General features: G+C 35.7%; 3 protein-coding genes and 2 non-coding genes across 14 annotated transcripts; 2 read left to right on the forward strand and 3 right to left on the reverse strand.

Annotated features, from left to right (window-relative positions):
* Window positions 1-4,827: 4,827 nt before the first annotated feature.
* On the reverse strand, window positions 4,828-529,848 carry LOC150100781 (GRB10-interacting GYF protein 2-like). 4 transcript variants are annotated; one of them, XM_090401532.1, is made up of 30 exons: window positions 529,754-529,848; window positions 489,607-489,665; window positions 474,439-474,658; window positions 447,453-447,579; window positions 447,192-447,327; window positions 423,630-423,658; window positions 407,451-407,606; window positions 387,670-387,834; window positions 378,391-378,482; window positions 372,176-372,244; window positions 363,714-364,178; window positions 317,944-318,052; window positions 306,172-306,273; window positions 299,751-299,821; window positions 280,955-281,121; window positions 267,209-267,334; window positions 236,775-236,950; window positions 208,101-208,222; window positions 198,169-198,303; window positions 175,567-175,767; window positions 167,114-167,356; window positions 134,520-134,624; window positions 114,278-114,360; window positions 88,560-88,659; window positions 74,094-74,251; window positions 57,542-57,629; window positions 43,927-44,029; window positions 29,834-29,880; window positions 9,345-9,458; window positions 4,828-5,540 (listed from the first exon to the last, which is right to left on the reverse strand). In XM_090401532.1, exons 2-30 carry the CDS (start codon window positions 489,639-489,641, stop codon window positions 5,325-5,327), a joined length of 3,960 nt encoding a protein of 1,319 aa, XP_090257658.1. In that variant the 5' UTR covers window positions 489,642-489,665; window positions 529,754-529,848; the 3' UTR covers window positions 4,828-5,324. The 4 variants fall into 4 exon arrangements, with proteins under 4 accessions (XP_090257658.1, XP_090257655.1, XP_090257656.1 ...); XM_090401529.1 differs by having other exon boundaries at window positions 114,278-114,363; XM_090401530.1 differs by lacking the exon at window positions 529,754-529,848 and adding an exon at window positions 529,210-529,665 and having other exon boundaries at window positions 114,278-114,363.
* LOC150100782 (U6 spliceosomal RNA) lies at window positions 509,369-509,475 on the reverse strand. The gene has a single exon (XR_016549213.1). It is a non-coding gene; the product is annotated as a U6 spliceosomal RNA (small nuclear RNA).
* Window positions 529,849-573,580: 43,732 nt separating the features above from the next.
* Window positions 573,581-886,421, reverse strand: Ack (activated Cdc42 kinase). Of its 3 annotated transcripts, none has more exons than XM_090401268.1 (12): window positions 886,000-886,421; window positions 860,803-861,042; window positions 839,109-839,300; window positions 779,859-780,011; window positions 758,094-758,279; window positions 743,029-743,120; window positions 731,918-732,044; window positions 697,521-697,670; window positions 684,883-684,977; window positions 641,075-641,266; window positions 603,123-603,208; window positions 573,581-575,254 (listed from the first exon to the last, which is right to left on the reverse strand). In XM_090401268.1, exons 2-12 carry the CDS (start codon window positions 861,037-861,039, stop codon window positions 574,137-574,139), a joined length of 2,628 nt encoding a protein of 875 aa, XP_090257394.1. In that variant the 5' UTR covers window positions 861,040-861,042; window positions 886,000-886,421; the 3' UTR covers window positions 573,581-574,136. The 3 variants fall into 3 exon arrangements, with proteins under 3 accessions (XP_090257394.1, XP_090257395.1, XP_090257396.1); XM_090401269.1 differs by having other exon boundaries at window positions 697,524-697,670; window positions 886,000-886,420; XM_090401270.1 differs by lacking the exon at window positions 697,521-697,670.
* LOC150100784 (U2 spliceosomal RNA) lies at window positions 857,167-857,365 on the forward strand. The gene has a single exon (XR_016549211.1). It is a non-coding gene; the product is annotated as a U2 spliceosomal RNA (small nuclear RNA).
* A 61,002-nt stretch (window positions 886,422-947,423) lies between the features above and the next one.
* On the forward strand, window positions 947,424-1,108,107 carry LOC150100785 (peroxisome assembly protein 10-B-like). 5 transcript variants are annotated; one of them, XM_090401706.1, is made up of 8 exons: window positions 947,424-947,437; window positions 977,393-977,532; window positions 985,189-985,269; window positions 1,005,256-1,005,332; window positions 1,017,100-1,017,354; window positions 1,046,150-1,046,310; window positions 1,070,839-1,070,971; window positions 1,107,964-1,108,107. In XM_090401706.1, the coding sequence occupies exons 2-8, from the start codon at window positions 977,418-977,420 to the stop codon at window positions 1,108,027-1,108,029; spliced, it is 888 nt and encodes a 295-aa protein (XP_090257832.1). In that variant the 5' UTR covers window positions 947,424-947,437; window positions 977,393-977,417; the 3' UTR covers window positions 1,108,030-1,108,107. The 5 variants fall into 5 exon arrangements, with proteins under 5 accessions (XP_090257832.1, XP_090257831.1, XP_090257828.1 ...); XM_090401705.1 differs by lacking the exon at window positions 947,424-947,437 and adding an exon at window positions 947,911-947,966; XM_090401702.1 differs by lacking the exon at window positions 947,424-947,437 and adding an exon at window positions 947,974-948,213.
* The last annotated feature ends 33,202 nt before the right edge of the window (window positions 1,108,108-1,141,309 follow it).

Below are 1,141,309 nucleotides of genomic sequence, written 5' to 3' on the forward strand. Positions count from 1 at the left end.
TAGTCATAGGAGACAAAACATGGGTTCATCACTTTACCCCAGAGAGCAAACAAGTCTCCATGACCTGGAAACACCCACAATCTCCTGTGCACAAAAAAATTCAAACCTGTTCCAACTGTTCAGAAAGTCATGGCTACAGTGTCCTGGGATTGCCAAGGAGTTCTGTTGATGGGCTTCTTGCTGAAAGGAAGAACAATCAATGCAGATATTCACTGTGCAATGTTGGACAAAATGAAAGCCAGCATTCAACACAAATGACTAGGAATCCTGACAAGTGGTGTGATTTTGATGCTCAACAGTGTTATTCTACACACTGCATAAACACTCGTCAGTAGTTGTGTTGTAATCACAGGAAAACCCTGCCACTCCCCCACCCAAAAGTCCAGACTTAGCACCTTCAGATTTCTGTTCCCCCCTCCTGCAAACCTTAAGAAGTGTTTGCAGGAGGCAATGGCTGACAATGACTGACCTAGAGTCCGAATAATAAATCAAGTAGGGATTAAATGGATGAATAACACCATTAAGCTTGAGCTGCAAAAAAAGAAACTGTGGAGGGAATTTAAGGAGAAAGGTGACCTGCAGGCACATGAACGGTATAAAGCCCAGGCCAGAAGGGTAACTAGTGTGGTAAGAAAAGCAAAAGCGGATTATTAAAGAACATTAGCCATGCAGGTTAAAGAGAATCCCACACAGTTTTTTCGATATGTTGCAAGTAAAAGAAAAAATGTATATGGTAGATTGATTTTAAAGAATGCCGATGGTAGGGAGGTAACTGAATCAGTTGATATAGTAGAATTATTGAGTGAGCACTTTGCAAGAGTATATCATCCAGGTGGTGACATTGCAGAAATGGAAGAACCAACAGCTTATACTGGAATTGTGGTAAATGAAGTGGAGGTGAATAGTCTATTACAAAACCTCAATGTCAATTCATTTCTGGGATTGGATGGTATACCAGCTCATGTCGTATGAGAAGCAGCTAAAGAATTGTCAGTGCCTTTGACCATTTTGTTTAATTTGAGTCTCCGGTCTGGGTTAGTCCCAAGGGGGTTGAAAGAGAGGAAAATAGTTCCACTGCATAAAGGAGGTTCGAAGACTGCTGTTGAAAATTACCGGCCTATCAGCATATCAGGAATTGTTGTCAAGGTCTTGGAGAAAACAGTCAAGAGGAAAATACAACCATGGTTTTGTGAAGGGTAGATCATGCCTCAGTAACTTACTCACGTTCTATAACACAGTGACGGCTAAACTGGATAAGGGTAACAGGTTTACAGTGATTCTACTGGACCTTGCTAAAGCCTTTGATAGGATACCACATGGAATTCTAATCAGTAAACTGCAGCATATCAGAATGGATATAGGGTTGGTGAGATGGACAGGAGGGTGGTTGATGGAGAGATATCAGAGAATGGTTTATTCAGGAGTAGAGTCCGAAAGACGGCCTGTGACTAGTGATGTGCCACAGGGTTCTGTTCTTGGACCACTACTCTTCAATTTGTTCATTAACAATATAGAAAAGGATCTGTGCATCTACTTGCGGATGATGCAAAGTTAGGTAGAGCAATAGTGAATGCTCAGGATGTCAAAATTTTGCAGGATGATTTGGATAGTTTGGAGGACTGGTCTATGGAGAATGGATGTCAATTTAATGTGGAAAAATGTAAGGTTATGCATTTTGGGGTGAAAAGATTAGCAGCAGTATATCACATTGGTGGAACTGTACTCCAGGAGATTGACGAGGTCAGGGATTTGGGAGTGTTGGTGGATAGCGAGTTGAAGTTTAGGGGGCACGTCACAAAAGTGGCAAAATCAGCTCATCAAATCACTTGGTTGCTGAAAAACACTTAAACGAGCAGAGACAAGCAAGTTATTGTTCCTCTGTATCGAGTTGATAAGATCCCATCTAGACTACTGTGCCCAGATACGGGTGCCAGGGTTTCTTCTCGATGGGGAGAGGATCCAGAGACGAGTGACCAAGATAATAGCAGGACTATGGAATGAACCTTATGAGAACAGGTTGAAGAATTGTGGGCTGCAGAAATTGGTTGATAGGCAGAAAAAGGGTGATATGATTGAGGCATTCAAATTACTGAAGGGTTTCTATAAGATTAATTCAGAAGATATTTTTGAGAATAGGACTGGGAGTGGGAGGACTAGGGGCCATCCATGGAAGCTTGGTAAGAGTGTGGTTAGCAAGGGTGCTAGAGCTATGTTTTTTACTAGGAGAGTGGTAAATGAGTGGAATAAGCTGCCAGAGTCTGTTGTGGGTACCATGACTGTAAATGAGTTCAAGGTGACGTATGATAGATACTGTGTGAAAGTTGAATAGTTGTTCTTAACATGATGTTGGGTCTCCCTCGATGAGTCTAAGGATTCCTTGTAGCTGCCCGTAATAATAATAAGAATAAAAAAAAAACAATAGCAAGAAACAAAAGGGATATGCTACAGAAATCTTAGTAGACTGATGTGGAAATAACCTAGGAGTTCAGTGTAAACTATTATAAGAGGGATTCAGGTTAGTAGTAGTAGTAAGACATACAGTATGGTATAAAAAAAAGCACTGAACTTCAACAACCCCTTTAGTACACGTGCTATGAGATATGCTATTCGACTGCATGCACATTAATAGAAGAGAATGTATTGAGCCTACGCCATTATATTTAGCTGTAGCAATGGTGTTGACATTGGAAGAAAAGACTTATATTGTTGAGTATTAGTTTTATTCTTATGGGATTAGTAGAGCAAATGGTCCACGTCTACCACATATTTGCCCCAAACAACAGCATTATCATTGCCTTAATTAAGATTCCGACATACCAGGAGTGTTGTGCTACAATGCAAAGGGCATTCGGGGAGACCACAAACTGGTAAATGTGCTAGGGATACCGAGGCAGTCACTACAGAGAATCCTTAAGCAATTGGGTGCCTTTTCATACATTATTCAGGTAGGTCAGTGTTTAACAGAAATGGGTTACTCTGCATGGCGGGAATACTGTGTTTGCATGCTGGCCAATGTCTACGAAGATCCATCTTTCCTTCATAATGTTTAGTTCTCAGACGAAGTGCATTTCCATTTAAGCAGCCAAGTAAACAGATGAACCTAGAGGTTTCTTGGTTTCTCGAGACCTGAATTTGTCCAAGACCATGACCTAGAATAATGAATGCTGCATTGAGAATGTGGTGGTTCCATTCACTCACGATGTGTCTTGTCTTGCAAAAAACATTCCATTTTGTGCACAGGTATTCCAACAGGACAGAGCAACCTGTCAACATCACCTAGTTCTAGAGCCTATTTATCAGAGCACTTCCCTGGGAAGCTCATGTAGAGGTTCTCAGAAAACTCGTACCATTCATGTTCTCCTGATCTCACATCACTTGATGCCTTCATTTGGGAATATGTTGAAGGAATGGGTATTCCACCATAATCAGCTTTCAAACCTTGTTGAACTAAGGGATAAAATTACACAACATGTCCAGCAGATGTCCCAACCCTTGTTCTCCAAGATGACAGAGAACCTTAGCATGTGCTATGAAACCTGTCTGGAAAGACAAGGTGCACATTTCGAGCGCATAATCTACTGTTGTTAATGCTTTATTTGACCAAGTATCCACTGATAGTTGTGGGTGTACATATCATGTTTAAACATATTTGTTAATAAGCCCATTCACTCTAAAACATATATTGTTGTAGTTATTCAGTACTTTTTTTTCTTCTTCTCTCACCATACTGTATAAAGAGCAACAATCCTAGATTTTATGGAATGGTAGCTATAACTGATATAAATGACATCTCAATTGGTTCTAAAGACCAGCCAAGTTTACAAACTACTACTGTGAGCAATCATATTTTGCTTGCCTGAGTTCATTCTGACTGCAAAGTTTGGTAGTAGAAATATCATTTTTAACTGTTTTTCAAGTTATCACAAAAAATAAAATAAAATAAACGAAAATAAAAGCATAACAAAAGTTGTTGGCAAGTAGATCAGCATATATTCTGAAAGAATAGAGGAAGAAAATAAAAAAGCAGCATCTGCTCTGTCTTTTCTACAAACACTTCAACAGACATTCAGGTGTGCTAATATCTATAGTTCTGTTACTCAACTTAAAAGATGTGAAAGTTTGAGCAACAATCAGCCATCATCAATTTAAAGTCTAATTTTAATTCTGTTACTGCTATTTTGTGAACGCATCGGCTTTTTTTTTTTTTTCTGGCAAATAATTATAATCTGAATCCTTAATATTCTGAAAGAATAGAGGAAGAAAATAAAAAAGCAGCATCTGCTCTGTCTTTTCTACAAACACTTCAACAGACATTCAGGTGTGCTAATATCTATAGTTCTGTTACTCAACTTAAAAGATGTGAAAGTTTGAGCAACAATCAGCCATCATCAATTTAAAGTCTAATTTTAATTCTGTTACTGCTATTTTGTGAACGCATCGGCTTTTTTTTTTTTTTCTGGCAAATAATTATAAGCTGAATCCTTAAGAAGAAAATTTTCTTCTGTGTTACTAACCTCTCAATGATAGTAACTATGTGCAAGCATGCGCGCGCACACGCACACACTATAGGTCCTCAAATGCTTAAAGGCCAGTTGGGATTGGTTTTTGCCCATATTCTAAGTCCCTCATGAGGTTTCATTATTTTATAAGTGTACGAAGCTGTGCTAGTATAAACCAAAAAAACAAATCAACTTAATAAATGCATGTCACCTTAGCAATATTTCTTTATTATTCATTGTTTTAAATAAAAATGGTCTACCTCCCCAAAAAAGTATTTTATGTATGTCTAAAATTAAAATTGAAATATGAAAATATTTCAAATGACTAGAGATTTTTAAGCAATCTGCAGGCTTATAAATTTATTTACACTGTCTACAATAGTTGGATTTTCCAAATAATTACATCTGTCAAAACTGACTTCACACAAAAGTAGACAACCCACCCCTTTTGTGTTTAAAAAAAGCCTGCCTTAGGGCAACATTCTTTACAGAGTGGCATAACAACCAAGGCAACTTATCCACTGCAGTTCCACGATGGGTGATAAGGAACTGAAGCAGTAATTTACCAGTTTAGTCTGTAGTTAAGTAATTTAAACTGGCATCGATGAACTTCAGATGAATTTGTAGTCTTGTTTCTGTACAGCCTAGTTCAACACGATGGTAAATAATTAAATCTGATTTTTTTTTTTTTTTTTACATTTTAAACTTCACTTAAATTCTAAAATTAAACACCTCAAATAACATTTGTTTGTCAAATCAGTCATGGAGTATTCATAGAACACTGCATACAAAACACTTTACAATTCTTAGAATAATATGAATAGATTACATTCCTTCCACATGGTCAATTTCTCCCACATTAATACGGTCTGGATCTGGTTGAACTGTAAAACCAAGAAGAGAGCTGTCAAGCTTTTGCATTCTGTTTTTTTTCTTTTTCTTGTTCCTACTTAACAGTGCTTCATTTTCATGAAATTGTTGCAACTGTTGGGAGGGATTCTTCGATGGATTGATAATGGGAGCTGGTCCCCAGAGTGTATCCTGTACAGAAAATTATTATTAATTTATATAGTTGCTGACAAAAATAAATTAATAAACAACAAAGCAGTAAGAAGAAGTAAATATCTGAATTAAGGCATTTGTTTTTATACATTCTCTACTATATGCAGGCTCTGCACTGAAAAGTTGGTTTGTCTATCAGTTTTTACTATTAGTATGGCAACTAGCTTTATGTACCAAAATCTGGTAATAAAATACAGGGTGGCCATAAATTAACTTTTCCTCTTTGGAGGTATTTGTAGCTAAAACTAATACACGGAACGAGCCCACATTTTATATTGAGACTTTCAAAGGCATGGGGAGATGAATTCCGCAAAAACAAGATTTAGTACCAAACGTCACCGATAGGGGAAATTTTGGTGCTGGCAGAGCCAAAAGCAGTCAAATATTTGCAATAAACACAGGATTATGCAAATTTTACTGTGCGTACATGACAGCAGCACCACCAATTCCACTAAAAAAGGGATTAGGAACGTTCAGGTGGTTATCCGAATGACTGACGAAATGTGCTCAATATGAGTCCTACCTTGCCTCAGCGTGCTTTACTTGTTTTACCTTAAACAGTACAATGCCATAGCTGCCCTTCGGGAATTTAGAAGGCTTCATAACCTGCATACAGGTCCTATGTCAGCTGTATTACTGAGAGCTATGATTAAGAAGTTTGAAGAAACTGGATCACTGGGAGTTAGACCTGGCAGAGGACAGAAAGAAGTGCAAGAAGAGACAGTACCAGACGTTGCTACTGCGGTGTTTGACGACACAGGGTGTTCGCTTACACTGTTGAAATGTTATTATTCCATTTTATCTGCCTTTAATGTAATTATCTGCTTTTTTTTTTGGCTCTGCCAGCATCAAAATTTCCCCTATCGGCGACTTTTCATACTAAATCTTTTTTTTTTTTTGCAGAAATCATCTCCCCATCAAAACTGAGCCTTCAAAAGTCTCAATATAAAATTTGGTCTCATTCCATTTATTAGTTTTAGCTACAGATGCCTCCAAAGAGGGAAAGTTATTTTATGGCCACCCTGTACTAATAATCTTAATAAAAGGTTTTGCCTGATTTTAGTGAACATTTACTGTGCTGACTTTCAAGTTCTGTAGTATATGTGTATTTGAGAAAGAGACATGATTACTATTTGTAAGATCAGTCATTTTCTACAACAGCTATTAATGGAGAGTGATTTGAATAAGAGGGGGCATAGTACATTTTGATTTCAGATTAAATAAGATAATAAAAGAATACACAAATGGGATAAAGGCACAGTAAAGAATGCTTCTGAAAGTTCTATATATTAAATTTTATGGAATATATTTTTCCTTCTTATTATGTCTCTTAACCATATCTTGAAATATCTGAAAAGATGAGTTCTTTCAGCCTTTCTGAGTTGGTGGATAGAATTAATACTTATCTTATTTTAGAAAAATGCAGTACATACCACAAAAGAAAGTCACATAGTTTCAGTCAGAGACAATGAAAAATCAAGGCACCAATGGGTGTTTCTCTTAATCAATTGAAAAATGTAGTTTGCTTAATCACTCTGTTTATAAGAATATAAAACTGTAATCGTCATAGTCAGCTGCTGAAAAATCATACTATGAGTTGGTCATTGCGAGTGAATGAAATTCCTTATTTCTTCACAATACATATAATATTTCAAGAATTGCCAATATAACTATATAGGCAATCTTTGACGATGTTACTATACATCAATCACTATAAGAATCATTCATAAATCATATAATAATGCTCTTCAAGGAAGTTATGGTTTCACCACATGACAATAGGTCAGAACTTTTGCACTGCACACTTTTCGACATATTCTCCCTTTACTTCAACACACTTTTCACATCTTTGAATTAACATTTCTATGCCCTTGAAAAAAAAAAAACAGTCTGTATTTTTGGCAAAATGGCCAAAAGCTGCATCTTCACTTTATTGTCATCTGCAAATTTTCTTCCACGAAGGTATTTCTTCAGTTTCGAGAAGAGGTAATAGTCAGTGGGTACTAGATCTGGGCTGTAGGGCAGGTGTTCAATCTCCTGGAAGTCACAGTTCACTGCAGCCTTTGCAACAATAGCCATAGGAATGTTGTTGTGAAGCAGGCAAACACCATGACTCAGAATGCCTTTATGGCATTCTGAGTCATGGTGTTTGCACGCAGTTTATGCAAGAGTGAAGCATAATATTCTGCATTCATGGTGGTATTCCTTTCCTTGAAATCAATCAAGAGAATTCCCTGGCAATCCCAAAAGATTTTTGCCATGATCTTATTGGTGAACTGAGTGACCTTGGCTTTTCTCAGTGGTGCTTTGCCTGGTTTGCACCACTCTATGGATTCCCTTTTGAAAACAGGACCATAGTTTCATCCTCAGTGACAATGGATTCCAGCACGTCTCTCTGATTCCCTTAGCAAAGCTCTAAAAACTTGCAGGAACAGGTCACATGATGCTCCTTCTGAACTGAAGAGAGAGAGAGAAGTTGGAGCACTCACCTTGCACTGATCTTCATCATGTGAAGCTTCTTGTGAATGATGAGAAAGACAGTTGCTATAGAACGCCTCAACCTTGCTGAGATTTCCTGGAGCTACAGCCATCTGTCATTGAGCAGTTCTTTCTCAACAAGAGAGACATTTTCCTAAGTCATCACTTTCACAGGCTGACCATTACGAGGGTCGTCTTCAATGCTCTGTTCTAGCAAAACTGTTTAGCCCATTCCTTCATGGAAGAATATGAAGGAGAAGCTTCCCCATAAACACCATCAGTTTGCTGTTTGATAGCACTTAGAAAAAGCTCTTCTTTGGTGAAAAACTTTATCATAGTGCAGTGCACATTTTTTAACATTATAGTCACTCAGTGTGCCATGTGTTATTCAAACAAGTGTTTCCAACTGAATGATGTTGGTAGAAGGTTGAAACTAGTACACTAACCTCCCCATAGATGATGCTATCTGTCACACACACCATTTTAAAATTGGTGCAAAATTTGTATGTCAGGAACTTTTGGAACCTACCTCATATATAAGTATCCATCTATTCAAGGACAAGCAATCCTACATATGCCACCAATCTTTTTGAAGCCTTACTCTCATCTATAAGAGATGTTAAATATTCTTTAAATAACTAACATGCAGTGATGCTGGTTTCTTTTTTGAATACACTGGGTAAGCTTGTTGCTCATAACTTTTTGTTATCTAAGGCATGCTGTAGTTTAGCAGATCACACTGAGCTCTAACATCAGTGAGACATCACAGATCAAAATTTACATTTTGTGATTTGTGACTTGACTGCAAGAATTAGAACATGCAAGGAGTGAAGTGCTGCTACACATCCAAATACATGGCCTATCTTATTTAAAAAAAAATATAACAGTACATTCTGTATTTCAACGAATGTACACATAATATGATATATCCTCTTATATTATTTCATATTACCTTATTTGAAATACCTAAATTTAATAAGGTAATTATACAACATAAATCTAAATATAAATAAAACTTGAAATGTATAAAAAGCACTATGCATTTCATTAATAAAGGAAAGATAACAGTTCTATAATAAATAAAAAACAAGGAGAGGCTGATAAACTCTGATATGATGAATGAGGATAGACAGTAATATACTGGTGATTGAGACTTCTGTAATTTTGGCATTTTTCCCCTGTTTCTTTTGTCCATGGTATTCCTTATACTATATATATGGGACTTTGCACCCTTTTATCTTTTGCTACTTCACATGCTGCTATATCCCCCTCCCCCGTCCCACTCGCTCACACAAGTTAACATACCTCAACTGTTTGCTTGATTTGATTGCAACATTTGTTGCGTCTTTCCAGAAACTGCTTGGCAAATTCACGTGATTCCTTTCCATCACCTAAGTACGATCTTATATAATCATGCACCTAAGAGAAATTAAAAAAAAAAAAAAATCATCCATAGGGCACACAACAGTTTATCAAATAAGTTGCATTTATTAGTGACATAATAAAACAGTCATACTAGAAAGTTTAGATATAGCAGACCCTACTTTGTTACTTGTTCACATTAGGACTTTATGTTTCATGAATGGTATAATGGTCATGACTATATGAAATGCTGGGGCAAATAAGTGAGGTGATTGAGATGCATAGAAGGTTATGCATTGCTCAATGACAGAGACTATAGCATACAATAGAAAATACAACTTTTAACTAATATGAATGATTTATAATAAATGAATCAATGTAGTTTTATTTTTTATCTAATAACTAAATTTCATGTCATGACATATTCTTATATCCTCATCTTCTCAAAATGAAATAACATGATGGAATTTAATGCTGTCTAGTTAAGTATGGGAAGGCTCTGGTATGAATATAGAAAACAAATATCAGGAGGGTGGCCAAATATTATGGGTTATTGAAAAAGCTTTAAAATGGGGGGGATTGTAAAAGAGATCAGAGATGATAAAGGCAACGTGAAACTGGAGATATTCTAGATGACTGGAGTAATTACTATGAAAGACTGAAAAAAAAACCTAGCAGAAAATGCAGCAATCTGTGTTATCCAAATAGTTTGGGTGGGGGGGTGCCCCCCCCCCTTTTTTTTTAAGTGGACTTTTATTTTAAACATGCTTTCCTGTAATGCACAGGCAAACATTCTCAATTTTTATAAATGCCATGTGTGTGTGATGTCTAAAGATTTGCTTTGTTTTCTATAGAGAAAAATTGCACAAATACAAAAAGCATTCATTCTGTGAATTAATTTTAAACCAGGATTATAAATAAACAAAACTAATTTATAACAAGCAGAAAACTTTAAAACTTGGATATGTTTCATGACCTTTAGCTAAGTGCAATTAGTGTTATTTTCCTTGAAACTCAGATTCTTAATCCTGCAACCACTGAAGAAAATGAACTGTAGAACTTGCAAAATTTCAGACAATATATGTAGTTGTTAGGGTCTACAAGTTAATGACAGTTGTCTTCTATATTTGCTTCCCAGGATGTCAATTAAAATCACTAATTGTCTTGTCCTTTGAAGAGTCTTAGATGTTTCCGTGTACTCCTTTGGCTATGTCGATGATTTTGTTTATATAGAGCTGTTGTTCAGGATTAGGATCTATTTTTTGCAAGGCTGCTGTAATTGCTGGACAGGTAAAGATGTGAGTGGGTGTCAGTTCAGTATTGGAACAGTTGTTGCAGTTTCTATATGTTCTCGTATCATCTGTATTGATCTTCATTCCTCTATAATGTCCTGTTCGTAGTCTTGCTATTGTGGTGGTGGTCTTTCTGTCAGCACTGATTTCGGGAATTTGAGATTGTCACTGATTTCAGTGGAATTAGTTTAGCTTTTGCTAGTGCATTGGCATCAGCAAGAGTTATCATGTGAGTTTCTTGGTTGAGTTCTCTGGCCTCTTTTGCTAATTTATCAGCTGCTTCATTGTAATCAATGCCTACATGAGCAGGAATTCATTGTAAAATGCAACTGTTTCCTAAACACTTTAGTTGATTTAAGAGTTTATGGATGTCTTGTGTGTGCTTGGTATTGCCATTTTTGATTGCCTCCAAAGCTGATCTTGAGTCACTGTAAATTATAATTCCTTCAGATTGTTGAGATGATGGAAGTTTTAAGTAGGCTTCAAGTGCTTTATTTATTGCGTAGAGTTCGCTGGTAAAATTGGAAGCGATTCTCCAAGATCCAACTTTTATTGAAAGTTTTTCACCTTTCGGGAGTAGAAGAAGAACACTTGCGCCTCCATTAATCATATTGGTGTCTGACAATCATCAGTATAACAAATAACCTGTTTGGAAGATGAAATAAGGTTGATAGTATTTAGACCTTTTTCTTTGAGCATTTCTTTTGGTTCTTTTTTTATACAGAGTTTGGTAAGGTTTAGATTTATGGAGGTATTTGAAGGTAAAGGACTGGAAAATAGAAGTTCTTTGTTTACTAATTGTCTTGGGTCATTGGATAAGGAGGAGAATAGCTAATTCAGGTTTCCAAAAATTTGTTTAGATGGTCTTGTAGTGCCAAAGGACATAAGACTGAGGATGGTTGGGTGATGGTTGTTGTTTCATAGCAATTCATATCAGGTTGTAGTTTAAGTAATTAAGTAATCATAGCCAGTAATCAGCAACTTATGTATCTTAATTCTAGTCCATGTGCATTTTTGGATGTTTTGCTATTTCTGCCATGTTGTTAACATATGCATTTTGAGTTTTCAGCCTTTAAATTTTAACAACATTTAAAAAAAAAAAAAAGTAAGGGACGCTCAACTTAAAATTACATCGGGATGTTAGGACCCCTAGAGTTTCTATATGGATCACACTGATAATGTGATCCATATAGATAACGAACATCAGTGGAAATAACATATACACTAGTTTGCATATCTGATTTTACCTCTTCAACAGTATCTCCTTCACTTCTAACTGCTGACTTGCAGCTTAAATAGAGATTATGTATTGCTTGATATAATGTCCATTTAAACCATATAACTTGCGTTTTGAAGAGCTTTCAATTTTGGCACCTTGTCATATGCCATTTCCAGATCAACATACTCTAAATACAGTAATTACTCCAAACATCTAGAATATCTTTATCTTCAGCTTTCATGTCACCTTTATCATCTCTGATTCTTTTTACAGTACTTTTCCTCCATTTTTAAGTTTTTTCCATAGCCTCCAGAATATTTTGCTACCCTCCTAATATTTATTTTCTATGTTCTTAAGTCTTCCCATGACTTTTGTTTAGCTCGTTTTTCACTGTACTTTGCATTCTTACATTTTTCTCTGTATTCTCTAAGAGCACAAACTAACTTGCTTGTCAGGAACTTTCAATATGCTTTCTTCATTTCCTTCACTGCCTCTTCAACTTCCTGAGTTCTGATTTTTCTATACTTACAGACCTTACCACATGCCTCTCTGGCTGAATCAATCAAAGTTTTCTTCAAGATTTGTCAATGAATCCCCAAGGTTTGGTTCTTGTTTTCAAATTCTTTCATTTTTTCTCGAATGATGTTTGTGTATTTCAGTCTACAGTTCACCTCTGAAAGCTGCTCAACGTTGATTAGTTTTAAAACCTTCTTGCACACTCTTCTCTTCAATACGAAGTTTAATTTTATCCTGCTAAAAACTAAATAGTGATCACTTCTTATTTCAAATCCTCTGTATACTCTTCTATAACCTCTATATACTGGCATTACTCTTCTCTTCCAATTCCTGCACTGATGATCAAAGCAAATGCCTCTTCCCAATTTTATCAAGAACTACTCACTTCATGCACTCACAGTCTTCTGCCAGACAGAAATCAGAAGAATCCATAATTTGAACACAATCAAGGATTCGAGTCAATATCCTACTTATTGTGTTATTAACTTGCTCCAGAATTAATACCATCTATATCACTTCATATCACTGTTCAATTGCTTTCATTTCTGTTCTTTCAATAACTATGTAGAAGGACATCAACAGCCAACTTCTGCACCTGTAGACCCACCAACTAATTAGTGACCAGCAATAAGGATTCCAGATTCTTTGTAGATTCCATCACTCTCAATCCACAGCCAATATCTTCTAGTCTTCACCTTCAGACTCAAGCCATGGAAAATGTCATGTCTTAGACATATTATACACTTTCCTCTGTTACCTCTTCACCCTAGAATCCAATTACAACAGAAAAGGAAACTAATAATATTATAGCCTTCATAGACATCTTGGTAACATGCAAAATGCTGACCTAACAGTAACCTGTCCTTTTCAGTACACAGAAAACCCAATCACACAGGCAGATAACATTCACAGACTTTCCCCTCACTCCCCTCTCAACAATATGGTATCATTAAAACACTAACCAATAGTCTATAACCTTTGTTCCAATGAGGCTTCTCTTGCAGCACAACGCATGGCTACAGTTTTCACAGAATCAATAAAATGATCCATCCTTCCATCAATCTACAACCTTCTCTTCAAAAGGATTTTAGTAATGTTATCACCAGCCTTGATGTCTGAGGCACAGCAGAAAAATTGGCCCGATTCCTAAAGAAATGCAACCTCTGCATGGCTTGAAGCCCCACTTGAAACTATCTATCCTTATTCAATCCACTCAGGAGTAACTCCCTCCTCTTTCAAATTACTGGTGTATATAGAGTTCTCTATTCCTGCACGTTGGCTTAATATGGACAGACAAAAGTCAGCTACCATCTACATAGAAGAACAAAGAATACATATATAGTTAAAACTATGGTCAATCAAGCCTTGCACAGACCATGGATTTGGATATGACTCAAAGAATCAAATGGAAAAAGATCACCATGCTCCATTGCAGCACATTTAGAAGAGAACAACTACTTTCAAAAAATCAGCCTAACTTGAATAAATATGGTTGCATAAAACTGCCTAAACTATGCGAAACACTAATACTTTGACATTCCAGTTTACATCCTAGGTCTCTAGCAGGTGCCTAAAGAGGGCACTTTATCTAGTCAGGACTAGTCTTTGGACCATGTGTTTTCCATAATTTTGTGTTCAAGGTCTTAAATTGTATTTCCTGAAGGTGTCTGCAACAGACAAAATATCAGAAGAATTAAACAGTGTTTTTAATCCTTTCTACATGCTGTTTTATTCCATTAAATCTCCAACATGACTTATTAAGTATATGCAATAGCAGCTGACTGGAAAACAAAACAGGCCCAGAAATTACCTGAGAACTGCCAACAAACCCATTATTTTATATTATGAAATATTTTTTAAAATAAAAAATTACTTTTTGACATTAGTTTTTATCATCTTTTTCGTGTGACATTAATAACATAATAATAAGAATTTTATTAAGACTCCCAACGTGTGTAAAATTTTTAACTGGTTTGCTAAAAAAGCAGGTTGCAGGTTATTCCTTTGTGAGAATTACAATCCCCTGAAAGCATAAATGAATTTTTTCTGAATTATCAAGAATTCTAAAAACGTGAAATCCTTGACAGATGCCAAGAATGAAAATATCATTACCTTAAGAAGAAGTGGTCCAGGTAAAATTAAGCAGATGTTTGGCAGAAAATAATATTCCTGTAAAATTGCTAGCCTAGATAACTCCCTATATAGGCTGTCATATAGGAAAAGGGTGGCAGGAAGGAAGCAGTAAGAGTGCCAAAAGAAGTGTATCTCAGCTAGATTTTCTGTGTGGCTATATAAAATTCTATCACCCCAATGCAGCATTAGCCGCTGTGGATTGAAGTGTGTGTGCTGCTCTACACTTCATAACTATTGTCTGCTTAACAATCAGCTTGTAAGTCTTGAAAATTTAACAATCGCCTCAAGCAAACCAGTGCAAGCAGTCTTCAGCACATCACTACTCAAAAGGTTGTAAACCTATAGTACACTACTCAAAACAAATTATGGGATATTTTAGTTTCTGTCGGATAATTATAAATTTCTGCAAATAATTATAACTATTGGGTACTTTATACATAAATATTTCTTACTTATGGATAGGGTGTAATTGATGAGATATCGTTTAAATAATCGATATTTATTACAAATTTAACAAATTATACATTTTAGAGTGAAATAATTTTAACAAGAATAGCCAAAAACGCTTTTGTTAACTTTTAATAGGGCGTATGGTCTCCATTAACAGCGGTACATCTTGATTGCATGGACCGGATAAGATGATTAAACAGTTCTTGTGGGATATTTCCCCACTCTTCGGTGAGAGCAATTTCGAGCTCTTGAAGCGATCATTGTGGCACCAGTTGAGCAGAAATGCACCTATATAAAGCATCCCAGGATGTTCGATTGGATTACAATCCAGTGAACAGACAGGCCAATCCATTCGTTCAATACCTTCTTCCTCAAACCACTCTTGCACCAAATTTGTATGGTGTAAACAAGCATTGTCATCCATAAAAATGAATTCTTGGCCAATTGCAGCAGCAGCATATGGACGACCTATAGGTTCCAAAATCTCATTGTGATACCTTTGGGCTGTTAAGGAAACATTTCTAATAAAATAGAGATCAGTATGGCCACCTATACCTATTCCAGCCAATACTATCAAACTCCCACCTTGATGTTGAGGGTCTTTCACGAACAAACTGTGAATTATTTCTTGTTCCACTTTCACACCATATCAAGATACATTAGTTATCTGGTTGCAGACTGCACCTAGATTAGTCACTAAAAAGTACATGAGCCCAATCCTCATTTGTCGAATTGCAGCGTTCCTGTACCCAAATTCTTCAGGCTCTTTTGTGATTTGCAGTAAGTGGAATGCAAACCATTGGTCTTCGAGCATATAAACCTATGGCATCAAGTCGATTTCGAACATTTCCCGTCTCCAGAAAGCGATTCCAAAGTTGTAAAATTATGCTTTCAGATACATGACACGCTTGAGTGACAACTTGTGGTATTTGGCCAGCTTCTAATCGATCAATGACTCTCCAAGCCATGGATTCCAGGATATTATATTGCTCTGCCATTTTAAACAAAATAATGGGGTAGGTGACACAAGTTTACAATTGAAATGATAATTATGCACTGTGGAAGCGAGCGCAACAAGCAATGCTTTTATACCCCCCACATGCTAATATGGCTAAGACATGGTTCGACAAGTCTTAACATGATTTTGTATGCAGTTGTGTGTTCTACACTGTTGTATATTAAGAATATTTGAAAATAAATGTATTACATCTGCAAATTATTTTTATAATTTTAAAATTTAAAATGCAAGTAAAAGAAAGAATGAGTATGAAAGAATAACACTGATGAATGTAGATTGTATGTGTATGACAGATGCAGAAGACTGTTCAATAATGAGTGCCATCTTACTAAAAGCTATCAACTTAGTATTGTTAAACTTTGATAAATTGAGATTCCTAAGAATTCTAATTTTATCATTTAACAGGAAAATCCTTGTAGGGAAATATGCTTGCTTCTAGGTATGTGCTGTATGTAACTGGTAAAATATAGATTACATTATTATAAAGAAAAAATATTATGAATATTTCAAGGAAGGAATACTCACTTGATTGTATAATGCCAGTAATACGTTATAAATTAATGATATTTTGTTAGAGTTGATAATACAATGTTTTGTGGTATGACTTGCATTAAGCTGCTGTGAACAAAAGTTCAAAGTGTGCAGGCATGTCGACGGAAAGAAAGGTTGCCCCCAGGCAGTCGCGTGCCCACGGCAAGTGCAGAAGCAAGTGGTCGGAAAAAACAAACGATACAAAACGAGACCCACATGGGAGAAATTATACACGTTGGGTGAGCTACGGTGATTGCCGATAGGGGAGATGATATAAAAGGGTTAGGAACCCTCACACACACACACACGAGGCTTTTTTTCTCTTCTCTCTTGGCTGGTAGTCTTGTGTATTCTGGTGGGTAGACGGTTGCACGGAGGAGCGTCCTGTCCAGGAGTGCTTGGACGAAAAATCAGCGAAGAGTTCTGTAATTCCCGAGAGTGGTAATAGGATATGCCGCTTATGAGCTGGAAGGATGACATGCTCCTAATTGTACGATGAAAGAACATATCTCCGTTCGACTGACAGGCAATCAACAGAAAGGGCTCAGCACCTAGGCAACAGGCCTCACAGAAGCAGAATCGCCTTATGCCATCACTATATCTGGTGTGGGCTAGCTATGCTGGGATCATGTGGACTTGTCCTTGACCGAAGAAATCCATGCCATAGCACCGACTAAATGAATCGGAAGGGAGATCGATCAGAGAACGGCAGTTAGAAGTTGAAGGAACAAATATGAAGAACCAGTGTGTACAGTAACATTGAAAATTCTTTGTCTATAAGAAAATTAAGATGTTATAAATGAGATTAAGGAAAATTGAGGACTTTCACATAATTAAGACAGGACTGTAGCACCTTAATATTAGAACGCATAGTGAGGTAACTCCTATATGGTTAAACTAATGTGTATGTTTTTGAAAGTATTAAGAAGGTTTAGTCTGAGTAATGTGATACAAAGATAAATGTGAATATTGCAGTCAAGTTTTGTCAGTTTGTGAAATAACATATTGATATTGCTTCTTGATAGTCCTTACTTAATAAGGATACCTATAATTTTCTCTGATTAACATTGAAGTTTTGGATTGAGTTTCTTTGTATTGTAAATTGTATTAATATGTCAAATAAACCTTTGCTATCTTTAATCCGAGTGTCTGAGTATTAGAATCGATGCACCACTTGCAAAAAGATACGAATCTAAGTGGGAGAAAATAGATTATGTTATAGATCACGATTGCAAATCAGTAGTCATTATAGTACACCTTTGAGATCACTTCTTGATTAAGACATGTTTAACTTAATCTAATAGCTTAGGTGGCACAGCAGAAAAATATAAATATTCCTAATGCTTTAAGAGAAGTGAGATTTCAAAAACTTTGCCACGTTGGTTTTGGCTCGCCACTGAGGCAATTCCTTTGTGTTTTAGAGGTACCACGTGACTCCTTAGGAAGAACCCAGCGTATAGTACATATATCAATAGAATTTAAGAAAGGGGGACACAACAGTATATGCACCAAAGCTATTGTATAATATGAATAAGAATTCAACAATAGGGCCAACAGAATGCTAAAAGAGTATTCAGCTGAACTAGCTGTGCCTTTGACTTGATTGTATAATTTGTGCCTCAGCATAGGGAGGATTCAACTTGATTGAAAAAATGTATGATAATTCTATTGCACAAGTGTGATGCACAGAACCAGGGTGAAGATTTTGAAAAAGTTGGTAAGATATCATATACAAAAAAGGGTTGACAGAAAAATCTGTTTTGCAATGAACTGTATAGGTTTTCTAAGGGAAGGTCATGTTTTAACAATTTGCTCATTTATAATAATGTTACAGCTGAGTTGGATAAAGGGAATGCATACATTATGATACTGTTGGACTTTTCCAAGGCTTTTGACAGGATACAGAATGGAAAGCTGTTACTTAAACAAATAGCTTATTGGATCATAAATTATCAGCTTGTATAAAAGAATGGCTGACTGATATATGAAAGAGTGGTTTATGGAGGATGCAAGTCTGCAAGATTTATGGTAACTAGTGGTGTATCCCAGGGATCAGTTCACTGTTATTCAATCTGTACATTAATGACACTGGAAAGGATTTGATAAGATACATTCAGCTATTAACTGATATCCAAAGATAGGCAGAGTGATCAGGTATGCAACTGACATGCATTACTTGCAGAATGATTTGAACAGGCTGGAATTGTGGGTATGTGAAAATAGCTATCAGTTCAATGTTGTAAATGCAAACTTATGCACTTTTTTGGTGTTGAGATATTCAACAGTGTATATTAGCATTATATTAGCAGGATTATGTAAGAAAAAACAGATCAGATTAAGGATCTTGAAGTTTTAGTAGACAGGAAGTTGAAGTTAAGGGGCCATGTGGTAAAGACTGCTAATACAACTCAGAGAATAATTGCAATGATGAAAGAGATACTGACATGTAAGGATAAGGAAGTCATTTTACCCCTTTACCTCATATGACCTAAAACTACTGACTGCAAATCTGGTATCATAGTTTTAAAGTGACGCAGATACAATGGTGAGGATGCAAAGTAGAGTTTTAATGTTATTGGGACTGTGGAAGGTAGATTATGAGGACCGACTGGTAATTTGTGGACTGCAGACATTGTGGGGGAGATATGATAGAGACCTAAAAACGTCTTAAAAGATCTGAGGATATCAGTAGATGGCATTTTTCATTTTATAGAGGCTGAGAAAAGAACATCCATGGAAGATGAGAATGAACGTAAACCAAGAAGCGGGTGAATGCTAGATTTTTTTCTCATCGAGTGCTGCCTAATTAGAATGGCTTGCCTTTGGAGATAGTGTGAATGAATTCAAGAGAAGATAATAACAGATATGGTGAGTGATATATGTCCTCCCTTCATGAGTCCCTGGCTCTTTGAAGGTCTCTTCACAAATCCTGTTCTAGGAACCAAACAATTATTTCAAGCCACTTCTGACTTCCAATAAGTGGGATGGTTGTTTTACCTGGACAATGAAGTATCTCCCACCTAAACAAATTGCTTCTACACACAGAGTAAAACTTAGAAAAACTATAGCATTTAAAAAAAAAAAAGCTTATAAACTGGCCAAGTCTGAGAATGAACACAAGACTGATATATTAGTTGGCCATTATGCTCTACCCCAGGGTGCTTAAGGGTCAAAGCTGTATAACTCAGAGGAGACCTCCACATAGTCTTTAAAGGAATGCGAAGAACTGACCAGAGCTTCTGACCTAATGTCCAATCCTCACCTTCTCGTGGCGCACCCTGTTGGGTATCTGCTTGGATACTGAACAAATGAGGATGGGCTGGCAATTTGGGATTTAGCCGACCAAATTATATTCTTATTGGTTAAATCAAAATAAAAATGATGGTACAACACGACAAAATTTCATGCCGGCTGGGGCATCGCCCAGTTAAACAAGGCCCTCGTTGTTTTCGCCAGGGAACCAGGGCGAACAACAAAAAGTCAGCTACTGGAACAAATCTGAAAACACACCCCAACTCAACATCACCAGAGTTAAAGATCGGTACTATCAACATAAGAAGCCTGAATGGCAAAGAAATGGAGCTAGCTGAGGAATTAGATAAGTACCAGATCGACATAATAGGGGTGACTGAAACAAAAAAGACAAAAACTGGTGAGATCTTCCTGAGCAATAAATACAAAATGTTATATTCAGGCAATGACAATCAAGGAAAAGAAGGAGTAGCCATATACAAAATACGAGGCTAATTTTCTTGAATGGCAGTCAGTCTCAAGTAGAGTAATGTGGGCAAATATGAAAATGGGGAACTGGACAATGAGACTTATTTGTGCCTATGGTCCCACAGAAGGTTCTACTAAGGTAGAAGTGGAGGAAATTTTTGAGGCTCTAGAAAAAGCAACTGACACAATAAAAAAAGGAAAAGTTGGTCCTTGTTGTGGATCTAAATAGCAGAGTAGGAAATGATTGTCAGACATACAAAAATATTTTGGGAAAATTTGGAGAAAAGAGCAAAGCTAATAATAATGACAAATATATGTTGGATTTCTGCTCAGGTCATGGACAGGTTATCACTAACACCGTGTTTCAACATAAAAATGTGCACAAATTCACATGGAGAGAAGAGGCAAGGAATAACAAAAGTCTCATTGACTATGTTATTGTTGATAGTGATGTTTTAACCCTGGTGCAGGATACCGGAGTGTACAGAGAATTTGAAATTGCAAGTGATAACTATTTAGTCTTGAGCAGGATAAAATTGAATTTCATATTAAAAAGAATAATATGTAAGAAAGTTTTAAAGCGAATAAAAGTTGAGCAGCTCTCAGATGTGAACTGTAGACTAAAATACACAAATATTATTGAAGAAAAAATGAAAGAGTTTGAGAACAGGAATCAAACCTTGGCGATTCAGTGGCAAGCCTTGAAAAAAGCTCTGATTGATTCAGCTAGAGAGGCATGTGGTGAAGTTGTCTGCAAGGATAGAAAAATTAAAACTCCATGGTGGACATAGCTAGTTAAAGAGGCAGTGAAGGAAAAGAAGAAAGCATATCAAAAGTTCCTGGCAAATAAGCCAGCTTGTGTTCTTAGAGAATACAGAGACAAATGAAAGAATACTAAACACTGTGTAAAACTAGCTAAACAAAAGTCATGGGAGGATTTTGGCAAGAATATAGAAAATAAATATCAAGAAGGTGGCAAAATATTCTGGAGGTTGTTGAAGAAGCTTAAGAACGAGTGCTGTAAAAGGAGTTAGAGATGATAAAGGTGACATGAAAACGGGAAAAAAAGATATCCTTGAAGTATGGAGTAATTACTTTGAAAAACTGCTAAATGAAACAAGCAGTGGTGACAGCACAGTGGTAAAAAACACTGACCAGGCATGCAGTCAGGAATACATATCCATACTTGAAGTAGAAAAAGCCATCAAAGGCTTGAAATGTGGAAAGACAGCAGGAGTAGATGATATTCGACCAGAAATGCTGAAGTATGGTGGTATAAAAGTCTTACAGTGGCTGCATTGCATAGTTCAGAAAGCCTAAACAGAGGGACGAATTCCTGATGATTGGAGTAGAGCTTCCATAGTACCCATATATAAAAAGGGAAATAAAACTGAATGTGAGAATTACAGAGGTATTTCCCTACTGAGTGTTCCTGGTAAGATCTATGCAAGTATACTTGAGAAACGGTTGAGAAGAATTGTGGAAGAAAAGCTTGGTGAAGAACAAGCCAGTTTCAGGCCAAATAGAGGCTGTCAGGATCAAATCTTCACTTTACGACAAATACTCGAGAAAGCATAGGAATATAACAAAGATTTGTATTTAAGTTTTGTCGATCTGGAAAAGGCATATGACAAGGTGCCAAGAGAGAAGCTAATCAATACGTTACAGTTATATGGTGTCAATGGGGCATTATATCAATCAATACTTAGTCTTTATTTGAGTTGTAAGTTGGCAGTTAGAATTGAAGGAAGTACAGGAAGATGGTTTAATGTTAAAGCTGGTGTGAGAAAAGGATGTACATTATCCCCTCTGTTATTCAATATCTATATGGATCACATTATGAAGGAAAGTGGTATTAAACATGATATCAAAATTGGAGATGTTAATGTCAGCTCTTTGCTTTATGCAGATGATGTTATTCTTCTAAATAAATCTGCTACAAGTCTGCAAGATTCTCTGACTAAATTGAATAACTCTTGTTATAGATATGGTATGAAGGTCAGTAATAAAAAGACAAAGACAATGAAAGTAGGCAGAATCATTGAAAATGTCAACTGTGTTGTGAATGGAGAACCTGTGGAACAAGTAATGACAGATGCAGAAGACTGTTCAATAATGAGTGCCATCTTACTAAAAGCTATCAACTTAGTATTGTTAAACTTTGATAAATTGAGATTCCTAAGAATTCTAATTTTATCATTTAACAGGAAAATCCTTGTAGGGAAATATGCTTGCTTCTAGGTATGTGCTGTATGTAACTGGTAAAATATAGATTACATTATTATAAAGAAAAAATATTATGAATATTTCAAGGAAGGAATACTCACTTGATTGTATAATGCCAGTAATACGTTATAAATTAATGATATTTTGTTAGAGTTGATAATACAATGTTTTGTGGTATGACTTGCATTAAGCTGCTGTGAACAAAAGTTCAAAGTGTGCAGGCATGTCGACGGAAAGAAAGGTTGCCCCCAGGCAGTCGCGTGCCCACGGCAAGTGCAGAAGCAAGTGGTCGGAAAAAACAAACGATACAAAACGAGACCCACATGGGAGAAATTATACACGTTGGGTGAGCTACGGTGATTGCCGATAGGGGAGATGATATAAAAGGGTTAGGAACCCTCACACACACACACACGAGGCTTTTTTTCTCTTCTCTCTTGGCTGGTAGTCTTGTGTATTCTGGTGGGTAGACGGTTGCACGGAGGAGCGTCCTGTCCAGGAGTGCTTGGACGAAAAATCAGCGAAGAGTTCTGTAATTCCCGAGAGTGGTAATAGGATATGCCGCTTATGAGCTGGAAGGATGACATGCTCCTAATTGTACGATGAAAGAACATATCTCCGTTCGACTGACAGGCAATCAACAGAAAGGGCTCAGCACCTAGGCAACAGGCCTCACAGAAGCAGAATCGCCTTATGCCATCACTATATCTGGTGTGGGCTAGCTATGCTGGGATCATGTGGACTTGTCCTTGACCGAAGAAATCCATGCCATAGCACCGACTAAATGAATCGGAAGGGAGATCGATCAGAGAACGGCAGTTAGAAGTTGAAGGAACAAATATGAAGAACCAGTGTGTACAGTAACATTGAAAATTCTTTGTCTATAAGAAAATTAAGATGTTATAAATGAGATTAAGGAAAATTGAGGACTTTCACATAATTAAGACAGGACTGTAGCACCTTAATATTAGAACGCATAGTGAGGTAACTCCTATATGGTTAAACTAATGTGTATGTTTTTGAAAGTATTAAGAAGGTTTAGTCTGAGTAATGTGATACAAAGATAAATGTGAATATTGCAGTCAAGTTTTGTCAGTTTGTGAAATAACATATTGATATTGCTTCTTGATAGTCCTTACTTAATAAGGATACCTATAATTTTCTCTGATTAACATTGAAGTTTTGGATTGAGTTTCTTTGTATTGTAAATTGTATTAATATGTCAAATAAACCTTTGCTATCTTTAATCCGAGTGTCTGAGTATTAGAATCGATGCACCACTTGCAAAAAGATACGAATCTAAGTGGGAGAAAATAGATTATGTTATAGATCACGATTGCAAATCAGTAGTCATTATAGTACACCTTTGAGATCACTTCTTGATTAAGACATGTTTAACTTAATCTAATAGCTTAGGTGGCACAGCAGAAAAATATAAATATTCCTAATGCTTTAAGAGAAGTGAGATTTCAAAAACTTTGCCACGTTGGTTTTGGCTCGCCACTGAGGCAATTCCTTTGTGTTTTAGAGGTACCACGTGACTCCTTAGGAAGAACCCAGCGTATAGTAAATATCAATAGAATTTAAGAAAGGGGGACACAACAGTATATGCACCAAAGCTATTGTATAATATGAATAAGAATTCAACAATAGGGCCAACAGAATGCTAAAAGAGTATTCAGCTGAACTAGCTGTGCCTTTGACTTGATTGTATAATTTGTGCCTCAGCATAGGGAGGATTCAACTTGATTGAAAAAATGTATGATAATTCTATTGCACAAGTGTGATGCACAGAACCAGGGTGAAGATTTTGAAAAAGTTGGTAAGATATCATATACAAAAAAGGGTTGACAGAAAAATCTGTTTTGCAATGAACTGTATAGGTTTTCTAAGGGAAGGTCATGTTTTAACAATTTGCTCATTTATAATAATGTTACAGCTGAGTTGGATAAAGGGAATGCATACATTATGATACTGTTGGACTTTTCCAAGGCTTTTGACAGGATACAGAATGGAAAGCTGTTACTTAAACAAATAGCTTATTGGATCATAAATTATCAGCTTGTATAAAAGAATGGCTGACTGATATATGAAAGAGTGGTTTATGGAGGATGCAAGTCTGCAAGATTTATGGTAACTAGTGGTGTATCCCAGGGATCAGTTCACTGTTATTCAATCTGTACATTAATGACACTGGAAAGGATTTGATAAGATACATTCAGCTATTAACTGATATCCAAAGATAGGCAGAGTGATCAGGTATGCAACTGACATGCATTACTTGCAGAATGATTTGAACAGGCTGGAATTGTGGGTATGTGAAAATAGCTATCAGTTCAATGTTGTAAATGCAAACTTATGCACTTTTTTGGTGTTGAGATATTCAACAGTGTATATTAGCATTATATTAGCAGGATTATGTAAGAAAAAACAGATCAGATTAAGGATCTTGAAGTTTTAGTAGACAGGAAGTTGAAGTTAAGGGGCCATGTGGTAAAGACTGCTAATACAACTCAGAGAATAATTGCAATGATGAAAGAGATACTGACATGTAAGGATAAGGAAGTCATTTTACCCCTTTACCTCATATGACCTAAAACTACTGACTGCAAATCTGGTATCATAGTTTTAAAGTGACGCAGATACAATGGTGAGGATGCAAAGTAGAGTTTTAATGTTATTGGGACTGTGGAAGGTAGATTATGAGGACCGACTGGTAATTTGTGGACTGCAGACATTGTGGGGGAGATATGATAGAGACCTAAAAACGTCTTAAAAGATCTGAGGATATCAGTAGATGGCATTTTTCATTTTATAGAGGCTGAGAAAAGAACATCCATGGAAGATGAGAATGAACGTAAACCAAGAAGCGGGTGAATGCTAGATTTTTTTCTCATCGAGTGCTGCCTAATTAGAATGGCTTGCCTTTGGAGATAGTGTGAATGAATTCAAGAGAAGATAATAACAGATATGGTGAGTGATATATGTCCTCCCTTCATGAGTCCCTGGCTCTTTGAAGGTCTCTTCACAAATCCTGTTCTAGGAACCAAACAATTATTTCAAGCCACTTCTGACTTCCAATAAGTGGGATGGTTGTTTTACCTGGACAATGAAGTATCTCCCACCTAAACAAATTGCTTCTACACACAGAGTAAAACTTAGAAAAACTATAGCATTTAAAAAAAAAAAAGCTTATAAACTGGCCAAGTCTGAGAATGAACACAAGACTGATATATTAGTTGGCCATTATGCTCTACCCCAGGGTGCTTAAGGGTCAAAGCTGTATAACTCAGAGGAGACCTCCACATAGTCTTTAAAGGAATGCGAAGAACTGACCAGAGCTTCTGACCTAATGTCCAATCCTCACCTTCTCGTGGCGCACCCTGTTGGGTATCTGCTTGGATACTGAACAAATGAGGATGGGCTGGCAATTTGGGATTTAGCCGACCAAATTATATTCTTATTGGTTAAATCAAAATAAAAATGATGGTACAACACGACAAAATTTCATGCCGGCTGGGGCATCGCCCAGTTAAACAAGGCCCTCGTTGTTTTCGCCAGGGAACCAGGGCGAACAACAAAAAGTCAGCTACTGGAACAAATCTGAAAACACACCCCAACTCAACATCACCAGAGTTAAAGATCGGTACTATCAACATAAGAAGCCTGAATGGCAAAGAAATGGAGCTAGCTGAGGAATTAGATAAGTACCAGATCGACATAATAGGGGTGACTGAAACAAAAAAGACAAAAACTGGTGAGATCTTCCTGAGCAATAAATACAAAATGTTATATTCAGGCAATGACAATCAAGGAAAAGAAGGAGTAGCCATATACAAAATACGAGGCTAATTTTCTTGAATGGCAGTCAGTCTCAAGTAGAGTAATGTGGGCAAATATGAAAATGGGGAACTGGACAATGAGACTTATTTGTGCCTATGGTCCCACAGAAGGTTCTACTAAGGTAGAAGTGGAGGAAATTTTTGAGGCTCTAGAAAAAGCAACTGACACAATAAAAAAAGGAAAAGTTGGTCCTTGTTGTGGATCTAAATAGCAGAGTAGGAAATGATTGTCAGACATACAAAAATATTTTGGGAAAATTTGGAGAAAAGAGCAAAGCTAATAATAATGACAAATATATGTTGGATTTCTGCTCAGGTCATGGACAGGTTATCACTAACACCGTGTTTCAACATAAAAATGTGCACAAATTCACATGGAGAGAAGAGGCAAGGAATAACAAAAGTCTCATTGACTATGTTATTGTTGATAGTGATGTTTTAACCCTGGTGCAGGATACCGGAGTGTACAGAGAATTTGAAATTGCAAGTGATAACTATTTAGTCTTGAGCAGGATAAAATTGAATTTCATATTAAAAAGAATAATATGTAAGAAAGTTTTAAAGCGAATAAAAGTTGAGCAGCTCTCAGATGTGAACTGTAGACTAAAATACACAAATATTATTGAAGAAAAAATGAAAGAGTTTGAGAACAGGAATCAAACCTTGGCGATTCAGTGGCAAGCCTTGAAAAAAGCTCTGATTGATTCAGCTAGAGAGGCATGTGGTGAAGTTGTCTGCAAGGATAGAAAAATTAAAACTCCATGGTGGACATAGGAAGTTAAAGAGGCAGTGAAGGAAAAGAAGAAAGCATATCAAAAGTTCCTGGCAAATAAGCCAGCTTGTGTTCTTAGAGAATACAGAGACAAATGAAAGAATACTAAACACTGTGTAAAACTAGCTAAACAAAAGTCATGGGAGGATTTTGGCAAGAATATAGAAAATAAATATCAAGAAGGTGGCAAAATATTCTGGAGGTTGTTGAAGAAGCTTAAGAACGAGTGCTGTAAAAGGAGTTAGAGATGATAAAGGTGACATGAAAACGGGAAAAAAAGATATCCTTGAAGTATGGAGTAATTACTTTGAAAAACTGCTAAATGAAACAAGCAGTGGTGACAGCACAGTGGTAAAAAACACTGACCAGGCATGCAGTCAGGAATACATATCCATACTTGAAGTAGAAAAAGCCATCAAAGGCTTGAAATGTGGAAAGACAGCAGGAGTAGATGATATTCGACCAGAAATGCTGAAGTATGGTGGTATAAAAGTCTTACAGTGGCTGCACTGCATAGTTCAGAAAGCCTAAACAGAGGGACGAATTCCTGATGATTGGAGTAGAGCTTCCATAGTACCCATATATAAAAAGGGAAATAAAACTGAATGTGAGAATTACAGAGGTATTTCCCTACTGAGTGTTCCTGGTAAGATCTATGCAAGTATACTTGAGAAACGGTTGAGAAGAATTGTGGAAGAAAAGCTTGGTGAAGAACAAGCCAGTTTCAGGCCAAATAGAGGCTGTCAGGATCAAATCTTCACTTTACGACAAATACTCGAGAAAGCATAGGAATATAACAAAGATTTGTATTTAAGTTTTGTCGATCTGGAAAAGGCATATGACAAGGTGCCAAGAGAGAAGCTAATCAATACGTTACAGTTATATGGTGTCAATGGGGCATTATATCAATCAATACTTAGTCTTTATTTGAGTTGTAAGTTGGCAGTTAGAATTGAAGGAAGTACAGGAAGATGGTTTAATGTTAAAGCTGGTGTGAGAAAAGGATGTACATTATCCCCTCTGTTATTCAATATCTATATGGATCACATTATGAAGGAAAGTGGTATTAAACATGATATCAAAATTGGAGATGTTAATGTCAGCTCTTTGCTTTATGCAGATGATGTTATTCTTCTAAATAAATCTGCTACAAGTCTGCAAGATTCTCTGACTAAATTGAATAACTCTTGTTATAGATATGGTATGAAGGTCAGTAATAAAAAGACAAAGACAATGAAAGTAGGCAGAATCATTGAAAATGTCAACTGTGTTGTGAATGGAGAACCTGTGGAACAAGTAAAACATTTCAGCTACTTAGGCACGATTTTTACTGAAGATGGTAAATTAAATATAGAAATAGACAACAGAATCAGCAAAGCTGGTATGGTGGGAAGTCAATTGAATAAATTCATATGGAATAAGAGAGAAATTAGTCAGAACACTAAATTAACTGTATACAAGACAGTGTTCAAACCAGTTTTAACTTATGGATCTGAGAGCTGGGTCAGAAGTAAAACACTTGACCAAAGAGAAGAGACCGCAGATATGAGAGTCCTGAGAAAGATTATAGGCATGAACAGATGGCATCAATGGCAATATCATATTAAAAACGAGGATATTAGGAAAGAACTTGACATTGTCAGCATCCAGGAATGCATCAGCAGAGTGGTATGGTCACTTAAACAGAATGGGCAAAAAAAGATTAGCAAGGTGCTAATTAGCGTTTTGCTGCCAGGTTGGCAGAAAACGACCAAGAGGAAGACCAAGATTTAGGTGGATTGATACGGTACAAAGTGCCTTAGACGATAGAAATATAAGATCTGATAATGTTGGAGTCTTGACAAGTAACAGACTGATTTGGAGGAAAATTGTAGATAGGAAGTTCATATCTTGTACACCCTTTGAGGATACATGGCAGGAATTTGATGATGATGATATGCTCTACCCACACTGATATCTCACTAGCAAGATATTTGCATAATGGGTGAACTAGTACAGAATTTTTCAAGTACTGAGCATGTGAGATATTAATGTGTCTTGGTATAATCAAAAAAAAAAATGTGTATATTTCTATTTCAGCAATAGTGAGTCACCTTTTGTACTTTTCTATATGAACTCATTACAGCAAGCTCTATAATGAACTCATTCACCATAACACATTATAACAAAATCCTGACCAAAGGCTTACAGCATCCTGTTAACAAAAACTTGAAATTATCACTGCATGTACACTGCCTTAAGCTAGGCCTAATGGCACCAGTGCATTCTAAAGGAAATGTATCATAATAAATCTACTGTGACAAACTATTTATTTGATTTCCTGAGTTTGTTATAGCAACAGATGACTATTTTTTTTACTGTCTTTGTCACTACAATCATTTATTTTGCTGAATTCTGAAACTATTTCTTTAACAATTAATAGCAATGACAATTATGTAATTCTGCATATACACATGCAAATTTTTTTTAGAAAAATATGCAGTCACTCTGAAAGTAAAGACAGTAAAGCTTAATTTATTAAACAAAGACCACCTTGCATAGTAGGAGCACAACCACCTCAAAGTTTAACTGGTTCAAGGGATTAAGAGGTAGGTTGTTTTATGCTTGCATAGAAGCAAGCATTTGAAAAATCTTCTAGTGTCAAAGTGAGTGCACAGTACACACTCAAAGGAAAAACTTGGCTAAAAATGATTACAAATACACACACACATACCTCATATGGAGATTCAACATCTTTCAGAAATGCAGCAAAAGTTGGAACTGGAAAAAAAAAAAAAAATCTTTAAGGATATTAATATGATGTGAATATCGACTTACAGAAAAACACTGATAAATCATGAACAGATCAGATTTTATATATATATAGTCTTCATTTAACTAATAGGTACTGGTATACAGTGTAACCTGGCATATGAAATGTTAGAAGATCCTTAATTATGCATATGAAGTTAAATACATTTTTCTTTCATTTTCTTATCAACCATTAAAAATAATAAATAAAGGTTTCTTTCAAGTCTCCATATTGCAATGATGATATGAATGCCACTAAATGTCCTTTGGAAATTTCTGTAAACATGCTTAACTTTCCTATACAACTTGATAAGCATTATTTATCACAACTTTGCAACTCAAATGATTTCAAGTCAGTTTTTCAAATAGCCAAGCTTTCTAAAAAATCTTTTGTAACATTAGTTGCATATTACTTAAATTTTTGAATATCAATTTGAAAACTATTGTATCTTTTTTATAAATATTTATAATTTATATACTGTGATCTCTGAATTATATTAATTTAAGTGACTGCTGGTACACTGTAACTGTACCTCCACAGTTATCTTTTTAATTATCAAACAGGTAAATTGTTCTCCTGCCACTGCTGGATAACTGAAATGACTGTAATTTATACAGCCTACAACTTTGATGGAACAGAGAATAACTCAATAGCTGAGCGAGTATCATAACGTAGTGAAAGACATCAATTTTTGGACATGCAACATTATTATCAAATGACAACACTAGATGACATGATACATCACACCATTTGAAAATGGCAACTTTCAATGGTGCAGGGCGATCACATTGTGTGTTTTGGTTTGAGAAAACGAAGTTTGCAACACAAGTTCAGCAGCATTTCCACACACAATATGACAAAGAACCTCCTAATAGGCACACGATTTACACATGGCACAAGAATTTTGTGGAAACAGGCTATTCTGTGCATCATCCAAGGTCAATAGGAAGGCCATGTGTTGCCGATGCTGTTGTTGTGGAAGAAGTTAAGGAAAGTTTCCAGAGAAGCCCTGGAAAGTCAACCAGACAGGCATCTCATCAAATTAGAATTCCACATGTGACTGTGGCATGTTTGACAACTGCATCTACATTTAAGGCCCTACAAATTTACTCTTGTACAACATTTGAAGAAAGACTAAGAAGATACGGCAGGATTTCTGTATGGAAATGATCAGTAGGATAGAACAAAATGAGGACTTTTTGGACGTGAATTGTTTTCAGTGATGAGTGCAATTTTCACATATGTGGGCAAGTAAACACTCAACAGTAGAATTTGGGGAAGCGAAAATCCACATGCAATCATAGAACATGGTCACAGCACCTCAAAGGCTAAAGTTTTTTTGCACCATAAGCAAGAAGAAAGTGTATGGACCCTTCTTTTTTTCAGTCTATTGTTACTGGGTATGTATCTGGACATGCTACTTAGTATAATACTACAATTAGATGACCATGATGGATGCTTATATTTCCAGCATGATGGAGCACTGCCTCATTACCTAACACATTAGGTTCGTACCTCAACACCCATTTTTCAGGCAGATGGATTAGTAGAGGGGAGGCTGTAGCATGGCCTTACACCATGAGATTTTTTTATTGTGTGGACTTTGCAAAAGGTTGAGTGTTTGTACCACCAATACCAGTCAATTTGGATGAGCTGCATTCCAGAATCACTACCACCATTGCTGAAGTTATGCCAGATATTCTCTGCCTCATGTGGCAAGAAATTGATTACAAATCTGCAGAATTACTGCAGGAAGTCATATCGAACTTTAACTATGTGTTGAAATTTCAAGTGTTATACTACATTTGCATAGTAATAAAAATTGTTCATCTATCGCTATTTACCTTCTATTGTGATTCAATATCGCAATGTTGTATACCCCTTTATGACACACCCTATATTTTAATATATAAAATACCAAGTACACTTTTGAATAGTTTTTCGTAACTTTCCATAAATGATATTTTTAACATGTTCACGTCAGGAAGTGTTCCACACATTTATCGTACTAATGGAACTTCTCATTACTGTTTGTGTGCCACTGCCATGTTGTGCGGGCAGTCTGAACTGGCACAGAGTTTATATGACATGTTAGTTACAACCCTTTCAGTAGCATTTTATTGCAGCTTGTTTGTGTGGCACTTCTTGTTTATGAGTGCATTTCTGGCAGAAGTCTACACAGTTTTTTTTTTAGCAGATAATCTGAATCCATGACAAAGAGACATTTTTTTTATTTTTTATGTGCGGCCCATATACGAGAGATTGGCTGGTCAACCTATAGTACGTTAGTACCGTATATGGGTAGTGGGTTGAGAAAGGAGAAATTTGTTTACATTTGATTTAAAAGCCAGTATATTGTATTCCTTGGGAAATATGTCAAGGGGAAGACTATTCCACAGTACTGCAGTAGCAGGGATGAAGGAGGAAAGGAAACTTGTTCTGTGGGTTTCAAGGTGTACTGTGAAAGGATGTTGGGCAGTAGCTGTACATGTTTCAATGGGCTTAGTACAGAGTGGGGGAATAATTGTTGCTGTTTCAGATCAACATTTCCCATGGAAATATTTATAGAATATACAAGTCACAGAGACCAAGCGTCTATGTGAAAGTGAGGGGAGGGGGTTGGTGAGAGATGGGTCATTTATCAGTCTAATTGCTCTCCTCTGTATTGAGTCAAGCATTTTGAGGGAGCTTTCAGGAGCCCCACTCCAGATGTGAGAGCAGTATTTGATAGCTGGGCGGATTTGTGATTTGTATAATGTTAACGACTGTTTAGAGGTGAAGTAGCAACTTGAGCGAAAGAGAAAACTTAGTTTTTTGGAAGCTGAGGATGCAATGGTTGTGATGTGCTTATGCCAGGAGAGTCTTGATGTCAGGGTAATTCCGAGAAGAGAAGTCTCATCTTGTCTGGGAATTTGAGTGTTATCAAAAACAATGTTGGGGGAAAATGTTTTTTTTTTTGTGAGAAATAAGACAGAACTGGGTTTTACTAACGTTGAAGTTGACGAGGTTATCTGAGCCCCATCAGAGGATGGCTTGGAGATCAGAATTAAGGGCAATGGGGTTTGATGTTCTGTGGGTCAAAGTGAGTTGTGTAGAGTAGGGTTTGTAAAATGAGAGGGAGGAGTGTAATGTGCTGTCGTCTGCAAAACTATGTATTGGGTTAGAGGTCAACTGAAGTAGGTCATTGATATATAGAAGGAAGAGGGTTGGTGAGAGAACTGAACCTTGTGGGACCCCAGCATTAGTTGGATGGTGAGAGGATAGGGATCCATCTACCATCACACACATTGTTCGTCCAGACAAGAAGCTGGCAATCCATCTACAGAAGTCCCGAGACAGTCCAAATGATGCGAGTTTGCTTAGTAAGCCTTTGTGCCAGACCAGGTCAAAGGCTTTAGAGATATCAAGTGCAACTACTTGGAATTTGCCGAATTTCTCCATGGCATTTATCCAGCGATGAGTGATGTATGAGAGTAGATCTCCTATTGATCGGTTTCGATGGAATCCGTACTGGTGATCACTTAATAGTTGGGTACCTTCGAGGTAGAGTAGGAGTTGAGAGTTTATGGTTTTCTCCGTCACTTTAGATAGGACTGAAGTGAGTGAGATAGGGCGGTAGTTAGATGGTAGTGATTTATCTCCCTTTTTAGGAATGGGTTGAATGTGGTCCAGTTTCCAGGCTTTGGTATATGTATACCAGTGGAGTAAGATAGTGTGTGTACAGATGGCATAGGATAGGAGTCAGTTCTCTTGTGCAGACCTTCAGGACAATTGGAGGAATGCCATCAGGGCCAAGAGACTTTTTTGTATCTAATTTAGACAAACAGGTTTATGATATCTTTTTGGCAAAAGGATACAGGAGCATTGCATGTTGGGCAGTTGGAATGACTGGAGGGCATTTACCATTGTCAGTTATGTGCATTGGAGGCAAAGTGTGAAGCCAGGAGGTTAGCTTTTTCTGTGGGTGATGTTGCAATTGAACCATCTGGGTATGATAGAGGTGAGAGTAGTGTAGGGAAAAGGTTACGACCAATTGCCTTGACAAGAGACCAAAAGGTATAGCTGCCATTTGGACAGGCTGCAAGCTTCCTGCTTTTTGCCAGTTCAAATTTTGTTTTAGAAGCATTGATAATTTTCTTGCATCTGTTTTGGGCTTCAGTATAGGTGCTGAAGGCGGATGGAGTTCTTAATTTGAGCCAGTTGTGGTATGCCTGATTTTTCATTTGTACCGCATTGGCACATCTTTTGGAGAACCAGAGTTCAGTTTGGGGACGGCAGTTCAGAGTAACGTAGGGAATGTATGTTTCCATGCCAGTGGAGATTACTTTGGTGATATGTTCGGTACATATGTTTGGACTGGAAGACCGGAAACAATAATCCAATAGGAATGAAGCATAGTAATCTCGGAGGCTATCCCATTTGGCAGTGTTATAATGCCAAACTACCCTTGTGTGGGAGTGGCTGTCTAAGTGTTGTTGCATGGGGGGAGGGGGGGGGGGATGAGCACTGGGTTGTGGTCAGAATTACCCTGGGGCCTAGCTACATTCATTACATATTTGGAGGGGTCATTAGTAAGGAAGAGATCTAGGATATTTGGGGAGTGGTTTGGGTTATCTGGTATTCTGGTCGGGCTTTTGAACAATTTGTGTAAGGTCATTAGTGATGGCAAATGTTTCAGCATCTCTGCCTGCAGGATCTGCACAACTGGAAGAGGATAGATAGCCAATTGGTGTTATGGACATTAAAATCACCCAGGAGGATGATTTTGCTGTTAGGAAAGTGGGACTGGAGAAAATCAACTTTTACAGAGAGGAAATGAAAGAGCTCAGAATGATTGGTGGTACTAGGAGAACAACAGAGATAGCAGATGAATTTAACTGAGTGGGGGAAGGATAGCATTAGCCAAAGAAGGTCGAAGTGGGCGATTCTAGGTTAGGTGTTCTCTGGCAGGGTATGTCAGAGCGGATATATGCACAGACGCCACCCTTGGGTCGAAAGGAATTAAATAGTGTATAGTTAGGGAGGTTGAGATGGATAGTGCTGGGGGAAGCTGAGATTCCAGTTTCTGTTAAAAAGGGTAGGTGGGGTTTCACAGACTGCAGATGGTGGTGGATGCTACTAAGGTTGGAATTGAGGTCACGGATGTTGGTGAAGTGGATATGCAAGGTTCTGTGAGGCATGGATTTGACCGCAGGGGGTCTTGCACGTTTCCTATGCAGCGTCTGCATATTGGTCTCCTTGGTGGCTACTAGTGGCATCACTTGGTTTTTGCACTAGTATGGTTTGTTTGTAGTCTATCATCCAACTGTTGTCTCCATTTGGCATTTTTATTCTAGTTGTCTTTGGAGTTGGTGTCTTTGTTCTCTCTCTGGGCAAAGGTTAGATCAGGTCGGCACATATGTGTGACTGGGGGCAAATGTCCCTTAGCTTGTTGTTTATCGCTGTTATAAAATTTGGATGTGTTTGTTGGTGTGTCACAGGTCACTTTCACGAGATGTGGAAAGTTTGTTCTGTCCTTTCTTTTGTTTATGGGTCCGAAACGATGGCATTTAGCGATATTTCTGGGATCAAAATTGCATTCTCCTGCTAGTTTGCCGACGTCTTCTTTTAAGGATTCATCGTTTTCCGTCGGAAAGTTTAGGATAACGCCGTCGAGTCTCCTATTTTCGGTCTCAAGTGACTCGTGTACTGTAGATGAGATTAGTTCACAAAGTTCATTAGCTGGTACGGGTGCACTTGCGATCGGGTGCTACTCGTCAAATATCTCGAGCTTAGTTTCCAACTTTCTAATTTTGGAGGAGAAAGTATCTCATAGTATTAAGCTGTTGTTTGAGGTTTTCAACTCTCTTGCCTACGTTTACTAGATGTTTTACAGAAGGGAGGCACATCATACAGAAGTAGGGCTGATTGCAATCAGTAAAAAGCTTTATCGCCGAGTCATCTATTTTCACACAGGAAGTATGCAGCCAGTTGAAACAGAAATCACACGTTGTACCTTTTTTTCTTTCTTTAACTTCGGTTTCACAGCTGGGGCACTTCATGATGTCATTTGGTTTGTTGGCGATTAGCAATGGTACGCTGATGGGACTGGAGGTAATCTTCCGCTGTTGGCCTTTGTTGCCACCATCTTTACTTTGCAGGGTAGGCATAGCACTTTCACGTGGCTGTTTTTTAATTGTAAAAAATAGCTCATTTTATATACTAAGGGTACTTACGAGTTATGCTGAAATAATCGGCTCCTTAGTACCTCTGTTAGTTTTTCGTTTACTGCTTATTTTGCACAAAAAAAAAACTCGTAATTACAATGAAAGATTGATTGCTTGTTGAAGTTGCTTTTAAATGACTCGCATATTGTAGAAGTGACAGTAAATTGTGAAATCACTGACATAAAGACAACTTCATAGAGCCATTTGTTAAAGAGGAACTAAAAAGAGTCCCCTTGCTATCTCGCCCAAGAAAAGTCAGTCATGATGATCAAACACCTCCCATCATCTTCTATGGATCTCCTTCTCTTACTATACAACAAAATATTTACAGAGGAAGAGTTTCTGGACTCTTGGCATAAGTTGATTGTCATTACTATCCCAAAGCCAGGCAAGGATCTAGTCCTGGCCAACAATTATTGTCTCATTGCTCTGACTAGCTGTCTGTAAGTTCTAGGAAAACACAGTAAATGCAAAGCTTCTAAAAAGCAACAAACTTCTTTCAAATTTCTTTCTCACAATGTGGCTTTCGTAGACAGTGGTCAACTTTGGACCATTTGGTCTGTATTAAAAATGCATATGAAACACTTCCCTGAAATGAGAACATGTGGTTAGTGTTCTTCGACATGGAAAAAGCCTATGGCACAGCCTGGAGATATGACATGGTAAAGGATCGGAGGAGGTACTTTCCTGTTTTTACTAAGAACTTTCTTTTCAGCTGTATGTTCCAAGTCTGAGTGGGTAGCACATTATCTTAACCATATCATGAATAGAGGATTCTCAAGGCTCTGTCTATGTGTGATCATCTTCATCTACTAAGTGAACTCAATTACTAACCAGCATCCTCTCATAGTAGGTAGTAATTACACTGTGATTAAGCTTCTGTACCCTCAGTACAGAAGTTGAATCTCTGTTTGTTCTTTCAATATTAAAAATTCAGGAGGATCTGAGGCTGTTATCCATTACATTCCAAGGCAGACAACTGGTATGTTCTGTATCTACCTTTCGTCTTCTGGATTTTATCTGAGATGTTTTTTTTTTTTTGATCCAGGACTGTTTTTGACTCTGATGTCTCACATGACGTGCTTTGGCCTGAGCATGTTTAAATGAAGTTTGTTGTGATAGGGTATCTATGAAATATACCCCATGCTCTATCTTGATCTTTTTTGGCTGCTTGGAACTGAAATCTCAGTTCCACCAAGGCTTTGGATATAATGGAAATAAGGATGATGTTTTTGGAATTGCTGTGGTTGCTGCATGGACAATACAATCTGTTATATGCTTTGCTAATAGGTGTTTGGCTGACTGCTTCAGTATTAAATTTCACAAGATGCGAAAATGTATTCCAGTCAGCATGGTCCATTTTTCACATGGTCATTCGGGTAGGAGGACATGGTTCCTATGTAGGCATAGTACTGATAACAGTAAAATGATCACTTCCATATGTTTTCATTAACATCCCATGTGAGCAGTGAAAAATGGCAGGGGAGCATATTGTAAGATTGACTGCTGAATGAGAGCAGGTAGGCATCTGCAAGAAGGTATTTCCTCCATTATTAATAAGGGAGAGGTTATGGTTGTCGAGCATTCACTCAATGATACAACCTTGTCTATTTGTGTTAGTGTTAGTTTGTGTCAGAGCATTATATCCGTTAAAGTCACTCATTAGGAGCATGGGCCAAGGCAGTTGCATTATGAGATTATTGAGTTCCATTTCATTTAGTTCATCTGAATGAAATGATTAGACACTCCACAGAAAGATGAGTTGCTACCACTTCCAGAGCAGTATTAAGTTGAGCATGATGGAAAGGATTATGAATGACCACGAGAATAGCTCATCTACCATATGCAGGATTATCTCCAGTTCTGTCCTTGCATACAAGAGCAATGCTCCTAATGGTAGGTTCCTCATTGGGTTTTAAATAATTTTCCTGCAAACACAAAGGTTTGTGTTTCTGTAGCAGGTGCTCGATATCATCGATATTCTGGTGAAACCCACAATTCCATTGTAAAAATTTTCCTATTGTTTAGGCTTTGTAGATTTGTATGGGTTCTGGGAGGTCAAGGACTTGCCCTTATTGAGCTTATATTTCTCATCAGATTTTTTGGAAGTATGTACAACAAGTATCCAATACATCATCGGATGTATCAAGATCACTGGGTAAGTCCAAGTTTTTAATCGATGGATACTGAAGTATCCATTTTTTTTTTTTTTGTGGAAAGGTCTGGTGGTTTGTCTTTAAGTGACAACCTTGCAATAATTTTTTTCACAAGTGGGTTTGCATCGAGTGGAACCATTTTTTTCGGGGGGGGGGACTGTACATTGTGTGAGTGATGCACTCAACAGAGAAACAGTCACGATTGTAAAGTTTAGACATGGTGAAACTTGAGTTGCTGTTGATGTTTTCCTTACTGTTACCTTCTCAGCATAAGAGGATCTCAGAGCAAGTGTGGTAGTGGCTAATTTTCTTTGTGCATCTTGATATATGTTCAGTTTTTATATTTTTGTATTTTTTTCTCATCTTTCCACTTCTGACATGCACAGGAGTATGCTGGGAAATCTCCCTGAGAGTTTACACATTTAGCTTTCTTGGCAGAGCAAGACTAGTTATCATACTCTTTACTACCACATCAGGTAGAGGCCACAGAGCCATGACAGACAGTTTGTGCATGTCTGTATTCTTGGCATCGGAAGCATCTCAGTGGATTAGGGATGTACAGTTGAACAGGCCAATTGAGATATCCTCCTTTAACAGATGTTGAAGGATGTTGTCTCTGATTGGAACTAGGTGACCATCCCTAAAGATCATGATGTGCCTTATACCTGTCACCCCCATGATCTTTCAGCTCTGAACATATCTCATGTTTTATGAGGAGTAACTGTTGCTGGTATTTCACCCACTGATGTTCCTCTGAGTAGTTTTCTGAATGTTGTTGACATGTTGAAAGTTTATTTTTCACTTGGTTAGAGTATAATAAATTTAGTTTAATCCTTTATCCAAGTGTGAGCAAACAAAGTTTGCGCCTGAAAGTATCTTCAGGACCGGGATAAGGTGGTACAACACCATGGCACTCCTTGCAAAGGTGGAGCAAGCTACCAACACTCCTATCTCAGTATCTCCTATAATGCAAAACACATCTCCTTGCGGATATGTCTAATGTTATGCATTAAGGGAAGGGCCACAACCCCAGACTAGTTTCAACCTTTATTGAGGTCTCTTCAGTGGGAGCCAGGCCCAAGTGGAGATACCAGGCAGAAGCATTAGCAGGTCATCTCTACCTATAGGAGTTGCCAAATGGTGTGCCACCCTTTTTTTAATAAATTACTCTGGATTTAGAGAAAGATGTTGAAAGTTTATTTTTCACTTGGTTAGAGTATAATAAATTTAGTTTAATCCTTTATCCAAGTGTGAGCAAACAAAGTTTGCGCATTAGACATATCTGCAAGGAGACGTGTTTTGCATTATAGGAGATACTGAGATAGGAGTGTTGGTAGCTTGCTCCACCTTTGCAAGGAGTGCCATGGTGTTGTACCACCTTATCTCAGTCCTGAAGATAATTTCGGGTGCAAACTTTGTTTGCTCACACTTGGATAAAGGATTAAACTAAATTTATTATACTCTAACCAAGTGAAAAATAAACTTTCAACATCTTTCTCTAAATCCAGAGTAATTTATTAAAAAAGGGTGGTACACCATTTGGCAACTCCTATAGGTAGAGATGACCTGCTAATGCTTCTGCCTGGTATCTCCACTTGGGCCTGGCTCCCACTGAAGAGACCTCAATAAAGGTCGAAACTAGTCTGGGTTGTGGCCCTTCCCTTAATGCATAACATTAGACATATCTGCAAGGAGATGTGTTTTGCATTATAGGAGATACTGAAATAGGAGTGTTGGTAGCTTGCTCCACCTTTGCAAGCAGTGCCATGGTGTTGTACCACCTTATCCCAGTTGTTCATATGATGTTTCTACGAGGATATCTCCAGAACATGGATCATTAGAAAACTGGTGCATTTATACTGATATCACATCTTTTGTTTCTCACTTCTGTTGTCGAAAGGTGCATCAATGGTATCAATATTTGGTTGGGGCTTTATTAGGGCCCCTGAAATGACTGAGGATGAAGGATTCATGCTTGAATGTTTTTTGGTTCAGCACCAGAGCTCCCCACCTGCCATGGAGCTACACATGGATGCCCACTCTCTGACAAGCAATGACTACACTCGGGAATGGAATGCCAGGGTTACCCTGCCATACGAACATAGGAGCAAGCCTTGGGCCCTGTCCCCAAACCATTGGGGAAGGAGATTTACTGCAACACCTTTGACTTTTGCAGGCAAGCCCACTAGCTAACTGAGCCATCCAGGACTGCCCATCTTGCCAAAGCAGATGCTAAAGTGCAAGACTACCAGGATCCCTCTTTCTGGATGTCCACGAGTTGTACTCACAGCAAACATGGTGAGAGGTGCTGGATCCCAGTGATGGTATTATCCCAGAGCTTTGGGATAATCCAACATTAAAAAATAAAAGAGTTTTTTTTATTTTTCAAATTATTTCTTTTTCAGCTAAGGAGGAAGCTGAAATGGGTTCCATAGTCAGCCTTAACCTACACTGAAGCACACAACAAATGCAAAACCATCAACAAATCCAAATCAGACTTCAAAGAACTAAATGTGGCATACTCAACATTCTGTACAAATGGCAGTATGTCTTTCTTCTCTTCTGGTTCCTTGCAAAGGGCCATTGGGAGTAACTTCTCCATGCTTCCACCCATCCACCCCATCAAAATATCACCACTGTAAAATCTAAAGGAAAAAAACAAACTGAACTTTTTTTGCATCATTCATTTTCTACAACTCATGTACAAACGATCAAGCAAAGTACTTTCAATCACTCCAAACATAGGTATTAGTTCTGGAGCAGAACACAACTTTTGAGATGTGCTCCAGAGATAATACCCATCCTATATTATCTTCAACATTCAGCTGGCATCTATCCCAATACATGGAAACAAGCTTCTATTCAGGAAATTCCACAAAAGGGCTGACAGCATACCAAAAAATTCAACCACTGCTTTCAACTCAGTCTCTAGAATAATGGAAAATATGTCAATTCCACCATTTGGAATCATCCTTAAGAATTCTGCCATTGGATCACAGCAGATCTTGTCAACATCACCCATCTCTGGATATGCCATAGAGATTAGAAAAACTCGTAATGTTGCATTTGGCAGGATCTGAACACCTCTTTCATAGTAGTGAGCCTCAGTAGCTCAGACAAAGCGCTTTGGTTGGAAAGACTTGGGTTCGATTCCCATCCAAGACATGAGGAACCTTTATCTGGTCTCTTTCGACTAAAGGTGAGTTAGATGGCCTCATACAGAGGTGGGGGGGTTTCCCACCCAGAAAGTCAGGTTTTTCATCCACCAGAACAGGCAAACTGGCCCCGTGAACACACGCATCTACAGACAGGACACTGGGAGGCATAGGGCTAACCGCCTTATCCTCGAAGTAGTCACGGTTTCAAATTGTAATAAGCCATGCCTAATATGGAAAAGGAGTAGTGGTAGTGTGTGTGTGTGTGTGTGTGTGATAAGTATGGCTCATGCAAGTATAAAAGGACGCTTGTGGTTTTGAAATCTTTATAGATAAACATTAACAGTAAAATAAGCAATAACAAAGAACTCAGTGACTTTAAATGTGCAACTATCAGATGATGCCATATTTGCAACAACTCAGTTCAGAAATCTCTCCCAATCAACTGCAAAATGAAGATGTCTAGGAGCAACAGAAGCACAAATGCTATTAAAAAAGTAGGAAGAGAGAGAGAGAGAGAGAGAGATGGTTAACAAACTGTTAGCCCAACAGCAGTGAATGTTCAGGTAAAAATGTGCAAGGTGTTACTCCTATTGTTTACGAAAGACAGGTTATTGTTGTTAAGCATCCAACTCCATAACGCTGCCTCTGATGTCAGTTTGACTACCCCACAGAGTACAGGGTGTCAAATGTTGAGGTCATCAAGGTCATTGTGGAAAATGGTAGGCAGATGTAGCATACTGTAATAAGGGATCTTGCTGAAAGGCAAATGGTAACTACTTCTATGTCAGTATTATGAGAGACTTGTTGAAAAGGAATATGGCTGTTCACAAGGAAGGCAAATTCCTCCAACGGCAGGTTCATCCTCAGTCCTGTCCCAAATCTCACTAGATTTGAAATACATCTGCTGTAGATACATCAGTCTATGTTTCTGCGGGCTTTGATGTCAGCAATACTCTAAAAATGAAATCCACAACATATCTACTGTGGGAAACTGTGTTTGATGGGTCCGTTTGGTTTCTGGTTTTGTGTAGATTTGCTTTTATCAGTCTTTGATTTTTTTCCTTTTTAATTAGCTGTGGATGGCTAGTGTCCATTTCTTCCTCCTCAGGAAAAATATCCAAGATATGAAATTCTCCTCTGTCCAGGTGTGCAGTTTATTATTTTCCTGACTAGCAGTTTTGTTGTAGTGGGATCATTTTTGGTGTTTTCAGGATTAAGGCCATATTAATTTTTTTTTCTATGATCCACTCTATTGAGATCATAAGTAAATCTAACTGTTCAGGAGTGATATAGTGAGGAGTTTAGACAATCATTTGCATTTTCCACTTAGATGCTATTTTTTTTACTGATACTGTGTCCACTTACTGTTAACTTCTCAACGTAAGAGGAGAGTCCAACAGATGTTTGATGTGATACACTTTCTCTTCACTTTTTGATACAGGATGTTCTACTTAGTTGTGATCATCTAAATCTCTTTTTTATCCTTCCACTTTTTTCTCCTTTGCAATTAGAACATTTGGATGTTTTGTGATAACAATCCTTATGTTCATGCTCTTTACTGCACACTGGCACAGATGGCAAACACACACAGGCACTCCGAGCAAGACCATATTTCTCACATTTAAAGCAGCACAAAAAGGGTTCAGGATATAGAGCCTAACCAGAAAAAGACACTTGCTTTCACTGATTTCAGAGTGCAAGGATGATAATTCATGGTTGGTACTAGGATACCATTGCTATGTACCAGAATTCTTATGGCTGTCACCCCTTGATTTTTTAATTTGGAGCAAATTTCCTAGTCAATCATCACTCCTCTGGAAAAAGTTTATTTTGTTGTAGGGGAGATAGTGTGATTGATATTTCTGCACAAAGAAGTTGCTATGATTGTAAGATGTTTTGATGAGAATGTCACTCAGAGTTTTTGGTTTAAACGATTTTGGCATCTTACAACTCTTTAAATCCTTCTGCTGATCATTGCAGGCAAGTGAGCTAGCCAACTGATTATGGGCCAGACCACCCATGATTGCCTGTCTTGCCAAAGTAGTGTAAGCCTAACAGGATTCCCTCTTTACAGATGTCCATGGGTCACAGTGCATGGTAAGCATGGTGCCAGGGTATTGGATCCTGACGATGGCAGTTCAGAAAATGGGACCATAAAAGAAAGACCCAGAAAAACAGAGAAGAAAAGATGAAAAATTAAAATGGCCCACATCATCACTGGGAGATGGGAAAACTAAGTGGCACTTTGTGTGATGAACTTGGCTTGTCATGCAAGGCAAGACTAATTTCAGCATCATTTATGGAAAAAAAAATATCACAAAACCCTGAAAGGAGAAAGGAAACCACAGTAATCGAATTCAGAAAAAGAGTAAAAAATCAAGAAAACTTCATACATTTAATGGATATAGATGTATACATTCAGTAAAGGAATTTGTCTGGAAAGTGAAAGCTAAAAACATGAAACAATTAAGCAAAATTAAATAGACTATACTCACTATCTACAGATGATGAGATTGATGCCAAGACTTCCATACACCATCTAGTCAGGTCATCTGTATTCTGTTTAGTGTGCGTTTCAAACAATTTCATCACAGTTTCCTTCAATATGAGCAGAAATATTAAAAAAATTGCTAATTAAATATTTTACTGTAAAATAATAAATAACTATAACCTAATTTTATATTAACAATATTTCAATTATGGAAAATATAATATTTTTTTTTTTTTTACATTTTTTTAAAATTTAATGTGAATCCTATTCATAAATGGCTGTAAATCTACAGCACATTAGTACCATCTGGCTAAAAGTTAGATAACTCAGTAATCCTTCTATAAAGTGTGAAACTTTTACAAGCAACCTTTTGTCCTCCAATAAACAGTGTTTCATGCTGGATGATGAAATTCATCTATGACATTAATAAACATCCATGCCACAGTATTGGCCTGGAGAGGTTAATCCATTTGGTCAACCAGGTGGGCAAACAGTAACAAATCTAGGGATAAATGCACTTCATAACCTAGTTAGACACAAAAAAAAAGACCCTTAATTCACCATTTCTGCTATATTAACAAACCATTGGGGGGGGAAAAATTCAAACTTTTATTGTTTCATAAACCATACTTGGCTTTTTTTTTTTGTTGCTGTTCATTGAAAAAACCATTTTTCATTATTATACCAGTTATCATCGACTATTTTATATTAGGAATCATTCTGGTAATTAATTCACTTTAACCTTAAATACTTTATACTTTATTAAGTAACTTTATATGTTTATCAGAAGCTTAGCACTAAACACTTATCAACAAAAAACATCACAAGTCTTTCAGTAAACCCAATGAAATAGAACACATACAATTATTCTATGTGAATGAAATAAGTTCTACAATAAAAATGAAGCATATCCTGACTGGCTGCAAGCAAATGTTTAGTCAACTCTGATGTTAGCGACCTCACCAAGAACTATTGTGATTTTTCTCTTTGTTCCTTAATTTATGGAAACCAGTATATTCCTTTTCTCTTATTTCCCCACTAATGCTGTAATAACCTAAATTTCTCCTATACACAAATGTCTCTCTTTCTTTATTTATTCTTCCTCTTGTGCCTTATCCCATTTAATTGGAGTTAGCCTCTTTTACATGTGCATGATCCCAACCGACTTGTCGCAGAGCCACGTTGCGGGGTGTGGAGAGGTTTTGTCTGTAGAAGTGCGTGTGTTCATGGGACTGGCTTACCTGTTCTGAGGAACAAAAAACCCGAGAGAAAAAATCCCCTACTTCCCTATGAGACTGGTTAACTCACCTTTAGTTGAAAAAGACCAGATAAACGTTCCTCACGTCATGGACAGGAATTGAACTCAGGTCTTTCTGATCAAAGGGCTTCGTCTATACCAACTGAGCTATCGAGGCTCTATAAATGTCTCTCTTTCTGACCACAAATTGAATTCATAACTTTACTGATGAAAGGACACTCCATTACTCCCATTTTCATTTGTAGTGCACAATCATTTTAAGATTTTCCATAGATGGGATTAATGAAAAATTGGCAAAAATATCCTTGTGGTGAACTTCAATGCCCAAAATGAATTCCTGAATTATTTGAGATCTTTCTCACAAGAAAGATTTCATTTAATTTCACTAAAATAAGATTGGATATCTCTTCTTGGGCCAATTTGTACTTCTAAATTTTTGTAGCATAAATACATGATATCCAAACCTCTTCAGTTTTCAAAAATGACCTTTTAATTCCAATCAGTGTTTTGGGACACTACTATTCACTGCAAAACTATGAACACTATATAAATCTCAAATCTGCTCAATCCCAAAAAGCTGCTTAAATTTTTGCTGTGGTTCATCACAACCCTAAAAATGCTTGATGCTATCCAGAGAGGGTTTTCTGTGAATATATGATATTTCTCTCTCAAAGATTCACAGCAATCACATCTTCACCGATGGTTCTGCCTTATGGCTCTTCTATTTTATGAACAATATTCCAGTGAAACGTTGTTCCAATGAAATGGAAAACATTCACTTTCTTCTAAAGACCATAAAGGAACACGAAGTTGCTGAATCTTCAAACTTTTCTTCCTCCTTTCATGCCATATATCTTTATTCTATGGAATTGTCTTCCTCACATTTTTTTCTGAAAAGACTTCAACCTTTGTGTTTAAGAAACACACATGCACAGAGAGAGTACAGTTATATGAGCTATAGCCCAGTACAGATATTTACATGCTGATTTATTACTTATGGTTTTGCTTCAAGGAAAAAAACAGATAACCAGGGATAATAACTAACTTTTTATTACATTATCAACTGATATTTTGCCTTTGTTACCAAGGCATTTTCATAGGCACAAATATATGTTATGCACCAGCATGATGTATAGTCACAGAAGGGATTCAACATGGCATAATCCTACTATCTAAATGACAGGGTAGGATTTTTATTGAGGGAATTGGCAGAATGATCAAGATTCTCTCACTGTGTAATATGTTATTATTATCGCCATACGAGGTTCATCTGGGAAATTCCCAAACTTTTAAATTATCGTGTCAATAAGCGCTACTGGATTCATGCTTCATATGTTGCAATCTAATGGCAACATTGAAAAAAAAAAAAAAAAAAAAAAAATCTGCTAATGCCTTTTTATTCCCGTACACGGGGAGTAGGCGAGGCCATTTAGCCCTATCTAACTTTTGGAGACTGAGAGGGCAGTTCAATCTCCACTGGTACCAATCAGAGATAGATGGCCCAAGGCTATCACTAATTAAGTGATACACAGTGAAGAGAGATGGCTCAAATGTGCTGCCATCTCGTGGTCCCTAATACAATATATTTAATGTCTGAAATAATGTGGGTTCTACGGTCGATTTTCTTGAGTTTACGGGATGAAAAACCAGAGTTTCCGGGAGGAAAAACCCACTTGCCCATGCCAGAGATCGATTAACTTGGGAACCGGTCGAAAAAAGGCTTAGAAAAATTTCCTCTAGTCGCCGACTAGACTTGAAACCAAGTCTTCCTTCATGCAGCTAAGTGCCGTGGTGTGCAAACACCATATCCACTGAGCTAAAACCATAACGTAATATTTTGCTTAGTTATTGTACTGTCTGTTTGTGTAAACATGTGTTTGGTATGCCTAGTGATTTTTTGTTGTATTTAAAATGAGCGATTTTCACGATCAATGAATTTGTGTGAAGTTTTGCATCCATTTGGGAAAATCTTTCACGGAAACATCCAAAATGTTAAAAACAGCGTTTGGGAATGAGACTTTAAGCTGGACTCAAACATACAATTGGTGAACACATTTCAAAGATGGCCAAACTTCAGTCGACGGTTATCCCTGTTCAGGATGGCCATCAACATCAAAAATTGATGAAAATGTTGCTAAAGTTCATGAAGTCATCCATTCTAACTGCCGTTTAACTGTTCGTAAGGTAGTTGAAGTAAACATTTCAAACATTGTCTGTTGTAAGATAATAAAGCAACATTTAGGCATGCATTGCAGCCAAATTTGTGCCTCACCTTTTGACTGATGATCAACAACAAATTCGAGTTGATGCGAGCCAAGAGCTTTTCAGTCGAGCTTACGAGGATGAAATTACTTAAAAAACATTACTGGGAATGAGACGGGTTTACGGCTATGAGGTTGAAACAAAAGCTCAACTGTCACAGTGGGTGTCAAAAAGGTCACCACAATTCGGAAAAAAAAAAAAGACAAGTGCAATCAAATGTCAAAGTCATGACAGTTTTTTTTTTTTTCCCAATTCTAAGGGCAATGTTTACCATAAATTTCTTTCACAAGGCAAGAATTTGTGAACAAATTCTTGCCTTGTGAAAACAAAGAATATTATATTGAAATAATGCAACATCTTTGTGTTGCTATCAGAAAAAAGGTCTAATGCTTGGAAGGAAAAACCAATGGATGCTTCATTATAATAATGCACCTACACACACACACACATCATTACTAAGCTGTCAATTTTTGGAGAAACACAAAACAACGGTCGTTCCACAGTCTGCTTACTCACCTGACATTGCACCAGCACTTTTTTTTTAATTCTCCAAATTGACATTGAAAGGCTGGCGTTTTGAGTTGACTGACTCGAAAAAGAAAAAATCACTAGCGGAACTGTGCAGTATATTTAGCAAACCTGTGTTGTCCATCGAAGCAAATTCTGCTGCTGTCAATTCACTTCTGAAAATTGTGGTCCTTGATGTCAGTAAGGCCATAGGACTTGATGGTACATCACAATGTGTCTTGAGGGAATGTTTCAAAGAATTATCCACAGCTTTAACTTACCTTTTGAATAAGTCATAGATTGGTCCAAGTTACAAAGGAATGGAAAGCAGGTAAAATTGTTCTGCTTCATATGAGATGGGGGGGGGGGAGAGCTTAGCCTCTCTAACATTTTGACCACAACTTCAGACAAGCAGATGCCTATAATCCGAAGCCTTAGTCATATCACTCCTCTTTTATCAGGGTGGGTCTGGAAAGTTTTGATAAACACCAAGAACAAAAATGTGTTTTTTAAGAAAATATCTTTTCTTTTAGGATATATACGAAGGCATAAAATTCATTTTTGTTCTAAGTGTTTATCAGAACTTTCCAGCTCCCCCCCCCCCATACGAAGCAGAACAATTTTACTCGCTTTCCATTCCTTTGGGACTTGGACCAAAGACTGCTCTCAAGTTGTATATTATGTTACATTCACAGGGAGTTGGAATACTTTACTGAACTGCTCATTTAACACCTCTATTATATCCTCCTACCATCATCAATGACCAACTCCATCCTTCCTTCTACTGGCCACATTGAAATGCACCTCCCCAGGAATTTCTTTTAGCACCATTAACTAAATGCTGCTTGTATTGCATTTTTGCTATCCTTACCAAGTGAGTCACCTTTGTTGCTTGCTTTTTGTACTCCTGGTGTAACGGATTTTTGCCACTCATTTTTTGCACTTTTTCTTCCAGATTGCATGCTTCACCTCTTTGGACATCCATTTTATGCCTACTTTATTTAATCTTTTGATCTTTGGAATACACTCAGTCATTGCCTCTGCACATAGTTCCAGATTAGAGACCAAGCAGCATTGATTTCCTTCATATAGCTTCAAGCTGCCTCCTGAGTTAATCATAATCATCCACCTTATAGTTCCACATACAACTCTTTCTCACAAAAGTCCTGATATGGCTGGCAACCACCAAGTGATTACTTCATGGTCACTTACACCAACTGGAGGAAAATGTGTGATACTTCATTTACAATAATATCCTCTGATGATATAATCACATCCAAGACCCTTGATCAACCCTCTGTTACACACTGTCAAAGATAATTTATCCTCAAAAACTCAAGAAATTCATTCTCTTCAGTTCCAGACCCTTTTCATACCAATCTACATTACTATAACTGAAATCACCCATAACAATCACCCTTTTCTTATTAGCAAGATCAATTTGCCTATACATTTCCTTCTCAATGCCTTTCACATTATCACCCTACTAAACATTTCATCCTGTCCACCTCCACTTCATATCATATGTGCTTCAAAATCAATGTCACTATTTGTTCCTTGCATCTCCACCTTAGACAGCACTCCTAACTTTTCAAGAAAAACTACATATCCACCCATCACTGTCAGAATGTCATTCTCAACCAACTATCTCACTTGTTCCAACAATCTTTGAGAAGAATGAACTATCAACGCTATAATTTTATTCTTCTTATTTTGAATACTTCTGTCATTTGTAAACATACACACTAACTAATTTCTGGTTCTATAGCAAGTCCTACTGACATCATTCCTTGGATATGACCCCTTCATACCCATCACTACTCCCAGCCATTCCTCTCTATCATCACTGATATTACAACTCTTTCCCAGACAAACATTACCCACACATTCTTCACTATTTTAATCCTTTCTTGTGCACTCACACATCCACTCCTTAAACCATCAACTACACTTCTCAGAGTCCCCTGCCCACCTGACCTCTCTCACCCATTTCCCTGGCCATTTCATGTTCCTTCTCTCCCTCATTCTTTTCACTCATGCCACACCTCTCTATTTGCAAACTCTCCTACCTTACTCTCCTGCTCACCCAATGTCTCTTGCTTCCTCAGGTCTTCCATTCACTTCAGTCATTACTTTCTCTTGTAGCAACAGTTTCTCTAGCTGACTTACACCAAATCCATTTAAATGTAGCCCATCTCTTTTACAGTTTGTTCCATCCTCAAATTCATCCTTGACATTCACAAAATGAACTTCTTTCTCCTCACACAACTCTGCTAGTATAGCATTCATAATGTTTGCATGCCTTATCATCATATCTGGGCAACATGCTGACTACCTTACCTACCACACTGTTATCTTTCATTCTCCACAACAGCTTTCTGACATTCATCCTAACATTCTCCTTGTTACCAACCAAATCACTTGTGCCAGCTACCACTTCCAATTCTTTTGTTTACTTACTTCTCTTATCCAATGCTTCATTTATCCTGCTCATTCTACCTGTTGGAAAACAAACCTTGTGCACCTTTTTACTCACTACACCTTTAATCACTGAATCCCCATACAGGGTTATCTCCAAATCATTCTATATCTCTTTCAAAAGACCATATTTTGAACTATTTAGGCAATCATAGGACTATAACGAGGATAACTATTTAAGATTTAACTAAAAAAATTACAACTGGAAAGACTGTTGAAAACACTAACTCTGTATACCTTGTACAGAATGATATCTTATACAATACATAGCAACTTAAGTCTAACACTTAAGTTGCAAATTAGGTTAGATTTGAAGGATGTATAAGAAGATATTTAAAGTTAAAGTGTAAGGTAGGACAGTACATTAATCTTCACTGATATTTATAATCTTTATGGATAACATAACAGTGATATTAAACCCAATATGCATATAAAAGATATTAACTGCAGTTTTCTTTATTTTTTTCCTTCTAGTCAATTTTCCATATGGGCATCCATGCAGAACATGGTTCCTGTGAAGATATAGTGAAAAGCACAGGAATATTATTGCTTCCACACATGTTATTTTCAACATCCCACATGAACAGTGGAGGAATAGTAGGGGAGCAGATTGTAAGATATACTATAAAGAAAGAGGAGAGAGGTTGTTATTGTTAAGCAAACACATAACAATACAGTCATGAGTGGTGCATCTGTTAAAGTCAGCCATAAGAAGTATGAGCTGAGGTAATTGCAGTAAGACATTATCAAGGTCAATCTGATTTAAATCAGTACCTAGTGGTAAACAAATGGAACAAATTGGAATAAGACAACTGCATGACAGGTGAATGGTTACCACTTCCAAAGCACTGCTAAACTGGACAAGCTGAAAAGGAGTATAGTTGCCTATTAAGATAGGCAACCATAGATAGTGATTCCTACATGAGTAGAAGCATCTCAATTTCTGTCCTTATGAACAGTGAAATTCCTCAAGGAATGAGGACTTTTCATCAATATGACTTTGAGGACAGGTCCTCAAATTTCAATATGATTCCTGCAGAGATTAGGTTTGGGTTTTCTGTAAAACAACCTTGATATCAATAATTTGGCAAAATCCACACACAATTCCACTCTGAGAATTTCTCTATTCTTTTGGCTTTGTACTTATCAGATTTCCAAGAAATTGATAAGCACAAGTAATCCTTTACTTGTGCTTATCAATTAACATCAAACATTTAATTCTGCTATAAATTAACATGGAGGCTGAATCAATTATTTTATTAAGTTTAAACCTTTACTAGTTTCCCATAAATTATAGTACACTTCATCAGAAAAGTGAACTAAAAAAAATAGGACTGAATTAAACAATAAACAAAATAATGGAAAGTTTAACTCAGAAGAAGCAAGTTCATCATTTGATTCTGGGATGTATGGATGGCTAGTGTCTATGTTTAATGTTTAAACATGGACAATGGAAATTTTGTCTTGTTGGATTCAACATCACACCAGATTATCTGAAATGCATTGCTTTCAACATGTCTTTATGTCTTGCACTTTTTTTTGGCTGCAATTTGTCTGCTCTCATCAGCAGTACTCAATCCACCCTCCACATTTTTTTTTTTCCCTCTCTATCTTCTCTGAAAATACTATACTACTCACATTCTATTCCTGTAGCTTTTTTTCTTTCCTGACTCTCACCCAAGAGAGGTTTTTTGTAGACCCATAGTAGTTTCACACTATGAGTGGGATAAGGTGCAACATTGTGAAAAGCAAATACACTAACCACACAGCTAACCAGGCTAGAAAACTAAATCATCTGCTGTAAAAATGTCAATGTCCCTGACTTCTCACAATATTGCACCAGCCAATGACAAAACCTGCTAGCTCTTCTAGAACTAGTATATACGGGGGGGGGGGGTTTGGAAAGTTCTGATAAACATCATCATAATGCTGATTACAGGTATAGACAATATTGGTCTATTCCAGTCTCATTATCCACCAATATCCTTTTTTGAGGTTTACCCTGCTTTCTCTTTCTAATTGCCTTATATTTCAATATTTGTTTAGGATCTCAGGTGTTGGCCATTCGGTTTACATGTTCTATCCATTTTTGTTTATAATTAAGTTTAAGGGGATAATAAATCCCTCATTATTTCAAAGCCGAATAAGAAACTCGAAGATCAAAATCTAAGAGTTTCATGCAGAAGAACTTCTGGCGAGTCCAAGCATAAGTCAAACACTTGGTAGCACAACACCAGGGCAACTCAGAGCAAGTTTTTCGATCACTGTCCTCAATATTTTCTCATAATGTAAAACACAGCTCCTAGAAGATGTATTACTGTTTTACACACTTAAAAAACATGCTTAAATCCCCTTAAACTTAATTTACATCGCCGAAAAAAATAGCCTCTTGGCTCTTTATTGTAGTAATAATATATGGGTACACCTTTCTGGCAATTCGTATAGTAAAATATGTAAGCTCAGTTCACTTAAACCTTGGTATTATCTAGGTCTACCTACTCACTGATGAGACCTCAATAAAGGTCAAAACCAGTCTGGGTAGTGACTTTCCCTCATAATGTAAAACAGTAATACATCTCCTAGGAGCTGCGTTTTACATTATGAGAAAATATTAAGGACAATGATCGAAACTTGCTTCGAGTTGCCCTGGTGTTGTACTACTAAGTGTTGACTTACGCTTGGACTCGCCAGAAGTGCTTCAGCATGAAACTATTAGATTTCGATACTCTTATTCGGCTTTGAAACAATGAGGAATTTATTATCCTCTTAAACTTAATTTACGTCACCAAAAAAAATAGCCTCTTGGCTCTTTATTTGTTTATAATTGTTTAGTTTTTCTTCTATTCATTTTGTTTTTGGTTCTTTTAAAATGTCTTTAAGTCCTTTTTTGGTCTAATAATGTGTATTTTGCAGTTCTTCTCATAAATCTCATTTCACTTGTTTTTATTCTTTGTTTATCTTGTTTTTGTTTATTGCCCAAATTTCACTGCCATATAATAATGTGGGCACTGCTAAAGTATTACATATTTTTAAGCGTGTTTCTTTTTGTACTATATTTGAATTGAGTGTTCTATTAATCAAGCCTATCATCTGTAAAAATTTTGAAGTTTTAATTTTATGTCTTTTTCTCCTTCATATGATATTTCACATCCAAAATAATTGAAAGTATTTATCTGTTCTATTATTTTATTATTAATAACTATTTTATTTCTGGAGTTTGTCCACAAAATGCCATTGTTTTAGTTTTAATCTATGGAAATTTTCATTCCAAACTGTTCTACTATAATGTTTAAATTATATATTGCTCTTTGTAAATTGTCCTTATCTAATATTATTACCTGATCTTCTGCAAATAACAGCATATTTATTTTGTTATTCCAGGAAATTTCTATATCTGGATTGTTTAAGGTGTTCCATTGTATTAATATTTCATTAATGTAAATATTGAAAAGTGTTCGAGACAGAGGGCATATCCCTGTCTTACTCCTTGGTTTATAAATTGTTTATCAGACATTTTTTCATTTATTTTTATTTCATTATCTTTGTATATATTCAATACTGCATGTAGTAATATTAGGTATATTTATTCTTTGTAATATATCAAACAGTATATATCTTTTTACTTTGTCAAATGCTTTTTCACAATCTATAAACCAAAGTTTAGTTTCTAAATTAAATTCTGTTATTTTTTCTATAAGTAGTTTTAAACAGAAAGCTCATCCATTGTAGAGCATCCTTAAGAAAAGATATTTTCTGAAAAAACATTTTTAATATGAAAAAAAAAAAAAATTATGAAAACACATTTTTGTTCTAGGTGTTTATCAGAATTTTCCAGATCCTCCTCGTATAAACTGCATGATCTCCTTACACTCACAAACATCCAACATTTAATTCTGCTATAAATTCCACATGGAGGCTGAATCAATTATTTTATTAAGTTTAAACCTCTACTAGTTTCCCATAAATTATAGTATACTTCATCAGAAAAGTGAACTAAAAAAAATAGGACTGAATTAAACAATAAACAAAATAATAGAAAGTTTAACTCAGAAGCAAGTTCATCATTTGATTCTGGGATGTATGGATGGCTAGTGTCTATGTTTAATGTTTAAATCATTATGGAAAAAAATTTCCATTAGGGACAATGGAAATTTTTTTCTAAAATGCATGTTTTTGGTCATTCTACTTATCTGTAATCACAGATCGTCTACTCAATTTAACTTTAACATAGGAAGGAATCTTTACTCTCCCACACCACTTTATCCAATAACTCTTTCCTGTCCCTCTCTCACACCATACTTTCACCATTCAAGTCACTGGTGCCTGCCAAAACAATCATCACTTTCACTATATGTTTTTGCTTCCACCTACCTCAATTGATATTAATTTTCACAAAAGAGAAAGAAGATTTAGTCATCCTGTTGTTAAATACTTCTCTGATGATAAAATCTCTATTAAAATTACTTTCTCCTTCTCTCACTTTGTCTTGTGTTCCTTTTCCTTAGCTTGCAACTCTTCTTTCTTTCTCTTTACAGCAATACTTGCTTGATATTTCTGAATTGTTTGAGCTTTATTTTGTGAAAGACTAAACATAAGCAAGCTATTTCTTCATGACATCCTCTTCATTCTTATGATCTGACCTTTTTCTACTAATGAACTTTCACAAATAATCTTGCAGACACGTTTTCCTATCTTTTGTCAACGTTCTCCACTCTGTTATCAAACATTTCACTCATTCCCACACAACTGGCATTAACTTTCAAAAACACCTTCTACATTTTTGCCCACTACTCCTGTTTTCCTTCCACAAATTGTTCACCTTTCATAATGAATGTATTTCACACACAATATATTGAACAAAATTAAACTCTTCTCATATCAAAACCATACTGGTTTTGACAGACGAGGCTGTTCAAATACTGGAGATATGTTCTCTGTCCATTTTTGATCATTTTTAATAACACCACATGGCCTCACCAACATGTCAGCATTGTTACAAAAGAGTTAACATAAAAGTATGTTTTTATAGTAATGATATATGAATGAACTCTATGACCACTTGATTAGAAAAAAATGACTCAAGTTTCACTATTTTGAATGGTTTATATTAAGACCATTGTCTGGAATGAAAAAACAGAGTTTCCAGGAGGGACAACCCTGCTGCCTCTGTATGAGATTAGTTAACACATCTTCAGTTGAAAAACACATAGGAAGATTCCACTCATCAATCAATGACAACTTGCAATTCTGAGAGTAGTACACAGCAATCCCTCGATTAATGTGCCTCTGATTAGTGTGTCATTTCTTTTCTATACCCAAATTCATATACTGCCTATATACATCTTAAAAATAAATGTTACAGATTTTAAATTTTTCTATCTATATATTTTTTATGGCTAACTATTTTAAAAAATCAATCACCAGGATGAAATAATTTAGCTACAGATTTAAAACATTTTACAAAGTTATTTCTTAATGGCATACTACACTTTTTCCATGTACACTATGTTCTAAATTTACCACCAAAATTTATGTCGTCTACTAATTACATAGCATCTTGATGATCATATCTTGTGCCTCCTTTGCAACTGTTTTCCTTACATTTTTTTATTTTAAAGTATTTTTGCAACCTTTCATCAAGAGTAAAAGAATTAGTGAACAAAAATGTGGAAGTGTGAAAATGATTCAAAAAGTAATCTCACTGGAAGAAAAACTTGAAATAATAAAGGAAAATGAACAAGAACACAAAAATGGGTGAATCAACTATATGAACAATTTTAAGCAAAGATGCTGAATACAAAAGAGAAAGGTAAGGCTGCTTCAAATTCATCATGCATGCATGAACTTGGAATCAAAGTAATATAATGATTGAATTAGAGAGATTTCTTTCTACACTTCATTAAATCAGAATTAAACAGAATTAAATCATATTAAACAGAATGGGAGAGGAAAGATTAGCAACACAAGTGTTCTCTTCCAGGTTGACAGGAAAAAGACCCAGAGGAAGACCAAGATATCATGGAATGATATGGTAAAAAGAAAATAGAAATATAAGATCTGACAATGTTGGAGCCTTGACACAGAATAGATTGATTTGGAGGAAAATTGTAGATAGGGCTGGGTGGTTTGAGCATTTCAAAAACAGAAATAGCCTATACTGTTCTAATCACAGGGGAAGCTGCCAGTACAGATAAGGAGGTAGCTGCAAATTATCCAGAGATTTTGAAGAAAATTGTGTAAAATGGCTATTGTGACAACACATATTTAATGTCGGCCTTTTTTTTTTTTTGGAAGCAAATGCCTTCCAAGACTTTTCTGGCCAAATCAGAGAAATCTCAGCCTGGTTATAAAGTTGCAAAGTTTAAAATTACTGCTAGCAATATGAGATACGTTTGGAAACACATTCTTCCACATTGTGCAAATGAACCTAAGTTAATTAAATCTCATTCTGAGAAACTGAGTGATTCCAACCTGCTAAATTTAGATGCATAGTGGGAAGAAGAATATGAAGAAAATTTAATCACTGACAAGCCTAAAGAGATTTCACAGAAACAGTTTGAAGATATTTTTCATACATCAAAGTTGCTTAGAGGCTGACCCTGATGAAGAGAGAAGCAGTAAAATTTGCAGAAGTAGTAGAAGAGGCAATAGGGTCATACCGTCAGTTGTATGAAAAAAAAGAAACAGAATGCCTGCCAAACTATGTTAACTCAATTTTTTGTTAAGAAGTAGAATAATAAATTTATATTTTGAATATGTTTTATTGTCTTTCAGCTTCATGGTTTTCCTTTAACTAGGCCCTGAGATATACCCTAATTCTTTTATAAAAAAAAAATTAAGGGTCAAAAAAAAAAAAATTTGAGGAACGAATTATACTTTTTCCCATAGGTTACTATATTCGATTAGTGCATTTTCAATTAATGCACCTGTTTTAAAGAACGTATTAGGAGCATTAATCGAGGGATTGCTGTATAAATATATTAAACAATACTGCCCTCTGCAAACACTTGATTTTTATTAATATTTTGATAAAAGAGCAAAAATTTAAGAAAATAGTCCATTTGTACATAAAAGTATATTTCAATACTGCATCAATAAAATACATAAATTTTACCTTCTCCTTCTTGATGCGGATAGTCTTATTCTTATTAGGACCATTGGCCGGTCGATCAGTGTTAATTAAGGCAGGAAAGGCACTATCACTAAAATAAGAAAAATTAAGATGATTATGTTCATTATGGAGTGAAAGCCTAGATCTTTTTAACAGCAAAAGACATGATCCTGTCCTATTATTCATAAAAAAAAATTGGTATACCTATTTGATGTTATTTAGGATTACAATGACAACTAAGTCTGTGAGGTACACGTTATGCCTGTTCATGTTATCGAGCTTGTTTTAGAAGGTGGAATGGGTGGCTAAGTGAAGAGAGTAGATTTTCACAAGAATCCACTCCATGTTATCAATGCTTGTAAAAAAAATTTAGGAGTAGATAATTTTCATCACCTGACATGAAACCACTGCCATTGGTTACTGGAGGTTGGAGTCTTCTGCAATGTAAACATTATGGAAGACTGCAACAATGGAGCTTACTAGTTCTACACTTTCTCTGAGACTGACATGCAGCACAATGCCACCTTGCCAAAGCGGTGCATGCACAAGGTGACTGTGAAATTGCTACTGTTGTGATTTTTTAAATTAACTTTTTAAAATCATGTTATAGCGAAAACGCATAAAGTGAGATTGCATATAACGAGGAATACCTATATATATATATATGGCAGAAAACGTCGATATATTTATATTCAAGAGAATATTCCTAGAATGATCTGTTACTCATACAACATTCCTTCAATTTGATACAGATGTCTCAACCTAATAAAAATATGAGTCTATTATAATGAGCCTGTATATCCTACTTAGTATCCTCTAAGACAGTCTTTAATGTTAGAATATTCAGTTTATTGCATTTCTCTCTAATGACATTGTGCACATTGTACCTATAAAATTCTTGGTGGCCACATATTCTTGATAGTTAATAAATAAGACTTAATTATAATCCTAAGATGTCTGTTTTTATCTATAAATGCAAAATGAGTGTTAATGAGGTGTATGTCTAATTTGAAAAATTCATAATCTTGCCCTAGAGTGCAACATCACTAAAGGATTATTTCAGAGATCTTATCTTAGAATTGAGTCCAAGCTATCTAATCATAAGGGTTGGAAGTCAGTCTTTCCAAATAATATTGCCAAGTTGCAATGATTAAAATGATGACAAACAAACAAAAATTTATTCATTTGATATTGGCCACAACAACATTGCCACTTGACTGTTCATTTACTATGCAATCATGCATTTATAATTTCATTTATTCAACATTTCTTTATCTTCCACTCCATATGTGCAAAATTCAATAATTTCCAGTATTTTAATGAGGGTTCTTTCCTTACTATGATTTACATGCCTTAGAATACCATGAAATACAGAAAGAACTAACAACTCCAATCACCTTATCACATGTGATAAGAGAGACAGTGCTCCAGTGAAGTAAGTTAAATGGATAGTCAAATAGTCTTATATGTAAGTCAAATAAATTCTCAAAGAAAATAAGTAAATTTCTTGATATTAGAAAGACTGTATATGCAAAATGTAAGATGGAAAAACACAGGGACAGTCATATTACAATAATAAATGTTACATTCAAGAAAGTTTTCAATTTTTAATTTTTATACTTAATATTCATGTCTCACATGTAATATCATTAAAAAACACAAGCAGCACATGCACATATATCACAGCATGGGCAAAAATCACTAGAAATATCCATCATCCAGTAATAGATGTTTACATTCTTTTAATTTAAGGTGTATCAGCAACAATGGCTACATAATGTGCCAGCAGAATGTTTAAGAGTACAAATGGAACAATGTGTAGAAATAAAAAAATAAGAAAAATCACATTTTATATAAAAATTCAAGTGTATATTAATAAACTTACATAAAAGTATCTGTACACTGATAAATGTTAAATGAAATGATAAAATATCATTTACAAACACCAGATATATTTCAAGAATATATCTCACAATTACTAAAATGGGTAAAATAATTACTAGCCTCATTAAAGAAATAACAGCAATTTATTAAAACATGGTGAATAGCTAAAACTGATGTGAATACTTGCACATTACTTCTCAACAGGAAGGAGTGAGTAAGGTGAGTATGGCATATGACGAACAAGAACAATTTCTCTATCACAAGTTTTAACTGGTATAATCTGTTATTATTGGTCACTCTCTACCCCATGATGTCTGCCACCAGAATATTAAGCCGTCTTATGAACTGCCTCTTATCAGTATAGGGCAGTGGTGTTCAACCCGTTGATCATGATTGACAGGTCGATCTCTTGTTTATTTTACTTACTTACAAATTTAGTTAAAACTGAAAACATAATATTTTATCATTATTTTGTATCATTTTTTAATTCTCTTTAAGTGTATTGCTATTGTTTATTTATGTTTCGTTAAAACTGTCAAATCAGTAATTTTCTTATAAGTCCGGGTAAATGAATTAATTTGGATCAGAGGAAGTCAAACAACGAGCCAAGTGAATACGATTATAAGCAAAGCACATCGTATGCGTTTCATTTATAATCATTTACTCATAACTACATCACACACTTCCCACTGTTAGAATTTCAGTTGCTCTAAATTTATCATTGGATTTAGCATTATTTTGTTCACTAATTGATAAATTATAAACATCTTTTATTTTAATAAAATATTTAAAAGTTATTTTTTTTTAATTTGAGAATAATCATGAGTGTATCAAAGAAATCGAAGACGTATCATTTTCACAAGGAATGGGAAATGGATTATTTCTTTACAATGGTAAATGGAAAGTTTTGTTGTTTGATTTGTAATTCATCTGTAGCAATTCCAAAAAAGGTAATATTGAGAGACATTTTCGATTGCATGAAAAATATGAAGATTTTCCCCAAAATTCCGAAATACGTGAATCAAAAATTATAAATTTAAAGGCAGGACTTTCTGGACAACAAAATATGATTTCGAAAGTAATAAATAAACCAATATCAGCCACTATTGTATCTTTGAAAGTGTGTCATTTATTAGCAAAAGCAAAAAAGGCTTTTACTGATGGAGAGTTAATAAAAGAATCATTTCTTGCAGCAGCAGAATCTTTATTTTCTGATTTTAAAAATAAAAATGAAATCATTTCGAATATTAAAGACTTACAACTTTCCAGAACAATGGTTATGAGAACAGCTGAAATTTTAAGTGCCGATCTGAATACTCAGTTAATGTCAGACATTCATCAGTGTGTTGCGTTTTCATTACAATTTAATGAATCAAACAACTTCATTGATACTTATTTAAAATAAATACCATTTTAAATTAATGGTATTTATTCACATGGTATTTCAAGATTATTCAAGTAAAGAAGAACTTTTGAAAATTATACCATTATTGGGAAGGACTAGGGGAGAAGATTTTTTTGGCATTTGATGAATTTGTGAAACAACACAAACTTCCGCTTTTTAAACTTGTGTCTATTGCTACTGATGGTTCTCCTGCAATGATAGGTAATAAATCAGGCTTCATTTCATTATGTAAAAACGATGACAAATATCCAGATATTTTAAATTACCACTGTATTATCCACCAACAAGTACTGTGTAGTAAAATATTAAACACAGAAGATGTTTAGGATATTACATTTAAAATTGTAAATTCTGTTCGAGGGAAAGCCCTGCAATGGCAGTTATTTAAATTACAGGCAGATGATGATAGGAACAATGCCAAATTTCACATTAACTTTTTTTTTAATCAACCAGCATTTCCTGTAACTTGTGAGTTTGTAATCAATCTGCTGTTTTTTGTAACTTTCGTTTACCAAAATAGAGAAAATTTTATTCCAATATATTTGTTTTATTTGTTGCATTAAAATAATTAAAAGTGATAAATAAATTTTTAAATGCACAAATAAAGTTTTTTGTTTCTTTAAAGTTTTTAGGGCTGGGAGAGTGGGTCCTCCTAAGTGAGTGAGTGCATTTAACTGCATAGTTGTGCATAATCAGATAGCAGGTTGGAGGAACATGATCTATATAAGAGAGTAAATCGCCGAATAACTTAGTATAGAAAAGTAGCTTGCATAGTAAAAAAGGTTGAACACCACTGATATAGGGGGAAGAAAGATCAGCTTACCTAGTTGCAGTCTCATTTACCTTAATCCCAACATGGTTTGGGATCCAATACTTTGAAAATGTCTAGATGAAGCCTCCTTATTTGATAGAGTAAATGATGGACCTAAGATACAACTGGATGTTGCTGGTATACCAGATATATCAGTGATGTAGAGAACTTAGTGAATCAGTAGAAATAATGCATTGCTGTATCATTTCAATTTAAGGTAATTCAAAGCAAGCTCTATGGTATGCAGCTCAGCAATATAGTTTCTACATTATAGTCAGATCTGATTACATATTATACTGTTTGGAAAGATAGCTGCAGGTCTCCACTAGAGACTGAGTTCTGAAAATCACTGTATTCTGATTTGTGTTTAAAAGCTGCTGGTAGCTAGAGGGCAGGGTGAGATATTTATCTAACCTGCACAAGAAGATGGTGTCTAAAGGAATGTAGACCTGTCAGGGAGGTAGTATATTTATTGGTATCCATAAAGCGCAATGTCTACTTTGTGATGACTAGAGCTTGCAATAATGCTTTGATTTGCACACGAAAGAGGATAGCAGTAGCTGCTGGAGATGAGGTGACAAAGATGGTTAATTTGTTTTGACATAAAGATCAGGAATAGGTTAGGTTTAAAATGCAACAGTTGTTCTAATTACTTTGTGGTAGATAAGATCCCATTAAAGTGTATGTTCTCCGGCAGAAATCAAGCCTTAATCTGATAAGTGTTCAATATAAATGGTGCGAAGAACATCTGTCTTCACTCTGAGAGATGAAAGCCAGAGTGAGACACGTTCATTACTCTCAGACACACATCTTGCATCTGACATGTGAGGTAGAAATGTCAGTTTTTTTTTTTTTGACAAAAGTTAAGTTTCAAGAACTTTGTCTCCATTGCAGCTGGGATTATCTTGTCCTATAGTTCTAGGTCAGGTGGAAGATTATGCTTGCAGGCAGAACCACATGCAAACAGATGTCTGATAAAAATCTGAAGCTAGCTATATATTTGCATGTGCCCAGCTTGAAAAGTGGTCCACGGTTTACTGCAACTGTCTATGACCAGTCTAGAGAGCATTATTTACAGTTGGGGCAGACAAAGGGCATTACTTATAGTAGGAGGAAGCTGTTTTGTTATCGAATCAATCTTGACTGCAAACAGCATGGCAATTAAAACAGAACCTAGTAGAACTCTCTCCCCTTGCAGAAAGGATCAAGAGAAGATTGATACTACTCAAACTTCAAAGAATGTTAAATATAAAGTTTTTGAAAAAGAGAGAAAGGCAACCTCTGAGACCAAAGATATGTAGGTCTTTTAATATACCAAAACTACAAGCTGTGTCATATGCTTTTTCCATATAAAAGAAAACTGATGCTAAGTCTTGTTTCAGGAAAGCAACTGTAATGAATGCTTCCAGTGATATTAAATGATCTAATGTTGAATGATATTTATAGAAGCCAGACTGTCATGGAAAAATATAAGGTTCTTGCTCTCCAGAAACCATAAAAGACAAGAAGGAACCATTTTTTCAAAACCACACACAAGCAGCTGGGTTGAACAAATAGATAATTTTGTTCGAATGTCTGTATCCTCAGCTGGTTTTGGAAAAAAAACACAATGAATGCCTTTTGCCTAGGATCCCAGAAATCCATCAGACAGAAAATTCTGTTAAAGAGGTATATCAGTTGATCTATGGAAGATGATGACAGATGATGTTTTTCCTTTCTTTCATAGTCACATGGTGATTGGCATTCATTTTTTAAAAAAAATTATGGAGACAACTACTGTGTTATAGTAATAACTTCAATTCAATATAAATCAAAATAATCACCCAATGTTTCAACCTTCATATCAAGGTTATCATCTGGAGTATACAAATATGTACAAAGAAACAAGCTATGTTACAATATGCATTATATGCTAAAGTCACTAATTTAGTTAATTAACACTACTGACTTGACTTCTGTGGAGGGAAGGTTGGGGGAGAGGGGGTATTACTATTATCATAATTACTAAGAGAGAGACATCCAGGAAGTCAGGGACTAATCAAGGGAGATAACATACTACATGCACCAGCTATCATACTTGTTCTCGAATTCATTCGCACTGCTTGCGCATACAATCCCATGCCACTCCATTCCAATCACATACCACTATAAGAGAGAAAACTCTAGATCTCACCCCCTTCTTAGCAGCATTCATTATCAGCTTCCAAGGATGTCCTTTCACCATGCTCTATAAAATAAAAAAATTCCATCAACTGAAATCCTGTATGATTCTTTCAGAAGTCTGAAAGTTTCAATCATATCAGCCCTCTTTCCCCTGTTTGCAAGTGTCTGTACTCTACAAATTCTCAATCTGTCTTCACAATTCTGATATCCTTTTGGACACTCTCCTTTGCACTCCACTTTCCATCACTGTATCAGAATTACGATGCAAACCAGGAGACCAAGTGAGATCTTATCAAGGCCTTATAAAGAGGCAAAATGACATCCTTATCTTTATATTTAAAGTTCGTTTCAGCATTGCAATTATCTTTTGAGTTGTATTTGCAATCTTTGCTACATGGCCACTGAACTTCAACTTGCCATCTACTAAAACTCCAAGATCCCTAGCAAAACCAGTTTCTTCTAGCATAATCCCACCAATATAATATGACATGGAATATCTAATCACACCAAAGTGCATGACTTTACATTTACTGACATTGAAATGACATCCATTTTCCCATGCCCACAATTCCACCCTATTCAAATCATTCTGCATGTACTGCATATCAGCCACATACCTTATTACCTTACCTATCCTTGCATCATCAGCAAATAGCTGTATGTAACCTGTCAAATCATTCCCAATGTCATTAATGTACAAAGTGAATAACAGTAGCCAAGGATTGATCCTTGTGGTCATCACTGGTTACCTTAATAGTTCAAACCCATATTCTCCAATTCATGCAACAGTCTTCCATGCCGTATTCCATCAAAAGTCTTAGAAAAATCCAAAAGTATCTTGGATTTTGTCTAGTTCAATGGTAACATTATTATAGAATGTGAGCAAGTTGCTAAAACATGACCACCCCGTAGAAAACCCATGCTGTTCATTGCAAAATAGAGATTCTCTGTCAACTCATTTCTAAATGCAAGCCCTAACCAACTTTTCCAAAATCTTCACCACCACTCCTGAGATAATGACTGATCAATAGTTGGATACGTTGGTGTTTGCATCACTCTTGTGCAATGGAATCACCAATACATTATTTCCACTCCCGTGGAATCTTCTCTGTTCTGAGACTCAAATTATATAGCGTGATAAAAAGAATAGCCAGTTCAGTTGAACACTCTTTTAACATCCGTATTGATATCTCATCAGTCCCTGTTGCAGAATTCTTATTCAGTTTGTGCAACAGCTCCAATAACTCTACCTCATAAACCTGAGTTTCTTCATCCAGTGAAGTAGCAGTAAACTTAACATTGCATACACCAGGTTGATAGCTTTTAGCAAAACGGCATTCATTAGTTGAACAACCTCTTCTGAAACACTCTCTGACACTATAATCAAATCTAGCACTCTTTGATTCCGAGTTCCTTCTGTGACATGCTGCTTGAGAAAGTTGTCTCGCAACAGCTCAACAAATTCAGCTTCATTTTTCTCATGAGATTTTATTGTTAAATAATCAATGTTTAAATAATTGAAGTCCCCCGTTATGATTATTCTTTTTGCACCCATCGTCTTTATTTGGTGATGCATTTCTTCATAACTAGCGACCGATCTACTAAGTCTGTAGCAACACCTCACTTATGCATTTGATCTTATTAGATTCCACCTCACACCAGATGGCTTCACACTCTCACTGCCACATGAAAAACTGTTACTAGTATTATGTGTGGTGAAAGTGTACCATCCATATTCTTAGGATTTTTATGTCACATTATTGTTTATATTAGAATGGTTAATCAAAATTTTAGTCTGCTTTAAAATTGTGTTTCATACCAGGTTTCTGTATAATGTAAGCAAAAGGTACCTTTCCAATCAATTTGGAGTAGGGTGTTAAGAGTATGATCCAAGAGGTCTTATTTACCAAAATGGGTAAATTTCATATGTTGTTTGTGTTCTATTTTTATGGATTGGAATTTTGCATCCAGTTTCACCAATATAAGGTAAGTCACAGGCGCAATGGATTTGGTATCCCCTAGGTCAGTGTTTCTCAAACTTCAGATATCTGTGTACCCCTTCTTAAATTTTCATTATTACCAAGTACCCCCTTATCAAAATAATAACAATCAATAAATAAATAAATAAGTATATTTCATTGTAAATGTCCATTTTATTTGAATTTAGATATACATGTAAACAAAAAGATATGATTTATTTTTAACGGAACAAAATTTATAAAGATATTATACATTTTTACTTAATTTAAATAATTTATCATCAATGAGAGGGGATAATATCAATTTTCTTGTTGCTTATAGTTACTTGTATCTGCTATATTGCTCTCTTTTGTGCATTTTACATATCCAGTCTTTAACCAATGATCCATACTTAAGAATTTGAAAGCTAAAAAAATTACTGTATTTACTCGAATATAACTCTCATTTTTCCCAAAAAATTAAAGTAAAAAAAATCGTGGTGCAAGATATATGTGGGGATTTTCAGAAACTAAAGTTTACAGAAAAAAACTGAAAATGCGTATGACTTACCAAGAACCTCCTATTTGCCATCGCTACTTCCGGCCTCAAGAGTGGTTCCTTGTGTACATCATCAAAAGTCATTTACCCAAATAGCATCATCATCTTTCCCATTATTTCAAGTAAATATTACCAGCAATGTACATCGTCAAAAGTCATCTATCCAAATAGCATCATCTTCTTTCCCATTATTTCAAGCAAAAATTACCAGTAATTTACAAGACTTGAGATACGTAATGAACAATCCTTCACAAATGACTAATGAGAAGTGAAAGCAGAGCGTGAAACAGACAGCAATGGTAGGCCAGTAGAGATAGAGCAACTATGAAGACATGCATATGATTAGTGCAGTATTAATCCCCCAACCGGCCACGACGTCGAGATAAATCTGAATACGAAGCTCTAAAACCCGTTGAATAACATGGATAAGAAGTGCAATTTGGTGTCACTATTTCATCCACATTGGCTGGTAGGGAGGTTAACAAAAGATCGCGCAACCTAAAGACAAAAGCAAGCCGACAATCGAGTTGGCTCTCATTTCAACAATTGAGTTGAAATGCTAATTCTCTTCAACCGAATTCCATAATATCTGAAACACATTCGCTATATATATTCTTAGTTTTAAAATGTTCACGACAGGGTGGTTTCAAACAAAGCTGTATGTTGCCAGTGCAACATACGGTTTTGCTCGAGTCTATGCAGCAGTTATTGTGGGACAGGACATGTGATTCATTAGTTAGTGCAGTTTTTATCCCAGTTGTCTCTAATTGCACTATTTGTTGAGAAATATATTACACAGCCTGCAAATGTCTCTGTATTCAGGGACAATAATAAAACTAACTTTTTTTTCATGCATCTGCAGTATAGTAGTTGTTGCGGATGGTGTGTTGTTTACCGCAGGGAGCGAGTTACTATCACCCCGACGTTAATGTTGGGGTTGATATTAACTTGCAATTTGAGTAGGAGAATTCACACATAATATATATATATTTTACCCCCTCAATATATATATATAATTTATTAAGAAATATATATGTTTAAATTAATTTTTTTTTCTTAATGATTCCATGAGTTAATAATACATAGCCAAAAATTGCCACGTATCCCCGAAGACCTTTCACATACCCCCCTGGGGTACACGTGCCACACTTTGAGAAACACTGCCCTAGGTGGACTACAGGAAGGGATCCTTGGAGAAGCTGAATACGTTTTTTAATTTTATAAGTAGTTTAAAAGTAGCATTAAGGTTGTAATAAATCATTCCATTTATTTTATCTGATAATCCTTTAATGTATGGAATAGCTAAGGCTTTACTGTAATGTACATTACTTGTATTTTTAGATGTAGTTTTAAGAATTTTATTGATGGCATTTTTGCTATAGCCATTGTTTGTAAACAAATTGCTAATAATTTGTAATTTTTGCTTAAGAGTTTGCTCATTAGAGGACAGTTGTTATAGTTCTATACTTGAGAGTGTTAATAACTGTTAATGACTCCAGGTTTTTGTAAAGCAATTAACACGTTCGCTGCCAACTACGAGTATACTCGTAGTTCGTAAACCAGCCCCACAAGCCAGCTACGAGTATACTCGTATGACACTTACCGCCGGCAACGAGATTACTGTACTGACCTTGAAGAAGTGAAAATGCTTGGCTTGTGGAGCTAGCATCAAAACTGTGTATTCTCATAGAAGGTATATGCTCTACACAAGCCAACTATGAGCATACTCGTAGGATGCTTACTGCCGGCAACGAGATTACCGTACTGACCTTGAAGAAGTGAAATTGCTCGGCGTACGGGAACAGACTATGCCGAAGTAGCGTGGCAGCGAACGTGTTAACAAACATAATACATTGGTTTCAGAGATTTAGTTGCCTCATCCTAATTGCAAGCTGTGGGTGACTGTCAATGGACCAAGTCAGTGAGTGACAAGAGTAATGGTATTTGAACTACTATAGGTCAGGTGTGAATGGTAAGTTCAGTATCAGTTATATTTGTGCAGTGCAACAATTAATGAATTAAATCACACACATTGTCAATTAAACTCTTTATTTTCTGCAACTTTTGATTATACTAATACTGAACAGAAGAACTTGGCATAAACAGTGCAGCACCAATGTTGCCAAGCTGCAATCTAATAAATCTATTAACTTAAAATTGCTAATTAAAGTATTTTTGAAATATCTTGAAATATACCTGGATATTCCTGAAAGGAACGATAACCATTTCATAGAATATTCAAATTTAATTACTTAAGAAAAGATTTTAATACAGAACTTGTAATGGGACTAAAAACAGTGTGTGAAAATAATGCATAAAGTGAAGACACACAGAATGTATGAAAGAATAAATTTATATCTGAATTTGAGGATATATAGTGGGTGGTAATTTAGTGCTCGAGATAACTGGTGAATTTTATGTTTTATTGCCCCGCCCTAGATAATTAGTTTTATAGCATATTAGAGTAGATTTTTGTGTCTTTAGAGTATTTAGTGTCTTTATAATATATTTTTATTGTAATATTAAATACAGCTGTAAAATGACACCAAAAATGTAAAAGAAACAGAACCTAACAAGAACAGCAAAGTAGTGAACATGAAGGTTTTTTTTCCACTAAAGACAATATTGAAGAGGACAAAGCAGATTATTAGACAGATGACGAGAGAATTACAGAAAGTTGAGTGCCATTTAGAGGAACACAGGAAGAAATAAAAATGTTCAGCAGCAAAATGAAAAACAAAGCATGAGGTCAGGTCAGTTAGTGCATAACAACGAAAATCTGGCAAGTAAAGTTTATGGGAGTATGGTAATAACAGTAAAATGCTGAAAGTTTTTTTCACTTGGTTATAAATTGAAGTTTTCACTTCAATTTATAGTGAACTTGGTTCACTATAAATTGAAGATGCCAAGAAATTATATTCTTGGTTTTATCCTTTATCCAAGTATAAACAAACAAAGTTGTGTGTGAAGTAACTTCACACCTGGACTTCTTGTATATAGAGGCTAATAATGTTGGAAGTTTTTTTTTTCAACACTTGGTTAGACTATAATAAATTTAGTTTAATCCTTTATCCAAGTGTAAGCAAACAAAGTTTGTGTCTGAAGTATCTTCAGGACTGAGGCAACTCGTGGTAAAGGTGGACCAAGCTCTAATCACTCCTTGTCTTAGTATCTCCTATAATGCAAAGCACATCTCCTTGCGGACATGTATAATGCTATGCATTAAGGAAAGGGCCACTACCCAGACCGGTTTCGACCTTTATTGATCTCGGCAGTGGGAGCCAGACCCAGAGGTGGTGATACTAAGGTGGAAGCAATGGAGAAGTCATATTTACCTATATGAGTTGCCAAAAGGTGTTTCACCTTATTATTCAGTTACTCTGGATTTAGAGAATGATGTTGGAAGTGTTTTTTCCACTTGGTTAGACTATAATAAATTTAGTTTAATCCTTTATCCAACTGGCTCCCACTGACGAGACCTCAATAAAGATCGAAACTGTCTGGGTAGTGGCCCTTCCCTTAATGCATAGCATTATACATGTCCGCCAGGAGATGTGCTTTGCATTATGGGAGATACTAAGACAAGGAGTAATGAGGCTTGGTCCACCTTTACGAGTTACCTCAGTCCTGAAGATACTTCAGGTGCAAACTTTGTTTGCTTACACTTGGATAAAGGATTAAACTAAATTTATTAGAGGCTAATGACTTCACATCAATTGCCTTAGTATCTCATAATGGTATGCATTATGAAAGGGCAAATACCCAGACTGGTTTCGAGCTCTATTGAGGTCTCGTCAGTGGGAGCCGGACCCAGAAGCAATACCAAGGTTGAAGTAGTGCAGAAGTCATATTTCCATTAGTCAAAAGTGCCACAACTTATTACTAGAATACTCTGAATTAGAGATAGATATTGAGAGTTTTTTCACTTGGTTGTACTATATATTAAAGATGCCAAGAAATTATATTCTTGGTTTTATCCTTGATCCAAGTGTAAGCAAACAAAGTGAAATGCATGTGAAGAACTTCACACATGGACTACTTGTATATAAAAGCTAGCGACTTCACATCAGTTGCCTTAGTATCCCATAATGCAACACACACACACACACACACCCTTACGGACATATATTTCTGCACTACTTCAGCTTTGGTATCACTTCTGGGTCTGACTTCCACTGATAAGACCTCAATAAAGGTCAAAACCCTCTGGGTGGTGGACCTTCCCATAATGCATAGCATTATATGTCCATAAGGATATACTAAGGAAATTGATGTGAAGTCATTAGCCTCTATATACAAGTAGCCCAGGTGTGAAGTTAATTCATGCAAAAACTTTGTTTGCTTACACTTGAATAAAGGATAAAACCAAGAATATAATTTTTTGGCATCTTTAATTTATAGTGTAAGCAAGTTAAAAAAAACTTTCAGCATTTTACTGTTATTACCATACTCCCATAAAGTCAATGACTCATTTTCCACTAACTACACATATCATGCTGCACTTTAACATGGTTCACAAAATGCCGTCTTAGTGGTATAAATATCTCAAATGTCATTTTCTTTCAAATGCTTTTGAAAATTTACATTACAATGATTAGTTGGTTTCTCCAACTAGTGAAATATATATCACTCTTAGCAATATTGTGATTTTATTATTATATCATCCTACATTATCCACAAAAAGAAGGAAATCATTAAATCAGTAGTTCTGTCCTCCTCCCATATGTTATAGAACATAAGATATTAAAAAAAATGAATAAAAAAGATGTATTGAGACAAGGAAGATGGAAACTCCTTGGGAAGAAAAATTTGTATGTTTCTGTAATTATTTCACTGAATTTGTGATGATTTTTATATTAGTGGTAAATACAAATGTTAAATCAAGGAATACAATTTGCTTGTTCTCATCTCTCCTGCAGTCAGCAAATATGCAAAAGATCACTATTAAAAAAAAAAAGTCATTTTTACTTTTATAAAATAATAATATATATTTCTTAGATTTTATTTATGAAAGAAAATTTGAAATCCTGTAATATGACAATTCACATATATTTCTGTATTAAATATATCTGTGGCATATTAGCGTATTTCAAAATGATACTTTAAAGCTTCATAATTTCATATTTCCACCTTTTCGCTTCATATGATTTCCAAAAAGGATTAACATGACTTTTTTGAATTTATTGGGATAAAAGAACAGAAGGATAGGATGTGAGATCATCAAAAATTCTTAGAGTAACTTTCCCTTATCAATCATTTGGAAATAGGTTGATAGAGCACTGTACTGCATTCAGTGCTACAATAAAGCTACTTTGTTTTGCTTTAGTCTGTGGGAAGGAGGGTATCCTGCCATCATCAAATTATGCCCATCATAAATGTAAGCATGCATTTGAGATTACAGGATAATATGCAATTCATTCAGTGTTACAATAACTTAGTGGACACATATAACTGTAAATTACAGGTAATTGTACTTCATCTTTTCAAAGTATTAAGCTTACTGATCTGCTCTGTCCTCACCATATTTTCAAGGATCTCCCTCTATTTCTTTTCCTTCTGGTTTAGTTTTATTTTCTTTGGTAGTCTATTGGGTGACATTCTATCTACATGTTGAATCCATTTGTTTTTATAATTATATACTGTTTGTAAGTTGGGATAATAAGTAAAAGTACAAATAATGGATACTGGAATGGTCAATTTTTCAGCCTATTCAGAATGGCTTAGGTAGGGAATGATTCATATATGTAAAATTAGTTGTGAATTTTAGGTCAGAATTTGAAGAGTCAGATATTAGGAAGTAAGATGCCATCCAACTCACTATATACACTACTTTGAAATGTTATTTTCAGTCAAGAGTTTGATTTACAACAGCTTGCATAAGTATTCAGGAAATCAAATCAGGTTGTAAAAGTGGGGTTTACCATAAAAAAATTTCTTGCAATCAATTTCCCGAACGTTCAACATTCAAGTCTTCAAATATGAGCTGATTTCTCTTCTTGAACTGTACAAATAGTAACAGTATATAAACACAAAAATCTGACAGACTTCAGAATACCGTTTTCATCTGATAATGCACTGAAAATATCTGTAAAAATTCATGATGTTATTCAAAAGAGAACCTTAGATGACCTCTCACACTTATTCGAGTTATTTTCTCACACATTCTGTTTCTGCATTTTCTATAGGTATTTCCACGGGCATTACTCCTCTCTAGTTATAGTCATTCCTCTACTATCCTTTAAGCTAGCTTAACCTACCGAACCAATTTCTCATCCTCCTCATTCATTGGAACAACTAACCTCAAACTTTTTTCTCCATAGGCAAAAACCTTTAATCCTTCAGGAAATGCATTAGTAGATTCCTTATTCCTCGTTAATACATATGGTATTGATGCAGTAAGTTATGCAACTTCTCATATATAGGACACACAAACCTCATACAGTACTTTTACAATTTCACAAGTTTATTTTGTCATGACATTTAAAAAGCCAGATTATATATTTAAGTCATACACTGGATGCTATGAACACAATCCTCAGAAATACTAAGTAGTATTCTAAGTATCAAGCTATGCACATGTGAATCGATATTTACAACAATGAACTTCATCTTTAACTGAAATTGAAACAATTTCATTTTCAGATAACTGATAAACATTTTCATCAGCTACATATCAAATGAAATTGGCTTTGCATTTCAAAAAATTATTACAGAAAAGTACCATTTTCCTCATTAATTAAGATATGAATCTATTCTTACAATAGAATACTGAGTGGTAAAAGTCCCAACAAGCTGCTATTCCCCCCCCCCACCCCACACACACACAAAAAAGAAACTGAGGATCAATGCTCTGGTGTATATATTTTTGATGATTAACATTTTTGATTCTTATCTGTAACTTTCCTTAGACCCTGTTTTGTCAAGCATTGTAAATTATATATACTCACTTCACAGATGAAATGGCAATAAATCTATTTTTCAAATATAAGCGATATTTGAAATATTAGTAATTATTCATTATAAATTTTGGATTAGTGCTTCTTAACTAGGATGAGTTATAAAAATACAAAATCCTCAATAAATGAAATTGGATAAACATTTTATTCAATTTTATGTAAGGAAAATAAGTGATTTTAGGAAAATATAGAGGAAAAAAATTATAAAAGAAAATAAACTGGGTTTATTTGGCTGTAAACAACGTATAATGAAAATCAACTAGTTTGTCACTAATAGTTGTGGCTTCTTCTGGATTAGAATGATATAAAAAATAAAATAAAAGGCTAACATGAACTATAACATTACTAAAATATATAAAACATGTAGAAACTGTTAACAATATAAGTTGAAACGAAATCACATGGGACATGTAAACTGGAATGAATTAGCATTGTGTGCAGTTAGTTGGCCAAAAAGATGAAGTGTGATATGTGGAAAGATCCAGTGAGAATTAATTGAATTCCATTCAATAAAGAACCAGGCTCAGGTTTTCTGCTCTTTTGTCGATGTCTTCAAAATGTTATCATAAAACTTCTAGATGTCTGCCCAGTGTAAGAAAGGCCAAAAGAACATGGAATATTATAGACCCTAGGATGTTTGTAGAAAGGGTTGTGATCTTTAGATGAACAGAGTAAACGTTGTATATTTTATATTGGTTATGACCAAATAAACCCAGTGTATTTTCTTATACAATTTATATTTATTGGTTAAAAGTCTACATATTCAATAGAGAAAAAAAAATGAATATACAAGTGAGAAAAATGCTGCAATATCCTTACTTTGGTTTGGCAGATTTGTGGACGTTAGTGACACTGATAGCATCATCCCAAAATCCCCCACTAATATCATCACTGTTGCTCCATGTATGAAGTCCAGGCCCTTTTAAAAGATTATTTGCAGCATTTCCCCAAACACCTGCAGAGGCTAAGGACATATTCTAAAAGATTAAAGCTGCAATTTGGTCAATGTACAAAAAACAGTACTGAATAAAAGAGGAACAACTTAATAAAAAATAACATTAAACAGAATATAATGTTTCTAATCTGGAGATAAAGTGCATATAATCAAAAGGTATGTATCTGCAAGTTGAAATGAGGATAGTCAAACTGCATTACAGCATTGCAGATACATAAATACATCATAAAAAACATAACTTCTAATGATTACATGAAAGTTATTAAGCAGAACATGGAAAACATCAATGGCATCCTTCATGTAGAACCTATAAAAGTAAAATATTTCAACAGTGAAATAAGCAAAGCTAATGTGTGGGAGCCAGCTGAATAAATTTAAACATGTGAAAAAAAAAAATCAGACGAGTGACCAGATAGTATCAATGACAAAATCATATAAAAATAGAGATATCAGAAAGAAAGAAAACATTATTAACATTGAAAAATAAGTAGATAGAGTTAATCTAGGTGGTATATGTGAACTTAATGAGAAAGGAAAGATTAGCAAAATAGGTGATTGAGGGAGGATGGCAAGAAAAAAATTCCCAGATCAAAAGAGAAGTGGATTGATGCAGTTAATATAGTACTTTAGAAGACCAACATGTAAGTTTGATAGTAATGGAGGTCTGACCTATTAATATCGAAGAACACTTAAAGCTAGTAATAATGCAAAAATTTAATCATGTGGTTTATCATAGTATTCCATATACACTTGAAGAGTGAAAAAAATTCCCTTTTCATTTCCACGAATAGAGAATTTATATATTCAGAATATTGGCAAATTCCTGTAACCCTGCCCCCCCCCCCCCCCCCCCCCCCAAGTAAATTCTGTATTTAAAATAAGTTATCACAAATTATGACTAAGGTCCTAAAGTACTACAGTAATCCACACATGGCTACTGTGTCCAGATTTAGTCACCAGGTTTTCAGAAGGACAAAGGGATGTTGGAAAGGGTCCAGAGGCAACTGACTAAAGTAGTTTCAGACCTCTGGAATGTCAAATATGAGGAAAGATTAAGAAGATGCAATTTACAGAGTCTGGTGGATAGGTGGAAGAGGGGAGATATGATAGAGACCTACAAGGTAAAGGATTGTTATATGATCTATGTTGGAGAGATTCTACAGAAAACAGTGGGAAATCAGGGGAGAACTGGAGATCATCCCTGGAAACTGTATAAAGATGATGCGAGTAGGGGAGTGAGAATAGGTTATTTGCATGCAGAGTTGTGCATGATTGGAATGCCTTGCCTGAGAGTGTGGTGTCTGCAAAGAATTTGAGTGTGTTTAAAGCATGGTATGATGAGCTGTGTGTAATAAAAGGACCTCCAAGATGAGTCTGACTCCATGGAGTCTTGGGTAATAATAATTATCAAGACCTGTTAGAACAGTTATGTGGCTTGAATACATGCCACCCATGTTTGTGAGATTTTTAGGTTGATTAGAATTTCACAGGCTTCTTTAATGTGATTATACCACATTTTGGTGTGACGAAATGAGCAGGTGCCTTTCCAGAGTATCTAGGACATGATCACAAAGGCCAGATTTACCATAGTTATAAATTTAATATATATATATATATATATATATATATATATATATATATATATTTGGAGGGGGGGGAATAGAAATCACGTGTTGCAGTTTTGCCTATATATTGCAGCATGTGCATTGTATATGGTACTCCAGAGTGGGTCAGAGGAAGAAGGGGATCCTTGGAGAAGTTGAATAAGGTCTTTAATTTTGCTCGAGGTTTAGAGGTGGCATTAAGGTTCTATCTGTGTAGTATTCTGTACTTTTTTTTCTGATGATTCTTTAACATGTGGGAAGACTAAGGTTTCAATTTAATTTATTTTTAGGTGCAGTCTTGTGTAGGCTTGTATATGATATTTTTGCTATAGCCATCATTTTGAAAAGTACTGCTGATAACTTGTAATTTATGCTTAAGTATTTGATAATCTGAGTAAATATTTATAACTCTGTTTTGTTAGACTATTGTTCTGAGTATATTAATGACACTTAGTTTTTGTTAGAAACTAAATATATTCTGAAAAAATCTTATAGACAAATTTTTCAGACTGAAACAGTGGCAAAATGTAAAAACAAATTGAATACCTCATTATCAGTGAATGACTCTAGGTGCAGCCAATCATCTACAATGACAGCAAGAACATACTATTCTTTGAGTGTTCTAACAGCTACCAATGATGTTGCAAGTTTCATACACCTCATTTACTTCTATCTATGGGAGAAGTCAGACCACACCTCCTCGCAGCCCCCCCCCCAGGACCCTTGAAGCTCTTGACCAAATTTCTTATGGTCCTGGTCCGATTTCAAGGTGACTAACATGCCAACGGCACCCATTTTCTAATGAAGTCATAAAAAGTTATCAAAGGACAAGACAAAAACTTCTATTTAACAGATTTCTATGGAATATCTTGTCAAATGTATCTGCAAAGTTCAGAAGTATCATGGTGTAGCCATTTCCTTTAACTCATCCATCATTTCATTATAGAAACTGAAAAAGTTACTAAGATAAGAGAGACACTCTGCAAAGTTGTGCTGCCCCATAAATTATCATATTACTATGTATCCATTCCTGATTCTACCTCTGTCCACTTTTCCAATACTTGAATCACTGCCGATCATTCTATCTATGTTCAAGAGCCCCCCCCCCCCCCTTCCTTTTTGCTCAATATAACTATTTTACCTTCTTGTCATTTCCTTTAGATCATACCAGAGTTGAGAAACAGCCTGGTCAAAGGCACTGACAGTTTGCTTTTTGCATAACTCCACAGGGAGAGAGGAAAAAAAGTTCTGAAGTCAGGTATCTTAGTGACCAAGGAATGGATCCATCTCTAACTTTGGTGCCATTAACATCTGATGCACAGAGGCATGACCTGTCACATATTTCCACAAAGAATTGTCTAACAATTCTGTTAAACCTTAGGCCACACCAAACATTAACTTTTGGATAATCTCTTACGATCTGATAAGATGTAGATTCTCCATTCCCAAGATGTAACAATTCTGTTTTATTACTGTAAATAAACATATTCTCAAATAACAAAGATTTCTAGATCCCTTCTTCTCTCTTCCATCATCTATATGGATGATGAGGTCGAATGAACTCTTTCCATTTCTGTCTGTCCCGGGAGAGTCCAAACAATTCGGTCCAGTTTGGTGTCGCTTGTAATTTGGTTTTCAGGTCCTCTTTTATTTTGTCTGTCCATCTAATTCTGGGCCATCCTTTGAATCTTTTACTTTCCATCATTGTATTCAGGGCTTTAGACGGTAGTCTTTCTGTTCCCATTCTGGTCACATGGTCAAACCATCAGAGTCTTCTTTCTTGGATTTTGTCTATTATTGTTATTTCTTGTTTTAGTCGTTTCCTTATGTCTTCGTTTCTTAGTCTATCCAGCAGAGATACTCCAAGTAATCTTCTTAGCCAACCCATTTCAGTGTTTTGCATTATGGGAGATACTGAGATAGGAGTGTTGGTCGCTTGCTCCACCTTTGCAAGGAGTTGCACCACTTTACCCCAGTCCTCAAGATACTTTCAGGTGCAAACTTTGTTTGCCACACTTGGATAAAGGATGAAACTAAATTTATTATAGTCTGATCAAGTGAAAAATAAATTTTCAACACCATTTCAGTAGTTAATAATTTTTTCTCTTCAGCCTTTTTGAGATTCCAGCATTCATTTCCATAGAGGAGTATTGGGAGGACCATTGTTTCATAGATTCTTACTTTTGTTACTTGTTTGATGTCTCTTGACTTCCATATTTTATTAAGTCGCCCAAAATTTGGGATGCTTGACTGATTCGTCTGTTTATATTTTTTGTAATTTCACCATTGTACTCAATAACTCCTCCAAAGTAGGTAAAGTTTTCTACCTGCTCTAGATTCTTACTATCAATTTCAATTTTCAGATTGGTGCTTCTTTTTCCTTTTTGCATAATTTTTGTTTTGTCTATATTTATGTTTAATCCAAATTTTATACACTCTTCCTTTATTTTATCAGAAATTTGCTGTAGATTTTCTTCTGTGTTTGCAAGTAATGCAATGCCATCTGCAAATTTTAAATTTGTTACATTTTTCTCATATATTTTGATTCTAGAGTCTTCATTGTTTAAGGCCTTACTGATTGCTTCTTCCAGTGTAAGATTGAACAGGTCGGGTGACAGATTGCATCCCTGTCTTACTCCACTCTCTGTGTGGAACCAGTTGGTTAAGGTGCCCTCCATTCGTACTGCACTTTCAGATTTCTCATATAGATTCTTTATTCTTATTGTTTTGTTGGGAATTCCAAATTCTTCCATAGTTCTCTTCTACAGATTGAATAAAATGCCCAACAAAAGTCCATGAAATTTATGTAACAACTTTGGTTGTACTCTAGTGTCTTTTCTATTAGCTGTCTTAAGGTGAATAGTTGATCAATTGTGCTTTGTCCTGGTCTGAAACCTGCTTGTTCTTCTCCTAGTGCTAGTTCTATATATGGCTTAATTTGTTTTTGGACTACTTTCGTAAAAACCTTATTTGGAGTACTGAGTAAGCTAATGTCTCTGTAATTATCACATTCTGTTTTATCTCATTTTTTCTATACAAGAGTTATAACTGATCTGATCCAATCAGTAGGCACTGCTTCATTTCTGTAGATCCTTTCAAATAATGTTTTTAATGGTTCCAAAAGTTGTTCCTTTCCTGATTTTAAGAATTCTGCATGCATTTCATCAATACCAGGTGTTTTCCTAGTTTTAAGTTCCCTAGTTTTCCTTTAACTTATTGCTTTCCCCTAAACAACACACACACGGCTTTAATAATGGTTCCACCCACTTATTTATATCACTCACACAGCTACTGTTTCTTCTGACAAATTTTCTCTTCTGAATGTTCTATAATTATAGTAAAAAACGATTTAACAGTATTGCCAAAAATCTTCAAATTTTTGAGATATACAATTTCAAGCATTTTGAAATTTTGAAGATATATATATATATATATATATAAAGTGCTATGCATTATGGAAATGAGTAATACCCAGTTAGGTTTGGCCCTTTATTGAAGTCTTATCAGTGAGAATGCAACCCAGAAAAGCACCAAGATTGAATTAATTCAGATGTCATATTTTCCATATACAAGTAGTTAAAAGGTGTATCAACTTATTAAATTCATCTTTAATCCTTTACCCAAGTGTAAGCAAACAAAGTTTGTATGTGTATCGTCATGACTAGGCTGCTTGTATATGGAGGTTGATGACCTTGCATCGATTGCCACAGTATCCCAATAATGCAAAAGTGAAGTCAATAGCTTCTATATATATATATATAAACAGTAGACTTGAAGATACTCACATGAAAACTTTGATTACACTTAGGTAAAGGATTAAACAGGAATATAATTTATAAGTATAAAGATTATTTTTATAATTATTATTGTTGCTGCAGCACCAGCAAAAAGGAGAAAGAGGAGTTATTATTATTATCATTACGTGACACCACCAAGAATTCCAAAGATTCATCGAGGGAGGGCACCTACCCTACAACTCTCTGTCACCACCTCCACTCAATCCACCAACTACATGAACCGCAACCACCATCATCTACACCAACACCATTAATATTTTCACAGACAATCACAAACATCCATGTCCACAGCAGGATTCGAACCTGCAGCCTTTTGGCTGGAGAGAAGATATGCTAACCACTCGGCCAACCAGGCCGGCAGAAAAGTTCCTCTAGTCAGTGACCAAACTTGAACTTAAGTCTATCTTCAGATGGTTTAGCGCTGAGGAGTGCAAGCACCACTTCCACTGAGCTACACAGGCTCTTGAAGATAAAGGATAAAACATTTCCATTTTCAAAGAAATAATTTTAAGATATAGATATAATGTTGGGCACTAAATCTATTTTGCATTTATTTCTAATAGAAGTTTCTATTTCTACCTATCATATTAGTAAAAAAAAAAAAAAAATTATGACGGGAATGATGTCAATGCAATAAATAACAAAATAATATATTCATCTAAAATGGTAGTTAACTTGATGCTATTACTACACTGCTGGCCTAGTTGGTTGAGTGGTTAAATGTATCTGCTCTCCAACCAACAGTGTGGGTCCAAATCCCACTGTGGGCATAGATGTTTTCAATTGACTTTAGGTGAATTTCAATGCTTGGTGTGAGATTGTTCTGGTATGAATTACTGCCCCCCCCACCCCACTGGAAGCCTGTAATGGCATGTAAAAGTTCCATGTTTGGTCTCAAAAAAAAATGCAACATTCATCTGGGAAAATTTACTTATATTTTAAAGAAATTCTGCTTTCATAGATTGTTTTTCAATGACTTGTTTTCTTCAATTCACTAAATTTTAACCCAGCATCTACTAGCTGTTGTTGCTAGTAATTGCCTCTGTTCTTCACAAAGGAACTGCTGAGAAAAAAATAAAGGAATTAAATGTAAAACATTCGTACATAGGAGCCTCCATAGCTCAGTTGGTTTTGACAATGCCCTCTGGCTAGAAAGACCTAAATTCAAATCTTGTCTAGGATGCAAAGAACCTTTATCAGGATTTTTCACAACTGAAGGTAAGTTAGACAGTCTCACATGCAGATAACAAAATTTTTCCTACTGGAAATTCTGGCTCTTCATCTCTCAAAATAGGCAAGCCAGCTAGAAGCACACAATTAACAGCCACAATACACTATAGACAGGATTAACTACCCTATTGAAGCATTACCAAGAATACTAAGTGATTTTTCTGTAATGGGGCTAATGAGTCTAACATGCAAGGAAAGATGGGACGGGACATTCATGTTTCAGGGGGTAAAATAGTTTTAAACCAAACCAAAATAAACTGTTCCTCTCAGAACAATTCGAAAGGAACTTATTTATTATTATTTTTTAATTGCACGAATTAAAAATTCCACATATATATATTGTTATCATGAATTTTTTATAGATAGGAACTATTTACTTGTTCCTCTGAAGATGTATTTCTGAGTCAGAGCAAAAAATATCATTTCCAGAAAATAATGCTCCATCTGAATACGCATTTATTTATTTTTATTTATGTATATTTATCTATATTTATTTATTGACCATTCAGGATTAATTTAAGAATTATGAAGCAAAAATAGTATTTATTTATTATCACTGTTAACAAGGACAAAGAATATTGAAATTTTAAATTTATTGAAATACAAAATGGAAATAAAAGCTTTATTTATAAAGAAAAGAAAAAACCATTTTTTTTTAAATAAATAAATAAATAATATATTTATTCATTTTGCAAATATGTTTGCAACTTAATTTATAGCTGTTGTTCTCCTGTAATTTTTTAATTTTTTATTTTTTTTATGGCATGTAATTTTTTTGTATTTCTCTTTTCATGTTTTTTACCCAATGAAATTTTCTAAGATGAAACTAGTAGTGTGGTCAAATAATAGTTTTTCAATTTTTGTTATCACTTGGCTTCTATACAATTTCTGAGAGAGTGAAATTTTTTGATCCGGTGGATTAAATCTTAAAAAATTGATATCTTAGAACTTAAATATCAATTGTTTCTGTAGGATAGAAATATATTTACAAAAATAATATTTTTTTCCACTCCAGAATAATGGTCTGAGAATTAAAAATGATTCATTCTTTGGATATTTATTTCAACCCCTGGTATGTTTTGCATTTAATTTCTTTATTTTCATGCTTTCTTTAGAATGCAGAATTCTGGTAACTAAAGAGTACCAGAATTGCATTTTAGAATTATGCTTACTGATAAAGAGTCATTCAAACAGAAAATGAGCTGCCATCCATACAAATTTCATAACTTTTATTTAAAATTGAATTAAAGAAATGCTACATATTGTGCCATATTTCTTTAATTTACAGTTCTTAAAGAACAGTATCAATTTATGCCGGCTGTATATCTTTCATTGGATCTCTATCCATTCAGTAAGTTAATACTCAATGCTTCATGTATCAATCACCTGCCCCCCCTCCCCACAAGCTGACTAATGCACACTGATATTCATTATTTTTGTTCTCTTCCTCATTTATAACTGGAGTTGATCAAATTGATTGACTGCAGAAGTTATCTAATTATTTTTTCATTTTAGCAAGCAACATTAATTCTTGATTCTCATTTTGATAATATTTCATATTCTTCTAGTCTCTTTTGCTATTTTATGCCATCATTGTGTGTGCTTTACGTATGGTTCCTACCCATCCTGTTCTGTTGTCAATGTACAATTTCCAGTTATTTCTTTTGTTCTATGTCTAGTAATTCTTTTGGTTTCTGTTTCTCGCAATTTTCTGTTATTTTTTTTTGCAATTTCTCGTGTTATTTCTTTTGTCTATTTCTGGAGATTTCCTTTGTATGTTTTTTATGTGATCGGTTTTGTCCCATGATTTCTTTTATTTATGCAATTTCTTTTGTTTTATGAGAGTGAAGTGAATTGGGATTAGTATTTTTATACTAAATTCATTACAGCAATCTTGCATTATTAATAATTATGTCTCTTAGGGATTACTTAGGGATTTCCTATAGCAATCATCTATCATATGACCAGAAATGCTAAAATGTGGAGGTTTCAAAGTTTTAGATTGGCTAAACTGCATAATTCAGATAGCTGAGTTAGGGATGAATTCAGAGAAGATGGGAGTTGAGTTTTCTCATAGCACCTATCTATGAAAATGGGAATTACAGAGGAATTTCCTTATTGAATACTCCAGATAAGATTTATACAATATTTATTCAAGATTTATTCAAGAGGCTAAGCTGAGGTCAGACAACTGGTGGTTGTAAGGCTTTTCACTTTAATTAGAATTGAAGGAGGTAGAAGAAGATGATTTGACATTAAATAAGGTGTGATACAAAAGTGCATTTTATCTCCACTGTTATATATCATCTATATGGATCAAGCTACGAAGAAAAGTGGTACTAGGTCAGATATCAAAACTGGAGATATTCAACTGTTCTTTAGTTTATGCAGATGTACTGCTGAACAAATCCAGCAGAAGTATGCAGTATTCCCTAACTGAACTGAATAACAACAATAATAAATTTGGCAATAAAAAGAAAGACTATGAAAATAGATAGGAACACTGAAAACATCAATTGCATCTGGAATTGAGAACCTAATATTTCAGATATTTAGGAATAATTTTTAGTGATGGTGGGAAAACTAAATACAGATGTAGAAAACAGAATTAGCAAAAGTGGCATGGTGTAAAATCTCGTATAGAGAAAAATTAGAAGTAAATTTTTTCTATGTCGATTTTACATGAGAAATTAAATTTACATAAAATACTTGTATTTAAATTAATGTAATAACTCACTTTGCTGTATTAAATTTGGTAACAAATTGTTAGAATATTTTTGTAAGAACCACTAGAATTGAAAAAACAAAAAATAAGCACAGACAGGATTAGACAAATAGACCTAAGGCTAACGAAAATTGCGAAGGTCACCGGATTACAAGTTTTCCTGCCAAAACTCGACGATAATGTGGGTGGCGGAGAAAAACCCTCCAGTAAATCCGGGGGACTTAATTTGAAGAAGAGCCAGGGTCATGGAGAAGGAGATAAAAGGCAGAGAGGCTCTCATGCTCAGACTCTCAATTCACAGTTTTGTTCTTGTATGAAGCCTTTTCCGAGGATGGGGAGAGAGTCACGTTCCTGCAAGCATGCAGTTCCGACGAAGATGGGATGTTAGATAGCAGCGGAGACGGTCTTTTCGAGATGTCCTACTGTATGATTCTTCAATGATCTACATGTGTGCTGTAGTATTGCTGCAGTAACCTAGAGCTCGATCGGAAAATTTTTTCTTGGAAGAAGTGGAACGTGCCCATATACCTTTAGGATACAGGACTATATGTAACGAGCTGTCAAGATTGTAAGTAAGATGTTTTATGCTGATTCATAGATTGTGAAAATTAAGCGACGAATGTTGGTTCTATTGTCGATTAGCAAGGAAAGTATTAGAGAAGTCAGAAAACCATACTTCTGTTTGAATGTGAATAAGTAGTATACAGAGTTTTAGGAATTTGCTAATGTTGTGTAATGCAAAGAAATTGAATGTGGATTAAGTTAACTTTTTCCTGTTTATAGCGCAAGTAAAGATAAAGTGTGTTTAAGTTTATCAACATGTCTGAAAATTTATGTGAAATATTAATGTTTTTGTCTTAAAGCTTAAGCAAAAATGCTTGAATGATCGTATGGAGAATTAGACACATGATTTGTATTGTCTCCATTGTTATCTAGTTATATTAGGCTGAACCAGACACTTGATATGTGCAATTTAAATTTTGTAATTAATTTGTCTTAGAATGAATAAACATGCTTGTTTTGTTAATAGCTTGCCTGATCTTGCTTTACCAATGCACTGTCTCATAAAAATATAGAACCTGCATGACCAAAGAATAGTGATAGCCATGACTGACTGATATTAAGAATTAGGAGTTGCTTGAATTAAAGTTAATTTAAGAGATATTTAAATTAACTTTAAAAAGTTAATTTAAATATGCTGAATGTTTCTTTTGCTTAGCTGAATGTTTCTCTTGCATGTAGGGGAATTTATTTAGCATATGGCTCACACATGAAAAGTTACATTACATTAATCCTTAATATATATGGAGATAGTAATAGACATATGTACAATAATAAGACATAATACAGTCATAAAAGAGACACTCAAGGATCAAGAATAGGCTACAACTGAATGTCTGGGTTGATTGTCCAGTCAACTGCACTTGGTGTAGCATGGATAAAGTCTGACAGGTTTCCACTGTATGCACATTGGACACATTCTGCTGTAATATGATTAATTGTCTGGCGATGGTGATCCATAGTTGCATCTGGGTGAGGCAATCATACCCCATTTGTAAAGGTGGTCTTTACAAATGGAGTGTGATTGCCATGGTTAGTGCGGATTCAGTAAAGGGCAGACCAGGTTTTCAGAGGTAGGTCAAAATCCAAAAGGTATCTGTGTTGGGTCCACTAATTCATGGAAGATCCATGTTGAACTTTTTCCACTTCTCCTTCATGTTGAAACTTGTCTCTGCAAGATTTTTTGCTGTTAAGATTGGAGGGTGCCATGACTTTAGCCTGTTTATTTCAAGGGGTGGGATGTCTTCATGGATTGGAAGATTTTGGATTTCCATGATTTTGCTGTATTTATGTAGAAGAAAGTTGGATCTGCAGATGTGTGGAGAAGGGATATTGCTTAGCACTGGGAGCCAGTAGGTTGGGGTTGATTTTACAGTTCCAGAAATAAGGCACACAGTGGTGTTAAGCTGGACATCGACGAAATACACATGGGTGCTGTTCAGCCATATAGGTGAGCAGTATTCAGCTGTAGAGTAAACAAGGCCAAGAGCAGTGCAGTGAAGCGTTGTTGCTGAAGCACCCCAAGTTGTTCCACAGTTTTTGCAGTATATTGTTTCCTGTTTTTAGTTTGGATGCTGTGTTAATGAGATGTGGCTTAAAAGATAGTGTTCTATCCAGAGTGACACCCAAATATTTTAGGAATCTGTTGTAGCATAGCAGTTTGTGGTTGAAGTAGACCATGAGTTCTTTGTTAGCCTGGTTATTGTTCAGGTGAAAGCATGAAACTTCTGTTTTGCTAGGATTTGGGCGTAATCTCCATTTGCTGAAATATTCATTTACAACTGCATTGTCATTTGTTAGTGTATCTTCCATTGTAGTAAAATTGGTGTGTCTATTGGCTAGAGCAATGTCATCAGCATAGCAAAGCTTCTTGGAGGCAAATCTGCAATGTATAAGTTAAAAAGGATGGGAGCCAGAACTGACCCTTGTAGTAGTCCATTATCCAGTGTTCTTTGTTTACTTTTGTTCTTGTCCATACACACTTGAAACAGGCAGTTGCTTAGCATTCAATTAGTTTTGCTATTGTTCTGCATGGGACTGCACGGAGCAATTTGCAGACTGCGCCATGCCTCCAACTGTATCATAAACTGCAGCTGTTTTCCGGCATTGTTGGTAGCCTGCCTCTATATGTGGTGAGTGACAGAACCTGATCACAGCAGCTTCGTTTATGTCTGAATCTGGCCTGTTCCACTGGGACTTGTTCTATTATCTTAAGGGCAATTCTATTAAGAATGAGCCTTTCTAGGAGCTTATAACAGGTGCTAAGCAGGGCGATTGGTCAGTTCTGGTTTGTTGGTTTTTCCTGGTTTTAAGATGGGGATAATTTTTGTCCTCTTAAACTCTTTTGGAAGTCTACCAGTCTGGAGGATGTCAGAGAAAAAGCAAGCCAACCACTGTGAGGAGGGGGGGGGGGGGGTACAATCCTAGCTCGCCTCCTTGTGGTGCACCCTGGATATAACGCTAAAGAGCCAGAGCAACTTGGCAACCAGACTATCTTCTTGATCTCCTGGTTACAACACACACATGAACTCAATCAATACACGAGAAACATAACAAGGTAGATTAGGGAATTGATTCCAGCCAGAAGCTTTTCCTGTGTCTACACTTTGAGCACGTGAAATAGCTTATTTACGGCCTTGAGAGAAATGGGGAGTAAAACTATAGACTAAAAGGATTAAGAATAATCACAAGTTTTGTGCATGAAGAACTAGCCCAAGCAACGATAATAAACTCGATATAAAGGTGCAGTTCGACATTAAATAATAATAAATAACAAAATAATATCAATAAAATGAAAAATTAAAAGGATAGATATTATTACAATGGTAAGGAGTCAAATATATAAATTTATATGGTATAAAAGAGAAAAATTAGTCAATACACTAAACTAGTTGTACACAAGACTGTTTACTCAAATCAATTTTAACATTGATTTGAAGGCTGGGTTTAGATATAAAGGACTTCATCAAAGACCGGAGACCACAGATATAAGAAAAAATTAGACAGATGTCACCACTGGCAGAACCATATTAAAAATGAAGACATCAAAGGGACATTGACATTGTTAGCATTCAATAATGTGTGAGGATAGCTAATCTAAGGTGGTATGACCACTGATAGAATCCAGCCATGTAGCTCAAAGCCCTATTACCGCCCCCACCCCAATTCACTGTATTGAGATTGTGAATGCCTCAAATCACTCAGTATAATGTAGTTGTTAGAGGTATGGATGGTCATTCACATTAATGTCCAACTACATACTTTATTTATAGCCACCATCTTAGTATAAGAAGATTTTCCACTAGATGTTGTCAGTGTAGTGTATACTTCCTCTTTGCTTCCTTACAGGATGTGTTCTGCCTAATCTTGATCTTTTTGAATCTCCTCTTTATCATTCCACCTTTGGTTTTTTGGGGGAGAGTAAGTTACATGTAATCCATTTCAATTAGCACTTACAGCCCTTATTCTTGCTCTATACTAACACATTGGGCATAAATGGCTAAACTACACAGGGCTAAATGACATTTCTTTGGCATTTGAAGCAGTGAAAAGGGTTTGGAATATGGAGACTAATAGTACAATTAAGATACCACTGATGTTGGGGTTTTAGAGCATTAAACATAAAGCTGATATTGCTAGTTGTTATAAGAGGGATTTTCATCACTTCCTGATCTTTAAATTTAGAGCAAATCTCACCAGGAACATTGAAAGTTCCTCTAGAAAGTTAAATTTTGTAGGGGATTACTGTGATCGGTAGCCCCCAACTGATGTTGCATGAAGAGGTTGTTGATCTGATTGTTTTTTGGAGGATGTTTCAATGATAATGTCTCCCGAATGGAGCTTTACCCATGGATTTTAGGGATCTGTGACCTCTTCTAAATCCTTTTGGATAAAGAAGGGTGACATTTTCCCAATTTGACATTCACTTATCAGATGCATAATCAGAAAAGATATACTTGTAGATGTCTTTATGTTTCATCTTACTTGATGCTACAATGATTTCTATATTAGGATGAGGCTTGTTGAGGTACCCCTGATACTCTTGAAGATAAAAGATTCGTTCATTCATCCATTCTTATAAGTGGAAGAAATATTATGCCAAACCTAACTGTTCTAGTTTATGATAACATACATATTGAGAGGCACCTGATATGAGGATGAAAGACTCCTTATAATGCAGACACTTGAAGGAAGGTTTTAATGAATACACTCATATTCCTAAATTAATGTTTTACTTAAATGCTTTGTTTTCAAATGTATCAGTTATACTGTATATATATATATAGTTAAGAATTTTTTTTAATATATGTAATCCTTAAAAATAATACATGTAATATGCATATCAGATAGTATATATTCAACAATATATAAATTCTAAGCAGGATAGCAAAAGAACAGTGGCACTTAACATACAATTTGTGGTTTTGCAGGTTTCTGTTGTTTAGCTAATCTTTCTTCTTCTTCATGTTGAATCTCAAGGAGCGACTTAACAGGAGCATTGGAACCAGTAGATCTGCAAATAAGACATGTGGTTAAACAGTTTTCTTTATTTCAATATTGTAAAATATCATAATATAAGCTAGGTTATTAACTTTATGGCGAATCCTTTTCTTAGTAATGCTAATCTGAAACTGACACGTATTTGACAATAAATTACTAAAATAGCAACAAAACAAGATATTCATTGTTAATTGATTTCTCTTTTAACATGATTATTTAACATTTTCCATATTTCACCAAGTAGTGATTTATACTGTGTGACAGATGTGTTGCTTAAATTTATATAGCTTGTTATAAATTCAAGCAACACATCCATCACACTGTGTAAATCACTACTTTGTGAAATATGGAAAAGGAGAAATAATCATGAGGAAAAAAAAAAAAAACGCAGCAATTATGTGCGTGCATAAGTAAAAATGATTGTTCACAATTAAGTTGTTAATAGGTTAACAGCCAAATGATATTTTTTAGTGATAAACCGTGCTCCTTTCTCAGGTGAAGATTATAAGAGATTTTAACCACTCCTGCCTTTTGAATTAAGCAGTATCTGTAAAAAGAAATTAATTTTATCAGAGAGATGGTGAATCCATTACTCTAAACATTGTAAAGCATGACATAATATTGACAGAATAATTAATTTTGGTTAAATAAAACCAAAATTAATTTTTTGTTAGAAATTCAGAGCACACCATGAACTTTTACAGACACTTTCTTATCTTTGATACAACTGTCATATATGATGAAAACCACACGAGGTGGAATTTAACAAATTCAATTACATAGTGGGGCGTTGTCACAGACCTGGTGGATAGGTTGCTAGTGATGAGGAAATGCATCACCAAACAAAGAAAATGGACACAAAAAGAGTAATCATAATGGAAGACTTTAATTATCCAAATATTGATTACGTAGCAATAAAATCTCACACGAAGAATGAAACTGAATTTAATGAACTGTTGTGGGACAACTTCCTCAAGCAGCATGTGACAGAAGGAACTTGAGGTCAAACACTGTTTGATTTGATTATAGTATCAGACGGTGTTTCAGTTAAAGATGCAACTATTCTGCCTCCGGTTGGTGACAATGATCATTCAGTATTCACTTGGGATCAGTATCGGGAATGATATCGGTTGCTGGATGGGAGGAATATTGACAGTGCAGGGGAAGCATTTAAAAAATACTTAAATGATGCAATATCAGAATGTGTCCTGAGAGTTAGAAGAATAAATAGGTAGGAGTCAAATGATGTGTAATCTTATTAAGCAAGAGATTTGTAAGAGATGGATGATGTGAAAGGAATGCCATCTGCATAAGGATGATGTCCGTTATGATAATTATAAGCAGCAGGCCAGAGTCACAACTGTTGTACAGATAGCTAAGTCTGAGTATGAAAAGAAGCTGGCTCTGCAAGCTAAAGACAACCCATGAGAATTATGTCGATATACTGCAAGTAAAAGAATGAATGAATATGCAAGAATAACTCTTCTGAATGCAGATGGTGTGAGGGTGACAGATGCAGAAGAGGTTCAACTAATGAGTGTCCATTTTGCTAAAACCTTTCAACTTGGTGTATGCAACACTGAGTTTGCTGCTACCTCTTCTGAAGAAACTCGGGTGTATGAAGAGGTGGTATTAGAGTTGTTGCACAAACTAAATAAGAATTCAGCAATAGGTATTACTGGGATATCAGCACAGGTGCTAAGAGTGTTCAGCTGGCTATTTCTTTGATTAGGCTATATAATTTGAGTCTTAGAACAGGGAAGATTCTGCAGCAATGGAAAGAATGTATGGTAATCCAATTGCACAAGGGTGGTGAAAAGACTGATGTATCCAACTATCACTCAATCGGTATCTCAGGAGTGGTGATGGTGAAGATTCTGGAAAAATTGGTTAGGACTCTCATTCAGAAATGGGTTTACTAAAGGAAGGTCATAACTAAAAAAAAATTCACACCTACTCCATAGTAACCAACTTTTTAATATTTACATATTTACATATGATATTTAAGACGAAATATTTACATATTTCGTCTTAAATATCATAAGACATCATCAGTACAGTTGTTTAATAACTATACTGATGATGTCTTATGATATTTAAGATGAAATATTTACATATTAAAAAGTTAATTACTATGGAGTAGGTGTGAATTTTTAGTTATAAATATTCCACAGGTTTCACTATATAAGAAAAGGAAGGTCATGTTTTTGCAACTTGTTCAGATTCTATATTAATAATGTTACCATTGAACTAGATAAGGGGAATGGATACATCATTATACTACTTTTGAATTTTGCTGAGGTTTTTGACAGAATACAGCATGGAAGACTTGCATTAGTTGGAGAATATGGGTTTGGATTAAGAAATATTAGTTTGGATAAGACCTATGGTTAACTGACATATTAAAAAGTGGTATACAGGGGATGTGAATCTGCAAGATTTAAGGTGACACTGGTGACACAAGGATCGATCCTTGGCTACTATTATTCACTTTGTACATTAATAACATTGGGAAGGATTTGACAGCTTACATACAGCTATTTGCTGATGATGCAAAGATAGGTAGGGTAATCAGGAATGTGGCTGATATGCAGTACATGCAGAATGATTTAAATAGGGTGGAATTGTGGGCATGGGAAAATGGATGTCATTTCAATGTCAGTAAATGTAAAGTCATGCACTTTGGTGTGATTAGATATTCCATGTCGTATTATATTGGTGGGATTATGCTAGAAGAAACTGCTCAGGCTAGGGATCTTGGAGTTTTAGTAGATGGCAAGTCGAAGTTCAAGGGCAATAGCAAAGATTGCAAATACAACTCAAAAGAAAATTGCAATACTGAAATGAACTTTAACATGTAAAGATAAGGATGTGATTTTGCTTCTTTATAAGGTCGTCATAAGACCTCATTTGGTCTCTTGTGTGCAGGTCTGGTCTCCAGTTTCCGTTGTGATTCTGATACAGTGGAGAGAGTAAAAAATGATATCAGGATTATGGAATACTGATTATGAAGTCAGATTGAAAATTTGTAGGCTGCAGACACTAGCAAAAAGGAGAAAGAGGAATTATTATTATGATTACGTGACACCTCCAGGGAGTCCAAAGACTCAGCGAGAAAGAGCACCTACTCTACAACTCTCCATCTCCACCATTCAATTCACCAACTACAACAAACCGCAACTACCATCATCATCTACAACAGCAGCACCATCTACTGCCCACCACCGCTCGTATTTTCACAGACAATCACAAACATCCATGCCCATGGCAGGATTCGAACCAGCAGCCTTTTGGCCAGAGAGTGAATATGCCATCCAGGCCAAATATGTTATATGATTCAGACGTACAAACATCTGAAAGGGTCATACAGAATATGAGTTGATGGAATTTTTCATTTTATGGAGAGTGAGCAAAGGACAGGAGTGCATCCATGGAAGCTGATAATGAATGCTGCTAAGGAGGAGGTGAGTGTGGACTGGATTTTTCTCTCATAGGGTGGTGCATGATTAGAATTGATTGCTGTTGTATGTAGTATATGCAAGCGGTGTAAATGAATTCAAGAATAAGTATGATAGTTTGTGCATGTAGTATATGGCCTCCCTCGATAAGTTCCTGACTCCCTGGAGGTCTTTCTTAATAATATTCTTTCAATGGATATATATATTTATAGAAATATCACACAACAAAAAAGAAAAACTAGATAGATCAGCAACTTCTATTATTCACTCTCTGTACTACTGTAATGTAATTCTACATCATGAGTAACATTATTGGACAAAAGGTAACAATTTTTTTTTTTTTTTTAACAATTTCTTGCAATATGCATTGAAAACTATATTCTTTATACATAATCCAATCAGGCTATCTGCTGCAGATAGTGTATACTCAATCTTATACTTAAGATATAAAATCAGAACAGAGAATTTTCAATTCATGTTTTGCTTAGGAAAGGAACAAAAAATAAAATATAATAAAAAATTCAACATGCATATTGAACAATGATGCCATGACTAGTTTAAGTTAAGGGATATTACATCCCATATCGTTTCTTAGCTGAATATAGTAGAAACTATATAAAGTTCGGCGATTCCAAGCATAAGCAAATACCTGGATATGCAGCAACTGACCCTTAAGGTAGTGCAAGCTGAGGCAACTCATGTCAAAGGTGGAGCAAGCTCCAATCACTATTCTTGATATTTACCAATAATGTGAACTTAGCTCCTAGGAGCTGTATTACTGTTCAACATTATGAGAGCAGGTCACTACCCAGACCAGTTTCAACCTTTATTGAGATCTCATCAGTGAGTAGGTAGACCTAGTTAAAAGCTGAGGCAACTCATGTCAAAGGTGGAGCAAGATCCAATCACTATTCTTGATATTTACCCATAATGTGAACTTAGCTACTAGGAGCTGTATTACTGTTCAACATTATGAGAGAAGGTCACTACCCAGACTAGTTTCAACCTTTATTGAGGTCTCATCAGTGAGTAGGTAGACCTAGTTAATATCAAGTTTGTAGCGAACAGAACTTACAACCCTTCTATGAGTATTGCCGAGAGGTGTCCTAATAAATTATTAGATATATGAAGAGCCAAAGGCTTCAATTCAGCGACAATGACTTGTTTAAGTTAAGGGATATTATATCCCATATCGTTTCTTAGCCGAATAAGAAACTCAAGGAGTTTCATGCCGAATATAGTAGAAACTATATAAAGTTCGGTGATTCCAAGTGTAAGCAGATACCTGGATACGCAGCAACTGACCCTTAAGGTAGTGCAAGCTGAGGCAACCCATGTCAAAGGTGGAGCAAGCTCCGATCAGTTGTCTCAGCTTGCACTACCTTAAGGGTCAGTTGCTGCATATCCAGGTATTTGCTTACGCTTGGAATCGCCGAACTTTATATAGTTTCTACTATATTCGGCATGAAACTCTTTGAGTTTCTTATTCGGCTAAGAAACGATATGGGATGTAATATCTCTTAACTTAAACAAGTCATATGTTGCTGAATTGAAGCCTTTGGCTCTTTATATATCTAATAATGCCATGACTAGTTTCTATGTGGCATAATAAAGAGTTTTAAAATGCCGAATGCAAAAACGCAAAAGTTACATACTGCAGTTGTAGACCACTTGGAATACAAAACTTCTAGTGCCATATTTAAAATAATTATCGTCATACTTCCGTTTCTTGCAGGCTGATTTTCATGGTTTATTATTTGGAATGAAATTTTCAACCTCTGAATTTGAAGAAGCAGCTTATATTGTCAAGTGGTCCCCCTCGGCATTTTGTCCATTATTAGGTGTAAATGAAGGTATTTCTTAGATATTAGATTATGCTTTCTTACTTTTGCCTGCTCACATTTCCAACTACTTGAATTGCTTTTTTTAATTGTTTTCAACTTAGTACATACAACTGTTATTCTTGCTAGTAGGATCTCAAACAAAATGGATTATTATTACCATAGTTCCCCCCTTATGTGCAGGGAATACATTCCAAGACACCTCGAATATATTACCGAAATCTATATATGAGGGTGATCTAAAAAGTCTCTTGGCCTCAACCATAAATGACAACATTATTGGCAAGATTTTTTTTTTTTTTCTAAGTTGGTACATCTGTCATAAGCATCCATGTGAAATTGCAAGTCATTCTATCAAGTAGTTTGTTTTGTACAGCTGTCTGAAGTAAAAGTGTTGTCTGTATTCCTTGAAATGAATAAAATTGAGCATTGTGCGGTTATAAAATTCTTTGTAAAAGAAGATTTAATGCTAAAAGAAATTCATTCAAAGTTTTCATAAAAGTTTATGGGCAGTTTAAACGTGGCCATCCCAGTCTTGAAGATGATCCACATGAAGGATGTCCAAAAAGTATAAGCCCACTAGAAATCATTGATCAAGTGCGTGCTATGGTATTGAATGACCAGCATGTCAAACTGCGTGAAATTGCTGAGACTATAGGCATTTCAAAAGAACGTGTAGGATATATTTTGCATGAAGAATTGCAAATGAAAAAGCTTTGCAAAAGATGAGTGATGCACTTGCTCACAGCAGATCAAAAATGCACTCGCATGTAAATCTCTGAACAGTGCTTGGAGCATTTTAACAAGAATAAAACTGATTTTGTGCATCAATTTATTACTATGGATGAGACTTGGATTCACCATTGTACACACCAGAATTCAAACAGCAGTCAAAACAGTGGACAGAAGCTGGTTGTCCAGCATCAAAAAAGAAAAAGTCAGTTCCATTTTGGAACTGACTTCTTAATTATCTTAGAAAGGGTAAAAAAATAAATGGGGTATATTATTCCAATCTTTTAACCAGACTAGGCAAAAAAATTCATGAGAAAAGATCCAGTTTGAAGGAGGAAAAATTCTTTCATCAGGACAATGCACCTGTCCACAAGTGTTTGAGCAATGGAAAAATTAAGGGATCTGCACTATGAATTGTTGGAATATCCACCCTATTTCCCAGATTTGACTCCCTCTAACTTCTATCTCTTCCCAAAACTAAAACTCTTCCTCACTGGTCAGCGTTTTTCTTCGAATCAAGAGGTGAATGCAGCTCTAGAGGGGTATTTTGCAGATCTTACTGAGAACCACTACAGGGATGGGATAATGGCACTAGAGCATTGCTGGAATAAATGTATCAGTCTTAAGGGAGATTATGTTGAAAAATAAAAATAATTCTGAAATTATAAATCCGTTTTTTTTCCTTGTTAGGCAGAGAACTTTTCAGACCACCCTCGTATACTGTTTTTTTCTTATACATACATACATACCTATGATAAAGTTTAATTTATAAATTAGGCACAGTAAGAGATTAACAACAATAACTAATAATAAAATAGAACAATTATAACAACAGCCTCAAGAGCTCACTTAGTGAGTGCAGGCATGACAAACTCAAGGTACCTGATGCTGGACCATGCCTTACTTCATGTAATATACATCTGTTATATTATCCGCAGACTGATCCCCCCCCCCCACACACACCTTCTTTCTTTCTTTCTTCTTTCTTCTCTTCTTGCTCCTTTCCCCAACGGAAGTAAAGTATTCAAGGGCTGGAGTGATTCTTTTCTATTTTGCTATGTCATTTCTTCTTATGCAGCCACAGAAGGGGACAACAAGCTAACCCCAATAGGTGCCGGTCCCAAGCCTGGATAAATGGCAAGGGTTGACGTCAGGAAGGGTATCCGGTGTCATTAAACTTCACTGCCAGCTCTAGCTATGATCAAATGAGTCGAAAAGAAACTGACACAAGAGCTAGCATGTATCCCTTAGGCAGCGCACAGCTACATCACCCTACAGCTACGAAAAGTGGATGAGGGCTACTGCATCAAGAGCGGATACGGTTAAAGAAGCAAGCCCAGCCGGTGGAGAGAATGTTGTGAGTGGGAATGTTGAATGTTAGAAACATGACTGGAAGGGAAAGAGAGGTGACAGGCATGATGAGGAAGAGGAAGTTGGACATTTTGTGTGTGCAGGAGACAAGGTGGAAGAGGGGAAAGGCGAAGGAACTGGGAGACGGGTATAAATTGTTCTACTTTGGAGCGAATAAACAGGGAAGAAATGGTGTCGGAATTGTGGTGTATGGCAGAATGAAGGGCAAAGTACTGGAAGTGGGTAGGAGTAGTGACACGTTGATGTGAATGAAACTGGGTCTTGGAGAAGAGCAAGTGGTTGTCTTATGTGTATATGCCCTGCAAGTTGGCTGTACAGCAGAGGAGAATGATGAGTTCTGGAACGTGCTAGATGAAGAAATGAAGGAACTGGAAGAAAACAAGATGGGGATTGTCAGGGGAGACTTGAACGGACACATAGAAAGCCAGAATAGGGACTGTGAAAGGGTCCATTGCATGAGTGGAAATGATGAATTCATTTCCACTCATGCCATGAGAGAATTGTGGACTTTTTCTGCAAGAAAAACAAGTTCTGTGAACTCGGTTTTTCTGCAAGAGGGAAGAACATTTGATAACATTTAGAAGTGGTAAAACAGTTCATAGATTGATTACATTTTGACTAGAAGAAAACATCTTAAGGAAGTAACAAATTATAAGGTAATCCCAACAGATTAAGTGGAACAGCAACAACACCAGCTGCTGTGTGCAGACTTTAAAATATGGTCAAAGGTTAATGGATTTTTTACAACACTCAAAAAGAATTAAATCAGAATTTAATACTTCCTATATTTCGTCCTAGTCACTAGGACATCTACAGGGATTACAAAAACAATTAATGTAACATGCACACACAAATCTTACAATACTAAGCCCAACCACGTGGGCGACACTAAAGTCACCCACGTGGTTGGGTGACTTTAGTGTAATCCCCGTAGATGTCCTAGTGACTAGGACGAAATATAGGAAGTATTAAATTCTATTTTAATTCTTTTTGAGTGTTGTAAAAAATCCATTAAGCCTCCAACATGATGTCCTCACAGCACTTAAGCCTCTACACATGAAAAGAAAAGAGTGTGAGGAACCATTTTAGAGAGAGGGTGTTAGAGATTATTTCGGATGGACTAGAAAGGGTACAAGATTGGTGGAGACATAATTCTAAAGCAATTCTGAGCTGTGCAATCGAGGTGCTGCTTGGTTTTTATTTTATTTGTGTGGGGTCCCCCGATCCTCAACTGCCCCTTAGGACTGGTTGAGCCTTCCTAATGAGAGATTAAGTATGTATTTTTGACTGTAACAGCATGTGTTCATGAGGTGCTTGGTGGTGGAATAATAATGTATAAGAAGCAGCAAAGGCTAAGAGGAAAGCAAAGCAGAAGTGGAATGAGACAAGAGTGGAAGAAGAAAGAGAGAGAGAGAGAGAGAAAGCAAGCGAGAAGACAACAGAGTTATTCCACAGGCGAAGGCCATGGGATATCAAGATCTTTATGATCAATTAGAAGTAAAGGAAGGACAGAGAAAAATTAATCAATTGGCAAAATGTAGAATAAGGCATAAAGGACATCTTATGTGAAGCAGATCAAAGACTGGAGGAAGAGTATTAAGGAGGGATGTGGATATATGAAACAGATGGAGAATATACTTTGAAGGGCTTTTGAATGAGGAACATTTGAGAACTCACAGAGAAGATAGGCAGTCTTGTGAGGGGATGGTGCAGAACATCGGTAGAGTGGGAGTGAAGGAGGCCATAAAGAGGAAAAAGAATGGAAAATCGGTGGGCCTTAACATGATCCCAGTGGAGGCATGGAAGGCACTGGGGGAAGAGGGAATTGACCTGCTATGAGACCTCTTCATAAAAGTTTGCCAAAAGGAAAATATACCCAAGGAGTGGAAGGAAAGTACTCTCGTCCCCACCTACAAGGATAAAGCAGATGCACAAGACTAAGAATTACAGAAGAATAAAGTTGATGTCCCACACAATGAAAATCCTAGAAAGGGTTCTTGATGGAAGAATGAGGAAGGAGGTGGAGATTGCAAAGGAGCAATTTGGCTTCATGCCCAGTCGATCGACAACAGATGCTATCTTTGGGTCACAGCAGATGATGAAAAAGTTTTGAGAAAAACAACGGGAGCTACATCAGGTGTTTATTGATCTGGAGAAAGCGCACGATCGAGTGCCAAGGCAAGAGGTCTGGAGGTGTCTGAGGGAGAGGAAGGTACCAGAGAAATATGTCAGGTTGGTGCAGGAGATGTACAGAAATGTAAAGAGAAGAGTTCAGACCTGCCTGGGAGAGAAAGAAAGTTTTCAAGTGACAATTGTTTTGCATCAAGGGTCAGCATTAAATCTGTTGCTGTTTAATATTGTGATGGAGGTGGTGATGGGGAAGGTGAGCGAAGATGCGCCTTGGACAATATTGTATGCGATCATGCTGTGTGCAGAATCAAGAGAAGTGGCAGCTAAACTGGAAAGATGGAGGAAAGTACTGGAAGAGAGAGGTGTACGAGACTGAGCAGAAGTAAGACGGTATGTGTTGCAAAGTGGATGGCAGCCAGAAGATATCTAGAGCTGGAAGCAAAAGTTCCTAACCTTCATCATGAAGGTTAGGGACTTTTGATACTTAGGTTCAACATTGGAAGAGGATGGAGAGGCTGAGAAGGAAGTGGGATGCAGGATACAAGTGAGATGGAGGAACTGGAGAGAGAGAGAGATGGTTGGAGTGCTATGCGATAAGAGGGTGCCAATCAATCTAAAAGGCAAAATTTACAGGACAGTAGTGAGACCAGTTATGACGTATGCTATGGAAACTGTGGCCATGAGGAAAAATAACATCAGCAGGATGGAGGTAGTGGAGATGAGAATGCCTAGGTGGATGTGCAGTGTGACCAGAAAGGATAGTCTGAGAAATGATTATATAAGGGGAAACGGTGGAAGTTACGAAGTTAGGAGCAAAGATACAGGAGGAAAGGTTGGTCATGTGAATAGGAGGGAGGATGAGTATGTTGGAAGAAAGGTCATGCAGATGGATGTGCAGGGGGAGGAGGATGTGTGAGCAGCCAAAGAAGAGATGGAGGGAGCTGGTGGAGGAGGACTTGAGGATGAAGAACATGGATGTGGTTACAGCCTAAGATAGGAGGATGTGGAGGAGACCCACTAAAACAGCAACGCTACTTAAGTGGGACAAGCTGCAGAAGAAGAAGAACAATTATAACAACATACTATAATAAAAGTAATCTGAATGTGAATGGAATCTTAGCAACCTCAACATGGTTTTTTATTATTATTTATTTATTTATTATTTTATAAAGTCGGGAACTTTCACTAAAAGGAAGCAGTTTATAGCTCTTTGGCTTATCAGCATTGCCTGCAATTCTAACAGGAAACTTTTCATAGATTTCTACAAATATCCAGTTTTGAAATAATGTAGAATCCTTTAATATTCACTTTGCCCACGTAATTATTTATATTAATAAATTCATTTCTAGAATTTTCCATTTAATATTTTCAAAACAGGGTTGACTGGACAACTGAACCACAGATAAGGTGGGTGGGGGTGGGGCTATGGTATTATTATTATACGGGCACCTCCATGGAGTCCAAAGACTCATTGCAGGAGACCCAATCTATCACACCTCTCCTTGAATCCATTAACAGACAAAGCACTCGAATGACTCTGGCAACACATTCCACTCGTTCACAACTCCAAGCAAAAAGTCTAGTCCTCAAACTCCTACTAACCACATCTTTATTCAACTTCCAGGGATGACCCCCCTGTTCTGGCCCCTCCAGCAAGTGCTGAAATATTTCCCCTGCATCTATCCTATAAAACTCTTTAAGCAACTTAAATGTTTCTATCATATCCCCTCTTTTTCTCCTATCAACACACCTTCAATCTAACCTCATAGGGAACATTCCACAGGTCACTCACTATTTTGGTCACTTGCCTCTGAAAACCATCTCCACCACTTCCTCATCCCCAAGAAACCCAGGAACCAGACTTGAGGACAGTAATCAAGATGCAGGAATATCAAGGCCTTATAAAAAGGAATGACAAAAGGAGGACAAAATCAGAGGAAGATGGAAAGAATATTTCTGTAAACTACTAAATGAGGAGAATCCAAGAGAGAGGTGCGAGGATGGAGAGGCAAACGAGAGACCGGTGTAAGACATAAGTAAAGAGGAAGTGGATTGGGTACTGAGAAAAATGAAGAATGGAAAGGCTGTGGGGGCAGACCAGATACCTGGGGAAGTGTGGAAAAGTTTGGGTAGTGAGGGCATGGATATGTTATGGGATCTGATGAGGAAAATAGCCCAACAGGAAAAGATACTAGAGGAATGGAGGGAAAAGTATTCTCGTCCCAATCTACAAAGGAACAGGAGATGTTCAAGACTGTGGCAACTATAAGGGATCAAGCTGATGTCACACACATTGAAGATATGGGAAAGAGTAATTGAAGGGAGGAAACGAAAATTGGTGAGGAACAGTTTGGATTTATGCCAGGAAGAGGGACAAGGGATGCGATATTTGCGCTAAGGCGATTGATGAAGAAATATAGAGAGATGCAAGTGGAGTTGCACATGGTGTTTATAGACCTGGAAAAGGCATACGACAGAGTGGCCAGGCAGGAGGTATGGAGGTGTATGACGAAGAAGGGGTGTCGGAGAAGTACATGAGGTTGGTGAAGGAGATGTATGAGAAAACAGAAACTCAGGTTAGGTCTAGTGTCGGCATGACAGAAGGGTTCCCCATTGTCGTAGGGCTACACCAAGGGTCAGTTCTGAGCCCTACCTCTTTGACCTGGTCATGGATGTAGTAGTGGGGTTGTCAAGAAGGAGGCACCATGGAGCATGCTGTTTGCCGACGACGTTGTTCTATGCAAATCATCCCAAGAGAAGCTTGAAAATACCCTGGAAGAGTGGAGAAAGGTAGTGGAGGAGAGAGGCATGAAAATTAACCAGGAGAAGACTGAATATATGTCAATGGGGAGTGACGAGGATATGATCATACGACTTCAGGGTGAAAGGTTAATTTCAGGGAAGAAATTCAAGTACCTTGGGTCGGTCGTCGATAGGAATGGTGACCTGGATGAGGAAATACAGCACCGAATAACATGCGGCTGGATGAACTGGAGGAAGATGAGTGGGGTCCTGTGTGACAAGAGAGGGAGTTGTAAGAGAAAAGGAAAGCTGTATAAGATGGTGGTGAGGCCGGCGATACTTCATGGTGCAGAGACGTGGCCTATAACAAAGGCACAGGAGAGGAAGATGGAGGTAGCAGAAATGCAGATGTTGAGATGGATCAGTGGTGTGACAAAGAAGGACAGGATAAGGAATGACTACATCAGAGGGATGGTTAAGGTGGGACCAATTGGCAAGAAGATATAAGAAAGTAGGCTGAGGTGGTTCGGACATGTAGAGAGAAAGGGTGAGGAGTATGTTGGTAAACGACTGGAGTATATGGAGTTGGAGGGAAGGAGGAAAAGTGGCAGGCTCAAGCTCAGGTGGAGGGATAAGGTGACAGAGGATCTTAGGGAGAAAGGATGGAGTCCGAAGGATGCCCTGGACCGGAGAACTTGGAAGAGGAAGGTTAAAGATCTTACCCCGTTTAACATGGGATAAGGCATAATGAAAGAAGAAGAAGAAGATAAAGAGGAATGACAACTTCCTTATCTCTACTTGTTAATGTGTTCTTCAACAGCCAAGAAACCTTATGGGCTGCCTTAGTAATATATCCTCTAAACTTTCTAACTCTGTCTATCACCACCCCTAGATCTCTAGCTTCATCTATTTCCTGGAGCACAGTACCATCAATGTGATAAACAACCTGTAATCTATTTATCCTAAAATGAATAACTTTACATTTCTCGACATTAAACTGACATCCATTAACTTTTGCCCATACTGACAGCCTACGTAAATCACCGTGCACACTCTTCATTTCACTTTGATTAGCTATTACTCTACCTAATTTCACATCATTAGGTAGAGTAATAGCTAATCAAAATGAATATTTCCTTTCAGGTTATTTCCTATGTCATTTAAGTAAAAATTAAGGAGTAATGGTCCCAAAGCTGAACCTTGCGGTGCGCTATGTGTGATATCCATTTCCGTTTGTTCTAATTTGCGTAACAGAGTTCCATGTGGTATTCTGTCAAAGGCCTTTGCAAAAGCAATTTGCTTTATAATCACTCGACCTGTACTCATTGTACTAATTTGGTGATGCACATCTTCCAAATCACGTGTGGAACTCTCTGGCCTATAGCCACAACCAACTGTATATTTTGTCTTACTGGCTTTAATCTCACACCAGACTGCTTCAAATGAACAGCCACCCTTCCATTTATCTCCTATTCTTTTTGGCTATAATTCATCTGCTTTCATCAGCAGTAACCCCCCCACCATCACCACCATTCTATCTTTCCTGAAAATACTAAACCCTTCACATTCAATACCTGTAACTACATCATCTGCTGTTAGCCAAGTCCTAATAATGCCTATAACTTTTGGTGAGGTTGCACTAACCAATGCCCCAAACTCCTCCATCTTGTTCCTAATACTTCTGGAATTAATATATAGAAACGGCAACATCCCTCTATTTCCTCCATCCACCTTTACTTTCTGAATTGACTAACCTATTCAATATTTTTGCTTTTGACACTAGATTCCTCACTTGGTCATTCTTACACTCACTCGCTTCATGGGGTGCCTTTACACAACTCACTTGCTTCCACCCTAATTGGTTATGTTTCCCTGAATTTGCACTTCAGCATGATTGGTGAACAAAGCTTGCACTCTTCAGCACCTAACACCAAAACCATTTAGATGCAGTCCATTAGGATTCTTTCCGTCAAACAGAGACCATAGGTCCACAAATTCTACATCATTCCTTTTGCACAACCTACATACAGACTCATTGGATATTACTGCCCTCCTCTTCAGTTCGCCTCTATCATAGTGTGGTAGGAGACTTGCAATCTTCACCTTCTCGCTCTTCAGTTATGCCTCCTCTAACAACTCCTTTACATTCTCCCTCATAGTCTATTTCTCGCCTCTCAAATCATTTGTACCAACCAAGACAATGATTTCCTTCAAATTACCTTTTTGCATTGGGATGACGTGGCTAATATCGTGAATTTTTGCACCCGGAAACATGATTTTATCATACTTTTAAGAACTCCCCTGATCACTTAATCTCCATACATAATTTTCTCCTTAACTTGTTTTGTTTGATTGTTTGGTCAGTCTTTGTTATTCCAGATCACCTGCTTGTTTCTCTTTTCAGCCCTGCTTAACTCTTGCCACTTCTGCAGTTTTTCAATTTCACGCTTTGTCCTATGAAGGATAACACTTAAGCATGCTAGTTCTTTATTAATATGCATTTTGTTCTTCTCTATTTCCACAGCCCCACATTCAACATTAATAACTTAATTTCCCAGATCATTGGCATTATTTTTTGCATTCTTGCCACTTAATAGACTCTCGCTTTTAAAACCTAATATGTACTCTCTCTCCAGTTTCAATTTCCTTCCACATATTCTTTAATTTTCTAGATGAATGCATTTCATATACTCTGCACTGAATGATATCCCGCAAATTCAAATTGCTGAACGATGTGATCTTTGCTGCTATTTTTCATCACGTTGGTTCCATGCAGACAATATCACAATAAAAACAATACTCCAAAAACACGAAAATACACTATAATTTTCTGAGGATAAAACACAACAAAACAGATAAAAATCACTAATTTTACACAAGCACTAAATTACATGACCACTCACAATATAATCTAGAAATCAATGGATGATGAAATAGTATTATTAAATTACTATTAATTTTACTCATTTGTCATATTTCTTATATATTTCCAGAGTATTCCACATTTCTCATTCTATATTATTTTCTATCTGCTCCCTGAGTTTTTTTATAATCACCATTCTACAGAAAGTATATTCTTTTTCTCATTGGTTACATGCATTTTCAACAGCTAATACTCTGGGTGGCAAATGTTTTAACTGAATCCAACCTAATATATATACACAAAAGCTGCTCTTGATCTGAGGATGTCAACCAAGAAGAATGATGAAATATCAATGTGTTTAAAATAACTGTCATTTCTACTTGTGTGTATTAATGTTTTATTCTGGAGTCATGACCCCTTCCCACTCCCATGTTACCTTAATAGCTACCTCTTGAGCTTTTAATAATCACCTATTCTAAAAACATCTCATCTTCCTTTTACTCTCTTTTACCTTGCGGTATTGAGGGTAAATTAATCATCGGACCTCAAGCCGTTCACAGGACAAGTTGGTCAGCCTTACTCCCCAGTGTATCCTATGTCCTGTAGTGTTGAGTTCTCAAGGCTGGTTTGCATGCTTTGCGGGATGAAAAACCCCAGGATAAACTGGGGGAAAAACCCTGCTGTCCACGCTAAAGACCGGCTAACTTGGCTATGGCTGAGGAAGATCCTTCAGCTCCTCATGTCGTTGACGGGAATCGAACCCAGGACACTCCTTCGCAGGCATATGGCTGCGAAGCGCACAGCCACCTATTATATATCCTTCATTCAACGAAACTCTCATAAACTCACCACCACTGCCACCACCCAGGTAAGTATATCATTATCACATGAAACACTTGCACCAAAGTAGAGTTGACATCTCACTCACAACCACTGATGCTAAAATCATATCAATGCTCTGAATTATGTCAATTTGTTACATACATCTAAGACACTGTACCACCACTCACAGAGAAAAATTGATTTTTTTTTTTTTTTTTTTTTTGATGGATACTATCTTCTACTTCCTATGTATATCTCCATAATTAATATCCTCCATAAGAGATAGAGGCAAATCAAAACAGGTACATTCTATGTATTTTGTCTATATTAATGGCTGGGAATGCATGCAAAACATAGTCTCTTCAGCAAAGCCAACTTTACTTTCTCATAATATAGCCTGTTTTCACAAATGGAACTAGGAATTTCCAAGTGAATACTGCTATCTCAAACATATCTTCCCTAAGTTGCAGGAAATGCCAACACCAGGAAATGTAGACCCCTCGGTGGTATCATCACCTAGTGAACAACCATCATGCTTGTTAGAGTCATGAAGTGGCTGCTGACGTTTGGTCTTCAGAGCAAGACTCCGGTTTCTGTCCCCATCCATCCATTCTAACATTTGCAGTGCAGGAGAAAAGCTTTAATAATATGAAGGGAACCAGACAATTAGATCTGCTAATTCCAATCATTAGATCTCTGATCAATGCCCATTGTAAATGATCTAACTGTGAAGCTTAGCTATCCTTCAGTGAGGTAGGTTGTTTTGGGTTTAGAGGTGCAAGGACTAAGGCATATCAGTATACAAATATGTAAATATAAAAAAATAATAAAAACAGGTGTTAAAATCTTTTTTTTTTTATGTTACATGAAAGGTTGTTTGCTAACCTATAATGCATTTTGTACTGTGGATAGACTAAGGATTTTTTCCCCTATTTTCATCAATTTTTTTAGTATTTTTTAATTTATTTGTACATTGTCTGGAAACCCTGCTGTAGAAACTAACATGGAACTATCTAAGCTGAACTAATAAAACTAATATAAGCAATATGTACATAATCTATAAAAGATGAAAAATCTTAATACTTTATAAATATTTAAAAAAAAAAAAAAAAAAAAGACATAACACTTGACGAGTCTGATAAAATTTACTTCAGTATATAGGCTTGAACAGATTACTAATATGACTAAAATAGTGACAGTGCTTATTAATGAAACAAAGGCAGTTGATTAAAATGTGAAAGTTGGGAAGAACTATGAGGAGTAGGGCAGATGTTGTGGCTTCTTTACAAGACGACTTGAATAGACTGAGTGAACTGGCACAGAAGTGGGGTTACCACTTCAGAGTTGCAAAGTGTAAGGTATTAAAATTTAGAAAACAAAGATGGAATATGAAGTATAGAATTTGTGGGGATATACTGGAGGAGGTAAAGGAAATAAGAGCTCTGGATGTGATTTTGGAAATGACTTCAAATTTAGAAGATGCATTGCTAAAATTGTGAGGCCAAATCTATGCATATTGGTCCATATGTGGCTTTGATTAAGCCACATATGGACCAATATGCATAGATTTTGGACCAATATGCATAGATTTTGCAGCCTAGTTTTCAAAAGGATGAGATATTGGAAAGGTACAGTGGTGTTTGACCAAGGTGGTATCTGGTCTCTAGAATGTCGAGTATAAAGAAAGGTTGAAAAATGCAATTTGCAGAGTTCAGTGGATAGAAGGAGGGGCATGATAGATACACAGTGCTTGAAAAGAAGTTAATGGACACTATAGTGTGTGGAACAAACAGTCATGGTACTCACCTTAATAAGATGCAGTACCTCCTTTCAATCTTATAAGACATACTTTCCACAAGTATACGATATTGATTGATAGGAATTTTGGACCATTCTTTCTGTAGGCATGTAATGAGATCCTGGGGGCAGATGTCCCTTGACCTCACCTGACACTCCAGTTCATCCCACTGTGTTTGGGCAAGTGTAAAGCAAATGCTACAAGATTTCTTCTAAGCTTCTTTAGTTGATGTGGAATCAGCACTTCACCACACTTCGAGAGTGTGGTGAAGTGGTGAAAGGTGGAAACAACTAAATGCTTTAGGAATTAAAATCATGGCAGTTTGTGGAAATACTACAATAAACTGAGTGTCAAAATCAAATTCTCTAAGGAAGAGAAGGTGAACCAATCAGCTTACTCGAATTGTCCATCATAATATCTGTGATACTGTAAACACTGCCCATGCAAAAAAGTGGAGATCATGAGGAAATGATCATACTTAAACAGCTTATTTAAGTATGATCATTTCCCATTCAAACAGTTGGAGGAGGGAGGAAGGGAGGTTGAGCTGAGAGTTAAGGCAATAACAGTGAATGTTTAGGTAAGTATATGAAAAGTGCTGCTTTCTGCATTCAAGAATGAGAGATTTTTGTTGTCAATTATATGCTCAAGAAGAACTCATTCTGATATTAGTTCAGACACTACCTGACAATGCTGTGTCCAATTAAATTCACCATTAAAAGTAAAGTAGATGGATTGCAATATGTCATCATCAAGGTCATCCTGAGAGATATCCAGAAGGAGGTATGTAGATGAATCATACTGTTATAAGAGATCTGACAGAGTCAGATAGTAACTGTCTCTATATTTGTATTAAGTGTGACATGGGGGGGGGGTATGATTGCACATGGGATGGCAACTCTTCTGTGGGCAGGTATAACAAATTTCCTGTCCTAATGGATGATGGCTACATTTCATAATACTGGATCATAACTTGGCTTCAGGTATATTTCCTGCATGGAAAAGTACACTGGTTTACACTTCTGCAAAAGACCCTTGCTGTTGTTGCTTTGGCAGAATCCATGGCAATTCTATTGTAGAAATATTTCCATTATTTTGGTAGTGTCTACTGGCATCCAATGTTGAGAGGTCTTGTTTTCATTGCCCTTGGATTTTTTTTTTTTTTTTTGGATAATTATGGATGGCCAGTGTCCATCATTTCTTCTTCATCAGAAAAAATATCAAAGATATCTTCAGACTGAACTCCCTCTACGGCACTAAGTATATTAATTGGTTTATCTTGTTGTTGTAGATATCTATTTATTAATGGATCAGGAGGCATAATTCTTTGTGGTGCATGTTAAATCATTTTTTAATTTGTGGATTTTTATTTAATAGAAATATTATTCCATAATATTTGATAACTGATACAGGCTCGCTCAATAATATTCCAAAATTTCCATTTTTGGAATGTTATTGAGCCTGTATCAGTTTTGTCTTTAAATATGTTTTCGAGAGACAGCATGTAGATCTACTGTTCAGGAATGTTGTAGTTGTGACAAGGTGGAATTGACATACATATCAACATGCCTACTGACATTTTCAATACAGTTGTCTTCTCCAGATAAGAGAGTTTAACCCTGAAAACATTGCTACTTTACTGATATATTGCTTCTTCTTTGTTGCATGGTATTTAATGCTCTGTTCAGTGTTTATTTTTTTTCCTTTTCATCTGTCCACCTTTGGGATGCTTAGCAGCACACTGGGTGATCGCCCCCAAAATTAGGGTATTTTGCTCTTATAGTCCATATCCTTGTGATCTTTACTTCCACAGTGAGCGCACAGAATCACGACAGGCAGTTTTGAGAATAACCACACTTCTGACATTTAAAGCAGATAAAGGGTTCAGGATGTAGAGCTTAACTCTGCAGCTGGGATATCCTGCTTTCACACATGGTGGTGGTGGTTTATATGCAGGTGCCTGGAGTGAGGAGGAGCCTTCAGTGAGGTGAGGGTAAACATGAACCCTAATGCTACCACAACACAGTCATATCTTATTTCTCACAAGAAAGATCTCACTTCACTTACCCTTATTCATGAAAATATCTAGATCAGATTTCTCTTATGAAGGGAAACAGTATTAGATTTCTCTTCAAGAGAAATCTATTCCTATAATTGGATTTACCTATTTATTTCTTGGGCAGACTTACACTAGTGTCTGCACAAACATATTTTAGCTATTGCTTTTTCTTCAAACTCCAAAAGCTTTGTTCTTTTCCCCTCAAGACACTACTTCTTGTTCTCTTGTACAACTGCTAATGCTATATCAATCACTAATCTGCCCAAAATGACTAAAACCTCCCTACGAATGCTCGATGCAATCCAAAAAAGAGGCAATTATTTAATTTCAGGCTTAATTTGTTAGAGCTTTATTAGTCTATATTCCAAGATAACTACCATTGGGATAAAACTTTGCAACTGATAATCTGCTGGTAATCAGTGTATGGTACAAGTAGATGGTGAATGCTTGAGAAATGAGTTTAGAATGCAACAGAAGCACACATCTAAGAGCACCTTCCATAACTAACAAATGTGTTGTTACATTCGTCAGAGCACTGGATGTTTCTATAGCTCTAGACTTTTTACTGCCTGAAGAGAACTTTATGAGTTTGGATATACACCTTTGGTAGAAATGCAGTCTGATGTATATTAATCCAAGCTCTATCGTATACACCTCAGCTGCAAAAGTTTTTACAATCATGTGGGATCTGTGCAAATATAATGCTGTCTAGAAAGACAGCAGAAGATCCTACCAGGTCCTCTGATTTTGAAGAGTCTGTCTAGATAGGCACAAAATCAGAATATTATCTTCTATGCACTTGAAAGAGCTACTAATAGAAGCAGGAGGGGCAGAAAATTTGTGTAGCCTGCACAAAAAAAAGCTGCATGGTGACGCTATGGTTATAGTGTGTTTAATTAGCATATGAGCTATATTGTCTACTATAATATCTAGAGTTTGCAATAGAGCTTTTATTCACTCTTCTGATGGAATAAAAGCTCTCGAGACAGATGCTGATGTCAAAGCAACAAAGCTAGTTCATGTTTGCTTCAACATACAAACTAGGGATAGGTGAACATTAAAATGCTCTAGTTAAGATTCTGATGGCTTGATGGCAAACAGGGTCCAGCCATCTCAGAATACTTTCTCTGCCAGAAACACAGACGTGGGATCCATAAACAAGTTTTGATCTGATCAATGCATGTTCCATTGAAACAATGAAACCTGTCAGCACTAAAAGAGGTGGAAGATGCAAAAGATGTTCATTGCATTACAGCACTTATCTCACAACTGCTATACATGAGGAAGGAAGATAAGTTTATTATCAAATCTGAGGCCCAAGATTTGGCTTCTGATTGTAGCATCCAGGAATGTGTTAGCAATGTCAAGATATTTCTTAATATCCTCGTTTTTAATACGATATTGCCACTGATGCCATCTGTTCACACTCCTAATCTTTCTCAGGACTATTATATCTGTGGTCTCTAGTCTTTGGTCAAGTGTTTTAATGCTAACCCAGCTATCAGATCCATAAGTTAAAATTGGTTTGAACACTGTCAAGACAGCATACAGCTAATTTACTGTTTTGACATATTTCACTCTTATTCAATATAAATTTATTCAGTTGACTTCCTACCACACCAGCTTTGTTGATTCTGCTGTATATTTAATTTACCACCTTCACTAAAAATTGTGCCTAGGCAGCTGAAATGACTTGTTCTATAGGTTCTCCATTCACCATGCAGTTGATATTTTCAATGCTTCTGCCTATTTTTTTTTTTGCCTATTTAATTATTGCTGATCTTCATAACAAATCTACTACAACAGTTATTGAATTTAGTCAGGGAATCTTACAAACTTGTACTGGATTTATTCAGAAGTATAACATCACCGCATCAAGTAAAGAGCTAAGATTGTAAATGAGCCTTCTCTTATTTCTTGCATCTGCTCTATGTGAATTTTCCACGTTTTTATGTTGGAACATGGTGTTAGCAGTTCATGTTCTGAACAGAAATCCAGCAGGCACTTACCATTATTATTAACCCTGTTCTTTGCAGGGCTAATTGCAGTTATATAAACAATAGATATTAATGTTTTATGTCATTAACGAATAAACAAGACACACACACACACACACAAGTAAATTCAGTGCCAAAGCTTCTTAACCACCATAGCAGGAAATCTTATGCCTTGTCCAAGACCATGGGAAATTCACTGCAATGTAGCTGACCCATGCAGGTGAGTCCATCAGCTAACTAATTATGAATGAGCTGTCTACGAGTGCTCATCTTGCTAAAGCAGAAGACTAAGTAGATGCATGCACACACACACCAACGAGATTTCATTTTTCCAGAACTTCATGGGTTGCACTGCATGTCAAACCCAGAGGCAAAATGTTGCCTCATACCATGTAAAAGAATGTTATTGGCAATTATCAGTGTGTGTTCCATCAAAGAAGATCTACAAATGATCAGATTTTTAATATATAGCAATTACTTGTAATGAATTTGGACCTGAAACACACCACCTTTTCATAGATTTTAGAGCCAAATATAATAGCATAGATAGATTTAACTTACTTATTGTAATGAAGGAACTACAGATTCCACAAAAACTTACTGATTTAGTTAAAGTTACAATGAGAAATACTCGTTGTCAGATCAAAATTCAGAAGATGTTATTTGATCCAATATATATAAAAATGGTGTTTGACAAGGGGATGGCTTAGCCTTACTTATTGTAATGAAGGAACTACAGATTCCACAAAAGCTGACTGCTTTAGTTAAAGTTACAATGAGAAATACTCGTTGTCAGATCAAAATTCAGATGTTATTTGATCTAATATATATAAAAATGGTGTTTGACAAGGGGATGGCTTAGCTTGTTTACTGTTTAACACAGTACTTGAAAAGGTTTTCAGAGATGCTGGCATTAATACAAGGGAAACTATTTTCTACAATTCAGTACAAATTATGGCACATGTAGACAATATCGATATTATAGGAAGGACACAAAAAGCAATGGAAGAAACTTTATCAGTTTAGAAAAGGCAGCAAAGAAGACAAATTTGCAGATTAACCAAGAAAACACAAAGTATATGCAAGTACCTAGAAAGATTTGTGCTAATAATCCTTCTCAAATTGAAATTGGTTCCTATAAATTTGAAATTGTACATAGTTTTATATACTTGGGATCAGAAGTTAATTGTAAAAATGATATTAGTACTGAGATTCAAAGACGTATTCTTTCCGCAAATAGATGCTTTTGTGGACTTAGAAAATGCCTAACGTTACTCATTCACTTAATTCCAAACCTGGTTTATCCTCATGTAATTAACCTTCATGTAATTATCCTCCTGACTTTGGGTATGTAGTCTGATACTGCTACTCTCACGCAATCTCTGACCACTTGCCATGAACTACTGACATTCTTTCCTTGGAGCTTCTCGAGAAACAGCACTGTTCAAAAATGACTCCTGAGTCTCTCTCATAATCACCTGCCTTATAGTTTAACATAAATCCCCTTCTTGACAGAGAACTCCTCATTTCTGGCAACTTCTCAGAACAATACCGCACAGTCACTTTCCCCAATTGGAGGCAGATGTCTACCTTGGTTATGGGTACATCTTCTGATGCTATTATCAGATCCAACACCCTCAAATCCCTTGTCTCCTCTATAACATGTTGCTTCATGTAATTATCCCTTAGAAACTGTATAAATCTCACTTCCATCTTGCCATGCCCTCTTTTCTCCCTCCAGTCGATGTCCTCCATAATAATTGTTTGGCCTACACTTGTTGTGCTAATCTGCTGATACATGGCATCTACATTTTTCTGGTCTTTAACCGCACCCAACAATGTATTTTGTTCTACCTGCCTCTGCTTCACACCAGACAGCCTCAAATGAACCACCTCTCTCTCTCTCACAGATCTAAAATCCTCTTTAACTTCTAATTTTGTTGGCTGTAATTCTGTGACTATCATCAGCAATACCCCCCCACCTGTCTCCTGTTCCATCTATCCTCCCTGAAAATACAATACTCTTTACATTCTACCCCTGTAACTATATCAATTTCAGTCAACCAGATCTCACTGATGCCTATAATATTGGGCCAAGTCGAGCTGACCAATGCCAAAAACTCCTCACTCTTATTCCTGATACTTCTTGCATTCGTGTACATGCATTTCAACATCCCCTTGTACCCATAGTTACCCTTGTGTAACGTTATTACCAACCCATTCAAATTGGAAACACGTGAAATTCCATTCGGTATTGCTCGTCATCAAATGCTCATTTACCAGACACATGCTGATTTTATCCTCCCAATTATCTCTAGTTTTGCACTATTGCACTCTGACTAAACAACGCTGTGTTCAAACATCTAACTTCAAAACCATTTAAATGTAGTCTGTCAGGCATGTATAAGTTCTTTTGTCCATCCAAATTCACTCCATCCATCAATAAACAGCACACAATTCCTCCTGCATAATCTTCTCATTGACCCTTCTCAGTTCTGTTCTATCATACTGAGGTAGCAGACTCACATTCTTTACTTGCTTACTCTTCCAATTTTTGCTTCCACTAACAACTCTTTCATATCTTCTCCCATTGCATATTTCCCACCTTTCAAATCATTTGTGCCAGTCAGTACAAATAACTCTTTTGTTTCTCTGCATAATTACAGCGTCAATAACATGCTTTATCTTTATACCTGGGAAACATGGGATGCTTTCGTCACTTTCTCATTAATTATACCTCTTATCATTGAATCCCCATTTAATACCATCTCTTTTCTCCCAGTTTCAAATGGTAAGTCATTTGGGAAGTTTAATTTACTTTCAGTGGATAGTAAAGTATCCAGTTTTTTCTGTGGTGGTGTCTGATGATTTATTCTCAAGTGATATCCTTGCTATAATTTTTTTGATAACTCGCTGAATTTTAGACCGTTTTTGGAGTTGTTTCTGGAGTGAGATAATAGAGTGTGTGATTAATGCACTCTACAGAGAAGCAATCACAATCATAATGTTCAGGTAAAATGCAATTATCAGAGAGTCAAATAGATATAAGAGTTTGAGTCGCTGTTGACCATTTAACTACCATCTTCTTAGTATAAGATTATCTCAGGACAGATATGATGGAGCTAAGCCATGACTACCTATCTTGCCAAAGCAGAGGTTAATGTAGTGCAAGACTACCAGGATCCCCTTTCCAGATGCCCACAAGTTGCACTGCACAGCAAACGGAATGGCAAGATGTTAGATTCCAGTCTGTAAGAAAGGATAGTAAGACTCAAGAGAAGTAGAGCAAAGAAAAAGAGTAAGAATGAAAAGGGCCAGAATCTTTACTGGGAGGTCCCCCTCCATCACGAACAGGCCCCATGGGAGGGAAGAGAATGATTCCAATAGAATTGAAATGTTTGGTCAGAGTGTTTTCAATAAAAAGAGGGAGATTCCCACTAATAAGACCAAGTTGCATAGGTCTTTCAGTATGCTGAATCACTAAACTGTGTGACATACTCTTTCCACATCAGATAAAACTGATTCCAGATGATTAAGGGAAGCATCTCCAATGGATGTTTCCAGCTGAATAACAAGTCTAACAACCACATGAGTAAAATGTACTTGGTCAGAGTTCCAGAATAATTTTCATATAATGGATGGATGGTCAGAAAAATGAATCTTATAGGTGCTTGTGAATTCTTCAAAATGCATCTAAAATGATAAATATCTGCAGAGTAATCATTGAATAAAATGTTAAAGAGATTATTAAAATATACACTATGCATAATATGCATGCTATGTTAACACAGTGTAAGAGAAAGGAAAGATTTTCGCACCTTTGTGCCCAAGTAAGGGAACTTCTGTTCTGCTGAGCTTGCCTTAAGGCTTGTTGCTGTAAAAGTTGTTGATGCCTGCGCAACTGCTGAAATAAATGAATTTTAATTATTCAACAGTCAGCCAGAAGAGGAGTAAAGATATGACATATGTGCCAGTAAACTCACATGTGAAAACAGTCTGATGACAATTAAGATTGGTATTATTAATTTTTAATTTAAAAATACAATTTTGTAGTTGATCTTAGGAATTTCAAGAGTTACATCAAAACTAATATAAGCTTAAACATGAGTATACGAGGTGGCATCAAAAAGTTTCGAGACTAGCTCTGTTTACGTGAAATTACTTTATTTATCTACGTTTACACACTGTCACCTTCAAAACAGTCCCCTTGCATATCAATACAGCACTACCAGCATTCTTGCCACTTCTGGAATGTGTCCTGGAAGTCTTCTTTTCGGAGCATGTCAAGAATCTTCTGCGATTCGTGCTGGATTTCCGCAATGGTGACCTTTGAGCTGAATCTTCATCTTCAGAAACCAAATCTGAGTAGGATGGGTGCAGAAGTGAGATCATGTTGTTTCTGGTGAGAAACTCACGTGTGAGGAGAGCTAGGTGACAGGGTGCATTGTCGTCGTGGAGCATCCAATTTTTCGCCCGCCACAGATCTGGTAGCTTTCGCCGAATGCCCTCCCTCAAATGCCTTAAAACCTGGCAGTAGAACTCGCTATTGACGGTCTGGTCCCTGAGGACGAATTCTCGATGCACAATACCGTGAATGTTGAAAAAGATGATGAGCATGCACTTGGTCGAAATGCAAACCTGCCTCTCCTTTTTCGGTTGTGGAGATGATGGGCTCTTCCACTGTGAAGACTGTTGCTTCATCTCAGGGTCGTACCTATACACCCAAGTTTCGTCACCAGTGATGATCCTCGAATTTCATGTTTTGTCAAACGTGAATTTCACATTTGCTCTTTGTTCTAACTTGCTGTCCATGATAAAATCGCAGATGTGGTGATGCAGGTGGTCAGAATAGCATCAGTTGCACAGCTCCCGATGTACACAGGATGATATCTTTTGGCATACTGACTTATGAAGGTAGGTGCTCCCTGTGACTGTGCGTGCAGCCTTGTGCTGCCATCTGTTGGCGTGTTACAAATCTAGTCTCGAAATATTTTGATACCACCTCGTATATAAAATAAGCTTAAACATGAGTATATTTCAATACAAGAGGTGCAGTGCACATGGAATCCCAGGTGAAGCAGAAACACTTCACCCATAAGGTCAATATCGACTTGTTAGATATGTCTAACAGACTTTCAAATAAGTAAGGCAATCATTGTAGACAACCATAAAAACAGTACATTTTGTAAGAGCATTCTTGAATAGTAACACCATTGATTATTAAAACTTTGAGCAATTTTTTGTATATATACTCTGCTATTGACATAACTCTGTTTTATCTAATTTGTTAATAAAGTAGTTCAAATGGCAACGACAAATTTTAAGAAGAGGGATCTCTTCTATAAAATTTTATTAAATTGCATCAAACTAGATGGATTATTTCAAATAATTTTCTAACAGAAATGTGTCCAATTACAGCAAAATTTCTCTCATCAACTCATCTCTTTTGGGAAAATTTGGAGAAAAGAGCAAAGCTAATAATAATGGCAAATTTCTGTTGGATTTCTGCTCAGGACATGGACTGGTTATTACTAACACCATGTTCCAACATAAAAATGTGCACAAATTCACATGGAGAGAAGAGGCTAGGAATAAGAACAGTCTCATTGACTATGTTATTGTTGATAGTGATATTTTCTCCCTGGTGCAGGACACCAGAGTGTACAGAGGATTTGAAATTGGAAGTGATCACTATTTAGTCTTGAGCAGGATAAAATTGAATTTCATATTGAAAAGAATAACATGTAAGAAAGTTTTAAAGCGAATAAAAGTTGAGCAGCTCTCAGATGTGAACTGTAGACTAAAATACACAAAGATTATTGAAGAAAAAATGAAAGAGTTTGAGAACAGAAATCAAACCTTGGATATTCAGTGGCAAACTCTGAAGAAAACATTGATTGATTCTGCCAGAGAGGCATGTGGTGAGGTTGTCTGCAAGGATAAAAAAATCAGAACTCCTTGGTGGACACAGGAAGTTAAAGAGGCAGTGAAGGAAAAGAAGAAAGCATATCAAAAGTTCCTGTCAAATAAGTCAGCTTTTGCTCTTAGAGAATATAGAAACAAATGCAAGAATGCTAAACACTGTGTAAAACTAGCTAAACAAAAGTCATGGGAGGTCTTTGGCAAGAATATAGAAAATAAATATCAAGAAGGTGGCAAAATATTCTGGAGGTTGTTGAAGAAGCTTAGGAATGGAGGAAAGAGTGCTGTAAAAGAAGTTAGAGATGAAAAAGGTGACATGAAAACTGGAGAAAAAGATATCCTTGAAGTATGGAGTAATTACTTTGAAAAACTGCTAAATGAAACAAGCAGTGATGACAGCACAGTGGTAAAAAACACTGAGCAGACATGTGGTCAGGAATACATATCCATACTTGAAGTAGAAAAAGCCATCAAAGGCTTGAAATGTGGAAAGGCAGCAGGAGTAGACGATATTCGACCAGAAATGCTGAAGTAGGTGGTATAAGAGTCTTACAGTGGCTGCACTGCATAGTTCAGAAAGCCTGGACAGAGGGACGAATTCCCGATGATTGGAGTAGAGCTCTCATAGTACCCATATATAAAAAGGGAAATAAAACTGAATGTGAGAATTACAGAGGTATTTCCCTACTGAGTGTTCCTGGCAAGATCTATGCAAGTATACTTGAGAAACGGTTGAGAAGAATTGTGGAAGAAAAGCTTGGTGAAGAACAAGCTGGATTCAGGCCAAATAGAGGCTGTCAGGATCAGATTTTCACTTTACGAAAAATAGTCGAATAAGCATGGGAATATAACAAAGATCTGTATTTAAGTTTTGTCAATTTGGAAAAGGCATATGATAAGGTGCCAAGAGAGAAGCTATTCAATACGCTGCAGTTATATGGTGTCAATGGGGCATTATATCAAGCAATACTTAGTCTTTATTTGGGTTGTAAGTCGGCAGTTAGAATTGAAGGAAGTACAGGAAGATGGTTTAATGTTAAATCTGGTGTGAGACAAGGATGTACATTATCCCCTCTGTTATTCATTATCTATATGGATCACATTATGAAGGAAAGTGGTATTAAACATGATATCAAAATTGGAGTTGTTAATGTCAGCTCTTTGCTTTATGTGGATGATGTTATACTTCTAAATAAATCCGCTACAAGTCTGCAAGATTCTCTGACTAAATTGAATAGCTGTTGTAATAGATATGGTATGAAGGTCAGCAATAAAAAGACAAAGACAATGAAAATAGGCAGAATCATTGAAAATTTCAACTGTGTTGTGAATGGAGAACCTGTGGAACAAGTAAAACATTTCAGCTACTTAGGCACGATTTTTACTGAAGATGGTAAATTAAATATAGAAATAGACAACAGAATCAGCAAAGCTGGTATGGTGGGAAGTCAATTGAATAAATTCATATGGAATAAGAGAGAAATTAGTCGGAACACTAAATTAGCTGTATACAGGACAGTGTTCAAACCAGTTTTAACTTATGGATCTGAGAGCTGGGTCAGAAGTAAAACACTTGACCAAAGACTAGAGACCGCAGATATGAGAGTCCTGAGAAAGATTATAGGCGTGAACAGATGGCATCAATGGCAATATCATATTAAAAACGAGGATATTAGGAAAGAACTTGACATTGGCTGCATCCAGGAATGCGTTAACAGAGCTAATCTCAGGTGGTATGGTCACTTAAATAGAATGGGAGAGGAAAGATTAGCAAAACAAGTGTTCTCTGCCAGGTTGGCAGGAAAACGACCCAGAGGAAGACCAAGATATAGGTGGATTGATACGGTACAAAGTGCCTTAGACGATAGAAATATAAGATCTGATAATGTCAGAGTCTTGACAAGTAACAGACTGATTTGGACAAAAATTGTAGATAGGAAGTTAGTAATGATATAATTTTTTCATGTAGTACTATCATATCCTGTACACCCCGTGTGGGTACATGGCAGGAATTTGATGATGATGATGATGAACTCATCTCTCATCCTTCAACTACTGAAAATTGCTGTACTTTAACAATATGCATAAGACCAAATATATGAGGAATTGAACAGTTCATGGCTTGAAATAGAAACAAACTACAGATTAATTTGAATTAATTTTTTTGAACGTAATCTCTTCTTAGACTAGTGCACTTGGTCCAAGAGTGCTGCAATGTAATTTAACAGTAGTGCCACAGCATATGACATTTTGTATTATGACAATCCACTAATACAATAGTGAATTCACTCATATGATTTTAGTGACATTACACTGCATGAATCAACAGATGCTCAGATTTTGTGAGCTAATTCCTTATGACATTGCTCTCTGCATCTGTGTTTTCTGTGAATTACAAGCTGTTAACTTATTATTAATAATAATGGCAAATAAAAATCAAAGTAAGAGAACTGTTGCTTCCAGTAAAGAGACTAGTAAACCTATTACATTAAACACTAAGTTTAAGATGATTAAATTTATTGATGTTTGTTTGTTTTTGGTGCCATAGTACAAGGACAGCTATAGTCATGCTACATCAGTAACCAGTACACAATATAATAAACAAGTAATTATAAATAAAGTAATAAATAGATGTAAAAAATCTGTATATAAAAACAAATGCAACATGTCTTAGCAGTATACAAAGTAATAAATAGATAAAAGAAGGGCAGAAAAAATTTGTGGAATACAGGTGTAAAAAAGAGTATAGAAGGAAAAAAATTAATAAAATAATGTATACAATTTAAAAGAATAAACAAATAAAACTGGTACATACATAATTTATGTTGGTACACACCTCTGTAAAAATTTAAAAACCAAGATCACATTTGTTTCTGACAAAATATGCCAAAGTGTGCAGGACTCAGATTATGAAAGTGACTAATTTAATGATTGGGCAAAACAAGAGCAGTGGATTGAAATATGAATGATGGTTAGCCCAGTATCATACAACTCACTCATTGGCACATAAGAGGCAAACAAGAATTTCTTTATAACTGCAGCATAGACTAGACTACAACAACCTAATTCCAGGCTTAATTTTAAAATACTTTTTATTGAGTTATTCAATGATGATTGCCACTAGAATAAAAGGACATTTTATGATCTGAATGAAATCAGTGTATGGGACAGGGATGGTGCAAGCCTGAGAAAGAAGATGACCTAGCTGCAGTATCTGCAGTCTCATTCTGCTTAATCCCAATGTGGTTTGGATGTACACCAACAGAGATGTATATCCAATTATAACCTTCCATTACTGATAGAGGATATGTTGATTCAAGAGAGCCCTGATGTTTCTGCACAGAAACATACGGTGCTCTCTCTAGACATCTTACTGCCTATACAGAACTTTGTGAATCTGAAAACCTTGCAGACCTTTGGTAGTAATGCAATCTTATGTATCTGAATGCAAGCTGTATCATATATAGCTCAGCAGTAAAGTTGTTGTTACATTATAGTGGGTTCCCACCAGGAACACTGAACCACCAGGATAAATAGGCACAAAATCAGAGTATTCGATTGTATGAGCTGGAAAGAACTGCTGGTAGGCAACGTAGTTTTTCTTTTTGCAGGCTACATATGGGAAAATATTTATTCCATGCGGCCAAATATTTTTTGTCCATGGTGGGAAAATCTGTACAACAGTCATTAAACTAACTTGCAACCTCTTGGTTTGTGAAAAGAAGTGCCCTTACTAGGTCTAGATGCTGGGGTAGACAACGTAGCACAAAGGCCACTAAATATTCTGCCATTATGGACGAAAACATTTGGCCACACAGGATGGTCTGGAATGAATTTCATTTTTGTAGCATATAACAGACAGCTGTTTATGTCAAAGGAATAAAGCTGGTTCATTTGCCTCAACATGTAGACTAGGAAATGGTGAAGTTTAAAATGTTCTGTTCCTGTAGCAATTCTTATGGCTTGATGGTGAACAGGATCTAGCCATCGTGGACTTCTTTATGGTAGAAGCATAGACATGGAATCCATAATCAAGTTTCAATCAAATCAGTGCACAATACAATCACAGAAAAGAACACCTATCAACACCTCATGAGATAGAAGATAGGGTGCATGCTTTATGGTGCTTATCTTGCAATTGGCTATATGAGGGACGAAACAGACTGCCAAATATGTAGTGGTTTTCAGTAAGATCAACAAAATGCTCCTCTACAGCTACAATCACCCCTTGATTCGAAGAAAAACGCTGACCAGCAAGGAAGAGTTTTACTTTTGAGAAGAGATAGAAGTCAGTGGGAGCCAAACCTGGGGAATAGAGTAGATGTTCCAACAATTCATAGTGCAGGTTCCTTAATTTTCCCATTGCCAAAGCATCTTTGTGGGCAGGTGCATTGTCCTGATGAAAGATGATTTTTTTCTGTAAACCGGGTCTTTTCTCACAAATTTTTTCGTCTAGTCTGGTTAAAAGATCAGAATAATATTTCCTGGTTATTGTTTTACCCTCATCAAGATAATTAATAAACAAAATGCCTTTAGCATCCCAAAAAACCGATGCCATGACCTTACCTGCTGATGGAACCGACTGTCTTCTTTGATGCTGAACAACCAGCTTCTGTCCACTGTTTTGACTGCTGTTTGGATTCTGGTAGGTGATAGTGAATCCAAGTCTCATCCATAGTAATAAATCAATGCACAAAATCAGTTTTATTCTTGTTACAATGCTCCAAGCACTGTTCAGAGATTTTCATGCGAGTGTGTTTTTGATCTGCTGTGAGCAAGCATGGCACCCATCTTGTGCAAAGCTTTTTCATTTGCAATTCTTCATGAAAAACATATCCTACACATTGTTTTGAAATGCCTATAGTCTCAGCAATTTTACGCACTTTGACTCGCCGGTCATCCAATACAATATCGTGCACTTGATCAATGATTTCTGGTGTTGTTACACTTTTTGGACGTCCTTAACGTGAATCATCTTCAAGGCTGGTACAGCCACGTTTAAACTGGGTAGCCCATTTCTTAATTGTTGAAAACGAAAGAGAAGAGTGCCCATAAACTTTTATGAACTTCGAATGAATCTCTTTTGGAGTTAAACCTTCTTTTACAAAGAATTTTATAACTGCACGATACTCAATTTTATCCATTTCAAGGGATACAGACAACACTTTTGCTTCAGACAGCTGTATAAAAAACACTACTTGATAGAATGACTAGCAATTTCATATCGATGCTTATGACAGGTGTACCAACTTAGAAAAAAAAAATTGTGCACATAGTGTTGCCATCTATGATCGAGAACTTTCAGACCACCTCCCGTATGTACACATTCAGGCCAGTATGGTGGTTAATAGCACAAGGACATCTATAGTCATTTTACACCAGAATACATGTAATAAATAAGTGGCATGCGTGTGTGTGTATGTGCGCACATGCACATTTGTAAAATCCATATATAAAAACAGAAATAAGTTAAACATTTTGGAATGCCCCTTTTTTACACAAACGTGGAGGTCCCCAGAACATTAGACATTGTACATACACTACTCACAGAAGACCACACCCTGCACCCTCATACAAAATTACCACCTAGTGATATCATAAACTTAATCAAACTAATAATATCAGCTAACTTCTTTAAGTTCAACAACAGCATGTATATTCAAATTTTCAGACTCCATATGGGCCAAAACATCAGCGAACAACTAGCGGAATTGTTCCTAGTACCCATAGAATCACCCCCCTCCCCCAACATCACCTTTTATGGCAGATATGTGGACCATATTCTATGGAATGGAGAACCAACACACATCCCCACCTTACAAGCATTCCTTAACAATTACAGCAACAGACTAAAATTCACCATAGAAACCAAACAGAACAAATCCATCAATTTCTTAAACCTGACATTAATCAGAACAAACAACAAAATAGCCACGAAAATATACCACAAACCCCTGCATCGGAAACTACCTCCATTTCAATTTATACCATCCATATTGAGTTAAAAAATCGGTCATCCTATCCCAATTTATAAATGCTTAAAAGTTTTCAACTAATTGTAATTATCTCAACACAGAAATAAAGAAATTAACACAAATTTTTAAAAATCTCAACTATCCTACGCAACTAATAAATTACACAAACAGGACAGTAAAAACCAGTCAACACAACCCAACAACGAAAACAAACTTCCCAACACAAAAAAGTTATCAAACTGCAATACATCCAGAACAGATACAAAGCCTACAAATACATTTTAAAACATACTGACTAGAAGCTGGTATTCACCACAGACCAAAAATTGGCAACACTTCTAAAACCCATTAAATCTCACACACACAAAGAAATATTAGAACACCACAACATAATCTACAAATTTCCTTGCCAAAAAAAAACTGATATCACCTACACAGGTTCTACTATCAGGTCTTTATGGGAAAGACTACAAGAACACTTCTGTGACTCTAACATCCCTATTCCAGAACATTGAAACACTAAAAAATGCAACATCAAAAAGAAAAATAGAATACAAAATAAAAGGGAAAACAGAGATAGCAGTTACATCCTTGAACAGAAACATACCCCACAAATCAACAAGGCAGTAATAATAGACAGACAAGATAACGAAACAATGCTTAGAATATCGGAAATGATAGCCATAAAATGTGACGAAAACTCAATGTCCACCAACCCTACATTATCTCTGAGTGTTGGAAGCACCATAACAAAAATTATGTCACAACTCCGACCAATCGATGATAACACAAGCACTTCAAAGGCAGAAACACCAAATGACATGACATAGCATCCACTTCCCCCATGAGTTTCCGATAACGATGCACGGTCATAACAGCTCGCACCCTGTCAACCCTATCCCTAGCCCCCTTTTACCCATAAACCCTTCCCCCCCTTCCTCAAAATCTATTTTCAGCCTCCTCTTTCATCCCCCCCCTGCCAAAAAGTGCCCTTAAAAATAATACTATATGTATATGTTATATAAAAAAACCTGGGTTTTTTCAAATTAATTCTCACACACTGCCTCAAATCCCCCATTTTTCCCAAAACCCCCTTCCCTTTTCACACCCTAACAGCAGAAGTATAAACATCGCAGAAAGAAGACAGCCTACAACATCCAAAAAAAGGTATGTGCGAATTTTCTTCCTCTATTACTCCGCATATATTTATCTCTAAAATACATCTATAATGCCCTAAGAATTCTTGAGTAAAAAGCCAATGACATTAAAAAAAGGGGCACTCCTAAATGAAAGCAGGCACAATAGTAGTTTTTAAGAGGAGTAACATGGGAATTTTCCCAAAAATAATACATATAATAAGTATATAATTTATATGAGATGGTAAATATTAATGTTCTGTAAAAATTTAACACCAAAGTGACAGTAGATTAGTCTGATTAATTCTGCCTGAGCGTATAGAGCTCAGACCAATTATGAAAGTTACTAAAATAATAACGACAGTCATTGGTTAAATGAAGATAGTCGATTAAAATATGAATGATGGATAGTCATCATCATCAAATTCCTGACATCTACGCTCAAGTGGTGTACAGGATATGATAGTACTACATGAAAAATTTACATTGTTACAAACTTCCTATCTAAAATTTTTCTCCACATCAGTCTATTACTTGTCAAGACTCCAATATTATCATTATCAGATCTTATATTTCTTCCAAGGCACATTGCACCATATCAATCTACCTATATCTTAGTCTTCCTGGGTCGTTTTCCTGCCAACCTGGCAGAGAACCCTTGTTTTGCTAATCTCTCCTCGCCCATTCTGTTTAAGTGACCATACCATCTGAGATTAGCTCTGCTAACGCACTCCTGGATGCCGACAATGTCAAGTTCTTTCCTAATATCCTCATTTTTAATATGATATTGCCATTGATGCCATCTGTTCATGCCTCTAATCTTTCTCAGGACTCTCATATCTGTGGTCTCTAGTCTTTGGTCAAGTGTTTTACTTCTGACCCAGCTCTCAGATACGTAGGTTAAAACTGGTTTGAACACTGTCTTGTATACAGCTAATTTAGTGTTCCGACTAATTTCTCTCTTATTCCATATGAATTTATTCACTTGACCTCCTACCATACCAGCTTTGTTGATTCTGCTGTTCATTTCCATATTTAATTAACCATCTTCAGTAAAAATCATGCCAAAGTAGCTGAAATGTTTTACTTGTTCCACAGGTTCTCCATTCATAACACAGTTGACATTTCAACAATTCTACCTATTTTCATTGTCTTTTTAATGCTGACCTTCATACAATATCTACTACAACAGTTATTCAATTTAGTCAGGGAATCTTGCAAACTTGTAGCGGATTTATTCAGAAGTATAACATCGTCCGCATAAAGCAAAGAGATGACATTAACATCTCCAATTCTGATATCACGTTTAATACCACTTTCCTTCATAATGTGATCCATATAGATAATGAATAAGAGGGGATAATGTACATCATTGTCTCACACCATATTTAACATTTAACCATCTTCCTGTACTTCCTTCAATCCTAACTGCCGACTTACGACTCAAATACAGACTAAGTATTGCTTGATATAATGCTCCATTGACACCATATAACTGTAGCGTATTGAATAGCTTCTCTCTTGGCACCTTGTCATATGCCTCTTCCAGATCGACAAAACTTAAATACAGATCTTTGTTATATTCCCATGCTTTGACTATTTGTCGTAAAGAGAAGATCTGATCCTGACAGCCTCTATTTGGCCTGAATCCAGCTTGTTCTTCACCAAGCTTTTCTTCCACAATTCTTCTCAACCGTTTCTCAAGTATACTTGCATAGATCTTGCCAGGAACACTCAGTAGGGAAATACCTCTGTAATTCTCACATTCAGTTTTATTTCCTTTTTTATATATGGGCACTATTAGAGCTCTACCCCAATCATCGGGAATTCGTCCCTCTGTCCAGGTTTTCTGAACTATGCACTGTAAGACTTTTAATCACCATACTTCATCATTTCTGGTCGAATATCATCTACTCCTGCTGGCTTTCCACATTTCAAGCCTTTGATGGCTTTTTCTACTTCAAGTTTGGATATGTATTCCTGACTGTATGCCTGTTGAGTGTTTTTTGCCACTGTGCTATCACTGCTTGTTTCATTTAGCAATTTTTCGAAGTAATTACTCCATACTTCAAGGATATCCTTTTCTCCTGTTTTCAGGTCACCTTTATCATCTCTAACTCCTTTTACAGCACTTTTTCCTCTAAGCATTCCTAAGCTTCTTCAACAACCTCCATTACCACCTTTATTTATTTTCTATGTTCCTGCCAAAGTTCACGAATGACTTTCGTTTAGCTAGTTTTACACAATGTTTTGCTTTCTTACACTTGTCTCTGTATTCTCTAAGAGCAAAAGCTGACTTATTTGCCAGAAGGTTTGCTCTTTTCTCCAAATTTTCCCAAAATATTTTTGTATGTCTGACAATCATTTCCTACTGTGCTATTCAGATCCCCAACAAGGATCAACTTTTCCTTTTTCATTGTGTCAGTTGCTTTTTCTAAAGCATCAAAAAATTCCTCCACTTCTACCTTAGTAGAACCTTCTGTGGGACCATAGGCACAAATAAGTCTCATTTTCCAGTTCCCCATTCTCATATCTGCCCACATCACTCTACTTGAGACTGCCTGCCATTCAAGAAGATTAGCCTCGTATTTTGTGTTGAATACTATGGCTACTCCTGATGATAGATAGTCTGACATCACAAAACTCACATAGACATGTCATCACCCATCAATAGGAAGGAGTAAGACCATGGCCTATGCAGAGACAAGTAAAGAACAAATTCCTCTGTTTGAACCCTGAACAGATTAGACAACCATAATTTAATTTCATCCTAAATTCAGTAGAGCTCTCTATTCCATGATGACTGCCACTGGGAAATAAGTTTTTGTCGGATAATATGATGGATGTTTGAGAAAGGAACTGACCTAGCCACAGTATCTGTAAGCTCATTTCCTTTAATCCCAACATGGCTTGGAATCCAACAAAAGCATTCATCTAAGTGTAGTTTTCATAACTGAAATAGGTGGTAGATTAAAAGAAAGCACTGGTTGTTTCTGTAGCTCTAGGCTAGGCTTTTTATTGTCTGAAGAGAACTTCACGAGTCTAAATATAGTATGCACCTTTGGCAGTGATACAATCTGATGTATTTTATAGCAAGTTCTGTTGCTTACAGCTCAACTGCAAAGTTGTTATGCTCTAGTTGGATTCGTGCAGATATAATTCAGTCTGGTAAGACAGAAGATGGCACAATATCCTCTGATTTTGAACCGTCTATGTAAATAAGCACAAAATCAGAGTAATCAATTCTATGAGTTTGAAGAGTTGCTAGTAGACAACAGCACGGATGGAAAATTTTGGTAGCCTATTGAAAGAAAAGCTACATGCTGGTATGTATGAATGCGACAGTGGAAGTGTATTTGATGGGGTATGTTGTCTACCACAATCACTAGGACATAAAGGAGAGCTTTTATCCCCAAACCAGAGTTTTATGGCAGTTATTCAAGCGTTGTACAGATTCTCAAAATGTGGACAAAATATAGACAGTTACATGGCATGGCCTGACAGCGATTTTATTTTAATATAATATTTTTAATATTATTTTAATATTATATATATTTTTTAATATAATATAATTTATTTTATTATATTAAATAATATAATAAATAGCCTGTTATATAATATAATATATAACAGGCTATTGACATTGAAATGACAAAGATGTCTATTTGTCTCAACTTACAGACTAGGAACAGTTGATGCGTGAAATGCTCCAGTTTCAATTCTGTTGGCTTGATGGTGAATAGGATCTAGCCAATGCAGGGTATGCTTCTGCTAAGGAGACAGTCCAGTACTTGTCCTGTAATTGATGTATATTGAGAAGGGAACTGAGTTTGCTATCAAATGTGCCCCAAGAACATAGCTTCTGGTACAACAGGGATGAATGTTAGTCCTATCATAGTTCTGGGTCAGGACGAAGACCACATCTGAAGCAAAAGTGCACACAAACTGTCTTCTGATGCAAAAATATGAACCCATCTGGAATTGCCTATTTTGAGAGTTGGTTAATGGCTTGCTGTAGCAGGCCATTGAACCTCATATTATATGAATCAGAGATGATGGTGAAGTCATCCAAATAGAGATAATTGAAGGAAGTTGCTCTGTTATTGAGTTGATCTTGATTACAAAAAGAATGACACTTAAAACTGACCTTGTGAGACTCCCTCTTCTTGGATACATGGTAGGAATAAAGCGGTTCTACTAGGATTTGGAAGATTTGATAAGATAAGTTCCTGATAAAAAGAGGGAGATTCCCTTTAAGAGCAAAATTATATGTCTTATAAGTATTTCAAATCTCCACACCATACTGAATGCTTTTTCCATATCAAAGAAAACAGATACTCTATGCTAACACTTTTGGACAGCATCTCTAATGGATGCCTCCAGCAGAGGCCTGACTAGAGGATCAGTAGTTGAATGACATTTTCTGAAGTCATATTGAGTTCTTGAAAAAGGTTGTTTCTCTCCAGAAACCATAAAAGACAAGAGTTAATAATTTTTTTCAGGATCTTGCAAAAGCAGCTGGTCAAAACAATTCAACTCTAGTTATTTGGGGATTTTGGATCCTTCCCTAGCTTAGGAAAGGCAATAATAATTGCCTTTTGCTAGGTATCAGGAAATATGCTGTAATCGAAAATTCTATTGTAAGAGAGCAGCAGTTGATGATGATGACGAGATGTTTTAACATCTCATAATGGATATAATCTGGTCCAACAGCAGCAGATGGATGGCATTTAAGCAAAGCAGCTTTTATTTCTTCTTTAGTGAATTTTTGTTGTATTTTTTGGTGCTGTTAGAGGCAATCTGGATTTGTTGTTTTTATGTTTTGCATTTTTGGGCAATGAATTCAGGAGATAAGAAGATGTTGCCAATGTTAAAAAAAAATCTCCACAAGTGTTGGCAATCCCTGGTGGATCAGCAACTGTGGAGTTATTGTGGGTGGTAGTATATCTGCCCTTCATATGGATGAAGTGTATTGGATCCCAGATTTCTTTTGACTCTGATGCCAGATGTGTTTGCTTGAGCATGTCTGAAAGCAATGAGGTTTGTTGTTGTGGGAATATCTTCGAAGACCACTCCAAGATTTCTTCTGAGCTTCTTGTAAATATCATTCCACAATGGCTTAGGAAAACGCAGAAGCTGACTAATGTTTCAGGAATTGCAGTTCTGGCAGCTTGTGCAATATACTCTGTCACATGATTCACTGTATAACTGATGCAAGAAGAGCTGACCATTGCAGAATTATATTCTGTGAATATATCTGAGGTGATGTCTGTGGCAGAGTTCATTCATGGTTGCCAGTGGAGGAAAGCGTAAGAGGATTTACTAGGTATTGCTGTTACTTTTGTGGTATATTGCCTCTTCGCCTCCTGATATTATTACTCTGTTTTTACATTTTGAATCTCCTCATCCTTCCACTGTTGGCTTGCTCAGAGTAAGTTGGATAGTGTCCCTCACTATTAGACCATTTTGGTATTGCTCTTGAAATCTTTGTTTTCTTGATCATGGGTGCTGTATCAAGCACAGATAGCAGAGCCACAACAGACAGTATGAGAATAACCACACTTCTGACATTTAAAGCAGTGCGTAGGATTCAGGATGTTCAGCCTTACTGGGCAGTTAAGACAGCCTGTTTAGACAAATAGTAATGGTTTTGGTGTTTTAAATTTAAGGATTATGTTCCTGGGGTGGGAACCATGTTACCATACCTAAGTATGAATATTCTCCTCATGGCTGTCATTCCCTGATCTTTCATTTTGGAGCAAATCTCTTCATCTGGTACATTAAGGAGATCACACTATGATATTTCACCTCTAGAAAGGTTCAAAATTTTGTGGGAGATGCAACCATAACTGGTAAACCCCCCCCCCCCACACACACACACATACACCTCAATAGATGTTGCACAAAGTACACTTCTGATTATCTTAGTTGATGCTTCAAGAAGTATATCTCCTGAACAGTTTCTTTACGGCCTTTAGAAATCCTGGAAACATGTCACCCTTTGAAGGCTGACATATTTCCAAGAGGGCATTCTGTTGAATGTATCAAAGAAGAGTAGCTATTGATTGCAGCTTCTTATTCAAATGTTCTGTTGATGTTCCTATGGATTCATGACAAGATTGGGGCTTGTTGAGGGGTCCCAGATAAACAAGGGAATGAAGACATGTTCTCACAAAGCATTTACATTTGTTCCAGAGTTCCCTATCCACCTCAGAGCCACAAATAGTTTTGCAAAAATTAGAGTCACAAAAACCAGCAATGTCCGGGAAGCAACGACTGCACTAGGAAGTGGAATGCCAGGGCTACCCAGGACCCCCATAGTCTGGGTAGCCATGGCATTACTTACTGCAACACTCTTGCAGGCAATCCTACTAGCTGACTGATCCTGACTACCACCTTCCAGGATGGTTTTTCTTGCCAAAAAGAGGCCAAAGTAGTGCCAAACCACCAAAATCCCCAATTGTGGTTTCACCACTAGGCACACATGGTTGCAAGGCATTGGATCTCAGTGGTGATGTAGAAGACAGGATAGTAAAAAAGACTCAGGAGAAGTAGAGTGAAGAATACAGGAACAAAAGCATAGAAAAAGAATAAGAATGAAAAGGGCCAGTATCATCACTATGAGGTTCCTTCCACCATGAACAGGTGAAACACATTAAGGGGATTTCCTCTGAGCCCAAGTTTGTGTGGGTCTTTCTAATCTCCAAGCAGTGTGATAAGCTTTTTTTTTTTTTTTTTTTTCCATATCAAGGAAAACTGATATTAAGCGCTCATATTTTAGAAAGGCATCTCTACTGGATGGTTCCAATCAAACGGCCAGACGATTGCTTGTTGAATGATATTTCAGAAGTGAGATTGTGTTCTAGAAAACAGGAGTGTTTCTCTCTAAAAATCATAAAAGGGGAGTTAACTATATATATATATATATATATATATATATATTGGATATTTATTTTTTTATTTTTATTTTTTTCTCAGTTACTTGCACAAAGTAACTGATCAGTTTAGTGGGGATTTTGGATATTTTCCTAGCTTAGGAAAGGTAATTCGTCTTTCTCCAGGTATCTGGAAATACATTCTTGCAGAAGATTCTATTGAATAACTTATAGCAAATGGAGATAGACATCAGATCATCTACAGCAGTTGGACAAAATTTAGCAAAATCAGCTTGTGTTTTATGAATTATCTATTTTACTCTTTAATACAACCTGAAGAAATGAGATCTTTTTGTTTTTCTGCTTTAGAATTTTGGTCAAATAACTTTGGGCGAGGGAGGGAACAGAAGAAAACTATAGATGTTTTAGCAAAAATCGCCACGAGTGTATCATCAATTGCTGTTGGGTCGACAAATGTGTATCGATTATGTTCAAGGATGTGGAGCTGTGGGGATATATCTACCTTTCAGTTTCCAGATTTTTCCCAAACTTCTTTACTGCTGATTGGTCTTGTTATGGAAGATGTATATTGCATCCAAGATGCATCCTGCTTGAGCAAGATTAAAAGTAATGAGGTTTATTGTTGTGGAGTATCTGCAAAAGACACTTCAAACTTTTTTTTTTCTGAGCTGCCTTGAATGTTCTGCAATCATCATTTCACCATGGCTCACAGAAAGGTGGAAACCAGAGGTTTTAGGAATTGTTTCAGCATGTGTAATATACTGTCATGTGTTTCACTGCATCACAGACTGGAGATAAGTGGAATGTCACAGAATGTAAGTCTGCCAAAGCAGATGATATCAGTGGTGTAATATATGGTTATATATTATATATCGATATCAGTGGTGTAATATATGGCAACTATGCAGAAAAAGTAGATATCACTGGAAAATGATCACTGCCAAATAAGTTCTCATCAATTTCCCACTTAAAGAGTGGAAAAAGGGAAAGCAGACACTTAAGTTGATGGCAGTGAATGTTTGAGTAGAGATGTGGAAAGTGCTTTCTGTGTTTAAGAGGAAGAGGTTATTGTAGGCGTAGGTTTCTGTGGTTTAGCAGTTCAAAAGAAAGATTTCGGTATTGTGACCACGTTTATTAAGATAAATAAAGATAAACAAACCCGACAAGTTTCGTATATGTCGTTTGACTTACATCTTCAGGGGTTAAAGGCAAATAAAAGTTTAAACATAAGAGATGAGAAATTACTCAAAATAGTCCATTAGATGTTGTTATAGCAGTCTAAGTGGGATGCTAGGCCAGATTTGAGTTCTTCCTTTTTTTTTTTTTTACGTCTTTTTGACATTCGTTCATACAAATTTCTCCTGATCTTCCCATCTGACCTATGTAACAGATGCCACAGGAACAATAAATTTTATAGACACCTGGTTTTTTTGAAGGGTGATGTGAAGGTTTCGGGGATGTAGAAATCTTGACATTTTTTCTAGCGGTAGAAAAGCTACTTTAATGTTATGCTTGTATAATAATTTGGCCAATTCTCCATTTATAGAAAACCCACCAACACAGGAAGATTTCTTAATGTTGCCTCACACCACCACCACCCCATGCAAAATATATGTTTAATAAAAACCTTGAGGGATAGAGCTTACAATATTTCCAGCACAGAAAAAAAGCAGAATGAAGAATTACATTATTTAACCCAGATCCTCAAAAAAAAAAAAAAAAAAAAAAAAAAAAAAAAAAAAAAAGTTTTGAACCTAAGGTAATCAAGAAAATCCTCAACACACCTCCTACAAGCATCTCACGAAAGCAAGATTTCAAGAACGCAAGTATGCTACCATACGTCAAGAATGTTGCAGACAAATTGGCCAAATACTATACAAGAATAACATTAAAGTAGCTTTTCTACCGCTAGAAAAAATATCACGATTTCTACATCCCCCCCCCCCCCAAAACCTCCACATCACCCTTTAAAAAAACCAGGTGTCTATAAAATTTATTGTTCCTGTGGCATCTGTTACGTAGACCACACGGGAAGATCAAGGGAAATTCGTATGAACGAACATCAAAAAGACATACAAAAAAAGAATAGGACACAAATCAGGCCTAGCATCCCACACAACTTCCACCGGCCATAATGTACTTTGGCATAAAACAAAATGTCTTATATTGAAAAAAACTGTTTCACAAGAAAATTCAAGGAAGCTGCAAACATGCTTATAATCCCAATGCAATGCAACAAAAACCAGAACCTAATTCTACACCAAGTTTGGTCAGCATTCATAAAAAATATACCTAAGTCGGACCTCGCACAGAGTGAAAGTGAACAACAGAACGTAACAACATCCAGCATTGTTCAAACATAACATGCATTAACGTATGTATAGATTCCACATTCGGATATTTTTAATTTGATGAACAGTTAGACTGCCATAACATCTAATGGACTATTTCGAGTAATTTCTCATTTCTTGTGTTTAAACTTTTAGTTACCTTTAACCTCAGAAGATGCAAGTCAAACGACATATGAAACTTGTCAGGTTTATTTATCTTTATCTTAATAAAGATGTAGTCACAATACTGAAATCTTTCTTTTGAAGAGGTTATTGTTATTGAGCATACACTCAACTCTTCCTCTATCACTACACCACAGAGTGTTGTGTCTGTTTAAATCCCCCATTAAGAGTAAAGGGAATGATAACTGCAAATGACATCACCAAAATCATCCTGAGAGATATCAGCAGCAGAATTAAGTAGCATACTGCCTCTACTTTTACATTAACCACCTAACTGGCCATTATTGATCAAATATGCATCCTCATACACTTCGTATCCATCATATATTTCAATGTAATATCAACGGTATTACAATTTTAATATGCACTTTCCATGATAACCATGATGTCTATAGACGTCTTGGCTGGTAAAGTGGTTAAGTGGGACTTGTCAGAAAGGATATGGCTCCCATAATGACGCTGATTTTTTCTTCAAAGGCAGGTCCATTCCCTGTCCTACCATTATGAATGATGGCTAATATTTTGTAATGCCAGATCATCACTTAGCTTCAGGCATGTTTCCTGCAGGTAATGAAGAAGCTTAGCTATGTAATTCACTTGCTATGCAATGTCTGTTCTGTTTGATAATTTTGCATTTTGTATTTTGGTCTCATGATGGAAAAAATAGTAAAACAAATATGTATACACATTAAGTGTTGTACTCCTAAACACATCTAGTGCATGTCTCCAGAATTCTCTAAATTGAATAACAGCTGTTAGAAACTTGGAATGAAAATCAGAAATAAAACGACCAAAAATATGAAAATAGGCAGGAACAAAGAAAACTTCAGCTGCATTCTGAATGGAGATCCTATAGAGTAGTAAAATATTTCAGCTATTCAGGCATGTTTTTTTAGTGAAATCTAGAAATAGACAACAGAATAAGCAAAGCTGATATAGTGGGTAGCCAGATGAATAAATTTATATGGAGTAAGAGAAATTAAAATTAGCCAAAACACCAAAATAGCAGTATACAAGACAGTGTTCAAACCAGTTTTAAGTTATGGATCTGAGAGTCGGGTTAGAAATAAAGCACGTGATCAAAAACTAGAGATCACAGATATGAGTGTTCTGCAAAAATTTAAGGGAGTGAACCAATGGCATCAATGGCAGAAGCATATTAAGATATTAGAAAAGAATTTGACGATGTTAGCATTCACGAATGTGTCAACAGAGCTACTCTAAGGTGGTGTGGCCACTTAAAACACACATGTTTGATGCTAACATGGCAGGAAAGAGATCCAGAGCTAGACCAAGGTCTAGGTGGACTGATTCAGTCAGAAGTGTATTATTAGAAGCATGAAATGTTAGATACAACAATATTGAAGGTGATAACAGACTAATTTGGATGAAAATTGTTGATAATAGATTAATAATAAATGTAACTTAATCATGTTGTGCTGTCAGGAAATCGATGATGATGTTAATAATATTTAGTGTCCTTCCTTACAGGATAGGAAGGACCCATTAGCAGTTATATTTAAAGAACAGTGCATTTCTTTAGTTTTAATATAATGTTATAAAAAATATCTATAAAATCTATATAAAATATCTATGTCATATCAATAAAGGCACAAACCTCCTCTCTTTCTTGCCTTTCTTTTTGCTCTTGAAACTTTTGTATCTCTGCTAAGGACATTGTAGATGGGTCCACAGCTGATTTTTGACCACCCCATGCAGATACCTGATATATAATACTTAAGGAATTATGTACCAGATAAAAAAATTATCAGAAACAAAAGCACAGATTAAAAATGACACCAAGAAACAATCAATTAACCAATTAAACAAAATGGAAACTTACATTAATTTTATCTCCTTCATACTTAAATGGTGATCACAATATATCATGAAAATTATGAAAACAACTACCGTGTTAGAGTAAAACTTCAATTTCATATAAACTAAAATAAACACTCGACATTTCGACCATCACATTATGGTCATCACTGGGGTGTATACACATATATACACAGGTCTGATGATGGAAAAAATAGTAAAACATATGTATATATATTTACCGTTGTACTCCTAAACACATCTAGTGCATGTCTCTGGAATTCTCAAAATGCCATGCCATGTAGATTCACTGCAATCTACATAGCATGCTAAAATTACCGACCAACCGTTACAACAACTGGCCTGACCCCTGATGGGAAAAAAACTTACAAAGCTGTAGTCCTATTATTATTGTTATCTATTAGGTCACAAAATTAAATTAAGCTGGAGAGCAACATGTTAAAAAAAAATGAAAAAAATTAATAAATAATAAATAAAAATAAAAGATTACTTATATAAGTATACATATAAATTACAACCAACTGGTATGGATATTGGCCAATAAAAGCTGAAAAATTGTTTAGTTTTAAAGTCAGAGTTTGCTGAAAACTAAGTGGGCTGAATGTGTGCCATCCAAATTTTTGAGATTTTTATACCACCATTATTGTTAAGATTAGGGTGATTAATCAAAATTTCACAGGCTTCTTTAAATTTCTGTTCAGCCTAGGCTTTTGTATGATATAACAAGCAAATACTTTTCCAAACAATTTGATGTAGGGTGTTCAGAGCATGATCTGAAAGACCTGCTTCACCAAGATTGTTAAATTTAATGTGTTGTTCATGCTCTTTTTTTTTTTTTATTACACGGATAGGGATTGTATGTCTAGTTTCCCCAATATAAGGTTACAGGTGCAATAGATGCAAAAAAACTCCAGGATGTACCAATGGGGTAAAGAATACTTAGAGAAGAAAATGTTTTATAATTTTAAAGGCGGTTTAAAAGTGGCATTAAGATGGTAATGGTGTAGGATTCTATTAATTTTTTTTCTGATAACCCTTTAATGTATGGGATAGCTATGGTTTTACTGTAATCCATATTATTTTTTGATGAAGTTTTATGAAGAACTTTATTAATAAGTAGCCATTATTTATATAATGGCTACTTATTAATAAAGTAGCCATTATATAATTAATATTATAATTATAATATTAAAAATACAGTGGTATCTTGCTAATCCGAACTAATAAAAACCGTGCTTGTTCGGATTAGCAAATTCCCCCCAAGAGACAACAATAACTAGCATTTAAGACAAAAATAATCAGATTCTAATGGTACATCAATTTAATTCTGTAAATAAATTCAGTAACTGATAGAAAAAAAGCTACTGTACTGTAATGTAAATCAAAAAATAATACAGTACACAAGTTTATTTTAGTAAAAAATTTAGTTTGTATGTACCTGTAACTGTTGTGGATTCCGATTTAATAAAATTGTATAGTCCAGTACGTAACTTAATTTGCGTAAAAAATATCACTTTCTTGTACACAACACAAAAAGTTTCATAAAATAACACAAAAAGTTTTTTTATTTCTTTGTCACTGATTTTCTTTGGTTTCTTCGAAGTCAAAATTTTTTCGAATGCTTCTTCTCGGAGCTGCATTAGCAACAAAATTTTGTGAAATAGCGTATCATTTTGCTTAGCACATTCTATACACATTAAAACTATCAGCTGCCTCTTCTTGTTTTACTTTTTTTTTCTTCGAGTTCTTCATCCTCATCATCGTCTTCTAATTCATTAGATGACGATGATTGTACATAATACATCATAAATATGTAGTGTAATATTTATGATTTCAGCATTTGATTTGAGTTCGATTTCACTTTCGGTTCTCCCTGTAGTCCATTCCATAACATCTGTTTGTGAAATTTCATCATCTGGATTTATATTTTTAACCAAATTATGCACATTTTGAATTTACTCTTTTTGTGTATATTTGTGATTCATGCTGACAATACAGTACGTACTGTACAGTATAAAAAAGCAAACTTGAACACACAATACATCAAAATAGGCCTCTAGTATAACCGTGCAATCGACAGTACGAAAAAAATACTGTACTGTAATAATAATAAAATAAATAATAATAGTTAAAATAATAATTATTAAATAAAAATAATAGTACACAAAATAATAATACAATAAATAAAACTTTTTTTTCTTTCAAACCGCAGTTCAGATTACTGGAGGGTTCGGACTAAACAGGTTCGGATTAGAGAGATACCACTGTATTATAAATGCTACAGCCATTATTTATAAATGCATTTTTAATTCTAATAATTATTTCTATTTTAATTCTAATTATTAAAAATTTTAACAATTTTTAATTCTTGTTTAAGAGCTTGTTCATTAGAGCAAACTATTATAGCTCTATTTTTGAGGATGTTAATGACTCCAGATTTTTACAAAGGGTGGTGATATGAGTTAGCATCTATATATTGGCTGGTATGTGTAAGTTTGTGGTAAACAGTGAAGGATAGACAGCCTGAGGGAAGACGTGCGACTAGCATATCCAGGAAAGGGAGCAAGTTCTGATTTTTAATTTCAATGGTAAATTGTATGCGCTCATGTCGTTTGTTCAGGTGGCTAATGAATGTGGTTAACATTTGGCGACTTTGTGGCCAGATAATGAAAACATCGTCAAAGTAGCTAAGCAAAACTGCTGTAGGTTTTAGAGTAAAGGAATCAAGAGCACATTGCTAAAAACCTTCCATATAAAAGTTAGCAACTGGGGGGGGGGGGGGGGGGGGGGTAGAAGTCAGCCCGTGGCCATACCTTATTTTTGTTGGTAAAATTTATTTTGCCACATGAAATAACCCAAACGTGGTATGTGGACAAAAAGAGCCATAATGTCGGGTAGAAATTTGTTCTGTAGGAGAAGAATTGAGTCACTCATTTGGACATTTGTGAAAAGGGCAGAAACATCAAACTGAGTAATAAATCATCTTTGGCGAGTATTATGTTCTTAATTTTGTTTATAAAGTGTTGTGTGTTTTTTTATATACACCCTCTGTTCCAAAAAGAAACCGAACATTTCGAAAATAGAATAAACTAGTGACGCCACCTGTTGTATCTTTTTGTTGTCGAAAGCAGCAACCTTCATTAGTGTTGTGTCAACTGTTTATGACATTTGTTTCATTAGAAGCTGAGTTATAGTACCAAGAGTAACAGCGTGTTTTGACGAATGGTCAGAAAATGAGTTTCAGACAGAGAGCTGCAATTGACTTTTGTGTTAAACTTGGTAAAAGTTTTATCGAAATGCATCAAATCCTTCAAAAACCTTACGGGTGATGAATGCTTATCCTGTGCTCAAGTGATTTCAAAGTGGTCGTGAGATGATTGAGGACGATGAAAAGCCAGGCTGTCCAAAAACTGGACTGAGCAAAGTTAACATCCAAAAAGTACATGATTTCATCAAAGAAAAAAAACAACCGAATTCGTCAGTGAGATTGATTGAAGATGAATTGGGGATTCCAAAATCAACTGTGCACAACATTTTGACTGAAAGTTTGTGCCTTCATAAATTGAATTTGCTATTTGTTTCCCATAAGTTGACCGAAGACCAAAAAATGTATCGAATTGAACACTGTAAGAACCTCATTAAAACTGCTCATAAGGACTCAAACTTCCTTGAAACGAATGTTATTGATGATGAAACGTGGTGTTTTGAGTATGAGCCCAAAACAAAGTGCTAGAGTGCTGAGTGGAGACCACCAGAAGAGGGGCATCCGAAAAAAAATTGCTTGGAAAGTTAAAAGTAAAGACAATGCTGATTTGTTTCTACAATTCCAAGGGCATTATCCACAAAGAATTTGTTCTGCCTGGCCAAACGGTCAATGGTGAGTTTTATCTCAAAGTTTTGAAGCGACTGATAGCAAAAATTCTTTGCATGCGGCATGAATATCGTGATGCAGGCAGCTGGTCACTTTTGCACAATAATGCACCATCTCATCGTTCGAACATTGTGACACAGTTTTTGAGCAAAAGCCAAGTTCGTGTATTGGATCACTCAGCGTATTGACCTGATTTAGCACACCCTGTGAGTTCTTTCTCTTCCCCCGACTTCATTTGCCGATGAAAGGAAAGCAATACGACACCATTGAAAAAGTTCAAGCGGCAGTAACCACTACCCTCAGCAGTATCCCATAAACTGATACAAAAAACTCATTTAACGAATTAATTGACCATGTCAAACGCTGTATCAAAGCTGAGGGAGAGTATATTGATTGAAATAAATGATTTGAATAATTATAATTGGCCTGTGTTTTATTTTCTATCAAAAATTCGGTTTCTTTTTGGACAGAAGGTGTAGGAAGTGTAATGAACTACCAACTCCTTGAGTGTTGATGCTAATTTCTTGGCTAGGTGATAATTAGGGCTTTCTATTCCCTTAACTTTTACTACTTTTCTACTTTTCGTAGTTTGGATGAGCAGCAAGGATCAAAATGACGAGCGGTGCACAGCTCAGGATGGGACACCTGGGTCTGGAACTGCACAATTGGCTACCAGGGAAGTCACTTGTTCCAGTATGGATACTGACCAGATTGCATGTCAGTCATATGAATCTTCTTTACTAAAGCCTGCAGGAGGTGAAGAAGAGGAAAATGGGATATATTCATGTGGAAAAGGGGCTAAAACTAATTTTCACAATGGATCTTGGAATGTGAATACCTTACTTCAAACTGGAAGATTGGAGATTGTAAAGATGGAGATGCTAAGAATGAAAATAGATGTTCTGGGAATGGCTGAGGTGAGATGGAAAGGAAAAGAAGACTTTAGAACAGAGGATGGAATGAGAATAATTTACTCAGGAGGGGAAGAGCAGCATCAAGCAGGTGTTGGTATAATATTGAATAAAAAAGTGACAGGATGTGTGGAAGGCTACTGGCAAATCCCAGACAGAGTTTTGGTGGTAAAGATGAAACAAAACCAAGAAATATTCTACTTATTCAGATATATTTACCTACTTGTCATTGTGAGGATGAGAAGGTAGAGAGAGTTTATTGCAATATAGAACAAGGTTTGAAATGTAAAGAAACAAAAGATATAATTATAATACAGGACAATATGAATGCAAAAATTGGAAGAGGAAGGGAGGAAGATATTGTTCCTTACTATTATAATAATGGAATTAACTCATGTAAATTATTCTTTATTCGTAGAATTTTCGCTTGAGTATCACAGGCATCATCAGTACAGATACAAAGGCTAATTAAAAAATAACTGTTATATTCACAAAGCGCCACCTAAGTACCTAAGGTTAAATTTCCTAAATTAATTAAATTTTTTTTTAAAATATATATATATATATATATATGTGTGTGTGTGTGTGTGTACAATTACAAGTTAGGAAAGATTTGCTGATTTCTAGAGAACTATCTCCCACAAGGGGGAAAAGACGTAGACCATCGGATCAGTTTAGGTTAGGAGAGTGAAGTAATGTTTCACATGTTTCTTTGTAAAGCCTATCTATTAGGAACCGACTTTTGTGAATGACTTTTGTCTTGTTCCACTGAACTCTATGCCTGATGATGATGGCATGCTCTGCAAGTCCAGACTGTTCAAGGTTCAAGGTACTGGATATATGACTTGTGTTCTTTTAACAGGGTCAGAGCAGATCTTCCTGTTAGTTAAAAATATAATAACCCACACGAGCAAGGGATCTGGTAGACACCTGGATAGCTGAGATGTGGGAGCTTGTCCTTTGGAGACACGAGGAATGCAGAGATTTTTCTGATGGGTCGAAAGGCCACACATATTTAGTGGTTTTAATATGCGTTCACTAATGCCTTGTACATAGGGGATGGGTATACATGTAGGTCCTTCTGTATTTGAAGAGGATGCTGGAGCACGACTGCTTAAAGCTCTTTTTATGAAGGAATTCTTATAACCATTGGATATGAAGGAGGAATTAATATATTGTAATTCTTTTGTAATAGTTCTTCTGAAGAACAAAAGAAGTTGGCTCTATGAACTAGTGTTTTTATGGTACCTGCCTTTTGACTTGGATGGTGATATGATTCAGCATGGATGTACTGGCCTGTATGAGTCTCCTTCCTAGACTGTGAATTGTAGGTTACCATCTGGTTGGCGAAGAATTAAGAGGTCTAGAAAGGCTAACTACTTATTTACTTCTAGAGTGAACTGGATCCTTGGATGAAGTGCATTTATTTTTGAGAGAAACTGTTGCAATTCTTCCATAGTGCCCTTGCATTTTTGCCATATGGAAAGGCACTATGAAAGAATTACAACAGTTTCTCTCAAAAATAAATGCACTTCATCCAAGGATCCAATTCACCCTAGAAGTAGAAGTAAATAAGCAGTTAGCCTTTTTAGACCTCTTAATTCTTCGCCAACCAGATATAACCTACAATTCACAGTCTATAGGAAGGAGACTCATACAGGCCAGTACATCCATGCTGAATCACATCACCATCCCAGTCAAAAAGCAGATACCATAAAAACACTATTTCATAGAGCCCACTCCTTTTGTTCTTCAGAAGAACTATTACAAAAAGAATTACAATATATTAATTCCTACTTCATATCCAATGGTTATAAGAATTCCATCATAAAAAGAGCTTTAAGTAGTCGTGCTCCAGCATCCTCTTCAAATACAGAAGAACCTATGCATATACCTATCCCCTATGTACAAGCCGTTAGCGAACGCATAGCTAAAAGTGTTAAAACGCATAGCTTTAGTGTTAAAAACCACTAAATATATGTGTCGCCTTTCGACCCATCAGAAAAATCTCTGCATTCCTCGTGTCTCCAAAGGACAAGCTCCCACATCTCAGCTATCCAGGTGTCTACCAGATCCCTTGCTCGTCTGGGTTATTATATTTTTAACTAACAGGAAGATCTGCTCTGATCCTGTTAGAAGAACACAAGTCGTATATCCAGTACCTTGAACCTGAACAGTCTGGACTTGCAGAGCATGCCATCATCACCAGGCATAGAGTTCAGTGGAACAAGACAAAAGTCATTCACACAAGTCGGTTCCTAATGGAACGGCTTTGCAAAGAAACATGTGAAATGTTACTTTACTCCCCTAACCTAAACAGATCTCATGGTCTACGTCTTTCCCCCCCTTGTGGGAAATAGTACTCTATAAATCAGCAAATCATTCCTAACTTGTAATTGTATACACATAGATATATTTATATATATATTAAAAAAAATTATTATTTTTTTTTAATATAAATTTAGGAAATTTAACCTTAGCTACTTAGGTGATGCTTTGTGAATATAACAGTTATTGTTTAATTAGCCTTTGTACCTGTACTGATGATGCCTGTGATACTCAAGCAAAAATTCTACAAATAAAGAATAATTTATGTGAGTTAATTCCGTGATTATAATAGTAAGTAATATGTCTACTCACGGTATTACTTTATTGAAACTTATGAAGATATTGTTGGGCTATATGGATTGGGAGTGAGAAATGAAAGAGGAGATATGCTGTTGGATTTCTGTAGAAAATATGATTTAGCAATTATGAACACTTGGTTTAAGAAACATTCAAGAAGATTGCATACGTGGAAAGCCCCAGGGGATGATATAAATAGTCGAAGAAATCAGATAGATTATGTTTTGGTAAACAAAAGATATAGAAACATTATAAAAGATGTGATAATATATCCAGGAACAGACCGTGATACAGATCATATATATTGTTGTCAACTAAGATTAAGATTAATCTAAAAAGGTAACTTCAGGGAAACAGAACAAATCATGGAACATGGAGTGGCTGAAGATACCAAGTGCAGTACAGCAAATGAATTTGCAAAGAAAGTAGAAGAAATGAATGAAAGAAATATACAAGAAAGTGATGATGTAAGTGAAAAATGAAAGATTCTGAAGGAAAGCATAATTACTGCTACAGAATTACATTTAGCCAAAACAGAACAGGAAAGAGAGAAAAGAAAGAAGCCATGGATGACGGACAATATTTTGAGGAAAATATCACAAAGAAGAAAGTTAACAGTAAAACAGAGGAGAGAAAAAAAGGAGTATAAAGAGTTGAGTAGGGGCATACAGAGAGAGAGAGAGAGAGAGATTAGAAGGAAAAAGGAAGAGTGTTTAGATGAAATAAGTAAAGATACAACAGCAAAGGCAGAAAGAAATGACATAAAAGGTGTTTATAAAAACATTAATATGATGACAGGAAGGAGAAAGATACAAAGGACTGGAGCAGTCAAGAAAAAGAGAAGATATTACAGAGATGGGAAGAATATGTAAGTAAACTTACATATGAAGAGGAGAAAATCAAATGAAAGAGCATAGTGGGCAGAGGCTGTACATCATGAGGGAGAAATTGAATCTAGCAATTCAAAAGATGAAAGAAGGAAAATCCCCTGGAATAGATAGTATACAGATAGAACTTATAAGGAATATAGGTGAAAAAGGTATGGAAATGTCATGGCAAATTATTAACGGAATTTATGAGGGAAAAGAATTACCAGAGGAGTTTAGAAGATCAATTTTTATCTCTATTCCAAAAAAGACGGAAGTTTTAGACTAACAATAAGTCTTTTAACTCACACAGCAAAAATTTTGGGCACAAATAATTTTAGAGAGAATTAAGAATAAAATAGAAAAAGAAATGAATGAGGAACAGTTTGGATTCCAAACCAACAGAAGAACTAGAGAGGCTATAACCTGTCTAAGAATTATTGGGGAGAAAACACTAAACCATGGTGGAAAGTTGTTTTGGGGATTTCTAGATTCTGAAAAGGCATTTGATATAGTGAAACATAAAAGGCTCTTTGACATGCTAGAAAATATTGATATAGACTCATATGACTTGGAAAATTTAAAGAGATTATATTGGTCAAAAACAGCGTCAGTATGTGTAAATGGAGAGGAAACAGGAGAATTCCCAGTGGAGAGAGGAGTTAAACAAGGATGCAAGTTATCCATTATTGTTTAACCTTTATAGTGAACAGATGCTTAGAGAGGCACTTGAGGATGTAGAAGGAATAAAAATAAACGGAAGAATCATTAATAACTTAAGATATCCGGATGATGTAGTGGTGATGGCAGAAAGTGAAAATGGATTACAACAAATTGTTCGAAGAATTGAGTACGGACTAAGGATTAACACAAAGAAGACCAAGATAATGATAATGGGCAGAAAAATAGGAGATAATGTAAAGATAAGATGCGGAGGAAAGATTTTAGAAGTGGAAAGATTTCAATATTTAGGTAGCTGGATCTCAGAGAAAGGAACTTCAGAGTTGGATATTAGAAATAGAATAGGCAAAGCTAAATCAGCATTTATGGAAATGAAGAGAATTTTAATATACAATATTAAAATAGGTGTTAGAATTGGAATAGTTAAAGCAACAGTTTGGAGTATTGCAAGTTATGGAAGTGAGTCATGGACACTCAGAAAGGGAGATATGGAAAAAATTAATGCATTGGAAATGTGGTGTTATAGAAAGATGGAAAAGATTAGCTATACAGAGAGAATATCAAATCAAGAAGTTTTAAGAGTTGGGATGAAACAACACTGCTCAAGAATATTATGCAAAGAAAGACCAGATTTGCAGGACATCTGAGGGGTTCTTCGGGACACCTGACAAGAACTATATTACAAGGGAAAGTTGAGGGGAAGAGAAGACGTGGAAGATCAACTAGAGAGTGGTTCAATGACATCATGAATGGACTGGTTTAAGAATGTTGGAGACGACAGGTAGAGAGAAATGGAGAAGAGCTGCTCATCTACTGCAACCCTCTTGCTAGAGGATGCTACCGGATGACGACGATTCCCTTAACAATCAGCCAAAGTGGAACATTATGTTTGTGAACCTTGGGAACACCACATATTCTGGGAGAATGAGCATAATAGGGTATACATTTTTTAACAGTGTCTGATGGCCAAGGAGTGGTAGACTTAAGTAATTTCACAGTTTTTTTTCTTTATCCTGTTAGTTCAATTATAGTTCACAAGCTGATAGGTGGTGTTATTGGAGACTAGCTGATTCATCTGATGGATGTAAGTTGATCTGTCAAGGATGACTGTTACATTACCTTTGTCCAATTTTGTTATAATTATATCTTGATTAGCTTGATTAGCTTTTAATGACTTGATTGCTGCTAGTTCCATTTTTGTAAGATTGCTATGTATGGTTTTCTTTTTATTCAACACATAGCTGGTTTCTAAATGAATTTTATCAGCTATATTATTTGGAAGAGACAATGCCTCTTTCTATGTGGTATATAACATCCAGTTTATTAATAGTTCTAGGTGCTACGCGAAGTTTAGGCCTTTATCAAGTAATGCAAGTTAACCATTATTTAATGTGTTGTTAGATAGGTTGATCACATGACTACTGCTAGCATGTGGTTCATCATTCCTCATCTCACTTGTTTGTTATTCACTGTTGGAGTTGTATGCCAAGGAAGAGATATCCTGACTGGGTAGATTTGTATGATTGGCATCGAAATTTTAGTTGGAGTTGTTTGCCAGGGAAGAGATAACCTGATTGGGTAGATTTGTATGATTGGCATTCAAATTTCACTGTTGTTTAAAAGTATGAAATTTGGCCTCAAGTTTTTCTTTATTACTTTCCAGAATATGTTTAGCTGAATTATGTGATTATTTCAAGCACATTGACAAAATACCTGGATTCATATAACTAGAAAGTTTGGATTATAAATTTAAAACTTGATTTTGGGTCATCGCTAGATTTTTGCGATCTATTTGGATTTGTTCTCTAAGTATTGCTTTCTCTGTATATGCATAGATATAAAGCAGAAGGAAATTTCTTTTTTAGCTTGATTCAGTTAGGAATAAGATTGCTGTCCGTGCATCTCTTCAAAAAAAGCTAGTGGATTGATCAAAAGAGAAACACATATCTTTAGTTTACCGTAATGACTGCAAAGCTTGTGAGTACCATCTCCATGGATTATGAAAATCCTTTCCTTCATGCTTACACGGTGATCAGAATACATCATAAAAATTATGGAAACAACTATCATATTGGAGTAAAACTTTAGTTTAATAAAAACCAAAATAAATACTTGATGTTTCAACCTTCACATTAAGGTCATCATCATCTGGAGTATACACATATATATACAAAGACAGAAGCTGCACTACAATCTACATGGCATGCTAAAATTACTGACCAACTGTTACAACTAATGGCCTGAACTCTGGTGGGAATAAAAACCTTACTATATCAAATCTTGAGTAATTATTGCTATCTATTAGGTTACAAAATGAAATTAAGATGGAAAGCAACATGTTTACAAAAAGGAAAAAATTAATAAATAATAATAAAAGATTATTTATATAAGTATAAATTACTACCAACTGGTATAGATAGTGGCCAATAAAAGCTGAAAAATTACTTAGAGTCCTAAAGTCAGAGTTTGCTGGAAACTAAGTGGGCTGAATGTGTGCCATCCAAATTTTGGGGATTTTTATGCCACCATTATTGTTAAGATTAGGGTGGTTAATCAAAATTTTACAGGCTTCTTTAAATTTCCGTTCAGACTAGGTTTCAGTATGATGTAACGAGCAATTACTTTCCCAAACAATTTGATGTAGGGTGTTAAAAGCATGACCTGAGAGGCTTTCTTCAGATGTTATATACCACATAGAGGCATTAAGTCTCTTCCAAATAATATAGCTGATAAAATTCGTTCAGAAACCAGCAATGTGTTGAATAAAAAGAAAACCATACGTAGCAATCTTTCAAAAACAGAACTAGCAGCAATCAAGACATTAAAAGCTAATCAAGATATAATTATAACAAAATCGGACCAAGATAATGAACAATTGTCCTTGGCAGATTAATGTACATTCATCATATGAACCAACTAGTCTCCGATAAAAGCGCCTATCAGCTTGTGATGCTAAAATTTGATGAACAGCATAAAGAAAAAAACTGTGAAATTATTTAAGTCTGTCACCTATTGGCCATCAGACATTTAAAAAACTTATACCCCATTACGCCTGTTTTCCCAGAATATATGGTGTTCCCAAGGTACACAAACATAACGTTCTGCTTCAGTTGATAGTTAAGGGAATAGACAGCCTTAATTATCACCTAGCCAAGGAATTAGCGTCGACACTCAAGGAGTTGGTAGGTCATTCCCCCTACAATACAAAGAACACACAAAACTTTATAAAAAAAAATTAAAAACATAACACTCCGCAAAGATGATTTATTAGTCAGTTTTTACGTTTCTACCCTTTTCCCAAATGTCCCAATCAGTGACACAATTTTTCTCCTAAAGAACAAATTTCTACCCGACATTACGGCTCTGTTTGTCCAGGTACTACATTCGGGTTACTTCATGCGGAAAAATAAATTTTACCTACAAAAAGAAGGCATGGCCATGGGCTCACCTCTACCCCCCCCCCCAGTTGCTAACTTTTGTATGGAGCTTTTGAGCAATGTACTCTTGATTCCTTTACTCTAAAACCTAAAACCTACAGTTTTGCTTAGCTTCATTGACGATGTTTTTGCTATCTGGCCATATGGATGCCAAACTTTAAACACATTCCTTAGCCACCTGAACAAACAACATGAGTGCATATAATTTACTATCGAAAATGAAAATCAGAACTAGCACCCTTTCCTGGATATGCTAGTCGCAGGTCTTCCCTCAGGCTGTCTATCCTTCACTGTTTACCACAAACCTGCACACACCTGCCAATATATATATATACAAGCTAACTCATATCACCACCCTTCGCAAAAATTTGGAGGCAGTGGAGATATTTGGAGACATATAAACAGAGCTATAACAATTTGCTCCAATGATCAAGCTCGTAAACAAGAATTAAAAATTATTAGCAATACATTTATAAGTAATGGCTAGAGCAAAAATACTATTAATAAAGTTCTTCATAAAACTTCGAATGATATATGCACGTAAACACAAGAAAGATATTTGATTAACCAAATATTTCGGTCTGGAAATAGCAGACCATCCTCAGTGGTATTACAAGAACAGTTTTAAAAAATACAAGCTAAATACAATAGATCATTAAAAATAGAACACAACGCGTGATGTTATATCACTAAGTATGAAATGGAATATTTTGAAGTAGAGACATGATTGAAAAAAAAAAAAAATTAATGAGTAATCTTGATCAGACTTTCCCAGATTTTTGATTTAGATATACAGTCATTATGATTCAGGTTGGGACAATGGAGCAAGACCTCTACGCTTTCCTTGAACAAATGTTCAAACCTATAACGGGATCTATGCAAGAGGCAAGTCCTGGACCAAAAGATGCTGTGGTCAGTTTCAATCCTGTGTTGAGCCAATCCAGACTTTTCAGGTTTGTTGTGAAGAATGGAGGATTGATGTTCTTCGATTCTTTTTTCAAGAGAACGCCCAGTCTGTCCAAAATAGGAGAGATCATAGTTGCAAGGAATTTGATAAATTCCAGGAAGAGATAAAGTTGAGCGTTTGTCTTTAGGAGAAGGAAAATGAGAAGACAATTTGTTAATAGGTGAATACGTAGCTGTTAAATCATATTTCTTTAAAATTCTTGCGATAGGTTCCGAAACAATGGAGATATAAGGAATAGGCACTCGACGTATTGAAACTTTGATTTGTGGAGGATTATAAGAATTGAGAAGATGTTGAGTACTTTTTTCAGAAAAGCCATTGAGTTTCATGTGTTGTTGAATAGTAGAAAGTTCTTTCTATAGATAATCAAAAGTAGAACAATTAGTTTTGGCTCTTCTGATGAGGTATTTTATAATTCCTGTTTTTTGACATGGATGATGGGCTGATTCTTTAAGAATATAACAACCTGTGAACGTTGGTTTCCTGTATACTGTAGTTGTAAGAATATTTGAAGGTAAACGGATGAGAACTTCTAAAAAATATAACTGGTTGTTTTCTTCTATTTCCATAGTAAACTTTAAACGATAATGCAAGGAATTGATACTGTTTAAAAAAGACGGTAAAGAGTTTTTGCTGTGGCCAAATAGTAAAGATGTCATCTATATATCTTACCCAAAAGGATGGTTGAGGGAAAATAGATGAGAAGACGACTTCCCATGCCCGTTCCTTCTACTTGGCTGTAAAATTTATTTTGACATACGAAATATCCAGAATGTATCATGAAATCGAATAGTTTTATGCCTTCAGGAAAGATGTTAGCAAGTAATTTTAAAGTTTCCTTGAGAGGTACATTAGTATATAAAGATTCTATATCAAAGGTAACCATAAGATCTGTAGGTTGTAATGAGACATTTTTTAATTTTTCTAAGAAATCTGAGAAGTTTTTTTAAAAAAGAATTAGAGTTGCCAATGTAAGATTTCAATAATTTAGCTTTAGCATATTTGGCTATACAGTAAGTAGGAGAATCAATACAATCTACTATTGGACAAAGAGGATAGTCAATCTTATGGATTTTTGGAAGCCCATAAAATCTAGGTCTTGCAAAATGAGTTTTAAGTCTTTCAATTGTGTCTTTATCTAAACTGATGAGTTTATCTAAGAGAGAATTTAATTTCTTTAGTTGTCTGTTGGATGGATTATAATCAATTTCTTGATATGTGAAGCGATCTCGAAGCAAAAGAGAAAGTTTTCTTCTGTAATTTGTTGAGTCCATAACTACTGTTGCTTTTCCCTTGTCAGCTTTGGTGATAATGAGGTGATTATTTTTTTTTCTCAAGGACTGTAAAGATTTCATTTCAGAAGGAGATATGTTGGAAGGAGGAAGTTTGGCCTTAAGCAGAGAAGAAGTGACTTCTAGGCAAAGAGCATTGTTAACTAGGAAATCTAGATTATGGTATCTTATTAGGAACAACAGAAAAATCATGTCCTTTTGACAGGATGAAGGTTTTGCTTTCAGTCATAGGACGTCCGGATATATTGACAATCCAATTATCTGGAGTTATGAAGGGCTTGGATTGTCTAGACAAAAGAGCTTCATATTTACGGTTTAGATGTTGACTTAGTTTATTATAAGCATGTTGAGTAGAACGTTTACCCACATTTAGAACTATGTGAGAAAGATGTGGATCCAAATTTGTGGAAATATAGGTGTGCAGATCAGAAATGTGATGACTGTGAATAGCAAGGTCATGTTTAGCAGCTTTAAGTTGGTTACGGATTAGAGATAAACTACTGTTCTAGTAAATATTATGAGCTCCCGGAGATTTTATCGTTTCTTTAATCTTAGCAAAATTGGGAATAATCTTGTCGTCGCAGCATTTTTTTTTAAGAAATTGATCTTTGCTCGTAACCTACCTTGTATAACTGAAAGTTTTCCTAATTTACTGGTTATTTTGGTAGCATTTTCCCCGTGAAGGATAAGAATTTGCTGTTTTAAGGATACTTGTGACACAAGACTGAATGATATATGCACGTAAACATAAGAAAGATATTTAATTAACCAAATATTTCGGTCTGGAAATAGCAGACCATCCTCAGTGGTATTACAAGAACAGTTACTTTCTTTCCAAATTAAGGCATAAAAGAGGCCATAATGCTGTGAGTGGAAGGGTATATAGCAGTGGTATTCAATCTTTTTTACTATGCGAGTTACTTGTCTATAAAAAGTTATTCGGCGATCTACTCTCTTATATAGATCATGTTCCCCCCAACCTGATATCTGATTAAGCACACATAAACAACAACAAAAAAAATCCACAATTAAAAACTTTATTTGTGTATTTAAAAATTTATTTATCACTTTTAATTATTTTAATACAATAAAAAAAAAACAAATATTTGGAATAAAATATTTATTTTTCTATTTTGGAAAACCAAAGTTAGAAAAAACAACAGATCGATTACAAACTCACAAGTTACAGAAAATGCTGGTTGATTAAAAAGAGAAAAAAAAAGAAAAAAAAGTTAATGTGAAATTTGGCATTGTTTGGACCTCGCAATATTTTCATAGTCAAGTTGATATGAAGAAGTGGCCAATCGCAGACAATCATCCAAATGATTATTTGTAATTTGGTTTCTTAATTGATTTTTTATGACATTCATATTTGAAAAAGCGGATTCTGACAAGTATGTCGATCCGAAACACGACAGAATTTTTCGCACAATATCAGTTAATATTGGGCATTTTTTATGTGCATACTTCCAAATGACTTCATTGTTTATTGATTTTAAATGTAAACTATTCTGAATGTTTATTATCTCAAGTTCTGCTTCAGCTTGGTTTATAATCAAACAGCACACTAATTTTATTTGAAATTTCTGTGATGTTCAAGTTTTCTTTAAATGGATTATTGATAAAAGATACAATCATTTCAGTTTTATTAAAATCTTTAAATCATGAATTTATTTCTTCCTCAACTAATTCTATTTCACGAATAAATTCTTTTAAATCATAGCGAAGCATTTCTTGATTTTGTTCAAAAAATTTTAATAAATATGGGAGATGTCTAAATTTGCGGTCATTTATATTTTTCTTTAATAAAAGTAAGTATTGTTGGAAACTTTTTATTGAACTTAACATGTCAAATTTTTATCTCTACTGTATATTTATATCTAACTCTAAATTTAAATTGCATAATTTCGTACAGAAATCTACTAAAAATGATAAGTGTAACAACCATCTTTTATCAGTCAATTGTGGATAAACATCTCCTTTTTCATCAAGAAAATTTTTTATATTGTTAATTAATACAAGAAATCTTTCTAAAAATGGACTTCTGCTGAGCCAGCAAACATTATTGTACAACAGAAGTTCCCTATCATCATCTGCCTGTAATTTAAATAACCACCTCTCGAACAGAATTTACAATTTTAAATGTAATATCCAAAACATCATTTGTGTTTAATCTTTTACTACACAGTACTTGTCGGTGAATAATACAGTGGTACGTTAAAAAATCTGGATATTTGTCATCATTTTTACATAATGAAATGAAGCCTAATTTATTACATATCATTGCAGGAGCACCATCAGTAGTAATAGACACAAGTTTAAAAAGCGGAAGTTTGTGTTGTTTCAAAAATTCATCAAATGCCGAAAAAATGTCTTCTCCCCTAGTCCTTTCCAATAATGGTATAATTTTCAAAAGTTCTTCTTTACTTGAATAATCTTGAAATACCATGCGAATAAATATCATTAACTCAGCAATATCAGTGAAGTCGTTTGATTCATCAAATTGTAATGAAAACGCAATACACTGGTGAATGTCAGACATTAACCTAGCCTGGAAACTTTTCTCTGGCAATTGGAACGCTTCCTTTCAGCAATTTGTCTGTGGCCTAGTAGTAGTCTCTCTCTCTAGCGATGTCTCGAACCGAGAAGCTCCTTTCTGGAAATGGGAAACTACTCTCTCAAGCAACGTGGATCCGGGCAGTCTCTCTGACGGAGACTCTGGACTGGGCGGCATCCTCTCTGACAGTAATTCTGGAACCAGGACCCCCTTCTGCTTGCTTCAGTCCCTTTTTATTAGGCCTCCTCTGAGACCTTGCAATGAAGTTTGGCAACCCCCAAAGAATCAGTATGAGTCATTCATCTTAAGTTTCAAGTTCGGCACGCTTTTTGTTCTCCTCCACATTCTTTTGATTGTAAGTTGCCAGCCATCGGAAAGTTGTTTGAACGCTTTCTGACTGACTTTGGAGATGTTTACACTTAGAGCCTGCAAGCCTTTCTCATACATACAAGTTTCAATATCAATCTTTTTAATGCCGCCATGTACAGCTTTGGCAACAAAAACATTGTCTTTGTTTTTGACACTCTAACATATTCTTATGAAAGCAGTATACACAGTTAGTTTCAAAAGAGTTATTTACAAAAACATCTAATACAAACTATACCGAGACAAACAAAGTTTATTTTTTTACAATATTCACATTGGACTTGACCTAAGTAAAAAAGCGATGTAATGTGCTTTGGAATATTTAATATTTAAACTACAATTGAGTTTTTACGCTTTGCTTATAATCATATTCACTTGGCTCGCTGTTTGACTTCCACTGATCCAAATTAATTCATTTACCCAGACTTATAAGAAAATTACTGATTTGACAATTTTAACGAAAAATAAATAAACAATAGCAATACACTTAAAGCGAATTAAAAATAATACAAAAAAATTTTATAAATTAAATATTATGTTTTCAGCTTTAATTAAATTTGTAAGTAAGGACGAATAAACAAAAGATCAACCAAAAATCGCCCCACGATCGACGGGTTGAACACCCCTGGTATATAGTAACCACACCTTTGAAGCATTGTTTATTTGCTGGTGTTGGAGGGGGAGGGGGGGGTGTAAAATCCTGTTAATCATCTTGTGGCTATATTCATTAAGGAAAGGATATGGGTCTGGTAATGAAGTTCTGTATTTCTCTTCTCTATGCTGTTGGAGATGTTGCACACTTTGTACCTTAGAGTTTTGTTATTCATCAGCAAAGCTTTGCAGTGAAAAAAAAATGGAGGAATTTACAAGTGTTGATTTTTCTGAATACAGGTAACCCTCATATAACACGGTACTTATACAACGCGATTTCGATATAATGTGGTCTACAAATTGTAATAACCCTTTATCTTTTCATATATTTTTCACCGCGCGACTTCAAAATCAAATTTTATCTTCTTTAAATTTGCATCTGCCCGAATTGTCATGTAGTTATAAGTAGCGAATTTATATTACAGGAAATACTCTTTAGCATGCACGTACGACAATTGTTTACTGTATAAAGTGTTTATGGTTGAAAATTGTATTCGTTTTTTGCTGGGAAAGCGCATTAAAAATTATAAGCATGTTAATCTCAAGCTGAGCACTGTTTTTTGGCAAGTTATATACATAATTAACATGTAATGCTTTTTTATGTAAAAAATTAATTTTTATAGTAATGGCCACTTAGAGGGCTTTTGCAATATGGTTGAAAATGAAATTAGTGAATTAATTGATAGGGAAAATAGATTTAAATAGGGAGGAACTGGTACAGTTAGTAGATGACATCGAAAGTTCTGCCGAAGATTCTGATTGTGATGAATCCATTAAAGAATTCAGTTTAAAGAAATTAGCAAAAAGTTAGGAAGTTATTTTACGGATAATGATCCCTCAATGGAGCACTTTGGAAAATCCAAGAGACAATTGGATATTTGTTTAGCTTCATATTATGAACTTAATAAAAAAAATTTGCAGCATAGTAGTAAGCAAGGGTCTTATTACTGACTTCTTGATAACTAAACCAGCCGAAGTATGCAACGAGAATCATAGAAATGATGTCCAAGAGCTTTCAAGTGATGATGACGTCCGACCACTCATAAATAAAGAACATCTATGAAATGTTAGTTTTGAAGACACTGATGACGATTAAAATATGCACTTTATTTTATTTTGCCTAAACATTTATGCATTATGTGCAATGAAGTTTACGCACAATTTGTAATTTTTATAATTTTATGCTATGTATTTGTATCGTAGTTTATGTTTTCTTAACTTACATGAATTACCTGAATTAAATAAAAATATTTTTTTGTCAGATATATCATTGTTGTTTATATAAGTTAAAAAAAAAAGATTTCGGAACATAACCCTACTTTTTCTATGTGATCTGAGTCTTGCATAACGTGATTTATATAATGCGCCATTTCTGTGAAACCTAACACCCGCGTTATATGAGGGTTACCTGTATCGAACTTGGATTTTTTTTTTTTTTCCCCAGCAACTTCTGGCTGAATGACAAGGAAATGTTATGTTCAATTTTCAAGTTCAAGGATAAACTTTCAAGTATGATCTAAGCTGTTGTTATTCATTTTTGAATTCTTCCAATTCCTTGTTTTTAACCTTGCCAGAAAATGAAAATATCATCAACCATCACAGCCAGGTATTAGATTTTTAATGGTCTCTGTCTATAGCTTTCTTTCCAAAGGATTCCATGAATAAGGTAGCTAGAAATGGAGAGGAAAGTACAGAGCAACACCCTGTATTTGCTCCAAGTATTCAGACAATAAAAATACCTACGTGGAAGATATTTTCTATATAGTGTCTGAATAGGAATAGCATAAGTATATCTAGTGAGAAAAGATAAGTCTGTTAGAGTGGAGAAGAAATTGTGGAGTTATCTTTTCATTTATGTAATTCCTATTCAGAAACTATAAAATACCTCCCACAAAGGTATTTTTTATGGTGTCTGAATAGGAATGCACAAGTGTATTTAATGAGAAAAGATAGCTCTGCAGTTTCTTCTCCAGTCTAAGAGAGAAGCTTAGGTGTTGGCTGTAATTTATAACTTATTTCAAGGACATATCAACCCCAAATGTACTAAATTATAAAAAAAAAAATGTTTATTAACTGGCCTTCAAACCAGCATCTTCAGAGTAAAACAATGTCCTCACATGACAATCAGTAAGTGAAAACTGCAACACTGTCTCGCTTTGAAGATGCTGGTTTGAAATCTAGAGAAATACAAGCCAGTTAAATAAACACCTTTTTATAATTTAGTTTGTTTAGTGCTGGGATGTCAGCGATTTGGAAAGGAATAAAACACAGAAAGGGGTTGATAGACGTGATTCTCCATGATGAGTGATGGAGAATCATATAGCAGTTTGCAAGGACTCTAATAAACTGATATAATGGTAAGTTGTTATACATGCTGAGGAAAAAGAGATTAACTACATGGATAGGAGACTGACTGAGAGGCAATAGCAAGTTGTGTGGAGTTGTGACAGAAGTGAGCAGCAGAATACTACAGGGCTCTATGCTTGGGTCACTAACTTATTTGTGATGACAAAGTTAGGATCAAGTTATAAGGAGTGATGATGTCGAATCTCAGATTTAAATAGTGTTGTAGTACTCTTAAAATAAGTTAATAGTTTTTCTTCAAGTACCTTTATGAAGTGGTTAGCAATATTTAAGCTTGCGAGAAGGTCTGATAGTTCCATTCCTAGTTCTTTCATTCTCTCAGTGAAGTGCAAACTGTTCTCAATGAATGATTCTGGTTTTTCTTATATGCAGTACCACTAGAAGAAATATTTGGCCTGAACGTATATGAGTGAATTTCTGGCATCTTCCATGGATCTCAAAGTTACTTTAAGTTTATAAATCTTCAGAGATCAATTCTTCGAAACAGTGGGTATTTGGAAGTGAAATCCCCCTCACAACAGTTGTTGAGTATTTTTTAATTATTCATTTGGGTGATGTATTCTTCAGAGAATCCATGCTAACTGAGGAATACATCACCAAAATGAATCATCTATATATTTTGCAGCATGTGCAAATGACTTGACTGCTGCAACAACCTTTGATACTATTGAACTCTGTGGGGGTGGGGGTGATAAGGATCAAAGCTGTATAACTGAGAGGAGACCTCCACATAGCCTATAAAGGAATGCGGAGAACCGACCAGGGCTTCTGACCTATTGTCCAATCCTCACCTTCTTGTGGTGCACCCCTGTTGGGAATCTACCTGGATACTGAACGAACGAGGATGGGCTAGCAATTTGAGATTTAGCTGACCAAATTGTATTCTTATTGGCTTAAACCAATATAGAAAATGATGGTACAACATGACAAAATTGCATGCGGGTTAGGGCGTCGCCTGGTTAAACAAGGCCCTCGTTGTTTTCGTGAGGGAACCAGGGCGAACAGCGAAAAGTCAGCTACTGGAACAAATCCTAAAACACACCCCAACTCAACATCACCTGAGTTAAAGATCGGTACTATCAATATAAGAAGCCTGAATGGCAAACAAATGGAGCTAGCTGAAGAATTAGTAAGTACCAGATCGACATAATAGGGATGACTGAAACAAAAAAAGACAAAACCTGGTGAGATCTTTCTGAGCAATAAATACAAAATGTTATATTCAGGAAATGACAATCAAGGAAAAGGAGTAGCCAAAGTATTCAACACAAAATACGAGGCTAATCTTCTTGAATGGCAGGCAGTCTCAAGTAGAGTGATGTGGGCAAATAGCAGAATGGGGAATTGGACAATGAGACTTATTTGTGCCTATGGTCCCACAGGAGGTTCTACTAAGGTAGAAGTGGAGGGATTTTTTTATGCTTTAGAAAAAGCAACTGACACAATGAAAAAGGAAAAGTTGGTCCTCGTTGGGGATCTGAATAGCAGAGTAGGAAATGATTGTCAGACATACAAAAATATTTTGGGAAAATTTGGAGAAAAGAGCAAAGCTAATAATAATGGCAAATACCTGTTGGATTTCTGCTCATTCCTGAGCAGAAATCCAACAGGATATTATTGATAGTAATAACCAGAAATGGACTGGTTATTACTATCACCATGTTCCAACATAAAAAATGTGCACAAATTCACATGGAGAGAAGAGGCAAGGAATAAGAAAAGTCTCATTGACTATGTTATTGTTGATAATGATGTTTTCTCCCTGGTGCAGGACACCAGAGTGTACAGAGGATTTGAAATTAGAAGCAATCACTATTTAGTATTGAGCAGGATAAAATTGAATTTTATATTGAAAAGAATAACATGTAAGAAAGTTTTAAAGCAAATAAAAGTTGAGCAGCTCTCAGATGTGAACTGCAGACTAAAATACACAAAGATTATTGAAGAAAAAATGAAAGAGTTTGAGAACAGGAATCAAACCTTGAAGATTCAGTGACAAGCCTTGAAGAAAGCCCTGATTGATTCAGCTAGAGAGGCATGTGGTGAAGTTGTCTGCAAGGATAGAAAAATTAGAACACCATGGTGGACACCGGAAGTTAAAGAGGCAGTGAAGGAAAAAAAGAAAGCACATCAAAAGTTCCTGGCAAATAAGTTAGTTTTTGCTCTTAGAGAAATGGAGGAAAGAGTGCTGTAAAAGCAGTTAGAGATGATAAAGGTGACCTGAAAACAGGAGAAAAGGATATCCTTGAAGTATGGAGTAATTACTTCGAAAAATTGCTAAATGAAACAAGCAGTGAGAGCACAGTGGTAAAAAACACTCAACAGGCATACAGTCAGGAATACATATCCATACTTGAAGTAGAATAAGCTATTAAAGGATTGAAATGTGGAAAGGCAGCAGGAGTAGGTGATATTCGACCAAAAATGCTGAAGTATGGTGGTATAAAAGTCTTACAGTGGCTGCACTGCGTAGTTCAGCAAGCCTGGACATAGGGACGAATTCCTGCATATATTAGAGTAGAGTTCTAATAGTATCCACATATAAAAAGGGAAATAAAACTGAATGTGAGAATTACAGAGGTATTTCCCTAATGAGTTTTCCTGGCAAGATCTATGCAAGTATACTTAAGAAACGGTTGAGAAGAATTGTGGAAGAAAAGCTTGGTGAAGAACAAGCTGGATTCAGGCCAAATAGAGACTGTCAGAATCAGTTCTTCACTTTACAAAAAATAGTTGAGAAAGCATGGGAATATAACAAAGATCTGTATTTAAGTTTTGTCGATCTGGAAAAGGCATATGACAAGGTGCCAAGAGAGAAGCTATTCAATACGCTACAGTTATATCTTATCAATGGGGCATTATATCAAACAACAGTTAGTCTGTATTTGAGTTGTAAGTCAGCAGTTAGAATTGAAGTACAGGAAGATGGTTTAATGTTAAATCTGGTGTGAGACAAGGATGTACATTATCCCTCTGTTATTCATTATCTATATGGATCACATTATGAAGGAAAGTAGTATTAAACATGATATCAGAATTGGAGATGTTGATGTCATCTCTTTGCTTTATGCGGACGATGTTATACTTCTGAATAAATCCACTACAAGTTTCCCTGACTAAATTGAATAACTGTTGCAATAGATATGGTATGAAGGTCAGCATTAAAAAGACAAAGACAATGAAAATAGGTAGAATTGTTGAAAATGTCAACTGTGTTGTGAATGGTGAACCTGTGGAACAAGTAAAACATTTCAGCTTCTTAGGCATGATTTTTACTGAAGATGGTAAATTAAATATGGAAATAGACAACAGAATCAACAAAGCTGGTATGGTAGGCAGCCAATTGAATAAATTAATATCGAATAAGAGAGAAATTAGTTTGAACACAAAATTAGCTGTATACAAGACAGTGTTCAAACCAGTTTTAACTTATGGATCTGAGAGCTGGGTCAGAAGTAAAACACTTGACCAAAGACTAGAGGCATGAACAGATGGCATCAATGGCAATATCATATTAAAAACGAGGATATTAGGAAAGAACCTGACATTGTCAGCATCCAGGAATGCGTTAGCAGATCTAATCTCAGGTAGTATGGTCACTTAAACAGAATGGGCAAAGAAAGATTAGCAAGGTGCTAATTAGCATTTTGCTGCCAGGTTGACAGGAAAACGACCCAGAGGAAGACCAAGATATAGGTGGATGGATACTTTACAAAGTGCTTTACACGATAGAAATATAAGATCTGGTAATGTTGGAGTCTTGACAAGTAACAGACCAATTTGGAGGAAAATTGTAGACAGGAAATTAGTAATGATGTAAATTTTTCATGTAGTACTATCATATCCTGTACACCCCTTGAGGGTACATGTCAGGAATTTGATGATGAACTCTGTGGGTACGAGTCTTGCCATGCAGAATGCTGCAAAAGTGTATAAGGAGAGCAAGATAACTGTTAAATAGTGAATGAAGTTTTATGATTATTAATACTTCATTCATGATTTAACATAAATTGCATATCCTGAGCTAATTTTACTTTGAAGTAAATTCTAATTTAAATACGTAGGTTTTTATTTATTGAAATAATAATTGTAATTTTTTTTAGTTATTTATTCAGTATAAATTCATTATATAATTTGTAAATGTAACCTACATGGACTGCACATATTACAGTCCATGTATCCTACATGGACTGTAATATGTGCATTTTATTTATTGTAAATGAAAGTGAAAGTAAATTTAAGAAATTCTGCTAATGAGATTTGATTGGTCATTGTTTCGAGCTCACGCTCAACCACTCACGCGTGGTGGAGCATGAGCTCGAAGGGAGAAGGAGTTGATATGAGCTGGACTGGCTAGAACCAGATTTTGGCGGGAAGAATGAAGATATTTTATGGAAAACGAAAGTGAACAGGGGAGAAGCATTCAGGGAAGCATTAAAGGGAATTTGGAAATGGCATAAATAAATTAAGAAGGGACTGGGAAATTAATAGGCAATTAGGAATACAGTGGTATCTCGCTAATCCGAACTAATAAAAACGGTGCTCGTTCGGAGTAGCAAAAAGTTCGGATTAGCGACATTTCGCCCAAGAGATAACAGTGACTGCCTTTTAGACAAAAATAATCAGATTCTAATGGTACATAAATTTACTTCAGTAAATAAATGAAATAACTGACAGAAAAAAGCTACTGTACTGTAATGTAAAACTTAAAAAAATAATACAGCACACAAGTTTATTTTAGTGAAAAAATTAGTTTGTATGTAGTTGTATTATGGAAAATTCTGATTTAATAAAATTGCATAGTTCAGTACATAACTTAATTTGAGTAAAAAAATATCACTTCCTTGTACACAACACAAAAAAAGTTTCACAAAATAACACCCCAAAAAATTTTTCTTTTATTTCTTTGTGGAAAAGTCAATGATTTTCTTTTGCTTATTGGAAGCAAAAGAAAATCAGTGACTCTCGGAGCTGCATTAGCAATAATTTATTTTTGGAATGGCGTATCCTTTCTGCTTAGCCCATTCTATACACATATTAAAAGTGTCAACTGCCTCTTCATGTTTTACTTTTTTTTCCTTCGAGTTCTTCATTGTCATCATCGTCTGCTAATTAATTCTGTATCGTCATATTTATAATTTCAGCATCCGATTTAATTTCGAATTCACTTTCGGTTCTACTTGTAATCTATTTCATAACATCCATTTGTGAAATTTCAGCATCTGGATGTATATTTTTAGCCAAATTATGCACGTTTTGAATTTCCTCTTTTTGTGTATCACCGTAGTTATCTTAGTAAATTCTAGAAGGCCACAGTTTTTTCCATGACGCTTGAATTGCTTCAGGTAAATTCGACGGCTTTCCAAGCAGCAGCAATTGAGAATGTTACATCCTTCAAATGTATATTTTTTTGATGTGATGACGTCATAATTTTGGGAAATTACATTTAAAAGCAGATCGTTATTTTCATTTAATGGATTGTATTATGTTTATTATTCTGATCCATTGGTTGCAACAATGGAGTACAGTTTGGAGACAGTGAAATTTCCGTCCTCACTAATCAATTCATCTGCAGGAGGATGTACAGGACAGTTATTCAATAATAAAAGTGCTTTCTGTTCTAAATTCTGGGATTTTAAATACGTTTTAACAGACGGTATGAAATCGTTGTGAAACCAGTTTGAAAAAACTTCGTTATTCATCCATCCTTTACGTTGACTTCGGTACAAAACCGAAAGGCAGCAGTTCTTAAATGGTCTTGGGTTTTTGATTTTCCAATCATAAGTAACTGTAATTTATGTTTTCCTGAGGCGTTTGCACAAGACATGATCATGACACGCTCTTTGGACATTTTTTAATCAGGCACTGAGGCTTCATTTCTGTGAACTAGAGCTTTCTCTGGTCACGACCTCGAACAAAGGCTACTTTTGTCTGCATGATAAATTTGATCACTGGTTAAATTTAATTCAAGAATTTTTTCTAAAAAGCTTTATGGAAATGGTTCTACAGCGGAAACGTCACTAGACAGTTTTTCCCCTGATATTGATAGACACCGAATACCGTGGCATGTTAAATTTTTCTAGCCAACCATCACTTGCTTTGAATTTCTGATCCTGATAAATTTGCGAATGGAAATACTTAGCTTTCTGCTTTAAAATGTCTCCAGAGATGGGAGTATGGCGACTTCTTTCTTGAAGTAACCACGTGTAAAGAGCAGAATCAAGTAAAGAAAAATCACTTGTTTTCAGAGTTTGTCTCTTAAACAGTTCTTCTGTGGTTAAAACATGTTTTATTCAGTCTTTTTTTTTTTTTTATGTCACTGATTGTAGATTTGCCGACATTGTATTCAGTAGGAAGTTAGCCGCTTCACCCTTTTCTAGACGCCGAATTATTTTAGACTTATCCGACAAGACTTGGAGCCATTTTAACAAAATAAAATTCAGTGTTAAAAAGAGTAAAATAAAAAATGACGTTAATGAAAAACTGGGAAAAAAAAAAAAAGAAAACTAACACAATTGACAATCATTCACTGAAAAGTTACGACAATGCAAAATAATAAACGACAACTCCGACAACGTTTCGTTTCAATAACCAAAGAAAAACTGAGCGTTATATACAACTAGGCTTTAGGCTACGTCATTGTTGTTGAAGGGAACACAAACATAGTAGTGACTAATCTTTCATTAACAACAGCGGTGATTCATGCAGACAATACAGTACGTATTGTATAGTATAAAAAAAAGCAAACATGAACACAATAAATCAAAATAGGCCTACAGTACAGTATAACCGTACAGTATGAAAAAAATACTGTACTGTAATAATAATAAAAAATAGTAATAGTTAAAATAATAATTATTTAATAAAAAATAATAGTACACAAAATAATAATACGTAATAAAACTTTTTCTTTCAAACCACAGTTCGGATAACTGGAGGGTTCGGACTAAAGAGGTTCGGATTAGCGAGATATCACTATTTCTATGGAATTCTAAAATTACTTCGAATTCCAATTGTTTTAAGGAAGAATAGTGCAAAGCTGAAATTAATGCGTAGAAGAAAATAAAGAATAAGTAGATTACCTGAAATGAGTGCGTCAAGACTTGTGAAGCTCTATGTTTAATATTTCAGTTATATAGTGAAGATTCCTTTTGAATAGTGTTACTTCAAAGTGATAGTTAACTTCAGTTTTAAGTCTGCCTATAGTGAATCCGATGTGCAAAGGATGTAACCCTGTATAAGCAGTCCATTTTTTTTTATATTTCAGCGTGAAGAAATAAGAGTTAGCTTCGCCTGATATATCTTAACATTAACTGTGGCATTCTACTAAAATTAGCCAAAGTATGTAACTTTAAAGTGTTTTCCCCTTGAAGTGATAACTGCCTCATAATTGCATTACATGTTTGTTGACTAAGAGAGAATTAGAGAGTTCTACTATAAGAGTATTTACTGTAAGATTCTGTAACATTGAACTGTGTGAACCATTTTAGTTATTCGGAAGAATGTAGAATTGACAGCTGGATGTCTGATGCCTAATGTTTTATGTTTGTTATGAATACCTGAACTAAGTTGATTTGCATTATCTTGTTTTCAAAGTTATACTTAATGTACATGTTATATAACCCAGCATTAAATGTTTTGTTTTATTGATTCTAATTTGGTGTTTGCCCGATTCTCCTTCATTGCACCGCTCATAAAAAATATCGGACCTTGCGGAAGCCTTAAATGATAATATTAACCTCGGCCTGCATAAAGTGAGATTGAAAAAGTTAATTGATGATTGATTCCTCTATATTATATAGACTAGTCTGAATATAGGGTGGTGCAGGATAACATAAATTTCTCTATATTTAGATCAGTATCATTCAGCATCTAACAAATAAAAACGGATAATTTAAATAAGAATAACGTTCCAACAAGATGGCGGATTCAAAGCCAGGATGTACGATCCAACATAATCCACTGCACAAAAGTGGTGCTACAAAAGATGTTTACAGTTATAGACCAGTCTATAACCTCAACACTTTCTTAGCCAATGGCTACAACTTCCAAAAAATATTACAGCCATGTAACCCCCCCCCCTCTCTCCATTCAAAGCAGAGATCATTCAAAATCTATCACCATTCCATATATATGGGGCACATCCAAAAAATTAACAAAAATTCTAAAGAAATATGACCACAACCAGTTATAGACTACACAAGAAATTGGCATCTGTTATCCCTTTAGACACCCACCACAGGATACGATGGAAGAAGGCCATTCTATTACACCACAGCAAATACAAGTATGAAAGATTATTCTTCAAATCTGCATGAGCTCTGAAGAACTTTCTAAATCTCAACAAATTTGGATGCATGAGACTGTCTCAAATTTGGAAAGCATACATTTTTAGATTGTCAGTCCAATGGCCAAGACAGCCCAATTTAGTCTCTAGGAAGCACTGTTTAGGACTAGGCCTGACTTCTGTTGCCTTTATTCAGCCTCATTTGCTCTGTGTTAGTGACTGCGTGCACATTGTTTTTGTGATCCCTGATGATGGGATTTTGTTTTTTAATTATATCAAAACCAATGACATATCCAACAAAAATATATTTTTATTAATAGTATAAAATTATAAAAATTACAAATTGTGCATAAACTTCATTGCACATAATGCATAAATGTTTAGGCAAAATAAAATAAAGTGTATATTTAATCATCATCACCGTCTTCCAAAATAACATTTCACAGATGTTCTTTATTTACGAGTGACCGGAACTCGTCATCACTTGAAATCTCTTGGACATCATTTCTGCAATTCTCATTGCATACTTCGGCTGGTTTAGTTATCAAGAAGTCAGTAATAAGACCCTTGCTTACCACTATGCTGCAATTTTTTTTATTAAGTTCATAATATGGAGTTAAACAAATATCCATCTTGTGAATTTTCCAAAGCTCTCCAATTGAAGGATCATTATCTTAAATAGCTTCCCAACTTTCTTGTCAAATCCAATCCTTCTGCTAATTTCTTTAAACTGAATTCTTTAACAGATTTATCACAATCTTCAGCAGAAGATTCTGATTGTGATTTCCCAGCCATTTGGTTCGACGTCACTTATTAATTGTACTAGTTCCTCCTTAATTCCCTAATTTCGTTTTCAATCATATTGCAAAAGACTCGGCATCCACTGGAGGTATGAAATTTTGTTCCAGAACGGCTTCAGGCCATATTTTTTTTCCAGCAAGCATTCAGTGTAGAGGATTGTAATTCCTTAATGGAGAGAGAAATAATTTTCATACAATTCAATTTTGAAAACTCTTTCCACACTTGAGGCAGTGTCATGTTTGGATTAGATTCCATTTTTTTCCAAAATTAATTGGAATGTTCGACGAATATAATATGACTTAAACATTTATATTATTCCTTGGTCGAGTGGTTGACTAAATGAAGTAGTATTGGCATAAATTTGTTAGGTGGCCTAGTGCATTATCTAAAATTAGTAGAATTTTGAAGTCTATATTCTTTTTCTTTGTGTAACTTTCTACATGCTAGCTATAACCCATGCATTTTTGTTGTCCCACTAATAAACAGGTAGAATGGACTTGTCGAGCCCTTTCATAGCACGAGGATTTGAGGATTGGTTAATAAACATTGGTTTTGTCATGCAATCATTACTACTGCATGCATTACTACAAACAGTAAAGTAATCCTGTCTTTGGAAACTTTGAAACCAGGAGCTGATCTTTCATTTTTCGAAATATAGGTGCGTTCTGGCATTTTTTCCCCAATATAACCTGGATTCATCTGCATTGAACACCTGGTCTGCATTATAACCACCTTCTTCAATGATTTTTAAAAGTTCTCCTGGGTATTTCCTGGCATCTGCTATGTCTGTTGATGCTGATTCTCCCTGAATTTTAAGATTATGAAAAGAAAACTGTTTTTTAGAATTTTAAAACCAACCCTTACTGGCACAAAATTCATGCCGAGAGCTTTCTTCTGAAGAATCTTGATCATGTTCTTTTAAATATTTATAAACTTTGAGAGCTTTTTGTTTAATAAGATTTCCTTCAAGGAATTGTCTTTTGAGTGTAATCTTTTATCCAAATCATTCGTGATTTCTCCATTTTTCCAATAGAATATCGTGTACACGAGCAACAGGCTTTGCACTTTCTCGAATTTTATGTTCATTTTGTTTGAATATTCAGATTGTTGATTCATTTAAATTCCAAGTCCTTGCAACAACTCCTGGTGTTTCTCTAATTTCCAACCGATCCAAGATTTAAATTTTTTCTTCGAGAGAAATTAATTTTCTTTTCAATGTTGGTTTTTTCCCCTTTTGTTGCAGTTTTAATGGCCATTAATATAAAAAATATTTTTTTACATAAAAAAAGCATTACATATTAATTACGTAACTCACCAGAAAATAAAGTGCTCAGCTAGAGATTAACACACATGATTTTTAATACACTTTCCTGGCAGAAAACTCTTTCTGCCAGGAAATTTGTCTTTGTTTTCAAAGACAAATTTCAATAATAAACACTTGATACAGTAAACAGCTGACATACATGTGTGCTAAAGGGTATTTCCACTAACAAAAATTCGCTACTTATAATGCAATAATAAAGGTATACGATAAACAATTGACGCTAGACACACACACACAAAAAAAAAAAAGAAGAAAAAAAGTGCATGAGTGCTAAAAAGAGTATTTCCCTTAATATAAATTCGCTGCTTATAACTACATGAGCGATACGGGTAGACACAAATTTAATGAAGATAAAATTTGATTTTTAAGTCGCACGGTGAAAAATATATGAAAATATAAAGGATTACTACAGTATTTAGACCATTTGTGTTATATCGAAATCACATTGTATAAGTACTGCGTTGAACAAGGGTTCCTACAATTTGTAGACAACGTTATATCGAAAACTCAGCATAAGTACCGAGTTATACGAGGGTTTTCTGTATTTGTAACAGAGAACTGACATAGTTGCTGATTTAAGTTAAAAAACTTGTAATTAACAAAAACGATATGTAATTTTTCAATACTGCACTCTCATTTAGAATGGTATTCCAATAACTTTCCTAAAAATGCATGCTATCTAGAATTGAAATCAAATTGACTCTCTCTTCCCATCTCTCTCTCATAGGCTCATCACAATCATTTTTAAGTAATGCTCTGTAAGAAGGAGAATGGAGTAAGGATACTAACTATAAAAACACAATAAGTACTTTTAAGATTTTTAAATCTGAATAAAACATAATTTGGAAAATGTTATGCGACTATCTCATGTAGAATATATGATGATTTTAGTATGAACAAATTCAATGTTCCTGTAAATCATTTCTTAAACTAAACATTTTCCTTCAAATAATGAACTATATTTTCAATGCACAATGGCTGAAATCCCACTTGTAACAAGTAAAGTATTAAACCCTTGTTTGCATCTCATCTTTTCTGAACCTTCTCCTATATACATAACATCAATCAGTCCACTATCTCACTTACCAATCTATTCTCTCTCCCCCCTCCCCTATTTCCCAGGAAATAGGGGAGGGAGAGAGAGAATAGATTTTAATGCTACTTTAATTTTAATGCTGCTTTACCACATATCCTGGAATGGCATTCTGTATACTTTTGCAAAATACAACATAAGTATTACTATTGTCCCATACAGTAGCCACCTTATAGTACCCTCCCCTCCCCCTTTTTTTTTTCATTATCATCTCCAATCTCTCTAACTACCAACCTCCTATTTGAACAGGTGAAAAACAAACCAATATAATATATAATACCTGAGTTTTCTGCCTAAGCTGCTCTTGAGCTTTCCTTAACAATTCTTGCTGCTGCTGTTTCAGGAAATCTTGTCTTTGTCTTTCTATTTCTTCAAATCGTTTCTGTTTTTCCAATTCTCTTTGTTGTTCTAATTTTCTCTGCCTTTCAGCTTCTCGCAGCCTTTCCAGTTCTTGCCGTTCAATTTCTTTTTGTTGTTCTATCTGTTGCCTTTGTCTTTCCATTTCTTGCATAATCCTTTTTTGCTACAAATAGAACCGATAATGTTGAAATACGTTCAGTAGTTTTATGGTATATTATAATACACATATTTTATTATATTTCACACTTTTTATCTTTTCTATGTTAATTTCTATTTTATTTATTTCCATGAAAGATTGGTCTTTAGTAAAAAGTTAACTAATGTACTGATATTATTCCTTGATCCAAAAACCTATGTGCTGGTTAGAACAGAAACTTTTCTTAAAATAATCCAATACATAAAATATGCTGTATTATATTTAATAAACATTATTTCATCATTGCTTCAATGACATTGTCTGAGTGTGTGTGTGTGTGTATATATATATATATAAACATTAGTGCAGAAACATGCTGCATAAGGAAGAATGAAAACAGTGGTTTGCAATCTTTACAATCTTTTGAGGATCATTTAAAAAATGAGTGAGCTAGACAGAGCATGTTAATGTTTAATAAATCATGAAAGTTTAGAGCAAAGTGTTAAAATTGCTTCATCTGATTCCTAAAAGTCATAGATATGACTGAATTTTAACCTTCTTTGAGTGCAATTATGCTTATATACAACTACATAATCAGTAAGACTCCATCATTTGTTGAATGAATCTGTACACAGTAGTCACTTGCTGTAGCAAATTCCAATTGATAAGAGGCACTGCTAGAGTGCAAGATACACTATAGTGAATTTATGAAAATAAATAAATACATCCACCCCTTCCCATGAAACAAAGGAAATAGTAGGAAAGAGAATATAAGAAATTGCAAGAAGCAAAACAAAGGAAACCGTGGAATAAAAAAAAAAAAACGAAAAAATTACAAGAAATAAATGAGATAACCCAGTGGAAACAGAACAAAGAAAATGGCAGGAAATTGTACATTGCCACAAAACAAAACAATGAAAATGGCAAAAAATGTATGCAGTCACAACAGAACACATAGGATAAGTAAGAACTTACATCAAATACAAGAAATGAAAACATGAAAAGTACAAACATGTACTTTTTATGTACATGTTTGTACTTTCAATTCATGTAAAAAGTACAAAATGCAAACAATAATCAAAGACAAAAGAACTAGATGAGTATGAAATTATCAAAATGAAAATCCAGAATTAACATTTAAACTTTCAAAATGCTATAGTGGCTTAATTAATGTCACTTACCTGAAATCTTCATAATAAACTAAATATATGAAAATCAGCTTGAGGTGAGGAAAAAAAGTGACAAATGGCTAGAATGCCAGCTTCCTAATAGGAAGGAGACCTAATAATGTACTCTTGGTGTAAATTGATATTATTCTCTTAAACTGTATAAAGAAATACAGAGGTGGACATAAAACAGATACAAAAGCAGAGATTGATGGATATGCTGCTTTAATGTACTGCATTCACAACAATTTTGCAAAGTGCAAAACATTGAACTATGCATTGCAATTAGGGACAATGCATTGAACATGTAATATCAAAAAAACATTTATTATGTATATTTGTCTATGTTTACTGCACAACACACAGCATTTCTTAAATTCAAAGTCTAAATAAAAGTTATTAAATTGGGTAATAACTGATTTTGTGTATAAAAAGTGTTCTTTATCCATAGTGAATGAAATTCTGAATTTCTGATTAAGCATTCAGTTTGTTACCTAAATTTGTGGCTTTAATAATACAACCAGCATTAATTTAAGCTAACATAGCATTTTAAAATTATTATTATTATTATTATTTCAAACCTGCAGGAAGTCTCTACCACTCACAATCCACCGCACTAACTGCAACGACACCAACTGCATCTACCACCGACCACCACTAGTATTTCCACAGACAATCACAAACATCCATGTCCACAATGGGATTCAAACCCACAGCCTTTAGGCTAAAGAGCAGATATTCTAACCACTCGGCCAATTTTTAATTTAAATGTCAATTCGTGATTTTCATTTTTATATTTTCATACTCTTAGTTCTTTCTTATATCCTGCATTGTTGTTTGCAACTGCACATTTTCATGTGGTCATTTTGTGTGCTTTATGTATGGCGAGTCAAATAAGGTCAAGTTAAATATAGAACACAATGAAAATGTAAATCCTGCCGCTACCAAACATGGGAGTGGAGGTCCAAACTGCAAAATGTGGATCACCTTAAAATATACTCTGTACATAACTCTCCAAGCAAACAGTTACGGAAGCAGACTTCACTGAAATTCTAGACACATACAAAGCAGTGCTAGTAGCAGGAGACTGAAACACTAAGCACACAGCCAGGAACAACAGAACCACAAATCAAAACAGCAGAACCTTCAATGACTTTGTTGCTGCCAGGAACACAGTGATCACAAGATCTCCAGAACCCATGTAATATAATGTTGCAGGACTTACTGATGTCTTTGATATGGCGATCCTACAAAATATCGTGCATCAATACCAAATATGTGCAACAGAGATCCTCAGCTCTGACCACAACGCAGATTTGGTCTCAACTGTCAACTGGACAAAACTAATTATTGCTCTCTATATGAATCTGTTAGCCCAGTTTCAGCCATCGATACAAAGTAAAAAATTGATGACCCAATTTTGAACCTAGAAAAGTAGATAACTACATTAACAGCTGTCATGGAAGATGTACCACACACACACACACAAACTCTGAATGACTTCTGGATGAGATTAAAAACCTGATCCAAGAAAAGAACAGAGCCAGGTGCCAATAACAGAATGCTGGCCCCAGAATACCGATAAGCACTCAATATGGCCACAAAGGAGGAGACCTGGCAGAAAAAACTTGTTTCGCTAACCTTTCCTCTTCCATTCTCTGCTAACACATTCCTGGATGCTAAAATGACAAGTTCTTCCTTAATATCCTCATTTTTAATATGATATTGCCATTGATACCATCTGTTTATACCCCTAATCTTTCGCAGAACTCTCATATCTGTGGTCTGAAGTCTTTGGTGTGTTTTATTTCTAACCCAGTTCTCTGATCCATAAGTTAAAATTGGTTTGAATACTGTCTTGTATACAGCTAATTTAATATTTTGACTAATTTCTCTTTTATTCCATATCAATTTATTCAGTTGATTTCCTACCCTACTAGCTTTATTGATTCTGTTGTCTACTTTCATATTTACCATCTTCACTAAAAATCGTGCCTAAGTAGCTAAAATGTTTTACTTGTTCTATAAGTTCTCAATTCACGATGCAGTGGATATTTTTAATGCTTCTGCCTATTTTCATTGTCTATGTCTTGTTATTGCTGACCTTCATACCAAATCTATCACAACAGTTATTCAATTTAGTCAGGGAATTTTGCAGACTTGTACTGGATTTATTTAGAAGTATAACATCATCCACATAAAGTAAAGAGCTGAGATTAACCTCTCCAATTCTGATATCAGGTTAATACCATTTTCCTTCATAATGTGATCCATATGGATAATCTGTCTGAATAACATAGGGAATAATGTACATCCTTGTCTGACACCAGATTTAACATGAAACCATCTTCCTGTACTTCCTGAAATTCTAACTGCTGACTTAGAACTCAAATAAAGAAAACTAAGTATTGCTTGATATAATGCCCCATACACCATATAACTGTAGCGTATTGAATAGCTTCTCTCTTGGCACCTTGTCATATGTATTCTCCATATCTAAAAACTTAACACAGATCGTCTATATTCCCATGATTTCTCAACTATTTGTCGTAAAGGTAAACTTTGATCCTGACAGTCTGTATTTGGCCTGAATCCAGCTTGTTCTTCAACAAGATTCCTTCCACAATCCTTCTCAATCATTTCTCAAGTGTACTTGCATAAATCTTACCAGGAACACTCAGTAGAGAAATACATCTAATTCTCACATTCAGTTTTATTTCCCTTTGTATATATGGGGTACTATGAGAGCTCTACACCTATCATCTAGAATTCTGTCCAAGACAATCATTCTGAACAATCACGTGAGACAAGGATGCAATTATCTCCACTGGTATTTATATTTATCATGTATATGAATCACGTTATGAAGGAAAGTGGCATTAAACCTGATATAAAAGTTGGAGGTATTAATCTCAGCTTTTTACTTTATGCAGAGGATACTCTATTCCTAAATAAATCCAGTACAAATTTGCAAGATTTCTTAATTAAATTGAATAACTGCTGAAACAAATATGGCATGAACATCAACCATTAAAATAGACAAAATCTAAGAACACTGACTGGAAAAACCTATCAATCAAATATCGAAATGGGCAACATAATAAGCAAAGCTGGTATGGTGGGGAGCCCGATGAATAAATGTATATAGAATAAGAGAGAAATTAGCCAAAACGCCAAACTGGTAGTATATACAAGACAGTGTTAGAAGCAAAACAGTTGATTAAAGACTGGAGACCACAGTCATGAGAGTTTCAGAAAAATCAAGAGAATGAATGAACGACATCAATGTCAAGAATCATATTAAATATGTAGCTATTATGAGGAAACTTGACATTGTTAGCATTCAGGAAAGCGAGGGCAGAACTTACCTCAGATGGTATGGTCACTTAAATAGAATGGGATAAGATTAGCAAAACAGATGTTTGATACTAAGATAACAGGAAAATGACCCACAGGTGGACCAAGATAAAAGGTGAATTGATGTACTTAGCAATGTCTTAGTGGACAAATATAAGAGGCGACAATATTGGAGCACTTAAGCAAAGACTAAACATGGAGGGAAATTGTTGAGAATATTGTTGATAGTTTCACAGTACCATCATACTATATCAGGAATATCAGAATCTGATGATGTAGTCAGTTGTGGCTTCCTTCAGACAGCTGCTCATCCAGGTGTCCTCTCAACCTGTTATAATCATCTGCCATTACCAATCTTTCTCTCCCCCACCTCAAGGCTTTACATAATATGCCACTTCACTAGACAAATGGACTAATCCACAATTTCAGTGTGGAATTGTGGATTAATGACTTTCTGTAAGGCATTGGTGCACCCAGGGAGGGGGAGGGGGCAAGGGGCCCCTGGCCCCCAAAAAAGAAAAAGGGAAAAAATACTAGAAAAATGTCCAAAAATATTTTCCTAATTAAAATTATTATTTTTTTAAATTTATGTTGTGTCTTCTATTTCTATGCTACTTATGAATTAGCAATCACATAAGGTGGGAATACCCTATAGCACTCGGGAATCCTGTCCGCTGTGAACGCAAAGCGAATGAAGTAGTGCTTGGGCACTACTTTGTTTGTCCAAGCCAGGCCAGAGGAGATCAGAGCTATCATGTATTGGCGATCACTGCAGATGCTCAATCATAGCTCGTATGAAATGCGTAGTGTGTATTCTCAAATCTTCTACTCAAGTCGTCCCCCCCCATAAAAAAATTAAATCTTGAGTGCTCGGCCCCCCCCTCCAAGATTAAATCCTGAGTGAGCCACTACTGTAAGGTATCTAATGAAGTAGTTTACCAACATGTTAGCCTGTCAATGTTGTCCTTTAAAATGCAGTGATCATGTCAACAATGCAGATGTACATTAATGCCAATCTTTTATGCAATGGCTAATTTTACATTTCTTTTTAATTCATAATTTAATTCTTATATTTTCTGTCAATCTAATACAGTTCTAAACATTGCTGACACATTTCTATGTAATATCGTAGTAGCTGTAAGTAAAATAAGATGTAACACGAGGAGAAATAACAGAAAAATGCAAATAGAAAGGCACATACACCTGCAACCAATGTGCATTCAAGTCAGCAACATCAGTGACCACACTTAATTTTTTTTTTTTATCAAGAAAAATCACAATTTTCCAATAACACTGCATTTAATTGTAAATATTAATGTGCAATTAATTGATAATCACCCAAAACTAAATGGACTATGTGAATTGCACATAACATTGTACCAAGCAGTGAAATGTATTATAACACAATTTAATACAAACTGTGTCAAAATATCATACAGGTAGGTATTCAAAAATCTGGCAAGCTCTGGACCTGAAGAGTGCCGGATTTCAGATGGTTTTGTATGCTGGATATTTTTAACAGAAATTGACTACCTGTACAGTCTTTTAAAGAAAGAAAATTAAACACTAAATGAAAAGCTTATGAAATTTTAATGTTCACCAACTAAATATAATGGTTCTACAGAATTTTAGTTCAAATGAATAAAATAGTTCCTCAGAATTTTAATTAACAAAATGTTGATGGTGGTGACAGCACATCTCATTGACTTGAAGTTAATGGCAGTCGATTATCAAGTGTGGACACCACTGCTGCTTCTTCCTGCTTCCTAGCTATTTTCTTGAATATATCGTGTAGTGTCTGCTGCTTCATATATTTGGGTCTTTCTCTAATAAGTTTATCTTGGAGCAAGTAAACATTCATGATTTCTTGTTCACTTACAAAACTTCATTGCTCTAGTCCAGCCAGCAGTTCAGTTGTCAATGTAATTAACCTGTCAATAGAGATTCTTTCTCTCACATCTTCCTCATTTTCGTCACTGCATTCATCTTCATCACTACCTGTAGAGTCATTTCTCTCCAGACTTTTAACCATATCTACAATTTCAGAATCAGTGTAATGATGAACTGCAGGCACATTATCAACATTCATCCATTCCGTTAAAACATCTTCATTCATCCTCGATGAAAGCTCCTTGGCATCAGGATTAGTTACATCACTAATCCTGATATACAAGAACTTCTTGCTTATTTAACATAAGCAAGAAGTTCTTGTATAAGCTGCTTTTCTTTGCGAACCATAAACCCTGCAATGTTATTTTCAGTGTCTTCGTTAGAATGAGAAGTAAACGTTAAACTTGGCCACAATTTATGCCATCCATTTTTCAGTGTTGATGTTTTCACAGACTTCCATGCATTGGCAACACAGTACACTGCATCCTTAATGTTGAATTCTTTTATGAACTTCTCTACTGGGGTGCCTGAATTAACTGAACTCACTAGGCGCCTCATTAACAGGGATCGATACTTACACTTCATAGAATGTATAATACCATTGTCCTGTGGGTGAATTAGTGATGTGCAGTTGAGTGGGAGGTAGACAACAAAAACATTATCTTTTACTAGAAGATCGGTTTTGGATGTGCTGAACAATTGTCTAAAATAAGGAATATCTTGCAATTAGGGTCTAATCAAACCGAGTTACAGTGAGCCATAGCCTCAGGAACAAAACAGTTTTGAAACCAATCCAATGTAATATCAGTGGTAACCCACCCTCTTCTTGTTGGCACGGTAATGGACAGGAAACTCTTGAAGGCCCCCGGATGTAAACTTTTTCCAATAACGAGCAACTTACATCTATAGGTACCCACAGCATTGGAGCAGCACATTACCATGACGCGATCCTTCGGAGCTTTAAACCCCGATGGCAATTCTGCATCCTCGGTTGTTAGAGTTCTTTTTGGCATACATCTCCAAAACAAGGCAGTCTCGTCAGCATTGTACACTTGTTCAGGACTTAAATGTTCATCACTAACTAACTTTGCCAATTCATCCACATATGCACTAGCCGCACCTTTGTCTGCTGAATGTTTTTTCCCCACACACCACACGAAACTGTAAGCCATGTTGTGCCTTGAAACGATGCAGCCAACCTTCTGAATATTCACACTTGTGTTGCAATCCCAGCTCTTCATGAAACATTTTGGCATGTTCCTTTAATGAATCACAAGAAATTTCCACACCTTCACTTACACAAAAATTAAACCAGGTTATGAGAACTTGGTCCAGTTCTGAACTTTTTCCCTCCATCATTGACTTCCTTACAACATTTGCTTTTTTGATACACTGTCAGAAAAGAACTTTAATAGTTCTTTTTTTTCTGTTTTTTAATATCATACACTGCAGAAGAGCCAATGTCGTATGTTTCACAAATGGTTCACACAGACAAACCGCTATCAAGTTTTTTTTAGCACTTCCACTCTCTCTGCGATCGACAGCGCATGATGTTTACGTTTTACGCCACCTCTTTTCTTTACTGAATCCATAATGGGGCTATACAGTAGCAAATAAATGATAAAATGAGAAGGAATAAACAGGTTATCGCAATGCTTATCGATTACAGCGTCATCAAAACATAAACAGAAAACAGTGGCACACCAACGCAGTAAATTTGAAAATGCGTGCTCCAAAATTCATGCCGGAGATCTGAAGGAATCGGATTTTTGAATGCCTACCTGTATTACATTTAAAAAAAATAAATAAAAAATAAATAAATACTTCTAATTCTTCTTGTCTTCGCCTTTCTTCTTCTTTTTTCATTTCCTCTAATCTTCTTTTTTCTTCCTCCTCTCGGCGTTTCTCCTCTTCTAGCCTTCTCAGTTCTTCTTTTCGTCTCCTGTCTTCTTCTTCTAGTCTTTTACGTTCCTCCTGCTTTCTGAGCTCCTCTCTTCTCCTTAGTTCCAACTGCTTTTTTTCTTCCTGTTTATCATAAAGTGATGCAATTAAAGTAATTAATTACTTAGTAATAATATTTTCCTTTATGAATTAATTTTTATTATGTTGCATAACAGATACACAAAAGAAAATAATGAATAGCATCTATAAAATAACGATCCCGAATCACACACTTAGTAATATCATATTTTCATATACAGTGAATGCTTACTTACTATACATCATGAAAAAATTATGGAGACAACTACCATATTGAAGCAAAACTTTAGTTTAATATAAACCAAAATGAACACTCGACATTTCTACCTTCATATCAAGGTCATCAACTGGAGCATACACATATATACAAAGAAACAAGCTGCACTACACTCTATAAATTACTAAACAACTCCAACAGTGAACAACAAACAAGTGAAACAAGGAGAAACCAACCATTTGAAAGCAATAGTCATGTGATCAACTTATCAAGACACACCTTAAATAACAGTCAACTTGCATTACTTGATAAAGGCCTTAACTTCACAGTAACCCCTAGAACTGTTAATAAACTGGATTTTATATACCACATAGAAAAAGGCATTAAGTCTCTTCCTATTAATATAGAGATACTATATTAATAATAAAATTCGTTTAGAAACTAACAATGTTCTGAATAAAAAGAAAACCTTATATAGCAATCTTACAAAAACAGAACTAGCAGCAATCAAGCCATTAAAAGCTAATCAAGATATAATTATAACAAAATCAGACAAAGGTAATGCCACTATCGTCCTTGACAGATCAACTTACATCCATCAGATGAATCAACTAGTCTCCGATAAACAGCACCTATCAGCTTGTAAACTATAGTCCAATTAACAGAATAAAGAAAAAACTGAGAAATTACTAAGTCAGTCACTTCTTGGCTGTCAGGCACTGTTAAAAAACTTATACCCCATTATACCCATTCTCCCAGAATATATGTTGTTCTTAAAGTACACAAACAAAATGTTCTGCTTCAGCCGATAGTTGAAGGAATCAGTCCTAATTATCACCTAGCCAAGAAATTAGCACCAACACTCCAGGAGTTGGTAGGTCATCTCCCCCCCCCCCCATATAAAGAACACACGATACTTTATAAACAAAATTAATAACATAACGCTCCGCAAAGATAATTTATTAGTCAGTTTTGATGTTTCTGCCCTTTTCACAAAGGTCCCAATCGGTGACACAATTCTTCTCCACCAGAATAAATTTCCGTCTCACGTTACGGCCCTCTTTGTCTATGTACAACGTTCCGGTTATTTAGTGTGGCAAAATAAATTTTACCTACTAAAAGAAGGTACGGCCATGGGCTCACCACTATACCCCTAATTGCTAACTTTTATATAGAAGCTTTTGAGCAAAGTGCTCTTGATTCCTTTACTCTAAAACTTGCAGTGTGGCTTAGATAGTTGATGATGTTTTCGTTATCTGGCCACACAGTCGACAAACTTTAAACACATTCCTTAGCCACCTGAACAAACAACATGAGCGCATACAATTTACTATCGAAATTGAAAATCAGAACTTGCTCTATTTCCTGGATAAGCTAGTCACACGTCTTAACTCGGCTGTCTATCCTTCACTGTTTACCGCAAACCTACACATACCGGCCAATATATACATGCTAACTCATATCACCACCCTTTGCAAAAATTTGGAGTCATTAACACCCTCAAAAACAGAGCTATAACAATTTGCTCTAATCAACAAGCTCTTAAACAAGAATTAAAGATTATTAGCAACACATTTATAAATAATGGCTATAACAAAAATACTATTAATAAAGTTCTTCATAAAACTTCATCAAAAAAAGAATATGATTCCAATAAAACCATAGCCATCCCATACATTAAAGGAAAAAATCAGAAAAAATCAATAGAATCTTACACCATTATAATCTTAATGGTGTAGGATTTTTAAACCACCTTTTAAACCACTTATAAAATTAAAAACTCATATTTGTTGCCTTATGTTGGTGAAACTGGATGTATAATCCCTATACATAAAAAAGAACACAAAAGACATTAAATATAACAATTTTGGTGAAGCAGGCCTCTGAGATCATACTCTCAACACCTTACACCAAATTGATTGGAGAAGTACCTGCTCTTTACATCATACAAAAACCTGGTATGAAAGAAAATTTAAAGAACCCTGTGGAATTCTGATTAACCACCCTAATCTCAACAATAACGGGGACATAAAAATTCCAAGAATTTGGGTGACACATATTCAGCCTACTTAGTTTCCGGCATACTTTAGGACTAAACAATTTTCAGCTTGCACTGGAAACTATTCCATACCAATTGGTTGAAATTTATATGTAAAATCACATAGTTTTACATATATATATATAAAAACATGCTCTCCAGCCCAATTTAATTTTGTAATCTAATAGATAATAATAATAATAGGACTCTAGCTTTGATGTAGTAAAGTTTTTTTTTCCCTCACCAGAGGTCAGGCCAATAATTATTGTAACAGTTGGTCAGTAACTTTAGCAAACCTTTGTATACATGTACGCATGGCAAAAAAAAAATTGTATATATGTGTATGCTCCAGATGATGACCTTGATATGAAGATTGAAACATCGAGTGTTCATTTTGGTTTATATTAAACTAAAATTTTGCTCTAACATGGTAGTTGTCTCCAAAATTTTTTCATGATGTATTCTGATCACCTGGTAAGCATGAAAGAAAAGGTTTAATTTACGTGTGTAGAGGCTTAAGTGCTGTGAGGACATCATGTTGGAGGCTTAATGGATTTTTTACAACACTCAAAAAGAATTAAAATAGAATTTAATACCTCCTATATTTCGTCCTAGTCACTAGGACATCTACGGGGATTACACAAACAATGTAACATGTGCACAAATAACAAACAATACTAAGCCCAACCACGTGGGTGACACTAAAGTCCTATCTAGGTAGAGCGCCCTCTAAGGGCAGTCGTAGGTGGCCTGGAATGTAAGGTGGGAACTCTGGTGATGAGTGTTTCCCAAATCTTCGGAAGCTTAATGCAACCATATTTATTGAGATTTGGTTGGTTTTTGAGAGCTGCTGCTGCTTCTAAGAAAAGTCTCTCTTTCTTGAATTTGCTGTAGTGGAGCATGGTGGTTTTCTTCCATGCCACTCTGTGGGTGGTGTCCAAAACATGGTTAGCCAAGCCTGAATGGCCATAGTTGTGTTTGAAGATGTAAGACTTGTGTTCCTCTAGACGGATGGATGCTGATCTGCCTGTCTGTCCAAAGCCCAAAGAATATAAGCGTAAAATGAACATTATCCTCCGCGATCGGCTACCTACATCCCGCTAGAACACGACCCCACAAAAACACAAGTTAAGAAACTTAAAATTTTACTCAAAAAAGTATCTTCCTGGCCCCCTGATGTCACGAAAAAACTTAAACCTTTCCGCTCCCGTCCCCCCCCCGAATATACGGTTTACCAAAAATCCACAAACCCAATTCCCCACTCAGGCCTATAGTAGATGCTACCAATGCACCTTGCTATAGACTATCTAAACAGCTGGCCAACTCTCTGATCCCCCTCACCGGAAGGTCCCCTTCCTATATAAAAAACTCGACCCACTTTAAAGCCTTCACAGAAAATTTAACCTTGAAGAAGACAGACATATTGGTAAGCTTTGATATCTCCTCTTTGTTTACCACTATTCCCTTAATTGACACCTTATCTCTCTTAGAAAACGTTTTTCCCTCTGACATCTTAGATCTCTTTTCCTTTGCCATTAACTCTGGATATTTCTCTTGGAACAACAAAATCTACAAGCAGATAGAGGGAACTGCCATGGGTTCCCCCCTCTCACCCCCCTTGCCAATTTCTATATGGAAGATTTCGAAAAATGAGCCATAGACTCAGCTCCACTCAAACCTATCTGGCTAAGATATGTAGATGATGTGTTCTCTATTTGGCCTCATGGCCCAGACACATTAGACTCCTTCCTCAGTCATCTCAATAGTCTACATCCAAGAATCCAGTTCACTATGGAAAAGGAAAAGAACAATTGTTTACCCTTCCTAGACACCTTAGTCACACGCCTGCCTAATGATACACTTACCTTCACCGTATACAGAAAACCCACACACACAGGCAGATACATTCACAAACTCTCCCACCACCACCCCTCTCAACAATATGGCATTATTAAAACTCTTACCAAGAGAGCCCACAATCTTTGTTCCAGTGGAACCGCCCTCACTAATGAGCTTAACCACATACACAGCACTTTCCTCTCCAATGCCTACAGTGATCACAGTATCAAAAAAACAATCAACTCCTCCCCCATTCCCCTTCCTTCTCGTCAACAAGATTTTAAAAATGCCATCACCATACCCTACATCCGTGGCACATCTGAAAAAATAGCCAAGATACTAAAACAGTACAATCTACACACAGCATATAAGCCCCACCGCAAACTGGCTACCCTTATCCGTTCTGCAAAAGATCAGCTCCCTCCTCTCTCTCTGCCTGGAGTTTACAAAGTACCCTGTTCCTGTAAGCTGGCGTACTTTGGACAGACAGGCAGATCAGCATCCATCCGTCTAGAGGAACACAAGTCTTACATCTTCAAACACAACTATGGCCATTCGGGCTTGGCTGACCATGTTTTGGACACCACCCACAGAGTAGCATGGAAGAAAACCACCATGCTCCACCACAGCAAATTCAAGAAAGAGAGACTTTTCTTAGAAGCAGCAGCAGCTCTCAAAAACCAACCAAATCTCAATAAATATGGTTGCATTAAGCTTCTGAAGATTTTTGAAACACTCATCACCAGAGTTCCCACCTTACATTCCAGGCCACCTACGACTGCCCTTAGAGGGCACTCTACCTAGATAGGACTTTAGTGTCACCCACATGGTTGGGCTTAGTATTGTTTGTTATTTGTGCACATGTTACATTAATTGTTTGTGTAATCCCCGTAGATGTCCTAGTGACTAGGACGAAATATAGGAAGTATTAAATTCTATTTTAATTCTTTTTGAGTGTTGTAAAAAAAAGGTTTACTTACTATGATTTACTAGGACAAAAACAGTCTTAAGAAAATTTCACAATTGGTGAGCACTAGGGAGAAGCACTCCCCTTTCCTCAATATAATTATCTAAATGTTCCTACTATAATAATACAACATACAGATGGTGTTCTAATAAAGAATATGTACAAACAAGCATTCTCATGAATGCAATTTTTTTAAAATATAGAAAAGTACTTTAAACTGTAAAATTGCACAATGAATTTTAAAAAAAAAAAAACTTTTTTTGGAAAAATATTTAAAAAAAAAAAATTTTAAAGGAAGTGTTTTTGTAAACCTGCTCAAAAAAATAAAATAAATCACAAATGCTACTTACCATCAGATGCATATTAATTAATAAATTTTTTTTTTTTAAAATTAACAAAAATAAAGAAAAAAATGTTTTTGGTTTGTTTTGCTTTCTTGATAACTACTTATAAAATAAATCTATGGAAATACAATTCTTTAACTTATACAGATAACTACCATTAGTGACACTGGTGAGATCCTAAAAGAGAAAGTTTTATTGAAGATCTATGATTATATTTGTTGCAGAGTTACTCTTATATTTGAAGGGAGAAAGCTAGCAAAATTTACTGCTTGCCTGCTGTTGTCACTGTGAGACAAACAGTTAAAAAACACAAAAAAACTTTCTATCATTTCCATTGGTTGCCACGAAGCACTGTTTGAATGTGAAGCTTACAGTACTTGGTCCTAAAGTTTACAATGACATGCTAATCCACTGACTGAATCAATGAGGTGATGTTCAGAGGCAAAAATTTCACTTTTATGAATCTGGAGAAAGAACACTCAAGGTCTAAGTTATGAGCTGATACGTTATCAGCAACAGAACAGCCTTTTTTGCTAAGTTCTTAGCCTTACGAACTCAATTACAAGGTTCAATGTTCTTAGGATCTCTGAATGACAGATAAGAAGAAGCTTCATTTTGAAGTCTTCAGAGGCATTTTTTTTTTTTTTTTGTATTACACTCAATTCCCAATATCACCATTAGATGGCGTTACAATACTTTGTCCTGCTAGCTTCAGCTCATCCTTCAGAACATATGCTCTTTTAAGATTCATTTTCCAGAAGACCAATTTTGTCAAAACTGCACACTGAGGGAAGAATAACATTACATAAGTTATTCAAAATTTCCAAAATATTTCTTAGTTGCAGCTTCATTTGCCAATTCTGCCCCACTATGCCTTGTAATTAGTTTGATCCTAGTTATATTTTACAATACCTAAACCACTCCACAACTTGCTTTAAAGTTGAACGAGCAACATGGATCCCCCCCCCCCCCCCCACACACACACGCACAGGAGGTTGTCCATGGAAAAATGGACAAGAGACACTTAGGATGAAGTTCTATAGTTCATGAAATTGCAGGAAACTTTTATATTATTATTATTACTATTATTACGGGCAACTCCAGGGAGTCATTAGACTCATCGAGGGAGGCCCCAAATCATATTCATCACAACTATTTGACATTCATACAGTATCTATCATACCTCGCCTTAAACTCATTCACTGTCACAGCATCCACCACAGACTCAGGGAGCGCATTCCACTCATTCACTACTCTAAAAGTAAAGAACCCAGCTCTAACACCTTTACTAACCACACTTTTGCCCAGTTTCCATGGATGTCCCCTAGTCCTCCCACAACCAGCCCTGTTCTCAAAAATATCTTCTGAATTAATTTTATAGAAACCCTTCAGTAATTTGAATGTCTCAATCATATCTCCCCTCCTCCGCCTATCAACCAATTTTTGCAACCCACAAATCCTCAACCTGTTCTCATACAGTTCATTCCACAGACCTGCTATCATCTTGGTCACTCGCCTCTGGATCCTCTCCACCTCCTCCCCATCAAGAAGAAACCTAGGTGACCAAATCTGAGCACATATATGAAAATATGGTCCACAACTCATCTTTTTTGCTGATACACCTGTATCTTTTCCCAATCTATCACAAGCCACTTCAGCTGTTTCTTTTCAAAGTAATAAAAACCTCTTCACTGACAGTGTCGTGAACACATGAACACATCATGCTGAAAGGTGGAAGAATGTTTTATTATGCCCTCTAACATTTTGATGTTACTCATACAATACATTTTGTATAGATATATACAAAAAGGGGGTTAAATTTTCATGGGTATGAAAAAACATTTAGTGACTGCTGCTCTGCTTTGTTATTCCACATATATACTGTTTATTAAGAGGGCTAACAGGTGTTATCCAATTCAGAATTAAACAGCATAGCTTTTTTTTTTTTTTAATGCACATGCATGCTAAAAAAAAAATAGTAATGAGGATGCCATGGTAAGTGATATCATGTTAAGCAGATTTCCACCTTTAGCACACTTTTTTATTACAGTTTTTGTTGGCATGAAGGCATTCAGAAGCAACAAAAGAAAGAAATAATCCTCCCTCCCCCTAGCTTAACTACCTTTATGGAGCTTTGTGCATGCTTTACAAGTCTTTACTAATGATAGAGCCTCCGTAGCTCAGTTAGTATAGACGAAGTCCTTTGGTAGGAAATATCTGGGTTCGATTCCAGTCAATGACGTGAGGAACCTTTATCTGGTCTCTTTCGACTAAAGGTGAGTTAGCCAATCTCATACAGAGGTACAGGGTTTTTTCCCCCGGAAACTCGAGTTTTTCGTCCCTCAGGACAAGCCTGTGAACACACGGATCTACAGTCATAAAATACATACTTAATCTCTCACTAGGAGGTCTCAACCAGTCCTAAAGGACAGTCGAGGAATGGGAGAAACCCTACATGAATAAATAAAAAACTAATGATAACGCTTTTCACAACTGATGATACAACTCTACAAGTGCACCTCTTGACAATGTAGAAAATATGCTTAATAATTTCTCTGGACATCAGCAGATGCCATTATGGTCACTCCACTTGCACTTCAGTGATGTGCTCCATGAATTCTCATCAGGTTCTATTGTATAACATTTTTCTTGAGGTTTTTAACTCTCTCAAGACCAGACACTCCAGACACAATCAATCTCACTGATGGTCTGCCACTTTAAAGGAAAATTACCCTCTACTACTGTTTTCATAAGTCTCCCTTCTGTCCAAATTATTCAGCTTTTGTCTGCCAATACTCTTAAGGAGTCTTATGGTTTTATTGTTTTTCTAGGATCCATCCATTTGTCCAGCTTTCAGCATATGAGATCCTCAAGTTTTTCCTGTAGTGGCAGATCTGTCCTTCCAACAAGGATAACCACTCCATTGCTAATCTTCTGATGTCTTCTGAAAGCAGCAGTTCTTTGCAATGATAATGGATTCCAGTTACTCAAACCTGCTGACTTCAATTATTTCTCCATTAATGTCTACTTGTTTCTCAGCACCTTCCCTATCTATATTTCCTCCAGAACCATAATCTTAATTGTAGTGTTGAGTTTCAGTTCTCTGCTCTTGTTTATTTCTGTCAAGAGTTCATCCCACTTCTGCCTTGTAATCAAAGAAGATATAATAATTACAGTAATTTAATACTTCCAATATTTTGCGAAAGTCAAAGTAACAGCATCAATGAACAATATACAAATACGTGCAGTGCGCAAGATTAGGTGTTCTTAGCCACTGGACTGACAGTCTGGGGATGAGTGTTTTCTAGAGTTGAGGGCTTGTATAATTTCTTCCAGAAGAGACAGATTCTGGAATAAGCAATAAATCAAGATAACCACAGTAATTAACTTTAATGAAATGAAATCAGATATTTCGTACTGAAAATAACAGTACATCATCAGTGCATAGAAACAAGCAAATCAAAGAAACAGGAATACTACAAGTTACATACAGCAGTTGATGGTTTACCAATTAAAAACTGTTGCCATGTGCTAGAAATGAATATTAATAAATATTATTATTAAAAACTCGGGATTCCCACAGGCCACCGAACGCATCCCCTAGGTGGCGGAAACACTGACTACCATCCGTTGGATATCAGGGCAGTTCTGGATATATTGAATAAAGAGCTGTGGACCAGTGGTTTTGGAACTGGTGATCCCATGTGAAAATATTGCCATTCACCTGTTAGAAGTTTATTTTGCACTTGGTTAGACTATAATAATTTTAGTTTAATCCTTTATCCAAGTGTAAGCAAACGAAGTTTGCGTCTGAAAATATCTTCAGGACTGAAGTAAGGTGGTACATCCCTTGGCAACTTGTAGCAAAGGTGAATCAAGCTCTATCACTTCTTGTCTCAGTATCTCCCATAATGTAAAGCACATCTCCTTGCAGACATGTATACTGCTATGCATTAAGGGAAGGGCCACTACCCAGACCAGTTTCAACCTTTATTGAGGTCTCGTCAATGGGAGACAGACCCAGAGTGGTTCTCAGTATCTCCCATAATGCAAAGCACATCTCCTTGCGAACATGTATACTGCTATGCATTAAGGGAAGGGCCACTACTCTTAGTATCACCACTCAAGATCTGCCTCCCATAGACGAGACCTCAATAAAGGTCGAAACCAGTCTTGGTAGTGGCCCTTCCCTTAATGCATAGCAGTATACATGTCTGCAAGAAGATGTGCTTTGCATCATGGGAGATACTGAGACAAGGAGTGATGAGATCTTGATCCACCTTTACTACAAGTTGCCAAGGGATGTACCACCTTACCTCAGTCCTGAAGATATTTTCAGGTGCAAACTTTGTTTGCTTGCACTTGGATAAAGGATTAAACTAAAATTATTATTGCCATTCACCAACCCGCACTTGGCCAGCGTGGTTAATTTATGGCCTAACCTTCTAAGATGAATCTGAGAGAAATAAAATGGCCCTCATTTCTCAGAGGCCAGATTGTTACCACCTATGGCAGCAGGCAGTTAAACATGAAGGCAGAGGGTGCTAAGAATCCCCAGTGCTAATTAAAACTAAAACATTAATTAAACTGTAGGAATCTGAGCAGTGAAGCACGGCTAACTGAACTAGCTGAAGAGCTAAAGCGACTAAAATGGGACATTCTTGGATTGTGTGAAAATCAGACATTCTTGACTAAAGTGACTAAAATGGGACATTATTTGATTAAAAGAAATGGAGACATATTATATTATAGAGGCCAAGACAAGGAAAGAATCAGTAGAGTTGGATTCTTGATCAACAAAAAACTGAAGAACAACATAATAGAATTTGATAGTGTATCCGATCGAATAGCAAGTGTTGTTCAAATCTCGAAAAGATACACTCTTAAGGTTATCCAAGTCTATGCACCAACAATCAGTCATACTGATGAAGAAATTGAAGCCTTCTTTCATGATGTACCCCAACTTTACAATAAAGGAAAACATCATTTCAGAATTGCAATGGGAGACTTTAATGCTAGAATAGGTATTCAACATTCAGACGAAAGCTCAATGGGAAATTTTGGGTATAGCATGAGAGATGACAGAGGAACAAGGTTAATAGAACTTGCAGAAAAAGAAAACCTCTGTATCACGAATTCCTTTTTCAAGAAAAAAACACATAGAAAGTGGACATGACAAAAAAAAGTCCAAATGGAAAAACTAGTGAAATTGACTTTATCCTCAGCAATAAGAAAAACAGATTTCAAGACTGCTCTGTTATAAACACCTTCAACATTGGAGGTGACCATCGTACGGTATGCAGTAAAATACAAATAAACTGCCAAAAAGATAGAAGAAAAATGTTTTGGAGATCAAAGCAAAACATAGAAGATGAAAACACATAGAATATAGAAGCAACATTAAAAAAAGATATATTCCAACACGAACTAAACAATAGATTTAAACATCTTATTATAGATAACAATGCTGATCTATCAGAAAGTAATGACATTATTACCCAAAACCTTTTACAATCCTCACTTAAAATAGCTGGTACCACAGAACAGAAACAAGACAAAATCTCTGAAGAAACAAAACAGCTTATGAAGAAAACGAAGAGAATGAAACAATCAATTAACCTACAGAATAAAATTTAATACACTGAATTGTGCAAAACGATCAGAAAATATATCACAGAAGAAATAAGAAAATTCAATTGTAAATTCATACCACAAACAATTGAAAACAACTGTAGTCTCAAAAAAGCCAAACAGCAACAAACACATGGTTGTAGTCAAACTACAAGACTGGACCATCACCAGAGATAGATATGCTATAGCAAAGAGAACTGAAGAATTCTACTTAATATTATATCAGGATGATGAATTAAATGAAGAAGAATACAACTACGACACAGCTGAAGTACCACAGATTCTACCAGAAGTTATGTGGAGCATCCAAAATGGAAAAGCTGCAGGTGAGGATGGAGTTATAGTTGAACTTCTAAAAACAGGTGGAAAAATAATCAACAAACTCTTAGCAAAACTATTTGCTTTATGCCTGAAGAAAAATGATGTACCAACAACATGGAAGAAGGCTAACCTAATTCTGATACATAAAAAAGGTGAGATAGAAGACTTGACGAACTACCAACCTATCAATCTACTATCAGTGGTTTACAAAGTTTAAAAGTCTCAGCTCATAGGCTTTGTGCGACTCTAGACCTAGCACAACCAAAAGAACAGGCAGGCTTTCGAAGGCTCCTTAGTACAAAGCCTCAATTCACTTAAAACCTGTGCAAAAATTAAAGCATTACAAAACCAACAAGTGGAGGAGCCATACATCAGAACCATCAAATAAGCATACACCAATGCCAATGCAATTCATTTCAATGGAAACATTGAAATGAATTACTGTCACCCTATCTTATATCTCTGTGGGAATACAGAGATATAAGATAGGGTGACACAATATCTCCAGAATTATTCAGTGTGCCAAGAAGAAATAGTCAAACTTCTTGATTGGGAAGGGTCTGAAGATAAATGGAAGATATTTAAGCCATTTATACTTTTAGATGACAGTTATCTTTACTTCAACTGCGCATAAATTACACACTTGTATCCATGAATTCAAAATTGCTAGCAAAACAGCAGGCTTAAAGATAAACCTAAAGAAGACCCAAGTTATGTTCAATAGCTATGTCCAACCAGAAATAATAAAAATCAATAATGAGGTAATTAAACAAGTAGATCACTACATACACTTAGGACAACAGATATCAATGAAACAAAATATCATGAATGAAATTAAAAGGCGCACAATGCTTGGGTAGAAAGCATTTGGAAAATTACATTCAATATTCAAAATCCAACTACCATTATGCCCTGAAGAGAAAAGTTTTTAACCAGTGTATTCTTTCACAGCCATATGTCAGTATTCTTCATATACTGACATATGGCTGTGAAACATGGACACTGAATGCAAAGGAAATTCAAAAATTAAGAACAACACAATATAGTATGGAAAGTACGAGAAAGAGCACATAAGGTGTGCTCCTTATGTGCTCTCCACATAATATACCAATGTATTCTTCCTATACTGACATATGGCTGTGAAACACTGACACTAAATGCAAAGGAAATTCAAAAATTAAGAACAACAATATAGTATGGAAAGTACGAGAAAGCACATAGGGTGTGCTCCTCTCCCTCAAGCTTACAATATGAACTTCATGATGATTACAACTCTAATCAAATCCAGCAGATAAGGAGATCGGACTCCTACCAGGCGAGTGAGTCCCTTGGGTGGCGGATGAGGGAAGCCCTAACGGGTTGCTCCAAATAAAAAGTAAGGAGCCGTGGACTAAAGGGTGTGGCAGAGGAAAGGCAAGCCGGCCACACTAAAATGCCAAAAACTTCCATGGATTACACCAGTGGTCTCCAAAGTGCGTTACGCGTACCTTTTGGGGTACGCAAGTCAATACATGGGGGTACGTCAAAAAAGTTTTATATTGATAGGAAAAAAATTAAGTAATTAATTAAAGATAAAGAATATTACTTTCTTTCATCAATTAAATATATATCTAATATAGACAAAGATGTTATAAAGATCCTGTAAACTTAAATTTGCAAGTAGCGCACATTGGGCGACTTTGCACACATAATCGTTGTCATGTTTGTTAGCAAAGTTGTCATGTTTTTTAAAACCAGGGAGTAAATCTCTTACTACTTATCATTGCCATTGTTTGTAGAGCATCTTAGTGTTGACAAGCCCAACTAGAGAAGGAAAATTGCCTAGTTATCCTGCTATCTACAGATGACACCACAGTTGTATTAATTATTTGACTATTAGTAGTAAGTTTAACGATTTTTTAGTATATATTGTTTCTGTGCAATTCCAACGCCTTTTTTGTGCTTACTTTTACGTTGACACTAGAAATAGTGAATTAATATTATCAAAATTGCTTACATTTTTTTAAAAGTGTTTGATATTATCAATAGTAAATGAATTATATTTAAATTTTACAAATTAACCCTCACAAAATGGATAAATGGTTAAAAAAATTTCCTCCAAAGAAACCGCGAATTGAAGATAATTATGATAGTATTTCTACATCAGACGAACAACAAGGAAAAGATAGGATTGATTCTTCTATTCAAACAAGTTTGTTATCAGTCAAATTAAGTGATAAAAACATTAATCTGAAACTTAACAAAACCTTGCCCAAGAAAGTTTGAAATTATCAAGAAGACTACTTGAAATGGGGATTTACATCGGCGATAGTCAACAATGAACCTCGTCCTACATGTGTATTGTGTCACGAAAATGCTATGTAATGGAAGTATGAAACCATCATTATTAGTAAGACGCTTAAAAACTAAACATCCTGAACATGAACACAAATCTTTACAATTCTTTGAACGATGTTTGAAGACATGAAATTCTCAATCCAACAACTTAAAAAAATTCACTAAAATTAACGATAAATATTTGGAGGCATCTCTCTTGAGGTTGCATTCTTAATTGCAAAAGACCAAAAGCCACACACACCATTGGGGAAACACTTGTACTCCCAACCGCCATAAAATGGTAGAAATAATCCATGGAAAAGAATATGCAGATAAACTAAAATGTATTCCCTTATCAGCAAATACTATTGGTAGACGTATAGAAATCATTGCAGATAATTTAAAGAAGCAACTATTAAAACAAATGACTCAATGTGGGAAATTTGCTATATAGCTTGATGAAAGCACAGATGTTGCCAACATGTCTCAGCTATTGGTATTTACTAGATATTATTTTAATAATGAATTACACGAAGAACTACTTTTTTGTGAGGCACTTCAGGAAAGATGTACAGGGGAAGATATCTTCTCAACAGTAAATAACTTCTTTGTTAAAAACAATATTTTGTGGAAAAACTGTTTAAGCATAACTAGCAATGGAGCAGCTGCTTTAATTGGTACAAAGAAAGGATTCAAAGGAAAAGTAACCGAAATAGCACCACATGTCAAATTCATTCATTGTATTATCCATAGGCAAGTTATTGCGGCAAAAAAAATGCAGTCTGATATACACAAAATACTGCAGGATGTTATCAATATAGTTAATTTTATAAAAACGAGGCCTTTGAATAGTAAAATATTTACAGTACTATGTCAAGAGATGGGCAGTATCCAAGAAAATCTTCTATACTATATGGAGGTTCGTTGGTTAGCTCGAGGAAAAGTGCTTAAGAGAGTTGTAGAACTAAAAGATGAGTTATGCATTTTCCTACTGGATAAAGATAAGAAATTTGCAGATCTTTTCAATGACAATAAGTGGTTATTAATACTATGCTACCTAGCTGACATTTTTGAAAAAGTAAACATGCTTAATTTGTCTCTTCAAGGAAGAGGTAACATTTTAACAATGAATGAGAAAACAACTGCATTTTGAAAAAAAAATGGTGCTGTGGAGAGAGAAATTTGAAAAAGGGATGTTTTAGAAATGTTTCCATCTTTATCTGATTTCGTTACAGAAAATAATGTAAAACAAACAAAAAGTCTAATATCTGCACATTTAAAAAGTTTAGAGACAAATTTTTGTAACTTATTCACAGATCTTCCTGGCGAAGAATTTCAATGGATTTTATATCCATTTGCAGAAAATGTAAAAATTGACCATCTTTCGATTATTTTTCAAGAACAATTAATTGACATTAGATACAACACAACTTTGAAAAACGAATTTCAACAGAAATCTCTTCACAATTGGTGGATGGGATTGAAGTCAAAGTATAGCAATTTAGTAAACACAGCAAATGATGCACTCCTACCGTTTGGTTCTACTTATTTATGTGAGGTATCATTTTCTGCAATGACAGGTATTAAAACCAAATATCGAAATAAATTAAACTTGGAACCAGACCTTCGTATCGCAGTATCAGAAGCCATCAAACCAGAATTTCAAGAAATTATGAAAGAAATGCAAGGCCATTGTTCACATTAAATATTGTAATAAATATGTTTGTAAGCTGTTAATAATAAAAATAATGTGTAAAAATATCTAGCGTTTTTAATTATTATATGATGATACAAGGCATATTTCCTCTTTATAATAAGTTGCATTCCTTGGAAATTTTAATGTTCACAACTTCAACTGGCTTTCCTTTTCCAACTGCACAGATCAAGTACAGATGGTAAGATATTTTATCACCAATGATCGTATGTCTACCAGACCACCAAATAACCCTGACCAATATTCAAACACTCATGATACTAAGTACTGTGAATATTGCCCGAACTCTAGGCAATTTGGACCACAAATCTACTGTTTACTTCTCTTATGATGCAACATAACAGAAAGCCACTCTCATTAATGTGTTGTTTAGCAATCAAAGAATGCTAATTAAGAAGCAATCTTAACAACTTCTATGCATCATTTCTGTGGATGAATTGTTTTCAGTATTCTAATCTGAATATTTACATTCATTGTATCATTAAAGCATTTTTTTTTTGTATTAAAATATTTATTCCCGTTCCTTTAAATTCTGGTCCTTTTTCAGTCTTAGTTTTCCATGAAAATGTGCTCTACAAGAAAAGAAATGGGCATAATGCAGTTGGCTATCAAAATTGCAATCTTGCTTTTCTGTTTATAACTTAGACCTGAAACAGCAGTATGCAAACTATCAAGATATTCAAGACTAATTTTCAAAGGGTTAAAAGTTTACAACTTGCATAGTTCCAATGGCAATAATGTTTTTAATTCTTGCCAAAGCAATTATCCGTTTGTTTCTAGCTGTTTTAAACATGAATAGTTCAACTGCATCTTTACCCAGAAAAAGCTATCCTTCTAACTTTTTACTTTCCCTGCCCCAATTTCTTGAATAGGTGATCTTGGTAAATATCCTTCATTCCAAACAAAAAGATGTCCCTATTTTTTTTCCCACCAGAAAGAGATGAGAAGAATCTTGTCTTAAATTGACTACCAAAGCATCTCCTGGTCCTGAGGGCATTTCTCAAATTGTTCTGAAGGTTTGTGCTAAAGAGCTGATACCTGTAATATACTGCCTTTTTTATTCTCTTCTGTTTTGCTGGTATCTACTCATCAGAGAAATTATTATATTAGTCCACATTCAGCCCATTCATAAGAATGGCAAAAAAATCTTTGCAATCAAAATTATCAAATTACACTCACTTCAGTTTTCTGTCTAAAGTAACAGAAAAAGTCAGTGACAATCCCTTTTCACACTACCTAAACTTCTCAACTAATAAACAAATGCTACTTCGGATTCTTCCATTGATCATCATCAAGGATTTTTATGCATATGTCACCACCATCGAACAAATGACATGGCAAGGCTCAAAATCTCTAATAGTCACTCTTGATATCTCATCAGGTTTGGAAAAAAGGCTATTAAGTAAGCTTCCACATATGGTATGTCTTCTGACTTGTGACTGGGTTTTTCCTCTCTGGTCACTATTATGTATGGAGGTAGATGGAACTTCATACTCAAATTTTGCAACCAACGTTGGGGGTTCCACATGGTGCTATTATTTCCCCTACTCTCTCCCTTTTACATATCAATGACCTTCTCCAGTTGACTACAAGGTTAAGTGATGACCATACATTGCATTCCTTTCTCATTAAAGAAATCTTGTAGTACACTAATCAACAGCTTATCAAGAATATCAATGCCTATAATTCTAAATGCTATTCCCCAAATCATTCTTCTTTTGGATTCTGAAAACTTGTTAACTAAATATAAGATATATATACAGTTATACCTTGGTTAACATTACTTTTGATAATGAAGCCTTGATATAACAAAGTCTGCAATTTCAAGACCCATTTTAGTAAAAATATTAAAATTTTAAGGTCAATGCCCAGCAATCATCTGATTGGCGAACGGCAGTGACTCCTCAGGTATTGCCCAGCTGTGGGTGTCTCTTTTAACAGTTTTGTGCATCATTCGCATAATTAAGTCATTGCTTACACTTCGTAGGAAGTGTTTCAGTGTGGTGCATTGCAATAAATGACGTATGTTCTCTGATAGCATTATTGTAGAATTTGTAAATATTAATATTTAGTTAAAATGTCAGAATCAGGGACAAGAAAAGCAATTTCTTTAGAAACTAAATTAAATATTGTACGTGTTGAAAGGGGTGAAAGAAAATCCAATGTGGCACATTCTTTAGGATTAGCACAGTCAACTTTAACAATCATACTTAGTCAATCAGAAAAAAATAAAACAGTCTGCTCAGAACTGTACAGATGCTACAGCAGCAAAATTAACACGCTTAAGGAGTTCAGTTTTAGAAAAAATGGAGAAAATGTTAAGTTTGTAGATAGATGACATGTCACAACATTATATGCCTTTAACTCAAATGGTGATTCAAAAAAAAAAAAAAAAAGCATTATTTTTATTTAGTCACCTGAAATCTAAACAAACTGAAGAAATTGCAGAAAATTTTGCAGCTTCTTGTGGCGGGTTTGAAAAATTTAATAAATGGGCCAGAATTCATAGTATAAAATTATCAGGAGAAGCTGCAAGTACAGATGCTGAAGCTGCGAATAAGTTTCCAGAAAAACTAAAGGAAATAATTGAACATGAAAAATTTTCACCAAAGTTGGTGTTCAATGTTGACGAAAGCAGTTTGTTCTGGTAACAGCTACCATCAAAAGCTTCATTTCTATTGAAGAAAAATCAGCAGCTAGGTTCAAAGCAGCCAAAGACCGTTTAACGTTACTCTTTGGATCAAATGCCTCTGGTGATTTTAAATTAAAATTGTTATTAGTTTCCCGGTGGGAAAATTCGAGGGCATTAAAAGATAACATAAAAATGAATTTACCTGTAATATTGAAAACTAATAGAAATGCGTGGATTACCAAGGAGTTATTTACTGATTGGTTTCTTAACCATTTTTGTCCAGAAGTGAACAGTATTGCCAAAGAAATAATTTTGAAGAAAAAGCTCTTTTGTTGTTGGACAATGCTCCGGGAGACATCCTACTGATCTTAATAGTACGTTAGATACATGCATTCCTGTCAAAGCAGTCTTTCTACCAGCAAACACCTTCCCTGATTCACCCGATGGATCAGGGAGTAATAGCAACATTTAAAGCTTATTATCTGCATGGTACATTAAGCAATTTAATTGAACTAGAAGATAAAGAGCAAATGTCAATTAAAACTTGGGAAAACTACACCATTAAAGATGCAATTGAAAACATTAATAGCTCTTGGAAAGAAGTCACACAGAAATGCTTAAATGGAGTTTGGCACAAATTATGCCCAGAAGTTGTACTAGAAGAAGAAAATAACATTCAAGAGATTAGAATTGAAGTTATCCAGATGACTCAATCAATAGGTTGTGAAAATGTCGACGAAGAGGATGTAAGAAAGTTATTAAATGCAGAGGATGATTTTTCAGTGGAAGATTTAGAAAAACTTGTTAGCAACGAAGCCAAAGAATATGAAGACGAAATTAAAGAAGTTCCTACCGCAAAAGTGTTATAGTTCGCCCACAGTTTGTAGATCTCTGCTTGGTGTCTTGGCAAGAATAGTCGATTCATGCTGAAGGTGAGAAAGAAATGAAGGATGTACGAATTGGTCGCTAACATGCGAAATCACGTGCTTTATAGGTAAAATTTTCCAACTGTCATACAAAAATACAGTTATTTTTGCAACATAGTTAACTACAATGATCATAAAAGAGAAGTTAATTTTCCGACGTGTAATAATAAACAACTCATCCAACAATACGGAGTGATTACCCTATTATCGGAATGGATTCTCCTCCTGTTGACATGCGCAGAAGTGTCAAAGCATCTCGAATCTGAGGGTGTACTATAGCAACCAAAGATTTAAAAAGATGCTTGAATGACATTGAAAACGTTTTAAATTTTTTCAGTGAAAATGATCCTGATTTAGGAAGAAGTGTTATGATTAAGTGATCAGTGTTAAATGCAATAAATCCGTATATGCAATTGTTAAATGAAAGAGAAAAAACATAAACAATCAACTTTAGATTCGTATTTTAAAATGTTATGATTTTATTTTTGTCAGGTATGTAATATTGACTTTTTATTTAATAAAGCTTTTCTTTTTTCAAAAGAAGAAAGTCTTGCATTTTCTTTATGTACAAACATATCCCTATTATGGCCCTAGTATTTTTACCTCTCAGAACGAAGCTTTGCTTAACAAAGTAATTTTATGGAACGCATCCTCTTTGTTTAATCGAGGTACGACTGTATATATATTTTAATTATAATACTGTATAATTTCTGTTAATTTAGTTTACAATATACTTTTAATTTAGTGTGCAATGTGGACTTAAGCCTAACATGTGAGTTCCTGTCATTGCACAGGGTGCAATGACAGGAACTCGCATGTTAAGACAAAAAAAACTTAAGACAAACTTGCATGTTAGGCTTAAGTCCCGGGTTGAACTCATGTTGGAGACTTAATTGACTAAAATACCAATGGAAAATGATTAAAGCTAATGTTTAATTCATCCAATATTTCATCTCAGTCACAGAGACATCTTCCAGGAGTACAATGTGAAGTAATCACACACACACACACAAAAAAAAAAACTGAGTGAAACTTTTATTGACAAAAGTCTAGAATTATGTAGGGCACACTCTGTGGGCACTTGCCCAGAGGGTTCAGTTGTAATGCATCATATTTATTTAGATTAGGTTGGTTTTTGAGGGCAGCTGCAGATTCTAAAAACTCTCATTTCTTCACCTGATGCAATGGAGCATGATGGTTTTTTCCATCCCCATTTGATTGTGTGTGTAGTATCTGAAGCAGGGTCTGCTAGGAGATCACAGTCATGTTTACAGATGTTAGATGTAATTTTTACATCTCCTATGGGTGATCTAGTGATCACAGCAGACCAACTTGCAGAAACAAGGCCTCTCTTGTAGAAGTTGCACCTTCCTATTTAATGGCTATGGTCTACAGATTCAACAAAATAGCAGTTACTTCTTTTCCCCAATCTGTGGCCTTCTCTGCATTAAGAGTTTAGTAATGCCATCACCATTCTCTATGTCCAGGGCACAACTGAAAAAAAATCACCTCTGCACTGCCTTCATGCCTCACCAACGATTATCTTATCCACTCTCCTAAGGACTAAATCCTTTCTCTCTCTCTCGTTCCTGTTGCATATCAGATACCCTGTTTTGCAAATTGGCATACTATGGACAAACTTAAAGATCAGCTATGACCAACTTAATGGAACAACTTAAAAAAAATACATCTAATGTAGTCATGTAATCATGACTACAGTCAATCAGATCATGCTTTATATACTACACATGCAGAATCAAAATGAAGGGGGGGGGGGGTTAATCACTATGCTCTATGACAGCAAGTTTAGAAATGACTCTTTAGTCTACAGCTGCTCTCAAAAAATAATCTGATTATATATGGATGCATTAAACTTCAAAAAATACAGGAATCTGTAATTTTCAGAGTTCCAATATCACAGCTGAGGCTTCTGGCAGGCATCCATCCAGAGGGCACCCTACCTAGTTGGACTTCAGTCTTTTGCCTACTAAAGTGTTTCACTTAGCTCTGTGTTGTCTTTTGTGTGTGTGTGTGTGTGTGTGTGTGTGTGTGTGTGTGTGTGTGTGTGTGTGTGTGTGTTAGAATTTTATATTTCCTGAAGATGTCTTGACTAAGATAAAATATTATAATTAAATATTAATTTTAATCCTGGTAATGGACAAGAGGACTGATGTCCTCATTGTTCATGTTGGAGTTTTACTCCATTAAGACTCCAACAAGAACAATGAGCACATCAGTTCTCTTGTCCATTGCAATCTTGAACTCTCTATACAGTTAATTGATTATAGTGTCTTCTGTTCTTTGTCATATTTTTGTGTACCGAGAATGCTAGTTTGCAATCTGGTGAATAAACCTCAGTAGCTTAACACAACATATTTCATTCTTGTAGTGTTATGGACCAAAGGATTAAAAATGTAAACACGTTTTTTTTAAGCCTAGTTGTCCAGCATCAACTAAAAAAAAAACTTGGAGGTACTACTAAAGTGAAAACCAAATCATTAACTTTTTTTATAACATAAAAAAAAAGTTTTTTAAATTAAGCTTAAATGTATTATGTACCCATGAAAGGTTTACTTGTAAACCTTAGTACATTTGTACCTTGGCTAGGCTAAAGATTACCCCCACCCCAGATCATTTTTATCGATTTTATTTTTCTGTATCAGCTACTCTACAAGCAGTTAATATCATCAATAGCTTTCCTTCAAACATTAGGATACACACAACAAAATCACATTTCTAATACTGTCACATTCCTGAAGAAAGCCAGCAAAGACTCCTAATAGAAACAATTCAAAAAATCAGTTGAGGTGGTTGGGACACCAAGTAAGACAATCCCACCCTCACCTATGTTCAGTGCTCTTGCTCCTTAAAGACGAACTAATGGACAACAAGGAAGACCACTAAAACAGTTATGGTGATACATAAGAAAACTTATTTTTCAAGATGAGGCTCATGAACCTTCTGACATTTACCATTTTGCATAAAACAGAGCACCTTGGATCACTTTCATATCTTAGACTGTTATCCATGAGTTTTTGTTATATGAATATTTCTGTATTCTATTTGATCACTGATTTTATAATTTTTTTTGTATTTTTATTTATTTTTCACATAGTACGGAAACCCTGGTCTAGAGACAAAACATAGAACTTTTTGTAAAGTCACACCAGGTCTCCAATAAATGGGATGATCGTTTCACACCAGACAATGAAGTTAATTTCCAACCTAAAGACAATCACAAACATCCATGCCCACAGCAAGATTTGAACCTGCAGCCTGTTATCTGGAGAACGGACACGCTAACCACTCACACAATCAGGCATACTATTAACTGCAGTTAAAAAACTGTAAAAGTAGAAGTGGCAACTGAGTAGCTAATTGCATTGATTTTTCTATTACACTTTCTTAAATATACACAGTCATGAATTATCTTAAAAAAACTTAAATGAAATAAATGTATTTGCATTTATAAAACAGCAGAAAGCCAGCATTAAATAATACCTGTATCCTCTGCTCCTCCTGTCTCTTCCTTTCTTCTTCCTCTTCTTGCAATTTCCTTTTTATTTCTTCTTCAGCCTTCTGCTTCTCTAACTCTTCCATTTTTTTTCTTTCTTCATCTTTCTGACACTCCTCCTTCTTTAGATAGTATCATAAACAAAATACATACCAGTCATTAAACCTACCAGAAAAATTTAAGCTACTTGCAAAAGTTAATTTTACTGCTATATGATGCATTACGGACAATTATTTTCCTGCCACTGCTAAGACAGATTTCTTTTAATTACAATAATATAATTATCATTTATAACCTATGCACAGCAGTAGTAACTTCATACAGCCATTCTCGAACTAAACAATATGAAAAGTTACACGATCATCATAATGAGTTTATTCATTACACCTTTTATCCTATTTCTAGTCAGTGGAACCTCATTCTACTTTAAAAGTAATTTAGTTCACAAACAGCAGTAATCCCTCGATTAATGCGCCCCCGATTAGTGTGTCATTTTTTTCGATACCCAAATTCGATCGGTATGTCTCTAAAATTCGATTAGTGCACCTATATACATCTTAAAAATAAATGTTACAGATTTAAAAAATTTTCGATCTATACATTTTTATGGCTAACTATTTTAAAAAATCACTCACCAGGATGAAATAATTTAGTTACCGATTTGAAACATTTTACAAAGTTATTTTTTTAATGGCATACTGAACTATTTCCATGTACACTATGTTCCAAATTTACCGCCAAAATTTATGTCGTCTGCTTTACATAGTATTTTGCTGATCGTATCTCATGTAATTGTTTTCCTTACTTTTTTTTATTTTAAATTATTTTCCTAACCTTTAATCATGAGTAAAAGAATTAGTCAGCAAAAAATAGAAGTGTGAAAATGATTCGAAACGTAATCTGATTGGAAGAAAAACTTGAAATAATAAAGAAAAATGAACAAGGCGAGTCCAGAGCAAAGATAAGACAAGAACCCAAAAATGGGTGAATCAACTGCTGAATACAAAGAGAAAGGTAAGGCTGTTTCAAGAGTTCATCATGCATGCACTCGAAATCAAAGTATTATAATGACTGAATTAGAGAGACTTCTTTTTACATGGATCGAAGATTGTAACCCAAAATGGATCCTGCTAAACACTGGTCTTATTAAATCAAAAGCATTAAGTCTCTTTACAACCTGGAAAGAAAAGGCTATCGATGATGGAAATGAAGAAGAATTCCATGTTAGTGCTAGGTGATTTGAGCGTTTCAAAAAGAGAAATAGCCTACATACTGTTCTAATCACAGGCGAAGCTGCATTTGCAGATAAGGCGATATCCAGAGATTTTGAAGAAAATTGTGTAAGAAGGGGATTGTTGTGATCAACAAATATTTAATGTCCATGAAACTGGCCTTTTTTTGGAAGCAAATGCCTTCCAAGACTTTTCTAGCCAAATCAGAGAAATCTCAACCTGGTTATAAAGTTGCAAAGTCAAATGAAATTACTGCTAGCAATATGCTAGCTGTTTGGAAGCACATTCTTGCACATTGTGCAAATGATTTTAGAGGCTTTTCAAATGAATCTAAGTTAATTAAATCTCAATCTGAGAAGTTGAGTGATTCTGACCTGCTAAATTCAGATGCACAGCAGGAAGATCCTAAAGAATATGAAGAAAATTTAATCACTGACAAGCCCAAAGAGGTTTCAAAGAAACAATTTGAAAATAGTTTTCGTACGATCAAAGTTTTTAAACAGCAATGCTTAGAGACTGACCCTGGTGAAGAGAGAACAGAAAAATGTGCAGAAGAGGCAATGGGGCCATACCATCAGCAGTTGTATAAAAAAAAAAAAAGAAACAGAATGCTCGCCAAACTACGTTAGCTCGAATCTTTGTTACGAAGCAGAATAATAAATTTATATTCTGAATATGTTTTATTGTCTTTCAGCTTCATGGTTTTCCTTTAACTAGGCCCTGAGACATACCCTAATTCTGTTATAAAAAAAAATAAAGGTCAAAAAAGAAATCTGAGGAATGAATTATACATTTTCCCATAGGTTATTATATTCGATTAGTGCATTTTCGATTAATGCATCTGTTTTAAAGAACGCATTATGCACATTAATCGAGGGATTGCTGTACATCACTCATGTTTAATATTACATATTATAGTGACATTAATAGTATTTTATTAAAAGCTTTCTCTTAAGTTCTGTTTTCACTAAAATATAAACTGAACTTTTCTCAATTTCATTATCAGATAATACATTATTTTCTACTTAAAAATTATATTACTACTGCTCTTATCACATGAAATGATGTGATGTAATTTGAAGCCAATTTTAAGACAAGTTTTGTTTTTTACTGAAGTGGAAAAGAGGAGTAGTTTTTGTCAGGAGAATGAAATACAATCAACTTTCACTGAGCAAATATCATTATAGTGAAATCACTACAAATAGTTACTGAAATACATAACACCACTGCTGTTCTAAGGACAACTGATTAAAGCAAACCTACCAACTATAACAACCTACTACAGCCAATGTCAGTTGTACTTTAAAGATACCAAGACATTACATACTTGTTTTAATTTTTTCCTAAGGATGCAAAGTAATGTTTTGCAAGTGAAATATACTCATGTCAGGGTTAAAATTTGCAAGATTTAAGAACATTTTCCCACTTGGACAACTGTAAAAGAGAACAGGATTGTCATGAAGATATACTAGGAGTCACAGGAAAGTGATCACTTCCATATATGTTTGCTTTGACATCCTACAAAGAGTGGAATAATGGTATGATAACAGACTAAGATGAAGGCACGAAGAAGAGCAATATACTCAACTAGTCTGCTCATTTGTGTCGTCACTCCCCTAAAGAACATTGCATCCACTGAAGTTCCCCATAAGAAGTATGAGTGGATGCAATGGTAATATAAAATTATCAATGCGTCTAAGTTATCTCAGAATCTCATGGTAAATCCCACTGAAAGGCAGATGACCGCAACTTCCAGAGCAACGCTGATCTGAACACTGAAAAGGGTGGGGGGGGGGGGGGGGTATGCTTGCACAAAAGAATAAAAACTCTTCAATGAGGATTTTGGAAGTTTTTTCCCACTTGGTTAGACTATAATAAATTTAGTTTAATCCTGTATCCAGGTGTCAGCAAACAAAGTTTGCGCCTGAAGTATCTTCAGGACTGAGGCAACTCATGGTAAAGGTGGACCAAGGTCTCATCACTCCTTGTCTTAGTATCCTAAGACATTATACATGTCTGCAAGCATTATACATGCTTGCAGACATGTATAATGCTATGCATTAAGGGCAGAAGTATCTCCCATAATGCAAAGCACATCTCCCTGCAGACATGTTTGAAACATGTCTGCAGGGAGATGTGCTTTGCATTATGGGAGATACTAAGACAAGGAGTGATGAGAGCTTCGTCTACCTTTACCACGAGTTGCTTCAGTCCTGAACTCGTAAACTCTGTTTGCTTACACTTGGATAAAGGATTAAATTAAATTTATTATAGTCTAACCAAGTGGGATAAAACTTCCAACATCTTTCTCTAAATCCAGAGTAATTTAATAATAAGGTGGTAACTTATTATTAAATTACTCTGATAATTTAATATCTTTTGGCAACTTGTATAGATATATATGACTTCTCCATTGCTTCTGCCTTAGTATCACCACCTCTGGGTCAGGCTCCCAGTGACAAGAATTCAACAAAGGTTGAAACCGGTTGGAAGCTTGGGTGATGAATGGCAATGCTGTAGTCCATGAAGTTTTAACTGAGGCTTGGCTGTTGCTGTCACCCAGGTCCTGGGTGGCGGTGGTGGGTAATGAATGGCAATGCTGTAGCCTGTGAAGTTAACTGAGGTATGGCTGTTGCTGTTACCCCTTGGATGAGATATGAGCGGCTCTGCTCAGTGGTGGGGTGAGCCTGCAACAGTGTAAATCCAACTGGTTCTGAGAGTTCTTCTCATTGGCAGGGTGAGCCTGTTACTGAGGGGAACAACGCTGAGTTTTTGGAATTTAACCTGTACTTGACATTCAATAAAGGTCGAAACCAGTCTGGGTAGTGGCCCTTCCCTTAATGCATAGCATTATACATGTCTGCAAGGAGATGTGCCTTGCAGTATGGGTAGGCTGCCCATATTTCCTTGAAACGAAAACAGGACATCAGATGGCAAAAATGGGACGGGGTTATGTAATATTCTGTATTCATGAAAAAGTAAGACGATAAAAAAGTTTTATTACGTAAGCATATTGAACTTACCATTATTCTTCGGTGATGACAGAACCCATACAAAAAATTTAGGTAGACGTAGAGGTGGGGGGACTGTATTTTGCCACGATCATGAAATGAATATTTCTCCAATGAAGTGATCTTACACAGCAAATTTCGGTCTTTCAATACCTGATCATAAAACTTCTCACACTCCATGACACAATTTTGTCTTGCAACTTAACATAGCCCTCATTGTCTCTACCCATAATCGAGATTTCTCCTTTGACCATACACTGTTCATAACAGAAAATATTCACTCAACAGGTGCTGTACTTTGTGGAAGACAAAGAATAAACTCTACAATATTACAAAAGTCTTGAAAGCCTAGGCGTTTTTCGTGCATTTCCGAAAAAATCTGTACCCATCTATAAGATACAGGAAATGTGTTTCTTTATTCCATGTTCAACTGCTTTACAATTATAGATATAGATATTATTATGAGGATCAAATGATCATATACATGAGTTTCTTCTGTGCGTGTGATGAGTTCCTCGTTCAGGCTGTCCTGTATTTCTTTCCATTCAGGTGTCTTAGTAGCACCCACTTGAACTTGTTTCCTAAACGGCACTTCCACTTGTTGACATATGCTATTCTAGCTGGTTTTATAGAAATTTTCAACTACCTCAAAAAACTTAGCCTCATTAATTTCTCCTGAATCTACTAACATTTTCAGTTGTTTTTTTGACATCAGTAGTTACAAACACTTCACTTTTTCTGGATTCTAAATTGTTTACCTCGATTTTCAATGTTCATGGCTACTTCTGTAACTGAAATATTCTGATTTGGTAGGTGCTGAAGAAAATTTTGGTTTATAAATTTTATTTATCAGTGTTGACAAGCAGACATTTGTGCAAAAACTCTGGCCGTGAGGCACAGTATGATAAGCAACAGGAGCTTTGCTTTCACTATCACCATCACGTTTCACCATAAATGAGCTGATGTTTTTAACTGAAGCCAGAGTCTTTTCAGCGTCTTTATGTTTCTGGTTACGTAGATGTTGGTTGATATGTCGCTTTTGCCTCCATGAGCAATGGAAAAATGGATATTACAGTGTTTGCATACCACTTTTGTTCCATCACTAAACTGCCTGTTCAGTTTAAAGTATTTGAATTCTTTCTGGAGATCGTCATTAAAATTGCAGTTTCGCCTTTTGGCACTGAAAGGATAGACGTAAAGCTTTAAAAAATAAGACTTAAAAAAATATGAAATTTAAACTACCAGATTGAATAACAAAGCCACCAGTTAGCATACAGGCAAAACAAAAACTAACGCTACAGCAGAACAGAAGCCGCATCTGAGACGTGCAAGTGTTGCCAACATGTACTTTTTTTTATTTTCTCTGAATAGATCACTGCAGATATTGATATTTAGTATCGAACAATGTGACTCCATGGTTATCCAAATTACTGGTATCCATGATATTGACATATGATTATAGGTTATGAATAATAATTTATGATTGACCAATATGAAAGTATATTTATAGTTTTTACCAAAAAAAGGGACAAAACTGACATTTTTATTAAAATGATGGAACGGCCAGGAAATATACAAAAAATGGTACTGTCCCGTTCAAAATGGTACATATGGTCAGCCTAATTATGAGAGATACTAAGACGAGGTATGAGAGCTTGGTCCACCTTTACCACGAGTTGCCTCAGTCCTGAAGATACTTCAGGTGCAAACTTTGTTTGCTTACACTTGGATAAAGGATTAAATTAAATTTATTATCTTCAATGAGGAGGTTCATCTCCTGTTCTGTCTTTATGAATAGTAGTGAAATGCCTTAAGGCTGTTTACTGGATTTTAAATATGTTTATGCAGAAGGAGACCTCTATACCATCAATATTTCAGCAGAATTCAAAACAGTGCACTGTAAGAATTTATTCCTTTTGCTTTTGTGACATCCAATTTCCAAACTGTTCGTGGCTTACTTTTCTCTGGCTTCTGTTCATCATCTAATTTTCTAAAGCATAGAGAACTAGGGGTGCTCTCCTCCTGCAGAAAAAGGTTCAATACATCTGATACATCACAGTCAGTTCTTATGTTTCCTTGAGATTCAGTGGATATAAAAGTATCCAACAAATCAAATGTGTTGTGTGGTTTTCTTTATATTGGTCTTGCCAAGTTTTTTTTCACAGGCATTCTTACAAGAGTAAGATCAATATAGCTTGGGCAATGTGCTTGATAATAAAGCACTTATGATTAAACATTCAGGTTTGTGTTGCTTTTGATATTTTTTTTTTACTTGCCACCTTTCTCTTTGCATAGTGATACAAGGTATTCTGTTTGGGCTGAAAATTTTATATCTCTTTTCATCCTTTCAGATTTAGGATGATGGATGGAAAACCTAACATGACAGTTGAGATAGACTGCTTTGACAGACAAAGCAAGGATGATGTAATCTGGTTGGTAGCAGGCCACTATCCCTGCATATCACGATGCACTTCATACTGTCCTTCTTACACTCACTTCATCAAGAATGCCCACATATATGCTTACTCCCCCCCCCCCCCAACTAGTTTTGATTTCCCACCTCCAAACTCTCATGGAACAACACTTTCTTCTCCAGACACCTAACTCCAAATCTATTTAAGTTCCTTTGTTCCATCAGATTAAATCCATCAAATTCGCATTATATGAAGTGAATATGATGGATGAAATTGTCCTTTTCAATTTGCTCCATAGTATGAATCCAGCAGACTAATAATCTTCACTCTGCCACTCTTTTTTTTTTTTTTTTGCTTCTTTCATTAATCTTTCTGTCAGACTATCTTCTTCATGTTTCAAATCATTCACACTTGCCAAAATAACTTGCTTTCCCTTTTTTTTCATGCAATCAAACAACATTATTAACATCCTTAATCTCTGCAACTGGGAAGCATTACTTCATTACACTCATTTCCTCTTATCAACAAATCATTAATCACCATACAATAATGTAACCTTTCTTTCTCTCACTCTTTGTATTCTGCCATCTCTTTCCTCATCACTTCTTTCTTTTCTGCTAAACTGCTCAATAGCATTTCCGAGTCATTTGAGCTCATACTTTCATGCTTTGTCCTAAAAAACCACATAAGCATTCTAAGAAACAGGTTATAACAAACTTAAGGAGAATATCTGCTTAATCTTATCTAATTATTAAATTTTATATTAATGATTACCATAATATATTTGTCACTTAATCGAGAAGACACATTGTTTCCTCGACAAATAAGAAATTACAGTAAATACAACAAAGTTTAACACACTGTGAGTATTAAGACTGCTGAACACTTCTCATAGGAACTGCTTCAGTTTTTGATGTGTTTTGACTATGAAAGAAATCTTATGAAATTGAAATACTGATACAATATTTGGAGCCACATATTGTATCAGTATTGCATAGTTTGAATCAGAAGAGAAAAAATAAGAAAATAGAAAATTAAAAAAAAAAAAAAAAAAAATATGAGAAATAGTTTTGTGTTTGCATTTGGCTTTCTTGTTAGCACCCAACAGCACATTATAAAGAATGGCTCTGCACAGTCCTCTTATGCTCCTAACTCTCGGGATGCAGCAAGATAAAGTTGCCTTCAAGCATCCATTGAACACTTATCAAGCAATGTTGATTCTTCTCCATTGCATGTAGTTTTTTATGCCAATAAACTGCTAATACTAAGCTCAGTTTTGTTTTCTTCAGATGTCTTTGGCAACATTCAATTAGCTGTTTTTTTTTTGTTTTTTTTAAATCTCTATCTAGCCTCATACAAGTATCAAAATCCACTGTCTGTATTACTCATACTATCAACACCATTTTTAGAATCTTTATTCTGGTTGAATTTAATTTGTCAAGCTCACTTTTACCCAATAATTTTTGATTGCAAATTCTTTGCCAAAGCTAAAAATTCACCAAGCTGATACACATTCAAGTAACTCTTAAAACCTGGCTGGTTCAAATAAATAGCCTGAGTTGATTCATCAAATGAATTCCTTATCCACTTTGCAGTTAGTGCTCTTCTTGTCTGACAAAATTAGCCCTATACATTTTTGATTGTGGGTAAGGGGGGGGGGGGGGTAATCTTTCCATGTCATCATTTTCTACCTGTCTTTCTGTCATAACAATCCTAATTTACAGGTCAGTTCCACATCCAGCTCTCATGAGTTTACCCTGTCATACAATGTTTCGTTACCTATATATACCATATTTCACTAAACAACAATTTCTCCTAGAAACTGATGCCAAATCCATTTAAGTGCAATCTATTCTATAAATACAAACCTTTCTACAATTAAAAACATTTTGTACATCAACATACCACACACCATTTTTCCTGTAGTCTGTGCATTGAAACATTAGCAATCACAGCATTCCATCTGAGTTCACTTACACTACTTGGCAAGAAGCTCAACTTCATTCTTTGCTCTTCTTTTTCATGTCATTCAAGAACTCTTCATAATCTTCTCTCATACTATACCTCTCTCCTTCAATTTGCTCTAATACAATCAAATCTTCAGCTTGCTCTATCTGTTTGCAAATAGCCTCAGTGACATCACAAGTCTTCACCTTGGTTATCCTCCTTCACTGTCAAAAAGTAATAAATTTTTCCAATTTTCTCTTACAAAAGAATCCATTCTCTTCGGTTATTTTCCAAAATTGTCAGGACATTTAAATATTTGCTGCTCATACTTTTTGGGAAATTAATAAGTGACATCCAAATATATTTCTATAATCTAACTCCAAATCTATCTCTACATCCAAATCTATCTCCATGGAAACAAAGTCGAGGATTTTGGATGCAGCTGTTTTTCCAACAGCGACTTATGGATGTGAGACTTGGAACCTAAAGAAGTCAGATAAGAAAAGGTTAGCTGCTTTTGAATGAATTAAGGAATTCAGCAAGTTTGCGTACCTAAGATCCATTATTAATGTAAAGAATTGCTGTTCAGAAGAAGAAGATTAGGAATGGCTAAAACAACAGTCAGAGAAGTCCTCCTAATGGAAGGAGGACTTCTCAGAATAGTAATAGAAGGTAAAGTTTCTGGAAAAAGAGGAAGGGGTAGACCATCAATGTCTAAAATCTAAAACTTGTCTAAAATCTGGAAGGCTGGATCTGTCTCCATGGGAACAAAGATGAGAATTTTGGATGCAGTTGTTTTTCCAACAGCAACTTATGCATGTGATTTGGAACCTAGATAAGTCAGATAAGAAAAAGATAGCTGCTTTTGAGATGTGATGTTACAGAAGGATGTGAGGATATCGTATACTGAAAGGCATACAAATGAATGGGTGTTAAAAAGATCAGTAGAACTTTAAGGCTCCTTAAGGATATTGATAGAAGAAATTTAAAATATTTTGGACACATTGAAAGGATGGACTTCTCAGAACAGTAATAGAAGGTAAAGTATCTGGAAAAAGAGGAAGGGGTAGACCATCAATGAGATGGATGGATAGTGTGTGTAGAGTGACTGATCTTCTGAGAATCGAAGCCTCCAGAAAAGCATACAAGAGGACTACATGGCAAGGCCTGGTGTGGCACATCACTGAGCATTGGAGTGACCATACGGCATCTGTGGATGACCAGTGAACATTTGTTATATATTCGACACAATACACACAAATGCAAGTTTATTTTTTCTTTGATCATATGATACTTAAATAACAGTTACACCTACCTTTAACACTGTCTTATTCTCTTTGGTTTCTTCTTCTATATTTACATTATTGGCTGCTTCAATATCCCAAATGCTGCTCCCTCCTGGACTTGGTGAATTGGTTATATCAACAGGCCATGTTCCTTAAAAAAAAATAAATAAGAAAACAATTTTGTCTATCAGTAACAATTTTAGAATTACACATGAATTTATTGTTGCAAAACATTTTTTATCCTTTTCATTACACTCTCAATGACAGGAAATGATGTGTCCATGCTAAACCTTAATGACAAGGTTCTGTTTAAGACTAGTGCAAATTTCTTCAACTCTGTCATAGCTAATAATGTTTGACTTGCAACTGATCATTGCTCGATTTACTTAATAAGATTTCCTCACCTCATGTATGTTCAGGCTCCAGAAATCCACTTGCCACTGACAATTTATCAGACACAAGTGGATAATGAATTTTCATCCTCGGTTGGTTTAAATTCATTCAAAATATTGGGAGTTTTTTCACTTGGTTAGACTATAAATTACCATATTTGCCGATGTATAAGACGCACCCCCTTTTTTGTACACATTTTTTAAGAAAAAAAACTTGATTACTCAATATTCTAATGAATTTACAGTATTTCAAATATAAAGTAATAAGTAGGTCTACTTTCAACAAATACCTAATCTAACTAGGAAAGAGTACCCACCTTTTAATCTTCTTCGTCAAAACCCAGAAATTCATCTCCAGAGCTAAATGAAGAGACACTTGAAACCTCTTCTAAATCAAAATCTGAGTCCTCATACAACAAACTGTCCTCTGTATCATTCAGTGCATTACTAATGCAACACTTCTTAAATGATTTAACCACAGTCTCAGTTTTCATAGCATCCCATGAAGTTCTGATCCACTTGCGAAATGCTAGGCCTCTTCCTTCTTCCTGCTGGCATAACCTCAAAATCTGAAGACTGCATCCAGCTGTTCCACTTATCCTTCATAAATCCCTTAAATTAATTAATACAGACATCTAAAGGTTGAAGCCGACTAGTTAGACCTCCTGGAATTACAGCTAACTGAGTTTTCAATCCCTTGAGTTGATTTTTAATATCTATTCTGTGAGTATCTGAGTATCGGCGTATAAGACACACCCTGTTTTTCAGACCTATTTCCAATGGAAAAAAGTGCGTCTTATATGCCGGCAAATACGGTATATATTTAGTTTAATCCTTTATCCAAGTGTAGGCAAACAAAGTTTGTACCTGAAGTATCTTCAGGACTAGGGCAACTCGTGTTAAAGGTGGCATAAGCCTCATCACTTGCCTTAGCATCTCCCATAATGTAAAGCACATCTCCTTGCAGACATGTATAATGCCGTGCATTAAGGGAAGGGCCACTACTCAGACCGGTTTCGACCTTTATTGAGTCTCATCAGTGGGAGCCAGACCCAGTGGTGTTACCAAGGTGGAAGTAATGGAGAAATCATATTTACCTATACGAGTTGCCAAAAGGTGTCACACCTTATTATTAAATTACTCTGGATTAGAGAAAGATGTTGGAAGTTTTTTTACTTGGTTAGACTATAAATTATATATTTAGTTTAATCCTTTATCCAAGGGTAAGCAAACAAAGTTTGCACCTGAAGTATCTTCAGGTCAGATACTTCAAGAAAGGTAAATATGACTTCTCCGTTACTTCCACTTTGTAGTCCATGAATGTCGTAAAAGGCAACTAAAACGGGTACCCAGTCCCTGGGGATATAACCAGGCTTCTTCTTGAAAGGTTGGGCGCAGGGCTAACAACCCTGCCCTGTAAAAACTCAACTTGTTAAAAAAGTCAAAAGGAAAATTAAAGAGATGGACTTCACAGAACAACCTGGACAACAAAAATAGGATTATGAATATTAGTTTGAAAGCTGGAATGTCTTGAGCCTGAACAGACCAGAAGCATTGAGGAGAGTGTGTGAGGAACTACTGAGATATAGAGTGAGGATAACAGTATTACAGGAGCTGTGATGGAAAGGAAGTGACATATTTGATACCAGAACACATACTATTTTATACAGTGGAGGAGATCAAAAAGCCATTGGTACTGCATTCTTGGTTGATAAAAAAATGGGAACACTGGTTCTTGATTGTAGACCAGTTAATGAACGACTGTGTACTGAGAATAAAGTTTAAGATGGTCAATATTTCACTTATATGTACACTCACTAATCGAGGACTCTTGTGAAGAAGACAAGGTGACTTTCTATGAGTCACTGGAGAGGATATATAATCACCAAAACATGATGCTAAAATGTTTTTGGAGACATGAATGCTAAAATAGGAAAGGAAGAGACCTTCCGACCAACAACTGGAAGAGACAGTGCACATGAAGAAAGTAATGAAAATGGCATCATGAGACTAATTGATTTTGCAAGTGGAAAAATATGACCATATATAACTTGTTTTCCACATAAAAAGTGCATAAATTTACCTGGAGATCAGCAGATGGAATAACAGAAAATCAGGTATATTATGTGATGATTGATAGACGACATGTGACAGATATCGTTGATGTAAGAAGTTTTAGAGGAGCGAATTGTGATACAGATCATTACTTGTTAAGAATTAAATATAAACAAAGAATAAAAATTAATAAGGTGGGTAGAGGAAGGAGAACACCAAGATATGAAGTCAAAAAATTAAAAGATGGAAAAATCAGACAAAAATATGTTTAAAGATTGAGAGAAGAAATAAATGAAGAGAAAGAGGATGAATATGTCAATGATATGACTATAGATAAAAAATGGGAAAGGATCAAGAATAAAATTACCAAAGTGGATGAAGAAGTTCTGGGATTTAGAAGTTCTGATAAACAAAATGAATGATATGATTTGGAATGTAGAAAATGTGTTGAAGACAGAAATACAGCTCATCTAAAAATGCTTGAATGGAAAACTGAAGCAAATGAGAATGAATATAGAGAAAAATGAAAACAAGCTAAAAAGATGTGCAGAAGAAAGAAATGAATGGAAAAAGATGAGGCTAAACAAAATTGAGATTTTGAAGAATACTGGACAAATTAAAAAAATGTATAATAAGATGAAGGAAACTGAAGGCAGATTTCAACCCAGAACCTTTGGCAGAGACCGTGAGGGCAACTTTCTTGGTGGAAAGGAGGACATTTTGAGAAGGTGGGCAGAATATTTGGAAGGTCTTCTTCACAACAAAACAAGCTTGGAAACTAATGTTCCAGAAGAAGATGAACTTAACAAACCCTTGACAAGTATAAGAAAAGCTGAGACAGAAGAAGCACCAGAGCTACATGAGGTGGAATTAGCCCTAAAGAATTACCAGAATACCAGTCGAGCTATTAAAATATAGTGGGCAATCACTATTAATCAAAATCCATCAGTGCTTGTCAGAGGTATGGGAAACTGAGTCTATGCCTGCTGAATGAGATACTGCTATTATCTTCCCTATCCATAAGAAAAATGACAAGTCTCTGTGCCAAAATTATAGAGTAATATCACTGTTAGCAGTGATTTACAAAATATTTGCAGGGATAATGGCAGCTAGATTGCAGCTTTTCATAGAAGAAATGCTGGATGACTATCAATGTGGTTTTAGATATGGTAGATACACAATAGACCAGATTTTTACAGTACGAACCATAATGGAGAAATGCTACAAGTTAATATTAATCTGCACTGTTTGTTTGTGGACTTTAAACAAGCCTATGATAACATTAATTAACAGAGATAAGCTATTCAAGGTCACGAAGGCATTCCAAATTCCCCAAATTCATAAGATTAGTTAAAATGATGCTCAGAAATACCATGTGTAGAGTGCAAATACAGGGTGAACTCACACAGATGAGTTACCAAAGGATTATGACAAGGAGATCAATTATCAATAATGCTTTTCAACCTATGCCTTGAAAGGATAATACGAAATGTAATCATAAACAGAGGTGGAACTATTATGAATAGAAGTCTACAGCTTTTGCAGATGATGTGGACTGTATTGGAAGGACAATGAGAGAAGCCTCAGAGAAGGTTACAGACAAATGAGAGAGGAGACAAGAAAATGGGACTACAAATAAACAAAACTAAAACAAATTACTTGATTGTTGCCCAGAGATAAACAAAAATTTGGAAACATCCAAAGTTTCACTGCAAATGAAGAAACTTTTGAACGAGTACAACAGTTCACATATTTGGGTTCAGTAACAACAGAAAGTAATGATGTGTTACTTTCTGTTGTTTCTAGACATTTTCATTTACATTCTCCTCTTCCTTTTTTCAGATATCATTTTGTAAACTTAAAGCTTTTTCTCGGATGATGACCAATCTTATGACAGATATGCATTATTGATCAACAGATAATTGTCTTTCCATTGTCTCTGTATTCCTTCTATAAATTAACTTCATAAAGTTTTACAATAATCTTAGATATGCTTTCAGTATTTGTATTGCCATTCAGGGTATGAACATATGTTTCTTGGAAGTGAAAAGAACATATAATATTCAAAATTCATTCACTGACTTTTTTTTAATTGAAAATAACTTCATTTCTAAAAACATTACTTTAATAATATTTGAAGTCTATATGTATTAAAAGTGATTGAAGGAAAACAAAAAAATAAAGAAAGAACAGATTTCACTGTTGGTTAGTTCATTTGACTGGTATTTTTGTGTTACGATGATTTTTTTCCTGTGTAGTCAAAGTCTTTAAGCTGTGGGTATTCAGATAATGAATACTTGAATAACGAGGATTCTACCCCACCGCCTCCCCCATTTAATTCAGGTTCTAAACAGTACTATTATTTCAAGCTTTGAACACACTAAGTATGAAATCTAGATGTGATCCAAATTTAAATGTCAAATATAATCATCAATTTCCTGATATGCACTCTTGAAGGATGTGCAGGATACTATGACTTTAGTCACAGTGAAAATAAAAGCATTACCATCTGACTGCAGGATATTGCTTAATCAGTAAAATTCATTTTAATGCATACAGTGCACAAGCATTGTTAGTAACAATTAACTAGAGATGATTTTAATATTTCAGTCACTATAAAGTTCATTTTAGCAAGTATCACTGTAGTTATTAAGCTTGCATTTCGCCTTAAAAATATTTAGAGGCAATAATTATTTATATACCCACCCAGAGTTTGGGAAATATATCTTTGCAGAGTTGACAGTAGATTTCAGCTTGGGCATATTAAACACACAAACACACACAGTTTCAGGATTATATAACTCATAGTTCATCCAGTGGTAGAATTATACAATAGTCTATTTGATGATTAAATTGGAGGTATTAGAGCTCTCACAAACTGAATAAAAATTCAGCAATAGGGGCTGATGGGATATCAGCACAGCCGATAAAATAGGGTTCAGCTGAACAGACTATTCCTTTAACCAGGATGTTTAATTGAGTCTCAGAACAGAGATGATTCCGCAGGAGCGAAAAGGATACGTAGTAATCCCATTGCACAAGGGCAGTAACAAAGACTGATGTATCCAACTATTGACTAATCAGTACCTCAGGAGTGGTGGTGAAGATTTTGAAAAGTTGGTTAAGGACTCGTATTCAGAAATGGATTGACAGAGAATCTCTGCTTTGCAATGAACAGCATGGGTTTACTAAGGGAAGATAGTGTTTTAACAACTTGCTCACATTCTATAATAATGTTACCATTAAACTAGACAAGGGGAATGGAGACACCTTGACACTTTTGGATTTTGCTAAGCTTTTGACAGAATACAGCATGGAAGACTGTTTCTTGTTTGGAGATAATCCTGCCCACCCATCCCAGCAGCATCCTCAGGAAGAAAGTTAAAAGAAAGCTCTGCAAGGACTGTCATCAAACCATTTCTTCAAGAACTGTGGACATCCGCCTCAGTGAACACAAAAAATATATCAGGCACCTTCGCTATGGCAAGTCGGGTCTGGCAGACCATGCTTTGGATACCCCAGCACACAGGACAATTGGAAAAAAACAAAAGTAATGCATAGAAGCTTCTACAAGTCAGAGAGGTTGTTCCTGGAATCAACAGAAGCCTTAAAACATACTCCAAACATTAACAAGTATGGCTGTATAAATCTACCAAAGATTTGGGAGACAGTCATCCTAAGACCAAATTAATATTTATTACTTTTATTCCAGCAGTGGATGTGGCGTTTGCACACCACCGCGCTAGGCCGCACGAAGGAAGTCTTGGTTTCGAGTCTAGTCGGCGACTAGAGGAAATTTTTCTAAGCCTTTTTTCGACCGGTTCCCGAGTTAGTCGATCTCTGGCACGGGCAAGCAGGTTTTTCCTCCCGGAAACTCGGGTTTTTCGTCCTGTAAACTCAAGAAAATCGACCGTAGAACCCACATTATTTCAGACATTAAATATATTGTGTTAGGGTTAGAGACCACGAGATGGCGGCACATTTGAGTCGTCTCTCTTCACTGCGTACCGCTTAATTAGTGATAGCCTTGGGCCATCTGTCTCTGATTGGGTACCAGTGGAGATTGAACTGCCCACTCAGTCTCCAAAAGTTAGATAGGGCTAAATGGCCTCGCCTACCCCGTATATACGGGAATAAAAAAGGCGTTAGCTGATTTTTTTTTTAAATTTTTTTTTTTTTACTTTTATTTCACTTTTTTTATTTTTTCAACCTTTCTAAGACTATTATTTGGACTACTATTTCAAAACTTTGAACTACTTTTTTTTTTTTTTTAAACCTAGATGGCACCCTATTAGGACTTTAGTCTTGTGTTGCCCACTGCAATTACTTATACTAGCCCCACTGTTACACCAGATTGTGGTTGTCTTGCATTTGTAACAAACTTTGTGTTGTGTGCTCTGAAGATGCTGGATATAATACCAGTGAAATATTAGCTTTTAAGTTAATAAATAGTTATTTTTTTATCCATCTGTGTTCATATCAATACTGTTAAATCTATTACAACATGTCTCACGAACACATAAGTCTATCTACGCGTTTAAATATTTCTCATCATGCTTGTTCTGGCAGTTCGAAATCTCAGACACTTTGTGTGTCAGGTCTGCGATCGTGCATTCTCCACTGCAGTTGGCCTTGGAGTGCATCAAAACATCCAGCAGAAGCCAAAGCTGCAATAAGAACTGAGTGCATCAAAGCACGTTGGATGGACTGACGAAGAAGAAAAGATCCTCGCCGCTCGTGAGATCGAGTTGACGGTTCAAGGATAAAGAACATCAATGAGGCTTTTTTTTTTTAGGGTGTTCCCATTAGGAGCTTTGGATGCCATCAAGTGTCATATATGTAAAGCCAGTTACAAAGCTTTAGTTCAAGAATTGGCAGCTCATTCGCCACAGGTAGGGACAGGTAATATCTCCATATCTCCCGTACCTGCCTCTCCATCTTCCAGCCACCATCATGCTGTTGAAGAAGAGGCTCTGATTCTCTGACAGACATCTATAGATGATCCTCCTCTTCTGGAATATAACCATCAAATTCTTAAATCTCTCATCCAGACTCACCTTCTGGGAATGGATATCACAGATCAGTTAAATGACTACCTCCATGCTGAATTCTCCAAACACTTGATGCCTCATCAACCTAAGTCTCATTCTACAATGACTTTGTCAAATAGGAAGCAGTGGAAGAGGGCCTATGCAGCTATGCAGGCCCTCTATAAAAAGAATAGAGGGCAATGTGCCAAGACCATCCTTGACAGTACTTACCCTCCACCTCTAGTAAACTTACATGATAATTTTATTAAATTCTGGAGTACAGTCTTTTAAGCTCCACCTCCACACTTCCTTGATGATGACCAACCTACATTATTGAGGTCCAATTCCTGTCCTTCAAATATACCAGCCAGTCTCCATCCAGGAGATCAAAGCAGCTCTTCCATCCAATTTCTCCGCTTCCAGACCTGATGGCTTTCCTGCAGCTAGACTTCAGAAGGTGCATTGAAGATTTTTCAAGACTTATTGGACATTCTCCTTTCCAGTAAAGCAATACCACCATACCTACATGCTTCAAGAACTATCTTCATTCTGAAAAACTAAACTTCAAGTAATGAATCAGACTTTAGACCTATTACCATCTCCCCTGTGATACTTAGACTATCATAAAATCTTAGTTAAATGACTTCAGCAACATATGCAGCATAATTACAGACAGAGAGCTTTTGTCCCTTTGGATGGCTATGCCGAGAATATATATATATATCTATATATATCTCATTTCTTCTCTTCTCTCTGATTCCCAACGCCAATTAAGCCTTTTGGACCTCCAAAAGGCCTTTGATAGCGTTTCCCTTCCTGCTCTCCTTCGAGCGCTGTCTATTGCTGGATGTCTAGAACCCTTTCTTTCTTATGTTATGGAGCTATACTTGAGTAGCTCCATCACTATCACTACATGGTCCCATGAGACTTCTATTTCTGCAGTGCTAGGTGTTCGCCAGGGTGATCTTCTATCTCCCCTGTTCTTTAACTGCATCACAGATGAGTTTCTTCACTCTCTTCCTAGCCATATAGACTACTTTCTAGGTGTTTCTTCCTTTAATGCCATGGCTTTTGAGGACAATCTTATTCTCATAGCCTTTACTAAGGTAGGCTTGCAGGAACTACCTTTACCAGACAGTTGATTTTTTCTCTATTCGAGGCCTTTCTATTAATGTAGAGAAACCCTGCTCTTTAGCTCTTGTTCCCCTCTGGTCGTGACAAGATAAGGTCAAGACTATAGGGTTTCCCCTGCATGGGAAGGCATTGCATTCTTTGACCATCCTGGAAGATTGGAGATACCTCGGTATCATGTTCACCCCAAAGGGAAGCAAGCTCTTCTGTCCCTTCTATCCTAGAAGCTGGGATCACTTCTTTGAGGAAAGCTCCTCTCAAGCCCCAGCAAAGACTGTTTCTCCTTTCCCACTATCTCCTACTTCGCTTTTACCACAGGTTGGTGCTTGGTAGGACATATATCTCGATACTCTCCTGAATGGACAGGGCTATCTGTTCAGCTGTGAAATCATGGCTCCAACTGCTGCCTGACACCCCTACTGCATATTTCCACGTAAGGGTGAAGGACGACGGGGCTTGGGGTTCCATAACTAGATGGCTGATCCCACATCTGCAGGTGTCCAGAATCGCGAAGCTAGAACTATCTTCTTCCCCTATCTGCAGAGAGGCTTTCTATAGCCCATTAATACAGGAAGACTTTAGGTAGGCTAAAGACTGGTCCCATTATCAAAGTACTTTAATTGAGTCAGCACCCGCAAAACACAAGAGATGGGCATTCCTGCTGCACTGTTTTGTAGATGGTGCTCCTTTAAAAGATAAAAGAGTCATATCTGGTGACTCCCCAGCATGAGTGGGTAAGGGATGGCACCAGACTCCTCCTTGGGTTTGAGTATATTGACCTTATCAGGATGAGGATCAATGCCCTGCCCACTCGAGCCCGCACAGCTCGATGGGGTAGTGACGACTCAAACTATAGGGCTGGCTGCCACTACAGTGAGACATAGTCTCATATAGCCCAGTGTTGCTTCCGCACCCATGGAGTCCGTGTGTGGAGGCATGACACTGTCGTCTCCATTCTGAACAACCGCTTTAAGAACAAAGGTTGGGAGATCGTGGTGGAACCATGTTATAGGACCTCCATGGGTTTGCATAAGCCAGACTTAGTGATTAAAAGAGATGGTGACGTTTGGGTAGTTGATGCCCAGGTGGTGAGAACAGGGCATCCACTAGCCTACAGCCAAAATAATAAGGTAAACTATTATAAGAATAAGCAAGATCTAGTTAGTAAGATACGGGAGGAGCATGGGGCAACTCTGAGGTTTACCAGCACCACCATCTCTTTACATGGCGTATAGAGTGCAGATAGCTATAAGTATTTAAAACAGCTTGGGCTTAAGCAGAAGGATATAAAAGTTCTTTCCTTGAGGTCCCTGCAGGGCACACCAGAGAATGACTACAATGATAACTAATATAGGCCTAAGCCTTTACAAGTGTTTTACCCTATGCCTGTTCTAGTTATCATTGTAGTCATTCTACAATGATAACTAGAACAGGGTAGTACTGCCCATAACCAGTACAAAGATTAATAAAAAAATAACCAGTGGTGTATCACAAGGATCATTGGTCCACTGTTATTCAATCTGTACATTAATGATATTAGGAAAGATTTGACAAGTGACATATAGCTATTTGCTGATGATGCAAAGGTAGGTAGAGTAATCAGAAATGCAACTGATATGCAGTACTTGTAGAATGATTTTTGAATAGGCTGGAATTGTGGGCATGGGAAAATGGTTTTCAGTTCAATGTTAGTAAATGCAAAGTCATACACTTTAGTGTGATTAGATATCCAATGTCATATTATATTGATGGAATTATGCTAGAACTGATCAGGTTAGGGATCTCGGAGTGTTAGCAGATAGGAAGTTGAAGTTCAGTAGTCACGTAGCAAAGATTGCAAATACAACTCAAAAGATAATTGCAATGCTGAAACAAACTTTGACAAATAAAGATAAGGATGTCATCTTGCCTCTTTAAAAGACCCTCAGAAGACTTCACTTGGACTACTGTGTGCAGGTCTGGTTTACTGGTTTCCATTATGATTCTGATGCAGTGGAGAGAGTGCAAAGGAGTGTCAAGAATGATATCAGGATTGTGGGGTACGAAAAACACAGAAACTTAAGTTTTTCATATCCCAGAACAGGCAAACTGGTCCCATGAACACACATGGATTACGTTCAGGAATACTTAAGACCCAGCCATAGGCCTCATTCGTCAGCTAAACCAGTCCCGAGTCATAATCTCAATTCCTCTGGATAAAATTAGGAGGAATTGAGATGATGCAGTACTTCCCTGTAAAAAGGGCCTCACGGCCATTGTATCATCATATGCTAAATAAATAAATTATTAAAATCTAATTTGATTTCGATAAATAGTAAAATCCAGTTATATAAAGTAATCCTCAAACCAATACTTTTGTACGGCTGTGAAACATAGACAATGATCCAGAGAGAGAGAGAGAGATCAAAACTGATTACAAATATGGGAATGAAAGGTATTTAGAAAGATCTTTGGCCCAATTAACGAGAATGGACTTTGGAGAGTGAGGAATAACAAAGAAATAATGGAGAAATTTAATGAAGTGGATATTATTATTGAAATAAAGGTGAGAAGAATGAGGTGACTAGGACATGTTCAGCAAATGAGGTATGACAGAGTCGTAAAAAATCTCTCCATGTCTGGACCGGGTGGATCTAAACCCAGAGGATGTGACACCAAAGGAGATGGCTTGACAACGTGGAGGATGATTTAAAAAAACTGAGAGTAAAGAACTGGAGGAACAAGGTACAGAATCGTGAAGAATGGAAGGCTATCTTGAGACAGGCCCAGGTCCTAAATGGACTGTAATGCCAAGGAGTAGCATTAATAATAGTAGCAAATCATCCCTATTCCTCTTACAAAAATCTGAGATACGATTAAACAAAAAATATTAATTTAACAAAATCAATTTTCCTCCCCCCACTGCCATACAAAATATGAATTTATATCCTTCTTATTCTACATACACTCTCTTTCACTGTAATGAGATATGCAATATTAATATAGTACTACTGGCATAAGCTTATTTGAACAATTCATAACATGAATTTGCTTAGTGTAATTATATATACTTGAACATTTTACATATTGAAAATACTTTTTAATACTATTATTTATAAAAAGTCAACTATCATGCAAAGATGAGCTGGAGACCGATAAGATGACTGACATATCACAAAAAAAAAAGTCTCATTCTACAAAGGAAAACACGAACTATACTTTTTGTTAAAATGCTGCAAAATGGAAGCCAATTGCAAGGATTCAAAAGTGTTGAAAACATTAAAGAGAAGAGTCCTCTTGTATCAAGTAACAACAATCAAGTAAGATGTGCTTTCAAAGACAAATCGCTGAAGGAATTCAAGTGATAGTGCTATGAAGATGAAGCTGCATTTTGTGAAAATATCCTGTGATGCTGACAGTAACTCTAGATTACAAGGTTTTCGAGGGCCCTTCAAAGTGGAGAAATTCAGGTTTCATGAGGCATCCAATTCTCATAAAAAGGATGTAATAGACTTAGCCAGAAATCACCCAGAAAATGCACCTCTATCTGCTTGACAAAGAAAGATGGATTCTAAAATGTTTGAACATCTTAAGTGCCTTTCATATAGCTAAATTCAATAAACTATTAATTGATTTCATAAACCTCACAGCCTTGATAAACATTCTTGGAGATACAGGCTGAGTCCAAGTAGTAGAACAGTATCCAAATTACATGAAATGTAAAGAATTTATGTCGGTTATTGCTGATTTACTATTAAAAAAAAAAAAAATTTATGGAAATCAAATTATCCAGCAGAGTAATTCTTCTTCCAGATGATTCTACAGACATGTCAAATGAGGAAGAACTTGTCCTTATATGAGATATATATAGATAAAAGTTGAAAGATGCATTTTCTTCCACAATTCTTCTCCATAACTCAACAGCTGCAAGGTACTTTAATATATCAGAGCAAGAAATGAACAAGTTTTTGCCATGGAAAGAACTAGTAATTGATTAGCAAGCACCAGTAATGGGCTAGCGGCAGAACTGACACATTCCAGATCTTATATCACCATACTGTACTGTACGTGATTTGGGGTGCAGCTGTTTTAGTTTCTAAGATGTTCCGTTTGTTGCTGAAACTGAAATGGTGGTAAAATTATGTATCTTTTGCCAGAATTCATAAAAGACAGAAAGAATTGAGACGCCAAGTTACAAACACAAATCCTCAAGTATCTGCAATCAGTAATGTCTAATAGAGTGGGGGATTACAAACTTCGTTTATTAACAACCACTCTGCAGTGGTAATGCATTTGGAGGAAATATGCAGTGGAAAAGGAAATAATTCTGTGACATTAAAGCACTTTTATACACCTCTGCAATGAGTCTGTTTCTCTTAAATTTGTTAACTTTATTTCAAGCTATTATCACTGATTTTTCAAAAAGAGAACTATAAACTACTTAGTCAAACAAAATACTATATGAACTCACACTGAATGGACTTAATGAAATGAGAGATGCTCAATAACATTTTGAGGGGAAATTTTTAGGTAATATAAATAGTCTAGTCTTTAAAGGTACCTGTGGCATGACTATAAACAATAAATTACACGATAACTACAGGATAATTAACGTTAATGAAATGAAAGTACAGATATTTCATACTGAAAATAACAGTACATCAGTGCTTGGAAACAAACAAATCAAAGAAACAGAAATACACGATATGTGCTGCAGTAAGTGATTTACCAATTAAAAACTATTGCTGTGTGCTAGAAATTAATAATAATAAATAATATTATTTAGAAAATTTTATTAAATATTTTACTATAATTATCAAAATATTTTACTATTTATTAATATTAATTTCTAGCATGCATTAACAGTTTTTAAGTGGTAAACCACTGACTGCTGCATGCACCTTGTATTCTCGTTTTTTTTTATTTGCTTGTTTCTATGTACTGTACTGTTATTTTCAGTACGAAATATGTGTACTTTCATTTCATCAAAGTTAATTAATGTGGTTATCATGTAATTTATTGTTTATAAATAGTCTAGGTATATATACAATGGTATCCTTCTAATACATGCAGAGTTATTTGAATATTGAATGAAAAGAACTAATAGATAAAGGAATAATGTATTTGTTAAATTTTTTTTGGTGAAAATGAATCGGAAATAGCTAAAATATTGAAATCATAGCAATTATATCAAGTACTTCATTATGTAAATGAGGTTTTATTCAGAATGTAATAAAAGGAAAGTTCAGATTCTTTTGTCTTTTCTGTAATTTGATAGTAATTTTCCTGAATGACCCTTTCTGTTTCTTCCAGATCGGTAAATGGTATCTTATAACCAGGGAAAGACACAATGGAGGATAAAAAGCCCTTATGCAAATGAACTGTAAGGTTAGTGACATACATTTTAAACAGATGTGAAAGAAAGGATATTTCTGCACAGTTATGTGCAGAAAGAGCCTTTCTAGTATGTATTACTTACATTTTATCAAAACATTCTTGGTTTTAAAAACATCACGTATATTTATATAAATTAGACTGATACTATGGGACAGTAAATTTCCTTTCAGAATATTGCATTGTAATTTTTTTTTCTTTTGTATATATGCCTTTTCTGTAATTTCATCATTCTCATCTCAAATAAAGATCCCAAGAACATAATTTCTTGGCATCCTTAATTTATAGTATAGCCAAGTGAAAAACTCAACAATTATCCCTAATCCAGAGTATTTTAGTAATAAGATGTGACACCTTTTAACTACTTGTATATGGAAATATGATTTCTGCATTACTTCAACCTCGGTCTCAGTTCTTGGTCTGGCTCCCACTGATGAGACCTCAATAAAGGTTGAAACCGCCCTTCCCATAATAATAAATGTCCATAAAGATATGTGCATTGCATTATGGTTTTGTGCACAAAGTTTGTGCATAAAACCATACTGTTTGTGCACTTCACGCACAATGTTCATTAGTTTGTTTGCTTATACTTGGATAAAGGATGAAACCAAGAATATAATTTCTTGGCATCTTTAATTTATTTCAAAAAGCTTCCATTTGTTTGTTTTTCCTTTTGTCTTCTACAAATGATCAGTTTTTTCTATAGTCACATTATGAGTAATCGCACATAAATCTTATCTCTAGCAGCACAATTAATGATGATACTGTGCACTTCATTCATTTGTTTGCTTTTTTCTTACTGTAAATCAATCTCAGGTTGGTGTTTATACAGAGCACTCTTTTTTCTTACCTTGCAGTGCATGAATCAAATCTTCTAGACTACAACCACTACATTCCTAAATTTGGATTTTTCAAATCATTCTGCAGTGAAGTTATTACTATTATTATTAAGAGATTATTAAGAGAGACCTCATCGAGGGAGGCCACATATCACACACACACACCAGCTATCATACTTATTCTTGAATTCATTCACACTGCTTGCACTCGCAAAATCCAATGTCAATCAATTCCAATCACACAATACCCTCTGAGAGAAAAATCTAGCCCTCACACCCTTCTCATATCATCCCTCTTTCTCCTGTTTGCTAGTGTCCGCAGTCTACAAATTCTCAATCTGTCTTCATAATCAGTATTCCACAATCCTGATATCATTTTTATCAAGATTGTGGAATACCAGAATCACAACGGAAACAAGGAGACCAGACCTGTGCAAAATAGTCCAAGTGAGGTCTTATCAAGGCCTTGTAAAGAAGCAAAATAACATCCTTATCTTTACATGTGAATGTTTGTTTCAGCACTGCAATTATCTTTTGTGTTGTATTTGCAATCTTTGCCACATGGCCCCTAAACTTCAACTTCCTATCTATTAACACTCCAAGATCCCTAGCCTCATCAGTTTCTTCTAGCCTAATCCCACCAATATAATATGACATTGGATATCTAATCATGCCGACGTGAATGACTTTACATTTACTGACATCCATTTTCCCATGCCCACAATTCCAGCCTATTCAAATCATTCTGCAAAGACTGAATATCAGCAGCATTCCTGATTACCCTACCTGTCTTTGCATCATCAGCAAATAACTGTATGTTGCTTGTCACATCCTTCCCAATATCATTAATGTACAGATTGAATAACAGTGGACCAAGCACTGATCCCTGCGGTACACCACTTTTTATCTTAAACCTGGCAGACTCAGATCTGCCATATACCACTTCTTGATATCTATCAGACAGACATCCTCTTATCCATGCTAATATTGTATAACCCAAACCCATTTTCTCCAATTTATGCAGCAGTCTGCCCTGCTGTATTTTATCAAAAGCCTTAGCAAAATCTAAAAGTATTAAGAATGTATCCATTCCCCTTATCTAGTTCAATGGTAACATTGTTATAGAATGTGAACCTGTTGCTAAAACATGACCTTCTCTTAGTAAACCCATTTCTGAATGGAGGCCCTAACCAATTTTTCCAAATTCTTCACCACCACTCGTGAGATACTAATTGGTTGATAGTTGGATACATCTGTCTTTGCGTTACCCTTGTGCAATGGAATTACCATACATTCCTTCCATTCCTGCAGAATCTTCCCTGTTCTGAGACTCATTAAATATCCTGGTCAAAGTCAAATGGTCAGTTCAGCAGAACACTCTTTTAGTACATGTGCTGATATTCCACCAGTCCCTATTGCTGAATTCTTATTCAGTTTGTGCAACAGCTCTAATACCTCGGTCACGCACACCTGCGTTTCTTCATCCACTGAAGAGGTAACAGTGAGCTCAATGTTGCGTTCACCAGGTTGGCAGCTTTTAACAAAATGGGCACTCATTAATTGACCAACCTCTTCTGCATCTGTAACCCTCCACCATCTGGATTTAGAAGAGTTATTCTTTCAAATTCATTCTTTCTTTTACTTATAGCATATCAACAGAATTCTTGTGGGTTGTTTTTAGCATGCAGAGCCAGTTTCTTTTCATAATCAGACTTTGCTTTCCATACAACAGTTAATGTTATTGCTAATTTTTCAATATTCAACAAACTGAATCCTGCTTGTTTTTTTTTTTTTTTTAAAAAACCTTCCTTCCAATCTTACTTATACAGATATCTAGATGTGAGATAATTTTATCTTCCAATTTTTGCTGGCATATCTCAAGTATTGATCAACATTCAAGACTTTCTCTCTTTTCTCCTAGGCATTGCTTTCTTTATCTCCAAACAGATGTTACTCTACAAATTACTTACTCTTAAATGTTACTATAACAAATCCAATCAAAATGATAATACCATCCTCACATACGAGTTGATATCCTTATGGGCATCTTCCCACATGAACTTCCTAAAAGTCTTTATCCTCAATACAGAAGAAATTCTGTTTAGTTGCAAAAGCAGATTTTCTTATAAAAATATCAAATGTTCTTAATATACATTACACAGAAACAGTGGCTCAGAGCCAATGCTGAAGCTCTTCTCGAATTTTTCAAAAACGCCTATATGTCTATCAAATTATCAGCTGACTAGTCAACTACCCAACACTCCTACTACTACCCCCTCTCCAAGAAGGATCAGTGCTTAGAACTAATCATAAGGATGATGAAAACGTGATAAAATGTAATGGCGCTGATCAAAATAACCAACCTATAAAAAAACAATATATTGTTTCCCTTTATTACCATGTTTACTGACAAAGTCCCATTTATCATATTTAGCATATCTAACTGTCAACAATTCCATTTGAGGAAGTAAGTTTTGCATTTGACCCTTCAATATCTGATGTTTCTTGGCAGTTGCTGAAGAAAAACTTGTATGTGCACTTGTTCACTATCACAAGCAAATTATGTGCCCCACTTATATGTTAAAAAGAAAAAAATCAATAGATTGCTTCTTTCTTTTCAGTTGACCATTTGCTTATATAACATTGATATTCTATAGATTCTGTTACCTGTCATCAGGTAGGACTGATATGCTCGTAATATGAACCAGATCTGCTATTTCTCACAGCACTTCAATTGCAGTCTAACTCAGTTATCGAAAGAACATGTTTCATGATTTATTCTATAATGAGAACAGTACATTTGTTGGATCTGAATTACCTGTCAGAGAATGTCAAACTTCACTCTTTATGATCTGCTCTAACTCAAAATTTTTCTGACATACGAGGGTGGTAAAAAAGTTCTCGGCCTCGACCATAGATGGCAACACTATCAGCAAGATTTTTTTTTCTAAGTTGGCACATCTGTCATAAGCATCCGTGTGAAACTGCAAGTCATTCTATCAAGTAGTTTGTTTTATACAGTTGTCTGAAGCAAAAGTGTTGCCTGTATCCCTTGAAATGGATAAAATTGAGTATTGTGTGGTTATAAAATTCTTTGTAAAAGAAGGTTTAACGCCAAAAGAAATTCATTCGAAGTTCATAAAAGTTTATGGGCACTCTTCTCTTTCATTTTCAACAATTAAGAAATGGGCTGCCAAGTTTAAACTTGGTCGTACCAGCCTTGAAGATGATCCATGTGAAGGATGTCCAATAAGTGTAACAACACCAGAAATCATTGATTAAGTGCACGATATGGTATTAGATGACTGGTGAGTCAAAGTTAGTGAAATTGCTGAGACTATAGGCATTTTAAAAGAACGTGTAGGATATATTTTACATGAAGAATTGCAAATGAAAAAGCTTTATGCAAGATGGGTGCCGCGCTTGCTCACAGCAGATCAAAAACACACTCACATGAAAATCTTTGAACAGTGCTTGGAGCATTTTAACAAGAATAAAACTGATTTTGTGCATCGATTTATTACTATGGATGAGATTTGGATTCACCATTACACATCAGAATCCAAACAGCATGTTTGGATTCTGGACAGAGGCTGTTGTTCAGCACCAAAGAAGACAACGTCGGTTCCATCAGCAGGAAAGGTCATGGCATTGGTGCCATGACCTTTTACATTTCATTTTCATTTTAGGATGCTAAAGGCATTTTGTTTATTAATTATCTTGAAAGTGTAAAACAATAACCGGGGAATATTATTCTGATCTTTTAACAGGACTAGATGAAAAAATTTGTGAGAAAAGACCTGGTTTACAGAAGAAAAAATCATCTTTCATCAGGACATGCACCTGCTCACAAAGGTGTTTTGGCAATGGGAAAATTAAGGGATCTGCACTATAAATTGTTGGAATATCCACTCTATTCCCCAGATTTGGCTCCCTCTGACTTCCATCTCTTCCCAAAAGTAAAACTCTTCCATGCTGGTTAGTGTTTTTCTTCAAATCATGAGGTGATTGCAGCTGCAGAGTGGCATTTTGCAGATCTTACTGAGAACCACTACAGGGATGGGATAATGGCGCTGAGCATCGCTAGAATAAATTTATTAGTCTTAAGGGAAATTATGTTGAAAAATAAAAATAATTTTGGAATTATAAATTCTTTTTTTTTCGTTGTTAGGCCAAGAACTTTTCAGACCACCCTTGTAATTTGATGTTTTCATTTTTGATGCCTCTATAGCTCTCTCTAAATTTTGATAACTACTTTAACTCTTTACATTATTCATATCTGAAGTTTAATGTTCTGCAAAATAATAACTTGGAAATTAGAATAATTTTCTTTGGAGATAGTCCAAGTGGCTTCAATTATTTAACTAGCTGATCAAACTGGAAGAGGTGCAGAAGCATATTTGCTTCTACTAATTATGGGGGGAGGGGGGGGGGAATCACCACCAGAATAATGGGTAATCATCACCACCCTTCCAACATCATGGAGCTCTTGACCAATTTTCCTTTCAAATATCCTGTGGATGTAAGTTTGCTTGGTAATTGAGACCATAATCTTGTCTACATTTCATTTTCTATGGTAAATCTTTGACACAGCCATTCTCAGTCTCATATTCTTTGGCAATATAATTAGATTCAAAAAGGGATGATCTCAAAGATTTCTACTTCTCCGTTACATGGTCTGTTTGCTGTTTCTGCTCTCCTCATCTTAAATACTGCTCTGATCAGGCAACTTAAATAATCCTTGATGGGAATGAGAACCAAAGTCTTGGTTCTACAACAAGTACTAATACAGCCAAAGATAAAAATTTGGCATATCTCAAAAAAACCAACTTCATAATTGCTTTAGAATGCAACCAGCATCATGTGTTTAAAAAGAAGCAAAATGCAGAGTACTTGCCTCTTGATGAAACAGCAGCCTGGCATTTGAGTTCTTTGATCAGGTTGCTTGGTGCAGCTTCTCCCCTTCTATTCTTCTGCTTTACTCACATCCAGAAAGCTATGATTATCTGGAGAAAATGTTAATCACCTGGCAATATTCTTCTTTTCCAACTCTTGTATAACAACTGGTAATTAGCTTAAGGAATTAACAGCACATATAACAGATATTAATTAAAGCAAACTTTAATGAATACCTTCAATATTTTGGCAACGTCATGTTGCCATCTTCAGGAACATACAAATATGGTACGTGCATGCAGGCACTAACAAAAGCAAATGAGGAAGAAGGCAATGCTGCTGATGATTCCATGAATAATCTTTTGTACTTGAACTTGCTGCAGTGTATTATTTTAGTTTTCTTCTAACGAATTCTATGGCGAGTATCTAAGGCATGGTCTGCCAGCCCAGAGTGGCTGTACTGGTGAAACTGGATGTAGTCTTTGTGTTCTGAAATCCTGATATTCGCTGTCCTGCCTGTTTGGCCAAAGTAGGACACTTTACAGCTGCAAGGAACCTAGTATACACCAGGTAGGTCTAGGGGGGAGTGGTTGGTCTTTGGTAGAGCGGATAAGGGATGCCAACTTTTTATATGGTCTATAACAAGAAGTCAGGTCATATTTTTTGAGGATATTGGTTATTTTCTCAGAGGTACCCCAGATGTAGGGGATGGTGATAGATTTAATGTAATCTTTATTGTGGAGGGGGGAAATGGGGGGGGGGGGTTGTGGTTTACTGGTTTTAGTATTTTTTTGATTTTTTGGGGGTTGTAGCCATTGGCTAAGAAAGTGTTGAGGATATGGTTTAGTTCAGTGGTTAGGGCATTGTGATCTGAGCAGATTAATTTTGTCCTGTTAAATAGTGTTTTTATAACCCCATATTGTTGTGGGGGGGGGGGGGATTGCTGGTGAATGTATCTGCCTGTATGGGCGGGTTTTCTATAAACAGAGAAAACCAAAGATCCATCAGGCTGGCGAGTGATTAGAGTGTCTAGGGAGAGTGTTGTTTTCTTCTTTTTTCTAAGGTGAACTGGACTCTAGGGTGTTGGTTGTTCAGGTGTGTTAGGAAGGAGTGGAGTGTATCTGAGCCATGTGGCCAAATAGCAAACACATCATCCACGTAACGAAGCCAAATAGTGGGTTTTTGTGGGGCAGAGTTTAAGGCTTTCCTCTTCAAAGGTCTCCATAAAGAAGTTGGCCAAGGGTGGGGAAAGTGGTGAACCCATGGATTGCTTTATCTGTTTGTAGAATTTTCCTTGCCAAACGAAATAGCCCGAGTTCATTGTGAACTGAAATAGGGCTGACATATCGGGAGGAAACTTGGCTTGGATGAGATCTAGGGTTTCCTTGAGTGGGACATTAGTGAATAGGGAGGAGATGTCAAAACTGACCGTTATGTCAGTGTGTTGGAGTGAGAGGTTTTCTATACTGGATTTGAAGTGGGCTGAGTTTTTTATGTGTGATGGTGTGTTGACAGTATAGTGTGTGAGCACTTTGGCTAAATGTTTGGCTAATTTGTATGTGGGGGAAATCAATGCCATCCACTATGGGACGTAATGATACATTTTGTTTATGTATTTTTGGAAGTCCATATAATCGGGGGGGGTCTAGAGTTATAAGGTTCCCTGATGATTCCATGAAAGATTATTCATGGAATCATTAGCAGCTCTAAAAAAATGTTCCAAACCTCAACAAATTTGGGTACATGAAACTACCCCAAATTTGGGAAGCATACATTATGAGAACTTCAGCCCAACGGCCAAGACAAACCAATTAGCCTGCTACGGAGGCACCATTAGGACGTTAGGAACAATATTAGTTTCTTGCCTTCTTCCTCATTTGCTTTTGTTAGTGCCTGCATGCACATACCATATTTGTATGTTCCTGAAGATGGCAACATGACGTTGCTGAAATATTGAAGGTATTCATTAAAGTTTGCTTTAATTAATATCAGTTATATGTGTTGTCAATTCCTTAAGCTAATTGCCAGTTATGTACGACTCTTGTATAACAAATCAAGGCAATGCAAACATTATTTCATCTTTTGCCAGAAAAACACCAGAAGATTCCTTAATAATCCAGATACTTAGCCCTCCATTCCAAGTAACACTCAATTCCATTAGGTGCAAAATTTTCAGTCAAGAATCAAACCCATCCAATATTACTGATTCAACTGTCATAACTAATCTGGAATCTACCCAAAAGCATGACCATAAAAGGAAATAAATGTCAGCCATGAAAGCTATTTCAGTGGCCCAACTGGGTGAATCATATCAACAACCAACCTATCAATACCTGCAGCCAAATTAATTAATCAGTGAACACTAATGTGGATTCCCCATTCTTGCTTCATAGCAAATCTTTTAGCTAATCTTCCCTTGAAAAGGTTTGGAGAAACTCATATGGATGCTCTTGACATTATGAGAACATTATAAGGTCAGGTACAGAGGTATATTTCCGAACTACAACCTTACGATCACCTTCCATCCAATGGAAGTGAATAGCAATTTTCTTCTCTGGCTGTTCAATGCACATCACTCTGGAAGGTTTGCTTGCTTCAGTTTTACCTGTTAATGTTGGCTTAAATCAGCCCCCCCCCCCCCCTCTCTCTCTCTCTCTCTCTCTATATATATATATATATTAATCTCACCCACAAGAGGAACAAGAACCTGTAGCACACCAGCGCCATGGGTAAGGTGCAGATAAGAACATTAATATATATATACAGTCATACCCCGACTTACGCAAGTCCGGAGTTATGCGATTTCTTATATGTACCTATTCCCGTTGCACTTCACGCCTCACCACTAGTCGTATCTTTCCAGCGCCGGCTGCTTTCACCAGTGTCGCACATGCTGTGAACAAGCACTGACGTGTTTCGCGCGGTCTCCATTCATACACAATATAGTCTACAAACCTTACGATTGTTTCATGTTATGTTTCTTGATAAAAATTTTATCACATAAAAAATAATGTCATCCAAAAGAAGCAAGTCCGATTCTTCTACAGCTAGCAAGAAAAGAAAAACATTGACTTTGGAAGCAAAACTCAACATCATTAAGGATTTTGAAGGCAGAATGAAAATTTATGAGCTAGCAAAGAAGTTCGATCTACAGGAATCAACAGTAAGAACAATCATAAAAGAAAGGTTTACAGATTTTGGAAGACATTTTGGAAGATTCCAACGAGGAATGAATTGTAGCCATAAGGCAAGGAATAAAAAAATCATTAGCTTGCTATGAAGAAATTTTGCGTGACAAGAAAAAGACATTATGATGTCAGACAAATCTATTAGATTTTATGAAACCATCGACATCTAAATAACTTTCTTTTTTTTTTATGTACGAAAAACTACAATTATGATCATTTCTTAAAAAATATAGCTGTTTTTGTAAACCTTTGGTCCCAATTGTATGTTTGTATATATAAATTACATGCAAAATTATACCCCGAGTTACGCAAATTCGACTTGCACGCTTTTTGTTGGTCCCACCTACTGCGTAACTTAGAGGTATGACTGTATATATATATTAATCTCACCCACAAGATGAACAAGAACCTATAGCACACCAGTGCCATGGATAAGGTGCAGATAAGAACATTGAGAGAGAAGAAATCTACTGACTTTTATTAAAGAGCTGGAGGTTGACATTGTTATGAGGGAGGCTGTTCCAGAGGGCAGAGGTAGATGGAATAAATGAGAAAGAGGAGAAGCAGGTTTGATGTGTTTGCAGTTGTACTGAAAAGGGATGTTGGGCAGCTGCTGTTTTTGTTTCAACAGGCCCAACAGTAAGTGAGAAATGCTTGCCAATTCACTTGAGAAGTAACCATGGAAGAAGAACCTGGTTACTTCTTCCATGGTTACTTGGAAGAAGTAACCAGAAGAGATACAGAGTTGAAATGTTGTGTCTGAGAGAAGGATCATCTGTGAGTCAAGCTGCTCTCTGCTGAACAGCATCAAGAGTATTAAGGGAGCTTTTAGGTGTACCACCCCAAATGTGTGAATGGTATTTTAAGGATGGGCAGATTTGGGATTTATATATAGAGTTAGTATCTGGATGGGTATAAAATAGTTTCAAATAGCTTTCAGTTGAAAAGATAGTTTTTTAAAGACTGGAAGTTATGCTCACACCCTGCTTCCTATACATTAATAACCTTCTCTAATTACCCTCAAATATTATCAATAGTTCTGATGATGGAGTACAGGGTATACTCCATACAAATTCAGAATAGCATATTCTGAATTTGTTAAATCTTACGATGCTCAACAATTTCAAGTATCAAAATTTTTCATTACCAATGTCTTAAATACCAATTTAGCAAATTCTCCACACAGATAAAGACAATTTGTGAACTTCAATGCTCTGCAAACAAAGTCATGTCATATCTTATAAGAAAGATCTCACTTCAATTTTTGTTTCAGTAATATACATCCAGTCAAGACCACATTTCTCCTCGTGGGCTGACACACCTGTAAATGTACCTGTATACAAGTACATCATACCCATGATCTCCAAACAATGTGTCTGCTACTTTTCAAGACTCTTCTCTTTCATTTGTAAAGCTCCTAATAATTTATTCATTTTACCATCTAACATCCAATTATAAGAAAAATGAATTACACTACCCAATTTAAGACAACCATCACATGGGGAGAAACGGCAAAATATTCCAGGAACCCTGTTCTAGAAACCAAATGTGTAACTTTTTCAAGTCACTTCATGTCTCCAGAAAGGAATTAGTGGTCTCAATTGGCAATTTTCAACAATTGAGACTACCGCCCTGATAAACATGTTCACTGGAAGGCAGTTTCAAGCAGAGCTATCTGGGCACACTTCAAAATGGGAGAAATGGACAATGACACTTATTTGTACCTGTACCTATGGTCCCACTAAGGGTTCTTCAAAGGAAGAAGTGGAAGAATTTTTCAAGATATTGATGACAGCAGAGTAAGAAATGAATCCCACCAGGCATATAGGAATGTTTTAAGAAAATCTGGAGAAAAGGGCAACGGTAAGTATTTGCTGGATTTCTAGAGCCTCTGTAGCTCAGTTGGTATATAGATGAAGCCCATTGGTTGGAAAGGCCTGGGTTCGATTCCCATCTAAGACATGAGGAACCTTCAGGTCTCTTTTGACTAAAGGTTAGTTAGTCGGTCTCACCCGGAAACTCAAGTTTTTCGTTCCTCAGAACACACACATCTATAGACATAAAATACCTCCCTTTTGCCCCAAACACCAGGCTTAGCAACAAGTCAGTTGGGGTTGCTTAAAAGATGCAATAGTGGACCCTGTATCAGCAGGATAAAAGAGCTAGAAAGAAGATTTGCTGGATTTCTGCTCAGAACATGTACTAATCATTACTAACACCATGTTCCAAAATAAACATGGCCACAAGTTCATTCATGTGGAGAGAAGACATAAGAAAAGGCTATTTGACTATGTTGTTGTGAATAGTGATATTGTAAATTTCGATGCGGTGAAATTTTATATAGCGATTTTTTGGCAGCATCGATTTTTACTGAGGTCACAAACCATGAGGAAAAAAAAAATTGTAACTTACTATATTTTAAAGAAGTTCTGATTGTAAACTTGTAAAGCTAACTATCAAAAGGAATGATATGGAAATTGTTCAATTTATTGAACAATTTCCATATTATAAAAAAAATATTGAACTATATTGGTTTGATGTAACAGAATGTTAAAAGTATTTCTTTAAGTTAAGGAGATTAGACCGGATTATGTTGGCAACTTGAAAGTAAACAAAAGTATTGAAGGTCGTTCAGATGTAGAGATTGTTTCACAGGTCAAAACATCAGTGACATTTATTTACGGAAGATTCGGGGTCTCCAACACTAAAAACAGGGAGCTTCTGAATCATCCAAGAGATTGTCTGTTCGGCAGTTTAAGTTGGAGGCTGTTCTAGGAGTTTGTCTTGCGAAAGCCCAGGAGAAGAAGGTCATTCTATGGAGATGCATTATCAGTAGTGGAACGTGCCACGTGCGACCAGATATGTGTCGTTGACAGTATATCCAATAACCGACAGTGAGCTATGCTGCAGATCCCAGATGAGGACTACACTAGGATGACCGCTAAAAGCCGTTCAGCAAAGAGTAGAATATAGGACTGAGGATAGCAGTCAACAGAACAGAATATCAGGAAGGAAGGAACTTGTCATTGTTAGCATTCAAGAATGTAAGCAGAGCTAATCAAAGGTGGTAAATGAGGTAAACGGAACATTATACATCAAATTAAATGGCCACTTAAATAGAATGGGTGAGGAAAGGTTAGCTAAACAGGTGTTTGATGCCAGGATGGCATGAAGGAGACATATAGGAAGCCCAAGGTCTAGGTGGATTGATTGATTGATTTGGAATTTGTGGGAAAATTGTAGACAGGAGATTAATAATAATGTAAACTTAATCATGTAGTAGTGCTGAAATAGCAGCCTGAACACTCTTTCAAGGCACATATCAAAAAATTTATTATGATAAAAATATCGGGGTGCTTGCTGAGACTATTATAAGTAATAGAGGGAAAAATTTTGATAGATTAGTAATCATGTAGTGGTGTTATAATATCCTGTACACCCCTTGAAGTACATCTGGAAATTGATGGGATGATGTTGAGTTTTACTAGCACTGAAATTAACATCAGAACACCAATAAAAAACTTAACAGAGAATTTTGGATTAGAGAATGTGATATTCCATAAGTTTTAGTGATGTATTGTAGTGAAAGGTGTGTCTTATGAAATAAAGTGTGGTGTATCGTTATAGTCAGCTGAAGAAAGTCTAATATATACAGAAAGAAGAAACAGCAGATCATCCTTGCTGCAAGAAGTTACACTGTTAATGTCAGAAGATACGCCATGTGATGGGAGCTTACATAAAGACATCAGAATGCCAAATATGAGGAAATAGCTTCAGAGATATCAAGAGCGACCACCTGAGATTCTTAAACTTTTCCACAGTTTAATTCATTTATTAGTTGAGAGGCTTCATAGTAGTAGCAAAGGAAGTGGGCATTAGTGATTTACTCCATTACTTTGGAGAGAATTAAATTGAGAGAAATAGTAATTTCTCACTTCAATTCCTGTCGACACCCCCACCTCCATAGAACGCTTGTATTACAGGTTGTGACCTCTCATATGTGGGGGATGAGATATATGAAAAAATGCAACAATAGTTATGATTAAATCACTGTGTTCATCTTCCATGAGATCAAAGCCACAAATTAGGAAGTTGAATAGCACACACCAGCTGTTCATTGCTTGTATCTCTTCCCTGCCTGACTGACACTCCCATTTAGAAGGCTAAATTATGCAAGTCAGCTGTCTATCACTTCTATATGACTGATGCATACTAATTACAAAACTGACTTGCAGCTCATTGGATGTGGCCAGAAAGAATAGAATTTTAACTTACAAAATGTAACTTGTAAATTGGAATAGTTTCAAGTCTGATTTTTTATAAAGGTTTCTTTTTTCCTTTTTATGGGATAACTTGCATTTATGTAGCCTGTTATAAACAGTTGGGTAACATTAACTTTCACAAAATTTGAAAATTTCATAACCATATTCTTCTGGATTTTTATTTTTATAATTTCATACCTTACAGTTTTCTTCTTTATTCTGCTTCTCCTATTATTAGTCGAGTTTGTTCTTTTGTATACCCGTTGTCCTTATGTCTTTCATGTACTCTCCTTTATGCAACACCCACTAAATCCTGCATTCACACCAAATATATGGTTTATCAACAATCCATTTGGTTACAAGTCGCTAGAGCAGACTTTTCTGATGACTTTTACAGAAGTATATCTTATGATTATTGCCTGTCCAAAGAAAACATCTAGAACCGTCCCTATTTAGCTCTAAAATATCAACAGATTTCGATATTATTTTTTTAATAATTTTGAGTGACGAAATGAAGATAAATAAATCAATTATATATATATATATATATTTTTTTTTTTTGCCTCTTCCTGCAAGCACAAAACCTGATGCTATGAGAATAGCAGCTAATTCTTAATAACAAAGTTCCCTTTGAGTTACTTCTTTCATTTTCCTTGCTTGTTTCTAAAATTAACATGATTTCAATGCATTCATAAATGAATAGGCACATGCATTGATTCACGATATGAATTAGTTATATGCTTTTGTCAATAACATACTACACAAAGATCAGTAATTTCCTCAAGTACATATTTAATTTTTTTTATTATTATTATCAAATCATATAAAATTATCAGATGACAAAGAAATCTAATAGCTGTACAGAAACTGAGACACTGGACAAAGAAAGGTGGAAGAAGATGGTGAAGGGGGGCATCAGACACCAATGGTCACTGAGCCCATGGTTCGTGATGATAAGGAAAGAAATCTAGTTCAGAACTTTGATGCATTTAATTGTCAAAGAAACCCTGTAGTACAGAGGAAGAGTAATTAAAATGCTCAACTAGAGAGCCTGGGAAAAGCATTCTCATATACCAAGCTTTCTATCTGATTCTTGGGAATCACTAATGTCAGGCTCTCTAAGATATTTATTCCCAAAACTTATTGCACATTTGTGTTTGGGGGAAAACAGAAATGATTTTTTTTTCTCTCTCTCTCTAAATTCATCGTAGCTGTTCTGTACTATAATGAAATGTTTCTTCAGTTATTATGGGCTTGCTATGGTAAGTGCCTACTGTATTCATCTCAAGCTTGTTTTGCATAGCCATTACATTGGTGTTAGCTAAATCAATAAAATATAATATTCAGGGATCATATTTCGTGAGAAATTTTAGATATCTACAATATAGAGAAAAAAGCTTCTAGAATACTAATTTATAAATCTTGACATCACTTTCATCTTTATCAGAAGTAATGTAATTATACATCTGATTAAATATACATGCTCCTTTACACACATATAATAAATGCAGTTTAGTTATGTAAAATGTCAACATACCTCCTGCTGGAGGTAATCCCCAAAGAGGGGCACCATTTTTTAGCAAGGCTGGAATTGTAAATCCTAAGAGGGGTAATGGTAATGTTGGGGGAGGTGGTGGTGGTGGTGTTGCTGCTGCAGTTGGATCCAACAAATTTGGTTGTTCACCCATACTACCTCCTCCTCCACCTGAAAGCCTGAGTATTTAAAAACAATAATGAAAAATAATTCTCATTTCTAAATAACACTAGTAAAAATAAAATATATTCTAGAAGAAAATGTTTACAAAAAAAACAACAACTGCATTCTATCTAATAATATCTAACATAAAATAATGTAAAACCGTAATTTTCTTTCCATAGGACTCATAACTGCTTGTCTCAAACATATCATGATGTAAAATGTGGGGCACAACATGTAGAAGTGAGTAAAATATTGCGAAAATTAGAAATGAGAAAATCAGAAGTGTATTCAAGTGTTTAGATATTAATAAGGTTGTAGAAACGGATGACAATATCCATCTGTTTTTAAGGAATGTGCAAAGAGTTAGACATGCCTTATTTAATGAAAGCCTTGGAGTCTGAAAGGTTCTTAAGGAGTAGAGTATTATCACTCTATAAACATGGTGCTAGAACAGAAGTTTCTGATTATCAACCACTGACTTGCACAAACTGACAGTTTAAAAAATGCCCTTTGGTTGGAAAGACCTGGGTTAGAATCCCATATAAAATGTGAGAACCTTAAGCATGGCTTTTCAATTGAAGTCAAATTAGGTTTCATACAGAAGTGGAAAGGTTTTTTCCACTCACATTCAAATAAACCAGCCAGGAGAGCACACAAAATTGACAGATAAAAAAACATTATAATCAACAGCTTTATACTGGCCTCATAAGATGGTTCTATACCTGCCCATATGGGTCTCTCAGCCACTGCATCATAAGCTATCTATGGACCAGTCTGTATATATATCTTCAGTAGTCAAGGTATTGGAGAGGTTGGTTAAGAACAGAATGCTGGACTGAGTTGATAGATATAGGATTCTTTATGGTCAGCATAGATTTTTGAAAATTAAGTCTTGTTTTATGAGAAGTTTTATTATAGGACTAGATGATAAATATAGGATTCTTCATGATGATCAGCATGGATTTGTAAAGATTTAAGTTTTGTTTTATGAGAAGATGAATGTATTCAATAAGGGAGATTCATATACAGCGATAATCTTGAACACTGCAAAAGCATTTGAGGGATTACTTCACAGCAAGTTGATGTACAAGCTGCAGAGGATGGGAATGGACAACAGACTGGTTCGCTGGATTGGAAACTGGCTCTAAACAACAGCAGCAAGTACTGTTCAGAGTTTGCAAGTTGCATATGACGGAGTAGTGTCTAAAAAAAAGGAAGGTAACTAGTGATGTGCCCCCAGGTATCTGTTCTTGGGTCCCTGATGTTTTTCAAGCCTCCAAATAAGTGGGATGGTCTCACTCCAGGTAATGAAATTCATCTACCATCTAAAGACAAATGCTATCCTTGTCCGAGTAGTTAGTGTATCATAATCCACAGATATTTTCATAATCTAATCAGTTAAACTGATATAACTACTCATCAATCCACTGATTCAGCTTATTCAAATGGTTATGAAGTTAATCAGAATTCCCTGGTATTACCCTCATGAATTCTGCATCAGCTGCAAGCAATTAATTATTTTGCTTCAAACCATAATTTATCTATTGACAATAGTCTACAGATAAATTAAAAAAAAAAAAAAAAAAAAAAAAAGGATTTCAGAGGAAAATCTTGTGATGCACACACCTTCCTCCTTCAAGATAACACTCTCCCTTAAATAATTCATTGATACCTATCAGCCAACAATCTCCATGTCTAAACCATCAGTCTACTATTTGTTCTGATTTTCCCAATCTACCAAATTCACATTTCCTTTTTGCTATAACTATGATATTACCAAGGATTCACTTAATCCAATTTGCAATAATTTGTACTTAGTCAGTTCTGTTAGTTGGTTGTTGTCCCCCCCCCTCCCACATCATATTCCATTTTTTTTATTTTCTCCCACAATCTTTCTTTCTTTCTTTTTCTTTCTTTTTTTTGCCTGTTGCTTATGCAACTGCTATGTTTCTATTTACATCTCCTGCACAATAATTTCTCTCCCCCCCTTGCTGGTCTCATTATTCATTGATATTAACATTTTCTGTTCATATTTTTAAGCTTAATTTTTATGCTCTAACAAAGCTGTATGTAAATTAGCTTGAACTTACTCCCAGGCATACCGTTATCTTTCCCAATTCCACTTTTAAACAACACACTTAAGAGATTATGGCGATACATTCACACTCTTTTCAATTATTACTGTTATAAAATAGTTTTAATATTTTAACTATAGTGATCATAAACAGTGACAATGAACTAGAGTTTCCCCACACTTTTGGAATAACGAAACATTAGGCCTTCCCTCTTATACAAATCTCATTTTCTCTCAAACTCCCTCCACACATTGAAAAAATCCCATCTATTCCTTCTACACAGCCTACACTCTGAAATGTTTGTCATTGTAGAATTCTTAAGATATGAGAGTTACTCAAATGTGATCTTTCCTTAGCAAAGCTATATTGTTCATTGCAAAGTACAGATTTTCTGACAACCTATTTCTGTATGCAAGCTCTAACACTTTTTCAAAATCTTCACTACAACTCAGAGATACTATTAGGTCGATAATTGCATACCAGACTTTGCAGTAATGGAATTACGACAAATTCTATCCATTTATATGAAATCTTCCCTGCTGAGACCCAAAATATATATTCAGGTCAAGCACAATAAGTTCAACCGAACATTCTTTTAGCATCTGTGCTGATATCCCACAGTTCCCATTACGAAATTCTAATTTAGTTTATGCAACAGCTCTGGTACCTCTTCCTCAAACATCTGAGTTTCTTCATCCAGTACAGAAGTATCACTGTTGCATACACCAGGATGCTGACTCTTAGCAAAATAGGAACTCATTAGTTTAACAATCTTTTCTGCATTTGACACATGCACACCATCTTCATTCAGTAGAATTCTTTCTTTCTTTTAGTTGCAGCATAACAAAAATATTCTTTTCTAGATTATTAGCCAGATTAATTATACTTAATGTGGAGATATATGTAATATACAAGTGAACTCTGGTTACTGATTAAGTGATTTCTTTAATAATTATTTTTGAAAGATTCCTAAATGAAACCATCAGTGATAGCAATAAAAAATATTCAAGCAGAATGCAGTCAGGTGTGTGTGTGTGTGTGTATACTTGGGCTAGAAAAAGTGATCAAAAACCTAAAAAGTGAAAAGGTGGCTGGAGATATGCAAGTTTTACAGTGACTGAGTGCAATGAATAATTCAGAAGGTGGAATGCTTGCTGGTTGGAGTAGAGTTAGTACCCATCACACCCAGAGGAATTTTCCTATTCAATGCTCCAGGTAATATTTACGTAAGTGTCCATTAGTAAAGGCTATGAAAAATTGTGTAACATGGAGAAGAACAAGCTGAGTTTGGGTCAAACAGTGTGTCAGAATCAGATTTTCACTTTAAGAGAAGTAGTTGAAAAATCATTGGCATAAAAGAAGAATATAAGTTTTATAGAACTGGAAAGGCATATGACTAGTTATTAAGAGAAGAACTGTACACCGTAATCACTCAGGCATAAATGGGACGTTATATATCGAGCAATACAGAGTCAATATACAAGTCACAAGTCAGTAGTTAGAACTGAAGGTAGCATAAGAAAATAGTTTCATATAAAATCCAGTGTGACGAGACTACATATCACCACATTTATTCATCACATATATATATCACATTATGAAAGAAAGTGTCATTAAGCCTGATATGCTAAGGGGGGGGTCTGGAAAGTTCTGATAAACTCCTAGAACAAAAATTAATTAATTTTATGCCTTCTTATATATACTAAAAGAAAAGATATTTTCTGAAAAAGCATTTATGAGGGGGTGAAAAATTATATTAAAAACGTTTCGCTTCTAGGTGTTCATCAGAACTTTCCAGATCCCCCCCTTGTATACATACATATACACCCAATTCTCCATTTACAAAATAATACAGTGCATATGAAAAAATAGAATGGTTCCAGATTTGAAATCCCAATAAGAACAATAAGTAATTTTCAAACAAACTATATGAAAATCATTAAATAAAACTATTTTAATTGAATTTTTTTTAATTTTAAACACTTATTTAAAGTATATACATATGTATCTTACTAAAAGAAAAGTGTGTCACTAATAAAACAGAAACTAAGGCAAAATACACCACTCATGTGGTTATTAGTTAAATTTTATTCACCATCACTTTCTGTAGCTGCATTCTTTTGTGTGAGACTGGAATAAAATCACCTTCATCACTTGAAAAACTTTGGCCTTCCTGTTCATACTGCAATGGCGAAACATTTTCTTCACTAAAAGGAACTCAATTAGCATTAGTTTTCAAAAATTCTGGGGGTTGATTTTTTATTACCACATCATCATCATCCAATTCCTGACATGTACCCTCAAGGGGTGTGCAGGATATGATAGTACTACATGAAAATTTTACATTATTACTAACTTCCTATCTACAATTTTCCTCCAAATCAGTCGATTGTTTGTCAAGACTCCAATATTATCATTATCAGATCTTATATTTCTATCATCTAAGGCACGTTGTACCATATCAATGAACCTATATCTTGGTCTTCCTCTGGGTAGTTTTCCTGCAAACGTGGCAGAGAACACTTGTTTTGTTAATCTTTCGTCACCCATTCTGTTTAAGTGACCATACCAAATGAGATTAGCTCTGCTAACACATTCATAGATGCGGACAATGTCAAGTTCTTTCCTAATATCCTCGTTTTTAATATGATATTGCCATTGATGCCATCTGTTCACGCCTTTAATTTTTCTCAGGACTCTCAATATCTGCGGTCTCTAGTCTTTGGTCAAGTGTTTTACTTCTGACCCACCTCTCAGATCCATAAGTTAAAACTGGTTTCACCACTGTCTTGTATACAGCTAATTTAGTGTTCCGACTAATTTCTCTCTTATTCCATATGAATTTATTCAGTTGACTTCCTACCATACCAGCTTTGTTGATTCTATTGTCTATTTCCATATTTAATTTACCATCTTCACTAAAAATCATGCCTAAGTATTTGAAATGTTTTACTTGTTCCACAGGTTCCCCGTTCACAACACAATTGACATTTTCAACAATTCTACCTATTTTCATTGTCTCATCATCAAATTCCTGACATGTACCCTCAAGGAGTGTACAGGATATGATAGTACTACATGAAAAATTAACATCATTACTAACTTCCTATCTACAATTTTCCTCCAAATCAGTCTGTTACTTGTCAAGACTCCAACATTATCAGATCTTATATTTCTATCCTCTAAGGCACTTTGTACCATATCAATCCACCTATACCTTGGTCATCCACTGGGTTGTTTTCCTGCCAACTTGGCAGAGACCACTTGTTTTGCTAATCTTTCCTTGCCCATTCTGTTTTAGTGATCATACTACAAGAGATTAGCTCTGCTAATGCATTCCTGGATGGCGACAATGTCATGTTTTTTCCGAATATCCTCATTTCTAATATGATATTGCCATTGATTCCATCTGTTCACGCCTCTATTCTTTCTCAGGACTCCCATATCTGCGGTCTCTAGTGTTTGGTCAAGTGTTTTACTTCTGACCCAGCTCTCATCTCCATAAGTTAAAACTGGTTTGAACACTGTCTTGTATACAGCTAATTTAGTGTTCCGACTAATTTCTCTGTTATTCCATATGAATTTATTCAATTGACTGCTTACCATATTTAATTTACCATCTTCACTAAAAATCGTGCCTAAGTAGCTGAAATGTTTTACTTGTTCCACAGGTTCCCCATTCACAACACAGTTTACATTTTCAACAATTCTACCTATTTTCATTGTCTTTGTCTTTTTAATGGTGACCTTCATACCATATCTATTACAACAGTTATTCAATTTAATCAGAGAATCTTGCAAACTTGTAGCGGATTTATTTAGAAGTATAACATCGTCCGCATAAAGCAAAGAGCTGACATTAACATCTCAAATTCTGATATCATGTTTAGTACCATTTTCCTTCATAATGTGATCCATATTGATAATGAATAACAGAAAAGATAATGTACATCCTTATTAAGGGATAATGTATACTTGTATCACACCAGATTTAACATTAAACCATCTTCCTGTACTTCCTTCAATTCTAACTGCTGACTTACAACTCAAATAAAGACTAAGTATTGCTTGGTATAATGTCCCATTGACACCATATAACTGTAGCATAATGAATAGCTTCTCTCTTGACAACTTGTCATATGCCTTTTCCAGATCAACAAAACTTAAATACAGATCTTTGTTATATTCTCTTGCTTTCTCAACTATTTGTCGTAAAGTGAAGATCTGATCCTGACAGCCTCTATTTGGCCTGAATCCAGCTTGTTCTTCACCCAGCTTTTCTTCCACAATTCTTCTCAACCGTTTCTCTAGTATACTTGCATAGATCTTGCCAGGAACAGTCAGTAGGGAAATACCTCTGTAATTCTCACATTCAGTTTTATTTCCCTTTTTATATATGAGTACTATTAGAGCTCTACTCCAATCATCGGGAATTTGTACCTCTGTCCAGGCTCTCTGAACTGTGCAGTGCAGCCACTGTAAGACTTTTATACCAGCATAATTCAGCATTTTTGGTCAAATATCATCTATTCCTGCTGCCTTTCCACATTTCAAGCCTTTGATGGCTATTTCAAGTATGGATATGTATTCCTGACTGTACACCTGTTGAGTGTTTTTTTACCACTGTGCTATTACTGCTTGTTTAATTTAGCAATTTTTCGAAGTAATTACTCCATACTTCAAGGATATCTTTTTCTCCTGTTTTCATGTCACCTTTATCATCTCTAATTCCTTTTACAGCACTCTTTCCTCCATTTCTAAGCTTCTTCAACAACCTCCAGAATATCTTACCACCTTCTTGATATTTATTTTCTATGTTCTTGCCAAAGTCCTTCCATTGACTTTTGTTTAGCTAGTTTTACACAGTGTTTAGCTTTCTTACCTTTGTCTCTGTATTCTCTAAGAGCAAAAGCTGACTTATTTGCCAGGAACTTTTGATATGATTTCTTCTTTTCCTTCACTGCCTCTTTAACTTCCTGTGTCCACCATGGAGTTCTGATTTTGATTCCTTGCAGACAACCTCACCACATGCCTCTCTGGCTGAATCAATCAGGGTTTTCTTCAAGGCTTGCCACTGAATCTCCAAGGTTTGCTCCCTGTTCTCAATCTCTTTCATTTTTTCTTCAATAATCTTTCTGTATTTTAGTCTACAGTTCACATCTGAGAGCTGCTCAACTTTTAGTGGCTTTAAAACTTTCTTACATGTTATTCTTTTCAATATGAAATTCAATTTTATCCTGCTCAAGACTAAATAGTGATCACTTCCAATTTCAAATCCTCTGTACACTGTGGTGTCCTGCACCAGGGAGAAAACATCACTATCAACAATAACATAGTCAGTGAGACTTTTCTTATTCCTTGCCTCTTCTCTCCATGTGAATTTGTGCACATTTTTATGTTGGAACATGGTGTTAGTAATAACCAGTCCATGTCCTGAGCATTAATCCAAAGGTATTTGCCATTATTATTAGCTTTGCTCTTTTCTCCAAATTTTCCCAATATATTTTTGTATGTCTGACAATCATTTCATACTCTGCTATTTAGATCCCCAACAAGGACCAATTTTTCCTTTTTTCATTGTGTCAGTTGCTTTCTCTAAAGCATCAAAAAATTCCTCCACTTCTACCTTAGTAGAATCTTCTGTGGGACCATAGGCACAAATAAGTCTCATTGTCCAGTTCTGCATTCTCATATTTGCCCACATCACTCTACTTGAGACTGCCTGCCATTCAAGAAGATTAGCCTCATATTTTGTGTTGAATACTATGGCAACTCCTTCTTTTCCTTGATTGTCATTGCCTGAATATAACATTTTGTATTTATTTCTCAGAAAGATCTCACCAGTTTGTCTTTTTTGTTTCAGTCACCCCTATTATGTCTATGTGGTACTTATCTAATTCTTCAGCTAGCTCCATTTCTTTGCCATTCAGGCTTCTTATGTTGATAGTACCGATCTTTATCTCTGGTGATGTTGAGTTGGGGTGTGTTTTCAGATTTGTTCCAGTAGCTGGCTTTTCGCTGTTGCCATGGTTCCCTGGCGAAAACAACAGGGGCCTTGTTTAACCAGATGACGCCCCAGCCGGCATGAAATTTTGTCATGTTGTACCATCATTTTCTATATTGGTTTAAGCCAATAAGAATACAATTTGGTTGGCTAAATCCCAAATTGGCAGCCCATCCTCGTTCGTTCAGTATCCAAGTAGATGCGCATCAGGGTGCACCACGAGGAAGTGATGATTGGACATTAGGTCAGAAGCCCTGGTCGGTTCTCCGCATTCCTTTAAAGGCTATGTGGAGGTCTCCTCTCAGTTATACAGCTTTGACCCTTAACCCAGTTTCATTACCCATTTTTGACCTTTTTTTTGACCCAGTTTTATTACCACGAACTCTGTAATTAATCGTTGAGATCCTGTTTTGACTAGATCTTTGTATAATTCTTCATATCGCACCATACATGACGAGCTCACGTTTAAACTGTTCAGCTCATTCAGTATTTGGATCATGTGTAAGATAATGAGTTTGAAATTTACTAGCCATTTGAAGTCCTCCTTTAATTACTCCTGCAGTGAGTGGAATCTCTTCATCATCATCACTTTTTTTTCTTTTTCATAGAGATTATCAAGGACAGCTTCTATTAATTCATCATCACTAATAGCCTTGTCAACCATCAATTCTTTGATATCTGAAGACAAAAAATCATCAAATCCTTCTACGCCAACTGCATGTGCTATTCTAATGATATTGGGATATTCAGGTGTATGCAAAGGTACGAGGTTTTTCTTTTTCACACATTCTGGTCAAGTAGCTTTCCAGCATGCATTTAAAGTTGATGGTTTCAATTCTGATAACGCCAACTTAGCAAGTTTGATGCAATCCAAAATAGGAAATTTCTTCCACACATCAATAACTGTCAGTAAATTATCCTTATTTAGTTTATCCAAAATGTTCTTATGTAGTAAGTTTTGAAGGTAGCATCACATCCTAGTCTAGTGGTTGTATTAAGGATGTTGTATTAGGTGACAGAAAACAAAATTCCATATTCGGGTGTTCTAAAACAGGATGGCCAGGTGCACTGTCTATAGTCAATAAAACTTTAAAGTCCAGATTTTTTTCCATCAAATAGTGTTCAACTTCTGGAACAAAACAATGATGGAACTATTCATTAAAAATTTCGTTTGTAACCCAACCTTTTTTGTTTGCCTTCCAGTGCACTGGTAACGTCCACATCTTTCATTGCCTGTGGTCTTAGGGATCGATTAATGAGTAATGGTTTTAATATATGATCTCCTGATGCATTGCTGCAAAATAATAGTCACGTGATCCTTAGCCGCTTTAAAGCCACCAACACTTTTTTTGTGATTTTGCTATATAAGTTCTACTTGGCCTCATCTGCATTCCCAACTTGATCAGGAGTTTAGCCACCAGTTTCAATAATTTTACACTTTTAAAAGAAATTCCCTACCTGCAGGCTCATCTGCAGATATGGTTTCTCCTTTTATTTTTACATTATGAAGCACGTATCTTTTGAGAAAGTTTGTAAGCCAACCTGTGCTTGCATAAAAATCACAATTGTTGTTTGATGTTGTTGGCTCCTTTTCCTGAAACTGTTTGTATAACCATAATGCTTTCCCTTGGATGACATTTCCATCTAAAAGTATTCCTTTCTGTGAGCAATCATCTATCCACATCGCTTGGGCCTTTTCCATCTTCACTTTTATGTCTCTCATATATGATGATAACTTGGCACCTAATTTTGTTCCATAAAGAACAGATTTTCTAATGTCCTCTTCATTTTTCTTAATCGTTTCATTCTCACGGTGGCTTTGCTCGATCCAAAATATTTCCCTAAGGATGTCAAACCTTCTCCAGCTGCTAAATGATCCAAAATTTGGATCTTAATTTCTAAAGAAATAGCTTTTCTTTTGTCTGAATTATCTGACAGTGATTAATGGGGTAATGTTATGAAAATATTTAAAAGTAATCAATAATCAATCAATAATAAAATTAATTAATAATTAATTTTACTAATTTGATATTATGCGTACAAAACTTCAAAATTTAATATATATAAACGTCTTGTTTATATATATTAAATGTTTAATATATATAAATATTTATACGTCTTGTTTATATATAAACAAGACGTATAAACATTTCGAACTGTTTAGCAAACGGCATAACTCCTTCCAAGCAGCTTTATCTATGAGGGCCTCCGGCAATGGACCAACTTAAATTCGAGGTATCAGCATAGCACTCTTTTACTTACAGGAACCAATGGCAAGTGAATAGAACGGATCATCTTTCAGCTTAACTTCGGGGAATCGTAATCACAAAAATTGATTTTTTTTTGTTGTCACCACAATCGTCTACATTCTATAGGGTAGAGTAATCCCTGATATCAAGAGGGGGATCCCCAAAATTCAAGTTTAAGTACATATATACCGTTCCAGGAAATGATAATTATAATGGCAATACCCTTTTTAACAGAACTGAATTCAAACAGAAATTTTAAAAATAAGCACCATTTGAACCCTGTAAAATCAAAAGATGCCGTATAAAATTAGAATTGCTTCTGCTTTCTACACCATGTTATTTCGAAACCATGTAAAAAGAGAATTAGCTATATATATATATATATATAAATGAATCTGTTAATCTCAGCTCTTTCCATTATGCAAATGATATGCTTTCCTCCTTCATGAATGGGAAAACCCATAGAACAAGTAAAGCATGTAAATTATTTAGGCACATATTTGTAGTGGAAATGGAAACAATGTGGAAATAGACAATACAATAAGTAGAGGTAATATGGTGTGGAACCATATTACCTGAATAAATGTAATATGCATAATAAGAAAATTTAGTCAAAGCACTAAATCAACAGCAGCATACAAAACAGTTTAAACCAATTTTAAATTACGGGTCTGAGAACTGATTTAATAACAGTTGATCAAAGATAAGAGACAACAAGTATCAGGTTTTTTTTTTTTTTTTTTTTTGAGAAAAAAATGAGAAGGCTGAATAGATGGCATTAATAGCAAAATCAACTTTAAAATGAATATAATGAAGGAAAGTCCATGACATAATTAGCATTCAGGAATGTGAGCAGAGATATATTTTCTTATATAATGAGACCTGTGGAGTATCCGTAACTAAAAAATCACATATGTACCAGAGTAAAAATTACCAGCAAGAGCTCATGCATTAAATTGGAATGCTTCTATGGATATCGTCATGTGTTCATAGGTTAAAACAATTGGGATTAAAAATAATAATAATAATACAAAATGTAATACATTTCAGGATGGCATTTTCCCACAGTTCGGGTATAGTAAGGCAGTCATTACAACTGAGGTTAGGTCAAAGAAATAGTGCTTCAGCACTTTCTGTACATAAATGTTTATAATTAGTTATGGACCAACATAACAGCTTAGTGCTTTCCTTTGGATCTTGTGGCTAATGTTTTCAATCTCATGTTGTGCCAGTCCAGATTTCTGAGATTTGATAAGCAAAATATGGTCCTGATGTTCAGAGATACATGTACTGACAGATCTTTCTATTTGTCTACAGTAAGACCAGCTGAAGGAACATAGTACTATTGTGCATACAACAGTTAGCATTAGTGATGAGTGTCTTTTGGAGAAGGTATCAGGTTATGAATTTGGTTGATGGGTTAATAAGTAACAATAAGTTTATATTTTTTCATAAATTTTGCAATTCATTCAGAGATGCCTTTAATATATGATACAGGAGTCCTGTAATTATTGATAATTGACTTTACTATACAGCAACCCAGACAAGAAGTCTGGGTTGCTGTATGGTAAAGTCAATTATTTCCTGAGTTATTGTTGGATTATAATCTTTAATAATACGGCTATTTGTTTGATAGTTTTCAGTTATTGTTTAAGAGATTCTTTGGAACCTCATGTGATCTAGATACTAGGGAGTTTATGATGCCATATTTTTGAAATGGATGGTGGACTGATGTATTGTGGATACAGTGACCAGTAAAAGTCAGTTTTTGGTGGACAAAAGTGGAAATGGATCCATCTTGTTTAACACTGGATGTGAACATCTAGAAAGGAAATTCCTTTTAATAATTCTTTTTCATATCTGACCCACACACACAATAGATTACATTATTCATAGCAGATTAGTGCTGTGTGTGTGGGGGGGGGGGAGGCATTTCTAGTGTGAACTTAATACGGGGATGTAAGGTATTGATTTTTTTTTTTTGTAGAAATGACTGGGGTTCTGTATGACTTTAAACTGCAAAGGCAGCAATGTACAGCTGCCTTTGCAGTTAAATTGCTCGCCCAATGATTTTGGGTGAGAGAGAAATTCTTTCTTCTGGATGTTCAAGACAAAAGTTGGCTAGGATAGGTGATAGTAGCGAGTCCACTGCAGTTCCTTCTACTTGTTTGTATATTTTATCTTTACGCATGAAGTAACCAGATGTAATCATAATCAGCTTATGCCTTTTATTCCCATATAGGGAGTAGGTGTGGCCATTTTAGCCCTATCTAACTTTTGGAGACTGAGTGGGCAGTTCAATCTCCACTGGTAGTCAATCAGAGACAGCTCGCCCAAGGCTATCACTAATTAAGCGGCAGGCAGTGAAGAGAGATGCTCAACAAGTGCCGCTATCTTGTGATCCCTAAACCTAACACAATATATTTAATGTCTGAAATAATATGGACTCTATGGTCGATTTTCTTGAGTTTATAGAACGAAAAACCCAAGTTTCCAGGAGAAAAAACCCGCTTGCCCATGCTAGAGATCAACTAACTCGGGAAGTGGTCAAAAAAAGGCTTAGAAAAATTTCCTCCAGTCGCCGACTAGATTCGAAAGTAAGTCTTCCTTCGTGCGGCCAAACACCATGGTATGCAAACACCACGTCCACCGAGCTACACAGGCTCTGTAATCACATTACATTAGAAAGTGGATCCTCTCAAAATCATTTTGTATATGTTTATAATTTGCTTCAACTATCTCCCTTAAAGATTAAAACAAGGTGATAGTCTAGCTCTCCAATTTTTTTTATTTTTTTTTAACTTAGTTATGGAATACGTTATTTGATCATTATAAGTAGATACTAAAGATAAACAAATCAATGCAGATTGTATAATATGCAAATGGCATTAAAATCAATCAATCACATAACAGAAAGCAGAAGAAACATATTTGGAACTAGAAAGTCAATCAACAAAAAACCAAATTAATGATTAACACCAGAGAGAATCAGTTACTGATACAAATGGGAAAACTGGGAATCTTGAAACAGAAAAAGTTGAACAATTTAAATATTTAAGAGTAATGACCACTCATGGTCATTACTCTTAAATATTTAATATAAAAGAAAAGTTAATTTTTCGATGTGTAATAATAAACAACTCATCCCACAATACGGATTGATTACCCCTATTATCGGAATGGATTCGCCTTCTGACATGCACAGAAGTGTCGAAAGATCTTGTATCTGTGGTGCATACAGTAGAGTGGAAGAGTACCATTTTTATTCTTAGAAGTCAATGTTTCTTTGACACTGCAGTTATCTGACGACTAAACAACCTTAGCAAAGTGGACCTCTCAAATTTAGCTCTGTCTGTTATAACCTCTTAAGTTTCTAGCTTAATGGAAAGTGAGAGACATGGCTGAGCTATGTCCTTATCCCTCTCCTTAACTTAGCATTATCACCAAATAACTCAATATTATCTTCTGGACATCACACCAATATCATCAATACACAAGTCAAATAACAAGTGAAATAACCATTGGATATGCTGCTCTTAGATCAACTTCCCCATATATCTTCTGATGCTTGTCAACCAGCCTCTCTCTTTCATCCATAACTCTATTTTGCATAGCCTTTGAGTTTGTAAAACCTCCTATGTACTGTTGAAAGTTGAAAGTTTATTTTATTATACTCCTATGTACTGACAAAATCTAAAAGTATTGTGGTGTATCCATTTCTTCTGTTACTATTACAGAGTGTGAGTAGGTTGCTAAAGCAACACTTACCTTTAATTAAGCTGTGATATCCTCTATAGAGGATCAAACTGCTATCTATCCACTTCTGGATGTGTGCCATAACATACCTCTCTATTATCTTAACAACCACTCTGGATATAATATCTATAACTTGTTGCTTCTATCCTACTCATGGATAAGGCCATTATCCAAAGATAGGAGAGAACAGCTTTACTCTCAGATAAGGTCATTATCATGCTCTTCTTCATCAGACATCCCACTAATACTAAGTCTCATGATGAACTAGGTTTGGAGAATTGCTAATTCTGTGCATTCTTTCAACATCCATGCTGATATCCCATCAACTCCTAATACTGTGTTTGAAGCAAGTTCTTGCAATAGTTCAATACATACAACTCAACAGTATTCTTTTGCCTAGTCTAGTCTCCTGCCCCCCCCCCCCCCCCCAAAGTTAACTGCTATGTCCGGAATGTATTTATCTTACTAGTGATCCTGCAATAACTTGATTTCTAGCGTATCCAACACTTTCTACAGCCATATTACTAAGATTATTTTTCCATTGCCATCCTTTTACCTGTCACAAATATAAGTTCTCTTAGGTTTCTCTTGGTCTGTTCAACTAACTACTTTTCATAGTCTTATTTTATCTTCCTCACCATGTTCTTCACTCTCCTAGTATGCATTTTCTACTGCATTTGGGCCTAATCATCACTTTTCTTCCAGAACCGGATCCACAGTTTTATTTTTATACAGCTCTTGTTTTAAAGTATTCTTAATTCTCAGGCAATTTATTCTCCTATTTCTGGAAAGGCACTCAGATACAGCTAATTTCAGATACCCTGAGACTACTTTCCATGTAAGTTCTATAATATGCAGTTTCTGTGCTTGGAGCTGCTTTCTCCATTTATCATAACTACCTGTCTCATTGATCCAAATTTTATCCTTCTTAATGCTCTCACACATGCACTGTTATCTCCCAAGTCCAATTGCATGATCATCAGATTTTAACAGATGCTATTACTAGATCCAATATTCTTACATCTTAATTCCCTTCCCTCACATGCTACTTAGGGCAGTTATTATCATCATCTGAGACCTCCAGGAATGTCACCCATTGCCCACACCAGCTGTCATAACTTCTCTTAAAACTCATTCATACTAGATGCACCCACCACTTCAACAAAATGTTCCACTCACTCACTGTTCTATGAGAGAAAAAAAATCTAGCTCTTGCCTGCTTCTTAACTATACACAAACTTAGCTTCCAATGGATACCCACATTTTCTCTCTGCCTTCTAATATAACAAAAATTTTCATCAGAAGATATCCTATAACACTCATTCAGAAGTTCACACTTCTATCACCTTTCTTTCTCATACTTAGTGTGTGTGCAGTCCACACTCTCAATCTGACCTCAATGTAAATTCCATAATCCTGATATAATCATTTATTCTTTGCACCCTTTCCACAGCTTCTTTATCCTCTCTGAACCCAGGACACCAAATCAGTGCACAGTAGTCCAAGTGCAATCACATCAAGGCCTTGGAAAAAGGCAGAATAACTTCATATCCTTATGTGTCAATGTTTGTTTCAAACATTGCCATTATCCTCCAGGTTGTGTTAGCAATTTTTGCTATGTGACCTTTGAACTTAAAATTCCTATCCACCATAACTCCATGATCTCTAACCTCATCAGTTTTTTGTAGTATAATCCCATCAATACAATATACTGTAATCTAATCATGCCAAAGTGCATAACTTTATGTTTACTAACACTGAATTGAGAGCCATTATCATTTGCTCACTGTTCCAGTTTATTTACATCATTCTGTAAATGCTGGATATCAGTTACATCCTTGATCACCTTGTTTACCTTTGCATCCTTAGCACACAATTGAATATCTTCTGTCAGATCCTTCCCAATATCATCGATGTACAACAGTAGTCCAAGGACTGATCCCTGGGGCACCACTGGTCACCTTAAATCTGGCAGATTCATACCTCCCACATATACACTTTCTGGTACTTGTCTGTCATCCACCCACCTATCCAATCAAATATTTTATACTCCAATCCCATATTCTCCAGTTCATGCAATAGCATTTTATGTGATATCTTATCAAATACTATAACACAGTCCAACAGTATCATTGTGTATCCATTCCCTTTATCCAACTCAGCCATAAAAAAAATGTGAGTAAATTACTAAAACAGAACCTCCTCTTAGTAAACTCAAGCTGTTCTTTGCAAAGTATAGATTATCTGTCAATCCATTTTTGCATACAAGTTCTTACCTACTTCTCTAATATCTTCATAATCAATCCATAGATACTAATAAGTCAGTAGTTAGACTTATCAGTTTTTGCACTACCCTTATACAATGGAAATAAGATACCACATAGAAAGGAAAGAATATATGATATATACTCTTTCCATTGCTGTGGTATCTTTCCTGAGCTGACACAAGTTATACAAACATGTCAAGGACCTAGCCAATTTGGCTGAATATTCCTTTAGCATAAGTGATGATATTCCATCTGTTGCTATTGCCAAACCCACTCATGCACCTCCAGCTTTTCATGCAATACAATGGTAGTACTGCTGATGTTGTTGTTGAGTCCATTGAAGAACTTCTAGATATGACCATGAGCTTGTAAAACTGCTTTGACAATCTGTTGAACTTGGATGGAATAGAGCTTTTCTCTAGGGTTATTGCTGATTTTCTGTAGAGCAGCAGCAATTGCTAGACAAGAATAGATATGGCCAGGTGTTCGTTCAACTCCTGGACAGTTCTTTCATATTTCATAGCTTCTTCTAGTACCGTTAGGCTGAATTTTCATGCCTTTAAAATGTTCTGTCCTTAGTCTGGTGATTGTGGTTATCTCTCTATTTTCATTAATTTCGCTGATTTCATGATTAATCTTGATAGTTTGTTTTAAACAATTTTATTTTTATGACAGAACTAGCATCAGTTAGTGGTAGTAGGTGTAATTTTTGGGATGAGTATCTTGCTTCTTTGGTTAGTCTGCCTGCCTGCCCCCCCCCCCCCCCATTGCATTCAATATTTACATGGGCTGGTATCCATAGCAGTATACAGTTCTTATTTTTTAAATTTAAAGTTGTTAGCTGTTCATGAATTTTCTATGTGAGTTTTGTTTTTCCATTTTTTAATGCTTCAAGTGCAGATTTTGAGTTGCTATAGATGATTATTCCTTCTGTAATGTTTATTACTGAATTAGAGAGATAGAACTTTAGAGTTGCTTGTATGGCTGTTAATTCACAAGTGAAGTTTGAAGCTATTTTACCAGCTGTAGATTTAATTTGCACTTCCTCGCCTCCGGGTAGAACTCAATCAAGCACTCCTTGATCGAGTGCTTCATCAGATGATCCATCAGTGTCAGCGATGGCATGGTTTAGACTATTTAAGTGATGTATAATGTCAAGTCATTTTATATTTATGTTGTAAATCCTTTTTTGAACAAGGTTTAGGAGATTTAAGTTAATCATTGAATTTTTTTGATGGTATAGTGGGAAGGAATAGCTCTTTGCTTATTTCAATAGACAAGTGCTCTAAGTCAATCTGTTTTCTAATTTCATGATCATATTGTAAAGTAGATGATCTCATTAGTCTAGATTTTCCTGTCCAGGCATCAAAAGTTCTGAGTGAGATGTGATCTTGTGTTGGCTTCTGATTCCTATTTTGGTATTATACATTTTGATTTAGGGGTTGTTATTATGTGAATTTTTTTCTATCAGTGGAGAAGATACTCAGATTTGTTTTTTCCGGGTTTGCCCATCTTTCTAAACGTTGTACTGATTTATTTAGGAATTTTTCAGATTGTTGAGGATTATTGTTTGTGTGCGAGATTGCTATATAATCCATATAGAATGCTATTTATGTATAATTTATGATGTGGATGAATATTGTTCATATAGATGAGAAATAGGAGTGGGCTTAAAACAGAACCTTGTGGGACTCCCCAAGTTCAATACGTGTTGGAATAAATTCCATTGACTTTTATTTTTCTTCCTTTCATGAAGTCTGAAATCCAAATTAAAGCTTTCCCCTTTATTCTGTATCGTATGCAATTTTTATTAACTTTTGTCTCCATGCACAATCAAAGGCAGCTGTAAGATCCAAGAAGATTGCTGTTGTCTTCTCTGGTGGTTTTTCTTGGAAGCCATCTATGATTGATTGACAAAGATAAAATAATTGATCTTCTCTTCTATACTGTGATGAGATCTGTATGCAGTTTGGAAGAAGTTGATCTTGTTATTTTCCAAGAGCCAATTCATAAGTCTAGTATGTATGTATTCTTTCATTTAGTTTACAGAGTACAAGTGAAAGCTATTGGTCTGTAGCTTTTACAGTTGCTTGAGTTTTTGTTAGGTTTTAGTATGGATACAATGACTGATGTTTTCCAGATTTTTGGCTGTTTACCTGTATTCCAGAAAGTTTTTGGCTTTATCTCCCACATTTTTAATCACGTCCAAAGATAAGATCAAGGTGATTTGTCGGGGTCAGTTTGACTAATTGTTGTTTCTAATTCTGTCATTGTGAGATCCTGAGAAAATATGTCTGCAGAAGGATAGGTTCTGGATTATATTAGCAGATGTTTTGTAATTTTCATGCATCTTTTGCCTTCTTTGTTTGTATTGCAGTTTGCTAATTTAGAGTGATATTTGGCTAGCATAGAGTGATATTTGGAGTGATATTTGGCTAGCATATTTGCCATCTGTTTGTTTGTTGCTACTGTATTAATTCCTGAGGAGATTGTGTTTGAAGAGTGATCAGTATCCAGACGTGTTGTGTTATTTAATAATCTGATGATATTCCAGTGTTGTCAGTCTTTTCTTGGATCTAGTCTATTGCAGAATTATTCCAACTTTTCTTGTTTGCAGTTTGAAATTTCATCTTCAATTTTTTGAGTTAATTCTATTAACTTCTTTCTGTTTTCTTCTGTATTATTTTGTTTTAACTGTTCGTTGATAATATCTCTTTCAGTGATCATAGCATTGATCCAAATGGTAGTACTATATACCATATTACATACACCTGTTTGAGATGGATATCATCTTAGCAAAGCGAGCATTTATTATTTGAACAATCTCGTCAGTTTTTGTTATAAGAGTACTATCTACATTTAGCAAAATTATTCTTGCATGCTATCCCTTCTCTTTCCATCTACATAGCTGAAATTACCCATAATGACAGCCCTCCTTATATTCATAAGATTCATCTGTTTGTGCAGTTCATAATACTTTTAAGATAGCCCTGGCCTGTAGAACTATGCAAAGGTGTCCTGTTAACCTGCATCTAAAATATCAAATCTGCATTGTTATTCATACTACTGTCACCATTTGATATTTCTACTCCAGTTGGATACATTTCATATGCAATAAATTAGCAAAACTCCATCCTTTTTATCCCTGTTCTACCTGAATACAATGTACCCATCACATTCTATTCCTATAAGAATATCCTCTTCTGTCAACAAAAGGGATCGAAAGTTATTGATATTCATTTTTGATCCCTTGCATTTATCAATGGCAAGAACTTACCACCTTTATTTGTAATGCTTCAGGCATCCATCAGCAAATGTGTATGGCAGCTATACATTAAGATGGTGGATATTCAATAAGTCTTAAAACAAGGCTTGTTCAAGTAAGAAGCCTACTATATGTTGATTCCTCAAACAAATTTCTTATCTCCACTGCAGAAGTCATTGTTCTTCTTGTCTAGTAAAATGAGTGATTCCATTCTTGGAGTCATCACTATAAAATGATCTCTCTCTCTCTCTCTCTGTCATTACAATCTTAATTTGGATGTCTGATCTTAATGCCATGTGTATTATGTCTCATCTTAGTGCCAAAAGTATTGTTTCATGAAATGTTTACTTGCTCTTGAGATTTCCAGAGCATTTAATCATATCTCGCATTGCCTGCTGAAAAGCCAATCTTCTGTCTAAATTCTACCCTCCATAACCACATAGTTGGCTCTCTCTCTCTCTCTCTCTGGTTGCTGACTGTGACATGGTGAATAGCTTCTGAATTCAATCTATCTATCCCAATGGCTTTAACAGGCCTTTAAGGCCCACAACCTTCCAAGCATGCTTGGATTTCTTAACCGAAATACGAGGATAGAATGGTCACTCCTATGCCTCAAGGTATTCTTGGCTGTATCCCTGTGTGTTCACGGGGCCGGTTTGCCTGCTTGCGGGATGAAAAACACCAGATAAACTGGCGGAAAAAAACCTACTGCCCGCGCCCAAGACCGGCTAACTTGGCTATGGCTGAGGAAGATCCTTCAGCTCCTCACGTCTCCGACGGGAATCGAACCTAGGACACTCCTTCCCCAGGCATATGGTTGCGAAGAGCAAAGCCACTAGGCTAACCGCGCGGCCCTTCTGAATTCAAGTTTCACCAATATAGGAGTGCCTCAGAGCTGTTCTATAACCTCTCCTCTTTCTTCTAAACAAATGATCTATTCTCTATCATCACCAATTACATTCACAGCTCTGATGACAGTACCCTTTATTTCTCCTACTCATTCAACAAACCATGCAGTGCTCACACATCTCAAGTACCAAGATCTTCAGCAAACAGCACCTTGACATGATCTCCATACCACACTGCAATGGGACAAGGATAACACAATCACCTTCAATGATTCAAAAACAGAATGCTTTTCCCTTCTTCAAGGATGGGAAGCTTCTAAAAAACTAGGCGAGCATTTTTTTTTTCTGCTCATTATGCTACGTTTCACCTATCCACTTAGTAACTACGTACATATCCCAAATCTGCTCATCCTTAGAATACTGTTCACATGTTTGGAGTGCTCACACATTTGGTGATGATTTGGGTAGTGTACTACCAAAATCATCACTAAAAATTTTTTAATACTGTCCAGAGGAGAGTAATTTGCATACCTTCAATGACTCACTTCATATTATGTCAAAGATGCATTGCATTGTTTCAGATCCTCTATGACAATGTTTGGAAAGAAGTCAGCAGACACCATAGTGTGAGGAACAAATAGCCATGGCACCCACCTTAATAAAATGTAGGGCCTACTTTTGCTGCGATGATTGCAGCGATCCTATGGAGATCCAACCCTACCACTTCTAGCAAAAAGCTTCACTCTCACCACCCCAAAAAACCATGAGGTACAGGAGTGATCATATGACATTCCACTGATGTAAACTGTAAATAATTAAAGATCTTGAAGAAAAGGCACATGAAAAAAAAAATACAAAGAGGAATGCTATTCAAAATGCTACAGATATATAGTATAAATGGGACATACACTTCTTGGAAATAAGTTAATCAACACCACAATGTGAGGAAAAAACAGCAATGGCATCCACTTTAGCAAGATGTAGGACCTCCTTTTGCTTTGATGACTGCAACAGTCCTATGGGGTATACTTTCCACAAGTATACAATACCAATCAATGGGAATTTTGGAGCATTCTTCCTGTAGGCATGTAATGAGGTCATGGACCGTGGTAGGGCAGACATCCATTGACCTCACCCGATGCTCCAGTTCATCACAGATGTTCAATAGGATTGAGATCTCTGTGACCCCTGGAGGTCGATCAAGTGTGGTGGCGTTCATGTCCACAAACCATGCAGTTACAGCAGCAGCCTTAAAACATAGTGCATTGTGTTTAGGCTGTTTTAAGCACTCAGTTCTTGAACCTCTCACATATGGAAAGAAACATCTGTACTGGCTCATAATTGAAAAATATTGTCCATCTCCACTAAAAGAATGGCATAAAACTATGTTTACAAAATAATTTTGTATTATCTGAAGCTGCTCCTTCAAACAATCCTTGTAACTAAAGTTTATGTTATGAAGTTTCACTAAACTTCAGCCACATTTTGTAATGGCAATCTAGAACTGATACTCAGAGTGAACAGCCATCAAATTTAAGAAATGCATATTTATTTTAGTCAGAAAACATGAAGAATTTTTCATATTTTACTTTAACAGACTGAAAACTGTAAAATAAAGTTATTTTTCTTACTACAGTACACAAACATAGGCAGACTTCCACAAATCAGAGCAATTCATATCAACAACTGCGAAAGAATCCATTGGGCTGATATTCCAAAGGAATAAGGTTTTTCAGAGGGGCAGTCAAAAGTTAAGGAATAGAAAGCAGAGACCAGATTTATCTGAAGGAACTGCTTCAGATAAACCATAGATATAAACAGAGGTCTCTATAACACTGTTTTCAAAGATAAACTGTCACACAGTTTCGGAGAAAGTAATTCCTTTTATAAAATGGACTACTATTGCTATCCACTGAGATGCACAAACACATATTTGAACCACATATAGAAGATTATAACTGTTCTGTATACAGACAAATTGGCCTTCAAAACACTTGCATATTTATACACAGAAAATAGATATTGGTGGTGAAGATTGGTAGCAGAGCATAGTAGAACTGAGTAGTAGAAAGACGGTTTGCATGTAGAAGAGTGCCTTTCCGCAATGAGTTCTCAGACTGCTTTGAGGGTGTCATGCAATAATAATAGTTCTACTTCCATTATGTGTGTGTGTCAGTGGTGTCATGTGTCCATTTAGGTTGGGTGTGCTGTTGTATGCCTCATATAATTTTAAATATGAAATCATAAAGATCAAAAGAACAATAGCAATTGTTCATGCATGCCATTTATGTGAGAAGTACAAATGGTTTATGCTTTGTGGTGAGATTAGATTATCATTGGCAAATACTAGAGTGAGACATGGATAATTTGAATTTTGATATAATTTTAAATCACAGCCATATAATACACACAGAAATCGGAAAAATTAATAACATGGGAAATTATTTTTCCAGACTGAACCAAAGAAAGGCTGAAATAACCCTTTTTACTTACTTTTATTTACACACAAGTTCCAACTTCCTTTAACTATAATCATACAATCCTGTTTCTGCCAGAGCTTTTCTGACAGGAAACAGGACAATCAGTAGATCGTCAATAGTGTTTCCCCACTGTAAATATGGGCAAAGAAGTTATAATTTATAGAAAATTATTTGTCTATACACATGTTCTAAACATGTATATAGTTCATACTTCATGCATGCAAAACAAACAAAATCAGAAAATAAAAACAGCAACTCATGACAAATGACAACATTCAATTGGATAGGTTGGCACAATAACCAATCACAAGCAATAATTTCTGACTGCTGTTATTTCAGTGCAGGCTCTGCCTCGCCTTCTGAGCAGTTTAAAACCACTGGAACAACCATATTTCTGCCCGCACTCCCGGGCTATTAACATGAATGTGAACCAATGTTTATATATATTATGTTCTAAGATGAGATATATATACAATTTCAGATGGTTTCACATTTCAGCAAAAAGTGCATCACATATACTACATACAAAGAAGAACAGTCCATAAACAAACAGATTGTACTAGAAAAAAAATTTTTATGGATATTTTCTGAAGCAAGATAATTGTGGTAAGGCTTACACAAATCTACTGAGGTAGGACAATTTTTTTTCCTACAGTTTTTTTTTTAGAAGAATGATGCTAGCTTTGAATCAAAGCAGCACATTCTTATTTGAAATGACTGTATTTACCAGCGGCAGCCAGTGAAAATTTTAAGTGGGAGTGTTGCATATACAAAATAAGAAAAATAATTCATTTTTTCCTAATCAGTAACCAATTTATTAATAAGTAAATTTACACATTAAAAAAATTTGCTTTATCTTCAAAATATTATTTGAAGATAAAATCCATTCTTCTATTTTTGCCTTGACAAAATTTTTCAATAACCTTTTTCATTAAAATTTGTAATTTGAAAATCATGTTTTTTTTTTTCAATTGAAATCATAGACAGTGCTGTTAATCGCTCTTGGTTGACAGTATTTACTTAAACATAATTTCACCCTATTTAAAGAAGAAAAAAATCTTTCTGGTTCTGCTGTGGTCATTGGAATTGTAAATAAAATTTTTATAAGTTTAATTATTTCACTAAAAAGATTTGCTAAATTTTCTTCATTTAATACATTTAATAATGAAAGTAATCCTTTAAAATTGGGAAATTCTTTTCTAGAGTAAAAAAAAAAAATTAAATTCTGTTTGTTTCTAATTTTTCATCATCAAATTCCTGCCATGTATCCTCAAGGGATGTACAGGATATGATAGTACTACATGAAAAATTTACATCATTACTAATTTCCTATCTACAATTTTCCTCCAAATCAGTCTGTTACTTGTCAAGACTCCAACATTATAAGATCTTATATTTCTATTGTTTAAGGCACTTTGTACTGTATCAATCCAACTATATCTTGGTCTTACTCTGGATCGTTTTCCTGCCAACCGGGAGAACACTTGTTTTGCTAATCTTTCCTCGCCCATTCTATTTAAGTGACCATACCACCTGAGATTAGCTCTGCTGATGCATTCCTGGATGCTGACAATGTCAAGTTCTTTCCTGATACCCCATTTTTAATATGATATTGCCATTGATGCCATCTGTTCATGCCTCTAATCTTTCTCAGGACTCTCATATCGGCAGTCTCTAGTCTTTGGTTAAGTGCTTTACTTCTGACCCAGCTCTCATATCCATAAGTTACAACTGGTTTGAACACCGTATACAGCTAATTTGGTGTTCTGACTAATTTCTCTCTTATTCCATATAAATTTATTCAATTGACTTCCTACCATACCAGCTTTGTTGATTCTATTGTCTATTTCCATATTTAATTTACCATCTTCACTAAAAATCATGCCTAAGTAGCAGAAATGTTTTACTTGTTCCACAGATTCTCCATTCACAACGCAGTTGACATTTTTAATGATTCTGCCTATTTTCATTGTTTTTGTCTTTTTATTGCTGACCTTTATACCATATCTATTATAACAGTTATTCAATTTAGTCAGGGAATCTTAAAGATGTGGCAGATTTATTGATAAGTATAACATGGCCTGCATACAGCAAAGAGTTGACACTAACATCTCCAATTTTGATATCAGGTTTAATACCACTTTCCTTCATAATGTGATCCATATAGACAATGAATAACAGAGGGGATAATGTACATCCTTGTCTCACACCAGATTTAACATTAAACCATCTCCCTGTACTTTCTTCAATCCTAACTGCTGATTTACAACTCAAATAAAGACTAAATATTGCTTGATATAATGCCCCATTTACACCATATAACTGTAGCGTATTGAATAGCTTCTCTCTTGGCACCTTGTCGTATGCCTTTTCCAGCTCTACAAAACTTGAATACAGATCTTTGTTATATTCCCATGATTTCTCGACTATTTGTCGTAAAGTGAAGATCTGATCCTGACAGCCTGTATTTGGCCTGAATCCAGCTTGTTCTTCACCAAGCTTTCCTTCCACAATTCTTCTCAAGTATACTAGCATAAATCTTACCAGGAACACTCAGTAGGGAAATACCTCTGTAATTCTCACATTCAGTTTTATTTCCCTTTTTATATATGGGGTACTATGAGAGCTGTACTCCAATCATCAGAAATTCGTCCCTCTGTCCACGTCTTCTGAACTATACAGTGCAGCCACTGTAAGACTTTTATACTACCATACTTATGCATTTCTGGTCGAATATCATCTACTCCTGCTGCCTTTCCACATTTCTAGCCTTTGATGGCTTTTTCTACTTAAGTATGGATATGTATTCCTGACTGTATGCCTGTTGAGTGTTTTTTTTACCACTGTGCTATCACTGCTTGTTTCATTTAGCAATTTTTCGAAGTAATTACTCTAATTTTAAAATTTTCCTGATAAAACAGTTTAGCAGCTATTAAATGATTGGTAAATACAAATCTTTATTTTGCTTCCACACAGATACTATCACATACTTCTTTACTTTCCATTATTTTAGTAGTACTAGCAGACTTACAGCATTCTGAATATTTGAAATTGCTTTATAAAATTCGTTTAATGCTCTTCGAATCTTATTAGCAAATGTTTCCAGATTGTATTTGATTATATAACATGCTGGCTTGCTTGGTCGAGTGGTTAGCATATCCACTCTCCAGCCAAAAGGCTGCAGGTTTGAATCCTGCCATGGGCATGGATGTTTGTGATTGTCTGTGAAAATACTATTGTTTGTGGTCTGCAGTAGATGAAGGTAGTTGTGGTGGGTGGAATGGTAGAGACAGAGAGTTATAGGGTAGGCGCCCTTCCTCAATGAGTCTTTGGACTCTCTGGAGGTGTTAAGTAATAATAATAATATCTCAACATGAGACATGATGCTTATATTCCAAAACTTATTAACTTATTCGAATCATTTTTCGATACTTTATTTCATTAAGTAAACATTTTGACAAACCATCTGTGGTCATAAATTCTACCTCGAAGTTAATAACGGAAAACAATCAGTGTTTGTGAATGCTCAGAAACGTCTGTGTTATCGTCAGTCATGACTGCTACATGCTATGTGATCATGACCAACTTCTAGTATGTATTGTAATAATTCGTTTTGAATAGCTTTTGATGTCCCTTTAAACACTGAATTAAGGATCAAAAGTTGCAACGAAATTTATTAACCCCTTAAATACTCCCGAATCTTCAGACGAATCACTTTCATTATGTCCCCAAAGGGATAATTCAAATTTGCCACAAAATTTTATTCAATCAATTATTTTTGATAATATTTCTCGGTTTTTCTTCACTTCATTATCTTTCAATTTTGATGTTCTATAAGCCACATTAAGTGTTCGGAAATATTAACTTGTCCTAATAATGAAAACAAAATAACATTTTCCATGTGTTTTCGAGAATTTTGATGCTTTTCACATCAAATATTCATTTTTTTTTTTTTATTCTGTTTATATTTGTAAAACTACTTTGCGTTCATACAGTATTGCCACCAAAAAACAAAAACAAATAAGGAAAACAAAATAAAGCATTTCTAGTTAAGCAATCACAAAGCTATTTAATTTTTCATAGCACTCACTGTTAAAAGACCTGATGTATTTTTTATTTTTACTTATTCCTTCCTGACTAATAATAATATCTGGAATTGGACAACCTTTATTTTTTATTTCTATTTTTTCATGTAACGATAATTAAGAAAATATAATTATTTTCCTTTTTTTTTAATTTTATTTTTTTTTAGAGGTATGACATAATATAATTATTAAAAGAACACGTAAGACCACAGTAATAACTTTTAATTAATAAGGTACAGATATTTCATACTAAAACTAAAAGTATAATAAAACTAATAGTATTCAGTGTTACAAACAGTTATAGGAATGGAATAAGTAACGAACATTCGGTGGATCACCTATTAAAATACATTGTTGCCTCACGCTAGGAAATGATTAATTAATATTTAAGATAATTGGTTTTTTTAATGATTACATAAAATAAAATTCTCCCATATTCGAGAGAGACAGTCATTTCGATTTAAATTCAGTCGGTCACCCAAATTATGTGGATAAATTACGCACCTACTTCGGAAGAACTCCCCGTCTATATGGCCTCCCTAAAATCCATAAAGAAGGCTATCCAGTACAACCTATCGTGAATTGCATTGATTCTCCTACCTATCGAATTACAAAAGTCTTGTCACATTCTTTAAGTGCTCTCACTGGACATTCCAGATCCTACATAAAAAATTCAACAGATTTCCTTGAAAAAATCAAGGATATAAAAATCAAAGAGTCTGAGTTGCTAGTTAGTTTCGACATTGTCTCTCTGTTTACCAATATTCCATTAACCGACACAGTCAAATTATTATATAAAGATTATCCTCTAGATATCGCAAAGATATTCGAATTTGTTATCCATTCAGGTTATTTTAGTTGGAAGAACAATATCTACAAACAAGTTGAAGATACTGCCATGGGTAGCCCTCTGTCTCCACCTTTGGCTAACTATTTTTTGAAACAATTCGAAGATACTATGTTTTCATCCATTCATCCTCAACTATCTCTTTGGTATCGTTATGTCGATGATGTTTTTGCCATTTGGTCACATACTGAAGATGAGTTTTCCACCTTTCTACAACAGATAAATAGCCTTCACCCTCGTATCCAATTCACCATAGAAAAAGAAAATTCAGGTACTTTACCATTTTTGGACATTCTCCTTACTCTAACTTCTTCTGGTACCTTATCTACAAGCGTCTTTCGAAGGCCCACATTTACTGACAGATACATTCATAAAATGTCAGCTCACCACACATCTCAAAAATTTAATAGAGCACATAAAGTTTGCTCTTCTCTAGAAATCTTACAACAAGAACTTTCAATCATTAAAAAGTTAATGGAATCGAATAATTACCACCCTATTCAAATCCAACAGATAATTGAATCTTATGTTCCAATACCTAAGGTTTCTTCAACAGTCCGCAGAGTTCCAATCCCCTACATTCCAGGAATCTCAGAACTTATAGGTAGTATTTTAAAAAAGTACCAATTGATTCTCACGTATATTCCTATCATCAAAATTTCTTCTTTATTGCCTTCTACAAAAGATAAACTGTCATCTCTGTCTTTGGCTGGCATTTACCAAATTCCCTGTGAATGCGATGTTTCTTATTTTGGACAAACTGGCTGTTCTGTGAAAAAAAGAATTAAAGAACATCAATATTATATTGAATACAACAAACCTCAGAAGTTTGGTCTAGCACAACACAGTATTAACACTACCCATAATATCCAGTGGGATAAAGCTATTCTCCTCCATAGATGCAGGTTCAAATATGAATGCCTTTTTAAAGAAAGTTGTGAAGCTATTTTACACCGACCGAATTTCAATTGAAATGACTGTCTCTCTCTCTCAAAGATGGGAGACCTTTATTTTATGAAATCATTAAAAAAACCAATTATCTTAAATATTAATTATTATTTTCTATCATTTCCTAATGCACAGCAACAATGTATTTTAATAGGTGATCCACTGAATGTTCGTTACTTGTATTCCATTCCTATAACTGTTTGTACCACTGAAGATGTACTATTAGTTTTAGTATGAAATATCTGTACCTTATTAAGTTATTACTGTGGTCTTACATATTCTTTTAATAATAATTATTTTCATATTTTAAACAGTGACACTAGTCATAATTCAGCTTTATATCTATAATAAATAAATAGATATGTTATTTTAACAGAATAAAATGAGATTTACCAAAAATATTTCACCCTCACCACAAACACACACTAATGATAAATGTTTTGTATCTCACAGAAATAACGCCTGTAAGCATACAATTTATCTGTAGCAACACTGCTCAACAAGCAGTGTCAGATTCACTTGGTACATGCAGTGGCAGGTGCAAATGAATATTGGCAAGTCTAGCTGCAACTGACCGCACACGATAATTCCGACACTGTGTTAGATCGCAGTGCATTTGTTTGTTAATCTAAAGCATTAATCAAACAACTCCAATTATTTACTATTCAATAAATGTTGAAACATAAGCTGTAACCTTTAAGATGAAGGATTGCATTTATATAATGTTGCAAGCATTATTATTTATAAACACAAACAAAATTTATTTTTTTCATTTTTTCCTTGGGGGGGGGGGTGCTGCAGTGTCACAGTGCTGCTTATGTACATACAAGTATAGCAAAAAAGTAAATATATAAATTTATAAACCTTAACTACCCAAACTGACTATAAGGATAAAAATATATCAAAAGTAAATGCTTTGTGCCCATATAATTTTTATAATATCTAAAGGTTATACTGACTTCAATGGATACTTTGCATCCATGTAATTATGGACATGTAAACGCACATCAAGACCAGTACAGTGGTTAAGGCCTCCCTCCTGAATTTAAACTTAAGTTGTGTGTATGAGAGTGAGTAAGTGTCTTATAATTTTTTAGTAAAATTTTAAATGTATTTGTAACTTTTTATATTAAATATTTGATTTTGTATTACAAATCTCTAGTTTTATTTCTGAGACTAAGATACATGAATGTAATGAATGAGTGATTAAGATTTGAGAGGAATGTATAATTTTAGATACTGAAAAGAAACTACTGCTTTTCTTGCTTGGACATTTAGTTCTAGTAAAGAATGTGGTATTACTTATTAAATATCAATAACATGTAGTGCTTTTTATAGGAAAGCTAAGACTTAATTTTTAGGAAACACTAATCCATTCAAGAAAGAAAAAAAGACAAATTAAACCAACATGCATTAATAAAATATTTAAAAATATATAAATACAATACCCATGAAGTTGCTGCTGAGCAAGGAACCTGTGTATGAGCATTTGTTGCTGTTCTTGACGTGGAAGAGCAGAAAAATTCTCCTGCTGCTTTAACTGACTAAATAACTGATATAACTGAGCTTGTTGCCTATAAAAATTATAATTTTTTTTAATAATAATTCACATCACTATATAAAATGCAAAATTTAAAAAAAAAAAGCCAGAGTTTTCATTTTGATAATACACACACACACACACATATATATGGAAAATTCTTCAGAACAATCCATAGCCTATATTTAAGTTGTCAACAGTTAGAAATGAAGGAAATACAGGAAGACGGTTTCACGTAGAATCAGGAGAAAGACAAGGATGCACATTATCATCATCATCATCAAATTCCTGACATTTAGCCTCAAGGGGTGTACAGGATATGATAGTACTACATGAAAAATTTACATCATTACTAACTACCTAACCTACAATTTTCTGCCAAATCAATCTGTTACCTGTCAAAGCTACAATATTGTCAGATCTTATATTTATATATCTATCTTCTAAGGCACTTTTTACCATATCAATCCACCTATATCTTGGTGGATTGATACAGTATCCTGACAACCTGGCAGAGAACACTTGTTTGACTAATCTTTCTTCGCCCCTTTTTTTTTATAATTGACCATAGCACCTGAGATTAGCTCTGCTAATGCATTCCTGGATGCTGACAATGTCAAGTTACTTCCTAATATCCTCATTTTTAATATGATTTTGCCATTGATGCCATCTGTTTACGCCCCTAATCTTTCTCGGGACTCTCATATTGCGGTCTGTAGTCTTTGGTCAAGTGCTTTACTTCTGAGCTAGCTCTCAGACCCATAAGTTGAAATTGGTTTGAACACTGTCTTGTATACAGCTAATTTAGTGTTTTGACTAATTTCTTCCTTATTCCATATAAATTTATTCAGTTGACTTCCTACCATACCAGCTTTCTTGATTCTGTTGACTATTTCCATATATAATTTACCATCTTCACTGAAAATCGTGCCTAAGTAGCTGAACTGTTTTACTTGTTCTATAGGTTCTCCATTCACAATGCTTCTGCCTATTTTCATTATCTTTGTCCTGTTATTGCTGACCTTCATACCATATCTATCACAACAGTTATTCAATTTAGTCAGGGAATCTTGCAGACTTGTAGCGGATTTATTTAGAAGTATAATATCATCCACATAAAGCAAAGAACTTTCCTTCATAATGTAATCCATATAAATAATGAATAACAGAGGTGATAATGTACATCCTTGTCTGACACCAGATTTAACATTAAACCATCTTCCTGTACTTCCTTCAATTCTAACTGCTGATTTACAACTCAAATAAAGACTAAGTATTGCTTGATATAATGCCCCATTGACAGCATATAACTGTAGCATAATGAATAGCTTCTCTCTTGGCACCTTATCATATGCTTTTTCCAGATCTACAAAACTTGAATACAGATCTTTGTTACATTCCCATGATTTCTCGACTATTTGTCGTAAAGTGAAGATCTGATCCTGACAGCCTCTATTTGGCCTGAATCCGGCTTGTTCTTCACCAAGCTTTCCTTCCACAATTCTTCTCAAGTATATTGGCATAAATCTTACCAGGAACACTCAGTAGAGAAATACCTCTGTAATTCTCACAATCAGTTTTATTTACCTTTTTATATATGAGAACTATGAGAGCTCTACTCCAATCATCTGGAATTCGTCCTTCTGTCCAGGCCCTCTGAACTATGCAGCACATTATCTTCACCCTTATTTATCTATATGGATCACATTATGAAAGAAAGTGACATTAGATCATATATTAGAATTATAGATGTCAAACTTAGCTCTTTGCTTTATACAGATGATGTACTCAAACACATCTAGTACACTTCTCCAGGATTCTCTAATTAAACTGAATAATAGCTGTAACAAATTTAGCATGAAAATCAGCAATAAAAAGAATGAAACTATGAAAATAGGCAGGAACAGAGAAAACTTCAACTGCATTCTGATTAGAGATCTTTTGGAACAAGTAAAATATTAAAGCTATTTAGGCATAGTTTTTAGTGAGGATGGCAGGATGAATCTGGAATTAGACAACAGAATCAGCTGTGGCCGATCAAGCACTTGGAGGGGCCCAAAGCACAATCTAGTTTTGAGGTCCCCTTGTTCTAAATACTAAGTAATGCTATCAAATCAATTTATTACTCAATAAAAAAAATACTGATCAATCAATTATTTCCTTATCTCTATTTTTTGCCTTTTGCAGTCACAGATATGATCATCATAACTCATTACTGTTTATTGTGGCATTTAAAATAAAATGCAAAATATAATAATTATTTATTAATAAAAAAAGAATAGGAAAAATTACATTGTCTATCTTATTTATTATTAACATTTGACCACCTCCATGGAGTCAGAGACTCATCGTGAGAGGTACTCACTATTGCACACAATGCTCATCCAACCACGTCTTAAACTGATTCAATGTGTCCACATCCACAACACACTCAGGCAATGCATTCCACTCACCAACCATCCTCCATGCAAAGAACCTGCTTCTCACTCCATTGCTCACATCCTCCTTATACACTTTCCAGATAGCCTCTTGTTCTACTCCCCTCTCCCATTCTATGAAAAATCTCATCCATGTCTACCTGATAACAACCCTTGACCAGCTTATATGTCTCGATCATCTCCCCCCCCCTCTTCACGAGGCTCTGCAACTTACATTCAATCTGTCTTCATACTCCACATTCCAAAGACCACTGACTACCTTTGTGAATCTTCTCTGTACCCTTTCCAACATATCCTTGTCACCATGAAAACCTGGCAACCAAATCTGTGCACAATGAGGCCTAATCAAGGCCTTATACAATGGAATCATAACCTCTCTATTTCTGCATGTCAGGGCTCTCTGCATCATTGCCATTACTTGATGTGATGTCTTCACAACTTGTGCAATGTGGCCCCTGAATTTCAGGTTCTTGTCCACCATCACTCCTAGATCTCTCATCTCCTCTACTTCTGTTAAAGTTTCCCCACCAAGTGTATACTTTGCATCCCATCGTTGCTTACCAAATCTCAAAACCTTACACTTGGCAACATTGAGCTGACAGTTCCACTTACCTGCCCATTCATGGGTATCTGCAATCTATTCAAGTCCTCTTGTAAGGCATTAACATCAGCCTGACTGTGCATTGCTCTCCCCAGTTTTGCATCATCCGGAAACAGCTAGATATCACTAGTTAAATACGACCCAATATCATTAACATACAAAATGAACAACAATGGCCCCAAAACTGACCCCTGCGGCACACCACTGGTGACCTTTCTCTTTCGAGATACTGCACCCGATATACAACCCATATTATTGCAGAAAATTTATGTAAAATTGACTTTAAAATTATTAACATTTACATTAAAAATTATTAACCACTGTTGAAACATTAGAACAAGTATGTACATATATTAAAATTGTAAATATAAAAAACTAAATTGGAACTTTTCTCGCTTTATGTTTACTGAATGTATCGATAATATATTCATAATCTAATAACTGAACTACATCATTTTCTATGAACATCATTGACAAATTAGTTAAATGCAACTCAGTTAACGAATTTCATAAATAATTTTTAACACATTTCAAAATCGAAATTGAAGGCTTACAACTAGTACTACAAATAGGTATTGTCAAAAAAATTTTTAGAATTTCAGAGAAAGCCTTAAACTCTGCCCCACAAAAACCCACTATTTGGCTTCGTTATGTGGATGATGTGTTTGCTATTTGGCCACATGGCTCAAACACACTCCACTCCTTCCTAACACACTTAAACAACCAACATCCCAGAATCCAGTTCTCCTTAGAAAAAGAGGAAAACAACACCCTCCCCTTCCTAGACACTTTAATCACCCGCCAGCTTGATGGATCTTTGGTTTTCTCTGTTTACAGAAAACCCACCCACACTGGCAGATACATTCACCAGCAATCCCACCACCCCCCTCACAACAATATGGGGTGATAAAAACACTATATAACAGGGCAAAATTAATCTGCTCAGATGACAAGGCCCTGACTATGGAACTAAACCACATCCTCAACACTTTCTTAGCCAATGGCTATAACCCCAAAAAAATCCAAAAAATACTAAAACCTATAAACCACAACCCCCCTCCCCCCCCCTCCACAATAAAGACTACACCAAGTCTATCACTATCCCCTACATCCAGGGCACCTCTGAAAAAATAACTAATATCCTCAAAAAATATGACCTAACTTCCTGTTACAGACCATATAAAAAGTTGGCATCCCTTATCCGCTCTACCAAAGACCAACCACTTCCCCTAGACCTACCTAGTGTATACCAGGTCCCTTGCAGCTGCAAATTGTCCTACTTTGGCCAAACAGGCAGAACAACAAATATCAGGATTTCAGAACACCAAGACTACATCCGGTTTCACCAGTACAGCCGCTCTGGGTTGGTAGACCATGCCTTAGATACCCACCATAAAATTCGTTGGAAGAAAACAAAAATAATCCATCGCAGCAAGTTTAAATACGAAAGATTATTCAAAGAATCTTCAGCAGCTCTAAAAAACGTTCCTAACCTCAACAAATTTGGGTGCATGAAACTGCCCCAAATTTGGGAGACTTTCATTATGAGAACTTCAGCCCAACTGCCAAGACTACCAAATTAGCCCGCAAGAGGGCACCATTACGACTTTAGGAACAAAATTAGTTTCTTACTTTCTTCCTCATTTGCTTTGTTAGTTCCTTAGTGCACATACCATATCTTTATGTTCCTGAAGATGGCAATGTGACATTGCCGAAATATAGAAGTGATTCATTAAAGTTATCTTTAATTAAATACTTCATATGCATTGTTAATTCCGTAAATTAATTACCAGTTACATTGTATCATATTCTTTTCCACCTTTTCCTGAATTCTCTTTTTAACCAAGTTTTCCAGTTTTTACCAATATTCCTGAGTTGATTGATCTAAAATTTGCCACATTGTACTTAGATCCTCCTTTATACAAATGGATTATTTTATCCTCCTTCAACTCTCTTGGGACGTTGCCAGAGAAGAGACTTAAAATAAACAGCCTAGTCAAAGGCATTGCCAGTTCCCCTGCACATTCTCTTAAAATGCAAGCCGATACCCCCAACCAATCCCACAGGTGTATTTGCATTCAGATTCTGCAATAACCCAAGTACTTCCAATTCATCAATCTGTTTTCACATCAGTCCTTATCACCTCTGCAATAACAATATCTTCACTTAGATGATATACCCTTACAAAGTGAGTACATCCTCCAAGGTCATCTGTCACCTTTCTACCATCTGCATTCATTAAAGTTATCTTTCCATAGTCATTCTTCCTCTTACTTGCCACATTTAAAACAATATATATAAAAAAAAAAAAAATTCTTTTGCTTGCTCAGCTAATTTCTTTTCATAATCTTATGAAAAGAAATTAGCTGATTACTGCTGGTCAACAAAGAACTAAGGCCTAAGAACTGTTTAAAACTGGCTGGTTGTCATCAGAGACCAGGTGGAAACCTTAAGAGGGAAAGAATCCCCATTCAATACATACCAAAGCAATCCAAATGTCAGAGTTGTATTTTATGCAATGAACCCTCGGTTAGTTTGTAACAATTTACACACTGAGCAAGAGTTCACTTAGGTGATGATAAATGAATACCCCAAAAATGGAAAATAATTTAATTTTTACAATTTAGATCCAAACACCTTACACTGACAATGATCAATGCACAAAGAAAAACTACTATTTATTTAATGAATAATGTACATATAGAAAGTGATAAGAGAATAAATAGGCAGAACTATTATACAATACAGAAAGTCATCATAGTTTAAGTTTGATTCTCAATCCATAACAAAGCTATAGGTTTAACAGAAAGTCTATAAGTTCCAGATTAAAAGAACACAGAACAGTCATCAACAATATATTTCACAGTCTGGCTAAATTATCACAATTACAGTATGGAGCATCTTGTATGTCCTCTCCTGATCTGGTTAAGTGTCGATTACAGATTGGAAGGATAAAGCTCTTAAGTGTGGCAGCTGGAACAGGAAAAGTTAGAAGTGTTTCTGTAGTATAGATTCCAGTCTGATGACTAGAATCTATCCTGCAAGTTGGTATTGATCTTATTGTTCCACACATAGATCTTATGGCTTTGTTGAGATCAATATCAGCCTGTGATACGTCAGTAATGTTAAGCCACATTGGGACACTGTATTCTACTGTGTGAAACACTAAAACCAAAGCTATTGTTTGTAATGCATTATGTACTCTATGAAGAGTACATTGCGCATTTCAATTTCTGTAAGAATTTGCAGAAATTAGCAGGAATTTCTGCAATTCCTGTAAGATGTTATTGCAAGTTTTTAATTTGACAGCAATCTTTGTCAAGTGATCTTTGAAAATCAAGGATCTGTCAAGAGTTACTCCAAGATACTTGGGGATTCTATTATATTTTACCATGCTACTTCTAAAGTAGACTTTAAAAGTATGGTTTGATTCACTATTTAAATGAAAAGTAGTAAGTAGTTTTATGCAGGAAAGATTGGAAGTGCCACTGTTTAAATTAGCTGTCAAGTTTTGATATGTTCTGCTCATGTATTTTCTGCAACTTGATCCAAGTTGCAATTGCAAAGTTATCTACATACATACATTTCAGTGAGACAGTGGTGGGGATGTCATAGTTATAGACTGAAAAGCAACTGAGCTGACAGAGATCCATGTGCAACATGATTCCTTGGATTATGGAATTTGGGTGTCATTAAAATATACTTGAATCCATGTATCTGACAATATATTATCTACCAGATTAGCAATCTTGAGAGAAGGGGATGACCTCTAGGAATTTTAGGAGTACATCCTCCACCAAACTGCTAAAATCTGCTGAAAGATCCACAGAAACAGACATTGCCCTTAGGCATTTACCAAACCATTTTCAAAATAGGTGGCCAAAGTCAACATCTAATCACAGCAACTTTACTTAGGCTTAAATCCAGCTTGCTCTATATGTATCTTGCTATAGAAGATTGGGAAAATGCTATTGAGAAACTAAATTAGTGATATAGATATCTTCCCTAATAAAATATTTATTACTGTGAAATTTTTGTCCACATAGACAGTTCTGTTCCAGTTATGCAAAATGACGAACAAAATTGTATGCACAAACAAAAAAATGCAACAGAAATGACTCAGCAGAGCAACAACAGTCAGTTATTACAAAATCCAATTATATCTTGAGCAGTATCTTCTCTGTAATATTCTTTCTAGATCAATGGCTAGTGTAAATATGTTGATATCTTTGCTATCTGGACTGGTTCTACATTATGACAACACCCAATGTTTGATACAAGATTAATGCTGCCCATCCAAGGACAAAATTCACTTAAAAAACTATTGCTACAAGACCTTGGTTCCTTACTCAGTTCTACTGAGGCCTTATTTCAGGAAATACCAACTTTAAGTTTATCTTCATATTTAATGGTTTCAATGACTCCTTTATCATCAAAGCCATGAGCAGTTAAAAAGTTTTGTTTTCTTAAGGGGAAGTTAATCATATTTCCATCCCTTATGTGAATGATATATCCAAATATATCTCCAAGATATGCTGGTTTTTTTTAACTTCCAAGCATCCTATGTGCATTACTTCTCTGTTTCTTTAGTCAGCAAAGCTTCTCATTTGACATTTCCTGCAGCAGGTCATACCTGAACCAATCTGGAAGATCCTCTGCTGTTTGTTGCAAAGAACATAAAAACTGCAACAAGTATAATGAACTTGACAGTCTTGTCATGCAGCAACATGCTATTTCCTCTACACACTTGCTTTGGAAGAAAGATAGTTCCATACAAGAGCAGATTTCTTTTAGAAAGACTGTATTAGGAGAGATAAGAACATCATTATCTTAACAGGTCTTATGGACCATTTATTCCCTTTATTAAGTGCTTCTTGATTCTGCTCATCATGATTTTTACTTTTAATTTTTATTTATTCATTTACATTACACTAATGCATTTTATTATTAAGAACGACTGCTAATGCACTGAATCAGTGATACTGGATTGTTTGAATTTTCTGTTATGTGTATGTGTACTTTGTTCCAAATATTCATACCAAGAGTACCTAGGAACTATGGATGAAAATTCTATGTAATATTTTTTTTTTTAAAGTAAGTTATTCGTACAGTTAAGTTTATTTGTGAAAGATATGTTTCTTTTAATAGAAAAACTATTCTGTCATAGGTGTTCCCAAATGAATGGGATAGATACACATATAATGTAGTACAGAAGAAGAGGGGGGGGTCACACTTTCAGTTATATTATGGGAAAAGTAGCAATTGGTTAAAAGATTGCCACAAATGTGGCAATCTTTTAACCAATTTAACCGAGTTCTCCAATAAGAGGGATAAATGATCACAGTAGGCATTTCTGATCATGTTTGCTACTGTTTTAAGATTATATTGATTGGTATGAGTGTTGGGGAGGGGAAATTCACAGTAAACTGACAACCCCTTATCCATTCTTCTAAGGGATTCAACTCCACAACTTTTGGATCATCATAGGGTTTATCAAGACTCACATCCTTGTAAGCTGACTAAGTGAAATGGAAAAAGGAGAAGTATCTAGGTTTTTAGTGCCCTTGGCAAATTCATAACTAAACACCTTCTGTGATATGACAATTTCTATAATTGGTAAAATAGCCTGACACTGGCACCCTTCTTAGACTGGTGCCCTTGGCAGCTGCTTCAATGCTAAAGTGGATAGTAATCCCTTCCTTTCCAACTATCATATCTGTATCTGCTTGTTCGTATCTACCACTGGAAAGACCTTTAACTTGGCATTTAACTTGGAGAGCATAAAAAAGCACATTCAATATCACTATTATGATTAATACGGTTTTGAAGAATATATATTGTAGTCTATGCATTTACAATCTACCAGAGCTCTAAGACTTGATCATTACAGTGAGCAATTATCCAAACTTCGACTGAACAAACTTTCAATTAATGAGCATGTCAACTGACTTCTGGTACATCATCATCTAATTGTACCTTCAGTTATCCAGCCAGTACCAGTTAGTATTGCAGAGAGGATTAAATAATCCATGAATTCGGTTCTAGAGAGACCAAACATGGTGCATTTTCAAGCCACCCCAAAGCAATGCCATCTCATACCAAGCAATGAAAACTGTCTACCACAAACATTCTGATAAATATCCATGCCACCAAAGGAAGAACAGATATACTATCTGCTTGGCTAACAAGACCAGCAAATGTATACCAGTTGGTATACACCAACATAAACCACACCTCAACAAATGTGGTGGTCTAAGAATTACAGTATGGAATTAGACTGAATTAAGATACAATTACTATTACTTATTGATAGACTAGTTATTAATTAATAGAGTAATAATTATTAGCTTAGGATTACATTATGATATGACATTGAGATTTTGATTATATTACTTTATGAGAGAAGAGATAAATTTGATCAAATTTGAGAGTGAAGAGTGAGAAAGTGAAAATAGTAAGTATATTACCTCGATATGATAGAAATGAATCAAGAAGTGCTATGATGGCCAACAATTTAATGAGGAGACTGTGTAGAAGGAATGCATGTGAGTTTTTAGATATGTGGAGTGACTATAGGGGAAGATCACATTTGTATAAGAGGAACAGCATGCACCCGAGTCATAGAAACTAAATTATAATGGGAGGAATGGTGAAAATATGCTTGTAAGAGTGACTGTTATATAACTGTGCTAATAATGGGAATTATCATAGAAATGATTACGAGGAGAAAACAATTTTGACTTTGTGTTTGAGAGGTTTGGACCAATCAAATGTGCGCAAAGATGTCTACATGTATAAGGCACTAAAGAACAATAGAGATCTGCAAGTTGTCCAACTGTGTCATGCAGACAGCAGGCAAGAGTATACAAAAGAACATGCAGGTAGATTACGTCTATACATGAATAATAGGAATATCAGAAACAAAGGGGTAGAGATTGTTGCTTCGGTCAATATGGTGGGACCTCAGATTGTTTGCATTAGTGAGACATAGCTACCAGAATTGGACATACTAACTGTTACTGAATGTAAAGGATACAGTATTTTTTAGGAAGGATAGACAGGATAGGAGAAGAGGAGGAGAAGTGCAGGATTAGCATTAGATTGATGACTAATATTATTGAGCATGAGCTGCAGAAAGTATATAAGGAGAAAGGTGACAAGCATGGCAAGGAAAGACAAAATCAGATTATGAGAAGAATCTAGCCGAGCAGGCAAAAAGAAATCCCAAAGAGTTCTTTCATTATATAGCAAGTAAGAGGAAGAATGACAATGAAAGGTTAACCTTAATGGGTAATAAGAGTTACTGAGTGACCACCACTTTGCAAGGGTATATCATCCTAGTGAGGTTGCTGCTTTAATGTATGTGACAGACACTAATATGGGAACAGAGATGGATGAACTGGAGGTCCTTAGGATATTGCAGAATCTCAATGTAAATACAGCTGTGGGATTAGAAGGGATAACAGCTTAGGATTTGCAAGAATGTGCAAGGAGAGTAGCAATGTGTTTGACTAGGCTCTTTAAGTCTCAGCTCTGGTAGAGTTCCATGGGAGTGGAAAGAGGACAAAACTCCCTTGCATAAAGGAGATTCTAAGACTGCGGTAGAAGATTTTTAGGTCAGCATCTCAGACGTCGTGGTAAAAGTACTAGAAAATTGGTAAAAAGAGAATTCAAAAATGAGTAGACAGAAATATGATAATCTATGAGGGTCAACATGGCTTTGTTAAGGGTGGTCATGCCTTAGTAATTTACTAACTTTTCAAAGGATAGTAACAGCTGCGTTACTCTCATATGAAAGAAAATGGCTACATAATGATTCTGCTGGATTTTACAAAGGCATTTAACAGAATACTACACAGAACTTTTGTTATGCAAATTAGAACAAATGAGGATAGATATGACACTGGTTAAGTGGATCAGAGGATGGATGCTGGACAGATATCAAAAAACAGTATATGAAGGGGAAGAATCGAGGCAAAAACAGATGACTAGTGGTGTGCCACAAGGTTCAGTACTACTGGGACCATTGCTGTTTAATTTGTACATAAATGATATAGGAAATAACCTGAAATTAAATATTCAGTTGTTTGCTGATGATGCCAAATTAGGTAGAATAATAGTTAATCAAGGCAATGTGGAGAGCTTGCAGGATGATTTAAATAAGCTGTCAGTATGGACAAAAGTTCATGGGTGTCAGTTTAATGTCAAGGAATGTAAAGTTATGCATTTTGGGATCAATAGATTACACACCATTTATCACACTGATGGCACTGTACTCCAGGAAATAGATGAAGCTAGCGATATAGTGATGGTGGTAGACAGAGAGTTAAAGTTTAGAGGACATATTGCTAAATAGAGATAATGATTCCACATCCCAAGAAACTCAGGGGTTTCTTGGGATGTGGAAGCGGTGGAGAGGATTCATAGGCAAGTGACAAAGATGGTGAATGGCCTGTGGAATGTTCCCTATGAGGATAGATTGAAGGTGTGTGGATTACAGAAGTTGGTTGATAGGAGAAAAAGAGGAGATATGATAGAAACGTTTAGGTTGCTTAAAGGGTTTTACAGGATAGATGCAGGGGAAATATTTCAGCACTTGGCAAGAGAGGCCAGAACAAGTTATCCCTGGAAGTTGAATAAAGGTTCACAGAGAAGTATGATAGATTGTGTGGATAGTTTGGGGGTCTCTCAGGATGAGCCTTCAGACTCCACAGAGGTGCCCATACAATAATAACAACCAATGGATGAAACGGAAACTAAAACTTAAGACCCACAGTAAAGTCTTGGCAAAAAGTTCAATCAACACTATGGAAAGATGAAAGTCTAATTTGTTAGAAAATAAACTATCATTGGCTGTCTAATATTTAGACCCAAGTTTGACCTGTTTTATCTCTTGTGATCATGAAAAATATTGGCAGCAAAAAACACACTGGCAGAAGTTGACAGGAAATTCATGAGAATTCAGAAAGATTCAAACCAAATAACTGAATAGGAAGCTTTGTCAGTTGCCTCCACTTTACTGTGTTCCAGTCCTTCAAATAATTTAAGTTCTGTTGCATCAATGTCAACTGAAAGAACCAGTTCTACATCAACCCTGCTTGAAAGTTTTCTATCGGATGAATTCAGTGAAATTTTATCCGAAGATACAAAATGCAAACTTGATCCATGCATGGAAGCATTTTGCAGGAAATACGAAACTATAGAGAAAGAAAAAGGATGCCATTATATACAAATATTATGGACATCTGAGATAGGAGAAGACACATTCGGGGCAAACAAAACTTTACTGTGATTGCAATAATAATAATTATTGGTGTTCCTGCAACGTAAGTGTTGGAGGATGGGCGAAGAAAAATCCAGGGCCTTACTCTGATTGCAAAAACACTTACTGGTTTTCCTGGAATACAATAAGTGTAGAGAAGTGCTTTCAGCCTTAAAACTAATTCTGACAGATAATAGAATGAAACTGACAGAAGAAAATTTGGACAACCTTTTAATTTATAAATTAAGTAACGACCAATGATGTTAGATTTAAATATTTCTTTTCTGTGTGATCAGTACTCGATAATAGCGGAAAACTATTCAGCTTTATATAATCGATGTTTAAAATCCATGACAAACCACAAACACATATCAACACACCACTTTTATCTTCTCTATAAATAAAGCTTTTTATTTCCATTTTCTACTTCACTAAATGTAAATTATCCATATTCTTTTTCCTTAATTCAATAATAAAATTAGACTGGGATATTGGCCGAAGATTTTAATAACACATTTAGCCAACAAGTTTCGCCAACCTGACTGTTGGCAAAACTAGACTTCGTCTGTATGCCCAGATGAAGCCAAGAGTCAGGTTGGCGAAACTTGTCGGCTAAATGTATTATTAAAATCTTCGGCCAATATATCCCAGTCTAATTTTATTACTGAATTAAAGTCGGTGGTCGGAAAAATGGAATTATCATTCTTTTTCCTTGTTAATAGTAACAATAAATAAATAAGTACTATTTTGGAGTCATGTTATTCTCGCTATCATAATTCTTATCTGTATTATCCTGAAAAGTCAATGAATGTAATGAAGTAGATGAAGCATTATTTTCTGAGTATGAAATTTTTTTGCTCCAAACCAGAACAGTTAATCAGTGAAAAAAACTTTTGTTCCTCTGGATTAAATCCTGAAAACTAAATATACTAGAAAATAAAAATCAATAGTTTCAAGTAGGAGAGAAATAACATTTTCAAAAAAATTTTCAAATATTTTCAAAAAAATATTTCATTCCACTTAAGAATCACCTGAAGAACAAAGTTCTGAAGAACTTTGTTCTGAAGCTAATGTAAGCCCCTGCATCTAATGCAATTTCTAAATGTTGCTAAATATATGTAATATTTTTCAAACATCATCAAACTTGGTTCTTTCACAAGATACATAATTTTATTCAAAGGCCAATAAACTCTAAGTTTACAATCTACAAGAATTAGAAAGCCAAGTTTTAGCCTTGCATTTCATGAATTTCAAAAGAGTAATAAGACAAATCCATTTTACTCTGAAGCCTTTGCTAAGAACATATGCACAGTAAAAATCTCCTTTGCAACCTTGAGAACACAGAATACCCACCTGAGTAGTAATTGTTGCTGAAGGAACTGTTGATGAAACATTTGTTGATGTAATACAGTAAGTTGAATGCCATCTTTGGACTGCTGAGGGATGGAAGGAGGTGGTGGCGGTGGCGGTGGGGGAACAGTTGCTTGTGATAATGATAATGGTGATGTAAGTGGAATAACCTGGAGAGAGAGAGAGGAGAAAAAAGATTATATAAAGTGTATCACAAGCTAATAAGTGTGTGTGTGAACTGCACACGCACACAACTGATATACTAATGTAGTAATTTGTCACTAATTGTAACACGTTATTGATTGGCAAACAATTATGAAAATACGATGTTGCATCAGAAACCCTTTAATTGCACTTTATATATTCAACCAGTCTTTATTTTATTTTTGATTTTTTTCCAACCATCTAAATCATGGCTTCTTAAACTTCTTCCACTCACGACCCCTTTCCACCTGTGAAATTTTTACCCTGGGTATATAGGTATATAAAGTAGGTATACAAATCAAACATTTACTGATAATAAATCATAAAGAAATTTATTTTAAAACATTTGTTTGGTACACATATAATTTTACAATTTATTAAAGACCAAAGCAAATTTGCATACTAATCAGATGGATGTGCTTGCTTATTTTTACATAAAGAATTAAATTTTGGTTGAATATTTCATACTGTAGGAGGTAAAGCATCTTCAATGTTTTTAAGAGTTGATCGATATTTTGATTTTATAATCAAATGCTGAGAACACTGCTTCGCATAAATACGTAGTACAAAATAGTATGTTTAGTGCCATTTCAGAAGTTGTTGAAAATTTTGTCTGAATCCCAAACCAAAATTCATTTAACGATTTTTTTAGAAAAACTCAAGTTTTAAACCTGTGTCGCTAACTCAGCAAATTCTTCTTGAACTTTTAATGGCAGATGACTCACATTTTTGATTTCAATTGAGTGTGGTTTATGAATCCAACATAGTTTTTTAAAATCAAAATTTGAAAGGAAGTATTTTATTTCAAAAACTATCTCCAGGCACTTCAGATGATCAATTATAACTCTTACAATTAAATATTTGGGAAAGTTATTTTCAATTATAAAATCATCTGTAGCTATAAACATTTCTAAAGAACCATTTTCCACCCTCTTCTTCCATATGTTAACTTTTCAAGTAAAACTTCCAATTTTATCTTTTAACATAAATATGTTAAAATTTTTCCTTTAAGTGACATGTTTAAATCATTGAGTTTTCGAAAATATCCAACAAATAGCACAGTTTTGAAAGCCATAAATCATTATGAAAAAAATTAACCATCAGTCCAACTGGTGTTGGACAGATGGTAAAACACTTATTAACATCAACCATGGATCAACTATTGCACCTTTGCAATAGAATTTTCTGAGAGAGCATATTTTTAGATACCTGGCAAATAGCAATTATAATTGCTTTTCCTAAGCCAGGGAAGGATCTAAAATTCCAAATTACTACCATCCAAATTGCTGTAACCCAGATGCTTATGCAAGATACAGTTATAAATGGTTAACTCTAATCTTTTATGGTTTTTGGAGAAAACAACTTTTCCCCTAGAAAACAATGTGGCTTCTGAAAATATCATTCCACTACTGATCATCTACTCTGGCTGGAAGATGAAACAACTGATATTTCAAACATGGTACAGTTATTACTTTATGTAAGATATGTTTATGAAGGAAGCATACATGAGGAATTATTGTTTTGTCACCCTTTGGAAGGGCACACACAAGAGAGGAAGATGTATATCTTAAAGTCAATGAATTTTTCACAAATAAAGGTTCACAGTGGAAATATTGTGTGGTGGAATATGTACAGACGGTGCTGGAGCAATGATGGGTGAGAATGTTGGATTTGTAGCAAAAGTTAAAGCTGGTGGTAATGAACATATCACTTTTACTCACTGCATGACCCATCAGGAGGCACTCATAGCCAAAAAAATATCACCAGAGTGGTGCTTCGCGATACTATCAAAATCATTAACTTCATTAAAAGATTTCAATAATCTGTAAACTTCGCCCTCTTGAGAGCCACCTTACCTCATGCATGTAGTAATAAGCTTTTGTAATCTGAGTCCATGTCTTTGCAAAGGTTTGAAAACAAACGACTGTTAAAGGCACGGCTTTTAATGAAGTTAATGATTTTGATAGTATCGCGAAGCACCACTCTGGTGATATTTTTTTTGGCTATGAGTGCCTCCTGATGGATCATGCAGTGAGTAAACGTGATATGTTCATTACCAGCAGCTTTAACTTTTGCTACAAATCCAACATTCTTGCCCATCATTGCTCGAGCACCATCTGCACAGATTCTAACACAATTTTTCCACTGTAAACCTTTATTTGTGAAAAATTCATCGACTATAGGATATACATCTTTCTCGCTTGTGTGCCCTTCCAAAGGGTGACAAAACAATAATTCCCAATGTATGCTTCCTTCATAAACATATCTTACATAAAGTAACAACTGTACCATATTAGAAATATCAGTTGTTTCGTCTTCCAGCCAGAGTAGATGATCAGTAGTGGAATGATATTTTCAGAAGCCACATTGTTTTCTAGGAAAAAAGTTTTCTCCAAAAACCATAAAAGATTAGAGTTAACCATTTATTACTGTATCTTGCATAAGCATCTGGGTTACAGCAATTTGGATGGTAGTAATTTGGGAATTTTAGATCCTTCCCTGGCTTAGGAAAAGCAATTATAATTGCTATTTGCCAGGTATCTAAAAATATGCTCTCTCAGAAAATTCTATTGTAAAAGTGCAATAGTTGATCCATGGATGATGTTAAGTGTTTTACCATCTATCCAACACCAGTTGGATGCCATTTATGCAAAGCAGCTTTGAACTGTTATATGAACTGTTTTTATATATATATGTGTGTGTGTGTGTGTGTGTGTGTGTGTGTGTGTGTGTGTGTGTGTGAACTGTTATATTCTTCAGTGCTGTTAAAAAAAAAAAATTGGATTTGTTGTTTTTCTGCTTTGCTATTTTGCAAAAGAAATTTGGAGAGAAGATGCTATTTTAGAAAAAAATCTCCCTTAGTGAGTTGGCAATTGCTGTTATAATATAACAGCAGATGTGCAATCATTGTGTTCAAGGATACAGTGAAAGCAGGTAATATATCTGCTCTTCATTTCCCAGATTGTCTCCCAGACTTTTTAAATGTTGGCTGTTCTTGTAATGGAGGATGTATATTTGATTCAATATTCCTTTCAACTCTAACACTAGATGTCTAAAGCTCGGGATTGTATGAAATCAGGTTTATTGTTGTGGGGTATTTTCAAAAAACCGCAAGCTTTCTTCAGAGCTTCTTTGGCTGTTGTGCAATTATCGTTCCACCATGGCTTTGAGACCTCTTAGGAATTGCAGTTGTGGCAGCTTGTATAATAAACTCGTTACATGATTCACTGCATCACCAATGAAAGAAGAGCAAAGGGCTGTTCAGAATCAAATTCTGTGAGAAGGCAAGTCATTCAGCTTGCTAAACTGTCCATCATGACATCTCTGATGATGTTGATGATTGCCCATACAGGAAAGTGATCATTCCCAAACAAGTTCTTGTCTGTTTCCCATTTGTGAAAAGTTTTAAAAGGGAGGGTGAGCAGAGAGTTAAATCTATGGCAATGAATGTTCAGGTATGCATATGGAAGGAGTTCTTGCTTCCTGTGTTCAGGAGTGCAAGATTACTGTTGTTGAGCATATCATCAAGAACTCTTCCTCTGATATTAAGTGCATATGACATCAAGATCATCGTGACAGATAGTGCAGCTGAAAGAACGTAGCTACAATATACTGTTAACAGTGTTCCAACTGAAAGTCAAATAGCAACGGCTCTTAGTCGTATTGAGTGAGACTTGTTGGGAGAGGGCATAGTTGTCCACAAGGATACCAAATCTTCCATCTGCAGGTCTATCCCTCTGTCATTATCATCATCAAATTCCTGATGTATACCCTCAAGGGGTGTATAGGATATGATAGTACTACATGAAAAATTTACATCATTACTAACTTCCTATCTACAATTTTCCTCCAAATCAATCTGTCAAATGTCACGAGTCCAATATTATCAGGTCTTATATTTCTGTCTTCTAAGGCACTTTTTACTGCATCAATACACCTATATCTAGTTCTTCCTCTGGGTCTTTTTCCTGTCAACCTGGCAGAGAACACCTGTTTTTTGCTAATCTTTCTCCTCCCATTCTGCTTAAGTGACCATACCATCTGATATTAGCTCTGCTAACGCATTCCTGGATGCTGACAATATCAAGTTCTTACCTAATATCCTCGTTTTTGATATTATATTGCCATTGATGCCATCTGTTCATGCCCCTAATTTTTCTCAGAACTCTCATATCTGCAGTGTCTAGTCTTTGGTCAAGTATTTTACTTCTAACCAAGCTCTCAGATCCATAAGTTAAAACTGGTTTGAACACTTTCTTGAATACAGCAAATTTAGTGTTTGACTAATTTCTCTTTTATTCCATATAAATTTATTCAATTGACTTCATACCACACCAGCTTTGTTGATTCTGTTGTCTATTTCCATATTTAACCTACCATCTTCACTAAAAATCGTGCCTAAGTAGCTGAAATGTTTTAATTGTACTATAAGTTCTCCATTCACAATGCAGTTGATATTTTCAATGTTTCTGGCTATTGTCTTTGTCTTTTTAATGCTGACCTTCATACCATATCTATTACAAAAGTTATTCAATTTAGTCAAGGAATTTTGCAGACTTGTAGTGGATTTATTGATAAGTATAACATCATCTGCATAAAGCAAAGAGCTGACATTAACATCTCCAAATTTGATATCATGTTTCATACCACTGTCCTTCATAATGTGATCCATATAGATAATGAATAACAGAGGGGATAATGTACATCCTTGTCTCACACCAGATTTAACATTAAAACATCTTCCTGTACTTCCTTCAATTCTAACTGCTGACTTACAACTCAAATAAAGACTAAGAATTGCTTGATATAATGCCCCATTGACACCATATAACTGTAGCGTATTGAATAGCTTCTCTCTTGGCACCTTGTCATATGCCTTTTCCAGATCTACAAAACTTAAATACAGATTTTTGTTATATTCCTATGATTTCTCAACTATTCTGTCGTAAAGTGAAAATCTGATCCTGACAGCTTCTATTTGGCCTGAATCCGGCTTGTTCTTCATCAAGCTTCTCTTCCACGATCCTTCTCAACCGTTTCTCAAGTATACTTGCATATATGGGGTGCTTAAGGGTCAAAGCTGTATAACTGAAAGGAGGCCTCCACATAGCCTTTAAAGGAATGCGGAGAACAGAAGGCTTCTGACCTAATGTCCAATCCTCACCTTCTCATGGTGCACCTTGTTGGGTATCTACCTGGATACTGAACGAACGAACGAACGAGGATGGGCTGGCAATTTGGGATTTAGCTGACCAAATTGTAATTCTTATTGGCTTAAACCAAATTATAAAATGATGGTACAACTTGACAAAATTTCATTCCGGCAGGGGCATTGCCCGGGTAAACAAGGCCCCCCCCCCCCCTGTTGTTTTAACCAGAGAACCAGGGCGAACAGCGAAAAGTCAGCTACTGGAACAAATCTGAAAAAACACCCCAATTCAACATGATCAGAGTTAAAGATCGGTACTATCAACATAAGAAGCCTGAATGGCAAAGAAATGGAGCTAGCTGAGGAATTAGATAAGTACCAGATCGACATAATAGGTGTAAACGAAACAAAAAAAAAAAGACAAAAACTGGTGAGATCTTTCTGAGCAATAAATACAAAATGTTATAGTCAGGCAATGACAATCAAGGAAAAGAAGGAGTAGCCATTGCATTCAACACTAAATACAAGGCTAATCTTCTTGAATGGCACGCAGTCTCAAGTAGAATGATGTGGGCAAATATCAGAATGGGGAACTGGACAATGAGACTTATTTGTGACTATGGTCCCACAGAAGGTTCTTCTAAGGTAGAAGTGGAGGAATTTTTTAATGCTTTAAAGAAAGCATCTGACACAATGAAAAAGGAAAAGTTGATCCTTGTTAGGGATCTAAATAGCAGAGTATGAAATGATTGTCAGACATACAAAAATATATCGGGAAAATTTGGAGAAAAGAGCAAAGCTAATAATAATGGCAAATACTTGTTGGATTAATGTTCAGGACATGTACTGGTTATTACTAACACCATGTTCCAACATAAAAATGTGCACGAATTCACATGGAGAGAAGACGCAAGAAATAAGAAAAGTCTCATTGACTATGTTATTGTTGAAAGTGATGTTTTCTTCCTGGTGCAGGACACCAGAGTGTACAGAGGATTTGAAATTGGAAGCGATCACTATTTAGTCTTGAGCAGGATAAAAATTTCATATTGAAAAGAATAACATGTAAGAAAGTTTTAAAACGAATAAAAGTTGCGCAGCTCTCAGATGTGAACTGTAGACTAAAATACACAAAGATTATTGAAGAAAAAATGAAAGAGTTTGACAACAGGAACCAAACTTTAGAGATTCAGTGGCAAGCCTTATAGAAAACCTTGATTCAGCCAGAGAGGCATGTGGTGAGGTTGTCTACAAGGATAGAAAAATCAGAACTCCATTATGGATACATGAAGTTAAAGAAGCAGTGAAAGCATATCAAAAGTTCCTGTCAAATAAGTCAGCTTGTGCTCTTAGAGAATAGAGACAAATATAAGAAAGCTAAACAGTGTGTAAAACTAGCTAAACAAAAGTCAATGGAAGGACTTTGGCAAGAACATAGAAAATAAATATAGAAAAATAATTAAAGGTGGTAAGATATTCTGGAGTTTATTGAAGAAGCTTAGAAATGGAGGAAAGAGTACTGTAAAAGAAGTTAGAGATGATAAAGGTGAAATGAAAACGGAAGAAAAAGATATCCTTGAAGTATGGAGTAATTACTTCGAGAAATTGCTAAATGAAACAAGCAGTGATGACAGCACAGTGGTAAAAAACACTGACCAGGCATGCAGCCAGGAATACATATCCATACTTGAAGTAGAAAAAGCCATCAAAGGCTTGAAACGTGGAAAGGCAGCAGGAGTAGATGATATTCGACCAGAAATGCTGAAGTATGGTGGTATAAAAGTCTTACAGTGGCTGCACTGCATAGTTCAGAAAGCCTGGACAGAGGGACGAATTCCCGCTGATTGGAGTAGAGCTCTCATAGTACCCATATATAAAAAGAGAAATAAAACTGAATGTGAGAATTACAGAGGTATATCCCTACTGAGTGTTCCTGGTAAGATATATGCAAGTATACTTGAGAAACGGTTGCGAAGAATTGTGGAAGAAAAGCTTGGTGAAGAACAAGCTGGAATCAGGTCAAATAGAGGCTGTCAGGATCAAATCTTCACTTTACAACAAATAGTGGAGAAATCATGGGAATATAGCAAAGATCTCTATTTGAGTTTTGTAGATCTGGAAAAGGCATATGATAAGGTGCCAAGAGAGAAGTTATTCAATACGCTACAGTTATATGGTGTCAATGGGGTATTATATCAAGCAATTCTTAGTCTTTATTTGAGTTGTAAGTCAGCAGTTAGAATTGAAGTACAGGAAGATGGTTTAATGTTAAATCTGGTGTGAGACAAGGATGTACATTATCCCCTCTGTTATTCATTATCTATATGGATCACATTATGAAGGAAAGTGGTATGAAACATGATATCAAAATTGGAGATGTTAATATCAGCTCTTTGCTTTATGCAGACGATGTTATACTTATCAATAAATCCACTACAAGTCTGCAAGATTCCTTGACTAAATTGAATAACTGTTGTAATAGATATGGTATGAAGGTCAGCAATAAAAAGACAAAGACAATGAAAATAGGCAGAATCATTTAAAATGTCAACTGCATTATGAATGGAGAACCTGTGGAACAAGTAAAACATTTCACCTACTTAGGCATGATTTTTAGTGAAGACAGAAAATTAAATATGGAAATGAACAACAGCATCAATAAAGCTGGTATAGTAGGAAGTTATTTGAATAAATTCATATGGAATAAGTGAGAAATTAGTCTGAACACTAAATTAGCTGTATACAAGACATTGTTCAAACCAGTTTTAACTTATGGATCTGGGAGAGCTGGGTCAGAAGTAAAACACTTGAACAAAGACTAGATACCGCAGATATGAGAGTCCTGAGAAAGATTAGAGTAGAAAGATATTAAAGATCAATATCTTATTAAAAATGAGGATATTAGGAAAGAACCTGACATTGTCAGCATCCAGGAATGCGTTAGCAGAGCTAATCTCAGGTGGTATATGGTCATTTAAACAGAATGGGCAAGGAAAGATTGGCAAAACAAGTGTTCTTTGCAAGGTTGGCAGGAAAACGACCCAGAGGAAGACCAAGATATAGATGTATTGATACAGTAAAAAGTGCCTTAGAAGACAGAAATATAAGATCTGATAATATTGGAGTCTTGAAAAGTAACAGTGATCTGGAGGAAAATTGTAGATAGGAAGTTAGTAATGATGTAAATTTTCATGTAGTACTATCATATCATGTACACCCCTTGAGGGTACATGGCAGGAATTTGATGATGACTTGCACATATATATCTTACCTCATATACCAAACACTCAGTAATGAAATTCCTCTGTATTCTCACATTCAGTTTTATTTCCCTTTTTATATATGGGTACTATGAGAGACCCATCACTCTGTTGTCCTTATAAATGATAGATTTCATTTTGTAAGATTGTCTCTGGGCTTTAGGTATGTTTTTTGCAGGCAGAAGCTTATTTGGTTGATACTTCTGCCAAGAAGGTCTTAATTCATTGATGAGACCTGACCACAAGGAATGAGACTTACTGCAACATGTTTGACTCCTGTAGCCCATTAGCTGATTGATCATGGCTGGGCAATCCTGGACTTGAAGAATGCCAAGTTTTTTATATGGTGAGGAAAGCTATTGATGTAATGTATTTAAGCCAGGAGAGACTGGAAATAAATGCAAGTCCAAGCAGAGTGATCTGGATCTTGTCTGGTATTATTGAGGGTAAGGTTAGGTGAACGGAGATCTCTTTTCTGAGAGAAAAGGCAAGACAGTGTTTGGGTGGCACTGAGCATGACAAGGATAAGTATGTAGATCAATCTAACAATCAGATCTGACATCAATCAATCATGAGTATCTATAACTTAAAGAATTTTTGTTAAGTCTAGATTAATCATTATACATAAATGTATGAAGGTCGTATAAATCATTTTTAAGATATCTGAGTGAAGAATGGATAAAAAAAAATATTAACTCTTCTTGTTAATCTGATAGATTAACAAGATCCTATCCATTCTTCAAATTGTGTTAAGCATACAAATGGCCTAAGTTTTATACACATCAAGGTTGCCATTGATGTGATTCCATTGAAATAAAAAAAAAAATTTTTAACCATACACAAGAGGTTGGTTGATCAACCTATAGTACATTAACACCATGTATGAGTAGTGGGTTGGGAAAGGAGGAACTTGTTTACATTTGATTTAAATGACTGTAAATTGTATTCCTTGGGAAACACAGCAGGTGAGAGACTGTTCCACAGTGCAGCAGTTGCAGGGATGAAGGAGGAGGAAAAGAAACTTATTTTGTTTGTTTCTAGGTGTACTGTGAAAGGAAGTTGAGCAGCAGCTGCACATGTTCCAACGAGCTTAGCACTGAGTGGAGTAATTATTGATGTTATTTCAGATGAGCATTTCCCATGGAAATATTTGTAGAATATACGTACTGCAGAAACCATACGTTTGTGTGAAGGTGGGGACAGACAGTTGGTAAGAGATGGGTCATTAATAAGTCTAATTGCTCTACTCTGTATTGAGTCATGCATTTTGAGAGAGCTTTCAGTGACCCCACCCCATATGCAAGAACAGTATTTATCAATAGCTGGGTGGATTTGTAATTTGTATAATGTTAACAGTTGTTCAGGGGTGAAGTAATGTCTTGAGTGAAAGAGAAATCCTAGTTTTTTTGAAGCTGAGGATGCAATGGTTGTGATGTTTTTGCCAGGAGAGGTTAGATGTGAGGATAATTCCAAGAGGAGAGATCTTAAACTATCTGGATTGGTTCTTTTTTATAGGAAATAAAAAATGGGTTTTATTACCAATGCAAATGAGGTTATCCAAACTCTATTGTAGGATGGCTTGGAGATCAGAATTGAGGGTGGTGGTGGTTGATGTTCTGTAGGTTGAAGTGAGTTGTGTAGGGTAAGGTTTATCAAATGCAAGCAAGGAGTGTAGTGTGCTGTCGTCTACAAAGCTGTGTATTGGATTGGAGGTCAACTGAAGTAGGTCATTGATATACAGCAGGAAGAGGGTTGGTGAGAGGACAGAACCTTGTGGAACCCCAGCATTAACTCAATGGTGAGAGGATAGGGAACAATCCACCGTCACATACAGTGTGTGTCCAGACAGAAAGCTGACAGTCCAACTACAGAAGATGGTAGTTTGCTTAGTAAGCCTTTGTGCCAGACCTGGTCAAAGGCTTTGGAGATATCAAGTGCAACCAATTGAGATTCGCCAAACTTCTCCATGGCATTTGTCCAGAGATGAGTGACATATATGAGCAGATCTCCTGTTGATTGGCAGCGACAGAATCCACCTAATAAATGCCATTTTCAGCCATTACTTTTTGACAGGACTGAGGTAAGAGAGATAGGGAGGTAGTTGGACGGCAGAGACTTGTCACATTTCTTGGAAATGGGCTGAATATAGGCTAATTTCCAGTTTGTGGGATAGATTCCAGTGGAGTAAGAGAATATATATAGGTGACATAGGATAGGAGTCAGTTCTGGTGCGCAAACTTTCAAGATAATTGGGGGAATGCCATCAGAGCCAGAAGACTTTTTTGTGTCTAATTTGGACAGTATTTTTCTGATCTCATCCAGGCAAAAGGATATAGGGGCATCGTATGTTGGGTATCTGGAATGGTTGGGGGACATTTACCATCGTCAGTTATGCATGCATTAAAAGCAAAGTGTGAAGGCAGAAGATTCGCTTTTTCTGTGGGTGATGATGCAATAGAGCCATCAGGGTATGATAAGGGCAGGAATAGTGTTGGGCAGAAGTTATGGCCAATTGCTTTGGCGAGAGACCAAAAGGCTCGGCTGCCATTTGGATAGGCTGCTAGTTTTCTGTTTTTTGCTCTTTCGAACTCCGTTTTGGAAGCACTGATTGGTTTTTTTTTTTTTTTGCATCTATTTTGGGATTCGGTATAAGCTTTAAAGGAGGATGAGGTTCTTGATTTCAGCCAGTTGTGGTATGTCTGGTGTTTCATCTGTACAGCCTTGGCACATCTTTTGGAGAACCAGGGTTTCGTTAGGGAATCAGTTCAGAGTACTGTGTGGAACGTGTTTCCATGATGGAGAGGATTACTTTGGTAATAAGGTCGGTGCATATGTTTGGGTTGGAAGGCGAGAAGCAATAGTCCAACAATGGGAATGTGGCGAAGTTGTGGAGGCTGTCCCACTTGGCACTGTTATAATGCCAAACTACTCTTGTATGGAAGTGTCTGTGTAAGCGTTGTTGCATGAGGGAGGAGATGAGTACTAGATTGTGGTCAAAATTGCCCAGGGGGGCTCACTTGGCATCTGAACAAGTTATATGAGGTATGATGGCAAATGTTTCAGCATCTGTGCCTGCAAGATCTGTACAACTGGAAGAGGAAAGCCAGCTAGTGTTGTGGATATTAAAATCTCCTAGGAGGATAATTTCACTGTTGGAAAAGTGGGATATGAGAGTCAATTTTTAAGGAGAGGAAATTAAAGAGCTCAGAGTGGTTGTTGTGTTGGGGAAGCAATAGAGACAGCAAATGAATTTGACTAAGTGGGGAAGGGATATTTTCAACCAAAGAAGGTCAAAGATGGTCAAAGATGGGTGATTCTAGGTTGGGGACTCCCTGGCAAGGGATTTCAGAGCAGATGTATGTGCAGACACCACCCTTGGGATAAAAGTTGTTAAAGAGTGAGTAGTTTGGAAGAGTGAGATAATAAGTGCTGGGGGGGGGGGGGGGATTTGAGTTTCTGCCAGAAAGAGTAAGTGGGGTTTCATAGGCTGAAGGTGGTAGGGGACACTATTATGGTTGGAGTTTAGGCCACGGATGTTGGTGAAGTGGATGTGTAGGGTTTTGTGGGTCATGTGTTTCACCGCAAGGGTCTTGCACATTTTCTATGCAGTGCCTGCATACTGATCTCCATGGTGGCTGCTAATGGCATCACTTGATTTTTGCACCAGTTTATCTTGTCTGTAGTCGATGATCCAACTGTTGTCACTATTTTGACATTTTTCTTCAAGTTGTTTTCGAAGCTAGCGTCTTTGTTCCCTTTGTGTAAATGATAAATCTAGCAAGCACATATGCGCAATTGGGGACAGGCTTCTATGAACTTGTTGATTGCTGTTATTAGTTTTGATGCGCTTGTCGGCATGTTGCAAGTCACTTTTACTAGGCGTGGAAAGTTCGTTCCGTCCTTTTTTTTATTTATAGGTCTGAAATGATGGCACCTGACAATATTCTTAGAATCAATCAGACAGGAAATTTGTGATGACTGATATTTCATACTAGTCTGTCTATCCACTAGGATATCCTTACCACCATTCTCAAAATCTTGTTAATCAGCCCACAAGCCTTCATAATCAACCCTTTGGTCTTAACTTCTTAGTAAAATCTTATTCCTAGTAATAGTTCAAGAAATGGAAAACAAGAACTGTGATTGGCTATCTATTGAAAAGATTTTAATGTCACAAATATGGAAATGATGACTGGCTCTAAGGTCTTTCTAATTTATATCATCTTTAAAAATCTTTGAGATTCCATAATCTTTGTTTCTGAGGTGGTAATCAAAAAATTACAAAACACTGAAGTCACTGTCCATGTCAGCACACACATTCTAATAATTATTACTAAAGAATTACAGACTGGGGTGCTTAAGGGTTAAAGCTGTATAACTGAGAGGAGACCTCCACATAGCCTTTAAAGGAATGCAGAGAACCGACCAGGGCTTGTGACCTAATGTCCAATCCTCACCTTCTCGTGGTGCACCCTGTTGGGTATCTACTTGGATACTGAACAAACGAGGATGGGCTGGCAAATTTGGGATTTAGCCGACCAAATTGTATTCTTATTGGTTAAACCAAAATAAAAAATGATGGTACAATATCACAAAATTTCATGCCAGCTGGGGCGTCGCCTGGTTAAACAAGGACCCCGTTGTTTTCGCCAGGGAACCAGGGCGAACAGCGAAAAGTCAGCTACTGGAACAAATCTGAAAACAAACCCCAACTCAATATCACCAGAGTTAAAGATCGGTACTATCAACATAAAAAGCCTGAATGGCAAAGAAATGGAGCTAGCTGAGGAATCAGATAAGTACCAGATCGACATAATAGGTGTGACTGAAACAAAAAAGACAAAAACTGGTGAGATGTTTCTGAGCAATAAATACAAAATGTTACATTCAGGCAATGACAATCAAGGAAAAGAAGGAGTAGCTATAGTATTCAACACAAAATACGAGGCTAATCTTCTTGAATGGCAGTCAGTCTCAAAGTAGACTAATGTGGGCAAATATGAGAATGGGGAACTGGACAATGAGACTTATTTGTGCCTATGGTCCCACAGAAGGTTCTACTAAGGTAGAAGTGAAGGAATTTTTTGAGGCTTTAGAAAAAGCAACTGACACAATGAAAAAGGAAAAGTTGGTCCTCGTTGGGGATCTAAATAGCAGAGTAGGAAATGATTGTCAGACATACAAAAATATTTTGGGAAAATTTGGAGAAAAGAGCAAAGCTAATAATAATGGCAAATATCTGTTGGATTTCTGCTCAGGACATGGACTGGTTATTACTAACACCATGTTCCAACATAAAAATGTGCACAAATTCACATGGAGAGAAGAGGCAAGGAATAAGAAAAGTCTCATTGACTATGTTATTGTTGATAGTGATGTTTTCTTCCTGGTGCAGGACACCAGAGTGTACAGAGGATTTGAAATTGGAAGTGATCACTATTTAGTCTTGAGCAGGATAAAATTGAATTTCATATTGAAAAGAATAACATTTAAGAAAGTTTTAAAGCGAATAAAAGATGAGCAGCTCTCAGATGTGAACTGTAGACTAAAATACACAAAGATTATTGAAGAAAAATTGAAAGAGTTTGAGAACAGGAATCAAATCTTGGAGATTCAGTGGCAAACTCTGAAGAAAACATTGATTGATTCTGTCAGAGAGGCATGTGGTGAGGTTGTCTGCAAGGATAAAAAAAATCAAAACTCCCTGGTGGACACAGGAAGTTAAAGAGGAAGTGAAGGAAAAGAAGAAAGCATATCAAAAGTTCTTGGCAAATAAGTCAGCTTGGGTTCTTAGAGAATACAGAGACAAATGTAAGAAAGCTAAACAGTGTGTAAAACTAGCTAAACAAAAGTCATGGTAGGACTTTGGCAAGAATATAGAAAATAAATATCAAGAAGGCGGCAAAATATTCTGGAGGTTGTTGAAGAAGCTTAGGAATGGAGGAAAGAGTGCTGTAAAAGGAGTTAGAAATGATAAAGGTGACATGAAAACGGGAGAGAAAGATATCTTGAAGTATGGAGTAATTACTTTGAAAAACTGCTAAATGAAACAAGCAGTGATGACAGCACAGTGGTAAAAAACACTGACCAGGCATGCAGTCAGGAATACATATCCATACTTGAAGTAGAAAAAGCCATCCAAGGCTTGAAATGTAGCAAGGCAGCAGGGGTAGATGATATTCAACCAGAAATGCTGAAGTATGGTGGTATAGAGACTTACAGTGGCTGCACTGCATAGTTCAGAAAGCCTGGACAGAGGGACGAATTCCCGATGATTGGAGTAGAGCTCTCATAGTACCCATATATAAAAAGGGAAATAAAACTGCATGTGAGAATTACAGAGGTATTTCCCTACTGAGTGTTCCTGGCAAGATCTATGCAAGTATACTTGAGAAACGGTTGAGAAGAATTGTGGAAGAAAAGCTGGGTGAAGAACAAGTTGGATTCAGGCAAATAGAAGCTGTCAGGATCAGATTTTCACATTACGACAAATAGTCGAGAAAGCATGGGAATATAACAAAGATCTGTATTTAAGTTTTGTCGATTTGGAAAAGGCATATGACAAGGTACCAAGAGAGAAGCTATTCAATACGCTGCAGTTATATGGTGTCAATGCGGCATTATATCAAGCAATACTTAGTCTTTATTTGAGTTGTAAGTCAGCAGTTAGAATTGAAGGAAGTACAGGAAGATGGTTTAATGTTAAATCTGGTGTGAGACAAGGATGTACATTATCCCCTCTGTTATTCATTATCTATATGGATCACATTATGAAGGAAAGTGGTTTTAAACATGATATCAGAACTGGAGATGTTAATGTCAGCTCTTTACTTTATGCGGACGATGTTATACTTTTAAATAAATCCGCTATAAGTTTGCAAGATTCCCTGACTAAATTGAATAACTGTTGTAATAGATATGGTATGAAGGTCAGCATTAAAAGACAAAGACAATGAAAATAGGTAGAATTGTTGAAAATGTCAACTGTGTTGTGAACGGGGAACTTGTTGAACAATAAAACATTTCAGCTACTTGGGTACGATTTTTAGTGAAGATGGTAAATTAAATATGGAAATAGACAACAGAATCAACAAAGCTGGTATAGTAGGAAGTCAATTAAATAAATTCATATGGAATAAGAGAGAAATTAGTCGGAACACTAAATTAGCTGTATACAAGACAGTGTTCAAACCAGTTTTAACTTATGGATCTGAGAGCTGGGTCAGAAGTAAAACACTTGACCAAAGACTAGAGACCGCAGATATGAGAGTCCTGAGAAAGATTACAGGTGTGAACAGATGGCATCAATGGCAATATCATATTAAAAATGACGATATTAGGAAAGAACTTGACATTGTCAACATCCAGGAATGCATTAGCAGAGCTAATCTCAGGTGGTATGGTCACTTAAATAGAATGGGTGAAGAAAGATTAGCAAAACAAGTGTTCTCTGCCAGGTTGGCAGCAAAACGACCCAGAGGAAGACCAAGATGTAGGTGGATTGATACAGTGCAAAGTGCCTTAGACGATAGAAATATAAGATCTGATAATGTTGGAGTCTTGACAAGTAACAGACTGATTTGGAGGAAAATTGTAGATAAAAAGTTAGTAATGATGTAATTTTTTTCATGTAGTACTATCATATCCTGTACACCCCTTGAGGGTACATGGCAGGAATTTGATGATGATGATGATGAATTACAGACTAAAGAATTATAAACTACATTTCTTTCCTGCAATAATCCCCCCCCCCCCCCAAAGTCAAATTTGTAGTTCATCATTGTCAAATTTTTTGATATGGTAAAGGAGAACAAGGATACTATGCTAGTGCTGCAAGCTTACAAGACATCTCCCATCAACATTTTTCCTCAAAATTAAACTATCGCTTGTCCGAATTCTAATATTGTCAGAACTTATATTTCTGTCTTCTAGGGCACTTCTGACTGTATCAATCCACTAGATCTTAGTCTCTCTCTCTCTGTCTTTTACCCTGTCACCTTGGATCAAACACCTATTTTACTAACCTTTCCTCTCCTATTCTGTTTAAGTGACCATATCAGTTTAGATTAGTTCTGTTCACACAGTTCTTGAAGGCTAATAGTGTCAATTCCTTACTAATGTCTTCATTTTTAATATGATTCTACCACTGATGTCAATTTGTTCACTCCTCTAATTTTTTTTTCTCAGAATTCTCTTCGATTCTGATTAACTGTTAAATTTCTAACTTAATCTCCAGCAGTCAAAATTAGTTTAAACATTGGTTTTTTTGCTCTAAGTTTGGTTCTTGTTTTAAACTTTGTTTTTCTTGAAATAATATTTGTAAATTTGAATAGTTCATAAAATTGCTCAACTTTAATTCATTTTAAACCTTTCTCATGTATTTATTTTCCATTTCATACTGATGTTTATCTTGCTTATAACTAAATGATGATAACTTCCAATTTCAAATCCCTCTGTATACTCTTGTATTCTGAACCGGTGTGAAGATATCAATTTATCACCTTCAATGATAATATAGTCAACGAGAATCTTTTTCTTGTATCATCTCTCAACATGAATTTATACATATATTTTTCTTTTTGTTATGTGAAATTGCAATGGCTAGTCCATATCCTGAACAAAAATCCAGCAGGTGCACTTACCATTATTAGCTTTGTTCATTCATCCAAATTTTTCCATTTTTATGTGTTTGGTATTTATTTCTCACTCTGTTATTTAGATTTCCAACAAGAACATCACCTTTTTCTCTTTCATCCCCTCAAATGATTCGAAAAATTTCTCCACTTCTTATTTACGAGAATCTTCTTCTGTGGGATCATATGTGCAAATAAATTCCATTGTCCAATTTCCCATTTTGGAATCTGCCACATAACTCTACATGAAAAACTGCCTGTAAATCAAAAAGTCTATCTTCATGTTTGGTGTTTAATGTTATCACTACACCTTCCTTTCCTTAATCACTACTGCCTGAACATAACATCCTATATTTATTGCTTAGTAAGATCTTCCCTTTTCTCAGTCTTCTCCTCAGTAACACAAATTATCTTCACGTGGCACCTCTCTAGATCTTCTCTGATATCAACATCTTTTCTATTGATACTTATTATGCCTATGCTGATCTTTTATACTGTCGCTGAGTTTGTTTCAGTAACTGACTTTTCACTGTTCAACCTGGTTCCGTGATGAAAACAGTGTGTGTGTGTGTGAGTGAGTGAGTGGGTGGGTGGGTGGGTGGTAACTGGGCAATGCCTCAACTAGCACGCAATTTCATTTCATCACTTTCATCATGTTTGTTGCTGGTTTACACAAATACAGAATACAATTTCAGTCAGCTAAATCCCAAACTGCCAATTCATCACATTCATTCAATATCCAGTGTATACCAGGTCAGAAGTCCCAGTGGGCTCTTTCCATTCCTTAAAGGTCATATGGAGGTCTTCTCCCAGTTATTAAGGTCTGACCTTCAGCAACTATGTACTTGACATCTGAAATTCTGAAGGCGTTTATCTGTTCAATGAAATTTGTTTTTGCAAAAGCTGATTCATATTGTGAACAGCTGAGCATTGAGCATTTTTTAAAAAAATTTCTAAGGTAGATTTCATTCATAGTGCTTAATCCACTGGATTATTTGAACTCGTGACAACCTTTTCAATGACAGACACCAACATAAAGAGGTGCGCTGTAATACTGGCAATTTTTTACGTAGATATTATTTGCATCATGCTGAACCATTTACAGTCTATGAAAAATCCTTCAGTCCTGAAGTGGTGAATCCCTTGGCTCAAGAACATCACATCAGGATTAACATGAGTATTTTAGATATTATGCTCACACACATTTGTGATTCCCCCTGTAATAAGACTTAGCTCAAATGGTGGCTATTGTGGTAATGATTCATTTCATCTTTAGCAGGTATTTAGTGTACAAGAGTTAAACCTACATGGGTAGGTTATACAATCAAAAGATGAACATAGTTCAGATGATTTTTGTAATGTTATTGACTGAATTATCAACATTATCCATAATCCAAAATATTTTCACGATTTAAAACAAGAAGGTGCAAGAGATAGACCCTGTTTAAGTCTTGAAAAAAAAAAAAAAAAAAAAAAAAAATGTAAAAATCAAAATAATCAGTATTTCATTCTGAACATTAACAAATTAATAAAATTTAACATGCTATGCTTACCCTAAGAGGTGGTGGTGGTGGATTTATACCAGGAGTAAATGGAACACGACTCCATAATTTCATTAGGTCACCTGAAAAATTCTACTATGAATGCAAGCTGAGTCAGTTATTAAAAAAACAAATAAAATAAAATAAAACAGTCTTTCCAAGTAAGGGACAGCATTCTTTCTATAATAATAAATAAGGCTAATCAAATAAGCTCATGTGTGAGATGGACCATAAATGGACAACATATGAACTGAATATAAGACAATGTAATGCCACAATTGTTCAATGGGGAAGTTCATTTCAAGGTTATGCTTCCCAATAAAAAGCTAATTTTGATTTTAAGAATATCCATCTATATCAAGAAACTGTTTCATTATTTCATCACTGTTGTCATAAAATACCTGATATACATACCAATCAAGGGAGTGTATAGGAGATATATTAGTATGAGGACTTACCATTATTACTAATTCCTATTGAAAATTTTCCTCCAAATTAATCTTATCTATCAGTACTGTCAGATCTCATATTCTGGTCTTCAAAGGAACTTCCAACTGCATCAATTGATCTATATCTTAGTCTTTCCTCTGGGTCTTGTTTCTGGCATCAAATATTTGTTTTGCTAATCACTCGAGTCAGCTTTGCTACTTAATGAATGCTAATAATGTCAAATTCCTTCTTAATGTCTTCATTTTTAATGATTCTGCCAATGCCTTCAAAGCCCACCTACCTACACATACTTTTCTTAATATTTTCTTAGGCTCACTTCTGCATCTTGCCATTCCTGGCACAAACACATTTACAACCACAGCCTCCTCGGTCACAAAAAACTGTGCTCTCTGTTAATGGTATTACTTTTTTTTTTTTAACCTGTACTTAACTCCTAACACTATATAAATCTTAAATCTGCACAGAATTGGAATACTGCTCTCCCATTTGAGACAGGGCACCAAAAGCTTTCCTCAGAATAATTGAGCCACTGAGAAGAGAGCAATGTTCCATATCAGATGGACTTTTCCTCTCTCCCTACCTCAGAGATTCCTTCAATCATTTTCTCACAGATGCTCATTTCTTCATTATGCCCCTTCTATAGTTCTGCTCGAGTGCCAGCCTGGTTAGCCAAGTAGATAGCCTATGCACTCTAACAGGGCTTAGATTTGGATCCCACTGTAAACAATGATTACGTCTTTAGGTAGAAGACAATTTTCCTTACTTAGCGAAACCACAGCTCTGCTTATTAAAAACCTTATCTCAGAACTGTGGTATCACTTGATGTTTCAGCCATTTTTACTACTTCATCTGCAGTTTCATTTCCCTTTAATCCCACATGGGATGGAATCCACTGGAAAATTATTTCAGAATCCTTATGTAGTTTTGTTTTTTGCCATGTCTCTAAGTATTTCTTGATGGCTAGTGTAGCAGTTCTTAATAGCATGAAGGGCTGCTAAGGAATCTGTGAAAAATATAAATTCCTTTAGGTTTTGTTTATCCAAATGTTGCAGTGCTATGTTAATGGCTATTAATTCTGCATGGTATGAGTTGCATCCTATACTGTTGGTTGTTTTTAGTTCTATATTTTGAGAGCTATAGATGAGTACGCCACTCCCAGAATTGCTATTTGAATTTTTGGAGCCATCTGTGTAGATCTTTATTGAGTTAGGTCCATATTTCATTATTTTTGAAAAACCTAATGATCTCAAAATTTCAGGGTTTTCTAGGCTTTTTTTTCTCTTCTCATGTTTCCCTATTTCAAAATTAATAACTATATTTTTCTTGTCTTTTAGGGGGAAATGCTGGGTAGTTGGCTATTTTATTTGGACAATCCAAGGAATTTTATTTTCCATGCATTGTTGATTTTTAATTTATTCTGTTTCTTGGCTGCCAATTTTTATAAGTTCATGATGTGCAAGGTTGGCTCTTTTTCCTACAAATTTAGTAAGATTTTCTTGCCACCTAATTTTTTTAAAGGAACAAGGTTGGATTCAAAATCTGCTATTTTTCCAGAAGTTGTATTCCTTAGTCCACATATGATTCAAGCTGCATTTTTCTGAATTTTTATAAGCTTGTCTGGTTTTGAGATGATTGCATCCAGATGGGCAAAGCATATTCCATTATGGGTTGGATAATAGAGGTGTATGTGACTTAAGGTTTTAGGCATTAGTTTCCCCTCTTTACCTGAAATACTTTTCATGATATTTAATCTTCTTTCTGCTCTGACTGCAACATTGTTGATGGAAACTTAGTGATGGATCCAGAGTAACTTCAAGGTATTTGAATATTCGTTAAATGTAATTAGTTGATTATTTAGCTTAATCTTTGGTCTCTACTTTCTAAGGTGGTTATTGATGGTAAATGCACAAATTTCTGATTAAGTAGGGCTAATTTTGATTTTTTGGTTTTCACAATATGTAGACAACCTTTCAATGGCTATGTTTAATTGACTTTCTGTTATTTCTAAGTTGTTGTGAACTGAGAATAGGACTGAATCATCAGCACACACACACATAGCTATCCTTTGTTTCTTTATTTATATTTTATCTAAGTCGTTTAAGTAGATGGAAAAAAGGAGTGGGCTCAAAATGCTGCCTTGAGGGATACCCTGTCTTATTTTCACTTTCTTGGAAAAGGTGTTATTTGTTCTAACTCGAATTGTTCTATTTCTTAGAAAGTCAAAAATCCAGTTTAGAACTTTATTCTTCTATTCTAATATGACAAAGTTTGGAAAAGAGTTTCTGCCTCCACACCTTTTCAAAGACACTGCTAAAATCTATAAAAGCTGCAATGCTGGATTTCGTAGGTTTGATCTGGAAGTTATCTTGAATTGACTGAGTTAAGTAGAAAAGTTGATCAGTTGTTGAGTGATTTCTTCTAAAGGCAGCCTGAAAATGTGGTAGTATACTATTCTTGTTTAGATAATAATTCAAACATTGGAGTATCATTTTTTCCATCAATTTGCCTGGAATTGAAGTCAGTGAAATTGGTCTATAACTTTCTAGTTGGTCTTGAGGTTTGTTAAGCTTTAAAATTGATATGATTGTGGCTTATCTTCCAGTCTTTTGGAGTTTTTCTTTGATTTAGGCTATTGTTGTATAGCCAATCTAGAGCTAGGGAAGGAAGATGCTTGATCATAATTTCTTGTATGTTATCTGGTCCACATGATTTATTTATATCTAGTCTCTCCTCCAAGGCATCTCTCAATTCAGAGATTGTAAATGGGTCCCAAAATAATTTGTTTTAGATTTTGGGGAATTTGCAGCATTTTTCTGCTGGCAAGCCTGTTTTGATATTTGATGGTCTTTCCTAAAATTCATCTCTAGTTTGCAGATATTTTGAAAATGAAAGGCCAAGATATTTGCGATCTCCATATCTCCAATTTTTGATTTAAATCTGGGTCTTTTAGTGTGTTAGTCTCACTTGCCTTTCGTAGGTCTCTTTGTAAATTAGTAGTCAGTTTCCAAAGTTTGGTATCTGAAGTGTTTGGATTTAAGTTGTGGCAAAATTCTTGCCACCTAGTGTGGAGTGAGTATGATGGCAGAAATGACTTGTAATAAGAGGGATGGTCTGCACTTGAATTCATTTGGCATCAAAAGCCTGGAAAAATTACTTCCTGGTATGAAACCTAATGTGGAGAGTCAGGGAAACTAAATCACCAAAAGAGGAATGAGAAAAATGTGTGTGAAAGTTCAGCTATGGTATGCAAAAGTGTTAAAGATATGAATGATTTCAAACATGGTTATGTATGTGGCAAAAGGGTAGAAAAATACACTTTTGGTTCAGACCTTTTAAGAATGTCTGGGGAGAAAAAAGAAAAAGTTCTACAACAAGGCCAAATAGATTACATATCTAATTATAAGAATAGGCTAGGTGGCAATTTATTATGTCTATACAAAAAGACCAGGAGCATCAGAAACAATGGGTTGAGTTCGTTGCTGTATTGAATATGATGTGGCCTAAGATTGTTGGCATTGGTGAAACCTAGGCTATCAGAATCAGATATGGTAACTGGGATTGAGTGTAATGGTTATGCTATTTTTAGAAAAATATCAGTAATGCATAGGAATCTTTGAAAAAGTGCTTAAATGAGATGGTATCTGAATGTATCCCAAGTGCTCAAAGAATAAATAGGTTGGAAGTGAAATGGATGTGCAATCTTATTAAGCAAGAGATCCACAAGAAGAAGATGATGTGGAAAGAATATCATGAGAATAAGAGTGAGAGGAGTTATGAAATATATAAAGTTCAGGCCAGAAAAGTAATTGCGCATATTGTGCAGATCGCTAAATTGGAGTATGAAAAGAAATTGGGCATGCAAGCTAAAGGCAATCCAAAAGAATTTGATTGTTATGCTGGCAAGCAAAAGAACGAATGAATGTGAAAGAATAACTTTACTGAATGCAGATGGTATTTTAGTGTCAGAAGTTAATGAGATTGTTCAATTAATGAGTGTTCACTTTGCTAAGATATAACCAGGTGTATGTAACATAGTGCACAGTGCTACATTGGATGAAGAGTTACAGGTGTATGAAAATGAGATTGAACAGCTGTTACATAATCTGGATAAGAATTTGTCAATAGAGACAGATGGAATATCAGCCGATTTGCTAAAGAAATGTTCAGTTGAATTGGCTATGCCTTTCACATGTAACTTGAGTCTCAGCTTAGGAATGATACCACAGGCATAAGGAATGTATGATAGATCTGTTGTACAAGGGTGTTGCAAAAAAACTGATGTGTCTAAGTACCAACCTATCAGCATCTCTGGTGTTGGATTTGCTCGTAGACAAATGTGATCATTGGATTTGTTGGTAGACAAACTAGGGAAATTAATGTACCAGTTTCAACTCTATAATTGCTTCATTCAGTTGGAGACACTCGTTTGACTAACATGTGGCATGTTAAATGGCTATAATGTTAAAAACTGAGTATCGTGCTGTGATAAAGTTTTTCACCAAACACAGGCTTTCTCAAACAGTGATTGGATGGTGTATAGGAAAACTTCTCCTTTATATTCCATTGTGAAGGAATGGGCTAAACAATGGCTAAACAGCCATTTTGCCTAGGAAGAGAAAGCATCGAAGATAATCCTCGTGATGGTTGGCCTGTGGAAGTGATGACTAAGGAAAATGTCTCTCTTGTTGAAGACGAACTGCTCAATAACAGATGGCTGAAGCTCAAAGAAATCTCAGCAAGGCTAGGGCTTTCCATAACAACTGTCTTTCGCATCATTCATGAGAGGCTTCACGTGACAAAGGTCAGTGCAATGTGGGTGCCCTGACTTCTCTCTTTAATTAGAAGGAACATCATGTAACCTGTTCCCACAAGTTTTTAGAGCTTTGCCAAGGGAATCAGAGAGAGGTGATAGAATCCATTGTCATTGGGAATGAAACCATGGTCCTTTATTATGATCCTCTATCCAAAAGAGAATCCATGGAGCGATGCAAACCAGGCAAAGCACCACTCAGAAAAAGCCAAGGTTATTCACAGTCCGCAAAGACGATCATGGCAACAATCTTTTGGGATTGCCAGGTAATTCTCTTGATTGATTTCAAGGAAAGGAATACCCCTGTGAATGCATATTATGCTTCACTCCTGCACAAATTGCATGACACCGTAAAGAAGAGACGAGGAATGCTGAGTCACGGTGTTCGCCTGCTTCGCGACAATGCTCCAGTTCATATGGCTATTGTTGTAAGGCTGTAGTGAAGAACTTTGGCTTCCAAGAGATTGAACACCCATCCCACAGACCAGATCTAGAATCCAGTGATTACCTCATCACAAAACTGAAGAAAGACCTTGAAGGAAGAAAATTTGCAGATAAGGTGAAAGATGCAACTTTAAGCCATTTTGCAGACAAAGTAGACTATTTTTTTCATGGGCATAGACTTTTAATTCAAAGATGCGAAAAGTGTGTTGAAATAAAGGGAGATTATGTTAAAAAGTACACAGTTGTTTTCTTCCTATAAAAGTTTGTCAGGCCAGAAACTTATGGAACCACCCTCATACATATCAATAAAAATTATGCTTCTAAAAGTTCATGAAATATTATTCTTAAAGCATATAAAGCCATTCTCTAAATTAACCATATACTGTTGCATTTTCTGCACATCTTACACAATAACAATAATATTATTGTTATATGTGATTCAAGGGCACACACTGTTTCTAAGCAGAGTGTTAATACTGGCTCAACAGATTCCTGTTAATAGTCAGTACAGTCACAACAAAGTTTGCATAGTATGCTGACTGTTAACAGATTCATAGCTCCTTTGACAGAATTACAATAAAGGATTGTGTTGGATGGAATTACAGCCAAAGCAACTAAGACTATAAGGCCAGCATATTAAGTTAAGTAACAGTGTGAGCTCTCCAGCTAATATGCTTGTTTTATAGGATGAAAAAAATCCTATCATCTCAATAAAATTAAAACACTCACCTAACTGGACAAAGCGCTCGTCACAACCTCTTCGAACAAGAAGACCCATAGTGAAATATCCAGACTTAAACCAATCTGTCATTTCCTGACATGTAAAAGGTCCTTCAAAATATAAAATTGTTTGGCTTTACTTGAATAATCAAATGAAACTTTTAATTTAGAACTGGCATAGATGAACTATTTAGAGTAATAAAGTAATAAATATTTTATTTTAGAAATTCACTTGAGCAGGCTAATAATTTATTAATTTAATAAAATTTACAATGTTTTAGCACTAACCCTAAATTTGTAATATATCTCAAAATGCACAACATCTGGAAGTAGTAGTATATATCATGATACACCCATTCATTGTCTAAAGTGAAATATTCTTTTAACAAAGATATAGAGCATTAAACAACAGTGTTATGTGGTGAAAATATTAAAAGATTTAATGTTTACTGGTCAGTGAATAAGATATTTCAACAGAAAATAAACATTCACCCTCAGTGATAAAAATCGGGCAAATCAATCTCATCTTAATTATTCTACCTGAAATCAGAAAGCACTTCAAGTATATCTAAATAAATAATATAATTAATCAAATATTATTCACAACAAACCATTAGACACAAGTCGTTAAAATTGAAATTAATAATAATTCACTGATGAGGATTTCATCCAATTTAAACTATGTAGTAAACAAAGACAGCTGTGCACCAAATTCAACTTAACTGAAGAAAACTCATTAGAAAAACACAAGTTAAAAAAATAACATAGTAAACCATAAAAAATTGCACTCCAAAAAAAAGCCAAGTAAATTTTCAACAGTGGTAGTTCTCTAAACACAGCAGGTAAATTAATTATACTTCTACTGAATTTACATCCTTTCTTTTTTTTTCAAAAAGAGTTTAATAGAAATAAATTATATCCTTTATGTTGTAAGCTTCCAACAAGTTTAAAGAAAAACCAGCATAGTCCTACCTTCCAGTAGTAGAGAAAATATTCATCAACAGATACGTACTACTTCCAATCCATATGAATAATAACAATATAAAGCTATAACAATGGAATTATATTAAAATATTTTCTTCTCTTCCAATCACTAATGAGAAGAAATATCAATGGTTACTTCAATTTAAACAAAGCAGTCCCTATAAAAAATATAACTGACTGTATCTCAGATGTGGAATTCATGCATGCATTCTGCCCAGATTTTGTATCAATTGCTATTAAACTGCAAGTCCATATACTTCTTAATGAAATTGTTTAGTCCTTAATTTGTAGAAAATCTAAATCCATGTTATGCCATAATTTCCCATGCTTAAAACTTGGATAAGGTTCTATAAATTTCATTCCAGACTCCTGAAGGTTGAAAATTTAATGCTCCTCTTCCAATTATTGCCAGCTTCTTTAAGGATTTTGTATTCTCAAATTCACTTATCCTCTTTCCAGATATTTTTGAAGACAAATATATATTATGATGTGAATAATTTTAAACTAAACTGACAATAAATGAATAGTGAGGCAGACTACAACAGTTTGTTTTGCAGGCTTTCCCCTCTGAACCTGTGAAGTGATCCAGACACAGTAACAGAATACAAACATGTAATGTAAAACTGAATTATTAGATTAAAAAAAGACCATATGTTTGAGTCAGTTATTCAGAAACCACTTAAATTAAAACCACACAAATTAAAATGATTTATTTTTGGTTGTATGCCATCAACTCAGTCAATTGGCAACCTTGAGTAGAAGGATACACATTCTGCTTGCCTCGCTTCTGTAGTCTAGCATTTCAGTCATAAGAGAAAAAAATTTTTCCATTGTAAAAGTGCAGGGAGATGATGAAAAACTATCAAATGAAATCAATTCCTATGTTTTCCAGAGGTAAGAAAATATAAACTTCCTATTTTTTTTATTTTTATATATATTTTTTTAATGTTGATTTCAAACAGATTGATTTTATATGTCCTAATAATGATAGTTATTGTTTATGGACTACAGAGCCTTCATCTTATTTGTTGCATTAGTAAGAACAGATAGTGCTATATAAACAGAGGAAAGAAGTTTGGAAGTGGCATTTTCTTAGGAGGAATGGCACAGTCAAGACCTTTAGACACTAGAAGTAACGTATCAGAGGTATGCCAGAGACAATATCAAAGTTTGAGTGACATAAACTGGAGCTTGGAAACAGTTGCCTAATGCTTTAACTTTCTGTTTGAATCTATCTCAAACACCATGTTAGAAAAGCCTGATGAAATTCAGTGGAACAGAAACCATAATAAGAGTAAATACGGATGCAAGAAAATTACAAAAAAGGTCTGTCTGCATTCTAATGATGGGCATCATATGCATACTACTATACATTTTCAGTATGAATTTACCTGACCTACATACAGATGCATTTAGCAAAAGTCTTAAGTGAATGCAAAGTCATTCTACAACAGGCAGGGATAAACTGATACACTACTGTCTTCAATACCTCAGATTTTTTTTTTTTAAACTAAATGTTGCATTGCTTAGAAATGGGCTTTCCATAAATGTGAGAAATTTGTTCAATAGGAAATGAAAGTAAGCAGAGAAACAATTAACATTATGATAATTATTACATATATTTTCATTCATGTTTTTTAAACATTTTCAGTATATGAAATGATTGGAACAAAAGCCTAACACATGCATACCAGAAAATTCAACAATGCAAACTCAGTGATTCAGTATGACAACAATCAGTACTTTTAATAAATATTGATAATTTTTTTTAACATTATCTATTTGAATTTTAGAATTAATGGTAATAAATAATTATTCACATAAGTTATCATATTGTTACTTAGTTTCTCTATATATACTTATCATAAATATCTTGGCTACACTGAAGTTATTTTTAAGAAATGCAGCATTTATGTTATACTTTTAGGTTTCTGATTTGCTTGATTTTCAGATAATTATAATGAATTACTCTATTAAAAAAAAAAAAAAATCTTAAATATGTTCAAACATGCTCACATCACATCAAAAATAAAATACAAGTATTGTAAACAGCATAAATAATGTATTCTATTAAACCCTAGTCTTCTTCTCTCTAGCTCATGGTTAATGTTTGATATTAAACAGCATTTCAAATACTGTATTACTAAGAAATAGTCAAGCAGATGCTGTTCACTAAACAGTGACATACAAAGTATAACAAATAAAAAAATAGTTCTTTGGTATTTGAGGGAGAGCACTAGTGATTCATATCACCAGTGCTCTCCCTCCATTAGATCTAATGAAGGGAGAGCAGCCATTAGATCTAATAACAGATGCTCTCCCTGCAATACCTTAGACAAGAGTGGGTCATTTATGTATAGGAGAAAGAGGGTGAGCAACAGAATAAAGCTGTAAGCCATTCCTACAGTGGTGAAGCTTGAAGAGATAGTGCCATTCACCATGACACTGTGAACAACCAAAGAGAAAGCTGGCTATCCAATTACAGAAAATGGTAGACTGAACAGCAACCTGTTTGGTAGACCTCAATGTCGAACAGTGACATCGAGGGTGGGGGGGGGGGGACTAGATAGATATGCATAAGGATGTACTTGCATGAGAAAAACACTTCAATTTAGTAGGCTGGAAACAAAATGAATGGGATATCTGACTCAATGGAATAAAAAAGTTGAACATAGTTTTTATGTGTTCTCAGGGTTTGCATCCTAGAAGACATTAAAGGTGAAAGTAATGAAGGTTTACTAAGGTTAGAAAAAGTTGCCCGTTTAAAATCCCCTGCTTAAGGAAAGAATTTTAGTTAGAGTATTCAAGCACCAGAAGAAACTTTCAGAAATTACTTGATTACAAACCTTAAATTCAAAAAGGCTGCAGCAGTCAATTTGAAAGCATTAATTTAGCAAAACTGGCAGTTTGTACGTACAATATCCATATTGTGAATGACTGTATAAGACTATTGATTTGGACAGTTAAGTCTCAAATTGCCTGCATATCCCATTCTTTGTTTCTGAGTAGACAACTAATAAAGAGGCATACCATGAGCCAATAACTGGACTTTGGTTCAGATGCCCCAAGACGGCTCTTCGCATTTCTTACAAGTTTTGTGGAAGTAGTTTTCCAGTTTCTAGCTTTGATCTTTAAGCAATCCCTAAAATAATTAATATAATGTGTCATAAAATCCTAAATAAAAATCTGTGTTCATTCATTCTACACCAGCTGTTAAATTTATGTCTAAACATTAAAATGGGAGGACTTAAACTTTGCTTGAAAGAATTAGTGAGAACATCAGTAAGGTTTTCTATTTTTAGAACTACAACACAGACTTCGTGGTAAGGGAGCAAAAAGTAGGTGCCTCACACTTTTATTTCACATCCCAGTCTATTCTCCAACTTCAGTTTGCAAAACACCATTTATAAAGTTAGTGAATCAGTTACAGCTCAAATTCAAAATTAATATAAAGAATGAAGCATGTTTTTTTGCATCAATTTTGGACTGGCTAATGGTTAAACAATGTAGATATCCTCTTTCTCTTGAGGACAGCATATAAGAAAGTTATCTAATAAGTAGGATAGTAACAGAGGTCGCATATTGAATGAAATATCTATCATCTAAAAGATATCCAAAAATATCTAGGGTCACAGAAAGATTCAAACTGCAGTCTGTAGATGAGGATGATAATCTCTGGATAGCAGAGATTATCATCATCATTGCCCATGGGTCCAATGCCCATTGGTGTCTCACGCCTGTTTCACCATCCTATGCCACTTCTCTCTCCACCACCACCACGACTCAAATCCTGCAAACTATTTCCACATCACTCTTTCACATCACCTACTCACTCTCACCTTGGCCATCGTCTATTTATATCATCTATTGTACCAAGCATCAAGGTTTTGATCTTTCTACTGTTATCCATTCTGCAGGTATGACCAAAAATAAATAAATAAATTAGTTTCCTTTGAATTTTCTGCATTAGATTTTCTTTGCAGTTTACTTTGCAATATAGTTCTCCATTTGTTATTTGTATCCATCCAATTCGAAGAATCTTTCTTATAGAATGATTCTTCGAATAAAACTCTTTCTGCAAGATGAATATTGACATTCTTTCGAAAGTCAATATTTGTCTGGTAGTCTTTACCATTACCCAGGACCCACAACCATAGAGAGTACCTATGAATATGCATGTTTCCAGCAGTCTCAGCTTTATAGGAAGGCTCACTTTATGCTACCCATTAATTTTCCATATTTTTTCCATTGTCTGTAGGTTTACTTTAGCTTTTGTTATCTAGGATCTTATTTCTTTATTACAGTCTAAATCATGCATTACATTGCTCCCAAAACATGTTAAGTTCCTAACATCTTCCAGCTCTTATCCACTGACCTTTAATTGCCTTTTCATCCTCTTCTCTCCGAACATCGTTTTATTGATGTTCGTTATCAGCCCATATCTCTTTCCTTCTTCACTTATCTTCAGCACTTCCTTCTAGTTCCTCTTCATCTTAACACAAATCGTCTGTCATCTGCAAATGGCAAGTTGTTTATCTTAGTACCTTACATTGAAATTCTCCTTATATTATCCTTTATGACAACCAATGTTCTTTCTAAAAGCAGGACAAAGATGTTTGGGGATCTGCTTGTCTCGTGCCTCTTGTTGTCCAGAACCATCTTCCTATTTCTGCACAGTTTCTCACAGCAGCCTCTGCATTGTCATTGATGTTCTGCAAGAGACTATTGGATAGAAGAAAGAAATCTAATAAGCAGGATAGTAATGGCAGTCTCGTACTGAATTAGATATCTACTATCTAAAGATACCCAAAAATATCTATGACCACAGTGAGATTCAAACTGTGGTCTGTAGCTGTAGCCTGGAGAGCAAAGATTATACCTGGTCAAAAACTTAGAGAACCATTTGGGTACCTTTGGATACCCAAATGGTTTTACTTGTTTTATAGGCTCTCCTTTCAAAATGCACCTAAGTTTCTATGTTCTGCCTATTTTCATAGTTTTGGTCTTTTTATTGCTAATTTTCATGCTAAATTTGTTATAAATGTTATTCAATGTAATCAGAAAATCCTGGAGGCATGCACTGGATATGTTTAGGAGTACATCATATGCATAAAGCAAACAGTTCAGTTTGATATCTCTGATTAATATCAGGTTTACTGTCACTTTCTTTTACAATGCAATTCATACAGATTGTGAATAAGAGTGGAGATAGTGCCCCTTACTTTACATCAAACAATCTTGCTGTATTTTTTTCAATTCTATCTGCTGACATACAAGTATAGGCTACATATTGCTCTATAATGTTCCCACTTACGCCATATAACATAAAATTGTAGTTTTGAAAAGGATTTCTCTAGGTATATCATTTATCGTGAAGTGAAAATCTGATCTTGACAACCTTCATTTTGCTTGAACATCTCAAAGTTTCTCTTGATCAACTTTTCTTAGCCTCTCGTATGCTTGCATAAATGATACCTGAAACAGCTATTCCTCAGTAATTCTAACACTACTTCAATCATCTGGAATTTAATCTTCTGACCAGGATACTGGATTTCTGCAGTATAGCCACTACAAAATTTAATACCTCCATATTTGAGCATTTCTGATCATCTACTTCAGATGCTTATGCTTTGATAGTCTTTTCTATCTCAAGTGTATATATATATATGTGTATATATATATATATATATATACACACACACACACACACACACACTCGTTTCTGTTCCTCTTGAATATTTTCTACCACTATTGTGTCATTTACGTTTTTCAAAGTAATTACTCCGGACATCTAAAATATCCTTATCTTCAGTTTTCATGTTACTTTTATTATCTTTAATGTCTTCTACAGTGCTCTTTCTTCTATTAATAGCTTTTTCAATACCCAGAAATTTTGCTGGATTCCTGATGTATTCTTAAGGGAGTCTTCCAATAGCATCTTTTAGCTGCTTTTACATATAGTTTAGTTGTTAACTTTTTCTAACTAATTCTTTCACAACATGTAGCGAATTATTTCCTAGGAATGCTTCTTTAACTTATTGTGTCCACCATGGTGTGCTTATTTTTATATCGTTGTAAACTTCATTACATGACTTTGTAGCTAATTCAATGTTTTCTCCAGTGTTTGCTACTGAGACACCGAGGTTTATTTCAGATTATTTAATTTTTTCTTGAATAATGTTTGTATGGTTGAGTCTACAATTCACTTGAAAAAGCTGCTCAACTTTAATTCTTTTTCAAACTTTCTTACAAACTGCTCTTTTCATGTGATATTCATTGTCACCCTACAGGTAAATGATGATCAGTTCAATTTGCAAATCCACTTTATACCCTTATATCCTGAACCAGCATGAAACTATCACTATCAACAATAATATAGTCAAGAAGGTTTATTTCTTTGTGTGAACTTGTGCACATTATTATGTTGAAACATTCATCAAATTTCTGACAGGTACCCTCAACAGGTACAGGATATGATAGTACTACATGAAAAATTGCATCATAATTAACTTCCTAACAACAATTTTCCTCCAAATCAATCTGTTATCTATCAAGACTCCAACATTATGAAGTCTTATATTTCTGTCTTCTAAGGCACTTTTTACTGTATCAATCCACCTATATCTTGGTCTTCCTCTGGGTCTTTTTTTCCCAGCCAACTGACAGAGAATGCTTGGTTTCTTAATCTTTTCTCTCACATTCTGTGTAAGTGACCATACCATCTAAAATTAGCTCTGCTAACAATGATAGTATCCTCATTTTTAATATGATACTGCCATTGAATGACATCTATTCACACCCATTAATCTTTCTCAGGACTCATATCTGTGGTCTTTGTTTGAGTGTTTTATTTCTAACCCAGCTCTCAGATCCTCTTCTTTGGTGCATCAATCCGAAAATTGGTAAATATAGCAGATCTCTCAGATCCATATGTTAAAATTGGTTTGAACACTGTCTTGTATATAGCTAATTTAGTGTTCTGACTAATTTCTCTCTTATTCCATATAAATTTATTCAGTTGACTTCCTACCATACCAGCTTTGTTGATTCTGTTGTCTATGTCCATATTTAATTTACCATCTTTACTAAAAATTCTTCTATAGTTTCACCATTATGGATACAGTTGATGTTTTCAATGTTCCTGCCTATTTTCATTGTCTTTGCCTTTTTATTGCTGATTTTCATATAAAATTTATTACAGTTATTCAATTTAGTCGGGGAATCTTGCAGACAGACTTGCACTGAATTTATTTCAAAGTATAACATCATCTACATAAATTAAGAGCTGAGGTTAACATCTCCAATTTCAATATCAGGTTTAATACCATTTTCCTTCATAATGTGATCCATATAGATAATAAATAACAGAGGGAATAATGTACATCCTTGTCTGACACCAGATTTTAACATTCAACCGTCTTCCTGTACTTCCTTCGATTCTAACCGCTAACTTACAACTCAAATAAAGACTAAGCATTGCTTGATATAATGCCACATTGACACCATAAAATTGTAGCATTTTTAACAGCTTTTCTGGCACCTTGTGATATGCCTTTTGCAGATCTCCAAAACTTAAATATAGATCTTTGTTACATTCCTAAAATTTCTCAACTATTTGTCTTAAAGTGAAAATCTGATCCTGACAGCCTCTTTTTGGCCTGAATCTAGCTTGTTCTTCACCAAGCTTCCCTTCCACAATCCTTCTCAACCATTTCTCAAGTATACTTGCATGAATCTTACCAGGAATAATTAGTAGGGAAATACCTCTCCAATTCTAACATTGTTTTATTTTCCTTTTTAATATGAGTACTATGAGAGATCCACTCCAATCACATATGAAATACTGTGCAGGTCTTCTGAACTATGCAGTGCAGCCACTGCAAGACTTTATACCTCCATACGTGAGCATTTCTGGTCAAAAATATCATCTGCTCCAGATCTCTGTACACATTTCAGGCTTTTGATGGCTTTTTCTACTTCAAGTATGGAAATGTATTCCTGATTGAATGACTTCAATGTTTTTTGTCACTACTTGTTTCACTTAGCAATTTTTCAAAGTAATTACTCCATCGATCCATCAAGCATATCTTTTTCTCCAGTTTTCATGTCACCGTTATCAACTCTTTTCTTTTAGTGTTGCATGGTGATCAGTATTCATTTTTGAAATTATGGATTCTATAACTGTGTTAAAATAACTTTTTTTTTTGTTTGTTTATCAACTCTAATTCCTTTTACAGCACTTTTTCCTCCATTTCTGAGCTGTTTGAGCAACCTACAGAATATTTTGCCATCTTCCTGATATTTATTTTCCATGTTCTTTCTTATCAAAGACTTCCCGTGACTTTGTTCAGCTAGTTTTACACAGTTTAGCTTTCTTACATTTGTCTCTGTATTCTCTAAGAGTACAAGCTGACTTATTTGCCAGGAACTTTTGATATGCTTTCTTCTTTTCCTTCGCTGTCTCTTTAACTTCCTCTGTCCACCATGCAGTTCTGATTTTTCTATCCTTGCAGACAACCTCACTACATGCCTCTCTGGCTGAATCAATGTTTTCTTAATGGTTTGCCACTAAATCTCCAAGGTTTGGTTCCTGTTCTCAAACTCTTTCATTTTTTCTTGAATAATATTTGTGTATTTTAGTCTACAGTTCACATCTGAGAGCTGCTCAACTTTTATTCACTTTAAAACTTTCTTTCACATTCTTCTTTTCAGTATGAAATTCAATTTTATCCTGCTCAAGACTAAATGATAATCACTTTCAATTTCAAATCCTCTGTACACTCTAGTGTCCTGTACCAGTGAGAATACATCACTATCAACAATAACATAGTCAATGAGACTTTTCTTATTCCTTGCCTCTTCTCTCCATGTGAATTTGTGCACATTTTTATGTTGGAGCACTGTGTTAATAATAACCAATCCATGTCCTGAGCATTAATCCAACAAATATTTGCCACTATTATTAGTTTTCTCTTTTCTCCAAATTTTTCCAAAAGATTTCTGTATGTCTGACAATCCTTTTCTACTCTGCTATTTAGATCTTCAGCAAGGATCAACTTTTCCTTTTTTGTTATGTCAGTTGCTTTCTCTAAAACCTCAAAAATTTCCTAACTTCTACCTTAGTAGAACCATAGGCACAAATAAGTCTCATTGTCCAGGTCCCCATTCTGATATTTGCCCACATCACTCTACTTAATATTGTCTGCCATTCAAGAAGATTAAACTCGTATTTAGTGTTGAATACTACTCCTCTTCCCCAATTGCCTGAATATAAAATTTTGTATTTATGCTTAGAAAGATCTTACCAGTTTTTGTCTTTTTTGTTTCAGTCACCCCTATTTTGTTGATCTGGTACATTTATCCAATTCCTCAGTCAACTCCATTTCTTTGCCATTCAGGCTTCTTATGTTGAATAGTATCAATTTTGAGCTCTGATGATGTTAAGTTAGGGTGTGTTTCAGGATTTGTTCCATTAGTTGACGTTTTGCTGTTCGCCCTAGTTCCCTGGCGAAAACAAGTGGAGCCTTGTTTAATGCAACGCCACAGCTGGCATGAAATTCTGACATGTTGTACCATAATTTTGTATTATGGTTAAAGCCAATAAGAATACAATTTGGTTGGCTAAATCCCAAATTGCAGTCCATCCTCGTTCATTCAGTATCCAGGACGATACCTAACAGGAGGATTGGACATTAGATCAGAAGCCCTGGTCAGTTCTCTGCATTCCTTTAAAGGCTATGTGAAGGTCTCCTCTCAGTTATACAGCTTTTACCCTTAAGCTTCCCCCCCCCCCATTATGTTGAAAGATGGTGTTAATAATGAACCCCAAGGCATACCAGTGGGTGCTGCAGGGTTCTGTTCTCAGGCCACTACTGTTTAATTTATTTGTTAATGATATTTCATGTGGATTTACTTGGGAGCTTCATATGTTTGCTGCTGATGATGATGTAAAGTTAGGTAAAATAACCAAGAGCATTGCTGATGTTAACTATCTATAGGAAGAGTTGAATAGACTTTTACCTTGGATAGATGAGTTGGGCTATAGTTTAAATATTAATAAATGCAAAGCATTACACTGTGGGGTGCAGAGATGTAAGGCTATGTACTGTAGTGTGAAGCTGTGCTTCATGGAATGTAAGAAATTTGAGATCATTGGGTGATTTTAGACAGTGCCTAAAGTTCTAAGAGCACATTCCAGTGTTGCAAAGGTTGCACATAGCATTGCTGCTATAATAAAATGTACAATGATACGTAGAGAAGTAGGTGGCTAGACCACACATGGACAACTGTGCTAAATATTTAGTCATGTAGTTTTCACTGTGATATGGAAACACCAGAAAGAGTCCATAGACAAATAACCAAAGTGATATCAGTACTCTGCTGAAGTATTAATTATGCAGAATGCTTGTGGGAATATAGATTACAGAACTTGGTGGATAGCAGCCCTCCTTTTGTTTCCTTTGGTCATCCTAGAGACCAAGTTGGATAAGGGATTATATCTGATTAATACAAAAGGAATGTTAAGATGGGAAAGATGAGAGACCATCCCAGGAAATTGTATAAAGATGAGGTAAAAAAGAGTGTGAGGAGTAGATTTTTTACATGGCGAGTTGTTGGTGAGTGGAATGCACTGCCAGAGTGCATTGTAAATGCAGAGAGTGAAAATAATTCAAATTGATATTTGAATTTGATAGATATGTTGCTGGATGAGCGAGCTCCCCATGATGAGCCTATTGGCTCCATGGAGGTTACTGTAATAATATATATATATAAATATGCTTCAAAACTACAATTTACCTTGAATTTCTCCTTGGGGATCTCTATAAAACCATTTATAAGCATCTTCGTGATGAACTGGTAAGACTGCAGACTTATCAACTGCCTGAAGTACAACCCTTTGGTCCTCCTAGAAATTTAACAGCACTATAGTATAAAATTATTATAATGCTAACTTAGGCATTAGAACGGGGAAGAATATATCAGATATCATACCAAAGCATTATAAATGTCACTCCCCAAAGAAATCTAAACAAAAAAATGAATTATGAATTTAAAAATAATAATAATCTGTACTAATTTTATGAATCATAATACACAATGAATCTGAAGATGTAATTAGTGAAAACTTGAATAGTATATTAATAATAAAAGAATAATTATCCATGTCTTAACTCTCTTTTTTTTTTTGCTATTGATAGAAAGCAAATTTACACAAGATAGATTCAAGTGGACAGCAATTATTTATCTGATTTCCACTCATGAAATGCTGTAAACTTATAGTATGTTAGTACCTGTGAGTGGGTTGATTTTTTCTTCTACTTTATTAATTTTATTCATTTGAATTTTACATAATCCACATATCCTGCTCTAAAAACCAAACAAGGAACTGTTGAACCCACTTCATGAGTTTAAATAAGTAGGGTGGTGGTCCATCAGGTGATGAAACAAAGATCTTTTAAGCATACAAATATAAAAACTGATGACCATTGAATGCGGGATTAGCTGCCCATAAGATAACTAGAAACAGTACTATATAACAGAAAACAGCACTTCATCATATCTTTAAATATGTGAAATTATACAGAGAATCTTGTGATGCCTTTCTACGCGAACCTGACCCAGCATTACTGCACCAACCTAACATGAACAAGATTAACTGTCAATTTCCCATCTGGAAAATAGTTATCCAAAAAATATAAGCATTTAAAATAACTGTGTTATTAGAACTTCAGAATTATGACTAGAGAACTCCGGGGAGTCAGGGGCTCATTGAAGGATGGCGCATATCACCCACACAACTGTCACACCTTTTCCTGAACTCATTCACATTACCTATACTCATCACTTTCAAAAGCAAACAATTCCAATCTCAACACCACTCTATGGATCAGAATCTAGTCTAACTCTCACACCTCTTTCTCGGCTGCATTCATTCTCAACTTCCATGGACACCCTCTTATTCCCTCCCCAACCTTCAAAAAAATATCCAGTGGTGCATATGAAAAGTCAGTCTCAGCAGACATAAGTGGTCTCTTCTTTCTGGCCATGTGTTGTTCCTGGCAAAACTCAATGGCACTCAGTATCTATTTTCCAGATTACTGAACCTGCAATCAGCTACCTAGGTGGGCTATGTAACATTTTACATCTTCTAAGAATGCTGAAAAAAAGATGTTCTATGATGCATTCAACAATTTACTTTCTATAAAGCAAGATGACAATTATATCTGAACAGTGAGAAATCTTGTGAAATAACTGAGTAATTACAAAGCAGAAAACAAGATGGTTATGTTATAATATTTATATCTAAAAACGATATGATGCAATATGCATAATGTTCAAATAGTTGGTGATAAGACTGTTTTAATACTAAGTTAAAAATGAATATCTCTGATATTTTGCATGAAGCATATTTAAGTTAAGTATTTGTTATGATGAGGAAAAAAAACAAAAAAACTTGCTATTAAACCTATGTTGCTTAATATGAATGGACAGTAGATACCACTCTGGTTTGACCAACGTTGAAGCTGTGTTTATATGGTAAACCTTGACATTTTTCATGGCTAAATAAGCATCCAGCATGCCAAAGACATACAAAATATTCCTGCAAGGGATGCAAAAAGAAAATGGCATTTCTTTAGATGGTCTACAAGTATTCAAGATAATAAAAATATAATAAAATAACCTGCTTACCATGCAGGTTGCCATATTAACATTAAGCAACATTTGACTTGAAAATTGAAGTGTTAGGCTTTCATTGTTCTCTTTAAAAAGTGAGGCAACAAAAAATGGAGCAAATGAGGAGCTCGGAGAAACAGATATTAGTAACTTAATAAATACTATTTTGTTTTTATTTTGTTCTGTTTATATCATTAAACAGTAAGATGAAGATTAAGGGGTATGACAATATTTGTAACGATCTTGAAACTGAGCTCAGGGACCTTCATAACACCTTTTTAGCCGATGGCTACAGCTCAGATAAAATATCCAATCTTCCTGCAACCAACACATACAGTTAAAAAAATTCCCTTGTGGCTGCAGTTTGACTTACTTTGGACAGATTGGAAAATCAATTAACATTCAACCTTGAAGAACACAAAAATTACATCTGTGATCATCTGTATGGTAAAAGTTTGAATTAGGAGGATCAGCATTACACAGAAGTTGACAGAAGTCAGTGAAATACCACCACCTTGCTTATTAGAGACATGAAGTGGCTGCAGCCATGTTTGGTCACTGGAGAAAAGGGTTGTGGTTTCTGTCTCCAACCACCCCACTCTTCCCACATGCAGTGAGAGTGATACCCTCAATGACATACTATCTCACTGTAGGGAGACAAGACCTCCCTTATCCAAGGATACAGCAGTAAAATGGTTCTGCAGGTGGGCCCGAACTAGTTAGTAACAAATTTGGAGGCTTCCCAATCAGTCAGCATCAAATCCTGCAGCCAGGTATTTTGCTAGTTTGTGATCTAATACTGTGGCTGCAGGGAGAACTGTCAAGGCCATGTATGGACAGGAGATTGTGTTACCTGTGTTGTGGGCAGTATGTTTGCAAGTCTCTCACTGCATACCCCACTTCCTCTATCTCTTCCTAATCAAATACAATGGACAACCACCTAAAGAAATGTGATTTAACTGTGAATCACAAAAATTCTCCCACAAAAAACAGTTAAAAACACACACACACACACACACACACACACAAAATCCAACCCAAAAATCATAAAAAACAACAGAAATCAAACAATCCACCAACATTAATTCTTACCTCCCAAAAAAAAATTCCACATCCATGGCCAAAACAGCAATATAAACGATGTGCACCACCACCTACAGTCATCTAAACCAGAAGTACTATTCCTATCAGAAATCCAATCTCAACTGCCCAAACTACACATTATGCAACTCCTTCTATGACAAAGGTGGCACTTGTGCATTCATGAGAACAGACATGCCATGCCAGAGACTGCAAATCCTTGAATCCCCACTATTTGATCTGCTTTGGCTCAGAATTTCTCTACCAAATCAACTTGCCCTTTTCATATACTCCCTCTTTCACTTTCCAAACTCCGTCAACCACTCCAACCTCTTCAACTTTCTCTCTAAAACTACTTTATGCGGTCTAAGTACTCCAATAGTGAGGTCATCTTTCTTGGGTACTTCAATTCCATAACTCATGTTGGCTCCCCTTTTCCAGTTTCAATGATCAAGCAGGCAGGGATGCTGAGATCTTTGCCATCGGCATCAACCTATCTCAGATCATCAATCTTCTGACCAGAATACCTGACAACCCCCTTCAATTTGCCAAAACACTTGACCTCTTCCTAACAAGCTCTCCCTTCCAGGTATACTGTGGTTGTCAGTTCTTCTCTTGGAAACTTGGACCACAACATCATACAAGTCTCTTTTGCCACAGAAAACTCTTTACCCACCAATTCACAGTCTGTTGTCCTTTGGGGGTGCCAACTGGGAGGATCTCCATGACTTCTATTCATCCTTCCCATGGTCTGACGACTGCTTCAGTTCTTATGATCAAAAGATCTGCTCAGACAGAATAACAGAAATCACCCTTTATTCCACTTCAAATGCTCAGTCACCATCCAAGTCTTGAATGGTGGCTGAGAAAAAAGAAAGAAAAAACCTCTACTTACCACAAATGGCTCAAGACCAAAACTCCAGCTGCCCACACTGCAGCTCGCAAGTTATAAAAAAAATCATCACCAAGTCTGAGTCAGACTCTGAAAGGGCCAAATACCACAAACTTGCCTACTGCAAATGGCAGTCGCTCCTTCTGGTCAATTGCCAAGGCAATAGGATGCAACTTCTGCCCACTCAGATTTCAACCATTCTTACAATCAGATGGTATTGTAGTTACTTCCACCTAAAGACAAGGCCAACTTATTAGCATCACTCTTCTCTTCCAATTCATGCATTCATGACCTAGGCAAAGTTCCCTCCACTCTACCAAGAAAGGCTCCCTTCATATTGCCCATAGTCTTCTGACAAAAAAGAAATCTGAAAAATCCTTATTAACTGAACACAAGCAAGGCATCTGGTCCTGATGGTATCCCACCTATTGTGTTAAAAAATTGTCTCAAAACTAACACCTATCCTGTATCGCCTCTTCAATCTATCCTATTCAACTGGCATCTACCCTACAACACAGAAACAGGTCTACATCCAACTCATTCCACAGAAAGGTGATAAAAGTCAACCAATGAACTAGCATCCAATTGCTCTCACTTCTGTTCTCTCTGAAACTATGGAGAAGGTCATTAACAACCAACTTTTGAACCACCTAGAGTCATGTCAGCTAATCAGTGACCAGCAGTATGGATTCAGCCACTTGTGATCTACAAATGATCTTGTTGCTTTCACCATCCACCTCTGGACTCAAGCCATGGAGAAATTTGGAGAAACTCACGTGACTGCCCTTGACATTTCAAATGCATGTGATCAGGTTTGGTACAGGAGCCTACTTAAATTGCCATCCTATGGTCTGCCTTCCTCACTCTACAACTAGATTGTCAACTTTCTCACTGGTCACTCGCTGTGTGTGTCATGGTGGATGGTTTACTCTCCTCAGATTTACCCACCAATAATGCAGCAGTACCTCAGGGTTCTTTCACCCACTTTCTTCCTCTTGTATACAAATAATCTGCTCTCTCAGACTTTCAATCCTATCCATAGCTTTGCTAATGATAGTACACTCCATTCTACCTTTTCATTTGACAAACCTTGTAGTGCTCAAGTATTAGAATCCTCAAGATCTAACATGACTAGTGACCTGAACTCAGATCTCCTAGCTATATCTCAGTGGGGCAAGGACAACCTTGTCAACTTCTATGCCACCAAAACTCAGTCCTGTCTGATCTCTCGCAAGAAAGAGCTCACATCCCTCTTCCTTACCCTCAGTAAGACTGAGATATCCAAACAAGTTCAAATTTCTCTTCTTGGATTGACTTGCACCTCCAATCTTTCCTAGTACAACCACATTTCAATAATAGCTTCTGCAGCTGCCAAAAAATTTTGTGTACTTTTTTTGCACAAGACACTACTTCCCACCTTCTAACTCTATACAAAACCCAAACCTGTCCAGCCATGGAATATTGCTCCCATCTTTTGGGAGTGGTGCACCAAAACCCTCTCTAACATTGCTCAATTCTATCCAGAAGAGGGCAATCCAGCTAATTAATGATTCCTCTCTCACATACCCACTTCAATTTCTCTCAGAGATATTCAGTTTCTGCCTCATGCCTCTTCTACAGATACTTTCATGGACAGTGCTCTGCTGAATTGGCCACGATTATTCCTCCACTCTCCTCCAAAATCATTAAAACTAGAGCTACTGCTAACAAACACCCTTTTTACAGTCCATCTTGAAACTCACCGAACCAACTTTCCTGCATCCTCTTTCATTCCATCTACTTCTGTTCTCTGGAACACTCTCTCCCACTCTGCTTTCCCCAGATTACAACCCTCAGCTGTTCAGGCAAAATGAGAACAGATTCCTCCTTTCTTCTATTTCTCTTGCACACATATGGCACTAATGTGCTACAGGTCTTATGGCCTTGTGTGTGTGGATCAGATATATTTATATAAAGGTCTGAAAGACTATTTTTAGAATCAGCATCTGCTATGAAAAGCTCTCCCAAATATGCCAGCATTAATTTGTGAAAGATTTGAAAGACAGTCAATTTGAGACCAGAAAGCAAGACTGTTAGTACATCACTTCTGCTTCAGTTACAATTTGAATTGTTTCTAATGATTTAGTTTAGTGCCTGTGGGCTTGTCACAGTTATAATTTGTGCTCTGAAGATGCTGGGTAGAAAACTAGTGAAATATTAATAAGTTCAACAAATTAATTTATTTTTTCCTCCCTTGGTGTCATTTATATTGTGAAGCACTATTATGAATGTTTACATAATTTATAAACAGTATTTAAATCTATAAAAATTATATTGTTACCACTACTCCAAATAAAATATTGAAAACTTAGTATCAATATTTATTAGGTACACATTTAATATGGTAATAGTGGTCAAAATTTTCTTATTTTTATGAAAATACATTAACAAAAACTAGTATACTATTAAGTAACTCTTTGTGATAAAATATTTGAAGACTTATAATAAAATTATTATTATTACGGGCAACTCAAAGGAGTCCTTTGACTCATCGAGGGAGGCCCTAAACATCATGTCAACAACTATTCAGCTTCTACAGTATCTATCACACATTGTCTTGAACCCACTCACAGTCATGGCACCCACAACAGATTCTGGCAACTTATTCGACTCATTCACCACTCTCAATGCAAAAATCCTAGTTCTAACACCTTTGCTAACCACACTGTTGCCCAGTTTCCATGGATGGCACCTAGTCCTTCCACCACCAGACCTGTTCTGAAAAATATCCTCTGAATTAATCTGAGAGAAACCCCTCAGTAATTTGAATGTCTCAATCATATCACCCCTCTTCTGCCTATCAACCAATGTCTGCAACACACAAATCTTCAATCTGTTCTTTTATTAGGTTCATTCCATAGACCTGCTATCATCTTGGTCACTCGCCTCTGGATCCTCTCAACTTTCTTCCCATCAAGAAGAAACCCTGGTGCCCAGATCTGGGCACAGTAGTCAATACAGGGTCTTATCAAGGCTTTATTCAGAGAAACAATAACTTCCTTGTCTCTGCTCGTCAAAGTATTCTTCAGTAACCAAGTGATTTGATGAGCGGATTTAGTCACTTTTGCAATGTCCCCCCCCACAAACTTCAACTCCCTATCTACCAACACCCCCCAAATCCCTGGCTTCGTCAATCTCCTGGAGTACAGTTCCACCAATGTGGTATACTGCTGTTAATCTTTTCACCCCAAAATGCATTACCTTACACTTTGTCACATTAAATTGACATCCATTCTCCTTAGCCCAGTTCATCCCAATCTACCCAAATCATCTTGCAAAATTTTGACATCATGTGCATTCACTATTGCTCTACCCAACTTTTCATCATCAGCAAACAAATGAATAGTTCCTCATAGATTCTTTCCGATATCATTAATGAACAAATTAAATAGTAGTGGTACAAGAACAGAATCCTGCAGCACACCACTAGTCACAGGCTGTCTTTTGGACTCTACTCCTGAATAAACTACTCTCTGATATCTCCCCGTAAACCACCCTCCTATCAACCCTATATCCATCCCCATATGCTGCAGTTTGCTGATTAGAATTCCATGTTGTATCCTATCAAAGGCCTTAGCAAGGTCCAGCAGTATGACTGTAAACTCATTACCCTTATCCAGTTCAGCCGTCACTGTGTTATAAAACGTGAGCAAGTTAGTGAGGCATGATCTACCCTTCACAAAACCATGCTGTCCCCAATACAGTATCCCATTTTCACCTATCCATTCCTGTATTCTTCTCTTGACTACTTTCTCCAAAATCTTGCCAACGACTCCTGATATGATGATCAGTCGATAATTTGCAACAGCAGTCTTGAAACTTCCCTTATGCAGTGATACTATTTTCCCCTCTTTCCATCCTCCTAGGGACTAACCCAGACACGAGACTCAAATTAAACAAAATGGTCAAGGGCACTGACAATTCTTTTGCCGCTTCACCAGTGGCAACCCATACATAAGCACTGCGACACTGCAGCACCCCCAAGGAAAAAATGAAAAAATTAAAGTTTGTTTGTGGTTATAAATAATAACAATGCTTACAACATTATATAAATGCAGTACAACATATTAAAGGTTACAGCTTACGTTTTGATTGAATAGTTAATAACTGGAATTGTTCGATTAACGCTTTAGATTACAAAATAAATGCACTGCGATCTAATGCCGATATTCGTTTGCGCTTGTCATTGCTATTGATACAAAGCTTTTATTATTGGTGTTTGTTCGTGGTGAGGATGAAATATTTTTAATCAAGCAATTTTTAATATGTGTGGACAGACTTATGTGTTCGTCGAACATGTTGTTTATTATTTTAACGGTATAATAGAACACAGAAACTAAGTAAATAATTAATTTATTAACTTGATGCTGATATTTCGCTGGTATTATAACCAGCATCTTCAGAGCACAAAAACACTGTTTGTCACAATACGCGAGACTAAAACAACATGGTGTACTTAAACAAAATTGTAGCAGCAACACAAAGACTAGAGTCCTGATTTTGGCGCCCTCTATCTGAGAAAAAAAAAAAAAAACCACTATCATATATTACTAGAGTCCTAGAAAAGTGCTAGTTTTATCTTAATATGACTGTCTCCCAGATCTTCGGCAAGTTAATACAGCCATATTTGTTGAGATTTGGAGTGTGTTTAAGGGCTTCTGTCGCCTCTAAGAACAATCTCTCTGATTTATATGTGTTTCTGTGTAGTACTTTTGTGTTTTTCCAGTTGATCCTGTGTGCAGGGGTATCCAAAGCATGGTCTGCTAGGCCCAACTTCCCATAATGATAATTCCAGACGTATCGTTTATGTTCGCTGATGCGGATATTCACAGTTCTTCCTGTTTGACCGTAGTAGGCTTGATTGCATGAGCAGGGTACTTGGTAGACTCCTGGATGTGATAAAGGAGGAATGCTGTCCTTGGGTGAGCGGATGAGGGTGGCTAATTTGCTACATGGTCTGAATGTAGTGCGTAGTTTATGTTTATTGAGAATTCTTGAGATCTTTTCGGATGTGCCTTTAATGTAAGGGATGGTGACTGTTTTGTTGTAGTTCTCTGTGGTGGATGGTGGGAGGGGTTTCTTAGGAGTGTTTAGTATTTTGTTTATTTTTTGTGGATTGTAGCCGTTGGCCAAGAAGGTGTGGCGTAAGTGAGTCAGTTCAGCAGTAAGAGCCTTGTCATTTGAACAGATTGCTCTCGCTCTATGGGTTAGCGTTTTTAATATGCCATATTGTTGAGAAGGATGATGGTGTGATTGTTTGTGTAAGTATCTGCCTGTATGTGTGGGTTTTCTGAAAACTGAAAATGATAAGGAACCATCTGGGAGATGTGTGATGAGTATATCCAGGAAGGGCAGACAGTTGTTGGCTTCCAGTTCCATAGTAAAGTGGATTTTTGGATGTTGGCTATTTAAATGTGCTAAGAATGTTTTCAATGTCTCAGGGCCATGTGGCCAAATAGCAAGCACATCATCAACATAGCGTAGCCAAAGTGTTGGTTTGAGAGTGGCTGTATTGATTGCTTGTTTTTCCAGGTGTTCTATGTAAAAGTTGGCTAGGGGGTGGGAAGGGGGGAGCCCATGGCTGTCCCATCAATTTGTTTGTATATTTTCCCTTTCCATGTGAAATATCCTGCATGTATTGTGAATTTGAATAGTTCAAATATATCAGGGGGGAAGTGTGACTTCAGTAGATTGAGGGTTTCTATTAGTGGTACATTTGTGAATAGTGAAGTGATGTCAAAGCTTACTATTAAGTCTGAGCTTTTTAGGGTGAGATGTTGTAAGATGCTTTTTAGGTGTGCTGAATTTTTGACAAAGGAGGGAGAATTGTTAGTGAGAGTGGCTAGTAGCTTCGCTAAATGTCTAGCCAGTTTGTATGTGGGACTATTTATACTGTCCACAATTGGGCGTAGGGGTGTGCCTGGTTTGTGAATTTTTGGTGATCCATAGATCCTCGGTGTTTTAACATGGAAGGGTTTGAGTTTGTTAACTGTGTCTTTGCGCCAGGAAGTGACTTTTTTTAATAATTTTCGTGCCTTATTCTTTTGTGTGTTGGTGAGATTGCGATCTATAATTTTGTGTGTTGACTGATCTTGTAATAGTGTGTGCATTTTGTTTTCATATTCAGTTGTGTCCATCACCACGGTTACATTTCCTTTGTCTGCTTTTGTTATGGTAACCTGGCTGTTGTTGTGTAGCTCTTTTATAGCAATGAATTCCTTATGTGGGATATTATTTTTGGGAGGCTTGGACTTGATTAGGATGTTGGCCACATCTAAACGTATGTTGTTAGCTATTGTTGGAGGCAGGTCGTAAATTCCTCGTTCGATGGATGCCATTATTTCAGCTTTTGGAACTTGCTTGGGAGTTATGGCAAAGTTGTGCCCTCGACTTAAAGCAGTCGTGGCTTCTTTGCTTGAGGTGAGTGACGATAGATTCATGACGACGAGGTCTTGTTGTAATTGCGGTCATTGTATGGTGTTCCGTTGTTGTAGATTTTCGAACTTCTTTTGGTGCCGGTTTTTGACTCTGTCTAATTCTTTTTTTGCCGTTGCGTCGGTGATGTTCTCTAAGATCTGCTAAAGTTCCGTATTTAGAATATTATGCAGTGATTCTCGTAATGCGCTGATGGTTGTATTTGCTTGTGCTAATTCCCTGCGAGTGGTGTTAATTTGTTCGCGTAAAAGCGCTACACGGAGATGATATCGTACGAATTCTTCACGGACACGATATCGTACGCAAGACACGACGATATGGTAAGTGGAAGTTGAAATTGGCACAGCAACTAAACAGGTTAGCCTTCTTAAAGAGGTGCCGAGACACCAAATTAATATCGAACTGTTTTAAAATCAAAAACACTCACAAATGTACTTCACTGTTCACAAATGTACCACTAATAGAAACCCTCAATCTACTGAAGTCACACTTTCCCCCTGATATATTTGAACTATTCAAATTCACAATATATGCAGGATATTTCACATGGAAAGGGAAAATATACAAACAAATTGATAGGACAGCCATGGGCTCCCCCCTTCCCACCCCCTAGCCAACTTTTACATAGAACACCTGGAAAAACAAGCAATCAATACAGCCACTCTCAAACCAACACTTTGGCTACGCTATGTTGATGATGTGCTTGCTATTTGGCCACATGGCCCTGAGACATTGAAAACATTCTTAGCACATTTAAATAGCCAACATCCAAAAATCCACTTTACTATGGAACTGGAAGCCAACAACTGTCTGCCCTTCCTGATACACTCATCACACTTCTCCCAGATGGTTCCTTATCATTTTCAGTTTTCAGAAAACCCACACATACAGGCAGATACTTACACAAACAATCACACCATCATCCTTCTCAACAATATGGCATATTAAAAATGCTAACCCATAGAGCGAGAGCAATCTGTTCAAATGACAAGGCTCTTACTGCTGAACTGACTCACTTACGCCACACCTTCTTGGCCAACGGCTACAATCCACAAAAAATAAACAAATTACTAAACACTCCTAAGAAACCCCTCCCACCATCCACCACAGAGAACTACAACAAAACAGTCACCATCCCTTACATTAAAGGCACATCCGAAAAGATCTCAAGAATTCTCAATAAACATAAACTACGCACTACATTCAGACCATGTAGCAAATTAGCCACCCTCATCCGCTCACCCAAGGACAGCATTCCTCCTTTATCACATCCAGGAGTCTACCAAGTACCCTGCTCATGCAATCAAGCCTACTACGGTCAAACAGGAAGAACTGTGAATATCCGCATCAGCGAACATAAACGATACGTCCGGAACTATCATTATGGGAAGTAGGGCCTAGCAGACCATGCTCTGGATACCCCTGCACACAGGATCAACTGGAAAAACACAAAAGTACTACACAGAAACCCATATAAATCAGAGAGATTGTTCTTAGAGGCGACAGAAACCCTTAAACACACTCCAAATCTCAACAAATATGGCTGTATTAACTTGCCGAAGATCTGGGAGACAGTCATATTAAGATAAAACTAGCACTTTTCTAGGACTCTAGTAATATATGATAGCGGTTTTTTTTTTTTTTTTTCTCAGATAGAGGGCGCCAAAATCAGGACTCTAGTCTTTGTGTTGCTGCTACAATTTTGTTTAAGTACACCATGTTGTTTTAGTCTCGCGTATTGTGACAAACAGTGTTTTTGTGCTCTGAAGATGCTGGTTATAATACCAGCAAAATATCAGCATCAAGTTAATAAATTAATTATTTACTTAGTTTCTGTGTTCTATTATACCATTAAAATAATAAACAACAATTTTTAATATGTACATTTATTTATTAATAAATTCATTACTGATTAGGAAAAAAAATTTTTTTTTTTTTTTTAATATGCAGCACCCCCATTTAAAAATTTCACCGGCCACCACTGCACTTCACGTAAGACCAGAGTTGGTATACCATCCAAACCCAATGTATTCACATTAAGGTTTTGTAATATACTATTCACTTACATTTCATTCACCTCAATTCACGTAAAACGTGTTGGATCTTTCATTCATGCAATATCACCTAAATGATATACTCTTGCAAAGTACTCGCTCAGTAATTCCACTATATCAACTAATTCAGTTATCTCCCTACCATCGGCATTCCTTAACTTTTTTCTGTATGGAGACAACTACCATGTTTGAATAAAAACTTTAGTTTAATATAACTAAAATCTACATTCGACGTTTCTACCTTTATGTCAAGGTCATCATCTTCTGGAGCATACAACTATACACAGGAAACAAGCTACACTACGATCAAACTGGTTTGTTAAAGACACTGACCAACCACTACAACAATTGTTGGCCTGACCTCTGGTGAGAAAAAAAAAAAAAATTATACATCAACGCTAGAGTCCTATTATTATCTGTTGGTTGTAGAAATACATTGGGCACAACAACAAGTATCTATCTATATACATATATTAACATCATGTACACATTCCAGCCAGTTGGTATGGAATGGTTTCTAATATTAGCTGAGGATTGGCTAGAGTCCTGACTTATGCTGGATCTTACATATTAGGTAGGCTGAATGTGCACCATCCAGATCCTTGGAATTTTCATGCCATCTTTGTTGTTGATATCTGGGTGGTTTATCAGGATTTCGCAGGCTTCCTTGAATTTCCTTTCATACCAGGTTTTTGTGCGGTGTCAGGAGCAGGTGCTTTTCCAGTTGATTTGGTGTAAGGTGTTGAGTGCGTGGTCTGAGAGGCTTGCTTCACCATAATGGTTATATTTAATGTGTTCTTTCTTGCGTATAGGGATTGTCCATCCTGTTTCACCAATGTACGGTAAGTTACAGGTGCAGCGGATGCAATAGACTCCAGGGTGTGCTAATGGGAGGAGAGGATCCTTAGAGGAGTTGAATATGGTTTTAAGTTTAGTGGGTGGTTTAAAGGTGGCACTTAGGTTATATTGTTGTAGGATTCTGTTGATTTTTTCCGATAACCCTTTAATGTATGGGATGGTTATGGTTTTACTGTAATCTAGATTCATTTTTGTTGTAGTTTTATGGAGTATTTTATTAACAGTATTTTTGTTATAGCATTATTTATGAATGTGTCGCTGATGATTTTTAGTTCTTGTTTCAGGGCTTGCTGGTTAGAGCAAATTGTTGTAGCTCTGTTTTTAAGGGTGTTAATGACTCCATATTTTTGTGATGGGGGTTGGTATGAATTAGCCTGTATGTATTGGCCAGTGTGTGTCAGTTTTCGGTAGACTGTGATGGATAGACTGCCTGAAGGAAGATGTGTGACTAGTGTGTCTAAGAACGGGAGCGAATTTTGGTTTTCGATTTCGATGGTAAAGTGTAGCTTGTTTCCTGTGTATAGTTGTATGCTCCAGAAAATGACCTTGACATAAAGGTCGAAACGTCGAATGTAGATTTTAGTTATATTAAACTAAAGTTTTTATTCAAACACGGTAGTTGTCTCCATAATTTTCAAAAATGCATTCGGATCACCGTGTAAACCTAAAAGAAAGGATTAACTTTTTTCTCTTTTATTTGCAAAAAACATGGCACTGAACCAAGCAATCTCCTGAGCTTGTCATACTCACCAGCCCAGTACTTCCACATGAACCCTTTCTTAATTGAAAATTCCACACATTTGGCCACCTCCCAGGTAAAAACCTTATGGTAACTCTCACCAATTGGTGGTAAAGTGGTCATATTCATTACAGTCAAATTCTCAGATGCAATTACTAGGTCAAGCATTCTCGAAACCCTACTATATTCCATTACATGCTATCTCAGGTAGTTATCCCTTAATAACTGTATAAAATCCAATTCCTTCCAAACATGTGTCCTGTCCTCCTTCCAATCAATGTTACCATAGTTGAAATCCCCCATAATAATTACCCTCCTTCCACTCATTGCATCTATTTGTCTATGCATACTATCTCCACCATCTACTCCTGCATCTGGTCTATAGCAGCACCCAACAGCATATTTTGTTCTGCTTGTCTCAATCTCACACCAAATAGCCTCAAATGTGCTCTCTTAACTATACTGCAGTTCAACTTCAATTCTTCTTGGCTGCAGTTCATCAGCTATCATCAATAACACTCCTCCCCCATTTTTTCTCTCTGTCCCTCCTGAACACACTATACCCTTCACATTCTATCCCACTAGCTATATCATCTTCTGTCAGCCATGTCTCACTAATGCCAATAACCTGTGGCAAGGAAGAGCCAACCAAGACCAAAAATTCTTCCTTCTTGTTCCTAATACTACTGGCATTAGTATACATGAAGTGCAGAAGCCTGTTAGTCCCACCCCTATCTTGATGCCCTATACCAGGGGTGTTCAACCTGTCGATCATGATCAAACGGGGAGCGATTTTTGGTCGATCTCTTGTGCATTCCTCCTTACTTACAAATTTAATTAAAACTAAAAACATAATATTTATTTATCATTATTTTTTATTATTTTTAATTCACTTTAAGCGTATTGCTATTGTTTATTTTTCGTTAAAATTATCAAATCAGTAATTTTCTTATAAGTCCAGGTAAATGAATTAATTTGGATCAGTGGAAGTCACACAGCGAACTAAATGAATACAATTATAAGCAAAGTGTAAAAACTCGATTGTAGCTTAAATATTCCAAAGCATATTACATCCAATTTTTACTTAGGTTAAGTCCCATGTGAATATTGTAAAAAAATAAACCTTGTTTGTCTCGGTATAGATGTTGAAAGTTCATTTTTCACTTGGTTAGACTATAATAAATTTAGTTTAATCCTTTATCCAAGTGTGAGCAAACAAAGTTTGTGCCGGAAAGTATTTTCAGGACTGGGGTAAGGTGGTAGAACACTGGTGCAAAGGTGGAGCAAGCTAACATCACTCCTATCTCAGTATCTCCCATAATGCAAAACACATCTCCTTGCAGATATGTATAATATTATGCATTAAGGGACGGGCCACTACCCAGACTAGTTTCGACCTTTATTGAGGTCTCTTCAGTGGGAGCCAGGCCCAAGTAGAGATACCAGGCAGAAGCATTAGCAAGGTCATCTCCACCTATAGGAGTTGCCAAACGGTGTGCCACCTTTTTATTAAATTACTCTGGATTTAGAGAAAGATGATGAAAGTTTATTTTTCACTTGGTTAGACTATAATAAATTTAGTTTAATCCTTTATCCAAGTGTGAGCAAACCAAGTTTGCGCCTGAACGTATCTTCAGAACTGGGGTAAGATGGTACAACACCGGGCAACTCGTTGCAAAGGTGGAGCAAGCTAACATCACTCCTATCTCAGTATCAAATCTCAGTTGCAAAATTTTGCAACAAGTTTCCCAGTGTTGTACCACCTTACCCTAGTCCTGAAGATACTTTCAGGTGCAAACTTTGTTTGCTCACACTTGGATAAAGGATTAAACTAAATTTATTATTGTCTCGGTATAGTTTGTATTAGATGTTTTTGTAAATAATTCTTCTGAAATTAACTGTATATACTGCTTTAATAAGAAAATGTTAGAGTGTTAAAAACAAAGACAATGTTTTTGTTGCCAAAGCTGTACATGGCGGCATTAAAAAGATTGGTATTGAAACTTGTATGTATGAGAAAGGCTTGCAGGCTGTAAGTGTAAACATCTAAGTCAGTCAGAAAGAGTTCAAACAACTTTCCGATGGCTGGCAACTTATAATCAAAAGAAAGCGGAGAAGAACAAAAGGCGTGCCGAACTTGAAACTTAAGATGAAAGACTCATACCGATTCTTTGAGGGTTGCCAAACTTCATGCGAGGGCTCAGAGGAAGCCTAATGAAAAGTGACTGAAGCAAGCAGAAGGGGTCCCAGTTCCAGAATTGCTGTCAGAGAGGAGGCCACCCGGTCCAGAGTTGCCGTCAGAGAGACTGCCCGGATCCACGTTGCTTGAGAGAGGAGTTTCCCGCTTCCAGAAAGGAGCTTCTCGGTTCGAGACGTCGCTAGAGAGAGAGAGACTACTTCTAGCCTGCAGACAAGGTTTCAAATTGCCGAAAGGAAGATTTCCAATTTGAATCAGTTGCAAATTGGAAATCTCTTCCAATTTGGTTACAATCACAGGCCAGGTTAATGTCAGACATTCACCTGTGTGTTGCGTTTTCATTACAATTTGATGAATCAAATGACTTCACTGATATTGCTCAGTTAATGGTATTTATTCGCATAGTATTTCAAGATTATTCAAGTAAAGAAGAACTTTTGAAAATTATACCATTATTGGGAAGGACTAGGGGAAAAGACATTTTTTCGGCATTTGATGAATTTGTGAAACAACACAAACTTCCGCTTCTTAAACTTTTGTCTAATTTAAACTTGTGTCTACTACTGATGTTGCTCCTGCAATGATGGGTAATAAATCAGGCTTCATTTCATTATGTAAAAACGATGACAAATATCCAGATTTTTTAACGTACCACTGTATTATTCACCAACAAGTATTGTGTAGTAAAAGATTAAACACAAAAGATGTTTTGGATATTATATTTAAAATTGTAAATTATCTTCGAGGAAAAGTCTTGCAAAGGCGGTTATTTAAATTACAGGCAGATGATGATAGGGAACTTCTGTTGTACAATAATGTTCACTGGCTCAGTAGAAGTCAACTTTTAGAAAGATTTCTTGTATTAATTAACGATATAAAAAATTTTCTTGATGAAAAAGGAGATATTTATCCACAATTGAGTGATAAAAGATGGTTGTTACATTTATCATTTTTAGTAGATTTTTGTACAAAATTAACACGTTCGCTGCCACGCTACTTCGGCACAGTTTGTTCCCGTACGCCAAGCAATTTCACTTCTTCAAGGTCAGTATGGGTAATCTCGTTGCTGGCAGTAAGCGTCATATGAGTATACTCGTAGCTGGCTTGTGGGGCTCATATACGAACTACGTATACACAGTTTTGCTGCTAGCCCCACACGCCAAGCATTTTCACTTCTTCAAGGTCAGTATGGGTAATCTCGTTGCCGGCAGTAAATGTCATACGAGTATACTCGTAGTTGGCAGCGAACATGCTAAGCAATTGAAATTTAGAGTTACAAGGTAGAGATAAAAATTTAATTGACATGTGAAGTTCAATAAAAACTTTCCAACAATACTTACTTTTATTAAAGAAAAATATAAATGATGCTAATTTAGACATCTCCCATATTTATTAACATTTTTTGAACAAAATCAAGAAATGCTTCGCTATGATTTAAAAGAATTTATTCGTGAAATAGAATTAGTTGATGAAGAAATAAATTCAAGATTTAAAGATTTTAATAAAACTGAAATGATTGCATCTTTTATTAATAATCCATTTCAAGAAAACTTGAACATCACAGAAATTTCAAATAAAATTAGTTTGGTGTTTGATATAAACCAAGCTGAAGCAGAACTTGAGATAATAAACATTCAGAATAGTTTAGATTTAAAATCAATAAACAATGAAGTCATTTGGAAGTATGCACATGAAAAATTCCCAATATTAACTGATATTGCGCGAAACATTCTGTCGTGTTTTGAATCATACTCAGAATCAGCTTTTTCAAATATGACCGTCATAAAAAATCAATTAAGAAACCAAATTACAAATGATCATTTGGATGATTGTCTGCGATTGGCCACTTCTTCATATCAACTTGACTATGAAAATATTGGCAGGTCCAAACAATGCAAAATTTCATATTAACTTTTTTATAATCAACCAGCATTTCCAGTAACTTTTGAGTTTGTAATCAATCTGTTGTTTTTTCTAACTTTGGTTTCCCAAAATAGAAAAATAAATATTTTATTCCAAATATTTGTTTTTTTTTATTGTATTAAAATAATTAAATTTTTAAATACACAAATAAAGTTTTTAGTTGTGCATTTTTTTTTAGTTGTTTATTTGTGCATAATCAGATATCAGGTTTCGGGGAATGTGATCTATATAAGAGAGTAGATCACCGAATAACTTTTAAGAGTAGATCACTGAATAACTTGTATATAAGAGAGTAGATTGGCGAATAACTTTTTATAGAAAAGTAGCTCACGTAGTAAAAAAGGTCGAACAACACTGCCCTATACTAACTATCCCATTCTGATTTGTTGTCCTTTGTACTAGTTCAGGCATATTATTCACATTCTTACACTCAACTGCCTCACTGATGTCTGCATATGCACTCCCACCCCTCCCTTAACAGCTCTAGTTTCCCTGATTCTGCACATCCAGTTTCACTTCATTCAGCAACACTTTTTCCAGTCTCCACACATCAAATCCATTCAGATACAATCCATCCCTCTTATATAATCCTTTCGCCCATCAAACTCCACACCACTCCTCATACATAACCTGCACATAAAGTCATTTGCAATAATGGCCTTGCAATTAAAAATTTATTAAAGCAAAAGTCAGAATTTAAATATCATCATCAAATTCCAGCCGTGTATAATCAAGGGGTATGCAGGATATGATAGTACTACATGAAAAATTTACATCATTACTAACTTCCTATCTACAATTTTTCTCCAAATCAGTCTGTTACTTGTCAAGACTCCAACATTATCAGATCTTATATTTCTGTCGTCTATGGCACTTTGTATGGTATCAATCCACCTATATTTTGGTCTTCCTCTAGGTTGTTTTCCTGCCAACATGGCAGAAATTCAAGCAAAACAAGAAAACTTGTTTTGCTTGGATTTAAATATATCTACTGAAAATCAGGCTAATTGAAGCTATTTGTCAAATTCAGTAATGTAATCAGGATTAATACTCCTTAAAAAGTTTGAACTAGCAAACATTATGAAATCTCAGACATTGAAAAGTCATCCACTTGCAGGGTCACCTAAGGGTCGAAGCTAAATAACTGAGCACAGATTCACTGTATAGCCTGTAAGGAACATGAAAAACCAAGCAGGGCTTCTAAATCCAATGCTCCAATATCACCTTCTCATGATATGTAGAATTATTAGGTATCCACTATTGTAATTAATCAAAAAGAAGTGTGGACAAACTGGGACTTAGCCAGTCAATTTACTTTCTGTATTGGCTTGTTAAAAAGTACAATGTGATGAAATGTCATGCTGGCTAACTGTTTTCATCAGAGAACTAGAGTGAACAGTGAAAAGTTAGCTACTGAAACAAACTCAACATCAGTAGAACTGAAAATGGACATCAGTGTCATAAGTATAAATGGAAAATAAGTGAAACACACACAGGAAATACCATGCCAGCATAACTGGTGTTAATGAAAAAGACACACAGATGACATACTCATAATCATAATATGTTATTTGCAGGTAAGAGAGGAACAAAAAATTTTGCTAACCATTTGGATAATTCATAAGAATCAGTAGCACCTACTATCAAGTCATAATCATCAAATTCCTGACATCCACCATCAGGGGATGCACAGGATCTTGTGACAGTACTCATGAAAAGTTACATCATTACTACCTTCCTATCAACGATTTTCCTCCAGATTAGCCTGTTATCTGTCAACATTCCAATATTATCAGATTTTATATTTCTGTCTTCTAAGACACTTTATTGTATCAATCCACCTACATCTTGGTCTTCCTCTGGGTCGTTTTCCTGCCATCCTGGCAGAGAACACTTGTTTAGCTAATCTTTCCTCTCTTCTATTTAAATGGCCATACTACCTGAAATTAGCTTTGCTAACACATTCCTCAATCCTGACAATGTCAAGTTCTTTCCTAATATCCTCATTTCTAATAAGATACTGTCATTAAATGCCATCTGTTCATTCCACTAATCTTTCTCAGGACTAATACTTGTGGTCTGCAGTCTTTAATCAAGAATTTTATTTTTAATCAAGCTCTCAGATCCATAAGTTAAAATTGGTTTGACTCCTGTCTTGCATACAGCTAGTTTAGTGTTTTGAACTAATCTTTCTCTTATTCTATATAAATTTATTCAGTTGACTTCCCACCATACCAGTTTTGCTAATTCTGCTGTCTATTTCCAAGCAATTTTAAACCTGGTTTTACTCCATTTCCCAAGTAAGCAAACAGACAAACAAGTCAAGTTTGTGCCTGCAAGTGATGCAAGTCTAGCTGATCCTACAGGTAGTGCAAGACCAAGGCAACTCGTGGTAAAGGTGGCATAAGCTCTGATCACTAATCTTAATATTTACCCTTAATGCCAAACTTGACTTGTTTGTCTGTTTGCTTACTTGGGAAATGGGGTAAAACCAGGTTTAAAATTGCTTGGTATTTTTAACATTTATTATACCCAAGGTAAAATACTTTCTACATGTCTATTTCCAAATTTAATTTGCCGACTTCACTAAAAATTGTGCCTAAACAGCTGAAATGTCTTATGACCTGTACTTTTTCTATAGGTTCTCCATTCTTTCAAAGTAATTATTTCACACATCAAGAATATCTTTATCTTCAGTTTTGTTGCCCCCTTTATCAATCTCTAATTCCTTTTACAGTACTTACTCTTTCTTCCATTTCTGAGCTTTTTCAATAGCTTCCAGGTTTACCACTTTCCTCATATTTATTTTTTATGTTCTTACCAAAGTTTTCTCATGAATTTTGTTTAGCTAATTTTCAATAGTAGCTATTTTTAGCTACTATCAATCTGAGAGGATTGTCAATTTGGGTGAATTTAGGTGATGCATATCTGGGTAGAAGGCCATGGGGAAGATTGTTCCAAAGAATAGAGGTGGATGGAAGAAAGGAAGCTAATGAAAGTTAGTCTGGTATGTTTGAAACTGGATAGTGTATGGGTATTGGCCAGTGACTGCTCTAGTTTGCCTATGATTAGAAAAAAGTTGAGGCATGACAGCAGCCAATTCAGAGGAGCAATGCCCATGTATCCATAAAAAAGATAGAGCACTGAAATAGATCAGCTCTGATAAAGTGACTGAAAGGAGTCTGCAAGGGAAGGGTCATCTATTAAACAGATTACCCTCTTCTGCATATCATCAAGAATTCTTAGAGGTCTTGAGTGCTCTACCCCATATGTGAGAACAGAACTCCAAAGTTGGACAGATCTGAGGCAGTGTTAGGAGTTGAGAGAAAGAGAAATAACGTTTAGAACATCAAAAAAAAAAAACACCAAGCTTTTTAGAGGCTAAAGAGGCTATGTGAGTTATATGTTTATGTCATGATAAACTGGATGTGATAGTCAATCCAAGAAGAGAAAATTGATCTCAAAAGGAAACTGGAACATCATCAAAAATGAGAGGGATAATGTAGAATTTTTCTTGCAGGTAATAAGACAGGCTTGAGTTTTTTTGGCATTATTCATCCCATTTCAGGATGTTGAAGAGATCTGTGTTCAAGTCACTGGTTATGGAAGATCTTGAGGCATCTAACATTGGGGTACTGCAGGGTTTATTGAATAATGAAGAGTACTGTCAGTGGAGAAGCTGCCAATAAGATTTGAAGTCAGAGAAAGGAGGAGGAGTGTGGGTGAGAGCACAGAACCCTGAAGCACTCCAGCACTGGTGGGGAAATCTGATGAGAGGAAGCCATCCACAATGACACAATGAATGAAGCTGACAATCCAACTGATTGTCAGCTTCCTCCCTCCAGCAATTCAGAAGGCATGGTGCCAGACATGATCAAATGCCTTAGAAATAGTGAGAGTGGTAACATCAGTTTCTCCAAATCTTTCTAAGGCCTGAGTCCAAAAGTAAGTGAGATTAGCTAGGAGGTTGGCCATAGAATAAGAAAGGCAGAATCCATAGTAGTGATTGATAATTAACTGGGTGTGTGTGTGGGAGGGTACTTTTGTCAGCTGAGGTTCCCATAACCTCACCTGCCAAAAGTCAACATTGAGCCTAATATGAGCAACATCTGGAGCTAAGTGGAACCAAGTTACAGACACCATGTTTATGTGAAAAAGGTCTAACAATGATTCTTGACTATGAGTTAAAGAAAAGGTGTAGCCAAGACTAAATATGCTGAAAGCTGCTTCATTAAGCCTTTTTAAAGAGAGGTTTGATGATATTATGAAAAGACTAAACCTTGGTTAACACTTCTCTGTACATGCATAAATACAACGTGCTTTAGCAGAAGTAAATTTCTTCTTTAGCTTGATGCAGTTAAGAATAAGATGGCTGTTTCTGCATCTTACCATAATGATTGCAATCTTGTGGGTAACATCTCAATGGATTATGAGAATCCTTTCCTTCATATCTATGCATGTACGAAGAAAGCAATACTTAGAGAACAAATTCAAACAGCCTGCAAAAAATCTAGCAATGACCCAAAATCAAGTTTTAAATTTACAATCTGAACTCTAGCTATATGAATCCAGATATTTTGAATGTGCTTGAAAGAATCACTGATAATTCAGCTAAATATATTCTGGAAAGTAATAAAGAAAAAACTTAAGGCCAAATTTCACACTTTAATACAATGGCGAAATTTGAATCCCAATTATATGAATCTAACCAATCAGGATATCTCTTCCCCAGCAAACAACTCCAACAGTGAATAACAAACAAGTGAGACGAGGAACGACCAACCACATGCAAGCAGTAGTTATATGATCAACCAATCTAGCCACACCTTAAATAACAGTCAACTTGCGTTACTTGATAAAGGCCTAAACTTCGCAGTAGCACCTAGAACAACTGGCCCACACAGAAAGAGGCATTAACTCTCTCTTCCAAATAATATAGCTGATAAAATTCGCTTAGAAACCAGCAATGTTTTGAATAAAAAGAAAACCATATGTAGCAATCTTACAAAAACAGAACTAGCAGCAATCAAGTCATTAAAAGCTAATCAAGATATAATTATAACAAAATCGGACAAAAGTAATGCAACGGTCATCCTTAGCAGATCAACCTACATCCATCAGATGAATCAAACTAGTCTCTGATAATAGCACCTATCAGCTTGTGAACTATAATCCAACTAACAGGATAAAGAAAAAACTGTGAAATTACTTAAGTCTATCACTCCTTGGCTGTCAGAAAACTGTTAAAAAAACTTATACCCCATTACGTCCGTTCTCCCAGAATATGTGGTGCTCCCAAGGTACACAAACATAACGTTCCGCTTCAGTCGATAGTTGAGGGAATAGACAGCCCTATCACCTAGCCAAGAAATTAGCATCAACACTCAAGAAGTTGGTAGGTCATTCCCCCTCCTATATAAAAAACACACAACGCTTTATAAACAAAATTAAACACATAACACTCAGCAAAGATGATTTATTAGTCAGTTTTGATGTTTGCCCTTTTCACAAATGTCCCAATCAGTGACAATTCTCCTAAAGAACAAATTTCCACCCAACGTTACAGCCCTCTCAACATTATGGTCCACCTACTACGTTACAGTTATTTCATGTGGCAAAATAAATTTTACCTACAAAAAGGCAGTACAGCCATAGGCTTACCTCTATCTCCCCCAATTGCTAACTTTTATATGGAAGCTTTTGCTTAGAAATGTTGATGTTGTTTCTGTTATCTGGCCACATGGTCGCCAAACATTAAACACAATCCTTAGCCACTTGAACAAACAAGATGAGTGCATACAATTTACTACTGAAATTGAAAATCATGGATACACTGGTCACACGTCTTCCCTCAGGTTCTGAGAGAAAACGTGTAAGTTCTGCAAACTTACACATACCAGCCAATATATATATACAGGCTAACTCATATCACCACCCTTCGCAAAAAATTTGGAGTCATCAACACCCTCAAAAACAGAGCTATAACAATTTGCTCTAATGAACAAGCTCTTAAACAAGAATTAAAAATTATTAGCAATACATTTATAAATAATGGCTATAGCAAAAATACTATTAATGAAGTTTTTCATAAAACTTCATCAAAAAATAATATAGATTATAGTAAAACCATAGCTATCCCATACATTAAAAGGTTATCAGAAAAAAATCAATACAATCCTACACCATTATATTCTTAATGCCACTTTTAAATTACCTTTAAAATTAAAACACATATTCAACTCCTATAAGGATCCTCTCCTCCCACTGGTACATCCTAGAGTTTATTGCATCTATTGCATCTCTAACTTAACTTATATTGGGGAAAATCTGGAAGTACAATCCCTATCCGTAAAAGAGCACAAACGACACATGAAATTTAACAATTTTGATGAAGCAGGCCTCTCTTAACACCCTGCAAGAAATTGATTGGAAAAGTACTTGCTCGCTATATCATACAAAACCTGATATGAATGGAAATTTAAAGAAGCAAGTGAAATTTTGATTAACCTCTCTTAACAAAAATGGTGGCATAAAAATCTCAAAAATTTGGATGGCACACATTCAGCCCACTTAGTTTCCAGCAAACTCTGACTTTAGGACTAAGCAATTTTTCAGCTTTTATTGGCCACTATCCATACCAGTTGGTTGTAATTTATATGTATACTTATATAATTTTTTTATTTATTATTTATTCATTTTTCCCTTTTTTGTAAACATGTTGCTCTCCAGCTTAATTTAATTTTGTAACCTAATAGATAATAATAAGACTCTAGGCTTTGATGTAGTAAGGTTTTTTTCCCCCCCGACCATAGGTCAGGCCAATAGTTGTAACAGTTGGTCAGCAACTTTAGCATGTCATGTAGATTGTAATGCAGTTTATTCTAACACAGTAGTTGCTTCCATAATTTTCATGATGTATTCTGATCACCGTGTAAGCATGAAGGGAAAAAACAACATACATAGCATTCTCCAGCAAATGATGCAAAGCTAACAAGCTCTATATACAAGTAACCTAGTTGTGAAAATATTTCCTACACAAACTTTGTCTGTTTATGCTTGCATAAAGGATTAATTTTAAGAACATAATTTCTTCTCTACTAATATTTACTTTGTAACTAAGTGAAAACACTTTCTACAACTATCTCTAATCAAGTGTATTTTAATAACATAGTGCCATTTTACTATTTGTATGTGGAAAATATGATTTGAGCATTGGTTTAACCTGAGAATTTTCTTGATTCATGTTGTAGTTTCTGGAAGAACAACTACACGGAGCTGGAATGAAAATAACTCATTTATTATATAAATTAATTACTGACAAGCCAATGTTTTACAAGCTTAAGCTAGGATGATCAAAGACACTTTAAAGATGCACACTCAGCACATTCTGTTTTGAGTGTGCATCTTTAAAAACCTCAAAAAACAATACTGTCATGTGATTGGAGGGTAATGACAATGCTCCTTGCAGTGATCTTCTGTGATTACTACTGATGGGGAGGTAAAGCAGTGTATCAAAATTTTTATAGGATTACACCATCAGGTCTACTGCAATTACCAGGTTCTCTAGAACTTTACTTGCTTCCAGAAACAGTCTCTGATTTAAATCGAGACTTGTGTATTAGCTTGGCTTTTCCAACTAATGAAATATTTAAAAAGAAAGATTTCGGTATTGTGACCACATGTTTATTAAGATAAATAACGATAAACAAACCTGACAAGTTTCGTATGTCGTTTGACTTACATCTTCAAGGGGTTACAGGTAACTAAATGTTTAAACACAAGAAATGAGAAATTAGTCCATTAGACGTTGTTATGGTAGTCTAACTGTTCATCAAATTAAAAAATCCAAATGCAGAATCTATACATACATTAATGCATGCTATGTTTGAACAATGCTGGATGTTGTCATGTTCTGTTGTTCGCGTTCACTCTGTCCGAGGTCTGACTTAGGTATATTTTTTATGAATGCTGACCAAACTTAGTGTAGAATTAGGCACTAGTTTTTGTTGTATTACGTTGGTATTCTAAGCATATTTGCAGCTTCCTTGAATTTTCTTGTGAAGAAATACAAAATCTACCTGGAGATGCATCGGATCTCATCCACATACAAAGTACAGCAGTACTATTACAAAGCAAATTACCATCCAGGAACTTACCATACACGGAATCCACAGCTCTCAAAGAACTAAAATCAGACAAAGCATCATTATAATTAAGGCGGATAAAGGGAATGCAATGGTAGTCATGAACTCAGAGGACTATAACAAAAAAATGAAAATTCTTCTTGAAGATTCCAATACCTATACACCCTTAGACAGAGATCCCATTTGGTGAGCTCACAATAAAACCAATAATCTAATTAAAAATATACCCAATTGGACTGAAGAACTAAAAAGAACTCTACAATCAAAACACCCATTAGTTCCTACAACATACGGAATACCAAAAATACATAAGAAAGATACTCCTTTAAGACCGATAGTAGATGGAAGAGACTCTCAGACCACAAATCTGGCAAAACACCTCACTAACATGATTTTACCACACATAGGAAAAACATCATTCATTAAGAACAGTGTAAATCTCACTAAATAAGCTGTGAGAATCTGGAATTTTTAACTCAAGCCATTGAGTGTATGCTGTATTTTAGCTTGCTTGGGCACCACTGAGAAGGTAAAGGATATATACATAGAACCTTCAGACATCTTGGCAAGTTTGGATGTAGTCAGCCCTTTTACAAATGTTTCCAGAAATGAAAATAGTGAATCTCCTTGAAGATCTTTTTCCACCATACATTGTAGAACTATATAAACATTGCATAAAAATACATTTTTCATGTATCAAGACAAATTTTGTGAATAAAAAGAAAGACTGGAAATGGGCTCCCTCCTTCTTCCCAGCTTCAGCAAACCTATATATGAAAAATTTTGAAAATAATGCATTAAACACCTATCAGAAAAAACTGAAAATTTGGCTTCATTACGTAGACAATATTTTCATCATATGGCCAGAAACAACAAAGGAACTCACTGCTTTTAAAGATTATCTTAATAATCTGAACAACAACATAAAATTCACTTTAGAACAGGAATAACAAAAAACTACCTTTCCTTGATATTCTAATAGAAATCAATGAAAAAGAAAACAGATTATCTTTCTCCATTTATAGAAAACCCATCAACACAGGAAGATTTCTTAATGCTGACTCACACCACCACCCCATGCAAAAAATAGGTTTAATAAAAACCTTGAGGGACAGAGCTCACAATATTTCCAGCACAGAAGAAAAGCAGAATGAAGAATTACATTATTTAACACAGATCCTAAAAAAAATGGTTTTGAACCTAAGATAATCAAGAAAATCCTCAACACACCTCCTACAAGCATCTCACAAAAGCAAGATTTCAAGAACGCAATTATGCTACCATGCATCAAGAATGTTACAGACAAATTGGCCAAATTACTATACAAGCATAACATTAAAGTAGCTTTTCTGCCGCTAGAAAAAATATCAAGATTTCTACATCCCCCAAAACCACCACATCACCCTTTAAAAAAAAACCAGGTGTCTATAAAATTTATTGTTCCTGTGGCATCTGTTATGTAGGCCAGATGAGAAGATCAGGGGAAATTCATATGAACGAACATCAAAAAGACGTATAAAAAACACAAATCAGGCCTAGCTTCCCGCACAACTTCCACCGGTCATAATGTACTTTGGCATAAAATGAACATGTCTTATATTGAAAAAAAACTGTTTCACAAGAAAATTCAAGGCAGCTGCAAATATGCTTAGAATCCCAACACAATGCAACAAAAACCAGGGCCTAATTCTACACCAAGTTTGGTCAGCATCCATAAAAAATATACCTAAGTCAGACCTCGGACACAGTGAACGTGAACAACAGAATGTGACAACATTCTGCATTGTTTAAACATAGCATGCATTAACGCACGTATAGATTCCACATTCGGATTTTTTTAATTTGATGAACAGTTAGACTGCCATAACAACATCTAATGAACTATTTTGAATAATTTCTCATTTCTTGTGTTTAAACTTTTAGTTACCTGTAACTCCTGAAGATGTAAGTCAAACGACATACAAAACTTGTCGGGTTTGTTTATCTTTATTTATCTTAATAAAGATTAACCAAGAATAGGGTGGATGTTCCAAGAATTCATAGTGCAGATCCATTAATTTTCCCATTGTCAAAAGACCTTTGTGAGCAGGTGCATCGTCCTGATGAAACATGATTTTTTTCTTCTGCAAACCAGGTCTTTTCTCACAATTTTTTTTTTTTCATCTAGTCTGGTTAAAAGATTGGAATAACATTCCCCGGTTACTGTTTTATCCTTTAAGATAATTAATAAACAAAATGCCTTTAGCATCCCAAAACCAATGCCATTACCTTTTCTGCTGATGGAACAGACTTTGTCTTCTTTGGTGCTGAACAACTGACTTCTGTCTACTATTTTGACTGCTGTTTGGATTCTGGTGTGTAATGGTGAATCCAAGTCTCATCCACAGTAATAAATCAATGCACAAAATCAGTTTTATTCTTGTTAAAAAGCTCCAAACACTGTTCAGAGATTTTCATGCGAGTGTGTTTTTGATCTGCTGTGAGCAAGTGCAGCACCCATCTTGCGCAAAGCTTTTTCATTTGCAATTCTTCATGCAAAATATATCCTGCACATTCTTTTGAAATGCCTATAGTCTCAGCAATTTCACGCACTTTGACTCGCCAGTCATCCAATACCATATCGTGTGCATTTGATCAATGATTTCTGGCGTTGTTACACTTTCTGGATGTCCTTCATGTGGATCATCTTCAAGGCTGGTACTGCAACATTTAAACTCAGCATTCCATTTCTTAATTGTCGAAAACAAAAGAGAAGAGTGCCCATAGACTTTTATGAACTTCGAATGAATTTCTTTTAAACCTTTGTAAAAGGAGTTAAACCTTCTTTTACAAAGAATTTTATAACCACACAATACTCAAATTTTATCCATTTCACAGAATGACTTGCAATTTCACATGGATGCTTATGACAGAATGTACCAACTTTGGGGAAAAAAAAAAAAAAAAAAAAAAAAAAAAAAAAAAAAAAAATCGTGCAGATAGTGTTGCCATGTATGGTCGAGGCCGGGGACTTTTCAGACCACCCTCTTACTGTGTAGCTGCAAACACACCAAACCTGCTACTCCTGTTCCTCTTTTATTCCGTCCACTCTGTCCTCTGAGTCAGCCTTCCTCATGATGTATTCCCAAACAATTACAACTTGAAGCTCATAAAAAAAAAAAAACTTCAATCTCAGTCCTCCTCTGCACCGTATACACACACACACACACACACACACACACACACACACACACACACACACACACACACACACACACACACACACACACGTCACTGATGTGCTTATAGGTCTCTTGCCTTTTTGTGTATGGGCTCAATATATTTAAAATAAAAAATAAAAAAAACCAAATGGAAAAGTGATTGTCTGTATATATATCAACCATAGTTTATTAATTATATGAAGAGCCAAAGGCTTCAATTCAGTGACATATAAACTTATTTAAGTTAAGGGATATTACATCCCATATTGTTTCATAGCCGAATAAGAAACTCAAAGAGTTTCATGCCGAATATAGTAAATATATAAAGTTTGGCGAGTCCAAGCATAAGCAAATACCTGGATAGTGTTACAACTGACCCTTTAGGGAATGCAACACTGAGGCAATTCATGGTAAGGTTGGAGCAAGTTCCGATCACTATTCTTGATATTTCCCCATAATGTGAAACCCAGCTCCTAGGAGCTGTATTACTGTTCTACATTATGAGTGAGAGAAGGTCACTACCCAGACCGGTTTCAACCTTTATTGAGGTCTCATCAGTGAGTAGGTAGACCTAGAAATACCAAGTTTGTAGCAAACAGAACTTACATATACCCTACTATGAGAATTGCCAGGAAGGTGTCCTAATAAATTATTAATTATATGAAGAGCCAAAGGCTTCAATTCGGTGACATATAAACTTATTTAAGTTAAGGGATATTACATCCCATATTATTTCATAGCCGAATAAGAAACTCAAAGAGTTTCATGCCGAATATAGTAAATATATAAAGTTTGGCGAGTCCAAGCATAAGCAAATACCTGGATAGTGTTACAACTGACCCTTTAGGGAGTGCAACACTGATGCAACTCATGGTAAGGGTGGAGCAAGCTCCGATCACTAGGAGCTGTATTACTGTTTCAACCATCGTGTTTGGGTAGAAGTGAAATTTTAGTGCCAAAGTTTTGAAAAAAAAGAAAAACTCCATATTTATGTTAGCAATGATAGGTGAAAGTGGAGAACCCATTGCTATAACCTTTCAATTTGTTTAGTTGGGTTTACCAGCTAAATATAATTCAAGAACTTGCAAATGTCAGGGGAGGGGAAAATATTTTGAAAAGGAGTTTAGCGTTTTATCTACTGCAACATCAGTAAAACAAAGGATGGCACATTGAAACTCACTAAGCAATCTTTCTACTCCAATTAAAGGTTTTCTGTAGGGAATTTACAGGTTTTATATATATAATGTGCAGCAGGGCTCCAAGTTTGTGGATCTTAATCAGCCCATATAACACATTGGTGTGTATGGCTATTTTTTTTTTTTTTTTAAATTTCATAAATGGAATTAATAATCTGATGCTGGTTATAATACCAGCGAAATATCAGCATCAAGTTAATAAATCAATTATTTACTTAGTTTCTGTGTTCTATTATACCGTTAAAATAATAAACAACGGAATTAATAATCATTTTAATTTATTACTATAGTCATCTGTATCTAGAATCACTGTGGCATTTTCTTTATCTGCCTTCAAACACTGCACTTTTGTTTAATTTTAGATTTGTAAAGGCTGTTTTCTTTTTCCTTAGAGACTGATTTTTGAAGGTGATGCATTTTTAGTGAGGTAGAGGCTTCTAGCCTAATAACATGTGCTTCATCCTGTGGTAGTCTTTTGATGGCAAATTTTATGCTTGCTGTAATGTTTGCACACAGGATTTTTTTTGGAGCAACTCTGAAAATAAAGTCTTTACTTGAAATTTTGGTTTCACCATCTGAAAGTGTATGATCCAACAAGTTGTGGATCACTGCAGTGATCACTGTGTGGTCACTGGATGTTGCTTGAGGTTTTTCTTTGTTGTGAATGTTGAACTTCCTGATTAAGCTTCATATGATCATTAAATATTTTTAGTACTTGTCAGTTGAATTGGCATTCTATGAATGCCAAAATATTAGGCCTAGTTGCTTTGAAAGATTAAAGTGACATTCGTAAAATTTTGCTTTGAGTGCTGGGATACAGCCTATTCCTAGGTCTAGTCCCCACTAATAAAACCTCAATAATGGTTGAAACTGGTCTAGTAGCAACCCTTTCCCAATATGCACAGCAACATACATGACCAAAAGAAAGTATTTCTGTGCATTACAGGATACAATGCAACTGATGTGGAGTTGATAGCCTTTATATACAAGTAGCCTAGCTGTGAAGATACTTGACATGCAAACTTTGTTTACACTTAAACAATTAAAACCTGAATATAATTCGTAGTCTATTATACTCCATTTTTCTGCTTTGTATAATAATTAATAATAGAATATAATAATTAATACTCTAATGGAGTATTATTTATACTCCATTACAAAAATAGAGTATAATTAATCACAAAATTCAGGTCTAATGGGCTATGTTTTTTGACACCACATATATGCAAATTGGGGGGGGGGGGGGGGCACTATGTTTCTATACATCAAGTGGGAGAAGCATTTTTTTTTTTTTTTTAATCTTTAAAAACTTTCCTTGAAAACTAAAAGTATAGATTGTATCAAATTTGCTAAAATATGAGAAACAGTAATTCTTAGTCATCCCAAGTTATATTCTAGGCTTCCTACTAAAATCCATAAAGGACTCCTTCCCAGGCATTAGTCTACTAAGTTACACTTCACTTTGTGTAGATTGTATGTTTATAATTTTTTTACAATTGTTACTATTACTATTGTTTCATACCTCCCCACTGCATCCCCTGAAAATGCTTCTGTGACTGAGCCAAAATAGTCAAAGCATTAAACTATTATTGAATCCATTCCTTGTGCTGTTTTCATTCCATTAATTGTCCAACATGAGTGCATTATAATAGTGTTAGATATAATGAGTATCAACTGTATAAAATAATCCCCTCCCACCCAATGGCTACAATCTCAACATTTTATGTAACTCCCACTCACAAAAGGTTGTTAACTATAGTACATTAGTACAGTGGGTTGGCTAAGGGTTTCTTTTTTCCCCCTATTTTATTTATTTTTTTATTTTATTTTTTTTATTTATTTGCATTTTTCACCTGCTCTATAGCCAAATATGCTCTATTACTATTACTATTATTACTATTATTACTATTATTATGGGCAACTCCAGGGAGTCATTAGACTCATCGAGGGAGGCCCCAAATCATATTCATCACAACTATCTGACATTCATACAGTATCTATCATACCTCGCCTTAAACTCATTCACTGTCACAGCATCCACTACAGACTCAGGGAGCGCATTCCACTCATTCACTACTCTAAAAGTAAAGAACCCAGCTCTAACACCTTTACTAACCACACTTTTGCCCAGTTTCCATGGATGTCCCCTAGTCCTCCCACAACCAGCCCTGTTCTCAAAAATATCTTCTGAATTAATTTTATAGAAACCCTTCAGTAATTTGAATGTCTCAATCATATCTCCCCTCATCCGCCTATCAACCAATTTTTGCAACCCACAAATCCTCAACCTGTTCTCATACGGTTCATTCCACAGACCTGCTATCATCTTGGTCACTCGCCTCTGGATCCTCTCCACCTCCTCCCCATCAAGAAGAAACCTAGGTGACCAAATCTGAGCACAGTAGTCTAGATGGGGTCTTATCAAGGCTCGATAGAGAGGAACAATAACCTGCTTGTCTCTGCTTGTCAACGTATTCTTCAGCAACCGAGTGATTTGATGAGCTATTTTGGTCACTTTTGCAATGTGTCCCCTAAATTTCAATTCCTTATCCACCAACACTCCTAAATCTCGTGCCTCATCAATTTCCTGGAGCAGGGTTCCACCAATGCAGTAAACTGCCGCCAATCTTTTCATCCCAAAATGCATAACCTTACATTTTGCCACATTAAACTGACATCCATTCTCCTTAGCCCAGACCTCCAATCTATCCAAATCATCCTGCAAAATTTTGACGTCATCTGCATTCACTATTGCCCTACCCAACTTCGCATCATCCGCAAACAAATGTACTGTTCCTCTCAGATCATTTCCTATATCATTTATGAACAAATTAAACAGCAGTGGTCCAAGAACAGATCCTTGTGGCACACCACTAGTCACAGGCCGTCTTGTGGACTCTACTCCCGAGTAAACCACTCTCTGATATCTCTCCGTCAACCACCCTCCTATCCATCTCACCAACCCTATGTCCATTCCCATATGCTGCAATTTACTGATTAGAATTCCATGTGGAATCCTGTCAAAGGCCTTGGCAAGGTCCAGTAGAATCACCGTAAACCCATTACCCTTATCCAGTTCAGCCGTCACTGTGTTATAATACGTGAGCAAGTTACTAAGGCATGACCTACCCTTCACAAAACCATGCTGTCCCCGATACAGTATCCCATTTTCTTCTATTCAATCTTGTATTTTCCTCTTGACTATTTTCTCTAAGACCTTGACAATGATTCCTGATATGCTAATCGGTCGGTAATTTACAACAGCAGTCTTGGAACCACCTTTATGCAGTGGAACTATTTTCCCCTCTTTCCACCAGCTCGGGACTAACCCAGACCCGAGACTCAAATTAAACAAAATGGTCAAGGGTACTGACAATTCTTTAGCTGCTTCTCGTACAACACGAGCTGGTATACCATCCAATCCCACAGATGTATTGACATTGAGGTTATGCAATAGACTACTCACCTCCACTTCATTAACCACAATTCCCGTATAATCTACTGGTTTATTCGTTTCTGCAATGTCACCACCTGGATGATATACTTTTGCAAAGTGCTCACTCAGTAACTCAACTATCTCAACTGATTCAGTTACCTCCCTACCATCGGCATTCTTTAAAATAAATCTGCTATGTACATTTTTTCTTTTACTTGCTACATATCTAAAAAACTGTTTAGGATTCTCTTTAGCCTGCATGGCCAATGTTCTTTCGTAATCCTTTTTTGCTTTTCTTACCACACTCGTCACCCTTCTGGCCTGCGCTTTATACCGTTCATGTGCCTGCCGGTCACCCTTCTCCTTAAATTCCCTCCATAGTTGTTTTTTTTTTGCAACTCAAGCTTAATGGTGTTATTCATCCATTTAACCCCTACTTGATTTATTATTCGGACTCTAGGTATACAGTCAGCCATTGCTTCATGCAAGCACTTCTTAACTACCTCCCATGCATTATCAACTTCTAGTCCTTGCAGTTGTACATGCCATGGCACTGAACCAATCAAACTCCTAAGCTTGTCATACTTTCCCGCCCGATAATTCCACATGTACCCTGTCTTAATTGAAAATTCTACACCTTTAGCCACCTCCCAAGTTAAGACCCTATGATCACTCTCACTGATTGGTGGCAATGTGGTCATATTTGTTACAGCCAAATCCTCAGATGTAATTACTAGGTCAAGCACTCTCTGACCCCTAGTATTTTCCATTACATGCTGTCGCAGATAGTTATCCCTTAATAACCGCATAAAATCCAGTTCCTTCCTCCCGTGTGTCCTCTCCTCACTCCAATCAATGCGACCATAGTTGAAATCTCCCATAATAATCACCCTCCTTCCACCCATTTCTTCTATTTGCTTGTGCATACTGTCACCACCATCTTTTCCATCACCTGGTCTATAGCAGCACCCAATTGTATATTTAGTTCTGTTAGCCACAATCTCACACCAAATGGCCTCAAATGTGCTCTTTTCTCTATCCTGCAATTCAACTTCTATTCTCCTTGGCTGGAGCTCATCAGCTATCATCAACAATACTCCTCCCCCCATTTTATTCTCCCTGTCATTCCTGAACACACTATACCCATCACATTCAATCCCACTAGTTATATCATCTACAGTCAGCCATGTTTCACTAATACCTATAACCTGTGGTCTGGAAGTGCCAACCATGGCCAAAAACTCTTCCTTCTTGTTCCTAATACTCCTAGTATTAGTGTACATGAATTTAAGACCCCCATTAGCCCCTATCCCACCTTGATGCCTTATATTAACTATCCCACTCAGATTTGTTGTCCTTATTTGCTCTGGCATATTATATTCATTCTTACATTCAACTGCCTCCATAAGGACTGTATCTCTACTCCCCCCACCCCTAACAAATCTAGTTTCCCTGAATTTGCACATCCAGCAACACTTTCTCAAGTCTTCTTACACCGTAACCATTCAAATGCAAGCCATCCATCTTATATAGATCCTTTCGCCCATCAAACTCACTCCACACATCCACAAATTCCACACCACTCGTCATACATAACCCACGCATAAAGTCATTTGCAATTATAGCCCTCCTTTTAAACATTTCACTGTCATACCGTGGCAAAAGACTAATCATTCTAACTCTCTCACTCTTTTCTTTTGCTACCTCAAACAATTCATTCAGGTCTTCTATCATTTCCATTTTATCTCCTTTCAAATCATTCGTACCTGCCACAACAATCTTTTCTTTCACTTTCCTTTTGCTCTCTAATAGATGCAGTTACGTCCTTTATGGTCGCACCAGGTTGGTACGATTTTGTCAAATCCTCTACTAACACACCTCGTACTAACGAGTCTCCATACAATGGTCTCCCATGCTCTATCAAAGAAGTATGTGCATGTTCAACCCTGGCTGGTTGTGTACTGGGGTAAGTCATGTTTGTTTTAATGTCTCTTCCCTCTATTAAAAACAGTAACTCAAAATGTAGCAAGTCAGTCAAATGAACCTTTTTAAAAGTACAAATATAAGGGATGGTCTTTTGGAAACAAAAAAAAATTAATAAATAAAAACAAATCCTATACACATCTATAAGAAAAAGGTCCCCAGTCCTGCATGGCTCTTTGTAATCCCACCAAGGTGGTAGTGGTGGTGAGGAATCTGCAAGAGCGGGGGATGCTAAGAATCTTGCAGACCACCATTTGGAAATATGACCCTATTTATTGGTTCTTTCAATCCTATTAATCCCCCAATCAGCCATGACGTCACAATTCTGTAACACCCATTGAATAACATGGATAAGAAGTGCAATCTGGTCTCACTATTTCATCCACCTCAGCCAGCAGGGAGGTTAAAACATCAAACTCAATCTTCAGATTCCCATATTGATTTCCTGTTTCAAGTACCGCAAAATGTAAAGTTTGATGTCCTTGCTATTTGTGAAACCCGAAAAAGCTCTGAATTAACAGCAAAATGGAACAACGGCAACCAAATATTCCTGGGAGCTTCGGATAACGCTGCAAGGGTTGGAGGAATTGGCTTCATCATAAACAAAAAGCTAACTAATAATATTATTTCTTGCACAATCCATTCTGAATGACTAGGAACACTAAAATTAAAAATAGGAAAATCAGTAACAATAAAAATAACAGTCTATGCACCTATTAAACAGCTGACAAAAATAGAAAACTTCTATGAACACCTACGAGAAACATTACAGAAGAAAACAACACACTATGGTGTGTAGGGATTTCAATGCAAACATCAGTACAGGATCTACTGAAGAAAAATACATTGAACCATGGGGGAAGGGGGAAAGAAATGAACAAGGTGAACTCGGGAAGAATTTGTTGAAGCAAAAAGGCTTTACATTATGAATAGTTTTTTTATAAAGAGAACTGGAAAAGATGGACTTGGCAATCCCCAAATGGAGAGACAAGAAATGAAATTGATTTCATTGTAACAAATTGCAAAAGAATAGTAAAACATGTTGAAGTCACTGGTAAAACCTACTGTGATATTCATTCAGACCACCATCCAATAAGAGCCACCCTCAACATACATAGAAAATGCTCAAAACAGATAAATTCAGAAGAATTTAGAAAAAATGTGGAAGAAACTGATTGGAAATTAAAAAATGACATCGATGAAGAATTAACAAATTTAATAATCATTTACTGAATTGCAAAGAAGAGCCTCCTTTGAACTTCATCCTAAGACCAGGGAATGCCTATCAGAGAGAATGACAGAACAATTGAAGAAAAGAAGAAAACTGAAAGATACAGGAAAAGGCCATTTAAAATATAAAATTATCTATAAATAACTGAAACAGAATATCAAAGATGACTGTAATATATAGAATGACAAAATTGGCAGAATCAGCTAGGCTCTGCAGTAGACTAAAAAAAAGTAAAACGTCTAAAGCAACCACTACCATCAGCCTTCATAGACAATCAAGGAAGCAGGAACACAAACAGAGATGAAATGGAAAAAAATAATAAAATCGTTTTATGAGAACCTTTACTCATCTAAATAAGTAGTCACAGTTCCACTACTGAAAAATTTTGAAATATTATCTGTCCTACCTGAAGAAGTAAAATTGGCTATCCACCATATGAAAACTGACCAATCACCAGGAATTGACGGTATAAAATCTGATGAATTAAAAATGGATGGACAAGTACTCTTTAAAGCTCCAGCAGAAAGATTTACTAGATATATGCAATTAAGGAAAGCACCTACTCAATGGAAAACATCAAAGACCATATAATACTGCATAAAAAAGGTAATAAAGAAGACATCAGTAATTACAGACCCATCTGTCTGTTATCACATACATATAAAATATTCGCTAGTCATTCTAAACAGAATACAGACCTCCATCATTGAAAACAGCTGCAAAGAACAGGCTGGTTTCAAAAAAAGCTTTGACAATAGACCACATTCAAAATGTTACTCAACTAACAGAAAGATGCAGAGAACACCAGATATCCCTTTGTTTTTTTAGATTTTAAAAAGGCATTCAACACTGTTGAACATAACATAGTATTCCAAGCTTTAATAGAACAAGGAGTAGAAATAGCATATATCCAGCTCATAAAAGATATTTATAAAGAAGGCACAACAAATATCACTCTTTTCAATTACCCAATTAAAATTAACTTAACTAGAGGAGTATGTTAGGATGATGTCTTATCACCTAATCTCTTCACATCTACTCTGGACAGCATCATTCGAAAAACTGACATGAAAGGTGAAATAAACAATGATGGCGAAATGTTAAATATTTTATTATTCGCCGACGATGTGGTATTAATATCTCACTCCCTCAAAACTCTTAAAATCAATGCTGAATAACATAAGCCAAAACTGCCAAAAAATTGGATTGGAAATACATCCAGATAAAACAAGATGGATGAAAATCTAATACTGTAAAGATTATACAAATCACTCTATAATCCCACACCATTGAAAAGCTGAAGGTTACATCTACCTCGGACAGTCCATAAAAATGAATAATGACATATCAAATGAAATAGCAAGGAGAAAAACAACTGCTTGGATGGCCTTCAACAAAATAAAATAAAAATTACCAACCAAAACATAAATATAGAAAAAAGAGCCCACTTTTCAATAGTCACATCCTACCAGTATTAACTTATGGCAGTGAAACATGGAACGCAACTTTAAAAGAAGAACAAAACTTAATAACTCAAAATGCAATAGAAAGAAGAAAGTGCAATATAAATAAAATAGACCATGTAACACACACAAAAATCAGTAAGAAGTCTGGATTCAAAGATGTCATAAAAGCAATCTAGAACAGCAAAAGTAGATGGGCAGGACATCTTGCCAGAATGAGACACAACAGATGGATAGTCAGAGTAACAAACTGGTATCCAAGAGATACCGAAAAGAAACCTGGAAGACCAGCCTTGAGGTGGGAAGACCCAATGATCCAGACAGTTGGAAGAAATTGGAGAAGAAAGGCTCAAGACAGGAATAGCTGGACTACGACCAACAGCCATGGAGAAATCCTGACTGAAATCATGGATCCATTAAAGTAATCAAGGTAATATACATATATTATCAATTATCAATTTTTTTTTAAATAGACGGTAACTAAAATGCTAATGAAGAACAGAAAATCAGATAGAAAACTGCCTGAAAAACAGTGCCCAAAGATCAAAGACAAAATTAAGCCTAGTCAGAAGGAAGGACATTTGATAGAATACTAATGTATTCTATCAAATGAATGGCAGGCAGTATCAAGGAGATATGTAGGGAAAATATCAAATATCAACTAAAAAATATTTAGCTTCAAGAACTTTCTACCAGACACAGGTCTATTTAGACAATGAGTGAATATATGAACAAGAAAAAAGGCCTGGTCATAAGGACTGCAATTTTATAAAAGGAAACCATAATTATAAAAAACATGCCATCAAACAACTACATATAACCAGAAAAGGAAGGATCCATATGCACCATCAAGTAAACAGAGAGCAAGCGGAAATGGCAGAAGAATTAGAGAAGTATGTAGACATAATTGGTGTCTGTTTTTTTTTGTCGACACCAATTATGTCTACATACTTCTCTTTATTCTTCTACAACTACAAGATGTTATATATGGTCAATGATGATCAGAGAATGGACAAAGTAGCTATAACCACAAAGAGAATCTTGAATGGCAGGCAGTATCAAGGAGATATGTAGGGAAAATATCAAAATGGGAAATTGCACAATGAGACTTATTTGTGCCTATGGTCCCACAAACTTCTACCAAGGAAGGAATAGAGAAATTTTTCAAGTCAGAGAAGGCAGCTGACAAAAAGCAAAAGCACCAAAGTAGGAAATAAATGTAAGAAAGAAAGATAAAAAACCATGTTTTAGAGTCAAGATATGAACAAATGGAAGATATTACCATTTAGTTTTATACAGGATAATAATGAATTTCACATTTAACATAAAACTACAGTAGACCCCCACCCCCACACCATAGCTTTTATGGCTGGTATATATTTTCTATTAAGATTGTATGAAATGGTAGACCACAAAAGCAATGCAACACCAATGTCTATCTTTCAAATGAAGACTTGAAGCATGTAGAAAGGCTTATGTGTTCGTCAAACATGTTGATTAATTTTGAACGGTATATATTAGAACACAGACTGATAAGTAAATAAGTAATTTATCAACTTATTGCTGATATTTCGCAGGTATTCTAACCACCATCTTCAGAGCACAAAATACAGTTTGTCACAGTGCACGAGACAACAATGATCTGGTGTAATAACAATGGGACTAGTTAGAACAATTGCAGCTACAACACAAAGACTTAAGTCCTAATTAAGCGCCCGTTATATTAAAAAAAAACGTGAAAGATAACAGGTATTAGTTATGTCTTAAGATGACTGTCTCCCAAATATTAGGCACATTTATACACCATACCAGTTGCGGTTCAGAGTATGTTTCAAGGCTTCTGTTGATTTTAAGAACAATCTCTCTGACTTGTAAAAGCTTCTGTGCAATACTTTAGTTTTCTTCCAGAAGTTCCAAAAGCCAAAATAATGGCGTCTGTTGAACAGGGAATTGCTCTAAAAGAGCAACATAATAACAACCACATTATCATAACCAAAGCAGACAAAGGGAATGCAACTGTGGTGATGGATACAACAGAATATGAAAACAAATGTACACACTTCTACAAGATCAGTCAACATACAAAATTATAGATCGAGATCCCACCAACTCACAAAAGAATAAGGTGCATAAATTACTGAAAAATGTCACTTCCTAGCCTAAAGAAACAGTAAACAAACTCAAGCCCTTCCACATTAAAACACTCAGGATATATGAAGCACCAAAAATTCACAAACAAGGTACACTCCTATGCCCTATTGTGGATAATATAAATAGTCCCACATACAAACTAGCTAGACATTTAGCTAAGCTACTGGCCACTCTCACAAACAATTCTCCCTCCTCCCTCTCCAAAAATATCACTATGCTTAATCATTAAAATAACCTACAAAATCTATCGCTCTTGTGGTATTAGTTGTTTCCTGACCAGCAAGTTTGGAGAAATTCAGACACACACACACACACACACAAACATCCCACTGCAGTATGTGGAGGTGGCCCCACATACTGAAGTTTGAAGAGCAACACAAAACGGTTGTTGGAAAAATCTTGAATTGAATCCTTAACGTGATATCAGAAATTTTTATAAGAGTTTATTTAAATGAAGGTGAACTAGATGAACTCTATGGAGATTGAATTTTTGTTCTCAGAAACTCTCAGGTTACCATGACAGTACTACACAATTTACTTCATAATACTACTAATCTTTTGTCCACAAATTTTCCTTCAAATTAGTCTGTCATGTGTCAGCACTCCTATGTTGCCAGATCTTATATTTCTGTCTTTTGGGGCACTTCTGGTTGCATCAATCTACCTCTTATCTGGGTCTTTTCTTGCAATCGTGGCATCAAACATCTGTTTTGCTAACCTATTTTCTCCCATTCTTAAAAGTAATCATACCATCTCAGATTAAGCTCTGCTCACATATTCTTGGATAATAACAATGTCAAGTTTCTCTGTAATATTTTCATTTTTAATGCGATTCTGCCACTCATCCATCTGTTCACTCTAATTTTTCTCAGAGCTCTCATATTTGTGGGTGATCATATTACATCTTCCCAACTGTCTGATAAGTTAATATTGGTTTGAACATTGTTTTACACTGCTAGTTTAGTGTTTTGGCTAATTTCTCTCTTATTCCATATAAGTTTATTCATATGACTTCAACTGTATGGAAAGAACATTTAAACTGAATGGACAATAGCAGACTGCCAAAAATAATATACATTTTATTTATTTCATTCATGTGGGGTTCCCCCCATTCCTCAACCACCCCTCAGGACTGTTTGAGCCCTCCTAATGAGGGATTAAGTACTATATCTTATGACTGTAGCCTGTGTGTTCAAGAGGCCAGTTTGCCTGCTTGCAGGATGAAAAATCTCAGATAAACTTGGGAATAAAACCCTGCTGTCCATGTCCAAGACCAGCTAACTTGGCAATGGCTGAGAAAGATCCTTAAGCCTCCTCACGTCGTTAACTGTAATTGAACCCAGGACACTTCTTCCCCAAGCATATGGTTATGAAGCGCATAGCCACTAGACTAACCACATAGCCTATGTGGCTATACAGATATAAAATGAATAGAAAAAGAACTGGAAGACTGACAAAGCAATGGTATGAGATCCAAATAGGCCACTTGATTTAAAAATCCACAATAGGAAAGACCACTTCCATCCAGCTTGCTTATATCCATATTTAATTTGCAATCTTCACTAAATACTGCTTAAATAGCTGAAATTTTTTTTGTTCTACAGGTTCTCCATTGAGAATGTGGTTCAAGATTTCCACGCTCCTACCTAGTTGCACAGTTGAGATTTTTTTTTATTGCAATTTTCATGACAAATTTCTTAGTTATTATTCAACTCAGTTAAGGAATCCTGGAGATTTACAATGGATTTGTTAAGAAGTACATCTGCCTAAAGCAAAGAGCTCATTTTGATATATCTGATTCTGATATCAGGTTTAATGCCACTTTCACAATGTAATTAATACAGATGATGAATAAGAATGAAGATGGTATGTATCCTTGTCTTACACCTAATTTTACATGAAGCCATGTTTTGTACTTGCTTCAATTCTAAATGCTGACTTACAACTTAAATATAGATTATGTATTGCTCTGTATTATGACCACATATAATGTTCTAAACAGCTTTTCTTTTGGTATTACTTTTTACAGATCCATAAAACATAAGCAGTTGTTATATTTTCAAGATTTCACAATTATTGAAATTGATGATAAATTAGCATATATTCTATACTTGAATTTTACTATTCTCAAAAGATACTTTTATTATTCAAAGTTAAGCATTTGATCTCTTCTACTGTGTATAGGTAAAACAAAGAACATACCACTTCTGATCATGGCTAACACACCTTCTGCTCTCTCTCTCTCTCTGGGTGTTTATATGTGCGTATTTTGAATGCTCAATTCTATATACATCTTTCTTTAAATTTTCTCCTCCCTCCCACTCTTTGCACTAGCCAGGCTTTCTTTTAATATCTCTCCTTCTGCATCCTGTGAACATGTCCAAACCAGGTAAATTATGCTTTCTGAATAACTTTAAATAGTATCACTCCAAAGCTTGTTCTTATTATCTGTTTTGTTATTTGTCTCTTCTGGTTTTGCCTTGCTTGATTTTTTTAAGTTAACAACTTACAGAAATTAAGAATTGACAGGCATTGTGATGCTATATTTCACTTCTAAAAATCCATCAATAGTAGGCCTACAAAAAAATGAAAGCACTTCGTTAGTCACCTTATGTTGACCATGACTGTGGAAAATATCTTCTAGAGAGAGAGAGAGAGAAGTTACTATCACAACTAAACAATATACATATGCAGGTTAAATTAATAAAATAAAACACAGTTTTGAACTTCAGTGTGAGAAGAAATTTTTTTTACAAGATTAAAAAAATGTTGAAATGTAATACTTGACTGAGCTGCAAAGGAAATTAATGAAGGTGGGGCCAGATTAAGATTCACTGGACTTTTATTATTTGCATAACCCAGCTTGGTTGGCTGAGTGGCTAGAGTATCTGCTCTCCAGCCAAAAGGCTGTGGATTTGAATCCTGCCATGGGCATGGATGTTTGTGATTATCTGTGAAAATACTAGCAGTGGTGGTGGCCAGTAGATGGCATTGGTGTAGATGATGCAGTTCACTGTAGTTGGTGGATTGAGTGGTGGAGACAGAGAGTTGTAGAGTAGGTGCCCTTGGAAGTGTCACATAATAATATCATCTTAAAAAAAAATTTTTTTTTAAATAACGTTTAGACTGCATGGAGATTTCTGCATAGTACTAATAATACTGTGATAACAAATAATAAAATAGTATTTTAGAGAGCATGTCTACCTGTCTGAAGGCTGATGAAGAATACAAATGGAAGAACTTGCAAATTTGGTATGCATTTACCTCTCATAATTTAAAGCATTAAAGGGTTTTTTTGTCTTCTCTGGGGGAAAACTAAATTCTTGTTGATTTTATCTAAAAAGACTTGAGCTGTGACTAAAGAATCTGATCTATAACTTCTAAATAAACTTAAGTCATATAGTAAGGCTGCTAATGCAACACTTGCAGATTTTATCTAAAAAGTAAGAACCTCCATTCTAAAACTATAGGCTCAAACCAAACTTTTGTAGACTTTATCTAAATGGTAAGAACCAAAATATTTCATTCTGACACCCATTAAAATCATTTTGTGATGCATGTATTATGTATATATGCTTCCATTTTAGAAGTATAAATTTCCAGTTTCATTTCCTTGGTACAAATTCACAGCACCACTCAAAAACTGAACTGTATTCTGAGTGGCCAGTTTTAAGCACAGCAAATTTTAAAATACCTAATTTGGTATACAGTTTCCTCTTATCATAAGTAAAAGCATTATAAGGTTTTGTTGATCTCCAACAGCTAATTACTGAAAACATAAGTAGAGCTTCTCCTATGTAAGGAGTACTGATAGAAAAAGATCAGTCACCAATATTGTTTTTTTGGCAAATTGACTGTTTTTTTGTTATGCCCTTTAACACAAGTTAAAAAATAAATACAATGAATCTGATTTCAATGAGTGATTTTGGAACAGATTATGATATATATACTGTAGTATTCAGTTTTGCTATAGCAATTTTTTTTTCATTATTCACAAATTTTTTTATTAAAGGAATAAAAAAAGACTAAATGCAATTATTATTATTTCGTATCCAAACACAAGTGGTACAGTAGTAAGTAAGTGATACAACATGATTTACAACAAATTAGGATACATAATAATGAGATCAGCTTAGATTTGGTAGGCGAATTATACAGGGAAATAATAATTAATTAAAAATCAACCACACGCAAGCAATCGAACTAAATGCAATTAAGAGAGATAACAGGAACGTACTCTAATTCATATTAACAGTATACCATTAATAAGTGTATTCTTGTCATTGTTAATAAAACACCAATTGCTGTAATGGGGTTTTGGAATTTTGCTGTAATGAAAGATACCAATAAATAATATTCTTAGTTTAATCCTTTATCAGTATAACTAAGGGGAAAAACCTTCAAAAACTTTTCTATTCAACGAAAAGTATATATAGTTATGACTATAATGCCTCTAATTTGCTCAAAGACAAATGTCTCTTTATAAGTGGATAAACTTGGACACCTATATCTAAATGTTTTGCAACTGTCTGTATCTTATTTTTAACAATGTGATTAATTGATCTCTATTATCTATAAATGAATTATCCAAATAATTAAACCAATGGTGTGCAACTTATTTCATTTTTTATATGAAATTTTTCCTTGCCACTGCTACACCGGTAAATGTGTCAATAAATGGCAACAGCCATATGTCTGTCCATACCCTGCAGAAACGAGATGCTGATAGTGGGGAACAACAAAGACATCTTCCATATATGACCATTGTATTTCATATAAGAAAAAAATAAGGAAAAAAAAGAATACATTTTCTTTCTTTTTTTTAAAAAATAACAATTACAGTAAAGATAATGAAATTAGTAAATAAATACCTCTGCCGTCCATTCTGCCATCATATTTTCTGTTGCCTTTTTGAGATGTGCAAATGCATCATCTTCAGGTGGACTGGAAGCCCCTGCTGCATCTCCTGCTTCTCTAACTTTAGTCCTTTCAGCACATTTGGAACTTTGTTGAGATGTAATAATCACATGATGATGATGATGATGAAGTTGTTGTTGCTGATGGTGTTGCTGTTGTTGTAATGGGAGATCCACAGTATGTTCATTTACACTAGCACCAATATCATGACAATTCGTATCTTTGTCTTCTAAGGCAGTATGTGTTGTTTCTACATGCTTATGTACACTACTAGTATCACACTGGCTTTCAACTGGTGTGTCCAGTTTTCTTAGAGTAACATCCTTTTCATGTAATGAAACAGAAGTCACTTTACTCTGAGAAATTTGCCTTGAAATATTTCGACTAGGTTTATTTTCACTCACTTCTTTCTGTTTAATCTATATCAAAATTGAAAATAACAATGTATAATTATAACATCAGCAAGATCATTAAATAAAATGTTTTAAAAGGATGAAGAAAATATTTTTATATTTTCAAAAAATTAAATTAAATTAAATAATAAAATAATTACATTAAATTTAAGTTGCTTTATGCTATCATTTTTAAATGAGAGCATAATATATGAAATGAATGATGAAAGCTATTCTCTAACTTTCCCACTGTAAGATGTCAAAAATCAGACTATAAATAAACAAATACAATGGTACAACATGACAAATTTCATGCTGGCTGGGGTGTCACTCGGTTAAACAAGGCCCCCGTTGTTTTCGCCAGGGAACCAGGGTGAACAGCGAAAAGTCAGCTACTGGAAAAAATCTGAAAACATACCCCAACTCAACATCAGAGTTAAAGATCGGTACTATCAACATAAGAAGACTGAATGGCAAAGAAATCAACCTAGCTGGGGAATTAGATCAGTACCAGATCGACATAATAGGGGAGACTGAAACAAAAAAGACAAAAACTGGTGAGATCGTTTTGAGCAATATATACAAAATGTTATATGCAGGCAATGACAATCAAGGAAAAGAAGGAGTAGCCACAGTATTCAACACTAAATACGAGGCTAATCTTCTTGAATGGCAGTCAGTCTCAAGTAGAGTGATGTGGGCAAATATCAGAATGTGGAACTGGACAATGAGACTTATTTGTGCCTATGGTTTCCAAAGAAGGTTCTGCTAAGGTAGAAGTGGAGGAATTTTTTTAATGCTTTAGAGAAAGCATCTGACATATTGAAAAAAGAAAAGTTGGTTCTTGTTGGGGATCTAAATAGCAGAGTATGAAACGATTGTCAGACATACAAAAATATATTGGGAAAATGTGGAGAAAAGAGCAAAGCTAATAATAATGGCAAATATCTGTTGGATTTCTGCTCAGGACATGTACTGGTTATTACTAACACCATGTTCCAACATAAAAATGTGCACAAATTCACATGGAGAGAAGAGGCAAGGAATAAGAAAAGTCTCACAGACTGTGTTATTGTTGATAGTGATGTTTTCTCCCTGGTGCAGGACACCACAGTGTACAGAGGATTTGAAATTGGAAGTGATCACTATTTAGTCTTGAGCAGGATAAAATTGAATTTCATATTGAAAAAAAGAACATGTAAGAAAGTTTTATAGCGAATAAAAGTTGAACAGCTCTCAGATATGAACTGTAGACTAAAATACACAAAGATTATTGATGAAAAAATGAAAGAGTTTGAGAACAGGAACCAAACCTTGGAGATTCAGTGGCAAGCCTTGAAGAAAACCCTGATTGATTCAGCCAGAGAGGCATGTGGTGAGGTTGTCTGCAAGGAAGAAAAATCAGAACTCCATGGTGGACAAAGGAAGTTAAAGAGGCAGTGAAGGAAAAGAAGAAAGCATATTAAAAGTTCCTGGCAAATAAATCAGCTGGTGCTCTTAGAGAATACAGAGACAAATGTAAAAAAGCTAAACACTTTGTAAAACTAGCTAAACAAAAGTCATTGGAGGACTTTGGCAAGAACATAGAAAATAAATATAAAGAAGGTGGCAAAATATTATGGAGGTTGTTGAAGAAGCTTAGAAATGGAGGAAAGAGTGCTGTAAAAGGAGTTAGAGATGATAAAGGTGACATGAAAACGGGAGAAAAAGATATCCTCAAAGTATGGAGTAATTACTTCGAAAAATTGCTAAATGAAACAAGCAGTGATGACAGCACAGTGGTAAAAAACACTGACCAGGCATGCAGCCAGGAATACATATCCATACTTGAAGTAGAAAAAGCCATCAAAGGCTTGAAATGTAGAAAAGCAGCAGGAGTAGATGATATTCAACCAGAAATGCTGAAGTATGGTGGTATAAAAGTTTTACAGTGACTGCACTGTATAGTTCAGAAGGCCTGGAACAGAGGGGAAAATTCCTGATGATTGGAGTAGAGCTCTCATAGTAACCATACATAAAAAGGGAAATAAAACTGAATGTGAGAATTACAGAGGTATATCCCTATTGAGTGTTCCTGGTAAGATATATGCAAGTATATTTGAGAAACGGTTGAGAAGAATTGTGGAAGAAAAGCTTGGTGAAGAACAAGCTGGATTCAGGTCAAATAGAGGCTGTCACGATCAGATCTTCACTTTACGACAAATAGTCGAGAAAGCATGGGAATATAACAAAGATCTATATTTTAAGTTTTGTCGATCTGGAAAAGGCATATGATAATGTGCTAAGAGAGAAGCTATTCAATACGCTAAAGTTATATGGTGTCAATGGGGCATTATATCAAGCAATACTTAGTCTTTATTTCAGTTGTAAGTCAGCAGTTAGAATTAAAAGAAGTACAGGAAGCTGGTTTTGTGTTAAATCTGGTGTGAGACAACGATGTACATTATCCCCTCTGTTATTCATTATCTATATGGATCACATTATGTAGGAAAGTGGTATTAAACATATCAAAATTGGAGATGTTAATGTCGGCTCTTTGGTTTATGCGGATGATGTTATACTTCTAAATAAATCTGCTACAAGTCTGCAAGATTCCCTGACTAAATTGAATAACTGTTGTAATAGGTATAGTATGAAGGTCAGCAGTAAAAAGACAAAGACAATGAAAATATGCAGAATCGTTGAAAATGTCAACTGCATTGTGAACGGAGAACCTGTGGAACAAGTAAAGCATTTCAGCTACTTGGGCACGATTTTTAGAGAAGATGGTAAATTAAATATGGAAATAGGCAACAAAGCCGGTATGGTAGGAAGTCAATTGAATAAATTCATATGGAATAAGAGAGAAATTAGTCGGAACACTAAATTAGCTGAATACAAGACATAGTTCAAACCAATTTTAACTTATGGATCTGAGAGCTGGGTGAGAAGTAAAACACTTGACCAAAGACTAGAGACAGCAGATATGAGAGTCCTGAGAAAGATTATAGGCGTGAACAGATTGCATCAATGGCAATATCATATTAAAAACGAGGATATTAGGAAACAACTTGATATTGTCAGCATTCAGGAATGCATTAGCAGAGCTAATCTCAGGTGGTATGGTCACTTAAACAGAATGGGCGAGAAAAGATTAGCAAAACAAGTGTTCTCTGCCAGGTTGGCAGGAAAACGACCCAGAGGAAGACCAAGATATAGGTGGATTGATACAATACAATGTGCCTTAGACGATAGAAATATAAGATCTGATAATGTTGGAGTCTTGACAAGTAACAGACTGATTTGGAGGAAAATTGTAGATAGGAAGTTAGTAATGATGTAAATTTTTCATCTAGTACTATCATATCCTGAACACCCCTTGAGGATATATGGCAGGAATTTGATGATGAAATTACTAACAACGTACAGGGAAAATCAAGATTATTAACAGAATGGTATTTACAGAGGTTATCCGATAACAACATGAAATAACTGATAATCAGAACAATAACAACATTCCCAGTTATCACTAATCTTAAGTATATTACATAATCATAATAGTATATTATTTCATACAAATTTGAAAAACAAATTTTAATATCCAAAACTACAAATTTTGTAATTATCCTGCCAAAGTATCCATCCATCAATCTATATGCATATTAACAGAATGAATGAAACAACAAACTCAGTCTACATACTGTTGTTACTACTAATACACAGACCTGCTCCAGCAGCCTTAAAGTTTGAACCACTCAGAATATCTTTATTACTGTCTTACTTTAAAAATTGGGAAACTGTAAAAAATACGATATTAAACAGATAACTTGACAAACGCTGTGTATAATTTAGGAAAATTTTGACAATTTTGTAAATTTTTGTTGTACATAATTTAGAAATTTTAACTGAACAAATCACCAGAAAGAAAAATAATTATTCTTTACTAATTTAATAAGCCGAAAGGCTATTTTACCAGCGAACATGTTAATGCTGCCCTGGTGTTGTACTACCCAAGTGATCATTTATACTTGGGCCTGCCGATAGTTTTTTTTCGGCATGAAACTCTATAGATTTCGATCCGAGTTTTGTACCCGGCTATTAAAACATAAAGGGATTTACCATCCCCCTTTCTAATAATTATTCTTTGTTTAGCTCAAAATTCAAACTATGCCAAAAACTGACAAATATATTCCACATTTTGTTTGTCCATCTCAACAGCAGTTTTAGTAAAAAGAATTACATTTAAAAAAAATGTAAAAAGTAAAAAAAAAAAAAAAAAAAGTAAAAAAAAAATGATCTTTAGTTGGACATGAACATTATAAGACTTTCCGATTGAAGGTGAATTGACAGGTCTTATAGAGCGGTGACAGGGTTTCCCCAAGTGAAGTTTATCCCCACTCCCCAAGAAACTAGACAAACCATCCAGAGGTTCATGCAAAGTAATATGGAGAAAGAGTCCAACACTCTAATCTTCTTATGAAGATTAGAGTCTTGGACCAAATTGATTCAACATGGTAAAAAGGCTACTTACTATCAACTGGAGTGTTCTTTGTACTACAATCATATTGTAAGTATCTATCTAGAACATGCTTAGGCAAAGAGCTGCTATAGCACTTACTAAATTAAACTGAAGGAAAGTATTTTTCTGCTAGAAAATCTTCAGAGAATATTCTTCCTAATTAATAACTTCCATTTGGATTCCAAAGCAACGTGTGGGACTTACAAGTAAAGATACAAAAGTTGCATAGAACTGGAAGAGTTCTCTTTTTCATCATACTCCATCTTTTTGACTCCTAGCAGAAAGTTTCACAATGCCACCATCTCGCATTTTACACTGCTTGACTGCTCCCAAATAAGTGCAACTATGTCCAGAAGTCATGCCAATATCGCTGACAGCGATATTGGCATGACTCTTATGGGTTATATTGTTACAACTTTACTATGGCCAAACAGGCAGGACACTAATATTAGGATATCCGAACACAAAGACTACACCCAGTTTCACCAATGCAGCCACTCAGGACTTGCAGACCATGTTCTGGACACCCCGCTGGAAGAAAGCCACTTTACTACACCGCAGTAAATATAAATACGAAAGATTGGTCACAGAATCAGCTCCAAAAAACTTTCTAAACCTCAACAAATTTGGGTGCATGAGACTGCCCTAAATTTGGGAAGCTTGCATCATGAGAACATCAGCCAAGACAACCCAATTTAGCTCTCAAGGGCACCTTTAGGACTCTAGAAACAATGTTAGTTACTCTCTTTGGCCTCATTTGTTCGTTGTTAGTGTCTGTGTGCACATATCATAGTTTTATGTTTCCATGAAGTATTGATTTAAGTTTTCTTTTAATTAATATTTAGTATACACTGCAATTTCCTGAAATAATTTAATAGACAAAGACTATACAGGTGATCCCAATTTATGAGAGTTAGTATACTGCATATGAGACTGAAGATAAGATGTGCTCAATATTTTCATCTCTTTCTTATTGCATAATTCTGTATGGTAAAGAATGCACTTGTAAGAATTAATGCATAAATAATTTAAGACCTCAAGACTAAAATCGTTCCACAGTCAGTACACCACTGATATATTAAATATAGCAGAGGGATGAAGGAACAAAAAGTTAGACACATCCAAGTTACTCATACTCCAAGTACTGTATACCTAAAAATTACACTTGGAATAACAGCAGTGATGATATAGTTCTTTGGCCAGAACCTTTTGGTAGTTTATTATCACAAATGAGTATTATAGTAGGAGTTGATTCTTATATGCCAAAAAACAATTTTAGACATTATAAAATATACCTGTAATTATGTTATTTCAAATACATAAATTTAATAAAGGAGTATTTCTTTCAAAATTTTCTGGGTCAAAAGTAAACAATTTGCAAATGAATTTGAAAAAAAAAAAAAAAAAAAAACTGCAAAATTCCTTAATTTTTGAAAAAAAAAAAAAAAAAAGTGAATATATTAACTGCTATCTCGTAAAATGATGCAAAACAGCACTGTCTGGAATTGCTTGCATCCAGGAACCTTCATTTAAGTTACATTGAGCCCAGAATATTCACTTACTTCAGTTTATCTATGGGAATGTTGGAGTATTTCCAAAATGCAGATTTTGTTTAAAACATGCTATCATTTATGGAAATGTTTTTAACGAATGGCAACACATGTGGAGTTATGGAAAAACATTATTATTATTATTATTATTATTGCATGGCACCTTCGGCCTGATTGGCAGAGTAGTTAGCGTATCAACTCTCCAGCAAAAAGGCTGCTGTTTCGAATCCTACAAGAGGTTTGGATGTTTGTGACTGTCATCCTAATTCTTTGTGGAAAGGGCATCTGCAACCCTATCACTTCATATAGCAGAAGGCTTCACTCCAAAAAACCCAATGAGGTATATAGGGGTGATCCTACAGTGTCAAATGATGACACATGAGAATGACTAATTAACATGGGCATCTCTGATTTCTAAGACCCATCATGGGAGACCCACTACCAACACTATCTATTGCGCCTCTCCTTGAAACCATTAACAGAAAGCACTCAATTGATTCAGACAACCTATTCCATTCATTCACCACTCTAGAAGCAAAAATTCTATTCCTCATGCCTTTGCTCTACACTCTTACACAACTTCCAGGGATGAACTCTTGTTCTGTCCACTCTGGCCAAGTGATGAAACCTTTCCTGCATCAATCCTATAAAAGCCTTTTAATGACATAAATGTTCCTATCATATCCTCTCTTTTTCACTTATCAACTAACTTTGGCAATGTACAAACCTAAATCTACCCTCACAGGAAGTGAGGATAGATTTAGGTTAGGATCTTTAGGTCTGGATCCTCTCCACCACTTCCTCATCCAAAAAAAACCCCCGTGACCAAACCTGAGCATAGTAATCCAGATGTGGTCATATCAAGGCTTTATTATGAAGAATGATAACTCCCTATCTGCTTGTGTGTTCTTCAATAACCAAGTAATCCTGTGAGCTATTTTTTTTTTAGTTTTCCTGACTTTGCACTTTCACATTCAGTGAACAAGGCTCTTTCTAGACATTTATGGAAATGTCTAGAAAGAGCTTAAGTGCAGTCCATTAGTATTGTACAAATCTTTCCATCCATCAAACTCAGGTCATAGGTCCACAAATTCTACATTACTCCTTCTGCACAAACCTGCACATTGATTCATTAGCTATCATCGCCCTTCTCCTCAGTTTGCCTCTACCATAGCATGGCAGCAGACTCACAATCTTCACTTTCTCCAATAATTCTTTCACATCATCCATTGCATAATACTTGTCATCTCTTAGGTCATTAGTTCCAGTAAAACAATTACTAATATTATTAATTTTCATACCAAGGAAACAATATTTTGTGGCACCTTCTGTTATTGTTTAATCACCATTCTGCAATCTTGTGCTCACGATGCCTATAATACTTGGGCAAAAATTCTACATTACGTGAATGTTTGAATTACGTGAAGTAAGTTTTTATGTGAATTTTCCTCCATTTTTATAATTCTTTTCACCCCAATTACTGAAGGCCTGAAGTGGCTTAAAGTTCCATGTTTGGGCTTATGGGTTTCCAGACTGCATAAAAAAATTAAATATAAAAATATAAAAATTTTAAAAGAAAAAGAAAAAAAATTCTTAGCCCATCCCACAGTACAAATGTACTATAAGTGTTTTACATAACCATTCCTGGATGGGAGTCACATAAAAAAATTATAATGCTAGGTTGGTTGCCTGTATAGATGACAGTTATACAGGTATCTAACTAACAGGCTACGAGTTCAAATATCAGAGGTATGGATATCTAGGAAAATGTTTAGCTGATAAATAATTTCCAAAACCACAACTGCTTACCAGAGGGCTGGAAAAAAAAAAAAAAGTGCCATGTTGTGTCTCAAGAGCAGGAGAACTAGATTAGTAACAAGAAGAGGCTAAAGATGAGATAATGTACTGTAAGGTTTGCAAATGTTTAAGTGAGATTTATATAAAAGTTATTTAAAAAAAACAAGAACTATTCTTACCTTTTCTCTTCTTCCATTTTCTAGAGTATTATTTAAGTTTTCCTCTTCTGCAAAGAAATTTTCGTCAACCTAAAAGAAAAATAAATGGAATACTTCAGAGTTACAACCATAATTGTTAAGCAGCTTACTTCAGGAATTCTCTTAAGAATTCATGGCTAGATAACCAGGAGATAACCTGTAAGGAACAGAAAACTGACTGAGGTTTCTGATCCAATTTCTATTCATCACCTTCCCATGATATATCCTAACCATTTGGACACTAAACAAACCAGTATGGGTTGATAGATGACCAAAATGTATTCTATATTTGCTCAAATTTATACGGATTAATATAACAATCAAGTTATGACAACTGTGTCATTACCCAATTATGCTTCAGAAAGAATCAGGATAATATAAAAATTAGCTGTTAATACAAGAAGCTTCAAAGGAACAGAGAGGAGTTAGCTATTAACACAAGAGGCTTCAAAGGACTGGAGAGAGGAGTCAGCAGAAGAATTACTTACGTAAACATAACTGATATTGAAACTAAGAAAACTAAACCACCAAGCTCCTTTTATATGTTTTTTGTACAAACATTAACAGAAAACCAATATACAACATAAACCTGTGAAAAATTCACATGGTGCAAATATACACACAAAGCAAATATACACATTAGACTATTGAATTAGGAAGTAATAACTACCTAGTTTTTAGCAGGATAAAAGATAATATCTTGAAAATAAAAAATATTACTAAATTTTCAAAAAGAATCAGTCTCATTACTAGTAGACAAACTACAGACTCAAATACACAAGCATTGCTGGTAAGTGAAAATAAGAGCATCGCAAAAAAACTAGAAATTATACATGAAGTTCCAATAGCTAAGCTGTGCAAAAATAGCTAAACAAAAGTCAATTTTGAAATATATATATATATATATATATATATATCAACCACCCTACATATAAGAGAACACCTATAATACACTTGTGTTATATGTAAGCAAATGATCAAGAAGAAAGGATATTTCCTTACCATTAGCCTGTAGTCTTTGCAGAAAAAGGTATGGGAACGCAAACTTAAAGAACACAGGTAAGACGGAATGAAATCAGAAGGTAAGAGCTGGTTCTATGAGTCTGAAGCTGAAGCACGTGTGGACATTGACCAACAGCTGCTCATGATTTTTATATATTCAGAAGAAGGCAGAGGTAATGGCCAGTTACGTGAAGCAGTTGCATATGAAAATACCTATATATATATATATATATATAACCCATTAATCCACCAGGCACTGGACTATGAAGAACACATAAAAGACAAAACAGAAAAAGAATCTAAGAAAGTGATTAGAGAGAATTTGTATGACAGGGAGATCTCATTTATTAAGCAGTACTCTCTTCTGGAAAGCATCAATCATTCTTATGAAGTTTTTGGTGCTATCACTCCCAAAGTCAGAAGAGTATTCTTAGTTTGGACATACTTGGAATTTATATAGTTAGAAATTGTACAGAGGAGCAGTGTCATGAATGGTAGAGGACAAAGGGCGTTTTGAAACAGCAGATCATGGACATAATGTGTATGCACCAGGAAAGGACAGAGATGTTAAGTTAGTCTATATAAAAAACAATCCTGATCAAAGAGGTTTAATATTATCAAAAAGGGAAATGAAATCTTATAAGAAATCACACAAAACTGTCATTTGGTAACAGCAAAAGTCACTAGAATATCCTCACTCTGCTGAAGAATGGTCAATAGATCACTGTTTAAGACAAAGAATGTGAAGCTTGAATCATATTAGTGCTATTGCATGGGATAGGCAAATGAAGAGGAATGGAGCATGCTGTCATCAGCACAATAAAATAGAATAATGATCTCTGAGCAGATCATTAATGCACAGGAGGAAAAGTGCCTGCTTCTATACCTAGGTATCCAAAGGTTCTGAAGGATAAAAAAGGAATGAAGGTTTAGACCCATTATGACTAATTTTTTAGGCTAATAATCACAATAATGATTATAAATAGAGGGATAATCAACAAAAGGAAGATATAAAGGTGATATAATAGCAAATGAAGATAGATATTCTTGAATAATTGGAATCATTATTTTGAAAAAATTAATAAAAGAAGAAATTACAGAATAATACCAAAAAAAATATAAAAAAAACAAGAAAAAGAAAAAACAAAACGCTGAAAATGGAATACCTAAAGCTGATGAAGTAAGGAGGAGACTCATTTTAAGTGGATAAAAATGTAAACCAAAAAATAACCTCTGATAATGAATAAAATTGTAGAAAGAACCAAATTTCCATAACAGTGTTCTATTTCTTCCTAACATGGATTTTAGGCCAGGTGTCCTGTTCTGGTCTCATGCCATCTCTTTCTTGGTCTTGCGATTCTTCTTTTTCCACTTATTTTATATCTTATTATAATATTTTTGGTAGTCTGCTCTTGTCCATTCAATTTAAATGTTCTATCCATTTTTGTTTATACTGTCTTATGTAGTAATTAATTGGTTTTATATTCAGGGATTATAAAATTTCTTCATTTGTTTTATGGTCCCACTCGACATATCCAGCTGTTTTTCTGAGAAATTTAATTGCTGCTGTTTGAATTCATTTTTCATCTTTCCTTTTTATGGTCCATGTTTTGCTTCCTTATAGTAGAGTTGGTTTTGACAAGACATTATATAGTCTGATTCTAGTGTGTTTTTAAACTAGGGTTGGCTTGAATATATTAATTATTATGCCATTCCATAACAGTTAATGTAGTTAAGGTTTAACTGGAATTGTTACATAGGAAATAATATCCACACCAATGGAAAACATTAAATATTCTACATAAATCCATTTAATATAATTTCACATAAGAAATATACAAAGGAATAGCATATAAATGTTTGTAACACAAAAATGACTCGAACCTATATGATGAAACCATGAACTGCTGGTTTAGGATTAGCTAGAAAATGAAGGGGAGGTAGAGAATGCGAATTATCCACGGCCAACTTCCTCTTTCACCATGAAAAGTTTCTAGAAACTAGAAGGTCTTGGTCAAGAGTCATTAGACTTTTCTCAAGAGGATTAAGCTTACAGATATTTCAGCTGAAGATACTCAAAGTTAGACTGCTAGTTGACATTTCATAATCCCCACTGTATAATTCCACTGAACTCAGTGTAGTCTTCAGTCTACTTTGTAGTTTAGTATATAACCTTTTCTGAATGGAACATTCATAAACTTAGTCACTTCCCAAGTGAGTACTGCATGATCACTGTCACCAATTGGAGGCAGAATAGTTGTCTTTAACTGAAACACCCTCTGACACTATAATCCAATCTAGTGTTAAACGGTGTTTCAGTTAAAGACATAACTATTCTGCCTCTGGTTGTTGACAGTGATCATGAAGTACTCACTTGGGAGGTGACTGGTGACTAAATTTATCAATGTTCCATTCAGAAAAGGTTATATGCTAACTACAAAGCAGGATTTATTTATTTATTGTATGGCTTGTACACATGGTTAAAAGACAATAAGATATAATACACATGAATATAGATAAGATACGCATATATGATATAAAAAAAAAAAAAAACGTCTACATTCAGGCAAATACAAATATGAAATTTATGACAAGCATCAGACAGAAGATTAGTCATATTTTAACACTTAGGTTTTTAATCCAGTTGATCATCTCTGGGGATAGGTCAAAAATATCCTGTCAGCTCTCACATTCCTGTACTATATGGTGAATGGTTTGGGCCTCGGCTCCACAGGGACAGTGGGGATTTGGTATCTTACCCCACTTTGAAAGTGCATCTCCACATACATCATGGCCTGTACGAATCCTGTTAGCCGTCCTCCATATATTCTTGGACAGGTCAAATCCAGATGGTTTTTGGAAGATGTTTATGTGATTACTAACTTCAGATGATACTGTTCAGGACCACAGTACATCCCACCTACTCACCATATTGTCATTCTGGCTAAGAAGATTTTGGGCGGTTTTTATGGTAGGTCTTCTGGATTTTAGTCTATTAGATAATGCATCTGGAATAAATTCGTGTATTGGGTTATTCAAAATTCTTTTATATTCACGAAGCAAGGCTTCCTGTTGTCGCAGTTCCGAAGGAGCAATATGGCTCCAAGTGGAGAGCCATTGTAAGGGTGTACTCCTAATGCAACCTGTTATTAACCGCAGAGTTGAGTTGAGTTAAGTATCTAGTTTATTACCATGTCAATAAACTAGTCTAGTTTTGTAATTAAAATAAAAAGCCGTAACAATTAAGGATTCTTATCCATTTAATAGTTACTAGTTTATTGACATGGTAACTATTGAGCCATAATAAATTTAGTTTAATCCTTTATCCAAGTGTGAGCAAACAAAGTTTGCACCTGAAAATATCTTCAGGACTGGGGTAAGGTAGTACAACACCGGGCTGTTTTGCATTATGGGAGATACTGAGATAGGAGTGATGTTAGCTTGCTCCACCTATGCTGCAAGTTGCCCGGTGTTGTACTACCTTATCCCATCCTGAAGATATTTTCAGGCGCAAACTTTGTTTGCTCACACTTGGATAAAGGATTAAACTAAATTTATTATAGTCTAACCAAGTGGAAAATAAACTTCCAACTATTGAGCCAGACAGGAGCACCATACTCTGCTGCAGTATGACCCTCACTGCAGTGCACCGCAGAGTTGTGGCACTTGAGTACCACAAAGCTTCTGAACTAAGTTATTTCTGGTGCGAACTTTAGCAGTGATATTAATCATATGCAGAAAAGCAGGAAATTATGACCAACTGAAGACTATACTGAGTTCAGTGGAATGGGATCGGTTGCTGGATGGGACAAACACTGTCAATGTTTGTCCCATTCTGTCACATGCTACTTGAGGAAGTTGTCCTGCAACAGCTCAATAAATTCAGTCTCATTGTTCTCATGAGATTTTACTGCTACCCATTCAATATTTGGATAATTAAAGTCTCCCATTATGATTACTCTTTTCATGCCCAATGTGAATGCCTATAATCTGAGGTCCCAACGTATTGTCTAAGGCAAGAAACTCGACTCCTTTGTTTCTGATACTCCTAGCATTTGTATAGAGACATAAAAAGCTACCTGCATGTTCTTTTGCAGTCTGCATGACAGTTGGACAAGTTCCAGATCTCTTGTTGTTGCAGAACATTCATTACAGGTTTATTATTATTAATATTTTAGTGTTGTAATTGCTTTAACTGATAACCAATTCAGATTCCCCTCTCAGATCCTTAGCATCTTCAAGATAGCAATAAAAATAGAATTCAGAGGGAATAGGTAGTAATAAGTGTACAGGTAATTAAAAAGGACAGGAAAACAGGGTATAAAGATTATAATAATTTACAGTTTAAAAAAAAAAAAGCTATTTATGTGCAATAATTAATTCCATTTCCTGTTAACTAAAATCAATATTCATTAATGTATAGACTTTGATAGATGATATATTAAGAGTATGTAGGAAAAGTAAATATTTCAATAGAGTTGAAGATGTTAATCACATATAATCTGTTATTTTCAAATAAGTTCACGCGTGAAAACAGTCAATTTAAATGAAGAATACGGGATAAATGCAACTATCTGATAACTGATAGTCAAAACCATAAGCTAGAAGTGTGACCTGAATTATTCATTTGAAACATGTCAGGAATGAGAATATTTGGAGATCAAGATATAATCATTAATATTTAAATCTGGATAGTGTAATAAAGTCTCTGAACTTACCTTGAAGAGGCATTCATATTTAAAATTGCTTCTGTGAATTAGCTAAGCCTCATTCCAAAAAATTCTGCAGTGATCTCATGCCTACTTATCTCATACTTACTTCAGTATTCATGTGTTTAATAGAACTTCCAGCAAAATATTTAAACAAAAAAAAAAACATTTCAAAGTTCATATTTAAAACTGCTATGAATTTGGCAAGTATCACTTCAAAGAATTCCACGTTCAGTCACAACATTACCTGAGACTACACTTCAGTACGGTGCTCTATTCTCATCTCCCACTATTTCAGTATCCATTTTGCAAAACTACTGTACTCTACAGAACTTTTCAAAAAAAATAACTTCAAATAAATTGTCAGTCAAACTGAGCATTATGCCTGATCAGTATGAATAGTTTGTAATAATCATCTATATTTATGGAAGCTTGGTAATCAGGTCAAATTTGGTGATAAATTTTATAAAGCTGGTTTTAATATACCTTATTTTCCATAAAAGCTCCACTAGCATCAAAGGTTCCAACACGGTCAGCATTAGCATTATCTTCTGTACTCCATTCAGGCAGCTGATCTCCTTTATAGAAAATATTAAGTATATCAATAACAAAATAATATATTAATTTTATATTTTATAAATTTTATTTTTTTTTATAAAAAATAAAGTGAAAAGAAATTATTTTTTTCCTTCATCATGCATATCAAGGATTTAGGACTAGTATGGCCTGTTCCAGCCTTAGAAGTCATTGTTGAATCGTTTAAGAGGACGTCCCGGTTTTCTTTTTCCTAATGGCTTGTACTTTAAGGCTTTTTATTATTATTATTGTTCCGGGCAACTCCAAGGAGTCGACAGACTCATTGAGGGAGGCCCTAACATCATGTCAAGAACAACTATTCGACATTGACACAGTATCTATCATACCTTGCCTTGAACTCATTCACGGTCTAGCATCCACAACAGACTCTGGAAGCTTATTCCACTCATTCACCACTCTCCAAGTAAAACACCTAGCTCTAACACTCATCAATCACACTCTTGTCCAGCTTCCATGCATGGCCCCTAGTCCTCCCACCACCAGTCACATTTTCAAAAATATCTTCTGGATCAATCTTATAGAAACCATTCAGTAATTTGAATGTCTCAATCATATCACCCCTCCTTCGCCTATCGTCCAATCTCTGCAACCCACAAATCTTCAACCTATTCTCATAAGGTTCATACCACAGACCTGCTATCATCTTGGTCACTCGTCTCTGGATCCTCTCTACTTCCTCCCCATCACGAAGAAACCCTGGTGCCCATAACTGGGCACAGTAGTCCAGATGCGGTCTTATCAAGGCTCGATACAGAGGAACAACAACTTGTTTGTCTCTGCATGTTAAAGTATTTTTCAGAAGCCAAGTGATTTGATGAGCTGATTTAGTCACTTTTGCAATGTGCTCCCTAAACTTCAATTCCCTATCCACCAACACTCCCAAATCCCTGGCTTCAACAATCTCCTGGAGTACAGTTCCACCAATGCGATATACTGCTGCTATTCTTTTCACCCAAAAGTGCATAACCTTACACTTTGCCACATTAAATTGACATCCATTTTTCCTAGCCCAGTCCACCAAACTATCCAAATCATCCTCTAAAATTTTGACATACTGTGCACTCACAATTGCTCTACCCAACTTTGCATCATCAGCAAACAAGTGAACACTTCCTCTCAAATCCTTTCCTATATGATTGATGAACAAATTGAAAAGCAGTGGTCCAAGAACAGAGCCATGTGGCACACCACTAGTCACAAGCCGTCTTTTAGACTCCACTCCTGAATAAACCACTCTCTGGTATCTCTCCTTCAACCACCCTCCTATCCATCTCACCAACCCTATATCTATCCCCATCTGCTCCAGTTTACTGATTAGGGTTCCATGTGATATCCTGTCAAAGGATTGGCAAGGTCCAGTAGTATCAATGTAAGCCCATTACCCTTATCCAGTTCAGCCGTCACTGTGTTATAAAATGTGAGCAAGTTACTGAGGCACAATCTACCCTTCACAAAACCGTGTTGTCCCCAATACAATATTCCATTTTCATCAATCCAATCCTGTATTTTTTTCTTGACTAATTTCTCTAAGACCTTGACAATGATTCCTGATATGCTAATCGGTCGGTAATTTACAACAGCAGTCTTGGAACCACCTTTATGCAGTGGAACTATTTTCCCCTCTTTCCACCCTCGTGGGACTAACCCAGACCTGAGACTCAAATTAAACAAAATGGTCAAGGGTACTGACAATTCTTTAACTGCTCCTCATACGACACGAGCTGGTATACCATCCAATCCCACGGATGTATTGACATTGAGGTTATGCAATAGACTACTCACCTCCACTTCATTCACCACAATTCCCATATAATCTACTGGTTTATTTGTTTCTGCAATGTCACCACCTGGTTGATATATACTTGCGAAGTGCTCACTCAGTAACTCAACTATATCAACTGATTCAGTTACCTCCCTACCATCGGCTTTCTTTAAAATCATTCTGCCATATACATTTTTCCTTTTACTTGCTACATATCTAAAAAACTGTTTAGGATTCTCTTTAGCTTGCATGGCCAATGTTCTTTCGTAATCCTTTTTTGCTTTTCTTACCACACTCGTGGTAAGAAAAGCAAAAAAGGATTACTTCTGGCCTGCGCTTTATACCGTTCATGTGCCTGCCGGTCACCTTTCTCCTTAAATTCCCCCCATAGTTGTTTCTTTTTTTGCAGCTCAAGCTTAATGGTGTTATTCATCCATTTAACCCCTACTTGATTTATTATTCGGACTCTAGGTATACAGTCAGCCATTGCTTCATGCAAACACTTCTTAACTGCCTCCCATGCACTATCAACTTCTAGTCCTTGCAGTTGTACATGCCATGGCACTGAACCAATCAAGCTCCTAAGCTTGTCATACTTACCAGCCCGATAATTCCACATGTACCCTGTCTTAATTGAAAATTCCACACCTTTAGCCACCTCCCAAGTCAAGACCCTATGATCACTCTCACCAATTGGTGGCAATGTGGTCATATTTGTTACAGCCAAATCCTCAGATGTAATTACTAGGTCAAGCACTCTCTGACCCCTAGTATTTTCCATTACATGCTGTCACAAATAGTTATCCCTTAATAACCACATAAAATCCAATTTCTTCCTCCCATGTGTCCTCTCTTCACTCTAATCAACGCGACCGTAGTTGAAATCTCTCATAATAATCACCCTCCTTCCACTCATTTCTTCTATTTGCTTGTGCATACTGTCACCACCATCTTTTCCATCACCTGGTCTATAGCAGCACCTAATTGTATATTTAGTTCTGCTAGCCACAATCTCACACCAAATGGCCTCAAATGTGCTCTTTTCTCTATCCTGCAATTCAACTTCTATTCTCCTTGGCTGTAGCTCATCAGCTATCATCAACAATACTCCTCCTCCCCCATTTTATTCTCCCTGTCATTCCTGAACACACTATATCCATCACATTCAATCCCACTAGCTATATCATCTACAGTCAGCCATGATTCATTAATACCAATAACCTGTGGTCTGGAAGTGCCAACCATGGCCAAAAACTCTTCCTTCTTGTTCCTAATACTCCTAGTATTAGTGTACATGAATTTAAAACCCCTCATTAGCCCCAACCCTACCTTGACGCCTTATATTAACTATCCCAATCTGATTTGTTGTCCTTATTCGCTCGGGCATATTATATTCATTCATACATTCAACTGCCTCCCTACGGACTGTATATTTACCCTCCCCCCCTTAATAAATCTAGTTTCCCTGAATTTGCACATCCATTACATTCAGCAACACTTTCACAAGAGTCCTTACACCGTAACCATTCAAATGCAAGCCATCCATCTTATATAGATCCTTTCGGCCATCGAGCTAACTCCACACCACTCGTCATACATAACCCACGCATAAAGTCATTCGCAATTATGGCCCTCCTTTTAAACATTTCACTGTCATACCGCAGCAAAAGACTAATCATTCTAAATCTCTCACTCTTTTCTTTTGCTACCTCAAATAATTCATTCACGTCTTCTATCATTTCCATTTTATCTCCTTTCAAATCATTCGTACTTGCCATAACAATCATTTCTTTCACCCTTTCCTTTTGCTGTCTAATAGACTCAGTTGCATCCTTTATGGTCGCACCAGGTTGGTATGATTTTGTCAAATCCTCTACTAACACACCTCGTACTAACGAGTCTCCATGCAGCACTCTATCCATTTTGTTCATGTTCACATTCACTCTATTCATTTTGTTCATGTTCACATCCATACGTCTATTTTTCCTGTCATACTTTTTATTATTGGCTGGTTCAATTAGTCGACTTTTGCTCATCTTTCCGTTTTCATTCTTTGAATGTGTTCCATCCATTTATGTTTATATTATTTAATTTTTTCTATTACTGGTTCTTGGTTTAATTCTTTCATAATTTCTTTGTTTCTTTTGTGATCAAATAGGGTATACTTCGCAGTTTTTTTCATAAACTTCATTTCTGCTGTTATTAATCTTTGTCTTTTTGTTTCATTGTCCAGATTTTGCTTCCATACATTAACCTTTTGATATATAAATTATTTTTAAAGTTGGAACAGATAAAACTACTATTTATTTAATTCATATGATTTATTTCATTAATTTTTACCTTATTATAAAGAATATTAATAATTTTGCAAGGCATGATACTTTTCGAAGCACTTAGGTAAATGTAACGGTATCAAACATTTTTTACATTGCCACGTAGTCTCACTTCTTACATTATGCTTGGCACATACATGGCATCTCTTGCTGGATGTTGCTTTTTATCAGTAGGGGTATATGTTCAGGGAAATATGCCCAATATTTTAGTTCTTGCTGGATCTTGTCCTTTAAAGGACATAGTTTTTGATTTTTCTGTTGATATTATCATACCATAATCTTTGGCTATCTCTTTTAGATCTAAAATGGCTTTCTGTAAGTTATCTTCAGAATTTGTAATTATTTGGTTGTCGGCAAAAAGGAAGATGTTTAAGTTCACTGTAGGAGAAAGTTTAATTCCTTGATGTATATTTTTATTCCATTTTATTATTATTTCATTTAAGTAAATATTAAAAAGAGTCGCTGAGAGGGGACATCCCCGTCAGACCCCTTGGTTTATCTCTCTTTCTCGTATATGATAGCTCGTGATTATTCTTATTTGTATTTGATTATTTTGATATATACTTGTGATAGTTTTTAGGATATTATTTGGTATTTGTCTTTCTTTTAATATGTTAAATAATATGTTTCTTTTAACTTTGTCAAATGCTTTTTCAAAAGTCAATAAATGCAATGTGTTTTTAAATTGTATTCTCTTCTCTATTATTAATTTTAGGCAAAAGGCTGGGTCGATTCATGATCATCCTTTTCTAAATCCATTCTGTTCTTCTAAAGTTTTCAGAATATTTCATTAGTTTGCTATTTAAGATTCTGCTATATATTTTGTAACAGGAATTTAGTATACTGATACCTCTATATTTTTAGGGTCATCTCTATTACCTTTTTTAAAGATAGGAATCACAATTGCTTTTTTCCATTCTATTGGGGGGATACCAGTTGAATAAATTTTATTCAAAAATAATAAGTCTTTCTTTGAATCTTGTTCCTGCATATTTGTATAGTTCTGAACCTAGCTTATCTTCTCCAGGTGATTTTCCGTTTCTCGTTTCTTTCAGGCTGATTTCTAATTCTTCTTTAGTGATTTCTAATTCTTCTTTAGTTATTTCTGTTTCATTTTTGCAAATTGTTTGCCAGTTATCTTTTTTAAAATATTTGTCTGTCCACAATTCTGTGTAGTAATTTAGAAATTCTTCTAATTTCAATTCAGTGTTTAATTTTATGTTTTCTTTGGTATCTGCATTTAAGTGTTTCAAAATCTTATATACATTGGGTCTTATTTTATATAAATCATGTTCTAAATTAGAAACAAATTTGTTCCATGATTCTCTATGTCTTTTATGGACTTCTCTTTTAGCTATGGCTCTTATTCTTTTATATTCAATTTCATCTTCTAATCTTTTACTGCTGAACCATTTGTGATAGGCTTCTTTCTTCTTTTTAATTATTTCCTTGATTGTATCATCCCAGATCTTCAGTTTTTTCCTTTTATTGAATTTTTTGGTTTTTCCTAAGCTTTCATTTCCTGCTGCATTTAGTATCATTTTTATATTAAGCCTTCTATTTCTATTTCTTCATTTTGTTTTATTTTATCTAGATATTGGTTAATTCTTTGTTCATATAGCTATTGTATATTTGTGTCATTCAATAGTCTAGTTTTATAAATAATGGTTTTAAATTTTTTTTCTGTTTTTGTTACTTGTAGCCATTTAGGTGATAATCTTAATTTTATTTTAACGAGGAAGTGGTCACTGCTTACTTCACATCCTCTGTGAACTCTAACATCTAACGAAAACTTTGATGTCTTTTCATTTAAGATAAAATAATCGAATATTGATTTCCATCCTCTTGCTGCTCAAGTATATTTATGTATGTCTTTATGTTTATAGAAGGAATTCATTATTTTTAGGTTATTATAATCTACAAAGTCAATTAATTTTTTACCATTCCTGTTTAGAGTATATTCTCCATGTATTCCTATATTATTAATTTTCATGCTTCCAATTATTGCATTTAAGTCTCCTGCTAAACTTACATCATCATTTTTTTCCTTGAAATGCTTATTTTTTGCAAACTGCTTTAACATGCAGATATAGAGAGCAAAATTAATCCTGTATTGTTCAACAAGTACAAATAAAACATTATTCAACATTATAAATAGTGCGACTTCTGTCGAGATTTGTGTTACACTGTTTTTTCTGTAATACAAGGCATCCTTCAGTGGTTGTTTTTGGAGTTAGCTGTCTCTACGTAGTGCATTTTTGGTTATCGAGAAGGCGGGGTCGAAATTAGATGCATAGCAGTGGAAAAGAAGAAGAAGATTACATAAGTTTTCATTATTTAGATATTTAGTATACTTAAATATGTTATACGATGATAGACAATGTTATACTTCTAAATAAATCCACTACAAGATTCACTGACTAAACTGAATAACTGTTGTAATAGATATGGTATGAAGGTCAGCAATAAAAAGACAAAGACAATGAAATTAGGCAGAATCATTGAAAATGTCAACTGTATTGTGAATTGAGAACCTGTGGAACAAGTAAAACATTTCAGCTAATTAGGCACACGATTTTTAGTGAAGATGGCAAATTAAATATAGAAATAGACAACAAAGTCAACAAAGCTGGTATGGTAGGAAGTCGATTGAATAAATTCATATGGAATAAGAGAGAAATTAGTCAAAACACTAAATTAGCTGTATACAAGACAGTGTTCAAACAAGTTTTAACTTATGGATCTGAGAGCTGGGTCAGAAGTAAAATAATTGACCAAAGACTAGAGACAGCAGATATGAGAGTCCTGAGGAAGATTAGAGGCATGAACAGATGGCATCAATGGCAATATCATATGAAAAACGAGGATATTAGGAAAGAACTTGACATTGTCAGCATCCAGGAATGCGTTAGCAGAGCTAATCTCAGGTGGTATGGTCACTTAAACAGAAGGGGCGAGGAAAGATTAGCAAAACAAGTATACTCTACCAGGTTGGCAGGAAAACGACCCAGAGGAAGATCAAGATATAGGTGGATTGATAAGGTACAAAGTGCCTTAGACGATAGAAATATAAGATCCGATAATGTTGGAGTCTTGACAAGTAACAGACTGATTTGGAGGAAAACTGTAAATAGGAAGTTAGTAATGATGTAAATTTTTCGTGTAGTACTATCATATCCTGTACACCCCTTGAGGGTACATGGCAGGAATTTGATGATGATATTTTGTAATCCAATTTCATATTTTCCAATTTATCTTCTCCAATTTATCAATAGTAATATAATTATAGAATGTGAGCAAGTTGCTAAAACATTCTTCCCTTAGTAAACCAATGCTGTTCATTGCGGATTAGAGATTCTGTTAGATAGGGCTAAAACAGCCTCTCCTACTACCTGTAAAGGAATCATGAGTGTTATTTTTTATATATATATACACACACACACAACCAACACACAAGCCTTTTCAATTACAAACCATTAGGGAAAAGAAAACCAGGACATTCTCTAAAGAGATTGAATGATGACTTCTTAGGGCTGAACATGCCAATCTAGGACTAAACCCTTGAAAAGGATGATGATGATTATGATACACACACATACACACACACTAGGGGGCTCTCCCCCCCCCGGCACCTACGGCACCCCCTTATTAAACTTAACCTTATTAAAGGTTAAGTAATGCGTCATCTGTAATATATGTCTATAATGCGAGTATATTACAGACATATATTACAGATATTACCTTTATATAAACATATATTACCCATTCAACACTTCTGCACATGTAAACAGGAGTTGAATCCATTCAGATAATAGGGTAATCAGTCCATATTGTGGAATGAGTTGTTTATTATTACATGTCGGAAAATTAACTTCCCTTTTATGATCATTGTAGATAACTATGTTGCTTGTATAACAGTTGGAAAATTTTACCTATAAAGCATGTGATTTCGTGTGTTGGTGACCAATTCATACGTCCTTCATTTCCTTCTCCCTTCAGCATAAATCGACTATTCTTGGCAAGAAGCCAAGCAGAGATCTACAAACCATGGCTGTACTATATCCTTTTTCATTCATTTCTGTTTGTGATGTATGAACCTTTTACGAAACTTTTTAGAACATTCCCCGCTCTCGCTTAAACATGATAAATCATCTGTGTGCGGTCCGTGTAACATGTATTTAATAACTTTCGCTAGTCAAAATCACGAAATGAAAATAAGTGTCAGTAATGAATACTGACTTTGATTTGATTTGACAATCAAACTCACTGTTATAATGGTCGACAATGAGTTTGATTGTTGTAATCCTTAAGCGAAAGTTGATATATACATGTTACACGGACCGCACACAGATGATTCATCATGTTTAAGCGAAAAGGGAATGTTCTAAAAAGTTTCATACATCAAACAGAAACGAATGAAAAAGGATACCTGCATTACAGACGTATACTCAACACTCAGGGTATCCCCTGTGTGTTGAGTCTTCAAAAAGGAAGTTCCGCCCCGTGGCGCACCCAACCCCCCCGAATTCCAGACTGGTAGGCCTGTTCTTCTGGAATTCCGATGACTCAAATTTTGATAACTCAAAAGGGGGGGGGGGTACACCACCTGGTGCCTATGGTGCCCAATCCCCTGAGTTCCGGACTGGTAGGATGGTTCTCCTTGAATTCTGATGACTCGAATTTTGAAGATTAGACACTCAGGGTAGCCTCTGAGTGCCGAGTCTTCAAAAGGGGGTCTCCCTCTGGCACTCAACCCCCCCTCGAGTTCCGGACTGGTAGGCTGGTTCTCCTTGAATTCTGGTGACTCGAAAGGGGGGGGGGGGGGTCCACCCTTTCAAGTTTTTGTGAAGTGCAAAACCACTTGGCTAACTGCACGGACTTCATTAGAGTAAATTTGCAGACTAAAAGAACTAGTGAAAGCTTGCCGTAGAAAATTTTAATACAGTTCACTACCTAACAATGCATGAGTTGTCTTTTAGAACAGAAATATAAAATATACATTAAAAATAAGTATAAACAAGAATGCTATTTTCATTCCACTAGTAAGGGTTTTAGGTTGTATGTTATATTTACCCGTAGAATCCAATTCATCATCCCAAAATGTTTCCGATTTTCGATTAGGCTGGTGAGAAATAACTTTATTAGATCCATTTAACTTAAAGTCTTCATTGTTCAAATTATTTTTTTCATGTATATCTCTTCCTCTATCTTCGTGGTTTCTCCAATTTCCCTTTCCTCCTGCAATAAAATAATATTAAATAAAAAAAGCTAAAAAAACAACTGACATAAAAGTAATTTTACGGTGCCCACATATAGTAGAAATAAGAAATAAAAGACAGTGATGTACTTATACAGAAAGTTCAAAAGCCTACAAATATAAGTAAAGAAAGATGTCAATGTTTTATTTGTGTTCAGATATAGTTATCAGTACTGAGATGTTAGGTAGATTTATCCAGGTCATTAATTAGCAAAGTAACATTAAGGAGCAACAAATGTTTCATGGATGGGTGGCTAAGGACATTTTTCCATTTTCTTTATTAAATTTTTTTATACACAACCCAGAAACCCTGCTCTAGAGACCAAACATGGAATTTTATCAATCCACTGGAATTTGTACTGAACATGCAGAGGTATGGTAGACTGCTGAAGAGGAACATTGTCTTGCCTACCATGCTGCCTTGTTGGCTACAGAAGATAGCTCATGTTAGAGATTTTGGAAGAGTTTTGCCTAGGCAAACAATAGCTGCAATCAGACTGCATCATAAATTACCATCCTACAGAGAACTCGTGATGAGACTGCAGACATCTATGTCAGAAGATCCCACAAGAGCAGAAAACATCCCCATGCCTCCTGCTCAATTGCCATTATCTCAAGAGAGGAGTAGGGCCCGTGCAATTCCATCTCTTCTTCAATTATGTCTTATAAAATCTCAGGTTTGGGCTCCTCTCTCTCTCTCATGACTGGAGGAAGACCAAGTATGTGGTTGCATGGGTAACTATCAAAGCCAGGAGATGGGGTTCCCTCTGTGTAGGTGGTATGTTTGTGAGTTGTCAACTCTCACTACATGCCTCCTTTTCTTTTCTGTTCTTCCCCCATTTATTGGGTCACATCATTGGTGCACCCAGGGAGGGACCCTGCTCCCCCCCTGGGTGTGCCAATGTTTGATTTCAGCCACTCCTCAGAAAATGTACTCACAGAAATGATTATGCAATGTTAAATGAAGTTTTACAGGTTTCAAAACCAAATGGGATGGTAATGATATTATGCAAGGGTAACTATGAGTTCCAGGCAATGTTGAAAAGGGGCATACATGAATGCCAGAAGTATCAGAAATAAAAGGAGTTTGGGGCATTGATCAGCTCAGCCTGGCAAAAATTATAGGCATTGGTGTGATTGGCTGAGAGAAAATGATGTAGCTACAGGGATAGATAAATTGTATTGTATTTTCAGGGAAGATAGAGGGATTAGGACAGGAGGTAGGTACTGCTGATGACAGCTAAAGAATTTCAACCAACAAAAGTAAAAGTTACAGAAGATATTAAATCTATGGGTATGGTTCATTTGGAGTTATCTAGTGCAAGATACAGGCCAATAAGACAAAATATATTGTTGCTGCTGTTACAGAACAGGGGAAACCAAAGGATAATGTGGATATCATGCTTGTGCAGATTAACATGAATGCAGGTGGAGCAATTATTATGGGGGGGGGGCATCGACAGTGAAAACAGACTGGAAGGAAAAGAGCAGGCATGGCAAGATGGAGTTGAATTTATACAGTAGCTAAGGGATAATTATCAGAAAGAGTATGTCATGGAAGGGACCAGAGTTTAAACTACCCGATCTGGTAATAACATCTGAAGATATATTCATAACCAAAGTAGCTGCTTTGCCTCTATTTGAGGAGAGTGACCATGCAGTCTTGTTCTGGGAAGTTGCTAAATATGTAGAATTTTCTGTCAAGAAAGGGATTATGTTGGACTATAAAGCTGGTAATTATGACACTTATGAGGCATCTTGGAACAATGCCATAATGGCTTGGGAGGCTACAAGGAAAGATTGACAGTAGTGCATGGGGAAGGAGGGGTCAGAGATAGTTTGAGAGAAGCAGTAGCAAACTGTGTACCTAAGGTCAGGAGGATAAACCAAGTGGGGATTAAATGATGAGTAGCGATACAAAGCAAGAGGTGCATAAAAAGAACTCTTTAAAGGAAATATAAAAAAAAAGCAGTGATCAGCATACTCATGAGTGGTAAAAAGTGCAGACAAGAAGGGTAATAATTAGCATGGAAAAAAAGGCCAAATGAGATTATGAGAAAATTACCTAAGCAGGCCAAAGAAAATCCACACATTTTTTTTTTCATTGCATAGCAAGTAAGAATAATTATGGAAGGACGACTTTAATCGATGCTGATGGTAGGAGGATGAGAAGAAGAAGAAATAATCGAGTCACTGGGTGATCACTTTGTAAAGATTAGTGAAGATTTTGCAGCTGCTGGTGTGACAGAAACTGGTATCAGAATTGAGGCAGATGAACAAGAAGAGTTCAGCATATGGAAAACTTTCAACATAGATACAGTAGTGGGACTGAATGGCATGTCATCTTGTGTACTATGCAAAAGTGCAAGAGAACTGGCATGGCATGCCTCTGATGAAGGTGTTGAACCTAAGTCTCAGCTCTGGAAAGGTATCAATGAAGTGGAAATAGTGCGGGATAGTTCCATTACATAAAGGTGGCTCCAAGATAAAGGCAGCAAATTATAGACTAATTAATATCTCAGGAGTGATGGTTAAAGCAGGAGTCAACAAACTTTTTCTGAGAAAGGCCAGACAGTACATATTTCCATTTTTTTCAAATATTTCAAGTTTCATGGACCAATCAAAGATATCATGTACTTATATACAAGACATAAAACTTTTTCTTAACAAAATTTTGGGGAATTATAATTATACTCTCTATTGGCTTAAAATACAGATTTTGGGGAAATCAATGAGACATGGAATTCTTTTTCATGAGACATATTCATGCTTGGGTAGCTTAAGGATGAAAGTCAAATAACTGGGAGGAGACCCCCATATTGATTTTCTGGAATGCATAACACTGACTGGGGCTTCTGACCTAATGTCCAATCCCCACCAGGTGATGTGCCTTTTTGGTAGTTATCTATGGGGTACTGAACAAACGAGAATGGCTAGCAATTTGGGACATAGCTGACCAAAATTATACTCTCTATTGGCTTAAACTACAAATGCATATGATGGTACAAAATGGTGATATTTCATGCCAGTTGGAGCATTGCCCAGTTAAGCAAGGACCCTGCTATTTGCATCAGGGAACCAGGGTGAACAGTAAAAAGTCAGCTACTGGAACAAGCCTCAACTCAACATCCAGAAGAAGAATAAACCCAACATCAGAAGAACTGAAAATAGGAACCATCAATAAAGGAGTATTAGAAAGGAAATCAAACTTGCAAAAGAACTGGAAAAGTATCATGTGGGCATAATTAGCATTACTGAGACAAAGAAGACAAAAACAGGTGAGATCTTACTAAATAAGTACAGGATGTTATTTTCAGACAATAGTGATTAAGGAAAGGAAGGAGTAGTGATAGCATTCAACACCAGATATGAAGATAAACTTCTTGATTGGAAGGCAGTTTCAAGCAGTTATCTGGGCACACTTCAACATAGGGAATTGGACAATAAAACTTAGCTGTGCCTATGGTCCCACAAAAGGTTCTTCTAAGGAAGAAATGGGAGAATTTTTTTGAGTCATTACAACTGGCAGCTGACAAAGAAAATGGAAAAAGTGATCCTTGTTGGAGATCTGAACAGCAGAGGAGGAGAATCCCACAAGGCAGATAGGAACATTTTGGGAAAATTCAAGAAAAGGACAAAACTAATAATAATAATGGTAAGTATTTAGTGGACTACCACTCAGGACATGGATTAGTAATTACTAACACCATGTTTCAATATAACAATGTACACAAAGTTCACATGAAGAAAAGGCAAAAGAAATAAGAAAACCACATTGACAGTGATATGCTAGTTGAGGATAAGAGTGAACACAGGATTTGAAATTGGAAGTGACCATTACTTAGTATTAAGCAGGAAAAAAATGGATATCACACTGAAAAGAATAGTATGTAAAAAAAAAAGTTATAAAAAAAATTAGAATTGAGTAGCTTTTACAGGTAAACTGTAGACTCAACTATACAAACATTATTGAAGGAAAAGATGAAACAGATTGAAAACAAGAACCAAACTTTTGAGTTTCAGTAGCAAACTTGGAAGAAGATACTGATTCAGCTAGGAAGGTATGTTGCAAAGTTATCTGCAAGGATAGAAAATAAGAACACCATGGTGGACACAAGAAGTTAAAGAAGCAGTCGAGGAAAAGAAGAAAGCAAACTTAAAGTTCCCAGCAAATAAGTTGGCAAATTCTCTAAAATAACAAAGAAAAATGTATAGTATTAAGCTATGTGTGAAAGTAGCTGAAAAGTCATGAGAAGACCAATAAAAATATAGAATATAAATATCAGGAGGGTGACAATGTTCTCAGGGCTATTGAAGAAGCTTAGAAATGGAGGACAAAGTACTATAAAAGGAATCAAAGATGATAAAGATAACATGAAACTGAAGATAAGGATATCCTAAATGTCTGGAGTAATTACTTTGAAAGCAATGGCAGGACCATACAAAGAAAATTTTCAAGAAGAATGCAACGAGGAATACATATTAATATTTGAGACAAAGTTGTCAAAAACTTGAAATGTGGAAAGGCAGCAAAATGCTTAAGCATGGAGGCATAAAAGTTTTGCACTAGCTACACTGCATAATTCAGAAGGCCTGGTCTAGAGATTGAATTCCCAATGATTAGCGTAGAGCTTTCCTAGTACCCATCTATAAAAAAGGGAATAAAGCTGAATGTGAGAATTATGCGAATTTCTCTACTCAAGTGTTCCAGGTAAGATTTATGCAAGCATTCTTGAAAAGAGACTGAGAAAGATTATGGAAGAGAAATTGGAGAACAAGTTGGGTTCAGGCTAAACAGAGGTTGTCAAGATTGGATTTTCAACTTTAAGAAAAAAATTGTTGACAAATCATGGGAATATGACAAGGATCTATACTTAAGTGTTGTAGATCTGGGTGCCCAGAGGAAAGCTTTTCAAACACTACAATTATATGGGTGAATTGAGTGTTATACAGAGAAATATACAGTCTATATTTAAGTTGTCCGTCAGCAGTTAGATTGAAATACAGGAAGATGGTTTGATGTAAAATCAAGGATAAGAGAAGGATGCACATTATCTCCACTCTTATTCATCATCTATATGGATAACATTATGAAATGAGGTGGTATTAGGCCTGATATTAGAATTGGAGATGTCAAATTTATCTCTTTACTTTATGCAGATGATGTACTCCTAAACACATCTAGTGCAAGTCTTCAGGATTCTCTAACTAAACTGAATAACATCTGTAACAAATTTGGCATGAAAATCAGCAATGACCAAATCTATGAAAATAGGCAGGAGCAAAAAACTTGAGCTACATTTTGAATGAAGAGTCTATAGAACAAGTAAAATATTTCAGCTATCTAGGCAGTTTTTATTGAAGATGGCAAGTTAAATCTGGAAATAGACAACAGAATAAGCAAAGCTTTTTTGTATATAGTGGATAGCCAGCTGAATAAATTTATAGAGAATAAAAGAAAAATTAGCCAAACTAGCAATATCCAAGACAGTGATCAAACCAGTTTTGAGTGATGGATCTGAGAGTTGGGTTAGAAATAAAGCACTTCATCAAAGACAAGAAACCACAGATATGAGGATGAATGCTTTTCTTCAATCAGAAGAACAAAAAAGAAACGAAGAAGAAAAAGACAAAGAAAATAACGAATATAAAGCTCCAACTTGGTTTTTCACTTTAAGAGACATAGAAGGAAGCATTTAAACTTCTCGAAAAAGCTCAAGCAATCTTTGAATCACAAGATTCAGACTTTGAACAATTTAGTAAATTTTCCCACGAAATGAATAACGCTTCTGCTTGCTATTGAGCTATTTTAAACAAAAAGAAGCGAAAGTCAATGAAGCAGATGATACTCTAGGCCTTCTTTGAAAAAAAAAAAAAAAAGATGCACCGAAGCTTCCTAATATATCTCCTCCTACCACAACAGCTGCTAATTCACCCAGTGATATAGAAATGAGCTAGTTTTTTTTTCAAAGAATCTTTTTTAATTTAAAATTTTTCTTATATTATTTTTTTATATATGTAAATCTTTGGTCAGTAAAATCTTTTCTCATCATTAAATATTCATTTTATATTTTACATATTCCTTCTTACGAACGTAACTCTCGCTTATAGTATTATTTCTATGGCAAATAAACTCCCACTTTACGAATTCCCAATTTACAGATGATTGCCAGGAACCAACTAATTCGTAAAGGTGGGAACTACCTGTACAATATACTGTCGCATTGTAACTACACATAGCACAAAAATGGTCATAGACAATACACAAACGAAGGCACATGGCTGCATCACATTAACTCTATTCTATGGATACTAAAATAGTAACTGCATGATTTTATCATGAAATTTCTTTAAAATCCATCCTTAGTTCAGAGGCCACAATAACAGGCAGAAGGCCAATCAGGCCCACACCATAGATAGTTTGCTGACCTGTGGGTTAAAATCTAGCAATGTGTGAATAGGAATACAATATTCTATGGTGGGCAGCATGGCTTTATAATAGGTAGGTCCTGCTTTAGCAATTCATTCACATTTCATAACAGAATGATAGGAATAGATATGGAAATGGCTATACCATGATTCTACTGGACTTTGAAAAGGCATTTGACAGAATAACAAATGGAAAATATTACAAAAGTTAGAATAAATGGAAATGGATATGAAGCTGGTGGCATGGATAGGAGAGGCTGAGAGACACTAGAGCAGTGGTTCCCAACCTGGGCTCAGCATGCACTTCCCAGAGGCTCCGCAGCTGCTCCAGGAAAAAAATAAATAAAAATTGAATGAAATTAAAGAATAAGAAACAAAAAGTAGAATCAATCACTTCACAGTGAATTTTCATAGCGATAACATTGCGATTTCTTTGTGAGTGTTTAGTTGTGTAGTTAGTAAGTGTTCATTAATAAAGTGTTGTAAATTAATAAAGTAAAATTAAACAGGAATTGTCTTCTATAACGAATAATAAAAATTTCGAATAACAAGTAATGAACGAATATGTATTTGAATTGAATTGGATGTAATGATTAAATTGGAGGAACTGAGTTTATTGTATGGACTTTATTGTAAGACATCTATGTCTTATAATATAAAGATATTGTAAGACATAAGGTAGGTATATCTTTACAGTATAAAGATATTGTAGGACATACATTAACTTGTAAGACATAAGGTAGGCCTAAGGGGCTCCGCCATAGAAATTGATTCTAAAAAGGGTTCCACAAGTCAAAAAGGTTGGGAACCGCTGCACTAGAGAGTAACATAAGGTGGAGTGGAATCTAAGAGAATGAGAGCAACTAGTGATGTACCTCGAGGTTCAGTACTAGACCACTACTCTCATTTGTATATTGATATGGAGAATGATTTCAGAGAGGATATTCAACTGCTTGATGATGCAAAATTGGGAAGGGCAACAGCTGATAGAGATGATATGGATATTCTGCAGGATGATTTAAATAAATTGACCTGTCAGTGAATAACTTAAAGGAGAGGTATGACCAGGGGCACGGCAGTAGTGTCCAGCGCCTGTGTGCAAAACTTTAGTTGGCACCCCTACCCCCTCCAATAAAAAATCACTTTAAAAAAACGTTTTTTTAAGTATTTCCTCCTCTTTGGCGCCTTTACTATCCTGGCGTCATTGCACATATGGCCAATGCACCCCCTAGGTATGACAGCTACTGTTTGTATAAAGGTTGATGCAGGTGTCCCATAATGGGTGATAGTGACATGGTGGGTGTAAAATCTAGCGAGAAATTATTTTTTAAGAGAATTTTCACTAAGGATTTTGATACCAATTTTTTTTTTTTAATTGAATTTTATTTATTTATTTTAGTAAAAGACAATCTTTACAAACTCGAGAAAATATACATACACGCTTGTCCAGAGCAAGCTTTTACAAACATCCATGCCCACACTGGGATTCAAACCCATGACCTGCTGGCTAGAGAGCATGTATGCTGGCCACTTTGCCAAACAAGGTGATATGATAAAATAATAAAAAATATAAAAATTAAATATTTGAATTTCCATTCTTTTAAATTTAAAAAAAATGTGTGATTATTGTCAAAGTATTAACATAAACTTAAGACACACAAGTTTGTGTATTTAGTGCAATACAAAGGCAACTCAGACACCAAATGTTGTATTACTATAATCTATCAGTCAATGTCAAAACTTTTCTGGCTAAGCAAGAACCACTTGACAATATATTCAAAAAACTACAGCTCAGATGGCTTGGACATCAACTCAGACACCCTGAAGTATCGCCCTTTTTGGAATCCCTCATCCTGTACAAACCAGAAGATGGCAATCGCAGTAGAGGAAGACCATGCAAACAATTTTGGCAATACATATGTGAAGTCATCAATAGGCTGGACTGCAAAACTCCATCTGACATCTACCAGTTAGCTCAAGATAGACTTGGAAGACCATAATTTGCAATCGTTAATTTTTAATATAAATCTCTTTTCCCTTTTCACATCATATCATATTGTGAATAAACTACGATGATGATGATATTCAATTGCTTTATAACACTACACTTCACAACAAACATCAAATAACAGCTAAACTGAAGTCTTCTAAGTTCGTCAACATTATAATATACCAACTGACACAGTTCAAAACAGCTGTCAGGCCAGTGAAACCTTATGACAAAGCACTAATAACAGGCAAACATATTGCTCCAGGGCAGTGTCTTAACCAGCTCTCTGATCGATTTTGAAACTTTTGCATTTGAAAATATTTGAGGTATAGGCAGGGCCATACTTAATTTTAGCAAGGCACTAGTGCTCTGTGGTTCTTCCCTCATTGTTGGGGTCCTTAAATTGGCCTTAATTTTTTGGGGGCCCATCCTTAGCATCATGTGTCTATGCATAAGTATGGCCCTGAGTATAGGTATAATGGACTTATACTATCCTTTCATTCAATAATATAAACTTATAGAATTTCTCTGCTCTCAGAGAAATCTCTGAAAGCAGAATTTCTGTCTAATACCAAATCTTTAAATGTTAATTCAGATTTGTTCTTTCATCTTTTATCATTACTATCTGCTATTGATGCTTAAATATCCTTTTATTTCATATTTGATTTAACCTTTCTGAATGACCATCAAGCAACTATTAATTTATCCCTTGTTTAGAATATTTGTATGCCTTAATAATTTCTTCATTTCTTCCTCATTCTATTTTAGAACAAGCTCTTTTCATTTACATTTTCAGATGTAGTCTTCAAAATGTAAGGAGCAATTAACATGTTTGCATTTTATCCATTCATATGAAAGATATTTAAAGACTGATGAATTAATTTTATTGAAATTGTGCGGAATCAAAAATTTTCCGAGAACCATCCCAACTTTTGTTTAAACCAGATTATTTGCAGGAGCATAACAAAACCAAACATAACAAAATTACTTATTCTGGTAATTCTGATCTGGCTGGTGGAAATTAATTTAATATATATATGTATACACACAAGTGGAATTTAGGAAATGCTCTAGAATTTGTCTGCATGACTTGACATTTTTATTAGCTAAATGATGCAAAATGATTCATAATTATGCATTGGCTAGATATAATTTAATACTATATTTCATTGTAGTTTCTAAGAATGAATTGAATTTTAGTTTCAATCAGACCGACTGAGGTAGAAAAAATAAAATTATATGTCTATAGTAAATAAGTCATGAACAGATCAACATTTCATGCATTAGCAATTTTAACATGCTTGTCATATTTTAATCAATTATCAATCAATTAAGGGTCAAAGCTGTATAACCGAGAAGAGATCTCCAAATAGCCTTTAAAGGAATGCAGAAAACTAACCAGGGCTTCTGACTTAATGTCCAATTCCCACCTTCTTGTGGTGCACCTGTTAGCTATCTATCTGGATACTGAATGAAGGAGGATGGGCTAGCAATTTGGGATTTAGCTGACCAAATTGTATTCTTATACAATTTGGTTGGCTTATTCTATACAATAGAATAAAGGCACAATGTTGTACAATATTCTTATACAATAGAATAAAGGCACAATGTTGTACAATATTCTTATACAATATACAGAATTTCATGCCATCTGGAGCATTGCCATGTTAAACAAGACCTCTGTTGTTTTCTCCAGGAAAACAACAAAAAGTCAGCTACTGGAACAAATCCAAAAACATACCCAACTCAATATCAAAGTTCAAGATTGGTACTATCAGCATAAGAAGCCTGAATGGCAAAGAAATCGACCTAGCTGAGGAATTGGATAAGTACCAGATCGACATAATAGGAATGACTGAAACAAAAAAGACAAAAACTGGTGATATCTTTCTGAGCAATACATACAAAATGTTATACTCAGGCAATGAAAATCAAAGAAAAGAAGGAGTAGCCATAGTATTCAACACTAAATACAAGGCTAATCTTCTTGAATGGCAGTTTCAAGAAGATTATTGTAAGAGTGATGTGGAAAAATATGAGAATGGGGTGGGCAAATATGGGTATTGATGTGGAAAATATGATGTGGACAAATATGAGTATTGAAAATATCAACTGCATTGTGAATGGAGAACCTATAGCACAAGTAAGACATTTCAGCTACTTATGAATGATTTTTAGTGAAGATGGTAAATTAAATATGGAAATAGATAACAGAATCAACAAAGCTGGTATGATAAGAAGTCAACTGAATAAATGTATATGGAATAAGAGAGAAATTAGTCAAAACACTAAATTAGCTGTATTACAAGACAGTGTTCAAACCAATTTTAACTTGTGGATCTGAGAGCTAGGTTAGAAGTAAAACACTGGACCAAAGACTGGAGATCACAGATATAAGAGTCCTGAGAAAGATTAAGGGCGTGAACAGATAGCATCAATGGCAATATCATATTAAAAATGAGGATATTAGGAAACAACTTGACATTGTTAGCATCCAGGAATGTGTTAGCAGAGCTAATCTCAGGTGGTATGGTCACTTAAACAGAATGGGAGAGGAAAGATCAACAAAACAAGTGTTCTCTACCAGGTTGTTGCAGAAAAAAGACCCAGAGGAAGACCAAGATATAGGTGGATTGATAGGCAAAAAGTGCCTTAGAAGATAGAAATATAAGATCTGATAATGAATCTGTTATCTTGACAGATATAAGATCATCAATCTGTTATCTTGACAGATAACAGATTGATTTGGAGGAAAATTGTAGATAGGAAGTTAGTAATGATGTAAATTTTTTATGTAGTACTATGATATTCTGTACACCCCTTGAGGGTACATGTCAGGAATTTGATGATGACTAAACATGATAATGCATTAATGCATCCAGACTTCCTTGACTAGCTAGCATATAATCCTGCTGTTTTATTTCTGCCAGGTTATGCTTGGAAGGAGTGGTTATATCAGCATGAAGGGGAGCAGAAGAATTGCTGAGGCCATAATGGACACCTTGTACAAGAGTTATGTCCACATTTTCTTCACTCCTGCTATTATATATCCCTAAATTGCAAGTTTCCAAGCAGACATCGACCAACCATGAAGGATAACACAAGTAAACACTGTTGTAAAAGAATAATCTCTACATTACCTTGATAGACCTGTGTTTCATTCAGGATTTCTCCATAAGTACAGGTCACAAAGATGCCACCAACGATATCAATCCTCTCTCTTCCATTTTATACTCATAGATTTCACTAGTGGGTCTTCCCAACTTGTAGGTGGTCTTACTGGTTTTCTGTTTATTCTTGGTTAGCAATTGAATATTCTATGTGTCCATCTGTTATCCCTGAGTCTGGCTATGTGTCCTGCCTATCTCATCTTGCTTTTGTATACTGCAGTTTTCACATCTTTTATGACTGATCTCTCTCTCTTAGTTTTGTATTTCTAGCATGTTCCATTTTGCTAATGTTACAAATCCTATGTTCTATTGCAGTTTCTCAACCTTTCTAAGCCCAAGGACCAGTAAAAATGCCCAAAACAATTCTACAGACCGCTAAGTTACCGAGGCGTAGCTGTGTGTGGGGGGGGGGGGGGAGAGATACGCCCCGGGGGCACTTTTTTGGCATTTAAGAAATGTTGCCATATTATCTATAAAACAGCCACTGAGTAATGAAATAGACTTCGACAATGTCAGCGACGATTTTACGAACAGAAAAGCAAGAAAAATAACATTTTAGAATGTTGGAATTGAAGTTTTATTTCAAAAATAAACATAGTATTTTTAATTTATTTCGCTATATGTTGTTTTGTCTTTTTGTAATTTTTTTTTAAAAATTAATGGGAATTACCAACATTTCGGAAAAACTGTGCCAGTTATAGCATAATAAATCTAAAAGTATGTTTTGAATACATATGGGAACATAATTTCTCAACCTTGACGGACCACAGGTTGAGAAACACTGTTCTATTGCATGTTGAGTTATCCTGAGAATCTCTTCTTTTCTTGTTGTGTACCATGTTTCTGATCCAAATGCGAGTGATGGAAGAATGTCACTATTAAATAGTTTTGCCTTCGCAGAGATGTCAAGATTTGAATCAGTGTGTCTTTTAGTCTGTTGAATGATAGCCATGTGGCTTTCTTTTTACTAGTTCTTCGGATAAATCGTTATTCATTTTTATTGTTTGTCATAAGTAATTGTAAGTCAACTTGTTCTAAAGGGATGTTATTAATACATAGGTGACTGCCACTTGTGTAGATGTTTTTAATTTTTTTTTTCCCCCTAGATCATTTCTAAGCTTATCTCACTGCTGTTTGTATATAATTTTTCACCCATTTCTTCTAGATCTTTTAAGTTTTGAGATATCAGTACTAGATCATCAGCAAACATAAGGATTTAGTTTTTCACCATCTATGATTATTCCTCCATTTAGATCTATTTTTTTTCAGAATATATTCCAAAGTACTGGTAAATAGATTTTGGGAGATCACATCGCCTTGGTGGACTGCTCTCTTTATATCAAAATTTATAAGGTTGATCAAACAGAATTATTTGTGTGGTCTGATTTTTGTTAATTTCTTTTATCATGTGGATGTAAGTATGATCAATATTTATTTCCAGTATAATTTCCACATAAATCAACAACAAAAATTGTTGGTTTGGAGATTATTTTTTAAATACTATCTTTAAATATTAATCCAAAACATACAACAAAAACATTTATAAAAAATACAGGAAAAAAGACTACAAAAACAATGAAGACAAATCAAAATACAATACAAAATTGCATCAAGCCAATCTGTCTTTCTTTACCAAACTTCAAACATCATCTCTCACAACTAAATTTTACCTCAAATATTCTAACTACATCATGCACAATGCCTTCTATAAGAAGAGCAGATGTTTTTGTCAAGTCTGATATTCTATAACAAAAGATACTTAATGATTTGACTCTCAAGATTTCCTTGTGTAACTTTCCTGTCTTGTTATGCAGGTAAAGCTACATACTGCCTTTACCACTAGTTCAGATAACAATGCTGACCCCTTTGATTATTTATATATTATTTTTATTTATGGTTTTGTATATTATTTATTTATATTATTTATAAATAATATTTATTTATATTATTATTTATACATAAAAGTTAATGTCATACAGGCTCTTCCAAACTTTACTATCTTGGCACAAACATTTCTTGTAGTGTCCCAGTTACCATTCTTGGTATTTGGACTCCCAGGAGAGGTATCAGAAGTTACTAATTCCTAACCTGGGGTAGGTGTATGCTACCTTCAATCCCATAAGAGTCTGTTCCTAACATGGCACAGATGCCTGTGCAGCTGCACCTTATGTGGTAGACAGTCGCTACCACAGTTGATCTTCAGGTACCTCCCCAGGGAAGTGCTTATTCAATGATGTTACGGGGTACCACATCACACCATTGTCTTTAAGATTCTGTAACATTTTGGTTTGAGAGGCCTTGCCAAGGGCGGCTCCACCACCCCGATGGCATTTGCTGCTGTTGGTCAGGCTGTTTATTCATCAGGTAACCCTGCTTATCTCGCAGTTGTCCTCCATATCTGGGGGGGGGGGGGGGATCCAATATCCACCATCTGTGGACCAATCCAGTTGTGATCGGCTTCACAAAGGGTGTGAATAAAAGATAACAGCATTTCCCGAGACTTAACAAGTCAACTGATGATCCTAACAACTACTGACCTATATAGCACTGCACTGGACTCCTTAGAAACTCTTTAAAAGGATGATCCTCTCTAGGATTTCTCCAAATATAGAAGCAATCAGAAACTGCTGCAATCAAGTGCTTGCTCTTATAATCCACATACAAACTGGATACCAAAAGGGTTTGGTATCCAGTAACAAACGCTCTCTAAAAAGAAAATAAAGGTTCTTGGAAGTTTATTTTGCACTTGGTTAGACTATAATAAACTTAGTTGAATCCTTTATCCAAGTGTAAGCAAACAAAGTTTGCACCTGAAAATATCTTCAGGACTGAGGCAAGGTGGTGCAACACCAGGCAACTCCAAGCAAAGGTGGACCAAGCTCTCATCACTCCTTGTCTCAGTATCTCCCATAATGCAAAGCACATCTCCTTGTGGACATGTATATTGCTATGCATTAAGGGAAGGGCTATTACCCAGACTGGTTTCGACCTTTATTGAGGTCTGCCTGCCTCCCACTGACGAGACCTCAATAAAGGTCAAAACCGGTCTGGGTAATAGCCCTTCCCTTAATGCATAGCAATTCCCGATGATTGGAGTAGAGCTCTCATAGTACCCATATATAAAAAGGGAAATAAAACTGAATGTGAGAATTACAGAGGTATTTCCCTACTGAGTGTTCCTGGCAAGATCTATGCAAGTATACTTGAGAAACGGTTGAGAAGAATTGTGGAAGAAAAGCTGGGTGAAGAACAAGCTGGATTCAGGCAAATAGAAGCTGTCAGGATCAGATTTTCACTTTACGACAAATAGTCGAGAAAGCATGGGAATATAACAAAGATCTGTATTTAAGTTTTGTCGATATGGAAAAGGCATATGACAAGGTGCCAAAAGAGAAGCTATTCAATACGCTGCAGTTATATGGTGTCAATGGGGCATTATATCAAGCAATACTTAGTCTTTATTTGAGTTGTAAGTCAGCAGTTGGAATTGAAGGAAGTACAGGAAGATGGTTTAATGTTAAATCTGGTGTGAGACAAGGATGTACATTATCCCTCTGTTATTCATTATCTATATGGATCATATTATGAAGTGGTATTAAACATATCAAAATTGGAGATGTTAATGTCAGCTCTTTGCTTTATGCAGATGATGTTATACTTCTAAATAAATCCGCTACAAGTCTGCAAGATTCTCTGACTAAATTGAATAACTGTTAATATAGATATGGTATGAAGGTCAGCAATAAAAAGACAAAGACAATGAAAATAGGCAGAATCATTGAAAATGTCAACTGTGTTGTGAATGGAGAACCTGTGGAACAAGTAAAACATTTCAGCTACTTAGGCACAATTTTTACTGAAGATGGTAAATTAAATATAGAAATAGACAACAGAATCAGCAAAGCTGGTATGGTGGGAAGTCAATTGAATAAATTCATATGGAATAAGAGAGAAATTAGTCAGAACACTAAATTAGCTGTATACAAGACAGTGTTCAAACCAGTTTTAACTTATGGATCTGAGAGCTGGGTCAGAAGTAAAACACTTGACCAAAGACTAGAGACTGCAGATATGAGAGTCCTGAGAAAGATTAGAGGTGTGAACAGATGGCATCAATGGCAATATCATATTAAAAACGAGGATATTAGGAAAGAACTTGGCATTGTCAGCATCGAGGAATGCATTAGCAGAGCTAATCTCAGGTGGTATGGTCACTTAAATAGAATGGGAGAGAAAAGATTAGCAAAACAAGTGTTCTCTGCCAGGTTGGCAGGAAAACGACCCAGAGGAAGACCAAGATATAGGTGGATTGATACGGTACAAAGTGCCTTAGACAATAGGAATATAAGATCTGATAATGTTGGAGTCTTGACAAGTAACAGACTGATTTGGAGGAAAATTGTAGATAGGAAGTTAGTAATGATGTAATTTTTTCATGTAGTACTGTCATATCCTGTACACCCCTTGAGGGTACATGGCAGGAATTTGATGATGATAATGATGCATTAAGCTTCCTAAGATTTGGGAAACACTTATCATCAGAGATCCCACCTTACATTCCAGGCCACCTACAACCACCCTTAGAGGGTGCTCCACCTGGTTAAGACTTTAGTCACTCACGTGGTTGGGCTTAGTATTGTGTGGTATTTGTGTATATGTTACATTAGTTTTTTTTGTAATCCCTGAAGATATCTCAGTGACTGAGACAAAATATAGGAAGCATTAAATTCTGTTTTAATCCTTTCTGAGTGCTGTATACAATCCATTAAGCCTCCAACATGATGTCCTCACAGTACTTAAGCCTCTACACATGGAGAAAGAGTGGTGTTTTGTTCTTATTTGAGGAGGACAAAGAAGGATAGCCATATAGTATTTTATCTATTTTATAAGAGCTGTAGTCATTGGCCAGGAAAGCATGGCAAAGATATTTAAGTTCTGTGGAAAGAGCTACATCATTAGAACAAAGAGCCCAAGAGTGGTCGTCCAATCCAGACTTGTGTGTTTTTAGAATAACATGCTGTTGGGCTGGATGATGAGATTGTTTACATAGATACCTTCTTGTGTATGTTGGCTTTCTATAAATACTGAACCATCTGAAAGGCAGGTGATCAATGTGTAAAGAAAAGGCAAACAGTTATTAGATTCTTTTTGATGTCCAACACCTAAGTTTGTCTATTAGATAGTGTTTAATTATTTATGTGCTGTATTCTTTCCATTAAACCTTACAATCAGTACTTTTAATATTATGCGGTATAATATTTATATACAGTTGAATATCTACATAGCAGTTCATGACTTCCAAACATTATGCTAATTGTAATGTAAAATTATTATTATTGCAAGGGCATATCCATAGAGTCCTAAGACTCATCATGGGAGACCCAAACCATCAACACAATATCTATCGTACCTCTCCTTGAAACTACTAACAGACAAAACACTCACAATTTACTCCGGCAACCTATTCTATTCATTCACCACTCTCCAAGCAAAACATCCAAACCAAATTTCCAGGAATGACCTCTTGTTCTGCCTCCACTAGGAAAATGCTGAAATATTTCCTTCCTGTTATTAATTCTGTAAAATCCTTTTAGTAACTTAAATGTTCGTATCATGTATATCCACCCTTTTTTGCCTATCAACCACATTTTGCAACTAACAAACCCTCAATCTATCCTCATAAGGAGCATTCCACTCATCATTCAGCTCACTTGCCTCTGGATTCTCTCCACCACTTCCTCATCCTGAAGAAATTCAGGTGATCAGATCTGAACAAAGTAATCCAGATGTGGTTGTATTAAGGCTTTATAGAGTAATGATATCTCCCTTCTCTCTCTGCTTGTTGTTTCTTCAATAACCAAGTAATCCTGTGGGTTGCTCTGGTTACTTTAGCAATATACCCTCTAAACTTCAACTCAATATCTATTACTACCGTTCCTGGAGTACAGTTCCATCAGTGGGGTATATAGCTTTTAATTTTTTTAATCACAAAATGCAGAACTTTACACTTTTCCCGCATTAAATCGAAATCCATTTTGTTTTGCCCATTCTGTCAGACTATTTAACTCATCCTGCAAACTCTCTACAGCACCTTGATTAACTCATCGTAAAATATTATTACCAGAATCACTTACTTTTTTTTTTGTTTAATTTAAATGTCTTTATTTGTAAAATTTTCGGATAAGTTTCATAGCCATTGTGAACACAATTAGAGGAAAATACAAAAAAGAGAACAATTCAAGTAAAGTACATGTGCAATCTGCTGCAGGAGGCTCCATCTGCATTAATAGATATCCAAAATAAATAATAAAATAATTTAGTTAATAAATTTTAAATATAAATAATAAATAAAAACAAAAAATTAATTACAAATTAAGGACACATGAATGCCAAGTATTAGTCAGTATAAAATTCAAAAATTTTAAGCAATTGTTTTGTTCGAATTTGGCTTGTGAATGTGTGCTTCACACTGAACAGTTTTTCCAGAAGAAAATAACTTTTGTGTAACACTTTGGTTTTTGTTCCACTGAGTCTTGTGTTTTAGAAATAATGTGTAGCTTGTTAAACCAGATTTGCTGGGTTCAAGTAAAATGTATTCCTGATGTTCAAGACAAATTTGTGCAGAATGACCAGTTTGTCCATAATAACATAAGCCACAAGATCAGTGGATTCTGTAAACTCCAGGATAAGAAATAAGGAAGGTATTAAGTTTTGAACTGGATGGAAAGAGACTTGTAAGTTAATCTGTCAAAGGAGTCTTGCTACTTTTTTTTTCTAAAAGTTCTTTAACGCACAGAATACAAATTCTGGTAATTTCTTCTTGAAGCAGGTTAAAACGGACATAATTTTTGATTATTTTTTCACAGTTTTTGCATTATAACCATTAGAGATAAAAGGTAGTTTTGATAATAAACAGTTTAGAAGAAAATCTGTAGAACATATTTTATGAGCTCTGCTGACTAAAGATTTAATTACACCATATTTCTGACAAGGATGATGAATTGAGTTAGAATCAATGTATTTACCAGTATGAGTTGGTTTTCTATATACTGCGAACTGTAGATTACCAGTTGGTTGACGTAGAATGAGAAAGAACATCCAGAAAAAGAAAACAATTGTTATCTTCTATTTCCAGAGTAAATCTGATTCTTGGGTTTATTGAATTAATTTTTTCAAGAAATTCATGAAAATTGGACAAGGAGGAGTTCCATAAGGCATACACATGTGTACCATACCGAGTTTAGGTGAAAAGACATCCAGAATATGGTGTTCAAAATGTTCCATAAAGTAATTAGCTAGAGTTGGGTAAAAGGTGAGACCCCCCATAGCTGTTCTCTCTGTTTGTACAGTTTTGTTTTGGCAGCTAAAGTATCCTGAATTAATGACAAAGTCAAATAATCTTACAATATCAAGAAGTAATATCTGTCAGAGGGATATTTGTAAAGAGTAAGACTACATCAAAACTTACTAGAAAATCTAAAAAGGTACAAAGGCATTCCAAGTTCCCCACACTCTCATAAAACGTAAGCCAATATCATTTCAATGCATTCTGATTCTGCAATATCCTAAGCACCTCAAATTCATCAACCTCTATTCTCATATCAGTCCCTGTTGCGGCTCCACTTATCCTTGCATGGTAGTAACTCAGCAGCTCAACAAATTCATCTGTCTCTGTCACTCTCTACATCTGCATTCATTGATGATGAAAATGAAAGAAATTCAAAATAAAAGTAATAATATTAAGTGCTAATAACCACTGTGAAAGATTTACATTTTTTTTCCCACTCAAATCGACATCTAATCATCACATACTATCAGCAATTTTGATATTGTCACTCTTCTTCCTCAATAAGTGCAGCAGTATAAAAAGATGGAATCAATTTTCCACTTTCAAAATTTGGGCTTGTTATGGTGTTGCAAACTGTGCCAGCAATGATTTAATCACAATTAAACACCAAAATGCATAATACAATGTCCAGAAATTATTTACATTTAATTTAATTCTTACCCCAACTATCAGGTCCTCTAGAGCTATTCTGCCTCCAGTCACTCTCATCATCTACAATTCTATCTACATCTCGTACTGGCCTTCTCCAGTTATCATTGGTTGTACGGAAACCATCTTTCTTTGAAATGCTTGCATTGTCATCAGAGCTACCTTTTCCTGAAATATTTATCTCAATTAAAATAAGCCTCAAATTAAAAAAGTATACAAATTATACTTTAAAATTTATATTTGATCAGAACAGTAAAATAGCAAGTAGAAAAATATAAGTTCTTATACTGAGCTCAAATTATGCTATAAGAAAAATAATACATTAATCAAACCTCCAAACAAAAGAATGCAAGAGCTTGTGATAATTCTTAATAGCAACTGCATATGTACATAATAGTAATTATGTATAATAAACAAGATTTAATAAGAGAACTGAACATCTGAAAGTGAAAAAAGATGCAAACAGAATTTTAAAAAAAAATTGCTGGGTATAAATTACCTTACATAAAACGAGAAAAACTAACAAAGGTTCTATTTTGGTCAAAAGTATTTCAACTGCATTTACACAGAAATAAATAATTGCAATTGAAGAACAAAACTTTTCACATAATAGCATTCTTAAATAATAATGTAACAGCATTATATAAAATAAACTAATACAGTGCCATTCTGGCATGTGCACTATAGAAAATTTTGTTTTGCCTAATTTTGCAATTAAAACAATAAACTGAAATTGCAACTTTTAACAGTGATCCTAAATGATGGTAACAATCCATGATGGCAATAATTTCTCCTAAGTCAAGGAGGAATAATTATCACCATTTCAAACTAATCTGCAGATAGTAATGAAATTATAACTTGTGGTCATTTTCTATTGGCCATTCTTGGACTTAAGGCTGACTCATCAATGAACATTACTGGTATATCCATATTATTATTATTACCCTAAAAACCACATGGAGTCAGACTCATCTAGGAGGTCCCTTTGTCATACACACAGTTCATTATACCATGCCTTAAACACATTCAAATTCTCTGCAGACACTACATTCTCAGGAAAGGCATTCCAATCACTCAACTGTTCATACAAAAAACCTGCTTCTCACTCCCTTGTTCACACCCTCCAGGGAAGACCTCTTGTTCTCCTCTAATCTCCCACCATTTTATAAAAAACCTATTCAACACTGATCCTATAACAACCCCTTACAACTTGTACATCTCTATCATATCGCCCTCTTCCTTCTATCCACTAGACTCTGTAAATTGCATCTTCTCAACCTTTCCTCATATTCAACATTCCAGAGATCAGAAAATACCTCTAGACCCTTTCCAAAATCCCTTTGTCCTTTTGAAATCCAGATTACCAAATCTGTGCAAAGTAGTCCATGTGTGGCCTAATCAGAGCCTTATACAATGGAACAAGAATCTCCTTACTTCCACGATTCATTGTCCTCCGCATCATTTCCAGAATTCATTGTGTTGTCCTTACAATTTTGGCAATGTGTCTCCCAAATCTCAGATCATTATCACCCGAAGACTTATTTCCTCCACCTCTAACAATATATCCCCACCAAGCATAAATTCTACATCCCATCTTTGTTCCCCAAATTTTAAAACCTTAGATTTTGCAACATTGAACTGGCATCCCACTCCAATGTCCATTCACTCAATCTATTCAAGTCTTCTTGTAAGGCCACCAACTTTGCACACCATCTGCAAACAACTGAATATCCCAATTCAAATCTTCCTCAATATCATTAATATACAGGTTAAACAGCAATGGCCGTAAAACAGTTCAATGAGGCACACCACTAGTGACTATCTTCTTCCAAGCTATTTCTCCCCCATACACAACTTGCTGATGGCTTCTACTAGATAGTTCTTGAATATCACCCAAGCAGCACTGATCTCCTTTCCAGCCAACTCCTCATTCCATACTACACCTGCAAGCTGTCTCCAGAGTTTCTCATAATCACCAGCCTTGTAGTTTCATATATGCCCTTTCCTCACAGAGGTCCTCAACACAGCTGGCAATCACCCAGATAATCACTTCATGGTCACTCCAACCGATGGGTGATTTGACACCTCATCTATAATAACATCCTCTAATGAGATGATCAAATCCAAGACCCTCAAATCCTTGTGTGCCCTCTGTTACTGCCTGAAGTAGTGGTCCCTCAAAAACTCATTTTCTTTACTTCCAGTTGCTATCATCCCAGTCTATATTGCCATAATGAAAATCACCCATAATGAGCACCTTTTTCTTATTTGCTTATATATTTTATGGCCATAAAAGACAAGTGGAAGCTGCAGAAATGAAGTTCCTAAGACTGCTTGCAGGCTATAAAAGAATAGACAAGATAAGATATGAAAAAAATAAGAAAACAGTTATCCATAATTAACAAAACAGAAGACATCACAAACTATAGAAAGAACTGGAAAAACCACATAGAAAGAATGAATGAGGACAGATGGCCAAATATTGTTTGGAAATATAAACCAAAAGGGACAGTGATCAAGAGGAAGACCCAGGAGGAGATGAGCAGAAGACTTTTTAAACCCTTGAAAACATCACAGGCAAACAATTGCCTAATATGGGAAGTCAAGAAGAAGAAAATTTTTTTGGTCACTACCAGGTCTATAACAATATCCGACGAAGTATTTCATTCTATTCATCTCTATCTCACACCCTACTGCCTCAAAATCACTGGCACTATTTTCCTCTTGCATCTCTACCTTATATGGACATAACTCTTTCTCTATCATCAATAGCACTCTCTCTCTCCCTTTTTACCCTTTCTGTCTTCACAAAACACATCATACACGTCCATCTCTATTCTTGTCAGGATGCCATCCTCATCCAACCATGTCTCACTTATTCCAACAATTCATGGGTGAACAGACTCAATCAATGCAACCTACATTTGGCTTGTTTCTTATACTGCTAGTATTTGTATACAGACATTGTAACAGCTCATTCCTGGATCTATAGCAAGTTTCACTGATCCCTAATCATCCCCTTCCCTTTTTGTCTACACAATTCACATCTTCTTGAAGCATCAACGTTTCTCATGCTGTGTTCCCCTGTCCAACCTGAGCCTTCATGTTTTCCTGTTTGTAATGCATACTTGTTCTCTCATTCTCTATACTCATGCTACCCACTTCTTCATCCATAACCACCACTTCAATTTCTCCTTTCTTACTCTCCTTCTCTTTCACATTACTTCTTACTTGATCAGATTCATTCTCTGCACTAATTTCTCTACCTTCCAGGAGCAGTCTCTCCAAGTGACTTACACAAAACCATTCAAATGCAGTCCATCATTCTTAAACAGTTCAATTCGTCCTTCAAATTCATTCCACAGATTAGCAAACTGCACTCCTTTCTCCTTGCACATTTCTGTTAACATATCATTCACAATCTTCACTCTCTACCTCATTTCATCACTGTCATACCTGGGAAACACACTGACTACATTTCCTATCACACTATTACCTTGTATCCTTCTCAACAACCTTGTGATATTAAATCTTACATGTTCCTTGTTCCCAGTCAATTCATTTGTTCCTATTACCACTACCACCAACTCTTTTGCTCATTTACTCCTCATATCCAGCACCTCAATCACTCTATTTCATTTTTTTACCTGCAGGAAAACAAACCTTGTGCATCTTCTCGTTTCCCACACCTCTAATAAGTGAATCCCCATACACCACTCACAGGTCTTTCATTACCTCTTTCAAACCAATATCATTCGTTTTCATCATTTTCACTTTTCCATACATATCTCAAATTCTCTTAATTTCACTCTGCATCCGTTTCATCTCTTTTCTCAAATTAACCAACTCAGCTTTCAAATATGCATTATATTTTTGCTCTCATTCACTCTCAATTTTATTGCTAGCCATACACCCCTCTTCATCATCAATGCTGCTTGCCACCTTACCTTTAATTGCACTCTGTTTATCAACTTCCGCTACTTCATTATTACTTTCGTCTTTCTTACCATCAAATGTTAAGTTTATCAGATCACTCAGTTGCTTTTTCAAAACTTTATAATTTTTTTTCTGCTCTTTCACACTTTCTTTTTTCTATTAGACAAGCACTCATCCTCCTCGTGGCATTCTCGCTACTAACACTCGCTACTAATACTATCAAATTTTAATATAATCTGTTCAGGACTTTAGAGTAACTTGCAGATGCAGACACAAAATTAATAGGAACTTATTAATGTATAAGGTGCACCTAAAAAAGCAGTAGGCTATTTACTAACACACAAGGAGAAAATGAGCCTACTGGAATGAGCTGCCAACCTCTTGCCAAGTTGACTGGCCTCTGTTCACCATACTTAAAGGACTCCTTAGATCCAATGTTTTATATAATAGTTGACAGTATATTCTTTTGTGCAGTTTATTTTATTATGTACAAACTAGCAACTCTACATCAGAGATTTCCAAATATCAAGACCATGCCTATTTTCTATGCTCAGCAAAACTTCATCTCATATATGTATTCAAAATATGTCAAGCTAGAGTCAGTGTCATAACAAAAAAAGTCATAGCAAGACTTTAAAAAGAATCAAAGGTGATAAAGGTGACATGAAAACTGAAGATAAGGATATCCTAGATGTCTGGCTATGTCAAGCTAGAGTCAGTGTCATAACAAAAAAAGTCATAGCAAGACTTTAAAAAGAATCAAAGGTGATAAAGGTGACATGAAAACTGAAGATAAGGATATCCTAGATGTCTGGAGTAATTACTTTGACTCTTAAACAAAACAAGCAGTGACAGAACAGTAGTAGAAATTTTTCAAGAGGAATGCAAACAGGAGTACATATCAACACTTAAGGTAGAACAAGCCACCAAAAACTTGAAACCTGGAAAGGCAGCTGGAGTAGATGATGTATCTCAATATGCTCAAATATGGAGGTATAAAAGTTGTGCAGTAGCTACACTGCATAACCCAGAAGGTCAAATTCCAGATGACTGGAGTAGCTCTCATAGTACCCACATATAAAAAATGAAATAAAGCTGAATGTGAGAATTAGAGGAATTTCTCTGCTAAGTCTTCAAGGTAAGATTGACACAAGCATACTTGAAAAGAGGTTAAGAAAAACTGTGGAAGAGAAACTTAGAGAAGAACAAGCTGGGTTTGGACCAAACAGAGTGTCAAGATCAGATTTTCACTTTACAATAAATAGTTGAGAAATTATAGAAACACAACAAGGATCTACAGATAAGTTTTGCAGATGGCATTTGACAAGGCATCCAGAGAAAAGCTCTTCAAAACACTACAATTGTAAGGGATAAATAGCACATTATAAAGAACAATACATAGTTCCAGGAAAATAGTTTGTTGTTACATTAGGTGAAGACAAGAATGCACATGATCTCCACTTTTATTCATCATCTGTATGGATCGTTTCATGAAAGAAAGTAGCATTAAGCCTGACATTTGAATTGCAAATAAACTTAGCTCTTTGCTTTATGCACATGATTTATTTATGCAGATGATAGATTTACTCCAAAATACATCCAGCAAGTCTAGGATTTTCTAACTAAACTAAAAAGAAGCTGTAAAAAATGTGGCATGAAAATTAGCAATAAAAAGACCAAAACTGTGAAAATAGAATACTCATCATCATCATCAAATTCCTGCCATGTACCCTCAAGGGGTGTACAGGATATGACAGTACTACATGAAAAAATTACATCATTACTAACTTCCTATCTACAATTTTCCGCCAAATCAGTCTGTTACTTGTCAAGACTCCAACATTATCAGATCTTATATTTCTATCGTCTAAGGCACTTTGTACCGTATCAATCCACCTATATCTTGGTCTTCCTCTGGGTCGTTTTCCTGCCAACCTGGCAGACAACACTTGTTTTGCTAATCTTTCCTCTCCCATTCTATTTAAGTGACCATACCATCTGAGATTAGCTCTGCTAATGCATTCCTGGATGCTGACAATGCCAAGTTCTTTCCTAATATCCTCATTTTTTATATGATATTGCCATTGATGCCATCTGTTCACACCTCTAATCTTTCTCAGGACTCTCATATCTGCAGTCTCTAGTCTTTGGTCAAGTGTTTTACTTCTGACCCAGCTCTCAGATCCATAAGTTAAAACTGGTTTGAACACTGTCTTGTATACAGCTAATTTAGTGTTCGGACTAATTTTTCTCTTATTCCATATGAATTTATTCAATTGACTTCCCACCATACCAGCTTTGCTGATTCTGTTGTCTATTTCTATATTTAGTTTACCATCTTCAGTAAAAATTGTGCCTAAGTAGCTGAAATGTTTTACTTGTTCCACAGTTTCTCCATTCACAACACAGTTGACATTTTCAATGATTCTGCCTATTTTCATTGTCTTTGTCTTTTTATTGCTGACCTTCATACCATATCTATTACAACAGCTATTCAATTTAGTCAGAGAATCTTGCAGACTTGTAGCGGATTTATTTAGAAGTATAACATCATCCGCATAAAGCAAAGAGCTGACATTAACATCTCCAATTTTGATATCAGGTTTAATACCACATTCCTTCTAATGTGATCCATATAGATAATGAATAAGAGAGGGGATAATGTACATCCTTGTCTCACACCAGATTTAACATTAAACCATCTTCCTGTACTTCCTTCAATTCTAACTGCTGACTCACAACTCAAATAAAGACTAAGTATTGCTTGATATAATGCTCCATTGACACCATATAACTGCAGCATATTGAATAGCTTCTCTCTTGGCACCTTGTCATATGCCTTTTCCAAATCGACAAAACTTAAAAACAGATCTTTGTTATATTCCCATGCTTTCTCGACTATTTGTCGTAAAGTGAAGATCTGATCCTGACAGCCTCTATTTGGCCTGAATCCAGATTGTTCTTCACCAAGCCTTTCTTCCACAATTCTTCTCAACCGTTTCTCAAGTATACTTGCATAGATCTTGCCAGGAACACTCAGTAGAGAAATACCTCTGTAATTCTCACATTCAGTTTTATTTCCCTTTTTATATATGGGTACTATGAGAGCTCTACTCCAATCATCGGGAATTCGTCCCTCTGTCCAGGCTTTCTGAACTATGCAGTGCAGCCACTGTAAGACTCTTATACCACCATACTTCAGCATTTCTGGTCGAATATCATCTACTCCTGCTGCCTTTCCACATTTCAAGCCTTTGATGGCTTTTTCTACTTCAAGTATGGATATGTATTCCTGACTGCATGCCTGGTGAGTGTTTTTTTTATCACTGTGCTGTCATCACTGCTTGTTTCATTTAGCAGTTTTTCAAAGTAATTACTCCATACATCAAGGATATCTTTTTCTCCTGTTTTCATTTCACCTTTATCATCTCTAATTCCTTTTACAGCACTCTTTCCTCCATTCCTAAGCTTCTTCAACAACCTCCAGAATATTTTGCCACCTTCTTGATATTTATTTTCTATATTCTTGCCAAAGTCCTCCCATAACTTTTGTTTAGCTAGTTTTACACACTGTTTAGCTTTCTTACATTTGTCTCTGTATTCTGTAAGAGTAAAAGCTGACTTATTTGACAGGAACTTTTGATATGCTTTCTTCTTTTCCTTCACTGCCTCTTTAACTTCTTGTGTCCACCAGGGAGTTCTGATTTTTTTTATCCTTGCACACAACCTCACCACATGCCTCTCTGGCAGAATCAATCAATGTTTCCTTCAGAGTTTGCCACTGAATCTCCAAGGTTTGATTCCTGTTCTCAAACTCTTTCATTTTCTTTTCAATAATATTTCTGTATTTTAGTCTACAGTTCACATCTGAGAGCTGCTCAACTTTTATTCGCTTTAAAACTTTCTTACATGTTATTCTTTTCAATATGAAATTCAATTTTATCCTGCTCAAGACTAAATAGTGATCACTTCCAATTTCAAATCCTCTGTACACTCTGGTGTCTTGCACCAGGGAGAAAACATCACTATCAACAATAACATAGTCAATGAGACTTTTCTTATTCCTAGCCTCTTCTCTCCATGTGAATTTGTGCACATTTTTATGTTGGAACATGGTGTTAGTAATAACCAGTCCATGTCCTGAGCAGAAATCCAACAGATATTTGCCATTATTATTAGCTTTGCTCTTTTCTCCAAATTTTCCCAAAATATTTTTGTATGTCTCACAATCATTTCCTACTCTACTATTTAGATCCCCAACAAGGACCAACTTTTCCTTTTTCATTGTGTCAGTTGCTTTTTCTAAAGCCTCAAAAAATTCATCCACTTCTACCTTAGTAGAACCTTCTGTGGGACCATAGCACAAATAAGTCTCATTGTCCAGTTTCCCATTCTCATATTTGCCCACATTAGTCTACTTTGAGACTGACTGCCATTCAAGAAGATTAGCCTCGTATTTTGTGTTGAATACTATGGCTACTCCTTTTCCTTGATTGTCATTGCCTGAATATAACATTTTGTATTTATTGCTCAGAAAGATCTCACCAGTTTTGGTCTTTTTTGTTTCAGTCACCCCTATTATGTCAATCTGGTACTTATCTAATTCGTCAGCTAGCTCCATTTCTTTGCCATTCAGGCTTCTTACATCGATAGTACCGATCTTTAACTCTGGTGATGTTGAGTTGGGGTTTGTTTTCAGATTCGTTCCAGTAGCTGACTTTTCGCTGTTCGCCCTGGTTCCCTGGCGAAAACAACGGGGGCCTTGTTTAACCGGGCGACGCCCCAGCCGGCATGAAATTTTGTCATGTTGTACCATCATTTTTTATTTTGGTTTAACCAATAAGAATACAATTTGGTCGGCTAAATCCCAAATTGCCAGCCCATCCTGGTTCGTTCAGTATCAAAGTAGATACCCAACAGGGTGCACCACGAGAAGGTGAGGATTGGACATTAGGTCAGAAGCCCTGGTCGGTTCTCCGCATTCCTTTAAAGGCTATGTGGAGGTCTCCTCTCAGTTATACAGCTTTGACCCTTAAGCTTAACATTCTTAATACAGAATCTTTAGAATAAGCTATTTAGGCACAGTTTTGAGTGAAGAAGACAAATTAAATTTGGAAAGAGACAACAGAATAAACAAATATGGTGTGGTAGGGAACCAGTATATTACCCAACTACTAAACTAGCAGTATACAAGACAGCATTCAAACCAGTTCTAAGTTATTTATTTAACATACTGTGGGAGGGAGGGGATACAAGAAATTATTGAGCAAAACTATATATTTACTGACAGTTCAGTTAACCAGTCTATGGCACTATCTGAGAGTAAATGCAAATTCTTGAGGACTCAAGGGAAGGAGTGTATGAAGCAGTCATCAGTGATATGATGCATAGTCAGCACAGCACCACACACACACAAAAGTGCAAGTGTGAGATTCCCCACAGATGTAATAAGTGGTCATAGCAGTTTTATCTGGTCCTAAACCTGTTTAGCTGACTCCAGAGGTGTCGAGATAGATTGAATCCTGACAGTTTGATATTAGATCTCTGATCACGTATTTCTTTGTAGTTCATTTCAGAGTCATCTCCACCAATCCTGGGGACCATCATCTGGCAATTCCACAAGTAATATGGAAGATCTGGAGGCAAGGTGGTGCACTAGAGATGAAGAAATAACTTTATGTATAGCAAGATATGTGTTATTTCTTACTTTCTTTAATGATAGCTTCTTCTCTTCTAAAGCATAGAGGGGTGATGTGGGAAAATAACAGTAACCATGGGAGAAAAGTAGATTGTAATGTACCAGACAAAAATCACTGACAAAATCATCAAGGCAGAATCACTCAAAAATGGACAAGGTTGATATCTGAATAGTAATCCCACAGATGGAGAGAGCTACAGGAAGACTAAGGAGACAGTGGGAGGATGAAATTAAAGAGATGGCTGGAACTCAATGGCACAGATAAGGTCAAGATAGGACTAAATGAAGGCCTTCATCCAGTAGTGAACAGAAAATGGCCGATGATGATGACAAACAGAGATCCCTACCTGCCAGAGCTATACATGGCCAGCCACAACCCAACATTGATTACTCCAACACTGCACAGCAATTTAGCAAGCCTTGAACCCTTTCCCTAGTTCATGGAAAAAGTTGACTTAGTACAATACTAATGGCACTTATGAACCTACTAGCTGACCATCCATCTTACCAATGCAACAGTATGCAGGACCACCCATCCTGCCACAGCAGTGTATGAGCAAACAAATTTGCACAAGAAATATCCTCACAATCCTTGAATCCTGTTCTTTAAACACTGACCTTTGCAGGTGATCCCACTAGATCAGCACTTCCCAAACTGTGGAAACTGTGGGCCGTGGCCCCCTCGGGGGTCGTTAGTTTTGTTGAGGGGACGTGAAATAATGAAAACAAATTTAAAATGTTTTAAGACTAAGTGTGCTATGTCAAATGTGTATGTAAGATGCTAAAAATGTAATATTTGCATTTGATTTTTGCAATATTCGCTGTGTATGTTTTGTATTGAATATAAATACAATAAATATTATAATAATATATGTCTGTATTACGATTTTTTTTCCCGATGGGGACCGTGAAATATTTTAATTTTTCCAAGGGAGCCTTTACATCCATAAGTTTGGGAAGCACTGCACTAGATGACTATCCTGCCAATGCAAGAAAAGAAGAAAGAAAAAGTACATCAAACTGGGAGAGATCCTTTCCACCATGAAGAGGTGACATTGAGGCTCTTATATAAGAGAAGAGAATTTAAAGTAGAATGGAGAATGACATGCTTCATCCTTCACTTGAACAGCCTGAATACATTACTGTAAACTAAATCTTAGATAAGGACAATAACTTTAAGTGGAATGAAAAATGAATGTTTCTATTCTATGAGAATTGTTTCAATGATGACTACTGTGCAAATGTTCAGATCAGAAAACTAAAAACAATAATCCAAGGAATAAAGCATAAAAAACAAAAAAATCACACAGATCACTTAGCATTCTTCTAATACCAGACAATAGGTGAATAAAAATGGTGGGGAAAGTTGCTTCATAGAAAAAAATGGCAATCTAAATTGCTTGAACTATAAACAACATCTATAGAATACTTGGAAGGATCAATCCCAAAGAATGAGATCAAGTAACTTTGAGAAGAGATTAGGGGTTATATGGTATTCTAGTACCATGTGAACAATTTATGTGAAACTGTTGATAATAAAAGCCACAACATCTCAACCTGCTGGATCAGCACAGTTGAAAAAGGAAAACTAGTTGGTATTGTGATTATTAAGATTTATAATAAAAATGACTACCATTGAGACATTTGCAGTGTAGTAAATCAATATTAAAAGAAAATGAATCAAAAAAAAGTTCAGAATATTTGGTGAAAGATGAAGAGCAACAGACACAAACTAATTTAATGTAATGAAATGTAGAGATTTAGCAAAAAAAGTTCAAAAAGAAGAGACTGTCTAGCACTTGCTGGCTGAGTGGTTAAGTATTAAGCTCTCCAACCAATAGGCTGGGATACTGGTTCAAATCTCACCCTGAGCTATGAATTTTTGTGATTGTCTTTAGGTGGGAGATGAATTTCATCTGGTGTGTGAAACCACTATCCCACTTACTGGAGACTTAATGTTGGTTGAAAAAGATATGTGTGTATAGATATATAATACGAGGGTGTGCTGAAAAGTTGTGATAATCACTATGAAGGAATTAAGGTAGAAATATGCAACTTACACAATATTCTCCATTTTCCTCCACAAAGTGTTATACACTTGTTACAATGTTGCTTCATTATTTGCAATCCTCTGAGAAAAATGTCTTTCCCTTGTTGCCCAAACCAGTCCTCAGTTGCAATGACATCATCGGTGATAAATTTTGTTCCTTTCAAGTGTGTCTTTAAATTTGGGAATAGGAAATAGTAAGATAAATATGAGGCAGCCATTGAAAGCCCAAGATGTGTATTTGGTCATGGAGAACCTTTGTGTCTCCATTCCACTGACTGTTTTTTGATCTCTGGGTCATAGTGATGAAGCCATGTTTCATCAGCAGTCACAATACAAGCCAAAAAATTTGCACATGATTTCTCAAAATGACCCAAAATCCCTTGAGATGACAGCACACATTCTCTCTTTTGGTCGGCATTCAAACATTTGGGAACCCACTTTGCTGAGAGCTTCTGCATGTCCAGATGGTGGATAATGGCTACCAACTCATTCCCTGGATATCCCCCAGAGTCTTTGCAATGTTTTTGGCTGGTTCGTCTATGATCAAGGATCATGGCATGCACTGCATTGATGTTTTCTGGTGTGATTGCTGTGGAAAGTTTTAAACTTGACCACCCATCTAGCAACTGTTGGATATGCTGAGGCACAGTCCCCTAAAGTTTCACACAAAGTTTGGTGAATCTCAGTAGTGGAACTTTTCTTGCAGCACAAAAAGCTTGATGGCCTACACCTCTGTGTCTTTGAATTTCTTCAAAACCTCTGACATGTTTTCTTATATATCCTAAAAGAAAAAAGAACAAATTATTATACACCAAAAAGAAACCAAACTTTTCGAAAATAGAACTAGTGGCACTACCTGTTGTCAAAAGCAGCAATCTTCATTAGTGTTATGTCAACTGTTTATGACATTTGTTTCATTAGAAGCCAAGTTATAGTGCCAAGAGCGACAGTGTGTTTTGACGAATAGTCAGAAAATGAGTTTCAAACAGAGATCTGCAATTGACTTTTATGTTAAACTTGGTAAAGGTTTTACCGAAATGCATCAAATGCTTCGAAAAGCATACAGTGATGAATGCTTATCCCGCACTCAAGTTTACAAGTGGTTTAAGCGATTTCAAAGTGGTCATGAGATGCTTAATGGACGACGAAAAGCCAGGCCATCCAAAAACTGGACTGAGCGAAGTAAACATCCAAAAAGTGTGTGATTTCATCAAAGGTGAATTGAGGATTCCAAAATCAACTGTGCACAACATTTTTACCAAGAGTTTGGGCCTTCGTAAATTGAATTCACAATTTGTTCTCCATAAGTTGACCGCGACCAAAAAATGTATCGAATTGAGCACTGCAAGGAACTCATTAAAACACTTGTAAGGACTCAAACTTCCTTGAAATGATCATTACTGGTGACGAAACGGTGTTTAATATGAGTCCGAAACAAAGCGCCAGAGTGCTGAGTGGAGACTACCAGAAGAGGGGGCATCCGAAAAAAAGTCACTTGGAGAAGTCAAAAGTAAAGACAATGATGATTTGTTTCTAAGATTCCAAGGGCATTATCCACAAAGAATTCGTTCTGCATGGACAAAAGGTCAATGGTGAGTTTTATCTCTAAGTTTTGCAGTCAGCTGGTCACTTTTGCACGATAATGCAACATCTCATCGTTCGAACACCACAAGACAGTTTTTGAGCAAAAACCAAGTTTGTGTGTTGGATTACCGCAGTATTCACCTGATTTAGCATGCTGTGACTTGTTTCTCCTCCCCCCCGACTTCATTTACCAATGAAAGGAAAGTAATACAACACCATTGAAAATGTTCAAGCAGCAGTAACCACGGCCCTCAACAGCATCCCAAAAACTGATATAAAAAAACTCATTTAACGAATTAATTAAACGTGCCTAATGCTGTATCGAAGCTGAGGGAGAGTATATTGATTGAAATAAATGATTTGAATAATTTTAATTGGCCTGTGTTTTATTTTCTATCAAAAGTTTGGTTTCTTTTTGGACAGAGGATGTATTATAATTTGATGAAACATGGGGGGGGTTAAAGGATTTTAAGATATGTTCTTTCTTGTGGTTATATCAGTTCCTTTAATATCATTTTGGTTCATTTATCAGAACTTTTCAGCTCCCTCCCTCCTCGTATATATAAATAATCAATGAAAAATAGAAAAATCTTTAGTCTACTCATAGGTACTAATGTGCTATATAGGTTTACAATCTTTCATGAGTGAAAGCCACAAATTTTCTGACATGGAGTATCAGGGTGAACATAAGCAAATGTGACTGTTGTTTGATCTCTGGGTCATAGTGATGAAGCCATGTTTCATCATCAGTCACAATACAAGCCAAAAAATTTGCACATGATTTCTCAAAATGACCCCCAAAATACCTCGAGATGAGAGCACACATTCTCTCTTTTGGTCGGTATTCAAACATTTTCAGATGTATGTGTCAAAAAGAATGTCAAAACAAGACACTAATTTGCAATGTGTCTTTTGCTATTCACCAAACCTTGGAAATCGAAAAAAGTCTACAGTAATCAAATCCTTTACCCTACTTTCAACACTAATGGATAATAATCTAGATATGTTCTCTAAATCAGCTGGCATTAAAACTATCACATGAGAGGTAAAACTAGGAGCAAACCAACATCAGCAAGGATGAAGGTATATCATTTACATTCCCTCAGAGGAAAGGTCAGTTACTGTGCATCACTTCATCAACAGCATTATGATGACATATCTTTTTTTTTTTAATGTTTTTTCCATTCCAATATACCTTACATTGAAATGATTCTTCTTGGAGATTTTAATCTTCACAACCAGCTTTCCCTCCACTGATTGAGTAGGTGCATATGAATTAGTGTTTTCCATTTTATAATCCAAGGGGGGGGGGGGTATGACATAAAAATGCCAAGTGAAATATCTTCATGATTTCTATGCCTTCATTTCCTTAGCTGGTTTATTGTTTCCAGTTTTCTAATCCAAGTATTTGCAACAACACAACAAAAAAATTCCTATAGTTATGGAAACAATGATTTCTCAATTTCTCCTTTAAATTATCATTCCTCATCTAAATTTCAGTTCTCCAAGAAGAATCAATGAAATTTCTATCTTCCTCTGTTGCCTATACTAAAGCTTAATACAGACAGAAAAATTATCGACTTATCTAAAAACTGATACTGCAAGTGCCTGAAGCAAAAAAGTTGCAGAATGTTGGTCCCATGCCATAACTCTTGTAAACACTTTTGTGACCCTCTTTTGTCCTTAGGTTCTGCTCCATCATTACCCAAAGAAAAAGTGAACTTCCTAACTACTTGTCCTCCAATTCTTGCACTGATGATTTTGGTAAATGCTCTTACCATTTCAAATGCTTCCTTTGATTTTTAACCAGAAAAATTATAAACAAATACCATATTGGCAAGATCAGAAGAATCTTGCCAATATGGTATTCTGCTGGCATTTCTCTGAATGCTCTAAAAGTTTAGCTGTTTGTCACCCTTTATTTACTCTCTATACTGCTGATATTTAATAAATTTAGTTTAATCCTTTATCCAAGTGTGAGCAAACAAAGTTTGCGCCTGAAAGTATCTTCAGGACTGGGTTAAGGTGGTACACACCAGGGCAACTCGTTGTAAAGGTGGAGCAAGCTACCAACACTCCTATCTTAGTATCTCCTATAATGCAAAACACATCTCCTTGCGGATATGTCTAATGTTATGCATTAAGGGAAGGGCCACTACCCAGACCGGTTTCGACCTTTATTGAGGTCTCTTCAGTGGGAGCCAGGCCCAAGTCGAGATATCCGGCAGAAGCATTAGCAGGTCATCTCCACCTATAGGAATTGCCAATTGGTGTGCCACCCTTTTTTAATAAATTACTCTGGATTTAGAGAAAGATGTGGAAAGTTTATTTTCCACTTGGTTAGAGTATAATAAATGCTGATATTTATCTTGCAGCTTAAAAATTAGTCCACATTCAGCTTATTCCTAAAAAAAGTCAAATCTGATGCCAGAACTTGAGAGCTGCCCACAGTTACTCTTATTTAATTGCTTTCTATTGGATGGTTTAATGCAAGTTATGCCAATACACATCCAGAGCCAATAAATGATTCTCCCAACCATGCCATAAGTTCAGAAATAGATCTAACCAGTCTTGTGGGTGTGAGGGGATGGGGAATTTCTTTGTATGACCACAAATGTACAATTTAAATAAATTAAGAAATAATACAAGGATTTTGGGAGAATGATAACTAAGAAGCATACAAAAGTATATTAAAGTACATCATGCATACTATTCAGTTTATTTCAAGGATGGCTTTAGATTACAGGATGTGTTGAAATTATTGGAGATTAATTATAGTTTGTATAAGTGGAAATATCTTCAATAATGCTAAAAATATATTCCCATGAAAACTGCTCAGTTGATGGAATTATACCTAGTAGTAATAACTAAAATAAAATGGAACAATTTTTAGCACTATTTCTGATTATATTTTAAAACTTACCTGAATAAGTTCTTTCAAATCTCCTATCCCTGAAATTAAAAAAAAAACTATCAAATAACAAATTCTTAATAAAAAAAAAACATATTTAGGTAATAAATATGCAGTTCAACTGGTGTACATTACATTACTAAACTACAAAATACAAATCAGGCACTTCATCTAAACTTCCTGATAACAAAGAAAGAAAGTCATGAAAATTTTGCCATATTGGTTAATCTTCAGGCACAGATATGTGAAAATACAGCATTACTACCAGAGTATTTAGGGTTATAAGCTGAAAGACAAAAATTAAGGTAGTTCACAAGTATGCAAGGCATCATATGAAGTGACATATGTCAATCAACTGATGGCAATCAGCTAGTTTGTTTAAGACAAATCACAACAAAACAATGATTTGGAAGTCAATTCAAAGAAAGGAACAGGATCAATGTCTGAATAATCACTATCATAAAACAGAATTGATCAAACAAAGAAAGAAAAACTGACAAAGATGCTGTGATCACTGCACCTTCCTGGATGCATACATGCAAAACTAGCCATATATGCTAGTATTTTACACAGTCCAGTATTTTATCTCATTTTGGGACTTTATTTAGATAGCTAGCATGTAAACTATATATATTCATTTAACTTAAACCTCTGTGGTCTATGTCCAAGTGGCTGACAGCTATTGGAAGATTCCAAAGTAGCTTTCAGTCTGCTTCACTTGGTTGGCAGACTGTATCCTAAAACACCAATTCGTTCTTTATAATTGTGGTTACATAAAAGGAACATGATAGTGAGTGGTGTGTTAGCCAAGTGTAGCATAATAATCACCACACAAAAGTTTCATCTTACCTTGTGCTATGCATTAAAAGATGAGATAAAACCTTGTGTTATGTATTAAAAGAAAGAAATGAGATGAAAGAAGAAAAATAATATTTCCATGGTAATGAAGAGAAAAAAATTAAACGATAACAAAATATGATAAAAGTGGAAATTTCAAAATCCATATGCACAATTGAAGGAACAGCTAGTCCATGCAGCACACGAGGGTGGTCTGAAAAAGTTCACGGCCTCGACCATGAATAGCAACACTATCAGCACGATTTTTTTTCTCTAAGTTGATACATCTGTCATAAGCATCCATGTGAAATTGCAAGTCATTCTATCAAGTTTGTTTTATAATAGTTGTCTGAAGCAAAAGTGTTGTCTGTATCCCATGAAATGGATAAAATTGAGTATCATGCAGTAATGAAATTCTTTGTAAAAGAAGGGTTAACGCCAAAAGAAATTCATTCGAAGTTCATAAAAGTTTATGGACAATCTTCTCCTTCATTTTCAATAATTAAGAAATGGGCTGCCAAGTTTAAACGTGGTCATACCAGCCTTGAAGATGATCCACATGAAGTCCAAAAAGTATAACACCACCAGAAATCATTGATCAAGTGCATGATATGGTATTAGATGACCAGCGAGTCAAAGTGCATGAAATTGCTGGGACTATAGGCATTTCAAAAGAACGTGTAGGACATATTTTGCATGAAGAATTGCAAATAAAAAACATTGCACAAGATGGGTGCCGTGCTTGCTCACAGCAGATCAAAAACACACTTGCATGAAAATCTCTGAATGGTGCTTGGAGCATTTTAACAAGAATAAAACTGATTTTGTGCTTCGATTTATTACTATGGATGAGACTTGGATTCACCATGACATGCCAGAATCCAAACCGCAGTCAAAACTGTGGACAAAATCCAGTTGTTCAGCACCAAAGAAGACAAAGTCAGTTCCGTCAGCAGGAAAGGTCGTGGCATCAGTGTTTTGGGAAGCTAAAGGCATTTTGTTTATTAATTATTTTGAAAAGGATAAAACAATAACCGGGGAATATTATTCCGATCTTTTAAGCAGACTAGATGAAGAAATTTGCGAGAAAAGATCCGGTTTGCAGAAGAAAAAAATCATCTTTCATCAGGACAGTGCACCTGCCCACAAAGGTGTTTTGGCAATGGGAAAATTAAGGGATCTGCACTATGAATTATTGGAACTCCACCCTATTCCCCAGATTTGGCTCCCTCTGATTTCTATCTTTTCCCAAAACTAAAACTCTTCCTCGCCAGTCAAGTGTTTTTCTTTGAATAAAGAAGTGATTGCAGCTGTAGAGGGGTATTTTGTAGATCTTACTGAGAACCACTACAGGGATAGAATAATGCCACGGGAGCATCGCTGGAATAAATGTATTAGTCTTAAAGTAGATTATGTTGAAAAATAAAAATAATTTTGAAATTATAAATTTGTTTTTTTCATTGTTAGGCCAACAACTTTTCAGACCACTCTCGTACTCCATACAAAAAGCTGTTCAAAGAACAGATGTAGAGGGAGAAGCAAGTTTAGGATATAAGCAGTCAAATTGAAAAATGACTATTGGGCAACTGCTGTTCATGTTATTGTAAGCTTAGCAGAAACAGAGAGAATGATGGATGCCAGTTCAGTGAAAAAATAGATGTGGAAGTTCCTGCAGAAAAGACAAAGGAAAAAAACAGACTTCAGTGGATATGGCTGGAGTGAATCTCTGAGAGAGAGAGAGAGAAAGAGAAAGCAATTTAACAAGACAAATATATATATATTATTTTATATATTGATCCCACAAGATGTCAAGAGATGTATAAGCACATCAGTGTGGTGTGTGTTGGATGCATATGAGGACTGAGAAGATAATTTTTATTTTTATTTTTTTAATTTGAAGAGCTGCAGGTTGTAGTTGTTTGGGAATACTACATGAGGTTGTTTGGTTTATAGTTTATTGGCACAAGAACAGCAAAGGTCATACTGCACCACAGCAAAGGTTACAGCAACAAACAAGGTCAAAGACAAACTAGTAAACAATATGCATGTACAAAAATCAAGCCAAGCAATGCAGTATATATATGTAAATAAAATTACAGCAAAGATTACAGAAGTACATAAACAGTCAAAGAGAAATTAGTAAACAATATGTATATACAGGTCCGCACGGTCAGCCTAGTTGCTGTGCGCTTCGCAACCATATGCCTGGGTAAGGAGCATCAAAGATTCGATTCCCATCGGTGATGTGAGGAGCTGAAGGATCTTCCTCAGCCATAGCCAAGTTAACCGGTCTTGGGTGTGGACAGTGGGGTTTTTTCCCCCTAGTTTATTCTGGGGTTTTTCATCCCACAAAGCAGGCAAACCGTCCTTGAGAACTCAACACTACAGATATAGGATACACCGGGGCATAGGGCTGACCACCTTATCCTGTGAACAGTTTATGTCTGATGATTAATAAACCCTTGACACCTCAAAGTAAAAGAGGATGAGATATGTATGTACAAAAATTAAGTTAACAATTCAGTATCTCCATATAAACAAAATTACTGTCAAATGTATTGTACAAATGATTTCTTTAGAAGGTTAAAAACATGCAATCTGAGTCTGATAATATCTGCCCGAGTGTATATGGCTTGGCTAGATAGGTAAAAATTTCATTCCGCTCTCATGTAAAGTGCTGACACTCCACAAGAATATGACAAATAGTAAGATGCATATTGCATTTTTCACACATGAGAGGGTCATCAGCCCTCACTAAATAAGAATGTGTAAGATGACTGACCTATGCAACTTCCTCTCTTCTCTTTCTATGTTGACTAGAATGCCAATGCTTAATTTCAGGTTTAATGTCATATGATTTGTTTGTCAATGATGACTGCCATTGAGCAATAAGCTTTGATCTTAACTGTCTGTAATCAAACATTTTGTGGAGAAAGTATAAGCTGATCTAGCAGCTACATCTGCAGTTTCATTTCCCTGAATTCCCATGTGGTTGGGAATACAGCACAACTGAACATCAAAATTAAAGGTTTTCATTTTGTACAGCAGATGTAACACTTAATACAGCACTGGATGTGGATTATACGTAGGAGAGGAGTTAGCCTGTAAAGAGCACAACGAGTCTGCACAAATTACACTTTTGTTAGCAGTTTTCTTTTATATACATACGTGCAAGCCGAATGTCATGTAACTCTGCTCCATAATTACTGCAATCAGGTGGAATCTGGTTGAAGACAGTAATGTCAGAAAATACAGTAGCACAGCCAACACAGGTATCAATTCTTGAGCCATCACCAATGATCAAGAAATCAGAGTGGGCTGCTCTGTGTGCATTAAAGCAATTGCAAGTAGACAGATGATGAAGCATGAGACTTCTGTAGTTGACAAAGTGAGAAGTTGCAGGATGGAGTGCAAAACTGCCATGGAAGAATGCCATTATGTTTGGTGGTGTAGGCAATGTTGTCAACATTCATGCCAAGTCTTTCATGCATAGTTTCTAACACTCATACCAAAAGGATGTACGAGTTTCATGTGTGTGATATAGAGCTTTCCAATGCAGAGAAAAGACTAATCCATGTAGGATGATCTAGAAGAGACTATCTTTAGGACAAAATTAAGACAACTGTTTCCATATAAGTGATAGAACCAGCTCATTTACTTAAACATAAAGACTGAGTGGGTGCTGTGTGAAAGGCACCAGTAGCTATCCGTATACTCTGATGATGGATTGGATCCAACCTTTTGAAGGTTTAATGGAGTATTGACAACACTAGGATGTCATCAGGCCCTACTGCACTATGAGACAGTAAAAAAGAGTGTTTTTAGTTTCTCCTTATTTTAGTCTCTCCAAATGGCTGATTGTATGGCTCAAGTCCATTGGTAGAAAAATCAAGCCAATTTTCTCTTGTTGCTCTTTCAGTATTAAAAATTCAGGAGGATGTGAATCTGTTGCTGAGATACTGGCAAAATTTTCTCCAAAAGTGTCTGCAATAGCTTCAGGATCAGCAATTACACTTCCATTATGGTCTAAGATAGATAAACAATGTGTTCTATATCTCCCTTTCATTTTCCAGATTTTATCCTATACAATTTTTGCACTGGTCATTTGATTAATTTGAGGTAAATTGGATCGAAGATTGTTTTTGACTAATGTCTTGCATAACATGCTTTGGCCTGAACACACTTAAAAGCTATTATGTTTGAAGTGGTGAGGTAACTACGAAATATATCCTATGCTCTGTGTTGATCTTTTTTTTGGCTGTCTGGCATTTTGGATAGAGTGGAAATCAAAATATTCTTGGAATGGAGGCTATTGCTGCCTGGACAATGTAGTCTGTTACATACTTGACTGTTCCACTGTTAGGTGTTTGACTGATGGTATCAGCATTAAATTTTGCAAGATGGGAAAAAGTGTTCTAGTCAGCCTAGTCCATTTTCCATATGGGCATCCACGTAGGGGAATCATATTTCTTCAGAATTCTTGAAACTGGTTCTAAAATTCCGGAAATATATGGAATTGGAACTCAACGTATTGATTCTTTGTTGTTTTCCAGAATTTCAGAACCAATTTCAAGAATTCTGAAGAAATATGATTTAACAGCCACTTATATCCCTATTAACAAAATATCCACCTATTTCCCCTCTTCTAAAGATAAACGCTCAACTATGTTGCTGCCTGGTGTATATATCAAGTTCCGTGTGACTGCAATCTGTCGTACTTTGGAAAAAAACTGGAAACTATAGAAAAAAGAATACAAGAACATCAATCGCACATTCTTCACAACAAATATGATAAGTCTGGATTGGCACAACACGGAATAGAGACAAGCCACAACATTCTGTGGTCCAGGGACTTGCCTTCTACACAGATGTAACTATAAATTCGAACACTTATTCAAAGAGAGCGCTGAGGCCTAATTTCAACGCCCTAACTTGAATCAAAATGATTGCCTATCCTTGTCATAAATATGGGAAAGTTTAATCCAGATAACACTGTTTTTTTTTTCACAATTGAGATCTAATTCTTACATTAGTCTAATGTTATTTTTAATTTAATTTATAAATTAAGATTGTTATATGAAATTGTGAATTAATACCTATAATTTATTCATCACTCTGATGAAATTTACCTCTCTTTAATGTTTAGCAATGTAACATCATGCGGCTCGTTCTACTTTTGAATGATCAATTGTTTGTATTCCACCTTGTAAAAACTGTTCCTATAAAACCACTGGTGATAGTCTGTTAATTTCAGACTGAAATATTTGGCAAATATTAAAATATTCTTGTGCTAATGTGTGTGGAAGTGGAATAGAAAAGCTTGGGTAACAAAAGCCTTCTTTAGTAACTGGTTTGAAAATTCATTCGTTAAATAAGTCAAACATTACTTAGAACAGCAAAACCTGTGCTTTAAAGTTCTCCTAATTCTCGATAATGCTCCAGGACACGATGCTGAAGCTCTCACAACATTGCATCCAAATGTAGAGGTTTTATTCCTCCCACCTAACACCACTTCCTTAATCCAACCAATGGATCAAGGAATCATAAAAACATCAAAGCCTATTATGTCAGGCATGTTTACACCTGTGCAAATAAAGCACGACACACTAATGGCATTTTGGAAGTGATTCAACATAAGCCACTGCACAGAAATGATTAAACATGCATGGGAACAAGTGAATTCATCAACATTAAATGCTTGCTGGCATCAGCTCTGGCCAGAAGTTGTCAACAATTTTAAAGAATTTCCATCGATTGAAAATTAAGAAAAGAAAATACAAGAAGTTAAACGAATTGTTAAAAAAGGCATAGGAACTGTCTGATTTTGCAATGGAGATCGACCCAAATGAAGAAAGAAGAGGACACTTTATGAAAGGCATTGAAAAACTCTGCGCTCCTTACTGCAAAACTTTTAAAGAGTTGCGTCAGTCATTGTCCGAAGCAAAAATCACTAGCTTTTTAAAAAAATAATTGTATCATGTACCTACTTATTAAGCAGTAATAAAAATCCTTTCAATTAACATTTGTTTCATTTTTCTCTTTTAATTACAACAATATTTAGGTTAGTTTAAATTACACATACATACTTTCTTAATTTGAACTATACCTAACACATTTTTTTCCATAGAAAGTCGACTTTGTGGAATGCAATTTTGCATTGCACGCAATGTATTAATGACATAACCACCGCGTTCGGCAAAGGTTTAATGTACAATGAATTTTTTTTTTTAAGCAATAGATGTGTTGTGCATACTGTACATATGTGAAAGGTCAATATTGAACTATATTATGTGACACCTCCAAGGAGTCCAAGGACTTTGAATGCATTGTGATTAAAAATTTATATATTGGAAATAACTACAATTTCATTTAAATGTATTCATGATATGACAAACTGACATTTTCTTGCACACTTCAAGTATGTGTACGAGATTTACTGTTTTCAAGTAAAACGCCATAACTAACACAAAATGGCAGCACATTTTTCTCGCTTCGTGACAAACTAAAACTATAAGTGCAATGAATAGTGGAGTGAAAAGAACACTATATATTGCTATGAGAGAAATTAGATTTTTGAAACTTGATAGCAGATATTTAAAGTCATATAAAAAAAATTTTAAAGTTTTCAATTGGTATGTTAAGACAATTATGACAGAACAACTGTGGAGAAGAAGATATGGCAGGTTGAGAAAGAAAAATGAAGTTCCGAAACTTAAAGGAGATTCACATAACTTTTAGAGAAACTGATAACTAAAACTGCAAGTGATTTTATGAGTCTTTAAAACAGAATGTCATAGTCTTCAAATTAAGGATTTCAGATCCAGAAATTTTATATTTAACTCTGGAAATAAAACTTCTTTAATAAATTCTTTGGCAGGTGCTGTGATCAAATAATATGTTTTAAAATGGAAAAAAAAAAATGTGTAAATTATATGAAGAAAATAATATATTTTGAATGCAGTTAGAACATGGGTGAAAAATGCACTTGCCACTTGTCTCTGATAACTCACCCGTGACTAGCAGATTTCTGAAGCGCTGGTGATGGATACGTATTTCTGCAGTGCAGATAGAAGAATGATGGGACATTGCACCAGTTGAATGAAAAAGACCCAGTTTGATTCTCATCTTGAAATGAGGAGCCTTTAAATGGGCTTTTCAACTGAATGTTAGCCAATATCATACAGAAATAGTGGGGGGGGGGGGGGTATATATATTGCATAGAAACTGGTTTTTCATCCCATATGTAGAAAAATCAACCAGAAAAGATGCACAATACAGAAATAAAAATATCCTTAATGGACAGTGTGTAGATGTAGGTTATATGATGTAGAATGCCCTCCTGCAAATGAGTACACTCCTTATAAAGAGGTTAATACGTTCATTGCCAAGCTGAAAATTGGAATTTCATGTGGTGGCCAATTTTTTTTTTACTTGATAGCGACGTCCACGCGATAACGCGTGATCGGCCGTTTGGTGAGGACTCGCATCACATGATATTGCGTGATTGGCCGTTTGGTGAGAACTCGCATCACATGATATTGCGTGATTGGCAATGAACGTGTTAAAGGACTCATTGTAGGAGACGAGGACAGGAATATTCAGGACACAAGTATACAGAGGATTTCAAATAGTAAGAGATCCTCCTTTTTTAAGCATAATAAAAGTAAATATTGTATGGAAAAGATAAATATGTTCAAGAATATTAAAGAAGCCAAGTAATATATACAAATAATATACAAATATAATTCAAGAAAAAATAAAAGTCTGAAAACAAATCAGTGGTCAAATCTGAAGAACATGTCCATTAATTCAGTCAGGAAAGCAGGTGGCACAGTTATGTAAATATAAAAAATATCAGAACTTCATAGTGGACCCAAAAAGAAAGCACATCCTTAGAGAAATGCCCTTAGAGAATACAGAGAAAAATGTAAGAAAATTAAGCTGTGTATAAGAGTAATTAACAAGTCGTGGAAAACTGGTAAGAATACTTAAGATATCACAAAGGTAGAAAAAAAAACTTCTGGAAATCTACTGAAAAAGCTAAGAAATGGGGTAAAGAGTAATGCAAAAGGAATTAAAGATAAAGGTACATGAAACTGAACAAAGATATTTTGTAGGTATGAAGTAATTACTTTGAAAGACTGTTCAACTAAACAAGCAATGACAGAATATCAGTAGTAAATAAGAGGAATGAAATCAGGAGTACATATCATTACTCATGGGCAGAAAAGCCATAAGCAAGCTGAAACATACAAATGAGATATTTATTCACTTGCTCAAATACTGACGTAGAGGTTTGACCATGGCTGCATTGAATAATTCAGAAGGCCAAATTTCAGATAATTGGAATAGCACTATTAAAACAATGTAAGAATTACATGGGAATTCTCCTACTAAGTGCTCTACATAAGAGCACTTAGTAGGATATTTCATATCTTAAGTATGAATGCATGCTCTGCATGCATTCATACTTAAGATATGAAAAATTATGGGAGAACAACTTGTGGAAGAGAGTGCAGGTTTCAAGCCAAATAAGTATTTTAAGATCTTATTTTCACTTTATGACATAGTTTAGAAATCATGGGAAAATATCAAAGATCTATATTTAAGTTTTGAAGATCTAGAATAAGCATATGACAAAGGAAGAGGAAGGTGTCAGACTGGAAGCCTAAAGTCTTAAATGGGGATTCCCTCTATGGGTGCTAGTATCTAACCTTGACTGTTAAGTGAGGTCTAAGAATTAATGTTTCCCAAATCTTCAGAAATTTAACACAACCATATTTATTTAAATTAGGTTGGTTTTTTAAATCTGCTACTGGTTCAAAAAAGTCTTGCTTATAATTGTGAGTGAAGCATAGTAGTGTTTTTGCAACTTATTCTGTGGCATATATCTAAGGCATGGTCAGCTAGACCAGACTAACCATAGTTGTGGCCGTGGATATATTTCTTGTGTTCTTGAAGACAGATGTTGGCATATCTCCCAGTGTGTCCATAACATGACAATATGCAAAAGGAACCTTGTACATACCAAGAACAAAGGGGTAGAGTTGATCCTTAGGAGAATAGATAAGGGCAGCCAGCTTCATATAAGGTTTTTGAAAGCAGTGCAGGGATTATATTTCTTTCACGTACTGGCCATTTTTTAGTAATAGCATTAATATTTAGTAATAGCATTAATATTTAGCATATCTGGGAGCGATAAGTTATGGAATTATGTTAATGTTACAAATGTGCTTAAATCATGGAGATTAATAATGACAGGACAATTGTCTGTTCTTCTGGTTGCAACTTTAAGTTTGAGCAAGGATATCTATATAAGTGAAACATTAGATATGAACAGATATCTGAAAGTTGTGCATTTGGGTCACGCAGGGTACAGAGATAAGTATACAAAAAAAACATGGAGATAACGTATTATGTCTGTACATAAATGCAAGGAGTATCAGGAACAAAGGGATTCAGTATTTTCTTTGTGAATACTTTGTTAATGCCACAATCTTAGTGAATAAGATTGTGGCATTAACAAGACCTCTCTCAGCAAGATATACTAATTGGTATTGAGTTTAAAGGTACAGTATTTTTTTAGGAAGGACAGTCAGGAGAGGAGAGAGGCAGCGGGATGATATCAGATGATTTGAGTCTAATTAGGATAGAAAGCTACAACTGCAATATTAGTAACAATTTTCCACGTAGCAGTGAGTTTGAAGCTGTGGTGTGAGATGGAGTCTAACAAGATCAAACACATGGAGTGTTGTTACAGACCTAGTGAATGAGCAGCCAGAGACAATGGAATGCATCACCAAATTAACAAGCTAGGTGCTATGGGTAGCAGTGAAATCTCATGAAAAGAAGGAAGCCAAATTTATTTAGCTGTTGGAAAAACATGTTCGTAAGTAGCATGTGACAGAAGGAACTTGAGGTGGGAGTGTGTTAGACCTGATTATAGTGTTTTTTTTTTTTTTTGGGGGGGGGGGGGGTTCATTAAAAGAAATATCTGTTCTACCTCCAGTTGATCACAATGATCATGGTACAATGACCTCGAAATGGCTCAATATATGGATGTTAAGAGTTCAAAGAATAAAAAATAGGGTAAGAGTGAATGGATGTGCAATCTTATTAAGCAGGAAATTCTTAACATAAAGATGAAGGGGGGAAGAAATGCTACATGCATAAGAATGACATCACTTATGAAAATATCAAGGTAGAGGCTGGAAGAGTTTTTTTTAGATAAGGTAATTTACTCATATGCATGAGGAAAAGATACTAGAGCCTGACAAACTAAATAAGAATTTGGCAATAGGGGCTGATGGGATATCAGCAAAGTGCTCAGCTGAACTCGCTGTGCCTTTTCACCTGACTGCATAATTTGTGCCTTAGCACTGGGAAGATTCCACAGAAGTAAAATGATTGTATGATAATCTCATTGCACAAAGGTCAGTAAAGAATTGTAAATTGTAAAGAATCTTTGTACCATCCTTGTGCAATGGGATTATCATAACTGCTGATGTATCAGTATTTCTGGAGTGGTGCTGAAGATATTGGAAAAGTTGGTAAGATCATACATATAGAAACAGGTTATAATCTACAATTTACAAAGAACACCATGGGTTTATTAAGGGAAGGTCATGTTTGAGCAGCCTGTGCATAATTTAAAATAATATTATGGTTGAGTTAGACAAGGGAAACAGACACACCATGATACTTTTGGACTTTGCTAGAGCATTTCACAGGACATAGCATGGAAGGTTATCATATAAGCTGGAGGAAATGAAATTAAATCATAAACTCTTAGCTAGAATAGAAAATGGCCGACTAACATATCAGTAGTGTACGGTGGATGTGAATGAAAAATATAAGTTGACCAGTGGTGTACCCGAGAGATCAGTCCTTGATCTACTGTTATTCAACCTTTACATTAATGCCACTGAGAAGGATTTGAGCTATAGCTTTATAGCTATTTGCTGAGATAGCAAAGATAAATAATCAGGAATGCAACTAGCATGCAACACTTGCAGAATGATTTGATGAGGTTGGAACTGTGAGCATGTGAAAATTGTTATCAGTTCAGTGTTAACAGATGTAAAGTTATGCAGTTTGGTGTGTTGTGATATCCAATGGAATTGTAAAGAATCATAATTTACAATGATGAATCTTTTTATAACTGCTTCTGTATGTTAAGAGTTTTTATTAGTTTTGGTTTTGTAACCCTGGGGGAGACCTGACTCCTACCAGGCGCATCCCTTGGGTGGCGGATGAGGGAAACCCCAACGGGTTGCTCCAAATAAAGAATAAGGAGTCGTGGACCAAAGGATGCAGCAGAGGAGTGGCAAGCCAGCTGCATTATTCTACCATTCAACCCTATGAATCAGGAGTCTCACTGTGTCAAGAGAATATTACTGCGTCCGAGGGAAACAGACATGACTGATCCTAGATCACAGGGAGCATCCGAGAAGTTTAGTATGTGGTCAGCCAATAGAGTTTCGCATCTCTTAACCTTAAATATAAGGACACTGTTAAAACCTGGGAAAATAAATTTGATGGAAAAAGAACTTGTGAGGATTACATGGGACATTGTAGGCTTGGCTGAAACCCATTGGACAGGAGAAGGAGTTATAAACCTAAATTCAGGAAAACTATTCTACTGGCAGAGAGGACAATATACATAGAGAAGGAGTCGCCATTTTAGTGAACAATAGGCTACAAAATGCAGTCATGGCCACAGAACCACATGGCCCAAGAATAATCACTATCAGATTAAAAGGTAAAGAAAAAAATGTTCACTTCACAATAATTCAAATCTATGCCCCTGACCAGTCACATGAAGATGAAGAAATCGATACCTTCTATGATAAGTTGCAAGATCTAATAAGAAAGATATTTTAATAGTGATGGGCAAGTTCAGAGTTGATAACACAAATGAAAGAGGAGAAAGAAATATTAGAATTTTGTAAAGCAAACAATCTATTTATCTGTAATACCCTTTTTTTCCATAGACCTTCCCACAAATATACATGGACCTCACCAGATGGTACAATAAAGAACTGTATTGATTACATTCTAATCAAATGCAATTGGAAATCATCAGTGCAGAATGTTAGAATTTTAAAAACTCCAGACTTGGCCACTGACCATGAACTGCTTGCAGCAAAAATCACGAACTCCTATCAACAAAGTGGACCTGTCAAAACTGAAAGAGAAATCTATGCAAGATAACTATCAGACACTAATAGGAAATGAGTTTAGAAAATATTCCTATGACAATATAGAAAATACATGGAATCAAGGTAAAAAAATTGTTTAAGTACTGCAAGAAACATACTTGGTACAACATCAAGACCAAATCATGAATGGATAACCCCTGAAATTCTAAATACTTTAGAAGAAAAAAGAACAGCAAATCATATATTAAATATAAAAAATACAGAAGAAAATAAACAACATTATAAGAATCTTAAAAACAAAATTGATAAAATGTGCACATCTGCCAAAAATAACTGGTTGGAAGAAAAAGCAAAACTGCACAAAGAAGCTAATAAAAGAAATGATAATAAAACGGTATACAAAATTATCAAAGAATTAACTAAGATCTATAAAGATAAACCATTAACAATGTAAGATAAAAACAATCTAGAAACTGGGTCAATACAAATATTAAAATAATTTGGAAGGACTACTATCAAACATTATTTCAAAAAAAGCAGGAGGAGGAAAGTATAACAGAAAAGATGATATATGAAAAGGGACCACCCATAACTCCAGCAGAAATTATAAATGCAATAAACCAAATGAAACTTTCAAAAGCTACGGGTAAAGATGAAATATCTATAGAACTAAGGAAACATGGTGGCAAGGAAGCTATTAATTTCTTAATGAATTTATTTAATCAAATTCTTTATACTGGAGTAATCCAAACTGACTGGAAAACAGGAATTATTATACCAATTCACAAAAAAGGAGACAAAAGAATATGTGAAAATTATAGACCCATAACACTCTTAAGTCATAGTTATAAACTATTCATTCGAATTATACAAAAGAGAACACGGGTGCTTACAGAAAAAATCAGAGGAAACCAAGCAGGATTCAGGCCACATAGATCCACCATAGACCATATCTTCACCATTAATAATATAGTAGAAAAATATTGGGAATACAACCTGCCCACATACTGTTGTTTTATAGATTTTAAGCAAGCCTTTGATTCAGTTAATAGAAACAAATTGATCACTATCCTAAAAAACATAAAAATGGATTCAGATATTTTAACATTTATTACAAATTATTATGGCGACACCAAAGCTTTTGTTAAAATGAACAACATTAAAACCGAGGATTTCAGAGTCGAGAAAGGTGTAATGAAGGGATGCCCTCTCTCACCTCAACTCTTTATCATCTTCCTAAAAGAAGTCTGTAAAACCATAGCTGATGAACCAGGTGTAAAAATCAATGGTACCAATATTAATCACATAAAATATGCGGATGATATCATTATTTTTTATCAGATTCTAAACCACAGCCTAGAAAAAACTATTAATATTTTAAATGACTCTTGTAAAACTTATGGTATGAAAAATAAATCATCATAAAACAAAAATAATGAAGATAGGTAGAGAAGAAGAAAATATTTCTACAAATCTCGAAAATCATCTGCTGGAACAAGTTAATAAATATGTTTATCTTGGCAATCTTATATCTAGTAACCTCAACGATATGGAAACAGTAAAACACAGGCGGCTAAACCTAGGTTGGACCAACATGAATAAACTAAGCAAAATATGGAAAAATAAAAAAATCCCAATGAGTCTAAAATTATATAAAACAATTATTATCCCAACGGCTACTTATGCTTCAGAAGCTTGGAGATTAACTCAACAACCAATCAAGAAACTTCAAGCATTTGAAATGAAATGCCTCAGAAAAATTAATAACACCCACTGGATGGAACACAAGACTAATGATCAAGTCAGAACAGATTTAAACTTCCCAGATAATATAATAGACACAATCATTAAGCATCAACTGAGATGGTTTGGTCATATTCAGAGAATGGCCCCTCATAGACTCCCATATTTAGCTCTGAATGGATATATAGGAAGAAAAAGACCTAGAGGCAGACCAAGAAGTACTTGGATAAAGTTGCTGAAAGAATATTCCCATCTACCCAGCTATAGAGTCATGAGTGAGATGGCTAAAGATAACGATAAGTGGAGAACCTTTCTTCTTAGTGGACTCAACTCATTATCAAGTGGATGAGATGAGATGATGGTTTTGTAACCACATATGATTAGCACTTGCAACATACTTGATTAGAAATTCATATCTGTTTAAAGAAATAATATAAAAGTATTTTAGACAATGCACTTACCAGATATCTGATAACTAATATTTTCAATGGTTCTTTATTCCAATTCACAATTGTTAAGTGTACTGTAGTATCTATTGTTCATCATAGACAATTTCCTTTTGCTAATGGTAACATGCCGACCATCACTAACCTCTTGCTTACTGCTTAGTTGAAAAAGTGCATATGTGCAATGAGGAGAGTGATGGGAGGTTGACAGCTTACAGGGAGAGTGTTCAGTACACAAGATAACAAAGAAAAACAAGTGAGGGAAGTTTGAAGATCTCAAGGTCTTATGAGGACTGTTCGATAAGTCTGTACAAAGTTTAAGAGATGGTGCCACCAGTATGTATCAAGGTTATTTTTAGTTGCTGGCAACTGTTGGAGGATCATGCACTAAGTTTCAGTCAGATAGATCTATTACTCTGCGTTTGGCCTTCATTTGAATCGATCAAGTACCGTGATTTGTGAAAAATAGATGAGAAAGAATTTCGTGTAGTGATTAAACATTACTTTTTGAAAGGCAAAATGACTCAGGAAACCAAAGCTAAGCTTGATAAACATTATAGTGAGTCTGCACCTTCAATTAGAAAGGTTTATAAGTGGTTTAGTAACTTTCAAGTGGCCATATGAGCACAAGTGATGCTGAATGTTCTGGATGCCCTGTTGAGGTCACTACTCCAGAAATTATTGAAAAAATTCATGATATGGTAATGGATGGTAGAAGAGTGAAGGTGCATGAATTGCTAAGGCTGTGGGCATCTTAAATGACCACGTACATAATATTTCACATGAATATTTACATATGAGAAAACTATCTGCAGGATGGGTGCCACATTTGCTCACACTGGATCAAAAGCGTCACATGTGAACTGTTGCAAGGACAGCTTGAAGCTGTTTCACAATGGAATCCAGAGGAATTTTTTTGTCATTTCGTAACAGTGGACAAAACATGGATTCATCAATACCAGCCTGAGACCAAGGAACAGTCAAAACAATAGGTTGCAAGTGGGGAATCTGTACCAAAGAAAGCGAAAGCTATTCCTTCAGCAGGAAAGGTTATGGCCACCATCTTCTGGGATGCTCGTGGCATAATCTTCATAGCCTTTTTGGAAAAGGGCAAAACAATTACCAGAGTGTATTATGCATCTTTGTTTAAATAATGAAATGAAGGAAAAACAACCACGACAACACACCCACTCACTCTTCTGCAATTGTGAATACAAAATTGTTCAATTTATGCTACAAAGTCATTTCGTCCCCCCCCCCCTGGTGTGGACTTCCTCAAAGAAAAAGGGGCCTATAATGAATGACGGAGTGAACCCGCACCATGCTGTTACCTTTGGCTGATGCAAAGGGGTTTCCACAATTTCCGGATCTGTTTAAATAGCGACAGGCAGCAGCTCTGGGACCGATACAGCGCCACCTGTCGGTGACAAATGTAACTATTCTGGCTATAAAATTTTTTATTATTAAAAAAAAATCCCATGTCTTTCTGTGAAAACTGCATCGTGCTACTGTCTATACTTTTCGAATTATTGAATTTTTACTTTTCTGTTACTTTTGGATCACCCGATACAAGTACACTTGGATCTCACCTGATGATATCTATCCAAACACAACTGATCATGTTCTAATTAATAGTAAATAGGCAAGTTCTGTTCTCTATGAAACACAATATACAGAGATGCAGAGATATGATCAATCTGGCCACCTTGTTAAGAGCGCACTGTAAATGAAGCTACAAAAATGTACTGTCAATGTGGGTGGAAGAGGGATATTTTGCTTATTCTCACACACCAAATCTAGCTTGCACATAGTTTTGTATATCAGGATCTCAAAACACCTTAACACATTAAGAGACTGAGTCTTCACATTCTTGTAATCAAAATAAAAAGCTTTAATTTACAAAAGTGCCGATATATTCTTCAAATTACAACTTAGCAAATGGCAAAAACACATTTGCTATACAGTCTTCCTTCAATCACATAAGCCAAGAGTTATCCAAACTTCTGGAATTTCAGTTTCTTGCTTCTTACAGAAACTTATATTCCTTCTTGAATTCACACAGGAGAAAGACAATTAAGACTACTCTCTATATGACAGCAATATAAGAATCAAATTCTTCTTGCATCTCAAATCATGGAACACTAAAAAAAAAAAATCTTTGTCTTCATCCAAGACACTCCAGTAACTTCACTTTTTGTATGAAAGTAGCAGAAAACTTCATGAGATAGACTACTGAAAATGATATCACTTAGAATGAAGTAACTTTCTATATGAAAGTTTCACCATTCTTCTTAAAACCATATCAGCAGTTTTAACTCTTCAGAACAAATTGGTATATGAAAGATTCTGAAGAAATAAACAAGGCCATATCGGCTTTTTTGGAAATCACTTTTCAGACTGAAAATCCTAAATAAAATAAACTTTACTGGGTCATCCTATATGAACTGGAAATCATAAAATTCCTTTCAGCTTTAATTAAAAAATCCTATATGGATTAATGACTACAAAAACTTCACTTATCTCTCTATACAAGAATATCCTGTCTTCTATTTATAACTCTTATTCTAATTTCTGTCCAATCTTCATATATTGAAGGCATAGGAACTCCACAAACTTCTGTGTTCCTTTCCTACTCCCTGAACAGCTGAAAACTCAGCAATGTTTGATAACATTCCTTTTACTTCTGCACATGCATAGAGCAAGTTCTGCTCCAGTCCACCACTGTGTGCTGCCATTACTGCTTTGAGCACTGAGATAAATTTCCTACACTATGAAATGAACTTTTGAAATGACAAAAGTTCATTTCATAGTGTAGGAAATTTATTATAATGTCATTATGAAAGTAGTAGTAATTATAACAGTTCATCCTACATCCTTTTATGCACTCATGTAAGTTCATTTAATTATTCAAGCAACATGAATTACAGCAGTAACTTTCGCTTCCCTTATCAATGAGAAATTTTGTAAACTATGTTTGTCTACATACAAACAGCACCAACTTTACAAAGTTTTTGGACAGCTGATACAAAATTAAAATTAATTTCCAATAATAAATTTTATTTCATATCTAAGCAAGACATCAGTAACCGAAGATAAGAATACCGTCTAAAAAATGTCCTGCCCCAACATATAAAATGAAATGTACTACTTTGCAAAATACCTTATTATTAACTTCTTAACTCTAATTCTTTTCCTATTTTTAATTTGTGGGATATCTGAATTTTAGTACATATCCTACAGCACTCCCAAGAGCCTACCACTATCTCTTAATACTGAAATTGAGCAATGCTGATACTATGAGAATTTATCAAAATGAGTTGCTAGATGTTATAAAAGAGCTAGCTTACCAGATTGTGATACAGATAGTGGGAGGGGGGGGGAGATAGATTCAAGAAGGCTGTGCATGAAACTAGTCTATCTGCATTAGGGGTCAAAGAGAGAAAAGCAAATTATTTGAGCAGTGAAGCAATGCAGTTCTTTGCTGAAAGAAGAGAATATAGGAATAGACTAGAGTAGCATCCAAATAAGAATAGATTAAGGTATAATGAAAATAATTCACAAAAGCAAATTAACATACATAAAACTCCTGGTTTAACAAAACATAGCACAGAATGCAGCTAAAGAGAATAATTACAAAGGACTATATGATATCAATAAAATATGAAGAAAGAAGGAAAATTAAGTGATGTTAATAATCATGTCAACCATGCTAGTTATGTTAAAATTCATACTGGCTGTGCCATTTATATCTCTGTAATGAGACTGTTTTATTGCCAAATATTAAGTAAATATACAAGAGTTCAATCCACAATTGGTGCAATAACTATTATTTTTAGAGTCCAAAAAATAACCGACTCAAAACCGAAAAAAATATTTAATGAAACTAAAAAACTATATAGTTTTTATGGTAATTAAAAGTAACTTAATAACTACAAAACTAATTGGATGCAAGGAGTTCTAAATTAAAAACTATACTTTAGAGATCTCCTTTATACAATAAAATCATTCTCTAACTCATTCTATTAATGGTTTGTTTCACACATATTTAATCAGTCTACCAGACTGAACATTTTGTTTTCCAATTATTTCCTGCAAACAATAAATGTTCATTAGAGTCAGTTCTTTATAAGCCTTTTCACAAAATCTAAAACATTAACTTCCCTGGGAGTATGCAGTGTTTCCTTATTTAGCATATATTGTTCCAATCATTATCACTATTTCACTGGAGTATAAATACTCTTACCTCAGGCAATTTTATTACATGAAGCACAGATCACTAATTCTTTACTAAAGAAAAAAAAGTTTCCTTTTCTACTTTATAAACACTATATCAAAGTTAACAGTTTCAGATTTCACTAATTCCATCACTTGTTCTGATAAACTAGTTAATATCATCGGCATCCCTGAGACAGAAGACTAAACCTTTCATTTGGTGTTTCTTCGAGCACTGAAATAGAACGTCTCCTTAATATCTCCTTTGATTTAACCATTCACTTGTTTACAGTTTCATCCTGCTACAATTCTTTTTCATAATCTTGAATTAATTTATTCAGGATGTCAAGTTTTCTAAAAACTTCTTAGAATAAAATTCTCTGGTCTGTTTTCAAAATTCCATTCTCTCTTTTCTTGTTTTCCTCATTACTCAGGTACTGAATGCTCTCTCTGTCAGCTGTCAATCACCCACCAACCTCCACTGTGATCATGCATACTTCAACTATACTGTAAACAAGAAGTCAGCAATAGCCGACACAATATCGTCATTAGTGAAAAGAAAATGTCTATGATGATGAGATATAATATTTCGCTTAGCAAATAAAAAATACAATATAGAACCATTGAAAGTATTACAGTTATCAGATATTTGATAAGTACATCAATCTCAAATACTTGACAGTATTTTTTACACAGATCTAGCAGGCACATTCAATGCTGATTTTATGTGGTTTCAAAACCGAAACTAATGAAATACTAACATGGAGAAACATCGTAAAAAGATTCAGAATTATGAGTACTTTTACATCAGTTTCATCATTCTCATTTTTTTTTTTTTTAAATTCCTAAATATTTATCTTATATCTAACAAAACTTAATTTTTTTTATGCTTATGCCTAGATCTAAAATAACAAGATTCTATTATGTGACGATTCATTATTTACAATTTCTGAATTATTAGTCATTTCAGAATCATTTGGTGCTAGAGATAATTGAGAATTTGCATCATCTTTCAGTTCATTATATCTAAATACAGCAATCTCTCGATTAGTGCGCCTAATGCATTCTTTGAAGCAGGCGCATTAATCGAAAATAATAACCTATGGGAAAAAGTATAATTCGTTCCTCAAATTTCTTTTTTGAACCTTAATTTTTTTATTCAAGAATTAAGGTATGTCTCAGGGCCTAGTTAAAGGAAAACCATGAAGCTGAAAGACAATAAAACATATTCAGAATATAAATTTTATTATTCTACTTTGTAACAAAGAATTGAGCTAACATAGTTTGGTGGACATTTTGTTTCTTTTTTTTTTCATACAACTGACAGTATGGCCCTATTGCCTGTTCTACTCTTCTGCAAATTTTACTGCTTCTCTCTTCATCAGGGTCAGCCTCTAAGCATTGCTGCTTAAAAACTGATTGTATGAAAAATATTTTCAAATTGTTTCTGTGAAATCTCTTTTGGCTGACTATCAGTGGTTAAATTTTCTTCATATTCTTCAGGATCTTCCCACTGTGCATCTAAATTTAGCAGGTCAGAATCACTCAATTCTTCAGAATGAGATTTAATTAACTCTTGGATGTTATTATTGAAGGGGAGAAAGAAATGAAGGATGTACGAATTGGTTGTCAACATGCAAAATCACATGCTTTATAGATAAAATTTCCCAACTGTTATATAAGCAAAATAGTTTCAACTTTAAAAACTACAATGATCATAAAAGAAAAGTTAATTTCCCGACGTGTAATAATAAACAACTCATCCCAGAAGACGGATTGATTACCCTATTATCGGAATGGATGATTCTCCTTTTTGTGACATGCGCAGAAGTGTCGAAGAGTCTTGAATCTGCAGGAGTACTATAGCAGACGACAAATTTTGGAGGTAAATATTTGGAACATAGTATACATAGAAGTAGTGTAGTATGCCATTAAAAATAACTTTGTAAAATGTTTTAAATGGGTAACTAAATTATTTCATTCTGGTGAATGATTTTTTTAAAATAGTTAGCCATAAAAAATGTATAGATAGAAAATTTTGAAAATCTGTAACATTTATTTTTAAGATGTATATAGGCACACTAATCGAATTTGAGTATCGAAAAAAAAAAATGACGCACTAATCGAGGGATTACTGTATTATATTTCTGTACTTTTCAATTTTGCTTAAATTATATTAAATAATTATGATATAATTTTAATATAATTTTGCTTAAATTATATTAAATGATTATGAGAGCTACTCCCCACTAACACATTATTCTAATACTGTCTAAATAACACTTTGGACAGTATTAGATCATATAAGGAGTGATATATTTATCACCCCTTATATATAGAAACTAATGACTTCACATCAATTGCCTTAGTATCCCATAATTCAAAGCTTATGGACAAGTATAATGCTATGCATTATGGGTAGGGCCACTATCCAGACCAGTTTCGACCTTTATGGAGGTCTCATCAGCAGGAGCCAGACCAAGACCTAATACCAAGGTTGAAGTAATGCAGAAGTCATATTTCCATATACAAGTAGTCCAAAGGTGTAACCCCTTATTACTAAAATACTCTGGATTAGAGATATATGTTGAAAGTTTTTTTCACTTAGTTATACTATAAATTAAAGATGCCAAGAAATCATATTCTTGGTTTCATTTATCTTATATATAGAGGTTAATGACTTTATATCAATTGCATTAGTATTCCCACTGACGAGACCTCAAATCAAGGTCGAAACTGGTCTGGGTGGTGGCCCTACCAATAATGCATAGCATTATACTTCCATAACCTTTGCGTTATGGGATACTAACGCAATTGATGTGAATCACCAGCCTCTATATACAAGTAACCAAGTCTTGAAGTTACTTCATGTGCAAACTTTGTTTGCTTACACTTGGATAAAGGATGAATGCATCTTTAACTTCAACACCCCTGTCCATAAGCATCCCAAGTCCCTGGCTTCATCAGTTTCCTGCAATTCAGTTTCATCAATACACAGTACACAACTTGCAAATTCTTCTTCCAAAAGTGCATCGCCTTACATATTGTGCTAGACTCAACCCCTACATAAACCACTCTTGGATATCTGTACAAGCCTCCATGGCTCAGTCGTTATAGACAAAGCCCTTTGGTCAGAAAAATCTGGGTTCAATTCCCGTCAGTGACGTGAGGAATCTTTATCTGGTCTCTTTTGATGAAAGACGGGTTAGCCAGTTTCATATAAAGGTAAGTGGTTTTTTCACCCAGAAACTCTGGTTTTTTGTCCCCCAGAATAGGCAAACTGGTCTCATGAACACACACACATCTACAGACATAGGACACATCAGGAGGTATAGGGCTAACCACCTTATCCTTGAGTTACAGTTGCGGTTGCAAGAATAAAAAACCTCAACACCATAAAAGGTAGAAGAGGAGGATTAAGTAAAGTAAAAGGATATCTCTACATCAGTCACCCTCTAATCCAAATCACCAGATTCATATCCATCCCTATTTGCACAACATAGCTCTATGTGGAATCTAGTCAAACAACTTTTGCGAGGTCCACCAGTATCGCTGAGTAGCCATTTACCTTATTCAACTCCATTGCCACTTTATTATAAAATAAAGTGATTCCTAATTTATAACTATAATAGCATCATGATGAATTATGTGAAAATGTATCACTATAGAATCAAAGTGTTTTTTTTTTACTAGAAAAGTTAAGGGCATTAGAGGGAATTGCCTTGTTTTTACATCTTGACAAGGGAATGAAGTGTATTATACAGTCAACTCACTAAGTAAATACAAAGTGAACCACAGAAATAGTCACAATGGATAGCTTGCCACAAAGCGCTCCCCCCCCCCCCTCAAGAATAGTATTATGCGGCTTCAGCTTAGACTTTTTTTTGAGAGTTTGTCATGGTGTGTGTTTGCTATAAGTGAATCAAATATATACAAACATCCTGAGGTGAATTTGAAAGGCAAAAGTAGAGTGGGCACGTTCAAAAAGAAAATTAGCTCTGTAAAGTTTTCCCATGTCAGTTAGCTATGTGTGAATTACATCTTACATGAAGATCTCTTTAATAGCTTCTGTTAAAAAAATTTAAAGAGGAATACTGGTTCTATTTTGAAAATATTTAATCATCAGTATGCAATATCTCAATGCTGCATGAAATTATACAGTATCACACTGTTACCTGTCATCCCAGCGTTGATCTCGATCATTGGAACTTTGACTACGATCTAATGGAGGACGAGTTCTTGTAAAACCACCAGATGAATTTTCCTCACCCTCCTCATATGATAAACCTCTCTGATAGTAACTTCCTCTGCCTACAAAAAATTTCAAAACATTCCAGTGTTTGGAATAAATAACATGGGTTACACACAATGTCATAAAACAACAAACAAATCAATGGGCAATTCATATGTTAACACTCATCTCATGTAAAACTAACCTCTACTCCTTCCTCTGTCTACGGAACCACCACGACCACCTCGAGTTGTGCTGCCACCTATAACAGTTCCTCCACCTTTGTTCAGCCTTAAAACAATATCACTATTGACTGAACGTGCCCAAATACGCTATAAGAAAAACAGCTTTAAATACCACTCATTAAATTAAGAAATTTATTTGATACTCAAGAATTTATATCTGCTTTAATATTTGGAGGGGGGGGGGGTTCAAAATCAAGGAACTGGAAATCAGTTTTGAATTAAATGAAATGTTTCCATAACATCGGCTTATGCCTACCTAGTTTCCTTCATCTTCTCAATTTCCTATACAGTTGGAACAGATGAATAAAAAGCCAAAAACTAAAAATTTGTATTTACAAAAAAAAAAAAAAAAAAAAAAAGTTCATCATCACAAGGGGTGTACAGGATATGATAGTACTACATGAAAAAACTATATCATTACTAACTTCCTATCTACAATTTTCCTCCAAATCAGTCTGTTACTTATCAAGACTCCAACATTATCAGATCTTATATTTCTATCGTCTAAGGCACTTTGTACCGTATCAATCCACCTATATCTTGGTCTTAATCTGGGTTATTTTGCTGCCAACCTGGCAGAGAACACTTGTTTTGCTAATCTTTCCTCATCCATTCTGTTTAGGTGACCATACCACCTGAGATTAGCTCTGCTAAAGAGCTAATCTCAGGTGGTATGGTCACCTGAGATTAGCTCTTTTAGTTCCTGAATGCTGACAACATCAAGTTCTTTCCTAATATCCTCATTTTTAATATGATATTGCCATTGATGCCATCTGTTCACACTTATCTTTCTCAGGACTCATATCTCCAGTCTCTAGTCTTTGGTCAAGTGTTTTACTTCTGACCCAGCTCTCAGATCCATAAGTTAAAATTGGTTTGAACACTGTCTTGTATACAGATAATTTATGTTCTGACTATTTTCTCTCTTATTCCATATGAATTTATTCAATTGACTTCCCACCATACCAGCTTTGCTGATTCTGTTGTCTATTTCTGTATTTAATTTACCATCTTCAGTGAAAATCGTGCCTAAGTAGCTGAAATGTTTTACTTGTTCCACAGGTTCTCCATTCACAACACAGTTGACATTTTCAATGATTCTGCCAATTTTCATTGTCTTTGTCTTTTTATTGCTGACCTTCATACTATACCTATTACAACAGTTATTCAATTTAGTCAGGGAATCTTGCAGACTTGTAGCAGATTTATTTAGAAGTATAACATCTTCTGCATAAAGCAAAGAACTGACATTAACATCTCCAATTTTGATATCATGTTTAATACCACTTTCCTTCATAATGTGATCCATATAGATAATGAATAACAGAGGGGGATAATGTACATCCTTGTCTCACACCAGATTTAACATTAAACCATTACCTGTACTTCCTTCAATTCTAACTGCTGACTTACAACTCAAATAAAGACTAAGTATTGCTTGATATAATGCCCCATTGACACCATATAACTGTAGCGTATTGAATAGCTTCTCTCTTGGCACCTTGTCATATGCCTTTTCCAAATCGTCAAAACTTAAATACAGATCTCTGTTATATTCCCATGCTTATTCGACTATTTTTCGTAAAGTGAAAATCTGATCCTGACAGCCTCTATTTGGCCTGAATCCAGCTTGTTCTTCACCAAGCTTTTCTTCCACAATTCTTCTCAACCGTTTCTCAAGTATACTTGCATAGATCCTGCCAGGAACACTCAGTAGGGAAATACCTCTGTAATTCTCACATTCAGTTTTATTTCCCTTTTTATATATGGGTACTATGAGAGCTCTACTCCAATCATCGGGAATTCGTCCCTCTGTCCAGGCTTTCTGAACTATGCAGTGCAGCCACTGTAAGACTCTTATACCACCTACTTCAGCATTTCTGGTCGAATATCGTCTACTCCTGCTGCCTTTCCACATTTCAAGCCTTTGATGGCTTTTTCTACTTCAAGTATGGATATGTATTCCTGACCACATGTCTGCTCAGTGTTTTTTACCACTGTGCTGTCATCACTGCTTGTTTCATTTAGCAGTTTTTCAAAGTAATTACTCCATACTTCAAGGATAACTTTTTCTCCAGTTTTCATGTCACCTTTATCATCTCTAACTCCTTTTACAGCACTCTTTCCTCCATTCCTAAGCTTCTTCAACAACCTCCAGAATATTTTTCCATCTTCTTGATATTTATTTTCTATATTCTTGCCAAAGTCCTCCCATGACTTTTGTTTAGCTAGTTTTACACAGTGTTTAGCATTCTTGCATTTGTCTCTATATTCTCTAAGAGCACAAGCTGACTTATTTGACAGGAACTTTTGATATGCTTTCTTCTTTTCTTTCACTGCCTCTTTAACTTCCTGCGTCCACCAAGGAGTTCTGATTTTTTTTATCCTTGCAGACAACCTCACCACATGCCTCTGGCAGAATCAATGTTTTCTTCAGAGTTTGCCACTGAATCTCCAAGGTTTGATTCCTGTTCTCGAACTCTTTCATTTTTTCTTCAATAATCTTTGTGTACTTTAGTCTACAGTTCACATCTGAGAGCTGCTCAACATTTATTCGCTTTAAAACTTTCTTACATGTTATTCTTTTCAATATGAAATTCAATTTTATCCTGCTCAAGACTAAATAGTGATCACTTCCAATTTCAAATCCTCTGTACACTCTGGTGTCCTGCACCAGGGAGAAAACATCACTATCAACAATAACATAGTCAATGAGACTTTTCTTATTCCTAGCCTCCTCTCTCCATGTGAATTTGTGCACATTTTTATGTTGGAACATGGTGTAAGTAATAACCAGTCCATGTCCTGAGCAGAAATCCAACAGATATTTGCCATTATTATTAGCTTTGCTCTTTTCTCCAAATTTTCTCAAAATATTTTTGTATGTCTCACAATCATTTCCTACTCTGCTATTTAGATCCCCAACAAAAAAAAAAAAAGTTACAATCCATAATCTTTTCTTGAATTTGTTTAAAAAACTGCTCTGTCATGTTTGCCATTCCACTACATTCACAAAAAAAGAACACTCATGTTTACTAAAGTGCTGGTAATTGCAACCTAACTGTGGTAAATCAGCTTGGTGTTAATATCCCTGACATGAATGCGCTAGCACACACCTCACTTGTCAGCATGACAACAGCTAATCAGTGACTGCAAATATGCAGTTTGCATCTTAATGTGGGAAATGGCATGCATTCAATGTGTAATGATATAGCAATGTACCTATGACTTTTATGACTTAAGTCTAAGATATTAACATGCCCTGCACCAAGAAACAGATCCAGTTCTATACTCATATATTCAGTGGTACAACCAGATTCAACAATGACAGTATCCTATTCTATAAAACAGGACATGAAATAATTTTTAAAACATTGTATGAATATAATCTTTAAATTAATTGAATTTGAAATTATTTGAAAAATTATTTTCAGAATATAATTTAAAATAATTTTCAAAATTATTTGAAATAAAGATCATACAGGTTTCATACACACCTGCACATTTTGCTTTATATTAATCTTATCCACAGAAAGTGGTGATGGCTTACAGTACATTTTGGTACTATGGACAGGTTAAACTATTCTAAAGCCTGGCTCAAGAGACCAGACATGGAACTTTTTTCAAGTTACTTCAGATACCTCTATAGACGTATTATCTTTTATTATTGTAAAAAAGTTTAATTTATTATTTGTTAAATCCTGATCATTGATTGCTGCTCATTTTGTAAAAATGAGCAGCAATCAATTGCAAGTGCCATCATATTTCTATAATGAAATCTAAACACACAAGATGTATTTTGCAATGATAATTCTCTCTGATTCTCTAAATTCTATTTTAACTTCAACGGTAATTAAGTTAATTGAGTCTTCACAACTCTATTTACAAAAATGAAAAACGGTTTAATAACACTAAGATACATTTTAAAAAATCTACAATATTCTGATTTTTAACCAATAGTAACTCATCTTAAGGTCTAAAATGATAATTAAAAACCAAATCTTATCTGGGCCCAAAATTATGCTAGCTAAAAATACACTTTCTTTCAAACTCAACTGTGCTTCTAATAAAAGTTGAATGAAACAGTTTTATTTCTGCAGCAGAAACAGTTCCTTATCTTGAAAAACCACATTTCTCTTAAGAATCTTAAAAATAACTTGATTTCCTAGTCATATTAAGAGATACGAAATGTCCGACTTGACAATAAGATCCTAAAATTTCAATAGTATCTAGCATTCCTCGTTTAATGCCTTCTAAAAAAATCACACAAGAATGTTTCTTCTTTCATCTTCAAGATTCATAATCTTTTCCCTCTTCCTGTACAAAGGATTCCCAAGGAAAAATGATTGAATACTTAAAAAGCAATTCACTGTATATATTCTCTGAAGCAGCCATTAAATCATTACTGTACTAATGGAAACTTTAATATCCCATAAACATTTCTCTTCTTAAATGAAAAACTTCATTTATCAAGTTCCAATGTTCCTATAAAATTTTTTCCACAACTGTTATTCAAGTTACCTTTGTAACATAACAGCCGAAACTTGCAAAACATCTTTCCTTCTGAAAGATTACTACCCATGAAACTTTTTTTCTCACTTGTTCTGAAAATTCTTCCATATCTCAACATATCTGTATCCCTCTGACACAGAAACTTTCCTCCTCTGAGGTGAGGAAAGTTCTTGGCTTTCAGTATGAGCTCAAAAAACATAGGAAAGTTATGCTATGAAAACAAGTCAAACATCATTGGATAGAATATAGAAAATAAAAATTTTTAAGATGAGGAAAATACTTTATAGGCTACTTAAATTTAAATAAAAGATGGTTGTGTTGAAGAGAATGGAAGTCCTCCAGATGCTCTAAGTAGAAACTGGCAACTGCAAGTGATAAAGGGCTTCCTTCAATCTGTTTGTAGAATTGGTTTCTGCAGATGAAATAGCCCAAGTGCATGACAAAGTCAAATAAGTCTGACCATGTCTGGAGGGAACGTCTCTTTTAACAGCTGAGACGTACACTGGTAAATAAAGACTGGATGTCAAACTGATCATGTCTATAGGCTGAAGGGTTAGGGGGGACCTTTTGTCAGAATTTCTGTTGAATTTTTTGCATCTTTTTTTTTTAAATATATATTCCACTATATATTATATTCTAGTCAATGCACAGTTACATGTCTAAAAGGGTAGCACTGTAATGCAGGTGTGTGTGTGTGTTCTTTTGTATACAGATTTCTATATATATAGACTTGTGACTTGTAAAGGAGCTTATATGATGAGCTAGGAATTTTGGCTAGGCAATAGGCAGGAGAGCATCTATGCAGTCAACTATAGGTCTGAGTGGGATTCCTTCCTTATGGATTTTGGTAGGCCATAGAAACCCGAGGTTCTTTCAAAATGGGTCTACAGTTTTTTGATTGAGTCTTCTTCATCCCAGCTGACCACTTTCAGTAAGGAACTGTTTGTTGATTTGGTTACTGGTAGGGGGTTCTGAATAATCCTCCTGGCAAGTGGTCAGATCACATAATAGAAGAAAAATTTTTCTGTTGAACTCTGTAGTGATGATTACTATAGTTCTTCCTTTGTCTGCTTTAGTTATGGTGAGCTGGTTGTTACATCAAGGATTTTAGGAAATTAATTTCTTTGGCTCTGAGTAGTACTGAGGAGACTTCTCGGTGGAATTTATTAGCATTACCACTTGAGGGCGGTTAAGTTCCTCTCAACGTTATGCAAAAAATCCAAGTATGGAATCTTTTAAGCACTACAGCATAATAGTGCTGTAAAAATAGTTGTAATTTAGAATTATGAATCTTTTAACAATTGTTTCTTTACATCAGTATTTTATTTGTTTTGGTTTCGTAGCCATGTAAAATTCCAGTTGTGGGATAAGTTCAATGTTTTTGTTAAGTGTAATGATATTTGTCATTCATCATAAAGATGACATGTCAGTCAATACTAACTTCTTGCGTGCTGCAGTTGAACAAGTGTGCATGCTCGAGGTGGTTGATGGGTGATTGACAGCTGACAGAGCTTTTGGTACCAGGGTAACGGAGGAAACAAGAAGAGAAAATGGAAGTTTGAGAACACAGACAAGAGAATTTTGTTTAAAGAAGTTAAGAAAACTTCCAAGTTGGAATATATTAAGAGAATTCCAAAAAGGGAATATTAGCAAGGTGAATCCTTAGATTGGAAAAGTGAGACTGTCAACAAGTGAAAAGTTAATAAAAAGATACTGAAGAGACCTATTTCAACATTCAAAAAAATACTAAATGAAATTTTTATCTTCTGTCTCAATGACACAGGTGATATCAACCATTTTTCTTAGAGTAAGTGATGGAATTAGTTCAATCGGAAACTGTAAAGTGGCTTTAATGAAAGGCTCTACTTTTATACAGTATTTATAAAGTATTAAATGAAACTTTTTTTTCTGGTAAAGAATTTATAATTTGTGCTGCTTGTAATAAAATTGCCCGAGGTAAAAATATTTTATTTCTGTGAGGATGAATGGAAAAATATATGTTAAATAAGCAAACACTGCATAGTCCTATGGAAGTTAAGAAGTTTTATATTTTGAGAAAAGGCCTGGTAAAGAGCTGGTTCTAACAAACATTTGTTTTGTAAGAATTTGATGTGAAAACAACAAACAGAGTTAAATGGATAAATAATACCATCAAGCACGTGCTGCAAAAGAAGTCATTTGTGGAGGGAATATAAGCTAAGATGCAACCAACAAACCACTGAACAGTATAAGGTATTAGGCAAGAAAGATGACATACATGGTATGGAAGGCTAAATCATATTATGAAATGAAATCAGCTGAACATTCCAAAGTGAATCCACAGGTATTCTTTCACTATGTTACGAGTAAAAATAAAAATGTTTATAGAAAGCTCTCTTTGAATGCTGCAGGTAGGAAGGCAACAGAACCAGAAGATATAGTTGAATTACTGACTGATTATTTTGTGAAGGTTTAGCATCAGAATGAAGGTACAATAGTAGTTGATGAGACAGGCATGGATATGATCTTTGAAATAGATAAACTAAAAGGTACTCAGGATATTAAAAAAAATCACAATGTGAATCCTTTCACAGGATTAGATGAGATCTCAGAACGTGTGTTGCTTGAATGTGCAAGAGAACTAGCCTTACTAATGACTATTTTTAAATTAAGTCCCTGCTCGGGTGTAGTTCAAAAGGTATGGAAAGAAGGTATGATAGTTCTACTGCATAAAAGTGGGTCAAAAACAGAGGTTGAAATTAAAACTACAGACCTGTTATTATCTTGGGGGAAGTTAAGGTTTTGGAAAAGTTTGTTATACCAAACTATAAGATTGTGTGCAAAATAATCTGATACTTTTTAGAAGTCAGCATGGCTTTGTTAAGAGGAAGTTATGCCTTAGCAATTTACTTTGTTTCTATAACAAAGTAATGTTAGTGGAAAAACTTTTATTGGGATTATATTGATCAAGTGTATATATTAAACAACTAAGTTATGCCAACTAGTTTCACCAACTAAGTCTGTTGGCATCTTCAGGGTACATAACTGATGTAAGGCACTAAAAAGTAAAAAACTGTTACAAACTAAAATCAACCGATTCCAATTATATTAAACAAACAGAGCACGTACAATACATTCATAGAGCGTGGATGATCTCACTTGTTGTTATTTAGGAACGGTCTATAGTTGGCACTATAATTCAGTTCTGGCGAGATGAAGGATCTGATAAGGGTCTTCCAGATCACAGGCAAGATTAGTCCTTGGTTCCTGTTAAGGTTTTGTGTACAGCAGGCAACTGTTGTGGCCTCCTTAAAAATTCGGGAGCAGAAGTCCTCCTCCATGTAAGGAATTGTGCTTCTATGGTATGGTTCGTTCTTGAGAAATGAAACGCTAACCCCGATTTTTCTTCTCTGTTATTATTGACATCACCTATATGTTCTTTTTGCCTAATTTCAAGGCTCCTTGAAAGTAGTGTATGGCAGAGTGGAGTCAAAGGTCAAAAAAGTGACTGGTGGAGTTCCACAAGGCTCTGTTCTTGGTCCAATGTTGTTTAATCTGTATATTAATGATATTGGAGACAATATCATTAATATATTGTCTCCAATATATAGTACATAAAGACAATGTAGCAATTGTGCAAGATGATCTGAATAAGCTATCGTTGTAGTCAAAGGATAATGGTTTTTCGTTTAATGTGGCAAAATGTAAAATTATTCACTTTGGATTGAAAACGTTTGTCAGTGTATTCTATTGATCAAGGTTTCATTGCTGGAAACTGATGAGGCCAGGGATCTAGAAGTTATGGTTGATAAGGAACTAAAGTTCAGAGGTCATATTGCAAAACAGTTCAGAGGATCACTTGGATGCTTAAAAATATGCTGACTAATATCAACAGAAAAGTCATTATTCCTCTTTATAAGAATCTAATATGCCCACATCTAGACTACTGCACTTAGATTTGGTCACCTGGATTTCTTAGAGATGTGAAGTTGGTTGAGAAATTCACAGGCAAGTAACCAAGATGGTTGCAGGCCTGTGGAATGTTCCATAGGAGGATAGACTAAAGATTTGTGAATTTGATTACAAAAATTGGCAGACAGGAGGAAGAAAGGTGATGTGATAGAAGCATTCAAGCTGCTGAAAGGGTTTTATAGAATGGAGGTAGGGGAACTTTTTTAGTATATGGCACATGGTGAAAGAACATGAGATAATCACTGAACGTTGAGTAAGGGTTTCAGTTAGCAAGAATGTGAGTTCTAGATTTTTTTCTACAAGGGTAGTGAATGAGTAGAATGTGCCTGAGATAGAAGTTAATTCGGTGAATCAGTTTAAGGAGAGGTATAACAGACACTATGTTAATATGGTTAGTTTCTTATGTCCATGGTGATTTGGTTACATTGCACGAGGTATGATAGGTATATTGTGAAAGATGTTTCTGGGCCTCCCGTGATAAGTCTTTGGACTCCATGGAGATACGCGTTCACAATAACAATAAAAGTATTAATAGAATTTGACAGTGAGAGAATGATTTTATTCTTTAAATATAAAGGAGATATCTAAAGCATAGTTTTGTAAAAATCTCACAAATGTTGTGCTTATTATGTTCGGTTTTATACATTGCGTAAAATATTCATTAGAGAAGAATATGTTTTTGTGTACGTGTTCAAAGTTATTAATGCAATTGTGCATGTTAGTATTACTGGAGCCATCATGTGGTTAAAGCAGCAGCATAACAAAGGAGACAAATTTAATTTAGTAGTTAACTTGCTTACCGTATGCTATAATCCTTATGGAATAACACAGAAATGACATGTATATTATTGTATGTTTGTTTATATTAGTTTTTGTATGTCATACTATTACTGTAGAACATGCAAACACTGCAGTAAGAGGAAGCCATTTTGGCAGTTGAGTTTCACTTTGAATCTCAATAAACATGCATGTGTGTTAGTTGTTTTAAGAACTGCTGTCACTGGCTAACAATAATGGGAAATCAGCAGAGTAGCAGGCAGGCAACGATGGAAGGCAGACTACTCTCCAAGGATACATAACTGAAATTAATAACTGGAGGGTAGTATAATGTATCAAGCTTTGTATATACGTCACTGAAAGGAGCTCCGTTCCAAGGAGCACAGAGGTATAAATTTGCTGTTTAGCTGCTCTAAGAATTGCACAGTGCTGAGGTTGAAATTGGCTGTTAGTTCCATTTCCCCCAACACACACAAAGGGATAAAGGCAAGCATTTATCCCCTTGTATTACCCTATAGAGGTAAATACAAGTAGAAAGCATGCAATTATTTTCATATGTTTTCAATGGCATAAGGAGAGGCATTTAGAGGTATATGCAACTAGAAAGCGTAAAAGGCATAAGGATAGCTATTTAGAAGTAACTGACTAGTAACATGCAATTAGTTCTGTATCTTTTTTTCAAGAGGATATGGGAGTAATTTACAAGTAATATGCAAATAGAAAATAAGCATTCAAAAAATACGGAAGTAACTGCATGCTCCAGGTTTTCCATGAAGTCGAACAGCAAATTTATATCTCTGTTCTCCTATCGAATTTCATGGCCAGCGAACACCTAAAAGAGTATGGGTTTTTATAATGTATAGAAATTACGTGTCTTTTCTTTATTTACACATTCTAGTTTTTAACTGATTAAAAAAACACCAAGAATTTCAAAATTTAACTGCCAATTTTGGAGAGCCATGCTCGTAAATATAAGCCAAAATTTCCATATAATCGAGTGAAAGTACATAATTTTTAACTGAATGCTGTTCTGTTTGTTTGGTACAGTATTTAATATCTCTCAGAGTTGTATTTAATTATGAGTCAGAGTGAAAGAAATTTATTGAGCTCATACTGTGCAATTCCTAGAATGGCCATTTAATTCTTTATATGTATTAAGTTAGAATTTAATTTACTACTTTTAATTCTATAAAGCATATGAAGTCAGATTGCTTTAGAGATAAATATTCCACAATTAACTTTAATATATATAGATGAGGAAGAGCATTGTTGAAGCAATCAAGCTTCAAATACAGTTTTAATGTAGAAGGCCTTGGATCCAAATAGTTTTGTGCTTATTAATTATATTTACCTGGTATATAGTTTTATTTAGTTTCATCAAATATTTTTTTTATTTGGTCTCGAGTCAATCATTTCCTAGATTCTAAAAAATTAATAAAGTTAAGTCATTGCACCAATCGGATTGAACTCTTGTATATTTACTTAATGCTCGGTACAAAAATAGTCTCTTTAAAGAGATAAACAAACTGGTGCAGTCTATTTACAGAGAGATATTAATATAATTGGTGCAGATGACACGATTTTTAACATTATGATATGATTGTTAATAATGTTCTTTGGCGAGTACTGGAGTTTCTTGCGGGAGTGAAGGAATGCCCAGATACGTTGACAACCTCTCTGTTTGTTGCCAGATTGATCTTGGTTTTTGCTTTTGAACAAGTGAGTCAAACTTTTGGTTGAGGGTAAGTATTTTTATTGTATGGAGAAACTGTCTAGATAGGTCTAAAATCAAGTTGAAAAAGTCAGCATATAAGATCAAGGATATTGTCTTGTGAAGAAGGGAGATAATATAAATGAGCATATAAGATCAAGGATATTGTCTTGTGAAGAAGGGAGATAATGTAAATGTTGACAGCAAGATCACATTTGATAGTTAATGGTTATATATAAGCGCCTCCATAGCACAATTGGAAGAACAACGGTACATTGTACCCTTTGATCGGAAAAGGCTGAAGTTCGATTCTTGTTCGAGATGAAAGGAATCGTTATATGGGTATTTTTCAAATGAAGGCGAGTTAGCTGATCTCCTAAGGAGGTAGAAGGTTTTTTCTCCTGGAAACTCAGGTTTTTCATCCCGCATACACACAAATTGACCTTCAGAACACACACAATTTACAGACAAAAAATATTAGTGGTGGCAGTGGGCAGTAGATGGCGGTGTAGATGAAGATGATGATGGCAGTGGTGGTTTCACTGTGGTTGGTGGAGACAGAGTTGTAGAGTAGGTTTCCTCCCTCAATGAGTCTTTAAGACTCCTTGGAGGTGTCATGAAATAATAATAAGAAGAATTGATTGCATACAAGTACATGGCTCATAAATACGATGAGCACCTGGTGATTTGATAGTTTCTTTAAATTTGGTGAAGTCAGGAATTATCCTCAAGTAGCAGCACTGTTATAAAAAGGAATTGTTGCTAGCAGTTCACCTTATTGAGCTAAAAGTTTGCTGGGTTTATGTTCCTCTTGATCATTTCTTCCCAATGAAGGATAATAAAATGTTTTTAATGGCACTTGTGACATAACGACTGTTAGACTCACTTAATGAATACATGTGTCTAATAATCTTAAGGCTTCAATTCATGTCAGAGGCATAATGGAGTAAAACAGCACTAGGAAAGGATTAATAATAACCCTAATTCTTCCAGCATTTCATCTCAGTCACAAAGACATTTTTAACAAACATAAACAAGCAAAACAAAAATGTAAACAAAAGACAAGAAAGACCAGTCCCAAATTAAGTGGGACATCCCTTGTGGATGCATGCTGAAGGCTTTAGTTTTGAACTGGGATCGCAGAGAATTAATGTTTCCCATATTTATATAGATTAGGCTAGTTTTTGAAGACAGATGTAGATTCTAAAAGACTTTCTGCAATGGAGTGCAGTGGCATTTTCCTATTTGATTCTGTGTGTAGTATCTAAGGCATGGTCCGATAGATCTGACCAACCATAGTCACAATTTCAGATGATAGTTGATCTTCCTGTCTGTCCATAGCAAGCCGACTTGTGAGAACAAGGAACTCTATACACACCAAGAACTGGGGAGGGGGGAAGGAGTTGGTCCTTAGGGTAATAGATAACAGTAGCCAGTTTTAGGTGAGGTAGGCAGGGTGTAACGCAGACTGCCTCCTCGTGGCACACTCTGGATAACACTAAATAGTCTACAGCGACAGATGGATCCATACTCTCCTAGCAGGACTCACGGACACAGGCTCTCAGATAACCGACACAAACCTACCGAGGATCTGAGAATTGAGAATATAGGCTCACTCTTAAAAATATGCCAGTTAAACATAGAAGGCATAAGTAGAGCTAAATGTGAAGTTCTTACTAAGATCTTGAATTACCATCAAATAGATGTAGTTGTAGTACAGGAAACTCACATTAAGGATGATCTAGATCTACTAACGAGAGGGAAAATATATGATTACAAGATGATTAACTGCATAAACCATCCCAAATATGGTGTGGCAACATATATAAAAAATGACATTTCTAATTATAAGATCTGTGAACCAAGTACCAGCAAGGACATATATAGTGTATCTATTATAATATCTGGTTATACTATAACGAACGTGTATAAACCTCCCTTAGCTAAATGGCCTGATCAAGTACTGTCCCAGCAACAACATCCAAGCATAATCCCTGGGAGATTTTAATAGTCATCACTCCCTTTGGGGCTATAGAAAGGATAACCTAAATGGTACCCTACTAGTGAACTGGATGGAAAATCAAAACCTCTATCTGATCTTTGATGCCAAAGACAAACCGAGCTTTCTCTCCTCTAGATGGGAAAGAGGATATAACCCTGATTTGTGCTTCTGTACTGTAGACGATTATGGCGGCCAAATTCCCATCTCTAGGAAAGTATTACAGTTTTCCAAATAGCCAACATCGACCTATAATCTATCAAGTAAGCCTACATATTCCAATCATAAGAACAATATTAAAACCTAGGTGGAACTTTCTCAAAGCTGACTGGGATTCTTTTAAGAAACAGGTTGACACTGTAATAAGATTCATAAAGCCCACTGTAAACAATTACAATTACAAGAGAGAATATATCCCAGGCTGGAATAGTGACAGTTAAAAACTGTATAAAGAATTCTCTACTAATAATAACCCTACAGTAGCCACTGAGCTACTGAAGTTTCTTGACAATGCTAGAAAAGACAAATGGATTAAAATAATGAACAATTTTAATTTTACTCATTCCAGTTGAAAAGCTTGGTCCCTGATTAGGAAGCTTGACTCTAATACAAGGACTGATGGTAAACTGCCTGCCATAGATCCAAAACACATTGCAAAGCATATAGTCTCAATGACTAAATATCCTCAAGATAAAGTAACTATGAAAGAGGTGAAACAAAAACTAAAAAATCTCAAAACAGATCTTCCACCATCATCACTATCTGAGGCTTTCACTTCCCAGGAACTTACCGAGGCAGTTAACTCATTGAGGACTGGGAAGGCAGCTGGACTCGATAACATCTACCCTGAATTCATTAAGAACTGTGGACCAAAAACTATTCAATGGCTTACTGCTATGTACAATAATATACTGGACTCTGGCATACTTCTATCAATTTTTAAAAGATCTAAAATCATTGCTGTCTTAAAACCTGGCAAAGACCCTACAATTGCTTCCAACTACCATCCTATTGCCTTGTTAAGTATCTGCCTGAAACTTCTCGAAAGAATGCTATACAACAGAATCTCTTCAAGTATACATAACAGAACTCCACAGGAACAGGCTGGCTTCAAACCTGACAGAAGTTGTTGTGATCAAGTACTGGCCTTGACAACCTTTATAGAGAACGGTTATGAAAAACAATTGAAAACAATAGCGGTATTCGTGGAACTCTCTGCTGCCTATGACACAGTGTGGAGAGAGGGTCTTATCTTAAAATTCCTAGAAAATATCTCATCACCAAAACTAGCCAACCTAATTAATCAAATACTAGCAGACAGATGGATACAAGTATCTCTCAACGAATCCCAAAGTAAATTCTTTAAGATTAAAAATGGCCTACCTCAGGGGTCAGTTCTTGCCCCATTGCTCTTTAACTTATATATTAGTGATATCCCAGAGACAGCATCACAGAGATTCATGTATGCTGACGATATTGCCATTGCAACTCAACATTCGACATTCCTAAAAGCTGAGCACACCTTAACTGAAGTATTTATACGATGTAATTGCCATCGTATAAATACTTTAGACGATGGCAATTACAGCCTAACCTGAACGAAACTGAAGTAGCATCCTTTCATTTAAGTAATATCCAGGCCAACTATATCCCAAAAGTTTGCTTCAGAAATAAACAGGTGAAATTGAACGATCATCCAAAATACCTAGGAGTTACCCTAGACAGAAGTTTGACATTTAAATATAGTCTAGAAAATATTGCTGGGAAATTAAAAACTTGTAATAATATAATGCATAAACTTGCTGGTACTTCTTGGGGTGCTGATGCCAACACACTGCGTACTACCGCACTGTCTTTGATCTATTCCACAGCAAGTATTGCGCTTGTGTGGCTGAACAGCGCACACGCTTCTTTGGTCGATGTCCAGCTAAATCAAGCTATGAGGATAATCTCTGGAGCTTTAAGATCTACTCCTGGCTACTGGCTCCCAACTCTCAGTAATATTGCCCCTCCCTCGCTCCGCAGGACCCAAGCCTTAAGCAAGCTATAAACAAAAATAACTGGAAACAGTTCCTTGCCTATCCACCAAAACATTTCCTTCCATACTTCACAAAGACTGAAATCCAGGCACCCTGCCTGGAGGAGTGCAATACAAATAAACAACCAGAACTTCGACCTATGCGAGTCATGGGGAGAGTATTGTTTCAACAAACCTCCAATCTTCAAATACCCATGTCAAATCCGACATCTCGTTTGGAGAGCTTCAATCTCCCTTGACATGTATGGACCACTTTAAATCGGATCAGAACAGAACATGGGAGATGCAAGCATCTCTTGCATAAATGGAACTGGTCTGATACTCCAAACTGTGAATGCAGAAGAGGGATCCAGACTATCAATCACATTGTGCTTGAGTGCCCTATCTACTCATTCTCAGGTTCTAAAGAGGACTTTTTTAAACTGACCCCAGAATCCCTGGAGTAGATCTGGGATTTAAAGATTAAGCTCTGACTCCTGATTCTTAATTTTGATGTTTAATCATTTCAACCTAGTGTACTCCTTTTAATATGATTTTTACAATTGTTTTTATGCTGTTTTATGTAATTTGTATGTTTTATTCTGAGACCTGTACATCATATGCTAAATAAAAATAAAGCGAGGTAGGTATGCAGAGGTTATTATAATTATCATCATCAAATATACAAAACAAATATTCAATTTGGTTTGTATATTTGATATTACCCCTCAGAAATTAATTTTAATAATTAAAATTAATTTCTAATTAGATATTAAAAGAGATATTTTCTTTGAGCTCATACTATGTAATTCTAGAGTCAGACATACAGACTATTGGAATTTACTAACTAATTCTATAGAGAATGTGTGCATCAAATCTCCTTAGAGATTAAGAGAATTACTAAATATACATAAATGTATATTTATATGTTTACAGTGATTTATGTGCGCGCGCGCGCGCGTGTGTGTGTGTGTGCGTGCGCGCGTTTCGTTCTTTGGAATTCACAAAATGCTGATTTTCAGATCAATGAACCATCATCGATACAAATCTAAAACATTTTAAACACCTAAAATAAAATTAGATAAATATTGTTATCTTAATCTCCATGACTGACTATAACTAAAAGGTTGGATATATAGACAATGTGGGAATAACATAACTGACACAGTATTGTGTCAATAGAAAAGTCAATAAAAAGTATGAGAAATGGAATACAGTCTATTTACAGGATTAAATGCTTAGGGAAAGTGTTGCTCAGTGAGAGGTTGGAAGTGCAAATTCAGATAATTAGAGGTATTGGGGGATGCAATCAAGCAATTAGCTACCCCTAGAACAAGAGTGTAGAAATTATCAACAGCTAGTTTCCAGGTTTCAAATCTGAATGGACTGGTAATGACATGCAAGGATAACTATAGGCTCAAGGAGATATTGAAATGCATATACACAAATGCCAGAAGTATCAGAATAAAAGTGTTGGGAACTGGTCAGCTCAACTTGACCAAAAATTATCAGCATTGGTGAGATCTGGTTGACAGAATATGATATATTTACAGGCAAAGAGGGTCAAAAATATTGTATTTTCAGAGAAGGTAAAGGAAACATATTTCTTATGAGAATAAGAAATATCAGCAAATAAATTAATATTATTTTCTTATCATTCTGTGTTGTCATCAATACCGTGAAAAAAAAAATAATATGTACTGTGAACACATAAACCTTTCCATGCATTTGAGAATAACAGAGAGACTTAACTAATGACAGCTGAAGAACTTCAACCTTCTGAGGGAGATAGTTCATTTGTGGCTATCTGTTGTGAGCTACAGTCCAACAGTCCAAAATACAGTCTTGCCATAAATACTGTTATAACTTCCACACAGGCCCACTTCTGCCCACAGAATCACGAGCCCAGTTAGTTGCGACGGTAGAAAGAGAGTTGTCTAGCTGTATGGGTTAATGTGGAGTAGGGAGATTATGTAGCTGTAATAGCACTTCACAAAACTAGAATGCAGCTACTTGTAATTTTGAAAACTAAAAGCACTTAGGATCAATAGGATGTTTGTGTATCGAACTATTAACCAATATAAGAATACAGAAGATGTATCTGACCCCCAAAGAACAGGTTAACCATGCTGCATTAGGACACAACAGTTTGTTAGGGCTATGAAGGCATGCCACCACTGTATTCCTGTGAGAACGCAGAGTCATGTCACAAGAGATGAACAGTTTTGCAGAGAACAATGTCACATGTACTAACTGATGACCTAGGGATTAGAGCCTATCGTTGTTCCACTGGACACTTCCTAATACTACAACTTTATGCAGCAGAGGGTGATAAAATCAAAGGCACTTCTCCAGTGGTATGCAAACAATAAACACCAAGATATCCTCTTCACAGATGAGATTTTCACCATTGAAAAGTTGTTTGACCGCAAAATGATTGGGTATATTGGTCCCACAGCACATGCCATAGCACTCAGGATTCAAAGAGGTCATCACTCCACATCAGTGATAGTTTGGTGGTGTATCGGGTGGGTTTCCATGAGGAAGGGGTCAAAACTTGTTTCGTGATATATGCAGTGGACCTTACAACAGGGTTCAGCCGCTGCACACAAGGTGAGGACCATGCAACAGTGGTTAGAGGCAAATGTGTCTGACCACATATCACCATCTGGAAGTCCAAATATGACTCCATTGGATTTCAAATTGTGGTCATACTTGAAAGAGTAGCCTGCAAGGAATGGCAAATGAGCATTGCCTGCCTGAAGGCAGATTTGGGGCAAGCAGTCGTAGCATTTCTATTTGATGCTGTGTGCTGCCATCGATATGTGGCCTCACAGACCTCAGGCATGCATGAAGGCAAAAGGGGGACATTTCAAACGTTGAGTGCTGTCATATGCACGTTATACAAGTGGTTTGTATGTGCTAAAAGATGTAAATGATTTACTAATAGATTAAAGGTTTATGCGCTGTTCAAGTTGTAACAGTATTTATGACTAGACTAACCAAGATGAACAACCTCTAGTTGATAGAATAATGTAGGTAAGGGGAAGTTGGCAAGACGGATCCGTAGCCTCGGGACAAGGATTGGTTCTGAGAACTGGTCTGGTCGGGCTGGGGTCCGAAGTGAGTACGGCACTGCACCAGAACTGGGCAAAACTGTCAAGTGATGGAACGATTGAGTGAGGACCAGCATCAGGGCCTTCTCGTGGAATGCCTCAGCTGCGCGATGTGCCAGTTAGCCCATCTGGTGCGACCGTTTTGACCGGCAACTAACACCTGACTCAGAACTGGAACAGACCAGGGGAATCCAACTGTCTAATTAAAACAAAGCATATTGCAAATTGGGCTTGAGAGGTGCTGCCACCAATGTGATTTCAGCCCAGTGATCTGAATGTTTAAGTAAAAGAATATCAATCAAGATCGTGGGTAATTGGCAGGAGTAAACACGACTCTCTCCTTGAGGTAGACGTGTTGGATGGAGCTCTGGTTCTGCTAGTTGAATTAATGAGACATCAGGACATTTCCAGTAACATAAGTCATTGGAGGGAGCCCATTGATAGCTGCTGGAAATAAATAAATCAATTATGTAATTCCTGGTAGAATGCATGTGCCAAAGCCAGGTCTGGTGGCCTCATATGGTGAGGAGCTGAAGGCAGTTGCTAAAGTCTGCTATTAACTGGGGAACTTGCCAGCCCCACCGTGCACCTACACACACAAGCTTTTTCGTAGGGAATTTTTGGCTGTCTAGCCCCATCATTAGATGGGATCTATTCGTCTAGACATTGAGGAGGTGGTGTTGCTCCATTAAGCTCTGACACCCTGCCCCAGCACAATACGTGTTGGGAACCTTCTCGGTAAGTCTACGGATACAAGTCACATACAGTTGGTTTGGTGGCTGCCAAGTACAAGCTGACCACTAATGAGTATTATGAACCTCACAAGGGAAAATCTTCATAGGTTCCAAGCTAGCATTCTAGTGCAGTTCATTGGCCAAATCCATGGTTGGTGTTGTCTTGAGACAAGTGAGAGTATGAACAAGAGGATGAGTCTCAATAGATCGCAGTACGGTGGCTGCTCTTCTAAGCAAGACACCCAGACCAGTACCTAGGTTGTCTGCGGACGTGGTGCCCACACATCACACCTGAATGGTGCAGCATAGGAAGCAGCTGCATATAGTCTCAACGACTGCCTTGATGCTTCCATTCTAGTGGCCTCATCACCACTTGAATTTCATTCTCAAATATCTGACCAAGCATATGATTTCTTGTTCCCAATTTAAAGACTAGCTTAATTCTACCTTAAACTAGCTTGCATCTAGGAACTGGAAGGGAACTTCAAATAATAATATATTCCTCACTCAGAGTATTTCATTATTAGGCATGTCGACTCAACAAGTCCCACGATCTAAAATCCACTGAGAACACCAATGCCTGTGAGTTAGAAAGAACCTCCCTACGGTGTATGTGCATAGGGGCACAGTGAGAGTCTTTAAGGGCACTCTCACCTCTTCCCAACAAGACGTTGCCTTGATTTGTGCTAAGTGAAAACCACTCGGGCTTCACTTACCACATAAGTGAAGACCAAGCAATTATATTAGGGTTATTCAACTGTGGTGACAGACTGGAAGGAGGAAGGGCGTGTGGCAAGATGGAAATGGAATTTATACAGTTACCAAGGGATAACTACCTGAAACAGCAGGTGATGAAGCAGACCAGGGGATTAAGAGTGTAGAAAGTCCCGGTAATAGCATCAGGAGATGTATCCATAACCAAGTAGGCACCATCTCCAATAGAAGAAAGTGACCATGCAAACTTGTTCCGGGAGGTTTCTAAACATGTGGAATTCTCTGCCAAAAAAAGATTTATGTTAAACTATAAACTGATAATTATAACAGATTTAGGAAGCAGCTCCATGCCTTGAGAAGTTACAAAGAATAAATGTCAGTAATGCATACAAAGTAGTCAGGGATTGTATAAAAGAGGCAGTATCAGACTGAATACCCAGGATTGGACCCTGTGGTGAGCAATACAAAGTGCAGGCAAGAAGAGTGACTGGTCTTTGTGCTAAAAATCTCCAACATGAACAGGTACCCAACAGGAGAGGAAAACAAAAAAATTTGATGCCAAACCTCATTGTGCTAAAAATATGTTGATAAGAAGTATAGTAAGAAAGACAATCAGATAATGAAGTTAAGATGGTTATATTACATAAAGGTTGAAGACAAAAGTAGCAAATTACAGACCAATTAGTATCTCAGAGTGGATGAAGTCATGCTCAAGAGGTTTTTTTGAATTCCCAACCCACCATGGAGACAAACATGGACACCCATTGACTGGCAAGCAATGAATGCACTTGGGAGTAGAATGTCACAGCTATCCCAGATGCTATACCAGCATTACCACAGCAAGCCTTGGGTCCTGACCCTAGACCATGGGGTAAGAGACTTACTGCAATACCTATGACCCTTGCAGGCCAGCCCACTAGCTGACTGATCCTGGACAGGCCATCCAGAACTGCTTGTCTTGCTGAAGCAAAGACTAAAGTAGTGCAACACTACCATGATTCCCCTTTCCAGATGGCCATGGGTTGCATTACATGGTAAACATGGCAGCAAGGCAGTGGATCCCAGTGATGGCAGTCTGGAAGAACGAATAGTAAGAAAGATTCAGGAGAAGTAGAGTATAGGAAGAAATACAAATAGAGTATAGGAAGAATATAGGAAGAAAGACAAAGAATATGAGGAAGAATGAAATAGGCCAGTACCATCTCTGGGAGAAAATCTCCACCATGAACAGGTACCCAACAGGAGAGGTTTTTGGAAGGAGAGGATAACAAACCTCATTGTGCTAAAAATATGTAGTAAGAGAATCGTGTTGATAAGAATGCATAAATAAGACCAGTAAACAAGGAAAATTATGAATTAAATGGACTATAAATTTTGAAAACTAAAAATTTTTGAAAGCTAAAACAAAGACCAGTATGGAACAAAAACTAGTAAAATACATACAGGACAAGCAACATGACTGTAGTGCTAGTTGTTTTGTGAGAATCATCAGATGATCAACAGTGCAAACTATGTGCTACTATGCAGTTAAGATTATGTACTAAAAGAAGTTCCATTGGTTCAAGAGTAATGGGGAGTTTGATGATTCGAGTAATTTATTTTGTTTAATTGCCAAGAGGATGAAAATTAGGTAGGGTCTTTTTGTATTTATAGTATCCTGATTGGTTATCGCTAGAGATTCGGAAAACAATTTGGTTTATCTTGGAAACCAATGATGGTAACTTAACAAATTTCAGGGATGTATTTAGATAGTGTTGCAATGCAGTGATATTACAGTAGTAGTATTTTTCTTGAATATTGGTGTGTTTTTGTTTGCGGTTTAGTGGTGGAATGTAATTACTCTGCTTCAGGGATATTGCAATCTTGATAATGTTCCATTAAGGAACATTTCTAACAGCAAATAGTGGATCCAATGTAGCAGGTATTGCATTTTGACTGGAACTTATAAACCACATTGTGCCACAGTAAACTTGTTGCTTGTAAGGCCATTCAGTAATTTTACTATTTGAAGATGTATTTCAACTATGTAAATAGCATAATCTATTAGTTGTTTAGGTTATTGGCAAGAAAGGAAGATTGTTTTCAAATATGTGATTTCTTAGTTTAGCATAGTGGTTGAAGAGTATTTGTAAGCATTAATGAACTGAGTTAAAATGACTGATCTTTTGATATAGTAAGGGTGATACAAGGAGAAATGTAAGTAGTTTCCAATGCTGTAAGGTTTGGTATACCTTAGCACTAAAATAATGGTCAGATCTCGTGAGAGTCAAATTTAGAAAGTTTAAAGATTTATATTCTACATATATGATAATGAATTTTAGTCTATGGCTAAAGGTGTTTAAAGAAACAATTTTTGTTTCTTTATCACTGACATATCTACCGTAGTGTGAAATACTGGGGGGATAAGAATTGTGTTTCCATGTAAACAAGGAAAAGTTCAGCAAGTTGACTGCTAATGTTCTGGCTCAAGTGAAGATCAAAAATTTGTTCATATATATTGTCATTATATTTAAAGAAATTTACTGAAATTATAGCCATAATCAGTGAAAGGATATTGGAAGGAGATAATCTGGTATGGTCTGATAAGCTGTGGTTGTATAAGCAGGGTATGAGCAATATCTAGGCATAATGACATTGGTGCATAATGAAGAAGCATCAAAGGAATGGAGAACACCGTCAGGTGGTAAGATTGTTTGTTTTACTTGCTTGAAGAGATCATCGGTATGTTTAATCATAAATTTAGAATTTTTTTAGTAATGTTTAATAAGTCAGGAAATAAATTGTGATAGGGAAACTGTTGTGGTGTGTTTGAGGCATAGAGGATAGCTTGTTTATATATTTTAACTTGTCTGAATATAGTAGGAAGAAGACTTGTACAGGGAGCAAGTTTAAATAAGAAATATTAGATAAATACAATGCATTTATCTAATTTTTTTCTTTAAACTGGTGTAAAAGTTTTTCAATTTGTTTATGATATTGGGTGTAGTATGGTTTCTGTAATTATTTTAGGAGTGTTGGTATCACTGACAATGTCTTGAATTTTACTGTGGTAATCAGTTACGTTGATCCTAATCCTACACCACTCTAAAATTTCCATATGTCTATAATATTTAGAAAGCCGAACATCTTCAAATATTCAAATTACAAAATTGCCTTCACTACAAACAACATTCTGCAAAATCTGCTCAAACAAAAACTCACAATATCTCAGACCAATGTTTTACCATGGCACAATGTGGTTTATAAATTTAACTGCCAATCAGGATGCAATGCCTGCTACACTGAATTCACTATTCACTGTTCAGTCTCACTTAATGGAACATTGAGATTTCATTCCACGACTAAATAGAAACAAACAAAAACACCAATAATATCAACAAAAGCCTCTCCAGTGAAATATCATTGCAATACAATGTAAACACATCCCTCAAATTTATTAAGTTACCATCATTCATTTCCAAGATAAACAAACCAAACTGTATTGTTCTGAATCTCTAATGATAAGAACCAATCAAGATACCTATTAACCAGTGTTTCTCAACCTTCTTTCATGTGTGGCCTATATTTTAATATTAGTTTTGGTGGAAAGGAATTAAGAGCAAGAATGGCAATAATATACTTCTTTCTTCTCCTTACTCCTTCCCAAAGAGGATGTATTACAAAATAAAGGTAATAGCTTTAAAATATTTTAATGTCCAAAAATGTGGTATTAATCATTAGATTTCCATCAGCAACAATCATTATAAACAGGCATTTTCAGGAAGACACCTGAAATTAAGGAAACAGCAAAATGTTTTAACTACAATCTATGCTGTCTATGCAAAGAACAATATACATACAGAAGAATGCCGACAGTATAGCACAGTCAACTTTCTTTGGAAATGCAAATGTTTACAATTCACACTTGTTTCCTTCTCTAATTTCACTTATATATTTCTTCTAATATAAATTGTCCATCAACACAACAGAATACTGGATAATCCTCACCATCCTCCAAACATCCTGAACGTTTCTTAACCAGCTCTAATTCAAAATATATTGTATAGATCCTAAATTTTGTCCATGTTTCTTTTCTGCCTAACATCCTTCATCTAGCCATTCTCAGTTATGCCTTTTGACACAATGGTATTATTAAACAGGATGACATCTGTGATTTCCATTCCTCTGTTTCATGATCCAATTATCATTTCAACTCCCCTTCTCAATGTTTCCTATAATTTTTGCTAGCCCACATGTGCATGAAAAACATTTTGTGCACAAGTTTCCAGACTGACTCAATATGTGTAGTATTCTCGTAATATCTAAATATTTCACTATGTGCAACTCAAATTCTATTCTTTGACTTCACCGTTTCAATACATTTGACCAGCCACTCAAATTTAAATGAATCTGTAGTTCTTTTCCACTTTAATTTTGACAGTGACATTTTGAGGGTTTAACACAAACCACTAATGTAATATTTCTCATATTAATGTTGCCCATTTTTCGTCCAGTTATAACCTGTAAAACTGCTAGCACTAAATTAATTATCTTAAATCTATATAGCTACAAAAATCCATCACCAGCTGCATGAGTTTCAAGCAACTCTAGACAGTGTAAACAATTTAAACAAACATGCCTCTGCACAACTTGCTAACATCAGTGTCAGTTCACCCACAATGCACCTGCTAAAAGTAACTAATTACACTGTATTAAGTTGGAATGGGTAGAGTAATATTGGAGTGGATACATTGGAGAAATTCCTAAATAAAATAAGTGACAAATATGATTTATCATATAATTCCTTTTTATAGTATATTCAAAAGTTATTGGCTGTAAATTAGAAATTCTGAAAACAAAAATTTTGTGCACACTCCATTTTTGACAGGTGTATGCATGCATACACAGCTTAGAGGGAGCATTGCCCCCTCCCAAATCCAAATGCCATCTCCAACCAAATAACTGAAATAGTCCTTGCTGAATGAAGGCTTCCATTCTATCTAAAATTCCAAAAAACTATCTAAGTTATGGTTTGCTAATAGGTATGCAAAGATAAAAAAACCTGGCTTATCCCAAAAGTCAAACTCCAGTTTCACAGTCAGTTTGCAAAATACATCAACAAATATAAATGAAAGAGCCAAATGCAGAAAGCTTGCATCTTATTCAAACAGCAGTTAAACCTTCTGGTCCTCCTGCACTAAGTCTACTAGATACTTTCTGTCCTTATTTCCATCCATCCAAATTTCTCATATCCAGAATGTGCAACATCACCTGAGATAAGGCTGACCTCCTAGCATCAGCTGTTTTCCTTCAACTGTTGCACAGAAAAAATCACATCAAGTAGCTCAAAATATAGTCCAATTTCAGCTTTGATCATTTGCCCCAAAGAAATCAGATAAATCCTATTTTAAGAGGCTGGATACCAACAAGTCTTAAGTGTAGAAAGCCACCCACCTCTCATTACAAATCATATTTCCATGTTAAAAACTACGTGCACTTCAAATCTTGTCAGACATGATCCTTAAATATGCTAACACTACGGTCAGTTCTGATATATAGCCTCACTATTCACTGATGTAAATCTCAGAAAACTTATTCAGACTCTTTCCCCACAAAACATCAGCCTTATTCACTTTTACCATGTACTCTTGTCATGGCAGGATAAAACCTACAAAGCAGATTGATGGCAGTTATGAGCTGCCCACCCTGTCCTCCTTTGCCAATCTTTTCACAGAACATTTTAAAAATATAGCCCTAAACTCTAATCCCTCTGTGACCATGCAGATGGGATATGTTAAAAACATTTTTAGCACACCTACACAGCCAACACCTGAGGATCCATTTCACTGGTGAAATGGATCTCTCCTTGACACTCTGTTCACCTGACTACCTAGCAGATCATTATCCTTTTATATCTACACAAAACCTACTCAGAGTGGAAGTACATCCATCATCTATTATATCATTACTCCTTCCCAGCAGTATAGTATATCAAAGCTTAGCAAATACAGCTAGAATCATCCACTCTGACCACACAGCCTCTCCAATGAAATCAATATCACACCTGACACTTTTTCAGCTAATGGCTTCTCCCTTCATGAAAATCAACAGAACTCTGTCCATCTCCTAAACCCAAAACACACACACAGTCCTCAAATCCAGAGCAAAAAAAAAAAAAATACTCGCTCTTATATCTAGGATGCCTCAAAGAATTTCATGCATTCTAATAAAGATATAACACACAGATCTCCTTTAAGGTATGCCAAGAAATTAGCTACCCTTATCAGCTCACTAAAAGATCCACTATCTAAATCATCCTGGTATCTCAAGTATACCTTGTTCCTACAAACCACTATTCTTTCAACTGGAAAAACATGGAAACTGTGTTCATTATCTACAGGACAGATGTTCCTAGGTAGCATGGGTATCCACGCTATGGATACACAGATCACCAGCTCCATGTGAGAGAAAGAGACCTTTTATACAGAAGCAGATATACATCTGAGAGACTATTTCAAGATTCTGCCACAGCACCACATTCTCCAAATCTAAATAAAACTCAACTGCTTCATATTACCAAAAATCTGGGACATCATTAGGTCTTGAGATGACTGTAGGATCCTACCTTGTTACAACACAGTCTGTCTTCCTGCTGGAGTACCTGCATACATGGTGTGCTGATGAAGATACCTTGGTGATTCATGGGAAATGTTGGCCAAATAATTTAATAACTAAATAAATTTAGCTAGTTAATTGCTATCCTAAGATGTGCATTACATTTCTTGTAAACATTAACATGAACGAATGTCTAGCATCCCATACCAGATTAGAGATTTCAATTTCTGAAATAACTGCTGAATTGTTTTCATTGGATTTTCCAAAGATATGCATGGTGTTTATACACATGCCTACCAACTTCACCAAATCAAAATTACATGTTTTTAATAGATTTACTAGCTTTAATTCTTATCCTTCCTAAATTCATATGGAAATGACAACTTCTACATAGCTTCTTTTTAAAATGCATCTAATTAGAAAGAAACAAAAAACTAATTTTATCTTGGATGTGTCTTTAATTCCACTATAAAATTAAACTATTTGTTTGTTTAGAAGTGCTGCAAAGATTATGGGGTGTCAATATATTTACCAGATGGCTGCACTTACATGCAGCATTGTCTGCTCTGTGGCAGGAAAACTCATTTGCAAGTAGCTAACACAACTCTCAGTTGAAAAACAAAAAAACAACAATATTTATAGCATCATTAATGCTATTTGCATATGGATTCTTCCAAATATTTTCAAATAATTAACACATGAAGTGATGCATTCAAAAGAATGCATCTCAGATGTCTCTCGAAGCATTTGTAAAAAACAAATGATCTGTTTAATTCCCTTTGTAACTAACATATAAATGAACTATAACTAGCAATAACTACCTGCTCTTCTTCAGACACCGGGATAAAAGCTAAAGGCATTTGGCACTTGTCTATACAAATAAAAGGAAATTCTTTAAGTTCCTCAGGTATTTTGATATCTTTAGAAAATAGCGCCAACATTTCTTCCCTACCATAACGAAATTCAGCTAACTTGTACTTTGGCAAACCTGGAGAAGATGGTGGAGATGAAACAGTATTACCATGAGACAGAGCACGAAGCCTATAAAAAAAAAAAAAAAAGAAAGCATTGCTCTTATTGCATATAAATTCATTGTATGTTAGTGTTAAAATTCAAATTATCAAGTTTTATCAATCAAAGAGAGTGTTAATAAAACAGTTTTAAGTACATAAATGATCTTTTGCAATACCTTTGCAACACAGAGGTAAGCTACATTTTGCCTTAACACCAATTTAAGGTGACATGGAAACCCAAAACTGACATTCATTTTAGTAAAAATCTCAGATGCAATCACTACATAAGAACCACAGAAATAAGTTTTGTTAGAGTTGATTGTTTGCTACAGTGAATTTCATTTAGTACAGCACTGTAGCATATTTTTGTTGGAACTTTCACAAAGTAAACGTGCTATAGTGAATTTTCTTTAGCTTGTACCTATGGGGCTTTATTTAAGACTTTTCAGTGGTTTGTTATAATGGATGAGTTTGTTATAAGTATTTGCTATAGTAAGAAAAGTACTAAATTTCAAAATATAATCAACAGGAGTGATTCCTTTTGCAAACAGAAGGAAGCTACTCTTTAAATGCACAAAGACCAAATTATCCAACCTAAACGAAAAGTTAAGTCTGTTTAACTTTTTCACTTGTTCATCTGAATCACTTCATTTGAAAAAAATGTTTTCCATCATTTTTCTTTTATTCTTTCTTTTTGTATTCAACATGCTGGAAATTAATACAGAGAAAGGAGTTAGAAATTCCTAATGCGATGCCAGTATTCAAAAATATATGCATGAATATAAAGAGCTGATGCTTGTCCATGTATAACAGATAGGCAGGCATAATTATGCCTACTTTTCACTCTGATACTGCTCTGAAATATGAAACCATTAAGTAATTTGCTTTAGTAATTTATGCATAAAAAGAATGTCAGAAGATCAGTTTCTTTAGGTGCTATGATAAAGCCGTTTGGACATGTGAGAGAATGGGAGAAAGATGAGTAGATGCCTTCCTCCACACTTGTTGTTAAAACTATGGTGTGTATTGTAGGCAAGAATTATGAATGAAGACCTTCATTGCAGTGTGAATAAAATCTACAAATGATCCAAGAAGGTGTTTGGATTGGAAGAGTGGAAATACTACCATAGTGTGAACATAGAAAGGAGGAGAAATCTCAGAGATCATCTCACTTGAAACTGCTGTAGTGCAGAAGGACACAAAGGTGACTAAAGAAAGGCATTCCATAGGAGAGAATAATTGCACAACACTGTGGTGAGTTATTAAGAGAAGAAATGGCCTTTATGTATACTGTAGTGGCCATCTACTATACATAAGAGAAATGGTTTGGTTTTGTTTGTTTGGTTGTGAATTCTATTAAGAAAATTCTTTCTTGTAAACCTATTGTGTGCAATAAATATTGTGGGTGGCTAAGATTAGATAATCTAATCCAGCGATTCTCAACCTTTTTATCATCACGGTACACTTTTAATAATTTTAAAATTTGGCGGCACACTAACAATAAGATAAATTTAAAAGAATTTTACTTGGTTAATTAATTCATGTACCTATAATATATTTTGTAAAAATAGCATACAATAATAATTTGCAATAAAATATAAAATGAAATTGCATTACAAAGTAAAAAAATGTTTATTTAATGATAAATTACATTTAATGGGAAATTTGAGCATGTTTTTTTTTTTGATAACTTCATTTATATTTGGGCGTATAAATGATAACGCTACTCTCATTTCGTGATTCAGATTTAAAAGTCTGGATCTTTTTTTCGTTTTTATATCGGTCAAAGCCGAAAATCCGAATTCGCACAAATAAGATGTGGAAAATTGTAATAACACACTTAAAGCTTTTTGCAATATTGTTGGATAATTGTATCTAAGATTAATCCAGAATGGATTAATCGATTCTTTTGAATGTTTTGAAATTAAATCTCGGTTATTACACACAGAAATCAGTTCTTCTTTCAAAGTTAGTTCATACACTAATATGTCGTTTATCACAAATGAATTCCGAATCCAATCAAATTTTTTTATTTCTAAATTTGGAAAGTAATGAACAATTTTTTGCTCTAGTATTGTCAAATGATCAATAACTATTTTATGAATTATTTTATAACAATCTTTTGGAAATGAGTCAAACTTTTCTAAACTACCTTCTTGTGCTTTATTCTTCCATAAAGTAATTTTTTTTTGAAATCCCAACAATTTATCGGTTGAATTTAAAATATTTTCTTTCGGTCCTTGCAAACTCGTATTTATGTTATTAAAAATAACAAAAATATCAGATAAGTAAGCCAGCTTAGCACACCATATTTTGTCATCCAACAAACCAACAAAATCATTATCATCTTGTTCAAAAAATATCTTTATCTAGTGTCTTAATTCAAGCACGCGAGACAAAACTTTCCCTCTGGATAACCACCTGACTTCCATGTGTAGTAACAATGATTCGTATTTAGACTCCATAGCTTGGCATAATTGACTAAACAGGCGACTTTTAATGGTCTTGATTTTATATAATTAATCATTTTAACACATTGTTCCAGCACTACTTTCAATTCTGATGGTAATTGTTTTGTAATGAGTGTTTCCTGATGCAAAAAACAATGGGTAACTAATATATCTGCATTATGTTCTCTTACATGTGCTACAAATCCTGTTATAGATCCTGTCATAGCCGGAGCACCATCTGTACAAATGCCAATGCACAAATTCCACGAAATTTTAATTTCTTGTAAATAAGAATTAATTTCATCGAAAATATGTTTTCCTGTTGTGAAATCAGATAATTCACGACAACATAAAAATTTATTAATTATATCATTTTCGTGAATGAATCGAATGAATGCCATTAAGTGTGCTTTTCCCGTAATATCAGTTGTTTCATCGATTTGTAAAGCAAAATTTGAATTTGCAGCATTTTCTTCAATATTTCGGGACAAGCCTATAATTCTGCGATGAATTGTGTCATTTGAAAGTGGTATTTTACAAACATCAATTTCTGCTGATTCATCGATCATTCTTTTTACAATTTTACAACAAGCAGGTAATATAATTTCTTCAGCCAAATTATGAGATTTTAATTTGAGAGCAATTAATTCAGCCACTTCATAAAAGCTATCTGAGCTTTTTCAGACACACTAATTTGCATTTTAAAAATCTTTAATTGTTTGGATCTTGCAGATAATGAATTTTGAAAGTAGGCTTTGTCTTTTGATGCTAGCGAAGGATGATTAGTGAGCAGGTGACATTGGAGCTTGCTCGGAACCATAGCACTGGTTGATAATTTACAACCACATGCCACACACTCGAGAACAGTTTTATCATTTTCCATTGTAGATGTAAATCCAAATTTTAAGAAGTCATCATTATACTTACGATGAACATTACATTTTTTGGCAGAAGAAACATCTTTACTTGTACTGGGCTCGTTAGCATGATCGCTAGCATCATCATTATCGTCGTTAAATTTTCTTGTTTTTATCCATTTATCCATTTTAGGGGGTTCATTGAAAATAAAAATAATTTTGTCAAAAAATTATTAAAAACGACATATTGTATATTGCCTTTGAATCCGTTTTAATTAAGTTTGACTACACAATATTGTGGTATTGCATGTACGAAAACGAATATATAAGTTGTAACTAACCATATGCACACATCAAGCGGGTGACTAGTAGACTAAACTAATATGTAGCTTTGTTAGCCAGCAGCCAGAACTATAATAGCCACGGGCATTGGTTCAGCCAGTCCCCCGCTAAGAAGGCAGAACTGATTGAACCACTTGTCTGATGCTGCTTGTGTATGGTATTCGCAGTGGCGGCACACTTAAAAAATCTCGCGGCACAGTGGTTGAGAATCACTGATCTAATCTATTCTCCCCCCCACACACACACACACACACAAAGAATCAAATATGAAACTTTTTCAAGCCACTTCACGTCTCAAATGAACAGTATGTAATCTCACACCATAATAAAATTCATCTACCACCTAAAGACATTCACAAACATCCATGTCCACAATGAGATTTAAACATAACATCTGATCTTTTCTTAAGTCAACCAACTAAGCTAGTTAGCAAAAGATCAATTATTTTGGGTAAAGTGGAAAAGGTTATTTGATAATCTGGTTGGCAAGTAGTTAATTTACATTATATCACTGCTTACAGCAAAATTATTCACCAATTTTTTCCAAGTGGTCAATGGAAGAGGAAAAAGGCAGTTGGAGTTATGGACATAAAACAACTAAGATGATTTCACTATTTAGAAAGCTGGCTACAGAAATCAAGTTTCAGGGATAAGAAGTCAAAGCAAATAGTGATTTTTAGAATTTAAAGAGCAGTAAAGACAGATAAACATTATCAAATGTGGCAAGAAAACTAAGTCAGAGAATGTAAAAAAAAAAAAAAAAGGAATCTAGTTTAGCAATACTCTAACTCAGAATATCAGATCATAAACTGCCATGTTGATGACTAGATTCACAGAGGATAGTTTGCACCGATCAAGATGTACAGTGGCTGTTGTAACTGCTACTTGACATTTAGTCAGAAAAAAAAAAAAAAAAAAGCAGATTGGATATCTGCAAGTGGAGAAGTATAACTTATTACATAACATTACACAATATATGTACAGCATAATATCAATTTATTTACTCATTTTGCAGGTGGTTTCCTCAGGATAAGATCTCTCTCTCGCACACACTTAAAAGATATTAAATGCACAGATTATGAATTACATCTGGAAAAAAAAACACCACGTTACATTTCACGTGTGATGCCAAACAGGGGTGGCTCGTGCATAGGCACTGCAGAATCCCCAATTGTTTTCAATATATAAATATACTTATTAATTTATTTATATTTGCTCGTAATATTTAATTTTATCCTCAACAATCCTCTTATTTTGTATAAAAAATAATAAAAATCCATCTTGTAGCACTTAGGAGGGCACTAACAGCACTGTGTTTACCACAGTGTCATATTGCTATGCGCACAAGCATATGCACATCATAGTAAGATGCAAGCTATTAGCGTAATGCAGCACTGTCTGTCGCGCAGTTCCACTGTTGTTTATATGCAGTTTGCACCAGTAGTGCTTATCGTGTTTACTCAGTCTCTTTAAATATTTGGACATCACAATTAAAGACAAAACATTTGTTATAGTTTTAATTTTAGAACATTATTGAAGTTATGATAATGGATTTCATTTTTAAGTAATTTTGAATTATACCAAACTGTACAATTTCATCGATAATAAACAATATTTTTTCATGAAACAAAACAAGAATATATTTTATTTTTAAGTAATTTTGAATTATACCAAACAGTATAATTTCATCGATAATAAACAATATTTTTTCATGAAACAAAACAAGAATATATTTTATTTTTAAGTAATTTTGAATTATACCAAACAGTATAATTTTATCGATAATAAACAATATTTTTTCATGTTTAATTTTTATCATAATTTTGATATTTTATCCAAACACGTATACACTGTACTTACAGTGTGTATGTATATTTTGAAAGTTGCAGCACCCCCATGATTTCAAGCCACGAGCCGCCACTGATGCCATACATAAGTATCATTCATAATAATTCTTAATGGTATAAACAACACCAAGAGGAAAAAATGCATTTATTAAATTTACCAATATTTCATTGGTTTTCTACCTACTATCTAAGTAATTGTAGAAACAATTTAAATTATAACTGACACCTAATATCCTTACATAAATGCCATGGTTGGATAACTTCAAATTTAATTTAGAGAAGTTCAGCTATTACATCTTAAAATTGATAGTCTCCCAGTTGTTTGGTAAATTAATGCAACCATACTAGTTGAAGTTGGGAGAGTGCTTCATAGCTGATGCTGATTCTAAGAATAGCCTCTCAGAGCTATAATGACAACTAGGTAATGTTTTTCTCTATCTGATCCTATGTGAAAGAGTATCCAGAGCATAGTCTGCTAATCATGGGAATGGCAGGTTGGGAGGCTATTCTTAGACTGACAGGCATACCTGAGAAGTCATCCTTACATCTGATCAGATATGTCCCTTATCCACCCTAACTTAGTTAGCATCATCAGCAAACAATTGGATATTAACCTAAAAGTCCATCTCTAATATCACTAATATATAAGTTGAATAACACCATGGTCTTAGTACAGAATGGGAGACACCACTGGTTGCCATCCTTCCTACATCACTTTCTGATGCCTATTTAGTTAGCAACTCTATATCCCACATTTATTTTTGCATACTTATCCCTTTGAATTTGTATAACAACCTCACATGTGAAATCCAGCCACGATCCATTCATCTTATCCAACTTTGACATCACTATTATAGAACAACAATACTTTCTTCTACAGAAGACAGCATGGTTGTTCCACCTTTGGTTGAGATTCTTAATCAGCTTCTCCAAAACCCTAAAAACCACACTAAAGATACTGATTGGTTTATAATTTGTTGCATTCCTGGATCCAACCTTGTATATTAGAATTATCTCTTATTATTCCTAATAAGGAATCACGTGCGTTAAGATTTTGATCAACCATGTCAGGAACATTGCTAACACTCTTGCCCCATTTCTTCAGCATTCATGCTAATATTCCATTCAATCTGGCTATTGTATGTGAATCAAGCTCTTATAATACCTCTAATCTTTCATCTGTTTTCCCTTTGAAATCCAGAGTTAATACAGCTGGAATATACCATACTGAAGTGAACCCCTCAATAGCTCAGTTAAAGGCAATTTGAGTAATGATTAGTCATTTTCCTGACATCTGCATTTACTAGGAATATGCTCCCATGGTCATTTTTCCTTTGCTTGCTACACATTGATAAAATTCTCTTGGATTTCCTTTGGCCTGTTTGGTTAATTTCTTTACAAAATCTAATGCTTTCCTCACCACAGCCATAATTGTGCCAGCCTACTCTTTGTATTAGTCTTGAGATTCGCAATCACTCTTTTCATGATATCAGATCCAGTACAACATTCTTTGTTCATGCAACTCTTGCTTTAATGTTATTAATCATTTAACTCCCATGTGAGTTTGCTCTTAACTCTGGAAATATGCAGTCAGATATTGCTTTCTTCAAACATCCTTTGACATTCCCATGCCCTGCTATACATATGCTAAAGCACAGCATCAAGGTGTGCTTTAGCATATGTATAGCCCAGTTTATTATAATGATCAGTCATAATTCCACAATGCCACTTCTTAACAGTTCACATGTGCACTGTCACCTCCCAAGTCAAGAATGCATGATGGCGCTCACCAAATGGAGGCATAATGGTCAACATTTATAGACAGATTCACAAGACACTATTAACAGATCCAATATTCATATACCACAAATACCTTCCATCATACGCTACTTAACAAGTTCGCACCAGGCACCATAATACAAATTGTTTTATTCACTTCTCACCGATGGGGCAGAACACTATAAATCATCTCATACTTCTGATTTACCATCTGTCAAGCATGCAACACACTGTTGCATGTGCCTTCAGGAGAAATCTATAGAAACCAAAAACTTGAAATTGATGATGACAAGTATTGATGTGTAAAAATGTACCTGCACAAAATGGTAGAAACATGTTACAAGGTTAAATGTCACACTTGCAAAAGTCCAGTGTGAATGTGTTATTTATTCCTGAGTAATTCTATAAAATCATTCTCACACACACCCCATCTTGCAAGCTTTCTCCTCTCCCAGTTTATATACTCATGGTTAAAATCACCCATGATAGTCCCTGTATCCTTAAGATTTATCTGTCTGTAGTTCATGATCCTCTACAGATGATCATGGTCTGTAACAGTATCCAATTGTGTATTCTGTCCTGATACCAAACAGCTTCAAACACCGATGTCCAACCTCACCTTCATGTTGTGTGCCTTGTTAGCAGGTATCCACTAAGCACTGAACAAATGAGGATGGGAACCTGCTAACAAGGCACAGGACTTAGCTGACCAAGTTGTATTCTCTATTGGTTTAAACCACAAATAATATGATGGTGCAACATGATAGTTCATGATCCTCTACAGATGATCATGGTCTGTAGCAGCATCCCCCCATTCTTGCTATCTTGTCTATCCTCCTTGAATGCAATGAACCCATCACACTGCAATATCCTCCTTTGTCAGATCTCACTACTGCCATAATTTTGTGTCCTACTACAAATATTAGCAACTACCCAATAAGAAATTCTCATCTTTATTGATGATGCTGCTAGCTTTAGTAAATACACATAGAAGTCAACTACCTAGCTGATATAAACGTTCAGGTAATGACCAGTTCAAACAGAAAGTTGGCATCGATTCCGCAATTTAATCTCTTTCCCTATTTTCACTTTTCTTTCTTGACAAAACTAGTCCTGCATTTCCTGGCATCATTACTAATAAGCTTTAAGTCTCTCTGTCACTTCTATCACTTGATCTAATGCAGGTATCCAAAGGTTACACTTTCATGAAACCATCAAGCCATATTGAGCTTTCCTGGCTCTTCACATTCACTCTTTCAACTGGGCAATTTCTCCAAACATCTGATAACAAAACCATTCAAATGCAGTCCATCTTGCAAGTACAAATCCATTTATCCAAATCACACATCACATCAACAGGGTGTACACTATTTCACCTACACAACTTACTATCACTTGCAGTTCAGCTCTCCACCCGAGCTCGCTTCCATTATACCATGCAACAAATCATTACTCTTGCTCTTTTTTGTCTTAATCAATGATTGTTTCATACCTTCTCTCATACTATAGTTATTTCTTTCAAATCATTCATCCTGACCAACACAAATCATATCATCCACTTGTTCTACTTGCTTGTGTATTGCTTTGGTCATGTTATGTATCTCTGTCTCAGGAAAATACTTGCATTATTCACTCATCTAAGTATGCTCCTTACCACAGAATCACCATATACATATATATATATATACATATATATATATATATCCTTCCTTCCCATCTGTTTCTACTTTCATGGACCCCTTCATTTACTTCTTCACATTTCGTTTCCTTTCACATCCATTTCCTGTGTTAGCTATAAGTTTTTCAAGCCTCTCCAATTCTCAGGCAGTACAAAGTACTCACTGAAACCTTGAACTTTCTAACAGCATGCTGCACTTTCAGTTTTATCATTTCTTTCATATTGCATTTCTCACACTCACATAGCTATCACCATCATGCATTCTACCACCTCATTCTAGTTCACACTTAACTTACCATGCCATCTAATTTGTTCCCTCATATGAATTGCTGGCATTCAATATTTCACACTGTCCTATCTACCCAATCAGCATACATTTCTGGAATATTACTGCATCATCACCTTCTTCCATAAACTACTTATATTCACCAATGTATATATTCCAAATGCACTACATCATACAAATTTTTCATATCAAATTCGAACAAATTCAAATTACAACACAAAAACTATCCTTAGCATCTTACAACCATCCCAAGACTCAAGATGCAGCCAAAGGTGAAGATGCTGCTGTTGTTTGGAATTACACCCAAAGCAAATAAGACTATGAAGTTGATATATATTATTATGTCTGTAAATTGCACATATACAGGCTGGACTACCTATTTTGCAGGATGAAAGATCTGAGTTTCCTTCAATAGACAAGAAATCTTCAAACTATAGAGATGCCGTCACCATACTTTACAAGAAATAACATGACAAAACAGCTCAAGTCCTGAAACAACATACCAAAAAATCACCTACAATACTCAAAACAGAATTTCCATCATTCTACAATTACCATTCCATCTCATCTCACATTAGATGAAGTCAATAAGAAGTTTACAAGACATTTATTCAGACTTATGTTAATTATACATACTAAAAAAAACTAACTATCTCAATGTGCATATGAAATATATCAATTATCATAAACTTTGTATCTGTGTTATTTCAATGGAATATTAATAGATTGCAATTTTAATGGGCTTCGCATCCTTCATTTGTATACATGTCAAGGCTGGTTGGGTGGTTAATGATTTATTAGCAACACTTTAAAAACTATTCAATATTTTAATCCAATATATTGCCTCAATAACTAAGGAATTTTCAAGGATAAATAAAACAAGACAAAGTAATCTGAATAAGAACACAGAATATCACACAAACATTCAAATATTTTGACTATACCTTCTGAGTACAGTCAAAGGTAAGCAGATTTTTTTTGTTGTTGATAATTTAAATGTAGAATTAGTTTTCCAGATATGTGGAACTTTTTTTTTTTTTTTTTTTTACATTCATATTTGAAGACTTTACGTGCTCTAAAGAGCATAGGCAGATTACCAGAATAACTTGACACTTCTAAAGCAGTCTTCTTAAGATAATAGTTTTTCTCCATCTAAGTATATATAGGATGCTGAGCACATCTGTTCAAAACACACACACACACACACACACACACACACACACACACACACACACACACACACACACACACACAGAGAGAGAACCAAAATTATATACTTAGGAGCAAATGTATGCAACACTTGTCAAAGCAAAAAGCTAGTCTTGGCACTCCTAAGTACATCAGGCTCTTGAACTATTTCTTAGTCTTTTCTGAAAAGATGCTTAAATACTAAAGTATAAAGCTGAAAGGATTCATTTTAGCATAATTAAGATATTAAAATGGATGGTATTATGGATCCATCCATATTTTTTAGCCTGATATAAAAGGAAATTTAAGTTTTGAAATTTACCAGAAAGCTTATGAGAAGAGAACTTTCATCATTGGAATTATCCTTGCACTACTTAAAAGAAAAGTCTACCCAGGAGCCCTTATGTTTGCATTTTTTCAATTGTTGGTTCTCATCAGAGACCAGGCAGAAACCTAAAGAGAGTAAAAACCCTGTGTTTGATACCATAGCAATCCTATGTTAGAAAGCTACAATTCAGTAGGCACAGGATTAATCATTAAAGCAGTGCAAACCAGGGCTATTCTAATGCCAAGAGTTACGTTCTCATAAGCTCTGTGGTAAATTTCAAAACATTTTTAAGTTTCTTTTTATATTGACTATAAAATATGGTTGGATACATAATATCCTCTATTTTAATAAATCTTTCCCCAAACATTCCTCAATTCTGACATTTGGTTTCATTTCTTTGTTTATAATATGAGCTGTGCTGCAATCATCTGGGATTCAACCTTGTGACAAGCCTTTTGGATTAAGAAAAAATGTTTATACTTTTTAATATTTAAAAAATATTTATATACTAAGTCCCCTTAGTGAGTAAAACATACAAATTTCACATTTCTTTCATTTAATCACTGGCTTTTAAATAGTATTAAATTTCTTTCAAAGATCATCTAATAAATTCTTTTCCACAAGTTTTGGTTTGTTATTTTCATTATCATAAGAACTTATTCCTATTAAGTTGGTGATTTATTTCAGATTTATAACTAAATATTAATAATTATGTTTAAGGATTTTATTACATATATTGTTTAAAATTAGTTCATCTTACATTATATGTTAAATAAGTATATTTTCAATACCAACTTTCCATTCCCCCCTTTCCCATTCTCAAAGACCAGCACAGCACTATACATAAGTACTTTTTTTAAGTGCCTCCTGCCTACGAAAGGGCAGGAGGCACATATGAACCTTACAAAATACAGATAACCCTCGTATAATGCAGATGTTAGGTTCCACAGAAATGTCATGTTATATAAATCGTGTTATGCGAGACTCAGATCACATAGAAAAAGTAGGGTTATGTTCCAAAATCTTTTCTTTTTTTTTTTTAATTATATAAACAACGACATATCCAACAAAAATATATTTTTATTTAATTCAGGTAATTCATGTAAGTTAAGAAAACAAACTATGAAACAAATACATAGTATAAAATTATAAAAAATTACAAATTGCACATAAACTTCATTGCACATAATGCATAAATGTTTTAGGCAAAATAAAATAAAGCGCATATTTTAATTGTTATTACCGTCTCTTCAAAAATAACATTTTGCAGATGTTCTTTATTTACGAGTGGCTGGACGTCGTAATCACTTGAAATCTCTTGGACATCATTTGTATAATTCTCATTGCATACTTTGGCTGGCTTAGTTATCAAGAAGTCAGTAATAAGACCTTGTTTACCACTATGCTGCAATTTTTCATTAAGTTCATAACATGGAGCTAAATAAATATCCAATTATCTCGTGAATTTTCCGGAGCGCTCCATTGAGGGATAATTACCCGTAAATAACTTCCTAATGATAAACAATTGACGTGCATGCGTGCTAAAGGGTATTTCCCCTAACATAAATTTGCTACTTATAACTACATGCCAATATGGGCAGACACAAATTTAACGAAGATAAAATTTGATTTTTAAGTCACGCAGTGAAAAATATATGAAAAGATAAAGGGTAACTACAATTTTTAGACCGTGTTATATCAAAACCGCGTTGTATAAGTACCACATTGAACAAGGGTTATTACAATTTGTAGACTGCATTATATCGAAACAGTGTTGTATAAGTACCACATTGAACAAGGGTTATTACAATTTGTAGACTGCATTATATCGAAACAGTGTTGTATAAGTACCACATTGAACAAGGGTTATTACAATTTGTAGACCGCATTATATCGAAACAGCGTTGTATAAGTACCACGTTATACGAGGGTTACCTGTAAATAAATGCACTAATGCCTTTTATTCCCTTACAGAGGCTGTTTCAGCCCTATCTAACTTTTGGAGACTGAGGGGAGATAATCAGATATAGTTTGCCCAAGACTATCACTAATTAAAAATGGCATCCACTGAAGAGACAGCTAACAAGTGCCACAATCTCGTGGTCCCTACACAATATATTTCCTGTCTGAAATAGTGTGGGTTCTAAGATAGATTATCTTGAGTTTACATAATGAAAAATGAAAAATCTGCTTGCCCATGCCAGAGCAACTGACTCAGGAATAAGTAAAAAAAAAAAGGTTAAAAAAGTTAATCTAGTTGATTAAATTTGAATCAAGAACTGCTGTCTTTAGGCAGCCTAGAAGACGCAATTACCACTTCCACTAGGCTACACACAAGCCTCGGTTGTGTACCTATAGTAATTAATAATGATTTCATATTATCAGGAAATATCACTGATAAAAGTATAGTACTGGAAATATTTTGTAATAAAAATTCAGAACTATTATTTGATTTCAGAGAAGATATATATATATATATATATATAGGCTTAGTGTGGTTTGCAATGAAAATATATTGAAAGGGGGTTCATGAGTCAAAAAAGGCTGGAAACCACTCTACTCAAGGTTTGACCAACCTTTCATGGGAGGGAGTCACATAAAAAATCAGTGTGAAAAAAAAATCAAAACAATAATGATAAAAATCCTAACAATAAACAAGTCATTGACAAGTGTTAAATTTTAAATTATAATAAGCAATGAAGGACTTCCTGGCTGATTCAGAATCTTATACTGAATCAAATGTTGATTAATTGGCTGAGGAGATGGAATCTTGGATTACTTAGCACTAGATAGCATCATAAAGATCTAGTCCTGTTTTGTTCATGTAAAAATATGTATCACCATTATCAAATTTATGATATCCACTTCACTAAGAATTTTATCTGTTTTTAACAACTATAACAGCAGTAGTGCAAGAAGTTTAGTCTGCAGCTCCATGTTCAATATGTCAATCCTCATTAAATTTAATAATTTTAATCTTAGTAACCAATGTAAGAGATTCACAAGTCAATATTACTTTCCACTGGAAGCAATATTATCCTAACTTTAATTTTTCTCTGCCATTATTAACAATAAATAAAATAAGTTATAAACAATCTACAATTCACAGTGGAACATCAAAACACACAATGTAGCAAACAATGACATTATAATCAGTCCATGAAAATTGCACAATGATTCCTGGCACAGTCATGCAACTATGTGTATAAATGAGCATTGATCATAATTAACCATTTGATGAGCAGATCATCATAAAGCAAATTATAGTAAGGCAGGGTTGTACTGCATATAAAAATATTCTCCTAAAGTTTTTTTTTTAATAAAGTAAAAAACCATTCTGTCCTTATTAGTGAATTGCAGAAAACTGTTGATCTTGAATCAACAGTTTTCTATCCTATCAGAATTCAATCCCTTGAATACACAAGCCCCTTCAGGGGATAAAATTCTAACTTCAGGATGTGATCAGGAGAGATTGATTACAGGGATTTCTTGACAAGAGCAAATTAAGATGTAATGCCAATAGTTGAAGGATGGCAGGGAGGAAACAAAACAGAGTGAAGATATATGGAATCCTTAGGATCATTATTTGTTCTTGCCTATGGAGGCTGGGCTGATGAACAACCAGGAAGGCTTCTCTGAATGTCCTTTTAAACTGGGTGCTGGTGAGATTAATGAGTTCAGCATCTTTACACTTAATACTACAGGTCTCCAAGGCATTATGGTACAAGAGGCTTGACTTCCCAAAGATGTTCTCCTTTTCTAATGCATAGTCAACTGTGCATCAGAATTAATGCACAGTTGAATCTTAGAACAATAGAATTAATGTCTCTACACATCAGCTGAAGCATATTGTTTTTAGAATTATTTTTGAAAGCGTTTTTTGTTTATTAATTAGAAAGTTGATGTGACAAAACATTAATTCTATTTCAATAAGAGCCAAGGAAGCACACTGAGTGACTTACGTGTTGTTTAACACATAAGTCACTAAGTTGAATGTTCTTTAAGTATAAGTTACTTAAAGAACATATATATTCAATTAAGTACATATAAATCTGTGGAATTCTAATGCTCGGAATGACTACTTCTAGAGGACAAAAAAAAATTGTCACACTTGAAAATATAACAAAAAAGTCAACTTATTTTATATAATTAGTATTCATTACTTTAAATGGCACTACAATACATAATGTTATATTTTTTCTTTGATGCATATGAACTTACCACTCAGGTCCAAAAGTCAAAGCTGTTTCAGCCATTGCAAAGAGTAGAAGAGCAGCTAACTGATCCAGAAAAGAAAAAAAAAAAAAAAAGAGAAAAAAAATTCAATAATATACATTAAATCTACTAAGATTAATTTATTAAACAAAATGCACAACCTCGATACAACTGACTCTCACTATAGCAAATCTGTAAGAACCATAGGAATAATTTGTCTATTGAGTAAGTTTGTTATAGCAACATTTGTTATTATGAAGGATGACTGCAAACTGGCTATGGCAATGATTTATTCAAATCAAAGAAAAATTTGATTTGGAAATTAAAATACAGAAGGATACAAAGAAAACCAAAAGATGATTGATAGTAATAAAGAAAAAAATTAACCAATCTTAAAGGAAGCTTCAAGAATTGATATATTCCATATTAATTTTAAAATTTACTTTCATCTATATTAAGTACTGTTTATAAGAAGAAATAAGCATCCTGTTTTGAAAAGCTAATATTCCCCAAAAACTTATTTTTAAAGTACAATGAAGATAGACAAAACACTTGAGCAAGCTAACTGCACTGCACCAAAAGATGAAAGCAATGGAAATGTCAGAAAGTTGCGGCAAGTTTTCCCCCCCCCCCACTAGGCTTACAAGAAATCAAGTTGTATTCATCCATATTTCAACTTCGCATATGAAAAAGATAAAATTAAAGATGCCAAGAAATTATATTCTTGGTTTAATCCTTTATTCAAGTGTAAGCAAACAAAGTTTGCACCAGAAGTATTTTCAGGACAGGACAACTTGTATATAGAGGCTAATGACTTCACATCACTTGCCCTAGGATCCCATAACACCTATGTAATGCTATGCATTATGGGAAGGGTCACTACCCAGACCAGTTTTGACCTTTACAGAGGTCTCATCAGTGAAAGCCAGACCCAGAGGTGATACCAAGGTTGAAGTAATGCAGAAGTCATATTTCCATGTACGAGTAGCCAAAAGGTGTCAACCTTGGCATCACCTCTGGGTCTGCCCCATGCCAAAGTTATATCCTCTTTTATATAAGTCCTCAGAAAAATTTTAATCTGACTATAAACTTCAATGGTTATATAATGTCCTTTACATAGCTTTATTTTAATAACTCAAATTCATATATCTTAGATGTTATGTAACAGAATGCACGAGGATCCAATCTTAGATCTGATGCGATTGTGAATGAGGTGTTACATCACCTTGTTGGCAAAAGTAATCATGAGTGGCAAGCCATATGAAGAAATCACTAAGGAGAGGATATATGTGAAATTACAAGGCTGATTAAGAAAAGCACAGAAGACAGCTTTGAACTATTGCATGGAAAAAGGAGAGAAAAATGCTGCTTGGATAATAATTAAGAGCTATTTAACAGCAAAAATTTGCAAAAGTACTCCAAAGGTCAAAAGGCTGAATAAGATGGGTGTAAAATAAAGGAATGGAGAACTTAAGCATGCAATCTGAAAGAAAAGGATGCTGTGGAGTTGGCACAAATTAAGTAATCAGTTACATCAAGAGTACAAAGGCAGGCTAGAAAGGTGAATCACCTGCAAGAACAGCAGAAGGGTAGTATGAGCAAAAATAAGCTAATCAGGACAAGAACTGGTGCCCATAACCTTGGATGAACACTATTTCTGAAGATTATAATTGCAAATTCAGATGAATCAGCTTGTGGCAATTTGTATAACTGACGATTTCAATTAGAAAGCAGGTGCATAGTCAAATTTTTGAATCATATGCAAAGGGGGTCATGTGGTAGCACTCAACAGGATAAAAGGCTACACTAAGCAAACTGTGTTTGAAGGAAGCTCTTTGCATGAAGGAAAAGTTAAAGTTGGATGTCTTGTAATATATGAAAGACATTTAGATTATTTCATGTGGGGAAGAATTATTGAAAGCTTGAAGGCTGCAGAATTACTGATAATTGCTAGACAGTTTGGAATTTCACACAACGTTGTATCCAGGCTTAGCATTTCAAACCAATGGAATATGTTCCATACATTTGCTAAGAGGTCACGCTCGCTCTACAGAGCATAAAGACATATTTGGTTATAACAGCAAAATATAATCGATGCACCACGGCAAGTCAGCTCCATTCGAGCACAAGCAGGTGGATAACTCGACAAACTGTGGTAAGATGTCTGTGACAAGTAGGCTGATATACCTGAAGGTCTGTAGTCTGTATCCCTTTATTCACAGATCACTGTAGAGCAAGTTTTCAGTGGCACTGTATCCATAAAAATTGAACAAGACACCAATGGGCTAATGTACTCTTTAGAGATGAGAATGTTGCAAGAAGGTTACTGAAAGGGATAGATACAATGGTGCTGAGGTGATGATGTGGAGGAGGCATTATGCTTAATGGATGCACCAAGTTACAAGTGAAAAGGGACTATGACTGGTGAACGATATCAACAAAGTTCTTCGATGTCATCATTGTTCTGTGGTGCTGTAGGTGAAGAATTCGTTTTTAATGGATGACAATGCCACACTGCATTGTATGCAAGTAGTAGAGATAGTTCTGAAGACAGGATATTAATCGATTTGAGTGGAAAGCACACTTCAAAGATCTCAACCCCACAGAACACATTTGGAATGAAATAGGGACGGAATTGCTGCTTAAAATTCCTTCCATTAAACAAACTAGGAGTTAAATTAAAGATGCCAAGAAATTATATTCTTGGTTTAATTCTTTATCCAAGTGTAAGCAAATAAAGTTTGCACATTAAGTAACTTAACAACTGGGCAACTCATATATAGACTAATGACTTCACATCATTTGCTTAAGTATCCAATTATTATTATTATTAAGAGAGACCTCCAGGGAGTCAGAGACTCATCGAGGGAGGCCGCATACTACACACACACACCAGCTTATCATACTTATTCTTGAATTCATTCACACACTGCTTGTCATGGCCACATTTATACTTTTTGATGACCTAGGTGCAATATCATTACGAGGCCTCAAAAGAACAAGTCTATTTCAGTTTATCAAATTCATAAGCATTTTTTTTTTTTTTTTAGTTTATTGAAAATAAAAGTCGACATTTCCATAATAACTCATTTTAATAAAATAAAAATAGCACAACATTGGTAAACATACATTTGCATTTTAAAAAAAATACATATATAAATAAATAAATTCAAATTTAAATTTAAAAAAAAAATAATAAGTTTTTTTTTCTGGCTTTGGTTTTAGCAAATATATCTAAAATGATACCATAATTAATCGAATCTATGGTATTCAATGCATAATAACAAAAGGTCACTTGTTTTATTTTGGTGCAAGTTGCTTCTTAAATTTTTTATTCGTTTAAACACTGAAAATGAGCATTCAGCACTTGCATTTGAAATAGGCATCATCAAAAATATTTTTAGAATTGTTTCTACATTCGGAAAAGTAGACCTTAACCCATCGTTTATAAATTTGTACCAATTTTAATTGAAAAATTTTCTTCCTTTATCATTATTAAAAATTGCTTAACTTCATCAATAAACTTTTCTGAGTCAATATCAGCCTCATAAGATTGTAAAATTTTGATAATACTAGTCTTGTACTTGTCTTGATCTATATCTTTTTCAAAAAAATGCCAAACATATCTAAATATGCTTTTTGCTCTTAAATTAATTTCCAAAATTAGTTTATCACAAAGACATTAAAAGTATTAATAGTGAATAAAATTGACAGTGCATGGGAGGTGGTTAAGGAGCGTTTGCAGGAGGTAATGGCTGACTGTATACCAAGAGTCCGAATAGTAAATCAAGTAGGGGTTAAATGGAATGAATAACACCATTAAGCTTGAGCTGCAAAAAAAGAAACAACTGTGGAGGGAATTTAAGAAGAAAGGTTACCTGCAGGCACATGAACGGTATGAAGCACAGGCCAGAAGGGTAACGAGTGTGGTAAGAAAAGCAAAAGCGGTTTATGAAAGGGAATTAGCCACGCACGCTAAAGAGAATCCCAAACAGTTTTTTTGATATGTTGCAAGCAAAAATAAAAATGTATACAGCAGAATGATTTTAAGGAATGCTGATGGTAGGGAGGTAACCGAATCAGTTGATATAGTGGAATTACTGAGCGAGCACTTTGCAAGAATATATCATCCAGGTGGTAATACTGCAGGAATGAAGGAACCAACAGCTCATAGAGGAATTGTGGTGAATGAAGTGGAGGTGAATAGTCTATTACAAACCTTAATGTGAATACATCTGTGGGATTGGAGAATACCAGCTCGTGTCGTACGTGAAGCGGCTAAAGAATTGTCAGTGCCCTTGACCATTTTGTTTAATTTGAATCTTGGGTCTGAGTTAGTCCCAAAGGGATGGAAAGGGGGAAAATAGTTCCACTGCATAAAGGAGATTTCAAGACTGCTGTTGCAAATTACCAACCAATCAACATATCAGAAGTCACTGTCAAGGTCTTGGAGAAAGTAGTCAAGAGGAAAATACAGGAATGGACAGATAAAAAGGTGATACTGTATGGAGGACAGCATGGTTTTGTAAAGGGTAGATCATGCCTCAATAACTTGCTCACATTTTATAACACAGTGACGGCTGAACTGATAAGGGTGATGGGTTTACAGTGATTCTGCTGGACCTTCCTAAGGCCTTTAACAGGATATCACATGGAATTCTAATCAGTAAACTGCAGCATATGGGGATGGATATAGGGTTGGTGAGATGAATAGGAGGGTGGTTGATGAAGAGATATCAGAGAGTAGTTTATTCAGGAGTAGAGTCCAAAAGACAGCCTGTGACTAGTGGTGTGCTGCAGGGTTCTGTTCTTGGACCACTGCTATTTAATTTGTTCATTAACGATATAGGAAAGGATCTGAGAGGAAGTGTTCATTTGTTTGCTGATGATGCAAAGTTGGTTATAGCAATAGTGAATGCACATAATATCAAAATTTTGCAGGATGATTTGGATAGTTTGGAGGACTAGGCTAAAGAGAATGAATGTCAATTTAATGTGGCAAAATGTAATGTTATGCATTTTGGGGTGAAAAGATTAGCAGCAGTATACCACATTGTGGAACTGTACTCTAGGAGATTGATGAGGCCATGGACTTGGGAGTGTTGGTGGATAGGGAGATGAAGTTTAGGGGGCACATTGCAAAAGTAGCTAAATCAGCTCATCAACTCACTTGGTTGTTGAAAAATACTTTGACGAGCAGAGACAAGCAAGTTATTGTACCTCTGTACCGAGCCTTGATAAGACCTCATCTCGACTACTGTGCCCAGATTTGGTCACCTAGGTTCCTTCTTGATGGGGAGGTGGAGAGGATCCAGAGGCGAGTGACTAAGATGATAGCGGGTCTATGGAATGAACCATATGAGAACAGGTTGAAGATTTGTGGGTTGCAGAAATTAGTTGATAGGCAGAAAAGGGGAGATATGATTGAGACATTCAAATTGCTAAAGGGTTTCTATAGGATTAATTCAGAGGATATTTTTGAGAACAGGACTGGTGGTGGGAGGACTAGGGACCATCCATGGAAACTGAGCAAGAGTTTGGTTAGCAAGGGTGGTTAGAGCTAGGTATTTTACTTGGAGAGTGGTGAATGAGTGGAATAAGCTGCCTGAGTCTGTTGTGGATTCCATGACTGTGAATGAGTTCAAGGCGAAGTATGATAGATACTGTGTGAATGTTGAATAGTTGTTCTTGACATGATATTAGGGCCTCCCTTGATGAATCTAATACTTCTTGGAGTTGCTCGGAGTAATAATAATAATAATAATAATTAACAATGAATTTTTCTTTCCCACGTAATATAAGAGTAATCTAATCGTTAGATTGCGAAATTCATCACACTTTTTTTTTTTTTCGTTTTTTCACTTTTTCCTTCTCATCTTTAAATTTTGTCTCATCTGTTAATAAATTCTCTTCTTGATTTAAAGCAGCAAAACTATTTCTTATATCTAAAATAAAACCAACTAAAGACTGTAACAAATTATTAGCTAAAAACAAATCCATATCGGGATCTTGAAGAGATTTACTAGTAGCATTTATTCGTTGTAAAATTTTTTCCCACACAACTGTTAAAATTGATGTTTCTGAATTTTCAAAATGATCAACCAATGATGAGCTCTCTAATTTAGAAATAGGTTTTTCATGAGGAGAAATAGATCATTCAAGTAATGTCTCTTTAATTTGTTTATATCCACGATTTCAAAGCAATATAGCGTCAGCTCTTGCGGACCACCTCGTTTCACTTAGTCTTTTAACTGTTACAGATTTTTTTTCTAAATGTTTCAGGAGTATACCCAATCTTCTTGTTGGTGATGAAAAGTAATTATATACATTTTGAATAAAACAAAAATATTACACTTCTTTCAGACAAGATTCCGCGGCATAGTTGCCAATTCAATTTTAATGGAACAAAACTTCATCCGCATTCTACTTTTTATCATGCAATTACCCCCTCTGCCGTTAATCCCTGAACGGTGCTTTTAGAGCCATTAACAGATTAACTGTGGTAGAACAATCTTTGACTTTACGTGTACTGTGTTACTTGGAATTTCCTTACTGTCCTGCGATATTTATATATATTTTTTTTCCTGCACAATTATGTCTTTTCCCAAAAATAAAAACAAATTTCACAGGTGCAAAAATAATCAATCCTGAAATGACCAGAGATCAGTCTTTGTAATGAATCTATTTAGTAATGGTAAATTTGCTGCCTTTTATTCTTCAAATCAGTGTAACGGAACAAGACAGCTTTATGTTCTTTCACTTTACTGACAATATAGAAGTTTTTTTTTCGCAAATTTCCAAATGTTTGTTTCATTTAAAATATTATGTCAAATATTTATATTTTTTAAATAACATTTATTGAAATAAATATGACATTTTGCTTTCTTTCCTTGCATAATACCATTATATGGATCGTAACATTTCAATTTTCGGAATGATTTTTTTTTTATGAACAACAAATTATGTTAAACTGCTAAAAAACGTTTAATTTTCTTGACCAAAAATCTCTGGAAAAACTTTTATTGGGATTATATTGATCAAGTGTATATAATAAACAACTAAGTTATAACTTAGTTGTTTATTATATACACTTGATCAATATAATCCCAATAAAAGTTTTTCCAGATGTTAAACTGCATTACTCAGGGTTTCCGATTGCGATTCTTTTTTTTTTTTTTTAATATCAAAAATTTATATTCAATGATATTTTAGCAGGGACTCTTCGCCTTTGTCTTTTACTTAAAATTGCAACAGTTTTTTTTTTTAGGATCCACATTACCATAATATCCTGTGCATAACCACTGGAGATATGTGGAAAATATAATATGAAGGGTGTCCTATATGGAATGATTCAAAATTTATGCTCATTTTGAAGATTTTCTTCTGCATCTCCCTCCCTTCTCTCCTGGAACTCAGTTACATAACTACTTTAAATTTCTACTGGTTTGAAAGCTTTCAAACAGTATTCAAAATTATTTCATTTTTTACTTCAGTTTACTGTTTTGACAATAGAAATAAGCAATAATATTATTGCACCGTTGAAGCTTCTAATTCTGTATACTATTTCTTTGCAATCTGAAATCCGTTGTTCAGCAGTCTGCAAATTATTCAAAGTTTTAGCAATACTATGCCATATTTTCAATACGTAAAATTTCATGCATACCACACAAAAGAAAACTCAGTAGTGTTATTTTTTTTTTAATTCTAAATATTACTATGTCTTAGAAATATGCAATAATAATCCTCTTGGCTGAAGGAAAAATTAAACCCTTAGATTGCTCTCACTGCTATTGAGAAAGACAAGAGAGAACATTTCCACACAATTTGGCAATTTAGTGTGAAGAAATCACACTAAATTGCCAAAAGCTGTAGTGCAGAATACATCAAGAATGTCTTGTTTTGATTTCAATTGTTGATTAGCAGACATGCAAACAGAAAAATTGACATTTCTTTTACAGGCTGATACAGTATTTAGGCTAAAACAATTTCTTAATTTATAATGATCGGGTTCACTTTTATTACTGAAAAATTATAAATTATTTGATACAATTATCTTGAAAAAAAAAGAAGGATTTGAATTATTTAAAAGAAAAGGCACGTATGTGTTACATAATCATTTATTTTTTGGGGGTGGGAGGGTTATAGACCTATTCCTTTCTGTTCAAGTTCTGTTCTGCAAGCTAACAAAAATTATTGAAAAAGTGGGGAAGGAATAAGTCCAATAGACACACTAAAAAGTGCCTAACAATAGCCAAATACACACAGAAATTTATTTTATTTTATTAATTTTCTTTTACACCTATGATTGATTTACAGATGTTCTAAACATTTTATTCTTATATTGATTTTGTAGGATGAAACTCTTTTTTAAAGATCAGTTTCCCAAATATCACATAATTTAATGATTTATAGTTATCAGAAAATAATATCAATGAGAAAATAAACAAAATTTGCTAATTTATAAAAATCATTTAATTTTGTATCGGAATATTAAAAGTTCTCTGGTACAATCACTTTGGAAAAATAACGAACTGAAACAAAAAGAAAGTGCACACGTTACCTAGCAGTATTTGGTGTGTGTGTGTGTGTGTGTGGTGATAATAAGCTGTAGAGAAAGTATCGCTACTTCAAAACTACCGCATAGTATCGCAATTTGCCGAAAATCAACTCCTCGATTTGTAGTGAGTGATTAGGGGAAACCAAGATGAAGTGCAAAAACCTAAAGATTACTTTAAAAAAATTATGCATTGCATGATATGATTCAAGATTTACATGATACTCTATAAAGCATAATCGTAAAAGTGCGAACCTTGGTGCAATCTGTGAACTAACCTTCGGCTAAGATTATGAATAAAAAATAAAGAAAACTTAATTTCAACAGAAGAAGGCTGCATTTATTTTAAGATTCGGATTTTCATGAATTTTAAAAATAATTGTTTGACAAAAATAATTATCGTGAATCAAGTTCTGGGAGAATAAAATGTATTGGTGATTAAAATAATTCGTAAAAAAATTGATAGTGCCACTGATCTTCCAAAGTGAAGTGAAGAAAGCATGAAAGATTTCTTATTTTGCACTAGCATTAAAAACTATAATTATACGATAAAACAAGTAGTAAAAATGAATATAACTAGTAGGTATATAGTTTAATATAACTTAATTCCAGTTACCAAGCAAAAGGCAAGCAACTACATTTCTTGCTGTAGGCAATGAATGTAGCTACTTACGGCAGGTAGTCTAGTTATGTGCTCTTTTTAGCGTGAAGGATTATTGCACCTTCTAATGGACACGATAGCCAAATTACACTTCTTATCCATGTTCTTTCAACAGGTGGACAGAATCTTATCCAAGTTTTGCTGGACATTTATATACAGGGCTGGCAGAAGTGTGCATGCGGGCGCCGCTACGAAGGAGGCGCCGCCGCCGCCGCACAGTTCATGTTCATTTTTAAGAAACAAAATTTTTATCACGAAAACAAAAAAATTCTTAGAATGATCAATATTAAAATAAATAAGGCCAGATACACCAAAGAAAAATTTTTAGAAATTGTATATTGCCGCCTTTTTGATCAGCCGGCTGTTTACAATTTTGCAGCGATAGCAGGCTAAATGCTTGCCTACAGAATGTTGTGTCTGCTGCAGTCTATCTAAAGGGAAATGGCGAACGGTTTTTATGCACAGAAACGAATTTTCATACAAAAAATTTGTTACTAGTTAACCAGTCATATGGTACACATCTCAGTAGGCTACTGACAGTAGCGCAGTGCGAACTATTATTTCGTCTCTGTGTCATGTAACAATTTCTTGTGGGTATAAAATAGAAATGGAATCAAAAATTTAAAAAAAGTTATCCGGTGCACAAAATCATAAGCATCATGCTGCGAAAGAAGCAGATGTTAAGAAACAAACTGAGGCTCTTAATAAATTTGTTAAAATATTAAAATATTCTGATGCAGATTGTAACCAACTCGATATATCAGAAAACAGAGTTGAAGAACTGTGCACATCATCTAGTTTGCATGAAAGTATTATTGCAACTACTGAGCAAGATAACAAGACGCATGATTTAAATGAAAAAGAGTTAGAAGATTTAGTTGTAGTTGACCACGAAACTAACACATTGTGTCTCTGTAAATTTAGAAGATCCGGGTGAATGGGGAAATATTGATGAAAAATTACGAGTTGTTTTAATTGAAATGGGGCCTGTTCAAAAGATAAATATATATCCCAGAGATACATATGGTCATAAATTTGGCGACACGTATCATAATAGAAAATGGAAAACAGTGGGCTCATGCCAAGAACATGGCTCATTTATTCCGAAACTTTAAATTCTGTTTTTTGCTTTTGTTGCAAAATTTTCGCACTTACTGAATCAAGTAGTCTTGTAGAAGGTTATAACGATTATGTACTTACTATAATGTAAGTACAACTTTGCATAGACATGAGACTAGTTTAACTCACATGAAAAATTTCTTAAATGGAAGGAACTTGATAAAAATTTAAAAAACAAAACTACTATTGATTGCCAGACTCAATGGAAAAGAAACATTGGACGAGTATTTTAGAACGCTTTATTGAAATTATAAAATTCCTTGGTAGCCAAAATTTAACTTTTCATGGATCATCTGATAAATTATATGAAAGGAATAACTGCAATTTTTTTTTAAATTAGTCAAACTGTTTGCGAAGTTTGATCCCGTTATGGAAAAAATTATGTTGAAAGGACCCTACAACGAAACAATAGAGTACACTATTTGAGTAAAGACAATCAAAATGAAATATTGGAAACTTTGAGTAATGCAATCAGGGATACAATTTTATTATCAATTCGAAAATCTAAATATTATTTCATAATTTTAGACTGCACACCTGATGTAAGTAAAATAGAACAAATGACCATTATCATTATTATTCACTTTGCTTCCTGTGACAATGGAATTGTCAAGATCAGGGAAAACTTTTTAGGTTTTCCCTGATATATCAGATTCCACAGGACGTGGTTTATGTGCAACAATAATGGAACAACTGGAAAATGGAACATTCCCATTGAAGACATGCGAGGTCAAGGGTATGACAATGGAGCAAATATAAAAGGGAAAAAATATGGGCTCCAAAATTTGCTTTTAAACAAAAATCCTCAAGCTTTTTACGTGCCATGTGCTGCTCATACTCTAAATTTAATCATTAACGATGCAGCCAAAGTGAATGCAGATACAATTAGTTTCTTTGCAATTATTCAAGAAATATACAATTTCTTTTCATTCTCTTACAAACGTTGTACAACCTTTTAAAGTTCGTAAAAAAATTAACATTGAAACAGCCATCAGAAATGCGATGGGAAAGCAAAATTAATGCAATCTGCCCTCTACGATATCAGTTAGGAGAAATTACGATGCACTTTTTAAAATTTTAAATAATGAAAATTTTAATAAAGAAACTCAGCATGAAGCACAAACATTATGTGCTAAAATAAAGGACTACAAATTTATTTGCTCTCTTATAACTGGGCATGATTTACTTAACAGAATAAACCCTGTGAGTAAAATGCTTCAAGACAAAAATATGAACATTACACTTGCTTTAGAATCTATCGAAAACTTAAAAATATTCTTACAAGAGTATCAATTAGATACAAATTTTAAAGAAGTTCTAAAACAGCAAAAGAACTGAGTGAAGAGGTGGACGGAGAACAAGAATTTAAAACTGGTACGGAAGTCCGACAATTTGACTACGAGCATCATGACGAAACGCCACAACCGCCAGAAAATAAATTTAGAGTGAATGTGTTTTATACACTTCTAGACGTTGCAACGTTAATAGAACAGTTTGAACAACTAAAAACATATGATAATTTCAATTTCTTGTATAGATTACTACAAATTAATAACGAAGATTTAGAGATTCTCTTGAAGGACGGCAACAATAAAGATGTAAATGCAATAGAACTATATGACGAGTTATGTGCTTTCCGGGATATTGGAAGGATAATTTAAATATTCAAAACCCTTTCGATATTCTTAATTTTATGGTGTCCAATAATTTATCTTTCCCTACTTTTCAATTGCTTTAAGAATACTATTAACCTTACCTGTTAGTGTAGCGAGCGGTGAACGTTCCTTTTCCAAGTTGAAATTGATTAAAACCTACTTAAGAACAAGTATGTCACAAAAAAAAAGCTTGTTAGTTTGGCGTTAATAGCTATTGAAAATGATATATGTGCAGAATTAGATGTTAAGACCATTATTTCTAATTTTGTGAATATGAAATCAAACACCCTAAAATTTTAATTTAAAAAATTTTCAAGTATATTTACGTCATTTAATTTATTTTCTGTTATTCTGTAAGGATGTTATTTTTTGAATACTTATATTAAATGTTCTAATTATTTCTGAATTCTTTTCTTATCTTGAGTTTCTTTTATTTTCCTAAAAGATAGTTCCACTTATAAAAATTATTAAAAAATTTTTACAAGTTATTAAGAATTTAGTAACTTGTAAAATGCAAGAATATTTTAAACTTTAAGTTCAAATAAATTTTAACTTAAATTAAAATTCCTTTTAATTGTGTTAGTGATTCGGGTCGGTGAGAAGGCTATAATTCCTGTATCATTATATTCAACGATTAAAGTGAAGTGGCTTTATCAAAATTTCCTTTAACTTTTGAGAATTTTTTTGAATAATCAGGTTTTTAACGATTATCCTGCCTAGTCAACACCTCCAGTGTTGACTAGGCAGGATAATTTAGCGAACCAACGTGTGGCTGTTTTGTCAAAATTTATTTAAGAAATTTCAAATAATTTAAATTTTTATTATTGTAAAAGAACCACACACACCCGGATTGTTACAGGGGTGCTTAGATAGACATTGCATGCGGGCGACAAAGACCCTAGCGCCGGCTCTGTGTATATATGTCCAGCAAAGAAATGTTACGTGAGCATGCCATTTCTTTGCTGGACGTATAGCAAAAAAATGGTACCCACGTGTACATGAATTTTATGCAATACACCAGTTCCTGTTAGTTTTATATTCAAAGGACAGGACAATGAATTTCAAATGGAGGTGAGAGGCCTCACAAATCTTTCAGCAGACTCTAGTTTTTATATTATGAATTCAATATTCAAAAATAAGTATTTTATTTTACAACTATAAGTAGGCTATTTTTTATATTGTTGTTTGTGAGGAGTAAGGTTTTAAAATGTGGCCCCCATATGAGAGTGAGGCCCTATGGTAAATGCCTTATGGTAAATGCCGCCCTGCTGCTTGCACACAACATCTAATGGCAATCCATTCCAATTACGCACCACCCTATGACAGAAAAATCTAGTCCTCAACCCCTTCTTAGCAGCCTTCAGTCTCAGCTTCCAAGGATGCTGTTGAATTGTGATAGATTATGCATCTTAGAAATTCCAATTCTTTCACAGTTCAACATGAGTTTCCTGACAAACAGGAAAATAAGCATATATGTTTGCCTCTGGATAATATATGAACGCATGTATATATGTATAAATAACACTAAGATAGAAGTGAAGAAATATTTAATATGAAAAATATGTGAGACTTAACCTGTTTTGCAGAAAGTCTAATAGAGAAATTTATTTAGGGTATTAATTTATTTTAAGTAATTTGTTCATGTATTATAAGAAAGCAAAGTGTATAAGCTAGGGTCCAAGGGTCACATTTTAGCCCTCCAGAATAACGTATGGACGGAGGGAAAGTGAAGTTATGCGAAAAGGAAGCTGAACCCTTTCTAAGAAAACATGCCACGCACACATGGAGGTGTGAGGAGCGTGGTAAACAATGTGGCGAACTGCGCGAATGTCCAAGACTGAAGCAGGCAATATAAACGCCAATCCCCCCCCCCCACACACACACGAGGCTTTTTGGTTCCTGTTTTCTGACCTCATGGACTTTGGCTCTCGGTCTCTGCCAGCGGAGAAGATTCTAGGCTGGCCATGGAAGTTATGAGTCGTCTGCCGTAGCATGCGAGTTAGGGCTAGCAATTTCCTCAGACCAGGATAGCTATGCTATATCACAACGGTAGTCCAGATGTGTGCCTGCGATACTAGTGTAAGTCCTGAGCGGCACATAGCCTTTCCAATTCAGAGAATCTGGCTGTGCAGCTATCGTGTGTGACCCGGAGAATTGTAGACCTTAAAGGAGCCTTGATGTCCAGACAAGGCTGGAGAAATAACTGAAAGTCATTCCAGGAACAGTAATGTAGATTGTCATATTCTGTTTTCCAGTTGAAGATTTATGTGCGAAATCTTTAGGATATTTTGTTTAATGGACTTAATGTAAGGAACTTTAGGAACCATCCCTAATTTAGCATTGACCTGTCCCTGTTAGAGAAATGTTTCCCTAGAAGGGATTTGTATAAGAGATGATTGTGATATGTTGAGAAATATAACAAGTGACCACGTGAGTGATAAAGGATAGGCTACATAGGCTAGAAGTTTGTTAAATTATACATAGAAGTGGTCCAAGTAATTTGTTCATGTATTGTAATGTTAATATTGAAATTGAGGTCTTGCTAGCAACACAATATAGTTAACCATGCATTTATATTTTCTCATGTATAATTTCTTCATTTAATAAATGTTTCATAGCATTTGTCTGTGTTCAGCTTGTTATATGAATTCAAATAGCCACTCATAAAATTACCATCGAACCTAGAGGGAGGGACCCACGAGTATAATTTGATATTTAGAGCCACGACTGCATGCTAAGATAAAGAGAACATGAATTAGTTTATTTATTGTTGGAAGTTTATTACTGTGTATCACTCTGAGAGAGCCACCTTGGATAAGAGCCTCGTCTATCCTCGGTATTGGCTGGTGCAGTTAAAATATAAATTTGCCAATATTTATCAGGTGAACTGTCTCAGAGGATATGTTTAAGAGCAGCGTCCCTTACTTGGATAAAGCCCTAAACATAAATTAAATTACACGTGACTAAACTTAAGAACCGCCTAAATTTAGCTTGTTTAAAGAAAGGGAAATTTATATGAGTGAGTAGAGTATATGCAACTAATAAATTTAGATAAAGATATAAAGGTAATATAGTTGAAGAATATGCAAACTATATAAAGAGTTGGTACATAACAATGTACCTCTTGTCCTTTCCCAACCCTTCATAAATTGTAAAATTTCAAATGAAATCCTGTATGACCCTTTCAGAAGCTTGTAAGTCTCAATCATATCTCCTCTCTTTCTCCTGTCTGCAGTCTACAAATGCTCAATCTGTCTTCATACTCAGTATTCCACAATCCTGATATCATTTTTAACACATTCCTTTGTACTCTCTCTAATATATCAGAATCACAACGGAAAAAAGGAGACCAGACCTGTGCACAACAGTCCAAGTGAAGTCTTATCAAGGCCGTGTAAAGAGGCAAAATAACATCCTTATCTTTACATGTGAACATTCATATCAGCATTGCAATTATCTTTTGAGTTGTATTTGCAATCTTTGCCACATGACAACTGAACTTCAACTTCCTATCTATTAACACTCCAAGATCCCTAGCCTCATCAGTTTCTTCTAGCCTAATCCCACCAATATAATATGACATTAGATATCTAATCAAGCCGAAGTGAATGACTTTATATTTACTGACACCCATTTTCCCAAGCCCACAATTCCATCCTATTCAAATCATTCTGCAAGTACTGCCTATCAGCAGCATTCCTGATTACCCTACCGATCTTTGCATCATGTTGCTTGTCAAATCCTTCCCAATATTATTAATGTACAGATTGAATAACAGTGGACCAAGCACTGATCCTTGTGGTACACTACTTGTTATTTATTTTTTTTTTTTTAATTAATCTTTGTACCGATTATGGGCAATACTACCCTTACATCACGTCCAGATTTAATATAGGCCTAAGCCTTTACAAGTGTCTTTACCCTATGCCTGTTGTAGTTATCATTGTAATCATTCTCTGGTGGCAACGGCATGCCACCAGTGTGCCCCTCAAGGAAAGAACTTTTATATCCTTCTGCGTAAGCCCAAGCTGTTTTAAGTCCTTATAGCTGTCTGTGCACCATACGCCATGTAAAGATATTGTGCTGCTGGTAAACCTCGGAGTTGCCCCATGCTCCTCCTGTATCTTAATAACTAGATCTTGCTTATTCTTATAATAGTTTACCTTATTATTATGGCTACAGTACTGAGATATATGTCCAACCAAGCACCAACTTGTGGTAAAAGCAAGGTAGGAGAAGTGGGAAAGGAGAAACAGTCCTTGCTAGGGCTTGAAAGGAGCTTCTAGGATAGAAGAGACAGAAGACCTTCCCTTTGGGGTGAACATGATACCGAGGTATCTCCACTCTTCCAGGATGGTCAAAGCATGCAAAGGCCTCCCATGCAGAGAAAAACTCTATAGTCTCGACCAGGGTTGACTTGTGCATAGGCACTGCGGAACTGCAGCACCCACAATTTTTCTCGATATATAAATATATTTATTAATTTATTTATATTTGCTTGTAATATTTAATTTTATCATCAACAATCCTATACAATTCTCTTATTTTGTATAAAAAATAATAAAAATCCATCTTGTAGCACTTAGGAGGACAAAGGACGCTAGCTGCACTGTGTTTACCACAGTGTCATATTGCTACGAGCGCAAGCATATGCATGTCATAGTGAGATGCGTGTTATTAGCGTAATGCTGAACTGTCTGTTCGTAGTGCTTATCGTGATTACTCCGTCTCTTTAAATATTTGGACATTATAATTAAAGACATAACATTTGTTACAGTTTTTATTTCAGAACATTATTGGGGTTATGATAATGGATTTTATTTTTAAGTAATTTTGAATTAGACTAAACTGTATAATTTTATCGATAATAAACAATATTTTTTCATGAAACAAAACAAGAAGAACATATTTCATTTTTAAGAAATTTTGAATTATATCAAACTGTATAATTTTATCGATAATAAACAATATTTTTTCATGTTTAATTTTTTTTTTTTAATTTTTACCATAATTTTAATATATTTTATCCAAACACTTATACACTGTACTTACAATGTGTATGTATATTTCGAAAGTTGCAGCACCCCCACGATTTCAAGCCACGAGCCGACACCAGTCTCGACCTTAAGCTTCTTGTCACGACCAGAGAGGACAAGAGCTAAAAAGCAGAACTTCTCTACATTAATAGAAAGGCCTCGAATAGAGAAAAAGTCAACTGCCCGGTAAAGGAGTTCCTGCAAGTCTACCTTAATAGAAGCTACGAGAATAAGATCATCTGTAAAGGCCATAGCATTAAAGGAAGAAGTGCCTAGAGAGTAGCCTATATGGCTAGGAAGAGAGTGAAGAAACTCACCTATTACGCAGTTAAAGAAAAGGGAGATAGAGGATCACTCTGACAAACACCCTGCACTGCGGGAATAGAAGTCACACGGGATCCTGTGGTGATAGTGATAGAGCTACCCAAGTATAGCTCCATAACATAGAAAAGAAAGGGTTCTGCACATCCAACAATAGACAGCTCTTGAAGGAGAGCAGGAAGGGAGACACTGTCAAAGGCCTTTTGGAGGTATATATTATTACAGGCGACTAAAGGGAGTCCTCAGACTCATCGAGGGAGGCCCTAAACATCATGTCCACACAACTATACGACATTCTCATATTATCTATCATACCTTGCCTTGAACTCACTCATCATCATAGCACCTACAACAGACTCTGGCAGCTTATTCCACTCATTTACCACTCTAAAAGTAAAGATCCCAGCTCTAACACCCCTGGTAACCACACTATTGCCCAGCTTCCATAGGTGTCCCCCTAGTTCTCCCACCACCAGTCCTGATCTCAAAAATATCCTCTGAATTAATCCTATAGAAACCCTTTAGCAATTTGAATGTCTCAATCATATCTCCCCTTTTCTGCCTATCAACTAATTTCTGCAACCCACAAATCTTCAACCTGTTCTCATATGGTTCATTCCATAGACCCGCTATCATCTTAGTCACTCGCCTCTGGATCCTCTCCACCTCCCCATCAAGAAGGAACCTAGGTGACCAAATCTGAGCACAGTACTCGAGATGAGGTTTTATCAAGGCTTGGTACAGAGGTACAATAACTTGCTTGTCTCTGCTCGTCAAAGTATTTTTCAACAACCAAGTGAGTTGATGAGCTGATTTAGCTACTTTTGCAATGTGCCCCCTAAACTTCATCTCCCTATCCACCAACACTCCCAAGTCCATGGCCTCATCAATCTCCTGGAGTACAGTTCCACCAATGTGGTAATTGCTGCTAATCTTTTCACCCCAAAATGCATAACCTTACATTTTGTGACATTAAATTGACATTCATTCTCCTTAGCCCAGAACTCCAATCTATCCAAGCCATCTTGCAAGATTTTGACATCTTTTCCATTCACGATCGCCCCACCCAACTTTGCATCATCAGTGAACAAATGAATTGTTCCTCGTAGATCTTTCCCTACATCGTTAATGAGCAAATTAATAGTCACAGGCTGTCTTTTGGACTCTACTCCTGAATAAACTACTCTGTGATATTTCTCCATCAACCACCCACCTATCCATCTCACCAACCCTATATCCATTCCCATATGTTGTAGTTTACGGATTAGAATTCCATGTAGTATCCTGTCAAACGCCTTTGTCAGGTTCAGCAGTATCACTGTAAACCCATTACCCTTATGCAGTTCAGCTGTCACCTTGTTATAAAACTTGAGCAAGTTACTGAGGCATGATCTACCCTTCAAAAAAGCCATGCTGTCCCCTGTACAGTATCTCATTTTCATCAATCCATTCCTGTATTTTTCCCTTGACTACTTTCTCCAAGACCTTGACGATGATTCCTGATATGCTGATCGGTCGGTAATTTGCAACCGTAGTCTTGGATCCTCCTTTATCAGTGGAACTATATTCCCCTCTTTCCACACCTTCGGGACTAAACCAGACCCGAGATTCAGATTAAACAGCATGGTCAGGCGCACTACAATTCTTTAGTCACTTCACGTACGACACGAGCTGGTATACCATCCAATCCCACAGATGTATTCACATTAAGGTTCTGTAATAGACTATTCACCTCCACTTCATTCATCAGAATTCCTGTATAAACTAATGGTTCCTTCATTTTTTCAATGTCACCACCTGGATGATATACTTTTGCAAAGTGCTCGCTCATTAACTCTGCTATATCGAATGATTCAGTGACCTCCTTACCATCGTCATTCCTTAAAAATCATTTTGCCGTGTAGTTTTTTTCTTGCTTGCAGCATATTGAAAGAACTGCTTGTGATTCTCTTTAGAGGCTTTAGCTTGCATAGCGAGTTTCCTTTCATAATCCGCTTTTGCTTTTTTTTTTTTTTTTTTTACCACACTCGTTACCCTTCTGGCCTGCACCTTATACCGTTCGTGTGCCTGCAGATCACCTCTTTCTTAAAATTCCCTCCACAGTTTTTTTTTTTTGCAGCTCAAGCTTAATGGTGTTATTCATCCATTTAACCCTACTTGTTTTACTATTCAGACCCTAGGTATACAATCAGCCATAACCTCCTGTAAATGCTCCTTGACCACTTCCTGTGCTCTATCAACATCCAGCCCTTGCAGTTGTACATGCCAAGGCACTGATCCAAGCAATCTCCTAAGCTTGTCATACTTGCCAGCACGGCAATTCCACATATACCCTGTCTTAATTGAAAATTCCACACCTTTAGCCACCTCCCAGGTCAAGACCTTATGATCACTCCCGCCAATAGGTGGCAACATGGTCATCAAAAATGTGGAACGCTTCACAATTTTGCATGTCATCCTTGCGCAGGGACCATGCTAATCTTCTCTGTATAGTTCCAATTTTAGTATATGCACTGCCAAAGCAAGTACAATATAGAGGCTTAAGGTGGCATCGGGAATCCAAGAGAAGAGAAGAAAGAAAGATATATATTCTCGGCACAGTCGTCTGAAGGAACAAAAGCTTTCTGTCTATAATCATGCTGTATATGTTGCTGAAGTCGTTTAACTAAGATTTTATGATAGAGTCAAAGTATCACAGGGGAAATATTGATAGATCTAAAGTCTGATGCACGGCTTGAAGTTTCTTTCTTCGGAATGAAGATAGTTCTTGAAGTGCGTAGGTATGGTGGTACTGCTTTACTGGAAAGGAGAATGTTCAATAAGTCTTTAAGAATCTTCAATGGCATCTTCCGAAGCCTAGCCGCAGGAAAGCCATCAGGTCCAGAAGCAGAGAAATTGGATGGAAGAGCTGCTTTGATCTTCTGGATGAAGACAGTCTGGTATATTTCAAGGGCAGGAATGGACCTCAATATCGTATGTTGATCATCATTAGGGAAGTGTGGAGGTGGAGCAGAAAAGACTGTACTCCAGAATTTAACAAAATCAACATGTAAGTCTGTTAGAGACGGAGGGGAAGCACCATCAAGGATAGTCTTGGCACATCACCCTCTATTCTTTTTATAGATGGCAATGTGCCATCCTCTTATCCAAGCTAATATTCTATAACCCAAACCCATTTTCTCCAATTTATGCAGCAGTCTGCAATGCTATATTCTGTCAAAAGTCTAAGCAAAATCCAAAAGTATCATATTGTATCCATTCCCCTTGTAGTTCAATGTTAACAATGTTATAGAATGTGAGCAAGTTGCTAAAACATGACGTTCCCTTAGTAAAGCTATGTTGTTCATTGCAAAATAGAGATTCACTGTCAACCCATTTCTGAATGAACGCCCTAACCAATTTTTTTCAAAATCTTCACCACCGCTCCTGAGATACTAACTGGTCGATAGTTGGATACATTGGTCTTTGCACTGCCCTTATGCAATGGAATTAGAATACATTCCTTCCATTCTTGTGGAATCTTGCCTGTCCTGAGATTCATATTAAACAGCCTGGTCAAACAAATGGCCAGTTCAGCTGAACACACTTTTAACACATGCTGATATCCCATCAGTCCCTATTGCTAAATTCTATTCAATTTGTGCAACAGCTCTAATACCTCGTCCTCATACACCAGGTTTCTTCATCTAGTGTAAAGAAAACAGTGGGCTCAATGTTGCATATACCAGGTTGATAGCTTTTAAGAAAATGGGCACTCATTAACTGAACAACCTCTTCTGCATCTGTAACCCTCATGCCATCAGGATTTAGAAGAGTTATTCTTTCATGTTCATTACTTCTTTTACTTGCTGCAGCATATCGATAGAATTCTTGTGGGTTGTCTTTAGCACGCAGAGACAGTTTCTTTTCATACTCAGACTTTGCTTCCGGTACAACAATGTGACTATTTGCCTGCTGCTTATAACGTTCATAACCGACGCCATCCTTATACACACGATAGTCCTTCCACAACGTCCTTTTCTTATGAATTTCTTGCGTAATAAGATTAGACATCCATTTGACTCCTACTCTATTTATTCTTCGAACTCTCGGAACACATTCTGATATCGCATCATTCAAGTGTTGTTTAAATGCTTCCCACGCACTCTCGATATTCTTTCCGTCCAGCAACCGATCCCATTCCACTTAACTCGGTATACTCCTCAGTTGGTCGTAATTTCCTGCTTTGTAGTTAAGCATGTAACCTTTTCTGAATGGAACATTCATAAACTTAGTCACTTCCCAAGCGAGTACCGCATCATTAATGTCATCAACCAGAGGCAGAATGGTTACGTCGTTAGCCGAAACATTCTCTGACACTATAATCAAATCAAACTCTCTTTGCCCTCGAGTTCCTTCTGTCACATATTGCTTGAGAAGTTGTCCCGCAACAGCTCAATAAATGCATTTTCATTCCTCTCATGAGATTCTACTACTACCCAATCAATATTTGGATAATTAAAGTCTCCCATTATGATTACTCTTTTCGTGCTCATTTTTTCTATTTGGTGATGCTTTTCTTCATCACTAGCAACCGATTCACCAAGTCTAACAACATCCCGCTACGTAATTTATATTATTAGATTCCACCTCACATACCAGATGGCTTCAAACTCACTGCCACATGAAATATTGTTCTTAGTAGTAGTACTAGAATCATAGTTCTCAACTCTAACTGGATTCAGGTCATCCAATATCATTAGCAGCACGCCTACTCCTCTCTATCATTCCTAAAAATACCATACCCTTGACACCTGATACTAGTTAATAGGTCTGATTCTGATAGCCAGGTCTCACTAATACCTACAATCTGAGGTCACAACATATTGACTAAGGCAACAAAACTCTATCCCTTTGCTTCTGATACTTCTAGTATTCGTGTACTGACATAATAATCTACCTGTTTGTTCTTTTGCATTGTCTTGTCTGCAGTCTGCCTGACACAGTTGGACAACTTGCAGATCTCTATTATTCTCTGATGCCTTACACATGTAGACATCTTTGCAGACACATGATGGGTCCGAACAGGACGAACACAAACCAGAAATCATTCTCTCCTCGTCAACATTTCCATGACAAAGCCCATTCCCGTCATTAACAGTTATATAACATTGTCACTCTTACACTCGCATTCCTCTCTTTATAACTGAGTTTCCCTGACTTTCTGTGTTAGGTCTCATACCAGTTATTAGTTTTTCTAGACTCCTGATACCAAACGTATTCAGGTGTAGGCCATCCCTCTTATACAAATCCAAACTTCCCTCAAACTCACTCCACACATCCAAAAAGAACTCGCATCCTTCCTTCTACATAGCCTATGCATCGAATCGTTTGCCATCATAGCCCTTCTTAATTCATTTTTATCTCATAGCGAGGTAAAATATTAACGATTTTCGCTTTCTCACTCTTCACTCTCACCTCTTCCAACAACCCTTTCATATCCTCTCTCATGCTGAACTTATCGGCAGTTAAATCGTTCATACTTACAACTACGATTTCATTTACTTTACTTTTCTGTTTTTGATTTGCTTCCTTTATATTCTTAATATTCGCTCCAGGAAAAAACTCGATGTTATAACTCGCTCATCTATAGCACATTTTATTATAGAATCACCATATCAAATAACCTCTTACATTTTACTAACAATGTCATTTACCTGATTTCCGTTATTTCCTGACTTGCCCGTTTCCTTGCATTGTTGTTTCTTATTTTCCTGTTTAATTTTCTTTTTCTCCCTCTGTTCATTTAAACGCCTCTCGACTTTTTGCAATTCCCGCATTGTCTCTTTGATGATCTGCTTCAACTTCACCATTTTAGAAGTTAATTCATTTTCATTAATGTCCTCAATAACCTCGTTAGTAGGACTAACCTTCTTGTTCTCACCCAAAGTGCTTTTTTTTTTAGCATTACATTTCTTGCCCTTTTTTGGCACCTTTTCAAATGTATACTAAATATTGAAATATCTAACAAAAATATGTGATAAAATACTAAATACATTAAAAAAAAACACTAAAATACTACAAAGCACTAATTCTCTAAGGAAAACAATAAAAACAGACAAAAATCACCAATTTCACAGGAGTAACAATTAGACGTTCAACAACAATGTATCATCGAACCAGATTCAATATTTTTGACATGTATAATGCAAAGCATTATACATGTCCATAAGGTTATGTGCTTCCATTATGGGATACTAAGGCAAGTGATGTGAAGTCAGTCTCTTTATACAAGTAGCCCAGTTGTGAAGTTACTTCATGCAAACTTTGTTTGCTTACACTTGGATAAAGGGTTAAACCAAGAATATAATTTCTTGGCACCTTTAATTTATGGTATAACCAAGTGAAAAAACTTTCAACATCTATCTCTAATCCAGAGTATTTTAATAATAAGGTGCATTACCTTTTCACTACTTATATATGGAAATATGACTTCTGCGTTACCTCAACCTTGGTGAGATGGATCAATCGACTGTGAGATGCGGTGATTGATTCATTCAATCCAATACCCTTGGAGGGTAATGGATGGCAATGCTGTAGCCAATGAAGTTCTAACTGAGGCTCGGCTATTGCTGTTACCCTCATGCCATGATCAGAGCTTTAATTGCTCAATAACACCTTATCCATACACTGTCCTCTACAGATAATGGGGAAGATGAAAGCATTCTTGCTTTGCCCCTTTAAGCCAGTCCTTATAAGGACTATAAGGACTTGGTATTACTTCTGGGTCTGGCTCCCACTGATTACACCTTGATAAAGATTGAAACCAGTCTGAGTAGTGACGTTTCCCATAAAGCATAGCATTATACGCTTTTTTGCCTACACTTGGATAAAGGATTAAACCAGGAATTAGCCCAAGAAATATAATTTCTTGGCATCTTTAATTCATAATACAACCGAGTGGAAAAACTTGCAACAACAAATGACTTATTCTTGCTCTGAAAGAGGAGGAGTGGGCCAGTTTGCCTCAAGAACTCCTAAATCACTCGGTGGTTAGATTGGCAAGACATTGTGAGAGATGCACAGTTTTCGGAGTGGATATATTCCATACTGACATGTTTCTCTGCATAGTTTTCTGTAATCACTGTATATCAATTCCTTAACTATGTCCTTACAAAATTTGTAACTTTTGTCAAAAATGTATTGTAATTTAATTTGTGCGAAATGCATAACACATTTCTTGTGAAATATGGCTTGGTTGGTCAAGTGGTTAGCATGTCTACTCTTCAGCCAAAAGAATGCGGGTTTAAATCCCACTGTTAGCATGGATGTTTGTGATTGTCTGTGAAAATACTGGTGGTGGTGGGTGGTAGATGCCGTTGGTGGAATGAGTGAGTGGTGGAGACGGAGTTGCAGAGTAGATACCCTCCCTCAATGAGTCTTTGGACTACCTGGAGGTGTCATGTAATAATAATAATAATTTATTAGCATGATGGCAATAAATTTATATCTACATTTGGCTTATGGTAGAGAAATTTTTTTTCATATACAGGTAAAATGTACATTAGCTTTTTGGGTACCGGTACATTTTTGATGTCTTTCCGGCAAAATACCAGATGAGGCATAGATGAGGCTGTTCATAATATAGCAGTAGGCGATTGTCTTTAGTCATCTATACAAGAATTCAACTATCTTTTCATGAAAGTTGTCAACACTGAAATTGCCAAGGAAATGCCTGTATATAGAAAACAGACTAAAGATAATCACCATTGAAGAATGAAAATTCAGAATGAACTTGGTGATCTCAGGAAAGCAGACAAATGAATTTGACAGAATGAAGCAGGTTTTTAGACAAAGGTCAAAAAAGGCAATTTTTTGTTCTCAAAGGTGGCATTTCTGCTTATGCTACCACTGAGAACAAAAAAGTGCTTAAGTCAAAGTTACCAGAATTGTTGCAAATTGCTAAAAGTACAGCCTAGAGAAACAAAGAACAACAAACCACACAAAAACATTCTTAGAAATTTATGTAAGAAAAACAGTCTCAGCTGCCAATCCTGCTGGATCATATGACCTAACTTTATCCTTTAAAACTGGATTTCTAGTTTCTTCTTATTTTATCATTCATTGTGTATCATGGTGAACAGTTTCCTCTCCTTAGTTTTCCCTATCAATGCTGGGGATGTCCACTTGTCCTCCTATACATTAACAACCTTCAGTCAGGGACCATAAATCCTATTCATAGTTTAGATGACATTAACAAACTTAATCTTTCATTTGAGAAGCAACCATGTAGTACTCCAGAGTAAGGAGAACACTTTTTAAGGCAGTGATCTTACTATTCTCCAGGGAGACAAAGATATCTAGAGAATTTCAATGGTACCAAAACACTATCCTATCTTAAAATTTCTCATAAGAAAGACTTTGATTCATTCATCCTTATGTTTGATAATATTTAGATCTCTCCAGTCTAGATCAGATTTCTTCTACTTATATATCTAACATTATCTAGAAGAAACATCTATAATCCTCCCTTCCCAAAAAAAAACGTCTTCCTCTATTCAAGGCTATTTCTAACCTGTGCAACTCCTAGTACTAAATAATTCCAAATCCATCCAACATTAGAATAATGTTCTCAATGAAAAAGCACTATATGAATTTCATAAAATAGTTTAAACTGGACTAAACAGAGAGATAATTATATTGGTGAGATAATGAAATAAATAAAAGCAGGATAAATAGTGAGATCAGTAAAGTGGGGGAATGAATTACTTATCAATGCCACTGGTCACCCTTGCCTTTAGGCAATGTTATAATAGAACCATCAGGATATGAGATGTAGAAACATGGTCAGGCAGAAGCTGCACCCAATAGTTTTTTTTTGTAAGGAAACAGAAGACTCAGCTGCTATTTCAGCAAGAGGCAAGTTTTCTATACTTGGCCCTTTCAAAATCAGATGGTCTTTTAGCAACAGGTGCATGCTGTAAAGTGAATAGGATGCTGGAGTTGTGTGGTTTTTGAGTCACTTGCTATACACTGAATTTTGCCCAAGTTGATAAATAACTGATCAGAAAGAAGGAGAGGAATAATAGTGGAATGGTGGAATAGATACAGAAACAGTGTCTGTGGGAAAGTCAGCCTTGTTATGTTGAAACACTTGTTGATAAACCTGGTTAGTCTGGTGTTTTTCGGGTGGAATAGAGGATGAAAACCTTTATTCCAATAAGAATTATGTAAGTTATTCTGGTGGAAATGTATTTGGGACCAGAAAAGTGAAAACAGTATTCATTCTGTATAGCTCAAGGAAAGGAGTAGAAGAAATCACGAGGCATTCCATTTAGTACTGTAATGCAAAACAGACACTGTTGGGTGCAGCTTCTGCCTGACCATGTTTCTACATCACATATCCTGATGGCGATACTATATGGGAGGAAACAATACAGCTGTAGTTACCAAGAGAGCTAACATTTGCTATACCATAGTCACCCCACTTATCCGCAGGGGATACGTTCCAAGACACCCCGCGGATACCTGAAACTGCAGATAGTATCAAACCCTATATATACTACAATTTTTCCTATACATACATACCTATGATAAAGTTTAATTTATAAATTATGCACAGTAAGATATTAACAACAACTAATAATAAAATAGAACAATTATAACATACAGTTAATAAAAGTTATTTGAATGTGAATGGAATCTTAGCAACCTCAGCATACTTTTTTTTATTATTATTTTATGTAGTTGAGAACGTTCATTCACCTTTTTCACTTCTCTGTGGCATATCTGAATTGCCAACATCACTACTCTTGTGCTTTGGGGCTATTATTAAGTAAAATAAGAGTAATTTGAACACAAGCACTGTGATACTATTTATTAAGTAAAATAAGAGTAATTTGAACACAAGCACTGTGATACTATTATTAAGTAAAATAAGAGTAACTAGAACACAAGCACTGCGATACTATTATTAAGTAAAATAAGAGTAACTAGAACACAAGCACTGCGATACCATGACAGTCAATCTGATAACTGAGAACTACTCAGAACAGCATGCAATTTAAAACTTATGAATTGTCACTGAAATGAGCCATACAGCTTCATTTCGGCGATGTAAAATTACATAGGCAAAGTGGATATTACATTCAACATTTCAAAGCCAAATGTTTGTAAAAACCATGAAAGGTTTGTACATTGACCTCAGAGCCTCTATCTCCCCGAGTTGCTTTAAAGTTGTACTACTTGACTTTAGTAGCTAAAGGCAACTCGGGGATGTAGGATTGTATTCTCGTAAGCTCTCAGTTCAACTTATGAAACTTTCCTACAAACATTCAGCTTTGAAATAATGTTGGATCTAATATCCACTTTGCCGATGTAATTAAAAATTGTTTATTTCTGGAATTTTCCATTAAATATTTTCAGACTATCATATTTATTCACTTATTTCTTGGTTTTAAAGCTGCATATTCTTTCAGATGTATAGTAACCAATCCCATGAACTGTTCTTTCATCGTCTCATTATATTGAAGTTGACTACAAGCTTACCATAATCAATGACCCTATAATTCAAAATACACCCTCCTCCCCTTTTTTTTTTTTTCTAATTGAGACCCTTCCTCCCCTGTCTTTCTACTTTTGAAGTCTATTTCTTGTGACCACTCACCAGTCAGTAGTAGTAGCCTCCATAGTGCAATTGGAAGAATGACAGTATTGCCCCCCCCCCTTCAACTGAAAAAGGCCAAAGTTCGATTCTCTTCATTACGAGAGGAACATTATATGGGCTTTTTCAGTTGAAGGTGAGTTAGTCAACCTCATCACATGATAGTAGCAGGGTTTTTTCTCCAGAAACTCGGATTTTTCATCCTGCATATAGGCAAATCGGCTTTCAGAACACACACAATTTACAGGCATAAAATACTGTTGGTGATGGGTGGTAGATGCCATTGATGATAGTTGCGTGTGTAGTAGGAGAATTAAGTAGTAGGGGAGGCAGATGTGCATAGCAGAGTGCCCTCCCTCAATGAGTCCTTGGACTTCTTGGAGGTGTTAGGTAATAATAATGCTTTCACATGCCATTTCCATTTTCCAATCTATAACTCTAAAATTAATCTAAAACTTATGTAGTGTGTGTGCTAAACACCACTGAGGATACACTAGTCAAAATTCCTGAAAAACAAAATCTAAAACAGTTAATAAATACTACTAGGAATGCTAAACCTGAAATATACCATGATAGTAATTGCAATAAATAAACCTGATGAACCTTAATAAAAATGTTTATTAAAACATTTTTACAAATGTTGTAATAAACATTCATAAAACACTATAAAACTGACTTTTCTCCTGCAAAATCTACATAATAGCTTCAGGTACAGTCTCAACTAAAATCATGTAGCAAAAATAAAACAATGCATTTTATAACAGCGTTCTTCATATAGTGACATTTTTCGCCATAATGGGTAACAGCCTCTGTAGCCCAATTGGAAGAACAGTGGAACATTGTACCCTTTGAATGGAAAAGACCTGGGTTCAATTCTCATCATGACGAGGAAAATCCCTATATCGGTTTTTTCAACTGAAGGTGAGTTAGCCAATCTCATACGGAAACAATAGGATTTTTTTTTCTCCAGGAAACTCTGGTTTTTCCTGCGTACAGACAAATCGGCCTTCAGAACACATGCAATTTATAGACAAAAATTACTCTTCCGTGTGTAGAGGCTTAAGTGCTGTGAGGACATCATGTTGGAGGCTTAATGGATTGTATACAGCACTCATTGTATACAGATTGTATGCAGTTTATTTATTGCAATTACTATCATGGTATATTTCAGGTTTAGCATTCCTAGTAGTATTTATTAGCTGTTTTAGATTTTCTGTTTTTCAGGAATTTTGACTAGTGTATCCTCAGAAAGGATTAAAAACAGAATTTAATTCTTCCTATATTTCGTCTCAGTCAATGAGACATCTTCAGGGATTACAAAAAAACTAATGTAACATAAAAACAAATAACAAATAATACTAAGCACAACCACGTGGGTGACACTAAAGTCCTATCTAGGTGGAGCGCCCTCTAAGGGCGGTTGTAGGTGGCCTGGAATATAAAGTGGGACCTCTGGTGATAAGCTTTTCCCAAATCTTAGGAAGCTTAATGCAACCATTAACAAATATGGTGTGGATAAAATATCAAAATTATGGTAAAAATATTTTAAAAAATTAAACATGAAAAAATATTGTTTATTATTGATAAAATTATGCAATTTGGTATAATTCAAAATTACTTAAAAATAAAATATATTCTTCTTGTTTTGTTTCATTGTTTATTATCGATAAAATTATACAGTTTAGTCTAATTCAAAATTACTTAAAAATAAAATCCATTATCATAACCCCAATAATGTTCTAAAATAAAAACTGTAACAAATGTTATGTCTTTAATTGTAAAGTCCAAATATTTAAACAGACAAAGTAAACGCGATAAGCACTAAGAACACTATTACTGGTGCAAACTGCATATAAACACGTGGAAGTGCACGATGGACAGTGCCACATTAAAGTAATAGCTCGCATCTCACTATGATGTGCATATGCAAGCGCACATAGCAATATGACACTGTGGTAAACACAGTGTTGCTAGCGTCCTTTGCCCTCCTAAGTGCTACAGGATGGATTTTTATTATATTTTATACAAAATAAGAGAATTGTATAGGATTGTTGATGATAAAATTAAATATTACAAGCAAATATAAATAAATTAATATATTTATATATCGATCAACCTTTGCCAGCAAAAGTTGGTCAATTGGTAGAGCCTCTGCTACTAATGGTTTGCAAAAAGTTAAGCAAGTTTGAGCATGGTTAGTAGTTGGAAGGCGATCAATCATTCGATACTGTCGGCACACTCTCCCTCATTGCTTTGGACTCCGTGGAGGCGTCACATAATAATATCGAGAAAAATTGGGGTGCTGCAGTTCCGCAGTGCTTATGCACGAGCCGCCCCTGACCTGATCACATCAGAAAATGTGATCAGGTCAGGGGCGGTCACTTCAAGTGATAAATGATCACTTCTGATCACATCAGAAGTGATCAGATAAATGACAGATTACTGTATATTCTTATTTTTGCTTATTAAATAGGTATTAGACCTAACACAGTCAGGGAAACTGTATATTCTGAAGGAGCATATGTGAAAAGTAGGAGCAAGTGTACAACTCAAACCTCCTATTTGCAAGATGTATTACTGACAAAATGGTTCCAGAACTAGAACCACATCTCAACTATGCAGAAGCCTGAACATGTTTAGCCTGAGAGAGAATATGAAAGGGTTGTTGGAAGAGGTGAGAGTGAAGAGTGAGAAAGTGAAAATCATCAGTATTCTACCTCGCTATGGTAAAAATGAATTGAGAAGAAGGGTTATGATGACAATTCGATGCGTAGGCTGTGTAGAAGAAATGGATGAGAGTTTTTGAATGTGTGGAGTGAGGGAAGACTGGATTTGTATAAGAGGGACACCTGCATGCATTTGGCATCAGGAGTCTAGAAAAACTAATAACTGGTATTAGACCTAACACAGAGAGGCAGGGAAACTAAATTATAAAGGGAGAAATGGAGAGAATGTGAGTGTAAGAGTGACAATGTTATATAACTGTGTTTACTTTACTCCTAGCCCATTCCCATCATTAGTTAATGATGGGAATGGGTTTTGTCATAGAAATGTTGACAAGGAGAGAAACAATTTCGGCTTTGTGTTCGTTCGGTTTGGCCCCATCAAATGTGTGCAAAGATGTCTACATGTATAAGGTATTAGAGAAGAATAGAGATCTGCATGTTGTCCAACTGTGTCAGGTAGACTGCAGACAAGACTATGCAAAAGAACAAACAAGTAGATTATGTCTGTAATGAATGATAAAATATCAGAAACGAAGGGGTAGAGTTTGTTGCCTTAGTCAATATGTTGCGACCTCAGATTATAGGTATTAGTGAGACTTGGTTATCAGAATCAGACCTACTAACTGGTATTGAGTGTCAAGCGTACAGTACTTTTAGGAAGGATGGAGAGGATAGGGCATGCTGCTAATGATATCAGATGACTTGAATCCAGTTAGAATTGAGAGCTATGATTGTAGTAGTAGTACTACTAACATTATTTCATGTGGCAGTGAGTTTGAAGCCATCTGGTATGAGGTGGAATCTAACAAGATCAATTACCTAGTGGGGTGTTGTTATAGACCTCGTGGATCAGCTGCTGGTGAAAAAAAAATGCATCACCAAATAGAAAAGATGATCATGAAAAGAGTAATCATAATGGGAGACTTCAATTATCCAAATATTGATTGGGTAGTAGTAGAATCTAATGAGAAGAATGAAAATGCATTTATTGAGCTGTTGCAGGACAACTTCCACAAGCAGCATGTGACAGAAGGAACTCAAGGTCAAAGTGTGTTAAATTTGATTATAGTGTCAGAGGGATTTTCAGTTAGAGATATAACTATTCTGCCTCCTGTTGGTGACAATGATCACGCAGTACTCACTTGGGAAGTGACTAAGTTTATGAATGTTCCATTCAGAAAAGGTTACATGCTTAACTACAAAGCAGGAAATTATGACCTGAGTTCAGTGGAATGGGATCAAGTGACACACGCAGAGGGGGGGGGGGGTAAAGGACCCTTCCCCCTCGCAAAGAAAAAGGAAAAAACACTAGAAAATTTTCCAAAAATCTTTTCCTAATTAAAATTCATTTTTTTATTTATGTTGTGCCGTGTCTTCTATTACTATACGATTAATGAATTAGCGATCATTGCAGATGCTCAGTTATAGGTCGCATGCAATGCGTAGTGTGTATTCTCAAATCCGCTACTCAACTTGGGTCCTCCCCACCCAAGATTAAATCCTGAGTGCGCTACTGATTGGATCAGTTACTGAATGGATAGAATATCGACAGTGCATGGGAAGCAATGTCTTATATAATACTTAAGTGATGCGATATCAGAATTGTGTCCTGAGAGTTCAAACAATAAATAGGGTAGGAGTCAAATGGATGTATAATCTTATTAAGGAAGAGATTTATAAGAAAAGGATGATGTCGGAGGAATACTGTGTGCATAAGGATGACGTCCATTATGAAAGTTATAAGCAGCAGGCTAGAATAGTCACAAAGTTTGAGTATGAAAAGAAATTTGCTCTGCATGCTGCTAAAGACAACCCACAAGAATTCTATCGATGTGCTGCAAGTAAAAGAATGAATGTACATGAAAGAATAACTCTTAAATTCTGATGGCATGAAGGTTACAGATTCAGAAGAGGTTGTTCAGCTAATGCACGTATATTTTGTTAAAAGCTATCAACCTGGTGTACACAACATTGAGCTCACTGCTACCTCTTCATTGGATGAAGAAACAGAGGTGTACGAGGACGAGGTATTAGAATTGTTGTGCAAATTGAATAAGAATTCAGCAATAGGGACTGAGATGGGATATCAGCACGTGTGCTAGAAGTGTGTTCAGCTGAACTGGCCATTCCTTTGACCAGGCTGTTTAATATGGGTCTCAGGAGAGGGAAGATTCCGCAGAAATGGAAGGAATATATTCTAATTCCATTGCATAAGGGCGGTGCAAAGACCGATGTATCCAACAATCGACCAATTAGTATCTCAGGAGTGGTGGTAAAAATTGTGGAAAAATTGGTTAGGGCCCGCATTCAGAAAAGGGTTAACAGTGAATCTCTACTTTGGAATGAGCAACATCGAAAGTCAAGTTTTAGCAACTTGCTCAGATTCTACAACAATGTTACCATTGAACTAGATAAGGGGAATGGATACGCCATGATACTTTTGTATTTTCCCAAGGCTTTTGACAGAATACAGCATGATAGACTGTTGCAAAAATTGGAGAAAATGGGTTTTGGTTATAAATATTAGCATGGATAAGAAAATGGCTGATTGACATATCAAAAAGTGATATACAGGGGGATGCAAGTCTGCAAGATTTAAGGTAACAAGTGGTATACCACAAGGATCAGTGCTTGGTCCACTGTAATTCAATCTGTACATTAATGATATTGGGAAGGATTTGACAAGTGACATTCAGCTATTTGCTGATGATGCAAAGATAGGTAGGGTAATCAGGAATGCTGCTGATATGCAGTACTTGCAGAATGATTTCAATAGTCTGGAATTATGGGCATCGGAAAATCGGTATCAGTTCAATGTCAATAAATGTAAAGTCATTCACTTTGGCGTGATTAGATATCCAATGTTGTATTATATTGGTGGGATTAGGCTAGAAGAAACTGATAAGGCTATGGATCATCTTGGGGTGTTAATAGATAGGAAGTTAAAGTTCAGGGGTCACGTGGCAAAGATTGCAAATACAACTCAAAAGATAACTGCAATGCTGAAACGAACGTTCACATGTAAAGATAAGGATGTTATTTTGTGTCTTTACAAGTTGTAAATTTGTAAAGAGATAAAATAGCATCCGTTTTTGGACAAAATAACAAAATGAGACAAATGAGGTCTCATCAAGCCGCAACAAAAGTTGAGGCCTTGATGCGATCTCACTTGGATTATTGAGTACAGGTCTGGTCTCCTGGTTTCCATTGTGATTCTGATATATTGGAGAGAGTACAAACGAGAGTGCTAAAAATGATATCTGGATTGTAGAGTACTGATCATGAAGTCAGATTGAGAATTTGTCGACTGCAAACATTAGCAAATAGGAGAAAGAGGGGCGATATGATTGAGACTTACAAACTTCTGAAAGGGTCATAGAGGATTTCAATTGATGGAATTTTTCAGTTTATAGAGGGTGGGAAAAGGACAAGAGGGCATCCTTGGAAGCTGAGAATGAAGGCTGCTAAGAAGGGGGTGACAGCTAGATTTTTCTCTCAGTGTGGTGCATGATTGGAATGGATTGCCATTGGATGTTGTGAGTGCAAGCAGTGTGAATGAATTCAAGAATAAGTATGATAGCTGGTGTGTGTATGTGTGTGGTATGTGGCCTCCCTCGATGAGTCTGACTCCCTGGAGGTCTGTCTTAATAATAATGTTTAAGGAATAGAGGAAATATCCAGCTTATTAATGATGCATCACTTTAAAATTTTGTTTAGCTAAAGTTAAAGGATATTACATCCACATTGTTTCATAGCCGAATAAGAAACTCAAAGAGTTTCATGCCGAATATAGTAAATATATGAAGTTAGGCAAATCCAAGCATAAGCAAATACCTGGATAGTGTTACAACTGACCCTTTAGGGAGTGCAACACTAAGGCAACTCATGGGTTACACACTGTTGCACTCCCTAAAGGGTCAGTTGTAACACTATCCAGGTATTTGCATACGCTTGGATTTACCGAACTTTATATATTTACTATATTCGGCATGAAACTCTGAGTTTCTTATTCGGCTATGAAACAATGTGGGATGTAATATCCTTTAACTTAAATAAGTTTAGGTCGCCGAATTGAAGCCTTTGGCTCTTCATATAATTAATAATTGTTTAGCTAAATTATTTAAGTTATGATAAAGGATCCATACAGTAGCATATTCTGCTAGGCCAGGCCTATTCTGGTTCATGGTGAAGGATGTAAGATTATGTTCCTCTTGACAGATAGCTGCAGATGATCTGCCAGATTGCCCAAAGTAAGCCAAACCACAGAAGCATGACATCTAGTAGACAACTAGAAAATTAAGTGGAAAAAGCTTGTATTTAGATGAAGAATGGAAGGTAGATATCTTCCTAAGGACACTGAGTGATATCTTCATGAGAGCTAGAGATTGGTTATCTAAAGTTGTTAAAGGCTTTCTTAATAAAAGATTCATTAAAGCCATTTTTCATAAAAGGAGATTTGATATAATTCAATTCTTGCTTTAAAAGGTCTTCAGTGGAACAAATATTATGAGCACAATATAACAGGGATTTAATAGTTCCAATCTTTTGACTAGGATGATGAAAATTAGCATGGATATAGCAATCAGTATGATTTTCTTTTCTGAAAACAGAAAATTGTAAACTACCATCTGGTTGATGTAGAATTAAAATAAATATCTAAAAAAGCTAGTTGTTTTTTTCTTCTTCTAAAGGAAACCAAATTCTCAGATGAATCATTTATTTTTGAAATAAAAGCTTGCTTAGCAGACCTTTGTGTCAACCACACTCAAATATCTAGAAATATCAAGAGCAACTACATGAGATTTCTCAAACTTTTTCATGTCATTTGTCCAATGACCAACAGTGGTGGAATTCATACTGGCAATCCTTTATTTTGTGGTGAGGTTTCAAAAAATAGTGTACAAGTTCAATGATAATGGTTTTCTCCATTACTTTAGGAAAGACTAAAAACTGGATAGTAATCCGATAGTAAGGATTAGTCAACTTTCGCAGAAATGAGTTCAATATGGGCTAATTTCCAGGTTGCAAGATAAATACCAGTGAAATAAAAAGAAAAAAAAAAAAGAATGAAAAAGGCAACAGAGAACAGGAGTGAACTATGGAAAGCAGACCGTCAGATTTTCAGAAATACTATCAGAACCAAGAATCTTTTAGATATCCAGTTTGTACAAGATTCTTCTCATCTCTTTCCAGAAAAAAAATCAAAAGAGAGGCCAATGAACACTGCATGTTTGGAACAATAGGAGGGCACATACAAATTTCATCTGTGCACAAATCAGAAGAGAAGAAAGGAGGTTAGCTTTTACTATGGGTGATATGATATAATGGAACTATATGAATGTAAAAGAGGACAAAATTACAGCCTATAATTTTGGCAAGAAATCAGAACTGCTATACAGATACTGAAATAACTAAAAGCAGAAATATATCAGTTTTTGGATATGATTGTTGTAGTTTACATACATCTATTTCAGACTATGGTATAAACAGATAAGATTTCAATAAAAGCAAACTGTCATTCCTGATTCTTCTCTTGTATAGCCTTAGCATACTTCATGCTAAGGCTATACAAATTCTCATCTATCTAAACCAAGTTTAGATAGATGAGAATTTGAAGTGGAATGAGAATTAAATGTTTCCATACCAATAACAATTTCTTCAGTGATATTCAGTGTCATCAAAGTATCAGCAATGTAATTAGCATTAAAGGGGATATGTGTACCACTGTTTTATGGCTGATCACTAATAGACAGCCCACAAAACTGATAACCCAGTATGAAATTGTCAGTAACTTTTCATGCTGGCTTGGGAGAAACCTTTCATCTATTGCTGAAAATGGGTTAAAATGCCTCTCCCAAATGGGATATGAATCCGAGGTCTCTTCCCCAAAAAGTCAGTGATTTATGGTAAAATCATTTCAACCATTTCAAGTAACTGGAAAGGGGGGGAGGGGGAACGATACCTTAGCAAACTTTAAAGAGAACTAACAGTGATTTTATTGCTTACAAGATAATATTCAAAACATCAACCAAGATGTTACACTGAGGATAAAAGAACAGAATTCAAAATAGTGAAAGTGTACCTTATCTGAAATATAATTAAGAATTTATAAATAAGCAATCAAACAGAATGAAAAATAAAACCAGCACTAACGTGTAAGCATCCTACATAGCATGATAAATTATGCTAAATTACAAGACACTAGATACTCATAACAATTAATTTGAAGGACAGAAAAACATGTATGAATAATAGCTTGTATTTGAATATCTTGAAGGAGGTGCTTACAAGTGTTGAAGTGAAATAATTGAGGTGGAGAGTAAGAGAAACTATTATGATGGAAACAAATGAAAGATGTGTGTACCCTGAGGAATATGAGGATGGAAATGATCACAAAATGTTATTTAGTTTCTCATGTTTCTAATCTGAAAGAAACAGTCATCATAAGATGCAAATATATACAAAGTCAAAGGAAGAATGTCATTCATGTATAACAATGCCTACGTATATGAATACGATGGAACATTTTTGATGTTGGTTAGTCTGATTTCAACAAAATTTATAGGCTTTAGTGAGACATCAATGCCAAAGAAACAATTAACTGGAACAGAATGAACAAGGACATTGTATTTTCAGAAAGAGACTAAACCAATAGGTTGGACGGAATATTAACAGAAAAACAACAATCAAAGGGAGTTTAGTAGGAAAGCAGAAGAGAATCATGGGAGGAATCTTGCACCATATAGTCTCAGATATGAGACTACATGGTTTCCTACAAGACAGAGATCAAGAGGACAAATTTATTCAGTTGCTATAGGCCTCGGGATGTAAAGAAAGAAAGATTGGGCTGGCACACATTGAAAGATCAGCTTAATGAGAAAAGAGTGAGTGTCATGGGAAAGTAACTATAGACTGGAAGAAGAAAATGATGCAAAATAACTAAAATAACATGGGGAACCTAGGATCTGAGAGAGTGGACCTCATCATCACAGAGAATTTGTTCATAACCAATGTTACAACTTTTTTTTTTTTGAGGTGGAGAGTGAATATGCAGTCTTGGTTTATGTAACTATGAATGCAGGATTTTCACTTAGTTATGTGGAAAGAACAGGGTAGGTGATCATGACAAATGTAGGAAGCAGCTTGGACCAATGCCATGGCATAAGAAACTGCAAGTGAAGATTAAGAGTGAGGAATGATCAAGGGGATGTTTGACAGAAGCAATATTCGACTACATACCCAGGTTCAGGAGATAAAGTGGGAGGTAAATGGACGAGTAGCATCACTAAGCTTAAAATGTAAAAAAAAAAAAAAAAGTGTTGGAGAGAATATAAGGAGAAGTGTGATGATCAGGCTCATCAATACTAAGCACAGGCAATATATGTGACAACCATGAGAAGGTAAAATGAGAGAGAGAAAAATAGATAATCCAAAAGAATTATTTCGCAATGTGGCAAGTCAAAGAAAGAACTGAATTACTGAGCGATCATTTTGCAAGAGTATCATCTATGTATGGGTAATGCAGAAACTGCACCAGGACTGATGTGGGAGCAGAAGTGAATGAACTAAAGGACACTATAATGTTGTTCAAGAATTAGATCAGATATCAGCCTGTGCAATTTGGCAGCAAGGCCAGACTTTTTTGACTTATTATTTGATCTGCCTCTGCTAATCAAATAAAGATATAATGTATCTAACAGACCTTTCTTTTTCAGAAATTTCTTCTAATTTCTGTTCATTAGTTGCACTATTTTCCCCTTCCTCTTTTCCAGAAATTACTCAAACAGCTGAAAAAACAACACAATCTTAGTTTCAGTTACCATTCCCTAAATATACTTTTCCAATCTTTTTGAAATGAATTAAAACTCAACATATCAGCTTGTTACCATAATGACTTCTAATTTCACAATCCGACCAGTTGACCTGCTGAAAGACACAGTCCTCTCATTAGGATTTCAAAACTGTTTTTGATTATGGTTTTTAGTGTAATCTATCAGTGATTTTTTACTTGAAAAACCTACACCATTTATAAAATTTATAAATGGTGTAGGTTATAAATGGCTACACTATTTATAAAACATTCTTTCTCCTGCCCCTGCACCCATAACTAAACTATTTCTTCAAACATTTAAATTAATTAGATATATGAAGAGCCAAAGGCTTCAATTTAAATTAATCTGCACCAATATACTAAGATAAATTGCTTGCCTATTAAAAGTAACACTGTTTAATTTCTTATGCCATATTCAAGCAAAAGATTTGATTACTAAAGAAGATATTACTAGCTGTAGAGCATATATTAAGCAAGCCATTGCTAATGTTACTCTTACTTCAATCATTATACTAAGATGTAATAAGAAGGCTGGCTCCTTAAAGGGAAAAGACTATAGAAATTTTACTACAAATGAGAAGTTATATTATATATATATATATAAAACTTAGCTTCTGAAAATTCAAAAACAATATTTCACACCACATTTTTAAAAACATATGTTAACTGACTAACAATCCAAATTATATACTTGGAAAAAATCCTTCAGGATACCCCCCACACACACACACGGCGATTTAATGTAGTATAAATACGAATATGATTGGACGTTAACATTCTTACGACAAATTAATAATCGATACATGCACGTTATCATAGGCATACTAGCAATGCAATTTTCAATAAACAAACAGAATTACAAGAAATGATTGAAGCTATTTTGTTTTACATGTGTAGCAACACACTGATAGTAGAAAATCACTAAAGTGGCAAGCCAGCAAAATTAAGATAATATATAATTTTAAAAAAATCCTTAATAAAAACCTACTATTTGTGGTCGTGCTTAATGACTTCCTATATAGATAAAATTACTTTGTAAAAGAAAATACAAGGAAATTACTAACCTTTGAAGGATATTTTAAAGAACTGCTTAAACAGTCTGTCAAAAAACCGAATGCTCAAAAGTAATGCTAGTGGCGTGCTTGTCAAGCTTATGACACGGAAATTGTTTTTCTGCTTTTCCTATTATTCTAACGAAATTGGTATAATACTATTCAAAGTATTTAAATATGCAGACGATTAAAAAAGGTAAGATTCGTCCTAAGACACCCCATATGAAAAAAATGAAACCCTAGGATAGCTGAAAATTTAGAAACTTAAACTGAATACATTTCCAAATCATTCGAAACTGAAATTGCATAGCCATAATATGATTAATCACGTTTCAGGAATAGCGGCAAACTGAAATAATATATTCTACAAATTATCTTGAACAATTTCAAGTTATCAAACAGCTGTTTACTAATGAACCCCCATAAAAACCTGGTTTCATATTAGGTCACAACGACAACCCTTAGTGCTGCTAGTAACTTCAAACAGTACGGGCTCATCTACACGACGTGATTATTTTAATGTCAGTGAAGGTATAACGAATGCATGTAAAATTACCTCCTTCGGAAAAAAAAGAATGCAAGAAAACGTATCAACTATATTGCTGATTTACACGACAGCACAGTCCAAGATGGCCGCACCTTGAAATCACGTGACCGCTGTAGCTAATTTTCGCTATCATTATTTGAGATTCTGTCCTTAATGGGATATATAATAGAAAAAATTAATCAGCCATGAAAATATTAAACTGCACTAGCACATAATAATCGCGAAACCAATAATTTATCACTAGAAATTGCTAAGTATTTATCTTCATAATTTTCTCTCACACCGACCTGACTATTTTAGCATCTTTCGGGATCTTGTCATTTTGTAATACGCCAAATCAGCTAAGATCACTGATTAAAGTCATCCTGCCATACTAGTATGGTAGGATGGCTACCATACCTGCCATCCAACTAGTATGGTAGGATGACTTTAATCAGTGATGATAGTAGAAATGTGACAAAGGCAAAAGATATAGTTAAGTTGCTGAGTGATCCTTTTGCAAAGGTGTGTGATCCAGGTGGAGAATTTTCAGTGACAGAGATGCATTTGAGGGTAGATAAATTTGAGGGTAGATGAACAGGAGGTGTTCAGCATATTGAAAATATCAATGTGTATACAGCAGTGGGACAGAACGGCATGTCAGCCTATGTATTTACGTGAGCAAGAGAACTGACGTTACAGCTGATGAATTTGCTTAATTTAAATCTCAACGCTGGCAAGGTTCCAAGACAGTGAAAAGAGGAGGAGTTCCTTTACATAAAGGGGTCTTTAAGACAGAACTAGTAAATTACAATCCGACTAATATATCAGCAGCGGTGGTTAAAGTATTGGAAAAGTTAGTGAAAGGTAAAATCCAACAGTGGGTCGATAGGGATGCAATACTCGATAGTGGCAGAAAGGCTTTGTAAAGGATAGGTCCTGCCTTAATAATTTATTCACATTTTATAATTAAATGACAGCAGATAAAGGAAAAAGGAAATTGTTACATCATGATACTACTGGACGTTGCAGAGGCATTTGACGGAATACTGTATGGAAAAACTATTACAAAAGCTGCAAAAAAAATGGATATGAAGCTATTACCGTGAATGCATGCGATGGGGGTCCTGACAGGCATTCATCAGAGAGTACTGTATGGCGGAGTGGAATCTAAGAGAATGAGGATGAATAGTGGAGCACCACAGGGTTGTTTACTAGGGCCACTACTGTTTACTTCGTATATGGAAAGATATAAGGGAACTATTCAATTGTTATTTGATGATGGTACAAAACTGAGAAAGGCAATATAGTTGATATAGGTTATGTAGATATCCTCCAGGATGATTTAAATAAATTGTCGCTGTGGACAAAGGATAATGATTGTCAATTTAATACTGCAAAAGGTAAGATTCAAAGATTGCACACTGTGTATCACATTCACGGTAATGGATTGCTGGAAACTGATGAGGCTAGGGACGTGGATTCTCTACTCGAAACTAGAGGTTTTAATCCCAGAACTACTAAAATCGTTAGAATAGCTGGAGCTTTGTCATTATGTTTTAGGATCACCAGATGGCAGCAGTTTTCTAGCAAAATCATCAGCGTTAGAAAATCAGACAAGTCTTGCTGTGTGTATTCCTATTATTTTTTTTACTTCAATCAACTCAGCTCGCAGCATGTTTATTGTGATATTTAGGTATATTCAAGGGCTAGATTTCGATTGAATATCACAATAATATGTGAAGAGTCACTAAATATATCATTTTCTGTGCTTGAGATGGTGCCATGTCTAGAAGTAGAGACAGTTTTTCCAGATTTTTCCAAACTTATCTTGGTATTGTCTCTAGTGTGCATATGACAACTGAAACTGTTGAATCTCTCAGATTTCTATGATTTCTGAACTGTTCATATGCACACTAGAGACAATACCAAGATAAGTTTGGAAACATCTGGAAAAGCTGTCTCTACTTCTAGACATGGCACCATCTCAAGCACAGAAAATGATATATTTAGTGACTCTTCACATATTATTGTGATATTCAATCGAAATCTAGCCCTTGGATATACCTAAATATCACAATAAACATGCTGCGAGCTGAGTTGATTGAAGTAAAAAAAATAATAGGAATACACACAGCAAGACTTGTCTGATTTTCTAACGCTGATGATTTTGCTAGAAAACTGCTGCCATCTGGTGATCCTAAAACATAATGACAAAGCTCCAGCTATTCTAACGATTTTAGTAGTTCTAGGATTAAAACCTCTAGTTTGATGTCTGCTGGTATTGACATGCAGAAACCATACACTGACACAGAAATGTTCGGCATATAATGTTATAATTGTTTATTGGTGTGAATTTTAAAATTCAGAACAATATTTGCACTTTTATTTTCAATAACATTTATCAAGTATATGTGCCATCACACAACGGAATTTGCAAGTTTCGAAATTATATTTACTATGGTCATTTTAGTGAATAGCTTTTGGAAATCGATCATGCATTTTTAAACTCTGAGCAATCTTGTTGCATGAACTAATCAGACAGTCCACTGTTTGTGCTTTATCTATGCACAATAAGAATTTACTACAGATATTGTTCTTTATAATCTTTACCTTTATTACATATACATAACAAGCTAGTTCTTGAGCAGAAAGTATCAGGCGTTCAATCTCCTTTTTTTTTGCCATAATTTCTATTTCTTTCTTTGCATACTTTTTTACGGAGGTAGCAGGGTTTTTTACTCGCGGAAATTCTGGTTTTTCATCCCGCATACAAATAAATCGGCCCTTCAGTACACACGCAATTTACAGGCTAAACATACTAGCTGCGGTGGTTGTGGGCAGTATATGGCGTTGATGTAGGTGATTGGTAGCAGAAGTTCTGTGTAGTAGTGGAGATGGAGAGTTATACAGTAGGTGTCCTCCCGCGAAGAGTCTTCGGACTCCTTGGAGGTGTCAGGAATAATAATAATAATAATAAGAAGAAGAATGCCAAATTCTTATGTAAAGAATTTGGCATTCTCGTGTCTTTCAAATATTAACCATTCAGTGATTTATTTTCATTCTGATCTTTTGGCCATTGTTTCTGCATTATATATATATATATATATATATATATATATATATTTTTTTTTTTTTCCCTTTAATATTTGCTTGTAAATGCCTGTAAATGCATGTAAACTCCATTTTATCTGCACGGGTATATTTATCGTAGTGTGAATGTAATGAATAGCTCATTGTCATTTCTTTTGTGATTTACTATCTAGTAAAAGACGAATGGTGTTCCACTCCATTATGCCTTCTGTGTATCTGATTACAAGGATTGCCATTGTATTGTCGCTAAAATATATTCAGCTCATTGAACTTAAAATTAAAACTGTTCTGAGTTTTAAGCTCAGTTTGTTTTCTTTTTTTTTCTTTTTTTATTTCAGCATGAAAAAATTTTATTCACTTTAAGAATGCCAAAGGATTTATAAAATTATTTTGTGGGAAACGTTTCATTATTTTATTTATTTTGCAAATTTGGTTCCTTTAATGTCTTTTTTCTGCTCTCTCTCTTGGAGGGTAGCATCGTAGAAGTGGCGGCATGAAACTCTTCGATTTCTATCTTAGAGTTTCTTATTCGGCGTTGAAATGATGTGGGATTGAATATCCCCTTAATTTAAATAATATATGTTAGTGCTAGGTACCACAAGATGCAGCACTTTTCCGTCTGTCTGCCTCCATCGGATGCCGTTTATAATTAGAAATAGTCTAAGATCAGTTATCTCTGACTTGATATCAGTAAAGATTCAACTTTCCCCTGCAGTCTCCAAAAGTTAGCTAGAGCGAAAATCGCCTCGCCTACTTCCTATAGCGAATAAATGGTTGCAGATTTAGATTTATTTTATGCTGCATTTTATTTACTTTTAACCATCTTTTACCTTTATCCATGTGATGGCAGCAATTGCATGGAGCCTTACTTAAAGATTAGTGGAGACAGTCCCCAACCCTTGAGCATTTACTGGTACTGAGAATATACTACCATTACATCAAAGCTTTTTCAGGAAATAATGTATAATACATGCAATTGCTGCCACCTCATGGCCATAATCTCTTCTCTTCGTAACACTCATATTCTTTTTCTTCAGCTTGATGAATTTCTAAAGTTCTTGGCCGCATGTACGAATTTCTTCCATTCTTTTCTGACTTGTGCTCTTTCAGTCCATTCCTGGAATTTAATCTCAGCTGTTTTTGGATGACATCCTCGCAGTGCATCTGCGACTCCTTTAGATTGCTTTCCATCAGGCTTCATCCTGAATGATTGTTTAGCTCTTCTCATCTCACCCATTTTTCCACATGTCCAACCTATCTCAATTTGCAAACAGACTTCATCATTATATCTTCTCTATTCACTTGTTATGTTATCTCTTCTAGATACATGGACTTTTTGAGGATTTTAATTGCAAAGCTCTGCAACGTTTTTACAACTTGATGTTTATGCTCCAGATTTCTATTCCATATAAAATAATAGGTATAATGATTATCTTGAATATTTCTGATTTAACTCTGTTTGACAGAATTTTGGACGATGGTGAATGATCTGATGAATGATAAGATCTATAGGAGGCATATATTCTAGCTTTTATTTCTGCACTAATCAATGTTCCAAGATATTTGAAGAAAGAGCAACTTTTAATTTTCAGGTTATCAATAGTAAACTGGTCATTTTCCCCTTGATTGAGATTTCGGCATATATTCAAATATAAGTTTTATCCTGGTTGATTTATAATCACAGTTTTTCAGCAGCAGTTTAGAGTTTTCTAAATGTTATTCTAATGTCTTCAACCAGGCATATACAGGCATTTATTACTGTAAAATTCGTGTTATGTGATGGGCGAAAAAGCATCCTCTTGGTTCAATCGTGTCTTATTAAGCGAAGATTCAGATCTAATTCCATTAACCAATGTCATGCTTCGAGTGTGAGTGGTGCAAATTTTTGTTAAACGTATTATCATATGAGGCATTCCTAGTTCATCTAATACTTCCGAAAAGCTTTCTCTATGAGTGTTAGCATATGCTTTATCTAACACTTATAAATAAACTATTGATCTGCAGAATATATTTCGATTTTCTTCGTAGTATCTTTCTTCTTTCCTAGGATTTCTTTAATATATTCACATAAAAAGTTTACATTCTGTGGTCTTATTATAATATGGGCTTATTTGATACTCTTTTTGTATCTCTCAGCAGAATGAATATCAGTTGGGTTATTAAGGCAGATCTTCTACCTTTTTTTTTTCTTAACTGCCAGTTCATATTCTTCATTAAATCATTTTTTCCATTATATTTTGTTTTGAATTCCAAAGATTTCTAGTGCTAATTTTATGTTATCCGTGAAATAATTCCAGATATTTTCAGCATTTTCCTTCTCTTCCAGCTTCATACTCTTCAATTTCTGTTTTAATTCACAAATGAAAGACCAGTAAGAATCTCAGTAGTGGTGCTTAAAGTACTGGAAACGTTTACAAAAAAAGAGAACTCAGGAATGTATATATTACATCATGATACTGTATTAAGTGCGGCATGGCTTTATGAAGCGTCAGTAATGCATTAGTAATTTAATAATTATTTTATAATAGAGAGATAGATGTACTTTGTCTGTTAATGGATTCAAGGGAAGATAGCATTTTGTGAAGTGTTTGGGTCACATGGGATGTCTTCACACTATATGTTAATGTTCGTGCAACAACAAGAACAATAATAATAATGATTTATGTTGATGATATAATTTCACTATCAGAAAATGAAGAACTAGAAAGATTATTTATACACTTATTTATTTATATTGTGTTAGGGTTAGGGACAACGAAATTGCTGTAGTTGACCGCCGCACTGTCATTATCTTCACCAGACGTGGCTTAAACATTCGACAGAGTTTGGACTGATTATTTCCAATTGGCTATGAGTGGAAATTGACGGCCTCCACCTCACTGTCCAAAATTTAGATAAGACTAAAAGGATCATACGTACTCTTTTTAGGGAAGAAGAAGAGTCGTTATCAGATTTATATTTGCTTTGAAATAAACAATTAGCATTGCTAAAATGAAGTACAAGAACAAATTCTGGAGTTCTCAATAACCCTATCTGAAGGAATAAAATAAAAAAAATAAAAAACATCATACAAAATATCAGTCCCTTCCGACATAATATTCGTAGCAGAAACGCATGCAATACTTCAAAATTTAGACAAATGAAAGAATTAAGAATAACGGAAGCCGTGACAATATAAACAAAACAAAGTACTCACAAATCAGAGATAAATTGTAAAGTACGCCAATCAAAAACAAAAAGAACAATTGGAAAATCATGCAGAATAAACACGGGTTAACAGATGGGCAAAGAAAGTTTTTAAAAAAAACTGCATACCTAAGTGAAAGAGATGAAGAGGAAGACTAAAGGAAAATGTTGGGATGGGTTGAAAACATTGCCACTATGAGCAAAAACAAAAAGATAATTTTTTTAAATATCATAATTTTATCCAATAGCATTCTACTACATTTTTAATACGGACTTTCATGTGAGCCTCGGCACCTCAATTGGTATAGACGAGCTGTTTGTGATGGAAGGACCTGTGTTAGTATCATGTTTATGATGTGAGAAATCTGTAACTTTTCAATAAAATATGCAAAAAATTGGATTTCTCATCCCTCAAAACATGCAAAATTGACCCACATGAGCAGTTAAATCTACATGCATAAAATTACTCGCCTTTCGACGATGTTGCTGAGGTGTGGCAAGCCATGTGCATTTATTGCCAAAAATCCCTAATTAGGGAATTCAACCAATCCAAAAGGTGGAAAATATGATGGATGGTTGTGTAATGTTTATTTACTAAAATAAATTCATATATAATAGCATAAAAAAGAACCTTTAAGAGAATTAGTGTTACAATTATGTTGTAATTCTTTTATTTTGTATATTATAATTACTCTCATTAGACAATATAAAATCATTCCCTAGCAGACCAGGCGGAACCTCTTTGTAAAAATAAATATAGCCAAAGAAACACTTAGGTAATAATTTATTTTAATAACTCTTTGTTAAACATGTTCCTTTCTTTAGATTATGAATAAAATTCTATCAATTTATAAATATGGTGTTATTCCTCCTGAAAATACTTCTTGAATAAAAAAATGTTATTGTTGTATAAAAAGGAATCGCATCACCACTATATGTTTTATTAATTATATTAGCTTACTATATCAAATTGATTATTTCGTAATCTATACATTTTACATCATAGTTTCCATGCGATATTGACAGTGCCTTATTACGAAGATCATCAACGTTTTTTGGTGTACAAGTATCCATTGGATCTTCAACATTTTAAGAACTTTTTCATTATCATAATTAACATCACTGTCAATTTAAAAACCGTATTTCGTGGGTCTATTTGGCCCATTAGGTGGCAGATCAATATAACCAAATGGATACCAAGCAAAACGTCTCTATTATTATTATTATTATTATTATTATTATTATTATTATTATTATTATTATTATTATTATTATTATTATTATTATTAAGACTAAAGAAAAATGTTGAGATGGTGTTGAAAACATTGCCACTACGAGCAACTAGCACGTAATAGTGAAGAAACTATTATATATAGACTATAGTCGCTAACGGGAAGAAAGGTGAAAGGTCACCGAGACAGCGAAATTCAAGCAAAATGAGCTGTAACAAATGCAATAGCCATTAAGCGATGAAGGGGACGGGCCTCATTGTTCCGGATGTAACAAAAAACAACACTTCCACTGTTCAGGGATCTCAGAAAGCACGTGGAAAGCCAAAGGAGCCGTGAAACGGACCGAATGGCGATGTCAACAGTGCCGTGAGAAAACGAAGAACAAAGACCAGACACCAAAGAAAAGTAACGAGCACATCAAGGTAAGCCGCTTCTGGATCCTAAAATTACAGATAATTTTCATTCATTTAAACTCATGGTGAAAGACTTATTAAATGCACACATGGAACAAATTAAAAAAAAAAAAAAGTTCGAGGAGTATGAACATTACATACAGTTCAATAACGAGACCTCTGAAGAAATGTTAGGAGCCGTGCGAGAAATAAAGACGAAATTAACGGTACCGATAGAAACGCAAGAAACACTAAAACGCGAAAATCAAGAATGCGGAAAGAAATAAACACACTCAAGTGTCAAATGGAACACATACTGTACTACAAAAAGAAAGAAAAAAAGAACTTCAAATTGAGGGGAAAACGAAAGAAAATACAGAAGACTTAAGCAACATAATGCAACTGATCGGCAGCAAAATTGGAATTCAAATCGCAACCACAGATATCACCTATATCAACCGAGGCCCACAAAAAAATAGAGAGACCACCACCAATCATCGATCGTTTTACCAACCGAAATCTGAGAGACTCCATTCTTACAGCAAGCGAAAACAAGGCCGACAACAACGATCCTAGCTGATAAGAAACTCCCAACACCAATCTACATAACGGAACACTGGACTCCATACTTCAAAAATCTTCTATACCAAGCAAGGAAGACAAAAATAGTGAAAAACTACAAGTTCCTGTGGACAAAGAATTCCCAGATATTTTTGAGAAAGAATGAAAACACTCGAGTATACATAATTACAAGTGAATCCGACTTACACAGCCTACCAATATAAAACACTAACTTTTCACATCCTTAAGAATAAGATTATAACTCATTTAAAAACTATATAATGGAGATCTCAAACATAGGCGAACATATCCAGTCAGACAACATAAACTTCAAGGTCTTTGATTCTTTGAAGAAATGGTCAGACAACATTTCCACCAACACCAACTTCATTATCATACACACAAACATAAGAAGTATAAAAAAAACACTGGCTTACATTGATAACACAGCTCAGTTATGCCATGATAAACATAGATGTGCTAATACTGACCGAAGTTGCAATAAACGACACAGAAATTTACGCATACAACATAAATTATTATCAAACCTACAACTTATATAGACCAAAGAAAAGAGGAGGTGGCATTGTGGCATTTATCAAAGAAAAATACGATGTGACAGAAAAACAAACTCACTTCGAACATGCGGAAACACTAATTTTGGAACTCACAAATAGCCACAATAGTATCAAACACACAATAAACACAATATACAGACCCCAGATAATAATTCACTCAGTTTTCTTCACGAGTTAGAAACATGGCTAAGCGGCATCGAACCGCGTACAACACACAGGCTCATCCTAATAGGAGACATTAACATAAATACACTTGACCACGCTTCTTCAACCACTAACACATATCTACAATATACTAAGTCAGTACAACATCAACCCTACCATTAACTCCCCAACAAGAGAAGAAATACTCATTAACTCACTAACACAATCATGCATTGATCATATCAACATACGGGCTCCCATCCATACATATACATCATCAGTAATTAACGTAAAAATTGCCGATCACTACTTTGTCTCAACTTCGTTTTATTACGTTTCCTACCCCCCCCTCCTCCCACCACCACAAAAGTCGACAAAACTCGATCATACTAAAGAGCATTGTCGATAATCAAGTAAAAAAATACAGACTGGAATTCCTTACTTAAAATAAACGATCCTGTAACATTATACGAGAATTTTCAACTAAAGTTCACAGAAATATACAAAAAAGCAACAAAACCTACACAAACGAGGCAACAAACAGACAACAATCCATGGATATATGACGATATACTAAATACTATTACTGTAAAAGAAAATCTATGGAAAAAACTTAAAAAGTCACCCACTAACATACATTGACAAACCTTATACAAAAACACAAGAAATAAACTAACAACAAAACTTCGTAGGGCAAAAAGACGCTACTACTTCCAAAAATTCATGGAATATAACGACAACATTAAGCAAACACGGGCTAGACTCAACGAATTAGTAACCCGACAAAAGAAAACTTCAGCACAAGATTTTATTGCAAAACGCTTCGGTCAGGACACAAACCAAGAGGAATCAGCAGACTCATTCAACCATGCTTTCACAAACAACATCATACAACTCAAAAAAGACAAACTACCAACGAACAACAAAAAACTACCGACACAAAGTCAACAACAAACGATGTATATTCCACCCATAACAAAACAGGAACTGAAAGAAGCAATCCTACAACAAAAACCAAAGACCACTCCAGGAATAGACAAAATAAGAATCACAAACCTTATAACACACTTTGAACAAATAAATCCAATACTTTTGAAACTTGTGTACATAACATTCGACACAGGCATTATTCAACAACAACTAAAAACTGCATTAATTACGCCAATATACAAACACGGCAAAAGAAACGATACTCAGAACCACAGACCAATAGCTACACTACCGGTTATCTCAAAAATTCTAGAAAAAATAACCCAGACCAGACTACAGAACTATTTACAGAAGTACAACATCATCTCAGATTTCAGAAAACAAAAAGCACCATTACTTTATTAGAAGACATCGCCGACACAATAAATAAAGCTCTCAACAAAAACAAGCATGCCGTCCTTATACTGCTGGACCTAACCAAAGCATTTGACACACTTGAACATGACATACTACTTATCAAACTATACTCAATAGGTATAAGAGGAACAATGCATACATGGTTCAAGAACTACCTCTCAAACAGAACACAAGTAACAAAAATAGGTACATGTCACGGTCGGAGTATACAAGTAAAACACGGTGTACCTCAAGGTGCCATATTATCACCCACTCTATTCAACATATACATTAACGATGTTCATAACATATCCACAAGAAGTCAAATATTTCAATACGCAGATGACACTGCACTACTAGCAATCCACACAGACATTAACACAGCTCTCTGCAAAGCACAACAAGACCTAAACGAAATCACAACATACTCCCACCAAAATGCAATTCTAATCAACGGCACCAAAACACAGATGTTGATAATACAGAAACCAAGAATCATACGCCCTGCATCACTGTCGATACATTGTCACACATACCGCTGCATTAACAACAAAAATACCAGCCAATGTTCCGAAATCAAACCTGTATCACACGCAAAATACCTCGGTCTCTATGTAGATTCCCACCTTAAATGGACAAATCATATAGAATACCTACACACCAAACTCCGGATCATCGCAGCAAAACTCTTCCAAGTTAAAGACATTATTCCCCCCAACATAAAAAAATTCCTATATCACGGTATCTGCGAATCCATACTCAGATACGGAATAACAGTCTATGCAAATACATCAAACAGCCACCTAACAAAATTAGAAACACTACACAGGAAAATTGTCAACAGTGATCTGGACACCTTACACGCAACAACCAATATCCGACAAGACATAGCGATACACGGAATTCTGAGCATTAAAAACCTGAAACACTACATGACAGAAAAGAATTACTTCACACTTCACAACATCGCCTATCGAAACAACAGAGACATATATCGTATAACACGACCTACAAAAACTCTCTACATCCCCACCCTTCAGCAACTCATACGGTTTGAGATCACATCATATACCCATGCAACTCAACAACCTACCAAGAAAGTTAAAACACGTAGATAACTACAGAACATTAAAAAACGAATTCTGGAAAATATACCAACAAAGTTAAGAAACCATTAACACTAATATACACATCACGAATCACTAGCATCCAATGCCTACATCCCATATATAAACAGTAGCAACAACACAAATAGTGAAGGCTAAATACCAATCTCTTCATAAAAGCTAACCCAAGCTTCGAAGTAGGTGGGATTAACTTGCCTCACTCATCTACAAGTAATCCTTATAATGCAGAAATTTGTATGTATAATCACTCTTTCTCAAACTTTAAAAAAAAATTTTTAAAAAAATAAAAAATTATACAAAAAATTCTGTATAATCTTCATTGTTAATATTAGAAGAACATGTGTTGTAAATACATAATATAAAGGCAAAAAAGTATTATTAAAAATTTTAATTGAAATCCAATGTAGGAAGTGCAGCACTTAGTGCTGAACTCTGCAAAATTATAAGGTGCAATGTCACACAAGATGTTTATTGTATGTATAAATATTTTAGCAGAGCCTGTGTAGCTCAGTGAATGTGGCGTTTGCATACCACGGCGCTTGACCGCACGAAGGAAGACTTGGTTTCGAGTCTAGTCGGCGACTAGAAGAAATTTTTCTAAGCCTTTTTTCGACCGGTTCCCGAGATAGTCGATCCCTGGCACGGGCAAGCGGGTTTTTCTTCCCGAAAACTCGGGTTTTTCGTCCTGTAAACTCAAGAAAATCGACCGTAGAACCCACATTATTTCAGACATTAAATATATTGTGTTAGGGTTAGGAACCACGAGATAGCGGCACATTTGAGCCGTCTCTCTTCACTGCATACCGCTTAATTAGTGATAGCCTTGGGCCATCTATCTCTGATTGGGTACCAGTGGAGATTGAACTGCCCACTCAGTCTCCAAAAGTTAGATAGGCTAAATGGCCTCGCCTAATCCCGTATACGGGAATAAAAAGGCGTTAGCTTATTTTTTTTTTAATTTATATATTTTTTATTAAAAAAATATTATTTTAACGGTGTCTCCATGGAGCAAAAGACTCATCGCGGGAGACCCAACATTGACACACTGACCATTAATTACACAATACCTGTCATACCTCTCCTTAAATTCATTCACTGTTGAAGCATTCACAACCACCTCTGGCAAAGCATTCCACACATTCACAACCCTCCAAGTCAAAAATCTAGTCCTAACACCCTTTTTAACTACACTCTTACATGATCTCCAGGGATGGCCCCTCATTCTTTCACTTCTCGCACTGGTCTTAAAAATATCATCAGTATCAATCCTGTAAAATCCCTTTAACAATTTAAATACCTCTATCATATCTCCTCTCCTACGTCTATCAGCTAGTTTTTGGAACCCACAGATCATCAATTTATCCTCATAGGGAACATCCCACAGACTTGCAACAATCTTTGTAATCCGCCTCTGAATCTTCTCCACCACTTTCGCATCACCAAGAAATCCTGACGTCCAGATCTGTGCACAATAGTACAAACGTATAGAGTGGAACCCTCCCTATCACTGTTTGTAAGTGTGGTCCTCAACAACCCTGTAATTTGATGTGATGTTTTGGCAATCTTTGCAATATGCCCTTTAAACTTAAATTCTCTGTCCACAATAATTCCCAAGTCTCTTGTCTCATCAACTTCTTGCAGTTCAGTTCCGTTAATATAATAAACAGCATGCGATGTCATCCTCCCGAAGTGCATTACCTTACACTTAGCGACGTTGAACTGACAGCTATTTACTTTAGTCCATATCGTTAGCCTATTTAAGTCATCCTGTATGACATTTAAATCATTTGAATTGATTATCGCTCTTCCCAATTTTGCATCATCAGAAAGAAGTGGATCTTTCCATTCAAGGTATCTACATTCTCCTTTATTCCCCTTGGATTACAGCAACAATCAATTACATATTTCGCCTTGTTAATCTCCATCTCACACCAACCAGTCTCAAATGAACAGCCCTCTACATACCTGTCACAGGGAGGTACTTCTATCTTTTTTTTGGCTTTAATGCTTCGTCTATCATTAAGAAAACCCTTCCACACATTCTTTCATATCTGTCCTGCCTGAAAATACTGTACTCCTTACATTCAATCCCAATAACTATATCGTTCTTAGTTAACCAAGTTTCGCTAATTCCTATAATTTTTGGCCATGTTGTACTAAGTAATGACAAAAATTCTTCACACTTATTCCTAATACTTCGAGCATTAGTATACATAAACTGCAATACTCTCTTCCTCCCATAATCTCCCTGTGTGCGAATTAGCTCACTCTGTATACTATTAATATTCTGCGAACAATTAATCCCAAATTCACAGCGACCTTAGTACTATTTACAGCTGACTCTATCACCCGCCTCCCTAGCATTCTGCGTCTATCATTAAGAAAACCCTTCCCCACATTCTTTCATATCTGTCCTGCCTGAAAATACTGTACTCCTTACATTCAAACCAATAACTATATCGTTCTTAGTTAACCAAGTTTCGCTGATTCCTATAATTTTTGGCCATGTTGTACTAAGTAATGACAAAAATTCTTCACACTTATTCCTAATACTTCGAGCATTAGTATACATAAACTGCAATACTCTCTTCCTCCCATAATCTCCCTGTGTGCGAATTAGCTCACTCTGTATACTATTAATATTCTGCGAACAATTAATCCCAAATTCACAGCGACCTTAGTACTATTTACAGCTGACTCTATCACCCGCCTCCCTAGCAAATCCCATTTCCCTGTTTTTGACCCTTTACACTATCCTTTATCAATAAATGTTCTAAATGCCAAGTTCCCAATCCATTTAAGTACAAACCATCTAACTTAAAATACTCTTTCCTTTTATCATACTCATCCCAGACATTCATAAAACGAATATTCAGTTTCATTTCTTTGCAAAAACCTTTTACACAATCTTGACACCATTCTACTGACTATAATTGCTCTTCTGTTCAATTCATCACTATCAAATTGTGGTAGCACACTCATGATCTTTCCACTCTCACTCTTTGCATTCATTGCTATCATTAAATCCTTCAAATCCTGTCTTATATATATACAGGAAATATATATATATACAGTATATACTTTCTACAGGAAATCTTTCGCTACCTAGATCATTCGTCCCTATAACTGCAATAATCTCACTCACTCTATCTTTCTGCAATTTCATAGCCCCAGTTATATCCTTAATCTTTGACCCTGGATAACACGCTTTAATTACTCTACCATCCTTCACACCCTTAATTATAGAATTCCCATCCAGCACAACATCTTTTTTGCTTCTTCTTAACTTGACATCGTTTACTCCCATTGATGCTTGTTTTTGTCCCTGATCTTCACTCACATTCTTTAGTATATCACTCAGCAATCTCTGTGTATCTATTTCTGCACTATTTATTCCAGGCACATATTCACTTCTATCATTCTCATACCTTGTCATTCTTAATCCCCCCCATACTTTCTATTCCATAAAAACATTAGAACATATTGGAATTCTGAATGATAAACTATACATTTGGTCCAATCAAAATTATAAAATATATTACAGTCATTTAAAAATGTCCGTTCCTTTGTTTCAGGAGAACTTGCACAACACAGTCTACTCCACATGCATCTATCAGATACATTGGGATATGGCTGTATAAAACAAGTATGTTCCCTATGAGACTGATGGCACCTGACTGTGAAGTCTTGATGATCACTTAAATTTGGGATATTAGACAAACCAGATGCATCATCATATATTATACTAAAACTTCTGTGATTATACGAGTCAATTAATACAGGCAAAACATTTGAAATATTAGAAGATGAAAACATGTCCGCACGGTTAGCCTAGTGGCTTTGCGCTTCACAACCATATGCCTGGGGAAGGAATGTCCCAGGTTCTATTCCCGTCGTAGATGTGAGGAATTTGATAATCTTCCTCAGGCATAGCCAGGTTAGCCGGTCTTGGGCATGGGCAGTAGGGTTTTTTCCGCCAGTTTATCTGGGGTTTTTCACCCCGCAAACAGGCAAACTGGCCCCCATGAACATACACATCTACAGTCAAAAATATATCCCCCACCCCCCAGCGGCAGACCAGGTGACAGGTCGTTTGGGAGTAGTACTAACAAGGCCGCATCTAAGTAACACGTGGACCCTGCATAGGAAGCGGGAATAACGCGTAGCGAAAGAAGAAGATGTGAACTGGACTGCACAATCTTTCGTTTCTACCTTGACATCAGATTCAAGAGGTGATACCATAGAAATACAAGATGATAAAGATGTTGAGTAATCTGGATTGACATCCCTCGCAACTACAGATGAAATGGTTGACTCAGATGACATAACAAAACTAGAAAATAAAGGATTGATGTCATCACTACCCAAGATTGTGACTGGCTGGAGAGAATTAACTGTAGCATCAGAAACTGACAATACACTGTTATCCACACATTCACCTGAATTGATGAGAGGACTGTCATCACTACTCAAGATATGAGTTACTATAGTTACTTCATCAGTCCTCCCCACTTTTCCATAAATGGGCTTATCAAGATGCATTTTTTGGCAAAAATAGCCTTATCGAGAAAACATTCTCCTATCTAAATTATTCATATCCACTATTTATTTTTGAAGGGCCTGTATATTCATTGGAGTTGGCATTTGCATTCTATGGTGTTTGGCCGCTTGAAAAAGACCTAGGTTTAATTCTAGTCGCCCACTAGAGGAACATTTTCTAAGCCTTTCTTCAATCCGTTCCCGAGTTATTCAATCTCTGGCATGGAAAAGCGTTTATTTTTTTTCTCTCTCAAACTTCGGGTTTTTTCATACAGTAAACACAAGAAAATCGACCGCAGAACTCACACTATCTCAAAAAGATAAATAAATAGTATTAGGATTAGGGACCACGAGATGGAGGCATTCATCAGCCGCCTCTTCACAGGTTTCCGAGTATAATTAGTCATAGTCTTGTACAAGCTGTCTCTGATTGGCTACCGGTGAAGACTGAACTTCCCATCAGTCTCCAAAAGATAGATTGGAATAGGCGACATGACTTACTTCCTATAAGGAAATTAAAGGCATCAGCAGATTTCATTTACCATTTATTTGGTTTCTGGTTGCAGTGTAATTGGTGAATGTCATCGATTTGTAATGCCAATGTGTAATTTTTTCCATTTTTTTCTGTTAATATCGAGTTAATTCATTGCATTTATTTGTTTTAGAAATATCATAGATAGAATAAATTATTAATTGTAAGTCTATCATGTATATTTACTTAAACTATATATTACTAGCATGGCAGTTATGCCTAGCACAATAATGGCGAGCAAGATATATTTGTTGGGCGAGCAATATTTGTGCGATTTTGTTCAGGGTAATATTTTTCAGATATATTCATCGTTCAAGTTGAAAGATTCCTAGAAAGGTAGCGAAACTGATAAGCGCGTATGTAATAAATGTCTTGAGAGTGAATGAAGATAAAACAAATTACATAACAGAGAGTAGAGAGTATTGTTACTATACCGAAAAATGAAAACTTCGGTGACAATAATGAAATAGCTGTGGCGGAAGTTCATGAGAACGTAAAATGCCTGAAAAAAGAAAGAACGTGCTTGCATGTTTTCCTTTGCAGGAAAAGTGCGAGATTGAAAGATTATGGAAACAATCTTTCAATGTGTGTGTGCTAAAAGGAGCATATGAAAGAGTTGTTTGAAAAAGAGAAAAAGAAGAGCGATCAGCCAAGGTTTGTGTCGGCTGGATACTATGATAGATACGAACTGAAGAGAGCGATAATCGCTAATAACGCAATACATAGGTTGTGTAGAGGGAATAATTTTATGGATCTATGGCGAGTCCTCGATGGACAGAAAGATACGTACAATGTTGGTGAACTACACCTAAATGTATTTGGAGTTAGTTGTCTAAAAAGTATTTTTTTCTCTGAGAGGGTGGAAGCACAAAGTCAGGAAACTAAAGGATTAGGGCAGATGCAAACGGGTGTATCAAAAGGCACTCGTGACGGGAATGATGTGTGTGAATGTACAAAAATACCGAATCAACTCTCTCATGCAACAATATCAAATGGTATTCAATCAGGATATAAAGATGGTTATGGTAAATACAGTTTCTATCTACTAATACTAGAAGCATCAGGAATAATAAATTTTTGGCATTAGTTAATTCAACCTCAGAAAAACTGAATGGCATTAGTGAGACTTGGCTAACAACATATGACATGGTTGTGGGGATAGAATGTGTTAAATTCAGTATTTTCAGAATTCAGTATTATCCTTTTCGCACACTGTGGTCACTTTCAATGCATGTGATGGGTCGTCCACTACTTGTAGTACTTGCAGTTAACTCCCTGCACTGCTAACTCAGTATGGTATCACTGACTGTTCACCTGGGAAGGCCCCATTTGTCAACAATTTGCTGAATAAATAAGCCTGCAACATCCTATCGCAATGCCTCATTCAAATTCCATCAGTTCCCTTCTTACAGCCATTTCACCCAGACAAAGTTGCACGAATCCGAATGGCTTCCTTTGATATTCCTTCAATTTATTTCAACTACAAAGATGTGACTCATTGCATGGCATGATGTACTTTGCCCATGGGGGTTCGTTGATTTCTTTGAAATCTGTATATATGTAATAAGTAGTACCTCTAGAAATATTTGCAATACAATTCAGAGTGATATATATTTTTGGTTAAAATCCTATTAATTTGAAAGTTTGCTTGTATTTAAATCAGTTTTATAATTTTTACCTACATGTATTATAAATACAGGTATTGCAAACTTTATTTGCGTTTTTGCACTTTTTTGTTACTAATCCTTATTGGTCTTGTCAAAATACTGAATCTATTGTTTGTACCATACAAAAATCAATCAGCTAACGCCTTCTCTTCCTTTATACCCAATCTAGCTTTTGGAAACTGAGTGGGCAGTTCAATCTCCACCGGTAGCCAATCACAGATAGCAGGCCCGTGTCTATCACTAATTATAGACAGCCATCTCTTGTTACCTAACTCTTACAGGATATGTTACTCTCTGAAATAATGCGAGTACTACGGTCGATTTTCTTGAGTTTACGGAACGAAAAATTCGGCTTTTCGGGAAAGGAAAATCCCGCTTGCCGTGCAAAAGATCGACTAACTCAGGAACCGGTCGAAAATAGGCTTAGAAAAAGTTCCTCCAGTCGCCGACTTGACTTGAACCTAAGTCTAATTTCGATCGACCAAGCGCAGAGGACGTAATCGCCACTTCCACTGAGCTACAGAGAGGCAAACATGATATTTATTTTAATGTTAATTTAGAGTTCTGAAAAGTTTTTGGCTTCTTAAATTCAAGTTTAAAATCATGCAGCTTGTTAACATTTTTGTGTCTACAACTATCAGCTTCATTTATTAGCATGTTCATGGTGGGCTGTCCGTATAATGCCTTATGTTGCAGTACAACATGAAATTCTCTACACTCTGATTGTTTTAATACAACTTTTCCATTATAATACTTTGCAGGAAAAGTCTCAAGCTTATATATATATAAGCTTGAGATATGTATTTCTTTAATTTTGTTTATTTGTATGTTATTATGTTTGTTTTAATTATTGCTTCCGTAATGTATGGTGACTAAATCAATCAAATAGTCAATAAACTTATATTCGGAATCATTTTAGTAACAAATCCAATAACTTTATCTTCTAGTAGATACATTTTAATTAAAAGCATTTAGAATTGAAAAAAAAATTTATATTTTTTTAGAGGCCTGTGTAACTCAGTGGAAGTGACGCTTGCATCCTCTGTGCTTGGTCGCTCGAAGTGAAACTTAAGTTCAAGTCTATTCGCCGACTGGAGGAACTTTTTCTAAGTCTATCTTCGACCCATTCCCGAGTTAGTCGATCTCTGGCACAAGCAAGCGAGTTTTTCCTTCTGGAAACTCGGGATTTTCATCCTGTAACCAAGAAAATCGACCGTTGTACCCACATTATTTCAGACAGTAATATATCTTGTTAGTGTTAGGTACCAAGAGATGACAGCACTTCTCTGCCCGCCTCTTCTTCGGTGGCTGCTGTAATTAGTGATGGACACGGGCAAGCTATCTCTGATTGGCTACCGATGAAGATTGAACTGCCCACTCTGTCTCCAAATGCTAGATAGGGTATAAAGATCTCGCCTACTCCCTATAAGGGAATAAAAGGCGTTAGCTGATTTTTTTATATAGAATTTTTTTGCTGAAGACCTGTGTAGCTTATTAGAAGTGGCGTTTGCATCGTCTGCGTTAGGTCGCCTGAAGACTGACATAAGATCAAATCTAGTCGCCAACTGGAGGAATTTTTATATAAAACTGTTTTTAGTTCCACATTTAGTTGCACCACTCAACGAACGTATTTCTATTGCATCTAAGATAAGAATTAATAATGGCAATCTGTGTAGCTCAGTGGATGTGTGGTTTGCACACCACGGCGCTTAGCCGCACGAAGGAAGACTTAGTTTCGAGTATAGTCGGCGACTAGAGGAAATTTTCCTAAGCCTTTTTTTTCGACCGGTTCCCGAGTTAGTCGATCTATGGCACGGCAAGCGGGTTTTTCCTCCCGGAAACTCGGGTTTTTCGTCCCGCAAAATCAAGAAAATCGACCGTAGAACCCACATTATTTCAGACATTAAATATATTGTGTTAGGGTTAGGGACCACGAGATGGCGGCATATTTGAGCCGTCTCTCTTCACTGAGTACCGCTTATTTAGTGATAGTCTTGGGCAATCTATCTCTGATTTGGTACCAGTGGAGATACCCAATCAAGTGAGATGAGGTTGAACTAACCACTCAGTCTCCAAACGTTAGATAGGGCTAAATGGCCTCGCCTACTTCCCGTATACGGGAATAAAAAGGCGTTAGCTGATTTTTTTACTTCTATTTTCCTTAATTTCTGTGCTACTATATTTTCCTTTGTTCATTATTTATCTGATTAATCTCCGTTTTAGGTAAATAAATTTCAGGTTTTGAGGTTTCAATTTATTCATTTGTTACCACACCTCACAGTCAAAGAGTAACAAGAAACATTAAATAGAATAAAGAATGTTTTGACTGGCAAATGAGTCCAATTCGAGCTCATCCAAAGGCTTAAGAATCGACTAGATATCGTCGTAAATGTGAAATGTTTTTAAAAGGGCAGTTTTCTGGAGTTGATATGGTATTATATCTGGGTGGCTAAAAATTTCCAGATGTTTCATAAATGCTCTACGTATTGCTCCTAGCCTCCTATGACAATTAGAACTGTTGCTGCTTTCTTGCTCCAAAGTTGGTGAATTACTTGGTCAGTTTGTCATACACTTTTCTTCTACTACACTGTTCTCTGTATTTCCACATCAATAAACCATACATGTTGTAGTTCGCCTATAGTGATGTCTGGCATATTTTGTTCAAGATGTCTATATCTCTTTAATTTTAACGTCCTATAATACCTTGGCATTTCCATTTTCAATAACTTTTTAACTTATGTGTTCACAAGCCATTTTTCAAATTGGGAAGCTTCACTGGAGCTTCCTGCAGAAGTTCCAGTATAGAGCTTTTGGTACCCGATCATACGTTTGTTTATTATCTGGATACGCAATTGTGCTGCAGGAACCAATTAGATGGTCCACAGTCTCTAGTTTATCTCTCTACAGTTGGCATTTGCTATTGTTACAGATTTTTTCAGCCTTCTCCATTGCCTTCGTTTGTAGTGTTTGTTCTTCAGCAGCAAATATCAGTCATGTATTTCTCTTAATACTGCCCTGCCGAAGCCATTGCCAAGTTAAGCGACTGTAAACTTCTCTTCAATATCATTTCAAATATTGAAAAGATATTGAAGAGAAGATATTAATATTCAACCTTCTGCCTTGAAATATTCTTTAATATTCGAACTTTTTGCCATGACTATCTCATTTGCTACTTTTCTGAATCAACTACATTCCCAACTTTTTCTTCAATTAAAATCTCTTAAATGCTTTTCTTCATGTAATCATTCAACTCTCCCTTTCCTTATTCTGCTTTCCTTCACTTGCTAAGAACCATATACTTAACTTTTCATGGTTATACTGTATATTATTGATCCACATCACTGTGTGGGTTGAAATCACGATTCACTGTCATTAATTTTCGTGCTTACGATCAAGTGCATCTAAATCGGCATGTGTCTAGTTAATTATTCCTTCTGTGTATCTTATTACAGGGATGGCCCATGTACTGACTGCTGTTACAGAGTTGTCTCCATTCATCCTGGCCTGTCGAAATTTTCCAACCCTCTTTTGATATACACCATCATCTGAACGTAAAATACTGTATCATCTGTATGATGAATTCCTAGATCTTTATAGGATTTGTGTTATAATAAATTTTTAATTTTCCTTCTATTCGAAACAGTAATTCCTGTGTTGCCTATTATTTTCCCTCGAACTATGGAAAGTGTTGCACATTTATCAAGTTCAAAGTCATTACAAATGGCTTCACTATGATTCGGAATGGATTGAGCAGTGACTCAATTTCCATGAAAGAACAGACATCCCCGTGGACATAGTACATCAGGACATGTAACGAGTCACGTGGAATGAGTAATGTAATGAGTCACTTGGGAGCCTCATGTTTGTAGAGGAATATGATGCTCGCAAGACGGTGCAATTGTGTCCGAGTGAAATGGTAGAGAGAGAGAGAGAGGGTAACAGACGGAGTTTGATAGGGGCTTTGCGATAAGATGCCATGTTACAGGCCTATTTGTTATGTAAATTGTTCACAATCTGAGCCATCAAAGGTCAATAATCAGCAATACCATACTGAGATGGCAGCGCAAGGAGTCATCTGCAAGTACTATCCGCAGTGGACAAACCACAATGCTCAAGCAACGTGAGTGTAGGGTGCTACAAAAGGATAATATGTAAAAACTGCAATTCGTCGGCCTACACGTTGAATGTGGAATTCAGGGCATCGAACGGAATCCGAACCAAGGTTTACAACATGGGTTCCCATGGTAGGATTGCAATATGCATGCCCCACATTACCCGAAACAACATGCGACGCCATTTTCACTGCTGCAATGAGTAGGTACTCTGGGATACGCAAGTTGGAAAACTGTGTTATGGAGCGACAGATCTCGCTACACCCTCTACCTAGCAGATGGTAGAGGGTGTAGCTTATCTCTGAGAGGTATCTAAACATTCTGGACAATGCAGTTCTTACTACTTTGTTGCGTTTTAACCAAACTGACCATTGTCTTTTTCAACAAGACAATTCCTCATGTCAGAAAGATGCTGCTATAACTGCGTGGTGGACACGAATATCACCACACTTGATTGGCCTCATCACAGTGCTTATCTCAACCTTATTAAATATCTGTTTACATTAACATTGGAACTTTCTTTTGATATTTACAAACGAGGCTGAGATCTTCTTAACATTAATTCTACAACGATGTCCTCTCATAACTGCAAAGCCGATTACTGTAATGATGGCGTAGTTAATCTTGTCTATACGTTATTGCTGTCAAAACATATGTTCTCTCTCCAGTTAGTTTGTTTTGTAGGATAAAAATCTTTATCTTGATAAGCTGATCTCAAAAGATGTTATGTTTAATCTGTGAGATGAACTGAAGTATCGTGTGAAGTCAAAGGACGTCCATTCCAAAACAGTCCAAGACCTCAATATATGCTCTAACTATTGATCTGGCCAGCAGAGAAAACTCTTGATAAGAACGAAGGAGAAGTTATTGAGCTGTTACGTCACAACTTTCCCAAGCAGGTTTGTGAAGGAAGCAATTCCAGGAAAAAGAGGCTCAGATTTCATCATAGCGTTAGAAGGTGTATCAGTTAATGAAGTGTTTTTCCTGCAGTTAGTGACAATGATGCCAGCTGACCTGGGAATTAGCCAACTATCTAGATATACTAATCATGATAGGTTATTTTTTGAGCTACAAATCTGGAAATTATGAAAAACCCAAGAATATACTATCTTTCGTACCGTGAAATCGGTTATTGAATGGGAATGATATTATCATTGCACGCCATACCTGAATATGTCACTAGAGTTAGAAGAACAAATAATGGGAATAAAATGGATGTGTGATCGCATTAAACAAGAGCTTTACAAGAAGATGATGTGATAGAACTATTGGGAAAGTGAGAATAAGATTAAGAACATATGCAGCTCAGACCACAAACGTTATGAGTATTGTACAGAAAGATTAGTTGAAGTATGAAAAAAAATTGGATACAGAGGCTAAAGGCAACCCAGACAAATTTTATTGTTATACTGCAATTAAAAGAAAGAGAGAATACGGAAGAATTACTTTATATTACGGATACCTTGGTTTTTTTACTCCTTCTCCCACATAAGCAAAACAGTTAAGTTTGCACCTGAACGTAGTTCAAGTCTAAAGGTAGTGCATACAGAGCATTATCAACTTTACCTACACAAGTTGCTACAAGTTGCTTTTACTTTGAATAACAAACTCTGGATGAGATAAAGATGCGAAAAAACTTTTCAGTATTACTAAAAACCTTGGTATTTCAGGGTCTAGCTACTCACTGAGGAGACCTCAAAAATGGTTGAAACCGGTCTGGGTAGTGACTCCCCCAACCCATAATGTATATTAGTATACATCTCTTAGTGAGATGTGTTTTACATAATGAGGAATACTGAGAATAGTGATCAGAGCTTTACATCGTGTTGCCCTGGTGGTGCTCTACCTTTTGACTTGAACTACGTTCTGTTTTGCTTATTTGGGAGAAGGAGTAAAAAAACCAAGTTTATAAAATTACTTGGTATCCTTAATATATATTATCCCCAAGGTAAAAAAACTTTTCACAAGAATTACTTTGTTGAATGGGGACGATACCCTAGTATCAGAGGCAGATGATGTTCAAATAATGAGTGCTCACTTTACCAAGGGTGTGGTGAGCACTCTTTATTTGAACTTTGCATTCGGCTGTTGAAGCAAAAGCATTCAGCAGTTGGACTAGATGGGATATCAGCTCATGTAATAAGAGAAATTTCAGCTAAACTAAGCCCTTGACATGTTTGTATAATTTGAGTCAGTTCAGGAAAAGTCCTACAGGAATGAAAAGAATATATGATAATGACACTGCACAAGCGTGGTGTAAAGAGTGAAGTTCTAAGCATCAACATATCATGACTGGAATAATTTTAAATCATCACTAGAGTAATAGTAAAGATTGTAGAGAAGTTGATAAGAACTCAATACAGAAATGTTGGGACAAACAGGATGTACTTTGCAAAAAAACAGCACCGATTTACTAAAGGGAGGTCATGTCTCAGCAAGTTGTTCACATTTTAAAATAATCTTATAGCTTAGTTGATAAGGGAATCAATAAAATATGATACTGATGGATTTTTTACTGTTCCATTTGAAATTATACCACATGAAAACCTGTTCCTTAAATTAGATAGTTTTAAATGGAAATATAAGCTATTAAACAGGAGAAGCGAATGGATGGTAAGACAGGTATCCGAAATTGTATATGTGGGTATGTGAATCTTCCAGATTTAAGGCACACAGTGAAGTGCCAAAAGGATCAGTCCTCGGTCAATTGTTATTTAATCTGTACATCAATGACTTTGGGAAGCGGCTCACAGTAGATCTTCAGTTGTTTGCTGATGATACAAAGATAGGCAGGACAATCAGAGATGCCATTGATTCACTGCATTTACAGAGTAATTTAAATTGGTTGGAAGTATGGGCATAGGATAATGTTTATCAGTTCAGTGTTCGAATATTTTTTATAATAATAATAATTATTATTATTAAATGGATAAGAATCCTATATTATTATAATATAGCCAGTAAGTGAAACTCAAGATCGATAACTACGATCTATGAGTTTCATTGCCGAAAAACTATCGGCGAAGGCAATTCGAAGCAAAGGTGGAGCAAGATCCATCACTATTCTTGATATTCTCTCATAATGTAAAACACAGCTCCTAGGAGATGTAATACTGTCATTACATTATGAGGGGAGGTCACTACCCAGACCGGTTTCAACCTTTTTTGAGGTCTCATCAGTGAGTAGGTAGACCTGGAAAATATCAAAGTTTAGTGAAAAGAACTTACATACCTTCACTATACGAATGTCATAAAGGTGTGCTTGTATTTTGTAATTAAAATTTTTTCGGCATTGAAACTCATAGATCGTAGTTATCGATCTTGAGTTTCACTTACTGGCTATATATAATAATATAGGATTCTTATCCATTTAATATCTATTCAATTCCAGAAAACTAGCATTTTGGCTTTTTATTTTAATTACAATTGTTATTATTATTATTATTATTATTATTATTATTATTATTATTATTATTATTATTATTATTATTATTATTAGACCTGCAGAATATTATTATTATAATTATAATAATAATACCTCCATAATCAAGCGGCCAAAATAGTTCATTGGCATGTATGCAAAAAATATGGCTTTCCTACTTCTGATAACTGGTGGCAGCATAAAATAGAGACTGTATTGGAAAACGAAACAGCAAAAATTCTCTGGGCCTTTAGAATACAAACTGATCGGCATTTGGAACACAATAGCCCCTAACATCACAATTATCGAACATCGACAAGTTTGGATTATCGATATTGCAGTACCCAGTGATAACAACATTAACAACAAAGAACTGGAAAAAATTACTAAATATCGAGATCTGGCAATCGAAGTTGGCTGACTGTGGCTTAAACACACCAAATTAATCCCAATAGTTATCGGTGCACTTGGTGCAACTTCAAAGAAGCTGTCCAACTATTTACAGCAATTAAAAATCAATGAAGTGACCCCATGTGACCTACAAAAAACAGCATTACTTAGAACAGTCCATATTTTGCGACGCTACCTGACAAACTATTCTTAGATTTTTGTGTAGAATCTGAATTGTTCTGAATCACCAGTCAAATTTTTATTTATATGATATCTTGTTTTGACTGTGTATAAATAATGTGAATAAAATAATAATAATAATAATATCTGTAGGTGTTGGGAAGAGGGATCACGTGCAATGGCAATGGATATGAGTTTTATAAACCTCTGTAATAATGGCCTATATGTAGTGACAACACAACTACATTGGGTAAGATGAGTTACTCATTAAACATACATAGCTAAATAAAATAAATAGCCTAAAACCTTCTCATTGTTTTAAGGAATTGGATTGCACACTGTTATTCATACCGTCTTCAATATTATAATTAGGAGATCTTGACTTGATGTATGCTGTACTGCTTTTTGCAAATCTAAATAGAACTCCTCAATGTCTTCTTCTGATGATGTCGACGTTGGTGAGTATACTTGAATAATAGTTAGTGAACCGATTGATGTTTTAAATCTTGCTTTAGTTATCCTGCTGAGATAGGATTGTAGGAAAATAGAAGGTTTGAGCCTTCGTTTTAATATAAGTGCTACTCCTTGCTGTTTGTTATTCTCCCTGCCTGAAATTAAGATTTTGTACTGTCCATGGTAGAGTTCTCCTTTTCCAGTCCACCTGGTTTCCCAGAGGCCAATCACTTCCCATCGGTAGTTGTCTAATTCATGCAGTAGTATTAGTATTTCCAATGCCCCTTCCTGGTGAAGAGTTCTTCCAAATTAGTGTCTAACTTGTTAGTACATCATACATTTCTTATATAAGAAATCTAATGTTATACTGCTCTCTTACAAGACATTTCTAACTGCATCATTAATACATTCATCTTGATCTCTGAGTCTTTTTCCTGCCATTTTCAATCAAATACCTATTTTACTTCCATTTTCTCTTTCATTTGTTTAAGTTACCACATTGCCTTAGATTAGTTCTACTTACGCAATCTTTAATCAAACAAAGTCAACTTCTATCCTATTAATGTAATTCATTTTCAATATGATTCCACATTGACATCATCTGTTGACTCTCATTATTTTTCCCAGAACTCACATATGTGTTTTTGCTGTTCTTTGATGATATCTTATAACCCAAGTTGGTTTGATTATTGTCTCCTCTATTGCTACATTACAGTTTCGGCTAATTTCTCTCTTACTCCATATAAATTTATTCAATTTGATCGCCACCATATTAGCTTTGATTACTCTGTTATATATTTCCGTATATATAATTATAACACATTTTTGACACCTCTAGTGTCAAAGACACTGGAGGTGTGTTGTTTATTAAAGAGGATATCTATAGATATCCTTTATAAACACTATTATAAAAGTTTAATTAATACTGAACATTAATTAAAAAGACACACATGGGTCTATATTTATGGGCGGTCATGATTACAAACTCTTTAGATATCCTCCTTTCCCCAGCTTCTTTATCCCTTCAAACGCGGGAGACCGGATCAGCGCACAGTAACCAATGTGTGGTATATCAAGACCTTATAAGGTGGTGGAGGTAAGTGGTAGATGGTGTTGATGGAGATGATTCGTAGTAGAGGTTCGATATAGTGATTGAGACAGTTGTAGGTGTCCTCCCGCGATGAGTCTTCGGACTCCTTGGAGGTGTCAAGAATAATAATAATAATATAAGCATACAAAATAACCTCCTTATTCTTACATGACAATGTTCGTTCCAGCATCACAGAAAAACACTTCAACATCACCTATTAGTCCCTCACAGCATCATTATTCAATAGACGGAACAGCAATAGTTAAGGACTGATTCCTGGAGTACCTCCTAGTCAACATAAATCTGTCATATTTACTGCTTAACACTTAACATTTTCTGATACCCGCCCATCATCCATTCACTTAATTAAAGTGAATATTTAATATAGAATATAAACTTTTCAATCCCATATCGTCCAGTTTATTCAAGAGCGTTTCATTTTTCATGTTTTCTTAGCTATTCTATTCCCTTTATTCAACTTAGCAATAACATTATAAAATAGAAGCAAATCACTTGGACATTACCTTCCTTGTAAACTCATGCATTGAAGATTTGGACATATCTTGTCTCTCAATCTACTTCTGTTAGTAATTTCATCAAATTTTCTAAAATCTTCACCACTATTTCAAAGGAATTGATAGGCTGCTGCCAGTAGCTTTGGCAGCAGCCTAGTACCATGAAACTACCACACATTCTTTCATTCCTTGGGTATTTTTCTTAAGCCAAGACTCAAATTATCAAATCATGTCAAGGACCTGACCAGTTTGGCAGAACATTCAATCAGCATACATGCTGATATCCCATCTGGCGTATTGCTGATTTCTTATCGAAGTAATTCATGAGCTGTAGAACCTGCTTTTCATGTAGTTATACCTCTTCATGTAGCTGCAACACTCCATGCCATGTTAGATACACTATGTTCATAGATTTATTATTATTATTATTATTATTATTATTACGGGCAACTCCAAGGAGTCCATAGACTCATCGAGGGAGGCCCTAACATAAGGTCAAGAACAACTATTCGTCATGCACACAGTATCTATCATATTTTGCCTTGAACTCATCTACAGTCATGGCACCCACAACAGACTCTGGCAGCTTATTCCACTCATTCGCCACTCTCCAAGTTAAAAAACCTAGCTCTAATACCCTTCCTAACCACACTTTTTCCCAGCTTCGATGTATGGCCCCCTAGTCCTCCCACTACCAGTCCTATTCTAAAAAATATCTTCTGAATTAATCATATAGAAACCCTTCATTAATATGATTGTCTCAATCATATCACCCCTTTTCTGCATATCAACCAATTTCTGCAACCCACAAATCTCTAACCTGTTCTCATAAGGTTCATTTCATAGACCTGCTATCATCTTGTCACTCGTCTCTGGATCCTCTCCACTTCCTCCCCATCCATAAGAAACCCTGGCGCTCAAATCTGGGCACAGTAGTCTAGATGGAGTCTTATCAAGGCTCGATACAGAGGAATAATAACCTATTTGTCTCTGCCTGTTAAAGTATTTTTCAGCAACCAAGTGACTTGATGAGCTGATTTAGCTACTTTTGCGATGTGCCCCCTAAACTTCAACTCCCTATCCACCAACACTTCCAAATCCCTGGCCTCGTCAATCTCCTGGAGTACAATTCCACCAATGGGATACTGCTGCTAATCTTTTCACCACCAAAATGTATAACCTTACATATTGCCACATTAAATTAACATTCATTCTCCTTAGCCTATTCCTCCAAACTATCCAAATCATCCTGCAAAATTTTCACATCCTGTGCACTCACTATTGCTCTACCCACTTTGCATCGTCAGCAAACATATGAGCAGTACCTCAGATCCTTTCCTATATCGCTAAAGAAGAAATTGAACAGTAGTGGTCCAAGAACAGAACCCTGCGACACACCATAGTCACAGGCCATCTTTGGACTCCACTCCTGAATAAACATCTCTCTGTTATCTATCCATCAACCACCCTCCTATCCATCTCACCAACCCTATATCCATCCCCATATGCTAGTTTACTGATTAGAATTCCATGTAATATCCTGTCAAAGGCCTTAGCAAGGTCGACCCTTAACCAGTTCAGCAGTCAGTGTTATAAAACGTGAGCAAGTTACTGAGGCATGATCTATCCTTCATAAACCATGCTGTCCCCCATGCAGTATACGATTTTTATCTATCCAATATTGTATTTTCCTCTTCACTATTTTCTCCAAGACCTTGACAACGATTCCTGATATGGTGATCGGTCGTTAATTTACAACAGCAGTTTTGGAACCTCCTTTATGCAGTGGAACCATTTTCCCCCTCTTTTCACCCCCTTTGGGACTAACCCAGACCCGATGCTCAAATTAAACAAAATGGTCAAGGTCAGTGACAATTCTTTAGCTGCTTCAGATACGACACGAGCTGGTATACCATCCAATCCCACAGATGTATTGCCACCGAGGTTTTGTAATAGACCTCATCTCCACTTTATTCACCATAATTCCCATATAAGCTATTGGTTCTTTCATTCCTGCAATGTCACCATCTGGATGATATACTTTTGCTAAAGTGCTCGTTCAGTAATTCCACTATATCAACTGATTCGGTTACCTCCATACCATCGACATTCTTTAAAATCATTCTGCGAATGCATTTCTTCTTTCACTTGCAACATATCGAAAAAACTGTTTGGGATTCTCTTTAGCCGCATGGATAATATTGTTTCATAATCCGCTTTTGCTTTTCTTACCACACTCGTTACCCTTCTGGCCTGCGCTTTATACTATTCATGTGCCTGCTGGTCACCTTTCTCCTTAAATTCCCTCCACAGTTGTTTCTTTTTTTGTATCCCAAGCTTAATGGTGTTATTCATCCATTTAACCCCTACTTGATTTATTATTCGGACTCTTGGTATACAGTCACCATTGCCTCCTGCAAAGACTTCTTTACCGCCTCCCATGCACTATCAACATCCAGCCCTAGCAGTTTTACATGCCATGGCACTGATCCAATCAAACTCCTAAGCTTGTCATACTTACCAGCCCGATAATTGCACATGTACCCTTTCTTAATTGTAGATTCCACACCTCTATCCACTTCCTAAGTCAAGACTCTATGATCACTCTCACCAATTAGAGGCAACCTGGTCATATTCGTTACAGCCAAATTATCAGATGCAATTACTAGGTCAGCACTCTCAGACCCCTAGTATTTTCCATTACATGCTGTTGCAGATAGTTATCCTTCTTCCCAGGTGTCCTCTCCTCCTTCCAATATGTTACCATAGTTGAAATCCCCATATTAATTATCCTCCTTCCACTCATGTCTTCTATTTGCTTATGGATTTTGCCAAGGCCTTTGACAGGATACCACATGGAACTCTAATCAGTAAATTGGAGCAGACTGGGATGGATATAGGATTGGTGAGATGGATAGGAGGGTGGTTGATGGATAGATACCAGAGAGTGGTTTATTCAGGAGTGGAGTCCAAAAGACGGCCTGTGACTAGTGGTGTGCCACAGGGTTCTGTTCTTGGACCACTACTTTTCAATTTGTTCCTTAAGAATATAGGAAAGGATCTCAGAGGAAGTGTTCACTTGTTTGTGATGCAAAGTTGGGTAGAGCAATTGTGAGTGCACAGGATGTCAAATTTTGCAGGATGATTTGGATAGTTTTGGAGGACTGGGCAAGGGAAAATGGATGTCTATTTAAAGTATAAGGTTATGCAATTTGGAGTGAAAGAATTAGCAGCAGTATATCACATTGGTGGAACCATACTCCAGGAGATTGATGAGGCCAGGGATTTGGGAGTGTTGGTAGACAGGGAGTTGAAGTTTAGCGGCACATTGCAAAAGTGGCTAAATCAGCTCATCCAATCACTCTTGGTTACTGAATAATACTTTAACAAGCAGAGATAAACAAGTTATTGTTCTTCTATATCGAGCCCCGATAAGACCCCATCTGGACTACTGTGCCCAGATATGGGCTCCAGGGTTTCTTCTTGATGGGGAGGAGGTGGAGAGAATCCAGAGACGAGTGACCAAGATGGTGGCAGGTCTGTGGAATGAACCTCATGAGAACAGATTGAATATTTGGGGGTTGCAAAAATTGGTTGAGAGGCGGAAAATGGGTGATATGATTGAGACATTCAAATGACTGAAGGGGTTTCTATAAGATTAATTCAGAAGATATTTTTGAGAATAGGACAGGTAGTGGGAGGACTAGGGGCCATACATGGAAGCTGGGCAAGAATGTGGTTAACAAGGGTGTTAGAGCTAAGTTTTTTACTTGGAGAGTGGTAAATGAGTGGAATAAGCTGCCAGAATCTGTTGTGGGTGCTATGACTGCGAATGAGTTCAAGGCGAGGTATGATAGATACTGTGTGAATGTCGAATAGTTGTTCTTGACATGATGTTAGGGCCCCCCCTCGATGAGTCTGTCGACTCCTCGGAGTTGCTCGAAATAATAAAAATAATAATGCTATCTCCACCATCTGGTCTATAGCAGCAGCCAATTGTATATTTTGTTCTGCTAGCGTCAATCTCACACCAAATAGCTTCAAATGTGCTCTTTTCTCTATCCTGCAGTTCAACTTCTATTCTCCTTAGCTACAGCTCATCAGCTATCATCAATAACACTCCTCCCCCCATTTTATTCTCCCTGTCACTCCTGAACACACTATAACCCTCACATTCAATCCTACTAGCTATATCATCTTCTGTCAGCCATGTTTCACTAATGCCAATAACCTGTGGCCTGGAAGTGCCAACCAAGGCCAAAAATTCTTCCTTCTTGTTCCTAATACTTCTGGCATTAGTATAAATGAATTGCAGAAGCCCATTTGTTCCATCCCTATTTTGATGCCGTATATACTAGCTATCCCATTCTGATTTGTTGTCCGTACTCGCTCAGACATATTACACACATTCATACACTCAACTGTCTCCTTAAAGTCTGCATATCTAATTCCTCCCCCCATAAAAATTCTCATTTCCCTCATTCTGCAAATCCACTTCCACTTCATTCAACAACACCTTTTCAAGTCTCCATACACCAAATCCATTGAAATGCAAACCATTCATATTAGCAATGAGAGCGTCCATTATTTGAACACTTGCATCTTTTTCTGAAACAGTGATACAGGCAGCATTCAGTAAAGTTATTCTTCCACATGCATTGTTACTTTCTTGCAGCAAAATTTCTTATAGGTTGTCATTTGCATACACGTCCAATTTCGTTTCATGCTATGATTTAGCTATCCATACAAAACAACTTTTCCAGCCTGTGCTTCATGTCTTATAACTTCTCTTATCCTTGTTTTTACGATATCCTTCCACATCATCTTCTTATGGATCACTTCCTTAATAAGAATGCATATCCATTTCAATCTCATCCCGTTTGTTCTTCAAACTAAAGGAACACGATTTACATGTGTTTTCAAAGTTTCTATGCAATGCTGATGTCCTTCCCATTCAGAAACATCATATGTCGTATAATATGCAATGGAATTCTCGAGTTTATTATAATTTAAAATATAGTCTTTTTAAATTCGGATATCCATCTGTTTAGCTACTTCTCAGGTCAGTATCACATAATTATTGTCAACAGGGAATCAAAATAATCTTTCCTTACCTGATACCTTTTCTGATGCTATAATCAAATCTCTCTCTCTCTCTCTCTTTGACCTCTAGCTCCTTCTTATGTATGAATTTTGAGAAAGTGATCTCGCAAGAGCTCAATAAATTTCCTTCATCTTTATCATGTGTTTTCTGTCCTATCCAATCAATGTTTAGATAATTTATGTAAGCCACAATGATTTCTCATATAGTACAGTTCAAGATCATTTGTTGTTGTATTTCAAGTCCCATGCAAACGAAACTGCAAGGTGTGTAGCAACATCTATCATACATTCCTGTCATCCTCTTGTTCACACCATATAGCTCCCTAACTTTGCCACATGGGATTATAGTTATTACTTACACAAATGTCTTTCCTAACTGTTCCAAATCATCTGATCATTAGGAAGTTGGTATAATACATTACAAAAATCATACTACAAATTATATATTAAGCAATGCAGCATTATCTTAGAGAAAGAAAGCTCTGAATAAGAACTTCAGTAATATATTATCTACTGTTTCAGTAAGTAGAGGAATGCCTTATCAGCTGTATGATGTCAGAACAAAGAGAGGAATTTGAAAAGTATCTCTCTCTCTCTCTGTCTGTCATTGGACCTTATCAGAGATTAACTGCTGTATGAAATGAAAGATTAATTTTTACTTACACCTGATGATTTAAAATCAGTAATTTTTACTGATAATTTTTTTATAGAAATTGAAATTATTGAGAAGCTAATAATCTTGTAAGTAATGAGTATTTTCAAAGAATTGAGATTGAGAATTTAGAAATTCATCAGGATTGTACTATTTCTGATTTTAAAAGGATTGAAATTAAATACAGAGATAGCATTATTGTAACTTAAGAGACTTCCCTCCATATTAGCCATTACAGTTTAATGATATTTTGATAGACCAATGTGTAAAAACATTAAAATTGATCTCAGTATTCACACTCTTTCAGAAAATAATATATATTAGTTACTAAAATAAAGAGCCAAAAGGTTTCAATTCAGCTATGTAAAATTATATATATAATTCGAGGGGATATTAGATCCAGCATTATTTCAAAACCGAATATAAAATAAAAAAATAAATTAGCTAACACCGTTTATTCCCTTATAGAGAGTATGCGAGGCCTTTATTTTATACCCTATCTAGGTTTTGGACACTGAGTGGGCAGTTCAATCTCCACCAGTATCCAATCACAGATAGCTTGCCCACGTCTATCGCATGGGCCAGCTGGGAAACAAGTGCTGCCATCTCTTGGTACTTAAACCTAACAAGATATGTTACTGTCTGAAATGATGTGGTTAGTACGGTCGATTTTCTTGAGTTTACGGGATTTTCATCCCGTTTATGGGATGGCATGGGCAAGTGGGTTTTTCCGGGAGGAAAAACCCACTTGCCCGTGCCAGAGATGGACTAACTCGGCAATCGGTAGAAGATAGACTTAGAAAAAGTTCCTCCAGTTGGCGACTAGACTTGAACTTAAATCTGACTTCGAGCTACCAAGCGCAGAGGACGCAAGCGCCACTTCCACTGAGCTACACAGGCCTCTAAGCCTAATATAGAAACTATGAAAGTTTCGTAAGGTTGACCAGAGAGTTTTCGGGAATACATTCCCAGGCATTCACCAGTTGCCTTAGTATTAAAGTTGTCTTAAAAATGAACCAATAAAATGTGAATATCCCTTGGGAGGCACCTATCTCCTCTACGTGTTCCATACTAAGACAACTCATGAATGATGGGGAATGTATTCTCGTAAGCTATCTGGTCAACTTTTCTTACGAAACTTTCAAAGTTTTTATATTTGGCTTTGAAATAATGATGGATCTAATATCCACTTGACTTATATAATATAATATCAGAGTTAGGGACCATGAAATGCCATCAGTTGTCTGCCATACTCTCTATACCCCAGATGTCAAATAAAATCATTGACAACCTTGAGCCAGCTATCAGCGAATAGCTAAGGATGTAGTTTGGCTTCCCCTGTTTCCAAAAATATGCTTGTTAGGGATAAACTTCAGGATATACGGGAATAAACATAATAGCGTTAGTGGAAACACATATTTAGATAAACAATTCACTTCTAAATACTTCATATATATATAGAGAGAGAGGAACGAAAAAACTTATAGCTGCTGGAAAATACTAATTACAAAATTTATAAGAAACAATTGAAATGGATTTCAGTTTAGATGATGAATCATATATTAAGCACAACAGATAAATTTCCTACTCTATTAACTGGAAATAAACCAGAACTCATAATTTTCTACCAAAAATTATAGAACTTATGACAGATTACAAGTACACAGCAAATTAAACTTATTTACCTTAAGTCTATGACACATTACATCAGTGATTAAATCACAGTGGAATATGTGGATGAATCAAAAACTACGTTTCAGTATTATTTACCTGACTCATATAATAATAGGACAGGGGAAAAAAGTTAATGTTTATAAGCTAGGAAAGATAAATCACAGGAATCTGTCACTTTACATGGTTAATGTATCCCATGAGGACGCCATGCTAATTGAATAAACGTGCTAATCGAATATAATAAACAATAGACTGATTTTCCCTTTCAGTCGTTTTCCGACCGTAGGTGACTTTGTAGGCTTTACCCACAAAGCATTCCTGGTGAGATTTTTACAGGGTAGTTCACCATTGCTTTCCCCAACTCCCATATTTTATCCAGACTCTGGACCGGCATATGGTTTGGACGTAATCATGACTGTAATCCATGTGTGTTCATGGGGCCGGTTTTGGGGAAGAAAAACCCGAGTTTCTGGGTGAAAAAACTCCCTACCGCCGTATGAGACTGGCTAACTCACCTTTAGCCAAAAGAGCCCAGATAAAGTTTCCTTACGTCACTGACGGGAATCGAACACAGATCTTTCCGACAAGCACTTTGTCTATACTGACTGAGGCTCAATAAGCAATAAAATAAATTTAACTCATCCATGGACTTTCAAAATCTTTACTAATTTTTTCTTAAATATTCTGGTTTTACCATTTTTATTTCCAGTATCACTACAAAGGATATCAAGATCTTATACACTGTATAGTGTATACTATGAATTCATAATTATACATTAAAGTATAATCAAAAGAAAATTATACACGATTATATATTTAAACAAGATGCTTTGTTGAACTAAGTTAACGATCGGGGCGCCTTTCCGTTCGTTTCAAATGGGAATTCCCTTGATGTTACATTGAAAAACGATTAGATGTCATCTTTCCATTGCTGCTGCTACAGTCTTCTTCTAGGTCGTTTCTATCAGGCTAAACCTTGAATTCTCGATAAGCCCTCTCCTCACCGATTCTTTCTACAAACTGTTCATATAAAGCCTTTCTGCTCGCTTTGCGTCGTTGAGCAGCATTAATATCAGTTGGTTTATTAAGCCAAGTGCTTCTAACTTTTTCTTTCTCTTTATTGCCACTTCACATTCTTCATCAAAACATTTTTACGATCGATTTAACTTTGAATTCCAACTGAGTTTCCCGATGCTATTTTTATGCTATCCTTGATATAATTCTAGATATTTTCAATATTCCTTTACTAACAGCTGCATATTTTTTAAATTCTGTTTTAACTCACACACACCTATATTCTTCTCTTTTGTTCTTTATCTAGTTTTTAAATTCAGGTAACCCTCGTATACCACGGATGTTAGGTTCCATAGAAAAGCCGCGTTCCATAGAAAAAGTAGGGTTAGGTTCCGAAATCGTTTTTTTTCCTTTTTTAATTATATAAACAACAATGACATATCCAACAAAAAAAAATTATTTTATTCATGTAAGTTAAGAAACCATATAAACTATGAAACAAATACATAGTATAAGCTTATAAAAATACAAATTGTACGTAACGCATAAATGCTTTATTCAAAATAAAATAAAGTGCATATTTCGTCATCACTGTTTTAAGACTAACATTTCGTATCTGTTCTTTATTTACGAGTGGCGGGACGTCGTCATCACTTGAAATCTCTTGGACATCATTTGTATAATTCTCATCTTCGGCTGGTTTAGTTATCGAGAAGTCAGTAATAAGACCTTGCTTATTATTGACTGAGGGATCATTATCCATAAAATAACTTCCTAACTTTCTTGCCAAATCCAATCCTTCTGGTAATTTCTTTAAACTGAATTCTTTAGCGGATTCATCACAATCAGAATCTTCAGTACAACTTTCCCCGCCATTTGGTTCGACATCATCTATTAACTGTACCAGTTCCTCCTCATTTAAATCTATTTCCCCATCAATTTATTCACTAATTTCGTGAAACCATATCGTGAAAGCCCTCTAAGTGGCCATTACTATAAAAATAATTTTTTTACATAAAAAAGCATTACATATTGCATGTAACTCACCAGAAAATAAAGTGCTAGGCTTGAGATTAACACACTTATGATTTTTAATGCGCTTTCCTGGTAGAAAACGAAGACAATTTTCAACAATAAACACTTTATACCAGTGGTTCTTAACTGGTATTCCCCGGAACACTTGTGTTCTGCGAACTGGTTACAGGTGTTCCGCCGGTGAAAGAAATCACATGATACAGTTCTGAGTGTAACGCACCGAGTTGTGAATTTTCCTTACAAGAAGAAGAGCAATTAGTTACCTTGTTAACGGATCGCACTCTAAAAGTGAAATTCTCTGAAATAATTCCTGAGGAAATTTGGACTTTTATCCAAGCCGAATACCCAGCTCTCTCTCCAAAAGGGCACTAAAAATTTTGTTACTGTTTTGAACATCATATTTATGTGAGCTCGGTTTTTTAATATCAACCAATATAAAACCTTAAAAGTATGAAAGATTTACTAATATAGACAGAGATGAGGGTAGGTATATCACATATTAGACCTGATATTGCTGAACTCTGCAAAAGTCAACAAGCTCAAGTATCGCATTAAAATAAGTTCCATTTTTATAAAAGGCAAGTCCATGCATATTTTGATTGTTAGTTTTATGACCCTAATGCTTTTCGTGTTCCCCAAATTTTTCTTATAATCAAGTGTTCCATGAATTCGTAAAGGTTAAGATCATTGCTTTATATGATAAGCAATTGACGTACATGCGTGCGAAAGGTTATTTTCCCCAATATAAATTCACTAATTATAACTATGTACATGCGCGATACGAGCAGCATCAAATTTAGCGAAGATAAAATTTGATTTTTAAGTCGCAAATGATAAAGGGTTACTACAATTTGTAGAATGCGTTTTATCGAAACCGCGTTATACGAGGGATACCTGGTATCTCAGCTGATTCACATATGCTGAAAATCTTCACCGTTTATTTTAACCTTAAGAACAGCACCAATCAGAAAATGGTCACTATTTCACTCAGCTCCTCTGAAACTCCGGATATTCTGAATGCAATTCTTATGTCTTTAACAGAATATGATATGGTCTATTTTATTAAACGTATGTCCATCAGGAGATTCCCATATTTGTTTGTGTATATTGCGCATTCTTCCTCATAAACATAGTGCAGATTGTTAAAATTCTGGTTGCAATCAATTAGTCTTTCTTAATTAATATTTGTCATGAAGGACTTGGTTTCCATTTATATATATATATATATATATATATTACTTCTTTTCTCATTTTTGTACTGAAATCTGCTAATAAAATGATTATATCCTGTCGTGGAATTTTTTTTGAGGATTAGTTCGTTTTTCATAGAATTCAGATTGCATTTCCTCTTCTGTGAGTGCGTTTACATTAAAAAAATATCTTGAACCATATTGCTGGTATGCTTAACTAGCTTATTGTTTCATTAATTTAATACCTGTTCAAAATTCATGTTTATCAGAGTTGTTTCCACTTTAAAGTAGCAAGAAGGTTATCTTCCATTGAAATATCTTCTCCTCCAATACATCTCTTCTATTGTTAATATATCCATTTCATATCTATTTAATTCCTTGGTAAGATACTGAAAATTTGTATGTACAAGCTTTTCACATTCCATGAGCTTATTCAGAAACAATTATTCCAAGGAATAATTTTGGCTCATGGAATGTAGCGTGACCAGTTGATTTTGAGCGAGACGTAGTTTTTTCAGCCCAATGCTCAACCTCCAACCCGAAGAACCAGTATGACTCTCTTAGTCTGACACCTATTATGGAAATAATATATTCAAATATCACAAGATACGAACTAAAGGTACATGAATAATATAGAGAATATATGATAAAAACAAGAATAATATTGGAGTAGAAACGACTTTTTTTTTAAAAAAAAAAAAGTAATAGAAACCTATAAACACCAAAAATATGAGTATACAATATACACTTAATGTTAATTATTAACATTCTTTAAGGAGTAAAAGCATGCTTTTGGGAATGGTTATCTTCAGAAATTTAGCATGCGTTTAGTGGTGTGCAAGGTTAGTCTGTAGTTTTCTGACTGCATGAGTTTTGCATACATTTTTACAATTTTATTTCGTTAAAACCCCGAAATGCTATTTTAGGGGTTTTAACAAACTATTCCAAACCCCGAAATTAGCATTTCGGTGTTTTGGATAGTTTGGTTTTTGCTTTTATGGAATGCATATATTTAAATATGCATTTCATTCAATAATCCATGAAATGCATATTTAAATATTTGGATTATAAAATCGTTTTCACTAGTCACATGAAACTGTATATAAAAATTTAAATAAATCAGCTAATGCCCTATATTCCCTTATAGTGAGTAGGCGAGGTGGTTTCATCTCTGGCACTGGCAAGGTATTTTTTTTTTTTTTGTCCCTTAAACTCAAGAAAATTGGCCGTCGAACCCATATTATTTTCAGACATTAAAAATTGTTAAGTTATAGAAATTAGTAAAAAAAAATAGTTAGAAACCACGAGATGGTGGCACTTGTTAGCCATCTCTTCACTGCACGTCGATTAAATTAATGATAGCCTTGGGCCAGCTATCTCTGATTGGCTACCAGTGGAGACTGAACTACCCACTCAATCTCCAAAAGTTAGTGTTAAAACGGCCTCACCTCCTCCCTATATGGAAATAAAAGGCATCGGCTGATTTTTTTTAGTGTCTTATAGTGTGACAATTGCTTTAATTGTCTGCCTCTCTTCACTAGATGTTTCTAATCGGCAATAATACTGAGTCATCTGTGATTGAATACCATGGAAATACCCTGCCACTGGCACCCTCAGTAACTGTCCAGTGCTAAAGTATTCTTACACTTCTACTATGCAGTTTCAAAGGCTTATGTGAGAATTGAATTGTATGTTGCTTAATGTGCTACAAGAATTTCCAGGAGAAATGGAAGTGCCATTGATGAAGTTGTTTAATCTAAATCTCAGCTCTGGCACGGCTCAAATGGAGTGAAAGAAGGTAAGATCAGTTCAGTTATATAAAGGAGGCTTCAAGATAGAAATAGCATATTACAGACCAACTGGTTTCTCAGGAATGGGTGGATATATATATATATGATTCTCTATAGGAGACAATATAGCTTTGTAAAAAGGTCATCCCTTAGTAATTTACTCACATTTTATAACAGAGTGACAGCAAAATTAAATAAGAGAAATGACTGTACTTTGACAATGCTAGACTTTGCGAAAGCATTGACAGAATACCACATGGAAAACTATTACATAAATTGGAGCATGGAACAGATTTGAGGCTGGTGGCATGAATGGGGACTGGTTGACAGACATCAGGTGGTGGTGCGTGGTGGAGTGGAATCAAGATGAATGAGGGTGATTACACTGGTGCCTCAAAGCTCTGTACTAGGGCCACTACTATTTACTTTGTATATTAATAATATAAGGAAATATAAGGGGGAATAATTAGTTGTTTGCCAATGATGCAAAACTGGAGAGGACAATAGATGATAAAGATGTAGATATTCTGCAAGATAATTTAAATAGACTAGCAGTTTGACCAAAAGACAATGGTTGTTAATTTAATGTTGCAAAATGTAAGGTACTCCAATATGAGAATATAACATACTTAGTATAAAGAAACCTGTGGAGAATTCATGACTAAATAAACACATGTAAAACCACAGTAATAGGTTTTTTAATACATAAATATTTCGACCTAAGTGTCTTAGGACATCGTCAGTACAGTTGGGAACAATACTAGGAATAACATGCAGATAGGGCACATGAATATAATGGAATCCAAATGTGTGCAGCAGCGCTTTCTAGCCTTAAAAAAATACATTAGATTATTTAGATTACATTAAAATTAAAATTGAATTATTTTACACAATTTTGTATGACAATTTCCCATACTTTGGGAATGGCAGGGACGTTTGCGGTTTAGATTGGGTCTGTGAAGTAGGGCTTCAGCACTTTCTTTATATAAACATTCATGTTTGTATGAAGATCTGTGTATCAGTTTGGTCTTTTCCCAGTGGATCCTATGGTTTGGGTTTTCAACTCCATGTTGGGAGAGGCTGGATTTCTGCGGCTTGATGAGACAGATGTGGTCTTGATGTTCAGAGATGCATTTAAGAACAGATCTGCCTGTCTGCCCATAGCATGACAGTTTACAGGAGCATGGTACCTCGTACACGTCAGGTAGTAACAGAGGTGGGAGTTTGTCTTTAGGTGAAGGTAACAAGTTGTAGATCTGGTTGATGGGTTTGTAGGTCACAGCAAGATTGTATTTTTTTTCATAATTTTTGAAAGTTGCTCTGAGATGCCTGTGACATACAGTATGAGAATCCTATGGGCTTGTTCTTGTCTAGGTCGATGTGTGGAGAAGTGGCTGATGATATTTTGAGTAGTTTTAGGATTGTATCCATTTAGAATGGCTGTGTTTTTGATTATTTCCAATTCTTGTTTTAGAGATTCCTCAGAGGAGCAAAATCTGTGCACTCTGGTTACCAGTGATTTGATGATGCCAAATTTTTGAGAAGGATGATGAGCAGAAGAGTTGTGGATGTAGCGACCTGAAAAAGTCGGCTTTCGATGACAGAAGTGGAGATGGAACCATCTTCTTTTCTTTGGATGTATAAATGAAGGAAAAGATACCCTATGGAGATTCTTTTTCTAACATATATTTGATGCGGGGGTGAAAAAGGTTTATTTTATCTAGAAACATATTTTTTTTTTTTTTTTTTTTTAACACTAGAAAGTGCTGCTGCACGCATTTGGATTCCATTGTATTCATGCACCCTATCTGCATGTTATTCCTAGTATCGTTCCCAACTGTACTGACACTGTCCTAAGACACTTAGGTCGAAATATTTACGTATTAAAAAACCTATTACTGTGGTTTTACGTGTGTTCATTTAGTCATTAGGTATGATACTAAGTATGACTGGATTAAAGGAAATTAATGAGGCTGGGGATCTGTGAGTGATAGTGGACAGAGATTTGAAGTTCAGAGAAATACCGTACAGGCTGGCAAAATAGCTCAGACAATTACTTAGATATTGGAGAATACATTGACAAGTAAAGATAGAGTGGTTATTATTCCCCTTTATAAGACCATGTTTCAGTTGCATTTGATTGTTCTGCCCATTTTTGGTCATCTAGATTCTTGGGGATCAGGTGGTAGTTATTCAGAAATGAGTGACCAAGCTGGTGATAGGTCTGTGGAATGCTGCCTATGAGGATAACCTGCAGATGTGCACATTGCAAACTTTAGTTGACAAGTGGAAAAGAGGGGACATGATAGAAACTTGTAAGTTATTAACGACGTCGCTGTCAATATGGATAAAATAAACCACTCCTCTACACTTCGTATCCATCATATATTTCAATGGTATTACAATTTTAATATGCACTTCGCATCCATGGTAACCTAGACGTATATATACGTCTTGTCAAAGGGGTTCTATGACAGTGACACAAAAGAAAATTTTCAATATTTGATGAGCAGGGAAAGAACAAGGGGTCATCTCCCTGAAAGTTGTGTAAGAGTATGGTTAGTAAGGATGTGCAGATTACATTTTTTTTTCCTGGAGAGTGGTGAATGAGTGGAATGGATTTCAGAGGTAGTTTTGATCATGATAGTGAATGAGTTCAAGGAGAGATTATGATAGGTACTATGTGAATAATGGTTACTGTGGGTCTCTCACAATGAGTCTTTTTTGACTCTATTGTGTTGCCCTGTATTATAATAATAATTCAGATGGAAATATTTGTTAATAAAGTTTTAATTTTTTTATTAATTTCTTGTGTACATGTTTTTCACTATATCACAAGTGCCAATACAGATACGGCAAATAGATGAATGTTTTGTTTGTCTATTTTATTTATTTTTGTTTTCGCTTAAAACTAACTGTCTGAAGTAAATCTAGTCTTTCACAATTTTAAAAGGATTATCATCTAATTTTAGTTCAATTTACTCTGAATTTGTCATAAATTTTGTTTTAGTTATATTAATCTTTTCCTGCTTTCTCTGTCAACATCATTCATCATTTACTCAACTGCTTTATTCCCATGAGATATTCCTAGTCTTCTAAATGTGACAGAACACAATTTGAGTGATATCGGATCACCTTGCCTCATTCCTCTCTCTCTCTCTCTCTCAATGCCAAATTCTGTTCCTGATGTACTTTATACTGGCTGCTGAGTTCTGATATACAGTTTCTAACAATGTACTATATTTTGCCAAGATAACCTGTTTTTTTAAGCCTACTTATTATTCCCGATTGATATAGAGAATAAATATAAAAGGAAAATATCGACATCTATCTCAAGTCTAATTTAAAGTCTTACAATAACTAAAAAACAAATACAAAGACCTCAGTTTTTTTTAAAAAAAATTAACAAGATATTTATTAAGGATTATTATCCTTGAATACATTATTTCTGGGGATATTACTAGTATGATGTGCATTAGAAGGAAGAATAAAAGGATGTGCAATAAATGGTTTAACCTTAGCAGTATTTGGAGGTAAAGATGGTAAGGGTGGAGAACAATTTTTATTTGTAGAAGCACAAATGTCTCGAGGAAAGGGTGCACTGCTAAAATCTGATGCATTAACAGATTTAAAATGAATTTCACATTTATTTGGAGTTTCCCAAAATCTCTCAGTCTGGCTTCTTTTCAGAAAAGTATCTTTATGGGTACATGACTGAAATGTTGGAAACTTATTTTCAGTTGCTTTATTAATCATCTTTTTTGAAGTGTAATCTCCTAAATTCCTTTCCAGCTCAGGCATTCGGCCTCTAGTCTTGTTATGCTCATATAGAGATGCTAAATGAATATTTTGTGTCGATGATGATGATTTTGATGCTGGAGAAACACTTACAGATAAGTTATTAATTTGTTCAACTAAGAATTCATCAGTTTTGTCCTTTTCTGAAATGCTATTCAAGTTAGAGTATGCTTGTTGATCCATAAAATTTATATTTAAAGTTGGACAGCTTTGCATTAGGGCAGCTTTCTGAAAGGAAATAGCACTAGTTGGCTTTTGGTTTAATTCAGAATGAGAGCAGTAATGATTTTCTGGTGGCACTGTGGAGTAGTATCTACATGATTCCTGTATGGAGGTACTGGGAAGAACATTATAGTAACACTGGTCATAAGTTTGTTTTTTGCTGAATGATCCACAGAAAGATGAATCTGATGAAAAAGATCCATAAGAAGATGCTATGGGAAACTCAGATATAGTAGATACAGAATGGGATGCATCTAAGTCATGTGGAACACTTCCATATGATAAAGTTGATACTAAAGGAAGATTTGGGTTAGCCACAGTTGAAGTTGGTATAGATATTTCATCACTGAAATCAATCAATATATCTTCTTTTAAATCATTTTCTTGAATATCTGGAACCGCTGCCTGTAGCTTTATTTTACTAATTAATTCATAGTCACTTGTCTCATTTTCGAATCGAACATAGCCAAATTGCTTTGAGATACTGCCTTTGTCTCCAGTTTTTTCTGAAAATCCTTGGTCATTAAGAAACAAATTTAGAAAAAGTTAATGTCAATCATACAAATACAATAAATATATTAATCTATATACAATGTACTCTCAATTATCTGGATAAAGCCCAATTGATTTGTGGATTATCTGTGCATAATTCTTTCTTTAATTTATTCAGTATTCATTTCTTACAATTACGCACTATAAATATACACAAAATATCTGGTCTTAAAAGCTGATATGTCTCTGTGTAACTCATCTCTTGGTGTACGCATTAACACACTAGGGAGTGGGAAATACATGTAAGAAGAGCAAGATTCTGATTCTTTATCTAGCTAAAGGAGTAGTCAATATGTTTTTTAGAAGAATAATTTAGCAATGTAAATTTTCACAATGCATACCCCCCCAGGAAATAAGCAAAATTTGCAGATTATCTGATTACATAATGTGCTCAAATATACAGTAAGAGCCATTATATTTAGAAAAGTTGTTACACTTATAAAACATAATAAAACATTTGGATTACCCACATTTTTCAATTATTATACCACTGTCTCCCTCCCACTTCCAATTAGTACAGAAAATTGAGTATTCCATATATAAAAAGCAAGTACAGATATCCCTTGATTAATGTGATTAATTAATCCCTCGATGTTACTGCATATATCAAAATCGCGTTAATCAAATATAATAATCAATGGCAAATACAATTTGTTCATGATTGATTACTGTATTAATAATTCGTTTTACATGGTACTCTTTTAGGAAAGATAAAAAATGAATGCAAAGCAAATGTTTAATAAATGCTTGTACCTACGTTAGTTACTGCAATTTTTTATCAAAAAAGGTTATCAAGAGTCGTTTGAACAGTTTTAGTTTTTCTTATCAGCAAGTAAAATTATAACAAGTAAAATGACTCGATAGACCTAGGCAAATAAGCATTCTTTGATTAACATCTGGATCCATATCCGTTACTTGCTGCTTAAGTGATTCTAAACTGTGAAATAATCCATTCAGTTGTCGGTTATCTCCTTTGGAACCTCATCTTCACGTTCCATTTGTTCGTTGTCTTCATATGCGCGTTGTTGTTCAATTTCAAGAAGATCGTTTTCACTGAAATCTTTTTTTAATTTGAATCCAATAATTCTTTAACATCTTCTGTATCAACACCATCAAAATCAAAGTCTTCACCAATTGCAAAGATTTCTTCAACCACATTGTTCAAAGGATTTTGAACACCACCTAAGTCATTAGCATATTCCGGCAAAAGATTTTTCCAAACAGCTCTCACGCAGCTAGAAGACACTTGCTCCCATGAATCATGAATGTTTTCAATTGAGTGTTTAATGTTAAATTTTTTCCAAAATTCTTGGAGCGTAATTGCATTTTCTCCTGTTGTTGTTTCTACTGCCTTTGAGAATATCTTTTTAAGAAAATAGGCTTTGAAAAGTTGCAATGACTCCCATGTCCATGGGTTGTAGCAATGATGTCATATTCGGTAAAACTTTCACATTCTCACACAGATCATTAAGAGAATTTGGATGAAATTCTTTCTTGGATGAAAAAATTTATGAAGAATAATTTGTAAATACAGCAAAACAATTGGAGCTCGTAATACACCCACTCTTAATGCTTAATGGAAGGAATGACGTCATCATGCTCACAACTTTCTTTCTCTTGGCCAGGAAACACTACTTGAGGCTTGCAACTTTTTGCATGGTAAATTTAAAGGCGCGTTAATTAAAACTCTTGCCACATATATAAAGCGATTGTCACAATTAATTTCGCTGCGTTAATCAAATCCCGTGTTAAGCAAGAGATACCTGTATACATATGTATACAGGTATCTCTTGCTCTCATAGTACCCATATATAAAAAGGGAAATAAAACCGAATGTGAGAATTACAGAGGTATTTCCCTACTGAGTGTTCCTGGCAAGATCTATGCAAGTTTACTTGAGAAATGGTTGAGAAGAATTGGGGAAGAAAAGCTTGGTGAAGAACAAGCTGGATTCAGGCCAAATAGAGGCTGTCAGGATCAGATCTTCATTTTACGACAAATAGTCGAGAAAGCATGGGAATATAACAAAGATCTGTATTTAAGTTTTGTCGATTTTGAAAAGGCATATGACAAGGTGCCAAGAGAGAAGCTATTCAATATGCTGCAGTTATATGGTGTCAATGGGGTTATATCAAGCAATACTTAGTCTTTATTTGAGTTGTAAGTCAGCAGTTAGAATTGAGGGAAGTACAGGAAGGTGGTTTAATGTTAAATCTGGTGTGAGACAAGGATGTACATTATCCCCTTTGTTATTCATTATCTATATGGATCACATTATGAAGGAAAGTGGTATTAAACCTGATATCAAAATTGGAGATGTTAATGTCAGCTCTTTGCTTTATGCGGATGATGTTATACTTCTAAATAAATCTGCTACAAGTCTGCAAGATTCTCTGACTAAATTGAATAGCTGTTGTAATAGATATGGTATGAAGGTCAGCAATAAAAAGACAAAGACAATGAAAATAGGCAGAATCATTGAAAATGTCAACTGTGTTGTGAATGGAGAACCTGTGGAACAAGTAAAACATTTCAGCTACTTAGGCACGATTTTTACTGAAGATGGTAAATTAAATATAGAAACAGACAACAGAATCAGCAAAGCTGGTATGGTGGGAAGTCAATTGAATAAATTCATATGGAATAAGAGAGAAATTAGTATACAGCTAACTTGTATATACAGCTAAATTAGTATACAGCTAACTTGTATGCAGCTAATTTAGTGTTGAACACTATCTTGTATACAGCTAAATTAGCTGTATACAAGATAGTGTTCAAACCGGTTTTAACTTATGGATCTGAGAGCTGCAGATATGAGACCCAGATCTGAGAGCTGGGTCTCATATCTGCGGTCTCAAAGACTAGAGACCGCAGATATCAGTCCTGAGAAAGATTAGAGGCGTGAACAGATGGCATCAATGGCAATATCATATTAAAAATGAGGATATTAGGAAAGAAGTTGACCTTGTCAGCATCCAGGAATGCGTTAGCAGAGCTAATCTCAGGTGGTATGGTCACTTAAATAGAATGGGAGAGGAAAGATTAACAAAACAAGTGTTCTCTGCCAGGTTGCCAGGAAAACGACCCAGAGGAAGACCAAGATATAGGTGGATTGATACGGTACAAAGTGCCTTAGACGATAGAAATATAAGATCTGATAATGTTGGAGTCTTGACAAGTAACAGACTGATTTTGAGGAAAATTGTAGATAGGAAGTTAGTAATGATATAATTTTTTCATGTAGTACTATCATATCCTGTACACCCCTTATGGGTACATGGCAGGAATTTGATGATGATGATGACATATGGTATTTTATAACAACAGATTTGTTATAAATCTGTTGTTATAAAGCTCCCAAAATACCATCTCCCCCTTGTAAAGGGGGGGATGGTATTTTGGGAGCCTCCCCTTTGCAAGAGAGGATAAATGTGCTAATAAATGAGCCCCATGTTTGTTTGTTTGTTTGTAGATCTATTACTGATTTTATGAAACAGAACACTTCAGTGCTATAAGATTAAACAATATAATAAATTCATTTATAAAATTAGTATAAAAGCACAATATAAACATTTTTTTTTATATAAAAAATAAATATAAACTGTATGATGCCGGTGACTAACTTTGTCAGCAAGTCAAATATCTGCACCTGACATCATCATAACGAATTACTGAAAAATCCTGACCAAAGTAGAATGATATGCTAAAAGTAATCCACTACAGCAAACCTATCCACTGCTGGTGGTCCTATGAGTTTTCTATAGTGAGATCAACTGTACTATTTTTAATATATACACATTAACAAATAAAACACTTTATGTTACTACAAAGCAACTGATCTGCAGAAAGTTATGCATAGTCATTTTGTTATTGGAATTTTAAAGTTTTCTAGGTTTTGGCAGGCCCACTTTTGTTGACATTGATGAAGATAACATGTGACATACTTAAAAAGCAATTAGCTTTTTTTTTTTGCATATTCTTTTACACTACTATCTATAGAAAAACTTGAGCTGGATGCCAATGTATTATTATTATTATTATTTGATACCTCCAGGGAGTCCATCTGCTCTACAGCTCTCACCACCAACTACAACTAACCGCAATGCCATCTACCACCACCACAACCACTAGTTTTTCCACAATCACAAACATCCATGCCCATGGCGAGATTCGAACCCACAGCCTTTTAACTGGAGAGCAGACATGCTAATTTGGCTGGTCAGGCCGGCCATTGTATTGTTCTGTTTAAAGCGCACTAATGTAAATATTTTTCAGGTGGCAGTTCCTTAGTTCATACTGACATTTCCCCCAATGGCATGATCAGCAGTGAAAGTTTTGACTGCTATTATATAAACTAAGTACTCTCAAAGGCAAAGTGACAATGAAAAAAATTTGCCAGTAATCAAACAAATTGTTGTTCACAAGAGCTTAGTGCATTGATTTTAGTGGTTACTATCTACTATGAAAAGGAGTCATAAATTCATGTGTCTTTTATTTTGGTGAATATTAGTAATTTTAATAATTATTTTTGGTAGTATATTACTTAGTTGAGACTAAAGTTGAATGCATGTGTTTATTTGTGATATTTAATGTGATATCATTCAAACAGCATTTCTCATAATGGCACTGATACACAAAGAAAATGGCAGTCAAAGCTTCTTTGTTCATTGATTTTAGTGAGGGATTTCGTATGATGTAGTGTATTTTTTAAATTTTTTTTAATATCTGATACACACACACACACACAAAAGGCCACAAAACCTATAACAACATTAATACTGCCATGTGTGGGCAAAGAGAAATAGAAAAAAGGAGGAATCTGTTCACAATTTGTTAGAACAAATGAAGATTGTAATCTTTGGGGAAGGCAGAGAAGGGAGGACTGTTCCAAAGAACAAAAGTAGATGGAATGAAAGAGAAGGCAGTGAAGTTGGTAAGTTTTCAGATGGGCTGCAAAAAGGACATTGATTAGCAGTGGCTCTTTTTCTAATGATTTTGGAGGAGAGTGAAGAAATAATAGTGGCTCAGTCATCAGAGCACTGTTCATGAAAGTATCTATAGAAGAGGCACAAGGCAGAAAGTGAACGTTTATGAGGGAGGGATCATTAATTAGTCAGATTGCCCTCTTCTGGATAGAATCAAGCAATCTTAGAGAAGATTTTAGTGCACTAAAATCTCAAATATAGGAGCGCTATTCAATGATTTGTGAGAAAAAGTCCACCAAGTTTTTTTGAAAGTTTATTTTTCACTTGGTTAGAGTATAATAAACTTGGTTTAATCCTTTATCCAGGTGTGAGCAACAAAGTTTGTGCCTGAAAGTATCTTCAGGACCACCTTACCTTTTGTACCACCTTACCTCAGTCCTGAAGATACTTTCAGGCGCAAACTTTGTTTGCTCACACGTGGATAAAGGATTAAACCAAATTTATTACACCAAGTTTTTTGTTGGTTGCAGAAGCTGTACTAGGAAAGACCAGAGGTGCAGGTCAGTCAAAGAAGAGAAATCTGATCATGTTTGGATATCTTAGTATTACTGAAGGTAAGGGGGAGAATTCAAGCTCTTTCTTGTGAGAGATCAGGCAGGACTGAGTTTTGGTGGCATTAAAGTCTACAAGGTTGTTCTTGCCGCCATTGGGATACAGCTAGGTGATCAGAGTTCAGGTCACTGGTCATAGTGGATCTTGAGGATTCTAATACTTGAGCACTACAAGGAAAGGATTAAAGTCTGTGAGAGCAGGTCATTTATATACAAGAGGAAGAGAGTGGATGAAGAACAAAACCCTGAGATACTCCTGCATTGGTGGAGAAATCCAAGGAGAGGAAACTGTTCACCATGACACGTAGTGAGCAAGTTGGTGCTCCAGCTACAGTGTGCAGAAGACAGACCATAGGATGGCAGTTTGTTAATTAGGCCCCTGTGCAAACCTGATCAATGTCTTTGAAACGTCAAATGCAACCGCATGAGTTTTGCCAAATTTTTCCATGGCTTGAGTCCAGAAGTGGGTGGTGAAAGCAAGATCAGCTGTAGATCATGAGTAGTAGAATCCATACTGCTGGTTAGTTGGTAGGTCTCTAGGTGGGTTGTTGATGACTGTCTCCACATTTTTTGAGAGAACAGAAGTGAGAGAAATTGGACAATAGTTCGCTGGTTGACTTTTATCATCCTTTCTTTGGGATGGGCTAGATATGGGCCCGTTTCCATTAGGGTAGATGCTAGTTGAATAGGAGAGAGATTGAAGAGGCGATACAGGAGAAGTGTTAGTTCTGGAGCACAATTTTTTAACACAAGTGGGATACCATCAGGACCAGATGCTTTGTTTGTGTTCAGGTTATTAAGGATTATCCAGATTTCCCTTCATGTTACCCATAGAACACTATGGGTGACATGGTGCCATTCTTGGTGGAGTGGAAGGAACTTTGCCCAGGTCATCAATGCAGGAATTGGAAGAGAAGAGTGATGCCAGTAAGTCAGTCTTGTCTTTAGGTGAGGTAATTACAATACTATCCAGATCAGAGTGGCAGAAACCTGAGTTGACAGAAGCTGTGCCCAGTGGCCTTGGCAATGCACCAGAAGAAGTGATAGCCATTTGAACTGGAGAAGAGTTTGCAACATTAAGCCTTTTCAAAAGTCTGATTTGGACTTGATGATTCTTTTACAACTATTGCAAGCTGCAGTATAGGCAGAGTAGGCAGCCGGAGTTCTGGATTTGAGCCATTCGTGGTATATAGAGGTTTTTTCTTTTAATGCATTGACATACTTTTTTGAATATTAGGGCTTGGATGGGGGGCTGAGAATTTGCAGTGGAATAAGGGATGAAATCATTCATTCCTTTGAGAATGATTTCTGTTATTCAGTCTGAGCAGGTGTTTGGATCAGAAGAAGTGAAGCAGTAGGTGGACCATGGAAGGAGGAATATAAGTCACAGAGGTCATCCCATTTGGTGCTCCTGTAGCGCCAAAGGATACAAGACTGTGAACTGGTGAGTAAAGGTTGTTCTATGTCAAAAGAGACTTGTATGAGGTTGTGATCTGAGTTACCAAGAGGTAAATCAGATATCTCATCAAATGGGTTACCTCACTGGACCAGATAATTGCGAGTGTGGGACAACTGAGTCCATGGAACACCTTCTTTCTTGTGCCCTTCTTCAATCACCTTGTACAAAAGAGGCCTTATATCCTGCACAGAAAGAACAGTTGATTTCGCAAGAACTGGAGGACCATCTGACCATATTTATATATATAACTTATGTCTAGTTTCTTTTTCCTTCATATTTTACTTATTATTCACTGTACAGTTTAACAATTAAATTTAAGCTATTCTCATTTGTAATGTATCCTAATTTGTTGTAAATAATGTTGTACCAATTACTTACTACTGTACCACTTGTGTTTGGATACAAAATAAATAAACGAACAAATCTCTGTGATAGGTCACTGCTCATGGAGAACACCTTGGCATCCCTGCCTACTTGATAGGTGAAACTGGAGAGGGGTAGCCAATATGAGTGGTGACATTGAAGTCCCCAAAAAGGATGACCTCACTATTGGGGCATTTCAACTACAGAAAGTCAAGCTTTAAAGAGATAGTTGAAGAGGTTAGAGTGGTTGATGGCATCTAGAGAGTGATAGAGAAAGAGCATATAAAAAGTAGTACAACACTAGGCAACTCGTAGCAAAGGTGGAGCAAGCTACCAACACTCCTATCCCAGTATCTCCCAAAATGCAAAACACATCTCCTTGTGGATATGTATACTGTTGTGCATTAAGGGATTGGCCACTACCCAGACTAGTTTCGACCTTTATTGAGGTCTCTTCAGAGGGAGCCAGGCAAAGAGTTGGATATACCAGGCAGAAGCAGTAGCAAGATCATCTTTACCTATAGGAGTTGCCAAAAGGTTTGCCACCTTTTTTTATTCAATTACTCTGGATTTAGAGAAAGATGTTGAAAGTTTATTTTTCATTAGGTTGGACTATAATAAATTTAGTTTAATCCTTTATCCCAGTGAGAGCAAACAAAGTTTGCACCTGAAAATATCTTCAGGACTGAATATAGTGTTGTACTATCTTACCTGGGTAAGTAGTACAACACCAGGCAACTCGTAGCAAAGGTGGAGCAAGATACCAACACTCCTATCCCAGTATCTCCCATAATGCAAAACACATCTCCTTGTGGATATGTGGGTAGTGGCCAATCTCTTAATGCATAACAGTATACATATCTGCAAGGAGATGTGTTTTGTATTATGGGAGATACTGGGATAGGAGTGTTGGTAGCTTGCTCCACCTTTGCTACGAGTTGCCTGGTGTTATACTACTTACCCAGGTAAGATAGTACAACACTATATTCAGTCCTGAAGATATTTTCAGGCAAAAACTTTGTTTGCTCTCACTGGGATAAAGGATTAAACTAAATTTATTATAGTCTAACCTAGGGAAAAATAAACTTTCAACATCTTTCTCTAAATCCAGAGTAATTTAATAAAAAAAAAAAGGTGGCAAACCTTTTGGCAACTCCTATAGGTAAAGATGACTTTGCTACTACTTCTGCCTGGTATCTCCAACTCTGGGCCTGGCTCCCACTGAAGAGACCTCAATAAAAGTCGGTCGAAACTAGTCTGGGTAGTGGCCAATCCCTTAATGCATAACAGTATACATATCCACAAGGAGATGTGTTTTGCATTTTGGGAGATACTGGGATAGGAGTGTTGGTAGCTTGCTCCACCTTTGCTACGAGTTGGTGTTGTACTACTTACCCAGGTAAGATAGTACAACACTATGTTCAGTCCTGAAGATATTTTCAGGTGCAAACTTTGTTTGCTCTCACTGTGATAAAGGATTAAACTAAATTTATTATAGTCTAACCTAGTGAAAAATAAACTTTCAGCATATGAAAAGGGTTGGTTGATTTAGTAGGGAAATTTTAAGTCAAAGCAGACCAAGCAGTGGAGATTCGAGGTTTTGCAATCTCTGGCATGGTATGTCAGTTCTGATGAATGTGCAAGTGCCACTCTTGTGGTGGAAAGAACTGTGTAATGTGTAGTTTGGCAGTTGAGGTTGCCAGGTGGAGTTCTGATGGGAATAGTAATTCTGTTTTAGATGACTGTAGGTGGTGGTGGTGGTGCACGTGATTTATATTGCTGTTTAGGCAATGGATGTGGAATCTTTTTCTTTTGGTAAGAATTAATGTGCTGCTGGGTTGTTTAGTTGTATTTCTGTTGTTTTTTTATGATTTTTTGGTTGGATTTTTTATGTTTTTTTTGTTGGATTTTTTGTTTTTTATGTTTTTTATAAACTATTTTTTGTGAAAGAAATGTGATTTGCAGTAAAATCACTTTCTTTGAGTTGTGGCCCATTGTAGGAAGTGGGGCATACAGTGAGAGGTGAAAGACTTGCAAACATACCATCCACACAGAGGGAACTCAGTCTCCTGTCTATACGTAGCCTTGGCAGTTTCCCTCCTGCTGCCACAGTATTTGGTTTCCCTCCAGTCACGTGGCAAATGTAGTTGCAGAATTTGACACTAGCTGATTGGAAAGCCCCGAAATTCATTACTAATTGGGCTGGTCCCATGAACTAAAATGAACTAACCAGCAGCTGGCCTGTGGTATAAGGCTCTAAATAGAAGGTACGCTTTACTTGCCACCATTTTGGATCTAAGGTCACCCACAGTCGCATTCGTTCGAGCTCTTGATTTTTTCGACTTTATAGCGAAATGGGAGGTTGTTCTGCTACAAATTGTATGTATGTATATACAGGGTGTTCGGGATAAATTTGACAGTTTCGTAAGGAAAAAGAAAATCTTCTTTGTATCTATTAAATTTAATGAATTCACAAAAAACATTACAGGCAGAGTTAATTACAATACTATCAACAAGATTTACTCAAAATAACCACCATTAGCATCGATCACAGCTTCAATCCTGCTTCGGAACCTCGAACAAGCTGATGCTACAGTCTCCCTGGGAAGGGCCGCAAAAACTGTTTTAATTTTATCCATTAACTGGGCTTTTGTATTACTGGAAGTGCGATTGGTGTCTTTTTCAACTGCGCCCCATACAAAATAATCCATGGGGTTAAGGTCTGGGGAGTTTGGAGGCCAAACATTTGGACTGGTGAAGTCGTAGAAATTTTCAGACAACCATTTTTGACTTTTCTCAGAGGTGTGGCAAGGGGCCGAATCCTGCGCCATACATACGGCCTACCATTGGCTACCCTTGTTATCCAGGGCTTGACTACAGTGTTTAGCAACTCCACGTAGCCATCTGAAGTCAACCTGAGGCCCTGTTGGAGGGAATTCTGAGGAATTCTGCTGTACGAACGCAATCAGATCGTCTGCTAGGGATCTTTCTTCTTGCTACATCCTCGTAGTCACCATTGCAAGTCTCTAGTTCATGCCTGATTGTTTTTACTGTATTCAGGGAGCATTGGCCAGTAGTCGAAATATCCTTATTTTGATGGCCGGCACGAATCATCATGATACAAGTTATTCTCTTCCATGATTCAGGTGGGTTCCAGCTATCCACCCTTTCTGAAATCTTGTATATGAATGAAGAAGGGTCCAACCTTTTAAATGAAGAGAAGTGTGTGTTAATACATGTAACTTACGGAAAAATATAATTAATTATAAATATGTCAAATTTATCCCGAACACCCTGTATATGAATCTATCTATATATATATATATGTGTGTGTGTGTAAACATAAATAAATTATAAATTATCATTGACCTACTTGCTTTTTAAAAGTTCATATTGAAATATAAGAAAAATCTTATGAACTTGCATACAGTACATATATTGGAAATATTGTTATTCTATTACACAGATCACCCCCCCCCCCCCCCCGTATTTGCTGCCATTTTGGAGCTATCTTGGCGGTTAGAGCTCGTATCATTTATCAGTAAATAGAAATAGAAATAGCTGTATAATGTTCATAAGCATTCATTTTTCGTTGAATTCGTAAAGAAAAGACTTCCCATGTCCTTTAGTATTAGTTGTACTGCTTTATATGAATTAGCGATTTTGATAAAATACTGTTATTAATTTTAGAAATTCTGCATTGTCTAAATCCGTACTTTAAAATACGAAACTGAAAGTCCTGGGATTCCATGGAGGTATCATGTAATAATATTAATAATAAAATAATAAAACAAAACTAGACATATGACTTGTAATTATCTTTGAAACAATGATAATTTATAAGTAATTTATGTTTACATATATATACATACATACATACATACATACGGGGGGGGGGGAATCTGTGTAATAGAATAACAGTATTTCCAATATATGTACTGTATGCAAGTTCATAAGATTTTTCTTATATTTCAATATGAACTTTTAAAAAGCAAGCAGGTCAATGATAATTTATAACTTATTTATGTTTACATATATATATATATATATATATATATATATATATAGATAGATACATACATACAATCTGTAGCAGAACAACCTCCCATTTCGCTATAAAGTCGAAAAAATCAAGAGCTCGAACGAATGCGACTGTGGGTGACCCTAGATCCAAAATGGCAGCAAGTAAGCGTACCTTCTATTTAGAGCTTTACTGTGGCATTACTGCTGTATCCTCGAAGAGGGGATGGTCCAGGAGCCATACGGTGAGACTGGTATGTCATTGAGAGTATGTGCTGTGTATTCGTTGCCAAGAGTGAATGGTTTATGGAACAAAAGCGAGACCGTGCCATAAATGTTTCATGTGTGAGTGCAAGAAATGCATAAAGCAGAAGAATGAAGTGACTAATATTAACAAAGTAATAAAAGATAACAAAAATGCTGTGGAGAATTTGGAAGGAGTGAACAACAGTTTATAAAATTTGATTGAGAGTACGAAAGTAGTGACTGAAAGCGTGGATGATAAGGTGACAGTAAGGAGTGAAACAGCATGTTTATATGGCATCCTTCACAGGATAAAACATAAGTTAGAGTGAATGGAGAAATGACTGTCATCTGGTGCAGGAGGAAAAAGAGAGAATGCAAGAAAAAGTGAATGGGAAAAGTATGAAAGTGTGAGAAATGTGAATAAGGAGAAGATATTGTATAGAGATTTGATGATAACAGGTATACTTAATGATAACGTGACAAAAGCATATTTTCCAGGCATGAAGATCAAGAATGATAATGAAATGGTTAGTTTGCAGAGGGTGCAGAGACAGGGGTGCTTAAGGTTCAAAGCTGTATAACTGAGAGGAGACCTCCACATGGCCTTTAAAGGAATGTGGAGAACCAACCAGGGCATCTGACCTAATGTCCAATCCACACCTTATCGTGGTGCACGATGTTGGGTATCTACTTGGATACTGAACGGACGAGGATGGGCTGGCAATTTGGGATTTAGCCGACCAAATTGTATTCTTATTGGTTAAACCAAAATATAGAATGATGGTACAACATGACAAAATTTCATGCCGGCTGGGGCGTCGCCCATTTAAACAAGGCCCCCCGTTGTTTTCACCAGGGAACCAGGGTGAACAGTGAAAAGTCAGCTACTGGAACAAATCTGAAAATAAACCCCAACTCAACATCACCAGAGTTAAAGATCGGTACTATCAACGTAAGAAGCCTGAATGGCAAAGAAATGGAGCTAGCTGAGGAATTAGATAAGTACCAGATCGACATAATAGGGGTGACTGAAACAAAAAAGACCAAAACTGGTGAGATCGTTCTGAGCAATAAATACAAAATGTTATATTCAGGCAATGACAATCAAGGAAAAGAAGGAGTAGCCATAGTATTCAACACAAAATACGAGGCTAATCTTCTTGAATGGCAGTCAGTCTCAAGTAGAGTAATGTGGGCAAATATGAGAATGGGGAACTGGACAATGAGACTTATTTGTGCCTATGGTCTCACAGAAGGTTCTACTAAGGTAGAGTGGAGGAATTTTTTGAGGCTTTAGAAAAAGCAACTGACACAAAAAAAAATGAAAAGTTGGTACTTGTTGGGGATCTCAATAGCAGAGTAGGAAATGATTGTGAGATATACAAAAATATTTTGGGAAAATTTGGAAAAAGAGCAAAGCTAATAATAATGGCAAATATCTGTTGGATTTCTGCTCAGGACATGGACTGGTTATTACTAACACCATGTTCCAACATAAAAATGTGCACAAAGTCACATGGAGAGAAAAGGCTAGGAATAAGAAATGTCTCATTGACTATGTTATTGTTGATAGTGATGTTTTCTCCCTGGTGCAGGACACCAGAGTGTACAGAGGATTTGAAATTGGAAGTGATCACTATTTAGTCTTGAGCAGGATAAAATTGAATTTCATATTGAAAAGAATAACATGTAAGAAAGTTTTAAAGCGAATAAAAGTTGAGCAGCTCTCAGATGTGAACTGTAGACTAAAATACACAAAGATTATTGAAGAAAAAATGAAAGGGTTTGAGAACAGGAATCAAACCTTGGAGATTCAGTGGCAAACTCTGAAGAAAACATTGATTGATTCTACCAGAGAGGCATGTGGTGAAGTTGTCTGTAAGGATAAAAAAAATCAGAACTCCCTGGTGGACACAGGAAGTTAAAGAGGCAGTGAAGGAAAAGAAGAAAGCATACCAAAAGTTCCTGTAAATAAGTCAGCTTGTGCTCTTAGAGAATATAGAGACAAATGCAAGAATGCTAGACACTGTGTAAAACTAGCTAAACAAAAGTCATGGGAGGACTTTGGCAAGAATATAGAAAATAAATATCAAGAAGGTGGCAAAATATTCTGGAGGTTGTTGAAGAAGCTTAGGAATGGAGGAAAGAGTGGTGTAAAAGGAATTAGAGATGATAAAGGTGACATGAAAATGGGAGAAAAAGATATCCTTGAAGTATGGAGTAATTACTTTGAAAAACTGCTAAATGAAACAAGCAGTGATGACAGCACAGTGGTAAAAAACACTGACTAGGCACGCAGTCAGGAATACATATCCATACTTGAAGTAGAAAAAGCCATCAAAGGCTTGAAATGTGGAAAGGCAGCAGGAATAGATGATATTCGACCAGAAATGCTGAAGTATGGTGGTATAAGAGTCTTACAGTGGCTGCACTGCATAGTTCAGAAAGCCTGGACAGAGGGACGAATGTAGAGCTCTCATAGTACCCATATATAAAAAGGGAAATAAAATTGCATGCGAGAATTACAGAGGTATTTCCCTACTGAGTGTTCCTGGCAAGATCTATGCAAGTATACTTGAGAAACGGTTGAGAAGAATTGTGGAAGAAAAGCTTGGTGAAGAACAAGCTGGATTCAGGCCAAATAGAGGCTGTCAGGATCAGATCTTCACTTTATGACAAATTGTCGAGAAAGCATGGGAATATAACAAAGATCTGTATTTAAGTTTTGTCAATCTGGAAAAGGCATATGACAAGGTGCCAAGAGAGAAGCTGTTCAATACGCTGCAGTTATATGGTGTGAATGGGGCATTATATCAAGCAATACTTAGTCTTTATTTGAGTTGTAAGTCGGCAGTTAGAATTGAAGGAAGTACAGGAAGATGATTTAATGTTAAATCTGGTGTGAGACAAGGATGTACATTATCCCCTCTGTTATTCATTATCTATATGGATCACATTATGTAGGAAAGTGGTATTAAACATGATATCAAAATTGGTGATGTTAATGTCAGCTCTTTGCTTTATGCGGATGATGTTATACTTCTAAATAAATCTGCTACAAGTCTGCAAGATTCTCTGACTAAATTGAATAGCTGTTGTAATAGATATGGTATGAAGGTCAGCAATAAAAAGACAAAGACAATGAAAATAGGCAGAATCATTGAAAATGTCAACTGTGTTGTGAATGGAGAACCTGTGGAACAAGTAAAACATTTCAGCTATTTAGGCACGATTTTTACTGAAGATGGTAAATTAAATATAGAAACAGACAACAGAATCAGCAAAGCTGGTATGGTGGGAAGTCAATTGAATAAATTCACATGGAATAAGAGAGAAATTAGTCAGAACACTAAATTAGCTGTATACAAGACAGTGTTCAAACCAGTTTTAACTTATGGATCTGAGAGCTGGGTCAGAAGTAAAACACTTGCCTAAAGACTAGAGACCACAGATATGAGAGTCCTGAGAAAGATTATAGGCGTGAACAGATGGCATCAATGGCAATATCATATTAAAAACGAGGATATTAGGAAAGAACTTGACATTGTCAGCATCTAGGAATGCGTTAGCAGAACTAATCTCAGGTGGTACGGTCACTTAAACAGAATGGGTGATGAAAGATTAGCAAAACTAGTGTTCTCTGCCAGGTTGGCAGCAAAACGACCCAGAGGAAGACCAAGATATAGGTGGATTGATATGGTACAAAGTGCCTTAGAGGATAGAAATATAAGATCTGATAATGTTGGAGTCTTGACAAGTAACAGACTGATTTGGAGGAAAATTGTAGATAGGAAGTGAGGAACGATGTAATTTTTTTCATGTAGTACTATCATATCCTGTACACCCCTTGAGGGTATACATGGCAGGAATTTGATGATGATGATGATAGTTTGCTGAGGAGACAAGTAAAAGAATTGATTGTTTGGTGTGCACAAATGACTTGAAAGGTGAGAAATATGTAATGAGAGAAGATATAAAAGAGTTGCTGTTAGAAGCAAAAAAAAAAGAGAATAAGAAAGTAAATATTGTGAGTCTGTTGCCTTGGTACGATAGGAGTGAATTGAGAAGAAGGGCCATGATTATAGGTCCTGTCTTAGTATTTTATAATAAAATGACAGCAGATAAAGGAAAAACGAAATTGCTACATCATGATACTGCTGGATGTTGAAGAGAGAATATTATACAAGAGGAATGGTGTACAATTTATAGATGTATGGAGTGAATTTGATTGATGAAAGGACATATATACCTAGTGGACTGCATTTGAATGGTTTGGGAGTTAGATGTTTAGAAAGAGTGTTGTTCAGTGAGAGGTTGTTAAAGCAAAATCAGAAAAACTATGTGAAGCTGAATCACTTGACTGCATCTCCATTAATGGAGATGTAATGAAGTGTGGTTTCAGCTACTCCTGAGACAAATGAGAGTGTGTACAGAAATGATTATGCAATGATGAATGCAATTTTACATTTTTCAAATCTGAATGGGTTGGTAATGACATCACACAAAGGTAACTGTGGGTTCAAGGGGATGTTGAAATGCATGTACAAGAATGTCAGAAATAAGGAAGAGGAGCTTTTGACATTGGTCATCTCAACTTTGTCAAAAATTATGCGCATGATTGAAAGCTCATTGAGAGAATATGATATAGTTACAGGGATAGAACATAAAGGGTATTGCACTTTCAGGGAGGATAGAGAGAATAGGACAAGAGATGGGGTATTTGTGATGACAGCTGAAAAAAATTCAACAAATTAGAAGTTAAAGATTTTAGGTGTGGTGGAGACAATTAATTTGAGGCTATTTGGTATGAAATATACAGGCCATTAGGACAAAATATATTGTTGCTCACTGCTATAGACCAAGAAGTCTGTTTACAGGAAGATGAGGATGCCGCCCATCAGCAGATTAACATGAGTGCAAGCCAAGCAATTATTACAGGGACTCCAACTATAGGAACACAGATTGGAGGGAGGAAGGGAACATGACAAGATGGAAGTGGAATTTATACAGTTTATAAGGAATAATTACCTAAAACAGCATGTCATGGAGGGGAAAATGGTTTTCAGGGTGCTGGATCTGGTAATAACATCAGAAGATATATCGAGCAGAGTCACTATGCAGTCTTGTTTTGGGAGGTTGCTAAAGGTGAGCAATTCTCTGTGAAGAAAGGGTTTATGTTGAACTATAAAGCTGATAATTATGATATACTTAGTAATTGAGAAGCTACAAGGAAAGTATGTCAGTAGTGCATGGGAAGTGGTTAGGGATTGTTTGAGAGAAACTGTACAAAGACTGCATGTCCACAGTTATAAAGATAAACCAAGTAGTGCTTAAGTAGATGAGCAGAGATATAAAAAAAGAGCTGGGGGTGGGGAGAAAAAAAATGAAAACATTATGGAGAGATATAAAGAAAAATGACATCAACGTACTCATGAACAGTATGCTGTGCAAACAAGAAGGGCGACTACTATGGTAAGGAAGGCCAAATCAGACTACGAGAGAAAATTAGCTAAGCAAGCCAAAGTAAATCCAAAAGAGTTTTTGGATAGAGAGTTGAAATTCAGGTCAAAATTGAGGTAGATGAACAAGAGGTGATCAGCATAATGAAAAATATCAGTGTGAATACAGGAGTGGAACTGGATGGCATGTAAGCCTGTGTACTATGTGAATGTTCAAGAGAATTGGCACTGCTTCTGATGAAGTTGTTCAATTGAAGTCTCAGCTCTAGCACAGTTCCAAGGGAGTGAAAAGAGGATAAGATAATTCATTTTGAAGGTGGCTCCAAGACAGAAGTAGAAAATTACAGACCAATTAATATATGAGGAGTGGTTATTAAAGTGTAGGAAAAGTTGGTTAAAGGTAAAATACAACAGTGGGTCAATAGGGATACAATACTTTATAGTGGTAGAACGGCTTTGTAGTATTTTATTCACATTTTATAATAAAATGACAGCAGATAAAGGAAAAACGAAATTGCTACATCATGATACTGCTGGATGTTGAAGAGGCATCTGACAGAATACCACATGGAAAACTTTTACAAAATTTGGAGCAAAATGGAAATAGATATGAAGCTGGTAGTGTAGATTGGGGATGGGGAAGGACTGACAGACAGACACCAGAGAGTAATATACAGTGTAGTGGAATCCAGGAGAATTATGATGACTAGTGGAGTACCCCAGGGTTCTATACTGGGGTCACTAATCTTTAATTTGTATGCTATTGATATAGGGAAAGATTTAAGGGGTGGGTGGGAGAATATTCAGTTGTTTGCTGATGATGCAAAACTGAGACGTGCAATAATTGATAAAGGTTATGTAGATACCCGGCAGGATGATTTAAATAAATTGTCATTGTGGGAAAAGGATAATGATTATCAAATTAATATTTCAAAATGTAAGATTATGTGCTTCACGTTGAAAATATTATACACTGGTATCACATTGATAGTAATGGATTGCAGGAGATTGATGAAACTAGGGACTTGAGGGTAATGGTGAATAGAGAATTGAATTTCAGAGGGCATACTGCAACAAAAGTTGTGAAATAGCTCAAAGGATTACTTGGATGATAAAATAAACATTGACATGTAAAGATTGGGAGATTATTATCTCTCTTTATAAGGCTATACTTCAGTTACATCTTGACTGCTCTGCACAGATTTGGTCAGATGGATATCTTAGGGATAAGGAGGTGACAAAGAGGATTCAGAAATGAGTGACCAAGTGACAGGTCTCTCTGGAATTTTGTTTATGAGGATAGGTTGAAGGTGTGTGTGTTGTAAAGTTTAATTGATAGGCAGAAAAAAAAAAAGAGGGGGGGAACATGACAGAAACTAAGTTATTAAAGGGGTTCTATAAGACTGACACAAAAGAAATTTCTGTGTATTGAATACATGACGAGTAGGGAGAGAACAAGGGGGTCATTCCTGGAAGTTGTGTAGGAGTGTGATTAGTAAGGATGTGTGGATTAGATTTTTTTCCCTGGAGAGTGGAGTGGTGAATGGGTGGAATGGATTGCCAGAATTAGTTGGGAGTGCTGCCTGACAGTAAATGAGTTTAAGAAGAGGTAACATGGGTTAAATGTGTATAAAAGTTGTATAGGTCTCTTACAATGAGTTTCTGGACTCCAGAAAGATAGCTGTAAAAATAATAATCATAATAATTTTCCCATCTTCCCAACATACAAACACCTAGAGTAGGTGGTGTGAACTTAAGCCAACAAGCTTTAGTTTAGTATTCTTAAAAAAATCCTGTATAGAATTTGTATCAATGAATGCAATGCTCATATTTGCATACAACAGACACAAAAATTTTAAAGGAAATGATTTTATGAGCTGCAGAATAAAACAAAAAAAATATAGGCAGTATATAATCAATTTGAAATTAATTGACTTACTCTACTAGTTACATTTCTCTCTCTATCAGCTGACAACAAAGTTGTCAAAAGGCTCTCTCAACACTGTTCATCAGCCCCCCCCCCCCCCCCAAAAATTAATGTGACTGAATCCCAGCTATCTTAGGGAATCTTAAGGGAAACTGCAGAAGTTAAAGTAGCAAAAGGCTGTAAAATGTTATCAGAGAAGCAAACCTTCTATAGCTATATGCTTTTATCATCTACAGCATAACAATTCATTGCTTTCTTGCAAGTGGATTTTATGTGACCTGGAAACAAAAATTTTTGAACTCAATTTTCTTTGAAAACTGAACAAGAATGCCAATATAATAAGAAACATTTAAAGGAAATTATTAAATTTCAAAAATAAAGCACCTACATTCCAAACAGCAGCACACATATATTCAAGAGAAATCTCTGCTTATATTCACTAATTCACATTTTGTGTTTATACAGCACACTGCTGGAACTATTATAGCTGTGTGCTGTGTTGCACATTAAAAATGCAATATTGTATCTCATTGCAATAATGCCTAACTTAATATGCTATGAGAGTTATTATATTGAGAACCACATGTCAGAGGTTTACAATCAATTCTAAGCAGAGCTGAATGGAGATTTCCATAAAGCATATACATAAAAAAAAACCATTAATTGAGATATTCAATAACACAGTAATTTCTCAAATATCTAATCACTTTAGTGCATTAGTTTGCTAGTCAGTCAAATTCAAGGACTGATTAACTGAGAGATATTGTATTATCAAAATATAAATAAGATGAAATATATAATTATATTAATAAATATCAATTTCAGGGATATTTCAGTGTGTTGTTCCAGCTTATTAGAGAAGTTAACAAGAATCTTGTTATTTCTCCTGAACTTTCTGCCCATACAGCAACGTACTATAGGTTGAACAACCTCTCATGTATGAAAAAAGCTTGATATGGAATTGGGGGGGGGGGGGGGGGGAGAGAATGATCATCATCAAATTCCTGCCATGTACCCTCAAGGGGTGTACAGGATATGACAGTACTACATGAAAAAATTACATCATTACTAACTTCCTATCTACAATTTTCCTCCAAATCAGTCTGTTACTTGTCAAGACTTCAACATTATCAGATCTTATATTTCTATCGTCTAAGGCACTTTGTACCGTATCAATCCACTTATATCTTGGTCTTCCTCTGGGTCGTTTTCCTGCCAACTTGGCAGAGAACACTTGTTTTGCTAATCTTTCCTCTCCCATTCTATTCAAGTGACCATACCACCTGAGATTAGCTCTGCTAACGCATTCCTGGATGCTGACAATGTCAAGTTCTTTCCTAATATCCTCATTTTTAATATGATATTGCCATTGATGCCATCTGTTCACGCCTCTAATCTTTCTCAGGACTCTCATATCTGCGGTTTCTAGTCTTTGGTCAAGTGTTTTACTTCTGATCCAGCTCTCAGATCCATAAGTTAAAATTGGTTTGAACACAGTCTTGTATACAGCTAATTTAGTGTTCCAACTAATTTCTTTCTTATTCCATATGAATTTATTCAATTGACTTCCCACGATATCAGCTTTGCTGATTCTGTTGTCTATTTCTATATTTAGTTTACCATCTTCAGTAAAAATTGTGCCTAAGTAGCTGAAATGTTTTACTTGTTCCACAGGTTCTCCATTCACAACACAGTTGACATTTTCAATGATTCTGCCTATTTTCATTGTCTTTGTCTTTTTATTGCTGACCTTCATACCATATCTATTACAACAGCTATTCAATTTAGTCAGAGAATCTTGCAGACTTGTAGCGGATTTATTTAGAAGTATAACATCATCTGCATAAAGCAAAGAGCTGACATTAACATCTCCAATTTTGATATCAGGTTTAATACCACATTCCTTCATAATGTGATCCATATAGATAATGAATAACAGAGGGGATAATGTACATCCTTGTCTCACACCAGATTTAACATTAAACCATCTTCCTGTACTTCCTTCAATTCTAACTGCTGACTCACAACTCAAATAAAGACTAAGTATTGCTTGATATAATGCCCCATTGACACCATATAACTGCAGCGTATTGAATAGCTTCTCTCTTGGCACCTTGTCATATGCCTTTTCCAAATCGACAAAACTTAAATACAGATCTTTGTTATATTCCCATGCTTTCTCGACTATTTGTCGTAAAGTGAAGATCTGATCCTGACAGCCTCTATTTGGCCTGAATCCAGCTTGTTCTTCACCAAGCTTTTCTTCCACAATTCTTCTCAACCGTTTCTCAAGTATACTTGCATAGATCTTGCCAGGAACACTCAGTAGGGAAATACCTCTGTAATTCTCACATTCAGTTTTATTTCCCTTTTTATATATGGGTACTATGAGAGCTCTACTCCAATCATCAGGAATTCGTCCTTCTGTCCAGGCTTTCTGAACTATGCAGTGCAGCCACTGTAAGACTCTTATACCACCATACTTCAGCATTTCTGGTCGAATATCATCTACTCCTGCTGCCTTTCCACATTTCAAGCCTTTGATGGCTTTTTCTACTTCAAGTATGGATATGTATTCCTGACTGCATGCCTGGTCAGTGTTTTTTATCACTGTGCTGTCATCACTGCTTGTTTCATTTAGCAGTTTTTCAAAGTAATTACTCCATACTTCAAGGATATCTTTTTCTCCTGTTTTCATTTCACCTTTATCATCTCTAATTCCTTTTACAGCACTCTTTCCTCCATTCCTAAGCTTCTTCAACAACCTCCAGAATATTTTGCCACCTTCTTGATATTTATTTTCTATATTCTTGCCAAAGTCCTCCCATGACTTTTGTTTAGCTAGTTTTACACACTGTTTAGCTTTCTTACATTTGTCTCTGTATTCTGTAAGAGTAAAAGCTGACTTATTTGACAGGAACTTTTGATATGCTTTCTTCTTTTCCTTCACTGCCTCTTTAACTTCCTGTGTCCACCAGGGAGTTCTGATTTTTTTATCTTTGCACACAACCTCACCACATGCCTCTCTGGCAGAATCAATCAATGTTTCCTTCAGAGTTTGCCACTGAATCTCCAAGGTTTGATTCCTGTTCTCAAACTCTTTCATTTTCTTTTCAATAATATTTCTGTATTTTAGTCTACAGTTTACATCTGAGAGCTGCTCAACTTTTATTCGCTTTAAAACTTTCTTACATGTTATTCTTTTCAATATGAAATTCAATTTTATCCTGCTCAAGACTAAATAGTGATCACTTCCAATTTCAAATCCTCTGTACACTCTGGTGTCCTGCACCAGGGAGAAAACATCACTATCAACAATAACATAGTCAATGAGACTTTTCTTATTCCTAGCCTCTTCTCTCCATGTGAATTTGTGCACATTTTTATGTTGGAACATGGTGTTAGTAATAACCAGTCCATGTCCTGAGCAGAAATCCAACAGATATTTGCCATTATTATTAGCTTTGCTCTTTTCTCCAAATTTTCCCAAAATATTTTTGTATGTCTCACAATCATTTCCTACTCTACTATTTAGATCCCCAACAAGGACCAACTTTTCCTTTTTCATTGTGTCAGTTGCTTTTTCTAAAGCCTCAAAAAATTTCTCCACTTCTACCTTAGTAGAACCTTCTGTGGGACCATAGGCACAAATAAGTCTCATTGTCCAGTTCCCCATTCTCATATTTGCCCACATTACTCTACTTGAGACTGACTGCCATTCAAGAAGATTAGCCTCGTATTTTGTGTTGAATACTATGGCTACTCCTTCTTTTCCTTGATTGTTATTGCCTGAATATAACATTTTGTATTTATTGCTCAGAAAGATCTCACCAGTTTTGGTCTTTTTTGTTTCAGTCACCCCTATTATGTCGATCTGGTACTTATCTAATTCCTCAGCTAGCTCCATTTCTTTGCCATTCAGGCTTCTTACGTTGATAGTACCGATCTTTAACTCTGGTGATGTTGAGTTGGGGTTTGTTTTCAGATTTGTTCCAGTAGCTGACTTTTCGCTGTTCGCCCTGGTTCCCTGGCGAAAACAACGGGGGCCTTGTTTAACCGGGCGACGCCCCAGCCGGCATGAAATTTTGTCATGTTGTACCATCATTTTTTTATTTTGGTTTAACCAATAAGAATACAATTTGGTCGGCTAAATCCCAAATTGCCAGCCCATCCTCGTTCGTTCAGTATCAAAGTAGATACCCAACAGGGTGCACCACGAGAAGGTGAGGATTGGACATTAGGTCAGAAGCCCTGGTCGGTTCTCCGCATTCCTTTAAAGGCTATGTGGAGGTCTCCTCTCAGTTATACAGCTTTGACCCTTAAGCACCCCCGGGGAGAATGATACTTATATAATTTGAATTTAATTCCTTCACTTCTGAGCTCTGAATTTATTAGTATCAATAATACATTTTTGAGGCATCTATATCCTCCCATAAACAATATTACTATAATAATCAGATTTATTTATCAGTCACATATCTTTAAATTGTAAGTGATCATGTAAGTCTACTAATACTCTTAAGCTAAATATTAACTCCTGAGATAACTAAACTACTATAGGTACTTAAACACCACCAAGTGTTTGTATTAACTTTTCACTGCTAAGTTCAAGTTTATATCAAGAACTTTTAAAATGGCATCCTTGTTCTTGCTGAGCTTGAGTATTCTCAAGCAAGAATTAATATTAAAGAATCACTTCCAAAGCAACTTTTAAAACATGTCTGAATTTTGTGGATATGTGCTGATATATGTTATAAATATAATTCAGTTCATAGTGTTGTACCACCTTACCCCAGTCCTGAAGATACTTTCAGGTGCAAACTTTGTTTGCTCACACTTGGATAAAGGATTAAAGTAAATTTATTATATTCTAACCAAGTGAAAAATAAACTTTCAACATCTTTCTCTAAATCCAGAGTAATTTATTAAAAAGGTGGCACACCATTTGGCAACTCCTATAGGTAGAGATGACCTTGCTAATGCTTCTGGCTGATATCTCCACTTGGGCCTGGCTCCCACTGAAGAGACCTCAATAAAGGTCGAAACTAGTCTGGGTAGTGGCCCTTCCCTTAATGCATAACATAAGACATATCTGCAAGAAGATGTGTTTTGCATTATGGGAGATAGGAGTGATGTTAACTTGCTCCACCTTTGCAAGGAGTTGTTGTACCACCTTACCCTGATGTTGTACCACCTTACTCCAGTCCTGAAGATACTTTCAGGCACAAACTTTGTTTGCTCACACTTGGATAAAGGATTAAACTAAATTTATTATAATTCAGTACATCTCAAGCATTTCTCTATCTAGCAAACTTTGTTTGCTCACACATGGATAAAGGATTAAACTAAATTTATTATAATTCAGTGCAACTCAAGCATTTCTCTATCTATATCTGCTATATGGAGGAAAATATTTTTATTAATGTACATAGTAGAAGAAATCTCCCGGCCAATGTATGACATGGTCATATCTTCACAGGGATAACAACACTGGAAAAATTTCTTGACATGTGCATGAAGACCACATATCAAGAAATTTTCATGAAATCAATCATCAGTAAAGAAAGATAGGCAGATTAATCAGCCAATTATGAAGCTTCATTGTATAAAAGAATACAATAAAAATACATGAGCCCTTGACAGGTCAGATATGTATTATGTTCTATTGAATGTGTAATAATGCCTGAAGTGGTAGAGATTTTGTTTGCCATCTCCTGGACTAAGAATAGTTATCAATTCTCAGATACTGTAACATGCAAAGAAAGGGACAAAAAAAACATACCTGCAGATTTTTGACTGACAAGAGAAATGTTTAAAAACTTTCATACACCAAGAGCAACCAGTAAAATAAATTGTCCATTGCCTGGCATTTCTCGTCCCTGATTCCACCTACATAAAAAAAGGAAAATCCCACTAGGTATTGCCATGTGTATGTGTTCAAACACCTTACACGAAGAGATGGGGAAAAAAAAGGGGAGGAATAGGGGAGAGAGAGAGAGAGAGAGAGAGAACAGATGTGACAAATGTTGTTGCTGTCTTGTGTATCTATTATGAAAAATATACAACTGATAAATTTTGAAAGCATGACAATCACATAACTGGAATATAAAAAGAAAGATGTTATTTGGTGTGATTATGTGAATTGATTCAATTTTCAAACACACCACTGATGACCATGTTACTATTGCAAGTTTTCTGGGCACAAAAATGAAGAATGCAACAAAAGTAAAAAAACAGAAAAGAAAAATAAAAGTGATGTAGTTCTTGTAGGTACAAACCATTTAAAGTGATAAATACATTATGAAAGAACTCGAAGAAGCAAGAGTAAGCAATTAAATGTGAAAACCATCAGTATATTATGCAGATAAGATTAATGAATTAAGAAGAAAGGCTATGATGATGACAATCAATGATTCAATGCCTAGGCTGTGTAGAATGAATGGATGTGATTCTTGGATGTGTGGAGGGAAGAATGGATTTATATAAAGGAATTGGCCTGCACCTGAATGTGTTTAGCATTAGGAGTTTTTAGAAATTATTTATTTGTATCAGACCTAATACAGAAAGTCAGGGAAACTTGATCACGATGGGAGGAATGGTGAGAATTCACACACATTACAGTGAGTTAACTGTGTTAATGATATGAATATGCATAATCATGAAGGTGATCACGATGAAAGGATGATAGTGTGCTCGGCAGGTTCTGACTTATTAAGTATATGTAAGGATGCCTGTGTAAATGAGGAAATGGTTATGAAGACATCTGCAAGTTGTCCAACTGGATCATACAGCTAGGAGATTATACAAAAAACCCTGGAGGTAACTTATATCTGTATACAAATGCCAGAAGTATCAGGAACAAAGGGGGTGAGCTTGTAGCCTTGGTGAATATGTTGGGGGGGGCCCTCAGACTGTAGGTATTAATGAGACCTAGCTCTCAGAGGCAGATATACAAACTAGTATTGAGTGTAAAAGGTATGGTATTTTTTTAGGAAGGATAGACAAAACATGAGAAGAGGGGATGTGCTGCTAATGATAACAGATGATTTAAGGCAGAAAACTATATCTGCAATACTAGTAACAATTTTCCATATAATAGTGACTTTGAAGCTATCTGGTGTGAGGTGGAGTCTAACAAGATCAACTACATAGCAGGGTGTTGCCACAGACCTAATGGACCAGTTGCTGGTGACAACAAACTGCATCCCCAAATCAACCTGATGGGTGCTAAATGAATAATCATCATGGGTTACTTTGAATATTGATGGACAGTGATGAAATTTCACGAATAAATGAAACAGAATTTATTGATCTGTTGTGAGATAGCTTGGAAGACTTGCATAAGTTGGAGGATGTGAAACCGGATTGTAAACTATTAGTGTGGATAAGAGGATGGCTGAGTGATAGATATCAAAAAGTAGTGTATGAAGAGGTGGGTGAGTCTGCAAAACTTAAACTAACTAGTGGAACACCACAGACATCAGTTCTTGGTTCACTGTTACCGAATCTTTACATTAATAGCATTTGATAGGTGATGTACAGCTATTTGTTGATGATTCAAAGATAGGCATAGTATTCAGGAATTAACACTTGCAAAATGATTTGAATAGATTGGAATTGAGAGCATTTAGAAGTGGCTATCAGTTCAATGTAAGTAAATGTATACAGTTTGGTGTAATAATAAGATATCAGATGATAGTGGTGATATTAATAGATGATATTGGTGTGATTATGCTAGAGGAAACTGATCAGGCTAGGGATCTTAGGGCCACATGGAAAACACTGTGACACCATTCAGAAGATAATTGCAATGCTGAAACGAACACTGAGATGTAAGGATAATGTCTAGTTTCTGTGCTAATGCTGATATAATGGAAAAATAATGTAAAGATGATATTGGGACTGTGGAATGTAGATCATGAGAACAGACTGAGAATTTGTGGACTGCAGACATTAGCAAACATGAAAAAAAAGAGGAGTGATATGATACAAAGACTTACAAACTCCTGAAGGGGTCATATAATCTATCAATACATAGAATTTTTAATTTTATGGAAGGTATAGCCAGGACAACATGGTATCCATAGCAAGTTGAAAACGAATACACTCAAGAAAGGGAAAGCTAGTTTTTTCTCTTATAGAGTAGTGCATGGAGTGTCAATGAATTCAGGAAAGATATGACATCTGGTGTGGATAACATGCGGCCTCTCTCAATGAGCTCTTGTGGAGGTCACTGGTAATAATATGATGGCAGTGTTGCATGATGTACTCAGAAAGACATTCAATAAAATATAATATATACAATTTGTTAAAATGTTGGTTAACCCAGATTTGAAGCCAGCCTAAATTTTGCATGCTATTTTTTAATCTGAATTATGAAGAAAATTGTGAAAATCAGTTGGCAATGTGTCTGGATGGCTTCTATTATATCAGAAGTGAAAAGGTTAATAAATGATTACAGGTAATCCCCAATTTACATAGTTTTGTTTTTATGTGTTTTTTTTCCTGCCACTGTATACATATATGTTATGCTGCTGATTATACATTGTTACACACTTGTACACATGTGAGGCTTATTTCATATTTTGAATAAAATTTATTTGTTTCAAGATATTTTTACATTGTATTAATATGAGAAAAAAAAATCAATCAATAAAAAGAGTATCCAGTGTAATGTAGATGTTCTCTTTAATGTTCTCTTGCAAATGGTTACCTGTATTGTTATTGAGTAGGTATTATTAATTACCATTCAACTAGAATGTGAATGTTGTACATGTAACTAACTATAAAACAGACTAATTCTTAATGGTAGATTACTTACCTTTACATTTATCTGAAAAGGTGCTCAAATGAGGAAGTTTTTCAGATGATTTGGTATTACATATCTCTGCATTTGATAAAAAATTCCTAAAAATATAATATTGGATATTTCGTGAGCTTTAGAAATTCATATATTCAGTAAATAATATTCATTAAATAATTTCAAATAAAATAACTAATAGTTATATATATCATTATTTAAAAGTAGATTTAATTGCGGGTTAGTTTAATATGGGACAAAAAACAAGTCAATGGTAATACTTAAATAACACAATTATATATATATTTTATGCAACAGATTTACTTGGCTATATGACATAATTAAATAAATTTAATAACTAGAAGCTAAGAGATACCAAAATAGAAAAATACTATTTATTATTTGAGTGCACACTAGTTTCATCTTCTTAGAAGACTTCATTGGGTGCATAACATGAAAAGAGAAATACAAAAAATATACATTACAAGAGAGTAACGGCTATAAATTAACTTACAAATACTGCTAACATTTGAAGGTGTTCTGGATGGCATGGTATTGTTGGGCACATTCATGCGGCATGATCTCATATATGCCAAAACTGGATAGCTGAAAAGTGATAATCAGATAGGTTATAGCTAAGGTTGGTATTAAGATGGACTGGATTGAGGACAATCTTTGTTGATTCCACAATTCTTCTCTCCAGCTCATTGTAGCATCTAAAATGTTTTCTGATTTGTTCCAGATCATTAGATGAGTGAAAGAATCTTCATCCTGAGGTTCAGCAAAATTAAGAATGTGATTAGGTAGTGTTCCTGCTCTAGTCCTGCTATTACATGATGTCCCTCATATGTTCTTTCACAAGCAATTCAGTGAATTTCTCTGTCTAACCAAAATAGGACACATTGTAGTTACACCAAAGAAGGTAAACTCCAGGGTACTTTAGGCCGTCGTGTTTTGGTTTAAGTGAAATGAGTAAGGAATAAAGTTTGGACAGAAGAGTAAAAGAAGCACAGATTAAATTTCTTGAGAATTTTAGCTAATCTTGGTGAAATGGAGTTGATATACCATAGAGATATAAAGTCTTTTACACCATTACTATTTTCAGTACAGTGAGCAGGTGGATTAAATAGCAGCTTGCAAACAGTACGTTTAGGATAACCATTTTTCTGAAGGGTTGTAAGAAAAGTTAAAGCCAAGGGTATGGAAAAATTATATTGATATTTTCTTAATTTGGAGCCATGGACTAGATTCTTTAAATAAGTTCCTGAATTATCTCATCAATCAACACAATAATACAATTTACCTCTGAATTGGAAATTAACGATTCTCTTCCATTCATAGATGTCAACCTCACTTGTGTGTCAGACAAACTGAAGATCTCGATTTATAGAAAACCCACAAACGGATATCTTCATGCACAATCTCATCATTATCCACCTCAAAAATTTGGCATCATTTCTACATTAGGTAAATATGCTCGCTCCCTCCTCAGTGAAGAAGAAGAACGGATCACCAAAGAACTGTAATTCACAGTAAAGAAGTTTAATTGCTGGCCTGGTTGGCTGAGTGGTTAGTGTACCCACTCTTCAACCAACAGGCTGAAGGTTCGAATCCTAGAAGCAGGGCGGTGATCTCACACAAGGGCATTGACATTCATCTTCCACCCAAAGACAATTACAAACATGAATGTCAATGCCCTTGTGTGAGATCACCGCCCTGCTTATTGGAGACTCGAGGTGGCTTTAAAAAAAGTTCTGTGTTTGGTCTCTAGAGCAGGGTTTCCAGACTATGTAAAACATAAACGAGAAAAAAAAAAAGAAATTGATAAAATTAGAAAATAAAATATCCCTAGCCCTGCCACAGTACAAAATGTATTATAGGTTTACAAATAACCTTTTGTGGGTAGGACCAACATAAAAAAACAAACAAATATAATTAGATAGAAATATTTTCATTTAAGTTTCTCAAACCATCATCAGTGCTACCAAATAAATAACTGAAAAATTCAAAAACAACAATATAAGCACATGAAGAATGGTATCTTTTTTTCTGCATGGTCAGGAGAGTACTAGATTAAAATTATTGTAGTAAAAGGTCATATATGTATACACAAAGAAAATTAAGAAATACAGTTTTTTTTTGATTAATGATTTCCCACATTTCTGGCAGAGGAAGTCCATTAAGGAAATGTGCACTTCACTTTCTACATGAAAGTAACAACAATCTCCATTGAATAAACTACTAAAAAGCCTTATCAACAGTTTTATCACTTCTATATGAAAGCTTCTGAAGAAATAACTAAAACCATATCAACTGTTTCAACACACTTATCAGACTGAGAATCCTAAATAAAATAAACTTTACTGTGCACATTTCTATATGAACTGGAGAGCAATCAAGTTCTTTTCAGTTTTAACTGAATTAAATCCTATATGGATTAACGACTACAAAAAAAATTAATACTTATCTCTTCATACAATAATATCCTCTCTCAATCTTCCATTTCTAACTTTTCTTCTAATTTCTGTTCAGTTTTCATATACTGAAGATACAGAAACTCCAGATTTTTTTTTTCCTGCTGTATTCCTTTTCTACTTCCCAACAGCTCCATAATATTCCATAATGTTCTTTTCAATTCTGTGCATACTTGGAAATGTAACTGAGCAACTTCCGCTCTATCCACTAGGATGCACTGCCATTACTGCTTTCAGCACTGTACTTGAAATGATGATAAAGTTCTTTTCATATTGCAGGAAAGTTTATGTAATTATAATTTCATAATGAAAAGCAGAAATTATAAAAATTCTTCATTTTGCAATCATTTCTGCACTGAGGTAGGTTCGCTTAATTATTTTCACAACATTAATACAGCAGTAACTTTTGCTTCCCATAAATGACAACATTTGTAAACAATGTTTGTCTAGATCAGGGGTTGGGAACCTTTTTGAACTAAAGAGCCATTCCACCAAAAAAATTAATTAAAACAAAATTTTGGGAGCCGCAACTTTAATTCGATTTTTCCTGGTGACTCAAATTTGCAGTTAGTTCAAACTTAGGTAAATTTGTTTTTAATTCAGTACTTCCAGATATCAAATACCACTTTAATATTTGCATATAAATTTTTTATATGTTCAATAAATAAAACAACATTAAGTTTGATTAAGTTTTTAATCACAAAACATGTTTAAGTAAGTATAATATTGCAAAAAAGTCAGAATTTGTATTGCAAAAATAATTAGTACGAACAAAAATATAATATTATATATTTTAATCGATATTTGATTGTTTTAATTTAAAATTCACTAATGAGACTTTTGATTTTGCATCTTCTCAGCCAATTTACTTAAATCTGGATTGTATGTCGTGCACTTTAATAGTAATTCCGCTTTCAAACTTTCATCAGTCAATTTGTTCCTATCCTTATTTTTAATGTAATTCATTGAAAAGAAAAATTGTTCGCAATTGTACATTGAACCGAGTCAAAACCCCAAAAGCAAGTCGCCTGGCATTTGAATAATTAGTTGGGAAAGAATTCCAAATTTGCATATAATTTCCTGTGGTGTTTCTTCCATAGTTTCCTCATTTTCTTCAATTTGTGCTACCATTTCCTGAAGTTTTTGTACCCAGATGCTTTTATTCTGAATTTTCAGAAGCTCCATTTGTAGTTCTGCAATTGATATTCCAGGAAAAGCTTCAATATCTATTAATTTTAAATTGCAGTTTAACGGATGTAATATAAATTTCATCATCTCCTGATGTTTTTTAAAATCCTGAAATCTGCTTGTAAATGAATCTAAAATTACAGTAATCATTTCAGCGAATATTTTGCAATCAACTTTTTCTTGATTTAAATTCAATCTATAACTTTTTAGATTTTCAAAAAATATAAATTTTTCTTCAGTAACATCTTCGAAAAACACTTAGTTTCTGTTCAAAGATAAGGACTTCCTCTAGTAATTGTAAGGCTATGTTTACCTTCCCTTGCAACTTCAAATTTAGCTTATTAAAATGTTCTGTCATATCAAGCAAAAAAAAAAAACTTTGTATCCATTCGGGATTACTGAGAAGTTCGACATGATTTACGTTATAATTTTTAGTGGTTAAGAAAACTATTACTTCTTTTAAGTACTGAACAAAAAAAGTTTTAATGCTTTTCCTCTTGATAACCATTGTACAGATGCAAATGTCACTAAATCTTTATGTTGACTACCTAGTTCCTCTAAAAATGTGTCAAAAAGTCTGTGATTCAATGCCTGAAATTGATCATTGGCACAACAACATCTATCACTCTTTTTAGTTGTGGTAATAATCCCAAAGTATTTGCAACTAAAGCTTCTTGATGCAAAATACAATGAAATAACTCCATGTGGAATATGAGTGGAGAATAATTTAACAAACCTCTTATTTTTCGCAATGCATACTATATTATTAATATTTATATTTTTATTCTGTAAACTTATTAGAAGGTTTTTCTGAAATATCTTGACCTGTAATGTGTCCTTGAAGAGTTAGCAGATCAAGAAGTTCTTCTCGAATACCGGAAGATATGATATATTTAACCATCATGCAGCATTGTGCTATATCAGAAATATCATTTGATTCATCAACTGCAATAGATATAAAATCGACAGAATTAATATCCATAATTTGCATATTTGAAACTTCTGCAGAAATTGTTACAATTCGTTCCTTGACAATTCTAGTCAAAAGAGGTAAATCTTTAATTTTTTTTACGTATCTCGTCCTTATTTTTCATATCCTTAAATAGAATTTCAGAGACATTACATATGCATTTTTTTTAGAAATTCACAATCAGTAAAAGGTTTTCCTGTTTTTGCTATTTCAAGGGATAACAAAAAATTTGCTTCAGTAGTATTCGACGAAGATTTGGTCCAAGTTGACAAATTTCTTTGCTGAAGCAATGTTTTCTTTTGTAATTCTTCAATAGCTTTTTTTCTATTATCACTCTCAGGATATTTTTTACTGAAGTCTAAATGTTTTACTCGAAAATGTCGTTCGACATTACTTGATTTGTTATTTTGAAGTTGTAGATGGCAAATTGAACATTGCGGATTTCCATTTACTTCTATAAATGCAAATTTCTCTATCCACATTTTATTGAATCCTCTGTTTTCTTCGATTATTTTTCTTATTCTTGAACTCATATTAGGAGGGTTATTATCAAAAATTTACCTGCAAGTAAAAACACAAATTCAACATAATAACATAATAAAAATTAATTTGTGCATAACATTACCTGACATTAAATTAAACACCAGTTTAGTACCACAATAAATAAGTTAACTAACAGAATATTTATTTTGACAGTTAAAATCCATATGTATCTAAAAACCGTGGTGTGTTTGACAAGACAGCTGATTAATTAGTTCAAATTTTCGCTGGTGCTAGTTACCTTAGGCAGGGTTAACATTTAGCGGTATTTCAAATGTAACGTAGTTGTCAGTTGTTCATGTCATAAACTTTCATGCGTAACAACGTCACATGCATAGTATCTAACGCCAAGAACAGGCCTTATCAAAAAACTATTTAGTTGTTTGTATTAATTATGTATCTTTTAATTCAATATAAAAGGGCTGCACTTTGTTCAGCCAAGAGCCGCATGCGGCTCCGGAGCCGTCAATTCCCGAACCCTAGTCTAGATAGAAATAACACCAACATTTTGAAACTTCTGACAGCTCATACAAAATTATAATTAAGCTCTAATATCCAACTAAATAAATTTATTTCATATATGTGCAAGACTTCAGTAGCTAAAGATAAAAAAAAATAACATTTCAAAATTCTTAACTACCATAACTACTTTTATAAAATAGTGACTTATTACTAACTTCAATTCTTTTTTATATTTTTAATTTGTGAGATATCTGGATTTTAATGCAGACATTCTACACAAGGAAAAAGAGAATAAGAAACGTGGACATTAGTAATAGTTTAGAACTAGAAAATGTTGAAGAAAGGCTTGTGAACTTTTGTTTGAAGTGGTTTGGACACATAAGAGAATGAATTCAGAAAGGATACCAAGAAGAATGTATGAAATGAAATTTAAGAGGAAGAGAAGACCACAGAAAAGGTGGAAGATAGAAAAAATTGAGAAATTGATCCACCTGACCTGATAAGTTTCTGTTAGAACAGCTGTAGATAAAGAAGGAGAAACAAAACTCCACCATCATGTTCAGCCTATACTGCAGCTTGCAACAACTGAAGAAAAGAAAACTGCAAGGGAAAAAAAGCAATCAACAAATCCAAATCAGATTTTGAAAGGGCCAAATGCAACAAACTCACTTCTTGTTCAAATTGGTAGTTCAGCCTTCTGGTCCTCTTTGGCCAAAGGCAAACAATTGCCCATCCATGTTTCCACTGCTCTCACATTCAGATACTACAATATTATCATCCAAAAAACAAGGCTGACTTACTGACATCAATCTTCACTTCCAATTCTTGCAGTGATGATAAGACAAAGTTCTGCACAGAACTGTTTGCACCATTTTCTGCAGCAAAGAAATCAGAAAAATTTCAAACAATTTGGACATAACCACCTGTCCTGATTGTATTCCTCTATTGTGCTAAAAACTTACTCAGAAAGCAACTCCTATATTATTTTGCCTCTTCAATCTTTTCTACTCAACTGGAATCTGCCTTAATTCTGCGTTGGAAAAAAGCCTTCATTCAGCCTATTCCAAAATGTGATACGTCAGCCAACAACAATCCAGGTGTTCTCGCTTCAATTCTCACAAAAACCATGAAGGTCATCAACAGGACTTCATCACCAAATGTAGGCAAACCAGCTAATCAGTAACAACATGGATTTTGCCACTCTTGATCCAGAACTGATCTAGCTTTCACCACCCACCTCTGGAATCAGTCATCCAGAACAAATGGAGGAACTCACCTGGTTGCTTTCGACATTTCTAAGACAATCGAGCCTCTCTGCCAGACCTGACTGTCTCAAAAATATCGAACAGACTATAAGATGGTAGCAAAACTACCATCTTACAGTCTGCCTTACTCTTTGTAATTGGATCATCAGCTTCCTGTTTTGTCACTATGTGTCATAATAGATAGTTTCCTGAGATTTCCCCACTAATGCAGGAGTATTACAAGATTTTGTACTTTCACCCCCCCCCCCACTCTTTCTTATTAATGATAAGGATTGTTCGATAAGTCCGTGCAAAAATGAAGAAAGCATAATTTTTTTGGGACAAACATTTTTTATTTTTCAACATAATGTTCTCTGAGGTCTATACACTTAGTGTCCAACGATGCTCGAGTCTTTTGATCCTGTCCATATAGTATGATTTGTCCAACTCTTTCAAATAGGCAGTTGTTTCGGCAATCACCTCTTCGCTTGATGAAAATCTCTTTCCTGCCAGCCATTTTTTCATGTTTGGAAACAGATAGTAGTCTAAGGGAGCCAAATCTGGAGAGTGGGGGGATGCAAAAGGACTTCGTAGCGTAAATCGAACAACTGCAGAAGAGTGAGTGGGTGCGTTGTCGTGGTGAACAAGAATCTTCTTTTTCGCCAAGTGTGGTCGTCTTTCCTTTATTTCATTTTTAAACGATCCAGCAAAGATGCATAATACACTCCGGTAATTGTTTTGCCCTTTTCCAAAAAGTCTATGAAGATTATGCCATGAGCATCCAAGAAGATGGTGGCCATAACCTTTCCTGCTGAAGGAACAGTTTTCACTTTCTTTGGTGCAGATTCCCCGCTTGCAACCCATTGTTTTGACTGTTTCTTGGTCTTAAGCTGGTAGCGATGAATCCATGTTTCGTCCACTGTTACGAAACGGCACAAAAATTCCTCTGGATTCCGTTGAAACAGCTTCAAGCTGCCCTTGCAACAGTTCACACGTTGATGCTTTTGATCCAGTGTGAGCAAACGTGCCACCCATTTTGCGGATAGTTTTCTCATATGTAAATATTCATGTAAAATATTATGTACACAGTCATTTGAGATGCCCACAGTCTTAGCAATTTCACACACCTTCACTCTTCTATCATCCATCACCATATCATGGATTTTTTCAATAATTTCTGGAGTAGTAACCTCAACAAGGCATCCAGAACGTTCAGCATCACTTGTGCTCATATGGCCACTTCAAAAGTTACTAAACCACTTCATAATAAACCATTCTAATCTCAGGTATAGACTCACCATAATGTTTATCAAGCTTAGCTTTGGTTTTCTGAGCCGTTTTGCCTTTCAAAAAGTACAGGTGATCAATTTAATCGATTCAAATGAATGCCAAACACAGAGTAATAGATCTATCTGACTGAAACTTAGTGTGTGATCCAGCAACTAAAAATAACCTCTTAGACTTTGAACAGCCCTCGTACATTAAATTCCCTGCTCTCCAACTTCAAATCTTGTCCTATTCATAGCATTGCTATCATGTACACGCATTCCTCTTTTTCATTTTACAAATCCAATTATGAGAAGCTTCAAGATCTACCATAAACAATGCCCTAAACTATGATCTCTACTTGCTATTCTTGAATAGGGAAAGGATAACCTTGGAAACTTCCAAACTCTGTCCTAATTTCTCCCAAGAAAGATTTCATGTCACTTCCTCTAAGATGGAGAAAATGGTCAACAGAATGATCACAAATATGGATTCTGTCATTCTCAATCTATGGAAGACATCCTGGCCAAAATCATATATAGAAAGGTTTGGAGAAACTCATGTGGTTACGCTCGACTTTTTTAGGGCATTTATCAAACAGTTACCATGCTACTATCTTACACAGTGTACCTGTTAAGTAATGAGATTGATTTTTTACAGGATGGCCCTTTGAATAAAAGTGACAAACATGTTTACAGTTTTGACGGCTGGAGTGTTGTAATAGCAGGTGCAACTTTCAAGTTGGGTGACGTAGCAGTTTTCGTGTGGCAACCATTGAAGAGTTTATTAATGGTAAATACACAAATTTCTGATTTAGTAGGGTTAATTTTGATTTTTTGGTTTTCACAGCATGTAAATAAACTTTCAATGGCTTTAAGTGATCTTCTGCTGTTTCTAAGTTGTTGTGAGCTGAGGACCAAATCATCAGCAAACATAGCTATCTTTGTTTCTTCATTTATGTTTTTGTCTAAGTCATTTAAGAAGATGGAAAAAAGGAGTGGGCTCAAAATGCTGCCTTGGATAATCTAACGACAGCAGCATTTTTTTCCCATCATGGAGACAAATTTCAGTGGAGCATCATCTGGGGAAGTATATGTAAAGCAGGCATAAGAAGAAACTGAACGTCTATATGAGAGGAACTGAAGTATCTGTGTGTGTGTGTGAGAGAGAGAGAGGGATCATTAACTAACTAGACTGTCCTCTTTTTGATAGCATTCAGCAATCTTAGGGAGGATTTTGGTGCACTACCACATATATATGTGAGCAATATTCCATGATTGGGTGATTTGGAATGTGTACAGAGGTAGCAACTGTAAAAGTGTAAAGTGGTGTTTTGAGCAGTATGGCAAGATTGACTTGCCACACGGAGATATAGCTGGGGGATCAGAGTTCAGGACACTGGTAATGATTGAGGGTTCTGACAATTAGACACTAAACGATTTGTCAAATGAAAAGGAGGAATGCAGTGTAATGTAATTTGTGAAGCCATGGATAGGACTGGAAGTCTGTGAGAACAGATCATTTATATACAGGAAAATATAGAGTGGGCAAGAGGCTGTCCAGCAATGGTGGGGAAATTGGAGGAGAGGAAGCCATCCACCATAACCCAATGAGCAGCCAGTAAAGTTGGTGATTGAATTACAGAAGATGGAAGGTAGACCATAGAATAGCAGTTTGCTAAGTAGGACCTTGTGCTAAACCTGATCAAATGTTATTGAGATGTTGAGAGTGACTATGTGTGTTTCTCAAAATTTTTCCACAGTTTGAGTCCAGAGGTGGATCATGTAGGCTAGAATATTGGCTGTAGATCTCCAGGTGGTGCAGAAATTGGCTGTTGATGACAGTCTCCATACTTTTATAGAGAATGGAAGTGAGAGCAATTAGAAAGTAGTTTGTTAGTCAAGTTTTATCCCCTTTCTATGGAATGGGTTGGAGATGTGGACCTGTTTTCATGCTGTAGGGTAGATGACAGTTGAATAGGATACATTGAAGAGGCGATACAGGATAAGTAAACAATAAATTACATGATAACTACAGTAATTAACTTTAATGAAATTAAAGTACAGATATTTCATACTGAAAATAACTACATCAGTGTATAGAAACAAGCAAATCAAAGGAACAGGAATACAAGGTACATAGAGCAGTTGGTGGTTTACCAATTAAAAACTGTTACCACGTGCTAGAAATTAATATTAATAAATAACGTTATAAAAATTATTATTAAAAACAATTTTTGATGGTTACATAATATAAGAATCTCCCAAACTTTTGGGAGAGAGAGAGAGAGATAATCGTCATTCCGATTCAGATTTGGCTGATGTAAAAGGGCTTCACAACTTTCTTTGAAAAGGTGTTCGTATTTAACCTGCTTCTATGGAGAAGATGAGCTTCATCCCACTACTGGATACTGTGATTAGTGTCAATACTATGCTGTGCTAGACCAGACTTTTGAGATTTCATGTATTCGATATAATATTGATGATCATTAATTCTTTTTTCCACAGAATGGCCTGTCTTCCCAAAGTATGTTAGATTACATTCACAAGGTGTATGGTAAACGCCAGCTAATGATAGATGTGACATTTGTCTTTTGTACATGGCAGATGAGAAATTTTATTGATAGGAAAATATGTGGGAATGAGATGATACTTCTTCAAAATTCTACCAATCGGTTCAGGGATGCCAGAAATATAAGGGATTGGAACCCTGTGGTCTGTTGAATCCTGAAGTGTTGGAACGGAACATAGGAGTCAATTACCTGCTGGATTTGATTAGGGTTGTAACCATTAAATTCCATTAATATTTTGATAGTGAGAAGTTCAAATTGTAAGCTTGAGGGAAAGGAGCACACCTTATGTGCTCTATTAATTAAAGATTTCATAACACCGATTTTTTGAGAGGTGTGATGAGCAGACTTTTGATGAACGTATCTGCTAGTAAAGGTAGGTTTTTGATAAACATTGGTTGATAAAATTACTGTGTGCGTAAGGATGTCCAAGAATGGTAAACTACCAGCCTTTTCTTTTTCCATGGTGAATTGAATGCATGGGTGAAGGCTATTGATCTGTTGTAAGAAGTGGTAAGTGGTTTTACATCAGTCAAATCTGAATCAGAACGATTATCTCCCTCCCTCCCAAAAGTCTGGGAGATTCTTATATTATGTAACAATCAAAAACAGTTATTAATAATAATTTTAATATTATTTATTAATATTAATTTATAGCACATGGCAACAGATTTTAATAGGTACACCATCGACTGCTGCATGTACCTTGTATTCCCTTTCCTTTGATTTGCTTGCTTCTACACACTGAGGGTGTACTGTTATTTTCAGTACGATATATCTGTACATTTCATTAAAGTTAATTACTGTGGTTATCATGTAATTTATTGTTTATAGTCATGCCGCAGGTACTTTTAAAGATTAGATACAGAATAAGTGTTAGCTCTGGAGCACAAGTTTTTAACACAACAGGCAGGACACTATCAGGACCAGATGCCTTGTTTTTGTTCGGGTTATAAAGGATCTCTCCTTTAAATCAAAGATACCAAGAAATTATATACTTAGTTTAATTGTTTATCCAAGTGTAAGCAAACAAAGTTTGCGACTGAAGTATTTTCAGGACTGGAGCAACTCGTGGTAAAGGTGGTATGACTTCACATCGCTTGCCTCAGTATCCCATAATGTAAAGCACATCTCCTTACAGACATGTATAATGCTATGCATTATGGGAAGGGTCATTACCCAGACCGGTTTCAACCTTCATTGAGGTCTATTCAGTGGGAGCCAGCCCAGAGGTGATACTAAGGTTGAAGTAATGCAGATGCCATATTTTTTCCTATACCAGTTGCCAAAAGGCTGGAAGTTTTTTCAATTGGTTATACCATAAATCAAAGATACCAAGAAATTATATACGGTACCCCTCGATTAACGCAGTTAATTAATCCCTCATTGTCACCACGTATATCAAAATCGCATTAATCAAATATAATAATCAATGGTAAAAAGTACAATTCGTCCATGATCGATTACTGTATTAATAGTTTGTTTCATATAGTACTCTTTTAGGAAAGATAAAAAATGAACAAAGTAAATGTTTAATAAATACTTGTACCTACATTAGTTACTGGAATTTTTTTATCAAAAGAAGTTATCAAGAGTCATTTGAACAGTTTTAGTTTTTTTCTGATCGGAATAAATTCTACGATAACAAGCAAAATGACTCTCCAGACCTCGACAAACAAGCATTCTTTGATTAACATCTGGATCCATATCCATTACTTGCTGCTTAAGCGATTTTAAACTGCGAAATATTCCATCCAGTTCTTTGACTGTTATCTCCTTTGGAACATCTTCTTAACATTCCATTTGTTCGTTGTCTTCATACTTCATACGTGTGTTGTTGTTTGTTAATAATTCTTTAACATCTTCTGCATCAACACCATCAAAATCAAGGTGTTCACCAATTGCAATGATTTCTTCAATCATGTTCACAGGATTTTGAAAACAACCTAAGTCATTAGCGCATTCTGGCAAAAGGTTTTTCCAAACAGCTTTCATGCAGCTAGAAGATTCTTGCTCCCACGAATCATGAATGTTTTCAATTGCATGTTTAATGTTAAATTTTTCCCAAAATTTTTGGAGCGTAACTGCATTTTCTCCCGTTGTTGTTTCTACTGCCTTTTGAGAATGTCTTTTTAAGAAAATAGGATTTGAAAGTTGCAATGATGCCCATGTCCATAGGTTGTAGCAATGATGTCGTATTTGGTGGGAAAATAAAACTTTCACATTCTCACACAGATCATTAAGAGAATTTGGATGACCAGGTGCGTTATCTAAAAGCAAAAGAGCTTTGAAAGCTAAGTTCTTTCTCTTGCAATAAGCTTCAACTGCCAGGCAAAAAAATAAGACTTAAACCAATCTTTGAATAGACTTTGAGTAACCCAAGCCTTCTGATTTGCCTGCCAAATTACAGGTAAAGAGTTCTTGTTAGATCCTTTTAAAGCCCTTGGATTCTGAGTTCGATAGACAAGCAGTGCCTTCAATTTAAAATCTCCATTAGCATTCCCTCCAAGCATAACAGTTAAGCGATCTTTTGATACTTTATAGCCAGGCTGTGCTGCTTCTTTTTTTGATATAAAAGTTCTAGATGGCATTTTTTTCCAATAGATGCCAGTTTCATCTACATTGAAAATTTGGCAGTAATCATAATAATTTTCTTTGATAATTTTCTGCAACTCAGCAGGAAATGTAGATGCAACATCTTCATCGGCACTTGCAGCTTCACCTGTTATTTTCACATTGTTTAGTCCAGCCCTAGATTCAAAATTTTCAAGCCAGCCTTTGCTAGCTGTGAATTTTGAATTGTGCCAAATTTTCAATGTAGGTGAAACTGCCGTCTTTCAGATTCCATTTGTTTGTTATTTCCGTGATATCACGGAAATAACAAACAAATGGAATTTATTGTGGTGTTTGGCCGTGATATCATAGGCACTAACTGGAATTCTCTTTTGATTTTCAGTCTTCTAGCCAAATAATCAACAGATCTTCCATTTCAACCATTATAGCACTTTGATTACATGTGCATTGCATACTTGCAGATGTAGATGCAACTTTATCTTGCTCACAATACTCATCAGCTTTGGATAAAACAGTCCATATTGTAGACTCGTTCAAACCAAATTCGCTTCCAATCTTAGTTTTACTTTCACCACGTTTAAATCTTTTAATTATGTTTTGTATCTAAGGTAATTACTTTCCTCTTCTTTTTTTCAGTTAATGATCCGGTTGTGGGATTGCTCTTATTCTTCGACATGATTAATGGGCTGTAAAATTTATGAAGAACATAATTTGTAAATACACACAGCAGAACAACTGGAGCTTTTAATACACCCACTCTTAATGCTGGCAGCAAAGTAACTGGCTGACCCTCAGGCTCTTGGAGCATGGCTGCATGGGACGAATGACATCATTATGCTCACGGCATGAGGCTTGCATGTTTTTGCGTGGTAAATTTAAAGGCACGTTAATCAAAACTCTTGCCGCGTATATCAAGAGATTGTCACAATTAATTTTGCCGCATTAATCAAATCTCGCATTAGGCAAGTGTAAGCAAACAAAGTTTGCACCTGAAATATTTTCACATCACCTCTGGGTCTGGCTCCCATTTCAAGGACTTGAAAATTCATTTCAAGTCCTATCAGTTTTATCTGTTAGTTCAGTTCATTTACCATCCCATCAATTCAACAGGGCCCTCTGAGAAAATGGCAGTATCTTCAGCTAATCAAAAATTGCTTAGTTCCTTTCCTAAAATACTGATACCTTTTGTTGTTCCAATTAAGTTTTCTGAATATAAATTCAGAAAACTTAATGTGAATAACGCGTGGATAGGCTTATGTGTTCGTCAGACATGTTATGATAGGTTTCACGGTATAAAAAGAACACAGATGGTTAAGAAAATAACTATTTATTAACTTAAAAGCTAATATTTCGCTGGTAATATATCCAGCATCTTCAGAGCACACAACACAAAGTTTGTTACAAAGGCAAGACAACCACAATCCGGTGTAACAGTGGGGACAGTATAAGTGATTGCAGCGTGCAACGTTATAAGTGATTGCAGCGTTGCACGCTGCAATCACTTATACTGTCCCCACTGTTACACCGGATTGTGGTTGTCTTGCCTTTGTAACAAACTTTGCGTTGTGTGCTCTGAATATGCTGGATATATTACCAGCGAAATATTAGCTTTTAAGTTAATAAATAGTTATTTTCTTAACCATCTGCGCCGTGAAACCTATCATAACATTAATGTGAATAAAAAGCAGCCCTTTTTACTACACTTAAGCAGCCATTTTTACTACACAGTGTAGTAAAAAGGGCTGCTTGGTCACTTTGTTTAACACATTTATCAGTTAGTAAATAATCCCCCCCCCCCGTACAAATGGTTGTTTGCCTTTTGTTCTAAACAGTTTGGACTACCTTGCTATAATTAATTATTTTATTTTTATTTTTTCCTAGTAGAACATCTAAAAGAACAGCATGGGCTATGCCACAGGTCCAATGCTTGCTTATAGTCAATAAAAGCAATGTCCAGAAATTTGATATAGCCATAAGACTTTTCAGTAATTTTATTTTTTGTGTGTAATTGATGCACTGCAGAAACATTTTCCCAAAATCTATTTCCTCATATGGCTGGTTTGTTGCTAGTTCACCTAAAATTCTTCTTTTAATAACTCCGATGAAGTTAGAGATATGGGAAATAAGACTGACTGGTCTATAGCCATATATATCTGATTTACAATTTTTCTTCTGTCAAAGGAATATCTGTGATTTTACCCTCCAATAAGGATGAATTCATCGATATTGATGTAGTTAAAACAATTTTCCAAGTTCAAATTTTAACATTTATCTCAGTTCTTCAAGGAGTTTTGCATTTCTCATCTCAATGTATGGCATTCTCAATTCCTGATCTCTGAGACAGCTTTTTATTATCCAGTAACAGGAGTGTGGTAGCAGAAGGAAGTTGGCTGTACTACATCCCATTTTATGCTATTTATGAGCTAGTATTATTTTCCAAGTCATCTTTTATTAACCACCACATTGCCTTGATATGCCCACATCTTTAAGTGATTAATGCAGTGTTAGCATTCAACATCCTTTCTGATCTCATTCTTTATGAATTTGTTGAGTTCAGTATATTCAATGTTATAGCTTTAATTAATGTAGTCTCTATGTTGAGAGAGATGTGAGGAGATGGTAAAAAACAACTAATTTTTTATCTTTTTGGCATTGTAACTATTGAGCTGTAAACTGTAAACCTTTTTTTTTGTATATTTCTCAATTTACAAAGGGTTATATAAGGAATGACACCCTTTCTTTCTCAGTTTACAGAAACACACACATACAGATAGATAAAAGCATAAACTACAAATTAAAGATACCAAGAAATTGTATACAGGTATCCCTTGCTTAACGCGGTTTTGCTTAATGCAGGATTTGATTAACGTAGTGAAATTAATTGCAACAATCCCTTGATATATGCGGCAAGAGTTTTGATTAACGCGCCTTTAACCCTGTGGAGCTCGCAGCTGATCTGACAGATACATGCACAATGTTTAATATAAATATTCTTACACAATGCAGTGTATAGCTTGGAGGTCATGAGTAGCTATGCATTCATATGTTACGAGTGATATTCCACACTGTTTTTTTGCTTTCAGTTTGGTTTAACACATGTTATATAAAGGTTTGTAATATTTGACAGTAAATTGTATCTGAGAGATTCTGCGACCTCTGATGTCAGTATAGTATGGTTTAGTTGTTTTTTTTTTTTCTTCTTTGTTCAATAATTTCTAGATTATAACTGAAAATAAATAAACCATCATGTAGTACTGAAATAGAGAACGAAAGGCTTATTTATCATACATGTCCTCTAGGAGATGTGCTTTACATTATGGAAAATACTAAGGAAAGTGATCTGGAGCTTACTCCACCTTTACTACGAGTTGCCCATAAGGTTGCTTATGCTTGCATCCACCGAAACTTTTAGTTTCTATATATAATTGGCACGAAACTCTTGTAGTTTCTATATTCGGCTATGAAATAATGTTGGATTCAATATCCACTTAATTTGTACCATCATGCATTATATTTGCAGTGTTTTTTCTTTATGTTTCATTGCTTGTTTGCCGAGGTCTGGAGAGTCATTTTGCTTGTTATCATAGAATTTATGCCAATAAGAAAAAAATAAAACTGTTCAAACGACTCTTGATAACATCTTTTGATAAAAAAAATTGCAGTAAATAATGTAGGTACAAGTGTTTATTAAACATTTACTTTGCATTCATTTTTTATCTTTCCTAAAAGAGTACCATATAAAACGAATTATTAATACGGTAATCGATCATGGACGAATTGTAATTTTTACCATTGATTATTAGACTTGATTAACGCGATTTTGATATACGCAGTAACATTGAGGGATTAATTAACCGTGTTAATTGAGGGATACCTGTACTTGGTTTAATCCTTTATCCAAGTGTAAGCAAACAAGTTTGCACCTGAACCATTTTCAGGACTAGGGCAACTCGTATAAAAAAGCTAATGACTTCACATCACTTGCCTTAGTATCCCATAATGCAAAGCACATCTCCTTACAGACATGTATAATGCTATGTATTATGGGAAGGGTCACTACCCAGACCGGCTTCAACCTTTATTGAGGTCTCATCAGTGGGAACTAGACCCAGAGGTGATACTAAGGTTGAAGTAATGCATTTGTAGTATACCGAAGTGGAAAAACTTCCAACAACTTTCTCTAAATCAGAGTACTTTAATAATAAGGTGTGACACCTTTTGTCTACTAGTATATGAAAATATGACTTCTGCATTACTTCAACCTTAGTATTACCTCTGGGTCTTGCTCCCACTGATAAGACCTCAATAAAGGTTGAAACCAGTCTGAGAAGTGACCCTTCTCATAATGCATAGCATTATATTACCTCTGGGTCTTGCTCCCACTGATAAGACCTCAATACAGGTTGAAACCAGTCTGAGAAGTGACCCTTCTCATAATGCATAGCATTATACATGTCCGCAAGTAGATGTGCTTTGCATTATGGGATACTAAGGCAAGTGATGTGAAGTCATTAGCTTTTCTATACGAGTTGCCCTAGTCCTGAAAATAGTTCAGGTGCAAACTTGTTTGCTTACACTTGGATAAAGGATTAAACCAAGTATATAATTTCTTGGTATCTTTAATTTAATTTGTAGTATAACCAAGTACAAAAACTTCCAACGACTTTCTCTAATCCAGAGTATTTTAATGATAAGGTGTGACACTTTTTGGCTATTCATATATAAAAATATGACTTCTGCATTACTTTAACCTTAGTATCACCTCTGGGTCTGGCTTCCACTGATGAGACCTCAATAAAGTTAACCAGTCTAGGTAGTAACCCTTCCCATAATGCATAGCATTATACATGTCTGCAAGAGGTGTGCTTTGCATTATGGGATACTAAGGCAAATGATGTGAAGTCATACCACCTTTACCGCGAGTTGCCCAAGTCCTGAAAATACTTCAAGTGCAAACTCTGTTTGCTTACACTTGGATAAAGGATTAAACCAAGTATATAATTTCTTGATATCTTTAATTTGTAGTATCTTCTTCTTATTGTGCTATCTTCTATCGAAGGTCAGCGACCATCTTGGCGAACAAACTGCGTTCTTGTGCTAATCTGAGCAGTTGTGCACTGCTCTTTCCTGTCCACGTCTTGATGTTGTCAAACCATGATATTCTTTTTCTTCCTCTAGTTCCTTTTCCCTCAATTCTTCCTACCAGAATAGTTTGTAGAAGTTGGTATTTGCTGTTTCTCATGATGTGTCCAAGATATGATGTTTTTCGTTTCTTGATTATTTGTACAAGATGTTTAGCTTTGCCAATGGATTTTAAGACATCTTCATTGGTAATTTTGTCTGTCCATGATATCTTTAGCATTCTTCTGTATAGCCACATCTCAAAGGCTTCAATTTTCTTGATGGTTGTCGCCTTCAATGTCCATGTTTCAACTCCATAGAGCAGAATAGACCACACGTAACATTTCAGCATTCGGCATCTGACTTCCATGTTTAGGTCTTTATTGCAGAATAGTGTTCTCATTTTCATGAAGGACTGCCGTGCAACTTCAATCCTTGTCTTTATATCTATTTCTGGATCCCACCGTTCATTAAGCCAGCAACCAAGATATTTATATCTTGACACTTGATCAATATTTTCCCCATTGAGTGTCAGTTTTTGATGAGGCTGGATGTTTGCTGATGATCATGTATTTTGTTTTGTTGATGTTTATATTTATTCCCATTCTTTGGCTTTCTATGTATACTCTGTCAACGAGTTTTTGGAGATCCATAATGTTATCTGCAATTAGCACGGTGTCATCTGCATATCGTAGGTTGTTAACAATCTTTCCATTTATTGTGATTCCCTCTGGACATTCTTCCAATGCTTTTTTAAAGATTACCTCTGCATATATGTTGAACAGGAGTGGTGAGAGCACACATCCTTGTCTCACTCCTCTTTTGATGTTAATATCACTGGTGGTAATGTTGTCTAATTGAACGGTAGCTGACTGATTCCAATACAGATTTGTTATTAGTCTTATGTCTTGTTCGTCTAGCCTTATTTGTTGAAGGATTTCTATTAAGTTGGTGTGTCTGACTTTGTCGAATGCTTTTTCAAAATCTATGAAACACATAAAGACAGATTTCTGTTTTTCTATGCATTTTTGTATCAATATTTGGGTACAGAAAAGGGCCTCTCTAGTACCAAAACCATTCCGAAAGCCGAATTGTGTTTCACTTAGAGTTTCTTCACTTTTTCTATAAATGCGATTCTGAATTACTTTCAAAAATATTTTTAATGTTTGGCTCATTAGACTAATAAGTCTGAAGTCACCACAGGAATTCGCTTTGGGTTTCTTTGGGATAGTGATAAATGTAGATTTGAGCCAATCTGATGGAAATTCATCACTTTCATATATTTTATTAAATAGTTTTTCAAGAAGTTTGATGTTATCTGGTTCGATTAATTTTAAAAATTCTGTTTGCACACCATCTGGTCCACTGGCTTTTCCTGTTTTACTTGTTTGTATAGCATTCTCTATTTCACATTTCATGATTGCTGGTCCTTGAATGTTATCTTTTATATTTATAGGCTTCTGTCTAGTATCATTGAAAAGTTCTATTACATATTTTATCCAAATCTGTGCTTTATTCTCTTCTTCTAGAACTATTTTTCCATTTTCGTCTCTTAGAGACACTATTTGCTTTTTCCTCAGTTTTCCGGAAATTTCGTTGATTTTCTTATACAGATTGAAATTATCATGTTGTTTCTGATGCAGTTCAATTTCAGTACATAAATTTTTCATCCAATTTTAATTGGCTTCTTTTATTTTTTTCTTGATGATGTTATGTGTTTCTGTATACCTGGCTAGGTCTTTGTTTTTATACATTCTTCTTGTATCAATAAGAGAAAGAATCTCATCTGTCATCCATTCCTGTTGTTTTATATTATTCACATAACCTACTTCTTCAATACTTGTTCACTACAATCCAAAGAGATTCCACACTTTTATTTTCTTCTATGTTAATCTGTTGTAATCGCAGGTTAAGCTGTGTCTTGGCACTTTTATTTATGTTCGGGTCTTTCAGTTTTTCTACATCAATTTTCTTTTTCTTCTTTTGTGATTTTTTAGCTGATTTTAATCTAAGACGTACTTCTGCAACTATGGGATTGTGGTCTGATGAGATATCTGCTCCAGGATAAGTCTTTGCACTCTTTATACTACTGTGGAATCTTTTATTTATCAGTATATAATCAATTTGATTTCTGACAATATTATGTTGGTTATCTTGAGGCGATTTCCAAGTGTACAGTCTTCTTGGTGGAAGTTTAAACCAGGTATTTGCTATTATTAGATCTTCTTCCTGACAGAATTGGACTAGGCGATCTCCTCTGTCATTTCTGGTGCCTAAGCCACCAACAATTTCTCTATCACCCCCTCTTCCCACTTTTGCATTGAAGTCACCCATCACTATGTTTATATCATGTTTCTTTGTTAGGTTTTTAATCTCTTTTAGGTGTTCATAAAACTTTTCAACATCTTCTTCACTTTTGTCAGCTGTGGGTGCATAAGCTTGGATGATATTTATGTTAACGGGGTTTCCCTTAAGTTGTAACAGCATTATCCTTTCAGAAAATGGAATCCAATTTATTACTGATTTATTGATTTCTTCATCTACTATTACAGCTACACCATGTCGATGTTTGTTCTCATCATTCCCAGAGTAATACATTGTCATATTATCTTGTTGACACTTTCCAGATCCTGGCCATCTTGTCTCGCAAATTCCCAAAATCCGGATGCCCAGCCTCTTCATTTCTCTTGTGGCATTTCTTAATTTGCCAGCTTCATACAGAGTTCTGACATTCCAAGTTGCAATTTTAAAAGTGGACACCATTTTGAGCCCGGAGATTCTTCGCACCCCTGTCCCATTTAAGGGATGCCGGGAACTTGGGGCCAATTGTAAGGGTTTGCTCGCCATGGTGGTTGTTCTGGAGATAAGGTAGAGCAGTAGTTTCTCTGTTTGCTTTCTGCTCCGCAGTATTACAGACGTACACAATATAATCATATTGCCATCTGCAAATCTCTGATCACAAGCTTTTCCGTCATCATTTGGCTTCAAACTTGTGTCAGTACTGACAATGCTGCTTCCCAATGTCAGGGGAGGTGACCCCAGCAGGTACTTATTTAATGGCGGCACTACTCGCCATGTCACCGAGTTGTCATTGGGCTTTGTGAGGTTTTAAGTGAGACAGAGTTTCCACTTCTGCTCCCCCACGCCCTGATAGCTCAGTCGCTGTTGGTCCACAGCTGCTTATTCGCCAGATCGCTCTGCTTATATCGCAGCTAACCTCCATATCTGAAGGCTGTTCCCCGATCCGCCGCCTGGGGACGTACCCGGTAGTAGTCAGCTCTGCCCCGGGTTTGTATACTACAGTAATTTGTAGTATAACCAAGTGGAAAAACTTCCAACAAGCATAAACTTTCCATCATCTGACCCCTCCCCCCCCTCTCAACAATATGATGTTATCAAAACCCTTCTACACAGGCTTTCCTTTCAGCTGAACTCTCCTTTATTTGGCAGACCTTCCTGTCCAATAATTACAATGACAAGAAGATTAACAAATTAGTTATTCCTCACATTCCTCTGAATAGGTTCAGAGGAATGCGAAAATAGCAGTAATGCTATTAATATTCCCTATATGTGGCACCTCAGAAAAAATTAGCCACAACTCTAAAGAAATATAATTGCTCCACTACTTTCAAACCCCATCTGAAGCTGACTGCCCTCATATTCTCTCCTAAGGATCTACTCTCTCCCCTCTGTTCCAGGTGCTTGAAAGGGTTCCTTGTTCTTGCAAATTATCTTATTTTTGTCAAACTGAGAGATATGACAACATCTGCCTAGAAAAACACAACAAATACATTTGCACACTGCTTGGAATGATCATGGCTTGGATACCTTGCACAGAATCAAATGGAAAAAAAAAACTACTATGCTGCACTGCAAATCAGCAGAATATTAAAAAAAAAAAAAAAGTTTCCAGGAGATAAAACCCTCCATAAATGGAGGGTTTTCCCTCCTGGAAACTTGGGTTTTTCATTCCTCAAAACAGGAAAATGAGCCCCATGAACACAGATCTGCAAGCATAAATTGCTTAGAGGATGCAACAGAGGAGTAGCATGCTGGCTGCATTAATGTGCAGTGACCACTAACTAGGGGACTTCCTAAGGGAGAGAGAAGGAATGAAGAATATATATATCTTCTCTTCCAATTCCTGCATTGATGACCTAGGCAAAGTTCTCTCCACCCCACGAAGACTGCTTTCTCCATGTCACCCATAGTCTTCCACCAGAAAGAAATCCATAGGATCCTTAATAACCTGAACACAAACAAGGCATCTGGTCCTGATGATATCCCATCCATTGTGTTAAAAAACTTGTGCTCCAGAACTAATACCTATCTTGTATCACTTCTTCAATCTATCCTATTTAACTGACATCTACCCCACAACATGGAAACAGTCCCACATCCAGCCCATCCTAATGAAAGTTGATAAAAGTATACCAATGAAATACCATCCAATTGCTCTCACTTCTGTACTCCCTAAAATTATGAAGAATGCCATTAACAACCAACTCTTGAACCATCTAAAGACCTACCAAGTAATCAGTTACTAGCAGTACAGATTCCTTCGCTCGCAATCTACAGCTGATCTAGATTTCACCATCCATCTCTGGACTCAAGCCATGGAAAAATATGGAGAAACTCAAATGGTTGTCCTCGACAAATTTCAAAGGCATTTGAACAGGTTTGGCACAGGGGCCTACTTAGCAAATTGCCCTATGGTCTTCCACACTCTGAAACTGGATTGGCAACTTTCTCACTTGTTTCTCACTATGTGTTATGGAGGATGGTTTCCTCTCCTCAGATTTTCCCACGAATGCAGGAGTACCCCAGGGTTCTGTTCTCTCACCCACACTCTTCATCTTGTATATAAATGACCTGTTCTCACAGACTTCCAATCCTATCTCCAACTTCAAAGTAGAAATTAAAGACAGTAACTCTGCGATAAGAAGGGAATTGGAAGTACTATTTAAAACTGAAATAAATGAACTTAAGGCATCGCTGGAGTATAGTTTTGCATACATTCAAGATCTAACTGGTAATTAGCTTACGGAATTAACAACGTATATAAAGGATATTAATTAAAGGCAACTTTAATGAATAACTTCAATATTTCGGCAACGTCACGTTGCCATCTTCAGGAACATAAAAATATGGTATGTGCACGCAGGCACTAACAAAAGCAAATGAGGAAGAAGGCAAGAAACTAATATTGTTCCTAAAGTTGTAATGGTGCCCTCTGGCAGGCTAATTTGGTTGTTTCAGCCGTTGGGCTGAAGTTCTCATAATGTAAGTCTCCCAAATTTGGGGTAAGAATTCAAAAAAATACGTAGTCGGCACCTGAAAAAATATGAAAACCTGATAAAGAATTCTACTTCTTTACCACAGCCACCCCTCAACACGGTAGTCAACCTCTCGTCCATAGTTTTAAAGCCTGAAGCACTCACCGCACTCTCATCGCAACCTTCCTAACCATATCGTCAACAACGTCAGACTGGATGTAGCCGGTGTTCTCACCAAAGCAAAACCTCCAAAAACCAACTTATCCAAAGACGAATATGCAGCTCTACTAGAAATGAAGAAAAACAAAAATATAGTAATCACCAAAGCGGATAAGAGAAACGCCACTGTGGTGCTCAATCAAAAGAACTACAAAGGTAAGCTTAATGCTTTAGCACTAGACCATACTACTTACCTCCCTATTGAATATAATCCTACCAGCTCTCAGATTAGAACTCTCCACAGACTCCTTAAGAAAGTCACTTCTTGGCCTGTGGAAGTCACTAACAAACTAAAACCTTATGACTCTAGACCCCCCCCCCCCCCCCCAATTATATGGACTCCTAAAAATACATAAACAAAATGTGCCATTACGTCCCGTAGTGGATGGCATTGATTCCCCCACATATAAATTAGCCAAACATTTAGCCAAAACGCTCACACACTATACTGGCAACACACCATCACACATAAAAAACTCAGCCCACTTTAAAGTCAGTATAGAAACCTCTCACTCCAACACACTGACATAATGGTCAGTTTTGACGTCTCTTCCCTATTCACTAAAGTCCCACTCAAAGAAACCCTAGAGCTCATCCAAGCCAAGTTTCCTCCCGATATCTCAGCCCTATTTCAGTTCACAATGAACTCAGGCTATTTCGTTTGGCAAGGAAAATTCTACAAACAGATAGAGGGGACATCCATGGGTTCACCACTTTCCCCACCCTTGGCCAATTTCTTTATGGAGACCTTTGAAGAGAAAGCCTTAAACTCCATCCCACAAAAACCCACTATTTGGCTTCGATACGTGGATGATGTGTTCGCTATTTGGCCATATGGCTCAGATACACTCTACTCCTTCCTCACACACTTAAACAACCAACACCCCAGAGTCCAGTTCACCTTAGAAAAAGAGGAAAACAACACCCTCCCCTTCCTAGACACTTTAATCATCTGCCAGCTTGATGGATTACAGAAAACCCACCCATACTGGCAGATACATTCACCAGCAGTCTCCCCCCCCTCCCCCTCACAACAATACAGGGTTATAAAAATACTATATAACAGGGCAAAATTAATCTGCTCAGATGACGATGTCCTAACCACTGAACTAAACCACATCCTCAACACTTTCTTAGCCAATGGCTATAACCCCCAAAAAATACTAAAACCAGTACCCCCCCCCCTTCCACAATAAAGATTACGCCAAATCTATCACCATCCCCTACATCCAGGGCACCTCTCAGAAAATAACCAATATCCTCAAAAAATATGACCTGACTTCTTGTTATAGATCATATAAAAAGTTGGCATCCCTTATCCGCTCTACCAAAGACCAACCACTTCCCCTAGACCTACCTGGTGTATATCAGTCCCTTGCAGCTGCAAATTGTCCTACTTTGGCCAAACAGGCAGGACAGCAAATATCAGGATTTCAGAACACAAAGACTACATCCGGTTTCACCAATACAGCCACTCTGGGCTGGCAGACCATGCCTTAGATACCCAGCACAGTATTCGTTGGAAGAAAACTAAAATAATACACCGCAGCAAGTTTAAGTACGAAAGATTATTCAAGGAATTATCAGCAGCTCTAAAAAACGTACCAAACCTCAACAAATTTGGGTGCATGAAACTACCCCAAATTTGGGAGACTTACATTATGAGAACTTCAGCCCAACGGCCAAAACAACCAAATTAGCCCACCAGAGGGCACCATTAGGACTTTAGGAACAATATTAGTTTCTTGCCTTCTTCCTCATTTGCTTCTGTTAGTGCCTGCGTGCACATACCATATTTTTATGTTCCTGAAGATGGCAGCGTGACATTGCCGAAATATTGAAGTTATTCATTAAAGTTGCCTTTAATTAATATCCTTTATGCGTTGTTAATTCCGTAAGCTAATTACCAGTTATGTATGACCAACGTATAAGCCTTGCTACTAGAATTCAAGATCTAAAGAATAAATCCGAATGCAGTGAAGAACTAATTAAGGATCTGTGCACTAAAAACACAGAACTAACAAACAAAAATAAAATACTAAAAGCTCAAAGGAATGAACTGAAATGGAAAGTTAATGAAATTCAGCAGTGCTCCAGGTTGAACAAAATCGAATTAAACGATCTACCAGAAGCCCAGAATGAAAACTTGTATACTATAACTGAAAAACTGGTGAATCTACTTGGAGAAAAAGGGAAGACATCTTGAATGCCCACAGAGTACCCACCAGCAGAAAAACAGATATCAAGCCAGTTATTATTCAACTAGAAAGCTAGAATATTAAAAATAAATGGATGACGGAGGCAAGAAAACTCCAGATTACAGCTCAACAATTTGATGAACAGTTAAAACTGGTGCCGTCTACATAAACGAACATTTGACCAAACTCAATAAGCAACTCCTTTATGAAGCAAAACAAAAGAGAGCAAGTGGTGTAGTCAAATATGTGTGGGTAAGAGATAGTAAACTATTCATGAGAAAGAATGACAACACACAAAAGTGATGTGAATAAAAACACTGGACGACCTCGATGAACTCAGTCAAAGAAGGCAGCAAATCTAAATGTTACCTATGAATAACTGAAACAATAAAGACCTAAATAGATTTAAGATTCCACATGAATAGCTTAGATTCTGTAAAAACTGTAAAAAAACTATATAATCTAACCTCCATAAAAAACTTTTTTGACACTAGTACAAACTCATCCAGGAATTTCAACATATATCATGTCAATATTAGGTCGATAAGGTCAAATTTTGATAATTTAATGTTACTTTTCACAGAAATCCAATCATATACAGATGTACTAGTCTTAAGCGAAATATGGATCGAACAATTATAACTAAGATGAAAAGCCAAAACGGCTATTATGGATCAAACAAATTGAGGTTGATCGTTATTCTCTCGCAGATTACGACACGTATTATGATTGTCGCAACTATAATAGTTCAGGTGGATTAATTCTATATGCTAGAAAAAATATTTATAAATTTCATAGACTGAAATCAAAAATGCAAAGCGCTGTAATGAAACTGTAATAATTTACGACACAGCAATGAATATACTTATATTTGCTATATACAGTGCACACGATGGCCCAGTTGATATCTTTCTATCAGAGCTAAATAATGTCCTAAACACCTTAAAACACAACAATGTCACTAGTGGGGGATATAAATTTGGACCTTTATAAGAGTAATAGTAAAATTGAAGAATATAAAAATATATTATTTACTCATGGGTTTCTTGCTTACATCGATGGCAATACGAGAGAAGCAAACAACTCAGCAAGTTGCATTGATCACATATTCATAAGAAACAGAATGGCCTATGAGGTATCCTCTGCAATCTACTTTAGCAAAATAACTCAGCAAGTTGCATTGATCACATATTCATAAGAAACAGAATGACCTATGAGGTATCCTCTGCAATCTACTTTAGCAAAATAACTCAGCAAATTGTATTGATCACATATTCATAAGAAACAGAATGGCCTATGAGGTATCCTCTGCAATCTACTTTAGCAAAATAACAGATCACCATTCGATACTGTTGAAACTATCCTTACCTAATAACGTTGACACGAGCTGTGCAGATAGTCATAAAAAATTCGAAATAGGCACCAATTATAATAAATTTGAGAACTACATACAGCATCATCAAATGCCTCAAACCAACATATTAGACATAAATCAGCTATATTAGGAATTTATCAAAATGATTAAATATGCAGACAGCAAATCGCAATATCACAAAAGTTACTACAAAAAAGGATGTTCACACACACACTGGATAACAGATGAACTAAAAAATATGATAAGGACAAAAGAGAAGCTCTATCATAAGCATAGGAAAAATCCCTACAATTTAATGTTTGAACACAACTACAAAAGTTTCGCTAAACACCTAAAGGAAAAAATAAAACAAGCAAAAGAACATTTTCTTCTATCGAAATTTCTTTCTTGTAATAATGATAAAAGTAAAGAATGGAGGTTGGTTAATATGATAATAGGTAGCACAAAACATACGAATTCCCAGAGGGTAATGACATCACCAATGTACTTATACAAATTACAGTTCTTTACAAATATCATTAATAAATCCTTTGAACATGGTAAATTTATAGAACACTTAAAGACTGCTTCAGCTGTACCGCAATTTAAAGGAGGTAACAGAAATGAAATCAAAAATTACAGACCAATATCTATACTATCCACAATCTCAAAGGGTATTGAAATTCTAATAAAAAAAACGTTTAAATAGCTATCTAAATACAATATCTTTTTACACAACTAATCAATATGGGTTTAAATCTGGATACACCGAAAAAGCGCTATTGGAGTTTCATAAAAACGATCTGTAGTGGAATAAATAAAGAGATGCACACAGCAGCCGTTTTTCTTGATATATCTAAGGCATTCGACTGTGTTCATCATGACCTATTGCTATTAAAAAGGTCCAAATATGGTATCAGAGGAATTACTAATGACTGGTTCAGATCCTATCTGAATAATAGAAAACAATATACCAGCTACAGCACATTCAATAGCGCAACAAAAATAATAAAATATGGAGTCCCACAAGGGTCTGTGCTAGGACCCATCCTATTTTTAATATATGTTAATGATTTATGTAAATACAAACTTTTTGGCAAAATGATATCCTTCGCCGATGACATGACATTAATATACCCTGAAACAACCCTTGAAGATCTAAAAAATCAGATTAATAGTGATATGTTAATGGTTTAGCATTAACTAAGTAAATGGTTTAGCAATAATGGACTTAACATTAATACAGATAAAACAAGATATATGTACTTCACGTTAACAGAAATTATATTACGATATAATCATAAAATGGCATGAAAAGAAATGTAGTGATATCCTAAATTGTAACTGTAGCTTAATCAAAAAAAAAACAAAATCAGTCAAGTATTTGGGCGTCCATATCGATAGCAATATGAAGAGTGGAACTCCCATACCACATTCTTAACAAATAAGTTTAGGTTTATAATTAATAGAATATATTATGTTAAAAAATTTGTAAATGCAGCATTCTTAAGATGCTTATAATATTCCTGGGTAAATTCCTCACTGCAATATGGCATCACCTGCTGGGGTGGAGATTATTACAACATCTGCTTCCATTAATAAGAATACAAAACAGAATAATTAAAGCCATAACCACTACTAACTTTGCACATTCAACTAACGATCTGTTTGTCATGCATAATATTCTACCACTACAGAAACTATATCTCTATGGTTGTCTATTATACGTAAAAAGGAACGCTGAAAGTTTCTTGGTATATAATGTAGACTATGGATTATGCCGCAGCCGGAACATGCTGGTAGCACCTAAGGCAAACAGAAATTTTTCATAAATCCTTTGAATACCTAGTGACAAGCAACTACAATAAGCTCCCAAATGAAATCAAATCTATAACCTCAGCTTAGGCATTCAGAAAAAGATTGAGAGACTACCTCATGAGACTAAACAATGTTGACAATTACTTTAAACGTATAGTATAAGAGATCATTATAACTCACATACCATATTCAATTATGGTATCAATATACTAACTAGTTCATTCACTTAGGAGACTAATATATTAACATGTACATCAAATCAAACCATAACAGGTGAGCCCTCATAGATACGGTCACTGGACTCGTAGTGCCTGTTTCAAACTAATTTAATTCTCTAGTAACCAGTATGACTACAGCCCTTGGTTACACATAAACATACAAACTAACTTACTTTATCACTAAAACCAGTAACTTATTATTGTTGGATTCTGAATGAAGAGAAATTAAAATTATTAATACTCCCTTCAGAATCCAACATAATCCACCATGGCAAAGGCTACATTTGTAGATATTATTTTATGTAAATCTCTTGATATAAACTATTATTCATGTAATTACCTTTGAGTTTTTTTTTATTTAATTATTTAATCTAGGATATGCATTAATAATGAAAGGACTCTGTATAAAAATAACATTCAGATTATTTTATTTATTCCTATATTAATAGTAGAAGAATTTGTGTTCATCATATTTAATTATATATTATTTGAATTGAAAAATATCATTTTATTTAATTTCTGTATGTAAAGATATAATGTTATGTAATGCTTATGCACTGCTCTAATTGTTGTCATGGAGACGGAGTTAAAAATAGAAGGCATGAGCATAGTAGTGCGTGAGTTATGGATGTGAGATGGAATTGATATGAGCTAGACGGTGAGAACAAGTTTTGGCGGGAAAAGGAGTGAAAATATATAAACGGAAAGCAAGAATAAACAAGAGCAGTGAGTCAGGAGTTTGTCAAAGGGGTTGGTCGGCAGAGCACTAGAACTAGGGAATGAGTACAATTGGAGCACTCAGCATAGTAATGGCACTGAGAACAATACAATAGAGATGAGGAAATAATTTATTGGCAGCACGGAGTTAAATAAGAGGCTGTAGTACAAAGAATTAAGTGCTGTGATCAGTTTTCGAAGGATCGAAATGTAAATTGACAACTCAGAATATTGATATGGAATTCTGAAGTTAATGTTGTATTCCAGTGCTTTCAAGGAAGATAAATGAAAGCTGATTCTATTGTAAAGTAGTATATGAGGAATAAGTGAATTTTCTAGTGCAAGTGTGTCTGCATTTATGATGTGCTGAAGTTCAAGATTAAGTTAATTTAAAGAAGATTACTTTTGAAATGTGTAGCTCCAGTGTGATAATTATCTAAAGTTTTAAGTGTGCCTCAGTGAATAATATGTGCAAAGATTTATTCCAGTAAGAACAGTTGTACTTTATAGCATTTTAGAGTGAAGTTATAAGAAATTATCTCCTTCTGTTAAATCCTAACATTAACTGTGGAGTTTATGCTGAAATTAGCCGAAGCTAGAAGATTAATAGTCTTCCCCCCCTTAGAGTGATAGCTATCTCTTGACTGAGCTATGTGATTTCTGACTAAGGGATAGATAAAGAATACAATTGTTAAAATATTTGCTGTGAATTTCAGTGGTAATGAACTTTAGAACTATCTTTGCTTATTAAGGAGAAATTAGATTTTGAAGCTCAGTGTTTAATACCAAAAGTTAAGTGAATGTTATGTGTAGTTGAACTGAGTTAATTTTGCATTATCTTGTATCCAAGGTATGCTTATGTATATATTATATAACCTTGCATTAAATGTTTTGTTTTATTGATTTCAATTTGTTGTTAGCCTGATTCTTTTCCACTGCACCGTTCATAAAATTATCGGACCTAGCAGGAACCTCAAATGTTAATGTAAAATTCAGCCTATATATAAACATTAGACTGCTAAAGTTAATTTAATATTTGATTCCAATATTTTTACATAGACTAATCTGAATATAGGGTGGCGTAGTATAATAGAAATTTCCATATATTTGGATTAGTAATCAACATACAATTAATTAACCTTAATAAGAACAACGTTAAAGCAAGATGGTGGATCAAAAGACAGGAAGGACGATCCAACATTATAAACTATGAAAACTATCCGAAATGTATTTTACTCTATTTGTATATATATAAGGAAACATTTATTAACTGTAACAAAATAAATAGCCAAAAATAAGTGTAATTACCAACAGAAAATGATAGTAATACTTGAACTGTATTGTATTGTATTGCATAATATTGTACACTGAATTGCAAAACATGAATTGTATTGTATAGTACTGTACTTTGAAGTGCACAACTTGAATTGTATTGTAAAATACAATATAAATATCTTGTATACGTGATGGGAATGATAATAAACTTTTAAACTGTTAAAAAAAAAAATTGTCAATGACAATACACTCCATTCCTCCTTTTCATTTCACCAACCATGTAGTGCTCAAGTATTAGAATCCTCAAGATCAACATGGCCCAAGAGATCAAACAGTCCACAGCCTTGTAGACTGTCTGATCTCTCACACAAGAAAGAGCTTGCACCCCCCCCCTTACTTTCAATAATACCTAGATATCTAAACATGATTAGATCTCCCTTCTTAGACTGACCTTTCTGGCACAAACACATTTAAACTATAGCTTCTGCAGCTGCCAAAAAAATTGGTGTACTTTTTTTGCACATGATGCTACTTCACACCTTCACAGATACTAACTCTATACAAATCCAAAATCCATCTAACCATGGAATATTGCTCTCATTGGGTGGCACACCAAAATCTTCTGTAAGATTGCTCAATTCTATCCAGAAGATGGCAATAATTAATTAATGATCCCTCTCTCTCACACAGACATCCAGTTTCTGCCTTCTCTTCTACAGATACTTCTTTCATGAACAGTGCTCTACTAAAGTGGCTGCTATTATACCTCCACTTTCCTCCACAATCATTAGAATGAAAGGGCCACTGCTAATCAACGCTCTTTTACAGTCCATCTTAAAACTCACTAAATCAATTTCACTGTCTCTTCTTTTATTCCATCAACCTCTGTTTTTTAGAACAGCTTCCCCACACTCAGCCTCCCCCCCCCCCAAAAAAAAAGCAAGAAAAAATATCATTTCAAATCACTCTGACAATTGAACTGGAATTATATTGGGGGGGGGTAGAAGAAAAAGAATCATTTGTCCATCCAACAACTGAACCCAGGACTGGTTTAACAATCAAAATCACTGCACTGCAGCATCATCATCATCACATTTGACTAAATTAAACATTAGGCTTAGCATATAACAGGTTATATATAATAAATACTGTTGGAAATGGTATGCACCTGAATTTTTGAATGTTCCGTTTTTATAAGAAATATCAAAATACCTGAAAAACCTGTTATTCAAAGTTATGATATTTATGAATTTATACTATTAAAATGTTAAGTAGCATTTTCGTAGTATAAAATTACCACTGACTGGTAGTATTTTCATAAAATATCAATTAAATGTGTAAAATTATACTAAATTTATCATAATTTTTGGATTACATGCTACATCAAAATATATGATTTTGTTTTGTTAATTCTGAACCAATAATTCTGAACTATTAATAATGGAATTATTAATAGTTCAAATCATATTATTATTATTATTATTAACATCTGACTTCCATGGAGGCAAAGGACTCATCATGGAAGGTCCATACTCTCTAATGCAAAGAGATCACCGAATCTTTCCTTAAACCCATTCACAGTTTCCACACTCATAACACTCTCAGGCAATGCATTCCACTCACCAATTACTCTCCATGCAAAGAACCTGCTTCTCACTCCAGTGCTCACACCCTCCTCATAAGGACAGCTTCTAGTTCTACCTTAGCTCCATCTTCTCTGAAATAACTCCTCCACATTAATCTGGTAACAATCCCCCTCACCACCCTGTATATATCTCACAATCATATCCTGTCTTCCTTTTCTATTCATAAGACACTGCAAGTTGCAGTGTCTTATGAATTTCCTCAATCTTGCCTCATATCTGACATTCCATAGACTTCACACAGACTAAGTAAACTTCTTCTGGATCCTCCTAAACTATATTCTCATCCCCCTGAAAACCAGGTGACCAAATCTGTGCATAATAGTCCATATGTGGCCAGATTAAAGCCTTATACAAGGGAACTATACATAATCCATTGCAATGTTCTTACAATTTTAGAAATGTTCATTGTGAAGAATTTATGGAGACAAAAACACATATGTTAGAGTAATTATTTTACTTATAATTATGAAAATAACACCTGACATTTCAATCTCTGTATCGAGGTCATCATGATCATCAGGAAAACATATATATGCACGGAACACAAGCCATAACACTACACAAAGTAAGATAAATCCAAATGCATTGTTTGTTTTGTTAATGAACAAAACAAAATAATTTTTATACATATAATAAGTATAATAATATACTGATGATAAAAAAAGATTAAAAAATTTTTTTATAGCGGAACTACATTAAATACATTTCTACAGTCCTCTTATATTAAGATTTCCTTTGTTGGGATTCTGCCATCATGTTCTGGATGCTATACAGGTTGCAGATGGGTCCTCTAGATTCTTGGAATGACTAATCCATCATTCTTGTTGAGATTCGGATGATGTTTCACAAGCTTACTCGAACTTTCTTTCAATCCACCACACCTTTTATGACAGAATCTCCATACAGTGCTTTTCTTGAGTCCTTTGATACTTCTTTTTTCTCCCCACTATCTTTCATTTTATTCTTTTGCATTCTTCTATTCATATCCACCATACATATAATTTCATTCTGTACAAACCTCATCTCATTCCTTATCTTAATCATTTCATTCTTCATTTCTTGTATTCCAGCAATCATTCCCACTCCTGCTCTCTCAGTCAGAATTACTTCCATTCCCACAGTCTTGTCAGATCTTGCTTCGTCAGTTGGGAGTGCTTCTGTTTCTGTAATTACGCTTGGTTTTCCTTTTTTTTCCATATTTCCATATTCACAATCATATTCTCCACACTCACTCTTCTGGATACCATTCTTAGTCTTACATCCACCATTCCTTTCACCTGGTATTCTTCACTTCTGGTTTCTGATTTTCATTCAAATCACCACAATCCATTAATACATCACACTTTCTATAGACTCACTCACTTCTCTTGTTTAATACTTCAATAGCCACAGCCAAATTTCCCTGCACATACCTATCGCTCCCAACAATGAACTATTTAAGTAAAATCCACATCACTCGATTATCACACCGTGTGTCTGGTTGACCTAGTTCTTACTGCCAGTTTTGCTTTCATTAACTATCACACACACACACAAAAAACAAAAAACTACTGACAACCTTGATAATTAATATGCATTCAGTCTCAATATCATGAGTTAAATAAATTTTCATTGAAATGCATAAAATTCTTCAAAATATTCCATAAAATAAAACTCAGCATTGCTCTGGTGACTGACTTTCATTGTAATCTTCCTTGCAGAGAAAATATACTAAAATATTAAGCATAAATTATCCAAAGACAATACTTTCTATCTAGAAGGTATATTTTCTATATTTTATCAACAAAAATGATTCATTCAAAACTAAAAGTGATCCACATGGATAACTTCTGCACATCCTAAATTTCGAATTTTATTAAATTTTATCAGGCCAAAACAGAATGATTACAATATATAATTTCAAAACACTGTCTCTTTATGTCCATGAATGTTCCAAATGAAATGAAAATAGCGATGGTTGAACAAATTTTTTTAATAAATTCAAATTATTATTATTATTATTTCAAATATTAAAGTTAAATAATCCCACAGAAGGTTCTACTAAGGTAGAAGTGGAGGAATTTTTTGAGGCTTTAGAAAAAGCAACTGACACAATGAAAAAGGAAAAGTTGGTCCTTGTTGGGAATCTAAATAGCAGAGTAGGAAATGATTGTAAGACACACAAAAATATTTTGGGAAAATTTGGAGAAAAGAGCAAAGCTAATAATAATGGCAAATATCTGTTGGATTTCTGCTCAGGATATGGACTGGTCATTACTAACACCATGTTCCAACATAAAAATGTGCACAAATTCACATGGAGAGAAGAGGCAAGGAATAAGAAAAGTCTCATTGACTATGTTATTGTTGATAGTGATGTTTTCTCCCTGGTGCAGGACACCACAGTGTACAGAGGATATGAAACTGGAAGTGATCACTATTTAGTCTTGAGCAGGATAAAATTGAATTTCATATTGAAATGAATAACATGTAAGAAAGTTTTAAAACGAATAAAAGTTGAGCAGCTCTCAGATGTGAACTGTAGACTAAAATACACAAAGATTATTGAAGAAAAAATGAAAGAGTTTGAGAACAGGAATCAAACCTTGAAGATTCAGTGGCAAACTCTGAAGAAAACATTGATTGATTCAGCCAGAGAGGCATGTGGTCAGGTTGTCTGAAAGGATAGAAAAATCAGAACTCCATGGTGAACACAGTAAGTTAAAGGGGCAGTGAAGGAAAAGAAGAAAGCATATCAAAAGTTCCTGGCAAATAAATCAGCTTCTGCTCTTAGAGAATACAGACACAAAAGTAAGAAAGGTAAACACGGTGTAAAACTAGCTAAACAAAAGTCATGGGAGGACTTTGGAAAGAACATAGAAAATAAATATGAAGAAGGTGGTAAGATATTCTGGAGGTTGTTGAAGAAGCTTAGAAATGGAGGAAAGAGTGCTGTAAAAGGAGTTAGAGATGATAAAGGTGACATGAAAACGGAAGAAAAAGATATCCTTGAAGTATGGAGTAATTACTTTGAAAAACTGCTAAATGAAACAAGCAGTGATGACAGCACAGTGGTAAAAAAACACTGACCAGGCATGCAGTCAGGAATACATATCCATACTTGAAGTAGAAAAAGCAATCAAATGCTTAAAATGTGGAAAGGCAGCAGGAGTAGATGATATTCGACCAGAAATGCTGAAGTATGGTGGTATAAGAGTCTTACAGTGGCTGCACTGCATAGTTCAGAAAGCCTGGACAGAGGGACGATTTCCCGATGATTGGAGTAGAGCTCTCATAGTACCCATATATAAAAAAAAGGAAATAAAACTGAATGTGAGAATTACAGAGGTATTTCCCTACTAAGTGTTCCTGGCAAGATCTATGCAAGTATACTTGAGAAACGGTTGAGAAGAATTGTGGAAGAAAAGCTTGGTGAAGAACAAGCTGGATTCAGGCCAAACAGAGGCTGTCAGGATCAGATTTTCACTTTACAACAAATAGTCGAGAAAGCATGGGAATATAACAAAAATCTGTATTTAAGTTTTATCAATTTGGAAAAGGCATATCACAAGGTGCCAAGAGAGAAGCTATTCAATACATTATCGTTATATGGTGTCAATGGGGCATTATATCAAGCAATACTTAGTCTTTATTTGAGTTGAAAGTCAGCAGTTAGCATTAAAGGATGTACAGGAAGATGGTTTAATGTTAAATCTGGTATATTATTCCAGTATTTTACATTATGTACATTATCCCCTCTGTTATTCATCATCTATATGGATCAGATTATGAAGGAAAGTGGTATTAAACATGACATCAAAATTGGAGATGTTAATGTCAGCTCTATCCTTTATGCAGATGATGTTATACTTCTAAATAAATCCGCTACAAGTCTTCAAGATTCTCTGACTAAATTGAATAACTGTTGTAATAGATATGGTATGAAGGTCAGCAATAAAAAGACAAAGACAATAACAATAGGCAGAATCATTGAAAATGTCAGCTGTGTTGTAAATGGAGAACCTGTGGAACAAGTAAAACATTTCAGCTACTTAGGCACGATTTTTACTGAAGATGGTAAATTCAATATAGAAATAGACAACAGAATCAGCAAAGCTGGTATGGTGAGAAGTCAATTGAATAAATTCATATGGAATAAAAGAGAAATTAGTCGGAACAATAAAATTAGCTGTATACAAGACAGTGTTCAAACGAGTTTTAACTTATGGATCTGAGATCTGGGTCAGAAGTAAAACACTTGACCAAAGTCCAGAGATCGCATATAAGAGAGTCCTGAGAAAGATTATAGGCGTGAACAGATGGCATCAATGGCAATATCATATTAAAAACGAGGATATTAGGAAAGAACTTGACATTGTCAGCATCCAGGAATGCGTTAGCAGAGCTAATCTCAGGTGGTATGGTCACGTAAATAGAATGGGAGAGGAAAGATTAACAAAACAAGTGTTCTCTGCCAGGTTGGCAGGAAAACGACCCAGTGGAAGACCAAGATATAGGTGGATTGACATGGTACAAAGTGCCTTAGATAATAGAAATATAAGATCTGATAATGTTGGAGTCTTGACAAGTAACAGACTGATTTTGGAGAAAAATTGTAGATAGGAAGTTAGTAATGATGTAATTTTTTCATGTAGTACTATCATATCCTGTACACCCCTTGAGGGTACATGCCAGGAATTTGATGATGATGAAGTTAAATAATCTCTCCAACCAGACTACTGTAATCACTTACATAAGACAAACAAAACAAATATGTGTTATGCATTTTTTGAAATGCACCTAATGATAATAATAAAATCTTCATATCTTTCTGGATACCTTCTTAAATGAAATAAAATACTTACTCATCAATAAAACAAGGGCTCCCCCATATTTTTCCTGAAATATCCCCATGACCTGTATGAACAAAGGTGTTTTTCAGAGGTCTACTGATATCAGTGCTCCTTAAAGGTTTCTGATGCTCCGTTATGCAACGAGGGAAGCTGCCAATCATAAATGTTCTTTGATTCTGACCTTTCCACCAGTAATCTTCAGGACTATTAAAATAAACTATTTTAATTTTCAGAAAAAAAATTTCAAACGAGGTTAACTTATAACTGGAACTATATTTAATTTGTATACAAATATTCAATATTCTTACTTCAAAAATGTTAAAAGAACATATATACCAAATTTAATTTTGATTGCTTAATCACCACACTGGCCTGGACATATTTACTTGTCAGTATATACATGGATGCAAAGCATCCAGTGAAACTGAAGTGGCAGGTACGAATGAAAAGAATGACAGAGTTAGAATGGTTAGTCTGTTGCCGAGGTATGACAGAGAGGAGTTTAGGAGGAGGGCCATAATCGCAAATGACATTATGCGTAGGTTATGCAGACGGTGTGGTGTGGAATTCGTGGACGTGTGGAATGAGTTTGAAGGGCGAAAGGACTTATACAAGATGGATGGCCCGCATTTGAATGGACTTGGTGTGCGGAGACTGGAAAGAGTGTTGCTGAATGAAGTGAAAATGGATGTGCAAAACCAGGGAAACTAGAACTACCAAGGAGAGGGGGGGGGGGGAAATGGATATGCAGACATCAGTGAGACAGATGAGTGTAAGAATGTATATAATGTACCCGAGCCAGCACTAAGGACAAAAAATGGGAATGGGTCATTTAGAATAACGTATCAATATAGGGGTGGGACTAAGGGATCACTGCATTTCATGTATACTAATGCCAGGAGTATTAGGAACAAGAAGGAAGAATTTTTGGCCTTGATTGGCTCTTCCTGGCCACAGGTTATTGGCATTAGTGAAACATGGCTGACGGAAGAAGATATAGTTAGTGGGATAGAATGTGTAGGTTATAGTGTGTTTAGGAGGGACAGAGAGAATAAAATGGGGGGAGGGGTATTATTGATGATTGCTGATGAACTGCAGCCAAGGAGAATTGAAGTTGTATCGCAGGATAGTGAAAGGAGCTCATTTGATGCTATTTGGTGTGAGATTGAGACTGGCAGAATAAAATATACAGTTGGGTGCTGCTATAGACCAGGTGATGGAATAGATGGTGGAGATAGTATGCATAGGGAAATTGATGAAATGAGTGGAAGGAGGGTAATTATTATGGGGGATTTCAACTATGGTAACATTGATTGGAAGGAGGAGAGGACACATGTGAAGAAGGAAAAGGATTTTATTCAATTATTGAGGGATAACTATCTGAGACAGCATGTAATTGAAAATATTAGGGGTGTGAGAGTGCTTGACCTGGTAATAGCATCTGAGAATTTGACTGTAATGAATATGACCATGTTGCCACCTATTGGTGAGAGTGATCATAAGGTCTTGACCTGGGAGGTGGCTAAAGGTGTGGAATTTTCGATTAAGACAGGGCATATGTGAAATTACCGTGCTGGCAAGTATGACAAGCTTAGGAGATTGCTTGGATCAGTGCCATGGCATGTACAACTGCAATGGCTGGACGTCGATAGAGCATGGGAAGTGGTCAAGGAGCATTTACAGGAGGTAATGGCTGATTGTATACCTAGGGTTCGAATAGTAAAACAAGTAGGGGTTAAATGGAATGAATAACACCATTAAGCTTGAGCTGCAAAAAAAGAAACAACTGTGGAGGGAATTTAAGGAGAAAGGTTACCTGCAGGCACATGAACGGTATGAAGCACAGGCCAGAAGGGTAACGAGTGTGGTAAAAAAAGCAAAAGCAGATTATGAAAGGAAACTAGCTTTGCAAGCAAAAGAGAATCCAAAACAGTTCTTTCAATATGCTGCAAGCAAGAAAAAAACTGTACACGGCAAAATGATTTTAAGGAATGACGATGGTAAGGAGGTCACTAAATCAGTCGATATAGTGGAGTTACTGAGCGCGCACTTTGCAAAAGCATATCATCCAGGTGGTGACATTGAAAAAGTGAAGGGACCATTAGTTTATACAGGAATAGTGATGAATGAAGTGGAGGTGACTAGTTTATTACAGAACCTTAATGTGAACACATCTGTGGGACTGGATGGTATACCGGCACGGGTCTTGCGTGAAGTGGCTAAAGAATTATCAATGCCCTTGACCATGTTGTTTAATCTGAGACTTAGGTCTGGCTTAGTCCCGAAGGTGTGGAAAGAGGGGAAAATAGTTTCTGCATAAAGGAGGATACAAGACTACGGTTGCAAATTACCGACTGATCAGCATATCAGTAGTCGTTGTCAAGGTCTTAGAGAAAGTAGTCAAGGGAAAAATACAGGAATGGATTGATGAAAATGAGATACTGTACAGGGGACAGCATGGCTTTGTGAAGGGTAGATCATGCTTCAGTAACTTGCTCAAGTTTTATAACAAGATAACGGCTGAACTGGATAAGGGAAATGGATTTACAGTGATACTGCTGGACCTGGCAAAGGCGTTTGACAGGATACCACATGGAATACTAATCCGTAAACTACAACATATGGGAATGGATATAGGGTTGGTGAGATGGATAGGTGGTTGGATGATGGAGAGATATCAAAGAGTAGTTTATTCAGGAGTAGAGTCCAAAAGACGGCCTGTGACTAGTGGTGTGCCGCAGGGTTCTGTTCTTGGACCACTGCTGTTTAATCTGTTCATTAATGATATAGGGAAGGATCTAAGTGGAACAATTCATTTGTTCGCTGATGATGCAAAGTTGGGTAGGGCAATAGTGAATGCAGAAGATGTCAAAGTCTTGCAGGATGACTAGATAGATTGGAGTTCTGGGCTAAGGAGAATGGATGTCAATTTAATGTGACAAAATGTAAGGTTCTGCATTTTGGGGTGAAAAGATTAGCAGCAGTATACCACATTGGTGGAACTGTACTCCAGGAGATTGATGAGGCCCGGGACTTGGGAGTGTTGGTGGATAAGGAGATGAAGTTTAGGGGGCACACTGCAAAAGTAGCTAAATCAGCTCATCAACTCACTTGGTTGTTGAAAAATACCTTGACGAGCAGAGACAAGCAAGTTATTGTACCTCTGTACCGAGCCTTGATAAGACCTCATCTCGATTACTGTGCCCAGATTTGGTCACCTTGGTTCCTTCTTGATGGGGAGGAGGTGGAGAGGATCCAGAGGCGAGTGACTAAGATGATAACAGGTCTATGGAATGAACCATATGAGAATAGGTTGAAGATTTGTGGGTTGCAGAAACTAGTTGATAGGCAGAGGAGGGGAGATATGATTGAGACATTCAAATTGCTAAAGGGATTCTATAGGATTAATTCGAGGATATTTTTGAGATCAGGACTGGTGGTGGGAGAACTAGGAGACACCTATGGAAGCTGGGCAAGAGTGTGGTTAGCAGGGGTGTTAGAGCTGGGTTCTTTACTTTTAGAGTGGTAAATGAGTGGAATAAGCTGCCAGAGTCTGTTGTGGGTGCTATGACGGTGAACGAGTTCAAGACAAGGTATGATAGATACTGTGAGAATGTAATCGCATAGTTGTGTGGACATGATGTTTAGGGCCTCCCTCGATGAGTCTAAGGACTCATGGAGTCGCCCAAAATAATAATAATAATAATAATAATAATAATACTTCCCTATATCGTTTATGAACAAATGCTCATTAACGATAAAGGGAAGGATCTAAGAGGAACAGTTCATTTGTTCGCTGATGATGCAAAGTTGGATAGGGCAATAGTGAATGCAGAAGATGTCAAAATCTTGCAGGACAACTTGGATAGATTGGAGTTCTGGGCTAAGGAGAATGGATGTCAATTTAATGTGACAAAATGTAAGGTTATGCATTTTGGGGTGAAAAGATTAGCAGCAGTATACCACATTGGTGGAACTGTACTCCAGGAGATTGATGAGGCCAGGGACTTGGTGGATAGGGAGATGAAGTTTACGGGGCACATAGCAAAAGTGGCTAAATCAGCTCATCAACTCACTTGGTTGTTGAAAAATACTTTGAAGAGCAGAGACAAGCACGTTATTGTACCTCTGTACCGAGCCTTGATAAGACCTCATCTCGAGTACTGTGGTCAGATTTGGTCACCTAGGTTTCTTCTTGATGGGGAGGAGGTGGAGAGGATCCAGAGGCGAATGACCAAGATGATAGCAGGTCTATGGAAAGAACCTTATGAGAACAGGTTGAAAATTTGTGGGTTGCAGAAAAGGGGAGATATGATTGAGACATTCAAATTGCTAAAGGGTTTCTATAGGATTAATTCAGAGGATATTTTTGGGATCAGGACTGGTGGTGGGAGAACTAGGGGGGGACACCTATGGAAGCTGGGCAAGGGTGTGGTTAGCAAGGGTGTTAGAGCTGGGTTCTTTACTTTTAGAGTGGTAAATGAGTGGAATAAGCTGCCAGAGTCTGTTGTGGGTGCTAGGATGGTGAGTGAGTTCAAGGCAAGGTATGATAGATACTGTGAGAATGTCGTATAGTTGTGTGGACATGATGTTTAGGGCCTCCCTTGATGAGTCTAAGGCTCCTGGGAGTCGCCTGTAATAATAATAATACTTAGAATGACATGGATATGAAGCATAAATTATTTGATATATTACTTCCACATGGTTGGCTGAGTAGTTAAATGTTAGCTTACACCTTTTTTATATGGCTACTAAACAAGACTATTAATTTAAATTAATAAAAGTAATTTTTATTAATTTAAATAAATTAATAAAAATTTATTTAAACAGAAGGCTTATGTTAGAATTTTTAATGAGTTTTAATAAAATCTTCATGCAAGTATCAAAACCCATCTTCAGTATGAATTCCAAATTAAATAAGCCACAAATAAAATAAAGAAGACTGAATAATGAGAATGTGTCAACTACACACACATAAATAAAGTACAGCTGCATGGTCCAAGCAGCTTGAAAGTCCTAAAGACAATTTTTATGTATATTATTAAAAAAAAAAAAAGAAAAATGAAAAACAAATAAATAAATAGGGAGAAATGTATGAAGTAGTACAATTTCACATAAAGAGAATAACTTAAATCCAATAGTTTTATTCAGAATGGGACAACATAGCAAGATTTTGTAGCTTACTTCATACTCCACAAGAAAAAGGATTTTATATAGGCTTTTTCGGTCTTTTTCCATATAATCCTATGTATGGAAGAAAATGTTCAGCAAGTTTAGATATTGTTCCAGATCAGAGAATCTAATATAGTCCAGATGTTCATCATGACATGTTCAACAGCTCCCAAATTGCCAGTTGGGTCAAAGTAAGTAAAACCAAGGCATATTAAATCTGAGAGACATAAAGGAAGGTCAGAGAAGGAGGAGGTCTGTCTTGTTTAGAGCTTAGAAAGGAGGAAAGTTTATTAATTGGGTGAAAAGTCACCATGAGTCCAATAGAATTAAATAATTTGGAGATTCACTCACATGGGATGGCCATTCAGTTTACTTCTTGGAAGAGTGGCAATGGAGAAACTTCATAACCATTAATAACCTTATTTACAAAAAAAAAAAAAAAAAAACTCAGTGAACTTCATTAGACAAGAAGGTGGTTCAAGCAAAACAAAGATAATGAAAACTGGAAGACACCTGGAAGATATACAAAATAACACTTAATTAGGAAACCATACAAGTTAATGGTTTTAACTACCCACAAGCATATTTGACTTCAAATTTAAATGACATGCCAACAATAAAACACAGCTTCTCCATAGCATGGTCAATGATGAAATGATGAATAGATTTTATAAAATCAAAAAAAAAAAAAAAAAAAAAAATCCTACGACTCTAAAAATAAAATTATACAAAAGTATAATACTACCAACAGCTCTCTACAGAACAGAAACTTGGACCTAAAAAAAAAAAAAAAAAAAAAGAAGAAGAGAATAGACCGATGCACAAGTGCTGCAAGATTTGAATAACCTTAATTCAACAATTCTTAACAAAGTTAAAAGGCATCAACTCCGTTGGTTTAGTCACATTGTGCAAATGGAACACTTACAGACTTCCTCGCCTGGTATTTGAGGGCACTATGGAGGATACAAGATCCAGTAGAAGACCAAGATTATGCCATTTTAATCTTGGTCTTCTTCTGGGTTTTGTACCCTCCATAGTACCCTCAAATACCAGGTGAGGAAGTCTATCTGGTTTTATTTGCACAATGTGACCAAATTTAGAACTACACTGAACTTTCAAAGCTGTTGCTGCTTTGAACACAGAACAGTGGAAGGCTCTTATCCATGTAGGACTCAACTCATCTTGAGGAAAGAAGAGAAGAAGATATTTTTTTTTGACAAAGATGGTGGTAACCATACATGGATATAAAGTACAGTTTAGTTTTCCTACTAAAGACAGAAAACTGAAGGCTTCCATGTGGTTGACAAAGTGTGAGCTAAGCAGGTCAAGATGGGAAATTCCTTTATCCTTATTTTTGAAAGTAAATTGTATGCAAGGATGAACATTATTAATCTCTATGAGAAAGTAATGAAGTTCAAACAGAGAATTTTGTCATACTGCAAAATATTTATATATCCATACCATAATAAGCATCTAGCATGGATGTTATAATGCAGTTGTTGTACAAACCATTAACTTAACAATATATGCTGGAAAGTCTTGGAGTAACACTTTATCCCACTGGATATTCTGAATAAGCTATTCTCCTTCATAGATGCAGGTTCAAATATGAACGCCTCTTTAAAGAAAGTTGTAAAGCTATTTTACACCGACCGAATTTAAATTAAAATGATTGCCTCTCTCTCTCTCTTGAAGATCTGGGAGACTTTTATTTTATGTAATCATTAAAAAAACAATTATCTTAAATATTAATTATTTATTAATTTCTTTCATTTCGTAGCTCGCAACAACATTGTATTTTAATAGGTAATCCACCGAACGTTCGTTACTTGTATTCCATTCCTATCTGTTTCTAACACTGAAGATATACTATTAGTTTTAGTATGAAATATCCATACCTTATTTATTAATTAAAGTTATTACTGTGGACTTACATGTTCTTTAATAAAGAAGCTCTTATTCGCCATTACTATTTCCGGCCTTGAGAGAGGTTTTCTTGTGTACAGCGTCAAAGTCATCTATCCAAATAACATCTTTTTTCTCATTATTTCAAACAAAAATTACCAGTAATTTATAAGACTTGAGATACGTAATGAACAATCCTTCACAAATGACTAATGAGAAGTGAAAGCAGAGTGCGAAATGGACAGTAATGGTAGGCCAGTAGAGATAGAGCAGTATGAAGACATGCATATGATTGGTGCGGTATTAACAAAAGATCATGTGACCCAAAGACAAAAGCAAGTCGATAACTGAATTGAAATGCTAATTCTTTTCAACCAAACTGCATAATATCTGAAACACATTCACTGTATATTTCTTAGTTTTAACACATTCATGATGGGGGGGGGTCAAACAAAACCATATGTTGCACTGGCCAACATATGGTTTTGCTCGAGTCTTTATAGCAGTTTCTGTGGGACGGGACATGATTCATTAGTCAGTGTCGTTTTTATCCCAGTTGTCCCTAACTATTTTTTGAGAAATACATTACACAGTCTGCAAATGTCTCTGTACCTTATTCAAGGACATAATAAAACTAATTGTTTTTCATGCATCTGCAGGATAGTACTTGTTGCGGAACCCCTGTTGTTTACAGCACGGAGCAAGTTACTATCACGGTAACGGGCGATAATAACTCGAAATTTGAGTAGAAGAATTCATACGTAACATAATTTAATATATATACAGTATCTACCCTACATATATAAAATTATAAGCCTTTTTATGTCACGTTTTTTGAAACGTTTTGAAACTCAGGGGCTACTGTGAGTGTCGAGTCATCAGAATTCAATGAGAACTGGCCTACCAGTATGGAATACGGGGGGGGGGGCGTAGTGATGATTCCACGCGTTAATGATGCATAGCCGAAAATTGCCACGTACCCCCGGGGGTACGCGTACCACACTTTGAGAAACACTGCTTTAAAACACCTAAGGATATTAGTAAATTACAGAAATGCTTTGCGACTTTGTAATAAGGAGAACTTATGTAGTCGATTACAGGTCATAATGGAGAATCTGCTTATGGACTTTAGGGAGATTGGCCATAATAAGTTTTGAGCTTATTTTTTGGTTTCATCATTCTCAACTCATGAAACATCAGTGAGTTTGTTTAGCCTATTTAAACAACTGGAAGTTAGATATCAGAAAGAAGATAAGTGGTTTAGCCAAAGAGCATTAAAATGTTTTCTATAGTATTCTGTTTTGTATTAAATTACAATTGCTTAACACTTTTATTTGGCATTTGGTGCATGCAGTACAATACAAAATAAAAAACATATGAGCATGAATATAATATAAAAACTATAATTGCATGTCTAAGTTTCTGATTCAGTCTAGTGCTGATGGTGCAGCTTGGAGAAAATCAGACCAGTCATCTTGATAAGCTCACAGGCTGCAATCAGTGGTATGTGATGAACTGTTTATTTAGGAGCATCACAGTCACATTGAGGAGAAAAGCGTTTTCCCCACTTATTTAACAAGTCTGCATATTTCGTAGTTCCTACAAATCCTATTCAGGGTTAGTTCAAGAACAGAAGCTTGGTTATTAATACCTCAAAACCACATTTGTGGTTGGGGACTGTCACTGCTTGTATCCCACGATCTTGTCCATTGTTTTCTGGAGATGAAATTATTTGTAGCTAAGTTTTCTGCTTCATATATTGATGGTTGTCTAGATTTTAATCAACTGATTCTTAAGTCCCGGATGTCCTTGTGCACAGGGAGAAGAGAATTATTACTTATCTTCTTGTACTCTTGAAGGAGAGCATCAACTCTCTAGATAAGACAGATTAAGTGATAGGAGGTTTAAAGAGAATTTGTGCTACTTCGAAATAAAGATGGTTAGCTGTCTCTGAAAGAATTTTATGCAGACATTGATTTTCAATTGCAATGGGAAAAAATCTATTACTGGAACTATTTTATAATTAAAGATACCAAGAAATTATATACTTGGTTTAATCCATTATCCAAGTGTAAGCAAACAAAGTTTGTGCCTGAAGTATCTTTCAGGACTGGGGCAACTCGTGGCAAAGGTAATAGGACTTCACATCACTTGCCTTAGTATCCCATAATGCTATGCATTATGGGAAGGGTCACTATCCAGACTGGTTTCAAACTTTATTGAGGTCTCATCAGTGGGAGCCAAACCCAAAGGTGAGATACCAAGGTTGAAGTAATGCAGAAGACACATTTTCCTATATGGAACTATTTTAGGTAGTGACAAAATTAGGATCTTTAGATAAGGCATTTATGTCTCAGGCAGCGAGAAATCATCAAGAAATATTAATAACAGTCTTATCAGGATCCATAACACTGTACAAGATAAACTTCCTTAAGTTTATCTTGTACAGTGGCAAAAGCCCTCTTGGGAGTCTCTGTAGATGCATGTTCTATAACATTAAACAACTCCAGAGATAATACCTTGACCAACTCATTATGAGTTTGGAGGACATCTATATACATTTTGGTCTAACTGACATGTAGGTAGGTAGGGTGTCTAGCTCCCACTGATCAGATCCAAAATAAAGGTCAAAACTGGTCTGGAAAGTGACCCTTTCTGCAATGAATTGCAACATACCCCCCCCCCCCCCCCAAAAGGAAGTGTACTTTATTATTATTATTATCTAAGACCTCCAGGGAGTCCAGGACTCATCCAGGACTCATCAAGAGAGGCTACATATCACCCAAACCAATTGTCATGCCTTCCCTTAAATTCATTCACACTAGATGCATTCTCTAACCCTAAAGGCAAACTATTCCACTTACTCACTCACTGCTCTGTGAGAGAAAAACCTAGATCTTACCCCTTTCTTGACTGTGAACAAACTTAACTTTCATGGATTTCCCACTGTGTTTTCTCCCCACCTTCCATATAATAAAAATTTCATCAGATGATATCCTATAACACCCATTCAAAAGTTTATAGACCTCTATCATATCACCCTCTTTCTTCTGTTAACCAGTCTGTAATCTAAATACTCACAATCTGTATGCATAATCTAAATCCCATAATCTGGATATAATCTTTGTAACTCTTCTTTGAACCTTTTCAAAGCTTCTATATCCCCTTAGAATCCAGGGGACAGACCAAATCTGTTCACAATAATCCAGGTGTCATCTTATCAAAGCCTTATAAAAAGAAAAAATGACTTCCTTATCCTTAGATGTCAAAGTATGCTTCAACATTGCAATTATCCCCTGAGTTGTATTTGCAACTTTTCTTACGTGACCACTGAACTTCAAATTCCTATCCATCAATACACCAAGATCCATTACCTCCTCAGTTTATTGTAGCACAACCCTGCTAGTATAATATGCTGCTGGAAATCTCATCACACCTAAGTGCATATCTTTACACTTACTAACATTAAACTGACAGTCACTTTTGTTTGCCCAAATTTCCAGCCTATTCAAATCATTTTGCAAGTGCTGAATATCAGCAGCATCTTTGATTATCCTGCCTATCTTCGCATCATCGGCAAACAATTGCACATCTGATGTTAGACCTCTGATGTTATACATTAATGACCTGATGTCATTAATGTATACATTGAACAACAGCAGTCCAAGGACACAACTCAGAGGTACACCACTGGTCACCTTAAATCTGACAGATTCACACCCACTGTGTACCACTTTTTGATATCTGTCTGTCAACCTTCCCCTGATCCAAGTCAAGAATTTATATTCCAATCCCAAATTCTCCAGTTTATGCAACAGCCTTTCGTGTGATATCGTATCAAATGCCTAAGAAAAATCCAACATTATCATAGTGTATCCATTCTCTTCATCCATCTTGGCTGCAACACTGTTATAAAATATAAGCAAATTGCTAAACATGACCTTCCTTTAGTAAACCCATCCTGCTCCTTGCAGAGTATAGCTTGTTTGTCTACCCATTTCTGTATGCAATTTCTTACAAACTTCTCTAAAATCTTCACTTACCACACCAAAGACACTGATAGGTTAGTAGTTAGACACATCAGTTTTTGCACCATCCTTGTACAATGGAACTATAATACATATTTATGTTATGGGATACTGAGTCAATTGATGTGGAGTCAATTGCTTCTATATACAAGTAGTCTATTTGTGACAATATTTCACATGCAAACTTTGTTTGCTGACACTTGGGTAAAGAGTTAAACAAGAATATAATTTCTTGACAATTTTAATTTACACTGTTTCTGTATTTTTGTCCAGGATATGGACTCTTAAAGTTTAACAGTTATATCTGTGTTTTGAATCAACTTTGCTTTTAAGTGAAATTATTAGTCTTATGTTTAAATGTCTAAAACAAAGATCTTTAACATAGAGATTTTTATTTATATTAAATTGAGAATAAAATTGATTTCTTGCTGATATTTAACATTAATTATCATGCAATTGTTAGATGAATCCTAGAATGGCAAATTATTAATTAAATATTTTCATTTAAAAAGTGTCCTATTCATTATTAATAATGAATTTTTTTAAAATAAAAATATAAATGCGACCTTTGTCCTATATACACTGAGTCAACTTTTGCGTTAGGAACCCACCTAATAATGCGTTGGTCTACCTCTCCGTGCAATCATGGCTCACAGATGCCTAGGAAAGATTCCACAAGGTGTCACACATCCTCCATGCATGACTCGACCCATTACCACTGCAGCAACTCCATCAGTTCACACTCATTCTGTGGAGGAGGATAAACAATTCTCACACCCTGTTTTAGCATATCCCACATATGTTCAGTTGGATTACAGTCAGGAGAGTTTGGGGCCAAGGCAGTGGTGAATTCGTTGTCATGTTCCTCCAAAAGACTCAGCAGCTGTATGAGCCTGATATGTTGTCTTGTTGAAAGATGGCACTGTGGTTGGGGTAGATCTCCTACATATATGGATGTAGATAATCAGCTAATAGGTTCTCCTTGTAGCATTCACCATTCACTGTTTGTGGGATAATAACCAACGGACCTAGGGTGTGCCAGGAAAAATCTCCCCAGACCATAATACCACTTCCACCAGCCTGTTGAACCCTGAACTGTGCAACTGGGGGATAACGCTTCATGCTGTTTACACCAAATGCGAACCCAGCCATCAGCAGAGCAGCATGAAACAAAACATATTATTCCAGATGACCTTCTTCCATCTGTTGAGGGTCCACTGCTAACATTCCTTGGCCCATGCGAGGAGTTGTTTGTGATGTCTGGCCGTCATCATGAGTATCCTTGTTGGTCTGGCTGTGGAACCCCAGACAAAGCAAGGTATGGCACATGGTGTAAGTGGAAATGGGTTGAATTGCCTCACTTGTGTGCTTGTGGATGAGTTGTGTGATTGTTGCATGTTGTTGCTGAGATACCAGTCATTACACCGACACCCACCTCCAGGATCAACCATGCAAGGTTGACCAATGTGAGCCCTTCTGCTGGATATCTGTTCATGGTTAATCCAGTCCTGGTACTCCCTTGATACAGTAGTATGGGAGCAACCAACAAGTGTAGCTATTTTCGAGATATTGGCACCTGCCCTCCAGGCCCCAAATATCTGCTTGCAGTCAAATTAGTTTACATCAGCATGTTTTTCCATTACTGACAAACATTTACTGATTATGTACAGAGGGTGGGCATGCCCATTTATAATAGCCACACGTGACATTGATATCATGTGGTACTTCATTATCCCACCGTATATGTAAATCGGGGGGGGGGGGGGGGTCCTAAAGCAAAACTAACTCAGCGTATAAAGCAATACTGCACTTGATGTAGCAAGGATATTCACAAATTTTTAAAATTCCTGGAATGTTTTCCAGATCAGTATATTGCTTTTGGCAGAGATTTAGTTTGAGATTTATCAGTGCTTGAGACTAGAAAAGCACTACTAAACATTAACAGATACTAAGCAATTGTGTTTGTTAGTATATCAAAAATGTGATTATTTTTTGAATCAAATGGCAAACATTTTTACAAATGTTTGCCATCCAAGATTAAATCGAGTTAAGTATGGGTGTGAGACATTACTGACGGAATATAGTTAGTGGGATAGGGAAAAAAAAAGAGTACAGGTAACCCTCGTATAACGCAGATGTTAGGTTCCACAGAAATGCCATGTTATGTGAGACTCAGATCACATAGAAAAAGTAGGATTATGCTCCGAAATCGTTTTTTTTTTTTTTTTTTTTTTTTTTAAATTATATAAACAACAATAACACCAATGAAAAATTATTTTTATTTAATTCAGGTAATTCATGTAAGTTAAGAAAACATATACACTACGTAAACTTCATTGTACATAATGCATAAATGTTTTAAGCAAAATAAAATAAAATGCATATTTTAATCGTCATCAATGTCTTCAAAAATAACATTTCGCAGACGTTCTTTATGTACTAGTGGCTGGACGTCATCATCACCTGAATCTCTTGTACAGTAATAAGACCCTTGCTTACCACTATGCTGCAATTATTTTATGAAGTTCATAATATGGAGCTAAACAAATATCCAACTGTCTCGTGAATTTTTCGGAGCGCTCCACTGAGGGATCATTATCCATAAAATAACTTCCTAACTTTCTTGCCAAGTCCAATCCTTCTGCTAATTTCTTTAAAGATTCATCATAATCAGAATCTTCGGCAGAACTTTCCCCACCATTTGGTTTGACGTCATCTATTAATTGTACCAGTTTCTCCTCATTTAAATCTATTTCCCCATCAATTAATTCACTAATTTCGTTTTCAAAGATATCGCAAAAGCCCTCTTTTGCAATATGGTTGAAAATGGCCATTACTATAAAAATAAAATTTTTACATAAAAAAGCATTACATATTGTATGTAACTCACCAGAAAATAAAGTGCTCAGCTTGAGATTAACACACTTATGATTTTTAATGTGCTTTCCTGGCAGAAAATAAATACAATTTTCAACAATAAACACTTTATATGGTAAACAAATAATGTACATGCGTGCTAAAGGTTATTTCCCCTAATATAAATTCGCTACTTATAATTACATGCGTGATATGAGCAGACGCAAATTTAAGGAAGATAAAATTTGATTTTGAAGTCATGCAGTGAAAAATATATGAAAAGATAAAGGATTATTACAATTTGTAGAATTTGTTATATCGAAACCGCGTTGTATAAGTACCGCGTTGAACAAGGGTTACTATAATTTGTAGACAGCTTTATATCGAAACCGTATCGTATAAGTACTGCGTTATGCAAGGGTTACCTGTATAGTATTTTCAGGGAGAATTAAAAGAATGGGGAAGAGATTACTGATGACAGCAGATGAACTGCAACCAAAAAAAAAATTAGGATTTCTGCAAGAGAGAGTGGAGGGCAGTGCATTTGAGGCTCTCTGGTGCAAGACTGAATCCAAAAGGAGAAAACATATGCAGTAGAATCTCTCTTAACCGGCAACAACGGGACTTCGCCAATTCTGGATATGAGATTCTGCTGGATAATTGAATATATATTTCGAGAACTTACTTTTTCATGTTTTGTGATGCCATGTGTAGAAATTGCAGCATGTGAAGTTCGTTTGTCGTGTTTTTTGATCTGCCGGCCATAATTAAATAAATAACATAAAAAATCATGTGGATTTTTTAAAATTTAAAACACACACACATAATTTTATATTTCACAAAATCAAACTAAACAGCATTAACATTAATAACTTCGAATGTCTGCCTGCTTACAAGATTATCACAGTAGCTTTAAAAATTCACTGTGTATACAATGAAGTTTCATAACATCATGTGTTGACATAGGTGAACATTACTCAGCAATTCTTGCCAGAATGCAAACCCATTGCATATTTTTCTCACAGGCTTAAATTTCGGGTTTAAATTTAGACCTTTGAAAGTGCCATTGTTTTGATATTGCCGGTTAATTGGGTTCCAGTTATGAGAGATTTTACTGTAGTCTGTTGGAGCAATCAGCCAGGGAATGCAAAGGGTAATGTGGATAGTGTGCACTGGCAAATAAGCTCAATGAGTGGAGGGCGAGCAATTATTATGGTGGACTTCAACTATGGGAACATAGACCAGAAGGAAAGGTCACATGGATGGAGGGAAATGAGAATTCTGCAATTACTACAGAATGATTACTTGAGGCAGCACATAATAGAAGGTACTAGGGGACTGAGAGTGCTGAATCTTGTGAATGCATCATAAAATATATCTCTAAACAAGGTGGCCATATTGCCATCAAGTGGTGAAAGCAATCAAGTTGTTTTGATCTGTGAGGTAGTTAAATGTGTAAAATTTTCAGTTGAGAATGCATATATGTGGAATTACAGAATTGGCAATTATGACAAACTTGGAGACCACTTGGAGTAGCATATGGTAAAGAAACTGCATGGGAAGGACATCCCTCCCATACAGTGTCTCTGGTTTTCTTCAGATCAGAGCACATCTGGTATCACTCTTCCTAGCGGAACCATGAATGCTGCAACTCATAAAGAGATGAGGTTCTGGACCTCTATGTTTGTCCGTATACAGGTGCAATAGGGGAAACATTTATCCTACAAAACAATCCTGTCGTTCTCATCAAGAGAAGTTCAGAGACCAGTATTTTCAGAACGAGACTATTGTACATATGGACTGCCAGCCAGGTCTCCTTAATCCTATTGGGCATGTCTCGGATGCTCTAGATAGACATGTTGATGCTCTCACCCTCCCTCCCCAAATCCTTGATGGACTTAGGAGAGCTTTGCAGGAGCAATGGTTGTTAGTACCAACTGAACTCCTGGATACTATTATAAATAGCATGAAACATCATTGTGAGTCTGTACTGCTATGAGGGGTGACCACATTCCATATTGAAGCATTTTGACACTCTCATTGTGCTGCTGGTTTTTGATGATTGTTTCATGTACCCATTTGTTACTAAATTAAATTATTTATTTACAATGTGACATATAGGAATGCAAGATATGATAATTAATAACATAAAACAGATTTATCTTATGTATATATAGTATGCCTGCACTTCATAGAACCTGGTCTGGCAGATTGCCAAAAATAGTCAATTCAAGCTGAAGGAAAGAAAGAAATAAAGGATGTATGAATTGGTCACCAACACGCGAAATCATGTGCTTTATACGTAAAACTTTCCATGTAATTATTATATACAAGCAAAATAGTTACCACTTTAAAAACTACAATGTTCATAAAAGAAAAGTTAATTTTTCAACATGTAATAATAAACAACTCATCACACAAGACGGATTAATTATCCTATTATCGGAATGGATTCTCCTTCTAACATGTGTACAAGTGTTGAAGAGTCTTGCATCTGTGGGCATACATTACTTTAATTAGTATAAAATTTTTTCGCTAGTATCAAGGGCATCTTCAATATGACTTTCAAATGAAACAACATGAACAGAAACTGGTTTCTGTTCATGATAATTCAACAATGATATCATCAGTCTGTTGAATTTGTCCATTGGTCCTTGGTCCATTGTTATTCGATCTGTACATTAATGACAATGAGAAGGATTTAACATGTAACATAAAGCTTATTTATTTATTTATTTAGTGTATGGCATAATAAAGACACATGACATCAGAATATATATTTGTGCAGACAATAAAAATGAAACAAGTAATGCACATATACAAATATCAGGTAAAAAAAAAGTCTAAAATTTTAAGTCTAGTTCAGATAGCCAATCAAGAGCTGAAGGATCTGCCTCAATAACATACAGTTATTTGCTAATGAGTAAAGATAGGTAGAGTAATAAGGAGTATTGTAAAAATTCGATGTTGCCAAAATAAATCATCTAAAAACATTGACTTTTTACAGTAGGAATTCACCTGAATATTTTTTGTACAAATGTATATTTTAGTTCTCTATGTAAAGTCATCTGTATAAAGAGCAAAATAAGCCCAAAGGGAATTAACTCGCTCATTGTTTAAGAAGGGATATAGAAGTTTTGAAACCAAGAGCATCGCCCAAAATTCAGCATGTCTTTTGAAGATTGTTTACAAGACCCATCGCAGGTGACCTTCAAGGTCAACATTGAAAGGGCACAGCGCGAATCAAAAGAAAAGGCCCATAGGCAAGATTAAGGCAGTAAAGGGTGGAAGTAAGCTTGTCGGCGAATTTTCGAGAAACATAATACAGGGTTCTCCAAACTACTAGCAAGACTCGCACGTGGATGCTAGGGGGTCCCAAAAACTTAATCAAAGGTGCAGGGACTGTGGTGTATAAAAGGGTTGGTTCGAAGATGAGAGAGGCTTCCTTTTCTTCATCCTGAGTGATCCATCCACGAGAGATCGAGGACGAGGTGTTGTATTTTCCGGTAGGGAAGACGGAGAGGCCCGTCCACAGATAGTTGTTCCAGTTGCAGCTGAAGATATCCGGAGGCGATAAGTTAAGGAGAAATCTTGCCATATTGGTCCTGATGTCAAGTAAGCACGCGACCTGACCTATGCAGAAATCCTTCGCCGGACAGTTCAAGATGCCGGAAAAAGCCTACCCTATATCCCACCAGCTGCCATGACTATTCATCGGTGAACTATAACGCTTCGAGGAGAATTCCAAAACATGGAACAGAGGAGAGAAATCCCACTCAAGCGCCGGAATAAGGAACCAGAAGGATGGAAGACATGCAAGATAGGAAGAGACCCATGTGAGTCTATATTCATAATTTGTTTCTGATTTAAGAAAGAATTCCCTATTGAACTGCTAAGTTGTCTAGTTTAAGGAGATTGTATTTAGAATGTTAACATTTCTCATAAAAGTGTAATATAGCTAATAAGTGAAACATGAGCGCAGTTAATTTCCCTGGGAGAAAATATTGAGCTATTGAAATTTTTTTGATTGATTATATGTGTACTTATGATTGAATTTTATGATAGAGTATGTTCCTGATGTCATACCATTGAAATGTTTGAAAATCAATGAGGTGGATTGTATAAATATTATTGCTTAGATTATGATTAAGTACTTGAAAGGAATGAGATTCTGAGAGATATATTTGTATGCATGTATGTTGTATTTTGATAGACACTAAATTAGGAATGTTAAGCGCACCTAACGAATTCATGTTATGTGTATAACTTCCTGATAGTTTTAATATAAAGCATGCTGTTTGAAAGTCTAAGTAAGTAAGTGTGAGAGAATTCAATAGAAACCAAAGTTGAGTGATTGAGAAAGACTAAGAATTACCTTCCATAAATGAATCTTGTGATTTCATGTGATGTATAATTATTTGATCAGAAATTAAATTTGTTGTTATTGTTGATAAAAATAGTTGTTCGATTCAATTTTTTTGCAATGCACTGATTCAAAAATAAACTCGAACCTGATAGTGGAACCCCAAAGATTAGTAGTGATTTGTGAGTAAATTTTGCCATGACTGCAAACCTTGGCTAAAATACGATATAAGTGATTAATTGATCTACTAGGGTATAAAAACTTTCTTTTGCCTATAGGGGAATTTCAGAGGCGCAGTCTTCAATCAAATAAATATCTGGAGATCCCAGGCAAGAAAAATTATACTTAAGGTAGAACAATAAAGGAGGGAAATAATAGGAAATGAATAATAATTTAAAGAAACACATATATGATAAGAAATAAAGATATATATATATATATATGTAGAAAGTATTTTTACCTTGGGTATAATTATGTTAAAGATACCAAGCAATTTTAAACTTGGTTTTACTCCATATTTCCCAAGTAAGCAAACAAACAAAAATGTCAAGTTTGCGCCTGCAAATGATGCAAGACAAGCTGATCCTACAGGTAGTGCAAGACCAGGGCAACTCGTGGTAGACATGGAACAAGCTCCGATCACTAATCTTAATATTTACCCTTAATGCCAAAACACATCTCCAATAAGGGGATGTATGATGTTTTGTATTAAAGGCAAGGGGCCACTACCCAGACAGGTTTCGACCTTTATTGAGGTCTCATCCATGTCTACCACGAGTTGTCCTGGTCTTGCACTACCTGTAGGATCAGCTTGTCTTGCATCATTTGCAGGCGCAAACTTGACATTTTTGTCTGTTTGCTTACTTGGGAAATATGGAGTAAAACCAAGTTTAAAATTGCTTGGTATCTTTAACATAATTATACCCAAGGTAAAAATACTTTCTACATTTAGATCTCCTCCTGAGATTTTTATTTAATAAGGTTAGAACACCTTATGGTAACTTGTTTTGGTAAAATACTTACAAGCTCTGTATTACTAAATCTTAGTATTTCTAGCCTAGCTCCCACTGATGAGACCTCAATAAAGGTCGAAACCGGTCTGGGTAGTGGCCTCTTGCCTTTAATACAAAACATCATACATCCCCTTATTGGAGATGTGTTTTGGCATTAAGGGTAAATATTAAGATTAGTGATCGGAGCTTGTTCCATGTTTACCACGAGTTGCCCTGGTCTTGCACTACCTGTAGGATCAGCTTGTCTTGCATCATTTGCAGGTGCAAACTTGACATTTTTGTCTGTTTGCTTACTTGGGAAATATGGAGTAAAACCAAGTTTAAAATTGCTTGGTATCTTTATAATTAAATGATATGAAGAAACATTTAAGATACAAAAATATATATAGTAACAAACCTCAAAATATTACAGTATGACTTATATGCAGTACTTGCAGAAAGATTTGAATAGGATGGAATTGTGGGCATGGGAAAATGGGTATCAGTTCAATGTCAGTAAATGTAAAGTCATTCACTTCGGCTTGATTAGATAACAATGTCGTATTATATTGGTGGGATTAGGCTAGAAGAAATTGATGCGGCTAGGGATCTTGGAGTGTTAATAGATAGGAAGTTGAAGTTCAGTGGTCATGTGGCAAAGATTGCAAATACAACTCAAAAGATAATTGCAATACTGAAATGAATGTTCACATGTAAAGATAAGGATGTCATTTTGCCTTTTTACAAGCCTTCTCTTGGACTATTGTGTACAAGTCTGGTCTCCTGGTTTCCATGATGATTCTGATAGAGTTGAGAGAGAGAAAAAAGGAGTATGTTAAAAATGAGATCAGAATTGGGGAATACTGATATTGAAAACAAATTGAGAATTTGCAGACTACAGATAATAGGAAACAGGCAAAAGGGGGGGGGATACAACTGAGACTTTCAAACTTCTAAAAGTGTCATACAAAATATCAGTAGATGAAGAAACTATAACACATTTTAGGAATGTTAGTCAAGTGAGTAATATTTATTATCCGACTAGTTTCACCGGTTTTTGCTATCGGCATCTTCAGGGATACAATTAGTAAGCGATATGAAACTAACAGACTAGGTTTTAACCGACAGTTCTAATTCATACAAAATTAGTACTGTGAGTGAAACAATACACGTGTCGCCGGTACATGATTTATTTGTTTAGAGACATAATGTAATTGGTGTGAAAGTTCATTTCTTTGTTGTTTAGTGATCTAATTAAAGTTTTCCAAATCTTCGGTAGAATTAGACCTTGATTCTTATTTAGGTTTCCTGTTAAATGGGCGACTATAGCAGCTTCCTTGAAGGTTTTGGAATGGTAGTTCTCTTCTATATAGAGCATAAGACTCTTATCCCACTCAATAAGATGGTTGGTAGTGACGAAGTGGGAAGAAAGGCCTGAAATATCTTGTCTGTTGTTTCTAACATAGCCTGTCGTGACGACTCTTTTCTGTCGTGTTCTAATTCTATCTAGTTTCAAGTCACTTTTATAATTAAAATAACCAATTGCGAAGTGATCACCGATCCAAAAGTAGGGAAATTTATATTTATACTGCGCCACCCTATTCTTAGATTAGTCTATATAAATAGTAGGATCAATTCTAAATTAGGTTAGCAGTCATCTCATTAGGCCGAATTATTTATTATCATTTTTACTTGGGGTTCCCGCAAGATTCGAATATTTATGAACGGTGCAATAAAAAGGAATTCAGGCAAACACAATATTTAGATCAACAAAATAAAACATTTAATATATGATATGGTTAACGAATACAAAACTCTATTTAAAAATGGAACTATACAATTAACTTAATACAACTTCTTAGGTCACTCATTCCAATTCAACGTTCTAACTTTCATATACAATTCACAGTCTCAAAAACACAATTCTTCTTATTTCAAGTTAATATAACAACTTCACATTTAATCAGTCTTCACAAATCTATCAGCTCAATGTTTATATTCACAGCAGGCAATACTCTATGTAAGCAATATTCCAAACGAATAAATGAGCATCGGAGATATATCACAGTTAATGCTAGAATAGACAAACTTATACAACTACTCTTACCAGACAAATTCTTCAATACATCAAATTATTGAGAGAGCACTTATGAATTAACTTAATTAACGTTAGCGGAACACACATAATAAAAATTCTCCACAGTTTAAACTGTATTACTGTAAGTCGCACTTCACTATTCCAAACAACAGTAATTAGGTACTAATATCTTTTCTTGTTCGCTTTTCTCCAAGTAATCAATATAACCTTTTCCTAGGGCAACATAGAATTAAAATCGTAATTCAGATTAACTGGAACTAATCAGAATTTTCGCATTGACTGTCCAGTTTCCTTTTTATCTGATTACGACATTAACCTTTCTTCATAACGACAGCTGATTTCACTTATAATATTAAACTTTATGATTCACTACTTATTGGTTCACTTCCGAACACTATTTTCATAAATTTCTGCCCTATGGATTATATAATCTTGGTTCCGCAAAACTCTCTCCTCCTTCTTAATAATAATTCTTCTCTTCCTTTCTATCTTATCTATGACCTTCCCTCTTCTTTTTCTTTCTCTCTATATATCTCTCTCTATATGACCTTCACTCCCACCTCCGTTCGAATGCCACGCTCTACTCCACTCGTGGTTGTTTACGCGTGCGTCTCCATGACAACAGACTGCACGTAAACATTTCGCTAATGTAATGTATGATCTATTATTATTCATGAGTGATTACATAACATTAAATATTTCACAAAATAAAACAACAGAATATTTAAGCTACTTCTTTAACTTTTTGATTACGTATACAGTTAAATATAAATTAACACTTTACGTTACACCATATTTATTTAGTTACACAAAATTCTAAACATATTATTATTTTATAAGTTAATAGCAGGTCAGATTTTGAGTAAATATTTAATTAGTAATTCTTAATTAAGGAATAATAAACAATTTTATATAAACCATGATTAATATTTAATAAGCAATGTTAAATGTGAATGAAAAATAATAAATTACATAACATAGCTTCATTCACAATTTAACATAGGCTCATCCTTTCTTTGAAAAATTTTTATTATAAGAAAAATTTTTCTTTTTACACTAGGCTCCTTTAAAAAAAATATGATTACATATTTCCTTTTCGATTTTTCAAGTAATAGCCAGTTCTACTGAAACTTGGTTCTTTATTATGTTTTGTGCCTTTATTCTCTTTCACCTTATCATCAATTCTCTTATTACTATTATTATCACTTTCTGCATGTCTTTCAAGTTTGTAGTATAGGATTCTCATCTTTGAATTAAATTCACGTTCTCCATCATTAGAATTAAGTCTTTGTTGTCTCACAACCTGGCGGTTTGTTCTACGATATAGATTAGACATTTTACCAAAATTGACTTCAACCTTTAGTTTACTATCAGTGGTAACTTCTGATTTGGGCTTTGTCACTACTACTTTTTGTTCATCAGTAAGAAGAGGAGTATCAGATTGAATGTGTACATAAGAGTTATCACCACTATCTCTATTAGATGATTGATTCACAGCTGATTTTTCTTCAGCAGATGGTCCTGATTCAAGTGGCAATCTAAACTGTTTTGTTTGATACTTAGACTTATCATAATTATGAATTTCATTTCTTCTAGTATATCTCCTTTTGTTCATCAGGGTTATTTCCTCCTTAGAAAAGTCACAAGAAAATTTATATCTTGCTAAGAAGTTTGTTCCCAAGATAATGTGAGAACTTAGATTGGAAGTAGTGGGGACAACAAGTAGGTCTTGCCACACGTACAGTCCAAATTCTGGCAGGTATATTCTTGCTCGAAGCTTTTCATATGCCACAAAGTTTGAGTCTGAGAGAGAAGTAATCCTTACAGGTTGTCTCAGCTTGGCAGTGCTCTTCCACAGTTTGTTTTTTAATGTTAGGAAATAATCCATCCTGATGGTAGAGGCATTGCATCCTGTATCTAATAAGATATCACATTTAGAACCCAGGATTTCTCCTCTAACTGTCATCATTCTTTCATTAGGTGCCTGGTGTTTCTGAATTCCATTATTTCTTCTGTGGTTCACATATCCAAATTTTGAATTCCATCTGTTGTTATAGTAGTTTTCTTTGTTATGGAAGCAGTTCCTGGCATAATGTCCAACTTTGTTGCAATTGTAACACCTAAGAGGATTTCCTTGCTTTATCTCTGTCTTGGATTGAGGAATAGCAGACATTTGTTGTCTAACATCATTTAATCCTCGCATTACCCTATCTAGACTACTTAAAATAGGTTGACTTTGTTGTTCAATTTGATGTTTGATCATCTCATCAATTTTATTTGTAGTGGGATTTTGATTTTCTTGAGATTTCAGAGTAATAGCTGATAACTGTTTCACAACTTCATTAAGACTGATTTCATTATAGGCTGATTTAACTTATTCACTTCCTGGTGAATTAAAGTTTTTACTTCTGTCATCAGTTTCCTATCCAATTGCTCTTCACTCTCTGTCACGTAGTTTACACTACTTGAATTTTCTCCAGTATTCTTTGCTTTTCCCTTTTCAGCTTTACTTCTCTTTTCTATTTCTGATTGGTTGAATGAACTATCAGTTTTATTCACGACATTCACAAGACTTGTATTGGTTGAGGGATAAAGGTCACCTAGTATTTGTTCTTTTTCCTTAACACTTTTGAGACACTCTTCTAAAGTAGAAATTTTCTTCTTGTAGGCTGTTTCTCTTAATTCTTGCCTAACACCTTGTCTAAATTGTTGGAACACAGCCCAATCTAAGTGAGGTTTATCTTCACCAGTAACATTCAAACTGTTGGCCAATGTTAATAATCGATTGTAAAAATCAGTAACAGTCTCTTTATCCTTTTGAGTAATTTTCTGCAATTTCCATAAGTTAGGACCTACACTTCTAAGTTTACAAAATTGAGACAATAAAGTGTCTTTAAATTTAGAATACTCAAAAGTTTCTCGAAGTATTGGAGAAGAATGCAAAAATGTTTTTGCTTTACCTACTAATTTGCTTCTAATCAAAACTAGCAATTGAAAATCAGTCCAACCTGCAATTTCTCTAAGTTTTTCAACATAGGTAAAGAAAAATAGTACATCATCTGATTCTTCACCTGAATATTGGGGAAAAACTTGTTGTGGATTTACCGTACGAAAAAATTCACTATCATTCATTTCAGAACTTGATGTGACAGCCATAGTGATTAATAAATTACTATCTCAATAAATACAATAATCTTTCTACTTTAAATAAACTTTTATCTTTGCCTGACTCCAGATTATAACCAGTTCACTGTGATTTATTTATTTCACTTTCTAAAGTTTCAGGGAGCAATTCTACGATTATTATTACTAAAACTAAATTCAATTTCTTAACTTATAGTTGTTAAATTTAATTCCTATCGATTAAATCACATCCTGTCGACTGCTGCGCCATTTGTCGTGACGACTCTTTTCTGTCATGTTCTAATTCTATCTAGTTTCAAGTCACTTTTATAATTAAAATAACCAATTGCGAAGTGATCACCGATCCAAAAGTAGGGAAATTTATATTTATACTGCGCCACCCTATTCTTAGATTAGTCTATATAAATAGTAGGATCAATTCTAAATTAGGTTAGCAGTCATCTCATTAGGCCGAATTATTTATTATCATTTTTACTTGGGGTTCCCGCAAGATTCGAATATTTATGAACGGTGCAATAATAAGGAATTCAGGCAAACACAATATTTAGATCAACAAAATAAAACATTTAATATATGATATGGTTAACAAATACAAGAACTCTATTTTAAAATGGAACTATACAATTAACTTAACACTTCTTCTTAGGTCACTGATGCTAATTCAATGTTCTAACTTTCATATACTATTCACAGTCTCAAAAACACAAATCTTCTTATCTCAAGTTAATATAACAATTTCACATTTTATTCAGTCTTCACAAATCTTTCAGCTCAATGTTTATATTCACAGCAGGCAATAAACTACGTAAGCTATATTCCAAGCAAATATATTCCCGGACCTTGAGCATCGGAGATATATTACAGTTAATGCTAGAATAGAGAAACTTATACAACTACTCTTACCAGACAAATTCTTCAATACATCAAATTATTGAGAGAGCACTTATGAATTAACTTAATTAACATTAGCGGAACACACATAACAAATATTCTCCATAGTTTAAACTGTATTACTGTAAGTCGCACTTCACTATTCGAAACAACAGTAATTAGGTACTAATATCTTTTCCTGTTCACTTTTCTCCAAGTAACCAATATAACCTTTTCCTAGGGCAACATAGAATTTAATCATAATCCAGATTAATTGGAACTAATCAGAATTTTCGCATTGACTGTCCAGTTTCCTTTTATCTGATTACGGCATCAACCTTTCTTCATAACAACAGCAGTTTTCGCTTATAACATTAAACTTTATGTTTCACTACTTATAGGTTCACTTCCGAACACTATATTCATAAACTTCTGCCCTGAGGATTATATAATCTTGGTTCCGCAAAACTCTCTCCTCCTTCTTAATAATAATTCTTCTCTTCCTTTCTATCTTATCTATGACCTTCCCTCTTCTTTTTCTTTCTCTCTATATATCTCTCTCTATATGACCTTCACTCCCACCTCCGTTCGAATGCCACGCTCTACTCCACTCGTGGTTGTTTACGCGTGCGTCTCCATGACAACAGACTGCACGTAAACATTTCGCTAATGTAATGTATGATCTATTATTATTCATGAGTGATTACATAACATTAAATATTTCACAAAATAAAACAACAGAATATTTAAGCTACTTCTTTAACTTTTTGATTACGTATACAGTTAAATATAAATTAACACTTTACGTTACACCATATTTATTTAGTTACACAAAATTCTAAACATATTATTATTTTATAAGTTAATAGCAGGTCAGATTTTGAGTAAATATTTAATTAGTAATTCTTAATTAAGGAATAATAAACAATTTTATATAAACCATGATTAATATTTAATAAGCAATGTTAAATGTGAATGAAAAATAATAAATTACATAACATAGCTTCATTCACAATTTAACAAGCCTATGTGCTCCTTCTGTCTCGTTTCGAAGCTTCTAGAGGTCTGACCAATGTAACTAACACCACAGGAACAAGGTATATTGTATACTCCAGAGTACTTGTAGAAAGGATGAGGGTCTTTCAGTGATCTCCGAATAGTGTTGACTGGCTTGAATGTTACTCTAATATCGTGGTTTTAGAAGGATAGCCAATTTTTTGGAAATGTTGCTGACAAATGGAATAGTTACAGTGCTGATGTATTGGGTGTCATCACATTGTCTTTGTGGTATATTCGAAAATAGAATCTTGTTGATGAGTCTTTTAGGATAACCATTTAAGGATAGCTCTCTGGATATTGTAGTTAATTCTTCTTGTAAGTCATCTTGGTCTATGGTATACTGTATAGCTCTTTTCTTAAGCATATAGATAATGCTAAGTTTCTGGGATATATGATGTGACGAGTTGAAATGGAGGTAACGTCCAGTATTAGTAAGTTTTCTACACACAGACAGGCTGATACTGTTATTGGTTTGTTTCTTTATTAGGATGTCTAGGAATGGAAGTATACAATGGAGTATACAATATACCTTGTTCCTGTGGTGTTAGTTACATTGGTCAGACCTCTAGAAGCTTTGAAACGAGAGAGAAGGAGGCTTTTCACATAGGCTATGTTAGAAACAACAGACAAGATATTTCAGGCCTTTCTTCCCACTTTGCCACTACCAACCATCTTACTGAGTGGGATAAGAGTCATATGCCCTATATAGAAGAGAACTACCATTCCAGAACCTTCAAGGAAGCTGCTATAGTCACCCATTCAACAGGAAACCTAAATAAGAATCAAGGTCTAATTCTACTAGAAATTTGGAAAACTTTAATTAGATCACTAAACACCAAAGAAATGACCTTTCATGGCAATTACGTTATGTCTGTAAACAAATAAATCATGTTAGAATTTATTTGTTTATTGTGCGTGAGACAATACCCACGACATGCATATTGTCTCATGCACAGTACTAATTTTGTATAAATTAGAACTGCCAGTTAAAACCTAGTCTGTTACTTTCATATCGCTTACTAATTGTATCTCTGAAGATGCCGATAGCAAAAATCGGTGAAACTAATCGGATAATAAATATTACTCACTTGACTAACATTCCTAAAATGTGTTATAGTTTCTAATACAAGTAGTCAAGAAAAAAAGTCACATCAGTAGATGTAATTTTTCATTTTATGGAAGGTGGGGAAAGGACATAAGGTCATCCCTGAAAGTTGTGAATGAATGTCATCAAGAAAGGGGTGAGAGCTCATTTTTCTCTCATAGAGTAGTGTGTCATTCGAATAGACTGTCAATGGATGTTGTGTGTGTGCAAGCAGTATGAATGAGTTCAAGAATAGGTATGATAGCTGTGATAGCTGGTGCATTGGCCTCCCTCAGTGAGTACCTTAATCCCTTGAAGCCTATCTTAATAATAATAGTAATAGTTTTGAGTTAAAAAAGCAAAACCAAAAAACTTTAGAATACAGTCTATTTATAGGATATTTATACAGTTTATTTATAGGATATTTATGGATGTTATAGGATATCATGTGATGAAATTTTTCATTATATGGAAGGTGGGGAGAGAATGGGGGCTCACAGTCAAGAAAGGGGTAAGAGCTAGGTTTTCTCCCAGAGAGCAGTGAGAGTGAGTGGAATAGTTTGCCTTTAGGGGTAGTGAGTGCATCTAGTGTGAATGAATTTAAGAGAGGGTATGACAGATGCTTTGGGTGATTTATAGCCTTCCTTGAAGAGTCATTTACTCCCTGGAGGTCTCAGATAATAATAATAATATCTGGGTCAGTCCAAGGGAGTAAAAAAAAAAAAAAAAAAAAAAGATGAGAAAATATTTCCACTGCAGAAAGGAGGATCCAACACTGAGATAGCAATTTACTGATCAATTAGCATCTTATGAACAGTGGTGTCCAGGGTATTGGAGAAGTTGTCAAGGATAAAATCCAGGAACGAGTGAACTGAATGCTATATGGAAGAAGCATTGTTTTGGGAAGGGCAGGTAATACCTCAATATACCCTATTATACTTATACTCAATATACTTCAATATACCCTATTCCTCCTATGGGTTTAAATTCGGAAGAAGGCTAGTTCAGAAGCCTTAAGGTAGCAGCCCTACCACTGAACTATTCCATCGTCAGGCTAGTCCCCTGACATGGAGAACATAATCCTATTTGTAAGCTGACAGAAAAAGATAATCGGATTGAATCTATGGGAAATGACCCTGGAATGGAAAAGGGAAAGCGAAAATGGAAACGACAAAATATAATACACATAGCAAACTGGAATGTAAGAGGAATAGCATATAAAGAAATAGAATTAGACCAGTTATAAAATGAAAGAAATTTTAAAATAGCAGTAATCACTGAAACAAAAAAGAAATTAAAAGGAACTATGAGAACTGAAAATTTTAATGTGATATACAGTGGAGTCGACAGAGACCAAAGAGCAAAAGCAGGAGTCATGATTTGGATTCATAACTCCCTTTCTAAACAGTTAAAACATTATAAATTATGGAATGAAAGAATAATAGAAGCTAGAATAAAAATAGATAGAGGCTATTTAACAATAATTGGTTTATATGCCCCAGAAGAAGGAAGAGACAGGATAATATTGATTTTTATAATCAGCTACAAAACATATATAATAAAATAAATAAAAATGATTACATAATTTTAGCAGGAGACTTAAATGCAAGAATTGGAAACACGAAAATTAATAATAATATCGGAATACATGGAGAACACGCTCTAAACAGAAATGGTAAAAAATTGATTGACTTTGTAGTTTATAATAACCTAAAAATAATGAATTCCTTCTATAAACATAAAGACATACATAAATATACTTGTGCAGCAAAAGGATGGAAATCAATATTAGATTACTTCATATTAAATGAAAAGACATCAAAATTTTCACTAGATGTTAGAGTTCACAGAGGATATGAAATGAGCAGTGACCACTTCCTTGTTAAAATAAAATTAAGATTGCCACTTAAATGGCTACAAGTAACAAGAACAGAAAGAAAAATTGAAACATTTGTTTATAAAACTAGACTATTGAATGACACAAATGTACAATGGCTATATGAACAAAGAATTAACCAATATCTAGATAAAATAAAACAAAATGAAGAAATAGAAATAGAACGGCTTAATATAAAAACAATACTAAATGCAGCAGCAAATGAAAGCTTAGGAAAGACCAAAAAATTCAATAAAAGAAAAAAACTGAAGATCTGGGATGATACAATCAAAGAAATAATCAAAGAGAAAAAAGAAGCCTATCACAAATGGTTAAGCAGTAAAAGATTAGAAGATGAAATAGAATATAAAAGAATAAGAGCCATAGCTAAAAGAGAAGTCCAAAAAAGACATAGAGAATCATGGAACAAATTTGTTTCTAATTTAGAACACGATTTATATAAAATAAGACCCAATGTATATAAGATTTTGAAACACCTAAATGCAGATACCAAAGAAAACATAAAATTAAACACTGAATTGAAATTAAAAGATTTCTAAATTACTACACAGAACTGTGGACAGACAAATATTTTAAAAAAGACAACTGGCAAACAATTAACGAAAATGAAAAGGAAATAACTGAAGAAGAATTAGAAATCAGCCTGAAAGAAACAAGAAATGGAAAATCACCTGGAGAAGATAAGCTAGGTTCAGAACTATATAAATACGTAGGAACAAGATTCAAAGAAAGACTCTTATTATTTTTAAATAAAATTTACTCAACTGGTATCCACCCCCAATAGAATGGAAAAAAGCAACTGTGATTCCTATCTTTAAGAAAGATAATAGAGATGACCCTAAAAACTATAGAGGTATCAGTATACTAAATTCCTGTTACAAAATATATAGCAGAATCTTAAATAACAAACTAATGAAATATTTCGAAAACTTTATTCTAGAGGTACAGAATGGATTTAGAAAAGGACGATCATGTATAGAACCAGCCTTTTGCCTAAAATTAATAATAGAGAAAAGAAGAGAATATAATTTAGAAACACATATTGCATTTATTGACTTTGAAAAAGCATTTGACAAAGTTAAAAGAAACATATTATTTAACATATTAAAAGAAAGACAAATACCAAATAATATCCTAAAAGCTATCACAAGTATATATGAAAATAATCAAATACAAATAAGATTAAATCACGAGCTATCATATACGAGAGAGATAAACCAAGGGGTCCGACAGGGATGTCCCCTCTCAGCAACTCTTTTTAATATCTACTTAAATGAAATAATAATAAAATGGAGTAAAAATTTACATCAAGGAATTAAACTTTCATCTACAGTTAACTTAAACACTCTCCTCTTTGCAGACGACCAAATAATAATTACAAATTCTGAAGATAACTTACAGAAAGCTATTTTAAATCTAAATGAGATGTCCAAAGATTATGGTATGATAATATCAACGGAAAAATCAAAAACTATGGCCTTTAAAGGACAAGATCCAGCAAGAACTAAAATAGTAATAGATAACAAGATCTTGGAACAGGTGAATTCATTTAACTACCTAGGATGTATGATCACATATGAAAATGAAAAAGATATAAACGTAAAAATTGCAAAATATTTAAAAATAACAGGTGTAATTAACTCTATATTTAAACCAAACCTAGTTCAAAAACAAACCAGGCTAAAAGTATACAATACATTAGCCTTACCGGTCTTAACGTATGGAAGCAAAATCTGGACAATAAAACAAAAAGACAAACAAAGATTAACAACAGCAGAAATGAAGTTTATGAGAAAAACTGCAAAGTATACCCTATTTGATCACAAAAGAAACAAAGATATTATGAAAGAATTAAACCAAGAACCAGTAATAGAAAAAATTAAAAAATATAAACATAAATGGATGGAACACGTTCAAAGAATGAAAACAGAAAGATTACCAAAACAAACCTTAAAGTACAAGCCATTAGGAAAAAGAAAACCAGGACGTCCTCTTAAACGATGGCTTCTAAGGCTGGAACAGGCCAGGCTAGGCCTAAATCCTTGATACGTATGATGATGATGAGGTAATACCTCAGTAATTTGCTCGTTTTTTACAATAAAGCGAAAGCTGAGTTGGATAAAGAGGATAATGGCTATACAATGATACTCTTGTACTTTGCAAAGGCTTCATGTTGGAGGTTTAATGGAATATTATCAGCACTGAGAAAGGATTAAAACTAATTTTAATGCTTCCCATATTTCGTCTGTCACAGAGACATCTTCAGAGATTACAAAAAACTTTTTGTAACAACACACACAAATACAATACAATGATAAGTAAAACAAGTGAGTGAAACTAAAGTCCTATCTAGGTGGTGTGCCCTCTATGAGCGTTTGCAGTTGGCCTATTTACAGCTACATACAACTTTTAAGCCCCACCGTGAACTTACTACCCTTATCCGTTCCACCAAAGATCAGCTCCATCCTCTCTCAGTGCCTGGAGTATATAGATTACCTTGTTCCTGTAAGTTGGCTTACTTCGGACAGACAGGCAGATCAGCAACCATCCGGTTAGAAGAACACAAGTCATACATCTGCAATCACGAGTATGGTCAATCTGGCCTTGCAGACCATGTTTTGGATACAACCCACAGGATCTCCTGGAAAAAAAAACACCATGCTCAACTATAGTAAATTCAAAAAAGAAAGACTGTATTTTGAATCTGCATCTACACTCAGGAATCAACCTAATTTAAAAAATACGGTTGCATAAAACTTCCCAAAATTTGGGAAACGTTAATTATCAGAGATCCTCTTTACATCCTAGGCCACCTGCGAATGCCCACAGAGGGCCCACCACCTAGACAGGACTTTAGTTTCACTCACTTGTTTTACTTATCATTGTATTGTATTTGTGTGTGTGTGTTGTTACAAAAAGTTTTTTGTAATCCCTGAAGATGTCTCTGTGACTGAGATGAAATATTGGAAACATTAAAATTAGTTTTAATCCTTTCTCAGTGCTGATAATATTCCATTAAACCTCCAACATGAATTCTTCACAGCACTTAAGTCTCAACACATGGACTTTGCAAAGGCACCACATGAAAGACAAGACATCACTTGAAACCCTGTTGCATACCTCAGAGAAATTGGGGATATGGTGATATAGATAAGAGGATGGCCGTAGCTATCAGAGAGTAGTTAATGGAATAGAGTCCAAGAGAAGGCCTAAGACTAGCAGTGTGCTGCAAGACTGTAGTTGGGCCATTACTATTTAATGGTCCAACTACAGAGAGCTTAAGTTCAGAGAGTGGTTAAAAGAGTACATTGGGTTACAAGGTTATTGAGGAACATGCTGAAAAGCAGAGGTAAGAAGATTATTATACCTCTTTACCAAGTTTTTAATGATAGAATTATACTACTGTGCATACACTGATCACCTGGGTTTTTGAGGATGAAGACAAAGTGAAGAGAGAGTCCAGAGGCATATGACCAGAATGATGCAGGTCTATGTTTCTTATATAATGGGATAGGCTGAAGATTTATGGGTTATAGAAACTGGTTGATAAGCAAAAAAGTGGGATATGACAGAGACAACAAAAGTTACTTAAAATTTATTACAAGGGTTACTTAAAAGTTATTATAAGATTGATACAGAAGAATTTTTCAATACATGACTAATGGGAGAGAGGGGGGGGGATGACTAGGAGTTCACTGGAAATTGAGCAAGAGTGTAGTTAACAAGGATAAGGACTATTTTTTTTGCTTGGAGAGTGATGAATGAGTGGAATGGGTTTCTAGAGTCAGCTACGAGTGCTCTGTTGGTGAATGAGTTCAAGGTGTCGAGGCTAGCTGGTGAACGGACGTGCTATCGGAGAACTCCTGAGAGATTTGTGTTTTTTGTTGATTTATTGGTGTTTTGGATTCAAATTAATGGACTAAAGTGTTTAATTTTGGTATATTATTGGAGCCTTATTAGCGTGGTTAGTGTACTAAAGTGTTTTATAACATAATCTATGTCGGGAAGTCGCCGCTAGATGAATTCGTAATGAGTAGTGTTCGTGCAAGCTCCAGATAAGATAAGTATCATTTTCAGTTATCGATACAAATTACTTAATATTGTGTAGTTTTGTTTTGTTTGCCTTGCGTATTTTAGTGCGTCTATTTTTGGTGTGTTATAACGTATAATTTGACAAAACACGTTACAGATAACTATGGCACCTGTGCGAAGGAAAATGGCGGCCAGTAATGAAGGTTCGCCATCGTTATCAAAGAACGGTAGCATAAAAGAAATGAGTCAGTGTACTAGCTGTGAAATGTACGCTTTGCGGAGTGCGGTCGGAGTGTGGTTAGATGATAATAAAGGATTGAATGTGTGTAGAAAATGTAGGGAGAATGCGGAATTGAAGTGTATTTCGGATCGTGAGTGTGATATTTTTGTCAACCTTCAGAATGAAGGAAATAGGGATATGACAAGAAACGGCAAGGTTGTACATGAAAATTGTGAGAGTGTGAATGTAGAAAGTGTGAATGATAGCATAAATGGTTTCTCAGAGAACAAAAAAGATGAGATAGATGCATTGAGTGAGATCGCGTTGTTGAATAGTGCGATAGAAAGAGCAAAACAGCAGCTAGAGTGCATGAACAAAAGTAGACTGAATGAACCAACCAATAATAAAAGGTATGACAGGAAAAATAGACGTATGAATGTGAACATGAACAAAATGAAGGATAGAGTGCTGTATGGAGACTCGTTAGTACGAGGTGTGTTAGTAGAGGATTTGACAAAATCGTACCAACCGGGTGCGACCATAAAGGACGTAACTGCGTCTATTAGAGAGCAAAACGAAAGGGTGAAAGAAATGATTGTTGTGGCAGGTACGAATGACTTGAAAGGAGATAAAATGGAAATGATAGAAGACCTGAATGAATTGTTTGAGGTAGCAAAAGAAAAGAGTGAGAGAGTTAGAATGATTAGTCTTTTGCCACGGTATGACAGTGAAATGTTTAAAAGGAGGGCTATAATTGCAAATGACTTTATGCGTGGGTTATGTATGACGAGTGGTGTGGAATTTGTGGATGTGTGGAGTGAGTTTGATGGGCGAAAGGATCTATATAAGATGGATGGCTTGCATTTGAATGGTTATGGTGTAAGAAGACTTGAGAAAGTGTTGCTGAATGTAGTGGATGTGCAAATTCAGGGAAACTAGATTTGTTAGGGGGGGGGGAGGAGTAGAGATACAGTCCTTATGGAGGCAGTTGAATGTAAGAATGAATATAATATGCCAGAGCAAATAAGGACAACAAATCTGAGTGGGATAGTTAATATAAGGCATCAAGGTAGGGTTGGGGCTAATGGGGGTCTTAAATTCATGTACACTAATGCTAGGAGTATTAGGAACAAGAAGGAAGAGTTTTTGGCCATGGTTGGCACTTCCAGACCACAGGTTATAGGTATTAGTGAAACATGGCTGACTGTAGATGATATAACTAGTGGGATTGAATGTGATGGGTATAGTGTGTTCAGGAATGACAGAGAGAATAAAATGGGGGGAGGAGTATTGTTGATGATAGCTGATGAGCTCCAGCCAAGGAGGAATAGAAGTTGAATTGCAGGATAGAGAAAAGAGCACATTTGAGGCCATTTGGTGTGAGATTGTTGCTAGCAGAACTAAATATACAATTGGGTACTGCTATAGACCAGGTGATGGAAAAGATGGTGGTGACAGTATGCACAAGCAAATAGAAGAAATGGTTGGAAGGAGGGTGATTATTATGAGAGATTTCAACTATGGTCGCATTGATTGGAGTGAGGAGAGGACACACGGGAGGAAGGAACTGGATTTTATGCGGTTATTAAGGGATAACTATCTGCGACAGCATGTAATGGAAAATACTAGGGGTCAGAGAGTGCTTGACCTAGTAATTACATCTGAGGATTTGGCTGTAACAAATATGACCACATTGCCACCAATCGGTGAGAGTGATCATAGGGTCTTAACTTGGGAGGTGGCTAAAGGTGTAGAATTTTCAATTAAGACAGGGTACATGTGGAATTATCGGGCTGGAAAGTATGACAAGCTTAGTAGTTTGATTGGTTCAGTGCCATGGCATGTACAACTGCAAGGACTAGAAGTTGATAGTGCATGGGAGGTAGTTAAGAAGTGCTTGCATGAAGCAATGGCTGACTGTATACCTAGAGTCCGAATAATAAATCAAGTAGGGGTTAAATGGATGAATAACACCATTAAGCTTGAGTTGCAAAAAAAGAAACAACTATGGAGGGAATTTAAGGAGAAGGGTGACCGGCAGGCACATGAACGGTATAAAGCACAGGCCAGAAGGGTGACGAGTGTGGTAAGAAAAGCAAAAAAGGATTACGAAAGAACATTGGCCATGCAGGCTAAAGAGAATCCTAAACAGTTTTTTAGATATGTAGCAAGTAAAAGGAAAAATGTATATGGCAGATTGATTTTAAAGAATGCCGATGGTAGGGAGGTAACTGAATCAGTTGAGATAGTTGAGTTACTGAGTGAGCACTTTGCAAAAGTATATCATCCAGGTGGTGACATTGCAGAAACGAATAAACCAGTAGATTATACGGGAATTGTGGTTAATGAAGTGGAGGTGAGTAGTCTATTGCATAACCTCACTGTCAATACATCTGTGGGATTGGATGGTATACCAGCTCGTGTTGTACGAGAAGCAGCTAAAGAATTGTCAGTACCCTTGACCATTTTGTTTAATTTGAGTCTCGGGTCTGGGTTAGTCCCGAGCGGATGGAAAGAGGGGAAAATAATTCCACTGCATAAAGGTGGTTCCAAGACTGCTGTTGTAAATTACCGACCATTAGCATATCAGGAATCATTGTCAAGGTCTTAGAGAAAATAGTCAAGAGGAAAATACAAGATTGGATAGAAGAAAATGGGATACTGTATCGGGGACAGCATGGTTTTGTGAAGGGTAGGTCATGCCTCAGTAACTTGCTCACGTATTATAACACAGTGACGGCTGAACTGGATAAGGGTAATGGGTATACGGTGATTCTACTGGACCTTGCCAAGGCCTTTGACAGGATTCCACATGGAATTCTAATCAGTAAATTGCAGCATATGGGAATGGACATAGGGTTGGTGAGATGGATAGGAGGGTGGTTGACTGAGAGATATCAGAGAGTGGTTTACTCGGGAGTAGAGTCCACAAGACGGCCTGTGACTAGTGGTGTGCCACAAGGATCTGTTCTTGGACCACTGCTGTTTAATTTGTTCATAAATGATATAGGAAATGATCTGAGAGGCACAGTTCATTTGTTTGCAGATGATGCAAAGTTGGGTAGGGCAATAGTGAATGCAGATGACGTCAAAATTTTGCAGGATGATTTGGATAGATTGGAGGTCTGGGCTAAGGAGAATGGATGTCAGTTTAATGTGGCAAAATGTAAGGTTATGCATTTTGGGGTGAAAAGATTGGCGGCAGTTTACTGCATTGGTGGAACCCTGCTCTAGGAAATTGATGAGGCACGAGATTTAGGAGTGTTGGTAGATAAGGAATTGAAATTTAGGGGACACATTGCAAAAGTGACCAAAACAGCTCATCAAATCACTTGGTTGCTGAAGAATACGTTGACAAGCAGAGACAAGCAGTTTATTGTTCCTCTCTATCGAGCCTTGATAAGACCCCATCTAGACTACTGTGCTCAGATTTGGTCACCTAGGTTTCTTCTTGATGGGGAGGAGGTGGAGAGGATCCAGAGGCGAGTGACCAAGATGATAGCAGGTCTGTGGAATGAACCGTATGAGAACAGGTTGAGGATTTGTGGGTTGCAAAAATTGGTTGATAGGCAGAGGAGGGGAGATATGATTGAGACATTCAAATTACTGAAGGGTTTCTATAAAATTAATTCAGAAGATATTTTTGAGAACAGGGCTGGTTGTGGGGACATCCATGGAAACTGGGCTAAAGTGTGGTTAGTAAAGGTGTTAGAGCTGGGTTCTTTACTTTTAGAGTAGTGAATGAGTGGAATGCGCTCCCTGAGTCTGTGGTGGATGCTGTGACAGTGAATGAGTTTAAGGCGAGGTATGATAGATACTGTATGAATGTCAAATAGTTGTGATGAATATGATTTGGGGCCTCCCTCGATGAGTCTAATGACTCCCTGGAGTTGCCCGTAATAATAGTAATAATAGTAAAGTGAAGTGTGACAAGTACTGTGCAAATGTTGGTTAGTGTTTAGTGAAATGTTAATGAGCCTAAGGAATGCATGGAGATACTTGCATAATAATAACAACAAAAAGTAGTACATGAATATTTTCACAAACTCAAAAGGTTTATATTAAATCTGGATTCTAAGGCATTTTTTTACTGGAAGTTTGAGTTCAGTTAATTAGTATACCTGAAATATATAGTGCTCTTGTTAATTTATTTAACAGTATTAATTCATAACACAGAATAATACACAAATAATTGATATTTATTTAACTTATTTGCTGATATTTTATCCTGCATCTTCAGAGCACAAAAATCATTTGTCACAGTACAGGAATGGCAACAATTTGGTTAACAATAAGATTAGTTTAAAAAAAAAAAAAATTTACAGTATGTACTTAATATTTGAATTATTCAAATTTAAAGTACATACTGGTTATTTTGCATGGAAATGGAAAGTATACAAACAACTAGATGGGAGAGCCATGGGCTTCTCTCCCTTTCTCCTCCTTGAGCCAATTTCTACACAGAACATTTAGGTAACCAAGCAATAAATACGGGGTGCTTAAGGGGCATTGTCTGGTTAAACAAGGCCCCTGTTGTTTTCGCCAGGGAACCAGGGTAAACAGTGAAAAGTCAGCTACTGGAACAAATCTGAAAACACACCCCAACTCAACATCACCAGAGTTAGAGATCGGTAATCAACATAAGTATCCTGAATGGCAAAGAAATGGAACTAGCTGAGGAATTAGATAAGTACTAGATCGACATAATAGGGGTGAATGAAACAAAAAAGACAAAAACTGGTGAGATCTCTCTGAGCAATAAATACAAAATGCTATATTCAGGCAATGACAATCAAGGAAAAGAAGGAGTAGCCATAGTATTCAACACTAAATACGAGTCTAATCTGCTCGAATGGCAGGCAGTCTCAAGTAGAGTGATGTGGGCAAATATGAAAATGGGAAACTGGACAATGAGACTTATTAGTGCCTATACACCCACAGAAGGTTCTACTAAGGTAGAAGTGGAGGAATTTTTTGAGGCTTTAGAGAAAGCAACTGACACAATGAAATAGGAAAAGTTGGTCCTTGTTGGGGATCTAAATAGCAGAGTAGGAAATGATTGTCAGACATACAAAAATATTTTGGAAAAATTTGGAGAAAAGAGCAAAGCTAATAATAATGGCAAATAGCTATTGGATTTCTGCTCAGGACATGGACTGGTTATTAGTAACACCATGTTCCAACATAAAAATGTGCACAAATTCACATGGAGAGAAGAAGCAAGGAATAAGAAAAGTTTCATTGACTATTGTAACAATATCCTACTGTTATTGTAATATCTTCTTTTATTCTTTATTGCTATTGTTATACCGCTATTCTAATTAGCAGTGTGCGCTTTTCCTCTCGTAACCTTACTTACTTTACTGGGTACTATGTTTATCCACCTTGTATTTACTAGTCATATGCCTATGAACACTGGAAAATTTATTTGTAAGACTGCACCATCCAATATATCAATATTCGGCATAAGACTCAATAAAACGTCAGGTAGATCTCGCCCTCTCTTACTATCATACATTCCTTCAACAAAGTTTACATAAACAGTTGTGGTTCGTAAGTAACTAAGCTGCGCTTTTATTGCCTTAATTGTTTCCCACTCACAAGTTCGATTATTTTTAGAAACAGTGCAGTTGTAAAATAAAAGATCAGGCAGCACTCTTTTAACAAATAATTAAAACACATTTATTTACATTAATATGAAATATACATGAATTAAACAATAGGGAGATTGCTTTCTCTATCCATCTATAAAATCTTGAGCATAAAATTTGAACCTTTTTACTTCAACAGTAAGTAATCTCTTTATCTCGAAAATAAATAGCAATATCATATTAAAAATGTGAATATTAGGAAAGAACTTGACATTGTCAGCAACCAGGAATGCATTAGCATAGCTAATCTCAGGTGGTATGGTCACTTAAACATGGAAGAAGAAAGATTAGCAAAACAAGTGTTCTCTGCCAGGTTGGCAGCAAAACGACCCAGAGGAAGACCAAGATATAGGTGAATTGATACGGTACAAAGTGCCTTAGAAGATAGAAATATAAGATCTGATAATGTTGGAGTAACAACAGACTGATTTGGAGGAAAATTGTAGATAGGAAGTTAGTAATGATGTAAATTTTTCATGTAGTACTATCATATCCTGTACATTCCTTGAGGGTATATAGCAGGAATATGATGATGATGAGTAATAAATAAAGCTACTCTCAAACCAGTGCTATGGCTGCACTATGTTGATTTGTTTGCTATTTGGCCACAAAGTCCTGACACAACATTAGATATATTCTTAGTGCATTTAAATAGCCACCACCTTAAAATCCATTTCACTATGGACCAGGAAGCTAATGACTGTCGCCCTTCTTAGATTCACCAGTTACATGCCTTCCTGATGGTTGCTATATTTCGGCAACGTTACATTGCCATCATCAGGGATCACAAAAACAATGATATGTGCATGCAGGCACTAACACTGGGTGGTCTTGGCCATTGAGGATGACTGATTCCCAAATTTTGGGCAATCGCATGCCCAATTTTGTTGAGGTTTGGAAATTTTTTCAGGGCTGAGGCAGATTCGAGGAATACTCTCCCATATTTGTATTTGCTGTGGTATAATGGAATAACCTTCTTCCAGCATATCCTGTGGTGGGCATCCAAAGCATGGTCAACAAGTTCTGAGTGGCTGTAATGGTGGAATCAGATGTAGTGTTATGTTCAGAAATTCTAATATTGGCTGCCCTGCTGTTTGGCCACAGTAGGATAGTTTTTCAACTGCAAGAAACCTGATAGATATCTGGTAGGTCTAAGGAATGTGGCTGGTCTTTGGTGGAGTGGATAAAGGATTTTTTATGTGGTCTGTAAGTGGTTATAAGGTTGCATTTCCTTAGGATTTTTGCCAATTTTTCGGATATGCCCTGGATATATGGAATGGTAATATCTTTGCTATGAAAGGGGAGGAAGATTGGAGGGGATTGTAACCAATATCTAAGGAAGTGTTCAGAATATGGCCAAGTTCAGTAGTTAGGGCACTATTACCCGAACTGATTAATTTTGTCCTGTTATATAGGGTTTTTATAATCCCATATTGTTAAAAGGGAGGATGGTGTGACTGCTGGTGAATGTATCTACTTATATGTGTAGGTTTTCTGTAAACGGAGAATGCCAAGTATCCATCAGGCTAGCATGTAATCAGTAAGGTAAATAGCATGTAATTCTAAGGTAAACTGAATCCTGGGGTGCTGATTATTTAGATGTGTTAAGAAAATGTGGAGAGTATCCAACCTGTAACCTGTCACCACAACCCCCCCCCCCCCCTCTCTCTCTCTTCAGAGCAGAGATTACTCAAGATCTATCACCATTCCATATATAGCTGATGCACATCTGAAAAACTGACAAAAATCCTAAGGAAATACAACCTTATTACCACTAACAGACCACATAAAAAAATGGCATCCCTTATCTGCTTCACCAAAGATTAGTCACATTCCCTAGACCTACCAAGTATCTACAAGGTCCTTTGCAGTTGCAAACTATCCTACTAGGGCCAAACAGGCAGGACGGCTAATATCAGAATTTCTGAGAACTACAACTGGTTCCACCATTACCGCTACTCAGGACTTGTTGACCATGCTTTAAACATTCACCATAGGATATGCTGGAAGAAGGCCACTCTATTACACCACAGCAAATACAAACATGAGAGGCTATTCCTCAAATCTGCCTCAGCCCTAAAAAAATTTCCAAACCTCAACAAATTTGAGTACATGAGACTGCCCCCAGTTTGGGAAGCACTCATCCTTATATCTTCGGCCCAATGGCCAAGACCACCCAATGTATCCCGTAAAGGATTATCTTACTAACGCCCAAACGAGCAGGAAGGCTAATATCAGAATTTCTGAACAAGAATTACATCTACTCAGGACTTGTTAACCATGCTTTGGACACCATTTAGGATTTTAGGCTTAACTTTGGTTGCCTTTCTTCAGCCTCATTTGCCCAGTGTTAGTACCTGTGTGCATATATCATTGTTTTTGTGATCCCTGATGACAGCAATATAATGTTGCCAAAACATAGGAAAATATTAATTAAAGTTATATGTTGTTATTTCTTGAAAAATAATAGTGATGGCTCATTATTTTTTTTCTGTTTATAGAAAACCTACACATACAGAGAGATATTTGCAAAAGCAGTTACACCATCATCCAACTCAGCAATATGGCATCCTAAAAATACTAACTCACAGAGCCAGAACTATGTGTTCCAATGACAATGCACATGCCACTGAACTTACCTGCTTGTGTGACATTTTGTTAGCCAATGGCTATAATCCCCCAAAGAATAGACAAAATACTAAATTTTCCCCAGAAATCCCCTTTGCTGCCTAATACGCAGGGCTACAGCAAAACTGTTACCATCCCATACATTTGGGGCACATCTGAAAAGATATCCAGAGCACTTATAAATATCAGCTCCACATCACATTTAAACTATATATGAAATTTGGTGCCTCTCATCCATTCACCTAAGGACAAACTCACTCCTTTTTTCACATCCAAGAGTGTATGAAGTGCTCTATACTTAGGATCTGGCTTACAATGCACAGAAAGGAAGAACTGTTGGCATCTACCTGTAGAACATAAAAAATAGATTCGGCACTGTTGTTTGGTAAATTGGGACTAGCAGGACTGTGTCAAGGGATATCCATGCCTTGGATATCCCTTGACACAGGATCAAATGGAAGAAAAAAAAAGTGCTAAACAGAAGTCATTATAAGTCAGAGAAATTGGTTTGGGAACTAGCAGCAGCTTTAAAACATTCTACAAACCTCAACAAGTATGGCTGAATCAATTTATCAAAAATCTGGGAGACAGTTATTTTAAGATCAAATTAATATTTTTTTTTCTCTCTCTCTCTCTTTATCCAACAACAAATGGTGCTAATTCAGACTTTAGTTCTTTTGGTTGTCCTTCACAATTTTTTTAAACTAACACCATTGTTAACTAAATTGTTGCTGTTCGTGTACCGTGAGAAATGGTTTTTGTGCTCTGAAGATGCTGGATTTAATACCAGAGAAATATCATCAAATAAGTTAAATAAATATCAATTATTTTCTTATTATTCTGTGTTGTGAATTAATACCGTCAAATAAAATGACATGAACTGCAAACACATAAGCCTTACTACTTATATATGATGCCCTTGTCTAATATAATCACTCTGCACAAGAAATGCAAATGCAAAAACCATAAGCTGAAAGAAACTATATCTGGATGATTCAACATGGAGAGTAGAGCATATGACACCAACATCCCTCAGAGACAAAGCTAAGAATCTCCAGTACTGGGCACTGCTATTAACAGTGCTATTAACTATGATTAACATCATAGGTGATGATACACCAATCCTTTGTTTGCAGAAAGCTTAAAGTGGCTAAAATCCATATTTGGATCATATTTTCAAAGCTACATTGGATATTAACCACGTTACCGGCCAAGACATCCATAGACGTCAAGGTTATTGTAGATGCGAAGTGCATATTAAAATTGTAATACCATTGATATTACATTGAAATATATGATGGATACGAAGCGTATCAGGATGCGTATTTGATCCATAATGGCCGGTAAGGTGGTTAATGGAATGACAACTTTTTTTTTTTTTTTTTTTTTTGAGGATAAAGCTTTAAGGTGTAACTAAAAAGCTCGATTAAGATGCAGGAGATTCAATGAAATGCCAATACATTTGAAAGTATTTATTCTCATTTATGAGAATGTCTTTTTCTTCTTCTTCGAGTGCCATCTCCTATCGGAGGTTGGCGACCACCTTGGTAAATTTTGAGCGATCCTCAGCCACTCTGAACAGTCCACTGTCTGATGTCTGCCAGCCAAGATTTTATAATCAATTGAGGTATCTTATATTTTTCATTACAAAGTAGATGACCAAGATATACAGTTTAGATATTAGTCTCGAATTATAAACAGTTTAATCTTTCTTGACTGTTTATGATATGAATACTATACTTCAGTTTTGTTTATATAATAACACCAAATAAACATATAAGACAATCGAACTAAAAACAGAAAATATTTAAATACTCATACCTGCCTTCAATTACTTCAATAAGATCTCCAATTTCAACCACTAGTTTAGATGTTTCCTGATATTTCTGAATGGCTTTCAAAGTCAAAGGATGTACCTATTAAAAATGTTTTTCTTAAAATAAAAATTTTAAATACAGTACCTTAATAAATATACTGCACATATTTAAAATCTTAAGAATGCACTGTAGGGAGAGAAAGATTTAGCCTTTGCCCCTCAAATGCCAGCCTAACCTTCTTGTGGTCTAGCCTGTTCTAAAAGTACAAACAAGGCACTGGTGGCCAAGTATGGGCAGTATATCCCTAACAGGGAATGCTGTTTGAACTGCCTGTCCAGAGGTGATAGATAGCAACCCTACTGCTGGACTTACCCAGCAAGAGGCTAGTAACTTGTCCTGGGGAAATTTGATATACTTTCAAGTTTTAGTCAAAGAAATGCCAAAAGGATTATCAGGGAGAAGACCATGATTCAGGAAAGGCAAACAAAATTGGAAGAAGAAACATTTAATGAAAATTGCAACAGGGAATGTAAGAAGCTGAAAAAGTACAGATGAGGAACCTGCTAAACCCAAGCCAAAACAAAGATATGTGTAGTAAGACACAAATAAAAGCAAAAAAATGCCAAAGAAACAATTATATACAAATCTATATTGGAATTTAAAAAAAAAAGAAGAGCAATGGCAGGTATTTATGATATTTATGATACATAAATCTAAGGGGAAAAAAAAAATTGTATATCTTACCGGAATGAAAGATTAATAGAAATTAGGCTTGAAACATTAAGCAGCCACATAAACAATAACTGGTGCTTTGTACCAGAAGAGGGGGAAAGAAAAAGACTAACACCGTTATTGAAGAATTGCAGAATGCCACAGACAAAACAAATAAAACCGACTGTTTTCTACTAGCAGGAGATTTAAATGACAGAAGAGGAAACAGAAAATACAAAACAAACATAGGGAGATTTGGCAAAGATATCTCTAATAAACATGACACAAACTGCAAGATTTTGTCATTTATAATAATATGAGAATAATGAACTCAGTAGTCAAACATAAAGAAACACATAAATATACATTGTCAACCAGAGGATATAAATCAGTTATTCATTACACCATCACAAATTTTAACTAGACTAGCTGAGATAATCCTAGATGTAAGAGTATATCGAGTTTTGAATTAAACTGATCATTATATGATACTAGCAAAAATTTTATTTAAACCAAAATACCTAAAAATAAAGAAAATGGAAAATGCTTATCAAACGAGTTACAAAATTTCTTCACAAGATTCCCATTCTAGGGGGGAAAAAAATGCACTGTTGAAAAAAATAAGAAACCACACAAAAATCAAATATAGAAGAGGAATGGGAAAATCTGAAACAAATCTTGACAAAAGCAGCAACAGAAAACTTAGAATAAAGGCAATAAAAAAGGGGACTATGTAAATGGAGTAACAAATATAATAATCAAGAGTTAGCAAAAATGGCTAAATTCCAAGACAACAGAAGAAGAAATATAGTACAAAAGAAATAGTGCAATAGCAAAACAAGAAGTAATAAAAAAGCAGACAGACAGAGGGAAAAATGGGACAATTCTATAACAGAAATGTTATTATTATTATTCTAAGACCCATGGGGTTACAGACTCATCTAAGGAGATCCCTTTTGTCATACATACATCTCATCATATCATGCCTTAAACACAATCAAATTCTTTCCAGACAGTGCATTCTAATCATTCACAACTCTTCATGCAAAAAAACCTGCTTCTTGCTCACACTTCCTTATACTTCCAGGGATGACCTCTTGTTTTCCCCTGATCTCCCACTATTTTATGAAAAACCTATTAAACATTGATCCTATAATAACCCCTTACCAACTTGTATGTTTCTATCATATCACCCCTCTTCCTCCTATCCACTAGATTCTGCAAATTGAATTGTCTGAATCTTTCTTCATATTCAACATTCTGGTGATCAGAAACTATTTTGGTCAATCACCTCTGTACCCTCTCCAACATCTCTTCAATCCTTTTGAAAACCAAGTGACCAAATCTGTGCACAATGGAACAAGAATCGCCATACTTCTACAAGTCAGTGTCCTCCACATCATTGCCAGAATTTGTTGTGTCGACCTCACAATTTTGGCAATAAGTCCTCTAAATTTTAGAACCTTATCCATCATCACCCCAAGGTCTATTATTTCATTCACCTACAACAATATCCCCCCACCAAGAGTAAATTCTACATCCCATCTTTGTTTTCCAAATTTTAAAACCTCACATTTTGCAACATTGAACTGTCATCCCCACTCATGTACCCATTCACTTAGTTATCTTGTAAGGCCACAACATCTACTCAACTCCTCATAGTTCGTTCCAACTTTGTATCATCTGCAAACAACTATGTATCTTCAATTCAAATCTTCCCCAATATCATTAACATACAGGTTAAACAGTGACTAGTGACTTTCCTATTCTGGGATATTGCCCCCCCCCCCCCCATACACAACTTGATACCAATCAGACAGTCAATCTAATCCAATCTAGTCTAATATCCAACCCCATCTGCTCTAGTTTGACTATCAACTTATCATGTGGCAATCTATCAAAAGCCTTTGCAAAGTAAGTATACTACTGTGTATCCATGTCCCATGTCCAGTGCTACTGTCACCTTATTGTAATAAGAAAGTAGATTAGTAAAACATGACCTCCCGTTAGCAAATTTGTGCTGTCAACCCAATTCTGGATTGTGATTCTCACCAGGCTTTCTTAAACTTTTAACCACAACGCATGAACACCTGACACACAGATTGGCCTATAATTTGATGCTTGAATTGGTCACTTCCTTTATGAAGCAGTACAATCTTACCTTCTTCCACTTCTTTGGACTTGATCCCAATGTAAGACTCACATTAAACAAATATGTCAAAGCAAATGTCAACTCCTGGCATATTCCTTCAACATATACAGTGTGTCATCAAGTCACACAGTCATATTAATATCAAGTTTGTTTAATTCTCCATATACCTCTTCCTCACTCAGAGTCTCTCCTCTTCTTCATCCTCACTGCTCTGATGAACTCTCCATGATGTCATATTCACAAGGATGAAAGACCTTTATGAACTGCTCATTAAATATCTCAACTATATTCTCTGCAGCAGTTATTCTTATACCATTTTTTTCAATCAATGCCATCCTACCATAATCAATCCCCATCTTTTTGAGTCACCCTGTATAATTATTTTACTACTTCCTTACTTGCCGATGCTAGAATTATATGTTTCATACCATTAAATTGTCACAGGGAAAACTTATTTTTGGAAAATGTAATTATCTATCATGTGGTTTCCGATGACCGTTGTCATAGTAGCAGCGAACTAATATCCCGCTACCTTTGGAAGCAGTACGGCCCTGTAGTATATTTCTTTACTTCCAAGATAACTTGAAAGAGTATAGATTCTTCACTTGGTCATTCTCACATGCACTTGTGAGAATGACCAAGTGAGGAATTGTTTTATGGATGTCTTCACACAAATTCACTTGCTTCCACCCTAGCTGCTTAAGTTTCCCTGAATTTGCACTTCAGCATTCTTGGTGAACAAAGCTCTCTCCAGACATATAACACCAAAACCATTTAGATGCAATCCATCAGCAATGTACAAACCCTTCTTTCCTTCAAGAGACCACAGATCCACAAATTCTTCATCATTCTTCATCATCATTCTATGCACAATTCACATATAGACTCATTGGCTATCCATTTTCTCCTCCTCCTCACATGCACTTGTGAGAATGACCAAGTGAGGAATTGTTTTATGGATGTCTTCACACAAATTCACTTGCTTCCACCCTAGCTGCTTAAGTTTCCCTGAATTTGCACTTCAGCATTCTTGGTGAACAAAGCTCTCTCCAGACATATAACACCAAAACCATTTAGATGCAATCCATCAGCAATGTACAAACCCTTCTTTCCTTCAAGAGACCACAGATCCACAAATTCTTCATCATTCTTCATCATCATTCTATGCACAATTCACATATAGACTCATTGGCTATCCATTTTCTCCTCCTCCTCAGTTTGTCTCTATCATAGTGGTAGGAGACTCACAATCTTCTTGCTCTTCAGTTTTGCCGCTTCTAACAATTCCTTTACATCCTTCCTCATAGAATACTTCTTGCCACTCAAATCATTTGTATAAACCATTTGTACAAACAATCATTTCTTTCAACTTACCTTTTTGCATCCAGATGGCATGACTAATAAGTGAATTTTTGCACCCGGGAAACATGATTTTGTCATACTTTCATTAAGTACTTCCCTGATCACTGAGTCTCGATACATAATTTTCTCCTCAACCTGATTTTCTTGTTTGTTCAGTTGGTCTTTATTATTCTCCTTCAGATCCCCTACTTCTTTTTTCAGCCTGCTTACCTCTTGCCGCTTCTTTTATAACATCATTTATAACCTCTTAATAACATCATTTTCCATCTTTCAGTCGATATTTGTTGCATTCTCATCACATTCAAACACTCACTTTTGTAGCATTTAATACGCTCTCTTTCTCTCCAGTTTCAATTTCCTTCCACACATTCTTTAATTTTCTCGGCGAATACATATTTATTTACTCTAAATTTAATAACTGAAAAGAGAAGAGGATTTCAAAAAGAAACACATGGCCTTTAATGGTTATGAAAAACACTTGATAAAAGTAATAGGCAAAAACTGTTTAAAATATGAACTAATTTAAATACACTCATAAAATTCATATCGTTATCTTTGCAGTAATGTTTCACTGCTAGGGAAAAATAAATTGTAAACCATTCTTCAAACATTTGTTGTGTCACCCATGATTTATGTGATTGCCATATTACTGGAAGAGCACTTTCAGCATAGCTTTTGAGAGCTAGTGGATTTTCAACTAAGTAAACAAGCAAGGTTTTAATTTAGTCATCAGATTTATTTCCACCATAAATGTGTCAAATTGTCTTTTGAAATTTAATCTCCTGATTATAACTTTTCTTTTTCTTTTAATTAAGTGCATGTAAGCATCTTCTTCCAAAACAAACCTGTTTCATCAACATTTAAATTTTGTTCTTACTTGTAGCCTCCTTTTTCAATCTTTCAAGTTTTAGCTCATTAGGAAATTTTGCAGTAGCATCATTACCAGCACTAGCGCTTTCACCTACAATTCATTACAAACCCCAAGTTATAAGATCAGCCACAACTTGTTAAAAAAGTTTCTATTTCATTACCATTTTCTTCTCGGTTTTCTTACCATCTTATAGAGACTTTATGCTGATTGCAATCTTCAATCCATATTGTTAAAAGACATTATTCCATATTATCCATTGCAGAACTTCCATGTTTAACAATCAATTTTGTCATATAAGATGGTGTGGCTGTTCATTGATTTTTTTATTTGATCTTCTTATTTAGTTTTTGTACCAATGCCTTCTTCATTCCTTTGTCATGTGCTATTTTATCAAACAAATGATCCTTCTTTGTGATGTTTTATAATTTTAAGTTTTTGTTCTAGTTAGGTATTTACATTTGTTAGGTTCACAAGCTTCGTTGCATTTTCTCTTCCTACTCATAATTGCATATAAAAGGGTACTCATATGTAATAAAAAATTTTGTGAAGCAACAACGAGTTTGCACCAAAACTGAAATAATACTTTAAAGTGTGCATCAATATAGCTATTACTGCAGTATGCTAAATCACTATGGCATTACTAGGCATATACATATTAGTATAGGTGGAATGTTAATAATGCAGTACAATACCATAGTGCTGTTGAAAAATTTTAAATTGTTAAAAATTATAAACCATGTTATAGAAAAACCTGTGCTGTTCAAAACCATACCATGCAAGGTACTGCTGTATATAAATAAAATTATAACAATCTGGAAATAGCAAAACCATTTGGTATACAAATAAACCCAAAATAAAACTAGATACATTGTTATTTGCAGATGATCAAATTGTATTAGCTACATCAGATGGTGATTTACAAAGATCAGAAAAATCATTAAATGAAATTTGAGAACAATAAAATATGAGAATATTTAAAGTAAAAACAAAAATAATGGTTTTCAAAGGAGAAAACCCAATAAGAAAGAAGTAAAACAGTGATTATTATTATTTGACACCTCCAGGCCAAAGACTCATCGAGGGAGGGCAACTACTCTACAACTCCGTCTCCACCACTCAATCCACCAACTGACCACAACTACACCAACGCTGATAGACAATAAAATATTAGAATACGTAAATACGTTAAAATATCATGGATGTGATTTATCATATGAAGATGGAAAAGATATAGATATGAAAATATGAAATTTTGTTGAAGTAAATGGCATAATAAATAATATATTTAATGCATTCCTGATACAAAAACATATCTGAATCAGACAATATAATGCCTGTCTAAGCCAGCTTTATTATATGGAAATGAAACATGGACCATAAATTAAAGATACCAAGAAATTATATACAGGCAGCCCTTGGTTTACTCCTCACTTCCGTTCCTGAAAAAACGGGAACGAAAAATCGAAACCGAATCGGATTAAAACGAACCCAATTTTAATGGAAGGTACAAAGTTACGTTCTGCGCAGCCAAAAAATATGCACATATTTGTATGTGTAACATTATTATTATTATATTTAAAGCTTTAATAATACATACATATACATTTGATAAAATAAAAGTTTTAATAACTAAAACAAAACAAAATTATATACAAAAAATATGAAACTTCAAAAAGATATTACATATTTCTATGTTGAAGTTCCTGGTTTTGGATCACCTGCATTTTTTTTTGAAAAAAGTATCCAGTTTTAACTGCCCAGATTTTCTTTTTCTTTCTTTAAGGAGTTCAGTGTAAGGTCGAATAGATGCGATTACATTCCTTTTTACATTTGCACTCCATTCCCAACTGTGGTCCATTTCACAGAGCTCATCAGTCAATGTCTCTATGCTTGCTAGGATACGCTGTAAATCGGCCATTTTTATATCTCTCAGAGGACCTTCTTCATTTTCTTTCACCTCCTTTGGATGTTGACTTAATTGTTCAGCTCTTTTACATTCTGTTACATCTTCAGCTGTAATATTGTCCAATCCCACTTCTCGCACAAGCTTGGTAACGTCTTCAATAACATTCTCCTCTTGCTCTAATTCCTTGAAGTCGTACATAAATGCTGGAAGAAGTTTTTGCCATGCTCCTTTTAAACACTTTGCTAACACTTCGTACCAAGCTGCCTTGATGTTGTTAATGCCCTTCAAAATATCGAATGATCGCCAATAGTCTTTAATAGTTTTTTCTAAAGTGTTCCAAGACTCTTACCATTTCCATAAATGTTATATGGAGGTAATAGGCTTCGAAGATTGATATAATCCCCTGATCTATCGGTTGCAAAAGCGATGTTGTGTTTGGGGACATGTAAACAATCTTGACATCCAATGGTGTTCTTACTTCAGCAAGGTTTTGAGGATGTCCAGGGGCATTATCCAAGAAAAGCAATGGCTTGGCTGGCATATCATTTTCTTTACAGAAACAAAGCATTATAGGACAAAAATAATTTAGAGAAGCGAAGCATGGTAGGACAAAAATAATAATGACAAAAATCTATAAAAACATCTTGTGTAACCCAAGCTTTCTTGTCCCATTTCCAATAGACTGGCAGCATGGTTTTTAGACCCTTGAAGGCACACGGTGTCTGTGAATGGTACACCAAAATTGGTTTAAACTTCAAAGTTCTGGAGACATTTGCACCCAACAAAAGTGGAAGTCTATCTATTACAGCTTTAAAACCTGGAGCGGAATGTTCTTCACAGGAAATGAAGGTGCGTGATGGCAATTTTTTCCAGTAGAGCCCAGTCTCATCAACATTAAAAATGAGATCAGGAGAATAAATTCCTTGTTCTACACAGTCTTGAAATTCTTTAGGAAAAGCAGCCGCTGCCGCAACATCTGCACTTGTAGCCTCACCACATAATTTGACACTATGGCACTTACTTCGAGACTTAAATCTCATGAACCAACCTTTGCTTCCTAAAAATGTTTCTTCACGTCTGTCTTTTTAAGATCCTCAAAAATTGTTTTTGCTTTCTCCGTTATAACAGCCTGCATCAGAGGAATGTTTTTCTGATTCAAGTCATCCACCCATAATGATAATAATTTTTCCATTTTTTCATGAAGTTTACTCCTGCTATAACTTGCATGTTTTGCATTTAGTACTGCAGTAGATTGTTGCGCAGACTGTTTTATTCTATCTGCATTTTTCATAATTGTAGTAACAGTTGATGGAGGTAAGTTCATACTTCTACAGACATTAGCATGTGTCTGCCCATCTTCCATTCTTCGAATCACCTCCATCTTCTTTTCAAGTGTGATTGATTTCCGCACCTGCTTAACACCAAGTTCTGCTAACTTTTCTGCACTTCTTTTATCAGACATGGTATGTAATTACATACTTTATCAATTTAAATACTTATGTATGTAAAAAAAATTAAATAGAACAATTAGGTAGATTCAACAGTAAAACTAGGTTTTTGATACATATACGTTGTAGTAGCTCGGTAAACACTCAAACACTAGAGTGCATGCTAACGTTGTTTCTCAGTCAGACCACACGACTGTAAGAAAGCAGGCATCCGGCGTTATTGCGAATCAGCGTAAATGGAACCGTCGTAAACTGAGGGCTGCCTGTACTTGGTTTAATCCTTTATCCAAGTGCAAGAAAAAAAAAGTTTGCACACCTGAAGTATTTTCAGGACTGGGGCAACTTGTGGTAAAGATGGTATGACTTCACATCACTTGCCTTAGTATCCTATAATGCAAAGCACATCTCCTTGCAGACATGTATAACGCTATGAATTATGGGAAGGGTCACTACCCAGACTCATTTCAGTAAATATTTTCTGAAATGAGTCTGGAATTTACTGAAATACTGACTATTTACTGTAGGGCACTACAGTAAATAGTCAGTATTATTTAGGAGTAATGCAACATCTATATGACCACATGCAATATGCCAGGAAAGAACTGGTCCACAATAACAATTGCTTTCTGTTGCACGACAACAGGCCCAAGTACTGTGCACTGCCTGTGATCAAACATCCCCCAATTCACCAGATTTGGCTCCTGCAGACTTTTTTTTCTCTCTTCTCAAAGATGAAGTGTGCTTTGAAAGAGGAGCACTTCAGCAACATTGAGGACATCCAACACGATGTGACCCAGACATTGAAGGAGGTTCCCATTCAGGACTTCCACCATGCCTTCGAACACCTATATGACACATGTAAACGTTGTGTGGAGTTGGAGGGAAATTATTTTGAATCTGTGTAATTGACAATTCCAAATATAGTTTTCTTTGTTTTGATATAATAATTGTTGATGCATTACTTAATGGGCACATCATGTTCATTCTCCTTTATAACTCCTGGATTATAGCAGCAATGAATTACATGTTTAGTCCTGTTGTACTCTATCTCACATTAGATAGCTGCAAATGACCCACCCTCTTAATCTCTGTTTCCCTGATGTATTTCAACTCTTTTTTGGCTTTAATTCCTCTGTTATCATTTGTTAACACAACTTTTTGCAAAGTTGTGCTAACAAATGCGAAAAACTCCTTGCATTTATTTCGAAAATTTCTGTCATTAGTATACATAAATTGCAATACCCCCCACTTCATCCCACAACTTCCCTTACATCTTGTGTTGCTTAGCCCACTAAAGTAAAGAACCTGATAGCAACAATTTGCATGTCATCACCATCCCAACTTACTAATTTCTGGTCGCTTGGACCTATTCTTATCTGCATCATCCCCAAACATTCTAGTTTCCCTGACTCTGTACTTCCGAACTGAACAACACTTTCTCAAGACTCCTGACACCAAATCCATTTAAATGCAAGGCCATCCACCTTATATACATCCTTCCTTCCTTCAAACTCCCTCCACACATCCACAAACTCCACTCCATTCCTTCTGCACAATTTGCACACTGACTCATTGGTGATCACTGCTCTTTCTCAGCTCACCTCTTTCATACCATGGAAATAGACTCACAACTTTTACTTTTACTCGCTCTGCTTTTTTACAAACACTAGCAACTCTTTTATGTCTTCTCACATACCACACCTATTACCTGCAAAATCATATACTAGCCAAAGTAAACATCTCTCTTTCACCCTCACTCTGCATCCTTACCGCATCACTGACATCCTTTATCTTAGCAACAGGAAAAAATGATTTCATCACTCTCTTCAAGCTTTCCTCTTATCAATGAATCACCATACAAAATTGAATCCTTATTCTTAGGTTTTTCACTCTTTCATACTCTGCTTTCTTTCGTTTCTGTGTCATACTATCTGCCAGGCATTTCCCCAACAACTCAATCTAAATATCTAAATCTAATTATCTAAAGCTTTCTCTCCGCTTTCTTTCGTTTCTGTGTCATACTATCTGCCAGGCATTTCCCCAACAACTCAATCTAACTATCTAAATCTAATACAAATCAATAGTCTATATCACTTTTTACTAAAATAAGCTTATCTGTTTTGGAGTTATCTTAACAACACTTTTCTTATACATGCCACTTAGTGGCCAATTCAATATTAAGGACATGGTATTCAATGTTTGTTTATGCATTTCACAACTTCTACTCTACTTACCCTTTAGTATAATCACCATATTACAATGAAACATCGAGTTGTATGCCAAGGCAACACATCATGCTTAGCTATTACAATGTTAGATGCACAACAAAGATGGAATATAAAGTAGACTTATTCTATGGACGTCTCTGTCCATAGAATGTTCAGGTCAACGAACTCATTACTGGAAGTGCACTCAACTTGTACCACTTATAATAAATTTCTTGAACTTATTTACTGATGATGCTCTTACCCTCCCAAATGCAGTTCCCTATAGGACAATCATAAAAAGCAACATGACAATTACCCTTCAGTTGCAAGGACTTCGATTTGGATAGCACGAATGATGTGAAGAACCCTTTATAATGAATATACCGCTTGGAAAGAAGTCAATGGACACCATAGTTTGAGGAACAAACAATCATGGCATCCACCATAAGATATAGGACCTCCTTTCAATGCAATGACTGCAGCAATCCTATGGGGCATATTTCCACAAGCATATGATAGAAATCAATGGGAATTTTGGACCATTCTTTCTGTAGGCATGTAATGCAGTCATGGACTGTTGTGGGGCAGACATCCCTTGACCTCTGACACTCCAGTTCAACCCACATATGTTCAATAGTGTTGAGATCAGGCCTCTGTGGAGGCCAGTCAAGGGTGGTGACATTCGTTCATGTCCACAAACCATGCAGTTACAGCTGCAGCCTTATGACATGGTGCATTGTCTATGCTGAATGAGACAATGGTCAATTCTGTAAAAACACTACAAAGTAGGAAGCATTGCATAGTCCAGAAAGTTCAGGTACCTCTCAGAGTTCAATGTTCATGGCACCACAAACAGAGGTCCGAGGCCAAACCAGGAAAAACAGGACCAAACCATCACACCACCACCACCTCCAAATTTCATAGTTGGGATTATGCACTCTGGTAAGAGACATTTACAATGCATCTGCCACATCTGTCCATCTACTTGCGTAGCATGATTCGTGACTCCATAACACAGCTTTCCAAGCATTCACATCCCATTCTACACGTTTTTTGAACCACTGAAGACAATGCTGCATGTTGGTTCAGGTAACATGGAGCTTGCATATTGTGGTCCACGATGATGTAAACCGATGTTAGCCTTGGTTTTGAATGTTTTTGTTCCAGTCAATGCCCGTAACTCCGCATTCAACGTCAGCCGGCGAATGGCTGTTTCTGCATATTATCCTTCATAGCACACTACAGTCATGCTTAGTGAGTGTAGTGTGCTATGTAAGATGGCCAAATCTATCAACAATTTACTGAACAGATAGGCCTGCAACATGGCATTCTATCATACCACCTCATTCAAACTCTGTCAGTTTCTTTCTCGCAGCCATTTCACCTAAACACAGTTCCACTGACTTGGGAGCATTATATTCCTCTAATTTATACTAGCTACAAGCATATGACTTGTTAAATGGCACAATGCACCTTGATCATGGAGATGTCCATTGATTTCTTTCCCAGCAGTATGTGTGTATATATTTTATTTATTTATTTTTTTTTTTTTTTTTCAAATGAAGCAGTGGTTTGGCTCTTCAACAAGAAATGGGTACATGGGTAAAGTGTTCTAGAATAACTTCATAGTGTTTAAACTAATTCTTTTGAAAAATAAAATCAGAAATAACAATCACTGTATGCTGATTGGCATTCTCTTATAATACAGTAAGCGACATTAATTAACATCTGGTTACTAAGCATCCAACTCATGCTATGAACTATTCACCTCTGTTAGTTAGTCATTCAGCAATAGGTAATATCCAGTGACAAGTCACAGAATCGACCAATTTATAGTATGAGCCAGGTGAGCCAGACAGCATGCCAATTACTATATTATTACGACAACTTTTACAACAAAGTTATTGACAGATATTAAAAACTCACCCAGATATTAAGTTTAAGAACAGTAAAATGAAAAGAGCAATATCAAAAGCAAGCACTACTACCTCACTCAGGAAACCATGAATCGACAAAAATGTTGGTCTATTCATAGGATTATGAGCCCAGCACTGTATCATCAACTGATAGATATCTGGAGGGCATGCTTTGGGTCTTTTAAGCCTTTCACATTCCTGGTCAATTTTCTGAAGAATCTGTAATTATTAGGAGAGTGTAATCATTCTCTCTCTCTCTCTCCCTCTCCACACACACATACATGGCTTGGCAGATATGCTCACTTTCTTGGCAAAATTTGCTTGCCCATGAGTAGCTGCAGAGTAGACAATAGAAATTTTTTATTATTATTTATTAATGAAAAAAAAAACTTTTGCAATGCAGTACAGCATTTATTGCGACATATCATTAAAAAAAATTGGGATCTCGGGCGAGTAAATTTTTTGCATAATTTGTCGAGCCATGTATGCATGCATATGTATGTGTATTTATATATAATTTTAAAATAGGTTTAATTTCTAATTCAAATAAAAAATATATTCAGTTCCAATTAATCTGAAGGTTACATGAAGTGAAAATCAAAGAAGCCTTTATTACCTGAATTGTTGTTCTTAGTAGCTGTAAAAGATTTCAGACTTCAAAAACTTATGATAATCTTATTATATATCTTTTCTTGTAAAAAGGCTTATACGCTGGTTAAACATGATAATTAATACTTAAGGAATTGACAGCATACACTAGAAATTCTACATGACGTCTCGTGCACTACGGCAAATAAAGAATTCGAAAGAATACAGAGTCGATATATCAACAAGTTTGATAAATTAAAAAAGAACTTGACGTACAAACCGAAACTACAAACCAACACTGTAGTTAACCTTTCTTCAGTTATCTCGAAGCCTGAAGCACTCAATCTCTGTTATGTGGTCACAACTTCGCCACTGCTCCTAGGAAATTACCGGCTGAGGAATTAATGATCCAGATTGAACGCAGGATTCGCCACCTTTCAAACCACAAAAGCAAAAGCACCAAAAACCAACATATCCATTAATGAATACAAGTCTCTACAGGAAATGAAGAAAAACAAAGAAATAGTTATCACCAAAGCAGATAAGGGGAATGCCACTATGGTACTCAATCATACTGACTACACAGGCAAGTTTAAGGCTTTACTATTAGATCGAGCTACTTACCTCCCCCATTGAATACAATCCCACCAACTCACAAATTAGAAAACTCCATAGGTTCCTTAAGAAGGTCACTTCTTGGCCTTTGGAGATTACTAACAGACTAAAACAATATAACTCTAAATCCCCCCCACTCGTATACATGGGCTCCCGACAATACATAAACAAAATGTGCCATTACATCCCATAGTGGATGTCATTGATTTCCCCACTTACAAACTAGCTAAATATTTAGCCAAAGCGCTCTCACACTATACTGGCAACACACCATCACACATAAAAAACTCAGACCACTTCAAAGCCAGTATAGAAAACCTTACACTCCAACATAATGACATAATGGTCAGTTTTGACGTCTCCTCCTTATTCACAAATGTCCCCCACAAAGAAACCTTAGAACTAATCCAAGCTAAATTTCCTCCCGATATCTCAGCCCTATTTCAGTTCACAATGAACTCAGGCTATTACGTTTGGCAAGAAAAATTCTACAAACAGATAGAGGGGACAGCCATGGGTTCACCACTTTCCCCACAATTGGCCAACTTCTTTATGGAGACTTTTGAAGAGAAAGCTTTAAACTCTGCCCCACAAAAACCATATGGCTTCGCTACGTTGATGATGTGTTCGCTATTTGGCCACATGGCCGGGATACACTCCTCTCCTTCCTAGCACACCTAAACAACCAACACCCTAGAATCAAGTTCACCCTAGAAAAAGAGGAAAACAATAGCCTCTCCTTCCTAGACACACTATCACCCGCCAACCTGATGGTACCTTGGTTTTCTCAGTTTTTAGAAAAACCCACCCATACAGGCAGATACATTCACCAACAATACCCCCCCCCCCACAACAATATGGAGTTATTAAGACACTATTCAACAGGGCTAAACTAATCTGTTCAAATGACCAAGCCCTAACCACTGAACTAAATCACATCCTTAACACTTTCTCAGCGAATGGCTACCCCCCCCCCCCAAAAAAAATCCAAAAAATACTAAAACCAGATATTCACAATCCCCTCCCCCCCTCACAAAAACGATTACTCTAAATCCATCACCATTCCCTACATCCGAGGTACCTCAGAAAAAAATCAACAAAATCCTAAAAAAACATGACTTGACCACTTGTTACAGACCATATAGAAAATTGGCATCCCTTATCGGCTCCACTAAAGACCAACCACTTCCCCTAGACCTACCCAGTGTATACCAGGTCCCTTGCAGCTGTAAATTGTCCTACTTTGGCCAAACAGGCAGGACAGCAAATATCAGAATCTCAGAACACAAGAACTACATCCGATTTCACCAGTACAGCCACTCTGGGCTTGCAGACCATACTCTGGATAATACACCACAGCAAGTTCAAATATGAAAGACTATTCACGGAATTAGTCTCAGCCTTTAGGAACATGCCAAACCTCAACAAATTTGGATGCATGAGACTGTCCCAAATTTGGGAAACATACATCAGAAGAACTTCAGCTCAAAGGCCAAGAACACCTAATAAAGCCCGACAGGGGGCACCATCAGTGCTTTTGAAAACGGTAGCTAGCTTCCTCGCTTCATTTCTCATTTGCTGTTATGTAGTACTTGCGTGCACATGTCTTTATCTTAAGTTCCCATGAAGATGGCAACGTGACGTTGCCGAAATATCAGAAAGTATATATTAAAGTTCATTTAATTTATATTTCTAGTGTACGTTGTTAATTCCTTAAGTATTAATTATCACCTTATTATATATCAAACACAGTAGTACTAACTTTGGAGCTAACAGCACATAGCTTTTTTTTAGAAGAAAACAGCAGTGCACTTTATCCCAGCTAATGATTTCATTTTAGTAATATCTTCAGACTGGTCCAAGGGACAAGAATATTCAAGGTGAAATATATCCCCATAAAGTTGAGCAAAGAAGGATGAGAATCCTACTGAAAAGAAAACTGCACTAAAGATATGAACAGAACCAAACTGAACAATTTTCAGATGTGTACCATATGTTCAAATATACAAATATGATTGGGGGGGGGGGGGTGATGAAGCTTGAAAATGAGAGCCAGACCTTAGAGAAAAAAATGTCCAAATATGAATAAATATTAAGTGACTCAGCCAGTCATTAAAGTAAAGATGCTGCAAAGAAGAATGCAAGTTCAGAAATGCAAAAATGTACATAAAAAATTTTCGTGGCTAGTAAATCAGCACCAGCTGTTAGAAAACGAAGAGAAAAATGTTGGAAAGTAAAGTTATACGCATACAAGAGTGGTCTAAAAAGTTCTCAGCCTAACAATGAAAAAACAAATTTATAATTTCAAAATTATTTTTATTTTTCAACATAATCTCCCTTAGGACTATTACATTTATTCCAGCAATGCTCCAGCACCATTATCCCATCCCTGTAGTGGTTCTCAGTATGATCTGCAAAATACCCCTCTACAGCTGCAATCACCTCTTGATTCGAAGAAAAACACTGACCTGTGAAGAAGAAGAGTTTTAGTTTTGGGAAGAGATAGAAGTCAGAGGGAGACAAATCTGGGGAATAGGGTGGATGTTCCAACAATTCATAGTGTAGATCCCTTAATTTTCCCATTTCCAAAACAACTTTGTGGGCAGGCAGGCACACTGTCCTGATGAAAGATGAATTTTTTTCTTCTGCAAACTGGGTATATTTTCATGAATTTTTTTGTCTAGTCTGGTTAAAAGATTGGAATAATATTCCCCAGTTATTGTTTTACCCTTTTCAAGATAATTAATAAAAAAAAATGCCTTTAGCATCTCAAAACACTAATGCCATGACCTTTCCTATTGATGGAACCGACTTTGTCTTCTTTGGCGTTGAACAACTGGTTTCTGTCCACTGTTTTCACTGCTATTTGGATTCTGGTGTGTAATGGTGAACCCAAGTTCATCCATAGTAATAAATTGATGCACAAAATCAGTTTTATTCTTGTTAAAACACTCCAAGCACTGTTTAGAGATTTTCATGCGAGTGCATTTTTGATCTGCTGTGAGCAAGCGAGGCACCTATCTTGAGTAAAGCTTTTTTTTCATTTGCAATTCTTCATGCAAAATATATTCTACATGTTCTTTTGAAATGCCTATAGTCAGCAATTTCATGCACTTTGACTCACCAGTCATCCAATACCATATCTTGCACTTGATCAACAATTTCTGGTGTTGTTACACTTCTTGGACATCCTTCACGTGGATCATCTTCAAGACTGGTACAGCTACGGCAGCCCATTTCTTAATTGTCGAAAATGAAGAAGAGTGCCCATTAACTTTTATGAACTTCTTCGAATGAATTTCTTTTGCCATCAAACCTTCTTTTACAAAGAATTTTATAACTGCATGATACTCAATTTTATCCATTTCAAGGGATATAGACAAGACTTTTGATTCAGACTGCTGTATAAAACAAACTACTTGATAGAATGACTTGCAATTTCACATGGATGCTTATGACAGATGTACCAACTTAGGAAAAAAAAATCTTGCCAATAGTGTTACCATCTATGGTCAAGGCTGAGAACTTTTCAGACCACCCACATAAATATTAAACAAATGTTACGGCAAGATTATGAAAGAATATTTAAGATAAATATCACCAATATAAAAATATCATCACAACTTTATCATGCTTCTCAAAACATCCATAAAGAAATCAATCTTAGTATAAAATGCTGAATTGACAGTTTCCATAAAACAATTCCTGATGAATTGTTCCTAAAATACTGTCTCCAGAATAATATTTCTTCCTTGTCTCCAATATATTTTACAACAAAGTAAATACAGAGAAGACTGTATATTTTTCTTCTGTACACCAATTAATATTGTTCAAGTTTCAATTTAAAATATGTACTAGAAACAATGGACAACAATAATAATTCAATTACTAAAGGAAAATAACTTTCTCCAAAAGTATTAGTCTGAATCCTTTCATAGACCCTCTTTAAATTTATACTTTTTTATGATGGTTGTTCACCATATGAAAGACACTCCTTCAGTACAAGTGCTCATAGCAATAGCTGGGAAGGTTTTTTTTGTGGAGATTAAAGATGCTTTTAGAGAGGAGAGAGTAAAAACATCTTTAATCTCCACAAAAAACCTTCCCAGCTATTGCTATGAGCACTTGTACTGTGCACGTGCATACTCGCTTCAAACTGCTAGTTAAACTTAATGGCACACTGCTTCTGCAGGCAGGACAAACAACTTGAAAAATAATTTTCATTTAAGAAAAGCAGCTTATTATACAGTTTCACTATTAAGGTAAAAGAAATGATAAGTTCTGTTTCCAGACCAAAAGAAGTGCAGTTCTTAAAATCTGAAAGTATCACCTCCATGCATTAGGGTTCTTCTTATTCATTGCTTAAGTTTTAGTGATCCATATGATGATGAATGAAAAATGAACAGCCTATACATCCACTGCAGGATGAAGGCCTCTCCCATTGCAGGAAGTTTGGGTCTACTACTCCCATGGTGACCCAATCTGTATTGGGAGAGTGGACAGTCACAAACATACCTACGTGGGATTCGAACCCACAGCCTCTTGGCTCGAGAGCGGATATGCTAACCACTCAGCCAACCAGGCTGGCAGTGATCCATATACTTTATCATTATTATTAAATGACACCACCAATGACTCATTTGTGTGACTGACCTCCACCCCTCTCCACCACTTAATCTTTCACCTACACATAACAGTGCTATCCACCATCTGCACATGATGTCATCTACTACCACCAACCAACAGTATTTTTTGTTTGTGTGTAAACTGCAATATTCTCTTAGCTGATATACCTACAAAGAGGGGGAAAAAAAATTTCAGCCTTCATTTGAAAAAGCCAATTTAAAAGATTCCTCACATCAGGACTCAGTACTTTCCAACGAAATACTCAAAGTTCTGTTGCTTTAACTGCACTATAGAGACACAAGAAATTATATTCCTATCTTTAAAAGTGTCTGTGGCAGGACTATAAACAACAAATTTCACGATAACCACAGTAATTAACTTTAATGAAATGAAAGTACAGATATTTCATACTGAAAATAACAGTACATCATCGATGTTAAGAAACAAGAAAATCAAAGAAATGGAATACAACGTACATGGAACAATCAGTTCACTGATTAAAAATGGTTGCCACATGCTAGAAATTAATATATTAATAAATAAATATTAAAACTATTTTTGATGGTTACATACAATGAGAATCTTCCAAAGGGTATTATCATATACTTAAGCTATCGCCATATTAGAAAAGGTGAGTAAGTTATCGATGCATGACCTACCCTTCACAAATCGTATGTAGCCACTTCCCACTCCTATCTATCTATTCCTGAATTTTTCCCTTAACCAACTTCTCCAATATCTTGACCACCACTTCTGAGATGCTGGTCAATAATCTGCTACCTCAGTCTTGGAATCTGCTTTATGCAATAGAACTATTTGAACCTCTTTACACCCTGTTAGGATCAACTCAGAGCTGAGACTTAAATTAAAAATGTGGTCACAGGAACTGGCAATTCCCAAGCACCTTCTCATAACTCAAGCCTGTATACCGTCTAATCCCATAGCTGTATTTACATCAAGGTTCTATAATATACTATGTACCACCAGCTCATATATCTTTATTTCCATATAAGCCAAATGATTTTAAAATGATTTCATTACAATAAATTTTAAGTATCAAAACAGAACACATCATTATATTCTCAAAAAAAAATACCTTTAGACGGAAATGTCATCAAACATAAAGCATTACGGTTGTACAAACAGATTAAGGAAAAGAAGACAACTATATCAAACAACAATTGTGATTTTTCTGCAAGCACAGGTTGGCTTACAAAATTTCTCAAAAGATACATGCTTCATAATGTAAAAATAAAAGGAGAAGCCGTATCTACAGATGAACCTGCAGCTAGGGAATTTCTTCCAAAACTGTCTAAAATGATAGAAAATGGTGTCTACACTCCTGATCATGTTTGGAACACAGACGAGACCAGCCTTTTTTGGAAAAAAAATACCAAGTAGAACTTATATAGTGAAATCACAAAAAAAAAAGTGTTGGTGGCTTTAAAGCAGCTATCGTTTGACTATTATTTTGCAGCAATGATTCAGGAGATTGTATATTAAAACTATTACTCATTAATTAATCCCTAAAATCACAGGCAATGAAAAATGTGGATTTTAACACATTACCAGTGCGCTGGAAGGCAAACTAAAAAAGGCTAGTTCACAAAAGAAATTTTGAATGAATGGTTCCATCAATGTTTTGTTCCAAAAGTTAAATGCTATTTGATGGAAAAAAATCTGGACTTTAAAGTTTTATTGATTATAGACAATGCACCTAGCCATCCTGTTTTAGAAACCCAAATGTGGAATTTTATTTTCTGCCACCTAATACAGCATCCTTAATACAACCACAAGACCAGGGTGTGATCGCTACCTTCAAAACTTACTACATAAAGAAAATTCCAATACATTTTGGATAAACTAAATAAGGATAATTTCATCATCATCATCATCATCAAATTCCTGCCATGTACCCTCAAGGGGTGTACAGGATATGATAGTACTACATGAAAAAAATTACATCGTTCCTAACTTCCTATCTACAATTTTCCGCCAAATCAGTCTGTTACTTGTCAAGACTCCAACATTATCAGATCTTATATTTCTATCGTCTAAGGCACTTTGTACCGTATCAATCCACCTATATCTTGGTCTTCCTCTGGGTCGTTTTCCTGCCAACCTGGCAGACAACACTTGTTTTGCTAATCTTTACTCGCCCATTCTATTTAAGTGACCATACCACCTGAGATTAGCTCTGCTAACGCATTCCTGGATGCTGACAATATCAAGTTCTTTCCTAATATCCTCGTTTTTAATATGATACTGCCATTGATGCCATCTGTTCATGCCTATAATCTTTCTCAGTACTCTCATATCTGTGGTCTCTAGTCTTTGGTCAAGTGTTTTACTTCTGACCCAGCTCTCAGATCCATAAGTTAAAACTGGTTTGAACACTGTCTTGTATACAGCTAATTTAGTGTTCCGACTAATTTCTCTCTAATTCCATATGAATTTATTCAATTGACTTCCCACCATACCAGCTTTGCTGATTCTGTTGTCTATTTCTATATTTAATTTACCATCTTCAGTAAAAATCGTGGCTAAATAGCTGAAATGTTTTACATGTTCCACAGGTTCACCATTCACAACACAGTTGACATTTTCAATGATTCTGCCTATTTTCATTGTCTTTGTCTTTTTATTGCTGACCTTCATACCATATCTATTACAACAGCTATTCAATTTAGTCAGAGAATCTTGCAGACTTGTAGCGGATTTATTTAGAAGTATAACATCACCGCATGAAGCAAAGAGCTGACATTAACATCTCCAATTTTGATATCATTTTTAATACCACTTTCCTTCATAATGTGATCCATATAGATAATGAATAAGAGAAGGGATAATGTACATCCTTGTCTCGCACCAGATTTAACATTAAACCATCTTCCAGTACTTCCTTCAATTCTAACTGCTGACTTACAACTCAAATAAAGACAAAGTATTGCTTGATATGGTGTCAATAATGCCACATTCACACCATATAACTGCAGCGTATTGAATAGTTTCTCTCTTGGCACCTTGTCATATGCCTTTTCCAGATCTACAAAACTTAAATACAGATCTTTGTTATATTCCCATGCTTTCTCGACTATTTGTCGTAAAGTGAAGATCTGATCCTGACAGCCTCTATTTGTCCTGAATCCAGCTTGTTCTTCACCAAGCTTTTCTTCCACAATTCTTCTCAACCGTTTCTCAAGTATACTTGCATAGATCTTGCCAGGAACACTCAGTAGGGAAATACCTCTGTAATTCTCGCATGCAGTTTTATTTCCCTTTTTATATATGGGTACTATGAGAGCTCTACTCCAATCATCGGGAATTCGTCCCTCTGGCCAGGCTTTCTGAACTATGCAGTGCAGCCACTGTAAGACTTTTATACCACCATACTTCAACATTTCTGGTCGAATATCATCTACTCCTGCTGCCTTTCCACATTTCAAGCCTTTGATGGCTTTTTCTACTTCAGGTATGGATATGTATGCCTGACTGCATGCCTGGTCAGTGTTTTTTATCACTGTGCTGTCATCACTGCTTGTTTCATTTAGCAGTTTTTCAAAGTAATTACTCCATACTTCAAGGATATCTTTTTCTCCCATTTTCATGTCACCTTTATCATCTCTAATTCCTTTTAGCACTCTTTCCTCCATTCTTAAGCTTCTTCAACAACCTCCAGAATATTTTGCCACCTTCTTGATATTTATTTTCTATATTCTTCCCAAAAATCCTCCCATGACTTTTGTTTAGCTAGTTTTACACAGTGTTTAGCATTCTTGCATTTGTCTCTATATTCTCTAAGAGCACAAGCTGACTTATTTGACAGGAACTTTTGGTATGCTTTCTTCTTTTCCTTCACTGCCTCTTTAACTTCCTGTGTCCACCAGAGAGTTCTGATTTTTTTATCCTTACAGACAACCTCACCACATGCCTCTCTGGCAGAATCAATCAATGTTTTCTTCAGAGTTTTCCACTGAATCCCCAGGGTTTGATTCCTGTTCTCAAACTCTTCCATTTTTTCTTCAATAATCTTTGTGTATTTTAGTCTACAGCTCACATCTGAGAGCTGCTCAACTTTTATTCACTTTAAAACTTTCTTACAAGTTATTCTTTTCAATTTGAAATTCAATTTTATCCTGCTCAAGACTAAATAGTGATCACTTCCAATTTCAAATCCTCTGTACACTGGTGTCCTGCACCAGGGAGAAAACATCACTATCAACAATAACATAGTCAATGAGACTTTTCTTATTCCGTGCCTCTTCTCTCCATGTGAATTTGTGCACATTTTTATGTTGGAACATGGTGTTAGTAATAATCAGTCCATGTCCTGAGCAGAAATCCAATAGCTATTTTCCATTATTATTAGCTTTGCCCTTTTCTCCAAATTTTCCCAAAATATTTTTGTATGTCTCACAATCATTTCCTACTCTGGTATTCAGATCACCAACAAGGACCAACTTTTCATTTTTCATTGTGTCAGTTGCTTTTTCTAAAGACTCAAAAAATTCCTCCACTTCTACCTTAGTAGAACCTTCTGTGGGACCATAGGCACAAATAAGTCTCATTGTCCAGTTCCCCATTCTCATATTTGCCCACATTACTCTACTTGAGACTGACTGCCATTCAAGAAGATTAGCCTCGTATTTTGTGTTGAATACTATGGCTACTCCTTCTTTTCTTTGATTGTCATTGCCTGAATATAACATTTTGTATTTATTGCTCAGAAAGATCTCACCAGTTTTGGTCTTTTTTGTTTCAGTCACCCCTATCATGTCGATCTGGTACTTATCTAATTCCTCAGCTAGCTCCATTTCTTTGCCATTCAGGCTTCTTACGTTGATAGTACCGATCTTTAACTCTGGTGATGTTGAGTTGGGGTTTATTTTCAGATTTGTTCCAGTAGCTGACTTTTCGCTGTTCGCCCTGGTTCCCTGGCAAAAACAATGGGGGCTTGTTTAACCAGATGATGCCCCAGCCGGCATGAAATTTTGTCATGTTGTACCATCATTCTATATTTTGGTTTAAGCCAATAAGAATACAATTTGGTCGGCTAAATCCCAAATTGCCAGCCCATCCTCGTCCGTTCAGTATCCAAGTAGATACCCAACAGGGTGCACCACGAGAAGGTGAGGATTGGACATTAGGTCAGAAGCCCTGGTCGGTTCTCTGCATTCCATTAAAGGCTATGTGGAGGTCCCCTCTCAGTTATACAGCTTTGACCCTTAAGCATCCAGGATAATTTACTGACAGTTATTGATGTGTGGAAGAAATTTTTTATCTTGGATTGCATCAAACTTGCTAAGCTGGTGTTATGAGAATTGAAACCATCAACTTTAAATGCATGCTGGAAAGCTACTTGACCAGAATGTGTGAAAAAGAAAAACCTCGTACCTTTGCATACAACTGAATATCCCAATATCATCAGATTAGCACATGCAGTTGACAGAGAAGGATTTGATGATTTTTCATCTGTAGATATCAAAGAATTGATGGTTTACAAGGCTGTTAATGATGACAAAATAATAGAAGCAGTCCTTGTGATCTTGATGAAAAAGAAAAAAGTGATGAAGAGATTCCACTCACTGCAGGATTAATTAAAGAAGGGCTTCAAATGGCTAGGTAAATTGAAAGTCATTTTCTTACACATGATCCAAATACTGAATGAGCTGAACAGTTTATACATGAACTGAAGTCATGTGTGGTGTGATATGAAGCATTCTACAAAGATCTAGTCAAAGCAGGATCTCAGCAATAAATTATAGAGTTTGTGGTAAAAAAAAATCAACCTTCAGAATTATTCGAAATTAGTGCTAATTTAGTTCCTTTTACTGAAGAAAACGTTTTGTCATTGCAGGATGAACAGGATCGCCAAAGTGTTTCAAGTGATGGAAGTGCTTTAATTCCAGTCTCACACAAAAGAATGAGCCTACTGTCAGAAAGTGACAGCGAATAAAATTTAACTAATAACCATATGCGCGGATGAATTTGGGGCTTTTTGAATTTCTGTTTTATTAGTGACACACTATTTTTCTTAAGAAAGATACATATGTATATACAGGCAGTCCTCGACTTACAACGGCCAAAAATTATTATTATTAAAAAGTTAAAAATTTAACTTTGCCAACAGCATATACATATATATATATATCACATTACTTTTGTATACATCCGGGTGGTTAGCCGAGTGGCTATGCGCTTCACAACCACATGACTGGGAAAGGAGTGTCCTGTGTTTGATTCCCGTTGCCGACGTAAGAAGCTTAAGGATCTTTCTCAGACATAGCCAAGTTAGCCGGTCTGCAGGGTTTTTCTCCCCAGTTTATCTGGAGTTTTTCCTTCCGCAAGTAGGCAAACCGCCCCTGTGAACACACACACAGCTACAGACATAGGGCTAGTCAACTTATCCTCGGGACGGGGATGGCTTAAAAGGGCTAAAGAGAGCTCCATAACAGGCCACTAGGCCTAATACTTGAAGAGAAGAAGAAAACTTTTGTGTACACATTGTTGCATCGCCATTAGTTCGCATGCAAAGCCTATAACCAATATGCAATAGCTGCTACTATGATAGATGTTAAAATAAAGGTGATTAAAGCATATGGCAAAGGAAAAAAAGTTGGTGAAATAGCACGAGAAGAAAAACTATCACATTCAACTGTTTCAACAATTATAAAAGATAAATCAAGAATAATGGATGCAGCAAAAGGGGCAGTTAATATGAAATGTACAATTTTAACAAAAAAAAAGAGAAGGGCCAATTCATGAAATGGAGAAGCTTTTAATGATATGAATAGATGATCAAATCAAAAACAATATTCCTCTCAATTTGTTTAATTCAAACAAAAGCACACAGCCTATTTGACAATTTAAGGAAACAACAAGAAGATAAATACAGCGAGCATACATTCAATGCTAGTAAAGGTTGGTTTTATCAATTCAAAAGCCGATTTAACTTACATAACATATGAATAACGGGAGAAGCTGCTAGTTCTGATTTTGAAACTGCCGAAATTTTCAAGAAAAATCTGAAATAAGCACATATCAAAAATGGTGATTTTTGATATGTGTTTATGTATTTATATGTATATGTGCTAATAAATAATTTATAAATGTTTATGTAAGTTTATACAATTTTAATCGTTTTAAGTTAAACAGAAACCTAATTTATGAAAATATTATAACAGAAAACAAACAAATCAAGAATTAAAAAAGTCCTTGACTCACGTCAGAATCGACTTACGATGGAGACGTTGGAACGGAACCCCGGCGTAAGTCGAGGACTACCTGTACTTTAAATAAGTATTTAAAATAAAAAATATTCCATTAAAATTAAAGTTTTATTCTATTATTTTCATTGAAAATAACTTATTGTTCATATCGGGTTTTCAAATCTGGAACTATTCTTCTATTTTTTAACATGTACTATATTCTTTTTTACATGGTTTTCATTTACATGGTTTATTCTGGAACCAATTTACCATATAAATGGAGAATTGGGTGTATTTCACAACACAGCATACATAACTGCATTCCATTACTATAAAGGTGATTAATATGTTTACTTAAATTATTTAACACATAAATTGGCTAATTTATGGGCTAATGTAATGCATCTGAATGAAATTTGGGTATTCCACAATTTTACCAAGCAATGAAAGTCATTCTGTCAACTAGAGGTCTAAATGGCATTTCCTCTAATTATGAAAGATACATTTATAAGATATTACTCTGCTCAACAGAAATCCATTTGTGGGAAAGGTCATACCATGGAAAGATGAGATTACCTTAGCTGGAGAAAGCTATATATTCTGCACCAGTCTATTACTGGCCCCCATTGTTTTGTTTTTTTTTTATCATACATATATACATACATATATATATAAATAAATATATATAAATATATATAAATAGTCCATGCGATTAGCCTAGTGGCTTTGCGCTTTGCAACCATATGTCCTAGGTTTGATTCTCATTGGTAACATGAGGAGCTTAAGGATTTTCCTCAGCCATAGCCAAGTTAGCCAGTCTCGGGCATGGACAGCAGGGTTTTCTTCCACCATTTTATCTGGGTTTTTTCATCCTGTAAGCAGGCAAACCAGCCTTGTAAAGACACAGGGTACAATCATAAAATATAGTACAGCATGGAAGGCAACAAAAAACCACCTTGCTCATAGTCATTTCCCTAGATGGTGGCATATATAGCTGCCCCTAAACAGCCGAAAGGCTATAACCTCAACAACATATATAAATAAATTAAAAAATATATAAAATAGACACAGACACACACACACACACACATATTCATAGAAACTGCATTCACCTGTAACCGTGGTTTTTTTGGTAATTAAATTTGAATGCCTATTTGAAAATGGATAATAATGCAAAAATTGTCACAAACAATGAAGAAAGTAATGTAACATTTTTATTTTTGATTAATATTTAACCCTTTTTAGCACAAGATGTGACATAGTTAGGAAATGACAACGAACTTGACAAATCTACAAATATTTCAAAATGGAGTGGATAGTGATATTTTCACTGGAAAAACAAATATTGATATCAAAATTTAATTCAATTACAGTTTTAGTAACATTCAAAGCTAAAAATTCACATTTTGCTGTGTAATACTTTGTGGGTCCTCCTCTTGCCTTTATTACAGCTTGGCATCAGCAGGATATTGACAAAATCAATTTCCTGATGGAAGAATGCAACTATCAATTCATGGTTCCATATCCTTATAATAGCTTCTTGGAGCTCCCAAAGTGTTTTCGGCTTCTTAATGTGCATTTCAGTCTCAATTTGGTCCCACAAATTCTCAACGGAGTTGAGATCTGGATTGTTTCCTGGCCATGGTAGTCAATGAATCAAGCATTCATTGAGCCACTTATTAACCTGCAACAAAAACTAAAGCTTTTTTATTACTCAACCAATTCATATGGTATATTTTATAACTATAATAACATTATAGTTATAAAAATATACCTTTTGCCCTATGACAAGGGGCAGAGACATCCTGAAAGATGCAGTTCGTCATTATGGTAAAGTGATCTCTGATAGTAGGCAGCAGTTCTAAAATTTTCTATTACACTTGTGCATTCACTGAACCTTTTGTGAAATGCAAGCAACCAACACAATGATACGACATGCAGCCCCAGATCATATGGCTGGCTGCAAATTTGATTGTTGACACCAGAGAGTCAGGATTGAATTTTTTCCCTTATCCTCTTCAAACTGTCTGCTTGCCATTGTCACCTTACAGGTTAAACTTTTTCTCGTCAGAAAAAATTACTCTTTTCCACTGATCAGGGGTCCATTTGGCATACTCTCTGCATCAATTTATTAACTGAGCCAATCTCATTTTTTTTTTATTAACAAAGGCTTCTTTTTCAGAGCACCTGGCTATCAGTCCCTGTCAAATGATTCTAATGACAGTTACAGAACTTGCCACAACTCCTGTTTGTTCTTCCCAATCTCGTTTCAGTTCTTCAAATGGAACATGGTGATTTTTGAGCCAGAGCCACTTTAGAACTTGATCTCCAATAACTGTATGGTGTAGATAGTGGTTTTCTTCCTGTCTCTTTCTTCTTTTCAGCAGATTCATTTTCCTTCACTTTTGACAGCAGCCATACCACAGTAGTTGACTACAGGCCACCCTTTTAGCTATTTCACGAGAGGAATAGCCCTATCTATTCAAAGTTGAATTACACTTTTTCTGCAAGATGTTAACTGCACATAACTAGCCATAATGATCTCAGCACGAAAATGAAAAAACTAGCTCTTGTTGTCTATTTAAAGCATAAAAATTCTGATGCAATAGCAGCAACTATTACATTATACAGAAACCTGTGGGATGATAGATGATGATGCAATACAATGATATATCTAATGATAAACCAATGAAAATGACCATTTAACTACTAAAAACTATATTTATATACAATGATGCAGTTTCTATGAACATGAATGCACACATGCACGCACGTGTGTGTACACACAGGGTGGCCATAATTAAACTTCCCTATTCAGAGTCTTGTGTAGCTCGAACTAACAGCTGAAATGTCATTGAATTTGGTAGAGAGACTAATTAAGATATGGGAAGGAAGTTTCTGCTAAAAAAAAAATTTAGTTCAAAAAAGTTGCTGATACGAGGGAAATGACACTGTACAATGCAAAAAAAGCATTGAAATGGACAGACAAATGAATAACCAAGACTGAACAAACGAAAAATTACCTTTATGTGTTGCATTTATGATAACACAGAAATAAAACATTTAATATGAACTCAATTTAGCACAGTAATTATGGTATTACAGTTACTGGAGCATAAGTGTTGTCACAAACCTGTCGTGCAAAGTGCGAGCACACTGAGTTCACCCATGCGAAAGAGGATCTGGTTCAATGTTGTTAGATCCTAACATATAAAACTTGCAAAGAGAAATACCTGCACATCAGTTGTAATTAAAAGTGAAACTTCTTCACTTTATGTAAAATTTGTATTCTTTATTTTAAGTACCTTATATTTAAGCTGTGGTGATTACATTAAGATTTCATTTTTAAGTATGTCTAAAAAGAGAGATAATCTGATTAAATTTAAGCCTCACTTAAGCTATGTAAAATTTACTGTGAGTCATCTAAAAAGTTGCTAAGTAATAATTCCTGGAAGGCATAAAGCTACACGTACAGCGTAATGCTAGCGGCTATAGCTTACTCGGAAAATTACATTGCCATGTATTCTGTGAATCGAAGTATAACAGCGTCGTAAAAGCAAAGGATGAACCCAAAGGGGTGAAAAGATAAGGGCCGTGTGCAAAAAAAAAAGGGGACTGAGAAAAGAGGGTGCTCTATAGAAGAATATAAGGGGTTGAGCCTGTATTGGAAACTCTTTCTGGTTGTAACGTTTTCCTGTTTTGGTGGTTCGGAAGTTAGCGGGCAGTTTTGCATGGGGGGGAGTGAAGTCTGTGATAAGATGTCGGACTGTGAGCATTCTTAAAATGAAGTAGGATTCTATGCAAAGCTGAAGGTAAAATTTCCAGTCCTAGCAGAATCAAGCCGTCGCTGAAAAGTTCCATCGAAATGTTCCTAAAATGCAGAGATTGAGTCCGTTTTCGGCAGAAATAATGAAGATAGCGTAACCCCTACATTGGCGTATGGACAGCCAATAGATGAGAAGTATCCAGACGTACACGTGGTGCAGAACGATGCGGAAAAAGCTCGGTAAGGTGCAATTACTCTGATTTTGTGTGAAAGTTCATTAGAAGAGAGAAGATTGTTTACGAATGTGAAATTAAGAACTGTATTCTAAAGAACTCTGTGGACAGTCTCTATTTAGAAAGTTAACCTCCTTTGAGAGAAAGAAGAATTGTTTGGAAGTGATCTTTTGTAATTTTGTATGTGATAGGATTAACTTGATGCGATAAGAATAGTAGAATTTAGTATCTCAGTAACATCAGAATATTTGTTAGTTTTCTCTGGCGAGTAATACTACTGAAAGGTATTTAGCTTAACTTCATATCATTTGCTATCTATCCCAATATGCAGTTACTGAGTTTAGCATGCTTTATAAGATTTAATTAATTTAGAAAGTGTTAGCCTCTTAATTCGAGTTTTACTTAGTATTGAGCATAATTGAGTGTATGAATTTTGTATTGTGTTTTAGATATTCCAATGAACATGTCATATTTACCTGAACCTGAATCATGCCTGATTACAATTCCAAATTACCACTTATAAAAATAGAACCTAATTTGGCGGGAAGGATTTAGAGAGTGAATATAAATATAGATTTAGGTCACGACTGCAATAATCTGAATCTATACAGCACTTTAAGTAAGATATTGTGGCAATCTTAAGAATCTAGTATTGTCTCCCTGAGTAAGGATCTTTTCTACTATAGGATACTGGCTGGCGCAGCAAAATATAAATTCGCCAGTATCCGAAGAGGAAACAATCCTAGATATAGATATAAGAATAAGATTAAAGTAAGAGAAGAAAGAATAAATAACAAAAGAATATATAACAATAGAGCAGCCAGTAGGATTTTGATTGAATAAGGTTTTAGGTAAGAAAGGATGGAATTAAGAAAATAAATAAAATAAGAATAAATCATAAAGAAGTATAGAAACAACATCATTTTAACAATGTGATCGTTGTTCTCGTGGACCAGAAACTGTATCCTGTACACAGCATTCATAACAGAAGAACATAATACGTCCGAAGGAAAGTTCGTCACAGTCTGTGACACATTTTTGTTTACGGTTTCCAAGTTCGAGATGTTCAGGTAACCTTGGCCTTCAGTAATCCCACAACCAAAAATCACATAGAATAATATCAGGGAAGCAAGGTGGCCATGCAACTCGAAAGAAGTAACCAATCAATCTTTCTTCTGTGAAATGATGCTACAGAAGTTGCTGTACTGGTCATGCAATATGGTGAGGTGCTCCACCTTGCATAAAAATTATCTCGTACTGATATCATTGTTGCTGAAATCGCAGAACGATGAAACTGTTCAGCATACTGCAATATTTCTGTGCAGTACTGGAACAAGTTACTGGACCTGTCAGAGTGATGTCCTAACAAAAGAACAGTCCTATTATAAAATCTACTGTGAAGCATGACAACGTTAACTTTTGCTGAATAATGGGAGTTTTTGGAACATATGAGGTGATTCGAAAGCCCAAATTCATCAATTTTAGGTGTTTGCGGTCCTGCTCAGATACAAATGCACCTCATCTCCCCACAGAATGTTCCGAGGCCAAGCACTGTCGACTTCCAATCTGACCAGAAACATCAGAGAAAATGTCAGTCACTTAACATAACCATCATGTAGCAGCTGATCTTGTATGGATAAAATGTTAGAATTTTGCACAAGACTTTTCATACTGTGGAATAAAGCATATCCAATCATCATGCTACTCCATGGGTGCAGTTTCTTCTTCTTCTTAAGTATTCTGCAAATGAGCAGGTTCTTCTCTTAGTAGCAAAAACTTTCCTTCCACTTTCTTCTGTTCTGAGCCTTCTCTTTCAAGGTTGTGTACCTGTCTCCATTCAGCATGCCAACTAGCATACCATCTATTTCGATGGCATCACTGATGATTCCATTCTCTCTCAGAATATGTCCAATTCAGTTTCCCTTCCTTCTTTTTATCCTCTTTAACAGACTTCCTTCTTTCTTCTTCTACTCTTTTTAAGCCCTCTGCATTAGTCATTTTATCTGTCCATTTGATTTTTTCCATCGTTCTCCAAATTCACATCTCAAAGCTTTCCAAAATCTTAATTTCTTCTTTCTTCAATGTCTAAGTTTCAGCTGCATAGAGGGCAACACTCCACACACACAAAACATTTTATTAGTCTTTTCTTTAGGTTTCTGTCAATTTTACTTCTAAATAAATCCCATTTTCTATTAGAGGCATCTCTTCCCATTGTTATTCTTGCTTTTATGTCATTTTCACATCTTACATCACTGCTAATCACACTTCCTAGATATTTAAATGTCTTTACTTGATTTTCATTCCATAACTGATACAGGATTCCAGTAATCTGTTCAACAGATGTTGTAGTCCTGTTTCATTATTTGATAATAATGCTTTGTCATCTGCATATCGTATTACAAATATCTGTCTACCTCCAATCTTTATTCCTTCTGAATTCTCCAGTGCTTCTTTTAACATTGCTTCAGAATACATGTTAAACATAATTGGTGACAGAGAACAACCTTGTCTTAATCCTCGTGCAATGATACCTGGCTCTGTTGTACCATATATGTCTCTCACCATGGCAGTTTGTCCCATGTATAGTGAAATAATTAGCCTTCTGTCTTTCCAATCTATACCAATCTTTTCCATTACTTCCACCATCTTATCCCTACTACAAGCAATATTTCATGTGATCTGTCAAAAATTGCAGTGGCAACTTCTTCAATTACCTGTGGTGGCACTCGTTTCCATCCTCTGCCAGTCAAACCTCTAAGGATCCACTTTTTTCAAACATCCAAATCACTGATCTAACTGTGTTAGCTGAAAGAGGAGCTTTACCCAAGTTCCGGCAGGTTCTAAACTCACAGAGCAGCTGATGCATTGCACTCGTCAAAATAACTTTACAAGTAATGCGATATAAGGTAAAGTGAGGCACATATTGAGCATGACTATCAATAAGGAATGCATTTGTGAAGGTTTCCCTTTACTTTATAGCTCTTATGATGCCAGCAAAACAGGTGTTCACCTTTGTTTTATGCAAATTTTCAGCTTCCTGGAGAACAATAGGGCCATATTCTCCCTATCAGCAACTTTTTGATGTAACTGTTATTTTCTTTATTTTTTTATTTCTTTTCTCTTTTTTTTTTTTTTTTTTTTTTTTTTGTGGAATGCTTTTTCTCATGTCTTGATTAGTCTCCCTAGTAAATTTGGTGACTTTCCAGTTGTTAGATCGAGCTACATAAGGCTCTGGATATGGAAAGTTTAATTATGATCACTTGTATATATGCACACTGCTTGGAAAGAAGTCAACAGACACCATAGTGTGAGGAACAAACAGTCATGGCATCCATCTTAATAAGATGTAGAACCTCCTCTTGCTGCGATGTTGGAAATCCTAAGGGAACTACTTTCCACAAGCATATGTACCGATCAATGGGAATTTTGGACCATTCTTCCTGTAGGTATGTAATGAGGTACTGGATTGTTGTAGGGTGAACATCCCTTGAACTCACCTCATACTCCAGTTCATCCCACAGAGATTCAATAGGGCTGAGATCAGGGATCTGTGGAGGCCAGAAAAATGTGGCAACATTCATTTCCACAAACCGTGAAGTTACACCAGCAGCTTTATGATTTCAAGAGACAATGGCCAGTTCTGGAAACACCACAAAGTAGGAAGCATTGCACTATCCAGAATATTCAGGTACCTCTCAGAGTAACAATGTTTGTGGCACCACAAAAAGAAGTCCAAGGTCAAACCAGGAAAAATAGGACCATACCATCACACTGCCACCAAATTTCATAGCTGGAATTATGCATTCTGGTAAAAGACATTCACTGCATAACCACATCCATTCATCTGTTCAGTAGAGGGCATAGCATTATGTGTCACTCCATAACATCACTCTTTGCACCACTGAAAACAACACTAATGCATGTTTGGTTCAATTAATGTGGGGCTTGCATATTGCAGTCCTACCATGGAAACTAATGTTGTGAGCCTCAGATCTGACTGTTTTTCTGCAGATTTGTGTTCCAGTCAATACCCAAACTCTGCATTCAACATGTCAGAGAACAAATGGCAGTTTTTACATATTATCCTTCATAGCAAACTATGGTCACATTCAATGAATGTGGTGGATCATCCACTGTGGGTAGCACTCGCAATTGACTCCCTGCACTTCTATCTTAGTATTGTATCACTCAATTGTTGACCTGGGATGGCCCAATTTGTCAACAATTTGCTGAACAGATAGGCCTGCAACATGGCATCCCATCACAATGCCTCTTTCAAACCCCGTGAGTTTCCTTCTCACAGCCATTTCACCCAGACACAGTTGCACTGACTTGGGAGAAGTCATATTCCTACAATTTATACTAGCTACAAACACGTGACTCGTTACATGGCATGATACACTTTGTTCATGGGATGTCTGCTGACTTCTTTCCAAGCAGTGTGTGTGCATTATTAGACCCTAGGAAGTCAAGGATTCATCAAGGTAGGCCATACATCACCCACACCAGCTGTCATACCTTTTATTAAACTCATTTGCAGTAGATGCCCTCAATATTTCAAAAGGCAAACTGTTTCACCCACAGCTCTATGAGACAAAAATCTAGATCTTACCCCACTGCACATAAACTTTACTTTCATAGATTTCCCCATTACCTCTCTCTACCTTCCATATAATGAAAAATTTTATCATCCCATATTGTATAGTACCTCTCAAAAGTTTATAGACCTCTATCATATCACCCCCTCTTTCTTTTTTGCTCCATACACAGCTTTCCAAGCTTCCATGTCCCACTGAACATGTTCTTTAAACCGCTGAAGATGAGGCTTGCATGTTGGTTTGGGTTGGCTCGCATACTGGTGCCCTACCATGGAAACCCGTGCAGTGAGCCTTGGTTCTACATGTTCTTGTGCAGATTCGTGCTTTCCAAGCATAAATCTACCCAAAATGGTGATTTTGTCTACCAGTATCTGCAGTTCGTATACTCTGAAACTATCCTAATAATCTACATTTCACAATTCTGATATTGTCTTTGTAACTTGAGTAACTTTCCACACAGCTTCTTTATCCAGAATCCAGGAGACCAATTTGAACACAATACTCCAGGTACAGTCATATGCCTTGTAAAGAGGCAAAATGTCCTCCATTATTCTTTCATGTCAACATTCATTTCACCACTGCAATTATCCTCTGGGTTGTATTTGCAACCTTTGAAATTCAATATTCTATCCACCATAACTCCAAGATCTTTAGCCTTGTTAGTTACTCCAAGCATAATTCCACCAACATAATATGTTGTTGGATATCATTATTCCAAAGTACATAATTTTACACTTACTAACAATGAACTGATAATTACCATTTGCCCACACTTCCAGCTTATTCAAATCACCTAGTAAATGCTGTATATTAGTAGCATCACTGATTGCCCAGCATATCTTTGCATCATCAGCAAACAACTGAAGATCTTCTATCATTAATGTATAGATTAAACAACAATAGTCAAAAGACTGATTCCTGGGGCATGCCACTAGTCAACTTAATTCTAGCAGATTCACATCCCCCATATATACCACTTTCTGATACCTGTCCATCAGCCACCCACTTATTCAAGCCAATAGTTTATATTATTATTATTGAGAGAGACCTGCAGGGAGTCAGAGAATCATTGAGGGAGTCCACAAACTACACACATCAGATATCATGCTTGTTCTTGAATTCATTCACTGCATGCACACACAACATCCCATGGCAATCCATTCCAATCACACACCACTCTATGAGAGGAAAAATCTAGATCCGAGTCTCTTCTTAACAGCATTCATTCTCAGCTTCCAAGAATGCCTTTTAGTTCTTTCCCCACCCTCCATAAAATAAAAAATTCCATCAACTGAAATCCTGTTCTGGGACTCATATAATACAGCCTAGTTAAAGGAATAGATAGTTCAGATGAACACTATTTTCGCACCTGAGCCGATATCCTATCAGTCCCTATTGCTGAATTCTTATTCAGTTTGTGCAACAGCTCTAATACCTCTTCCTCATACACCCAAGTTTCTTCATCCTGGAGGCAGCAGTGAGCTCAATGTTACATACACCAAGTTGATATGCTTTTAGAAAAATGAGCGTTCATTAGTTGAACAACTTCTGCATTCAGTAGAGTTCTTCTTTCATATTCATTCTTTCCTTTACTTGCAAGCATATTGATAAAATTCTTTGAGGTTATCTTTAGCTTACAGAGCCAGTTTCTTTTCATATTCAGACTTAGCTTTCCATACAACAACTGTAACTCTTCTGACCTGCTGCTTATAATTTTTATAACAAACATCATACTTATGGGCACGGTATTCCTTCCACATCATCTTTTCTTATGAAGCTCTTGCTTGATAAGATCACATCCGCTTGACTCCTACCCTATTCCTCCTTTGAACTCTCGAGGCACATATTGCATCATTTAAGTATTTTTTAAATGCTTCCCATTCACTGTCGATATTCTTACCATCCAGCAACTGATACCATTGCACTGAACTCAGTATACTCCTGAGTTGGCCATAATTTCCTGCTTTGTAGTTCAGCATGTAACCTTACCTGAATGGAACATTCATAAACTTAGCCACTTCCCAAGTGAGTACCACATGATCACTGTCACCAACCAGAAGAAGAATAGTTGTCTTTAACTGAAACATTCTCTGACATTATAATCAAATCTAACACTCTTTGACCTCGAGTTCCTTTTGTCACATGCTACTTGAAGAAGTTGTCTAGCAACAGTTCAATAAATTCAGGTTCATTCTTCTCATGAGATGTTACTGCTACCCAATCAATGTTTAGATAATTAAAGCCCCCCCATTATGATTACTCTTTTTGCACCCATCATCTCTCTATTGGGTGATGTGTTTCTTCATCACTAGAAACTGATCCACCAGGTCTATAACAACACCCTGCTATGTATTTCATCTTGTTAGATTTCACCTCACACTATATGGCTTCAAACTCACTGCCATATGAAAAACTGTTACTAGTACTGCAGTCATAGGTATCACCTCTAACTGGATTCAAGGCATCTGATATCATTAGCAGCATGCTCCTCCTCTCCTATCCTGTCTATCCTTCCTAAAAATACTGTATCCTTTATACTTGATACCAGTTAGCATATCTGATTCTGATAGCCAGCTCTCACTAATTCCTACAATCTGAGGTCCGAATATATGACAAATGCAACAAACTCTACCCCTTTTTTTTTTATAGCATTAGTGTGCAGACATAATAAGCTACCTGCATGTTCTTTTGTATACTCTTGTCTATATAGTGTGTGTGACAGAGTTGAACAACTTGAAGAGCTCTGTTCTTTACTAGTGCCTTAAATATAAGCAGATATCTTTGCACACATTTGATGAGTATGAACTGGATGAACACAAAGTCGAAATTATTCTCTCCTCCTAATCATTTCCATGATGATGCCAATACCCATCATTAAGACAGTTACATAACAATGTCACTCTCACACACATATTTTCACTATTCCTCCTATTATAATTTAGTTTACCTGACTCTCTTTGTTAGGCAAGTCAGGACTGGCAGACCACACTTCACGGACACCACTTCACACAGGATTAGATGGAAGAAAACGAATGTGCTATTTAGGAGTTGTTACAGATATGAAAGATTATTTTTTGAGTCAGCAATGGCTTTGAAGAATTCTCCTAACCTGAACAAATATGGTTGCATTAATTTGCCAAAAATTTGGGAGACTGTCATCCTAAGAGCAACTCCCACATAGCTGTAATGTTTTTTTTTTTTTTACAACATTAGAGGGCACCAAAATAGGACTTTAGATCTTTTGTCCATTGCAATTGTATTGTTTTACTTACTGTTGCATGTACAAGTATGTTGTGCTCTGATGATGCTGATTTGGGTAGTTTCTTAAGGATGAGAGAGAGAGAGAGTGTCTCTCTCTCTCATCTCTTGTACTTATATTTGTTGAGATACAGTCGAGTGGCTTTCTTCCAGCATATCTTGTGCTAAGTTTCCATAGAATGGTCAGCAAGTCCCAAGTGGATATAATTGTGGATGGATCCAGATATAGTCCTTGTGTTTGGCAATTCTGATATTGGGTGTCCTGCTTGATTGTCCATAATAGGACAATTTGCAACTGTAAGGAACTTGGTAACCACCTGGCAGGTCTAGATGTTGTGATTCATCTTCGGTGGAGCAGATAAGGGATGCCAATTTTCTATATGCTCTAAGTAGTTGTGATATACGGTACATTCCAGTTAGTTGGGGCATACATTAATCGGGACAGCCATTTATTTGGGACAAATATTGAAGAACAGAAAGAAATCGAGAATATAACCCAAAGTTGCTTCACTTATTTGGGCAACCTTGCTGCTTTATTGGGACAGTGGGAGGTAGATGGTGCACGTCTAGCGAGTTGCATAGAGTGTTGCTGTCAGTCAGCACCACGATACAGAGTAGAGAGGATGCATATATTTTGACAGTGTAATGATTCTACTTACAGTGACTGCTAGGTAGCGTACTTTTGATTAAAACAGTAAAAAGTGTAACAAACAGTTTAGCAATTTAATTTTTTTTTTTTAAAGGCCCCCTATCAAGATCTACCATTAGCAGATAAAATTGACTCACTTGACAAAATAACAAGCCAACCATCTAACACTAACGATAACTATCAGCTGGCAGAGATAACCGGTGTTCCAAAATCTACATTTGCATATTTGTTAGGCCAGAAGGACAAAGAATGGGCATCGTGTGACAGACAGCAGGGAAAATCCCAAAAACAGAGCGAGAAGGCAAGTTTCCAGACATCGAGGAGGCTCTCAATCAATAGTTCTCTATGGTAACTGGACATGGCATGCATGTTAATTGCCAAATGTTAGAAACCAAATCAGTAGTTAGCTAGTGTCAGTTTTAATACTACAGATGCTTGGTTATTGCAATGGAAAACCAATCATGAAATAAAATTTAAGAAGGTACATGATGAGAAGGACAGTGCTGATAATGCAAACGCTGAACAGTGAAAATCAACTAAATTACTCAAATTGCTATAGAAGTTTTAGTCTTGAATAAAATCTATGATGCTGAAAAAGCAGGCCTGTTTTAACATGCCACACCAAGTGGTTCCCTGAGTATAAACTTGCAGCACTGTCAGGTTAAAAAAAAAAGCAATGGATCGCATTACTGTGTTGTGATACTGTAACACAGTGGTTCTTAGCCTTTTCGAAGTCACGGAACACTTTTGATTATAAGAAAAATTTGGGGAAAACCAAGAGCATTAGGGTCATAAAACTAATAATAAAAATATGCATGAACTTGCATTTTATAAAAATGGAACTTATTTTAATGCGATACTTGAGTGTGTCAGCTTTCAGCAATATCAGGTCTAATATGTGATATAGCTACACTCATCTCCTTGTCCATATTAGTAAGTCTTTCACACTTTTCAGTTTTTATATGGGTTAATATTGAGAAACCGAACTCACACAAATATGCTGTTGAAAACTTTAACAACATTTTCAGTGCCCTTGTTGAGAGAGCTGGGTATTCGGCTTGGACAAAAATCCAAAATTCCTCAAGAGTTATTTCAGAGAATTTCATTTTTAGAGTACCATCCATTGACAAGGTAACAAATTGTTCTTCTTCTTGTAACGAAAATTCCCAACTCGATGTATTAACTATGACAAATGGATTTCGTATCGAATCATAATTGTGTGTATTTAAGGAAGGAAAGTAACTTGAAATCTTTTTTTCCAATATTGTTAATTGTTTGTTCTGTTATGATGGAAATAATTCCCTAGACATTTTTATTCAGAGTAGCCAATTATACTCAGAATTGTGTTATGTGACATCTTTCACCGGCAGAACACTTGTAACCAGTTCACAGAACACCGGGTTAAGAACCACTGCTGTAATATGTCAGGAAGTGACAAACAGAAGCTAATGGTTATTGGAAAAAGTGCAAAACCTTGATGCTTTAAAGGGCTTAAAATGGATAGTCTGCCAGTTCTGTATTATGCCAACAAGAATGCATGGATAACTTCTGTTATTTTTCAGGAATAGCTAATGAATTGGGATGCAGAATTGCAACAAAATTCAAGAACATTTTTTTTGCTTCTGGACAACTGTGTGGCACACCCTCAATTAGATTGTTTGTAAAACATTCAACTTGAATTTTTGTCTTGCTAACACTACATCCCTGATAAAGCCACTGGAGATGGGAATCACAAAAAATTTGAAGACAGTTGGTACACTACATCCTTAAACAAATCGAAAAAAATCTACTGACGTCAAATTCAAGGGCCAAAGAAATCAGTGCAATGGTTACCATTTTACAGCCAGTACAATTTGTTGCTGATAATTGGCAAGAAATAAGCAGCAACACAATTGAAAACTTTGCTCATTGTGGTTTTAAGAATTCAGACTAGGAAGTGCAAGATATGACTGATAATGAAATCATTTCGAAACACTGCAACATATCAGAAACTACAAAGAGTTTTTATGCATTTACAATAGCCTTCAATGTTACAATGAAAACTAAGATTGTGAGGTTGCAATTGTTGAACAAACTGCAACAAAACACCTGAAGACCCCAGAAAACAAGGAAAGTAATGAGGATGACACACCTGAACATGAGCGAGAGACAAACCAGGAAGTCAAAAAATTTATTGATGAATTACGATGCTACTTTATGCAAGAAGACAATGAAGACAGTCCTTTATCTGAATTAGATACCTGTGCTGATTTTGTTCAGTTGCCTAGAAAGGGAAGACATTAGGGTACACACTCAATAAATGTCTCTAAAATAATTTTTAGGGGAAAATATGATTCTTTAATAAATACTTGTGTATAATAAGCCTCTTTAGAGATATGATACATATGTGTACATTTAGCTTTTTTAAATAATAACATGGTTAACAAAGACTGAAGGTTTGTCTATTTTAAAATATTTTTAACTTTTTGTGATATTTTAGCTTTTCCATAAAATTTTGCATAATTGGGGAAGTCACTTAATTGGGACAAAGTGTTCTAGTCCCAATTAACCAGAATCCACTATATATATATATATATATATATATAGTGGATTCTGGTTAATTGATATATATATATATATTAATAGATATATATATATATATATATATATATATATATATAGTGGACAAACATTTTCCTGGAAGATTTTGAAACGAAAGCCATATCGTCCTTCTCACTTAAGCCGAAACTTTGGAGACGTTATGTTGATGACATTTTCATCATATGGAGTCACGGACACACATCTCTCATGGATTTTCTTCATCATCTTAACAACCAGCATTCTAATATAAAATTCACTGCTGAACTAGAACGAAATAACTGCCTTCCATTCCTAGATGTATTTCTTACACAATGCTCTGATAGATTTAAAATCTCTATTATACTGAAAACTCACTCATACTAACAGATATCTTCACTGTCAATCTCATCACTTTCCACCACAAAAGCCCGGAACTATTTCTACCTTGGGACACAGCGCACGCGCTCTTTTAAATGAATCAGATGAGTTCAAATAAGAAATTAATCACCTTTCTCTTATCTTTAAACAAAATGGATATTCTGAAAAAACGATTAAGAAATTTCTTCTGGATCCTCCTAGGCAGTGTACTATGGAAACTACTGATTTTAAAGGTAGCATCTCAATACCTTACATTAGTTCAGTCTCCAATAAATTAGCTAAAGACCTTAAAAAATACAACATCAGGACGTTTTTCACTACACTCCCTAAAGTCCGTTTTCTTATAAGCCATCCGAAGCCTATTCATCACAACCTGAAATATCCAGGTGTTTACAAGTTGTGGTGCGATTGTAATATTCCTTATTTTGGACAGACTAACAAATCTGTTGAACTTCGTATAAAGGAGCATAAGAGAAACATCTCCTATAAAAGATCATATGCATATGCCCTATCCAATCATGTTCTTTTCTCAAACAATCCTCATGATGATCTACAGAGTCACTCAGTTTGCTGAGATAAATCCAAAAACATTTTTCACTGCAGTGATGAGATTGAAAGGAAAATCATGGAGTCCAGGGAAATCCTCCTTAATCCTAAACATTTGAACAACAATTTGAGTTACAACATCCCTGATAGCCATACTGCAATTGTTCAATACTGGCGTTCACGAGAACTTGCAAGCTCGCATGCAACAAACAATAGCGCACTAGATAGAACAACTTGAAAAATACAACGTTTTTGTGTCAATTATGTATTGCATTTTTTGCCTGTAACCTTCTCAATTTTTTGCAACTTCAATTTTTATTACTGTGTTCTACCTTTAGTGGATACCTGAAGAAGGCTGTAAAAGGCTGAAACTAGTTGTATCTTGTATCATTTTCATTAAAACGTCATATTTTATCTCGGTTTAAGTCATTAAATATTTACTCTTTAAAATGTACCATTACAACCGAGTAGAAGCTTGGGAATACATACATACATATATATATATATACATATATATACACATACACACATACATACAGGTATCCCTCGATTAACGTGGTTAATTAATCCCTCGATGTTACAGCGTATATCAAAATCGCATTAATCAAATTTAATAATCAATGGCAAAAATTACAATTCGTCCATAAAAAATTAAAATTACAAATCACAAATTACAATTATATGGTATTCTTTTAGGAAAGAACAAATGAATGCAAAGTAAATGTTGAAGAAATACTTGTACCTACATTATTTACTGCAATTTTTTATCAAAAGAAGTTATCAAGAGTCATTTGAACAGTTTTATTTTTTTCTTATCGGCATAAATTCTACGATAACAAGCAAAATGACTCTCCAGACCTCGGCAAACAAGCAATGAAACATAAAGAAAAAACACTGCAAATATAATACATGATGATACAAATTAAGTGGATATTGAATCCAACATTATTTCATAGCCGAATTTAGAAAGTACATGTGCCGAATATATAGAAACTAAACATTTCGGCAGATGCAAGTATAAGCAACCTTATGGGCAACTTGTAGTAAAGGTGGGGTAAGCTCCAGATCACCTTCCTTAGTATTTTCCATAATGTAAAGCACATCTCCTAGAGCAGTGCTTCCCAAACTTCTGGATGTCAGAGCCCCCCCCCCCTTGGAAAAATTAAAATATTTCACCCTCCCTTGAAAAAAATCACAATATAGACATATATTATTATAATATTTATTGTATTTATATTCAATACAAAACATACACAGTGAATATTGCAAAAATCAAATGCAAATATTACATTTTTAGCATCTTACATACACATTTGACATGGCACATTATCTCATATTTTTATACAGATAGATATATTGTACAAGCACATGAAACTTAAAACGATTAGTAATAAAGAAAGAATGAAAAACATAAAAGAAGTTTAATAACAATTTAATGTGATGGATGTGTTTAAATACTGCTACACAAAAAGTCAACATCAGGAAATGTTTGAAACTTCAATTCTTAGATTTCTGCTTTGAAATGAAACTTATATATAAATAGCATATATTTACTAATATTTATTAAGCGCCGAAATATGCAGGAAGCAAAATTTGTGAACCAACACCAATATGTGATTTTTTCCATTAAAATATAAAAAATAACAAAAAAGAAATAATAAATAATAAAAATTAAATACGGTTCTTTTAAGATAAAAAAAAATCTACTTAGTCTTAAAACATTTTAAATTTGTTTTCATTATTTCACGAACCCCCTCAACAAAACCTATGGTCCCCAAGGGGGCCACGCCCACAGTTTGGGAATCACTGTCCTAGAGGATATGTATGATAAATAAGCCCTTGGCTCTCTATTTCAGAAATACATACATACATCTTCAAGACCCACTCTTCCTAATTGGGTTGTGGGGGCAAAAGCTGCAAGAGGAACTTCCAATGGTCACGATCCTCTGCCACCAAGCTCAGGTGTTCTGGTGGAATTCCCAAACGTGTCCACCCAAGGTTTTGGATATAGTCTATCCAGCGAGTCCTTGGCCTTCCACATGGCCTCCCACCCTCTGGCTTGGCAAAGAGGGCCTGCTGAGGGAGCCTCTCTTGTGGCATTCTGACCAGGTGCCCGTACCAGCGTAACTGTGATCTCTCAACAAAGAGAAGCAGCGGTTGAGTATTGAGGGTTTCCCAAATTGCAGAGCTTCTGACTCTGTCAAGTTTTGTCAGCCCCGCAATCCCTCGAAAGAACCTCATTTCAGCCGCTTGGATTCGTGTCCGCATTCTTTCGGTCATTACCCAACTCTCATGACCATAGGCGAGGATGGGGACATAGACTGTATTGAAGACAGCCAGCTTTGCCTTCTGGCTTAACTCCCGCTTCAATACTACCGAACGGCCAAGCTCCCGCAATATTGAGCTTGCTAAGCCAATTCGAGTATCTAGCTCTACGTCCCATTTTCCATATTCACGAATATGGACCCAAGGTATTTAAACTTCTCCACCTGTCTCATTGGGACTCCACTTACATTTAGAGTGCACTGGGATGGTTGTCTTGAGACCACAAACGTTTCAGTTTTGGCCACACTGATCTTCATTCCGGCGTCTGCACAAACAGCTACAAACCTATCCAGGGTCCGCTGGAGGTCATCTGTGGAAGAGCTAAGCAGAACTAGGTCATCTGCAAAAAGCAGACGTCCAATGCTACATTTTCCAATTCTGACACACTCACTGCCTCGGCTGTGCCTATTGATCCAGTCCATAAATATTATGAAAAGGAGGGGTGACAGAACACACCCTTAGCGGAGGCCAACGGAGACTGTGAAAGGTTCAGACTTTGTGCTGTTTACCCTGACACAAAACTCTGGGCATTCATACAGGGACTTGATGGCAGCTAATAGTTGACCATCCACTCCATACTCCTGTACTACTTGCCAAAGCTTATCCCGAGGAACCCGGTTATATGCCTTCTCCATCAGAAATACATGATGGTTTATTTATTTTCAGTTATGATCTAGAAATTATTGAGTAAAGAATAAAAAACAACAACTAAACCATACTATATTGACATTGGTGGTTGCACAATCTCTCAGATACAATTTACATTCAAATATAACAAACCTTTATATAACATGTGTTAAACTAAACTGACAGCAAAAAACAGTGCGGAATATCACTCGTAACATATGAATGCAGAGCTACTGATGACCTCCAAGCTACTGAATTGTGTAAGAATATCAGCTGCGAGCTCCGCATGGTTAAAGGCGCGTTAATCAAAACTCTTACCGCGTATATCAAATCCCGTGTTAAGCAAGGGATACCTGTATATATTTTAGGATTTTTTGTTAGTTTTTCTGATGTATCCCATATGTGAAATGAGTGGTGATAGGCAGATTTGGTGTAGTCTGTTTTCTGAAAGAGGGGGAGGGGGGGGGGAGTTTCAACCACTGGCTAAGAAGGTGTGGAAAATTTTATCAAGTTTGGTAGTGAGGGTACCAGAACTGATTAATTTTGCCCTGTTATTTAGGGTTTTTATAATCCCATATTGCAGTTTCCTATTATAGGCAAACAAGCAGGATGGCTAATAGAAGAATTGCCAAACACAATGACTACAGCCACTCAGGACTTGCTGACCATGCTCTGGACACCCAGCACAAAATGCAATGGAAGAAAGCCACTCTACTGCATCTCAACAAATATACGTACAGGAGATTATTTCTAGAATCTCTCTCTCTCTCTCATTCTTACTAAACTACCCAAACCTCAAAAAGTTTGGCTGAGGAGTGCCCAGCATGACACCACTGCCCCACTTATTGGAGGTCTGAAGTGGCTTGAAAAAGTTTTGTTTCGTCTCTATATCAGGGTTTCCAAACTATGTAAATAATAAATTAAAAACAGAAAAAAATATAAAACTGATACAAAAAAAAATAAAAATCTGCATTTTGTATCCAAGATACAAAATGTACTACAGGTGTGCAAATCACAGTTTGTGGGTGGGAGCAATATATATATATATATATATATATCCCAGAAGAAGAAGAACTATTTAAGACTTTAGGCTCAACTTTGGCTGCCCTGTTTCAGCCTCATTTACCTACTGTTAGTGGCTGCATGCACATATCATACTGTATTGTGTTTCCTGATGATGGCAATGTGACTTTGTAATTAATGTAATTAATATTTCTGAAATATCGGAAATATTAAATTTATTATAATTAATAATTAATTTAGGTTGTAATTTCCTTAAAAAAATATAGAGACAAATAGCCAACGTATAAGCCTTTCTGCCAAAAGTGTTAATCCTACTGTCTACATAAGAAACTAAAGAAAGCTTCAAGTTGCAAGGCTTATACGTTGGTCATACATAACTGGTAATTAGCTTACGGAATTAACAACGCATATAAAGGATATTAATTAACGGCAACTTTAATGAATAACTTCAATATTTCGGCAACGTCACGTTGCCATCCTCAGGAACACAAAAATATATATACCAGGTCCCTTGCAGCTGCAAATTGTCCTACTTTGGCCAAACAGGCAGGACAGCAAATATCAGGATTTCAGAACACAAAGACTACATCCGGTTTCACCAGTACAGCCGCTCTGGGCTGGCAGACCATGCCTTAGATACCCACCATAGAATTCGTTAGAAGAAAACTAAAATAATACACCGCAACAAGTTTAAGTATGAAAGATTATTCAAGGAATCATCAGCAGCTCTAAAAAATGTTCCAAACCTCAACAAATTTGGGTGCATGAAACTACCCTAAAATTTGGGAGACTTACATTATGAGAACTTCAGCCCAACAGCCAAAACAACCAAATTAGCCAGGCAGAGGGCACCGTTAAGACTTTAGGAACAATATTAGTTTCTTGCCTTCTTCCTCATTTGCTTTTGTTAGTGCCTGCATGCACTTACCATATTTTTATGTTCCTGAAGATGGCAACGTGACGTTGCTGAAATATTGAAGTTATTCATTAAAGTTGCCTTTAATTAATATCCTTTATATGCGTTGTTAATTCTGTAAGCTAATTACCAGTTAAAGAAAGCTTCACTTAGGCTTTCTAGCTCAAGTCAGTATGATTACACTGTCTCAACATTTTTTTAATTCCTCATTTATTATTTATTTATCTATTATTCTATGCATACTAGTTAAATGTGTTTAGCACTATGAAAAGTAAGTTAACAAAAGCTAAAGCTGTAAAATATAATTAACATCATTGTCATTATCAAAATAAATAAATAAAGTCTTTTAATGAAGTCTTCTGAAATTAGGTATTTACTCACTTATCCAACAAGGTTTGAAGGAGGTTATTTAGCATAATATGCAGAATACAGAACAACACACAGACATAATTTATTTAAAAGTTATTTTTCAGTAAAAGTATTTGCAAATCTTTACAAAATCTCAATATAATACAAAATAAACTGATGTGCAGAATATACACTACACCCACCTGAGATCCAGTATATCCTACCCAAGGCTCTTCTCCAAAAGTAAACATTTCCCATGTAGTTACTCCAAACATCCACACATCACTTGCATGAGAAAAATGGCGAGTCTTTAAACTTTCTGGTGCACACCTGTTGTGAAAATAGTCAAACAACACGATCTGTTTACCACAGCAGCTTCAAATTTGTTTTTATAAATCTTACCAATCATGAAAGCTACACACCAAATAAGTGAGTAGAAAAACAACAAGTTTCAATCAAATACTTGTTACATCTTTGTATCTTATCTGCTGTTCTTTTTTTTTTTTTAATTGTTTCCCGAGATTATAATTTAAACAATGCCATTAATGTTATAAACCTGACATGTGCACACTCATTAATTATTTTTAGTACCAAATAAATTTCATTCTACAGATTTTTTGACATGTTCACAATGAAAATTTCATAATTTTCTGTATTTCTTTCTCAATGGCATTTTCTCTTTTCCCTCACACACCTTCTAGATATAACCCTCCACTCTCAGCGCATTACTTCTGTCATACTTATCCATAAGTAAACTAAGCAGTTCACCTTGTGCATTTGAAACAATAAAAAAAAATTGTTTTTCTGAATGAATGCATTTGTTCAGGAAGAAAGATTTCATTAATTCAGTTGTTGGCCATACTATTATTCATGAGGCCAACATTTTTTTTTTTTTTTTGATGATGATATTTCCAATATCATTAATGTCAAAGCCAATTTCCAATATCATTAATGTCCAAGTTCTCATAATCATCATAATGATATCATTAATTGAGGAATTATCCATAAGGAGAAATTCTTTTTCCCAAACCAAAGTAAGTCTCTAGGAAGTTAAAAACTGAGAAAAACAAGCAGCTATTTAGTGAAACACTCTAAATGCTAGCTGTGTAAAACAAATCAATTTATTAACTATGTTAATTGAAATGAGGACTTTTTATAAACTATATTAAAACCATAAAAAATGGATACTAAATGGCAGGAAGTGATAACAACACTTACCAAATCTAAACACTGTTCCTATAGAGGGTAGAAATATATACAACTGTGATTTTAAAACACAGATCAACTTTTATGTTAACACCTGATATTGGCCCGCATTTCTAGCCTATTCAAATCGCCCTGTAAATGCTAATTATATATATGTATATATGAGCAACATCTCTGAATGCCCTACCTATCTTTGCATCATCAGCAAACAACTGAGGATCACCTGTCAGCCAATTTCCAATATCATTAATGTATAGATTACACAACAAAGGTCCAAGGACTGATCCCTGGGGCACAACACATGTCACCTTAAATTTGGCAGATTCACATCCTCCATATATTGTACCACTTTATGATACCTATCCATCAGCCACTCAGTTATCCAGCTAATAGTTTATACCTAATCCCATATTCTCTAGTTTATGCAACAGTCTTTTGTGTGGTATCCTATCAAATGCCATGGCAAAGTCCAACAGTATCATAGTGTATTCATTCCCTTTATCGAACTCTTGTCATAACATTATTATAAAATATGAGCAAATTGCTCAGACATGACCTCCCTTTAGTAAACTCATGTTGTTCCTTGCAAAGTATATCTTGTTTGTCTACCCATTTCTGTATGAGAGTTATTACCAACTTCACTAAAATCTTCACAATTACTCCAGAAATACTGATAGGTCAATAGTTAGACACTTCAGTCTTTGCGCCACCCTTGTGCAATGGTATCATACATATATTCTTTTCATTCCTATGGGATCTTTCATGAGATAAAACTAAAATTATACAAACATAACGAAGGGCCTAGCAAATTCAGCTGAACATTCCTTTTGATATCCCATCTGAGCTAATTGCAGAATTCTTATCCAAGTTATGCAACAGATGTAGGACCTCCTTCCCATGCACCTCTATCTCCTCATCCAATGTGGAGGTAGTACTATGTTACATACACCAGGTTGATAGATCTTGGTGAAGTGAGTACTCATTATTTGAACTGCATTTGGTTCTGATACTAGGGTCTAGCTGCAGTCAATAAAGTTATTCTTTTGTATTCATTTTTTTCTTTTGCTCGCAGCATAATGATAAAATTCTTTTGGATCGCCTTTAGGCTGTGCAGGCAATTTCTTTTCATATTTCAACTTATCTTGCCATACAATACTGGTAACTTTTCTGGCCTGAGCTTTATTTCATAACTCCTCTAACTTACTCTCATGATATTCCTTCTACATCATCTTCATCTTATGGATCTGTTGTTTAATGGAAATGAACACCCATTTCATTCCCATTCTACTTGTTCTTCAAACTCTAGGGACATATTCAGATACTGCATCATTTTAAGCATGTTTTCAAAGCTTCCTTTCAAAGCATAGAATGATATCCTTTCCATTCAACACATGGTATCATTCTCCTGAGTTTGTCATAATTTTCAGATTTGTAGTTCAGTATACAAGCTGTCCTGACTGGAACATCCATATAGTTGGCTGCTTCCTCAGTATTGAATGATCACTGTCACCAACTAGTAGCACAATAGTCACATCCTTAGCTTGGACAACTTCTCATGCTATGATCAAATCTAACATTGTTTGTCCTCGAATTGCTTATTTCACATGCTGCTTGAGAAAGTTCTCACAGCTCAATAAATTCTTTTTGTTCTGTTCATGAGTTTTCTCAGCTACCCAATCAATATTTGGATAATTTAAACTACTCACTCATAATAATTACTCGTTTAGTACTCATCAGGATCATTTGGTGGTGCATTTCTTCAACCCCAGCAAATGAACTTTTAGGTCTGTAGCAACATCTTCCATCCTGTTAGCCTCAACTTCATCCCCATATAACACCTCTAACTAAGCGTTACTAGGACATTATTACCATTACTGCTTTCATGCATTTCTATCCTAACAGAACTCAAGTCATCTTATATCATCAGGAGAAACCCCCACCCCCAACTCTTCTGTCATTCTTAAAAATACTATAGCACTCAATTCCAGTAATGACATTCAACTCTAAGAGCTAGGCTTTCCAAATGCCAGTAATTTTAGGCAAAAATGTATTAATCAAAGCAACAAACTCAAATACTTTGTTTCCAATGCTCCTGGCATTTGTGTATAAACATAACAAGCTGCCTCATTTCTTTTTTCTTATACCTAAATCTAGTCTGCCTGGTCCAGTTCAGTAACTTTCTCTTTTCCCTCCCCTCAAAATGCTTGAAACCAAAGCGCAGTCCATTCATTCAGCAGATTCATAACTGTGCTCATTAACATTTGTATCACTATTATGTCTACAAATCCCAGCTGCACATACATACACATTCTAAGCATTCCTTCCAAGATGATCTAGTTTCCCTGACTCTCCACATTAGGTCTCATTCGAATAAATAATTTCTCTTGGCACCTGATGCCAAATCCATTCAGGTGCAATATGATATAATATGAGAATGTCTAAAAGTAAAGACAAAAATAATGGCTTTCAAAGGAGAAAACCCAATAAGAAGTAAAATAGTGATAGATAATAAAATATTAGAACAAGTAAATAATTTCAAATATCTGGGATGTGACTTATCATATGAAGATGAAAAAGATATAGACATTAAAATGGTTCCATGAAGATTCATCAAAAAAGCAGTTAATCGAAAGACAATTCATCGAACAACAATTTGTCGAAAATGCAATTCATCAAAAAAAATTCACTGAAAAATGAAACTAAAATTTCATTAAATTGATCAAGCCAAAGCAGAATTGGTAATATCATTTCGGAACTTTTTTCGAAAATGTTATGATAAAAGTGATCATTTAAAACAAAAACTGAACTGTGCAGACAGCTTCTTGTACCGGTAACTTCTACTAATTCTGCTAAGTCAGAGAGTTATTGTAATACATAATTTGGACATATTATTTCTTCGTTGCCCCAAATATAGCTGAACTGAAAACTGGAACGGTTTGACATCTTCTTGTAAAAGTTTCAAATAGTGAATCTGAATCAGATTCGCTATTTGAAACTTTTATTCATCCCATAATAATTGCTGTATTGGAGTCGCATATTACTACTAGTAATAATAATAATAATGGAGCCTGCGTAGGCTGGGCTTTTCCTCCCAGAAACATGCAAATCAGTCCCATGAACAGACATGAAGCAGTTATCGGACAAGAAAGACAATAAGTAACCATATTGTTCTATAATTATTCCCTATTAAAGTAGCAATGCTATCTCACTATGCACGGTTCAGTATTTGTTCTAAATGGATCACTTTTATCATAACATTTTCGAAAAGTTAAAATTTTCAGTGAATTGTTTTTTCTATGAATTGCATTTTCGACAAATTGTTGTTCGATGAATTGTTCATTCGATTAATTGCCTTTTCGATGAACTTTCCAGATACCCATTAAAATAATGAATTTTATTCAAGTAAAAGGCATAATAAATAATATACTTAAGTCATCCCTGGTGCAAAAAAAAAAACACACCAGAATCAGAGTATATAACATCCAGTCTAAACCAGCTTTATTTTTATATGAGAGTAAAATATGGACAAAAAAAAAAAAAGGATTCAAACAGCAGAAATGAAATTTCTCAGAAACAGAGCCAGATATACCAAGGGACCATAAAACAAATGAGGAAATTTTATAATCCCTGGATATAAAACGAATTAACTTCTATTAAAAATATAATATAAAACTGGATATAAAATCAATTAACTAATTAAAAAGACTAACAAAAATGGTTAGAACATCTAAATCTAGCAGAAAATAGCAGACTGACAAAAATACTATATAGATCTAAAAATAAATGGAAAAAGAATCGGGAGACCAAGAAAGCAATGGCATGAGACTGGAACAGGCCACTCAGTCTAATATCTATGATAGGAAGAAGAAGAAATAATGTAAGGATGATATTTCTGATTCCTGGCATTCTTCTTATAGCTGTCACTTCTTGAATTTTTAATGCAGAGCAGATTTCCTTGTCAGGAACATCAAGTAAGTCCCCCTCAAGAATTAGATACTTGTTCTGGTTTTATTGGACTTTCCATCAGGAAACTGGATTTCATTTCTCTGTTTTTATCATTGTTTTATTATCCACTTCATTTGTAAGCCAATATCTTTCTATTTGCCTCTCTGTCTTTCTGGAATTTTTCATTTAAACTTGACATATCTAGTTCTTTACTGTCTTCATTTCTTTAACATTTAATTTTGTGCATTCCTTTAAAATCTGGTAATATTCCTCAATATCCAGGGATCAGAAAAAAAAGGTGAATGGTTTGGGAGGGGGGTTACCTCAATTGGTATTCTCTGAACTACAATGCTCTGAATGTTTTTGGCAAGATGCTTTGAATAAAATATTTCTAGAATGTGATCATCCCAACCTTTGTGGATAAAAACATGACATCTTCCTAATAAGACATTCACCTATTGAATGTATAATGAGGAAATCTGGGATACTGTAAGTTTGTTTCAGCTGTTATCTGCTTTTTTGCTTTTCCTTTTGACTGATGTGAAAATTGTTTCTGGACTTGGCTGAGGTTTGTTGAGGGGCCTGATAAACTTAAGAATGTAAGACATGACAAAGAATGGAAAAATTCAGTGCCAGAGTACCCCATCCACCAGAGAGCCACACATGGACAATGCAGGCTGTTGGGCCATTGCAGGCCCAACAGCCTGCAATGGTCAAATTACGTTCAAATTGGTTAATCTTGACCTAACCATCCAGAATCAGCCATCTTGTTGAAACAGGGGCGACCAGAATCCCTCGCTTTTGGAGAGTTCCCACTGCTTGGCAAAAACAACAACAGTAAAAAACAACATTGGATCCCAGTGATGGTGGTCTGAAAGATAGAAGAGTAAAAAAGACTTGGGGGAAGCAGAGTGAAAAAAATACAGGAAGTAAAGAACAAAGATGAAAAATTAAAAAGACTAACAGAAAGTTACACATGGACATCCACTAACTGGATGCCATATCAGCACCATAGCAAACTTTGAACCCAGTCCCCAGACCATGAGGAAGAAGAGTTACAACATCATCATTTGACCTTTGCAGGCCCAACAGCCAATTAACCTTGACCTAGCCATCTAGAATCAGCCATCTTGCTGAAACAGGGACCACCAGAATCCCTTGCTTTTTTTTTTGGAGAGTCCCACTGCTCGGCAAAAAAAAACAACATTGGTTCCCAGTGATGGTGGTCTGAAAGATAGAAAAGTAAAAAAGACTTGGGAGAAGCAGAGTGAAAAAATATAGGAAGTAAAGAACAAAGATGAAAAATTAAAAGGACTAATAACATCAGTGGAAGGTCCATACCACCACAAAAGAGAGCCCTATGTGGAAGAGTTACAATGTGGGACATCATAATACGGTGGTCTGAAAAGTTCTCAGCCTAACAATGAAAAAACAAATTTATAATTTTAAAATTATTTTTATTTTTCAACATAATCTCCCTTAAGCTTAATACATTTATTCCAGGAATGCTCCAGTGCCATTACCCATCCCTGTAGTGGTTTTCAGTAAGATCTGCAAAATACCCCTCTACAGCTGCAATCACCTCTTGATTTGAAGAAAAATGCTGACCAGCGAGGAAGAGTTTTAGTTTGGGGAAGAGACAGAAGTCAGAGGGAGCCAAATCTGGGGAATAGGGTAGATGTTCCAACAATTCATAGTGCAGATTCCTTAATTTTCCCATTGCCAAAACACCTTTGTGGGCAGGCAGGCACACTGTCCTGATGAAAGATGAATTTTTTCTTCTGCAAACAGGGTCTTTTCTCACGAATTTTTTTTTGTCTAGTCTGGTTAAAAGATCAGAATAATATTCCCTGGTTATTGTGTTACCCTTTTCAAAATAATTAATAAACAAAATGCCTTTAGCATTCCAAAACACTGAATGCTATGACCTTTCCTGCTGATGAAACCGACTTTGTCACCTTTGGCGCTGAACAACCGGTTACTGTTCACTGTTTTGATCGCTGTTAGGATTCTGATGTGTAATGGTGAATATCCAAGTCTCATCCATAGTAATAAAACGATGCACAAAATCAGTTTTATTCTTGTTAAAATGCTCCAAGCACTGGTCAGAGATTTTCATGCAAGTGCATTTTTGATGAAAAGAAGCAAGTGCAGCACCCATCTTGCACAAAATTTTTCCATTTGCAATTCTTCATGCAAAATATATCCAACACGTTCTTTTGAAATGCCTATAGTCTCAGCAATTTAACACACTTTGACCTGCCAGTCACCCAATACTATATCATGCACTTGATCAATGATTTCTGGTGTTATACTTTTTGGATGTCGTTCATGTGGATCATCATCTTCAAGGCTAGTACGGCCAGGTTTGAACTCAGCAGCAAATTTCTTAATTTTCGAAAATGAAGGAGAAGAGTGCCCATAAACTTTTATGAACTTCGAATGAATTTCTTTTGGTGTAAAACCTTCTTTTACAAAGAATTTTATAACCGCACAATACTCAATTTTATCCATTTCATGGGATACAGACAATGCTTTTGCTTCAGACAGCTGTATAAAACAAACTACTTGATAGATGACTTGAAATTTCACATGGATGCTTATGACAGTTTTACCAACTTAGAAAAAAAAAAAAAAAATCTCACCGAAAGTGTTGCCATCTATGGTTGAGGCCGAGAACTTTTTAGACCACCCTCGTACATCATGAATCAGGCAACATCGATGGTCTATCTTAAATGTTACTTACCACTGATAATGTTTGGCTTGCTTGTTTGTAAACTCACTTGCTGTAATTTTAAGTAATTTTATTTCACACTCCTGAAGAAGTGCAGTATAATACATATGAAACATAAGGTTTTAAATAAAATGATGTGATTTCTTCGACTACCAGTCATCACACAGTAATATACTGTATATTAATTTTAATAAATTATTAAAGAAGTTGCCAAAGCACTTCTCAATATGTTGTTTTATAAATATTACCAATGTTACCAATTAACATAATAATCACTTCATCCTTAATTGATTACCTTCTCTACACACATATTGCAGTAATGATATTCCCTATATATCTGGGATGTATGAAAACCAAACAGAAATCTAATGGAAATATAATCTCTAAACCACTTTCAAATCTCACTTGAAAACTGCTGCCCTGCAAAAGACTTTTCCAAACTTTTCCTCTGTAAGTTCTAGGACATAAACTTCTTTGCTCATGCAAGTTAGTCTATCATGGATAGGCCAGAAGGCAAGAATATCTGAAAGAACATATAAAATACATCCATTATCACTATTATGGATAGTCGAGGTATGGCAGACCATATAGAAGAACCATAAGGTACAATTTTTTTACAATCTGCCGGCTCGGCTCTCTCAAAAACTATTCATTCATTCACTGATTCATTCATTCTGGCAGCCATGTTTCTTCACTTCTTCCTATCTTGTGCATCTGTAAAGATTTCAATTTTACTGGATAGACAAGCAGAACCATTGAAACCTTAAAAATTAACCTAACTTAAATATAATAGCATGAAATTCTCCAAAATATGAAACTTTAATTCTTAGGCTTCCATTTAACAATCAAGGCTTGTTAAATGGAATTTAACAAGCAAGGCAAGTGGTGTTTTTCACAGCATAGCAAATCAATTCATATTTGCTATGCTGTGAAAAACACCACTGCCTAACTGTGCTGTAAAACTTCAATGAAATTCATTAGCACTGGCTACAACCTTCAATTCACAAAAACCAAATCATTACAGGTTGTTCTTCATGTGATGCATGTAGGCAACAGAGTAGTCATGGTTATCTAGCTAACTGAGCAAAACAATGACTAGTAACAGTAAAACATGAAATAACAATGGCTTTATAATTATGGGTACATGTATATTCAGCAGTGGAATGAATGGAAAAAATAAATATTAAAATACTACTGTAAATATTTTCTGACTTATTCTTGTACTGCTGTTATTATCATACAGGAACTTCCAAAAGTTCATTGCAGTAGACCCATATTAACCATTATTCACACAATACTTACCACATATCTCCTTAAACTCATTTGATGGCAAAGGAAAAATACCTCTGACAAACTATTCCACTCATTAATCACTCTCCAAACAAAAAAGTCTAGTACTCTCACCCTTGTTAACTATTAGTACAAAACTTTAAGGGGTGATCCCATGTTTTCTCCTGTCCTGTCATGTATTGATAAGCAGAGATTTTTTTTTTCATTTTAGTATTTACTCTATAAATATCTTTATTAGCTTATATATTCTATCATATCCCCTCTCATTTCTGCCTATTAACTAACTTTGCCTGTAAGCCTTCAGTTTGCTCTCACAGAGAATGCTCCACAGACCAGTTATCATTTGGGTGAGTAGCCTTGACCTCTGAATTCTCTCCAACATTGGCACATTCCAAAATAACCAAGGCAACCAAATCTGTGCACAGTAGTCCATATATAGAGAAGGACAAACAAGAGAGAGCATTATAACAAGGAATAATAACCTTATTATCTCTACTAGTCAGTGTCTTTGTGGACAGAGCAGCTCAAAGGATTTAAGTGATCTTTTAAATGTTCTATCCACTTTTGCAATATGCACTCTGAACTTCAAATCCCTGCCCACCATTATCACCAAACCCCACATGAATGGTCTGCAGTTTAATTCCATCAGGGTAATTCACAGTTCACAGCTTGTAATCATTTCATCCCAACTGCATAGCATAACAGTTTAAATAGACTTACATACTGACAGTCTATTTAAATCATCTTGTAGGATCTTTATATCATCATTATTAAACTATTGCCTTCTCCAGTTGTGCAGACAGCAAACAGCTGGATGTTCTCACTCAAATCATTCCCTATATCATAAATGTACAAATTAAATAGTCACAGCTCAAGTAACACAGAAATCTGAAGCACACTGCTGATACCTGCATTCTGTTGGATTGCACTGAACTATATTACTCTCTAAACTCTGTCCATCAGCCACTTTCTTATCCATTCCGATTCAATTTACTTAATAGTTCTGTGTGATATCGTTTCAAATGCTTTTCCTTGTTCTTTTCATTAATAATATTTTGAAATATTTATACGAGGCACATCCAGAAAGTAAGGTGTGTTCATAATTTACTACCAAATAAGATATGGAAGAATGGTTGTACATGCATGGTAGCATAGAATGATTCATTAGCTAGCTGTTCCAATTTAGTTTCATCAGATTATTGTTTGTTGTCTTCTATGAAGAATTTATAATGAGTGCTGTGATAAAAAAATCTCCCCCCAGTTGCGAGGTTTGTGATGTGATAGTTTTTGTTGGAGGAAAACGATAGTGCTACAGAAATTCACCGATGACTGTGTAAGGTGTATGGGCCTAATGTAATGAGTGACAATAATGTTAGGCAATGGTGTTTGTTTGTGAAAATGGGCGATGAAGAAACCAGTGGCCAGCCAAGTGTGGTAACAGACAGATTTGATGGAAAGAGTGAATTCATGAGAATCATAGTTTCACAATTACAGAACTTTCTTTTGAATTCCAAGAAGTTTGAAGTTTATAAAACTTCAAACTTTTAAAGGGTGTACAGCCTTATTATTAAATTACTCAGGATTCAGAGAAAGATGTTGAGAGTTTATTTTTCACTTGGTTAGACTATAATAAGTTTAGTTTAATCCTTTATCCATGCCTTAATGCCTATGCCTTAATAACCTATAACCTATGCCTTAATGCACAGCATTACACATATCCACAAGGAGATGTGCTTTGCATTATGGGAGATACTGAGATAGGAATGATGAGAGCTTTCTCCACCTTTGCAATGAGTTGCCCGATGTTGTACCACCTTACCCCAGTCCTGAAGATACTTTCAGGCGCAAACTTTGCTTGCTCACACTTGGATAAAGGATTAAACTAAACTTATTATAGTCTAACCAAGTGAAAAATAAGCTCTCAACAGGAAAGGAAAAAATTTCATCTTGAGGTTTAACAAAGAAGCAATGATTTCAACATTATCATCTTCCAGACAGAGGCACCAGTTGCAAAAGCAACATGTAATATAGCGGAAATTCTTATACATTATTAAAGTAAAATTAAAATATCTCATATAACATTAAATCATATTTTATCTGAAAACATTGATAGTACTGCAAAATAAGGTAAGAACAAACCATGGAAAAGGAACTTTCTTCTGATCTGTCATAATATAGTAATCTTCTTGGTTTGGCAGTGCTCTCATCAATCCAAAATCTCCAATTTTGACCTTGCGTTAAAAAAAAAATAATAAAATAAAATAAATTATATCTTTATGAAAAAGTTACTTTTATTTAATTTGAAAAACAGTAAGATGCAAAAAGTAAAAAATAATTTTTTGTTGTATCTTGGAGTCAGAATGTCCTCACAACATATCTGCAAGCAAGCATGCTTTTTCTTCTGAACCAGAAGGGAAAGGGATTTTTTTTTAATTATGAGGATTAAATAGCTGTTTTTTTTTGTTTGTTTTTTTTTAATTATATCTGGTGCAAACACGAAAGGCCACAAGACCTATAGCACACACACTAGTGCCATGTGCGGGCTAGATGAATAGAAGAAAGGAGGAGTCTCTTCATATTTTGCTGAAACAGCTGAGAGTTGTAATCTTTGGGAAAAGGGAGAATGGGGAAGACTGATTTTGGAGAAGAGTGGAGGAATCCAACCCAGGCCAACAATTATAATTCAATTGCTCTGACTAGCTGTCTTCGTAAGGTCTTGGAAAAAATGGTAAACGCAAGGCTTTTCTTGTACTTAGAAAGCAACAAACTTCTTTCCAACACACAATGTCACTTTCATAGACACTGATCAACTTTGGACCATTTGGTCCATTTAGAAACATGTTTTAGAGATGCTTGCCTGAAATGAAAACATGTGGTTTCGGTCTTCTTCAACATGGAAAAAGCCTATGACACAGCCAGGAGATATGGAATCTTAAAAGACCTGTTTAATCTTGGTCTGAGGGGGAACCTTCCTGTTTCTATTAAGAGCTTTCTATCCAGCCATGTGTTCCAAGTCCAAGTGGGAAGCACATTATCTTGGCCATATCATCAAGAAGAGAGGATTCATCAAATGAACTTCAGCTATTAAAGTGAACTCAGTTACTGAACAGCTTTCTCCCACAGTAGGCAATTGCTTTTTTGTCAATGATTTCACAATTTATGTCACTCGTGCAATATGAGGATCATTGAAAGACAACTTCAACAAGCAATCGATCGTGTCTCATCATGGGTTCAGGTTATGTGCCAAAAAAACTGTCCGTGTACACTTCTGTTCTCCAAACCGATCCTGACTTAAGAATGGGAAACTATTATCCCTGTAGTTCCAGAGGCTCATCTTTTTGGGACTCAAATTTGATAAAATCCAACTTTTTTTCTTTTTTTTTACACACATTCATCAACCTTGGGATAAGTGCAAAAAAATATTGAACATCCTCTGCATTCTACCCTCTACTGAATGAGGTGTTGACTGATGTTCCTTGCTTTACATTTGTGCACTTGTACATTCAAAGCTTGATTATGGATCCCAGGTTCGCAGTTCTACAAGGAAAAGCATGCTCCAGTGGTTGAACCCAATTAATTATCAGGGTATCCAATTAGCTACTGGTGCTTTTTGCACATCACCCATTAAAGTCTTTATCTTGAATCAAATAAACCACCTCTATCAATTAGATGAAAACATTTGTCTCTTAATTATGCACTAAAAAAAACATCCCTTCTAGATCATCCTGTATGGACTAGTCTCTTTTCTCTACATTGGGAGGTCCTGTATCACACATGTCAGACTGCCATCCGTCCTTTTGGTATGCACATTAAAGAGGTATTGAAAGCTATTCACATGAATGTTGACATTACTTGCACCAAACAAAACATTATTCCTTCATGGTAGGCTTGCAACCCCCCTCCCTCATCCTACAACCACTCATTTGTTAACTACAGAAGTCTCATACTTAATCATCTGACTACCTGCCATTTTTGAATGCACACAGAGCAGTCCACTGTGATTTCTTGTTCATCTATACTGATGGTTCAAGATCAGAGATATCTGTTGGCTATGGCATTTCCTAACATTACAATCTCCAACCAGATCCTACTTGGCTGCAGTAACTATGCAGCAGAGGTGCATGCCATTCAGCTCACACTTATGCACATCAAAGAAAATTCCTATCAAAAAGGTATAATTTATACAGACTCTCTAAGTTCTTTACAGGCTATCTCCTCTCCAGTGTATAATCCACATCCAGTGCTTGGGGAGGTTCTTCAACTGCACAAAATAAAGATCCTTAATTTTGATGTTAGGTTGTGTTGGATTCCCAGCCACACCGAAATTAAGGGAAATGACATTACAGCTGCAGCTGCTAGATCAGCTCATACTTTCTCAACATACTGTTTGATGGTCCCTTCTACTGATTACGCACAGGTTATAAAATCAAAATTAACTGTCCAGTGGCAATACTCCTGGCAGGAAGCACTGATGAACAAATTGCATGAGATTAAGCCTGAAGTTAAGCACTAGCAGTGTAGTTAACGTAGGAATAGAAGAGAGGAAATTGTTTTGCTAGGCTCTGCATAGGTCACAGTCTTCTCACAATCTTATTTACTGAGGACTGATGACCTACCTATGCAGGAAATGCAACACCCATTTTACCATTAGTCAAATTCTAGTGGAGTACAAGTGCTTCACACAACAGAGAAATGACATGTTCATTTATTTAGCTGAGCCGTATACACTCAGCCTGATGTTATCAGACTTGGACAGATTGCATGACATTTTTTGATTTTTACAAAATATTAATTTATTCAAAGACATTTGATTATGGATTTGTTTATATGTAGATATAAGCATTGTAGATACTAAACTACAATGTTTATATCTATAACAATAACCAACACTCTCTTTAAACAACCAAAACTCCAAAGAAAATGGACATGGATATCACCAGACAAACAAACCAAGAATATGATTGATTATATTATTGTAAACCAAATATGGAAATCAAGTATTTTAATTGCAGATCTTTTGCTGTAGACTGTGGATCAGGAGCTATGGATAAGCTAACTAGAAAATCTAAGAATAAAATTAAAATCTGAAAGCATTTTTAGAGTCAAAAGGAGACTGAATGTAAATAAACTACAAGACAATAACATTCTAAGAAAATATCAACTAGAACTAGATAAAAACCTGAAGGAACTACCAAAACAGAACGTAAACATCGATGAAATTGGTGCCAATTAAAGGAAATAATATTAAAATCAGCAAAAAATACAGCAGGTTACACAGAAAGAGAAAGTAAAAAGGATTGATCTCGAATGAAGTAAAAAGGTTAAGTGACAAAAGGAAAGGCATGAAATTAAAACAGGACTATAACAGAAATGAGTATAATAGATTAACCAGAGAAATTAGAAAACTAGTTAAAAGAGACGAGAATAAGTTAGAAGAAAAATGCAAAATGGCTGAGAAACTATCAAAAGAAAATAACCTCTGTGGATTACATAAACAAATAAATCAAATCAGTAAGACACAGACAACAAAAACGATAATGATCAAAAACAAAGAAGGACAGCTAATTGAAAGTAAAACAAAAAGAATGGCCAGATGGGAAGAACACTTACGAGACTTATATCATAAAAACAGCTCTCAGGATATTATTATTCCACCCATTGAAATGGAAGAGGAAACAAATATCTTTACCAAAGAAATAATAGCACACAGCATAGATAAACTTAAAACTAGGAAAGCACCTGGTATTCATCAAATCCATACGGAATTCTTAAAATCAGGAAAGGAACAACTTTTGGAAACCATTAAAAATATTATTTGAAAGGATCTACAAAACTGAAGCAATACCTACTGATTGGACCAAATCAGTCATAACTCCTATATACAAAGAAGGAGATAAAACAGAATGAAATAATTACAGAGGCATTAGCCTCTTCAGTATTCCAAGTAAGGTTTTTATGCAAGTACTCCAAAAACAAATTAAGCCATATATAGAACTAGCATTAGGAGAAGAACAAGAAGGTTTCAGACCAGGACGAAGCACAATTGATCAATTATTCACCTTAAGACGGCTAATAGAAAGACACTAGAGTACAACCAGAGTTGCCATATAAATTTCATGGACTTTTCATCAGGCATTAGATTCAATCCATAAAAGAGAACTATGGGAAACTATGAAAGAATTTGGAATTCTGAACAAAACTATAAGAGCAATAAAAATTTTTACCAGAAATCTGAAAGTGCAGTACGAGTGGAGGACACCTTAACCAACTGGTACAACAGAGAGTGGAGTAAGACAGGGATGTAATCTATCACTGTTCAATCTTATATTAGAAGAAGAAACCAGTAAGGCCTTAAACAAAGACTCTGGAATCAAAATATATGGGGAAAAAAATAAATTTAAAATTTACCGACGACGTTCCATTACTTTCAAGCATGGAAGAAGAACTACAATGAATTTCTGATAAAATAAAGGAAGAATGTATAAAATTTGGATTAAACCTAAATATAGACAAAACAAAAATTATGCAAATAGGAAAAAGAAACACCAATCTGAAAATTGAAATTGATGGTAACAATCTAGAGCAGGTAGAAAACTTCACCTACTTTGGAGAAGTAATTGAGTACAACGGTGAAATTACAAAAGACATAAACAGACGAATCAGTCAAGCGTCCCAAAAGTTTGGACGACTAAATAAAATATGGAAGTCAAGAGACATCAAACAAGTAACGCAAGTAAGAATCTATGAGACAATGGTCCTCCTAATACTTCTCTATGGAAGTGAATGCTGAAAACTCAAAAAAGCTGAAGAGAAAAAATTATGAACTACTGAAATGGGTTGGCTAAGAAGATTATTTAGAGTATCTCTGCTGGACAGACTAAGAAACGAAGACCTAAGGAGACGACTAAAACAAGAAATAATAATAATAGACAAAATACAAGAAAGAAGACTGCGATGGTTTGGCCATGTGACCAGAAAGATTACAATCTAAAGCTCTGTATACTATGGAAAGTAAAAGATCCAAAGGGCAGCCCAGAATTAGATGGATAGACAAAATAAAACAGGATCTGAAAACCAAATCACAATAAGGGATACCAAACTGGACAGAATTGTTCGAACTCCCAGGGACAGACAGAAGTGGAAAGAGTTTATTAAGCCTCATCATCATCCACATAGATGATGGAAGAGAAAAGAAGAAGAATATTTATTTCTACATATAAACAAATCCATAATCAAATGTCTTTGAATAAATTAATGTTTCGTAACCTTGTACATAAGTTATTTACTTTTTCGTTTATCTTCTTATAACTTTGTACATATATTTAATATTATTCATTAATTTATCTCCTTGTAACTATTTATTCACCTATCAACACCAATGTACTGCTGTAATCTGTGTCTGGGCATAGTATGATATTTGCTGTCCTTGTGCCATTAAACCCCAAATTAATCAACCAATTTTTCATTCTAACAATGTGACCAGCCCATTATAATCTTGATATTCTAATTATTATAGTTATATCTGGCTCTCCCGTTTTTTATTCCCTTCCTTACATGGTTCATATATTCATTCTTCTTCTTCAGCCCATCTGTCCCTTAGCATGAGTAGAGCCCCTGATTAGGGGTATGAATCAATACATCCCTAAAGGACAATTTTTTTTTTATCTGTGTTCACATGGCTGGTTTTCCTATTCTGAGGGACGAAAAAACAAATTTCCACAAGAAAAAACCCTTTACCTCTATATGAGACCCAATAACTCACCATTTGATTGAAATGGCCTGATAAAGTTTCCTCATGTCACAGGATTCGAACCTGGGTCTTTCCAACCAAAGGGCTCATCTATACCAACTGAGCTATGGAGGTTCCCATACATTCATACTATTTTTAAAATCTTCTAAGAAATATCTAATGTTGTTCATCAATTTTAGACATATTTCAGGTTTCAGATTCATTCATAACACAAATAGTCTAATTAATTATACAGGCATCACCATGAAGTTTGTAGACTCATTGAGGGAAATCCTAAACATTTCACAAAGCATACACTAACATTTGCATAATACTAATCATTATTTAATTTGAACTCATTCACCTACAAAGCACTCACAACTAACTTGGGCAACCAATTCCACTCACTTACCACTCTCTAAGTAAAAAATCTAGTCCTCCTACCTTTGCTAACCACAATCTTGCTCAATTTCCAGGATGACCCTCCTAATTCTACCCAGATTAGTCATATACTGAAAATTTTCTGTGTATCAATCCAATCCTATAATAATCTTCAAGTAACTTATATATCTCTAACATATCTTCCCTTTTCCACTATCCCACAAATTTTCTACCCTGTCTCATAAGGAGCATTCCATACACCTGAAACCATATTGGTGAATATCAAAATCATCCAACTTTTCTGACCAAGGTTTTTTTTTTTTTTTTAACTTCACCTAAGATTTTATTGGCTACAGTGATCTGTTTTCTGTTTTTGCATCTTTACCATTCCATTTTAGTATTATCTTCATATGTGAAAGTTACTACACTGATCATTCCATCCATTATTATTTTAGATTATTCAATTTCTTCAATACAGTAAACTTGCTGGCCATGTTGGCCAAGTGATTAGTACACCTGCTATCCCATCAAGTTATGGACTTGATTCTCACTATATGCATGATGTTGTAATGATCTTCATGCAAGAGGATGAATTTCCATCCACCAATTCACTTACTGAAGGCCTGAAGTGGCTTAAAAAACATTCCATATTTGATTTCTGTGAAATAATTAAATAAAATTAAATTAAAAACTTCAGCCAACCTATGAAGCTACTACATAGGTTATTCCAGTTTTATGACCTAGCTTAATCCCAAGATAGTTTTATTGGGCATTTATCAATTCCTACCCCCCCACCCCCACCCCCCAAAGCATCATAAAGTACATCTTTCTCTTCCTCTGGAATTGCTTCAATTGGGACACCTACATTAATTATAACTATAATTAAAGAATCTTCCTCTAAGATGTAAGAAAACCAGGTGTTAGTGATCTATTGGTGGAAAAATATATTACGGTGTCACTTTTAATATATATAAAATTAAAAACAACAACAACTAAGAATTCTGTTCCAAATATATATATATACATCTTATTATGACAACTACAAAATGTTATATAAGCAAGTAATTGATCTCGCAACATTTTTTTTTTAAATCTCCATGTTCATACCTAGAATCCAGACATTAAAAATATAACATAACCCATGTCCATAATTTCCTATTCCATTTCCTGTTAATCCACTATACATCTTTTATGAAATCTTTGCAACATTAGTCTGTTTAAGGTTGAGTTGTTAGCCACATTCTCAATCCTCCTCCAACCAGGAGGATCAAGTCTAGTTCCCTGAAGACAGAGTAGTCTATCTACACCGTCTGCTTCTGAATTTCCCTGTTATTTACTTCATATAACATACAGTGCACTGCCACATTAGGCCCTGCTCTAACATAATGTGGAGTAGAATAAACCACTTCTAAACAAGATACAAACCTTGTGATCCATGGCACATCAGGTTGAGATCTGTTTCCCCCAGTTACCTCTGTCTTGTGTAGGTATTCTGCCACTCTCCAACTATCCAAACCATTAGCCATTCTTTTCATTATCATTGACTGTTATTCTCTGCAAAAAAATACAGAGAATGACAGAAAATTAGGCCTTCCCTATTTCATTTTTCCCTTCTCAGATCAACATCAAAGCTATCCTTTGAATCTCTTTGGTCCATTCTCAGCATATGTCCAATCCACTTCCATCCACGGTTTTCATTTCATCATCATCATCAAATTCCTGCCATGTACCCTCAAGGGGTGTACAGGATATGATAGTACTACATGAAAAAAAATTACATCATTACTAACTTCCTATCTACAATTTTCCTCCAAATCAGTCTGTTACTTGTCAAGACTCCAACATTATCAGATCTTATATTTCTATCGTCTAAGGCACATTGTACCGTATCAATCCACCTATATCTTGGTCTTCCTCTGGGTCATTTCCCTGCCAACCTGGCAGAGAACACTTGTTTTGCTAATCTTTCCTCACCTATTCTGTTTAGGTGACCATACCACCTGAGATTAGCTCTGCTAATGCATTCCTGGATGTTGACAATGTTAAGTTCTTTCCTAATATCCTCATTTTTAATATGATATTGCCATTGATGCCATCTGTTCACGCCTATAATCTTTCTTGGGACTCTCATATCTGCGGTCTCTAGTCTTTGGTCAAGTGTTTTGCTTCTGACCCGGCTCTCAGATCCATAAGTTAAAACTGGTTTGAACACTGTCTTGTATACAACTAATTTAGTGTTCCTACTAATTTCTTTCTTATTCCATATGAATTTATTCAATTGACTTCCTACCATACCAGCTTTGTTGATTCTGTTGTATATTTCTATATTTAATTTAACATCTTCAGTAAAATTCGTGCCTAAGTAACTGAAATGTTTCACTTGTTCCACAGGTTCTCCATTCACAACATAGCTGACATTTTCAATGATTCTGCCTATTTTAGTTGTCTTTGTCTTTTTATTGCTGACCTTCATACCATATCTATTACAACAGCTATTCAATTTAGTCAGAGAATCTTGCAGACTTGTAGCGGATTTATTTAGAAGTATAACATCATCCGCATAAAGCAAAGAGCTGACATTAAATCTCCAATTTTGATATCATTTTTAATACCACTTTCCTTCATAATGTGATCCATATAGATAATGAATAACAGAGGTGATAATGTACATCCTTGTCTCACACCAGATTTAACATTAAACCATCTTCCTGTACTTCCTTCAATTCTAACTGCTGACTTACAACTCAAATAAAGACTAAGTATTGCTTGATATAATGCCCCATTGACACCATATAACTGTAGCGTATTGAATAGCTTCTCTCTTGGCACCTTGTCATATGCCTTTTCCAAATCGACAAAACTTAAATACAGATCTCTGTTATATTCCCATGCTTTTTCAACTATTTTTCGTAAAGTGAAAATCTGATCCTGACAGCCTCTATTTGGCCTGAATCCAGCTTGTTCTTCACCAAGCTTTTCTTCCACAATTCTTCTCAACCGTTTCTCAAGTATACTTGCATAGATCTTGCCAGGAACACTCAGTAGGGAAATACCTCTGTAATTCTCACATTCAGTTTTATTTCCCTTTTTATATATGGGTACTATGAGAGCTCTACTCCAATCATCGGGAATTCGTCCCTCTGGCCAGGCTTTCTGAACTATGCAGTGCAGCCACTGTAAGACTCTTATACCACCATACTTCAGCATTTCTGGTCGAATATCATCTACTCCTGCTGCCTTTCCACATTTCAAGCCTTTGATGGCTTTTTCTACTTCAAGTATGGATATGTATTCCTGACTGCATGCCAGGTCAGTGTTTTTTTACCACTGTGCTGTCATCACTGCTTGTTTCATTTAGCAGTTTTTCAAAGTAATTACTCCATACTTCAAGGATATCTTTTTCTCCTGTTTTTCATATCACCTTTATCATCTCTAACTCCTTTTACAGCACTCTTTCCTCCATTCCTAAGCTTCTTCAACAACCTCCAGAATATTTTGCCACCTTCTTGGTATTTATTTTCTATATTCTTGCAAAGTCCTCCCATGACTTTTGTTTAGCTGGTTTTACACAGTGTTTAGCATTCTTGCATTTGTCTCTGTATTCTCTAAGAGCACAAGCTGACTTATTTGACAGGAACTTTTAATATGCTTTCTTCTTTTCCTTCACTACCTCTTTAACTTCCTGTGTCCACCAGGGAGTTCTGATTTTTTTATCCTTGCAGACAACCTCACCACATGCCTCTCTGGCAGAATCAATCAATGTTTCCTTTAGAGTTTGCCACTGAATCTCCAAGGTTTGATTCCTGTTCTCAAACTCTTTCATTTTTTCTTCAATAATCTTTGTGTATTTTAGTCTACAGTTCACATCTGAGAGCTGCTCAACTTTTATTTGCTTTAAAACTTTCTTACATGTTATTCTTTTCAATATGAAATTCAATTTTATCCTGCTCAAGACTAAATAGTGATCGCTTCCAATTTCAAATCCTCTGTACACTCTGGTGTCCTGCACCAGGGAGAAAACATCACTATCAACAATAACATAGTCAATGAGACTTTTCTTATTCCTTGCCTCTTCTCTCCATGTGAATTTGTGCACATTTTTATGTTGGAACATGGTGTTAGTAATAACCACTCCATGTCCTGAGCAGAAATCCAATAGGTATTTGAAATTATTATTAGCTTTGCTCTTTTCTCCAAATTTTCCCAAAATATTTTTGTATGTCTCACAATCATTTCCTACTCTGCTATTCAGATCACCAACAAGGACCAACTTTTCCTTTTTCATTGTGTCAGTTGCTTTTTCTAAAGCATCAAAAAATTCCTCCACTTCTACCTTAGTAGAACCTCCTGTGGAACCATAGGCACAAATAAGTCTCATTGTCCAGTTCCCCATTCTCATATTTGCCCACATTACTCTACTTGAGACTGACTGCCATTCAAGAAGATTAGCCTCGTATTTTGTGTTGAATACTATGGCTACTCCTTCTTTTCCTTGTTTGTCATTTCCTGAATATAACATTTTGTATTTATTGCTCAGAAAAATCTTACCAGTTTTGGTCTTATTTGTTTCAGTCACTCCTATTATGTCGATCTGGTACTTATCTAATTCCTCAGCTAGCTCCATTTCTTTGCCATTCAGGCTTCTTATGTTGATAGTACCGATCTTTAACTTTGGTGATGTTGAGTTGGGGTTTATTTTCAGATTTGTTCCAGTAGCTGACTTTTCGCTGTTCGCCCTGGTTCCCTGGGGAAAACTACGGGGGCCTTGTTTAACCGGGCGACGCCCCAGCCGGTTTTCATTTCATGGGTGCTGCATTTTTGCTCAGTCCATTTATATAAATCATCATTTGTTATATGTAGGGACCAAAACATTTTTAATATATTAACAAACACTTTGAAAACTATTTAATTTAATTTCCTGGGTTTTTTTTTGTTGTTGTTTTTTTCAATTTCCATGTCTCTGATTCATATAATATGGGATTAACATTGCTACTGAAGATCTTTATTTTGGTTTTATTATAATATTTGGATGATTTCTGTTTACTATTCAAATTTTCTGAAAGCAGCCATCATTGCTTTTGTCAATCTTTGCATTATATTCTTGTCATCATTTCTACTTTCAGTATCAACATTAGCTCCCAAGCAAGTAAAATTCTTAACCTCTTCTACTGCATGTTGATCAATTTTAATTTCTTTCTGGCATCTTTTAAGACTTTTTCAGTTGTTTTATATAATGTTTCTGATTTTGCTTGTATATCAGTGAATTCAGATATCAAAACAATTTCCTCTGAATAATCTAGATCTTCCAGATGTAATATAAGATTCCATTTAAATTTCTCGCTTTCTACCTGTAACTCTTCTCATAATCTGAATTGCTATTTTAAAAATAATTCAGACACCACACAATCCTGTCTCACACCAGTCATTATCTCAAACCATTCTGATATCATTTGCTGTGCAATAAATCTTTGCAACATTAGTTTAAGATTGAGTTGTTAGCCACATTCTCAATTCTCCTCCAACCAGGAGGATCAGGTCTAGTTCCCCGAAGACAGAGTTGTCTATCTACACCTTCAACTTCTATGATATGATAGAGACATTTAAGTTACTTAAAGGATTTTATAAGATTAATACAGAGGAAATATTTCAATACTTGGCCAGAGGGGGGGGGGGGGCAGAAAAAGAGGTCATTCCAGGAACTTGGGTAAGAGTGCGGTTAGGAAGGGTGTGAGGACTAGATTTTTTTGGCTTGGAGAGTTGTGGGTGAATGGAATGGGCTGCCACAGTCAGTTGTGAGTTCTTTGCTTGTCAATGAATTCAGGAAAAGGTATGACAGATATTGTGTTTATAGTCTGGGTCTCCCACTAGTAATTGGACTCCATTAAGGTGCACATGCAATAGTAATAATAATAAATGTTAGGTTATACATTTTAGATTAAGGACACTCAGGAAGATTATGATGTTAATGAGAATTTGGTTGTAAGTGATGGACAGAGTTAAAGTTTAAGGGCCCACAGCTAAGATGGTTGTCATTACATCAGATAACTGAAACGTTGAAGAGAACATTAACTTGTGAGATTATAGAAGTTATTCTCCCAATTTACGAGATTTTGATTTGACAAGACCATATCTGGACTACTGTGTGCAAACTGTGACTTGGATTTTGAGGAGATTTAAAGATAGCCAAAAAGATCCAGAAGCAGATAACCAAAATGATAAGTAGCCTATGGAATTGTGCACCTGACAAACTGAGGACAAGTCTGAGTTAACAGATGAAAGAGAAGAGATATGATAGGAACATACAAGTTGATAAGGGAGTCTTATAGTATAAACCCAATCTTGGCCTTCATTAGTCAAACATGTTCACGTGAATGTGTAAGCATGCAAAATGTTCTAAAAATTAGAAATATTTTAAAATAGCATCACTCTCTTCTATAAATGCATAGTAGTTGTCACCTTTGTTAGTCCTTACTGTTTTGTCTACTAGTTTGTATGTACAACTGAAGAAATCCTGTGTAATTCGGATGAAATGCCATTTTGTTAATTAAAATAAATGTTATCACTTTATTCCAGTGATCTGCCTTATAAACTTTAGTCACATACTCATGAACTGGCAAAGTCTATATATATATATATATATATATATATATATATATATATATATATATATATATATATAACAAGTATTTAAGTATTGTGTGATACCTTCTCTGGATGAGTCCATGACTCCACGTAGGAGCCTGTACAATAATAATAATATTCCTGGTATCTGAATTTGAATTAATTTGATTGAAAAGTGGCATACCATTGTATATTTATATGCTGTAATTAATGAACAAGGCTCTGTCAATTAAGATTTACTCCATAATCTTGTGAATTTTATTAAACAACAGGCACAAGTAATCATATTCAAAGCATACAACAGAAGATTGTAGATCATATTCTTTTCCAAACTACCTGAACTGTGTAGTCAATACAATTTCAAATTTTTGGTTCATAAATATATCCTTTTTTTTTTTTTAATGCTTTGTTATGTATTCTAAATATCAAGTTTATATTCTTCTCAGAAGAATAGGTAAAAATTGATGGTTTGAAAAAATTCTAATCTGATTTTTAAAAAATTATATATTTAAATTTTCTCATTCTTCTTCTTCCTGCTTCCCTCTTTTACCTTGTGGTGTTGACAGTTTTCTATTCATTTAAATGCACCCATATACAAGAATAAGGTGGTTAGCCCTATGCCTTCTGGTGTATCCTATGTCTAAAGAGGCACTGAGTTCTAAAGGCCTGTTTGCCTGCTTGTGGGATGAAAAATTCTAGATAAACTGAGGAGAAAAAACCTGCAGTTCACATCCAAGACCAGCAAACTTGGCTATGTCTGAGAAAGATCCTATACTCCTCACGTCAGCGACAGCAATTGAACCCAGGACACTCCTTTCCCAGGCATATGGTTGTGAAGTGCATAGCCACTGGGCTAACTATGTGGTTAGCTGAATGGCTAACTTATAATTAAATTATAATTAAACACAGTTTAATTATAATTTAAAAAGCTGTCTTTCAATATTTAGGTGTCCAAAGAAGGACCATTATAAGCTCAATTCTAGTCGTTGACTAGAGGAACTTTTTCTAAGCCTTTCTTTGACTGGTTTCTGAGTTAGTTGATCTCTGGCACATGCAAGAAGGAAACTCGGGTGAGTTTCCTTCTTGCTTTTCTGCCCTCCTGGAAACTCGGGTTTTCCATCCAGTGAACTCAAGAAAATTGACCATAGAACTCACAAGATTTCAAACTTATTGACCATAGATCTCAGAGTTCAGTAACGAGAGTTACTGAACTCTCCTCCCCAGATGTCAATTAAAATCATTGATAATCTTGGGAGAGATGATCTGTTATTGAATGAGGGCAGAATCTAGCTATCCATTAGTCTTCAAAAGTTAATTAAGACTAAAACAGCCTTGCCTAATCCCTTAGGGAAATTTTCAAACCAATTGTACAAACAGTACAGTTGGTTTGAAACTTAGGTTTCATTCCCAAGGAAGTATAGTTCTGTACTGTAGATGTTCAGTTGTAAAAATTAATGCTAATAAACATTTTTAATAAATTACTTTTATTTTATAGCATACAACTTGATATCATCATATATTAAATTACAGGGTGTTCGGGATAAATTTGACAGTTTCGTAAGGAAAAAGAAAATCTTCTTTGTATCTATTAAATTTAATGAATTGACAAAAAAACATTACAGGCAGAGTTAATTACAATACTATCAACAAGATTTACTCAAAATAACCACCATTAGCATCGATCACAGCTTCAATTCTGCTTCGGAACCTCGAACAAGCTGATGCTACAGTCTCCCTGGGAAGGGCCGCAAAAACTGTTTTAATTTTATCCATTAACTGGGCTTTTGTATTACTGGAAGTGCGATTGGTGTCTTTTTCAACTGCGCCCCATACAAAATAATCCATGGGGTTAAGGTCTGGGGAGTTTGGAGGCCAAACATTTGGACTGGTGAAGTCGTAGAAATTTTCAGACAACCATTTTTGACTTTTCCCAGAGGTGTGGCAAGGGGCCGAATCCTGCTGCCATACATACGGCCTACCATTGGCTACCCTTGTTATCCAGGGCTTGACTACAGTTAGCAACTCCACGAACAAAGCCCGAATTCCAATGCCAGGGTTCTTCAACACCTGTTCCTGCAGATTTGCGAGGAATTCTGCTGTACGAACGCAATCAGATCGTCTGCTAGGGATCTTTCTTCTTGCTACATCCTCGTAGTCACCATTGCAAGTCTCTAGTTCATTCCTGATTGTTTTTACTGTATTCAGGGAGCATTGGGCAGCAGTCGTAATATCCTTATTTTGATGGCAGGCACGAATCATCATGATACAAGTTATTCTCTTCCATGATTCAGGTGGGTTCCAGCTATCCATCCTTTCTGACATCTTGTATATGAATGAAGAAGGGTCCAAACTTTTAAATGAAGAGAAGTGTGTGTTAATACATGTAACTTACGGAAAAATATAATTAATTATAAATATGTCAAATTTATCCCGAACACCCTGTATATATATATTAAAATAAATTTTAGCTAACCTTTTGAGAAGAAGCCAGTAACACATTCCTTGCTGCTAAATCCCTGTGTATAAATCTTTTGGATTCTAAATATCCCATGCCATTTGCAATCTGGACTGAATATCCCAAAAGAGTAGAGATAGGCGTATGATGGCATTCTTTCCTCAGGTGATCACGTAATGAACCAAGTGGAGCAAGTTCTGTGACCTAAATGTTTAAAATTTAAAAGCGAGTTAAATTTTTTTTAACAAAATGCACAATACTGATAATGTATTTTGATAACTCAGTACAAAGTTACTATTATCATTATTATTATCAGAGTAATCTCCATGGAGTTGACCGACTCATGGTGGTAGGCCCACTTAACTAGCAACATGTCACATTACATAGGACATTTTTAGAATTCTTTTTTTTTTTTGGTATAAAACCACAAATAAAGATGTAAAATAAAACTGTTTTTATTTCGACTAGTTTCATGAAATACTTTGTTTCACTTCATCAGTAGCTGTGTAGCTCAGTCAGTATAGATGAAGCCCTTTGGTCAGAAAGATCCGAGTTCAATTCCCATCAGTGATGTGAGAACCCTTATCTGGTCTCTTTCGACAAAGGGTGAGTTAGTTGGTCTCATAAGGAGGTAGGGTTTTTTTTTTTCACCCAGAAACTTGGGTTTTTCATCCCCCAGAACAGGCAAACTGGCCCTGTGAACACAGATGGATTACAATCATGAATACATCCCAGCCATATACCATTCCTGAGCCCAGATAAAATGGGGTGGGGAGCAATAGTGAACTACCCTGTAAAAATCTCACCAGGAACACTTTGTTGGCAATGCCTACATAGTCACCTCTAAGGTTGGAAACGACTGAAAGGGAAAAACCACCAGGAAATAACATGAATAAACTATTGTTTAAATGCTTTCAAATATATTTCACCAGAGATGTTAACTGTTATTACTTGCTTTCTAGTTCTTAGTTTATTAATGTTTTATTTCCTGATGAAGTGAAACAAAGTATTTCACGAAACTACTTGAAATAAAAACATAGTTTCTATTTGACATTTTTGTTTGTGGTTTTATACTGAAAAAAAAAGTTCTAAAAAATAGTAGCATGTCTATCATATTAATCCTCAAAATCATTACAGCCCCCACATTGACAACACATTCTTGAAATGTATTTTACTCATATACCATTCTTATTGTAAAATTTCTACTCCTGACATCCTCCTTCACATCATTACACAACTTCCAGGGATATCCTCTCATTCTATCCATTTCACCCTGCATCCTTTTCATAATTCCTTCTGTATTAATCTGGTAAAATCCCTTTACTAACTTGAAGATCATCATATAACTTATCTTCCTCCTATATATCAAATTCTATAATCTACATTCTCACAGGTATTCCACATAACTAACATTCCAGAGTCCTGAAACCAATTTGATCATTCATCTCTGGATCCTCCTACTGTTTCCATATCACAATGAAACCTAGGTGATAAATTTGAACACAATAGTCCATTATCTGACCTTAGACAGTGGCGCCACCATTACTACCTCCTTATCCCTACTTGTCAATGTACTTCTTATCATTGTTAAGGACTGCACATCATACAGTCCTTAACAACACTTGCCCTCAGAATTTTAGTTCACTGTCAACCATCATACTACCTAGATCCCAAAATCATCCACTTTCTGAAGCAGCACAGTTCCACTAATACAATACATATCCTTATATCTCTGCACTCCAAACTACAACACTTATTGTAGTTGAGTGCAGAAATATAAGGATAAATCCCTACTCATTTATCTGAACTAAAAATCTATTCAAATCCTCCTGAAGGGAAATAACAATGGCAGTGCTGTTTATAATTCTCATCTTTTTCCTATCAGCTAATGACTGAAGACCCTTAATCAATCCACATCATATATTAACAAGTAACTTAAACAGGAGGGCCCAAGAACAGAATACTGCTCAGTTTTGTTTTCTGAGACAGTGCTCCATCATTCACAACTTTCTGGTATTGTTCAGAAAGCCAATCTTCAATCCATCTAACCAATTTGTTATCTAATTTTCTCTTCTGCTGCTTATCCAACACATTAGTCAAAATGCAAGCAAATTGATAAAACAAGACTTGATTTTCACAAATCCAATAAAATGAGGTTTGTTTTATCATTCCCAATCGTGTATTCTATTCCTCACCGGTTACGCCAATACCTTACCACAAATGCAGAAATGGAAACTTCCCTAGAATTCTGCTTGTGGAGTGATACTATTTTGTCTTTGTTGCATATTGGTTTTTCTTTAAATCTATGTTACTATTATCCCCTCTTGTGCCAACTAAGAATGAGATCTCCAGTCTATCTCTCTGGGGGCATCTCTTTTCGAATTCTGACAAATTTCTTTGTTCAAGCTGCGCCAGTCAGAATCCTAGGACAGAAGAATTCTTGCTCAGAGAAACTTTCCCAGAGTTCTAACAGCTACCTAAATTTGTTAAATATATATAGCATCTGTAGAGATCTCAGTTTGAAGTCATGGCCCTATCCTTTCTAATTATCCTATACCTTCCCCTTATGCATAGGTTCAAACTTTTATGAGTAGTAAATTAGTCTCATGCTCAAGCAAAACACAGGCTTACATACCAAAACATGTTTTTTAAAGATCTAATGAGTTTATAATTAGATTTAAACATATCAAAAGCTTATCACAACAGCCATACTAAATCAAACTGACAATCATAAACGAACACTCTAGTTAATGAACATATAACTCATATCCTCTGGTCAATTGAAACACAGTTAGCATGGGAAAATACAAGTTTACAATTTTAACTTCAAATGCCAACACAGACCCCACCACATTAATTGAGTCTCACACAAGAACTTAAGTACTCCGATTACCAATCCAATGGAGCTAACAAGTTACAGTGCATATAAGTCATTGAAAAAGTTCTCTAGGCAACTGTCCATTTTCTTCCAACTAGAAATTGATTCATCCTTTTCCTCTAATGCTAATTGTTAATAAAATAAGAGAATTCTGTACATTATCACTGCCGCATGAGGTTACCATGTCCCTTTTGTCTGTCCTTTACTGTTAGATACTTTACTGCTTCAATGGGTTGCATCCACGTGGAGGTCACTTCACTCATCTCGTACAACCATTTCTGCACTCTGCTGGGAAAATGCTCGTCTCGCTGGTCACTATCGTCAGACTGCCCGTCTCCCTGGAGGAACCTTCCGTTGTCTCATTCCAGTAGCACTTCTACCGATGGCCCAAGTCGGTAAATGCCGTCATCTCGCATACAGCTCATCCGATAATCGCCAGTCAGCAACAGGGAGAAACTTGCCATCCAAAGTCGTAGAATTCCCTTCTGCTGGTCAGCATTGTGGGTCCGAAAGAAAACAGGAACAGAAAAAAATGAGGGCTGAAACCTGCACGAACCCGCATTTTATTATCCTTTATTATCCCTCGTAGAAGTTTTCTTACGGAGCCTTCCTATTAATCCTTAAGTTGTTTAGTCACAACTCTTCTCCTCAAGAGCGCTCTTTTCAGGGAATGCGAGTTCAATTCGCTTTCCACGAATGCCTTCGCTTCGGGCGTTACGCTTATCATGGATAACTCACATGCAACCTTTGGACTTTTGTTTGCATTGACATAGATTTTGCACAGAGTATTTTATTCTTACTAGTGTTTTCAAACAACAATATTCCTATAATAAATTTAGTTTAATCCTTTATCCAAGTGTGAGCAAACAAAGTTTGCACCTGAAAGTATCTTCAGGACTGGGGTAAGGTGGTACAACACCAGGGCAACTCGTTGCAAAGGTGGAGCAAGCTACCAACACTCTTGTCTCGGTATCTCCTATAATGCAAAACACATCTCCTTGCGGATATGTCTAATGTTATGCATTAAGGGAAGGACCACTACCCACAACTTTGCAACGAGTTGCCCTGGTGTTGTACCACCTTACCCCAGTCCTGAAGATACTTTCAGGTGCAAACTTTGTTTGCTCACACTTGGATAAAGGATTAAACTAAATTTATTATACTCTAACCAAGTGAAAAATAAACTTTCAACAACATTCCTATTTAGACAGACAACTTCCTCCTTTTTTTTGTACTTCAATTTAAGGTAATTCAATTATGTTCTCCATTAACAATTGGTTTCTTTACTAACAGTACAAGTATTTCTTGGTTATTATTATATTTTTGTTAAATCTTGAATGAATGATCTTTTCGATAAAAAGGTCCTCATTCAAGATCTAACACCTTCTTTCCACTCCTTAGAAACCTTTCCGACTGCAAGACTTTCATTAAATAACCAGGTCAAGGCATAGCCAGCCCTTTTGCACATTCCTTAAAAATACAAAGTCATCTATTCCCAGGCTTCTGCATGCTGCATAGCATCATTTACACCAGCATAACATACACTGATAAAACGCTCATTAAATAACTTCACTATATCCTTTGCTATAGTCATTTGTTACCATAACTATCCATCAGTGTCACCCTTCCATAATTATTTTTCCTCTTGCCTACCAGAGAGGAGGAGAATTCATCTTTGACCCAACTGGCTGATCTCCTTTTTTTTTACCATGCTTGTCACCTTTCTAGTCCGAAGTGTATATTGTTCATCCATCTTATTCCTACTCTATTCACATAACTCTTGGTACACAGATATGCACTGAATGTGTCAAGCTTCAATTCCCATTCTCTAATGTCTTTTCCCTGCAGCTCAAACCCATGGTACTGATGCTAGTTTGCTTTGGAGCTTCTCGTAATTATCCACCGTATAAATTCCACATATACACCTTTTCGATAACAACCTTTTCCTGTTTGACTACCTTCCAAACCATGATCCCATGATCAATCCACTCTCACCACAGGTGGCAGTGCTAATACTTTATTCCATAATACACTATCTCTTCCTTCACATCCACATCTATAATTAAAAATCTCCCATTAGGATCACCTTTCTTATACATACCCAATTAATATGCCTAAATATTAATTGGGTGTATAAATTCCCTAGCCTATAATAAACATCCTATTAGATATAACCTCATCAAACAGCTTCAAATTCTTCATATGTATTACTACTTTTCACTTCCATTCTTAAAGGATACAATTTCTCTGCTATCATTTACACACTCCTCCTCCTCTCTTCACCTTTCTATCCTTTCAGAAAATTTTATATCCTTCCGTTTCTATTCCTGACAGTATGTCATCCTCAGACAACCAAGTTTTGCTTACATCAGTTATCTTTCGGTATTGACTCAATATCACAAACTCAGCTCCTTTATTTATTTACTCCTTATATTAGTATACAAACATAACAATTCCAATTTCTTTGAGGACATCCCATCAACACCATCATTGTGCTCTCGCAGCTATAGTACACCTCTCTTTGATCTGACTACCCATTTCCTAAGTCTGATTTTGATTCATATTCTTCTCATCCACACCTTTATGCATTGCATCACTCCCTCACTTTTGCATTCATTCTCCTCCTGTCTTTTCACAACCTGTTTCTCAATCTCTCTCTCTCTCTCTCTCTTTACCCATAGCCATACTAATTTTTTTCGACTCTGTGTGCTGTTCCAAATGACAAACACCAAACCCATTCAAATGCAATCAACTTTAAACCATTCCAACTTCCCATCAAATTCACTCCATACATTCACAAATTGAACACACTCTGCAAAATAATTTGGCCATCTTATTGTTCAGTATCACTGCTCTCCTTCTCAATCCACTATTATCAAATCTAGGCAATATGCTAACCACTTTCCCAACACTGCTCACCACTATATCTTTCACATGCCACAGCAATGTCTTCAAATCTATTTCCATATTCCTTGCTTCACCATCCAAATCATTTGTGCCAACCACTACCCCTAATTCTGATGCCCCCATTCCTTCCTTCCACGCAAAATATCTGATATTTGTTTCAATTATACCACCTAGAATACATGTCTTATGTATCTTGTTATTCATCGCATCTGTAATAACTGATTTGAGTAACTAATAATTATACTTAAAATTATATTATAATTATTAATGTGCACCTAACTAGGAAGGTTTTTCAGTTGGTAGGGTAGTATATTATATTTTTATTTTGTATCCAAAAATATGCAAAGGAGTTACACATAAAGTGTGTCTATACTATGCATGCATTTTTAGTAAATTATTTAGTATAATTTTAGCAGATTACACATCTGTTTTGTACCTAAGCATATGCAAGGGTTCCACATGAAGTTGACGTGAAACCATGCATGCATTTTTATACACTAAAAGTGGCTGTTTGTTTATTATATATTTTTATATTATATTTAATAGAGTCACCAGATGAGTTTCAGTCTTTATTGGTGTCATGATCAGTGGACAGCTAAACACTTCAAGAACTTTGAATGAATTCAAAGTTCTTGAATCCAAAAACAATATATCATCATATATGCAAGACATTTTTCTGCTTGGTAGACAGCATATTATAGTCTGCAAGAAATTATATTCGTTTTCATTCATTTCATTGTCTACCATGGCAGTCCTAATAAGGAATGAAATCATCTGGATAATAAATCTCTTAAATATACTATAATGGAAAAAAAAAAAAAAAAAACTGGTTGCTGTAGTTTCTTTTTGCCTCTTTCACATGTCCAGATGTTATTTGTATTGGTCTCACAAAACTAGTACAGATAAAGTATAACATTATTTTGATATTTAAGACTAAGCATGGCTATGGCCAATACTTTGAAGCACATTGAAAGGATGGAAGGAGAACGTCTCAGAACAGTAATAGACGGTAAAGTTCTTAGAAAAAGAGGAAGGAGTAGACCATCAATGAGATATTGATTGGTGTGTCTGGAGTGACTGATCTTCAGAGAGTTGAAGCTTCCAGTAAAGCATACAATATGACCACCTGGCATGGACTGGTGTGGCACATCACTGAGCATCTGAGTGATGACCATATGACACATGTTGATGTCCAATAAATGGATGGATGGCAGATAGGGATGTAGAAATTTTTTTCACCTGGTTACAAAGTAAGTTATTTTTGACAAATTATATACTCATTTGATCCTTTACCCAAGTGTAAGCAAGAACAGTTTGCATATGAAGTATCTTCACAACTTCTATTATCAATTACCTCAGTATTAATGAGACAATCGGTGTGAAGTCAATGCCTCTATGTAAAAGCAGTCAAGTCATGAGGATACTGCATGTGCAAAGTGTGCTTGCTTACACTTGGGTAAAAGACTAAACAAGAAATGCCATTTGTCAAATATAATTTACTTTGTAACCAAGTGAAAAATCTTTCTACAACTATCTCAGATCTACAGTATTTCAATAATAAGCTGATGCCCTTTTTTACTACTTGTATATGGAAAATACATTCATTCAACTTTGCTATCTTACTGGGTCTGTTTCTCACTGATGAGATCTCATCTTGGTAGTGGCCCTTTCCATAACGTTTTTGCATTATGGAATACTAAGGCAACTGATATGAAATCAACAGCCTCTATATACAAGTAGCCCAGTTATGGAGATACTTAAAACTGTGTTTGCTTACACTTGGGTAGAGGATTAAAGTATGAGCTGTCAAGATGTTGAAATGTTGGTTTTCAGACAAATGTTATATAACATTTTGACAGCACAAAGTCATCACTGTAATTCGGTTTTAAATTTTTCAGGAAATGACAATCCATACTAGAATATTAATTAAAAAACTTTAATCAATACATTCCTATATTTTAGCAATGCTACATTGCCATAATTAGGGATCACAAAAAACAATGATGTGCACGCAGGCACCAGCAATGAGCAAATGAGGCTGAATAAAAGCAAGAAGTCAGACCTAGAGTCCTAAATGGTGCCCCCTAGTGGGCTAAATTGGGTTGTCTTGGCTGTTGGGCTGAAGATCTTAAAATGTATGCTTCTCAAATTTGGGATAGTCTCATGCAACCAAAGCTCCAAAGTGGTCAGCAAGTCCCAAGTGGCTATATTGATGGAACAGGATGTAGCCCTTATGTTCAGATATCCTGATATTGGCTGTGCTGCCTGTTTGGCCATAGTAGGACAGTTTTCAACTGCAAGGGACCTGGTATACTCCTGGTAGGTCTAGGGGATGTGGCTGGTCTTTGGTAGAGTGGATAAGAGATGTCAATTTCTTATGTGATCTATAACTGTTGTAAGGTCATATTTCTTTAACAAAAATTAACAAAAATCCTGAAGTATACAAGTATGAAAGACTATTCATCGAATCTGCCTCAGTTCTGAAGAACTTTCCAAATTTCAACAAAGTTGGTTGCATGAGACCACCCTAAATTTGGGAAGCATACATTTTCAGATCATCAGCCCAATGGCAAAGACAACTCAATTTAGCCCATTAGTTATTCCCTTTCACAGATATGAGCCACATGCTAGAGTGGCACTATACAACAGATGGTAAATAAATAACCTAAAATAATAAAGAAAATAAATAAATAAAATAAAAACAGAAGGAAAATAAAACAAAAACAAAAAAAAAAAAAAAAAAAAGAGGGTGTTACTGCTTCCTGTTTGTCAAGATAAGATTCTCCTATATTTTTTCTATGGATAGAGAGTCATTCTGATTTAAGTCTGGGCAATGTAAAAGAAATCCCTTTGATCAAATGCTGAAACTTAAAATAACACCACCACCATAATAGATATGTACTGAACCATATTATGGTTGGTGTCCACTCCATGCTTTGCCAAGACAGATTTTTCAGCTTATTGTGGGTGATGTAAGACTTCTGCAGTCATTTTTCAACAGAATGTCCTGTCTGTCCAAAGTAAAAGAGGAGGCAATTACACTGAAACTGATAAACACCAAGGAATTGGGGTGGGGGGGGTATCATTTTCTGAAGGTATGCAGGAGAAGATGTTACTAACAGGAAAGAATATGGAAACTAAATTGCATCTTTTAAGAATCTTTGAACTTGATTCAGAGATTTATGGTTGGAAATGTATGGAATTGCTGTACAGGGTCTAGGTTACTAGGGAGATACGATAATATGTTATGGCTTCACTTAAAAGAAGAGAAGCCATTCTGTAGCATGATGCTTTGGTTGGTGTCAAGTTCTGGTTGGGAAGATCCCTGGGGTTAAAGCAGACAACCTGAGATTTCCATGAGGTGGCACATTGTTTGTGTGTGTGTGTGTGTGTGTGTGTGTCATTATTAGTGCTACTGAAAGACAAGTCATTTTTTCACATTTTAGTTAATAACGTTAGGTTAACTCATTGTAGTTTTTGTTTTATATTGGTGTGTGATTGACTGAGTTATTTAGTTTGTAAGTAAACCTTGTATCTTTTGTTTAAATATGATATTGTCAGTATGGCACCAATATGCGGTAGAACAATAGTGGCAAAGACATCATTATCAGGCTATTTGAATTTACGTGATTCTGTGCACTAGCGTGTATGAGATGTATTAGTCACAAAAATTAGAAGATTTACAGAAGCACAGTAAAACTGGTGAGCAAGTATGTATTAAGTGTTTTGACAGTGAAAGCCAGTTAGAGGGTGAGAATGAAGCAAAGCAAATGTTAGAAGAGTAGACTGTATTGACAGCAGGATGGAAAATGTTAACATTGGACTTAATACTGAGTGTGAGGCAATGAAAATACAGGAGAACAAAATAGACCTAAATAAAGAAATAGCATTCTTGCATATTATCCTTCAAAAGAAAAAGCACAAAATCAAGCAGAGAAGAGAAAGAAACAGGTAGTCTGAGGTAAGAATTGAGATCATGTGAACAAATGAGAAAAACAAAGTAAGGAGAAAATAATATATAGAGACTCTATGATCAGAGGAATACTTAAATGAAAGTATAATAAAATCACATTTCCTTGGAGCCAAAATTAATGATATTAGTCATGCCATCCAGATACAAAAAGTAAGACGAACAAACTAATTGTCTAGGGTGACACTAATGATCTCAGAAGTGAGAGGTATTCTATGAGGAAGGATGTGAAGAAGTTGTTGGACGAAGCAAAATTGAAGAGCGAGAAGGTGAAGACTGTAAGTTGCCTGCCATGCTATGAGAGAGGCAAAATAAGGAGGATGGCATTGATAGCAAATGAATTAAGGCAGGTTGTGCAGAAGGAATGCAAATTTGTGGACCTATGGCCTGAGTTTGATGGAAAGAAGGATTTGTATAATGCTGAAGGCCTATATCTAAATGGTTTTGGTGTTAGGTGTCTAGAAAGAGCTTTGTTCACCAAGCATACTGAAGTGCAAATTCAGGAAAACTTAAGCAATTAGGGTGGATGCAGGTGAATGTGTGTGTGAAGACACCCATGAGGCAAGTGAGTGCGAGAATGACCAACAAGTTAGGAATGTAGTCTCTCATACAAAAATAATGAATAGATAGTCAAATTCAGGAACTGAAGGTGGTTGGGAGTATAAAGGGTTACTGCAGTTTCTATATAGTAATCCAGAAGTATGAGAAACAAAAGGAAGGAGTTTTTGGCATTGGTTAGTGCAACCTCACCAAGAGTTAAAGGCATTAGTGAGACTTAGCTATCAGCAGATGATGTAGTTATAGGGATAGTGTAAAAAGAATCATAATTTACAATTATGAATCTTTTTTACAATTGTTTCTCTATGTTAGTATTTATTAGTTTTAGTTTTGTAACCACGTATAACTGGCACTTGCAATGTGCCAATATTGATATTCATGTTAAATGAAATGTCAAGTATTTCAGATTGTACTCGTACCTACCAGATATCTGATAATTGTAATAATTTCAATGCTCTTTATTGTAATTCATAACTGTTAAGTGTTGTGATATCTGTCATTCATCATAAAGACATTCTCCTTTCACTAATGATGACAACATGTCATTATTTGAATAAGTGCTCATCCTCATCAAGAAGGTTGATGGGTGATTGACAGAGAGAGAGAGAGAGCATTTGGTACCTGGGTAATGTAAGAAAACAAGAAAGAGAATGGAAGTTTGAGAATGCAGACCCGAGAATTTATTTTAGGAAGTTTTTAAGAAAACCTGACAGTCCGAATAAATTAATAAAAGATTCTGAAAAGGAATCGTAGCAAGGTGAATCCTTTAACTGGAAGAGTTCAGACTGTCGACAAGTGAATAATAAACAAAAGGAGATATTAAGTGGACATTCTATTTCAACGTTCAAAGAAATGCAAAATGGAAAGCTTCATCTTCTTTCTTGAGGATGCCTGATATATTAATTTTTTTTAAATTAATTTATTAGTGTGGGGTTCTCTCTTTCCTCCACCATCCCTTAGGACTGATTAAGCCCTCTTAATGAGGGATTAAGTATGTATTTTATGAATGCAGATCTGTGTGTGTGTGTGTGTGTGTTCACGGGCCAGTTTGCCTGTTCTGAGGGACAAAAAAAAACCTCTACCTCCATATGAGACCAGCTAACTCACCTTTTGTTGAAAGAGACCAGATAAAGGTTCCTTGCATCTTGGACAGGAATTGAACTCAGGTCTTTCTGACCAAAGGGCTTCAATTTTATTGGATTATTATTATTACGGGCAACTCCAGGGGGTCATTAGACTCATCGAGGGAGGCCCCAAATCATATTCATCACAACTATTCGACAGTATCTATCATACCTCGCCTTAAACTCATTCACTGTCACAGCATTCACCACAGACTCTGGCAGCCCATTCCACTCATTCACCACTCTAAAAGTAAAGAACCCAGCTCTAACACCTTTACTAACCACACTTTTGCCCAGTTTTCATGGATGTCCCCTAGTCCTCCCACAACCAGCCCTGTTCTCAAAAATATCTTCTGAATTAATTTTATAGAAACCCTTCAGTAATTTGAATGTCTCAATCATATCTCCCCTCCTCTGCTTATCAACCAATTTTTGCAACCCACAAATCCTCAACCTGTTCTCATAAGGTTCATTCTACAGACCTGCTATCATCTTGGTCACTCGCCTCTGGATCCTCTCAACCTCCTCCCCATCAAGAAGAAACCTAGGTGACCAAATCTGGGCACAGTAGTCGAGATGGGGTCTTATCAAGGCTCGATACAGAGCAGGTTATTGAGGAACAATAACCTGCTTGTCAACGCATTCTTCAGCAACCAAGTAATTTGATGAGCTGATTTGGCCACTTTTGCAATGGGCCCCCCTAAACTTCAACTCCTTATCCACCAACAATCCTAAATCTCGTGCCTCATCAATTTCCTGGAGTACAGTTCCACCAATGTAGTAAACTGTTGCTAATCTTTTCGCCCCAAAATGTATAACCTTACATTTTGCTACATTAAATTGACATCCATTCTCCTTAGCCCAGACCTCCAATCTATCCAAATCATCTTGCAAAATTTTGACATCATCTGCATTCACTATTGCCCTACCCAACTTTGCATCATCCACAAACAAATGAACTGTTCCTCTCAGATCCTTTCCTATATCATTAATGAACAAATTAAACAGCAGTGGTCCAAGAACAGATCCTTGTGGCACACCACTAGTCACAGACTGTCTTGTGGACTCTACTCCTGAATAAACCACTCTCTGATATCTCTCTGTCAACCACCCTCCTATCCATCTCACCAACCCTATATCCATCCCCATATACTGCAATTTACTGATTAGAATTCCATGTGGTATCCTATCAAAGGCCTTAGCAAGGTCCAGTAGAATCACTGTAAACCCATTACCCTTATCCAGTTCAGCCGTCACTGTGTTATAATACGTGAGCAAGTTACTGAGGCATGACCTACCCTTCACAAAACCATGCTGTCCCTGATACAGTATTCCATTTTTATCTATCCAATCTTGTATTTTCCTCTCGACTATTTTCTCCAAGACTTTGATAATGATTCCTGTTATGCTGATTGGCTGGTAATTTTCAACAGCAGCCTTCGAACCACCTTTATGCAGCGGAACTATTTTCCCCTCTTTCCACCCCCTTGGGACTGACCCAGACCCGAGGCTCAAATTAAACAAAATGGTCAAGGGCACTGACAATTCTTTAGCTGCTTCACGTACGACATGAGCTGGTATACCATCCAATCCCACAGATGTATTGACATCGAGGTTCTGTAATAGACTAGTTACCTCTACTTCATTCATCACAATTCCAGTATAAGCTGTTGGTTCTTCCATTCCTGCAATGTCACCACCTGGATGATATACTCTTGCAAAGTGCTTGCTCAGTAATTCTACTATATCGACTGATTCAGTTACCTCCCTACCCTCAGCATTTTTTAAAATCATTCTGCCATGAACATTTTTCCTTTTACTTGCAACATATTGAAAAAACTGTTTGGGATTCTCTTTAGCCTGCATGGCCAATTTTCTTTCGTAATCCGCTTTTGCTTTTCTTACCACCCTTGTTACCATCCTGGCCTGAGCTTTATACTGTTTCTCGCCTGCTGGTCACCTTTCTCCTTAAAACTTTAATCCATGTGCCAATATGCCAAATAAGGAAACTGCATAATCCCATGGAAGTTAATAAGAAGTTTTATATTTTGAGAAAAGGCCTGATAAAGAACTGATTTTAATGAACTTTTGTTTGTCAGAAACTGTTGTGAAAAACAAAATATTCTGTCTAACAGACTGATTAAGCTTATGAAAGAGAAATTATTAATAGAATGAATCAGAGAGAGAGAATGATTTTATCCTTTAAAGATAAAGGAAATCTCTAAAGTATAGTTTTATTTTAGAAGGCCTTGGATCCAAATAGTTTTGTAGTTATTTTTACCATGTATATAGTTTTATTTAGTTTCATTAATTATACATATGTATATTATTTTTTTGGTTTGGAATCAATTATTTCCTGGATTCTTAAAGGGAATACAGTTAAAAGTCATTGCACCAAATGGACTGAACTCTTGTATATTTACTTAACACTTGGTGCAAAATCAGTCTCTTTAAAGAGATAAACAAATCGGTACAGTCTCTTTACAGAGATATTAACAAGTGGCACAGACAGTAAGAATTTTAACATAACTAGCAGCTGACATGATATTAGTGCAATCTCGCCAAAAGTTATAGGAATCAGTCAGACTTGGATAACAGCAGATGATAGTTATAGGAATGGAATGTGAAGGGTTCAGTATTTTCAGGGAAGATAGAATATGGAGAGGAGTACTTCTGATGATAGCAGATAAACTGCAGCAAAAAAGAATAGGAGATAAAGAGAAGTGCGGCTGCCCATTTGAATCAGTCGTGTGAGATCAAGGCAAATAAGACAAAATATATGGTTAGTTGCTACTGTAAACCAAGGGCTTCCAGGAATGATCTGGAAGACATGCATTAAGAAATTAGTACAATGAGTGCAGGTAGATTGATTATTATGGAGGACTTCAACTATGGAGATAAACATTGGAAGGAAGAAAGATCACATGGCAGGAAGGAAATGGAATTTATACACCTGCTGAGAGATAATTATTTGAGGCAGCAGCACGTGATGGAGGAGACTCAGATTGAAATTGTATTGAATCTGGTCAGAGGATCAAAACAGCTATGCATAACCAAGGTGACTACATCATTTCTGATTGGGGAAAGTGACCATGTGGTCTTAACATGAAAGATTGTAAAACATAAAGAATATTCTGTCAAGGGATATATGTGGAACTAACAAGGCAAGGAATTATAACAAGATTAGCAGTAAGCTCAAAGCTGTGTCATGGCATAAAAGTCTGTAAGGGAAGGATGTCGGTAGTGCAGGAAAGATAGTTACTGTCCGACCACAGATGAGAGACCCTTTGATAATTCTGCGCATGGCTGAAGAAGGCGAATCCATTATGATAATAGAGTAATCAATGTGTTTCATGGGATGAATGTTTATTATTATACGTCGGAATATTACCTTTTCTTTTATGAAAATTCTAGCTTTTAAAATGGTAACGATTTTGCTTGTACAACAGTTGGAAAATTTTTACATATGAAGCATGTGATTTCGCATGTTGGTGACGAATTCCTACATTGTCTTATTCCTTTCTCCCCTTCAACATGAATTGATTCTTCTACAATCTGCCAACCAGGGATCTGGCATCTGTGGTTGGACAGTAAGAGACATATAGAGGAAGCAATATTAAATTGTATTCATAAGATAAAGAGGGTTAATCAGGTAGGAGTTAGATGGATGAGAATATCATTAAGCATGAGTTGCAAAAAAAGAAAATGGTGTGGAGGGTATATAAGGTAAAGGTGACCAGAAAACTCAAGAATAGTACAAGGGTTAGGGCAAGAAAGATGACCAAGTATGGTAAGGAAGGCAAAATCAGATTACGAGAAAAAACTAAGTGAGCAGGCCAAAAAAAAAAAAATCCCAAAGAATTCTTTCATTACGTGGCAAGTAAGAGGAAGAATGACTACAAAAGAATAACCTTAATGAGTGATGTTAGTGACAGAAGCAGATAAAATAGTTGAATTACTGAGTGACCACTTTGCAAGCATATATCATCCAAGTGAGGGTAATGCTCTGACTTGTGAGAACACAGGTGGGTGAACTGGAGGTTCTTAGGATATTGCAGAATCTCAATGTAAATACATTGAGATTCTGCAATATCTCAATGTATTTACTGTGGGATTAGATGGGATATTAGCTAATGTTTTGCAGGAATGTGAAAGGGAACTGGCAATGCCTTTGACTAGGATCTTTCTTTAAATCTCAGCTCTGGTAGAGTTCCACGGGAGTGGAAAGATGAACAGAATAATTCCCTTCCATAAGGGAGGTTCTACGACTGCAGTAGCAAATTATAGACCAATCAGTATTTCAGGAATGGTAGTAAAAGTACTGGAAAAATTGATTAAAAAGAGAATTCAAGAATGGATGGATAAGAATATGATACTCTATGAGGGACAATATGGCTTTGTGAAGGGTCGGAAATGCCTTAGTAATTTACAAACTTTTTATTATAGAGTGACAGCTAAGTTAGATCAAAGGAATGGCTAAAGATGATTCTGCTAGATTTTGCAAAGCGATTTGACAAAATACCACATGAAACTCTGTTACACAAATTAGAACAAATGAGGATGTATATGGCACTGGTTATGTGGATAAGAGAATGGCTATTGCAGATATCAAAAAGTGGTATACGGAGGAGCAGAATCCAGGCGAAAGCAGATGACTAGTGGTGTGCCACAAGCTTCAGTGCTAGGACCACTACTGCCTATTTTGTACATAAATGATATAGGAAATGACCTGAAAGGAAATATTCAGTTGTTTGCTGATGATACAAAATTGGGTAGAGTAATAGTGAATCAAGGTGATGTGGAGAGCTTTCAGAATGATTTAAATAGGCTGTCAATACAGGAAAAAGATGATGATACGTTTAATGTGGAGAAATGCAAAGTCATACATTTTGGGATAAACAGATTTCAAGCTGTGTGCTACATTGATGGAACTGTACTCCAGGAAATAGAGATGAAGCTAGGGATTTAGGAGTGGTGGTAGACACAGAGTTGAAGTTCAGCGGACATATTGCTAAGTTTGCTAAGGTGTCCATAAGATTACTTGGCTGTTGAAGAACACACAACAAGTGGATTGCTGTGCTCAGGTCTGGTCTCCTGGGTTTCTTGAGGATGAGGAAGTGGTGGATAGGATTCAAAGGCAAGCAACCAAGATGGCAAGCGGTCTGTGTAACATTCTCTATGAGGATAGATTGAGTGTGTGTGTGTGTGTGGATTGCAGAAGTTGGTTGATAGGCAAAAAAAGGGTCGATATGATACAAACCTTTAAGTTACTTAATGGGTTGTATAGGACTGATACAGAGGAAATGTTTCAACACTTGGCTATAAGGGGCAGAACAAGAGGTTATCCCTAGAAGTTGAGTAAAAGTGTGGTTAGTAGGAGCACGAGGACTAGATTTTTCGCTTGTAGAGTTGTGAATGAATGGAAATGGAATGTGTTGCCAGAGTCAGTTGTAAGCACTTTATCTGTTAATGGGTTCAAGGAGAGGTGTGATAGATTGTGTAGGTCTCCTGCGATGAGTCTTTGGACTACACGGGGCACCCATACAATAATAATTATAAAATAATCAGGACTTGATGATGTCCATTTTTTGAGAATGATGATGGGCTGGATCTTGTATTACAGAATGTGAAAGTTGGTTAATGATGAACAGAAGTTGTAAGTACTCCAAACAGGAAAAGAGGACGTCCAAGAAGGCTAATTTTCCACCTTTTTCTTTTATGAAGTTGATGAGTGGGTGCAAGCTGTTAATTTTGGTTAGGAAGGTTGGTAGAAGAGGACATAATCCATATAGCATACTCAAAAGAAAGATTGTGGCTGCATTGAGGAGAATAAGAATTCTTCAAGATGTTCCAACAGAAAATAGCAAATAAGGCAGGAGAAAGGGAATTCCCCATAGCAGTGCCTTCCATCTGTTTGCAGAGTGTTTCTACAGATGAAGTAGCCTGAGTGCATGACGAAGTTAAACATTTTAGCTATGGATGGAGAGAACTCCTGTGATAATAACTGGAGAGTGTCAGCAAGAGGTATACTAGTAAGTAAAGACAATATCAAAACTGACCACAATGTCAAAAGGCTGTAGGGATAGATTTTTAATTTTTGTCAGGAATTCTGATGTTTTCACAGAAGATCACGAGTGGTCTGTAAGTGCTTAAAAGACAAGCGGGGAATGTGGCTGGGTAGTAAGTAGGCACATCAATATAGCTGACTGCAGATCTGTGAGGAACTCCTTCTTTGGGAATTTTTGGTAAGCCATAAAAAAAAGAGGGGTTCAAAATTGGTCACTATACTGAATAGAGGATTCAGTTTGTTGGCTTAGCTATTAGTAGAGTATTCATCAATCTCTTGTATGTATTCTATCAGGTAAAAGAACAGAACTTTTTCTATTATACACAAAAGTGTCCATGACTACTACGCTTCTTCCTTTATTTGCTTTTTGTAATAGCTAACTGGTTGTTTCATCTCAAGGATTTTTAGGACTTTAATTTTGTCTGGGGACACCTTGGGGGGGGGTTGAATAGTAGAGAAGAAACATCTAGATAGGTGTATTATCATCACTCACCACTTGAGAGGGTGGACAAGTTTCAGATATGGAATTTGTTTAGACACTATAGCAAAATCATGTACTTTGGTAAGTAGCGAAGTTTCTGTGGAAGTAAGGGAATGTCCAGACATAGTGACTACCCATTTGTTTATAGCAGGGTTGACCTGGGCTCGTTTTTGCTTACGTACAAGGATATGTCTATATTTATCGTAGAATTGGTGGAGAGATTGTCTGAAGATGTTTAAACCTACATTGAGAAGGTTGGAATTTAGAAGAGAGGAAATCATCTTTTGAAATTTAGAGATGTTGTGAATGATGAAAGTGAGATCTAATTGATAAAGGTGATGTAGATATCCTGCAAGATGACTTAAATAAACTAGCACCATGGGTGAAGGATGACGATTGGCAATTTAATGTTGCAAAATGTATGGATATGCACTTTGAGATGAAGGATTGCAAACTATCACACTGATGGTAGTGGATTGGGAAACAGATGAAGCTAGGGATTTGGGGTGATGGTGAACAGAGAATTGAAGTTCAGAGAGCATATTGCAGAAGTTCGCAAAACAGCTCAAAGGATTACTTGGATGAAGAAGAATACATTGGTAAGACAGGGAGGTTATTATTATTCCTCTTCATAAGGCTATGATTCCCACTTCTTGACTATGCATAGATTTTGGTCACCTTTCTTGGGGATTAGGAGGTGGTGGAAATGATCCAGAGATGAGTAACAGATGGTAACAGGAATGTTTCCTGTGGGGACAGACTGAAGATGTGTGAGTTGCAAAGTTTAGCTGACAGGCAGAAAAGAGGAGATATGACATTAACTTATAAGTTGCTAATGTTGCATAAGAAGGTGTTCCAAACAAAAAATATGGACTAGATCTTTTGTTTGGAGAGTGATAAATAAGCAGAATGTATTGACAGAGGTAGTTATGCAGACCCTAACAGTGAATGAGTTTAAAGAGAGGTATGATAGGTATATTGTGTGAATAAAGTTAGTGTGAGTTTCCCACAGTGAGCTTTCTGACAATACCCATATAATAATGATTAGTGTTGATGTAAATATGACGAGAACCATGAGATTTGATGGTTTCTTTAAATTTAGCAAAGGTGGGAATTATATTCAAGTCTTTTAAAAGGAAATCCTTGCTTACTTTGTTGAACTGATAGCTCGCCAAGTTTACCAATCTTTTTGGTCAATTCTTTCCCATGAAGGAAAGTTAAACGAGTTTTTAATAGCAAATGACATAGTAGAACATTATTAGAAACATGTGGGTACAAGAATTAATAATTTATTAACAGATATTTTGGCCTAAATCTAAGAAGCTATCATTAGTGCACAAGAAAATTCACAAGGTGGAGCACAAATAATGGATATTGTTATTCTCTTTTACAGATACAAGTCATACTACAGTGACACCACACAACAAATGCTAAATACATAAAAATAAAGTAATAAAAAATTAAAGAAAATAGAAAGCAACTAGACTAAAAAAAGGGGGGTGGAGTTTCTGCTTGCCATTTATCAGGATAAGACTCTACTATGGATAAACAGTCATTTCAATTTCAGTTTGGGCAGCATAAAAGTGCTTCTGCACTCTCAACACTGAGGTAACAGGCATGTACTAGACCAGAGGATACTGTAGTCAGTGTCCACTACATGCTGTTCCAGGCCAGATTTTTCAGGCTTATTATGGGTAATGTAAGACTGGTGTTTCTGTAGTCATTTTTGACAGAACATCCTGTTTGTCCAAAGTAACAATGGAAGCAATTAAACTGAACCTGGTAAATACCAGTGAGGGAGAAGTAGAGAGAGAGAGAGGACCTGTTCATCTTTTGTGGAGAGTAACCAGTCTAAAACTAATGGATTTTTTAAATTCAACAAATGCATGCACTGCTTTTTTAAACAGTGCAAACAAAATCCAAGTAGAAGTAATGCTACCTCATTTCAGTAATGTTATTGCATCACTGCATAATGAAGATGTTGCTGTGATAATGAAATGTTAGAATGAATAACAATAATTTTCATTTCCAAATAATAGTCCTCTAATCTAGAGTAATTATTACAACTCTTAATATGAGATAGTGTGGAAAGCTGTTTTACTTTTGTTCATTTGATTGAATAGGATATTATTCTTGCTAGAGAAGCAAACATTCTATAATGAGATCCATTTCATCACAGGATGCATGTTTATGCAATACAAAATGTATTCTATCACTTCTTAAACTCATTCACTATCTGCACTCTCCCCTGCCTCAGGTAATGTATTCCATGCCCTTACCAACTCCTGCACAATAACTATTACTTGCTCTCAAGCTCACTACTCCTATGCGAAATTTCCAGAACTGGTCCCCATCCTTGATCCCTTCTCATATTATCCCTAGAAAAATCTCTCCACTCTCCATCCAGTAATCAGCTTAAATATCTCATCAGAAACCTTAAGAGATTTATGTAGTCAGCAGTTAGGGAGCCATCATCAATTACCAAATTCTGCAGGTTATAAGCCTTCAATTCTTTAAAGTTGACATCCCATCGTCCTGATATCAGTTTTGTTACCTACCTTTGTCCTCTCTCTCTCTCTCTGAAGTTTTTTCATCCACATACAAATCCCAATGATCAGACTTCAGTTCAGTAGTCTTTTTTTTTTTTTTTTATCCTAGTAAGGCTCTACATAATAGAATCACAGTAGCCTTCTCTCAACTGGTTGACATCCATTTCATTATTACAGCAGTCCCCTCAGGATTTTCTTCAACATCTTTGCCTTGTCTGAATTCCTCTAATACAGCATGCAGCCTTCCATTTCAACAGAAGTTCGAATATTATTTTTGGCAAAGTTATGGTATTCCTGCTCAATCATATGCTTTACCAGCTTATGAAAATCCTCCCGAATAGCCACTATATTTTAACATAAAGGATAAACTTACTCAGTCCTGCAGAACTCTACTTTTAATCTATCTTCTCCTTAATACTAGCCATATACACATCTCTATAATATGTCAGGAAAAATTGCCAATCCATCTTGATATTTAAACCCACATTATACCATTACAATAAACCCAAACACATAAGGACAACAGTGTTCAGATGATGTGCTTTTTTGTATACTAAGAGCATATGACTTCCAATGAAAGGAATGACCTAGGGAACATATCTTACTTCCAGTTGATATCTTTTGTGTACAATGAGATACAGATAATGAGTTTTTTTGTATTGAGATGTACATGATGTGTTTTTGCATACTGAGAGCATAAGACCACTACAAGTTTCCCAAGAACTGCTATGAAAGGATGTGGCCTCTTAGAACCCATACATCGTTTTGATTTATATAAGTCACCCACCCAGACTTATTTCAACTTTTACTGGAGTCATAAGTAAGTGGATAAACTTCAAAAGATATCATAAATTAACTTCACTACATTTTAACTATAAATCTGAAATCATCGTGGAAAACCTGGATGTCTAGCATGTTATAAGAATGAGGTTCTTGTTTTTATCCCTAAACAAGAATTATGCCAAATTAATAAAAAAAGTTGGGGGGGGGGGGGAACTATCATTTACATACACACAGAGAGAGAGAAAGCAATGGCAGTATGTAGTGAAACACACAGCCAGTAAAGGTTGGTTGATTGGTAGAGCCTCTGCTACTAATGGCTCAGCAAAAAGTTAAGCAAGTTTGAGTGTGGTTAGTAGTTGGAGGGGATTAATCGTTTCATGCTGTTGGCACACTCTCCCTCGATGAGTCTTTGGACTCCCTGGAGGTGTCACATAATAATAATAATAATATATAATTCTATATTTACCATCATCATTGGAGAAGAAAGGACAATTCCATACAGTCTTACAAGATTGGGATGACTAAGCTGATGCATTGCAGTTACTTCTCTCAAGAAATCCTCATAAGCACCAGGAAAGGACAAAGTGTGTTGCTTCAAAACTTTGACTGCAACTGGGATCTATAAAGTGAAAATACATATTATATAAGTTATTCCTTTATTTACTTAAATGTGATAAATTATATTAAAGGAACATTAAGAATAATCAGTGCAGTATAACAGAACATAAGGAATTCTATTCAATTCTATCACAGAAAAACATTCATACTGAATTGTACCCAAACATCTTCATTTGCCCTCTGTTCACCTCATCCTTTCTTTCTTTATTTATTTCTTCATGTTTTTCATCATGCTATCTTATGCTTTTAAAAGCTATAGTTATAAAGATGATATTTACAGTCTGCATAGGAAGCAGCAAAGTTACTAAGTAAATGATATCCATGACATGCAGTAAGTTCACCAGAAGGTTCATATTTTGTTTTAATAAAGTAGTATAAAGCAGCTAACAAAATTTCCAAGTAGTCCAGAATTCTCATACTGGTAGTAAGTTAGAGAAATCTCTACTTGAATTGCTGACATCTGGTGAGCCATTGTGGTAGTAGTAATAGGAGAGAATAGCATAACCCAGCTTTGATTCATATTTAATTAAGTATGCCAATAAATGATGCCTCTACTGCATCTTGAACTTTTTCATTTTCTCAGTTACATGTCAAGATGTGAAATTCATAATTAGTTAAGCCATAATTTTACTGGCTAATAGAATGGTATGCATTTTATGTACTCACTGTAAATATACTATGTATTCAACAATTATCAAGTGCATCTTTGTTCACTCTTAATTGAATATGATTGTACCCATATTGGAAGACAGAGTGAGAGTTTGAAATTGAAGAAATGTGTTGCAGTACAGATTAAGCTAAGGAATAAAAGTGCGTTTTATATTTTGATTGTGCTCTTGTGAACTCTGGTCACTAAAGGCATATAGCACAATAGTATTAGTACCATACATAGATAGGATAAGAGTTAAATAATCAAAATCAAACATGGATTGGGGGGGGTGGGGGAAACGAAGAGATGAAACATGGAACTTTTTCAAATCACTTTGGGTCTCCAATAAGCAAGCTGATGGTCTCCCAGCAGGATAGTGAAATCTATCGATCATCTAAAAAATATTCATAAACCTCCAAGAAGCAGTGACATTTGAATTCACAGCTTGCTGTTGGAGAATGAATATGCTAATCACAAATACATATATGTTTGTTGTCTATTTTATGTTATAACTGACTACCAGTATAAATTACTAGATTTATATTAGACTTATAAGGAATATGCAAACCAACTGAGACTTCCAACTCAATGTCCAACCATTACGATTATCTTGTATCCATCTGAAAAAAGTATAATGAGGATAGGCTGGCAATATAGGATTTGGGAGGGAAAATAAGTGTACAATGAAAGTTTTGAAAACTATAAGTCAAACAGCTCTCATAAGTGAAATGTAGACAAATATGTAAATATTATTAAGAATAAACAGAAACAAGAAACAAAATTAGAAACTAGATGGTAAAATCTGAAGAAAACATGGAATGATAGCATTTTCTTCAGATTTTTATCTATATTCTCTATAAGCAAGTGCTTATAGGAAAAAAAATAGATTAAAAAAAGTCAGAAACTAAAGCCACCTGTAAAACTGGTTAAAAAAATTGCAGAACGTTTTGGAGAGAACATATTGGAAAGAACACAGAAGAATAATATCATAAAGATGGAAAATTGTACTGAAAGCTAATAAGAAGTTCAGAAATGAAGAAAAAGTACCATGAATGATAAAACAGTGGTATATAGAGAGAGAATTCTTAAAGTTTTATTTAACTTATTACTTAAACTGTTTCAGTTTAGAAAGCAGCTGCAGATCTCTAATCTTTCATGGATAGGATTTATCATATATTACAAAAAAAAGAAGGAAAAATACTGAAGGTGAGGTGTGTGTGGGGGGGGGGCAGCTGTGTAGACTACACCTCCAAATCAAAAAAATTAGAATAATCAAAGAAAATATATTGAATCATGTGCAATTCTAATTTATGCATAGAAAATAATTATTACCAAATATCAACACATAAAAATGTAATATAAATTATAAGAAAACTGTTATTTGAAAACATTCACAAAATTAGAATAATTTTTAACTGTGATTCAAAATATTAGAATATTCCAAATTTTATAGATTGGCTTTGAGGAGAGCATAGAAATAGTATATATTTCAGTAGCTGCAGGAATGACTCATATGTGAGAAATCATTTGCACATGGATTTCAGTTAATCATTTGCTAAACATGGGTCTAACGAGCGACATATCAGAAGCTAAGAAGTTTCGTATGGTGTCTCTACACAAAGAAGACCAAACTCAACAGTTTATATCTACGAAATTGAAAGGTTCTCAAGCAAGCGTTAGAAGGGTATTGAGACAGTATTCTAATTACTGGAGTTTTCAAAATAATTGCTGCAATAGCAATTGAAAGGGTAATAATGACATCAAGAGATGAGAAGAGAGTGAAGAAAATCATGAAGAAAAACCACTTCCGAAGTAAGGTATTTTCACAGATGGAAAGAATTAGGTGTGAATGTATCTAAATCTATGACGCTTAGATGACTTCGCAAATTGGGTTTTAAATCGCATGCACCTAACACGAAGCTGAATATGGCTTCCAAAGAAAATGCAGCTGGACTTTGATGGTGTAAGCAAAGACTGTTGTGGGATCAAGAGGAAAAAAGGTACTTTTTAGCAATGAAAATATGTTATGTGTGTCCCATGGTCATCAAGGGATACGTGTTTGACGTCTTAAGCAAGAAGCATTTGATAAAGAATGCATGAAACATTCAGTGAAATTTGCAACTGCAGAGAGTCAAGGAAGGCTGTGTATTATGTAAGAAAGAGCCAATTCCAAAGTGTACCAAGAAATTCTTGAGCACTTTATGTTACCAGCATCAGAAGATTTATGTGATGCCAATTTCCTTTATCAGCAAGATTCAGCTTCTTGTCACACTTTCAAGACCACTACTAGAAGGCTCACAGAAAAGCAAATCAATGTAATTTCTTACTAGGCAAACTCGCCAGATTTAAACCCCCCTTTGAATTTGTGGGGAATTATGAAGAAATGTCTTCAAGAAGTTGCCCAAGAGATAAAAATTAAGTTGTTTCTAGTCTGCAGACCATATGGGCATGTTTTGAGAAAAAAAGACTGTGAACTGCTAGTAAAAATATGCCCAACCATTTATGAATGGACATAAAAGTTAAGGGGGACACAACAAAGTACTAATTATCAAGTTGTTTCTGCTTTGACTGTAATTTTTGTGCATTTGTTTGTGCATTATTCTAATATTTTGAGCTACGTCAAAAATTATTCTAATTTTGTGAATGTTTTCAAAATAACGGTTTCTTATAATTAACATTACACATTTTTATTTGCTTACAGGGTTATATAATCTACAAAGTACATAAATGTAGATGATGCTAATTCATATTTGGTAATAATTATTTTTTATGCAATAAATTAGAATTGTAAATTATTCAACACTTCTTTGATTACTCTAATTCATTGATTCGGAGATGTACACCAAAATAACACTGCTCCATTTTTTTTAGAATCATCATCAAATTCCTGACATGTACCCTCAAGGGGTGTAAGGCATATTATGATAGTACTACTGTTGTGTCCCAATTTACGATTTCTACTCTAATCTTACCAAAACTTATACCAATATCTAAGTTATTGCTCCCTGTAGTACCCCTAATATTTGTATTTATACTGCGCCTTTTGGGATGTTTAGTTTAGGATATTACATACATAAACAAGGAGAAAGAACTCAAATATATCTGAAAGTGTAACTATTGCAGTCGTGACACTTAACTCGATTCTTAACTTAAATTTTCCGCATGACTAAGTACAATATTTTCAAGTGGTTATCAACTGCACCATTTATGTTGTCATAAATAGGGAGAAAGCCAATCTCGAATATATCTCTTAGTATTTAAATATTATTGCAGTCGTGACTCTTAATCTCTTTCCTCAACATTAAATTTCCCGCGTGATTAGGTACGATGATTTTAAGCGGTGCATTGGATTAGCAACATCAGACAACTCTTTTATCATTGAACAAAAGGTTTATTAAGTTTCTAAACATGGTACAATTCAAATACTAAACTAAAATACTTATAGACTAACATTAAATCATTACAAGCAATATGGCTATTTGTGATTATGTCGTCATATACATTAATTCATAAATCCACCTGATGTGAACAAATTAGATCAATTCACACTATCTGATTATTCATACTGAAGTAGATTAACAAATCATTCACTTCACTAACACATACTTGTGACATTTCAATTATTTTATACATTACATTAGGCATCCAATTCTTAGGATACGTAATTACTTAATTCACACTATTCCGTTATACCGTTATTTGCACTAACACACAATTATGTCATTTAAATATCTTGTGCAATATAATAGACATGCCAAAAATACCTTAGGACTCTTAATCATTCACAAATCTTTAACACTAGTCAATCTACACATAACACATTCTATAATATACTAAAGTCCTAGTATAACTTCAACAGTTCTGTATTGGAATCACGATACTTTTCACAGACAAATTTCTAGCTAACATAGGTTATGATTTATAGTACCTTTCTTGAGTTCTTCGTATGGGCCTTTATTCTTTTCCAAACGAACCTCTGGTATAACTTCTCGTAACTCTGGAATACTTTAACACACATATATTTGCTCTACTATTAGCAACGAGGACATCGATCTCTTTACAGCTTTCTGCTTTGCATAGTTATTACTAGCGTCGAAACGAAAAAGATCCCTCCTTTTCTAGGACTCTATGGCAAATTTTTCTTTTTTTGCTTCCTATTCGGGAAAAACGGGAATCGAAATCCCGCTCACTTTCGTTTCCGTGTTGTGACGAGGAGGGGGGGGGGGTTTACCAACCCTTTTATAGCTGCTCCCCTAACGGCACCTTTTCTTACTTCCTTTCTCCTCCTTCTACTTGTTTTTTAATCATCGACCAATTAGGGTGGCGTTTTCCCACCAAACGTCATTTGATCGGTAAGCCCGTTCTCAATGTTTCAATCTGGGGATCGGCCCTAAATGATAGCTTTGCTTTTCTTGTGCTAGCCTGACTTAATCCCCTTTCAAACTTTTTCTATGAATTCTACTTAATAACTTAATCTCTCACATAACGTATTTTATGACTCACCCCTTTCTACTTATTTACTTAACTTTCTCATTTTTAATCGTATTACAATATTAATCTATACTTTCTTTTGTTAGCTACTTATTTAGTTAGAATTCCTTATTTTAAGTCATATTACAATATTAATACATTCCTTCCTTTATCAGCTACTTTAACAACAACCTTTACGTTTTATACATTTTACTGGATGCAAGAAATTTTCCATTAAATAATTCATTTTTTTTTGCAAGGGTTTTAATTTATGATATTTATTCTTCATGTTACACCATGATAGCAGAGAATACTATATTCCTAAGATATCAAGTGTAACACTACATAAAGAACTTACATCATTACTGATTTTCTATCAACAATTTTCCTCCAAATCAATCTGCTATCTGTAGAAACTCCAACATTACCAGATCTTATATTTCCATCTTTTTAAGGCACTTTTTATTGTATCAATCCACCTATATCTTTATCTTCCGGGTCTCTTTCCTGCAAACTTCACAGAGAACACTAGTTTTGCTGATCTTTCCTCTCCCATTCTGTTTAAGTGACCATACCACCTGAGATTAGCTCTACTAAAACATTCCTAGATGCTAAGAATGTCAAGTTCTTTCCTAATATCCTTGTTTTTAATATGATATTGCATTGATTGCATCTGTTCATGCGACTAATCATTCTTAGGACTCCCATATCTGTTGGTCTAAAGTTATTAGTCAAGTGTTTTATTTCTAACCCAGCTTTCAGATCTTTAAGTTAAAACTAGTTTGAACACTGTCTTGTATACAGCTAATTTAGTGTTTTGACCAATTTCTCACTTATTCCATATAAATTTATTCAGTTGACTTCCTACCACACCGGCTTTGCTGATTCTGTTCCATTTCCATATTTAATTTACCGTCTTCACTAAAAATTGGGCCAAATAGCTAAAATGTTTTACTTGTTCTATAGATTCTCCATTCATGATGCAGTTGATATTTTTGATATTTCTACTTATTTTCATAATCTTTGTCTTGTTATTGCTGATTCACACCAAATTTATTACATCAGTTATTCAATTTAGTCAGGTAATCTTGCAGACTTGTACTGGATTTATTTAAAAGTATAACTTCATCTGCATAAAGTAAAGAGCTGAGAATAACATCTCCAATTTTGATATCACGTTTAATACCACATTCCTTCATAATGTGAACCATATAGACATTGAATAACAGAGGGGATAATGTACATCCTTGTCTAACACCAGATTTAACATAAAACTATCTTCCTGTATTTCCTTCAAATAACGACATTGCTTGTTATAATGCCCGATTGATAACATATAACTATTGCATTTTGAATAGCTTTTCTCTTGGCACCTTGTCATATGCCTTTTGCAAGTCTACAAAGCTTAAATACAGATCTTTGTTATATTCCCATGATTTCTCATAACATGAAAATTTGATCCTGACAGCCTCTATTTGACCTGAATCCAGCTTGTTCTTCACCAAGCTTCCCTTCCACAATCCTTCTCAAGTGTTTCTCAAGTATACTTGAACAAATCTTACCAGGAACACTCTGTAGGGAAATACCTCTATAATTCTCACATTCGGTTTTATTTTCCTTTTTATATATAGGTACTATGAGAGTTCTACTCCAATCATCTGGAATTCGTCCTCCCGCTGCGTTTCCACATTTCAGCTTTTGATAGCTTTTTCTACTTCAAGTATGGATACGCATTTCTGATTGCACGTCTGTTGAGTGTTTTTTATTACTGTGCTGTCATCACTGCTTGTTTCATTTAGCAATTTTTCGAAGTAATTGCTCCATACATCAAGAATATCTACGTATTCCTGATGGCATGTCTGTTGAGTGTTTTTTATTACTGTGCTGTCATCACCGCTTGTTTCGTTTAGCAATTTTTTGAAGTAATTACTGCATACTTCAAGGATATCTTTTTCACCAGTTTTCATGTCACCTTCATCATCTCTAATTCCTTTTACAACACTCTTTCCTCCATTTCTGAGCTTTTTCAACAGCCTCCAGAATATTTTGCCATCTTCTTGATATTTATTTTCTATATTCTTCCCAAAGTCCTCCCATGACTTTTGTTTAGCTAGTTTTACACAGTGTTTAGCATTCTTGCATTTGTCTCTATATTCTCTAAGAGCACAAGCTGACTTATTTCCCAGGAATTTTTGATATGCTTTCTTCGTTTCCTTCACTGCCTCTTTAACTTCCTCTGTCCACCATGGGGTTTTGATTTTTCTATCCTTGCAGACAACTTCACCACATGCTTCTCTGGCTGAATCAATCAATGTTTTCTTCAGAATTTGCCAGTGACTCTCCAAGGTTTGGTTCCTGTTTTCAAGCTCTTTCATTTTTTCTTGAATAATGTTTGTGTATTTTAGTCTACGGTTTACATCTGAGAGCTGCTCAACTTTTATTTGCTTTAAAACTTTCTTACATGTTCTTGTTTTCAGTATGAAATTCAATTTTATCTTGCTCAAGACTAAATAGTGATCACTTCCAATTTCAAATCCTCTGTACACTCTAGTGTCCAATGCATTAGTGGGAAAACATCTCTATCAACAATAACATACTCAATGAGACTTTTCTTATTCCTTGCCTCTTCTGTCGATGTGAATTTATGCATATTTTTATGTTGGGACATCAGTCCATATCCTGAGCAGAAATCCAACAGGTCTTTGCCATTATTATTAGCTTTGCTTTTTTCTCCAAATTTTCCCAAAATATTTTTGTATGTCTGACAATCATTTTCTACTCTGCAATTTAGATTCCCAACAAGGACTAATTTTTCCTTTTTTCGTTATGTCAGTTGCTTTCTCTAAAACCTTAAAAAATTCCTCCACTTCTACCTTAGTAGAACCTCCTGTGGGACCATAGACACAAATAAGTCTCATAGTCCAGTTATTCATTCTGTTATTGTCCACATCACTCTACTTGATGTTGCCTGCCATTCAAGAAAATTAGTCTCGTATTTTGTGTTGAATACTATAGCTACCCCTTCTTTTCCCTGATTGTTATTGCCTGAATATAACATTTTGTATTTATTGCTTAGAAAGATCTCACCAGTTTGTCTTTTTTTCTGTTTCAGTCACCCTTATCATATCAATCTGGTACTTATCCAATTCCTCAGCCAGCTCCATTTCTTTCCCATTCAGGCTTATGTCGATAGTCATAAGCCTGAATTCTGGTGATGTTGATTTGGGGTGTGTTTCAGGATTTTTTCCAGTAGCTCACTTTTTGCTGTTCACCCTGGTTCCCTGGCGAAAACCAGGTGACGTCCCAGCCAGCATGAAATTCTGTCGTGTTGTATTGATGGTTTAAGCCAATAAGAATACAATTTGGTCAGCAAAATCCCAAATTGCCAGCCCATCCTCATTCATTCAGTATCCAGGTAGATACCTAACAGGGTGCACCATGAGAAGGTGAGGATTGGACATTAGGTCAGAAGCCCTGGTTGGCTCTTCACATGCCTTTAAAGGCTATGTGGGGGTCTCCTCTCAGTTATACAGCTTTGATCCTTAAGCTCCCCCTGGATAGCTAGATGAAAAACTGAAGCTAAACAAAATGAATAATTATTAAATATAATAACTTATGTGAAACATTTTATTTACTGTAAAATTTTTACTGAAGATGCTCTAGTGTCTAGAGCATCTTCAGTAAAACTTTCAAATTAAACAAATAGAACAGATAACCAGAAGACTCAACAATGAAAATATGCAAGCAATACATACATGATGGAAGTGGCCCACTGCATTTACTGGAGTCCAAAGTGGCTTGAAAAAGTTCCATGTTTAGCCTATAGAGTAAGGCTCTCACAGTATCTAACTATTAGCCTATTAATAACACTAATGTACAGCAGCTGTACAGTATTTTGTGAGCAGAAATCCCATTTTTTGAAATGGAATTTATGCTCACAAAATTTTTGAAAAAGTTATACAAAATAATTTTGTCATAATCTATAACTGGACAACATTAAGATCGTATTATGCATTCAAAAAATGATGCCTTCACTTGAATCCTTTTATGTCAGTTAGGATTTTGTTTTCTTTTGTATATTTGATGCTTATTTTGATTTTAATTTGTGTCTGGTTTCAATTAATGACAATTTATAAGTTCATTTAATTTTTAACAAAAATATGGTTTTCAATAAGCTATAAAAATCATTGGCTGAAGTTAAAGTAGAACAGAGGTTACTTTGGCAAAAGAATTGCCTAGCCTGAAAAATGAATATGGAATTTCAAAAAAAAAGATAGCTGACTTTAACTAATCAGCCATAATGGGATGTCAAAATCATATTATACATCAGTAAAAGAAGATAAATAAACAACAGCAACATGCATTTATTACTTACTGACATTGAATTTTGCACGCACGCCCACATAAAAAAAATTTTTTTTTTAATTATCTCTTTATCTTATGACATGTTATAAACAATAACATCATTATTGATTTCATATTATATATAAAGAAATTCTGCAATAATATTATCATCTGTAATCTTTGTCTCTTACTTGGAAAGGTTAGTATAACAATGACATTGCTTAAACAAAAAAGGGAACAAAATAATAAAAATACATATAAAAATATTAGACATACAAGACAACGAAACAATGCTTAGAATATCGGAAACAATAGCCATAAAATGTGATGAAAGCTCAATAAAAGTCCACCGACCCTACATAATCTCAGAGAATTGGAAGCTCCAAAACATAAAAATTAGGTCACGACTCCGACCAATAGGAGACAACACAAGCACACCAAAAAACAGAAACACCTAACTGACATGACATAGCATCCACTTCTCCTACAAGTTCTGAAGATGACAGTTGTTGAAAAGGCTCACACTCCATAACTCCCACCCCAATGCTTTTCCCTTAAATCCCTCCTCCTATCCCCCAAAAAATAATTTATATTTTCAGATCCTTCTCTCATACCCCCATCCCAAAACGCTCTCTACCCACCCTTAATAATAATATTATACATATATCAAAAACCCAGGTTTTTTCAAATAATTTCCCCACATTGCTTTACCCCCACTTCCCCCCAAAAAAGTCCCCTCCTTTAACAGCTTAACAGCATATGAAGGCACATTGCTGGAATAAGGAGACAGAAAACAACATCCAAAAAAGGTATGTCCAAAATTTCTCCTATATTTTTTATTCTTCTTATATTACTTTTATAACACTTCAGTAATGCCCTAGATTTTTGGGTAAAGAGTCAATGACAGTATAAAAAAAAAGGTGCACACTAAAAGAAAGTAGGCTATATAAGCCATTAAAATAATAAAAATACATATTTATCCATGTATTGTTTAATTTAAATAATTACAAAGAAGAAATGTGTTTTCTCTGTCCGGGGTGCTTAAGGGTCAAAGCCGTATAACTGAGAGGAGACCTCCACATAGCCTTTAAAGGAATGCGGAGAACCGACCAGGACTTCTGACCTAATGTCCAATCCTCACCTTCTCGTGGTGTACCCTGTTGGGTATCTACCTGGACACTGAACGAACAAGGATGGGCTGGCAATTTGGGATTTAGCCAACCAAATTGTATTCTTATTGGCTTAAACCAATATACAAAATGATATACGGCATGAAATTATTAAAATTTCATGCCGGTTGGGGCATCGTCCGGTTAAACAAGGCCCCATTGTTTTTACCAGGGAACCAGGGCGAATAGCGAAAAGTCAGCTACTGGAACAAATCTGAAAGCACACCCCAACTCAACATCACCAGAGTTAAAGATCGGTACTATCAACATAAGAAGCCTACATAGCAAAGAAATTGAGCTAGCTGAGGAATTAGATAAGTACCAGATCGACATAATAGGGATGACTGAAACAAAAAAAGACAAAAACTGGAGAGATCTTTCTGAGCAATAAATACAAAATGTTATATTCAGCCAATGACAATCAAGGAAAAGAAGGAGTAGCCATAGTATTCAACACAAAATACGAGGCTAATCTTCTTGAATGGCAGTCAGTCTCAAGTAGAGTAATGTGGGCAAATATGAGAATGGGGAACTGGACAATGAGACTTATTTGTGCCTATGGTCCCACAGAAGGTTCTACTAAGGTAGAAGTGGAGGAATTTTTTGATGCTTCAGAAAAAGCAACTGACACAATGAAAAAGGAAAAGTTGATCCTTGTTGGGAATCTAAATAGCAGAGTAGGAAATGATTGTCAGACATACAAAAATATTTTGGGAAAATTTGGAGAAAAGAGCAAAGCTAATAATAATGGCAAATACCTGTTGGATTTCTGCTCAGGACATGAACTAGTTATTACTAACACCATGTTCCAACATAAAAATGTGCACAAATTCACATGGAGAGAAGAAGCAAGGAATAAGAAAAGTCTCATTGACTATAACATAGTCAATGAGACTTTTCTATAACTACCAATATAGCCTGGCAGGGGGCACCATCAGGACTTGAGGAAAACGTTAGCTTCCTAGCTTCGGTTCTCGTTTGCTGTTATGTAATACTTGTGTGCACGTCTTTCTATTAAGTTCCCAAGAAGATGGCAACGTGACGTTTGCCGAAATATCGGAAAGTATATATTAAAGTTTATTTAATTTATATTTCTAGCGTACGCTGTCAATTCCTTAATTATTAGTTACCAGAGTGTACAGAGGATTTGAAATTGGAAGTGATCACTACTTAGTCTTGAGCAGGATAAAAATTCAATTTCATATTGAAAAGAATAACATGTAAGAAAGTTTTAAAGTGAAAGATGTGAACTATAGACTAAAATACACAAAGCTTATTGAAGGAAAAATGAAAGAGCTTCAAAACATGAACCAAACCTTGGAGATTCAGTGGCAAACCATGAAGAAAACCCTGATTGATTCAGCCAGAGAGGCATGTGGTCAGGTTGTCTGCAAGGATAGAAAAATCAGAACTCCCTGGTGGACACAGGTAGTTAAAGAGGCAGTGAAGCTAAAGAAGAAAGCATATCAAAAGTTGCTGGCAAATATGTCAGATTGTGCTCTTAGAAAATACAGAGACAAATATAAGAAAGCTAAACACTGTGTAAAACTAGCTAAACAAAAGTCATGGGAGGACTTTGGCAAGAACATAGAAAATAAATATCAAGAAGGTGGCAAGATATTCCGGAGGTAGTTGAAGAAACTTAGAAAAGGAAGAAACATTGCTGTAAAAGGAGTTAGAGATGATAAAGGTGACGTGAAAATGGGAGAAAAAAACAATATCTTAGAAATATGGAGTAATTACTTTGAAAAATTGCTAAATGAAACAAGCAGTGATAGCACAGTGGTAAAAAACACTCAACAGGCATACACTCATGAATACATATCCATATTTGAAGTAGAAAAAGCCATTAAAGGCTTGAAATGTGGAAAGGCAGCAGGAGTAGATGATATTCGACCAGAAATGCTGAAGTATGGTGGTATAAGAGTCTTACAGTGGCTGCACTGCATAGTTCAGAAAGCCTGGCCAGAGGGACGAATTCCCGATGATTGGAGTAGAGCTCTCATAGTACCCATATATAAAAAGGAAAATAAAACTTAATGTGAAATAATTACAGAGGTATTTCCCTACTGAGTGTTCCTGGCAAGATCTATGCAAGTATACTTGAGAAACGGTTGAGAAGAATTGTGGAAGAAAAGCTTGGTGAAGAACAAGCTGGATTCAGGCCAAATAGAGGCTGTCCGGATCAGATCTTCACTTTACGACAAATAGTCAAGAAAGCATGGGAATATAATAACGATCTGTATTTAAGTTTTGTTGATTTGGAAAAGGCATATGACAAGGTCCCAAGAGAGAAGCTATTCAATATGCTACAGTTATATCGTATCATTGGGGCATTATATCAAGCAATACTTAGTCTGTATTTGAGTTGTAAGTCGGCAGTTAGAATTGAAGGATGTACAGGAAGATGGTTTAATGTTAAATCTGGTGGGGAGACAAGGATGTACATTATCCTCTCTGTTATTCATTATCTATATGGATCACATTATGAAGGAAATTGGTATTAAACTTGATATTAGAATTTGATATGTTAATGTCAGCTCTTTGCTTTATGTGGACGAAGTTATACTTCTAAATAAATCCACTACAAGTTTGCAAGATTCCCTGACTAAATTGAATAACTGTTGTAATAGATATGGTATTAAGGTCAGCATTAAAAAGACAAAGGCAATGAAAATAGGTAGAATTGATGAAATTGTCAACTGTGTTGTGAACGGGGAACCTGTGGAACAAGTAAAACATTTCAGCTACTTAGGCACGATTTTTAGTGAAGATGGTAAATTAAATATGGAAATAGACAACAGTATCAACAAAGGTGGTATGGAAGGAAGTCAATTGAATAAATTCATATGGAATAAGAGAGAAATTAGTCGGAACACTAAATTAGCTGTATACAACACAGTGTTCAAACCAGTTTTAACTTATGGATCTGAGAGCTGGGTCAGAAGTAAAACACTTGACCAAAGACTAGAGACCGCAAATATGAGAGTCCTGAGAAAGATTAGAGGCATGAACAGATGGCATCAATGGCAATATCATTTAAAAAAAATTAAAAAGAGGATATTAGGAAAGAACTTGACATGTCAGCATCCAGGAATGCGTTAGAAGAGCAAATCTCAGGTGGTATGTCACTTAAACAGAATGGGCGAGGAATGATTACCAAAGCAAATGTTCTCTGCCAGTTTGGCAGGAAAACGACCCAGAGGAAGCCAAGATATAGGTGGATTGATACAGTACAAAGTGCCTTAGACGATAGAAATATAAGATCTGTTAATGTTGGAGTCTTGACAAGTAACAGACTGATTTGGAGGAATATTCTAGATAGGAAGTTAGTAATTATGTACATTTTTCATGTAGTACTATCATATCCTGTACACCCCTTGAGGGCACATGTCAGGAATTTGATGATGATAATATTACCCACTGCATTGGCTGAAAAAGTCACTTTTAACTGAGTACTGAAAATCTGTTGAGAAGAAAAACAACAATTTTATTTTCATAAAATAGTAAAATGGAACATAAGATAGTAAAATGTATTCCTTGTTACTTATCTTTCAAAAAAAAAAAAAAATCAGCTATAAATATTGGAAGTTTATTATATAAACTTCCAATATTATCACAAATATCCTTCTAGGAAGGAATTGTCAAAGAGTTGCAACTAAAAATTAATCATATTTTTAGAGGAACCTGTGGCATAGTATAATTATTAAAAATAACACGTAAGTCCTCAGTAATAACTTTAATTAATAAATAAGGTAGATATTTCGTACTAAAACTAATAGTACATCTTCCGTTTTACAAACAGATAGAAATAGAATACAAGTAACGAACATTCGGTGGATCACCTATTAAAATACAATGTTGTAGTGAGCTAGGAAATGAAAGAAATTAATAAATAATTAATATTTAAGATAATTAGTTTTTTAATGATTACATAAAATAAAAGTCTCCCAGATCTTCGAAAGAGAGAGGCAATCATTTCGATTTAAATTCGGTTGGTGTAAAAACGCTTCACAACTTTCTTTAAAGAGGCGTTCCTATTTGAACCTGCATCTATGAAGGAGAATAGCTTTATCTCACTGGATATTATGGGTAGTGATAATATTGTGTTGTGCTAGGCCAGACTTCTGAGGTTTGTTGTAATCAATATAATATTGATGTTCTTTAATTCTTTTTTCCACAGAACGGCCAGTTTGTCCAAAATAAGAAACATCAAATTCAAAAGGAATTTGGTAAATGCCAGCCAAAGACAGAGATGACAGTTTATCTTTTGTAGAAGACAATAAGGAAAAAATTTTGTTGATAGGAATATAAGTGGGAATCAATTGGTACTTTTTTAAAATTCAACAGTTCTGAGATTCCTGGAAATGCAGGGGATTGGAACTCTGCGAACTGTTGAGGAAACCTTAGGTATTGGAACATAAGATTCAATTATCTGTTGGATTTGATTAGGATGGTAATTATTAGATTCCATTAACTTTTTAATGATGGAAAGTTCTTGTTGTAAGATTTCTGGAGAAGAGCAAACTTTCTATGCCCTATTAATTAGAGATTTAAGAATGCCAAATTTTTGAGCTGCATGGTGAGCAGGCTTTTTATGAATGTATCTGCCAGTAAATGTGGGCTTTCAAAAGATGTTTGTAGATAAGGTACCAGAAGAAGTTCGAGTAAGCAAGATGTCCAAAAATGATAAAGTACCAGAATTTTCCTTTTCCATGGTGAATCGGATACGAGGATGAAGGCTATTTATCTGTTGTAGAAAGGTGGAAAGCTCATCTTCAGTATGTGACCAAATGGCAAAAACATCATCGACGAAACAATACCAAAGAGATGGTTGAGGGTTAATGGATGAAAACATAGTCTCTTCGAATTGTTTCAAAAAATAGTTAGCCAAAGGTGGAGACAAACGACTACCCATGGCAGTACCTTCAACTTGTTTTTCCAACTAAAATAACCTGAATGGATAACAAATTTGAAAATCTTTGCGATATCTGGAGGATAAGCTTCATATAATAAATTGACTGTGTTGGCTAATGGGATATTGGTAAACAGAGATACAATGTCGAAACTGACTAACAACTCAGACTCTTTGATTTTTAAATCCTTGATTTTTTCCAGGAAATCTGTTCAATTTTTTATGTAGGATCTGGAATGTTCAGTGAGAGCACTTAAAGAACCAGACATGACTTTTGCAATTCGGTAAGCAGGAGAATCAATACAATTCATGATTGGTCGTACTGGATAGCCTTCTTTATGGATTTTCAGGAGACCATATAGACGGGGAGATCTTCCAAAGTAGGTGCGTAATTTATGCACATAATTTGGGTCCCAACTGATGACCTCATCAAGTAATTTATTTAATTGTTTAATCTGTAAATTTGTAGGATTATGCATGATCTCTTTGTAGGTAGAGCTGTCTTCTAAAAGACTGGATACTTTTGTCTCATAGTCAGTCTTATTCATGATTACAATAGCTTTTCCTTTATCGGCCTTAGAAATATATATATTATTATCTCTTCTTAAAGAAGTTAGACCTTTGATTTCAGCATTTGATAAATTGCGTGGAGGTAATTTGCTTTTAAATAACGAAGTCACAACTTCAAAACGAAGTTTATTAGCGTCGTCACTAGAAAGTCCAGACAGATTGCATTCTATATTATGTAAAAAGTCAAGATACGGAATGCATGTAGGAATAACTGCAAAATCAAGGCTTTTTGCTAAAGCACTGGATTAGGTGTCGGATAAAGAGCGATCGGAAATGTTAAATCCATTTTTTAGTAGAAGTGATGTCAGAAGTTCTTTCGTAAGAACGAGTTACAGATTGCTTTGATAAGCAAAGAACAATATTTAGTAATACATCATTAAGAACAGTTGAAATTTCTTCTTTGAGATCCGAAATAGACTTGATATTAGAAGCTAATTCTTTTTTGGCAGTACGAAGTTGGTTACAAATTAAGGAGAATACGAAAGTCCTTCTGTTATCCTATCTACAAACGTCTTTCAAAAGCCCATATTTACTGGCAGATACATTCATAAAAAGTCTGATTAGCATACATCTCAAAAATTTTCGGCATTCTCAAATCTCTAATTAATAGGGCACATAAATTTTGCTCTTCTCCAGAAATCTTACAACAAGAACTTTCCATCATTAAAAAGTTAATGGAATCTAATAATTACCACCCTAATCAAATCCAACAGATAATTGAATCGTATGTTCCAATACCTAAGGTTTCTTCAACAGTTCGCAGAGTTCCAATCCCCTACATTCCAGGAATCTCAGAACTGTTGAATTTTAAAAAAGTACCAATTGATTCCCACTTATATTCCTATCAACAAAATTTCTTCCTTATTGTCTTCTACATAAGATAAACTGTCATCTCTGTCTTTGGCTGGCGTTTACCAAATTCCTTTTGAATGTGATGTTTCTTATTTTGGACAAACTGGCCGTTCTGTGGAAAAAAGAATTAAAGAACATCAATATTATATTGATTACAACAAACCTCAGAAGTCTGGTCTAGCACAACACAGTATTACCACTAACCATAATATCCAGTGGGATAAAGCTATTCTCCTTCATAGATGCAGGTTCAAATATGAACACCTCTTTAAAGAAGTTGTGAAGCATTTTTACACTGACTGAATTTAAATCGAAATGATTGCCTCTCTCTCAAAGATCTGGGAGACTTTTATTTTATGTAATCATTAAAAAACTAATTATCATATTAATTATTTATTAATTTCTTTCATTTCCTAGCTCGCAACAACATTGTATTTTAATAGGTGATCCACCGAATGTTCATTACTTATATTCTATTCCTATCTGTTTGTAACACTGAAGATGTGCTATTAGTTTTAGTATGAAATATTTACCTTATTTATTAATTAAAGTTATTACTGTGGACTCACGTGTTGTTTTTAATAAAAATTAGTCAGCTGATTTCATGCAGAAGTGACAGTATTCCTCCTTGCAAAAGCTAAAGATTTTCATCCTACAAAGCAAATAAACTGGCAAGAGAATATATGTTTTGGCAGTAATAACATGTAAACAAGATTAACTACTCCATCATGACAGTAAATAGCTTTATACGAATGATAACAAGTTACTTGATTATGACAGGACCCTGTTGTCGAATTAATGTTAAGAAAAAAAAATGAGATTCAAAAAATATACTGATTGGAAAAAGTCAGTGAACACCATAGTACGAGGAACAAACTTCAAAATCCACCTTAAGATGTTGGACCTACTTTCACTGCAATGACTGCAGCAATCCTATAGGGCATACCTTCCACAAATGTATGATAGCAATCAATTGGAATTATGGATCATTCTTCGTGTAGGCATATAATGAGGTCCTGGACTGTTGTGGGATGGACGTCCCTTGACCTCACCTGATGCTCCAGTTCATCCCATAGATGTTCAATAAGGTGGAGATCAGTCAAGTGTGGTGATGTTCATGTCCACAAACCATGCAGTTGCAGCAGCTTTATGATGATGTCATCAAGACTATGTCATTTGTCTTGATGACCATGGAAGACTATTTGTCATAGTCTTTATGACATAATCTTGCTGAAAGAGACAATGGTCAGTTTCAATGAAACACCACAAAGTAAGAAGCATTGCACTGTCCAGCATGAAAAGTATCAATGAAAAAGAACTGGCAGAAAAAAACACTTTATTAATCCCCAATCCATCAAACCTTAGAACACTGTTCTCATGTTTGAGATGGTTTGAAATAGATAAACCCTCTCAATCCAATCACTTTCCCAAAGATGTTCTGTCTCTGAATTATGTCTTCTCTATAAGTATTTCATGCATGCTGCTCCACTGACCTAGTTACTACTATTCCTCCACTTCCCTCTAATCATGTACAAACACAAGCAGCTGCTTGTCAGCATCCATATACTGTTTGGCTTCAAATTCAAGGATCAAACTTTTCATCCACTTCCTTCATTCTGTATAACTCTATCCTTTGAAACTGTCTTCCCCATACTGTTTTCCCTAACAATACAGCTTCCATATATTCAAACATATAACAGATTCCTCTCTTCCTCTCTTCTTCGTAATCACTTGTCCATAAACGGCGTTGCTATGTTATGGGTCTTGAGACCATGTGTGTGTGATTGACATAAAGAAGAAAAAACAGAATCAGGTTCTGCAAAATATTCCACATATAGGAACAAAATAAATAAGATATTTAATTAACTGCTAATATTTCAATTTCAAATCAGCATCATCAACAATGCAAACAATTTGTTACAGTTCACATTTCTTAGCAATCATTTATTGGTGGGAACAATTCAAAACTGTAATGGACATAGTACATCCTATCTGGGCATCCTCTTGTAATATTTGTGCTGTAATAGCTTTTGTAATATACGTTCACTACCCTGCAAAGGAACAAAATAAATAAGATATTTAATTAACTGCTAATATTTCAATTTCCAACCAGCATCATCAACAATGCAAAAACAATTTGTTACAGTTCACATTTGTTAGCAATCATTTATTGGTGGGAACAATTCAAAACTGTAATGGACATAAGTACATCCTATCTGGGCATCCTCTTGTAATATTCGTGCTGTAATAGCTTTTGTAATATACGTTCACTACCCTGCCTTACTTTGGCTCTCTTTAAATCTTTAATCAATATGGTCGGCTGTCTTAACTTTCAATTGCTGCTATATATATGCTTATACTATATCTTATCTCCCATGCTCTATAGTCTAGCAAACTTATTTGTTTACCAACTCCACCAGATAGACTATGTATTGACTGTGAAAGTATAAGACGTTAAATCCAAAGACAATGCAGATATCTTAATCGTATTCCCTGCTTTAATCTATTCTAATCTTAAATCAGTTGTAGCAAATAAATAAAAATCGTATATACTTCTCTTATGCAAGTTCGAATTTTTTAAGGATAGTGCATTGACAAAATGCAGTTCAAATTGTTGTTTACAAACTATTTATTTAAGACTAAAGAGTATTTACAGTACACATTGACTTGGTTACCTTACCGCTCTAAACTTTAGTTCTGAACTAGTTTAAGACCTAAACATAACATTACTTGATTTTACCCGACATACATTAGTCAAGCCTAATTTTCCCATTTCTATACAAATGCTCACAGTTAATTTTATTCACTTTACATACTTTCAGTAAATGCAACTACTTATGTCCCCTTTAGCAAACAGTCTTTCACATTATCTTAATATTCCACGAGGATCTTATCTTTATCTATTTCTTTTTTTGCTCAAGAAGTCGACCAGCCTTTTCTTTATTAGCTCCTTATTATAGCGACAATATGTAACTCCTTTCCTTCCTAACAACTTATCACAATGTTTTGCACATGGCAGCGATCCAAGTAGACAACGAACAAAGCTTCTCTTTCACTCCCAGACCACTAATGGCAGTGATCTTCAGGTAAGAGAATGCCTTGAGAAACCTGTAGATGAGCCAACGAAGTTTCTCTTTCACTTCCCGACCATGAATGGTGGTGATCTCGGGTAAGAGAAACCAATGAAGATCCTGGGATAAAATTCCTTTCTGACGAGGTGCCTTATACAGGCCTAGATTTCCATTTTGCACATGTGCGCATTTCTCTAAACTGGTTACATGCTTACCTTGGGGCATGTGGACATCACTTTTCATGCGCTTTTCGAATTCCTTATCTTTGGTACTTGTTGACCTTTGGATACAATCTCAAAGCAAAAGTCTCTGTAACTTTCCACTTATGGTAATCCTCTTAATTCTCTACTAATCTTACCATTAGACTTGCTGACACATTATCGTATAGTTCGCCCACCATTTGTAGGTCCCTGCTTCGCGTCTTTCCAAGAATAGTCGATTCATGCTGAAGGGGAGAAAGAAATGAAGGACGTCCGAATTGGTCGCCAACATGCGAAATCACGTGCTTTATAGGTAAAATTTTCCAACTGTTATACAAGCAAGATAGTTAACTACAATAATCATAAAAGAGAAGTTAATTTTCCGACCGGTAATAATAAACAACTCATCCCACTATACGGACTGATTACCCTATTATCGGAATGGATTCTCCTTTTTCTGAGATGCGCAGAAGTGTCGAAGGATCTCTAATCGGTGGGCGAACTATAACAAAGGCTGAACACAGTAATTTCCAAAAAATATTATTTCAATAAATATTTTACACTTTTTAGTGCATTTTCCTGAATTAAAACCACATAAAACTGAACATAATAAGTAATGAAATTACTTATCATGAGAGATTTTACACTCTAATGCTGAAGGGAAAAAAAAAGTTATCAGGTGTTATACAGGAAATGGTTGTTAAATTACTGTCTCCGGTATTTCTAGTAAATTAACACAGTCATACGTAAAGGGGTTGTGGGATTGCTTCATTGCTACTCTTCACTACAAAAACAGGCTCTCAGACTTGTAATTACTTCTTTGTATCACTTCAGTTTTGTTTTCTTTCATCTGATCCTGTGCAGTGAACTATCTAAAATATGGTCTGCCAGCCTTGACTTGGCATAATAATAGCAGCAAATGCAACTGTTATGTTCTCCAAGGCAGATGTTAACAGATCTTCTTGTCTGTCCTTGATATGCCATGTCATAGGAGACAAGGCACTTCACACACTCCTGATTGTGATATAGGATGAAGTCTGGTCTCAGGAAAAGATTATGATTGTTAGTGTGATGTAGTTTAAACAAAGTATAGAGTTTATATTTATTAAACATTCTGACTAGTGCCCTGGATACAGGGACTAGAAATAGTATAAATGCAGTCTTGTGTATAACAGAAGGTAGGGGATAGGAAGGGTAGCTAGTATTTTATAGGTGTTATAGTTATTGCATAAAAACATGTGGCAAGATAGATGAGCTCACTGACAATTCCTATATCATTGCAACAGACAACTCTCACTCTGTGTATAAATGTTTTAAGAATATCATCAGAATATAGTCATCAGCCTGGTTGGCCAAGTGGATCACATCTGCTCTCCAACCAACATTGTGGGTTCAAGTCCCACTGTAGACATGGGCTTCTGTAAAAGCCTACTCCAGATGAGCATATATAGCTCCTTGTTTATAAAGGAGTTTATAAAGTTTTTTTTTCTTTTTAATATAAATGATAAGCTGGACGGCTAAATTCCAGAGTATATGGCTTTCCAGAAAAACAAAATAATGAACCATTTGAAAGGCATGTGATTACCCTAGTCTAAGAAGGGGGTAAACAGTTATTTGATTATTTTTCTATCATGAAGTTAAGGATAATGGCTGTTTAAATGTATCTGAAGTGTTTGAGCAATGGAACCAAATAGCAAATATATCATTCACATAGTTTGATCATACCACTATACATGTGAGGTAGCAATGTTGAATACATCATTCTCTTAGTCTATATAAAAATCGGCTCGATGTGGAAACTCACTGTAGTCCAATTCAGTTTTCTGTATATATTCCCTTTTCATATAAAATAACCTGCATGTACTATACTTTTAAATAAATCAAATGCATCTAGTGGGAAATTACAATATCAAATCAAAAGTCTCTGTTAGCAAACACAGATATTCATGATGTCTGAATTTTTAAGGATATAGTCTTAAAAGGAACAGAATTTTTTTACAAAGGAGGAGTTACGGGAGGGAATTAAATTTACCAATGCCTTGTATGTAGAACTATATAAAACAGGGTTTCTCAAATGGGTTCCACGATGTCTCCTTGATGTGTGTGTAGGCTGGTCTATACTATCAAATTATTAAAAATCGGGAGGCTTAGTTTTTGTGAATTTTTGGGGATCCATAAATTCAAAAAACTTACTGGATAGTACAGACCAGCTTTTTTCAGTCGTTTTATCCTGGAGGAACCCTTGAAATAATCTTCAGGTCTGAGGGGAACACTGCATAAAAAGTATTTTATCTTTATGTTTATTATAACACACACACACACACACACACGTATGTATATGTTTATATATATACATGGTTTAGAAAACTAAAGCAATTCTATTTTTGCATGGTATATTTTAATTTAACACGATTCAAATGGCACTTATTTTTAAAATTTCTGTTTGAATTTAGTTCTGTTAAAAAGGATATTTCCAGTACAATTATCATTTCCTAGAACAGTACATACATACTTAAACTTGAATTTTGGGGAACCCCCCTCGATGTTTTAAATATCAGAGATTACTCTACGCTACAGAATGTAGACAACTGTGGCAACAACAAAAAAAATCAATTTTGTAATTACGATTCCCCAAAGCTAAGCTGACAGATGATCCATTATATTCACTTGCCATCGATTTCTAGAAGCAGAAGGGTGCTATGTTGATTCTTCGAAGTTAAGGTGGTCCATTATGGGAGGCCCACCTATATAAAGCTGCTTGGAAGTTAAGCTGTTTGCTAAACAATCATTTCTTGTTTACAATTCAAAAAATTTACAAAGAATTTAAACAAAACACAAGAAGAGTGTAAAGTTCATGAAAATTTTGTTTGTGCAACAAAGTTATACAGGTATATATTAAATTTTGAAGTTTTGTATGCATAATATCAAATTAGTAAAATTAATTATTGATTATTTTCAGCTATTTTCATAACATTACCGATTAACACAATGTCGGAATTCAGTTAAACAGAAGAAGAAAAGAAAAGCCATTTCTTTAGAAACTAAGATCCAAATTTTAAATTGTTTAGCAGCTGGAGAAGGTTCAACATCCTTAGGGAAATATTTTGGACTAAACGAAGCTACCATGAGAACAATTAAGAAAAATGAAGAGGCAATTAGAAAATCTTTTCTTTATGGAACAAAATTAGATGCCAATTTGTCATCATATACGAGAGACAAAAGTCAAGATGGAAAAGGGCCTAGTGATGTGGACAGAAGATTGCTCACAAAAAGGAATACCTTTAGACGGAAACATCATCAAACAGAAAGCATTATGGTTGTACAAACAGATTCAGGAAAAGGAGTCAACAACATTATCATCAAATTCCTACCATGTACCCTCAAGGGGTGTACAGGATATGACAGTACTACATGAAAAAATTACATCATTACTAACTTCCTATCTACAATTTTCCTCAAAATCAGTCTGTTACTTGTCAAGACTCCAACATTATCAGATCTTATATTTCTATCGTCTAAGGCACTTTGTACCGTATCAATCCACCTATATCTTGGTCTTCCTCTGGGTCATTTTCCTGCCAACCTGGCAGAGAACACTTGTTTTGCTAATCTTTCCTCTCCCATTCTATTTAAGTGACCATACCACCTGAGATTAGCTCTGCTAACGCATTCCTGGATGCTGACAATGTCAAGTTCTTTCCTAATATCCTCATTTTTAATATGATATTGCCATTGATACCATCTGTTCATGCCTCTAATCTTTCTCAGGACTCTCATATCTTGACCCAGCTCTCAGATCCATAAGTTAAAACTAGTTTGAACACTGTCTTGTATACAGCTAATTTAGTGTTCCGACTAATTTCTTTCTTATTCCATATGAATTTATTCAATTGACTTCACCATATCAGCTTTGATGATTCTGTTGTCTATTTCTATATTTAATTTACCATCTTCAGTAAAAATCGTTCCACAGGTTCTCCATTCACAACACAGTTGACATTTTCAATGATTCTGCCTATTTTCATTGTCTTTATCTTTTTATTGCTGACCATACCATATCTATTACAACAGCTATTCAATTTAGTCAGAGAATCTTGCAGACTTGTAACGGATTTATTTAGAAGTATAACATCATCCGCATAAAGCAAAGAGCTGACATTAACATCTCCAATTTTGATATCAGGTTTAATACCACATTCCTTCATAATGTGATCCATATAGATAATGAATAACAGAGGAGATAATGTACATCCTTGTCTCACACCAGATTTAACATTAAACCATCTTCCTGTACTTCCTTCAATTCTAACTGCTGACTTACAACTCAAATAAAGACTAAGTATTGCTTGATATAATGCCCCATCGACACCATATAACTGCAGCGTATTGAATAGCTTCTCTCTTGGCACCTTGTCATATGCCTTTTCCAAATCAACAAAACTTAAATACAGATCTTTGTTATATTCCCATGTTTTCTCGACTATTTGTCGTAAAGTGAAGATCTGATCTGGACAGCCTCTATTTGGCCTGAATCCAGCTTGTTCTTCACCAAGCTTTTCTTCCACAATTCTTCTCAACCGTTTCTCAAGTATACTTGCATAGATCTTGCCAGGAACACTCAGTAGGGAAATACCTCTGTAATTCTCACATTCAGTTTTATTTCCCTTTTTATATATGGGTACTATGAGAGCTCTACTCCAATCATCGGGAATTCGTCCCTCTGGCCAGGCTTTCTGAACTATGCAGTGCAGCCACTGTAAGACTTTTATACCACCATACTTCAGCATTTCTGGTCGAATATCATCTACTCCTGCTGCCTTTCCACATTTCAAGCCTCTGATGGCATTTTCTACTTCAAGTATGAATATGTATTCCTGACTGCATGCCTGGTCAGTGTTTTTTATCACTGTGCTGTCATCACTGCTTGTTTCATTTAGCAGTTTTTCAAAGTAATTACTCCATACTTCAAGGATATCTTTTTCACCTGTTTTCATGTCACCTTTATCATCTCTAATTCCTTTTACAGCACTCTTTCCTCCATTCCTAAGCTTCTTCAACAATCTCTAGAATACTTTGCCACCTTCTTGATATTTATTTTCTATATTCTTGCCAAAGTCCTCCCATGACTTTTGTTTAGGTAGTTTTACACACTGTTTAGCTTTCTTACATTTGTCTCTGTATTCTGTAAGAGTAAAAGCTGACTTATTTGCCAGGAACTTTTGATATGCTTTCTTCTTTTCCTTCACTATCTCTTTAACTTCCTGTGTCCACCAGTGAGTTCTCATTTTTTTATCCTTGCAGACAACCTCACCACATGCCTCTCTGGCAGAATCAATCAATGTTTTCTTCAGAGTTTGCACTGAATCTCCAAGGTTTGATTCCTGTTCTCAAACTCTTTCATTTTCTTTTCATTAATCTTTCTGTATTTTAGTCTACAGTTCACATCTGAGAGCTGCTCAACTTTTATTCGCTTTAAAACTTTCTTACATGTTATTCTTTTCAACATGAAATTGAATTTTATCCTGCTCAAGACTAAATAGTGATCACTTCCAATTTCAAACCCTCTGTACACTCTGGTGTCCTGCACCAGGGAGAAAACATCACTATCAACAATAACATAGTCAATGAGACTTTTCTTATTCCTAGCCTCTTCTCTCTATGTGAATTTGTGCACGTTTTTATGTTGGAACATGGTGTTAGTAATAACCAGTCCATGTCCTGAGCAGAAATCCAACAGATATTTGCCATTATTATTAGCTTTGCTCTTTTCTCCAAATTTTCCCAAAATATTTTTGTATGTCTCACAATCATTTCCTACTCTGCTATTTAGATCCCCAACAAGGACCAACTTTTCCTTTTTCATTGTGTCAGTTGCTTTTTCTGAAGCATCAAAAAATTCCTCCACTTCTACCTTAGTAGAACCTTCTGTGGGACCATAGGCACAAATAAGTCTCATTGTCCAGTTCCCCATTCTCATATTTGCCCACATTACTCTACTTGAGACTGACTGCCATTCAAGAAGATTAGCCTCGTATTTTGTGTTGAATACTATGGCTACTCCTTCTTTTCCTTGATTGTCATTGGCTGAATATAACATTTTGTATTTATTGCTCAGAAAGATCTCACCAGTTTTGGTCTTTTTTGTTTCAGTCACCTCTATTATGTCAATCTGGTAGTTATCTAATTCCTCAGCTAGCTCCATTTCTTTGCCATTCAGGCTTCTTACATTGATAGTACCGATCTTTAACTCTGGTGATGTTGAGTTGGGGTTTATTTTCAGATTTGTTCCAGTAGCTGACTTTTCGCTGTTCTCCCTGGTTCCCTGGCGAAAACAACGGGGGGCCTTGTTTAACCGGGCGACACCCCAGCTGGCATGAAATTTTGTCATGTTGTACCATCATTTTTTATTTTGGTTTAACCAATAAGAATACAATTTGGTCGGCTAAATCCCAAATTGCCAGCCCATCCTCGTTCGTTCAGTATCAAAGTAGATACCCAACAGGGTGCACCACAAGAAGGTGAGGATTGGACATTAGGTCAGAAGCACTGGTCGGTTCTCTGCATTCCTTTAAAGGCTATGTGGAGGTCTCCTCTCAGTTATACAGCTTTGACCCTTAAGCACTTAGAGTCAACAACATCAAATGACAATTGTGATTTTTCTGCAAGCACAGGCTGGCTTACAAAATTTCTCAAAAGATACACACTTCATAATGAAAAACAAAAGGAGAAGCCACATCTGCAAATGAGCTGGCGGTTAGGGAATTTCTTTCAAAACTGTCTAAAGTTATTGAAAACGGTGGCTACACTCCTGATCAAGATTGGAACATAGATGAGACTGGTCTTTTTTTGAAAAAAAAAATGCCAAATAGAACTTATATAGCGAAATCACTAAAAAAAAAGTAGCTTTAAAGCAGCTAAGGATCGTGAGACTATTATTTTGCAGCAATGCATCAAGAGATTGTATATTAAAGCCATTACTCATTAATCGATCCCTAAGACTGAGAGCAATGAAAGGTGTGGATTTTAACATGTTACCAGTGCACCAGAATTCAAACAAAAAAGGTTGGGTTACAAAACAAATTTTTAATGAATGGTTCCATCAATGTTTTGTTCCAGAAGTTAAATGCTATTTGATGGAAAAAAAATCTGCACTTTACAGTTTTATTGATTATAGACAATGCGCCTGGCCATCCTATTTTAGAACACCCAAATGTGGAATTTTGTTTTCTGCCAACTAATACAACATCCTTAATACAACCACTAGACCAGGGTGTGATCGCTACCCTCAAAACTTACTACATAAGAAGAACATTCCAATACATTTTGGATATATTAGATAAGAATAATTTACTGACAGTTATTGATGTGTGGAAGAAATTTTCTATTTTGGATTGCATCAAGCTTGCTAAGTTGGCATTATCAGAATTGAAACCATCAACTTCAAATGTATGCTGGAAAGCTACTTGGCCATAATGTGTGAAAAAGAAAAACCTTGTACCTTTGCATACAACTGAATATCCCAACATCATCAGATTAGCACATGCAGTTGGCAGAGAAGGATTTGAGGATTTTATGTCAGCAGATATCGAAGAATTGATGGCTGACAAGGCTGTTAGTGATGACGAAATAATGGCTGTCCTTGAGAATCTCAATGAAAAAGAAAAAAGTGATGAAGAGATTCCACTCACTGCAGGAGTAATTAAAGAAGTGCTTCAAATTGCTAGTAAATGGCAGTCATTTTCTTACACACGATCCAAATACTGAACAAGCTGAACAGTTTAAACGTGAACTGAAGTCATGTATGTTGCGATATGAAGAATTATACAAAGATCTAGTCAAAACAGGATCTCAATGATTAATTGCAGAGTTCGTGGTAAAAAAAAATTAACCTTCAGAATTATTGGAAATTAGTGCTCATTTAGTTCCTTTTACTGAAGAAAACGTTTCGCTATTGCAGTATGAAAAGGACGGCCAAAGTGTTTCAAGTGATGGAAGTGATTTAATTCCAGTCTCACACAAAAGAATGTGGCTACAGTCAGAAAGTGATCAAATAAAATTTAACTAATAACCATATGTGCAGATGTATTTGGGCCTTTTCGAATTTCTGTTTTTTATATACATATGTATACACTTTAAATAAGTATTTAAAATAAAAAATATTCCATTAAAATTAAATAGAGTTTTATTCAATGATTTTCATATATTCTGTTTTGAAAATAACTTATTGTTTGTATCGGGTTTTCACATCTGGAACCCGATGTGAAAACCCGAAAAGTTTTTTTGGATCATCTAAATAACTTTCATCACAAGATCAAATATACCTATGAACTAGAAGTTAACAATTGTCTTCCTTTTTCAGACATAAAACTATCCTGGTGTTCTGATAACATTAAAATTTCAATCTTTAGGAAGCCAACACATACAGACAGATACCTTCATGCATCCTCTCACCACTACTCTCCACAGAAATTTGGCATTATTTCCACCCTTGCACATCGAGTCAGATCCTTATTATCAGACGATGTAGAGCTTCAACATGAACTTAATTTCCTCATAAGGACCTTTCTTAATAATGGTTTTACTTCAAAAAGTAATGAGAAACTTCTTTTTCACCATCGTCAACAGACTAATGAAGATTCTACTACCCCAAGAGCTTACATCTCCCCCCCCCCCCCCAAACTGGCTAAAATTTTAAAAAAGTTGAACATTAAAACATGTTTCTCTACGTTGCCTAAACTCCGTTCTATTCTTAGTCAACCGAAAGAAAAACATCATCTTCATTTCCCAGGAGTATACAAGATTTTTTGTAAGTGTGGAAAACCTTACTATGGACAAACTGATAAATCTATCCTTTTCTGGGTTGAAGAGCATAAAAGAGACATTTCCTATAACAGAATCTGAGCCAGCGCTCTCATCAGCCACGTCTTGTCCTCTATAAAGGCTGCCAACATCAAATAGAGTGGTCTCAAACTTCTAATATTCAAAATGTTATGATGAACTTGAAAGACGTATTCTTGAGTCAAAAGAAATTACCCTTGATTCAATCCACATGAATAGCAGCCTTAGCTACAGCTTGCCAGATTCGCATAGCTCTGCTGTCCAGTGCTGATGTACTTGCGATTTCACATGCATGCTTAAACATACAGCTGGAACTGTAGTGTGGACTCCAATTTTAACTGTTCTACATTTTTTAGTAGATCCGTTGTTGTTATTATGTAATGTTTCTGTTCTGAATAATTTGTATTTTTCTTTGTACTTTGACACCTGAAGAAGTTGGATTATCAACGAAACTACTAGTGTCCTCATTAAATCTTATGATTTATTATCTCGGTGTTAAGTCGTTTAAATTAAATTAATAAACATGTTGTTGAACCGAGTAAATCTGAATACAAATGTCCATACTCCTTATGACGAGGAGTCGCAACATCTCATCAAAAATTATCAAAGAACTCTCAGAAATATTGGAGTTTTTATCAACAGACTGGTCTTCTTAAAAAGATGCAAGTGCTATTCAATCATACCTCGTTTTCTTGATTTCAAAGAATCCATCAAAACAGCTCGGGCACATAGAATTTACCACAAGGCTAAACTGGAACTTCTTTCAGAACGTATTGTAGACACTAAACGCAGTCTAGTTTCTTTTTTCACCAAGAAGACTTCACTAGAAAACCACTTAGAGACTTCTTTAGACAACTTGTCTTGGAACAACACGAAAGAAACCAGCACACTTTTAGCCTCAAGATACCAAAACGCAAACAAATTTAAACTTATCAAAAAGTTCGATTCTCTTAGACGTATATAGGATTGTTCCTCATCTACTTATGCTTCCTCCTTTTCTAAAAAAGTAGTTATAAACAAATCTACACATATCCTCTCATCGGCGAAAGAAAGTGTTCTTGCAAAGGGATTCAATTTTGTCCTCGCTCCTACTTCCATTCCTAAAGAGAACTTTTTTCACTAAGAATAGAAAAAGTTGCTTCCTTACTTCCAACCCAAGATGCAAACCTACTATGCATGGAAGCTATTTTCACAATAAATAATGCAAAACCATCTTCTGACAACATTTCGAGTAGTGAATGACTAGCCATTAAAAAACTAAGGAAGAATAAAGATATTATCATCCTTCCAGCTGACAAAAGAAAAGCCAATGTCTTGAATAAAACGGACTAGCGCAATAAAATTCTTGAATTACTAGAGACAGATACTTACTCTGAGCTTAATAGTGACCTCACAAGAGAGTTTCATAACAGGACCAACGATCTTCTAAAATCAACTTCAGAATTATCAAGGAACATTCGCCTTTCGCTCAGATCCGTTCATCCTTTAATCCCACGGTTATATGCCCTTCCTAAGATTCACAAAATCCATACTCCCTTAAGATCAATAGTTGAGGGCATTGACTTACCGACTTACAACTTATCTAAATATCTTGCCTCTTCCTTAAAACACCTCACAGGGAAATCCTCTTCTTACATAAAGAATTCAGCTGACTTTGTTTCTAAAATCAAAGACCTAAAACTGAACAAATCAGATTTGATGTCAAGCTTCGATGTAGTGTCGCTTTTCACAAATGTTACAGCACAGGAGGTTCTCTCTCTCTCTCTTCTCAAGAGCAAATTATCAAAGAAGTTCTTTGCTTTACTTACCCACTGTGTCAACTCAGGCTACTTTAGATTTGAGGACAAGATCTATAAACAAAACTCAGGACTAGCTATGGGTAGTCCGCTTTCCCCGGTGCTAGCTGTTTTGTAAATTTGTTCTGTAATAGGAGAATTGTGTCACTGATGGGGACATTAGTGAAAATGGCAGAAACGTCAAAACTGACTAATAAGTCGTCTTTGTCAAGTGTTATGTTTTTAATTTTGTTTATAAAGTGTTGTGTGTGCTTTATGTAGGAGGGGGAATGACCTACCAACTCCTTGAGTGTTGACGCTAATTTCTTGGCTTAGTGATAATTGGGACTGTCTATTCCTTCCACAATTGGTCGAAGGGGAACATTTTGTTTGTGTATTTTCGGGACCCCATATATTCTGGGGGGGGGGGGGGGGGGGGGGTAACTGTGTCCGGTGGCCAAGAAGTGACGGATTTGAGTAGTTTCTCTGTTTTATCCTTTATCCTGTTTGTTTGTTGGTTATAATTTACCAGTTTATGTGTGTTGTTATCGGCTACTAGTTGATTCATCTGAAGTATGTATGTTGACCTGTCAAGGATGACAGTGGCATTGCCTTCATCTGATTTCATTATTATGTCTTGGTTGGCTTTTAATGATTACTTGCTGCTAGTTCTGTTTTTGTGAGATTGTTCTGTATGGTTTTCTTAAGGTTTAGGACATTACTAGTTTCTAATCGTATTTTATCAGCTATATTGTTAGGTAGGCACCTGATGCCTCTTTCTATGTGGTAGATAAAATGCAATTTGTTTACCATTTCAGGTGATACTGCATAGTTAAGTCCTTTATTCAGTAGCGTTAAGTTTGCCGCTGTTCAGGGTGTGGCTTGATAGGTTGATCACATGGTTCTTGCTTGCAGGTGTTGGTCGCTCCTTGTCTCCCTTGTTTATTGTTCATTGTTGGTGTTTATCAAGGAGGAGGTCTCCTGATTGGATGAATTCCTGTGATTGGACGCCATATTTCGCCGTTATTTCAAACTGTGGAATTTGGTCTTGAGTTTTTCTTTATTCTTTTCCAGGGTATATTTTACCGCATTGTCAGTAATTCTTTCAAGTACTTGTACAGTGAATGTCTGGATTAATATAGTTCGATAGTTCAGATTGCAATTTTGAAACCAGATTTTGCATTATTGCTTGGTTTTGGAGGGCTGTTCTCTGAACATTGCTTTTTCTGTGCAGTCATAAATACAGAGAGCTTTAGCGGACGTAAATTTCTTTTTTAGCCTGATGCAGATAGGAGTAAGGTTATTGTCTCTGCATTGCTTTAAAAAGGCCAGCGGATTGATCAAGAGGGGAAATATGAATCTTTAGCTTACCATAACGATTGCAGCACTTGTGCGTATCATTTCCATGGATGATCTGAATCCTTTCTTTTAAGCTTAACAGTGATCCGAATGCATTTTTGAAAATTATGGGGACAACTACTTTGTTTGAATAAAAACTTTAGTTTAATATAACTAAAATCTACATTCAACGTTTCGACCTTTATGTCAAGGTCATCTTCTGGAGCATATAACTATACACAGAAAACAAGCTACACTACAATCAAACTGGTTTGTTAAAGTTACTGACCACGGGCTACAACAATTGTTGGCCTGACCTCTGGTGAAAAAATTAAAATAAAATAAAATAAAATAAAAATTAAAAAATAAAATAAAAAACATTAACACCCTTAAAAACAGAGCTACAACAATTTGCTCTAACCAGCAAGCCCTGAAACAAGAACTAAAAATCATCAGCGACACATTCATAAAGAATGGCTATAACAAAAATACCATTAACATTATAACCTCAATGCCACCTTTAAACCACCCACTAAACCTAAAACCATATTCAGCTCCTCTAAGGATCCTCTCCTCCCATTGGCACATCCTGGAGTCTATTGCTTCTGCTGCACCTGTAACTTACCATACATTGGTGAAACAGGATGGACAATCCTTACATGCAAGAAAGAACACATTAGGCACATTAAATATAACCATTATGGTGAAGCAGGCCTCTCAGATCACGCGCTCGACACCTTATACCAAATCAACTGGAAAAGCACCCACTCTTTACAACACACAAAAACCTGGTATGAAAGGAAATTTAAGGAAGCCTGCTCCTGATAAACCACTCAAATATCAACAACAAAGATGGCATGAAAATTCCAAGGATCTGGATGGCACACATTCGGCCCACCTAATATATAAGATCCAGCATAAGTCAGGACTCTAGCCAATCTTCAGCTAGTATTAGAAACCATTCCATACCAACTGGCTGGAATGTACATGTATAATCGTGATGTGAATATATGTATATAGATAGATACATAGACTTGTTGTTGCACCCAATGTATGTCTACAACCAACAGATAACACCAATAATAGGACTCTAACGTTGATGTATAATTTTTTGTTTTTTTATTTTTTTCTTTCACCAGAGGTCAGGCCAACAAATGTTGTAGCAGTTGGTCAGTAACTTTAAGAACCCAGTTCTTAAAGTTATTGACCATAGTGTAGCTTGTTTTCTGTGTATAATTATATGCTCCAGAAGATGACTTTGACATAAAGGTCAAAACGTCGAATATAGATTTTAGTTATATTAAACTAAAGTTTTTATTCAAACACGGTAGTTGTCTCCATAATTTTCAAAAATGCATTCGGATCACCGTGTAAGCTTAAAAGAAAGGATTCAGATCATCCATGGAAATGATACCCACAAGCGCTGCAATCGTTATGGTAAGCTAAAGATACGTATTTCCCTCTTGATCAGTTGGCTGGCCTTTTTAAAACAATGCAGAGATAATAACCTTATATCTATCTGCATCAGGCTAAAAAAAAAGAAATTTACGTCCACTAAAGCTCTCCATATTTATGACCGCACAGAAAAAGCAATGCTCAGAGAATAGATCCAAACAGTCTGCCAAAACCTATCAATAATGCAAAATCTGGTTTCAAAATTGCAATCTGAACTATCAAATTATATTAATCCAGACATTCTACAAGTACTTGAAAGAATTACTGACAATGCGGTAAAATATACCCTGGAAAAGAATAAAGAAAAACTCAAGACCAAATTCCACAGTTTGAAACAACGGCAAAATATGGCGGCCAATCACAGGAATCCATCCAATAAGGAGACCCCCCTCGCCGATAAACACCAACAATGAACAACAAACAAGGGAGACAAGGAGAGACCAACCACTGGCAAGCAAAAACCATGTGATCAACCTATCAAGCCACACCCTGAACAGCGGTGAACTTATGCTACTGAATAAAGGACTTAACTACGCAATAGCACCTGAAATGGTAAACAAATTGCATTTTATCTACCACATAGAAAGAGGCATCAGGTGTCTACCTAACAATATAGCCAATAAAATATGATTAGAAACTAGTAATGTCCTAAACATTAAGAAACCATACAGAACAATCTCACAAAAATAGAACTAGCAGCAATTAAGTCATTAAAAGCCAACCAAGACACAATAATAACGAAATCAGATAAAGGCAATGCCACTGTCATTCTTGACAGGTCAACATACATACTTCAGATGAATCAACTAGTAGCCGATAACAACACATATGAACTGATAAATTATAACCCAACAAACAGGATAAAGGATAAAACAGAGAAACTACTCAAGTCCGTCACTTCTTGGCCACCAGACGCAGTTCAAAAACTCAAACCCCACTACGTCCCCCCCCCCCCCAGAATATATGGGGTCCTGAAAATACACAAACAAAATGTTCCCCTTCGACCAATTGTGGAAGGAATAGACAGTCCCAATTATCACTAAGCCAAGAAATTAGCGTCAACACTCAAGGAGTTAGTAGGTCATTCCCCCTCCTACATAAAGCACACACAACACTTTATAAACAAAATTAAAAACATAACACTCGACAAAGACGACTTATTAGTCAGTTTCGACGTTTCTGTCCTTTTCACTAATGTCCCCATCAATGACACAATTCTCCTACTACAGAACAAATTTCCACCAAACATTATGGCTCTCTTTGCCCACGTACTACAGTCTGGTTACTTCGTGTGGCAAAAGAAATTTTACCTACAAAAAGAAGGTACAGCCATGGGCTCACCACTATCCTCCCCAATCGCTAACTTCTACATGGAAACCTTTGAGCAAAGCGCTCTTGATTCCACCACGCTAAGACCGACAGTCTGGCTTAGATACGTCAACGTCGTGTTCGCGATCTGGCTGCACAGGTGACAAAAGCTAAACATATTTGTTAGTCACCTGAACAAACAACATGGATGCATACAATTTACCATCGTAACAGAAAATCAAAACTCGCTCCCGTTCCTAGACACACTAGTCACACATCTTCCTTCAGGCAGTCTATCCTTTACGGTCTACCGAAAACTGACACACACTGGCCAATACATACATGCTAATTCATACCACCACCCATCACAAAATTATGGAGTCATTAACACCCTTAAAAACAGAGCTACAACAATTTGATCTAACCAGCAAGCCCTGAAACAAGAACTAAAAATCATCAGCGACACATTCATAAATAATGGCTATAACAAAAATACTATTAATAAAATACTCCATAAAACAACAACAAAAATGAATCTAGATTACAGTAAAACCATAGCCATCTCATACATTAAAAGGTTATCAGAAAAAAAAAAATCAACAGAATCCTACAACATTATAACCTCAATGCTACCTTTAAACCACCCACTAAACTTAAAACCATATTCAGCTCTTCTAAGGATCCTCTCCTTCCATTGGCACATCCTGGAGTCTATTGTATCCGCTGCACCTGTACCTTACCGTACATTGGTGAAATAGGATGGACAATCCCTATACGCAAGAAAGGGAACACATTAGACACATTAAACATAACCATTATGGTGAAGCAGGCCTCTCAGATCACATGCTCAACACCTTACACCATGGGTTCCCAACCCTATGCCCGCGGGCACCATGGCGCCCGTTGACCAATTTGTGTGTGCCCGCCGCTGTTCAACAGTGTGCCGTATAGTTTGAAATAATCACGCAACAATTCATGGCATGCTATATGATGCATGTGCTAATGACACATTAATGACGAGTATTAAATGCATACAATGTAAAGTAGACGCACATCCGAAGATGTTCATTCCAGTGTAAGAACTGGAATATCATCATGTTCTCCTAATTATGAAGCACTGGCCAATGAAATGCAATGCCAAAGATCACACTAACTTACATATATATTATATATTTATATATGTAAATATATATATATATATATATGTTAAGTTAGTGTGATCTAACCCAATAATGTAAACTTTTAAGTAATAAAACATTTGATTATAATATGAACTTTATATGTATTCATTTAACAAAAGAATTCAAAAAATTTGCTTGAAAAATAGATGGTGCCTGTCGCCCCTACTGGTATTTTAGAATGTGCTCTAGGAAGCAAAAAGGTTGGGTACCCCTGCCTTACACCAAATCAACTGGAAAAGCACCCACTCTTTAAAACACACAAAAACCTGGTATGAAAGGAAATTTAAGGAAGCCTGCAAAATCCTGATAAACCACCCAAATATCAACAACAAAGATGGCAAGAAAATTCCAAGGATCTGGATGGCACACATTCGGCCCACCTAATATATAAGATCCAGCATAAGTCAGGACTCTAGCCAATCTTCAACTAGTATTAGAAACCATTCCATACCAACTGGCTGGAATGTACATGTATAATCGTGATGTGAATATATGTATATAGATAGATACATAGACTTGTTGTTGCACCCAATGTATGTCTACAACCAACAGATAACACCAATAATAGGACTCTAACGTTGATGTATAATTTTTTGTTTTTTTATTTTTTTCTTTCACCAGAGGTCAGGCCAACAAATGTTGTAGCAGTTGGTCAGTAACTTTAACAAACCAGTTTGATTGTAGTGTTAGCTTGTTTTCTGTGTATAGTTATATGCTCCAGAAGATGACCTTGACATAAAGGTTAAAATGTCGAATGTAGATTTTAGTTATATTAAACTAAAGTTTTTATTCAAACACAGTAGTTGTCTCCATAATTTTCAAAAATGCATTCGGATCACCGTGTAAGCTTAAAAGTAAGCAAAACAAAGTTTTGGCATGAAATATATTCACGTCTGAGCTACTTGTATATAGAGGCTAATGACTTCATATCACTTGCCTTAGTATGTATCCCATAATGCAAAGCACGCCTCCCCTTTCAGGCGTGTATAATGGAAAGGGCCACTAGCCAAACCGGTTTTTCGACCTTTATTGAGTTCTCTTGAGTGGGAACCAGACCCGGGAGAGCAAGGTTGAAGAAATGCAGAAGTCATATCTCATATACAAGTAGATGAAAGGTGCTTGACCTTCTTAATAAAAAATCTCTGGATGAGAGGAAGAATGTAGAAAGTTTTTTTACCTTGGGCATAAAATAAGTGAAAGATACCAAGAAATTTTATATTTGGTTTTAATCCTTTTCCCAAGTAAAACAAAGTTTTGCACGTGAAATATATTCATTTGAGCTACTTATATATAGAGGCTAATGACTTCACACTTACCTTAGTATGTATCCCATAATCCGGTTTCGACCTTTATTGAAGTCTCTTCAGTGGAAGTCAAGCCAGACCCGGGAGAGATACCAAGGTTGAAATAATGCAGAAGTTATACAAGTACAATACATATACAAGTTGGGATACATAGTAAGGAAAGTGATATGAAGTCACTAGCCTCTATAACAAGTATCTCAGATGTGAATGTCCCAAATAAGTGAAATGAAATTTTATGGAAAAGTCTAAAATATCACAAAGAGTTAAAAATGTTTAAAAATAGTCAAACTTTTAGTATACCATGTTTTTATTTAAAAAAACTAAACATCCATATGTGTCAGTATCTCAAAAAAAAAAAAAAAAAAAAAGGTTAATTATACATAGGTGTGTATCAAAGAAGGATATTTTTCTTAACAATCATTTTGGAAAAATTTATCGAGTATACTCTGATGTGTTCCCTTTCTAGACTACAACTGAACAAAATCAGCACAGCTGTCTAATTCAGATAAAGGACTGCCTTCTTGCATAAAGTAGCATCATAACTCAGCAATAAATTTTGTGACTTACTGGTTAGTCAGTCATTCGCTCATGTTCCAGTGTGTGTGTGTGTGTGTGCATCATCCTCAATACTTTCCTTGTCTTCTGGGGTCTTCAGGTATTTTGTTGCAAATTTATTCAACAATTGCATCCTCACAATCTTCATTTTCGTTGTAACATTGAAGGCTATTGTCAATGTATAAAAACTCTTCATAACTTCTGATGTGGTGCAGATCCAACACGAGTTCATTTTCATTATCATTCAAATCTGGCATTTCCTGGTCTGAATTCTGAAAACCACAATGAGAAAAGCAGTTTTGGAACCCTAGTTTGAAAATCCTGTTCTAGAGACCAAACAAAACTTTTTCAAGCTACTTCAGGCCTCCAATAACTGGGGCAATGTCATACTAGGCAATGGAATTCAGCTCTCACCCAAACATAATCGCAAACATGCCATGGCAGAATTTGAACCCCCTAGCCTGTTGGTTGAAGAGCAGGTATGCAAATAATGGAAAACCAAATAGGCAGTTCAGAGGAAGAGTGCTTCCCAAATTTGGGACAATTTCATACAACAAACTCGTTGAGGTTTGGGCAGTTTCTTAAGAATTTGAGAGAGAGAGAGATTCTAGAAATAATCTCTTGTACTTTGAAAAAAACCCGGGTTTTTTCAAATTAATTCTCCCACATTGCCCCACTTCCCTTTCAACACCATAACAGCAGAAGTATGCACAGCGCAGAAAGAAGACAGGCAACAACATCCAAGAAAAGGTACAGCAATCCCTCGATTAATGCGTTCTTTAAAACAGGCGCATTAATCGAAAATGCACTAATTGAATATAGTGCATTTTCTTTTTTGACACTTAATTTTTTTATAAACGATTTAGAGTATGTCTCAGGGCCAAGTTAAAGGAAAACCATGAAGCTGAAAGACAATAAAACATATTCAGAATATAAATTTATTATTCTGCTTCTTAACAAAGAATTCAGCTAACATAGTTTGTGTTTTTTTTTCATACAACTGACGGTATGGCCCTATTGTCTCTTCTGCAAATTTTACTGCTTCTCTCATTATCAAGGTCAGCCTCTAAGCATTGCTGCTTAAGAACTTCTGTTGCACGAAAAATATTTCAATTTGTTTCTGTGAAATCTCTTTGGGCTTGTCGGTGATTAAATTTTCTTTATATTCTTTGGGATCTTCCTGCTGTGCATCTAAATTTAGCAGGTAGGAATCACTCAATTTCTCAGAATGAGATTTAATTGACTTGGATTCATTTGAAAAGCCTCTAAAATTATTTGCGCAATGTGGAAGAATGTGCTTCCATACGGCTCGCATATTGCTCGCAGTAATTTTATTCGACTTTGCAACTTTATAACCAAACTGAGATTTCTCTGATTTGGCCAGAAAAGTCTTGAAAGGCGTTCACTTCCAAAAAGGCTGGTTTCATCGACATTAAATATTTATTGGTAAAACCCTTCATCCACAATTTTCTTCAACTTCTCTGGATAATTTGATGTTAAAGATTGGATTTATAAAAAGCCTCCAAAAGAGAGCAATATAGAAAATACAAGTAGCTGTAAGCAACAAGAAAACATTGATATTGCATCTGGATCAAATGAAATTGATAAGAGCGTGTTGTCTGACATCTCTAGAGAATCAAAATTTAAAAATAAATCATATTTTTTGTTTACATAAAAATATAAATTCAAATAAAATAGATATTTAATTTTAATTCATATTTTAAATTAATTTATCAATGTTAATTAATTAATCTTTTAAATTTATTAATTTTAGTTAATTAATGAATTTATTTTTTAATTAATTAATTAGGAGGTATTTGATAATAATGAAAATTTAAGAAAGGGATACGCAGATATCTGAAGTTTGAGAAACACTGCATTAGTGGAATACTGATCTATAATTTGGTAAGCATAATTATATTTTAAAAAATTGTGTTTTGGAGTATATTCTGTTTGGCTTTATCAGCATTGGTTATAAAAATATTCTTATGGTTTTATAAGACTTTTAAATGTGTTATATGGTTTTGTGAAATACTGCTTTTTTGAAATGATAACTGAAAAAGATAAAATCCTAATGAGATGGAAGGAATACATTGAAGGTCTATATTTGGTCTCTCATTTGGTCTATTTTATAGACCAAATGAGAGACCAAAAAGGGGGAGCGGGTAGCCATTGGCTGAGAAAGTGTTGAGAATGCTGTTTAGTTCTGTGGTTAGGGCATTGTTATTTGAACAGATAAGTTTAGCCCTGTTGTGTAGTGTCTTAATGACTCCATATTGTTGTGAGGGGGGGGGGGTGAGATTGTTGGTGAATGTATGTCTGTATGGGTGGGTTTTCTATAGACTGAGAAAACCAAGGTTCCATCAGGCTGGCAGGTGACCAGTGTGTCTAAGAAAGGAAGGCAGTTGTTTTTTTATTCTTCAAGGGTGAATTTGATTCTGGGCTGTTGGTTGTTTAAGTGTGTTAAGAAGGAGAGAAGTGTATCAGAGCCAAGTGGCCAAATAGCGAACACATCATCAATGTAGTGAAGCCATATGGTTGGTTTTTATGGGGCAGAGACTAAGCCTTTTTCTTCAAAGGTCTCCATAAAGAAATTGGTCAAGGGTGGGGAGAGTGATGAACCCATGGCTGTCCCCTCTATTTGTTTGTAGAATTTTCCCTGCCAAACGAAATAGCCTGAGTTCACTGTGAACTGAAATAGGGCTGAGATATCGGGAGGAAATTTAGCTTGGATTACTCTAAGGATTGTTTGAGTGGGACATTTGTGAATAAGGAGGAGATATCAAAACTGACCATTACGTCAGTGTGTTTGAGTGTATGGTTTTCTATGCTGGCTTTGAAGTGGGCTGAGTTTTTTATGTGTGAAGGTGTGTTGCCAGTATAGTGTGTGAGAGCTTTGAACAAATGTTTAGCTAGTTTGTATGTGGGGGAATCAATGCCATCCACTATAGGACGTAATGGCATTTTCCTTATGTACTTTTGGGAGTCCATAAATACGTGGGGGTATGGAGTTAAATGGTTTTAATTTGTTAGTGACTTCTACAGGCCAAGAAGCGGCCATCTTAAGGAGGCTGTGGAGTTTTCTAATTTGTGAGTTGGTGGGATTGTACTCGATAGGGAGGTAAGTAGCCCGATCTAACAATAGAGCATTCAGCTTACCTGTGTAATCCTTTTGGTTAAGTAATACTGTGGCGTTCCCTTTATCCACTTTGGTGATTATTATTTCCTTGTTTTTCTTTAATTCTAGTAGAGATTTAATTTCTTTACTGGGCATATTAGTTTTTGGTGGTTTTGCTTCGGTCAGAACACAAGCCACATCCAGTCTAATATCGTTGGTGACGTGATTTGGAAGGTGTCGTATCCCACGTTCAATTCGTATCATAATATCTTCAGCAGGTATTCTTTTGGGCACAATGGCGAAGTTGTGGCCATGTGAGAGAGCTTCGAGTGCTTCAGGTTTCACACTAATTAATGAAAGGTTGACTACCGTTTCAGTAGAAAGTTGTGGTTTTGAGTTCGAGTTCTTTTTTAAATTTTCAAATTTTTTGATGTGTCGATCTCGTACTTTTTGAAATTCTTTCTCCGCAGCAGTGCACGAGATGTGATATAAAATAGACCAAATTTCGTGGCTTAAGGTGCTTGAAAGGTCATCTTCAAGTGGCTGGATAGCTAAATTAGCTTCATTCAGAAAACGGCAAGTCGTAGCGATTTGTTCCCTGAGCAAAGCTTGGCTGGCATGGTTATAAATACGAAGAACCTTTTGCGAAGAGAAACGGTGCATAAATTTGACACAGTTTGGGATTACCTGATTATCCTGGCAGCGTTTTAGGAAGGCGAGACGATTCAATTGTCTTGATAGCTTTATCTTCATTTCACCATAATCACGCACCTTACATGTGATGGCATCTCCGTGGATTATTGTAATTCTCGTGGAAAGGCTTAGACGTTGGTTATGCATTTTTACTAAACAGCTTAAGGAAATTACAATGTATACTAAGATATACATTAAAATAAATTTTAATACACTTCCAATATTTCGGTAACGTTATGTTCCCATTTTCACAGGAACTTAAAAACAAGACACGGTAGAAACGGTGCATAAATTTGACACAGTTTGGGATTACCTGATTATCCTGGCAGCGTTTTAGGAAGGCGAGACGATTCAATTGTCTTGATAGCTTTATCTTCATTTCACCATAATCACGCACCTTACATGTGATGGCATCTCCGTGGATTATTGTAATTCTCGTGGAAAGGCTTAGACGTTGGTTATGCATTTTTACTAAACAGCTTAAGGAAATTACAATGTATACTAAGATATACATTAAAATAAATTTTAATACACTTCCAATATTTCGGTAACGTTATGTTCCCATTTTCACAGGAACTTAAAAACAAGACACGTGCACTCAAGCACAACAAACAGTAAATGAGGACGAAGCAGGAAGCTATTCTTTCTCCTAAAAGTCCTGATGGTGCCCCCTAGTGGGCAATGTTGGTATTCTTGGGCGACTGGGCTGAAGGTCTTCTCATGTAGGTTTCCCAAATTTGGGACAGTCTCATGCAACCAAATTTGTTGAGGTTTGGATTGTTTCTCAGGGCTGAGGCTGATTCCATGAAAAGCCTTTCGTATTTGAATTTAATACGGTGTATTATCGTGGCTTTCTTCTACTGTATTCTATGGCAGGTATCCAGCGCATGGTTTGCAAGACCAGAGTGGCTGTATTGGTGAAACCGGATGTAGTCCTTGTGTTCTGAAATTCTGATATTAGCTGTCCTGCCTGTTTGGCCAAAGTAGGATAGCTTACAACAGCAAGGGACCTGGTATACACCATGTAGGTCTAGGAGAGGGGGGAAGGTTGATCTTTAGTAGAGCAGATAAGGGATGCCAATTTTTTATATGGTCTGTAACAAGAAGTTAAGTCATGTTTTTTTAGGATTTTTGTAATTTTTTCCGAGGTGCCTCGGATATAGGGTATGGTGTGGATTTAGAATAATCCTCGTTGTGAGGGGGGGGGTTGTGGTTAATTGGTTTCGATATTTTTTGGATTCTTTTTTTTTTGGGGGGGGGGGTAGGCATTGGCTGCGAAAGTGTTGAAAATGTGGTTTAGTTCTGTGATTAGGGCATTGTCATTTGAACAGATAAGTTTAGCCCTGTTGTGTAGTGTCTTAATGATTTCATATTGTTGTGAGGGAGGGAGGGGGGGGGGGGGGATTGTTGGTTAAAAGCGGTCCTACTTTGGCCAAACAGGCAGGACAGCTAATATCAGTCAGAACATAAGGACTACATCCGGTTTCACCAGTACAGCCACTCTGGTCTTGCAGACCATGCCCTGGATAGCTGCCAAAGAATACGGTGGAAGAAAGCTACGATAATACACCGTAATAAATTCAAATACGAAAGGCTTTTCATGGCATCAGCCTCAGCCCTGAGAAACAATCCAAACCTCAATTAATTTGGTTGCATGAGACTGCCCCAATTTTGGGAAACCTACATGAGAAGACCTTCAGCCCAATAGCCCAAGAATACCAACATTGCATGCTTGGGGGCACCATCAAGACTTTTAGGAGAAAGAATAGCTTCCTGCTTCATCCTCATTTACTGTTTGTTGTGCTTGCGTGCACGTGTCTTGTTTTTAAGTTCCTGTGAAAACGGCAATGTGACGTTGCAAAAATATTGGAAGTGTATTAAAATTTATTTGAATGTATATCCTAGTATACGTTGTAATTTCCTTCAGCTGTTTAGTAAAAAAAACCTATACCAAAAAAAAGTAATGCAGTGAACTGTAAGGATTTTGGAACAATAAGCCTCATTTCCCATACATCAAAAATACTTATGAGAATCTTAACACGAAGAATTGCATCTAAGATGGAAGAATTTCTTGGAGAATATCAGTTTGGTTTCAGGAAGGGTAGGGGGAACAAGAGATGCGATTGAACTGTTAAGAATAGTAAATGAAAGAAGTCTGGAATTGAATAAAGAAGTTAATATCTCTTATATAAATTTTGAAAAAGTATTTGACTTTGTAAGATGGTGGAAGTAATGGAAAAGATTGGTATAGATTGGAAAGACAAAAGGCCGATTATTTCACTATATATGGGACAAACTGCCATGGTGAGAGACATATATGGTACAACAGAAGCAGGTATTGTTGGACGAGGCTGTTCTCTGTCACCAATTTTGTTTAACATGTATTCTACAGCAATGTTAAAAGAAGCACTGGGGAATTCGGAAGGAATAAAGATTGGAGGTAGTCAGATTATTATTATTATTATTATTATTTTCGGGCTACTCCAAGGAGTCCTTAGACTCATCGAGGTAGGCCCTAAACATCATGTCCACACAACTATACGACATTCTCATAGTATCTATCATACCTTGCCTTGAACTCGCTCACTGTTATAGCACCCACAACAGACCCTGGCAGCTTATTCCACTCATTTACCAATCTAAAAGTAAAGAAACCAACTCTAACACCACTGCTAACCACACTCTTGCCCAGCTTCCATAGGTGTCCCCTAGTTCTCCCACCACCGGTCCTGATCTCAAAAATATCCTCTGAATTAATCTTATAGAATCCTTTTAGCAATTTGAATGTCTCAATCATATCTCCCCTTTTCCGCCTATCAACCAGTTTCTGCAACCCACAAATCTTCAACTTGTTCTCATATGGTTCATTCCATAGACCTGCTATCATCTTAGTCACTCGCCTCTGGATCCTCTCCACCTCCTCCCCACCAAGAAGGAACCAAGGTGACCATATCTGGGCACAGTAGTCAAAATGAGGTCTTATCAAGGCTCGGTACAGAGGTACAATAACTTGCTTGTCTCTGTTCGTTAAGATATTTTTCAACAACCAAGAGTTGATGAGCTGATTTAGCTACTTTCGCAATGTGCCCCCTAAACTTCATCTCCCTATCCACCAACACTCCCAAGTCCCTGGCCTCATCAATCTCTTGGAGTACAGTTCCACCCATGTGGTATACTGCTGCTAATCTTTTCACCCCAAAATGCATAACCTTACATTTTGTCACATTAAACTGACATCCATTCTCCTTAGCCCAGAACTCCAATCTATCTAAGTCATCCTGCAAGACTTTGACATCTTCTGCATTCACTATCGCCCTCCCCAAGGAGGGCGGTAGTGAATGCAGCGAACAAATGAACTGTTCCACTTAGATCCTTCGCTATATCGTTAATGAACAGATTAAACAGCAGTAGTCCAAGAACAGAACCCTGCAGCACCCCACTAGTCACAGGCCGTATTTTGGACTCCACTCCGGAATAAACCACTCTTTGATATCTCTCCATCAACCACCCACCTATCCATCTCACCAACCCTATATCCATTCCCATATGTTGTAGTTTAAGGATTAGAATTCAATGTGGTATCCTGTCAAATGCCTTTGCCAGGTCCAGCAGTATCACTGTAAACCCATTTCCCTTATCCAGTTCAACCGTCACCTTGTTATAAAACTTGAGCATCATCTACCCTTTACAAAGCCATGCTGTCCCCTGTACAGTATCTCATTTTCATCAATCCATTCCTGTATTTTTCTCTTGACTACTTTCTCCAAGACCTTGACAAAGAACTCCTGATATGCTGATCGGTCAGTAATTTGCAACCATAGTCTTGGATCCTCCTTCATGCAGTGAAACTATTTTCCCCTCTTTCCACACCTTCGGGACTAAAACCAGACCCGAGACTCAGATTAAACAACATGGTCAAGGGCACCGATAATTCCTTAGCCACTTCACGCAAGACCCGTGCCGGTATACCATCCAATCCCACAGATGTATTCACATTAAGGTTCTGTAATAGACTATTCACCTCCACTTCATTCATCACAATTCCCGTATAAACTAATGGCTCCTTCATTTTTTCAATGTCACCACCTGGATGATATACTTTTGCAAAGTGCGCACTCAGTAACTCCACTATATTGACTGGTTCAGTGACCTCCTTACCATCGTCATTCCTTAAAATCATTTTGCCATGTACAGTTTTTTTCTTGCTTGCAGCATATTGAAAGAACTGTTTAGGATTCTCTTTTGCTTGCATAGCTAGTTTCCTTTCATAATCAGCTTTTGCTTTTTTACCACAGTCGTTACCCTTCTGGCATGCACTTTTATACCTTCGTGTGCCTGCAGGTCACCCCTTTCTTTAAATTCCCTCCACAGTTGTTTCTTTTTTTGCAGCTCAAGCTTAATGGTGTTATTCATCCATTTAACCCCTACTCGTTTTACTATTCGGACCCTAGGTATACAATCAGCCATAACCTCCTGCAAATGCTCCTTGACCACTTCCCATGCTCTATCAACATCCAGTCCTTGCAGTTGTACATGCCATGGCACTGATCCAAGCAATCTCCTAAGCTTGTCATACTTGCCAGCACGGTAATTCCACATATACCCTGTCTTAATCAAAAATTCCACACCTTTAGCCACCTCCCAGGTCAAGACCTTATGATCTCTCTCACCAATAGATGGCAACATGGTCATATTCATTACAGTCAAATTGTGAGATGCTATTACCAGATCAAGCGCTCTCACACCCCTAGTATTTCCAATTACATGCTGTCTCAGATAGTTATCCCTTAATAATTGAATAAAATCCATTTCCTTCCTCACATGTGTCCTCTCCTCCTTCCAATCAATGTTACCATAATTAAAATCCCCCATAATAATTACCCTCCTTCCACTCATTTCATCAATTTGTTTATGCATACTATCTCCACCATCTATTCCATCACCTGGTCTATAGCAGCACCCAACTGTATATTTTATTCTGCCAGTCTCAATCCAAATAGCCTCAAATGAGCTCCTTTCACTATCCTGCAATACAACTTCAATTCTCCTTGGCTGCAGTTCATCAGTTATCATCAATAACACCCCTCCCCCCATTTTATTCTCTCTGTCCCTCCTAAACACACTATAACCTACACATTCTATCCCGCTAACTATATCATCTTTCGTCAGCCATGTTTCACTAATGCCAATAACCTGTGGCCAGGAAGAGCCAATCAAGGCCAATAATTCTTCCTTTCTGTTCCTAATATTCCTGGCATTAGTATACATGAAATGCAGTGATCCCTTTGTCCTACTCCTATCTTGATGCGTTATTCTAAATGTCCCATTCCCATTTTTTGTCCTTAGTGCTGGCTCAGGTCCATTATATACATTTTTACACTTAACTGTCTCACTGATGTCTGCATATCCACTCCCCCCCCATCCTTGGTAGTTCTAGTTTCCCTGGTTCTGCACATCCATTTTCACTTCATTCAGCAACACTTTTTCCAGTCTTCGCACACCAAGTCCATTCAAATGCAGGCCATCCATCTTGTATAAGTCCTTTCACCCATCAAACTCATTCCACACGTCCACAAATTCCACACCACACCGTCTACATAACCTGCGCATAATATCATTTGCGATTATGGCCCTACTTCTAAACTCCTCTCTGTCATACCGCGGCAACAGACTCACCATTCTAACTCTGTCACTCTATTCTTTCGCTACCTTTAACAATATTTTCAAGTCCTCTCTCATAAAAAATTTATCACCTTTCAATTCATTCGTACCTGCCACAATTATTAATTCTTTCACCCTCTGTTTTTGCACTCTAATACTCTCACTTACATCGTTAAATTTTGCACCCGGTAAGTACGATTTAGTTACACTCCCATCTATCACTCCTCTTAATAATGAGTCACCATACAACACTCTTTCCTTCATTTCAGAAACTCACCCACTCTTACGCTGGTTATTTATGTTAGCCGAATCACTCTGGAAAGAGTTTTGCAGGTGCTCTAATTGCCACTGCGCATTTTGTATCACTGCGTGCAACCTAGCGATCTCACTTCCTACAAATAATTCCTCATTTTTTTTATCATTCAAACCATTTTCTCTCTCTGTATAGTTGCTCTCACTCTTTCTTAGATCACCGCTCTCATTGCCATCTTGTACATCGCAATTCCCTATCAAGCCACTATTTTCACTCACATTCTGGCTTTCTTCAACCATAGCTGTCTCACAACCTGACACATAATTCAACTCCTCACTTTGCTTACACTTTCTGCACATTCTCCCACCACTATCACTTTCAATCCAAACTCCAGCCTCATTCGGGAATGCATACATTCCACACGCATCACATTGGACAAATTCTCTCACATTATAGTTTTTGAACAATGGCGTCGTATTTTTGGATGCCATTATCTTACATCGCATTGGCACCATATTCAAATCTATGAAACGTATCGTTAAATACTAAATTAAATAACGGAATTTACACCAAAATCACACAGACACCACAAGCTACCAAAATTAGACAATATTACGTTATGATTTTAACCTATATTCTAATTGTCATTCAAAATTATACTTAGCTTTCGGGAGCTCCCTGAAAACACGACCAACCATCTGGCCCTCTGTACCTTTTAATATGACTAATAAGATATATGATAGGATATAATAAGATATAAGATAGACTAATAAGACTAATAATATGACTAATAAGATATTTGTAATACTATATGCAGATGACAAGGCATTATTATCAAATACTGAAACAGGACTATGACGTCTGTTGAACAGATTACTGGAATCCTGTATCAATTATGAAATGAAAATTAACATCAGAAAAACAAAGGTAATGAAATAGCAAGGAAAGAGGCAAATATGGATATCAGAATAAATGGGGAAAAATTGAATCAAGTCAAGACATTTAAATATCTAATTATTAGATTGAAAATAGTGACTTGATTAGCAGTGATTGAAGATGTAAAAATGACATAAAAGCAAGAATAGCGATGGGAAGAGATGCCTTTAATAGATAATGGAATTTATTCAGAAGTAAAATTAATAGAAACCTAAAGAAAAGACTAATAGAACGTTATGTGTGGAGTGTTGCCCTCTATGCAGCTGAAACTTGGACATTGAAGAAAGAAGAAATTAAGATTTTGGAAAACTTTGAAATGTGGATTTGGAGAATGATGGAAAAAATCAAATGGACAAATAAAATAACTAATGAAGAGGGCTTAAAAAGAGTAGAAGAAGAAAGAAGTCTCTTAAGGAGGATAAAAAGAAGAAAGGGAAACTGGATCGGACATATTCTGAGAGGGAATGGAATCATCAGAGATGCCATCTAAGGAAAAATAGATGAAAAAAAACCGAGAGGAAGAGTAAGGAAAACAATGTTAAATGACAAGCTGAATGGAGACAGGTACACAACCTTGAAAGAGAAGGCTTTCAAGCATTCAAAACAGAAGAGAGTGTAAGGAACGTTTTTGCTACTAAAAGAAGAACCTGCTCAATTGCCGAAAACTCAAGAAGACGACGATGGTTTTGTGATATACTGCATTTTTGATATATAGAATTATTTTCAATTTGGGTATGATGGCGAACTCAATGTCTTCAACTAAATGCAGTGACAGCTTCTTCTGTTAAGAGTAATGATAAGTTCACAACAATGCAACCTGATAGGTGCCTTCTATTCCTCTTCTATAGTTGGATTATCATTTTCAGTCTCTAAACATTTGAAGCAATTCTTATTAGTATGAAATCATCATCAAATTCCTAGCATATACTCTGAAGGGGTGTACAGGATCTTATGGTAGTACTACATGAAAAAGATACATTATTATTAACTTGCCATCAACAATTTTCCTCCAGATTAGCCTATTATCTGTCAACATTCCAATATTATCAGATCATATATTTCTGTCTTCTAAGGCACTTTTTACAGTATCAATCCACCAACATCTCAGTCTTCCTCTTCAAGGTCTTTTTTCTGTCATCTTGATAAAGAACATTCGTTTCCCTAATCTTTCCTCTTCCATTCTGTTTAAGGGACCATACTACCTGAGATTAGCTCTGCTAATACACTCCTGAATGCTAACAATGATGATATTATGAAAGAACTTGACATTGCTAGCAAAGTTCTTTCATAATACCATCATTTTTAATATGATGCTGCCATTGATGCCATCTGTTCAGTCCCCTAATCTTTCTCAGGACTAGCAAATTTGTGGTCTCCAGTCTTTGATCAAGAGTTATTTCTAACCCACTCAGATCCATAAGTTAAAATTGGTTTGAACACTGTCTTGTATACAGCTAGTTTAGTGTTTTGACTAATATATATATATCTCTCTCTTATTCCATGTAAATATATTCAGTTGACTTCCTACCATACCAGCTTTGCTAATTCTGCTGTCTATTTCCAAATTTAATTTGACATCTTCACTAAATATTGTGCCTAAATAGCTAAAATATTTTACTTGTTCTATAGGTTCTCCGTTCAGGATACAGTTAATGTTTTCAATGTTTCTGCCTATTTTCATTGTCTTTGTCTTTTTATTTCTGATTTTCATACCAAATTTATTACAACAGTTATTCAATTTAGTCAGAGAATCTTGCAAACTTGTGCTGGATTTATTCAGAAGTATAACATCATCTGCATAAATAAAGAGCTAAGATTAACATTGTTAAGTTTGATATCAGATTTAATACCACTTCCATTCATCATGTGATCCATATAGATAATGAATAACAGTGGAGATAAGGTGCACCTTGTCTTACACCTGATTTAACTTTAAATCATCTTCCTATACCTCCTTCAATTCTAACTGCTGTGATAGCTTAAAAATAACTGTATTACTCAACAGAATGTCCCATTTACACCATATAACTGTATAACTGTATTTTGAATCGCTTTCCTCTTGGCACCTTGTCATATGCCTTTTGCAGATCTGTGACATAAAAGCAGATAGAAACTGTGACATAGAAACAACATCCAGTCGTTTTTGACTCTTGGTGATCCTGTGAACAAAGGCTCTCCAATCCCACTTGGTCTCTTGTCCTTTCTTCAAGTAATTATAAGTTCAATTTGGTTAGTTCTTTTATGTTGTCCATCCAACTCTTTTTTGGTCTTCTTCTTCTTCTCATTCCTTCAATCTTCCCCAAACATAATATAACCCAAATTGCCTTTTCCAATGATTCATTAGTTCGCATGATATGACCAAAGTACATCAACTTCTCTTTAGTGACCAGTGCCCCAAAGGAGCATTCTGGCTTTATATTCTCTAAAACTTTCTTATTCGTCATTCTCGAAGTCCGTGGGATTCTTAATAGTCTCCTCCACACCCATAATTCAAATGAATCAATTCACTTTTTGTATTTCTTCTTGATAATCCAGCTTACATATGCATACATCACTACTGGAAATACCATTGCTTTGACAATTCTAACTTTCATGTATCTTTGATAATTTTTCTCAGGTTTAACATGGCTTTTTTTTCCATGACTATCCTTCTTTTAATTTCATCTTTTTACCATCATTTCTGATTCTGGATTCCAATAAATCATTACGTTCAATGATTTCTATTTTATCTCCCTCTATTATAAATTCATTTAAATTGCAGAAGCCATCACTTTTGTTTTGCTGATGTTTAAATTAAACCCAGCTTTGTTACTTCCTATCTTAACCAATAGAATCAACTGCTCCAGTTCTTCCTTAGTATCTGCTATGAGAGTTGTATCATCTGCATATGTTAAATTATTTATTTTTCTGTCACCAATCTTAACACGTTCACTGCCACGCTCCTCGGGCATAGTTTGTTCCCGCACGCCAAGCACTTTTGCATCTTCAAGGTCACTACGAGTAATCTCATAGCCAGCATATCAGACAGAATTTTGTTTCATACGCCAACTACGAGCAATCTCGTATCACCCCCACCCATATATTACATGCGCTGACAAATGTGTTTATTGAGTCTAGTCTCTAAAAACCTTCAGTTTCGCCATGACCAGTAAAAGAAAACTTACTGATAAAGAATTAGAAGTTTATGCTAATATGAGCGATGATGAATATAATGAATTCATCATCACAAATGGAAGGATAAGAGGGAAGTTCTTTCCATTTCAAATATGCACAAATTTTAAATGGTTGAAGCAAAAAATCGGAATGGTAAAATTCAATTGAAACCAAATATCGTTAGGGACTATAATTTGGGTATGTCAGGCATCGATCTTTCTGATCAAATGCTTTCTTACTATTCCCCCTTATGAAAGACAATTAGATGGCCAAAGAAATTGGCAATATGCATTCTTGACATATACATTCAAAATGGGCATAAATTTTATAATATAATTACTGGAAACGCAATGACTGCATTAAAATTTAGAGATCAATTTATCTCAATTTTTGTTGGAATGGATAAGCTTACAGCATCACAGATTATCAGCAGGATTCGGGATCTTCATTATTTGAAAATTTTACCACCTATAGAAAAAAATATTCGCCGACAAAGCCATGCCGAGTATGTACACGAAACAAACAACGACACGAAACACGTTATTATTGTCCTGTTTGCCAGGAAAAACCACCATTGTGCGTGAAAAATTGTTTTAAAGTGAATCATTCGTAACTTGAATAAATTGGTTTTTATTTTATTGATTTCATTTTATTATTTTTATTGATTTTTATCAGTTTTAAATTGATTTACAAATTACTTGTTATACTACGGATTAGCTCGCGCTTGGCATAGGAGGTTGTAATCAACATACGAGTATATTCGTAGTTGGCTTCTGAGACACATACATAATATACTATATTTTAGTTGAAATTATTTCCTTTCTATCACGCCCCCAGACGTGCTCTCCACTTTATTCAGAATCCAAGGGTCCAAATTAAGGTAATTATACTAAGGGTTAACTCGTGTTTGGCATAGGAGGTCGGTAAATTGACATAGGAGTATACTCGTAGTTGACTTGTGAAGCTCATATACGAACTACGAGTATAGTCGTAGTTGGCAGCGAACGTGCTAATTCCAGCTGGATCTTTGTCTAAATCAGCCATTCTCATAATATATTCACTATAAATATTAAAAAGGTAGTGCAACAGTATACAACCCTGCCACACCCCTTTTTCCACTTGAACACTGTCTGTTTCTTCAATGACTGTTTTTACTGAAGCTTCTTGGTTGTCATTCAAATCTCTTATCAAGAGAATTAGATGTTCAGGTATTCCCATTGATCTCATTACAATCCACAGTCTGTTGTGATCCACGCAATCAAAAGCTTTCTTATAATCACTAAAACAGACGAATACTTCTATCTGAAATTCTCTTGTTTTTTTTCCAGATTTGTTCTTGTTCTTTGCAATCTACAAAACTTAAATACAGATTCTTGTTTCTCAACTATTTGTCTTAAAGTGAAAATCTGATATTGAGAACTTCTGTTTGGCCTGAACCCAGCTTGTTCTTCTCCAAACATCTCCTCCTCAATTTTTCTTAGCTGTTTTTCAAGAATACTTGCATAAATCTTACCAGGAACACTGTAGAGAAATTCTCACATTCAGCTTTATTCCCTGTTTTTTTTACAGATGGGTAGCACTCTACTCCAGTCATCTGGAATTCGTCCATCTGTCCAGGTCTTCTGAAACTATGCAGTGCAGCCACTGTAAAACTTTTATACCTCCATATTTGACCATTTCTGACCGAATTGCATCTAGCTGCCTTTCAACATTACAAGCTTTTGACGGCTTCTATTTCAAGTATTGATATGTATTCCAGATTGGATGCCTGTCAAGTGTTTTTTTTATCACTGTGCTGTCACTGCTTGTTTCATTTAGCAATTTTTCAAAGTAATTACTCCATACATCACGGATATCTATATCTCCAGTTTTCATATCTCCTTTATCCCTAATTCCTTTTTACGGTACTCTTTCCCCCATTTCTAAGCTTTTTCAATACCCTCCAGAATTCCACCTTCCTGATATTTATTTTCTATATTCTTACCAAAGTTTCTCATTACTTTTGTTTAGCTAATTTTACACAATAACATTCGATATGCTTTCTTCTTTTCCTTGAGTCAACCACCATAGTTTTGATTTTTCTATCCTTGCCTCTCTGGCTGAATCAAAGTTGTCTTTAGGATTTGCCACTGAATCTACAAGGTTTGGTTCTTGTTTTCAAACTCTTTCATTTGAATGCTTGTGTATTGAGTGTAGAGTTAACATTTGATAGCTGTTCAACTTTGATTTATTTCAAAACTTCTTACATACTCTTCTTTTCAATGTAAGTTCAATTTTATCCTGCTCAACACTAAATAGTGATCCCTTCCTATTTCAAATCCTCTGTATCCTCTAATGTCCTGAATAAGAAGGAAAACATCACTGTCGATAATAACATAGTCAATGAGGCTTTTCTTATTCCTTGCATCTTCTCTCCATGTGAATTTGTGCACATTTTTATGTTGGAACATGGTGTTAGTAATAGCTAGTCCTGGTCCTGAGCAGAAATCTAGCAGGTACTTACTATTATTATTAGCTTTGCTCTTTGGAAACATTTATTCACCAATTTAAATTCTCACTCCTTATCTAAGCTTACATACTCCAAGAAATGTGCTAAGACTATATAAAAGAACCAAGTATATCTTAAGTGATTTTCATTAAAATCTCAGCTTCATTTTCTGTTTACATCAGAACCTGAAACAGTTACAAGTAAATTATCAATAATCCAAAACTGATTATCTAACTTTGCATAGGTAATCTTGGTATTTACCAAGATTGATGACATTTCCCTGATGTCCCTGATGACATTTCTTTAATTGTACTGAAGGTTTGTGCCCACAGCTGATTTCTATTCTATGTTGCCTTTTTTTTATTATCATCATCTTCTGTTACATTGATACCTATCCTGCAGTCTGTAAATTAGCCCATATTCAAAGAATGGCAACAAAACTTTGCCATCTAATTACTGTCCAATTTCATTCACTTCAGTTCTTCCTAAAGTAATGGAGAAAGCCATTAATACTTAACTTCTATGTTACCTTGAGCTTCTCAACTAATAAAAGATCAACCAGCATGGATTCCACCACTGTTGATCAGCAGGGAACCTTCTTGAGTTAACTACCTTTCAATAAATGTGATGGCAAACTTTGGGGAATCTTGAATTAGTTGCTCATTATCTCTAACACATTTGATCTGGTTTGACACAAAACCCTATTAAGTAAACTCATATTATATAGACTTCTGCAACTGGTTTGCCATGAAATTTTCTGTTTTAACACGTATTACACATGTGTGATGGTGGATGTATTGTCCCCTTGGCATTCAAAAAAATTTGGTTTTCTCTTTCACTCAGGTCATTACTTTACCTCTGAACAGCTATAAATCCTGTTCTCACATTAGGATGGTATCCCCAAGAGTGCACTAAAAAATTGAACTGAATACAGAATAATAGGCTGATTACCAACCTACCTCCCACCAATTCACTCCACTCTCTTTTGTACACAGACATTCAGTTTCTGCTTCTTGCATGTTCTACAAATATTTCTTTGGATATTGTTCATCAGAAATAGCATGAATAATTCTTCCTCACCTAAATCTGTTAAAATAATGAGGCAGCAGCCTTTCAACTCCCTTTTACAGTTCAACTCCAAACTCACAGAACACAAACTTTTTTCTCTTCATTCATTCCTTCTACTGCTATCTTTTGGAATAGTCAATCCTCTTATGTATTTCCTAATGAGTACACTACAGGTTGTTCATTACACATGGAAGCTATTCTCTCTTCAGATTTTCAGTTTGCTGATGACAGTACTCATCCTACTCATATGACAAACCTTGCAAGTGCTCAAACATCTCAAGCTTCAAGATCATATACAAGAAATGCCCTAAACACTGATCTCCACACTATCCTTTATGGGGGGGAATAACAACTTAGTCACCTTCAATGACTCCAAAACAAAGTCTCAAGTTTTAAAAGAGGTATACCGTGAGTAGACATATCGATACAAAATTAATAATGGAAAAAACTCACGTACAATTATTTAATAGTATAATTTTTGCCTGTGTGTCACAGGCATCTTCAGTACATTAAGCTCAAATTAAACAATAACTGACAATTCCAAAAAGCGCCACCTAAGTAGCTGGTGTAAGATAACTAAAAAGGTCAATAACTTTCCTAAAAAAAAAAAAAAAATCAATACAATAAAAAGTTAGGAAAGATTAGCTGATTTGTAAAGTACTATCTCCCATAAAGGGGATAGACGTAAGCCGTCGGATCTGTTTAAGTTAGAAGAATGAAGCAGAGTTTCACATGTTTCTTTATAAAGATGTTCCATGAGAAACTGACTTTTGTGAAGAACTCTTGTCTTTCTCCAATGAACTCTGTGTCTAGTGAAGATGGCATGTTCTGCAAGTCCAGACTTTTCAGGTTTAAAGTATTCAATATAAGATTGGTGTTCTTCTAGCTGAATAGAGGCAGATCTTCCTGTTTGTCTGAAATAAGATAATCCACAAGAGCACGGAATCTGGTAGACACCTGGATGATTAAGATGTGGAAGCTTGTCCTTAGGAGAAGTGAGAAAGGTGGAGATTTTTCTAAACGGTCGAAAGGCAACAAAAATATTTAGTGGTTTTAAAACTTTTGCTATACGTTCACTGATGCCTTGTACATAAGGGATAGTAATGCGCGTTATTTCTTCTGTGTTTGAAGAGGAAGACATATTAAAACTACTCAAAGTTCTTTTAATGAAGCAATTCTTATAACCATTAGATAGAAAGGAAGAAGTTATATATTGTAGCTCTTTCTGTAAAAGATCGTCTGAAGAATAAAAGGAGTGGGCCAATGAACCAGTGTTTTAATAGTTCCTGCCGTTTGACTGGAATGGTGATGAGATTCCACATGGATATAATGGCCTGTATGAGTCTTCTTTCTATAAACTGAGAAATGTAGGTTACTATCTGGTTGGCGAAGAATTAGAATATCTAAAAAGGCTAACTGCTTATTTGATTCTACTAGGGTAAACTTGCAGAACATGCCATCTTCACTAGACACAGAGTTCATTGGAGAAAGACAAGAGTTCTTCACAAAAGTCAGTTTTTCATGGAACATCTTTATAAAGAAACATGTGAAACTCTACTTCATTCTCCTAACTTAAACAGATCTGACGGCTTACGTCTATCTCCTTTATGGGAGATAGTACTTTACAAATCAGCTAATCTTTCCTAACTTTTTTTTTTTTTTTTTTAGGAAAGTTATTGACCTTTTTAGTTATCTTACACCAGCTACTTAGGTGGCGCTTTTTGGAATTGTCAATTATTGTTTAATTTGAGCTTAATGTACTAAAGATGCCTGTGACACACAAGCAGAAAAAAAAAATTATACTATTAAATAATCTTTGTACGTGAGTTTTTTCCGTTATTAATTTTGTATCAAAACAAAGTCTCTATCTTTCTATCTCACAAAGAAAGACATCAGTTCTTCTCTCATTAATAGTCAATATCAGATCTCTCTTCTTGGACTGACACTTATTCCTAACCTTTCTTAGTATAATCACATCATTTCTATAGCATCCTCAGCTTCCAGAAAATGTGGCATCCACTATCACCCAAGTCTCCAATTACTCTGTAAAAATCTCAAATCTGCCCAAACTTGGAATACTGCTCTCATGTTTGAAGTGGTCCATCTAAAACTAATCAAAAAATTCTTGATGCTGTTCAGAAGAGAACAGAACCCCAAGATTACATCAAATTTCACTATGGCCACTCAGGATTAGCAGACCATGCCCTGGATACCTGGCACAGAATCAGTTGTAAAAAAGCCACCTTACTCCACTGAAGTAAATTCAAGTTCAAGAGACTTTTCCTGGAATAAGCTGCAGCTCTTACCAACTGCTCCAACCTAAACAAATATGGTTGTATCAGACTCCCCCTGATATGGGAAACACTCATCCAGAGACAGTCAGTTCAATGACCAAGAACTCCTAAATGAAGTCAACAGGTGGCGTAATTGTAGGACTCTAGGTTTCCTTATCTCTCTGGTTTCTTCGTCTTTGTTACTGAAGTGTGGCTACGTGCATGTGTCCAATACAATTGTAATTTTCCCTGATGATACCAATTTTACTTCAGCGAAATATAGGATAGTAAGTAAATAAGTTTGTTTATTAACCAATATGTTGACAATTTCCTTAAAAAATATACATTGCCTGAGAATCAACGTATACACCTAAACGCTAGGATTACTTTTTTAGCCAATAGCTGTAATCCTTAGAAAATAGATAAATGCCCAACCCCCTCCAAATCCCTTCTCTTTGCTAATATACAAGATAGCAAAACTGTTATTATCTCATAGATTCAGGGCACATCTGAAAAGCTATCCAGAGTGGTTAATAAATATCAGCTTCATACCACATTTAAACCATGTATGAAACTGGCAACCCTCATCCATTCACCTAAAGACAAACTCACTCCTTTATCATATCCAAGGAGTATATGAAGTACTCTGTACTTGTGACCTGGCTTACTATGAACAGACAGGAAGATCTGTTGACATCTGCCTTGGAGAACATAAGAAATACATTCAACACCATCATTATGGCAAGTTGGGCCTAGCAGAACATGCCTTAGAAACCCCTTCACACAAATGAAATCAAATGAAAGAAAACAAAAGTGCTACTACACAGAAGTCATTACAAGTCAGAGAAAGACTGACTTTTTTGAAATTAGCTTTGGCTGTATCAATTTATCAAAAATCTGGGAAACAGTTATTTTAAGATCAAATTAATACTTATTTACCTCTCTCTCTCTCTCTCTCTCTCTCTCTGTAACCAACAACAGATGGTACCAACTAGGACTTTAGTTCTTTATGTTGTCTGCTACAATTTTAAACTGTTCCCACTACTGACTTATTGTTGCTGTTTGTGTACTGTGACAAACCTTTTTCTTATCTGAAGATACCGTGTGGCAAACCAGGGAGATATTCACAACTAAGTGAATAAATATATTATTTATTTTATTATTAGTGTCTGTGTTGTGAATTATACTGTAAAAAACTCAATGTGTTTTTAATAATGAGTTTTAACTAGACACCTTGTTTTATTGTTTTTTGTATTTTTAAAATATGATAAACATGAATAAGATTGAAGAGTTTGGAGAAAGAGACTGCATCCTGTTTTACACCTTGATTAATTTCAATCTCTTCTCTTAATTCTACTTATTTATTATCAAATTTGTCTATATTTTCTTGAATTCTATACTTTGATTAAAACAAAAAATAATATAAAAAAAATTAATCAAAACAATAAAAAAGTTACTCACACAATTACCAGCAGGAGTGGTCCATTCTCCCTTCACAACAACACCAAATGTGCCATCACCTAATTTGTTAGTCAAAACAATCTCTTTCTCACTAATAAGACATGTAAGTGCAGCTGTAGTATCAGGAAATGGTACAGAAACAGGTATGCCTGACGATTTGGTGATTTGCTTTTCAGATTTAGATGGCAATATCTACAAATAAAATATTAAAAAAACTGTAAAAATTATAGTGAATGCATCAATATATGCATGTTATATCAGAAGGAGAAAGGGATGGGGGGAGGGAAGGGAAGGGGATATAATTTAAATAAATAGAAGAGACTCTCAAATAGTGCTCAGTGAACAGACTTTTCCAAAAAAACAGTAATAGTGTAAAGAATCAAGAAGAGATATGCATTCTCAATATGTGATAATGATAATGATGATAATTAACTCACTTTCAAGCACACATTGCCATTGAAGCAGTGTTCTAAATTCCAGAGAACACAGAATATAATAATGCAAGTTATACATTCCAAAATAGATGACATAATCTTGGATATTTCAAGAAAAAGGAGGATGGGAAGGATGAATTTTTAGTATATTTCCCATATGGGAAATACATTAACTACATAACTTTAAGCCCATGTGTGGTCAAGTTAGGATGGTATAATATACTTAATCTACCACCATTTTAGTAGAGTAAAAGATTAGTTAAATATATAAACTTTTATTATTAATATATATATTAGTTTAATATATATATATAATTAATGTTAGATTCCCTAGTTAAAGTCAACATTAAGTGAATCATGTTGTTAAAGTACAAAAAAACAATACTGTTTTTCTCTTTAACTAGTTAATGTTCACATTAACTGGTAGAGCATAGTATATGTCTGAAAAACCATTAAAATAAGCTCTCAGTACATGCCTGTCCATGACCAGAATCCCGGTGAAATGGATGATGGAGTTTACAAATTAAGGACAAAAAACTGGTGTTCTGAGGCAATTATATAGTTGCTCACAGTTCAGTCTATGCAAAGAAAAATTTATTAACAAAGATCAAATTCCTCAAGATGAAGTATCCTTGTGACAAGCGGCAACATCTCGGTCTTTTGGCAAGGTCACTGGGAAAGGATATTGAAAGTGTGACTGCAAATCTAAATGCTTTACAAGAATCTGTGCATGCCATAAAAATTATTTACTATGCACTTTGAAATGCCATCAATTGCTAAGTTGTACTAATAAATAACTAATCAAAACTGCCAGAAGGAAGCCTGCAATTATTATTATTACAGGCGACTCCAGGGAGTCCTTAGACTCATCGAGGGAGGCCCTAAACATCATGTCCACACAACTATTCGACATTCTCACAGTATCTATCATACCCTGCCTTGAACTCATTCACTGTCATAGCACCCACAGCAGACTCTGGCAGCTTATTCCTTTCATTTACCACTCTAAAAGTAAAGAACCCAGCTCTAACACCCTTCATAACCACACTCTTGCCCAGCTTCCATAGGTGTCCCCTAGTTCTCCAACCACCAGTCCTGATCTCAAAAATATCCTCTGAATTAATCCTATAGAAACCCTTCAGCAATTTGAATGTCTCAATCATATCTCCCCTTTTCTGCCTATCACCCAATTTCTGCAACCCACAAATCTTCAACCTATTCTCATAAGGTTCATTCCATAGACCTGCTATCATCTTGGTCACTCGCCTCTGGATCCTCTCCACTCCTCAATTATTTTTATAGTAATTTCAATTTTGAATTTGTTGTCCTTTAAAGCTGTTTGTCCTTTGATTTAAAATTAAAATATGTTAAATTTTCTTTTAATTTGTATTTTCTTTATTTTTCTAATAAAAGTGTCTAGTCACCTCACCTATGTGTGTGAGATAAAATTTGAACTTTATCCAACAATATTTAGTTAATGTGTCCATTAACTGGTTAGTTTACACATTATCTAGTTAAAGCATAGAGCACATTTTTATTTTTCAACTTTAACTAAAAGGTACAGGTAATGTGAACACTGCCTAGGGAATCTGCAGATTAAAGGAGATTTGCACATTAGCGTTGACACATATATATAATAAAACTGATATATATGCAATCCTCATGCATAATTTTAAACAGAATAATTAGCAAGAGTATATTTCCCTAATGCTTATTAAGTTAATATTTAATAACATCAATAAGCATGCAGTATGCAATAATATATGGTATTTACAAGTCCTTATGGCCCGTACTTGCCAACTATCCTTGGTTTTCAGAACAATAATTTTAGGATAAGATAGTGTAAAAAGATTCATAAATTATTCATTAACGATTATAACAAATTTGCAATTATGAATCTTTTTATAGTAAGTAGTTATTATAATTATTACCAGACACTTGCAGTTAGTCAGGGACTCATTAAATGAGCCACATATCACCTACACCAGCCGTCATAACCTTTTTGGAATTCATTCACATCACATCCAAAAGCAAACCATTTCAAACATGTACTGCTCTATGAGAGCAACATTTAGCTCTCAAAATTTGGTCTACCAGTATTATTATTATTACCCAAGACCTCATGGAGTCAAAGACTCATCTGGGATATGTAACCCCTTTATCCTATATAACCTATATAACTCTTTCAGACGTTACTAAGTCAGTATTAATTCTCGTAGAAAGGCTTATACACTGGTTATACATAATTATTGACTTAAGGAATTCACAATGTACAATAGAATATAAATTAAATCAAACTTTAATATATATATTTCCAATATTTCAATACCATTTTCAAAGGAACTTACAATAAAGACACATGCACGTACAGTAAATGAGGATGAAGCAGGAAGCTACCGTTTCTCCTAAAAGTCCTGATGTTGCCCCCTAGCGGGCTATGTAGGTATTTTTGGCCATTGGGCTGAAGGTCTCATGATGCATGTCTCACAAATTTGGAGCAGTCTCATGCAGCCAAATTTGTTGAGGTTTGGCATGTTTCTTAGGGCTGAGGCTGATTCCATGAAAAGTCTTTCAAACTTGAACTTGCTACGGTGTATTATTGTGGCTTTCTTCCACCATATTCTGTGGCATGTATCCAGAGCATGATCTGCAAGACCAGAATGGCTATACTGTGAAAACGGATGTAGTCCTTGTGTTCTGAAATTCTGATATTCGCTGTCCTGCCTGTTTCACCAAAGTAGGACAGCTTACAGCTGCAAGGGACCTGGTATACACCAAGTAGGTCTAGGGGAAGTGGTTGGTCTTTAGTGGAGTGGATAAGCGATGCCAATTTTCTGTATGGTCTGTAACAAGAGGTCAAGTCATGTTTTCTTAAGATTTTGGTAATTTTTTCCGAGGTGTCTTGGATGTAGAGAATGGTGATGGATTTAGAGTAATCCTTGTTGTAAAGGGGGGGGGGGGGGTTGAGGTCTGGTTTCAATATTTTGGTTGTTTTTTTTTTTGGAGGGGGGGGGGGGTAGCCATTGGCTGAGAAAGTGTTGAGGATGTGATTTAGTTCCGTGGTTAGTTAGGGCATTGTCATTTGAACAGATTAGTTTAGCCCTTCTGTATAGTGTCGTAATAACTCCATATTGTTGTGAGCGGGAGGGGGGGGGGGGGGTTTGTTGGTGAATGTATCTGCCTGTATGGGTGGATTTTCTATAAACAGAGAAAACTAAGGTTCCATCAGGCTGGCGAGTGACTAGTGTGTCTAGGAAAGGGAGGCTGTTATTTTCCTCTTTCTCCAGGGTGAACTTGATTCTGAATGTTAAGAAGGAGAGGAGTGTATCAGAGCCATATGGCCAAATAGCGAACACATCATCAACATAGCGAAGCCATATGGTTGGTTTTTGTGGGGCAGAGTTTAAGGCTTTCTCTTCAAAAGTCTCCATAAAGAAGTTGGCCAAGGGTGGGGAGAGTGGTGAACCCATGGCTGTCCCCTCTATTTGTTTGTAGAATTTTCCCGGCCAAACGAAATAGCCTGAGTTCATTGTGAACCGAAATAGGGCTGAGATATCGGGAGGAAATTTAGCTTGGATTAGCTCTATATCATCTATTTTCTCTTCATTGATAGTATCTACATTCTATACTTTCTCAATCTGTCCTCATTATCTATATTTGACAATCCTAATATCAGCTTTAACACTCACCTCCATAGCTCAGTCAGTATAGACGAAGCCCTTTGGTCAGAAAGACCTGGGTTCGATTTCCATATGTGATGTGAGGAATCTTTATCTGGTCTCTTTCAACAAAAGGTGAATTAGCTGGTCTCATACGGAGGTAGGGGATTTTTTCACCAGGAAACTCGGGTTTTTCATCCCCAGAACAGGTAAACCGGCTCCGTGAACACATACATCTACAGACATAGGACACACCGGAAAGCATAGGGCTAACCACCTTATCCTCGAGTATGGTTGCAGTTGCAAGAATACGTACCTCGACACCATAAAAAGGTAGGAGAGGATTAAGAAAGAAAGAATAAATAACACAAGGAACTAAAGTTCTAATTGGTGCCATCTATGTTGGAAAAGGAGAGAAAACAAGTATTAATTAAATCTTAAAATGACGGTCCCCCAGATTTTGCCAATCACACAAGACTCCAGCAAAACTGTTACCATCCCATATATTAAAGGCACATCCAAAAAGATATTTAGAGTGCTTAATAAATATCAGCTACACATCATATTTAAACCATGTCAAATTGACAACTCTCATCTGTTTACCTAAGAACAAACTCTCTTCTTTATCACATCCAGGAGTTTATAAAGTGTCCTGTTCTTGTGACCTGGCTTACTATGGATAGACAGGAAGAACTGTTGAGATAAGCCATGGTGAAGATAAAAAATACATCCGACACTATCTTTATGGCATGTTGGGTCTAGCAGCTATGCCTTGGATAACCCTTGACACAGGAGCAAATGGAAGAAAACAAAAGTGCTAAACAGAAGTCATAAGTCAGAGAGATTGTTTTTGGAATCAACAGCAGCTTTAAAACTTACTCCAAACCTCAAAAAGTTGGCTGTACAAAAATTCTAGGAGAAAATAATTTTAAGATATAATTAATACTTGTTTTCTCTTATTTTCCAACACAGATGGTGCTAATTAGGACTTTAGTTCCTTGTGTTGTCTGTTGCAATTTTTTTTAAACTAGTCCCACTATTATACCAAACTGTTGGTGTTCCGTGTACTGTGACAAACTGTTCTTGTGCTCTGAAGATACTGGATATAATACTAACGAAATATTAGCTAATAAGGTAATAAATATTAATTATTTTCTTGTCATTTTGTGTTGTATTCAATACTGTTAAGATAAATTAACATGTACTGCCAACACACAAGACTTTCCACTTCTTTTCTTCTACTGTTCTGTTGCAGCTTGTTTCCTTTGCTTTAAAAAATAAAAAAATAAATTTCCATCACTTCTGAAACAAATCTGCACAATAGTCCATGTGAAGTCATATCAAGACCTTGTAAAGAAGCAAAATAACTTGCTTATCTTATATAAACAACATCTGTTTCATCATTGCAATTATCCTCTGAGTTGCGTGTCTCCTGTCATATCCTTCTCAATGTCATTAATGTAAAAGACTGAGCAAGAATCCAAGGTCTGATCAATGTGGTACATTACCAGTTGTTAAATCTTGCATACTAGCATTTCACATAGACAACATTTTGATACCTGAATCAGAGATGATAAAGGTGACATGAAAACAGGAGATAGATATCCTTGATGTATGGAGTTATTACTTTGAAAGACTGGTAAATGAAACAACCAGTGTCAGCATGATGGTAGAAAACTCCCAACAGGAATGCAGTCAGGAATACATATCCATACTTGAAGTAGAAAAAGTCATTAAAAACCTGAAATGCAGAAAGGCAGCTGGAGTAGATGAAATTCGACCAGAAATGGTCAAATATGGAGGTATAAAAGTTTTTTATACCTCCATATTTGCAGTGGCTGCACTACACAATTCAAAGGCTTGGACAGATGGACAAGTTCTGGATGATTGGAGTAGAGTTCTCATAGTATCCATCTATAAAAAGAAGAAATAACCTGGATGTGAGAATTACTGAGGTATTTTCCTACAGAGTGTTCCTGGTATGACTTATAGGTATACTTGAGAAATGGCTAAGAAAAATTGTGGAAAGAAACTTGGTGAAGAAAAAGCTGGATTCAAGACAAATAGAGATTGTCAGTATCAGATTTTCACTTTACGACAAATAATTGAGAAATCTTGGGAATATAACAGGATTTGTATTTAAGCTTTGTTGATCTGAAAAGGCATATGAGGTGCCAAGAGGAAAGCTCTTCAAAATACTACAGTTATATGTGTAAATGGGACATTATAACCAGCAATATATAGTCTCTATTTAAGCTGTAAGTCAGCAGTTAGAACTGAAGGAGGTACAGGAAGATGGTTTGAAGTAAAATGAAGTGTGCAACAAGGGTGCACATTATCTCCACTGTTATTGATTATCTATATGGATCACTTTTTGAAAGAAAGTGGTATTAAATCTGATATTAAAATTGGTGATGTTCATCTTAGCTCTTCACTTTATGCAGATGACATTATACTTCTGAATAAATCGAAGCACAAGAGTACAAGATTCTTTGACTAAATTGAATAACTGTTGTAATAAATTTGGTATGAAAATCAGAAATAAAAAGACAAAGACAATGAAAATAGGTAAAACACTGAAAACATTAACTATACCCTGAATGGTGAACCTATACAATAAGTAAAACATTTCAGCTATTTAGGCACAATATTTAGTGAATGTGGTAAATTAAATATGAAACAAACAGAATTAGTAAAGCTTGTATGGTAGGAAGTCAGCTGAATAAATTCATTTGAAATAAGAAAGAAATTAGTCAAAACACTAAATTAGTTTCTAACTTAAATTTTAACTTATGGATCGGTGAGCTGGGTGAGAAAAAAACACTTGATCGAAGACTACAAACCTCTGATATGAGAGTTCTGAGAAAGATTAGTGGAGTGAACAGATGGCATCAATGGCAGTATCACATCAAAAATGAGGATATTAGGAAAGAACTCACCATTGTTAGCATTCAGTAACGTGTTAGTAGAGCTAAACTCAGATTGTATGGTTACTTAAAAAGAATAGGAGAGGAAAGATTAGCAAAACCAGTGTTATTTTCTACGTTGTCAGGAAAAAAGACCCAGAAGAAGACCAAGATGGATTGATACAATAAAAAGTGCCTTAAAAGGCAGAAATATAAGATCTGATAATATTGGAGAATTGACAAATTAATTAGGAGGAAAATTATTGATTGGAAGTTAGTAATTGTGTAACTTTTTCATGTTATACTATCGTAATTATCCTCTACACCCCCTGAGCGTACATATCAGAAATTTGATTATGAACTTTTTGATATCTGTCAGTAAATCATCCTGTTATCCAAGCTAATTTTTAATAGTCCAATCCCATATCCTTAAAACTTACACAATCACCTTCCATAATGTATCCTGTCAAACCTTAGCTAAGTCCAAAAGTATCATGGTGTATCCATTCTTCTTGTCTAAATCAATAATGTTATTATGAAATCAAACAAGTTACTCAGACATGACATTCCCTTAATAAGCCAGTGCTGTTTTCATTGAAAAGTATATATTCTCTGTCAAACCATCTCTGTGTGCAAGCTCTTACCAACTTTTCCAAAATCTTCACCACCACCACAGCAGAGATAATGACAGCTTAACACATCAATCTTTGCATTACATTTGCAAAAGGATAATCATTTTTTCCAATCTTGTGGCCTCTTCCCTGTGATGAGACTCAAATAATACAGCTAGATCAATAGCATAACCAGATCAGCTGAACACTCTTTTAGCATTTGTGCTGATATTCCATACCTTTTAATTACCAAATTCTTAGTTTATGCAAAACTTTAGTACCATTTCCTTATACCTCTGAGTTTCTTCATCCCATGTAGAGATAGCACTGAGCTCCATATGCAACATGGAGCTCAGTGCTATCTCTACATGGGATGAAGAAACTCAGAGGTATAAGGAAATGTTGAAAGCAGTAGATAGCTCTTAGTAAATTGAGCACTCATCAATTAAACAATCTTTTCTGCATCTGCAACATACATACCATCTATATTCAAGTACAGCTATGAATTCATACATTATTTCTTTTGCTTGCAGCAGAACAACAGAATTCTTTTGGGTTGTGTAGAGCCAGTTTCTTTTCATACTTATACTTGCTTTCCATACAAGATTTGTAGGATATTCTGGCCTGAACCTTATAATTTTCATAACTGCCATCATCCTTATGCACACGGTATCCCTTCCACATCTTTTTCTTGAGAATCTCTTCCTTAAAATGACTACACATCTATTTCACTCCTACCCTATTTTTTCTTCTAGGAACACATTCTAATACTGAATCATTCAAGTTTTTTTTTTTTTTTTTTAATGCTATTCATTCATTGCCAATATTCACTATACCAGCAACTGATACAGTGGAACAGAACCTAATAATTTCCTGCTTCTTAGTTCAGCATGTAACCATTTCTGAATGGAACATTAATATACTTAGCCACTTCTCAGGTCAGTACAGCATGCTTATTATATCCAACAGGAGGCAGAATGTCATGTCCACGGCATGAATGAATTTTAGGTTTACAAAACCTTACATAGGTGGGAGTTACACAGAATGAAAACCTAACACTCTGTATAACTTGGAGTTCCTTCTGTCACATACTGCTTTAGAAAGTTGACTCATAACTGCTACCCAATCATTGTCTGGATAATCACCCATGATGATTACTCATTTAGCATTTATCAGGTTGATATGGTGATGCATTATATCACCAGAAACTGATTCACTAGGTCTGTAACAGCATTCCCATGATATATTTGATTTTGTTAGACTTCACCTCACACCATATAGCTTCAAACTCGGTACTATGTGGCATTGTTACTAATATTGCAATCACAGCTCTCTACCCTAAAGGACTTAAATTATTCAATATTATTAGCATTATACCCTATCTTGATTATCCTTCTTAATAATACTGTATACTTTACCCTCAATACCAGTTGGTATGGGTCTGACAGACAAGTCTCACTAATGTCAATAATCTGAGGTCATAATGTATTCACCAAGGCAACAAACTTGTTAGCCTGGTTGGACAAGTGGTCAGCATATCTGCTCCCCAATCAACGGGTTGGAGGTTTGTCCACCATGGGTATGGATGGTTCACATTGTTTTTAGGTGGGAGATGAATTTCATTGCCTGGTGTGAGACCACCATCCAGCTTACTGGAAGCCTGAAGTGGCTTGAAAATGTTTGTTTATTCTCTAGAGCATATAAAAAAAAAAATTAAAAAATATAAAAATAATATGAAATTAATAAAAAATATTAAAAAAACTCATTTGTCCACCCAAGGTATAAATGTACTATAAGCTTACAAAATCTTTCATGGGTAGGAGCTACATAAGAAAATAAATTAATAATAAAAAAAAAAAAAATTCCTTTGTTCCTGATATTTGTGTTTGTTGTTATTATGTGCCATCCAGTTGTTTTCAACTATTGGTATTTATTTATTTATCGTATGGCTTGTACACATGGCTAAAAGACAATAATATATAATACACATGAGTATAGATAACATACATATGATTTTAAAAAATAATAATTAAATAAAAAATAATTTAAAAAAGTCTACATTCAGGCAAATACAAATATGAAATTTATGACAAGCATCAGACAGAAGATTAGTCATATTTTAACATTTAGGTTTTTGATCCAGTTGATCACCTCTGGGGATAGGTCAAAGATATCCTTAAAGTCACCTGGATATGCTGTCAGCTTGCATTCCTGTACCATGTGGTAAATGGTTTGGGTCTTGGCTCCACAGGGACAGTAGGGATTTGGCATCTTACCCCACTTTGAAAGTAAGTCTCCACATACACCATAACCTGTACGAATCCTGTTAGCCATCGTCCATATATTCCTGGGCAGATCAAATCCAGATGGTTTTTGGAAGATGTTTATGTGATTGCGAACTTCAGGTGATACTGCTTGGGACCACAGTACATCCCACCTACTCACCTTACTGTCATGCTGGCTAAGAAGATTACGGGTGGTTTTTATGGCAGGTCTTCTGGATTTTAGTCTATTGGATAAAGCATCTGGAATAAATTCATGTATTGGGAGATTTTGGTTATTTAAAATTCTTTTATATTCACGAAGCAAGGCTTCCTGTCGTCGCAATTCTGGAGGAGCAATATGGCTCAAAGTGGGGAGTCTGTTATTAAACACAGAGTGGAGTTAAGTTGAGCATCTAGTTTATTGACATGGTAACTATTGAGCCAGACAGGAGCACCATACTCTGCTGCACTGTAAACTAGACCTATTGCAGTGCACCGCAGAGTTGTGGCACTTGAGCCCGATATAGTACCACAAAGTTTCTGAACTATGTTATTTCTGGTGTGAACTTTAGCAGCGACATTAATCATATGCTGTTTATATGTCAGAGTTCTATCCAGAGTTATTCCCAGATATTTAGGTGTCGGATTAAACGAAATTAATGTTCCATCAGCATATATCGTCTGGTTTTTGATTTACAAGACCATTATTCAGGTGAAAGCAAGAACATTCGGTTTTACCAGAATTTGGTGTTAATCTCCATTTTTTATAGAACTGCCATAAAGCCGACAGATCATTTGTCAATATTTCTTCAGTTCTTTTAATAGACTTATCGCTGATCACCAAAGCTAGATCATCTGCATAAGCAAACTTCCTGCTGGCTGTTTCAGGAATATCTGCGATGTAAAGGCTAAAAAGCAGTGGTGCAAGCACTGAGACCTGAGGTAATCCATTCTTAAGCACTCTCTGTTTACTGATGCTTCCTCTGGTGACTACCCTGAAATATCGATCACACAGTAAGTTGTTTAGGAGATGACCCAATATTTTACATGGGATGACCTTAAGAAATTTATATATGAGTCCCTCCCTCCAAACAGTATCGTAAGCTGCTGTTAAGTCAATAAAGACTGCAGCAGTCTTCAGGCATCTTTGAAATCCTGCTTTAATGTAGATTGTTAAACAGAGAACTTGATCTGTGCAGCTGCGATCTCTTCTGAACCCTGCTTGTTCTATTGGAACACGTCAAAATTTTATCACTGTTCCTGTTCAATATTAGTCTCTCCTATTGGTCTTAACTATTGGTGATCTTGTCCTTTCTTTCACCAACTAAGTTCAAGTGGGTAAGTTCCTTAATATTGTTCATCCAACTCTTCTGCAGTCTTCCTCTCAATCTTTCCTAATATAACTACCTTTTCCAATGATTCATCTGCTTGAATGATATGTCCAAAATACATCAACCTCTGTTTAGCAATCATTGCCTCCAAGGAGCATTCTATCTTTATACTCTATAAAACCTTCTTAATAGTCATTCTTGCACTCTTAATAATTTCCTCCATGCCCATAATTCAAATAAATCAATTTGCTTTCTACCTTTCTTCTTAATAATCCAGCTTTCACATCCATACATCACTACTGGAAATACCATTGCTTTGACAAATCTAACTTTTTTGGCTTTGAATCTCTCTTTCATAATTTTTGTCAGACTATCCTTCTTTTAATTTCATCTTCACATTTACCATCATTTCTTATTCTGGACCCCAGTAAATCATACTTTCAATTATCTCTATTTTATCTCCCTCTGGGATAAATTCATCTAAATTGCCAGAAGGCATCACTTTTTTTTCTTTTTTTTGTTGAAGCTTCTTGGTTGTCATACAGCTCTTTTACCAAGAGAATTAGATATTCAGGTATTCCCCACTGATCTCATTACAATCCACAATCTGTTGTGATCCATGCAATTAAAAGTTTTCTAATAATCAATAAAACAGCTGAATACTTTCTTCTGAAATTCTCTCATTTTTTTCCATAATCCATCTTATGTTTGCTATCTGGTCTCTAGCTCCTCTACCTCTCCAAAACCATGCCTATTCTTGTAGAATTTCTCTATTGACACATGGCTCCAGCTTTTGTTGGATCACTTTCATGATAACTTTATCTGCATGTGAAATTAAAGCAATGGTTCTATAATTCTTACAGTCTCTGGGATTTTTGTTTGGAATTGGGATGAATATTCATGTCTTCTAATCTCTAGACAGTATGTTTTCTTCCAAGCCTGTTGAAAAATTTCAGTTAATATATTCACCACTTCATCCCCAGCCTCTCAATAATTCCACTGACACTCCAACTCCAGGAGTTTGTCCTTTGGCAGTCATTCTATTGTTAATATCACTTCACTTATCACTTTTCATTATCTCAGGTTCTTCATCAAATTCTTCCATAACATTAATATCTTTCTTGTATAAATCTCTACATACTCTTTCCATCTTTTTTTCACTGCTTCTTGTTCCATCAAACATTTTCCCCAAATTGTTTTTACAACTCCTAATTTAGGAATAAACTTCCCTGTAACTTAATGAAGCTACGGGAAAGTTTTTCTTTGACAAAAAAGAGAAAGGATTTGTTGTCAAGCCCCCCCCCCCCTTTTTTTTTCTCTGGAGTTTCATTTTTCTTCTCTCCTCTGCTATTTGAATAGCTTCTTCTGACAGTCATTAACAATCTTTCTTTCTTGTTGCTTTACTTCTTCCCACAGTTCTTCTAATTCACTTCCTGTCCTCTCCAAATTTCTTAATTTATTTCTGACTTCTACTTTAAATGCTTCATTTAAAGTAGAAGCCCCCCCCCCTGGTGCCTATGCCACCCAACCCCCCCGAGTTCCAGACTGGTAGGTCGGTTCTCCTTGAATTCTGATGACTTGAATTTTGAAAACTCGAAATGCCCCCCCCCCTGTATAATGTAAACTGAATCATGTAGTGCTAGTAACCTGAACACCCCTTCGGGATACATATCAGGAAACTGATGGTGAGACAATGTTGAGGATGATGATGATGATATTTTACCGATTTCAGTGTTGACTTTCCTTCTGCTGCTTACGTTTCTTGTCCTTCTTATGTCCTAAATACTTCAATGTTTTGCAATTTTCATGTCATCTGTCTAATAATGTATTTTAATCTTGAGATTTTGGCAGTTAATTTATCTTCAATATCCTGACATTCCTCTTCAGTGAGTCAAGTCTTCTTGTTCTCAACTTCACTACACACATCAGCATTTCATTTTGCTGCTGCTCTATTCTTGTGTATTTTTGGTGAAATTTTACTGACTACTTAACATTGCAACATATCAAAAAAAAAAAAAAAAATGTTTTGAAATACCAAGTATGATAAAATCATTAAAATCAGCAGTAATCAAATGAATGTATTTTATAGTATAAAAAACACAATAAAACAGAGAAAAATTAAACAGTTTAGATGAGTGATAAACAAACTGACTTCTATCAAAATAGCTTTGAACCCAATAAAATATTGTTAGCAATATCATGGATAACATTTGAAGTTAGTGAAAGAAGATCTTTAACATAAAGACAAAAGAGTGTAGACAAAAGTAACAGAACTATGCAGTACTCTGGAAATGGTGCAAAAATTTGAAGTAAAATAACCTATCCACCATTATAGGTAGAGAAAAATTGAAAAAAAACTGGTGACCAAAATGGAAATGGTGGAAGGCAGCCCACAGGACAGAATTTGGTAGGTACAGTTCTTTCCAAACCCAATAAAATATCTTGGAAATACCAAGATTGATAATAAGAGTTTCACTAAACCGTTCCATAACTTGTATCTAAAGGGGATATTAGCTAGGAGATCTACTACCAAATGAGAGTGGAAGAATCCATACTGGTGATCATTAATTAACTGGTGCACCTCCAGATAGCAAGGAAGTTGGCTATTAACAAATAAGACAAAACTTTTGGTTGACCAAGTGAATTTTGCCATCATGACATTGTCATGACTGGAAATATGCCTGTCCCATTCCATTTTTTTTTAAGACAAGTTTTGGCAATCTTTCTGCAAGGTGATTTTTCTTATAGTCTAATTAACCAAACTGTGAAATTATCTTCCCAGGAGAATTTAATGTTTGTAATATTCATTTTAGTATACTATTGCTTATTCTGATAGCTTTGTGTGTCTGCATGATTATTGGCCTTGTGGATTTGTTACTTACTTTTTTTACAGTATTTTTGAATCTAGCCTTGAACAGAACACAATAGTGCTTTGCACGAGATGGTCAACTAGGTGAGCTAAAAGCAGCATGACTAGGTAAGCAGTGCAAAAATCAAACACCATTAACAATGTAGATTTTTCAAAATTGGTTCAATGTCATCAGTGCAATATTTATGCTTGGCAAAATTTGAAAGATGTGTTTGTGGAGAGACTGAACAGGACATGAGAGAAGGTGGATTTGTAAAAAGTGCAATATATACTGTTAGACTATGAGTTAATGGATGCAAAACAAACTGAAGGAATGAAGGTTTAGCATAAATGAAAGGAGGAAAAAAAAGAAAACGGAACAAAAGCTGGTGAAACTGAGGGAGTGAAAGAACACACGAATGAAGAAATGAAAGTAAGTGATAAGAACAAAATGGAAGCATAAATGAGGAAATGGAAGTAAGGTACAGAATAATGAGAGGTAGCAAGACTACAGGAGCGACAGAAAGTGAAAATGTCAGAATACAAGAATTGATGAAACAGTTATTCAAAATAAAAAATGAGATGAGAAATATGTAGAGTGATATTAGATATTTAGTGGAAACAAATGAAAGTGTGCAAAGAATAGAATGAAAGAAAAAAGCATAAAAGAGGTGATGAGTGATTCAAGAATACAAGTATATGGAGATTCCATTGTTAGAGGATTGGTTAATGAGAGAGTCCATAAGATTTGCTATCCATGAGGAAGAATGAGCAAGATAATTCATGCTTTGGATGTGAAGGGAAAACGAGCAAGAGAATTAGTGGTGGTTGTGGAGACAAATGATTTAAGTGACCATAAGGAGAATGTAAGGGCAGATATCAGGAAGTTATTGAGGAGAGTGAAAAAAAACATATAGTGGGGAAGGTTGTCAGTGTGTTGCTGAGGTATGACAATGATGAGTTGAGACAGAGCCTGAATCATGAATGGCATATTGGCAGAGCTGTGTGAGGAGAAAGAAGTGCAGTTTGTGGATGCATAGCATGTATTTGAGGGAAGAATGAAATTATACAGATGTGACAGAGAGCATTTGAATGGCTTTGGAGTGAGTCAACTGAAAAAAATTCTGCTACATAGAAGAACAGTTTGTGTGATGCAAGCAAGAGATCAGAAGTAAGAGGTGAAGTGAAAGATCAGGAGAGCAGTGTTATTTTTGTTTTATACTCTAATTGTTTAGATTAACTTCTATTGCTTTATATCTTTCTTTTATCCTATCATTTGCGCCATTTGTTATAATGTTTCCTTATATCCTATCCTCGTTCTTATAGCAAGCTCACCACTAATCTTTACTTACCTTTCCTTTCTCTCTCTCATACATGTACGTAACTCTTTTTGTCTCTTATCAAATTAATATATTTCTTAGGATCTCTGCAGTCTTATTGGCCTTTCTATGCTCTAAACGTCATTTTATCACACTACAATCTGATGGAGTTCACCCTATAAGTATTAACACATTTATTTCTTTTGCTGTGCCAGCTAATACCTAGGATAGAAAGGATTCTTGCTCAGGATGACCCCTTCAGAGAGATAATGATAATTTGATCAAGATTAATCTTATTCCTCCGCTTGCTTATTTCTTTCTCACAGTCGTGGCTCGCTTAATATATTTATACTCATGGGTTTATCCCGCTTAGTTCGTTAATGATTTTATGAGCGGTAGTTTTGAATTCATATAACATAAGCAGATCAGGCAAGTACATGAATGAAACAATTTAATGAGCTTCAAGATGATACACAATAATACAATTTAAACAGGTTAATATAGTAGCACTCAATTTAGTTCAAAGGCTCTAATTAATTTGTACTAATCACACATACTAAATTGCAAATAACACTAATACAATCATAAGGTATAAAATTCATAGGTCATCATCATCATGCCATTCTGATACACATGGCCATCAGTTAACACAATAGCACAATTTACACATTAAGTTTAACATAATCAGATATCTCTCAGCCTCGTGGACTAACAAATCTTAACACTGTTTCGGACCTACCTAGTTGTAGGCCACTCTTACAGTCCCTTAAGTTCAGTCCAATATAAATGTCCTCACAAGGAATTCACACTCTTCTATAACTGGAATTAGTATTTCAAAAGTCTACATTATCATGTCTGTCCTTGAATTCTTAAGACTTGTTCCAGCCTTGTCTGGTCATCAAGGCCTTCAATATAGTCGCTTTAGAGGATATCTTCCGAAGATCTGTGCGAGTAGAATCTCTGTGAGAAACCAGGGGGTTGGCAAGGTGACATCGACTTGATTGAAACGGCATCAATTTGGTTTGTCCGTCGCACGACGTCGCTCAGCTATCCAGTGCACGGATATAGCTTGGCCCAATACCAACGCTACGACAGACGATCCAAATGCCTTCCGCGATAAGCCAGGAACTTCTCCCGACGATGACGAGCTCGACCGCTCTCCGAGAGATCAGGAACCAGGAATCCAGGAAAAAAGATCTGGAATCGTGCTTGCAAGGCCTTTTTGTTTAACTCTTTCCTCTCGGCAAATCTCGAACTTCGCGATTCGCGCCAACGCGGTCACGTGTGCTAACGTCGATCACCTTAGCTCCCTATATTTTTTTTTGCATGCATGTCTGCCTTTCTTTCTTGGAAGACGCTTAGGTTTCCTTTTCCAATACTTCTCTCCCTCCCTTCTTTTCCATAATGCAGGACGGCAAAAGTGACCCTTGAACCCTGACTCATAGTCTTTGCTAATTTAGTACTAGAGACTGGCTTTTTCAAATGGATTTGCCAGCTTACATGGATCTCTATAACTGGTTCACACTTAATACAGATTATATATAAAATATAAAAGCCTATTATACAAATTCATGAAATTCCTAAATTTTAAGTGTTTTGTACTTGTAAACAGCTTACACTTGTCCTATTGCCAACATTCCATATTCTCTGCCTTAGTTGTATTTGAGATTGTGACCTGAATATTTTATTATAAACATTTCATAGCTTATTCAGGACACAACAGCAGTACACAAGAGACTGAAGTGTTTGGCAATGGAAACAGTAGTAGTATGAGAGATGGAGAGAGAGAATAGGAATGCAACAGGGAACAGGGAAATGGGAGAGGGGTCTGAATACACAGGGAGATATGCCATTGGGAGAGTGAAAGTAGTAGGGAATATATGTATAGGGGTATGATTATCATAGAAACAGAATAGATCATAGGGTTGTTATTAAGCTGATGTGGGAGAAATTTTTCATAGAATGGGGGCAAAGGGGGTTTAGAACAAGGGGAGATGCATGGAAGTTGTATTAGGATGGTGTGATCGGGAACATAAGGAGTAGATTCTTTGCATGGAGAATGGTTGGTCAGTGGAATGCGCTGCCTGAATTGTGGTGGATGCAGATACATCGAATGAGTTTAAAGCATGGTTTGATGGGCTTTGTTTGAAAGCGTGCTTGCCTCCCACGATGAGTCTTTTGACTCCATGGAGGTCTGGTGTTAATAATAATAATAACTCAAATTAGCACTCTACAGATCAAGCTGGAAGGAAAGCCAAATAATCTGCTATCAGTCATGCTCTGACAAATTGCTAACCTGCAAAGTAGAATACCAGATAATCCTCACCATTCTTCCAACTAGAAAGATCCTTTTTGAACCAACTCTCCTTCTAAATACTGCAAATGTTTGCTCTCTCTCTCTCCTCTTAGCAACTCCAAACATAACTTCATCCACATTTCATTTTCTACAGCTTGATTTCTCCCCCAGTCAATCTCAACCTCATACCCAATGGAAGTGTTTTTCGACCTTCTCTGACCATGATCAACAATAAAAAATACATTTTACATCTCGACCCAACAGATAATTCCACACTATATATATATATATATATAAGGCCAAGAAGTGATGCAACCACAGCAAAAGGGTAGCCAAAAAAGAAGTTTATCTTGTGGTCTGTATTGATATTAAGTTGATAAGAATAGATGCCACGCTTTTATATTAGCCAAAAGATTGAGAAGATAAAAGTGTAGTATCCATTCTTATTGGCTTAATGTCTGGTACAGGCTCCATCCACCCTGAAGATATTAAACTGATTTTTGGAATGCTGTAAAGTGCATATAATTTATGCCAACTTTGTCTCAAGTTGTCTTGGTGTTGCACTACATCAAAGGTCAGCTCTCTCCATCAGGGAGAAACGAAACACACACACACACACACACACACACACATATATATATATATACTAAACTTAAACAAAAGTTGCACAAAACAATACCTGCTCTTACTACATATAATAAAGTAAAACAAAAACAAAGTTAATATCACATGAATTTCATTAAACATTTAAATACAACAGGGGTGCTTAGGGGTCAAAGCTGTATAACTGATAGGAGTTAGCAAGGAATAAAAAAAGTCTCTTTGACTATGTCATTGTTGATAGTGATGTTTTCTCTCTGGTGCAGGACACTAGTGTACAGCAGATTTGAAATTGAAAGTGATCACTTTAGTCTTGAGCACGATAAAATTGAATTTCATATTGAAAAGAATAACATGTAAGAAAGTTTTAAAGCGAAAAAGAGTTGAGCAGCTCTCAGATGTGAACTGTAGATAGACTAAAATACACAAAGATTATTGAAGAAAAAAATGAAAGAGTTCGAGAACAGGAATCAAACCTTGAAGATTCAGTGGCAAACTCTGAAGAAAACATTGATTGATTCAGCCAGAGAGGCATGTGGTCAGGTTGTCTGAAAGGATAGAAAAATCAGAACTCCATGGTGAACACAGTAAGTTAAAGGGGCAGTGAAGGAAAAGAAGAAAGCATATCAAAAGTTCCTGGCAAATAAATCAGCTTGTGCTCTTAGAGAATACAGACACAAAAGTAAGAAAGGTAAACACGGTGTAAAACTAGCTAAACAAAAGTCATGGGAGGACTTTGGAAAGAACATAGAAAATAAATATGAAGAAGGTGGTAAGATATTCTGGAGGTTGTTGAAGAAGCTTAGAAATGGAGGAAAGAGTGCTGTAAAAGGAGTTAGAGATGATAAAGGTGACATGAAAACAGGAGAAAAAGATATCCTTGAAGTATAGAGTAATTACTTCGAAAAATTGCTAAATGAAACTAGCAGTGATGACAGCACAGTGATAAAAAACACTGACCAGGCATGCAATCACGAATACATATCCATGCTTGAAGTAGAAAAAGCCATCAATAGTCTGAAATGTGGAAAGGCAGCTGGAGTAGATCATATTAGACCAGAAATGCTCAAGCATGGAGGTATAAAGGTTTTATAGTGGCTACACTGCATAGTTCAGAGAAGGCCTGGACAGAAGGACAAATTCCAGATGATTGGAGTAGAGCTCTCATAGTACCCATATATAAAAAGGGAAATAAAACTGATTGTGAGAATTACAGAGATATTTCTCTACTGAGTGTTCCTTGTAAGATTTATGCCAGTATTCTTGAGAAACGGTTGATACGGATTGTGGAAGAGAAGCTTGGTGAGGAACAAGCTGGATTCAGGCCAAATAGAGACTGTCAGGATCAGATACAACTTTACGACAAAAAGTTGAGAAGTCATGGGAATATAACAAAGATCTGTATTTAAGTTTTGTAGATCTGAAAAAAGTATATGACAAGGTGCCAAGAGAGAAGCTATTCAAAATGCTACAGTTTTATGGCATCAGTGGATCATTATATCAAGCAATACTTAGTCATTATTTGAGTTGTAAGTCAGCAGTTAGAATTGAAGGAAGTACAGGAAGATTGTTTAACCTCCCTACCAACCGATGTGGATGAAATAGTAACACCAAAACTTTGTATCCATGTTATTCAATGGGTGTTAGAGCTTCGTATCCAGATTTAGCTGAATGTCTATATACGTCGTGGCCGGTTGGGGGGGGTTAATGTTAAATCTGGTATCAGACAAGGATGTACATTATCACCTCTGTTATTCATTATCTATATGGATTACATTATGAAGGAAAGTGGTATTAAACCTGATATCAAAATTGGAGATGTTAATGTCAGCTGCTTGCTTTATGCGGATGATGTTGCACTTCTAAATAAATCCACTACAAGTCTGCAAGATTCCCTGACTAAATTGAATAATTGTTGTGATAGATATGGTATGAAGGTCAGCAATAACAAGACAAAGATAATGAAAATAGGCAGAAACATTGAAAATATCAGCTGCATTGTGAATGAAGAACCTAGAGAACAAGTAAAACATTTCAGCTACTTAGGCAAGATCTTTAGTGAAGATGGTAAATTAAATATGGAAATAGACGACAGAACCAACAAAGCTGGTATGGTAGGAAGTCAACTGAATAAATTCATATGCAATAAGAGAGAAATTAGTCAAAACACTAAATTAGCTGTATACAAGACAGTGTTCAAACCAATTTTAACTTATGGATCTGAGAGCTGGGTCAGAAGTAAAACACTTGACCAAAGACTAGAGACTGCAGATATGAGAGTCCTCAGAAAGATTAGGGGCGTTAACAGATGGCATCAATGGCAACATAATATTAAAAACAAGGATATTAGGAAAGAACTTGACATTGTCAGCATCCAGGAATGCGTTAGTAGAGCTAATCTCAGGTGGTATGGTCACCTAAATAGAATGGGCAAGGAAAGATTAGCCAAACAAGTGTTCTCTGCCAGGTTGGCAGGAAAAAGACCCAGAGGAAGACCAAGATATAGGTGTAATGATATGGTAAAAAGTGCCTTAGAAGATAGATATATAAATATAAGATCTGACAATGTTGCAGCTTTGACAGATAACAGATTGAGTTGGCAGAAAATTGTAGGTAGGAAGTTAGTAATGATGTAAATTTTTCATGTAGTACTATCATATCCTGTACACCCCTTGAGCATAAATGTCAGGAATTTGATGAAGATGATGATGATACAACAGAGGAAGAAAAAAGATCAATATAAACAATACAAAAACAGAAATTAAGAAATATTTTATTTAATGTGAAATGTGCTTGCCTTAAAACATAGGATTCCTTTTTATTCACAGAAATAAAAAATGTTTGCTCACTATGCCTACTGTTTCAGAAGAATGGAATGAAACCTGCACAGTGATAAACATCCCATCCCCAACACACATCATACTGCAAATGCAACAAAAACAAGTAGCTTTATTGTATCATTAAATACATTTAAGGACACATTAGAGTCTATGTATTATATGTAGTGATAATCAGTGTAAAATAGAGACAGTTTACCTACGAATATACTATAGGTTGATCAACCAACCTCTTGTGTATGGGCACAACATGAAAAAAAAAAAAAAAATGGAATAAAAACAACTCGAATAAAATAATCAAAAACATTCAAACTAGCATGCCATGTATATTTAAAACTTTGCAGAAATGTTCCTGCTCAATGCAGAAGGGACATGATATACTGTGAAGCAAGTTCCCTCTTGAAGAGAAATATGGGCTCTGACACAGCCTAGTACGAATGTGTTAAAGCTGTGAAATCTATGAGATACACTCTGATATTTTTATATTCCATTTCAAAATTAATATTGTAATTCAGAAGTAATTATAACATTCTAAAAGTTATTATCAAATATAACATTTTTCCTGAATAATGATTATTTACAAACTTACTTTATTTATTAAGGATTTTCGCCATTGACTGCTTCGTTGCTTTTTAACAGCATCCAGCAATCTTCGAATAGCTGGCTTTCCCATACCAATAAGTTCGAGATCCTGAGGCAATACATAGTCAAAATGAATAAGTCTTGTAACTTGTAGCTGATCTCTAATTTTAAGATAAAACTGCTCTAACTGAACTTCTTTTAATAACTCTAATAACCATTCAGCACCATCATATTCAGCAGCCATGACCTAAAATTATACAAAAGAATAACCATTGCTCAGATATAGATGTATCAGTAAGAATAAAAATTCAACATGCGAAATATAATATCACCATTGCTTAAACTGATTAATTTCTTAGGATCAAATTACTTGGCTTTCTGAAACCTTGTTTTTAGAAGTCAGTTGTTATGCTTGTCAACTGCATGGAGATGCCAGCTATAACACTAATGAGATGATATCTCTAACGAAGAAAGAAGAAAATGGAAAAATAAAGACACCCCAGAAGGGAAAATACAACATAGAACTCTGAATGACAAATTGAGAAGGGAAGCAGAAAGAAGTAGAGGATTGGCTTAAAAAACAATGTGAAGAAATAGAAAATTATGAGAGAGTGGGAAGGTATGATCATTTGTATGAAAAAAAGCAAAGAAGCATGAATCACAAGAGAAATGGAATTCAAGCTAGAGGCATGGAAAATAAGAATGGAGAAATCATAACTGAAGAAGATAAAATCCTAATGAGATGGAAGGAATACATTGAAGATCTATATGACAAGGAAAATAGACCAAATGAGTTGCTATTAGAAGATATAAAGAAGGTAAATGAAGATGATCTAGGCCAAGAGATTTTGAAGACAGAAGTAGAAATGGCCATTAAAGAACTAAAATGGAAAGGCAGAAGGAATATATGAAATATCTGCAGAATTCCTGAAACAACTTCAGAAGAAAGGAACTGAAGAAATAAAGAAAATAATAAATTTAATTTATAACAAAGAAGAATTACCAAAAGATTTTATGACCTTAATATTTATACCTATACCAAAGAAAAGTAATGCAGTGAACTGTAAGGATTTTGTAACAATCAGCCTCATTTCCCATACAACAAAAATACTTATGAGAATCTTAACATGAAGAATTGCATTTAAGATGGAAGAATTTCTTGGAGAAGATCAGTTTGGTTTCAGGAAGGGTAGGGGGAACAAGAGATGTGATTGGACTGTTAAGAATAGCAAGTGAAAGAAATCTGGACTTGAATAAAGAAGTTAATATCTGTTATATAGATTTTGAAAAAGCTTTTGACTTTGTAAAATGGGATAAGATGGTGGAAGTAATGGAAAAGATTGGTAGAGATTGGAAAGACAGAAGGCTAATTATTTCACTATATATATATATATGGGACAAACTGTCATGGTGAGAGACATACATGGTACAACAGAACCAAGTCTCATTGGACGAGGAGTAAGAAAAGGCTGTTCTCTGTCACCAATTATGTTTAACATGTATTCTGAAGCAATGTTAAAAGAAGCACTGGAGAATTCTGAAGAAGGAATAAAGATTGGAGGTAGACAAATATTTGCAATAATATACACAGATGACAAGGCATTATTATCAAATACTGAAACAGGACTATAACATCTGTTGAACAGATTACTGGAATCCTGTATCAATTATGAAATGAAAATTAACATCAGAAAAACAAAGGTAATGAAAATAGCAAGGAAAGAGGCAAATATGGATATCAGAATAAATGGGGAAAAATTGAATCAAGTAAAGACATTTAAATATCTAGGAAGTGTGATTAGCAGTGATGGAAGATGTAAAAGTGATATAAAAGCAAGAATAGCGATGGGAAGAGATGCCTTTAATAGAAAATGGAATTTATTCAGAAGTAAAATGGATAGAAACCTAAAGAAAAGACTAATAAAATGTTATGTGTGGAGTGTTGCCCTCTATGCAGCTGAAACTTGGACATTGAAGAAAGAAGAAATTAAGATTTTGGAAAGCTTTGAGATGTGGATTTGGAGAATGATGGAAAAAATCAAATGGACAGATAAAATAACTAATGAAGAGGGCTTAAAAAGAGTAGAAGAAGAAAGAAGTCTGTTAAAAAAGAAGAAAGAGGAACTGGATAAGGACATATTCTGAGAGGGAATGGAATAATCAGAGATGCCATCGAAGGAAAAATAGACAGAAAAAGACCCAGAGGAAGAATAAAGAAAACAATGCTTGATGACATGCTGAATGGAGACAGGTGCACAATCTTGAAAGAGAAGTCTCAGAACAGAAGAGAGTGGAAGAAAAGTTTTTGCTACTAAGAGAAGAACCTGCTCAATTGCAGAATACTCAAGAAGAAGATATAAATATTCACAAATATTTATAAAAAAATTCAAAATGCTGTCATCATCTTAGATATATTAGAGCAACAAAAAATTCTCTTGGACTGGAAGATATAAGAATGTCTGGAAGAGGAGGGAACAAAAACAGCGAGAGAGAGAGAGAGAGAGAGAGAGAGAAAAAAAAGAGAGAGTGTGTGTATGTGTGTCAGATATTCATATATTATGTAAGAAGTATGCATTATGTATGTAGATGAATAAATAAGAAGGAAATAAGGGTAAATAGACAGCACAGGTTGCTTAGTGCTTTAATTAATAAATTTAAGCGCTGTTTTGTATAAATTTAAATAGAATCAAAAAATTAGAATAATCAAAGAAAATGTGTTGAATGATTTGCAATTCTAATTTGTTGTGTAGAAAATAATTATTACCAAATATGAATTAGCATCATCAAAATCTATGTACTCTGTGGATTATATAATCACCTAACATATAAAAATGTAATATAAATTACAGAAAACTGTTATTTGAAAACATTCACAAAATTGGAATAATTTTTAATGTAGTTCAAAATATTAGAATAATGCGAAAAAATTACAATCAAAGGGAAACAACATGACAATTAGTATTTTGTTACATCCCCCTTAGCTTTCATGACCATTCGTAAATGGTAGCATACTATTTACTAGCAGTTCGCAGTCTTTTTTTATCAGAACATGGTCTGCAGACTAGAAACAAGTCAATTTTTGTCTCTTGAGACAATTTCTTGAAGATGTTTCTTCATAATTCTCCACAAATTCTCAATGGAGTTTAAATCTAGTGTTTCCAGCAAGGAATTACATGGATTTGCCTTTCTTTGAGCCATCTAGTAGTAGTCTTGGAAGTGTGACAAGAAGCTGAATCTTAATGAAAAAAAGAAATTACCATCGCATAAATCCTCTGATGCCAGTAACATAAAGTACTCAAGAATTTCTTGGTATACTTTGAAAATGACTCTTTGATACACAATACACAGCCTACCTGGACCCCCTCTGAAGTCATACAAGCCCAAATCATGACAGAGGTTACATATTTTACCGAACGTTTCATGCATTCTTTATCAAATACCTGCAGAATTCCTGAAACAACTTCAGTAGAAAGGAACTGAAGAAATAACCAAAATAATAAATTTAATTTACAACAAAGGAGAATTACCAAAAGATTTTATCAAAATCTCTTGTTGACACATGGGACACACAAAACATACTTTCATTGCTAAAAAGTACCTTTTTTCCATTCCTCTCGACCCCACCATTGCACTCTGTCTTTTCCTTGGAAGTTATAAGTGGTTTCGTCTTAGGCACGTAATTTAAAACCCAATTTGTGAAGTCGTCTCTCTCAACATTGTAGATTTAGATACATTCACACCTAGTTCTTTTCATCTCCTGTGAAAATACCTTACACTTCGGAAGCAGTTTTTCTTCATAATATTCTTCAATTTTCTCTCATCTCTTGATATAGTTATTACCTTTCAACTGCTATTGCAGCAATTATTTTGAAAACTCCGGTTATTAGAATACTGTCTCAATACTCATCACGCTTGCTTCAGAACATTTTGATTCCATAGATATAAACTGCTGAGTTTGGCTTTCTTTGTGTAGAGACACCATATGAAACTTCTTAGCTGCCGATATGTCACTCGTTCGAATCATGTTTTCAAGTGATTAACTGAAATCTACATACAAACGATTTCTCACACAAGTCAGTCCTGCAGTTACTGAAATATACTGCCATTTCTATGCTCTCCTCAAAGGCAATCAAAAAAATTTGGAATTTTCTAATATTTTGAACCAAGTGAAAAAATATTCTAATTTTGTGAATGTTGTCAAATAATAGTTTTCTTATAATTTATATTACATTTTTATGAACAACATAAAAGATTAACTCCGTTTTGGAGATCACTTCCTCTGCAAACATCTCTATATACTAAAGTGAAAGGAAGGTGGTGGGGAAGGTACACCCCTTCCATATTCTGCTGAAAATGGCTGAATAATGTAACAATCCGTCTGACTTCATTCTAGTCTGTGGGGCTGAATTAGTTTTTTTTTTTTTTTTTAATCCTGGGGAAATTCAGCCAAACAGACTAAAAAGAAAGAGGAAAGTTGCATATTGATTTATATTGTAGTAATTCCAAGAAATACTACAATATTCCACAATTCCATATCTGAGCTCTTTGACAGTCGTGAAGTGAATGAAGTTCTATAACATCCCCTCTGTAGCTCAGGCTTAGTACTATTGGATTTCTAGTTATTTCCTAAATTGAAGACAGTCTCGTGGGCATCTATTTTGAAAACAATGAATAGCCCAATGTAGAAGTAAGAGTTTTACTAAGACAGAATTAAAAAACTTGTTATTTGGTGGAGAAAAGAATTGAAAGAGAGGAAGATTATCTCAAGAAATAGTGTATGAAATTAGAATAAAGACTACAAACTGTCTTGTTGTCTATTTTACTAATATGTTTGTTTTGGATGGGGAGCTATCACATGGAAGCATTACTTTAGAAAAGACTCTCATACAAAAGAAGAAAAATTTTATCAATTGCTCATATATTACTGTTGATAGTGATTTTTTTTTTTTAATGTTTCTATACATGAGAGATTGGTTATTCAACCTATAGTATGTTTAGCACCATGCGTGGGAAGAGATCTGAGAAAGAAAGAACTTGTTCACATTATATTTGCAGGCCTGCATGTTGTATTCCTTGTGAAAAACATTGGGGAGGGGGGGGAGGCTCTTTCAGAATGTAAAAGCATCAGCAGGATGAAGGAGAAGGAATAAAAACTTCTTCTGTGAGTATGGAGTTGGATTATGAAAGGGTGTTGGATGATTTCTGCATATTTCATTGGATTTGGTAGAGAAATTGGAGGAGGGGAATTATTAAGGCTAGTTCTGGTGAATGTTTACCATGGAAATATTTATAGAAGATGCATACAGTAGATACTAAAATGCCTGTGTGAGAGTGGTTGGAGTGAGTTGGTAGCGATGAGTCATTAATAAGTCTGATTGTGCTCTTTTATATTGCATCAGACATTTCTAAGAAGCTCTTGGGGCACTCCAAGTACTACTCACACATCTGTGAACAGTACTTGACGGATGCTCACACATCTGGGACAGACTTGTGATTTATACAGTGTTAATAGCTGTTGAGAGGTAAATTAAAGAGGAATCCTGATTTTTTGGAAGCTTAAGAGGCAATGGTTGTGATGTGCTTATGTTAGGAGAGTAATCCCAAGGAGAGAAATCTCATCATGCCTAGAGATCAGGATATGGTCAAAGGTATGGTTGGGAGAATATGGGTCATTTTTTGTGGTAAATAATGCAGAACTGTGTTTTTCAGGCACTGAAATTGACAAGGTCATCTGTGCCCCCATTGGAGAATGGTCTGGAGATCAGAATTTAGTGTTGCAGAAATTGTTGCAATATGGGTTGTGGTGGTTTGTGTGGGGCAAGGTTTGTCAAGCTAGAAGGAGGAATGTGGTGCACTGTCATCGGCAAAACTGTGTATTGGATTTGTAGTCAACTGGAGCAGGTCATTGATATATATAAACGAAAGAGGATGGTGAGAGGACAGAGCCTTGCAGGATCCCAGCATTAATTGCATAACTAGAAGATGGGAACTGGACATCATGCACGATGTATATATCCAGTGAGAAAATTGGCAACCCAGTTGCAGAAGTCATGAGATAGACCAAATGATGAGAGCATACTTAACAGACTCCTGTGCCAGACTTTGTCAAAAGCCCTGAAAATATTAAGTGCATCCACTTAGGATTTGCGAAGCTTTTCCATGGTAGATATCCAGTGTTGGGTGAGTAGATCCCTTGATCAGCATTCATAGAATCCATACTTCTTCCTTTTTCCTTCTTTTACCTTGCGGTGTTGAGTTTTTCTATTCATTTAACTGCAACCATACACGAGGATAAGGTGGTTGGCCCCATGCCTCCCATTGTATCCTACATCTGTAGAAGCATTGAGTTCTCAAGGCCAGTTTGCCTGCTTGCAGGATGAAAACCCCCAGATAAACTGGGGAGAAAAACCCTGCAGTCCATGCACAAAACCAGCTAACTTGGGTATGTCTGAGAAAGATCCTAAGCTCCTCACATCGGCAACAGGAATCAAACCCAGGACACTCCTTTCCCAGGCATATGGTTGCAAAGTGCATAGCCACTTGGCTAACAGCGCAGACAGGAATTCATACTGATGGTCATTTATTAGTTGAGCACCCTCAAAGTGGTGTAGGAGTTGGGTGTTTATGGTCTCTCGATTACTTTAGAGGGGACTGAGACAAGAGATGGGATAGCAGTTTGATTGCAAGTATTTATCACCATTCTTGGGAATGGGTTGGACATGAACTGATTTCCAGGATATAGAGTACATTGCTTCTTATTAGTTCAAAATGCAAGAGGGGATAGAGGATTTGAAATAAGTGACCTACCCTGTGCTGAGAGAGGCGAAAATGATTATCACATTGAAGAGAAGTTAAACATCTTTCATATGTGAACTGTAGAGTCAAATATATAAATATTTTTAGAGAGAAAAAAAAAAAAGACAGTATGAAAATAAGAACAAAACTTTAGCAACTTCTTGGAAAATTCTATAAAAAAAACATTGCTTTACTCTGCCAGAGAAGCATGTAGTTAAGTTATTTAAATAGTTCAGACCTGAGACTCAAATTAAATAAAATTAAACAGACCCGAGACTCAAATTAAATAAAATTAAACAGACCCGAGACTCAAATTAAACAAAATGGTTAAAGGCACTGACAATTCTTTAGCTGCTTCTCGTACGACACGAGCTGGTATACCATCCAATCCCGCAGACTTCATTCACCACAATTCCCGTATAAGCTGCTTGTTCTTCCATTTCTGCAATGTCACCACATGGATGATATACTCTTGCAAAGTGCTCACTCAGTAATTCTACTATATCAACTAATTCGGTTACCTCCCTACCATCGGCATTCTTTAAAATCAATCTGCCGTATACATTTTTTCTTTTACTTGCAACATATCGAATAAACTGTTTGGGATTCTCTTTAGCCTGCATGGCTAATGTTCTTTCATAATCCGCTTTTGCTTTTCTTACCACACTTGTTACCCTTCTGGCCTGGGCTTTATACCGTTCACGTGCCTGCAGGTCACCTTTCTCCTTAAATTCCCTCCACAGTTGTTTCTTTTTTTTTAGCTCAAGCTTAATGGTGTTATTCATCCATTTAATCCCTACTTGATTTATTATTCGGACTATAGGTATACAGTCAGCCATTGCCTCCTGAAAAAACTTCTTAACTGCCTCCCATGCTCTATCAACCAGCCCTTGCAGTTTTACATGCCATGGCATTGAACCAATCAAACTCCTAAACTTGTCATACTTACCAGCCCGATAATTCCACATGTACCCTTTCTTAATTGCAAATTCCACACCTTTAGCCACCTCCCAAGTCCAGACCCTATGATCACTCTCACCAATTGGTGGCAATGTGGTCATATTCGTTACAGCCAAATCCTCAGATGCAATTACTAGGTCAAGCACTCTCTGACCCCCCTAGTATTTTCCATTACATGCTGTCGCAGATAGTTATCCCTTAATAACCGCATAAAACCCAATTCCTTCCTCCCGTGTGTCCTCTCCTCCCTCCAATCGATGTTACCATAGCTGAAATCTCCCACAATAATTACCCTCCTTCCACTCATTTCGTCTATTTGCTTATGCATACTACCTCCACCATCTATTCCATTATCTGGTCTATAGCAGCACCCAATTGTATATTTTGTTCTGCTAGCCTCAATCTCACACCAAATGGCCTCAAATGTGCTCTTTTCTCTATCCTGCAATTCAACTTCTATTCTCCTTGGCTGCAGCTCATCAGCTATCATCAATAAACTCCGTCCCCCATTTTATTCTCCCTGTCATTCCTGAACACACTATATCCCTCACATTAAATCCCACTAGCTATATCATCTTCAGTCAGCCATGTTTCACTAATGCCAATAACCTGTAGTCTGGAAGTGCCAACCAAGGCCAAAAATTCTTCCTTCTTGTTCCTAATACTCCTAGCATTAGTATACATGAATTGCAGACCCCCCCTCGTTAGCCCCATCCCTACCCTGATGCCTTATACTAACTATCCCATTCTGATTTGCTGTTCTTATTCACTTGGGCATATTATACTCATTCATACACTCAACTGCCTCCCTAAGGTCTGCATATCTATCTACCCCACCCATTAATAAATCTAGTTTCCCTGATTCTGCACATCCACTTCATTCAACAACACTTTTTCAAGTCTCCTTACACCGAATCCATTCAAATGCAAACCATCCATCTTATATAGGTCCTTTCGCCCATCAAACTCACTCCACACGACTACAAATTCCACACCACTCATCCTGCATAACCCACGCATAAAGTCATTTGCAATTATGGCCCTCCTCCTAAGCTCTTCACTGTCATACTGTGGCAAAAAACTAATCATACAAACTCTCTCACTCTTTTCTTTTGCTACCTCAAACAATTCATTCAGGTCCTCTATCATTTCCATTTTATCTCCTTTCAAATCATTCGTACCTGCCACCACTATCATTTCTTTCACTCTTTGCTTTTGCTCCCTAATAGACTCACTTACGTCCTTAATGGTCGCACCAGGTTGGTATGATTTTGTCAAATTCTCTACTATCACACCTTGTACTAACGAATCTCCATACAGCACTCGCTCCTTCATTTTGTTTACATTCACAATCATACTCTTATTTTTCCTATCATACTTTTTTTTATTGGCTGGTACACTCGGTAGACATTTGTGCATACGCTCCAGTTGCCGCTTTGCTCTCTGTATCGCTCCGCTCAACAGCACAATCTCACTCATTGCATCTATCTCATTTTTTTTATTATCTGTTAAACCATTAATTTGCTCTGTATTAATACCTTCATTTACACTTTCTACATTCACACCCTCACAGGTCTCTGGTAAAACCTTGCATTTCTTATCATATTGCTATTTTCTACATTCTGAAATTTGACAAAAATATCACACTCACGACCTGAAATACACTTTAATTCCTCATTTTCCTTACATTTTCTACACACATTCACTCCATTATCATCATCTAACCATACTCCAACCGCTCTCCACAAAGCATACATTTCGCAGATAGTACACTGAATAAATTCCATTATATTACAGTTATTGGACAAAGATGGCGAACCATTGTTACTAGCCGCCATTTTCCTTCTTACCAGAGCCATGTGCACGCTTCTATCATATTTTATCAAATTAATAATTGAAACACCAAAAACACACAAACAGACACACTAAGATACAAAAAGCAAACAAAACTATGTAATATTCAAGTAAAATTGTCAATGATAACTTAACCCCTTAATGTACCAATTAAAAATCAGAAAGCGGTCATTTTTCTGCCAAATTTTTGGGCGAGGGTGATTTGCTGGATCAAATTCATCATTATTTGAAAAATAATGATGAATTTGTGCAAACGAAAAACGAAATAGCCAATACATGCCGTTGGCAACTTTTCTCGGCTGAAAGGAAATAGGCAAAAGATTGTCTAGCGTCTATATTCGGTTGTATTTATATGTGAAACCAAAATTCAATATCAATTTTGGTGCAATAAACAAAAAACGTGTCACAGATGTCTTTGTATGTTAAGGGGTTAAAATAACACTTATTTTATCAGGAGCTCTCAACAAACACTACAGACCACGAGTCCCTCTAGCACCCAATTATCAATTTGAGTTCAATTTGTCTCGGGTCTGGGTTAGTCCCAAGGGGATGGAAAGAGGGGAAAATGGTTCCACTGCATAAAGGAGGTTCCAAGACTGCTGTTGAAAATTACTGGCCAATCAGCATATCAGGAATTGTTGTCAAGGTCTTGGAGAAAATAGTCAAAAGGAAAATACAAGATTGGATAGATGAAAATGGGCACTTTATGGGGGACAGCATGGTTTTGTGAAGGGTAGATCATGCCTCGGTAACTTGCTCACATTCTATAACACAGTGACAGCTGAACTGGATAAGAGTAATGGGTTTACAGTGATTCTACTGGACCCTTGCTAAAGCCTTTGATAGGATACCACATGAAATTCTAATCAGTAAACTGCAGCATATGAGAATGGATATAGGGTTGGTGAGATGGATAGAGGGTGGTTGATGGAGAGATATCAGAGAGTGGTTTATTCAGGAGTAGAGTCCAAAAGACGGCCTGTGACTAGCAGTGTGCTGCAGGGTTCTGTTCTTGGACCGCTACTGTTTAATTTGTTCATTAATGATATAGGAAAGGATCTGAGAGAAACTGTGCATCTGTTTGCAGATGATGCAAAGTTAGTTAGAGCAATAGTGAATGCTCAGGATGTCAAAATTTTGCAGGATGATTTGGATAGTTTGGAGGACTGGGCTAAGGAGAATGGATATCAATTTAATGTGGAAAAATGTAAGGTTTTGCATTATGGGGTGAAAATTTTAGCAGCAATATATCACATTGGAGGAACTGTACTCCAGGAGATTGACGAGGCCAGGGATTTGGGAGTGTTGGTGGATAGGGAGTTGAAGTTTAGGGGACACATCGCAAAAATGGCAAAAACAGCTCATTTAATCACTTGGTTGCTGAAAAACACTTTAACGAGCAGAGACAAACAGGTTATTGTTCCTTTGTATCGAGCCTTGATAAGACCCCATCTAGACTACTGTGCCCAGATATGGACGCTAGGGTTTCTTCTCGATGGGGAGGAGGTGGAGAGGATCCAGAGACGAGTGACCAATATGATAGAAGGTCTGTGGAATGAACCTTATGAGAACAGGTTGAAGATTTGTGGGCTGCAGAAATTGGTTGATAGGCAGAAAAGGGGTGATATGATTGAGACATTCAAATTACTGAAGGGTTTCTATAAGATTAATTCAGAAGATATTTTTGAGAATAGGACTGGTAGTGGGAGGACAAGGGGGCCATCCATGGAAGCTTCATAAGTGTGTGGTTAGCAAGGGTGTTAGAGCTAGGTTTTTTACTTGGAGAGTGGTAAATGAGTGGAATAAGCTGCCAGAGTCTGTTGTGGGTGTCATGACTGTAAATGAGTTCAAGGAGAAGTATGATAGATACTTATGAATGCTGAATAGTTGTTCTTGACATGATGTTGGGCCTCCCTCGATGGGCCTAAGGACTCCTTGGAGCTGCCCGTAATAATAATAATGATAGAAGGATCAGAACTCGGTGGAAGGCAAAGAAGCACTCCATGAAAATAAATATAAAGTTCTATCTAGCAAGCCAACATGAGTTTTTAGAGAATATAAAGAAAAATGCGATAAAGTTAAAAGTCACAAAACAGAAATTTGGAACATTGTTGAAAAGAATATAGAAGATAATTATAGCAAAGGGGGACAAAATGTTTTGGAGGCATAAGAAAGCTTACACATAGAGGGAAGAATAACACAGGAATTAAGGATGATATAGGTGATATAAGAAATGAACATAGAACATAGGAGGGGTGATATGATTAAGATTACATGGCCAGAAGGAGCGATAACATGGAGGCCATCCCTGGAAGTTACAAAAGGAGGCTGTGTGCAAAAGGGTGAGGAGTGGTTTCTTTGCATGGTGGGTGGGTGAACCTTGGAATGCATTGTCTCAGAGAGTGGTTGGAGTGGGATCAGTCAATGGGTTCAAGGAATGGTATTATAAACTATGCATTTCCTAACAACAACCTCCCATGATGAGTCTTTTGACTCCATGGAGGCCTGGATGATGATAATAATAATAATAATAATATGATTACAAACTGTTGAAAGGGTCATACAGGATTTCAGTTGATGGAATTTTTCAATTTATGGAAGGTGGGGAAAAGACAAGAGGGCATCCTTGGAAGCTGAGAATGAATGCCACTAAGAAGGGAGTGAGGACTAGATTTTTCTCTCATGAGATATCTATTACTGTTTTATAGATTTTAAACAGGCATTCGACTCAATAAAGAGAATAACCTTATTATGAATATTAAAACAGAAACAAATCGATGAAGATACCCTAAACTTCTTAGAAAAATATTACAGTCTCACAGAAGCAATAATTAAATTCAATAGTATAACAACAGATAAAATAAACATCAGTAAAGGAGTAGCCTAAGGATGTCCCATCTCCCCATAGCTTTTTAACATCTACCTAGAGGATATGGTTAACTCTGCCATAGGTGGAGCTTATGCTCATCCCTATGCCGGTCCTAAGCCCGGTTAAAAGAGGAAGGTTGAGCAATGGGCTAATCATCCATCCTTAAAAAACCTTGTAAAAAACCCATGATTACAGAAAACATGAGTGAAGCAAGAAATCCCTTGGGGCAGAGTGCTACGACCTGTGGTCTCCCAAAGATGAATATTTACAGGACTTTAGAAAGGAGCCATCTATGATGCAGATGGGGCAAAGCCTTATGGAACCTCACTTGCAGATGAAATCAATCACTCACCCTAAAATTAAACTTAAAATCGGAACATGGAACATTCACACAATGTGCCAAATTGGAAAAACTAGGAAGATAGTCAACAAGATGAGTAAATATGGTCTTGATATCTTAGGAATTGCTGAAACAAGATGGACAGATTTCGGTGAGATAAGAACAACCGACAAATATTGCATATTGTATTCGGGAGATGATGAAAGACATGAGAAAGGAGTTGCAGTGATCGTAAGTGAGAAAGCAAGGAAAAGTCTGATGGAATGAAACCCAATAAATAACCGAATAATTAAGGCTATATTTTTCTCCGTGTTCATGAAATTGACCATCGTACAAGTACATGCACCCAAATGATGCCAAAGAAATGGAGAAAGCACAATTCTATGATCAACTCCAAAAAGTGATTGATAAAGTACCTAAACACAACTTGTTAATTTGATGGGAGACATGAATGCTAAAGTAGGGAAAAGAAAGACAGAAGATGAACATGCTATAGGAAACGAAGCGAGTGGTGAACAAAATGAAAATAGAGAACCTTTTACATCCTTCTGTGAATTAAATAACCTCATTATAGGAGGCAGTATCTTCAAACATAAGGAAATTCGCAAAATAACATGGATCTCCCCCAATGGGAAAACAAAAAACCAGATCGATCACATTGCTATATGTAATACTTTCAAGAGAACATTACAAGATGTAAGGGTTAAAAGAGGAGCTGATGCAGCTTCAGACTATTTTCTGCTAACCACAATAGTTAAATTAAAGTTAGCAAGAAATTCAAAACTAAGAAAGAATAAGAAAATTAAATATAACTTTGATAAACTGAAGGAAAATAAAATAAAAGAGAAATTTATCAATGAACTGAAGAACAGATTCTCAGTTCTGGAAGAATCAAATGAAAATGATGAGGAAAATAAGATTGAAGTCAACTGGGAAAAGTGTAAAGAAGCCTTCAATAAAACTGCAGAAGATATTTTAGGAATGATAAGTGGGAAGTCACACAAAGAATGGATTACAGGAAATACATTAAACTAACTGAAGAAAGGAAGAAGATAAAAGAGAAAATAAACAACTGCAAATCAGAAAGATTACATGGAGAATATCAGAAGCAATACCAAGAAGTACATAAGATGGTAAATTGCTCCACCTGAAATGACAAGAAAAACTACTATCAACTACTGGCTGAGGATGCGAGAGCAAATGATACCGGAAATCTTGGAGAAGTTTATAAAATTATAAGACAACTTGGAGGAACCTATCAGATGAATGAATGCAGGGTTAAAGATAAAAATGGCCAGCTACTAACTCAAGAGCAAGAAGGCCAACAAATATGGAAAGAGTACTTTGAAGAATTATTAAATGTTAAACATGACTATAAATCCAAATATCGAATCCACTTTCGAAGAGATAACAAATCAATTCGAATTTCATGTAAACATGGGAGAGATCACAGTGAAAGAAATCATGGAAGCAATCAAGATCCAAAAGAATAGAAAAGCAAGTGGAAATGATAACATTAGTGCTGAACTGCTCAAAGCTGACCTAAAAACATCAGCAACTATACTGTATAAACTGTTTAATATCATATGGGCATCTGAGAAGGTTCCGAGTACCTGGAAAGAATCACAACTAGTCAAAATTCCAAAAAAAAAGGTGATCTTACAGAATACACCAATCGAAGAGGAATCAGCCTATTGTCAGTACCATCAAAGATCTTCACTAGAATCATAATAAATAGAATAAAAAAATAGCACTGAGAAAATTCTGAGACTAGAACAAGCAAGCTTTAGAAATAGAAGAAGAACAATGAATCAAATTTTATTCTTAGAAACATAATTGAACAGTGTTGAACTAAATTCAACTATGTATCTCAATTTTATTGATTTTGCCAAGGCTTTCGACAGCATAGACAGAGAATGTCTATGGAAAATCCTGAAAATTTATGGATTTCCTGACAAAATAATAAATATTATAAAAGATTTGTATGATGGAAGTAAAGGACAAATTCTATTAAATAATGGAATAGCTTCCAAAAGTTTTTATATCAAAGCTGGTGTTAAGCAAGGTTGTGTCATGTCTGGAACACTTTTCATCGCTGTCATAGATTGGATAATGCGGCATACCCTGAAAAACCTGAAAACTGGAATAAGATGGAACATTGACACCACATTATAAGATTTGGACTATGCTGACAACATTGTACTACTATCATCTAGATTTGAAGATATGAAAATTAAGACAGCAAAGTTAGAGGAAACTGCTAAACAAATAGGCTTACACATCAATGAGAAGAAAACCAAATATTAAAAATCAACAGTAAAAAGAATGACCCAATCTTTATAAATGGAAATCAAGTAGAAATGAGAAGCACTTTTAATTACTTTGGAGCAACTGTCAACACGGAAGGTGGTACCAATGAAGACATTGCAATAAGAATAAATAAATCTTGCTATGCATTTAAAACTTTACAGAAAATTTGGAAATCATCCAATATAAAAACAAACTTAAAGGTGCTTTTAACTCAACTGTTAAATCTGTATTACTTTATGGAAGTGAATCATGGAAATTAACCAAACAACAAGAAAAAAAAAATAGATGCCTTCCAAACAAAATGTTTTTGCAGAATTCTCAAAATTTACTGGCTTAATAAAATCTCAAATATTGAAATTTACAACAAAACCAAACCCAATACAACAGAGTCAAAGAAACACAGATGGACATGGATAGGCCATGTATTGAGAATGCCACCATCAGAACACATAAGAATAGCATTGACATGGGCACCTGATGGTAAAAGGAAGAGGGGAAGACCCAAAATGACATGCCGCCGGATGGTAATCAAATAACGAAACAAATTAGGATGGTCAAAATTGGGGAGAGCAAAGAAGTGGCACTGGATTGAAGAGAATGGCACGCTAAACTCGCAGCCTCATGCACCTTATAGGTTAAAGAGCAATAAGTCAAGTCATGTAGAGGATATGGTTAACCAAGCCTTGGAAGGAGAAAAAGGGGTCAACCTAAATGGTTATAACTTTAATAAGATAAAATACGCAGATGACATTGTAATGATAGCAGACACAAAAGAAAAAATGGTGAACCTAATAACCAAACTAAACAATAAGGCTAAAGAATACAGCATGACCATAAATATAGACAAAACAAAAATCTTGATAATTGGAAAAAACAAAGTAAACTAAACTTCTCCTTGAATGGATCAACAATTGAACAGGTAAAACAATTCAACTATTAAGGAATAGTAATAACAGAACACCAAGATACCATGACAACTATTAAACATAGAATATCGACTGAATGGTCATCATTTAATAAGCTAGGTAAAATCTGGAAAAATAATAAAATCTCTAAAAATAAAATTATATAATGCAATTATAATACCCACTGTGTTATATACTTCAGAAATTTGGATGCTAAAGACAGAGATACGACTCCCTAGAGGTGTCACGTAATAAAAATAAAAAAAAAATTTGCACCATTTAACTAACATCCCCACTCCCGTGCCCATTCACTCAATCTATTCAAGTCATCTTGTAAGGCCACAACATCTTCTCTACTCTTCATAGTTCATCCCAACTTTGCATCATCTGCAAACAACTGAATATCCCCATCCAAATCTTTGACAATATTATTAACACATAAGCTAAACAGCAATGGCCCTAAAACAGACCTCTGAGGCACCACTAGTGACTTTCCTCTTCCGGGATATTGCTCTCCCATACACAACTTGCTGCCACCTATCAGACAGCCAGTCTCCAATCCAATGAACTAAAATCTAATATCCAACCTATCCACTCTATTTTGACTACCAGCTTATCATGCAGTGATCTATCAAAAGCCTTTGTAAAACTTAAGAATACTACTGTGAATCCATCTCCTTTGTCCAATGAAGCTGTCACCTGATTGTAATAAGTAGATTACTAAAACATGACCTCCCTTTAGCAAATCCATGCTTTCCATCAAAAATAATACCATTGCTGTCAACCCAATTCTGGATCTCACCTGCCTCTCCAACACTTTAACCACAACTAAAACAACACACAGAGAGGCCTATAATTTGATGCTTGAGTTCTGTCACCTCCCATATGAAGCAGCACAATCTTGCCTTTCTTCCACTCCTTTGGAACTCGACCAAGTGCAAGACTCATAATAAACAAATATGTCAAAGCAGATGCCAACTCCCTGGCACATTCCTTCAAAATACATGGTGATATATTATCAAGTTACACAGTCTTATTAACATAAAGTTTGCTCAATTCCCCATATTATACCTCTTACTCACTTAGTCTGTCTCTTCTCATCATCATCAACTGCTTTCAAACTCGCCATGATGTCACATTCGCAAGAGTGAAAGACCTTTATGAACCGCTCATTAAATATCTTAACTATATCCTCTGCAGCAGTTGTTCTTATACAATTTTTGCCAATCATTTCATCCCTCCATAATCATTCTTCTTTTTTCTTTTCTTTTTTTTTGTTGGTTACATATCAAAAGAACTCCCTAGGATTTTTTTTTCAACTCCATTAACTAACTGCTGCCTACACTTCATTTTTGCTACCCTTACCAACCAAATCACCCTCCTTGCCTGTTCTTTGTAATCCTCATGAAAATGATTATTACCATTTCTCTTATGCTGCCTCTATAATGCCTTTTCCTCTGTATAACATGCTTTATCTCTTCATTCATCCATTTCACACCTACTTTATTTAACCTTCTGATCCTTGGAATATATTTAGACATTGCTTCTACTAGATAGTTCTTGAATATCACCCAAGCTGCATTGATCTCCTTTCCAGCCAACTCCTCATTCCATACTACATCTGCAAGTTGTCTCCTGAGCTTCTCATAATCTCCAGCCTTGTAGTTCCACATATACCCTTTCCCAGTGCTTTTTTTCTGGAAAAAAAAGGTGCCAGTACTCACCATGAAGATGTTATTATGGCAACTTCCACACTTTTAACATATTCTCCGATATACCCTGGTTGTTTCTCTCGCAGAAGTCATTTTTCTGCAAAAGTGTCCAACATTCGGGCCAATCGTTATCAGAATCTGCTTCCTTTTGACCACATGGATCTTCGGTCTTGGTTTCGTGATCCTCTTCACCAAGTGTATTTTCAGTGCTAGTTTTCTGTTTCACGGGATCACAAGTAGATTCAACAATTTCTGCTTCTTCAGCCTTCCTTTTTTTTTTTTTTTAACTCATAGGCATCAAGTAACTACTTATTTTACTCATTTTGAACAATGATTGCATTGATTTAACTTAGATTAATTCAAAACTCACGTGAACACCTGCCTATTGCAGAGTGAATATAGAACTGATAAACTGATATTGGAAGCAATCGGAAGTGAACACAACTTCCTGTTTCCGGTTGCGTACCAACATACGAAACAGGAAAGCAGGGTACCAACTTATGAGTAATCAAAACTGAAAATTCAATTTATGAACACAGTGCCATCTTCCGGAATATTTATAATATATTTTGCTGTCAATAAAAACTTAAGAAAAAAAGGTGCCGGTACTGCGTACCACCAGAAAAAAAGCACGGCCCTTTCCTCACAGAAGTCCTCACACTGCTGGCAATCACCCAGGTAATTACTTCATGGTCACTCTCACCAACTGCAGGATGATTTGACACCCCATCTGTAATAACATCCTCTGATGAGATGATCATATCCAAGACACTCAATCCTTGTGTGCCCTCTGTTACATACTGCCTGAGGTAACTGTCCCTCAAAAACTCAAACTCATTTTCTTTACTTCCAATCGCTATCTCAATCATCCCAGTTTATACTGCTCATAATTAATATCACCCATAATGATCAACCTTTTATTTGCTTGGCTAATTCGATTATACATTTCATGGTCACTACCATCCACATTACCAGGTCTATAACAACATCTAAGTATTTCATTCTATTCACTTCTATCGATACTGCCTCAAAACCGCTGGTACTATTTTCCTCTTGCATCTCTACCTTATATGAACATAACTCTTTCTCTATCATTAATAGTACTCCACCACCCTTTTTACCCTTTCTATCTTCATGAAACACATCATACCCTTCCATCTCTATTCCTGCCAGGATGTCATCCTCATCCAACCATGTCTCACTTATTCCAACAATTCTTGGGTGAACAGACTCAATTAATGCAACCATTTCATTTGCCTTACACTTCTAGTATTTGTATACAAACATAACAGCTCATTCCTGGATCTATAGCAAGTTGCACTGACACCACTTATTAGATGCGACTTCTCTATACTAATTCAAGCCATTTCTTTTTTCCTTATTCATTTTAGAACCTTCTTCAAATCCAACTATTTTCCCTTGATCCCAGGTCATCTCTTTCCCTTTTTGTCTACACACACACATTGGAGTATCAACCTTCCTCACGCTGTCTTCGCCTGTCCTGAGCCTCCCAGTTTTCCTGTTTGTTTTGCACACTTGTTCTCTCATTCTCTACTTCTTCATTCATCAGGGTATCGCCTGATGAATGAAGGGTATATATCCTACATCAAAGGTATACATTACGAAAATGACAAATAGGTTAAAATAGAGGGTTAAAAAAAATGATTTTCTGAAAACAAGAGTTTTCAGAAAATCATTTTCTGAAAACATTATAGGAAAACTAGAGTTTTCCTATAATGGCTTTAAAAATTATGTGACAGAAAAAATGTTTTGCAGGTTTTGTGCTTCTCCCTTGCATTCTTCAAAAGACAAAAAGGTCCAGTCCTTGATATTTCCCATTCAAGCTGTTCTTTGTTTTCTTCTTTTTCCTTGTCATTCCTTCCAAAAGCGTTTTTTGTAGGGATTCATGCCTTAGTGTCCAAGGTAAGTGGTTTTCCTTTTCTTAATGGTTTTAACGTATTAACAACCGTTAATACGTGAAATACGTATTAACAGTTGAATAGATCTGTTATTCGGTTTTTTAATGAACTTTTTTGATGTTCATAATACCAATAAATGAACTTGTTTTTTCGTAATTTCTTATAGTTTGTGCTTTAAACTGTTAGTTATCTTTACCCCTGAAGATGTTAGTCTGGCGACTAACGAATTTTAAAAAACAGTCTTTTTTAATAAAAATGTGGTCACAAAACCGGAATAATTCGATTGAACTTCTTAACCACAGAAACCTAATTCTTGTTTTTATGTGAATTTCCCTTGAAGTCAGAAAGCATTCCGACTTCAAGGGAAATTCCAGATCAACCTTCATTAGCATGAAGGTTGATCTGTCAATTTCTATCCTCCTTAATATTTCATTATCATACTTTCCATTCGCTGTAATTAGTTGACCCAAATATATGACTGTCTACTTGATCTAAAGCATTTCTTGTGATCTTAATATTTATAACTCATAAGTTATATATTAACTTTGGGCCGCGGCCGCCTTGGGGGCCATAGGTTTTGTTGAGGGGGGCCGTGAAATAATGAAAACAAATCAATAATGTTTTAAGACTAAGTAGATTTTTTTCATTTTAAAAGTATTTAATTTTATTATTTCTTTTTTGTTATTTTTTTATATTTTAATGGAAAAATTCACACATTGGTGTTGGTTCACAAACTTTGCTTCCTGCGTATTTCGGCGCTTAATGAATATTAGTAAATATTGCTTATTCATATCCATCACGCATTCGTAATCAGGGACTGTTGATATTGACTTTAGAGCCTCTGCTACTAATGGCTCAGTTAAGTAAGTTTGAGCGCGGTTAGTAGTTGGAAGGGGGCCAATCGTTCGATGCTGTCGGCACACTCTCCCTCGATGAGTCTTTGGACTCCCTGGAAGTGTCAAAATAATAATAATAATAATAATAACTTGTTGATATACCATATTTACTGGAATATAACTCGCCCTGACGTATATCTCGCACCCCTGATTTTACTTTACGAAAAAAGAAATTAGAAAGTTTTGCATATATCTCACACACAAAAAAGGTTTAAACTTTAAGAAATAGATAGTGAATGTTCTTATGGCAGTTTCAGATATTTTGGAATTCGTTTGAACAGAATCAGCATTTCAACTCAACAATCGTCGGCCTGCCTTTATTGTTGAGTTGTGCAATCTTTTATTAATACCGCACCAATCACATGCATAGAGTTGAAAGTAACCAGAAGAGGAAATGCAGGAGCAAAGGCACTGACTTCTTCTCGATCTTAGATTGTATGTGGGGGGGGGATTAAGATTAAGAGACCATCATTAGAACTGTTGTGCAACTGGATTTTGAGAGCTTGGGACATGATTTCGCCAAAAATATTAACTTAATTACAGAAGCATTGTCGCTAAAAGATTGAAACATATTGCGTGATTAAGGTGAGCGGTCGCATAAATAACATTGATAATTAAAATGTAAATGCATTCATTTTATAAATAATGGGAGCAATTATAAATTATAATGAATACTCAGGATTTAATTATAAATGTCAATTTAGTTTTTTCCTCAAAAACTTTAGTTTACGAAAAATCCCTGCATATATATCTCTTACCACAATTTTTTAACTTTCATTTTGGAAAAAAAAGTGTGAGTTATATTCAAGTAAATACGGTGTGTATATATATCAACATAAACTTATAAATGAATGTTAAGAATAGCATATGAAAATAAAATAGTCTGAAGAGACTTCAAACTATTTTTTGAAATGTCCCTCGTGTATTCTCTCCATATGATTTTATGAACTTTTTATGTTGTTCCATGTCAAGAGTGTAGATATCTAGCATTTACTTACTACTAATTCATATCTTCAGTAAAACACTGAAACAGCTTGCATTTGATAATGAAGCACTACACATCTACTCTCCTTGTAAACTAAAGCAAGATATATGAGGTTTTATTCTGCTCAGAACCTCCATAGCTCAGTCAGTATAGACAAAGCCCTTTGGTCCGAAAGATCTGGGTTCAATTCCCGTCCATGACGTGAGGAACCTTTATCTGGTCGCTTTCGATTAAAGGTGAGTTAGCCAGTCTCATACAGAGGTAGAGGGTTTTTTCTCCCAGAAACATGGGTTTTTCGTCCCTCAGAACAGGTCAACCAGCCCCATGAACACATGCTGCTACAGCCAAAAATACATTCTTAATCCCTCATTAGGAGGTCTCAACCAATCCTAAAGGACAGTCAAGGGATGGGGGGGGGGAACCCCACATGAATAAATAAATTCTGCTGACTTGTTGGTAATCTTGAAAATGGAAAATAATGCTGTCAGTTTAATGTTGAGAAGCATAATGTTTTGAAATTTGGAAGACAAGGATGGAATGCATAGTATATAATTGATGGCGATACTTTGAAGGAAACAGGGGAAATAAGGTATCTAGGACTGATAGTATGACAAAAACCTGAAATTTAGGAGTTACACATACACCTAAATTTGTGAGGACATTAAAATAGATTATGGCTTTGTATTTTTATAAGGACATACAGAAGTACAAAGGTTACAGTTCTGTTGTATAAGGCCTTGATCATATAGCATATAGATTACTGAACACAGATTTGGTCACATGGTTCTCGAGGGCATGACGATACATTGGAGAAGATACACAGAAGGCTAAGGTTGTGTAAAGATCTCTGGAATGTTGAGTATTCAGAAGCACTGGAGAATGCTATTTGCAGCACCTCAAGGACATGAGAAATTAGAGTTATATGATTGAGATATAAGTTAATGTTGGTACCAGATTTCCATAAAATAGAGGAAGATGGGGGGGGGGATAACAGAAGAGGCCTTTTCTGGAAGTTGTAAATAGAAGGTACGAGACAGATTTTATGCATGGAGAATGGTGGTAAGTGGAATGCATTGTTGAGAACACAGTGATTGTGAAAGCAGTTAAGGCACAGTTCAATGACCTTTATGTATAATAGTGAGGATCATTAGCAATGAGTCTTGTGACTACATGGAGGTCTAATGTTGTTATTATTCATCTTGTACATTCACTGTCTTTGCTTTAATACAGAATAAAATTTGGTGCTAAATCCCAAACTGCTAGTCCATCTTTGTTCATTTGGTATTCAGGGAGATGCCTACTAAAAGGGTGCACCACAAGAAGGTGAGGATTTGGCATCAGGCTTACATCCCAATCAGTTCTCCAGATTCCTTAAAAGAAATGGAGGTCTTCTCCTAGTAATCTAGCTTTGATCCTTATTGTAGTATTGTCATAGTACCCTTTATATCCTCTGAGGTCATATATCACAAATTTGATTATGATAAAAATTATTAATATTAGACTTCCATGGAGTCAATACTCATGCTGTTCTTACATGACAAATATTTATTTTTTTATGCTTAATTTCTTCTAAAAACCTTTCTGTCTTTATAACGTTCAACATCATTCCAAACTTGTAAACTTTCTTTCCACCATTCTAAAAAAATAAGGCACAATTAACAAAGTTTTAAAATAAAACTCCGCCATACGTTTCTTTTATATTAGTTTTCTAATCATTTTCTTTTCCTAATTTGGCTTGAGGGTGCGTAGTACAGAGGTTATTTAATAATATTTGCAGCTAAGCTAATCAATTTTCAAATTCTAAAAGAGCAGCACAAACTCAACATTCAGAAAAATCCTAAATGATAAAAATTGTAGCTAAGCTGAAAGTGTTATGCAGTAACCCTATATATGTCAGAACTCCAATATTGTCAGATCTTATATTTCAGTCCTCTAAGTACTTGATACTGTATCAAACTACTTAGACACTGGTTTTCCTTTGTATCTTTTTCTTGTCATTCTGGCAAAAAAAAAAAAAAAAAATCTTTGCGAACCTTTCCTCTCCCATTATTGATGGCCATACCATCTTAGATTAGCTCTCCTCACACACTCCTGAATGCTAATAATGTCCAGTTTCTTCCTAATATCCTTGTTTTTAATTTGGTTCTGCCATTAATAATATCTGTTCATTCCCTTTCACAGAACTCTCAGATCCATAAGTTAATATTAATTTGAACACTATCTTGTATACAACCACAGTAATCTACCATTTATTTGACACTTCATTTATCAGAACAGCAAGTTCTGATGATGGAAGGGTCATGTAATTGTAGTACAATTACACTGCACTCTACCATAAGTCTATTGATGTGGAAGGGTTGATTAATTGAATGATCATTGTTTAGAAGGTCAGATAAATGATAGATTACTGTAGTTTAGTCATGTTGGAGATTTAACGGAGAATGAACAGCAGTTTGGAAAGGATTAAAAACTACTTTAATTCTTCAAATATTTCATTTTGGCCAGAGATATCTTTAGGGAGTAGTACAAACTAACACTTGTAACACACACAAACAAAGGCAACACAGTACTAAATGAAAGACATGGATATAATACTATTCTGCAACAAAATATATAACTCATTCTGCAGCAAAACAGGATTATCAAGGTACACATGCAATTAACAGACAAAAATACATGCACTGGGTGACAAGCAATAGAATAAACATAGTATATTGCAGTGAAGATGATGTAGAATGGCTTCCTGTAACAATCTCAGCTCCATGGAAGTTTCGTAATTATTATGTAATTTTGTAATTATTAGTATGTAATAATAATAATCCTTTTACCATTTGAGATGCCAATTCCACCTATGCCAAAGATGTCTTATATATAGCCAGGCAGACTTTTAAATCATTATGTACTCAGTCTCCATTCCCACCTTCCACAATCGCTGAATTCCCCTGAAAAGCTAGATAAGAAATGATGCTCACAATCCCAATATTTCTTTTAATCTACTCGTGTGGGTGTCCTACAGTCAATTTTGCTGTACTGAGGGGTTAAAAATCGCATCTGATTATACCAAAGATCAATTAACACTAGAATTGGATGAAAAATAAGAGGGGGGGGGGATCAACTAGTCAGTGAAAGGAGTGAGTCCTATAAAGGTCCTCTCCTGCAAACCTAGAAGAGAGGAAAAAAAAGTACTTTTTAGGACTCCCAGGGTAACAAATGACAATGCTGTAGCCAATGAAGTTTTAACCGAGGCTTGGCTATTGCCGTTACCCAGCCATGACTAGAGCTTTTAGCTCAATAACACCCCATCCACATAGATTTACTTCATTCAGATGACGGGATAAAGAGTCAAGGACTCAGTCCATCTCCCAGTTCTTTTAAGAACTTTAAGAACTGGCATCATGTGAAGTTGTCACAATGGTATGCAGGCAGCATGTACAGAATTCAATTAACGACCGGAGTTTTCAAAGCTTCAAACTTGGCACTGCCATTGTGAACTCGGGTCCAATAATCCAAGACTTAATTTCCTACGTATATCACAAACGCTTTTTTAAAATACATTTTATGATTTTTTTTATTACAGCAAGTTACAAAAGCGTTGTAACGTTGCCAAAATGCTTCATTAAAAATGTTATATAATGACCTAAAAAAAAAAAAAAACTCACATAATAAAATCCAGATGATTCTTTTTTTGTTTGTGTTTGTTTCTAAATTTGTAAATTTTCACTCTATTCCACATACCGAGATTTCCATCTACTTTTTAAGCTATCACGCGACTGATTGAAAACACTTTCAACCCATTCTAAATTGTTTAAATTCAGTTTAATATCTTCATGGAGCAGTGCAAAAAATATCATTTAATTAAACTACAGCTTCTTTCACAACAGACGGAATACATAGATGAACACAGCCATCACATAACAGTAACCCTTCCATCTTGCAATTCCAGAAGTAAGCGTTGATTTCGTAGTCAATAAATCAAATTTTAACAAAATCTATTTCTCTCCCCGCTCTCTCTTTCAACTCTAGCCAATGATAGTTAAGTAATTATTTTTTAAAAAAAACCTCTCTTGGCTTTAACAAAAAAAGAAAAACAAACACAGTGTCATAATACATTGACGGGATTGCATAATTCAAACGCTTTACTCAACGTTTTGATTTGTAAAACTTTTTAAGTCCATCTCCGAAAAGTTTTATACAGTATACTGTACTATCAAATTTTGCGCATGCTCTGAATTACCAGCAACCTTTGCCACAGTTTTCACGATATATGATATGTACTGTATTATGTACATATCATATATCGTGATGTGATATATGATATGTACATATGTAGATATGTACTGTACGGTTTTTCCATGTTTGGGTAAAAAGATTTGAGTTACATCTTGCAAGAGGGGGGAGGGATAATAAATAAAAGTACAACGCACTTTTTGAAACGAAATTTATGGAAGAAGAAGGGTACAAACGAGTTTATGTAGCAACAGAATGACTTCAAGATTCAAAAGTAAGATAAGCAGTATGGATGGACATTCTAAAAGATAGTAAAGCGCACAATGGCTCAATACTTGTGCACAGAAGGGGAAGAAGAAAGGCTTCCCAGGTCGTAAACCAGAGAAATCCTTGTACATTCGTTGAGACGTGGAATGTGAGAACCCTCCTACAAATTGGAAAATTAGAAGAGAGAAATGGATAGATTAAAAATAGCCATATAGGGAATTAGTGAAATGAGATGGAATGGAACCAGAGACTTTTAGAGTGGTGATTACAGAATGATTTATTCAGGTGATGAGACAGCAAAAAATTTAGTTGGGGTGGTTCTCAATAAGCAATGGGGAAGAAGGGTAATCAACTCAGTAAAATGTAGTAGCAGATTGATAATGGTAAAACTAGAAGCAAAACCAACAAATATTATAATAATACAAGCTAACATGCCTACTAGCGACCACAGTGATGATGAAGTTGAGATGGCATATGTAGATATTGAGAATCTATCAAAATGACCAAGAAGGAAGATAATCTTATAGTCATGGAGGATTGGAATGCAGTCATTGGTGAAAGCAAAGATGGTAGAGAGGTGGGGAAGTATGGACTTGGATGCCGAAATGAAAGGGGAGATAGGCTTTTAGAGTTCTGCCACCAATTCAATCTGATCATTACTAATAGCTGTTATGAGGTACCAAAAAGAAGGTATACTTGAAATGCCAGGGGATATAGAAGGGTACCAAATAGATTATATTATGACAAGAAACAGATTAAAAAATCAAGTAAAATCACGCAAAAGTTACCCGGGAGCTGATGTTGACAGTGACCACAATTTCGTTTTATTGAAATGTAATCTGAAATTTAAAAAGCTGTCATAACCAAGGAAAAGGCCCAAATGGAACACAAGTAACCTGAAACAGAGGAAAACCATAGAAACTATAAACAGTAAACTGATGAAAGCATTAAAACGGGAGAGAGGGTAAAGAAAAAAAATTGAGGAAAAATGGACTCATTTGAAGGATACAATCATCAAGGCTACCAATGACTGCATAGGATTAAGAAAGAAGCAAATAAAAAAAACCATGGATCACCCAGGACATTCTAGATCTAATAGATGAAAGAAGAAAATACAAAACCTCCCTGAAGGAAGAAAGCAAAGACAAATATAAACATTTAAATATATGATAAATAGAAAGTGTAAAGAAGCAAAAGAACAATGGTATACAGAGAAATGTAAAGAAACAGAAGATCTAACAAAGACTGGAAACATCGACAAAGCTTATAACATTATAAAAGGAATAAGCCAGCAAAACAAGACAAGAAGTACAATTATCAAAAATAAACAGGGGGGAACATACTTATAGATAAAAAAATCAGCTAACACCTTTTATTTCCTTATAGGGAGTAGGCGAGGCTTCTATACCCTGTCTAGCTTTTGGAGACTGAATGGGCAGTTCAATCTCCACCGGTAGCCAATCAGAGAAAGCTGGCCCATGTCTATCACTAACTATAGCAACCACCGATGAAGAGGCTGTCAAACAAGTGCTGCGCTCTCTTGGTACCTAACCCTAACAAGATATGTTACTGTCTGAAATAATGTGAGTGCAACGGTCGATTTTCTTGGGTTTACGGGACGAAAAACCCGAGTTTCCGGGAGGAAAAATCCGCTTGCCTGTGCCAGAGATCGACTGACTTGGAAACCGGTCGAAGAAAGAGAAAAGTTCCTCCAGTCCGCGACTAGACTTGAACGTAAGTCTAACTTCGAGCGACCAAGAACAGAGGACGCAAGCGCCACTTCCACTGAGCTACACAGGCCAACCATACTTATAGATAAGGAAGAAATTTCGGAAAGATGGAAGGAGTGCTTAGAAGGTCTATATAGTGGAAAATCAAGATGCCAAAGCTATAGAAGATGAAACAAGACTTGATGAGGAAGAAATTGGTGCAACTATATTAAAAGATGAATTTGAATAAGCATTGAATGAATTGTCAACCAACAAGGCACCAGGCGCTGATAACATCCCTTCAGAATTAATAAAATAGTCAGGAAACATAGCTAAGTCATACCTTTTCGAGATTATAAAGGATATTTATGAAACGGGGATCATCCCCAAAGATTTTACACAATGCTCTATCATACCCATTCCTAAAGTAAATAATGCAAACAAGTGTGAAAAATCATCGAACAATAAGCTTAATATCACATGCTTTGAAAATACTACTCAAAATTATACAAAAAACACTAACAAAGAAGGTTGAAGAATATGTTGGCAATGACCAGTTTGGATTCAGGAAACTGCAGGGGACAAGAGAAGCAATCCTAGCTCTAAGAACAGTTATTGAAAGAAGATTGGCAAAGAATCAAAATACTCTGATAGTTTTTCTTGACTTGGAGAAAGCCTTCGATAGTATTGACTAGAATCAAATGTTTCACCTCCTAAAAACAATAAAGGTAGATTGGAGAGATAGAAGGCTCATATTTAACCTTTACAAGCATCAAGAAGCCCTAATAGAAGCAGCCAGCAATACAACAAAAATCGCAATAGCAAAAATACATAGAGGTATAAGACAGGGTTGCTGTTTTTCACCTATATTGTTTAATCAGTACATTAAAGATGCAATAAATAAACTGAAAGAACTAATAGAAACAGGAATTAAGCTAAATGGAATTGATATTAACTGGCTACGGTTTGCGGATGATATAGCAGTTATAGCTGATAACAAACTGAAAACAAACTGAAAGCCACCCTAACAAAGATGGAAGAAATCTTCACACAGTACAACCTAAAAATTAATTATAAGAAAAAAAATTAATTTCAAGTAAAGCAAATCCAATGAAAATAAACCTGGAAGTAAATAATAACCTAATACATCAGGTATCCTCTTTTAAATATCTTGGAAGTTTTATCACAGAAGACGGAAGAAACCATTCAGATATTAAAGCACAAATAATCCTAGCCAAAGAAGCATTCTATAACAGAAGAAACATTTTTACCAGTAAAGGACTTAACATCAGCTCAAAAAAGGCTAGCGAAAACATACATACGGAGCATTGCATTATATGGTTGTGAGGCCTGGACTCTAACAAAATAAGACATGAAAACGTTGGAGGTATTTGAACTTTGGTGCTGGAGAAAGATGATGAAAATTAGTTGGACAGAAAGGAAAAGTAATGAAGAAGTTCTAAATATAGTTCATGAAGAGCAGTCATTAATGAAACACATCTATAAGAGAAGAAAAATCCTAATTGGACACCATTTGAGGCATGGGGGACTGATTACAGAAATAATGGAGAGGACTGTAGATGGAAAGAGGCAGACCAAGATTTTCATATATAAATAACATAATGATGCTAACTGGCGCTAAGAGTTATGAAGAGATAAAAAGAAGATCACAAGACAGGTTGTTGTGATGTGCTGCTATATTTATCAATCTTCGGATTGATGCACCAAAGAAGAAGAAGACTGTATTCTGGTTTTTCCATGTTTGGGTAAAAAGATTTGAGTTACATCTTGCAAGATTGGGGAATAATAAATAAAAGTACAGAGCCCTTTTTGAAACGAAATTTATGGAAGAAGAAAAAGGGTACAAACGAGTTTATGGAGCACAGAATGGCTTCAAGATTCATTGAAAATGAACTGATATCATTTGCTTATTAGCAATAATTATTTATTAATTAAATTTATTATTCTCAAATAATAAAAAGGATATGTGGGAAGCTTTCGGAATTGATACCACATTTTAAGGTAAATAAAGAGTTTAATCGAAATAAGCAATTATAACTCTACAAGGTTTGTAAGTCATCAGCAGGGCCGGATTTAGACTTGCTAAGACCCTAAGCTATACAATACCCAGAGGCCCCTACTGTTTTAAATTACATCAGCTAGCCTTTTTGTTTTTTTTATTTGAGGTCCCGGCAGATTGCGAGGCCCTAGGCTGTAGCTTTAATAGCGTATATGTAATTCTGGTACTGGTCGTCAGACTTACATCGTCAGTTACTAGTAAAAAAAAGTTATTCACAACATAAGACTAGAAACAACTAATTACACAGATCATAACGTCACAATTGGTGCATACAAATAAGTAAACAGAATAAAAAAAAAAAAACGCTAAATTCATTACTGCATACGTGTTGGAACACTGACGTTCTGTGGTATCGCTCGTGTCATATCCTAGGTGCGTGGAGATTAGATTTTTAATGAAAGCAGAACAAACTTAGTGTAAGAATAAGCCTTGTTTTTTTTTTTTTTTACATTGCGGGGATCCTAAGCATTTGCGAAGCCTCCTTCAACTTTCTTGTAAAACAACTATGATAAATATATGGCCTTTTAGTTTGTTGCCAAACTACTTGATGGCCGGTGGTACTTGTGTGAGATGTCAAGCTCGATTTTATGCTGACTTCTGTTTTCGACGTCTTTTACATATCAGACATGCGGATCTCACCCGACCTTCCTGTCTGGCTTACATAGCAAATTCCTCAAGAACAATTAATCTCATAAACGCCTGGTTTTTTCATGGGATGATGTGAAGGTTTTGGGGTACGTAAGAATCTAGAGATTTTATGAAAAGGTAAAAAAAGTCTCTTTGATGTTGTACTCACGGAGCAATGTAGCCGCTTTGTCTGTAACATTCTAGATATAAGGTAGCGTAATTCCTAAAATCTTGTTTAAGTAAAGGAACTACAGCAGGTGTATTAAGAATTTTGTTGATCGACTTTGTTTCATAAATATTGAGTGCAGAACCTCGTACTCAATGATATTGATCTCTTGCTGGATGACTGCACCAATGATTTCGCGATTATTCCATTGTTAAGTTGGTTTTGGACGGTATCATTGGACGAGGAGTAAGACAAGGCTGTTCTCTGTCAAAAATTTTGTTTAACATGTATTCTGAAGCAATGTTAAAAGAAGCACTGGAGAATTCGGAAGAAGGAATAAAGATTGGAGGTAGATAGATATTTGCAATAATATACAAAGATGACAAGGCATTATAATCAAATACTGAAATAGGACTACGACATCTGTTGAACAGATTACTGGAATCCTGTATCAATTATAGAATAAAAATTAACATCAGAAAACAAAGGTAGTGAAAATAGCAAGGAAAGAGGCAAATATGGATATCAGAATAAATGGGGAAAAATTGAATCAAGTAAAGACATTTAAATATCTAGGAAGTGTGATTAGCAGTGATGGAAGATGTAAAAGTGATATAAAAGCAAAAATAGCGAATAGCGATGGGAAGAGATGCCTTTAATAGAAAATGGAATTTATTCAGAAGTAAAATGGATAGAAACCTAAAGAAAAGACTAATAAAATGTTATGTGTGGAGTGTTGCCCTCTATGCAGCTGAAACTTGGACATTGAAGAAAGAAGAAATTAAGATTTTGGAAAGCTTTGAGACGTGGATTTGGAGGACGATGGGAAAAATCAAATCGACAGATAAAATAACTAATGAAGATTTCTTAAAAGAGTAGAAGAAGAAAGAAGTCTGTTAAGGAGGATAAAAAGAAGAAAGGGAAACTGGATCGGACATATTCTGAGAGGGAATGGAATCATCAGAGATGCCATCGAAGGAAAAATAGACGGGAAAAGACCCAGTGGAAGAGTAAGGAAACAATGCTAAATGGAGACAGGTACACAACCTTGAAAGAGAAGGCTTTCAAGCGTTCAAAACAGAAGAGAGTGGAAGGAAAGTTTATGCTACTAAAAGAAGAACCTGCTCAATTGCAGAATACTCAGAAGAAGAAGAAGAAGTTGCTTTTGACAGAACCCTTTGATTGGGAAAATCTGGATTGGAATGCAGTCTATAACTCAAGAAACCGTTAACAATCCTTTTAATTAAAGGTGTGTTAGTAGGTCTCATATGGATGTGGAGTGTTTTTTCTCGCAGAAACTCGAATCTTTTTTTTCATCAAAATAGGCAAAAAAGACTTGTAGAGACACACATCTAATACGGATTTAATTTGTTGTATTTATTAGTTTTATAAGTGTGTGAGAGAGTTATTTAGACTTAAGTAAAATGTGTATATTTCATTAAACTATTGTATATGTTGTCAGTACGGTGCCTTGAGTAGCAAAACAATGGTAACCAAGACACGTTTCTTGGGCGAATTAAATTTGCGTGATTTTCTCCACTGTGGACTGTAAGATGAATTTGTTGCAAAAGTTGAAATGTTGTGGAAGGTGAGTAAAACTGTTGAGCAAGTGTGTAAAAAATCTTTTGAGAGTGAGCGTGAAGAGAACAAATTACGTGACAATACAGTATTAGTAGATGACCAGAAAACATAATTGTCTCTGATAATACGTAAAGTGCATTGTCGGAAGTTCAGCAGGACGTGAAGACCTGAAAAGAGAAATAGAGTGCTTGCATGTGGTGATTCACAGGACAAAGCGCGAGATTGAAAGGCTGCAGAAACAGCAAGCGATTAGTTGAACTGAGAACAGAAAAATCAAGAGGTCCGACGCCAAAAATGAGATTGTAAGAATAAACAAGAAAAATAGCGTAAGCAGATAATTTCTTACACCGATTCTATGATAGGGGATTACATCACAAAAATGTTACAAAATCTTGTTTCCCTGGGACGAAAATAAATACTAATACATGATAATACGATGAAACAATTGATTGCTTTGGCTAGATCCAATTATCTCAGAAATAATTGTATGGTATTGTATTGTGTGTGAAAGAGTTATTGGAAGAAGCAAAAAAGAAGACGATGAGGGTGATGTTTGGAAGTCTGCTGCCAGGCTATAATAGAAACGAACTGAGGAGGAGGGAGATGATAACTGATGAATCAATGTACAGGTTATTCAGAAGAAATGATGGTCTGAGTTTGAATGGCAAAAGATTTTCACAATATACATGGACTGACCTTGAATGGATTTGGTGTTAAGGGTCTAAAGAAAGTTTTGTTAACTGAGAGTGTGGAAGTGCAAAGTCAGAAAAGCTAAAGAAACTTGAGCGGATGCAGGCGAGGATGTGTTAAGGCACCCATGAAGAGAATCAGTGCGTTAATGAACAAAAAATGTGACATCTAGTCTCTCAGGCAACATGTCGAATCAGGTAGTCAATTCAGTATGTAGTCATTCAGGCCTAAAGGAGTGCTAGAGTTTCTTTGTACTAATTCAAGAAGTCTCAGAAATAAGAGGTAGCAGTTTTCGTCAATGGATAATGCAACCACGTCAAACAATATAGGCATTAGAAAGAATTGGCTAGCAGTAGATGAAATAGATAGTGAAGAATTTAGCATTTTTCGAAAGGGTAGAGTACACATGATAGGGGTAAGGCACATTAGTTACAGCAGATGAATTGCAAGTTGTGAATATGCCAGTTCTTTGGAGTCAATATGGTATGAGATTGAAATCAATAGGAGAAATATGAAACTGGTTGCTGCTGCTCGATGTGCAAGGAAAGGATGTTCACAAGGCATGGAAAATAGTGAATGGTTCTAGGAAGGAAGCAATATGTCACATTGTATATCCAAGGTCAGGAGGGTAAACCGCATGGGAGTTATATGAATCAGTAGTATTATTAAGCATGACTTGTAAAAAAAAAATGTTCTGGAAGGTATATATATAAGGTCACATAAGAGCAATCAGCTAACTCATATACACTACAAGAGTCAGGCAAGAAAGTTGACCAACATATTGAGGAAGGCAATATCTAATTATAATAAAAAACCTCCTAAAGCATTTTTTCTTTATATGACAAGTGAGAGGAAGAATGACTATAGGATAACGTTAATGAGTGCAGATGTTAGAGAAGAAATGTAGGCTGAGCTACTGAGTGACTATTTTGTAATGATATATCATCGAAGTAAAGATATTGTTATGATAGAGTCTGCTTTGAGAACAGTGATTGAAGAATTGGAGACGTTTAGGATACTGCAGAATCTCAATGGAATTTCATTTGTGAGATTTGAAGGAATATCAGCTCGTTTTTAAAGAGAATATGTGGGGAACTGTCATTACTTTGACTAGGCTTCTTAGGTTAAATGTCAGCTCAGGAAAAGTCCCAAGAGAGTGGAAAGAGGGGGAAACAACTCCTTTGCATAAGGCAACTCTGAGTGTGGCAGCAAATGATTGACAAATCATTATTTCAGGAGGGTGAGAAAAGTACTAGAAAAGACAAATAATGTGATATACTATGAGGAGCAGCATGGCTGCTGAAAGGTTGGTCATGCCTTAATAATCTACTAAAATTTATAATAGAGTGAAAGCTGAGTTGGAAAAAAGCAGTGAATACACAGTTACTGGATGGATGCATGCTGGATTTTAGAAAGGTACTTGACAGGACACATCACGGAATTCTGTTATGCTAACTGCAAGAAATGGTGATAGATATGAAACTGGTGATGTGGATAAAAAGAGAGGCCCATGAAGAAATATCAAAGAGTAGGTTATGGTTGAGCCGCATCTCGGAGAAGGTGGGTGACCCGTTGCGTGCAGCAAGGCTCTGTGATTGAACCAATTTTATTTACTCTGTATGAAATGATATAGGAAATAATTTGAAGGGAAATATTCAGTTGTTTGATGATGATGTACATTTGGGTAGGGTGATATTAATATTCAGTCAAGGTGATGTAGAGAGTTACAGAGTGTGTTTAATAGGCTGACAGTATTATGCAAAACATAATGAATGTCAATTAATGTGGAAGCATACATTTTCGAATTTTGGAATATAAAGTATATACTGTGTATCACATTGAGGTAGCTGTGCTGTAGGAAATTGAAGAAGGCAGATTTGGGGGTAGTAGTTAAAAACAAGGCATATTGCTAAAGTACCCAGAACAGCTCACAAGCTTACTCTGTCAAAGAACAAAAAAAAGTAGCGATAAGAGAGTTATCGTTCCTATTTATAAAGCCTAGGAACAACCACATCTAGATTGCTGTGCTCATTTCTGGTCACCACAGTTTCTTTTTTGGGAAAAAGAAGTTGTGGAAGTGATCCAGAGGCGAGTGACCAAGATGGTTAGTGTTATGAAGAATGTTCTTTATGAGGATAGATGAGAATTTGTGGGTTGCAAATGCTGGTGGATAGGCGAAAAAATCGGGATAATATTAATTGCCTAAGGCACATCGCCTTTGTCATGGCGGTGGGGCTTGTATATTTCAGTGATTTTGAGAGCTATACTGGCAGTAGCATAGCTACAAGCAGCAGCAGCAGCACCACCCTTGTCAGACAGGTCTCAATTGAGGAGCCAAATTAACAGTGTTCCATTCCCCAGTTTAATCGTGAAAAACAAGAAGAAATCCATACCGAATCAGTCAACCTGGATCATAAAGGATTGATTCAGGTGTTGGGAATCCTGGGCAGTGGGTGACGAGTGCGCTATATTACCAAGCTTTCCTTGCTGGGCAACCAGAGCAGAAGTTGATAATCGACTGCAAGACACTAAACCTGAAAACTGGAGAAGTTATGAAATATTCTTACAGATCAACAACCGAAAATCGAGGTTTTAGAAAGCACCCATGAATCGGAAACAAACATTTTCAGAATTTTCAATAATAAAACGAAGACGTATGGACCAAAAAAATTTCTTTATCTGCAACAAACTATTTACTGAAATTGAGCTGCAAGATTTATGGAATAAACCAACAGCTAAAGTAGCAGCAGTTAATCAGGAGGTCGCTGTATCTCAATTCAACTCAGTGAAAAACAAGCTGATGAGAGAAAGTTTTGACAGACGTACAGTGTAAAATGAAGGCAGAGATATTGGAAAATATGAACTTCATAAATGACAGTAGAATGCTACTAACGTTAAAAGCATTACATAACATTACATAAATGTAATCTAAAACAGCTACTCTTAGAAGCAAATGCCGTGTTAAAAACCATCACAACCAACAGTATAAAGGAAACAAATCAGCTCATGTACAGCAGGGCTTATATCATTGCAATGAAGCTTCGTTGCAAAGAGGAAGAGCAAAGTCGAAGATGAATAAATCTTCTTCCTGGAAAAATCTCATTTCAGCGAAATGTCCACAAATCACGAGCTGATCTGAACAACTTAAAGAGTCTTAAAGAAGGACAACTGAAAAATAATAGCATCAAAAACAAAGTCAGAAATACATATAATTTGGCCAACAAAGCTATTGTTGAAGTTAACGAAGAGCTAAAGAATAAAATTATTGCAATCACATCGAAAAATTAAAAGATATGAAGCAAGAATAAATCAATATGTACAAAATATACAATTTCGACTCAACCTACGTGACTTCTTTCAGTCTCTTCAGGGAAATACCATGTAAACAATCATTCACCAGAAAAAGAAGAAACACTCTAATTCTGGAAGTCAAATGAAATAATCCTATTGAATAAAATAAAGATACCTCGTGGATTAAGGAAACAGAATCAGAAATGAAACGAAAACAGATGCAAAATATCATTATTACTAAAGAAATGTTCAGTGCACAAGGTAGAAAATTATAAAACTAGAGCGCACCTGGCAAAGACTAACTATATGGATTTTGTACAATTTAATTATTTGTTGCAGTCAGGCTCAATGGAAGACAATAAAGGTACCGGGTGGAAGTCAACATGGGCGTACCTTTCTCTTCATGAAAGATAAGGATAAGGGTGCAGACCCAATTAACTATCGTCAAATAACATTCCTACAGTGGCGAATTCTCCATGCTTGCTGTGCAAGCTCATTAATTGAGAAAGAAGTACTATTTATTTGTTAATAAATGCATGCATTTATATGCATTCCATTTAGGCTTTTATTTTTGTAGACAGAAGCTCAATTATTGCTCGGCGATAACTGAGCTTTGCGTTGTGTATCGAAGTCCGATGCTTGTCGTCTAGTCAACGCTCCTTGGCTTGCTCGGTTGTAGGAGCTTACAGGTCCTCGCAGCGGCACTGTGATTTCGTGCGCGTGCATAGCCATTTCACGCGTCTCACTCTGTTGCTTAAACAACAGGCCATGCCCAGTCAATGTAGCTCTAGCCAGTGAGCTTCAGCAGCCTTTACAAGTGTTCTTGTTGCTTGGGAAAATTAAGTTACAACCAACTTTTTATGACGATATTATTGACCAGTTATAAAAGAAGTACCGTAGGGTAGAATTTTATTATTTTTTTAACCAGTAAAATTCATTATTATTATTATTATTATTATTATTATTATTATTATTATTATTATTATTATTATTATTATTATTATTATTATTATTATTATTATTATTATTATTATTATTATTATTATGTAAAACCTCCAGGGAGTCCAAAAACTCATCGAGGGAGGGCACCCACTCTACAACTCTCCGTCTCCATTATTGGAAGCTTCCTATAATAGTACAAAATGTTGAACAATCATATGTGTAACCTAACAGCAACGCTCATCCAGGTTACGATATTCATAAAGTTACAAAAATGTATGTAATTCATTTTCATTATATACATATATATACATTCATATAATATACATATTACATATTATTATAATATAATTACATAATAAAATCGCAGGAGACATGCTAATATGTACAGAGAAAGTTGCGTAACAATTAATTAGGAACAAAATAAAGCATTTAAATAGCATTAAAATTTTTATGAGCTTTGAATACAAATATGCTAAAAAGCTATAATTTATGCAATTATTTTGAACAGAGATTCCTCATTTCTGTGGGAAAATAAATACTCTTTGATTAGAGTTTTGTATTAGTTTGAGTTAGTTTCATTTCTTATTGTTAAATGTAGTGTGTTGAATACTTTTGGCGTTAAATAAGTATAATGTTTGTGTATTGCTTCTTTATTTGCTTTTTGAAACTATATATTTTAGGCCTTTATGTCTACTAAGGAAAGCATCTTGTTTGATGTTTATGTATTCGTTGTCATTTTTTATGAACAACTGACTGACAATTGACATTTATGTCTTTAGGGGTGAAGCAAGATGCTTTTCATATTCCCTGCGATCTGTTGCGGTTACAGTGAGGGTAAAATTTATGAGCAGTTTGCTCGCACTGCTTGGGCATAGAGATTATGTCTCGCTATAGGAGGTTAATATAGCTTTTGGTCTTCTATGTTTGAATATGTTCGTTGCCTCGTATGCTGCAGATTGCTGAATCACATCGTTGGGGTGTATGGACGTCTTTAGGAAGAACTTATATGGTAAGGATTGTAGGAAAAAGAAAATATAGGGAATATTTGTATCTCTATGAAGTTGATTGTTTCTAACATATCATGGGGCGTTCAGAATCATTCTCAAGCACTTGTTCCGTACTCGTTGTATTTTGATAACGTTAGTATTAGAAATGTGGCTCCAGGCTGGAGAGGCATAGGTGATTATAGGAGAAATCGTCATCTGGTATAGCTGCAATTTGATTCTTTTGCTGAGATTGCTGTTTCTATTTATTAGCCGATAGATCTGAGCGATGGTTTTAGATGCCTTTGCGCACGTGGACTTGATGTGTTGGTTGAAAGATAGCTTTTTGTCGAGAATTACACCCAGGTATTTTGTTTCTGTCTGCCAGCGAATTTTAGTATTGAATAGTAATACATCTCCTTCAGGTGATATTGGTCTTTTCGAGAAAAGAATGGCTGAGCTTTTTGGGGGATTGACTTTCAATCTCCATTTGGAGAACCAACCCTCCAGCTTTAGAAGGTTTTCTTGAAGCTTTCTGGTAATGAAATGTGGTCGGAGAGATCTTGATAGTATTGCTGTAACGTCCACATACAGGACCATGATGGAAGAAATCGGATTGTGGGGGATGTTGGACATGTATATAGAAAACAGCAATGGAGCTAGTAGGGATCCCTGCGGCACTCCAACAAAGATATGGCGCTAGGATGAGATAGACCGTTGCTTTTAACTTGTATCAATCTATTCTGAAGATATGAACGGATTAGTTGAAACGTTTTTAGTGAGATACCGGCTGAAATAAGTTTGTATAGGAGTCCAAAATGCCAAATTTTGTCAAATGCATTGGACAGGTCTAGGAAAACAGCTCCTGTGCACTGGCACCAGTTATAGCTGGTGGCGATGTATTCCACAATTCTGTGGATTTGCTGGGTAGTACTATGGTGTTGACGAAAACCAAACTGTTCTTTAGGGAGGAGGTTTAGCTCATTTACTGAGGTTAGGAATAGTGAGAGGATGACCTTCTCCACAACCTTACCAAGCTTGGAGATGAGATTGATTTGACGATAATTTTCCACAATATGGAGTGGTGAAAACACTATACGACAGGGCTAAACTAATCTGTACTAACGACATGGCCCTAAACACTGAACTAAATCATATCCTCAACACTTTCTCAGCCAATGGCTACCCCTTCCCCCCAAAAAAATCCAAAAAATATTAAAACCTACAAACCACAACTCCCCCCTCCCCAACAAGGATTACTCTAAATCCATCACCATTCCCTACATACGAGGCACCTCGGAAAAAATTACCAAAATCTTAAAAAAAAAAAACATGACTTTACCTCCTGTTACAGACCATACAGAAACTTGGGTTCCCTTATCCACTGCACTAAACACCAACCACTTCCCCTAGACTTACCTGGTGTATACCAGGTCCCTTTCAGCTACAAACTGTCTTACTTTTGCCAAAAAGGCAGGACAGCGAATATCAGAATTTCGGAACGCAGGGACTACATCCGTTTTCACAAGTACAGCCATTCTGGTCTTGCAGACAATGCTCTGGATACACGCCACAGAATACGGTGGAAGAAAGCTACAGTAATACACCATAGCAAATTCAAATTGGAAAGACTATTTATGGAATCAGCCTCAGCCCTAAGAAACTCTCCAAACCTCAACAAATTTGGATGTATGAAACTACCCCAAATTTGGGAGGCTTACATCAGCAGACCTTCAGCCCAATGGCCAAGAACACCTACTTAGCCCGCTAGGAGGGACACCATCAGGAGTTTTGGGAGAACAATGGCTTCATCACTTCATTCTCAGTTACTGTGTTGTAGTGCCTACGTGCACGTGCCTTTTTTTTTGTAAGTTCCTTTTGAAGATGGCAACGTAACGTTTGCGAATTATCGGAAATATTTATTAAAGAGCAATTTAATTTATATTCGTATCTACGTTGTCCATTCCTTAAGTGATTTAGTAATGCATAACCAACGCATAAGCCTGTCTATGAGAACTCTACTTTTTGTATATGATCTGAGTCTCGCATAACGCGATTTATATAACGCGGTATTTCTATGGAACCTAACATCCGCGTTGTACGAGGGTTACCTGTTATTCATTATTCCGATAATCAGATTTCAATCACACCTCTCACTCCCTGATTGATAACAAAAGCAAGTGTGAATTTCAAGACCAGCATTCGTCCCTGCATGCCTACCAACAATGCTAAAGCTGTTCACTGTGAAGATAGCCAAAATGCCCACAGATTCGAGACACTTCGACACTTCTGAGCATGTCAACAGATGGAGAATTCATTCCGATAATAGGGTAATCAATCCGTATTGTGGGATGAGTTGTTTATTATTACACCTCGGAAAATTAACTTCTCTTTTATGATCATTGTAGTTAACTATGTTGCTTGTGTAACAGTTGGAAAAGTTTACCTATAAAGCACGTGATTTCGCGTGTTAGCGACCGATTAGTACGTCCTTCATTTCTTTCTTCTCTTCAGCATGAATCGACTATTCTTGGCAAGTCTCCAAGCGAAGATCTCTAAAGCATGGGCATACTATACCACTACTTATCAGATTTATCCTATCACACCTCTCACTCCCTGAATGATAATAAGTGCAAGCGTGAATTTCAAGATTTGCTATCGTTTTTGCTATCTTTACAGTGGGTGTGCACCCTTATCTTTCATGAAGGATAAGGGTGCAGAATTATTGATAAAATGATCCTAGAAATTCATAAAGACGAAAATGTAATTTAAACATGGCATGGACAGTCCGAAATCGCCCGATTCCCTCCCACACTCCCGGATACTAAAATTATTACAAATATTTGGGAATTAACAAAAACATGTTCTTTTTTGGCTGCTGCTACGAAAGAATGAAAAATAACTTAAATATTCAATAATGAACGATTCGGAGATCATCATCATCATCATCATCAACTAATACATTTTTTCCATATATGGAATAGGCGACGCCGTTTTAGTCCTATATAACTTTTGGAGATGGTGGGAAATTCAATCACCACTGGTAGCCAATCAGAGATAGCTTGCTGAAGATTATCACTAATTACAGATGGCGTCCCGTGAAGAGAGGTGAATGATAATTGCCGTCATCTCGTGACCCAAATCCTAACACTATATTTATTGTCTGATAATATTGTGGGTTCTACGATCAATTTTCTTGAGTTTAGGGGACGAAAAACCCGAGTTTCTGGGAGAAAAAAAGGCTTTCTAAACCTCTAGTTGTCGATTAGAATTCAACTTACGACAGTAGCATTAAACGTGGAAATTTTTCAAGGTGATTCCTTGTTACCATTAGCGTTCAACATTTCTTTCATACCTTTCTCTATGATTTTGAAGAAAACAAAACTTGGATATGAAATTTTTCTAAATATAGTGTAGCTCAGTGGATGTCGCATTTGCACTTGACCGCACGAAGGAAGATTTGGTTTCAAATTTAGTCAACGGCTAGAGGAAATTTTTTTATTAGCCTTTTTTCGATCTGTTCCCGAGTTAGTCTATCTCTGGCACAGGCAAGCGTGTTTTTTTTCCATAAAAACTCAAGAAAATCGACCGTAGAACCCACACTATTTCAGACATTAAATATATTGTGTTTGGCTTAGGGACCACGAGATGGCGGCACTTGTTGAGCCACCTAATCACTGCGTCCTGCTTAATTAGCGATAGCCTTGGGCCAGTTATCTCTGATTGGGTACCAGTGGAGATTGAACTGCCCACTCAGTCTCCAAAAGTTAGATAGGGCTTAAACGGCCTCGCCTACTCCCTATACGGGAATAAAAAGGCGTTAGCTGATTTTTTTATTATTTCCCATTTGCTGTATATGGATGACTTGAAGTATATGGAAATCAGGACAGCAAATAGCCTCATTACTGAACACGGTTCGCATTTTCAGTCAGGACATCAAAATAAAATTTGGTGTCGATAAATGAGCAATTTTATCTATTAAACGAGGAAAAATTAATGACACTAGAAATTTTAATTTCGATCAGGAGAAATACATAAAAGTAATTTCAGCTAATGCATAATATAAATACCTAAGAATATTAGAAGCCAGCAGTGTTCTTCCCTCGAAGGTTAAACATCAGGCAGCAGTGGAATACACGAAAAGAGTCGAAATATTCTGAAAGCAATACAAAATGAATTACACACAATTAGAGCGATGATGTATTGTGCTATAACTGTGATCTGATACACAATTGGCATAATAGATTGGACAAAGGAAGAGATGGACAAACTGGACCACAAAACTAGAAAATTAGACCCATGAAGTGATGTTCACCACCTGTTCCTACCATGAAGAATATGTGGGTGGGGGGTCTGCCGCAAGTAAGTGTGACAGAAGAAGAATTTGTTTAAAATATTACATCGACAATAGCTGAGCAAATGCCTCAAGCCGTTTCACAAGAAGACCCTCTGAAAGCAATAGGAAACAAATTCTATTACAAAAAGGAACAGCAAACTAACCGCTATGTGCACTGGCAAAATAAACCGTTGCACGACAAATTTCTTCGAGATACTTAGGACAAAATTGGCGTGACCAAGACGTGGCAATGGCTATGATATGAATATATTAAAAAAGAAACAGAAAGATTTTTTCTAGCCTCTCAAGAATAGGCGTTACAAACTAACAAAAACTATCAAACAAAATTTTTGAACATCAATAATAAGAGCAAATGCAGATTATATGAACAGAAACATAACTGCCGAATACCTGATCAGTCCTTGCAGCAAGATAGCCTCCCCCCCCCCCAAAAAAAAAAATAAACTGATTATAAATACCGTTATGATCAAGTGGCCAAAATAATTAATTGTCATGTATACAAAAAATATGATAACTGGTAGAAGTATAAAATACCTAGTGGAAGTATAGAGAATGTAGGCAAAATAGCTATAAAAATAATAGTTTTTAAGAGGAGTAACATGAGTTTTCCCAGAAATAATTCCTATAAAATAGAGGCAATATTTGAAAATGAAATAGCGAAACTTCTCGAGGATTTAGAATAGAAACTGGTCGCATTTGGAAGACAATACACCTGACATCACAGTTATTAAACATCGACAAGTTTGGATTATTGATATCGCAGTACCCACCGATAACAACACCAACAACAAAGAATTGGGGGAAAAAATCAGTAAATATCGAGATCTGGCAATCGAAGTAGGTCGGCTGTGGCTTTTAACACACCAAAGCCCATCCCAATAGTTATCGGTTCACTTGGTGCAATTTCAAAGAAGCTGTTAAACCATTTGTAGTAATCATCACCGAAATGACCACATATGATCTACAAAAAACGACATTACTTGGATGATTGCATATTTTACGACGTTAGCCGACAGAATGTTATTAGATTCTTAGGTGGATTCTGAATTGCTCTGTATTACCAGTCAAACTTCAAAAATAAAAATAAAAATAAAACTCAGCTAACGCCTTTTTATTCTCGTACATAGGGAGTAGGCGAGACCGTTTTTAGCAATATCTAACTTGTGGAGACTGAGTGATCAGTTCAATCTCCACCCAATCAGAGATAGTGGGCCAAAGGCTATCACTAATTAAGCGGCACGCAGTGAAGAGAGACGGCTTAACAAGTGCTGCCATCCCGTGGTCCCTAACCCTAACACTCGTATTTAATGTCTGAAATAATGTGAGTTCGACAGTCAATTTTCTTGAGTTTACGGGACGAAAAACCCACTTGCCCGTGATCGACTAACTCGGGAACCGGTCGAAAAAAGGCTTAGAAAAATTTCCTCTAGTCGCCGACTAGACTGGAAATCAAGTATTCCTTCGTGCGGCCAAGCACCGTGGGGTGCTAATGCCACATCCACTAAGCAACACAGGCTCTCAGTCAAACGTTTGTTTCAATATCTTGTTTTGAATGTGTTTTAATTGTAATAATAATAATAAATAAGAATCCTATACGGGAATAAATAGACGTTAGCTGCTATTTTTTATAATAATAATAATAATAATAATAATAATAATAATAATAATAATAATAATTTTTTTTTTTTAAGTTTGAGAAAGAATGATTATACATACAAATTTCTGCATTTGCTTATAATGATTACTTGTAGATGAGTAAGGCAAGTTAATCCCACCTACTTCGAAGCTTGGGTTAGCTTTTATGAAGAGAGTGCGATTTAGCCTTCACTATTTGTGTTGTTGCTACTGTTTATGTATGGGATGTAGGCATTGGATGCTAGTGATTTGTGATGTGTATATTAGTGTTAATGGTTTCTTAACTTTGTTGGTATATTTTCCAGGGCTCGTTTAAATTTTTTAATGTTCTGTAGCTATCTACGTGTTTTAACTTTCTTGATAGGTTGTTGAGTTGCGTGGGTATCTGATGTGATCTCACAAAAGAACCGTGAGTTGTTGAAGGGTGTAGGGATGTAAAGAGTTTTTGTAGGTCGTGTTATATGATATATGTCTCTGTTGTTTCGATAGATGATGTTGAAGTAATTCCTTGTTAATGTCATGTAGTGTTTCAGGTTTTTAATGCTCAGAATTCTGTGTATCGCCATGTGCTTGTCGGATATTGGTTGTTGCGTTTAAGGTGTCCAGGTCACTGTTGATACGATTTTCCTGTGTAGTGTTTCTAATTTTGTTAGGTGGCTGTTTGATGTATTTGTATAGACTGTTATTTCGTATCTGAGTAGGGATTCGTAGATATCGTGATATAGGAGTTTTTTTATGTTGGGCGAATAATGTCTTTAACTTGGAAGAGTTTTGCTGCGATGATCCGGAGTTTGGTGTGTGTAGGTATTCTATATGATTTGTACATTTAAAGTGGGAATCTGTATAGAGACCGAGGTATTTTGCGTCTGTTACAGGTTTGATTTTGGAACATTGGTAGATATTTTTGTTGTTAATGCAGCGGTATGTGTGACAATGTATCGATAGTGATGCGGGGCTTATGATTCTTGGGTTGTGTATTATCAACATCTGTGTTTTGGTCCCGTTGATTAGAATTGCGTTTTGGTGGAAGGATGTTGTGATTTTGTTTAGGTCTTGTAGTGCTTTGCAGAGAGCTGTGTTAATGTCTGTGTGGATTGCTAGTAGTGGAGTGTCATCTGCGTATTGAAATATTGACTTCTTATGGATATATTATGAACATGGTTAATGTATATGTTGAACAGAGTGGGTGATAATATGGCACCTTGAGGTACACCGTGTTTTACTTGTATACTCCGACTGTGACATGTACCTATTTTTGTTACTTGTGTTCTGTTTGAGAGGTAGTTCTTGAACCATGTATGCAGTGTTCCTCTTATACCTATTGAGTATAGTTTGGTGAGTAGTATGTCATGTTCAAGTGTGTCAAATGCTTTGGATAGGTCCAGCAGTATAAGGAGGGAGTACTTGTTTTTGTCGAGAGCTTTGTTTAGTGTGTCGGCGATGTCTTCTAATAGTAATGGTGTTTTTTGTTTTCTGAAAGCCGTATTGGTTTTGTGAGATGATGTAGTACTTTTGTAAATAGTTCTGTAGTATGGTGTATGTTATTTTTTCTAGAATTTTTGAGATGACTGGAAGTGCAGCTATACGTCTGTAGTTCTGAGTATCGTTTCTTTTGCCGTGTTTGTATATTGGCGTAATTACTGCAGTTTTTAGTTGTTGTGGAATAATGCCTGTGTCGAATATTATATTCACCAGTTTCAAAAGCATTGGATTTATTTGTTCAAAGTGTGTTATAAGGTCTGTGAGTCTTATTTTGTGTATTCCTGGAGTGGTCTTTGGTTTTAGTTTTAGGAGTGCTTCTTTCAGTTCCTGTTTTGTTATGGGTGGGAAATACAACGTTTGTTGTTGACTTTGTGTTGGTAGTTTTATGTTGATCGTTGGTAGTTTGTCTTTTTTGAGTTGTGTGATGTTGTTTGTGAAAGCATGGTTGAATGAGTCTGCTAGTTCCTCTTGGTTTGTGTCCTGACCGAAGCTTTTTGCAATAAAATCTTGTGCAGAAGTTTTATTTTGTCGGGTTACTAATTCGTTGAGTGTAGCCCATGTTTGCTTAATGTTGTCGTTATATTCCATGAATTTTTGGAAGTAGTAGCGTCTTTTTGCCCTACGAAGTTTTGTTGTTAGTTTATTTCTTGTGTTTTTGTATAAGGTTGTAAATGTGTATTACTGGGTGATTTTTTAAGTTTTTGCATAGATTTTCTTTTTCAGTAATAGTATTTAGTATGTCGTCATTTATCCATGGATTGTTGTCTGTTTGTCGCCTCGTTTGTGTAGGTTTTGTTGCTTTTTTGTATATTTCTGTGAACTTTAGTTGAAAATTCTCGTATAGTGTTACAGGATCGTTTATTTTAAGTAGGGAATTCCAGTCTGTATTTTTTACTTGGTTTTCGACGATACTCTTTAGTATGATCGAGTTTTGTCGACTTTTGTGGTGGTGGGAGGGAGGATAGGAAGCGTAATAAAACGAAGTTGAGACAAAGTAGTGATCGGCAATTTTTACGTTAATTACTGATGATGTATATGTATGGATGGGAGCCCGTATATTGATATGATCAATGCATGATTGTGTTAGTGAGTTATTGAGTATTTCTTCTCTTGTTGGGGAGTTAATGGTAGGGTTTATGTTGCTGACTTAGTATATCAAGATATGTGTTAAGGTTGAAGAAGCGTGGTCAATAGTATTTATGTTGATGTCTCCTATTAGGATGAGCATGTGTGTTGTACGCGGTTCGATGCCACTTAGCCATGTTTCTAACTCGTGAAGAAACTGAGTGGATTATTATCTGGGGGTCTGTATATTATGTTTATTGTGTGTTTGATACTATTGTGGCTATTTGTGAGTTCCAAAATTAGTGTTTCCGCATGTTCGAAGTGAGTTTGTTTTTCTGTCACATTGTATTTTTCTTTGATAAATGCCACAATGCCACCTCCTCTTTTGTTTGGTCGGCATAAATTGTACGTTTGATAATTATTTATGTTGTATGCGTAAATTTCTGTGTCGTTTATTGCAACTTCGGTCAGTATTAGCGCATCTATGTTTATCATAGTATAATTGAGCTGTGTTATAAATGTAAGCCAGTGTTTTTTTATACTTCTTATGTTTGTGTGAATGATTGTGAAGTTGTCTGACCATTTCTTCAAAGAGTCAAAGACCTTGAAGTTTATGTTGTCTGACTGGATATGTTCGCCTATGTTTGAAATCTCCATTATATAGTTTTTAAATGAGTTCTAATCTTATTCTTAAGGATGTAGAGTTAGTGTTTTATATTGGTAGGCTGTGTAAGTCGGATTCACTTGTCGAGTGTTTTTATTCTTTCTCAAAAATATCTGACAATTCTTTGTCCACAGGAACTTGTAGTTTTTCTCTGTTTTTGTCTTCCTTGCTTGGTATAGAAGATTTTTGAAGTATGGAGTCCAGTGTTCCGTTATATGGATTGGTGTTGGGGGTTTCTTATCAGTTGGGATGGTTGTTGTCGGTCTTGTTTTCTTGCTTGCTGTAAGAATGGAGTCTCTGAGATTTCAGTTGGTAAAACGAGCGGTGATTGGTGGCGGTCTCTCTTTATTTTTTTGTGGGCCTCGGTTGATATAGGTGATATCTGTGGTTGCGATTTGAATTCCAATTTTGCTGCCGATCAGTTGCATTATGTTGCTTAATTTTTCTGTATGTCTTTCGTTATTCCCTGAATTTGAAGTACTTTTTTTCTTTCTTTTTTGTAGCATGTATTCCATTTGACACTTGAGTGTGTTTACTTCTTTCTGCAATTCTTGATTTTCGCGTTGGAGTGTTTCTTGCGTTTCTATCGCTACCGTTAATTTCGTCTTTATTTCTCGCACGGTTCCTAGCATTTCTTCAGAGGTCTCGTTATTGAACTCTGTGTAATGTTCATACTCCTCGAATTTTTTGTTAATTTGTTCCATGTGTGCATTTAATAAGTCTTTCACCATGAGTTTAAATGAATCAAAGTTATCTATAATTGTAGGATCCGGAAGCGGCTTACCTTGATGTGCGTCGTTAGTTTTCTTTGGTGTCTGGTCTTTGTTCTTCGTTTTCTCAGTTGACATCGCCATTCGATCCGTTTCAAGGCTCCTTTTGCTTTCCACGTGCTTTCTGAGATCCCTGAACAGTGGAAGTGTTGTTTTTTTGTTACATCCGGAACACTGCGGCCCGTCCCCTTCATCGCTTAATGGCTTATTGCATTTGTTGCAGCTCATTTTGCTTGAAATTCGCTGTCTCGGTGACCTTTAGCCTTTCTTCCCGTTAGCGACTATAGTGCAACTTTTAAGATGGCGACGTCCTTTGTTCTTCGTTGGGTAAGAGATTGCTAGTGGGTTAGTGTATCCTTCAGGCAGCAGTTTTAAGGTATTTTGAAGTGTTGAGCTTTTGATCAGATATAGTATATAGTATATGTTATAGCTGAACAGGATATAGTATAGGATAAAGTATACAGATTGTGTGAACCAAATTCGTGATCAGTGCATCTACAAGTGGATTAGGATCGTCTTCAACGAAACAACTAAAGAAAGTGCATGGAAGAAAATCCGGAAATTGTAAGTTAATTTTCTTTTTACTATTGCCCATCCACTACCAACTAACAGTAGCACACCGGCAGAACCAAATGGAGGAACTGACATTAGTAAACTTTAACTATGACCAACTAATAACACTCTTCAGGAAGATAGGTGTAGAACTAGAAACCAGATATCCGGGCACTGTAACCCTCATACAATCAGCACCAAACGACGAAGCAACTCATGGCCCCAGCGACTTAGAAGTTGAACATCCAGAACCATCCCCCACAAGAACACTACTCTAACTCAGAAGACACGACTGAAGATTTCGAAGTAATCAACAGAAACAAACGACGAAAGGTCACAGACACAGTAGAACAGGAAACACCAATGGACGCATCAAGCAACACAAAAAGAGAACGCATCCCTCCAGTTATCCTCCGATCGAAGGAAAAATGATCTGAGACAGCAAATATCATGAAACACATCCAGATCAAGTTCTCTACAGCAAGAAATACAGCAGAGGGAATACGAATACAACCCGAAACAGTAACAGACTTCAGAAACCTGACTAAAAAACTAGACGACTCACTGATCCCCTACCATACGTTCGCATTAAAAAGCGAGAAAAACTTAAAAGTTGTAATAAGAGGAGTAGTAGAATCAATCACAACAGATGAAGTTAAAGCAGACCTAACAAGACAGGGCTTTGCACCCATAAAAGTCTCGATAATGCACAGGGGAGACAAAACCCCGGTGCCGCTAATCCTAATAGAGATCGATAAAGACAAACATGAAATATGCAATCTGAGAACAGTGTGCGACCTCATCATCAGAATGGAACCACTTCGAAGGAGGGCATCAACCGGACAGTGCCACCGATGCCATAAGTACGTACACGCCCGGAGCCGATGCAAGGCAGAGTTCAGATGCCTGAAGTATGGAGACCAAGTGACCAAATGACCAAGCACTATGGAAACTCCTCAAAGGCTTTCGCAACACGTCAAGCTACGTACCACCAATTCATGAGGAACGCGGTACGTCTACCGCGACGACGAAAAAGCAGAAGCTTTCGCGGACAGCCTAGAGCTACAATTTAGCCCCAACTACAAGAACGTAGACCTAACATTTATCACAAAAATACACTGACAGATGCGGCATGCACTAAAGCACCACAACCAGCAAACGAATATCCGCCCAACATCTCCAAAAGAAATACGCGAAATAATTAAACACCTTAAAAATAAAAAAGCGCCGGGTCCAGACAAAATCACGAACAAAATAATTAAACATCTACCACACAAAGCACTCATGCACATAGTTGCCATCACAGATGCGATGCTCAGGCTCAGCTATTTCCCAGACCGTTGGAAGACTGCAGACGTAATCCTGATCCCAAAACCAGGAAAAGACTCGAAATTCCCACAAAATTACCGACCCATCAGTCTCCTCTCCTGCCTCGGAAAAATATCCGAAAAAGTAATCCTGACCAGACTACAAGAAATAGCCGCCAAGAACAACATCATCCCAGACGAACAATTCGGGTTCAGACCACACCACAGCACGGTACAACAAGTACAAAGAATCACAGAATACATCACACACGGTTTCAATTGGAAACAACAAACCGGTGCCATTTTTCTCGACATAGCGAAAGCTTTTGACAAAGTATGGCACATCGGCCTCCTACATAAACTGCTAACAGCAAAAGTACCAATACATCTAGTCCTCCTGATCAGCTCATACTTAAAAAACAGAAAATTCCGAGTAAAAATACAAGGAATAATATCCACTGAACGCAAAATCACAGCGGGAGTCCCACAAGGCTCACTACTTTCCCCCTACTATTTGCCATTTACATGGCTGATATCCCACAGAACAAGACAACGTTTTCTGCCTACTACGCAGACGATACAGCCATTCTAACCAGATTACTATGCCCAAAACTGATAACAAAACTTTGCTGCAGTGATAACATCACTGCAGCAAATGAACTTGAACTCTAGTTCAAAAACTGGAGGATCGACGTAAACGGAGACAAAAGCGCAGCAATACTGTTCACAAGAAGAAAAAAATCCCCCCACAACTCAGTACACATATTCAACAAAACATCCCATGAGTAACAACAACAAAATACCTAGGAATACAACTTGACAAAAAACTACACTTCAATACCCACATTGCACACATATGCGCCAAAGCAAACACAATCATAGCCCAAACATACCCACTAACCAACAGACGCAGCTGCTTAAGCATAGACAACAAGCTACTCATCTACAAATCAATAATAAGACCCATAATAACATACGGATCACCCGCGTGTTGTCACACAGCATCTTACAACATCAAAAAACTCCAAACAATAGAAAACAAATGTCTAAGAATGTCATTTGACGCCCCGTGGTTCATACGAAACACACAACTCCATCGAGAAGCAAATATACCGACAATTCTCAAATTCCTCCAACAAACGGCCAACAGTTACTTCACTCAAGCACCCACCCACCCAAACCAACCAATAAGGACAGCAACAGATTATAATGAACATGATACAATGAAACACAAACGCCCCCAAAACAATTCTGCTGTTCCAAAGCTAACTATAAACCACACAGCCCGAATAGGGAGAGCACTTGCTCAATAACTACCCCCTCCCCTCCCTCAACAGACAGACACACAAGACAAAGGGAGTAAAAGCCAAGGGCTTGGTTCTCCATCACACCAGTTTAAGTCACAAGTCTGTTCTTCGTTGGCTGGTGACTGCTGTTCACTCTATGAACTTCCAACACTGAAAATTTGAATCTTACTTATCCAATTTTGGTAATTTGAACGTCCCTGTCTTCAGCGTGACTAGTAGAATTAAATAGTAGCACTTTCAAGTTAGAAACATGAGTTAATTAACACTTTAAACCTATAAAACCAGGAGCAGCGATACAGCGTATGTGCATCTGTCTGTCTACACAGCGCCTTCAACAACAATAATAATAATAATTTTTTTTTTTTTTTTTTTTTTTAAACATTTTATTTTCTCAGATAAATTACATACATAGATACAACAATGGTTTTATATACACGTATATATATATATACATAGTATTTATAATACATTACAATTGTGAATAACAAATACTGGCGAGTTATTAATATTTTTAAATTATAATAATTTTTTTTTAAAATAAATAATATTTTTGTTCACTGCTAAAATATTTACACATACATATATACAATAGTTATTTTTTTTTTAATTTTTATTTATTTTTTTTTATTGTCTCAGTATAAGTTACATACAATAATAATATTTACAGTATTTACAATAAGGATTATAAAGAATTTTTTATTTATTATTTTTTTTTATTTATTTTTTTTTTTATGTCTCACATGAATTGCATACATAGTTGCTGTAGTAATTATATGTATATAATATTTATAACGCATTACAAGTGTGTATAACAGATACTTGCAAGTTAGTAATTTTCTTCCTCGAAGCTTAGCAGAGCTTATCTGAGGAAGATAATAGATGACAGAGGGTGGTGGTTTCATGGTTGTTCCTATACTGGTCACAAGCCAGGTGTTGATTTTACTGTTTGTTGTTGGTACGTGTTTGAAAGACTTTGACTGCTATTATAGTTTAACTTTTTTTTTTGTGCAAATAGGGTTGGATTTAGACATGGTGTGTTTGTTTCTTTGTGTTCTTGTAGTGGTAGTTTTTTGAGAGGAGGGGTTGTCGTAGGTTTGTGTGTGTGTGTATGTGTGGTGGGGGAGAGAGAAACAGGAATTGCTCTAATTTTCATTCTCGCTATAATATTTATATAGTGCCTGTTTCAGCTCTCTGTATGTTCCTAGGTTTCTGTTGTCGAACGGCAGTTTGTTTATCATGTCAGGTACGTAGAAGTTTCGGACGGCTTTGCCGTAGTGATTGTTGTACTTATATGTTATGTAGTTTGTTGACTGCGGTCTTGTTATTTGATATGTTGTTCTGGTTACTCTATATGTTGGGCTGTAGTAGTGTTTTAACATGACTGTGTAGTGGCGTAAGTGTTTCACCTTAAATATTTTGTGTTTTGTCCGTGCTTCCTGCATAAGAGTGGGTTGTTCCCAGAATATCAGTTTTATCATTTTATCTTGCAACCATTGTAGCCTGTTAAGTCTGTAGTCGGCGCAGAATGCGTATGATGTGATTGCATATCTTAAAATGTTTTCACATAATGCTTTGTAGATTAGTATTTTTATGTGGGTTGGGGCAATGTCTTTTAATCTGTATAGTTTGCTTGCTATTATCCTAAGCTTGGTATGTAGGTAGTTTGTATGGCTATTCCAACTTTGATCTGCATCGAAGTGAAGTCCAAGGTAGCGTGTTGTTTTCACCTGTGTGATGGTTGTGATTTTAGGTTCTGCACTTTGTGTATAGGAGGATGAATGTTTGATTGTGAGATATTTAGTTTCTATGGGCAGGGTTTGGGGGTTTTTGAATATCATTAGCTTTGTTTTTCCAGGGTTTATATATATGCCGTTTTCGGTTAACCAGTTAGTGATTTGATTGATGTCGTGTTGCATATTTGTGTAAGCGATATTTGCATTGTTGTGAATGGATACTATGGCCGTGTCGTCTGCATACTGGAAGATTTTACTTTTTAGGGGGAGTTGGCTTATGTCGTGTGTGTATATGTTAAATAGAATGGGAGATAGGACAGCTCCTTGCGGTACTCCACAGGTTACATGTACCTCTTTGCTGTGTGCTGATCCTATACGTGTGATGTGCTTTCTGTTTTTCGTGTATGCTTTAAACCATTGGAGTAGACGACCTCCAATTCCGATATGGGTAAGTTTCGTTAACAAGGTTTTATGTGTTAGTGTGTCAAATGCTTTTGTTAGGTCAATGAATACCACTAATGTTATTCTGTTTTTATCCAATGCTGCGTTTATTAGATCTGTGAAGTCTTCCAGGAGTGTTGCTGTTCCTTTATTTTTTTGAAAGCCATATTGTGTTTTGGGTATGATTTGAAATTTTTCAACGTATGTGGAGAGTTTCTGATGTACAATGCGCTCCATGATTTGGTCGATTACAGGCAGCGTGGCGATAGGTCTGTAATTACTTATTATGTTTCTTTTTCCCTGTTTGTGTATGGGTGTGATTAGTGCAGTCTTCAGTGTTTCAGGTATGTGTCCAGTTTCGAAGATTTTATTTAATAATAATAATAATAATAATAATAATAATAATAATAATAATAATAATAATAATAATAATAATAATAATAATAATAATAATAATAATAATAATAATAATAAATCAAATCACATATACTGTGTATAATATTTACAAATATACAATTAAAGTATTATTATCACATTTTCTGTTCACTACAAATATTCAGTAAAGAACTTCAGCTAAATAATTTTATATAAATATGAATAAATGTTAATAATAATAATGTGAAAAAACACTAGAGGGCGCTGGTGCGTAATGGCGGTTGCCAAGTGTTTATATATGTGATCAGTGATTTAAATAGTTGTTATGAATAATACGGAGTGTTGATTCAGATTTTTGATATAAGCGGAAAGCGAAGGTAAACAAGTAGCTGATGATTGTGTTGTTAATTAGTGATTGCGGTCTCGCGATAGTCCTTTAGTGTGTTATATTTTGTGTTTATACGCTATACGGAAATCCTTGAGATCCAGCTCAGGTAAGCATATATTTGAATATTTCAAACATGACCAGTTTAAGTCCCGATGACTTTATCCAATCGTTGGATAAGAAGCTAGCGCTCGACCTCCTCAAAAAACTGTTGAAGAAATTTGAGGTGGAGTGGCCAGGGTTTCTAAACCCATATTCAGCGACAGACGACTCCACAGAAGGGGACAACTCAACATCAAGGGAAGAAGGGAAGATGAACCTGATAAGCTCTGCTCCCATTCCAAAACAGGATACAGAAACCCATGCACGGAAAAAACGTAAAACAGCGGAGACTCAGATAAACGAGGGGTTGAAAGAAGATACCCCCAACACTGACCTCCCCACACCCAACAACGAAAATGTTTCCCCCAATTGTTCTACGGAAAAAAGAACGTTGGACGGCCCTTAGGGCTGTTATGCAAAACCACCAAATTGCCTATTCGTGGGCAAAAAACGTAGACGACGGAGTTAAAATCCAGCCTACCACAGTAGGCGACTACAGACTCCTCACAAAAACCATGGATGAGTCAAATATTAAATATCATACTTACTCACTGAAGTAGGAGAAAAACCTAAAAGTTGTACTCAGGGGAGTAACAGAAAACATCTGCACAGATGAAATTACTGAAGACCTCTGCCTCCACGATCTCCCACCTGTCAAAGTTAGCAGAATGCTACGGACTGACAAGACTCCAATGCCCCTAGTACTCGTTGAGATACCTAACACACACAAGAACATATACAACTTAACAACGATCTGTGGTCTGAAAATCACAACAGAACCACTAAGAAAAAGAGCCTCGTCAGGCCAGTGCTACAGATGTCAGAAGCATGGATATGCACAGAAACTCTGCAGAGCAGACTACAAATGCCTCAAATGTGGGCAAAACCACCCCACAGCAACCTGCTCAAAACCCAGGACCTCACCAGCCAAATGCGCGAACTGCGGTGGGGGGGGCCTGGGCCCCCAACCGGAAAACTACAGAGGCTGCAGTCACTACCCTAAGAATAAAACAGACAACAGAAGGAAACAGATCTCTGAACCCTGCTCACAGGCACCAGAGTTGACGGCTCCCCAGTTGCCTGACACCCAACAAAAGACAACAAAATACCAGCTCTCACAAGTGGAAAATACCAACAGTCTGGAAATCCACCGTCGAAGCAGGACATACGCCGAAGTAGCCCGCTCATCCAAATATATCCAGCAGGACCAAATTCTTCCAAACATGACAACAGTCATCACAGTCTCATTGGCAAACATGCTTCAAGACTTCAGTAAGTCAAACCCTTCACCAAACTCCACAAAAAGATTTCTAAAAGAAACTCAAACCATATTATCAATGCTTGTTAATGAATAAAACTAGATTACTGCCAGACTCACTACAGATCGCCGTTTGGAACGCCAATGGCCTAAAAAACAAGACTCTGGAACTTCAAGAATTCTCTCACAGATACAACCCTGGCATCATCCGAATTAATGAAACTCATCTAAGACCTGCAGACAATCCAAAACTGAGAGGCTACACACTATATAGAAACGACCGATTGGACTACAGAGGTGGTGGTACAGCCATATTTATCAGGAACTGCATCAGGCACAATGGAATACTCACCCCATCCCCAACCTCCAACCTAGAACTCACCAGTGTCAAAGTCCACACAAATTCAACTGGAAGACTTAAAATCTACTCCGCCTACAACTCCCCTGCTAAGACCCTGCTATTTTCTGACTTGAATGCTGTACTAGGCATAAATGAATCCATCATCGTCGCTGGGGACTTACACTCCAAACATCCCTCCTGGAACAGCAGAACCACAAATAAAAATGGCCGTATCCTCTTCAGCTACACAGGATTAAACAACGCTGTAGTAACAGGACCCACTGAACCAACCCACCACAGCCCAACTGGCACAGCAGACATCCTAGACATCGCCATTCTACACAACATCAAATACCAGCACAGCATTCAAGCACTGAACGAATTATCATCAGACCACAATCCAATCCTACTTCACTTAGGGAACAGAGATCAGTCACCTCCCCCCCAAACCTCCATCATCTGGGAGAAACTTAAGAAAGTGCTACCAGAACACATTGGTCCAGTTCCCCATATAAGAGCCAAGGAAGAAATAGACACAGCAATAAAGAACCTCACCAATCGAATCAATAAAGCCATAACAGCAGCCTCAGTATCCACGATTACCCACAAATCGTCTCCCGGAAGAAATCATGGACTTAATAAGGGAAAAAAACAGACAAAGAAAAAGATATCACAACACTCGTGCTCCCCAGGACAAAACAGCCCTCAACAGATTAAACACATCTGTCCGAGAAGCTCTTCAGAACCACAGGAACCAACAATGGGACAACAAGCTCACCTCCATCTCCACAGCAGATCATTCTATATGGAAATTCCTAAACAACCTAAGGAACAAGCGAAAATCCCTCCCCCCCTCTGCAAGCAGAACAGCACCTTGCATACACAGATGCTGACAAAGCCGAATCCATAACAATAAACCTAGAGAAACAATGCAGTCCTGCATATGATAACCTAAACATCAGCCACGTATACAAGATCCATCGTAAAGTCAGGTTCACAGTAAATTGTCCCGATGTCAATCAAGTCCTATAATGCCTACCTCACCTACCGAAATAATCGGCATCATCATCAACCATCTCAAGATCAAAAAAGCCCCAGGTCCTGACGGCATCACTAACCAAGTCATCAAGGCACTACCATGCAAAGCCATAGCACATCTAGCAAACATCATAAACTCCATCCTCAAATGGCAGCACTTCCCCCAGTCATGGAAAATAGCTGACATCATCCCAATTCACAAACCAGGCAAAGACCCACACCTACCTGAAAATTACCATCCCATCAGCCTGCTATCCAATTTAGGGAAAATAGCTGAGAAAATCATCCTCATTAGACTCCAAGATCATGTCAACCAATTAAATATCATTCCAGAAGAACAATTCGGCTTCCGTCAAAATCACAGCACCACCCATCAAATCCATAGACTGGTAGAATACATCACACAGGATTCAATTGGAATCAACACACTGGAGCTGTCTTCCTAGACATCTCAAAGGCCTTCGATAAGATCTGGCACCAAGGCCTCTGCTACAAACTTATCATCGCTAACCTTCCACTAAACATGATACACCTGATCAAATCATACCTCTCCAACAGGAGGATGCAAGTCAAAATCAATGAAACAGTCTCAACCCAAAGGAAAATCCTCGCTGGAGTTCCACAAGGATCACTGCTAGCCCCGATCCTGTTCAACATCTATATGGCAGACATCCCTCAAAATCCTCTCACATCCACCATCGCCCTTTATGCTGATGACACGGCTATTCTAGCCAGATCTCGTCACCAAAAAACTACAAGACACCATCCTGAATCTAGAAAAATGGTTTAAAGACTGGCGACTACAATTAAACCCCCAGAAAAGTACACCGATACTCTTCACAAGAAGACAAGCTCTCCCAAAGGAGACATCACCCTGTTCAACTCTAAAATTCCCTGGAAAACTGAAGCAAAATACGAATTCTCGATAAGCGGTTATGCTTCAACAGCCACATCAAGAGCATATGCACCAAAGCTTCAAAAGTTATCGCCCAGCTATACCCCTTGATCAACAGACACAGCAAACTAAGCTCAAGAAATAAAATACTACTGTACAAGACAGTGATCAATCCCACAGTCATATACACCTCCCCAGCCTAGAGCCATACCTCCAAGACAAACATCCTCAAGCTACAAAGACTACAGAACAAATGCCTGCAAATGATTCTGGACGCCCCGTGGTTCATCAGGAACGCCCATATCCACCGGGACATAAATATCCCCTACATCTCTCCACTACTACGCTCCCTAGCAGAAAAATTCTTTATGAAGACATCTACGCATCCAAACCAACTGATACAAGCCGGAAACTATGACGGTAATGACTACTGGAAACATAAAAGATCGAAAGCCATCCTAACATCCAACGACGAATAACCACTTCTGCCCACTCAGGGCGAGCTAAAATAGCTCACAAATCTCTCCCATCACTGCTCCCGAAACAGACAACAGGGAAAATGAAAAGCGTCAAGCTTCACCCTCTGCGCCATATATGTCCTGCGTCCTGCAATAATAATGTATTTTACATTTTTTTTTTTTTTTCACTATCGTTGTCGCAGTGGAGGCTGCTGATAAGTCCGGCCATCTCATTGTCTCTAATCCTAACTGTTTCCACTGTCTAAAAATGGTGTGGGTTCTAAGGTTGATTTCCTTGAGTTTAGGAGACGATAAATCCTAATTTCCCGAAGAAAAATCCCGTTTGCCAGTGCCAGAGAACGATTTACTTGGGAACCGGTCGAAAAAAGGCTTAGTAAAAATTCCTGTAGTTGGTGATTAGGTTAGAACTCACGAAGCTCTTTCTTCGGGAGGTCTAGTGCCGTGCAAGGCACATGTCACTTCCGCTGCGACTTCCACTGATTGGCTACCGGTGAAGATTAAACTGCTCTCCCAGTCTCCAAAAGTTAGTAGGGATAAAATGCCCTTGACTACTCCCTACACTGTAATAAAAGGCGTTAGCTTGATTTGATTTGATATTTTTTCACATACCCATTTGCAATGATTCCTTTAATGTGCTAAGAGAGATCTTTTTCATTTTAACGATATTAGTTATAGTATGATTTTATATAAATACACATAATTTTTTTCTAAATACACATAAATACACTATTTATGTATTAATGTATTTCAATTTGCAGTTCATTTATTTCACAATTTCTATTTACAGTTTGTGTGTGTGTGTGTGTGTGTGTGTGTGTGTGTGTGTGTGTGTGTGTGTGTGTGTGTGTGTGTGTGTGTGTGTGTGTGTGTGTGTGTGTGTGTGTGTGTGTGTGTGTGTGTGTGTGTGTGTGTGTGTGTGTGCGTGCGTGCGTGCGGCATGGATTCATTTGGCTTTGCCATAGAGCTATTTTTGTTATTTATATTTATGTATCATTTGTGCATTTTAAATGAGGTTTATAAAAGTAAGAACTTTATTTCATTAAGTATATTTGAGAATGTGTGTGTATCTTATGCATAAGATAAAGTAAAAGAATGAAATGACATATTCATGAAAATTAGTTGGTGCTAATATTTATTAGCATCATCCCTTTGCTGCTTATAACAGCAAAAACGAAGATAAGGCAGATTAATTCCGATGACTTTGGAGCTACTATTAGCTTTTCTGAAGATTGTGGAATTAGCTTAACATTATGTAGGCATAGGTTTCTGTCGATTAGCAGTTCAATAGAAAGATTTCGGTATTGTGACCACATATTTATTAAGATAAATAAAGATAAACAAACCCGACAAGTTTTCATGTCATTTGATTTACATCTTCAGGGGTTAAAGGTAACTAAAAGTTTAAACTCAAGAAATCAGAAATTACTCAAAATAGTCCATTAGATGTTGTTATGACAGTCTAATTGTTCATCAAATTAAAAAATCCAAATGCGGAATCTATACATACGTTAATGCATGCTATGTTTGAACAATGATGGATGTTGTCACGTTTTGTTGTTCACATTCACTCTGTCCGAGGTCTGAGGTACATTTTTTATGAATGCTGACCCAAACTTGGTGTAGAATTAGGCCCTGGTTTTTGTTGCATTGCTTTGGGATTCTAAGCGTATTTGCAGCTTCCTTGAATTTCCTTGTGAAACAGTTTTTTTTTTTTTTTTCAATATAAGACATGTTCGTTTTATTCCATAGTACATTATAGCCGGGGGAGTTGTGTGGGATGCTAGGCCTGATTTGTGTTCTCTCCTTTTTTGTACTTCTTTTTGTTGATCGTTCATTGGAATTTCCCCTGATCTTCTCATCTGGCCTACGTAACAGATGCCACAGGAACAATAACTTTTATACACACCTGGTTTTTTAAAAGGGTGATATGGAGTTTTAGGGAATGTAAAAATCTTGATATTTTTTCTAGCGGTAGAAAAGCTACCTTTAATGTTATTTGTGTTCTTGAAATCTTACTTTTGTGAGATGCTTGTAGGAGGTGTGTTGAGGATTTTATTGATTATTGAATATTGTCTACATAACGAAACCAGATTTTTCGTTTTCTCTAATAGTCGTTTAATGCATTATTATCAAAGATTTCCATATATAGGTTTGCTAAAAGCCAGGGAGAGGGGAGGAGAGAATCCATTGCCAGTCCTTTTTGTTCCCAAAATTTGTCTTCATACATGAAAAACGTATTTTTTATGCAATGTTTATATAGTTCTACAACGTCTGGTGGGAAAATATCTTCAAGGAGATTCCCTGTTTCATTTCTGGGAACATTTGTAGAAAGACTGACTACATCCAAACTTGCGAAGATGTCTGAAGGTTATATGTATATCCTTTACTTCTCAATGAAATGTACACTGTTCTTAATGAATGATGTTTTTCCTATGTGTGGTAAAATCATGTTATTGAGGTGTTTAGCCAGATTTGAGGTCGGAGAATCTCTTCCATCTACTATCGGTCTTACAGGAGTATCTTTCTTTCTTATGTATTTTTGGTACTCCATATATTCTAGGAACTAGTGGGTGTTTTGATTGTAGAGTTTGTTTTAGTTCTTCAGTCCAATTGGGTAAATTTTTAATTAGACCATTGGTTTTATTGTGAGCTCGCCAAGTGGGATCTCTGTGTAAGGGTATATACAGGTATTGGAATCTTCAAGAATTTTCATTTTTTTGTTATAGTCCTCTGAGTTCATGACTATCATGGCATTCCCTTTATCCTCCTTATTTATAACGAAGTTTTGTCTGATTTTAGTTCTTTGAGGGATGTGGATTCTGCGTATGGTAAGTTCCAGGGTGGTAATTTGCTTTGTAATAGTAATGCTGTACTTTGAATGCGGATGAGATCCGCTGCATCTCCAGGTAGATTTCGTATTCCTTTCTCGATATGAGCTATGATATCAATTTTCGGCATGTGACGTGGCGTGAAAGTGAAGTTGAAACCTTTCAAGAGTAGGATTTTTTCAGTTCTGGAAGGGACTCTTGAAGAAAGATTAATTACTACTTTGGAGTGATCTAGATGTGTACTTTGTTTTTCTTTTTCTTGAAGAAGTACATTAAATGTTTTAATTAAATTATGTTTGTTTTGGTCAGAAATCGCTGTAGCTTTGTTTTATGTAATATTGTCAATGTTATTTCAAAGGGCGGACGGAAGCAATGTGGCTAAATCATTGTGAAGAGTAAATTTATCTTGGCTTATCTGTGCTAGTTCTGATCTAGTGGCTGCAATCCCTTCTCTCATAATAGCTAGTTCTGTTCGCTTTGGTTGAATGGAATGCGCGCTTGATTTTAATGAACGTTGGAACAATTCCATTATTTCTGCATTGGATTAAAATATCAGACGGTTGATAAAGTTATTATTATTATTATTCCGGGCAACTCCATGGAGTCAACAGACTCATCGAGGGATGCCCTAACATCAAGAACAACTATTCGACATTCACACAGTATCTATCATACCTTGCTTTCAACTCATTCATGGTCGTAGCCACAACAGACTCTGGCAGCTTATTCCACTAATTCACCACTCTCCAAGTAAAAAACCTATATCTAACACCCTTGTTAACCACATTCTTGCCGAGCTTCCATGCATGGCCCCTAGTCCTCCCACCACCAGTCCTATTTTCAAAAATATCTCCTGGATTAATCTTATAGAAACCCTTTAATAATCTGATTGCCTATCGACCAATTTTTGCAACAAACAAATCTTCAACCTGTTCTCATGAGGTTCATTCCTCAGACCTGCTATCATCTTAATCACTCATCTCTGGATCATCTCCACTTCCTCACCATCACGAAGAAACCCTGGCGCCCATAACTGGGCACAGTAGTCCAGATGGGGTCTTATCAAGGCTCGATACAGAGGAACATTAACTTGTTTGTCTCTGCATGTTAAAGTATTTTTTAGAAGCCAAGTGATTTGATGAGCTGATTCAGCCACTTTTGCAATGTTCCCCCTAAACTTCAATTCCCTATCCACCAACACTCCCCAAATCCCTGGCCTCAGTTAATATATCTTTATTAACTGAGGCCAGGGATTTATCTTTATTAACTGAGGTCAGTTAATATATCTTATTATCAGTATATAATAATAAGATATATTAGTTTATTATTTTATTATTAGTTTATTATTAGCGGTCACATTAGTTTATTATTAGCGGTCAGTTAATATATCTTTATCAGTATATCACATTGGTTCCACCAATGTGATATACTGCTGCTATTCTTTTCACCCCAAAATGCATAACCTTACACTTTGCCACATTAAATTGACATCCATTTTTCCTAGCCCAGTCCTCCAAACTATCCAAATCATCCTGTAAAATTTTGACATCCTGTGCACTCACAATTGCTCTACCCAACTTTGCATCATCAGCAAACAAGTGAATACTTCCTCTCAGATCGTTTCCTATATCATTGATGAACAAATTGAAAAGTAGTGGTCCAAGAACAGAGCCCTGCGGCACACCACAAGTCACAAGCCGTCTTTTGGATTCAACTCCTGAATAAACCACCCTCTTGTATCTCTCCATCAATCACCCTCCTATCCATCTCACCAACCCTATATCCATCCCCATATGCTCCAGTTTACTGATTAGGGTTCCATGTGGTATCCTGTCAAAGACCTTGGCAAGGTCCAGTAGAATCATTGTAAACCCATTACCCTTATCCAGTTCAGCCGTCACTGTGACGTTTCCTCTCAATTGCTGTTAGTGTTGCTAATTGTTTATTAGAAATTCTTTCAAGGTCTATCCCTATACATCGTTTTGACATTTTGTAGTATTTGTGGTGTGTGTGTGTGCTGAGAAGGGTGGCGAACTCAGGGACTGACCCGGGCGGCAACAGCTCTAGCTACTCCACTTCAGCAAGGTCTATCTCCTCTTTATTGTGAATAACAGGGACTGGGCCAATCTGTATTGGGAATATTTTGGAGAGCTTGTCCCAAGATATAAAAGAGTGCGGAGGAGAGAATTACTCTTGTGCACCGAGTTTAAGCAGAATGGGGTTGTGGTCGGAAGAAAGTTCATTTAAGGTTTCCAACTGATACTAGTATCTGATGTTTTTGAGGATGACTATGTCAAGTACATCTGATCTTCCAGCAGAGCTGTGATGGGTGGGCTCTATGGGTCTGGCTATAACAATGGAATTTTGCATTAAGTAATGGTTTAGAGTACGACCTTTGTCATTGATTGTGGAACTGTACCAGGCTGTATGCTTGGCATTAAATTCACCAGCCATGATGATGGAGTCTGTGAAGGCTAGAATGGAGTCCAAGTCAGATACCAATAATGGAATGCTGGGTGGATTGTATACAGCATAGAATTTGATACTGCAGCAGCATTGTTAATATGAATTTCAACACCTGTTATCTCTAGGTTCTTCGTTTGTGGATTGGTCTGGGCATTGTGGCTTAGGTAGTTTTTAATGCATATGGCTGTACCTCCTCCACTGCTTGTGATTCTGTCTGTTTTTGTACATTATGTAGTTCCGTAATTTGGCGTTATTAGATGACCTGAGATGTGTTTCATTTACTAATATTATATCAAGATTGTGTCTGTGAGGGTAGTCTTGCAATTGGCGAAGGATTTGTCATGCTGATTTCTTGTAACATGGTAGCTAGTGAGGCAGTTAATGCTGATGTTAGATTATAGCTTATTTGTTCATGGGATGGAACAGCCTTAGTTCGTGCGGCCTTGGCATAAGTTTTGGTAATTGCTGCAGCTTGTTTTCTTTCCTGAGTTGTCGAACTGGAGATTATTTGGACTGGTGTGCGACCTGCACGACTACTTTGAGCGTCGCTGTAGGGTGTTGGAAGGGCAGCTTTTGCTGACTCATGGTTCTTAGGGTGTGCAATGCATCCCTTTGTATTTGGCAGGGTGAGGTCCTCCATAGTTGGCGCATTTAGCTGGCGTGGATCTTGACTTAGTGCACATGATGGTCTGGTGGCACTCACCACATTTTAAACACTTGAAATTGGTCTTGCAAAGATTTTGCACATGGCCAAACCTTTGGCACTGCCCAGCTGACGACTTTTTCCTTAGCAACTCAGTAGAAATTCTGAGGCCACAGATAGCGGTCAGTTAATATATCTTTTTCCGTGTCTTGTCAATCTCTACTAGCACCAGTGGCATTGGCCGTTTATCTGACCTGAGCATCCTGCTCACTTTGACTGGAGCAGGCCGTGACTCATAAGGTCAGCAGTGATTTCTTCAGAGGTGACACCTTCGGTTACCCCACGAAGTAACACCTTGAGATTCTTTTCACTAGGTAAAGCAAATGTGTGATAAGGAAGACTTTTGTTATCCATTTAGCCCAGGATTTTATGTTCCCTAAGGGCTGATGAGATATTGGTACTTTGTCCTTGTCCCTGAATATAACAGGTAGAACCTTTTCAGTGTTTCCCTCGGGACATCCTTCATCCATCTGGACTTCTGTAGTTCTATGTCTTTTGTTAGAATGCTCCCCTTGTGAGTTGTTTTGACAGGGGGATTTTGGTGACAGAACAGTACTGAATTCTTCTTGTGATATCTCCTCCTCTCCATCCTGGTCATTAGTTTGATGTACTGCTTTATAAAACCCGGCCAGTCAGATTCAAGCTTGTCCATTATGAGCTTCAGAACCTCTAGGGACTGCTCCTTATTAAGAATCCGGATCTGTTCCTTGATGTTTTCCATATCGGAGCTGGGGTGTCCTGCTGGCTGAAATTGTTTGAGAGCAGTATATATAATACTGCAGGGCTAGGGGCCTTCCAGCAAAAAATCCTGTAGACCAAGGTGGTCTACTAGCAATATTTAGACTTGCAGCATCCTACTAAATGGGGAAAGGAGTGGCCAGAGATTGAAAGCCTACCTCCCTATAATACCTTAAATCCACCACTGGTCCTCATAGCGGGTGGGTCCGCCAGCCATCAGACCTCTTGCATGTTTCTTGCAGGGGGGGGTCAGTCTAAAATAATACGTCTGTCCTCGTGAAAAGTCAAAATCAATCACCATTCTCTAATAGGGAGCAGGCGAGGCCTTTATACCCTATCTAGCTTTTGGAGACAGAGTGAGCAGTTCAATCTCTATTAGTAGCCAACCAGAGATAGCTGGCCCATGTCTATCACTAATTATAAGCAGTTACTGATGAAGAGATCAGCAAAAAAGTGCTGCCATCTCTTGTTGCCTAACCCTAACAGGATATGTTATTGTCTGAAATAACGTGGGTACTACGGTCGATTTTCTTGAGTTTACGGGACGAAAAACCCAAGTTTCCGGAGAAAAAGACGCTTGCCCGTGCCACAGATCGACTATCTCGGGAACCGTTCGACGATAGGCTTAGAAAACATTCCTCCAGTCGGCAACTAGACTCGAACCTAAGTTATCTATAATTAGTCTTGTTATCTATAACTGAATTGTGATAGAAGTTAGTGGTTACTTGGTTTTGACCATCTGTGCGTTTAGGAGAACAGTGTTAATGTGTGTGTGTGTGAACTTTAACTTTTCTGTGTGAACTATTAGTATTGCTGTATCAGCTGCATATTTATATATTTGACTTTGAATGGCAAATTTTGAATGTCAGTTTTGTATATATTGAACAGCGTGGTAATAGTATTCTCCCCTTAAGGGACCCCTGTGCTGTATCTATATTCCCCGGCTGTGATGTATTCCTATATTTGTTACTTACATTCTGTCTGTGAGACAATTCTTAAACCAGGTATGCAGTGTCCCTCTTATTCCGACTGACTACAGTTTGGTGAGTAGTATTGCATGGTCAAGTGTATACAAAGTTTTGGTTAGGTCAAGAATTATGAGGATACCTAATTTGTTTTTATCTCAACTTTATTTAGTTCGATTGTAATGTCCTCTTATAATATGATTTTTTTTTCGGGAAACTGTATTGCTTTTTTGAGATGATGTTATATATCTCTAAATTGTTTCGTAATCTTGTGTATATTACTTTTTCAGGAAATTTAGAATGATAGGCAGATAAGTTATAGTTCTATACTTCTGAACATCATTTCTTTTATCCTGTTTATAAAGTGTAATATCGAGGTTTTTTGTTGATTAAGAATAGCACGTTGTTTAATATCATGTTCACAAATTTCAGAGGTAATGGATTTATTGGTTCAACATGTGTTAAGAGGCCTTTGTGTCTGGTTTTGTCAATTCCCAGAATCCTCTTTGACTTTGGTTGTGAGAATGCATCTTTCAGTTCAAAATTAGATTCGGGAGGAAATTATATGGCTTAATTTTGACTTTGAGTTAATAGTTTTGTGTTGGTCCTAATGGGAAAAGAGTCTTTTTTGAGTTGTGGGATGTTGTTTGTGAAGAATCATAGTTAAATCATTCTGCGAGTGTCTTGTGGTTCTTCTCTTGACCAAAGTATTAGTAGTAATAGAAAATCACTTGATATGTAACTATGTACCTTATCATGTTCACTTTTACATGTTTTCTTAAAAGATTGCACTTAAAGAAATGTCAAATTTTGTCTGTAATAATCTTGTATTTCTAATAACTTAACCATGAGCCTTTGTTAAAATAATGTGGCACATGATGTCATTATGTACACTGATTGACAATTGACATTTATGTCATTAGGGGTGAAGCAAGATGCTTTTCATATTCCCTGCTATCTGTTGCGGTTACAGTGAGAGTAAAATTTATGAGCAGTTTGCTCGCCCAGGTTGGGCATGGAGATTATGCATCGCTATAGGAGGTTAATATAGCTTTTGGTCTTCTATGTTTGAATATGTCCGTTGCTTCATATGCTGCAATTTGCTGAACCACATCGTTGGGGTGTATGTATTGGCGTCTATAGGAAGAACTTAGATGGTAAGGATTGTAGGAAAGAGGAAATATAGGGAATATTTGTATCTCTATTCAAGTTGATTATTTCTAACATCGTTCAGAATAAGGTCGTTCAGAATCATTCTCAAGCACTTGTTCTGTACTCGTATTTTGATAATGTTAGTATTAGAGTTGTGGCTCCAGGCTGGAGAGGTGTAGGTGATGATAGGACGAATCGTCATCTGGTACAGCTGCAATTTGATTCTGTTACTTAGCTTGCTATTTTTATGAATTAGCCGATAGATCTGAGCGATGGATTTAGATGTCTTTCCGCATGCAGTCTTGATGTGTTGTTTGAAAGTTAGCTTCTTGTCGAGAATTTCATTCAGGTATTTTGTTTCTGTCTGCCAGGGAATTTTAGTATTGAATACTAATGCCTCGCCTGCAGGAGATATTGGCCTTTTCGAGAAAAGAATGATTGAGCTTTTGGGGGGGGGGGGTTGACTTCCAATCTCCATTTGGTGAACCAACCCTCCAGTTTTCGAAGGTTTCCTTGAAGCTTTCTGATAATGAAATGTGGTCGGAGAGATCTGGTTTGTATTGCTGTTTCGACCATATATAGGGCCATGATGGAAGACAACGGGTTGTGCGGGATGTCCGACATGTATGTAGAAAACAGCAATGGAGCTAGTAGGGATCCCTGTGACACTCCAGCGAAGATATGGCGCTGGGATGTGGTAGAACCATTGCTATTGACTTGTATTGATCTATTCTGAAGATATGAACAGATTAGTTGAAACATGTTTAGTGAGATACCGGCTGAGATAAGTTTGTGTTGTTGTCCGAAATGCCAAATTTTGTCAAATGCTTTGGATAGGTCTAGGGAAAACAGCTGCTGTGCACTGGCACCAGTTATAGCTGGTGGTGATGTATTCCACAATTCTGTGGATTTGCTAATTAGTTCGATGGTGTTGCCGAAAACCCAAACTGTTCTTTTGGGAGGATGTTTAGGTCATTTACTGAGGTTTGGAGTCCCGAGAGGATGACCTTATCTGCAAACTTACCCAGGTTGGAGATAAGACTGTTTGAACGATAATTTTGCAGTTAGTGTGGATCCTTGCCTGGCTTATGTATAGAGATTACATCAGCCAGTTTCCAGATGGAAGGAAAATAGTGAAATCTTAAGATTGCATTTATTATAATGGTCGAGTGCAGTACAGCGTTTCGAGGCAACAGCATGATCACCCTGTTTGAAATGCCATCTGGTCTAGGAGCTTTCTTGTTCTTTAAGTTTTTTGTAATATTATATATTTCACAAGGTGATGTGGGTACAATATGGTCAATACCAGTATTAGGAAGTTTGAGTGAGTGTCTGACCTAGCTGTCAATTTTGTATATGTGATTGAAGTCTAGATTTCCATATGCAGGTTTGCACTGCTCTTCGAAATTTCTTGCTATGGCCTCCACTTTGTCTGCATCAGTGTGTACAGGGCCCTGGTGAGACATAGAAGACAGATTCTGTTTTCTTTTGTACGTATTTGAGGAACAGGGCCAATACTATCCCTGAGCACTTCCGACAATCGTTCCCACGATATATATAGGAGTGAGAGGGAGGAGACAGGTATTCTTGTCTTCCCATCTAAAGTAGTATTGGATTGTGATCAGATGACAACTCATTTAATGCTCTTAGGCTGTATTGAATATTGATGTCCCGCAAGATAGCTATATCCAGGATGTCTGCAGTTCCAAACGTACTAAAATGAGTTGGTTCGGCGGGGCCTGCCACAACAGCATTGTGTGATCCTATGAAGTTGGAAAGGATGCAACCGTTCTTGTTTGGTGGGTCTGCAATTCCATGCAGGGTGCTTGGAGTTCACATCCCTGGCTATAATGGTGGGTTCTCTGACGCATGAGATGGCATTTAGGAGTGTAGTAGAGTTTTTAGGGGTGGGTTGTAAGTAGAGTAGATTTTCAGTCTACCAACTGAGCTGGTGAACACCTCCACACCCGCGATCTCAAGATTAGTGATTGGAGGGCTCTTCACAGAATTGTGCTTGATATAATTTTTAATGAAGTTGACAGTGCCGCAATCTCTGTAGACCAATCTGTCATTTCTGTATAGGCGGTAACCCCTTATTTTAGGGTTATCTGAGGGTCTTAGATGAGATTCACCGATTAATATAACATCTGGTTGATATCCGTTAGTAAAGTCTTGAAGCTCCAGAATTTTTGGTTTTTAGGCCGTTTGCATTCCATGCGATGATCTGCAAAGAGGCTGGAATAAGTTTTTCTACACTCCAATTAGCGCTGTGAGAATGACCTGTGTTTCACGGAGAAATCTTTTGGTGGAGGTTACCGAAGGGTTTGTCAAGCTGAAGACTTGTAGCATGTTGGTTAGAGAGGCTGTAATAACAGCTGTTAGGTTTGTAGGTGCTGATTTGTTTTTACGAGCCACGTCAGCATAACTTCTTGGTTGCTTTCGGTTCACTCTATCTTCGAAGGTCTCTGAGTGTAGACGCTCATCCTCTGGCTGTGGTGTAGGGGCCTCTGATGTTCTTGTACTAGAGGAAGAGGAGTGTTTGGCTGATTCCATCCATCTATTTTTTGGGCGCTGAATGCATCCCTTGTTGTTGGCAGGATTTAGCAGGGTTGTTTTCGGGTTTATTGGTTGGGTGGCTGTCCTCGCATTTCAAACATTTAAATCCAGCTTTACATCATTTCTGGACATGACCAAACTTTTGACACCTATGGCACTGCCCAGACGATGCCCTTTTTCGGAGTGGCTCTGGTATGACGATGAGCCGCAGATTGTTTTCAAGTTGTAGATATTTTTAATAACAGCATTGGAGATTTGTTGGATCTGTACATTCTGCTGATCTTAACAGGAAGTAGATCCTGCAAATTAAGATCAGCAACTATATCTTCTATATCAATGTCTTCACAGACGCCACGGAGGACCACTTTTAAATTTTTCTCTAGCTGAGAGAAAACGTATGATATTGTATACCTCTATTGTCCATTTCTTCTGTTATTCTCCTGTATTCTATCACCATTGTAGGATATATCTTTATTCCTTCATCCACATTTTTGGCCTTTACAAAGTCAATGTGTAGGTTGGACACTGTTGATCTTAAAGCTGCCCATCTCTGCTTCTCTCGTAATATAATCGGAGGCACCTTTTCTTTGGGAGAAACGGTGGAGTCCGAAACTTGACCGTGTTGTTCCATTATGTTGTCTTTGAGTGGTTCATCTGTTGTTCTCCGCTTTTTACGTACGCGGACTGCTTGAAAATCAGAAGTAGTGGGGTTTGCCGATTCTGACTGATTTTCCAGAATCTCGGCGTCAACGTCTGTGACACTTGCCTGGGGAAACGTATTATAAAGTTTCACCTTTCCTGGCCAATTTTTGTTGAGTAGGTCGCCCAGTCTGATAAATTCCCGATATACTTCTTCAAATTGTCTCGTTTGGCTACTGTTCGATATCTGTCAATGTGGACCTTAAAAAATATAATAATAATAATAATAATAATAATAAAACATTACCGTGCAGTTGTAGCATTACTGGCACTGCTGTAGGACTCTGAACTGTTTTGGTAAGAGCACTGATTCAAAAATGCATGATCTTCAAAGCACATAATAAACGCAATCAAAACTCAAAACCAGAATTAATTCTCCTCAATCATTATATACACTCCATTTACTGATGTCCATATATGGCAGTTTCAAAAGACGCTCGAAGTATGAGATAATCATGTCCAAATGTCAATACTTTATCATATATGGAAGTGTCGAGAAACGCGCGCATGCGTACAACGGAAGTACGAGCCTTTATAAAGCGAAACGTCGAGAAGATTTTGTTTTCGATTTTGTTTAGGTGAAAGATGGCGGAATTTGAATACCAGCATGATGACTGTTGTTGCGAAGAATATTTTTGATTTCAGTGGTGATTAGTGAGTTTTAGATATTGCGAATCTTCTTTGATAGTGGAATACAAGGTAAGACTTTGACTTTTGATGCAATTTTCCGGCCCTAGCCCGTTATCTTCGACATTATAAATATTTCATCCCTCATTGTACACAAGGATGGAGAATGTAAAAGATATCAAATACGCCATTCAACAGTTAAACAAATATATGTCACTTGACATTCTCAAATTCATCCTAAAGAAATTTGAAACAGATTATCCTGGTTGCTTGAATCTCTTCATCAAGTAAATGACATTGAAGATGATGACTTGGACATCGAAGAGGACATTACACCTGTTCCACCTACAAAAACTCTCCAACAGTTCGATTGTTCACAGGAGGAACAATCTAATAAAAGACGCAGAACATCGGAAGATGGAATGGAAGATGATGTAACAACTCAACAAAATCAGATCACCCAAGGTAGAAAAGAAAAGGTCCCTCCAGTTATCCTTCGAGATAAAGATAAATGGACCTCAGTCTCAAGATCCCTAGGAGAACAAAATATCAATTTCTCCTGAGTAAGGAATACTGAAGAGGGTGTAAAGATTCACCCTACCACTGTCACAGATTATCGCATGATGACGAAAATGCTGGACAACTCTTAATTGCCCTTCCACACCTTTGCGCTAGCAAGCGAGAAGAACTTAAAATTAGTTCTAAGAGGAGTGGCTGAGGGCATCACAACTGATGAGATCACTGCTGACCTCATCAATCAAGGATTGACCCCAATCAAAGTCAGTAGAATGCGGAGGTCAGATAAAACACCAAATCCACTGGTGTTGGTCGAAATCTCCAACACACAAAAAAGAATCTATGAAGTTACCGACATTTGTAAGCTTAAAATTACAACCGAACCTCTAAGGAAGAAGGCATCGGCAGGGCAGTGCCACATATGCCAGAGGTTCGGGCATACCCAAAAACTGTGCAGAGCTGCCTACTGATGCCTAAAATGCGGTGATGGTCACCAAACCAACTCCTGCACCATGCGCAGATCCACACCTGCCTGCTGTGCTAATTGTAGAGGACCACATCCCTCTAATTACAAGGGATGACTTTTCCATCCAAAAACCCGTGGATCAACAAGAACGAACCACACTCCTCCAAGCAATGACACAAACAAACAAACAGGTCGCCCTCCAGATCATAATACCTCATTCGGAAACACAGGAAGGCACTCGACCTTCATCCATGTCCAATCATATGCGGAAGCGGTAAGAACCCAGTCTCCTTCATCGCAAGAGCGAACAAGCTCTAATCTCACATCAGCTTTAACCTCGTCACTTGCAACAATGCTGCATGAATTCAGCGAAGCAAGCATCTCACCATCTTCCGGAAGAGATTCTATCTAGAAACCCAATCCATATTAACAGCTCTCTGTAATGTTTAAAAATTTTAAACCAAATTCTCTCATGATAACAGCATGGAATGCCAATGGCATAATAAATAAAATTCTCGAGCTGCAAGAATTCGCAAAAGGATACAATCCAGACATAATCTTGATCAGTGAATCCCACCTCAGACCATCAAACAACCGAAAACTAAGAGGTTATATTTTATATAAGGGCAGATAGACTTAACTCTAGTGGAGGCGGCACAGCTATTTTTATTAAATCTTATTTAAGCCACAACTCGCTGACCAACCCTCAAACTCTAAACCTTGAGGTGACAGGTGTGGAGGTGCACACTAATAACGCAGGCGAACTCAAAATCTACGCAGCGTACAATTTATCCAGCATTCCACTATTGACAGCAGACTTAGACTCCATTCTCGGCTACACACGGATTCCATAATTATAGCAGGAGACCTAAACTCCAAACATACGGCCTGGTTCAGTTCGTCAATCAACTCCAAAGGCCGTACCCTATTCAACTACACGTTGCTCAACTCATCAATAGTAGCTGGACCCACTGAGCCCACTCACTACAGCCCATCAGGAAGTTCTGATATATTAGGCATAGTTATCCTCAGAAATATCAAATATCAATACCAGCTGGAGACATTAGAAGAGCTTAACTCAGATCATAATCCCATACTGCTCAGGTTAGGACTTCAAGATCAGCTCTCTTTCCCCATCATTCTTTCTTACCATGGGACAAGCTCTAAAGTTCTTCCAGTCCACATCGGTCCACCTCCTGTCATTCGTAAAAAAAGAAGAAATAGACCAAGCTGTAAGCAATTTAACTAGGCATATCAACACAGCAATAGCATCATTCACTCACACCACTGTCTTCCACACTCTCAACTAGATCCCAGAAGAGATAATGGACCTGTTTAGGGCCAAAAATAAAGCCAGAAAGCGATATCACAACACCAGAGCCCCGCAGGGCAAACAACCTTAAACACTTTGAACCGACAGGTCCGAGAAGCCCTCCAGATGCACAGAAATTCTAAATGGGAATCCAAACTCAGGGAAATCAATCCAGAAGATAACTCCATGTGGAAGTTTTTAAAATCTCTTCGTACCAAAAGACAACCACTTCCCCCTTTGAAGACTATTCTTGGAATTGCACACTCAGATGAAGAAATAGTAGAAGCCTTAATTGACAATCTGCAATTGTCAATTAAGGCTTCTACTTTCAAAATCAATGCAACCAATCTTACCTAAACGTAAATATCAATCTTATTTACAAAGTTCATCGTAAAGTTAGAAATACACTAAGACAGCCTAAGGATGATTCAGAAACCATCACCCCCACATCTCCAACAGAAATAATAAATATTATTTCCCATCTGAAGAATAAAAGGCCCCAGCGCTGACGGCATGACCAATAGAATAATAAAGCTACTCCCAGGGAAAGCCATAATTCATCTAGTTAATATTACCAATTCCATTTTAAGATTCCAGTACTTTCCCACAGATTGGAAAATCGCGGATATTATACCTCTGAAAAAGCCTGGTAATAACCCACAACTTTCCCAAAGCTACAGGCCCATCAGTCTTCTTTCCTGTCTTAGCAAAGTAATAGAAAAGGTCATCCTATCAAGACTACAATCAGCAGTGGACAAACAGAATATAATCCCAAATGAGCAATTTGGGTTTCGCAAAGCTTACAACACGGTGCAACAAATTCACCGACAACAGAACATATCACTCATGGTTTTAACTGGCACCTTCATACTGCTGCTGTATTTTTGTATGTTTGCCAAGGCCTTTGATGAGGTCTGGCATCAAGGCATTATCTTCAAACTAATTGAAAACAATATCCCAATTAAAGATACACGCAAGTAAAACTCAACGGAATTGTGTCATCAATGGCAAAATCCTGGCGGGAGTACCTCAGGGTTGTGTTCTGGCCGTAATACTTTTCACCACTTACATGGCAGATATTCCTCTCAATTCAATAACAACTACTACGGCCCTTTATGCCGACGACAGCGTTATTCTAGCTAGATTGCTAAGCCCTCGCCTAGCAATCACTAGACTCCAAGGAAGTATCAATGAGCCAGCAAACTGATTCACCAACTGAAGGATTCAAGTGAACCCCCTCAAAAGCTCAGCTATGTTGTTTTCAAGAAGAAAGGTTTGCAACAAAGAAGACATCCTGCTCTCTGGTCATAAGATCCCATGGCAATCAGAGACCAGATATCTTGGGGTATTAATGGATAAGAAACTCCTTTTTAAGAAGCACATCAATCTCATTCGCTCCAAATCTTCCAAAGTAATAGCACAGCTCTACCCACTGATCAACCGCAAGAGCAAATTGAACCTACATAACAAATTGCTTCTTTACTGGATGGTAATACGTCCAGTCATTACCTACGCCTCACCAGCATGGAGTCACACTTCAAGATCAATCATTTCGAAATTACAGAGAATCCAAAACAAATGCCTTAGGATGATCCTGGATGCACCGTGGTTCATCAGAAATTCACAGCTTCACCGAGAATCTGTGAATTTCATACCAGCATTCCATACATCACCTCCCTTCTTCGTGATCTTGCAGAAAAATTCTTCGTGAAGTCAGGTTCACAATCAAACCCACTAATCGTACAAGCTGTCAATTACAATGAGACTGATTACTACAAACACAAAAAACCGAAGCTATTCTTCTCTCAACTGATCATAGCTAACACAACTGCCCTCAGAGGGCGAGCTTAACTGCTCACATACCTCCCATTCCCAAACACCTCTCATTACAGACAAAGGGGAATATGAAAAGCACTAGTGCTTCACCCATCCTGTCAGTAATGTTAATGGTCAATGGTAGATTTTGTTTTCAATTCTGAGAAGGGAATGAGATGGAAACAAAGATGGAGGCTCGCGTTTTAGTATTTCGTGTATTATTGATGGTGGATTGTGAATTTGATTGACATGTTTTTTGGCGTTTTATGCTTATTCATTAGTAATAGTAGTTAATTGCTTGCTACCAGAAAAAAGACACTTTATTTTTCCATAGTGATTTATCCAGGTAAGTTAATTAAAATTACAAGGCCGATACACTAGGCCTACTGCCGCTAGAACGGCATTGTTTCATATCTTAATCATGAGTAGCTGTCTATTTGCTATTGTGACAAGGGCAAGGCATATCCTGCCCCACATAACAGACTTTGGGGCCTATCATGGAGGCACCATGTGTAGAATTAAATTTCAAAGAACTACTGGCTATCTTCAAGCATGTAGGCAATCTACTGCACACTAAATGGCCAGGTAAAGTCGTAAATCATCAGATAGAAGAGGTTGATTCAGATGACCTTCAACTCTCTGAATTTCTTCCCAGTATCCATCAAGATAGCACCAGCGTAACTGAAACAACTGCTGATGACAATACCATTGCAGATCACAGCGATTATCAGGAGGTTTGCGCTTGCAAAACTGCAGCCTCTGAAGCACCCAAAGCGGATCGAATGGAAGAAGACGGCCCTAAGTGGGACTCTCTTACCTCCTCAAGAGAAAAGATACCTCTGATTATTCTGCGAGAAAAGAAAAAAATGGATATCACTAAGAACTATGATATCCAATTAAAAGATTTCATATAGTCAAGCAAAGAAGTATCAGAAGGTATAAAAATACAGCCCTGCTCAGTGATGGATTATCGAAGGTTGACTGGTTAATTGTATGCCAAAGGTATACAGTATCACACCTTTTCACTAGGATCAGAAAGAAACCTCAAGGTAGATGTGTCAATCAGAGGTGTCTCGGATGACGTATCCGTAGAAGAAGTTGTGGCAGATCTCCACCACCAAGACCTACCATCCGTTAAGGTCAGTAGAATGACCAAAAAAGACAAGTCACCAATGCCACTGGTTCTAATTGAGATCAGTCTAGCTTATAAGCACATATATGATCTGACATCCATTTGTCGACTAATAATTACTAGATAACCACTAAAAAAGAGCTACAACAGGGCAGTGCCACAGATGTCAAAGATTTGGCCACACCCAGATTATGTGCAGGGCTGAATTCAGATGTCTAAAATGTGGGATCACCCACCCAACAAATACAGTATATGCACTAAACCAAAATCTAGCCCTGCTAAATGTGCAAATTATGGCGGTCCTCACACTGCGAATTATAAAGGATGCGCTCACAATCCAAGAAATCGAAAATCAGAAGCAGAAACATTTTCTTCCTCACTCCGCACACTTATATCAGAGATTACTTCACAGTTTCCTGAAATTCAATATAAAAGTTCGGACGCCCTTCAGACGGAGCCAGAGGCCCCCAAAAGAGTAACTCTGCAACAACAATCTAGGACATATGCGGATGTAAATCGTCCTAAACAGTCATCCCGTGAACAAACAACACCACACACACAAATCTGACAGCTACCATTACCTCTTCTCTCGCAAATATGCTGTTAGATTTCATCAGATCCAACCCTTCACAAAGTTCTAATAAGAAATTTCTAAAGGACACACAAACCATTATCTCAGCGCTCACTAATGAACAGTAACGAATTAAACAAGAATCTCTAGAGATTATTGCGTGGAACGCGAACGGCCTGAGGAGTAAGATTTTAGAACTTCAAAATTTTGTCCAGAGACATCAGCCAGATGTCCTTTTAATAAATGAGACTCATCTAAGACCTTCAGACAACCCCAAAATTTGTGGATACCAACTACACACAGGTTATAGTCTATCCCGCAGAGGAGGAGGCACAGCCATTTTCATTAAAAATTTCATCTCTCATCACTCCATAAACATCCCTCCTGCCACTAATTAAAAATCTCTGCAGCTTATCATACTCCACATAAATCATTACTGTTCTCGGATTTGAACGCTTTCTTCGATACCGGAGAGCATATGATTATGTCAGGTGATGTAAATGCCAAGCATTCGACCTGGAATAGCCGTTCCACCAACAAAAATGGACAGATACTACATAACTATGCTGGTTTCAACAACCTTCTTGTAATAGGTCCCGCTGATCTCACGCATCACAACACTTATGGTTGGGCTGATGTGTTGGATATAGCCATATTGCAGCACATCAGACTCCAATACAATTTAATGACGATTAACGATCTCTCATAGACCATAATCCAATACGGTTAAAATTGGGAAACCTTGAAAAATTACCCCCCCCTCACTCATTCATTACTTGGCTCTCCAAGGTAGTTCCAAAATATATTGGTCCTGTTTCAATCATTAAATCAAAAGAAGAAATTGAAACTGCCGTTAAAAATCTAACAGAACAGAATAAAGCAGCCTGTGCAGAAGTAGGTACCCCTGCAACTACCTACAAATCCAACCACTTGCCAGAAGATATTATGAATCTGATTAGAGAAAAAAATAATGCAAGAAAAAGTGCCACAACACCAGGGCTACACAAGACAAATGGATCTTGAACAGGTTCAACTCTGCAGTGAGAGATTCCCTCGCAGCCCATAGGACTCAACTCTGGGAAAAAAAACTGACCTCCATCTCCTGATAACCACTCCATATAGAATCTTATCCGAAAGATTAAAAACAGAAATAAACCTCTTCCCTCCCTCCAAACAGATTTAGGTCTCATCCACACGGATGCTGATAAAGCTGAAGCAATAGCAAATCATCTTGAAAAACAATGTAAACCTGCATACGATCATCTCGATTTTAACCATATATACAAGATCCACCGTAACATCAGACATTTACTCAATTCTGTTCTCACATATTTCACTCAAATTGCACCCATCTCACCTACTGAAATATATTATATCATTAAGAAGTTTAAGAACAAAAAGGCTCCTGGACCCGATGTTATCTCAAACAAAGTAATAAAGATCCTACCACGTACAGCTATTGTCCATCTGACAAATATAATTAACTCTATCCTTCACTACAAACATTTGCCTTCCTATTGGAAACTGGAGGACATAATACCAATCCATAAACCTGGAAAAGATCCCAGATTGCCTCAAAATTACAGACCAATCAGCCTCATCTCAAATCTCGGCAAAATTGCCAAGAAGGTAATTCTTACCAGACTACAAGATTCAGTACTCCGACTAAATATCCTACCTGAAGAGTAGTTTGGCTTCCGAAAGTCGCATAGCACCACGCAGCAAATACACAGATTGGTGGAACACATCATCACGGGTTTTAACTGGCATTAATGCACTGGGGCTCTTTTCATTGACATAGCCCGTGCATTTGACAAGGTTTGGCATTATGGTTTGCTATACAAACTGATATCATCTGGTGTACCAATCGGAATCATTCATCTTATAAAGGCATACTTCTACGTTAAGCGCATGCAAGTCAGGATGTGTGGGATAGTCTCGCCACAAAAACGCATCTTGGCTGGAGTTCCACAAGGATCCTTACTAGCACCAATCCTATTCTCCAGATCACTGCTTCCTAAAGAAGATATCCTCCTCCTTTTCAACACTAAAATTCCTTGAAAAAATGAGATCAAATATCTTGGAGTAATATTAGACAAAAAACTGACTCTCAGCTCCCATATCAAGGCTCTCTATGCAAACACGTCAAAATCCATAGCCCAGCTCTATCTGCTAATTAACAGAAACAGTAAGCTGAGCACCAGAATCAAACTTCTCATATACAAACTGATGGTTCGTCCAATACTCACCTACGCTTCAACGGCCTGGAGTCATACTTCGAATTCTAATATTCTCAAATTACAACGTATCCAGAATGAATGTCTTAGAATGATCTTGGCCGCCCCATGGTTCATCCGAACTGTCCAGCTACACCGAGACACAAATGTCCCCTTTATTTACACTTTCATGCAGACTATACCAATCAAATTCTTTCAAAACCATCTATGCACCCTAACAAACTGATCCAACTGGCTGCAAATTATGATGCAATGGATTATTTCAAACATAAAAGACCTAAAGCCATCCTTAACTTCAACACTGGGGACTAATCTCCTAGCCCACTCAAGGCGAGAAATTAGCTCATAAACGTTCTCCACTCAGTTTCTCTCAAGATAGCGAGGAATATGAAAAGCTTTTGCTTCAACCTTTATTTCAGTAAAGTTTATAGTTGATAGTTGATTTTGTTTTGAAGAAATTTTTGACTTTGATGAGAATGGACGCATTTTAGATTGATCCTGATTAGATTATATTCAAGGTTTTTCAGGAATCTCACATTGCACTGGCGCTGATACAGTTTGATTTCTACTGTCACCCCCTCTGCATGAAACATAGAAGAGGTATAATGGCCGGCAGCCCTCAATCGCCATGAGGACCAGTGGTGGATTTATGGTATTATAGGGAGGTACGATCTCAATCTGTAGTCAAGTAGATTCTTGACACTCCTTTTCCCTATTTTAAGGCAGTTATCTATAATATTTTGTTGCTGGTAGATACCTGTTTGTGTCTACGGGATTTGCTAGTGGACCCTCAAAAGTCCACAGGATTATCTGTAATCTGCTCGGGACACCTGAGCAATCTCAATTCTTTCTCTATCTGTGCCTTTATACATTTTTCACCTATTGTTGTTATGGCAAAACCTCTGACCTAGACCAAGTTACTGAGTGACAACTGGCCAGGAAGTTAAGCTTTTTGGTACATTCTCCCCCTCAGCAGTCACAGAAGACAAAATTGATGATTTAAGTGACGAACTCATTACTCAGACGCAATCAAACTTTGTACACTCCCCAAATTAGAAGAAACTACATCCCAAGACAGCATCTATCGGACCTTGGAAACAATTACAGAGTTCCAAACAGTCAAGAAGAGGAAATCTCTCCCAGCACCGAGGAACCCGAAACAATAGGGATTGAAGCACCCAAAGTACCTAAAGAAAAGGCACCACCAGTTATCTTAAGGGATAAGGGTAAACGATTTCCTGTCTCATCAGCCCTCAGGTAACAAAACATCACATTCTCATGGGCCATAAATTATGATGATGGAGTTAAAATTCAACCTGCTACAGAAATGGAGTACAGAAAAATGAACAGATTTATGGACAATACCAATCTTCCATACTTCCTTTATTTTACCCAGTGAAAAGAACCTGAAGGTGGTTCTTTGTGGGGTTGTCGAAGGTATCACTCCTGAAGAAGTGATCACTGACCTCTCAAGACAGGGCCTGTCCCCAGATAAAGTCAGCAGGATGCTCAGGTCGGATAAAAGACTAATGCATTTGCTGCTGGTGGATATCAGCAATACACAAAAGCAGTCTATGAACTGACAGTAGTATGTGGATTCAAAATATCAACTGAGCCGCTCAGGAAATGAGCAACTGTAGGACAGCGTCATGGATGACGAAGATTTGGGCATGCCGAAAAATTATGTAAGGTAGCATTCAGTTGCTTGAAGTGCGACGAGTGACACCAGACCATCACATGCACCAAGCCATTTTCTACTCCAGGTTACTGTGCAAACTGCAGACGACGTCACCCTGCCAACTACAGGAGATGCCTTTCCAATCCAAAAAATAGAGGATCAGCAAAAGTAAATCTTGCTCCTTCATGTAACAACGTTATAAGCAACCAAGCAGGTTGTCCCCCCAGTCTGAAACACCTCACCTTCAACCACACAAGAAGGAACAACCATGACCAAAACATATTCTGAGGCTGCACGAACTAAGCCTCCTACATTTCTCGAGCTAGAAATCTCCAAACTAACATCAGTTTTAACAGCCTCGCATGCCACCATGGTGCAGGAATTCAGTAAGACCTGCCCCTCATCATTTTCCAGAAAGAGATTCCTGCAAGGCACTCAAACCATTAAAACAGTCATCTGTCATGAGTAAAAAATTCAAACCAAAAGCTCTTAAGATAATGGTATGGAATGAAAATGGATTACTGAAAAAAGTCTTTGAACTTCAAGAATTTCCGACTCGTCTCAGTGCTGATATCATCTTAATTGGTGAAACACACCTACGTCCAACTAATAACCCAAAAATCCGTGGATACACTATTTACAAAAACGGCAGAATTGGCACAAGAGGTGGAGGCACAGTCATATATATTAAGAGTTACTTGAATCATAATACAATAGCCAAGCCCCAAACAGTAAACCTGGAGGTGACCGGTGTGGAGGTACATACCTGCAATGTTGGCAGTCTCAAGATCTATGCTGCTTATAATCTTCCGAGCATTCCTCTGCTGACAACAGATCTGGACTCCATACTTGGTCCAAATGATTCCATAATAATAGCAGTAGACCTCAGTTCAAAACACACAGCTTGATACAGCTCTTCAATTAACACCAAAGGCCACACACTATTCAACTTTCCAATGCTCAACTCTGCTGTTGTGGCCGGACCTACCGAGCCCACCCACTTCAGCCCTTTAGGTATCTCGGCTGTACTAGACATCGTCATCTTTAAAAATATAAGATACCAGTTCAAATTGGAATCGATTAACGAATTATCTTCTGACCATAGTACTTAATCTAGGTTCATCAGATCAATTCTCTCCTACGCACACATTCTTACCATGGGACAAGTTAGTCAAGGTTCTTCCCGATCATATTGGTCCAGTGCCCAACATCAGTAAAAAGGAAGATATAGACTCAGCAGTAAATAACCTAACCCTACAAATTCAGAAATCAGTAGAATCAGTCAGGCAATCCACTGTCTAAAATCCAACCAACCATATCCCAGAGGAAATAATGGAGCTAATCAGAGAAAAAAATAGAGCCAGAAAGAGATACCAGAATACCAGAGACCCACAAGACAAAACAGTATTGAACAACTTAAACAGACAAGTCCGCGAAGCTCTTCAAAAACACAGACACCATCCATGGGAAACAAAATTGACTAACATCAATTCTGAAGATCATTCTGTCTGGTAATTCTTAAGAGCGATCGGCACCAAAAAGCAACTCATACCCCTATACAAACCAAGAAAGGGACAGTTCCCAAAAATGAAAAGAAAGCTGAAGCACTAGTAAATAACCTTGAATCTCAGTGCAATCCATCTAATACAAATCTAAATATCAACCTTATGTATAAGATTCACCGTCATGTTAGGAAACTTTACGACAGAACACTGTTAACTCTGAACATATCAGTCCTACAACTCCGGCAGAAATGATAAATATCATCACCTATCTAAACAGCAGAAAAGCTCCAGGAGCAGATGGCATAACTAACAGAAAAATAAAACTACTGCCAAGAAAGCCATAGCCCATCTCTTCAACATTACAAATGCCATTTTTAGATTCCAGCATTTTCCTACTACATGGAAAAACAGCCACCATCATGCCACTGAAGAAGCCAGGAAAAAATCCTCACCGTCCCGAAAGCTACAGACCCATAAGCCTGTTGTCCAGCTTCGGAAAAGTGACAGAGAAATTGATCCTCTCAAGATTCCAAGCAGAAACAGATAAGTTAGGAATTTTGCCTAACGAACAATTTGGCTTCCGAAAGGCCCATATTACAGGTCAATACGTACACCGGCTGATAGAAATCATTACAAAAGGCTATAACTGGAAACTCAATACAGCTGCCATCTTCATCGCCGCAGAGAAGGCGTTTGACAAAGTATGGCATCAAGGCCTTCTCTACAAACTTATAAAATTTCACTTGCCAATCAAGTTTATAAAAATAATCCACTCTTACATGAAAGACAGATATATGTAGGTCAGGGTCGGCGAAACGGTTTCGTCAAGACGCAGGGTCTCGGTAGGCGTACCTCAGGGATCTCTTCTGGCCACTCTCCTGTTCTCAATCTACATAGCGGATATCCCTCTGAACCCGAGAACAACATTCACTGCACTATATGCAGATGATACTGCATTGATGGCAAGATCTTTAAGCGCAAAAACTAGAAGACTTCAAACCAGCATGCATATTTTAGAAAAGTGTCTGGCAGACTGGAGAATCCAAGTTAACCCCAGAAAAGCTCAGCCATACTCTTTACTAGAAAGAAAATCCATAGCATGGAGGACATTTATTTATTAGGAGTAAAGATTCCATGGCAGACTGAAGTCAAATATCTTGGAGTGATTTTTGTTCCTATATACAAGTCTGGAAAGCTTCCTCAGCAGCCTCAAAGTTATTGACCCATAAGTCTGATTTCTAATTTGGGCAAAATAGCAGAAAAAGCTATCCTTTCCAGAATTCAACTTTCAGTAAAAAAATTAAACATCCTTCCTTCAGAACAGTTTGGTTTTCGCCAATTTCACAGTACCACCCAACAAATTCATGGACTAATCGAATTCATTACCACAAGTTACAATTGGCACCAATACACTGGAGGCCTTTTAGCCCAATCTAACTTTTGGAGACTGAGTAGACAGTTCAATCTCCACTGGTACCAATCAGATATAGTTGGTGTGAGGCTATCACTAATTAACAGGCATGCAGTGAAGAGAGACGGCTCAACATGTGCCACCATCTCATGGTCGCTAACTCTAACACTCTTATTTAAAGTCTGAAATAATGTGGGTTCTACGGTCGATTTTCTTGAGTTTACGGGAGAAAAACCCACTTGCCCGTGCCAGAGATAGACTAACGCAGGAACCGGTCGAAAAAAGACTTAGATAAATGTCTTCTAGTCGCCGACTAGATTCAAAACCAAGAAGTCTTCCTTCATGTGGTCACGCACCGTGGTGTGCAAATGCCACATCCATTGAGCTACACAGGCTCTTCTTATATCCAAAAATTATGAAAAATTAATCTTTTGGGCTTTTTCTTTGGCAAAGTTTTGAATTACTTCACTATATTGATTGTAGATGCAATTTCATTCTCTGTAGATATTATTGCTAGACAAGTGAGTCGTTCCTGAGCCATCGTAGAACGAGTTTCGAGAAACCCCTTTCTGAACTTGCAATGTCGATAAAATTCTTAGAGCAATAAACATATTTGGAACACTATTTTCTAAATTATTTTTGCATATGTATGATAGGACATCTAATGAGGAAGTATTTTCTGGAATTCACCTTGCTATTATTTGTAATTCACTACATAAATCTTTTCTGTTAATGTCTCTAGAATTATTATGTGTTAAATAATTTTCCAGTATGAAATATGGAAGAAATAGAGAAAGGCGAAAATAATGTGCGATTATCGGCGAGCGACAGGACTGCTTGACTTATTTTCGTTTTTTATTATTAATCAAGGTTTACTAATTTTTTTTGAAGGTTGTAATTTTTTCCAAACTATGTAGCAAAATCTGACCCCGAAGTCTTAGCGCCCCTAGGCGATTGCCTACGTTCGCCTAATGATAAAACTGGCCCAGCTTGGCAGGTGATCTTGCATGTCGGCTCCATTCAAGCAGAGGTACGTAGGCCTATATGTTCGAAGGCCTGTAGTCTGCGTCCCTTTATCTACAGCTTATCATAGAGCATATTTTCAGTGATATTGTATCCATAAAAATTAGACAAGACACCAATGGGCTAATGTACTCTTTCCAGATAAGATTGTTTTAGTCTTTCCTCGAATTCTAGACGACAATTTATCTGGAGTGAAAGTCGTACTCCTTACCTTCACGAAAATGTTCTTCAACGGAATAAATATTGGGTGGGGTGGTATTATGCTTAATGAACGCACTGAGTTACAAGTGATGGAAAAAGGAACTATGGCTGGTGAACGACATTGCAGCAAAGTTCTTCAACGTCATGATCGATTGTTCCGTGGTGCTGTAGGATAAGAATTTAGTTTTATGGATGACAGTGCCATACGCCATCGTACAAGAGCATTCGAGATACTTCTGGAGACCGAGGATATTAACTGAATCGAGTGCCCACATGCTTCTCAGATCTCAATTTCATAGAACACCTTTCCACTGCAATAAGGAGACGAATTGCTGCTCGAAATTTCCCTCTAGAACAAACAAGGCCTTATTCTTGCTCTTAAGGAGAAGTGCGCTATTTGGCCTCAAGAACTCCTGAATGACTTGGTGCTAAGCATGGTATGACATTGCGAGAGCAGCATCAAAGTTTGGGGTGGGCATATTCCATAATTCTATTGAAATCTCTCTCTCTCCACATAGTTTTCTTTAAGCTTCTTCTTTTTCTTCAACCTTTTAGTTCAACCACTCGGTTTTCTGACTCTCCAATCCATCTAATTCCTGCAATTTGTTCAAGTTCATCCCTCCACCTTCTTCTCAATCTTCCTCTTTGTCTTGATTAATCCATTGGTCTCCACTCTGTTGTTTTTCTAGTCCATCTACCATTGCTGCATCTGGTAATATGGCCAGCCCATCTCCACTTATACTGGTTAATGTATTTTACAATATCCATAGCACCTGTTTAACATCTTATCCAGGTATTTGTCTTCCTATCTCTTAATGTTATTTTTAGCATACTTCTCTCCATGCACTGTTGTGTTGTTCTCAGCTTTTTGTTTAGAGCTTCTGTTAAAGTCCATGTTTTTCCTCCATATGTTAGGACAGGAAGTATACACTGGTCAAAAGCTTTCCTTTTTAGACTCATAGGGGTGTCACTTTTGAATATGTCTCTCATTTTCCCATACACCATCCATCCAAGGTGAATTCTTCATTCAATCTCTTTTCTTTGGCAATCCTCTTAGGATAAGAATTGGCCTAAATATACATATGAAGTAACTTATTCTATTTCATGATTTTCAACTTTGACAGGTCTATGGTTTATGTATTTATTCATCATTATTTTTGTTTTTTCTCCATTTATTTTTAATCCAATTACTCTGGAGGCTTCATTTAGCTGATATAACCTTTCTTTCAGATCTTCAAGATTATCTGCTACCAGGACAACATCATCTGCAAATTTCAGATGATGCAGCCTTTCTCCATTTATCTTTATTCCTTTTGTTTCCCAATCAAGGCTTCTAAAGACTTCCTCTATTGCAGCTGTAATAGTTTGGGAGATATGGTGTCACCTTGCCAGATGCCTTTTTGTATTGGAAACTTTTCATTGTTTTTATATAATTTATTACAGAAGTTGCATTATTGTAAATATGTTTTAGTGTTTCAATATATGGTTTCTCAGTTCCCTGGGTTTCAAGTGCTTTTAGTGTTTTAACTGATTCAAATGCTTTTTCGTAGTTTACATAAGAGTTTATTGTATTCAATTGATTTTTCAATGAGCTGTCTTAATGTGTAAATATGGTCCAAAGTATTGCAATTCTTCCTAAATCCAGCTTGTTCACAGGATTGCATTCCCTCTAGTTTAGATTTTATTCTATTATTTATTTATTTATTTATTTTTTGAAGACTCTATATATGGTGGGAGTAGGCTTATAGGTCTGTAGTTTTTAATTTCTTCCTTATTAAAAATTAATTGTTCCAATTTTTTGGAACTTTTTTGTGTTTTAGGAATTTATGCTTAAAATAGACATTTTTTTTCTCTTTAAAATAGGCAATTTTAGACATTTTTTTCTCTGTTTGGAATTTCTTTCTGTTTTAGGCATTTATTAAAGAGTTTAGTCAGCTGTTTGATGACATTTCTTTAAGCACTGTACATTAATTCCTTAACTACATCCTTAGGAAATTTGTAACTTTTGCCAAAACGTATTGCAATTTAATTTGTACGAAATTTATAAAATATTTTTTGCGTAATATAATTTATTAGTATGCCGGCAATAAATGTATGTTTATTTGATGACTTTTTTTATGACTTAAGCCACATTTGGCTTAAGTCATAAAACAAGTCATGACTTAAGCCAAATGTGGCTTAAGTCATGAAATTTTTTTTCATATACAGGTAAAAATGTAGTCTGTCCTTGGTTTTGGACCCCAGTATACGTAGCACAGTTCAGCATGCATTTTAGCGGTAATGCGTTTAAATAACTTCAGCAAAGACATTTAAAAAAAATAATAAATAATTCGCATTGCAAAATATAAGGTGAAGTATTTCTGAAAAATAAATTTCGGGAGCATCAAGCGATATGGAACAATTGCAAATGTGTACAGAAAAGTAATTTATAAAATCTCGAAATGACTATCAATGCAGCCAATTAGAAGTTGATGAACTCTTTATAACATATGATCCCAATTAATTCGTTACCTTCTGAAAACTGGTACTGATATTTTTGTTTCAAAAATTTTACTCCAAACATACAGCTTTAACAAACGCTTATTATTTACAGTGTGTATTGTTTGACTTCCATTGAGCCTTCGGACTTATCGCGACTTTATCAACCACATAATCCACCATTTCACTCAGTAACATTCATGGTTGAGAACATTTTATTTAAATTATATCACCGATTCTCAATGTATTGTGAATTTTCAGGAGCAAATAACTTGAATGTGCAACGATTTGATCAGTGGTATGCAATATTTTTATATTCTAATAATTGTGTGAATTCTCTGGTCTTTGTTCTTGCCTTGTTGGAAGAAAAACTTGCTGTGCCATATGAGACCAGCTACTGACCTTCAGTTAAAAAACCCCATATGACGATTCTTTGTGACATGATGAGATTCAAATCCAGGTATATTTATATTCCATCCATCATGCTTGTTCTAGTTTAAACGAACAGAAAATTTGGCTGGCAAAATCCAAAATGTCAGTCCAACCTCCTTCATTCAGTATCCAGTGGATACTTACTAATGGGTCACATCATATGAAGGTGAGGATTGGAAATTAGGTCAGAAGCCCAAGTAATTCTCATCATTCTTAAAGATATTGTGGAAGTCTCCTCCCAGTTATCTAGGCTTTAACCCTTAAGCAATCTCTAAGTTCATTTTCCTCTGAATTAGTCTAAGTAATAGACTAATTTGGAGGAAAATACTTAACAGGAGATTAGTAATAATTTAAACTTAATCATGTAGTACTGTCATAGTATCCTGTACACCCCTGGTGGATGCATATTGGAAATTAATAATGATTATGATGTCTTTTCCAACAAAATGTGTATATGTCACCTTTCTTCTAACTGCACTGTAAAGCCACTGCAATAATTGATACCCATTCATTTGATATTTGTAAAATTCATGTTTTGAGGAAAATTTTCATTATTCACTTATGCTGAGTGTATTTTGAATTGTCATGACTAACCTGAATTGCTACTATTTGGTCAGTAGAGTTTCTTGGAGGATCCTGATACAATGGAGAAAGAGTGGAATCAGATATTTAGAGACAATATCTGGATAATAAGGGATGTTGACAAACAAAATACATTGTGAGAGGATTATACAAATTAAATACAGATGAAATTTTTTATGATCTAAGAGTATGGATATTGGGAGAGAAGGAAGGTATCTATCATGTAAAATGAGTGAAATTGTTAATAGCATGGCAGCAGGGAGCGAGTCGATTTTTCTTGTAGAGAGTAGTGATATGTGGAATGCAGTGAATGCAAGTGGTTAGTGCCAGAAGATTTAAGATAAAATATGAATTGCTAGAGATAGGGAGGGGAACCTCCCCCCTCCCATAAGGAGGCTTAGGACTCCAGGGAGATCTAATAGTAGTATTGCTGTAATAAATGGCTACCGGTGATATGATAGTTCTTACAAGGAAATAAAATAAATGATAGATTAGCTCCTAACTTTTTTCCCCCATCAAATTCGGTTAAATTTGTAATTAAAAGCAATCTCAAAAAATCGAAGCAAGTATTGTTTTGATAATATCCATATTATTATTATTATATGACACCTCCAGGGAGTCCAGAGACTCATCAAGGGAGAGTGTTCCAACAGCATTGAACGATTGATCCCTTCCAACTACCAATTGCACTCAAACTTGCTTAACGTTTTGCTTGGGCCATTAGTAGCAGAGGCTCTACCAATTGACCAATCTTTACTGGCTGAAATATACTTTAAAATTGTTATTTTGAACCGATCTGTTTTCCTAATAGATTACCAGACATTACATATTTCAGGAGAATAAAAGATAAAAACTAGATTAATTAATATCATTTTAGGAAGAGGAAGCAACATGTGGTAAATAAGAAAGTTGAATTTATGGAGTACCTTACACAATGTAATAGAAAAAGTATGTTTTGTGTGTGAGTGTGGAATCAGGAGATAGGATTGAGATGTCATTTGGTGAGAGCATTACATGGTCTTGACTTGAGAAGTAAGTGGGCATATGTCTTGAGAAGTAAGGAAATTTTTTGAATTTCCTTATTCCACAATATTCCACATAAAAGAGCCCCTGTAACTGTAATTAAGACATCCTTTGGTTGGAATGACTCCAAGTTTGAATCCCATCTGGGTTGTGAAGAATCTATAAGAACTTTTTATCTGAAAGTGAGTTAGTTGATCTCAGTCCAGAGGTAACGGTATTTTTCTTCCTGGAAACTCAAGTTTTTCATCCCACAAAACATACAGGACTATATATATCGCACTGTTATTCAGATAGGATTAACTGCCTAATTACAACATTAATTTGGTTTGTATGATGTTGTTAGTTGGCTATGACAGACCATTGAGCCTGATATGTAAGGAGGTAGATAAATTCATGAAAGAACTTGGAGAAAGACGAATAGTATACAGTATTTATTCATACAGCCCCCAATATTTGCACTGAGTACATTGTACTTAGTTAGCTTTTGCAAACAAAATTTTGTAAGTGTCTTCACAATTCAGATACTTGTATGTAGAGACAATTCACTTTGTATTCAGTTACCTTAGCCTATAATGCATGTGATTTCTTTCACATGTGTAAATTGTCACTTATTATGAGATCCTGAAAAATTTTGGGTTATTCTGTAAAAACTATGAGTGATGATTGTAAACTTTATCACACAATCTAAAAAGATTACTGTAAGCTCCTTGCTCTTAGCCTGTAACCTAAGCTGTCTGAACTTCTTTTCATATGTGGATATTGTGGAGCTCAAGAGCACACTATAGTGAATATGAGAATGGTAAACCCAAGGTATGCAATGCTGTCTTCTGATGTATTTTTATAAACTGGTTCTTGCCCTTCTTTCATTCTCATCTCTTTTTCTTGTCTCCTCCTTCCACTCCAAATGCTGTTAGAGTATGCAGGGACTAGCTGTGATTTAGCCTAACTTAAAACTATTGATTATATTCTAGTCAACAAAAAATGGAAAACATTATTCTAAAACTTTAAAGAAAATATATATGGATTCTTGTTATGAAATTCTATTTGTGAAAACAAAGCTTAAATTCAAAACAACCACCAGTAGAAAAAGACCTTTAAGGCTTGACACCTCAAAATTAAGACTCCCATACACCAAATGTGCTTTTGACATTTCAAAATTAAAAGACTCTAATACACAAAAAATATATTTCAAGAAAAAGTTGTAAAATGGGAACTTTAATCCTTAAAAACAGAAGAATAAATGCAATACTAAATGCATTATTAAATACTAAAAACAAAAGAAAAAATTCAATACTAAATACAGTGAAATAAACATAGAAAACAGAGACCTAATAATAATTGGCTTACTATCTAAATAATAGACCTGTGGCATTAAAAGCAAAAGCTTTCTACTCAGAGCACACATGAATTACTAGAAAATCACAAACAATTAAAAAATAAAATTACATCTAAATGTAGAGAAGCAAAATCAAAGTGAATAAATTAAAAGCAGATGTATGTCAGAATGTAGCTATCCATCATAATATAAAATTAGTATATAGCACAATAAAAGAATTTTTTAAAACAAGATTTACCACTAAAAATGAAAAGATAAAAGAGGCAATCTGACTGGTGAAGTTAAAAAAATTCTGCAATTTGGATGAACCATTTTATACAAATTTTTGCAAAAGTTAACACTGAAGATTATGAAGAAAAAGTTTGATAATAGTGAGGAGGCCCAAATAATGATAAAGATGGAAACAGATGCTGCAATCAGGCAAACGAAAACAGATAAAGCTGTGGGCAGAGATGAAATCTTGATATAGTTCTGGAAGTATAGTACGCCCACAGATACGAGATCCTTCGACACTTCTGCACATGTCAAAAGAAGGAGAATCCATTCCGGTAATAAGGTAATCAATCCGTATTGTGGGATGAGTGTTTATTATTACACGTCGGAAAATTAACTTCTCTTTTATGATCATTGTAGTTTTAAAGTGGTAACTATTTTGCTTGTATAACAGGTGGAAAATTTGACATATAAAGCATGTGATTTTGCGTGTTGGTGATCAGTACATCGCCTTATTTCTTTCTCCCCCTTCAGCATGAATTGACTCTTCTTGGCAGTCTGCCAACGACAGCTCTCGCTTATGGAGGAGAAACAGCAAAGCATTATTTATTGCAGTCATTCAATCAGGTCTTAAGTTCTGGAGAAATTCTTAATGACTGAAAATTGGGAAGAATAATTCTCATTTATAAATAGGTTATATTCAGGATTGCAATTTATAGATCAATAACCTTAAGTTACACATAAAAATTACTTATAAAAATTATACAGAACAGAATCAACACAGCTTATGACATTTAGAAAAACAAATGAGAATTAAAAGAGAGCAATCTACAATTGATGCAATCTGTATTCTTTTACAATTATCTGAATTGATGGGGGGGGAGGATCTTTATTGATTCTTTATAGATTTGAAGCAAGCATTTGACTCAGTAACCAGAATTTAAAAAAAAGAAGAAAGAACTAACAATGCTCAGTATTGTCTTTCAGTATTATAAAAATACTATTTCAACAATAAAATTTGGATCAGTTGAAACTTCTGAAATACTGGTTGAGACAGGGTGTGTGTGGGGGGGGTCATACAAGGATATCAATTTTCACCATGCTTGTTTAAACCTTACTTGAAGGAACTGGTAAAAAGAGTATCCTAAAAACATGAGAATAATGGTGAACAGACAAAATTTACATAGTATAAAATATGCAGTTGATATAGTATTATTTACAAATAATAAAAACTTATGATGGAACTCTACATTAGAAACAGCTAGGACAATGCAATGCAGATAAATTTTATTAAAACTAAAACAATGGGAATAGCTAGAAATGGAGAGGAACTTAAAATTGGATGGAAATAAAAGGTTAAAAAATTTAATTACTTTGGGTATGTTAATCACAGACAGGTTGAATTTTGAAGAAACTAATAAATAAATAAAAAACGAATTAATAAATCTAGAGTGGTCTACTATGACCAAACTTATATAAATAGGAAAAATAGACATCTCTCTAAAGAAAATGAAACTATATATAGCTCAATGGTACTCTCAGTATTTCTCTTATGATGCAGAGACCTGGATTATCAAGTAGAAAGAAGAACAAAGATTGACAGGATTGAAAACAAGTGTTCGAGAAGTATATATCAACATGGACATGGAAAACTAATCAAGATATCAGAGGAAGATTATATTATCATATTTCAGCAATAGCAAGAATCAAAGAAAAATAATTATAGTGGTATGAACATATAGAATTCCTACTGAAAATTCCACAAATTCTCCAAAATGGAAGAGCAGAAGGAAAAATACTGCCAGAGGACCATGAAAAAAATGGATGGAAAACATCATGAGTATAAGTGGTTCTGAACTCTTAAAGAAATTTAAATAACATGGCTGCATGTAGATTGAACTGGAATGTTGTCGTTCATGGTAGCCTCAACTTGCCTTTTGTTGATGAGGAGGATGATGAAACACTGTGTCATCCCATAAAAACTCTTAGTGATTTAAAAAGATCTCTCTAAACTCATTACTCTCTCAACCTGGATTACTGCAGGTCTTTTGCCTGGCAACACTGTTCCAAAGCCAACTCTACTCCTAGGGCAAACTCTGGAAAATCTTTATATAAAGGTAGAGAGGGGTTTATTGTCCAAAACATTGATGAATGATTTGAAAGGATCACTTTAATCTCATCATCCAGAATACTAAACAGTGGCTCTGACAGGTGACAGTTTGCAAAACTTTGGTTCTGCCCAGTAGTAGGCAACAACTTTCTACTGACTACGACCTTGTCGTAGTCAGTAGAAATTGCTCCACTGGAGCAAGCAGACCTTGCCCAATTTTAACTAATTTTTAATGGTATTAACAACACCATATGAACAATTTTATAAAAAAAAAGACTTTTATTAACTTGCTTATATTTTGCTGAATTTCAAATCAGCATCTTCAGAGCACAATGCAGCATGTATACGTAACAGTAAGTAAAACGGTTCAAATTGTAATGGACAAAAGATCTAAAGTCCTAATTTGGCACACACGCTAATATACACACTATATAAAGTCCTAATTTGGCACACACTAATACACACACTATGTAAAGTCCTAATTTGGCACACACTATAATACTTCAAAAAAGAAGTATTATAGCTATATGGGAGTCGATGTTAAGGTAACAGTCTCCCAAATTTGGCAAGTTAATACAGGAGAATTTTTCATAGCCATAGCTGACTCTAAATATAATCTTTTCAATCTGTAACAACTTCTGAATAGCACATTGGTTTTCTTCCATCTAATCCTCTGTGAATGGGTATCCAAAGCATGGTTTGGCATTCCTCACTTGCCATACTGATGGTAGCAAATGTATTTTTTATGTCCCAGGCAGATGTTAACACATCTTCCTGTATGCCCATAGTAGGCTAAGTCACAGTTACAAGGAACTTCACAGGATATGCTAGAGGATGAAATTTATCCTTAGACGAGCAGATCAGCATTTAATTTAACATAAGGGGGAAGTCTATGTTTTATTAGTATTTAATTATTATTATTATTATTATTCAGGCCTCCATGGAGTCAAAAGACTCATTGTGGGAGGTCCTTCCTAAGAACATAAAGTCTGTCAAGACTCATTGAGGGGAGGCCCCCCTAAGAAACACAAAGTCTATCATACCACTCCTTAAACTCATTGACCGTTCTCGCCCTCTCCACTCCATCAGGCAATGCATTCCACGGCTCAACCACCCTCCATGCAAAGAAACCACTCCTCACCCTCTTGCTCATTTCCTTTCGTAACTTCCAGGGATGGCCTCTTGTTATCACTCCTTCCCGCTGTTCAATCTTTTCTGATGTACCTCTGATATAGGGTAGTAATGTTTTGTTACTGTGTATTAGAAGAGGGAGAAGTAATGAGGGCTGTGTAGTATTTTATCTATTTTGTAGGAATTGTAGCCATTGGCCAAGAAAACATGGCACATGTATTTAAGTTCTGTAGAAAGAGCTGTATCATTAGAACAGATTACTCTGGATCTGTGTATAAGTGTTTTTAAAATACCATACTGTTAGGCTGGATGATGATGTGATTGTTTATGTAGATATCTTCCTGGTGTGTTGGCTTTCTATAAATGGAAAAAGATAGTGAACTATTTGAAAGGCAGGAAATTACCTTTCAGATGGATCTATCAGATGAAAATCTGAAAGGCGACTAATCTGTCAAGAAAAGATAAACAGCTATTAGATTCTTTTTCTACTGTGAAGTGAATTTTGGGGTGTGCTGTTTAGGTAGGTGACAAAAAAAGTATCCAGTGACTTGGCCTACTATGGGCAGACAGAATGATCTGTTAACATCTGCCTGGGAGAACATAAAAAATACATTTGCTACCATAATAAATTTAGTTTAATCCTTTATCCAAGTGTGAGCAAACAAAGTTTGCGCCTGAAAGTATCTTCAGGACTGGGGTAAGGCGGCCTTACCCCAGTCCTGAAGATACTTTCAGGCGCAAACTTTGTTTGCTCACACTTGGATAAAGGATTAAACTAAATTTATTATACTCTAACCAAGGGAAAAATAAACTTTCAACATCTTTCTCTAAATCCAGAGTATCCAGATTACCGTGTTAGAGCAAAACTTTAGCAAGGGTGGCACACCATTTGGCAACTCCTATAGGTAGAGATGACCTGCGAATGCTTCTGCCTGGTATCTCAGCTTGGGCCTGGCTCTCACTGAAGAGACCTCAATAAAGGTCGAAACTAGTCTGGGTAGTGGCCCTTCCCTTAATGCATAACATTAGACATATCCGCAAGGAGATGTGTTTTGCATTATAGGAGATACTGAGGCAGGAGTGTTGGTATCTTGCTCCACCTTTGCAACGAGTTGTCCTGGTGTTGTACCGCCTTACCCCAGTCCTGAAGATACTTTCAGGCGCAAACTTTGTTTGCTCACACTTGGATAAAGGATTAAACTAAATTTATTATACTCTAACCAAGTGAAAAATAAACTTTCAACATTTGCTACCATTATTATAGCAAGTCAGGACTAGCAGACCATACCTTGGACACCCCTTCACACAGGATTTGATAGAAGAAAACTAATGTGCTATTTAGAAGTCATTACAGATTGGAAAGATTACATTATAGAAAATTATGGAGACAACTACCGTGTTAGAGCAAAACTTTAGTTTAATATAAACCAAAATGAACACTCATTGTTTTGACATTCATATCAAGGTCATCATCTGGAACACACACACACACACACACACACACACACACACACACACACACACACACACACACACACACACACACACACACACACACACACACACACACACACACACACACACACACACACACAAATATATATACACAGAGAAACAAGTTGCACTACAATCTACATGGTTTGCTAAAGTTACTGACCAATCGTTACAACAATTATTGGCCTGAACTCTGGTGGAAAAAAAAAAGAGAAAAAAAAACCTTTACTACATCAATGCTAGAGTCCTATTATTATTATTATTATTATTATCTATTAGGTTACAAAATTAAATTGGGTCAATAATTGTAACGGTTGGTCAGTAACTTTAGCAAACCATGTAGATTGTAGTGCAGCTTGTTTCTCTGTATATATGTGTATGCTCCAGATATGAAGGTTGAAACGTTGAGTGTTCATTTTGATTTATATTAAACTAAAGTTTTGCTCTAACATGGTAGTAGTCTCCATAATTTTCCATAATGTATGCTGATCACCGTGTAAGCATGAAAGAATAGATTGGAAAGATTATTTTTAAAGTCAGCCATAGCTATGAAGAAATCTCCTAACCTGAATAAATATGGTTGCATTAACTTGCCAAAATTTTGGGAGACTGTTTTCTTAAGATTGACTTCCCACATAGCTGTAATACTTCTTGTTTACAACATTAGAGTGCACCAAATTAGGACTCTGGATCTTTTGTCCATTATAATTTGAATTGTTTCACTTACTCACTGTTGCGTATACATGCTGTGTTGTGCTCTGAAAAATGCTGATTTGAAATTGAGCGAAATATAAGCAGTTGGCTAATGAAGCCAAAAAGAATCCTAGGGAGTTCTTTCGATATGTATCTAGCAAAAAAAAAAAAAAGAAGGATTATGGAAGGATGCCATTGATTGGAGAAAATGGTATAAGAACAATAAGAACAACAGCTGTGGAAGATATAGTTGAGATGCTTAATGAGCAGTTCATAAAGGTCTTTCATTCTTGTGAATGTGACATCATGGAGAGTTTGAGAGCAGTTGATGAGGACGAGGAGGATGATAGACGGACTGTAAGTGAGCAACAAGTATATGGGGAGTTGAGCAACCTTGAGGTTTATAAGGCTGTGGGACATGATAATATGTCACTGCCATGTATTTTGAAGGAAAGTGCCAGGGAATTGGCATCTGCCTTGGCATATTTGTTTAATATGAGTCTTGCACTGGATTAAGTTCCAAAGAAGTGGAAGGAAGCCAAGATTGTGCTACTTCATAAGGGAGGCGATAGAATTTAATCATCAAATTATAGGCCTATCTATGTGTCAGTTGTTGTGGTTAAAGTGTTGAAGAGGCTGGTGAGAACAAGAATCCAGAATTGAGTTGACAACAATGGTCTTATCTTTGATGGACAGCATGGATTTGTTAAAGGGAGATCATGCTTTAGTATTCTACTTACTTATTACAATAATGTGGCAGCTTCATTGTAGAAGAATTGGTAATATACATAGATTTGGCAAAGGCTTTTCATAGATTACTGCACGATAAGTTGATAATCAAACTGGAGTGGATGGGTTGGATATTAGATTTTAGTGCATTGTATCAGAGACTGGCTATCTGATAAGTGGCAGCAAGTTGTGTATTGGGAAGCAATATCCCGGAATGGAAAAGTCACTAATGGTGCCTAAGTGATCTGTTTTAGGGCCATTGCTATTTAACCTGTGTGTTAATGATATTGGCAAAGATTTGGATGGGGATATTCAGTTGTTTGCAGATGATGCAAAGTTTGGATGAACTGTGAATAATAGAGATGTTATGGCCTTACAAGAAGACTTGAATAGATTGAGTGAATTGGCACAGGAGTGGAGATACCAGTTAAATGTTGCAAAATGTAAGGTTTTAAAATTTTGGAAACAAAGATGGAATGTAGAATTTATACTTGGTGGGGATATATTGTTGGAGGTGGAGGAAATAAGAGATCTTGGGGTGATAGTGGATAATGATCTAAAATTTAGAGGACACTGACTTGTAGAAGTAAGGAAATTCTTGTTTCATTGTATAAGGCTGATGAGGTCACACATGGACTGTTGTGCACTGATTTGGTCACCTAGTTTTCAAAAGGATGAAGAGATGTTGGAAAGGGTCCAGAGGTCATCATCATCATCAAATTCCTGCCATATACCCTCAAGGGGGTGTACAGGATACGATAGTACTACATGAAAAATTTACATCATTACTAACTTCCTATCTACAAGTTTCCTCCATATCAGCCTGTTACTTGTCAAGACTCTAGCATTATCAGATCTTATATTTCTGTTGGTTAAGGCACTTTGTACCGTATTAATCCACCTATATCTTGGTCTTTCTCTGGGTCGTTTTTTTTTACCAACCTGGCAGAGAACACTTGTTCTGCTAATCTTTCCTCGCCCACCTGAGATTAGCTCTACTAATGCATTCCTAGATGCTAACAATGCCAAGTTCTTTCCTAATATCCTCCTTTTTAATATGATATTGCCATTGATGCCATCTGTTCACGCCTCTACTCTTTCTCAGGACTCATATCTGCAGTCTCTAGTCTTTGGTCAATTTGATCTGAGAGCTGGGTCAGTGATCTGACCCAGCTCTCAGATCCATAAACGTAATTGAAGGAGATAATGGCTGACCGTATACCTAGGGTCCGGATAGTAAATCAAGTAGAGGTTAAATGGATGAATAACAGCATTAAGCTTGAGCTGCAAAAAAAGAAACAACTGTGGAGGGAAGTTAAGGAGAAAGGACACAAGAACAGTATAAAGCACAGGCCAGAAAGGTAACGAGTGTGGTAAGGACAGCAAAAGCTGATTATGAAAGAAAATTAGCCAAGCAAGCTAAAGAGAATCCCAAACAGTTTTTTCGATATGCTGCAAGTAAAAGAAAAAATTCTTTCTTTGCAATTCTTTTATTTGCAAATAAAAGAAAAAAAGTTAAGGAATGCTGATGGTAGGGAGGTAACTGAATTAGTTGATTCAGTTATTACGGAAGGTATTGATAATTGATAACTTAGTATAGAAATAGATTAGATTAACCACGTGCATATCTGGAGGTTTACTTCTTGACTGAAAAGTTTTTCCAATCTAAGGGTTCTGGGTGGCGCAGCGGAACAAACAAATTTTCCCGGAACTTTAAGAAAAGTTAACTTCAGAGCTTTGTTACCAAGGAGTTGGCTTAACCTTGAGACAATCCCTTTGTAGATCAGACTCACGCACGTGATAATCTAAGGGGCTGAAGTATATAATAGTATGACAAAGACAGACACATTATAGGCGCTACTGGGATAGGACAAATTATTCAAGAAATAGCTAAGTAAAGGAGTTAAACCATATTAAGTAAACATTACCTATGGCAACATGTTATAACAAATGGCACAGTCGACAAGATGTGAATTGTACTATTAAATTGAAATCTTAGACAGTTCACAGTGAGTGGGTTCCAGATTCTGACTGGGCATTTGAAGAGCAAAGGTTAAATTTTGAGTAATTTGAATATTTTCTAGTGTTGTACATTGTAAACTCAGGTATAAGCATGTCCACTCCTACTAGTAGTTCAGGAATGAACGATACAGAGTTCTTTAGGTGTATAAATTCACAACAGGTGTTCCCGCAATTTTCGGGGGAAGAGACGGATGACGTCGTGGCATTCTTTTGCTATATTGAAGTGCTAAGAAAGGTTGGAGGATGGACAGACTTTCAGCTACTGGTGCTACTCCACAGTAAGCTGGTAGGGAAGGCCAAAACCTTCCTATACTCCTCCCCTGTTCTAAAAGAGACCCAGGAATATCAAAAATTTAAAGAGATACTAATCTCTGTGTATTCAAAGAAAATAGGGGGGCCCAAACCTTGAGGGAATTGTATAGATACTTACAGGAAGAAGGCAAAAGTGTAACTAATTATTTAAACAGAGTATTGTCCAGTACTCGATCCATGAGAACCTCATCTTCAGAGGAAAGGACCCATCTGGAGTGGACAGCATTCCAACAATTTAGGATCAGGTTATGTGATGAATTGAGAGGGGTCATTTATAAAAAGGGGGCAAGATTGGATGGATGCTACAACCTGGACAGAGAGAGAGAGAGAGAGAAAATAGTGGAAGATATGCCTCACACCTCCTCTTTGAGGCTACAATTACGGAATGGATCAGGGGCTCATACTCCCCTCCTTGTAGGTTATGAGAACAAGTACCATCAGTGCACGATGAAAGAGGAGTCAGAAGCAGTAAATCTGCAGAAACATAATGTGAGGAAGGGAACCCACCTTTCGAAACGTGATGGACAGGGAATAGGATTGGAGATTTTGAATCTCTCCAAAACAAGGGTAAAAGGGGAAGACCTAGCTACAATCCCAGTGAATCACCAGAAAATGGGAGCTCAAGTAAACAAGAGGGCTACAGAATGCAAACTGTATTGGTGGCAGAGGTAGATAGAAGGTTGCCCTTGTGTCTGGTGGAAAGTTTTATTGAGGAAATCCCCTGCAACTTCTTGTTTGACACCGGGGCTCCCATGTATCTGTGATTCCAATGCCATTAATCAAGGAATTCCGGACTACGACCCCTAACAACTTCACCGAATTCTGCAACCCTGTAAAGATCATGGGAATCGCAAAGGTTGAGCTCCTCTCAGTATTGAAGGTCAAAGCAAAAATCTCCATACCATGCCTCCCGGTAAACATCTCGCATGAAATGCTGGTCCTCCCCGAGCTTGCAGACACTAGTAATCAAGTCATATTAGGCCTTGATTTTCTGGAGAAGCATAGATTTATGTGTGACTTCGCTAGTAAGACACTATCTCTATGTGGAAAGAAGTTCAGGCCAAAATTCAGAATAAGGCATGCTGGTGAGGTGAGCGAGGGTATGGAAATGAGTTGAAGGATCATAATGATGACTCAAGTATGTTGAAGGATAAGTTAGTACAAGGTGCCATTAAGTTATCAAGCTCAGAGCAGGAAAGGATTCAAATCAAAGAATTTTTCAAGTTAGTGTTCCATCACTACCCGAGAGTGTTCACATAGGAGATCAGCTCTCTTTCCTGCACCAACAAGGTACAGCATACTGTCCAAATTTCATCCGATGTACCAGTATATATCAAACAGTATGAAACACCCCTCAAACATATGGACAAACTCCAAAAGTTATTACTAGAGTACGAGAAGGAAGGCATTATTGAATGATCCAAGTTAAGGTTTGTTCTGGACTTGAGTGAGGTAAACAAGGTCACCAAACCTATAGATTTTCCAGTGTGCAAGATTGAGGACTTATTAACCAGCCTGGAAGGAGCTAAATATTTCTCAAAATTAGACCTAAACTCTGGCTACTTCCAAATTCCTCTAAGGGAGGAAGACAGGAAGTACTTTGCCTTCACTATGAGATGGCAAAAGTATCAGCTATATCGACTTCCCCAAGGGGTCAGGAACTCAGCCATGAGTTTCTAGTGTCTAATGAACTCTATCCTATCTGATATGTTAGGAAGAGGAGTTATATGCTTCCAGGACGATCTGCTGGTCTACTCATTTTGCATTAAGGAGCACGGTAGATAACTGATGGGAGTTATGGAAAAGACTAAAAAAGGCCCAATTTTCCCTAAAGTGCTCGAAGTGTCAGTTTTTCCTCAGGGAAGTGGAATATTTAGGGCACATTGTGAATGAAGCTGGAATAACACCCACAAAAACCAATGTGACAGCTATATTAAAGGCAAGGATCCCCACTACTTTAAAATAGGTCCAGAGGTATTTGGGCATGATTAACTTCTATGGGAAGTTCATTCCCGAATGTTCCAAATTAATGGAGCCCATAGTTAGGCTAACAAAAAAAGGGGTAAAGTTTGAGTGGTGGGGGGGGGGCAATAACAGCGAGCACATCAACTTCTAAATTTGGCTCTGACCAGATCCCCGGTGCTGACCTATCCTAGGTTTGGTCAAACCTTTTTTCTCTCAGCAGATGCCTCCAACGATACGATTGCCTCAGTTGTAGAGCAGAGGGAGGGGGAAAGGCTTTAAGCCCATCGCATTCGCCAGTAGAAAGCTTTCATCACCTGAGAGAAACTACTCCATAATTGAGAAAGAAGCGCTCGTCATCGTTTACGCCCTTAGAAAGTCCAGGTATATGCTGTTAGGGCAACAGATAATCCTGTGTTCTGACCACAAGCCTTTGTTATTCATCTCTTCCATGAAGGATAAGAATCAGAGGATTATCCAGTGGGCCTTACAGATGCAGGAATTCAACCTAAAGGTAAACTACATTCCTGTCTCAGCCAACGTAGTTGCAGATTATCTGTCGAGATCCCTCGACTCTGGACCTGACGAGAGCGTTAGCTCAGATGGAGGAGTAATCAACTCCATACTTAAGGCAGAAGAGTTAGACAAGATAAAGAGCACACCTCTCAAATACCAAGTCTGGGACAAATCTCGTATATAGATAATAGAAGAGCAGAAAAGGGATGCAATGTGGAGGGGGGGGGGTGTATAAGAGGATCTTAAAAGGAGAGAAGTCCCCAGACAGGCAATCCTTCCATCACACCTTGTACATAGACCAGAACGGTCTTTTGCTATCAAGGCAGGCCGTCACAGGGAGGTGGAAGGCTAAGATCCTAGTTCCAGAAATCCTGATTCTCTGGGTGCTCCACACATTTCATGATTCTGATCTAGTGGGTCACCAGGGGATACACAGAACGTGGAATAGAGTGCGGGACAGATATATATGTAAAGGGATGAGGGGGGAGATGTTGAGTCATATGTGTCCTCCTGCCACTTATGCCAACAAAAGTCCAGCATTATAGGTAAGGCCCCACTCCAGTCATTCCCAATCCCCACGTGCCCTTTTCAGGCAGTAGCCATAGATATTGTGGGCCCACTCCCTATAACCAAGAAGGGGTTATATTTATTAATATTATTATTATAATTACTAATATTACTATATTAGTAATTATAAGGAGAGATTTCTCCCAATATCCAGAGGCTGTGGCAATTAAGGATCAGACTGCAAGAACTGTAGCAGATAAGTTTTTCAAGCTCATTATCTACAGGTTTGGAATATCCCAAACCCTCCTCTCAGATCAAGGCTCTAACTTCACAGTTGAATTCATGCTACAGCTGTGACAAGTTGTTGAGAATAAAAAAGTTGTTCATCACCCCTTATCACCCCCAGGGGAATGGAATGTGTGAGAGGATGAACAGGACACTGAAACTTACCCTATCCAAATTAGCAGATAGCTAAGTGTCAAACTGGGATACCTATTTATCGCACACCTTATTTGCATGCAGGACCACTCTGCATACTGCCATTAGGGAAGCCCTACTGTTGTCCTTTATGGCTTTGAGCCTCTTTTCCCCAATGATTTCAAGAACTCCTGGGTAAGCTCTGGATTCCCTGACATAGATGATTACCTAAATAACCTAATCATGGATAATAATATAACATATGAGATGGTAGTCAAATCTAGCGAAATTTGTTCACAACGGGCGAGAACTTATGCCAACAAGTTGAGAAAATATAAGGATCTAAAACCAGGTAATCTTGTCTTGCTAGAACAAAACTCTGTTAACAATAAAGGAGGAAAGTTTGGAAAGAGTGCGGCTGGGCCTTATGAGACCCAAGAAAAATTATCTCCGGTGACCTATAGAATTTTATGAGAAGACTAAACAGGGAAAAACTTTAATAGTGCACTCGAACAGATTGAAATTATATAAAACCAGATCAGACAAATTAGTTTGTCAAGGGGATTCGTTGGAAAGCATGTGGAGAAGAAAGAGGAACACTCATGCAAGGAACACTTATCCAAGAAGTAAGGATAGCACAAAGCCTACAACATGTTGGAAAAGGAGAGATAGCCATCAGGGAGGAGAGGAGAATCCTATTTTGGATCATCATTGCACCAGATACAATTGGCATAGAGACTACACTGGAACAGGACACCTGAATGAACAAACATTAATCAAAATGAGTGGAGAGAAACATTTGATTAACAATGGGAGTGGAGAATCAGGACAAGCTGGGTACAATTTAAGACCAAGACACAATGGCCTGGCGAACCCACCCAAGGAAATAAATCGTATTCAGAGCATTTTACAAAAAAAACAAAAAAAAAAACAACCTAAGTAATACATGTTACTTTTATAATTATAGGAGTTCACAGCATGATGTGAGAGAAAAAACAGAAGGAAGGAATTTCTGAAAACACAGTCATGGCTAATGGCAATTTGAAAGACAGATTTATTCAAGGCAAAGACTCCCTCCTGGAATTGAAAGGGGAAACAGAAAGAAAAAAAAAAGTTTTGTAGAAAATTTTTTAAAAAGGGAGGGGAAACCTTTGTTAAATTGTGAATGAATACAATTCACTATTTAAGGAATGTTTCATTCATAATTTGACAAGTTAAAACCCTTGAAAAGGATATGCTTGTATTTTAGTATAAGTTGTATATAGCCTGACAAATATTGGATACCGTAATTAGTGTAAAACTTGTGAATATTCCCGTGTAAAATACCTACTAAATTGTATGTTAGACAATGAATTTGTTATATACATATTTTCTGTTACTGTGTAAATTGCATATAACCAACTGAGATTATAAGGTCAAAGTATGTGGGCAAGACACCGGATTAGTAAGTTGCCTCAAACAGTCACGTGTGCTTACAGCACGTGGCGACCTAAGTTTTCGGGGAAGATGCTACGAAAAGGCAAGACCCACGAGTGCAAAGGAATAACGTGTCGGGTGAAAATTTAGGGTTACAAGGAGTCCCGGTAGGGATCGATATAAAAGGGCTGGAACCGCCCGCCCCAGGAGGTTTTTTGTCTGGAGTCTCTCTCTCTCGGTGACAGAAGTCGGAGGTGTCGGGTCGTGATTAGAGGGATCGCGGATTGAAAAAGCCCTACGATGAACAAATAGAGGATTCTCGAAGCAACAGGCAACTCCTGGAAAAGATGGCCAGGTAGCGTGCCTCATGGATGCAGAATCGCCTCGCACTAAGAATATTCTAGGCATAGATGATCGGTATGCAGACTCCATGAGGACCAACCTAAGCTGACAGGAATTTTAGCCTTAACATAGAGGGAAGAAAATGTTTGGAAGTAAAGGAATCCAAGAATTGAAAGGACAAGCATGAGGAATCCTCGAGTTCGGTATGGTAAACCTTTAATCAAGTAATGTGTGAGAGGAAGGTAATTGTAACTTAAGAATCATAGACCTTCATAAAGTTTTGAGACTCTATCTAAAATTAAGACAGAACTGTGATAATTTAATCATAGTCGATAAGCAATATGTGCTATGTATTATAATTGTACTTGTGTTGATTGCTAGCTATGTTTAAGAGCTGTAGAGATATCTAATCCAGACAGCTTGATTAACACCTAAAAGTCATTATTGATTTTATATATCAAGGGGGTGGAAAGATGGGAAAATAGTTCCACTGCACAAAGGTGGTTCCAAGGTTGAAAATTACCGGCCAATCAGCATAACAGGAATCATTATCAAGGTCTTAGAGAAAATAGTCAAGAGGAAAATACAAGATTGGATAGAAGAAAATGGGATACTGTATCGGGGACAGCATGGTTTTGTGAAGGGTAGGTCATGCCTCAGTAATTTGCTCACGTATTATAACACAGTGACGGCTGAACTGGATAAGGGTAATGGGTTTACAGTGATTCTACTGGACCTTGCTAAGGCCTTTGACAGGATACCACATGGAATTCTAATCAATAAATTGCAGCATATGGGAATGGACATAGGGTTGGTGAGATGGATAGGAGGGTGGTTGATGGAGAGATATCAGAGAGTGGTTTACTCAGGAGTAGAGTCCACAAGACGGCCTGTGACTAGTGGTGTGCCACAAGGATCTGTTCTTGGACCACTGCTGTTTAATTTGTTCATAAAAGATATAGGAAAGGATCTGAGAGGAACAGTTCATTTGTTTGTGGATGATGCGAAGTTGGGTAGAGCAATAGTGAATGCAGATGACGTCAAAATTCTGCAGGATGATTTGGATAGATTGGAGGTCTGGGCTAGGGAGAATGGATGTCAATTTAATGTGGCAAAATGTAAGGTTATGCATTTTGGGGTGAAAAGATTGGAGGCAGTTTACTGCATTGGTGGAACCATGCTCCAGGAAATTGATGAGACACGAGATTTAGGAGTGTTGGTGGATAAGGAATTGAAATTTAGGGGACACATTGCAAAAGTGGCCAAATCAGCTCATCAAATCACTTGGTTGCTGAAGAATACGTTGACAAGCAGGTTGTTGTTCCTCTGTATCGAGCCTTGATAAGACCCCATCTCGACTACTGTGCTCAGATTTGGTCACCTAGGTTTCTTCTTGATGGGGAGGAGGTGGAGAGGATCCAGAGGCAAGTGACCAAGATGATAGAAGGTCTGTGGAATGAACCGTATGAGAACAGGTTGAGGATTTGTGGGTTGCAAAAATTGGTTGATAGGCAGAGGAGGGGAGATATGATTGAGACATTCAAATTACTGAAGGGTTTCTATAAAATTAATTCAGAAGATATTTTTGAGAACAGGACTGGTGGTGGGAGAACTAGGGGACACCTATGGAAGCTGGGCAAGAGTGTGGTTAGCAGGGGTGTTAGAGCTGGGTTCTTTACTTTTAGAGTAGTGAATAAGTGGAATGCGCTCCCTGAGTCTGTGGTGGATGCTGTGACAGTGAATGAGTTTAAGGCGAGGTATGATAGATACTGTATGAATGACAAATAGTTATGATGAATATGATTTGGGGCCTCCCTCGATGAGTCTAATGACTCCCTGGAGTTGCCCGTAATAATAGTAATAATAATCTAAGAATGCGAGCTTTGAATCTTTGAACATAAAGTTTTTGTAGTATTAATTACTGTGTGATGTATATTGATTAATTTTACTTTGTAATCTAGTAGTACAGTGATAATTGAAAGTTCTTTATTCTGTATGATGATCATTATGTTAAATAAACCTTTTGCTCTTATTAATTTGGTTGCCTGTGTCTAAGAATCCGATGCACCACTCATAAATTATTCAGATCTAAGCGGGAGATAGTTGTTAATTAAGACCATGACTGCAAACATGGTTGATTACAGAAGGTATTGATAATTGATAACTTAGTATAGAAATAGATTAGATTAACCACATACATATCTGAAAGTTTACTTCTTGACTGAGAAGTTTTTCCAATCTAAGGGTTCTGAGTGGCGCAGAGGAACAAACAAATTTTCCTGGAATTTTAAGAGAAGTTAACTTCAGAAGCTTTGTTTCCAAGGAGTTGGCTTAACCTCGAGACAATCCCTTTGTAGATCAGACTCACGCACGTGATAATCTAAGGGGCTGAAGCATATAATAGTAAGACAAAGACAGACATGTTATATGTGCTGCTGAGATAGGACAAATTATTCAAGAGATAGTTAAGTAAAGGAGTTAAACCATATTAAGTAAACATTACCTACGACGATACATTATAACAGTGGGTTATGAATGCTCCAGCATTGAATATATTCAAGGCAGGGTATGAGAGTTATTGTGGTCTATGAGTGTTCAAACTTTCTTAATGAGTGTTCTCCACTGATCCTTGGTAGTAATACTGATATACTCTTCCTTCTAAACATTATTGAATTGCTTTCACCAACCTCAAGTCCTATCATTGTTTTACTGATGACAGTACACTGTTTATCAAATAACAGTTACTTGGTGCCATTCAACAAGTAACGTTCTCATGCAGAGCTGTGGTCATAGCTTTCATCCAACCCAGCTTCTACTTCTTTTGCACTTAGATGATTCTAATGCCTGATTCTGATGACATTTCTTTGATTGCCATGAAACTCTGATTCAGAGTTGATTCCTGTTTCTTTCTTTCTTTCCTTTTATTCTCACCTATTTCTCTGCTATCTATTCTGCAACTTGGAAATTAGCTATATTCGTCTCATTCCCATGAAGAGTGAGAAATCTTTACCACTAAATTACAATCCAGTTTTTCGCACTTTAGTTCTTCTCTGAACTAATGAAGAAAACCATTTACACTCAACTTCCATATTAATTGGAAAAACTTTTCAACTAATAATTGATTTCCAGTATGGATTCTGCCACCATCAATCAGCAAGAAATCTTGCTTATGTCATCCTGTAGGTAACCCACAGAAAAGTTTAAGGAACTCAAGTGGTTGTTTAGTTAGTGTTCTTGATATTTGTAAGGTGGTTGATTGTATTTGGCATAAAAGCATATTGTAACCTCCCACTGTATTGTCTAACTTCTCTTCTCCAACATTCTATTATGAATAAACCTTTTTCAAACTTTGCAGTAAATGCTGTGGTTCCACATGATTGTTCTGTCACCTGTTTCTTTTTCTATATCCTCTACCTCTGCTGGACTGGAAATCCAATCTTCTCTTCAGCAGATGATGGTGCACAACACTCCCCTCTTTCATTTGACAAACCTTGCACTACAATAATAAACAAAACTTCCAGAGCATCAACTTCTGCAACCATAAATTATGATATTCAAATCATTCCTCACTAGGGTTCTGATAAATAAACAATCCCTCCAGATCAAAAAAGACAATCAACAAGACAGTGACATTGGATTTCAGTTGGCATGTCTTCTTTGGCTGAGGCAAGTTCAGTGTTCTCCATTGTGAACTCTGAATTTTGGTCTCAAGATCATTTTGGAAAAAGTTTTGATCTGAAGTCACACAATCATGCAATTCCAACAATATTTGCAACAATAATGCAAAACACAAGTACACAAAAACTGTATTTATAATAAGTGAGCAAACTGATCAGCTTGAAACTCATCACATGTTTATAATGTCTGTCTCCTCTACTTCTGGTGGACTGGAAATCCAATCTACAGTTTACCAGATGATGCTGCGCAACACTACTCTCTTTCATTTGATAGATCTTGTCTTACAAAAATAAGCAAAACTTCCAGATCATCAACTTCTGCAGCCATAAATGATGATATTCAAATCATTCCTCATTATGGTTCTGATAAATAAACATGTTAATTTTTCATTGTCAATAAAACTCAGTCCTGTCATAATTCTCAAAAATAAGAACTTTTTCTTCTGATCCAACTTTTGGCAACATTCTGTTCTCTTTACTGGATGAAATTTCTGTTCTTCAAATAACTTCCAACCACCAATCTTTCTTGGCATAAATGTATCCTAGTATCCAAGAACACTTAAAGAGCTTCCTAAAAATCCATGACTGGTAGAGAATCGCTTGCATGCATGCATCAAAACGTGATGTGATATTCATTACTGAACCTCAGTTGGCATCTACTACAACTACAGTTCATCTTAATTAGCTTAATTATCCTATATTCTGCATGGTTACTTTTGTAAGAGGGTGGAGTATGTACATTTGTCAGCTTTAATATCCTATTCCATTTCTAATCCCAAAATCTCTATTATTATTAAAAGAGATTTCCAGGGAATCAAAAACTCATTGTAGGGAATCAAAAACTCATTGTAGGACACCACACATCACTAACTCTACCTGTCATATATTCTCTTGAGTTGATCTGCACCACCTCTAGCCATTTTAATCATACATTACTCTCACCCCTTTCTTGACACTGTGTTCATTCTCAATTTCCATGGATGTCCTCTCATCCTTTCCCCACCCTCCACAAAATGAAAACTTCTATCTACTGTTATCCTGCATGGTCCTTTCAGAAGTTTGTAGGTTTCTGTCATATTATCTCTCTTTCTCCTCTTTGATCAGTATCTGTAGACCACAAATTCTCAATCTCTCCTCATAATCTAAATTCCCAATCCTCCACTCCACAGTATCTACATTATCACAGAAATCCGAAGATCAGATTTAGCATAATTTAATGAGGTCTTTCAAAGCCTCATAAAGAAGCAAAATGATTTCTTTATCCATACATGCCAATGTTTGTTTCAGCATTGTAATTATTCTCTGAGTGGTATTAGCATCTTTATTAACTGTTGAACTTCAACCTCTTATCTACTAAAATTCCAGTATACCTAGCATAGTTAGTTTCTTCTATTACAATACTGCCAATATAATATGTCACTAGATATATCATTACACAAAAGTGCATGACTTTACATTTACTAACATTGAACTGGTCACAATTTTCATATGACCACAATTCCAGCTTATCGAAATTATTCTGCAAGTATTGTATGTCCATTTCATTCCTGATTACCTTACCTATCTTTGCATCATCAGCAAACAGCTGACTCCTGTCATATCTTTCCAAATGTCGTAAATGCAAAGATCGAATAAGAGTTGACTAATCCCTGAGGTATACCACTGATCACCTTAAATCTTGCAGACTCACATTCCCATACATTACTTTTTGATATGTTAGTCAGCTATCCTCATATCCAGACTAATAATTAATTCAATTTGTATCCACCAACTTATACAACAGCCTAACATTTTGTATCCTGTCAAAAGCCTTAGCAAAGTCTAAAAGTATCATGCTATATCCATTTCTTTTGTCTAACTCGGCCATTACATTATTATGAAATGTGTGCAGGTTGGTAAAACATGACCCTCCCTTAGTAAACCCATACTGTTCATTACAAAGTATAGATTCCCTGCCAACCCATTTCTGTATGCAATCTCTTATAGTCTTTTCCAAAATCTTCACCACCACCACTCCAGATACTTGATAGTATGAATAGTATAAACTGAGAGTATGAAATGCATATGGTATTTCTTTCCCATCATCTTTTTCTTAAGAATCTCTTACTTGATAAGATTGCGCATCCGTTTCGCCCCATCCTGTTTATTCTTCAAATTTTAGGGATAAATTCTGATATTGCATCACTGTTATATTTTTTTAATCCTTCCCAAGTACTTAAATCCTTTCCATCTAGCAACCAATACCATGAAATCAAACTTAGTATTCTCCTCAGCCGATCATAATTTTTCTGCTTTGTACTTCAACTTTTCTGAATGGAATATTCATACACTTTGCCACTTTCAAGGTCACTTCAGCATCATCATCATTGGTTTTAATCACTAACTGGAGGTAGAAAAGTCGTGTCTTTTACTGAAACCCCCCTTCTGACACTACAGTCAGGTCTAAATGCTCTTGACTTCTGTTACATGCTACTTAAGAAAGTTGTCTTACAGCAGCTCAGTAAATTTGGCTTCATTCTTCTTATGAGATCTCTGTTAACTCAATTGCTTTTTGGATAATTAAAATCACCTATGATGATTTTTCATTTAGTATCCATTAGGTTTATTTGCTGATGCATTTCATCATAACTAGCAGCTGATCCATTAGGTCTGCACTAACACTCCACAATGTATTTGATTTTTTTAGACTCTGCCTCATGCCATATAGCTTCAAATTTACTGCTACATGGAAAACCATTACTAATATTGCAGTCATAACTTTCTACCTGTTATTATTATTATTATTATTATTACCCAAGATCCCATGGAGTAAAAGACTCATCTAGGAGGTCCTTTTATCATATCACAGCTCATCATACCATGCTTTAAACACACTCAAATTCTCTGTAGACACCACACTCTCAGGCAAGGCATTCCAATCATTCATAACTCTGCATGAAAAAAAACCTGCTTCTCACACCCTCTTTATATAGTTTCCAGGGATGACCTCTGGTTCTCCCCTGATCTCCCACTATTTTCTGTAGAACCTCTTCAGCATTGATCCTATAACAACCCCCTTAATAACTTGTAGGTCTCTATCATATCTCACCTCTTCCTCCTATCCACCAGACCCTGCAAGTTGCATCTTCTCAATCTTTCCTCATACTCGACATTCCAGAGGTTAGAAACTACCTTAGTCAGTCGCCTCTTGACCCTTTCCAACATCTCTTCATCCTTCTGAAAACCAGGTGATCAAATCTGGACACAATAGTCCATGTGTGGCCTAATCAAAGCCTTATACAATGGAACAAGAATCTCTCTACTTCTACAAGTCAGTGTCCTCTGCATCATTCCCAGAAGCCTTTGTGTTGTCTTCATAATTTTGGCTATGTGTCCCCTAAATTTCAGATCCTTATCCACTATCACCCCCAGATCTCTTATTTCCTCCACCTCAGACAATATATCCTCACCAAGCATAAATTCTACATCCCATTTTTGTTTTCCAAATTTTAAAACCTTACATTTTGCAACCTTGAACTCACATCCCCATTTTGCATTCATAACTTTAAGTCATCCAATATTGTTAGCATCATTCACCCTCACCCATGTTGTTTATCCTTCCTATAAAAACTAATGCCAAATCTCAGACCCTAATGTATTCACTAAGCTAATAAGCTCAAACCCCTTGTTCCTAATACTCCTGACATTTGTGTACAGATATAATAAGTTATCTTCATGCTTTTTTTTTCCCTTTTGTATACTCCCTTCTGTAGTCTGCATGACTCAGTTGGACAACTTTCTGATTCCAGTTGATATATAATGCATCACCTATACCATAGGTTCACAAACTTTTTCAGGTCACCACCCACTTTGCAAGACATAAATTTTGTAACGCTCCCCCCCATTATAAGTTTTCTGCATTTTGTCCGAATAATTATAAATAATAATTAATAAATAAAATAATTACACAAGATATAAACAACAAACCTACAAAACATAACCACAGAAAACAGTATAATATATAAAAGTGGTTTTATTTATTTTATATATATTTTGAAATGAAATATAACGATATTTGCTACTGTAAACATAACCTATTATACACACATATATACATGCTCTATTTTCTCATTGACATAGAAAATTGACATCTATTTCTATCTGACATGGTAAATTTTCAAATGATTAAATAATTGAAATAGAAAATTGATAAAAAAATTGATTGTGTAAGATGGGCATAAGATGAATTAAAATGCAATATTTAAATTTTAAATGATTATCTAATTGCAAAATCACGAAAATAATTAATTTTTAAACATTATTTTAAATATTATTAATTTCTTCTATAAAGAGCCACTGGCCCCTAGACTGCCTGAACGCCCCAAATGCTTGTGATCCACTATACCTCCCCCTAGAAGGCTTTAGCGCTCACTGGGGGGGGGGGGGGGGTACCACCCACTTTGGGAACCTATGACCTATACAGACATCCTTGTACACACTTAATCAGTCTGAACTGGAACAGCACACATTCATTTTTTCATCATAATCACCTGCATTATTAAGCATATTCATATCATTAATATAGTTGCTCTCACACATAGATTCTCATTATTCCTCCCATCATTATCTAAGTTTCCTTGACCTTTCTGACTCTCTTTAGTAGGTCTTACACCAATAAAAATTTTTTTCAGCTATCAAATATCTCATATCAAATGCATTCAAGTGGCTCTTACATAAATCACTCTTCCTTAAGCTCACTCTGCACATCCAAAAACTTGGATCCATTCTTTCTACACAGCCTACCATTGAATCATTTGCTACCATAGCCTTTCTTCTTAATTCCACTGCATCCTATCTAGGTAATATAATAATTGTTTTCATTTTCTCATTCTTCACATTCACTTCTTTCATCAATCCTTTTATATCCTCTTATATTTATCACCAGTTAAATAATTTATTCCTGTCAGAACTACCATCTCTTTTACTTTTCTTTTCTGCTTTTTTAAATAGACTCATTAAATTTTTGATTGTGGCACTCGGAAAACTCCAAGTAATAAGGTCATTAATCTCATTTTACAATTGAATCTGTATATCATATAATATCCTTCTTTTTATAATTGATTTTACCTACCTGATTATCATTATGCAATATCTTTCCTGATTGAGTTTTTGTTTCTTGTTTTTAGGCGTCACATTGTATAAAGGCAGTGATGCAGAGGACCCTGATATGCAGAAATAAACAGGTTATGATGCTGTTGTATAATGCCTTCATCAGGCCTCATATGGATTATTGTGCACAGATCTAGTTGCCGAGTTTTCATGGTTGATGAGGATATGTTGGAAAGGGTCCAGAGAAGATTCACAAAGGTTGTCAGTAATCTTTGGAATGTGGAGTATGAGGACAGATTGAGAGAATGTAAATTGCAAGGCCTCATGAACAGGAGGAAGACCAGGGGGGGGGATATGATTGAGACATATAAGCTAGTCAGGGGTTGTTATCAAGTTGACATGGAAGAGATTTTTCATAAAATGGGAGGGGGAGGGGTAGAACAAAGGCCTTTGCTAGAACTATATAAAGAGGATGTGAGCAGAGGAGTGAGGAGCAGGTTCTTTGCATGGAGAGTGGTTAGTGAGTGAAATGCATTGCCTGAGTGTATTGTGAATGTAGACACATTTAATCAATTTAAGGCACGATTGGATAAACATTGTGTGCGATAGTGTGAAACTCCCATGATGAGTTTCTGACTCCATGGAGGTCAGATGTTAATAATATATGATATTCAGTTTTATCCTACTCAAAAGTAAATAGTGATCACTTCCTATTTCAAATCGCCTATATATTCTTGTGTCTTATATACAAACAAGAAGATATCACTGTCAGCAGTAGCATAGTGAGACCTGTCATGTTTTGTTGTGGAATTTTGTGCATTTTTATGTTGGAACATGGTGTTAGTAATAATTAGCCTATGTCCTGTACAAAAATCCAGCCAGTGTTTACCATTAACTTTTCTCTTTTCTCCAAATTTTTTAAAACATTTTTTATGTTTGGTATTCATTTTCTACTTTGCTGTTAATAGCTCCAACCAAGGCCAGCTTTTCCTTTTGCTTTCTGTGAGTTGCCTTCTGTAGTGACTAGAAAACTTTTTTAACTTTTTTACTTTATAGAACCTTTTGTGACAGCATAGGCACAAAGAAGTCTCACTATCCATTCCATTTTGATATTTGCACATATTACTCACTTGATATTGCCTACCATTCAGGAAGATTATCCTTTTATTTATTTTGAATACTATAACTACATCTTCCTTTTCCTGATCATTATTGCCTGAATATAACATCTTGTATTTAGATAATGTCACCTGTTTTTGTCTTCTTTATTTTGGAAACACCAATTATGTTGACCTGGTACATTTCCACTTCTTTTCCTTTGGTGTCATTTATGTTGATGGTTCCAGTATTTTCTGCTAGTAGTGATTTGGGTTTTTTTCTAGTGACTGACTTTCACTGTTTGACCATCCGCACGGTTAGCCTAGTGACTTTGCGCTTCACAACCATATGACTGGATAAGGAGTGTCCCCAGGTTTGATTCCCGTCGAAGACGTAAGGAATTTGAGGATCTTCCTCAGCCATAGCCAAGTTAGCCTGTCTTGGGCGTGGACAGTAGGGTTTTTTCCACCAGTTTATCTGACGTTTTTCATCCCGCAAGCAGGCAAACCTGGCCCGTGAACATACATGGATCTACAGCCATAAATACTTAACCCCCCATGAGGGGGCTCAACTTGCCCCAATAGGGACGGGGGGAGAAAAAAGGAGGAAACTCCATACGAATAAATAAATAAATAACCCGTCTGACCTGGTTCCCTGACAAAAACAGTGGAGGGCAGGGGCATGTTTAAGCCAGTAATGTCCCAGCTGGCATGAAGTTCTATCGTGTTGTGCCATCATTTTGTTTTGGTTTAAGAGAATCAGATGCAGTTTGGTTGACTAAATCCCAAATTATAAGCCCATTCAGTATTCATGAGGTACACCACAGAAGGTGAGGATTAGACATTCAGTAGCCCTTTTCGGTTATTCTTTAAAAGGCCAGTGGAGGTCTCCTCTCAGTTATCTAGCCTTTTAACATTTGAAGTGGTGCACTAAAACTCCAGAGTTTGTCTCATTGCTATCTAGAAGAGAGTAGTTCACTCAATAGATAGCCTGATTGTCTTACAGACTCCTTTCAGTTACTTTGTAATAGTCACTCTGTTTCTGAATTATGTCCTTTTTCAGCAGAGCAATGTCCATGAAAAGGCCAGCATTTCTCCCTTTTTCTCTAATCATGTAAGAATGCATCAGCTGATGGTGAACATCTGTACACTCAAGTACAGATGTCGAGACTATTATTGTACCAACTGCTCATCCTCTTCTTTCAGTTGCATCTATTCTTTGAAATTTCCTTCTTCAAATTGTTTTACTTAATGAGTACCACTCTAGCTCTTAATAAGTACATTACAAGATTCTTTTTTTTTGTTCTTGGCATCTCCCCCCCCCCCCACATGATGCTTATTGTGTTAGGTGTTGTGACCTAACACAATAAGCTTGTGTTTTGGGGTTGATATTAAAAAAATAAAATAAAATAAGAAGTTGATTAATGTCTCATATGTATGGCATTACCATTTTTCTCCAGCTCACTCTACTTTCTTTCACATATGTTGAAGAGCTACTTGCATTATATACAAAACATTTCTGCAGTCATTAGAAATGCTATCAGTTATTTTCCTGCTCTCTCCTTTTAAAGCTGTTAAAACACGAAGCAGCTCTTCAACATTTTTAATTGAATCCCAAACTTAGTGAATAAATTTTTCTTCCTTCTCATTTATTCCTTTTATATTTGTCTTTTGGAACACACTCCTTCACTTTTACCCATCCATGTTACTAATGTATAGAAGGTATGACATTACCATAAAAAAATAAAGCTCCACCACACTCCTAAAATAGGACTGACCTTTAACAAGCTCACATTGCTCTCTGTGGAGATTATTATTTTCATTAATCAAATGTATTCTAATCCTACCTTCTCCAATATCTTCACTGTCAACCCTGAAACATGCACTAGTTCAACACTTATTTCTAATAATAATAATAGTTTTTGAGAGAGAGGTTATTTTGATAAATAATATTACATTCATAAAAATCTCTTTCTGACAATGCCAACCATTGAACTAATTTAGACCTGCTAATATAACAATATGCTTATAATTTATTTTGTATTTGTGTCTGCTACCTCATTCATCTCCTCTGAAAATGATAAAAAATTAGCCAACAGATAAAGTTACATGATATTTATTTTCAGGTGAGTAATGCTACAGTGAGTTCAGATGAGTAAATTTATGCCAGCAGGACCAGCCCAGTTGCTGAGATCATCACAGAAAGATAGTCAGTACATATCAGAACTGCAGAATAAGCTGTCTAGTATAGTACAGGAGACTTCTGGTTAGTGCCATTTGTTATATAAATTTTCCATGAACTATTTATTTATTATTATTTATCATATTAATTACAAGCATTTATAGACAGTTAAATAACATAAAGAAAAACATAATTACTGATCAGTAATTCATTACTTACTTTAATGGTTTTACAACACCAAACAAAATAGACATTATCATTATTATTACCTGAGACCTTCAGAGAGTCAAGGACTCATCGAGGGAGGCTATAAATCACCCAAACCAGCTGTCATACCTTTCCTTAAATTCATTCACACCAAATGTACTCACTACCCCGAAGGCAAACTATTCCACTCACTCACTGTTCTGTGAGAGAAACCTAGCCCTTACCCATTTTTGACCGTGAACAAACTTAACTTCCATGGATGCTCCCATGTTCTCTTCCCACCATCCATATAATGAAAAATTTCATCAGATGATATCCTATAACACCCATTCAAAAGTATATAGATATCTATCATATCTCCTGTTAACCAGAGTCTGCAATCCACATACTCACAATTTGTCCTCATAATCTAAATCCCATAATCTGGATATAATCTTTGTAACTCTTCTTTGCACCCTTTCCACAGCTTCTTTATCCCCCTTGGAATCCAGGAGACCAAATCTGCACAAAATAATCCAGGTGTGGTCTTATCAAAGCTTTATAAAGAGGCAAAATGACTTCCTTATCCTTAAATGTCAAGGTTCACTTCAACATCACATTATCCTCTGAGGTGTATTTGAAACTTTGTTATATGACCTTCGAACTTTAAATCCTATCCACCAATAAGCCAAGATCCCTTGCCTCCTCAGTTTCTTGTAGCATAACTCTGCTAATTTAGCATAATGGACATCTCATCATGCTAATGTGCCTATTCAAATCAGTAGCATCCCTGATTGCCCTGCCTATCTTCGCATCATCGGCAAACAATTGCACATCTGATGTGCAATTGTTTGCTGAATTCACACCCACTGTGTACCACTTTTCAATATCTGTCTCTCAGCCATCCCCTGATCCAAGTCAAGATTTTATATTCAATCCCATATTCTCCAGTTATGCAACAGCCTTTTGTGTGGTATCCTATCAAATGTCCTAGAAAAATCCAACATTTTCATAGTGTATCCATTCTCTTTATCCAACTTGGCCGTAACATTGTTATAAAATATTTAAGAAACTGCTAAAATGTGACCTTCTCTAGTAAAACTAGGCTGCTCCTTGCAGAGTATATCTTGTTTGTCTACCCATTTCTGTACACGAGTTCTTACCAACTTCTCTAAAATCTTCACTACCACACAAGAGATACTGATAGGTCAGTAGTTTAGATACATCAGTTTTTGCACCATCCTTGTAGAATGGAACTATCATACATTCCTATCATTCCTGAGCTGAGACTCAAGTTGTACAAACATGTGAAAGGCCTAGCCAGTTCAGCTGAACATTCCTTCAGCAAACAGGCTGATATTGCATCTGTCCCTATTGACAAATTCTTATCTAGGTTATGGAACAGCTCTTCAACCTCATTTTCATGAACCTCTAACTATTCATCCAACGTAGTAGTAGTAGCACTGTGCACCATGCTACATACACCTGGTTGATATATCTTAGCAAAGTGAGCACTCATTAGCTTTCAACACTAGAGTACCATCTGCATTCAATTAAGTTATTCTTTCACATTCATTCTTTTTTTTTTTTTTTGCTTGTAGCATAATAATGCTTTTCTGGCCTGAGTTATATATTTCATGACTCTTCTTATGCTTTTACTCACGATATTCTTTCCACATCATCATGTTCTTGTGGATCTCTTGCTTAATAAGGTTGTACATCCATTTCACTCCAAACCTATTTATTCTTTGAACACTAGGGATACATTCAGATACCGCCTCATTTAAGCACTTTTTTCAAAGACTGCATTGCTGACATTTTTTCCATTCAGTAACTGATACCATGGGACCAAAGATAGTATTCTCCTAAGTTCAACATGTAACCTGTTCTAATCAGAGTCTCAATACAATCAGATTATAAAAGGATATTTATTAATTGACTTATATTTTGCTGGATTTCAAACCAGCATTCTCGGAGCAAAATAACATGTTGTAGTTTACACACGACAATTAGTGACTGAAATAATTCAACTTGTAATGGATAAAAGATCTCAAGTCCTAATTTGGCAGTCTCTAATGTTCTATAAAAGAAGTTATTACAGTTATTTAGGTGTTGATCTTAAGATGAGCTCCCAAATTTTTGGCAGATTAATGCAGCCATACTTGCTAAGGATAGGAGAATGCTGACTAAAAATAGTCTCTGTCCTTGAACAATTTCTGTATAGCATTCTTCTTGTTGAGAGGCTTATACGCTGGTTATATACGATAACTAATAATTAAGGAATTGACAGCGTACACTAGAAATATAAATTAAATAAACTTTATATATACTTTCCAATATTTTGGCAAACGCCACGTTGCCATCTTCTTGGGAACTTATTACAAAGACAAGTGCACACAAGTACTACATAACAGCAAATGAGAACTGAAGCTAGGAAGCTAATGTTTTCCTAAAGTCCTGGTGGTGCCCCCTGGTGGGCTATATTGGTAGTTCTTGGCCTTTGGGCTGAAGTTCTTCTGATAAATGTTTCCCAAATTTGGGGCAGTCTCATGCATCCAAATTTGTTGAGGCTTGGCATGTTCCTAAGGGCTGAGGCTGATTCCATGAATAGTCTTTCATATTTGAACTTGCTGCGGTGTATTATTGTTGCTTTCTTCCGTCTTATTCTGTGGCGAGTATCCAGAGCATGGTCTGCAAGCCCAGAGTGGCTGTACTTGTAAAATCGGATGTAATCCTTGTGTTCTGAGATTCTGATATTTGCTGTCCTGCCTGGCAGGCAGGACAGTAAGTAGGTAGACCTAGTTAATATCAAGTTTGTAGCGAACAGAACTTACAACCCTTCATGAGTATTGCCGAGAGGTGTCCTAATAAATTATTAGATATATGAAAGGGTTGTAAGTTCTGTTCGCTACAAACTTGATATTAACTAGGTCTACCTACTCACTGATGAGACCTCAATAAAGGTTGAAACCGGTCTGGGTAGTGACCTTCTCTCGTAATGTTGAACAGTAATACAGCTCCTAGGAGCTAAGTTCACATTATGGGTAAATATCAAGAATAGTGATCGGAGCTTGCTCCACCTTTGACATGAGTTGCCTCAGCTTGCACTACCTTAAGGGTCAGTTGCTGCAGTATCCAGGTATTTGCTTACACTTGGAATCGCCGAACTTTATATAGTTTCTACTATATTCGGCATGAAACTCTGAGTTTCTTATTCGGCTAAGAAACGGTTTGGGATGTAATATCCCTTAACTTAAACAAGTCATATGTCGCCGAATTGAAGCCTTTGGCTCTTCATATATCTAATAACCATGAAAGTTATTTAAATTATGGATTTACGTGTATTGGCAATACACATGCTCCTGATGTTTTATGTAATAAAATACTAGTAAACAGTTCTTTGGTAAAACAGCTCCTGATGTTTTATGTAATAAAATACTAGTAAACAGTTCTTTGGCTCCAGCTAGAGTTCGTAGGCACTTTGAAATGAAACACACTGATTACAAAGGAAAATATATACATTTTTTTAAGAGACGACGTGACTCGCTAGAAAAATCTAAACTTCAAATGGCTACAATTGCTACAACTGAAAATGCAACAAAGGCGTCTTTTCGCATGAGTTACCGCATTGCACTTCATGGTGAAGCTCATACAATTGGTGAGACGCTCATTAAGCCTTGTGTGAAAGACATTGTATCATGCATGTTAAACGAGCAGGTTGATAAAAAAATAGATGCAGTACAATTATCAAATGATACTGTTTCAACCCGCATCAAAGATCTTTCATCTGACATAGAAAAAGAGCTAATTCATCGACTTAGACTGCAGTGAATATTCATTGCAAATGGATGAATCTACAGATGTCGCAGGACTCGCTGTATTACTAGTGTTTGTTCGTTACATATTTGATAAAAGTATTGAAGAAGATTTACTCATGTTCGAATATCATCAAGAAAAAACTACCAGAGAAGATATATTCAACTGTATTAATAATTATATTGCAAAACAGGAAATTGGTCGGGAGAAGTATTGATATTTGTACAGATGATGCTCAAGCAATGGTAGGAAAGAGGAAGGAAGTTGTAACATGTATCCTGCAAGTAGCTACAAGAGCCTCCAAAAGGCATTCTGTTTTGCATAGACAAGCACTGGTAACAAAAATAATTCGTACATATTTAAAAACTATTTTGGATGAAGCCGAAAAAATGATCAACTATGTAAAATCTCGACCACTTCAATCCAAATTATTTAAAATTTTGTGCAATGAAATGGGTAGTGCACATAACGCACTTTTATTACATATCGAAATGAGATGGCTATCCAGAGGAAAAGCATTATTGAGGCTTTTTGAACTTTGTGGTGCGTTAATGGTCTTCTTGATGTCATATAATTTAGGACAAAATTTTATTGAATTATTAAATTCTTCATGGTTGATGAGTCTTGCGTATCTGGCAGATATTTTTACAAAGTGCAATGAAATTAACTTATCATTACAAGGAAAGAATATTACAATTTTAATACAAGAGATAAAATTGCATCTTTTGATAGGAAGTTGCAATTCTGGATTTCTACAGTTGAACAGAATAATTTTGATTGTTTTCCCACCTTGCAAGAATTTTTGACTGAAATAAATTCTAAAGTAAATGAAGAAGTATCTAACGTAATTTTAGAACACTTGCATAACTTGCAATCAACCCTTTTGCAATATTTTCCAAAATCCAGTGAGGACAATTCCTGGGTTCTGAATCCATTTACAGTTACAGCTAAGCCAGCAGGCTTCAGTGCAAGTGACTATGAAAATCTAATTGATTTAATTAGTGACTCTGATTTAAAACAAAAATACAAGGAACTGCCAATAAATGATTTCTGGACAAGCGTGTCAAAACTAGCTATTTTTGTTTTACTTCGTTTTACAACGACATATTTATGCGAGGCAGGATTTTCATATTATGCTGCAACCAAATCAAAGTCCAGGAACAGATTCAACGCTACACCAAATATGAGAATTCAACTTTCTAATATTGTGCCTGATATCAAAAGAATTTGTAATTCAAAGACCCAAAAACATCAGAGTCATTAAGAACTTAATTTGCAATATACTTTTACTATTTTTATGTGTTTTGTTTTTACTAATTAACATTTGACAATAAATGATTGTTTATTCTTAACGCTTAGATTTACTCGTTTATTTTATTTATATTTACCTAACCTACAAAACCAGCACACAGGAGAGTCTGTATTCACTAAATTTTTGGTGATCAGAATGGGATATGTCAATGAAAATCAGCACAAATTAATTTAATGTTGGTTTAATTGATGTTTAATTAATTAATAATTAATTATCAATCATTAATGATTAATTATCAATGATTAATTGATAAAATAAGCTAAGTTACCAATTAATTATTAATTAATACATTACAAACTAATCAAGGTGTTCCGTGAACATTTCAGCATTTGTGAAATGTTTTGTCCTAGAAAAAGTTTGAGAAACCCTGATGTAGATGATGCAGGTAGTTGCGGTTGGTGGAGGATGGAGAATTGTAGAGTAGGTTCCCTCCCTCGATGAGCCTTTGGACTCCCTTGAGGTGTAATGTAATAATATACCATTATAAACCACATGAAACATCATTGTGAGCACTATATTTCCCTGAGGGATGACTACATTCCTTATTGACATACTTTGACAATCTCATTTTGGCTCTTGTTTTTGATATTGTCTTCACGTACCCATTTGTTACTGAATTAAACTACAGGTAGTCCTCGACTACCTGTAGCTTAAAAAAAGCAAGCACTAGAAGGAATCATTCCGGGATCAAGGGTTAGGGACCGACCTCGATTAAAATGGACTGATAACATCAAAAAATGGAGAAATTCCTCCTTTTCTCAACTGACATCAAGAACAAGAGACCGAGACAACTGGAGGAGGCTAGCAAAGAGGATCACTTACCAGCCATGAATGATCCAACGGTTCATTTAGGACTATAGGAGAAGTCCTCGACTTACGATGGGGTTCCGTTCCAATGTCTCTGTCGTAAGTTGATTCTGATGTAAGTGAAGGACTTTTTTAATTCTTGATTTGCTTGATTTCTGTTATAATATTTTCATAAATTAGGTTTCTGTTTAACTTAAAATGGTTAAAAATGTATAAACTTACATACATACATACATACATCTTCAAGGCCCACCTTTCCTAATTGGGTTGTGGGGGTAACAGCTGCAAGAGGAACTTCCAATGGTCACGATCCTCTGCCACCAAGCTCAGGTGTTCTGGTGGGATTCCCAAACATGTCCACCCAAGGTTTTCGATATAATCTATTCAGCAAGTCCTTGGCCTTCCAACGTGGCCTCCCACCCTCTGGCTTGGCAAAGAGGGCCTGCTGAGGGAGCCTCTCTTGTGGCATTCTGACCAGGTGCCCGTACCAACGTAACTGTGATCTCTCAACACGGAGAAGCAGCGGTTGAGTATTGAGGGTTTCCTGAATTGCAGAGCTTCTGACTCTGTCGAGTCTTGTCAGCCCCACAACCCCTCAAAGGAACCTCATTTCAGCCGCTTGGATTCATGTCCACATTCTTTCGGTTATTACCCAACTCTCATGACCATAGGTGAGGATGGGGACATAGCCTGTATTGAAGACAGCCAGCTTTGCCTTCTGGCTGAACTCCCGCTTCAATACTACCGAACAGCCAAGCTCCCGCAATATTAAGCTTGATAAGCCAATTCAAGTATCTAGCTCTACGTCCCATTTTCCATCATTCGTGAATATGGATGGACCCAAGGTATTTAAACTTCTCCACCTGCCTCATTGGGACTCCACTTACATTTAGAGTGCACTGGGATGGTTGTCTTGAGACCACAAATGTTTCAGTTTTGGCCCCACTGATCTTCATTCCGGTGTCCGCACAAACAGCTACAAATCTATCCAGGGTCTGCTGGAGGTCATCTATGGAAGAGCTAAGCAGAACTAGGTCATCTGCAAAAAGCAGACGTCCAATGCTACATCTTCCAATTCTGACACATAAAAATAAATATAAACTTACATAAACATTTATAAATTATTTATTAGCACGTATACATATAAATACATAAACAAAATTAAGAAAGAAAAATTTAAAAAAAATACATAAACACATATCAAAAATGGTGCACTTTAATTTGAAATTCTTTTAAATATTAGTTAACATAAACCTAAACATGAACAAAAAACTTATTAACGGTATCTTTAATTAAACAGGTAACTGTTACTCATTTGGATGATATGGTTATTTCTCGTGATCGGGAGTAGCTTTTATAATCAGAATTTTTTTTTTTTTTTTTTTTCCATCATATATTTTGCGATAACATCTGACTGCTTCTCGAATTTGCTTTTTGACTTTGGTGAAGCGATCAGTGTTGCTTCGCCAAATTTTGTGTCTAGTATCACATGCATGAGTAATATTGTGAAGAAATACCTTTGTTGCATAGTTCTTTTTAACTAAAGTGGCTATCACTTGATTACTGACTCTCCAGATAAGTGACTGGATACTTTTGCTCATTCTGCTGTATTTTTTTAGGTATCTCGGTATGGTTGCATTGGAGAGATGAGTTGAACTTCTTGTCTGATTTTGCTTACTTTCTTTTAACTACAGTGACAGGTAAAATTATTTTTTATATATGAAATGCATTATTTGTTGTTTTTCCTCATAATGAGTATATATATTCATTATATACAAATAATGAATGTTTGTATTTTCTGTAAATGTATACAAATATTAATTGCATTTGAATTCATTTTTTTTTTTTTTACAATTTCATTAATTCTGTTCATTTATTTTCATTTTTAGATTTTCAGCACTGAATAAAAATTGTACATTGATTTTAATGAAGAAATATCATAGTTTAAATATATATATACACACATGTATACATTTTCTTTTCTATTTTGTTGAATTTTTCTTTTAAGTGAGAGAGAGAGAGAGAGAGTTCAGATAATATTTTGCAAATAAGAACCAATTAGCTTATTTGGTGAAATCTGAATGTCAATAGTAAAAAACTAAAAAATTTGATTTCTATAAGATTCTTTCATTATCTTTCCTGAAATAAATTTTGAGTATGTATTAAAGATATGTACCATATATATATATATAGAAAGTTTTTTTACCTTGGGTATATATTATGTTAAAGATACCAAGCAATTTTATAAGCTAAGTTTTTAATCCTTTTTCCCAAGTAAGTAAACAGACAAATAAGTCAAGTTTGCGGCTGCACATAGTGCAACACTAAGTAACTCGTGGTAAAGGTGGAGCAAGATCTGATCACTTTCCTTAGAATTTTTCCCTAATGCTAAGCACATTTCCTTGCTGAAATGTATGATGCTATGCATTAAGGCAATGGTCACTACCCATACAGGTTTCGATCTTTATTGAGGTCTCGTCAGTGGAGCCATACCTAAAAATGCCAAGGTTGAAGTAATGCAGAGCTTATAAATATTTTACCTAAACAAGTTGCCATAAAGTCTGTTTGCTTACTTGGGAAAAAGGGTTAAAAAACTTAGCTTATAAAATTGCTTGGTATGGTTAACATATATATATATATATATTTTTTTTTTAACAATAAATATTTAATGACTTTAAACCAAGATAAAATATTACGTTTTAATGAGAATGATACAACTAGTTTCAGCCTTTTACAGCCTTCTTCGGGTATCCACTAAATGTAGAACATAATAATAAAAATTGAAGTTACAAAAAACTGAGAATTACAGGCAAAAAATGCAACACATAATTGACACAAAAACATTGTATTTTTCGAGTTGTTCTATCTAACGCGTTATTGTTCGATGCATGTGTGCTTGCGAGTTCTCATAAACGCCAGTATCGAACAACTGCAGCATGGCTATCAGGGATGTTGTAACTCAAATTGCTGTTCAAATGTTCAGGATTAAGGAGGATTTCCCTGGATTCCATGATTTTCCTCTCAAACTCATCGCTGCAACGAAAAATGTTTTCGGATTTATTCCAGCAAACTGAGTGACTCTGTAGATCATCATGAGGATTGTTTGAGAAAAGAACATGACTGGATAGTGCAGATGCATGTGATCTTTTATAGGAGATGTCTATATATATATATATATATATATATATAGTAGACATCTGTGTGTATGTATATATATATATATATGTGATCATAGGCTTTTACTCAGTTGTTGTGATACATTTTAAAACATAGATTTAATGACCTAAAAACTTAGATAACTTATTAAGATTTTAATGAGAATAATACAACTAGTTTCGGCTTATAACAGCCTTTCTCAGGTATTCATAAAGGAAAAGAATAATAATAAACATTGAAGTATCTAAAAAACTGGAAATTACAGGTAAAAATTGCCAGATAATTGATACATAAAAAACATTGTATTTTTTCAAGTTGTTCTAACAGGCGTGCCATTATTTATTGCAAGTCTGCATGCAGACTCACGTGAATGCCAATATTGAATAACTGCAGCATGGCTATCTGGGATGTTATAACTCAAATTGTTGTTTAAATGGACAAGGTTCAGCAGAATTTCCCTTGATTCTACAATTTTTCTTTCAAACTCATCATAACAGCGAAAAATATTTTCTGATCTATCCCAGTAAACGGAGTAGCTTTGTTGATCATCATTAGGATTATTTGAAAAAAGAACATGACTGGATAATGCAGTTGCATGAGATCTTTTGTAAGAGATGTCTCTCTTATGCTCTTCTATACATTGTTCAATAGATTTGTTAGTTTGTCCAAAATAAAAAAACCTATTCGTACCAATAAATATCTGCATAATCTTTCTCATCATTTTCCACCACAAAAACTTGGAACTATATCTACCTTAGGACACAGAGCATGCTCTTTCTTGAATGAACCAGATGAACTACAAAAAGAAATAAATCACCTCACTCTTATCTTTAAACAAAATGGATACTCTGAAAAACGATTAAGAAATTTCTTCTGGATCCTCCTAGGCAGTGCACAACAGAAACTATTTATTTTAAAGGTAGCATCTCCATTCCATACATTAGCACAGTCTCTAAAAAATTAGCTAAAGTTTTTAAAAAATACAATATCAGGACGTTCTTCACCACACTTCCTAAAATCCGTTCTCTAATCAGCCATCCAAAGCCTACTCATCACAACCTAAAATATCCAGGTGTATATAAATTATGGTGCGATTGCAACATCCCTTATTTTGGACAAACTAACAAATCTATTAAACAATGTATAGAAGAGCATAAGAGAGACATCTCTTACAAAAGAGATCTCATGCAACTGCGTTATCCAGTCATGTTCTTTTTTCAAATAATCCTAATGATGATCAACAAAGCCACTCCGTTTACTGGGATAGATCAGAAAATATTTTTCGCTGTGATGATGAGTTTGAAAGAAAAATTGTAGAATCAAGGGAAATCCTGCTGAACCCTGTCCATTTAAACAACCATTTGAGTTATAACATCCCAGATAGCCATGCTGCAGTTATTCAATATTGGCGTTCACGTGAGCCTGCACGCACACTTGCAATAAACAATCGCACGTCTGTTAGAACAACTTGAAAAAAATACAACGTTTTTTATGTATTAATTATGTGTGGCAATTTTTACCTGTAATTTCCAGTTTTTTAGATACTTCAATGTTTATTATTATTCTTTTCCTTTATGAATACCTGAGGAAGGCCGTTATAAGCCGAAACTAGTTGTATTATTCTCATTAAAATCTTCATAAGTTATCTCGGTTTTTAAGTCATTAAATCTATGTTTTAAAAAAAAATATATATATATATATATATATATATATACAGAATTTTCTTTGTTGTAATTTCACAACTATTTTTGAGAAATTAGTTAAGGAATTTTTATATCTTTTTCCATATTATGCATAGAAATTCTTTCAAGTCATAAAGTCTGATTTCCAGTTCAGAAAAAAGACATATGATTGAATCACACACATCAATCATAGTGAGGTGAGTGAAGAAGCTATATGTTTAGTTTCTATTAGAAAAAGTTTTTACTGGCAGAAAGGAGATGGAAGTGAATGAAAAGAGATCAAAGTTGAAACTGAGGCCCTGTATATTTGTAAAGTGGATCAAGAAGATTATGGGACATATGCATTTTTTTGCATGTAATCTCTTTCTCTTTGCTTGGCTTTTCATTATTGTTGTTTATAAGGGCAAGCTGAAATTGGGTGAGACATAAAATGTTACAGTGATTGATTCTTTTCCAAGGCATACACTTGGTGAATTCTTATGGCTTCCCAACTCCATTATAAATTTTTGCTCATTTGTGTCAACTACTTATGTCACTTTCAGCCACACCCCGATTCATAGTAAATTACTCATTAGTTGACTAAGAAGAAATCAGGACAAAACTGTTATCTAGTTTTGGAAATTTCCGGTAAGGAAAGTGTGGATATTATTGATATTAAGAGAGGGACACCATACTATCCACATCAGCTGTCCTACTTGTTCTTGAATTCATTCACACTACTTGTACACACAACATCCACCATTAGCAACCTATTTGAATTCTGCACCACTCTATAAGAGAAAAATCTAGCCCTCAACCATTTTCTTGACAGCATTCATTCTCAACTTCAAAGCATGCCCTCTTGTCCTTTCTCTACCCTCCATAAAATGCAGAATTCCATCTACTGAAATCCTGTGTGACCCTTTCAGAAGTTTGTAAGGCTCAATCATATCACTCCTCTTTCTCCTGTTTGCTAGTGCTTGCAGTTTCAAATTCTCAATCTGTCTTCATGATCCGAATTCCACAATCCTGATATCATTGTTAACATTATCTAAGGAGAATGTAGTCTCTCCTCTATCAGAATCACCAAAGAAACCAGGAGACCAGACGTGCACACAATAGCCCAAGTGAGGTCTTATCAAAGCCTTGTATAAAAGCAAAATGACATCTTTACATGTCAAAGTTCATTTCAGCATTGCAATTATCCTCTGAGTTGTAATTGCAGTATTTGTTATATGGCCCTTGAAATTCAACTTCCTGTCTACTAAAACTCCAAGATCTCTAGCCTGATCTGTTTCTTCTGACTCAATGCCACTAATATAATATGACATTGGATATCTAATCTGACTGAAATGCTTGACCTTACATTTACTAACATTGAGCTGATAGCCATTTTCCAATACCTACAATTCCAGCCTATTCAAATCATTCTGCAAATACTGCATTCCTGATTACCCTTCCTATCTCTGTATCATTAGCAAATAACTATATGTCACCTTTCAAATCCTTCCCAATGTCATTAATGTACAGATTGAATAACAATGGCCCAAGAACTGATCATTGAGGTACACCACTGTTACTTTAAATCTTGCAGACTCTCATCCCCTATATACCATTTTTGATATCTATCAGTCAGCCAAAGAAGCCTGAATGGCAAAGGTAATGGTAAGAAGCCTGAATGGCAAAGAAATGGAGCTAGCTGAGGAATTAGATAAGTACCAGATCGACATAATAGGGGTGACTGAAACAAAAAAGACCAAAACTGGTGAGCTCTTTCTGAGCAATAAATACAAAATGTTATATTTAGGCAATGACAATCAAGGAAAAGAAGGAGTAGCCATAATATTCAACACAAAATACGAGGCTAATCTTCTTGAATGGCAGTCAGTCTCAAGTAGAGTAATGTGGGCAAATATGAGAATGGGGAACTGGACAATGAGACTTATTTGTGCCTATGGTCCCACAGAAGGTTCTACTAAGGTAGAAGTGGAGGAATTTTTTGAGGCTTTAGAAAAAGCAACTGACACAATGAAGAAGGAAAAGTTGGTCCTTGTTGGGGATCTAAATAGCAGAGTAGGAAATGATTGTGAGACATACAAAAATATTTTGGGAAAATTTGGAGAAAAGAGCAAAGCTAATAATAATGGCAAATATCTGTTGGATTTCTGCTCAGGACATGGACTGGTTATTACTAACACCATGTTCCAACATAAAAATGTGCACAAATTCACATGGAGAGAAGAAGCTAGGAATAAGAAAAGTCTCATTGATTATGTTATTGTTGATGATGTTTTCTCCCTGGTGCAGGACACCAGAGTGTACAGAGGATTTGAAATTAGAAGTGATCACTATTTATTCTTGAGCAGGATAAAATTGAATTTCATATTGAAAAGAATAACATGTAAGAAAGTTTTAAAGCGAATAAAAGTTGAGCAGCTCTCAGATGTGAACTGTAGACTAAAATACAGAAAGATTATTGAAAAGAAAATGAAAGAGTTTGAGAACAGGAATCAAACCTTGGAGATTCAGTGGCAAACTCTGAAGAAAACATTGATTGATTCTGCCAGAGAGGCATGTGGTGAGGTTGCGTGCAAAGATAAAAAAATCAGAACTCCCTGGTGGACACAGGAAGTTAAAGAGGCAGTGAAGGAAAAGAAGAAAGCATATCAAAAGTTCCTGGCAAATAAGTCAGCTTTTACTCTTACAGAATACAGAGACAAATGTAAGAAAGCTAAACAGTGTGTAAAACTAGCTAAACAAAAGTCATGGGAGGACTTTGGCAAGAATATAGAAAATAAATATCAAGAAGGTGGCAAAATATTCTGGAGGTTGTTGAAGAAGCTTAGGAATGGAGGAAAGAGTGCTATAAAAGGAATTAGAGATGATAAAGGTGACATGAAAACAGGTGAAAAAAGATATCCTTGAAGTATGGAGTAATTACTTTGAAAAACTGCTAAATGAAACAAGCAGTGATGACAGCACAGTGATAAAAAACACTGACCAGGCATGTAGTCAGGAATACATATCCATACTTGAAGTAGAAAAAGCCATCAAAGGCTTGAAATGTGGAAAGGCAGCAGGAGTAGATGATATTCGACCAGAAATGCTGAAGTAGGTGGTATAAGAGTCTTACAGTGGCTGCACTGCATAGTTCAGAAAGCCTGGACAGAGGGACGAATTCCCGATGATTGGAGTAGAGCTCTCATAGTACCCATATATAAAAAGGGAAATAAAACTGAATGTGAGAATTACAAAGGTATTTCCCTACTGAGTGTTCCTGGCAAGATCTATGCAAGTATACTTGAGAAACGGTTGAGAAGAATTGTAGAAGAAAAGCTTGGTGAAGAACAAGCTGGATTCAGGCCAAATAGAGGCTGTCAGGATCAGATCTTCACTTTACGACAAATAGTCGAGAAAACATGGGAATATACAAAGATCTGTATTGATATGAGGATATTAAGTTTTGTTGATTTGGAAAAGGCATATGACAAGGTGCCAAGAGAGAAGCTATTCAATACGATACGCTGCAGTTATATGGTGTCAATGGGGCATTATATCAAGCAATACTTAGTCTTTATTTGAGTTGTAAGTCAGTAGTTAGAATTGAAGGAAGTACAGGAAGCTGGTTTAATGTTAAATCTGGTGTGAGACAAGGATGTACATTATCCCCTCTGTTATTCATTATCTATATGGATCACATTATGAAGGAATGTGGTATTAAACCTGATATCAAAATTGGAGATGTTAATGTCAGCTCTTTGCTTTATGCGGATGATGTTATACTTCTAAATAAATCTGCTACAAGTCTGCAGGATTCTCTGACTAAATTGAATAGCTGTTGTAATAGATATGGTATGAAGGTCAGCAATAAAAAGACAAAGACAATGAAAATAGGCAGAAACATTGAAAATGTCAACTGTGTTGTGAATGGAGAACCTGTGGAACAAGTAACTCATTTCAGCTACTTAGGCACGATTTTTACCGAAGATGGTAAATTAAATATAGAAATAGACAACAGAATCAGCAAAGCTGGTATGGTGGGAAGTCAATTGAATAAATTCATATGGAATAAGAAAGAAATTAGTCAGAACACTAAATTAGCTGTATACAAGACAGTGTTTAAACCAGTTTTAACTTATGGATCTGGGAGCTGGGTCAGAAGTAAAACACTTGACCAAAGACTAGAGACCGCAGATATGAGAGTCCTGAGAAAGATTAGAGGCGTGAACAGATGGCATCAATGGCAATATCATATTAAAAATGAGGATATTAGGAAAGAACTTGACATTGTCAGCATCCAGGAATGCGTTAGCAGAGCTAATCTCAGGTGGTATGGTCACTTAAATAGAATGGGAGAGGAAAGATTAGCAAAACAAGTCTTTTCTGCCAAGTTAGCAGGAAAATGACCCAGAGGAAGACCAAGATATAGGTGGATTGATACCGTACAAAGTGCCTTAGACGATAGAAATATAAGATCTGATAATGTTATAGTCTTGACAAGTAACAGACTGATTTGGAGGAAAATTGTAGATAGGAAGTTAGTAATGATGTAATTTTTTCATGTAGTACTGTCATATCCTGTGCACCCCTTGAGGGTACATGGCAGGAATTTGATGATGATGATGATCAGTCAGCCATCCTCTTATCCATGCCAGTAGTTTATAATCCATATCCATATTCTCCAATTTATGCAACAGTCTTCTGTGCTATATTCTGTCAAAAGCTTTAGCAAAATCCAAAAGTAACAAGGTGTGTGTCCATTCCCCTTGTTTAACTCAATGGTAACATTATTATAGAATGTGAGCAAGCTGTTAAAACATGACTGTCCCTTACTAAATTCATGCTGTTCATTGCAAAGTAGAGATTCTATGTCAACCCATTTCTGAATGCAAATTCTTACCAACTTTTCCAAAATCTTTACCACCACTCCAGAGATACTGATAGGTCGATAGTTGGACATCAGTCTTTACACCACCCTTGTGCAATGAGATTACTATACAATCTTTCCAATCCTGTGAAATCCTCCTCGATCTGTAACTCAAATTATATAGCTGGTCAAAGGAATAGTCAGTTAAGCTGAACAATCTTTTAACATCCGTGATGACATCCCATCAGTCATTATTGCAGAATTCTTATTCAGTTTGTACAACTGCCCAAGCACCACCTTCTCATACACCTGAGTTTCTTCATACAGTGAAGAGGTAGCATACACCAGGTTCATAGCTTTTAGCAAAATGGCCACTCATTAGCTGAGCAATCTCTTCTACATCAGTCACCCACATACCATCTGCATTCAGTAGAGTTATTCTTTTGTATTCATTCTTTCTTTTACTTGAAGCATAAGGATAGAATTGTTTTGGATTGTTTATAGCTTGCAGAGCCAGTTTGATTTTCATACTCAGCTTTCCTTACAACAGTTGTGATTCTTCTGCCCTGCTCTTTATAATTTTCATAACTGACATCATCCTTATGCACAAACAGTATTCCTTCTACATCATCTTTTTCTTGTGGATTTCTTGCTACTTTCAGCCCTTGTCTCACCTACTGGTAGCTGAAGAAGAAGAAAGAAACAAAGATAGGATCTTTATGATGTGTCGGGATCATAGTAGAAGAGCTTAGACAGGTGTTACTGAATATGAAAAGCGAAAAATGAAACATCTGGAAGAGGATACTAAACATCTAAAGAAGAGATTAGCTGATGATAATGAGAAGAAGGAAGTTAGTATTATGAAGAAAGAGTGAAAGGATAGTCATATATCGTTGTATGGGGGACTTGGTCATTAGTGGTGTGATTACAAATAAAGTGCACAAAACATGCTTTCATGGTGGAACAATGAAGGAAATAAACTGATCCATTGCAGAAAAGGAAAGACTCGGTGTTAAAATTAGTGGCAGTTGTGGGAACAAATGACTTAGTTGGGGAGAAAAAGAATGTTGATAGAGACTTGCGGAAGTTGTTACAACAGGTAAAGAAGAATAGTGTTGTTGGGAAAGTCATAGTCATGTTACTTGGATATGACAACAGTGAATTGAGAAGGAGAGCAGAGATAATGAATAGTAAGATGGCAGAGTTGTGTGAGGCAAAGGGAGTTTAATTTGAACCTGTGGAGTGAATTTGAAGGGAAGTTGGAATCATTTAAAGCTGATGGATTACATTTGAATGCATTTGGTGTTGGACATTTAGAAAGGCTGTTGTTTTCTGAGAAGGCAAAGAGTCAAGAAGTCAGTGTAGTAAATGATCAGTCTACTTGAGAAGCAGAATAGCACAAATAAACAGATTGTATGACAGGAGGAAGATGGATGTGTGGTTGAAAATGTGGTTGCAGCAGCACAAGATGATCGAATTCAGAAAGGTGAGGATGAGACAAGTAGGAATCGAAATCAGAGTCAGGATCAGTGAAACGGGAGTGGTTAGACCAAAGAGACAGATGTGGTATAACAGCTAGAATAAAAAATGTTAGTGCTGGTAGAATTGCCTTAAACACGCAGGAATTGTTATGTTTGTACACAAATGTAAGGAGTATTCGAAACAGGAGTGCTGAGTTTGTTGCATTGATTGAAAGATAATTGGAATAAATGAACTTGGTTGTCTGAGGAGGATGTGATGTTGGGAATAGAAATAGAAGGATATATAATTTTCTGGAAGGATACAAATGTGAAAAGTGGAGGGGACTGTTGTTAATGATTGCAGAGGAATTGTATCAACTTTCACACTTTGTGTCCGCAAAGTGTGGAAGTTGATAGTGCACACACAGATTTTGAATCTGTGTGGTATGAAGTTGAAATAAACAGGTTAGTATATCTGATAGGATGCTGTTATAGACTGAGGAATGCAGAGAGTACTGATTGTGAAATGTTTAAGCAAATTAGTGGGCATGTAAAATGAAGGTGATCCTGATAAGAGACTTTAATTACAGGAATATACAATGGAAAGAGGTGATAGTGTATGAGAACATGAAGAGTGAGTTTGTGGAATTTCTGATTTGTGGAATTAAGATAGGTATCTTAAGCAGCATGTGTTTGAAGCAACCAGAGGCTTTAATGTTTTGGATTTGGTGATAACTTCACAAAATGTAGTTGTTAAAAAGGTGTTGACACTGCCACCAGGTGGTGAGAGTAATCACGAGGTGCTTGTTTGAGAAGTGATGAAACAAGAAATGGTTATTGCCAAAAATGGATACATGTGGAAGTAGGCAGTATCTGACAAAAGCAATGTATGCATACTAAGGGTTAAGCGAGTAAATAAAGTAGGAGTGAAATGGATGAACAGTGAAATCAAGCCAGCTGTGTTGGAAAAGAAAATCTTATGGAGGAGGTACAAGACAGTTAGCGGTGATCAGATTCATGAACAGTATAAAATGCAGGCATGGTAAAGAAAGAAAAGGTGCGGTATGAGAGGAGATTGGCTGGTCAGGCCAAGGTTAACTCAAGGGAATTTTTCCGCTATACAACAAGCAGGAGAAAGAATAATTATTGCAGGTTAACACTGGTGGATAGTCATGGCAGCAGAATAACAGCTGCAAAGGATATAGTGGAATTATTGAACGAGCACTTTATCAACGTATATCATACTGGTGTAAAAGATGCTGTGCAGTACATGGAAGAGAGACAAGTATTAGGAGAATTGGAAGTGAAAGAATCAGAGGTGTATCAGATTTGGTTAAGTTAGATATTAATAAGCCTGTGAGAATGGATGACATATCACCATGTATTCTTAAGGAATGTGCACCACAATTAGCTATGTCCTTGACCTGGTTATTCAATGAAAGTCTTGCAGTGGGTTGGGTTACTAAGGAGTGGAAAGAAGGCAAAATAGTACCACTCCACAAGCATGGCTCTTGGACAGAATTCTCCAACTATAGACCAGTTAGTACAACTGCAGTTGTGGTCAAGGTGTTGGAGAGATTAGTAAGGAATAGAATACAGGATTGGGTTGATGGACATAGCATTCTTTATGATGGTCAGTATGGATTTGTAAAGGGTAGGTCCTGTCTCAGCAATTTACTTGCATTTTATGATAATGCAAAATGAGTAGCACTGCTGATGTTAATTCCCTTCAGGAAGATTTGAATGGACTTTTTGCTTTGACAAAGGAGTGGGATTGTAGTTTTAATATCAATAAGTGCAAGGTGTTGTATTTTGGAGTGCAGAAATATAAAGCTGTGTACTATATCGATGCTGTACTGCAGGAAGTGGGTAAGATTAGATATTTGGGAGTGATGGTTGACAGTAGACTGAAGTTTAGAGGCCATATTGCTAGTGTTGCGAAGGCTACAAATAGTAGTTGTGCTGCTACAATAAGAAGTACTCTGACATATAAGGAGAAGGAAGTGGTTGTGCCATTGTATAAAGCACTAGTCAGACCACACTTGGACTGCTGTGCTCAAATCTGGTCAACTGGTTTTCAGTGTGATGTGGAGACATTGGAACAATTTCCGAGGTGAGTGACTAAGACAATATCAGGATTCTGGAATGCTGGCTATGGAGAGATGTTGAAGAGATGTGGATTAAAGAGTTTGGTAGATAGGAGGAAACGAGGTGATATGACAGAGAAATTTAAGTTAGTGAGAGGATTTTATCAGATTAATCCAAATGGGATTATAAAAAAAAGTAGAAGGTGAGAGGGGAATATCCAGAAGTCATCCTTGGAAGGTATGTAAAAGTGTGGTGAATAGGGGTGTTAGGAGTTGATTTTTTTACATGAACAATTGTCAATGAATGGAACACATTATCAGAATGTGTTGCTAATACAAGGAGTGTTAAGGATTTTAAGATTCTATATGATAAAGATGTCAGTTGAATGAACCTCCTACGATGAGTCTTCCAACTCCATGTAGAGTGTAATAATAATAATGTGTTTGCCACTTATGTGTTTAAACTTATGCCGTTGTTTGGTTTTAATAGTTAAGTAGGAGCTTTGGGACCTTTTATTGTAAAAGAGAGCATGGCTATAACTGAGTATAGTGTTCTTAAAAAATAAAACTTTCATACACACTGTTATGACATTTATACATAATACAATTACATGATTGATTTTTTTAGAAATAAAAACATTAAGTTTCAATTTTTATTGCTCATGCAGTGTTGGGAGGTGACATCTTAAATTGATAAAAATGATCATAAATGATCATTTTTATGAATTTGTTGATATCATTTAATAGAAAGAAAAACTAGCAAATAAAACTGCTTAGCATATAAACACCTGGAAACATCTAGTGTAACCACACAAGTTTCTCCAAATCTTTTCTCATGATTTGTGTCCAGAATGAGTATGTTGGTTAGATCAGCTGTCGATTGAGAGTAGCAGAACCATGTTGGTGAGTTTTTCAGGTGGTAAAAGAGTAGATTGTTGATGATCTGCATTCCTTTCAAGAAAATTGAAGACTGTGGAATAATACAATGGCTGACTCTTACCTCCCCTTTTTTTTGGGAATTCAGTTTCATTCTGTATGATAGATGCCAATGGAGTGTGTAATATATTGGACAGTTTTAATTCTGAATCACAATTGGAAGAATTCCTTTAGAACCACCAGAAGACTTGTTAGTATGCTACTCAAGGTTCTTCTGATGTATTTCTTGCAAAAGACCAGAGGAGGCATGATGGATCATGTCTAGCAGAAGGTGATTTGCCTTAGTTATCAATGTCTGAATCGAGGGAGGAGAGTGATGTTATGAGGCTATGATATTAAGATGTCACTTTCACTGCATGTAAGAATGGGGGACAGAAACAGGAAATGGTGGTCCTTTTCTGGGATCAAAATATGACATCTGCAATTTCTAGGTCCACAGTAAGCAAGGTGGTAGTGTTTGGATGATGAAAGTCATTTACCACTAGATACTTGTGTAAAAAACGCTGTTTATGGAAACAAGTACACCATGAGAAGGTGACAATAGCTTATCTGGGATTGGCTCCATGTTATGTATCAGCAGCTCATAATTCAACCTAACTTATCATTAGAAACAATTTCTTGATTCTTCTGATATATTTTTTGGCACTAAGACGTATTCTCATCTTCAACTAATGCTTGCTAATTTTTCACCAAAGTCCACCAAGTGAAGATATTTGTTTAACTTCCTTAAATTACACAGTCCGACACAATTTTTGCTGACTTTTATATGAGACGTGTTTTTTACTAATTTGGGTGCACTGATTTCAAATATCAAACCCATTTTTCTCTATCATGTCAGGTTTTTCCTCTATGGCATTTTCTTTTTGCTAATTTGTAAGTTTTTGATAGTTTTAAGGAGGCAGTACTATTTAGAGGATCAAAAAAATCGATTTTTTAATATTATTTTCTGAAAGTATGTACTTTTAAAAATCTGTTCCTAACTTTTTATCAAGAAATTCGAAAAATTCCCGAAGATATAGCCTATTATTCAAAGCGGTGCGCAGATCAGAATCGGAGCGCTCACCGCTCTCGCTTGTCAGTAAACGAATAAATGTGTAAGAACCTGCAACGTCACGTACTGGCACTTTGAATGCAAGAGAGGCCGATAATAGATACATAACTACTTAACAATATTCATTAAAAATTACAAGAATATTTATAAAAAATAACAATTTTACTTACACATGAGTTTCAAGGAATAAATTTGTGTTTGTAGCAATTTCTGCGGTGTGTTCTGTTTTGGCAATCCCTTTGAATACTCCAACAGTAGTCGGCCATCCTGTGAGAATCCCATCTTCCTTGATACCGATCTTCCATAGTTTTTAAGTCTTGATGAAATCTTTCGCCTTGTTCATCGCTTACAGCACCTAAATTCTCAGGAAATCTATCAAGATGACTGTATAGGAAATGAAGCTTTATGCTCATGTTGCAACCTAGGCGCTGGAAATTTTCAAGCATTGTTTCCACTAAATCTTTGTAATTGCATGCTTTTTTGTTTCCAAGAAAATTGTTCCCAACCATCGTAAATGAAGTCCAGGCCTCTTTCTCAATTTCGTTCATAGAGTTGATGAAATTTGGGTCTCTCATTAAAGTTCTAATTTGCGGTCCATCAAATACACCGGCTTTAATTTCTTCATAACTAAGTCATGGAAATTTTTCACATATGTATTGGAACCAGTCGCCTTGTAAATCTAAAGCTTTAACATACTTCTTCATAAGACCTAGTTTGATGTGTAGAGGTGGAAAAATGATTTTTTCTCTGTCGATTAAAGGTTGATTTATAACATTCTGTTCTCCAACATTTAAGGATATTCTAAGAGGCCAATGTTTCTGACTCCAGTGTTGGTTTCTAGCTCGACTATCCCAGAAGCATAGAAAACACGGAAACTTTGTATATCCTCTTTGAAAGCCAAGTAAAAAGTTCACCATTTTAAGATCGAAACAGATGATCCAGTTATGTTCTGTATATTTTAATAACTTCAGAACCTTTTTAATGTCCTCATATGTTTTCTTTAGGTGGACTGAATAGCCAATAGGAATTGAGCCATATACATTCCCATTGTGTAGTAAGACATACATGAGACTTCTGCTTGAACTGTCGATAAATAAACGCCACTCATTTGGATGATATTGTACAACACTTATTTCAGTTAGTAAACCTGACACATTGTTACAGTAAACAAACCCACACTCATGTTTAAAATATTGTACAAGATTACTTTCCCTGCTATGATAAAAAGTTATCTTCATATCTTGCTCCAGTAAGTTTTTTCATTTAATCTTGAAGCTAACAATTCCGATGATTCCTTTGATAGGCCCAAATCTCTTACTAAGTCATTCAATTCTGCTTGAGTAAAATGTTGTGGTCCAGAACTAGAAATTAAATTTTCATTGTCTAAATCAACATCTGGGTCTTGCTCCTCAAGAACATCTGGCATATCCCGATCATGTTCATTCTCAAGTAAAGAAAGTCCTTTATAAATTGGCACGGCTATTTCATTGGAATGAGCAACTTGCCGAATTGCTGAGTCGAGATTTGGATACACAATTTTTTTCTTATTCTTCTTATTATAACCAGAAGTCTGAACTAAACAAAAATATCAATTATCTATGTGATTTTTTGGTTCACGCCAAATCATTGGAATGCCAAAAGCTCATTTTTGACGTTTTCCCTTGCTCCACTGTCGTAAATTTTCTACACATGACTTACACACTTTATTTGGAGCCCATGAATTGTCCTGATCTGCAAGTTTTACGTCAAAGTATGCAAAGTACACTTTCTTAATGAAATCAGTGATATTTGTCCTTTGACTGGGAACAGTATTAAGCTGCCACAAATGTAGCAGAAGGACTCTACACTATTGACACAATTTTGAGTAGTAGACATGATGTATTTTCTTCACTGCTGACTAACATACAATTAACAAGACAAAAAAAAAACAGAGACTTTATTGAAACATTATAAGCACTCATCATACTTTCATGATCGATTAACAATTGACTGATTTCGATTGTTCTTTGTCTGCCATGACGCATATAGCATTCATTTGTTTTAAGCAGTTGTCATTGCCTACTTTTCATCACCTAACTGTATTAGGTCAGTTATCGGCCTCTCTTGCATTCAAAGTGCCAGTACATGCCATTGCAGGTGCTTACGCATTTATTCGTTTACTAACAAGCGAGAGCGGTGAGCGCTCCGATTCTGATTTGCGCACTGCTTTGAATAATAGGCTATATCTTCGGGAATTTTTCGAATTTCTTGATAAAAAGTTAGGAACAGATTTTTAAAAGTACATACTTTCAGAAAATAATATTAAAAAATCGATTTTTTTGATCCTCTAAATAGTACTGCTTCCTTAAAACTATCAAAAACTTACAAATTAGCAAAAAGAAAATGCCATAGAGGAAAAACCTGATGTGATAGAGAAAAATGGGTTTGATATTTGAAATAAGCACACCCAAATTAGTAAAAAACAAGTTTCAGATCATAATCAGCAGAAAAAATTTTTTTTTGTTGGCCAGTATTATTCAAGATGTTATAATCTTTTCTTTCTTTTTTTTTTAAATTTGTTGTTATTTAATTCAAATTGAACTCACCATTTGGGTACTTTGAGAAACACAATGCATCAACATTCATCTTCACTAAGGATTGATAATGACTTCCTTACATCTATGTATTTCTATAAATAGGCACATTTGACACATCAGCAAATAACTTGTATGCTATCCTATCCTACCAAAAAGGAATGAGACACATTGCAGGAATATGGATAAGGCCATGCAGTACACAAATTTCATAGCCTGTAAAGGAGATCAGCAGTTCACCTGGAAATCATTTCGATCTTGTATGTTGAACAGTTCATATATGGAAAGAGTTTACAACCGTTCAGGAAGGAATAATAATTAGATTGACCGAGTAGTTAGCATATCTGCTATCCAACCAGCAGGCTGCATGTTTGAATCCTGCCATTGACATGGATGTTGTGATTATCTTTATGTGATAGATGAATTACATTGCCCAGTGTGAGATCACCTCCCTGCTTATTGGAGGCTGAAGTGCCTTGAAAAAGTTCCATGTTTGGTCTCTAGAGCAGGGTTTCCTAACTAGATAAAAAAATTAATTGAAAGATATCAAAAATATATAAAAGTTATAAAAATAGAAAAGAAAAAAAACCCTAGCCCATTAATGGTACAAAGTGTACTGTAGGTTTGCAAATAACCTTTTGTGGATGTGAGCAGCATAAAAAATAAAAAAAGAAGAAGATATCATTCAGGAAAAATGGCTGTATGTACTTTTACACAGTAGTTATATTGTTAGCTTTGCTAACAATATAACTTTGCTAACAATATCAAACCCATTTTTCTCTATCACATAAGGTTTTTCCTCTATGGCATTTTCTTTTTGCTAATTTGTAAGTTTTTGATAGTTTTAAGGAAGCAGTACTATTTAGAGGATCAAAAAAATCGATTTTTTAATATTATTTTCTGAAAGTATGTACTTTTAAAAATCTGTTCCTAACTTTTTATCAAGAAATTCGAAAAATTCCCGAAGATATAGCCTATTATTCAAAGCAGTGCGCAAATCAGAATCGGAGCGCTCACTGCTCTCGCTTGTTAGTAAACGAATAAATGCGTAAGCACCTGCAATGGCATGTACTGGCACTTTGAATGCGAGAGAGGCCGATAACTGACCTAATACAGTTAGGTGATGAAAAGTAGGCAATAACAACACGCTGAGCTTTAAGATACGACTAGTTATGCCTGAAATACTGACTGATCGATGCTCCTTGAGAAAGTTGTAATTCTTATCATGTTTTCAGACCAAGAGTTTGTGGCTGGAGATGCAAGCAGCTAAAAGCAGTCCCATAAGTAGGATTGAATTTTGGCTGTTCACCTTTGGGTGTTATAGAGAATTGTATGCCATGCATTTTCATGAAAGAACAGTCCACAAACCTTTATCAACAACAATGAATTACAACATGTGTTAGAAGTTTAATGGAGTGAAACAGCACTATGAAAGGACTAAAAATAGTATTTAATTCTTCCAATATTTTGTCTTAGTTACAGAAACAGTGTCAGGGAGTACAATATGAGACTTGTAACACACTCACATAAAGACAGCACAAAACTAAGTGAAACACATGGACAAAAGACTAGAGTGCCAATTAGGTGGGATACCTTCTGTGGACACCTGTTGTCAACCTAGTATGTAAACTGGGATCTTGAAGTATTAGTGTTTCCCATACTTTAAGAAGTTTTATGCTGCACTGTCTGTTTTGATTTCAGCGCAGCTAACCACTACATAACTTGCACTTTCTCTGCCCATGATGCCATGTTTAAAACTGTGACAAAAATTACAACACCACTGCATCGCAACACAGGAAAAAATTCTCAATGAAACTTGTAGAGTCTCTGAAATGTTTGAACAACCCAAACCTTGCATATTTTTGCATTTCGATTTTTTACCATTCTTTGAATACTGTGGAGGTCCAATGTGGGTACCCTATGATTTTTATGTTCTTCCATGTTGATGGTCACTATCTTTTTTGTTCTTAGTAGGCAAACTAGCAGGAACAAGGAACTCTATATACACCTGGAGCTTAGAGAGGAGGAAGTTTGTCTTTAGTGGATCAGATAAGGGTAGCTACTTTTAAGTGGGGCTTAAGTAGGGTAAAGCAAGGTGCTTAGAATGACGTGTTTTATTTGGGCGAGATGTCCTAATGATGAAGTCTGGAGATAACAGTGTAATGATAAGGAATTGCTTTTCATGGAATGAATTAAGTTCATCAGTTATAGTGGACTTAATCATGACTGTTAGGTTTCTCTGAACAGTTATGTAATATATACAGTTTTCTATTGGTGGCTCTTTCCTCTTCTGACATAGTAATCTCCATGTTATGAAGATATGAGTCTGATAAATATATATTTTGAAAGAATGCCATTGCAACATTACAGAGGCTAGCACAGAGATCCCTGATCTGAACCTGATAGAAAATCTGCAGAGCAGACGGGAATGCAGAATTGGGGTACAGTCAGGTTACTAGTTGGTCATTTACACAAGGTAAGACTTACTGGTTTCTGGTAAAAAAAAAAGTTAGTAAAGCAGTTATTAACAAAAAAATTGGACAACACATTATTAATTTCAATCAATAAGGACATGTTTGGTTTATAAGATAGCATAGATGACTACTTAATCTGTAAGGGAGATAATGATTTTACTCTCAGTAAGCTCCTGGTTGCCTAAGTGGCTAGCTTGTCGGCTCTCCAACCAACAAGTTGCAGGTTCAAATCCCACCATGGCATGGATGCTTATGATTGTCTTTAGAGGGAGATGAATTTTCTCGTCTGGTGTGAGATTGCCACCCTGCTTATTGGAGGCCTGAAATAGCTTGAAAAGGTTCCATGTTTAGTCTCTAGAGAAGAATTTCTAGACTATGTAAAAAATAAAATGATAAAAGTTAATAAAAAAATAGAATAAAAAATCCATAGTTCACTCACTCATAGTACTAATGTATTATAGATTTTTCTTGTAGATAAACTTATAAGTTGGTCATACATAGCTTTCAATTTTTTCAGGAAATGACAACATATACTAGAATATTAACTAAAAACTTTAATCAGTACCTTTTTCGGCAATGTTACATTGCCATTTTCAGGAATTGCAAAACAATGATATATGCATACAGGCACTAACACTAAGCGAATGAGGCTGAAGAACTGTCCTACTATGGCCAAACAGGCAGGACAGCCAATATCAGGATATCCAAATACAAGGACTACATCCAGTTTCACCAGTACAACCACTCAGGACTTGCTGACCATGCATTTGGACACCCACCACAGAATATGCTGGAAGGCCACTCTGTTACACCGCAGCAAGTACAAATCTGAAAGCTTATTCCTTGAATCAACCTCAGCTCTGAAAAACTTTCCAAACCTCAACAAATTTGAGTGCATGAGACTGCCCCAAATTTGGGAAGTTTGCATTCTAAGAACATCAGCCCAACTGCCAACACAACTCCATCCTAGGACTTTGGACTGACTTCAGTTGCCTTTCTTCAGGCTCTTTTGCTTAGTGTTAGTGCCTGCATGCACATATCATTGTTTTGTGATCCCTGAAGATGGCAATGTAACATTGCCGAAATATAGGAAGGTATTAATTAAAGTTTTTAGTATAATATTCTAGTATACGTTGTCATTATAGGTTTTCGCTGCCTTTCTTTAGTGGGAATCACATATTAAAAAAATATAAAATAGTGCCATTCTTTATCTATTGTCATATGAATTTTTTATGATATTTGGTAGATTTTTGTTTAAAGATAGAGAGAGCTACATATGAAACCAAGTATATTCTCTGTCATCTGCATAGACTATGTAGAATACATATCATGTCTTCTGAGTAATATATAGAATACATTGAGTTAAATTGGAATTAATTTAATCTTTCATCTAATTAATAAAAACAATGTTTTATTTACAGGGTTGCAAACATTAGGAGAAGAATATGTCCATATTGTGCAAGTAGACAGATCAATGAAAAGAATGCCTTCTTTATGGGTAAACGTATCTAATTTTTAACATTATCATCATCATCATCATTTAAGTGTATTGTACATATTATCAGATGAACTCAAAAATAAATAACAGGAGATAACTATAAGGAACCTTTAGAAACCAGTACTCCTCCCTCACTCTTGGGAAATAATTATCCAAGAAAGTTTTTGTATTCAGTAGGATAACTGTGGATTCATAGCCTCACAGAAAGCTTTATTTTTCAAGTTTCTTGGGTTGTCATTTCCTTCTCCACTGAGTATTTTAATGATCTGTAATCCCCCCTCTCCAAATGTATTGCACAGTTTAAGTATTGGTAGCTGACAAAAGTTGTGAAGTTTGATTATTAGTGGAAAATATTTTAGACTTTGAATAACTAGATTATTTTGTTACCTTATAAATTTCATATTTAGTATTATATTATTATAATAATAAAATTTCAAATTTTAACTTAGTGTAAAAGTTCAGCTGGTGTAAAAGTTCAGCTATGGTATGCAAACTTGATAAAGATATGAAAGTATTTGAACATGGTTATGTATGTGGTAAAGGGGTGGAAAAATATGCTTTGGGTTCGGACTGTTTGAGTATGTCTGGGTAGGAAAAAGAGAAAGTTCTAGAACAAGACCAAATAGATTGCATATCTAATTATAAGAATAGGCTAGGTGGTAATTTATCATGTCTGTACACAAATTCCCGGAGCATCAGAAACAAAGAAGTTTAGTTCATTGCTTTATTGAATATGATGTAGCCTAAGATTGTTGTCATTAGTGAAACCTGGCTATCAGAATCAGATATGGTATTGCAAGTAGTGAACGAACGGAATATTGCCACACTGAGTCTTTATGGAAGCCCAGAATAATGGCAATCCTAATTTTGGTTTGAAAAGATTTCAGAAAGTATATTATATTAACTGGATTTTGTTCCACAAAATAGACGAACAGAATTCGTAATAATTCTGAAAATCCTAAAAACAGAATCCCTAATAATAGATAGGTAATTGAGGTTCAGGTGTTGCTTTGCAAAGGTATAAATGACAGGATAGTGCTGTTGAGAAAACCTTGATATGACCTCATCTGTACTATTGCACCCAAAAGTGGTCTTCAGGATTCTAGGGAAGATGGGAAGGAAACAGCAGAGAATCTACAGAGGCAAGAAACTAAGATGACATTGACACTGGAATATTTTGAGTATGAACTCGCATTAAGGGAATGTGTATATTCTGAATTCATGATTAGAGATGATATAATAATGACATATAAACTTGTTTTTATTTATTTATTTGTGTTGGGTTTCCCCCTGGTCCTTGACTATTCCTTAAGATTGGTTGAGCCCCTGCTAGTGAGGGATTAAGTATGTATTTTATGACTGTAAATCTGTGTGTGTTTATGGGCCAGTTTGCTGTTCTAGGGGACGAAAAAAAAAAAACGAGTTTATTGTGAAAAAACCCTCCACCTCCGTATGAGACCAGCTAACTCACCTTTAGTCGAAAGAGACCAGATGAAGGTTCTTCACATTTTGAACAGGAATCGAACCCAAGTCCTTCCGACCAAAGGGCTTCTTCTATACCAACTGAGCTACGGAGGCTCATATAAACTGGTGCAAGGATGTTATATATTTCAAATTATGTTGTTATGTCCCCGTTTTTCTTTGTGGTTTTAACTTTAATCTTTAATTGTCTTTACTTTCTTTAACTCTAAGTTTTGTATCTCTTACTATCAGACTTCGGTTGCCGACAAATTTGTATAGATTAAAGACTATGCCAGCCAGCAACTAAATTCTGATACACTATTTAAATTACTTAAGGAAAATTGTAGGGATCAAGATATATGCATGCAGTCGTGGTCCCTATTCACATATCACTAATGGTTTCTCCCTTAAATGCATGGTACGAAATTTTCCAAACGGTAATTCAAATCTGCAGAAGATATAACAAACTCAATTGATTATGTAAAAAGAAACACATTTATTATTTCACAAGGACAAGTATACATGTTATTTAAATTCTTAACCTTAAAAGAGTCTGGGTTCCCCTCACTTAATTAAACACATTTAAACTTCTGCACTATGATCTCTTACTGGGCATAAATTCCTCACTTCTGTACATATATCTATCCTCAGACTCTCACAATTAAGTTACCTGATAATATCATACATGAAACATTACATATAAACACTAGACAATTCAATAAATCTGACATGTAATTCTCTGGGATAATAGTACTTATTTCTACTTAATTCTCTCCCCCAAAATATCTATTAACATTCAATTACTTTCTGAACGTATGACATTACTTTTCTTAAATCACTTAAACAGTCCAGAGCATGGTCTCCTGTTCGGCTGGAGCCTAATATGCTTTCTTCTTAACAGTAGACAAAAGTGTCCAAATTGCAGACTGTTCTTGTGGCACAACACGTAAATAGCATGTGTTCTTAACTTCTGTTTCTTTACTCCACGGATACTTTAATCCTACATTAATATAAGAAAATCTTCGCTTACTGTTCTTGCTTTGACTAGGTATTCTGATCTGTTCACTGCACCTCCTCTGATGGCAGGCTTTGTTCCCTTGTTCCTTTGTTCTACACGAACCGAAAGCACTCATGCACAGATCTGTACGCTGACGTGGATTTCATCAGCGGCTCTTTCTCCTTATGTGTTTGAACACATTGTAATTGCAGCTTTGACCGATGTAACATGCATAGCAAGGGGAGATTCTTGCTACACGTGGCGGCAAGCTCTACATAGCTCTCCTACGGGAAACTAGGTGCCGACAAACCTCGGAGACAAGACACAAGAGATCGGAGATAGGGGATAAGAGATAAGAGAGAGAGATTCGAACTCCCGCCGAAACTTTTATACTCCGAAGCAGCTCCCTCACTCGGCGGTGTTGTCATGCATACGGCGGCAGCCGATTGGACGCCGTGGCTACGAACTGTCTTTACATGCCTTAAACTTGTACTTAGCTTATACATATTTATTTGTTAATACTACATGACTTTCTACTTTAATTCATTCACAATTACTATCTCAATAAACTTATGGGCTATCATAACAATGTTTGGAATTTACACATCTGGATGTTTACATTTTCTTAGGACATTATACGGTACACTTCCCATCAGGAGGCATAAGCATGTCCTTATCCCTTCCTTCTGAGGTAACGTTAATGTTGGGTGGAAAAAGGATGACTCATCACTTTTTCCGACACAACAATGTAATATAAAGCAAGTGAACATAGCAGTATATTTGAGCTCTGCTAAGAAAAGTGCTTTTAAATAGTGTATAGCATGGCTTTTTATCATATAATTGTGCTTCGTTTTTTTTCATGCTAGATACAAGTGTCTTTCAGTAGTGTTTGTGTTGAAATTCATCATCATCATGCTTATCAAGGATTTGGTCCTAGAGTGGCCTGTTCTGGCCTTAGAAGTCATTGGTGAATCTCTTAAGATTACGTTCTGTTTTTCTTTTTCCTAATGGTTTGAAATTTAATGCTTGTTTTGGTAATCTTTCTATTTTCATTCTTTCAATGTGTTTCATCCATTTATGTTTATATTTTTAAATTTTTTCTATTACTGATTCCTGGTTTAATTCTTTCATAATTTCTTCATTTCTTTTGTGATTGAATAGAATATACTTTGCACTTTTTCTGATAAACTTCATTTCAACTGTTATTAATCTTTGTTTGTCTTTTTTTTTGTTTTATTGTCCAGATTTCACGTCCATACAATAGGACTGGTAGGGCTAATGTATTGTATACTTTTAGTCTGGTTTTGTACTAGGTTAGGTTTAAATTTGGTGTTAATTACACCTGTTATTTTTAAATATTTTTCAATTTTTAGGTTTATATGCATTTTTGGAAATTATGGAGACAACTACCATGTTTGAATAAAAACTTTAGTTTACTATTACTAAAATTTTACAATTCGACGTTTCGACCTTTATGTTAAGGTCATCTTCTGGAGCGTACAAATATACACAGGAAACAAGCTATACTACAATCATACTGGTTCGTTAAAGACACTGACTAACCGCTACCACAATTGTTGGCCTGACCTCTGGTGAAAAAAAAATAAAAAATAAAAAAATAAAATAAAAAAAATAAAAAATAAAAAAAATGTAGTATAGCTTGTTTCCTGTGTATATTTGTACGCTCCGGAAGATGACCTTAACATAAAGGTCGAAACGTCGAATTGTAAAATTTTAGTAATAGTAAACTAAAGTTTTTATTCAAACACGGTAGTTGTTTCCATAATTTCCAAAAATGCATTCGGATCACCGTGCAAGCCTAAAAGAAAGGTTTTAGGTTTATATCTTTTTCATTTTCATATATAATCATACATCCTAGGTAGTTAAACGAATTCACCTGTTCTAAAATCTTGTTATCTATTACTATTTTAGTTCTTAATGAATCTTGTCCTTTAAAGGCCATCGTTTTTGATTTTTTTTCTGTTGATATTATCATTCCATAGTCTTTGGCTATCCCATTTAAATTTAAAATATCTTTCTGTAAGTTATCTTCAGAATTTGTAATTATTATTATATTTGGTTATTGACAAAAAGGAGAGTGTTTAAGTTCACAGTAGATGAAAGCTTAATACCTTGATGGAAATTTTTATTCCATTTCATTATTATTTCATTTAGATAAATATTAAAAAGAGTTGCTGAAAGGGGACATCCCTGATTTAATCTTATTTGTATTTGATTATTTTCATATACACTTATGATAACTTTTAGAATATTATTTGGTATTTGTCTTTCTTTTAATATGTTAAATAAACTGCTTCTTTTAACTTTGTCAAATGCTTTTTCAAAGTCAATAAATGTAATATGTGTCTCTAAATTGTATTCTCTTCTTTTCTCTATTATTAATTTTAGGCAAAAGGCCAGTTCTATACATAATCATCCTTTTCTAAATCCATTCTGTACTTCTAAAATAAAGTTTGCAAAATATTTTATTAGTTTGTTATTTAAATGTGTTGAAATTTTGTTTGTTTATTTGTGTTTTTGTTACTTATTTATTCCTACCACTTCTGCTTTTTGAAAATGGTACCCATAAAGAAGCACTTGTCATTGGCATGGAACGCTTCAGCACGAAGATCAAGTTCTGCCTTGGATTTTTCCCAGTGGATGTGTTGTGAAAATTGCTTCATACATCCACCAAAAAATATGTAAGAGTTATGGTCTGTTACAGTGAACAAACTGTTAACTCTAACAATCAACTCTTTCACATTCATTAATGCTTTCCTTCACAGAGTTAAGGAAAGCATTAATGTATGTGAAAACGTATTGTGATAGATTAGAGCATTTAGAAGTTTGAGTTAGAGTCAGGACCATAGTAGAAGAGCTTAGGCAAGGGTTGGCAAAAATGAAAAGTGAAATGAAGCATCTGGAAGTTGAGATCAGCCACCTAAAGAAGAGATTAGCTGGAGATTAATAAGGAGAAAGCTAATGTTACAAATAAAAAGTCAAAGGATAATCATATATCATTGTATGGGAACTCAATCATCAGAAGTGTGATGTACACAAAGTACACAAAACATGCTTTCCTGGTGGAATGATAGAACAAATAACTGATGCTTTGCAGTGAAGGAAAGTGTGGTCATCAGAATTAGCAATAGTTGTGGGCACAAATGACTTGGTTGTGGGAGATAATTTGTTGAGGGAGATAAGGATAATAGTGTTGTTGGAAAAGTCATTAGCGTTTTGCCCAGATATGACAATGATGAGTTGAGAATTAGAGCAGAAATGAATAGTAAGATGGCCGAGTTCTGTGAGGCAAAGTGGGTTAATTTTGTGAATAACTGGAGTGAATTTAAAGTAAAGTTGAAATGGTTTAAAGTTGATGGATTGCATTTGAATGGGCATTTAGAAAAGTAGTTTGCTAGAGGCACAGAATCAAGAAGTTAATGTAGCTAACAATCAAGGGGTACTTGTGAAGCAGGATTTCACAGCCAAATGGCTGGAAGAACAAGATGATAGAATGAATAAAGGTGAGGATAAGATGGGTATGAATGGCAGTCAGGATCAGGGAAATGGAAGTGGTCAGACAGAAAGAGATATGGTATAGCAGCAGGTGTAGAGAATGTTAGTACTGGTAGAATGGCCTCAAAGATACAGGGATTTTTATGTTTGTATACAGATGTAAGGAGTATTCAAAATAAGAGAGCTGAGTTTGTTGCAATGATTGAGTCAGTATGCCCAAAGATAATTGGTATAAGTAAAACTTGGTTGTATGAGGATGATGTGATGTCGAAAATAGAAATGGAAGGATATACAATTTTCTGGAAGGATTGGAAGGTGAAAGGAGGAGGAGGGGAGAAATACTGTTAATGATTGCAGAGGAATTGTGCCCACAAAGTGTGGAAGTTGATAGTGCATATGCAGATTTTGAATCTGTGTGGTGTGAAGTTGAAATTAACAGGCTAGTATATCTGATAGGGTACTGTTATAGGACAGGGAATGTAGAGAATACTGATTGTGAAATATGTAGGCATATTGGTTGGGTATGTAAAAAGAAGGTGATCGTGATGGAAGAGTTTAATTAGTGGACGAGTAGGTGTACGGGAATAAGGAGAGTGAGTTTGTTGTATTTTTGAGGGATAAATATCTAAAGCAGCATGTGACTGAAGTAACTAGAGGCTTTAATGTTTTGGATTTGGTGATAACTTCACAAGTAGTAGTTGTTAATGAGGCATTGACAACTGCCGTCAGTTGGTGAGAGTGATCATGAGGTACTTGTTTCGGAAGTGGCAAAACACGAATAAGGTTACTGCAAAACATGGGATATATATGGAATTATAAAGTGGGTGATTATGGAAAGTTCTCTAGTTAACTAGCATCAATACATTAGGTAGATGAGCTGTGCAGAAAAGATATTGTCAGTGCATGGGAGGCAGTATCTGACAAAAGCAATGTATATCAATATCTGACAAAAGCAATGTATATCAATATCTGACAAAAGCAATGTATATCACTATCTGACAAAAGCAATGTATACTGCATACCAAGGGTTAAGCAAGTAAATAGAGTAGGAGTGAAATGAAAGAACAGTGAAATGAAGAAAGTTGTACTGAAAAGGAAGATGCTGAGGAGGTACAAGACAGTTGATGGCGATTGGATCCATGAAGAGTATAAAATGCAGGCTAGGAGGTTGATCAAAATTTTAAAGAAAGGCATAGCATGAGAGGAGATTGGCTCATTAGGCCAAGGTTAATTCAAGGGAATTCTTCCGCTATATGACAAACAACAGGAAGAATAATTATGGCAGGTTGGCTAGTGGATAATCATGACAGCAGAGTGACTATTTGCAAAGGATATAGTGGAATATTCAATGAGCACTTTATCAGTGTACATTCATGCTGGTATAATTGATGCCAAGCAATACATAGAAGGGAGGCAAGTATTAGGAAAATTGGAAGTGAAAGAATCAGAGATGTATCAGGTGTTGATTGGATTGAATGTTAATAAGGCTGTGGGAATGGATGACATATCACTGCATATCCTTGAGGAATGTGCACAACAGTTCAGTATGCATTTCACCTGGTTATTTAATGAAATCTTGCACTAGGTAAGGTTCCTAAGGAGTGGAAAGAAGGCAAAATAGTACCAGTCCAGAAGAATTGGACAGCTGTTTCGAAGTATTGACTAGTCTGTATAATGGTAGTTGTTGTCATCCTTTCTTTTAGTAATTATGGACTTTACAACCGTGTTATAAATAACTCTTTTAATATCCCAACGTTTCGATCTTTTTAAGATCATCATCTGGAGCATATACAAATATACAGGACAAGCTAAGTTACATTACATACAGTAAGCTAAAGAAACAATGAATTGATCACAAGTTATTCTACTGGCATGACCTCTAGTGAGCTTGTCCTGTATATTTGTATATGCTCCAGATGATGATCTTAATATGAAGATCGAAACATCGGGATATTAAAAGAGTTATTTATAACATGATTGTAAAGTCCATAATCTCTAAAATGAATGCTGATCACCGTGTAACACTAAAAGAAAAGTAAAATGAATGGAGGGTAGTTGTTGTCAAAGTGTTGGAGAGATTGGTTTGGAACAGAATACAAGATTGGGTTGATGGATATAGTATGCTTTATGATGGGCAGCATGAATTTGTAAAGGGTAGGTCTTGTTTTAGCAATTTTACTTCCATTTTATGATAAGATAATGAGTGTTTTAGATTGGGAGGGGGGATCATATACAGTGGTATTCTTGGATTTTGCAAAAGCATTTGATAGATTACCACATAATAAACTGGTGTACAAGCTGTAAATGATAGGTATAAATAGTATATTAGTTAAATGGATTGGTGATCAGCTTTCTGAACGATACCAGCATATGTGTGATACAACAATATCTCAGAAAAGGAGGATAACCAGTGATGTGTCCCAGGGTTCTCTGCTGTTTAGCTTGTTTGTAAATAATATATCATGTGGCCTGACTAGGGATCTTCAGTCAGTAATTTCTTTTGGGGAGATTAGAATAGATTGACTTGGACAGAGGAGTAGAGTTGTAGTTTTAATATTAATAAGTGCAAGGTGTTGCATTGTAGAGTGCAGAAATATTTAAGCTGTGTACTATATTGACAGTGCTGTACTGCAGGAAGTGGATGAGATTTGAGATTTAGCCTGATGTTGACAGTAGACTGAAGTTTAGAGGGCATATTTCAAGTGTTGCAAAAACTGTACTTTGCAGTGCCACTATGATAAAAAGTACTCTAACATGTAGGGATAATGAGGTGGTTGTGCTACTGTATAAAACACTGGTCAGACCACACTTGGACTGTTGTGCTCAGATTTGGTCACCTGGTTCTCAGTGTGATGTGGGAAAATTGGAGAGGGTCCAGAGAGAAGTGATTAAGGCAATATCGGGACTCTTGAATACCGGCTATGGAGAGAGAGAGAGAGGTTGAAGGAATGTAGATTGCAAAGTTTGGTGGATAGGAGGAAAAGAGATAATACGATAAAGACTTTTAAGTTAGTGAGGAGATTTTATTCGATTAATCCAAGGGATTAGAAAAAGGGTAGAAGGCAAGTGGGGAAAAACCAGAGGCTATTCCTGGAAGTTATATAAGAGCATGGTGAAGAAGGGTGTGAGGAGTAGATTTTTTGCATGGAGAATTGTGAGTGAGTGGAATGCATTACGAGAATGTTGTTAATTCAAGCAATGTTAACAATTTTAAGACTCAGTATGATAAATATGTTGTCATTCAAACGAACCTCCCATGACGAGTCTGCCGACTCCGTAGAGGATGTGATAATAGTAATAATAATATTATTATTATTATTGAGAGACTGTGGATTGTTTTGAGTACAAGGACAGATTATGGAAATGCAAACTACAGATCCTGGTGAATAGACAGTGAGATGAGAAATATTTTAAATAGAGAAAAATTTATAATTAAAATGATTCATAGAACACAGGAATTTATTAGTTGTTACGTTTATTAGTCATTTTATTTAGATAATGACTAATAAAGTCCTGTGTTCTGTGAATGAGAAATGTTATTATGATAGATACATATAAATTTGATTTTACATGTATCTATCATACTTGTGAGCACATGCACACATCATACTGTGTGCATGCACTCACTTGTATATGTATGTGTGTGGAGGGACAGTCCCTGAAAATTGAGTAAGAATGCACTTCAAAAAGTGGCTATAAAAGCTGTTTTTTTTTATTCTTGATAAATGGTTAGTGAATGAGGAGAATGAATTGTCAATGAGAATGATTAAATGAATAATGTATTGTCTGCAAATGAGTTTAAAGATAGACATGATGAGTGATGTGTGTGTGTGGGGGCTAAGCAGAGCCTCTCATTGAGTTTTTGGATTCTCTGAAGATACCCATAAAATAATAATAAAACTAGTATTATTAATACCAGACCTCCTTGGAGTCAAAAGACTCACCACAGAAGGCCGTCAACACTCATCAAAACTGTGCTTTAAACTCATTCTCTGTTTCTGCACTTACCACATTCTCAGGCAATAAATTCCACCCACTCTTTAAGCAAAACTCAGCTTGCTGCTCCACTGCTCTCTTCTCTTTATACATACATGTCTGAAGGATGGTTTCCCTGTACTCTCTAAAAAATCTCTTCTGCATTAATCTGATGCAAACCTCTTACAGTGATATGTTTTAATCATATCACTTCCCCTCCTATTAGCCAATCTCTGAAGATGGCATTCCTTCAATTTGTCTCCATATATAACAGTCCAGAAACATGACGCTATTGTAATTACCCTGCTTTGAATCCTTTTTAGAGAAGGGTGACCAAAATCGATTCTTCTCAAAAACCAAGTGACTGAATTTGTAGATAGTAGTCAAGATAAAGAGCTAAAGTCTGAACAAGGCATTGCATATAGCAAAATGATAGCCTCTTTACTTTTACAGTGTTCTCAATGTCCCTTCCCCCCATTATTGCCATAATCCATTGTTTCTTCACAGTATTAGATCCTTGCCTAACATTATTACAGGTTTCTTGTAAGTAATATGCAGAGTATTCCTTTCTTGCTTTTCAAATTTTAAAACGTTATATTGAAATGGCAACACCACTGAATTAACATTATTGAATTTACAGCTCACTTTGTGCCCATGCACTGTTACATTCAGTGTAACATACTTGGTGTAACTTACTATTCATATCATCCTCATACATTTCACTCCTTATTGACTTTTCCTTTTAGGATACTATTTCATGCACAAACTTATTGATACCTACCAAACAGCCAGTCTCTAATCCAACTCAGTAATCTGTTATCTAATTCCATGAATTCCATTTTAATTACTAACTTGTCATGTGGCAATCTGTCAATCAAAAATCTTTGCAAAAATTTAAATATACTACTGTATATTTAGGTTTGGAGAAACTTGTGTAATCACTCTGGGCATTTGAATGAATCTGACATGAGACATACTTACTGAGCTGCTTTATGTTGTTTTCATTTGGGGGTCATTAGTTTTATGTGTAGCTATTCACTGTGTCATTGTGGATGGTCTTGGATGATTGTCATAGAGAATTCTAAAGGAGTTTATTTTTATTGGAAGAAAAAAAATTCTCAGTCAGGATATTCATAATTTGATAATACTCAGATCCTAAATGAAGATCAGATTTCTCTTCTTGGATGGAGCTCTAGCTTTTCCTCACAACACATCACATCTATAATCTCTTCGTCTTCTAAAAATAATAAATAAATCCTCCAAAATGTTAATTTCTACTCAAGACTACTTTTTGCCTGTACATCTACTAACACAATATAGAGATTTCAAATCTGTTCAGCCTTGGAATACTGCTCACATATTTGGAGTATAACAAAATCATCTCTAAAAATATTGTCCATAATAGGAGAGTTTGCTTTATAGATGACTCTTCTCTCGTAATCTCTCTCCAGTCACTTTCTCATAGACATTCTGGTTTTTATGATGCTTTTTTTTTTTTTTTTGTATTTTTATGGGCCATTGCTTCATCAAACTGGTCACCATCATTACTCCACTTTTGACTAGTATGTAAAAACATGAAAGCTTCTAACTATAAATACAGTTTATCTTCAAACTTACTTGACCAACTTATCCTCTGTTTTCTTTCCATCCACTTCTCAGTCTCTTCATAACAAACTTTGATCCTAATAGAGAATTTTGCTGTAAAGGAATTTATTTTTATTGAAAAAATATCTCTCATATAGAATTCATAATTATTTTGTGATATAACATGCTATATTTATTTGTTAAATTATTTATTTACTAATTTTTTGTTTATAGAGGAGACTGCTGTTTGCTTTTTTGTATACTTCAACTCCACTTATTTTGAAGATGTGCTTAACCCGATTGAAGAGGAAAGTTCAGTCTGTGCAGTTCTCAAACTCTTCCTCCCAGAAGACATTTCAAGATTTTTTTCTGAATCCAGTTTCTTATATACAAGAGATAATAGCACTATTTCAATGTCTTCACTTAGCAGTCTTTTATATAACTGGAACATTTCAACATATATCAAAAAGAATTGTGGGAATTAGATATGTGAGTCAACAAAATTTACCTTCTTTCCATTCATTTCTTTATATAATAATGCTCATTTTTAATGTATTAGATTATGTAATTTAATGAAAAATTCACTGGTTTGAATTTATATGTTATTAGTAAAAAATCTGTCATTCTTTGGAATGGATCACTGATGAATCAAAAATGTAAAAATTGTGACAGAAGTTAAAAACCACTAAACATTTGAATTAGAGAGATAGATTTTGAAAGTTATTTCACTTCAATATACTATGAATTAAAGATACCAAGAAATTATATTCTTGGCTTCATTCTTTATCCAAGTGTAAGCATACAAAGTTTGCACATGAAGTAACTTCACGGTTGGACTACTTGTATATAGAGCTTAATGACTTCACATCCATTGCCTTAGCATCCCATAATGCAAGGCATATATTCTTAGAGACATGTATAATATTATGCTGAGGTCTTTGTTCTACTTTGTTGATGTACAAGTCATATTTCCATATACAAGTAGTCAAAAGTTGTCACACTTTATTACTAAAATACTCTGGATTAAAGATAGATGAGATAGATGTTGCAAGTTTTTTCATTGGTTATACTATAAATTAAAAATCCAAGAAATTATATTCTTGGTTTAATCCTTTATCCAAGTGTAAGTGAACAAAGTTTGAATGTGAAGCAACTTCATGACTGGACTACTCGTATATAGAGCCTAATGACTTCACATTAAATCAAAATCGGTCTGGGTAGTGACTCTCCCATAATGCAAGTACTTATGCATCGCATTATGGAATATATGTATCGCATTATGGGATAGTAAGCACGTGATGAAGTCATTAGGTTCTATATACAAGTAGCCCAGTCGTGAAGTTACTTCACGCAAACGTTGTTTGCTTACACTTGGATAAAGGATGAAACCAAGAATATAATTCCTTGGCAATTTTTATTTACACTTAATTTCTTAATTTTCACAGTTTTTTACAGAAGGATTGTGACTTTCTGAATGCGTTACATTCAATGTAACATACTTGGTGTAACTTACTACCAGAAACCTTTATGGATCAGGAACTCAGGTGATAGAAGGTTGTGTATCACCCACACTAACTGTCATATACCTTTTATTTATACTGCCTGTATGCATCACCTCCAAAAAATCTAGCTACCATCCTTTCTTAACTGAATTCATTTTCACCTTCTATAGATATCCTCTCATTCTTTCTCCACCTCATAAAATGAAAGATTCCATCTACCAATATATTATACTATATAATAATGCTTGCAGACAGGTGTAAGTCCCTATTATATCACCCCCACCTCCATGTGCTAACTGTTTGCGATCAACTAATTCTGATTCTGTTCTCATATTCTACATTGTCCTGACATCTTTAACACTCTTCACTGTACCTGCATTGCTTTGGAAACCAAGAAAACAGATTGGCACACAGGAGTCTAGGTGACGTTATATTATGACCTTGTAAAGAAGCAAAATAGTATTGCCTTGATCATTTCAGCAATTCCCTTACAATGTTCATTTCAGCATTGCAGTTGTCCTCTGGGTCATATTTGCAATCTTTTCCACGTGGCCCCTTTGTGACTTTATATCTACTAAAACTCAAAATCCCTAGCTTGATCAGTTTCTTCTTGCATTATCCCACCAATATACCATTCTCATTACATCAATGTGCAAAAACTTTACATTTACTAATATTGACCTGACAGTCGTTATCATATGCCCACAATTCCAGCCTGTTCAAATCATTCTGCATGCTAGTCACATTCCTGATCACCCTGCTTACCTTTGTCATCAGCAAACAGCTAGCTACATTCATCTTTTAAAGCCTTCCCAATGTCATGAATGTAAAAATTAAATAACAAGGGACTGATCCCTCTGGTACACACCACTAGTTACCTTTATTTTGCAGTCTTGCCTCCCCCCATCCCAACACACTACTTTTTGATATCTGTTAGTCAGCTATCTTCTTATCTGCACTAATATTTTATAATCCAGTCCCATATCCTCCAACTTCTGCAACATCTTTTTCTATGCTGTATCCTGTCAAAAGCCTTAACAGAGTCCAAGGTATCTTCAACTCTAACATTATTATAAAATGTGAGGGTTGAAGATACTTTTTACTCTGCGAAGTGGTGGTGAAGATTTTGGAAGGTAAGAGCTTGCATACAGAAAATGGGAAAACAGCATGACTTTCCCTTAGTAAACCCATGCTGTTCTCCCATTTCTGTATATGCGAGCTCTTACTTTCCAAAATACTAATTGGCTGATAGTAAGACACATCTGTCTTTGCACAACCTTTTTGCAATAGAATTATCATACATTCTTTCCACTCTGTGGATTCTTTCTTGTGCTGACTTGAATTATACAGCCTAGTCAAAGGCACAACCATATCTGCTGAACACTTTTTTAGCATCCATGATGATATAACTTTGATCATCACTGTTACCATATCATTATTCAATTTATGCAAAGGCTCTGTTACCTTCTCATACACCTGAGGTTTTTCATTCACTGTACAGGTAGCATTTAGCTTCATATTTCATGCATGCATGCACCAGCTTGATTGCTTTTATCAAAATGGTTACTCAATAGTTGAATAATCTCTTCTACATCTGCATTCAGTATTCTTTCACATTTATTCTTACTTTTACTTGCAGCATAATGATAGAATTTTTTAGTTTGTAAAACCAGTTTTTTTGTTCATACTCAAGTTATGACATCATGCTTATGGACAGTATTTCTTCTATATCATTTTTTCTTATGAATTTCTTTTTAAATAAGAGTGCCCATCCATTTTATGCTTTTGAGTTGTATGAACACATTTAAAAAATATATATATTTTTTTATTATTATTTTTTTAATGCTTCCTGTTATTGCTAATACCTGTCCTCTCTGGCACCTGATAACTTGAAACTCAACCTAATATTCTCCTCATTTGATAACAATTTGCTTTGTAATTCAGCATATTTCCGAATGGAACATACACTTAGCTATTTCCCAGATCACTACCACATGATGCCTGTCACCATATGAAGACAGAGCAATTACATCTTTAAGTGAACTCCCCCCCCCCCCCCCCCTCCATCACATGTTACTTGAAGAATTTGTCTGAATTTGTTCTTCTGATGAAATTTAACACGTTCGCTGCCACGCTCCTTGGTTTGTTACCGCATGCCAAGCACTTTCACTTCTGCAAGGTCAGTATGAGTTATCTCGTAGCTGGCTTATCAGACAGAATTTTGTTTCATACTCCAACTACGAGTAATCTTGTATCACCCCCCCCCATCCTATGTCTTACATGCTCTGACAGCTGTGTAACTTGAGTTCAGAGTCAGTGACATTCAGTGCAGTAAGGTTTACTGCATCTAGTCTTACAATTATTTAAAATTATCTAAATAAAAACCTTCAGTTACGCCATGGCCAGTAAAAGAAAAAGCTTACTGATGAAGAATTAGAAGCTTACGCTAATATGAGCAATGATGAATGGAATGAATTATTTGGTTCCGATTCCGAAGATGATTATAATCCTACAGATGACTCTAGCGATGACTCAGATGATGATATATCGTATATAAATATATGTATATGAAAAAACTTCAAAAAATTGTTTTATTTGCATTAATAAATACACAGTTTATGCAATACCTCTTATAATATACTATACTTTTGCTGAAATTATTTTCCTTCTACCAAGCCCACAGATGTGCTCTCCGCTTTATTCACAAGCCAAGGGTCCAAATTAACATGCTTATACTACAGGTTAACTTATGCTTGGCGTAGGAGGTTGGTAATCAATATATGAGTATATTCATAGTTGGCTTGTGAGGCTCATATACCAACTATGAGTATGACTTGCTACTGCTTCTGCCTGGTATCTCCAGCTCTGGGCCTGGCTCCCACTGAAGAGACCTCAATAAAGGTCGAAACTAGTCTGGGTAGATGGCCAATCCCTTTAATGCATAACAGTATACATATCCACATAGGAAATGTGTTTTGCATTATGGGAGATACTGGGTTAGAAGTGCCTGGTAGCTTGCTCCACCTTTGCCACGAGTTGCCTTGGTGTTGCACTACTTACTGGATAAGATAGTACAACACTATATTTAGTCCTGAAGATATTTTCAGGCGCAAACTTTGTTTGCTCTCACTGGGATAAAGGATTAAACTAAATCTATTATATGAGTATACTCGTAGTTGGCAGCTAACGTGTTAACCTCTATTCAGTGTTCGGTTAATTACAGTCACCCAGGTGATTACTTATTTAGCAGCCATCAGGTCCATTAGGTCTGTAACAACACCCTATTATGTATTTGATCTCTTGATAGACTCCACCTCACACCAAAAAGTGAGGTGGAGTCTATCAAACTCACAGCTAGAAGGAAAATTGTTACAAATATTGCACATCATAGCATTTTCCCTAACTAGACTCAGATTGTTTGATATTGTTAGCAATGGCACACCACATTATCTACTATCTTGTCCATCTATGCTTTCTAAAAATACTGTACCCTTTACACTCAATTCCAGTTACTGTATCTTCCTAATGCTTACAATATGAGGCTACAACATATTAACCAAAGCAATAAACTGGATCTTTTTGTTCCTAATACTCTTGGTATTTGCATACAGATGTGAGTTACTTCTAAGCTTTCTACACTCAACTGTGTACTTGTCTGCATAATCCAATGGTTACAGCTTGGAGATCTCTATTTGGATCTAATGCCAACATCCTTGCACACATTTATATATATATATCCTTACACATACTTAAGTCTAAACCAGAAAGCACACAATCAATGATTGTCATGATCACCTTTATGTTTAGGCACATTTGTATCATTAACACAGCTGCATATGTTAGTTGCCTTTATGGATAGATTCTTACTGTTCTTCCCATCATGAAATATTTTTATTGACTCTGTATTAGGTTGCATGCTAACATAAATTTTTTTTCCAGACTCCTGATAACAAACATCTATAACAATACTCTGTGTATAAGAGGGATGAATGTACATCCCTCTTATACAAACTATCCCTCCTATATAAATTTGTTCTTCTCTTAGACTCACTCCATTCATCCAAAAATGTGCAATCATTCCGCTGCACAGCCTGTTTATCAAATTGTTTGCCATCATAGCCTTCCTTCTTAATTCAGCACTATTGTATCTTGGTAACAAATTAAAGAGTTTTGCATACTGTATTTGTCACCAGTTAATCATTTGCACCTACAAGAACTATGATCTCTTTTATTTTTCTGTTGCATTTGTTATATTTTGATTTGTCCTCTTGGAAAATTTGAAGTAGTAACACAATCATCAATGGCATGTTTAATAACTGAATCACCATATAATTTAATATCCTATAGGTCTCAAGCATTCCAAGTTACAATCTAAGTGCTAACTAGGTGTTCTATTAAGTTTCACTTTACTTTTTGTTATTTATATGTTTGTTGCAATTTATATTTTACTCCTTGAAGATATCTCTGTGATTGAAATGAAATATTGGAATATTTCATTTCAATCACAGAGATTGAAATGAAATGAAATTAAATTAAATAAAAAAATTTTATTTAATTTCTTATGCTATTTTTATTCCATTAAATGTCTCTTCATCAAGGCTGTCATCATTTATGAAAGTCATTTGCTGGCCTTGTTGGTCAAGTGAATAGCTTCTTCAACTGGGAGACTGTGGGTTCAGATCTTGCTGGATATTGGAGAAAATCTTTAGGTTGTTTATGATTTGTCTCATGACAAAGAAAACCTCTCAGCTTTTAAAAAAATAAAATAAATTAGACCTTGAACTGTACTCCTGCTTGTTTAAGTCACCTACCATTGAAAGCTGGAAAGCTTTATTAAAGGACATATAATTTTTATAGTGGATAGCTTGGTATAGTAAACTTCCTTTAAAATATCATCATGTCTATGGAACTTTGGTTGGGACTTTTAGCAGCTATTATTTTGAGTGGATTTGTTAGTAGGTGTAGTAGCAACAAGTGGCCATATAAGTGTTTCAAACAAATGAGTCACCATCCTTTTGAATCTTTGATATAATATATTGCAAAAGCAATGGAAGAAATTTCTTCCATGAATATATCTTTGAAAAGCTTTATATATATATATATATATATATATATATATATATAAAGAAATTTCTTCCTGTTTTTTTATATATATATATATAGTGCCTACATTTCTCCATATTTTTTTCTGTAAAAAGAATACTACAGTATTTTCCTATTGCAGCTGTTCACTTTAAGTATTTTATATACATAAAAGAACAGGTCTTTTTTGACCACTAATTACATTGTGCATCCTAGAATTTATATGCTTATCATACACTCACCAATATGCAAGCAATCGACCTGGTTGGCTGAGTGGTTAGCATATCCGCTCTCCAGCCAAAAGACTGTGGGTTTGAATCTTGCAATGGATGTTTGTGATTGTCTGTGGAAATACTAGTGGTGGTGGTGGTGGGGGGGTGATAGATGGCATTAATGTAGTTGTAGTTAGTTGTAGTTGGCAGAATGAGTGGTGGAGACAGAGCTGAAGAGTGGTGTCCTCCCTTGATGAGTCTTTAGACTCCCTGGAGGTGTCATGTAATAATAATAATAGTAATAAGGCTATGAACACACTCAAAAGAATTCTGAATATGTTGCAAACTCTTAAGCTCCTGAAACATTATTCAGAGAATGACAAGAATAGTATTTCAGTTCATTGTGTGTGTGTGAGAGAGAGAGAGAGAGAGTGGGGGGGGGGATAGGGAGTGCATACTGTATTTACTTACTTCTTTCACACACTCCAAGTGGTTAAAATTCTTAAATTCAAAATAAAAATAAAAATAATAAACCTTGCATGCAGGTTCATATCTCAGGATATCTCATATGTAACCTAACTACTAAATTAATCTTTTTAAACTCATTTAACCTATTAAGAGATTGAGTCGTCAAATATTTTTGTAACCAAAATAAAAATTTTTAATTTACAAATAACACAAACATCAAATTAACTACTTAACTATTATGCAAGCACCAGTGTATTTTCTTCAAATCACAACCAGAAAAACACTATACCTACACAACTTCTTTACAATCACATAAACCAACAGATATTGTCCTATCTGGACAAAACTCTTCGAAAACCATTGTCTCTTGCCTCCTAGAGAACTTTTATTCCTTCTTGAGTTCACACAGGAGAAAGACTGACACAAAACAAAGATGCTCTCTATATGACAGCAACCTAAGACAAATTCTTAGGTTGCTGTCATGGCCAACCTTCTCTCCTCATAAAGTTGAAGCACCATTTTGCTTTTCCTGTGAAATCAACAATGTTCATTTCTCTTGCAAACATTTTTGCTTCATATTGAATAAGCTTGGTTGACACACATATCCCACTCTGGCGCTGCTCCATAATCCAAGTCTTAAGCCTCTGCTCCAAGTTTGGTCATTTTGCTGGTTTTCCTCTTAAGGCCCTCTTCTTTTTTGGCATCTTGAATAGTTGTTGTTCTTGTTTTCTCCACTGTCTAAACATACACTCAGTGGGAGGAGATCCAAACTGTCTCTCTGAAGCTTTATTTCCATGTTCTTTTGCATAATTGATGACTTTTAATTTGAATTTTGGAGAATATGACAATGATTTTTTATTTTTGGACATTTTTATGGGCTAGTGCTCAAAATATTGTTAATGCATTAACTTACCCCACCAACGAGTTGCAGACTTATGAATGTTTTCAGAGTTCTGATTGGTTTATTCAGAATCAGCCGTTAATGACATTAATCGACTGAGTTAACAAAGGCTAGTGATTGGCAGAAGCCTGTTCGCTAAGGCAAGGTACTGGCAGTTTCGCCATGGCAACTACAGGTCTCTCAACCTTTTACCCCCAGTGAATAAGACGACCCCCAATTTTTGGTCTAAAATTTTAGAAAAAAGTATCATCTTATACACAGAAAAATATGGTAATTAGATGAGCATTGTGTTGCCTAAATTTCAGCCTGTGTACAACAGAATAATAAAAAAAAAATTTGGGTGAGGAAGACTGGAGTACAGAGAAAATAGTTTTAGCACAAAAAGAGGATCCATTCTGGTGAGTTTACCTGGCATTAAATTCAGAGAGAAAAGTAAACAAGAAATTGCCTGTAAAAAGTTTGTGAATGATTTGGGATCCTCTGGAAGAAGAATAATTTGGTAAATGATAAGCCTAGCCTAAAGTAATAGAGCTCCAAGTTAAATGATAGCTTGGATACTTTGCTCCTCTTTCAGGACACTTAGGGTTTAGGCAGACCTTGCAATATGTGTCTAACGGATATTATTGGCAATATTAAGTCAAGATATCAAGGAATTTGTTAAATCCTGTCACTTGTGTAATATCAGAAGTTCTTTTAGAAGGATACCATTTCAGTCAGCAATATCTGAAAAAAATTTGGAGAAAATAACTGATACTGAAAATTCAGAAAATCCCAGTGGTAGGAAAATGTTTAGGGTTATAATTTAATACCATCTACCAAAAGAAAAATACATTATTTTATGTAATAATAGAAATAAGGAAAGGAAGTCTTTAAATTGGAGATGGATTAGTTTCTTAAGAGAAGGCAATTGTGGAATATCTGATGACTTTCATTCAGATACATTACATTTTATTTTTAATTTTTAGATTGGGTGACTTGTGTATTAAGCAATTTTATATAAAAAGAAAAAGATTGGAAAGACAAACACACATACACTTTATGTTAACAGGATGGTGCAACCAACATACAGTAGTTCCTCCTCCCCTTACTTTCCACAGTTTCAGTTACCTGCGATCAACCCTAGTCTGAAAATATTAAATGGAAAATTCCAGAAATAAACAATTCATAAGTTTTAAATTGTTGTATATTCAAGTAACCCTTTAAAATGCTTCCTTTAAGGAAATTATGAAAGTTCTCGACATCATAAGGAAAGAAAGAAGAAAAACAAACAAACAAAACAAAAAACAAAAAGTATGCTGAGTTACTAAGATTCCATTCACATTCAGATAACTTTTATTACAGTATATTGTTATAATTGTTCTATTTTATTATTAGATATTGTTATTAATCTCTTACTGTGCCTAATTTATAAATTAAACTTCTTTATCATTACGTATGTATAGGAAAAAACATAGCATATACAGGGTGTTCGGGATAAATTTGACAGTTTCGTAAGGAAAAAGAAAATCTTCTTTGTATCTATTAAATTTAATGAATTGACAAAAAAACATTACAGGCAGAGTTAATTACAATACTATCAACAAGATTTACTCAAAATAACCACCATTAGCATTGATCACAGCTTCAATTCTGCTTCGGAACCTCGAACAAGCTGATGCTACAGTCTCCCTGGGAAGGGCCGCAAAAACTGTTTTAATTTTATCCATTAACTGGGCTTTTGTATTACTGGAAGTGCGATTGGTGTCTTTTTCAACTGCGCCCCATACAAAATAATCCATGGGGTTAAGGTCTGGGGAGTTTGGAGGCAAAACATTTGGACTGGTGAAGTCGTAGAAATTTTCAGACAACCATTTTTGACTTTTCCCAGAGGTGTGGCAAGGGGCCGAATCCTGCTGCCATACATACGGCCTACCATTGGCTACCCTTGTTATCCAGGGCTTGACTACAGTTAGCAACTCCACGAACAAAGCCCGAATTCCAATGCCAGGGTTCTTCAACACCTGTTCCTGCAGATTTGCGAGGAATTCTGCTGTACGAACGCAATCAGATCGTCTGCTAGGGATCTTTCTTCTTGCTACATCCTCGTAGTCACCATTGCAAGTCTCTAGTTCATGCCTGATTGTTTTTACTGTATTCAGGGAGCATTGGGCAGCAGTCGTAATATCCTTATTTTGATGGCGGGCACGAATCATCATGATACAAGTTATTCTCTTCCATGATTCAGGTGGGTTCCAGCTATCCATCCTTTCTGACATCTTGTATATGAATGAAGAAGGGTCCAAACTTTTAAATGAAGAGAAGTGTGTGTTAATACATGTAACTTACGGAAAAATATAATTAATTATAAATATGTCAAATTTATCCCGAACACCCTGTATATATATATATATATATATATATATATTTTTTTTTTCAGAATTCATTTTTACTCAGTTGGAATATTATGAAACTCAGTATCAGTCATGAAAGCTTTTTCATATATATATATATATATATATAGGGTTCAGTACTATCTGTGGTTTCAGGTATCCCCTCCAGATGAGGGGGACTACTGTACACACTTTTAAACAAGATGAAGCAGTAGACAAGATAGTTTATAGAGCTTTATAATTTTTTACAGTATCCACTTTCCATTTAGCAGGTTGTGGGTTCAAATCCCACTGTTGACATGGATTTTTTGCAATGTCTTCAAATCAGAGATAAATTTCATCATCCAGCATGAGACACTACCTCTAGTGTCTCATGCCTTGTCACTACCTTGCTTATTGGAGGCCTAAAATGACTAAAAAAAAATTCCATGTTTGATCTGTAGAGCAGGATTCTAGATTATCTAACCTTTATTTTACTCATAGTATTAATGCTTATGTACGTATCCCATCCACAAAAGGCCAGGCCTTTTGTGGATGGGATTCACCTAAAAAAATATTAAAAATAGTAGTACAGAAATATAATTAATATTAAAGATAATAGAACAATAAAATTAAAGCTGAAATCTAAAATCTCAGTGCAGAATAGAGATATTAAAAATGCAGAATGACTACATTTCTTGTACAGTTAACCATTCTAGGTGGATAATCATTTGTTAAATGGTGTGCATTGTGCAACTCGGTAAAGAATGGTCTTTAAGGGAGTTAATGAAAAGTATTAATGCCCAAGGACTTAGTGAAAATAAACTGAGAACTGTTTATGGTCATTATCAGTCAGTTGATTCAGACTTTTTTCTGATGAACTTAAAGAAAATTTCAAGCCTCTTAATTTTTTTAAGAAAATATCTCCTGATAATAAACTTTCTTGTAGTTTGCTGGAGAGCCTCCATAGCTCAGTTGGTGTTTGGAAAGACTTGGATGATTCAAATCCCATCCAGGATATGAAGAACCTTTATCAGGGCTTTTCAGGTAAAGGTTGGTTAATCAGTCTCATATGGAGGTATTAGGATTTTTTCATCCTGTAAAACAGGCAAACCAGCCAGAGGAATACATACACAATTTACAAACCTAGCAGACAATGCAGATAGGATTAACCACCCTATCATCAGTACCAAATGGGTTTCTAAGAAACCAAGTTACTTGGCCATGACAAGCAATTGAACTTAACATGAAAAAGGGAAGATGGAAGAGGATACAATTTACTGCTGTCTGTTGCAGCTACTTAGTTTATGAGTGAGTGTCAGTTGTTTATAGTAGAAGGCAAAGGGAAGTGACCTTGTGTGACCTTCTACAGAGAAGGGGGGGAAACATCCTTTTTCTACCACTGTAAAATTGGGGATAGAGTGAACAAGATCCCAAAGCAATCTCCTAGCACTGTCAATTTTATATTCTTTTATAATTAGATGCATAGTAAGCTAATATTTCTGTTATGATGTTTTTTTTTTCACTACTTGATAAAACATAATCCAAAAATAAGCAAGTAGTGCATATTTCAGCACATCACATGATAAAAGTAATAACAATTATTATTAAAACTATTTTACTATAGAATGGCAAGGTTATGCAAAAAACACAAAAACACATTAAAGACAATGGGGATTACTCTGAACAGTTTTATTAAAAAAAGGATATTACATTTTCAAAATTCTATATTCATTTTTTCTTGTAAATGCTTATAAACTTAAATTGATTATATTATTATTATTATTACCCAAGACCTCATGGAGTCAAATACTCATCTGGGAGGTCCTTTTATCACACACACACACACAGCTCATCATACCATGCTTTGAACACATTCAAACTCCCTGCAGACACACTCTCAGGCAAGGCATTCCAATCATTTACAACTCTGCATGAAAAAAACCTGCCTCTCACTCCCCTACTCACACTTTTTTTTATACAGTTTGCAGGGTTGACCTCTGGTTCTCCCCCAATCTCCCACTATTTTCTGTAGAACTTCACCAGCATTGATCCTATAACAACCATTTACCAACTTTTAGGTCTCTATCATATCTCCCCTCTTCCTCCTGTCCACCAGACTCTGCAAATTACATCTCTTCAATCTTTCCTCATACTCGACATTCCAGAGGTCAGAAACTACTTTAGTGTCATTGCTCTTGACTCAGTAGTGACAAAGATATTCATCATCGTCATAATCATAAAATTCCTGATATATACCTGCAGGGTGGGGGGAAGGTGTACAGGATAATTATGATAGTACTACATAAAAAAAGTTCACCATTACTAACTTCTGAAGAACAATTTTCATCCAAAATTAATCTGTTATCTGTTAAGTCCCTGTTTGGGCATAATATTTTTTATTTTACACAGCATACTATGGGATTTTATGGTATGTGGTGTTTGCAGCATGCATGCATCCCAGCAGTTAGATATGTGGCAGGTGAGAGATTGGGGAGTGTATGCAGAAAAATGTAGAAAATGGGAAGAACTTTGTGATTTAGCCTAATGAACCGTGGCAGCATTATATCAGAAATGGGTGAATATCAACCAAGAAAGATTAATAGTTTAATTGAAGATAAAGAAAATGAGTGGAATGTGAATGAAACAATAAAAGTAGGGAGTGTAGTAGGTTTGAAACATTGTGAAGTTTTCGAAGATGGTGTTAATTGGGAGGACGATGTTGAGCCAGAGTAGGTAGCTTGCAGAGAGAGAGAGAGAGAGAGAGAGAGAGAGAGAGATGCACTAAAAGAAGTGGAACGTATCAGGAATGAGTATGGAAGCATGAAAGATGAGATTAGGTGACTGGAAACAAAGGATGCAAAGTGAATCAGAGTAGAAGTAAGAGTTATGGGAATGATAGAAGGGGAGAGAATAGGCAAATCAGTAAAAGAGAGGGACTGAGAGAAAGGTGAGACAGTGCTGGAACCAGGAATGGAGAGATGACAGGTAAGTGGGAGAAGAAAGAAAGTGTTAGAGGGGAGAGAGTGAGGGATATAGGTGAGCAAGGAAGGAAAAAGAGTGGTAAGAGATGTGATGTATGGAGACTCAATGATCTCTAGTGTATAAGATAAAATGCCAGAGGAGTGTTTGTCTAGAGGAATGATAGATAGTGTGACTATAGAAATTAAGCATGGTGAAAGGATGCATGAAACGATTGTGTGGTAGGCACGAATGACTTGATAGACAGTGTAAATCGGATGGAAGAGATCTGAGGTTCATGCTTGAGTTGTACAGAAGACTGAGAGAGAGATGATAGTGAGTGTGTTACACGGGTATAATAATACAGAGCTGTGGAGAAGAGCATAAATAATGAATAGTATAATAGCCAGAATGTATCGAAAGAGCAGCTTGGATTACGTGAATGTTTGGAGGGCATTTGAGGACAGAAAGGAACTGTATGTGAGAGATAGCTTGCATTTGAATGAGGAAGGATATAGACATCTGGAGAGAATGTTGTTCTCTGAACAGATCAGTGTGTCAATGCAAGAAAACTAGAATAATCAGGATGGATGGTAGCAGGGGGTGGCCTAGGAATAGATGCTTGGGAGAAGGGGGTAATACATTGGGTAATGCTGAATCCAGTGGAGTCTGGAGAGAGATAATGATAGGTATAGAAACAGTGACAATACCTTGATTTTTTATACTAATGCCAGGAGTATCTGGAATAAAGGAGAGATGAATTGGTGGCATTGATAGCTTCAGCCTATCCAAAGATTATCAGGATCTCTGAGACATGGTTGACGGAAGATGATACTGACAGGAGAGATAGGAGAGAGTGACTAAAGTGACAGAAATAGAAGCAACATGGTGTAGCATTCTTTGTCAGGACAGGAAGAGCAAATGTGGTGATGGAGTACTGCTTATGATAAGTAATGACTTATGTCCTTTTAGAGTAGAGGATTTGGAGGGCAATGACACTAATAGTTTTGAAAGCATATGGTGTGAGGCAGAATTGGGCAGATAGGATATATAGCACGATGTTGCTATAAGCCAGGGAGCATAGAGGATCAAGAGCAGGAGATGTTTAGGCATTTGAGCTTGGCAAGCGCAAAAAGAATGATTGTCATGGGAGATTTTAACTATAGCAGTACAAATTGGGAAGAGGAAACTGCATGTAATAGTAAGGGAATGGAATTTCTGGAATTCTTTGAGGACAAATGTCTTAGTCAACATGTAGTAGAAGGAACATAAGATATGAGAGTTTTAGATTTGGTCATAGCATCAGAAGATCTGATTATAACTGAGATGGCATCTTTCTGCCATTTGGAGAGAGTGACTTGGAAGATGAATAGACATGCAGGAGTATCAAAGAGAAAGGAATGTGGAATTATAAAGTAGGTGATTATAATAGTCTTAGATATCAACTTGGGACAATTTCATGGCATTAATTGGAAGGAAGAAGAGAACACAATGTAGTGTAAAGTGGATGAAACAATATCAAACAGGAACTGCAGGTAAAAAACAGATTATGGAAGAGATATGAGGAGAGGGGTGGGGAGCAGATGCATGAAGAATATAAGATCCAGGCTAGGAGAATGACTAGTATGGTGAGGAAGGCAAAACTGGAATTTGAAAGAATAGATTGGCCCTGAGATCCAAAGAAAATCCTGAAGAATTAATTTGTTGTGTGGCCAGTAGGAGGAGAAATAATTCTTGAAGAATGACATTGTTGGATAAAAATGGGAATAGAGTGACTGATGCAAAGGACATAGTGGATATGTTCAATTAACACTTTATTGAGGTATTATTTCATCCTGGAGAAGTAGGTTTTAATACTAGAGAGATAGGGCAGGTTTGAGGTTTAGAAGTGCAAGAAGAATGTGTTTCAAATACTTGGATGTTAATAAAGCAATGGTACTGGATGGGATTTCACCACAGGTTTTGAGAGAATGTGCTCAAGAACTGACAGCTTCATTGACCTGGCTTTTCAATATAAGTTTGGCCATGTGGAAGGTGTCCACGGAGTGCAATTAGGGTAAGACAGTGCCATTTCATAAGAGTGGTAGCAGACTGGAAGTGTCAAAATATAGACCAGTTTGTATTTCATCAGTAGTTGAGATTTTGGAAAAATTGGTGAGGGATCATTTACAGCATTGGGCAGATGAGGGTAATGTTATCTCTAAGAGTCAGCATGGATTTGTTAAGGGGTGCCCAAATTTTTACATTTGACAGGCTACCACATGATAAGCTGATCTTTAAGTTACAGCACATGTGTTTAGATGTCAGGTTAGTGAACTGGATTCATGATTGCCTATCTGATAGGTATTAGAGAGTTGTGTATTGGGGAGCAGTATCAACGAGGTAGAAGGTTACAAGTGGGGTCCATCATGGCTCAGTACTGGGACCTGTATTGTTTAATCTTTATATCAGTGACATTGTCAATGGATGCAGAGGGGGGGGGGAGATATTCAGTTGTTTGCAGATAATGTGAAGCTGGGAAGGATTACTGGGGGTTTTACTTGGGATACATTGATGGGATGCTGCATACTCTACTGGAAGAAGTGGGGGAGGCAAGGTATCTGGGGATGATAATTGATAGAAAACTGAAATTTAGAGAACATATTGAAAAGGTGGTGAAGGTAACCCATAGGATTGCTGCAATACTGAGAAGGATGTTGACTTGCAGAGATAAGAGTTGTCATTCCATTATATAAAGCCCTGATCACATCACACTTGGACTGTTGTTCTCAAATTTGGTCTCCAGGATTTGAAGGGGATAAATTAATTGTGGTGTTAGATCTTGAATGGGGACTCTTTCAACAAAAAGTCATTCATTCAAGATTTAACAAGAAACAAAAATTCTGAGCTAGAAATGTTTGCACCATTAGTTAAGTAAGAAAAATATAAAAGAAAACCTGTTACATTTACTTTAGAAAGAAGTAAAGTTGAGGAGAAAATTGTATGTCAAAATAGAATTATATTGTTAAAATTATTGATGTCTAAATTATACTGTATAAGAATGTAAATCTAAGTGCAAACAAAGGTTCGACGGTTGCTAGCTAACTGCCTACGATGACGTCATGGCACAACGGAAGCATTCATGGAAGGTAAGCCGAACTCGCGTTCGGCGAAATGAGCGCTCTTCAAGGAGCAGAAGTGTGATGCAATCGTGTAGGGGCGAATAGGAGAGCACAGTGAGAGCTCCTCCATTACGAAAAGAGGGCGCTAAAAAGGAGAATAAAAAGCGAGTTCACTCAGGTTTGAACCCCCCGTTTTCTGTTTTCCTGTTTTCTCGTGTGGACAAGCAGAGTGCTGACCGATCGACGCCGCCGGAAGTATTCCCCTTCCCGGTTGCTAGCTGAAGGAGTCAGGCATGCTATATGTGAGCTGACGGCAGACACTAACTAGGGCCATCGGTAAAAGTTTACCGATGCAAATCAGCGGAATAAGTTCCTCAAAAAGGACGGCCGAGATGACGATATAGATCCAGTAAACGTATATACGGCAAAATGCAAGGAATGGTGATTTCCGTTGATCAGCGTAACCTCCACGTGGACGCGACTCAGTAAAGCAGAAAGACATCTGAATACAAAGGATGAATGAAAAGAAGTGCGATATCCTCTCAGGACACTGGTAACGTACAGTAAATTCCTTATTCTTGTAATGATTAGTTTTGGGGCAAAAAGAGAAGAACAGATTTCTAATTGAGAAGAAAGAGAACTTTTAAGTGACTTTTGTGCTCAGTAACGTGTTAATCATATTGGACTAGTAGTCTGAAAGCCTGAGAGTATGCAACACTTAGTTGAATGTGAATTGACCTTTGTTAGCAAGTTTTACTTAGAATTCTGAATTACTATTTCATGATAAAAATGTGCCTACTTAATCTAGAGATGTAAAATTAGAGTGTTTAGATAATTGTGTTCCTGATAGCTCAGCTAATGAATTAGAATTCTGATATGACATACCTTGATATGTAAAAGTTTATTGTATGAAATTTTAATAATTAATAAACATGTTTTTCTATGTAAGTCTGAGTTTGTCTGGGCATGAGATTGAAATTACCACTCACTAAAGTTCGAACCTGTGAATAAGGGGGAATTAAAAAAAGTTTAGGCCATGACTGCAATGTTGAAGTTTCTATAAGCACTTAATACTTTAATAAGATTAGAGATTTAATAAGATTGTAAAACTCTGTACAAAAGTTCCTCAAAAAGGACGGCCGAGATTTGTTGATCATCGTTAGGAAAAAATAATGTTCTTTTTTCAAATAATCCTAATGATGATCAACAAAGCCACTCAATTTGCTGGGATAGATCAGAAAATATCTTTCGCTGTGATGATGAGTTTGAGAGAAAAATTGTAGAATCAAGGGAAATCCTGCTGAACCCTGTCCACTTAAACAACAATTTGAGTTATAACATCCCAGATAGCCATGCTGCAGTTATTCAATATTGGCGTTCATGTGAGCCTGCACGCACACTTGCAATAAACAATGGCACGCCTGTTAGAACAACTTGAAAAAATACGTTTTTTATGTATCAATTATGTGTGGAATTTTTACCTGTAATTTCCAGTTTGTTTAGATACTTCAATGTTTATTACTATTCTTTTCCTTTATGAATACCTGAGGAAGGCTGTTATAAGCCGAAACTAGTCATATTATTCTTATTAAAATCTTTATAAGTTATCTCGGTTTTTAGTCCTTAAATCTATGTTTTTAAAATGTATCACAACAACCGAGTAAAAGACGATTATCACATATATATATATATATATATATATACACATGCACACACACACATGCTGATGATTTCACAATCCCACATCCGAAACTAGTCGTATTATTCTTATTAAAATCTTTATAAGTTATCTCGGTTTTTAGTCATTAAATCTATGTTTTTAAAATGTATCACAACAACCGAGTAAAAGACGATTATCACATATATATATATATATACACACGCTGATGATTTTGCAGTCCCACACTAGCCTACCTTTCATACGGGAAACAACCTTGAAGAACATCCTGGAGATGCATTTCAAGCAGTGGTACCTGAAACCAAATCCAACAAAAACTGTCCACAGCATTCCACCTGAACAATGTAGAGGCAAATCTACGCCTCAACCTCTCTTTCTGTGGCAAAATGGTAGAATATGAGTCACCCAAAATACCTTGGGGTGAGCATGGACAGAAGCCTAACATATAAAAGGCACATCACCAACCCGCCCAACAAAATTAAAATGAGAAATAATATCATCTCACGGTTTGCTGGAACAACTTGGAGTTGTGGTGCTGATGTCTTAAGGTTGTCTGTACTAGCCCTTGGATTCTCTGCAGCAGAACACTGTGCCCCTGTCTGGGAAAGAAGTATGCACACTAACATTATAGACACCCAGCTAAACTCTACCATGCGCACAATTAGTGGGACACTGAGAAGCATCTCTCTCCCCTGGCCCGTGTCCTATCTAACATTGCTCCACCAAATATACAAAGAAGACAAGCCTCAATTAAAATATTTAATAAAGTAATGAGCCACCTGCTCCTACTCCTGCCCCTGTACCAGATTCTCATAAATCCACCGTCTTCGCCTGAAATCAAGAAACTCTTTCTGGTCCACAGACGAACTCTCTTCAGCAGCCTTACCATCAAAACCTGACATGTGGAGAGAACACTGGTCCAACAGTCTTCCAACAAATGGTTTCCTAATTAAAGATTCTGTGCTCCACAGCCTGGTTTTGCCCTTCCTAGGAAGATTTGGTCATCTATCAACAGGATCAGAACTAACCAGGGCAGAAGTGGCTATCTACTGCATAAATGGAGACTGTCAGACCACCCTTATTGTGACTGTTCCCCTGTGGTCCAGATCATCACCAAGTGAATGACTGCCCAAGGTGCCAATTTCTTGGTGATGGCCTCCAGGACATCCACAAGATGACAGATGAGGCCCTGGATAGGCTTTCTGGTCTGGACATTGACCTGTAGCTGCTTTTGCCATAAGGATAAATAAATATGTCATTGATATACAAATTAAAGAGTAGTGGCCCTAGTACTGAACCCTGAGGTACTTGTCACCATCATTCTCCTAGATTCCATTCCACCATATATACTCTCTGGTGTCTGTCCATCAGCCACCCTCCTATCCATGCTACTAGCCTCATATCCATTCCCATTTGCTCCAGTTTTTGTAATAGTTTACCATGTTGTATTTTGTCAAATGCCTTGGCAAAGTCAAGCAGTTATCCAATTCTGCTGTCACTTTATTATAAAATATGAATAAATTACTAAGACAGGACCTACTCTTTACAAAGCCATGCTGCCCACTATAGAATTTCACATCCCTATTCACCCATAGTATTTTACCTTTCACCAACTTTTCCAATACTTTAACAACCACTTCTGATATATTAATTGGTCTGTAGTTTGCTACCGCTATCTTGGAGCCACCTTTATGCAATGGTACTATCTTTTCCTCTTTCCACTCCCTTGGAACCCTGCCAGAGCTGAGACTTAGATTGAACAATTTCATCAGAGGCAATGTCAGTTCTCTTGCACATTCATGTAGGTATATGATATGCCATCCAGTCCCAGTGCTGTGTTCACATTCATATTTTTTAATATGCTGAACACCTCCCATTCATCTACCTCATTGTTGATATGCATCTCTGTAACATCAGCAACTGTAAAATCACCTGGATGATACACCTTTGCAAAATGATGACTCTACAACTGAACTATTTCTTTTGGTTCTATCACCTTCCTACCATGAACATTTTTTAAAATTATTCTGCCATGTTCATTTTCCCTCTTACTTACTACATGACAAAAACTCTTTTGGATTTACTTTAGCCTGTTTTTCTAATTCTCTCTGTCTGGTTTTGGAAAACAGCTACCTCTCTTTTCAGATAAGAGTGCTCACAGTTTTTCTTTCTGCTAGTCTTATTATTTTATATAAATGACTTTCTCTCACTGACCTCAAACACCATATATTCTTCAGTGGTGGGTGGAGAGAAGGACAACCTAGTTATTTTAAGTGTTACTAAAACACTATCTTGTCTTCTTGCTTACAAGAAAGATCTCACTTCATCTCCCTGATAACATCCAGTTCTCCAGTCATTATTTCTTAGGTGTCCATTTGCTAACTCTAGAAATCCCAGATTTGTCTAACCTTATAATGATTATAAGGTTAGACAAATGCTTATAATCTTATACAGCTGATAAGAATGTGTTTCTTATCAGCTGTATTCTGTTTAGTGGAACAGAATACTGTTCCACTGAACAAGTATTCTTTCTTCCTCCACTTTTTGCTAAGCGTACAATAACATAAGCAGCAGATGCCTAGCATTCATTTGTAGTAAAACTGCAAATCCACAGAATCTGGTTCTCATTTTCCTTTTTCATTTTATGTATTTGTTCTCTGGAACAACCTTCGTCATCAAGTGTTTCCCAAAGATTATGAATTTCAGTTGTGATATGTGGCTATTCAAAAAAAATAATATTAATAGACTTCTTATTTTTTAGTCTTTGTTCAGCATGGCACAAATGTGTTATATGTTCCAGAACTTAGTTGTATATATGACTGAAAAAAAAAAAAAAAAAAGAGAGAGAAAGAAAAAAAGTGTGACGATCATAAATTAAGGATTCAGCATGCAAGGATTGTAATAGGTATGGAAAACTTGTAATTAAATACAGAGACAGTTATAATCATTTATATTAATCGAAGAAGTTTAGATCAATGTCCTCTATATATAAACTCATCTGGAAATAGCCAAACAGATTCAAAATATGGGGAGGGGAGAAGAGACAGGTTATAGCCTTTCAATATTAATCCTTTGAAAGTACAGTAATCCCTCGAGGGCAACCCTGATTAGTTTGTTTTCAATTAGTGCATCATTTTTTTTTCGATACCTAAATTCGATTAGTGCGCCTATATACATCTTAAAAATAAATGTTACAGATTTTAAAAATTTTCTATCTATACATTTTTATGGCTAACTATTTTAAAAAATCACTCACCAGAATGAAATAATTTATTTACCGATTTAAAACATTTTACGAAGTTATTTTAATGGCATACTACACTACTTCTATGTACACTATGTTCCAAATTTTTACCGCCAAAATTTATGTCATCTGCTATAGTATGCCCACAGATTCGAGAGCCTTCAACACTTCTGCGCATGTTACAAAAAGTAGAATCCATTCCGATAATAGGGTAATCAATCCATCTTCTGGGATGAGTTGTTTATTATTACACATCGGAACATTAACTTCCCTTTTATGATCATTGTAGTTTTTAAAGTGGTAACTATTTTGCTTGTATAACAGTTGGGAAATTTTTATCTATAAAGCAAGTGATTTCGCGTGTTAGTGACCAATTCGTATTTCCTTCATTTCTTTCTCCCCTTCAATGATAACGTCCAAGAGTTAATTAAATTTCATTCTGAAGAATTGAGTGATGATTCCGACCTGTTAAATTTAGATGCACAGTGGGAAGATCCCGAAGAATATGAAGAAAATTTAACCCTGATAGTCAGCTAAAAGAGATTTCGCAGAACAGTTTGAAAATATTTTTCGTACATTCAAAGTTTTTAAGCAGCAATGCTTAGAGGCTGACCCTGATGAAGAGAGAAGCAGTAAAATTTGCAGAAGAGTAGAAGAAGCAATAGGGCCATACTATCGGTTTTATGAAAAAAAGAAACAAAATGCCCGCCAAACTACGTTAGCTCAATTCATTGTTAAGAAGTAGAATAATAAAATTTATACTCTGAATATGTTTTATTGTTTTTCAGCTTCTCATGGTTTTCCTTTAACTAGGCCCTGAGACATACCTTAATTCTTTTATAAAAAAAATGAAGGTTCAAAAAAGTAATTTGAGGAACGAATTATACTTTTTCCCATAGGTTATTATATTCGATTAGTGCATTTTCGATTAATTGCACCTGTTTTAAAGAACTCATTAGGCGCACTAATCGAGAGATTGCTGTACAACTTTCTGCTATTCACCTAGACATTTGGAAAATCCTTGCACACATTACTGATAACTAGGTCATTCACATTTCAACAAGACAAAAGAAGACTAGAAGATAATAAACATTCATACAATAAATGCATACAGTACAATACAAAGAATATTATAACTGCATGATACTCAATTTTATCTATTCACATAGATGGTAACACTATCAGCTAGATTTTTTTTTGTACATCTGTCATAAGCATCCATGTGAAATTGCAAGTCATTCTATCAAGTACTTTGTTTTATACAGCTGCCTGAAGCAAAAGTGTTGTCTGTATCCCTTGAAATGGATAAAATTGAGTATCATGCAGTTATAAAATTCTTTGTAAAAGAAGGTTTAAACCCAAAATATATTCATTTGAAGTTCATAAAAGTATATAATGGGCTGCTGAGTTTAAACGTAGCCGTACCAACCTTGAAGATGATCCAAGTGAAGGACATCCAAAAAAGTGTAACAACACCGGAAATTGTTGATCAATTGCAAGATATGGTATTGGATGACAGCGAGTCAAAGAGCATGAAATTGCTGAGACTATAGGCATTTCAAAAGAACGTGTAGAATATATTTTGCATGAAGAATTGCATTATGAAAAAGCTTTGCACAAGATGGGTGCAGCACTTCCTCACAGCAGATCAAAAACGCACTTGCATGAAAATCTCTGAACAGTGCTTGGAGCATTTTAACAAGAATAAAACTGATTTTGTGTGTCGATTTATTACTATGGATGAGACTTGGATTCACCATTACACATCAGAATCCTAACAGCGGTCAAAACAGTGAACAGAAACCGGTTGTTCAGCACCAAAGAAGACAAATTCCTTCCATCAGCAGGAAAGGTCATGGCATCGGTGTTTTGGGATACTAAAGGCATTTTGTTTATTAATTATCTTGAAAAGGGTAAAACAATAACCGGGGAATATTATTCGGATCTTTTAACCAGACTAGATGAAAAAATTCATGAGAAAAGACCTGGTTTGCAGAAGAAAAAAAAATCTTCTTCAGGACAATGCACCTGCCCACAAAGGTGTTTTGGCAATGGGAAAATTAAGGGATCTTCACTATGAATTGTTGGAACATCCATCCTATTCCCCAGATATGACTCCCTCTGACTTCTGTCTCTTTCCAAAACTAAAATTCTTCCTTGCTGGTCAGCGTTTTTCTTCTAATCAAGAGGTGATTGCAGCTGTAGAGGGGAGTATTTTGCAGATCTTACTGAGAACCACTGCAGGGATGGGATAATAGCACTGGAGCATTCCTGGAATAAATGTATTAAGCTTAAGGAAAAATATTATGTTGAAAAATAAAAATAATTTTGAAATTATAAATTTATTTTTTCATTGTTAGGCCAAGAACTTTTCAGACCACCCTAATAGAACTTGCAAACATAATTAAAGAATGCTCAACACCCAAAATGCATTCTGAGCTGGGAAGAAAGTCTAGCTGTCAAATTCTAAAATAAATTTATTAAGAAACAAAATAACACAGTTATTTGCATTATACTTATCCCCAAGAATTTAGTTATTTTGTTTACAGAATAATTTCTTCCTGCAGAAAAAAAAGCATAGGTAGAAAGAAAGCATGGGACAAAGCGATCACTGCATTTCATGTATACTAATGCAGGAGTATTAGCAACAAGAAGGAAGAATTTTTGGCCTTGATTGGCTCTTCCTGGCCACAGGTTATTGGCATTAGTGAAACATGGGTGACGGAAGATGATATAGTTAGTGGGATAGAGTGTGCAGGTTATAGTGTGTTTAGGAGGGACAGAGAGAATAAAATGGGGGGAGGGGTGTTATTGATGATAGCTGATGAACTGCAGCCAAGGAGAATTAAAGTTGTATCACAGGATAGTGAAAAGAGCTCATTTGAGGTTATTTGGTGTGAGATTGAGACTGGCAGAATAAAATATACAGTTGGGTGCTGCTATAGACCAGGTGATGGAATAGATGGTATACCTGTAACCCCTTATTGGCGTGTCCCCAGGTGGTGGATCAGGGAATGCTCGTCATAGTTTACTACGAAGGTAGGAGAGAGATAAAATACCTCCCATGGACCAACAGGATAGCACTTTTCTCAATGGCCATGGCCACGGACAGTCCGTGTCTGCTCAGGACACGGACTGTCCTGAGCAGAAATCCAACAGGTATTTGCCATTATTATTAGCTTTGCTCTTTTCAAATTTTCCCAAAATATTTTTGTATGTCTGACAATCATTTCCTACGCTTCTATTTAGATCCCCAACAAGGACCAACTTTTCCTTTTTGATTGTGTCAGCTGCTTTTCTAAAGAATCAAAAAATTCCTCCACTTCTACCTTAGTAGAATCTTCTGTGGGACCATAGTCACCAAGGGTGCTGCTATAGACCAGGTGATGGAATAGATGGTGGAGATAGTATGCATAAACAAATTGATGAAATGAGTGGAAGTAGGGTAATTATTATGGGGGATTTCAACTATGGTAACACTGATTGGAAGGAGGAGAGGACACATGTGAGGAAGGAAATGGTTTTTATTCAATTATTAAGGGATAACAATCTGAGACAGCATGTAATTGAAAATACTAGGGGTGTGAGAGTGCTTGACCTGGTAATAGCATCTGAGAATTTGAACTGTAATGAATATGACCATATTGCCACCTATTGGTGAGAGTGATCATAAGGTCTTGACCTGGGAGGTGGCTAAAGGTGTGGAATTTTCGATTAAGACAGGGTGTACGTGGAATTACCGTGCTGGCAAGTATGACATGCTTAGGAGATTGCTTGGATCAGTGCCATGGCATGTACAACTGCAAGGGCTGGATGTCGATAGAGCATGGGACGTGGTCAAGGAACATTTGCAGGAGGTTATGGCTGATTGTATACCTAGGATCTGAATAGTAAAACAAGTAGAGGTTAAATGGATGAATAACACCATTAAGCCTGAGCTGCAAAAAAAGAAACAACTGTGGAGGGAATTTAAAGAAAGAGGTGACCTGCATGTCACCTCTTTCTTTAAAGAGGTGACCTGCAGGCACACAAACGGTATAAAGAACAGGCCAGAAGGGTAATAAGTGTGGTGAAAAAAGCAAAAGCGGTTTATGAAAGGAAACTAGCTATGCAAGCTAAAGAGAATCCCAAACAGTTCTTTCAATATGCTGCAAGCAAGAAAAAACTGTACATGGAAAAATGATTTTAAGGAATGACGATGGTAAGGAGGTCACTGAATCAGTCGATTTTGAAAGTTTATATTTCACTTGGTCAGACTGTAATAAATTTAGTTTAATCCTTTATCCAAGTGTGTGTAAACAAAGTTTGCACCTGAAAATATCTTGACCTTTATTGAGGTCTCTTCAGTGGGAGCCAGGCCCAAGTGGAGATACCAAGGCAGAAGCATTAGCAAGGTGCAAGTGGGAGCCAGGCCTCCTGGCCTGGCTCCCACTGAAGTGACCTCAATAAAGGTCGAAACTAGTGTGGGTAGTGGCCCTTCCCTTAATGCATAATATTATACATATCCGCAAGGAGATGTGTTTTGCATTATGGGAGATACTGAGATAGGAGTGTGGTAGCTTGCTCCACCTTTGCAAGGAGTCGCCCAGTGTTGTACCACTCTACCCCAGTCCTGAAGATACTTTCATGTGCAAACTTTGTTTGCACACACTTGGATAAAGGATTAAACTAAATTTATTAGTTTAATCCTTTATCTGACTAAGTGAAAAATAAACTTTCACTTAGTTTATCTGACTAAGTGAAAAATAAACTTTCAACATCTTTCTCTAAATCCAGACTAATTTAATAAAAAGGTGGCACACTGTTTGGCAGCTCCTATAGGAGGAGATGACCTTGCTAATGCTTCTGCCTTGGTATCTCCACTTGGGCCTGGCTCCCACTGAAGAGACCTCAATAAAGGTCGAAACTAGTCTGGGTAGTGGCCCTTCCCTTAATGCATAACATTATACATATCTGCAAGGAGATGTGTTTTGCATTATGGGAGATACTGAGATAGGAGTGTTGGTAGCTTGCTCCACCTTTGCAAGGAGTCGCCCGGTGTTGTACCACTTTACCCCAGTCCTGAAGATATGCTCAGGTGCAAACTTTGTTTGCACACACTTGGATAAAGGATTAAACTAAATTTATTATGAATCAGTTGATATAGTGGAGTTACTGAGCGAGCACTTTGCAAAAGTATATCATCCAGGTGGTGATATTGAAAAAATGAAGGAACCATTAGTTTTTATGGGAATTGTGATGAATGAAGTGGAGGTGAATAGTCTATTACAGAACTTTAATGTGAATACCTCTGTGGGATTGGATGGTATACCCGCACGGGTCTTGCATGAAGCAGCTAAAGAATTATCAGCGCCCTTGACCATGTTGTTTAATCTGAGTCTCGTGTCTGGTTTAGTCCCAAAGGTGTGGAAAGAGGGGAAAATAGTTCCACTGCATAAAGGAGGATCCAAGACTACGGTTGCAAATTACTGACTGATCAGCATATCAGGAGTCGTTGTCAAGGTCTTGGAGAAAGTAGTCAAAGGAAATACAGGAATGGATTGATGAAAATGAGATACTGTATGGGGGACAGCATGGCTTTATGAAGGGTAGATCATGCCTCAGTAACTTGCTCAAGTTTTATAACACAGTGACGGCTGAACTGGATAAGGGTAATGGGTTTACAGTGATACTGCTGGACCTGGCAAAGGCATTTGACAGGATACCACATGGAATTCTAATCCGTAAACTACAACATATGGGAATGGATATAGGATTGGTGAGATGGATAGGTGGGTGGTTGAGGGAGAGATATCAAAGAGTAGTTTATTCAGGAGTTGAGTCCAAAAGATGGCTTGTGACTAGTGGTATGCCGCTAGTCACAGGCCGTCTTTTGGACTGTGACTGTGACTAGTGGTATGCCGCTAGTCACAGAGTCCAAAAGACGGCCTGTGACTAGTGGTATGCTGCAGGGTTCTGTTCTTGGACCACTGCTGTTTAATTTGTTCATTAACGATATAGGGAAGGATCTAAGAGGAACAGTTCATTTGTTCGCTGATGATGCAAAGTTGGGTAGGGTTATAGTGAATGCAGAAGATGTCAAAATCTTGCAGGATGACTTGGATAGATTGGAGTTCTGGGCTAAGGAGAATGGATGTCAATCTAATGTGACAAAATGTAAGGTTATGCATTTTGGGGTGAAGAAATTAGCAGCAGTATACCACATTGGTGGAATTGTACTCCGGGAGATTGATGAGGCCAGAGACTTGGGAGTGTTGGTGGATAGGGAGATGAAGTTTAGGGGGCACATTGCAAAAGTAGCTAAATCAGCTCATCAACTCACTTGGTTGTTGAAAAATACCTTGACAAGCAGAGACAAGCAAGTTATTGTACCTCTGTACCGAGCCTTAATAAGACCTCATCTCGACTACTTTGCCCAGATTTGGTCACCTGGGTTCCTTCTTGATGGGGAGGAGGTGGAGAGGATCCAGAAGCAAGTGACCAAGATGATAGCAGGTCTATGGAATGAACCATATGAGAACAGGTTGAAGATTTGTGGGTTGCAAAAATTAGTTGATAGGCGGAAAAGGGGAGATATGATTGAGACATTCAAATTGCTAAAGGGTTTCTATAGGATTAACTCAGAGGATATTTTTGAGATCAGGACTGGTGGTGGGAGAACTAGGGGACACCTATGGAAGCTGGGCAAGAGTGTGGTTAGCAGGGGTGTTAGAGCTGGGTTCTTTACTTTTAGATTGGTAAATGAGTGGAATAAGCTGCCAGAGTCTGTTGTGGGTGCTAGGACAGTGAGTGAGTTCAAGGCAAGGTATGATAGATACTGTGAGAATGTTGTATAGTTGTGTGGACATGATGTTTAGGGCCTCCCTCGATGAGTCTAAGGACTCCCTGGAGTCGCCCGTAATAATAATAATAATAGGTAGCTATGGGTTTTCACTAAGTACTAGCATAGTTAGCTGAGTGGATAGGATATCTACTTCCCAACCACCTGTGAGTTTGAATCACACTCTGGACATAGAGACATAGAAGTTTGCAAATGTTAGATCATAGATTCATCCACTGGTGTGATACCACCGCCCTATTGTAGGCCTAACATAGCATAAGAAGTTTCATGTTTGTTATCTATACATGGGTTTCTGGGTTATCTAATTCTTTAATTCCTAATTCATCCATGATACTAATGTATGATAGGTTTACAATCTTTTGTGGATGAGATTAAAAAAAAAAACAGCATTACACTTGTTTCAAGTAGTAACCAAGAAAACAAAAGACATAAGGTTAAATGTTTTGTTGAGCTGGTAGCCACAGATTTACTGTAATAACACCAACAATAATTTCAGAACCGTAGGCTCACCAGAAGATAAGTAATTGCAATACCTTCTGTGAAGTGGTTACAATTATTTGTGATGTAATGACCAAAGCATTGAGTTCGGCATTAGCTAATTAAAGCTATCTAAAATGTCCCATTAATTCATTTATCATGGAAACAAGCTATGGGCTGCTAAAAAAAAAAATAATAATAATAATAAAAAGATTTTTGAATGTAGTTTAAAAAAACAAAAAGCAAATACATTTTCTGTGTTCTCTTTTATTTAAGAAATAAATTTAATTTACTCATCTGTCATTTAGTCGCTCATCTGTCCACCAGATGAGCGACTTACTGTATTTTGATATATGCTTTTTCTAGTATCTAGTATTAATAGAGATATTGTTTTGATAGTTAATGTATAATCTGTTACAGTTACGCAAGATGTAAGCATCTTGCATAACTGTAATATTATTGCTTTCAGGTGCTTTTGAGGAAATGGCTACTGGATTTCAGTTCCCAAAAGAGCTACAGAATTTTGGGTTGGTTATCACTTATTCAAGTTTGTCTTACTGTTTTCATACAAGGCTATAGGTTCATGCAACATCACAGGGAATGGACAAGAAGTATACTTTCTGAAGCAAGGTAAAATTAATATTTACTTTATTTATAATGTATTTTGTAAATTAAATTATATTCACAACCTCATCCATTAATTTCATATAAGTATACACATACACAAGCATTTATGTTTTTGTTATATTTGTTTTCTACCTAAGAATTTGCAGGAATTATATAGAGGAATTTTTCTGTTGAGTATCCCAGGAAAGATATACAAACAATTAAGAAAAAAAAATTTTTTTTTGAATAAGAAGCTGAGGTCAACAGTCATCTCTCATGTACTCATATGGAAACCACTGTAATAGTCTGTTATGAATTGCATTTGGACTTTGGTCCTGCCTTTTCAGTTTTTTGTTTCAGTGTTTGTGATAGTTTGTAAAATATATCTGCTTTATCTCATCTTGTTAAATTTGTGATCCTTGTAAACTTCATAAGAGAATTCAATTGATCACAATTTAACAAGCAGAAACCTTAATGAGAAAATAGTACTTGCATCTAGGTATAAATGAAATAAATATATTGAAAAGAATAATTGTTCACTCTCATAAGAACATTGATTGCATAATATTAGAAAAATAAGATAATTATATTTATTTACAGTATTTAGTTATAAAAGTTTTGCATGTAAACGCCTTGCTTATTATACACTTGAAACTAGAGATTGTAAGTTATGCTAATTCTTGGAAAAATTGGGTGAGCTGATAGAGTTTGATAAAGCTGACTCATAGGATTAACTAGAACCAAAGTAAAGCCCAAGGTCACCATCCCCGATTTAGATACTGCCGTGGGTCAGTTGTGTGCACACGGCCCACCAAAGGCAAAAGTTTCAGCAGGGAGACACTGCCCTAACAGGTTACGAGAAACGTATCATGATATCGCAGGGGAAGAAAATTAATTGCAGAAGGTGCCAGTAGGGTCATAATATAAGGTTAGAAACCCCCCACACACACACGAGGCCTTTTGCCAGTTTTTGTTTGGAGGTTACCTTAATGAGTTTCCTGAGTGACGGTCAGGAGCCCCCCTCCGTCCGCCACAACATGGAATATTAGTAAGTGGGATTTTAGGTCCCATTTTCCTACCATCGAGAACAAAGGCCACCACATGGTCAGGAAGAAAGGTATTTAATGTATACTAAGCTAACCCTGGTCTAAAGGAAGGAGATCATCAATAGAAATTGTGGATATCCTCATAGCAAATCTGATGACTGCAGAACAGCAGATAGATCGTGTTTCCTTAGAAGAAGCCTGATATGGTGTAACCGAGGTGGCCCTCATTATCTGACGTACCTCAAATATGTCCCACCACAGAAGGAATATTTCCTCAGGAATCGCAGACAAGTAATGTCTAGTAGAAGAGCTCCATCAAATGGTATTGTGAAAGATTTTATGTTAATTCTGTTAAATTTAATATGGTTGTAATTGTAATTCGTATTACTTAGCAATTGAAGGACTTGAATGAGAGTTGAACTAGGACTTTAGCTCACTTAATAGTATAGAAAAAGAGGGAACTAGTTTATCAGTGCTGAACGAGCGATAGGGTGTATTGATACTAGTATATGTAATTTACTCTTAACTGAGAAAGGTCAAAAGAACTGAATGTGGCGTTCATTGTAGCAACGGAATTGCTAAGCCCACACAACTCTTGTAAATCAATGTGTGTAATCCAATTGTGTCTAATTGAATTATTGTGTCATATTATTGTGTTTAAGAGGGTGAAAGATTTAAGCCAACTTAATTATTGATGGGAAAGCCTCTTTATCGTGTGTGTGTGTAGAGTCCTTTGTGGAGGCATAACAGTTTTTCCCACGTGCTAGTGTGAAATTTTCATATTTTGTATTTTGCTTATCTTATTAACATTGTATCATCTTAGTATTGAATTGTAGTTTTTAGAATTTAATTTACTGTATTGTTTTTATGAGTTTAATAAACTTTTGCTTATGAAATATGAAGTTGCCTGTAATTGCCATTCAATGCACCGCTTGTAATAACGTACGAACCTAGGTGCGGGGGGGGGGGGGGAGAAAAAGTTAAGTTTTTAAATTTCTTTATAAACTAAATGTCCTAAATGGTGTAGCTTTAAAAAATAAATGTTTTAGGATACTAAGAGGAGCAAGAGCTTAGATTTTTAGTATGGAAGTGATGATACACGGAGAAAAGGGATAAGATATATAAAGGAAAGGAAAGCATAAGGAAATATATATTTAAACAAGAATGGGACACAACAATCTGATGTCGACTGCACCATTGTTAATCGTTTATTTTAATTCACACTTGTAGTTTAACAAATTTATTTGTTTTACAACTCTGCCAGTTAAACTACTTATTGAGTGCAAGTCTGTAAGAAATATAAACAAAGATAAAGCAGATATTATTCTTCACTAACTCTCGCTTATCTTTATATCATTCGTGGCTTAAACATATAATCTAACATATCATAATTACTTTCCCCTTATTAATCAGAAACATGCAGGTTCGTATTTTTGTCAAATCAGTATATTGCCAGACCAGTCTCAGTGTATCGTTCACAAATCAATTTATTTAAGCCTAGAAATATATATATATATATGTTACTGTGAAAGACCGATATCTGGCAAATGTCGATATTCTCCGGTGAATGTCAGCATTCACATAGTCGCTTGGTGTATGTATGAAATATTTGCTAAATATCATTATTTCTCACTTACACCGGCAAATGTTGACATTCAGCATGCACTGATGGTGAATGTTGAATAAAAATATTTTTATTACATTAAGACAAAATGCAACTTTTTAGTATATGATATATGTCAAAATAGGAGAAATAATATTATGATATATGTCAAAATAGGAGAAAGATTAAGTAACAGCACATATAAATAAACTGTTGAACCTAAAACAAACAGTACATTCTAAATCAGAAAATAAAATAATACCAATAATAAACTTACTTTCGCCAGGGAACCAGGGCGAACAGCGAAAAGTCAGCTACTGGAACAAATCTGAAAACAAACCCCAACTCAACATCACCAGAGTTAAAGATCGGTACTATCAATGTAAGAAGCCTGAATGGCAAAGAAATGGAGCTAGCTGAGGAATTAGATAAGTACCAGATTGACATAATAGGGGTGACTGAAACAAAAAAGACCAAAACTGGGGCGATCTTTTTGAGCAATAAATGCAAAATGTTTTATTCAGGCAATGACAATCAAGGAAAAGAAGGAGTAGCCATAGTATTCAACACAAAATACGAGGCTAATCTTCTTGAATGGCAGTCAGTCTCAAGTAGAGTAATGTGGGCAAATATGAGAATGGGGAACTGGACAATGAGACTTATTTGTGCCCATGGTCCCACAGAAGGATCTACTAAGGTAGAAGTGGAGGAATTTTTTGAGGCTTTAGAAAAAGCAACTGACACATTGAAAAAGGAAAAGTTGGTCCTTGTTGGGGATCTAAATAGCAGAGTAGAAAATTGTTGTGAGACATACAAAAATATTTTGGGAATATTTGGAGAAAAGAGCAAAGCTAATAATAATGGCAAATATTTGTTAGATTTCTGGTCAGGACATGGACTGGTTATTACTAACACCATGTTCCAACATAAAAATGTGCACAAATTCACATGGAGAGAAGAGGCTAGGAATATGAAAATTCTCATTGACTATGTTATTGTTGATAGTGATGTTTTCTCCCTGGTGCAGGACACCAGAGTATACAGAGGATTTGAAATTGGAAGTGATCACTATTTAGTCTTGAGCAGGATAAAATTGAATTTCATATCGAAAAGAATAACATATAAGAAAGTTTTAAAGTGAATAAAAGTTGAGCAGCTCTCAGATGTGAACTGTAGACTAAAATACAGAAAGATTATTGAAAAAAAAAAGAAAGAGTTTGAGAACAGGAATCAAACCTTGGAGATTCAGTGGCAAACTCTGAAGAAAACATTGATTGATTCTGCCAGAGAGGCATGTGGTGAGGTTGTCTGCAAGGAGATAAAAAAATCAGAACTCCCTGGTGGACACAGGAAGTTAAAGAGGCAGTGAAGGAAAAGAAGAAAGCATATCAAAAGTTCCTGTCAAATAAGTCAGCTTGTGCTCTTAGAGAATATAGAGACAAATGCAAGAATGCTAAACACTGTGTAAAACTAGCTAAACAAAAGTCATGGGAAGACTTTGGCAAGAATATAGAAAATAAATATCAAGAAGGTGGCACAATATTCTGGAGGTTGTTGAAGAAGCTTAGGAATGGAGGAAAGAGTGCTGTAAAAGGAGTTAGAGATGATAAAGGTGACATGAAAATGGGAAAAAAAGATATCCTTGAAGTATGGAGTAATTAATTTGAAAAACTGCTAAATGAAACAAGCAGTGATGACAGCACAGTTTCAAAAAACACTGACCAGGCATGCAGTCAGGAATACATATCCATACTGGAAGTAGAAAAAGCCATGAAAGGCTTGAAATGTGGAAAGGCAGCAGGAATAGATGATATTCGATTGAGAAGCTTAGGAATGGAGGAAAGAGTGCTGTAAAAGGAGTTAGAGATGATAAAGGTGACATGAAAATGGGAAAAAAAGATATCCTTGAAGTATGGAGTAATTAATTTGAAAAACTGCTAAATGAAACAAGCAGTGATGACAGCACAGTTTCAAAAAACACTGACCAGGCATGCAGTCAGGAATACATATCCATACTGGAAGTAGAAAAAGCCATGAAAGGCTTGAAATGTGGAAAGGCAGCAGGAATAGATGATATTCGACCAGAAATGCTGAAGTATGGTGGTATAAGAGTCTTACAGTGCCTGCACTGCATAGTTCAGAAAGCCTGGACAGAGGGACGAATTCCCGATGATTGGAGTAGAGCTCTCATAGTACCCATATATAAAAAGGGAAATAAAACTGAATGTGAGAATTACAGAGGTATTTCCCTACTGAGTATTCCTGGCAAGATCTATGCAAGTATATTTGAGAAACGGTTGAGAAGAATTGTGGAAGAAAAGCTTGGTGAAGAACTAGCTGGATTCAGGCCAAATAGAGGCTGTCAGGATCAGATCTTCACTTTACGACAAATAGTCGAGAAAGCATGGGAATATAACAAAGATCTGTATTTAAGTTTTGTCGATTTGGAAAAGGCATATGACAAGGTGCCAAGAGAGAAGCTATTCAATATGCTGCAGTTATATGGTGTCAATGGGGCATTGTATCAAGCAATACTTAGTCTTTATTTCAGTTGTAAATCAGCAGTTAGAATTGAAGGAAGTACAGGAAGATGGTTTAATGTTAAATCTGGTGTGAGACAAGGATGTACATTATTCCCTCTGTTATTCATTATCTATATGGATCACATTATGAAGGAAAGTTATATTAAACATGATATCAAAATTGGAGATGTTAATGTCAGCTCTTTGCTTTATGCGGATGATGTTATACTTCTAAATAAATCCGCTACAAGTCTGCAAGATTCTCTGACTAAATTGAATAGTTGTTGTAATAGATATGGTATGAAGGTCAGCAATAAAAAGACAAAGACAATGAAAATAGGCAGAATCATTGAAAATGTCAACTGTGTTGTGAATGGAGAACCTGTGGAACAAGTAAAACATTTCAGCTACTTAGGCACAATTTTTACTGAAGATTTTAAATTAAATATAGAAATAGACAACAGAATCAACAAAGCTGGTATGGTGGGAAGTCAATTGAATAAATTCATATGGAATAAGAGAGAAATTAGTCGGAACACTAAATTAGCTGTATACAAGTCAAACCAGTTTTAACTTATGGATCTGAGAGCTGGGTCAGAAGTAAAACACTTGACCAAAGACTAGAGATCGCAGATATGAGAGTCCTGAGAAAGATTAGAGGCATGAACAGATGGCATCAATGGCAATATCATATTAAAAACGAGGATATTAGGAAAGAACTTGACATTGTCAGCATCCAGGAATGCGTTAGCAGAGCTAATCTCAGGTGGTATGGTCACTTAAACAGAATGGGCGAGGAAAGATTAGCAAAGCAAGTGTTCTCTGCCAGGTTGGCAGCAAAACGACCAAGATATTGGTGGATTGATACGGTACAAAGTGCCTTAGACGATAGAAATATAAGATCTGATAATGTTGGAGTCTTGACAAGTAACAGACTGATTTGGAGGAAAATTGTAGATAGGAAGTTAGTAATGATGTAATTTTTTTCATGTAGTACTATCATATCCTGTACACCCCTTGTGGGTACATGGCAGGAATTTGATGATGATGATGATGATGATAATAAACTTACACATTCAGCATGCACTGATGGTGAATGTTGAATAAAAATATTTTTATTACATTAAGACAAACATGCAACTTTTAAATATATGATATATGTCAAAATAGGAGAAATAATATTATGTTATATGTCAAAATAAAAATTTTACTCATTGTTATTTCGACCCCCACCAGAGCTTATCTGTGCTTGTCGACATATACCAGCGATGGTTCAAATGTATAATAATATTACCAAATATTCGGTCTTTCACCGACGTATTTGGTATGTGTCAACATTCACCGGAGAATACTGACATTCTCTAATTTCGGTCTTTCATAGTAACATATATACATATAATGTTCAATTTACATATAAGAATTGACACAATGAAATCTTAAGTCTTAGATAATTACAACTAATTCTATCTTAGATCTACAATTTTATCTTATAATCTAAGCTTAACTTCTGATATTCTTACTAGTCAATCTTACCTATTACACATAATTCTTGCCAAGCGTATGCTCATTCAACAATAACTCACAATTACTAATATAATAGCATGTTTGTCCCTTGAATAGGTACTTATTCATTTACATCAAAGTTAATTATACTAATACAATTGACTGTGGAGTTGGACCAAAACACAGAATGTGATCTGTCTGGAAGTACTTACAATTCTCTCCTTGTTCTTACGACAATTTACACAACATATATTTCTTTCATTCACTACAATAATTACTTGATTTCTTTATCTTCGTGATCTTTCTTTCTTTAGGCTGTATGTCTGGTCCTTATTTCCTGCCTTTTTTTTTGTCTTCTATCATCGATGATTTTTAACCTTCTGAGTCTATTAACTAGTGACGTAGCAGCATCAGCCGTTCAATGAATGCTATCTCCATTGAGCTCTCTGTGGCTCTGGTGATGGACAATTGAACTTTGCATGGTGATGGACCCAGGGAAGGTATGGCTAAAACCTTGAAAAGGCTAAAGTCGTGAGACTGGCAAAAAAACCTGAGATGCTTTCCTTCGAGATGCGGGAGTTTATATATGCCCTGGACTCTGCATAGTGCACACATGGGACACTCAATATCACCATATATGGAAATGTACTGACATCAGGATGCAATAAAGTCACACTTCATATGTCGCATATTTGGTTTAACATAGTTTTAATGAAATTATTGCATACAAAGGATTTTTAGTAAGTTTGTAGGCAATGGCAATTCTATATTATTATTAAGAGCGACTCCAGGGAGTCAGGAACTCGTCGAGGGAGGCCATACTGTTCGCAACAGCTGTCATATCTGTGCTTAAATTCATTATCATCAAATTCCTGACATGTACCCTCAAGGAGTGTACAGGATATGATAGTACTACATGAAAAATTTACATAATTACTAACTTCCTATCTACAATTTTCCTCCAAATCAGTCTATTACATGTCAAGACTCCAGTATTATCATTATCAGATCTTATATTTCTATCGTCTAAGGCACTTTGTACCGTATCAATCCACCTATATCTTGGTCTTCCTCTGGGTCATTTTCCTGCTAACTTGGCAGAAAAGACTTGTTTTGCTAATCTTTCCTCGCCCATTCTGTTTAAGTGACCATACCACCTGAGATTAGCTTTGCTAACACATTCCTGGATGCTGACAATGTCAAGTTTATTCCTAATATAATCGTTTTTAATATGATATTGCCATTGATGCCATCTGTTCACACCTCTAATCTTTCTCAGGACTCTCATATCTGCAGTCTCTAGTCTTTGGTCAAGTGTTTTACTTCTGACCCAGCTCTCAGATCCATAAGTTAAAACTGGTTTGAACACTGTCTTGTATACAGCTAATTTAGTGTTCCGACTAATTTCTCTCTTATTCTATATGAATTTATTCAACTGACTTCCTACCATACCAGCTTTGCTGATCCTGTTGTCTATTTCCATATTTAATTTACTTGTTCACAGGTTCCCCTTTCACAACACAGTTGACATTTTCAACAATTCTACCTATTTTCATTGCCTTTGTCTTTTTAATGCTGACCTTCATACCATATTTATTACAACTGTTATTCAATTTAGTCAGGGAATCTTGCAAACTTGTAGCGGATTTATTCAGAAGTATAACATCGTCACATAAAGCAAAGAGCTGACATTAACATCTCCAATTCTGATATCATGTTTAATACCACTTTCCATCATAATGTGATCCATATAGATAATGAATAACAGAGGGGATAATGTACATCCTTGTCTCCCCACCAGATTTAACATTAAACCATCTTCCTGTACATCCTTCAATTCTAACTGCCGACTTATAACTCAAATACAGACTAAGTATTGCTTGATATAATGCCCCAATGATACGATATAACTGTAGCATATTGAATAGCTTCTCTCTTGGGACCTTGTCATATGCCTTTTCAAGATCAACAAAACTTAAATACAGATCGTTATTATATTCTCATGCTTTCTTGACTATTTGTCGTAAAGTGAAAATCTGATCCTTATAGCCTCTATTTGGCCTGAATCCAGCTTGTTCTTCACCAAGCTTTTCTTCCACAATTCTTCTCAACCATTTCTCAAGTATACTTGCATAGATCTTGCCAGGAACACTCAGTAGGGAAATACCTCTGTAATTCTCACATTCAGTTTTATTTCCCTTTTTATATATTGGCACTATTAGAGCTCCACTCCAATCATCGGGAATTTGTCCCTCTGTCCAGGCTTTCTGAACTATGCAGTGCAGCCACTGTAAGACTCTTATACCACCATACTTCAGCATTTCTGGTCGAATATCTACTCCTGCTGCCTTTCCGCATAAGTAAAAAGTATACTTTGCAAATATTTGAAAATTTTACTCCTCTTCAAGACTTGCCCATTAAGTCTAACACCATTAACTTGTACATTTTATAATGTAAAACTGTGCTCTCATTCTTCTTATTACTAACATGTCCCCCTTAGTTCTGTTTCATTAGTTCAGTTTCGTCTATAGCTATTTTCTAAATGTGCTCACATTACTACATCGTCAACCACAACAAATATTAATTTTTCATAACTTTTATGTTTAACATAACATGTTCTTGAATGTAACTATTTCTTCTTTGTTTTTTACCTATCTTTTCCAGACTTTTCCTGTTGAAACCAACTAGAGGCTTTTTTAAATATAGAAAAGCCAAAATAGACTTTTTCTAAATTTTCAGTATCTCTTCTTCATCATTTCCCTTATATGAACAATCAAATCAGTAGTTGATCTTCCCTTTCTAAACCAAACTGCTCTTCTTTTAGACCTTCCTCTATTCTATCCCTTATTTTTGTTGCCATTATCCTTTCATAAATTTTTTCTTAGTGACACAATAGTGTTATCCATCTATATTTACTATACTTACTCCTTGAGACTGCTTTATATATATATCTCAGGTAACCAAGAAAGTTTGTGTGGTTTTTGGTAGATTTCATTGCAATGACTTGTTTTATTTTGTCGTGGTATGCAGAGTGCAGTTTTTTATGTCCATCATAAGATACAGATATGCATCTGTCAATCAGTGCACTCTAACTTGGTGTATACTCTTTTTCTGTGACTTTGAACCCTTTTAAAATGTCAGTTACACCTGGTGTAATTTGGGCTTGTTTGCTTTATGAATTTAAACTCAGTTTGAAGGCTTCAGAAGTGTCCTTTAAGATATGTGTGGCATTTGGAAAATATGCAGTAGCAGAAGGTACTGTGCAGAAATGGTTTAAAAAATTTGTTTCTGGTGATGAATCACTCGAAGATGTGCCACATTCAGGAAGACCCCTCCATGATTGATATTGAAGAATTATGTGCCACTGTTTGAAAATAATTCTACATTAACATGTCAAGAACTTTCACAAATGTTTAACATGAGTGGTGAAACAATTTGTTTACACTTTCATCAACTGGGAAAATCATGGAAGCTAAGCAAACGGGTCACACGTGTTATCAGATGACAATAAACTTCAAAGGCTATCAGTTTGTTCTTCACTTCTTTCATGTCATATAAATGAGCTGTTTTTGGATTACTTGCTCACTTGTGATGAAAAGAAATGTCTCCTGACATTTCTCCAAGCGATTATCACCGTTTATGGTGTTAGACAATCACATGCAAAATAGACAGTTCTGCAATAAAACAGAGATTGAAGCAGAGGTTACTAGGTTTATTACTTCTAAAGACAAAACATTTTATAAAAGCAAAATTTTACAAACTTGTATCTCATCGGGAAAGAGTCGTAGATTGTTAAGGTGCTTATTTTAAAGAATAAAACATTTTATAAAAATTTCTGCAGTTGTTTAATTTTTGTTATGATAAACCGCACAAACTTTTTGGTTACCTGATATTTCATCAGGCATAACCATTTTTGCCCCTCCTGTCAGTATATCACATAATCAGTTGATCCTAAACCACCAGAAGCTCTGACTATTTCAACAGGTAAATCATCTATCCCAGGGGGATTTTGCTTTTTTCATCTTCTTTAAAGTTTCTTTGACTTTTGAGAACTATTTTCTCTTTCACCTGTAAATATTCATTCCAGTTTATTTGACTGTTGTTTTTGAAAATCTTTGTTTAATAATTCTTTAAAATAATGTTGACGTGTAAAATTTATGGAACCCAGCCATGCTTAGTGAAAACTTGACATGCCAGTCCCAAGCCCAGATAAATGGGGAGGGTTGAGTGCAGGGCTAGCAACCCAGTCTTAGAAAAAAAATCTTTGCTGTGCAAACTGAAACCTTCCAAAATGTGATACCAGATGAAGAAAATAGAACACGAACTTGTGGACAGATTTATGTGTTCGTCGTACATGTTGTTTATTTTTTATTTAATTGTACATGCTGTCGTATATGCTGTTTCTTTAGAACACGAACTGCCATGAACACGAGGCACCTCTATGAAAGCCCTTCTGGGGAAGCAGAGGTGCTGAAGAAAGTGACAGACACCTTACCAAAAGACAAGCTTAGATGTTGGAATGTTAGAACCACGTTTGAAACTGGGAAGACATACCAAGTCTCGAGAGTTCTAGACAAATACAGACTAGAAATAATGGGATTAAGCAAAACGAGATGGATAGGAACTGAAAAAATCAAATTAAACTCTGGTCACTACTTAATCTACTCTGGGAACCAAAATACGAATGACCACACAAAGGGAGTTGCACTAATGATGACAAAGAAAGCTCATGGTGCACTAATGGAGTGGGACCCAATATCCGAAAGAATACTAAACGCTAGATTTAAAGCCGGCAAGCAGAACATCACAATAACTGCTATATATGCACCAACAAATGATGCGATCCAGGAAGTAAAGGATAATTTTTATGATATGCTACAAAGAAGTATAGAAACAACAAGTAAAAAAGATATGCAACTTATAATTGGAGACTTGAATGCTAAGGTTGGAAATGATAATACTAATAAAGAAACTGTTATGGGAAAGTATGCAGAAGGAGAAATAAATGAAAATGGAGAGTTACTTATAGACTTTTGTATGTTCAATCAGCTTGTAATAGGAGGGAGTCTTCCAACATAAAAAAATCCACAAATGGACATGGATAGCACCAGATAGAAAGACAAAGAACCAAATAGATCATGTACTTATATCAAGGAATTGGAGGAAATCATTCCTGGATGTCAGAGTTAAAAGAGGAGTCGAGGCATATTCAGATCACTTTCTTCTAACAGCTACCATGAAAGTAAAAATATTTAAAAATAAACAAACAGTACACAATAGGAAGAGGTTTAGAATTGAAAAACTCAAAAACAAAGAGATTAGAAATAAATTTATAACAACTCTACAGGATAAATGGGATAAACTCGAAAAAAGAGAAGGAGATAACATAGAGAGAAAATGGACTAAGATTAAAGACATACTAATGAGCACATCAGAAAAGATATTGGGATTTCGAACTAATACAGATAAGGAATGGGTATCAGAAAACACCAAATTAAAAATAGAGGAGAGAGATAGAATAAAAGAGAAACTGTTACAGATTGGTGAAAATGTTGAACAAGAACAAGCAGAAAGATATAGAGCAATTAACAAAGAAATAAAAAGAAGTGCAAGAAATGATAAAAGAAAATACGTAGAGAATCTAGCATAAGAGGCAGAGGATGCTGCATGTATAAATGATACTAGAAAGCTGTATGATATTACAAGGAAATTAAGTGGAAAAAGAAACAAATGGATAGTTCCTATATACAATAAAGAAGGAAAACTATTATTAAATGAAAAAGAACAGATAAATAGATGGGTGGAATTCTTCTCAGAGAAATTTCAAGAAATGACTAATGGTGACCAGAGCCTAGAATTAAATGAACAAAATGCATCATTAGATATAAATTTGAACGAAATAACAAAAATAGAAATTAAAAAGCAATAACAGATAAATAGATGGGTGGAATTCTTCTCAGAGAAATTTCAAGAAATGACTAATGGTGACCAGAGCCTAGAATTAAATGAACAAAATGCATCATTAGATATAAATTTGAACGAAATAACAAAAATAGAAATTAAAAAGCAATAACTCAGATCAAAACAGGTAAAAACACCAGGAGCAGACAACATACTAGGTGATATACTAAAAGCAAATCCAAAACTTTTAGCAGAGATATTATATCCCTTACTAAATGAGATATGGCAGAAAGAAGAGGTGGCCTAAGGAATGGAATACTGGATTACTGGTTAAATTACTCAAAAAAGGGAACCTATCTGAATGCAAAAATTGGAGAGGTATAACATTGCTGAGTGTTATAAGTAAAATACTAGCAAGGATAACTAGAAAGAATCAAAATAGAAATAGAAAAACAACTAAGACCAGAACAGGCAGAATTTAGAGCCCATAGATCATGCACCGACCACATTGCTACTTTACGAATTATCATAGAACAATCATTAGAATGGCAGGCAAGCTTATATTTAAATTTTATCGATTTTGAACAAGCTTTTCCCATTATAAACAGATCTTCCCTATGGAAATTACTTAGGAATTATAGACTCCCAAAAAAATAATAAGAATCATTTAAAAAATGTATGAAGATTTTGAAATTAAAGTAATACATGGAAATACTCTCTCAGAACCATTTATAACAAAGATAGGAGTAAGGCAAGGTTGTATACTCTCCCCTACTATGTTTTAATTGTCGTAGATTGGGTGATGAGAAAAGTATCTCATGGAAATACAGGACTACAATGGTTACTTCAAAACCAACTCCACAATCTAGATTTTGCAGATGATATCTGCTTACTTTCACAGAAGCACCAACATATAGAACAAAAAACAACAACACTTGTAGAAATAGCCAAAAAAAGTTGGTCTTAGGATAAATAAAAATAAAACAATGTTAATGAAAATAAATGCAAAACAAAATAATAAAAAAATAACAATAGAAGAAATACCGCTTAAAGAAGTACAACAATTCATATACCTTGGTTCAATAGTATCAATAAAAGGAGGAACTACTGAAGTAGGAAACAGCTGGCTTATTCAACTTTCAACCAACTTAGAAATATTTTGAAAAACAAGAATTTGTCTATAAAAACTAAAATGAGAATATTTAACTCAAATGTAAAGGCAATACTAATGTATGGATCAGAAACTTGGATGTTAAACAGAAAGACAGTTAACAGTGCCCAGGTCTTCCTGAACAAGTGTTTAAGAATGATACTGGGAATATATTGGCCAAAACAAATATCAAACGAAGAACTATTGCAGAGAACAAACCAGAAACCCATGTTGCAACAGATACGTGAAAGGAAATGGAGATGGTTGGGGCATGTGTTGAGGAAAGAAGATAAAATAATAGTAAAACAGGCTCTAGATTGGAACCCACAGGGTAAAAGAAGACGAGGAAGGCCAAGAGAAACATGGAAAAGAACAATACTGAAAGAAATAACAAATATTAATAAAAACTGAAACCAAATAAAAGCAAAAGCAAAAAACAGAGTCCAGTGAAAAATGGTGGTGGAAGACCTATGCTCCCAGGTGGAGTGAAGAGGATTAAATAAGTAAGTAAAATTTCTGGTTTTATCTTTCGATTGAAAGTTAAAACTGGAATATTCATTATCAACATACTAAGGTAAAGAACAGTTTTCCCCATAGTCAAAATCAAATTCATGTCCAATTTCAAAAATATATAAATATTGAAAAAAAAAAAAAAAATCAATCAGATTATAAACCTATAGTATATTCATACCATGGGTGGGTTAAGGATTTTTAAATTTTTTTTATTGATTTATATATATATATATATATATATATATGTGTGTGTGTGTGTGTGTGTGTGTGTAATGCAGTAATCGAATATAATAACCTATGAGAAAATGTATAATTCGTTCCTCAGATTTCTTTTTTGACCCTTAATTGTTTTTATAAAAGAATGATGGTATGTCTCAGGACCTAGTTAAAGGAAAACCATGAAGCTAAACGACAATAAAACATATTCAGAATATAAATTTATTATTCTGCTTCTTAACAAAGAATTGAGCTAACGTAGTTTGGTGGGTTCTATTTTTTTTTTTTTTTTCCATACAACTGACAGTATGGCCCTATTGCCTCTTCTACAAATTTTACTGGTTCTCTCTTCACCAGGGTCAGTGCTATAAGCATTGCTGCTTAAAAACATCAATTGTATGAAAACTATTTTCAAATTGTTTCTATGAAACCTCTTTGGGCTTGTCAGTGATTAAATTTTCTTCATATTCTTCAGGATCTTCCTGCTGTGCATCTAAATTTAGCAGGTCGGAATCACTCAACTTCTCAGAATGAGATTTAATTAACCTAGATTCATTTGAAAAGATTCTCAAATCATGGAAGAATTTGCTTCCAAATGACTCGCATATTGCTAGCAGTAATTTCATTCAACTTTGCAACTTTATAACCAGGCTGAGATTTCTCTGATTTGGCTAGAAAAGTCTTGGAGGGCATTCACTTCCAAAAAAAAAGGCCGGTTTCATCAACATTAAATATTTGTTCATTACAATAGTCCCCTTCTTACACAATTTTCTTCAAAATCTCTGGATATCTCCTTATCTGCACTTGCAGCTTCGCCTGTGATTAGAACATTATGTAGGCTATTTCTCTTTTTGAAACGCTCAAATCACCCTGCACTAATGTGGAATTCTTCTTCTTTTCCATCATTGATAGCCCTTTCTTTCCAGGTTACAAAGAGACAATGCTTTTGATTTAATAAGGCCAGTGTTTAGCGGTTAGCCTAGTGGCTTTGCACTTCACAACCATATGCCTGGGGAAGGAGTGTCCTAGGTTCGATTCCCATCACCGACGTGAGGAGCTAAAGGATCTTCCTCAGCCATAGCCAAGTTAGCCGGTCTTGGGCATGGACAGCAGGGTTTTTCCGCCAGTTTATCTGGAGTTTTTCATCCCGCAAGCAGGCAAACCGGCCCCGAGAACACACAGGGATACAGCCAGGAATTCTTAGAGGCATAGGAATGACCATCCTATCTTTGTACTTCGGTTACGAAATCCAAGCATGCTTGGAAGGTTGTGGGCCTTAAAGGCCTGTTAAAGCCATTTGGATGGGATGAGTGTTTAGCGGGATCCGTTTTTGGTTGCAATCTTCGATCCAAGTAAAAAAAAGTCTCTCTAATTCAATCATTATAATACTTTAATTTTCAGTGCATGCATGATGAACTTCAAGCAGCCTTACCTTTCTCTTTGTATTCAGCAGTTGATTCACCCATTTTTGTGTTCTTGTCCTATCTTTTCTCTGGACTCGCATTGTTCATTTTTCTTTATTATTTGAAGTTTTTCTTCCAATCAGATTACTTTTTGAATCATTTTCACACATCTGTTTTTTGCTCACTAATTCTTTTACTCATGATTAAAGGTTAGGAAAATAATATAAAATAAAAAAGTATGGAAAATAATTGCACAAGATATGATCAGAAAAATGCTATGTAAAGCAGACGACTTAAATTTTGGCGGTAAATTTGGAACATAGCGTACTTGGAAATAGTGTAGTATGCCATTAAAAAATAACTCTGTAAAATGTTTCAAATCAGTAACTAAATTATTTCATCCTGGTGAGTGATTTTTTAAAATAGTTAGCCATAAAAAATGTATAGATCAAAAATTTTTAAAATCTGTAACATTTATTTTTAAGATGTATATAGATGCACTAATCGAATTTGGGTATCGAAAAAAATGATGCACTAATCGGGAGCGCATTAATCGAGGGATTGCTGTATGTATATATATATATATTTTTTTTTTCCATATTTCTTCTTTATCCCCCCCCCCCCCCAGGTCTGGAAACCCTGCCCTATAGACAAAACATGGAACTTTTTTAAGCCACTTCAGGCTTCCAATAAGCAGGGTCATGGTCTTGCACCAGGTGATGAAATCCATCTCCCACCTAAGGATATTCACAAACATCATGCCCATAGTGGGATTCAAGCCTGCAGTCCATTGGTTTTAAAGCAGATAACCTAACCACTTAGCCAACCAGGCCGGCAAGTAGCCTGTAGGATTACTTGGTTATTGAAGAACATGCCAACAAGCCGAGATAATGAAGTTTTTATCTCGTTTTGTAAACCTTTGATACTACCACATATAGATTATAGCACACAAATCTGGTCACCTGAGTTTCTTGGAATGAGGAAGTGGTAGAAAGGATGCAGAGGTGAGTGACCAAGATGTTGAGTGATTTATGAATGCTCCCTATGATAGATTGAATGTTTGTAAGTTGCAGAAGTTGGTTGATAGGTGGACAGGGAATATGATAGCAAAAGGATTTCATAGGATTGATGCAGAGGAAAGAAACTTTTCAGTACCTTACTGCAAGTTTCCTCTTAGAGTGTGCTTAACAAAGTAATCAGGACTAGATTTTTCACTTGGAGAGTGGTGAATGAATGGAATGAGTTGTCAGAGGAAACGTTTCAGTATTTTGTGAATGCTTTGTTGGTGATTGTGTTCAGGGAGAGGTATGATAGTGTTGCATGAATGGAGTTAGTGTGGGTCTCCTGCAATGAGTCTTCAGAATCCATGGAGCTGCTCAAATGATAATAATAATGAGTTTGAAATATTCCTCTGTCTCTTTTCTACTGGTACCTTTAGTGGAATCATAGGCATAAATAAGTTATATTGTCCACTTTCCGATTTTGAGATTTGTCCACATGTGATGTGGATTTATTTGAAATGACTACCATTCTAGAAGTTTATCTCCATGTTTGCTATTGAACAGTATAGCTGCTCCTCCATTCCATGATCCTTAATCGTCATATTTTTTTTGAATAAATCATTGTATACTGTGATTAGGAATATCTTTTAGGGCTCTTCACCTCAGTGACACCAATTATATTAACATAGTATTTCTGCAATTCCAGGGATAATTTCACCTCTTTTTGATTAATGCTATGTGTGTATATTGATAATACTGTCTGCTGTTCCAGTAGTTGCAGACTTTCACCATGTGATTCCTTTACAAAAGCAGCAGGAGCCCTTTATAACTGTATGATGTCAAAGCTTTCATGATATCTGATTATGTTGAATCATCATAACATATATATATATGGTTTCAGCCAGTGTAGAATACACTGGCTATAGTCACAAATTTCAAGCCATTCTTGTTCATTCAGCATTCAAGTAGATACTTAGTAATGAAGTATCCAGCAGAAAGATGAGGAATGGATGTTTGGCCAGAAACACCCTGTTGATTTTTCATATTCCTTGTAGGCTTAGAGGTTTATTGCTAATTTTCTTTTATTTTATATAATATATATATATATATATATATATATATATATCTGCTCCACACACACAAGAGGCCCAAAACTATGACACAACAGTACCATATGTACAGAAATTCTTTTCCTTCTTCTAACCACTTGCATATATATGGTACTGTTGTGTCAGAGTCTTGGGCCTCTCATGTATGGTATTAGCATGCTGCTCCTTTTAGCATGTGAATACCATCCATTCACTTTCCTTAAATCATACATGAACAGCTGCTGCTCAACACTCATATATTGTTAAACTCCAAACTGATTGAACTATCTTCTCATCCTCTGTCTTCATTCCCCATATCTCTGCTCTTTGAAACAATTCCCCATATTGTTTCGCCCAATGATTACAACCTTAGAGGAGCAGCACCCTTGGAAATACCTATAGAAGAAACAACGCAGTGACAGACAATCTATGGGAAAGTGAATGGAGAGAGTCAGTGAGGGAAGGGTCATCAATTAAGCAAATTTCTTGATTCTGAATACAATCAAGAATATCATTCTTGATTCCTGGTGGTCCAGCCCAAATGTGGGAATGATATTCTAAGGTCATGCAGATTTTAGCTTTATCAGGAGAGAAGTGCTGTTTGGAACAGAAAAGAATACCCTGGGGCTGAAGAGGCTATGGGGCTGATGTGTTTATCCTAGGATAGATTAGATGTGAAAGGTAACCAAAGAAGAGAAAACTGATCTTGGTTGGCAAGAATAATATTGTCAAAAGTGAGGGAAAGAAGAGAGAGGCATGGTCTTTCTTGCTTGAAATTAGAGAGGATTGCATTTAGTCACACTAAAATTTATCAGATTGTCCTTAACTCAATTGAGAATGGCAAGATCAATTTTTAAGGCATTGGTTACAGATCTTGAAGCATGAATTACCTGAGCATGACAAGGTTTTGAAAATGAAAAAAAGGAGTGGAGAGTACTGTTATCAGCAAAGGTATGAATAGGATTGGATGTCAGAGACAGAAGATCATTGATGTACTAGGATTGCCTGAAGAGTTCTCGGCCTAACAATGAAAAAACAAATTTATAATTTCAAAATTGTTTTTATTTTTCAACATAATTTTCCTTAAGACTAATACATTTTCCAGCAATGCTCCAGTACCATTATCCTGTCCCTGTAGTGGTTCTCAGTAAGATCTGCAAAATACCTCTCTACAGCTGCAATCACCTCTTGATTTGAAGAAAAATGCTGACTAGCAAGGAAGACTTTTAGTTTTGGGAAGAGATAGAAGTCAGAGGGAGCCAAATCTGGAGAATAGAGTGGATGTTCTAACAATTCATAATGCAGATCCCTTAATTTTCCCATTGCCAAAACACTTTTGTGGGCAGGTGCACTGTCCTGATGAAATATGATTTTTTTTCTTCTGCAAACCAGGTCTTTTCTCACGAATTTTTTTGTTTAGTCTGGTTAAGAGATTGGAATAATATTCCCCGGTTATTGTTTTATCCTTTTAAAAATAATTAATAAACAAAATGCCTTTAGTATCCCAAAACATCGATGCTATGACCTTTCCTGCTGATGGAACGGACTTTGTCTTCTTTGGTGCTGAACAACCAGTTTCTGTTCACTGTTTTGACTGCTGTTTGGATTCTGATGTGTAATGGTGAATCCAAGTCTCATCCATAGTAATAAATCGATGCACAAAATCAGTTTTTTTCTTCTTAAAATGCTCCAAGCACTGTTCAGAGATTTTCATGCAAGTGTGTTTTTGATCTGTTGTGAGCAAGTGCAGCACCCATCTTGCGCAAAGCTTTTTCATATGCAATTCTTCATGCAAAATATATCCTACATGTTCTTTTGAAATGTCTATAGTCTCAGCAATTTCATGGTCTTTGACTCACTGGTCATCCAATATCATATCGTGCACCTGATCAATGATTTCTGGTGTTGTTACACTTTTTCGACGTCCCTTCACATGGATCATCTTCAAGGCTGGTACAGCCACATTTAAACTCGGCAGCCCATTTCTTAATTGTCAAAAATGAAGGAGAAGAGTTCCCATAAACTTTTATGAACTTCGAATGAATTTCTTTTGGCGTTAAACCTTCTTTTACAAAGAATTTTATAACTGCACAATACTCAATTTTATCCATTTCAAGGGATACACTTTTGCTTCAGACAGCTGTAATAAAACAAACTACTTGATAGAATGACTTGCAATTTCACATGGATGCTTATGACGTGTACAAACTTAGAAGAAAAAAAAAGTCTTACCGATAGTGTTGCCATTTATGTTGGCATATTTTCAGACCACCCTCGTACAGGAGGAAGAGTGTAGGTGACAGCATTGAGGCTTGGGATACACTACTATTAATTGAAAAATCTGATAAAAAGGAAACCAACCATCCTCCCTAAACAATCAGAGAAGAAGCTGGCAATCCATTCACAATGGGAAGGAGGAATATCACAAGATGGAAGCTTAGTAAGAAGGCCATGATTCCAGATCCAATCGAATGCCTTAGAAATATCAAGAGCAACCTGAGTTTCTCCAAACTTTTCCATGGCTTGCATCCAAATGGGTGATTAAGGGTCAAAGCTGTATAACTGAGAGGAGACCTCCACATCGTCTTTAAAGGAATTCAGAGAACTGACCAGGGCATCTGACCCAATGTCCAATCCTGACCTTCTCGTGGTGCACCCTGTTAGGTATCCACCTGGATACTGAACGAACGAGGATGGGCTGGCAATTTGGGATTTAGCCAACCAAAAAATTTTTCTTATTAGACTTAAACCAAAATAAATGATGGTATAACATGACAGTTTCATGTGGGCTAGGGGCGTCGTCTGGTTAAACAAGGTCCCCGTTGTTTTCATTAGAGAACCAGGGCGAACAGTGAAAAGTCAGCTACTAGAACAAATCCTAAAAGACACCCTAACTTGTCACCAGAGTTCAAGATTTGTACTATCAACATAAGAAGCCTGAATGGCAAAGAAATGGAGCTAGCTGAGGAATTGGATAAGTACCAGATCAACATAATAGGGGTGACTGAAACAAAAAAGACAAAATCTGGTGATATTTTTCTGAGCAGTAAATACAAAATGTTATATTCAGCAATGACAATTAGGGAAAAGAAGGTGTAGCTATAGTATTGAACACAAAAAATGAGGCTAATCTTCTTGAATGGCAAACAATATCAAGTAGAGTGATGTGGGCAAATATCAGAATGGGGAATTGACAATGAGACTTATTTGTGCGTATGGTCCCACAGAAGGTTCTACTAAAGTAGAAGTGGAGGAATTTTTTGATGCTTTAGAAAAAGCAACTGACACAATGAAAAAGGAAAAGTTGGTCCTTGTTGGGGATCTAAATAGCAGAGTAGGAAATGATTGCCAGACATACAAAAATATTTTGGGAAAATTTGGAGAAAAGCGCAAAGCTAATAATAATGGCAAATACCTGCTGGATTTCTGCTCAGGACATGGACTGGTTATTACTAACACCATGTTCCAACATAAAAATGGGCAAAAATTCACATAGAAAGAAGAGGCAAGGAATAAAAAGTCTCATTGACTATGTTATTGTTGATAGTGATGTTTTTTTCCTAGTTTAGGACACCAGAGTATACAGAGGATTTGAAATTGGAAGTGATCACTATTTAGTCTTGAGCAGGATAAAATTGAATTTCATATTGAAAAGAATAACATGTAAGAAAGTTTTATAGTGAATAAAAGTTGAGCATCTCTCAGATGTGAACTGCAGACTAAAATACACAAAGCTTATTGAAGAAAAAATGAAAGAGTTTGAGAACAGGAACCAAACCTTGGAGATTCATTGGCAAGCTTTGAAGAAAGCCCTGATTGATTCAGCCAGAGAGGCATGTGGTGAGGTTGTCTGCAAGGATAGAAAAATCAGAACTCCATGATGAACACAGGAAGTTAAAGAGGCAGTGAAGGAAAAATAAGAAAGTATATCAAAAATTCTTGGCAAATAAGTCAGCTTGTGCTCTTAGAGAATACAGAGACAAATGTAAGAAAGCTAAACACTATGTAAAACTAGCTAAACAAAAGTCATGGGAGGACTTTAGCAAGAACATAGAAAATAAATATCAAGAAGGCATCAAAATATTCTGGATGTTGTTGAAGAAGCTTAGAAATGGAAGAAAGAGTGGAGATGATAAAGGTGACATGAAAACAGGAGAAAAAGATATCCTTGAAGTATGGAGTAACTCCTTCGAAAAATTGCTAAATGAAACAAGCAGTGATAGCACAGTGGTAAAAAACACTCAACAGGCACACAGTCAGGAATGCATATCCATACTTGAAGTAGAAAAAGCCATCAAAGGCTTGAAATGTGGAAAGGCAGCAGAAGTAGATGATATTCGACCAGAAATGCTGAAGTATGGTGGTATAAAAGTTCTTACAGTGGTTGCACTGCATAGTTCAAAAGGCCTGGACAGAGGGCCGAATTCCCGATGATTGGAGTAGAGCTCTCATAGTACCCATATATAAAAAGGGAAATAAAACTGAATGTGAGAATTACAGAGGTATTTCCCTACTGAGTGTTCCTGGCAAGATCTATGCAAGTATACTTGAGAAACGGTTGAGAAGAATTGTGGAAGAAAAGCTTGGTGAAGAACTAGCTGGATTCAGGCCAAATAGAGGCTGTCAGGATCAGATCTTCACTTTGCAACAAATAGTCGAGAAAACATGGGAATATAACAAAGATCTATATTTAAGTTTTGTTGATTTGGAAAAGGCATATGACAAGGTGCCAAGAGAGAAGCTGTTCAATACTCCACAGTTATATGGTGTCAATGGGGCATTATATCAAGCAATACTTAGTCTTTATTTGAGTTGTAAGTCAGCAGTTAGAATTGAAGTAAGTACAGGAAGATGGTTTAATGTTAAATCTGGTGTCAGACAAGGATGTGTATTATCCTCTCTGTTATTTATTATGTATATGGATCACATTATGAAGGAAAGTAGTATTAAACCTAATATCAAAATTGCAGATGTTAAGTCAGCTCTTTACTCTGTGCAGATGATATTATACTTCTAAATAAATCTGCTACAAGTCTGCAAGATTCCCTGAATTAAATAACTAAATTGAATAACTCTTATAATAGATTTGGTATGAATGTCAGCAATAACAAGACAATGAAAATAGGCAGAATCATTGAAAATGTCACTGTGCTGTGAATAGAGAACCTGTGGAACAAGTAAAACATTTCATCTACTTAGGCTTTTTAGTGAAGATGGTAAATTAAATTTGGAAATAGAGAACATAGAAATAAAACACTTGAACAAAGGCTAGAGACCACAGATATGAGAGTTCTGAGAAAGATTAGAGGGAGAACAGATGACATCACAGTGGCAATGTCATATACAGCTCAATATCCAAGACTGGATCTTGTTTCTCTGAACACTCACTTGTATCTTTCCTGGCTTGTATATTTGTGTAACCTTCTTGTAATTTTGTTTATATGTAGATACCACATTGCAAAATTTTATTTTTATGCATGCATGTTGTATAATAATTCCTTTTTGCCTATTTATGTATGGCTGTAAAAACATCTGTTAAAATTTTAACTATATGTAGATACTGCATTCCTTGACTTCTACATGCATTTTGTTTATTTAACTTGTATTGTTGACAGTGTTTGTACTACTACTACAACCTTTAACCTTGTGTGTTGCTGGTCCCTCTGCAGCAATTCTGTTTCTATGTAGATGCTGCTTTGTTTAACCTAATTTTTGTACATGCATATTGTTTACAATTTTCTTTAACTGCTTATGCATAACCTTAGTATGGCACAGTATGACCTTTGTAGTTTTTGTGCCAAATAAACTATAAACCAAAACCTTTCCTGGCAGAAACACATCACTTTTATAGTATCCTCAGCTTCCAAAATACCTTGATATCTTTCTTTGCTCAAGATGTTACTTTTCATTTGTTCAGTTTCTAATTCTCTGTAATCGAAATCTGCCCTGCCTTGGAATACTGCCATCACATTTTTGGTAGTGTAAACTAAGATCTTTCTCTAAATATTCTTGATGCTCTTTAGAAGATGAAAGTTGCTGATTGATGTCCTCTCCCTCCTCTCTTACTTTCTCTCACACACGGACTCTTTCCAGCCACTGTCTAACTGTTCTGCATTGTGTCTCTTCCATAGCAATTTTCATGGTCACTCTTCAGCAGAACTGACATTCAATATGTCTTTTTCTGCTAAACTTACAATAATATGAGACAACACCTATCCTACTACAGTTGAATTGCTGACTCACTTAACCTGCTACTCCCATGCATCTTTCATTCCATCTACCACAGAATATTTGGGGAATACTGCATGCCTCCCCCTTAAAATATTTCCCACACATTACTACCTCCAGTTATTCACAGACAATATCAACAGATTACTGAGACTCTTGAACACTCATGTCACTAATTTGCTATAATGTAGAAAGTCAGCGATCAGCTATATGTTTGCCTTTACTATGAAAGGTGGGAGATTGGATATGTTTGTAATTCTGCTAATAGTACTTATGTAATCGAGTTGATTCTTTTCTAAACAGGATGTAAATATGAAATTGTAGACCATCTTTCTAGGTAAATAACCAATATGCTAATAATATATTTTTCTAATAAAGGCATGAAACAGATGGCATGACATTGCCAAAAGAGAGATGTTGTCTTTGCTTGGATAAGTGTCATTGCACAACTTCTACACCATGTGGACATTTATACTGTTGGATGTGTATTGCAGAATGGACCAATAGTAAGGTGAGCATATTTGCTAATTATTGTGCTGCTACATAAAAAATAACATGTAGTTAAGGTCGGTAATTGTGAACTATATATTTATATAAGCAGTACAGAGCAGATTCATTAAAAACTTTTTTCAATGTTTGTAATGCTGTTCAAAAGATTGCTGATCCTTCAGACTTGGACTATTTCAGTTTAAAATGTAGTAAATGGGAAGAGTTTAGTGATATTCAAATTAGCATAACAGATTTTGGCAGCATTATGTCAAAAATGAGTAAATGCGAACCGAGAGAGAGAGATGAGTAGTGTGATCAAGGGTGAGGAAGATGATCATCATGTGGATAATGATATAAAATTAGAGAGTGTAGTAGGTTTAGAAGATGATGTTGAGTGAGAGCAGGTTGCTTGGAGATAGATGCACTGAGAGAAGAAATGGAACATATGAAGAATGAACTAAGAAGTGTGAAAGAAGAGATTAGTAGACTGGAAAGATTGGATATGAAGCTAATGAGAGTAGGAGAGAGAGAGAGAGAGAGAGTTACAGGAATGAGAGAAGGGGAGAGAATAGAAGAACCAATTAAAGAGAGGGAATAAGAGACGAAGGCAAGATAGTGCAGGAGCTAGGAATGGAGAGATGACAAGAAGGCAGGTAAGTGAGAGAGCAAAGAGCAAGGAGAGAAAATGTCAGAGAGAGGGGGGGATGTAGGTGAGCAAGGTAGGAATAGAGTGGTAAGAGATGTGATGTATGGAGACTCAATGATCCTTGGAGCAAAATACAATGCCAGAGGAATGTTTGCTTGGGGAATGATATACAGAGTGACTATGTCAATTAAGCAAGGGGAAAGATTAGGTGAGATGATTGTGAAGGTGAGTACAGAGTGTGAATTGGGTGACAAGAGATCTGAGGTGTATATGCTTGAGATTGTATTGCAGAAGAGTGAAAGAGGGAAGATAGTGAGTGTATTACCTAGGTGTGATAATGCATAGCTGAGGAGAAGAGTCAATAATAATGAATAGTATGATAGCCAGAATATATAGAAAAAGAGGGGTGGAATATGTGGATGCCTGGAATGCATTTGAGGAACTGTATGCAAGAGATGACCTGCCTTTGAATGAGAAGGATATAGGCCTCTAGAGAGAATGTTGCTCTTTTGTGTTGGTACAGAATCTAGAGTTATCAGAGTGTATGGCAGCAGAGGGTGGCCTCTTATAGGAATAGACACTTGGTAGAAGAGGGAACACATGATGTAATGCAGAATTCAGTAGAGTCTGGAGAGAATAATGTTAGGTATAGAAATATTGATAATGTGTTGATGTTTCTTTATACAAATGCCAAGTGTATCTGGAATAAAGGAGATGAATTGGTGATGCTGATAGCCTCAGCCTGTCCAAAGATTATTGGGATCAGGAAGATATGGTTGGCAGAAGATGATATATTGACAAGAATAGAAGTAGCAAGGTATGGCATTTTCCACACGATAGGAAGAAATGTAAGATTAATACTAGAATGTCACACCAATCTTATATTAGCAACAGGAAATCAGAGAACTCTGGCTTGTCACGGCATGGAATAGATACAGACCACAATATCCTATGGTCTGAAACATGCTTACTTCATCTGTGTGTCACTATAAATTTGAATGTTTGTTTAAAAAAAGTGCTGAGGCCTTACTTCACCATACAAACTTAAATTAGAATGATTGCTTCTTGCTATCTAAGATATGAGAAAGTCTTATTCTAATTGCACATCACTAAAGGTTATTTTTTTTAATACATTTAATAAATAATTAATAATATACTGTTTCCTCAGTTTTACCATTGCATTATTTTATGTATAACATCACATCTCTTACTGTTTTCAATTCATTCTATTGTTTGCATTCTACCATGTAATTAACTATCATTGCCAGTGATGATGATGGCCTGTAATATTCAGGCTGAAATATATGGCTTCAAATAAATATTATTACTTATTTCTTGTGTTTTTTCATGTGAATTAAAGGAATAGATTACTGTTTTATTCTTGGCCTCTGTTTTTCTCATTATTATCATTCTGTTCTCATTGTCAGCATATACTTAATGAGAGTAAAAATAATTACTGCTCATCATGCTTGCATATATAGATTTGTGCATGTCCGGAAAATTCATTCCCCCACAATGAATATTTTCCACGAGGAAAATAAATCTTTGGGAAAATTAATCACACGAAAATTCATCATGGGAAAATTAATCACACAAAACTTCTTTGTGGATTGCCAGCCTGGTTGGCTGAGTGGTTAGCACATCTGCTCTCCAGCCAAGAGGCCACTAGTTCGAATCTCATCATGGGCATGAATGTTTGTGATTGTCTGTGAAAATACTAGTGGTGGTAATAAGCAGTAGATGATTTTGGTGTAGATGAAACAGTTCATTATAGTTGGTGGAGATGGAGGGTTGTAGAGTAGGTGTCCTCTCTCGATGAGTACTAAGACTCCTTGGAGGTGTCACTTAATGATAATAATAATATATATGAAAAAAATTATATATATTTCCCCATACATGAAAAAAAAAGAAATATTTTATATATTGTTTTATATTTTGATTATATTTAGCCTTCTGAAATTTTTTTTCCATATAAAGCTATTAATATTCTTTCTTACCACAGGCTCTGGAAATGGAATATTAATTGTTACAAAATTGGGATAGGATGGCTAGGGAGAAAGAGCACCATATTTAAGAATATTTAAGGATAATAGTTATATCCAACTAATATTTATAGTTAATTATTTACATATTCCTATTAACTATTCTAACTGTTAATAGTTAGAATAGTTATTAGGGAGAATAAAATATTTAAGAATAGTTAAGGAGAAAGGGCACAATATTTAAGAATATTTATTCTTCTAACTGTTCACCATTTTTCTGTTTTATGCATTTAGACACCCATCTAGGTGAGATATATTTTTTTATCTGAACTAATTCAGAAGGTGACATGTTAGATGCATGCTCCTAAAGTGGGATACATAATAACTTCTCTTGTGAAATGTTCAAAAATAAACCGCAATCAGAAATATCATATCATTAACAACCAACTAAATAGCGTATCCTCTCTCACCAATGAACTGTGGGCTTGAAACTCGCAATGGGCACGGATGTTTGTAATTGTTTTTAGGTAAGAGATGAATTTCATCATCTGATTTGAGACCACATCACTGCTTATTGGAGGCCTATAGTGGCTTGAATGGTTTCCATGTTTGGTCATGGAATTTGAGCAGGATTTTCAAACCAGGTTAAAATAAATAAAAATTACAACAAACAGAAATTAGGAAACTCACCAATCAATAAATATGTTACTTTCATTGTATAAGAATAAAAATCTAAACAAATAATACATAAATACATAAAAAAACTATGTTTTGTGAAATTTTTCTTGCAATGCATTTACTTTTCATATATTGGTATTGATGCAATATCATTTCAATTTCTAGCGAATAATGTTTTCTGTAAATTTTTGCCATGATGAATTTTCCCTGCAATGATTTTTCCTCGTGATGAATTGTCCGTGAACCAATTTGTGCACATATGTATACTGAATGAATTTGTATACAATTATTGTAAATAATACTTGTTTGATTAACTGATTTTGTAATGCTTGGAGTAATTTTTTAATTCATTTGGAATATTTTAAGATTTCTTTGTATTGAGTTGTTGTTGCATTTGAAACAAGGAAGACACAAAGGAATATCAAAGCAAAGAAGACAAAAGCAAGAGAGATTCAGACAATAATGATCAGGGAAAGAAAAGGTAGTGAAAATATTCAACACCAAACAGATAATCATTCTGAATGGCAGGCAATATCAAGTAGAATAAGAGGAATTTTTCAAGTCATTAGAAAAGGCATTATATTGGTTCTTGTTGAAGATCTAAACAGCAGTGTAAGAAATGAATACCAAATATATAGAAATGTTTTGGAAAAATTTGGAGAAAAAAGCAAAACCAATGATAATAAGTACTACTGTTCTGTTCACGTCATGGACTAAGTATCGCTAATGCCATGTTCTGACATGAATTGTGCCTGACATGACACAATTTACAGACAGAAAATACTAGTTGTTGTTGGTGGTGGTGGTGGGCAGTAGATGGCATTGATGCAGATGATTGGTAGTAGAGGTTCAGTGTAGTAGTGGCGATAGAGTTGTACAGTGCATGTCCTCCCGCAATGAGTCTTCGGACTCCTTGGAGGTGTCACAAATAATAATAATAATAATTTTTTATCTCAAGTATAGAAATGTACTCCACATTGCATTCTTCATAGATATTTTTTTACTACTATTCTATTTTTTTTTATCCAATTTTATAATTTTCCAAAGTAATTTAGACATCCAGAATATCCTTATCTACAGTATCTTTTCTGTAGGTTATTCTTCAAACTTTCCTATGACTTTTTTTAGCTACTTTTAAAATAGCTTTCTTACAATAAATTTAGTTTAATCCATTATCCAAGTGTGAGCAAACAAAGTTTGCGCCTGAAAGTATCTTCAGGACTGGGGGAAGGTGGTACAACACCAGGGCAACTCCTTGCAAAGGTGGAGCACGCTAACATCACTCCATCACTCCTATCTCAGTATCTCCCATAATGCAAAACACATCTCTTGCGGATATGTCTAATGTTATGCATTAAGGGAAGGGCCACTACCCAGACTAGTTTTGACCTTTATTGAGGTCTCTTCAGTGGGAACCAGGCCCAAGTGGAGATACCAGCCAGAAGCATTAGCAAGGTCATCTCTACCTATAGGAGTTGCCAAATGGTGTGCCACCTTTTTAATAAATTACTCTGGATTTAGAGAAAGATGTTGAAAGTTTATTTTTCACTTGGCTAGCTTGCTCCACCTTTGCAAGGAGTTGCTCTGGTGTTGTACCACCTTACCCCAGTCCTGAAGATACTTTCAGGTGCAAACTTTGTTTGCTCACACTTGGATAAAGGATGAAACTAAATTTATTATATTCTAACCAAGTGAAAAATAAACTTTCAATAGCTTTCTTACATTTTTCCTTTATGTTTCTTTAAAGCAAGATTTACTAGCCAAGAATGTGTTATGATTTTTTATTTTCATGGAATGATTCTTTGACTTTATCTGTCAGGAAAAAGTCAAAAAAATTTTCCTTTATAGGTCTTGTTTTCAAACTCTTTCATTTTTCTCTTATTTGTATACAGTGGTATCTCACTAATCCGAACCTCTTTAGTCCGAACCCTCCAGTAATCCGAACTGCTTTTAAATGTAATTTCCCAGAATTATGATTTATCACATCAGTAAAAAAAAATATAAATTTGAAGGATGTAGCATTCTCAGTTGCTGCTGCTTGGGAAGCCGTCGAACCTGAAACAGTTCGAGCATCATTGAAAAACTGGCCTTCTAGAATTTACCAAGAGAACTACGGTGATATACAAAAAGAGGAAATTCAAAACATGCATAATTTGGTTAAAAATATAAATCCAGATGTTGAAATTTCACAAATAGATGTTGCAGAATGGTTTACAGGTAGAACTGAAAATGAATTCGAAATCAAATCAGATGCTGAAATTATAAATCTGACACTACAGAATGAATTAGAAGATGATGATGATGACGATAAAGAACTCGAAGAAAAAAAAGGAAAACAAGAAGCAAAAGAAAATCAATGACTTTTTTACAAAGAAATAAAAAAGCTTTTTTTGTGTTATTTTGTGAATTTTTTTTTGTATTCTTTTGCGATTTTTTTTGTGTTATTTTGTGAAATTTTTTTGTGTTATGTACAAGAAAGTGATATTTTTTACGCAAATTAAGTTATGCATTGAACTATGCAATTTTATTAAATCAGAATCCTCAACAATACAGGAACATACAAACTAAATTTTTTACTAAAATAAACTTGTATTAAGTTTTACATTACAGTACTGTAGCTTTTTATCTATCAGTTACTTCATTTATTTACAGAATTAAATTGATGTATCATTAGAATCTGATTATTTTGTCTTAATTAAATGCTAGTTATTGTTGTCTCTTGGAGGAAAATTTGCTAATCTGGACGAGCACGGTTTTTATTAATTCGGATTAGCGAGATACCTCTGTGTATTGTCTGTGGTTTATTTACATCTAAAAATTACACAGGCCTGCGAATGGAAAAGTTGCCTGAGAAGTAATAATTGATTCTTATAGATTTTTAGGTGCTGAGTCCAGAATAAATAGTAAAAAAATTCCATCACCCACCAATTTTACCCAATTTCTAATTTTATCATTTTTATTAGAAATATTTGGATTTAAATTCAGCGCATTAGTATTTATTTTCATTCTCCTATATTTAAAGCTGTTTAGTTGTATAAGTGCTTTTTTTTTTAAGTGCCTTTTTATGGTAAATAAAGAAATTTCCACAAAACTTCTTATTTTTAAGATAGAAGAGGGAGGGAGGAATGCAGATAAAAGTGCAGGTGACTACTTTGAATCTGATTCGCTGAGATAACAGATGACTTTCCTGTTGTCACAGACACTTACATTTTCTTGTGTGATTCTTTAGTTGAACTTTAGTTGTTGACTACTAAGGTTATCATATTTCTGAACGTTTTCACCTGAACTTTTTTCACAGACTGATTTAAACGACTTGGTCAGAGATTTGGGTCTTCCTAGGGAATCTTCAGAACTGCTGGGCTTGAGACTAAACGAAAAGAATTTGTTAGCCCCTGGCACTTCTTTCTCATGGTTTAGATATAGAGAAAGAGATTTTCTTCCTTACTTTTCATAGGAAGTGATTTAGTTTACTGTAGCGATATTCCTGGACTGATAAGCAAATTCAACGTAAAATATGAAGTCATCGATTAGAGGTTGTTTATCAATTCCTCAAAAAGAAGCCTCAAAGCTGTACTTAAGTACAATGATCATGGATCTACAGTTTGCGGTGATCTTAAAGTCATATCTATGATTTTGGGACAACAAAGAGGATACACCAAATACCTGTGCTTTTTGTGTGAGTGGGACAGCCGAGATCGAGATCAAGAAGGAATGGCCAGAAAGAGTCACATTAGAACCTGGAAGTAAAAATGCGTTACACGAAACTTTGGTTGCTCGGAAAAAATCCTTTTACCCCCCCCACTTCACACAAAGCTGGGATTGATGAAGCAATTTGTCAAGGCTTTGTTGAAAGATGAAGAGTGTTTTAAATACATCTGTGCAAAATTTCTGGGATTATCTACAGCAAAATTGAAAGAAGGTATTTTTATCGGTCCAGACATCAGGAAACTTATGAAGGATAAACTGTTTGAAGAAAAAATGGCAACTGTTGAAAAAGAAGCATGGAAAGCTTTGAAAGAGGTGGTGACCAAATATTAAGGAAATCACAAGGAGCCCAACTATAAAATTATTGTGGAAGACATGCTACAGAAATTCAAGGATTTAGGATGCTCAATGAGCTTAAAAGTGCACTTTCTCAACTCTCATTTAGACTACTTTCCTGAGAATCTGGGAACTGTCAGCGAAAGAGCAAGGAGGGTGATTCCACCAAGACATCAAGGAGATGGAAAGAAGGTATCATGGCAAGTGGAATGTCAACATGATGATGGACTATTGCTGGATGTTGCACAGAGATGACCCGGGAAAAGAATTTCACAGAAAAAGTTCAAAAAGAAGCTTTCGAGAAAAAGACACCACAACGAAATATAAAGTATGTACTAAAGATTAATCTTTAATTACAATTTTTTTTTCCAATACTTTCATTTCAAAAATGTTTACGGAAAATTTTAGATACTGTTATTTTACTTAATATAATGCATTTTAAAGCGATTTTACTGTAATATTCAGATTCTTAATATGAAGGTCGAAACATCGGGAAATTGAAATAATTATTTATAACACGGTTGTAGAGTCAATAATTTGTGTAAAATGAATGCTGATTAGCATGTAACACTAAAGGAAAACAGAGTAGGAAATCAAGCCTAGTATACAGAAATGTTTATTGACAATGGACAAAACTAATTAAAGTACCTACTAGATTTCTGTCAGGGACATCAATTGCTATTATTATTTTTTAATGGTAAGACACCACCTAAGGAGTGGAAGGAGGGCAAGATTGTGCCCACTTCATAAAGGAGGTGATTGAACTCAAGCATCAAACTATAGGCCTGTCTGTGTGTCAGATGGTGTGGTAAGTTGTTGGAGAATCTTGTGAGAACTAGGATCCAGAGTTGGGTTGACAACAATGGTATTATCTTTGATGGACAGCATGGATTTGCTAAAGGGAGGTATTTTAGTAATTTACTTACTTATCACAATAAAGTGCTTGCTTCCTTGGACAGAGGAGAAGGATACACAGTAATATACTTAGATTTCGCAAAGGCTTTTGATAGAATACCTCATGATAAATTGATAGTCAAACTAGAGCAGATGGGGTTGGATATTAGATTAGTGCATTGGATTGGAGACTGGCTATCTGATAGGTATCAACAAGTTGTGTATGGGGGAGCAATATCCTGGAAAAGGAAAATCACTAGTGAAGTGCCTCAAGGGTCTGTTTTGGGGCCATTACTGTTTAACTTGTATATTAACGATATAGGTGAAGATTTGGATGGGGATATTCAGTTGTTTGCAGATGATGCAAAGTTGGGACTAACCATGAAGGGTAGTGAAGATGTTGTGGCCTTACAAGAAGACTTGAATAAATTGAGTGATTGGGCATGGAAATGGTGATGTGAGTTCAATGTTGCAAAGTGTAAGGTTTTAAAATTTGGAAAACAAAGATGGGATGCAGAATTTATGTTTGGTGAGGATATATTGTTAGAGGTGGAAGAAATAAGAGATCTGGGGGTGATAGTGGATAAAGATCTCACTCACTTATACTCACTCCCCTACTAACACCCTCTATATACAGTTGCCAGGGATGACCTCTGGTTCTCCCACTATTTTCTGTACAACTTCTCCAGCATTGATCCTATAACAACCCCTTACCAACTTGTAGGTCTCTATCATATCTCCCCTCTTCCTCCTGTCCACCAGACTTTGCAAATTACATCTTCTCAATCTTTCCTCATACTCGACATTCCAGAGGTCAGAAACTATCTTAGTCAGTCGCCTTTGGACCCTTTCCAACATCTCTTCATCCTTCTGAAAACCAGTGAGTGAGATATATAAGTAATCAGCAATACTTTCCAAAAAAAAATGGGTACAGCCAAAATGCTATTAACAAAATTCTCTACAAGACCTCAATAAAAAACAAAGACAAACCAGACTACAACAAAACTGTAACCATTCCATACATTAAAGGGATATCAGACAAAATAATCAGAATACTACAGAAATACAACATCAAAGCCATCTTTAAACCTCCTGCAAAATTAAAGAACTTACTCAACTCATCCAAGGATCCACTCCCTTCGCTGGCCCACCCTGGAGTATGCTGTATTCATTGTATCTGTAATTTGCTACATATAGGGGAAACAGGATGCACAATTCCTATCAGAAAAAAGGAACATAAATGACACATTAAATATAATAACTATGATCAAGCTGGTCTTTCTGTTCATGCCCTGAACACTTTACACAGAATTGACTGGAAAAGCACTTGTTATTTACATGCAATGTAAACAACAAGTTGTTTCTCTGATATTGTCTTAAATAGAATATAGCTTTAGTGTAGTTATTTTATTTTATTTCATTTATTTGTTGTAATTTTATTTTATTTTCACTAGAAGTCAGGCCAGTAAAAATAACCATTGATCCATTCATTGTTTCTTCAGCATATTGTGTGAAATGTAATTTAGCTTGTCTCTGTGTGTGTATATATATATACTCCAGATGATGACCTTAATATGAAGATCAAAACATCGGGAAATTAAAATAATTATTTATAACGTGGTTGTAGAGTATATAATTTGTGTAAAATAGATTCCTACTCTGCTGTTCATAAGGACACCCTTTTTTTATTATTTGAAAATCTTCTGCATCATCTCTACTAGAACCTCCTGTGTGACTTAAACAAATAAGTCTTATTGTTCACTTTACCATTTTGAAATTCATTTCCTTTCAAGCAGTTATGTTTAATGTTGAACATTAAAGCTACTTTCTCCTTTCCTTGACTTCTAGTATCTGAATAAATCGTTGTTGTACTTATTATTTAGAAGGATCTCACCTATTAGTCTTACAAAATTCAGTAATGCCAATTATTTCAACATGATGTTTCTGTAATTCCTCTTTTCTCTCTCTCTCTCTACTTCTTTTCTTGTTATGTTGCATCTTTTGTGGATGGTGTCTAATTAGGATTTTATTGAGACTGATCCAGTAACTGTCATTTGGTGTTGTCCTTATTCTAATTTTAATGATAATATTACCATCATGATGTACGAGATATGAAGTTTCAACTAATACAGAATTCAGACTGTTCTGCTAGCCCATCCTTATTCATTTGGAATTCAGCATAGTGCATGACAGAAGTTGATGATTGGATATGGGATCAGAAACCCTAGTTGATTTTCCAAATTCCTATAATTAAAAATATGTTTTTTAAATTATGGAAGGATGACATTGATTGGAGAAAATGGTATAAAGACAGCTGTTGCGGAATGTGTGGTGATATACTTAATGATTAGTTCATAAAGGTCTTTCAATCTTGTGAATGTGACTTCATGGAGAGATTGAGAGCAGTTGATGATAGGGAGGAGAGACTGAACTGTAAGTGAGCAAGAGGTGTATGGTGAGTTGAATAAACTAGATGTTAATAAGGCAGTGGGACTTGATAATATATCACCACGTATTCTGAAGGAATGTGCCAGGGAGTTGACACTTGCCGTGACATATTTTTTGAATACGAGTCTTGCACTCAGTCAAGTTCCTAAGGAGTGGAAGGAGGGCAAGATTGTATCACTTCATAAAGGAGGTGATCAAACTCAAGCATCAAACTATAGGCCTATCTGTGTGTCAGGTGTTGTGGTTAAGTTGTTGGAGAAGCTTGTGAGAACTGAGATCAGAATTGGGTTGACAACAACAATGGTATTATCTTTGATGAACAGCATGGATTTACTAAAGGGAGGTCATGTTTTAGTAATCTACTTACTTATTACAATAAAGTGACAGCTTCCTTGGACAGAGGAGAGGAATACACAGTAATATACTTAGATTTTACAAAGGCATTTGATAGATTACTGCATGATAAGTTGATAGTTAAACTAGAGCAGATGGGGTTGGATATTAGAATAGTACATTGGATCAGAGACTGGCTATCTGATAGATATCAGCAAGTTGTGTATGGGGGAGCAATATCCTGGAAAAGGAAAGTCACTAGTGGTGTACCTCAGGGGTCTGTTTTAGGGCCATTACTGTTTAACTTGTATATTAATGATATTGGCGAAGATTTGGATTGAGATATTCAGTTGTTTGCAGATGATGCAAAGTTGGGACAAACCATAAAGAGTAGTGAAGATGTTGTGGCCTTACAAGACTTGAATAAATTGAGTGATTGGGCACGGAAATGGTGATGTGAGTTCAATGTTGCAAAATGTAAGGTTTTAAAATTTGGAAAACAAAAATGGGATGCAGAATTTATGCTTAGTGAGGATATAGTGTTGGAGGTGGAGGAAATAAGAGATCCAGGGGTGATAGTGGATGAGGATCTGAAATTTAGGGGACACATAGCCAAAATTGTGAAGACAACACAAAGGCTTCTGGGAATGATGCAGAGGACACTGACGTGTAGAAGTAAGGAGATTCTTGTTCCATTGTATAAGGCTTTGATTAGGCCACACATGGACTGTTGTGCCCAGATTTGGTTACCTGGTTTTCAGAAGGATGAAGAGATGTTGGAAAGGTTCCAAAGGCTGACTAAGGTAGTTTCTGACCTCTGGAATGTCAAGTATAGGAAAGATTGAGAAGATGTAATTTGCAGAGTCTGGTGGACAGGAGGAAGAGAGGAGATATGATAGAAACCTACAATTGGTAAGGGGTTGTTATAGGATCAATGCTGGAGAAGTTCTACAGAAAATAGTGAGAGATCGGGGGAGAACCAGAGATCATCCCTGGAAACTCTATAAGGAGGGTGTGAGTAGGGGAGTGAGAGGTAGGTTTTTTTCATGCAGAGTTGTGAATGATTGGAATGCCTTGCCTGAGAGTGTGGTGTCTGCAAGGAGTTTGAGTGTGTTCAAGACACGATATGATGAACTGTGTGTGTGTGTGTGTGTGTGTGTGTGTGTGTGTGTGTGTGTGTGTGTGTGTGTGTGTGTGTGTGTGTGTGAGAGAGAGAGAGAGAGATAAAAGGACCTCTCAGATGAGTCTTTGACTCCATGAGGTCTTGGGGTAATAATAATAATAATAATAATAATAATAATAATTATATTCCTAAGTTTATCTTATTTGAATTCTTTGGACAGACTCCATCATTACAAAAAATACTATTACAGAATCATATTTAATAAATTTGTCATTTTGAAACATTAAACAAGTGTGTTATCATTTTGGAACCCATCCTTGTGCATATTGATATGAAGCTTAATGCTGTTTCACAACATACTAGATAAAGAAGCAAATACAGGAAAACCTCGCTTAATGCAATTAATTAATCCATCAATTAATGCATGCTAAGTGAAATTGCATTAAGCAAATACCATAAACAATAGGAATAATTATAATTCAACCATCAGTTAAAGTAAATTTGGAAAAAAAAATGTATGCTATAAGCTTTATTAGAGGATAAAATCATCAAAGTTAAAAATCAATTGCTTAAATTTTTGAGCTAATTTTTTACAAGAAAAATTAAGTAAAGATGTTTGAATAGTGCTCAACTTTTTCATCTTGTCATGCAATTTGCAATAGCTGGCAACCCCTTTATCAAGATTTCAACAGAATTTGAAGTTTTGTTCCATATCTGGATCAGCATCAAACAAAATTTGCTTGGCATGCTCAATGTGATTGAAAACTAGCTTAAGTTCTGTTGCAGTTAGCCTCTTAGTCATAACATTCTCTTCTTGCCTGCACTCCTTATCTTCTTCATCATATGTATACTGTTCTTCTAGTTGAAGGAAATCAACTAGAAGAATAGCATTCATATTCTCGTTTAACTGTTCTGAATGGGAATTGAACAAGTTTCTCACATCTTCATTATCCAATTCCTTAAATCTAAGTTCTTTTCCAATTGAGCTGATTTCTTCAATAATGTTAGATCTTGGATTTTGAGCACAATAAACTAACATAGGCTTGAGTTTAAAGTCACATTCTGCATTGGCTCTTAATAAAAGCATAAGACAATGTTTAGATGCTTTGTATCCTAGTTGAGATGCTTCAGTTATAGCTAGGAAAATTTTTGTCAGCATGTACTTCCAAAAGAGACCAGTTTTGTCAACGTTGAATATTTGACGATCATCATAATCACCCTCCTGAATTATCCTTTCAGTTCTTCAGGAAACTTGGCCACAAAATCTTTATCAGCACCAGCAGATTCTCCAGTTATTCTTATGTTATGCAGTCCAGCTCAATTTTAAAACTCAAACCATCCTGAAGTAAAACTTTCACATTGCTCTTGAAATTTGGTCTCTTTCAATGAGGTAAAAATATTGAGAGCTTTTCTCAATATTCCTTGTACTAAGAGGTATTTTTTGGTTACAATCATCAATCCAGAGTGATAGAAGATGTTCTCTCGATCATTAAATGGCTTCTATTTCTGTTGATCTGCATGCTTAAAGAAGCAGTAGCAACTTTTCCTTGTTTTTTGTATTCTTTGCTCTTATTTAATATAGTCCAAACTGTAGATTCGCTGTATATCAGGTCTCACACAATCATTATATTACTAGCACCACTTTGATGTCTCTTAATGACTTCAAGCTTTTCCTCTAGCGTGATTACTTTTCTTCTCTTATTATTACTATCACTTTCTTTATCAGTCTTTCTCTTTTCCATATCAGGGGTTGAATATAATGAAACCTTATAGTATCTAAATTAAAGCAAAATGAAGGAAAAGTGATTGAGCAAGACAACAAAGTTTGCACCTGCACTTGTGATGATAGCTTTGAGTCAACTGCTGAGTATTGCTGACCACTGTCTGCAGTACTGCCACTGTCCACTACATTGACGTGGCACCGCTCGCTGCAGATTGGTGACAAAAAATTTCACATAATGTAAAATTTCGCATAATATAAAAAAATTGCGTTAACTGATTAATCATTCATTTAAACTGAGGAATAGTATCATTTCACTCAACCGGCTAACTGGTTATCGCACATATCAAATTCACAAAGTTTTCCTTTACTTTAATGTTAGCCCTTCACCTTTAGTAACCGAGGTAACACATGAAATATCCCCCTCAAGTAAATGGCCTAGCATCTTCTAGGTGTAGTGTTCTAGCTTATATATTGGTTCATACTCATACTGATATTTTTAGATAGGAGATAACAATATAGATGATATACTAACAAAAATAATTTAAATTAACATTCCAGTATTTCAGAAAAATCAGATTGGTATTGCCAGAGTGCAATGTACAGATAAAGATACATACTTGAGGCCCAGTGTGAGATCAATGCCCATTAATTTAATTTAATTTATTTATGTAAAAATATGTAAAAATCAATAAAGATGCAAAAAAAATAATAAAAAATAGAAAAAAATCCTTCCACATGCATGTTACTCAAGTATACTATAGGCCTACAACCTTTCAGATTTGTTGGAGTTTGAATAGCTTTTTTAAAGCAGAAGCAGATTCCAGAATAGTAATAGTCTCATACTTGTATTTGTTAGAGTAAAGAATGGTGGCCTTTTCCAGCATATCCTGTGACAGGTATTCACGGCATGTCTGCAAGTCTGGAGTTGCCAGTTGTACTGGATGTGGTCTTTGTGCTTGAAAATTCTGATGTCGACTCTACTCCTTTAGTAGGACAAATTACAGCTGTAGGGCACTTGGTAAACCATAGGCAGATCTAAAGACCATAGGCAGTTTTCATGGGAGTGGATAAGGGATGCCATTTTTATGTAGTCTGCAGGTGGTCACTAGACTATATATTTTTTAGGACTTTTGCCATCTTTTCAGATGTGCCTCTAGATACATGGGATGGTGATTAATTACTGCAAAATGTTTTTTGTCCAGTTCCTGCAACTTCACATCACTCTGCTTAAAATTTCCTTATGCCATTTAAGAAGATTATTATTAAGATAGCCCTCTTGGGAGTCAGGACCACATACTACATGCATCAGCTGTTATACTGCTTCTTGAATTCATTCACGCTACTTGCATACACACAACATCCAACGACAATCCATTCCAATCATTCACCACTCTATGAGAGAAAAATCTAGCTCTCACCTCCCTTCTTGACAGCATTCATTCTCAACTTCCAAGGATGTCCTTTTTTCTTACCCCATCCTCCATAAAATGAAAAATTCCATCAATGAAATTCTGTATGACCCTTTCAGAAGTTTGTAGGTCTCAATCATATCATTCTTCTTTCTCCTGTTTGCAATTTAAAAATTACTCAATCTGTATTTCACAATCCTAATATCATTCTCTCTTCACTGTATCAGAAGCACCATGGAAACCAGGAGACCAGACCTGTGTACAATAGATGAAGTGAGGTCTTATCAAAGCCTTGTAAAGAGGCAAAATAACTTCCTTATTTTTACATGTCAGAGTTCATTTTAGCATTGCAATTGTTCTCTGAGCTGTAATTGCAATCTTTGCTATATGGCCCTTGAACTTCAACTTCCTATCTACTAAACCTCCAAGATCCCTAGCTTGATCAGTTTCTTCTAGTATAATCCCACCATCATAATATTACATTGGATATCTAATCATACCAAAGTGCAAGACTTTATATTTAACACCGAACTGACATCCATTTTTCACATGCCTGCAATTCCAACCTATTCAAATCATTCTGTAAGTACAGCATAACTGCAGTATTCCTCCTTTCCAGTATTATTAATGTACAGATTAAATAACAATGGACCAAGGACTGATCCTTGTGGTTCACCACTCTTTACCTTAAATCTTGAAAACTCACATCACTCACTGATATACCATTTTTTGATATCTTTCAGTCACTCATCCTTTTTTTGCATGCTAATATTTTATAATCCATTACCAGATTCTCCAATTTATGCAACAGTCTTCCATACTGTATTCTGTGCAAAGTTAAAAGTATCATGGCATATCCATTCTCTTTGTCAAACTCAGTGGTAACATTATAGAATGCGAGTAAGTTGCTCAAACATGTCCTTCCTTTGGTAAACCCAATCTATTCATTGCAAAGTAGAAATTCTCTGTAAACCGATTCTAAATAGGAGTTCTTACCAACTTTTTGAAAATCTTCACCACCATTCCAGAGATACTGATAGAATGATAGTTGGATATATTAGTCTTTGCACCACCCTTGTGTAATGGGGTTAGCATACATTCTTTCCATTCTTGCAGAATCTTTCCTGTTCCGAGACTCCAATTATATAGCCTGGTCAAAGGAATAGCAAGTTCAGTTGAACACTCTTTTAGCATGTGTGCTGGTACGCCATCACTCCCTATTGCTGAATTATTCGGTTTGTGCAACAACAGCTCTAATACATCTTCCTCATACTTACATGTGAGTTTCTTCATCCAGTGAAGAGGTAGCAGTGAATGCAATGTTGGACACACAAGGTTGATAGCTTTTAGAAAATGGGCATTCGTTAGTTGAACAACCTCTTCTACATCTGTAACCCTCACACCATCTTCCTTTTACGTGCAGCATAAGGATAGAATTCTTTGGGGTTGTCTTTAGCTTGCAGAACCAGTTTCTTTTTATACTCAGACTTAGCTTTCTGTATAACAGTTGTGACTCTTTTGGCCTGCTCTTTATAATTTTCATAACTGACATCATCCTTATGTATGCAGTATTCCTTACAAATCTCTTGCTTAATAAGATCACACATCCATTTCACTTCTACCCTATTTATTCTTTGAACTTTAGGGACACGTTCCAATACTGTATCATTTAAGTATTATTTAAACACTTCCCATGCACTGACAGTATTTTTCTCATTCAACAACTGGTGCTGAATTATCTTTATGTTTAGTGTTGCATACTATAGATAACTACTCTTTCCTACCTACACAGAAGCTGAGAAGAGTTTTAAACTTTGTTCTCCACAGATACCTACTGATTTTCTGTGCTGTGTGGATAATATGCTCTCCGTATTTCTGCTGCTCTCAACATCTTTTGTAACACATCTAAACAGCAGACATCTCAGGATTCAATTCACTTTAGTCTGATGGATACTGGTATTTTCTATTTACAGAAAATCCACACAGAGAGATATATTTGCTTAACAGTCACACCATCACCCCTCCCAACAGTATGGCATTATAAAAACTTTGTTCAAGGGAAAAAATTAATTTGCTCTGATAATAATGTCTGCACTATCAGGAGTGCAGACACTACAATACCTGCTTAGCAAATGGCTTCAATCATCCTAAAGAAATATTACTCCCCCTTCAAAAGACTACAGTAAATTTATTATCATCACATATATTCAGAAACAGATGTGCTATATTTTAGAAGTCAAAAGAGTTCTGAAGACTATTTTACTAACTAAAATAGCTGCTGTAACAACGTTATGAAAATCAGCAACTAAAAAACAAAAACTGTGAATGGAACTTGGAAACCATCAGCAGCATTTTCAGTGAAAACTTTTACAAGTAAAGTATTTGAGATATAATAGCACTGTTTCAACTGTCTCTCCATCATGTTGTTTATTGCAGGATGTAAGTTTCTTATATGATGAAAGAAATGTTTTCCTTGTAGTATTCAATCATCTATTATAATTTGGTGAAAGGTCAGCCAGGTCGTCTTCTATGGAAATGCAATTACTGATCTCAGACTCAAGTGTTAACTCAATTCAAAGAAAATTTAATAATTTTCTATTATAACCAAAGTCAATGATTACTCCAAGTGTATGATGGTGGTCTGAAAAGGTCTCGTCCTTAACCATAGATGGCCACACTATTGGCAAAATTTGTTTCTTTTCTAAGTTGGTATAGCTGTCATAAGCATCCATGTGAAATTGCAAGCCATTCTATCAAGTAGTTTGTTTTATACAGCAGTCTGAAGCAAAAGTGTTGTCTGTATCCCTTGAAATGGATAAAATTGAGTATCGTGTAAAAGAAGGTTTAACGGCAAAAGAAATTCATTCAAATTCTTAAAGGTTTATGGGTACTCTTCCTTCGTTTTTGACAATAAAGAAATGGGCTGCTGAGTTTAAACATGGCTGTACCAGCCTTGAAGATGATCCGCGTGTAACAGTGTAACAACACCAGAAATCATTGATCAAGTGCACGATATGGTATTGGATAACTGGCTTGTCATAGTGCATGAAATTGCTGAGACTATAGGCATTTCAAAAGAACGTGTAAGATATATTTTGCATGATGAATTGCAAATGAAAAAGCTTTGTGCAAGATGGGTGGCATGCTTGCTCACAGCAGATCAAAAACTCACTCGCATGAAAATCTCTGAATAGTGCTTGGAGCATTTTAACAAGAAAAAAGCTGATTTTGTGCATCGATTTATTATTATGGATGAGACTTGGAGTTACCATTATACACACCAGAATCCAAACAGAAGTCAAAACAGTGTACAGAAGCCGGTTGTTTAGCACCAAAGAAGACAAAGTCAGTTCTGTCTTTGGATCATGGTCATGGCATCGGTGTTTTGGGCTGCTAAAGACATTTTGTTTATTAATTATCTTGAAAAGGGTAAAACAATAACCAGGGAATATTATTCCGATCTTTTAACCAGACTGGATGAAAAAATTCATGAGAAAACACCCAGTTTGCAGAAGAAAAAAATCATCTTTCATCAGGACAGTGCGCCTGACCACAAAGATGTTTTGGCAATGGGAAAATTAAGGGATCTGCACTATGAATTGTTGGAACATCCACCCTATTCCCCAGATTTGGCTCCCTCTGACTGCTATCTCTTCTCAAAACTAAAACTCTTCTTCGCTGGTCAGTGTTTTTCTTCAAATCAAGAGATGATTGCAGCTGTAGAGGGGTATTTTGCAGATCGTACTCGGAACCACTACAGGGATGGGATAATGGTGCTGGAGCATCACTGGAATAAATGTATTAGTCTTAAGGGAGATTATGTTGAAAAATAAAAATAATTTTGAAATTATAAATTTGTTTTTTCATTGCTAGCAGAGAACTTTTCAGACTACCCTCATATTAAAAACAACAACCATTTAATAAATTAAACATATACATGACATATAAGGACAATTCATTATATCAAAATTAAAATATTGTTACTCCTGCAAACTTTCAATTAAATTGTACAAGCAAATTAAGATGTAAATCAAGTTCAACTAAACTTAACAAACTCATAATGACAAATATGTTAGTCAAGATACAGCATCACACTAATCCCTCAAACTACATTAAACAACAAGAAATAAACCGTCAGCAGTTCTGAGTGAACCAAACTTAGCAGATAATTATATCAGTTGTCTCATGTATATTCAAAGAGAGTTCAAGGTATTAATAACCATCCATTCCACCTTCATCATGAGAGAAGAATTTAACTGAAGAAACAAACATTTCTAACTTCCTGTAATTGAGAGAAATTTCAGACAAACACTGGTTCATTTCCCGAAATGAAGAATACAAGTTCTTAACATAATTGCATGCAAATTATCCCATAATTCGAATTTACCTCACTCAGTGCTACACTTTCCTTCTCAGCTGTTCATTGGGAAAAAATGAGTAGCTGTTATTATTCTCAGCATTCTCTGTTGCTAGTGAATGAAACACTGCATGACATCATGCAGATTGCTTCAGTCACATTCAGATTCTTTGATCTGTATTTAGTGAATAGCTGTGAACATGTACATTTACCTGGAAGTAAATATCTTCCAAAAAAGCAAGAATATACTCTTCAGTATTTTTTTGCTTTATGCATCTACAAATTCTCTATGCATGCAGAAGAAAGTTTTGTTTTGGAATTCCTCTGATGTCAACAACTGGAGACACTAACAAAACGCATAACTTCACGTGTAGGAACTTAAGATATGATGATAAATAAAAAACATATACCTTATTTACCTTATGTATATATTTTTATTAGTATGAAATTTTCACTCTAGTATCAAGGGCATCTTCAGTATGACTTTCAAACTAAACAGCAAGAACAGAAACCGGTATGTTCAACAATGACAAAGCAAACTGCATGTATGTGATGTAGACTGTCATGGTCTAAAGGTTCTAGTAAAAATAACTTCAACAAGATTTAATAATACATTAAAAAAGTAATTAAATTTCAGTTAATTCTGGAATTTGTGAAGAAATTTTTCCCATAAGAGGGATAATTCCATTGTTTCTATTTAGATTCAGTTGATGTAGTAAGTTCTCACAACTGTCTTTGTATAAACATTCCAAGAGATTATTACTTTTATAGGGAACCTTAATTTTTCTTCAAAAAAACTCATGTCTGGTGGTGATAGAATGTAAGTTCCAATTGCTCTGGCTCATGGAACTTAACACAGTCTAAATGTTCAGCACAGTGAATGGCTGCAGATCTACATGTTTGGCCAAAATTACATAATCTACACTGGCAAGGAATTTGATGCATTCCAGAGTAGGCTAAAGGCAGAAGTTTATCTTTATCTGAATCTAGAAAAGTAGATATCTCAAGTAAAGGATGGAAGGACACTTGTAGGCTGACAGATCTTAATGACTGTTTTTTGAGGATCTCCAATGGACGAAAAATATTGTCAACCTATTTGACTTTGTCATTCATTCTGGCTACTTCACATGCTGAAATAAACTTTACCAACAAACTGAGGGCACAGCAATGGGTTGTCCTCTTTCTCCACACTAGCTAACTACTTCATTTCAAGATTTGAACGATGTATGCTGGATGAAGATCCAGCATACATCGAAGATAGTGAAGATCAGATTTTCACTTCAAGATAAATGATTAAGAAATCGGATGAATATGACAAGGATTACTACTTAAGTTCTGTAGATCTGGAAAAAGCATACAACAAGGTGTCTAGAGAAAAGCTTTTCAAAACACTATAATTATGTGGGGTGAATGGAACATTATACAGAACAATATATAGTCTATATTTAAGTTATCAGTCAGCAGTTAGAAATGAAGGAAATACAGGAAGATGGTTTGATGTAAAATCAGAGATAAGACAAGGATGCACGTTGTCTCCACTCCTATTCATCATCTATATGGATCACATTATGAAAGAAAGTGACATCAAGCTTGATATTAGAATTGAGATGTCAAACTTAGCTCTTTGCTTTGTGCAGATAATGTGGTACTCCTAAATACATCCAGTGCAAGTCTCCAGGATTCACTAACTAAATTAAACAACAGCTGTAACTAATTTGGCATGGAAAACAATCAGTAATAAAAAGACCAAAACTATGAAATAGGCAGGAGCATAGAAAACTTCAGTTGCATTCTGAATGGCGATCCTATAAAAGAAGTAAAATATTTCAGCTATTTAGGCACAGTTTTTAGTGAAGATGGCAGGTTAAATCTGGAAATAGACAACAGGATAAGTGAAGCTGTTATGGTGGGTAATTTCTCTCAAATTCATATGGAATAAGAGAGAAATTAGCCAAAACACAAAACTAGCAGTATACAAGACAGTGTTCAAACCAGTTTTAAGTTATGGATTTAAGAGTTGGATTACAAATAAAGCACTTGATTGAAGACTAGATTACTCATATGAAGGTTTTCTGAGAAAAATTAGGAGAGTGAACTGATGGCATCAATGGCAGAATCATATTTATTTATTTATTCATATGGGGTTTCCCCCATCTCTTTTTTTTGGGGGGGGGGGGGTTGAGCCATCCTAATGAGGGATTAGGTATATATATATATATTATGACTGTAAATCCATGTGAGTTCACAGGGCCTGTTCTGAGGGATGAAAAACTCAAGTTTCCAGGTGAAAAAAGAAACCTCTACCTTCATATGAGGCTGGCTAACTCATCTTTAGTTGAAAGAGATCAGATAAATGATCCTCATGTCATAGATGGGAATTGCACCCATGTGTTTCCAACCAAAGGGCTTTGTCTATACTGACTGAGCTATGAAGGCTCTTTTCTGTATATTAATTGTTAATATTATATTACGTTATTGTTTAGCAGAACTGAGTCTTTTTTTGAAGTCTGAATTAGCTGATGCTCTCACTATTCTATTTACCTGAATCATATTAAAAATGAAGATATTAGAAAGGAACTTGACACTATTAGCATTCACTTAAATAGAATAGGTGAAGAAAGATTAGCAAAACAGGTTTGATGCCAAGATGGCAGGAAAGAGACCCAGAGGAAGACTTAGGTCAAGGTGAATTGATTCAGTCAGAAGTGCCTTAGAAGCATGGAATGTTAGATATGGCAATATAGGAGTGCTCACAAGTAATAGATTGATTTGGAGGAAAATTGTTTATAAGAGATTAATAATCATGTAGTGCTGTTGTACTAATCTGAATGCCCCTTGAGGGTACATATCAGGAAATTGATGATGATGATAAATTAATGTGGAGGGAAATTGTGGATGTTGTTGTACTATTAGAAAAATTTATTATGATAATGATGTTTCTGCACTCTTATTTTTTTTCCCCAAATTTGCATTTCATTTTCATGTCCCGAATATGAAAACTTGAGTTTTTTTTATATATTTTTTTAATGATTTTATGTTTCATAGTTCTATTCTCAGACTCATGCATAGCATTGCTCTTCCTTCCCATTCATCAGCATTTGCAAATGGTTCATTCTTCAATCATACTTTCATTAGGGGATGATTTACAGGTTCTCTATTCACAATGCAGTTGATGTTCTCAGTGTTTCTGCCTATTCTCATTGTCTTTGTATTTTTATTCCTGATTTTCATACCAGTTTTATTTTAGCAGGTATTCAGTTTAGTCCAGGAATCCTGCAGCTTTGTAAAGGTTTATTTAAGAGTATAATATCTGTATAAACTAAATAGCTGAGATTAATTTCCAGTTTTCATATCAGATTTAATACTACTCTCCTTCATAATGCATTCCATACAGATGATGAATAATAGTGGAGATAATGTGCACCCTTGGCTCACACCTGATTTAACATCAAACCATCTTACTGTACCTTCTTTAATTGTATTGCCCGATTTTTAGATCTTTGTGTCGTTTTTTAGATTTGTAAAACTTAAATACAGATCCTTGTTATATATAAGGTTCCATTTACACTATATAACTGTAGTGTTTTTTGAACAGCTTTTTTCTTGCCACTTTGTCATATGCCTTTTTTAGATCTATAAAATTTAAGTACAGATCCTTGTTATATTCCTATGATTTCTCAACTTTTTGTTTTAAAGTGAATATTTGATCCTGACAACCTCTATTTAGCCTGAATCCAGCTTGTTCTCCAATCTTTCTGTCCACAATTTTTCTGAAGTATACAGTAATCTTCCATTTATCTGACCCTTTAATTATCCGAATTCTCCATTCTGATAAATGACAGGTCAAATAATTGAAGTACAATTACATTATGCTCTATCAGAGGTCATATGATAAGCAGGGGTTAATTAATTGAAGGGTTGTTTGTTTAGATCAGATAAATGGTAGATTGCTGTACTTGCATAAACCTTACCAGGAACACTCATTAGTGAATTCCTCTATAATTCTCACATTATTTCCCTTTTTATAGAGGGTATACTATGAGAGCTCTACTCCATTCATCTGGATTTTTGACCATCTGACTAGGCCTTCTGAATTATGCAGTGTAGCCACTATACAACTTTTATATACCTCCATATTTGAGAATTTCTGGTCTAATATCATCTGCTCCACCTGCCTTTTCACATTTCCAGTTTTTGATGGGTTTTTCTACTTCAAGTATGGATATGTTCCAGATTTTGTTCCCATCGAGTGTTTTCTACCATCGTGTTGTCACTGCCTGTTTCATTTAGTAGTCTTTCAAAGTAATTACTCCAGATATCTAGAATATCTTCAAACGTGTGAGAATACTTATGTGTTCGTCATCCATGTTGATTAATTTTAATGGTATAAATGAGAACACAGACTGATAAGAAAATAACTATTTATTATCTTATTGATGATATTTTGCTGCTATTCTATTCAGCATCTTCAGAGCACAAAAACAGTTTGTCATAGTATGTGAGACAACCACAATCCGGTATAACAATGGGACTAGTTTGAACAATTGTAACATGCAACACAAAGACTAAAGTCCTAATTTTTTTTTTTCAACATAGATAATAGGATTAAAGTCCTATTTTTTCTCAACATAGATGGCATCTAATTAGGACTTTAGTTTTGTGTTGCACATTATAATTGTTAAAACTAGTCCTATTGTTATACCGGATTGTGGTTGTCTCCCATATTGCGACAAACTGTTTTTGTGCTCTGAAAATGCTGGATAGAATACCAGTGAAATATCAGCAATAAGTTAATAAATGGTTATTTTCTTATCAGTCTGTGTTCTCATCTATACCATTAAAATTAATCAATAACTAGAATATCATCTTTAGTATTCTTGTCACCTTTATCAGCCCTGATTACTCTTGCCTCCATTTCTAAGCTTTTTCAATAGCCTCCACAATATTTTGCCATTCCTGATATTTATTTTCTGTGTTTTTACCAAAGTCTTCCCATGACTTTTATTTAGGTCGTTTTACACAGTGGTTTACTTTTTTACATCTCTCTGTATCTCTCTCTGTATTATCTAAGTGCACACGCTGACTTCCTTACAAGGAACTTCAATATGCTTTTTTATTTTCTTTGACTACCTCTTTAACTTCTTCAGTCTACCATACAGATCTGATTTTTCTATCCTTCCAGACAACCTAAGCACGTGCCTCTCTGGCTGAATCAGTTAATGTTGTCTTCTTCAGGGTTTGCCAGAGTCTTACTTATGCACAGCTGCACATGACTCTAGCTGGGGCATCCTGAAAAATTAGTGCCAATTTAAGTGTCCATACAATGATAATTAAAATTGAAGAATTAAAGATATAAATAATTAAAATTGAACATAAAAAAATTGTGATTGTTTTCTGTTAAATTTTCTCTCTCACTATAATATATATAACTCCGAAAAAAGGTGGTATTGCTTCAAGTCATTATCTAAATAGATCATATGCCCTTTTTAAAAAAAAGCAAACAAACAAGAATGCAAATACAGGGTTTCAAAAAGAATGACCCGATTTCAAATAATTATATTTAATAATGAAAATGTGATACAGTTACAAAATAAATTACCAAGTATGAAGTAAGGCCTAAAGTTTCACTCACCACAATTACAAATGTACATATGTACATTTGTATACAAATGTACAAAAATATACAATTTTCAAATCAGGACATTCTTTTTGAAACACCCTGTACTATTTATTTAGTTATATTTATATTTAATTATTTAGATACTATATCAAGATGCTAATCTATTCATTTATTTAAAGCTTAATTTAACTTGGTTTTTCATTTTATTTATTTAAGGTAAATGTTGATCATTTGAAATTTCTTTTTTGCTGTTTCTTAAATTGTTGAGAAACATTGATACCTTCTTGAAATTTTTAAGGAATTACTATCTTGCCCTGTTTATCATTTTAATTGATGTTATATATAATTTTTAGATGATGTTATACTTCTAAATAAATCCGCTACAAGTCTGCAAGATTCTCTGACTAAATTGAATAGCTGTTGTAATAGATATGGTATGAAGGTCAGCAATAAAAAGACAAAGACAATGAAAATAGGCAGAATCATTGAAAATGTCAACTGTGTTGTGAATGGAGAACCTGTGGAACAAGTAAAACATTTCAGCTACTTAGGCACAATTTTTACTGAAGATGGTAAACTAAATATAGAAATAGACAACAGAATCAGCAAAGCTGGTATCGTGGGAAGTCAATTGAATAAATTCATATGGAATAAGAAAGAAATTAGTCGGAACACTAAATTAGCTGTATACAAGACTGTGTTCAAACCAATTTTAACTTATGGATCTGAGAGCTGGGTCAGAAGTAAAACACTTGACCAAAGACTAGAGACCGCAGATATGAGAGTCCTGAGAAAGATTAGAGGCGTGAACAGATGGCATCAATGGCAATATCATATTAAAAATGAGGATATTAGGAAAGAACTGGACATTGTCAGCATCCAGGAATGCATTAGCAGAGCTAATCTCAGATGGTATGGTCACTTAAATAGAATGGGAGAGGAAAGATTAGCAAAACAAGTGTTCTCTGCCAGGTTGGCAGGAAAATGACCCAGAGGAAGACCAAGATATAGGTGGATTGATACGGTACAAAGTGCCTTAGACGATAGAAATATAAGATCTGATAATGTTGAAGTCTTGACAAGTAACAGACTGATTTGGAGGAAAATTGTAGATAGGAAGTTAGTAATGATGTAATTTTTTCATGTAGTACTGTTATATCCTGTACACCCCTTGAGGGTACATGGCAGGAATTTGATGATGATGATGATAATTTTTAGAATTTATATTACCCTCATGTACTGTATATATCCTTAAAACTTTGGGGCCAGAGGTGCTAGAGTCTAGCACCCCGAGGCCTGAAAAGTTTAAATACTGTCCTGAGGTTTGCCACTGAATCTCCATAGCTTTGTTCTTGTTTTCAATCTCTTTCATTTTTTCTTTAATAATGTTTATGTATTGAGTCTGCAGTTCATCACTGAAAGCTGCTCAACTTTGATTTGTTCTAAAACATTCTTATACACTCTTCTTTGTAATATGACATGGTGATCAACACTATATGGTGAGCACTTCCAATTTTAAATCTTCTGTATACTATTATGTCCTGAACCAGTGGGAAAACATTGCTATCAACAACAATAGTCAATGAGACTTTTTTTTCTTTTATTTTTTATTTCTTGCATCTTCTCTCTATGTGATTTTGTGCACATTTTTATGCTGTTAGCAAAAACTAGTCCATGTCTGAAACAGAAATCCAGCAGGTAACCATTATGATTAGCCTTGTTCTTTTCTCCAGATTTTCCCAGAACATTTATTATTATTATTATTATTATTTCGGGCTACCCCAGGGAATCCTTAGACTCATCGAGGGAGGCCCTAAACATGTCCACACAACTATTCGACATTCTCACAGTATCTATCATACCTTGCCTTGAACTCGCTCACTGTCATAGCACCCACAACAGACTCTGGCAGCTTATTCCACTCATTTACCAATCTAAAAGTAAAGAACCCAGCTCTAACACCCCTGCTAACCACACTCTTGCCCAGCTTCCATAGGTGTCCCCTAGTTCTCCCACCACCAGTCCTGATCTCAAAAATATCCTCTGAATTAATCCTATAGAATCCTTTTAGCAATTTGAATGTCTCAATCATATCTCCCCTTTTCCGCCTATCAACTAGTTTCTGCAACCCACAAATCTTCAACCTGTTCTCATATGGTTCATTCCATAGACCTGCTATCATCTTAGTCACTCACCTCTGGATACTCTCCACCTCCTCCCCATCAAGAAGGAACTGAGGTGACCAAATCTGGGCACAGTAGTCGAGATGAGGTCTTATCAGGGCTCGGTACAGAGGTAAAATAATTTGCTTGTCTCTGCTCATCAAGGTATTTTTCAACAACCAAGTGAGCTGATGAGCTGATTTAGCTACTTTTGCAATGTGCCCCCTAAACTTCATCTCCCTATCCACCAACACTCCCAAGTCCTTGGCCTCATCAATCTCTTGGAGTACAGTTCCACCAATGTGGTATACTGCTGCTAATCTTTTCACCCCAAAATGCATAACCTTACATTTTGCTACATTAAATTGACATCCATTCTCCTTAGCCCAGAACTCCAATCTATCTAAGTCATTCTGCAAGACTTTGACATCTTCTGCATTCACTATCGCCCTACCCAACTTTGCATCATCAGCGAACAAATGAACTGTTCCACTTAGATCCTTCCCTATATCATTAATGAACAGATTAAACAGCAGTGGTCCAAGAACAGAACCCTGCGGCACACCACTTCTCACAGGCCATCTTCTGGACTCTACCTCTGAATAAACTACTCTTTGATATCTCTCCATCAACCACCCACCTATCCATCTCACCAACCCTATATCCATTCCCATATGTTGTAGTTTACGGATTAGAATTCCATGTGGTATCCTGTCAAACGCTTTTGCCAGGTCCAGTAGTATCACTGTAAGCCCGTTTCCCTTATCCAGTTCTGTCGTCACCTTGTTATAAAACTTGAGCAAGTTACTGAGGCATGATCTACCCTTCACAAAGCCATGCTTTCCTCTGTACAGTATCTCATTTTCATCAATCCATTCCTATATTTTTCCCTTGACTACTTTCTCCAAGACCTTGACAACGACTCCTGATATGCTGATCGGTCGGTAATTTGCCACCATAGTCTTGGATCCTCCTTTATGCAGGGAAACTATTTTCCCCTCTTTCCACGCCTTCAGGACTAAACCAGACCCGAGACTCAGATTAAACAACATGGTCAAGGGTGCTGATAATTCTTTAGCTGCTTCATGCAAGACCCGTGCGGGTATACCATCCAATCCCACAGATGTATTCACATTAAGGTTCTGTAATAGACTATTCACCTCCACTTCATTCATCACAATTCCCGTATAAACTAATGGTTCCTTCATTTTTTCAATGTCACCACCTGGATGATATACTTTTGCAAAGTGCACGCTCAGTAACTCCCCTATATCGACTGATTCAGTGACCTCCTTACCATCGTCATTCCTGAAAATCATTCTGCCGTGTACAGTTTTTTTTTTCCTTGCAGCATATTGAAAGAACTGTTTGGAATTCTCTTTAGCTTGCATAGCTAGTTTCCTTTCATAATCCGCTTTTGCTTTTTTTACCACACTCGTTACCCTTCTGGCCTGCGTTTTATACCGTTCATGTGCCTGCAGGTCACCCCCTTTCTTTAAATTCCCTCCACAGTTGTTTCTTTTTTTGTAGCTCAAGCTTAATGATGTTTTTCATCCATTTAACCCCTACTCGTTTTACTATTCGGACCCTAGGTATACAATCGGCCATAACCTCCTGTAAATGCTCCTTGACCACTTCCCATGCTCTATCGACATCCAGCCCTTGCAGTTGTACATGCCATGGCACTGATCCAAGCAATCTCCTAAGGTTGTCATACTTGCCAGCACAGTAATTCTACATATACTCTGTCTTAATCGAAAATTCCACACTTTTAGCCTCTCAGGTCAAGACCTTATGATCACTCTCACCAATAGGTGGCAACATGGTCATATTCATTACAGTCAAATTGTGAGATGCTATTACCAGGTCAAGCACTCTCACACCCCTAGTATTTTCAATTACATGCTGTCTCAGATAGTTATCCCTTAATAATTGAATAAAATCCATTTCCTTCCTCACATGTGTCCTCTCCTCCTTCCAATCAATGTTACCATAATTAAAATCCCCCATAATAATTACCCTCCTTCCACTCATTTCATCAATTTGTTTATGCATACTATCTCCACCATCTATTCCATCACCTGGTCTATAGCAGCACCCAACTGTATATTTTATTCTGCCAGTCTCAATCTCACACCAAATAGCCTCAAATGAGCTCCTTTCACTATCCTGCAATACAACTTCAATTCTCCTTGGCTGCAGTTCATCAGCTATCATCAATAACACCCCTCCCCCCATTTTATTCTCTCTGTCCCTCCTAAATAGACTATAACCTACACATTCTATCCCACTAACTATATCATCTTCCGTCAGCCATGTTTCACTAATGCCAATAACCTGTGGCCAGGAAGAGCCAATCAAGGCCAATAATTCTTCCTTTCTGTTCCTAATACTCCTGGCATTAGTATACATGAAATGCAGTGATCCCTTTGTCCCACCCCTATCTTGATGCGTTATTCTATATGTCCCATTCCCATTTTTTGTCCTTAGTGCTGGCTCGGGTACATTATATACAGTTTTACACTCAACTGTCTCACTGAAGTTTGCATATCCACTCTACCCCCCCCCCCCTCCTTGGTAGTTCTAGTTTTCCTGGTTCTGCACATCCATTTTCACTTCATTCAGCAACACTTTTTCCAGTCTCCGCACACCAAGTCCATTCAAATGCAGGCCATCCATCTTGTATAAGTCCTTTCGCCCTTCAAACTCATTCCACACCACACCGTCTGCATAACCTGCGCATAATGTCATTTGCAATTATGGCCCTACTTCTAAACTCCTCTCTGTCATACCGCGGCAACAGACTCACCATTTTAACTCCGTCACTCTTTTCTTTCGCTACCTTTAACAATACTTTCAAGTCCTCTCTCATAAAAAATTTATCACCTTTCAATTCATTCGTACCCGCCATAATTATTAATTCTTTCACCCTCTGTTTTTGCACTCTAATACTCTCACATCCTTAAATTTCGCACCCGGTAAGTACGATTTAGTTACACTCCCATCTATCATTCCTCTTAATAACGAGTCACCATACAACACTCTTTCCTTCATTTCAGAAACTCTTCCACTCTTACGCTGTTCATTTATGTTAGCCAAATCACTCTGGAAAGAGTTTTGCAGGTGCTCTAATTGCCGCTGCGCATTTTGTATCACTGCGCACAACCTAGCGATCTCACTTCCTACAAATAATTCCTCATTTTTTTTATCATTGAAACCATTTTCTCTTTCTGTATAGTTGCTCTCACTCTTTCTTAGATCAGCGCTCTCATTGCCATCTTGTACATCACCATTCCCTATCAAGCCACTATTTTCACTCTCATTCTGGCTTTCTTCAACCATAACTGTCTCACAATCTGACACATACTTCAACTCCTCACTTTGCTTACACTTTCTGCACATTCTCCCACCACTATCACTTTCAATCCAAACTCCAGCCTCATTCGGGAATGCATACATTCCACACACACCACATTGGACAAATTCTTTCACATTATAGTTTTTAAACAATGGTGTCGGATTTTTGGACGCCATTATCTTACGTCGCATTGCCGCCATATTCAAATCTATGAAACATATCGTTAAATACTGAATTAAATAACGAAATTCACACCAAAATCACACAGACACAACAAGCTACCAAAATTAGATAACAATATTACATTATGATTTTAACCTATATTCTAATTTTCATTCAAAATTATACTTAGCTTTCGGGAACTCCCTGAAAATACGACCGACCGTCTCCAATTTCTATATGTCTGGTAATTTTTTCTACTCTGATGTTTCGATCTCCAACAAAGACCAACTTTTCCTTTTTCATTTTGTTATCTGCCTTCTCTAATGCCTCAAAAAATCCTCCACTTCTTTCTTTGTAGAACCTTGTGTGTGAGACACAAATTCTGATATTTGCCCATATCACTCTACTTGCCATTCTAGAAGACTATCCTCATATTTAGTTTGAATACTATAGCTACACCTTCTTTTCCCTGATTTTAATTGACTGAATGTAGCATGTTGTATTTGTTGCTTAGAAAGATATGCCTTTTTTGTTTGTTTTTGTTTCAGTAACACCTATTATGTCAATCTGGTACTTATCCTGTTCTTCTGCTGCATTTCCATTGATGTTTCTTATTTTGATGACAATCTTAAACTCTTCTGACGTTGAGTTGGATTTGTTCCAGTAGCTGACTGTTTATTCTGGTTTATGTTTATGCTGTTTATGTTGGTTCCTTGATGAAAACAACATGGGGCCATTGTTTAACCAGGTGACACCCTAACTGGCATGAATTTTGTTATGCTGTACCATCACTTTGCATTATGGGTTAAGCTAATAAGAATCAGTTTGGCTACATCATATTCCAGCCCATCCTGATTGTTCTGTATCCAGGCAGATACCTAACAGAGTGAACCAAGAAAAGGTAAGGATTGGACAGTAGGTCAGAAGTCCTAGTTGGTTGGTTCTCTGCACTTAAAAGGCTATGTGGAAGTCTCCTTCTAGTTATTCAGTTCTTCTTGTAGAAAGGCTTATATGCTGGTTAAACATGATAACTAATACTTAAGGAATTGACAGCGTACACTAGAAATATAAATTAAATCAACTTTAATATATACTTTCCGATATTTCGGCAACATCACGTTGCCATCTTCATGGGAACTTAAGATAAAGACACGTGCACGCAAGTACTATATAACAGCAAATGAGAAACGACGCGAGGAAGCTACTGTTTTCCTAAAGTCCTCATGGTGCCCCCTGATGGGCTATATTAAGTGTTCTTGGCCTTTGGACTGAAGTTCTTCTGATATATGTTTCCCAAATTTGGGACAGTCTCATACATCCAAATTTGTTGAGGTTTGGCATGTTCCTAAAGGCTGAGGCTGATTCCATGAATAGTCTTTCATATTTGAACTTGCTGTGGTGTATTACTGTGGCTTTCTTCCACCTTATTCTGTGGCGAGTATCCAGAGCATGGTCTGCAAGCCCAGAGTGGCTGTACTGGTGAAATCAGATGTAGTCCTTGTATTCTGAGATTCTGATATTTGCTGTCCTTCCTGTTTGGCCAAAATAGGACAATTTACAGCTGCAAGGGACCTGGTATACACCAGATAGGTCTAGGGGAAGTGGTTGGTCTTTATTGGAGCAGATAAGGGATGCCAATTTTCTATGTGGTCTGTAACAAGAGGTCAAGTCATATTTTTTTAGGTTTCTGAGGTGCCTCGGATGAAGGGAATGGTGATGGATTTAGAGTAATCTTTTTTGTGAAGGGGGGAGGTGGGTTGTGGATAACTGGTTTTAGTATTTTTTGGATTTTTTTTTGGGGGGGGGGGGTAGCCATTGGCTGAGAAAGTGTTAATGATGTGATTTAGGAAAGGTAATCAGGAGTGCTGCTGATATATAGAATGATTTGAATAGGCTGGAATTGTGGGCATATGAAAATGACTATCAGTTCAATGTTAATTAATGTAAGGTCATACACTTTAGTGATTAGATATCCAATGTCATATTATATTGGTGGGACTATGCTAGAAGGAACTGATCAGGCTAGGGATCTTGGAAGTTTAGTAGACAGGAAGTTGAAGTTCAAGGGTAATATAGCAAAAATTGCAAATACAACTCAGAGAATAACTGCAATGCTGAAACAAACCTTGATATGTAAAGATTAAAAGTCATTTTGCCTCTTTACAAGGCCTTGATAAGACCTCACTTGGACTTGCGTGTGAAGGTCCTGTCTATTGGTTTCTGTGGTGATTCTGATATAGTTGAAAAAGTGCAAAGGAGAGTGTTGAAAATGATATCAGGATAATATTATTATCATAATCAGTATGATATCTTCATACTGATTATGAAGAGAGATTGAGAATTTGTAAGTCTCTTTTAATAATAAGAATAATAAGTTGATCAGTTGTGGAGTTAATGACATGACTATGATAAGGCTATCATGATAGAATACAATCAGGTCATGTGACTGGGATATTTGCCTGGTGAGTGAGTTAGCACAAAATTTTTCAACCCCTCGACTGTAGGTTTAGTCTTTGTCTGTGGGAATGTATGTGTGTGTGAATGTACATACATTCACACACACACACATACTGCTTGGAAAGAAGTCACTGGACACCCCTCCCCCATCAGCAATGCGTGCCATGTAACGAGTCACTTGTTTGTAACAGTATAGATTGGAAGAATATGATGTTCCTAAATAAATATAACTGTTTCCAGATGAAATGACTGTGAAAAAGGAACTGATGGAGTTTGAGAAAGGCATTGTGATAGGATACCATGTTGCAGGCTTATCTGTTCGACAAATTGGCCCATGCTGGGTCAACAATCAGTGATACCATAGCGAGATGGATGCACACAGAATTAACTGCAAGTGCTATCTGCAGCGGACAACCCACCACACTCACCGAACATGGCTGTAGAGTGCTACAAAGATAATATGTACTGAGGCTCACAATATGTGTTTCCAGGGTAGGACCCTGGAAACTTCATATTGAAAAGAACGGTATGTAAGAAAGTTTTGAAACAAATCAAAGTTGAACAGACACCAGATGTGAACTGTAGACTCAAATACACAAACTTTATTCAAGAAAAAATTAAAGAGTTTGACAATAAGAGCCAAACTTTGGAGATTCAGTGGCAAAACCTAAAGAAAACTTTCATTGATTCAGCCAGAGAGGCATGTGGTATGGTAATCTGCAAGGAATAGAAAAATCAGAACTCCATGGTGGACTCAGGAAGTTAAAGAGGCAGTCAAGGAATAGAAGAAACATATCAAGAGTTCCTGACAAGTAAGTCACCTTGTGGTCTTAGGAAATATAGAGAAAAATGTATGAAAACAGAGCATTGTGTAAAATTAGCTAAACAGAAATCAGGGGAATACTTTGGTAAGAACATTAAAAATAAATATTATGAAAGTGGTAAAATATTCTGGAGGCTATTGAGATAATAAAGGGGACATGAAAACTGAGGATAAATCTATTCTTGATGTATGGAGTAATAACTTTGAAAGATTGCTAAATGAAATGAGCATTGTCAGCACAGTGGTGGAAGACACTCGACAGAAATGCCATCTGGAATATATATCTGCATTTGAAGTAGAAAATGCTTTCACAAACCTGAAATGTGGAAAGGCAGCAGGAGTAGATGATATTTGAACAGAAATGCTAAAATATGGAGGTATAAAAAGTTTTACAGTGGCTATACTGCATAATTCAGAAGACCTGGTCAGAGGGTCAAATTCAAGATGACTGGAGTAGAGAGCTCATAGTACTCATCTATTTAAAAAAAAAAAAAGGAATAAAGTTGAATGTGAGAATTACAGAGGAATTTCTCTACTGAGTGTTCCTGGTAAAATTCTTGAGAAATAGCTAAGAAAAATTGTGGAGGAGAAGCTTGAAGAAGAACAAGGAATAATAACAAGAAAGAGCCTGAACAAGCTAAGTTCAGGCCAAACAGAGGTTGTCAGGACCAGATTTTCACTTTAAGACAGTTGAGAAATCATGAGAATATAACAAGAATCTGTATTTAAGTTTTGTAGATCTGGAAAAGGCATATGACAAGGTGCCAAGAGGAGAGCTGTTCAAAATGCTCCAGTCATATGGTGTAAATGGAACATTATAGCAAACAATACATAGCCTATTTGAGTTGTAAATCAACATTTAGAATTGAAAGAGGTACAGGAAGATGGTTTGATGTTAAGTCAGGTGTGTGACAAGGGTGTATTTATCTCCACTGTTATTCATTATCTGTATGAATCACATTATGAAGGAAAGCAGTATTAAACCTGATATCAAAATTGGAGATGTTAATCTCAGCTCTTCGCTTTATGCAGATGATGTTATACTCCTTAATAAATCCAGGACAAGTCTGCAGGATTCCCTGACCAAATTAATTAACTTCTGTAATAAATTAGTTATGAAAATAGGCAAAAACATTGAAAACATCAACTAACTGCATGGATCTGAGATCATGCAGTTGGTTGATGTTGATGCAGTGACTTGATCTGAGATCAAGTAAAATATTTCAGTTGCTTAGGCACAATTTTTAGTGAAGATGGCAAATTAAATTTTGAAATAGACAGCAGAATTAGCAAAGCTGGTATGGTAGGAAGTCAAATGAATAAATTTATATGGAATAAGAGTGAGATTAGTCAAAACATTAAACTAGCTGTATACAAGACAGTATTCAAACCAATTTTAACTTATGGATCTGAGAACAGGTTAGAAATAAAACTCTTGATCAAAGACTGGAGACTGCAGATATGAGTCTGAGAAAGATTAGAGGGACTAAACAGATGGCTTCAGTGGCAATATGATATTAAAAATGAGGCTATTAGGAAGGAACTTGACATTGTTAGCATTCAGGAATGTGTTAGTAGAACTAATCTCAGTTGGTATGGCCACGTCAATAGAATGGCAGAGAGGAAAGATTAGCTAAACAAGTGTTCTTTGCCAGGATGGCAGGAAAAAGACCCAGAAGAAGATCAAGATGGAGATGGATTGATACAGTAAAAAGTGCCTTAGAAGACAGAAATATAAGATCTGATAATATTGGAATGTTGCAGATAACAGGTTTAATTTCATGTTTTAACATTAATTTCTCATTATTTTGATTGCATTGCTTTCTTGAATAGTTTTTCCTAACAAAATTTAGTTTTAAATGGTGTTTATGATTGAAACATTTTGTAGTTTTTTTGTGTTACTTCAGTTATCTACTTTTTTCATTTTAGCATCTTTCTTTCTTAAGAAAGAAAGTTAATCTGTTTTCAGGTTAACTTTTTTAATGTCGTTAGTGTCTTTGCTTGGCTGGTGACCATAGAGCCTTGACTATAGTCACAAGCAGGGTGAAGGTAGTATGATGTTTGGTAACTTCAGTTGTTCAGGCACTTCCATTTAAAAGTTTAAGAGTTAATTCTTTTGTTAATTTTGTTAATTATAATTAATTGGTAAGTAGCATGATGTTGATGTCTAATAATATGGACATCTTTTTATTATAATCAGATCACTCATTAAGTTGTATCAGACTGATGTCAGTTTTTTTGTTTGTTTTTTTTACTAAAATTCATTTTTAGAAAACTTTTTTTTTCCTAGTGGTTTCTAGTCTCATTTTGAGATAATTAGGGAAGGAGATCAGGATATTAAGACAAACTTCGACAAAAATTTTAGAATGGTGCAAATATATACATGTTGGTATAATCAGATTATTATGATGCACTTCAAGAATTTAGGCCTATTATAGCGAAGCCAAAAGAAAGTCCAATATCGATAACCAGGTCTCTTCTTTCTTTCTTTTTTTTTCTGAATGGTGTATATTGAAGGACTTGTTTGGGCCATCTTTCTGTAATACTGCATAGTATACAATAATCAGTATATTAATATGCAAATTATTATATCCATTAAATATGTAGTTACTCCATAAACTTGTGAATATGCTAGTATCTTGACATTTAAGCCACAAACAAAGAGTTGTATATTACTAGTGTAGTAGATATGTTACAATATTATAACCATATAATCAAACATTAGTAGTATCATTTTCATAAATTGATAAAAAACATAGCCTTCTTAGTTTTTCATCAAAATAAACTTTTTCTTTTAGATGGAGTGCCCTCTTTGTAGAGAAAAATGCTCTTCTTCTCAATTGATCTATCTGCAGAATTATTGAAACTCTAAAAATGTAAATTGCATTGTTATCACTAAAGAAAATTAAAATCCCTACAAATAATTTTATATATCATGCTGATTGTTGTTCAGAACTTTTCTTCATTCAAGTATAATGAGGTTCACGAATAGTGTATTTTTAATTATAAACCTTGTATTTTTTACTTGTGATTTCATACTTATTCAAGTCATAATATTCAACAGTAGCAAAAAAAAATGAATGTTTTCATAATCAAATTGATGACATGAAGTACAAATTAGTGAAATTAAAACTTTTGTTTAATAACTTGTTGGACCTCCTTTAGCCGAATTATATCACATATGTGGTTTTGCATAGATTCCACAAGGTTTTGGATTGCATCTATGTCAATAGCATACTAGGCATTTACCAAACAGTTCTTTAACTGGCTTGGATTTGATGGACTTTGCTCCTGCATCTATTTTTATAACATGCCCTATACATTCTCAGTGGGATTCAGATCCAGGTTTGGTGGCCAAGGAAGATGGTTCAGCAAGCATGTCACTGTCATGCTTGCTGAACCACTGCTGAATTACGCTATAGACAGTAGCATTGTCGTCCACAAACCAACCATCACCTGTGGGAGATAAAAAAGTCAACATTGCAGGACTTGATTAACAACAATATTCAGATATTCCTCAGAGGACACCCAACCTTATCAGGGGACATGTTCCATACCGCGACACCATTTCCAGAATCATCAGTACAGAACAAGGAATACCATGTCTCATGTGCCACATGACATTTTTCAAGTCTTCCAGTGTCCAGCCATGGTGTTCCTGCCACCACTGTAGACTAAATTTCTGGTTCTTTGCAGAAATCATTGGTTTCTGTACAGGCATACTACTGCCAATACCGATTCTCTATGTATAGTTCAGTGAGATATAGTTCAGGAACAGCTTCATTAAATGCCTCAGACTGTCTTAGGACAATAGTTATGCCTCTTAGACAAGAAATGTGGGTTATTTTTCCATAAATTAAACACCTGGGATATCTGACCTTTTGAGAAACCAATCAGTTCTGCTGTTTTCAAAATTGTGGCTCCAGCCAGGCAGGCACCCACAATAAGTCCTTTATCAAATTCCAAAAGATCTTTTGGTTTTCCCATTGGGATCAACACTATTGACAATTACTGACCATCGGCATTCTTAAATAGTTGTCTAGAACACGTTGTGATGCTTGTGACTAAGTATTTTGCATAAGTGAGGTTTATGTACATCTGCATGAAGGTTTCTAATTCAGTGGACAGTGTGTGTATTTCAAGATAAAGATAATTGTTGATAGTTTTGCATAGCAGTTGTCATCCTGGATAATTTTTAGAATTGCAGTGATGGCATATTGCATGGACAAGAAAGTATGAAATGCATGAATGGAAGTGGTAAAGGTGTGAAAGAGATGGAAGGTCATTTAAAATAAAAAGTAGGTAATATCAGAGGGGGGGGGGGGAAGTGCAATGAAAATTCCAATGCATATAATAGTACTTCATAATGTGAAATGAGAAATGAGACTTGTTATGAGGGAAGATATGAAAGAGTAGCTGAATGAGGTGAGAAAGAAAAGTAGAAAATGCAAGCCTGTGAGCCTGCTTCCAAGTTATGACATGAGTGAACTTAGATGGAGTGCTACAGGAAAAATTGGGTATAGAATGTTGATGAATAGAATGTTTTTCTGATGATGGTATTGCAGGATGGATTACATTAATGGATTTGTGTTAGGTGCTTGGAGAAATTTTTGTTCAGTGAAAGAGTAAGTGCAGATCATCAGTAAAATTAGGTATGATATGGCTGTCGCATGCGAGTTTGCACATATGCACTAAGGTTTAAGATATTGCTATGACAGAGAGAAACAAATGATGGGATATCGTACACTGACACTAGAGCACAAAGGATTGGTATAGAGAGTGATATTACAAAAATGAAAATCCAGAATTAACATTTAAATTTCAAAATATTATGTTAGTTTAATGAACTAACATAATATTAAAGTAAATACATGCAGTCTGTACATTAAAATAAAAAAATAACCACCTAAAAATAATTGATCACCTTAACTTACAAAGAGGAGAGGAACTCAAGGGATAAACAGATAGCCCACATTAGTCGCCTAAGAGAAGGAGAAAAGTTGGCATAGCTGGTGTGAACTAGTTAGCTTCCTAATTGGACAGAGAACTCATGATGAATAGCTGCGATAAGTTGATACTTTTCTTTTAAAACTTTAAATTAAAGAAATGTAATACAATATATAGTATTTTTTTATATTAATATCTGTGTGGTTGTAACCAGAATGATTGGAATAATCTGTGACATTGAGCAAATGATAATGGTTGTCAATTCATTGTAAGTGTAAAGTTATGCACTTTGGCTGATGAGATTTCCAATGGCATACTATATTGGTAAGATTATGTTACAAGCAATGGATAAGGCTAGGGATCTTGGAGTTATGGTGGATAGGAAATGGAAGTACAACTCAGAGGATAATTGCAATGTTGAAACAAACATTGACATGTTAGGATAAGGAAGTAATTTTTGCCTCTTTATAAGGCCTATATGACTGCACCTGAACTACTGTGCACAGATTGGATCTGGGTTTGGAGGGGATAAAGAACCCGTTGAAAGGCTGCAAAGAAAGGTAATAAAGATGATATTGGGATCATGGAATGTAGATTATGAGGACAGTTGAGAGTGTGGACTGCAGACACTGTTAAACAGAAGAAAGAGTGGTGATATGATAGAGGTCTATAAACTTCTGAAATGGTGTTATATAGGATATTGGTTAATAAAATTTTTCATTATATGGAAGGCAGGAAGAGGACAAGGGGCATCCATGAAAGTTAAGTTTGTGTGTGGTTTAGAAAGGAGTGAGAACTAGATTTTTCTCTCATAGAACAGTGAATGAACAGAACAGTTTGCCTGTTGAAGTGATGAGTGCATGAGTGTGAATAAGTTTAAGAGAAGGTATGACATCTGGTGTGGATAATCTATGGCCTCCCTCGATGAGTCCTATTTCATTTGTACTATTTCAGGTTGTTTGATGTGCTATGTATGATTCCTGTCAGTTCTTTGTGTTCTGTCATCTGTCTCCCTAGAAGTCTCTGATGATGATAATAATAATAATCAGTTTTAAAAGAATAGTACCGACTTATATCAGCTGTCCATTATTAGGTATCTGTCCAATTAGGAAGGTGATTTATTCACACTAGCTGTGCCAGTTATGCTTCCTCTTTCCTTAGGCTGAGTAATGCAATCTGTTTGTAATTGGAGGTGATCAATTGTGAAGCTGACTAAGTGCCAACATTTTCAGGTTATTTTTAATGGTACATACCACACAGATTTAGATCATTATGATGATTTCTCTAGTAAGTAACATAACATTTTGAAAGTTAAATATTAATTTTTCACTTTTTATAATTTTGTACTCTTCTAGGTCACTTCTTTCTTATGTCTCATGTTTGCATTTGTACTAGTTCATGTTGTTTTATGTGCTATGTATGATTCCTGTCAGTTCTTTGTGTTCTGTCATCAATACAATTTCCTACCATTGCTTTTGTTTACTGACCTCAGATTCAATTTTCTCCCCAGACTTATCACTGTTTAGATTATGTTGTCTTGGCTGTAAAATATTGGGTATTTATTAGCCTTCTCCCATTCCCCCAACCCTCTAAGTAGCACTGTGTTGTAAGATTGTGGCAGTTAGAATTTCCTTTGCTAATATATATGGAATTTCTGCTTGATTGTCCTTTTGATTCTAATATTTTTTCTTGTTTTACCTCTTTATCTATACTTAACAGAATTTAATGTTTTCATCTGTATCAGTGTGAATTTGATTTGCATTTCTGTCAGTACAAAAAATATAAAATGAATATCAGTAATGTCTCAGAGTTAAAATCTGAAATTCTTTTATTGAAATAATACAATACTAAATATGAAATTATGAGATGACAAAAGAATCTTCTTTAATCCTTAGCCATTCAATGTTTAAAATACTTCATGGTAAGTAAAGCCGATTGTAAAAAGAAGTATGTTGTTTGGTATGGTAACTATATCATAAAGCATGCCATTGATGAGTGGGTTATAACGTCAAGTTTTCCTGATGCAAAAATTAAAAATATAATGCAAGCAATTCAAAAACAGAAAAGAAAAGTAAACAAGATCATAATTGTAGTAGGCACTAACACCAATAATTTCAGTATGAGAGAGGACATGAAAGGTTTGTTGGAAGTGGTGAGAGTGAGAAAATGAAAATAGTAAGTATATTATCTCAATATGATAAAAAACGAATTAAAAAGAAAGGCTATAATAGCAGAAGATTTGATGCATTGGCTGTGTAGGAGGAATGGATGCAAGTTTTTGGATGTGTGGAGATAGTTTGAAGGAAGATTGGATTTGTATAAGAGGGACAGTCAACACCTGAATGCATTTGGCATCAGGAGTCTTGAAAAATTATTAATTGATATAAGACCTAACACAGAGAGTCAGGGAAACCGAATTCTAATGGGAGGAATTGTTTGAGAATCTGTGTGGAGGAGTAACGTTAGGTAAATGTGTTAATGATGGAAATAGCTGTTATTATGGAAATAATTATGAAGAAAACAATTCTGTGTTTGTCCGGTTTGGGTGATCTATGGCCTCCTATTAAGCATGTGTAACAATGTCTGCACAAGTATGGAACTAGATAAGAACAGAGATCTGCAAGTTGTCGAACTGTGTCATGCAGACCACAGACAAGTGTATACATGTAATTTATTATATCTATACATGAATGCTAGGAGTATCAGAAACAAAGGAGTAGATTTTGTTGCCTCGGTTAATATATTTTGGGACCTCATGTTGTAGGCCAGTGCTTCTTCCCAAACTTATGAATGTAAAGGCCCCTTTGGAAAAATTAAAATATTTCACGGCCCCATCTAAAAAAAAAAAATCGTAATATAGACATATATTATTATAATTTAAAGCGCGAAAAACTTGGTCATTTTAAATGAGTGCAAGATTTTGCATTTGTAAGCTTTTTGGTGCTTCTTATCAATACCATTGAAATGAAACTTATATGAATAAGCATATGTTTACTAATATTCATTAAACGCCAAAATATGCAGGAAGCAAAATTTGTGAACCAACACCAATGTGTGATTTTTTTCCCATTAAAATATAAAAAATAACAAAAAAAAATAAATAATAAAAATTAAATGCATTTCTTTTAAGATAAAAAAAAATCTAATTAGTCTTAAAATATTTTCAATTTGTTATTATTTCACAGCCCCCCTCAACAAAACCAACGGTCCCCAAGTGGGGCTGCAGCCCACAGTTTGGGAAGCACTGCTGTAAAGAACCCAGAGTCTATATAAATTACACACTTTTGGTAAGCGATTTCTTTTATATGCACAAGTGTGAGCTGCATAGCATGTAACTCTGCTGTAAAATTTCTGCAGTCAGGTGGGATCTGCTTGGGGAGTAATGTTAGGAAACAGTAGCACAGCCAACAGCGATCTCTGATCTAGAACCATCAGTATAGATGTTAAGAAATCTATGTGCTGCTCTGTGTACATTGAATAATTGAAGGTGGACAAATGAGGGTGTATGTAGTTGACAGAAGGAAAGGCTGCAGAATGGGATGCAAGCCTGCCACCGAGGAATGCTGTTTTGTTTGGTGCAGGTATGGTCAATGCCAATAGCTTCCATGGTCTCTTTAACGTGCATACCAAAAGGATGAATGGCAGTCTGACATGTAATATTGGATCTCCCCATGTAGGATGATTAGGAAGGAACTTTATTTTTAGGGAATAATTAAGAGACAAATGTTTTTATCAGAGTGATAGAGGGGGTTTTGTTTGATTCAACATAAAGAATTTGAATGGGTGAAAAGCAGCAGTGGCTATTTGGATACCCTGATGGTGGATAGGGTCCAACCACTGGAGCATGCTCTCTATTTGGATCTAGCTTTGAACGTACAAGTACAGTAAATGGGGAGATGAATTTTTGTAAAGAATGTTAGCTTTCTGTCAATGATGAGTCCTAAAAACTTGGCCTTAGTATGATTGGGATAATAGTCTCCCATTCTTAATTTGAGATTGGGGTGGAGGGTATGCTTCTGGCAGACGTGTCCACACATATTTCTACAGATAACCTGAACCCATGACAAAGAGTACATAAAGAAACAGTCGATTACTTGAAGTTATCTTTCAATGATCCTCATATTGTAGTAGTGATGGTCAATTGTGAAATCATTGAATAAAGACAGTTGCCGACTGTGAGAGGTATCTGTTCAGTAATTGAGTTCACTTTAACAGCAAAGAGGGTCAACACTTAAGACAGAGCTTTGATGATATGGCCAAGATAACATGCTTCCCATTCGAACTTGGAAGACATGGCTAAATAGAAAGTTCTTAATAAAAACAGCACAGCAGGTCCTGCTCATGGTCAGAAGGACCATTTCCACTTCTCTCCTTCAGGAATTCCACAAGAGTGATATTCCTGACAGTAGGATCCTCACTGAGTTTTAATTAAGTTTCCTGCAGATGGAAACAAAAAGGCTCATGTTTCTGCAGCAGGTGCTTGATATCAATATTCTGGCAAAACCCATGACAGTTCCATTATAAAAATTTTCCTATTATTTAAGCATCATGGACTTGTCTAATTTTTAGAGTTGAGGACTTACCCTTATTGGGTTTATATTTCTTATTAGATTTGGGAAGTATGGACAACCATTGTCCATCTTCCTCTGGAAAAACATTCAACATATCAGATTGTGTCAGGTTCATTGGATAAGTTCAAGTTACTTTCAGTGGATACTGAAGTATCCATTTTTTCTGTGGGAAGGTCTGGTGGTTTTTGTTTAAGTGATAACCTTGTCATAATTATTTTCACAAGTAGGTTCTCATTGAATGGAAAACCAATTTCAGAATGCATCATACGATTGATGCACAAGCACTTACTGGAGGTAAAATCTAACATGACAATTAAATACCCTACTTTAACATATGTTGGAGGCTTAGGAATATCAAAAATAAGGATGATGTTTCTGATTGGAATCAGGTGATTATCCCACCAATCAGAATGAGCCTTACAGCTGTCACCCACCGATCGTTCAGTTCTGAATATATCTCGTACCAGAGAAGCCTTGTGTTTACCATTCTGAAGAGAATCATCAGGAACATTAAGAAATCCTATTCTGAGATCACTCCTGTACAGAAATGGAGTGTTACATGGGTGTAAGTATTACTGGTATTCTACCCAATGATGATGTTCTGAGTATTTTTTGGAATGTTGTTTCTACGAGGACATCGCCAGAGCATAGTTTCTTAGTTTTGGGAGAACTTGCCAGTCCTAAACCTTTTTGAATGAAAGAGAGTGACATTTTCCCTGTTGGCTTTTCATCTGTTGCATGGATGATTAGAAAAACTGGTACATTTATACTGTCGTCATGTTTTTTGTTTCTTACTTCTGTTAAATCGAAAGGTGTATCAATGGTATCATTATTTGGTTGGGACTTTGTTAGGGCCCCTAAAAAAATTGATGGATTCATGCTCAAGTGGCTTATTTTTGTTCAATGCTAGAACTCCACACCTACCACAGAGCCACACATGGACTATTCAGCAGGCAATGACTGCTCTTGGGAGTGGAATGCTAGGGTTATCCCAGATGCTATATGAGCACCACAGCAAGCCTTGGGTGCTGTCCCCTGACCATGGGGAAGGAGGCGTACTGCAACACCCTCGATTCTTGTAGGCAAGCCAAGCCCACTAGCCGACTGATCATGGCCAAGCCATCCAGGATGCACGTCTTGCCAAAGCAAAGTATTGCAAAACTACCAGGATTCCCTTTTCTGGATGTCCACAAGTTGCACTGCATGACAAACACAAGGTATTAGATCTCAGTGATGGTTGACTGAAAGATAGGTTAGTAAAAAAACGATTCAGGAGAAGTAGAGCAAATAAAAAGAGGAAGAATAAAAGGGAAGTCCCCTCCACTATGAACAGGTTTCCCTCACATTGAGGAGCCAAGCAACAAAACAGTAGGAAAATGAAGCAAATAACAAGATAATGAGAGAGAGAGACAGCATGCTTACATGGAATTTTCCACAGAACAAAATGTGAGATAGAATGGTTAGACAAACATTGTGAATTGGCAGATGGTATGGTATACAGAAGTTAAAGAGAAATCAGAGTACAAAAGAATGAAAGAGAGAGAGAGAATATTATTATTATTACGTAACATCTCCAGGGAGTCTAAAGACTCATTGAGGGAGGGCACCTACTCTACAACTCTCCGCTGACCACAACTACACCATCTACCACCACCACCACTATTTCCAAAGACAATCACAAACATCCATGCCCACAGCAGGATTTGAACCCATAACCTTTTGGCTAGACAGTGGATACACTAACCACTTGGCCAACCAGGCTGGTATGTAATTTTGTATTGTTATTTCATAAGAGAAGTGCTTGAGGAGAGTATAATGAAATCATGTTTCCCTGGGACAAAGATTAAAGTTGTTGCAAGAATGCTAAGTGAAAGGGATCATTATCTTGGCCGATACAGCAAGTAACAAGTGTGGTGTGCATGAAGATATGAAAGAGTTAGTGGCACAAGCAAATAAGAGTGAGAAAGTAAAAATTATGAGGTTTCTTGCCATGGTATAATGGAGGTAAGCTGAGACAAAGATCTATTGTTGGAAGTTTTTCCACTTGGTTATGCTATAAATTAAAGATACCAAGAAATTATATACTTGGTTTAATCCTTTAAGTGTGAGCAAACAAGTTTGCACCTGAACTATTTTTAGGACTGGGACAACTCGTATATAGAAGCTTATAACTTCACATTACTTGCCTTAGTATCCCATAATACAAAGCACATATCCTTACAGGTATATATAATGCTATGCATTATGGGATACTAAGGCAAGTAATGTGAAGTTATAAGCTTCTATATACGAGTTCTGCCGGTCCTGAAAATAGTTCAGGCGCAAACTTGTTTGCTTACACTTGGATAAAGGATTAAACCAAGTATATAATTTCTTGGTATCTTTAATTTACAAAGATCTATGATTACAAGTGAGTCAGTGCACAGAAGGAATGGCATAGGATTTGTGGATGTCTGTTTGATGGACTGAAAAACTTATAAGGTTTGCATTTGAATGAATTCAGAGTTGGATGCACACCACACTTGTTACTTGATGTATGCCAAAATAATGATCCCTTTCACTTAGCAACATCTTGCCCCAGAGAAACATGATTTCATTCTTGGAAGAGTATTGTTCAGTGCAAGTTGAGAAGTGCAGAGCCAGGGAAAGTAGAATGTTTTTTTGTTTTTTTTTGGAAGGGGAAAGTAAGAAGAAAAGGAAGTGTGGGTACAGGTGACCAAGTTATCGGTATTTGGGAAAGTGATCACATGAAGCCAAATGTAGCCAATCAGTTTTCATAATGTTAATTATGGGATCATTGACATAAGGTGTAATGAACATTGTATGTTGAAGGGAATATTGCAGTTTATATATACTAATGCCAGAAGGACTGAGAAGGGTGAGGAGATTTTGGCATTGGTTAGTTCACCTTGGCCAAAAGTTATAGGCATTTATGGTTTTACAAACTGGAGTAGTACAAGCAGATCTGGTTCAGATGGGGCAGGTGTGAAGAGGATCTAGAGGCAAGTGACTAAGATTGTGGCAGGTCTATGTTATGCAGTCTATGTGGTCCATCACCACAGTTGTGTTCTTCTTGTCTGCTTTGGTTATGATAATGTGGTTATGTATGTATGTATCTCTTTTAGAGCAATGATTTCCTTATGTGGGATATATTATTATTATGTAGCTCTAAAAGATGTTTATGATAGGTATTGCATGAACAAGGTTATTATTATGTAGATCTTTTAGAGCTACATAATAATAACCACATCATCATAACCAAAGCAGACAAGGGGAATGCAACTGTGATGATGGATACAACAGAATATAAAAACAAAATGCATACACTTCTACAAGATCAATCAACATACAAAATTATAGATCAAGATCCCACCAACTCACAAAAGAATAAGGTGCATAAATTACTGAAAAAAGTACTTCCTGGCCTAAACAAACTCAAGCCCTTCCATGTCAAGACACCCAGGATATATGGAGTGCCAAAAATTCACAAACAAGTTACACCCTTATGCCCTAATTGTGGATAGTACAAATAGTCCCACATACAAACAATTCTTTCTTCTTTGTCAAAAATTCTGCCCACCTAAAAAGTATTTTAGAAAACCATACCTTAAAAAGTTCAGACATAATGGTGTTTGTATATTTTCCCTCTCCATATAAAATATCCTGCATGTATTGTGAATTTAAATAGTTCAAATATATCAGGGGGAAAAAGTGACTTTAGCAGATCAAATGTTTCAATTGGCGGTACATTTGTGAATAGCGAGGTGATATCAGAAGTACCGCTAATTGAAACCCTTGATCTGCTAAACAGCCACTCTCAAACCAATGCATTGGCTACACTATGTTGACGATGTGCTTGCTATTTGGTCACATGGCCCAGACACACTGGATACATTCTTAGTACATTTAAATAGCCAACACCCAAAATTGCAGTTTACAATGGAACTGGAAGCTAACAACTGTCTGCCCTCCCTGGATACACTAATTACACATCTTCCAGATGGTTCCTTATCATTCTCAGTTTATATAAAACCTACACAAACAGGGAGATATTTACACAATCACATCATCACCCATTCCAACAGTATAGTATTATCCTAAAAACTCTAACCCACAGAGCAAGAGCAATTTATTCCAATGACAATGCTCTTACTGCTGATATTGCTCACTTATGCCACATCTTCTTAGCCAATGGCTATAATCCCCATAAGATAGACAAAATACTAAATGCTCCCCAGAAATACCCCCCACTGTCCACCAAGGAGAACAGCAAAACAGTCACCATCCCATACATTAAAAGCACATCGGAAAAGATATCTAGAGTGCTTAATAAACATCAAGTTACTCTCATCCGTTCACCCAAGGACAGCATCTCTCCCTTATCACATCCAGGAGTCTACAAGATACTCTGTTTGTGATCTAGCTTACTACAGTCAAACAGGAAGACCTGTGGACATCCACCTCAGTGAACATAAGAAATATGTCCAGCACTATCACTATGGCAAGTTGGATCTAGCAGACCATGCTTTGGATATCCCTGCACGCAGGAATATCCAAATCAACTGGAAGAAAACTAAAGTACCGCACAGAAGCTTTTACAAGTCAGATTGTTCTTAGAATCAACAGAAGCCTTGAAACGAACCTCAACAAGTATGGCAGTATAAATTTGCCTAAGATTTGGGAGACAGTCATCTTAAGACATAACTAATACCTGTTATCTCTCGCTTTTTTTTTTTTTTTTTTTTTTAACATAAAGGGCACCTAATTAGGACTTTAGTCTTTGTGTTGTAGCGAAAATTGTTCTAACTAGTCCCATTGTTACACCAGATTGTTGTTGTCTTGCACACAGTGACAAACAGTTGTTTGTGCTCTGAAGTTGCTGGTTAGAATACCAGCAAAATATCAGCAATAAGTCAAAAAATTAATTATTTACTTATCAGTCTATGTTCTAATATATACAGTCAAAATTAATCAACATGTATGACGAACACATAAGCCTTTCTACACACATTAAAGAATTCTTTCAAATAGGAAAGGATTTGCTCCTGGAAATTGTATAAGTCTGGTTAGCAAATGTTTTAGGACTTAATTTTTGCTTGTAGGGTGTTGAAAAGGTGAAATAAGTTATCATACATGGTTGTGAATGAGTTCAAGAAGAGGTATGATATGTATTGCATGAACAATGTTTAGAGTGGGTCATCTATGAGCCACTGACTCCATGAAGATGCCCAATAAATAATAAATCTGCAATAAAAAGATAATGAAAATAGGCAGTAACATTGAGAACATCAGCTGCATCCTAATTGGAAAACCATAGAACAAGTAAAACACTTCAGCTATATAGACACAATTTTTAGTACAGATGGCAAATTAAATATGAAAATAGACAACAGAATAGCAGATCTGGTATGGTAGGGTGTCAAATGAATAAATTTATATGGAATAAAAGAAAAATTAGTCAAAGCACTGAACTAGCTATATAGCTATATACAAGACGGTGTTCAAAAAAATTATGAACAAAAAATTATTAAGTTATGGATCTGAGAGCTGGGTTAAAAATAAAGCTTGTTCAAAGACTGACACCATAAAAATTGGGGGGGGGGGATAAACATATGGCAAAATCATGTTAAAAATGAAAATATTAAGATGGAACTTGATACTGTTAGCATTCAAGAATATATCTGCAGAGCTAATTTAAGGTGGTATATGTATTGGTCACTTAAATCAATAGAACATAATAAAACTAATGCACAAGTGTTGCAAGATTTAAATATCCCTAACTCACCAATTCTTAACATTTAAAAAGCATCAGCTCTGTTGGTCACATTGTGCAAATGAAACTGGACAAACTTTCTCATCTGGTATGTGAGGGTACAAGACCAAGAGAAAGACCAATATTAACATTTCATAAAGTCCTTAGAAGTGCATTGGACTTTCTAAGTTGTTTGGTTATGAAAGAGCATGCTTTGGACAGAGAAGGAGAACTCTGTCCATTAGGAGTTGGGAGATGTTGTCAAAACAAGTGTTTGTTGCAAGAATGGCAGGAAAAAGATCTCTGGGTCTTTTTCCTACATTGTGCATAGACTTCTTAAAATATAACTGGATTGGCTAGTGAAAGTTAGTCTGTTTCTAACTCTGACATTACAATTCCAGACACACACATGTATATATGTGTTACCCAAAATCCACAAATTGTCTCTTGTTTCTTAAAGTGGATGGCACTGATTCTTGCACAAACAAATGACCCAAGATTTTAATAAAAAATGATCTATTATTGGCAGTGCTTCTCTCCCTTCACACACATCAAAAACTCTGCCCACTTAAAATATATATAGAAAGCTCAGTATATCCAGCAGCAGTAACATGATTACTTCTCTTTATTTACCAATGTCTGTCTTAAAGATAATGGAATTAAAGTTCAGTTTCCTCCTGAGTGATAACTAATGTGTGCAGACTTTTTATTGGGAACCCATCCATGAGAGATTGGTCAACCTAGCACCATGGTTTATCAACAATGTACAGCTATGGATTTTATTCCTTGGGAAACACATAAGACAGCGGACTGTTTCAGAGGGCAGCAGTGGAAGGAAGGGATCAATGAACAGGAAGAGAAATTTGTTCTATGAATTTAGAGATGCACGGTGAGGGAATACTGGTTAGTTACTGCATGTATTTGAAATGTACACCGATTTCACAGAGAGTGGGGATATTATTGATGCTAATTCTGATCAATAGCAACTGTAGAAATATTTCTAGGATATGCAAGCAGTGGAAACTGAGCACCTGAGTGAAGTATATTATTAGTGAGTGAGGGATCATTGATCAGCCTGGCTGCCCTCCCCCCCCCCCTTTTTTTTAAAATAAAGTTCAGTTTATTTAGGGAGCTCTTGGGGCACCACCCCAGATATAGAAACAATATTCAATGGTCATGGGGATTTGTGATCTGTATAAAGTTAGAAGTTGTCTGTAGTTAAAGTAATGCCTCAAGCAAAAAAGAAAAACTTTTTTTTTTTTTTTAGATAGAGGAGTCAATATTTGTAATATGTTTGTGCCAAGAGAGTTTTGAGGTTAGCATTATCCCAATAAAATAAATTTTATCATACATGAAGATTTGGGTGTTGTCAAAAGTAAGGCTGGAAGAGGAGAGTTCTTTTTTGTGTAAAATAGGACAGAGTTCTGTTTTCCTTGCATTGAAATTGGCAAGATTATCCAAACCCTACTGATGAATGTTTTGGAGATTTGTATTCAAGGTGGTAGTGGTTATGGCTCTAGAGATTGTGGTGTTTTGTTGGAATAATATGTTGAAAGATGTCAATACTTTTTTTTTTTAGCACAACTAAACAGCCACCATCCCAGACAAGTTGACTGCAAATCCCAGCCCACTATTCAAAGAGTGCATCATTTCTGGGCCCAAAGGCAACACATCCATTAATGCCACTACCATGTTCAGTTACACATGCAACACCTCAGCCAATGGATGCAAGAGAATGTTTCCCCAAACACATTATACCACACTTGGACTACAGGATATCCATAAAAGAACATGGCAGATTCTCCCTTTTTTTTGAGAATTACCCCTTCCCCCCCACACACACACGAAGTATAAATGAACCATTATCAGCAAACATATGCTTAATTTTATCTGGTCACCTTCTTAGGGTAATCTCTGAGATGTTGAGCATGGGAATGTTATTACTTTAAGAAGTGGCCAAGGAAAAATTAAGTGGATGTTTGTTGAAAAATAATATTCCTGTAAAATTGCTAGAAGAGATGATCCCTATCAGGCTGTCTCATAGGGATGGGGGAACAGATGCATAAAGGGTGCTGAAATAAATGTGCCTCCTGCTAGTTTTTCCTTGTCACCATTTACACTCCAATGCTGCTAGCCACTGTGGATTGAAGTGCCTGCCCCCCCCCCCCCCCACACACCCTTTCCCCACCCTCTATAAATTGAAAACCTGTTTGACCCTTTCAGAAGTAAATCTCAATCGTATTACCCCTCTTTTCTCCCATTTGCTAATGTCTGCAGTCTACAAATAATTCTCAATCTGTCTTCATAATCAGTATTCCATAATCCTGATATCATTTTTAACACTCACCTTTGCACTTTCTCCAATATATCAGAATCAGAATGGAAACCAGACCTGCACACAATAGTCCAAGTGAGGTCTTATCAAGGCCTTGTAAAGAGGCAAAATGACATCCTTATCATTACATGTGAATGCTCATTTCAGCATTGCAATAGTTGTATTTGCAATCTTTATTACATGGCCCCTGAACTTCAACTTCTTATCTATTAACATTCCAAGAATCCCTAGCCTCATCATGGACTATGGATACTTATCACAAAATTCACTGTAGGAGGAGATATGTCACCTTACTTCATAGAAACGAATATAAATTTGAAAGACTACTGTGAATTAACTTCTATATGAACAAATTTTGCTGCATGTCACCACCTTTCATCCTGGGAGTGTCAGCCAGAAACCATACCTTTTGGTGGCATCCTTTGGGATTTTAGGTCTCACCTCTCTTTGCATTCATTTTTATTATCTGGGTTTTTGCGTGGCTCGATATTTGTATACCAACGTGTCGTTCTCCTGATGATGATGCCAGTTTAATTTTAAGGAAATACTCGAAACAGCAATTAAAATTTAATTTTTGTGTCATTTGCTAGCCTGGTTGGCTGAGAAGATATCATCACTGTGCTCAAACCAGCAGGCTATGGTTTATGTCCTAGTATGGCAGTGGATGTTTGTGTCTGATATTAAAAATATTAATTCAACAAAAAAAAATTTGCCTTTTCCAACTTACAGGTGTACAGTATATTTTTAGGTAGTCGATACCAAGAAATATGATTTCTAGGTATTGTCCATAATTCATATAATTCTTTTTAAACTTAAATGTTAATAGGACAAAATGAAGATTGCTATGGCTACAGTGTTTACTAAGCTGTCAACATCATTATAATATTTTTGTTATATGATAAAAGTGAAACAGCTTTAGTTTTGTTATCTGCAATGAGGTAGAAAGACCATTAATCCCAAATGCATCTTGCAATATGAGAATTGATGGAATTTAAGTTCATACAGTTATGAAAATCAGCATAGTGTGCTTTCCATACAACAGCACTGAAACCTGTAATTTATAAACTGTTCTGCAGTAGTTATATTTATATTTTACAATATAAATATATATATACACACTGCTTGGAAAGAAGTCAATGGACCCCCCCCCCCCTCATGGGCAAGGTGCATTATGCCATGCAACAAGTTGTGTTTGTAGCTGGTATAGATTGGAAGAATATGATGCTCCCAACTCAGTAACTGTGTGTCGGTGAAATGGCTTTGAGAAGGAAAGGGGTGTGGCCATCCCAGGTTAACAAAAATCAGTGGAAGCACAGAGCTACATGCAATGGACAACCCATCACACTCACCAAATGTAACCATAAGGTGCTATAAAAAATATGTAAAAACTGCCATTCATTAGCTAACATGTTGAATACAGAGTTCCAGGCATTAATTGGAAAACAAATCTGCACAAAAACATTCAGAACTGAGGCTCACAACATGGGTTTTCATGATAGGACTGCAATAAACAAACACAACATTACCCGAACCAACATAAAGCATCATCTTGAGTGGTGCAAAGAGCATATACAGTGGGACATGGAAGCTTGGAAAGTTGTGTTATGGAGCTACAAATCACGCTTCATCCTCTACTGAGCAGATGGACCGTTGTGGCAGATGCCTGGTGAACATCTCTTACCAGAGTGCATAACCCCAATGATGAAATTCGAAAGTGGCAGTGTGATGGTATGGTCCTGATTTGGCTTCTGATCTCCGTGGAGACCACAAATATTGAACTTTCCAAAAGGTTTCTGGACAATACAATGTACCATGTCATTGTTTGCACCTCTGCTGTGTAACTGCATAGTTACAGCAGCAGGTGCAAATGGCATTCAGTTGCAGTTGGAGAAGCTTAAAACTTGTATAGGTAAAGCAATATTGGGAGAAAAGGAGAACTAATCTAATTTCTTGAGGTTGTACTATAATGCCATAACATTTGAGATAGAAACCCATAGAATTTTTTGGAGAAATGGGGGTGTATAAGAATTTAGAAGATGAGGCACTCTTCTGAGTTTGACAAATGCTTCTCTTAAGTTCTGTCTTAAGGTTTTTATTTCTAATGTGATGATAGATCTTTATTCTCAGGATTGCAAGTAATGCTAAGATACAACAATATTCCATTCTTTCAACAGGTCACTGCCCATCTCCATTTGACAGAAAATGCAATCCACAATTTTGCCGATAATAGTACACTACATTATTGATTTGACAAGGTTTCATCTTGCATATTTGACAAAAACCTTTTTAATAATGCTTCCATCAACTTCATGATATCAAAATCCTTCAGTGGAGGTCTGTTAACTTTAACTTCATGAACAGTAAAATTCACTACTCTCAAAGAAGGTATGTTTTTTTCTCTCTTACTTTTGATGTCCAAATTTCTAGATAAGATTAAAGTTGTCCTAAGGGGCAAGCACTTTATATCCACTTCTTCATGGCATAAATACATTATAGTACAACCCTCAAAAAATTAGATTACTTCTCCATTGCTCCCAATATTGCTTTACCTGTACAAGTTTTAAGCCTTTCCAACTGCTGAATGCCATATGTACCTCTGGGATGATTTCTCTAAAATGGCTATCTTGATTATTAGTCCCTCACTGTTTCACTCCATTCCTTTTCATATATGTTTCTTTCTTGTGCATTTCTACAGATATTTGTATGGCCATCATTCAGAATCAAAAATTTCACCTGTTTCCTCTAAATCTCTAAGACTTCTTCCTTGAGCCTATGTTTCAGTAATGATAAATATTAGCATGTGTGAATGAATTATAAAAATAAATATATGAAGGTTCTGCATAAAACCTTTATTACAGTATTAAACACCAGATATCACATTTTCATAATTTTATTCACAAGAAAGTGAATATTCTCAATAAATAAAGGCATGTATATTATGTCAACAGCAACAAGTAACAAATGCCATTAAAATCAAAAATGAACTTTGTGAAAATAAGCCATAAATTTTAGTGAGCAAATACCAGAACATATGATACTGCTAAACTTTAGAAAAAATCTGCATTACATTCAAGTAGAATATACATTATGTTAAAATACAAGGCACCCAATTTTTCACATTAAAATTTCACAGAACCTCAAATAACAAGTTAGGGGTTTCTTTATTAAAAAATAAAATTTATATATATATATACCTGTTTTATGAACACAAGTTTTTTCTTCTTTTTGAAAACAAGTTGCAGCTATTAAAACAGCAAATTATGCTTTTTTTTAAAAAAAAAAAAAGTGATATCAAACAAAACGAAGCTGTAGAGTGTAAAGCTGCATTTAGTTTATAAAAACTTTACAAATATATATAAAAAAATCAACAGTATTGTAATTAAAAAGTAAGTTGACTATTTTTTATTCAGATTAATTTCCTTCAATACTAAGGTGAATGTTCGATATCACACTATGCAATATTATTTATCACAACACCTAATTATATAACTCAAATGTGCAACAGCACCTCTGGACAATTCATAATTAAAGGAAACATATAACCAATTTTTCTCCCCTTCCAATAACCCAAATACTTACAAGATTTTTGTTTGCATAAGTTAACTATTTTGCTATATGTGCATTATGACACCAGGAGTGAGAAATTTAAGCCACTAGATACAACTGCAAGCAGGCTTAAGGATCAAACAATACACTATTATTAAGACACCTTAATGAAAAATAAAATCTTAGCATATATACATGATTTAAAAAAATCCTTATTATTTAATGTAAATTAAGTATTTGAACGTTTCCAAGATAAGTCCACTTCTGTTAAGATTTGGACAGTGCAATAATGCTTATCTAACATTAATATTTGAAATCTGCTCAAAGAATTCTGCGACTATAATCTATATTGCAAGACTGGACACGTGTGATCAGTAGGGATTGTACTAATAGCCTAACCATATTAAGTAAGTTGGCAGACCAAGTTAAATAAGAACACATTAAAGTACTCAAAGATTTCCTGCTTTCCAAAGTTTTCTGTTGCATCAGACAACATATAGTTTTGATAAACCAACTTACCAAATTGCGAATTACTTATATGGCTTCTCTTTTCAGCTTTTCTTGATCACACATCAAAAAACTCCACTCTAAAATTAAGCATTTCTGAAATTATAGTCACATGTCTTTATTTCACTTTCACAAACATTCCATTGGGAAATGGTACTTCTGAATATTTATCTTATTTTCTTGTAGATAAAAATGAATATTTTCAAGTTTGTCACACAATCAGGATATTTTATGTTGTAAAGCAAAATATGTTGTGGGAAGTCTGCATTGGCCCTTCGCTAACTAACCTTAAACATCTGAAAGAAGGTTTATTTTCATGGATCAACCCCTGTAACATACAGTCCAAGAACAAATTTCTTCAAAATGTTAAACTTTATTATAAAAAAAAAAAATTATCTTGGAAAGAGAACCTCAGGGAATTCTTTCCTTTCTATTCAGATTCAAGAAAAAGATGGCTTTGCTCCCTTCATACATTGAAAACCCATGTCTGATGTATGGTTGTTATGTTTGTCATTTTTCTACACCATTTCTCAAAAATATAATGATGAAATCAAGAATCTGTTAATCAGAGCCCACAATATTTGTTCTTCAGATAATGTGAACAAAAAAATCATGTTAAGACACTTGCTCTGAAGTATGAAGTGCCAATCCTGTATGCTAAAAGGTATACTTCTGAATGTGGTGCCCATGTTCTATGAAATCAAATTTAGATGCCTAGCTTTGTACAAAAAATCATCTTAAGACACTTGCTCTGAAGTATGAAGTGCCAATCCTGTATGCTAAAAGGTATACTTCTGAATGTGGTGCCCATGTTCTAAGAAATCGAATTTAATCAGAGCCCACAATATTTGTTCTTCAGATAATTTGAACAAAAAAATGTCAAAAATTAAAACCATGGGTTTGGATGGCTAGATGCCTAGCTTTTGTACAAAAAATCATGTTAAGACACTTGCTCTGAAGTATGAAGTGCCAATCCTGTATACTAAAAGGTATACTTCTGAATGTGGTGCCCATGTTCTAAGAAATCAAATTTAGCAGCTACATTTTACATGGCTAGATAAACCCATCTGTTAAACTATTAATAAAAATTGGCAGTTAACTATCATCTCTCAGAGATAAATTCTGTATGCTAAAAAGCTCCATGAGCTTTCACTACAGTTTCAAGTACCTTGCTTTTGCAGTTTGTCTTATTTTAGTCAAAATGGTCACAATCTGCAAAGAAGATTATAAAGCACCAGGATCACAGATTAAAACTCTATTCCAGCCTTGCACAATATGGAGTGGACACACTTAGTCACAGGATCCTTTAAAGAGATACCAAACTTACACATATTATTATACTGTTCAAATCTTAAGTTAATGGATCATCTATCTCCACCTGTGGGAAAGTATCATACATCTATGTTAAATATATATATATATATATATTGTTTTTAAATCATATATAATACATTTCATTTTTCACTAAGGTAGCCTAATAGGTATTGTCTAGATCCTAAATTGTATTCTTTAACTGCGTGTATATTCTAGATCATAGCATACAGTGCAGGCATCCAGATAACAGTCATTATTTGAATGCAGTTTTAGCTAGTTGCTTTTGAATTTTTGCAATTTGTTTAAAATTCAGACTGATGAGGCTACACTAAACATGCAAAATGGGTTTTAACAAACCTTCTACTGTTACATGTTTCCTTTAATTTTAATATTAATTATATATTCTGATGAGTAACTGATGGCCTTAAATAGTACAAATCCCACTTTTTTTTTTCCCTGTCTTATTTTCAGTTTGTAAAATTAGACAAAATTTTGTCTAATTTTGAAATTGCTATCAAAACAATGTTTAACATGAATAAAAAATACAGCTGTGATTTCTGATTAAAGACTGACTGTTTTGTCTAATATATACAGAAAAGTAAACAGGAAAAAATAAATTCCCTATGCAAGAAAAAATACTAGTATGCATTGACTTATTTTTTCTTTTAAATATCCTTTGAAATTATTTCCCCTCTCTCAACTTAATATTCATTGAATTATGTACTGCCGAATGGCAAAAGCAGAGTGTGAAAGGACGTTAGTAATGCAAGCTAAAGATAATCCCAAACAGATCATCTTTGATAGGCCCAGTAAAAGAAAGAATATATATGGCAGAATTTTTCTTTCTCTGCGTGTTTATCCCGCTTCCAATGCAGAATTCTCGTGTTATACTTGATGCAACTTTTGTTAGTACCCCCCCCCCCCCCAACTGGCCTGTCATCGAGCCTGTCGCTGGGATGGGGGGGGGGGGGGGTATTTTTGACTGTAACAGCGTGTGTTCACGGGGCCGATTTGCTTTAGAAACATTTTTAGACGAAAATTTATACATCTTTACTCTGTTAAATTGTAAAACCAACTCATCTGTAAATGAGAAATTACAATTCATCAAGTGCGTGTAAGGAAATATAATTCAGAATGATCAGTTGATATAACATCAAAATAATTCTTTCCTTATGTTTTCAGCAAATAAGTGTTAAGAATAGTTTACTGATAAACAGAGCTAATAACAGCAAGTTCAGAAGTGCATTAATTTCTGTTGTTTCTTGAATGGTACAAATATAATTAATTTTGTCCTAAACATAAGAAACCAAATATCCCTTTACAGAATGTACTGTGTAGTTTTTTTTTTTTTTTTTTACAGAATGTACTCTGTATCTGACTATGGTCATCTTAAATGGTTTTAACATGATTAATATCTCTACAGTAGCAGAAATTTTTCTGAATCATTCTGAAGTCCTTTATATAAAATTTAATCACTGCATTATTTTTTAAAATTTTTGAAATTTTATGTGTTCTTTTGGTGGTGATAAATTTAAATAGAAAAAGAAATGCTAACCTTATAATCAAAGCAAAGTTGGAAAGTATTAAAAAGAAAAAAAAAAGCCACAAATGTAGATGTTAACAGTATTGTAGTAGTTACTCCATGAAACGCAGATTAGAGATAAAGTGAGAATAAGAAAAATAATGTCAGAAAATAATATATCATTCTCAAGCTCTTGAAAAATTAGGCTGTTAGTATTTTATAGTCATTTTTAAAATAGTTTTAATAATTTTAATGTTTCTAATATAACAGCTGTGCTAATATAGTTGACAGCCATTTTTAAACCTAATAGCTGGTATATAACTTAAATGAAAGGGCACTATCCTGCCTAAAGCAGCATAATAATATTATTATGTAAGGACTGAGTTCAAATCTTGTCTGTGAATACAAAGAATTGTTATAAAGGCTTTTCAACAAACCAAAGATGAATGAGTGCTGCTTTAATTTCAATAAGAAGGTGGAAGTGTTTTCCCTCCCAGAAACTGATCTATAATTGTGTGTATTCTTTGTTAGAGGATACACACACTTATAGAGACAAAAATATATTACAATCAATATAATCATCATATCATATGCTAAATAAATAACTGTATTACATAGTGTGAATTATTATTTTTAAGCCTTCCTAGTATCACAAGACTATCTAATGTCTGTTGATACCTTACATATCCTTACAGAATATGGAGAGGAGGCATAGCATGTGATCCAACCAAATTAGTTGTGAAAAGCCAGTTTTCAGATGTTTGTAAGGTATTAGGCCTAGTAAAGAAAAATCCTTTTAATGTGAATAAACCTTAAATCTATGCTTGCTTTTGGAAATCAATGTGCCTATTTAATTAGTTCTAGTAAAACCTGGAAGATTTCAAAAAATTCAAGTTAGAATTAAATGACTATGGAGAATATACTATCCATAAAATGCCTTTTTAATGGCTAGGTTACAGAAACTAAATTCTAATATAGTCAAAACTCCGTACTACAGCAAACAGAGAGATGACAGGAATGTCTTATGGTCCTTCTATGGCCCTTGCAGTAGGCAATTTGCTAATAATCTGAGTAGTTTTTGTGAAGTGAATGAATATCCACTATAGTTGCTTGGGACTGATGACCAGATGTTTTATTTGTTGTATGTTTTCTATAATAATACAGAGTACTGAACAATGTTATTACTATTGTTTTAGTCAGCATTATAAATAGCCTAAAAAACATTATTTACACAACAGAAATGTCTAAAGTAGAAGTTAAATGACTGCAGATAAGCAACAAGGTGCAATTTATTACAATTACACATAGATCCATTTTCGGGATATGCACCATCATCAATGCTGTTCTGTCTAATTTTGCCAACGGTTGAAATGACTTGCTAAATTGCAATAGTAATTCTAAATGGCCTGATAGAATTTTATTAAATTTCATCAAGCCATTTTGCCACTACAAAAGTATCCAATTTAAACCAAAATTGAAATGTCTAATACCAAGTTTCATTAAAAATTATAATTTTGAACTGTTCTGAAAAAAAATCTTGAGCTTTACTAGTATAAAAACTAAAACTACAGCCATACATAGTTGAATTTTCAATGTTAATATGTCTGTTATTTTTGTGAGAATTATCATAATATCTGAAAAATTATAAATTATTCAAAGTCTAGTGAATGAGTGTGGCATTTAAGTTTGTTCTGCTCAATTTATCAGTACAAAAGATTCAATTTACACTAAAACTGAAATGTGTTAAACTATTATATGGATACTAATACCAAATTACATTAACACGTTCATTGCCAAGCTGAAAATTGGAATTTCGTGTGGTGGCCAAACCTTTCCCGCTTGATAGTGACGACCACGCGATAACGCGTGATCGGCCGAAAATGTGAGAGCTCGCATCACGCGATATCGGCGACGAACTTGTGGAGTTCCAGCCAACCAAGGCAAAATCACACACACACACCAAAAAAAAAAAAAAAAATGTCAATTTTTAAAAATGATCCAGCTGAAGCCAAAAATGAACTCCATGGACACATTCCTATAAGCATCTTAATCCCCAATTCTATACATTTAGTCTCTTTTGCTCCCTACAATGGTCTCAGTGAAACAAAAATTGAGTTGGCCCAACAAATTTTTTAAAGGATTTCAAATGGCAAATTTTCATAAAATTTATCCAACAGCCGTTTATGCATAAAAAATATAAAAATCAAAATTTGTATGTATAAAGGAAGTTATGTGAACTTCAGAGTAGAATTCTTATTTTCAGTGAACTAAAATATCAGTAACTAACTTTAACTATCAGTAGCTATTTTATTTTACTTAAGAATGAGTCAACTAGAATATTAAAGATAATACATATAACAAAGATATAAAGGAAAGCTTGAAAAGTATTTTGGGAAGGTTCTACCCATCTCAAATACCCTTCTGCATTCCATTTTCCACAGAATTTAAGATCTTAAAGCCAGTTCAGAATTCCAAAGGTAATGTTGTATTCTAAACCACATGAGTGTGATTCTGAAACTGGTCAGTTCTATTCAAAAAATTTTTTTTCAACATCTGGAAATGAAAAAATCTGCTACAAACAAAACACTTGTTTTCTTTTCATGTCATCATTCACTGTGTCTGGTGGATATGCAATTTGTATAAAGCTATTATTCTCTGTGGGAACCATTAATCTCATTGTGGGAAGTCCTTCCTTCTTACAATACCTATAAATTTCACCTTCACCCCCCACATACACATTGTTTTTGCACACTCACTATACTATCTAGTCTAGCAATGCATTCCATTCTGCTCCATTCTCATGCAAAGAATTGACAAACTGCAATCCTTTGATATATCCTTATCCTAAACATTTCAATTTTGATGAAATCTTAGGCTACTTGCCTCTCCAATAGTTCCTTATCTCCTAGATATTCATGATACAAAACTGGCAGAATACTTTTCTATATGGTACAATTCTCTGGATTATATCCAGAACTGTTACAATGTGTCTACTGAACTTTAGTCCTTTATCCACAGATTCTCCATCTCATAGTGTAGTACTACTAATTCTTTGCTATCTATCAGCCAAACTATACCAAATAATGGTGGCATTCCTCTGTAGATAACTGAACATTAATTTTTTTTAAAACCTTATTACTATACAAAAAAATATTTAATATTATTAAAGTTACCAAATGTGATGTTGTGACTCACATAAAAGGCAGCAACTAAGTCCATGCAATGGTATGTTTTTTTTTGTCAAGTATGTATATTATCAGGCTGGGTTTTCTTCTGTAGGAGTCTAAATACTTCAGGTGCTGAACAAAAAAAAAAAAAAAGTTACCATCATCAAACCAGCTTGGCCCTGAATTAAAAAATATCCCATGTCACAATATTTCAACTCGATTACTTTTTCTATCAACCAATAAAAAGGATCCAACCCAAAAAGTTGTATACTTACAGTTAATACTGTGAGTAGGCTAAAAGCACAGCAGTAATGTGTTATAAGCTTTTGTGACCTCTTATCTCTGAGACTGATATAAAATAAAATTTAAAAAATATATATAAAAATAAGATATTCCAGAAATCCTGCTTCAAAAATCTGGCATAGTACTTTTTCAAGCTATCTATCACCTGTAAGTCGAAAAGGATCATGCTATCCACTCGGTCAACTAAGTTGGCACACTGCAGATGCAAGTTCAATTCCACAAATAACAGGTTCAGTCACAGACCTGAGTCCTGTGGCTGAATGGTTTGTTATAGAGATGTAATTTGAGGAATCAGAAGTTCAATAGAAATAAAGTAGGAGTATCAATTTCCATGATAAGACTATATCTATGGTCTTATCATGGAAAATGTCACTACTATCTTAATGACATTTTCATTACATTCTACTGCTAATGTTATGGAACAGAAATCTATGATCAGTTCTCTGAAATTCATATTCAGAACACAAATAAACACACACACACACACACACACACACACACACACACACACACACACACACACACACACACACACACACACACACACACACAATGCTTTGACCTGATGGGATTAATTAATAAACACAGCAGAATCTTTTCTGATGGGGAGAAACTAAATACCTATAAAGTTTTAAGAAAGCCTTTCAAGTTCTTTGCAATGCAAATCTGGTGCGTGCATGCACACACACTTGCACACCCTGAATTCTATCTTAACCAGTTTTGATAGTGGGAACCACAGATCCATAATGCATTAAGGACGATAGCACCTCAGTGCAAATTATAAACCACCCCTTTTGTATAAACAGTGTGCAGAAATACCTACCCTTCAGGGTGTGCAAGTGGGTGTGAAAAAAATATATATCTTATGCAAATAAAAAAATTGTTAATTTCTACTATGTATTTATATTTCTTCAACATGGATATAGCCTCTCTCTCTGCACACGATGGAATATTTGGATCCTCATTACTAATGTGTAATAATATTAACATCCAAGAAAAGTGATAGAAATTAGTCACATTAACTCTATGGCATAAATGGTTGAAATATTACATAACATATACTAGAATACTTGGTTTTTATTATTGTTGAAGAAGGAAGGCTTAAATACAGAATATCGTTAGCTTTAATGAAATGTTCAAATCTTTTGGCATTCTAGAGTGAAACATTAATTATATAGAATCAAGCCTTTTGAAATTTTTGAATAGCTAGTTTGTTGTCTGTCTGCTCACTATGCATCATGGTTAATACTTCTCTTTCTTTATAGACTTAACCACAAATGCAATTATGAAGCAGAGCTTCCCCTATTATGTAACCTCAAATTATATTGAAATAATCGTCTGACAACATAGAATTGACCATTTCTCGTTTGGCTACATAATGCCAAATAAAAAATGCTTTCATGTGCATTTAATCTTAATAACCTTCATTAATATGATGGTTGTTAGCAAATGGAATATACCTAAAAACAGAATAAATCCTGAAGCAATAAAAGAATCACTTAAAAAGTAATAGATGATGTGTTTCGCACATCACAGGCTTCACTGTTGATCTGTATTCCATAATGTTTATCATAACATAGTTCAGTGACTTTTAGGTCTTTTATAAGACGAATGCCAAAGATGGTTGAAGATGAGGTTTTGGTTTCTGTTGGATTAAGCTGGACATCATTTTATTATGAATAAGTTCTTCATAATAAAATGATGTCCAGCTTATGAAGAACTTATTCATAGAATTTGTCATTTATGAGGAACTTGTAATAATATATAGCATTTTTGTTAGTTCCCAAATCACTTATTCCATGCTTCTCATTTGTTATATATGATAAACTAGACATGATTATCTGTTTTCTCCATCCTCTAATGTTTTTTCATGCATGTTTCTCACGAATGGCACATCTTCTGCATAACTTATGCCACATGGGCAAAAAATATTATATATACTTGGTTCCTTGAGAAGTAGATGAGGTTGCTTAGTATTGAGAAAATTTGTGAGAATGCTACATTAAAATCATGTTATTTCATTACTAAGCTTTTTGTTGTTGTTATTGGATGGTTTCTGATTGTAGCCAATTTGTGCAAGAATATGGTATTTTCTTTTCATCATGTGGAATGTAAATATTGACCAGTGTTGAATTTTTTCCTGTGCAAATAGTACATCAACGAAGGGTACTGTCCTATTTTCTTCAGTTTCTAGTAGTAACATATTTTAGGGTTTAAGTTTCCAGTTAAATACTGCATTAACTGTCTTTTGGTTCCTGGTTTCTAGATAAGAAAAACATCAACATAACATAGCCACATTTTAGTTTTTGTGGTATTTTAAGAATTTTTTATCTTTTTAAATTTGTCCGATGTGGCAAGATAAATGAATTAAGGCTAAAGCTTTCTTTCTAATCAATAGTACTCACTGTTAAATTGAAAAAAGTGTTGTCAGATTTTTAATAACCTTCATATTTCTGAAGTATAAACCTAAAAACACTGAATGATTCATAACCACATATGCTTAAGTTTAAGGGAGATGGTAAATCCCGTATAAAAGTTGAGCAGCTCTCAGATGTGAACTCTAGACTAAAATACACAAAGATTATTGAAGGAAAAATGAAAGAGTTTGAGAACAAGAAACAAACAATGGAGATTCAATGGCAAGCCTTGAAGAAAACCCTGATTGATTCAGCTAGAGAGGCATGTGGTGAAGTTGTCTGCAAGGATAGAAAAATTAGAACTCCATGGTGGACACAGGAAGTTAAAGAGGCAGTGAAGGAAAAGAAGAAAGCATATCAAAAGTTCCTGGCAATTAAGTCAGCTTGTGCTCTCAGAGAATACAGAGACAAATGTAAGAAAGCAAAACAGTGTGTAAAACTAGCTAAACAAAAGTCATGGGAGGACTTTGGCAAGAACATGGAAAATAAATATCAAGAGGGTGGCAAAATATTCTGGAGGTTGTTGAAGAAGCTTAGGAATGGAGGAAAGAGTGCTGTAAAAGAAGTTAGAAATGATAAAAGTGACATGAAAACGGGAGAAAAAGATATCCTCGAAGTATAGAGTAATTACTTTGAAAATTTGCTATGTAAAACAAGCAGTGATGACAGCACAGTGATAAAAAACACTGACCAGGCATGCAATCAGGAATACATATCCATACTTGAAGTAGAAAAAGCCATCAAAGGCTTGAAATGTGGAAAGGCAGCAGGAGTAGATGATATTCGACCAGAAATGCTGAAGTATGGTGGTATAAAAGTCTTACAGTGGCTGCACTGCATAGTTCAGAATGCCTGGACAGAGGGACGAATTCCAGACAATTGGAGTAGAGCTCTCATAGTACCCATATATAATAAGGGAAATAAAACTGAATGTGAGAATTACAGAGGTATTTCCCTACTGAGTGTTCCTGTTAAGATATATGCAAGTATACTTGAGAAACGGTTGAGAAGAATTGTGGAAGAAAAGCTTGGTGAAGAACAAGCTGGATTCAGGTCAAATAGAGGCTGTCAGGATCAGATCTTCACTTTACGACAAATAGTTGAGAAAGCATGGAAATATAACAAAGATCTGTATTTAAGTTTTGTCAATTTGGAAAAGACATATGACAAGGTGCCAAGAGAGAAGCTATTCAATACGCTGCAGTTATATGGTGTCAATGGGGCATTATATCAAGCAATACTTAGTCTTTATTTGAGTTGTAAGTCAGCAGTTAGAATTGAAGGAAGTACAGGAAGATGGTTTAATGTTAAATCTGGTGTGAGACAAGGATGTATATTATCCCCACTGTTATTCATTATCTATATGGATTACATTATGAAGGAAAGTAGTATTAAACATAATATAAAAATTGGAGATGTTAATTTCAGCTCTTTGCTTATGCAGATGATGTTATACTTCTAAATAAATCCGCTACAAGTCTGCAAGATTCTCTGACTAAATTGAATAACTGTTGTAATAGATATGGTATGAAGGTCAGCAATAAAAAGACAAAGACAATGAAAATAGGCAGAATCATTGAAAATGTCACTGTGCTGTGAATGGAGAACCTGTGGAACAAGTAAAACATTTCAGCTACATAGGCACGATTTTTAGTGAAGATGGTAAATTCAATATAGAAATAGACAACAGAATCAGCAAAGCTGGTATGGTAGGAAGTCAATTGAATAAATTCATATGGAATAAGAGAGAAATTAGTTGGAACACTAAATTAGCTGTATACAAGACAGTGTTCAAACCAGTTTTAACTTATGGATCTGAGAGCTGGGTCAGAAGTAAAACACTTGACCAAAGACTAGAGACTGCAGATATGAGAGTCCTGAGAAAGATTAGAGGCGTGAACAGATGGCATCAATGGCAATATCATATTAAAAAAGATTATATTAGGAATAAACTTGACATTGTCAGCATCCAGGAATGTGTTAGCAGAGCTAATCTCAGGTGGTATGGTCACTTAAACAGAATGGGCGAGGAAAGATTAGAAAAACAAGTCTTTTCTGCCAAGTTAGCAGGAAAATGACCCAGAGGAAGACCAAGATATAGGTGGATTGATACGGTACAAAGTGCCTTAGACGATAGAAATATAAGATCTGGTAATGTTGGAGTCTTGACAAGTAACAGACTGATTTGGAGGAAAATTGTAGATAGGAAGTTAGTAATGATGTAAATTTTTCACGTAGTAATATATCCTGTACACTCCTTGAGGGTACATGGCAGGAATTTGATGATGATGATGATGGTAAATCCTGTATTATTGTACAGCCGGGTATGAAACTCGGATCGAAATCCATCGAATCCTAGAGTTTCATGCCGAAAAAGCTATCGGCGAGCCCAAGTGTAAGTAATCACTTGGGAAGTACAATACCAGGGCAACTCGGAGCAAAGGTGGAGCAAGCTTCATCACTGTCCTTAATATTGTAAACAAGCATATGTGGACATATGCTTGTTTACAATACAATGGTAACCCTAATTTTTCTATAACTACACTCCTTCTCAAAAACTACTGTGGCTGATTTCCCACACCTCAAAAGGTAATCGTTACCAATGTCTTAAATGTTGATGTCCATGCTGTCAATCACAAGGGAAAGAGCAAACTGATTAACTTACTTTATACTAAAAAAGAAATTACATTGTTTTTATCCTAAATCAGCCAGCTGAATTCACCCTGAGTTCCTCTAATATAAAATACTTCCTACGAGGTATATGTCTTACATTATAATTTGCTTCCCACACTGGTTTCAGTCTCATCAGCAGAAAGGTGTTTTGAGAAACTGTAAAATTCGATGTAGCTTGGAATTTTACAAGCGCTTTACATTGGCTTTTACAGAGGTCACATCTCAAAAGATTGTGTTGTAAAAATAACCTTTCTATAAAGAATGTATATAATCTGTTAGGAAATTAACTTGCTCAAATGTAGTAAACAAAGAATGTGTAAAATTAGTAACAACAAGAGTAAATGCTGTGTCACCGGAAACTGTATGTTATTGTTCTAACCAAGTACACAGGTAACCTTTGTTTACAAGCTCTGTATATGTCAAGGTCATTGTTAAAAGGGTCAGTATGGATCAGACAAGGTTCTGCTGTCCGACAAATCGTATTTTAGAAGTGCACTAGGAGAAGAAAGAAAGAAATGGTCGATTTTAGTAGAAGATCAAGGAGTCGCTCCAAATTCTTCGGGGGTCTCAAGCCTTCATACAAGGTCCCAGAGAAGCAGAGATAAAAGGGTGTAGATGAGAACATCAAAGCATCGGCAGTCGAAAATAGAGGATACAGCTAGGGCACGCCAGAAGTCAGGGAGAGGCAGAGAAGAGAAAGATGCCAGTCCACCTGAGGCTGTCTAGATCTAAGATGTTGCTGTACAAACGCTAAACACATTCCTTAGCCACCTGAACAAACAACATGAACGCATGCAATTTACCATCGAAATCTAAAACCAAAATTCACTCCTGTTCCTAGACACACTAGTCACACGTCTTCCTTCACGGTCTACTGAAAACCGACACACACTGGCCAATACATGCAAATTCATACCACCACCCATCACAAAAGTATGGAGTCATTAACACCCTTAAAAACAGAGCTACAACAATTTGCTCTAACCAGCAAGCCCTGAAACAAGAACTAAAAATCATCAGCGACACATTCATAAATAATGGCTATAACAAAAATACTATTAATAAAATACTCCATAAAACAACAACAAAAACGAATCTAGATTACAGTAAAACCATAGCCATCCCATATAATAAAGGGTTATTGGAAAAAATCAACAGAATCCTACAACATTATAACCTCAATGCCACCTTTAAACCACCCACTAAACTTAAAACCATATTCAACTCCTCTAAGGATCCTCTCCTCCCATTAGCACATCCTGGAGTCTATTGCATCCGCTGCACCTGTAACTTACCGTACATTGGTGAAACAGGACGGCAATCCCTATACGCAAGAAAGAACACATTAGACATATTAAATATAACCATTATGGTGAAGCAGGCCTCTCAGACCACGCACTCAACACCTTACACCAAATCAACTGGAAAAGCACCCACTCTTTACGCCGCACAAAAACCTGGTACGAAAGGAAGGAAATTTAAGGAAGCCTGCGAAATCCTGATAAACCACCCAAATATCAACAACAAAGATGGCATGAAAATTCCAAGGATCTGGATGGCACACATTCAGCCTACCTAATATATAAGATCCAGCCTAAGTCAGGACTCTAGCCAGCCAATCTTCATCTAGTATTAGAAACCATTCCATACCAACTGGCTGGAATGTACATGATGTTAATATATGTATACAGATAGTAGATACTTGTTGTGCCCAATGTATTCCTATAACCAACAGATAACACTAATAATAGGACTCTAGCATTGATGTATACTTTTTTTTTTCCACCAGAGGTCAGGCCAACATTTGTTGTAGTGGTTGGTCAGTGTCTTTAACAAACCAGTTTGATTGTAGTGTATCTGTTTGAATCTGTTTTCTAAGCATTGCTTTTTCTGTGTGGTCATAAATACGGAGTGCCTTAGTGGACGTAAATTTCTTTTTTTAGCCTGATGCAGATAGAAATAAGGTTATTGTCTCTGCATCTCTTTAAAAAGGCCTGCCGATTGATCAAGACATTTTTTCCCCAGAGGTCAGGCCAACAATTGTTGTAGCGGTTGGTCAGTGTCTTTAACAAACCAGTTTGATTGTAGTGTAGCTTGTTTTCTGTGTATAGTGGTATGCTCCAGAAGATGACCTTGACATAAAAGTTGAAATGTCGAATGTAGATTTTAGTTATATTAAACTAAAGTTTTTATTCAAACACAGTAGTTGTCTCCATAATTTTCAAAAATAAATTTTCCAGTACTCTTAGGCATATGACAGGAAGTGCAGAAGGTGGAATTAATTTTGTGCGAAAGAGTAAATCACTAAGGAAACATAAGATAGAATAAGAAACTAGCAAAGATAGAAAATAAATGAGATATTATAAGGGCGCAGCAGATTAAAGATTAAAGTTTACAATAACGGTAACTAAATAAACAAACAGATTCCCCCTTTTTACAAAACTTTGCACTAACTTAAAGGTAGAAGTAATTTTTCTTATAAATGAATCAGTTAAATGACATATAACCATATTTCCTATTTTAATGAATTCAAGTGCAACGAACAAAACACTTCTGCTATTTTTCTAATGGCAAAAAATGCAATTAAACCAGATGTGTTACAAGAATTTTTTTTTTTTTTTTTTGTTAAAAAGTTAAAAGCAACATAAGAATTTTGTATTTGTCAATAATATAGTAAGAATATATTATATTATGCTAAAATTAAATTGCATTTTCAAAAAAAAAAAAAAACTTTTAAATTCATTCCCTCCTAATATGTATCTCAGAGGTCCTGTGAAAATCATGCATCCACAGCTCTAGCCACCCAAAGAAAGAGCATTCTAAGTCTGATTCTAGTTGCCAGCTAGAAGAATTTTTTCCAAGCCTTTGCCAGTTTTCAAGTTAGTTAATCTCTGGCATGGGCAAATAGGTTTTTTTTTTTTTTTTTTCCTGGAAGCTCTGGTTTCTAATCCCTCAACACAAGAAAATCAACCAGAGAAACTGCACTATTTAAGACAGTGTATTACATTAAGGACCATGAGTTGTCTGCCATACTCTCTTCAGTAGATGTTTAAATAGTTTGGGCCAGCAATTACTGATCAGCTGAGTGTG

Source organism: Typopeltis vanoorti, chromosome 12 (genome assembly GCF_054136105.1).
Source record: "Typopeltis vanoorti isolate ZY-2024b chromosome 12, IOZ_Tvanoo_1.0, whole genome shotgun sequence".
Classification (NCBI taxonomy): Eukaryota; Metazoa; Arthropoda; class Arachnida; order Uropygi; family Thelyphonidae; genus Typopeltis; species Typopeltis vanoorti.

What these genes read in the sequence shown, in the direction of transcription:
- LOC150100781 (XM_090401529.1), bottom strand. Translation starts at nt 489,641, where the DNA reads ATGGCTGAAACAGCTTTGACTTTTGGACCTGAGTG. An exon ending in TGGCAGAATGGACGGCAGAG is followed by an intron (nt 318,053 to 363,713) that starts GTATTTATTTAC and finishes TTAAATTTCTAG; the next exon opens with GAGGACCAAAGGGTTGTACT. An exon ending in AATCTCATCATCTGTAGATA is followed by an intron (nt 29,881 to 43,926) that starts GTGAGTATAGTC and finishes TTTTTTTTCCAG; the next exon opens with TTCCAACTTTTGCTGCATTT.
- Ack (XM_090401268.1), bottom strand. Translation starts at nt 861,039, where the DNA reads ATGGCTGCTGAATATGATGGTGCTGAATGGTTATTAGAGTTATTAAAA. An exon ending in TACTGGCTTCTTCTCAAAAG is followed by an intron (nt 743,121 to 758,093) that starts GTTAGCTAAAAT and finishes TTTTAACGCAAG; the next exon opens with GTCAAAATTGGAGATTTTGG. An exon ending in AAGAAAGTTCCTTTTCCATG is followed by an intron (nt 732,045 to 743,028) that starts GTTTGTTCTTAC and finishes TTTTCACAACAG; the next exon opens with GTGTGCACCAGAAAGTTTAA.
- LOC150100785 (XM_090401706.1), top strand. Translation starts at nt 977,418, where the DNA reads ATGAGTAAATTTATGCCAGCAGGACCAGCCCAGTTGCTGAGATCATCA. An exon ending in AAAGAATGCCTTCTTTATGG is followed by an intron (nt 1,005,333 to 1,017,099) that starts GTAAACGTATCT and finishes TTTTGTTTATAG; the next exon opens with AGGAGACTGCTGTTTGCTTT. An exon ending in CAGAATGGACCAATAGTAAG is followed by an intron (nt 1,070,972 to 1,107,963) that starts GTGAGCATATTT and finishes TTTTTCTTTTAG; the next exon opens with ATGGAGTGCCCTCTTTGTAG.